This window comes from Lithobates pipiens, unplaced genomic scaffold (assembly GCF_037356315.1).
Source record: "Lithobates pipiens isolate NorthernLeopardFrog02 unplaced genomic scaffold, aLitPip1_a1.2 Scaffold_13, whole genome shotgun sequence".
In the NCBI taxonomy this organism is placed as follows: Eukaryota; Metazoa; Chordata; class Amphibia; order Anura; family Ranidae; genus Lithobates; species Lithobates pipiens.
This window is the reverse complement of record NW_027507718.1, coordinates 155,499,280-156,496,379: the sequence shown is the minus strand read 5'-3', so window position 1 is coordinate 156,496,379 and position 997,100 is coordinate 155,499,280. Positions and strand designations below refer to the sequence as shown.

At 46.4% G+C, this 997,100-nt stretch overlaps 1 protein-coding gene across 8 annotated transcripts; it reads left to right on the top strand.

Moving 5' to 3' along the window:
* Positions 1-126,531: 126,531 nt before the first annotated feature.
* On the top strand, positions 126,532-845,666 carry MPND (MPN domain containing). 8 transcript variants are annotated; one of them, XM_077475745.1, is made up of 14 exons: positions 126,532-127,023; positions 127,123-127,198; positions 364,547-364,756; positions 450,299-450,529; positions 451,048-451,153; positions 545,459-545,531; positions 634,780-634,876; positions 634,957-635,029; positions 635,118-635,194; positions 701,241-701,409; positions 701,498-701,568; positions 701,658-701,747; positions 788,857-788,949; positions 843,138-845,666. In XM_077475745.1, the coding sequence occupies exons 3-14, from the start codon at positions 364,553-364,555 to the stop codon at positions 843,222-843,224; spliced, it is 1,371 nt and encodes a 456-aa protein (XP_077331871.1). In that variant the 5' UTR covers positions 126,532-127,023; positions 127,123-127,198; positions 364,547-364,552; the 3' UTR covers positions 843,225-845,666. The 8 variants fall into 8 exon arrangements, with proteins under 8 accessions (XP_077331871.1, XP_077331874.1, XP_077331872.1 ...); XM_077475748.1 differs by having other exon boundaries at positions 127,123-127,211; positions 842,179-845,666; XM_077475746.1 differs by lacking the exon at positions 843,138-845,666 and adding an exon at positions 794,538-795,702 and having other exon boundaries at positions 127,123-127,211.
* Positions 845,667-997,100: the final 151,434 nt, after the last annotated feature.

Here is a 997,100-nt window from a genome sequence, read left to right as displayed (position 1 = left end):
CAGTAGATGTTCGCTAGTGTATATCTTTTCCTTGCTATGTTACCTATTAGAAATAAAAACCTTCCCTCAGGGTCCACTTTTGTTCCTTCCATCTTCCATTTAATGTTTTGGGAGAACCCTATAGCTACTCCTCTAGATCCCTTACTCGAGGAATCTGCGTAAAACCAGGTTGGAAATTTTGGTGTGCTTAGGCTAATGTTGGTATCTAGTGATAAGTGAGATTCCTGTAAAAAGACAATATCTCCGGAGTATCCCTCTAACTCTTTTAAAATATTAATCCTTTTTTTAGGAGAATTCATTCCTCTGACATTATATGTTATTATCTTAAACTCTGACATTTAAACAGGTCTAGGTTCTTTCTTATTTTATTTTGTGGATTTGAGCCAACAGATTTACCCTCCCATCTCTCCCCTCCCCCACCCCCCTCCCTCTTTTGGTGTACATATGACCCTCTGGTCCAGGACGTTTTATCGGAAACCCCCACGTTCCTTTTGTCCCTTAATCCAGGAGTGGAGTTCTGTTCGGCAGTGTCGTAAACCATCTCACCTAATATTTGTGAGGCGGCTAGCCAACATGCCGGACACAACACGTCCCCCACCATACCTCCCCCTCCCTCTCCGCCCTCCGTCTCGTTCCCTCCTCCTCCCCAGGAGAAAAAAAAAGAAAAATTAAATAAGGGGGGGGGGGAGGAGGGATACGCAGAAGGGAAGGGGGGAGGACAACCCAGGGAAATATCAAACGTAAAAAGGGGTTCCACACCCCTATCTTTATCAATCTTCTCTTTTTTTTTATCTCCCCTCCACGTCCCCTCTTTTAGAAAAGAGGAGGGGGGGGGGGGCATTTCCCTGCGTCGTCCTCCCCGCCTGCCCCTCCCCACTCTATATCCTCGGTACTGGGATATCGAAATTTTTACAAAAGTCTGTTATTTCGTCAAGATGTCTCAGCCCAGTTATATTGAACCCCGTTCTCGGTCAACACTGTTAATAAAGGTTTTAAGGCCCTTCTTCTCTTTAGGGTTTCTTGTGCTAGATCTTGGAATATCTGGATATCCTTTCCTTCATATTCTAATGGTGAATTAGATCTTATATTTCTCCATATATGGTATTTGTCTTCTTCATTTTGAAATCGAACAATTATATCCCTTGGTATATCCCGTGACAGTTCCCTAGGTTTCCTTAGTCGGTGTACTCTTTCAATATTTATTGAGTTAGTTATTTCTCTGTTCAACAGGGGATTGCAAATCTTCTTTATTATATCAGTGAGGTCTTCTCTTTGTGATGTTTCTGGGACCCCACGTATTCTTAAGTTTTTTCTTCTTTCTCTATTTTCTTGGTCTTCAGCTTTATATGCTTGTTCTTGTTGTGCTTTTTTTAAATGTATTATTTCTGCTTCTAAATTTTGTATTTTGTTTGAATCTTTTTCCACCTTTTTTTCCATGTCTTCTACCCGCTCCAGTATGTGTCCTAGATTTTTGTGTAATCTTTCCATTTCGATTTTCATGCTGTTTTCTAGGGCGGCGAACATGGAGATTATTTCGTTTTTTGTGGGCAATACTTGGAAGTCTTCCTGTTGAATCGAGTGAGTCTGTGAACTTTCTGTTTCACGCTCTAGTTCTAATGTTTGGCCCGTTCCCTCTTCAAGGGGTATATCTTGCTCCTGTAAAGAGTTATTTTGCTGCTGTTGTTGCTTCCTTTTTTCTTTATCCTTCCTATCCCTTTCTTTTTCCCTTTTATCTTTATTCTCAGCTTGTTGGCCTCTTGTATGTTGTTGTTGTTTTTCTAACTGCTGTTTCTCCATTACTCCTGTTTGCGTAACATATTTATTCATTGCACCAGGACTAGTTACCAAACTCCGCCGAGGCGATTTTGGGGTGGCTCCTGTCTTCGTTGTTTTGCCTTTAATTTCTCTTAATACAGCCACGCACTCCACTTGACTTATAACAATGAGGGAAAAAAATAGAAAAGGGGGAAACAGCAGTATATGATGCCTATTTTAAATATCACTTTTCCTGGCTATGTCCGGTCCTTCGAAAGAAAGCTTAAGGGTAGCCACTCCGTAATTAAAAAAAAAAAAAAAAAAAAAAAAGGGGAAAAAAAAAGAGGAGATCAAAAACTCAGGAGATCTCTTTTTTCTTTATCATTTGTTTACAGTTCCATAGTTTCAGTCCGCTGCTAGTGTCTTAACGCTAGCTCTGCCATTACCTCCTGGTCAGGTCTAATTACTACTAGGTAGTATTTATGGCTGCCAAAGGGTTATGTAGGGTATGCTATCCAGAGCTAATAATAGGCAGCCCTAGTGAATCGCACAAACAGTCGGCTCTCCCTTTGTTTCTTCTCCCTTTCAGATAGTATTTAATTAATTAATAAAGCTTTTTCTTTTATTTTCCTTAGATCTCCATTTTATCCCAATGTAATTGCTGTTTATAACAATGTCCTCCACTAGTAGGTCTTCACCTCACTGAGAAGGACTTTCACTCTACTGTTTTTTTTTCAATACAATTTAATATCTCAATATATAAGTCCACATACCCTTTGATGCTCTCTCTCTCCGGGCTCCTCGGGCGCCTCAGGCTGATGCCCCTGGTACACCGACAACTCCTGGGACTTTGACGTCCTTTTTTATACCTTTATCTTTTTCTCTTTTTCTTCCACTTTCCTTCTCTTCTATCTTTACTGGAATTAGGTGTTTCACGGGGTGCACCGCGGGTCTTCCACCGGCAGAGGGCGTACGGCGCTGTCGATTCTCCGAGGATCTCCGACCTCACTCGGGCTGCCGGCCCCTTCTGGGATCCCGAGGTCACCGAGAGCAGGCGTCGAAAGCGGGGTCCCCCTATGAGGCTCGTCTCACTCGTCTCACGAACGAGGGAGCCCGCATCCACCAGCGGAGCGCCCGTTCACCGGGACAACTGCCTCGAGGTACATCAAACATGCGGGAGAGGAGAGGGGGGGAAGCGCGGTGGAAAAGGAGAGCGGTGGGCGCCTACAGCATGTAAGACCGCTGCTAGCGCCAGTGGCAGAGAGGTACGGGAGGCAGCTTCTCAGCCTTGGCGGGAGACACGATGTGCACCTGGCATGTTAGGTACTGACCCGCTCCATTACCAGTCTCCTCCCCCCCTCTCTCCAGTACCTTCTGAGCCAATAGAAACAATCCGAGAAACAGCTTCTTGACCTTCTCAGCCTTTTTTTTTTTTTTTTTTTTCTTTTCACATTCATCAAGCCACCTGATAATAATTCTACAACATTCTATTCATTCCAAAGTGCAATCTACCTTTTCCCAGCTACCCAAAACTATAAACAATTTCTGCCACTTGCTTCCTGTAACACCATGGCATGCTAAAATAATAACGCAACCTGGTTTTGTCAGTGTACCTTCTTTTTCTTGTATGCTAAGTTTCAATATTTACAATATAACCCTTCTATATTGTCATAGCTAATCAAGGGTTAACTTTTACAAATTCTGGCAGGAGCAATCCTCATTCCTTACATGAGGGGAGGGGGAGGGGGAGAGAGTTCAGTGCATTGGCTTCTTATCTCCTTTTAGAAATAAGCAGCACAAAAACATGTAAACGAACAAAGCAATACAAGAGAAAAAAATATCAGCACTCCCCACACTATCGAGAGAATCAAAAAGGGTTAAACATGAACAAAGATAAAGTAAACACACACAGAAGAAAGTTAGCCTTGCGATCTTTTTAGATCACTTAACTAAACAGCGCTTAAATAGTCAGGCATTCAACCTCTGACATTCGGTATACCTCAAATCTTTTTGTTATCTGTCCGGACAGCGGGCGACGTAATTTTTTACCTTAGACAACGTCCCCAAGTGTCTCTGTCTACGAGCACTGGACCACCTAGAATATTATAGGATCAATACCAATGTCGGCAATTACAACACATTAAACCAGAAGCAAAGAGAAAGAGAAGAAAAGACTCTTAGAAAGAATTAAGAATAATTTAAATTATCTTACCTCTCAAACACCTGGACTGGATCACACAAGGTTCGGAAACAGACAGTGGAATCCAGATCTTTTGCCCCCGCCCCTTTTTCACCAAATAACATTGATTGGGGGGACTTTTAATATTCAGTGAGCTTCAAAGTCCAATACTCACCAAAGTTTTGTCGGGGCAGTCTGATCTGAAAACCAGTGTGTTGCTTCCGGCTCGAAAGACCAAAAATGTTAGGAACTTCCCTTGTGATCCGTAAAAACTCCAGATGTATTTGAGAAGCAAACAATTTATTTCTGATGTGGCCCACAACAGGGAGACATGCTTACAGGACAAGCTGCAGAAAAAAGTCCCAACAAAAGAATATCTCTCTCTCTCTCTCATACCCTACAAGAATAACACCTCTATGCTTCTATTGGCTGAGGGAACATAGATAACGTTGTCATGGCACAGGATGGCACTTTATTTGCTATTCATGTTCCGTACATTCTTAGGCTATCATATTAAGTTAAATCTAATCATCCTACCTACTATGGAGTTAATTAAGACAAAACAATACAATGAGTTAATACAATAATGTGCTCAGAAGTGAGCTTTTTAACAAATCAGTCTCAGGACTATTGTTTTTCTAATAGTCACACAATAAACATTTAAAACTTTTCTAACAGATACGTGGAGACTTTTTCATCCCGGGGAAAGGGACTACACTTTTTATTCCAGACCCCACCAAACATACTCGCGTATAGACTATTTCCTAATCCCCCATAGACATTTACATGCTGTTAAAGATGTTACGATAGGTTCAATAACTTGGTCGGATCATGCCCCAATTACCATGCGATACACTATTACGGACATTCATAAATCACAGAGACCACCCTGGCGCCTGAATGACAGTCTTCTTCAGGACCCAGAAATCCTTGCGGACGTAATTAGAGAAATAGACTGTTATTTCCAGACTAACTTGACTTCGGAGCGTAGTCCCGGAGTGATATGGGAAGCACACAAAGCGGTGATCCGTGGAGTGCTTATTAAACATGGTGCTAGGCTCCACAAGCAGAGGTCGGCCCAACTATCGGCGTTGCTGCTAAAGGTGCAGAATCTGGAAGTATGTCATAAACTCACTCCCACAGTACATTAAGGAAGGGAGCTAGATGTGGCTTGCAGGCAGTTTACTGACCTGCTTCATTATAGGGCAAAGGCAATGCTCCAAATATGCCGGAAAAAAGTGTATGAATCCGGCGATAAGTGCGGGAGGACCTTAGCTCGAAACCTACAAGAACAAACACTCGCCTCCTATATACCATACGTCACCTCTGCGGGGGGTCAGAAGATCTCCCTGCCTTAACAAATTTCACAAGAATTTAAAACATTCTATGACGCCCTCTATAATCTACACACGTCCCCGCCGCCCCCAAATGCTACCTCTCAGTATATTGACGCCTCCCTCATGCCCACGTTACCGGTCGAAGTTATAGAGAACTTAGAGGAGCCAATTACGTTAATAGAACTTCAGTCGGCGCTAGGCACCACTAAGACGGGAAAGGCTCTGGGTCCAGACGGTCTCACGAATACATACTATAAAACCCTTCTCCCGTCTTTGGGTTCACAGTTGATACATTTTTTTAATGTCCTGAGCATGGGAGCGCACTTCCATAAGTCAACGGTACAGGCCCAGATCTCGGTGATACCGAAAGAAGGCAAGGATCCAGCGCAATGTGGGAGCTACCGCCCTATCTCCTTGCTAAATACAGACCTGAAACTCTTCACAAAAATTTTGGCCACTAGACTACAATGACATTTACCTAGCTTAATCCACTTAGACCAGGTGGGTTTCGTCCCGACCAGAGAAGCCAGGGACAATACTATTAAAGTCCTGAATCTGTTACACGTGGCGAATAAGGAACGCATTCCGTGCGTATTCCTCGGGACGGACGAAAAAGCGTTCGACCGAGTGAACTGGCAGTTTATGTTCTCCACGCTGGAGCACATCGGATTGGGGGACAGGATGATGCGTTGGATTTCGGCAGTGTATTCCAACCCGACGGCCGGAGTGAGAGCCAACGGTGTTCTCTCGGACATCTTTGAGATTACCAATGGGACCAGGCAGGGGTGTCCTCTCTCCCCCCTGCTGTTTGCTCTGACCCTGAAGCCTTTCCTTTGTCATATTAGGAGAAACCCAGATATTGTAGGGATCGGAGTCGCGAATGCACAATACAAAGTCTCGGCTTACGCCGATGACTTAATGTTTACTTTGGCTGATCCGTCCCTATCGCTACCTACCCTACTTAGTGAATTTGAAACTTATGGCAAACTCTCCAACTTCCGTATAAATTTTAGTAAATCGGAGGCCATGGGAGTAGGCATGTCTGCTCCCCAGCTGACTAATCTACAAACACATTTCAACCTAAAATGGACGGCAGTAGACTTGAAATACCTGGGCACACTTATACCCCCGAAACTATCTCAACTTTTTCACCTCAATTTCCCACCCCTGCTTCATAAAGTACGAGCTCTGTTATGCAAATGGAACAGCGGCCTCCATTCTTGGTTTGGCCGCTGTAACATCCTGAAAATTATGGTTCTTCCCAAATTTCTCTACCTCCTTCAAGCCCTCCCAATCCACATCCCTCTATCCTACTTCGCACAAATACGGTCAGTATTTTTGACCTTTCTGTGGGCGGGGAAAAGGTCTAGGTTACAGGGGAAAATTCTGTCCCTACCCAAGCGATCTGGGGGTCTGGCGATGCCAGACGTGCACAAGTACTACAAAGCAGCACAGCTGGTTAGACTAATTGACTGGTGTCGCCATGGGAAGGTGAAGCTGTGGACGCAGGTGGAACAAGCCCAGAGCGGGATACTCCTGAATGTTATTCCATGGTGCTACAATGATGTGCCGCTGGCCCTCAAGCGCCACCCGCTCATAGGCAATACTGTGGTAGTCTGCACGCGTCTGGCCTCCCGGGTCCCCCTGTCTTCCGATAACTCGTCCCTCCGCCCGGTTTTGGACGACCCACGTTTCCCCCCGGGCACATCTGATGCAGCATTCCGAACCCTAAGGGATTCGGGGTGTTACCTAGCCTCACATTTTAGTGTAGCGGGACGCTGGAGAACGACTGCAGAACTGACAGACCTGACTGGCCCATACCGTCTGGACTTTTTGAGAACAGCACAACTGCGACACTTTTTAGACACCCTAACGCCGCCTAGGGGCGCGTCTTCATCTCCCACACCCATAGAAGATCTATGCTCCTAAACGGGGTTGGTGGCCCACACTCTGTCCTTAACATACACGATATTTAATGTTCGGCCGGAAGGCTATCAGCTCCCGAGTCTCATTAAATGGGAAAGGGAACTGAATTGCACATTCACAGATCTACAGAAGCAGAAAATTGTGCTGTTTACGCACAAATCGTCAATCTGCACTAAGGTGCAGGAGACAAATTACAAACTCCTCACGAGATGGTATAGGACCCCAGTGGTTTTGCGTAAATTTTTCCCCGGCGGTGTCTGATGAATGCTGGCGCTGCCAGGAAGGGACGGGAACTCTGCTGCATATTTTTTGGTCCTGCCCTAGACTTAGATGTTTTTGGGAGGGGGTTCGTCGGATCGTGCAGGGCTTCACTGATTATGTGATCCCGGATGATCCTGCGTTCTTCCTGCTTCACGTTAACGACATACCCACACGCTTGTATAAGAAGTCTTTGATCAGACATTTGGTAGATGCGGCGAAGGCATGCATTCCCCTTGCCTGGAAATCTCTGCTCCCGCCCACTCTGAATACTTGGGTCAGGAAAGTCGAAGACGTTAATAAGATGGAAGACCTTGTCCTGACGAGCCAACACAGACAGGAGTTATATACCAAGACATGGCAGCTTTGGAATGTATTCAAATTCTCACAAGAGGGGCAGGCCCTACGGGTGCCCCTAGTTCACCCACCGTGAAGTGGATGATATCGCGGCCAATCGTTCAAATGTTTACCTAATCTGAGTATACTGGACACCCATGCTCGTGGGTACCACCCTCCCCTACCCCGCCCCCCCAATCTCCTTCCCCCTGCCCCCCGCCTGACCTTTACATACCTCTCCCTTCCTATTTCCTCTTCTATTCATTGTCTTTCTATCTAGCTTTGCCTTCCTTGGCACCTCAGGGCTCTGTTGGAGTTCCTGGGCTTTCTTACATCCTTCTACAACCAGCAGGAAAAAAAAAAGGGGGGAGGGACCTGGCCGGACCTAAACGGCATGATGTTACATGTTACTGTCAGGGAATACCTGTGTTACAGTTGTACTATGTCATGTACTCAGATTGTCGCTACTTTTTATTGCACTGTGACTGTTTTGATTTTGTACATGTTGTGGCCGGTTTGGTCCTTCCGCCCAAATATAAAAAAAAAAAAAAAAAAAGTAATCGGGGATGGAGAGGGTGTCAGCCAGTAATTGGACCCCTAAAGAGGAATGCCCAGATCTGACACCACACGTGTAAAGAAGAACGCAGCATAGGGATGGTGGGAACCCCTCATAATGGGCACATCGGGTATACAGACCCCGGAACTCAGCCCATGGATGTTGTTAACCCCTCCTAGTAGGCACAGCAGGTGTACAAATCCCAGAACTCAGCACAGGGATGGTGGGACCCCCTTATAATGGGCACAGCGGGTGTACAGACCTGGGAACTCAGCACAGGGATGGTGGGAACCCCTCATAATGGGCACAGCGGGTGTACAGACCTGGGAACTCAGCACAGGGATAGTAGGAACCCCTCATAATGGGCACAGCGGGGGTACAGGTCCCGGAACTCAGCACAGGGATGGTGGAAACCCCTCATAATAGGCACATCAGCTTACAGACCCGGTTACTCAGTACAGGGATGGTGGGAACCCTCATAATGGGCACAGTGGGTGTACACTCAGCCGCAGGAACTGGCACAGGGATGGTGGGAACCCCTCATAATGGGCACAGCGGGTGTACAGACCTGGGAACTCAGCACAGGGATGGTGGGAACCCCTCATAATGGGCACAGCGGGCGTACAGGTCCCGGAACTCAGCACGGGGATGGTGGAAACCCTTTATAATAGGCACATCAGCTTACAGACCCGGTTACTCAGTACAGGGATGGTGGGAACCCTCATAATGGGCACAGTGGGTGTACACTCAGCCGCAGGAACTTGGCACAGGGATGGTGGGAACCCCTCATAATGGGCCCAGCGGATGTACAGACCCAGGGATTTGGCACAGGGATGGTGGGAACCCCTCATAATGGACACAGTGAGGCTGCAATTGATGGCCACAGTTTTACCTAGCAGTAATGATACATAATAACCTGATAAATGGCTATTTACAGCCCTACATTGCTAAAAGTTTAATTTTTCAGTTTGCGCCTCAGATAATTATAAATCAGATGTGATGTACCATCATCCATAGAGTTTTTAGAGAATGGAGTTTTTTTGGTATGGGGTAACAAGATAGCCGTTCACGCTAACTTTTCATACTCAACCAAGACCAAAAAATTGATGTTGGACTATACCGGTACTTTATATATAGAAAACAAAAAGAAGCTTGTAAATGATAATAAAATTTAACACATGTTTAATAATTGAAAAAACAACAGAATACAAAATATCATAGATAAAATTCTAATACACCCCAGATTAACATATACAAATACTCATAATAGAGTTCGATTCTGGTGGCGTAGGTGGAAAATTCCTCTACTAGTTTCACGGGTCATCTGCTTCTTCAGGAGGAGGTCTATATAGGTAAATAATATACAGTTCATAAACAATTAACAATTCATATAAATAGAAAAACAGAACATTATTCAGCCAATAATTATATAGGATAACAAATAAAAATAAAAATAAAAAATAAGGGGAATGTGGGAACATTCACTCACCCAGAAAGTCAGAGAAGAGGGAAATAAAAACAAACTTTGGGTAGGTGGGCCCCTTCTATATTCCCCCTCCGGCGGACATGGGGGATCGGATGCGTATGGCACTAGTAAAGATAAGATAATAAAATCCATAAAAAAATTTTTTTTAAAAAGTTTTTTTAAAATATATATACAGTAAGAATATATGCACACAAAGCGCACATTCCCTTTCTATGATAATAACACATATTTAAATAATCTGAAAAAGGTAAATATTTCACCTGATAAGGATATAAAAAAACAGGGTAGAGACAGCCGTCCAGTACCGTTGTCTATTCAATAACTTGAGCCTATAGCGGGTTCACTATCTCGATTAGGGGTAAAATACCGCTGCATCTACATTGAAAGTAGAAAGGAGGCCAGGGATAGCTATATGGTAATTAACTATCACATGTGATGGTTATCAGAACTTATAGAGATTTAGAGAGTATATTAAAAACGTATTACCTGGCAGTTGTAAGTAACTAAGACAAAGGCGCCAGTAGTGCGCCAACGCCAACCCAAACGCAGTGTGATGGGTGTGTATAGAAAAAACACCTGTCCTGCGCTGTTATGTATTCCTTAATTTGGAACTATAGTGAGTTCAATAACTCAATTGGGGATAGGGTGCCACTGCGTCTGTATAAAAAAAGAAAAAGAAAACCAGGGATAAATATGTGCGGTAAACAACCGTCTTGTGCAGTAATCCCAAATATTTGTAAGGATCCAAATGGGGTTGATGTGCCTGTTTTTGTCTTCTTGGTGGCTTGCTGGACACTACTTGTTCTAGCCACCGCACCAGCTTGAACTGCACTTGTGGAACTCGCCACATCACCACGTGATACTGCAGTGCTGGTTTGACTACAACCAGCATGTACTAGGCCGCTGGTGCTTGCCAGTACACCAGCGCGGCACTAGTACTGGCTTCCTGCTCCATACGAAAGCCCTGCGGTTCTTGTACCTCGACAGGAGAGCAGGGTCAGGTATGCCTGACCTTGCCAGGGACCACTACTCCATCGTCCGAGCTATCTGTCCGGGTGCTGCTGCTGTCTATAGGATCGTATTCTGAGTCTGAATCTGACAGATGGGTGACTTCCTCTTCACTCTCATCTGTCATGTTTAGAAATGTGTAGGCCTCTTCACTAGTGTACCTTCGATTGGACATTGTGGCCTCTAAATTTACTGGTACAACTAATGAGACTCGGAGGCAAAAAGAGCATGTGATTGTCAGCGACTGCTTCAAACGCTACGATAAAAACTGTTAGTATTTGCAGGGATCGGGCCTGACGCTGCGAACGCTGCAGTTATGTGTTTAGTGTTTTGTAAGTGACAGTAGTCGATTTATATTGCACTTGGGTGGGCTGTGCTGGGCGGAGGTGCTAAACACAGGTGCTAGCAGGTATCTGGGCTTATCCCGTTAACGCTGCATTTTTGGGAACCCTAAACTACTGGGGACGCTAATACAGTTCTGATCAGATCAAAGATATTGATCCATTTAGACACTAATCTGATGCTGCCTGGGGTGACGTGGACCCTAACTGACACTAACAACCTAACTGATGTCACCCACCAGGTGATCAGGGAGTTAAACCTTTATTAGGTAATATATGGCTGGTGCCCTGACGCTATAAAAAAAAAAAATTCACCTGTGACACTAATACAGTGATCACTGGTGACAGGGGGTGAAAGCGTTAACTCAAGGGGTTAAAACCTTTATTCGGTAATATTACGTATGGGGGTACCCTGAAACTATCCAACTAACTGGCTAACCTGTGACACTAATACGGCGATCAGAATATAGATCTATACATTGTATTAGTGACAGGTGGTGAAAGGGTTAACTGGGGGGCGAGCAAGGGATTAAAGCTTTATTGGGGGGTTACCCTAGATCTAACGGGGCCTACTACTAACTGCCCTAACACTTATTAGTCACAAATGACACCAATGCAGTGATCAGTGAAAACTGCACTTGGTGACACTGTAACCGGGAATGGAGGGGTTAACTGGTGGTCGATCGGGGGGTGGGGGGGGGTGGGGGTGTCATGTGTACCTATGTGTACTGGTGTTAGTGTAGTGATGGTACAACTTACTGTGAGATGTCCTCTCTCTCTCCTCTCTCTGGAACGGAAAAGCGTTCCATGAGGGGAGATTACATAATTTCCTCTGCTTGTATTTACACTTGCAGGCAGAGGACAGTCTCTCATTCGCCAGAACCGATCACCAGGTCCAGGCCAGAAACCATTGGCCTGGGCCTGGAGACGTATACCTACAGTGATTTGCCCAGGAGAGCTGACCTGCCGCAATATATTGATGTCGGCTACTGGAGATTATAATGTATATCTTTGGGGTTCAAAGTCATTTTGTCGCAAAACAAAATTTAAATTTGTATGTAAACCAAAAATTTCATAAAAGGCTAGAAGAGTGGGTGATGTGTGGCATAAACACAGATCATTTTAAACACCTCACAAATGACCCCTTTTTGGAAAGTAGACTCCCCAACGTTTTTGCTGAGAGGCATATTGAGTCCATGGAATATTTTATTTTTGCCACAAGTTTCTGGAAATATACAATTTTTTTTTTTTTTTTTACACAAAGTTGTCACTTACCGTAACTTATATTGCTCACACATGCCATGGGTGTATGTGGACTTGCACCCCAAAATACATTCTGCTGATTCTCCTGAGTATGGGGATACCACATGTGAGAGACTTTTTGGCAGTCTAGATGCATACAGAACCCCGAAATCCAATAAGCACCTTCAGGCTTTTATTTTTTGTTTACAAACTATTTTTATCAGGAAGGTCAATATCTGGTACAATCGTACAGAGATAGCAGATAAAACATTATAACAAACGTACATATATTAGGCCAAAATCCTGATACATTCAAGAGAGGTATTATACGTTGAAGGCCTAATTGTTTCTCACAAAAAAAAACTGTTTAGGCTCCATGCACACTAGCGTTTTATAAAAGCTCCTAGAAGCTGTTATTAGCATTTTTTTTCCTGGTCCTAGAAGCTAAATAGTGTTATCCTATGTGTCCATGCACACTACTTTAGGTTATTAGCGTTTTTTTGACCTTCAGCATCTAGGAGTACAAAAAAAAATAGTTTTTTACTGCAAAAATGCAAATAAAATGCTAATGCTCTTAAATGCTACTACAAAAGGGTATTATCAGCATTTTTTATTTATTTTTTCCAGCGTTTTCTTAGTTTAACCGATTGCAGTCCGCCGGCTGTCATGTGACGGCCTCCCCTTTTAAAACAGGGAATGCATGAGATCGTGCGTGCGCATCCCTGTTCCTTTGGTGGCGGCATGTCACAGAGACACCGCTCGCCAGCGAGGGGGGGGGGGGGGGATGAACAGCCATTGGACATGGCTGTTTACCATATAATTGGCCGTGATGAAGTCATGGCCAGTCACAGGGGGTACCGCCCCACTTTGCACAGCGTGTGCACGTTGGTGGCGGTATGTTCCCGGGAACAGTGCTCGTCACCAACGGTGGTAAACAGCCATTGGCCAGCAGCTGTTTACCACGTGATTGGCTGTGATCCTTTCACAGCTAATCACTTAATGTCAACAAACCGCGGTAACGAGATGTTACTGGGTTCTCCTCCTCACACACCGATCGTGTGTGAGAAGGAGATTGCGGTAACATTTCGTTACCGCCTACAGCATACACCAACACACACTGATTGCCAACCCCCCCCCCAATAAAGAGAACCTGTCAACACCTATCAATGTATCTGTCGCAGTTCATCTGAGTACCTGTCACAGTCCATTACGGTACTGTGACGAGTAACATTAACCACTTGCTTACTGGGCACTTAAACCCCCCTCATGCCCAGACCAATTTTCAGCTTTCAGCGCTGATGCACTTTGAATGACAATTGCGCGGCCATACAACACTGTACCCAAATGAAATTTTTATCATTTTTTTCCCACAAATAGAGCTTTCTTTTGGTGGTATTTAATTACAGCTGGGAGTTTTATTTTTTGCTAAACAAACAAAAAAAGATGTAAAAAAATAAAAATAAAATCATGTTTAATAGTTTGTTATAAAATTTTGCAAACAGGTCATTTTTCTCCTTCATTGAAGTGCGCTGATGAGGCGGCACTGATAGGCTGCACTGGTGGGCACTGATAGGCTGCACTGGTGGGCACTGATAGGCATAGTTAAGGCGGCACTAATAGGCACAGATAAGGCGGCACCGATGGGCACAGATAAGGCGGCACTGATGGGCAAAGATGGGCACAGATAAGATGGCACGGATGGGTGGCACAGATGGGTGGCATGGATGGGTGGCACTAAGGGGCACTGATAGGTACCACTGATAGATGGCACTGATGGGCACTGATAGGTGGCACTGATAGGTGGCTCTGATAGGTGGCACTGCTGGGCACTGATGGACGGCACTGATGGACACTGGTAGATGACACTGATGGGCACAGATATGTGGCACTGGGGTGCAGCACCTTTGTTGAGGCAGATTGTGGGCACTGCTGGGTGGCACTGTGGGCACTGCTGGGTGGCACTATGGGCACTGCTGGGTGGCACTGACAGGAAGGGACACATTTTTTATTGATGTGGCACTGGCAGGGGGCAGGTGGGCACTGGTTGGTGATCGGCTCTTTTTTTTTCTCCTCGCGCTGTCAGCGCGAGGAGGAATAATAGCCGATTACCGGCTCCGTTGTATCATATTGTGTCAGGATCGACCCCTTCCTCGGATCGGTGATCAGGCGAGTCTCATAGACTCGCCGATCACAGAGCGTGCCGCGCGCGCCCCTCAGGGGGCGTGCAGGCCGCTCGTGCACGGGACGACGTCAATAGACGTAGTCCCGGGCAAGGGAGATCCGCGCTGTAGCCGTCATTCGGCTATAGCGCGGGTCTCAAGTGGTTAAATAGGGGTGTGTATCTATCACAGGGCGGTGTCTGTGGATACACTAAACAAACAACCAATGACCACGTCCTAATCGTAACTTCGAAAAAATATTTTTAGGGAAAGGGGGAGGGGGGAAAAAAGAAAAATCTACACAAAAGAAACCTCAAAGAAAAGTGTTGGTTCTGTTTGGACTTTTTAGGCAAAAATGAAAAGTAAAAAACAATATATTCAAAACTGTGTTATTATTTTTTATTTTTTTTTTTATTTAATTTTTTTTTAGAACGAAAACAGAAAAAAGGGGAATTTATAAAAACACATCAAGTCTTACTTAAAATCCTGTCAAGATTTGTACAATCTACACAAAGTTTATATTCATTTCCAAATTTTGAGAGTTTATACATTCATTCAAATAAATGAGACAGGGTATCAGGTATAAAACTAAAACTTAGATATGTTGTGGCGCTCTACATGTTTCGCGTTTTTGAACGCTTCTTCAGGAGCTTTAACAATTTTCGAAAATATAAAAAATATATATCAATCATAACATATATTACACATATATTTATTTATACAGTCTGTCAATATATTGAAATGTTGGAAAGAAACACACAAAAAAGAGAAGGGGGGGGGAAGGGGGGTGTTGGGACGGGATTGTGTGTTATGGGGACTCTAATGATTTGAAACAATATGGGAACGGATGTGACATTTAGATTTCGTACATATAATGTCAATATTATAATGAATTTACTTATGTTTTCTTCATGGGCTTATCCCAAGAGAAATGTGCCGAAAGGAACGAGGGAAGATAACCAGAGAATGTTTTTCCAAAAAATAAAATAAAAATAACCAGTTTTCAATTCAGGAAGGCACTTCAATCTATGTATGTGCCTGCAGTTTAACATAGAGGCTTCAGATATTATGGAGTATGAAGTGGCCAGAGAAGGCATAGGAAGGGGTTCTGTTACCCCGTATTCTGTGTGAGAGAAATAGGATAAAAATACTTTTTAGAGTGTTTGAAAAACGAGATAGTAGAGAAATTTAAGTAAAAGTATATGCAGGTGTATTCAAGTTTAATATAAGAGATTATTGTGGAAGAGTCTACTATATTAAGAGATAGTGCAGCAAGTGAGTATGAAAGAATTTTAATCTAAATAATTTGGCCGATTATTTGTCATTTAAGAAAAAAACTTGAGTGTTGATAAATATCAAGTAATATAAGATGGGTACATCTAGGAAAAATATAAAACAACCATAATACTAATTATGAGAGAAAGGAGGGGGGAGAGAGAGAGGTGATGCACAAAGATTGTGCTCAGCATGTGATAATGACAGTGCAGCAGGATAAATAGTAAAGGGTAATTCAGAAAATAATATCACCTTAAAAATGAAGTAATAACTTCTAGAGGTATCAGGGTGCAAATAAAGCGGGAACAGGTTTTCCCAAAATGATCCAAGTTGGACAGGGGGATCCTTTTTAGCCCCTGTATTATTTCACCTGGTGCAGCGGTGGGACCGCTGTGCATAGACGCCGGCCCCATTTGTCCACTTATGCACAGCCGTCCCGGAAGTGACGTCACTCCGCGATTAGCGGAAGTGGCGTTCGACAACCCGACCACACCCCCTCGGGTGGCCCCAGTCATCCAGAACCCCAAGGTCGGCGCATATAGTAGAAGCGGGCGGAACGATCGTCCCGCCCCCTAACCAACCAAACACGCCGAACAATAGGGGGACCCCACAGAACCATCCCCCGGCTAGTGGATAGAGCGAGGCGAATAACCCGAAGGGAACCCCCAAGGGAGAGTTGATGATATCAAACCCCCCCATGGGACAGCGCCAACCCGTAGACCCTGAGCATAAAGCAACAAGGTCACCATGGGCGGCGCTTATGTGGCCGCATATTGCGATCAAATCAGTCCAAAAAGACACACAAAGAAAAAAAAAAACACATCCTTTCCATACAAGGGGACAAAGCATTTAAACAGAAGATATAACATCAAAATGAGAATATTAAGACATAAATCAAAAACATAAGCATAAACACAATAGTTATAATTTTTGAAATATAAACAAAAAACTTTTATGAAAAATCATAAATCCCGATGCTATATGTAGTTCAATAGTATTTAAGGACACTGTACAAGTGTCCAAAGATCTACGTTTAGCATTCTGGATTTTGGCAAGCGAGCGCAAAAAAAAAAAAAGGGGGGGGGGAGGAAGGAAGGGAGGGGGGGGTTAGGGGGTCAGGGGAATTTTAAAGAAATGGTTTGTATGATTGGGTCTCGTTTAGGCCTGGAGCTTGAGTGGCATTGAGTCTCTCAATCCAAATAGTCTCTCTTTGTAAGATACGCTTGTCCCAGTTTCCCCCACGTGGATTCTTTGGTATAGTCTCCAGGACACTAAACGCGACACAAGTTGCATCAAACGCATGGCATAGATCAATATGTCTACTGATCGTTGTTAGCATTTTTCCATTTGAGGCTACATATATGTGGTCTTTGATGCATTGCCACAAACATCTCATAGTCTTTCCAACATAAAAGACTCCGCAGGTGCAGGTCATTAAATAGACTACACCCTGCGTTTTACAGTCTGCTCTAAAATTGAAATGGAGTGACTCTCCATTTGGAAGTGCGATTTCTGCACCCTGTTTTAACCAGATTTAACCAAAATTTTTTTGAAAATATTGTTTTTTACTTTTCATTTTTGCCTAAAAAGTCCAAACAGAACCAACACTTTTCTTTGAGGTCTCTTGTGTGTAGGTTTTTCTTTTTCCCCCCCTCCCCCTTTCCCTAAAAATATTTTTTCACTGTGACGAGTACCCGTATACCTGTCACAGTCCATCTGAGTACCTGAGTGCCTTTCACAGTCCATCAGAGTACCCATACGTTACTTTGAATTTCCCACCATGTATGCGTGCCTGCCGCGAGCTCCGTGACCGTGCCCGCGGGACCTGCAGACTCGATCACTGCTGGGATACCCACGATCGTGTCACGGAGCTGAAGAACGGGGAGATGCCAATCTAAACAGCATCTCCCCGTTCTGCCTAGTGACAGGACACTGATCGCCTGCTCCCTGTCATTGGGAGCAGCGATCATTGTTGTGTCAATGCTAGTCCACCCCTCAGACAGTTAGAAACACTCCCCCCAGGACACATTTAACCCCTCCCCGCCCTCTAGTGGTTTACCCCTTCACTGCCAGTGAAATTTTTACAGTAATCAATGCAATTTTATAGCATTGATTGCTGTATTAATGCCGATGGTCCCAAAAATGTGTCAAAATTGTCCGCTGTGTCTGCAATAATGTTGCAGTCATGATAAAAATCGCTGATCACCTTACTAGTAAAAATAAAAAATAAAGTGATTAATAAAAATGCCATAAAACTATCCCCTATTTTGTAGACGCTATAACTTTTGTGCAAACCAATCAATAAATGCTTATTTTTCTCAACATTGTTGCTATTTTTTTGTTTATAGTGCAAAAAATAAAAACCGCAGAGGTGATCAAATACCACCAAAAAAAAAGCTCTGTTTATGGGAAAAAAAGGACGTTGGTTTTGTTTGGGAGCCATGTCGCATGACCACGCATTTGTCAGTTAAAGCAACGCAGTGCCGAATCGCAAGAAGGGCTCTGGTCAGGAAGGGGGTAAATCCTTCTGGGGCTGAAGTGGTTAAAGAAACTGAACATTGCAGAGGTCTACCTCTGTGTGTGTACATAAAGTAAGTATAAACGTAAAGTGAATGATCAAATAAGAGTAGTCTTGTATGGAGAACCGGAATTACAAAACGAGTTAAGGATTTTGAGATAAAGGTATAGCCCAGTATGTCCATTTTCTTTTAAATATATGCATGAGGTCATAAAGTGTCATGAATACGTTCAGATAGCTTGATTCTTTCCATTCATTCTAATACTTGTGGCCAGAGAACTGATAAAGAATGCTAATTAGATGCTATAATCCATTGGATAGAACAGAAAAGGGTGTGTATTAATCTGGCACATGGGGTGGGTATGTTAGGTATAGGCAGGGGTTAAGTCCTGGGGAAAAAAGTGTGGGAACTCCCATCCAAGATCCACTTGACCACCAAAAAAAAAAAAACATGATATGCTCATATGCACGAACGCTTCAAAAGTGGTATTTTTCATCCAATTTTCGTATTGTGTGTATGAAGCTTAACTTAAAAAAATTCTCAATAAACATCAATACAGTAATTCTCTGAATAATCAGCATTCAATCAATTGTGCTTCTATGCAAATGTGAACATCATGTTCTGATCTTTATTGGGGAATTTTATTTTGTATATAGAGTGTTTATGTGGTGAGTTTACACTTTTCATTGAACAGAGTTTGGATAACACAGCGTTAAATGGAAAATTCATAAATTAACTGCACATTATCTGGACAGAATGCTTGGGGAGATAGTGATGTGTTCCTGCTTAGGAGATGTATGTGAGCTTGGGGGGGGGGGCTGCAAACTCTGCAGGGCTCCAACACACACTCGCTGCTATTCCAACCCTTCACATATTTCCACATAAACTTCCCTCCTGGCATTAAACCTTGCCAAGTATTGTGCTCAGCTTACCACCCCAAACTGATGCTCCTCCCTCAGCTCACCTCTCTCCCAGCATGTCCTGTGAGCATAATAGCTGTGCTCCTCCTCTGGGTTCTCTCATCATATGGCACTAAAGATAGAGGAGGGGGGGATTCAGCGGGAAACATAGAGCAAGTATGCAGGAGACGGGGGGGGGGGAGACAGAAAATCAGGAGGGGCTAGGCGGGGAGGAGCGCATCATGAGAGGTCTGACTAAATACAATCTCTTAGCAGTAGGGACCTGATCTACCCATCAGCTAGCTGTGGTTGACAGGTAGATTGAAGAGGAAGCTGTCATGGGGCCCCCTATTGGCAATGCCTGAATGGTCAGATGTGCGGCATTTACTATTGCGAGCTGTGTCGGCAGCTGCTGGTGTAGCACCTGCCACACAGCTCGCATACTTCAAAGTCTTGCAGGACATGGCTGTTAACGGGAACTGAGTTCATGTTGTGGAAAAAGTACAGGAACTCCGTTCCCATGCGTTTCCGCAGGACTTGAGCCCTGGGTATAGGAACGAAGAGTAAGCACATGTGCGGTGTTAGAGAGATGTTTTTACCTGTTAATTGCACAACCGCTTGATGCCACATAGGTTGAAGAAATTACCATGATCTGTTATAGAGGTAACAGCAAAGGGAGACTTAGGGGGTAAAAGGAATGTATCTTGATGTGGCTCATACACCATCTGTCTCCGCACAAAATGGCATTTCTAAAGGAATAAAAGTAATTTTAAAGCTGCTTGCGGCTATTATGTAATGTCGGGTCCCGGCAATATAGATGGCAATTATTGAAAGAAAACAGCATGAGTCATCCCCCCCCCCCCCCCGCGGCCCATTACCAGGCCCTTTGGGTCTTGTATGGATATTAAGGGGAATCCCATACCCGAATTAAAAAAAGAAAAGACGTGGGGCCCCCAGGCCCTATATACTCTGAACAGCAGTACACAGGCGGTCCAAACAGCGACTGTAGGTTTGTTCTTAAGTTGAATCTGTTTGTAATTTGAAAGTGTAGATCCAACCAAGAAATCTATTTTTAAGCTTTTTGGATAACATCAGGAAGGTTTATCATCACCCCGTAACATTTGTTTTGCTGTCTGTGCCCCTGTTCAGAAGATTTCACCTCACTTTCTGTCCCGATGACAATTGGATTTTGAAGATTTGGGGTTATTAGGGAAACAAGGATCAGTGGAGACACCTTTTCCATATTAACTCTTACAGGAGAGAATGTCCCTTCCCAGGGGTAGACTTCCTCTCACTGCCTGTTGTCTCCCTCCGTTTTGTAAGTAGGAGTCGTTTGTAATTCGGATGTTTGAAAGTAGAGGACCGACTGTATATACTATATGGCCTGCGCTATACACTCTGCGGAAAACTGGGTATCAGGTGTTGGTGGTACCAGAACACTGTAAGACCTCACAGTTACTCTTTGTGGGTGCTAGAGCAGGCCCTGCTGTGAAATATTATATCAAGAATTGTAATTACATGCCCCTGTTGAACAGGGGCAGAAAAATTGGGCCTTAGGCACTGGTGGTGGTGCCACAATACGGCAAACCCTCACAGATACTCTAGTTGAGCGCAAGAATGAGCCCTGTTGCAAAACATTAGAGCAATAATTATACTTATATGCCTCTGTTACAAAAAAGAAAGAAAAAGTGTCCCCAAGGTAGGGCTTTTTACCAGCATAATTACCTGTAAGCGCCAATAGCTATAAATGTAAAAGATACTGACATGTGACAAAAAAAGGGCTCGTAGTATAAATATTTTATTAATAAAAAAGAGGATTAGATAGGTAACACAGTGGTCAGGGACTGAACTCCACTATGTGAGTAAAAATGTATAATGTTACATGTATAAACAGAAATACACATATACATACAATTATAATGCTTGAAACATAATATCAATACAATAGAATAAAAGATATATGTATATAGATAATATAATCTCACAATGTTTGATGTATACTCTGCCTACAGCAGATTATTTTCAGTACAACACAGTGTATCATATATGGGTATATATTTATGCTTGCTTCTTTCCTTCTTTTTAGAATAGATAATAATCTTCTGAAGAAGACCCCCCGAGGGTCGAAACGCGTAAAGAGTTTATATTATCTATATACATATATCTTTTATTCTATTGTATTGATATTATGTTTCAAGCATTATAATTGTATGTATATGTGTATTTCTGTTTTTTTTACTCACATAGTGGAGTTCAGTCCCTGACCACTGTGTTACCTATCTAATCCTCTTTTTTATTAATAAAATATTTATACTACGAGCCCTTTTTTTGTCACATGTCAGTATCTTTTACATTTATAGCTATTGGCGCTTACAGGTAATTATGCTGGTAAAAAGCCCCACCTTGGGGACACTTTTTCTTTCTTTTTTGTAACATACCAGGGGTGATCAGCGCCCTCTGACCCTGCTTTCGGGGTGTTACCGTTCCTTTTTTGTCTAGTTCTTTAAACCCGGGTGGTTAAACACCCTTCCCCATTCGGTAACATAAGAGGTCTGGGACTTGAGCTCTACTTGGTTTATTTATATTTGGTACAATCTTGCCTTTGGGTATTGTTGACTGTTGTCTGTGGCAAATTGGTTTCGAAACATCCTCTAATTACCTACAAACGCGCTACCTCTTTTCGCGACAAACTGGTACAAAGTGAATATAGAGATGAAGCAAGGCGAGCAGGGCACTGCTCAGTTTTGGGATCATTCCCCTGCGGGCACTGCTCTACCTGCAAGTACATTAAACGGGATAAAATCTTCCGACTTCCTAATGGTCAAACATTCCGCCCATCCCACTTCACCAATTTTCAGACGCGTGGGGTCGTGTACCTCATGGAGTGTGAGTGTGGGTCGTACTATGTAGGGAAAACTAAATTAGAACTACATAAAAGGATAGCCAAACATGTCTATCATATGGAGATTGGTAACTTTTATGTACCTCTGGGACGGCATGTAGTAACTACACATAACTACAAGATGCCTGTAGTTTCCTTTGTAGCCCTAGACCGCATACACATCCCTGTTCGAGGGGGAGATTGGAACAAGGCCCTTCTCCAACTCGAACAGAGATGGATCTTCAAGCTTAATGCCACCATCTCCCCAGGCTTGAATGAAGCTATATCATTTGCTCCATTCCTAAAGGGCTTCACGTCTGGTAAAACCCAGTAACATACCGTGGAGTGGTTAGTTACCTCCCATGTTGTCCTATTTAAATTTAAAAATATATTTTAAAAATATATATTTTTTTGGTTTCTAGTTTCCATTTTTTGGTTTCTAGTTTCCCTTTTTTGGTTTCTAGTTTCTCTCTTTTTTCATTGTATACCTATATTTACTGTTGTCCCTGGTGTGGGTCCCTGGGGGGCAAATGGGGCATTTGTATCCCATTACTTATTGAAATGGGTGCGTGTCATCTGCATTTGTCCATTTTTTGCGCCTTTTGGGATGCACATGCACACATATGATATACCAATGTAATATATAAGTTTGTGCCCCGTAATTACCAATTTGCCATATTACTATAGACCAACCAGTAGTTTTTTTCTTGTATGCCCAGTTTACCTGTAAATCACTTGCTCATTACGAAATGTTTTTGCAAATGTTTGTGCTTATACCTATGTATTGTGATTTTTTACTTCTGACATGCTGTTATTAAAATGTACTTAAAATACAAAATATATTTTTTTCTATACTATAGTATTCGTTTTTCTATACTATAGTATTCGTTATGTTATATGATGGCAGGTCCGGACGCATTTCCCCATTTCCTCCACTGGATGGCGCCATTTGAGGCGATTTTTCCGTCCTTGTTTATGGCTATTGGATGGACGAGGGGGATATGGCTTCACGACCAGAAGAGGGGAGCGGCATCGACGCGCGAATGCCTCTCCCCATTAGGTCCCGGTATAAGAACGGGTGAGCGCCGCCCGCCTTCCCGGGTTACGAACGGGTGGACGCCGCCCGTCTTCCCGGGACGACAAATCTGGTCGGCGGCATTCCGAACGGTATCGGACTGGGCCCTCACTACGCACGCGTGTTCTACGCGTACGATGCGACGTGCCTACGTCACGCTAGTGCGACGCTACCGTGTACCCGCCGTAATGGGAGGATCACTTTCGGAACGCCGAGGGGACCACATCCGGTCGGCCGTTTAGGCGACCAATAGGGGCTAGGGCATAACAGGTGGAGATCACGATTGATAAATCAACCCAACTTGGGCTATTTATACCCCACCCTTTCACTTTAGCACACTATTCCTTCAATCACAGGACAACACACGCAGTGTTTTTACACATTGGGGTAAGTCTCTGACTCTTGCTTATTCAATGTCCTTTTACTTTTTCTATTTTCACTATATATAGTTCTGCTAGCAGGAATATAAGTTTATTTCTTGTCTATTTGCAGACATAAGACCTCTCTTGCTTCAGGAAAACATACTAATGTGAGGGGCTGTATTGTAAAGATTAACACCCTTAATCACCTCATCACTAATTACCATAGCGTTTTCCTTTTGGTTCGGTTACTCAATGTGCAACCATTGGAAATCGGTCACAGGTATATATATATATATATTGCCTAATCTCACCATCACTGCAGTCATGCTGGGCTATAGTGGACGTTGTAACACTATTGCACTTTCATTCTTAACTTTCCTTCACCTTTCCAGTCACGTTTGTGTTTTGTTCACTTAGCAGGTTTACTTTCACTAGCCTGTATTCACCTCATTTTCCTTTTTCCCCATTTCCCCCCCCCCCTCCCCCTCTCTCCCCTTCTTCTTTCCCATTTCTTTTTGCATATGGTGTTCCTATTTGGTGTTGGTTCCTTCTCTGGGCATGTACTGTTTTCACTCTAACTTAGTGCAGTATCCCACTTTGAAATAGCAGGATTTACGGTGACATATGTATACCCCTAACATGTGTATACTATTGACACAGCATGCGGGTATATTCTATCTCTCGATACAGAGGTGATAGCTCCTATAATAGGGCCCTTTTGTATATATACATATATACACATATGTCTCATACTTTCTCTTTCTCTGTAGGTTGCCCCTTTCCTTAATCCTGTTTACCCATACCCATATCTTCCTCCAGTATTGCACCTTGGAGGCAGCAATAGGGATGTGATCCCTTGTAAGTCATTTACCCCTCGGATCCATTTTTCCGTGCTCTCCCCCCTTTTGGGTAGAACTAGCCATCAGTTTCCATCCATACAAGGTCGGCACATCCATGAAGGTTATGGGAGAAGTGATGGAGTCCAGTCCTGTCTTTTAAAGAGGATTCTTTTTGTGAACAATATAGGTATTTATTGTTATAATTTAATATATATCATTTGATCGTTAACTGTGTAATCTCACAATGTTTGATGTATACTCTGCCTACAGCAGATTATTTTCAGTACAACACAGTGTATCATATATGGGTATATATTTATGCTTGCTTCTTTCCTTCTTTTTAGAATAGATAATAATCTTCTGAAGAAGACCCCCCGAGGGTCGAAACGCGTAAAGAGTTTATATTATCTATATACATATATCTTTTATTCTATTGTATTGATATTATGTTTCAAGCATTATAATTGTATGTATATGTGTATTTCTGTTTATACATGTAACATTATACATTTTTACTCACATAGTGGAGTTCAGTCCCTGACCACTGTGTTACCTATCTAATCCTCTTTTTTATTAATAAAATATTTATACTACGAGCCCTTTTTTTGTCACATGTCAGTATCTTTTACATTTATAGCTATTGGCGCTTACAGGTAATTATGCTGGTAAAAAGCCCCACCTTGGGGACACTTTTTCTTTCTTTTTTGTAACATACCAGGGGTGATCAGCGCCCTCTGACCCTGCTTTCGGGGTGTTACCGTTCCTTTTTTGTCTATATGCCTCTGTTAACCACTTCAATACCGTGCCATAGTCAAATGATGGCCACAGATGGGATCTCTCATCCTGGGTGGACGTCATATGATGGCCTCGGTATTGTGCCGCTCCTGCGGGCCCCCGGGGGCCCGCAGCGCGGTGATCGTGGATGAGCTGTGTCCCTCGGACACAGCCCATCCCCGATCTGTGCGATTTTCCTCCCCATCGACCCCCCCCCCGATATATGTGACCGGCCGTGTCCAATAACAGCCGATCACATGTACTGCGCCGTTACAGCACTCGTGCACGCGCCTAGGGCGCGTGCAGAGCGGCGATCGGGGATGCGGCTTGTCATCCTGACACAGCCCAACCCCAATCGCAGTAAAGAGCCAATGAAATTGGCTCTTTACCACGTGACCGGCTGTGTCCAATCGCAGCCGGTCACAGAATGTAAACAAACCGCAGTAACGTGATGTTACCGGGTTCTCCTCCTCACACACTGATCGTGTGTGAGGAGGAGATCAGTGTACACACCAACCACACTAATTACCCCCCCCAATAAAGAGGACCTGTCACCACCCATCAAAGTACCTGTCGCCACCCATCAAAGTACTTGTCATCACCCATCACAGCCCATCTGAGTACCTGTCCCAGCCCATCTGAGTACCCGAGTACCTGAGTACCCGAGTACCTGTCGCAGCCCATCTGAGTACCCGAGTACCTGTCGCAGCCCATCTGAGTACCCGAGTACCTGTCGCAGCCCATCTGAGTACCCGCGTACCTGTCCCAGCCCATCTGAGTACCCGCGTACCTATCCCAGCCCATCTGAGTACCCACGTACCTGTCCCAGCCCATCTGAGTACCCGCGTATCTGTCCCAGCCCATCTGACTACCCGCGTACCTGTCCCAGCCCATCTGAGTACCCGCGTACCTGTCCCAGCCCATCTGAGTACCCGCGTACCTGTCCCAGCCCATCTGAGTACCCGCGTACCTGTCACAGCTCATCTGAGTACCCGCGTACCTGTCACAGTCCATCTGAGTACGCGCGTACCTGTCACCAGCCCGTCTGAGTACCTAGTACCTATTTGCAGCCCATGCCTCATAGAATACACATTGGGGTGTTTTCTTTCCAAAATGTGGTCATTTTGTGGGTAATTCTATTGTGCTGGTGCTCCAGGATCTTCAAAAGTGTGATAGGTAGGAACGAAATGAGATGTGTAATTTATGCTCCTAGAACGCCTGAAGGTACCACTTCCATGTTGGACCTCTGTATATGGCCAGGCTGTGTAAAAGTCTCACATGTGGTATCGCAATACTCAGGAGCAGTAGCAGAATGTGTTTTGGGCTGCAATTTTTGCTATATACATGCTATGTGTTAGAAATATCTTATAAATGGACAGCTTTGTGTAAAAAATAAATAAATAAATGATTTTAATTTTCTTTCCACGTTTTCTGAAGACTTGTGGAAAAAAATGAACTGTTCAAAAGACTCATTATGCCTCATAGTATACACTCTGCGGAAAACTGGGCGTTAGGTGTTGGTGGTACCAGAACACTGTAAGCCCTCACAGTTACTCTTTGTGGGTGCTAGAGCAGGCCCTGCTGTGAAATATTAACCCTTTCATGACTAAGCCTATTTTTGGAATTTGGTGTTTACAAGTTAAAATCCATATTTTCTACTAGAAAATTACTTGGAACCCCCAAACATTATATATATTTTTTTAACAGGGACTCTAGAGAATAAAACGGCGATTGTTGCAATATTTTATGTCACACGGTATTTGCGCAGCGGTGTTTTAAATGCAACTTTTTGGGAAAAGGGACACTTTCATGAATTAAAAAAAACCAAAACAGTAAAATGATCCCATTTTTTTTGCATAATGTGAAAGATAATGTTACGCCGAGTAAATAGATACCAAACATGTCACACTTTATAATTGCGTGCACTTGTGGATTGACAACAAAGTACGGTACCTAAAAATCTCAATAGGTGACGCTTTAAACATTTTTTACGGTTGCCAGGTTAGCGTTACAGAGGAGGTCTAGTGCTAGAATTATTGCTCTCACTCTGACGATCGCGGCGATACCTCACATGTGTGATTTGAACACCGTTTACATACGCGGGCGCGACTTCCGTATGCGTTTTCTTTGCTTTGCGAGCTCGCGGGGACGGCGGGCGCTTTAAAAAATTATTTATTTTTTTTAAATTTATTTTATTTATTTTAAAATGACTAAATTGTTTAAAATAAAAAAAAAATAAAATTTGATCACTTTTATTGCTGTCACAAGGAATGTATACATCCCTTGTGACAGTAATAGGCGGTGACAGGTCCTCTTTATGGAGGGATCGGGGGTCTAAAAGACCCCCACCCCTCCTTTACACTTCAGTGTATTCAGATCGCCGAAAACGGCGATTCTGAATACCGGATATTTTTTTAAAACCAGCGCCATTGGCAGCCGAGTAAACGGGAAGTGACGTCATGACGTCGCTTCCGTGTTTACTATGAGGAGACTGGAACGAAGCCGATTACGGCTTCGTTCCAGTTCCTCCCCAGCGGCCGGAGGCAGCGCAAGTTGAATCGGTGCTCCCGATCGAACGGGAGCACCGGTAACAGCGGTGGGAGGCGGCGGGAGGGGGGGACGTCCCCTCCCGCTCCTCCGGCATAACAGCCGAGCGGCTTTTAGCCGCATCGGTTGTTATGGCTGGATAGCCAATCGCCCGCTGAACAAAACGGTACCGGGATGATGCCTGCAGGTGCGGGCATCATCCCGGTATACCCCCCGGAAGCCGAGTACGCAGATCTGCGTACGCTCGGCGGGAAGGGGTTAAATCAAGAATTGTAATTGCATGCCCCTGTTGAACAGGGGTAGAAAAATTGGGCCTTAGGCACTGGTGGTGGTGCCACAATACTACAAACCCTCACAGATACTCTAGTTGAGCGCAAGAATGAGCCCTGTTGCAAAACATTACAGCAATTATACTTTTATGCCTCTGTTAACCACTTCAATACCGGGCCATAGTCAAATGACGGTCACAGATGGGATCTACCATCCTGGGTGGACATCACATGACGGCCTCGGTATTGCGCCGCTCCTGCGGGCCCCCGGGGCCCGCAGCGCAGCGATCGTGGATGAGCTGTGTCCCTCGGACACAGCCCATCCCTAATCTGTGGGATTTTTTTCCCCATCGACCCCCCCGATACATGTGACCGGCCATGTCCAATCACAGCCGGTCACATGTACTGCGCCGTTACAGCGCTCGTGCATGCGTCTAGGGCGCGTGCAGAGCAGCGATCTGGGATGCGGCTTGTCACCCTGACACAGCCCAACCCCGATCACAGTAAAGAGCCAATGAAATTGGCTCTTTACCACGTGACCGTCTGTGTCCAATCACAGCCGGTCACAGAATGTAAACAAACCGCATTAACGAGTTGTTACCGGGTTCGTGTGTGAGGAGGAGATTGCGGTAACATCTCGTTACCGCTCAGTGTACACACCAACCACACTGATTACCCCCCAATAAAGAGGACCTGTCACCACCCATCAAAGTACCTTTCGCCACCCATCAAAGTACCTGTCGCCACTCAACAAAGTACCTGTCATCACCCATCACAGCCCATCTGAGTACCCGAGTACCTGTCAGCCCATCTAAGTACCCGAGTGCCTGTCCCAGCCCATCTGAGTACCCGAGTACCTGAGTACCTGTCCCAGCCCATCTGAGTACCCAAGTACCTGTCCCAGCCCATCTGAGTACCCGAGTACCTGTCCCAGCCCATCTGAGTACCTAAGTACCCGAGTACCTGTCCCAGCCCATCTGAGTACCCGAGTACCTGTCACAGCCATCTGAGTACCCGAGCACCTGTCACAGCCCATCTGAGTATCCGAGTACCTGAGTACCCAAGTACCTGTCCCAGCCCATCTGAGTACCCGAGTATCTGAGTACCTGTCCCAGGCCACCTGAGTACCCGAGTACCTCTCCCAGGCCACCTGAGTACCCGAGTACCTCTCCCAGGCCACCTGAGTACCCGAGTACCTGTCCCAGGCCACCTGAGTACCCGAGTACCTGTCCCAGCCCATCTGAGTACCCGAGTATCTGAGTACCTGTCCCAGGCCACCTGAGTACCCGAGTACCTCTCCCAGGCCACCTGAGTACCCGAGTACCTCTCCCAGGCCACCTGAGTACCCGAGTACCTGTCCCAGGCCACCTGAGTACCCGAGTACCTGTCCCAGCCCATCTGAGTACCCGAGTACCTGAGTACCTGTCCCAGCCATCTGAGTACCCAAGTACCTGTCCCAGCCCATCTGAGTATCCGAGTACCTGTCCCAGCCCATCTGAGTACCCAAGTACCCGAGTACCTGTCCCAGCCCATCTGAGTACCCGAGTACCTGTCACAGCCCATCTGAGTACCCGAGTACCTGTCACAGCCCATCTGAGTATCCGAGTACCTGAGTACCCAGGTACCTGTCCCAGCCCATCTGAGTACCCGAGTATCTGAGTACCTGTCCCAGGCCACCTGAGTACCTGAGTACCTGTCCCAGCCCATCTGAGTACCCAAGTACCTGAGTACCTGTCCCAGCCCATCTGAGTACCCGAGTACCTGTGCCAGCCCATCTGAGTACCCGAGTACCTGTCCCAGCCCATCTGAGTACCCAAGTACCTGAGTACCTGTCCCAGCCCATCTGAGTACCTGAGTACCCGAGTACCTGTCACAGCCCATCTGAGTACCCCAGTACCTGTCCCAGCCCATCTGAGTATCTGAGTACCCAAGTACCTGTCCCAGCCCATCTGAGTACCCAAGTACCTGTCCCAGCCCATCTGAGTATCTGAGTACCCAAGTACCTGTCCCAGCCCATCTGAGTACCCGAGTACCTGTCCCAGCCCATCTGAGTACCCGAGTACCTGTCCCAGGCCACCTGAGTACCCGAGTACCTGTCCCAGGCCACCTGATACCCGAGTACCTGTCCCCAGTCACCTGAGTACCCGAGTACCTGTTCCAGTCCACCTGAGAACCCGAGTACCTGTCCCAGTCCACCTCAGTACCCGAGTACCTGTCACAGTCCATCTGAGTACCCGAGTACCTGCCACAGCTCATCTGAGTACCCGAGTACCTGCCACAGCTCATCTGAGTAACCGAATGCCTGTCACCAGCCCATCTGAGTACCCGAATGCCTGTCACCAGCCCGTCGGAGTACCCGAATGCCTGTCACCAGCCTGTCGGAGTACCCGAATGCCTGTCACCAGCCCGTCGGAGTACCCAAGTACCTGTCACCAGCCCGTCGGAGTACCCGAGTACCTATTTGCAGCCCATGCCTCATAGAATACACATTGGGGTGTTTGCTTTCCAAAATGGGGTCATTTTGTGGGTAATTCTATTGTCCTGGTGCTCCAGGACATTCAAAAGTGTGATTGGTAGGAACGAAATGAGATGTGTACTTTATGCTCCTAGAACGCCTGAAGGTACCACTTCCATGTTGGACCTCTGTATATGGCCAGGCTGTGTAAAGTCTCACACATGTGGTATCGCAATACTCAGGAGGAGTAGCAGAATGTGTTTTGGGTTTAATTTTTGCTATATACATGCTATGTGTTAGAAATATCTTATAAATGGACAGCTTTGTGAAAAAATAAAATAAATAAAAGATTTTAATTTTCTTTCCACGTTTTCTGAAGACTTGTGGAAAAAAATTAACTGTTTAAAAGACTCATTATGCCTCATAGAATATACATTGGGGTGTTTGCTTTCCAAAATAAGGTCATTTTGTGGGTAATTCTACTGTCCTGGTGCTCCTGGGCCTTCACAAATGTAATAGGTCGTTAGGAAATTAGAGGTGTCATTTATGCTCCTAGAACCCCTTACGGTGCTCCCTGCATTTTAGACTTCTCTGTGTGGCTAGCCTGTGCAAAAGTTCCACACATGTGATATCGCCATACTCGGAAAGAGTTGCAGAATGTATTTTGGGGTGTAATTGGAAGTATGCATATGCTGTGTATGAGAAATAACTTGTTATTATGACAATTTTGTACAAAAACAAAAACAAAAAAAAACATTCTTCTTTTTCCCAAGAATTGTGGGAAAAAAATGACAACTTCAAAAAACTCACCATGCCTCTTACTTGGACTGTCTACTTTTCAAAAAGGGGGCATTTGGGGGGTATTTGTACTTTCCTGACATTTTAGAGCCTCAAGAAATGAGATAGGCCATCAGTGCATCAGGTGTGATCAGATGTAATCAATTTTCAATGATTTGCACCATAGCTTATAGACTCTATAACTTTCAAAGAGACTAAATAATATCCACTAATTTGGTTTATTTTTACCAAAGAGATGTAGCCATATAAATTTTGGCCCAAATTTATGAACAAAAATTACTTATTTGCAAAATTTTATCATAGAAACTAAAAAAAAGTGTTTTTTTTTCAAAATTTTCACTCTTTCTTCACTTATGCCGCAAAAAATAAAAAAACCTGTGGTGATTAAATACCACCTAAAGAAAGCTCTATTTGTATGAAAAAAATTATAAAAATGTTGTTTGGGTCCAGTGTTGCATGACTGAGTAACTGCCATTCAAAGTGTTAGAGCGCTGAAAGCTAAAAATTGGTCTGGTATGGAAGCTGTATAAATGCTTGAAGTGGTTAAACAGGGGCAGAAAAATTGGGCCTTAGGCACTGGTGGTGGTGCCCTGAAACAAAAATGTTCTTAGAAGCTATCAACATGAATATTGAGGAGGAATAGGATAGTCACTCAGCATAGGCAGTCTTCAAGGGATTTCACATTCATAGAAAAATTTATCGGTTGCATCAGCATCAGGTGCTTGGTGACAGGGCTGGCTTAGCCCTTCCTCCTCTGGGCTGGCCGCTCAGCTGTCGGCTAATTGCCAGCTCTCTTCTCTTTCCACAGTGTTAGAAGTTTTTTAGTTAATTAATATTTTAAGTGATAAAAGTTTCTGAAAATATATGTACGGTAATAAGTAATGGTCTCTGAAGGTCACAGAACAACAGATCGTATAGGGAGGAGTGGTTTTGCTGAGTAGGTATTTCTATTTTTGAGTTAGTCAGGACAATGGGTGGAGTTATGCTACTTATCTATAGACTGAACCATATTGGGTATATATGCAAATGTAGGTGTTATTAGAATATGCTGACATAACATCATGAAACAGTATAAGAATGGAGTAGGATTATGAGCGAGGGGAGGATCGGTGGGAAGAGAAAGAACTCTACACTTTGGAGAATGTAGATCAGATGACCCTTTCCTCCTTCTGAGGCCATCGCCATGCCATATGTTACCAGATGTCAATCTTGTCTTTGCTTATCTTCCTGAACAATAAAACATCTATTGTTAAAGTATTGAACGAACAAAGGATTCTTCAATTTCTACTCCTGAAAGTACGTTGGAAATGCCTTGGATAAAGACATACATATCTCCGCTACACACCCTTTAGGAGAAGGGATACTGATTCACATATTACACAAAGACTTTGCTATTCATTAAGAAACGCCCCTGTGAGTATAGTAGAATACTAGAGTATTATGTATTTTACTAAGAATAGAGTTTTCTACTCTCTACTCCATTTTCTTTCACACAGTTACCAGCTGTTCCCGGTTATGCTCGTTTGACCTGCCTATTTAAAGGCTTCCTGCTCACTTTTTCATTTGCCTTCACGTTGGTCACATCACAGGGAACCATCTCCTGCTGTTTGTTTCAAGACTGGCTTGCTGACATCCCACATGGCTTCTTATCCTGCTTGCGGTTGCTCTCCTTGGATCCCTGACTTGCGGCCTGGGTCATTAACCGATCTGGTTAATGAACTTTGGACTGGCTGACTACTCGATCTGGCTACAGGACTCTGGCTATGCTTGACTATGCTTTTTTCCATTTACCTTTTTATTTTTATTAATAAACAAGTGTGATTTGATTGTACTTCTGTCTCAGTCTGTTTCATGGTTTCTGACACTTGGTAGCTGTTTAGCTTGGTAGCTTTTTATGAAGGTGAGCCGATCAACTAAGTCTGTGGACAAGCGCACTCTGTGATCAATTACAAAGTCTACAGCAGCATTGAATATGCATTCAGAAAGAAAGCTGGATGCAAGACAGGCCAGTAGCTCAATTGCATATTGTGCAAGCTCTGGTGATCCATCTTCAGGACCCAGTAACCCAGTGGATTTTGGAAAGGTCTCCAAGTCTGATCTTGCCCCCAGGCATTCCTGTACCATGTAAATCAAACGCTGAAGATGGTTGCTGGAAACGATCAGACCTTGGGGCTGCGGACTAAAGAATTGTCTGAACGCATCGGTCAGATGGCCACCTTCTCCACCGCTCCTTCTGTGACTGACCGAAGCCTTAGCAACACGTTGTCCAGGAGGACCAGGAAATTGTAACCTCCCAGGCTCTGGAAATGCATTGCACAAACCTTTCTGCAAGGCCTCCCAAAGATGTTTCATCCTCTGCTCTCTCTGCGAAGGCTAGATAAGTTCCGCAACCTTACCCTTGTAATGTGGATCAAGAAAGTTTGCCAACCAGTAATGATCACTCTCCTTGATAGCACGGATCTAAGGGTCCTTTCGCAGGCTTTGCAGGATCAGGGAGACCATGCAGTGAAGGTTTGCTGAGGCATTCAACCCGGAGTCCTCTGGGTCACTAAGGATGACATGATCCCCAGCCACCTCCTCCCAGCCACGTACAAGTTCATGGGCTTCTGGGGACTTAAAACGATCCCTAGAAGAGTGCTGCTGCTGCTGAGTGCTAGGCTCCACCTCCATGCTGTCACAATCCTCCTCCCTCCTGTCTTGATAAAGGGGGCCTTGATAAGTAAGGAAGTCCTCTTCTTCCTCCCTCTGTTCTGCCTCAAGTGCCCTGTCCATTATTCCACGAAGCGTGTGCTCCAACAGGAAGACAAGAGAGACAGTATCACTGATGCATGCACTGTCACTGCTCACCATCCTCGTGGCCTCCTCAAATGGTGACAGGACAGTGCATGCATCCTTGATTAGTAGCCACTGGCGTGGCGAAAAAAAAAGCCAAGCTCCCCTGTCCTGGTGCCATACTCACACAGGTACTCATTGATGGCCCTCTGCTGCATGTGCAGCAGCTGCAGCATTGCCAACATTGAGTTACACCTGGTGGGCATGTCACAAATGAGGCGGTTCTTGGGTAGGTTGCATTCCTTTTGAAGGTCAGCCAACCTGAGCACTGGCATTATATGACCAGCGGAAATGACCACTGTCTTTCCTGGCCTGCCTCGGGAGATCCTGTAAGCCCGGGTACCTACTCAAGAACCACTGCACTACCATATTAAGGATGTGAGCCAAACAGGGAACATGGGTCAAGTGTCCTTGTCGGAGGGCGGAGAGGAGGTTGGTGCCATTGTCGCAAACTATCATTCCTGTCTGAAGCTGGCGTGGTGTCAACCACCTCTGAGTCTGCCCCTGCAGAGCTGACAGAATCTCTGCCCTAGTGTGGCTCCTGTCCTCTAAGCAGAACAACGCAAGCACTGCATGGCATCTTTTTGCTGCTTGCATAGCCCCTTACATGCCTACGGTGCACCGCTGGTTCCAAGGAGAAATATGCAGAGTAAAATTCCATAGATTAAGAAGAAGAGGAGGGGGTGGAGGAGAGAGGTGTGGCAGAATCACCACTACTAGCATTGTGGTGGCAGAACAAGTTCCAACAATACTGCATCCTGTCCTGCATCCTTCCCAGCTGCCAGCAGAGTAACACAGTGCGCCGTGAAAGAAAGGTAACATCCCTGTCCATGCCTGCTGCGCCATAAGTCAGTGGTAATATGCACCTTACCACTGACCGCCCTGTCCAATGAGGCCAAGAGATTACCTTTCACATGCTAGTAGAGAGCCAGAATGGCCTATCATGAAAAGAAATGGCGTTTGGGAACCTGCCACTGAGGTACCGCACATTCCACAAATTCACGAAAGGGAGCAGCATATATATATATATGTACAGGACGCCAAGGTTGGGTCCTGGACGGGTGCTATGTAGCACCTATATTTATATTTGGGTTGTGGTCCCTTTAAGGGAATCCTGGTAGGCCTCAGGGGGTCACCCAAAAATGGGTGACAAATTCCGGGGATAGTTTTAGGAGAAGACTGACTCGCGGTCCTATATATAGTAAGAGAGATAGTTGGGACCCGGAATTTGGGAGGCCCTGAAGTGACATTTAGGTGGGAAAGAGCCTCCCTCCCTGGCCACAGGGATTTGGCACACAGGGGGTTAACGGCCTCCAAGAAGACAGCCCATAAGACAGGAAGTAGGTGGTGAGGAGGAGAAGGAGATGAACACCCGTCTGAGGAGCTGTCTTGCTGTGTTGCTGTCTTGCTGCTTTGGAGGCTGCAAAAAGATCTCTGTAAGGACTCTAAGAACTTTTGGGTGAAGACCTGACTACGGAACTGTAGGTGCTTTCTTTTCTTATTATTTGTGCTGAAGATAAGCGGACTTTAATTTATGTTTTTGTATGCTGAAGAAAAGCTTTATTTTTGATTTAATTATAAATAAAAGTATTTTGGTTTCACCTTATAACGGTTTATGCACTTGGTCCCGCGGAGCTAGTATCCCCAAACTTTATGTCACGAGCCAGCCTGTAACACACAGCCTATCAACACCAGGCTCTGGCCGCAATAACCCCGCCCCACAGAGGGGAGGTACCCTAACCATACTGACCAATCAGCACCGCCCTTTCCCTATTTGACCACTTCCAACATGGTGGTCAATATGCCTGAGGAAGGAGCACGCATGCTCCGAACGCGTGCAACAACGTCATCACAGCGCGACCCCGTACGACCAACTAGCTGACCTCCGTGACGCTGCGACACCGGGCCGGAGATGCTGGGAACCACCGGCGCCACCGGACGGGAACCAAACAGCAAAAAGAGGAACGCTTCTCCCCAGGAGCCCTGTGATGTCCCTTACAAACTTTTCTTCCACGTAAAACGTGATGTGCCTGAACCATTCCAACAGAGAGTGAGTGTACTACTTTACAAATAAATGCCTGTGATCTGAAATACTGCACTTAGGTTGGCGCTGTTTTTTGTCTTCTGTTTGTATATCTCTTAAAGGTGCCTTCTACCCTTGAACATGCTGCCTACCTGCTTGTGCTAAGAAATCCTCTTTTCCCTATGGCTATAACTAACTATTTTTATAACTGTTGACTATTGGCTATAACCTATGATTTTTTATCAAAACCTGCCAGTTACCGTTTGACTATTATCTGCCATACTCACTAAAGAACTGCAGAATTCTGTGGAGCAGCAGATTTGAAACCCTAATACTGCTATATACCAAAGCCACAGCATATACCCCTTATCTCCCCATCCCATTTCCCCCCCTCCTTTTCCCATAAGCCTCCCCCCATCCTGGATATACATAACCCAGCAGCGCAACACAAAAAAATGTTTTGTTTTACTCTGTATATGCACTAGAAGTCTGTGTTTGCAGCTCTGGATATGAGAGAATAAAATACACACATCTTTTTCCGCCTCCTAGTTTTTTTTTCTTTTCTTTTTTTTTTTTTCTTCCACTATGGACATGCTCCAATCAGTGGAACATTCTAAATATGTCTTTTTAGATGAATTATTCTCACAATTCCCAAAAGATTTTTTTAAGACACACTTTGAAGTAAGAGAAAATATATATATGAAATTATGCACATTATTTAGAAAAATTGAAGATACTATTATAACACTCAATCACCAAAAATGGGACAAGTTTTTTCTTCAAAATTACCTTTCCTCCAAAGTTATCCCGAGGGGCCTCAGAATTAAAACCAGATGCGCCTTCCTCTCATTCGACCTCCAAACCGAATGGGAACATATCTCAGAATTTTGTTCCCAAAAATGGATCAACATTATTATGAAGCAGCGGGATCTCAAAAACGCGTCACTCTGAGGCCGCGTACACATGGGTGGATTGTCTGCCCAACTTAGTCCGCTGAACACTGTTCCGCTCGTGTGTGGGCTTCAGCGGACTTTTTCAGCGGATTGTCTGACGAACAAAGTCTTACGGAATTTCCGTAAGACAGTCCGTCCAAACTTGGTTTCAGCGGACAGTCCGCTCGTGAGTAGGCTAGTTCGACAGACTAAGTTTGGCGCATGCTCAGAAAGGATTTACACGGCGAAGGTTGCATTGCAGTGTATTGGACGTCAAATTTTTCGTCCCGTCGTACGTGCCGTACACGTCATCGCGCAAGCTTTCAGCGGACTGTCTGCTCATCGTGTGTGGTCAAGTCCGTTCATGCAAATTTTGAACGGACTGTCTGTCGGATTGTCTGACAAACTTAGTTGGCCAGACAATCCGCCCGTGTGTACGCGGCCTTAGAAAAGCTCAAAAACCAATTATCAAATCTCACTAATGAGACACCAAATCTTCCCAGTGCATGGTTAGATATACTAAAAAGAAAAACAAAACTAGATGAAGAACAACTAATAAAAATAAAACTTCAAAAAATGAGACGAGATGTAGATTACTATAACAATAAAAGGGTTTTCCAGTGGAAAACCAAAAACTCTGCCCCAGTGCCCCTAATGCAGATCCAATTCCCTCCTTCTTTTCGGCCCTTCAAAACATATCACCCAGTCGCACACCCCTCTCAACATCCACACTCAAAACAGAACAACCAATCAACCGAGCACAGACTAGTCCACCGCTCAGAGCCCACAAGGGAAAATAGCTCCCACATTTTACAACCAAAACCTAAACGGTACAGAAAACAAAAAAGAAATATCCAAATCATACAGAATAAAAAATACACCACGACTCCTACTGACAGTGCAGCTGACAACAATTCAGTAAACATCCCTAACCTAAATAAAAACGGAAACAAAAATAATTCTATTAGAGATGAAAACATCCCTACAGGACACACAAAAAAGAACAATCAGGTTACTTCAAGCACAACAACCCCACAACCCCCTACAGAACAATCTCTCCAAGGTACACAGGACGATAACATTACAGTTGTTCAGCAAAAAACCCATTCCCAATTACTTAGTAACCATCCTCTCGACTTCTCCACACCAACTGATGATCAATCTTTTTTAGTCCTAACCCCTCAACCTGCGCAAAAAAGAAAACTAGAAGAGGCAGAAGAGGGGGTAGAAGAAACAAAACCCAAAGAAAAGTTTGTCAAACTATAAAAATTTACAACCTCTCCTCACATACCCTGGTTCCAGATGAAATCTCCCTGTTAAATAAAGGAGTCAATTTTGCACCTACCACAAATCCCAACCCTTTTACTTTATTTGTGGATCTAAATAAATTTGCTACGAAATTTTACAGTAAAACGCTTCTTCAATATCAAATCCAATAAAGAAAATCCCAACAATACTACAAAATCCAGTGTTAACCACTTTCAGACCGGACCATTTTGCTGGTAAATGACCAGAGGTCTTTTTACACTTTGGCACTGCGCTGCTTTAACTGGTAATTGCGCGGTCATGCAATGTTGTACCCAAACAAAATTTGCGTCCTTTTCTTCCCACAAATAGAGCTTTCTTTTGATGGTATTTGATTGCCTCTGCGATTTTTATTTTTTGCGATATAAACGTAAAAAGACCGCAAATTTTGAAAAAAAATGATATTTTCTACTTTTTGTTATTAGAAAAATCCAATAAACTCAATTTTAGTCATACATTTAGGACAAAATGTATTCAGCCACATGTCTTTGGTAAAAAAAAAGTCAATAATTGTATATTTATTGGTTTGCGCAAAAGTTGTCACATCTACAAACTAAGGTACGTTTTCTGGAATTTACGCAGCTTTTAGTTTACGACTGCCTATCTCATTTCTTGAGGTGCTAAAATGACAGGGCAGTACAAAACCCCCCCAAATGACCCCATTTTGGAAAGTAGACCCCCTAAGGAAATTGATAAGAGGCATGTTGAGCCCATTGAATATTTTATTTTTTTGCCTCAAGCGATTGAATAATGACAAAAAAAAAATTTTTTTTTTTTTTTTACACAAAGTTGTCACTAAATGATATATTGCTCACACATGCTATGGGCGTATGTGAAATGACACCCCAAAATAAATTCTGCTGCTTCTCCTGAGTACGGGGATACCACATATGTGGGACTTTTTGGGAGCCTAGCCGCGTACAGGGCCCCGAAAACCAAGCACCGCCTTCAGGCTTTCTAAGGGCGTCAATTTTTGATTTCACGCCTCACTACCTATTACAGTTTTGAAGGCCATAAAATGCCAAGATGGCACAAAACCCCCACAAATGACCCCATTTTAGAAAGTAGACACCCCAAGCTATTTGCTGAGAGGCATGTTGAGTCCATGGAATATTTTATATTTTGCCACAAGTTGCGGGAAAATTACAAACTTTTTTTTTTTTTTTTTTTTTTTCACAAAGTTGTCACTAAATGATATATTGCTCATGCATGCCATGGGCATATGTGAAATGACACCCCAAAATAAATTCTGCTGCTTCTCCTGAGTACGGGGATACCACATATGTGGGACTTTTTGGGAGCCTAGCCGCGTACGGGGCCCCGAAAACCAAGCACCGCCTTCAGGCTTTCTAAGGGCGTAATTTTTTGAGTTCACTTCTCACTACCTATTACAGTTTTGAAGGCCATAAAATGCCAAGATGGCACAAAACCCCCACAAATGACCCCATTTTAGAAAGTAGACACCCCAAGCTATTTGCTGAGAGGCATGTTGAGTCCATGGAATATTTTATATTTTGCCACAAGTTGCGGGAAAATTACAAACTTTTTTTTTTTTTCACAAAGTTGTCACTAAATGATATATTGCTCACGCATGCCATGGGCATATGTGAAATGACACCCCAAAATAAATTCTGCTGCTTCTCCTGAGTACGGGGATACCACATATGTGGGACTTTTTGGGAGCCTAGCCGCGTACGGGGCCCCAAAAACCAAGCACCGCCTTCAGGCTTTCTAAGGGCGTTACAGTTTTGAAGGCCATAAAATGCCAAGATGGCACAAACCCCCCCCCCCCAAATGACCCCATTTTAGAAAGTAGACACCCCTAAATTTAGGGGTACACTAGTGAGACTAGGTAATAAATGGCGGGTGCCCTGAAACTATAAAAAAATAACTAACCAACCAGCGTCACCTGTAACAGTTATATGGTGATCACTGGTGAAAGGGTTAACTAGGGGGCAATCAGGGGGCTTTATGCGGTAGTATATGGGGGTCCCTGGCGCTATAAAAAGCTGCGGCGAACCTAAATACCTACCTGCCTAACTAGCGTCACCTGTGACACTAATACAGCGATCAGAAAAACGATCGCTTATTAGGCTGGGTTCACACTGGAGCGATGCGGGAACGCCACGAATGCGCGGCGGGTTCCCGCATCGCATGCCTCCCGGCGGCAGTTCACACTGCCCTATGCGAACTGCTGGGAGTGTCAGTGAAATGTTAATGACACCCCCAGATCAGTTCGCATATCGCAGTGCGATCTGCAAACTTGGATCGCATGGTGTGAACACCCATGCGATCCGATTCTGCTGCGGACCAAAAAAAGGGTCCCGTGCGAGTTTGCGGCGGGTGCGACACGAATTCAGCCATACTATCTGTATAGCTGAACTCGAATCGCACAGAGATCGGATGTGATTTGCACTGCAGTGCGGTGCGAATCACATCCGTTCTCATAAACCGCTGCAATGTGAACCCAGCCTTAGTGACACTGGCGACGGGGGGTGATCACGGGGTTAAACCTTTATTGGGGGGGTTAGGGGGGTACCTTAGAACTAAAGGGGGCTAACCCTAACTGCCCTAACAGTTATTAGTCACAAATGACACCTGCCGGGTGATCAGGGGGTTAAACCTTTATTAGGTAATAAATGGCGGGTGCCCTGAAACTATAAAAAAATAACTAACCAACCAGCGTCACCTGTAACAGTTATATGGTGATCACTGGTGAAAGGGTTAACTAGGGGGCAATCAGGGGGCTTTATGCGGTAGTATATGGGGGTCCCTAGCGCTATAAAAAGCTGCGGCGAACCTAAATACCTACCTGCCTAACTAGCGTCACCTGTGACACTAATACGGCGATCAGAAAAATGATCGCTTATTAGGCTGGGTTCACACTGGAGCGATGCGGAAACGCCGCGAATCCGCGGCGGGTTCCCGCATCGCATGCCTCCCGGCGGCAGTTCACACTGCCCTATGCGAACTGCTGGGAGTGTCAGTGAAATGTTACTGACACCCCCAGATCAGTTCGCATATCGCAGTGCGATCTGCAAACTCGGATCGCATGGTGTGAACACCCATGCGATCCGATTCTGCTGCGGGCCAAAAAAAGGGTCCCGTGCGAATTTGCGGCGGGTGCGGCGGGTGTGGCGGGTGCGGCGGGTGCGGCGAATGGCTGAACTCGAATCGCACAGAGATCGGATGTGATTTGCACTGCAGTGCGGTGCGAATCACATTCGTTCTCATAAACCGCTGCAATGTGAACCCAGCCTTAGTGACACTGGCGACGGGGGGTGATCACGGGGTTAAACCTTTATTGGGGGGGTTAGGGGGGTACATTAGAACTAAAGGGGGCTAACCCTAACTGCCCTAACAGTTATTACAGTCACAAATGACACCAATGCAAAAAAAAAAAAAAAAAAAAAAAAAATGACATTGGTGTCACTGTGACTGGGGGGCAGGGGTAATTGGGGGGGTGATCGGGGGGTAAAGGGGGGGTGTGAGTGTGCCTGGCATGTTCTACTGTGTGTGGGATGTGTTGGTGCAACTCACTGATCCGCTCTCCTCCGTGTCGGAACGAAAAATACCGACACGGAGGAGAGAATACATCACTTCCTCTCCTGTGTTTACATTACAGGAGAGGAAGTGATGTCACCGGGGATTTCCATTCGTCGGGAGCGATCGCGAGGGGGTGGCCATGAATGAATGGCCGTCCCCTCGTCCGGGATCGCTCCCGAACGAAAACCGACCGCCGCAGGCACCGGGCGGGGGCCCGATCGGGCCCCCGACCCGCGGGAGGCAAAGGACGTACATATATGTGCTTATGCCTGCCCGTGCCATTCTGATGACGTACATCGGCGTGAGGCGGTCGGCAAGTGGTTAATAATATTTCCCCATTATGTACAACAAATGCAGATCAAGATGATCCTTGCTTAGCTATTTTGGAAGAATTATACAATATGAATGAAGACTCTGCCACTACTACCATGTTCTCAGACACTTCCTATGTTACACATTATCAGTTAGATTCCCTCCCAGTGAAACACACCCCATTTAGGCCAAAATCCGTATTCAACCCCAGCCAGGCCAAAGGCCCATACATACAAAGTTTCTACCAGGTTGTATATGCAGATATAAAACGTCTTTGTAAATCTAACCCCACCTCTCCCTTACAGCGTCAAAAAACAACCTCACTCCCCAAGAAACTCGGGCCCTCCAGAACCTAACAAAAAACAACTCCATTGTTATTAAAACAGCAGACAAAGGGGGTGGTGTAGTAATTCAGAATTACGATGATTATATAAACGAAGCCAACAGACTACTTTCTGATAAAAATACATACAAACCCTTAAAAAGTGACCCACTCCCCCTCTTCTCTCTAGAAGCTGAAGCACTTATAAAGCAAGCCCTTAGCGATCAAATTATCACGAAAGCAGAAGCTTCCTTCTTATCCAAAACATATAACACCCCTTCTTCTATCATCTCCCGAAAATACACAAAAATTCATAAAATCCCCCAGGTAGACCTATTGTAGCTGCAATGGAAAGTATAACCAGCTCTTTTTCCATCTATATTGATCATTTCTTGCAACCTGTGGCACAAAATCTCCAAACCTACATACGTGATGGTACACATCTGCTAGACATTCTAAAAACCTACCCCTGGGAGCCCACCTATAAGTGGGTCTCTTTGGATGTCAATTCTCTATATACATCAATCCCCCATGATGTTGGCCTTCGAGCAGTAAAACATTTTCTAGCCCTAGACCCATCCCTAAAAACTGCGCAAGCAGAGTTCATCCTAGACTCCACAAATTTTTGCCTCACTCACAATTACTTTTCCTTCAATAAAAATTTTTATCTACTAATTCAAGGGACAGCTATGGGCGCTAATTTTGCACCTAGCTATGCAAATCTGGCAATGGGCCTCTGGGAACAATCATACATCTGGAACAACAATCCCTATACAGAACACATAATTTACATAGGCCGTTACATAGACGATATTATCATCATATGGGACAGTACCGGACCACCCATAGATGACTTCGTATCCCATTGTAACGCCAATAATCTGGGTCTATCTTTTTCTTTCGAATTCAGTTCGGATAGTTTACCCTTTTTGGATCTTGAACTTTGCCATACTGACAAAAGCATTTTCGCAAGAAACCACATCAAACCCACTGCAGGAAACTCGTATCTACATTTCCAAAGTTGCCACCACCCGAGGTGGATTACTAATATTTCAAAAAGTCAATTCAATCGTCTGGAACGAAAATTGCACCCACAAATCAAACTATATAGAGCAAGGTACCCTGTTTAAAAGAAAATTTGAGGACAAAGGCTATCCCTCCACCCTAGTAGAGGAAGCTTTTGCCAAATTCCTGGACACCCAGTTAGAAACACCCCATGACTTACCCCAGGAACACGAAACCATACCGAACAAACAGACTGCCCATTCCCAAACTCATATCACCAGATTTATCATCCAATATCACTCTCAACATAAAAAAATGGAAAGGATTTTCCAAAACCATTGGGGTATCCTTCTGGAAGACCCCTTACTAAAAACCTCCATTACAAATACCCCCAGGATCACATACCGTAGAGCCCGAAATGTAAAAAGTTTCATCGCCCCGAGTAAACTGAAATCAACTAACAACAAATCTAGACCACCCAGGACGTTTCTTACCCTGAAGGGCATGTATCAATGTAAAAAATTGAAGTGTTTGACCTGTAAATTAATTGACCATCGTCAAAAATCCTTCACCACTAAGGGCAATACATATCAACTTAAAGAATTCTACAACTGCTCTTCAGAATTCGTAGTATATGCGATCCGTTGCCCCTGCAATCTACACTACATTGGACATACCACTCGAACCCTGAGAAAGAGGTTCGGTGAGCATCGCAGATCGGTTGAAGGAGACTCCAATCTAACCATCCCACGACATTTTAAAGAACATCACCAAGGCTCCACTGAGGGCATGCAGGTATGGGCCATTGAACAGGTACCTGGATCTTTCTCCCTCGCAGAGCGTTTTAAACGTCTCTGCGAGAGAGAAACCTTCTGTATATACACGCTAGACACCCTTACGCCTGGAGGACTCAACGAAGAAATAGAAATAAACTCAGTTGTGTAACCAGGGATGCCACTACGAGAGATACATAACCTTGTTCACCATACCTTCTTATCACATCTCCCGTCCCTTTCCTTGTCCCCTTATGGCCCCCCCCTTAACACAATTAAGATTGACGCGCCTTTTTAGAACCTCCTGTCCATATTTCTTATCTGATTCTATACAGGTGTGCACACGTGTACATGCGCAGAAGCCTGTATGTAGGAGCGCACTGAAGCACACAGTATATATCCCGGGCATGTGTTCTGTACATTCTCCCTTTCTATTTTTTCTTTTTCTTCTCCTTTTCCTTGTTTATGCACATGAGTGCATATTTCCCCCCTCCCCCCTTTCATCTTAATTTTATTTTTATTTATTTTTATTTTTATTTATCTTTATCTTTACCTTTATTTTCATTTCATTTTTATTTCTTTTATTTTTATTTTTATTATTTTCACTAACCTTATTTTCATATATGTTCATTTAACATTTTTATATATATATATATATATATATATATATATATATATATATATATATATCACCTGGTCCTACTTAATTTTTTTATATATATATCACCTGGTCCTATTTATTCTCCATAATTTGTTTACTATCAAAAGTGCTTCTTTTCTCCCATATATATACATATATGTGTATATTAATTTTTTATTATCATTTTATCATCATCAATTTTTTACCATTACCAATTAAATCAATTATTAATATTATTTTCCACACATATATTCCCTCATATATTTTCTCTTATTTCATATTTCATATATAACCTTTTTTCTCTTCAAAATACATTTTTTTTTTAGATTATCAATCTTTGTATATCCCACCAAGAAATACATTCTTGGTGGCTCTTTTCGCATTTTTAATTTTTTTATATGTATATTTATATATATATTTCTATTTTTATTTTCCTTTGCCAAAATTCTTTTGTTTTTAAAAATAAAATTGCTTTTTATTTTTTATACATTTTTTTTCTCCCATTTTTCTTGTGACATTAAAATCCATACCTATTTTTTATTATATTATATTTTTCTATATAAATTTATAAATAAAACTTCTTATTCTCCACAAAATGCCATTCTTCAAAAGGCTTTCATAAAAACTCTCTCCAAACAATGTCTTACACATAGGTACACATATATTATGTCACGAGCCAGCCTGTAACACACAGCCTATCAACACCAGGCTCTGGCCGCAATAACCCCGCCCCACAGAAGGGAGGTACCCTAACCATACTGACCAATCAGCACCGCCCTTTCCCTATTTGACCACTTCCAACATGGTGGTCGATATGCCTGAGGAAGGAGCACGCATCCTCCGAACGCGTGCAACGACGTCATCACAGCGCGACCCCGTACGACCAACTAGCTGACCTCCGTGACGCTGCGACACCGGGCCGGAGACGCTGGGAACCACCGGCGCCACCAGACGGGAACCAAACAGCAAAAAGAGGACCGCTTCTCCCCGGGAGCCCTGTGATGTCCCCCACAAACTTTTCTTCCACGTAAAACGTGATGTGCCTGAACCATTCCGACAGAGAGTGAGTGTACTACTTTACAAATAAAAGCCTGTGATCTGAAATACTGCACTTAGGTTGGCGCTGTTTTTTGTCTTCTGTTTGTATATCCCCAAACTTTACTATATATATATATATATATATATATATATATATATATATATATATATATATACACACACACACTTTTTTTTTTTTGATGGTTTAGCAACTCGGGTAGGGAAATTTGCCTGCTACAATCGGATGTTGGTGCAGCGATGGCAGATTGTCCGCAAGTACTTGGCATACCTAATTCTACACCTTCATTTCTCTTAGTGCAGGTTTCTGAGAGGACTGGAGGTATAGTGGGGTTGGAGATCAGAAATGTTTCTGTATTGGAGTCTATTATACCTGCCTGTACGGCTTACAACTTTTTTTATTCTCCCTAAAACCTGTGCGGTAGGATTATTATCCAATTGCATATACACAGTACTTTCTCTCTCTCTTTTTCTCTCCCTTTTTAAGTCTCTCTTTCTCTCTCTCTCTTTCTCTCTCTCATCTCTCTCTCTCTCTCTCTCTCTCTCTCTCTCTCTCTTTATCTTTCTTTTCTCTCCTTTCTCGTATCCATAACTACTATGGACCCGCCTTTTATCTGCTGGTTTGATAGTAAACTCCTTCCTCATAGATAACTCTGATAGTGTATTCCTCTCGCTTTAAATTGTTCTGTGTATGATCTATCCTAGAACGATCTTGCAAAAACCGCTTTACATCCATTTCGACTTTGTTAATAAACAGTTCAGCTGCCGGACAACTAGTAGGGGGGTACAAAAGTGCTCTTATTTTTCAGTGCTAAATTAGAAATAGACAATTTCAAGGAACTGCCACTGTTCATTGTTGGTCGAGATGCATAGAAGGCTTTTAAATGTATCTGTCTATAAAATCTATATAAATCTTGTTTTAGTCTAAATCCGTCCATTTTCTCCTAATATATTATGTACCACATTCAAGTCCTCTGTCTGTTCCTCATTCTGTTGGCATTGGCTCTTGTCGTTAACCCTCTGGCCTTTTAGCAAGAGGAGAGGTGGCAGAAAACGCTGGATGGGTAACTACAAGAGCCAATGCCAACAGAATGAGGAACAGACAGAGGACTTAGCACTGAAAAATAAGAGCACTTTTGTACCGCCTACTAGTTGTCCAGCAGCTGAACTGTTTATTGACAAAGTCGAGATGGATGTGAAGCAGTTTTTGAAAGATCGTTCTAGGATAGATCATACACAGAACAATTTAAATCGAGAGGAATACACTACACTATCAAACCAGCGGATAAAGGCGGGTCCATAGTAGTTATGGATACCGTTAAATATGAGAGAGAGATAAAGACAGTTGGCTGATAGTAATGTGTATATGCAATTGGATAATAATCCTACCACACAAGTTTTAGGGAGAATGAAAAAAGTTGTAAAGAGAGCCGGACAGGCAGGTATAATAGACCCCAATACGGAAACATTTCTGATCCCTGCATTTCCTATTACCCTAATTTTTTTCTGTGTTGCCTAAGGTACACAAAGACCCATTAGATCCACCGGGTCGTCCGATTGTTTCTATTATTAATTCTGTAACAACGCCAATTGCTAAATATCTAGATACACTAGATCATACATTAAAAAATGTAATTCTTTCTCCAGGTGCGACATTGGTAACCTGGGATTTTGCTAATCTCTACACAGCCTGTAAATGATTGTTGGTTGTTTGCAGATTGTATGACACACCGCAGGTGTCGTTCCTTCTGGAATTACTTTCAATTGTTTTGGAAGATAATTTTTTCTTGTTTTAAAGACACCTATTATTGCAGTGCACTGGGACTGCGATGGGTTCTAATGTCGCCCCCCCCCCCCCCCCCCTGTATGCAAATGCATTTATGGACATGCTTGAGAATGCATTCATATATCATTGCAGACTGTTTGTAGACAATTGTGTCGCTTGGTTTAGATTCATTGATGACGCAATTTGCATATGGGCGGGCGACTGCTAATCATTGTTTAATTTTTATTTGAATATTCTAGTACCGGGTTTAAAATTTTATATATCCATTTCTGACACTACTACACCCTTCTTAGACACATTGTTGTATATATGGGAGGGTCATATGGTTAGCGACTTGTATCGCAAACCTACAGATCGCAACCAATTGTTGCATTACTCCAGTTTTCATCCGTCTGGGGTATTCAAGTACATACCCAGGAGCCAACTGAAGAGAGTATCTAGAATTGTTAGTGAACAGGATATCAAGGAAGAACCGCGTGAGATGGAAGACAGACTGTGCCAGCGATGGTATCCAAAGAGTATCATACACCAGGAAAGCATTCATTTGCATTGTGATAGAAAAAGAGATACAACGCACAGAATGCCCTTCATCTCACAGTTTCACCCATTCTCTAATCGCATTAACAACATAATTAGAAAACATTGGTCTATATAAAATAAAAACTTTCCAACTGTCAGCTTTCACTACCCTCTATTGGCAGAGGGAGATCGTTATGTGATAGATTGGTAAAATCAGATCAATATAGGACTCCTGTTCCCCATGTAAAATTTTTGGACCTTTCCCTTGTCTTTCTTGTACTCAGTGTATGAGTATGATTAAGGGAAAAAGTTTTTACCATCCACATAAAGGATACAACATCAATATTAAAGACCATTTTACCTGTCAGTCATCCTACGTGTTTTATATATATCTATCTATTAGGGCTGCAACTAACGATTATTTTCATAATCGATTAGTTGACCGATTTTTGTTTTGATTAATCGGTTAATAACATAATAATAATAATAAAAATGGGTCAAATTGATGATCCTTTTCACCCACAGTGACGGGAAAATTTGGAAATAGAAAACTTCTTGGTCAAAGGAATTTTCAGACAGTGTATGTGTTTTTTGTTCAGAAATGAAGTGAAAACTTCAAACAAAATTCTTTCATTCAGCAAATGTACAAAGATTTTTCATCGGAATATTATCACCTGAAAATTGACCCGTGAGGCCAGCATAAGGCTCGGTACACACCTATGCAGTTGTTGCTTTTGATCCGTTTCTGCAGTGCTTTTTGCTGTGCGTTTTGATTTTTGCGCACTTAATTTTACTGCAATTTACGTTTTTTTGCATTTTTTTTTTTGGGGCAGATTAAAAAACACAAATTGCTGCAAAAATACATTACATTCATTTTCGGCAGCTTCTCCATTGAAGTATATTGAACCAAAAAATCACCCTTTTGGATTAAAAGTCCCTGACCCTTTCCAAATATACAGCAGCTGAAAAAAGCACAAATATGAACGTGTCCCATAGGAAACCATGTCAATGAACTGTAGTGCATTTCTGCAAAAAGCACCAATAAACATATAGATGTGAACCAGGCCTAAGATGTTTAATAACATAATGGTGTTAAAAAGACTAAAATTAGCCCTTTATAGTACAAAAAAAGCAGATAATCACTACTGGAAACTTTTTTTTTTTTACTACAGAACAGTGAATGTAATATTTACAGTAGTGATTATATTTTTGTACTATAAAGGGCTCATTTTATTTTATTTTATTTTATTTTTTTAAACCCCATTATGTTACTGGCTGATTAATCGATTATTAAAATAATAATCGATTAATTTCATAATCGATTAGTTATTGATTAGTTGTTTCAGCCCTAGACATTACCATTATCGAGGCATTTCTTGGAGAAAAAACACACTGTATCTCAATTAAGATATATGGTTATTGATGGAGGATCCGTAAATAGATGAGGAGGAGACAGGGAATTGGATTGATCGTTTGGACATGCTTCAGCCGAAAGGGTTAAACACGGATTTTGACATGTACCTGTTTCTTTAATGAGTGCATGTCAAAATGAATAGTTAGTTAGTATATGTTAAGGTGTTGCTGATATCTATGGTGGTTAATTGATTGCTTATTTTAATGACTTATGATTGTGATCAAGCATTCGATTGATTAACAATGTATTCTTTTTTTTATCAGGTGAGAAATCAGATGTACCCATGACCTATAAAATTGCTCCGATACCACTTGAAAGTGATTGATAGTAGGATTAAGAGATATAGAGTTAAATGTGGCTTAATTGATTCCAGCTGAATCTATTACTGTGATTAAGGAGTCTGTGATTCTGATAAATGTTATGTGAAGCGTGTTACCAGTTGCAGACATGAGATTGTGAGAAAGGGCGCTAGCTTCATAGCCCGATACGTCAACTGCCGGTTGTACCTGCTACTTTTTGATATTTCTATCTGATGTAACCCTTTTTGGAAACAAAAGAATTTTGTGCAGCAATCCGCATCGTGGTGTGTGTGTGTGTGTGTATATATATAATCTAAAAATAAATATGTGTATATTATATCTAACTGAATCGCCTGCTCAATCTAAATGAAATGAAACTCTCTCGGTCAACACCAGCAACACACTACACAGGGCCGACGTGCAGGCGGTCTTATATAGTGTGGGGCGTGGACTTAACCCCCTGAGCCATAATTGGCCAAAGGCAATTATGGCTCTCTTTGCTGACAGCGCTATGCTTGGCCAATCATCAGACAGCAATGCACTGCAATGTTGCAGTGCATTATGGGGCGTGACGCGCTGCTCAAATTTGGCGTGAACGCACCATAATGTTCGTATTTCGACGAACGTGCGAACAGCCAATGTTCGAGTCAAACTCATGTTCAATCTGAACATAAAGCTCCTCCCTATAATGGATATTGAACGGGTACATTTGAGTAAATTATCAATCACAGTTAGGGATGAGCTTCGTGTTTGAGTCGAACATACGTTCGACTCGAACATCGGCTGTTTGCCCGTTCGGCGAATTCCGAACATTATGGGCCATTCGCACCAAATTCGTGTGGCGCTCACGGCCCACAATGCACTGCAATGGCGCAGTGCATTGCTTGCTCATGATTGGCCAAGCATGCACTGTGACCCCGCATGCTTGGCCAATCACAGCGCCGGCAGCGAGGAGAGCCATGATTGGCCACAGGCAGGATGCCTGTGGCCAATCATAGCTCAGGCTGTGTAGTACAGGCCCCACACTATATAAGGCCGCCAGCGTGGCGGCCTTGTGTAGTGTGTTGGCGTCTGAAGCAGTTAGTGGGTGTTCTGTGTACCTTCAACACAGTATACACCGATCGTTATCGGCCGATTTTTCGATCTTGCTCTTCTGTAGTGGTTGTTGTCTGCCTGCCCTGACCGCAGTATACACCGCTATATTCACCTTACCTATATAGCTAGCGATATATCTATCTTTTATAATAGAGCTTGCAGTCAGTGTTAGGAGCTTGTACGTGCTGTCTGCGTGCTCTGTACCCAGTACACACCGCTATATCTACCTACATAGCTCTTCTCTAGTTGAGCCATCGGCCATCTGCAGGAGGTATTGGAAGTTGTGTGTGCCTCCAGCACAGCACAGCACAGCATACATCTGCATTTACCCTTTATTGCTGGTGTTCTATAATAAAGGCATCTGCAGGAGTTAGTGGGTGTTGTGTGCCTCCAGCACAATATACACCTGTATCTACCCTTTATTGCTGTTCTCTAATAGAGCCATCTGCAGGGCTTAGTGGGTGTTGTGTGCCTCCAGTACAGTATACCCCTTTATCTACCCTTTATTGCTGGTGTTCTAAAATTAAGGCATCTGCAGGAGTTAGTAGGTGTTGTGTGCCTCCAGCACAATATACACTACCCAATTGCTGTTTTACCCAACTCCCTTCAGGCCATTACCATGTCTGGAAGGCCAGCAAGGAGAGGCAGACAGGCGCGAGCCGATAAAAGAGGGCAAGCAGGCTCTGTGTCTAGAGACAACAGTGCTGGTCGTGGACGCGGTGCATCGCGGTGTCCTCCTTTTCGGCAGCTGGACATGTTGAGCCGCAACATGCCAACGACTTGGTAGAGTGGATGACCAAGCCCTCTTCATCCTCCTCATCCTCTCTCACCCAGTCTCAGGGTACTAGCAAAGCAGCTGCCAACGCATCGTCTTCCCTCGTCTCAATGTCATCATCAGTGACTCCTTCCCTAGACCCACCACGTCCTCCTGAGGAGTCTCCTGAACTCTTTGAGCACAGTGTTGGGTACATGCTCCAGGAGGATGCCCAGTGTTTTGTAGGCTCTGACGATGACACTCAGCTAGAGGAAGGCAGTAGCATGAATGCAGAGAGAGGGGATGCTCAAGAAGGACAGCAATCTGGCAGTCATGTTCCCCAAGCTGCAGCATACTGCCAGGTTTGCTACAGCGATGAAGAGGGAGGGGATGATGAGGGCACTGACTCCACGTGGGTGCCTGGTAGGAGTGAGGAGGAGGAGGAGGAGGAGGAGGCACATGTCCAACGAGGCAGGATGCCCTCCGGGGGCCAGCTTAGGGGCAGCACACCGACTGAATCACACCGCAGAGCTCCGCCTGTGCAGGGCGCTGCCTCTGCGCGTTATTCTAAAAGTTCTTTGGTGTGGGCCTTTTTTGAGACGAGTGAATCAGATCGCACCACTGCTATTTGCAACATATGTCTCAAGCGTATCTCGCGTGGCCAAAACATCAGCCGATTGGGCACCACATGCTTGACCAGACATATGTTGACCTGCCATACAGCTCGTTGGCAAGCGTACCTCAAAGACCCACACCAAAGAACAAAGCGGACCTCTCCTTGCTCCTCATCAGCTGGCATCTCCAACCCCACTAGACCTTCAGTCCTCTCTGAAACCTGCTCTGAGAGGAATGAAGGTGTAGAATTAGGTGTGTCACAGCCAAGTGCTTCTGGGCCCTCTGCTAGCAGTACACCCACGTCCGATTATAGCAGGCAAATGTCCCTGCCCCAGCTGCTGGACCGGCGAAAGAAGTTCACTCCCAGCCATCCACATGCCCAGCGGTTGAATGCTAGCTTGGCTAAATTGCTAGCACTTCAACTGCTGCCTTTTCAGTTGGTAGACTCGGCCCCCTTCCGTGAGTTTGTACAATGTGCGGTTCCTCAGTGGCAGGTCCCCAAACGCCATTTTCTCACGGAAGGCAATTCTGGCTCTCTACCGGCATGTGGAAGGCAATGTCCTTGCCTCGCTGGACAGGGCGGTCAGCGGTAAGGTGCATATTACCGCTGACTCATGGTCCAGCAGGCATGGACAGGGACGTTACCTGTCTTTCACGGCCCATTGGGTCACTCTTCTGGCAGCTGGGAAGGATGCAGGACAAGGTGCAGTAGTGTTGGAGGTTGTTCAGTCACCACGCCTCCAACATGCTACTATTGGTTGTGACACACCTCTCCTCCACCCCCTCCTCTTCTTCTTCCTCCATGGGCTCTTCCAGTGCGCTGTCCTCAGAACCAGCGGTGCTCCGTAGGCGTTCCAGGGGCTACGCAAGTACGCAGGCAAAACGATGCCATGCCGTGCTGGTTTGTTTGGGGGACAGGAGCCACACTGGGGCGGATGTTTTGTCAGCTCTGCAGGGGCAGGCCGAGAGGTGGTTGACGCCACGCCAGCTTAAGCCAGGAATGGTGGTTTGCAACAATGGCACCAACCTCCTCTCCGCCCCCTGACAGGGACAAGTGACCCATGTGCCCTGTGTAGCTCATGTCCTTAACCTGGTGGTGCAGCGGTTCTTGGGCAGGTACCCGGGCTTACAGGATGTCCTGAAGCAGGCCAGGAAAGTCTGTGTGCATTTCCGCCGATCATTTAATGCCTGTGCTCGGCTGGCTGAGCTCCAAAAGGAGTTGAACCTGCCCAAGAACTGCCTTATATGTGACATGCCCACCAGGTGGAACTCAACGTTGGCCATGCTGCAGCGGCAGCACATGCAGCAGAGGGCCATCAATGAGTACCTGTGCGACTACGGCACCAGGACAGGGTCAGGGGAGCTTGGTTTTTTCTCACCACGCCAGTGGGGCATGATCAGGGATGCATGCACTGTCCTGTCACCATTTGAGGAGGCCACAAGGATGGTGAGCAGTGACAGTGCATGCATCAGTGACACTGTACCTCTTGTCCACCTCTTGGAGCATACGCTGCGTGGAATAATGGACAGGGCACTTGAGGCAGAACAGAGGCAGGAAGAGGAGGACTTCCTTGCCTCTCAAGGCCCCCTTTATCCAGACAGTGTTCCTGCTGTGCCACCCATCACACAGGAAGAGGATGAGGAGGAGGAAGAGGAGGAGGAGGATGATTGTGTCAGCATGGAGGTGGAGGCTGGCACTCAGCATCAGCAGCAGCAGCAGTCTTGTAGGGATGATTTACAGTCCCAAGAAACCCGTGGACTTGTACGTGGCTGGGAGGAGGTAGCTGCGGATCATGTTGTCCTTAGTGACCCAGAGGACTCCGGACTGAATGCCTCAGCTAACCTACGCTGCATGGCCTCCCTGATCCTGCAAAGCCTGCGGAAGGATCCTCGTATTCTTCGGATCAAAGAGAGGGACCATTACTGGCTTTCCACTCTCCTTGATCCACGGTACAAGGGTAAGGTTGCCGACCTTATCTTGCCATCGCAGAGGGAGCAGAGGATGAGACATCTCCGGGAGGCCTTGCAGAAAGGTCTGTGCAACGCGTTCCCAGAGACTGGGAGGTTACAAACTCCTGGTCCTGGACAACGTGTTGTTGAGGCATCGGTCAGAAGGAGCGGTGGAGAAGGTGGCCGTCTGACTGATGCTTTCAGACAATTTTTTAGTCCGCAGCCCCAAGGTATGATCGGTTCCAGCAACCATCTCCAGCGTCTGATTTACATGGTGCAGGAATACCTAGGGGCAAGGTCAGACTTGGACACCTTACTGGGTCTTGAGGATGGATCACTGGCCAGCTTGCACAGTATGCAATTGAGCTACTGGCCTGTCCTGCATCCAGCGTTCTTTCGGAACGCACCTTCAGTGCTGCTGGTGGCTTTGTTACCGATCACAGGGTGCGCCTGTCCACCGAATCAGTTGATCGACTGACCTTCATTAAGATGAATCAGTCTTGGATAACCCACAGCTACCAAGCACCTGAAGCTGATGTAACCGAATAATTTTTTTTGAAATATCACATCCCTTCAAGACTGCCTATGCTGATGCTGAGTGACTGTCCTGTTATGTTGATTGTCTATCCTCTTCCTCCTCCGCTGATATGTTGGAAGAACATTTCTGGTTCTGGGTGATGCCATCAGCCCAATTTTTCTGCCCCTGTTTAACAGGGGCGTTTAATTACAATTTTTGATGCAATGCTTTGCAGCAGGGCTAATTCCTGCAATAAAACTAGAGTATATGGGAGAGGTTGCAGTGTCGTGGCACCAGTGCCTAAGGCCCAATTTTTCTGCCCCTGTTTAACAGGGGCGTTTAATTAAAATTTTTGATGCAATGCTTTGCAGCAGGGCTAATTCCTGCAATAAAACTAGAGTATATGGGAGAGGTTGCAGTGTCGTGGCACCAGCACCTGTGCCTAAGGCCAAATTTTTCTGCCCCTGTTTAACAGGGGCATTTAATTACAATTTTTGATATAATATTTCACAGGAGGGCCCGTTCCTGTGCCCACCCAGAGTCACTGTGAGGACTTATAGTGTTGTGGCACCAGCACCACAACCACCAAAGTCAATTTTTCTACCACTGTTCAACAATGGCATGTAATTACAATTCTTGATATAAACGTTCACAGCAGGGCGCTCCAGCGCCCACCAAGAGTCACTTTGAGGGCTTACAATGTTGTGGCAAAACCAACACCTTGTTCCGCCATTTCTGCAGAGCATATAGGGCAGGCCCCTACTTTCAAACATCCAACTTACAAACATCTCCTACTTGCAAACGGAAGGAGACAACAGCAAGTGAGATGAAAAAAGATGGACGACAAAACAAATTATACAGGGGTGATAACCCTTCCCTATGTTTTCCAAAAAGCTTAAAAATAGTTTTTTTGACTGGAGCTACACTTTAAAAATGTACCAGTTGAAAATTACAAACAGATTCAACTTAACACAACAAACCTACACAGTCCCTGTCTTGTTTGCACCGCCTGTATACTGCTGTTCTGAGTATATAGGGCCTGGGGGCCACACGCATTTCCTTTTTTTAATATGGGTACGGGGTTCCCCTTAATATGCGTACAAGACCCAAAGGGGCTGGTAATGGGCAGGGAGGGCTACCCATGCCATTTTTCTCAATGATTTTCAACCATATTGCAGGAACCAGATATAACATTAAAACTGCAAGCAGTTTTAAATGATGTTATTTCCGTTTAATGTCATTTTGTGCAGGGACTGTTCTAAACACGGGAAACACGTGGCACTTCACAGGCATACTACAGACACCCCCCAGGCACCATATTTAAAGGAATATTTCACTTTTTTTTCACTTTGATCGTCATTAAAATCAGTGCTCCCGCCAAAACGGCCATTTTTAAAAACATTTTAGGCATTGACCCATGTCCCCTGAGGCAGGAGCCAGGTCCCCAAACCCTTTTTAGGACAGTATCTTGCATATTAGCCGTTAAAATTAGCACTTTTAATTTCGAACATTCGAGTCCCATAGACTTCAACGGGGTTCTAAAGTTCGTACGAATTTGGGGTCCGTTCGAAAGTTCTGGTGCGAACCGAACCGGGGGGTGTTCGACTCATCCCTAATCACAGTGTTTCATTCCTCAGTTGTAAATGATCTAAATCTGTCTCCCATTGGAGCATCAGTTTGGATTTTTCAGGTAGAGACAGCTCTCTAGATAGTGATATATGCGAGAAATTAGTCCTTTGTCTCTGGGAGATGATGCAAATATTTTCGCATTGAGTAAATGATGAATGGTTAAAGAATAGTATTTTGAAAAAAACTTATGAAGTTGGGTATAATGTGAAAATTCTGTTGGAGGTAGATTCAATTTATATTGTAGTTGAACAAAAGAACAGAATTTGTTAGCGCTAGAAGGGGATTTTAAATTGACAAGATTGTGTGATATCCATATAGTTTACATTGTTTCTAATAGCACAAGCCCAGGGTTAGATTTCCATGGCGATTAATAGTAAGGAGAGACGACACCCCTGTCTTGTGCCTCTACCCAGAGGAAAAAGTATGAATTTCTACCAGGGAGTTTAATTCTGGTTTGTGGGGCTTGATATACACAGTAGCTTTAAAGCCTCGTAGGATATCATCACATATGCCATATTTAGGGATTAAATTATTTAGATAGGACCAACCTACACTCTCAAAAACCGTGCGTATGTTAAGGTTAAGGATAAGAGTTGTACAACAAAATAGATTTGAGTCTTGAATTATATTGGTGACCAAACAGAGATTTTCTGTAACTTATCTTCCTGAGATAAATCCTCTTTGGTCTGGGTGGATCAGGGAGGAAATGACTGTCGCTAATTTATCAGCCAGCAGACAAGCAAATATTTGAAGGTCATTGTTGATAATAGAGATGGGGGAAAGTTTTGAGAGAGCATGATCCTTATAGGGCTTAGGTAAGAGGGACATTTTTGCTAAAATCATTTCCTCTGGAAAGTGATTTCCTTTTAAAATATGATTGTATAGATTGGTCATTTGAGGGGCCAACAGTGTTGCAAACTTTTGGTAGTATGAGGTGGAGTAGCCATCAGGGCCTGGAGAGGTATAGGTTTTGAGAGATTTAATTGTATTAATTACTTCAAGAACTGAGCAAGGGGCATTACCAGGGGAGGGCTGGCAGGCTTAGGCCAGGGGGGCAAGTCCAGTCAAGTGGCCCATTGAACCACCGAATCAGCTCACTGAGGGCTCCATTCAAAGCAGAAGAACCAAAATGCAATGCAGGCCCATTAGGGGCACCAGGGCGCCGTCCCCTCTCTCCTCTCCACCCCCTATATGTATTGTGCTGCAATTCACCTGCTGCCTGACCCACCACTAAGATGGGGTAAGTGGCAGGCATGCAGCGGGCGGGTGTCCTCCCAGATCAGTTCGCACCACTGACCGGGGGGTCTAGGAGGTGGCTGTGTGTGTCTGTGCTGCTGGCCATGCGTGCCGGGGTGGGGGATTGGTTGGGCTAGTCCACTGGTGGGGGGTGTTAGATAAGTCCGCTGGTGGGGGGAGGGTGTTAGATAAGTTTGCTGGTGGGGGGGAGGGTGTTAGATAAGTCCGCTGGTGGGGGGGAGGGTGTTAGATAAGTAGGCTGGTGGGGGGGAGGGAGTTAGATAAGTCCGCTGGTGGGGGGGAGGGTGTTAGATAAGTCCGCTGGTGGGGGGGTGTTAGATAAGTCCGCTGGTGGGGGGGAGGGTGTTGGATAAGTCCGCTGGTGGGGAGAGGGTGCTAGAAAAAAAACAAAAGCAGCCACTGACAAAATTTAAAATTGTCATGATGGCTATGCTATTAGAGGTGCGCATCTTCACTGGCCTCACGATTCGATTTGATTGCGATTATCATGTCAACGATTCGATTCCGCGATGCATCATGGTTACTGTGCGCGGTTTTCTTAAAAAAAAATTCAAGCAGTCAGGAGAACTTAATTTTCTTATTTTATATGTTCTTAAAAAAACCCACAACACTCCGTGCATGCAGCAAAGTCTAATCACAGCAGACAACTTAGTTCCAGTTCCAGCCCCCCACCAAAAAAAAAAAATATACTACAGGAGATGGTCAGAGACTGCAGATATGATACAGGAGTTGATCAGAGACTGCAGACATAGTACAGGAGATAATCAGAGACTGCAGACATAGTACAGGAGTTGATCAGAGACTGCAGACATAGTACAGGAGTTGATCAGAGACTGCAGACATACTACAGTAGATTATCAGAGACTGCAGACATACTACAGGAGATGATCAGAGACTGCAGACATAGTACAGGAGATGATCAGAGACTGCAGACATGGTACAGGAGATGATCAGAGACTGCAGACATGGTACAGGAGATGATCAGAGACTGCAGACATGGTACAGGAGATGATCAGAGACTGCAGACATGGTACAGGAGATGATCAGAGACTGCAGACATAGTACAGGAGATGATCAGAGACTGCAGACACAGTACAGGAGATGATCAGAGACTGCAGACACAGTACAGGAGATGATCAGAGACTGCAGACACAGTACAGGAGATGATCAGAGACTGCAGACACGGTACAGGAGATGATCAGAGACTGCAGACACGGTACAGGAGATGATCAGAGACTGCAGACACGGTACAGGAGATGATCAGAGACTGCAGACATAATACAGGAGGTGATCAGAGACTGCAGACATAATACAGGAGGTGATCAGAGACTGCAGACATAATACAGGAGGTGATCAGAGACTGCAGACATAATACAGGAGGTGATCAGAGACTGCAGACATACTACAGGAGATGATCAGAGACCGCAGACATAATACAGGAGGTGATCAGAGACTGCAGACATAATGCGCCAAGCAGCCAGCGCTAGGTCCTAATGCACTGTTGCCATGGAGACAGAGACCAGTGCTATCAAATTTCGGTGCCAGGAAAGCAACCCTGGTTGTTCGCCCACTGGTCCACTGTCGGAGGATTCCCCCATCCACCTGGAATGTGTAGATGGGGGAATTGGATCATATTTTTTTTCCAGTGTAATGACAAAAAAAAGCGATCAATATATGGACTGCATAAGTGGCTTAGTGGTAAGTGGATGTTGGAAGAACAGAGCGGGGGAGGGAGACAGATAGGGGAGAGAAAGGGACAGTTCAGTTATCAATGTGTAATGAAAAATGCAGAGCTCACTTATTCAGGGAGGAGGCTGGAAGTTCACACAGCTTGGAATGTGTAGCTGCTGCTGTTCATATCTCCTGCGCACCCTCCTCTCTCCTCCCTCTCTCCCTCCTCTCTCCTCTTCACAGCTGTACATCGGGATAGAAGAGTGGGCGGGCCAGGCAGACACAGGGAGAGAGAGAGGAGGAGGGGCAGCTGTATGCAGTACAACTACATTGGTCTGTTGCTGGGAGGGGGGGAGTGAACTTCGCTGGGCTGTGTGTGAGACACACCGCTCAGCTGCAGCCACCAGCCCCTAAATGTACAGACTGATCATTCTGTCCTACGGATGGGACAAATCAGTCTGTTTTTTCTCTAACTGTCACAAGGATAATGGGAGGCTGGAAATACTGCATTGTCCCTCCCACAGTGCCGGATCAGACAGACAGCTACATAAGCCCAGCAGGTCACATGCAACGTGACGTTCTTGACACCGGGCGTCCCCTCCCCTGGCGTGCCACACACCTAGCCTGCCTCTGAGACTCCTGGGAGGTGGGAGTTGAAGTTTGCTGCGCTCACACTTCCAGGAGCTTTAGCAAAGCCGGACTACAACTCCCACAATGCAGCGCAGGCTGGGCAGCAGCATCGAGCCAGCCAATCAGTGGCCGACGCTATTAACACTGTGTGACTCAGGCCGCCCATCACAGCCTGAAAAAAAAAAAAATGAACATCCAGCCAGCGCAGCGGCCGTTTTAAAGATAATGTAGGCACCGGCCTGGGGGGAAATTTCCACCCTGCCCCCCGGCCCAGCCCGCCCCTGGGCATTACGAGTTTTGATTTGCTGGTGAGACAAAGTGGGAAGCAAAATATTCTCAAGCCATTCTAGAGAGGATGATTTAGGGGATGATTGTATGGTCAAAAGTACTTTTTTTAAATATATATATAATAGAATTTTACAAAGTTATCCAAAACCTCTTTGGGTGAGAGATCATATTCCCAGCTTGGTACCGTCCTTTTTAAATGTGAGTAGGTTTGGTAGATTGATTTAATTTTCACGAGAACATGGTGGATGCAGAGTTGCTATTACTTGACTGAGTTCCTTAAGGACCCTTGGGATAATTACATAATAATGAATTACTTAAATAATAATTAATTACATAATTATAATTGCATAGTAGGCGAGGTTTAAAAAAAAGACTCAAGTCCAAACTATGTGTGTGATTTTATGTGGTTGTTCAGGTGCTTACCTAATAGTTTTTTGGGAAATTATTGATGCTCCCTACTGAAACCACTGCCTGTGGAATAGAATTCCACATCCTAACTGCGCTAAAGAACCCACTACGCAGTTTAAGGTTGAACCGCTTTTCTTCTAGTTTTAGTGAATGGCCGCGTGTCTTAATAAATTCGCTTTTGCGGAAACGTTTTATTCCTATTGTACGGTATTTGTACATTGAAATTATATCCCCTCTCAAGAATCTCCTCTCCAGAGAGAACAAGTTCAGTGCTCATAACCTTACCTCATAACTAAGGTCCTCCATTGCCTTTATTCATTTTCTTGCCCTTCTCTGCACTCTCTCCAGTTCCGGCACATCCTTCCTGAGGACTGGTGCCCAGAACTGGACAGCATACTCCAGGTGTGGCTGGACCAGAGACTTGTAGAGTGGGAGAATTATTGTTTATCTCTGGAGTTAATCCCCCTTTTAATGCATGACGATATTCTTTGCTTTGCTTGCAGGCAGCAGCTTGGCATTGCATATGGTGTTTAGTGAATCAAAAATGTAAATACAAATAAATAGCAAGCTAAAAGTCCATATGTGATAAATCCCAACACCAAATTGTGATACTCAAAATTGGATTCCTAGTTCTTCACCACAAGCGCTCAAGAGATGGGTGGCCACTCACCAGAGAATTATGGCCCATTTTTACAGGTGCTTCTAGAAAACCAATTGATTCCGCTGACAGCACAATTCCACTCCACTGACCCCTCGAGATGAAACTAGGATGGGCAAAAAGGCCTGTACAAGAGACAGAGGAAGGTCTCATAGATTAGTATTTTTAATAGATAAAAGCAAATGACAACAACAAATGGCGATACACTAACATGTTACAGTGCCGATCCGGGCACCAGGTGTAATCAGCATGTGCAAACCGGCTAGTCCTAAAGGGATAGCGTGAAGTCTGCGTTTCTCCTAAGGCCAAGCCTAGATCAGATGTGGGATCAGAACCTGCAATGGTGGCTCCTCTGCTCCAACAGGAGTCCTGTGCATCTTTGACTCTGTTTCATGGCTGAATCCAGGAAAAATGTCATCCCTTAAACCAGGGATATGCAATTAGCGGACCTCCAGCTGGTGCAAAACCACAAGTCCCATCATGCCTCTGCCTCTGGGTGTCATGCTTGTGGCTGTCAGAGTCTTGCTATGCCATATGGGATTTGTAGCTCTGCAACAGCTGGAGGTCCGCTAATTGCATATCCCAGCCTTAAACGGACAACAGGGATGCACTGGACCCCGGCTACGAGCAGCATTCGGCAGCAGTGTGAACCCAGCCTTAAAGAAAGAGAACCTCTTCTTTAAGGCTGGGTTCAGCCTTAAAGAAAAAGGAGGAGTCATTAGGAGCGTATATCGAGACAATTGTCAGTGAATGACCTCCAAGGGATTCTTTTAATATTAGAAATCGACTATCGGGGTTTTTACAAACATTTTTGTGTTTTCAAAAATTTATGAATTGTGAATAAATATTGCCACTCCTGGAGATTTAGATAAAAAGAGATGCAGTGGAATTGACTGTAGGTCTTTATCAAATTACTGGGGGAGGTTAGAGGATGAAAAATTTGTTTCCTGAATTAAAACTATGTCAGCCCCAAGTTTTCTGTATTGAGGGTAGTTTTGAGGTAGATTAAAACCCGGCACATTATGAGATAACACCCTAATTCCCATTAGAAAAACTGCCAAAAATGACGGAACTTAAAAGTGGTAGGGTGATAATCGAATCGATGATAATTGAAAACCAAAGAGAATTGTAGGGAAATGTTTCTGTAGAACCACAGGAAACTCCACTGAAATATAATCCGTATTGGTGAGCTATAATGAACTATGATTACCCATACAATGAGATTGATAATCTTTACACTTATGCACTTCAACACCTTGATCAAATTAACATGACGTAAAAGAAATATTGGTATACTATAGACCAAAAAACAAGAACAATAAAATGTCCTAAGGGCTGCCAAAAGATAGGATAGGACAAAGATCAGAAAACATCAAATGGCCTGACCAAACAAAAACGTTATAGGGACTTTAGAGTCCAAAACTCACCAATTGAACCCTGACCAAAATGTTAGGGAAGCATATAAGCAAGATAATATTAGTAAAGTGTGATCCATAAATTGGTTTTGAAGGTGAGAGTGGGGGGACCAACATGCAGGGCGGGGAGAAACAATTTATTATTACCTTAAAGAAAATGCATATATAACCGTGCATATACAGTATACCGTGAGTTTACTTATTATGATACAAAATATGTCAAATGTGATAACCAGTGACTAGGAGAAAGGGAAAAAAAGGGGGGGGGGGGGTTAAGGGGAAGGATTGTCTCTTTGGCACTTTTTAAGCCTGTAGATACATTTCGGACTTAAGAGTTTCTTCTTCAGACTAGGCATGAACAATATTTCTTTGGATGCTGAAAATATAACCAGGTAATGAAGAAATAGAGACCATTGCATCATTCAGCAAAATCTATGTGATTGACACCATCTTCTTTGATCTTGTCTTAAGGATGGAGTGGCTCAGATTGGTGATAGGACGAGGAGTGGACAGAGGTCGAGGAAGTTATTTTGATTTCAGGAAACCCAATTTGATGAGGAGCTATTTGCCTTCTGCAACAGTGAAGGCTGTGTATGTGGTGCTATTGTGAGGTATGGTTAACTTAAATGGACACCCCTTCGATATCTAATGCATATTAATTGTAACACAGAGGTAATATCTTTCATTATGCATCTTCTTAGATATCTGGTAATACTTGAATTCTAATACCATCTAAGTCTATGTTGCAGGTATTTCTGAAGACACACAGGATTTCTTCTTTAGTTAAATAATCCTTCATATACAGAATAATGTCCCTTGGTGGTTTATCTGGAGGCAATTTGGGCCAAAGGGCTCTATAAATTCTGTCACACTTGAAAGAGGATAATGGTGTCTCAGGGAGGAGAGAATGAAACAGTTTGGACATTGCAGGCATGAGATCAGTAATAGAATCTGGAACACCACGAATCTGCAAGTTATTACGGCGGTTTTGATTGTCCAAATCTTCCACCTGAGATTGTAAATATGAGAAGTTTTCAGCTTGTCAGTGTAAATTCTTCATTACATTGGTGGTCAGTGTAAACCCCCCCCAACATTGGAGGTTGGTGTAAAGGTGTCACTTTACATTGGTGGTGGGTACCAAACTCCTTGACAATGGTAAATTTCCCCTTACATGGGGGTTCATTGTATATTCCCCTTCACACTGGTGGTAAGTGTAAATGCTCCTATTAAATTGGTGTCAGTGTAGAAATTCCTTTTTACATTACTGGAGGGTGTAAAATTCCCTGTTACACTGGTGGTCAGTGTAAATTCCCCCTCACATTGTTCGTCATTGTAAATTCCCCATTACATTGCTGTTCAGTGTAGAATCCCCCAATATATACTTGGCAAAGGTTTCCACCTTTGCTCTACATGATTCAGAATTATTTGCCACAGTGCACTGCCTCCTAACCAATCCCACCCCCCCCCCCCAGAATTGGCACTGATCACACACACCTCCCCTCCCCTAGCATTGCCACTGATCCTGGGAGTCTTGGTATCCCTATGAGTTTTCTGTCTATTGATGTCTCCCCTCACCTCCCCAGTCCATGGTGTGGAAGCAGTGAGGAGTAAATGTGCCAAAACCTTTGTCAACCAATCAGTGAGCAGTAATGATGTGCACTAACCTCTTACAACCGATCATTGAACAGTAAGGATATGCAGTAACCTCAAGCAACCAGTGAGCAGTAATAATGTGCAGTAATGTCTAGCAACCAATTAGTGAGTGGTATGGCTTTCAGTAACCTCTAGCAACCAATCAGTGAGCAGTATTGATGTACAGTAATCTCTGACAACCTATGAACAAGCAGAAGTAATGTGCTATAACCTCAAGCAAATAATCAGTGAGCCATAATGTGTGCTAGAACTTCTAGCAGCCAGTCAGTAAGTGGCAACCTCCGGTAATGCTGCCTGATCTGATTCAGGAAACTGATTTTGAGTGTATCTTCTATTTATTGTATGTCTCCGAGCAGGTGGAGAGCGAGAGTATATGGCGGGGGGCAAGAAATTGCCCAGGGCCTAATCAATATTAAAGATGGCCCTGTTAGCACGGGACCCTGAAACAAGTGGAGATCACTGGAGTAGCTAAATATAATGTAAATGTAAGAATATACAATGCCCACAATTCTTCTTTAAAAGGACACTAAAATGGTTTATGGACTTATAATTATCTTGGTGTATTTATTAAGTGAAATTGCACTGTGAGGTTTACATTGATTTGATTTGAGGGGTTTTCTTTTCAACATTTTTTTGTATATAAGTTCCACCAAAGCATAAAGAACTAGTTTAATTGTGATACACAGCAGAACATGTAAAAGTAAGTAAGCCAACAAGTTGAATTTGTAATTTGTAAATCAGTCAGTTTGGTGGTACATGGGATAGCTACATACAATGTTTGGTAAAACTACACGCTGGTTTTAAATGGGGAAAACCCTGTGTCCAAAACAAGAGAGAGATAGGACCTAGGAATAATACAAGGGACTTGGCATCACACTGTATTTGTATATAAGAGAAAATTTTCAGTTGGTTGGTAATGCTTATTTACAAAATGAATATTAACCACCAGAGGCGTAACTAGAACCTTCAGGGCTGAAGTAACCGATAACAATTATTTATATCATCTATGTATTAATTTAGATTAGTTAGTCTATTAAAACTCTGAGTGCATGCTACTGTTAATTTCACAATAATGCAAAGTTGGCTATGAAACCAAACCGTCTATGGAACTCACGGAGGAGAACAGGGGCATGTACGTCAGAGGATGAAACCCAGGAGCCTTCCTCCGGACCGTACCCCTTCCAATGCACCAGGTACTGTATGCGCCCACGGAACCTACGGGAGTCAACAATGGATTGTACCTCATACTCCTCATGGTGGGGGTCCTCCAAACCCTTCAGGTCTGGTATGGATATTAAGGGGAACCCCACGTCAAATTTAAAAAAATCCATACCAGACCCTTTATCCGAACACGCAACCTGGCAGGCCGCAGGAAAAGAGGGGGGGACAAGAGAGTGCCCCCCCTCCGGAACCGTACCAGGCCACATGCCCTCAACATTGGGAGGATGCTTTGGGGGTCTGTGGCCCCTCAAAGCACCATGTCCCCATGTTGATGGGGACAAGGGCCTCATCCCCACAACCCTGGCAGGTGGTTGTGGGGGTCTGCAGGCGGGGGGCTTATCAGAATCTGGAAGCCCCCTTTAACAAAGGGACCCCCAGATCCCGGCTCCCCCCATTTGAAATGGTAAGGGATTACAAAAGTACCCCTACCATTTCACAAAGAAAGTGTAAAAAATGGTTAAATAAGACAAACACACTTTTGAAAAATTCCTTTATTAAAAATTAAAAAAATTAAAAAAAGAGTCCACTCTTGCTATCTAGCGATGGATGATCATCTCTCCAGGGTCCAGCGATGGCTGATCTGATCCAGCGACGGGTGATTTTTAGTCCAGCGCAGTCCATACATGCATCCATCTTCTGTCTCCACTGAGGAGACACTGCGGGGATCCAAGCGCTGACGTTTCTTATATTAGGAGGGCGGAGCCACCCGTCACCTGACCCCGCCCCCTCTGACGCTGGTGAGGGAAGCCAGGGGTTCCCCAATTATGTATGGGTGACCCTGCCCCCCCTCTGATGTAATGGAAGCTCATCCCTAGTGAAGAGCCCCTATGGCCATGGACAATGGAACCGTCTCATGAGTCACATGGGCAGGCTGTAAAGGTCTCCCATTAAGAGCCTCAATGGCAAGTGGAGTGTCACGCAGCTGCAGCGGAATCGAGTGCTGCAAAACAAATGCAGCATCAATGAACAGGCCTGCAGCCCCAGAGTCGATTAGAGCCTGTATCTCGATGGACGACTCAGCCCAAGAAAGGCTGACCAAAACCAGGGGCTTATCCTTCTGGATAACTGGGGATGAAACAACGCCACCTAAGGTCTGTCCATGACAGGACCTCAAGGTTCGGGCATTCCCTGGACGGGTAGGACAAGACTTCAAAAAGTGACCTGCCTGGCCACAATAAAGTCACAATCTCTCCCTCCTCCCAAAGGCTCTATCATCCGCAGAGAGACGTGTGAAGCCCAGGTGCATGGGTTCATCTTCACTGACCAACTCGATACCAGGAGACATGGGAGTTGAGGGAGGCATGGGTGGGACGACAAAGCTCAGAGGCAAATGTACAGGATGCTTCCGCAAGCGCTCTTTAAGAGAAAGTCTTTCTCTGAGTCTGGAGTCAATGAGGATGGCAAACGAGATCAAGCTCCCCAGCTCAGTGGGTATATCTAGGGCTGATATCTCATCCTTGATGGAATCCGAGAGACCATGAGAAAAAACAGCCACGAAGACCTCATTGTACCAAGCAACCTCTGCTGCCAGAGTACGGAATTCAATGGCGTAGTCAGCAACAGTTCTCGCACTCTGTTTGATGGACATGAGGCACTTGGCAGCAGAAGCGGAGCGTACGGGAACGTCAAAAACCCTTTTAAAGGAGGCCACAAACTGAGGGTAACTCAAGACAACAGGTTTTGTGTCTCTTATAGAGGGTTAGCCCAGGCCAAGGCTCTCTCAGTGTCACAGTACTACTTACAGCGAACCCACAGGCGAGCAGGTGACACGGGATCCCCAGGGCGTGGAATCTAAGAGTCAGTCGGTGTTCCGTCAGGGACCCTCTCACGAAGGGTTCACCCTGCTCACTAGGGAAGTACCAGAAGACACTGTAGACAAGGATGGATGGATGAAGCAAGGAAAGCCAGGTAGTGAGCCAAGGTCAGGGTGGGCTGCAGACAATGTAATCAGAACAAGCCGGGTCGGTACACAGAAGATCAGTTCACGAGAAGTTAGGTAAAACAGGTTACACAGGGGAGCTTCAGAAACAAACGTTGCTCAAGCAATGGTAGCTAGTTTAGGAAGGGATTTAAATAGAGAAGCACATGAGGGGCTGGACAGGAAGTAGCAGGAAGGAAACATATATTAGGCAACAGGTGAAGGGCGTTGACACCCATAGTTAGAGAGTGCACAGAGCTGAACACCAGACAGTGGACAACAGATGCCAGCCGACCCACTGCAGTAAAGGTGAGACACAGATCAGCTCCACAGCTGATCTGTGACACTCAGAAAGCAAAGATATCATGAAACCTACTTTGCTTCTGTCCGTGGGAAACGCCTGGGGCACCATTTTGAAGTATATCTCAACCTGATTGAGAAACCCTCTGCATTGAACTGGATCACCCCAAATCACTGGGGAAGCGGAGTAGAACCAGACATACCTCTTATAGAGGTAATATTCGAGGCGGGTGCCTGCACAGAGACTGGCGCAGCAGAAGGGATGGCCTGCGACTCAGGTTGTACCGGAGCAGCCACCGCGGGGGATTCCAGGTGAGCCGTGCAATTCAGGAGCGTTTCTAACGCCAAGGCCAACTGATCCATGCGGTGATCTTGCTCATCCAATCTGGAAAAAATATTACCAACAAGTGGATTGACTGTATCTTCTGAATTCATGTCCTTGGCGTACTGTCAGAGACCATGAAACAGACTGAGACAAAAGTACAATCAAATCACACTTGTTTATTAATAAAAATAAAAAGGTAAATAGAAAGAAAGCATAGTCAAGCATAGCCAGAGTCCTGTAGCCAGATCGGGTAGTCAGCCAGTCCAAAGTTCATTAACCAGATCGGGTAATCAGCCAGGCCGGAAGTCAGGGATCCAAGGAGAGCAACCGCAAGCAGGATAAGAAGCCAGGTGGGATGTCAGCAAGCCAGTCTTGAAACAAACAGCAGGAGATGGTTCTCTGTGATGTGACAACGCGAAGGCAAATGAAAAAGTGAGCAGGACTCTACAATCCCACCCATCCAAAATCACCCAACTTTTCCATGATTACTATTCCGCCCTTTACAACGACCCGAACGTCCCCCATAACCCTCCGGCACCCGCTTTGGCCCAAGCAATTGATGAATATTTGACAGACTGTGATTTCCCAAGGCTCTCCCCCACGGCTCTAACTAGCCTCAACTCTCCAATTGTAGATGAGGAAGTCGAGGACATAATTAAAGCCCTCCCAAACAACAAGGCACCTGGGCCTATCCTACCTTTACTACAAAACTTTTCTGCCGACCCTGCTCCCCCGAATTACTTCACTATTTAATGCCTTCATGTGCTCGACACCCATCCCGAGGGATATGCAAACATCCTTCCTGACCATGCTTCCCAAACCTGGGAAAGACCACACTCTATGCCCTAACTACAGGCCAATAGCTCTCCTAAATTCAGATTTAAAATTTTTTACTAAGCTATTGTCCAACAGATTGAACGTTTTTATGCTTTCACTGATACACAACGACCAAGTGGGGTCCATCCCCGGCCGACAGGCAGGGGATAACACCAGGAGAGTGATTGACCTTGTGGAGGTGGCGAACAGGAACAATACGGAAGCAATCCTCCTTAGCTTAGATGCTGAAAAGGCCTTCGATAGGCTAGGCTGGCCCTTCCTGTTCGCCACCCTCCGGAGGGCGGGTGTGGAAGGCCCGTTCCTCCAAGCTATCTCTCACCTCTACTCATCCCCTCTGACCCTGGTTAGGACCCAGTTTGCCCTTTCTTCCACGCTACCTATAACTAACGGGACTCGACAGGGATGCCCCCTATCCCCTCTCTTGTATGCCCTGTGCATCGAACCCCTTGCTGCCCATATAAGGCTAAATCCAAACATTCATGGCACCCCGGTCCGGACAAGGGACTTTAAAGTGTCCCTGTTTGCGGATGATGTCCTCCTAACCTTGACCCAGCCGCAAATTTCCTTGCCGAATCTCCATAAGGAATTGGACACTTATAGCCTTCTCTCGGGCTACAAAATTAATAACTCAAAGACGGAAGCCCTTCCCCTTAATATGACCCCGAGGACATTGTCAGCCCTCTCTCACTCATTTCACTATTCTTGGAAGTCATCCTCTCTAAAATATCTGGGGGTGCATCTCACTCCGACCTATGAGACTCTATATAAAGCTAATTTCCCCAACTCTTTAAGGACATTAGGGCATCCCTAGTCAAATGGAAATTACTAAAACTGTCCCTCTTTGGCAGGTTAGCGACCATTAAGATGGCAATCCTCCCTAGACTTCTCTACCTTTATGAGACTCTACCCATCCCAATCCCTCTAGCGCACCTTAGGATGCTCCAAGGTGACCTTCTAAGGTTTTTTTGGAACTATGGAAGGCACCGGTTAGCCAAGTCCGTATTATTCGCCCCACGGAGTCAGGGGGGTCTTGCCTTCCCCAATATAACCAAATATTATTTAGCAGCCCAACTTAGACCAATAGCTTCGTGGAGTACGCTACATGCCTATAACCGTTGGTCTCAAATTGAGAAACTGTGGCTGGCCCCTACACACCCTAACTCCATGTTATGGAGTACGGAAGTTAGTCTTAGTAAATATCAATCACCGGGACCAATAGCGCTTGTTCACACACTGTGGCTCCGCACCAAAAAAGTATATCCGCTGTCCTCCACAACCTCCCCGGCCACCTCTTTTTTGTTTACACCCACTGTTCCAGACAGTCTGACATCTTGAATGTCCCAACCCTGGTTTAGTAGAGGTCTATTTCATTTTGGTCAGTTGGTAGATACCAGGACTAGGTCACTTAGATCATTCCAGGAATTAAAAGATTTATATGATCTACCTAGACAAGCATTCTATAGCTACCTGCAGATCCGCCACTTTGCACAATCTTTTACACCGACCCTACAATTCTCCCCTTTAACAGAGTTTGAAAAAGTATGCCTGGAGGGCCCGTCTCCAAAGGGCATGATCTCACGTACCTACCAAATTCTGATAGCGGACTCCTCTTTGACGGGACCGCTGCATGCTTATATAGATAAATGGGAAAGGGACTTAGGGGAGGCCGTGCCCTTGGAGACATGGCAGCAGGTGTGGTCACCTGCAGCTAAAAGCTCAGTTTGCACCTTATATAAGGAAAACCAATATAAGGTTATGCTACATTGGTATCAAACTCCGTCCCTGCTCCATTCTATATACCCCTCCGCGGACTCCCGCTGTTGGCGCTGCCGTAGTGCAGTTGGGACACTGTTCCATATTTACTGGACATGTCCACGAGTTGTCCCCTATTGGGAAACAGTTAGGGCCTTATTACATACCATTTTTGAAGTACAAATACCATTAGACCCCAAGCTATTTCTCCTGGGCCTCCCTCCTATCACATTCTCCCGATCCTCCCAAAACCTACTAGCCCACGTGCTGACGGCTGGGCGATGCCTAATAGCTCTAAAATGGAAGAAACGGGAAATTCCCTCACTAGTTGAGTTGCATACTAGAATCAGAGACGTCAGGCGAATGGAATATCTTACAGCATCCCTAAATAACACTCTCGACAAACATAACTAGGTATGGGACCTTTGAGATAGGATGGAGGCCCCCACCCTTTGAGTGAGGAGGCGGCGGGGGCGCGGGGGCGGTCGGATGGGCGTCCTTTACTTTACTTTCCTTTACTTTCCACCTCTTTCTCCTTCTTTATCTAATCTGTACCTTTTTTCTCCCGTCCTAGGGCTGTTCACACGATTCTTCGTGTCTTTATCCACCTTTCCTATTTTCCATCTTTCCCCTCAAGCTCCTTTATCTTAGTCACATGGAGGTTTGCTAAATTGATCAGTGGAAGACTGCAGGAATCTAACTCCCCCGGTAACTGTACGTCATAGTGGTGTAATGCTTGAGTTGATCCAATGTTGTATTTTTTGCTTCTGCTATATTATTTCTGGACCCAGAGAGCCGGGATCTTATGCCCACACCACTGAATAGAAGTATTGGTGGCCCGTTTGGTATAGGCAACCCGCCACACGGAGTACTGTAGTTTGTGACTGCTTACCTTTATTATCTGTACCTTATTGTTCTTTCTTCGGTATCTTTGTTCCATTTGAAATTTCAATAAAATGTCAATTTTCGAAAAAGTGAGCAGGAAGGCTTTAAATAGGCAGGTCAGACAAGCATCATCGGGAACAGCTGGTAACTGTGGAAAGAGAAGAGAGCTGGAAATTAGCCAACAGCTTAGTGGCCAGCCCAGAGGAGGAAGGGCTAAGCCAACACTGACACTAACTAAAGAGTTACAAAATGACATAACATACAATCAGAACACAATACAAGTAATATACTTAGCATGTCCTCTGGCTGTCCTCATGATGGAATGAGAGGAAACTCTGCTTCAAACATTCCTTTTTGACAAACACACCTCACCCACACCGCATCCCATTGCATCCCCCCCCCCCCGCTTGTGGACGAATCAGTGTCTCTGGGGCGTCTCCTCCCCAGGCTAAATATCTCTGACCGTCCTGCCATAATTGGCATCTGGGGGGCAGTGTCTGGCCATGAATTGCAACTACTCCGACTGGGGTCAAATCTGGGGGATCTCCTGTGCCCCACCTCTGTCCGTTAGGCTCATCTTTGATTCTCACAGACAGATTGGAGTCAGCATTGTCATGCAGAGTAGCTCTCATAGATAGATGGGAGCCTCTAATCTAAAGTCACAATAGAGGTTTAACTGGCTACATTCCAACTGGGGGAGGGCATCCTGTTCTCCAGGACACTGCACCATTGGGAATGGCAACCAACGCCTGGATCCCAGAAGACACTACATGAGTTCATATTGAATCCAACAAGGGCCCCAGTGCAAGAAACTGTGACGGGCCCCCCAAGTGATCAGTGCCAGGGGGGGGGTCAGAGACTGCGGGCATGCTGCAGGAGCTGGTCAGAGACTGCGTGCATGCTGCAGGAGTCAGTCAGAGACTGCGACATACTGCAGGACATGACCAGAGACATTTCAGGGCCATTAAAGACGGCCCTGTGTATACCCTGCTTAAGGGAGGATTATAAACACAGTAATTTTTTTGAAGTCTGTGTCCTAGAGAGCAAAAGAGCAAGTGAGAAGAAATTCCTCCAAAGTGAGGGAACTCATGGTTGTCACCACCCACATAGCAAGGATAACTTGCCACAAATTTGTGGCAGTGTTATATTGTCAGTCTGTTAACTTGCTGCATATTTTCACTGGCAAGTTATAAACATTTGCACACATTGATTGGATACTAGAGGCTACAGCACATAATTACTGCTCACTGATTGGTTGCTAGAGGTTACTGCACATTACTACTGCTAACTGATTAGTTGGTAGAGATTACAGCAGACCACTACTGTTCACTACTGTTGCACATCATTACCACTCACTGAGTAGTGGAACAATCCCATATAATTTAGCACATTAATACACCTTCTGCAGGAGACGATCAGAGACTGCAGACATACTGCAGGTGAAATTACTGGAACAAATCCCCCTGCAATGCAGCTGACTTCTCCACCTCGTCTTCCCACTGTCTTTCAGCTGCTTCAGGGGGAGCCACAGGGGGAATCAGTTACAGAGTAATTGCACCCCTTGCGACTCCGCTAATTTCCCTCCTTCTGACCGCCCCTTCCCTGAACACCTGTCAGGTAGGCCCCTTCATGATTTCTTGCACCAGACCCTGAAGGTTCTAGTTATGCCTCTGGCCAGAGACTGCCTATATACTACAGGTCAGAGACTGTGGACATATTGCAGGAGATGGTCAGAGACTGTGGACATATTGCAGGAGACTGTCAGAGACTGTGGACATATTGCAGGAGACGGTCAGAGACTGTGGACATATTGCAGGAGACGGTCAGAGACTGTGGACATATTGCATGAGATGGTCAGAGACTGTGGACATGTTGCAGGTGATGGTCAGAGACTGTGGACATATTGCAGGTGACGGTCAGAGACTGTGGACATATTGCAGGTGACGGTCAGAGACTGTGGACATATTGCAGGAGATGGTCAGAGACTGTGGACATATTGCAGGAGATGGTCAGAGACTGTGGACATATTGCAGGAGACGGTCAGAGACTGCGGACATACCGCAGGAGTCGTCAGAGACTGCGGACATACCGCAGGAGTCGGTCAGACACTGCGGACAGCCAGGCTCCCCATGCTCCTACTACAGCCATTCACTCCCAAGCATACATGTTGCATGGGATGGGGTCAGGGCATCAATGGGGCTCCCAGCCATGCCCAGTGCCCACTGTCTGCTAGCTTGGGAATACAGCGCTGCCTCCCATGTCCCCGATGCGCTTTGCATTGCCTTCATTGTGGCTTCAATTTGCAACAAAGACTGGGCCTGGGGCATCTGCTTATTTTGCCCTGTGTTAGACGGCCCTGTGTATACCCTGCTTAAGAGAGAATTATAACTCTGTGTCCCATAGAGCAAAAGAGCAAGTGAGAAGAAATCCTTCCAAAGTAAGGGAACCCTTGGTTGTTACCACCCAAATAGCAAGGACAAGTTGCCACAAATTTGTTGTAGTGTTAAACTGTAAGGCACCATTCACACAATAAGTCCACTGGGATTCGCCTGTCCATGCTCAGTGAGCAGAGACGGACCTGTCATCTGCGGACTCCGATGGGCAGATCAGCCCCATGTGAAAGTGCTGCACGTTTTCACTGGCAAGTTATACAAATTTGCAGAGCACCTTAAACAGAAGTTCTAGTTGACAATTTTCCAATTAATAACAAATTTGCGTGGCAAGTCTCTAGCACGTGTATAGATGCAGTGGGTTCCCCCCGGAGGGGTGAGGAGACTGGGGAACAGATTTTGGGCTTCAAGCCATCAGAAAATTCTGCAGCTTTGGCCTAATCTATGGAGCCAGCGGCCATCTTGGTACACCCAAGCCCTCTCAGCGCTGTGTAATGGCATCCTAGGCTCTCCTGTCACCAGCTGCAACAGACTAACTAAGGGCCCGTTTGTCCACTGCTGCCCACAGCCCTCCTGGGGACATCTAGTGTACACTGGCCTACAGATACTCCTGGGTCCATGAGGTGAGTGGTGGCCATCTTGCCGCAACCAAACGGACATCCGCAGCCTCCTGGCCTCTCTCCTTCTTATTTTGGGCCCCCATTTCTACAACAGAGCACCACTGCCCACCTGACAATCCTCCTTCTACTGTGGATGTGGGGGGAACTCGGGGAGGTAGCCCATGACCTGGAAATGAGGGGAGCCTGAGTCCCAACCACACCGCACATATCCTCAGGAGATACCACACACCCAATCGAGCCCTGGGGGTTTAATCTGCCTTAAATAGACTGTCCAAACCCCGCAACCCATCAAGGGATGGTAAAGTATGGACCGATGATGGAGCAAACGTCGGGATCTATACCGCCACTGCTGCAGCCTCCCCAGCAGCAAGATGGCGCCGACCAGCACCACAGCTGAAGGCAGGGGCAGCCCTCGTCTCCTCCTCCTCAACACGACAACCTCCAGGGAAGGGTGAGCCATGACAATCCCAGGCTTCCAGCCCTGCTGACCCCCCTCCTATTCTCTCGTCCTGATAACACTGACTCCCCTGCAGTTCCACTCCATGAGACAGAGCACGCAGAGCCTACTCTGACACAGATCATGGAAGCTATACAGCACAGCCATATCTCTCTCACAACACAGACTCCATCAAAACGGATCTCTCATTCCTGAAACATGATGTTCATACCCTCCGCCATTGAGTGACTAATACAGAACAACACATAGGGGATCTAGAAGATGAGACGCGTCCCTTGCAGGGCTCTGTTGGGGAACTGCGTTAGACCCAAACCTATACTGCTGACAAGCTCACAGACATGGAGGACCGCCTGAGATGCAACAATTTGCGCTTCGTGGGGTACCTGGAGGGTTCAGAGGGCAGAGACCTGGAGGCCTTCATGGAGAACTGGCTGACCACCACATTTGGCGCCTCCACCTTCTCACGGATGTTTTCCATCGAACAAGCACATAGAGTTCCCCTATGCCCCATGTCTCCTGGAGCCCCGCCACGTGCCATCCTTATTAAACTACTACACTTTAGAGACTTGAGCTGCCCGAGAAAAAGGCAAAATATCCTTCAACGGCAATGGAATCACTATCTTTCCCGATTTCTCAGCAGCCACTCAGAAACGAAGAGCCACCTTTTTGGCCATCAAAGGGAGGCTAAGAGAGCTCCATCTACCCTATGGTATGCTTTATCCTGCAAAATTGAGGGTACCCTAGGATGCCCGGGTCATAAGGATCAAAACCGGAGGCCACCCCATCATTGAAGTGCCTTGAGGCAGAACATAATTTAAATACCCCTGGCTTACATCTCCCCATTGTCTGAGATAGATTGGGAGAGGGAGAGGGACAGGGTCAGGTTCCTACAAATGTATGGCCCCATCACTCATCGTGCCACCTGCTGAAGCTGGGGATCATCCTCATTTCTACATCGCGGGCCATACATGTCAGCCACACAGGCTAACGATTGATAGTGACCTCCTGTTTCTCCTTAAATGTCTACGTCTACTAACTCAAGAATTGTTTTCTAGAATTCGGGTGAACACATTTTTGTTTTGTGCGGACGTGGATGGAAGACCACGGCTACGGACTTCCTTTCACACCAGGGTTTGCTGATTGTGGGACTTTGACATGTCCCTCTTGTTTTGCAGTTCTAGTTTTGGGAATAAAGCTCTCATGTGTTTGGGTTTGGGAGACAGGAGGGCTAGGGTGGTTTTGAATGTTCTGGGACTGTTTTTTGTTTTTTTGTTTTTTTCTTTTTTTTATGCAGATCCTATTCACTAATGCATGAGTATCTGGTTAAGGGTTTGGCTGACCTTTTTGGCTTACAACTGATTCATTCAAGGGGCACTTTTCTGCTGCAATGCTGGTATCTTCCATTCTATGTATTCTTATTTAGTGATCTAGCCAGCCGATATGGTATACAGCTGATAACTCTACAAGGAATGCTGAGGTTTCACATGTTTGATTCACTCACACCTTTATGCACTTCTTGTGGCACGCTGGACCTTAGGCTATGGCTGCCTCCAGCGGGCTTTGAGAACCGAGTTTCACTAATCATACTTTGTTTACTCATGTCTAGGTTACGTATAATTTCCTGGAATGTTCGGGGGCTTAACTCTAAAGTGAAACGATCCCTTAGGTTTGAGTATCGGGCAAGACATAATCCACATGTGATCCTTCTCCAGGAAACCCACCTCTATGGATCTAGGGTCATGGCAAAGAGAGCCAAAATTGCATACGCTATCCATTCCACATACTCCTCGTATGCCAGGGGCACATCCATCCTTATAGCCAAATCAGCACCCATCAGCATTAAACATATCAAATTTGATCCTAATGGCTGTTATGTAATTGTGGTGCTTGAACTCCTGGGTAAGCCATACACAGTGACTAGTATATATGCTCCGCCACCCTTTACTAAACTGTTCTTTGATCGGGTGATGAGCTCCATACTGGCAATAGCGGAGGGCCCTTTATTGATAGCGGGTGACTATAATACAGTACTTGATAACTCTATTGATATGTTCTGTTGCTCTACACTGCCCCCCCATACCCGTTCTTTTCTGACTCAATTTGATTTAGTGGAGGCCTGAAGATGGAAGCATGCGGATGAGAGAGAGTATTCATGTCAGTCAGAATCACACAGTACTTTATCTCGTATTAATCTCTGTCTATTGTTTCTGTCTAGTCTCGTCAGATTTACTTAATATGGTGATTTGAGGTTAAGTATCTCCCTATGGCAGTATCTGATCACTCCCCTTTAATGGTAGACCTTGCCCTGGACTCCCCCCTCCTTCTATCAAGTGTGGAGACTGAGTCCTTTGTGGCTATCTGCTCAGGCTGTTGTGGACCAAGGTATGGCCGAAAAGAAATCCTGTTGGATAACTAACAGGCAGAGCGCCTCCATCCCGCTGGTTTGGGATTCTTTTAAGGACACCACAAGCTCCTCTTTTGCTGCAGAAATTGGGCAGGCCTGCAGGCATCTCAGTCCAGACTGGTGGATGCAGAAGGGGGTCTCAGGGAGGGGGAGGCTGCATACTCTGCGGCCCCCAACCCTGAGACATACACAGCCTGGAAGCACAAGGCCAGGGAATTAGACTTGGTACTTTTGGAGCGCACCCAGAAGAAGTTGCTGTATCAGAATTCGTGACTCTGAGTTTGGTGACAAAAAATAGTTGCCTACTGGCTTATCTCTCCAGACCTGATTATCAGCCATGTAGCATCCTGAGAATTAGAAATTCAGAAGGAGTAGTGGTAGAACAAAATAAAGAGATAATGGATGCATTTGTCACATTTTTATTCCTCATTATACACTACCAGGGCTCATTACATGATTGTGGAATTGGATGACTACTTATCTGATATCTCGCTGCCAAGGCTTCAGGACCATCAGGCTTCACTTCTTCGTGCCCCTCTAACGGCTGAGGAAATTGGGGAAGCCATACAATCCTTTGCCAGAAATAAACCGCCAGGGTTGGATGGATTTCCCATCAAGTGGTATATGCACTTCAGAGAACTACTAATACCTCATCTACTGAGGGTTTATAACTTTGCTATGAAAACGGGACAGTTACTGCCCTCTATATCTGAGGCGCTGATTGTCCTCATTCCCAAACCCCATAAAGTTCACCTACTCTGCGAATCATATAGACCGTTTTCGCTCATTAATTCAGATCTCAAGATTCTGGCCAAGGTGCTCGCCCGGTGACTGAACAGTCATTACTGTTGTTATTGGTGCGGACCAAACTGGGTTCATCCCTGGGTGATCAACCTCCATTAATTTGCATAGGCTTTTCACAAATTTACAAGTAACTCATGATAATATAGGATCTAGGGCCATATTGGCCTTAGATGCACACGAGGCACTTGACTCGGTCAAATGGCCATACCTGCTTGAAGTTTTAGCAAAATTCGGATTCGGCAACACCTTTTATCAGGTGTGTGCAACTACTCTACCTAAAACCCACCGCTAGACTAAGAGTGAATGCGGCCGTGTCTGATCCCTTTCTGTTAGAGAGGCACTAGACAGGGATGTCCCCTATAGCCGCTGTTATTCGCATTGGCGATAGAAACTTTGGCGGCACTAATAAGATCCAGTAGGGAGGTAGTGGGACTGACAATTGGGGGTCTGGAAGAAAAGTTGTCTTTGTACGCTGATGATATGTTAATTTACCTGTTGGACCCCTGGTCTGGAAATTATTCGATGGTTTGGTCACTTTTCTGGGTTCCAGGTCAACTGGGACAAATCCCTCCTATTTATGATTAGGGATGGCCGAACGGTTCGATCGGCGGACTATTGCCGCAGTTCGCCCGGCGGACTTCCGTGTTTACTGTGTAAAAGAACTTTGACCTATGATGACACATCCATCATGGGGTACAGGACAGCCAATTGAGATATTACAGCACATGGACAATTGGCCATTCCCCCTAACTTATAAATAGACCCGATCTGGTGGCCATTTTACATTCTTTCTTCTGTCACTATAGGGAGAGGTTGCTGTGTGGAACAGGGAGAGACTGCAGTGACCCAAATCGCTAGCTATTTGGTCCACAAAAGTTCTTTTCAGGACTGGTATAGGTGTTAGGTGTAGTTCAGGATATAGGTTTGAGGCACTGCTGTGCTACTGATTTTTGCAGCAGCCTGTCTTTTGTCAGTGTAGAGAGAGGGACAGGACGCTGTGTGCTGCAGGGACAGTCAGTTTAATCATTAGCTGTTACTATTAGGTCCACAAAAGTGCTATTCAAGTTATTGTTCCAGCAGCCTCTGTTTTGTCAGTTTAAATAGGGACAGGCAGGAAGCTGTGTGTGAGGCAGTGAGGGACAGTCAGTTTAATCAGTAGCTGTTACTATTAGGTCCACAAAGGTTCTTTTCAGGACTGGTATGGTAATAGGCTTGTACACGTATAATATTCTTTCTTCCAAATATAGAAAGAATATTATACTTGACTGCTGCCCTTCTGCTGCAGTAGTCCTTTATCAGTATAGGGACTGAGGTACAGTCTGCTAATCATTCACAACCTACTTGTTCTACAAAGGTCCTTATAAGGACTGGTAAGGTATAGGGTACTACAGTACATAGGGTTGAGTGAGGTACAGTCTGCTATTCCGTAAGGACTGGTATAGGTCCACAATACATAGGGTTGAGGTGCACTACTGCTGACTGCTGCCCTTCTGCTGCAGTAGTCCTTTATCAGTATAGGGACTGAGGTACAGTCTGCTAATCATTCACAACCTACTTGTTCCACAAAGGTCCTTATAAGGACTGGTAAGGTATAGGGTACTACAGTACATAGGGTTGGGTGAGGTACAGTCTGCTATTCCGTAAGGACTGGTATAGGTCCACAATACATAGGGTTGAGGTGCACTACTGCTGACTGCTGCCCTTCTGCTGCAGTAGTCCTTTATCAGTATAGGGACTGAGGTACAGTCTGCTAATCATTCACAACCTACTTGTTCCACAAAGGTCCTTATAAGGACTGGTAAGTTATAGGGTACTACAGTACATAGGGTTGGGTGAGGTACAGTCTGCTATTCCTTAAGGACTGGCATAGGTCCACAATACATAGGGTTGAGGTGCACTACTGCTGACTGCTGCCCTTCTGCTGCAGTAGTCCTTTATCAGTATAGGGACTGAGGTACAGTCTGCTAATCATTCACAACCTACTTGTTCCACAAAGGTCCTTATAAGGACTGGTAAGGTATAGGGTACTACAGTACATAGGGTTGAGTGAGATACAGTCTGCTATTCCGTAAGGACTGGTATAGGTCCACAATACATAGGGTTGAGGTGCACTACTGCTGACTGCTGCCCTTCTGCTGCAGTAGACCTTTATCAGTATAGGGACTGAGGTACAGTCTGCTAATCATTCACAACCTACTTGTTGCACAAAGGTCCTTATAAGGACTGGTAAGGTATAGGGTACTACAGTACATAGGGTTGGGTGAGGTACAGTCTGCTATTCCTTAAGGACTGGTATAGGTCCACAATACATAGGGTTGAGGTGCACTACTGCTGACTGCTGCCCTTCTGCTGCAGTAGTCCTTTATCAGTATAGGGACTGAGGTACAGCCTGCTAATCATTCACAACCTACTTGTTCCACAAAGGTCCTTATAAGGACTGGTAAGGTATAGGGTACTACAGTACATAGGGTTGGGTGAGGTACAGTCTGCTATTCCTTAAGGACTGGTATAGGTCCACAATACATAGGGTTGATGTGCACTACTGCTGACTGCTGCCCTTCTGCTGCAGTAGTCCTTTATCAGTATAGGGACTGAGGTACAGTCTGCTAATCAGTCACAACCTACTTGTTCCACAAAGATCCTTATAAGGACTGGTAAGGTATAGGGTACAACAGTACATAGGGTTGGGTGAGGTACAGTCTTCTATTCCTTAAGGACTGGCATAGGTCCACAATACATAGGGTTGAGGTGCACTACTGCTGACTGCTGCCCTTCTGCTGCAGTAGTCCTTTATCAGTATAGGGACTGAGGTACAGTCTGCTAATCATTCACAACCTACTTGTTCCACAAAGGTCCTTATAAGGACTGGTAAGGTATAGGGTACTACAGTACATAGGGTTGGGTGAGGTACAGTCTGCTATTCCTTAAGGACTGGTATAGGTCCACAATACATAGGGTTGAGGTGCACTACTGCTGATTGCTGCCCTATACTGCAGCAGTCCTTTATCAGTATAGGGACTGAGAGTTTTGTCACAGGGTCATTTAAAAAATGACAGGCAGAGGAAGAGGCAGGCCCTTCCGCAGGGGTGGTAGGGGTAGGGCAGGAGCAACAGGCTTGAGCCAAAGTGGGAAGTTGCAGAAGGTGCGTTCAATTACTTTAAAGGACGCACCAGACTTGGTTGAGTGGCTCCCTCAGCCTTAATCTTCTGCACCCTCCTCATCCTCTCGATCTGCACCGTCTTCTTCACTCTCTGCTATGTGCACCCCCAAAGACACTACCACCAACAACACCACCACCACCACATACCTTCCGCTTGAGTCACAGGAATTATTTTCCGATCCATATCAAGACATTTCTGATGCGCAGCCACTCTTGGTATTGGATCAGAAAGAGGAGGTAGCAACAACCGTCACTCAGCAGTCTGACGACAGTACCCAGATCAGCCCAAGGAGGAGTTTGGTCCCCGGTGTTGCTGCCTACTCCGAGATCTCTACTTATAGTGGTGGGGAAGGTGACGTTGATGATGATGTGTCTAGTGATATCACGTGGGTGCCCACAAGGGAGGAAGAGGAGGGGAGTTCAGAGGGAGATATGGACCAGCAGATAGGGAGGAGAAGCAGGGACAAAGCAGACTGCAAATGTATCAGGAGCGAGGCATCAACCATGTACGGTCACATCTGCCGCTCCCAGGACACCGGCACAGTGTGGGCTTTTTTTAACGTGTCCGCTGCTGACAATAGTGTTGCCATCTGCAATCTTTGCAGTCAACGCATTAGTCGCGGTAAGCCCAACACTCACCTAGGGATGACCACCTTAAGAAGACACATGAGCAGCCATCACCGAGCCCAGTGGGAGCAACGGAACACACAAATCCACACTCCAGGCTCTCACCGTCCAGCCTCGTCTTCTACTTCTCCTTCTCCTCTCTCCTCACAATTGTCCTCCACTCCACCTTCCATCACGCCAAGCTCACATTTTTCTGCAAAAAGGCAGGCTTCCGTGGGCCTAATGTTCGAGCGTAAAAAAATGATGACGCCGGATAACCCTCTTGCCCAACGGTTGACGGCTGGCTTGTCAGAACTCCTAGCCCGCCAACTACTGCCATATAAACCGATGGACTCGGAGGCCTTTCGCAAATTTGTGGCCATTGGAACACCCCAATGGAAGGTCCCAGGAAACAAGTATTTCTCACAGAAGGGCATCCCAGAGCTATATGGCCATGTTCAGCGGCAAGTGAATGTATCTCTGGCACACAGTGTCGGTGCCAAGATACATCTGACCACAGACACGTGGTCTAGCAAACACGGGCAGGGAAGGTATATCACTTTTACTGCCCACTGGGTGAACCTTCTGACGGCCGTCAATCATTTAACCCGTGGCACCCGTGTAGATTTGGTTTTACCGCCATGGATTGCATGCAGGCCTGGCTCTTCTTCTCCTCCTCCCCCTACTCCATCCTCCTCCCTCTCCTCCTCGGCTGACTCCTCCTTTTCCTCTGCTAGCGTCTCTTCCGCTGCGCCGCCCAAGCTCCCCAGAACCTATTCAACATGCCAGGTGAGACGTTGCCATGCCATGCTGCGTCTGTTGTGCCTGGAAGCCAAGAGCCACACTGGCCCGGCACTCCTTTCAGCTTTGCGTTCACAGGCAGATCCGTGGCTAACACCGCTCAATTTAACAGTTGGTAAAGTGGTGTGTGACAACGGTGCCAATCTGCTTAGCGCATTGAAACAGGGCAAAATCACGCACGTGCCATGCATGGCACACGTCTTAAACTTGGTCGTGCAGCGATTCGTTGTCAAATACCCTGGGGTTCAGGACATCTTGCGGCAGGCAAGGAAAATCTCGGCCCATTTCAGAAGATCTTACACGGCCATGGCTCGCCTTGCTGACATTCAGCGGTGACACAATCTGCCGGTCAGACGTCTTATTTGCGATTGCCTGACGCGATGGAACTCAACCTTCTATATGCTTGATAGTCTGCTCCAGCAGAAACGTGCAGTTAACGTCTACCTGTATGAACTCTGTGGCAGAACAGGTTCTGGGGAGCTGTTTTTTTTTTCAGACTTCTGCGGCCATTTGAGGAGATCACCAAACTGGTCAGTCGCAGCCATGGCACCATCAGTGACATGGTACCTTATGCCTTCTTTATGGAGCGTGCATTGCATCGTGTCATTGATCAAGCTGTGGAGGAGCAGGAGAGGGAAGATGAGGAAGTCGTAATGCTGGATGAATTCCCAGGGGGGGCTACTCTATCTGAGACAAGTGAACAACAGGAGTCTGAAGAGGAGTCAGAGGAGGATGGTGCCGGGGCGGATGAGGAGGAGCAAGAAGAGCATGCTTTAAACCTTTCTGGGATCCCTGTTGTTGTGCGTGGATGGGGAGAGGAGAATGAAGAGGACGACATTATCCTGGATGATGAGCAGGAGCCAGGCCACCACACCGCTTCCAGTTTAGTGCCTTCATGCTCCAGTGTTTTAACAGGGATCCCCGTATAAAAAGCATAAGGGTCAAGGACCAGTACTGGGTGGCAACGTACTTAGACCCCCGGTGCAAACACAAAATGGCGGAAATGTTACCGCGTCACAGAGGGCTGTCAGAATGGAGCACTTCTAGGCCTTGCTTCGCGAAATGCTGCATTCTGCTTTTGCGTGCGCTGGCAGAGGAGCAATTCCCACTCCCAGAGAAGGAGTTGCGGGTACCAATCCAACAGCACCTGCAAGAAGAGGCCGGTTTGAAGATGTGTTGATGACTTCTGATATGAGGTCATTCTTTCAGCCGACCCATCGACAGGTGTCATCTGGATCCAGCATCAGGGAACGCCTAGACCGTCAGGTGTCCGACTACATCGGGTTAACGGCCGATGTGGACGTCCTGAGGAGGGATGAACCCCTGGACTACTGGGTGGGCAGGCTTGACCTCTGGCCAGAGCTTGCCCAATTTGCAATCGAACTGTTGGCTTGCCCCTGGTCCAGTGTCCTGTCAGAAAGGACGTTCAGCGCAGCAGGGGGGATCGTGACCAATAAGTGTACTTGCCTAGCTCACGACAGTGTTAACTACCTCACATTTCTAAAAATGAATGAGGCATGGATCTCGGAGGAATTCAACACACGTGACCAGTAGACCATGTATATGTCTATAAACGATTTTTTTAATCGAGCACACAGACCTTCTTTCTTCATTTGGCTCACTTCCTTGTCCAAAAAAAGCACACCGTACTATATGCCCGTACCTTCCTGTTTGAAGAGGTTGAGCGGTGTCATATTTCTACTGGGGCTGCTTATTATGAGGGGCTCCCACCATCCCTGTGCTGTGCTGACTTCCTCCTGGGGCTGTACCTCTGCTGTGCATATTATGAGGGGCTCCCACCATCCCTGTGCTATGCTCATTATGAGAGGCTCCCACCATCCCTGTGCTGTGCTGACTTCCTCCTAGGGCTGCTTATTATGAGGGGCTCCCACCATCCCTGTGCTATGCTGACATCCTCCTGGGGCTGCTTATTATGAAGGGCTCCCACCATCCCTGTGCTGTGCTGACTTCCTCCTGGGGCTTCTTATTATGAGGGGCTCCCACCATCCCTGTGCTATGCTGACATCCTCCTGGGGCTGCTTATTATGAGGGTCTCCCACCATCCCTGTGCTATTCTGACATCCTCCTGGGACTGCTTATTATGAGAGGCTCCCACCATCTCTGTGCTGACTTCCTCCTGGGTAGGGATGAGCCGAACACCCCCCGGTTCGGTTCACACCAGAACTTGCGAACGGCCCCCGCGTTCGTTACGAACGTTAGAACCCCATTGAAGTCTATGGGACTCGAACGTTCGAAATGGAAAGTGCTAATTTTAACGGCTAATATGCAAGATACTGTCCTAAAAAGGATTTGGGGACCTGACTCCTGCCTCAGGGGACATGGGTCAATGCAAAAAAAAGTTTTAAAAACGGCCGTTTTGGCGGGAGCACTGATTTTAATGACGATTAAAGTGAAAAAAAAAGTGAAATATTACTTTAAATATGGTGCCTGGGGGGTGTCTGTAGTATGCCTGTGAAATGCCACGTGTTTCCCGTGTTTAGAACAGTCCCTGCACAAAATGACATTTAACGGAAATAACACCATTTAAAACTGCTTGCGGTTTTAATGTTATATCTGGTTCCTGCAATATGGTTGAAAATCATTGAGAAAAATGGCATGGGTAGCCCTCCCTGCCCATTGCCAGCCTATTTGGGTCTTGTACGCATATTAAGGGGAAGTCTGTACCCATATTAAAAAAAGGAAATGCGTGTGGCCCCCAGGCCCTATATACTCAGAACAGCAGTATACAGGCGGTGCAAACAAGACAGGGACTGTGTAGGTTTGTTGTGTTAAGTTGAATCTGTTTGTAATTTTCAACTGGTACATTTTTAAAGTGTAGCTCCAGTCAAAAAAACTATTTTTAAGCTTTTTGGAAAACATAGGGAAGGGTTATCACCCCTGTATAATTTGTTTTGCCATCCGTCTTTTTTCATCTCACTTGCTGCTGTCTCCTTCCGTTTGCAAGTAGGAGATGTTTGTAAGTTGGATGTTTGAAAGTAGGGGCCTGCCCTATATTATAGCGGTATGTACTGGGTACAGAGCACGCAGACAGCATGCACTATCTCCTAACACTACTGACTGCAAGCTCTATTATTAACCACTTGACCACTGGGCACTTAAACACCCTTAATAACCAGACCAATTTTCAGCTTTTGGTGCTCTCACATTTTGAATGACAATTACTCAGTCATGCAACACTGGACCTATATGAAATGTTTGTCCTTTTTTTCACACAAATAGAGCTTTCTTTTGGTGGTATTTAATCACCTCTCAGTTTTTTTATTTTTTGTGCTATAAAAGAAAAAAGACCGGAAATTCTGCGAAAAAATGAATTTTTCTTTGTTTCTGTTATAAAATTTTGCAGATTAGTAATTTTTTCTTCATAATTTTTTTTTTACTGGTTACATGTTTTGAGTTGCAGAGGAGGGCTAGGACTAGAATTATTGCTCTCGCTCTAACGTTCTCGGCAATACCTCACATGTGTGGTTTGAACACCGTTTTCATATGTGGGGGGGCTTACGCATGCGTTCGCTTCTGCATGCGAGCACATGGGGACATGGGCGCTTTAATTTATTTTATTTTTTTATTGTTCATTTTACTTTATTTATTTTAGTTTGACATTTTTTTCCCCAAAAATATATTTTTGATCACTTTTATTCCTATTACAAGGAATGTAAACATCCCTTGTAATAGGAATATGGGGTGACAGGTCCTCTTTACAGTGAAATCTGGGGGTCAATATGACCCCACATCTCACCTCTAGGCTGGGAAGCCTGAAATAAAAAATAAAAAAAAGATTCTGGCTTTGATCGTACTGGCGAGTTGGTAGAAGCACCGGAGGGCGGTGAGGGGTGGGGGGCGTCTATGGCTAGGTATTTCAGGGTATCACCGAGTATGGCTTGGTATCTCCGAGTATGGCTGGGTATCTCCGAGTATGGCTGGGTATGGCAATTTATGGCAGGGTATTGCAGAGTATTGGCGGGGTATTGGCGGGGTACTACAGAGTAATAGCAGGGTACTGCAGAGTATTGGGGAGTACTACAGAGTAATGGCAGGGTACTGCAGAGTAAAGGCAGGGTACTGCAGAGTAATGGGGGGTACTGCAGAGTAATGGCAGGGTACTGCAGAGTATGTACTGGTATTGCAGAGTATTGGCGGGGTATTGGCGGGGTACTACAGAGTAATAGCAGGGTACTGCAGAGTATTGGGGAGTACTACAGAGTAATGGCAGGGTACTGCAGAGTAAAGGCAGGGTACTGCAGAGTAATGGCAGGGTACTGCAGAGTAATGGCAGGGTACTGCACTGCAGAGTAATGGCGGGGTACTGCAGAGTAATGGCAGGGTACTGCAGAGTAATGGCAGGGTACTGCACTGCAGAGTAATGGCGGGGTACTGCAGAGTAATGGCAGGATACTGCAGAGTAATGGGGGTTACTGCAGAGTAATGGGGGGTACTGCAGAGTAAAGGCAGGGTACTGCAGAGTAATGGGGGGTACTGCAGAGTAATGGCAGGGTACTGCAGAGTATGCACTGGTATTGCAGAGTATTGGCAGGGAATTGAGGGGTTAAATTCGGTGAGCAGCGATGTGGGCACTGCAGATGCAGCCAACATCGCTGCTGACACCGATCTCTTTCCCCTCCGCTGTACCGATCGGTACAGAGAGGGGAGGGAGGAACCGGCGTCATAACATGACGCCGGTTTGTTTACAAGTGATCACTCCGTCATTTGACGGAGCGATCACGTGGTAAACGGCTGCGACGAGCGGCCGTTTACCGTGATCCGTGCTGCGCCGGGTCCTGTGGACCCGGCGGTCACGGATGCTCTCGAGTGCGCGCCCCAGGGGGCGCGCGACAGCAGAATTCTGGGAGGCCGTTAATTAACGGCCTCTCAGAGTTAAACAACCGCCCTGAAGCCGTTAATCGGCAATGGGCGGTTGTTAAGTGGTTAAAGATAGATCACTAGCTAGCTATATAGGTGAGGTGAATATAGTGTAGTGGTGTATACTGCGGTCAGGGCACAGACAATAACCACTACACAAGAGCAAGATAGGAAATCAGCCAAAAACGATTGGTGTGTAACTGTGTTGAAGGTACACAGAACACCCACTGCTTCAGATTCCAACACACTACACAAGGCCGCCTCAAAGGCAGCCTTATATAGTGTGGGGCGTGCACTACACAGCCTGAGCTATGATTGGCCACAGGCAGGATGCCTGTGGCCAATCATGGCTCTCCTCGCTGCTGGCGCTGCGATTGGCCAAGCATGCGGGGTCACAGTGCATGCTTGGCCAATCATGAGCCAGCAATGCACTGCGCCATCGCAGTGCATTGTGGTCCGCGCGCGCCATACGAATTTTGACGCGAACGGACCAAGAGTGCGGATTTCGCCGAACGCCCGAACAGCCAATGTTCGAGTCGAACGTACGTTCGACTCGAACACGAAGCTCATCCCTACTCCTGGGGCTGTAGCTCTGCTGTGCATATTATGAGGGGCTCCCACCATCCCTGTGCTATGCTCATTATGAGGGGCTCCCACCATCCCTGTGCTGTGCTGACTTCCTCCTGGGGCTGCTTATTATAAGGGGCTCCCACCATCCCTGTGCTGTGCTGACTTCCTCCTGGGGATGTACCTCTGCTGTGCATATTATGAGGGGCTCCCACCATCCCTGTGCTATGCTCATTATGAGGGGCTCCCACCATCCCTGTGCTATGCTGACTTCCTCCTGGGGCTGCTTACTGTGCAGGTGTCAGTGCTGTATATCACGGTGCTGGTGTGAGTGCTTTATGTCACGCTGCTGATGTCAGTGCTCTCTATCACGGTGCTGGTGTCAGTACTGTATATCATGGTGCTGGTGACAGTGCTTTATGTCACGCTGCTGATGTCAGTGCTCTCTATCACGGTGCTGGTTTCAGATCACTCTATCACGGTGCAGGTGTCATTGCTGTATGTCATGCTGCTGATGTCAGTGCTCCCCATCACGGTGCTGGTGTCAGTGCTGTATATCATGGTGCTGGTGTCAGTGCTTTATGTCACGCTGCTGATGTCAGTGCTCTCTATCACGGTGCTGGTGTCAGATCACTCTATCACGGTGCAGGTGTCATTGCTGTATGTCACGCTGCTGAAGTCAGTGCTCTCTATCACAGTGCTGGTGTCAGATGACTCTATCACGGTGCAGGTGTCATTGCTGTATGTCACGCTGCTGGTGATCATCTCCTGCACCCTCTTCTTTGCCTACCCTGACCTTCCCTCTCCTCCATTGCCTTCATGCGCTCCACAGTCCTGAATTGTCACAACAATTTCACATATAAAAAAAGAATGCTTGTAGTTGTTGATCCCAGATTCACCTCATACATGTGTTATGTCATTGGCCATGTGGTGGGACTATGTTTGCACAGCTAGTAATTATTTTGTGGCTGCAAATTTGACCTGTAGGTTTGCAAAGTTCGCCTCCCATTGAAGTCAATGGGGCCCGCCGCGAACGTTGCGGTTTGCGAACTATCGGCCGCGTTCGCGTTCCGCGTTCGCGAAACTTCCCGTCGGAAGTTCGTCCATCACTATTTATGATAGACCAAGCAACGCCAATAGTGCAACCTCCCTCCTGGCCCTTACAAATAGTCAGCTCCTTCCGATATTTGGGGGTTATGATACAACAACCAATCTCCTCCTACATCAAAATTAACCTAGATCTTCTTATCGGAAGACTAAGAACCACATTAAAGATGTGGACCAATCTCCCCATAACCATACTAGGTAGGATAAACATTTTTAAAATTATCTTTTTACCACGATTTTTGTGCATCCTGAGTAATTTGCCAGTATATGTTACTAAAGTCAAATTTAAGGAAATAGACTCAATCCTTACCACTTTCTTTTGAAGGGGGGGAGCAGTTAGGATTGCCAAAAACACCCTACAGTTGCCAGTAATGGAGAGCGGACTGGCTTTACCTTGCCTTCAAACGTATTACATTGCCTTGCATGTTGGCTCACGCACATTGGTGGTTTTATCCTGAAACCAACAATGCGACCACTGCCTTGGAGGCTGCTATACTTACTTCCTATGAGTCCCTTCAAAAACTGAATCATTGTATGTCCCTTAGAGGAAGAGGAGGTACAACTATACTAGCAATGACCCTACGGATTTTTAGACTCACTAAAATGCTGGCATCCAATGAACGCACTGCATACTCACCGAATACCCCACTATGGGGAAACCCGAATTTGCAGGAATTCTACCACAGAACTGATGGGGGATTCTGGTTTAAACGAGGGGGGGCAGGATCATGCACCTATTTTCGGATAATATGCTCCGCTCTTTTGAGGAATTTCATTGGGAATATAACTTAACGTATCTGTACTGACTGACTGATTCTTCTCAAAGTAAACTAGTTTCATCATATAGATCCCTCCTCCATTCTACAACTCATAGGCTCAACAGTACGGCTGATAAATGGAGTGCTGACATCCCGGAGTTGACGGAGGACATCTGGCAGGAAGTTGGTCCCCTCAGTCATTTCTTCCCATGACAAGGTGATACAGACAAAATTGCTTTACAGATCCTACTTTACACTATGTTTACTATACCAATTAAACAGACTACCCTCTGAATTACGCTCTTAATGCGGTGCGGCAGATGGCACATTCTTTCATCTGATGTGGGAGTGCACCCCGATTAGGAACTTCTGGTCTGAGGTCACGGCCTTCATCAGCTCCTTAACCACTTCCCACCCGGCCAATGCACATATACGGGCGGGTGGGAGCCGTCTACTCCTGATAGGACGTTCAGGAACGTCCTTCAGAAGTAGCGGGATCGCGCGCGCGTGTCCGCGCAGCGGCGCGATCCCAATGTGCTCGTGTCATCCGGACACGGCACATCTCAGATCAGCAGGAGGGCTCTGTGATTGGCCCTCCTGATCACATGATGGCCGTGTCCAAACACGGCTGTCATGTGATGTAAACAAACAGCCGGTTGCTAGGCAATCGGCTCTCCTCTCCTCACACGGAAGTCATCGCTGAGGAGAGGAGAGCAGAACGCTGCAGCCGGCTGATGATCAGTGAGCATGAGCTGTTTTTTACAGCTTTTTACTCACTGATCATCAGTCTAGTGTCAACACACAACACACCACACAGTACAAACACAGTCCCCACATATGTCCTCAAAACACACATGTCCCCAAAACATACATGTCCCCAAATAATAAAAACACATGTCCCTAATAAAAAAAACATGCCCCCCACATATGTCCCACTAAAATCACATGTCCCAATGATTATCTGCACACATATGTACGTGATCACCTGCACACATATGTACATGATCATTTGCGTACATATGTCCCTGATCATACAAACCAATTATTATACACTTAACGGAATTTTTTTTACCAAAAACATGTAGCAGAATACATTTTGGCTTAAATTTATGACAAAATTTGATTTTATTGGATTTCTTTTCAAATAGAAAAAAGAAAATATTGTTTTTTTTCCAAATTTCCGCTTTTTGTGCGCTTATATCGCAAAAAATAAAAAACGGAGTCGTGAATAAATAACACCAAAATAAAGCTCTATTTGTGCGAACAAAATGATAACAATTTCATTTGGGTACAGTGTAGCATGACCGCACAATTGTCACTGAAAGCGCTAGAGCAGGCATGTCCAAAGTCCGGCCCGCGGGCCAATCGCGGCCCGCAGTCCGGTTTTGAATGGCCCACCTGGTAATCTAAACATATATATCTTTTGTGGCCCCCGACGATCTCCCAGCACCAGGGCCACAAAAGATATATAGTCTGGCTGCATTGGAGATAGGAGGCTGTACGAGCGCCGTGCACACAGGAGTATTTCCTGTTTACACGGCAGCCTCTGTAATAGGAAGTCCCATCTCCGCCATTGGACGACTGTTCTGTCCATCAAAGGAGGCGGGACTTTCTCTTAAAGAGGCGGCTGTGTAAACAGGAGATTCTCCTGTTCTTTGGCGCTCATCCAGCCCCCTCCATGTCCTCTCCAAGGCTGCACTGATGGCAATGGTAAGTACATTCCTGGCTAATGGTGGGTGCATTCCTGGCTAATAGTGAGTGAAATCCTGGCTAATGGTGGCTGCATTCCTGGCTAATGGTGGGTGAAATCCTGGCTAATGGTGGGTGAAATCCTGGCTAATGGTGGGTGCATTCCTGGCTAATGGTGGCTGCATTCCTGGCTAATGATGGCTGTATTCCTGGCTAATGGTGGCTGTATTCCTGGCTAATGGTGGCTGCATTCCTGGCTAATGGTGGCTGCATTCCTGGCTAATGGCGGCTGCATTCCTGGCTAATGGCGGCTGCATTCCTGGCTAATAGTGAGTGAAATCCTGGATAAAGATGGCTGCATTCCTGGCAATAGTGAGTGAAATCCTGGCAATAGTGAGTGAAATCCTGGCTAATGGTGCCTGCATTCCTGGCTAATGGTAGCTGCATTCCTGGCTAATGGTGGCTGCATTCCTGGCTAATGGCGGCTGCATTCCTGGCTAATAGTGAGTGAAATCCTAGCTAATGGTGGCTGCATTCCTGGCAACAGTGAGTGAAATCCTGGCTAATGGTGGCTGCATTCCTGGCTAATGGTGGCTGCATTCCTGGCTAATGGTGGCTGCATTCCTGGCTAATGGCGGCTGCATTCCTGGCTAATGGCGGCTGCATTCCTGGCTAATGGCGGCTGCATTCCTGGCTAATGGTGGCTGCATTCCTGGCTTATAGTGAGTAAAATTCTGGCTAATGGTGGCTGCATTCCTGGCTAATAGTGAGTGAAATCCTGGCTAATGGTGGCTGCATTCCTGGCAATAGTGAGTGAAATCCTGGCTAATGGTGGCTGCATTCCTGGCTAATGTTGGCTGCATTCCTGGCTAATGGTGGCTGCATTCCTGGCAATGGTGGAGGCTGCATTCCCAGCAATGGTGGGCACGCAGATGGGCACTGACCCTTATTTTGCTTCACAGTTTTTTATTTAAAATTTTAATGTTTTTTCCTGAAACTTCCCTCTTATTCGTAAATAAATACGGTATACCCAAATAACACGCCCAAGCTCATCTCTACAACACACACAGCCACAAAGGCAAGAGAATTCTTGTTGGGCCGTGTATTAGTGTTCGAACTAACACACTTAGGCCGCGTACACACGCGGGGACTGTTCGCTCAACTTTGTTCGTCAAACAGTTTCAGCGGACAGTCCGCTCAAAATTAGCATGGACGGACTTGCCCACACACGACGAACGAACAGTCCGCTGAAACCGTGCGCGATGACGTGAACGGCACGTACGACGGGACTAGAAAACGACATCCTATACACTGCAATGCAACCTTCGGCGTGTAAATTCTTTCTGAGCATGCGTGAGACTTAGTTTGACGAACAAGCCTACACACGGGCGGACTGTCCGCTTAAACCAAGTTTCAGCGGACAGTTTTTCGGAATTTCCGAAAAACTTTGTTCGTCAGACTGTCCGCTGAAACTGTCCGCTGAAGCCCACACACGAGCGGACTGTCCGCCGAAACACTGTTCAGCGGACAAAGTTGAGCGAACAGTCCCCGCGTGTGTACGCGGCCTTAGACCGAATTTTAATGGTTCAAAGAATGTCAGGCAAAATGATCGGCCCTCGTGCATGTTCACTTCATCAAATCTGGCCCTCTTTGAAAAAAGTTTGGACACCCCTGCGCTAGAGCGATGAAAGCTGAAATGGGGCTGGGAAGGAAGGGGGTGAAAGTGCCCTGTATTGTAGTGGTTAATTCAGATACCAAATATCTGCAACCATCTACGGTGTTTACTGGGATATATTGATGAAGGTATATCTAAAAATGTACAAACCTTTCTGCATATAGTATTGTTCTATGCTAATAAATCGATAACCATCCATTGGAAGTCTCAATCCTCACCCACTATAGCTTTTTGGATCACTACCGACATTTAACCTTTAGGGTGTCACATATCCATTACATGTATACCAGTTTACCAGATTGTGTAATGGTTTGAGTGATGTTCGCCCCATATACAGGGTGTCTGTTTCTTTTTGTTTGTTTTTGTTGTTTTTCTTGTTTGCTGTGTATGAAAATAAATAAAAATCTGCTTTAAAGATGCATTGGTTAACCACTTAAGGACCGCCGTATTGCCATTGTACGTCAGCACAATGGCACAGGCAGGCACAATCACGTACATCTACGTGATTGCCTTCCAGCGGGTGGGGGGTCCGATCGGACCCCCTCCCGCTGTTTACGGCGGTCCGATTCGGTCCAGGAGCGCTCCGTGATGAGGGGATGGCCGTTGGTTTTCGGCCACCCCCTCTGGATCGCTCCTGGCCAATGAGAAGCTTCCTCCCCTGTGTATTGTTTACACAGGAAGGAGGAAGTGATGTCATTCTCCTCGGGGCGGTCTTTTTGACCGGACTACGAGGAGAAGAGTAAAAGTAAGTGTGCACCAACACTACACTGACATGTAGGTACACACAGGCACACAAACCCCCCCCGATCCCCCCCCCGATCGCCCCCCGATCCCCCCCCCGCCCCCCCTCCCCCCCCAGTCACAGTGTCACTGATTGCATTGATCATTTCTTTACTGATCAATGCATTCAGTGTCAGTTGTGACAGTAAAAACTGTCAGGACAGTTAGTGTTAGGTCCAGGGTAGCCCCCTATCACCCCCCAATAAAGATTTAACCCCCTGATTGCCCCTAGAGTTAACCCTTTCACCCCCTTTTGCCAGTGTCACTAAGCGATCATTTTTCTGATCGCTGCATGTGTCGCTAGGTAGCTAGTTATTTTTTTAGGTTCACCGCCAGGTTTTTATATCGCTAGGTACCCCGATATACTACCCAATAATGGTTTTAACCCCCAGATTGCCGCTAGTTAACCCTTTCACCCCCTTTTGCCAGTGTCACTAAGCGATCGTTTTTCTGATCGCTGCATTAGTGTCGCTACAGTCGCTAGGTAGCTAGTTATTTTTTTAGGTTCACCGCCAGGTTTTTATAGCGCTAGGTACCCCGATATACTACCCAATAATGGTTTTAACCCCCTGATTGCCGCTAGTTAACCCTTTCACCCCCTTTTGCCAGTGTCACTAAGCGATCATTTTTCTGATCGCTGCATGTGTCGCTAGGTAGCTAGTTATTTTTTTAGGTTCACCGCCAGGTTTTTATATCGCTAGGTACCCCGATATACTACCCAATAATGGTTTTAACCCCCTGATTGCCGCTAGTTAACCCTTTCACCCCCTTTTGCCAGTGTCACTAAGCGATCGTTTTTCTGATCGCTGCATTAGTGTCGCTACAGTCGCTAGGTAGCTAGTTATTTTTTTAGGTTCACCGCCAGGTTTTTATAGCGCTAGGTACCCCGATATACTACCCAATAATGGTTTTAACCCCCTGATTTCCGCTAGTTAACCCTTTCACCCCCTTTTGCCTGTGTCACTAAGCGATAATTTTTCTGAACGCTGCATCAGTGTCGCTAGTGTCGCTAGGTAGCTAGTTATTTTTTTAGGTTCACCGCCAGGTTTTTATAGCGCTAGGTACCCCGATATACTACCCAATAATGGTTTTAACCCCCTGATTGCTGCTAGTTAACCCTTTCACCCCCTTTCACCAGCGATCACAGTATAAGTGTCACTGGTGACGCTGGTTAGCCAGTTAGTTATTTAGGTTCCCCGTCAGGTTTTTATATAGCGCCAGGGACCCCCATATACTACCTAATAAAAATTTGAACCCCCTTATTGCCCCTAGTTAACCCTTTCACCACTGATCACCGTATAAGTGTTACGGGTGACTCTGGTTAGTTTGTTTTTTATAGCATTTTATATTCAAATCCGGAAGGCAGTGCTTGGTTTTCGGGGTCCCGTACGTGGCTAGGCTCCCAAAAAGTCCCCCACATGTGGTATCCCCGTACTCGGGAGAAGCAGCAGAATTTATTTTGGGGTGTAATTTGACTTCTGCCCATAGCATGTGTGAGCAATATATCATTTAGTGACAACTTTGTGTAAAAAAAAAAAAGTTTGTAATATTCCCGCAACTTTTGGCAAAATATAAAATATTCCATGGACTCAACATGCCTCTCAGTAAATAGCTTGGGGTGTCTACTTTCCAAAATGGGGTCATTTTGGGGGGTTTTGTGCTATTTTGGCATTTTATGGCCTTCGAAACTGTGATAGGTAGTGAGGAGTTAAATCAAAAATTTGCACCCTTAGAAATCCTGAAGGTGGTGATTGGTTTTCGGGGTGCCGTGCGCGACTAGACTCCCAAAAAGTCCCACACATGTGGTATCCCCGTACTCGGGAGAAGCAGCAGAATGTATTTTGGGGTGTCATTTCACATATGCCCATAGCATGTGTGAGCAATATATCATTTAGTGACAACTTGGTGCAAAAAAAAAAAAGTTTGTAATATTCCCGCAACTTGTGGCAAAATATAAAATATTCCATGGACTCAACATGCCTCTCAGTAAATAGCTTGGGGTGTCTACTTTCCAAAATGGGGTCATTTTGGGGGGTTTTGTGCTATTTTGGCATTTTATGGCCTTCGAAACTGTGATAGGTAGTGAGGAGTTAAATCAAAAATTTGCACCCTTAGAAATCCTGAAGGTGGTGATTGGTTTTCGGGGTGCCGTGCGCGACTAGACTCCCAAAAAGTCCCACACACGTGGTATCCCCATACTCGGGAGAAGTAGCGGAATATATTTTGGGGTGCAATTCTACATATAACCATGGCATGTGTGAGCAATATATCATTTAGTGACAACTTTTTGTAAAAAAAAAATTTTATTTTTTTTTTGTCATTATTCAATCCCTTAGGACAAAAAAAATAAATGTTCAATGGGCTCAACATACCCATCAGCAATTTCCTTGGGGTGTCTACTTTCCAAAATGGGGTCATTTGGGGGGGATTTGTACTGCCCTGCCATTTTAGCACCTCAAGAAATGAGATCGGCAGTCATAAATTAAAAGCTGTGTAAATTCCAGAAAATGTACTCTAGTTTGTAGACGCTATAACTTTTGCGCAAACCAAAAAATATACGCTTATTGACATTTTTTTTACTAAAGACATGTGGCTGAATAAATTTTGCCCTCAATGTATGACTAAAATTTAGTTTATTCGATTTTTCTTATAACAAAAAGAAGAAAATATCTTTTTTTTTCAAAATTTTCGCTCTTTTTCCATTTATATCGCAAAAAAAAAAAATCGCAGAGGCAATCAAATACCATCAAAAGAAAGCTCTATTTGTGGGAAGAAAAGGACGCAAATTTCGTTTGGGTGCAATATTGCATGATCGCGCAATTACCAGTTAAAGCAGCGCAGTGCGAAATTGCAAAAAGACCTCTGGTCCTTAAGGTGTTTATTGGTCCGGAGCTGAAGTGGTTAAAGTTGCAGTGGTGAGTCTACAAGAGCTCTGCAAGTCTACAGCAGTGTTTTTCAACTCCACTCCTCAAGGCATCGCAACAGGTCATGCTTTCAGAATTTCCCTCAGATGAAACAGCTGTGGTAATTACTAAGGCAGTGAAATTGATCAAATCTTCTGTGCAAAATAATGGAAAGCCTGAAAACATGACCTGTTGGGGCACCTTGAGAACTGGAGTTGAGAAACACTGCACTACAGTATGAAAATTCACCCACAGTCGGTCAGGAGGCGGAATCTAGCTCAATGGGCATGTCCCACTAGAGCTCTGCTCTGTGAAGAAGGAGAACTGCTAAACAAAGTCAGCCCACCAAATTATGTTTTACAAAAACTCTGAACATTCCTGTGAGGTGAGTGAATCATTTGGACTAAAAATGGTATGGGGGGGGAGGCTGGAATAAGTTTAAAAATACCCCCAGAGGAGGCGCTCAGGCAGACTGCAGTGAAAATGGCACCAGTCTCCTCAGCTACAGGCACAATCACCTCAGCACACAGGATAAAAACACAACGGTCTCAGCATGTCTCCTCAGAAGAATCTGACACTGAATTATTTCTGTCACAGAAATCTGCACATGAATTAACTGCATCCCAAAGCCTTATGAAACAATTTGAGAAGATGCTGAACAAAGCATTAAAGATTACCTCAGAACAAATGACCAGTAAGCTGACTAAAGAAATCAGAGAATTGGGAAATTGCACAGCTGCGCTGGAAATTAAAGTTGCTGAAATAGAAAACTCAACACCTGCATACTTGAATGAAATAGATCTTCTTAACGAAGAAAACATTACACTACAAAATAAACTGGAAGATTATGAGAACCGTGCAAGAAGGTCCAGTTTGCGATTCAGAGGCATACCTGAATTGATCACTGCCACAATTAACAGCATTATGCCAAGAATTGCAACCAGGAATACGGATTGAAAGGCTGTAAATGGACAGGGTGCACAGAGCTCTCAAGCCTAAATAAAGCAGATGGACCTCACGTGACATCATAGCAAAGTTCAATTTTTATCACACAAAGGAAAAACTCTTAATTGCAGCCAGAGAGAAAGAAAACCTAACCTTCCAGGGTCACAATTTTCACATTTTCGCTGATCTCTCTCAAGTAACCATTTCTACAAGACGTGCCATGAAACAATGGAATTACAACATCATAACATCACATACCAATGGGGTTTTCCATTCTCCATACGCTTCAGGTACAAAGGTACCAAACACATCTGTAGATCACAAACTAACTTCAACAAGCCTTAATTGAGCAATTGAGGAAATGGGGATTATTGCAGTGCCAATCAATCAAATAGGAACAAATTGATTTTAAAAAGGCAAAATATATGAAGTACAAATTCTAATTTTTTTTATTTAATACAATAAAGAGATAATCAAAATACATAGACAAGATATACAAGAATCATTGGGTTAAAATACACGTCTAATGAGTCAAGTTGGTCGAAGATGTTAGCAACCTTATAATTACTCAGTGGTCAAGAGTATCCCAACATGTTTCGCCATTACAATGGCTTCTTCAGGGGAACCAAAACTTGACCAAAGGGAAGACAAGGTAATAAGCTGAAGAAACATAACAATAGACAGAACTGTTAAAGAAAATTCTGGGTTATGTGCTTCCTGACTATTAGCTAAAGAGATCTCACAATCAGATAAAATTTGATTGAAAAATATGTTCACCCATGGTGTTCACTAATATTGGATGCATACATACCCCTGACTCGGTCCTCAGCACGAGATGAATGGGGGCAATCTTCTCGGTTAGAAAGCAATCCAACCTGAAAAACCACCATATGTGACTGCAGGGGGTAGAGAAGGTAGCAACTTGTCCCAAAACTACTTAAAGAGAAGGGACATGGTCAAAAAGGAATCTAAAAATAACTACTAATTTAAACACCCCCATATACAAGGGGGGAGAGAAAAATATTGGGGCCAACAAAGCCTCCATACGTACCAAAATAAATTGCTGAAGTGGATGTGTGTGTATATATATATATATATATATATATATATATATATGTGTGTATGTATGTATGTGTATGTATGTATGTGTATGTATGTATATATATAGCCTTACTTGACCTTAAATTGATCGATGGAACATCTGCAGCTACAACTTCACATAGAAGAACAGCATCTATCTCTTCCCTACCTAACACATCCCATGCAACCGGGAAAAATGGGGTTCATCACACACATAAAAGGGGTCGCTATGTTTGCCCTCCACAGGGCCAAGAAGGTCCAATGGACTGACAGGCTATTCTTTAAAAAATACAGTTATTAGCTAATATTGGAGATATGTTCCCAGAGGAACTATAACATACTGAACTCATTAACTATGCTCATTTGACCCAAAATTGCAGCCTGCAGCTGTATCCTATGAATAGAATACATTATGGGTCAGGGTAAATCCACTACTAAGGTTAAAGAGGAAGTAAACCCTGATGGGTTTACTTCCTCTTTGATTCCCTGCAAAGGTAAAGCATAATGGACTAATATGCATCGCATAGTAGTCCATTATGTGTCACTTACCTGACACAGGAGCCAGCGAAGTCACCGCTGTCCCCTGTAGTCCGGAGCGTCCATCTTCTTGGTGGATCTCGCTGCTCCGCCGCTGTCATTGGGCGAAGCCGCGATAATGTTACTCCAGCGCATGCGCACGGGAGCCGCCACTCGTGGCATATGGCCGTTGACAGCGGCGCGCTCAGTGAACCTGCACGCCCCTGTCTATGGGGCATGCCCCGTAGACAGCGGTGCCTGTCTTTCAGCAAATATCTCCTAAACCGTGTAGGTTTAGGAGATATTTCTTGGACCTACAGGTAAGCCTTAATCTAGGTCTTAATCTTAATTAATCTTAATCTTAAGGGTTTACAACTGAGCACAATCATATGGGAACATCATTTTCATCAACTATCTCCATACAGTATATGAAACAAAGTTTCTTTTTCTCTTTACCTAAATAGAATGGTTAAAAGAGCTCTCCTTATTTCCTACTTTCAACCTATAGTTGCATAATATTATCATTAAACAAATAAGGAGACTTATTCATGACTGAAATGATACAATTTATTTCTAGGGTTGATGTATTTATATAGGCTTTAGAAACAAAGTTTTAGAGAAGACTAAGTTCTTGATAGAAGACATATCCCATTTACCTTTTTTTAAATTAGATAGACTACTCTTTCAAGTATTGCAGGAATTTATTCATCTTAATTTTATTTATTTTTTCTATTTTTTTCTTGGAAAGCCTATTATAGAAAATAGATAATACTTTCATTAAGCCATAAGGGCTATAAACATGCATCCTAAAATGTATATATTTTTTTGTTTCTTGTTTAACAAAGCGGTTCTCCTATTCACGGAAGATCCATGTGCCTCACCTAGTCTTCCTCGGATCCCCTCCCTTAATATGGGGGGACTCGACGAGGGCCTCTTGTCCCCTGTTGGGGGGTTTTACCCTTTCATCACGGGTACATTTTGAATACATTCATATTATATTATTAAGCTTAGGTAAAGTAAACGTATCTGTCTTTTTTTCTTCTTTCCTAATCTAGATAACATTGAACTTTCTTTCTTTTTTTATTCCCCTTTTCAAGTCCATATTTGTTGAGTTGAGAAATCGTCAGGTCGGAGCAACAGGTGAGTGCTGCCTATTGACTTAGCTACCATCGCCCCCTTAAACGTTTTATCCCCGAATGTACAGAGACTCAATGTACCACAGAAACGCACTAAAGCGTTTAGGTCCTTCCAAGCAAAAACTGCACACATTGTGTGCCTGCAAGAGACTCATTTTACAGTAAAATCAACGCCTAAATTTTTTTGTTCATCCTATCCACAAATATTCACTGCCTTGGCCAAAACCAAACAACGTGGAACCCTTGTGTGATCCGGAAGGAAGATATCTAATGCCGCGTACACACGGTCGAACTGTATGACGTACTTAGTCTGCCGTACTTTCCGCCAGACTGTCCGTCGGACTTTCCGAACGGGCTACTTGCCCACACACACCACTTTTTCAGCGGACTAATACGGCGTACTAAGTCCACCGTACTATCCGCCCTACTTTTGAAATGAACGGACTCACCCACACACGCGGAGGAAAGTCCGCTCATTTCGAGCGTGTCTCCAGGTAGGCGGGGCCCGCGAAGGAGACGTCGCTGGCCCCGCCGCCTGGTATGGACTTAAAGGGGAACCCCAACGCCGAAAAAAATCGGCGTGGGGGTCCCCCCCAAGTCCACAACAGACCCTTGTCCAAGCACGCTACCCGGCCGGCCAGGAAAGGGGGACGAGCGAGCGCCCCCCTCCTGAGCCGTACCAGGCCGCGTGCCCTCAACATGGGGGGGTGCCTTGGGGAAGGGGGGGCCGCGCGGTCCCACCCACCCCAAAGCACCTTGTCCCCATGTTGATGAGGACAAGGGCCTCTTCCCGACAACCCTGGCCGTTGGTTGTCGGGGTCTGCGGGCGGGGGGCTTATCGGAATCCGGGAGCCCCCTTTAATAAGGGGGCCCCCGGATACCGGCCCCCCACCCTATGTGAATGAGTATGGGGTACAATGTACCCCTACCCATTCACCTGAAAAATAAAAGTACAAAAAAAACACAACACACGAGATAAAATACTTTATTGCACAGCTCCGGGGGTCTTCCGTCTTCGGGGGTCTTCTCGCCAGACTCCTCCGCTATCTTCTTGTAGCTCTTTTGCTAGCGGAGGAGTCCGGCTTTCTTCCTCGCCGCCGGCCTCTTCTCCCGACTTCGGGGGTCTTGTCCCCCTCTTCGGTTCTTCTGCCGGGCCACCGCGCCTTCTTATAGCTCTTTTACAGGCGGTGGCCCGGTCTTCTGTCGCCGCCGCCTTCCGTTCTTCTTCTTCTCCTTCTTCTCCAGGAGATGTTGACTCGACGCTCTCTCCGGCCACAATGCCAGGGACGCGCTGCGCGGCCACTTATATAGGGACAAGGGGCGGTGTCACATGGCTTTATGTCACATGGGTTGGTGTCACATGGTGACCCCGCCCCCTTACGATGTCATAGTCCCCATGTGACATCAACCCATGTGACCAACCCATGTGACATAAAGCCATGTGACACCGCCACTTGTCCCTATATAAGTGGCCGCGCAGCACGGCCCTGGCATTGTGGCCGGAGAGAGCGTTGAGTCAACATCTCCTGGAGAAGAAGAAGAAGAAGAAGAACGGAAGGCGGCGGCAGCGACAGAAGACCGGGCCACCGCTTGCAAAGATCTTAGCATCCCATCTAAGTAGATTCATTGGTATGCTTATAAATCGTGATCAAGTTGGCTTTATGCCAACACGACAAGCAGGCGATAATGTACGCCGAGCAGTTCTTTTAGCACAAATTGCCAAAACACGTTGAATTCCCTCCTGCTTTCTCTCACTTGATATTCAAAAGGCTTTTTTATATCTATATCCTGGTCCTACCTGCATTACACATTACAGAAGTGGGGTTTTGGCCCAAATTTTACTAACTGGTCAGGGCACTATATAATAAACCTAAAGCATATGTTAAATATGCAGGTTATAAATCTGATACCTTTTAATATTGAAAGGGGCACTAGGCAGAGGTGTCCGCTTTCACCCCTGTTATTTGCACTTCTTATAAAACCACTTGCCCAATGGATCAGAACTGGTATTGAAGTAGGGGGATTTCAACACAAAATTTGTCTATTCGTGGATGATATCCTCCTATTTCTTTCATCGCCACAAGTATCAGGCTCTAACCTAATGCCAATACTTGATGACTTTGCTACGTTCTCTGGCCTGTTTCCCAAGAAATGTGTAGCACTAAATGTATCCCTTTTAAATTTAGAATTAAGTTCAGCTAAGGTAGGTTTCCGCTTTACCTGGGCAGATAAATCCATTCCATATCTAGGAATATACCTCACTGCATCACTCTTGGATCTTTTTTCAGCTAATTACCCTCCAATGTTAAAAAATATAACAAATATGTTGAAATCTTGGAACCACCTTCCTTTATCATGGTTCGAAAGAATCAACACAATAAAAATGACAGTCTTACCCAAATTTTTGTACCTTTTCAGAGTCTTACCAATTCCAATTCCTGCCTATTACCTAAGAATTATACAAAAAAAGGCAAATGCATTCATATGGGTTTCTTCTAGACCACATACACAGCAATACACACTTTACCTCCCTAAATTAAATGGAGGTCTAGGTTGTCCTAATTTCGCATCTTATTATAGAGCAGCACATATAGCATCGTTAACTAAATATCATGCACTACAAGAATCCCCTCTATGGGTATCGATCAAAGCTGCTGAATGTGATCCCTTGTCAATGGCAAACCTGATTTGGCTCTCACTGAGAGTTCGTAGAGGGTTGCGTAATCCAATTACAAAACATTTTGTTTCCCTATGGGATAGATGCAAATTCAGAAATCAGTTGCAATCATTACATAATCCTCTACTATCTTTTTACAAAAACCCTGCATTTTACCCAGTATGGGTATCTCCTAGATCTTTCAGAGCATGGGCTAGAAGTGATATGCTGCAGATGCACATATTTGTGAATTCCTCGTCCTTTATCCCTTTCCCAACTCTCTGTGATAATTATGTAATACCGCAATCAGAACTATTTAGGTACCTCCAGATCAAAAATTTCTTTATGCCTCTTTTAACCACAGACAGTTCACTAACTAATTTAACTAACTTTGAAAAATATTGTAAAAACGACCCTCATTCTAGGGGCATAATCTCGACCTTATATGTTCAATTGTTAGCTAAACCTGAAACAGTAAAACCAGCTTATGTCCAGAAATGGGAGGTGGACTTAGAATAAACACTGGAAACCACAGAATGGAATCAAGTCTGGTTAACGACCAAAACAGCCTCTCCCAATATATTAGCGGTAGAGGCGAATTATTAAGTACTAATAAGATGGTACCTTGTATGTCCATAACTACTCATCAGATTGTTACTGTGGATGCCCTGAGTTAGGAACACATTTTCACATTTGGTGAAAATTTATTGGAATGAGATCTTTACTATAGCATCTAAAATGTTAGGAATATCCATTACCCCAGATCCCTCAATGGCACTCATCAATCGAAAGCCAGACTTTCTAACAAACACCCAATTTAAATTAATTGTTAATTTATTCACTGCAGCAAAACAAACACTTGCAAGAGCCTGGAAATCCCCTTCATTGATTGTGGATGAGTTAGTGAATGGGATGAACAACACTATGAAGCAAGCCAAAATGGCAGCTCTTTAAAGCTGACAAACTTATCAAATTTGAAAAAGTATGGCATCCGTGGATAAAAAAATTTACCATCAAATTTTAACAAAGAAGTTCTATTACCATGGTAGCTGACCCGAGTAAGTGATTACAGTATATGGATTCTGAGTGATATGGCAGCCCTTGACTCGACCCTGGGGATCTCTCTTCTTCTCTTCCTAGTTTCTTCTCTTCCTATCTTTCCTTACTTCTCTGTCTATTCTTATTATGATTTTGAAGCTCTTTCATACTTAAGAAGCTAATTCCTCTAATAAACCATACAATTTAATATGCGTTACTGTTATAGTAGTAATTATAGTTGAATATATCATTTACATTGTATTGAATATATAACTCTGAGCTTCATTACTTCTGTTGTATATTATGTTCTTAACCTATTGTCAAATACTCTATTGTATGTTCAATAAATCTTTGTGACAAGGAAAATTCACCCACAGTGATCCCTGTGGTGGGATGACTATTGCACAGCATAACTTAGCCAGAACTTGCAGCAGACTTGTAGAATGTTTGCAAAGGAAGTTGATCACGCAATGCAGACTTGCTGTAATTGTACAACAAACTTGTAAAGCCTGGCAAGTCCTGTAATGGCATAGCAAGTTATTTCTTTATCATACATCATGGGACACAGAGCAGTTATTCATGACTATCTGGGTTAAACGCTACCTCTAGGTGATTGGACACTGACAACCAATAGCAAGAAGGTTCCCCATATGGGAGTTAACACTGTTTTTTTTCGCCAGTGTCTTCAGGTGATGGTCACGAATGTGAAGCTATTCAAATTTTCGTCAATTGAGCGTCCCGGTGAGGACGTTGTAATCGGATCCGTTCGGATGGCACGAAGCTAACGGAATGGTACCCGAGCCTCGATGCAAGAATGAGGTTTTGCTTGTAATGTGTCCTATTTAAGTGCAGGACCCTTGGTAGTGGTATTCTGGTCATTATCTTGCCCACGATAACCCAAAGGGTGCTTTACAGGCCCAAGGGTAGGGGACCCGGTCCTTGAAGGTCCACTGAGGTACTACCCGCCGTGATGGGGGAAGATTGGGCCTGGCTTCTCAGGTCCTGCAGCGTGGACTGGTGAGTACTCCCTCTGGGACTGCTGTATTCCCCTCTGTTACTGTGTCTTTTCAAAGCTGTTACAGAATGTCTCCATGCTGTGTATTTTATAACAATGAGACGCCGGTGCCGTACGAACGTGCGTGCTGTTGCCGTACGGTTGTACACGTGCGCCGTTGAGGTGATTTTCGCCTCGTATGGTGGGCAGTCTCCAGGCATGAATGCGCCGTATTTTGGCGCCACTGTACATTTGGATACCACGCCTTCCGCGCGGATCGAATGACGCCATTTGGAACCTTTAAAAGAGGCAGTTCACCTGGTGTGTGCGGGGAGGCATAGAGCTTGTTGGGCACGTGAGTCTGCAGGTTTTTTTGACACAGTTGCATCAGGTTAAAGGGGACAGTGTTAAAACTGTAATAGCTGCTGTATACTGGATTACAGTTAGAAGCTCAGAGGGAGTGCTGTCTTCCCATACTTGTAAGCAATGTCTTCCAGGAAAAAAGGAACAGGGAGCAAGACCAATACAGGGTTAAGAGTACCTCCTTTAAAAGCAGGAGATCAAACTCTTGAGGATGTTATCCCAGCTTCCCCTGAAGGTCCTGCGGCTTCTGGCTTGGCTGAGCCATTGCATTTGTCAGGCATTGTGGCCATGGGCGTCCGCAGAACTTTTTCCAAGGGGGGGCATCATTTTAAGGCCACTCATGCTCCGCCCCTTTTCGACAATCTCATGAAAATCTTTCCACTGGTAATACATATGTGTTATATAACAGATAATTCATCTTCACTTTGTATTGGAAGTTACTCAGGCGGCTGTGTTCCATGCCCATATAGCCTAGAGAATGTACATCTTTTTACATTGCAATACATCTGTTGTGGCCATATTTTGATCTCATACTGTCACTGTATAGGCTGTTTTCATCAGGATAAAAATATGGCAAAAACAGATGTATTGCAATGTAAAAAGATGTACATTCTCTAGGCTATATGGGCATGGTACGCAGCCACCTGAGTAACCTTGCGGACGCCCATGCTTTCAAAAACCAGCCCTGGAATAAATTTCATACCAGCCTCACAGCATTATTATACCAGCCCAACAGCATAACATCATTATTTTCTTGTTCATGAAAGGGAAAACCATAATTTTACCAATTAATAGTGGCAAGTGATCAATCATCAAGGGGGACCCCAGGAACTCAGAACGTGGGGGGGGCACCTTCTGCAGAAAGAATACTCGAAGGTAAGGGGGTGGGTTACTAATATAAGGAGGAAACCCTTTATATCAGTGCCCCTTACATTATCGTATTCACTCCCCCCTTACATCAGTGACCCCCCCCCCCCCGACTGGCCTGGCGGTGCTTTCACTGACCTCCTCTCAGGTGCACTGTGCAGGGCTCAGTCAGTCGGTTCCAACTTGGTGGGTCTGGTTTTATCCTATGGTCTCCTGTCCACAGTCCACACAAGTCTGACTTTTCCCATGACCCCCATCCCAGCGGTACTCCCACTCTTGACTCCTCTCCAGACTCCCTCAGAGACTGCAGACATGCTACAGGAGATGGTCAGAGACTGCAAACTTGATGCAAGAGCTCAATGCAGCCTCACTGTGCCCACCAAATGCAGCCTCACTGTGCCCACCAAATGCAGCCTCACTGTGCCCACCAAATGCAGCCTCACTGTGCCCACTAAATGCAACTTTACTGTGCCCATCATTGCAGCCCCTCCTGTGCCCCATGTCCCAGTCTGCAGTCCCTGTCTGTGGGAAGGTGTGTTGTTGATGCTTGGTACGGTACCTTGCATGCCAGCAGGATATCCATGATGGGCAGCAGCAGGCAGGGTCTGTTCTTGTTTTGGATGGGGACGGTGCTCCTTCCGGAGGATCTGTCTGCTGTAAGATGGAGTGGTCCCTGGCCACCTGCACCTTCAGCCATCCTCATTTTCTGGCCCCAGTCAGCCTGTCCTCTGGTCCTGGGGAAGTGGAGAGCCCTGGGTAGGAGTTGGAGAGAAGAGTGTACTAGAGAGTAGAGAGTACTGGTGGGTTGGAAAACACATGGGTGGGGGCAAAGAGCGAAGGGGAGTGGAGATCACAGGGGTGGGGAGCAGAGAGCGCTGGGGGAGCCAATAAGAACAGAGGTAGAGAGCACAGTAGGCTGAGAGCACTGGGGGGGCTAAGAGTGTGGGGCGGTGAAGAGCACTGGGGGGGGCAGAAAAACAGGGGTGGAGAGCACGGGGGCTGGAGAGTACTGGGGGGTACAAAGAGCAGGGGGAGTGGAGAGCACCAGTGGGGGCCAGAAAGAACAGGGGTGGAAAGCAGGGGAGACTGGAGAGCACTATGGGGGGGGGGTGGAGAGAGAGCACTGGTAGGGTTGGAGAGCACATGGGTGAGGGGAAAATGCAGGGATGGAGAGCACGGAGGGTAGAGAGCACTGGGGGGGCTGGAGGGCACCAGGGGGGCAGAAAGGACAGGGGTGGGGAGAATGGGGGGCTGGAGAGCACTGGGGTGGGGGCTGGAGAGTGATGGGGAGAGCTGAGGAGCACTGGGGGGAAAGAACAGGGGGCAGAGCACGGGGGAAGCACTGGGGGGAGTGGAGAGCACTGGGGGGAGAACAGGGGGAGAGCACTGGGGGGGAGAACGGGGGTAGGAGAACGGTGGGAGAGCACGGAGGGGAGAGGACTGTGGGGAGTGTAGAGCACTGCGGGGGGGAACAGGGGGGAGAGCACTGGGGGGGGACAGGGGAGAGCACTGGGATGGTGGCTAGAGAAGGATGGGGAGAGCTGGAGAGCAGGGGGGGCAGGAGAGTGTGGTGATGGAGGAGAGCACGGGGGGCAGGAGAGTGTGGTGCGGTGAAGATCACCTGGGGGAGCATAAAAACAGGGGTGGAGAGCACAGGGGCTGGAGAGTACTGGGGGGTACAAAGAGCAGGGGGGAGTGGAGAGCACCAGTGAGGGCAAGAAAGAACAGGGGTGGAAAGCACGGGGGACTGGAGAGCACTATGGGGGGGTGGAGAGAGAGCACTGGTAGGGTTGGAGAGCACATGGGTGAGGGGAAAATGCAGGGATGGAGAGCACGGAGGGTAGAGAGCACTGGGGGGGCTGGAGAGCACCAGGGGGGCAGAAAGGACAGGGGTGGGGAGAATGGGGGGCTGGAGAGCACTGGGGTGGGGGCTGGAGAGTGATGGGGAGAGCTGAGGAGCACTGGGGGGAAAGAACAGGGGGCAGAGCACGGGGGGAGCACTGGGGGGAGTGGAGAGCACTGGGGGGGAGAACAGGGGGAGAGCACTGGGGGGGAGAACGGGGGGAGGAGAAGGGTGGGAGAGCACAGAGGGGAGAGGACTGTGGGGAGTGTAGAGCACTGCGGGGGGGAACAGGGGGGAGAGCACTGGGGGGGGGGGAGCACTGGGGGGACAGGGGAGAGCACTGGGATGGTGGCTAGAGAAGGATGGGGAGAGCTGGAGAGCGGGGGGGCAGGAGAGTGTGGTGGTGGAGGAGAGCACAGGGGGCAGGAGAGTGTGGTGCCGTGAAGATCACCTGGGGGAGCATAAAAACAGGGGTGGAGAGCACAGGGGCTGGAGAGTACTGGGGGGTACAAAGAGCAGGGGGGAGTGGAGAGCACCAGGGGGGCAGAAAGGACAGGGGTGGGGAGAATGGGGGGCTGGAGAGCACTGGGGTGGGGGCTGGAGAGTGATGGGGAGAGCTGAGGAGCACCGGGGGGAAAGAACAGGGGGCAGAGCACGGGGGGAGCACTGGGGGGAGTGGAGAGCACTGGGGGGAGAACAGGGGGAGAGCACTGGGGGGGAGAACGGGGGTAGGAGAACGGTAGGACAGCACGGAGGGGAGAGGACTGTGGGGAGTGTAGAGCACTGCTGGGGGGAACAGGGGGGAGAGCACTGGGGGGGGACAGGGGAGAGCACTGGGATGGTGGCTAGAGAAGGATGGGGAGAGCTGGAGAGCAGGGGGGGCAGGAGAGTGTGGTAGTGGAGGAGAGCACGGGGGGTAGGAGAGTGTGGTGCGGTGAAGATCACCTGGGGGAGCATAAAAACAGGGGTGGAGAGCACAGGGGCTGGAGAGTACTGGGGGGTACAAAGAGCAGGGGGGAGTGGAGAGCACCAGTGAGGGCAAGAAAGAACAGGGGTGGAAAGCACTGGGGACTGGAGAGCACTATGGGGGGTGGAGAGCACTGGTAGGGTTGGAGAACACATGGGTGGGGGCAAAATGCAGGGGGAGTGGAGAGTACAGGGGGGAGCCAAAAAGAACAGGGGTTGAGAGCACTGGGGGGGGGCTAGAGAGCACCAGGGGGGCAGAAAGAACAGGGGTGGGGAGAATGGGTGGCTGGAAAGCACTGGGTTGGGGGCTGGAGAGTGATGGGAAGAGCTGAAGAGCACTGGGGGGGAAGAAGAGGAGGGAGAAAGAACAGGGGGGAGAGCACTGGAGGGAGTGGAGAGCACTGGGCGGGGGGGGGGAACAGGGGGGAGAGAACTGAGGGGGAGAGCACGGGGGGAACAGGGGGGAGAGCACGGAGGGGAGAGCACTGGGGGGAGAGGAGAGTGCTGTGGGGGGGGCGGGGGGAGCACTGGGGGGAGTGGAGAGCACTGGGCGGGGGGGAACAGGGGGGGGAGAGCACTGAGGGGGACAGGGGGGGAGCACTGGGATGGTGGCTAGAGAAGGATGGGGAGAGCTGGAGAGTTGGGGGGGGCAGCAAGAACAGGGGAGGAGAAAACTGTGAGGGGGGCAGGAGAGTGTGGTGGAGGAGAGAGGGGGGAGGCAGGAGAGTGTGGTGGTGGAAGAGAGCACTGGGGGGGGGGGCAGGAGAGTGTGGTGGTGGAGGAGAGCACTAGGGGGGCAGGAGAGTGTGGTGGTGGAGGAGAGCACTGGGGGGGGCAGGAGAGTGTGGTGGTGGAGGAGAGCACGGGGGGGGCAGGAGAGTGTGGTGGTGGAGGAGAGCACTGGGGGGGCAAGAGAGTGTGGTGGTGGGGGAGAGCACTGGGGGGGCAGGAGAGTGTGGTGGTGGGGAGCACTGGGGGGGGGCAGGAGAGTGGTGGTGGAGGAGAGCACTGGGGGGGCAGGAGATTGTGGTGGTGGGGAGCACTGGGGGGGGCAGGAGAGTGGTGGTGGAGGAGAGCACTGGGGGGGCAGGAGAGTGTGGTGGTGGAGGAGAGCACTGGGGGGGCAGGAGAGTGTGGTGGTGGAGGAGAGCACTGGGGGGGGCAGGAGAGTGTGGTGGTGGAGGAGAGCATGGGGGCAGGTGAGTGTGGTGGTGGAGGAGAGCACTGGGGAGGCAGGAGAGTGTGGTGGTGGAGGAGAGCACTGGGGGGGGGCAGGAGAGTGTGGTGGTGGAGGAGAGCACTGGGGGGGGGCAGGAGAGTGTGGTGGTTGAGGAGAGCACTGGGGGGGGGGCAGGAGAGTGTGGTGGTTGAGGAGAGCATGGGGCAGGTGAGTGTGGTGGTGGAGGAGAGCACTGGGGGGGGCAGGAGAGTGTGGTGGTGGAGGAGAGCATTGGGGGGGCAGGAGAGTGTGGTGGTGGAGGAGAGCACTGGGGAGGCAGGAGAGTGTGGTGGTGGAGGAGAGCACTGGGGGGGGGCAGGAGAGTGTGGTGGTGGAGGAGAGCACTGGGGGGGGGCAGGAGAGTGTGGTGGTTGAGGAGAGCACTGGGGGGGGCAGGAGAGTGTGGTGGTTGAGGAGAGCATGGGGCAGGTGAGTGTGGTGGTGGAGGAGAGCACTGGGGGGGGGGCAGGAGAGTGTGGTGGTGGAGGAGAGCATTGGGGGGGCAGGAGAGTGTGGTGGTGGAGTAGAGCACTGGGGGGGCAGGAGAGTGTGGTGGTGGAGGAGAGCACTGGGGGGGGGGGGCAGGAGAGTGTGGTGGTGGAAGAGAGCACTGGGGGGGCAGGAGAGTGTGGTGGTGGAGGAGAGCACTGGGGGGGCAGGAGAGTGTGGTGGTGGAAGAGAGCACTGGGCGGGGGCAGGAGAGTGTGGTGGTGGAAGAGAGCACTGGGGGGGGGCAGGAGAGTGTGGTGGTGGAAGAGAGCACTGGGGGGGCAGGAGAGTGTGGTGGTGGAAGAGAGCACTGGGCGGGGGCAGGAGAGTGTAGTGGTGGAAGAGAGCACTGGGGGGGCAGGAGAGTGTGGTGGTGGAAGAGAGCACTGGGGGGGCAGGAGAGTGTGGTGGTGGAAGAGAGCACTGGGGGGCAGGAGAGTGTGGTGGTGGAGGAGAGCACTGGGGGGGGGGCAGGAGAGTGTGGTGGTGGAAGAGAGCACTGGGGGGGGGGGCAGGAGAGTGTGGTGGTGGAAGAGAGCACTGGGGGGTGCAGGACAGTGTGGTGGGGAGGAGAGCACGGGGGGGGGGCAGGGGAGCACAAGGTGAACTGGGGATAGTAAAATAAGTTGGATACACCCCCCTCCTATCCAGGCACTGTGGCACATAAGGGCGGGCTGTACCTGCAGCATCTCCTTCTCTTGATCATAGTGCTGGATGGCTCTGTGTACTGCGGCCGCTCTGTAACATGGCCCCGCCCCCCCAGACCGGCTCGTGTGATAGGCGGAACGTTGATTCTCTTTACTATCACACGAGCTGGTCTGAGGGGGCGGGCCATGTTACAGAGCGGCCGCAGTAAACAGAGCCATCCAGCGCTCTGATCCATAGGAGTCGGAGAGGGTGGAGGATGCAGCCGCCAGCGGACATAAAAATGAAAAAAAAAGTGAAAAAAATGCAGCATGGCAGCGGCTACGGCAGACACCTTGGGGATTCCAGGGGGGGGGGCACTTGACCCCCCTTGCCCCCTGCTGCGGACGCCCATGATTGTGGCCACAACTGGTGCCCCTGCCTCGGCTTATGTTACTAAAGATGATTTGGCATCCACTTTATCTGGCCTTGAAGGTAAAATAGCGGGTATGATTGCCTCGGTAACACAAGCAGGGAGAAAGCGTAACAGATCTCCCTCTCCTGAACCTGATCATGATGGTGAGTCATCTGAGCATCAGGATTCTAATAACCAGGCAGGGCCAGGGGACCCAGACCTAGAGTGGGAGGAGGATCTGGTCGCAAAGGATCGGGAAGAAGGAGAAGCTGAGGACTCTTCAACGGGAGAGTCTAGCTCGGATGAGCCATTTTCAGCCTCCCAGTCCCAAAAAATATTTGTCCATTCTCTGACAGAGATGGTTCGAGCTGGGTTTAAATTACACCCAGTCCAGGAGACTGGACCCTCCTGTTCTACTTTGGGTTCTCTTCAACCTCAGCAGGGTTCCCAGGCATTTCCTGAGCATCCGTTATTAGAACAGGTGATCTATGCAGATTGGGATCATCCTGATAGGATATATTTACCTCCAAAAAGGTTTCCCCTCTTGTGTCCTATAGATGAGAAATTCAAGAAGAAGTGGGGTACACCTCCTGGTGGATGCTTCAGTACATAAAAATTTGACCTGCCCAGTGGATAACGCCCAGGTATTTAAGGATCCAGCCGATTAAAAGGCTAGAAACCTTTCTAAAGGCTTCCTTTACAGTAGCTGGTTCAGCTGTTCAGTCAGCGATAGCAGCTATTGGCATCTACCAGTCCTTAAAAGATCGTGTTAAAAAATTGGACAGGAACCTACATTGTCAAGAATTATCGAAGCTCCCTCACACCTTGTGCTTTGCAGTAGATGTATTAAAATCTGCAATCCAACAGATGTCTCATTGTGCACTTCTGTCCGTGCATATGCGCAGGGTCTTGTGGCTAAAGAGCTGGTCAGCCGAAACACCATGCAAAAAGCTTCTTGCAGCTTTTCCTTTTTATGGTGAACGCCTGTTTGGCAAAGATCTGGATAAGTATATCCAAAAGATCTCAGGTGGGAAAAGCGCTTTGCTCCCTGTTAATAAGAAGAATAAGCGACCCTCCTTTTAAGATTCCCCGTGCTCCAGGACCTAGTTCTTCTTCTCCCAATCAGTATCGACGGCCTCAGCAGTCCAGTTTAAAAAACAACACAGGGTCAGAAAAAACCCTGAACTCAAAGGTCAAACAAGCCCAGTTCTAAGTCTACCCTGTGAAGGGGCACCCCTGCTCTTACGGGTGGGGGGAATACTTCGGCTGTTTTTGGACGCTTGGAAAGAACAGGTTCAGGACAAGTGGGTCATTTCCATCATAACATCAGGTTACAAGATACAGTTTCAGGAGTTCCCTCCAACTCGGTTCCTGAGCTCAAGGTTTCCGGTGGAACCAGAGAAAAGGAAATGTCTGCTCCTAGCCTTGGGGCATCTGAAAAAGCAGGGAGTAATCATCGAGGTCCCGCAGGAGGAAAGGTTCAAAGGATTTTACTCAAACCTGTTCACCGTACGGAAACCGAATGGGGAGGTAAGGCCCATTTTGGACCTCGAATCTCTCAATCTGTTTCGAAGTGTCCGAAATTTCCGTATGGAATCAACTCGTTCAGTGGTAACATCCCTAAAGAAAGGGGATTACTTAGCATCCATAGATATCAAGGATGCATACCTCCATGTGCCCATCTCCATCCCGCATCAACGGTTTCTCCGTTTCGCGGTAGAAGGGCGACATTTTCAATTCGTCGCATTGCCCTTGGTTTAGCCACGGCTCCTCGGGTCTTCACAAAAATTCTGGCCCCTGTATTGGCGGTCCTAAGATCCCAGGGAATTACTGTGGTAGGATATCTGGGCGATCTTCTTTTGAAGGATCAATCTTGTCCTGTCCTGGTCCAAAACATCTTAAAGACCGTACAAATTTTGCAACACCTAGGATGGATTCTGAATATAAACAAATCAAACCTTCACCCATGTACTTGGGCCTAAACTTGGACACTATCCAAGAAAAGGTGTTTCTACCTCCTGTAAGGATCAACTCCATACTGGAGCTCATCCTGAGGGTCAAAAGAGAAGGAAAAACCATCTGTTTACCTTTTGTATGAGGCTATTGGGCAAAATGGTGTCGTCTTTCAGCGCAGTCCCTTATGCTCAATTCCACTCCAGGTTGTTCCAGAGCAACTTTTTAAGGGCTTGGAACAAAACCACTTTAACTTTGGATCATCCTATGATCCTGTCCCAACAGACAATACGGAGCCTAACTTGGTGGTCAAAATCCAGCAATTTAAAGGTCGGAAAATCCTTTTCACCAGTGGCCTGGAAAGTTGTGACCACGGACGCCAGCCGTCTGGGCTGGGGAGCAGTTCTGGGGGAAGCGTCGGTCCAGGGACAGTGGTCTTAAGCAGAGAAGGCCTTGCCCATCAATCTCCTTGGAGATTCGGGCAGCCCGACTAGCTCTGCATTTCTGGACTACCAAGCTGCAGGGTCTCGCAGTCCGAGTTCAAACCAAAAATTCCACAGTGGTCGCTTATATCAACCACCAAGGGGGCACCAGGAGCTTAGCAGCTCAGAAAGAGGTGGATCACATATTAAGATGGGCAGAGAGGCATGTGCCATTTCTGTCGGCGGTATAGACAACTGGAAGGCAGACTATTTAAGTCACCAAAAGTTGTTGCCAGGGGAATGGTCCCTTCATCCCAAGGTGTTTCTCCAGATTTGTCAGTATTGGGGGACCCTAGCATCCAGGTTCAATGCCAAAATGGACAGATTTGTGTCCAGAACCAACGATCCTCTTGCAGTCGAGACAGACGCATTGGTGACTCCTTGGCACCAGTATTCCCTACTGTATGCCTTTCCTCCAATCCAAATCCTGCCGCATTTGCTGCGCAGGATACAAGAGGAACTAAGACCAGTGATCCTGGTTGCCCCAGCCTGGCCCAGGAGGTCCTGGTACACGGAAATTGTGAAATTGGCAGTAGGGGACCCACTGATCCTTCCGTTACACCCGGATCTATTATGCCAAGGACCAATATTCCATCTTGCTTTATGGTCGCTGAATTTGACGGCCTGGCTATTGAAGCCAGGGTGTTAAAGGACCGCGGGGTTAGAGGTGCAGCCTTGTCCACTTTGATAAATGCTAGGAAACCGGTTTCCAGGGTCATTTACTACAGGGTTTGGAAATCATACATTTCCTGGTGCGAAGGGAAAGCTTGGAACCCTCGTAGGTATACAATTGGAAAGATCCTTGCTTTCCTTCAGGCAGGTGTATGCTTAAAATTGTAAAGATTGGAGAAAACGCGCTAATAAGTTCTAGGTGTAGGATAGGCAAACCCAGGCAATGGACTCAAAAAATGTATATATATGTATATTTTTAGGTTGCAGCCCCCCCAAAATGAAGAAAATCCCCACACGGGGTTTCCACAACAATAAATACAACCTAACAACTGGGGTATCTGGCGCTACCTTTTATCGGAAAATAATAATTAATAATTATAAACACTTGAAAGGAAAGTGTATTTTGGTGGGAAACCCTAAAAAATGCCAGCAAGTCCAATAACGCACCAACCTATTCTAAGAGCTAACCGGTCTCTCAAATAATAATCTTATATATCCAATTACTGCCACATGAAGATATTGACTCCTTGTCAAAGGAAAACACAATACAATCCTTTAGAACCCACTAGCTCTAATTCTATACAAGAATAGACAAAACGGTAACCTCTGCTAAAATCGCATAGATTGACCTTTTGCGATTCAGACACAAATATGGTAAGTGTGACCTTATCTAATATATTTTTTAATCCGTGTTAGAAGAATATATAATTTACCAAAAAAAATTATATATAAATTATGTGAAAAAAAATCTAAATAACAAAAGTGATACTTAATGCGACCATAACCTTAAAGTCGCATGAGAATTAATAATGTGACTTATCCAACAATTCATCAGCTAAATTAGTAAACAAATCTAATTTGAAAGTGCAGATATCTAAAAAGTGTATAAAGTGCAATTAGATACAGGTAAAAAATAAAAATAAAAATTCTAAAGTGCAAAATATATATCACAACAAATACCCAACTAAGTGAATCGCAAAACTGAAAAATAAAAATGAAAATAAATAAAGATAGAAATAAATAAAAAATAAAAAACCAAAAATTAAAAATAAAAATAAAAATAAATAATAAAAAAATAATAAAAATAAAAATAAAATAAAGACACAAATAAAAAACAAAAAATATAAAAAATAATAAGCAAAAAAAGGGGTTAATTATAAAAAAGAAAAAACCAAAAAGCCAAAAAAAAAACAAAAAAGGTCATATAGTGTCCACTTGTCCAAAAATCTTCAATAGTGCAAGTCCAACAGTAAATGTTCATAAGGTGGCTTTAGTGCTTGTTGTAAAATCTTCAAAGTGACTTCCGTGCTCCCCCACAAGGTGCCCCACTCACCAGAAGAATACACCCCTGCAGGGGTAATTCGCCTTTAAACCAAATTTGAGGAAATCCAGCTCCTTAGCCCATATATTGTATGATCATTCGTATCCAGAAGGAAATTCCATTTTTACCCTCATAGGAAAAAAATTATAGTCTCCATAGTGTAATACGTATAAAAAACGTTTATTTCCACAAAAAACAAAAAACAAAATTCATATGATAAAAAGGAATGGTAATCAATATGGAACACAGTCCAACAAAACTTCCACTTAACATAGACTCCGTGGGTTATTGATCCATTTCTTATATATCAACCCCGAAAAATAAAAAATCAGGATAATGTATATAAAAAATATAAAAACAAAAACACACTTAAAATAAACGCTAATGGCTATCTGGCCCCAGGGGGACAGGAACCATCCTGAGTAATATAAATTGCTCCAATAAGAGTGAGCAATATCCCCAGATTAGTTCCGTTTGTAAAAATATATTATTTATAAATTCCCCTAGGGTAGAGCCCTTATAGCGAATCTCCTAAACACAATGCGGGTTCTGCTCGGTGGATGCGCAGCGTGCGCTCCAACTGCGTTCCAACCACCGTAGGCGACCCGGAAGTGACGTAGTAAGCGTAACTCCGTCTAACGTGTTTCGTCATTGACGTCTTCAGCGGCGGTGTCACGCCACTACACACTACACATTAAATAGGGAAGTAAGAAAACTACTAAACGCCTTAATGATCATTCCCATTCCCAGCATCCCCTCAGACTCTGATTGGATGCTGGGAATGGGAATGATCATATATATTATACACTTTTTTAGATATCTGCACTTTCAAATTAGATTTGTTTACTAATTTAGCTGATGAGTTGTTGGATAAGTCACATTATTAATACTCATGCGACTTTAAGGTTATGGTCGCATTAAGTATCACTTTTGTTATTTAGATTTTTTTTCACATAATTTATATATAATTTTTTTTGGTAAATTATATATTCTTCTAACACGGATTAAAAAATATATTAGATAAGGTCACACTTACCATATTAGTGTCTGAATCGCAAAAGGTCAATCTATGCGATTTTAGCAGAGGTTACCGTTTTGTCTATTCTTGTATAGAATTAGAGCTAGTGGGTTCTAAAGGATTGTATTGTGTTTTCCTTTGACAAGGAGTCAATATCTTCATGTGGCAGTAGTTGGATATATAAGATTATTATTTGAGAGACCGGTTAGCTCTTAGAATAGGTTGGTGGGTTATTGGACTTGCTGGCATTTTTTAGGGTTTCCCACCAAAATACACTTTCCTTTCAAGTGTTTATAATTATTAATTATTATTTTCCGATAAAAGGTAGCGCCAGATACCCCAGTTGTTAGGTTGTATTTATGCTTAAAATTGGCCTTGGGCACAATTAAAGGTCAGATTTCGTACTTATCTGTTTTCTTCCAAAGACCGATTGTAGCCCATTCCTTGGTGCGTACCTTTTGTTAAGGGAGTGACGCACCTAAGACCACCGATTAGGCCCCCCTTATGCCCCTGGGACTTGAATTTGGTACTGTCAGTCCTTCAGTATCTTCTCTTTGAGCCTATTAAGCAGATTCTTTTAGTGCTATTGACCAGGAAATTAGTCTTCTTGGTGGCCATAACTTCGGCCAGAAGAGTGTCGGAGCTAACCGCCCTTTCATGCAGAGAGCCTTACTTGATTCTGCACCAGGACAGGGCAGTCTTGCGCCCTCATCGGGAGCTTTTGCCAAAGGTAATTTCCAATTTTAATTTGAATCAGAATATCATTCTGCCCTCCTTTTTTCCAAATCTCGGGTCTAAGGAAGAAAAGTTACTCCACTTGCTGGATATAGTAAGGGCTGTCTACTTAAGGGCGTCAGCCCCTTTCAAGAAAACGGACTTTCTTTATTCTGCCTGAGGGTCCTAAGAAAGGACAGGCAGCTACAACTTCAACTATCTCAAGATGGATTCGCCAAGCTATCGTTCAGGCATATGAGTTGAGGCATAGGATTCCACCGAGAGACCTGAAGGCACATTCCACTAGAGGGGTTAGTGCTTCGTGGGCAGTGCATCGACAGGTGTCTTTGGCTCAGGTCTGCAGAGCAGCTGCTTGGTCTTCAGTTCACACGTTCACCAGATTTTATCAGGTGGATGTCAGGTCTCGAGAAGAGACGGTCTTTGGTCATAGCGTGTTGCAGGCGGCCTTATAGGGCCAAAGGACAGTGGGACTCGTCTAAACTGTGTATCCCTCCCCTCAGGTGCATTGCTTTAGGACATCCCAGATAGCCATGAATAACTGCTCTGTGTCCCATGATGTATGATAAAGAAAAACAGATTTTTAAATACAGCTTACCTGTAAAATATTTTTCTTTGAATACATCACGGGACACAGAGATCCTGTCCCTCTTCATTGCTTGCTACAAAACTGAGGTAACTCCCATATGGGAGGGGTTATATGGGACTAACCTTCTTGCTATTGGTTGCCAGTGTCCAATCACCTAGAGGTAGCTTATAACCCAGATAGTCACGAATAACTGCTCTGTGTCCTGTGATGTATTCAAAGAAAAGGATTTTACAGGTAAGCTGCATTTAAAAATCTTTTTTTTTTTTTAAACTTACAGCACAATTGCTTGCTATCTGGGCAAGTCACCATAACTCCCCGCCATTGGAAGATCTTCCCTCAATCACTGTTCTGGGCACAACCCAAATTTGGGGTTTTTCTTTTACTTTTGATCCTAATGGTAAACATAATACCAAGGTGAATCTCCATAATGGGGGGCACAGAAAGCAATCCAAATCTGACAAATCTCCACACTCTGTCCAAAAAAAATGGTATATATGGTTAAGGAGATATTTGCCTGAAAACGGGCACCGCTGTCTACGGCGCATGCGCCGTAGACAGCGGCGCGCAGGCGCACTGAGCACGGCATTTCCAAGAATGGAGCTGCCGCGCGTGTCGACTCCCGTGCGCATGCGCGGGAGTGACGTAATCGTGGCTTCGCCGAATGACAGCGGCGGGGCTGCGAGACGCCACTGAGAAGATGGATGCGGCGGACTACAGGGGACAGCGGCAACTTCGCTGGCTCCTGTGTCAGGTAAGTGACACATAATGGGCTACTATGCGATGCATAGTAGTCCATTATGCTTTGCCTTTGCAGGGAATGAAAGAGGAAGTAAACTCATCAGGGTTTACTTCCTCTTTAACCCTGTAGGCTATGAGGCTATGCTCATGTAGTGAAATCACTTTAGAGAGAGGGATATGAGCTGTCTACCGATAGTTCACATCATCTACGACAATGGAAGGTAGTTAAGACCAGCCCTGCTGTATGGAGCCTGGGCTCCATAGATTCAAGAGGTAGGGTCGGAAAGCTTTAGGCTTCTTTCACACTGAGGCGCTTTACAGGTGCTACAGTGCTAAAAATAGCACCTGCATAGCGCCTATAAAGAGCCTCTCCTGTCTCTCCAGTCTCTCCAGTGTGAAAGCCCAAGGGCTTTCACACTGGAGCCGTGCGCTTGCAGGACGGTAAAAAAAGTCCTGCAAGCCGCATTTTTGCAGTGCTGTAGGAGTGGTGTATACAATGGGGCAGTGGCCCTTTGTGGGCGGTTTTAACCCTTTTTCGGGCCCTAGTGGGGGGTTAAAACCCCGTTAGTGGCCAAATAGCGCTTCTAAAATGTCGGCAAATCGGGGCTAAAAAAAAGAGCAGCTTTACCGCCGATGCCCGCCTCCGTGTGGTGCAGGCAGTTCACTGGAGCCGGGGGGGGGGGGGGGGGGTGTATTTATTGGAACCAACACCCCTGCAGTGCAGCTGGCTTCTCCTCCTCTGTTTCTCACTGGTTTTCAGCTGCTGCAGGGGGAACCGATCAGTTCCAGTAACTGCACCCTTGCGACTCTGATAATTTCCCTCTACGATCCTTCCCTGGATCCCTGTCAGGTAGGCTGTATGGTTTCTAACAGTAACCCTGGAAACTGGAGCAGGTGGTGCAGATAGACCCAAAACAGGTCTATCTGCTTACTTACTCTGGTGCACACCACTCCAGACAATTTTCTGTGACATTATAATGGTGCAGGAAGCTTCGTTAATTCCTAGAAATTAGTGGGAATAGCGTAGGTGGAAGGATGCCAAGCAGAAAGTGGTCAGGGAAAAGAGAAAAAGCGCTGTGCTCCTTGCGCCTACTCTATTCTAGCCTGCTTTGTACAGAGTAAGCTGGAATAAGGCAATTTAATGGATGAATATGGCCCTCTTCACACCTGTGCATTTAGGTACTTAAAGCGTTTGTTACCCCAACACTTCATATTCCTGATATGTGCCTGCTGTTCCATGTACTTGTATGATAAAGTATTCTGTTTTCTTTGTATTGCTTTCTTTATGTGAAATCCCTGGAGTTGCTGACAGTCCCTCTGCTTTTCTACTAAAAACTGACCACACTAAGCAGGAGAACACAGTCAGTTCTTTAGCTGCACATTCTCCTCCAATGATCTTTTTTTTTTCTGACATGCCCCCACTGCACAGCCATTCACTGGCAAGCTAAGTCTGATGCTGCTTCTCCTCCCCCCAGCTCTTATGGAGCTGAGGACAGAGGAATGTAATCGCTAATAAAAAGAGAAAAAATGTATTTATAATGTTTGTGTGTGTGTGTTTTTTTTTTTTTTTATATATCTATGCAACATTTTTTTGCCTTTTATTTATATTTTAAACTGAATTGGTTGTTTTACAAGATGATAATTTACAATTCCTTTAACTGGCCAGATCAGCAGGTGAAAAGAGAAGGGGAAAAAATACTAAGGCCGCGTACACACGCGCGGACTGTTCGCCCAACTTTGTCCGTCAAACAGTTTCGGCAAACAGTCCGCTCAAAATTAGCATGGACGGACATGGCCACACACGACGAACGAACAGTTTGCTGAAACCGTGCGCGATGACGTGAACGGCACGTACGACGGGACGAAAAATACGACGTCCTATACACTGCATTATAACTTTCGGCGTGAAAATCCTTTCTGAGCATGCGCGGAACTTAGTTTGACGAACAAGCCTACACACGGGCGGACTGTTCGCTGAAACAAGGTTTCAGCGGACAGTTTTACGGAATTTCCGAAAAACCTTGTTCGTCAAACTGTCCGCTGAAACTGTCCGCTGAAAGCCCACACACGAGCGGACTGTCCGCCCAAACACTGTTCAGCGGACAAAGTTGGGCGAACAGTCCGCCCGTGTGTACGCGGCCTTAGAAAAGAAAACGAATGTAGCCACCAAACCTAAGATGTGGTAAGCTGCAATATGTTTGCTTTTGAGTTTAATAGTGCTTTAACCACTTAACCACTTCAATACAGGGCACTTAAACACCTTCCTGCCCAGACCAATTTTGAGCTTTCAGCGCTGTCGCACTTTGAATGACAATGCTACACTGTACCCAAATGAAATTTTTATCATTTTTTTCCCACAAATAGAGCTTTCTTTTGGTGGTATTTGATCACCTCTACGGTTTTTATTTTTTTGCGCTACAAATAAAAAAATACCGAAAATTTTGAAAAAAAATATCTTTTTTTTTATTTCAGTTTCAAAACTTTGTTAATAAGTAAGTTTTCTCCTTCACTGATGGGGCTACACTGATAAGGCGGCACTGATGGGCACCAATGAAGTGGCACAGATGGGGTGGCATTGATGGACACTGATAGGCGGCACTGATAGGCGGCACGGATGGTCGACACGGATGGGTGACACGGATGGGAGACATGGATGGACACTGATAGGTGGCACAAATTGGCACTGATAGCTGGCACGGATTGGCATGGATGGGCGGCACAGATGGGCATGGATAGGCGGCACAGATGGGCATGGATAGGCGGCACAGATGGGCATGGATAGGCAGCACAGATGGGCATGGGTGGTCACTGATCGGCGGCACAGGTGGGCACTCATAGGCGGCACAGGTGGGCACTCATAGGCGGCACAGGTGGGCACTCATAACAGGTGGGCACTCATAGGCGGCACAGGTGGGCACTCATAGGCGGCATTGGTGTTATACTGTACTAATGGATGCCAATCAGTGCCAAACAATAATGCATGCCAATCAGTGATGCCCATTGTGGGCACTGATTGGCATCCATTATGGGCACTGATTGGCATCCATTGTGCTGACCATTGGCATCCCTGGTGGTCTAGGGAGGATTACCTTTTCCCTGGTGGTCTGGTGGCGTCCCTGGTGGTCCAGTGTGGGCATCCTCGGGGGGGCTATGCTGATAATCGATCAGCACAGACCCCCCCTGTCAGAGGAGCAGCCGATCGGCTCTCCTCTACTCGCGTCTGACAGACGCGAGTGAGGAAAAGCCGATCACCGGCTCTTCCCATTTACACTGTGATCAGCCGTGATTGGACACGGCTGATCACGTGGTAAAGAGTCTCCGTCGGAGACTCTTTACCGAGATCGTAGTTGCAGGGTGTCAGACTGACACCCCGCAACAACAATCGCAGCGATACGCGCCCCCGGGGGCGCGCAGCGGCTCATAATCCTGAGGACGTTATATGACGTCCGGTCAGGATTATCAAACCACTTTGCTGCCGTCTTTTTGTAATAGGGCGGGCGGCAAGTGGTTAAGGACCGCCCCACGTTCATATATTGCATCAGGATGGCCCTTAAGCACGAAATCATGTACATGTACGTGATTTCTCTCTTTGAGCTCTGGGCATGCGGGAGCCAATCAGCTGGTCCATTGTCCCCCGGGACCTGCCAATTGTTCACAGGAGAGTCAGAACAGGGGCCTGCCTATGTAAACAAGGCAGACCGCTGTTCTGTGAGGGAGGAAGATGGACATCTTGTGAATGAAAGGTCCATAAATCTATCCCATAGTTTGTAGACACTATAACTTTGCGTAAACCAATAAATATACGCTTATTGGGATTTTTTTTTTGACCAAAAACATGTAGCAGAATACACATTGGCCTAAATTGATGAAGAAATTTTTATTTTTATTTTTTCGAAATTGTCTTTTTTTTGTTTATATTGCAAAAAAGTAAAAACCACAGAGGTGATCAAATACCACCAAAAGAAAGCTCTATTTGTGGGGGAAAAAAGGGAATCAATTTTATTTGGGTACAGTGTCACACGATGACGCAATTGTCAGTTAAAGCAACGCAGTGTCGTTTCGCAAAAAATGTTCTTTTCAGGAAGGGGGTAAAACCTTCCAGAGCTGAAGTGGTTAAAAGAAAATGTTTTATATTTGTTAAACCATTCTTTGGACTGTACAGTTCAGTACTTTCATTCTAGTATTCTGTGCAGGAAGATAATCCTCTTTTTAAACACTACATTCTAGTCTTCTCAGTTAGCCTTGGCAAGTCTATGCAGTCTTAAATAAAAGGAGAAGGTTTGTTGGGAGTTTATATGAAGCACAGCTAAATGTATTGAATAAGCCTGTTAATGGATTTGAAATAATAAAGTAATAAGATGGTAAGCAAAAAATAATATCTTTACAATTTATTGTCCATAATGACAACATGATTCACAGTATAATAGTAGTTCCATAACATAAATGAGTTAATGGTGACAACAAAATCTATAATTTATCGATCTCAAAATCACGTGATTGCGATGGTGTAGGATAAGGCTGGGGCTCTACGCGTTTGGTGGAGATGTCCACTCATCAGGAGCAGTAGCAATATGTATCGATCTATATTGAAAAATCACAAAGTGATCCAATACCACTTTTTTATATATATAACTTTTATAACTGCGCCAACTATCTGTTTACTCTGCGATTCCTTTCAATATAGATCGATAGATATTGTTACTGCTCCTGATGAGTGGACATCTCCACGAAAAGCCCCCGGCCTTATGCTACAACATCACAATCGCATGATTATGGATTTTATTATCACAATTAACTCATTTATGTTGATGATGAACCACAATGATATTTTATGGAACTACTATTATCATTATGGACAATAAATTGTGAAGATATTATTTTTGTTTACCATGTTATTACTTTATTATTCTATGTATACATTGTTTTGAATCCATTAACAGGCGATTGCTTATTCAATACATTTAGCTGTGCTTCATATAAAGTCCCCAACAAACCTCCTCCTTTTTGTTTTGACATAACAGGGATGGAGGCAGTTGGACCTACCCACTCATTGCCTCATATAAAGTCCCAAACCCCCTTTCCCCCCTTTTTTTTTATTTTTTTATATGCAGTCTGAAATAAGATGATCCTATTATCCCACACCATTATAGCCTATTCCAGTGATGGCGAACCTATGGCACACGTGCCACAGCTGGCACACATAGCCATCTCTGTGGGCACGCGAGAGGGTCCTGGTTCACGGTGGGGAGAACATGGCAGAAAACTAACAAACATGGCAGGAAATGAACTGCACGAGTGAGTGGGTGGCTCCGCAGCCTCCGCGCGGAAGGCTACAGACCTGAGAGCACACGAGGGAGAGAAGCAAGCAGCAGCGAGGTGCGGGAAACTGTCTGCATGAGTGAGTGGGCAGCCCCACATTCTCCGCGTGGTAGGCTACAGGCCTGGCAGCACGCACGGGAGGGAGAGAAGAGCTTCACTACTTCATTGTATGGCTGAAGAGGGGCGCAGCATCCCTGGCGCCTTCCGGAGCTTGGACTCCTCAAACCTCCTTCAACAGTGAGGCCCAGAGAACAGACTGACCGTGGGCCCAGAAGACAAGGACAGGCGAGAGGCGCAGGCTGTGAGGGAGCCGCTGGATGGAACAGGGATGGAGACAGGTACCGGGCACAATTATACACTGAATACCTGCAGACAAAGACTGGGGCAGGGAGGCAGAGCAGGGATTGCAGATAAGGACAGAGCTAGAGGTCTCCCTTTCTCTCAGCTCTCCTCTTTTTTAGCCCCCGTGTCCCCCTCTTTCTGCTCACCTTCTCTCTGTGCCCCCCTCTCTCTCTCTCTCTCTCTCTCTGTCCCCTCTCTCTCTCTCTCTCTCTGTCCCCGTCTCTCTCTCTCTGTCCCCTCTCTCTCTCTCTGTCCCCCATCTCTCTCTCTGTCCCCCCTCTCTCTCTCTCTGTCCCCACTCTCTCTCTCTCTCTCTCTCTCTCTCTCTCTCTGTTCCACCCTCTCTCTTTATGTCCCCCCTCTCTCTCTCTCTGTCCCCCCTCTCTCTCTGTCCCCTCTCTCTCTTTCTCTGTGCCCTCCCCTTTATCTCTGTCCCATATCTCTCTCTCTCTGTCCCATCTCTCTCTCTCTGCCCCCTCTCTCTCTCAGCATCTCTCACACTCCTCCCCCTCTCTCTGCCCCCCGTGTGTCCCCCCTCTCTGTGTGTATCACCTATCTCTATCTATCTGTCCCCCTCACTCTCTGTCACCCTTCTCTCTCTCTGTCCTCTCTCTCTCTCTCTCTTTCACTGTGCCCTCCCCTTTATCTATGTCCCATATCTCTCACACCCTTCCCCCTCTGTCCCCCCTCTCCCTCTCTGTCCCCCCTTCCCCTCTCTGTGCCCCCATCTCTCTGTCCCCCCTCTCTCTGCCCCCATGTGTCCCCCCTCTGTGTGTGTCCCCTATCTCTATCTATCTGTCCCCCCCTCACTCTCTGTCACCTTTCTCTCTCTATGTGTCCTCTCTCTCTCTCACAGCCCCCTTTCTCTCTCTCTCACAAACCCCTATCTCACAACCCCCTCTCTCTCTTACACACAACCCTCTCTCTCTCTTACACACAACCCTCTCTCTCTCTTACACACAACCCCCCTCTCTCTTACAAACCCCCCATCTCTCTCACACACCCCCTCTCTTTTGCTCAGCACCCCTCTCTCGTGTTGGCACTTTACAACACAAAACCAACTTATTTATTTCAGTTTGGGCACTCAGACTCAAAAAGGTTCGCCATCACTGGCCTATTCTATACAGGGAAGGTTTGATTAGACTCATTCTGCAGGCAGGACTGCTGAACCTCTCAATCTCTTACAGCTTGTGTGTGCCATCACACTGAAGTGGGCAGTGCTGCCCTCTAGGAGCAATACTGTTTCTTTGTTATCACTCTACCATTGTGTACAGCAGCAGTCTTGGGAGGTGATGTGAAGACCTGTATAGTATGCATATTGGAGGGCTAGAAACCATTATCTTCATTCACGAACACTAAACACTTGTTTTTCTCCGACTACATTGTAGAAACCGGAAAGGAAATAATCCCCCAGTCTGGATCAGTCGGTTCCGCGCACGGCTCTGAGCTCGGCAGCAACACAAGGTTCGGCTTACAGGTTTGTCTGTGCTCTGCTTTATGCATAACTTCAAAATGAACTCACTGCTTTCAAGTTATATATGCATTGTTTGTAGGGACTGATGTTGGTGCACTGTCAAGTTAACTGATGCAGGCAGTGCATGATTTTAGTACGGTACCTGTCATCATTTTGTTTGTACTTACAGCCATTTTGCTACTCTTTACGCAGTTTTCATTGCCATCATTTTGCTAGAATCTAGCACTGATTTTGTATGTAAAAAATGTGTAGTGGATGCATAAAATATTTTGCCTTGTTCAAAGTTACATAATCTCTCTAGCCCAGGCTTTCTCAACCTTTTTAACATAGATAACCCTTGAAATAACTTTCTGCTCACATGGAACCTTTAATAACAATCACTGCAGCTTACTGTACATTAGTGCGATGGTCAGTGAGAAGAATGCGCCTCAGACCCCTTTCACTTGGGCGCCTCTGTTTGATGGACTCCACTTGCTCAGCGGGGGATTGCTGAGCTTACTGAGCAGAGGGAAGAATGACCCAGTCCCGTTCCCCTCTATGGGGAGATCAGGTGAAAACGGACCACCTGTCCATTTTCATCTGATTATATCTCATCCGCCAGACGGATAGAAAATAGGACCACCATCGTCTGGATTTTGAGGACAGGATCAGATCGGATAGCGGCGGATGTCAGCAGACATGTCACCACTGACATCTGCCACTCCATAGGGGTGAATGAAGGGTCCGATCATTGGTTGGACAGCCCGTGTGAAAGGGGCCTTACATTTGAGGTCAGTAGGAAGATTTCCCTGGGTACACATACTGTAGCGAAAAAGATCATTGTGGTCAGTGGGCTATCTGAAAATTAGAAATTGCTCATTGCTCAGGAGGGAACTCCTAGCGACCTCTGGAGAAACCCTAGGGTTCCAAGGACCCTGAGAAAGGCTGCTCCAAACAATCTTTACTATACTTGCTAGAGCATAGCAGATATTACTGTGTTTCATACTGCATTTATTTTATATTGCAAAAGTCCTGATTAGTCAGGGAAAGATTAATCTTTCTCTGTATAAGCACATTATAGTCTTTATATATTCTTTGGACTGTGGTCTTCTTTGTGATCTTAACCACTTTAATATAGGGAAATTTTACCCCCTTCCTGCCCATGCCAATTTTCAGCTTTCAGCGCTGTCACACTTTGTTTGATAATTGTGTGGTAATGTAACGCAACGCTCTACCCAAATTTTTTTTAATTATTTTCTTCCCACAAATAGAGATTTCTTTTGGTGGTATGGTATTTAATCACTGCTGTTTTGTTTTTTTTTGCTAAAAAAAAAAAAATGTCCAAAATTTTGAAGAAAATTTTCTTTCTCAGTTTGTCAGTAAATTTGTTAAATAACTTTTCTCCTTCACTGATGTGCGCTGATGAGGCGGCACTGATAGGCGGCACATATGGGCACCGATGAGGCTCCTCGGAAGGCCACTGACTAGATGGCACTGATGAGGAGGCACCAATATCTTAGTTGCCAACATTGTAGGAAATTTTTTTTGGCAGTAGGTGGAGTTGTATTATAAATAGGGGGTGGGGCACGCGGATATAGACGTGGCATAGGAAAAAGTGAAATGCGGCAAAATATGGGTGCGGTTTACGTAAAATAGTGGGTGTGGCTTACATGGGCATGGCTCGAATGGGCGTGGTTAGAGTCTGAGATGAATGCGGGATGGAGAGGGAAAGGGGGGGAGGGATGGAGAGGGAAAGGGGGGTAAGCCTTTCTGGCTGGGGTGGGGGCTGCTATGGTCTGGGCTGGGGGGTCGGGGATGCTTCTGTTGAAAAGCCTATGGTGATGTGCCCCTGAAGTGGCAGTTCAGGGATGCCTTATACTCACTGTGCTCTGCACTTTGATATCTGGCACCTTGGTCACGTCACTATATAACACACTTTTTTACACCTGCCTCTAGGGCCCACCCTTTTGGCTATGACCAGAGGAATTTTTGATTCCTGGCCGGAGGGCCTGGCCATTATATTGCACAATGGTCACCTTTTTCACTCCTCCTCTCCACTATCCCTTCCCCACTTTTTATTTATTTTATTTGTGTGGTTTGTCACGTTTTATGTTTGTCACTTTCACGTTTGATGAGTAGGGTGTCGGTCCTCGGACCTATCCTGAATGTCTTGTGGGAGGATGGACATAGGCCTTCTGGTTTGGTTTGCTCTCTCTTAAGGGGGTCTTCCTTCGGGGGAGCCCCTACCCTAGTACCTGGGTGGGTCTGTTTCGGCAGACCTTCCGGAGAAAAGCGGTCGTCCGGCTTCGGCTGGATTGAGCCATGTATTTGGTATCTCAGTCCCCGTCTGGAGCCTAACGCCCCGGGGGATCAGGGTAAGGTCCTTCCTAGTGGAGGACAGCAGACACCCGTGGCACGGTTTTGTGTTTCACTCTTTATGTGTGTGCACTTTTTTTGGCACCTGGGTGGAAGTTTTTGGGTGTGTTTTGCACGCCATAGGCTTTAAAAAAACAACAACAAAAAAGCAAAAAAAAAACCAGAGCAGCCTTCCTCACATCTTTGTCTCCATCAGCGGAGCCCCTACTTACATATGGTGTCCCCATCAGTCCTCCTTACATCTGGTGCCCCTCTGACATCCAGACTGGCCCCCTCTGACATCCCCCAGACTGGCATTGGCCCCCTCTGACATCCCCCAGACTGGCACTGGCCCCCTCTGACATCCCCCAGACTGAGACTGGCCCCCTCTGACATCCCCCAGACTGAGACTGGCCCCCTCTGACATCCCCCAGACTGAGACTGGCCCCCTCTGACATCCCCCAGACTGAGACTGGCCCCCTCTGACATCTCCCAGACTGAGACTGGCCCCCTCTGACATCTCCCAGACTGAGACTGGCCCCCTCTGACATCTCCCAGACTGAGACTGGCCCCCTCTGACATCTCCCAGACTGAGACTGGCCCCCTCTGACATCCCCCAGACTGAGACTGGCCCCCTCTGACATCCCCCAGACTGAGACTGGCCCCCTCTGACATCCCCCAGACTGAGACTGGCCCCCTCTGACATCCCCCAGACTGAGACTAGCCCCCTCTGACATCCCCCAGACTGAGACTGGCCCCCTCTGACATCCCCCAGACTGAGACTGGTCCCCTCTGACATCCTCCAGACTGAGACTGGTCCCCTCTGACATCCTCCAGACTGAGACTGGCCCCCTCTGACATCCTTCAGACTGAGACTGGCCCCCTCTGACATCCTCCAGTGGCCGGCTGCGAAATTAATGGGACAAACCGAATTTCCTGGGACAAAATTTATTCGGGACAAGGGTCCTAATTAGGGACCGGCTAGTGGGCGGTGGTGAAATTAACGGGACAAACCGAATTTCCCGGACAAAATTAATTTGGGACAAGGGTCCTAATCCCGGGAGTGTCCCCGGGAAATTCGGGACAGTTGGCAACTAGGCAATATGCCGCAATGATAGGCAGCACTTATGAGCAATAATAGGTGGCACAAATAGGCGACACTAATGGGTAGCGTTGATGAGAAGGCACTGATGGGTACTGATTGGCGTCACTGATGGGCACTGCTGGGTCTGTACTGATAATCAGGGCACTGATGATTAGTGTCCTAAGTACCTGTACAGTCTCTCCTGCGAGGAGATGCCGCAGATCGACTCTCCTCGCCTCAAGCTCTGCCAATGTGAGGCGAGGAGAGACGATAAATGGCACTTCCATGTGATCGGCTGTGATTGGACACAGCCGATTATATGGGTAAAGAACCACGTCATCGGCTTGTGGTCACGCCACATCCTAGGGACACAGCGCGACTGCTATCACAGTGCTGCATGCCCCCGCGGGTGCGCAAGAACAGTGACAGTAATATGACACTGCCCCCGAACGAGAGGGGATCCCGCCTACCGTCATTTTATTATACGGCAGGCGGGATGTAGTTTAAGTTACATATGTATGTATATATAATGTGGTTTAAATTAATTTTTAAAATGTAATGTTATACATCAAAGAATTAGTATGATAACAGCTTTGGGACTTGTGTATCGGAGATTGTCTTCCATGTTTTAAAGCAGAACTAAAGTTCTGCGATTGTTTACTGTGACCAGGCAGGTTTTTTAACCACTTAAGGACCAGCCTCTTTTTGAGATTTTGTTGTTTACATGTTTAAAACCATTTTTTTTGCTAGAAAATTACTTGGAACCCCCAAACATTATATATTGTTTTTTTTCTAACACCCTAGAGAATAAAATGGCGGTCATTGCAATACTTTTTTTTTATACCGTATTTGCGCAGCGTCTTACAAGTGCACTTTTTTTTGGGAAAAAATTAACTTTTTTGAATAAGACGCCAGTAAAATTTAGCCCAATTTTTTATATTGTAAAAGATAATGTTACACCGAATAAATTGATACCCAACATGTCATGCTTCAAAATTGCGCCTGCTCGTGGAATGGTGACAAACATTTACCCTTAAAAATCTCCACAGGCGACATTTAAAAAATACTACAGGTTACATGTTTTAAGTTGCAGAGGAGGTTTAGTGCTAGAATTATTGCTCTCGCTCTACCAATCAATACTTCACATGTGTGGTTTGAATACCGTTTTTCATATGCCTGCGCTACTCACGTATGCGTTCGCTTCTGTGCGCGAACATGGCTGGACGGGGCATGTTTAATAAATGTTTTTAATATTATTATTTATTTTACCCTTTTTATTTTTACACTGTTTAAAAAAAATTGTCACTTTATATTACTTGTAAACATTCCTTGTAATAGAAAAAAGCATGACAGAACCTCTTAAATATGAGATCTGGGGTCAAAAAGTCCTCAGATCTCATATGTAGACTAAAATGCAATACAAAAAAAAAAAAAAAAAAAAAAAAAATGTAATTTAAAAAAATCATTTAAAAAAAAATGACCCTCTAAAAGCTGTGAGCGGAAGGGACGTTTTGACGTCGCTTCTGTCCCAGCAATTGTATGGAGACGGGGGGGGGGGGGTTCCTTTCACTCGTCTCCATACCAAGCAGGAGACAAGACGCAATTGCCTCTGCCTCTGCCGACGGCTCCAGTAAGCGGCGGAGGGAACAGGATCGTGGCTGGAGGGGGCCCCTCTCCTGCCACCGATAAAAGTGATCTCGTGACGAATCTGCCGCAGAGACCACTTTTATCTTGTAGCGGACCGCCCGCTGAAGAAGGGGATACCAGGGTTATGGCAGCTAGCTGCTGCCTTAACAACGATAGCCTCCTTCAAACAGCCGCCGTAAAACTGCGAGGGGTGGTCCATAAGTGGTTAATGCAGAAGAGACATGCAACAAAAACTTCTGCAAGAAAATAAAAGTTTGAACCGGCGGGGATACCTGCACCAGCAATCCTTTCCACAGGAGGCACTTGGTATCTCTTGGCTGTGGCTCTGCCTAAAAGCCCACCTTAAGTATGAGGAACCCCTTGATACATGTAAACAAGGCTCTATGTCTCTAAGTTGATGATTGGGAAGTTTATATGAGTGGATATATCTGCCACCCCCCCCCCCCCCATTTTTTTAGGGGTGACTACATTAATCTTCTTTTTGAGTGACCAATCGGCACCAGTGTCTGTGACACTATCCTTCTCTACCTCCAGTGGATGGATCCTTCATGATGTGTGATTCCATGTGTGATTAGACTCCTATAACGTGGAGTCTAGCTATCTGGTAAGGGTACATATTGTACTAATATGGTGGAAGGCGCACTTGGGTGTACGGTCATTCACTATCTTTGGACAACTATTTTGCAACAATTTGTCACATTTATTCCTATATGGACTTATATGGAAGTCCTATGGACTGATTATTGTCACTTTATTTCATCTCACATGTTTATATCACTATTTATTTAGCGTGACAATTGTTGTTTTATATGTATTTTGACACAATTTGTTCTGTCGTGTAATTGCCAGCCACTTGTTTGTTTCAGAATTTCTTACTTTCACCTGCAGTTACAACACCCCCTTCCCTTTACAATAAAATAAACATAGCTGCCTGCTTTCAGCTTTCCTTTGCATGTAAACTGAGCTGCATATGCGCAGCTCAGCTTACAACAGTCAGCCCTATCCCTGTGTGCTCGAATGACGGCCTCCTTGCGCATGAGCAAGAGTGATGTCTTCTTGCGCCAGCCAGTGAAGCTGGCCTTCTTTTCATAGTGGCAAGAAATATCCAAGATCCCTTTTCATCCTCAGTCTGATTCTGGGTATTGGATAACGTTTACACAAGTGCCCCCAAGGTTTATGATCATTGCTCTGCTTCTGGACCAGGGAAAGGTAGGAGCACTTGTGTCTCTCTTCGATTAGCTCCTAGCAGAAAATGTTGTCTGTCTATTGTTCCCCAAACAATAGGGAGAAGGATTTTATTCAATGTATTGCTGAGGATAAAGCCCTCAGGGAAATACTGTACACCCCAATATAAAATCTGAAGACAGTGGACAAAACTGTCAAATGCAAAAGGTTCTGGATGGAGTCCACCTTCTCCCCAAGAGTTCTCTCTCCAGAGTCTTTTATGTCAAAGTTGGACTTAATGGATGCGTACCTCTACATACCCATAAGTATCCCATGAAACCCATTATTTGCAATAAATGGGCTGAAAGGAGTTATCCATTTGTAATTCAAGGGGCTGTCATTTTGACTGTCATCAAGGTCTTACATTTTTATGAAGGTGTTTTCAGAAGTCATTAAAGGCTAGTTTACACTTGCTTCAAAACATGGCTTCGGACAAGCTTTGTTAAAGCTCTCTCAACGCCAGTCAAAGCTCCTGTCACTAAATAAAATGATTAGCTTACAGTCCTGTTTATACCTTGCTTTTCCTTGGTGCTTTGATCAGGCTTCAGTGAGGCTTCGATGGGGCTTCAAGCGAGCTTTGCCATAGACTTCTTCTATGGAGGCTTTGAAGGCGCTTTGAAGCACCACTAACGCTACATGGTATATAATTTTTGAAGCAAAGCCAAAGCAAAGCAAAAGCAAGTTGTAAACAAGACTGTAAGCTAACCATTTTATTTAGTGACAGGAGCTTTGACTAGCATTCAGAGAGCTTTAATAAAGCCTGTCCGAAGCCTTATTTTGAAGCAAGTGTAAACTAGCCATTAATGTGTGTTGAAGCCGAAGCAAGTGTAAATGAGCTCTTAGCCCTTGTACACACAGTTGGAAATTCCAACGACAAAATCCGATATTTTCCGATGGATTTTGTCCGAAAATGGTGTTGCATACACACGATCGGACAAAGTTGTCGGAAAAACCGATTGTTCAGAACGTGATGACGTTTGTTCGTTACGACGGGACTACGTTCAGCCTAGTAACCAATAGCTTTGCTCTCGTACTTTGATCTGAGCATGCGTGGCACTTTGTCCGATCGGATTTTGTTGTCGGAAAATTTGAGATCCTGCTCTTAAATTGTTGCCGTTGGATATTCTGACGGAAAAAGGCCAGTAGAGCCCACACACGATCAGATTTTCCAACAATATAATGCAATCGGACCTTTTCTGTGTGTACGAGGGCTATGAGTAATTCCATATTTGCATGACCTGCTCTTTTTTTGCAGACTCGGAAGCAACTCTACAAAGCAGTCTCCAAGTAGCCGTTTTTTTAATAGTGCCGTGCTTGCCTATAAAGGAAACTGGTACTTAAATGGAGTGTGTTAAGGTGCTGTCAGCTACTGTATTAGAATCTTGTGAGCTGCTATGTGTGATCTTATACTATTCAAAGACATATAAATAGCCATGAAAAATAAGTTGAGATACTCATGCCCTTTAACACTCATGAAAGACAACCTTCAGGAAAATAATGGGGTTGATGATTTCTGTAATCCCAGCAATGATGAAGGCCCAACTTCACACTAGACTATTCCAAAATTTCCTTCTGGTTGGGATTGACCTAGTGGTGGGAACACAGACTCTCAACCAGTGTTAGCAGTTGCATAAGTCAAATCTCCTTTTTCATAACAACTGATGCTAGGGCATGGTGATGGAGAGTTCAACAGAATCTGTCAGTGACTGTGGGTGTGGCCCCCCTCTCTAGCAAAAATCTTGTCAAACACAAGATAATTCAAATCAAGCTATTTTCAATACTTTTAAACCCAAAGCAACGGTCAAACAATGTCACAGCATTCTCCTATATCAACCACCAGGGGGGCACAAGGTGGCAAAGGCTGATGGTGATCGCGGAAGCGATTTTACTATGAGCAGAGAAAAATCTGAGACAAAAATACCTTTCTGTTCTAAGAATGCTCTGCCGTACTTCTCATTAGTTTAATTTTAGTTGTTTTTTCTTGTTGGTTCCTTTTAGCCCACTTCAGCATAACCTGTCGGATTATACTTTCATGGAAGTCATTGTTTCCATGCACTGTACCGATGATGGCCAACAAGCCTTAAACAGCTGGATGTAGATTGGTATAAGTGGCTCCATAATATTGAACTGTATATGTGCTTGGGAAGTGGAAGCCTGTTGTCACCCCCACATTTAGGACACCCAACAGTTGTCATCTCCACATTCAGGACACTGGCCAGTTGTCACCCTCATATTCAGGACACCCCAAACCGTGCATCAAGCAAGGGGATGGCACAAAGGTTGAAACAGAATATGTAGATAAAAGAGGACCAGCACACGCAGCTCCACATTGTTGTGCACACCCTGGAGGCAACAGATGCCCTCAGCAACAAATTCTACACCTGGTCCTGCCTATCCTCTGCCACTCTATGGTACAAGAGTTATAGGTGGAGCATAGTATGTACCCAGCTATAAAGATGTGTGAAGGATGGACAGCGTGGCCAGCAGTGGTCAGTGCTAGTGTCCAGCTTCTACACCCCATCTACCAATATGTGGCTGTATATAATTGTCACCAGAGACACTAGGACACATACCATTGATAAGGACATGTTTCAAGGACATTTTAAACTTTTTGAGGCTTCTGTTTAAGACATTTCTTAAAATCGCTTGAATTAATTGGTACTGTTTGCACTTATTTGCATGTTACGTGTGTCTACTATTGGCTCACCCCCATTCCCTACTCTGTTCAGAATAATTCTAAATGCACAAAATCAACAAACAGCACTGACTCAAAAAAATTGCCCTTTCACAAATGGGCACACTTGCTAGTTTTTCTAGATTAGCTGATTAACAAGAAATACAGTGGCTCTGGTGTGAGAAAGTGTGTGAGCTCTGGCTCCTCTCATCCCGTGAACAATCAGCCCAGCCCAACTTGTCCATGCGCTCATTCCAGCTCTCAAGCTCCTTCAGCCCTGCCTGTAGCCTTCAGTTTTTAGCCTTCATCTTTCCTCCCACTGTTCGTGAGTGCAGCCAGCCCGCGTGGACAGGATGGTCTGACTGGGATCGGGATTGAGACGGCCTTGGTAGCCTCTAAGCTTGTAGCCTTGGCTGCAGGCGGGTCCAATCTAGGGGGGCCAATATAGTGTGGCCAAGAGTCTTGCAGTTCTGCATGCTAAAAAGTCTTCAAGCCCTGACGTGTAAAGCTACTATGAACCTCTGAACCACTGAACGGCTGTGGCACTGTGGATATTTAGTTGCTTTTGAGAGCCCTGGACTTTGGAGGACTCTTATCAGTCTGAGGTTACACAGTACGAAAGTATATTACTGTTTGCCCTGTGTACAACTGATTGGACTGCATAGAATGTGAATACTTGTGGATGCTAAATGCCAGTTAATACTTTTGCTGCTGCTGTTATTATTGTTGCTTCTATCGCCACTGCTATTCATGCAGGCCACGGACGTGCGGTGAGGTCAGTGGCTGGTGAGGCACTGGCTAGTATCAGAGCGAGATACACACAGGTTACATATTAACAAGTTACACATTTGATTCTCATTATGTGGGCGATTGCAGTTCTACTAGTTAGACTCATTTAACAAATGATCGCGAACGTTAGAGCGAGAGCATTAATTCTAGTACTAGACCTCATCTGTAACTCTAAACATGTAACCTGTAAAATTTTTTAAAGCATCGCCTATGGAGACTGTTAAGTACTGGAGTTTGGTGCCATTTTACAAGCATGCGCAATTTTAAAGTGTGACATATTCACTCTGCGTAACATCATCTTTCACATTATACAAAAAAATTCAGGCTAACTTTACCATGTGATATAAAAAGTTGCATATAGTGCCTTGCGAAAGTATTCGGCCCCCTTGAACTTTTCAACCTTTTGCCACATTTCAGACTTCAAACATAAAGATATAAAATTTTTATTTTTTGTGAAGAATCACCAACAAGTGGGACACAATTGTGAAGTGGAACAAGATCTATTGGATTTTTGAAACTTTTTTAACTAATAAAAAAATGAAAAGTGGGGCGTGCAAAATTATTCAGCCCCCTTGCGTTAATACTTTGTAGAGCCACCTTTTGCTGCGATTACAGCTGCAAGTCGCTTGGGGTATGTCTCTGTCAGTTTTGCACATCGAGAGACTGAAATTCTTGCCCATTCTTCCTTGCAAAACAGCTCGAGCTCAGTGAGGTTGGATGAAGAGCAGCTGCTGACTTTTAATAAAATCACACTTACCTGTCCCAGGGTCCAGCGATGTCGGCGGCAGATGACGAGCAATCGCTCGTCTCGCTGCTGCCCCTGCCGCCATCCTCTGTCAGGGAATTGGGAAGTGAAGCATTACAGCTTCACTGCCCGGTTCCCTACTGCGCATGCGCGAGTCGCACTGCGCGTCTCTTATGGTCCCCCGCTGTGTCTCTGGGAACTGTGTGTTTCCCAGAACACAATGGGGGGGCGGGGCGTCTGCGGAGGTCTGCGGCGGTCTGCCCGTAAGAGGGTGCAGATACCTGGATTATCCAGGTAACTGCACCCCCCTCAAGCCTGAAAGGTGCCGATTGTGGCACCGGAGGGGGGGAGGGATCAGATTACCGGAACTTCCCCTTTAGGGTGAAGAACCGCTTTAACTGTGCGAGAAAAACATGGAATTATGGGTAAACCTTATAACCATAAACTTCCTTGTAGTTAAGAGGGCTGGGCTGGAAGGTTGCATGTGTCTTTTAGAAACATGCCCCCTTTAATGACACTGCAGTGAGAGGAGAGCCTCCACTGCAGCATTTTTATTGGACAGTTTGGAACAATGATGCTTTACCATTGGACCAAGGTTCCAAGCTGTCCATTGAGCTCAATGCCTCTGACAGGAATCAAAGGCACTGTGAGCTCATCCTCTCAGTCTGCTGCAACCGGCATGTGCCAGCTTGTATTTAAACTGGCTGTGCTGTATGCACCTTCTGACAGGCTGCGCCATAGGTGCTAGGTGCCCCAAATTGACCTGTGGTGGGGTATGACTTTGGCTACCTAATTCAGGGTCTCTGTGACCCCAGGTCTCCGAGCTATGACCCTCAAAGCTCCATTTTTTTTTCATGTTCATGGGTCTGCCTCACCTGCCTCCCCTGACTGCATGTCCGTAATTCAAGCTTGTGCTTATGTTTGTGGTCTGTGTCTATAACCACCTGTATCTGAGACTACTGCTCTAGCTGCTTATGCTTGGCCATAACAATATCTGGCACTTTTTTTTTTGCTTAGCTGCTTAACTAGCTAAAACTGGCTATAAAAATGCTGGCTATTTGGCTATATGTGTATTTGATTGTTTGGCCTTTGGACTCTCCGCTTTGTGAACAGCCGTTTTCAGCTCTTTCCTCAGATTCTCGATTGGATTCAGGTCTGGACTTTGACTTGGCCATTCTAACACCTGGATACGTTTATTTGTGAACCATTCCTTTGTAGATTTTGCTGTATGTTTGGGATCATTGTCTTGTTGGAAAATAAATCTCCGTCCCAGTTTCAGGTCTTTTGCAGACTCCAACAGGTTTTCATCCAGAATGGTCCTGTTTTTGGCTGCATCCATCTTCCCCTCAATTTTAACCATCTTCCCTGTCCCTGCTGAAGAAAAGCAGGCCCAAACCATGATGCTGCCACCACCATGTTTGACAGTGGGGATGGTGTGTTGAGGGTGATGAGCTGTGTTGCTTTTATGCCAAACATATCGTTTTGCATTGTGGGCAAAAGGTTCGATTTTGGTTTCATCTGACCAGAGCACCTTCTTCCACATGTTTGGTGTGTCTCCCAGGTAGCTTGTGGCAAACTTTAGACGAGACTTTTTATGGATATCTTTGAGAAATGGCTTTCTTCTTGCCACTCTTCCATAAAGGCCAGATTTGTGCAGTGTAGGACTGATTGTTGTCCTATGGACAGACTCTCCCACCTCAGCTGTAGTTCTCCGCAAGTTCATCCAGAGTGATCATGGGCCTCTTGGCTGCATCTCTGATCAGTCTTCTCCTTGTCTGAGCTGAAAGTTTAGAGGGACGGCCAGGTCTTGGTAGATTTGCAGTGGTCTGATACTCCTTCCATTTCAAAATGATCGCTTGCACAGTGCTCCTTGGGATGTTTAAAGCTTGGGAAATCTTTTTGTATCCAAATCCGGCTTTAAACTTCTCCACAACAGTATTACGGACCTGCCTGGTGTGTTCCTTGGTCTTCATGATGCTCTCTGCGCTTTTAACAGAACGCTGAGACTATCACAGAGCAGGTGCATTTATACAGAGACTTGATTACACACAGGTGGATTCTATTTATCACCATCAGTCATTTAGGACAACATTGGATCATTCAGAGATCCTCGCTGAACTTCTGGAGTGAGTTTGCTGCACTGAAAGTAAAGGGGCCGAATAATTTTGCACGCACCACTTTTCAGTTTTTTATTTACTAAAAAAGTTTAAAATATCGAATAGATTTCGTTCCACTTCACAATTGTGTCCCACTTGTTGGTGATTCTTCACAAAAAATTTTAATTTTATATCTTTATGTTTGAAGCCTGAAATGTGGCAAAAGGTTGAAAAGTTCAAGGGGGCTGAATACTTTCGCAAGGTGCTATATATATATATATATATATATATATATATATATATATATATATATATATATATATATATATATATATATATATATATATATATATATATATATATATTATAATGTTTGGGGGTTCTGAGTAATTTTCTAGCAAAAAAATTATGATTTTTACATCTAGGAGAGAAGTTTCAGAATTGGCCTGAGTGGTTGGTTAATTACCATAAGTAAGTAATATACAAATAATTATTATATATTGTTTTTAAAATAATTTACTATATTTTCAAAAACTGTACTCAAGCAGGTGGCTCAATGGACAAATTACTGAAGTTTGAAGTTATAACTTCAAACTTGTAATTTCACAGTAAATAGATAAGTAATAAATTATTATGTGCTAACATACAGTATAGCATAGTAATCTATTATTTAGCTTGATTTAAAAAATACTTTTTAAGCAGAAGCAGATTCTCCCTCTTAAAGCGGTTCTGCACCTAAAATAAAAATATTAAAAGCCAGCAGCTACTAATATTGCAGCTGCTGACTTTTAATAAAATCACACTTACCTGTCCCAGGGTCCAGCGATGTCGGCGGCAGATGACGAGCGATCGCTCGTCTCGCTGCTGCCCCTGCCGCCATCCTCTGTCAGGGAATCGGGAAGTGAAGCATTACAGCTTCACTGCCCGGTTCCCTACTGCGCATGCGCGAGTCGCACTGCGCGTCTCTTATGGTCCCCCGCGGTGTTTCTGGGAACTGTGTGTTTCCCAGAACACAATGGGGGGGCGGGGCGTCTGCGGGGGTCTGCGGCGGTCTGCCCGGAAGTGGGTGCAGATACCTGGATTATCCAGGTAACTGCACCCCCCTCAAGCCTGAAAGGTGCCGATTGTGGCACCGGAGGGGGGGGGGGATCAGATTACCGGAACTTCCCCTTTAGGGTGAAGAACCGCTTTAACTGTGCGAGAAAAACATGGAATTATGGGTAAACCTTATAACCATAAACTTCCTTGTAGTTAAGAGGGCTGGGCTGGAAGGTTGCATGTGTCTTTTAGAAACATGCCCCCTTTAATGACACTGCAGTGAGAGGAGAGCCTCCACTGCAGAATTTTTATTGGACAGTTTGGAACAATGATGCTTTACCATTGGACCAAGGTTCCAAGCTGTCCATTGAGCTCAGTGCCTCTGACAGGAATCAAAGGCACTGTGAGCTCATCCTCTCAGTCTGCTGCAACCGGCATGTGCCAGCTTGTAGTTAAACTGGCTGTGCTGTATGCACCTTCTGACAGGCTGCGCCATAGGTTCTAGGTGCCCCAAATTGACCTGTGGTGGGGTATGACTTTGGCTACCTAATTCAGGGTCTCTGTGACCCCAGGTCTCCGAGCTATGACCCTCAAAGCTCCATTTTTTTCATGTTCATGGGTCTGCCTCACCTGCCTCCCCTGACTGCATGTCCGTAATTCAAGCTTGTGCTTATGTTTGTGGTCTGTGTCTATAACCACCTGTATCTGAGACTACTACTGCTCTAGCTGCTTATGCTTGGCCATAACAATATCTGGCACTTTTTTTTTTTGCTTAGCTGCTTAACTAGCTAAAACTGGCTATAAAAATGCTGGCTATTTGGCTATATGTGTATTTGATTGTTTGGCCTTTGGACTCCCTGCTTTGTCTGCTCTGTATGCATGCCTGCTTATTTTTGAAGGCCACAAACCTTAAACCACAGATATAGATTGTAGACGAGAGATCTAGAGAGGGCTAGTCAAGCCTACATCATGACGAGAAAAAAGGAGGGACAAGGGACTGCAGATCATGGTTCTCAAGAATCTGGTGACTCCTTTTCACAAGGTAGCCGGTCTACAAAAGAGAAAACTAAAGAGGCTAAAGAGCTAAGGAAGCTAAAGAAGCAATGACTGCTAAAACTGAAAGATCTGATCTGGATTTAAAAGACACTGAAAGAGAGGACCTGCGGACTGTTCCAAGTGTAAAGCCTTAAGAGCCCAAAAGATTTTCACTGGTGTTCATGATGATTCTTCAACACAGCAACTGGGTCAAGATAGTTGCACTACAAAGGAAACATCAAATTTCCCAAGTCTGAGCATAGAAATACCTGCCTTCAAACTGCATAGTAGCACAGGTGTAACAGCAAAGCCTTCAGAACCTACATTTTTAGATGTGTTTAACCACTTGGCAACTGACCCTTAGTCGAATGACGGCTACAGGGTAGGGATGGCCGAACTGTTCGCCCGGGGGCCGGTTCGCGATTCGTCCGTTCGGCGGACTATTGCCGCTGTTCGCCCGGCGGACTTATGTGTTTACAGTGTGAAAGAACTTTGACCCATGATGACACATCCATCATGGGGTACAGGACAGCCAATGGAGACATTTCAGCTCATGGACAATTGGACATTCCCCCTAACTTATAAATAGACCTGATCTGGCGGCCATTTTACATTCTTTCTTGTGTCATTATAGGGAGATATATAGAGAGGTTGCTGTGTGGAGCAGGGAGAGACTGCAGTGACACAAATTGCTAGCTATTAGGTCTACAAAAGTCCTTTTAAGGACTGGTATGGTATAGGTATAGTATAGGATATAGGGTTGAGTGCACTGCTGTGCTAGTGATTGTTGCAGCAGCCTGTCTTTTGTCAGTGCAGAGAGGGACAGGATGCTGTGTGCAGCAGGGACAGTCAGTTTAATCACTAGCTGTTACTATTAGGTCCACAAAGGTCCTTTTAAGGACTGGTATGGTATAGTAGTACAGTATATAGGGTTGTACACGTATATACTTTATTCCAAATATAGAAAGAATATTATACTTGACTGCTGAGTGACAAATGCAATCCAAAAAAAAGTATTATAACTGGTGTGATAGACCAGTGGCCCCCAAAAACGACATATTGAATGAAGCGGGGTGTTATATACCTTCTTCCACATACATACTGCACTTCTCTAGAGACTTTTGTCACAGGGTCATTTAAAAAATGACAGGCAGAGGAAGAGGCAGGCCCTTCCGCAGGGGTGGTAGGGGTAGGACAGGAGCAACAGACTTGAGCCAAAGTGGCAAATTGCAGAAGGTGCATGTGATTACGTCAAAGGACGCACCAGACTTGGTTGAGTGGCTCAGTCAGCCTTACTCTTCTGCACCCTCCTCATCCTCTCGATCTGCACCCTCTTCTTCAGTCTCTGCTATGTGCATCCCCAAAGACACTACCACCAACACCACCACCACCATATACTGTAGCTTCCGCTTGAGTCACAGTAATTATTTTCCAATCCATATCAAGACTTTTCCGATGCACAGCCACTCTAGGCATTGGATCAGGAAGAGGAGGTAGGAACAACCGCCACTCAGCAGTCTGACGACAGTACCCAGATCAGTCCAAGGAGGAGGTTGGTACCCGCTGTTGCTGCCTACTCCGAGATCTCTAATTATATTGGTGGGGAAGGTGACGTCGATGATGATGTGCCTAGTGATGCCACGTGGGTGCCCACAAGAGAGGAAGAGGAGGGGAGTTCAGAGGGAGATATGGACCAGCAGATAGGGAGGAGAAGCAGGAAGAACTTAGATTGCACAGGAGGGACAAAGCAGACTGCGAATGTTTCAGGAGCGAGGCATCAACCATGTACGGTCACATCTGCCGCTCCCAGGATGCTGGCACATGGCTCCGCAGTGTGGGCTTTTTTTAACGTGTCCACTAATGACAATAGTGTAGCCATCTGCAATCTTTGCAGTCAACGCATAAGTCACAGTAAGCCCAACACTCACCTAGGGGCGACCGCCTTAAGAAGGCACATGATCTGCCATCACCGAGCCCAGTGGGAACAACGGAACACACAAAGCCACACTCCAGGCTCTCACCTTCCAGCCTCGTCTTCTACTTCTCCTTCTCCTCTCTCCTCACAATTGTCCTCCACTCCACCTTCCATCATGCCGTCCTCACATTTATCTGGAAAAAGGCAGGCTTCCGTGGGCCAAATGTTTGAGCATAAAAAAATGATGGCGCCAGATAACCCTCTTGCCCAACGGTTGACGGCTGGCTTGTCAGGACTGATAGCCTGCCAACTACTGCAATATATAAATTGGTGGACTCGGAGGCCTTTTGAAAATTTGTGGCCATTGGAACACCACAATGGAAGGTCCCAGGAAGGAAGTATTTCTCACAAAAGGGCATCCCAGAGCTATAGCCATGTTCAGCGGCAAGTGAATGTATCTCTGGCACACAGTGTCGGTGCCAAGATACATCTGACCACAGACACGTGGTCTAGCAAACACGGGCAGGGAAGGTATATCACTTTTACTGCCCACTGGGTGAACCTTCTGACGGCCGTCAAGCATGTAACCCATGGCACCTGTGTAGATTTGGTTTTACCGCCACGGATTGCATGCAGGCCTGGCTCTTCTCCTCCTCCTCCTACTCCATCCTCCTCCCTCTCCTCCTCGGCTGACTACTTCTTTTCCGCTGCTAGCGTCTCTTCTGCTGCGCCGCCCAAGATCCCAAGAACCTATTCGACATGCCAGGTGAGATGTTGCCATGTTGTGCTGCGTCTGTTGTGCCTGGAAGCCAAGAGCCACACTGGCCCGTCACTCCTTTCAGCTTTGCGTTCACAGGCAGATCAGTGGCTAACACCGCTCAATTTGACAGTTGGTAAAGTGGTGTGTGACAACGGTGCCAATTTGCTTAGTGCATTGAAACAGGGCAAAATTGCATGGCACACGTTTTAAACTTGGTCATGCAGCGAATTGTTGTCAAATACCCTGGGGTCCAGGATATTTTGCAGCAGGCAAGGAAAATCTCAGCCCATTTCAGAAGATCTTACACGGCCATGGCTCGCCTTGCTGACATTCAGCGGCGACACAATCTGCCGGTCAGACGTCTTGTTTGCGATTGCATGATGTGATGGAACTCAACCTTCTATATGCTTGATAGGCTGCTCCAGCAGAAACGTGCAGTTAACGTCTATCTGTATGAACTCTGCGGCAGAACAGGTTCTGGGGACCTGGTTTTTTTTTTTCACCGCGCCAGTGGCTGCTCATGCGCGACGCATGCAGACTTCTGCGGCCATTTGATGAGATCACCAAACTGGTCAGTCGCAGCCATGGCGCCATCAGTGACATGGTACCTTATGCCTTCTTTATGGAGAGTGCATTGTGTCGTGTCATTGATCAAGCCGTGGAGGAGCAGGAGCGGGAAGATGAGTAAGTCTCAATGCTGGATGAATTCCCAGGGGAGCCTACTCTATTTGAGACAAGTGAACAACAGGAGTCTGAAGAGGAGTCAGAGGAGGATGGTGCCGGGGCAGATGAGGAGGAGCAAGAAGAGCATGCTTTAAGCCTTTCTGGGATCCCTGTTGTTGTGCGTAGATGGGTAGAGGAGAACGAGGAGAACGACATTATCCTGGATGATGAGCAGGTGCCTGGCCACCACACCGCTTCCAGTTTAGTGCAAATGCTCCAGTGTTTTAACAGGGACCCCCGTATAAAAAGCATAAGGGTCAAGGACCAGTACTGGGTGGCAACGTACTTAGACCCCCGGTACAAACACAAAATGGCGGAAATGTTACCACCCTCACAGAGGGCTGTCAGAATGGAGCACTTCCAGGCCTTGCTTCGAGAAATACTGCATTTTGATTTTGCTGGCAGAGGAGCAATTCCCACTCCCAGAGAAAGAGTTGCGGGTATCAATCCAACAGCGCCTGCAAGAAGAGGGAGGTTTGAACATGTGTTGGTGACTTCTGATATGAGGTCATTCTTTCAGCTGACCCATCGACAGTTCTCATCCGGAACCAGCATCAGGGAACACCTAGACCGACAGGTGTCCGACTACATCGGGTTAACGGTCGATGTGGACGCTCTGAGGAGTGATGAACCCCTGGACTACTGGGTGGCCAGAGCTTGCCCAATTTGCAATCGAACTGTTGGCTTGCCCCTCCTCCAGTGTCCTGTCTGAAAGGATGTTCAGCGCAGCAGGAGGGATCGTGACCGATAAGCGGACTCCCCTAGCTCACGACAGTGTTGACTACTTCACATTTATAAAAATGAATGAGGCATGGATCTCGGAGGAATTCAACACATGTGACCAGTAGACCATGTATATCTCTATAAACAATTTATTTAATTGAGCACACAGACCTTTTTTCTAGATTTCGCTCACTTCCTTGTACAAAAAAAGCACACCGTACTATATGCCCGTACCCCCCTGTTTGAAGAGGTTGAGTGGTGTCATATTTTTGGTGCCCAGCAGCGAGTTGCTGGTATCAGTGCTGGTGTCAGTGTTCTATATCACAGTGCTGGTGTCAGTGCTCTATATCACTGTGCTGGTGTCAGTGCTCTATATCATGGTGCTGGTGTCAGTGTTCTATATCACAGTGCTGGTGTCCGTGCTCTGTATCACGGTGCTGATGTCAGTGCACTCTATCACGGTGCTGGTGTCAGTGCTCTATATCAAAGTGCTGGTGTCAGTGTTCTATATCACTATGCTGGTGTCAGTGCTCTCTATCACTGTGCTGGTGTCAGTGCTCTATATCACGGTGCTGGTGTCAGTGCTCTATATCACTGTGCTGGTGTCAGTGCACTCTATCACGGTGCTGGTGTCAGTGCTCTATATCACTGTGCTGGTGTCAGTGCACTCTATCACGGTGCTGGTGTCAGTGTTCTATATCACGGTGCTGGTGATCATCTTCTGCACCCTCTTCATAGCCTACCCTGACCTTTCCTCTCCTCCATTGCCTTCATGCTCTCCTGAGTCCTGAATTGTCAATATTTCACATATTTAAAAAAATGCTTGTAGTTGTTGATCCCAGATTCACTTCATACATGTGTTATGTCAGCGGCCATGTGGTGGGACTATGTGTGCACAGCTAGTAATTATTTTGTGGCTGAAAATATGACCTGTAGGTTTTCAAAGTTCGCCTGCCATTGAAGTCAATGGGACCCGCCGCGAACTTCGCGGTTCGCGTTCGCGAAACGCCCCGTCGGACGTTCGTCCATCTCTACTACAGGGCGGTTGCTTAACGCTGGGAGGGTCTACAGTGATGTCCTCCCAGAATTACGCTCTCGCACACCCACTGGGGAGCGTACCCGAGAACTTCTGTGACCATCACGGGTCATGGTGAATGGCTGCTGATCGCGGCCTTTACCACATGATCGCTCCGTGAAATGACGGCGTGACTTCTGGTTCCTCCCTCCCCTCTCCGTCCAGTGTGAGGGGAGAGATCGGTGGCAGCAGTGCTGTGGGCTGCATATGTAGTGCCCACAGCGCTACTCAGTGACAGATCCATCCATCCATTCATGCTCACCCATCCATACTCTCCATACTCTGCATACCCATCCATAGTCTGCATACCCATCCATACCCATCCATACTCTGCATATTATGCATACCCATCCATAGTCTGCATAACCATCCATACTCTGCATTCCCATCCATCCAACCTCAGCAATACTAATCCATTCATCCATCCATAAGTAGCCGGACCCAGCCGTACTCAGCCGGACCCAGCAGTACTCAGCCAGACCCAGCCGTACTCAGCCGGACCCAGCCATACTCTGCCGGACCCAGCCGTACTCAATCGTACTTAGTCAAACCCAGCATACCCATCCATACCCATCCATATCCAGCCGTACGTAGCCATACCCAGCTGGACTCAGCCATACTCAATCGTGCTCAGTCATACCCAGCCATACTCAGCCGTACCCAGCCATCCCATCTATACCCAGCCAAACTCAGCCGTACCCAGCCATCCCCATTCATGCTCATCCATGCCACTGCAGTGCCTCACAAAAGTATAATAGGTAGTCAAATTATATTTGAAACTTATGTTCCTGATCGGCGGACTATTGCCGCTGTTCGCCCAGCGGACTTACGTTTTTACTGTGTAAAAAACTGTGTAAAAAACTTTGACCTATGATGACACATCCATAGTGTGGTACAGGACAGTCAATTGAGACATTACAGCACATGGACACTTGGACATTCCCCCTAACTTATAAATAGACCCGATCCGGCGGCCATTTTACATTCTTTCTACTGTCACTATAGGGAGAGGTTGCTGTGTGGAGCAGGGAGAGACTGCAGTGACCCAAATCGCTAGCTATTAGGTCCACAAAAGTTCTTTTAAGAACTGGTATGGAATATCTCCAAAACTCTTTAATGATCAAATAAAAAAAGAATGGACTGAAGCACTTGACACCTGCTCCTTCACCTTAATGAAGGTTTTAGTTTCATCCAAACAAAAGGAAATAGAGGGGTTACAAACATAACCTCAATTCAAACAGACTTAGCAAGGATGCAAACTCACCCTGAATTTTCAGATCTGGACAATCGACTTAACAGTAAATTGGACAAAATGGAGAAGTCGGTCATAGACAGTAAAAGAGGAAAAATGGCCCGTGCCGCGATCTGACAAGTCGCCCCCGTTCTGTACAATGGAACCGTTCTAAGAGTGGCCCGTGATAAAACAGACTATGAAAATAATAAAGTCTATGTTTGGAAAGAAACACGATTCATTCCTGGACGTTTTCGGAGGAATCAAACCAAACAAGTCAGTTTTTCAGACTATGACAGTGACCTGGGAGATGACACGCTTGCGCATACAACATTAGATTCTTCACCAGATCACTTTACAGGTCCAATAGAATCTCCAGATCCAACTAAATCCATTGCAGACCGATCACCGGGAAATCCTTGTGGATCCAGCCAAACCAAAAAGAAAAAATCTTCCATAAGAAAGTCAGGAGAGGTGGCAAGAAACACAGACGCCGCAAAGGACACTCAGTACACGTTACGGACGAAAACCAGAAGATAACCTTAAATGTCATCAACGTTACAGAGAGGATATTGTTGAAAGAAGAATCACTTGTGACACTTGTGCACTATTAGATTTACAGGATCTGGCCATGGAATCTGATCCTTTTCCCCCTGATCCAATCGATGCTTCACTTAAAATGGTATTTAAAACAAGGTCAAACTTTTATCCGATTGAGTCGAGGGGTAAGGGCCGGTTCACACAGGGGGCCACACGAGGCGACACGACTTGCCGTGCCGCGATCTGACAAGTCGCCCCCGTTCTGTACAATGGAACCGTTCTAAGAGGAGCGACTCGAGTCGCTCCGTCTTAGAAAAAAGGTTCCTGTACTACTTTTGGGCGACCTCGGGGCGACTTGCATTGACTTCTATACAGAAGTCATTTGCAAGTCGCCGCTGAGGTCGCGGCAGGTCGCGGCGAGGCAAGTCGTGTCGCCTCGCATCGTCCCCAGTGTGAACCGGCCCTAAGGATCTAGATTTATTTCAGAAAATGGTGGAGAGTTACTTGACCCGCCTCACCTGCCATAATAGACCATTCTCTAATAATCTAACAAATGCCGAAAAAAATGCTCTCAAATCATTGTCATCTGATAAAAACATAGTTATCAAGAATGCTGATAAGGGAGGCAGTGTGGTGGTCCTGAATTCATGGGATTATAAAACAGAAGCATTGCGCCAACTATCAGATACTAATACCTATCAATTACTTGGATCTAACCCCACTGCCCCCTTTAAATGTGAGCTTTCTAATTTGTTAAATAAAGCAGTAAGGGCCGGTCTACTTTCTAAGATAAAGATTCCTTTATTCCTGAGAATCCCATTAGGCCCGTTTTTCACTATCTGCCTAAAGTCCACAAGGAGTTAAACCCCCTTGTGGGCCGACTGATAGTGGCGGGCATAGGTTCTCTTAATGAACGATTGGGAGAGTGGGTGGATAATCTACTCCAACCCCAAGTTCTTAATTTACCTGGATATATTAGGGACACTGGTCACTTGCTAAGTAAATTACAAAACCTGAAGTGGCACTCTTCCCATAGATGGACTAGTTGTGATGTCACTAGCTTGTACTCCAGCATTCCACATCAGTTGGGTTTGAGGGCAGTAGCTCACTTTTTACAAATCTCTGGCAAGTTTTCTTTGGCACTCCAAGAGTTCATATTAATGTCTTTGGAATATCTGCTTACACATAATTTTTTCATGTTCGACGGTGCCTATTATCTTCAGAGATGCGGGGCCTCCATGGGAGCGAAATTTTCGCCCTCATTAGCCAACCTTTACATGGGTTAGTGGGAGAGGTACCGCGTCTTTGGACATGATAGCCCCCACCGTAAGGACACAGTATTCTTCGGGCGCTTCATAGATGATCTTCTATTCATTTTGTCTGATGAGCATGCCAGCTTGGAGGAATGGCTCAGTTATTTCAATGACAACACTTTAAACTTACAATTCACTGGAGTTTTGAAAGAAAGTACCATAGATTTCTTAGATGTTAATCTGACTGGTTTAGAGGGCAATATTGTCACTAGTTTGCACAGAAAACCAACTGCGGGCAATACACTTTTGAGAGCAGATTCAGCTCATCCCAGGCACACCATTAGGGGGATACCATATGGACAATTTTTGAGGTTGAGGCGTCTTTGTAGCACACCTGAGAAATTTCAGGTGGAAGCTAGTGAAATGGCAAATAGATTTAGAGAAAGGGGATATACATCTGCGAACATACAAAAAGCCTTAATCTCAGCCAGCATTATTCCAAGAGACACATTGTTGCAGAATAGGCATTCTTCAAATAGAAACAGAAATAAAAGTCAATTTTCTTTTACTGAGACCAACACTCCCGTGTTTTCTACATCATATAGTTCGGAATTTACCGACATAAGAAAAATAGTGACAAAATATCTCCCCGTGTTATTTAATGATCCTGCATATAACCAAATTCTTTCTAGAGGCATAAAAACTGTTTCCCGTAGAGCACCCACACTAGGGCACATTCTATCTCCCAGTTTATTTACAACGAGCCAATCTGACCAGCATTGGTTAAAATTTACAGGCAATTTTAAATGCGGCAGAGCAGGCTGTGCCTATTGTGGTCACATTATGAGAGGTACACAAGTAACTTCTTGTGTTAACAATAAAACTGCTGACATTAGATCTTTCATAAACTGCAATACCAAATATCTGATTTATGTTATAACCTGTAACCTTTGCCATGTCCAATATGGGGGACGCATTACACGCAGACTTAAGGATCCTTTATATGATCATTTATATGACATAGAAAAGAATAAATCTACTAACGTGGCCAAACATTGGAATACTGTACATCAGAAGGATGTTTCAAATTTATTCATACAGGGCATTGAGAAAGTTGTGACCCCCAAGCGGGGGGGGGGGTGGGGGTGTATGGGTGACAGATTCCTCATGCTCTGTAAACGTGAGGTTTTCTGGATATTTTTTCTAGAAACCAGGATCCCGACAGGGTTAAATTTTGTTTGAAAAACTTTTTGAGACATTGGATATTCCACTCTATATTTTAATAGTATTCTATAAAATCCATGAAATCTTTACTAATGTATGGATATTGCAACTTCAGTCCTTTTCTTTTCTTGGGAGATTGATATATGATGTCAAAACAGTTACAGGTTCACTTGTATTATACATACCTTTAAAATCATTCATCTGGATGTATGAAGTTTTACACATGTAACCATCCAGATGCATGAAATTTATGGCTACAGGACAAAGGAACATGTTCCCCTATATTTGATAGTATTGCAAAGGGAGGATATCCTCCTTGTATACACTGTCCATAAATATAATTTACATATAGGTGAGTTTATATCCACCATACTTTACATTGGGCAGGTTTATGGGTAAAAGATATTCTCCCTACACATACAATTCATCAATGTGGGTTATGCGTGAGTGATCTCACATACATTGCATCGTATATCTGGTAGCATGCAGGCTCCATAATCGTAATTCACATATAGGGGAGTCTCCATATACACTACACCTTATATTTGATACTATTATAGATTAAAAACATCTCTTTTGTATATATAGTCGATCAATGTAGTCTATATATATAAGCGAGCTCAAATACACTGTATTGCATGCAAGCCAGTGAGATGGCAAACAAGTGTGGAGAAAGGGGACATCACATAGTATCGCAGGGTGAGGACATTCTCCTCACACATAAAATGTATTATTAAAGTGTGAGTGAGCCGCGATACACTGTGAACACTTTATACTGTGATCATACATTACAATTTAATACAGAGTGGACACTGTCTTTGCACCCATAATCATTGTTACACTATAACCACTATTGAGAACTATAAAAATGTTATATATATATTTTTTATACAAATCATGGACATTTCTCCTTTGCACCGTATGTGAAGGATAATGTCGGTTCACACATCTGAGGGTTCAGATTGTCTCTGTTTTGGTTGTCTCTCCCCCTTTATCTTCTTTTCTTTTCCTTTTTCATTTTTAGTTTACCTGTTTATGGGATTAATCATAGTGGAATATTTACGTTATGGTCGGCCAAAAAGAGCATATCCCTCATTCAATTGCATTTATTGCCTCATGGATTAACTTTTGACTGAGGTTTCAGTGCCTACTTTATTGTCCGTGAGGGAATCTTAAGTTTTGTTTTGTTTTGTTTCTTTTTTCTTTTTTATAGTCGGATAAATGCCAATGATCTTATATGTATTATGTGTTTTTTAGTATTGACAATAGGATGGTAAATGTTAATATGAATTTATGATCATGATTCGATGCATTATTTAAGTGTTAGTATTTATTATTTTTATAACCGACAATTGTAGAGATTGTCTGGAGTATGTACAATTGTATAAACTATTGGCGGCTGTGGTTTATTCTGAGTCCTGGGTTTTCCACACATGCAGACTACTAATTATTTGGGCAATGTTACTAATCGTATGGGGCATCGGTTTTTTACACTTATTTTTTGACAGCTCACATAGATATTATCAGTTAATTGGTGAGTTTATGTTTGACGAACACAGATCATTGTCACTCTCAATATTACCGGCCAATTGGCGTGGTTATATTTGATGAATGCTGATCACTGTCGCTCTTAACGGATTTTTCTAAATACGCTAATTAACATATAAAAAAACAACACCGCTTTCAGATTTTGAATTGTTCAATATTTATTTCTTTTCTTTATCCATCTCTGGTTTATTTTTCACATATGTTGAAACACTGTTGCATTAAACAACACTTTCATTAACGCATTCTTATTTACATATTTACACGTGATTTTAAGCACTATTATCATCATCTACACATTTACACATTCATGTTTTGTCCTATTTAATTATATCTCTTCACTATACATCATTTTTCACTCACCTTTAACTATTTAATTATTTAATTATTTATTTATTCAATTATTTAACAACTGGGTGTGGAATGCATGTGTGGAGACTTCATGATGATGGCCCACCAGCTGTCATGGTTTTGTTCTTGATTTTACTATCATGTGTCCACACTTGTATGGTATATATTTGCTCTTCATTTAGAACTAAAGTTAGCTATGAGTAAGCGCTGGTCGTAGCGTGAAACGTGTCAGAAATCTTGTTCTAAAATGTTTGTTTCCCTTTCGTGTAACATGGAGTGTTTTTACTTGAAGAATTAAGGCATTTTTACTTTTTACTCAATCCGGAGTGCGGCAATCCAGAGTTTTGTTCGTCTTCTGTATATTTGACTGGTATGGTATAGGTGTATTTCAGGATATAGGTTTGAGGCACTGCTATTTAAGTCATTGTTGCAGCAGATTGTCTTTTGTCAGTGCTGAGAGAGGGACAGATAGGAGGCTGTGTGTTGCAGAGAGGGACAGCCAGTTTAATCATTAGCTGTTACTATTAGGTCCACAAAAGTCCTTTTCAGGACTGGTATGGTGTAGTAGTACAGGATATAGTTTTGAGTGCTATTCAAGTTATTGTTGCAGCAGCCTGTGTTTTGTCAGTTTAAATAGGGACAGACAGGAAGCTGTGTGTGGCAGTGAGGGACAGTAAGTTTAATCAGTAGCTGTTACTATTAGGTCCACAAAGGTCCTTTTCAGGATTGGTATGGTAATAGGGTTGTACACGTAATAATATTCTTTCTTCCAAATATAGAAAGAATATTATACTTGACTGCTGCCCTTCTGCTGCAGTAGTCCTTTATGAGTATAGGGACTGAGGTACAGTCTGCTAATCACAACCTACTAGTTCCACAAAGGTCCTTCTAAGGACTGGTAAGGTATAGCATACTAGAGTATATAGGGTTTAGTGAGGTACCGTCTGCTAATCCTTAAGGACTGGTATAGGCCCACAATATATAGGGTTGAGGTGCACTACTGCTGACTGCTGCCCTATTCTGCAGCAGTCCTTTATCAGTATAGGGACTGAGGTACAGTCTGCTAATCACAACCTACTAGTTGCACAAAGGTCCTTCTAAGGACTGGTAAGGTATATCGTACTAGAGTATATAGGGTTGAGTGAGGTACAGTCTGCTAATCCTTAAGGACTGGTATAGGTCCACATTATATAGGGTTGAGGTGCACTACTGCTGACTGCTCAATATTCAAAAAGGGAAATGGGACTTTAAATGAGGCGTGTTGCTGAATAGAAAAATATTTATTTATTAAGTACAAACCATATCACAAAAAGTGTCAAACTAAGATATAGGACACAATTTACTTTGGTACATTTCTTTAAATACATTTGTTTAGATATACAGTCATTTTACAAAGTACAGTACAACATCATTAACAATACAGATGTGTAGACACTCATCCATTCTTAAAACCAATAAACATTAGCAATTGCTCATAGTAAGTCGAAATGATCTGGGCATCAGTTGGATATATACTCGACGCACGTTTCATGGCTCTTGCCAATCATCAGGAGTACAAATGCTCTGAAATTAGATCAAGGGTATCTATAAATATGGGATAACCTTTAAACGGAGAACCATCTCTCAAGAAAAGGGGGGGCTATAACTTACTGTCCGGTGTGGTAAAATTTCCTCCGACTTATGAAAATCCCTCACCCCGTCACTTCCGGTGCGGCTCCGTCACTGTAACAGCTGACGGCGGGCCTTTACTGCGCATGCGCCAAGTCCGTGATATTAACGGCACATGCGCAAGATCTTTATTTAAGCGGTGGTTAAAAATTATACACTCAAGTGGGCGGAGACTTGCGGGTGGGCGGGCGGAGCTGAACAGATGCTTAGAACGTCAGCAGCAGCCCCGCCCACCCCACTAACATGCCCCTGAATCTTAAGCGGTGGTTAAAAATTATACACTCAAGTGGGCGGAGACTTGCTGGTGGGCGGGCGGAGCTGAACAGATGCTTAGAACGTCAGCAGCAGCCCCACCCACCCCACTAACATGCCCCTGAATCGCTGGATGTTTGTTTATGGTTGAGAAAATGTATGGCTTCAGCTGCTATTAACAGCAATCGCGCATGCGCGGGATCTTTGCTTATGGTCAAGAAAAATTATGGCTTCAGCTGCTATTAACAGCAATCGCGCATGCACGGGATCTTTGTTTACTGCCCAGAAAAATTATGCACTCAAGCACATTCTTATTGGTGATGAAAATTGATAGACTCGGGCGGGCGATGGCTTTATTATATCATCGGCATCACCAATATGTATAGTATTTTTTAAATCAGAAGAATATGCAGTGTATTTATTAAATCTGAAGAATATGCAGTGTATTTATTAAATCAGCAGAATATGGGCACAATGTCTGCGTTTGGGGCACAATGTCTGCGTTTGGGGACAGTGTGTGCGTTTGGGGCACAATGCCTGTGTTTGGGGACAGTGTTTGCGTTTGGGACACAATGTCTGTGTTTGGGGACAGTGTGTGCATTTGGGGCACAATGCCTGCGTTTGGGGACAGTGTGTGTGTTTGGGGCACAATGCCTGCGTTTGGGGACAGTGTGTGCGTTTGGGGCACAATGTCTGCGTTTGGGGACAGTGTGTGCGTTTGGGGCACAATGCCTGCGTTTGGGGACAGTGTGTGCATTTGGGGCACAATGCCTGCGTTTGGGGACAGTGTGTGCGTTTGGGGCACAATGCCTGCGTTCTAGCCTCGAGTGGGCGGAGACTTGCGGGTGGGCGGGCGGAGCTGAACAGATGCTTAGAACGTCAGCAGCAGCCCCGTCCACCCCAAGATTTTCTTCACTGGTCAAGAAAAATTATGGCTTCAAGCTGTATTAGCGCATGCGTGGGATATTTGTTCAGTGGTCGACCAAAATTATGGACTCAAGCGGGCGGAGACTTGCTGGGAGGGAGAGATAGAGCGGAGCTCAGAGAGGGGGGGCGGAACTTGGAGAGGGGGCGGGGCCCCGTGCATAGCACTGACTACATATACAGTACATTGTTCTGCCAATAAATACGCCTCACAGCGCCCAGCAAACACCACCTCACTACGACCAGAAATTGCCACCTCACTGCGACCAGAATTTGCCGCCTCACTGTGCCAAGCAAACGCCGCCTCACTGCGACCAGAAATCGCCGCCTCACTGCGACCAGAATTAGCCGCCTCACTGCGCCAAGCAAACGCCACCTCACTGCGCCAAGCAAACGCCACCTCAATGCGCCCAGAAATCGCCACCTCACTGCGCCAAGCAAACGCCACTTCACTGCACCCAGAAATCGCCGCCTCACTGTGCCCAGCAAACGCCACCTCACTGTGCCCAGCAAATACCTCACTGTGCCCAAAAAATGCCCCTCACTGTGCCCAAACGCCACCTCACTGTGCCCAACAAACGCCACCTCACCATGCCCAGAAAATGCCTCACTGTGCCCAGCAAACGCCTCACTGCACCCAAAAAATGCCGCCTCACTGTGCCCAGCAAACACCTCACTGTGCCCAGCGAAACACCGCCTCACCGTGCCCAGCAAACGCTGGCTCACTGTGCCCATCAAACGCAACCACTGTGCCCATAAATTGCCGCCACTGTGCTATCAAACACAGCCACTGTACCCATCAATTGCTGCCAGATTGTCAAGCCGTAGCTGTGCTCCCTGGGGATATGCTGATCACCCATCTGTGCTGCTGGAGGGAGCCAAGACGGGCATAAATGAGGGACCTGCATGTCATGGTAAGTGAGACCATCCCATATCCCACTCCATCTTTCCCGAAAACAAAGAGCCCCTTCCAACCCCCCCAGGAGAGGGAACCCCTCCCCCCTCTGAGGAACCCCTCCCCCCAAGACAGAGACCCCCTTCTCCCCCTGAGGACAGGGAAACCTTCTCCCCCCCTGAGGACAGGGAAACCTTCTCCCCCCTGAGGACAGGGACCCCCTTCTCTCCTGAGGACAGGGACCCCCTTCTCTCCTTGGGACAGGGACCCCCTTCTCTCCTGGGGACAGGGACCCCTTCTCTCCTGGGGACAGGGACCCCCTTCTCTCCTGGGGACAGGAACTCCATCTCCCCTGGGAACGGGGACTTCATCTCACCTAGGGACCCCATCTGCCCTAGGGATCAGGTCCCCACCTCCCCTAAGAACAGGAACCTGATCACCCTGTGTGCGCCAACCTTACTGCCCTGCCGGCCATGTGTCCTGTGTGAGGGCCCTCCTGTGACAGCTCTTATAAGGACTTCACCCCTCTGTTTGCTCCCCCTATATGTCTGCATACTCTGACCACCCCCTGTACCATTTCCACATCCACTGACTGCCTCCCGTATCCTGTGCACATATTCCAACCCCCTCTTGTACCATGTCTGTAGCCTCTAGCCACCTCCTGTGTCCTGTCTGCAATCTCTGACTATCTCTTGTCTTTTAATGTGTCTGCAGTCTATTAGGGGGAGTCTGGAGAGGAATCAAGAGTGAGAGCGCTGCCAGGATTGGGATTACGTGAGGAGTCAGATGTGTATAGACTGTGGAGAAGAGACTATAGAATAAAAACCAGAACCACCAACCTGGAGCCGTCTAACTGAGCCCTGCACGCTGCACTGGAGAGGAGGTCAGTGACAAGAGGGCACTCATATAAACGTTTCCCATAATCTCAGTAACACCCCCCCCCTAGTGTATTTACTCTGCGGAAGGTGGTCTCTGGTCACCAGAGTTCCCCCCCACATAACATTTCCCGGCATTCCCCTTTATATCAGAGTCCGCAGGATTCTTCCCCAAGGCAAAGGAAAATGCTACAGAGCATGATCTAAGGAGGAACTCTGATGTAAGGGGTGCTGTGGTCACCAGAGACCACCTTATATCAGAGTCCACTGCATTCCCATTTACATCAGAGTTCCCACTTACATCAAGGTCTGCAGCATTGCCCTTTGCATCAGGGTTCGCAGAGTTCCCCCTGTTAGATTAGAAGGGATGGAGGCCCAGAGACATGTCCAGAGTACACAGAGGATACATGGGATAGATTAGAAGGGATGAAGGCCCAGAGACATGTCCAGAGTACACAGAGGATACATGGGATAGATTAGAAGGGATGAAGGCCCAGAGACATGTCCAGAGTACACAGAGGATACATGGGATAGATTAGAAGGGATGAAGGCCCAGAGACATGTCCAGAGTACACAGAGGATACATGGGATAGATTAGAAGGGATGGAGGCCCAGAGAAAACAGAGGAGGCCTCCATCCCTTCTAATCTATCCCATGTATCCTCTGTGTACTCTGGACATGTCTCTGGGCCTTGATCCCTTCTAATCTATCCCATGTATCCTCTGTGTACTCTGGACATGTCTCTGGGCCTTCATCCCTTCTAATCTATCCCATGTATCCTCTGTGTTCTCTGGACATGTCTCTGGGCCTTCATCCCTTCTAATCTATCCCATGTATCCTCTGTGTACTCTGGAAATGTCTCTGGGCCTCCATCCCTTCTAATCTATCCCGTGCATCCTCTGTGTACTCTGGACATGTCTTTAGGTCCCCATCCCTTCTACTCTATCCCATGTATTCTCTGTGTACTCTGGACATGTCTCTGGGCCTCCATCCCTTCTAATCTAACAGGGGGAACTCTGTGAACCCTGGTGCAAAGGGCAATGCTGCAGACCCTGACGTAAGTGGGAACTCTGATGTAAATGGGAATGCAGTGGACTCTGATATAAGGTGGTCTCTGTTGACCACAGCACCCCTTACATCAGAGTTCCTCCTTAGATCATGCTCTGTAGCATTTTCCTTTGCCTTGGGAAATAATCCTGCAGATTCTGATGTAAAGGGGAATGCCGGGAAATGTTATGGGTGGGGGGGGGGAACTCTGGTGACCAGAGACCACCTTCCACAGAGTGAATACACTAAAGGGGGGGGGTGTTACTGAGATGATGGGAAACCTTTATATGAGTGCCCTCTTGTCACTGACCTCCTCTCCAGTGCAGCGTACAGGGCTCAGTTATATGGCTCCAGGTTGGTAGTTCTGGTTTTTATTCTTAAGTCTCTTCTCCACAGTCCATACACATCTGACTCCTCGCGTAATCCCAATCCTGGCGGTGCTCTCACTCTTGATTCCTCTCCAGACTCCCCCTAAGAGACTGCAGACACGTTAAAAGACAAGAGATAGTCAGAGATTGCAGACAGGACACAGGGGGTGGCTAGAGGCTACAGACATGGTACAAGAGGGGGTCGGAATATGTGCACAGGATACAGGAGGCAGTCAGTGGATGTGGAAATGGTACAGGGGGTGGTCAGAGTATGCAGACATGTAGGGGTAGCAAACAGAGGGGTTCCTCGTGTAAGTTTTGGACACAGAGGGATCAGTCATGTAGGGGGATCACACAGTGGGGTGAAGTCCTTATAAGAGCTGTCACAGGAGGGCCCTCACACGGGACACATGGCCGGCAGGGCAGTGAGGTTGGCGCACACAGGGTGATCAGGTTCCTGTTCTTAGGGGAGGTGGGGTCCTGATCCCCAGGACAGATGGGGTCCCTAGGTGAGATGAAGTCCCCGTTCCCAGGGGAGATGGAGTTCCTGTTCCCAGGAGAGAAGGGGGTGCCTGTCCCCAGGAGAGAAGGGGGTCCCTTTCCCCAAGAGAGAAGGGGGTCCCTTTCCCCAAGAGAGAAGGGGGTCCCTGTCCCCAGGAGAGAAGGGGGTCCCTGTCCCCAGGAGAGAAGGGGGCCCCTGTCCCCAGGAGAGAAGGGGGTCCCTGTCCTCAGGAGAGAAGGGGGTCCCTCCCTGTCCTCAGGGGGGAGAAGGTTTCCCTGTCCTCAGGGGGGAGAAGGGGGTCTCTGTCTTGGGGGGAGGGGGTCCTCAGAGGGGGGGAGGGGTTCCCTCTCCTGGGGGGGGGGGTTGGAAGGGGGTCTTTGTTCTCGGAAAAGATGGAGTGGGATATGGGATGGTCTCACTTACCATGACATGCAGGTCCCTCATTTATGCCCGTCTGGGCTCCCTCCAGCAGCACAGATGGGTGATCAGCATATCCCCAGGGAGCACAGCTACGACTTGACAATCTGGCAGTAATTGATGGGTACAGTGGCTGTGTTTGATAGCACAGTGGCGGCAATTTATGGGCACAGTGGTTGCGTTTGAAGGGCACAGTGAGCCAGGGTTTGCTGGGCACGGTGAGGCGGTGTTCGCTGGGCACAGTGAGGTGTTTGCTGGGCACAGTGAGGCGGCGATTTCCAGTCACAGTGAGGTGGTGTTTGCTGGGCGCAGTGAGGCGTATTTATTGGCAGAACAATGTACTGTATATGTAGTCAGTGCTATGCATGGGGCCCCGCCCCCTCTCCAAGTTCCGCCCCCCTCTCTAAGCTCCGCCCTCTATCTCTCCCTCCCAGCAAGTCTCCACCCGCTTGAGTCTATAATTTTGGTAGACCGCTGAATAAATATCCCGCGCATGCGCTAATACAGCTTGAAGCCATAATTTTTCTTGACCGGTAAAGAAAATCTTGGGGTGGGCGGAGCTGCTGCTGACGTTCTAAGCATCTGTTCAGCTCCGCCCGCCCACCCGCAAGTCTCTGCCCACTCGAGGCTAGAATGCAAGCATTGTGCCCCAAACGCACACACTGTCCCCAAATGCAGGCATTGTGCCCCAAACGCACACACTGTCCCCAAACGCAGGCATTGTGCCCCAAACGCACACACTGTCCCCAAACGCAGACGTTGTGCCCCAAACGCACACACTGTCCCCAAACGCAGACATTGTGCCCCAAACGCACACACTGTCCTCAAACACAGGCATTGTGCCCCAAACGCACACACTGTCCCCAAACGCAGGCATTGTGCCCCAAACGCACACACTGTCCCCAAACACAGGCATTGTGCCCCAAATGCACACACTGTCCCCAAACACAGGCATTGTGCCCCAAACGCACACACTGTCCCCAAACGCAGCCATTGTGCCCCAAACGCAGACATTGTGCCCATATTCTGCTGATTTAATAAATACACTGCATATTCTTCAGATTTAATAAATACACTGCATATTCTTTTGATTTAAAAAATACTATACATATTGGTGCTGCCGATGATATAATAAAGCCATCACCCGCCCGAGTCTATCAATTTTCATCACCAATAAGAATGTGCTTGAGTGCATAATTTTTCTGGTCAGTAAACAAAGATCCCGCGCATGCGCGATTGCTGTTAATAGCAGCTGAAGCCATAATTTTTCTTGACCATAAGCAAAGATCCCGTGCATGCGCGATTGCTGTTAATAGCAGCTGAAGCCATACATTTTCTCGACCATAAACAAACATCCAGCGATTCAGGGGCATGTTAGTGGAGTGGGCGGGGCTGCTGCTGACGTTCTAAGCATCTGTTCAGCTCCGCCCGCCCACCCGCAAGTCTCCGCCCACTTGAGTGTATAATTTTTAACCACCGCTTAAATAAAGATCTTGCGCATGCGCCGTTAATATCACGGACTTGGCGCATGCGCAGTAAAGGCCGGCCGTCAGCTGTTACAGTGACGGAGCCGCACCGGAAGTGACGGGGTGAGGGATTTTCATAAGTCGCAGGAAATTTTACCACACCGGCCCAAAGGTGATACCAAACATCTGTCCAGGAGATACAGAGGACAGGGATATCGATATCGATTTATGGTTACCCACAGTGGGTACATACTGCATACTTTCTCTTACTGTAGTTTAATTATTACATTTAAATTGATTGCATTAATTGCATATTCATTTATTTTATTTACCTACAAGTATGGATTTGTCCCATTAATAGCAAATAATTTCAAAAGGTTTTATCTCTATATCTCTGCAGAATAGTACGGCCTGGTAAGCACACATCATATACTATCATGGTCACGCGATGGAACTTAACCTTCTATATGCTTGATAGGCTGCTCCAGCAGAAACGTGCAGTTAACGTCTACCTGTATGAACTCTGCGGCAGAACAGGTTCTGGGGAGCTGGTTTTTTTTTCACCGTGCCAGTGGCTGCTCATGCGCGATGCATGCAGACTTCTGCGGCCATTTGAAGAGATCACCAAACTGGTCAGTCGCAGCCATGGCGCCATCAGTGACATGGTACCTTATGCCTTCTTTATGGAGCGCGCATTGCGTCGTGTCATTGATCAAGCTGTGGAGGAGCAGGAGCGGGAAGATAAGGAAGTCACAAAGCTGGATGAATTCCCAGGGGGGGCTACTCTATCTGAGACAAGTGAACAACAGGAGTCTGAAGAGGAGTCAGAGGAGGATGGTGCCGGGGCGGATGAGGAGGAGCAAGAAGAGCATGCCTTAAACTTTTCTGGGATCCCTGTTGTTGTGCGTGGATGGGGAGAGGAGAATGAAGAGGACGACATTATCCTGGATGATGAGCAGGAGCCAGGCCACCACACCGCTTCCAGTTTAGTGCAAATGGGGGCTTTCATGCTCCAGTGTTTTAATAGGGACCCCTGTATAAAAAGCATAAGGGTCAAGGACCAGTACTGGGTGGCAACGTACTTAGACCCCCGGTACAAACACAAAATGGCGGAAATGTTACCGCCGTCACAGAGGACTGTCAGAATGGAGCACTTTCAGGCCTTGCTTCGAGAAATGCTGTATTCTGCTTTTGCGTGCGCTGGCAGAGGAGCAATTCCCACTACCAGAGAAGGAGTTGCGGGTACCAATCCAACAGCGCCTGCAAGAAGAGGCCGGTTTGAAGATGTGTAGGTGACTTCTGATATGAGGTCATTCTTTCAGCCGACGCTCTGAGGAGTGATGAACCCCTGGACTACTGGGTGGGCAGGCTTGACCTCTGGCCAGAGCTTGCCCAATTTGCAATCGAACTGTTGGCTTGCCCCCTGTCCAGTGTCCTGTCCGAAAGGACGTTCAGCGCAGCAGGGGGGATCGTGACCGATAAGCGTACTCGCCTAGCTCACGACAGTGTTAACTACCTCACATTTCTAAAAATGAATGAGGCATGGATCTCGGAGGAATTCAACACATGTGACCAGTAGACCATGTATATGTCTATAAATGATTTTTTTAATCGAGCACACAGACCTTCTTTGTTCATTTGGCTCACTTCCTTGTCCAAAGAAAGCGCACTGTACTATATGCCCGTACCCTCCTGTTTGAAGAGGTTGAGCGGTGTCATATTTCCCCTGGGGCTGCTTATTATGAGGGGCTCCCACCATCCCTGTGCTGACTTCCTTCTGGGGCTGCTTATTATGAGGGGCTCCCACCATCCCTGTGCTGTGCTGACTTCCTCCTAGGGCTGTACCTCTGCTAAGCATATTATGAGGGGCTCCCACCATCCCTGTGCTATGCTCTTAATGAGGGGCTCCCACCATCCCTGTGCTATGCTTATTATGAGGGGCTCCCACCATCCCTGTGCTGTGCTGACTTCCTCCTGGGGCTGCTTATTATGAGGGTCTCCCACCATTCCTGTGCTGTGCTGACTTCCTCCTGGGGCTGTACCTGTGCTGTGCATATTATGAGGGGCTCCCACCATCCCTGTGCTATGCTCATTATGAGGGGCTCCCACCATCCCTGTGCTATGCTCATTATGAGGGGCTCCCACCATCCCTGTGCTATGCTGACTTCCTCCTGGGGCTGCTTATTATGAGGGGCTCCCACCATCCCTGTGCTGTGCTGACTTCCTCCTGGGGCTGTACCTCTGCTGTGCATATTATGAGGTGCTCCCACCATCCCTGTGCTATGCTCATTATGAGGGGCTCTTACCATCCCTGTGCTGTGCTGACTTCCTCCTGTGGCTGCTTATTATGAGGGGCTCCCACCATCCCTGTGCTATGCTGACTTACTCCTGGGGCTGTACCTCTGCTGTGCATATTATGAGGGGCTCCCACCATCCCTGTGCTATGCTCATTATGAGGGGCTCCCACCATCCCTGTGCTATGCTGACTTCCTCCTGGGGCTGCTTACGGTGCAAGTGTCAGTGCTGTATATCACGGTGCTGGTGTCAGTGCTGTATATCACGGTGCTGGTGTCAGTGCTTTATGTCACGCTGCTGATATCAGTGCTCTCTATTACGGCGCTGGTGTCAGATCACTCTATCACGGTGCAGGTGTCATTGCTGTATGTCACGCTGCTGATGTCAGTGCTCTCTATCATGGTGCTGGTGTCAGATCATTCTATCACGGTGCAGGTGTCATTGCTGTATGTCACGCTGCTAATGTCAGTGCTCTCTATCATGGTGCTGGTGTCAGATCACTCTATCACGGTGCAGGTGTCATTGCTGTATGTCACGCTGCTAATGTCAGTGCTCTCTATCACGGTGCTGGTGTCAGATCACTCTATTACAGTGCAGGTCTCATTGCTGTATGTCACGCTGCTGATGTCAGTGCTCTCTATCACGGTGCTGGTGATCATCTCCTGCCTACCCTGACCTTCCCTCGCCTCCATTGTCTCAAGAGTCCTGAATTGTTAGAATTTCACATATAATAAAAGAATGCTTGTAGCTGTCGATCCCAGATTCACCTCATACATGTGTTATGTCATTGGCCATGTGGTGGGACTATGTGTGCACAGCTAGTAATTATTTTGTGGCTGCAAATATGACCTGTAGGTTTGTAAAGTTCGCCTCCCATTGAAGTCAATGGGGCCCGCCGCGAACGTTACAGTTCGCGAACTATCGACCGCGTTCGCAGTTCGCGTTGGTGAAACGTCCCGTCGGAAGTTCGTCCATCACTACTCTGTATGTGGCCACGCTGTGGAAAAGTCTCACACGTGGTATTGCCATACTCAAGAGGAGTAGGAGAATCTATTTTGGGGTGTCATTTTTGGTATGTACATTTTATGTGTTAGAAACATTGTGTAAATGGACAACGTGTAGAAAAAAAATGTGTTTTTATTTTCTTTACACATTTTACAAAAACTTGTAGAAAAAAATTCTTCAAAGGACTCGATATGCCTTATAGATTATATTGGGTTGTTTTCTTTCCAAAATGGGGTCATTTTTTGGGTGTTTCCATTGTCCTGGTTCTCCAGGGCCTTCAAAAGTGTAAGAGGTAGTCAGGAAATTATATGTGTAATTTATGCTCAAGAACGCCTGATGGCACTCCCTGCATGTTGGGCCTCTGTATGTGGCCACGCTGTGTAAAAATCTCACACGTGGTATTGCCATACTTAGGAGCAGTCGTAGAATGTGTTTTGGGGTGTCATTCGTGGTATGCATATGCTGTGTGTGAGAAATAACCTGCTAATATAACAATTTTGTGAAAAAGAAAATCTTGATATTACAAAGAATTGTGGGAAAAAATTACAACTTCAAAAAACTCACCATGCCTCTTACTAAATACCTTGTAATATCTACTTTCCAAAAAAGGGTCATTTGGGTGTATTTGTACTTTCCTGGCTTGTTAGAGTCTCAAGAAATGAGATAGGCCGTCAGTACTTCAGGTGTGAGCAATTTTCAGAGATTTTTACCATAGCTTGTGGACTCTATAACTTTCACAAAGACCAAATAACATACACCAATTTGGGTTATTTTTACCAAAGATATGTAGTGGTATAAATTGTGGCCAATATATATGAAGAAAAATTAATAATTTGCAAAATTTTATAACAAACTAAGAAAAAATAATTTTTCTGTCTTTTTTCTTTTATAGCGCAAAAAATAAAACATTTAAAACAGTGTTGCATGACTGAGTAATTATCATTCAAAATGTGAGAGCACTGAAAGCTGAAAATTGGTCTGGTTATTAAGGGGGTTTAAGTGCCCAGTGCCCAGTGGTCAAGTAGTTAACCACTTCAATACCCGGCCATAGTCATATGACGGCCACAGATGGGATCTCCCATCCTAGGTGGACATCATATGACGGCCTCAGTATTTGCCGCTCCTGCGGGCCCCCGGGGGCCCGGAGCACGGCGATCGTGCATGAGGTGTGTCCCTCGGACACAGCCCATCCCCGATCTGTGGGATTTTCATCCCCATCCACCCCTCCGATACATGTGACCGGCCGTGTCCAATCACAGCTGGTCACATGTACTGTGCCATTACAGCGCTCATGCACGCACCCAGGGCGCTTGCAGAGCGCCGACCGGGGATGCGGCTTGTCACCCTGACACAGCCCAACCCCGATCGCAGTAAAGAGCCAATGAAATTGGCTCTTTTCCACGTGATCGGTTGTGTCCAATCACAGCCGGTCACAGAATGTAAGAAAACTGCGGTAACGAGATGTTACAGGGTTCTCCTCCTCACACACTGATCATGTGTGGAGGAGGAGATTGCAGTAACATCTCGTTAACGCCCAGTGTACACCAATCACACACTGATTACCCGCCCAATAAAGAGGACCTGTCACCACCCATCAAAGTACCTGTCACCGCCCATCAAAGTACCTGTCATCACCCATCACAGCCCATCTGAGTACCCGAGTACCTGTCAGCCCATCTGAGTCCCTGAGTACCTGTCCCAGCCCATCTGAGTACCCGAGAACCTGTCCCAGCCCATCTGAGTACCCGAGTACCTGTCAGCCCATCTGAATACCCGAGAACCTGTCCCAGCCCATTTGAGTACCCGAGTACCTGAGTACCTGTCAGCCCATCTGAGTACCCGAGTACCTGAGTATCTGTCAGCCCATCTGATTACCCGAGTACCTGAGTACCTGTCAGTCCATCTGAGTACCCGAGTACCTGAGAAACTGTCACAGCCCATTTGAGCACCTGAGTACCTGTCCCAGCCCATCTGAGTACCTGAGTACCTGTCAGCCCATCTGAGTACCCGAGTACATGAGTACCTGTCAGTCCATCTGAGTACCCGAGTACCTGAGAACCTGTCACAGCCCATCTGAGTACCTGTCACAGTCCATCTGAGTACCTGTCCCAGCCCATCTGAGTACCCGAGTACCTGTCCCAGCCCATCTGAGTACCCGAGTACCTGTCCCAGCCCATCTGAGTACCCGAGTACCTGTCCCAGCCCATGTGAGTACCCGAGTACCTGTCACAGCCCATCTGAATTCCTGAGAACCTGTCACAGCCCATCTGAGTACCTGAGAACCTGTCCCAGCCCATCTGAGTACCCGAGTACCTGTCAGCCCATCTGAATACCCGAGAACCTGTCCCAGCCCATTTGAGTACCCGAGTACCTGAGTACCTGTCAGCCCATCTGAGTACCCGAGTACCTGAGTATCTGTCAGCCCATCTGATTACCCGAGTACCTGAGTACCTGTCAGTCCATCTGAGTACCCGAGTACCTGAGAAACTGTCACAGCCCATTTGAGCACCTGAGTACCTGTCCCAGCCCATCTGAGTACCTGAGTACCTGTCAGCCCATCTGAGTACCCGAGTACATGAGTACCTGTCAGTCCATCTGAGTACCCGAGTACCTGAGAACCTGTCACAGCCCATCTGAGTACCTGTCACAGTCCATCTGAGTACCTGTCCCAGCCCATCTGAGTACCCGAGTACCTGTCCCAGCCCATCTGAGTACCCGAGTACCTGTCCCAGCCCATCTGAGTACCCGAGTACCTGTCCCAGCCCATGTGAGTACCCGAGTACCTGTCACAGCCCATCTGAATTCCTGAGAACCTGTCACAGCCCATCTGAGTACCTGAGCACCTGTCACAACCCATCTGAGTACCCGTCACAGCCCATCTGAGTACCTGAGTACCTGTCACAGTCCAGCTGAGTACCTGAGTACCTGTCCCATCCAAACTGAGTACCCAAGTACCTGTCCCTGCCCATCTGAGTACCCGAGTACCTGAGTACCTGTCCCAGCCCATCTGAGTACCCGTCACAGCCCATTTGAGCACCTGAGTACCTGTCCCAGCCCATCTGAGTACCCGTCACAGCCCATTTGAGCACCTGAGTACCTGTCAGAGCCCATCTGATTACCCGAGTACCTGAGTACCTGTCCCAGCCAATCTGAGTACCCAAGTACCTGTCCCTGCCCATCTGATTACCCGAATACCTGAGTACCTGTCCCAGCCCATCTGAGTACCCGAGTACCTGTCAGCCCATCTGAGTACCCGAGTACATGAGTACCTGTCAGTCCATCTGAGTACCCGAGTACCTGAGAACCTGTCACAGCCCATCTGAGTACCTGTCACAGTCCATCTGAGTACATGTCCCAGCCCATGTGAGTACCCGAGTACCTGTCCCAGCCCATGTGAGTACCCGAGTACCTGTCCCAGCCCATGTGAGTACCCGAGTACCTGTCACAGCCCATCTGAGTCCCCGAGTACCTGAGTACCTGTCACAGTCCATCTGAGTACCCGAGTACCTGAGTACCTGTCACAGTCCATCTGAGTACCTGAAAACCTGAGTACCTGTCCCAGCCCATTTGAGTACCCGAGTACCTGTCCCAGCCAATCTGAGTACCCGAGTACCTGTCACAGCCCATCTGAGTCCCCGAGTATCTGAGTACCCATCACAGCCCATCTGAGTACCTGAGTACCTGTCACAGTCCATCTGAGTACCCGAGTACCTGTCCCAGCCCATCTGAGTCCCCGAGTATCTGAGTACCTGTCACAGCCCATCTGAGTACCTGAGTACCTGTCACAGTCCATCTGAGTACCTGAGTACCTGTTCCAGCCCATCTGAGTACCTGAGTACCTGTCCCAGCCCATCTGAGTACCCGAGTACCTGTCCCAGCCCATCTGAGTACCCGAGAACCTGTCCCAGCCCATCTGAGTACCCGAGTACCTGTCAGCCCATCTGAATACCCGAGAACCTGTCCCAGCCCATCTGAGTACCCGAGTACCTGTCAGCCCATCTGAGTACCTGAGTATCTGTCCCAGCCCATCTGAGTACCCGAGTATTTGTCCCAGCCCATCTGAGTACCCGAGTACCTGTCCCAGCCCATCTGAGTACCCGAGAACCTGTCCCAGCCCATCTGAGTACCCGAGTACCTGTCAGCCCATCTGAATACCCGAGAACCTGTCCCAGCCCATCTGAGCACCCAAGTACCAGTCAGCCCATCTGAGTACCCGAGTACCTGTCCCAGCCCATCTGAATACCCGAGAACCTGTCCCAACCCATTTGAGTACCCGAGTACCTGAGTACCTGTCCCAGCCCATCTGAGTACCCGAGTACCTGTCCCAGCCCATCTGAGTACCTGTCAGCCCATCTGAGTACCCGAGTACCTGAGTACCTGTCAGCCCATCTGATTACCCGAGTACCTGAGTACCTGTCAGTCCATCTGAGTACCTGAGTACCTGAGAAACTGTCACAGCCCATTTGAGCACCTGAGTACCTGTCACAGTCCATCTGAGTACCCGAGTACCTGAGTACCTGTCCCAGCCCATCTGAGTACCCGAGTACCAGTCACAGTCCATCTGAGTACCCGAGTACCTGTCCCAGCCAATCTGAGTCCCCGAGTATCTGAGTACCTGTCACAGCCCATCTGAGTACCTGAGTACCTGTCACAGTCCATCTGAGTACCTGAGTACCTGTCCCAGCCCATCTGAGTACCTGAGTACCTGTCCCAGCCCATCTGAGTACCCGAGTACCTGTCCCAGCCCATCTGAGTACCCGAGAAGCTGTCCCAGCCCATCTGAGTACCCGAGTACCTGTCAGCCCATCTGAATACCCGAGAACCTGTCCCAGCCCATCTGAGTACCTGAGTACCTGTCAGCCCATCTGAGTACCCGAGTACCTTTCAGCCCATCTGATTAACCGAGTACCTGAGTACCTGTCAGTCCATCTGAGTACCCGAGTACCTGAGAAACTGTCACAGCCCATTTGAGCACCTGAGTACCTGTCCCAGCCCATCTGAGTACCTGAGTACCTGTCAGCCCATCTGAGTACCCGAGTACATGAGTACCTGTCAGTCCATCTGAGTACCCGAGTACCTGAGAACCTGTCACTACCCATCTGAGTACCTGTCACAGTCCATCTGAGTACCTGTCCCAGCCCATCTGAGTACCCGAGTACCTGTCCCAGCCCATCTGAGTACCCGAGTACCTGTCCCAGCCCATGTGAGTACCAGAGTACCTGTCACAGCCCATCTGAATTCCTGAGTACCTGTCACAGCCCATCTGAGTACCCGAATACCTGTCACAACCCATCTGAGTACTCGTCACAGCCCATCTGAGTACCCGAGTACCTGTCCCAGCCCATCTGAGTACCCAAGTACCTGTCCCTGCCCATCTGAGTACCCGAGTACCTGAGTACCTGTCCCAGCCCATCTGAGTACCCGTCACAGCCCATTTGAGCACCTGGGTACCTGTCACAGTCCATCTGAGTACCCGAGTACCTGAGTACCTGTCTCAGCCCATCTGAGTACCTGATTACCTGTCAGTCCATCTGAGTACCCGAGTACCTGAGAACCTGTCACAGCCCATCTGAGTACCTGTCCCAGCCCATCTGAATACCCGAGAATCTGTCCCAACCCATTTGAGTACCCGAGTACCTGAGTACCTGTCCCAGCCCATCTGAGTACCCGAGTACCTGTCCCAGCCCATCTGAGTACCTGTCAGCCCATCTGAGTACCCGAGTACCTGAGTACCTGTCAGCCCATCGGATTACCCGAGTACCTGAGTACCTGTCAGTCCATCTGAGTACCTGAGTACCTGAGAAACTGTCACAGCCCATTTGAGCACCTGAGTACCTGTCACAGTCCATCTGAGTACCCGAGTACCTGAGTACCTGTCCCAGCCCATCTGAGTACCCGAGTACCAGTCACAGTCCATCTGAGTACCCGAGTACCTGTCCCAGCCAATCTGAGTCCCCGAGTATCTGAGTACCTGTCACAGCCCATCTGAGTACCTGAGTACCTGTCACAGTCCATCTGAGTACCTGAGTACCTGTCCCAGCCCATCTGAGTACCTGAGTACCTGTCCCAGCCCATCTGAGTACCCGAGTACCTGTCCCAGCCCATCTGAGTACCCGAGAAGCTGTCCCAGCCCATCTGAGTACCCGAGTACCTGTCAGCCCATCTGAATACCCGAGAACCTGTCCCAGCCCATCTGAGTACCTGAGTACCTGTCAGCCCATCTGAGTACCCGAGTACCTTTCAGCCCATCTGATTAACCGAGTACCTGAGTACCTGTCAGTCCATTTGAGTACCCGAGTACCTGAGAAACTGTCACAGCCCATTTGAGCACCTGAGTACCTGTCCCAGCCCATCTGAGTACCTGAGTACCTGTCAGCCCATCTGAGTACCCGAGTACATGAGTACCTGTCAGTCCATCTGAGTACCCGAGTACCTGAGAACCTGTCACAGTCCATCTGAGTACCTGTCCCAGCCCATCTGAGTACCCGAGTACCTGTCCCAGCCCATCTGAGTACCCGAGTACCTGTCCCAGCCCATGTGAGTACCAGAGTACCTGTCACAGCCCATCTGAATTCCTGAGTACCTGTCACAGCCCATCTGAGTACCCGAATACCTGTCACAACCCATCTGAGTACTCGTCACAGCCCATCTGAGTACCCGAGTACCTGTCCCAGCCCATCTGAGTACCCAAGTACCTGTCCCTGCCCATCTGAGTACCCGAGTACCTGAGTACCTGTCCCAGCCCATCTGAGTACCCGTCACAGCCCATTTGAGCACCTGGGTACCTGTCACAGTCCATCTGAGTACCCGAGTACCTGAGTACCTGTCTCAGCCCATCTGAGTACCTGATTACCTGTCAGTCCATCTGAGTACCCGAGTACCTGAGAACCTGTCACAGCCCATCTGAGTACCTGTCACAGTCCATCTGAGTACCTGTCCCAGCCCATCTGAGTACCCGAGTACCTATCCCAGCCCATCTGAGTGCCCGAGTACCTGTCCCAGCCCATGTGAGTCCCCGAGTACCTGAGTATCTGTCACAGTCCATCTGAGTACCCGAGTACCTGTCACAGTCCATCTGACTACCTGAATACCTGAGAACCTGTTCCAGCCCATTTGAGTACCCAGGTACCTGTGCCAGCCCGTCTGAGTCCCCGAGTATCTGAGTACCTGTCACAGCCCATCTGAGTACCTGAGAACCTGTCACAGTCCATCTGAGTACCCGAGTACCTGTCCCAGCCCATCTGAGTACCAGAGTACCTGTCCCAGCCCATCTGAGTACCCGAGTACCTGCCCCTGCCCATCTGAGTACCCGAGTACCTGAGTACCTGTCCCAGCCCATCTGAGTACCTGAGTACCTGTCGGCCCATCTGAGTACCCGAGTACATGAGTACCTGTCAGTCCATCTGAGTCCCCGAGTACCTGAGAACCTCTCACAGCCCATCTGAGTACCTGTCACAGTCCATCTGAGTACCTGTCCCAGCCCATGTGAGTACCCGAGTAGCTGTCCCAGCCCATCTGAGTACCCGAGTACCTGTCCCAGCCCATGTGAGTACCCGAGTACCTGTTACAGCCCATCTGAGTCCCCGAGTACCTGTCACAGTCCATCTGAGTACCCGAGTACCTGAGTACCTGTCACAATTCATCTGAATACCTGAGTACCTGTCCCAGCCCATTTGAGTACCCGAGTACCTGTCCCAGCCCATCTGAGTACCCGAGTACCTGTCACAGCCCATCTGAAACCCCGAGCATCTGAGTACCTGTCACAGCCCATCTGAGTACCTGAGTACCTGTCACAGTCCATCTGAGTACCCGAGTACCTGTCCCAGCCCATCTGAGTCCCCGAGTATCTGAGTACCTGTCACAGCCCATCTGAGTACCTGAGTACCTGTCACAGTCCATCTGAGTACCTGAGTACCTGTCCCAGCCCATCTGAGTAACTGAGTACCTGTCCCAGCCCATCTGAGTACCCGAGTACCTGTCCCAGCCCATCTGAGTACCCGAGAAGCTGTCCCAGCCCATCTGAGTACCCGAGTACCTGTCAGCCCATCTGAATACCCGAGAACCTGTCCCAGCCCATTTGAGTACCCGAGTACCTGAGTACCTGTCAGCCCATCTGAGTACCCGAGTACCTGTCCCAGCCCATCTGAGTACCTGAGTACCTGTCAGCCCATCTGAGTACCTGAGTACCTTTCAGCCCATCTGATTAACCGAGTACCTGTGTACCTGTCAGTCCATCTGAGTACCCGAGTACCTGAGAACCTGTCACAGCCCATCTGAGTACCTGTCACAGTCCATCTGAGTACCTGTCCCAGCCCATCTGAGTACCCGAGTACCTGTCCCAGCCCATCTGAGTACCCGAGTACCTGTCCCAGCCCATGTGAGTACCAGAGTACCTGTCACAGCCCATCTGAATTCCTGAGTACCTGTCACAGCCCATCTGAGTACCCGAGTACCTGTCACAACCCATCTGAGTACTCGTCACAGCCCATCTGAGTACCCGAGTACCTGTCCCAGCCCATTTGAGTACCCGAGTACCTGAGAAACTGTCACAGTCCATTTGAGCACCTGAGTACCTGTCCCAGCCCATCTGAGTACCTGAGTACCTGTCAGCCCATCTGAGTACCCGAGTACATGAGTACCTGTCAGTCCATCTGAGTACCCGAGTACCTGAGAACCTGTCACAGCCCATCTGAGTACCTGTCACAGTCCATCTGAGTACCTGTCCCAGCCCATCTGAGTACCCGAGTACCTGTCCCAGCCCATCTGAGTACCCGAGTACCTGTCCCAGCCCATGTGAGTACCAGAGTACCTGTCACAGCCCATCTGAATTCCTGAGTACCTGTCACAGCCCATCTGAGTACCCGAGTACCTGTCACAACCCATCTGAGTACTCGTCACAGCCCATCTGAGTACCCGAGTACCTGTCCCAGCCCATCTGAGTACCCAAGTACCTGTCCCTGCCCATCTGAGTACCCGAGTACCTGAGTACCTGTCCCAGCCCATCTGAGTACCCGTCACAGCCCATTTGAGCACCTGGGTACCTGTCACAGTCCATCTGAGTACCCGAGTACCTGAGTACCTGTCTCAGCCCATCTGAGTACCTGATTACCTGTCAGTCCATCTGAGTACCCGAGTACCTGAGAATCTGTCACAGCCCATCTGAGTACCTGTCACAGTCCATCTGAGTACCTGTCCCAGCCCATCTGAGTACCCGAGTACCTATCCCAGCCCATCTGAGTACCCGAGTACCTGTCCCAGCCCATGTGAGTCCCCGAGTACCTGAGTATCTGTCACAGTCCATCTGAGTACCCGAGTACCTGAGTACCTGTCACAGTCCATCTGAGTACCTGAATACCTGAGTACCTGTTCCAGCCCATTTGAGTACCCAGGTACCTGTGCCAGCCCATCTGAGTCCCCGAGTATCTGAGTACCTGTCACAGCCCATCTGAGTACCTGAGTACCTGTCACAGTCCATCTGAGTACCCGAGTACCTGCCCCAGCCCATCTGAGTACCCGAGTACCTGTCCCAGCCCATCTGAGTACCCGAGTACCTGCCCCTGCCCATCTGAGTACCCGAGTACCTGAGTACCTGTCCCAGCCTATCTGAGTACCCGTCACAGCCCATTTGAGCACCTGAGTACCTGTCAAAGTCCATCTGAGTACCCGAGTATCTGAGTACCTGTCCCAGCCCATCTGAGTACCTGAGTACCTGTCAGCCCATCTGAGTACCCGAGTACATGAGTACCTGTCAGTCCATCTGAGTCCCCGAGTACCTGAGAACCTGTCACAGCCCATCTGAGTACCTGTCACAGTCCATCTGAGTACCTGTCCCAGCCTATCTGAGTACCCGAGTACCTGTCCCAGCCCATCTGAGTACCCGAGTACCTGTCCCAGCCCATGTGAGTACCCGAGTACCTGTCACAGACCATCTGAGTCCCCGAGTACCTGAGTACCTGTCACAGTCCATCTGAGTACCCGAGTACCTGAGTACCTGTCACAGTCCATCTGAGTACCTGAATACCTGAGTACCTGTCCCAGCCCATTTGAGTACCAGAGTACCTGTCCCAGCCCATCTTAGTACCCGAGTACCAGTCACAGCCCATCTGAGTCCTCGAGTATCTGAGTACCTGTCACAGCCCATCTGAGTACCTGAGTACCTGTCACAGTCCATCTGAGTACCCGAGTACCTGTCCCAGCCCATCTGAGTCCCCGAGTATCTGAGTACCTGTCACAGCCCATCTGAGTACCTGAGTACCTGTCACAGTCCATCTGAGTACCTGAGTACCTGTACCAGCCCATCTGAGTACCTGAGTACCTGTCCCAGCCCATCTGAGTACCCGAGTACCTGTCCCAGCCCATCTGAGTACCCGAGAAGCTGTCCCAGCCCATCTGAGTACCCAAGTACCTGTCCCTGCCCATCTGAGTACCCGAGTACCTAAGTACCTGTCCCAGCCCATCTGACTACCCGTCACAGCCCATTTGAGCACCTGAGTACCTGTCACAGTCCATATGAGTACCCGAGTACCTGAGTACCTGTCTCAGCCCATCTGAGTACCTGAGTACCTGTCAGCCCAACTGAGTACCCGAGTACATGAGTACCTGTCAGTCCATCTGAGTACCCGAGTACCTGAGAACCTGTCACAGCCCATCTGAGTACCTGTCACAGTCCATCTGAGTACCTGTCCCAGCCCATCTGAGTACCCGAGTACCTATCCCAGCCCATCTGAGTACCCGAGTACCTGTCCCAGCCCATGTGAGTCCCCGAGTACCTGAGTATCTGTCACAGTCCATCTGAGTACCCGAGTACCTGTCACAGTCCATCTGAGTACCTGAATACCTGAGTACCTGTCCCAGCCCATTTGAGTACCCAAGTACCTGTGCCAGCCCATCTGAGTCCCCGAGTATCTGAGTACCTGTCACAGCCCATCTGAGTACCTGAGTACCTGTCACAGTCCATCTGAGTACCCGAGTACCTGTCCCAGCCCATCTGAGTACCCGAGCACCTGTCCCAGCCCATCTGAGTACCCGAGTACCTGTTCCAGCCCATCTGAGTACCCGAGTACCTGTCCCAGCCCATCTGAGTACCCGAGTACCGGTCCCAGCCCATCTGAGTACCTGTCACAGCCCTTCTGAGTACCTGTCCCAGCCCATCTGAGTACCCAAGTACCTGTCCCAGCCCATCTGAGTACCCGAGTACCTGTCCCAGCCCATCTGAGTACCCAAGTACTTGTCCCAGCCCATCTGAGTACCCGAGTACCCGAGTACCTGTCCCAGCCCATCTGAGTACCCGAATACCTGTCACAACCCATCTGAGTACCCGTCACAGCCCATCTGAGTACCTGTCACAGTCCATCTGAGTACCTGTCCCAGCCCATCTGAGTACTCGAGTACCTGAGTACCTGTCCCAACCCATCTGAGTACCTGAGTACCTGTCCTGGCCCATCTGAGTACCCGAGTACCTGTCCCAGCCCATCTGAGTACCCGAGTACCTGAGTACCTGTCACAGTCCATCTGAGTACGCGAGTACCTGTCACAGCCCATCTGAGTCCCCGAGTATCTGAGTACCTGTCACAGCCCATCTGAGTACCTGAGTACCTGTCACAGTCCATCTGAGTACCCGTCACAGCCCATCTGAGTACCCGAGTACCTGTCCCAGCCCATCTGAGTACCCAAGTACCTGTCCCAGCCCATCTGAGTACCCTAGTACCTGTCACAGCCCATCTGAGTACCCGAGTATCTGGGTACCTGTCACAGCCCATCTGAGTACCCATCACACCCCATCTGAGTACCTGAGTACTAGTCAAAGCCCATCTGAATTCCTGTGTACCTTTCACAGCCCATCTGAGTACCTGAGTACCTGTCACAACCCATCTGAGTACCCGTCACAGCCCATCTGAGTACCCGAGTACCTGTCCCAGCCCATCTCAGTACCTGAGTACCTGTCAGCCCATCTGTGTACCCGAGTACATGAGTACCTGTCAGTCCATCTGAGTACCCGAGTACCTCAGAACCTGTCACAGCCCATCTGAGTACCTGTCACAGTCCATCTGAGTACCTGTCCCAGCCCATCTGAGTACCCGAGTACCTATCCCAGCCCATCTGAGTACCCGAGTACCTGTCCCAGCCCATGTGAGTCCCCGAGTACCTGAGTATCTGTCACAGTCCATCTGAGTACCCGAGTACCTGTCACAGTCCATCTGAGTACCTGAATACCTGAGTACCTGTCCCAGCCCATTTGAGTACCCAAGTACCTGTGCCAGCCCATCTGAGTCCCCGAGTATCTGAGTACCTGTCACAGCCCATCTGAGTACCTGAGTACCTGTCACAGTCCATCTGAGTACCCGAGTACCTGTCCCAGCCCATCTGAGTACCCGAGTACCTGTCCCAGCCCATCTGAGTACCCGAGTACCTGTTCCAGCCCATCTGAGTACCCGAGTACCTGTCCCAGCCCATCTGAGTACCCGAGTACCGGTCCCAGCCCATCTGAGTACCTGTCACAGCCCTTCTGAGTACCTGTCCCAGCCCATCTGAGTACCCAAGTACCTGTCCCAGCCCATCTGAGTACCCGAGTACCTGAGTACCTGTCCCAGCCCATCTGAGTACCCAAGTACTTGTCCCAGCCCATCTGAGTACCCGAGTACCTTTCCCAGCCCATCTGAGTACCCGAGTACCTGTCACAGCCCATCTGAGTCCCCGAGTATCTGAGTACCCATCACAGCCCATCTGAGTACCTGAGTACCTGTCACAGTCCATCTGAGTACCTGAGTACCTGTCCCAGCCCATCTGAGTCCCCGAGTATCTGAGTACCTGTCACAGCCCATCTGAGTACCTGAGTACCTGTCACAGTCCATCTGAGTACCTGAGTACCTGTTCCAGCCCATCTGAGTACCTGAGTACCTGTCCCAGCCCATCTGAGTACCCGAGTACCTGTCCCAGCCCATCTGAGTACCCGAGAACCTGTCCCAGCCCATCTGAGTACCCGAGTACCTGTCAGCCCATCTGAATACCCGAGAACCTGTCCCAGCCCATCTGAGTACACGAGTACCTGTCAGCCCATCTGAGTACCTGAGTATCTGTCCCAGCCCATCTGAGTACCCGAGTATTTGTCCCAGCCCATCTGAGTACCCGAGTACCTGTCCCAGCCCATCTGAGTACCCGAGAACCTGTCCCAGCCCATCTGAGTACCCGAGTACCTGTCAGCCCATCTGAATACCCGAGAACCTGTCCCAGCCCATCTGAGCACCCAAGTACCAGTCAGCCCATCTGAGTACCCGAGTACCTGTCCCAGCCCATCTGAATACCCGAGAACCTGTCCCAACCCATTTGAGTACCCGAGTACCTGAGTACCTGTCCCAGCCCATCTGAGTACCCGAGTACCTGTCCCAGCCCATCTGAGTACCTGTCAGCCCATCTGAGTACCCGAGTACCTGAGTACCTGTCAGCCCATCTGATTACCCGAGTACCTGAGTACCTGTCAGTCCATCTGAGTACCTGAGTACCTGAGAAACTGTCACAGCCCATTTGAGCACCTGAGTACCTGTCACAGTCCATCTGAGTACCCGAGTACCTGAGTACCTGTCCCAGCCCATCTGAGTACCCGAGTACCTGTCACAGTCCATCTGAGTACCCGAGTACCTGTCCCAGCCCATCTGAGTCCCCGAGTATCTGAGTACCTGTCACAGCCCATCTGAGTACCTGAGTACCTGTCACAGTCCATCTGAGTACCTGAGTACCTGTCCCAGCCCATCTGAGTACCCGAGTACCTGTCCCAGCCCATCTGAGTGCCCGAGTACCTGTCCCAGCCCATCTGAGTACCCGAGAAGCTGTCCCAGCCCATCTGAGTACCCGAGTACCTGTCAGCCCATCTGAATACCCGAGAACCTGTCCCAGCCCATTTGAGTACCCGAGTACCTGTCAGCCCATCTGAGTACCCGAGTACCTGTCCCAGCCCATCTGAGTACCTGAGTACCTGTCAGCCCATCTGAGTACCCGAGTACATTTCAGCCCATCTGATTAACCGAGTACCTGAGTACCTGTCAGTCCATCTGAGTACCCGAGTACCTGAGAAACTGTCACAGCCCATTTGAGCACCTGAGTACCTGTCCCAGCCCATCTGAGTACCTGAGTACCTGTCAGCCCATCTGAGTACCCGAGTACCTGTGTACCTGTCAGTCCATCTGAGTACCCGAGTACCTGAGAACCTGTCACTACCCATCTGAGTACCTGTCACAGTCCATCTGAGTACCTGTCCCAGCCCATCTGAGTACCCGAGTACCTGTCCCAGCCCATCTGAGTACCCGAGTACCTGTCCCAGCCCATGTGAGTACCAGAGTACCTGTCACAGCCCATCTGAATTCCTGAGTACCTGTCACAGCCCATCTGAGTACCCGAGTACCTGTCACAACCCATCTGAGTACTCGTCACAGCCCATCTGAGTACCCGAGTACCTGTCCCAGCCCATCTGAGTACCCAAGTACCTGTCCCTGCCCATCTGAGTACCCGAGTACCTGAGTACCTGTCCCAGCCCATCTGAGTACCCGTCACAGCCCATTTGAGCACCTGGGTACCTGTCACAGTCCATCTGAGTACCCGAGTACCTGAGTACCTGTCTCAGCCCATCTGAGTACCTGATTACCTGTCAGTCCATCTGAGTACCCGAGTACCTGAGAACCTGTCACAGCCCATCTGAGTACCTGTCACAGTCCATCTGAGTACCTGTCCCAGCCCATCTGAGTACCAGAGTACCTATCCCAGCCCATCTGAGTACCCGAGTACCTGTCCCAGCCCATGTGAGTCCCCGAGTACCTGAGTATCTGTCACAGTCCATCTGAGTACCCGAGTACCTGAGTACCTGTCACAGTCCATCTGAGTACCTGAATACCTGAGTACCTGTTCCAGCCCATTTGAGTACCCATGTACCTGTGCCAGCCCGTCTGAGTCCCCGAGTATCTGAGTACCTGTCACAGCCCATCTGAGTACCTGAGAACCTGTCACAGTCCATCTGAGTACCCGAGTACCTGTCCCAGCCCATCTGAGTACCAGAGTACCTGTCCCAGCCCATCTGAGTACCCGAGTACCTGCCCCTGCCCATCTGAGTACCCGAGTACCTGAGTACCTGTCCCAGCCCATCTGAGTACCTGAGTACCTGTCGGCCCATCTGAGTACCCAAGTACATGAGTACCTGTCAGTCCATCTGAGTCCCCGAGTACCTGAGAACCTCTCACAGCCCATCTGAGTACCTGTCACAGTCCATCTGAGTACCTGTCCCAGCCCATCTGAGTACCCGAGTACCTGTCCCAGCCCATGTGAGTACCCGAGTACCTGTCCCAGCCCATGTGAGTACCCGAGTACCTGTTACAGCCCATCTGAGTCCCCGAGTACCTGTCACAGTCCATCTGAGTACCCGAGTACCTGAGTACCTGTCACAGTTCATCTGAATACCTGAGTACCTGTCGCAGCCCATTTGAGTACCCGAGTACCTGTCCCAGCCCATCTGAGTACCCGAGTACCTGTCACAGCCCATCTGAAACCCCGAGTATCTGAGTACCTGTCACAGCCCATCTGAGTACCTGAGTACCTGTCACAGTCCATCTGAGTACCCGAGTATCTGTCCCAGCCCATCTGAGTCCCCGAGTATCTGAGTACCTGTCACAGCCCATCTGAGTACCTGAGTACCTGTCACAGTCCATCTGAGTACCTGAGAACCTGTCCCAGCCCATCTGAGTACCTGAGTACCTGTCCCAGCCCATCTGAGTACCCGAGTACCTGTCCCAGCCCATCTGAGTACCCGAGAAGCTGTCCCAGCCCATCTGAGTACCCGAGTACCTGTCAGCCCATCTGAATACCCGAGAACCTGTCCCAGCCCATTTGAGTACCCGAGTACCTGAGTACCTGTCAGCCCATCTGAGTACCCGAGTACCTGTCCCAGCCCATCTGAGTACCTGAGTACCTGTCAGCCCATCTGAGTACCCGAGTACCTGTCACAACCCATCTGAGTACTCGTCACAGCCCATCTGAGTACCCGAGTACCTGTCCCAGCCCATCTGAGTACCCAAGTACCTGTCCCTGCCCATCTGAGTACCCGAGTACCTGAGTACCTGTCCCAGCCCATCTGAGTACCCGTCACAGCCCATTTGAGCACCTGGGTACCTGTCACAGTCCATCTGAGTACCCGAGTACCTGAGTACCTGTCTCAGCCCATCTGAGTACCTGATTACCTGTCAGTCCATCTGAGTACCCGAGTACCTGAGAACCTGTCACAGCCCATCTGAGTACCTGTCACAGTCCATCTGAGTACCTGTCCCAGCCCATCTGAGTACCAGAGTACCTATCCCAGCCCATCTGAGTACCCGAGTACCTGTCCCAGCCCATGTGAGTCCCCGAGTACCTGAGTATCTGTCACAGTCCATCTGAGTACCCGAGTACCTGAGTACCTGTCACAGTCCATCTGAGTACCTGAATACCTGAGTACCTGTTCCAGCCCATTTGAGTACCCAGGTACCTGTGCCAGCCCGTCTGAGTCCCCGAGTATCTGAGTACCTGTCACAGCCCATCTGAGTACCTGAGAACCTGTCACAGTCCATCTGAGTACCCGAGTACCTGTCCCAGCCCATCTGAGTACCAGAGTACCTGTCCCAGCCCATCTGAGTACCCGAGTACCTGCCCCTGCCCATCTGAGTACCCGAGTACCTGAGTACCTGTCCCAGCCCATCTGAGTACCTGAGTACCTGTCGGCCCATCTGAGTACCCGAGTACATGAGTACCTGTCAGTCCATCTGAGTCCCCGAGTACCTGAGAACCTCTCACAGCCCATCTGAGTACCTGTCACAGTCCATCTGAGTACCTGTCCCAGCCCATCTGAGTACCCGAGTACCTGTCCCAGCCCATCTGAGTACCCGAGTACCTGTCCCAGCCCATGTGAGTACCCGAGTACCTGTTACAGCCCATCTGAGTCCCCGAGTACCTGTCACAGTCCATCTGAGTACCCGAGTACCTGAGTACCTGTCACAGTTCATCTGAATACCTGAGTACCTGTCGCAGCCCATTTGAGTACCCGAGTACCTGTCCCAGCCCATCTGAGTACCCGAGTACCTGTCACAGCCCATCTGAAACCCCGAGTATCTGAGTACCTGTCACAGCCCATCTGAGTACCTGAGTACCTGTCACAGTCCATCTGAGTACCCGAGTATCTGTCCCAGCCCATCTGAGTCCCCGAGTATCTGAGTACCTGTCACAGCCCATCTGAGTACCTGAGTACCTGTCACAGTCCATCTGAGTACCTGAGAACCTGTCCCAGCCCATCTGAGTACCTGAGTACCTGTCCCAGCCCATCTGAGTACCCGAGTACCTGTCCCAGCCCATCTGAGTACCCGAGAAGCTGTCCCAGCCCATCTGAGTACCCGAGTACCTGTCAGCCCATCTGAATACCCGAGAACCTTTCCCAGCCCATTTGAGTACCCGAGTACCTGAGTACCTGTCAGCCCATCTGAGTACCCGAGTACCTGTCCCAGCCCATCTGAGTACCTGAGTACCTGTCAGCCCATCTGAGTACCTGAGTACCTTTCAGCCCATCTGATTAACCGAGTACCTGAGTACCTGTCAGTCCATCTGAGTACCCGAGTACCTGAGAAACTGTCACAGTCCATTTGAGCACCTGAGTACCTGTCCCAGCCCATCTGAGTACCTGAGTACCTGTCAGCCCATCTGAGTACCCGAGTACATGAGTACCTGTCAGTCCATCTGAGTACCCGAGTACCTGAGAACCTGTCACAGCCCATCTGAGTACCTGTCACAGTCCATCTGAGTACCTGTCCCAGCCCATCTGAGTACCCGAGTACCTGTCCCAGCCCATCTGAGTACCCGAGTACCTGTCCCAGCCCATGTGAGTACCAGAGTACCTGTCACAGCCCATCTGAATTCCTGAGTACCTGTCACAGCCCATCTGAGTACCCGAGTACCTGTCACAACCCATCTGAGTACTCGTCACAGCCCATCTGAGTACCCGAGTACCTGTCCCAGCCCATCTGAGTACCCAAGTACCTGTCCCTGCCCATCTGAGTACCCGAGTACCTGAGTACCTGTCCCAGCCCATCTGAGTACCCGTCACAGCCCATTTGAGCACCTGGGTACCTGTCACAGTCCATCTGAGTACCCGAGTACCTGAGTACCTGTCTCAGGCCATCTGAGTACCTGATTACCTGTCAGTCCATCTGAGTACCCGAGTACCTGAGAATCTGTCACAGCCCATCTGAGTACCTGTCACAGTCCATCTGAGTACCTGTCCCAGCCCATCTGAGTACCCGAGTACCTATCCCAGCCCATCTGAGTACCAGAGTACCTGTCCCAGCCCATGTGAGTCCCCGAGTACCTGAGTATCTGTCACAGTCCATCTGAGTACCCGAGTACCTGAGTACCTGTCACAGTCCATCTGAGTACCTGAATACCTGAGTACCTGTTCCAGCCCATTTGAGTACCCAGGTACCTGTGCCAGCCCATCTGAGTCCCCGAGTATCTGAGTACCTGTCACAGCCCATCTGAGTACCTGAGTACCTGTCACAGTCCATCTGAGTACCTGAGTACCTGTCCCAGCCCATCTGAGTACCCGAGTACCTGTCCCAGCCCATCTGAGTACCCGAGTACCTGCCCCTGCCCATCTGAGTACCCGAGTACCTGAGTACCTGTCCCAGCCTATCTGAGTACCCGTCACAGCCCATTTGAGCACCTGAGTACCTGTCAAAGTCCATCTGAGTACCCGAGTATCTGAGTACCTGTCCCAGCCCATCTGAGTACCTGAGTACCTGTCAGCCCATCTGAGTACCCGAGTACATGAGTACCTGTCAGTCCATCTGAGTCCCCGAGTACCTGAGAACCTGTCACAGCCCATCTGAGTACCTGTCACAGTCCATCTGAGTACCTGTCCCAGCCTATCTGAGTACCCGAGTACCTGTCCCAGCCCATCTGAGTACCCGAGTACCTGTCCCAGCCCATGTGAGTACCCGAGTACCTGTCACAGCCCATCTGAGTCCCCGAGTACCTGAGTACCTGTCACAGTCCATCTGAGTACCCGAGTACCTGAGTACCTGTCACAGTCCATCTGAGTACCTGAATACCTGAGTACCTGTCCCAGCCCATTTGAGTACCAGAGTACCTGTCCCAGCCCATCTGAGTACCCGAGTACCTGTCACAGCCCATCTGAGTCCCCGAGTATCTGAGTACCTGTCACAGCCCATCTGAGTACCTGAGTACCTGTCACAGTCCATCTGAGTACCCGAGTACCTGTCCCAGCCCATCTGAGTCCCCGAGTATCTGAGTACCTGTCACAGCCCATCTGAGTACCTGAGTACCTGTCACAGTCCATCTGAGTACCTGAGTACCTGTACCAGCCCATCTGAGTACCTGAGTACCTGTCCCAGCCCATCTGAGTACCCGAGTACCTGTCCCAGCCCATCTGAGTACCCGAGAAGCTGTCCCAGCCCATCTGAGTACCCAAGTACCTGTCCCTGCCCATCTGAGTACCCGAGTACCTAAGTACCTGTCCCAGCCCATCTGACTACCCGTCACAGCCCATTTGAGCACCTGAGTACCTGTCACAGTCCATATGAGTACCCGAGTACCTGAGTACCTGTCTCAGCCCATCTGAGTACCTGAGTACCTGTCAGCCCAACTGAGTACCCGAGTACATGAGTACCTGTCAGTCCATCTGAGTACCCGAGTACCTGAGAACCTGTCACAGCCCATCTGAGTACCTGTCACAGTCCATCTGAGTACCTGTCCCAGCCCATCTGAGTACCCGAGTACCTATCCCAGCCCATCTGAGTACCCGAGTACCTGTCCCAGCCCATGTGAGTCCCCGAGTACCTGAGTATCTGTCACAGTCCATCTGAGTACCCGAGTACCTGTCACAGTCCATCTGAGTACCTGAATACCTGAGTACCTGTCCCAGCCCATTTGAGTACCCAAGTACCTGTGCCAGCCCATCTGAGTCCCCGAGTATCTGAGTACCTGTCACAGCCCATCTGAGTACCTGAGTACCTGTCACAGTCCATCTGAGTACCCGAGTACCTGTCCCAGCCCATCTGAGTACCCGAGCACCTGTCCCAGCCCATCTGAGTACCCGAGTACCTGTTCCAGCCCATCTAAATACCCGAGTACCTGTCCCAGCCCATCTGAGTACCCGAGTACCGGTCCCAGCCCATCTGAGTACCTGTCACAGCCCTTCTGAGTACCTGTCCCAGCCCATCTGAGTACCCAAGTACCTGTCCCAGCCCATCTGAGTACCCGAGTACCTGTCCCAGCCCATCTGAGTACCCAAGTACTTGTCCCAGCCCATCTGAGTACCCGAATACCTGTCACAACCCATCTGAGTACCCGTCACAGCCCATCTGAGTACCTGTCACAGTCCATCTGAGTACCTGTCCCAGCCCATCTGAGTACTCGAGTACCTGAGTACCTGTCCCAACCCATCTGAGTACCTGAGTACCTGTCCTGGCCCATCTGAGTACCCGAGTACCTGTCCCAGCCCATCTGAGTACCCGAGTACCTGAGTACCTGTCACAGTCCATCTGAGTACGCGAGTACCTGTCACAGCCCATCTGAGTCCCCGAGTATCTGAGTACCTGTCACAGCCCATCTGAGTACCTGAGTACCTGTCACAGTCCATCTGAGTACCCGTCACAGCCCATCTGAGTACCCAAGTACCTGTCCCAGCCCATCTGAGTACCCAAGTACCTGTCCCAGCCCATCTGAGTACCCTAGTACCTGTCACAGCCCATCTGAGTACCCGAGTATCTGGGTACCTGTCACAGCCCATCTGAGTACCCATCACACCCCATCTGAGTACCTGAGTACTAGTCAAAGCCCATCTGAATTCCTGTGTACCTTTCACAGCCCATCTGAGTACCTGAGTACCTGTCACAACCCATCTGAGTACCCGAGTACCTGTCCCAGCCCATCTCAGTACCTGAGTACCTGTCAGCCCATCTGTGTACCCGAGTACATGAGTACCTGTCAGTCCATCTGAGTACCCGAGTACCTGAGAACCTGTCACAGCCCATCTGAGTACCTGTCACAGTCCATCTGAGTACCTGTCCCAGCCCATCTGAGTACCCGAGTACCTATCCCAGCCCATCTGAGTACCCGAGTACCTGTCCCAGCCCATGTGAGTCCCCGAGTACCTGAGTATCTGTCACAGTCCATCTGAGTACCCGAGTACCTGTCACAGTCCATCTGAGTACCTGAATACCTGAGTACCTGTCCCAGCCCATTTGAGTACCCAAGTACCTGTGCCAGCCCATCTGAGTCCCCGAGTATCTGAGTACCTGTCACAGCCCATCTGAGTACCTGAGTACCTGTCACAGTCCATCTGAGTACCCGAGTACCTGTCCCAGCCCATCTGAGTACCCGAGTACCTGTCCCAGCCCATCTGAGTACCCGAGTACCTGTTCCAGCCCATCTGAGTACCCGAGTACCTGTCCCAGGCCATCTGAGTACCCGAGTACCGGTCCCAGCCCATCTGAGTACCTGTCACAGCCCTTCTGAGTACCTGTCCCAGCCCATCTGAGTACCCAAGTACCTGTTCCAGCCCATCTGAGTACCCGAGTACCTGAGTACCTGTCCCAGCCCATCTGAGTACCCAAGTACTTGTCCCAGCCCATCTGAGTACCCGAGTACCCGAGTCCCTGTCCCAGCCCATCTGAGTACCCGAATACCTGTCACAGCCCATCTGAGTTCCCGATTACCTGTCACAACCCATCTGAGTACCCGTCACAGCCCATCTGAGTACCTGAGTACCTGTCACAGTCCATCTGAGTACCTGTCCCAGCCCATCTGAGTACTCGAGTACCTGAGTACCTGTCCCAACCCATCTGAGTACCTGAGTACCTGTCCTGGCCCATCTGAGTACCCGAGTACCTGTCCCAGCCCATCTGAGTACCCGAGTACCTGAGTACCTGTCACAGTCCATCTGAGTACGCGAGTATCTGTCACAGCCCATCTGAGTCCCCGAGTATCTGAGTACCTGTCACAGCCCATCTGAGTACCTGAGTACCTGTCACAGTCCATCTGAGTACCCGTCACAGCCCATCTGAGTACCCGAGTACCTGTCCCAGCCCATCTGAGTACCCAAGTACCTGTCCCAGCCCATCTGAGTACCCTAGTACCTGTCACAGCCCATCTGAGTACCCGAGTATCTGGGTACCTGTCACAGCCCATCTGAGTACCCATCACACCCCATCTGAGTACCTGAGTACTAGTCAAAGCCCATCTGAATTCCTGTGTACCTTTCACAGCCCATCTGAGTACCTGAGTACCTGTCACAACCCATCTGAGTACCCGTCACAGCCCATCTGAGTACCCGAGTACCTGTCCCAGCCCATCTCAGTACCTGAGTACCTGTCAGCCCATCTGTGTACCCGAGTACATGAGTACCTGTCAGTCCATCTGAGTACCCGAGTACCTGAAAACCTGTCACAGCCCATCTGAGTACCTGTCAGTCCATCTGAGTACCTGTCCCAGCCCATCTGAGTACCCGAGTACCTATCCCAGCCCATCTGAGTACCCGAGTACCTGTCCCAGCCCATGTGAGTCCCCGAGTACCTGAGTATCTGTCACAGTCCATCTGAGTACCCGAGTACCTGTCACAGTCCATCTGAGTACCTGAATACCTGAGTACCTGTCCCAGCCCATTTGAGTACCCAAGTACCTGTGCCAGCCCATCTGAGTCCCTGAGTATCTGAGTACCTGTCACAGCCCATCTGAGTACCTGAGTACCTGTCACAGTCCATCTGAGTACCCGAGTACCTGTCCCAGCCCATCTGAGTACCCGAGTACCTGTCCCAGCCCATCTGAGTACCCGAGTACCTGTTCCAGCCCATCTGAGTACCCGAGTACCTGTCCCAGCCCATCTGAGTACCCGAGTACCGGTCCCAGCCCATCTGAGTACCTGTCACAGCCCTTCTGAGTACCTGTCCCAGCCCATCTGAGTACCCAAGTACCTGTCCCAGCCCATCTGAGTACCCGAGTACCTGAGTACCTGTCCCAGCCCATCTGAGTACCCAAGTACTTGTCCCAGCCCATCTGAGTACCCGAGTACCTGTCCCAGCCCATCTGAGTACCCGATTACCTGTCACAGCCCATCTGAGTTCCCGAGTACCTGTCACAACCCATCTGAGTACCCGTCACAGCCCATCTGAGTACCTGAGTACCTGTCACAGTCCATCTGAGTACCTGTCCCAGCCCATCTGAGTACTCGAGTACCTGAGTACCTGTCCCAACCCATCTGAGTACCTGAGTACCTGTCCTGGCCCATCTGAGTACCCGAGTACCTGTCCCAGCCCATCTGAGTACCCGAGTACCTGAGTACCTGTCACAGTCCATCTGAGTACGCGAGTACCTGTCGCAGCCCATCTGAGTCCCCGAGTACCTGAGTACCTGTCACAGCCCATCTCAGTACCTGAGTACCTGTCACAGTCCATCTGAGTACCCGTCACAGCCCATCTGAGTACCCGAGTACCTGTCCCAGCCCATCTGAGTACCCAAGTACCTGTCCCAGCCCATCTGAGTACCCTAGTACCTGTCACAGCCCATCTGAGTACCCAAGTACCTGTGCCAGCCCATCTGAGTCCCCGAGTATCTGAGTACCTGTCACAGCCCATCTGAGTACCCGAGTACCTGTCACAGTCCATCTGAGTACCCGAGTACCTGTCCCAGCCCATCTGAGTACCCGAGTACCTGTCCCAGCCCATCTGAGTACCCGAGTACCTGTTCCAGCCCATCTGAGTACCCGAGTACCTGTCCCAGCCCATCTGAGTACCCGAGTACCGGTCCCAGCCCATCTGAGTACCTGTCACAGCCCTTCTGAGTACCTGTCCCAGCCCATCTGAGTACCCAAGTACCTGTCCCAGCCCATCTGAGTACCCGAGTACCTGAGTACCTGTCCCAGCCCATCTGAGTACCCAAGTACTTGTCCCAGCCCATCTGAGTACCCGAGTACCTGTCCCAGCCCATCTGAGTACCCGAATACCTGTCACAGCCCATCTGAGTTCCCGAGTACCTGTCACAACCCATCTGAGTACCCGTCACAGCCCATCTGAGTACCTGAGTACCTGTCACAGTCCATCTGAGTACCTGTCCCAGCCCATCTGAGTACTCGAGTACCTGAGTACCTGTCCCAACCCATCTGAGTACCTGAGTACCTGTCCTGGCCCATCTGAGTACCCGAGTACCTGTCCCAGCCCATCTGAGTACCCGAGTACCTGAGTACCTGTCACAGTCCATCTGAGTACGCGAGTACCTGTCACAGCCCATCTGAGTCCCCGAGTATCTGAGTACCTGTCACAGCCCATCTGAGTACCTGAGTACCTGTCACAGTCCATCTGAGTACTCGTCACAGCCCATCTGAGTACCCGAGTACCTGTCCCAGCCCATCTGAGTACCCAAGTACCTGTCCCAGCCCATCTGAGTACCCTAGTACCTGTCACAGCCCATCTGAGTACCCGAGTATCTGGGTACCTGTCACAGCCCATCTGAGTACCCATCACACCCCATCTGAGTACCTGAGTACTAGTTAAAGCCCATCTGAATTCCTGTGTACCTTTCACATCCCATCTGAGTACCTGAGTACCTGTCACAACCCATCTAAGTACCAGTCACAGCCCATCTGAGTACCCGAGTACCTGTCCCAGCCCATCTCAGTACCTGAGTACCTGTCAGCCCATCTGAGTACCCGAGTACATGAGTACCTGTCAGTCCATCTGAGTACCCGAGTACCTGAGAACCTGTCACAGCCCATCTGAGTACCTGTCCCAGTCCATCTGAGTACCTGTCCCAGCCCATCTGAGTACCCGAGTACCTGTCCCAGCCCATCTGAGTACCCGAGTACCTGTCCCAGCCCATCTGAGTACTCGAGTACCTGTCCCAGCCCATCTGAGTCCCCTAGTACCTGAGTACCTGTCACAGTCCATCTGAGTACCCGAGTACCTGTCACGGTCCATCTGAGTACCTGAATACCTGAGTACCTGTCCCAGCCCATTTGAGTACCCGAGTACCTGTCCCAGCCCATCTGAGTACCTGAGTACCTGTCACAGCCCATCTGAGTCCCCGAGTATCTGAGTACCTGTCACAGCCCATCTGAGTACCTGTCACAGTCCATCGGAGTACCTGAATACCTTAGTACCTGTCCCAGCCCATCTGAGTACTCGAGTACCTGTCCCAGCCCATCTGAGTACCCAAGTACCTGTCCCAGCCCATCTGAGTACCCGAGTACCTGTCCCAGCCCATCTGAGTACCCGAGCACCTGTCACAGCCCATCTGAGTACCTGTCACAGTCCATCTGAGTACCAGAGGACCTGTCCCAGCCCATCTGAGTACCCGAGTACCTGTCACAGCCCATGTGAGTACCTGAGTACCTGTCCCAGCCCAGCTGAGTACCCGAGTATCTGTACAAAGAATTACCGCTCTAAGGTAATGACTTCTCCCAAAACAGCTGTCGCCACAATCCCACAGGGTGCTGGCTCTGTTTGCAACAGGAAATGAAGTAGAAAATATGTAGCTGGATAGCCGCACTCCGAATTATTCAACTTTATTTCAAAAATGTAATTTAAATCATAGCATCTAGGCTGGTAAACAGACTAACTGCACAGCCGCTGACATGTTTCACAGCGAACACGGTGCTTAGTCATAAGCACTGTGTATCTGGGTACCTGTCACAGCCCATCTGAGTACCCATCACAGCCCATCTGAGTACCTGAGTACCTGTCACAGTCCATCTGAGTACCCGAGTACCTGAGTACCTGTCCCAGCCCATCTGATTACCTGAGTACCTGTCCCAGCCCATCTGAGTACCCGAGTACCTGTCCAAGCCCATCTGAGTACCCAAGTACCTGTCACAGCCCATCTGAGTACCCGAGTACTTGTCACAGCCCATCTGAGTACCCGAGTACCTGTCACAGCCCATCTGAATACCCGAGTATCTGGGTACCTGTCACAGCCCACCTGAGTACCTGTCACAGTCCATCTGAGTACCCGAGTACCTGTCCCAGCCCATCTGAGTACCCGAGTACCTGTCCCAGCCCATCTGAGTACCCGAGTGCCTGTCCCAGCCCATCTGAGTACCCGAGTACCTGTCACAACCCATCTGAGTACCCGTCACAGCCCATCTGAGTACCTGTCACAGTCCATCTGAGTACCTGTCACAGTCCATCTGAGTACTCGAGTACCTGAGTACCTGTCCCAGCCCATCTGAGTACCCGAGTGCCTGTCCCAGACTATCTGAGTACCCGAGTACCCGAGTACCTATCCCAGCCCATCTGAGTCCCCGAGTATCTGAGTACCTTTCACAGTCCATCTGAGTACCTGAATACCTGAGTACCTGTCCAAGCCCATCTGAGTACCTGAGTACCTGTCCCAGCCCATCTGAGTACCTGAGTACCCTTCCTAGCTCATCTGAGTAACTGAGTACCTGTCCCAGCCCATCTGAGTCCCCGAGTATCTGAGTACCTGTCACAGCCCATCTGAGTACCTGTCACAGTCCATCTGAGTACCCGAGTGCCTGTCCCAGCCCATCTGAGTCCCCGAGTATCTGAGTACCTGTCACAGCCCATCTGAGTACCTGTCACAACCCATCTTAGTACCCGTCACAGCCCATCTGAGTACCCGAGCACCTGAGTACCTGTCCCAGCCCATCTGAGTACCCAAGTACCTGTCCCAGCCCATCTGAGTACCCGAGTACCTGTCACGGTCCATCTGAGTCCCTGAGTATCTGAGTACCTGTCACAGCCCATCTGAGTACCTGTCACAGCCCATCTGAGTCCCCGAGTATCTGAGTACCTGTCCCAGCCCATCTGAGTACCTGTCCCAGCCCATCTGAGTACCCAAGTACCTGTCCCAGCCCATCTGAGTACCCGAGTACCTGTTCCAGCCCATCTGAGTACCTGAGTATCTGAGTACCTGTCACAACCCATCTGAGTACCCGTCACAGCCCATCTGAGTACCCCAGTACCTGTCCCAGCCCATCTAAGTACCCAAGTACCTGTCCCAGCCCATCTGAGTACCCGAATACCTGAGTACCTGTCCCAGCCCATCTGAGTACCCGTCACAGCCCATCTGAGTACCCGAGTACTTGTCCCAGCCCAGCTGAGTACCCGAGTACCTGTCCCAGCCCATCTGAATACCCGAGTACCTGTCACAGCCCATCTGAGTACCCATCACAGCCCATCTGAGTACCTGAGTACCTATCACAGTCCATCTGAGTACCTGTCACAGCCTATCTAAGTACCTGAGTACCTGTCACAGTCCATCTGAGTACCCGAGTACCTGTCCAAGCCCATCTGAGTACCTGAGTACCTGTCCCAGCCGATCTGAGTACCTGAGTACCTGTCCCAGCCCATCTGAGTACCCGAGTACCTGTCCCAGCCCATCTGAGTACCTGAGAACCTGTCCCAGCCCATCTGAGTACCCAAGTACCTGTCACAACCCATCTGAGTACCTGTCACAGTCCATCTGAGTACCCGAATACCTGAGTACCTGTCCCAGCCCATCTGAGTACCCGTCACAGCCCATCTGAGTACCCGAGTACTTGTCCCAGCCCAGCTGAGTACCCGAGTACCTGTCCCAGCCCATCTGAATACCCGAGTACCTGTCACAGCCCATCTGAGTACCCATCACAGCCCATCTGAGTACCTGAGTACCTATCACAGTCCATCTGAGTACCTGTCACAGCCTATCTAAGTACCTGAGTACATGTCACAGTCCATCTGAGTACCCGAGTACCTGTCCAAGCCCATCTGAGTACCTGAGTACCTGTCCCAGCCCATCTGAGTACCTGAGTACCTGTCCCAGCCCATCTGAGTACCCGAGTACCTGTCCCAGCCCATCTGAGTACCTGAGAACCTGTCCCAGCCCATCTGAGTACCCAAGTACCTGTCACAACCCATCTGAGTACCTGTCACAGTCCATCTGAGTACCTGTCACAGTCCATCTGAGTACCCGAGTACCTAAGTACCTCTCCCAGCCCATCTGAGTACCTGAGTACCTGTCCCAGCCCATCTGAGTACCTGAGTACCTGTCCCAGCCCATCTGAGTACCCGAGTTCCTGTCCAAGCCCATCTGAGTACCCGAGTACCTGTCCCAGCCCATCTGAGTATCCGAGTACCTGTCCCAGCCCATCTGAGTACCCGAGTACCTGTCCCAGCCCATCTGAGTACCCGAGTACCTGTCCCAGCCAATCTGAGTACCCGAGTACCTGTAACAACCCATCTGAGTACCTGTCACAGTCCATCTGAGTACCCGAGTACCTGAGTACCTTTCCAGGCCCATCTGAGTACCCGAGTACCTGTCCCAGCCCATCTGAGTACCAGAGTATCTGGGTACCTGTCACAGCCCATCTGAGTACCCATCACAGCCCATCTGAGTACCTGTGTACCTGTCCCAGCCCATCTGAGTAATCGAGTACCTGTCCCAGCCCATCTGAGTACCCGTCACAGCCCATCTGAGTACCCCAGTACCTGTCCCAGCCCATCTAAGTACCCAAGTACCTGTCCCAGCCCATCTGAGTACCCGAGTACCTGAGTACCTGTCCCAGCCCATCTGAGTACCCGTCACAGCCCATCTGAGTACCCGAGTACTTGTCCCAGCCCAGCTGAGTACCCGAGTACCTGTCCCAGCCCATCTGAATACCCGAGTACCTGTCACAGCCCATCTGAGTACCCATCACAGCCCATCTGAGTACCTGAGTACCTGTCACAGTCCATCTTAGTACCTGTCACAGCCTATCTGAGTACCTGAGTACCTGTCACAATCCATCTGAGTACCTGAGTACCTGTCCAAGCCCATCTGAGTACCTGAGTACTTGTCCCAGCCCATCTGAATACCTGAGTACCTGTCCCAGCCCATCTGAGTACCCGAGTACCTGTCCCAGCCCACCTGAGTACCTGTACCAGCCCATCTGAGTACCCAAGTACCTGTCACAACCCATCTGAGTACCTGTCACAGTCCATCTGAGTACCTGTCACAGTCCATCTGAGTACCCGAGTACCTGAGTACCTCTCCCAGCCCATCTGAGTACCTGAGTACCTGTCCCAGCCCATATGAGTACCTGAGTACCTGTCCCAGCCCATCTGAGTACCCGAGTTCCTGTCCCAGCCCATCTGAGTACCCAAGTACCTGTCCCAGCCCATCTGAGTACCCGAGTACCTGTCCCAGCCCATCTGAGTACCCGAGTACCTGTCCCAGCCCATCTGAGTACCCGAGTACCTGTCCCAGCCCATCTGAGTACCCGAGTACCTGTCCCAGCCAATCTGAGTACCCGAGTACCTGTCACAACCCATCTGAGTACCTGTCACAGTCCATCTGAGTACCCGAGTACCTGAGTACCTTTCCAGGCCCATCTGAGTACCCGAGTACCTGTCCCAGCCCATCTGAGTACCAGAGTATCTGGGTACCTGTCACAGCCTATCTGAGTACCCATCACAGCCCATCTGAGTACCTGTGTACCTGTCCCAGCCCATCTGGGTACCCGAGTACCTGTCCCAGCCCATCTGAGTACCCGAGTACCTGTCCCAGCCCATCTAAGTCCCCGAGTATCTGAGTACCTGTCACAGCCCATCTGAGTACCCGAGTACCTGTCCCAGCCCATCTGAGTACCCGAGTACCTGTCGCAAGCCCATCTGAGTACCAGAGTATCCGGGTACCTGTCACAGCCCATCTGAGTACCCATCACAGCCCATCTGAGTACCTGAGTACCTGTCACAGTCACTCTGAGTATCTGTCACAGCCTATCTAAGTACCTGAGTACCTGTCACAGTCCATCTGAGTACCCGAGTACCTGAGTACCTGTCCCAGCCCATCTGAGTACCTGTCCCAGCCCATCTGAGTACCTGAGTACCTGTCCCAGCCCATCTGAGTACCCGAGTACCTGTCACAACCCATCTGAGTACCCATCACAGCCCATCTGAGTACCTGTCACAGTCCATCTGAGTACCCGAGTACCTGAGTACTTGTCCCAGCCTATCTGAGTACCCGAGTACCTGTCCCAGCCCATCTGAGTACCCAAGTACCTGTCACAGCCCATCTGAGTACCCGAGTATCTGGGTACCTTTCACAGCCCATCTAAGTACCCATCACAGACCATCTGAGTACCCGAGTACCTGTCCCAGCCCATCTGAGTAATCGAGTACCTGTCCCAGCCCATCTGAGTCCCCGAGTATCTGAATACCTGTCACAGCCCATCTGAGTACCTGAGTACCTGTCACAACCCATCTGAGTGCCTGAGTACCTGTCCCAGCCCATCTGAGTACCTGAGTACCTGTCCCAGCCCATCTGAGTACCCAAGTACCTGTAACAGCCCATCTGAGTACCCGAGTACCTGTCACAGCCCATCTGAGTACCTGTCCCAGCCCATCTGAGTACCCGTCACAGCCCATCTGAGTACCCGAGTACCTGAGTACCTGTCCCAGCCCATCTGAGTACCCGAGTACCTGTCCCAGCCCATCTGAGTCCCCAAGTATCTGAGTACCTGTCATAACCCATCTGAGTACCTGAGTACCTGTCACAGTCCATCTGAGTACCTGTCACAGTCCATCTGAGTACCTGAGTACCTGTCCCAGCCCATCTGAGTACCTGAGTACCTGTCACAGCCCATCTGAGTCCCTGAGTATCTGAGTACCTGTCACAGCCCATCTGAGTACCCGAGTACCTGAGTACCTGTCACAGTCCATCTGAGTACCTGAGTACCCGTCACAACCCATCTGAGTACCCGAGTACCTGAGTACCTGTCCCAGCCCATCTGAGTACCCGAGTACCTGTCCCAGCCCATCTGAGTACCCGAGTACCTGTCCCAGCCCATCTGAGTCCCAGAGTATCTGTCCCAGCCCATCTGAGTCCCCGAGTATCTGAGTACCTGTCACAGCCCATCTGAGTACCTGAGTACCTGTCACAGTCCATCTGAGTACCTGTCACAGTCCATCTGAGTACCTGTCCCAGCCCATCTGAGTACCCTAGTACCTGTCACAGCCCATCTGAGTACCCGAGTATCTGGGTACCTGTCACAGCCCATCTGAGTACCCATCACACCCCATCTGAGTACCTGTCACAGCCCATCTGAATTCTTGAGTACCTGTCACAGCCCATCTGAGTACCTGTCACAACCCATCTGAGTACCCGTCACAGCCCATCTGAGTACCCGAGTACCTGTCACAGTATATCTGAGTACCTGTCCCAGCCCATCTGAGTACCTCAGTACCTGTCCCAAACCCATCTGAGTACCCGAGTACCTGTCCCAGCCCATCTGAGTACCCGAGTAACTGTCCCAGCCCATCTGAGTACCCGAGTACCTGTCCCAGCCCATCTGAGTCCCCGAGTATCTGTCCCAGGCCATCTGAGTCCCAGAGTATCTGAGTACCTGTCACAGCCCATCTGAGTACCTGTCACAGTCCATCTGAGTACCTGAGTACCTGTCCCAGCCCATCTGAGTACCTGAGTACCTGTCACAGCCCATCTGAGTCCCCGAGTATCTGAGTACCTGTCACAGCCCATCTGAGTACCCGAGTACCTGAGTACCTGTCACAGTCCATCTGAGTACCTGTCCCAGCCCATCTGAGTCCCCGAGTATCTGAGTACCTGTCACAGCCCATCTGAGTACCTGTCACAACCCATCTTAGTACCCGTCACAGCCCATCTGAGTACCCGATTACCTGAGTACCTGTCCCAGCCCATCTGAGTACCCAAGTACCTGTCCCAGCCCCAGCCCATCTGAGTACCCGAGTACCTGTCACGGTCCATCTGAGTCCCTGAGTATCTGAGTACCTGTCACAGCCCATCTGAGTACCTGTCACAGCCCATCTGAGTCCCCGAGTATCTGAGTACTTGTCCCAGCCCATCTGAGTACCTGAGAACCTGTCCCAGCCCATCTGAGTACCCAAGTACCTGTCACAACCCATCTGAGTACCTGTCACAGTCCATCTGAGTACCCGAATACCTGAGTACCTGTCCCAGCCCATCTGAGTACCTGTCACAGCCCATCTGAGTCCCCGAGTATCTGAGTACCTGTCCCAGCCCATCTGAGTACCTGTCCCAGCCCATCTGAGTACCCAAGTACCTGTCCCAGCCCATCTGAGTACCCGAGTACCTGTTCCAGCCCATCTGAGTACCTGAGTATCTGAGTACCTGTCACAACCCATCTGAGTACCCGTCACAGCCCATCTGAGTACCCCAGTACCTGTCCCAGCCCATCTAAGTACCCAAGTACCTGTCCCAGCCCATCTGAGTACCCGAATACCTGAGTACCTGTCCCAGCCCATCTGAGTACCCGTCACAGCCCATCTGAGTACCCGAGTACTTGTCCCAGCCCAGCTGAGTACCCGAGTACCTGTCCCAGCCCATCTGAATACCCGAGTACCTGTCACAGCCCATCTGAGTACCCATCACAGCCCATCTGAGTACCTGAGTACCTATCACAGTCCATCTGAGTACCTGTCACAGCCTATCTAAGTACCTGAGTACCTGTCACAGTCCATCTGAGTACCCGAGTACCTGTCCAAGCCCATCTGAGTACCTGAGTACCTGTCCCAGCCGATCTGAGTACCTGAGTACCTGTCCCAGCCCATCTGAGTACCCGAGTACCTGTCCCAGCCCATCTGAGTACCTGAGAACCTGTCCCAGCCCATCTGAGTACCCAAGTACCTGTCACAACCCATCTGAGTACCTGTCACAGTCCATCTGAGTACCCGAATACCTGAGTACCTGTCCCAGCCCATCTGAGTACCCGTCACAGCCCATCTGAGTACCCGAGTACTTGTCCCAGCCCAGCTGAGTACCCGAGTACCTGTCCCAGCCCATCTGAATACCCGAGTACCTGTCACAGCCCATCTGAGTACCCATCACAGCCCATCTGAGTACCTGAGTACCTATCACAGTCCATCTGAGTACCTGTCACAGCCTATCTAAGTACCTGAGTACATGTCACAGTCCATCTGAGTACCCGAGTACCTGTCCAAGCCCATCTGAGTACCTGAGTACCTGTCCCAGCCCATCTGAGTACCTGAGTACCTGTCCCAGCCCATCTGAGTACCCGAGTACCTGTCCCAGCCCATCTGAGTACCTGAGAACCTGTCCCAGCCCATCTGAGTACCCAAGTACCTGTCACAACCCATCTGAGTACCTGTCACAGTCCATCTGAGTACCTGTCACAGTCCATCTGAGTACCCGAGTACCTAAGTACCTCTCCCAGCCCATCTGAGTACCTGAGTACCTGTCCCAGCCCATCTGAGTACCTGAGTACCTGTCCCAGCCCATCTGAGTACCCGAGTTCCTGTCCAAGCCCATCTGAGTACCCGAGTACCTGTCCCAGCCCATCTGAGTATCCGAGTACCTGTCCCAGCCCATCTGAGTACCCGAGTACCTGTCCCAGCCCATCTGAGTACCCGAGTACCTGTCCCAGCCAATCTGAGTACCCGAGTACCTGTAACAACCCATCTGAGTACCTGTCACAGTCCATCTGAGTACCCGAGTACCTGAGTACCTTTCCAGGCCCATCTGAGTACCCGAGTACCTGTCCCAGCCCATCTGAGTACCAGAGTATCTGGGTACCTGTCACAGCCCATCTGAGTACCCATCACAGCCCATCTGAGTACCTGTGTACCTGTCCCAGCCCATCTGAGTAATCGAGTACCTGTCCCAGCCCATCTGAGTACCCGTCACAGCCCATCTGAGTACCCCAGTACCTGTCCCAGCCCATCTAAGTACCCAAGTACCTGTCCCAGCCCATCTGAGTACCCGAGTACCTGAGTACCTGTCCCAGCCCATCTGAGTACCCGTCACAGCCCATCTGAGTACCCGAGTACTTGTCCCAGCCCAGCTGAGTACCCGAGTACCTGTCCCAGCCCATCTGAATACCCGAGTACCTGTCACAGCCCATCTGAGTACCCATCACAGCCCATCTGAGTACCTGAGTACCTGTCACAGTCCATCTTAGTACCTGTCACAGCCTATCTGAGTACCTGAGTACCTGTCACAATCCATCTGAGTACCTGAGTACCTGTCCAAGCCCATCTGAGTACCTGAGTACTTGTCCCAGCCCATCTGAATACCTGAGTACCTGTCCCAGCCCATCTGAGTACCCGAGTACCTGTCCCAGCCCACCTGAGTACCTGTACCAGCCCATCTGAGTACCCAAGTACCTGTCACAACCCATCTGAGTACCTGTCACAGTCCATCTGAGTACCTGTCACAGTCCATCTGAGTACCCGAGTACCTGAGTACCTCTCCCAGCCCATCTGAGTACCTGAGTACCTGTCCCAGCCCATATGAGTACCTGAGTACCTTTCCCAGCCCATCTGAGTACCCGAGTTCCTGTCCCAGCCCATCTGAGTACCCAAGTACCTGTCCCAGCCCATCTGAGTACCCGAGTACCTGTCCCAGCCCATCTGAGTACCCGAGTACCTGTCCCAGCCCATCTGAGTACCCGAGTACCTGTCCCAGCCCATCTGAGTACCCGAGTACCTGTCCCAGCCAATCTGAGTACCCGAGTACCTGTCACAACCCATCTGAGTACCTGTCACAGTCCATCTGAGTACCCGAGTACCTGAGTACCTTTCCAGGCCCATCTGAGTACCCGAGTACCTGTCCCAGCCCATCTGAGTACCAGAGTATCTGGGTACCTGTCACAGCCTATCTGAGTACCCATCACAGCCCATCTGAGTACCTGTGTACCTGTCCCAGCCCATCTGAGTACCCGAGTACCTGTCCCAGCCCATCTGAGTACCCGAGTACCTGTCCCAGCCCATCTAAGTCCCCGAGTATCTGAGTACCTGTCACAGCCCATCTGAGTACCCGAGTACCTGTCCCAGCCCATCTGAGTACCCGAGTACCTGTCGCAAGCCCATCTGAGTACCAGAGTATCCGGGTACCTGTCACAGCCCATCTGAGTACCCATCACAGCCCATCTGAGTACCTGAGTACCTGTCACAGTCACTCTGAGTATCTGTCACAGCCTATCTAAGTACCTGAGTACCTGTCACAGTCCATCTGAGTACCCGAGTACCTGAGTACCTGTCCCAGCCCATCTGAGTACCTGTCCCAGCCCATCTGAGTACCTGAGTACCTGTCCCAGCCCATCTGAGTACCCGAGTACCTGTCACAACCCATCTGAGTACCCATCACAGCCCATCTGAGTACCTGTCACAGTCCATCTGAGTACCCGAGTACCTGAGTACTTGTCCCAGCCTATCTGAGTACCCGAGTACCTGTCCCAGCCCATCTGAGTACCCAAGTACCTGTCACAGCCCATCTGAGTACCCGAGTATCTGGGTACCTTTCACAGCCCATCTAAGTACCCATCACAGACCATCTGAGTACCCGAGTACCTGTCCCAGCCCATCTGAGTAATCGAGTACCTGTCCCAGCCCATCTGAGTCCCCGAGTATCTGAATACCTGTCACAGCCCATCTGAGTACCTGAGTACCTGTCACAACCCATCTGAGTGCCTGAGTACCTGTCCCAGCCCATCTGAGTACCTGAGTACCTGTCCCAGCCCATCTGAGTACCCAAGTACCTGTAACAGCCCATCTGAGTACCCGAGTACCTGTCACAGCCCATCTGAGTACCTGTCCCAGCCCATCTGAGTACCCGTCACAGCCCATCTGAGTACCCGAGTACCTGAGTACCTGTCCCAGCCCATCTGAGTACCCGAGTACCTGTCCCAGCCCATCTGAGTCCCCAAGTATCTGAGTACCTGTCATAACCCATCTGAGTACCTGAGTACCTGTCACAGTCCATCTGAGTACCTGTCACAGTCCATCTGAGTACCTGAGTACCTGTCCCAGCCCATCTGAGTACCTGAGTACCTGTCACAGCCCATCTGAGTCCCTGAGTATCTGAGTACCTGTCACAGCCCATCTGAGTACCCGAGTACCTGAGTACCTGTCACAGTCCATCTGAGTACCTGAGTACCCGTCACAACCCATCTGAGTACCCGAGTACCTGAGTACCTGTCCCAGCCCATCTGAGTACCCGAGTACCTGTCCCAGCCCATCTGAGTACCCGAGTACCTGTCCCAGCCCATCTGAGTCCCAGAGTATCTGTCCCAGCCCATCTGAGTCCCCGAGTATCTGAGTACCTGTCACAGCCCATCTGAGTACCTGAGTACCTGTCACAGTCCATCTGAGTACCTGTCACAGTCCATCTGAGTACCTGTCCCAGCCCATCTGAGTACCCTAGTACCTGTCACAGCCCATCTGAGTACCCGAGTATCTGGGTACCTGTCACAGCCCATCTGAGTACCCATCACACCCCATCTGAGTACCTGTCACAGCCCATCTGAATTCTTGAGTACCTGTCACAGCCCATCTGAGTACCTGTCACAACCCATCTGAGTACCCGTCACAGCCCATCTGAGTACCCGAGTACCTGTCACAGTATATCTGAGTACCTGTCCCAGCCCATCTGAGTACCTCAGTACCTGTCCCAAACCCATCTGAGTACCCGAGTACCTGTCCCAGCCCATCTGAGTACCCGAGTAACTGTCCCAGCCCATCTGAGTACCCGAGTACCTGTCCCAGCCCATCTGAGTCCCCGAGTATCTGTCCCAGGCCATCTGAGTCCCAGAGTATCTGAGTACCTGTCACAGCCCATCTGAGTACCTGTCACAGTCCATCTGAGTACCTGAGTACCTGTCCCAGCCCATCTGAGTACCTGAGTACCTGTCACAGCCCATCTGAGTCCCCGAGTATCTGAGTACCTGTCACAGCCCATCTGAGTACCCGAGTACCTGAGTACCTGTCACAGTCCATCTGAGTACCTGTCCCAGCCCATCTGAGTCCCCGAGTATCTGAGTACCTGTCACAGCCCATCTGAGTACCTGTCACAACCCATCTTAGTACCCGTCACAGCCCATCTGAGTACCCGATTACCTGAGTACCTGTCCCAGCCCATCTGAGTACCCAAGTACCTGTCCCAGCCCCAGCCCATCTGAGTACCCGAGTACCTGTCACGGTCCATCTGAGTCCCTGAGTATCTGAGTACCTGTCACAGCCCATCTGAGTACCTGTCACAGCCCATCTGAGTCCCCGAGTATCTGAGTACTTGTCCCAGCCCATCTGAGTACCTGTCCCAGCCCATCTGAGTACCCAAGTACCTGTGCCAGCCCATCTGAGTCCCCGAGTATCTGAGTACCTGTCACAGCCCATCTGAGTACCTGAGTACCTGTCACAGTCCATCTGAGTACCCGAGTACCTGTCCCAGCCCATCTGAGTACCCGAGTACCTGTCCCAGCCCATCTGAGTACCCGAGTACCTGTTCCAGCCCATCTGAGTACCCGAGTACCTGTCCCAGCCCATCTGAGTACCCGAGTACCGGTCCCAGCCCATCTGAGTACCTGTCACAGCCCTTCTGAGTACCTGTCCCAGCCCATCTGAGTACCCAAGTACCTGTCCCAGCCCATCTGAGTACCCGAGTACCTGAGTACCTGTCCCAGCCCATCTGAGTACCCAAGTACTTGTCCCAGCCCATCTGAGTACCCGAGTACCTGTCCCAGCCCATCTGAGTACCCGAGTACCTGTCACAGCCCATCTGAGTCCCCGAGTATCTGAGTACCCATCACAGCCCATCTGAGTACCTGAGTACCTGTCACAGTCCATCTGAGTACCCGAGTACCTGTCCCAGCCCATCTGAGTCCCCGAGTATCTGAGTACCTGTCACAGCCCATCTGAGTACCTGAGTACCTGTCACAGTCCATCTGAGTACCTGAGTACCTGTTCCAGCCCATCTGAGTACCTGAGTACCTGTCCCAGCCCATCTGAGTACCCGAGTACCTGTCCCAGCCCATCTGAGTACCCGAGAACCTGTCCCAGCCCATCTGAGTACCCGAGTACCTGTCAGCCCATCTGAGTACCCGAGAACCTGTCCCAGCCCATCTGAGTACCCGAGTACCTGTCAGCCCATCTGAGTACCTGAGTACCTGTCCCAGCCCATCTGAGTACCCGAGTATTTGTCCCAGCCCATCTGAGTACCCGAGTACCTGTCCCAGCCCATCTGAGTACCCGAGAACCTGTCCCAGCCCATCTGAGTACCCGAGTACCTGTCAGCCCATCTGAATACCCGAGAACCTGTCCCAGCCCATCTGAGCACCCAAGTACCAGTCAGCCCATCTGAGTACCCGAGTACCTGTCCCAGCCCATCTGAATACCCGAGAACCTGTCCCAACCCATTTGAGTACCCGAGTACCTGAGTACCTGTCCCAGCCCATCTGAGTACCCGAGTACCTGTCCCAGCCCATCTGAGTACCTGTCAGCCCATCTGAGTACCCGAGTACCTGAGTACCTGTCAGCCCATCTGATTACCCGAGTACCTGAGTACCTGTCAGTCCATCTGAGTACCTCAGTACCTGAGAAACTGTCACAGCCCATTTGAGCACCTGAGTACCTGTCACAGTCCATCTGAGTACCCGAGTGTACCTGAGTACCTGTCCCAGCCCATCTGAGTACCCGAGTACCTGTCCCAGCCCATCTGAGTCCCCGAGTATCTGAGTACCTGTCACAGCCCATCTGAGTACCTGAGTACCTGTCACAGTCCATCTGAGTACCTGAGTACCTGTCCCAGCCCATCTGAGTACCCGAGTACCTGTCCCAGCCCATCTGAGTACCCGAGTACCTGTCCCAGCCCATCTGAGTACCCGAGAAGCTGTCCCAGCCCATCTGAGTACCCGAGTACCTGTCAGCCCATCTGAATACCCGAGAACCTGTCCCAGCCCATTTGAGTACCCGAGTACCTGAGTACCTGTCAGCCCATCTGAGTACCCGAGTACCTGTCCCAGCCCATCTGAGTACCTGAGTACCTGTCGGCCCATCTGAGTACCCGAGTACCTTTCAGCCCATCTGATTAACCGAGTACCTGAGTACCTGTCAGTCCATCTGAGTACCCGAGTACCTGAGAAACTGTCACAGCCCATTTGAGCACCTGAGTACCTGTCCCAGCCCATCTGAGTACCTGAGTACCTGTCAGCCCATCTGAGTACCCGAGTACATGAGTACCTGTCAGTCCATCTGAGTACCCGAGTACCTGAGAACCTGTCACTACCCATCTGAGTACCTGTCACAGTCCATCTGAGTACCTGTCCCAGCCCATCTGAGTACCCGAGTACCTGTCCCAGCCCATCTGAGTACCCGAGTACCTGTCCCAGCCCATGTGAGTACCAGAGTACCTGTCACAGCCCATCTGAATTCCTGAGTACCTGTCAAAGCCCATCTGAGTACCCGAGTACCTGTCACAACCCATCTGAGTACTCGTCACAGCCCATCTGAGTACCCGAGTACCTGTCCCAGCCCATCTGAGTACCCAAGTACCTGTCCCTGCCCATCTGAGTACCCGAGTACCTGAGTACCTGTCCCAGCCCATCTGAGTACCCGTCACAGCCCATTTGAGCACCTGGGTACCTGTCACAGTCCATCTGAGTACCCGAGTACCTGAGTACCTGTCTCAGCCCATCTGAGTACCTGATTACCTGTCAGTCCATCTGAGTACCCGAGTACCTGAGAACCTGTCACAGCCCATCTGAGTACCTGTCACAGTCCATCTGAGTACCTGTCCCAGCCCATCTGAGTACCCGAGTACCTATCCCAGCCCATCTGAGTACCCGAGTACCTGAGTATCTGTCACAGTCCATCTGAGTACCCGAGTACCTGAGTACCTGTCACAGTCCATCTGAGTACCTGAATACCTGAGTACCTGTTCCAGCCCATTTGAGTACCCAGGTACCTGTGCCAGCCCGTCTGAGTCCCCGAGTATCTGAGTACCTGTCCCAGCCCATCTGAGTACCTGAGTACCTGTCCCAGCCCATCTGAGTACCCGAGTACCTGTCCCAGCCCATCTGAGTACCCGAGAAGCTGTCCCAGCCCATCTGAGTACCCGAGTACCTGTCAGCCCATCTGAATACCCGAGAACCTGTCCCAGCCCATTTGAGTACCCGAGTACCTGAGTACCTGTCAGCCCATCTGAGTACCCGAGTACCTGTCCCAGCCCATCTGAGTACCTGAGTACCTGTCAGCCCATCTGAGTACCTGAGTACCTTTCAGCCCATCTGATTAACCGAGTACCTGAGTACCTTTCAGCCCATCTGATTAACCGAGTACCTGAGTACCTGTCTCAGCCCATCTGAGTACCTGATTACCTGTCAGTCCATCTGAGTACCCGAGTACCTGAGAACCTGTCACAGCCCATCTGAGTACCTGTCACAGTCCATCTGAGTACCTGTCCCAGCCCATCTGAGTACCAGAGTACCTATCCCAGCCCATCTGAGTACCCGAGTACCTGTCCCAGCCCATGTGAGTCCCCGAGTACCTGAGAATCTGTCACAGTCCATCTGAGTACCCGAGTACCTGAGTACCTGTCACAGTCCATCTGAGTACCTGAATACCTGAGTACCTGTTCCAGCCCATTTGAGTACCCAGGTACCTGTGCCAGCCCGTCTGAGTCCCCGAGTATCTGAGTACCTGTCACAGCCCATCTGAGTACCTGAGAACCTGTCACAGTCCATCTGAGTACCCGAGTACCTGTCCCAGCCCATCTGAGTACCAGAGTACCTGTCCCAGCCCATCTGAGTACCCGAGTACCTGCCCCTGCCCATCTGAGTACCCGAGTACCTGAGTACCTGTCCCAGCCCATCTGAGTACCTGAGTACCTGTCGGCCCATCTGAGTACCCGAGTACATGAGTACCTGTCAGTCCATCTGAGTCCCCGAGTACCTGAGAACCTCTCACAGCCCATCTGAGTACCTGTCACAGTCCATCTGAGTACCTGTCCCAGCCCATCTGAGTACCCAAGTACCTGTCCCAGCCCATCTGAGTACCCGAGTACCTGTCCCAGCCCATGTGAGTACCCGAGTACCTGTTACAGCCCATCTGAGTCCCCGAGTACCTGTCACAGTCCATCTGAGTACCCGAGTACCTGAGTACCTGTCACAGTTCATCTGAATACCTGAGTACCTGTCGCAGCCCATTTGAGTACCCGAGTACCTGTCCCAGCCCATCTGAGTACCCGAGTACCTGTCACAGCCCATCTGAAACCCCGAGTATCTGAGTACCTGTCACAGCCCATCTGAGTACCTGAGTACCTGTCACAGTCCATCTGAGTACCCGAGTATCTGTCCCAGCCCATCTGAGTCCCCGAGTATCTGAGTACCTGTCACAGCCCATCTGAGTACCTGAGTACCGGTCACAGTCCATCTGAGTACCTGAGAACCTGTCCCAGCCCATCTGAGTACCTGAGTACCTGTCCCAGCCCATCTGAGTACCCGAGTACCTGTCCCAGCCCATCTGAGTACCCGAGAAGCTGTCCCAGCCCATCTGAGTACCCGAGTACCTGTCAGCCCATCTGAATACCCGAGAACCTGTCCCAGCCCATTTGAGTACCCGAGTACCTGAGTACCTGTCAGCCCATCTGAGTACCCGAGTACCTGTCCCAGCCCATCTGAGTACCTGAGTACCTGTCAGCCCATCTGAGTACCCGAGTACCTGTCACAACCCATCTGAGTACTCGTCACAGCCCATCTGAGTACCCGAGTACCTGTCCCAGCCCATCTGAGTACCCAAGTACCTGTCCCTGCCCATCTGAGTACCCGAGTACCTGAGTACCTGTCCCAGCCCATCTGAGTACCCGTCACAGCCCATTTGAGCACCTGGGTACCTGTCACAGTCCATCTGAGTACCCGAGTACCTGAGTACCTGTCTCAGCCCATCTGAGTACCTGATTACCTGTCAGTCCATCTGAGTACCCGAGTACCTGAGAACCTGTCACAGCCCATCTGAGTACCTGTCACAGTCCATCTGAGTACCTGTCCCAGCCCATCTGAGTACCAGAGTACCTATCCCAGCCCATCTGAGTACCCGAGTACCTGTCCCAGCCCATGTGAGTCCCCGAGTACCTGAGTATCTGTCACAGTCCATCTGAGTACCCGAGTACCTGAGTACCTGTCACAGTCCATCTGAGTACCTGAATACCTGAGTACCTGTTCCAGCCCATTTGAGTACCCAGGTACCTGTGCCAGCCCGTCTGAGTCCCCGAGTATCTGAGTACCTGTCACAGCCCATCTGAGTACCTGAGAACCTGTCACAGTCCATCTGAGTACCCGAGTACCTGTCCCAGCCCATCTGAGTACCAGAGTACCTGTCCCAGCCCATCTGAGTACCCGAGTACCTGCCCCTGCCCATCTGAGTACCCGAGTACCTGAGTACCTGTCCCAGCCCATCTGAGTACCTGAGTACCTGTCGGCCCATCTGAGTACCCGAGTACATGAGTACCTGTCAGTCCATCTGAGTCCCCGAGTACCTGAGAACCTCTCACAGCCCATCTGAGTACCTGTCACAGTCCATCTGAGTACCTGTCCCAGCCCATCTGAGTACCCGAGTACCTGTCCCAGCCCATCTGAGTACCCGAGTACCTGTCCCAGCCCATGTGAGTACCCGAGTACCTGTTACAGCCCATCTGAGTCCCCGAGTACCTGTCACAGTCCATCTGAGTACCCGAGTACCTGAGTACCTGTCACAGTTCATCTGAATACCTGAGTACCTGTCGCAGCCCATTTGAGTACCCGAGTACCTGTCCCAGCCCATCTGAGTACCCGAGTACCTGTCACAGCCCATCTGAAACCCCGAGTATCTGAGTACCTGTCACAGCCCATCTGAGTACCTGAGTACCTGTCACAGTCCATCTGAGTACCCGAGTATCTGTCCCAGCCCATCTGAGTCCCCGAGTATCTGAGTACCTGTCACAGCCCATCTGAGTACCTGAGTACCTGTCACAGTCCATCTGAGTACCTGAGAACCTGTCCCAGCCCATCTGAGTACCTGAGTACCTGTCCCAGCCCATCTGAGTACCCGAGTACCTGTCCCAGCCCATCTGAGTACCCGAGAAGCTGTCCCAGCCCATCTGAGTACCCGAGTACCTGTCAGCCCATCTGAATACCCGAGAACCTGTCCCAGCCCATTTGAGTACCCGAGTACCTGAGTACCTGTCAGCCCATCTGAGTACCCGAGTACCTGTCCCAGCCCATCTGAGTACCTGAGTACCTGTCAGCCCATCTGAGTACCCGAGTACCTGTCACAACCCATCTGAGTACTCGTCACAGCCCATCTGAGTACCCGAGTACCTGTCCCAGCCCATCTGAGTACCCAAGTACCTGTCCCTGCCCATCTGAGTACCCGAGTACCTGAGTACCTGTCCCAGCCCATCTGAGTACCCGTCACAGCCCATTTGAGCACCTGGGTACCTGTCACAGTCCATCTGAGTACCCGAGTACCTGAGTACCTGTCTCAGCCCATCTGAGTACCTGATTACCTGTCAGTCCATCTGAGTACCCGAGTACCTGAGAACCTGTCACAGCCCATCTGAGTACCTGTCACAGTCCATCTGAGTACCTGTCCCAGCCCATCTGAGTACCAGAGTACCTATCCCAGCCCATCTGAGTACCCGAGTACCTGTCCCAGCCCATGTGAGTCCCCGAGTACCTGAGTATCTGTCACAGTCCATCTGAGTACCCGAGTACCTGAGTACCTGTCACAGTCCATCTGAGTACCTGAATACCTGAGTACCTGTTCCAGCCCATTTGAGTACCCAGGTACCTGTGCCAGCCCGTCTGAGTCCCCGAGTATCTGAGTACCTGTCACAGCCCATCTGAGTACCTGAGAACCTGTCACAGTCCATCTGAGTACCCGAGTACCTGTCCCAGCCCATCTGAGTACCAGAGTACCTGTCCCAGCCCATCTGAGTACCCGAGTACCTGCCCCTGCCCATCTGAGTACCCGAGTACCTGAGTACCTGTCCCAGCCCATCTGAGTACCTGAGTACCTGTCGGCCCATCTGAGTACCCGAGTACATGAGTACCTGTCAGTCCATCTGAGTCCCCGAGTACCTGAGAACCTCTCACAGCCCATCTGAGTACCTGTCACAGTCCATCTGAGTACCTGTCCCAGCCCATCTGAGTACCCGAGTACCTGTCCCAGCCCATCTGAGTACCCGAGTACCTGTCCCAGCCCATGTGAGTACCCGAGTACCTGTTACAGCCCATCTGAGTCCCCGAGTACCTGTCACAGTCCATCTGAGTACCCGAGTACCTGAGTACCTGTCACAGTTCATCTGAATACCTGAGTACCTGTCGCAGCCCATTTGAGTACCCGAGTACCTGTCCCAGCCCATCTGAGTACCCGAGTACCTGTCACAGCCCATCTGAAACCCCGAGTATCTGAGTACCTGTCACAGCCCATCTGAGTACCTGAGTACCTGTCACAGTCCATCTGAGTACCCGAGTATCTGTCCCAGCCCATCTGAGTCCCCGAGTATCTGAGTACCTGTCACAGCCCATCTGAGTACCTGAGTACCTGTCACAGTCCATCTGAGTACCTGAGAACCTGTCCCAGCCCATCTGAGTACCTGAGTACCTGTCCCAGCCCATCTGAGTACCCGAGTACCTGTCCCAGCCCATCTGAGTACCCGAGAAGCTGTCCCAGCCCATCTGAGTACCCGAGTACCTGTCAGCCCATCTGAATACCCGAGAACCTGTCCCAGCCCATTTGAGTACCCGAGTACCTGAGTACCTGTCAGCCCATCTGAGTACCCGAGTACCTGTCCCAGCCCATCTGAGTACCTGAGTACCTGTCAGCCCATCTGAGTACCCGAGTACCTGTCACAACCCATCTGAGTACTCGTCACAGCCCATCTGAGTACCCGAGTACCTGTCCCAGCCCATCTGAGTACCCAAGTACCTGTCCCTGCCCATCTGAGTACCCGAGTACCTGAGTACCTGTCCCAGCCCATCTGAGTACCCGTCACAGCCCATTTGAGCACCTGGGTACCTGTCACAGTCCATCTGAGTACCCGAGTACCTGAGTACCTGTCTCAGCCCATTTGAGTACCTGATTACCTGTCAGTCCATCTGAGTACCCGAGTACCTGAGAACCTGTCACAGCCCATCTGAGTACCTGTCACAGTCCATCTGAGTACCTGTCCCAGCCCATCTGAGTACCAGAGTACCTATCCCAGCCCATCTGAGTACCCGAGTACCTGTCCCAGCCCATGTGAGTCCCCGAGTACCTGAGTATCTGTCACAGTCCATCTGAGTACCCGAGTACCTGAGTGCCTGTCACAGTCCATCTGAGTACCTGAATACCTGAGTACCTGTTCCAGCCCATTTGAGTACCCAGGTACCTGTGCCAGCCCGTCTGAGTCCCCGAGTATCTGAGTACCTGTCACAGCCCATCTGAGTACCTGAGAACCTGTCACAGTCCATCTGAGTACCCGAGTACCTGTCCCAGCCCATCTGAGTACCAGAGTACCTGTCCCAGCCCATCTGAGTACCCGAGTACCTGCCCCTGCCCATCTGAGTACCCGAGTACCTGAGTACCTGTCCCAGCCCATCTGAGTACCTGAGTACCTGTCGGCCCATCTGAGTACCCGAGTACATGAGTACCTGTCAGTCCATCTGAGTCCCCGAGTACCTGAGAACCTCTCACAGCCCATCTGAGTACCTGTCACAGTCCATCTGAGTACCTGTCCCAGCCCATCTGAGTACCCGAGTACCTGTCCCAGCCCATCTGAGTACCCGAGTACCTGTCCCAGCCCATGTGAGTACCCGAGTACCTGTTACAGCCCATCTGAGTCCCCGAGTACCTGTCACAGTCCATCTGAGTACCCGAGTACCTGAGTACCTGTCACAGTTCATCTGAATACCTGAGTACCTGTCGCAGCCCATTTGAGTACCCGAGTACCTGTCCCAGCCCATCTGAGTACCCGAGTACCTGTCACAGCCCATCTGAAACCCCGAGTATCTGAGTACCTGTCACAGCCCATCTGAGTACCTGAGTACCTGTCACAGTCCATCTGAGTACCCGAGTATCTGCCCCAGCCCATCTGAGTCCCCGAGTATCTGAGTACCTGTCACAGCCCATCTGAGTACCTGAGTACCTGTCACAGTCCATCTGAGTACCTGAGAACCTGTCCCAGCCCATCTGAGTACCTGAGTACCTGTCCCAGCCCATCTGAGTACCCGAGTACCTGTCCCAGCCCATCTGAGTACCCGAGAAGCTGTCCCAGCCCATCTGAGTACCCGAGTACCTGTCAGCCCATCTGAATACCCGAGAACCTGTCCCAGCCCATTTGAGTACCCGAGTACCTGAGTACCTGTCAGCCCATCTGAGTACCCGAGTACCTGTCCCAGCCCATCTGAGTACCTGAGTACCTTTCAGCCCATCTGAGTACCCGAGTACCTGAGAAACTGTCACAGTCCATTTGAGCACCTGAGTACCTGTCCCAGCCCATCTGAGTACCTGAGTACCTGTCAGCCCATCTGAGTACCCGAGTACATGAGTACCTGTCAGTCCATCTGAGTACCCGAGTACCTGAGAACCTGTCACAGCCCATCTGAGTACCTGTCACAGTCCATCTGAGTACCTGTCCCAGCCCATCTGAGTACCCGAGTACCTGTCCCAGCCCATCTGAGTACCCGAGTACCTGTCCCAGCCCATGTGAGTACCAGAGTACCTGTCACAGCCCATCTGAATTCCTGAGTACCTGTCACAGCCCATCTGAGTACCCGAGTACCTGTCACAACCCATCTGAGTACTCGTCACAGCCCATCTGAGTACCCGAGTACCTGTCCCAGCCCATCTGAGTACCCAAGTACCTGTCCCTGCCCATCTGAGTACCCGAGTACCTGAGTACCTGTCCCAGCCCATCTGAGTACCCGTCACAGCCCATTTGAGCACCTGGGTACCTGTCACAGTCCATCTGAGTACCCGAGTACCTGAGTACCTGTCTCAGCCCATCTGAGTACCTGATTACCTGTCAGTCCATCTGAGTACCCGAGTACCTGAGAATCTGTCACAGCCCATCTGAGTACCTGTCACAGTCCATCTGAGTCCCAGCCCATCTGAGTACCCGAGTACCTATCCCAGCCCATCTGAGTACCCGAGTACCTGTCCCAGCCCATGTGAGTCCCCGAGTACCTGAGTATCTGTCACAGTCCATCTGAGTACCCGAGTACCTGAGTACCTGTCACAGTCCATCTGAGTACCTGAATACCTGAGTACCTGTTCCAGCCCATTTGAGTACCCAGGTACCTGTGCCAGCCCATCTGAGTCCCCGAGTATCTGAGTACCTGTCACAGCCCATCTGAGTACCTGAGTACCTGTCACAGTCCATCTGAGTACCCGAGTACCTGTCCCAGCCCATCTGAGTACCCGAGTACCTGTCCCAGCCCATCTGAGTACCCGAGTACCTGCCCCTGCCCATCTGAGTACCCGAGTACCTGAGTACCTGTCCCAGCCTATCTGAGTACCCGTCACAGCCCATTTGAGCACCTGAGTACCTGTCAAAGTCCATCTGAGTACCCGAGTATCTGAGTACCTGTCCCAGCCCATCTGAGTACCTGAGTACCTGTCAGCCCATCTGAGTACCCGAGTACATGAGTACCTGTCAGTCCATCTGAGTCCCCGAGTACCTGAGAACCTGTCACAGCCCATCTGAGTACCTGTCACAGTCCATCTGAGTACCTGTCCCAGCCTATCTGAGTACCCGAGTACCTGTCCCAGCCCATCTGAGTACCCGAGTACCTGTCCCAGCCCATGTGAGTACCCGAGTACCTGTCACAGCCCATCTGAGTCCCCGAGTACCTGAGTACCTGTCACAGTCCATCTGAGTACCCGAGTACCTGAGTACCTGTCACAGTCCATCTGAGTACCTGAATACCTGAGTACCTGTCCCAGCCCATTTGAGTACCAGAGTACCTGTCCCAGCCCATCTGAGTACCCGAGTACCTGTCACAGCCCATCTGAGTCCCCGAGTATCTGAGTACCTGTCACAGCCCATCTGAGTACCTGAGTACCTGTCACAGTCCATCTGAGTACCCGAGTACCTGTCCCAGCCCATCTGAGTCCCCGAGTATCTGAGTACCTGTCACAGCCCATCTGAGTACCTGAGAACCTGTCACAGTCCATCTGAGTACCCGAGTACCTGTCCCAGCCCATCTGAGTACCAGAGTACCTGTCCCAGCCCATCTGAGTACCCGAGTACCTGCCCCTGCCCATCTGAGTACCCGAGTACCTGAGTACCTGTCCCAGCCCATCTGAGTACCTGAGTACCTGTCGGCCCATCTGAGTACCCGAGTACATGAGTACCTGTCAGTCCATCTGAGTCCCCGAGTACCTGAGAACCTCTCACAGCCCATCTGAGTACCTGTCACAGTCCATCTGAGTACCTGTCCCAGCCCATCTGAGTACCCAAGTACCTGTCCCAGCCCATCTGAGTACCCGAGTACCTGTCCCAGCCCATGTGAGTACCCGAGTACCTGTTACAGCCCATCTGAGTCCCCGAGTACCTGTCACAGTCCATCTGAGTACCCGAGTACCTGAGTACCTGTCACAGTTCATCTGAATACCTGAGTACCTGTCGCAGCCCATTTGAGTACCCGAGTACCTGTCCCAGCCCATCTGAGTACCCGAGTACCTGTCACAGCCCATCTGAAACCCCGAGTATCTGAGTACCTGTCACAGCCCATCTGAGTACCTGAGTACCTGTCACAGTCCATCTGAGTACCCGAGTATCTGTCCCAGCCCATCTGAGTCCCCGAGTATCTGAGTACCTGTCACAGCCCATCTGAGTACCTGAGTACCTGTCACAGTCCATCTGAGTACCTGAGAACCTGTCCCAGCCCATCTGAGTACCTGAGTACCTGTCCCAGCCCATCTGAGTACCCGAGTACCTGTCCCAGCCCATCTGAGTACCCGAGAAGCTGTCCCAGCCCATCTGAGTACCCGAGTACCTGTCAGCCCATCTGAATACCCGAGAACCTGTCCCAGCCCATTTGAGTACCCGAGTACCTGAGTACCTGTCAGCCCATCTGAGTACCCGAGTACCTGTCCCAGCCCATCTGAGTACCTGAGTACCTGTCAGCCCATCTGAGTACCCGAGTACCTGTCACAACCCATCTGAGTACTCGTCACAGCCCATCTGAGTACCCGAGTACCTGTCCCAGCCCATCTGAGTACCCAAGTACCTGTCCCTGCCCATCTGAGTACCCGAGTACCTGAGTACCTGTCCCAGCCCATCTGAGTACCCGTCACAGCCCATTTGAGCACCTGGGTACCTGTCACAGTCCATCTGAGTACCCGAGTACCTGAGTACCTGTCTCAGCCCATCTGAGTACCTGATTACCTGTCAGTCCATCTGAGTACCCGAGTACCTGAGAACCTGTCACAGCCCATCTGAGTACCTGTCACAGTCCATCTGAGTACCTGTCCCAGCCCATCTGAGTACCAGAGTACCTATCCCAGCCCATCTGAGTACCCGAGTACCTGTCCCAGCCCATGTGAGTCCCCGAGTACCTGAGTATCTGTCACAGTCCATCTGAGTACCCGAGTACCTGAGTACCTGTCACAGTCCATCTGAGTACCTGAATACCTGAGTACCTGTTCCAGCCCATTTGAGTACCTAGGTACCTGTGCCAGCCCGTCTGAGTCCCCGAGTATCTGAGTACCTGTCACAGCCCATCTGAGTACCTGAGAACCTGTCACAGTCCATCTGAGTACCCGAGTACCTGTCCCAGCCCATCTGAGTACCAGAGTACCTGTCCCAGCCCATCTGAGTACCCGAGTACCTGCCCCTGCCCATCTGAGTACCCGAGTACCTGAGTACCTGTCCCAGCCCATCTGAGTACCTGAGTACCTGTCGGCCCATCTGAGTACCCGAGTACATGAGTACCTGTCAGTCCATCTGAGTCCCCGAGTACCTGAGAACCTCTCACAGCCCATCTGAGTACCTGTCACAGTCCATCTGAGTACCTGTCCCAGCCCATCTGAGTACCCGAGTACCTGTCCCAGCCCATCTGAGTACCCGAGTACCTGTCCCAGCCCATGTGAGTACCCGAGTACCTGTTACAGCCCATCTGAGTCCCCGAGTACCTGTCACAGTCCATCTGAGTACCCGAGTACCTGAGTACCTGTCACAGTTCATCTGAATACCTGAGTACCTGTCGCAGCCCATTTGAGTACCCGAGTACCTGTCCCAGCCCATCTGAGTACCCGAGTACCTGTCACAGCCCATCTGAAACCCCGAGTATCTGAGTACCTGTCACAGCCCATCTGAGTACCTGAGTACCTGTCACAGTCCATCTGAGTACCCGAGTATCTGTCCCAGCCCATCTGAGTCCCCGAGTATCTGAGTACCTGTCACAGCCCATCTGAGTACCTGAGTACCTGTCACAGTCCATCTGAGTACCTGAGAACCTGTCCCAGCCCATCTGAGTACCTGAGTACCTGTCCCAGCCCATCTGAGTACCCGAGTACCTGTCCCAGCCCATCTGAGTACCCGAGAAGCTGTCCCAGCCCATCTGAGTACCCGAGTACCTGTCAGCCCATCTGAATACCCGAGAACCTGTCCCAGCCCATTTGAGTACCCGAGTACCTGAGTACCTGTCAGCCCATCTGAGTACCCGAGTACCTGTCCCAGCCCATCTGAGTACCTGAGTACCTGTCAGCCCATCTGAGTACCCGAGTACCTGTCACAACCCATCTGAGTACTCGTCACAGCCCATCTGAGTACCCGAGTACCTGTCCCAGCCCATCTGAGTACCCAAGTACCTGTCCCTGCCCATCTGAGTACCCGAGTACCTGAGTACCTGTCCCAGCCCATCTGAGTACCCGTCACAGCCCATTTGAGCACCTGGGTACCTGTCACAGTCCATCTGAGTACCCGAGTACCTGAGTACCTGTCTCAGCCCATTTGAGTACCTGATTACCTGTCAGTCCATCTGAGTACCCGAGTACCTGAGAACCTGTCACAGCCCATCTGAGTACCTGTCACAGTCCATCTGAGTACCTGTCCCAGCCCATCTGAGTACCAGAGTACCTATCCCAGCCCATCTGAGTACCCGAGTACCTGTCCCAGCCCATGTGAGTCCCCGAGTACCTGAGTATCTGTCACAGTCCATCTGAGTACCCGAGTACCTGAGTACCTGTCACAGTCCATCTGAGTACCTGAATACCTGAGTACCTGTTCCAGCCCATTTGAGTACCCAGGTACCTGTGCCAGCCCGTCTGAGTCCCCGAGTATCTGAGTACCTGTCACAGCCCATCTGAGTACCTGAGAACCTGTCACAGTCCATCTGAGTACCCGAGTACCTGTCCCAGCCCATCTGAGTACCAGAGTACCTGTCCCAGCCCATCTGAGTACCCGAGTACCTGCCCCTGCCCATCTGAGTACCCGAGTACCTGAGTACCTGTCCCAGCCCATCTGAGTACCTGAGTACCTGTCGGCCCATCTGAGTACCCGAGTACATGAGTACCTGTCAGTCCATCTGAGTCCCCGAGTACCTGAGAACCTCTCACAGCCCATCTGAGTACCTGTCACAGTCCATCTGAGTACCTGTCCCAGCCCATCTGAGTACCCGAGTACCTGTCCCAGCCCATCTGAGTACCCGAGTACCTGTCCCAGCCCATGTGAGTACCCGAGTACCTGTTACAGCCCATCTGAGTCCCCGAGTACCTGTCACAGTCCATCTGAGTACCCGAGTACCTGAGTACCTGTCACAGTTCATCTGAATACCTGAGTACCTGTCGCAGCCCATTTGAGTACCCGAGTACCTGTCCCAGCCCATCTGAGTACCCGAGTACCTGTCACAGCCCATCTGAAACCCCGAGTATCTGAGTACCTGTCACAGCCCATCTGAGTACCTGAGTACCTGTCACAGTCCATCTGAGTACCCGAGTATCTGCCCCAGCCCATCTGAGTCCCCGAGTATCTGAGTACCTGTCACAGCCCATCTGAGTACCTGAGTACCTGTCACAGTCCATCTGAGTACCTGAGAACCTGTCCCAGCCCATCTGAGTACCTGAGTACCTGTCCCAGCCCATCTGAGTACCCGAGTACCTGTCCCAGCCCATCTGAGTACCCGAGAAGCTGTCCCAGCCCATCTGAGTACCCGAGTACCTGTCAGCCCATCTGAATACCCGAGAACCTGTCCCAGCCCATTTGAGTACCCGAGTACCTGAGTACCTGTCAGCCCATCTGAGTACCCGAGTACCTGTCCCAGCCCATCTGAGTACCTGAGTACCTTTCAGCCCATCTGAGTACCCGAGTACCTGAGAAACTGTCACAGTCCATTTGAGCACCTGAGTACCTGTCCCAGCCCATCTGAGTACCTGAGTACCTGTCAGCCCATCTGAGTACCCGAGTACATGAGTACCTGTCAGTCCATCTGAGTACCCGAGTACCTGAGAACCTGTCACAGCCCATCTGAGTACCTGTCACAGTCCATCTGAGTACCTGTCCCAGCCCATCTGAGTACCCGAGTACCTGTCCCAGCCCATCTGAGTACCCGAGTACCTGTCCCAGCCCATGTGAGTACCAGAGTACCTGTCACAGCCCATCTGAATTCCTGAGTACCTGTCACAGCCCATCTGAGTACCCGAGTACCTGTCACAACCCATCTGAGTACTCGTCACAGCCCATCTGAGTACCCGAGTACCTGTCCCAGCCCATCTGAGTACCCAAGTACCTGTCCCTGCCCATCTGAGTACCCGAGTACCTGAGTACCTGTCCCAGCCCATCTGAGTACCCGTCACAGCCCATTTGAGCACCTGGGTACATGTCACAGTCCATCTGAGTACCCGAGTACCTGAGTACCTGTCTCAGCCCATCTGAGTACCTGATTACCTGTCAGTCCATCTGAGTACCCGAGTACCTGAGAATCTGTCACAGCCCATCTGAGTACCTGTCACAGTCCATCTGAGTCCCAGCCCATCTGAGTACCCGAGTACCTATCCCAGCCCATCTGAGTACCCGAGTACCTGTCCCAGCCCATGTGAGTCCCCGAGTACCTGAGTATCTGTCACAGTCCATCTGAGTACCCGAGTACCTGAGTACCTGTCACAGTCCATCTGAGTACCTGAATACCTGAGTACCTGTTCCAGCCCATTTGAGTACCCAGGTACCTGTGCCAGCCCATCTGAGTCCCCGAGTATCTGAGTACCTGTCACAGCCCATCTGAGTACCTGAGTACCTGTCACAGTCCATCTGAGTACCCGAGTACCTGTCCCAGCCCATCTGAGTACCCGAGTACCTGTCCCAGCCCATCTGAGTACCCGAGTACCTGCCCCTGCCCATCTGAGTACCCGAGTACCTGAGTACCTGTCCCAGCCTATCTGAGTACCCGTCACAGCCCATTTGAGCACCTGAGTACCTGTCAAAGTCCATCTGAGTACCCGAGTATCTGAGTACCTGTCCCAGCCCATCTGAGTACCTGAGTACCTCTCAGCCCATCTGAGTACCCGAGTACATGAGTACCTGTCAGTCCATCTGAGTCCCCGAGTACCTGAGAACCTGTCACAGCCCTTCTGAGTACCTGTCACAGTCCATCTGAGTACCTGTCCCAGCCTATCTGAGTACCCGAGTACCTGTCCCAGCCCATCTGAGTACCCGAGTACCTGTCCCAGCCCATGTGAGTACCCGAGTACCTGTCACAGCCCATCTGAGTCCCCGAGTACCTGAGTACCTGTCACAGTCCATCTGAGTACCCGAGTACCTGAGTACCTGTCACAGTCCATCTGAGTACCTGAATACCTGAGTACCTGTCCCAGCCCATTTGAGTACCAGAGTACCTGTCCCAGCCCATCTGAGTACCCGAGTACCTGTCACAGCCCATCTGAGTCCCCGAGTATCTGAGTACCTGTCACAGCCCATCTGAGTACCTGAGTACCTGTCACAGTCCATCTGAGTACCCGAGTACCTGTCCCAGCCCATCTGAGTCCCCGAGTATCTGAGTACCTGTTACAGCCCATCTGAGTACCTGAGTACCTGTCACAGTCCATCTGAGTACCTGAGTACCTGTACCAGCCCATCTGAGGACCTGAGTACCTGTCCCAGCCCATCTGAGTACCCGAGTACCTGTCTCAGCCCATCTGAGTACCCGAGAAGCTGTCCCAGCCCATCTGAGTACCCAAGTACCTGTCCCTGCCCATCTGAGTACCCGAGTACCTAAGTACCTGTCCCAGCCCATCTGACTACCCGTCACAGCCCATTTGAGCACCTGAGTACCTGTCACAGTCCATATGAGTACCCGAGTACCTGAGTACCTGTCTCAGCCCATCTGAGTACCTGAGTACCTGTCAGCCCAACTGAGTACCCGAGTACATGAGTACCTGTCAGTCCATCTGAGTACCCGAGTACCTGAGAACCTGTCACAGCCCATCTGAGTACCTGTCACAGTCCATCTGAGTACCTGTCCCAGCCCATCTGAGTACCCGAGTACCTATCCCAGCCCATCTGAGTACCCGAGTACCTGTCCCAGCCCATGTGAGTCCCCGAGTACCTGAGTATCTGTCACAGTCCATCTGAGTACCCGAGTACCTGTCACAGTCCATCTGAGTACCTGAATACCTGAGTACCTGTCCCAGCCCATTTGAGTACCCAAGTACCTGTGCCAGCCCATCTGAGTCCCCGAGTATCTGAGTACCTGTCACAGCCCATCTGAGTACCTGAGTACCTGTCACAGTCCATCTGAGTACCCGAGTACCTGTCCCAGCCCATCTGAGTACCCGAGTACCTGTCCCAGCCCATCTGAGTACCCGAGTACCTGTTCCAGCCCATCTGAGTACCCGAGTACCTGTCCCAGCCCATCTGAGTACCCGAGTACCGGTCCCAGCCCATCTGAGTACCTGTCACAGCCCTTCTGAGTACCTGTCCCAGCCCATCTGAGTACCCAAGTACCTGTCCCAGTCCATCTGAGTACCCGAGTACCTGAGTACCTGTCCCAGCCCATCTGAGTACCCAAGTACTTGTCCCAGCCCATCTGAGTACCCGAGTACCCGAGTCCCTGTCCCAGCCCATCTGAGTACCCGAATACCTGTCCCAGCCCATCTGAGTACCCGAGTACCTGTCCCAGCCCATGTGAGTACCAGAGTACCTGTCACAGCCCATCTGAATTCCTGAGTACCTGTCACAGCCCATCTGAGTACCCGAGTACCTGTCACAACCCATCTGAGTACTCGTCACAGCCCATCTGAGTACCCGAGTACCTGTCCCAGCCCATCTGAGTACCCAAGTACCTGTCCCTGCCCATCCGAGTACCCGAGTACCTGAGTACCTGTCCCAGCCCATCTGAGTACCCGTCACAGCCCATTTGAGCACCTGGGTACCTGTCACAGTCCATCTGAGTACCCGAGTACCTGAGTACCTGTCTCAGCCCATCTGAGTACCTGATTACCTGTCAGTCCATCTGAGTACCCGAGTACCTGAGAATCTGTCACAGCCCATCTGAGTACCTGTCACAGTCCATCTGAGTACCTGTCCCAGCCCATCTGAGTACCCGAGTACCTATCCCAGCCCATCTGAGTACCCGAGTACCTGTCCCAGCCCATGTGAGTCCCCGAGTACCTGAGTATCTGTCACAGTCCATCTGAGTACCCGAGTACCTGAGTACCTGTCACAGTCCATCTGAGTACTTGAATACCTGAGTACCTGTTCCAGCCCATTTGAGTACCCAGGTACCTGTGCCAGCCCATCTGAGTCCCCGAGTATCTGAGTACCTGTCACAGCCCATCTGAGTACCTGAGTACCTGTCACAGTCCATCTGAGTACCCGAGTACCTGTCCCAGCCCATCTGAGTACCCAAGTACCTGTCCCAGCCCATCTGAGTACCCGAGTACCTGCCCCTGCCCATCTGAGTACCCGAGTACCTGAGTACCTGTCCCAGCCTATCTGAGTACCCGTCACAGCCCATTTGAGCACCTGAGTACCTGTCAAAGTCCATCTGAGTACCCGAGTATCTGAGTACCTGTCCCAGCCCATCTGAGTACCTGAGTACCTGTCAGCCCATCTGAGTACCCGAGTACATGAGTACCTGTCAGTCCATCTGAGTCCCCGAGTACCTGAGAACCTGTCACAGCCCATCTGAGTACCTGTCACAGTCCATCTGAGTACCTGTCCCAGCCTATCTGAGTACCCGAGTACCTGTCCCAGCCCATCTGAGTACCCGAGTACCTGTCCCAGCCCATGTGAGTACCCGAGTACCTGTCACAGCCCATCTGAGTCCCCGAGTACCTGAGTACCTGTCACAGTCCATCTGAGTACCCGAGTACCTGAGTACCTGTCACAGTCCATCTGAGTACCTGAATACCTGAGTACCTGTCCCAACCCATTTGAGTACCAGAGTACCTGTCCCAGCCCATCTGAGTACCCGAGTACCTGTCACAGCCCATCTGAGTCCCCGAGTATCTGAGTACCTGTCACAGCCCATCTGAGTACCTGAGTACCTGTCACAGTCCATCTGAGTACCCGAGTACCTGTCCCAGCCCATCTGAGTCCCCGAGTATCTGAGTACCTGTCACAGCCCATCTGAGTACCTGAGTACCTGTCACAGTCCATCTGAGTACCTGAGTACCTGTACCAGCCCATCTGAGTACCTGAGTACCTGTCCCAGCCCATCTGAGTACCCGAGTACCTGTCCCAGCCCATCTGAGTACCCGAGAAGCTGTCCCAGCCCATCTGAGTACCCAAGTACCTGTCCCTGCCCATCTGAGTACCCGAGTACCTAAGTACCTGTCCCAGCCCATCTGACTACCCGTCACAGCCCATTTGAGCACCTGAGTACCTGTCACAGTCCATATGAGTACCCGAGTACCTGTCTCAGCCCATCTGAGTACCTGAGTACCTGTCAGCCCAACTGAGTACCCGAGTACATGAGTACCTGTCAGTCCATCTGAGTACCCGAGTACCTGAGAACCTGTCACAGCCCATCTGAGTACCTGTCACAGTCCATCTGAGTACCTGTCCCAGCCCATCTGAGTACCCGAGTACCTATCCCAGCCCATCTGAGTACCCGAGTACCTGTCCCAGCCCATGTGAGTCCCCGAGTACCTGAGTATCTGTCACAGTCCATCTGAGTACCCGAGTACCTGTCACAGTCCATCTGAGTACCTGAATACCTGAGTACCTGTCCCAGCCCATTTGAGTACCCAAGTACCTGTGCCAGCCCATCTGAGTCCCCGAGTATCTGAGTACCTGTCACAGCCCATCTGAGTACCTGAGTACCTGTCACAGTCCATCTGAGTACCCGAGTACCTGTCCCAGCCCATCTGAGTACCCGAGTACCTGTCCCAGCCCATCTGAGTACCCGAGTACCTGTTCCAGCCCATCTGAGTACCCGAGTACCTGTCCCAGCCCATCTGAGTACCCGAGTACCGGTCCCAGCCCATCTGAGTACCTGTCACAGCCCTTCTGAGTACCTGTCCCAGCCCATCTGAGTACCCAAGTACCTGTCCCAGCCCATCTGAGTACCCGAGTACCTGAGTACCTGTCCCAGCCCATCTGAGTACCCAAGTACTTGTTCCAGCCCATCTGAGTACCCGAGTACCTGTCCCAGCCCATCTGAGTACCCGAATACCTGTCACAGCCCATCTGAGTTCCCGAGTACCTGTCACAACCCATCTGAGTACCCGTCACAGCCCATCTGAGTACCTGAGTACCTGTCACAGTCCATCTGAGTACCTGTCCCAGCCCATCTGAGTACTCGAGTACCTGAGTACCTGTCCCAACCCATCTGAGTACCTGAGTACCTGTCCTGGCCCATCTAAGTACCCGAGTACCTGTCCCAGCCCATCTGAGTACCCGAGTACCTGAGTACCTGTCACAGTCCATCTGAGTACGCGAGTACCTTTCACAGCCCATCTGAGTCCCCGAGTATCTGAGTACCTGTCACAGCCCATCTGAGTACCTGAGTACCTGTCACAGTCCATCTGAGTACCCGTCACAGCCCATCTGAGTACCCGAGTACCTGTCCCAGCCCATCTGAGTACCCAAGTACCTGTCCCAGCCCATCTGAGTACCCTAGTACCTGTCACAGCCCATCTGAGTACCCAAGTACCTGTGCCAGCCCATCTGAGTCCCCGAGTATCTGAGTACCTGTCACAGCCCATCTGAGTACCCGAGTACCTGTCACAGTCCATCTGAGTACCCGAGTACCTGTCCCAGCCCATCTGAGTACCCGAGTACCTGTCCCAGCCCATCTGAGTACCCGAGTACCTGTTCCAGCCCATCTGAGTACCCGAGTACCTGTCCCAGCCCATCTGAGTACCCGAGTACCGGTCCCAGCCCATCTGAGTACCTGTCACAGCCCTTCTGAGTACCTGTCCCAGCCCATCTGAGTACCCAAGTACCTGTCCCAGCCCATCTGAGTACCCGAGTACCTGAGTACCTGTCCCAGCCCATCTGAGTACCCAAGTACTTGTCCCAGCCCATCTGAGTGCCCGAGTACCTGTCCCAGCCCATCTGAGTACCCGAATACCTGTCACAGCCCATCTGAGTTCCCGAGTACCTGTCACAACCCATCTGAGTACCCGTCACAGCCCATCTGAGTACCTGAGTACCTGTCACAGTCCATCTGAGTACCTGTCCCAGCCCATCTGAGTACTCGAGTACCTGAGTACCTGTCCCAACCCATCTGAGTACCTGAGTACCTGTCCTGGCCCATCTGAGTACCCGAGTACCTGTCCCAGCCCATCTGAGTACCCGAGTACCTGAGTACCTGTCACAGTCCATCTGAGTACGCGAGTACCTGTCACAGCCCATCTGAGTCCCCGAGTATCTGAGTACCTGTCACAGCCCATCTGAGTACCTGAGTACCTGTCACAGTCCATCTGAGTACCTGTCACAGCCCATCTGAGTACCCGAGTACCTGTCCCAGCCCATCTGAGTACCCAAGTACCTGTCCCAGCCCATCTGAGTACCCTAGTACCTGTCACAGCCCATCTGAGTACCTGAGTATCTGGGTACCTGTCACAGCCCATCTGAGTACCCATCACACCCCATCTGAGTACCTGAGTACTAGTCAAAGCCCATCTGAATTCCTGTGTACCTTTCACAGCCCATCTGAGTACCTGAGTACCTGTCACAACCCATCTGAGTACCCGTCACAGCCCATCTGAGTACCCGAGTACCTGTCCCAGCCCATCTCAGTACCTGAGTACCTGTCAGCCCATCTGAGTACCCGAGTACATGAGTACCTGTCAGTCCATCTGAGTACCCGAGTACCTGAGAACCTGTCACAGCCCATCTGAGTACCTGTCACAGTCCATCTGAGTACCTGTCCCAGCCCATCTGAGTACCCGAGTACCTGTCCCAGCCCATCTGAGTACCCGAGTACCTGTCCCAGCCCATCTGAGTACTCGAGTACCTGTCCCAGCCCATCTGAGTCCCCTAGTACCTGAGTACCTGTCACAGTCCATCTGAGTACCCGAGTACCTGTCACGGTCCATCTGAGTACCTGAATACCTGAGTACCTGTCCCAGCCCATTTGAGTACCCGAGTACCTGTCCCAGCCCATCTGAGTACCCGAGTACCTGTCACAGCCCATCTGAGTCCCCGAGTATCTGAGTACCTGTCACAGCCCATCTGAGTACCTGTCACAGTCCATCGGAGTACCTGAATACCTTAGTACCTGTCCCAGCCCATCTGAGTACTCGAGTACCTGTCCCAGCCCATCTGAGTACCCAAGTACCTGTCCCAGCCCATCTGAGTACCCGAGTACCTGTCCCAGCCCATCTGAGTACCCGAGCACCTGTCACAGCCCATCTGAGTACCTGTCACAGTCCATCTGAGTACCCGAGGACCTGTCCCAGCCCATCTGAGTACCCGAGTACCTGTCACAGCCCATGTGAGTACCCGAGTACCTGTCCCAGCCCAGCTGAGTACCCGAGTATCTGTACAAAGAATTACCGCTCTAAGGTAATGACTTCTCCCAAAACAGCTGTCGCCACAATCCCACAGGGTGCTGGCTCTGTTTGCAACAGGAAATGAAGTAGAAAATATGTAGCTGGATAGCCGCACTCCGAATTATTCAACTTTATTTCAAAAATGTAATTTAAATCATAGCATCTAGGCTGGTAAACAGACTAACTGCACAGCCGCTGACATGTTTCACAGCGAACACGGTGCTTAGTCATAAGCACTGTGTATCTGGGTACCTGTCACAGCCCATCTGAGTACCCATCACAGCCCATCTGAGTACCTGAGTACCTGTCACAGTCCATCTGAGTACCCGAGTACCTGAGTACCTGTCCCAGCCCATCTGAGTACCCAAGTACCTGTCACAGCCCATCTGAGTACCCGAGTACTTGTCACAGCCCATCTGAGTACCCGAGTACCTGTCACAGCCCATCTGAATACCCGAGTATCTGGGTACCTGTCACAGCCCACCTGAGTACCTGTCACAGTCCATCTGAGTACCCGAGTACCTGTCCCAGCCCATCTGAGTACCCGAGTACCTGTCCCAGCCCATCTGAGTACCCGAGTGCCTGTCCCAGCCCATCTGAGTACCCGAGTACCTGTCACAACCCATCTGAGTACCCGTCACAGCCCATCTGAGTACCTGTCACAGTCCATCTGAGTACCTGTCACAGTCCATCTGAGTACTCGAGTACCTGAGTACCTGTCCCAGCCCATCTGAGTACCCGAGTACCTGTCCCAGACTATCTGAGTACCCGAGTACCCGAGTACCTATCACAGCCCATCTGAGTCCCCGAGTATCTGAGTACCTTTCACAGTCCATCTGAGTACCTGAATACCTGAGTACCTGTCCAAGCCCATCTGAGTACCTGAGTACCTGTCCCAGCCCATCTGAGTACCTGAGTACCCTTCCTAGCTCATCTGAGTAACTGAGTACCTGTCCCAGCCCATCTGAGTCCCCGAGTATCTGAGTACCTGTCACAGCCCATCTGAGTACCTGTCACAGTCCATCTGAGTACCCGAGTGCCTGTCCCAGCCCATCTGAGTCCCCGAGTATCTGAGTACCTGTCACAGCCCATCTGAGTACCCGAGCACCTGAGTACCTGTCCCAGCCCATCTGAGTACCCAAGTACCTGTCCCAGCCCATCTGAGTACCCGAGTACCTGTCACGGTCCATCTGAGTCCCTGAGTATCTGAGTACCTGTCACAGCCCATCTGAGTACCTGTCACAGCCCATCTGAGTCCCCGAGTATCTGAGTACCTGTCCCAGCCCATCTGAGTACCTGTCCCAGCCCATCTGAGTACCCAAGTACCTGTCCCAGCCCATCTGAGTACCCGAGTACCTGTTCCAGCCCATCTGAGTACCTGAGTATCTGAGTACCTGTCACAACCCATCTGAGTACCCGTCACAGCCCATCTGAGTACCCCAGTACCTGTCCCAGCCCATCTAAGTACCCAAGTACCTGTCCCAGCCCATCTGAGTACCCGAATACCTGAGTACCTGTCCCAGCCCATCTGAGTACCCGTCACAGCCCATCTGAGTACCCGAGTACTTGTCCCAGCCCAGCTGAGTACCCGAGTACCTGTCCCAGCCCATCTGAATACCCGAGTACCTGTCACAGCCCATCTGAGTACCCATCACAGCCCATCTGAGTACCTGAGTACCTATCACAGTCCATCTGAGTACCTGTCACAGCCTATCTAAGTACCTGAGTACCTGTCACAGTCCATCTGAGTACCCGAGTACCTGTCCAAGCCCATCAGAGTACCTGAGTACCTGTCCCAGCCCATCTGAGTACCTGAGTACCTGTCCCAGCCCATCTGAGTACCCGAGTACCTGTCCCAGCCCATCTGAGTACCTGAGAACCTGTCCCAGCCCATCTGAGTACCCAACTACCTGTCACAACCTATCTGAGTACCTGTCACAGTCCATCTGAGTACCTGTCACAGTCCATCTGAGTACCCGAGTACCTGAGTACCTCTCCCAGCCCATCTGAGTACCTGAGTACCTGTCCCAGCCCATCTGAGTACCTGAGTACCTGTCCCAGCCCATCTGAGTACCCGAGTTCCTGTCCAAGCCCATCTGAGTACCCGAGTACCTGTCCCAGCCCATCTGAGTATCCGAGTACCTGTCCCAGCCCATCTGAGTACCCGAGTACCTGTCCCAGCCCATCTGAGTACCCGAGTACCTGTCCCAGCCAATCTGAGTACCCGAGTACCTGTAACAACCCATCTTAGTACCTGTCACAGCCTATCTGAGTACCTGAGTACCTGTCACAGTCCATCTGAGTACCTGAGTACCTGTCCAAGCCCATCTGAGTACCTGAGTACCTGTCCCAGCCCATCTGAATACCTGAGTACCTGTCCCAGCCCATCTGAGTACCCGAGTACCTGTCCCAGCCCATCTGAGTACCCGAGTACCTGTTCCAGCCCACCTGAGTACCTGTCCCAGCCCATCTGAGTACCCAAGTACCTGTCACAACCCATCTGAGTACCTGTCACAGTCCATCTGAGTACCTGTCACAGTCCATCTGAGTACCCGAGTACCTGAGTACCTCTCCCAGCCCATCTGAGTACCTGAGTACCTGTCCCAGCCCATATGAGTACCTGAGTACCTGTCCCAGCCCATCTGAGTACCCGAGTTCCTGTCCCAGCCCATCTGAGTACCCAAGTACCTGTCCCAGCCCATCTGAGTACCCAAGTACCTGTCCCAGCCCATCTGAGTACCCGAGTACCTGTCCCAGCCCATCTGAGTACCCGAGTACCTGTCCCAGCCCATCTGAGTACCCGAGTACCTGTCCCAGCCAATCTGAGTACCCGAGTACCTGTCACAACCCATCTGAGTACCTGTCACAGTCCATCTGAGTACCCGAGTACCTGAGTACCTTTCCAGGCCCATCTGAGTACCCGAGTACCTGTCCCAGCCCATCTGAGTGCCAGAGTATCTGGGTACCTGTCACAGCCTATCTGAGTACCCATCACAGCCCATCTGAGTACCTGTGTACCTGTCCCAGCCCATCTGAGTACCCGAGTACCTGTCCCAGCCCATCTGAGTACCCGAGTACCTGTCCCAGCCCATCTAAGTCCCCGAGTATCTGAGTACCTGTCACAGCCCATCTGAGTACCCGAGTACCTGTCCCAGCCCATCTGAGTACCCGAGTACCTGTCGCAAGCCCATCTGAGTACCAGAGTATCCGGGTACCTGTCACAGCCCATCTGAGTACCCATCACAGCCCATCTGAGTACCTGAGTACCAGTCACAGTCCATCTGAGTATCCGAGTACCTGAGTACCTGTCCCAGGCCATCTGAGTACCTGTCCCAGCCCATCTGAGTACCCGAGTACCTGTCCCAGCCCATCTGAGTACCCGAGTACCTGTCACAACCCATCTGAGTACCCATCACAGCCCATCTGAGTACCTGTCACAGTCCATCTGAGTACCCAAGTACCTGAGTACTTGTCCCAGCCTATCTGAGTACCCGAGTACCTGTCCCAGCCCATCTGAGTACCCAAGTACCTGTCACAGCCCATCTGAGTACCCGAGTATCTGGGTACCTGTCACAGCCCATCTAAGTACCCATCACAGACCATCTGAGTACCCGAGTACCTGTCCCAGCCCATCTGAGTAATCGAGTACCTGTCCCAGCCCATCTGAGTCCCCGAGTATCTGAATACCTGTCACAGCCCATCTGAGTACCTGAGTACCTGTCACAACCCATCTGAGTACCTGAGTACCTGTCCCAGCCCATCTGAGTACCTGAGTACCTGTCCCAGCCCATCTGAGTACCCAAGTACCTGTAACAGCCCATCTGAGTACCCGAGTACCTGTCACAGCCCATCTGAGTACCTGTCCCAGCCCATCTGAGTACCCGTCACAGCCCATCTGAGTACCCGAGTACCTGAGTACCTGTCCCAGCCCATCTGAGTACCCGAGTACCTGTCCCAGCCCATCTGAGTCCCCAAGTATCTGAGTACCTGTCATAACCCATCTGGGTACCTGAGTACCTGTCACAGTCCATCTGAGTACCTGTCACAGTCCATCTGAGTACCTGAGTACCTGTCCCAGCCCATCTGAGTACCTGAGTACCTGTCACAGCCCATCTGAGTCCCTGAGTATCTGAGTACCTGTCACAGCCCATCTGAGTACCCGAGTACCTGAGTACCTGTCACAGTCCATCTGAGTACCTGAGTACCCGTCACAGCCCATCTGAGTACCCGAGTACCTGAGTACCTGTCCCAGCCCATCTGAGTACCCGAGTACCTGTCCCAGCCCATCTGAGTACCTGTCACAGTCCATCTGAGTACCTGTCCCAGCCCATCTGAGTACCCTAGTACCTGTCACAGCCCATCTGAGTACCTGTCACAGTCCATCTGAGTACCTGTCCCAGCCCATCTGAGTACCCTAGTACCTGTCACAGCCCATCTGAGTACCCGCGTATCTGGGTACCTGTCACAGCCCATCTGAGTACCCATCACACCCCATCTGAGTACCTGTCACAGCCCATCTGAATTCTTGAGTACCTGTCACAGCCCATCTGAGTACCTGTCACAACCCATCTAAGTACCCGTCACAGCCCATCTGAGTACCCGAGTACCTGTCACAGTATATCTGAGTACCTGTCCCAGCCCATCTGAGTACCTCAGTACCTGTCCCAAACCCATCTGAGTACCCGAGTACCTGTCCCAGCCCATCTGAGTACCCGAGTAACTGTCCCAGCCCATCTGAGTACCCGAGTACCTGTCCCAGCCCATCTGAGTCCCCGAGTATCTGTCCCAGGCCATCTGAGTCCCCGAGTATCTGAGTACCTGTCACAGCCCATCTGAGTACCTGTCACAGTCCATCTGAGTACCTGAGTACCTGTCCCAGCCCATCTGAGTACCTGAGTACCTGTCACAGCCCATCTGAGTCCCCGAGTATCTGAGTACCTGTCACAGCCCATCTGAGTACCCGAGTACCTGAGTACCTGTCACAGTCCATCTGAGTACCTGAGTACCTGTCCCAGCCCATCTGAGTCCCCGAGTATCTGAGTACCTGTCACAGCCCATCTGAGTACCTGTCACAACCCATCTTAGTACCCGTCACAGCCCATCTGAGTACCCGAGTACCTGAGTACCTGTCCCAGCCCATCTGAGTACCCAAGTACCTGTCCCAGCCCCAGCCCATCTGAGTACCCGAGTACCTGTCACGGTCCATCTGAGTCCCTGAGTATCTGAGTACCTGTCACAGCCCATCTGAGTACCTGTCACAGCCCATCTGAGTCCCCGAGTATCTGAGTACCTGTCCCAGCCCATCTGAGTACCTGTCCCAGCCCATCTGAGTACCCAAGTACCTGTCCCAGCCCATCTGAGTACCCGAGTACCTGTTCCAGCCCATCTGAGTACCTGAGTATCTGAGTACCTGTCACAACCCATCTGAGTACCCGTCACAGCCCATCTGAGTACCCCAGTACCTGTTCCAGCCCATCTAAGTACCCAAGTACCTGTCCCAGCCCATCTGAGTACCCGAATACCTGAGTACCTGTCCCAGCCCATCTGAGTACCCGTCACAGCCCATCTGAGTACCCGAGTACTTGTCCCAGCCCAGCTGAGTACCCGAGTACCTGTCCCAGCCCATCTGAATACCTGAGTACCTGTCACAGTCCATCGGAGTACCTGAATACCTTAGTACCTGTCCCAGCCCATCTGAGTACCCGAGTACCTGTCCCAGCCCATCTGAGTACCCAAGTACCTGTCCCAGCCCATCTGAGTACCCGAGTACCTGTCCCAGCCCATCTGAGTACCCGAGTACCTGTCACAGCCCATCTGAGTACCTGTCACAGTCCATCTGAGTACCCGAGGACCTGTCCCAGCCCATCTGAGTACCCGAGTACCTGTCCCAGCCCAGCTGAGTACCCGAGTATCTGTACAAAGAATTACCGCTCTAAGGTAATGACTTCTCCCAAAACAGCTGTCGCCACAATCCCACAGGGTGCTGGCTCTGTTTGCAACAGGAAATGAAGTAGAAAATATGTAGCTGGATAGCCGCACTCCGAATTATTCAACTTTATTTCAAAAATGTAATTTAAATCATAGCATCTAGGCTGGTAAACAGACTAACTGCACAGCCGCTGACATGTTTCACACCGAACACGGTGCTTAGTCATAAGCACTGTGTATCTGGGTACCTGTCACAGCCCATCTGAGTACCCATCACAGCCCATCTGAGTACCTGAGTACCTGTCACAGTCCATCTGAGTACCCGAGTACCTGAGTACCTGTCCCAGCCCATCTGATTACCTGAGTACCTGTCCCAGCCCATCTGAGTACCCGAGTACCTGTCCCAGCCCATCTGAGTACCCGAGTACCTGTCACAACCCATCTGAGTACCCGTCACAGCCCATCTGAGTACCTGTCACAGTCCATCTGAGTACCTGTCACAGTCCATCTGAGTACCTGTCACAGTCCATCTGAGTACCCGAGTACCTGAGTACCTGTCCCAGCCCATCTGAGTACCCGAGTACCTGTCCCAGCCCATCTGAGTACCCAAGTACCTGTCACAGCCAATCTGAGTACCCGAGTATCTGGGTACCTGTCACAGCCCATCTGAGTACCCGAGTATCTGGGTACCTGTCACAGCCCATCTAAGTACCCATCACAGACCATCTGAGTACCCGAGTACCTGTCCCAGCCCATCTGAGTAATCGAGTACCTGTCCCAGCCCATCTGAGTCCCCGAGTATCTGAATACCTGTCACAGCCCATCTGAGTACCTGAGTACCTGTCACAACCCATCTGAGTACCTGAGTACCTGTCCCAGCCCATCTGAGTACCAGAGTACCTGTCCCAGCCCATCTGAGTACCCAAGTACCTGTAACAGCCCATCTGAGTACCCGAGTACCTGTCACAGCCCATCTGAGTACCTGTCCCAGCCCATCTGAGTACCCGTCACAGCCCATCTGAGTACCCGAGTACCTGAGTACCTGTCCCAGCCCATCTGAGTACCCGAGTACCTGTCCCAGCCCATCTGAGTCCCCAAGTATCTGAGTACCTGTCATAACCCATCTGAGTACCTGAGTACCTGTCACAGTCCATCTGAGTACCTGTCACAGTCCATCTGAATACCTGAGTACCTGTCCCAGCCCATCTGAGTACCCGAGTACCTGTCCCAGCCCATCTGAGTACCCGAGTACCTGTCCCAGCCCACCTGAGTACCTGTCCCAGCCCATCTGAGTACCCAAGTACCTGTCACAACCCATCTGAGTACCTGTCACAGTCCATCTGAGTACCTGTCACAGTCCATCTGAGTACCCGAGTACCTGAGTACCTCTCCCAGCCCATCGGAGTACCTGAGTACCTGTCCCAGCCCATATGAGTACCTGAGTACCTGTCCCAGCCCATCTGAGTACCCGAGTTCCTGTCCCAGCCCATCTGAGTACCCAAGTACCTGTCCCAGCCCATCTGAGTACCCAAGTACCTGTCCCAGCCCATCTGAGTACCCGAGTACCTGTCCCAGCCCATCTGAGTACCCGAGTACCTGTCCCAGCCCATCTGAGTACCCGAGTACCTGTCCCAGCCAATCTGAGTACCCGAGTACCTGTCACAACCCATCTGAGTACCTGTCACAGTCCATCTGAGTACCCGAGTACCTGAGTACCTTTCCAGGCCCATCTGAGTACCCGAGTACCTGTCCCAGCCCATCTGAGTGCCAGAGTATCTGGGTACCTGTCACAGCCTATCTGAGTACCCATCACAGCCCATCTGAGTACCTGTGTACCTGTCCCAGCCCATCTGAGTACCCGAGTACCTGTCCCAGCCCATCTGAGTACCCGAGTACCTGTCCCAGCCCATCTAAGTCCCCGAGTATCTGAGTACCTGTCACAGCCCATCTGAGTACCCGAGTACCTGTCCCAGCCCATCTGAGTACCCGAGTACCTGTCGCAAGCCCATCTGAGTACCAGAGTATCCGGGTACCTGTCACAGCCCATCTGAGTACCCATCACAGCCCATCTGAGTACCTGAGTACCAGTCACAGTCCATCTGAGTATCCGAGTACCTGAGTACCTGTCCCAGGCCATCTGAGTACCTGTCCCAGCCCATCTGAGTACCCGAGTACCTGTCCCAGCCCATCTGAGTACCCGAGTACCTGTCACAACCCATCTGAGTACCCATCACAGCCCATCTGTGTACCTGTCACAGTCCATCTGAGTACCCAAGTACCTGAGTACTTGTCCCAGCCTATCTGAGTACCCGAGTACCTGTCCCAGCCCATCTGAGTACCCAAGTACCTGTCACAGCCCATCTGAGTACCCGAGTATCTGGGTACCTGTCACAGCCCATCTAAGTACCCATCACAGACCATCTGAGTACCCGAGTACCTGTCCCAGCCCATCTGAGTAATCGAGTACCTGTCCCAGCCCATCTGAGTCCCCGAGTATCTGAATACCTGTCACAGCCCATCTGAGTACCTGAGTACCTGTCACAACCCATCTGAGTACCTGAGTACCTGTCCCAGCCCATCTGAGTACCTGAGTACCTGTCCCAGCCCATCTGAGTACCCAAGTACCTGTAACAGCCCATCTGAGTACCCGAGTACCTGTCACAGCCCATCTGAGTACCTGTCCCAGCCCATCTGAGTACCCGTCACAGCCCATCTGAGTACCCGAGTACCTGAGTACCTGTCCCAGCCCATCTGAGTACCCGAGTACCTGTCCCAGCCCATCTGAGTCCCCAAGTATCTGAGTACCTGTCATAACCCATCTGAGTACCTGAGTACCTGTCACAGTCCATCTGAGTACCTGAGTACCTGTCCCAGCCCATCTGAGTACCTGAGTACCTGTCACAGCCCATCTGAGTCCCTGAGTATCTGAGTACCTGTCACAGCCCATCTGAGTACCCGAGTACCTGAGTACCTGTCACAGTCCATCTGAGTACCTGAGTACCCGTCACAGCCCATCTGAGTACCCGAGTACCTGAGTACCTGTCCCAGCCCATCTGAGTACCCGAGTACCTGTCCCAGCCCATCTGAGTACCCGAGTACCTGTCCCAGCCCATCTGAGTCCCAGAGTATCTGTCCCAGCCCATCTGAGTCCCCGAGTATCTGAGTACCTGTCACAGCCCATCTGAGTACCTGAGTACCTGTCACAGTCCATCTGAGTACCTGTCACAGTCCATCTGAGTACCTGTCCCAGCCCATCTGAGTACCCTAGTACCTGTCACAGCCCATCTGAGTACCCGAGTATCTGGGTACCTGTCACAGCCCATCTGAGTACCCATCACACCCCATCTGAGTACCTGTCACAGCCCATCTGAATTCTTGAGTACCTGTCACAGCCCATCTGAGTACCTGTCACAACCCATCTAAGTACCCGTCACAGCCCATCTGAGTACCCGAGTACCTGTCACAGTATATCTGAGTACCTGTCCCAGCCCATCTGAGTACCTCAGTACCTGTCCCAAACCCATCTGAGTACCCGAGTACCTGTCCCAGCCCATCTGAGTACCCGAGTAACTGTCCCAGCCCATCTGAGTACCCGAGTACCTGTCCCAGCCCATCTGAGTCCCCGAGTATCTGTCCCAGGCCATCTGAGTCCCCGAGTATCTGAGTACCTGTCACAGCCCATCTGAGTACCTGTCACAGTCCATCTGAGTACCTGAGTACCTGTCCCAGCCCATCTGAGTACCTGAGTACCTGTCACAGCCCATCTGAGTCCCCGAGTATCTGAGTACCTGTCACAGCCCATCTGAGTACCCGAGTACCTGTCACAGTCCATCTGAGTACCTGAGTACCTGTCCCAGCCCATCTGAGTCCCCGAGTATCTGAGTACCTGTCACAGCCCATCTGAGTACCTGTCACAACCCATCTTAGTACCCGTCACAGCCCATCTGAGTACCCGAGTACCTGAGTACCTGTCCCAGCCCATCTGAGTACCCAAGTACCTGTCCCAGCCCCAGCCCATCTGAGTACCCGAGTACCTGTCACGGTCCATCTGAGTCCCTGAGTATCTGAGTACCTGTCACAGCCCATCTGAGTACCTGTCACAGCCCATCTGAGTCCCCGAGTATCTGAGTACCTGTCCCAGCCCATCTGAGTACCTGTCCCAGCCCATCTGAGTACCCAAGTACCTGTCCCAGCCCATCTGAGTACCCGAGTACCTGTTCCAGCCCATCTGAGTACCTGAGTATCTGAGTACCTGTCACAACCCATCTGAGTACCCGTCACAGCCCATCTGAGTACCCCAGTACCTGTTCCAGCCCATCTAAGTACCCAAGTACCTGTCCCAGCCCATCTGAGTACCCGAATACCTGAGTACCTGTCCCAGCCCATCTGAGTACCCGTCACAGCCCATCTGAGTACCCGAGTACTTGTCCCAGCCCAGCTGAGTACCCGAGTACCTGTCCCAGCCCATCTGAATACCTGAGTACCTGTCACAGTCCATCGGAGTACCTGAATACCTTAGTACCTGTCCCAGCCCATCTGAGTACCCGAGTACCTGTCCCAGCCCATCTGAGTACCCAAGTACCTGTCCCAGCCCATCTGAGTACCCGAGTACCTGTCCCAGCCCATCTGAGTACCCGAGTACCTGTCACAGCCCATCTGAGTACCTGTCACAGTCCATCTGAGTACCCGAGGACCTGTCCCAGCCCATCTGAGTACCCGAGTACCTGTCCCAGCCCATGTGAGTACCCGAGTACCTGTCCCAGCCCAGCTGAGTACCCGAGTATCTGTACAAAGAATTACCGCTCTAAGGTAATGACTTCTCCCAAAACAGCTGTCGCCACAATCCCACAGGGTGCTGGCTCTGTTTGCAACAGGAAATGAAGTAGAAAATATGTAGCTGGATAGCCGCACTCCGAATTATTCAACTTTATTTCAAAAATGTAATTTAAATCATAGCATCTAGGCTGGTAAACAGACTAACTGCACAGCCGCTGACATGTTTCACACCGAACACGGTGCTTAGTCATAAGCACTGTGTATCTGGGTACCTGTCACAGCCCATCTGAGTACCCATCACAGCCCATCTGAGTACCTGAGTACCTGTCACAGTCCATCTGAGTACCCGAGTACCTGAGTACCTGTCCCAGCCCATCTGATTACCTGAGTACCTGTCCCAGCCCATCTGAGTACCCGAGTACCTGTCCCAGCCCATCTGAGTACCCGAGTACCTGTCACAACCCATCTGAGTACCCGTCACAGCCCATCTGAGTACCTGTCACAGTCCATCTGAGTACCTGTCACAGTCCATCTGAGTACCTGTCACAGTCCATCTGAGTACCCGAGTACCTGAGTACCTGTCCCAGCCCATCTGAGTACCCGAGTACCTGTCCCAGCCCATCTGAGTACCCAAGTACCTGTCACAGCCAATCTGAGTACCCGAGTATCTGGGTACCTGTCACAGCCCATCTGAGTACCCGAGTATCTGGGTACCTGTCACAGCCCATCTAAGTACCCATCACAGACCATCTGAGTACCCGAGTACCTGTCCCAGCCCATCTGAGTAATCGAGTACCTGTCCCAGCCCATCTGAGTCCCTGAGTATCTGAATACCTGTCACAGCCCATCTGAGTACCTGAGTACCTGTCACAACCCATCTGAGTACCTGAGTACCTGTCCCAGCCCATCTGAGTACCAGAGTACCTGTCCCAGCCCATCTGAGTACCCAAGTACCTGTAACAGCCCATCTGAGTACCCGAGTACCTGTCACAGCCCATCTGAGTACCTGTCCCAGCCCATCTGAGTACCCGTCACAGCCCATCTGAGTACCCGAGTACCTGAGTACCTGTCCCAGCCCATCTGAGTACCCGAGTACCTGTCCCAGCCCATCTGAGTCCCCAAGTATCTGAGTACCTGTCATAACCCATCTGAGTACCTGAGTACCTGTCACAGTCCATCTGAGTACCTGTCACAGTCCATCTGAGTACCTGAGTACCTGTCCCAGCCCATCTGAGTACCTGAGTACCTGTCACAGCCCATCTGAGTCCCTGAGTATCTGAGTACCTGTCACAGCCCATCTGAGTACCCGAGTACCTGAGTACCTGTCACAGTCCATCTGAGTACCTGAGTACCCGTCACAGCCCATCTGAGTACCCGAGTACCTGAGTACCTGTCCCAGCCCATCTGAGTACCCGAGTACCTGTCCCAGCCCATCTGAGTACCCGAGTACCTGTCCCAGCCCATCTGAGTCCCAGAGTATCTGTCCCAGCCCATCTGAGTCCCCGAGTATCTGAGTACCTGTCACAGCCCATCTGAGTACCTGAGTACCTGTCACAGTCCATCTGAGTACCTGTCACAGTCCATCTGAGTACCTGTCCCAGCCCATCTGAGTACCTTAGTACCTGTCACAGCCCATCTGAGTACCCGAGTATCTGGGTACCTGTCACAGCCCATCTGAGTACCCATCACACCCCATCTGAGTACCTGTCACAGCCCATCTGAATTCTTGAGTACCTGTCACAGCCCATCTGAGTACCTGTCACAACCCATCTGAGTACCCGTCACAGCCCATCTGAGTACCCGAGTACCTGTCACAGTATATCTGAGTACCTGTCCCAGCCCATCTGAGTACTTCAGTACCTGTCCCAAACCCATCTGAGTACCCGAGTACCTGTCCCAGCCCATCTGAGTACCTGAGTACCTGTCCCAGCCCATCTGAGTACCTGAGTACCTGTCCCAGCCTATCTGAGTACCCGAGTTCCTGTCCAAGCCCATCTGAGTACCCGAGTACCTGTCCCAGCCCATCTGAGTATCCGAGTACCTGTCCCAGCCCATATGAGTACCCGAGTACCTGTCCCAGCCCATCTGAGTACCCGAGTACCTGTCCCAGCCAATCTGAGTACCCGAGTACCTGTAACAACCCATCTGAGTACCTGTCACAGTCCATCTGAGTACCCGAGTACCTGAGTCCCTTTCCAGGCCCATCTGAGTACCCGAGTACCTGTCCCAGCCCATCTGAGTACCAGAGTATCTGGGTACCTGTCACAGCCCATCTGAGTACCCATCACAGCCCATCTGAGTACCTGTGTACCTGTCCCAGCCCATCTGAGTACCCGTCACAGCCCATCTGAGTACCCCAGTACCTGTCCCAGCCCATCTAAGTACCCAAGTACCTGTCCCAGCCCATCTGAGTACCCGAGTACCTGAGTACCTGTCCCAGCCCATCTGAGTACCCGTCACAGCCCATCTGAGTACCCGAGTACTTGTCCCAGCCCAGCTGAGTACCCGAGTACCTGTCCCAGCCCATCTGAATACCCGAGTACCTGTCACAGCCCATCTGAGTACCCGTTACAGCCCATCTGAGTACCTGAGTACCTGTCACAGTCCATCTTAGTACCTGTCACAGCCTATCTGAGTACCTGAGTACCTGTCACAGTCCATCTGAGTACCTGAGTACCTGTCCAAGCCCATCTGAGTACCTGAGTACCTGTCCCAGCCCATCTGAATACCTGAGTACCTGTCCCAGCCCATCTGAGTACCCGAGTACCTGTCCCAGCCCATCTGAGTACCCGAGTACCTGTCCCAGCCCACCTGAGTACCTGTCCCAGCCCATCTGAGTACCCAAGTACCTGTCACAACCCATCTGAGTACCTGTCACAGTCCATCTGAGTACCTGTCACAGTCCATCTGAGTACCCGAGTACCTGAGTACCTCTCCCAGCCCATCTGAGTACCTGAGTACCTGTCCCAGCCCATATGAGTACCTGAGTACCTGTCCCAGCCCATCTGAGTACCCGAGTTCCTGTCCCAGCCCATCTGAGTACCCAAGTACCTGTCCCAGCCCATCTGAGTACCCAAGTACCTGTCCCAGCCCATCTGAGTACCCGAGTACCTGTCCCAGCCCATCTGAGTACCCGAGTACCTGTCCCAGCCCATCTGAGTACCCGAGTACCTGTCCCAGCCAATCTGAGTACCCGAGTACCTGTCACAACCCATCTGAGTACCTGTCACAGTCCATCTGAGTACCCGAGTACCTGAGTACCTTTCCAGGCCCATCTGAGTACCCGAGTACCTGTCCCAGCCCATCTGAGTGCCAGAGTATCTGGGTACCTGTCACAGCCTATCTGAGTACCCATCACAGCCCATCTGAGTACCTGTGTACCTGTCCCAGCCCATCTGAGTACCCGAGTACCTGTCCCAGCCCATCTGAGTACCCGAGTACCTGTCCCAGCCCATCTGAGTACCCGAGTACCTGTCCCAGCCCATCTAAGTCCCCGAGTATCTGAGTACCTGTCACAGCCCATCTGAGTACCCGAGTACCTGTCCCAGCCCATCTGAGTACCCGAGTACCTGTCGCAAGCCCATCTGAGTACCAGAGTATCCGGGTACCTGTCACAGCCCATCTGAGTACCCATCACAGCCCATCTGAGTACCTGAGTACCAGTCACAGTCCATCTGAGTATCCGAGTACCTGAGTACCTGTCCCAGGCCATCTGAGTACCTGTCCCAGCCCATCTGAGTACCCGAGTACCTGTCCCAGCCCATCTGAGTACCCGAGTACCTATCACAACCCATCTGAGTACCCATCACAGCCCATCTGAGTACCTGTCACAGTCCATCTGAGTACCCAAGTACCTGAGTACTTGTCCCAGCCTATCTGAGTACCCGAGTACCTGTCCCAGCCCATCTGAGTACCCAAGTACCTGTCACAGCCCATCTGAGTACCCGAGTATCTGGGTACCTGTCACAGCCCATCTAAGTACCCATCACAGACCATCTGAGTACCCGAGTACCTGTCCCAGCCCATCTGAGTAATCGAGTACCTGTCCCAGCCCATCTGAGTCCCCGAGTATCTGAATACCTGTCACAGCCCATCTGAGTACCTGAGTACCTGTCACAACCCATCTGAGTACCTGAGTACCTGTCCCAGCCCATCTGAGTACCTGAGTACCTGTCCCAGCCCATCTGAGTACCCAAGTACCTGTAACAGCCCATCTGAGTACCCGAGTACCTGTCACAGCCCATCTGAGTACCTGTCCCAGCCCATCTGAGTACCCGTCACAGCCCATCTGAGTACCCGAGTACCTGAGTACCTGTCCCAGCCCATCTGAGTACCCGAGTACCTGTCCCAGCCCATCTGAGTCCCCAAGTATCTGAGTACCTGTCATAACCCATCTGAGTACCTGAGTACCTGTCACAGTCCATCTGAGTACCTGTCACAGTCCATCTGAGTACCTGAGTACCTGTCCCAGCCCATCTGAGTACCTGAGTACCTGTCACAGCCCATCTGAGTCCCTGAGTATCTGAGTACCTGTCACAGCCCATCTGAGTACCCGAGTACCTGAGTACCTGTCACAGTCCATCTGAGTACCTGAGTACCCGTCACAGCCCATCTGATTACCCGAGTACCTGAGTACCTGTCCCAGCCCATCTGAGTACCCGAGTACCTGTCCCAGCCCATCTGAGTACCCGAGTACCTGTCCCAGCCCATCTGAGTCCCAGAGTATCTGTCCCAGCCCATCTGAGTCCCCGAGTATCTGAGTACCTGTCACAGCCCATCTGAGTACCTGAGTACCTGTCACAGTCCATCTGAGTACCTGTCACAGTCCATCTGAGTACCTGTCCCAGCCCATCTGAGTACCCTAGTACCTGTCACAGCCCATCTGAGTACCCGAGTATCTGGGTACCTGTCACAGCCCATCTGAGTACCCATCACACCCCATCTGAGTACCTGTCACAGCCCATCTGAATTCTTGAGTACCTGTCACAGCCCATCTGAGTACCTGTCACAACCCATCTAAGTACCCGTCACAGCCCATCTGAGTACCCGAGTACCTGTCACAGTATATCTGAGTACCTGTCCCAGCCCATCTGAGTACCTCAGTACCTGTCCCAAACCCATCTGAGTACCCGAGTACCTGTCCCAGCCCATCTGAGTACCCGAGTAACTGTCCCAGCCCATCTGAGTACCCGAGTACCTGTCCCAGCCCATCTGAGTCCCCGAGTATCTGTCCCAGGCCATCTGAGTCCCCGAGTATCTGAGTACCTGTCACAGCCCATCTGAGTACCTGTCACAGTCCATCTGAGTACCTGAGTACCTGTCCCAGCCCATCTGAGTACCTGAGTACCTGTCACAGCCCATCTGAGTCCCCGAGTATCTGAGTACCTGTCACAGCCCATCTGAGTACCCGAGTACCTGAGTACCTGTCACAGTCCATCTGAGTACCTGAGTACCTGTCCCAGCCCATCTGAGTCCCCGAGTATCTGAGTACCTGTCACAGCCCATCTGAGTACCTGTCACAACCCATCTTAGTACCCGTCACAGCCCATCTGAGTACCCGAGTACCTGAGTACCTGTCCCAGCCCATCTGAGTACCCAAGTACCTGTCCCAGCCCCAGCCCATCTGAGTACCCGAGTACCTGTCACGGTCCATCTGAGTCCCTGAGTATCTGAGTACCTGTCACAGCCCATCTGAGTACCTGTCACAGCCCATCTGAGTCCCCGAGTATCTGAGTACCTGTCCCAGCCCATCTGAGTACCTGTCCCAGCCCATCTGAGTACCCAAGTACCTGTCCCAGCCCATCTGAGTACCCGAGTACCTGTTCCAGCCCATCTGAGTACCTGAGTATCTGAGTACCTGTCACAACCCATCTGAGTACCCGTCACAGCCCATCTGAGTACCCCAGTACCTGTTCCAGCCCATCTAAGTACCCAAGTACCTGTCCCAGCCCATCTGAGTACCCGAATACCTGAGTACCTGTCCCAGCCCATCTGAGTACCCGTCACAGCCCATCTGAGTACCCGAGTACTTGTCCCAGCCCAGCTGAGTACCCGAGTACCTGTCCCAGCCCATCTGAATACCTGAGTACCTGTCACAGTCCATCGGAGTACCTGAATACCTTAGTACCTGTCCCAGCCCATCTGAGTACCCGAGTACCTGTCCCAGCCCATCTGAGTACCCAAGTACCTGTCCCAGCCCATCTGAGTACCCGAGTACCTGTCCCAGCCCATCTGAGTACCCGAGTACCTGTCACAGCCCATCTGAGTACCTGTCACAGTCCATCTGAGTACCCGAGGACCTGTCCCAGCCCATCTGAGTACCCGAGTACCTGTCCCAGCCCATGTGAGTACCCGAGTACCTGTCCCAGCCCAGCTGAGTACCCGAGTATCTGTACAAAGAATTACCGCTCTAAGGTAATGACTTCTCCCAAAACAGCTGTCGCCACAATCCCACAGGGTGCTGGCTCTGTTTGCAACAGGAAATGAAGTAGAAAATATGTAGCTGGATAGCCGCACTCCGAATTATTCAACTTTATTTCAAAAATGTAATTTAAATCATAGCATCTAGGCTGGTAAACAGACTAACTGCACAGCCGCTGACATGTTTCACACCGAACACGGTGCTTAGTCATAAGCACTGTGTATCTGGGTACCTGTCACAGCCCATCTGAGTACCCATCACAGCCCATCTGAGTACCTGAGTACCTGTCACAGTCCATCTGAGTACCCGAGTACCTGAGTACCTGTCCCAGCCCATCTGATTACCTGAGTACCTGTCCCAGCCCATCTGAGTACCCGAGTACCTGTCCCAGCCCATCTGAGTACCCGAGTACCTGTCACAACCCATCTGAGTACCCGTCACAGCCCATCTGAGTACCTGTCACAGTCCATCTGAGTACCTGTCACAGTCCATCTGAGTACCTGTCACAGTCCATCTGAGTACCCGAGTACCTGAGTACCTGTCCCAGCCCATCTGAGTACCCGAGTACCTGTCCCAGCCCATCTGAGTACCCAAGTACCTGTCACAGCCAATCTGAGTATCCGAGTATCTGGGTACCTGTCACAGCCCATCTGAGTACCCGAGTATCTGGGTACCTGTCACAGCCCATCTAAGTACCCATCACAGACCATCTGAGTACCCGAGTACCTGTCCCAGCCCATCTGAGTAATCGAGTACCTGTCCCAGCCCATCTGAGTCCCCGAGTATCTGAATACCTGTCACAGCCCATCTGAGTACCTGAGTACCTGTCACAACCCATCTGAGTACCAGAGTACCTGTCCCAGCCCATCTGAGTACCCAAGTACCTGTAACAGCCCATCTGAGTACCCGAGTACCTGTCACAGCCCATCTGAGTACCTGTCCCAGCCCATCTGAGTACCCGTCACAGCCCATCTGAGTACCCGAGTACCTGAGTACCTGTCCCAGCCCATCTGAGTACCCGAGTACCTGTCCCAGCCCATCTGAGTCCCCAAGTATCTGAGTACCTGTCATAACCCATCTGAGTACCTGAGTACCTGTCACAGTCCATCTGAGTACCTGTCACAGTCCATCTGAGTACCTGAGTACCTGTCCCAGCCCATCTGAGTACCTGAGTACCTGTCACAGCCCATCTGAGTCCCTGAGTATCTGAGTACCTGTCACAGCCCATCTGAGTACCCGAGTACCTGAGTACCTGTCACAGTCCATCTGAGTACCTGAGTACCCGTCACAGCCCATCTGAGTACCCGAGTACCTGAGTACCTGTCCCAGCCCATCTGAGTACCCGAGTACCTGTCCCAGCCCATCTGAGTACCCGAGTACCTGTCCCAGCCCATCTGAGTCCCAGAGTATCTGTCCCAGCCCATCTGAGTCCCCGAGTATCTGAGTACCTGTCACAGCCCATCTGAGTACCTGAGAACCTGTCACAGTCCATCTGAGTACCTGTCACAGTCCATCTGAGTACCTGTCCCAGCCCATCTGAGTACCTTAGTACCTGTCACAGCCCATCTGAGTACCCGAGTATCTGGGTACCTGTCACAGCCCATCTGAGTACCCATCACACCCCATCTGAGTACCTGTCACAGCCCATCTGAATTCTTGAGTACCTGTCACAGCCCATCTGAGTACCTGTCACAACCCATCTGAGTACCCGTCACAGCCCATCTGAGTACCCGAGTACCTGTCACAGTATATCTGAGTACCTGTCCCAGCCCATCTGAGTACTTCAGTACCTGTCCCAAACCCATCTGAGTACCCGAGTACCTGTCCCAGCCCATCTGAGTACCCGAGTAACTGTCCCAGCCCATCTGAGTACCCGAGTACCTGTCCCAGCCCATCTGAGTCCCCGAGTATCTGTCCCAGGCCATCTGAGTCCCCGAGTATCTGAGTACCTGTCACAGCCCATCTGAGTACCTGTCACAGTCCATCTGAGTACCTGAGTACCTCTCACAGCCCATCTGAGTACCTGAGTACCTGTCACAGCCCATCTGAGTCCCCGAGTATCTGAGTACCTGTCACAGCCCATCTGAGTACCCGAGTACCTGAGTACCTGTCACAGTCCATCTGAGTACCTGAGTACCTGTCCCAGCCCATCTGAGTCCCCGAGTATCTGAGTACCTGTCACAGCCCATCTGAGTACCTGTCACAACCCATCTTAGTACCCGTCACAGCCCATCTGAGTACCCGAGTACCTGAGTACCTGTCCCAGCCCATCTGAGTACCCAAGTACCTGTCCCAGCCCCAGCCCATCTGAGTACCCGAGTACCTGTCACGGTCCATCTGAGTCCCTGAGTATCTGAGTACCTGTCACAGCCCATCTGAGTACCTGTCACAGCCCATCTGAGTCCCCGAGTATCTGAGTACCTGTCCCAGCCCATCTGAGTACCTGTCCCAGCCCATCTGAGTACCCAAGTACCTGTCCCAGCCCATCTGAGTATCCGAGTACCTGTTCCAGCCCATCTGAGTACCTGAGTATCTGAGTACCTGTCACAACCCATCTGAGTACCCGTCACAGCCCATCTGAGTACCCCAGTACCTGTCCCAGCCCATCTAAGTACCCAAGTACCTGTCCCAGCCCATCTGAGTACCCGAATACCTGAGTACCTGTCCCAGCCCATCTGAGTACCCGTCACAGCCCATCTGAGTACCCGAGTACTTGTCCCAGCCCAGCTGAGTACCCGAGTACCTGTCCCAGCCCATCTGAATACCTGAGTACCTGTCACAGTCCATCGGAGTACCTGAATACCTTAGTACCTGTCCCAGCCCATCTGAGTACCCGAGTACCTGTCCCAGCCCATCTGAGTACCCAAGTACCTGTCCCAGCCCATCTGAGTACCCGAGTACCTGTCCCAGCCCATCTGAGTACCCGAGTACCTGTCACAGCCCATCTGAGTACCTGTCACAGTCCATCTGAGTACCCAAGTACCTGTCCCAGCCCATGTGAGTACCCGAGTACCTGTCCCAGCCCAGCTGAGTACCCGAGTATCTGTACAAAGAATTACCGCTCTAAGGTAATGACTTCTCCCAAAACAGCTGTCGCCACAATCCCACAGGGTGCTGGCTCTGTTTGCAACAGGAAATGAAGTAGAAAATATGTAGCTGGATAGCCACACTCCGAATTATTCAACTTTATTTCAAAAATGTAATTGAAATCATAGCATCTAGGCTGGTAAACAGACTAACTGCACAGCCGCTGACATGTTTCACACCGAACACGGTGCTTAGTCATAAGCACTGTGTATCTGGGTACCTGTCACAGCCCATCTGAGTACCCATCACAGCCCATCTGAGTACCTGAGTACCTGTCACAGTCCATCTGAGTACCCGAGTACCTGAGTACCTGTCCCAGCCCATCTGATTACCTGAGTACCTGTCCCAGCCCATCTGAGTACCCGAGTACCTGTCCAAGCCCATCTGAGTACCCGAGTACCTGTCACAGCCCATCTGAGTACCCGAGTACTTGTCACAGCCCATCTGAGTACCCGAGTACCTGTCACAGCCCATCTGAATACCCGAGTATCTGGGTACCTGTCACAGCCCACCTGAGTACCTGTCACAGTCCATCTGAGTACCCGAGTACCTGTCCCAGCCCATCTGAGTACCCGAGTACCTGTCCCAGCCCATCTGAGTACCCGAGTACCTGTCCCAGCCCATCTGAGTACCCGAGTGCCTGTCCCAGCCCATCTGAGTACCCGAGTACCTGTCACAACCCATCTGAGTACCCGTCACAGCCCATCTGAGTACCTGTCAAGGTCCATCTGAGTACCTGTCACAGTCCATCTGAGTACCTGTCACAGTCCATCTGAGTACCCGAGTACCTGAGTACCTGTCCCAGCCCATCTGAGTACCCGAGTACCTGTCCCAGCCCATCTGAGTACCCAAGTACCTGTCACAGCCAATCTGAGTACCCGAGTATCTGGGTACCTGTCACAGCCCATCTGAGTACCTGAGTACCTGTCACAGTCCATCTGAGTACCTGTCACAGTCCATTTGAGTACTCAAATACCTGAGTACCTGTCCCAGCTCATCTAAGTACCCGAGTACCTGTCCCAGACTATCTGAGTACCCGAGTACCTATCACAGCCCATCTGAGTCCCCGAGTATCTGAGTACCTTTCACAGTCCATCTGAGTACCTGAATACCTGAGTACCTGTCCCAGCCCATCTGAGTACCTGAGTACCTGTCCCAGCCCATCTGAGTACCTGAGTACCCTTCCTAGCTCATCTGAGTAACTGAATACCTGTCCCAGCCCATCTGAGTCCCCGAGTATCTGAGTACCTGTCACAGCCCATCTGAGTACCTGTCAAGTCCATCTGAGTACCCGAGTACCTGTCCCAGCCCATCTGAGTCCCCGAGTATCTGAGTACCTGTCACAGCCCATCTGAGTACCTGTCACAACCCATCTTAGTACCCGTCACAGCCCATCTGAGTACCCGAGCACCTGAGTACCTGTCCCAGCCCATCTGAGTACCCAAGTACCTGTCCCAGCCCATCTGAGTACCCGAGTACTTGTCACGGTCCATCTGAGTATCTGAGTACCTGTCACAGCCCATCTGAGTACCTGTCACAGCCCATCTGAGTCCCGAGTATCTGAGTACCTGTCCCAGCCCATCTGAGTACCTGTCCCAGCCCATCTGAGTACCCAAGTACCTGTCCCAGCCCATCTGAGTACCCGAGTACCTGTTCCAGCCCATCTGAGTACCTGAGTATCTGAGTACCTGTCACAACCCATCTGAGTACCCGTCACAGCCCATCTGAGTACCCCAGTACCTGTCCCAGCCCATCTAAGTACCCAAGTACCTGTCCCAGCCCATCTGAGTACCCGAATACCTGAGTACCTGTCCCAGCCCATCTGAGTACCCGTCACAGCCCATCTGAGTACCCGAGTACTTGTCCCAGCCCAGCTGAGTACCCAAGTACCTGTCCCAGCCCATCTGAATACCCGAGTACCTGTCACAGCCCATCTGAGTACCCATCACAGCCCATCTGAGTACCTGAGTACCTGTCACAGTCACTCTGAGTATCTGTCACAGCCTATCTAAGTACCTGAGTACCTGTCACAGTCCATCTGAGTACCCGAGTACCTGTCCAAGCCCATCTGAGTACCTGAGTACCTGTCCCAGCCCATCTGAGTACCTGAGTACCTGTCCCAGCCCATCTGAGTACCCGAGTACCTGTCCCAGCCCATCTGAGTACCTGAGTACCTGTCCCAGCCCATCTGAGTACCCAAGTACCTGTCACAACCCATCTGAGTACCTGTCACAGTCCATCTGAGTACCTGTCACAGTCCATCTGAGTACCTGAGTACCTGTCCCAGCCCATCTGAGTACCTGAGTACCTGTCACAGCCCATCTGAGTCCCTGAGTATCTGAGTACCTGTCACAGCCCATCTGAGTACCCGAGTACCTGAGTACCTGTCACAGTCCATCTGAGTACCTGAGTACCCGTCACAGCCCATCTGAGTACCCGAGTACCTGAGTACCTGTCCCAGCCCATCTGAGTACCCGAGTACCTGTCCCAGCCCATCTGAGTACCCGAGTACCTGTCCCAGCCCATCTGAGTCCCAGAGTATCTGTCCCAGCCCATCTGAGTCCCCGAGTATCTGAGTACCTGTCACAGCCCATCTGAGTACCTGAGTACCTGTCACAGTCCATCTGAGTACCTGTCACAGTCCATCTGAGTACCTGTCCCAGCCCATCTGAGTACCTTAGTACCTGTCACAGCCCATCTGAGTACCCGAGTATCTGGGTACCTGTCACAGCCCATCTGAGTACCCATCACACCCCATCTGAGTACCTGTCACAGCCCATCTGAATTCTTGAGTACCTGTCACAGCCCATCTGAGTACCTGTCACAACCCATCTGAGTACCCGTCACAGCCCATCTGAGTACCCGAGTACCTGTCACAGTATATCTGAGTACCTGTCCCAGCCCATCTGAGTACTTCAGTACCTGTCCCAAACCCATCTGAGTACCCGAGTACCTGTCCCAGCCCATCTGAGTACCTGAGTACCTGTCCCAGCCCATCTGAGTACCTGAGTACCTGTCCCAGCCTATCTGAGTACCCGAGTTCCTGTCCAAGCCCATCTGAGTACCCGAGTACCTGTCCCAGCCCATCTGAGTATCCGAGTACCTGTCCCAGCCCATCTGAGTACCCGAGTACCTGTCCCAGCCCATCTGAGTACCCGAGTACCTGTCCCAGCCAATCTGAGTACCCGAGTACCTGTAACAACCCATCTGAGTACCTGTCACAGTCCATCTGAGTACCCGAGTACCTGAGTCCCTTTCCAGGCCCATCTGAGTACCCGAGTACCTGTCCCAGCCCATCTGAGTACCAGAGTATCTGGGTACCTGTCACAGCCCATCTGAGTACCCATCACAGCCCATCTGAGTACCTGTGTACCTGTCCCAGCCCATCTGAGTACCCGTCACAGCCCATCTGAGTACCCCAGTACCTGTCCCAGCCCATCTAAGTACCCAAGTACCTGTCCCAGCCCATCTGAGTACCCGAGTACCTGAGTACCTGTCCCAGCCCATCTGAGTACCCGTCACAGCCCATCTGAGTACCCGAGTACTTGTCCCAGCCCAGCTGAGTACCCGAGTACCTGTCCCAGCCCATCTGAATACCCGAGTACCTGTCACAGCCCATCTGAGTACCCGTCACAGCCCATCTGAGTACCTGAGTACCTGTCACAGTCCATCTTAGTACCTGTCACAGCCTATCTGAGTACCTGAGTACCTGTCACAGTCCATCTGAGTACCTGAGTACCTGTCCAAGCCCATCTGAGTACCTGAGTACCTGTCCCAGCCCATCTGAATACCTGAGTACCTGTCCCAGCCCATCTGAGTACCCGAGTACCTGTCCCAGCCCATCTGAGTACCCGAGTACCTGTCCCAGCCCACCTGAGTACCTGTCCCAGCCCATCTGAGTACCCAAGTACCTGTCACAACCCATCTGAGTACCTGTCACAGTCCATCTGAGTACCTGTCACAGTCCATCTGAGTACCCGAGTACCTGAGTACCTCTCCCAGCCCATCTGAGTACCTGAGTACCTGTCCCAGCCCATATGAGTACCTGAGTACCTGTCCCAGCCCATCTGAGTACCCGAGTTCCTGTCCCAGCCCATCTGAGTACCCAAGTACCTGTCCCAGCCCATCTGAGTACCCAAGTACCTGTCCCAGCCCATCTGAGTACCCGAGTACCTGTCCCAGCCCATCTGAGTACCCGAGTACCTGTCCCAGCCCATCTGAGTACCCGAGTACCTGTCCCAGCCAATCTGAGTACCCGAGTACCTGTCACAACCCATCTGAGTACCTGTCACAGTCCATCTGAGTACCCGAGTACCTGAGTACCTTTCCAGGCCCATCTGAGTACCCGAGTACCTGTCCCAGCCCATCTGAGTGCCAGAGTATCTGGGTACCTGTCACAGCCTATCTGAGTACCCATCACAGCCCATCTGAGTACCTGTGTACCTGTCCCAGCCCATCTGAGTACCCGAGTACCTGTCCCAGCCCATCTGAGTACCCGAGTACCTGTCCCAGCCCATCTGAGTACCCGAGTACCTGTCCCAGCCCATCTAAGTCCCCGAGTATCTGAGTACCTGTCACAGCCCATCTGAGTACCCGAGTACCTGTCCCAGCCCATCTGAGTACCCGAGTACCTGTCGCAAGCCCATCTGAGTACCAGAGTATCCGGGTACCTGTCACAGCCCATCTGAGTACCCATCACAGCCCATCTGAGTACCTGAGTACCAGTCACAGTCCATCTGAGTATCCGAGTACCTGAGTACCTGTCCCAGGCCATCTGAGTACCTGTCCCAGCCCATCTGAGTACCCGAGTACCTGTCCCAGCCCATCTGAGTACCCGAGTACCTATCACAACCCATCTGAGTACCCATCACAGCCCATCTGAGTACCTGTCACAGTCCATCTGAGTACCCAAGTACCTGAGTACTTGTCCCAGCCTATCTGAGTACCCGAGTACCTGTCCCAGCCCATCTGAGTACCCAAGTACCTGTCACAGCCCATCTGAGTACCCGAGTATCTGGGTACCTGTCACAGCCCATCTAAGTACCCATCACAGACCATCTGAGTACCCGAGTACCTGTCCCAGCCCATCTGAGTAATCGAGTACCTGTCCCAGCCCATCTGAGTCCCCGAGTATCTGAATACCTGTCACAGCCCATCTGAGTACCTGAGTACCTGTCACAACCCATCTGAGTACCTGAGTACCTGTCCCAGCCCATCTGAGTACCTGAGTACCTGTCCCAGCCCATCTGAGTACCCAAGTACCTGTAACAGCCCATCTGAGTACCCGAGTACCTGTCACAGCCCATCTGAGTACCTGTCCCAGCCCATCTGAGTACCCGTCACAGCCCATCTGAGTACCCGAGTACCTGAGTACCTGTCCCAGCCCATCTGAGTACCCGAGTACCTGTCCCAGCCCATCTGAGTCCCCAAGTATCTGAGTACCTGTCATAACCCATCTGAGTACCTGAGTACCTGTCACAGTCCATCTGAGTACCTGTCACAGTCCATCTGAGTACCTGAGTACCTGTCCCAGCCCATCTGAGTACCTGAGTACCTGTCACAGCCCATCTGAGTCCCTGAGTATCTGAGTACCTGTCACAGCCCATCTGAGTACCCGAGTACCTGAGTACCTGTCACAGTCCATCTGAGTACCTGAGTACCCGTCACAGCCCATCTGATTACCCGAGTACCTGAGTACCTGTCCCAGCCCATCTGAGTACCCGAGTACCTGTCCCAGCCCATCTGAGTACCCGAGTACCTGTCCCAGCCCATCTGAGTCCCAGAGTATCTGTCCCAGCCCATCTGAGTCCCCGAGTATCTGAGTACCTGTCACAGCCCATCTGAGTACCTGAGTACCTGTCACAGTCCATCTGAGTACCTGTCACAGTCCATCTGAGTACCTGTCCCAGCCCATCTGAGTACCCTAGTACCTGTCACAGCCCATCTGAGTACCCGAGTATCTGGGTACCTGTCACAGCCCATCTGAGTACCCATCACACCCCATCTGAGTACCTGTCACAGCCCATCTGAATTCTTGAGTACCTGTCACAGCCCATCTGAGTACCTGTCACAACCCATCTAAGTACCCGTCACAGCCCATCTGAGTACCCGAGTACCTGTCACAGTATATCTGAGTACCTGTCCCAGCCCATCTGAGTACCTCAGTACCTGTCCCAAACCCATCTGAGTACCCGAGTACCTGTCCCAGCCCATCTGAGTACCCGAGTAACTGTCCCAGCCCATCTGAGTACCCGAGTACCTGTCCCAGCCCATCTGAGTCCCCGAGTATCTGTCCCAGGCCATCTGAGTCCCCGAGTATCTGAGTACCTGTCACAGCCCATCTGAGTACCTGTCACAGTCCATCTGAGTACCTGAGTACCTGTCCCAGCCCATCTGAGTACCTGAGTACCTGTCACAGCCCATCTGAGTCCCCGAGTATCTGAGTACCTGTCACAGCCCATCTGAGTACCCGAGTACCTGAGTACCTGTCACAGTCCATCTGAGTACCTGAGTACCTGTCCCAGCCCATCTGAGTCCCCGAGTATCTGAGTACCTGTCACAGCCCATCTGAGTACCTGTCACAACCCATCTTAGTACCCGTCACAGCCCATCTGAGTACCCGAGTACCTGAGTACCTGTCCCAGCCCATCTGAGTACCCAAGTACCTGTCCCAGCCCCAGCCCATCTGAGTACCCGAGTACCTGTCACGGTCCATCTGAGTCCCTGAGTATCTGAGTACCTGTCACAGCCCATCTGAGTACCTGTCACAGCCCATCTGAGTCCCCGAGTATCTGAGTACCTGTCCCAGCCCATCTGAGTACCTGTCCCAGCCCATCTGAGTACCCAAGTACCTGTCCCAGCCCATCTGAGTACCCGAGTACCTGTTCCAGCCCATCTGAGTACCTGAGTATCTGAGTACCTGTCACAACCCATCTGAGTACCCGTCACAGCCCATCTGAGTACCCCAGTACCTGTTCCAGCCCATCTAAGTACCCAAGTACCTGTCCCAGCCCATCTGAGTACCCGAATACCTGAGTACCTGTCCCAGCCCATCTGAGTACCCGTCACAGCCCATCTGAGTACCCGAGTACTTGTCCCAGCCCAGCTGAGTACCCGAGTACCTGTCCCAGCCCATCTGAATACCTGAGTACCTGTCACAGTCCATCGGAGTACCTGAATACCTTAGTACCTGTCCCAGCCCATCTGAGTACCCGAGTACCTGTCCCAGCCCATCTGAGTACCCAAGTACCTGTCCCAGCCCATCTGAGTACCCGAGTACCTGTCCCAGCCCATCTGAGTACCCGAGTACCTGTCACAGCCCATCTGAGTACCTGTCACAGTCCATCTGAGTACCCGAGGACCTGTCCCAGCCCATCTGAGTACCCGAGTACCTGTCCCAGCCCATGTGAGTACCCGAGTACCTGTCCCAGCCCAGCTGAGTACCCGAGTATCTGTACAAAGAATTACCGCTCTAAGGTAATGACTTCTCCCAAAACAGCTGTCGCCACAATCCCACAGGGTGCTGGCTCTGTTTGCAACAGGAAATGAAGTAGAAAATATGTAGCTGGATAGCCGCACTCCGAATTATTCAACTTTATTTCAAAAATGTAATTTAAATCATAGCATCTAGGCTGGTAAACAGACTAACTGCACAGCCGCTGACATGTTTCACACCGAACACGGTGCTTAGTCATAAGCACTGTGTATCTGGGTACCTGTCACAGCCCATCTGAGTACCCATCACAGCCCATCTGAGTACCTGAGTACCTGTCACAGTCCATCTGAGTACCCGAGTACCTGAGTACCTGTCCCAGCCCATCTGATTACCTGAGTACCTGTCCCAGCCCATCTGAGTACCCGAGTACCTGTCCCAGCCCATCTGAGTACCCGAGTACCTGTCACAACCCATCTGAGTACCCGTCACAGCCCATCTGAGTACCTGTCACAGTCCATCTGAGTACCTGTCACAGTCCATCTGAGTACCTGTCACAGTCCATCTGAGTACCCGAGTACCTGAGTACCTGTCCCAGCCCATCTGAGTACCCGAGTACCTGTCCCAGCCCATCTGAGTACCCAAGTACCTGTCACAGCCAATCTGAGTATCCGAGTATCTGGGTACCTGTCACAGCCCATCTGAGTACCCGAGTATCTGGGTACCTGTCACAGCCCATCTAAGTACCCATCACAGACCATCTGAGTACCCGAGTACCTGTCCCAGCCCATCTGAGTAATCGAGTACCTGTCCCAGCCCATCTGAGTCCCCGAGTATCTGAATACCTGTCACAGCCCATCTGAGTACCTGAGTACCTGTCACAACCCATCTGAGTACCAGAGTACCTGTCCCAGCCCATCTGAGTACCCAAGTACCTGTAACAGCCCATCTGAGTACCCGAGTACCTGTCACAGCCCATCTGAGTACCTGTCCCAGCCCATCTGAGTACCCGTCACAGCCCATCTGAGTACCCGAGTACCTGAGTACCTGTCCCAGCCCATCTGAGTACCCGAGTACCTGTCCCAGCCCATCTGAGTCCCCAAGTATCTGAGTACCTGTCATAACCCATCTGAGTACCTGAGTACCTGTCACAGTCCATCTGAGTACCTGTCACAGTCCATCTGAGTACCTGAGTACCTGTCCCAGCCCATCTGAGTACCTGAGTACCTGTCACAGCCCATCTGAGTCCCTGAGTATCTGAGTACCTGTCACAGCCCATCTGAGTACCCGAGTACCTGAGTACCTGTCACAGTCCATCTGAGTACCTGAGTACCCGTCACAGCCCATCTGAGTACCCGAGTACCTGAGTACCTGTCCCAGCCCATCTGAGTACCCGAGTACCTGTCCCAGCCCATCTGAGTACCCGAGTACCTGTCCCAGCCCATCTGAGTCCCAGAGTATCTGTCCCAGCCCATCTGAGTCCCCGAGTATCTGAGTACCTGTCACAGCCCATCTGAGTACCTGAGAACCTGTCACAGTCCATCTGAGTACCTGTCACAGTCCATCTGAGTACCTGTCCCAGCCCATCTGAGTACCTTAGTACCTGTCACAGCCCATCTGAGTACCCGAGTATCTGGGTACCTGTCACAGCCCATCTGAGTACCCATCACACCCCATCTGAGTACCTGTCACAGCCCATCTGAATTCTTGAGTACCTGTCACAGCCCATCTGAGTACCTGTCACAACCCATCTGAGTACCCGTCACAGCCCATCTGAGTACCCGAGTACCTGTCACAGTATATCTGAGTACCTGTCCCAGCCCATCTGAGTACTTCAGTACCTGTCCCAAACCCATCTGAGTACCCGAGTACCTGTCCCAGCCCATCTGAGTACCCGAGTAACTGTCCCAGCCCATCTGAGTACCCGAGTACCTGTCCCAGCCCATCTGAGTCCCCGAGTATCTGTCCCAGGCCATCTGAGTCCCCGAGTATCTGAGTACCTGTCACAGCCCATCTGAGTACCTGTCACAGTCCATCTGAGTACCTGAGTACCTCTCACAGCCCATCTGAGTACCTGAGTACCTGTCACAGCCCATCTGAGTCCCCGAGTATCTGAGTACCTGTCACAGCCCATCTGAGTACCCGAGTACCTGAGTACCTGTCACAGTCCATCTGAGTACCTGAGTACCTGTCCCAGCCCATCTGAGTCCCCGAGTATCTGAGTACCTGTCACAGCCCATCTGAGTACCTGTCACAACCCATCTTAGTACCCGTCACAGCCCATCTGAGTACCCGAGTACCTGAGTACCTGTCCCAGCCCATCTGAGTACCCAAGTACCTGTCCCAGCCCCAGCCCATCTGAGTACCCGAGTACCTGTCACGGTCCATCTGAGTCCCTGAGTATCTGAGTACCTGTCACAGCCCATCTGAGTACCTGTCACAGCCCATCTGAGTCCCCGAGTATCTGAGTACCTGTCCCAGCCCATCTGAGTACCTGTCCCAGCCCATCTGAGTACCCAAGTACCTGTCCCAGCCCATCTGAGTATCCGAGTACCTGTTCCAGCCCATCTGAGTACCTGAGTATCTGAGTACCTGTCACAACCCATCTGAGTACCCGTCACAGCCCATCTGAGTACCCCAGTACCTGTCCCAGCCCATCTAAGTACCCAAGTACCTGTCCCAGCCCATCTGAGTACCCGAATACCTGAGTACCTGTCCCAGCCCATCTGAGTACCCGTCACAGCCCATCTGAGTACCCGAGTACTTGTCCCAGCCCAGCTGAGTACCCGAGTACCTGTCCCAGCCCATCTGAATACCTGAGTACCTGTCACAGTCCATCGGAGTACCTGAATACCTTAGTACCTGTCCCAGCCCATCTGAGTACCCGAGTACCTGTCCCAGCCCATCTGAGTACCCAAGTACCTGTCCCAGCCCATCTGAGTACCCGAGTACCTGTCCCAGCCCATCTGAGTACCCGAGTACCTGTCACAGCCCATCTGAGTACCTGTCACAGTCCATCTGAGTACCCAAGTACCTGTCCCAGCCCATGTGAGTACCCGAGTACCTGTCCCAGCCCAGCTGAGTACCCGAGTATCTGTACAAAGAATTACCGCTCTAAGGTAATGACTTCTCCCAAAACAGCTGTCGCCACAATCCCACAGGGTGCTGGCTCTGTTTGCAACAGGAAATGAAGTAGAAAATATGTAGCTGGATAGCCACACTCCGAATTATTCAACTTTATTTCAAAAATGTAATTGAAATCATAGCATCTAGGCTGGTAAACAGACTAACTGCACAGCCGCTGACATGTTTCACACCGAACACGGTGCTTAGTCATAAGCACTGTGTATCTGGGTACCTGTCACAGCCCATCTGAGTACCCATCACAGCCCATCTGAGTACCTGAGTACCTGTCACAGTCCATCTGAGTACCCGAGTACCTGAGTACCTGTCCCAGCCCATCTGATTACCTGAGTACCTGTCCCAGCCCATCTGAGTACCCGAGTACCTGTCCAAGCCCATCTGAGTACCCGAGTACCTGTCACAGCCCATCTGAGTACCCGAGTACTTGTCACAGCCCATCTGAGTACCCGAGTACCTGTCACAGCCCATCTGAATACCCGAGTATCTGGGTACCTGTCACAGCCCACCTGAGTACCTGTCACAGTCCATCTGAGTACCCGAGTACCTGTCCCAGCCCATCTGAGTACCCGAGTACCTGTCCCAGCCCATCTGAGTACCCGAGTACCTGTCCCAGCCCATCTGAGTACCCGAGTGCCTGTCCCAGCCCATCTGAGTACCCGAGTACCTGTCACAACCCATCTGAGTACCCGTCACAGCCCATCTGAGTACCTGTCAAGGTCCATCTGAGTACCTGTCACAGTCCATCTGAGTACCTGTCACAGTCCATCTGAGTACCCGAGTACCTGAGTACCTGTCCCAGCCCATCTGAGTACCCGAGTACCTGTCCCAGCCCATCTGAGTACCCAAGTACCTGTCACAGCCAATCTGAGTACCCGAGTATCTGGGTACCTGTCACAGCCCATCTGAGTACCTGAGTACCTGTCACAGTCCATCTGAGTACCTGTCACAGTCCATTTGAGTACTCAAATACCTGAGTACCTGTCCCAGCTCATCTAAGTACCCGAGTACCTGTCCCAGACTATCTGAGTACCCGAGTACCTATCACAGCCCATCTGAGTCCCCGAGTATCTGAGTACCTTTCACAGTCCATCTGAGTACCTGAATACCTGAGTACCTGTCCCAGCCCATCTGAGTACCTGAGTACCTGTCCCAGCCCATCTGAGTACCTGAGTACCCTTCCTAGCTCATCTGAGTAACTGAATACCTGTCCCAGCCCATCTGAGTCCCCGAGTATCTGAGTACCTGTCACAGCCCATCTGAGTACCTGTCAAGTCCATCTGAGTACCCGAGTACCTGTCCCAGCCCATCTGAGTCCCCGAGTATCTGAGTACCTGTCACAGCCCATCTGAGTACCTGTCACAACCCATCTTAGTACCCGTCACAGCCCATCTGAGTACCCGAGCACCTGAGTACCTGTCCCAGCCCATCTGAGTACCCAAGTACCTGTCCCAGCCCATCTGAGTACCCGAGTACTTGTCACGGTCCATCTGAGTATCTGAGTACCTGTCACAGCCCATCTGAGTACCTGTCACAGCCCATCTGAGTCCCGAGTATCTGAGTACCTGTCCCAGCCCATCTGAGTACCTGTCCCAGCCCATCTGAGTACCCAAGTACCTGTCCCAGCCCATCTGAGTACCCGAGTACCTGTTCCAGCCCATCTGAGTACCTGAGTATCTGAGTACCTGTCACAACCCATCTGAGTACCCGTCACAGCCCATCTGAGTACCCCAGTACCTGTCCCAGCCCATCTAAGTACCCAAGTACCTGTCCCAGCCCATCTGAGTACCCGAATACCTGAGTACCTGTCCCAGCCCATCTGAGTACCCGTCACAGCCCATCTGAGTACCCGAGTACTTGTCCCAGCCCAGCTGAGTACCCAAGTACCTGTCCCAGCCCATCTGAATACCCGAGTACCTGTCACAGCCCATCTGAGTACCCATCACAGCCCATCTGAGTACCTGAGTACCTGTCACAGTCACTCTGAGTATCTGTCACAGCCTATCTAAGTACCTGAGTACCTGTCACAGTCCATCTGAGTACCCGAGTACCTGTCCAAGCCCATCTGAGTACCTGAGTACCTGTCCCAGCCCATCTGAGTACCTGAGTACCTGTCCCAGCCCATCTGAGTACCCGAGTACCTGTCCCAGCCCATCTGAGTACCTGAGTACCTGTCCCAGCCCATCTGAGTACCCAAGTACCTGTCACAACCCATCTGAGTACCTGTCACAGTCCATCTGAGTACCTGTCACAGTCCATCTGAGTACCTGAGTACCTGTCCCAGCCCATCTGAGTACCTGAGTACCTGTCACAGCCCATCTGAGTCCCTGAGTATCTGAGTACCTGTCACAGCCCATCTGAGTACCCGAGTACCTGAGTACCTGTCACAGTCCATCTGAGTACCTGAGTACCCGTCACAGCCCATCTGAGTACCCGAGTACCTGAGTACCTGTCCCAGCCCATCTGAGTACCCGAGTACCTGTCCCAGCCCATCTGAGTACCCGAGTACCTGTCCCAGCCCATCTGAGTCCCAGAGTATCTGTCCCAGCCCATCTGAGTCCCCGAGTATCTGAGTACCTGTCACAGCCCATCTGAGTACCTGAGTACCTGTCACAGTCCATCTGAGTACCTGTCACAGTCCATCTGAGTACCTGTCCCAGCCCATCTGAGTACCTTAGTACCTGTCACAGCCCATCTGAGTACCCGAGTATCTGGGTACCTGTCACAGCCCATCTGAGTACCCATCACACCCCATCTGAGTACCTGTCACAGCCCATCTGAATTCTTGAGTACCTGTCACAGCCCATCTGAGTACCTGTCACAACCCATCTGAGTACCCGTCACAGCCCATCTGAGTACCCGAGTACCTGTCACAGTATATCTGAGTACCTGTCCCAGCCCATCTGAGTACTTCAGTACCTGTCCCAAACCCATCTGAGTACCCGAGTACCTGTCCCAGCCCATCTGAGTACCTGAGTACCTGTCCCAGCCCATCTGAGTACCTGAGTACCTGTCCCAGCCTATCTGAGTACCCGAGTTCCTGTCCAAGCCCATCTGAGTACCCGAGTACCTGTCCCAGCCCATCTGAGTATCCGAGTACCTGTCCCAGCCCATCTGAGTACCCGAGTACCTGTCCCAGCCCATCTGAGTACCCGAGTACCTGTCCCAGCCAATCTGAGTACCCGAGTACCTGTAACAACCCATCTGAGTACCTGTCACAGTCCATCTGAGTACCCGAGTACCTGAGTCCCTTTCCAGGCCCATCTGAGTACCCGAGTACCTGTCCCAGCCCATCTGAGTACCAGAGTATCTGGGTACCTGTCACAGCCCATCTGAGTACCCATCACAGCCCATCTGAGTACCTGTGTACCTGTCCCAGCCCATCTGAGTACCCGAGTACCTGTCCCAGCCCATCTGAGTACCCGTCACAGCCCATCTGAGTACCCCAGTACCTGTCCCAGCCCATCTAAGTACCCAAGTACCTGTCCCAGCCCATCTGAGTACCCGAGTACCTGAGTACCTGTCCCAGCCCATCTGAGTACCCGTCACAGCCCATCTGAGTACCCGAGTACTTGTCCCAGCCCAGCTGAGTACCCGAGTACCTGTCCCAGCCCATCTGAATACCCGAGTACCTGTCACAGCCCATCTGAGTACCCGTCACAGCCCATCTGAGTACCTGAGTACCTGTCACAGTCCATCTTAGTACCTGTCACAGCCTATCTGAGTACCTGAGTACCTGTCACAGTCCATCTGAGTACCTGAGTACCTGTCCAAGCCCATCTGAGTACCCGAGTACCTGTCACAGCCCATCTGAGTACCCGAGTACTTGTCACAGCCCATCTGAGTACCCGAGTACCTGTCACAGCCCATCTGAATACCCGAGTATCTGGGTACCTGTCACAGCCCACCTGAGTACCTGTCACAGTCCATCTGAGTACCCGAGTACCTGTCCCAGCCCATCTGAGTACCCGAGTACCTGTCCCAGCCCATCTGAGTACCCGAGTACCTGTCCCAGCCCATCTGAGTACCCGAGTGCCTGTCCCAGCCCATCTGAGTACCCGAGTACCTGTCACAACCCATCTGAGTACCCGTCACAGCCCATCTGAGTACCTGTCAAGGTCCATCTGAGTACCTGTCACAGTCCATCTGAGTACCTGTCACAGTCCATCTGAGTACCCGAGTACCTGAGTACCTGTCCCAGCCCATCTGAGTACCCGAGTACCTGTCCCAGCCCATCTGAGTACCCAAGTACCTGTCACAGCCAATCTGAGTACCCGAGTATCTGGGTACCTGTCACAGCCCATCTGAGTACCTGAGTACCTGTCACAGTCCATCTGAGTACCTGTCACAGTCCATTTGAGTACTCAAATACCTGAGTACCTGTCCCAGCTCATCTAAGTACCCGAGTACCTGTCCCAGACTATCTGAGTACCCGAGTACCTATCACAGCCCATCTGAGTCCCCGAGTATCTGAGTACCTTTCACAGTCCATCTGAGTACCTGAATACCTGAGTACCTGTCCCAGCCCATCTGAGTACCTGAGTACCTGTCCCAGCCCATCTGAGTACCTGAGTACCCTTCCTAGCTCATCTGAGTAACTGAATACCTGTCCCAGCCCATCTGAGTCCCCGAGTATCTGAGTACCTGTCACAGCCCATCTGAGTACCTGTCAAGTCCATCTGAGTACCCGAGTACCTGTCCCAGCCCATCTGAGTCCCCGAGTATCTGAGTACCTGTCACAGCCCATCTGAGTACCTGTCACAACCCATCTTAGTACCCGTCACAGCCCATCTGAGTACCCGAGCACCTGAGTACCTGTCCCAGCCCATCTGAGTACCCAAGTACCTGTCCCAGCCCATCTGAGTACCCGAGTACTTGTCACGGTCCATCTGAGTATCTGAGTACCTGTCACAGCCCATCTGAGTACCTGTCACAGCCCATCTGAGTCCCGAGTATCTGAGTACCTGTCCCAGCCCATCTGAGTACCTGTCCCAGCCCATCTGAGTACCCAAGTACCTGTCCCAGCCCATCTGAGTACCCGAGTACCTGTTCCAGCCCATCTGAGTACCTGAGTATCTGAGTACCTGTCACAACCCATCTGAGTACCCGTCACAGCCCATCTGAGTACCCCAGTACCTGTCCCAGCCCATCTAAGTACCCAAGTACCTGTCCCAGCCCATCTGAGTACCCGAATACCTGAGTACCTGTCCCAGCCCATCTGAGTACCCGTCACAGCCCATCTGAGTACCCGAGTACTTGTCCCAGCCCAGCTGAGTACCCAAGTACCTGTCCCAGCCCATCTGAATACCCGAGTACCTGTCACAGCCCATCTGAGTACCCATCACAGCCCATCTGAGTACCTGAGTACCTGTCACAGTCACTCTGAGTATCTGTCACAGCCTATCTAAGTACCTGAGTACCTGTCACAGTCCATCTGAGTACCCGAGTACCTGTCCAAGCCCATCTGAGTACCTGAGTACCTGTCCCAGCCCATCTGAGTACCTGAGTACCTGTCCCAGCCCATCTGAGTACCCGAGTACCTGTCCCAGCCCATCTGAGTACCTGAGTACCTGTCCCAGCCCATCTGAGTACCCAAGTACCTGTCACAACCCATCTGAGTACCTGTCACAGTCCATCTGAGTACCTGTCACAGTCCATCTGAGTACCTGAGTACCTGTCCCAGCCCATCTGAGTACCTGAGTACCTGTCACAGCCCATCTGAGTCCCTGAGTATCTGAGTACCTGTCACAGCCCATCTGAGTACCCGAGTACCTGAGTACCTGTCACAGTCCATCTGAGTACCTGAGTACCCGTCACAGCCCATCTGAGTACCCGAGTACCTGAGTACCTGTCCCAGCCCATCTGAGTACCCGAGTACCTGTCCCAGCCCATCTGAGTACCCGAGTACCTGTCCCAGCCCATCTGAGTCCCAGAGTATCTGTCCCAGCCCATCTGAGTCCCCGAGTATCTGAGTACCTGTCACAGCCCATCTGAGTACCTGAGTACCTGTCACAGTCCATCTGAGTACCTGTCACAGTCCATCTGAGTACCTGTCCCAGCCCATCTGAGTACCTTAGTACCTGTCACAGCCCATCTGAGTACCCGAGTATCTGGGTACCTGTCACAGCCCATCTGAGTACCCATCACACCCCATCTGAGTACCTGTCACAGCCCATCTGAATTCTTGAGTACCTGTCACAGCCCATCTGAGTACCTGTCACAACCCATCTGAGTACCCGTCACAGCCCATCTGAGTACCCGAGTACCTGTCACAGTATATCTGAGTACCTGTCCCAGCCCATCTGAGTACTTCAGTACCTGTCCCAAACCCATCTGAGTACCCGAGTACCTGTCCCAGCCCATCTGAGTACCTGAGTACCTGTCCCAGCCCATCTGAGTACCTGAGTACCTGTCCCAGCCTATCTGAGTACCCGAGTTCCTGTCCAAGCCCATCCGAGTACCCGAGTACCTGTCCCAGCCCATCTGAGTATCCGAGTACCTGTCCCAGCCCATCTGAGTACCCGAGTACCTGTCCCAGCCCATCTGAGTACCCGAGTACCTGTCCCAGCCAATCTGAGTACCCGAGTACCTGTAACAACCCATCTGAGTACCTGTCACAGTCCATCTGAGTACCCGAGTACCTGAGTCCCTTTCCAGGCCCATCTGAGTACCCGAGTACCTGTCCCAGCCCATCTGAGTACCAGAGTATCTGGGTACCTGTCACAGCCCATCTGAGTACCCATCACAGCCCATCTGAGTACCTGTGTACCTGTCCCAGCCCATCTGAGTACCCGAGTACCTGTCCCAGCCCATCTGAGTACCCGTCACAGCCCATCTGAGTACCCCAGTACCTGTCCCAGCCCATCTAAGTACCCAAGTACCTGTCCCAGCCCATCTGAGTACCCGAGTACCTGAGTACCTGTCCCAGCCCATCTGAGTACCCGTCACAGCCCATCTGAGTACCCGAGTACTTGTCCCAGCCCAGCTGAGTACCCGAGTACCTGTCCCAGCCCATCTGAATACCCGAGTACCTGTCACAGCCCATCTGAGTACCCGTCACAGCCCATCTGAGTACCTGAGTACCTGTCACAGTCCATCTTAGTACCTGTCACAGCCTATCTGAGTACCTGAGTACCTGTCACAGTCCATCTGAGTACCTGAGTACCTGTCCAAGCCCATCTGAGTACCTGAGTACCTGTCCCAGCCCATCTGAATACCTGAGTACCTGTCCCAGCCCATCTGAGTACCCGAGTACCTGTCCCAGCCCATCTGAGTACCCGAGTACCTGTCCCAGCCCACCTGAGTACCTGTCCCAGCCCATCTGAGTACCCAAGTACCTGTCACAACCCATCTGAGTACCTGTCACAGTCCATCTGAGTACCTGTCACAGTCCATCTGAGTACCCGAGTACCTGAGTACCTCTCCCAGCCCATCTGAGTACCTGAGTACCTGTCCCAGCCCATATGAGTACCTGAGTACCTGTCCCAGCCCATCTGAGTACCCGAGTTCCTGTCCCAGCCCATCTGAGTACCCAAGTACCTGTCCCAGCCCATCTGAGTACCCAAGTACCTGTCCCAGCCCATCTGAGTACCCGAGTACCTGTCCCAGCCCATCTGAGTACCCGAGTACCTGTCCCAGCCCATCTGAGTACCCGAGTACCTGTCCCAGCCAATCTGAGTACCCGAGTACCTGTCACAACCCATCTGAGTACCTGTCACAGTCCATCTGAGTAACCGAGTACCTGAGTACCTTTCCAGGCCCATCTGAGTACCCGAGTACCTGTCCCAGCCCATCTGAGTGCCAGAGTATCTGGGTACCTGTCACAGCCTATCTGAGTACCCATCACAGCCCATCTGAGTACCTGTGTACCTGTCCCAGCCCATCTGAGTACCCGAGTACCTGTCCCAACCCATCTGAGTACCCGAGTACCTGTCCCAGCCCATCTGAGTACCCGAGTACCTGTCCCAGCCCATCTAAGTCCCCGAGTATCTGAGTACCTGTCACAGCCCATCTGAGTACCCGAGTACCTGTCCCAGCCCATCTGAGTACCCGAGTACCTGTCGCAAGCCCATCTGAGTACCAGAGTATCCGGGTACCTGTCACAGCCCATCTGAGTACCCATCACAGCCCATCTGAGTACCTGAGTACCAGTCACAGTCCATCTGAGTATCCGAGTACCTGAGTACCTGTCCCAGGCCATCTGAGTACCTGTCCCAGCCCATCTGAGTACCCGAGTACCTGTCCCAGCCCATCTGAGTACCCGAGTACCTGTCACAACCCATCTGAGTACCCATCACAGCCCATCTGAGTACCTGTCACAGTCCATCTGAGTACCCAAGTACCTGAGTACTTGTCCCAGCCTATCTGAGTACCCGAGTACCTGTCCCAGCCCATCTGAGTACCCAAGTACCTGTCACAGCCCATCTGAGTACCCGAGTATCTGGGTACCTGTCACAGCCCATCTAAGTACCCATCACAGACCATCTGAGTACCCGAGTACCTGTCCCAGCCCATCTGAGTAATCGAGTACCTGTCCCAGCCCATCTGAGTCCCCGAGTATCTGAATACCTGTCACAGCCCATCTGAGTACCTGAGTACCTGTCACAACCCATCTGAGTACCTGAGTACCTGTCCCAGCCCATCTGAGTACCTGAGTACCTGTCCCAGCCCATCTGAGTACCCAAGTACCTGTAACAGCCCATCTGAGTACCCGAGTACCTGTCACAGCCCATCTGAGTACCTGTCCCAGCCCATCTGAGTACCCGTCACAGCCCATCTGAGTACCCGAGTACCTGAGTACCTGTCCCAGCCCATCTGAGTACCCGAGTACCTGTCCCAGCCCATCTGAGTCCCCAAGTATCTGAGTACCTGTCATAACCCATCTGAGTACCTGAGTACCTGTCACAGTCCATCTGAGTACCTGTCACAGTCCATCTGAGTACCTGAGTACCTGTCCCAGCCCATCTGAGTACCTGAGTACCTGTCACAGCCCATCTGAGTCCCTGAGTATCTGAGTACCTGTCACAGCCCATCTGAGTACCCGAGTACCTGAGTACCTGTCACAGTCCATCTGAGTACCTGAGTACCCGTCACAGCCCATCTGAGTACCCGAGTACCTGAGTACCTGTCCCAGCCCATCTGAGTACCCGAGTACCTGTCCCAGCCCATCTGAGTACCCGAGTACCTGTCCCAGCCCATCTGAGTCCCAGAGTATCTGTCCCAGCCCATCTGAGTCCCCGAGTATCTGAGTACCTGTCACAGCCCATCTGAGTACCTGAGTACCTGTCACAGTCCATCTGAGTACCTGTCACAGTCCATCTGAGTACCTGTCCCAGCCCATCTGAGTACCCTAGTACCTGTCACAGCCCATCTGAGTACCCGAGTATCTGGGTACCTGTCACAGCCCATCTGAGTACCCATCACACCCCATCTGAGTACCTGTCACAGCCCATCTGAATTCTTGAGTACCTGTCACAGCCCATCTGAGTACCTGTCACAACCCATCTAAGTACCCGTCACAGCCCATCTGAGTACCTGAGTACCTGTCACAGTATATCTGAGTACCTGTCCCAGCCCATCTGAGTACCTCAGTACCTGTCCCAAACCCATCTGAGTACCCGAGTACCTGTCCCAGCCCATCTGAGTACCCGAGTAACTGTCCCAGCCCATCTGAGTACCCGAGTACCTGTCCCAGCCCATCTGAGTCCCCGAGTATCTGTCCCAGGCCATCTGAGTCCCCGAGTATCTGAGTACCTGTCACAGCCCATCTGAGTACCTGTCACAGTCCATCTGAGTACCTGAGTACCTGTCCCAGCCCATCTGAGTACCTGAGTACCTGTCACAGCCCATCTGAGTCCCCGAGTATCTGAGTACCTGTCACAGCCCATCTGAGTACCCGAGTACCTGAGTACCTGTCACAGTCCATCTGAGTACCTGAGTACCTGTCCCAGCCCATCTGAGTCCCCGAGTATCTGAGTACCTGTCACAGCCCATCTGAGTACCTGTCACAACCCATCTTAGTACCCGTCACAGCCCATCTGAGTACCCGAGTACCTGAGTACCTGTCCCAGCCCATCTGAGTACCCAAGTACCTGTCCCAGCCCCAGCCCATCTGAGTACCCGAGTACCTGTCACGGTCCATCTGAGTCCCTGAGTATCTGAGTACCTGTCACAGCCCATCTGAGTACCTGTCACAGCCCATCTGAGTCCCCGAGTATCTGAGTACCTGTCCCAGCCCATCTGAGTACCTGTCCCAGCCCATCTGAGTACCCAAGTACCTGTCCCAGCCCATCTGAGTACCCGAGTACCTGTTCCAGCCCATCTGAGTACCTGAGTATCTGAGTACCTGTCACAACCCATCTGAGTACCCGTCACAGCCCATCTGAGTACCCCAGTACCTGTCCCAGCCCATCTAAGTACCCAAGTACCTGTCCCAGCCCATCTGAGTACCCGAATACCTGAGTACCTGTCCCAGCCCATCTGAGTACCCGTCACAGCCCATCTGAGTACCCGAGTACTTGTCCCAGCCCAGCTGAGTACCCGAGTACCTGTCCCAGCCCATCTGAATACCTGAGTACCTGTCACAGTCCATCGGAGTACCTGAATACCTTAGTACCTGTCCCAGCCCATCTGAGTACCCGAGTACCTGTCCCAGCCCATCTGAGTACCCAAGTACCTGTCCCAGCCCATCTGAGTACCCGAGTACCTGTCCCAGCCCATCTGAGTACCCGAGTACCTGTCACAGCCCATCTGAGTACCTGTCACAGTCCATCTGAGTACCCGAGGACCTGTCCCAGCCCATCTGAGTACCCGAGTACCTGTCCCAGCCCATGTGAGTACCCGAGTACCTGTCCCAGCCCAGCTGAGTACCCGAGTATCTGTACAAAGAATTACCGCTCTAAGGTAATGACTTCTCCCAAAACAGCTGTCGCCACAATCCCACAGGGTGCTGGCTCTGTTTGCAACAGGAAATGAAGTAGAAAATATGTAGCTGGATAGCCGCACTCCGAATTATTCAACTTTATTTCAAAAATGTAATTTAAATCATAGCATCTAGGCTGGTAAACAGACTAACTGCACAGCCGCTGACATGTTTCACACCGAACACGGTGCTTAGTCATAAGCACTGTGTATCTGGGTACCTGTCACAGCCCATCTGAGTACCCATCACAGCCCATCTGAGTACCTGAGTACCTGTCACAGTCCATCTGAGTACCCGAGTACCTGAGTACCTGTCCCAGCCCATCTGATTACCTGAGTACCTGTCCCAGCCCATCTGAGTACCCGAGTACCTGTCCCAGCCCATCTGAGTACCCGAGTACCTGTCACAACCCATCTGAGTACCCGTCACAGCCCATCTGAGTACCTGTCACAGTCCATCTGAGTACCTGTCACAGTCCATCTGAGTACCTGTCACAGTCCATCTGAGTACCTGAGTACCTGAGTACCTGTCCCAGCCCATCTGAGTACCCGAGTACCTGTCCCAGCCCATCTGAGTACCCAAGTACCTGTCACAGCCAATCTGAGTATCCGAGTATCTGGGTACCTGTCACAGCCCATCTGAGTACCCGAGTATCTGGGTACCTGTCACAGCCCATCTAAGTACCCATCACAGACCATCTGAGTACCCGAGTACCTGTCCCAGCCCATCTGAGTAATCGAGTACCTGTCCCAGCCCATCTGAGTCCCCGAGTATCTGAATACCTGTCACAGCCCATCTGAGTACCTGAGTACCTGTCACAACCCATCTGAGTACCAGAGTACCTGTCCCAGCCCATCTGAGTACCCAAGTACCTGTAACAGCCCATCTGAGTACCCGAGTACCTGTCACAGCCCATCTGAGTACCTGTCCCAGCCCATCTGAGTACCCGTCACAGCCCATCTGAGTACCCGAGTACCTGTCCCAGCCCATCTGAGTACCCGAGTACCTGTCCCAGCCCATCTGAGTCCCCAAGTATCTGAGTACCTGTCATAACCCATCTGAGTACCTGAGTACCTGTCACAGTCCATCTGAGTACCTGTCACAGTCCATCTGAGTACCTGAGTACCTGTCCCAGCCCATCTGAGTACCTGAGTACCTGTCACAGCCCATCTGAGTCCCTGAGTATCTGAGTACCTGTCACAGCCCATCTGAGTACCCGAGTACCTGAGTACCTGTCACAGTCCATCTGAGTACCTGAGTACCCGTCACAGCCCATCTGAGTACCCGAGTACCTGAGTACCTGTCCCAGCCCATCTGAGTACCCGAGTACCTGTCCCAGCCCATCTGAGTACCCGAGTACCTGTCCCAGCCCATCTGAGTCCCAGAGTATCTGTCCCAGCCCATCTGAGTCCCCGAGTATCTGAGTACCTGTCACAGCCCATCTGAGTACCTGAGTACCTGTCACAGTCCATCTGAGTACCTGTCACAGTCCATCTGAGTACCTGTCCCAGCCCATCTGAGTACCTTAGTACCTGTCACAGCCCATCTGAGTACCCGAGTATCTGGGTACCTGTCACAGCCCATCTGAGTACCCATCACACCCCATCTGAGTACCTGTCACAGCCCATCTGAATTCTTGAGTACCTGTCACAGCCCATCTGAGTAACTGTCACAACCCATCTGAGTACCCGTCACAGCCCATCTGAGTACCCGAGTACCTGTCACAGTATATCTGAGTACCTGTCCCAGCCCATCTGAGTACTTCAGTACCTGTCCCAAACCCATCTGAGTACCCGAGTACCTGTCCCAGCCCATCTGAGTACCCGAGTAACTGTCCCAGCCCATCTGAGTACCCGAGTACCTGTCCCAGCCCATCTGAGTCCCCGAGTATCTGTCCCAGGCCATCTGAGTCCCCGAGTATCTGAGTACCTGTCACAGCCCATCTGAGTACCTGTCACAGTCCATCTGAGTACCTGAGTACCTGTCACAGCCCATCTGAGTACCTGAGTACCTGTCACAGCCCATCTGAGTCCCCGAGTATCTGAGTACCTGTCACAGCCCATCTGAGTACCCGAGTACCTGAGTACCTGTCACAGTCCATCTGAGTACCTGAGTACCTGTCCCAGCCCATCTGAGTCCCCGAGTATCTGAGTACCTGTCACAGCCCATCTGAGTACCTGTCACAACCCATCTTAGTACCCGTCACAGCCCATCTGAGTACCCGAGTACCTGAGTACCTGTCCCAGCCCATCTGAGTACCCAAGTACCTGTCCCAGCCCCAGCCCATCTGAGTACCCGAGTACCTGTCACGGTCCATCTGAGTCCCTGAGTATCTGAGTACCTGTCACAGCCCATCTGAGTACCTGTCACAGCCCATCTGAGTCCCCGAGTATCTGAGTACCTGTCCCAGCCCATCTGAGTACCTGTCCCAGCCCATCTGAGTACCCAAGTACCTGTCCCAGCCCATCTGAGTATCCGAGTACCTGTTCCAGCCCATCTGAGTACCTGAGTATCTGAGTACCTGTCACAACCCATCTGAGTACCCGTCACAGCCCATCTGAGTACCCCAGTACCTGTCCCAGCCCATCTAAGTACCCAAGTACCTGTCCCAGCCCATCTGAGTACCCGAATACCTGAGTACCTGTCCCAGCCCATCTGAGTACCCGTCACAGCCCATCTGAGTACCCGAGTACTTGTCCCAGCCCAGCTGAGTACCCGAGTACCTGTCCCAGCCCATCTGAATACCTGAGTACCTGTCACAGTCCATCGGAGTACCTGAATACCTTAGTACCTGTCCCAGCCCATCTGAGTACCCGAGTACCTGTCCCAGCCCATCTGAGTACCCAAGTACCTGTCCCAGCCCATCTGAGTACCCGAGTACCTGTCCCAGCCCATCTGAGTACCCGAGTACCTGTCACAGCCCATCTGAGTACCTGTCACAGTCCATCTGAGTACCCAAGTACCTGTCCCAGCCCATGTGAGTACCCGAGTACCTGTCCCAGCCCAGCTGAGTACCCGAGTATCTGTACAAAGAATTACCGCTCTAAGGTAATGACTTCTCCCAAAACAGCTGTCGCCACAATCCCACAGGGTGCTGGCTCTGTTTGCAACAGGAAATGAAGTAGAAAATATGTAGCTGGATAGCCACACTCCGAATTATTCAACTTTATTTCAAAAATGTAATTTAAATCATAGCATCTAGGCTGGTAAACAGACTAACTGCACAGCCGCTGACATGTTTCACACCGAACACGGTGCTTAGTCATAAGCACTGTGTATCTGGGTACCTGTCACAGCCCATCTGAGTACCCATCACAGCCCATCTGAGTACCTGAGTACCTGTCACAGTCCATCTGAGTACCCGAGTACCTGAGTACCTGTCCCAGCCCATCTGATTACCTGAGTACCTGTCCCAGCCCATCTGAGTACCCGAGTACCTGTCCAAGCCCATCTGAGTACCCGAGTACCTGTCACAGCCCATCTGAGTACCCGAGTACTTGTCACAGCCCATCTGAGTACCCGAGTACCTGTCACAGCCCATCTGAATACCCGAGTATCTGGGTACCTGTCACAGCCCACCTGAGTACCTGTCACAGTCCATCTGAGTACCCGAGTACCTGTCCCAGCCCATCTGAGTACCCGAGTACCTGTCCCAGCCCATCTGAGTACCCGAGTACCTGTCCCAGCCCATCTGAGTACCCGAGTGCCTGTCCCAGCCCATCTGAGTACCCGAGTACCTGTCACAACCCATCTGAGTACCCGTCACAGCCCATCTGAGTACCTGTCAAGGTCCATCTGAGTACCTGTCACAGTCCATCTGAGTACCTGTCACAGTCCATCTGAGTACCCGAGTACCTGAGTACCTGTCCCAGCCCATCTGAGTACCCGAGTACCTGTCCCAGCCCATCTGAGTACCCAAGTACCTGTCACAGCCAATCTGAGTACCCGAGTATCTGGGTACCTGTCACAGCCCATCTGAGTACCTGAGTACCTGTCACAGTCCATCTGAGTACCTGTCACAGTCCATTTGAGTACTCAAATACCTGAGTACCTGTCCCAGCTCATCTAAGTACCCGAGTACCTGTCCCAGACTATCTGAGTACCCGAGTACCTATCACAGCCCATCTGAGTCCCCGAGTATCTGAGTACCTTTCACAGTCCATCTGAGTACCTGAATACCTGAGTACCTGTCCCAGCCCATCTGAGTACCTGAGTACCTGTCCCAGCCCATCTGAGTACCTGAGTACCCTTCCTAGCTCATCTGAGTAACTGAATACCTGTCCCAGCCCATCTGAGTCCCCGAGTATCTGAGTACCTGTCACAGCCCATCTGAGTACCTGTCAAGTCCATCTGAGTACCCGAGTACCTGTCCCAGCCCATCTGAGTCCCCGAGTATCTGAGTACCTGTCACAGCCCATCTGAGTACCTGTCACAACCCATCTTAGTACCCGTCACAGCCCATCTGAGTACCCGAGCACCTGAGTACCTGTCCCAGCCCATCTGAGTACCCAAGTACCTGTCCCAGCCCATCTGAGTACCCGAGTACTTGTCACGGTCCATCTGAGTATCTGAGTACCTGTCACAGCCCATCTGAGTACCTGTCACAGCCCATCTGAGTCCCGAGTATCTGAGTACCTGTCCCAGCCCATCTGAGTACCTGTCCCAGCCCATCTGAGTACCCAAGTACCTGTCCCAGCCCATCTGAGTACCCGAGTACCTGTTCCAGCCCATCTGAGTACCTGAGTATCTGAGTACCTGTCACAACCCATCTGAGTACCCGTCACAGCCCATCTGAGTACCCCAGTACCTGTCCCAGCCCATCTAAGTACCCAAGTACCTGTCCCAGCCCATCTGAGTACCCGAATACCTGAGTACCTGTCCCAGCCCATCTGAGTACCCGTCACAGCCCATCTGAGTACCCGAGTACTTGTCCCAGCCCAGCTGAGTACCCAAGTACCTGTCCCAGCCCATCTGAATACCCGAGTACCTGTCACAGCCCATCTGAGTACCCATCACAGCCCATCTGAGTACCTGAGTACCTGTCACAGTCACTCTGAGTATCTGTCACAGCCTATCTAAGTACCTGAGTACCTGTCACAGTCCATCTGAGTACCCGAGTACCTGTCCAAGCCCATCTGAGTACCTGAGTACCTGTCCCAGCCCATCTGAGTACCTGAGTACCTGTCCCAGCCCATCTGAGTACCCGAGTACCTGTCCCAGCCCATCTGAGTACCTGAGTACCTGTCCCAGCCCATCTGAGTACCCAAGTACCTGTCACAACCCATCTGAGTACCTGTCACAGTCCATTTGAGTACCCGAGTACCTGAGTACCTCTCCCAGCCCATCTGAGTACCTGAGTACCTGTCCCAGCCCATCTGAGTACCCGAGTTCCTGTCCAAGCCCATCTGAGTACGCGAGTACCTGTCCCAGCCCATCTGAGTACCCGAATACCTGTCCCAGCCCATCTGATTACCCGAGTACCTGTCCCAGCCAATCTGAGTACCCGAGTACCTGTAACAACCCATCTGAGCACCTGTCACAGTCCATCTGAGTACCCGAGTACCTGAGTACCTTTCCAGGCCCATCTGAGTACCCGAGTACCTGTCCCAGCCCATCTGAGTACCAGAGTATCTGGGTACCTGTCACAGCCCATCTGAGTACCCATCACAGCCCATCTGAGTACCTGTGTACCTGTCCCAGCCCATCTGAGTACCCGAGTACCTGTCCCAGCCCATCTGAGTACCCGTCACAGCCCATCTGAGTACCCCAGTACCTGTCCCAGCCCATCTAAGTGCCCAAGTACCTGTCCCAGCCCATCTGAGTACCCGAGTACCTGAGTACCTGTCCCAGCCCATCTGAGTACCCGTCACAGCCCATCTGAGTACCCGAGTACTTGTCCCAGCCCAGCTGAGTACCCGAGTACCTGTCACAGCCCATCTGAGTACCCGAGTACCTGTCCCAGCCCATCTGAGTACCCGAGTACCTGTCACGGTCCATCTGAGTCCCTGAGTATCTGAGTACCTGTCACAGCCCATCTGAGTACCTGTCACAGCCCATCTGAGTCCCCGAGTATCTGAGTACCTGTCCCAGCCCATCTGAGTACCTGTCCCAGCCCATCTGAGTACCCAAGTACCTGTCCCAGCCCATCTGAGTACCCGAGTACCTGTTCCAGCCCATCTGAGTACCTGAGTATCTGAGTACCTGTTACAACCCATCTGAGTACCCGTCACAGCCCATCTGAGTACCCCAGTACCTGTCCCAGCCCATCTAAGTACCCAAGTACCTGTCCCAGCCCATCTAAGTACCCGAATACCTGAGTACCTGTCCCAGCCCATCTGAGTACCCGTCACAGCCCATCTGAGTACCCGAGTACTTGTCCCAGCCCAGCTGAGTACCCGAGTACCTGTCCCAGCCCATCTGAATACCTGAGTACCTGTCACAGTCCATCGGAGTACCTGAATACCTTAGTACCTGTCCCAGCCCATCTGAGTACCCGAGTACCTGTCCCAGCCCATCTGAGTACCCAAGTACCTGTCCCAGCCCATCTGAGTACCCGAGTACCTGTCCCAGCCCATCTGAGTACCCGAGTACCTGTCACAGCCCATCTGAGTACCTGTCACAGTCCATCTGAGTACCCGAGGACCTGTCCCAGCCCATCTGAGTACCCGAGTACCTGTCCCAGCCCATGTGAGTACCCGAGTACCTGTCCCAGCCCAGCTGAGTACCCGAGTATCTGTACAAAGAATTACCGCTCTAAGGTAATGACTTCTCCCAAAACAGCTGTCGCCACAATCCCACAGGGTGCTGGCTCTGTTTGCAACAGGAAATGAAGTAGAAAATATGTAGCTGGATAGCCGCACTCCGAATTATTCAACTTTATTTCAAAAATGTAATTTAAATCATAGCATCTAGGCTGGTAAACAGACTAACTGCACAGCCGCTGACATGTTTCACACCGAACACGGTGCTTAGTCATAAGCACTGTGTATCTGGGTACCTGTCACAGCCCATCTGAGTACCCATCACAGCCCATCTGAGTACCTGAGTACCTGTCACAGTCCATCTGAGTACCCGAGTACCTGAGTACCTGTCCCAGCCCATCTGATTACCTGAGTACCTGTCCCAGCCCATCTGAGTACCCGAGTACCTGTCCAAGCCCATCTGAGTACCCGAGTACCTGTCACAGCCCATCTGAGTACCCGAGTACTTGTCACAGCCCATCTGAGTACCCGAGTACCTGTCACAGCCCATCTGAATACCCGAGTATCTGGGTACCTGTCACAGCCCACCTGAGTACCTGTCACAGTCCATCTGAGTAACCGAGTACCTGTCCCAGCCCATCTGAGTACCCGAGTACCTGTCCCAGCCCATCTGAGTACCCGAGTGCCTGTCCCAGCCCATCTGAGTACCCGAGTACCTGTCACAACCCATCTGAGTACCCGTCACAGCCCATCTGAGTACCTGTCACAGTCCATCTGAGTACCTGTCACAGTCCATCTGAGTACCTGTCACAGTCCATCTGAGTACCCGAGTACCTGAGTACCTGTCCCAGCCCATTTGAGTACCCGAGTACCTGTCCCAGCCCATCTGAGTAGCCAAGTACCTGTCACAGCCAATCTGAGTACCCGAGTATCTGGGTACCTGTCACAGCCCATCTGAGTACCTGAGTACCTGTCACAGTCCATCTGAGTACCTGTCACAGTCCATCTGAGTACTCGAATACCTGAGTACCTGTCCCAGCCCATCTGAGTACCCAAGTACCTGTCCCAGACTATCTGAGTACCCGAGTACCTATCACAGCCCATCTGAGTCCCCGAGTATCTGAGTACCTTTCACAGTCCATCTGAGTACCTGAATACCTGAGTACCTGTCCCAGCCCATCTGAGTACCTGAGTACCTGTCCCAGCCCATCTGAGTACCTGAGTACCCTTCCTAGCTCATCTGAGTAACTGAGAACCTGTCCCAGCCCATCTGAGTCCCCGAGTATCTGAGTACCTGTCACAGCCCATCTGAGTACCTGTCAAGTCCATCTGAGTACCTGTCCCAGCCCATCTGAGTCCCCGAGTACCCGAGTACCTTTCCCAGCCCATCTGAGTACCCAAGTACCTGTCACAGCCCATCTGAGTACCCGTCACAGCCCATCTGAGTACATGTCACAGTCCATCTGAGTACCTGTCCCAGCCCATCTGAGTACCCGAGTACCTGTCCCAGCCCATCTGAGTACCCGAGTACCTGTCCCAGCCCATCTGAATTCCTGAGTACCTGTCCCAGCCCATCTGAGTCCCCGAGTATCTGAGTACCTGTCACAGCCCATCTGATTACCTGAGTACCTGTCCAGCCCATCTTAGTACCCGTCACAGCCCATCTGAGTACCCGAGTACCTGAGTACCTGTACCAGCCAATCTGAGTACCTGAGTACCTGTCCCAGCCCATCTGAGTACCCAAGTACCTGTCCCAGCCCATCTGAGTACCCGAGTACCTGTCCCAGCCCATCTGAGTACCCGAGTACCTGTCCCAGCCCATCTGAGCACCCAAGTATCTGTCACAGCCCATCTGAGTACCCGTCACAGCCCATCTGAGTACCTGAGTACCTGTCACAGTCCATCTGAGTACCTGTCACAGTCCATATGAGTACCTGTCCCAGCCCATCTGAGTACCCGAGTATCTGTCCCAGCCCATCTGAGTACCCGAGTACCTGTCCCAGCCCATCTGAGTACCCGAGTACCTGTCACCGCCCATCTGAGTACCCGAGTACCTGAGTACCTGTCACAGTCCATCTGAGTACCTGTCCCAGCCCATCTGAGTACCCGAGTACCTGTCACAGCCCATCTGAGTACCCGAGTACCTGTCACAACCCATCTGAGTACCTGTCACAGTCCATCTGAGTACCCGAGTACCTGTCACAGTTCATCTGAGTACCTGAGTACCTGTCACAGTCTATCTGAGTACCTGTCACAGTTCATCTGAGTACCCGAGTGTCTGTCACCAGCTCATTGGAGTACCCGAGTTACTGTCACCAGCCCGTTGGAATACCCGAGTACCTGTCGCCAACCCGTCGGAGTAACGGAGTACCTGTCACTAGCCCGTCAGAGTACCCGAGTACCTATTTGCAGCCCATGCCTCATAGAATAAACATTGGGGTGTTTGCTTTCCAAAATGGGGTCATTTTGTAGGTAATTCCATTGTCCTGGTGCTCCAGGACCTTCAAAAGTGTGATAGGTAGGAACGAAATTAGAAGTGTCATTTATGCTCCTAGAACGCCTGAAGGTACCACTTCCATGTTGGACCTCTGTATATGGCCAAGCTGTGTAAAAGTCTCACAAATGTGGTATTGCAAAGCTCAGGAGGAGTAGCAGAATGTGTTTTGGGGTTTAATTTTTGCTATATACATGCTATGTGTTAGAAATAACTTATAAATGGACAACTTTGTGTAAAAAATAAAAAAAGATTTAAATTTTCTTTCCACGTTTTCTGAAGACTTGTGTAAAAAAATTAACCATTCAAAAGACTCATAATGCTTCATAGAATATACTTTGGGGTGTTTGTTTTCCAAAATGGGGTAATTTCGTGGGTAATTCCATTGTCCTGGTGCTCCAGGGCCTTCACAAATGTAATAGGTCGTTAGGAAAATAGAGGTGTCATTTATGCTCCTAGAACACCTGACGGCGCTCCCTGCATGTTGGGCCTCTGTATGTGGATACGCTGTGTAAAAGTCACACACATGTGGTATCGCCATACTCGGGATGAGTAGCAGAATGTATTTTGGGGTGTAATTTTTGCTATGTACATGCTTTGAGTTAGAAATATCTTATAAACTGACCATTTTGTGTAAAAAAAAAATGTTTTCATTTTCTTTCCACGTATTCCAAAGACTTGTGGAAAAAAAATTAACTGTTCAAAAGACTCATTGTGCCTAATAGAATATACGTTGGAGTGTCTGCTTTCCAAAATGGGGTAATTTTGTGGGTAATTCTACTGTCCTGGTGCTCCAGGGCCTTCACAAATGTAATAGGTCTTTAGGAAATTAGAGGTGTCATTTATGCTCCTAGAACCCCTTACGGTGCTCCCTGCATGTTGGACCACTCTATGTGGCCAGCCTGTGTAAAAGTCCCACACATGTGGTATCACCATACTCGGGAAGAGTTGCAGAATGCATTTTGGGGTGTAATTGGAAGTATGCATATGCTGTGTATGAGAAATAACTTGTTATTATGACAATTTTGTAAAAACAAAAAAACAAAATAAAAAACATTCTTCTTTTTCCCAAGAATTGTGGGAAAAATTACTAAATACCTTGGACTGTCTACTTTTCAAAAAGGGGTCATTTGGGGGGTATTTGTACTTTCCTGACATTTCAGAGCCTCAAGAAATGAGATCCGTCAGTACATCAGGTGTGATCAGATGTGATCAATTTTCAATGATTTGCACCATAGCTTGTAGACTCTATAACTTTCAAAGAGACTAAATAATATCCACTAATTTGGTTTATTTTTACCAAAGAGATGTAGCCGTATAAATTTTGGCCCAAAATTTTGAACAAAAATGACTTATTTGCAAAATTTTATCATAGAAACTAAAAAAAAGTGTTTTTTTTTTTCAAAATTTCGCTCTTTTTTCACTTATGTCGCAAACAATAAAAAACCCAGTGGTGATTAAATACCACCAAAAGAAAGCTCTATTTGTATGAAAAAAATTATAAAAATTTTGTTTGGGTACAGTGTTGCATGACTGAGTAACTGGCATCCAAAGTGTGAGAGTGCTGAAAGCTAAAAATTGTCTGGTAAGGAAGGTGTATAAATGCCCTGTATTGAAGTGATTAAAGTAAGGTGGCCAGATTTTCAAAATCCAAAATGAAATCTGGGTATATATATATATATATATATATATATATATATATATATATATATATATATATTTGGCAAATAGTAAACTATTTTATAAGCATATTTTCCTCAAATTATATATTAAGTGTATGTGGTATGTGTTTATAGAATGATTTTTACCGCCTGTTAGTGCCACCGCATGAGTGCCCACCGGGGCCGCCTGTCAGTGCCATTGCATGAGTGCACATCCGTGCCACCTATCAGTGCCACTTGTTAGTGCCACCGCATGAGTGCCTATCAGTGCCACTCCCTGTCAGTGCCACCTATCAGAGCAACTGCCTGTCTGTGCCACTACATGAGTGCCCATCAGTGCCACTGCCTGTCCGTTCCGCCTATCAGTGACACTGTCAACATGCCCCTGTCGAAGACATATGTGTCGAAACGCGTTGGGCTAGCTGTTGGCACCCTACATTGCTTTTAATTTCATTTTATTCTATTTTGTGATCACAAAGTCATTAATAACCTTTTGACTTTAATAAATTATCATTTTTATACCGTTTGACCCGCACCATGTGGAGCCCTTTTTTCTTTTTCTTTTTTTCCGTTTCTTTGGTCTAAACCCCCAAATATCCTCCTCCCCATTCGGGGGAGATTGGAGTACCAGTGCAACGGGCCGCGTCTGAGCTGGACTACAAACAACCTTGACGTTCCATCTGAGAAATACATTATCGGGCATACAGCCGTTTGGAGTTCCTCCATCAGCTCAACAGACCTCCCTCCTTATACTCCTTGGTCCCAGATTGTGACCTCAAGCCTTTCAGACTCAACTGTCATACGACTGTGTGAGTCCAACAGAGCTGGTAAGAAGTATTTATCTACTTTCCCTGATGTTTACAGTCAAGCAGATTCACATGAATACATCCGCCTAGTGTGATTCCTTCCTCTTCTGCGACGGTTCGGTCACCCCCGTGCCAGCTACATTGTGGAATGTGTGCCCAATTTTGGACTTTTTTTTCTCTAGGCATCCATATCATTTATATGATCTCTGTTATATGATTATCCTTATAATTTATGTTGACTACATCTATTACCATTGAAGCGCTACACTATTTTTATTATTTTATTTGCTGAACTTTGTTTGTTTTTGGTGTTGGCTGCTGTTTTGGCTGTTGAGGCCTTTACTTTACATATATCTAACTATAGCGCAGTGTTTTCCCCCTAATTGTATCAGTGACACTGCCTGTTAGGGCCCATAAGTGCCGCCTGTCAGTGCCACCTCATCAGTGTTGGGGCCCTGTTAGTGCCACTGCATGAGTGCCTATCAGTGCCGCCTATCAGTGCCACCATCTGTCAGTGCCACTGCCTGTTGGTGCCCATCATTGTCACCTGTCAGTGCCACCTCATCAGTGCCCACCAGTGAAGGAGACAAATTACTATGTTATAACAGAAACTCATCTCCTTCTTCTGCTTGTGGCCATTACACTCTGTAGCTCCAGGCAATCTCACCCCTCTGGACTACAACTCCCATAATTATTTTCAGTACAGGAGGGAGGGCGAGGAACGCTGTGCTCTGTTCTCTCCCCTATGTATTGCCACTGCCAGGAGAGTCACTGGAGGAGGCAGCAAAGGTAGGAAGAGAGGGGTGGGATGCTGGGAGAGGGGCAGTCATGTGTCCCTGGGATCATGGCCGATTATTCTAGCTGACAAATGGGGAGGAGGAGTGGCAGCTACAAGTAGCACACAGTCCTCTCACAGCCAGCGTGGCCCCAGTCCACTGGGAAACTGCCTGCCCAGGATCTTCGTGGCAAAATCAGGGACAAAACCGGGGACGGATGGGGTCCAGGGACCATGCCCTCCGTCTGAGGACTGTCCCCAGAAATCGGGGACATCTGGCTACCATAGCTTAAAAGCGGTCTTGTACTAAATTTTTCAAGTTGATATAATTTAATTCCCTTAGTACCATAGATGCTCAAATAACCTTTAAAAAAAATAATAATGCTGTAATTACCTTTTAGTAGTAATTCGTTTCCTGACTTCCGGGCTCTCCTCCCGTGGGAGTAGGCGTGTTTATCGCCTTTCCCCGGCCTCGCAAAGCCCCCTGGAAGCTTTGTTAGAGTCTTCCCAGGAATCAGTGGGGAACCGCGTCATGCCGAAATCTTGTGAGATTTCGGAACCAAGACGCCGGTCATGTAACGAGGGCGTGTCAGAAAAAGCCATTTTAGAAGTGGGCAGGTGTAGTGTCATATTTTGCTCCCCATCATATTTTGCTCCGGAAGTGACGTTGCGGCCAGAAATTTAGCACTGCGCATGCGCGATGCGTTGCAAACACTTGCGCCATGCGTTCCAAATGATTTGCAACAATGCAGACCAGTGAAACCGTCAGATAATGTCAGAGAAGTGAGGGGAGGTAATCCCCTCCCTGAGCCACAGTTACCTGCTCTCTCTCCGCCGCTCTCTGCTCTGTCTAAAGTTAATGTCACGATTACCTCCCCTCACTCCAGTGACATTATCTGATGGTTTCACTGAACTACATTGTCAGAAATCCTCTGGAATGCATGGTGCAAGCATTTGGAACGCATCGCACATGCGCAGTGCAAAATTTCTGGCCGCAACGTCACATCCGGAGCATTCTATGATGGGGAGCAAAATATGACACTACACAGGCAAGTATTTATTTGGTTGCCATCACAACAGGGCGGGAACTTCCGCCGCCTCCTGTTGTGATGGTAACCCGAAATCTTACGGCGCTGCTCGCTGGTGTCAATGAGCATGCGCAGGATCGAGCGGTGAATGCTGGGAGCACAGCATTCACCGCATCCCGGAACTAAATGCTTGTGGGCTTCAAATGCCCAAAAGCAAAATGGAAACAGCCGGGAGGAAGTTTTATAACTTACATTTGCGAAAGAAATCGGCAAGCCGGGAAGAATAAAACTACAAGTAGTGAGTACTAGAATTACATGACAAACGAATTACAATGACACAGGAAAAAAAAAACGATAGGTCAGCGGAATCCCACTTTAAAGCAGTACAGCAATGGCAATTCTCACATTGTACCTTAACTTGTCAAGTTTTAGGTCGCAGAGAGGAATTTACCTTTTCTCTGCCATGATGTCCAGAAAGTGTGGGAATGTACAACCATTCTGGTGGTCATGTCGGCAAGATAGATTACAAGCTCCAGCTATTATGTATGGATGCTAAAGACCTTGCAAAGAAAACTGATACCAATACTTTAAACTAGAGGGTTTAGAGAACCGACTGGTGGGGCTCTTGAGACATGCTGAGGGCTCTAACACCACAGAATTTGCTGAGACATGGCTTTGGGAATCATTGGGAAAGAACATCTTTCACTAACTTTCTCCATGGAGAGGGCTCATAGTGTACTTACTAGGCTTTTGCCCTCTGGAGTCCCTCTGAACTCTTTCTTAATAGGACTCCTTAAAGGAACTTGTTTGTCTGTACTTCTCCTATGGATCACAGGAGTACAATTAGTTTTGCACTCCTGTGACCCGTTTTCCACAGAGAGGGCTGAAATCTGCTCTCTGCTGACGTCCCCGAAGTCGGTCCAGGACCAACACCTGGCTCAGCCTCTTCCACAGCCCAGGGGAGCTGTCACAACCGAGCAATCGGCAATGTCTGATCGCTCAGTTCTCAGTACAGAGGTGCTGGGGGACAGATGCAGCATCGGACCCAAGCTGCATCGGCCTAGGTAAGTATTATTGTAGAAAAAAGCCTTAAACCCATACTTCTCTTTTATTTTTTTTCAGAATATAAAATTGTATTAATTTAGAACTCAGGGAAAGCACATTTCAGGTACATCAGTGTCATACAAAGAAAAAGGGTCTTGGTCCATTTCACATACAATAATATACAGTGTTTGCAACAGTTTGATAAAATAAATGAAACAGGAAAGATACAAGAAACAGTGAGATAAAAGACATATAGAAGACATATCTACCACAAAATGTCAGTATCTCATTTTGTTGGGCAATAAACTATTCATAACCCCAAGAAGACGATGTCTGATCGCTCTGTCCCTGTTTTTGTAAGTGTTCCTAGGAACAAATGAGAGGAGAAATAACAGCTGTTAGAGAAGAGTAGTAAGAAAGAAAAGAAATGAAAAGGGGGATGGGTGAAGAAAAGTAGAGGGGGAAGGATGAAAAAAACACCAATAGCTGCTGTGTAAATCTTGTATTAACTGACCCTCTATGATGATCCCAGCATAGATGCACCTTCATCAGACAGAATGAACATGTTCCATAGCCTTCATGCTTTTGAATGCCTCTCCTGTTTATTTTGCCCTGTAAGGACTAAGTCCTCCAGCTTATTGATATTCTCTGCTTTACATAACCAAGTCCCAATGGAGGGAGGTGTACGTGTCTTCCAGAATAGGTGGATACAGGATTTGGCTGCATTTAGTAAATGTTGTACTATGGATTTTTGATATTGGTTTGCTGGGATTGTGGTAACATGGAGTAAAAAGAAGGCCGGATCACCAGAGATCTTATGGTCCGTAAATTTTTGGGTAGTAGTCCATATGGTCGTCCAAAAGTGATTGAGCAAGCCCAAAAAATATGTAGGAGCGTTCCTCCTGGCATCTCCAACAACTGTCGGTAGTGTTCGGATAGTATTTATGTAATAACTGGAGTTCTGAGCCAGGGAGTCCGGTCCGTCAGGGGTCTGGCCCTTCCCCCACAGACCCAGTTTTCATCTTGGGCACACAGGAGGAGGCAAACCTCTTAGGTGCCCTGAAGGCTGGGCGCTCGTTTGCTCAGGTGGCAGGTTCCTCTGTCCCCCTGGGTCCCCTGTACGGCCAGTTTGGCGCCCAGAATTTCCGGGCTCCCCCTGGGGATCAGCCCCAGGGTGTGCAGGCCTGGACGAGGGGTACGGGGGGCCCTGAGAGGCACAGACGAAATGTGGTGCAGCTCAGGTGGGAAGGGACGTCTGCATGTCCCAGCAGGGGTCAGGTCATCGACTATCTGCTGGGGCTGCGCTTTAAAGTTTCGGACTTATTTGCAGTCATACACCCCACAAACTCGGAGTCCTGGTCTTCTACCCTGGACAGCCCCGTCGCTGTTTCAAATGCGGCAGTCCCGCGCACCTCAGTGCGGACTGCACAATGCCCCGCTGTGTGAGGTGCAATGGTTTTGGCCATTCACCTGAGGGTTGCAGGCTTATTGTCTGCAACCTCTGTGGGGAAATGGGACACCCCTTTAGTCGGTGCCCCAAGGCATTCAGAGGGTGCCGGGCTGAGGAGGGTGCCCCAGGCCCGGAGGGTGAGGGGGTCCCTAGACAAAGTGGGGATCCCAACCCCTCAGGGCCACAGAGGGAGGGTTCCCCCCTCCCTCAAAGGGTCAGACCCCCCAGGCGCGGATCAAGGACAGGAACTGGCGTAGTGAGGGAGCCAGCAAGTTCTCCGGCCCTGTCTGACCCTGTGTCAGATGGGGCAACAGCAACAAAAACACCTGGGAAGCCGCCAAGGCGAAAAAGCCCTCGCCCAAAAACCCCCGTCCTCCTCCCTTTCCCCTGCCCCCCCCTTCCCCTCTCCCCCCGGTCTCCCCCCTTCCCCTCTCCCCCCGGTCTCCCCCCTTCCAGATTCCCCTTCTTCTCCTTTGCCCCCTTCCCCCTCCCTCCCTTCAGTAATTAAATCCGCAGATAAGCCGCACCCACCCCTGGATCAGGCGGCTATACTAATGCCCCCTACGGCCTCTTCGGCGGCCGTGAGTGGTCGGCAAGCTGGTACAGGAGGGGTGGCCCCGATGGACATCTCAGGGGCGGGTAAGGGGGTTAATAAGAGAATTAAGGAGATCTCCAGTGGGAGGTCCGATGAAGAAAGTGGGAGGGAGCCTCCCAAAGTGGAATGGGAGAAGAAAACCAAAAAGAAGAGAAAGAGGAAGAGTTTGGGGAAGGAGGGTGGTGAGGACCCAGTACTTGTCCAGGGGCGGGGGGGGTTCCTCACTGGCCCTATGGAACAGGTTCGGGGTCCTTTCCTCCTCGGACTCTGAGGAGGATTGATTCTTTTTAGAAATGTAATATAGAGAGGAACGTAAACTTCAATCACTAAGGATGGCGGTACCCGCTCCAATACGCCTTGCGACCATTAATGTCGCAAGTGTGCATTCTGCGGCGGCTAGATTTTCAGCCTTTGATTTTCTCGGCCGCGTTGAAGCCGAAATTTTGTTTTTTGCAAGAGACCTGGCTGGCATCTGTGGCAGAGATGCACCTAGCAAAGAGGGAGTGGAGACATGGGCCCTCCCTCTGGTCTCTTGCGGCTGAGCCCTGCAGTGGTGTTGCGGTCCTTTTTAAGACCAGTTCGGTGGCTTGTCGACGAGTGATTGAATTAGAAATTGGTAGGTGTTTGATTGTGGATGCAGTCGTGAGAGGGGAATCCCTCCGCCTCATTAATTTTTATGGGCCTCAGTCCCAGAGGGGGAGGAAGGACCTTCTTACGCTGCTGAAACCATACCTGTTTACATCCCAGCAGGTGGTCTTTGGTGGTGACTTTAACATGGACCGGGCAGGCACCTCAGGCCCTCTGGGATATGATAGTATCTTTTTGAATAGAATAGTGAGGGAAGCTGGGTTGGTGGATGTGCACGTTCGCCACTTCCCCAACCTCACTGGTTTCACATATTCCAGAGGTAGTTGTAGGAGTAGGTTAGATAGGTTTTTTTTGAAGGAGGACTCGTCCTTTGCAGCTCCTGCGCTGCATGCGGTTGAGTTCTCTGATCACCGAATGTGTCTGCGTGCTCTGCATGCTCTGAACCCAGTATACACCGCTATATCCACCTATATAACTAACTATCTTGCTCGTTTTAAATAGAGCTTGCAGTCAGCGTTAGGAGATTGTGCGTGCTGTCCGTGTGCTCTGAACCCAGTATACACCGCTATATCCACCTATATAGCTAACTATCTTGCTCGTTTTAAATAGAGCTTTCAGTCAGCGTTAGGAGATTGTGTGTGCTGTCTGCGTGCTCTGAACGCAGTATACACTGCTATATCCACGTATATAGCTAACTATCTTGCTCGTTTTAAATAGAGCTTGCAGTCAGCGTTAGGAGATTGTGCGTGCTGTCTGCGTGCTCTGACCTGTCCTGTGACTGTGAGAGCTTCCAGAGAGGTGGAGGAGGAGAAGGAGCTGATGGCGTCGGCCAGCCCAGGTTCGGGGCCCTCTTCCCGGCTTGGGCCCACGGTTCATCCACCTGGAGTGAAAGACCTCTCCAGGGAGGAGAGGTTGTTCCTGCAAACACAGTTTGAGCTGCTGGATTGGACCCGGGCCCAGCCGGGAGAGGACCCTGGAAGGATGCAGAAGCGTCGGTCAAGGATCAAAGCCCTTGTGCAGAAGGCCACGTTGGCCTATGTGATAAAGTCTGAGAGACTAGCGGACCTGCGGAATCGCAGAGACCGCTCAGCCAGTAGCAGAAGGGGGGAGTACCGGGAGGCCATTGAAGGCCTGAAACATGAGAGACCTGTGGCGGCTGCTGGGCGGTCTCTGCGAACGCGGAGTTGGTGAGAGGGGCTTCCTCTCTGAAGTGAAAAAAGAGCTCCTGAGAGCAAGCCAGGAGGGATCCCAGGCAGCCAGGAGAAAAGGCTCTTACCAGAAAGCGTTGCTGGAAATGGAGGAGAAGCTGCGAACCCCGGTGGAGGATGTAGTCTCGATGGGTGAGGAAGATCAGCGCCCCGAGGTGGAGACCAGCCGGGTGAGCGTGGCCCCCGGAGCTGTAAGTGCGGAGGGTCCCCGGATCCCTGTTGTTTCACCTGCTCAGCCAGAGGCTGTGGAGCAGATAGATCCGGGTAGGGAACCCCATGATGCACAGGGAAGCTCTGGGGGAGAGGCAAGTCAGATGGAACAGCATGGAAGGAAGCTGGTGGTGGTCCTTGCTAGGGGCCATGCTGTGCGGGCCCCCCCAGTGGCCCCGGTCAAGCCTGCAGCATCTGAGACAGTGCGAGGGGTGCCGGCCGTAATGGCGGCCCCCGCCGCGGCTGCATGTAGTGAGGGGGAGGTGCCGGCAAGTGCGGACTGTGTTCAGAAAAAACACCTTGGACAAACATCCTTTGCAGACACCAGGAAGGGTGGGGGCGGGGAGGTGGATGTGTCACTTCCTGTTTCCGGAGGTGTGGCCAGAAGTGACCTCCGTGAACCGGAAGTACCACTTGCGGTGACCCCGGAGGTTGTGAAAGAATGTACTGAGGAGGTGGGGACACCCCGGGCCTCGGTGACCAAGTCTCCTGCTCCTCTGGGGGTCTCGGGGGCTCCTCTGGTGGCTACTGCCTTGGGTACCCCGGAATCCTCCAGTGGAGCTTTACCCGGTGGACAGACAAGTTGGGGGGAGTCCCCTATGGGGGAACTAAGGGGAGAATGCCTGGCCTTGGACTTCATCAGGGAACTGGAGGGGTCCCAGCGGCAGGAGCAGGATATGGCACGGGGAATGGAAGTGGCTTCCTCTCAGGCCCCCGCCGCTGTGGGGGGCGTGGCTACGTCTCCATCTGCGGAGGTGGTTGGGAGCAAGGCACCTGTTGGGGGAGGGATAGAGGGTGGGAGTGGGGGGATGTGTGCTGCTCCGTCAGAGCCCATGGGTTCATCTCAGCGGGGGTCTGACCCTTCCCACACAGTCCCGAATCCCATCTTGGGCACGCAGGAAGAGGCAAACCTCTTAGGTGCCCTGAAAGCTGGGCGCTCATTTGCCCAGGTGGCAGGTTCCTCTGTTCCTCTGGGCCCCCTGTATGGCCAGTTTGGTGCCCAGAACTTCAGGGCCCCCCCTGAGGAACAGCTCCAGGGGGCACAGGCTTGGTCAAGGGGTACGGGGGGTCCGGAGAGGCGCAGGCGGAATGTGGTGCAGCTCAGGTGGGAGGGGACGGCCGCATGTCCCAGTAGGGGTCAAGTGATTGACTACCTGCTGGGATTTTGCTTCAAGGTTTCTGACTTGTTCGCGGTCATACATCCTGCGAACAGCAAGGAGTTCGATGTGAGCTTCGTCTCCGTGGTCTCTATGGAACTTTTCCTGACCCTGTACGAGATCGTCAGGAAGTCAGATCCGTGGAAAAGTTTCCGTGTAGTACCTCTTTCGAGGCAGGAGGAGATAAAGAACGTGACCGTCTTGGTTAGAAACGAGTCCCTTCCTCCTGAGGACATCGCAACCTGGCTGGCGCGGTATGGGCAGCTCCAGACAGGGTTGAGGAAGAATTTGGACGAGCGCGGGGTCTGGACAGGTGCTTGGTTGGTCAGGATCCGGCTCAAGCGCCACAACAAAACCGTGGCGCATGTACCCGGGAGTGCGTTTATAGGGAGAGACCGAATCCTGGTCTTCTACCCTGGCCAGCCCCGTCGCTGTTTCAAATGTGGCAGTCCCACGCACCTTAGCGCGGACTGCATTATGCCTCGCTGCGTGAGGTGTAATGGTTTCGGCCACTCACCTAAGGGTTGCAGACTTATAGTCTGCAACCTCTGTGGGGAAATGGGGCATTCAGCCGCTGCCCCAAAGCTTTTAGGGGGGTGCCAGGTTGAGGAGAGTGCTCCAGGCCCGGAGGGTGGGCGGGTCCCTACACAAAGTGGGGGCCCCAATCCTTCTGGGTCACAGAATGAGGGCGCCCCCCTCCCTCAAAGGGTCAGACCCCCCAGGCGTGAGCAGGTACTGCAGGGGTGGGTATGTCAGCAGGTTCCCCGGCCCCGTCTGGTTCTGTGCCCGATGGGGCGATGGTAGGAAATCCAGCAGAGGTTCAGGCTAAACCAAAAAAGCCCTCTGTTAAGAAGCATCCTCCCCCCCTCCCCCAGTTCCCGCCCCTTCCCCTCCCTCCCCCCTTGTTTCCCCTCTCCCTGCCTCCCCTTCCCGTCCCCCGCCACCTTCCCTTTCCCCCCCTTCTTCTCCTTCCCCATCCGCCTCTCCCCCCCTAGATGTACCATGTCCGCCTCCGGATCCGGCGGCCCTTCTCATGCCTCCTCCCGCCTCCACGGAGGTGGTGGGTGGTCGGCGGGTTGGCCTGGAGGGTGGTATCCCAATGGACACCTCTGAGGTGGGCAAGGGGGTGAATAAGCGCCCCAATAAGCGCCCCAAGGAGGTGTCTATGAGGTCGGATGGTGAGAGTGGGAGAGAGCCCCCCAAGTCGGGCTGGGTTAAGAAAAAGACAAAAAAACGGAAGAGGAAGGGCCTGGGGAAGGAGGGTGGCGAGGACCCTCAGCCCAGCACCAGTCTGGGGGCGGGTGGGGGATCCTCGCTCGCCCTCTGGAACCGTTTTGGGGTCCTATCCTCCGATTCCGAGGAGGATTAACTTGGGTTTGTAATATAGAGAGGAACGTAAACTTTACTTACTAAGGATGACGGTACCCGCTCCAATACGCCTTGCGACGATTAATGTTGCAAGTGTGCGTTCTGCGGCGGCTAGGTTTTCAGCCTTTGATTTTCTCGGCCGCGTTGAAGCCGACATTTTTTTTTTGCAAGAGACCTGGCTGGCATCTGTGGCAGAGATGCACCTAGCAAAGAGGGAGTGGAGACATGGGCCCTCCCTCTGCTCTCTTGCGGCTGAGCCCTGCAGTGGTGTTGCGGTCCTTTTTAAGACCGGTTCGGTGGCTTGTCGACGAGTGATTGAATTAGAAATTGGTAGGTGTTTGATTGTGGATGCAGTCGTGAGAGGGGAATTTCTCCGCCTCATAAATTTCTATGGTCCCCAGTCAAGGAGAGGGAGGAAGGACCTTCTTGCGCTGCTGAAACCATACCTGTTTACATCCCAGCAGGTGGTCTTTGGTGGTGACTTTAACCTAGTCACCAGGTCAAAGGACCGGGCAGGCACCTCAGGCCCTCAGGGATATGATAGTATCTTTTTGAATCGCATAGTGAGGGAGGCCGGGTTGGTGGATGTGCACGTTCACCACTTCCCCAACCTCACTGGTTTCACATACTCCAGAGGTAGTAGTAAGAGTAGACTAGATAGGTTTTTTTTGAAGGGGGACTCGTCCTTTGCGGCTCCTGTGCTGCATGCGGTCGAGTTTTCCGATCACTGTATGGTGTCGGTCACTCTGAATGTGGCGGACACCCCTCAGAAGGGTAGGGGCCTGTGGCGACTAAATGGGTCGCTACTTGAGGACCCTGAAGTCAGGGCGGCCTATGAAGACTTCTTTATGGAACAAGCTTCGCTCCTTGAGAGCGGCTGCTCTCGCCAGGAATGGTGGGAAGTAGTGAAGAAGAGGTCGGAAAGCTTCTTCCGTGAAGTCTCTGGTCGTCGGGCAGCTTCCCGGTACCAGGCCTACCAGAAGTTGCGCAGGCGGCTTGACTGCTTGGTTTCTGATGGTGGCCCTCAGGACCAGATTTCAGGTCTGAAGCTTCAGATGAAGGAGTGTCAGTATGACCGTCTCGCCTCCCTGGTTCTTGAGAGGGATTACGGGAAGTTCACCAACCCGGACCCCTACAAGAGCTGTGGTGACGCGGTGAGTGGGAAGGTCATACACGGACTGAGGGATCCCTCGGGTTCTTTGGCGAGGTCCAGGCCCGGGAATCCTGGGGATCGTCAGAGCCCATTTTTCGGACCTCCTGAAGAAGAAGCCTTTGGACCTGGGAAAAGCCAAGAAATTTCTTGATGAAACTCCACTTGAGGTGGGGTCTGACCCCCTTGGATCTTTGACAGAGGAGATCTCTGTGGCCGAAGTTGAACAGGCCATAGACTCTTTGTCTCTAAAGAAGTCGCCGGGACCCGATGGGTTCACGGCGGAGTTCTACAGGACCTTTAAGGGCCTCTTGGCTCCTTGTCTGAGGGAGGTGTTCAGTGAGTGTTTGGCGTCTGGCCTGCTTCCTCCCTCGATGAGAAGGTCGGCCTTGATCCTTCTGTCAAAGGGGAAAGATCCGTCCCTGGTGGAGAATTGGCGCCCTATCGCCCTTCTCTCCACGGATAGAAAGATCCTGGCGAAGATACTGTTTGTGCGTATGTCTGCAGTCGCGGGCAAGCTACTGTCTGTTTCCCAGCACTGCACGGTTCCTGGCCGCAGCACCTTTAGTGCCGTCCTCAACGTCCGGGAGGCTGTGGAAAGGTGCAGGGCAACGGGTGACGGGCGGTATCTGTTGGCATTAGACCAGGCGAAAGCTTTTGACCGGGTGAACCATGAGTATCTCTGGCTTCTCTTGGGGAGATACGGTCTGCCTGATCAATTCATCGATTGGCTCAGAGTTTTGTACAGGGGGGCTGAAAGCTTCCCTCTTGTCAATGGTTGGGTGGGTCCTACCTTTCCGGTGGACTCTGGTGTTAGGCAGGGCTGCCCGCTGAGTCCCCTGCTCTACGTCTTTGCGGTTGACCCCTTCGTAAGGAGGCTAGACTGCGGATACCTGAGGGGGGTCCAGGCGGAGCCCTGCAGTGGCCCGGATAAGGCGGTAAGGGTGGTGGCCTATGTGGACGACGTCTCGGTAGTAGTGGCTAGCCGAAAGGAGGCCCAGTTTGTGGAAACACAGATTGGAGATTACTCCGAGGTGTCCGGTTCGCTGGTCAACTGGACTAAGAGTGAAGTTCTCTGGTTGGGGAGGGAGGGTGAGCAGTTTGCCCTCCCGGACGTCTTCCCCACGCCCCGACCAGAAATTAGAATTCTGGGCATCCTTTTTGGCCAGGGTGACTATCCCAAACTAAATTGGGAGCGCAGGCTGGTGAGTGCCACCCAAAAGGTTAATGCCTGGAAAGGCTGGAAGCTGTCACTGAGGGAAAGGGTGAGTCTGGTCAAAACCTATTTGCTTCCCGAATTCCTCTTTGTCAGCTACGTTTGTCTTCTGCCAAGATCGCTCTATGCGCGGATCTGCGGTCTGTTCTTTATGCTTTTGTGGGGAAACAGGCTGAATCTGATAAAGAGGGAGGTCACGTACCGACAGAGGAGGCAGGGTGGGTTGGACATGATTAATCCCACGGTTTTCTTTACCGTGGTTTTTCTTAAGTTCAACCTACAATCCATTTTTCAGGACGAACCCTCCCTGTGGGAACGCTCATGTAAGAACTGGTTTCTGGTTTTCCTGAGTGGGTGGGAGGGGGGTGGTCGCCCCGGTGATCTACGGAGATCCCATGGGTACCTCCCCACCTATGTTCCAACTGCCCTAAGGGTACTGAGGCGGTGGAGGATAACGGCCCTGGAGGTGGGCTCGCTGGGTCGGCGCGAGCTGTACCAGCGGGTCATGACCTCGGACTTTTTGAGACCACTAGCCTTAAGGGATTGTCCGGACAGGGTTCTCAGGGAGGGATTAGCCCTTCTGAATTCTAAGAGAATTCCGGCCAAGTTCTGGGATCTTGCATGGAGGGCGTTCCATGGACGGCTCTATATGAGGTCGAACTTAAAGTACCGGAGTCTTGAGGACAGGGGCTGTCCTCGTCCTGAGTGTGGAGGGGCACTGGAGACCATGGACCACTTTTTGGTTGAGTGCCCTTTCAACTTGTAGGTTCTGGGGGAGGTTGGGGATGCCATTGTGTACGGCGACTTCAGGGTCCGGAGGGGTCATGAGTTATCGTCACTGTTTTTAGTTAGTACAGTTTGCCTTTATTACACCTGGCACGCGCGGTGCTTAGTGTCCACTAGGGGCAAGTTCCTGCCCGTGCATGAGGTGGCGGGTGATATCTTTCGGGAATTGGTGAAGGTGAGGTATCTTGAGGGAGAAAGAACGGGCAGGGAAAGGTGTGCCAGATTGTGGAGAGGCTTTTCTTTCCGCCCACCTTGATGATCCTCCCCCTTCTTTTTCCCTAGGTCGTGGGTCTGTCTGTCCTGTCCCTCACGTTTAGTTTTTTGGGCAATCTAATTTTAAAAGCATGGTAGGCACTGATGGTTTCGTTACGTTCCTGTCTATAAAGGGTGTGTAGTGTATATAGATAGGTTGTTATTATAGATAAACTGTTCTAATCCGAGTGACTTTTCTTTTAAGCTGGTGAAGAAAGCATGTTTTCTTTTCTATTTTATTAAGTCTGTTTAAGTTGGTTTTCCTTTTCTTCTTTTCAAGAATGAGTATTTATGTCTTTGTTTTGTAAATACAACTGGCAGCAGTTTTTTAAATAAAAACCTCCACCTATATAGCTAACTATCTTGCTCGTTTTAAATAGAGCTTGCAGTCAGCGGTAGGAGCTTGTGCGTGCTGTCTGCGTGCTCTGAACCCAGTATACACCGCTATATCTACCTATATAGCTAACTATCTTGCTCGTTTTAAATAGAGCTTGCAGTCAGTGTTAGGAGATTGTGCGTGCTGTCTGCGTGCTCTGAATGCAGTATACACCGCTATATCCACCTATATAGCTAACTATCTTGCTTGTTTTAAATAGAGCTTGCAGTCAGTGTTAGGAGATTGTGCGTGCTGTCTGCGTGCTCTGAACGCAGTATACACCGCTATATCCACCTATATAGCTAACTATCTTGCTCGTTTTAAATAGAGCTTGCAGTCAGCGGTAGGAGCTTGTGCGTGCTGTCTGCGTGCTCTGAACCCAATATACACCGCTATATCCACCTACATGGCTCTTCTCTATTTGAGCCATCTGCCATCTGCAGGAGTTAGTGGAAGTTGTGTGTGCCTCCAGCACAATATACACTACCCAATTGCTGGTTTTCCCAACTCCCTTCAGGCCATTACCATGTCTGGAAGGCCAGCAAGGAGAGGCAGACAGACGCGAGCCGATAAAAGAGGGCAAGCAGGCTCTGTGTCTAGAGACAACAGTGCTGGTCGTTGACGCGGTGCATCGTCATCATCAGCACGTGGCCATGGGACACGCTTGTCCTTCTTTTCGGCAGCTGGACATGTTGAGCCGCAACATGCCAATGACTTGGTAGAGTGGATGATCAAGCCCTCTTCATCCTCCTCATCCTCTCTCACCCAGGCTCAGGGTACTAGCAAAGCAGCTGCCAATGCATCGTCTTCCCTCCTCTCAATGTCATCATCAGTGACTCCTTCCCTAGGACCACCAAGTCCTCCTGTGGGGTCTCCTGAACTCTTTGAGCACAGTGTTGGGTACATGCTCCAGGAGGATGCCCAGTGTTTTGTAGGCTCTGATGATGATACTCAGCTAGAGGAAGGCAGTAGCGTGAATGCAGAGAGAGGGGATGCTCAAGAAGGACAGCAATCTGGCAGTCATGTTCCACAAGCTGCAGCATACTGCCAGGTTTGCTCCAGCGATGAAGAGGGAGGGAATGATGAGGGCACTGACTCCACGTGGGTGCCTGGTATGAGAGAGGAGGAGGAGGAGGAGGCACATGTCAAACGAGGCAGGATGCCCTCCTGGGGCCAGCTTAGGGGCAGCACACTGACTGAATCACACCGCAGAGCTCCGCCTGTGCAGGGCGCTGCCTCTGCGCGTTATTCTAAAAGTTCTTTGGTGTGGGCCTTTTTTGAGACGAGTGCATCAGATCGCACCGCTGCTATTTGCAACATATGTCTCAAGCGTATCTCGAGTGGCCAAAACATCAGCCGCTTGGGCACCACATGCTTGACCAGACATATGTTGACCTGCCATGCAGCTCGTTGGCAAGTGTACCTCAAAGACCCACACCAAAGAACAAAGCGGACCTCTCCTTGCTCCTCATCAGCTGGCATCTCCAACCCCACTAGACCTTCAGTCCTCTCTGAAACCTGCTCTGAGAGGAATGAAGGTGCAGAATTAGGTGTGTCACAGCCAAGTGCTTCTGGGCACTCTGCTAGCAGTACACCCACCTCTGATTATAGCAGGCAAATGTCCCTGCCCCAGCTGCTGGACCGGCGAAAGAAGTTCACTCCCAGACATCCACATGCCCAGCGGTTGAATGCTAGCTTGGCTAAATTGCTAGCACTTCAACTGCTGACTTTTCAGTTGGTAGACTCGGCCCCCTTCCGTGAGTTTGTACAATGTGCGGTTCCTCAGTGGCAGGTCCCCAAACGCCACTTTTTCTCACGGAAGGCGATTCCGGCTCTCTACCAGCATGTGGAAGGCAATGTCCTTGCCTCGCTGGACAGGGCGGTCAGCGATAAGGTGCATATTACCGCTGACTCATGGTCCAGCAGGCATGGACAGGGATGTTACCTGTCTTTCACGGCCCATTGGGTCACTCTTCTGGCAGCTGGGAAGGATGCAGGACAAGGTGCAGTAGTGTTGGAGGTTGTTCAGCCACCACGCCTCCAAAAGGCTACTATTGGTTGTGACACACCTCTCTCCTCCACCCCCTCCTCTTCTTCTTCCTCCATGGCCTCTTCCAGTGCTCTGTCCTCAGAACCAGCGGTGCTCCGTAGGCGTTCCAGGGGCTACGCAAGTACGCAGGCAAAACGATGCCATGCCGTGCTTGCGCTGGTTTGTTTGGGGGACAAGAGCCACACTGGGGTGGATGTTTTGTCAGCTCTGCAGGGGCAGGCCGAGAGGTGGTTGATGCCACGCCAGCTTAAGCCAGGAATGGTGGTTTGTGACAATGGCACCAACCTCCTCTCCGCCCTCCGACAGGGACAACTGACCCATGTGCCCTGTGTAGCTCACGTCCTTAACCTGGTGGTGCAGCGGTTCTTGGGCAGGTACCCAGACTTACAGGATGTCCTGAAGCAGGCCAGGAAAGTCTGTGTGCATTTCTGCCGATCATTTAATGCCTGTGCACAGGTGGCTGAGCTCCAAAAGGAGTTGAACCTGCCCAAGAACCGCCTTATATGTGACATGCCCACCAGGTGGAACTCAACGTTGGCCATGCTGCAGCGGCTGCACACGCAGCAGAGGGCCATCAATGAGTACCTGTGCGACTACGGCACCAGGACAGGGTCAGGGGAGCTCGGTTTTTTCTCACCACGCCAGTGGGGCATGATCAGGGATGCATGCACTGTCCTGTCACCGTTTGAGGAGGCCACAAGGATGGTGAGCAGTGACAGTGCATGCATCAGTGACACTGTACCTCTTGTCCACCTCTTGGAGCATACGCTGCGTGGAATAATGGACAGGGCACTTGAGGCAGGAAGAGGAGGACTTCCTTGCCTCTCAAGGCCCCCTTTATCCAGACAGTGTTCCTGCTGTGCCACCCATCACACAGGAAGAGGATGAGGAGGAGGAGGAGGAGGAGGAGGATGATTGTGTCAGCATGGAGGTGGAGGCTGGCACTCAGCAGCAGCAGTCTTGTAGGGATGATTTACAGTCCCAAGAAACTCGTGGACTTGTACGTGGCTGGGAGGAGGTAGCTGCGGATTATGTTGTCCTTAGTGACCCAGAGGACTCCGGACCGAATGCCTCAGCTAACCTACGCTGCATGGCCTCTCTGATCCTGCAAAGCCTGCGGAAGGATCCTCGTATTCTTCGGATCGAAGAGAGGGATCATTACTGGCTGGCAGCCCTCCTTGATCCACATTACAAGGGTAAGGTTGCCGACCTTATCTTGCCGTCGCAGAGGGAGCAGAGGATAAGACATCTCCGGGAGGCCTTGCAGAAAGGTCTGTGCAACGCGTTCCCAGAGACTGGGAGGTTACAAACTCCTGGTCCTGGACAACGTGTTGCTGAGGCATCGGTCAGAAGGAGCGGTGGAGAAGGTGGCCGTCTGACCGATGCTTTCAGACAATTTTTTAGTCCGCAGCCCCAAGGTATGATCGGTTCTAGCAACCATCGCCCAGCATCTGATTTACATGGTGCAGGAATACCTAGGGGCAAGGTCAGACTTGGACACCTTTCCCACCGAAAATCCTCTGGCTTACTGGGTCTTGAGGATGGATCACTGGCCAGAGCTTGCACAGTATGCAATTGAGCTACTGGCCTGTCCTGCATCCAGCGTTCTTTTGGAACGCACCTTCAGTGCTGCTGGTGGCTTTGTTACCGATCACAGGGTGCGCCTGTCCACCGAATCAGTTGATCGACTGACCTTCAAGATGAATCAGTCTTAGATCACCCACAGCTACCAAGCACCTGAAGCTGATGTAACCGAATAATTTTTTTTTAAATATCACATTCCTTCAAGACTGCCTATGCTGATGCTGAGTGACTGTCCTGTTATGTTGATTGTCTATCTTCCGCCTCCACTGATATGTTGGAAGAACATTTCTGGTTCTGGGTGATGCCATCAGCCCAATTTTTCTGCCCCTGTTTAACAGGGGCGTTTAATTACAATTTTTGATGCAATGCTTTGCAGCAGGGCTAATTCCTGCACTAAAACTAGAGTATATGGGAGAGGTTGCAGTGTCGTGGCAGCAGCACCAGTGCCTAAGGCCCAATTTTTCTGCCCCTGTTTAACAGGGGCGTTTAATTACAATTTTTGATGCAATGCTTTGCAGCAGGGCCAATTTCTGCACTAAAACTAGAGTATATGGGAGAGGTTGCAGTGTCGTGGCACCAGCACCAGTGCCTAAGGCCCAATTTTTCTGCCCCGGTTTAACAGGGACATGTAATTACAATTCTTGATAAACCTACACAGTCCCTGTCTTGTTTGCACTGCCTGTATACTGCTGTTCTGAGTATATAGGGCCTGGGGGCCAAACGTATTTCCTTTTTTTAATATGGGTACGGGGTTCCCCTTAATATGCGTACAAGACCCAAAGGGGCTGGTAATGGCCAGGGAGGGCTACCCATGTAATTTTTCTCAATGATTTTCAACCATATTGCAGGAACCAGATATAACATTAAAACCGCAAGCAGTTTTAAATGATGTTATTTCCGTTAAATAACATTTTGTGCAGGGACTGTTCTAAACACGGGAAACGCGTGGCACTTTACAGGCATACTACAGACACCCCCCAGGCATGATATTTAAAGGAATATTTCACTTTTTTTTCACTTTAATCGTCATTAAAATCAGTGCTCCCGCCAAAACGGCCGTTTTTAAAACTTTTTTTTGCAGGAGCCAGGTCCTCAAACCCTTTTTAGGACAGTATCTTGCATATTAGCCGTTAAAATTAGCACTTTTAATTTCGAACGTTTGAGTCCCATAGACTTCAATGGGGTTCTAACGTTCGTATGAATTTGGGGTCCGTTCGAAAGTTCTGGTGCGAACCGAACCGGGTTGGTGTTCGGCGCATCCCTAGTCCTTAGTGTGAATTTGTTTTGTGTTACATTACTTTTAATACATTGCCAATATTTAAATATTTCTGATTGCTACCTTTGTTGCATCAAAATTGCTGTTCTGTGCAATATGCATGCATTTACTCACTGTTATAGTGTACACGAGGGGTTAACATTACAAAAGCTAATAGCCCTTCCCCTTTTACACCTATATGCTTATATATCTGTCTGTTGCCGTTAGCTCCCTTGACTTTGATAAAGCGCAGGAGCATGAAACATGTAAGTTACGGTCGCCACGGCTACTTTGAGCTTGTGATCCGCCTAGCTTCCTGGTACTCCTCGTTTCTGGCCCTGACCCTGCATCCCGGCTCTGGATTCAGTGCGCGCCATCCATAGCGCCCTCCAGCATGCCAGGTTTCAGCCAGCCTAATCAGCCAGCTTGACTGAGGCCATTTAGAGGCGCGATCTTCAGTACACCTCCTGGATCACAGGGAGTCTGATATCCTGAATATAGTGTACAGAACGCCAAGGTTGGGTCCTGCACAGGTGTTATGTAGCACCAGTATTCGGATTGTGGTCCCTTTAAGGGATTCAGGTATATATTAATAAAGAGTTAGTTGGGAACCGGAATTTGGGGGGGCTCTGAAGTGATATTCGGGTGGGAAAGAGCCTCCCTCCCTGACCACTGGGATTCAGCACACAAAGTTCCTCCAGGAAACAGCTCATAAAAGATGGGAAGTAGTGAAGCGGTAGTGGTGAGCAGGAGTAGGTGATGTACACCTGTCTGATGAGCTGTGTTGCTGTTCGGAGGCTGCTAAAGATTCGATAAGGACTCTCAAAACTTTGGGGCAAAGACCCGTCTACGAATCTGTATGTGTTTTTCTTAAATTTTTTCTTTGTGCTGAAGATAAGCGGACTTTGGTTTATATTTTGACCTGTGTGCTGAAGAAAGCCTTATTTTTGATTTGCTTATAAATAAAAGTCTTTTGGTTTCACATTTAAATTGTTTATGCACTTAGTCCCGCGGAGCTATTATCCCCAAAGTTTACCACTGGTGTCTTGGATGCTGCCAAAAGTGCATTTGCAGCCGCAAAAAACGTTTAAAAACTAAAAACTGACATTTAAAAGAGACTGTGTACAAATGGCATGTCTTGGGTGAAGTCAGCTCAGATGCTGCAAGCAGCAGGTAAAGACATGGAGGAGGTCATCAGGGCTTTGGCACAAGCCACAGTGACCCAGCAGCAAGCTTCAGCAGATGCAAACCATCGCCATGAGGAAGTGATGGCTCAGCAGCAGCAGGCCCTGGCTCAGGCTATAGCTGCACAGCAGGAAAGCACATGATTGCTAGCCACCCAGTTTACTGCTCAGCATGAGTCCACTCAAGCACAGGTGGCTGCCTTGCAGGAGGCAGTACAGCGGCTGGCTCAGGGAGGAGAACAAGTGGTTGTCGCCGCTGGCAACCAAGTGTCTGTGAGGGCCAGCCATTTTTTACAAAAACTGACACCCAGCGATGACATAGAGGCCTTTCTCACCACCTTTGAGAGTATAGCAGAGAGAGAGGAGTGGCCCCGTGACCAATGGGCCAGCATTGTCTCCCCTTTTCTCACCTGTGACCCGCAAAAGGCCTATTTTGACCTCCCAATGGAACACATGAGTGACTATGAGCATCTGAAGGCAGAGATCCTGGGCCACCTAGGAGTGACCACAGCCGTCCAGGCTCAGAGGGTGCATTGCTGGCGGTACAAACCTGACGACCACCCAGGTCCCAAATGCATGAACTGGTACAGCTGGTTAAAAAATGGCTGCAGCCAGAAAAACTTTCAGGCCCACAGATGGTGGAACGAGTAGTGATGGACTGGTACCTGCGGTCCCTGCCAGATGACCTACAGCGCTGGGTAAGCCATGGAGACCCTGCAACCACTGACCAGCTGGTTGAGTTGGTTGAAAGGTACACTGTGGTGGAGGACCTGCTTGGGCCTGCCAGGTGCTGGGAACCCACACCAAGGGCAACCAGACCAGCCACAGCACCTAGGAGAGAAGCCCTGCCAGACGTTGGAACCCGTAAACCTGCATCGTCTGATGCAGAACCTCGTAGGATGGTTCCTGTCCTAAGAATGGGAGACCTACAGTGTTGGCGATGTCGGTCCTGGGGACATACCCGGGTGCAATGCCCACTTCAGAAGGAGCCTATGGATTGTGGGAGTGGTCAGAGAAGCTTCTTCTATGTGCAAAGAGTGTGTGCCACTCATCTGGATACGATCGCAGGAAGGTTCGAGTGTGAAGTGTGGGTGAACCACCTTCCTGCCAGGGCGCTACTGGACTCCGGTAGCATGGTAACACTTGTACATGCCAGGGTGATTGAGAGACTTGGCCCTGTAGGAAAAACCCTACGCATAGTGTGCATCCATGGGGACACCAAAGAGTACCCCCTGGTTCCGGTGACTGTGTCCTATAGCCATACCTCAGTGACACAAGAGGTTGGGGTACTGAGAAGCTTAATACATGAGATTATAGTAGGGCGGGACTGTCCACTATTTCTCAAACTGTGAAACGAGGTACAGATGGGCTGCCAGGACAGCCAGGAGAACTGGGGACACTGGGCCTGGAAGAGACAGAGTCTGAGGGGCCTGGGCCTGAAACCACCACAACACACCCCTCTGATACGGAGATATCGGTCACTGATAATGATATGGCAGAGAATGTTAAGCTGAAGGATGATGTTTCTGTTTCAGGTTTCAAAACCGAGTTGACCTCTGAGGGGGGGGAGTCTTCCCGTTACAGGTTATGCTGGGGGAGGATGACAAGGAGCTCTCCCCGTTGCAGTTCCCCGTTGAGGAGGGTGAAGGGGAAACGTCCTCAAGGTCAGTGCACCCAGACCTAGATGTACCCAGCGGTGTGTTTTGGCACCGCCCAGTTGCAGGATCCTACCTTGGTCAATGCTCGAGAGCAGGTTTCTGTTGTTGATGCGGTCTCACAAATACTAGGGGCAGATCAGAGGTTTCCTCATTTTACATTGAAGGGGGACTTGGTTTATCGAGTGGCTGAAAGCCAAGGGGAAACCGTAGAGCAGTTGCTGGTTCCCCAACTGTATAGACGGATGATACTTGATCTAGCCCACAACGACACACTGGGAGGATACTTGGGGGCAGAGAAAACAGAGGCCAGGATAACCGACCGGTTTTACTGGCCAGGGCTGAAGACCAGTAATATTGTGCATCTTGTCCCATTTGCCAGTTAACTGCCCCAGTGCCCCACTATAGAAGCCCTCTGGTACCCTTGCCAATTACTGAGGTTCCATTCGAGTGGATCGCTATGGATCTTGTGGGACAAAGGGGGCACAAATCTATATTAGTCATCCTAGACTACGCAACCAGGTATCCAGAAGCAGTTCCTTTGAGGAAAACTTCCTCTAAGGCCATTGCCCGGAAATTATTTCAAATGTTTTCATAAACTGGATTCCCCAAAGAGATACTAATGGACCAGGGCACCCCTTTTATGTCAAAGGTGATGGAGGACTTGTGCAAGCTATGTGCGAACGTCCGTCTATCACCCGCAGACCGATGGCCTAGTTGAGAGGTTTAATAAAACTCTAATGTCCATGTTAAAAAGAGTGTTCCAGAAAGGCGGGAAGGATTGGGATATGTTACTCCCTGCCCTCTTGTTTCCCATCCGGGAGCTTCGGCCCCGGGGGTTGTTTGATCTGGTAAAGGAAACATGGGAAAGTGAGTCCTCACCGCACAAAACCACGGTAGAGCATATCTCTCAAATGCGAGAGAGGGTGGCTAAGGTGATGCCGCTGGTGAGGGAGCACATGCAGTAGGCTCAGGATGCCCAAAGAAGGGTGTTTAACCGATCAGCAAAAATCAGACAGTTTCAAGTAGGAGACCGGGTGGTTGTCCTAATACCCACAGTGGAGAGCAAGTTCTTAGCCAAGTGGCAAGGCCCGTTTGAGGTAGTAGAAAAAGTGGGGGAGGTAAACCTACAAGGTACACCAGCCAGGGAAAAGAAAACCATACCAGATCTATAATGTAAGTTTGTTGAAACCCTGGAGAGACAGAGAACAGGTATCCGCGGTGGTAGCGGTACAGTCAGGGGACCATGCAGGGATTGACCTGGTGCAGGTGGCTGCTACCTTAACTAGGCCCAAAACCCAGCAAGAAAAAGAGTTTCTTCAAAGAAATAGGGACATGTTTTCAGGGTTGGGAGTCTCACCAATGTCATTGAGCATGACATTGTAACTGAGCCCAATGTAAAAATTCAGTTAAAGCCTTACCGTATCCCAGAAGCTCATAGAGTGGCAGTGTCTGAAGAGGTCAAAAGAGTGCTCGAGCTCGATGTCATTGAGGAGTGGTCGAGTCCAATTGTGTCGGTACCCAAACCCAACAGCACTTTCCGCTTCTGCAGCGACTTTAGAAAACTCAATGAAATCTCCAAGTTTGATCCTTATCCCATGCCACGGGTAGATGAGCTAATTGAGAGGTTGGGTCCTGCCAGGTATATCACCACGCTGGACCTCACAAAAGGGTACTGGCAGATTCCCCTGACCAAGGAAGCTAGGGAGAAAACAGCCTTCTTTAACCCAGAAGGCCACTTCCAATACAAAAGAATGCCATTTGGTCTACACTCTGCCCCCGCTACGTTCCAAAGGGCCATGGACAAAACTTTGGATCCACATCAACGGTACGCTTCTTCTGTTTATTTAGATGACATAGTCATCTTCAGCACTGATTGGGAGTCCCATCTTCCCCGAGTTCAGGCAGTCGTAGACTCCTTGAGAAGAGCAAGATTCACCATCAATCCAGAGAAATGTGCAATTGGGGTGGAGGAAGCCAAGTACCTAGGGTACATTGTGGGTAGAGGGCTGGTGAAGCCCCAAATGAGTAAAGAAAAAGCCATACAGGACTGGCCCCGTCCCCTAACCAAGAAGCAGGTCAGAGCATTTTTGGGCATAGTTGGCAACTACCGGAGGTTTGTCCCCAACTTTGCCACCATTGCTGCACCATTGACTGACCTGACCAAAGGCAGAAAGTCAGTGATGGTAAAGTGGAATGACGATGGCAAAAAAGCTTTTCAGAAGCTTAAGACGGCATTGTGCCAGGATCCGGTGCTCGTAGCTCCGGATTTTACTAAGGATTTTGTAGTAGACAGATGCTTGAAGTGAAGGGTTAGGAGCAGTCCTGTCTCAAGTGATCAATGGGAAGAGCACCCCGTAGTTTTTCTAAGTAGGAAGCTGACGGCAGCAGAGAAAAACTATGCGTGGTGGAGCGGGAGAGTCTTGCCATTAAGTGGGCTTTGTACTCTTTACAATATTTCCCCCTAGGTAGGTTTCACCTGGTATCCGACCACGCCCCACTGACCTGGATGAGGCAAACTAAGCACACTAATGCCAGAGTGACAAGGTGGTTCCTTTTGTCTCCAGGAGTTCAATTTCGTGGCAGAGCACAGATCTGGGAGACAACATCAGAACGCTGATGCTCTCTCCCGGGTCCATTGTATGATGTCGAGTGGTGCTTCCATCACCTCTGCGTTGAGGCAGAGGGGGGGGGATATGTACAGGACGCCAAGGTTGGGTCCTGGACGGGTGCTATGTAGCACCAGTATTCGGATTGTGGTCCCTTTAAGGGATTCAGGGGGTCACCCAGAATGGGTGAGGAATTCCGGGTGTAGTCATCAGGAGAGGACTTACTTGCGGTCCTCTCTATATTAATAGAGAGTTAGTTGGGACCCGGAATTTGGGGGGCTCTGAAGTGATATTTGGGTGGGAAAGAGCCTCCCTCCCTGACCACAGGGATTCAGCACACGGGGGGTTAAAGGCCTCCAGGAAACAGCTCATAAAAGACAGGAAGTAGTGAAGAGGTAGTGGTGAGGAGGTGTAGGTGATGTACACCTGTCTGATGAGCTGTGTTGCTCTTCGGAGGCTGCTAAAGATTCGATAAGGACTCTCAAAACTTTGGGGTGAAGACCCGGCTCCGAAACTGTCTGTTCTTTAATTTTTGTTTGTGCTGAAGATAAGCGGACTTTGGTTTATATTTTGACCTGTGTGCTAAAGAAAGCCTTATTTTTGATTTGTTTATAAATAAAAGTCTTTTGCGTTCACGTTTGAATGGTTTATGCACTTAGTCCCACTGAGCTATCATCCCCAAAGTTTACAATAGCCAATAAGTGCACCTTAGAGAGCGGTGTCTCTTTACCACTATTTTTCTCCCTGTACATTAAACCATTGGGTCTGTCAATCAGGATCGGAGCTTGGAGCACACTTGCTGACATTAACCCCTTGTCATCTGGAAGTCATGGTGGTATCGTGTATATACTAATTTTCGGATCACTTCAACCATGATAATGAGTTGTGCTTATGAAGTTTAATAATTTTATCATCTAATTTTTTTTATTGACAGTTGTTTTTCATTTTAAATCCCAGCATGCATCCAATAAATGAACTTTATTGACCATCAGCAATAGTTCTTTACTACTGGTCCCATTGAGCACTGCATTTTTATTTATTTTTACATACAAACACCTGTATACACAGACACCTGTACATGCACATACATACAGACACATGTACAGACACATATATAAAGCCTTTTAAAAAGTTCTAGCACAGTACCTTCTTCGCACAGCTGGGCACTGCACTGTAAGGGGAAGTAGAGAGCACAGCACATTCCCCCTCTCTTTACTTTCACTTTGCTAAGGCTGACAGAGCTTCCTCACAGTGCCGATGACAGTTCGGCTGGGGTTTGGGCTCGTCTGACAGACCTCTGGCGGCACCCCCAGTTTGCCACGACACCCCAGATGAGAAAGGCTGAAATAGAGCCTTGCTGTCATTAGATGCCACTAAGGCCTTTGATAGCATAGAATGGCATTTTATGTGAAATGTGCTTAGGCGTTTTGGCTTTGGGGGTACACACACATACCGACACATGCGCACACACACGTACATACATACAGACACATGCGCACACACACACACACACACACACATACAGGCAGACACATACAGACAGACACCTGTACACATACACATACAGGAACATGTACAGACACAAACACATATATAAAGCCTTTTAAAAAGTTTTAGCACAGTACCTTCCTTCACACAGCCGGGCACTGCACTGTAGGGTTAAGCAGGGAGCACAGCACACTCCCCCTCTCTTTACTTTCACTTTGCTAAAGCTGACGGAGCTCCCTCACAGTACTGATGTACAGTTCAGCTGGGGTTCAGGCTCGTCTGACAGCCCTTCTCTACCATTATCCCATGGCACCCCTGAGGACCTCTGGCAGCACCCCAGTGTGACACGGCACCCCAGCTGAGAAAGGCTGAATTAGAGCCTTGCTGTCATTAAATGGCGCTAAGGCCTTTGATAGCATAGAATGGCATTTTATGTGGGAAGTGCTTAGGCGTTTTGGCTTTGTGGGTACAAACACATACCGACACATGCACACACATACAGATGTACACAGACACACACACACACCCCTGTACACACACCTGTACACAGACACACACATGTACAGACACACAAACCCATATATAAAGCCTTTTAAAAAGTTCTAGCACAGTACCTTCCTTCACATAGCCGGGCACTGCGCTGTAGAGGGAAGCAGAGAGCACAGCACACTCCCCCTCGTTTTATATTCACTTTACTAAGGCTGACAGAGCGCCCTCACAGTACTGATGTACAGTATGGCTGGGAATCAGGCTTGTCTGAAAGCCCTTCTCTATCATGATCCCACAGCACCCCTGAGGACCTCTGGCGGCACCCCAGTTGAGACTGGCTGAAATAGAGCCTTGCTGTCATTAGATGCCGCTAAAGCCTTTGGTATAATAGAATGGCATTTCATGTGGGAAGTGCTTAGGCATTTTGGCTTTGGCGGTACATACAGTCAGATGCGCATACACACACACACACAGACATATGTACGCACAGACACATGTACACACACATAAAGACACGTGTACAGACAAATGCTTACATATACAGACACATGTACATGCACACACGGACTCACATATGCAGACACATGTAAACACATATACAGACACACAAACATGTACACACATATGTACACACACATACAGACACATGTACACATATACAGACACATGTAAATGCAAAGACACACATATACAGCGACATGTACACACACAGTCACATGTGTACACACACACACACACACAGACATATGTACACACACAGACACATTTACACACACACATACAGCCCCTTGTACATACATACGTGTAGCGGTACCCCCATAGGGGCTGCTAAGTGATGTGGCCCATATGTCACCCTGCCCAACATTCAATTCCCAGACACTCCAAGACAACAAACAGTCTGCTGGCTCAGGGAAAGGGTGCAGGAACTCACCCCCCCTCCACTAGGTCACACCTGGTTCCACCCCCTACCCACCCATAGAACCGGCCATAGGACCAACCCTTTTCTCGACCCCTACACACCTCCTAGCACCACCCCTTTTGAGAACATGGAAGCAGGTATAATTTGGGGGATATACAAGGTAATTTGCATGGAATTAATAATAGAATGCAATTCAGCAAAATGTACAAAACATTAGAAATATCCAGTGCTTACTAAAGTAATCTCAGGTGCACTTCCAGATATTCCCATATCCAGCAAGAGACAGTCCCCCATATCCAGCAAGAGACCATGCCCAGTGTCCACCAAGAGATTATCCCAAGTATCCAAAATAGACAGCCATATCCAGCAAGGGACAGTCCTCCATATCCAGCAAGAAACAGTCACCATATACAGCAAAAGACAGTCCACTACATACAGCAATAGATAGTCCTCCATATACAGCAAGTGACATTACTCCATATACAGCAAGAGACAGTCTCATATACAGCAAGGGAATCCTCCATATACAGCAAGAGACAGTCCTCCATATGCAGCAAGAGACAGTCACCATATACAGAAAAAGACAGTCACCCATATCCAACAAGAGATAGTCCACAGTCTAGGCACCATTATTAAACAGACAGGTAGCCCCTATATTCATCTAGCAACAACACTGTTTAAACAATTACCAAAATTAATGTACTTACCTCAGGCAGGATTGTAATGTACCTTAGACAGTGAGACGGAGTCAAAGGACAGGACACCACATGGCAGCTCTTCCTAACAGGAACTTCCGCTCTGCTACAGGTAGAGGCGTGTGCAGCTGATATCACTCTGCTCTCCACTAAGGCTACAGCCGGTGTCTTGTCAAATAACGTCCTCCATCCGATAGTGTCCGCTGCGTACTGCGCATGCGCAGTACACAGTAACACAGATTCCGAAAATTGCAGAGGATGAATGGCGCCTGCGCCGTGAGTCCAGGTTCTATCCCCACTATCCAAGTGGACATAGAGTAGGAATAAAAAAGAGCCGAGCGCAGCGAGGCCGAGCCCGAAGCGTGGCGAGCGAAGCTCGCCCACGAGGGGCCCTCTGATATTCACAACCCTATGTCCGCTTGGATGGTGGGGCTACCACCTCCACTCACGGTGCAGGCGCCGTTCAGCTTCGGAGATTTTCCGAAGCTTCGCCTGCTCCGGACACTATTTGATGGCCGGACACTATACGGCAGAACACCGGCACTATAGAAGCTGTGTCAGCTTATGGACCTGTCAGCACACTCCGCGGGCAGAGAGTTGCATAGAACAAGCTAGAACAAGCTATGCCTCCCTGGCAAAGGTGACAGAACGCAGTTCCAGCAGAAAAAAAGCCCTGTGTAGCAGAAAAATATGGAAAGTCTTATTAGTGCTAGCTGTCCTTCTGGTGGACTACTACTCCCAGTCAGTCCTCTTCAGGCCCTGCCAGCCCTCCTGGCCGCAGCTGCCCGACTTCACTGCCCATGACATTGCAATCCTCACTACTGACTCCACACCCAGCTCTGATTGCTTCCTCTCAGTCCTCTCTGGCATGCCTCTTCCGTCCTCCCCACTGCCCATGTCATTCACCAGACCTCCTGGCTGCAAGCAGTGGTTCCCTCCTTAAGACTTGCCTGACAGTACTAGCTACTGCTGTCCTCTCCTTCTCCTCATATGCCTCCTGTTCAGATCCTTGAATACTCGAAGAGTTCTGTCCTGCACCCAAGTCCCAGGCCCAAGGTCACCCCCTCCCAGACTAAGGAGCTCTCCCAAAGGCCCCGACAGCCTAGTACTCCATTCTCAGTTCTTCCACCCGACAGCTTCCCCAGTTGAGCTGGCCCTGGGTATTTTAAGGAGGCCTGCCCCCTGCCAATCCTAGTTAGGGATTGGTCAGTGCTCCCTGAGACACCCCAGTCAACTCTATCCCTCTTCCCCCCTCTTCTTCTAGAATCCTCCAGAAGAAAGAGGGAGGTGAAAGGGGAGTGATGCTCTCTGAGAGTCACAGCTGCTACTCTGAGCCACTCCCAGCCCATACAGATCAAAACAAACAGGAGGCCTGCTTAAATTTGCCTGCGTTACAAAAATCCTAACTTCTAACACCTAGGTAGAGGATGCTGCATTCATCTCCCACCAAAATCCAGCTGGTCCCTCAGCTGGGAAATTTTGCAGAATGGCTCCTGGGCCTGGGCAAGGGCATCCTGTAAGATAAAATGGAAGGGGGAAAAGGGAAACAATTTGGATGGGGAACTGTACAAATAAATTACATATGAAAATATAATGTCAAACCATGATACCACTGCACAAAAGAAGTGTATGTCACTGCACACTCCTCGGGAGCAATCGAATCATTGACTGACCCACCCTTAGGAAAGGAAAGATGGTGAATCCACATGAACTTGTTTTTTTGGGAACTACTCCCAATAGAGAGACCACCAGATCTGGAAGAGGAATCGTACTAAAGGGGCCCACCATGCGCCCCACTTTGACCTCTTTCCTGAGTTTTTCCGAGACCACTGACTGATACTGCAGGGCCGAACATAAGTTCCTTGCTATGGGTGGGACAGTTGTCAAAGAGCAAGGTATATTAAAACCGCTAGAGAAACTTGATTCTAATGCTGTGTACACACAACCAGACTCGGACTAGGTCCGATGGGAACAATCCTTCGGACAATCCGATCGTGTGTCGGCTAGTCTGACAATTTTTTATAAAAAAAAAATCAGACGGACCTAGAAATAGAACATGTTTCAAATCTATCTGAGGGACTCAAGTCCGCGGACTAAAAATCATGAAAATCTTTAGTCTGTGTGCTAGTCTGACGGACCAAATACGACACAAGGGCAGCTATTGGCTACTGGCTATTGAACTTCCTTGTTTAGTCCCGTTTACGTTATCACGTTCAAAACAAACTGACTTTCGAACGGACTTAGTCCATTCATGTGTGGCCAAGTCCGTACCTTCTGAAAGTCCGTCGGACCTAGTCCGTCAAAAAGTCAGATGTGTACCCAACATAATACACACTCCTAGCTACACATCCCTGTGGCTAACAATAGCATATACTACACATTTGAGCCAGAGCATTTCTCCTGGTAGAAAGATACTCTGCCCGCACAAATTTTCTTGTCTCCAGCCGGAGGTGATGGACAGCCGTCCCATCCCAGAAGATCCTAAAAGAAGACAAAGGGAACACATAACAACATCCTACACTCAAACCTAACTTTACACTGTACACAGTTTCTGTCGGAAGGGGGTTAACGTCCTGCCGCCAGAAATGAAAAGAAACTCAATTAAACAACACATTTTTTCCTGTTTGTTCTGTCAGAAGGGGATCATAGCCTGCTGGCAGAAACAGTGGGGAGAAAAAAAAACATATAATTAAGGTGAACAATTCTTCTTCTTCGGAGTTCCTGATGGGAGGAGCCCCTCTCTGGACAAACAGGCTCCGTAAAGGAGTTCTAATAGAATCCGATCTCACCCTTCAGTGTCCTTGCAACGGGCAAACTGTCCTTCATTTGGGCACACCCAGGGTGGCAGGCCGGTCTGATCCTGCAGAAAATCAGGAGGAAACAAAAACACATTCTGCTACTCCCCCGCAGTTCATGCGTACAATCTCCATGCCAGCTGTAACTCCTCACAGGCATAGAAATGGGGAGGTTGAGCAACCTCTTCCGGTCTCCCCCTTCCTCCTGAATGGAAACTGAATGGCTCTTTGTAGGCCGTCCTGCCTTTGCAATGAGCACCCAGTCCTTGTAAATGTTTTTTCCCAGCCGCCACTCACTCTGAATGTCCTTAAAGTGGTCCCAGGTCTCACTCTCTTGACACCCTCAAAGGCTTGGGAATATGCAATAAATCCCAAATCCTGTCATTCTCCCATTCTTCTCGGGAGTTCTCCACAATGTCCATGATCTGGGGAGGGACATATGGATAATCTAGACCCATGTAAGTGTCCAGGGTCCCAACCCACATTTGCGCAGAATACTTAATGGAAAAGGACAGGAAAATGCCCAGGACTTGCACAGGAAGTGACCTCAACCTGATGGAAAAAGGCAGGAAAATACCCAGGAAGAGCACAAGAAATGACAACCTGATGGAAAAAGGCAGGAAAATCCCCAAGAGGTGCACAGGAAGTGACCTCAAACTTCCCTATACAAGTCAGGCCCAGACACTGCCAAATTGCTGTATTAGCTTCAGTCTCCCCTTGTTCCTGTGCTAGTGTGTGATCTGTCTGAACCTGTTGTGACCTGGAAACCTATTTGACTACTCTGGATTTGTTGCTTGCTATTGACCTCAGATTTGTACCTTAATCATTCTACATCTTTGCCCCTTTTGTATTCACCTGCCAGACTGGAACCGACCCTGGCTTGGATCTCGACTATTCTTCTTTGGATTAACCCTTTTTATGCTTCGTTGCCCAACTGGACTTGACCTCGGCTCGGATCTCGGACTAAGGCTCGCACAGTGCTCTGCACCCCTGCCACTTGGTGTCCACCAAGTCTCCGTCTCCATCTACAGAGGCTTTAAGGACCCGAGGTGCAAGGGAGGCCTCCTGGTAGGTGAGCCTGACCTGTAGAGGAAGGCATCCTGTACAGCTCCGGCTAGGGAGCTACTGGTAGTGAGACAGTGGGCTCAGGAGCACGGCGGGGTAAGAGTGCCTATAATCAGTCCAGAAGTCTTGTACCAATGGAAGCCGGAAATCACAAAAGGAAGCCAGATCACAGCAGATAGCAGGCAGGTGAGAAGGCAGATGGCTGGCAGACCTGCCAGCAGATAGGCAGAGGTGCACCACAGGAAGCAGGAATTTCTAGCAGCCTGGATGGCTAGGAGCGGGGTCAGCCGAGCCGGATAGACAGCAGACAGGCGGATCAGGCAAGGCGGCAGGCAAGGCGTAGTCAAGTCACAAGCCGGTATTAGCAACAGATGGGAAAATCAGGAAGAACAACAGACAGGAGCGTAGTCTGGTCACCGGCAGGTTTGGCAACAAGAGCAAGGTAACAGGAACTGGAGACAGAGGTCAGATAGTGGAAACCTGGGGGTCAGGGCAGGAGGCAGGCAGAGTAGTTGGGAGCAAGCCGGATCAGTAACAGAAGTCAAACACACAGGAATCGGGATTCAGGTAAAAGCTGTAGACCAAGCAGCAACCAATACAGCATTGAAGCTCCGTTTAAATAGGCCGACTGGCGCCCGTTCTGACAACAGGTAACCCGCGCACGGAATGTGCACATCTGCAGAGACATTTATGCTTGTTCTGGCTGTTCTTGATTGGCGCATGCACACAGGTATACGTACAGGTATGTGCGGGGACAGCAGCTGGCTTTCCTGACACCTCCCCACTACTTCAGTCTCACATCAAGTACGTGGCCCTCGTGACAACCCCACTCCAAAACCACACTCCTCTGCACTTCCCGCTGGAATTGGGAAAACTTTGGAAACTCAGGCATCTTGGAACAGTAGGTCGGTGCTCTAGTCTGGGTGGTGGAGGGTCTGTTAAAGAAAATCTGCCTGTTGCTGGTCAGGGTTCCTGTGGCTTCTTCAGACCCCACTACTGACCCTGGCCCATCTCCACTCTCAGACTGGGCCTTCTGGATTTGAGATCCTCCAGTAGCCCACTCCTCATCTGAGCTTTCATCTGGGGATGACCACTCCGCCAGTCTCTCTAGGGATCCAGACTCAGCCTGTAGTCTGGGGGAACCCTAATCAATGACCCTGCCCTCACTCTCTCTGTCCAGCTCACCTGAAGGCACACCTTCCTCTAACACTGGCTCCATCTGAACTAAGATGGAAAGGGGCTTAGAGTTGACTGGCACCAAATCTGGTTCCTGTTGGGTGGCCAGGTCCCTGGCCATTCTACAGGCCACAACAGTCTCTTCTCCTCCAATTTCCACACTGTTCGCGGGGGGAGTTGCTAGGCTGTGACTCCACTCCGCCATTGAAGGGTGATTCCAGGCCTTCTCCGGCCGTCTGGGATTTCTACAGTTGCAGACAACAAAGCCCAGATAGCAGGTCCACAGTATAGTATTGCGGCTCCTGCTGGGTGGGCCCCAGTCGGGTGAGTGGTTTACTACAATGGGCGCACTGGGCCCAGGGACTGACCACCGCACTCTGGACATAGGCACAACTGCTCCATTCAGTCAATCACCCAGTGGGCAAATCCCCCACAAGGCTCCAGCCAGACACCAATGTCTACCAGTGCCCGCTCCTGCTTTTCAGACAACCAGGTCAGGGTTGGGAGTAGACGCCATCTTGCTCTGCTGCCTCGTAGTGTCTGCTACTAGCAGGGAACGCTGGGTCTCCTCCAAGGTGTGGCAATGCCCCCTCGCTTCCAGAGAAGCTGGCGTTTTCCAAACTGATAGGCAGACCCCTCCCAGGGCACACTGCTGTAATCCCTTATTAGATGTACTGAAGTTAACAGGTATGCTGATGCTAGCAGGACTTATCCAGGCATGTCGCTCGGCACCGACTGTGCCCAAGCAACTGGGAACCGATGACCGCTGACTTTTCCAGTGATTGCCGGTAGCAACAATAACGTTTGTAGCCAATGTCTCACTGAAGGGTACTATCTCAGCGCAGTCCCGCCTGCAGGCACCTGCAGGTTTACCCCAATCACCCCGGGCAACAGTAGACACTTCCAGGCACACTGAATAATACAGGAGTTTGGTGCAAAAGTTCAGAATGCCCAGGATTTGCAGAGTGCTGAGCAGCATATTTGTAATCCAGTGAGTGATGTCCTGCATTAGCAGATCACTGGACATATTTGTAATCCATGGGCACGATCGCCCGCCATGGTTGCCACGGGTGACAGCACATGATGAAAAGTCACTGAATTGAAGGATTAGTATAAGTGTCTGCCCCAGGGCTGGTTGGGACAACTGGGTAAGCAGGTAATAGCAATTATCAATGACTTCCACTGGTTGCTATAGGCAACGGCACTTATTTCTATAGTACTGAATAGTTAGCAGAGCACATAAGTCCTTCCCCTGGATTCAATTCCTCAATAATGGTGGAACAAAGCACAGTTCCCCGGCTCGCTCAACTTTGGTTGCTAGGGGCAATGTCCGGCAGGTTACCCATGAACGAGCTCCCAAATGTAGCGGTACCCCCATAGGGGCTGCTAAATGGTGTGGCCCACCTATCACCCTGCCCGGCCCGGCATTCAATTTCCAGAAACTGCAAGACAATGAACAGTCTTGCTGGCTTTGTTTTTGTTGTTTTATTGGGGGAATTCAACTTGGATGGGGATGGGAATTATGGGATGCCCAGTGGAATAATAGTTAAGTTGCTAAGGACAACTATGTACACTTGTCCAAACTCCTCCAACACAACTCTTGACTTCCTATGTAGTGGTTCGCTCCATCACTCCTGGATGTGGCTTCCTATTTAGAGGTTCCAGGAACAGCTAGCACATGGTGATTAGGCCTGACACTGGCTCAGCCAGGCCTTAGCAATAGTCTTTTGCAGGCAGGGACCGCGGGCCCCTATGGTGTAGCAGAAAAATATGGAAAGTCTTATTATTGCTAGCTGTCCTTCTGGTGGACTATTGCTCCCAGTCAGTGCACTTCAGCCCCTGCCAGCCCTCCCGGCCACAGCTACCCGACTTCACTTCACATTGCTCCACACCCAGCTCTGACTGCTTCCTCTCAGTCCTCTCTGGCATGCCTCTCCAGTCCTCCCGTCCTCCCGACTGCCCATGTCACTCACCAGCCCTCCTGGCTGCAACCGGTGGTTCGCTCATGAAGAATTGCCCAGCAGTTCTAGCTCCTGCTGTCCTCTCTGACTCCTCCTGTGCCTTCTGTTCTTGAAGAGCTGCATCCTGCACCCGAGCCCCAGGCCCAAGGTCACCTCCCAAACTGGGGAGCTCCCGCAAAGGCCCTGACAGCCTAGTACTCCATGCTCAGTTCTTCCACCCAACAACTCCTCCCCAGCTAGGCTGACCCTGCCAATCCTAGTTGGGGACTGGTCAGGGCTCCCTCAGACACCCAGTCAGCTCCACCCCTCTTCCCCTCCTCTTATTCTAGAATCCTCCAGAAGAAAGAGGGAGTTGACAGTGGAGTGATGCTGTCTGTGAGTCACAGCTGCTATTCTGAGCCACTCCCAGCCCACACAGATCAAAACAAACAGGCTTGTCTTCCAGCCAGGCCTGCCTAAATTTGCCTGTGCTACAAAAATACTAACTTCTAGCATCTACCTAGGTAGAGGGTGCTACATACACACACAGACACATGTACACATATACAGACATATGTACAGAAACAGGGCTCCCCTCTCTCAGATTCCCTTCTGAGTCTCAGGCCAGAGTACTGCTGTGATCTCTTCCTGGTCATCTAAAGTCCACCCGAGCATGGACTCAAGTGGAACATAACACCCAGACCGGAACTAAGCCCGCCACAGAGGCTAGAAAAATACAGGCCGGTTTCTGGTTCAGTCTCCGACAATAGAGCAAATGCAAGGTGAAATATATCGATTATCGATGACCTCACCTCGCATACCGTCACAACACACACACGCACACACAAATACAGACACATGTACACACACACATACAAACACATGTACATACACACAAACACATATATAAAGCCTTTTAAATAGTTCTAGCACAGCACCTTAATTCACACAGCCAGACACTGCACTGTAGGGGGAAGCAGAGAGCACAACACACTCCCCCCTCTTTACTTTCACTTTGCTAAGGCTGGAGCTCCCTCACAGTGCAGATGTACAGTTTGGCTGGATTCGGGCTTGTCTGACAGCCATTCTCTACCATGATCCCAAGGCACCCCTGAGGACCTCTGTGGGCACCCCAGTGTGCCACTGCATCCCAGTTGAGAAAGGCTGAAATAGAGCCTTTCTGTCATTAGATGTTGCTAAGGCGTTTGATAGCATAGAATGGCATTTTATGTGGGACGTGCTTAGGTGTTTTGGCTTTGGGGGTACTTTCTGTAATTGGGTTAAGCTTCTATATATACACGTCACCAAAGGCCCTGCTCACAGTCAATGGGAATCTGTCCAGCACTTTTTCTCTGTTTAGCGCTACTAGACAAGGATGTCCACTGTCACCACTTCTGTTTTTCAGTAGCTATAGAGCCTCTACCTGCTTTGTTGAGACAAACGGAGGAGGACATCTCTAGAGGCAAGCATGAGGAGAAAATACCTCTTTATACAGACGATATGTTGCTATATCTGGCTGATACTCAGGATTCACTGGTTACCACAATGTCTGTCATAGAGAAGTTCAGTACTTTTTCCAGTCTTACGATCAACTGGGAAAAAGTCAATATTACTTCCACTGGACCCCTTCCAGGGCCCTCTCCCTCCTGCAGTAAGGTGGATGGAAAGGTTACATTTCTAGGGGTGATTATCACTACTCATCATAAAGAATATGTCCTCCATAATTTGCTACCACTACTTCAGAAATTTAGATCTCAGAGTAAAGTATGATGTAAGTTGCCAATCTCTGTGGCAGGCTGTACTAATCTCTTGAAATTGATTTAGATTCTGCAATTTATTATTTGCATAACTCGCCCTGCTGGATTCCACAGAAATATTTTAGGAAACATGGTACGATTTCTCATGACCTGGGTAATAGGCCCACAAAAATTATATACGAATATTTACCATAACCAAATGATCAAGGGGGCTTTCGTTTTTTTATATATAATCTTTATTTTATATTTTCAAAATAACATACTTTGAGAAAAGCAAAATAAAACAAAACAGAGAGAATAGAAAGAAAGAAACAATAAATGCCCAAGGGGCACATATATGGACCAGAAAGGCTATTGGGTTACCAGTGTAAAGAAACTTCTGATACATTCTGATAGCTTGCCTCATATGACTTCATCAAGTTACAGTTGCAAAAAAATGTGAACCCTTTTGGAATGATATGGATATCTGCACAAATTGGTCATAAAATGTGATCTGATCTTCATCTAAGTCACAACAATAGACAATCACAGTCTGCCTAAACTATTAACACACAAAGAATGTTTTTATTGAACACACCATGTAAACATTCACAGTGCAAGTGGAAAAGGTATGTGAACCCCTAGACTAATGAGATCTCCAAGAGATAATTGGAGTGAGGTGTCAGCCAACTGGAGTCCAATCAATGAGATGAGATTGTAGGTTTTGGTTAAAACTGCCCTGCCCTATAAAAAACACACACCAGTTCTGGGTTTGCTTTTCACAAGAAGCATTGCCTGATGTGAAAGATGCCTTGCACAAAAGAGCTCTCAGAAGAGCTATGATTAAGAATTGTTGACTTCCATAAAGCTGGAAAGGGTTATAAAGTCCATGGTAAGACAAATTGTCTATAAATGGAGAAAGTTCAGCACTGCTGCTACTTTCCCTAGGAGTGGGCGTCTTGTAAAGATGACTGCAAGAGCACAGCGCAGACTGCTCAATGAGGTGAAGAAGAAACATAGAGTGTCAGCTAAAGACTTACAAAAGTCTCTGGTATATGCTAACATCCCTGTTAGTGAATCTACGATACGTAAAACACTAAACAAGTATGGATTTCATGGGAGGATACCACAGAGGAAGCCACTGCTGTCCAAAAAAAAAACATTGCTGCACGTTTACAATTTGTACAAGAGCACATGGATGTTCCACAGCAGTACTGGCGAAAAATTCTGTGGACAGATGAAACCAAAGTTGAGTTGTTTGGAAGAAACACACAACACTATGGGGGTTATTTACTAAAGGAAAATCCACTTTGCACTGCAAGTGCACTGAAAGTGCACTTAGAAGTAAAGTTGCTGTAGATCCAAGGGGGACATGCAAGGAAAATAAAAAACAGCATTTTAGCTTGCACATGATTGGATGATAAAATCAGCAGAGCTTCCACTCATTTCAGATCTACCCTTTAGATTTAGAGCGACTGCACTTCCAATTGCACTTTCAGTGCACTTTCAAGTGCACTTGCAGTGCAAAGTGGATTTGCCTTTTATAAATAACCCCCTATGTGTGGAGAAAAAGAGGCACAGCACACCAACATCAAACTGTGAAGTATGGTGGTGGGGGCATCATGGTTTGGGGCTGCTTTGCCATGTCAGGGCCTGGATGGATTGCTATCATCGAAGGAAAAATTAATTCCCAAGTTTATCAAGACATTTTGCAGGAGAACTTAAAGAGGAGGGCCGTTTAAAAAAAAAAAAAAATTAAAAGTCAGCAGCTGCAAACACTGCAGCTGCTGACTTAATAAGCCAATTTACCTGTCCAGGACGCCCGCGATGTCGGCCGCCCGAGGCTGACCCGTCCCTCAGCTCTCGGGTCCCAGCGCCGCCATTCCTTCTAAGGGAAACAGGCAGTGGAACCTTGCGGCTTCACTGCCCGTTTCCTACTGCGCATGCGCGAGTCGCGCAATGCTTTGTGAATGGGACGCGCTGTGTTCTGGGACACACAGTTCCCAGAACACAGCGCGACCTATTACCCAGAAGACAACACGACGAGGGAGAAGAAAGAAGATCTCCGTGGAGGAGGAAGAGGAAGATTAGGATTATGTGTCTAGCAACAGGCATTTCCGGTAAGTAAAAAAAAAATTTTTTTCATTTTTTTTTTAGATTTTTTTGTAATTTTTAATATTTTTTTTTGTTCAGGGTGGCCCTCCACTTTAAGGCCATCTGCCCACCAGCTGAAGCTCAACAGAAGATGGGTGTTGCAACAGGACAACCACCCAAAGCATAGAAGTAAATCAACAACAGAATGGCTTAAACAGAAGAAAATACGCCTTCAGGAGTGGCCCAGAGTCCTGACCTCAACCCGATTGAGATGCTATGGCATGACCTCAAGAAAGCGATTCACACCAGACATCTCAAGAATATTGCTGAACTGAAACAGTTCTGTAAAGAGGAATGGTGTGTTGCTATGGCCATTTGTATAGTGAATTTATTGCACTAATATAGAGTTAGATTTAGTAACAGCATATGTTTACAGAGGCCCTTCCCCCTCCATTGATATGTAAATAAACCAAATGGATAGGTTTTAGAGCTGAGTAGAGGAAGTTGGTGTGTGCAGGAAATGGGTGGGAGGGGCACGGAGAGGGTTTGAAAGAAACTTGTGTTCGGACAACAGACAACAGAGTTATTTTTGGAAGGACAAAGAGGAGACATGGCTGCCTGAAAGCTGGATAACTTTGGAGACGCTTTTGTGAGTTGGACTGAGAAAAGAACTATGAAGGGAATCTCAACCCCTAAGTTGAGTAACTGTTTAGTTTACTTAATGTGTACATATTGTACATGCTTATATTTGTAGTCATATTTTTGTAAGCTATGAATTGTGTTGTACTGTGCATCCTACAGTTTGTATGTGCAGATTTTTCCCTGTTTAGTAAACCATTGATACACTTCAGAAGTCTAAGCTTCCTTGGTTTTACCACAAGAACTTAATAGATAGACGGAAAGCATTACAATGGGGGCTCGTGGCTTGGATTTGTGCTAAAATTTCAACTGAAGCAGATCTGTTTTCTGTGGTGTTTTGTTGCTTGTGCTGGGGGGAAATGCTGCGTATACTGTTTAGGAAGAGTAAGGCTGCAAAGGTTTCTGGTGTCCAGGAGGACTTGAAGGCATGCACTCTTCCTATCTGGGCCAGAAAAAGTCAGCGGATGCCTGTTGCAAAGGAGCTGGCTGGATATGCTTCTCCTTTGAACAGAGCTTTGGGGGATGGAGTCTCTGATCTTGCCTCAGATTTTAGTCTCAAAAGTTTTGGGTTCAGTAAGGGAGAGATGCGGGCAGGTACTGTGTTTGGTTTGCACTTCCTGCATGCTCTACATATTGAATCTGAAAAGAGGGAAAAGGTGGAATTAGAAAGAGATTTACTGAAGGAGCTGCTTGCAGTGACATCCAAGTGTTTGGAAGAAACTGCAAGCAAGGTAAAAGATTTAGAAAGGAGGGTAATCAAAGTTAAACCTGCAGTGGCTTCAAAGTGTGTTCAAACCCCTGTAGGCTGAGCTGAAGATTTGAATGAGCGATGTGCACCCCTCATGACCAAGTCATGAGCAGGCAGAGCAGATGACAATGCTAGATGGGAGGAGGCAGACCAGAAGAGAGCCTAAGGAAGATATGGATGATTTCCTGATGGTGGCTGAATTGAAGTGGACTTTCATCTGAGCATTTCCTTATGACCAAGAGGACAAGAGACATTCATCTGGGACTTTCATTTCAAACTGCCAAAAGACATTGTTAACCCTGCTCAAAAGTAATGTTGCAGCCTTCCAGGGACAAACAAATCGTCTGACCGCTCACAAGATGGGGGTCGAAACTGAATTTCTTGATCATACATCACGGGACACAGGAGCTTCATTATATATAGGCACCTCTGGTGTTTGGACACTGGTTAACCCCATTCCTCCCCTATATAACCCCTCCCATATGGGAGGCACCTCAGTTTTTTCGCCAGTGTCTATGGTGGTTGGTCACGTAAAACTTTAGCTCTGTGCAGGTCCCTGCGGGGGCCTAAGGGCTACAACAAACCGGATCCATACCTCGGGCCGATATTTGACTCCCAAGATGGTATGGTACCCGGGCCTTGTCAGCCGAAGAAGCGAGGTTTGGCCTGTAAGTCCTCTCCTATTGGAAGACTGGGCTCTGGGAAAACCAGACTTGGTGTACTGTTTATACAAAGCGCACAAAAGTTTCTGGCAGAGTCTTTTACATGGTCCAGGTAGGAGGCTCTTCCGAGAAAGAGCCCCAGATAAACCTGAAGGTTGGCTAACACTGCCCGCCGTGATGGGTGAAGGCTGGAATTTGTCTGTTTCAGCAATTCCTGTGGTGAGGACAGGTAAGGGAAGTTAATCCTATATATGTAATTATATGATGGATTTCTTCATTTTGAGTAGTTGTATGTCTTACCTGGTTTCCACCACTAGAGGGAGTAAGAGCAGCCTGATGCATACTTACATGCCTTTCAGTACACATGCTCAGTGAAGCCTGGTTCTCCAGCTGTCTCACGTCTCCACTGCAGTCCCTGCCACATCAAGGTAAAACAGGGGTCCCACGTAGTCTGGGGGTCCCACGCAGCTCCGGTGGAGTTCTTCTTTCCCCCCCCCCTTGGATCCCGTGGTCCTCGTGCATGCGTGCCGGGCGCGTTCCCAGCCTAATGGAGGAGGGGGGAGTGTGGTTGTGAGCTATGCACGTCAGTGTGCACGTGCTGTACTGCGCAGGCGCCAGGCAGCAGATTTAAAAAGCCCAGAGCGTCAGGGGACTGTAAGTGAGAGACACAGGAGCTGTGGGCAGTAAGCATCCGAGGGGATTGGATCCAGGCAAACCTTAGACACCTACTCAGCATCAGGTTGTGCAGTTTAAGCATATATATTTATTGTGAGACTTTAACCACCTCAATACAGTGCAGTTACACCCCCTTCCTGACCAGACCAATTTTCAGCTTTCAGCGCTCTCACAGTTTGAATGACAATTACTCAGTCATCCAACACTATATCCATATGAAACTTGCGTCCTTTTTTCCACACAAATAGAGCTTTCTTTTAGTGGTATTTAATCACTAGTGGGTTTTTTATTTTTTGTGCTATAAATAAAAGAAAACGTAAATTTTGTGAAAAAAATGCCTTTTTATTTGTTTCTGTCATAAATTTTTGCTAATTAGTAATTTTTCTTCATAAATTTTGGCCAAAATTTATACTGCTACATATCTTTGGTAAAAATAACCCACATTAGTATATATTATTTGGTCTTTGTGAAAGTTATAGAGTCTACAAACTATGGTGCCAATCACTGAAAATTGATCACTTCTGATCAGGCCTTCAGTACATCAGGTGTACCTCATTTCTTGAGACACTAACAAGTCAGGAAAGTACAAATACCCCCAAAATGACCCCTTTTTACAAAGTAGACATTCCAAGGTATTAAGTAAGTAGCATGGTGAGTTTTTTTAAGTTGTAATTTTTTCCCACAATTCTTTGCAAAATTAAGATTTTTTTATTTTTTTGATTTTTTTTTACTAAATTGTAATATTATCAGGTTATTTCTCACACACAACATATGCATACAACAAATTACACCCCAAAATACATTCTGCTACTCTTCCCGAGTATGGCGATACCACATGTGTGAGACTTTTACACAGCCTAGCCACATACAGAGCACCAACATTGATGTAGTACCTTCAGACGTTCTACGAGCAAAAATGACGCATCTCATTTCTCAACCACCTATTACACTTTTGAAGGCCCTGGAGTACCAGAACAATGGAATTTCCCATAAAATGACCCCATTTTGGAAAGCAAACACCCCAACGTATAATCTGTGAGGCATAATGAGTCTTTTGAATGGTTAATTTTTTTCCAGAAGTTTTTGGAATATGTGGAAAAAAATTAAAACACATTTTTTTTTACACAAAATTGTCAATTTATAAGATATTTCTAACACATAGCATGTATATAGCAAAAATTACACCCCAAAATACATTCTGCTACTCTTCCCGAGTACGGCGATACCACATGTGTGAGACTTTTACACAGCCTGGCCACATACAGAGCACTAACATTGAAGTAGTACCTTTAGACGTTCTACGAGCAAAAATTACGCATCTCATTTCTCAACCACCTATTACAATTTTGAAGGCCCTGGAGCACCAGGACAATGGAATTTCCCATAAAATGACCCCATTTTGGAAAGCAAACACCCCAACGTATAATCTGTGAGGCATAATGAGTCTTTTGAATGGTTAATTTTTTTCCAGAAGTTTTTGGAATATGTGGAAAAAAATTTAAACGCATTTTTTTTTTAAACTAAATTGTCAATTCATAACATATTTCTAACAGACTTCGAGTCTAAGTGGATTTTTTCTTTAGACACCTTTACCCCTAGGGGATTAAACGTTGAATTTGATTTAAACTGCTTTATTAGTGATTTTTAATTTTGGTTGACGTTTTTAAGTATCTATTATTTATTGTGATCCGACCACACTAGGCTTTTTTCCACATTTCCACATTTCGGTAATTGATTATTGTAAACAACGTAACATTTTATCTGCTATTTTGTGAAATGTATACGTCATTTCTGGGTCCTGCCCCTCATACTGTGGTTTGAAATATTTTAATGATATTTTAAACATAACCGTCTTTTTTATAACTTTTTTAAGATATTTTAATGTTTCAATATACCATTTGACATCTGTTTCCCCTTTATGGTCTGTCCCGGTCTATTTTTAGCCCATTTTATTCTCATTTTTTATCCTTGGTGCAGGATATTTTTTGGTTATTAATTTTAAGATTATTTCTTATGGCCGTCCCCCCCCCCCCCCCCTTTTTTTACCCATTATTCCATTTGCATTTGTAGAGACTAGTTCACCGAGTGCTATACTGCTGGCTCATTATAAGGATATGCTGATCTATCTGCCTCTTTGCAATTTAGGCTACAGTAATATGGCCACCGGCAGTTTATCCAGCTATATATATCTACATAGTATTCCCCAGCTGTACTTCAGTCTACTTTCTAATAAATGATTTTTTAGTATTGCGGTTCAGACATAATAGCATCCGTTTCGGGTTGACGGCCATATAGTTTTATAGACATATACTGTCTTTTTTCCCCTTGCTCCGTCGTTCTCTTTCTTTCTTTGTTTTTCTTTGTCTCTATGCAAATGTTTGATATGCTGCACACAGCATTTGCGGTGTGAGCTTGACCAAGCGAGGAGTACACCCACCCTGATTGGTCCGTCCCCTGATACAATTTCCCTGTCTTCCTTAGTATGATATATGATAGGGTGAGGTGAACGTTGTCTTGACACGCCCACCCGCTCCTATTTGTCCGCCCATATACACATCAGCCCTGATATTCATTAACACCAGATGAACTATGGGCGGAAGTTCTCCACCCAGATCACTTAAAAATCACTTCCTGTCACCATCTTGCTATCCCAGTTGAAGTCCTATTGTTGACGTAACGCGTAGGAGCCGGAAGTGACGTTTACATCCGGGCTAGTTGCTCGGCGGTCTGCTGTGCTTTACATGTCCATCCTCTTGTGAGTAGCTATTTTTACTTATAATAAAATCGTTTTAAAAATACTACACTATGGCGGTATCTCTTGGTTTATCCTTTTGAGCCTGGTGACCATACACAAGGAAACTGGATATATTTGTGTCATCTCCAAGATTCCATTGTACAGCCATCACCTGGATCATCCTCTGTTTCCTGATTGCCCCGTGTGTCTGTTTCGCTGCTTAATCCCGCAGCAGGGAGGTAATTACCTAGTGATAGCACAACCACTGGCACGGATCACCACCAGAGGATCATTTCACGTTTGGCACTCTGCACTTTAACCCGATTGATGTTTTTTCTGTGCTGCGATTTTTTAACCTTTAGTGGCATGTCTTTATTGGATGCTATTTGGGACACTTTAGTTTGATGTACCGACACGACTGTGCTTCACATATATGGTTTACATCATATTGCATTTTATTTAATTTGTTTATTGCTGTGATTCACTGTTTTGTTTCGAGTATTATAAGCACAGGTTTTATGCACCTTTTTTTATTTGCATGTAGCAATCTTAATTTATTTTTGCACATATCCGCAATTTTTATTGTTTGAGTTGATTCACTTTTATTGACCACTTTTGATGTTTTACACATTTTCACATTGATTTACACTTGGTCATTCTATAAGATTGTGTTTATAAGATATTCTTTTTCCTCTTATTATTGGGTTTATAAGATATCCTTTTTTCTCTTATTATTGGGTTTAATAAGTAAGCGCACACACCCCCCCTTTTTTAAATTGTCAATTCATAACATATTTCTAACACATAGCATGTATATAGCAAAAATTACACCCCAAAATACATTCTGCTACTCCTCCCGAGTATGGCGATACCACATGTGTTTGACTTTTACACAGCCTGGCCACATAGAGAGGCCGAACATTGAAGTAGTACGTTCAGGCGTTCTAGGAGCATAAATGACACATCTCATTTCATTCCTACCCATCACACTTTTGAAGGTCCTGGACCACCAGGACAATGAAATTACCCACAAAATGACCCCATTTTGGAAAGCAAACACCCCAACGTATATTCTATGAGACATGGGCTGCAAATAGGTACTCGGGTACTCTGATGGCCTGGTGACAGGTACTCGGGTACTCTGATGGCCTGGTGACAGGTACTCGGGTACTCTGATGGCCTGGTGACAGGTACTTGGGTACTCTGATGGCCTGGTGACAGGTACTCGGGTACTCTGATGGCCTGGTGACAAGTACTCAGGTACTCTGATGGCCTGGTGACAGGTACTCTGATGGTTTGGTGACTGGTATTTGGGTACTCTGAAGGGCGGTGACAGGTACTCGGGTACTCAGATGAACTGTGACAGGTACTCGGGTACTCAGATGAACTGTGACAGATACTCGGGTACACAGATGGACTGTGACAGGTACTCGGGTACACAGATGGGCTGTGACAGGTACTCGGGTACTCAGATGGGCTGTGACAGGTACTCGGGTACCCTGATGGACTGTGACAAGTACTCGGGTACCCTGATGGACTGTGACAGGTACTCGGTACTCTAACGGACTGTGACAGGTACTCGGGTACCCTAATGGACTGTAACAGGTACTCGGTACTCTAATGGACTGTGACAGGTACTCGGGTACCCTAATGGACCGTGACAGGTACTCGGGTACTCAGATGGGCTGTGACAGGTACTCGGGTACCTTGATGGACTGTGACAGGTACTCGGTACTCTAATAGACTGTGACAGGTACTCGGTACTCTAATGGACTGTGACAGGTACTCGGGTACCCTGATGGACTGTGACAGGTACGCGGGTACCCTGATGGACTGTGACAGGTACTCGGGTACTCAGATGGGCTGTGACAGATACTCGGGTACCCTGATGGACTGTGACAGATACTCGGGTACCCTGATGGACTGTGACAGGTACTCGGTACTCTAATGGACTGTGACAGGTACTCGGTACTCTAATGGGCCGTGATAGGTACTCGGGTACCCTGATGGGCCGTGACAGGTACTCGGGTACCCTGATGGGCCGTGACAGGTACTCGGGTACCCTGATGGGCCGTGACAGGTACTCGGGTGTGCCATGACAGGTACTCGGGTACTCTGGTGTGCCGTGACAGGTACTCGGGTACTCTGATGTGCCGTGACAGGTACTCGGGTACTCTGATGGGCTGGGACAGGTACTCGGGTACTCTGATGGACTGTGACAGGTACTCAGGTACTCTGATGGGCTGTGACAGGTACTCGGGTACTCTGATGGGCTGGGACAGGTACTCGGGTACTCTGATGGGCTGGGACAGGTACTCGGGTACTCTGATGGGCTGGGACAGGTACTCGGGTACTCTGATGGGCTGTGACAGGTACTCAAATACTCTGATGGACTGTGACATGTACTCAAATACTCTGATGGACTGTGACAGGTACGCTGATGGACTGTGATTGACAGGTACTATGAGGGGTGGTTACAGGTCCTCTTTATTGGGGGGGGGCAGGCAGGCAATTAGTGTGATTGGTGTACACTAGGCGGTAACGAGATGTTACCGCAATCTCCTCCTCACACACGATCGGTGTGTGAGGAGGAGAACAACCCAGTAACATCTCGTTACCGCGGTTTGTTTACATTTTAGTGATCGGCTGTGAAAGGATCACAGCCGATCACGTGGGTAAACAGCCGGCCAATGGCTGTTTACCAGCGTCGGTGACGAGCAGTGTTCCCGGGTACTGGTATTTGGGTACTCTGAAGGGCGGTGACAGGTACTCATATGGACTGTGACAGGTACTCAGGTACTCAGATGAACTGTGACAGATACTCGGGTACACAGATGGACTGTGACAGGTACTCGGGTACTCAGATGGGCTGTGACAGGTACTCGGGTACCCTGATGGACTGTGACAGGTACTCGGTACTCTAATGGACTGTGACAGGTACTCCGGACTCTAATGGACTATGACAGGTACTCTGTACTCTAATGGACTGTGACAGGTACTCGGGTACCCTAATGGACTGTGACAGGTACTCGGTACTCTAATGGACTGTGACAGGTACTCTGTACTCTAATGGACTGTGACAGGTACTCGGGTACCCTGATGGACCGTGACAGGTACTCGGGTACTCAGATGGGCTGTGACAGGTACTCGGTACTCTAATGGACTGTGACAGGTACTCGGTACTCTAATGGACTGTGACAGGTACTCGGGTACCCTGATGGACTGTGACAGGTACTCGGGTACCCTGATGGTCTGTGACAGGTACTCGGGTACTCAGATGGGCTGTGACAGATACTCGGGTACCCTGATGGACTGTGACAGGTACTCGGTACTCTAATGGACTGTGACAGGTACTCTGTACTCTAATGGGCCGTGACAGGTACTCGGGTACCCTGATGGGCCGTGACAGGTACTCGGGTACCCTGATGGGCCGTGACAGGTACTCGGGTACCCTGATGGGCCGTGACAGGTACTCGGGTGTGCCATGACAGGTACTCAGGTACTCTGGTGTGCCGTGACAGGTACTCAGGTACTCTGATGTGCCGTGACAGGTACTCGGGTACTCTGATGTGCCGTGACAGATACTCGGGTACTCTGATGGGCTGGGACAGGTACTCGGGTACTCTGATGGGCTGTGACAGGTACTCGGGTACTCTAAAGGGCTGTGACAGGTACTCGGGTACTCTGATGGGCTGGGACAGGTACTCGGGTACTCTGATGGGCTGGGACAGGTACTCGGGTACTCTGATGGGCTGTGACAGGTACTCAAATACTCTGATGGACTGTGACAGGTACTCAAATACTCTGATGGACTGTGACAGGTACTCTGATGGACTGTGATTGACAGGTACTATGAGGGGTGGTTACAGGTCCTCTTTATTGGGGGGGGGCAGGCAGGCAATCAGTGTGATTGGTGTACACTAAGCGGTAACGAGATGTTACCCCAATCTCCTCCTCACACACGATCGGTGTGTGAGGAGGAGAACAACCCGGTAACATCTTGTTACCGCGGTTTGTTTACATTTTAGTGATCGGCTGTGAAAGGATCACAGCCGATCACGTGGGTAAACAGCCGGCCAATGGCTGTTTACCAGCGTCGGTGACGAGCAGTGTTCCCGGGGAACACGCCTCCACCGAAGTGCACGCGCAGCGCGCTCACGATCGCACGCATGCACCGTGCACAGTCGGGGTGTGACCATCTGTGATCGGCCGTGACTTCATCACGGCCGATCACGTGGTAAACAGCCATAACGAATGGCTGTTCACCCCCTTGGGTGGCGAGCGGTGTCTCCGTGACACGCCACCACCGAAGAAACAGGGATGCGCGCGCACAAACGCGCGCATTCCCTGTTTAAACGGGAGGCCGTCACATGACGGCCTCCCGCACAATAGGTGCGCCGCCTGGCCGTCATTTGACAGCCGGCGGTCGGCATCTAGTTAAGCACAACAGTGATTGCACTTGTACTAGTACCTCTGCTTTGTAGCTTAGGACTATGTCTCCTCGTAAGAGGGTCTCAGGGGGAGGTAGCAAAGGCACTGGTAAATCACCGCCTAGGTCCAGGGGTTCTAAAAGTGCCTGTAAGTTACCATCCCCCCCTGCAAGACTGGAGCCAGCCTCTCAAGACGAGCCAGTGCGCCTGTCAGGTTTTTCCAGCCTCTCCTAATGTTCCAGCCCCGGTTTACGTCACTGAGGACTCCCTTAGGGCTACATTGGAGGGTTTTGAAGGGAGAATAATGAATTTTATTTCTGCTTCCCTGAAAGATAGCAGGAAAAGGGGTAGATCCTCTCCCTCTGCTGAAATTCCTCTCTCAGATGATTCTTCTGAAAATTAGGAGAGATCCCTGTCTGACAAGGATCAGGAGCAGTCCGATGATTCAGAGGAAGAAGAGAGAGTCCCCTCCTCCCAGGCGCTCAGAAAACAGGTACAGTATTATACTGAATTGGTGTGTACCACATTCAGAATGCCTGCTGCTGAAGTCGCTACGTCCTCTGTTTCTTCCCTGGGAGTCAGGAAAGCCACACAGACTGCCTATTCCTTTCCAATTCATCCCTTAATGGATGAATTGTTGTATGAGGATTGGGGACATCCCGATAAACTGTTTGCTCCTCCTAAAAGGTTTTCTATGCATTATCCTCTGGAGGAAAGTTTCACCAAGAAGTGGGGGGTCCCATCTGTTGATGCGGCTGTTTCTTGCGTGAATAAAAACCTTACTTGTCCCTTGGATAATGCGCAGGTATTTAAGGATCCAACTGATAAGAAGCTGGAAACCTTATTAAAAGCCTCCTTTTCCATGGCTAGCGCTGTAGTGCAACCTACAGTCGCAGCCGTGGGGTTGTGCCAGTTCCTCAAGGAACAGGTTAAGCAGATGCTTGGGCTCCTTCCCAGTGAGGAAGTAGAGAATAATGCAGAGATGCCTCATATTCTGTGTTTCATGATTGATGCGATTTTGGATTCTGTCCAACAAGCATCACGTTTGTCCCTCATCTTGGTACACATGCGAAGGGCCCTATGGCTAAAGAATTGGGCAGCTGAACTGTCATGCAAGAAGCATTTGATTGGGTTCCTGTTTAAAGGGGAACGTTTGTTTGGAGAAGAATTAGACAAATTCGTCCAAAAAATTTCAAGGGGTAAATCTACACTCCTTCCAGTCAAGAGGATCAAGCGTCCTTCATTCAGGCGTGCTCTCTCTCCCGGAGCATCAAGCTCTAAGCAGTGGCGACGGCCTTCTCAGCCCTCCTCTACAGGAAAGGCTCAGGGCCGAGCCCAGGGGCAGAAAAAGACTTGGGGGCGAAAGCCTGCCAAGCAGAGCCCAAAAGCTTCCTTGTGAAGGGGCGCCCCCGCTCGCCCGAGTGGGGGGAAGGCTCCTGCAGTTTGCAGGAGCCTGGCGGGAAGAGATCCAGGACAAGTGGGTGATCTCTTCGGTATCTCTGGGCTACAGGCTAGAGTTTCAGGAGATTCCACCTTCTCGCTTTCTAAGGTCAAGGATCCCCAGGGATCCAGTAAAGCAAAAACCGCTATTTCTGGCCTTAGATCACTTACTATCCCAGGGGGTGATAGTAGAAGTGGACCCAAAAGAACAGGGTTCAGGGTTTTACTCAAATCTCTTCACCGTTCCGAAGCCAAATGGAAGTGTCAGACCTATCCTAGATCTGAAGGATCTGAACCAGTTTTTACGCATCCGATCCTTCCGAATGCAGTCAATCCACACTGTGGTCTCCTCCCTGCAAGGGGGAGAGTTTATGGCATCAATAGATATCAAGGATGCATATCTCCATGTGCCAATTTTTCCCGCACACCAAAAATTTCTAAGGTTCGCGGTAGAGCGGTGCCATTTTCAATTTGTGGCCTTGCCGTTCGGGCTTGCTACGGCCCCTCGAGTCTTCACAAAGATTCTGGACCCTCTCATGGCAAACCTAAGAGCTCAGGGTATAGCCGTCATGGCTTATCTAGACGATTTGCTTCTCATGGAGAAAACAGTAGCGTTCCTGAACCACAGCGTCACCAGAACGCTAGAACACCTGGAACGCCTAGGTTGGATCATAAACCTAGAAAAGTCGTCCCTACAGCCTGCCACCAGGTTGGAATACCTGGGTATGATCATCGACACCACTCAGGGCAAGGTGTTTCTTCCAAGGCCAAAGGCCTTGGCCATTGGGGATCTGGTGCGCCTGATTCTGGGCAGGAGATCTTCCCCCATTCGATTGTGCATGAGACTGTTAGGGAAAATGGTTGCCTCCTTCGAGGCCGTCCCATTCGCCCAGTTCCACTCAAGGCCTCTGCAAAGATGCATCCTTGCCGCTTGGAACAGGAAGCCCCAATCTTTGGATCTTCCTATGCGTCTATCCCCAGGTACACGCAGGAGTCTCACCTGGTGGTTACAAACCAAGAATTTGCTGAAGGGCAAAACTTTTCTTCCTCTTCCATGGAAGATTATCACGACAGATGCCAGCCTGACAGCCTGGGGAGCAGTGTTGGAGGAGACGTGCTCGCAGGGGAAATGGTCTGCGATCGAGAAGCTATTGCCCATAAATGTCCTGGAGATCCGGGCAATTTATATGGCTCTCATAAAGTGGTCTTACAGACTACGAAGTCTCCCTGTTCGAGTTCAGTCCGACAATGCCACAGAAGTGGCCTATATCAATCACCAGGGCGGTACCAGGAGTCTGGTGGCCCAAAAAGAGGTGAATCGCATACTTGTCTGGGCAGAAAAGCATGTTCCGTGTCTTTCTGCAGTCTTCATTCCAGGAGTGGAAAATTGGCAGGCGGATTTTCTGAGCCACCAGCAGTTGTGCCCAGGAGAATGGGCTCTGCACCCCGACATGTTTTGGAACATATGTCACAGGTGGGGTACTCCAGACGTAGATCTGTTTGCATCCAGGTTCAACAGGAAACTGGACAATTTTGTGTCAAGGACAAGAGATACACTTGCTCAGGGGTCAGATGCTCTGACAGTTCCCTGGGATCAGTACAATCTGATCTATGCCTTCCCCCCCGAGCCCGCTTCTGTCGCGATTCCTGGGAAGAGTCAAGAGGGAGACAAAATCTGTCCTTTTAGTGGCCCCGGCTTGGCCCAGGTGACAGTGGTACGCAGAGATCATGAAGTTGGCAGTAGGCAGGCCATGGATCCTCCCTCTCCGGCCAGATCTGCTCTCACAGGGTCCAATTTACCATCCTGCTTTACGCAGTCTGAATTTGACGATTTGGCTGCTGAGACCCACATTCTGAGAGACCGTGGCCTTTCAGGGGCCAATCCTTTCTACTCTGGTCAATGCCAGAAAGCCGGCCCCCAGGCTTATTTATTACAAAATCTGGAGGGCATATGTTTCCTGGTGTGAACTCAGGAAATGGCATCCTAGAAAGTATGTCATTAGCAGGATCTTGGCCTTTCTCCAGTCAGGCCTAGAAATTAATTTGGCCATAAGCACTATCAAGGTGCAGATTTCGGCCCTGTCAGTATTTTTTCAGAAGCCACTTGCATCGCATTCCCTGGTGCGGGCTTTCATCCAGGGGGCCATGCGGATAAGACCGCCAGTCAAACCTCCGGTATGCCCATGGGATCTGAATTTGGTTCTCTTGGCTTTGTAGGGGCAACCATTTGAACCTTTGCATCTGGCTTCATTAGTTCTCCTGACCAAAAAATTGGTCTTCTTGGTAGGCTTATCTACGGCTAGAAGAGTAACAGAACTAGCAGCTCTTTCCAGCAAAGAGCCGTATCTAATTATTCATAAGGACCGGGTGGTCATGCGTCCCAACAGGTCCTTTCTACCTAAGGTGGTTTCGGGATTCCATTTGAATCAAGACGTAATCCTACAATCCTTTTTTCCAGTCCCACAGTCCGCAGAAGATGAATCTTCGCACACTTTGGATGTGGTTAGAGCAATCAATATATATCTTCGGGCAACTGCTCAGATAAGGAAAACTGATTGCTTGTTTATTTTGCCGGAAGGCCCTAGGAAGGGCCAGGCAGCGTCAAAATCCACTCTCTCAAGGTGGATTAGACAGATTATTTCTCAGGCCTATAGTGTAAAGGGGAAGATTCCTCCTTTTCAAGTGAAAGCGCACTCTACTAGGGCTGTAAGTGCTTCTTGGGCAGTGCATCACCAGGCCTCCCTGGCTCAGATCTGTAAGGCTGCAACTTGGTCATCAGTCCACACGTTCACCAGATTCTATCAGGTGGATGTCAGAGGGCAACAGGACATTGCCTTCGGGCGCAGTGTACTGCAGGCTGCAGTTTAGGTCCTCAGGTCCCTGGCGGTCTATAATTATGATCTGTGTCTCCCTCCCCTCAATCTGAGCATTACTTTGGGACATCCCACTATGTAATGAAGCTCCTGTGTCCCGTGATGTATGATCAAGAAAATGGGATTTTTATATACAGCTTACCTGTAAAATCCTTTTCTTGAGAATACATCACGGGACACAGAGCTTCCGTCCCTCTTGGGTTTTACGTGGTTTCTTATTTCTTTGCTACAAAACTGAGGTGCCTCCCATATGGGAGGGGTTATATAGGGGAGGAATTCTCCTTAATTGGGGTTAACTAGTGTCCAATCACCAGAGGTGCCTATATAACCCACTATGTAATGAAGCTCCTGTGTCCCGTGATGTACTCTCAAGAAAAGGATTTTACAGGTAAGCTGTATATAAAAATCCCATTTTTTTCCTCCCAATACAGGTGGTTTATTTTTTGCCCTTTCCTGGAAAAAAGGCTTTAAAGTGGTTGTAAACCCATTAGCAGCATGCCGCTGCTAACGGCGATATGCCATTAATGGCGGCTCCCATGCGCTGACATCATAGCTGCTCCGGCGCTGTGAGTGGCTGGAGCAGTGATACCCGGAAGAAGATGGACAGCGGTGACATCTCTGGCTCCTGTGTCAGGTAAGTGACACATAATGGGCTACTATGAGATGCATAGTAGCCCATTATGCTTTAGCTTTGCAGGAGACAAAGAAGAAGTAACCCATCAGGGTTTACTTCCTCTTTAAGTAGTTTACTATATTATCCTACAAAGTCAAGAGGTGTGTTGCTATGGCCATTTGTATAGTGACTTTATTGCACTAATATAGAGTTAGATTTAGTAACAGCATATGTTTACAGGGGCCCTTCCCCCTCCATTTGACATGTATATAAACCAGATGGATAGGTTTTGGAGCTGAGTAGAGGAAGCTGGTGTGTGCAGGAAATGGGTGGGAGGGGCATGGAAAGGGTTTGAAATAAACTTGTGTTCAGACAACAGAGTTGTTTTTGGAAGAACAAAGAGGAGACATAGCTGCCGGAAGCTGGATAACTTTGGAGTCGCTATTGTGAGTTGGACTGAGAAAAGAACTATGAAGGACATCTCGACCCTTAACCACTTGCTTACTGGGCACTTAAACACCCTTCCTGCCCAGACCAATTTTCAGCTTTCGGTGCTCTCACACTTTGAATGACAATTACTCAGTCATGCAACACTGTACCCAAATGAATTTTTTGTCCTTTTTTTCCCACAAATAGAGCTTTCTTTTGGTGGTATTTGATCACCTCTGGGGTTTTTATTTTTTGCGCTATAAATGAAAAAAGACCGAAAATTTTGAAAAAAAAACGCATATTTCTTTGTTTCTGTGACAGAATTATGCAAATTATAAATTTTTCTTCATAAATTTTGGCCACAATTTATACTGCTACATATCTTTGGTAAAAATAACCCAAATTAGTGGATATTATTTGGTCTTTGTGAAAGTTAGAGAGTCTACAAGCTGTGGTGCGAATCGCACAAAATTGATCACATCTGATGTACTGGTGGACTATCTCGCTTCTTGTGACCCGAACAAGTCAGGAAAGTACAAATACCCCCCAAATGACCCCTTTTTGGAAAGTAGACATTCCAAGGTATTTAGTAAGAGGCATAGTGAGCTTTTTGATGTTGTCATATTTTTCCCACAATTCTTTGCAAAATTAAGATTTTTCATTTTTTTTCTCCACAAAATTGTCATTGTAATAGGTTATTTCTCTCACATGGCATGTGTATACCACAAATGACACCCCCCAAAAAATTCTGCTACTCCTCCTGAGTATTACAATACCACATGTGTGGGACTTTTTCACAGCCTGGCCACATAGAGAGGCCCAACATGCAGGTAGCGCCATCATGTGTTCTAGAAACATAAATTACACATCTAACTTGTTGACTATTTATTACACTTTTGAAGCACCAGGACAATGACACGTGACACTGATGACAGATGGCACTGATACGTGGCAATGATGACACTTATACGTGGCACTGATGACACGTGGCACTGATGACAGATGGCACTAATATGTGGCACTGATGACAGATGGCACTAATATGTGGCACTGATGACACGTGGCACTTATACGTGGCACTGATGACACGTGGAACTAATACGTGGCACTGAAGACACGTGGCACTAATACGTGGCACTGATGACAGATGGCACTAATACGTGGCACTAATACGTGCCACCGATGACAGATGGCACTAATACATGGCACCGATGACGCGTGACACTGATGACAGATGACACTGATAAGTGGCATTGATGACACGTGACACTGACAACAGATGGCACGTGACACTGACAGGTGACACTGATGACAAATGGCACTGATACGTGGCACTGATGACAGATGGCACTAATACGTGGCACTGATGACAGATGGCACTATGTGGCACTGATAACACGTGGCACTGATGACAGATGGCACTTATACGTGGCACTGATGACAGATGGCACTGGTGACAAATGGCACTGACAACAGGTGGCACTAGGGGCAGGTGGCACTGGGGGCAGGTAGCACTGGGGTGCATGGCACTGGGGGCAGGTAGCACTGGGGTGGATGGCACTGGGGGCAGGTAGCACTGGGGTGGATGGCACTGGGGTGGATGGCACTGGGGCGGATGGCACTGGGGCAGGATGGCACTGCTGGGGGAGGATGGATGGCACTGCTGGGGGAGGATGGCACTTTTTTTTTACTTTTTTTTTTTTTACAAAGCGAAGCAGAACGCTGCAGCCGTTCATCTCTCCCCTCTCACACTCTGTGTGAGGAGGGAGTACGGCGCTTAGAGATGATCTCATATGTTTACATTGGACACGCCGATCACGCTGTAAACGGCCGCTGTGTTTGCCTGTCCCCGGGGGACACGGCGAACACAGAACTTCCGCGATGCGCGCCCACGGCGGCGCGCATTGCGGAAGTAAACAATAGGACGTCCAGGGACGGCCACCCGGACGAACGCGCCTGCTCTACGGCCGTCATTCGGCTATAGGGCGGGCGCGAGGTGGTTAAGTTGAGTAACTGTTTAGTTTACGTAATGTGTACATATTGTGCATGCTTATATTTGTAGGCATATTTTTGTAAGCTATGAATTGTGTTGTACTGTGCATCCTACAGTTTGTATGTGCAGATTTTTCCCTGTTTAGTAAAGCATTGATACACTTCAGAAGCCCAAGCTTCCTTGGTTTTACCACAAGAACTTAATAGATAGACGGAAAGCATTACAAATGGTCAAGAATTACTCCTGACCATTGTGCACGTCTGATCTGCAACTACAGGAAATGTTTGGTTGAAGTTATTGCTACCAAATGAGTTTCAACCAGTTATTAAATCCAAGGGTTCACATACTTTTAGAAACATGGTAACATTTAATTATTTGTGTGTTATTAGTTTAAGCAGACTGTGATTGTCTATTGTTGTGGCTTAGATGAAGATCAGATCACATTTTATGACCAATTTGTGCAGAAATCTATATCATTCCAAAAGGGTTCACATACTTTTTTTTACAACTGTGTACCGCAACCACAAGGGGGCTTGTGAGTCCTTTGTCCATTGTATCAAATCTGGGTTATGTTCTCATATGTAAAATACAACACCTCACATGTTGTATCCAACATAACCCAAAGTGAGATGGTCTGAAAAGGGGGCAGAAAAAAAAGGGGGGGGGGGCATACCTGATAACAAAGAACAGAGCGATCAAACAGCACAACAGTAATAGGTGTGAGTCAGTAATGTTGTAGAAAACCTAGGGGATTGAGATGCCTAGGTCTCATCCTCCAAGTAATTATGTACCATCATCCACTAATCTGCAAGTGTAAACTTGCCCAAGGGTGGCAGCAGATGGTGTCTGCGTTATATTGGACTTGTAATGTTTCCAAGTGGCCCAGATAGCATAAAATTTGTCATACCTATCCTTGCAGTTCACCATCTACTCCGCCATGATAGAGTTGAGCAGACACACCCATTCAGGTTGTCCTGGGACATGGGCCGATTTCCAATGTATAGGAATCAGATGCCGGGCAGCATTTAATAGGTGTGGGAGAATGGATTTGTGATAAAGGCTTAGAGGAGTGGACGGCACGTGCAGTAGGAACTCCAATGGAGAATCTTGCAAATCTACATCCAAGATAATTTTTATCTGAACCCTATTATGCTGCCAAAAGGGCCGGAGCCTCGGGCATGCCCACCAAATGTGTAGGAAGGTGCCTCAAAGCCTGCAGCCACTCCAACAGGCAGCAGAATCTGTTGGATATATCCTTGCCAAAGTCGCTGGGACTCTGTACCACCGAGTCAGCAGCTTAAAGCTATTTTCTTGCATCTTAGTGTCTACTGAGTTCTTGTAGGTAAGATGATATAGATGCCTCAATTGAGCCTCTGTAAATGTATGCTGCAGGTCTCTCTCCCATTCTCGTATGTATATTGGCTTACTCTGGGACACTGCAGACTGCAACATCTCGTAAAGCACAGAAATAGAGCGAGGGACTTACATAACCTTTCAAACAGGGTCAGGGAAGAGGGAGGTCAGATAGGGTGAAGCAGACTACTGATAAAGTGTTGTAATTGTCTATAGCGCCATTCATCCATCGGGAAGTGGCCAAATTGGGAGCGTAGCCAGTCCAAGGAGACTATCCCTCGCTCGTGAAACAAATCTTCCAAATTGCATCTCTCCGTCTTTTGCCCACATGTGGAAATAGGAGAGGTGTTCCCCTGGGGTGAACCAGGGGAAGCCCCCAAGAGGTGCAAGTGGGGACGCGGACTGTGATAGCCGTTCCCGTGTATTTACTTTATCCCATAACCTCAGCACATGGACAGAGACCGGTGACACAAAATCTGAGAGGCCTCGGCAGTCCTGCGGGAGCAATGGAGCATGAAACAAATTACATCCAGCCAGGAATTTCTTGTGGGGAACCCAGGATTTAGTAACGGTGTGATGTTGCCAGTCAAGAATTCTTTGCAGGGCAACCGCCTCATAGTACCTGCGTATGGAGGGCACTCCCAATCCCCCGAGCCTCTTTGGATGCTGCAGCATGTGGAGGGCCAGGCGGGGTATACCACCCTGCCATATGAATTTTATGAACAGGCTGTTGAAGGCTGAGAGAAAAGATCTGGGAAGCACTATAGGCACCATCTGAAGATGGAAGAGATTTCTTGGCAGTACATTCATTTTCAGGATACTGACTCGGCCCATCCATGAGAAGGTAGTGTGGTCCCATTGCGAAAGATCAGCTTTAATTGTGTTAAGTAAGGGGGCAAAGTTACACGTATATAGTTGTGCGTATGTAGCTGGAAGGTAATTGCCTAAATATTTTAAGGAGGAACAGCACCATGTAAAGGAAAAGGACGTTTGTAATTGGGAGCGCATCGCAGGAGGGATAGCAAAGGGGGGGATTTCTGATTTACTGTAGTTGATTTTAAAGTTGGATAGAGAATGGAATCTCTGTAGTTCCGCCATAGTCAGTGGGTCTGTGACGTAAAATAGAACGTCATCAGCATAGTCCGAAAGTTTTTGTGTTCTGTCGTCCCTACTGTGAGCCCTTTGATGTTAGGATTGGACCGTATCCGTTCCGTATAGGGAAGGGGTCAGAAAGCGTCCCATTCACTTTAACCCGGGGTTTGGAGAGCTATATAAGGAGCCGATCCACCTGAGCATGCTATGCCCCAGACCCAATCTGGACAACACTGCCTGGAGATAGGCCCAGTCCACCCTGTTGAAAGCTTTTTCAGCATCTGTGGATAACAGGAGACAGGGTGAGCTGAGCCACTGCAGGTTCACCCAGTGAATCAGTTGTATAGCTTGATTGGAGTTATCCCTGGCCTCCCTCCCCTCTGGACGAGGACTCTTTCCTTGCGAAAGGTCTTTAATAACTGCGTGAATCTCTGTTACAGCTATAGGCCTGTCAAGCTGCTTGCTAAGTTGTGTCGATGGCGTGTGACCCACTAGTGTGGCAGGGAGTCGGTAAAGTTGGGCATAGTATTCCCTAAATATGTCTGCAATTTTAGAGGATAGTGCTGTTTGGGAGCCCGAGGTAGTTTGCAATTTATGGACGTGACTGGATGTGCGTTGTCTTTTAAGGGCCCTAGCCAATAGTCTTCTGCATTTATTTCCAAACTCATAAAATTTATGAGAAACATATCTCAGTGTATCCCGTGTCCGTGTTTCCAACAGATTGGACAACTTTTCCCTAGACACCAGCCCCTCATATAGGTGTGGCGTCATTTGGCATTTGGGTTTAAGCTCTGCAGTGCGTAGCTGGGCCAATAGGGACTGAAGTTCTCCACTGTGTGCCTTTTTAAGTCTAGATCCCTGGAAGATATGTTCACCGCGTATCAAGGCCTTATGTCCCTCCCATACAGATGCCATCCCCGTCTCTCTCGGCGTGTTTTCCTTAAAGTATAGAGAAATGGTACCTGAGACTTGCCACTGCCTCATATAGCAGGTTTTAACCGCCATGTCCAGTGACAGACATCCGCGGGGAAATGGGAGCTAGAAAGATGGAGATGGGTGCATGGTCAGAGATTGTCAGCGATCCAATCGATGCACTGGAGAGCAATTCCAAAAAGCATTGATCCACCAATAGGAGATCTATCTGTGTATACACGTTATGCGTGGCAGAATAATAGCTAAAGTCTTTTACGGTGGGGTGAAGCACTCTCCAGCAATCGACCAATGATTAGCTTGTGGGGTCTTATGGAATCGTTTGAGAAAGGCGAACAAGGGTGTAAAACGACCAAGGAGGTGTATAACTACGGGTCAGGGCAGACATTAAAGCCCCCCCCCAACACCAGCCGCCCTTCGTGAAAAGTGTAAAGTGTGTCTAACAACTTATCCATAAACTCTAGTTGTCTGGAATTCAGAGCATAAAGCGCCACGAGTGTGAGCTTGCGATCCAACAGAGTGCCTTTCAGAAAGACAAATCTGGCATTGGAATCGGTGGTCCAGGGGAATAAAGGGGCAATTTTTATGTATTGCAACCACCACCCCACCAGATTTAGGTTGGGCTGAATTGCTGAGATACCATTGGTTGTATATATGTGTGGGTAGGTGAGCGACAGAGTCAGTCCTGAAATGAGTTTCTTGCGAGAGTAAAATATGTGCACCCAGTCTCTTTGTCTCAAGCCACAACTTACTGCGTTTGAGTGGGGAGCTCAGGCCCGTGAACATTGTATGATACGATCTTCAGATCAGCCATGGTTGGTCACTGGTAACATTGTCCCGTGGGCATATGGATGACGAGGAGAGACCTGCAGCAAATTGACCCAATGAACTTGAAGTGCTAACAAGAAAAAAACAAAACAAGTGAGTATAACCCATAGAATAAAAAGGAGAAAAAGAAAAATAACACAAGGATAGTACAAAACAAATAGAGAACATAATGCCCAGTGGGCAAGTAATCAACACTAACACCGATGGCGCAAGGGTCATCTCCCGGCCAGCCACCCCAAAGGGTTCAAGTGACCCAGGCACCGTGACATCCTCAGCCAAGGAGCATAACTCCAAGGAGTTCACCTATGGGGGGTGAGTGAAGAGACATCAGACAGGAACCCTTCTAAGGGTCCCGCTCCAGTGCATGATCACTTCCGTAAATCGGTTGTGCATTCAAGTTATCAGCAGCAGCAAAAACAGTCCCAAAAAAGAAAGAAAATGTTTTCATATATAAAAAATAATTATTTGAGGACAAAAAGGAAAAACAGGGTCATCCGGAACTGGGACAGACAATCAGTCAATGTGCAGCTGAGGAAGAGGATGGCCCCTGCTCAGCGGTGACAGCAGGACCATCACTGTGTTTGTTGTGACGGGCCTGTCGCCAAGGCTTCGGACAAGCCGGTGTTGGAATAGCTGGGGAGGTGCGCCAATCAGGTATGTCCACTGCAGGTAGGCGAGGCGAGAAAGAAAGTGAGGTAAATCCGACTTGTTCTGTGGGGTGACTTGTTGACCTCCTTTAGTGGCCGTGAGGCTGAAAGGGAATCCCCAGTGGTAGATCAGATGGGCGTCTTGCAGGACTTCTAGCAATGGTTTAAGGGACCTGCGCCAACATGCGTCTGGACAAGTCTGGAAATAAGGACAACTTAGCTCCATCAAAGTCCACATGGCAGACCCCCAGAACATGGTACATGACACGTTCCTTCAGGGTATATTTGTGCAACTTACAAATCATGTCCCGAGGTTTATCTGGATCATCAGAGGGGGGTCTGAGGGCTCGATGGGCTCGGTCTATCTCTATGCGATCAGGTGCCTCCTTACCCAGGATCTGTGGGAATATCCCCTGAAGGGTAGGGAAAATATCTCTGGGTCACGTGGCCTCCTTACCCAGGATCTATGAGAATATCCCCGGAAAGGTAGGGAAAATATCTCTGGGTCCGTGGCCTACGGTAGGCCTTGTATACAAATATTAACCCTTCGGCTCCTGTTCTCCACATCATCAAGTTGATCAAACAGAGAGTCAATACGTTGATCCTGCACCATGCAGTGTGTCTGTAGGGCCTGTAAGGTGGGGTTGATGTCTTCTACTGCTGCTTCTAAGACCTCTACTCTGCCCCCAATGTGAGCTGTATCTGCTTGCAGATCTTCAATATCCTTTCTGAAGGCCCTCTCCATCTGGGCCATGAAGCCCTCTAAATCAGCCCAGGTGGGGAGGGCTAAGATGTGAGACCTCAGGTCCCTGTCCCCTAGGGCCATCTGTGATCCCTTGTGCTCAGGAAACGTGTGTGTGTGTGTGTGGGGGGGGGGGGGTGACCCGGTGTTGGAGGGAATATGAATGGCAGTGTTCATATGGGGTGTATGAAGCGACCTGTGGGAGGCATTGCTGCGGTTCCCCCCGTCATCATGCCGACCTGGGCTGCTGAAGGGGCTCCCCTGGGACTTTGAAGAGGAAGGGGGAGGTGGTGATGCAGGCAGGATGTCGCATGTGCGGCCTGGTGACACTCGCCCGGCCCCATCTTGGATTTGGCTCCACGCTGCTGGTCTCTGCTATTGAAATATGCCTCCAGAGAGCTGGATCGAAGTCGGGGTGTCCTCCGGAGCTGCGGGGATTGCTTCCTCCGTGCTGGTATCTCGGCTGACGCTTGTCCCCGGGCTGGATGCTGCTGCATGTGTCGCCGTGTGGAGTGGGTCAGATGGAGCTTGGCTCACTCACGTCTGCTCTCTTCCATGCTGCGGCCACGACCCCCATGTACTCAGTTGTTTCACAACTGCAGCCCTTTATTGGCCTTGGATTCATCTATTCCATCTTTTAATCAACATATTTATCTTACATTCTATTTGATTTATAAGGTCTGGCAATCCATTAAACAAATGCTGGGTATTATGGGGTATACCAGATTTCCACCATTATGATCAAACAGTGCGCACAATGAAGTTTCCCAGCTGGAAGTGTACTTGTACTCTGACAAAGTGCTGAAAACTTATCAGATGCTCTGTATAGACTATAGTCTGGATCGGAGGTGGTTTTCCAGTACCTAGAGCCAAGACATGCTCTGAAATTCCACGGTTTGGTCTTGAACACAACTCTCATCTTGGACAATGTAGTCTAAGCTAGAAACACAAAGGGCCTAATTTCTAAGTTTACATGCAATTGCTATCTAATTTGCTTCTTAAATTTTCTTACACTATGTAGGTAGAAATGGGAGTTGGACGTTGATTTGGCTCTAGGAGGCATATGGGATCAAATAATGAAAAATGTTCAGTTGGTCTTGCTGTCTCCAGCTAATAAAGTCACTGAACTCTTCATCTTGCATAGGTCCTATTAAACCCCAGAACTGCTGCATAGGATAGGTAGGAAGAATAATCCTGAATGTTCAAGATGTGCTCAATCTCCTAGCTCTATTATTCACTTGAAAAAATATTGTAGCACCCGGATCTACCACTCTGTTAGTATACAACTAGCTTGATTAATAGAGGTATAGTAGTTAATTCAACCTTTTACCATGCAATATCAACACAAAAACTACATATGAAAAAGGAGGAAGGAGGAGGCCTTCCAAGAAGGTCACAATGACTGGACACTATGGTTGGTCAATAAATATTATTGTAGAAAAAACACACCCTAATACCAAATATAGCAAAAATTACAATCTGAGTAATAGTTTTCAAGGTAATTAAAAAGACAACGTTGCCATTAAAAAAAAGGGGGGGGGGGCTCATACATCCATACAATCAGACATACAAACAGCTTCAAGGATTAGGATTGGTTGAAGTATTGGTTTACAATAAACTGCACACACTACCATCCCACTTCCTAGTTTAAGCAGTAATTTGAAGGTGGATATATAGCTGTTAGCTGATTGAAATATGGATGCATATATTTGAGCAGGTAGGTATTGCATGGGCCGTCCTATGTCCTTTAATCCAAAATTGCAGTCCAGAGTTCATCAAAGGGACTTGGGACTAGGGGCTCTCATTTACCTATAGAAGGCTTAGGTGGCTATATTTTATACAGACTAAAATGTCTGGAAAGTCAGGGCTGCGGGGGTAAACCTTCTTAAGTGGTATATCCTTTAAAAATGTAATTGATCCATCTAATGGAGGATGGAGAGGGAGGTTCAAAGCTGATCAGCAGGCTCAAATGAACAGTAGCAATTAAAAATCACCCACCTCACCTCTTACCCATGCATCTGCCCCCTCGATAACCTCAACTCATCCCTCCGGTCAGAGCACCGATTTTTAAGTTATCGGGTTAGCTCCTCAGAGAGTTTGTCCATACACAACAGCTGCTCCATTAGATGGATCAATTAACTTTTTAAAGGATATACCACTTAAGAAGTTTTACCCCCGCAGCCCTGACTTTCTGGACATTTTAGTCTGCATAATATAGCCACCTAAGCCTCCTGTAGGTAAATGAGAGCCCCTAGTCCCAAGTACCTTTAATGAACTCTGGACTGCAATTTTGGATTAAATGACAGAGGACAGCCCATGCAATACCTACCTGCTCAAATATATGCATCCATATTTCAATCAGCTAACAGCTATATATCCTCTTATGAGTCAGCTACAAATTACTGCTTAAACTAGGAAGTGGGATGGTAGTATGTGCAGTTTATTGTAAACCAATACTTCAACCAACCAATCCTAATCCTTGAAGCTGTTTGTATGTCTGATTGTATGGATGTATGCGCAGCTGCGATACCCCCCCCCCCCCCTCTTTTTAATGACAACGTTGTATTTTTAATTAGCATGGACGGTATTACTCAGATTGTTATTTTTGCTATATTTGGTATTAAATTGTGTTTTTTCTACAATAAAATGTAATGAAACCAACCATATTCCAGTCACTGTGACCTTCTTGGAAGGCCTCCTCCTTCCTCCTTTTTCATCTATTATTTGCTTGTTTTGAATGTCCAAAATTACACAGGTATTATTGATGTGATAAACTCTGTTTATAACACTGCTTTAATTCCAGATCCTGTTATATGCCTATTGGATATATAGATCCCAACAATATGTAACATGATCAGGTAGTGGCCATTATAAGATCACTTTTTATGGCCTGTACATTGATATCCTCTCGTTGGGTCTCTCCAAACCCTCCTACTCTGGGGCACTGGATCCGGGAAATGGATAAACATATTATGTTTAAAAAACACCCTCATTCCCAAACTGCAAGTTCTGTACACACATATTCGACTCATCGACTCTCCCATCATCCATGGGAGAAGCTCCTATTGTTCTCATCCCCAAGCTCGGCAAGGACCCCCTATTCCAAGAATCATACTGCACTATCTCGCTCCTACAACTAGATATAAAAATTCTAGCCAAAATCCTCAGTCTGATACATCCTGATCAGACTGAGTTTATGCCCAACAAAAACATTGCATTCAACCTACGTAGGCTATTCATGAACCTACAAGCTGCACATGACAACATTGGATCCAGGGTAGTGGTGAGTTTGGACGCCACTAAGGCGTTCGATTCTTTGGAGTGGAATTATCTTTGGGAGTGCCTCCGTAGATTTGGCTTTGGCCCTAAATTTGTAAAATGGCTACAACTTCTATACCAGGCCCCCACTGCCCGGATGCAAGTCAATGGCAGGATCTCTAAACTGTTTGCACTGTGCAGGGGCACTCGTCCGGGGTGTCCCATATCTCCACTACTGTATGCCTTGGTCATGGTGCCTCTGGCCATTGCTATCAGAGCCCACACCCTCATTAAAGGTCTCCGCACGGGCCAGATGACTGAGACCCTCAGCCTATATGCGGACGGCATGCTCCTATACCTGGAAGAATACCCTCCCTAGAGGCAGCTTTGTGGCTGATAAAACTGTTTGGAGAATACTCTGGCTTACAAATTAATTGGTCTAAGTCCCAGATCCTCCTGCTGGACCTGGATGGCCCATCTGCAGCCCAGGTAGCGATCCCTCTTGTTAGAGCCAGCCAAATCAAATACCTTGGCGTGCAGTGCTCGAGAGCTTCGGCAGACTATATAGGCCTGAATTTGGAACCACTATTCATCCTCTTTAAAACCAAAACTCAAGTCTGCTCCCGACCCCTCTTGGAGTTATGGGACGTATAAACTTAGTCAAGATGATTCTCCTCCCCAAATTACTTTACCTGTTCTGGCATGCTCCCTCCCCTCCACATACCCCGGAAAATTTTCAAGTCTATGGAAGCCATTCTCAACACATTTGTATGGGGCTCTTCCCGACACAAGCTCTCCTGGCAAACCCTGAAGTGCCTGGCTCATCTGGGGGTCACCGCTCTCCCCGACCTAGCCCTATATTATCTTGCCTCCCAACTATCACATTTCTACTACTTCAACCAACTAGATAGAGAATGCTATTCAGCTCTGGTCTGCTCCCCTTGTATGGGCCCGGTTGCCCACCCACTCCAGGTTTTCCTACGAGGCACTCATGGACCCTCGGACATTAGAAAAAACATGCTATCCCATCATTGTAAGATTTGGCAACATGCCATGAACATAACCAAGGCCCCTATACTACACACATATATGCCTCTGTGGGACAACTCTCAACTCCCTGAACTATGTACTGTCACTGACCAAAACCTCTGGATAGCCAAAGGAATTATTTTCCTTTCACATCTCCTGAGAAATGGGTCAATCAGGTCATTTCAGGCCATCGAGGATGACTTCGGGTTACCTAACCAAATGCTCTTCCGCTATCTCCAGCTCTGACACGCCCTTAACTCCCAAAATGGAGATTCTGTCCCCCGACTTGAGGAGCTGCACCTTGTGAGTGTGATCTGTGGGCAGGACCCTAAAGGTCTGATATCCTCCTTCTGCAACCATCTCATTCTGCCCGTGGCCACCTCGCAGGCATATCGGCTGAAGACCAAATGGGGGACGGACCTAGGAGTGATTGAAGATGAGGATTGGAAGGATTCATTGACTACTTCTAAGACAGTGTCGCTTAAACTATCAGAGTAAAATGTACCAGGGTACATTTTACCATTTGCTATGGTCCTGCCCAAAACTCCAGGAATACTGGTTCCAGGTAGTTAGGTTTCTCCATGACCGCATGGGCTCTCCCCTATCCCTGTGTCCCCGCCAGTGCCTACTCGGCATTCTCTCTCTCTCCCTGAAGAGGAGAAATACCTCAACATATTCCTACAGGAAACGCTATTTCTGGCCAGAATACAAATCGCCTGCACCTGGATTAAAACAACTCCGCCCACTATTCAGCAGTGGATGGGAGCGGTGGACTTAAAAAAAGGTGCTGTATCTACATAGAGGTTGCCCAGTCAAATATAACAAAATATGGGACAGGTGGCTGGAGGATGCGTCCACATGCATAGACTAGGCCCAACCTATAGTTGTGGCATAATAATCAGCGTAACTCAAGCCTTAAGGCTCATGCTGTTGTGTATAATACTTGTCATTTGCTGTAATCCACATGCCTATGAGGGAAGGTATTGTAAAATCACCCCCTCAGGTGGACCTATTATTACATGTGCTTGGCCCTTTTAAAATGGCTCTAAATATTGGGAACAGTTAGGTAGAATGCCTAATTGCAATTCATGTCAAATATGATATCCTTCTGTTTAGTGCCTGTTGCACTTGGTACTCCATTATGTATCCTTTTATTTTCTGATGCTCAATAAACATCTTCTTGATTTTTAAAAAAAAATATGTTCAACGAAACGCATCCTTGAAGTTGAAAAAATATGGAAAAAAGTGTACATAGTATATAGTGTATAGATGCTCCAGCCTAAATGTATAATAAAGATAATAATGTATAAAACCTTGCACTAAAGCCTAGATGTGCAAATAAATTATTAATTGAAGCTGCTCCCCTCAAAGTATAGACATGCTATCTTATCATATGACGGCCTCCACTACAAACGCACCCAGCGCGCTGTGATCACCGTCACAGTCACTGAGACTCGGGTGATCACCGATCCGAGTAAGGGGCCATTCCCGGCCCCTTACCATGTGATCAGCTGGCAGCCAATGACAGCTGATCACATGATGTAAACAAAAGCTTGGTGCTTTTTTTTTTTCTTTCTTTCTTTTTTTCTCCTCATGCTAACAGTGGAGGAGAAAAAAAAAAAGCTGATCACCGGCTCATCTTAAAGGGACATCGGTCCTGAAGAGGAAGAGGCAATTATGCCTCATTTATAACAGTAACAGTGCCCTCAAGTGCCAACTATCGATGCCCACAAGTGCCACCTATCAATGCCCACCAGTGCCACCTATCAATGCCACCTAGAAGTGCTGCCTATCAGTGTAACCGATCAGTGCCCATCACTGCCACCTATCGGTGCCCATCAGTGCCACCTCATCAGCGTACATCAATGACGGCCAAAAATTACCCGTTTAGAAAATTTTAAAACAAAATAAAATTATTTTTACATAAAAAAAAAATAATCAAATACCACCAAAAGAAAGTTCTATTTTAAAAAATTATAAAAAATTTATTTGGGTACAGTGTTGTATGACCACGCAATTGTCATTCACACAGAGCTGAAAATTGGTCTGGATAGGAGGGGGGTTTAAGTGCCCCATAAGCAAGTGGTTAAACAACTTTAACCACCTCGCGCCCGCCCTATAGCCGAATGACGGCCGTAGAGCAGGCGCGTTCGTCCGGGAGGCCGTCCCTGGACGTCCTAATGTTTACTTCCGCAATGTGCGCCGCCGCGGGCGCGCATCGCGGAAGTTCTGTGTTCGCCGTGTCCCCCGGGGACAGGCAAACACAGATCGCTGTAAACGGCCAATCACAGCGGCCGTTTACAGCGCGATCGGCGTGTCCAATGGGAGATGATCTCATATGTAAACATATGAGATCATCTCTCAGCGCCGCTCTCCCTCCTCACACAGACAGAGTGTGAGAGGGGAGAGATGAACGGATGCAGCGGCAGCCGTTCTGCTTTGCTTTGTTTTGGAAAAAAAAAAGTAAAAAAAAAGTGCCATCCTCCCCCAGCAGTGCCATCCATCCTCCCCCAGCAGTGCCATCCATCCTCCCCCAGCAGTGCCATCCTGCCCCAGTGCCATCCTGCCCCAGTGCCATCTGCCCCCAGTGCCATCCACCCCAGTGCTACCTCCCCCAGTGCCACCTGTTGTCAGTGCCATTTGTCCCCAGTGCCATCTGTCATCAGTGCCACGTATAAGTGCCATCTGTCATCAGTGCCACGTGTCATCAGTGCCACATAGTGCCATCTGTCATCAGTGCCACGTATTAGTGCCATCTGTCATCAGTGCCACCTGTCAGTGTCACGTGTCATCAATGCCACTTATTAGTGCCATCTGTCATCAGTGTCACGCGTCATCGGTGCCATGTATTAGTGCCATCTGTCATCTGTGGCACGTATTAGTGCCACGTATTAGTGCCATCTGTCATCAGTGCCACGTATTAGTGCCACATGTCTTCAGTGCCACGTGTCATCAGTGCCACGTATAAGTGCCACGTGTCATCAGTGCCACATATTAGTGCCATCTGTCATCAGTGCCACATATCGCGTCATCGGTGCCATGTATTAGTGCCATCTGTCATCGGTGGCACGTATTAGTGCCACATATTAGTGCCATCTGTCATCAGTGCCACGTGTCATCAGTGCCACGTATAAGTGTCATCATTGCCACGTATCAGTGCCATCTGTCATCAGTGTCACCTGTCATTGTCCTGGTGCTTCAAAAGTGTAATAAATAGTCAACAAGTTAGATGTGTAATTTATGTTCCTAGAACACATGATGGCGCTACCTGCATGTTGGGCCTCTCTATGTGGCCAGGCTGTGAAAAAGTCCCACACATGTGGTATTGTAATACTCAGGAGGAGTAGCAGAATTTTTTGGGGGGTGTCATTTGTGGTATACACATGCCATGTGAGAGAAATAACCTATTACAATGACAATTTTGTGGAGAAAAAAAAATGAAAAATCTTAATTTTGCAAAGAATTGTGGGAAAAAAATGACAACATCAAAAAGCTCACTATGCCTCTTACTAAATACCTTGGAATGTCTACTTTCCAAAAAGGGGTCATTTGGGGGGTATTTGTACTTTCCTGACTTGTTCGGGTCACAAGAAGCGAGATAGTCCACCAGTACATCAGATGTGATCAATTTTGTGCGATTCGCACCACAGCTTGTAGACTCTCTAACTTTCACAAAGACCAAATAATATCCACAAATTTGGGTTATTTTTACCAAAGATATGTAGCAGTATAAATTGTGGCCAAAATTTATGAAGAAAAATTAATAATTTGCATAATTCTGTCACAGAAACAAAGAAATATGTAATAATAATTTTTTTTCAAAATTTTCGGTCTTTTTTCATTTATAGCGCAAAAAATAAAAACCCCAGAGGTGATCAAATACCACCAAAAGAAAGCTCTATTTGTGGGAAAAAAAGGACAAAAAATTAATTTGGGTACAGTGTTGCATGACTGAGTAATTGTCATTCAAAGTGTGAGAGCACCGAAACCTCAAAATTGGTCTGGGCAGGAAGGGTGTTTAAGTGCCCAGTAAGCAAGTGGTTAACATGCATGAAATAAATAAATGTTCAACTTACCGTTAATTTACATTTTTAAAGTGCAACATGCTCAATATAATGTGAATAAAGTAGAATATAAGAACAGTCTTTCAAAAGTCTTCAGTGATAAATTGCTAAATCATAACACCATCACCATGAGGCATTAGTCTCTGCAGATTACACCCGATTTGTCCGATAGAGATTTCCTACTCACCAGAACAATATGACCTCTTTAATTAAAAAGAAGATAAGAAAAGCTTGGTTTGTGGGTTTTTGGACTTGTTTGGATGTCAGTGGAGATGGTCTATGACAGTGATGGCAAACCTTGGCACTCCAGATGTTTTGGAACTACATTTCCCATGATGCTCAACTGCACTGCAGAGTGCTTGAGCATCATGGGAAATGTAGTTCCAACACATCAGGGGTGCCAAGGTTCGCCATCACTGGTCTATGACCTCCTCTCCACCATGGTATCCCATTGAAAAGATAAAGAAGGTACTATAATAAAGAGAGGTAGTGTTTGAAAAGCAGGTTGGCTTGTTTTATTAAATTTTTTATACAGTGAATCGGTTGCCCTGGAATATTTCTGGAATTTTTGGTATACTTGATAATAATGAAATAAGTGTGTTAAAGTTTTATCAGCTTAACTGAGCAGTAAGGAAATGATATAGCAAGAGAGATAGAGGAGAGGAAAGGAAAAGGAGGAAAGGGCATTTCTTGTTCTGGGTTTTTTGTTTTTCCTTTGGTTGTTTTTTTTGTTTGTATATGTTATGTAAAAGGGAAAAAATATATAAAATATTAAATCTGATTAAAAAAAAAGAAAGAAAAAATCTGCCAGTGAATTGTCTCTGCATTTGGGACTGTTTTACCTGCTGGAAAACTGTGGTGTCACTCACTAGACGTGGGAATAGAGGGGCGCCAGACTGAGTCTGGCGCCCCTCTGTTCCCATTTCTACAGAGCTCATCGCTTCACTCTAAGGGAGCTGCCTCCAGATGCTAATCATACAAGATCTCGGATCATTTATGGACATTATGTTTTAACAAATGTTTTAATATTATGTGTGCTTATTCACACACATTTTATGTATACCTATATTCCAGTTGCTATATAATTTTATGTTATCACCATATCTAGCGCCGCTGTTCACCCCTGTTTTCACTCACTAGACGGATGTAGCTCTTATTTGAATAGAAAAAAAGCTGCCTATGCCTCATGTCTCTGAATTTAGGCTCGTTGTAACTGCTGACAAACTGTCATGCCACGTACCACTTTCTACCAAACCCCACTTCCTGTGCCTTGGTCCATGCCTCCCTTTCCACAGTCCTCCAAATGTATGTGGAAAGGCTTTAATATCATCATAGAGAGTTTGTTGATCTCTATAGGCTGTTTGTTAGTCTTTATCTGCTGTCTATGTTAAAGCCATCACTACATCTAGTGTCACTAGTGCATGCTGTTTTAAAGTACATTTCACCAACCAGGAAACTGTAAATGGAATGGGGTGGTGTCCAGAAGGCTCATCCTTACCTTCCCTGGACAAACTCCAGATCCCAAAACAACTAGATCCATGATCCTGACAACCCAACTTACTACCTCTGTCTGCGTACACACAAGCAGAACGTCTGACAGAAAAAGTCAGACGGAATCTTTTTATCGTATATTCCGATCGTGTGTATGCCTCATCAGACTTTTTTTTTTGAAAATTCTGACGGATCTAGAAAGAGAACATGTTCTAAATATTTCAGACTAAGCCAATTCCTATCAGGGAAAACCGCTCGTCTGTATGCTGTTCCGATGGACCAAAAATGACACATGCTCTGAAGCAAGTACGAGACGGAAGCTATTGGCTACTGGCTATTGAACTTCCTTTTTCTAGTTCCGTCGTACGTGTTGTACGTCACCGCGTTCTTGACGGTCGGACTTTGGTGTGATCGTGTGTACGCAAGACAGTTTTAACGGAATTTTGTCAGTACTCTGTTGGAAAAACCTTCAGAGTTTAATCCAACAAGTAAAAACGGTCGAGTGTACAGGGCATAAGTCATCCAACAAACTGCCATAGACTGGGCAACAGGAAATTCACAGAGTAATTAAATAATTTAAGTTATTTAAGTTCAAGTGAAATTCTCCCATCACTTTTCTGTCATTCTTCACACAATATACAAGGATTCTTTAAAAATTTCTGCACTTTTAACTAGTTGCTGACCGCCGGCCGTCAAATGACGGCCAGGCGGCGCACCTATTGTGGCGGGAGGCCGTCATAAGACGGCCTCCCGTTTAAACAGGGAATGCGCGCGATCGTACGCGCGCATCCCTGTTTCTTTGGTGGCGGCGTGTCACGGAGACACCGCTCGCCACCGGAGGGGGTGAACAGCCATTCGTTATGGCTGTTTACCACGTGATCGGCCGTGACTTCACAGATGGTCACACCCCGGGAACACTGCTCGTCACCGACGCTGGTAAACAGCCATTGGCCGGCTGTTTACCCACGTGATCGGCTGTGATCCTTTCACAGCCGATCACAAAAATGTAAACAAACTGCGGTAGCGGGATGTTACCGGGTTCTCCTCCTCACACACCGATCGTGTGTGAGGAGGAGATTGCGGTAACATCTCGTTACCGCATACAGTGTACACCAATCATACTGATTGACCCCCCCCAATAAAGAGGACCTGTCACCACCCCTCATAGTACCTGTCAATCACAGTCCATCAGAGTACCTGTCACAGTCCATCAGAGTATTTGAGTACCTGTCACAGCCCATCAGAGTACCCAAGTACCTGTCACAGCCCATCAGAGTACCTGTCAGCCCATCAGAGTACCCGAGTACCTGTCACAGTTCATCTGAGTACCTGAGTACCTGTTACAGCCCATCAGAGTACCCGAGTACCTGTCACGGCCCATCAGAGTACCCGAGTACCTGTCACGGCACATCAGAGTACCCGAGTACCTGTCACGGCACATCAGGGTACCCGAGTACCTGTCACGGCCCATCAGGGTACCCGAGTACCTGTCGCGGCCCATCAGGGTACCCGAGTACCTGTCACGGCCCATCAGGGTACCCGAGTACCTGTCACGGCCCATCAGGGTACCCGAGTACCTGTCACAGTCCATTAGAGTACCGAGTACCTGTCACAGTCCATTAGAGTACCGAGTACCTGTCACAGTCCATCAGGGTACCCGAGTACCTGTCACAGTCCATTAGAGTACCGAGTACCTGTCACAGTCCATTAGAGTACCCGAGTACCTGTCACAGTCCATTAGAGTACCGAGTACCTGTCACAGTCCATCAGGGTACCCGAGTACCTGTCACAGCCCATCTGAGTACCCGAGTACCTGTTCCAGTCCATCTGTGTACCAGAGTACCTGTCACAGTCCATCTGAGTACCCGAGTACCTGTCACAGTCCATATGAGTACCTGTCACCGCCCTTCAGAGTACCCAAATACCAGTCACCAAACCATCAGAGTACCTGTCACCAGGCCATCAGAGTACCCGAGTACCTGTCACCAGGCCATCAGAGTACCCGAGTACCTGTCACCAGGCCATCAGAGTACCCGAGTACCTGTCACCAGGCCATCAGAGTACCCGAGTACCTGTCACCAGGCCATCAGAGTACCCGAGTACCTGTCACCAGGCCATCAGAGTACCCGAGTACCTGTCACCAGGCCATCAGAGTACCCGAGTACCTGTCACCAGGCCATCAGAGTACCCGAGTACCTGCCACCAGACCATCAGAGTACCCGAGTACCTGTCACCAGACCATCAGAGTACCCGAGTACCTGTCACCAGACCATCAGAGTACCTGAGTACCTGTCACCAGGCCATCAGAGTACCCGAGTACCTGTCACCAGGCCATCAGAGTACCCGAGTACCTATCTCCAGCCCATGTCTCATAGAATATACGTTGGGGTGTTTGCTTTCCAAAATGGGGTAATTTTGTGGGTAATTTCACTGTCCTGGTGGTCCAGGACCTTCAAAAGTGTGATGGGTAGGAATGAAATGAGATGTGTCATTTATGCTCCTAGAACGCCTGAACGTACTACTTCAATGTTCGGCCTCTCTATGTGGCTAGGCTGTGTAAAAGTCCTACACATGTGGTATCGCCATACTCGGGAGGAGTAGCAGAATGTATTTTGGGGTGTAATTTTTGCTATATACATGCTATGTGTTAGAACTATCTTATAAATTGACAATTTTGTGTAAAAAAAAATGCGTTTTAATTTTTTTCCACATATTCCAAAAACTTCTGGAAAAAAATGAACCGTTCAAAAGACTCATTATGCCTCACAGATTATACGTTGGGGTGTTTGCTTTCCAAAATGGGGTCATTTTATGGGAAATTCCATTGTCCTGGTACTCCAGGGCCTTCAAAAGTGTAAAGCCCGGTATAAATCCAAGGGTGATCGGAGATTCGCTGTCCAAGGGCCTCTGCTATGGAATGCTCTACCAATCAACATCCGCCTGGAAGAAAATCACCTGGCTTTTAGGAAAAAACTCAAGACCTTCCTCTTTTAGCAGATGATCAAAGCTCGCCACAGCGCCTAGAGGCGATTCAGTTCGCATTGTGCGCTATATAAGTATTTCATTCATTCATTCATTCATAGGTGGTTGAGAAATGAGATGTGTAATTTTTGCTCGTAGAACGTCTGAAGGTACTACATCAATGTTAGTGCTCTGTATGTGGCCAGGTTGTGTAAAAGTCCTACACATGTGGTATCGCCGTACTCGGGAAGAGTAGCAGAATGTATTTTGGGGTGTAATTTGTTGTATGCATATGCTGTGTGTGAGAAATAACCTGATAATATGACAATTTAGTAAAAAATAAATAAAATAAAAATAAATCTTCATTTTGCAAAGAATTGTGGGAAAAAATTACAACTTAAAAAAACTCACCATGCTACTTACTTAATACCTTGGGATGTCTACTTTGTAAAAAGGGGTCATTTGGGGGGTATTTGTACTTTCCTGACTTGTTAGTGTCTCAAGAAATGAGGTACACCTGATGTACTGAAGGCCTGATCAGAAGTGATCAATTTTCAGTGATTGGCACCATAGTTTGTAGACTCTATAACTTTCACAAAGACCAAATAATATATACTAATGTGGGTTATTTTTACCAAAGATATGTAGCAGTATAAATTTTGGCCAAAATTTATGAAGAAAAATTACTAATTAGCAAAAATTTATGACAGAAACGAAGAAAAAGGCATTTTTTTCACAAAATTTACGTTTTATTTTATTTATAGCACAAAAAATAAAAAACCCACTAGTGATTAAATACCACTAAAAGAAAGCTCTATTTGTGTGGAAAAAAGGACGCAAGTTTCATATGGATACAGTGTAGGATGACTGAGTAATTGTCATTCAAACTGTGAGAGCGCTGAAAGCTGAAAATTGGTCTGGTCAGGAAGGGGGTGTAACTGCACTGTATTGAGGTGGTTAAAATAAGCTTTGCAGCCATCTTCACCAGAGTGTGACAACTCTTGTACTAAATGGCAAGGTCAGATGGCTTGCCAGATAGACTAGTCACATGACACTCTCAGACATGACCAATTACTACTTCACCCGCCCTCACCATTTCCAGCGCAAATATAAAAGTGCGGAAACCCATCATATTATGAAGACCCATCATATTATGCTGCAGCTGCTGAATTGAATATTATAGAGTCAAAATATTATTTAACTGTTTAAAGTACAGTAGAGGTTATTTTCAATGTAGGAGGATCTTTGGGCTAACCTTGATAAAGCAGAGGTCCGCCCACCCCTGCAAAAATTAAAAGTCAGCAGCTGCACATACATACAGACATTTACCTGTCCTGGAGTCCAGCAATGTCGGCACCGCAGCTGATGTTTCCATCAGCTGTCGGGTGCATGCCGCCTCCATTGCGAGTAAGGGAACCCGGCAGTGAAGCTGTACGGCTTCACACCGGATACTCTACTGCGCATGCGCAAGGCTCTGCTCCTCTCTCCTACTGGCCTGGGCGGTCGGGGAAGGAGGAGGGAGGAGACCGGGTGGTGACGTCAATACCTGCGGCTGAGTTTCCCGGAAGTGGGAACAAGATAACTGTGAAAGACAGGTATCCTGTCCCTCCTCCTCCCCCGAAAGGTGCCAAATGTGGCACCTGAGGGGGGAAGGAATATGAGTTAAAGTTCCACTTTTGGGTGGAACTCTGTTTTAAGTAAATACATTAGCTCTTTGTGGTGCTAACACTGTGTTTATTTTTATTATTTCAGCACTAGGAGGGTTAAATGTCTTTTTTTATGTTAAAAAAAAAAAAAAAGCACGCCTTCCTCTTGCTTCCAGAATTAACCAATCCAGCATGCCAGGCATGCAGGCTGGTGTTCCCAAAACAGGGTTGTAGCCTCTATGCTACATAGTTAGTCTGGTTGACAAAAGAAACAAGTCTATCTAGTTCAACCAATAGGAGGAAAAAAATATATGCAATCCTATACCAACAGTTGATCCAGAGGAAGGCAAAAAACCCCCAATAAAGCATAATCCATTTTTCTCCAGCAGGGGGAAAACATCTCTTCTGATCCCCCAAGAGGCAATCAGATATTCCCTGGATCAACTTTATCTATAAATATTATTATTTAGTTATATTATCTGTATCTAGGAAAGGATCCAGGCCATTTTAAAGCAATCAACTGAGTTGGCCAGAACCACTTCTTGAGGGAGACTGTCCCAAATTTTCACAGCTTTTTCTGTGAGGAAGCCTTTCTGTATTTGAAGATGGAATCTCTTTTCCTCCAGAGGTAAGGAGTGCCCCCTTGTCCTCTGTGATGACCTCAAAGCAAATAACTCAACACCAAGTTCACTATATGTACCACTTAATGTATTTATACAAGTTGATCATATCCCCTTTAATCTCCTCTTCTCAAGACAGAATAAATTCAGTTCAGCTAATCTTTCCTCATATCTGAGCTCCCCCATGCCTCATATCAGTTTCATTGCTCTTCTCTGCACTTTCTCCAGTTCCCCAATATGCTTTTTATGAACTGGTACCCAAAACTGAAATGCATATTCCAGATGAGGTCTTACTAATGATTTATACCGGGGCAAAATTATCTCTCTCTCTGCAGTCTATGTCTCTCTTAATACAAGTTATTTGGTAAAGACTTTGATCCTTTTTAAATATAAGCACCACATTGGGCCAATCCAGTGATACTATGCCAGTCATTGAAGAGTCCCCAAAAATTAGAAACGGCTTAGAAATGACAGAGCTCAATTATTTTAGGATCCCTGGGCGTATGCCATCTGGTCCAGGTGCTTTATTCACCTTTATTCTGTCTAAATATTTCTGGACTATATCAATTTTTAGCCATAGTGGTCCATTTGAGGCTGTGTCAATATCATCCCAATTATGGGCATAAGCTCCCCCCATGCTCCTTTGTATACACAGAAGCTGAAGAAGGTGTTTCATATGTTTGCCTTCTGTTTGTCCCCAATCACCCACTCCAGATTATTTTTTAAAGGGCCTACATTCTCAGACCTGACCTTTTTATTGTTAATATATTTGAAGAATTTTTGGGGGTTTGTCCTATTATCTTTTGCAATCTGTCATTCGTTTTGAACTTTTGCATCCACTATTTCATTTTGACATATTCTGTTATATTATTTGTAACATTTAAACAATGATAGTGTTCCTGTAGTGTTTTATATTGTTAAAAAACTTTTTTATTATTATTTATAGCTTTTTTAACTTTTTTTTTTTTTTTTAACAACACGGTTGGTCTTTATTGAGAAGACATCATTTTACAGTGAACAGTTACATAATGATCATATTTAAACAGTCCAAAGGTAAGAATAATCAAGTGAAACAGGACAAAAATGCAAAGATGTGAGTGAGTAAGAGGAGTAGAAAAACACCATCCAATATTATATTCAGTTTACTATATACTTTTCCGTGTGCACTTATTCTATACTGGACCGATGGGGTAATAACCTCTGTCCATGGGGGGGGGGTGCATGCCCAAATGCCATGTTCGTGTCTCATCCCTTGGGTCGGTACTAGGTCCTGCACAACAGAAAATTTAGAATTGTTCAATCCAGGGTAACCATAGCTGGTGTTTACGTAAGTCATCTTGTACATCGGTATCATAGCATTTATTGCAGAGTCCCATGAGTCCACCTTTGGGGGAGAAGACAAGGCCCATTTTTTTAAGATTTCTTTCTTGGCATAAAATAGTAAGAATGAAACAAGTAGTTTTATATATCTAAGTCTCTGGTCGTCCCCATGGATGCCTAACAGCGCCAGTTCGGGCGATACCAGCAACACTAGCTGCAACCTGACATTAATACATTCAAAAATTTCTGCCCAATATTTCGTGATAAGGGGGCAGGACCAGAACATGTGTATATATGAGCTATCAGGGGATTGACACCTGGGGCAATTCGGTGACCTGTGCGGGAATATCTGGTGCAGCCTCCTCGGCATGTAATACATATGGTGCATGAATTTAATTTGTAATAGTTTATCTCTGGATGAAACCAACAGTCTAGATCCATCCTCAAAACATTCCTCCCAGGTCTCCCTATCAAGACTAGGAATGTCAGCCTTCCATTTTTCCCACAGGGTATTTATTTTGGGTGAGTCGGTTCCTAGTAGGGCTAGGTACAACGTAGAGAGGGTCTTCTTGAGGGTTTCCTGTGCTAATAGTGCTTCAATGTGGTCTGATTTCAGGTTTATAAACTGGGGGAATTGGGCCCGGGCTGCATGACTAAGCTGACAGTATCTAAAATACATTTTCCCTGGGAGACCGTACTCTTCCGCTAAATCCCAAAAGGAACGCAGTGTTCCTGATTTTACCACATCTTGAAGGACTTTGATCCTATATCGGGCCCACAGCTGGGGGTCCGGTATAGTTCTAAAATGAGGGAGGGAAAGATTCCCCCATAGTGGGGAAAAGGGGGAGAACTGATGTGGGAGTAGGAACCATTTTCTGGCCACAGTCCATACTTTCAGGGTCCCCTTGGCGAGGTCTGAAAATGATGGGTAGGCAGAGGAACCCTGTATACTAGGTTCGCTAGCTCTGTGAAAGAGCCCACTATGGCAGCCTCTAGACAGGTAGCTGCATTAGACCTAGATTGTTCAAACCACCATCTAACCGTAACTAGCATCGCTGCCCCATACACCAGTAAGTTGGGCAGAGCAAGACCCTCATATTGTATCAGGAGCTGAAGGGTTGACTTAGCCAACCTAGACCCCTTCCATAAAAAAAGAGCCGATATACTTATCCAATTCCTTAAAAAAGGAACATGGAAGGCTCATCGGGCAGTTCCTGAAAACAGTTAAATCTAGGCAAGAATAACATTTTTAATACATTAATGCGGCCCAGAAGATTAAGTGGCAATGCCTTCCATCTAGAGCAATGTTCCTTTAGCCTTTGTTAGAAGGGGTTGGAGGTTAAGGCAACGAAATCCTTGGAGGTCCCTGGTTATTATAATCCCTAGGTACTTCCTCTACCCACATCAGCGGGGCCTGAGTTGACACTGCTTTGGCTTGGGAGTCTACCGGGAATATGAGCGATTTGGACCAATTAATCTTAACCCCCGAGAGTCTCCCAAATTCGTTAAAAATCTCTAATGCCGCCTGCAAGGAGGGTCCGGCATCCTGCAAATAAAGCAAGGCATCATCCACATATAAGGAAATTTTCTTCTCCAGAGGGCCAACTCTGAGTCCATGTACCCTACGTGATTACCATATCAGGATGGCTAGTGGCTCAAGGGCCAGAGCAAAAAGGCTGGGTGACAATGGGCACCCCTGCCTAGTGCCCCTCTGGAGGAGAAAAAAATCTGAGAGGGTGTCGGTGCGGATCCTGGCTCTAGGGGATTTATATAGCAGGCCCAGCCAGGGCCGAATCCAAAGCACTTCAGGATTTCCCATAGGTACTCCCATTCTACGGAGTCAAAAACTTTCTCCTCGTCCAGAGAAGCTATGACTCCAGTACCTGCATTTTCGTGGGCAGTGTCTAAATTTAGGAAAAAGTCCACGGATGTTGATGTCGGTGCCCTTCCCCGGCATGAACCGTGATCTTGATGCGACCAGGTCTTCAATCACCTCGGCCAATCTAGCAGCCAGAATTTTAGCTAGCAACTTGGCATCCGTGTTAATCAAGGATATGGGCCTATAGGAGGCACAGTCCTCTGGGTCCTTCCCGGGTTTGGGCACCAACACCACCACTGCCTTGGACATAGAGTCTGGAAGTGACTCTAGAGTGGAGGACTAGGATAGAAGGGAGTTCAGTCTAGGGGCCAACAACTCCTGGTATGTTGAGTAAAACTCTATGGGCATGCCATCCGGCCTGGGGCCTTCCCAGCCTGCATGCAACCCATGGCCTTCTGAATCTCCTCTAATGTTATATCTTTTTCCAGCCCCTAGCTGTGGTCCGAGTCAAGTGTGGGACTGTATCCGATCTAGGTAGTCAGATAGGTCGGAGGAAGTATAACTCATCCTAGAGGAGTATAAGTCCTGGTAAAATTGTAGAAATCCTATTACTGATTGTCTCAGGGGTATTCAAAAGTGAGCCATCCATGTCCTTCAATCTGCCCACATGTGATGTTGCATATTGTTCCCTGGCCAGCCATGCTAGAAGCCTGCCATTTTTATCCCCATATTCAAATATCCTCTGGGCACTAGCTAACATAGATTTTTTTGATCTACTCTCAGTATCGATAATTCTCTGAGGGTGCATTGCCACGATAGATAATTATTCAGTGTTGGGGAGTTTACATATACCTTCTCCCGTTCCTGAGCCTGATCCTCTAATTGCTGACGAGACTGCACAGACACCCTCTTCCTATGAGCAATTTTCTTAATGTATTCACCCCATAGCCAGGCTTTAAATGCACCCCAAGCTATCAACGGCCCAGTTGAGTCAGCATTAAGCAACCAGAAGTTACATATTTCCCCAGACATGTCCTCCCGGATCTCTACGTCCTCGATCCAGTATTTGGACAGTCTCCATAGCCTCGGTCCCCCAGCCATAACCGCCTGGACCGTAACCAGCAGTGGAGCGTGATCTGAGATTCCGTGGGGCAAAATCTCAGTTGACACTATCTCCCGCAGCAACCCAGGGGAGGCAAAGGCCATGTCAATGCGGAACAGAGTCCGATAGGTGGCGGACAGGCAGGTGAACTGGGCATCTGAATGGTGGAAGTGACGCCAGAGATCTATGAGGTGGAAGGAGGACGCCCATTGGGAAAGTTCAGTTATGGCTGAGGAGGAGGGTCTAAGTCTATCCAGTGTATTAGACATGACCATGTTAAAGTCTCCCACAAACAGTACCCTGTTCACATCGTACTGTAGAGCAATTTGCATTAGAGTTATAAGCAAAGCAGTGTCAGCCGGGGGGGGGGGAGTATACTCCTATTATCACATAAGGGAATCCTGCTATTAAGGCATGCACAAGTACATATCTAAACAAAGAAAAAGAAGAGAACTGCGCAATCCCTAATACTTCTATTAGGATGTAAACCACTCTACCTTAAAGAAGTGTATCTTGTGATCTATTATTCTAACACACCAAACTAATGAAACTAATAAACCATAAGGCATTACTTATAACTAAATACAGTAAACATATATATTGCCCCTCATAGGTTATGAACCAAAAGGAAAAAATGTACAATTCTAAGTCAGCGATTCAAAAACAAGAAACATATAAAGTAGAATCAAACAGTACTGAAAATGTATGTGATAACATAAAGTCCATTAAAAGTCCAACTGGAGAAACACCCTGTGTAGAAGGGATCTATTCAATCGTAAAACTTTTCAATCAACGTGAAGTAAAACCAGGTGCACCTCCACCAGACAAGTAATAATAGCCCCTTACCAGACGTCCCGGTAGGGAGCGCTTAATCACAAAATGGGTCTGAAGATGGATCAAACTTGAGCCCTCCAAATGGAACACTTTTACGTAGGACAGGTTAGGAGATACGCCAGTCATAAACCATCCAGCAGGGGAAAACGCTGTTTGAAGCGGGACTCAGATGTGTAGCATTGTAGGATCAAGGAAGGTTCACCATAGGGAGGAAAAGATGCTCCAAATAGTGTAAAATCATTTATTAAAACAAAAATATAAAACAAGAGATGCACTTACAAACATGAAAGAACATCGGGCATATCATCAAACTGGGCAAGCGTCGGCCGATCGCGAACACCAATCGATATCCCTTCTGGTACCAGTTCACATGAGGCAAGTCAGCGTGTCACGCCACCCAACGCGTTTCGTGAAAAATTCACGTCGTCTGGGGTATGGGTGACATACGAGCGGACGGACGGCGCACATCACCCACTACAAGGAAGTATGTGCGCTCCATCTGATGCCAAGTCTCGCTTTCAATACAATGTACGTAACGAGCGGATGACAACACACCGTACGTAGCGGGCGGATGGGCGGCGCACATCACCCCCTGCAGGGAAGTGTGTGCGTTTCATCTGGTGCCATGTCTCGCTTTCAATACAGTGTAGTCGTGGCTCCAGACCTCCATAGCAAATAAATCTTCCTCCATATCACGAAGGAGGAAGAATAAAGAATTATATATATATATATACCTCAAATAAAATTAAATTAAAATTAAAATAAGTGAAACAAGCTCTCACTCTATTGGATATGAGAGTGAGGCCTGGTTCTTTGATCCCGGAAGTGAAACAGGCTCTCACACAACGGAGGAGGTGGCTTGTTCCAACATTCACTATATAATGGAGGCAATATGGCGTGTCACCCATACCCCAGACGACGTGAATTTTTCACGAAACGCGTTGGGTGGCGTGACACGCTGACTTGCCTCATGTGAACTGGTACCAGAAGGGATATCGATTGGTGTTCGCGATCGGCCGACGCTTGCCCAGTTTGATGATATGCCTGATGTTCTTTCATGTTTGTAAGTGCATCTCTTGTTTTATATTTTTGTTTTAATAAATGATTTTACACTATTTGGAGCATCTTTTCCTCCCTATGGTGAACCTTCCTTGATCCTACAATGCTACACATCTGAGTCCCGCTTCAAACAGCGTTTTCCCCTGCTGGATGGTTTATGACTGGCGTATCTCCTAACCTGTCCTACGTAAAAGTGTTCCATTTGGAGGGCTCAAGTTTGATCCATCTTCAGACCCATTTTGGGATTAAGCGCTCCCTACCGGGACGTCTGGTAAGGGGCTATTATTACTTGTCTGGTGGAGGTGCACCTGGTTTTACTTCACGTTGATTGAAAAGTTTTACGATTGAATAGATCCCTTCTACACAGGGTGTTTCTCCAGTTGGACTTTTAATGGACTTTATGTTATCACATACATTTTCAGTACTGTTTGATTCTACTTTATATGTTTCTTGTTTTTGAATCGCTGACTTAGAATTGTACATTTTTTCCTTTTGGTTCATAACCTATGAGGGGCAATATATATGTTTACTGTATTTAGTTATAAGTAATGCCTTATGGTTTATTAGTTTCATTAGTTTGGTGTGTTAGAATAATAGATCACAAGATACACTTCTTTAAGGTAGAGTGGTTTACATCCTAATAGAAGTATTAGGGATTGCGCAGTTCTCTTCTTTTTCTTTGTTTTTATATGTATATTTCACTTTGGGTATATATTAGAATTGCTGCATCACACATTTTCGTTAAGTATACACTGTAGCGCAGATTTCCTCTTCCTTTTTTCACAAGTACATATCTGCTACCTGGGTCAAGTTTGACTGCCCCTAATTGAAAAGCCAAAGATTTATGTACTAGCACACTCAACCCTCTAGCATAACTAGAGTAGGTGGTGTGATAATGGGCAGCTACCCAGGCTCTCTTCAGTCCCAATATTTTAGCACCCATTAGGTGGGTTTATTGCAGAATACATATTTTGGGATTATGCTGCTGTATGTATTTGAGTACTAGTGACAGCTTTATTGCAGAGTTAAGGCCCCTGACATTCCAATATAAGACCGTGAAATTAGCCATACCCCTAAATAGCCATAATAAAAGGATGTCAGTTTGCCAATAGGTTGCGGGCTCATCCACAGGTGTGCAGCCCCCAATCACCCATCGCGTGTTACAGGCTGCCATTGGAGGAGTGTACGGTGATTGCACATCGCCGGTCAACCACGTGTTGCACATTTCAGACAGAGCAAATAGACCAACCGTAAATAACATTCAACTTTTGCAAAACAATAAAACAACCACGCCCCCCCAACCAGTGAAGGGCACATAATCCCAAAACTATTTAGGTAACAGGCAAGTATTAGGAAGTGTGGTCCCGATTTGGACATTGCAAAGTTTGCAAGAGCAGTTGACGTACAATGAAAAAGGGGGTGAAAGGAAAACAAAAAGGGGGAAAAAAAATTAAAAGAAACCCCCCAAAAAAGTATCCCTTCCGCTTTTTCTCCCTCTATATAATATGGGTAGTCAGTTCCTGTCCTTGACAGGCATCTGGGTTAGGGCAGCGTATGTGCAGATGAACAGTCTCCACGGGACTACCTCCCAGGAGCCAGTACAGGATAAGTCCTCATTGCCCTGAGAGCGAATTTAGGATTAAAATGTCTGAGCACCACGATATCCAAACAGTCTCAGGGGTAAAACCATTACAGTCCTGTGCATAGCTGCGCCCTTACCTCCACTTGCCAGAGTCACGGATCCAGTGTAGCCAGCTGCTGATACAGAAAATCAAATTCGAAAGACGACGTGTCCTACGGAGGCAGAGTATCCAGCCATGCGCTGGCATCCTTGGGGCTGGTAAAGATCCGTATCTTCTCCCCGTCGACAACCTGCAACATGGCCGGGAACAGTATACTGTAGCGAATCGCCTTGGCTCTGAGGGCCGCTTTCACAGCTTCAAATGAGCGGCGCTGCCTCTATGTCTCCAGCATGTACCCAGGGAACAGCATAAGCCTCGTATTACGGTAAGGGACTTCTCCTGCCACTCAGGCCGCCCTTAAGAGCTCATCCCTGTCACGAAAGTTCAGTAAACGCAGGATAAGTGTACGGGGTGGCGCTCCCTCCAGTCCCAGCCTCGGCGGCACCCTGTGCACTCGTTCCACCGTGAAGTGGGGCAATAGTTGCGCCAGTGGGAGTATTGAGCGGAGGAGATCCTCTGTGAAGACAGTGGGGTTGCGACCCTCCACTCCTTCCGGGAGACTGACGATTCGGCGGTTGTTTCTCTGTCTCCGATTTTCGGCGTCCTCTGCCGGATATTCTAGAGCCCGCACCTTTGTTTGGAGGGCCCGAATGGAGTTCTCATGCTCCGCCACGGTGTCTTCCACATCCCCAACTCACTGCTCCACCGTTGTTATCCTGGAACGGATCTTATCAAGATCTTGTCTCAGCAGCCCCACGTCTAACTGCACCACTTCTGTCTTGGAAGTAAGTGCTGTCTGGCATAAAGTAATAGCAGCCATAACTTCAGGTATCCCTGGTGGAGTAGCCTCCTCGTGGTCTGTCTGAGACGCCATATTACTAAGGGGTGCTGGCACCGGCCGCTGATCTTGAGACGGGGTCCCTGTATCCTCACTTCCAGCGGGAAATTTCAGCTTTTTGCCCCGTTTTGGGCCTCCTGAGGGTCTAGAAGGCATGCAGGGGCATTCTAGCAGCAGGATATGAAGTAACCCAGTAGCGGATTTAGAAATGTGGATTTCTCCCCAGCAGAGCTCAATAGACACGTCTGCTCAGTCCAGCATCCCGGCCATGCACCAGCTTTTTTAACTTTGGATGTGAGCCACATAGGTTTTATTTTTAGCCTTGTAAACTTGTTGCCCATGGGAATATACTTTGCAGTGTTTTCACATACAGGTGCTTTCAAGAACTCCCATTTCTGTTCTGTGTTCATCGATGCCAATATTACTTGCCAGTATAAGTCTTGGAGAGCAGCCCTCATCCTTGAAAAATTTGCTTTCTTATGGTTAAGTGTTTTTATCTTTCCCATATTTGTTTGTTGCTTACAATTAACGTTAAATGAAAGCATGTTATGGTCACTGCTACCGAGATGTTATTTTATATGAACATTAGTAATAAGCTCTGTATGGTTACAGATTACCAGGTCAAACAGAGCATCATTTCTAGTCAGTTTATATATGAACTGTACCATGAAATTGTCTTGTAATAGGTTTATACATTTATGCCCTTTAGCCACTTCAATACCGGGCACTTAAACACCTTCCTGCCCAGACCAATTTTGAGCCTTCAGCGCTGTTGCATTTTGAATGACAATTGCGTGGTCATGCTACACTGTACCCAAATGACATTTTTATCATTTTTTACCCACAAATAGAGCTTTCTTTTGGTGGTATTTGATCACCTCTATGGTTTTTATTTTTTGTTAATGTGTTTTTTTGTTTCAGTTTCAAAACTTTGTAAATAAGTAAGTTTTCTCCTTCACTGATGGGCACTGATGGGGCTACACTGATGGGCACTGATGGACACCAATGAGGTGGCACCAATGAGGTGGCACTGATAGGCGGCATTGTATTGTATTATACTGTACTGATGGATGCCAATCAGTGCCAAACAATGCATGCCAATCAGTGATGCCCATTGTGGGCACTGATTGGCATCCATTGTGGGCACTGACTGGCATCCCTGGTGGTCTAGGGTGGCATACCTGATGCTGGGCATCCCTGGTGGTCCAGTGTGGGCATCCTCGGTGGGGGGGCTGCACTGATAATCGATCAGCACAGACCCCCTCTGTAAGAGGAGCAGCCGATTAGCTCTCCTCTACTCGTGTCTGACAGAGTAGAGTAGACACGAGTCTCCCTCGGAGACTCTTTACCAAGATCGTGGTTGCGGGGTGTCAGACTGACACCCCGCAACGATCGCCGCGATGCGCGCCCCGGGGGGCGCTCAGTGGCTCAAAATCCTGATCACGTCATATGACGTCTGGTCAGAATTTTGAAACCACTTTGCCGCTTTGTTTCTGCTATAGGGCGGGCGGCAAGTGGTTAACTGGGTCAAAGAATGACAGGCAACCTCATTACATTCTCCATCAACTAGGTCCTCTTTCACACTCGCTTTGAGATCACTTCTCATATAGACAAATAGAGACAGACACTGCCACCTTTCCTTTTTACCCTGTCTCTCCAAAAAGAGTTCATAGCCAGGAATAATAATAGCCCAGTCGTGTAAAGAATGAAGCCAAGATTCAGCAATACCAATTAAAGCATACTTCTCCTCATGCACAAAAGTTTCCAACTCACCTATTTTGCTTGTCAGGCTTCTGTCATTGATGAACAAACACTTCAGTGCATTATTAGATTTTGCTCTTTTGGTTTCTCCAAAAACATGGGTTCCTACCTACCTGCCTCCAAATCAATGTTAAATAGTTAAATAGTGCATAGGGCAATATTGTATAGTTTCTCAAAGGTGTTCATTTTAAAATCTTTAGCTTAAGGTTATGCAGACTAATGAAAGCTAATTTCTAATACTTGTTTTTTTTTTCTAAATTCATTAGCTGGAAATGGAGGAGAAACCTTTCTGGGGTGCTGATGGACTAGAAGAAGATGAAGAGGAACTTGAGGATACTGAAATAGAGACTTCGGGAAAAGTGCCTCCCTCTGGAAAGTCTGGCAACTTCTTGACAAAGAGGGGTATCACCCTGAGGGTACTTTTGAAGGATGGCTTAATAGAACCAGGCCAAGGACTCCTATCAATTCACTACCTGGTGAATACATACATCTTATTAGCATGCTGACAATTAGCGAGAAATCCTACACTCAAGATGAACACTCAGATGTAGCTATAACATCTGTTTTACATCTGCTGTAAAAACATTATTGCTATATTTTTTGTTTAATGTTTAAAGTGATGTTTATAGTCCATGATACTCACCTGCTCTCCACAATACAATGTCCGTGAGCCCCCTCATCGACACACCAAGTCTTCTTCTGGGTTTCACATTTTCTGTCATCTTGACTGGGGGGGAGGGGGGTGGATTGTGCTGGCTTGAAGTCATATTAAGAATATATGGTAGGTAAGAGGTTTTTATTGCAGAAGAGACAAAGTAGATCTTGTTTGCAATTTGCCAGCAAATATATTTTTCTAAATAAAATTCCACTTTAAACTTATGTTTATTGAGATACCAAATGTTAACGTGTCAACCAGTGGAGTGGTCACATATCTCAGCATTTAAACAATGCAGTAGGAACTGCATATAAAACATTGATAAATTCAGATATAAAGGCAGCTGAGGTTATATGCAGATCTCAGCTCTCCCCGCTCCTGCTAGACTACAATCAGACTAAGAGATCGTTTGTTTTATTTTAAAGGACAAAATGCAATGATTCAGGCTGGATTCATACTTTCAGAATTCAGTGAAAAAATGCATCATGTAGCTGCATGCCGGCTGTCTCCCAAGTTCTCCTATGAATTCCTGCAAGGGTGTATAGTTCTTTCACATTGAGCATATCGCCAGGCTTGTAAGAGCCACTAAGTGCCTTAAACTCATGTAATGTCCCTGCTTGCAGAGACCAGCTGTCAAAACTTGCCGGTGATGTCGGGGGGGGGGGGGGGGGGTTTCCGAACAGCTATCATACACCAGCTAATGGGATAGAGGCTGGGCAGGCTGCTCCGTGTATGTGGCTCTGCCCCTTTCTTAAGCAGTTCAATCATTGGCTGATGTTTTATAGCTGATAGAAAGGGGTTGAGCCACATACACGGAGCAGCCCACCCAGCCCCTATACCAGGGGTGTCCCAACTTTTTTTTAAAGAGGGCCAGATTTGATTTAGTGAACATGTCTGAGGGCCGACCATTTTGCCTGACATTCTTTGACCCATTAAAATTCGGTCTACGTGTGTTAGTTCGAGCACTAATACACTGCCCCAGAAGAATCATCTTGCCTATGTGGCTGTGTGTGAGTAAAGAGATGATCTTGGGCGTATTATTTGGATATACCGTATTTATTGGCGTATAACACGCACCTTCACTTTAAGAGGGAAGTTTCAGAATTTTTTTTTTTATTTTAAATAAAGAACTGTGAAGCAAAATAAGGGTAAGTGCCCATCTGCAGCCTCACAAGTGCCCATCTGCAGACCCACTACTGCCATGAATGCAGCACCCACCATTGCCAAGAATGCAGAACCCACCATTGCCAAGAATGCACCCACCATTGCCAGGAATGCACCCACCATTGCCAGGAATGCACTCATCATTGCCAGGAATGCACCACCATTGCCGAGAATGCACTCACCATTGCCGAGAATGCACTCATCACTGCCAGGAATGCAGCACCATTGCCAGGAATGCACTCACCATTGCCAGGAATGCACTCACGAGCGCCAAGGATTACCTACAGGAGAATCTCCTGTTTACACGATGGCCTCCTTAATAGAAAGTCCCGCCTCCTTTGATGGACTGAACAGTTGTCCAATGGCAGCGCCGGAGACGGGACTTCCTATTACAGAGGTTACCTGTAAACAGGAAATTCTACTGTGTGTGTGTACGGTGCTCGTTCCGCCTTCTCCCTGTCCCCTCCAAGGCATATACATCTTTTGTGGCCCCCGGTGCTGGGAAATCTTTGGGGGCCACAAAAGATATATATATATGTCCAAGTAACCAGGCGGGTTGTTGAAAACCGTAAAGCGGGCGCGATTGGCCCGTGGGCCGGATTTTGGACATGCGTGCCCTATACCGTTGGCTGGTGTATAATAGCTGTTCAGCCCCGCCCATCCCTGACAAATTTTGACACAGAGCAGCCTGCCCAGCCTCTATCCCAGCTGGTGTATGATAGCTGGTATAGCTGGTATATATATGATAGCTGTTCGGAACACCCCCCCCCCCCCCCCCGACATCACTGCCAAGTTTTGACAGCTGATCTCTGCAAGCAGGAATATTACATGACAGTTTAAGGCACTTGGTGGCTCTTACAAGCCTGGCGATCTGCTCAATGTGAAACTCTCCCTCTCCTCTATCAGTGCCAATCAATGCCACTTATCAGTGCCAACCAATGCTACCTGTCAGTGCCAACTAGTGCCACCTGTCAGTCACAATCAGTACCAATGCCATCTGTCAGTGCCAATCAATGCCAACAAATGCCACCTCTCAGTGCCAACCAATGCCACCTGTCAGTGCCAATCAGTGCCAACCAATGCAATCTATCAGTGCCAATCATTGCTTCCAATCAGTGCCACCTATCACTGCCAATCAGTGCCTATCACTGCCCATGAGTGCTGTCCATCAGTGCTGCCAATCAATGCCCATCAGTGCAGTGATTGCAAGGATGGGTAGATGAACTCAGCAAACAGGCACATTTTCCATGGGAGGCTGGCCTGGTGGGGCACAGCTGAAATCTGTTGATGTTTATTAATGCCTTCACATTAGAGTGGAGGCTGTGAGCCAGGCCTTCTCATCCAACATCAGTGTCTAACCTTACAAATGCGCTTCTGGAAGAATGGTCAAACATTCCCATAGCCACACTCCTAAGCCGTGTAGACATCCTTCCCAGAAGAGTTGAAGCTGTTATAGCTGCAAAGGTTGGGCGAACTCAATATTGAACCCTATGGACTAAGACTGGGATGCAACGCTCTGCCACAATATATACATATATATATATATGTACGCATGTGTGTTTGAGCTTTGGGGTGCACACCCTAATGCAAAAGGCTATGCACGCCTATGTTTATGGTATAGCCCCAGGATCTTAGCCAAAAAGGAAAAATCTTAGGCCGTGTACACACGGGCGGACTGTCTGTCCAACTTAGTCCGCTGAAACACATTTCAGCGGACAGTCCGCTCGTGTGTGGGCTTCAGCGGACTTTTTCAGCGGACAGTCTGGCGGACTAAGTCTTTCGGAATGTTGGAAAGACTGTCCGCTGGACTCGCATTTCGGCGGACAATCCGCCCGTGTGTGTGCTAGTCCGCCCTACTTTTGAAATGAACGGACTTTTCCCGCCCGGAGGAAAGTCCGCTCATTTCGAGCAGGTATCCAGGTAGGCGGGGCCCGCGATGGAGACGTTGCTGACCCCGCCGCCTGGTATGGACTTAGAGGGGAACCCCAACGCCGAAAAAAATCGGCGTGGGGGTCCCCCCCAAGTCCACAACAGACCCTTGTCCGAGCACGCTACCTGGCCGGCCAGGAAAGGGGGGCGAGCGAGCGCCCCCCCTCCTGAGCCGTACCAGGCCGCGTGCCCTCAACATGGGGGGGTGCCTTGGGGAAGGGGGGGCCGCGCGGTCCCCCCACCCCAAAGCACCTTGTCCCCATGTTGATGAGGACAAGGGCCTCTTCCCGACAACCCTGGCCGTTGGTTGTCGGGGTCTGCGGGCGGGGGGCTTATCGGAATCCGGGAGCCCCCTTTAATAAGGGTGCCCCCGGATACCGGCCCCCCACCCTATGTGAATGAGTATGGGGTACAATGTACCCCTACCCATTCACCTGTAAAATAAAAGTACCAAAAAAAAACACAACACACGAGATAAAATATTTTATTGCACAGCTCCGGGGGTCTTCCGTCTTCGGGGGTCTTCTCGCCGGACTCCTCCGCTATCTTCTTGTAGCTCTTTTGCTAGCAGAGGAGTCCGGCTTTCTTCCTCGCCGCCGGCCTCTTCTCCCGACTTCGGGGGTCTTATCCCCCTCTTCGGTTCTTCTGCCGGGCCACCGCGCCTTCTTATAGCTCTTTTAAAGGCGGTGGCCCCGTCTTCTGTCGGAGCGGACTTTCCTCCGCGTGTGTGGGCGAGTCCGTTCATTTCAAAAGTAGGGCGGATAGTATGGCGGACTTAGTCTGCCGTATTAGTCCGCTCAAAAAGTGCCGTGTGTGGGCAAGTCCGTTCATTCGAAAGTATGACGGACTGTCCGTCGGATTGTCTGACGGACTAAGTTGGCCAGACAGTCCGCCACGTGTGTACGCGGCCTTAAGGCATGTGTCCCAGATATGGGTCATAGTTTCAGGAGGACATGGCATCTAATGTTGTAGAGCAATGATACCAATGTGAAATAATTTTATAGTTCTGCGCCTGTACCCTAGAAGAAATTAGTCCTCAATTAGTCAATGTCAGGGGGTGTAACTAATTCCTCCTACCATTTTTTCTTGGAAAAAAGCAACTTTATTGAGATGCAAACAGGTTAAACAAAGGTATATTCATCATCGTTCATCTGGTCCAAACTACATAAGTGATAATAATAACATCTTTACAGTTTTGGTATTTGTGTTTGTATCCCCTTACGGGAGGGTGCTATCCGATCAGGTACATGTCTCTCCATCCTCCAGCCACCTATCCCATACTCTGGAGTAGTGATGGACGAACTTCCGACGGGACGTTTCACGAATGTGGACCGCGAACGCGGCCGATAGTTCACGAACCGTAACGTTCGCGGCGGGACCCATTGACTTCAATGGGAGGCAAACTTTACAAACCTACAGGTCAAATTTGCAGCCACAAAATAATTACTAGCTGTGCAAACATAGTCCCACCACATGGCCAATGACATAACACATGTATGAGGTGAATCTGGGATCGACAACTACAAGCATTCTTTTTTTATATGTGAAATTGTGACAATTCAGGACTGTGGAGCGCATGAAGGCAATGGAGGAGAGGGAAGGTCAGGGTAGGCAAAGAAGAGGGTGCAGGAGATGATCACCAGCAGCGTGACATACAGCAATGACACCAGCACCGTGATATACAGCACTGACACCAGCACCGTGATATACAGCACTGACATCAGCAGCGTGACATACAGCAATGACACCTGCACCGTGATAGAGTGATCTGACACCAGCTGCGTGATAGAGAGCACTGACATCAGCAGCGTGACATAAAGCAATGACACCAGCACCGTGATATACAGCACTGACACCAGCACAGTGATATACAGCACTGACACCTGCACCGTAAGCAGCCCCAGGAGGAAGTCAGCATAGCACAGGGATAGTGGGAGCCCCTCATAATGAGCATAGCACAGGGATGGTGGGAGCCCCTCGTAATATGCACAGCAGAGGTACAGCCCCAGGAGGAAGTCAGCACAGCACATGGATGGTGGGAGCGCCTCATTATGAGCATAGCACAGGGATGGTGGGAGCCCCTCATAATATGCACAGCAGAGGTACAACCACAGGAGGAAGTCAGCACAGCACAGGGATGGTGGGAGCCCCTCATAATAAGCAGCCCCAGGAGGAAGTCAGCACAGCACAGGGATGGTGGAAGCCCCTCATAATAAGCAGCCCCAGGAGGAAGTCAGCATAGCACAGGGATGGTGGGAGCCCCTCATAATAAGCAGCCCCAGGAGGAAGTCAGCACAGCACAGAGATGGTGAACTTTACAAACCTACAGGTCATATTTGCAGCCACAAAATAATTACTAGCTGTGCACACATAGTCCCACCACATGGCCAATGACATAACACATGTATGAGGTGAATCTGGGATCGACAACTACAAGCATTCTTTTATTATATGTGAAATTCTGACAATTCGGGACTCTTGAGACAATGGAGGCAAGGGAAGGTCAGGGTAGGCAAAGAAGAGGGTGCAGGAGATGATCACCAGCACCATGATATAGAGCACTGACACCTGCACCGTGATAGAGTGATCGGACACCAGCACCGTGATAGAGAGCACGGACACCAGCACCGTGATATACCAGTCCTTAAGGATTAGCAGACTGTACCTCACTCAACCCTATATACTGTAGTACCCTAGACCTTACCAGTCCGTATAAGGACCTTTGTGGAACTAGTAGGTTGTGAATGATTAGCAGACTGTACCTCAGTCCCTATACTGATAAAGGACTACTGCAGCAGAAGGGCAGCAGTCAGTAGTAGTGCACCTCAACCCTATATAAATTGTGGACCTATACCAGTCCTTAAGGAATAGCAGACTGTACCTCACCCAACCCTATGTACTGTAGTACCCTAGACCTTACCAGTCCTTATAAGGACCTTTGTGGAACTAGTAGGTTGTGAATGATTAGCAGACTGTACCTCAGTCCCTATACTGATAAAGGACTACTGCAGTAGAAGGGCAGCAGTCAACAGTAGTGCACCTCAACCCTCTATAAATTGTGGACCTATACCAGTCCTTAAGGAATAGCAGACTGTACCTCACTCAACCCTATGTACTGTAGTACCCTAGACCTTACCAGTCCTTATAAGGACCTTTGTGGAACAAGTAGGTTGTGAATGATTAGCAGACTGTACCTCAGTCACTATACTGATAAAGGACTACTGCAGCAGAAGGGCAGCAGTCAAGTATAATATTCTTTCTATATTTGGAAGAAATAATATACGTGTACAAGCCTATTACCATACCAGTCCTGAAAAGAACCTTTGTGGACCTAATAGTAACAGCTACTGATTAAACTGACTGTCCCTCACTGCCTCACACACAGCTTCCTGCCTGTCCCTATTTAAACTGACAAAACAGAGGCTGCTGGAACAATAACTTGAATAGCACTATTGTGGACCTAATAGTAACAGCTTATGATTAAACTGACTGTCCCTGCAGCACACAGCGTCCTGTCCCTCTCTCTACACTGACAAAAGACAGGCTGCTGCAAAAATTATTAGCACAGCAATGCCTCAAATCTATATCCTGAACTACACCTAACACCTATACCAGTCCTGAAAAGAACTTTTGTGGACCAAATAGCTAGCGATTTGGGTCACTGCAGTCTCTCCCTGCTCCACACAGCAACCTCTCCCTATAGTGACAGTAGAAAGAATGTAAAATGGCTGCCGGATCGGGTCTATTTATAAGTTAGGGGGAATGTCTAAGTGTCCATGTGCTGTAATGTCTCAATTGGCTGTCCTGTACCCCATGATGGATGTGTCATCATAGGTCAAAGTTCTTTTACACAGTAAACAAGGAAGTCCGCCAGGCGAACTGTGGCAATAGTCCACCGATCGGGCGGAACGCGAACAGCCAAAATTCGCTGCAAAACGACCGCCGGGCGAACAGTTCGGCCATCCCTACTCTGGAGTATTTCCATGCACAACCTCTATTTGTATATATCAGTTTTTTTAAAATGGAAGGGTATCATTCACATCTTTTTTCCATAGCTGAATTGAAGGGGGTAGTGTCTGCATCCATGATTTGGCCACAGCTTTACGTGCTATAAAGAGTGTTTTGTGCACGAATGTGGCTTGATATTTGTCAACTTCTGCATCAGGCAATAAACCCAACAGACATAACTATGGATCCAGGATCACGAGGGAAATCCATGTTGTCATGCAACTACTTGTATCCAGTAGGGTTGTATGTTGGGGCAGCTCAATATCAAGTGGTAGACCAACCCAGGAGCTATATTACGCATGGGGCATAATGGACTGCGTGTAGATTGAAACTTGACCAGTCTCAGTGGTGTCAAGTATACTCGGTGTATAATATATATTTGAGTTCAATTGAGTTCAATTATCTTTAGCACTGTTTGTAGTGAGGTGCCTGATCTTCCAGATATAAAATGGTATAGTCCGTGTAAAGACCTATTAAGTCCCCCGACGTAGGCCAGCTATGTTAGGTTCTGCCCTTATAGCTATCGCTAGTGATTTAGTGGCAAAGGACATATAGCAGGGGTGAGAGGACACCCCTGGCGCGTGCCCCATTCTAGGAGAAATTGATCTGACAACCAGCCATTGACAAAAATATTTGCCTTGGGTGTCTGGTATAAGAGTTGTACCCACTTAATGAAGTTTGGCCAAATCCATAGCAGTGTAGGCACTCCCACAGATACAGCCATTCCACTGAATTGAAGGCCTTGGCTGTATCTAAGACCACCACCACTCTAGTTCCAGAATTATCATGCTGAGCCTGAACGCTCATGAACAATTGTCTGAAATTCATAGCAGCATTTTTCCCTGGCATAAATCCAGTTTGATCTGAGTGGATTAGGGAAAGTATGACTGTGTTTAGCCTAGACGCAGTGGCAGCTGGTGAAGTTTTAGGATGGGGATGCTAGACCCCGCCCTTCCTTTTTGTCCCCTCCCACTTAGTGAAACTGGGCATGGTTTCAGCAAAATAGCAAAATAAGTGGTGTGGTTAGCATCTGAGATGAACGAGGGATGAGGGAGGGAGAAAGGGAGGGACAGCAGGCACAGATCATACTCAACAATATAAATATGTGCATTCTAGAATGTTTAACAATAAGCAGATAAAGATACTCCAAACACCATGGTTGTGATGGTGTCAGGATGATTGAAGCGCAATATTTCTATTATTACATTGTAATATAAAATTAAATAATTCAACTCACCATAATGCAGAATCAGTGGGAGCCCTGAGCGTGTCTCTTGCCATGTCGCCTGCCATCAGGTGTCCCCAGCGGAGTCTGTCCTTACATCAGGTGCCCCAGCGGAGTCCGTCCTTACATCAGGTGCCCACAGCGGAGTCCCTCCTTACATCAAGTGCCCCCAGCGGAGACCCTCCTTACATCAGGTGCCCCCAACGGAGTCCCTCCTTACATCAGGTGCCCCCAACGGAGTCCCTCCTTACATCAGGTGCCTCCAGCAGAGTCCTACCTTACATCTGTGTCCCCGTCAGCGGAGTCCCTCCTTACATCTGTGTCCCTATCAGCGGAGTCCTTCCTTACATCTGTGTCCCTGTCAGCGGAGTCCCTCCTTACATCTGTGTCCCCGTCAGCAGAGTCCCTCTTTACATTTGTGTCCCCGTCAGCAGAGTCCCTCTTTACATCTATGTCCCCGTCAGCAGAGTCCCTCCTTACATCTGTGTCCCCATCAGTGGAGTCCCCCGTTACATCTGTGTCCCCAGCGGAGCCCCTCCATACATCTGTGTCCCCAGTGGAGTCCGTCCTTACATCTGTGCCCTCGTCAGCGGAGTCCCTCCATACATCTGTGTCCCTATCAGCGGAGTACTTCCTTACATCTGTGTCCCCATCAGCGGAGTCCTTCCTTACATCTGTGTCCCCGTCAGCAGAGTCCCTCCTTACATCTGTGTCTCCATCAGCAGAGCCCCTCCTTACATCTGTGTCCCCAGCAGAGCCCCTCCATACATCTGTGTCCCCAGCGGAGCCCCTCCTTACATCTCTGTCCCCAGCAGAGCCCCTCCATATATCTGTGTCCCCAGCAGAGCCCCTCCATACATCTGTGCCCCCAGCGGAGCAACTCCATACATCTGTGTCCCCAGCGGAGTCCATCCTTACATCTGTGTCCCCAGCAGAGCCCCTCCATACATCTGTGTCCCCAGAGGAGCCCCTCCTTACATCTGTGTCCCCAGCAGAGCCCCTCCTTACATCTGTGTCCCCAGCAGAGCCCCTCCTTACATCTGTATCCCCAGCAGAGCCCCTCCTTACATCTGTGTCCCCAGCGGAGCCCCTCCATACATCTGTGTCCCCAGCAGAGCCCCTCCATATATCTGTGTCCCCAGCAGAGCCCCTCCATACATTATGTGCCCCCAGCGGAGCAACTCCATACATCTGTGTCCCCAGCGGAGCAACTCCATACATCTGTGTCCCCAGAGGAGCCCCTCCTTACATCTGTGTGACTACAGGAGGGGATTTTAGCCAGTATTTTTATATCCACTGGCAATAGGGAGTTAGGATGGTACGATTCTGGTTAATGGGGGTCTTTACCTGGCTTGGGAAAAACTATGATTTGGGCTTCTTGCATAGAGGAAGGAAGTACTCCCAGATCAAATTACAGAATCTTAAGTTTAGGGATGAGCAGTTCCGAATAGGGGAAGTCCATCTAGACCTGGTGCTTTAGATTTAGCTAGTTGGGACATAGCCTTGGTAATATCATGAGTTGTTATGAGTGCTTCCTAAATTTTAAGTTGTTCAGGTTTAAGGCATGGGAACTGGAAAGTATGTAAGTAATTTTGAATATCATGTGGGCTATGGTTACTTTGCGATTTCTATATGTTACTATAGTGTTACTATAGAAGTTTTGAAATTTGAGAGCAACTTGGGGGTGGGGGGGGGGCAGGGGGTCAGTAACTATCGACCTATCTGGATCGGCTATGGAAACCACTACTGGGGGTTTATCGTTAAGGTGGGCCAGATATGCCAATAACTTCCTGGCTCTTTCTCCCTGTTCAAAAAACAGCTGTTTAAAAAAGAACATACGATGTCTAGCTTGACTGGTGTAATTCTGATATGCTCATTGCCTAGAATATTTCCCCATGCCAAACCACCCCCATGCTTAATCTACTTAAACTCACTAAAACTAATGAAACACGTGACACCTTCTGGATTAAATGGCCAACACAGGCCCCTTTATTAAATCCGAACACCAAAATTGTATAAAAATAATTTTTTTATTAATATAAATATATATATATATATATATATATATATATATATATATATATATACACATATACAGTGCCTTGCAAAAGTATTCAGCCCCCTTGAACTTTTCAACCTTTTGCCACATTTCAGGCTTCAAACATAAAGATATAAAATTTTTATTTTTTGTGAAGAATCACCAACAAGTGGGACACAATTGTGAAGTGGAACAAAATCTATTGGATTTTTGAATCTTTTTTAACTAATAAAAAAATGAATAGTAGGGGGTGCAAAATTATTCGGCCCCCTTGCGTTAATACTTTGTAGAGCCACCTTTTGCTGCGATTACAGCTGCAAGTCGCTTGGGGTATGTCTCTTTCAGTTTTGCACATCGAGAGACTGAAATTCTTGCCCATTCTTCCTTGCAAAACAGCTCGAGCTCAGTGCGTTTGTGAACAGCAGTTTTCAGCTCTTTCCACAGATTCTCGATTGGATTCAGGTCTGGACATTGACATTGACAGCGACCAGTTCCCAAACGTGCATGGAATAAGGCAATAACACAGTTTCTCCTCCTCCTCCTTACTCTCGTCCGGCTTAATCATATCTAAATTAAATCTAAATTAAATCTAAATTAAACTTCTTGAGCGGCAGCAGCGAGAAAATCTTTCAGATTTTCTCCCTCACCTCCGCTTTCAGGTGAGTGCCCAGGGGCCCCTCGTAGCACACACGGACCTCGCAGCGAGCTGCGTCCACCAGCCGAATCCCATCTTAGGTCGCCGAACCCTCCGGTCCCGAAACTCTGCACCCCAAAGCTCCACTGCCAACACTGTGGGGAATAACTCTAACATCAAATTCCTGATCGGCACTGAGCCCGCCAACTCTTCCGGCCACCTATCCACACACCACCGCCCCTGAAAGTACGCTGCAAATCCCACAGACCCAGTTGCGTCCGTGAAAAGCTCCAGTTCCTCGGCCAACACAGCAGGCCCCCGCCAGAAGGACCTACCATTGTACTGTTCAAGAAGCAGCACCCATACTTGCAAATCATCCCTGTACTCCCTCCCCAATCTCAAAAAGTGATGCAGCACTTTTACCCTAGCCGTTGCCACAGCCAGGCGTCTGCAGAACACCCTCCCCATCGGCACATTGTGGCACGCAAAGTTGAGTTTCCCCAACACTGAGTGCAAATCCTGCAGTTGCATCTTGGAATAACGAGCCGCAGCCACCACCACCTCCTTGAGATCCTCCAGCTTGTCAACCGACAGCCGACACTCCATCCAGTCAGTATCAATAATGATACCCAAGAATTTCAACACTGTAGCTGGCCCTTCCTTTTCCTGTGCAAGCGGCATCCTGAAAACTTGAAAAACATGCTGCATAGTGGCTAAAAAGATCGTACAGGTACGATCAGCTGGGGGGCCTATAACCAAGAAATCATCCAAAGTGCAAAATCAAGCAAAGGCCCGACAAATCCTTGACCACCCATTCCAGAAAGGAACGGAATAACTTAAAATATGGACAGGATATAGAGCAACCCATTGGCAGGCATATATTAACGAAAAAACCCCCACCCCAACAACAGCCCAACAATCGCACACTATTAGGATGCACCGGCAGTAATCGAAAAGGCTGATTCAATGTCGGTCTTTGCCATCCGTGCCCACCTTTCCGAACTGCCTCAAAGGAGGCATAAGAGACAGTTCAAAGAGCAGTATCAATCGCGTCATTCACCGACCCACCTTTCGGGTGGGAAAGGTGAGGAATAAATAAAAACTGATTTGGTTCCCGCTTAGGAACCACCCCCAACGGTGACGCCACCAAATCCCCCAATGGCGGTACTGCGAACGGACCCACCATTCTACCCAAAGATACTTCCTTCCGCCGTTTACTAGAAACCACATCCGAATGATCATACGCTGACCGTAGGTTGGCTGAGACAGGAGGAACCTCCGCCAATTCACAGGGAATTGGAAAACCCTCCTTAAAGCCTAACCACAGCATCTTTGCCGCTCCCCTGTTCGGATACCTACTTAGATACGGCGCCATTTTTTCCACCTTCACTGGCATCCTCTCTTTTTCCAGTCTCACCCTGTTTTCTCCCTTTCTTAAAGCATTTGGACAAGGGGTGGGTACCCCCTGCAGCCCGGAGACTTGTGTTGAAAACAGCATGATCCCCCGAACTTGCAAGTGCCCTCGTTGTACTGCCAACAGAACCCCTTACGCTTACCGGCCGATGGTGAAGAGGCCTGGGCATCCCCAGCAACCCCCCATGAAAGGGCTGTGGCGCTACCCTGGCTTGCATCATGAGCTTCATCCACAAACCTATGTCCTTATGATCGCATCACAATGATGGTCTCACCGCATTCCTTTGCCTGTACTGCTCATCATAGCGTAGCCACGCAACCCCCCTGTATACCCTCTGGGCCTCACTAATGGAATCAAGATAACAAAAAAGGGGCAAACAATTTTCCGGCGCCTTCTCTCCGATGACATTGGCCAAGATGTGAAACGCCTGCGACCAGTTCCCAAACGTGCGTGGAATAAGGCGATAATGCCGTTTCTCCTCCTCCTCCTTCTTACTCTCGTCCGGCTTAATCTTATCTGAATTAAATCTAAATGAAATTTCTTGAGCGGCAGCAGCAAGAAAATATCCATGTAGTCACCCTTTCAGATCTTCTCCCTTACCTCCGCTTTCAGGGGAGTGCCCAGGGGCCCCTCGTAGCGCACACAGACCTCGCAGCGAGCTACGTCCGCCAGCCAAATCCCATCTGAGGTCGCCGACCCTGTGCCCCATCTGTACCCACCTTAGAAACTCCTGCTACTACCAGGGGAGAGGTGCCCATGGCCACGGCCACCACTGGGCTTACCTGCGAAGCTCCTACCACTGTCAGGGGAGCTGCTCCCACCCCTGTACTCACCTGCATGGGTCCCCCCACCATCGGGGGGAGCCGCAGCCGCCCTGGTTGCTACCAAAGGTAGCGTTGGACCCCCCCTGGCCCCCAGAGTGACAGTTGGTGGTGAGAATGCACCAGTCCTCAACTCCCCACCGACCACCCATGCCGCTGCGGGCAAAGTCGTGGCAGCGACAGGCGCCACCATGGCCGCTATATCCCTGCAGCCTGCCAACAAAGATGCCATTAATTGCTGCAGCAATGCTTCCCCGGACCCCGGGGCAACACCCTACCTCCACCGGGCCTACCCCACCACCTGTCCCCAAATTTGGCGCCACTAGAGGCAGCAGTGGCGGGGAGAGGACATAGACAACATGGACACAGGAGAAGATAAAGGTAAAAGAAGAGACTTACCCGGTTGCCCAGGGGAAACCGACCGACCAGCCACCACACTGGATCCTGGCTAAGGCTCTGCCCGGCCCGTCGCCATGTCTGGCACATCTTTTTTTTTTTTTGCCACATCAGTGATCTTATGCAGGAGACTTGATTCACCTTGTAGCTCATTTATGTCTCTTCACGGTTCCACATCATCGCGGCTTATTTAATTACGTAGCTTTTTCTTTTATTTTCTTTCAAAGATTTCTTGTGATCGCATAAAAAAATTCATAACATTTACAAATGGAAGAGAATAAGATAAACGGAAACCTCAACACATTTTAGTGTTCTCGAGATAGTCTCAATGACTATTCCTAGTACCCTGACGCCTAGTACCTATATTTTGTTTTCCTCCCCCTTCTCCCTACCCAATCCCCCACCCCCCCACCCCCCCCCCCCCCCGTCGTCACCATAGGATCACATTGTATACCTAATTTAAATCTAGCTTTCCTCTCCCCCCTCCCCAGCTCTCTAGCAATCTCATTCACTGATTATCAAAAGAATCGTGGGGGGGGGGCGTGGCCTGACCTTGCATGGAGTAGGACGTGTGTCTCCAGAGCTCCGCCGAGTAATCCTGTCTCCCACGCTGATCCTGTGACACCACAGCACAAATACTTACCTGAACACGTCTGGAAGGCTTCCCTTCATCCCGGTGGACATGTCTCCCTCGAAATCCCAGCGATCGGCGGCAGCGCGGCTGTCTCAATACCGCCGACATGTGAGTGAGGAGGGGGAGGAAAATGGCGACGCAGAGGAGACGGGAGGGCCGCATGCAGCGGGAGACACGGACAGACTTTTGAAGCCATTACATTGTGCCGCACGTCCCTTACATCCCAAATTGAAGAAGTGCAAATGGACATCTCTTTAATAAGGCAGGACTTTCAGAAGCTGCGTGAACGGGTGAGGGAAACTGAGACCCGTATTAGCAATGTGGAGGACGCTCTCCCGCCACTGCAAAATGATGCTGACCACATGCAGAAACAAATAGACCTCCTGCTTAGTGATGGCCGAACGGTTCGCCCGGCGGTCGTTTCGCGGCGAATTTCCGACTTTCGCCGTCCGCGGGTTCGAACGCCTTTTTCCGTCGTTCGCCCCGGCGGACTTACGTGTTTAATGTATACAAGAACTTTAACCTTTCGTGACACGTTTATCATGTGTTACAGGACAACCAATTGAGACATGACAGCTCATGGACACTTGGACATTCCCCCTAACCTATAAATACACCCGATCCGGTGGCCATTTTACATTCTTTCTTCTGTCACTGTAGGGAAAGGATCCTGTGTGGAGTAGGGACAGAGAAAACGCTAGCTATTTGGTACACAAAAGTTCTTTTCAGGACTGGTATAGGTGTTAGGTCAGCAGCCTGAGTTTCTTTTGTCAGTTTAGATAAAGGGACAGAGCGCTGTATGCTGCTATTTTAGGGACAGCTCAGCCAGATTAGTCTTTCTTCATCATCATCATCATCATCATCATTAGCTGTTACTATCAGGTCCACAAAAGAGCTGTTCCAGCTAATCGTTCCAGCCTACTCTTTTTTGCCAATTTGTATAGGGACAGGCAGGAAGCAGTGTGTCAGGCAGTGAGGATAATTTTAAAGACTTGCTGTTACTATTAGTTCCACAAAGGTTCTTTTCAGGACTGGTATCAGTGGTACGGTAATAGGCTTGTACACGTATAATATTCTTTCTTCCAAATATAGAAAGAATATTATACTTGACTGCTGCCCTTCTGCTGCAGTCTGCTAATCATTCACAACTCACTTGTTCCACAAAGCTCTTTATCAGGACTGGTAACTTGGTCTGTCTAGGGTGCTACGGTACATAGGCTTGGGTGCGGTACAGTCTGCTGTTCTGTAAGGACCGCTATCGGTCCACAATACATAGGGTTGCCGTGCACTACTGCTGACCGCTGCCCTATACTGCAGCAGTCCTTCATTGGTATAGGGACTGACGTACAGTCTGCTAATCACTAACACACAACCTGCTTGGTCCACAAAAGTTCTTATAAGGACTGGTAACTTGGTATAGGGTGCTACGGTACATAGGCCTGAGTGCGTTACAGTCTGCTGTTCTGTAAGGACCGCTATCGGTCCACAATACATAGGGTTGCCGTGCACTACTGCTGACCGCTGCCCTATACTGCAGCAGTCCTTCAGCGGTATAGGGACTGACGCACAGTCTGCTAAACACTAACACACAACCTGCTTGGTCCACAAAAGTTTTTATAAGGACTGGTAACTTGGTATAGGGTGCTACGGTACATAGGCCTGAGTGCAGTACAGTCTGCTGTTCTGTAAGGACCGCTATCGGTCCACAATACATAGGGTTGCCGTGCACTACTGCTGACCGCTGCCCTATACTGCAGCAGTCCTTCATTGGTATAGGGACTGACGTACAGTCTGCTAATCACTAACACACAACCTGCTTGGTCCACAAAAGTTCTTATAAGGACTGGTAACTTGGTATAGGGTGCTACGGTACATAGGCCTGAGTGCGTTACAGTCTGCTGTTCTGTAAGGACCGCTATCGGTCCACAATACATAGGGTTGCCGTGCACTACTGCTGACCGCTGCCCTATACTGCAGCAGTCCTTCATTGGTATAGGGACTGACGTACAGTCTGCTAATCACTAACACACAACCTGCTTGTTCCACAAAAGTTCTTATAAGGACTGGTAACTTGGTATAGGGTGCTACGGTACATAGGCCTGAGTGCGTTACAGTCTGCTGTTCTGTAAGGACCGCTATCGGTCCACAATACATAGGGTTGCCGTGCACTACTGCTGACCGCTGCCCTATACTGCAGCAGTCCTTCATTGGTATAGGGACTGACGTACAGTCTGCTAATCACTAACACACAACCTGCTTGGTCCACAAAAGTTCTTATAAGGACTGGTAACTTGGTATAGGGTGCTACGGTACATAGGCCTGAGTGCGTTACAGTCTGCTGTTCTGTAAGGACCGCTATCGGTCCACAATACATAGGGTTGCCGTGCACTACTGCTGACCGCTGCCCTATACTGCAGCAGTCCTTCAGCGGTATAGGGACTGACGCACAGTCTGCTAAACACTAACACACAACCTGCTTGGTCCACAAAAGTTTTTATAAGGACTGGTAACTTGGTATAGGGTGCTACGGTACATAGGCCTGAGTGCGTTACAGTCTGCTGTTCTGTAAGGACCGCTATCGGTCCACAATACATAGGGTTGCCGTGCACTACTGCTGACCGCTGCCCTATACTGCAGCAGTCCTTCATTGGTATAGGGACTGACGTACAGTCTGCTAATCACTAACACACAACCTGCTTGGTCCACAAAAGTTCTTATAAGGACTGGTAACTTGGTATAGGGTGCTACGGTACATAGGCCTGAGTGCGTTACAGTCTGCTGTTCTGTAAGGACCGCTATCGGTCCACAATACATAGGGTTGCCGTGCACTACTGCTGACCGCTGCCCTATACTGCAGCAGTCCTTCAGCGGTATAGGGACTGACGCACAGTCTGCTAAACACTAACACACAACCTGCTTGGTCCACAAAAGTTCTTATAAGGACTGGTAACTTGGTATAGGGTGCTACGGTACATAGGCCTGAGTGCAGTACAGTCTGCTGTTCTGTAAGGACCGCTATCGGTCCACAATACATAGGGTTGCCGTGCACTACTGCTGACCGCTGCCCTATACTGCAGCAGTCCTTCATTGGTATAGGGACTGACGTACAGTCTGCTAATCACTAACACACAACCTGCTTGGTCCACAAAAGTTCTTATAAGGACTGGTAACTTGGTATAGGGTGCTACGGTACATAGGCCTGAGTGCGTTACAGTCTGCTGTTCTGTAAGGACCGCTATCGGTCCACAATACATAGGGTTGCCGTGCACTACTGCTGACCGCTGCCCTATACTGCAGCAGTCCTTCATTGGTATAGGGACTGACGTACAGTCTGCTAATCACTAACACACAACCTGCTTGTTCCACAAAAGTTCTTATAAGGACTGGTAACTTGGTATAGGGTGCTACGGTACATAGGCCTGAGTGCGTTACAGTCTGCTGTTCTGTAAGGACCGCTATCGGTCCACAATACATAGGGTTGCCGTGCACTACTGCTGACCGCTGCCCTATACTGCAGCAGTCCTTCATTGGTATAGGGACTGACGTACAGTCTGCTAATCACTAACACACAACCTGCTTGTTCCACAAAAGTTCTTATAAGGACTGGTAACTTGGTATAGGGTGCTACGGTACATAGGCTTGAGTGCGGTACAGTCTGCTGTTCTGTAAGGACCGCTATCGGTCCACAATAGATAGGGTTGACGTGCACCACTGCTGACCGCTGCCCTATACTGCAGCAGTCCTTCAGCGGTATAGGGACTGACGTACAGTCTGCTAAACACTAATACACAACCTGCTTGGTCCACAAAAGTTCTTATAAGGACTGGTAACTTGGTATAGGGTGCTACGGTACATAGGCTTGAGTGCGGTACAGTCTGCTGTTCTGTAAGGACCGCTATCGGTCCACAATAGATAGGGTTGACGTGCACCACTGCTGACCGCTGCCCTATACTGCAGCAGTCCTTCAGCGGTATAGGGACTGACGCACAGTCTGCTAAACACTAACACACAACCTGCTTGGTCCACAAAAGTTTTTATAAGGACTGGTAACTTGGTATAGGGTGCTACGGTACATAGGCCTGAGTGCGTTACAGTCTGCTGTTCTGTAAGGACCGCTATCGGTCCACAATACATAGGGTTGCCGTGCACTACTGCTGACCGCTGCCCTATACTGCAGCAGTCCTTCATTGGTATAGGGACTGACGTACAGTCTGCTAATCACTAACACACAACCTGCTTGGTCCACAAAAGTTCTTATAAGGACTGGTAACTTGGTATAGGGTGCTACGGTACATAGGCCTGAGTGCGTTACAGTCTGCTGTTCTGTAAGGACCGCTATCGGTCCACAATACATAGGGTTGCCGTGCACTACTGCTGACCGCTGCCCTATACTGCAGCAGTCCTTCAGCGGTATAGGGACTGACGCACAGTCTGCTAAACACTAACACACAACCTGCTTGGTCCACAAAAGTTCTTATAAGGACTGGTAACTTGGTATAGGGTGCTACGGTACATAGGCCTGAGTGCAGTACAGTCTGCTGTTCTGTAAGGACCGCTATCGGTCCACAATACATAGGGTTGCCGTGCACTACTGCTGACCGCTGCCCTATACTGCAGCAGTCCTTCATTGGTATAGGGACTGACGTACAGTCTGCTAATCACTAACACACAACCTGCTTGGTCCACAAAAGTTCTTATAAGGACTGGTAACTTGGTATAGGGTGCTACGGTACATAGGCCTGAGTGCGTTACAGTCTGCTGTTCTGTAAGGACCGCTATCGGTCCACAATACATAGGGTTGCCGTGCACTACTGCTGACCGCTGCCCTATACTGCAGCAGTCCTTCATTGGTATAGGGACTGACGTACAGTCTGCTAATCACTAACACACAACCTGCTTGTTCCACAAAAGTTCTTATAAGGACTGGTAACTTGGTATAGGGTGCTACGGTACATAGGCCTGAGTGCGTTACAGTCTGCTGTTCTGTAAGGACCGCTATCGGTCCACAATACATAGGGTTGCCGTGCACTACTGCTGACCGCTGCCCTATACTGCAGCAGTCCTTCATTGGTATAGGGACTGACGTACAGTCTGCTAATCACTAACACACAACCTGCTTGTTCCACAAAAGTTCTTATAAGGACTGGTAACTTGGTATAGGGTGCTACGGTACATAGGCTTGAGTGCGGTACAGTCTGCTGTTCTGTAAGGACCGCTATCGGTCCACAATAGATAGGGTTGACGTGCACCACTGCTGACCGCTGCCCTATACTGCAGCAGTCCTTCAGCGGTATAGGGACTGACGTACAGTCTGCTAAACACTAATACACAACCTGCTTGGTCCACAAAAGTTCTTATAAGGACTGGTAACTTGGTATAGGGTGCTACGGTACATAGGCTTGAGTGCGGTACAGTCTGCTGTTCTGTAAGGACCGCTATCGGTCCACAATAGATAGGGTTGACGTGCACCACTGCTGACCGCTGCCCTATACTGCAGCAGTCCTTCAGCGGTATAGGGACTGACGCACAGTCTGCTAAACACTAACACACAACCTGCTTGGTCCACAAAAGTTTTTATAAGGACTGGTAACTTGGTATAGGGTGCTACGGTACATAGGCCTGAGTGCGTTACAGTCTGCTGTTCTGTAAGGACCGCTATCGGTCCACAATACATAGGGTTGCCGTGCACTACTGCTGACCGCTGCCCTATACTGCAGCAGTCCTTCATTGGTATAGGGACTGACGTACAGTCTGCTAATCACTAACACACAACCTGCTTGGTCCACAAAAGTTCTTATAAGGACTGGTAACTTGGTATAGGGTGCTACGGTACATAGGCCTGAGTGCGTTACAGTCTGCTGTTCTGTAAGGACCGCTATCGGTCCACAATACATAGGGTTGCCGTGCACTACTGCTGACCGCTGCCCTATACTGCAGCAGTCCTTCAGCGGTATAGGGACTGACGCACAGTCTGCTAAACACTAACACACAACCTGCTTGGTCCACAAAAGTTCTTATAAGGACTGGTAACTTGGTATAGGGTGCTACGGTACATAGGCCTGAGTGCAGTACAGTCTGCTGTTCTGTAAGGACCGCTATCGGTCCACAATACATAGGGTTGCCGTGCACTACTGCTGACCGCTGCCCTATACTGCAGCAGTCCTTCATTGGTATAGGGACTGACGTACAGTCTGCTAATCACTAACACACAACCTGCTTGTTCCACAAAAGTTCTTATAAGGACTGGTAACTTGGTATAGGGTGCTACGGTACATAGGCTTGAGTGCGGTACAGTCTGCTGTTCTGTAAGGACCGCTATCGGTCCACAATAGATAGGGTTGACGTGCACCACTGCTGACCGCTGCCCTATACTGCAGCAGTCCTTCAGCGGTATAGGGACTGACGTACAGTCTGCTAAACACTAATACACAACCTGCTTGGTCCACAAAAGTTCTTATAAGGACTGGTAACTTGGTATAGGGTGCTACGGTACATAGGCTTGAGTGCGGTACAGTCTGCTGTTCTGTAAGGACCGCTATCGGTCCACAATAGATAGGGTTGACGTGCACCACTGCTGACCGCTGCCCTATACTGCAGCAGTCCTTCAGCGGTATAGGGACTGACGCACAGTCTGCTAAACACTAACACACAACCTGCTTGGTCCACAAAAGTTTTTATAAGGACTGGTAACTTGGTATAGGGTGCTACGGTACATAGGCCTGAGTGCGTTACAGTCTGCTGTTCTGTAAGGACCGCTATCGGTCCACAATACATAGGGTTGCCGTGCACTACTGCTGACCGCTGCCCTATACTGCAGCAGTCCTTCATTGGTATAGGGACTGACGTACAGTCTGCTAATCACTAACACACAACCTGCTTGGTCCACAAAAGTTCTTATAAGGACTGGTAACTTGGTATAGGGTGCTACGGTACATAGGCCTGAGTGCGTTACAGTCTGCTGTTCTGTAAGGACCGCTATCGGTCCACAATACATAGGGTTGCCGTGCACTACTGCTGACCGCTGCCCTATACTGCAGCAGTCCTTCAGCGGTATAGGGACTGACGCACAGTCTGCTAAACACTAACACACAACCTGCTTGGTCCACAAAAGTTCTTATAAGGACTGGTAACTTGGTATAGGGTGCTACGGTACATAGGCTTGAGTGCGGTACAGTCTGCTGTTCTGTAAGGACCGCTATCGGTCCACAATAGATAGGGTTGACGTGCACCACTGCTGACCGCTGCCCTATACTGCAGCAGTCCTTCAGCGGTATAGGGACTGACGTACAGTCTGCTAAACACTAATACACAACCTGCTTGGTCCACAAAAGTTCTTATAAGGACTGGTAACTTGGTATAGGGTGCTACGGTACATAGGCTTGAGTGCGGTACAGTCTGCTGTTCTGTAAGGACCGCTATAGGTCCACAATAGATAGGGTTGACGTGCACCACTGCTGACCGCTCACCTATACTGCAGCAGTCCTTCAGCGGTATAGGGACTAAGAGTTTTGTCACAGGGTCATTTAAAAAATGACATGCAGAGGAAGAGGCAGGCCCTTCCGCAGGGGTGGTAGGGGTAGGGCAGGAGCAACAGGCTTGAGCCAAAGTGGGAAGTTGCAGAAGGTGCGTTCAATTACTTTAAAGGATGCACCAGACTTGGTTGAGTGGCTCGCTCAGCCTTACTCTTCTGCACCCTCCTCATCCTCTCGATCTGCACCCTCTTCTTCACTCTCTGCTATGTGCACCCCCAAAGACACTACCACCAACAACACGACCACCACCACCACCACCACATACCTTCCGCTTGAGTCACTGGAATTATTTTCCGATCCATATCAAGAGGACATTTCTGATGCGCAGCCACTCTTGGTATTGGATCAGGAAGAGGAGGTAGCAACAAGCGCTACTCAGCAGTCTGACGCCAGTACCCAGATCAGCCCAAGGAGGAGGTTGGTCCCCGGTGTTGCTGCCTACTCTACTTATAGCGGTGGGGAAGGTGACGTTGATGATGACGTGTCTAGTGATGTCACGTGGGTGCCCACAAGAGAGGAAGAGGAGGGGAGTTCAGAGGGAGATATGGACCAGCAGATAGGGAGGAGAAGCAGCAATGACTTACATTGCACAGCAGGGACAAAGCAGACTGCAAATGTATCAGGAGCGAGTCATCGACCATGTACGGTCACATCTGGCGCTCCCAGGACACCGGCACATGGCTCCGCAGTGTGGGCTTTTTTTAACGTGTCCGCTGCTGACAATAGCGTTGCCATCTGCAATCTTTGCAGTCAACGCGTTAGTCGCGGTAAGCCCAATACTCACCTAGGGACGACCGCCTTAAGAAGGCACATGAGCAGCCATCACCGAGCCCAGTGGGAGCAACGGAACACACAAAGCCACACTGCAGGCTCTCACCGTCCAGCCTCGTCTTCTACTTCTCCTTCTCCTCTCTCCTCACAATTGTCCTCCACTCCACCTTCCATCACGCCAAGCTCACATTTTTCTGCAAAAAGGCAGGCTTCCGTGGGCCTAATGTTTGAGCGTAAAAAAATGATGACGCCGGATAACCCTCTTGCCCAACGGTTGGCGGCTGGCTTGTCAGAACTCATAGCCCGCCAACTACTGCCATATAAACTGGTGGACTCGGAGGCCTTTCGCAAATTTGTGGCCATTGGAACACCACAATGGAAGGTCCCAGGAAGGAAGTATTTCTCAGAGAAGGGCATCCCAGAGCTATATGGCCATGTTCAGCGGCAAGTGAATGTATCTCTGGCACACAGTGTCGGTGCCAAGATACATCTGACCACAGACACGTGGTCTAGCAAACACGGGCAGGGAAGGTATATCAGTTTTACTGCCCACTGGGTGAACCTTCTGACGGCCGTCAAGCATGTAACCCGTGGCACCCGTGTAGATTTGGTTTTACCGCCACGGATTGCATGCAGGCCTGACTCTTCTTCTCCTCCTCCTACTCCATCCTCCTCCCTCTCCTCCTCAGCTGCCTCCTCCTTTTCCGCTGCTAGCGTCTCTTCCACTGCACCGCCCAAGCTCCCCAGAACCTATTCCACATGCCAGGTGAGACGTTGCCATGCCGTGCTGCGTCTGTTGTGCCTGGAAGCAAAGAGCCACACTGGCCCGGCACTCCTTTCAGCTTTGCGTTCACAGGCAGATGAGTGGCTAACACCGCTCAATTTGACAGTTGGTAAAGTGGTGTGTGACAACGGTGCCAATCTGCTTAGCGCATTGAAACAGGGCAAAATCACGCACGTGCCGTGCATGGCACACGTCTTAAACTTGGTCGTGCAGCGATTCCTTGTCAAATACCCTGGGGTCCAGGACATCTTGCGGCAGGCAAGGAAAATCTCGGCCCATTTCAGAAGATCTTACACGGCCATGGCTCGCCTTGCTGACATTCAGCGGCGACACCATCTGCCGGTCAGACGTCTTATTTGCGATTGCCCGACGCGATGGAACTCAACCTTCTATATGCTTGATAGGCTGCTCCAGCAGAAACGTGCAGTTAACGTCTACCTGTATGAACTCTGCGAAAGAAACGGTTCTGGGGAGCTGGGTTTTTTTTCACCGCGCCAGTGGCTGCTCATGCGCGACACATGCAGACTTCTGCGGCCATTTGAGGAGATCACCAAACTGGTCAGTCGCAGCCATGGCGCCATCAGTGACATGGTACCTTATGCCTTCTTTCTGGAGCGTGCATTGCGTCGTGTCATTGATCAGGCTGTGGAGGAGCAGGAGCGGGAAGATGAGGAAGTCGCAATGCTGGATGAATTCCCAGGGGGGGCTACTCTATCTGAGACAAGTCAACAACAGGAGTCTGATGAGGAGTCAGAGGAGGATGGTGCCGGGGCGGATGAGCAGGAGCAAGAAGAGCATGCTTTAAACCTTTCTGGGATCCCTGTTGTGCGAGGATGGGGAGAGGAGAATGAAGAGGACGACATTATCCTGGATGATGAGCAGGAGCCAGGCCACCACACCGCTTCCACTTTAGTGCAAATGGGGGCCTTCATGCTCCAGTGTTTTAATAGGGACCCCCGTATAAAAAGCATGAGGGTCAAGGACCAGTACTGGGTGGCAACGTACTTAGACCCCCGGTACAAACACAAAATGGCGGAAATGTTACCGCCGTCGCAGAGGGCTGTCAGAATGCAGCACTTCCAGGCCTTGCTTCGAGAAATGCTGCATTCTGCTTTTGCGTGCGCTGGCAGAGGAGCAATTCCCACTCCCAGAGAAGGATTTGCGGGTACCAATCCAACAGCGCCTGCAAGAAGAGGCCGGTTTGAAGATGTGTTGGTGACTTCGGATATGAGGTCATTCTTTCAGCCGACCCATCGACAGGTGTCATCCGGATCCAGCATCAGGGAACGCCTAGACCGTCAGGTGTCCGACTACATTGGGTTAACGGCCGATGTGGACGCTCTGAGGAGTGATGAACCCCTAGACTACTGGGTGGGCAGGCTTGACCTCTGGCCAGAGCTTGCCCAATTTGCAATCGAACTGTTGGCTTGCCCCTCATCCAGTGTCCTGTCCGAAAGGACGTTCAGCGCAGCAGGGGGGATTGTGACCGATAAGCGTACTCGCCTAGCTCACCACAGTGTTAACTACCTCACATTTCTAAAAATGAATGAGGCATGGATCTCGGAGGAATTCAACACATGTGATCAGTAGACCATGTATATGTCTATAAACAATTTTTGGAATCAAGCACACAGACCTTCTTAATTCATTTGGCTCACTTCCCTGACCCAAAAAAGCACACCGTACTATATGCCCCTACCCTCCTCTTTGAAGAGGTTGAGCGGTGTCATATTTCTACTGGGGCTGCTTATTATGAGGGGTTCCCACCATCCCTGTGCTGTGCTGACTTCCTCCTGGGTGTTCTTATTATGAGGGGCTCCCACCATCCCTGTGCTGTGCTGACTTCCTCCTGGGGGTTCTTATTATGAGGGGATCACACCATCCCTGTGCTGTGCTGACTTCCTCCTGGGGCTGCTTACGGTGCTGCTGTCAGCGCTGTATGTCACGGAGCTGCTGTCAGCGCTGTATGTCACGGAGCTGCTGTCAGCGCTGTATGTCACGGAGCTGCTGTCAGCGCTGTATGTCACGGAGCTGCTGTCAGCGCTGTATGTCACGGAGCTGCTGTCAGCGCTGTATGTCACGGAGCTGCTGTCAGCGCTGTATGTCACGGAGCTGCTGTCAGCGCTGTATGTCACGGAGCTGCTGTCAGCGCTGTATGTCACGGAGCTGCTGTCAGCGCTGTATGTCACGGAGCTGCTGTCAGCGCTGTATGTCACGGTGCTGCTGTCAGCGCTGTATGTCACGGAGCTGCTGTCAGCGCTGTATGTCACGGAGCTGCTGTCAGTGCTGTATGTCACGGAGCTGCTGTCAGCGCTGTATGTCACGGAGCTGCTGTCAGCGCTGTATGTCACGGAGCTGCTGTCAGCGCTGTATGTCACGGTGCTGCTGTCAGCGCTGTATGTCACGGAGCTGCTGTCAGCGCTGTATGTCACGGAGCTGCTGTCAGCGCTGTATGTCACGGAGCTGCTGTCAGCGCTGTATGTCACGGAGCTGCTGTCAGCGCTGTATGTCACGGAGCTGCTGTCAGCGCTGTATGTCACGGAGCTGCTGTCAGCGCTGTATGTCACGGTGCTGATGTCAGTGCTCTGTATTACGGTGCTGCTGTCAGTGCTCTGTATCTCCTGCACCCTCTTGTTTGCCTACCCTGGTCCCTGACCTTCCCTCTCCTCCATTGCCTTCATTAGCTCCATAGTCCTGAATTGTCAGAACAATTTCCCAAATAAAAAAAAAATGCTTGTAGTTATCGATCCCAAATTCACCTCATACATGTATTATGCTATTGTCCAGGTGGTGGGACTACGTGCTACCCCCTAATAATTACCCCGTGGCCGCAAATTCGACCTAAAGGTTTGCGAAATTCGCCTCCCATTGAAGTCAATGGAGCCCGCGGCGAACGGTCGTTTTCGCGAACGTTTGTGTCCGTTCGCGTTTCGCGTTCGCGAAACGTCCCGTCGGAAGTTCGTCCATCACTACTCCTGCTTGCTAAGCAGGACGAAATGGAAAATCGCATACGCAGATGCAACATCCGATTGATTGGTCTTCCGGAAGGGGCTGAAGGTAAACACCCCACAACTTTTCTGGAACACTTGCTGATAACTACCTATGGCCGAGAGTCTTTTTCCCCCATGCTGGCGGTTGAACGCGCGCATCGTATGCCTGCCAGGCCTCCACCTCAAGGTGCACCTCCGCGCACCTTCATTGCAAAGCTCCTGAACTATAAGGATAGAGATGCTGCCCTGCGCATGGCTCAGGAAAAGGGTAACATCCCTGTAGGCAATACTAAAGTTGCAATCTTTTCTGATTTTTCTGCGGACGTCCAGAAACGCCGACAGAGTTTCTTGGAGGCCAAAAGATTGCTACGTGCACAACAAGTGAAATACTCTATGCTATTCCCAGCGCGCCTCAGGGTGGAGGCAGGGGACCGGGCACTCTTCTTTGAACAACCCAGGGAGGTCATAGCATGGTTGGAACGCAGAGCGCCTCAAGATAGAGCTGTCTGAGAACCTGTGGGACGGGTGAGCTAAAAACTTTTTTACTTTTCCCCTGGTGTCCTGGAAATATGGCATGTTACCTGATCTCTTTATCCTGCTCCAGCATCGCTAGGATGCTTGCATCTATGGCGTCCGATGCTTTTATGCCCTTTCTACTTTGAGATATGCTGGACTTTCCGATTCTGGAACTGATAGGGGAAGAACTTTTACGCCTGCTGATGGTGTCAACGTTCATGGAACAAATTTTTTCCTTTTTTTCTTCGTGTCCCTATTGAGGGACTTTTTCTGCAATACATGCCTGTTAGTTTTCTTTCAACAATTTTGTTTTTTTCCTTCTTTTTTCTCCCGGAGCAAGGGGAGACATGTTAGTCCTACGGTCTAATTGCATGGTGCAGCAGAAAACTGCTCTATTGTCTGCTGGGACTTCTTATTGCCATGGGGGAGTTGGTCACTGGGACTGGACAGCAACTGACACTTTTGCCTCTCTACACGGGTCACCGCTGTGTGCTGTTATGCAGGGTGCTCTACTTTACCTGGCCTTCTGGTACCGGTGGCCACGACCCTTTTTCAGATTTATTGTTCTAGGTTTTCTTTCTAATTCAATGAAACTGGTTTTCCCAGCCAGGCATGTTTGGTTTTTGAAGGAATATACCCGCACAAGTTGGGGTAGGTGCAGGGTAGGGTGGGGGGAGGGGGGTGGATTGGTTTGGGTTTACATGCAGAAGATTACTATGAACAAGCTGGAGTACGTAATTGGACTATGTGTTGCTTTTGCCGAATGTTTTTTACAACTACTGACTATGCAGTCCCTGTTTGGGCTCGATCAAGCACAATTGTATTGGGGTGCGCTTACAGGAGGGCTGTTAGGGGGAAAGCTGAATGCACTCATTACTGTATATGACTCTATATGGCACCTATACGATTTCTTACCTGGAACGTGAGGGGCCTGCGTGATAAAATTAAGCGCGCGACAGCCTTCACGTTCCTCAAGAAGCAAAGGGCGGAGGTGATGGTGTTGTTTGAGACACATGTGGAGGGTGGACTGCAGATGGCCCTTAAGCGCCCTTGGATTGGGTGGGCATTTCATTCCACCTACACGTCTCACTCGAGGGGGGTTTCGGTACTTGTAGCTAAGTCTGTCCAATTTGAACTTTGCGAAGTTCTTACTGACCCGAAGGGCAGGTTTGTTTTTCTACATGCTAAATTGTATGGGGAACCCTACCTTATTATGGCCTTTTATATCCCCCCTCCATTTAACATGGCGTTGGTTGTTGAGGGACTGTCTTTTATGTCCAGACACCCGGCGGTTCCGGTCATCTGGCTGGGGGATTTCAACACTACGCTTAATCCTTCCCTGGATAGGCTCAAACCCCCCGAGTTGATGGTGGGGCAGGCTGGGACCACTAGGCTGTCCAGGCTCCTAGCCACCATTCATCTTGTGGACACTTGGAGACACAAATTCCCTCAAAAGAAAGAGTATTCATGCTTCTCACCCACACATGGTTCTCTATCACGTATTGACTTTATATTAATATCTCAACAACTCACTCCCAGACTCAGGGAAGTATTGTTTTGCCCCAGACTGCTTTCGGACCACAGCCCCTACTCTGTAGTGCTTGACGTACCCCTGGGTAGGCCTCCGCGGGCGTGGCGGTTAAATCCGTTCTGGCTGACATTATTACCCGAAGATGGCACTATTGAGGCGGAGTGGATTAGATTTTTTGAGGACAATGACCACACGGCCTCGGATCCGGCCGTGTGGGATGCATTTAAACTACATGCTCGTTCGGTACTGACTACCCACATTAATAGGCTCAAGGCTGATTCGGCTACTGCCTTTACTGAGGCTGAGGCGGATTTGAGCTCCATGGAACACACCTACATAAACGACCCGTCTACGGCAAACGCCGATGCACTTAGACTACAGTCGAGAGTGGTTTCCCAACTGCACCATGACAAGGCTCGACAGAAACTTTTTTTTACCAAACAAAAATATTTTGAATCCGGGGAAAGAGCTGGTAAGTTGCTAGCATACTTAGTGCATAAGGAAGACAGACCCCCGATTGTTATCTCTTTGCGTGGACAAGGAGATACAATGCTCACGGACCCTTCTGAGGTAGCAGCTAGATTTCGGGACTTTTTTGCGGACTTATACACCACTACAGTATCCGACGACACCACTCCGATGGACAGCTTTCTAGCTCAGGTTTCCCTCCCCCAAGTCACTGAGGAACAGGTGCAGGCTTTGGAGGCTCCCCTGACCACCGATGGAATAGTGTGTGCTATTGCGGAATTTGCAAGATCCAAGTCACCGGGGTCAGATGGTCTTCCCATTGAATTTTATTCCCGTTACCAAGAAATACTGGCGCCTCGGCTTCTCGCCCTCTACGGGAGTCTTTTTGATACACTGACACTGCCTCCATCCATGAGGGAGGCAACGATAGTTTTGATACCCAAGCCTGGAAAAGATCCAGGTTTCCCAGAATCCTACCGCCCAATCTCCCTATTACAGGTAGATATTAAGATTTTAGCTAAGCTACTTGCTACTCGATTGAACGGAGTGATCCTTACCCTGATTCAGGCTGATCAAGCGGGCTTTATGCCGGGTCGGAATACGTCGTTCAATCTACGCAGGCTCTATATTAATCTACAGGCAACACATGAGGCGGTGGGTGAGCGGGTGGTGGTGTCACTTGACACGGCTAAGGCATTTGACTCTGTGGAATGGGGGTATTTGTGGAGGTGTCTCGAAGGATACGGCTTTGGCCCTAACTTTATTCGGTGGGTGAAGCTACTGTATCATCACCCAACGGCCAGGGTGATAGCAAATGGGTGGTCCTCCCGGGCGTTTGACCTCAGTAGGGGTACCAGGCAGGGGTGCCCACTGTCCCCACTACTTTATGCCTTGGCTGCAGAACCTTTAGCGGTGTCGATCCGTACAGACCCTGAGATCAGGGGACTGACGGTGGGTCAACTAACGGAGAAAATCAGTCAATACGCTGATGACACGCTGTTATACTTGGCAGACTCTGGCCCTTCCCTCGCAAAGGCCCTGCACATGATAGAGTGGTTTGGTAGCTTTTCCGGTCTTCGTATAAACTGGGAAAAATCCCAAATCTTACCTATTGACAGTTTTCCACAGTCAGAATCTCAGGCCAGTCTGCCTCTTCAGCGAGTGGGAACTATTAAATATCTGGGTGTATATATCTCTAGGACTCCGGCAGATTATATTGCACTGAATATAGAACCTTTATTCTCCCTAGTGCGCACCAAGATTCAAGCCTGGTCTCGTCTCCCCCTTGGGGTTTGGGGGCGCGTTACTCTTATTAAAATGGTTTTATTGCCTAAAATACTGTATGTGTTGTGGCACGCCCCGGTATACTTACCGCTAAAATATTTTAAATCCCTTGAAAGTCTTCTTAGGCCCTTTGTATGGGGGAATAATAGGCACAAGCTTGCTTGGCAGGCTTTGAAAAGCCCGACTGATATGGGGGGCATGGCTCTTCCAGATCTAAATCACTACTATGTTGCCTCACAACTGTCTCAACTTTTTCATGTGGACAAGACTGATAAACAACGGTTTCTTACCCTTCTCTGCCCCACCTGGGCACAAATTGCAGATGATCCGATAGCTGCTGTCTCGACGGGGGTTGGGAGCTCTACACTAGAGCCAGGTAAACACTCCATGCTTTTTCACTACAGAAGGATTTGGGATCTGGCATCCACTAAATTGAATGTTATGTCACCAAATGACTATACACCACTTTGGCATAACAAACAATTGCCAGAACTTCAAAAGATCCAGAGTGTTCAGTTATGGGTGTCGAGGGGAATATACTACATGCATCACCTGATTCACCATGGCACTATTAAAACGTTCCAGACGCTGCAGGAGGAATTTGGTATTCCAAACACTATGCTATTTCAGTACCTTCAGGTTCAGCATGCACTTAGGGCACAATTTCCGCAGTCATTGCCTCAGCCTGCTCCCAACCCTATTGTCGCCATAGTGAAGGATACTGATCCCAAAAAGCTTATCTCGTGCTTCTATGGTATGCTTGCGGCCCCCATCTCGGCGAGACTGGCATATGCTCTAAAGTCCCGCTGGGAGGGCGATGTAGGTGAGCTGACAGACGAGGAATGGGAGGAGGCTCTGGAGACGTGCAAGCTGGTGTCCCCTAGGCTCCAAGACAGGCTTTCTCAAATTTACATAGTGCACAGAGCATACCTCACCCCCCTTAGGACCGCCAAATATAATACGAATCAATCTGTGTTCTGCCCGATATGTACTGTTGAGACTGGGACATTCTTCCACCTTATCTGGTCTTGCCCCAAACTACAGGAACTTTGGAAACAAGTAGTATCATTTCTACATGACGTTATGGGCTCATCCTTGGCCCTCGACCCCAAACCCTGTCTCCTAGGGATATTTCCCGAAGTATTGGATAAATTTACCAAAACTTTTCTGCAGGAAACCTTGTTTTCTGCTCGAAAAGTGATAGCTAGACAGTGGATGAGACCACTTCCGCCCAGGGTGGAGGACTGGAAACGGGAAGTTAATTTCACGCTCCCATATAAAAAATTCATATGTAAAAATAGGGGATGCCCAGCTAAATACAATAAAATTTGGGATAGATGGTTGCAAGAGGCTGCCACGTGTAATTAGGAACTTTGATGTAATGTTGAAGTAAATGACATGTCTGTGCTATGCCTTTGCTTCGCTGTGATCCATACTGTCTACTGCAACGGAGAAATGTTTCTTTATTTACTGTTATGGTTATGACGCAACACCTTTTGATTGTTCGGTGTATGCCACTGTGATTGTACTCTCTGCAATAATGTTCAATAAACAATACATGTTTAATGGAAAAAAAAAAGAATCGTGGGGAGGCCAACAGAAGAACCTTAGAAGAGAGGAGAGCCAACCCAACACAAAAAAGAAAAGCAAAGAAAAAGGAAGTACAAGGAACAAATGGGGAGAATCTGTTATCTGTAGCAGAAACTATTACAGCCCGTCTACTTATGGGGGAATCCCCAACTTCCGCAACCAAGAACCCCATAACCTCGTGAACTTCTTATTATTACCCTGTTTAATAAAAAAAGACCCTCTCATTACAGATTGTTGTTTTTATGCTGGCTAGCAGAGTTTCAACTAACGGGCCCGAGTGTGACTGCCATTGTTGAGCAATTAGCTTCCTTGCTTGAAAGAGACATCTAATGACTGGTATAGTAGTATCTTTAGAAATTGTGCGTCCCTCAGGTATAGCCAAAAGACAGGTCCTGGCCATTGCTTCTAATGTTAAATTAAAGATTCTGTTGATTTGATCTATAACCTGCGTCCAGTAGACATGTGCATTCGTTTTCGTCCGAATGCATTTTCGTCCGAATTTCAGCTATTTTCGTTTTCGTTTTGACAAACGATAACGAAAGCACAAAATCCGAAAAACGAAAGATCCGACATAAATAAATGCTTTATTTTCGTTTTCATTGTTACAACAGTTCGATATAGAATAGGAGATTCGACATGACTCTGACAACAATCTGTGTCTATAGAACCTGTGTTCGAATGTGCCTAACCTTACCTCTATTAGTCCAAGATTATATAGAGAAAATATTCGACAGAGAAAAAAGATTTGACAGAGAGAAAAGATTCTGCAAGATACTGTCCTAAAAAGTGTTTGGGGACCCGGGTCCTGCCCCAGGGGACATGGATCAATGCAAAAAAAAGTTTTAAAAACGGCCGTTTTTTCGGGAGCAGTGATTTTAATAATGATTAAAGTGAAACAATAAAAGTGTAATATTCCTTTAAATTTCGTAGGGGGGGGTTGTCTATAGTATGTCTGTGAAGGGGCGCATGTTTCCCGGGCTTAGAATTGTCCCTGCACAAAGTGTCATTTATGCAAGAAAAAAAGTCCTTTAACCACTTGCTTACTGGGCACTTAAACCCCCCTCAGTCCCAGACCAATTTTCAGCTTTCAGCGCTGATGCACTTTGAATGACAATTGCGCGGGCATACAACACTGTACCCAAATGAAATTTTTATCATTTTTTTCCCACAAATAGAGCTTTCTTTTGGTGGTATTTAATTACAGCTCGGAGTTTAATTTTTTGCTAAACAAACAAAAAAAGATGCAAAAAAAAAAAAAAAAAAAATCATGTTTTAATAGTTTGTTATAAAATTTTGCAAACGGGTAATTTTTCTCCTTCATTGAAGTGCGCTGATTAGGCGGCACTGATGGCTGCATTGGTGGGCACTGATGGGCTGCATTGGTGGGCACTGATAGGCTGCATTGGTGGGCACTGATACGCTGCACTGGTGGGCACTGATAGGCATAGTTAAGGCGGCACTAATAGGCACAGATAAGGCGGCACCGATGGGCACAGATAAGGCGGCACTGATGGGCAAAGATGGGCACAGATAAGATGGCATGGATGGGTGGCACGGATAAGTGGCACGGATGGGTGGCACGGATGGGCACTGATAGGTACCACTGATAGATGGGACTGATGGGCACTGATAGGTGGCTCTGATAGGTGGCACTGCTGGGCACTGATGGGCGGCACTGCTGGGCACTGATGGGCGGCACTGCTGGGCACTGATGGGCGGCACTGGGGTGCAGCACCTTTGAGGCACATTGTGGGCACATTGTGGGCACTGTGGGTGGCACTGTTGGTGGCACTGCTGGATGGCACTGTGGGTGGCACTGTGGGTGGCACTGTGGGCACTATGGGCACTGCTGGGTGGCACTGCTGGGGGGCACTTACTTTTATTCAGGATGGCACTGCGGTGGGCAGGTGGGCACTGGCAGGGGGCAGGTGGTCAGCTGTATTGCTGGCCGTGATCGGGACTGATGTCCCGATCACGGCCGCCGGTGATCTGCTTTTTTTTTCTCTCCTCGCGCTGTCAGCGCAAGGAGGAATAATAGCCGATTACCGGCTCCGTTCTATCACATGATCAGCTGTCATTGGCTGACAGCTGATCACGTGATAAGGGGTCGGGATCGACCCCTTACACGGATCGGTGATCAGGCGAGTCTCACGGACTCGCCAATCACAGAGCGCGCCGCGCGCGCCCCTCAGGGCGCGCGCAGGCCGCTCGTACCCGGGACGACGTCAATAGACGTCGTCCCGGAAAAGTAGATCCGCGCTAATGCCGTCATTTGGCAATAGCGCGGATCCCAAGTGGTTAAAATCACTCGCAGCTATTATGAATTGTCGGCTCCCGTAATACAGAGAACACTCATTGAAAGTCATTGATAAAAAAATAAATAAATAAATAAATAAAAAAGCGTGGGGGTCCCCCAAATTCAATTACCAGGCCCTTCAGGTCTGGTATGGATATTAAGGGGAACCCTGCCTCAAATTTAAGAAAAAATTTGACGTGGGGTTCCCCCTAAATATCCATAACCAGACCCTTCAGGTCTGGTATGGATATTAAGGGGAACCCCGCGTCAAATTTAAAAAAAAATTGACGTGGGGTTCCCCCTAAAAATCCATACCAGACCCTTTATCCGAGCAAGCAACCTGGCAGGCCGTAGGAAAAGAGGGGGGGACGAGAGAGCGGCCCCCCCTCCCTCCTGAACCGTACCAGGCCACATGCCCTCAACATTGGGAGGATGCTTTGGGGGTCTGTGACCCCTCAAAGCACCTTGTCCCCATGTTGATGAGGACAAGGGCCTCATCCCCACAACCCTGGCCGGTGGTTGTGGAGGTCTGCGGGCGGGGGGCTTATCAGAATCTGGAAGCCCCCTTTAACAAGGGGACCCCCAGATCCCGCCCCCCCCCCTGTTTGAAATGGTAAGGGGGTACAAAAGTACCCCTACCATTTCACAAAGAAAGTGTAAAAAATGGTTAAATAAAACAAACACACTTTTGAAAAATTCCTTTTTTCATTCGACAGACACCATAAGCCTTCAAAGACAGATTCGACCGTGATTCATGTGGATTTTCGGACGAATGCAATTTTTGAATGAAAAACGAAATAAATAAAAACAAATTTCGGGAGTAACTAAATAAATTAAGTTTTCAGACGAAAACGAAATTCCGAAACGAAATATTTTACTCTGCACATGTCTAGCGTCCAGTATCTAAATAATTTCGGACATCTCCAAAGCATGTGGGTAAAGTCTCCGGCTAAGCCGCATCTAGGACACTGGTCGTTATCTCTCCAGCCCAGTTTAAACATTTTCTTAGGGGTATGATATACCCGGTAGAAAAAGAAAAGGTGGGAAGCTTTCTGGGAAGGGGAAATTGAAACACTAGTTCCCTGTTCAATTATCCGATCCCAGTCGGGGTTGGACAGTAGGCCCACGTCACTCTCCCATCTTTTTCTATTTTTAAGCAAGCCTTCGCGATCTAGCATTTTATCCCCAAATCTGGCATACAGATAAGAAATCAGTCCCTTGAGCGTGTCCAGGGACATAATTTGTGAGAGCACAGGAATCTGGATCCACTGCACCTTTTGAGATCCAAATTGTGACTGGATTGCATGTCTGACCTGAAGATATTTGTAGAACGAACGGTTCGACAGCGAGAACTCCAACTTTAAATTGGCGAATGATTTAATGTCTGGACCCTGAAATATTTGAATTCGTTGGTTTATCCCTTGGTTCGCCCATTCCCTACATCTTTCAACTTTAGCTAGCTCAACTAAGTTTCTATTATCCCATAAGTGGGGGCCAATACAGATACCCCCCTGGTTTGTTTTCCAAAGTTTTACAATCCGATTTATCGTTGGACAGCGTATATCAAACGAGTTTGCCTCGAGGGCCTCAATAAGTGTGTTATGTGGGCATCCTAACATCAAACTGTGGCGAGGCATACCCTCGTTTGATACTCCTCCTCCTGCTAAATGCTGCAGCTGTGCCGCTAAGTAATAAAGTCTGGGATGTGGAACCGCCATCCCCCCTTCCTCCAGCGGCAGCTGTGGCGTCCGTAAGCTAATCCTAGGTTGGCCCCTTTCTCCATATAAAAACTCTAAACAGAGATTCTATTCTCTTAAACCACCTCGAACCTATCCATATCGGCGAGTTGTGGAGAAAATATAGAATTTGGGGGAGCCATACCATCTTGACCAAATTACAACGTCCCGCCATCGACAGGGGGAGGCGGCTCCAGTTATCCACCTTATGTTTTAGCTTCAGCAGGAGAGGGACTAAGTTATCTTCCAAATATAAATTTACATCCCTTGCAATCCAAACCCCCAAGTACTTAAATTTCTCCACCACCTTCAAGTTAGAAATATCCTGTGATATATGGGTAACCCTAGTATCTATAGGAAGTAATGCGGATTTATCCCAATTGATAGTTAATCCAGACATTTGGCCAAATTCTCTAACCGTTCTCATCGCCGATTTTAACGAGGTTTGGACATCACCTAGGAAAAGCAAAATATCGTCGGCAAACAATGCGATCTTTTCCTCCATCTGACCTCTCCTAAATCCCTGTATATCGGGGTTAGCCCTAATAGCAATGGCCAATGGTTCTATTGCTAGGACAAAAAGTAGAGGGGAGAGGGGGCAACCCTGTCTCGTACCTCGTTCCAGCTGGAGCACATCGGAGTACTCATTGTTGATTTTAATTTTTGCTCTTGAGTTAGTATAAAGCAATTTTATCCATTTGATAAAGTTTGATCCAAACCCAAATCTAGCAAGAGCCGCAAACAAGTACTCCCACTCAAGGCTATCCAATGGCTTGGCTGCATCCAGGGCCAATATGGCCCTGGAGCCTCCATTATCTACCGGTATCTGAATATTCAGATAGGCTCTATGTATATTAATACTGGTAGACCTATTCGGGATAAATCCCGACTGGTCAGAGTGGATAAGCTTATGAATACACCTTTTTAAGCGTGTTGCCAGTATTTTCGCTAGAATCTTTACATCAGTACATAAAAGCGAAATCGGACAATACGAAGCAGGATCCATAGGGTCTTTTCCCTCCTTGGGGACAACCACTATCGTGGCTTCCAAAATTGAGGAAGGCAAAGTCCCAACCACCAGAGCCTGACTCAGTGTCTCCAGCAGTTCTGGCAACAGAACCTCGCCATATATTTTATAAACCTCAATGGGTAACCCGTCAGGTCCTGGTGATTTTAGGTTAGGCATCTCGGCCACAGCTTTTCGAAGTTCATCAATAGTAATTGGAGCCTCCATAGTCATAGAGTCTTATACTGATAAAGTTGGTATACTTATATTCCCCATAAAGACGGCAGTCGTTCCCCCATCTCCCCCCTTCTGGGATTTATATAGAGAGCTGTAGTAGTGATGGAATATATTATTGATAATAGTAGGTTCAGAAGTAATCTCTCCCTGTAGAGTCCTGACCGCTAGTACCATTGAGGGGGCGGTGTTTACTTTAACCAATAAGGACAGTAAGCGGCCCACTTTATCTCCTTCCCCAAAGTTCACTTGTCTCTGGAATATGCGTCTATTATTTATCTTTCTCTTAATAGTTGTCTTATACTATTGCTGCTATTCTAACCATACCTTCTGTGTGGGTGGGGTTGGATTAGTAATATACTGCTGTTCTGCCACTAACACAGTCTTCCTAGCTTCCTCCTCCCAATTCTTCATCTCAGCTTTATTTCTAGCGATTTGCTGGATAAAGAGTCCTCTTAAAAAAGCTTTTAATGAGTCCCAGACCACTCCCGCCGATGCCGTGCCAGCATTGATGTAAATAAACTCTTTCAATTCGGATATTAATCGCTCTGGATCATTTAACCACTTCAGCCCCGGACCAATAAACACCTTAAGGACCAGAGGTCTTTTTCCAATTTCGCACTGCGCTGCTTTAACTGGTAATTGCGCGGTCATGCAATATTGCACCCAAACAAAATTTGCGTCCTTTTCTTCCCACAAATAGAGCTTTCTTTTGATGGTATTTGATTGCCTCTGCGATTTTTTTTTTTGCGATTTAAATGGAAAAGAGCGAAAATTTTGAAAAAAAAAGATATTTTCTTCTTTTTGTTATAAGAAAAATCAACTAAACTAAATTTTAGTCATACATTGAGGGCAAAATTTATTCAGCCACATGTCTTTAGTAAAAAAAATGTCAATAAGCGTATATTTTTGGGTTTGCGCAAAAGTTATAGCGTCTACAAACTAGAGTACATTTTCTGGAATTTACACAGCTTTTAATTTACGACTGCATCTCATTTCTTGAGGTGCTAAAATGGCAGGGCAGTACAAACCCCCCCCAAATGACCCCATTTTGGAAAGTAGACACCCAAAGGAAATTGCTGATGGGTATGTTGAGCCCATTGAATATTTATTTTTTTTGTCCTAAGGGATTGAATAATGACAAAAAAAAAAAAATTTTTTACAAAAAGTTGTCACTAAATGATATATTGCTCACACATGCTATGGTTAGATGTGGAATTGCACCCCAAAATATATTCCGCTACTTCTCCCGAGTATGGGGATACCACATGTGTGGGACTTTTTGGGAGTCTAGTCGCGCACGGCACCCCGAAAACCAATCACCACCTTCAAGATTTCTAAGGGTGCAAATTTTTGATTTCACCCCTCACTACCTATCACAGTTTCGAAGGCCATAAAATGCCAAAATAGCACAAAACCCCCCAAAATGACCCCATTTTGGAAAGAAGACACCCCAAGCTATTTACTGAGAGGCATGTTGAGTCCATGGAATATTTTATATTTTGCCAAAAGTTGCGGGAATATTACAAACTTTTTTTTTTTGCACAAAGTTGTCACTAAATGATATATTGCTCACACATGCTATGGGCATATGTGAAATGACACCCCAAAATACATTCTGCTGCTTCTCCTGAGTACGGGGATACCACATATGTGGGACTTTTTGGGAGCCTAGCCGCGTACGGGACCCTGAAATCCAAGCACCGCCTTCAGGATTTCTAAAGCCCCGTACACACGAGAGGACTTATGTCCGACAGACCTCCAAAGGAGTTCCGCCGGAGTTCCGACGGAGTTCTAGCGGAGTTCTGGCGGACTTTTCGACCGAACGGACTTGGACACACACCATCACACCAAACTCCGACGGAGTCGAACGTGATGACGTACGACTGGATTCGAATAAGGAAGTTCATAGCCAGTAGCCAATAGCTGCCCTAGCGTCGGTTTTAGTCCGTCGGAGTAGCATACACACGAGCGGATTTTTCGAAGGGGACCGGGTCCGGCGGAGTTCCGTCGGGAAAATTTGAAGCATGCTTCATTTCTAAAGTCCGTCAGACTTTTGCGAAGCCCGTTGCAGCCCACACACGATCGGATAGTCTGACGGACTCGGTCTGACGGACTTTGGATGTTGAAAAGTCCGCTCGTGTGTACGGGGCTTTAGGGCATACATTTTTTATTTTACTCCTCACTACCTATCACTACCTGTCACAGTTTTGAAGGCCATAAAATGCCAAGATGGCACAAAACCCCCCCAAATGACCCCATTTTGGAAAGTAGACACCCCAAGCTATTTGCTGAGGGCCATGTTGAGACCATTGAATATTTTTTTTTTGTCCCAAGGGATTGAATAATGACAAAAAAAATAAAACATTTTTTTACAAAAAGTTGTCACTAAATGATATATTGCTCACACATGCCATGGTTATATGTAGAATTGCACCCCAAAATATATTCCGCTACTTCTCCCGAGTATGGGGATACCACATGTGTGGGACTTTTTGGGAGTCTAGTCGCGCATGGCACCCCGAAAACCAATCACCACCTTCAGGATTTCTAAGGGTGCAAATTTTTGATTTAACTCCTCACTACCTATCACAGTTTCGAAGGCCATAAAATGCCAAAATAGCACAAAACCCCCCAAAATGACCCCATTTTGGAAAGTAGACACCCCAAGCTATTTACTGAGAGGCATGTTGAGTCCATGGAATATTTTATATTTTGCCAAAAGTTGCGGGAATATTACAAACTTTTTTTTTTGCACAAAGTTGTCACTAAATGATATATTGTTCACACATGCTATGAGCAGAAGTCAAATTACACCCCGAAATAAATTCTGCTGCTTCTCCCGAGTACGGGGATACCACATGTGGGGGACTTTTTGGGAGCCTAGCCACGTATGGGACCCCGAAAACCAAGCACTGCCTTCCGGATTTAAATATAAAATGCTACCAAAAAAACTGTTAGCGATCGCAGGGATCAGGCCTGACTCTGCGATCGCTGCAGTTATGTGTTTAGTGTTTTGTAAGTGACAGTGATCGATCGATACTGCACTTGGGTGGGCTGCACAGAGGGGCAAAACGCAAGTGCTAGCAGGTATCTGGGCTGATCCCGCTAACAATTAGTTTTTTTGGAACCCTGAACTGCTGTTCAGATTCTATACCACTACGGGAGGTGTATGCTTTGCGCGTGGGTGTTGGCGGTACTGGCACTAACCTAGCGCTGCCTGGGGCGATGCAGACCCTGACCCTAAAACCTAATTGATATCACCCACCGGGTGATCAGGGGGTTAAACCTTTATTGGGTAATAAATGGTGGGTGCCCTGATGCTATAAAAAGCAAACTAACCAGAGTCACCCGTAACACTTATACGGTGATCAGTGGTGAAAGGGTTAACTAGGGGCAATCAGGGGGTTAAAATTTTTATTAGGTAGTATATGGGGGTCCCTGGCGCTATATAAAAACCTGACGGGGAACCTAAATAACTAACTGGCTAACCAGCGTCACCAGTGACACTTATATTGTGATCGCTGGTGAAAGGGTTAACTAGGGGCAATCAGGGGGTTAAAACCATTATTGGGTAGTATATCGGGGTACCTAGCGATATAAAAACCTGGCGGTGAACCTAAAAAAATAACTAGCTACCTAGCGACAGTAGCGACACTGATGCAGCGATCAGAAAAATGATCGCTTAGTGACACTGGCAAAAGGGGGTGAAAGGGTTAACTAGGGGCAATCAGGATGTTAAAACCATTATTGGGTAGTATATCGGGGTACCTAGCGCTATAAAAACCTGGCGGTGAACCTAAAAAAATAACTAGCTACCTAGCGACACTGATGCAGCGATCAGAAAAATGATCGCTTAGTGACACTGGCAAAAGGGGGTGAAAGGGTTAACTAGGGGCAATCAGGATGTTAAAACCATTATTGGGTAGTATATCGGGGTACCTAGCGATATAAAAACCTGGCGGTGAACCTAAAAAAATAACTAGCTACCTAGCGACAGTAGCGACATTAATGCAGCGATCAGAAAAATGATCGCTTAGTGACAGTGGCAAAAGGGGGTGAAAGGGTTAACTAGGGGCAATCAGGATGTTAAAACCATTATTGGGTAGTATATCAGGGTACCTAGCGATATAAAAACCTGGCGGTGAACCTAAAAAAATAACTAGCTACCTAGCGACACTAGCGACACTGATGCAGCGATCAGAAAAATGATCGCTTAGTGACACTGGCAAGGGGGTGAAAGGGTTAACTCTAGGGGCAATCAGGGGGTTAAATCTTTATTGGGGGGTGATAGGGGGCTACCCTGGACCTAACACTACCTGCCCTGACAGTTTTTACTTTTACAACTGACACTGAATGCATTGATCAGTAAAGAAATGATCAATGCATTCAGTGACACTGTGACTGGGGGGGGAGGGGGGGGGAGGGGGGGGGGGTTTGTGTACCTATGTGTCAGTGTAGTGTTTTGGTGCACTTACTTTTAGTCTTCTCCTCGTAGTCCGGTCAAAAAGACCGCCCCGAGGAGAATGACATCACTTCCTCCTTCCTGTGTAAACAATACACAGTGGGAGGAAGTTCGTCATTGGCCAGGAGCGATCGAGAGGGGGTGGCCAGAAACCAACGGCCATCCCCTCATCACGGATCGTTCCTGGAGGGAAACGGACCGCCGTATCCAGCGGGAGGGGGTCCGATCGGACCCCCCACCCGCTGGAAGGCAGGCACGTACATCTACGTGCTTGTGCCTGCCTGTGCCATTGCGATGACGTATAATGGCAATACCGCGGTCCTTAAGTGGTTAATATATTAAAATCCCCTACTGCTATGACGGGGGGGATATCAGGTTTATCTATTATGAATGATATTAACTCGTGTAGAATCTCGAGCTTGAATGGAGGTGGAACATATATATTTGCTATCACATATGGATTATTTTCAATTCGGCAATATAGGAAAATATAACGACCCTTTGCATCTATGCGACTATTATAACAGGAGAACAAGACCTCCTTATCAATCAAGATGCACACCCCTCTTGCATATGATGAGAATACAGAGTAAAATTGAGTTTGGAATTTCCGACCATGGAGGAGCGGAACTGTCTCGCCAGTCAAATGTGTCTCTTGCAAACATAACAATCCGGGCCCTTTGCCCTCTAATGCTGATAATACCACAACTCTCTTGGTCGGATCTCCCAAACCACGCACATTCCATGATATTACCTTAATTCTTTTCACCTGCATCTCCTCTTAACCTATAAATCAGGCAAATTGGAAAAAAAATATAGAGAAAAGAAAAAAAGAAAGAGAAAAGTAGAAGACCTTCCCTTTTCCTTGAAATTACAAATGTGCCATTCCCACGTGCGTGGTTTAAATTCTTACCCCCCCCCCCCCCCCCCAAATGTGGTACCTCCTCCTATCTCCACCTAAAAAGTAGATCCTCAATCTTTTGTATACTTGTATTAGTTCATCATTTTCCACCCTTCCCAACTATCCCTCTCAACTCCTAAAGCTACAACCTCCCCCCCCCCATCCCTCCCTCCTTGCCCAACAGGGCTTCCCCCTAGGGGTTCACCATGACCTTCTTACAACCCTCCCACCACTTACTTACACTATTCCTGCTTAGTGCTTCAATCGAAAACCAAACCCAAAATGGGGAGCACAAATGCACCCCTCCACACACACCCACTTGCATTCTTTTAACCTCAATCCCTCGCTGTTCAACCCCCCCTGCTCCTTTTATACGTGAAATAAACGTGCACACATTTTTAATATATCCTTCCCCATCCTCACCCCCCTCGCCCCCTACACAGCAAATTATAGACAATCATATATTTAAATCAACAAAACAACCCAATTATATAGGTTTATAACTCTTTTTTGTTTTCTTCTAGCCATTGGGCTGCCTCCTTCGGTGTATTAAAGAAAAAAGTCCTACCGTGTGCTATCACCCTCAGGCGAGCTGGATAGAGGAGAGCGTAATCTATCTTATACTTTATCATGCTACGCTTAACTGGAATAAATCCAGCTCTTCGTTTCTGGAGATCGGGCGAGAAGTCAGGATATAGAGAGACCCTAGCTCCCTCAAACCTAATGTCGCCCCTCTCCCAGGCTTCTCGCAATAAGGACACTTTATCATGATAATGGAGAATTTTGATCATTATGGGCCTGGGATGATCCCCCATATGGCGAACTTTTACAGGGGCTCGATGTGCACGTTCTATGGCAAATAAGGGGCTAAGTACGGTAGCCCCGAAAAGCTCCCGGAACCACCCCTCAAGAAAACCAGATTAGTGCCCTCGCAATTAGTGCCCTCGCAATGCTCAGGGAGGCCTATCACGCTAATATTGTTTCTACGGTTCCTATTCTCCATCTCATCCAATTTAGCCACTTGAGTGTTGATTATATTTTTAAGCGATTCAACTTCGTGCTTCACAGGACTCAGCTCATCCTCAATCACGCCTACGCGTTCCTCAAGATCGGAGGTCCTTAATAAAGTCCTGTTCTATTCTTGTCTCATAGATAATAATTCCTCCTTGATAGATCTTAACTGGCTGTCAAAACTAGATATCGAGTCTTTACATTCTTTAATCGCATTCAGTATGTCTCTTAATGTAGGCTCCCCCTCCAGCATAGCAGGTGTAGGTATGTAGGTACTTGCTGGGGTTGCGATTGGTTCCGTATTTATTATGGCCATTGCAGTTTTACCTTCCCCTGATCCCTTACTACTGCCAGGTTTAGCAACCGATGGAGTTGGGGGGGGTTAACCGAGGAGTGACCTTGGCTCTTTCTATCTACATAAGAATTTTTTGAGTCTTTGTTCGGTAGAGTTGCTTGCTGGATACCCGATTTAGCAGGTGAAACCGGGCCCGGGTGAGCATATCGCTCCAGTTTTGCAGCCGCAGCTAGAGCCATATGATTGGTTTTATCCTTAGCAGAGCGGGGGATTTGAGACCCCTCTGGGGGTGGTTGCTCTTCAGGAGATCTTTTCCTGGACATGATTAACTTAGATAACAGCTTGAGTCTCTCCCTTTAAATCATCAGTGGACCACCCTTTCGCTCCAAACCGAAATATCCAGATCCTTCAGGGATCCCCTCCTCCTCTTTCCCTGATCCCAGCGCAGTCACCTGGCTTTCTATATGCACTGTCTACTCCCAGTGGTCCGCCCTCCACTCGAAGCAGAAACAGGCCGGGGGGGGAAGAGGGGGGAGAGAGAAAGCGGCGAGGGGAGACCACTCAGGGCAGGCAACAAAAAGCGGTAAGCCGGGCCATGGATCCAGCGGTGATGCGGGAAGAGAAGTAATCAGCGCGGTTTTGGTCATGAAGAGCACGCTGTATATTGGGCAATAGGGCGGAGAGACTCAGTTAGGCTTAGGCTTGGAGAGCGGAGCGGGGGGACAGCAGTACAGGGGGTCGTGGCCTAATGGGTGCGTGTGAGCAGAGATGGCTGCTTAGGAGTGAGTAAGTGACCCCCAGTCACTTTAACCCCAGCCGGAGTATCTCAACAGCAGGGAGCAAATAAATGTATGAGTACATATGAGCCTATATATACATGGGAGCAAACGGTGCAGTCCAAATGGAGCAGTGAAATAGCACTAAAGTCTATACCCTCAAGCAATATGACTCCACTTCCAGAAATCCAAAGAGGGACAATCAGCTGAGCCACAGTAACACAGTAATACACTTCTCACTGCCTCCAGAAAGTTGTATTAACCAAAACATGCACCAAACCAGGTCCTCCCCTCGAGGCAGTATTGAGGGACAGCAGCTGTATTTCCCACATTGGCAGCAGCAACTCATCACCACGGACCGAACCGCAATCACGCGGGATCCTCACCGCGTCCTGTCAGCAGCGCAGCAGCCGGAGCCTCCTCGCAGACAGAGCTCAGGGGCTCACACACCGGGCACCAGCGTCTCGTCCCATCAGTACGCCCATCCACACCAGCAAGGAAGAGGAGGAGCAAAGGAAGGGCAAGTAAAAGTGCTCCGGAAGGTGCCGATGATCGCCAGCAGGCTTATTGCTCATTAGACAACCGAGCGGCAGCTTCTAAGGGCTTAAGGCGAGAAGTAAGCCATCTCGCTGAGCGTGGTCATGAGCGGAGCAAGGGAGGGGAACAGCAACAAGCTCTCACTCACAGACTCTCATCTTCCCCGCTTCCGCACTAGTCACGCCCCCCCCTAGTACTATGTCTGGCACATCTGATTCTGAATCGGACAGCTCTCCCTCTGACTGCTGGTCCTCCCTTTCTGCAGGGGACACTGTGGAAGCCGGACGATGTGCCCCCCGGATGACGTCATCAACAATGGCCCTCCTCACCGCGTGGCTCTCCACCACCGACCTCCCTAGCTGGACCCTCTGCCTGCCAGCAGATGCCGCTCTGGCACCGACGCCGTCACCACCTGGACCTACGCTTCTTGATGCGAGGGCTGCGGCCGCCCTGGAGGAGTAGCCCGCACCTAGTCCGGCAGCTCTTCCTCACCGGACAACGCCCTGCACACACCACCGCCACATCCTGGCCCACTGCTGCAGAAGGCCTGGAGGGGGAAGGAGACACCACCCTCCTAGCCGGGTCCCGCCTGTGACCGGGATTCTTTCCATCCCCGTGGCTGAAGCTGGGGCATGACGAGGGTCCGGAATTGCAGCGGCGGTTCACCCTCTGGGCATGATCAGGGGCGTGACCTCCATGCCCCCTGGCTGGGGGGAAGGGGAGGGCGGGCGGACCCAACATACCTTCCCCCGGTCCAGCAAGCTGCGCTGAAAACAACTCAAACCCATGCACCATGGCCGCTGAGTGGAGCTGTTCCAGTATACTGTCTAAGCGCTCCATGAAGAGGTAACAGTAAAAGCACTACAGCTTATATGTTACCTCTTCCACTTTCTTTTCCGAATGAAGAGCTCCACCCCCTGCTCCAGCCACATGTACATAAACTGTATGACCCGCCCAGAGTGCTACACACAAAGTGACCCCAATTCCTGCCCCACCACTTCCTGTGCACCTCACCAGCTACTCCCAGTCATGCGGCCCCTACTCCTACTACTTAAGGTTCCCTCTCCTCCGGGGCTGATCTTGACATATGCAGGACATAATCCACATTCTCTTACCAACCTGTTATACATACTCTAATCCCCTCCAAGTCCCCCCATAAATGACGTGACAAGGTTTTTGGAGTAAATGGCCTCCCGGCCTTTTATTAACAATTACCGTAAAAAAATAACCTTTAACCGTCTTTATCCACTACAATACAGGGCACTTTCGCCCCCCTTCCTTCCCAGCCCAATTTTCAGCTTTCATCGCTCTAGCGCTTTCAGTGACAATTGCGCGGTCATGCTACACTGTACCCAAATTTAATTTTTATCATTTTGTTCGCACAAATAGAGCTTTATTTTGGTGGTATTTATTCACGACTCCGTTTTTTATTTTTTGCGAAATAAGCGCAAAAAAGCGGAAATTTGGAAAAAAAAACAATATTTTATTTTTTCTATTTTAAAAGAAATCCAATAAAATCAAATTTTGTCATAAATTTAAGCCAAAATGTATTCTGCTACATGTTTTTGGTAAAAAAAATTCCGTTAAGTGTATAATAATTGGTTTGTGTGATCACGGACATATGTACGCAAATGATCATGTACATATGTGTGCAGGTGATCACGTACATATGTGTGCAGATAATCATTGGGACATGTGATTTTAGTGGGACATATGTGGGGGACATGTTTTTATTATTAGGGACATGTGTTTTTATTATTTGGGGACATGTATGTTTTGGGGACATGTGTGGGGACATTGTGTTTATACTGTGTGGTGTGTTTACTGTGTGGTGATTTGTGTGTACACTAGACTGGTGATCAGTGAGTAAAAAGCTGTAAAAAACAGCTCATACTCACTGATCATCAGCCGGCTGCAGCGATCTGCTCTCCTCTCCTCAGCGATGACTTCTGTGTGAGGAGAGGAGGAGCCGATTGCCTAGCAACCGGCTGTTTGTTTACATCACATGACGGCCGTGATTGGACAAGGCATGTGATCAGGAGGGCCAATCACAGAACCCTCCTGCCGATCTGAGATGCGCCGTGTCCGGGTGACACGGGCGCACCGGGATCGCGCCGCTGTGCGGGCACGCGCGCGCGATCCCGCTCCTCCTGATGGACGTTCCTGAACGTCCTTTTAGGAGTAGACGGCTCCCACCCGGCCGTATATGTGCATTGGCCGGGTGGGAAGTGGTTATATATATATATATATATATATATATATATATATATATATATCCTTTTTTTGGGGTCTTCGAAGACAATGACACACACCATGGTCACTGCGACAAATACTTTTAAACTTTAGGCCTCCAGTCACAAGTCCCCAGACTCAGAGACAGTACTCAACCCTCGCAGTAACCTACATTTACCACTTCCAGGTTAACCCCTCGTAAACCGGAAGGTACCTGAGAACCCCATACCACAGATGGGTCCCAACCATGTTATATGTATATAACAGCCATCTTCTCCTCCTCCAAAGACCCAACACTGCCACAGCATGAAAGGGGTAACCCCTTACCCTTGCGTGCACCTCCACACCCTCAATGCTTGCTGGATGCCTTCCTGTAAACCCAGTGCCCAAAGGTTGGTTCCCACGTCATTAAGGTGTACCCAGGTTTACAGCTTGAATCTGTCCGAGTCCCACTGCCTGATGTGCTTGACTGCTTCATAACAAAGACCTGCCCTAGAAGCCTCCGTGGCCGCCCCTATGCGGAAAGAATGGGAAGTGTAACTTTTTGGGTTGTAGCCAGCCACAGTCAAACATTTTCAAAATACGGCGATGAACTGGAACTTCGACAAGGACGGCCAGTCCCTATGTATAAGAAACGTGCCTTCAAACTAAGGACGCATGTGTCAGAAGGATTCCACCTCCCTAACCGGACAGATGTGTAACTCTGGGATTTGGAATACTTCCAGTTGCATGCCCTTACCAGTCTGATCAGTTTTTGACCATCGTACGCACAGTCTAACCAATTCCCCCAAAAATTATACCTCATGCACTAACAGCCCCCCTTTTTCCCATTTTGAGGGGCTGCCTAGCTCGCTTATCCATAACACCCCAAAGAAAGCCAATGCGAAGACCGCACAGAAAAGAGCGCATTCGCACCCTGAGTTGCAAACACTACCTAAACACAAAAACAAACTTTGTAACATGTCAAACAAAACTGGGTGCCGCCCATCCCTCTTCTTATGCGCCCTCCTGTACCCCTTTACTGCTTGTTTTTCCCAAAAATCCTTTGTATAGTCCCGTTCCCCTTGCCACTTGAAAAGAAAGGCCAAACCTGCCAACTTACAATCAATGGAAGCTGTCGAGATACCCTTCTCTAGTCCCAAGTTAATGAAGTAAAGGACTGCGCAGTTCACCTCTCGCCAATCAGGGGCGATCTCAAGCCTGTGCAAGCATGCTAACCATTCCTGCCATACCTTAGAGTAGGCATTCCAAGTAGCCGTACTCGCGGAGCGTTGAATCCACCGTGCTGCGTTTTCAAGGCAATATCCCACATCTAGTCGGGACAGGTGACCCCGTGCTGCTCCGTGTCTGGTGCCAACTCCCGGAACCACTGAAAACCCACTGAAAACAAGACAAAGCATCAGTCACAGTGTTGTCAAATCCTACCAAGTGTACAGCGTAAATGAAAGCATTCAATTGCAAACAGAGCAGTACCAAATGGCGCAGCAACCTGAACACCGGCATGGACTTTGCCAACAGATGGTTAACCACCTGGACGACCCCCAAGGTTATCACAATTGAGACACACTTTCAAGTTGCGGAAGGATTCCCCCCATATTTCCATTGCCACTACAATCGGAAACAGTTCCAGGAGGACCAGGTTCTTCAAGAAACCAACCTCTCCCACTCAGGAGGCCATCGTGCTGCGCTCCATTTTCCCCGAAAAATGGCCCCATGTCGACCCCGCCGCATCCGTGAACAACTCCAAATCACAATTGCTGATGGGTCCAGACATCCATAGAGTGCACCCATTGTACGACTCCAGGAAGTCATGCCACACCCCCAAGTCTTCTCTGTGTTCCCTGTTTAGGCTCACAAAATGCGTCGGAAACCTTGACTCCAGCGGTCGCTGCAGATAGCCGGCGACAAAAAAAGACCCATTGGAATTATTCGGCAAGCGAAATTTAGCTTCCCCAATAAAGATTGTAACTGTGTCAACTGTAACTTATGTTTTCCAATGGTCCCACGCTCTTCTGACTTGAGGCTTTCAAGCTTGTCTGCTGACAATCGGCATTCCATCCCAATTTATTTTATTTTTTTTCCAAATTTATACTTTATTCAAAGGGCAGAGAAACATGGAGCAAAACATGTAAATGGTACAGTGAACAGATAAGCATAAAAATAGACCAATGCGGTAACGGGTGAGATATACAACATGCACAAGTGGTACATTAACCTATGGAGCAGAGGAATAGGAACATCTAACATCTCGGCCTTGTCTAAGCAATTCTCTCCGTTGCTCCATAGTAAAGAGCCTTTCCCGTCATGGCGTCTCCATCTCCGTACCGTAAAGGCCAAAGGCCTTTACCAAGATTATTCCTGAAACACCAGTCTGCACCATAGATCCCACCCCGATTTTCAAACTTTTATATAGAGAGGATAGTATGGGCGTGGAGGACACTCTATCGTTCTCTCCAAGCCCAAACCCTTAAAAGAGAACAGAGAGAAATGTTAGAGAGGAAGACAAGAATTAGCGAGAAAATTAGGCACAGGAAGATGGGGGGTGAAGAGTAGAGAATGAGAGAGGGAGGAGGGGGGGGGGTGGGTGGGAAGAAAAAGGGTAGCGGAGGGGAGGGGGGGTAGGACGGTGGTGGGGTCCACGGAGGCAGGACAATCCCCCTGTATCGAGCACCGAACGCCGGGCTCCAAGCTCGTCAGTGGTAGTATGTCCGTTCTTTCCGAGATTCATACCTGGGAAATATCCTCAACTACTCAAGGCATTCCCTTCCAGAAGGGCCCTACCCTCCCTTGAGAATATAAATATGTTCCACCCTGACCATGTCTTAGTGAATTTCTCATTCTGGCCCCTGTTTGTCAGGATTAAATCTTCAATTTTCTTGATGTCCTCAACCCTTCTCAGCCACATACCAATTGTCGGTGGTTGCGTGCTCTTCCATCTCAGTGGGATGCACGCTTTGGCGGCATCCAGTAGATGCCGGAGCAAGGAAGTCTTATATTTCTTTCGGGAAATATTCGTGGCATGGGGGAGAAAAAAGGCAGGGTCATCCGGAACAGGAATGTCAGTAAACTTTGAAATCGTTTCCCTGACCGTCTTCCAGAACCGCTCCAAAAGAGGGCAGGACCAAAAGACGTGGAGAATCGTCCCCTCTTCCCTCCGACATCTCCAACATCTGTCTGATGATGTCGGAAAGATCCGGTGCAGCTTCGCCGGGGTATTGTACCACCTGGTTACAATTTTAAAGTTAGTCTCCTGTGTTCTTGAGCAGATGGAAGATTTGTGTGTAAAATGTAGGATATTTTGTTTTTGGCGTGTCGAAAATCTGCACCGCGTGTCTCTCTCCCAGTCCCCCAGACAACTCGGACTACTGTCATCCGGCAACGTAATCAATAGTTGATATGTGGTAGACAGGGCATGGGGCATGGCACCTCCCTCCGAGCAATAAGCTTCATAGGAGGTCAAACTTTGGTTAAAATTATCAGGGGGAGTCAGGGACTTCAAAAAAATGGTTCAGCTGGGTTGCTTTCCAAAAATCTAATTTATACGGGCCCTCTGGGTCCATAAGGTCAGTGGTAGTCGCCCATTTGCCCCCCTTAAAAAAGTGGGACGCCTGGTAGGTCCCAGACTTCCTAAGGGAATGGAACGCTGGGTCCGTGACCCCGGGAGAAAACTCTGGGGTCCCCAGAATCGGGCGGAGTGGGGAAATCTGCGATACAAGCTTGACGCTCAGAAAAAGAGACGCGCAAATGCGCGAGGTTATTCCTATGATAGGATGGCTTTTCACACTGTTTGGTAATCGGCTGTGGCACCAGGGGGCTCTGTTCAGTGCCACCCCCGTTTGGGCTTGTTCCAGCTGGGTCCACAGTTTGGTATTGTGGTGTCTGTTCCAATCTATCAGTCTGGTCAGATGGGCGGCCTGATAGTATCTACGGAGATCTGGTATCGCTAATCCTCCCTGTTGTTTCGGTCGGGTCAGCTGGCGGTAGTTAAGTCTCGGTCGTTTGTGAGCCCAAATAAAGTCGGATAATAATGCCCTGGTCTGTGAAAAATAGTGAGAAGGGATATTGACCGGCAAAGCTTGCAGAAGATAAAGAAATTTAGGGAGGATGCACATCTTGACGATGTTGCATCTGCCCATCCAAGAGTGCAGTCCCTTATTCCATTTGGCAAGCAGGGTACAAATTGTCGACAGTAATGGGGGGAAATTTAAAACATAGACTTGGGATATGGTTGGTGGGATAGACGTTCCCAGATATTTTAGGGCTGTATGGGTCCATTTGAATTTAAAATCCTGATGGAGCGTTGCTATAAGACCCTGGGGGAGGCCTATTCCCATTGCTTCAGATTTATGGAAATTCATTTTCATATTGGAGATGTTGCCATATTCTCTGAATTCCTGCATCAAATTGGGGAGAGAAATTGTTGGGTTGGTCAGGGAAAATAACATGTCATCTGCATATGCAGCAATTTTGTATTGTGTGTCTCCCACTGGAATTCCCGTAATGTTCGGATTGGCTCGCATCTTACGCAGGAAAGGTTCCAGCGACAGGGCGAAAAGGAGAGGGGACAACGGGCATCCCTGGCGAGTTCCATTGCATATCTCAAAGGGTTCGGACAGAACCCCATTGACCCGGACCCGGGCCGTCGGATTAGAATAAATAGAGCCAATCCAATTCATTAGCCTCTCGCCAAAGCCCATCCCAATTTAATCTACTTCAATACCCAGGACAACTATGGTAGAAGTGGGGCCCTCTGTCTTCTCCGGAGCTAACGGGACGCCGATACGTTCGGCTATGTATTGCAGTCCCCAACAGGACGGCACAAATATAATCCGGTTGCCCCACACATAAGAAGTCATCCAAATAGTGAATGACTGAGTTGATCCCTGACACATCCCAAACTACCCATTCCAAAAAGGAGCTGAACCTTTCAAAGAAAGCACATGAAATCGAGCATCCCATCGGGAAGCAGCGATCCACGTAGTATGCCCCATTCCATGTACAGCCTAGCAGTCGAAAACTGTCTGGATGCACCGGCAAGTGCCGGAAGGCCGATTTGATATCTGCTGTAGCCATCAATGACCCTTGCCCATAATGTCGAACCCATGATACCACTGTGCAAAAGAGGCATATGTCACCGAACACTCCTCTGGAGCAATCGAATCATTGACGGACCCACCCTTAGGAAAGGAAAGGTGGTGATCTCTTTTTTGGGAGCTACTCCCAATGGAGAGACCACCAGATCTGGAAGAGGAACCGTACTAAAGGGGCCCACCATGCGTCTCAGTTTGACCTCTTTCCTGAGTTTTTCCGAGACCACTGACTGATGCTGCAGGGCCGAACGTAAGTTCCTTACTATTGGTGGGACGGTTGCCAAAGAGCAAGGTATTTTAAAACCGCTACAGAAACCTGATTCTAATGCCATGTACACACGACCAGACTTTCCGGCAGACTAGGTCCGACGGGATCAGTCTGTTGGACAATCTGATCGTGTGTGGGCTAGTCCGATCGTTTTTCAAAAAAAATCAGACGGACCTAGAAATAGAACATGTTTCAAATCTATCTGATGGACTCCATTCCGACAGACTAAAATCGGGAAAACCATCCTTCTGTATGCTAGTCCGACGGACCAAATATGACACAAGGGCAACCGGCTATTGAACTTCCTTGTTTAGTCCTGTTTATGTCATCACGTTGAAAACGAATGGACTTTCGAACTGACTTAGTCCGTTCGTGTGTGGCCAAGTCTGTTGGTATGGAAAACTCCACGGAAAGTCCATCGGGAAGACCATCGGATCTAGTCTGCCAGAAAGTCCGGTCGTGTGTATGCGGCATAATAAATGTGCTGTTTTCCGGTTGGGGTATCTACTAAGGAAAGGAAGCATCCTTTCCACCTGCGCTGGCGTAGTCCATTTTGCTTGCAGACTCTCCGGCATGCCCCTTCCCCCTTTTGAAGCACTTTGACAGTGCATGGGATCTCCCGCAGCCAGAGCACATGTGCTTGAAGTGACAGTTAGCCCCAGACTTACACGTGCCCTAACTGAATTGCTAACAGAAGTACCATCTTTTGACTGTCGGTTGTCCTGAGGCCACGGTACCTCCGACCTCTGCCTGAAAAAACTGATTCGGAGCCTGCGCCGCTGTCATAAGCTTCATCTGCAGGCTAATGTCCTTGTGGTCCCAGCAATTTTTCGTCGTACCATAGCCATGCCACACCGCCATACGTCTGGTGTGCCTCCCTGATGGCCTTCTGATAGACGAACAAAGTCGAGCAATGTTCAGGCGTCTTCTCCCCCCACTACGCTTGCCAAGATAGCGAAGGCTTGCAACCAGTTAGAAAAAGTATGAGGAATTAAACGATATCTGCATTTTTCCTCGTCCTCCTTCTTACTTTCTACCCGTTTCAGTCTATCCAGATTGAATTTCTCTAGCGGCAGTAATGTGAAGATCTCCACATTCTCCCCTTTCCAAAATTTTTCCTTTATGTCCGTTTTAAGATGGGCCCCCAGGGGGCCTTCAAAACAGACATAAACTTCACTTTTTGCAGAGTCCGCCAACCTGACTGAATCCGTTTTTTTCTCACCTGCCTTTCCCTGGAGAAAGGACTACCTCCGTCACTCCACCCACTGCCATAGCAAGAGAATCTCCTGAAACCCTGGCCGTGCCTGCTTATGGTGGAGTGGCTGCCACAGCCCAATCCCTGCTTTTTGGAGGGGCCCACGCCTGCGCCAGCGACGGACTGGACCCTGTGCCTGGCTCGAAGTGCTGCACCAAATCCCGCAAGCCCGTCAGATCCTGAAGGCCCGCCCTGTCGGTATTGTGTCCTGTGTCCCTAGGCTGTTCTGTGAGGGGCCTATCCCCTCCCGCCTCCCTTGCACTACCCGCCATGGACCCCTGCTTTCTACCTTGACCTAATAAATCTTTTAGTAAGAAAGAGACAGATAAAGAAGATATACACTCACTGGGCTTCCTAGAACTGGGCCCACCAGCCGTCACTCTGGAAACCCCCGCTGATGGATGTCCCTGGTCCTCGTCACCTTCCGACCCGGACAGTTCACCCTCCGATCTGTCGCTGCTCTCATCCGGCTGAACGACCACCCTGGGTCCTGCTCTGGTTGCTGAAGGTCAGCGTTGCCGTTCCCATTCTTCTCTCCATCACGTCACATGAGAGACCCGCTTGCTGCCTGCATAGATGGATTCCTGATCTGCCCCCTGGCCCAGGCATCCGTTGCTCATCCTCCACTATCGCCCACTACTGTCACGTGCTACACACGGTCCTCCCTCTGGTCATTGCAGGATTGCTGGATGCCCTGGCAGCCTGGCCAGCATCCAGAGGCACGGCTCTCCCTCGCTGGCCCAACTGGCTGCTCTGAACCTCTCATGCAGCCCTGGCCGCATGTTCCTGGCATCTACGATGAGCGGGGGGGGCTGAGCAATGTAATGAGCTGGGATCCCCCACCGTAGCACTCCTGCCTCTGCGCTGGGTCCTCCTGCTTTCTCCACTCCAGAATCCCTGGGGATGCTGAGTGATGGGGGGTGGATGGTCTCTGACTGGCCCCTGCTGCCTCTGACCACCAGGGGAGGTGTCAGGGCTGAAGCGCTCCGGTAGCCTGGACCGCCAAGCATGTAGAGTTACTTGCCTCCCCCCGTCTGGTGCTGCTCTCCGCTCTGAAATTATTGCCCCCACTTGTTCTATAATTTGACTAATGGCTGCCATTGCTGCTGATACAGGAGAGCGGTGAGAGTGTGGCAATCTCTCTCTCCACCGCTCACAGACTGACGCCACTTCCCCCTCTCCTGTTACTTCCTAACCCCATGCACCTCCCTGCTCTGGCCACCCCCCTTTTTCTTAAAGGGAAAAACTTTTCCTATCCCCATGCATGAATGTGGCTGTCCACATTGTCATACTGTCCACCCGTCCATCCCTTCCTCTCCTTCCAGGACTCCTTTTCTCAATGTATGTCTCTGGAGATTATCAAGGGAGGGGCTTGCATTGTATGTCTCCTCTAGCTTTTGCAGTTTGTTTGTAGATAGTCGCATTACCCGTTTAGATGATTGTTTGAGTCTATTTATTCTTGTGGATAGGATTCTACGTGCATGCAATTTAAATGCATCCCAGTTGAAGTTAAACGTGTCTAAGTTCTGATTCTCAGCCAAAAAGAACTGTAGTTCACTTGCTTCATTCTGGTAATACAGATAACCAGTAGGGATTGAGCCTCCATATTTGCTTAGTGGGTGTTACTAGCAAGGATGCTGTCATCCAGCAAGGGGAATGATCTGATAAGGCCCTGGATGCAAAGCCCAATCCTGTGACTTTAGGTAAAAGTGTTTTAGAGACAAATATAAAATCTATTCTGGACATCTGTATTATGACTAGTGGAAAAGCATGTATAAGCTCTAGCAGTTGGATTTTGATATCTCCACACACCTACCAATGCGAATTCCATTAGTGTACGGCACATTCTAGTTTACGGTGGTATAGTGGTTTGTACTCCAGACGGCGCTGGGCGGTCCAGCAAGGGGCTCATGGTCATATTGAAATTCCCAATCCATACAGCGGGCATCGTTGGATATTGACCCATATAAGCAAGGCCCTCTTTGACTACTCCCGAGCTTTACGGGAGGGGGACATAACAGGCAAGTATCAACAAAGGAGTTCCTCCTATAGCTGCATGTAAGAACAAATACCTGTCCTGCTTGTCTGATTCGATTGAGAACAATTCAAAGGGGTAGCTTTAGCAACCAGTACAGAAACCCCCCTAGACGTATGTGTGCTGTGATATGCCTATCCAATCCAGGGGCATTTTAGAGCGGACTGCAGATGTCCTGTAACATGTATCTCCACTAGTGCCTTGACATCTGCCCTCTGCGATTTAAAAAATGCGAGGGCTGCTGTGCGCTTAATTCTGTCACGCACCCCCGCATGTTCCATGTCATAAATTTAATTGTGAACATGAGGTTTGTGTCCGAATATTATTAAGATAGACCAGAAGGGTAGCTGCAGAGCAACATATTGCAAACATCACTAGTAAACTTATTACCATATAATACATGGTGTATACATTCAAAGGTGCATCCCAACACAATTACTTGTGCACAATTGAGCAAACATTCCCAAAGCTTCAGTACAATGATCCAGCTTTTTCCTTCCCACCCAGCTCCTCATCACTCCAACTTGGTGGAACCATTAGACGCCCATTAACCAATAGGAAAACAGTCTTCCAGCAGATTGCACTGGCTGGAGGTCGGGGGAGGTTTTTCACTGCACAGTGCGTGGTAAGTTCATGGAGGGAGATCGATCAAATCCTCATGTGTGTGTCTCTTGCTATCAGAATAAAAGGTTGCATTAACACATGCCTTTCGTTGGGACAGTCTCAGTCTGTTAAGAGAATGAGGATTCCGCCTTCCTGGGGATAGGTACACCAAATTTTATGGAAGGATAGTCATGGAAGAAGGGTCTTGAAATACAGTGCAGGGCATATAATCACCCCCCGCCCTTCATACTGGCTGCCACTGCAGCTCATCGCTGACTCCATAACAAAAAGAGAGAACATGGGGGGGGTGGGAAGGCATGGGAGAGAGATTGTTCCTTAAGAGGACATAACATTTGTAATCCCTACAGGTCTCGATCCATGCATCTGCTAGGCTGGTTGTCCTCTCCGGTCTAGCCACACCGCAGCCTCGGCTGGGTCTTCAAAAAACTGTACTCAGCCATCCTCTTCTACCCTGAGTCTAGCAGGGAATAACATGGCATATTTAAGATGCAGTACGCGGAGACGGCGTTTAACTTCTTGAAACTGGGATTGTCTCCTTTGTACATCATTGGAGAAATCAGGGAGTACCGCCACATGGCATAACACTTGTATGTTACCTTTTTCCCTGGTTAGCCACATCATTTTATCTGTCTCTGAAATGAAGAAACTTAGCAATAAAGGTTCTGGGAGGTGCTCCTGCCGGCAGGGGTTTCGCTAGTATACGATGCACTCGTTCCAACCGCAAACATAACCGAAAAGGCTTCCCTGCCGTAGGTGTTAATGAGGAGAGTTTCCAGATATTCAGCCGGGTCATTATCTTCCGTTCTTTCAGGGAGCCGTATTAACCGAAGTTTGCAGCGGCGTAAACGGCTCTCCTTGTCATCATGGTGTGAATGGAGTTGCTGTAGTTGTCTCTGTATTTCTTCTGTGGTATTCCTTAGAGCATGTCCAATGTCCGGCCTGCAGGCCATTTGTGGCCCCCACTTGCAGTTTGCTTTTGTCACTATTGTGGCACCCAAGGGTATGGATGAGCCTGTTTTTTTTAAATATATATATATATTTTTATCTTATCTCCCTGAGCGCTGATAAGCTTGGGCGTGATGCTAGTTGTTGCTGAGGCATTTTCCGAAGCCCGTTGGGAAGTGGACAGCGCACCGCGCCAATAACAGACACCAAGTAATTTCCACTGCTACAGAGCTTTGTGACTCAGTGCCTGTGATTGGCGGCGGTGATTGGCTGTGGCACTGCGCGCTGTCAGCATCCTATCCCTGTGAGTGTCCGTGAGAGGCACTCTGGGATTTCTCAGGCAATAAGATAAGTGCCTTGATAAGACTATATAAATATATATAATATAAAAAAAAACAAGCTCATCTTTGTGGGGGCCAGAAAGAAATCTAAAAAAACAGCTCATCTTTGTGGGGGCCAGAAAGGAATCTAAAAAAACAGCTCATCTTTGTGGGGACCAGAAAAATATAAAAAACACAGCTCATCCTTGACCTGATCGGAGCTCTGGGATTTGTTTGGGGGCCAAAGAGGAAATATATATATATATATATATATATATATATATATATATATATCCAAATACAGCTCATCCTCAAATTCTTCACCACACAAAGCACAAAGACACAAAAGGTAGAATTCTTGTTGGACAGTGTATTAGTGTTTCAGACGAACACATTTAGACCAAAACCTCTGGCATTGCGCTCACATGATTCCTTCTCCTTCTGGTCAATTTCTAAAATGGCGACTGTAAACAAGAGAAGGAAAGTTGACAGTGAGGACTGTTGCTTCCAGGACAAGTGGAAAGTGGAATATTTCTTCAATGAAATACGGAATCACTGTGTTTGTTTGATATGCCAAAGGACTGTAGCTGTTCATAAGGAATTTAATGTCAAGAGACACTAACAGTTGAGACATAGCACATGAGACAAGCTAACCACAGTGACCACAGTGAAAAGTTGAAGCGACTTGAAGCTATTTTAATCTCAAAACAGCGATTTTTCACAAGAGCCCGTAAGTGAAATGAAAATGCCACAAAGGCGACCTATGAGGTGGCAAGGTTAATTGCTAAAAATTGCAAATCTTTTGCTGAAGGTGACTTTATCAAAGAATTAGTTATGAAAATGGTTGAGAATATCTGTCCCGAGAAGAAGCAAGAGATTGCCAACATTTGCTTGGCTTGTAACACTGTAGCACGGAGGATTGATGAGATTTCATAAGATATTAAGAGACAGTTAACATCCAAAGAAGTGGATTTGGACTTCTTTTCAATAGCTTGTGATAAAAGCACGGACCTATCTGACACGGCTCAGTTGCTGACTTTTATGAGAGGGGTGGATGATGAAATGAATGTGACTGACCAACTACTTGATCTCCAGAGCCTTACGTACCAAACAAGAAGAAAAGATTTATTTTGTTTCTGTTAGTTCCGCCATAGACGAATGAAACTGCCTTGGAACAAACTTACTGGAGATATTAATGAGATGGGGCACTTGCCATGGCTGGTGAAAGTGTATTAGCAACCCTAATCTGTAACTGTCAGGGCTGGCTTAGCCCTTCCTCCTCTGGGCTGGCCGCTCAGCTGTTGGCTAATTGCCAGCTCTCTTCTCTCTCCACAGTTACCAGCTGTTTCTGATGATGCTCGTCTGGCCTGCCTATTTAAATTCTCCAGCTCATTTCTCCATTGCCTTCACGTTTTGGTCACATCATTAGGAACCATCTCCTGCTGTTGTTTCAAGACTGGCTTGCTAACATCCCTCCTGGCTTCCACCCTGCTTGCAGTTGCTCTCCTTGGATCCCTGACGTCTGGACTGGCTGATTACCTGATCTGGTTTATGAACTTTGGACTGGCTGACTACCCGATCTGGCTACTGGACTCTGGCTTGCTTGACTACGCTTTTTCCTATTTACCTTTTTATTTTTATTAATAAACAAGTGTGATTTGATTGTGCTTCTGTCTCTGTCTGTTTCATGGTTCCTGACAGTACGTGAAGGCCATAAATTCAGAAGATACAGTCAATCCACATGTTTGTAATATTTTTTTCCAGATTGGATGAGCAAGATCACCGCATGGATCAGTTTGCCTTGGCATTACAAACGTTCCCGAATCGCACGGCTCACCTGGAACCCCCCACAGTGGCTGCACCGGTACAACCTGAGTAGCAGGCCGTCCCTGCTGCTGCGCCAGTCTCTGTGCAGGCACCCGTCTCGAGTATTACCTCTATAAAAGGTATGTCTGGTTCTGCTCCCCTTCCCCAGCGATTTGGGGGAGATCCAGTTCAATGCAGAGGGTTTCTCAATCAGATTGAGATATACTTCGAAATGCTGCCCCAGGCATTTCCCACGGACAGAAGCAAAGTAGATTTTGTGATATCTTTCTGAGAGAGCCTTGGCCTGGGCTAACCCTCTATGGGAGACGCAAAAACCTGTTGTCTTGAGTTACCCTCAGTTTGTGGCCTCCTTTAAAAGGGTTTTTGACGTCCCCGCACACTCCGCTTCTGCTGCCAAGTGCCTCATGTCCATCAAACAGAGTACGAGAACTATTGCCGACTACGCCATTGAATTCCATACTCTGGCAGCAGAGGTTGCTTGGCACAATGAGGCCCTCGTGGCTGCTTTTTCTCATGGTCTCTCTGATTCCATCAAGGATGAGATAGCAGCCTGAGATATACCCACTGAGCTGGAGAGCTTGATCTTGTTTGCCATCCTCATTGACTCCAGACTCAGATAAAGACTTTCTCTTAAGGAGCGCTTGCGGAAGCCTCCTGTACGTTTGCCTCCGAGCTTTGTAGTCCCACCCATGCCTCCCTCACCTCCCATGCCTCCTGGTACCGAGTTGGTCAGTGAAGATAAACCCATGCACCTGGGCTTCACGCGTCTCTCTGCGGATAAGAGAGCCTTTAGGAGGAGGGAGAGATTGTGCATTTATTGTGGCCAGGCAGGTCACTTTTTGAAGTCTTGTCCTACCCGTCCAGGGAACGCCCAAACCTTGAGGTCCTGTCATGGACAGACCTTAGGTGGCGTTGTTTTGTCCCCAGTTATCCAGAAGGATAAGCCCCTGGTTTTGGTCACCCTTTCTTGGCCTGAGTCGTCCATCGAGATACAGGCTCTAATCGACTCTGGGGCTGCAGACCTCTTCATTGATGCTGCATTTGTTTCGCAGCACTCGATTCCACTGCAGCTGCGTGACACTCCACTTGCCATTGAGGCTCTTGACGGGAGACCTTTACAGCCTGCCCATGTGACTCATGAGACGGTTCCTTTGTCCATGGCCGTAGGGGCTCTTCACCATGAGATAATCCAATTCCAAGTTATTTCCTCACCCAGATTTCCGCTGGTTATTGGTTATCCTTGGTTACAAAGGCACAACCCCTCTTTTGATTGACTCTGTGCTGAGGTTCTCCTGGTCACCACAATGCAGTGAGACATGCTTCCTGAAGGTCCTGTGCACCGCTTCACTCCCCTCCCTGCCGGAGGAGTACTGTGATTTTGCCGATGTCTTTGAAAAAGGTCAGGCCGGTAGTTTGCCTCCACACAGCCCTTATGATTGTGCAATTGACCTTCAACCTGGTGCCATACCTCCTCGTGGCCGGGTTTACCCTTTGTCGGTCTTGGAAGATAAGGCCATGGAGGAGTATGTTGCTGATGCACCTTCTCTAGGTTTCATCTGCAAATCCTCGTCTCCTGCTGGTGCTGGTTTCTTCTTTGTGAAAAAGAAGAACGGTGAACTGAGACCTTGTATAGATTATAGGGGTCTCAATCGTGTCACTATTAAGAATGCCTACCCGATTCCATTGATTACTGAGTTATTTGACCGCCTCAAGCGAGCAACGGTTTTCACGAAGCTTGACCTGAGAGGGGCATACAATCTCGTGTGCATTAAGGAGGGCGATGAGTGGAAAAATAGGATTTTTATATACAGCTTACCTGTAAAATCCTTTTCTTGAGAGTACATCACGGGACACAGGAGCTTCATTCCATAGTGGTTATATAGGCACCTCTGGTGAATGGACACTGGCTAACCCCAATTAAGGAGAATTCCTCCCCTATATAACCCCTATGGGAGGCACCTCAGTTTTGTAGCAAAGGAATAAGAAACCACATAAAACCCAAGAAGGACGGGAGCTCTGTGTCCCATGATGTACTTTCAAGAAAAGGATTTTACAGGTAAGCTGTATATAAAAATCATATTTTCTTGATCATACATCAAGGGACACAGGAGCTTCATTACATAGTGGGATGTCCCAAAGCAATGCTCAGTTTGAGGGGAGGGAGACACAGATCAGAAATATAGACCGCCATGGACCAGAGGATCTAAACTGCAGCCTGCAGTACTCAGCGCCCAAAGTCGGTATCCTCTTGCCCTCTGACATCCACCTGATAAAATCTGGTGAATGTGTGGACTGATGACCAAGCTGCAGCCTTACAGATCTGAGCCAGGGAGGCCTGGTGATGCACTGCCCAAGAAGCACTTACAGCCCTAGGTGAGTGTGCCCTCACTTGAAAAGGACTCTTCCCCCTTTACACTATAGGCCTGAAGAATAACTTGTCTAATCCATCTTGAGAGAGTGGATTTTGATGCCGCTTGGCCCTTCTTAGGGATTTCTGTCAAAATAAAGGTAAGGCTGACCTCAGGGCAGCTTGTGTTTGTAGGAGGAGTCAGGCTGCATAAAGCCTGCCCTCCTCTGCCTCCTCCTCTCGTGGACGCCGGCTCTCGTGTCAGCTCATCCAGCTCCACGAGAGGACATCTGTTTGTTTCTCCCTCTCCTGGCATCCAGCGGGGGGAGGGGGAGGTTCGTCCGGCTCCACGAGTTCTGCTGAGTATTTTGAGGGGGGGGGGGGTCGTCCGCTGGGGGACTGTGGAAAGCCGCTTCTCCCGCCGGCCTCCTTCTCCCGGTGTTCCGCCGGGGGAGGGGGGAGAATGCTTCGCCTGCCAAGGGGGGGGTTTGTCCGCGGGTGGCTGTGGGGGAGATGCTTCTCCCGCCTGCCTCCTTCTCCCGGTGTTCTGCCGGGGGGAGGACGCGTTAGCCTGCATGCATGATAAACTGGCCTTTAGTCCTATGTTATCGACCCTTCTCAGTGTGTGGTGGGTCTTCCCCCCTCCTGAGCTCCACGTGGTGGGTCTTGCTCCACGTGGCGGGCCTCCCCCCCTGCCTGAGCTCCACGTGGTGGGCCTCCCCCGCCTGAGCTCCACGTGGCGGGCCTCCCCCCGCCTGAGCTCCACATGGTGGGCCTCCCCCCCGCCTGAGCTCCACGTGGCGGGCCTCCCCTGCCTGAGCTCCACGTGGCGGGCCTCCCCCCGCCTGAGCTCCACGTGGCGGGCCTCCCCCCGCCTGAGCTCCACGTGGCGGGCCTCCCCCCGCCATAGCTCCACGTGGCGGGCCTCCCCCCGCCTGAGCTCCACGTGGCGGGTCTGAGCTCCACGTGGCGGGCTTGAGCTCCACGTAGTGGGCCTCCCCCCGCCTGAGCTTTACGTTCTTGTGCTATTAACATTCTTGGGCAATTTGCGTTCTTGTGCAATTTGCGTTCTTGTGCTATTAATATTTTCGTGCCATTCATGTTCTCGTGCTATTCACGGTTTTCTCATGCAATTTTACGTTCTTGTGCATTTTATGGTTTTCTCATGCGATTTTGGTCTCATGTGATTTTGGTCTCAGGCGATTTCGCTCTCAGGCCATTGACGTTCTCAAAGCGATTACGTCTTCATGCATTTGCGTCTACATGCATTTGCGTTTCTTGCAGTTGCGTTTTCATGCAGTTGCGTTTTCATGCATTTGCGGTTTTATGCAGTTATGTTCTCGTTTCGTTTTACGTTCTCATGCAGTTATGTTCTCGTTTCGTTTTACGTTCTCATGCGATTTGACGTTCTCATGCTTTATGTTTTCACGCACGTTTCTTACTCGTTTTTTACGGTTTCACATGCAATTGCCATTTCTCATGCAATTCACAGTTTATGCAATTCACGGTTTTCATGCAGTTGATGTTTTTCATGAAAGTTACGGTTCTTACGCAATTTTGTTTTTCGTGCGATTTGGGTCTCTCATGTGATTTACTTTTCTTATGAAGTTGGTGTTTCTCATACAATTGACGGTTTTCCATGCAATTTTACGGTTTCTCATACAAATTGCGCTTCTCGTGCGTTTTGCGTTTCGCAGGCAGTGACGGTTAAACGGTTTACAGTTCTTACGCATTTATGGTTCTCATGAATTTATGGTTCTCAGGCATTTTACATTTCTCATGCAATTTACGTATCAGATGTTATGTACGTGTCTGTTGTAATTTACGTGTCTCATGCAACTTCTTGCGTTTCCCATGTTTCTGACGTTTCACCATGTTTTTCTAGCATTTTCTGACGTATTCCCATGGTTCTGACGTATTTACGTGTTTCCTGTGTTTCCTTACGTGTTTCCCATGTGCCGCACGTTTTATGTCTTATGCCTTTCATGTCATTGCCCTTGTGTAATTTCATGGTTCTCAGGCATTTTACGTTCCTCATGGTTTTTACGTGTCGGATGTATTGTACGTGTCTGATGCTATTTGCATGTCTCATGCATCTTCTCACGTTTCCCATGTTTTTTGCCTTTTCTCATCTTTTCTTGCCTTTTCTTGTGTTTCTTACGTATTCCTATATGCCGCAGGTTTCATGTCTTATGCTTTTCTTGTCGTTGCCCTTCGTTCGCTGCTTTTCTGTTAGCTGGTACTTGCATCCAGGGTCTGTCACGTTTACAGGTCCTTACGGGCTGAGGTTTTGTTATTGATTGATTGATTGTCGTCCCACAATCTTCTCGCCTGTAGTCCGTACGTTTACGTTTACTTTACGTTCACCTTTATACCTCTTCTACTACCCACCACGGTCTGTGGTTACTTTAGCCCTGAGTGTTCGTTTTAATTTCCTGTCTTAGCGCTGCAGGTTGCTTGGGCTCACTTCTGCATACACTCGGGTGGTGTCATTAGGGTCACATTCATGCGCTGTTGGTCCTGTAGTTTCAACACCCACGTCCATGGGCGTCCGCAGGTAGGGGCAAGGGGGGGCGAGTGACCCCCCCTGGCAGGGCCCCCATATCCTGTGAGAACTGGCGTGGCAATGAAGCTGCACAGCAGCACATCTAGCCGATGGAACCAGTCTCCTTCATTCTTACCAGGGGTGGACTGAGGACCCAGAGTAAGTGGATGGGGGGGGGGGGGGGGTACAGTTGCTACTGTGGGGACAGCAGCTTCTAAATACATAACCTGTGCCAGCGGTGTATGTATTTAGAACCTCCAAAGCTCTTCTCTCCCTCCGTCTCCTGCACTGTGAGATCTGACTCACCCCCCCTCCTCCGATCACCAGTGCAGTGTGCTGAGGGGGCGGAGCTCCCTGTATCTACTGCTGGTCGGGATGTCTGCTCACACTACAGGGAGGAGGTGAGTTCAGTGTTTTACTAAGTAAAGTCTCCTTGGAAGACAAGCTGACAACATTTCTGTAGGATTTATCTTGTAGGTATTGTGATCAGTGATATGAAGACAAGGAGAATGAAGAGATAGATGAGTGCAGCAGATATCTCCCAAACTGGCACACAGCCCTATCCATATAAACATCCCCCAATCACTCTGTACAGATAAAGTGAAAGTACCATTCATGTAACGCTGACTGTGTTTATGTGGTGAGTTTGCACTTCTGATGGTGCAGACTCAGAGCTTGGATAACACAGGGTTACATGAATTGTCATAAATACATTTCACATTATCTGGACATACATAAAGTACATAAAGAGGATGTTTTCTTTACGTACCAATTTTGTATTGTGTATTGTTGTATATATTAGTAGATGTGCACAATATTTTTTATAATTTTTTTAATTATAAACATCACTATCTGACTAAATCTCAGCCCCTTACTCCCGCCAGCCTGCATCACCCCCAGACCACCTTATATATCCAGCTGATGGACATCACTCGGACCCTTATCTACCCAACATCCATCTTCCTCCTTATTCTTCCATCATCACTGACTGCAGATTTACTGTACATCATCTGTCCTGTATACAGGACAAATTATATATATCTGCAGTCAGTGATGAGGGAGAAGGTCTCTATATACAGGTAGATGTATATACCCACCTTCCTTCCTGTATATAGAGATCTTCCTCCATCATCACTGACTGCAGATATACATCATCTGTCCTGAATACAGCTATATACACCCACCCTCCTACCTGTATATACTAAAGCATCCACCCCCTATATATACACAAACTGCCCCCCCCCCCGTACTGTGCAGACCAAATTTGATGGGCACATGCCTGTGCTTTATGTGATAATGACAGCCCCTCAGCTTCATGGCATTGTCAAAAAGGGGCGGAGCATGGGTGACCTAAAATTATGCCCCCTCCTGAAAAAAGTTCTGCGGACGCCCATGCCCACGTCATTATATTTAGCAGATACCAGGGGGCTGGTTATGTCATGAGTAGGTGGTCTATCATGTTCTCTGGTTGTTTCACACAGCTGGGCTGTCCATGTTCTTCCACCGCGGGTTACCCATCACGCTTATGGGTTTAACAGATTGAGGTGATCGTTTTAATGGGCTTGTTCGGTGGCAAGTCTCCTCATCCCTCCTCATCCCTTTCTCTTGTGCCCTTTGGAACTCCCGCTGTGTCTGCAACAAACTCACCTTTCTTCATGACATCTTTATCACCAACTCATTTAACCTACTCGCCATCACCGAAAACTGGCTCCACGAATCAGACACTGCGTCTTCTGCGGCCCTATCCCATGGTGGTCTTCTTTGGACTCACTCCCCCAGATCCAATGGATGTAAGGGAGGAGGTGTCGGAATCCTTCTAGCCCCACATAGCACCTTTCAGGTACTTCAGCCACCTCCCTCTCTGTCACTCTCATCTTTCGAAGCACACTGCATTCGTCTCTTCACTCCAATTTCTCTAAGAATAGCAGTGATCTACAGGCCCCCTGGACCAGTATCAACATTTCTTGATGACTTCTCTGCCTGGCTACCCTACTTTCTTTCTTCTGAAATCCCCACAATCATTCTCGGGGACTTCAACATCCCTATTAATACTAATGCCGCGTACACACGATCAAACAATCGGGTGGAAAAGTCCGGCAAACTCAAGTCCGCCGGACAAGCCCCCCGTGTGTAGCCTCCGGCATACTTTTTTGACCCGAAAGTACGGCGGACTTATGCCGCGTACACACGATCAAACAAGCGGGTGGAAAAGTCCGGCAAACTCAAGTCCGCCAGACATTCCCCCCGTGTGTAGCCCCCGGCATACTTTTTTGACCCGAAAGTACGGCGGACTTAGAAAGTAGTTTTGCACTCCAATCTTCCCGCCGGACTCGCATTTCGGCGGACAATCCGGCCATGTGTGTGCCAGTCCGCCGTACTTTTGAAATGAACGGACTCGCCCACGCACGCGGAGGAAAGTCTGCTCATTTCGAGCGGGTCTCCAGGTAGGCGGGGCCCGCGAAGGAGACGTCGCTGGCCCCGCCGCCTGGTATGGACTTATAGGGGAACCCCAACGCCAAAAAAAATCAGCGTGGGGGTCCCCCCAGGTCCACATCAGACCCTTGTCCGAGCACGCTACCCGGCCGGCTGAGCCGTACCATGCCGACCCTCAACATGGGGGGTGCCTTGGGGAAGGGGGGGCCACGCGGCACCCCCACCCCAAAGCACCTTGTCCCCATGTTGATGAGGACAAGGGCCTCTTCCCGACAACCCTGGCCGTTGGTTGTCGGGGTCTGTGGGCAGGGGGCTTATCGGAATCCGGGAGCCCCCTTTAATAAGGGGGCCCCCGGATACCGGCCCCCACCCTATATGAATGACTATGGGGTACAATGTACCCCTACCCATTCACCTGTAAAATAAAGTACAAAAAAAAACACAACACACAAGATAAAATAGTTTATTGCACAGCTCCGGGGCTCCCCCTGCCCGCAGACCCCGACAACCAATGGCCAGGGTTGTCGGGAAGAGGCCCTTGTCCTCATCAACATGGGGACAAGGTGCTTTGGGGTGGGGGTGCCGCGCGGCCCCCCCTTTTCCAAGGCACCCCCCATGTTGAGGGCACGCAGCCTGGTACGGCTGAGAAGGGGCGGGGGGCGCTCGCTCGCCCCCCCTTTCCTGGCCGGCCGGGTAGCGTGCTCGGACAATGGTCTGATGTGGACCTGGGGGGACCCCCACGCCGATTTTTTTCGGCATTTGGGGTTCCCCTTTAAGTCCATACCAGGTGGCGGGGCCAGCGACGTCTCCTTCGCGGGCCCCGCCTACCTGGAGACCTGCTCGAAATGAGCGGACTTTCCTCCGCGTGCGTGGGCGAGTCCGTTCATTTCAAAAATAGGGCGGATAGTACGGCGGACTTAGTACGCTGTATTAGTCAGCTGAAAAAGTGCCGTGTGTGGGCAAGTAGCCCGTTCCGAAAGTCCGACGGACAGTCTGGCGGGAAGTCCGCCAGACTAAGTCCGTTGGATAGACGGCTACGTGTGTACGCGGCATAACACTTCTGCCCCTTCCAAACTTCTCAGCCTAACCTCCTCCTTTGACCTGAAACAGTGGATACATGATCCTACTCACTCCGAAGGCAATATCCTTGACCTCGTTTTCTCTCACCTTTGCACTCCATGTAACCTCTCTAACTATCCATTCCCTCTCTCTGATCACCACCTTATTAGTTTCACTCTCTCCCTCTCCTTCACCTCCTCTCCCTCCAACCGCATTAAAGTTACCCACAGAAACCTACGTCATTTCAACCCTTCTCTTCTCTACTCTGCTATGGAAAACCTCTACGACAAAATCTCACCCCTATCCTGCACCAACCTTGCCACTTCTGTCTACAACGCTTCACTTCTAGCCTCTCTGGACTCACTGGCCCCCCTCACTACACACAGAATCAAGCCTGAAAAAACATAGTCATGCTCATGAGCGCCTGTGGCGCAAGACCAAGTCTCAGAGCGATTTCAACCAATATAAATCTGCCCTCCAAAAATACAATTCTAGCCTCCTCTCTGCCAAGCAGAACTATTTTATCACTCTCATTAGCAACCTATCATCCCGTCCCCGTCAACTCTTCTCTACTTTTAACTCTCTACTTCGTCCTCCACCACCTCCACCCACCAACTCACTCACGGCCCAGGAGATTGCTAATCACTTCAAACAGAAGATTGATACAATTCGCGCGGAGGTCTCTACTGTTCTGATACCCTCCACGCTTTACACATCATGCCCACAGGCACAATCATTACTTCCCTCTTTCAACCCCACCACTATAGACGAAGTTGCTAAACTACTTGGTTATGTACACCTTACCACCTGCCCTCTGGATCCCGTTCCCTCACAAATGCTACGTTCACCCTCTGGCTCTATGCTACACTCTCTAACTCACATCTTCAATCTCTCCCTCTCTTCTGGCATCTTCCCCAACTCTCTAAAACATGCACTTGTCAAACCCATACTTAAAAAACCCTCACTGGACCCATCCAATCCTAACAACCTACGCCCCATCTCCTTGCTCCCCTTCTTATCCAAACTACTCGAACGTCTGGTCTACAATCAACTGAGTGTCCACCTCGCTGATAATAGCCTTCTTGATCCCCTTCAGTCTGGATTTTGTCCTCAACACTCCACAGTAACTGCTCTCCTAAAACGAACAAACGATCTACTAACGGCCAAAACCAATCGATATTATTCTGTACTCCTCCTCCTGCCTTTGATACGGTTGACCACCCCCTCCTCCTCAAAAAACTCCACACCTTTGGTCTCCGTGACTGTACTCTACGATGGTTCTCTTCCTACTTATCCAACCGCACCTTTAGCGTTTCTTACAACTCTACTTCCTCCCCTCCTCTTCCTTTCTCGGTTGGGGTCCCCCAAGGTTCTGTTCTTGGACCACTCCTATTTTCAATCTATACCTCCTCCCTGGGTCAACTGATAGCCTCCCATGGCTTCCAATACCACCTCTATGCTGACGACACCCAAATCTATTTCTCTACCCCTCAGCTCACTCCCTCTGTCTCCTCACGTATCACTAATTTACTATCAGATATATCAGTCTGGATGTCACATCACTTCCTCAAACTCAATCTATCCAAAACCGAACTTATAATTTTTCCTCCCCCATATGCCCCTTCCCCTGATCTCACTGTCAAAATCGAAGGCACAACCATAAGCCCATCCCCTCATGCCAAGGTTCTAGGTGTAGTCCTGGACTCTGAACTCTCCTTCAAGCAACACATCCAATCACTGTCCAAATCCTGCCGCCTCAACCTCCGCAACATCTCCAAAATACGACCCTTTCTAACCAATGACACAACAAAGCTCTTAATTCACTCGCTGGTCATCTCCCGCCTCGACTACTGCAACTCCCTTCTCATTGGCTTACCTCTACATAGTCTATCACCTCTTTAATCCATCAGGAATGCTGCTGCCAGACTCATCCACCTTACCAATCACTCTGTGTCTGTTACTCCTCTCTGTCAATCCCTCCACTGGCTTCCGCTCAGCCAAAGAATTAAATTCAAAATACTAACAACTACATACAAAGCCATCCACAACTCTGCCCCCAGCTACATCACTAGCTTAGTCTCTAAATACCAACCTACTCGTTTTCTTCGTTCCTCTCAAGACCTCTTGCTCTCTAGCTCCCTCAACACCTCCTCCCATACTCGCCTCCAGGACTTTTCCAAAGCCTCTCCAATCCTATGGAATGCCCTACCCAAATCTGTCCGCCTATTTCCTACTTTATTAGCTTATAGACGATCCCTGAAAACACTTCTCTTCTGAGAAGCCTACCTCACCCGCACCTAACTGTATTTTCATTTTCTCCATCAGCTCATCCCCCCCACAGTTATTACCTTTTGTTTCAATTTTACCCTCCCTTCTAGATTGTATGCTCTAACGAGCAGGGCCCTCTGATCCCTCCTGTATTGATTTGTATTGTAAGTGTACTGTCTGCCCTCATATTGTAAAGCGCTGCGCAAACTGTTGGCGCTATATAAATCCTGAATAATAATAATAATAATAATAATCTGTTCTTTCACCACTCACATTTCTTTTTAACTCACATTTCTCATGCGGTTTGTTCTAATGCAGGTACGTTTTCATGCAAATTGTTTCTCATGGAATATTATGGTTCTCATGCTATGTTACATTTCTCATGCTATGTTACGTTTCTCTTGCTATGTTACGTTTCCCTCTCGTGTCCCCAGGTTTCCCTCTCGTGTCCCTAGGTTTCTCTCTTTTTTTCCTAGGTTTTTCTCATTGTTTCATCAAATCCCGTTCTCATGCAAACTGCGTTTCTTATGCAGATGGTGTTTTCTTGCAGCCTTAGTTCTTTTGTTGCTCTCGGTTGTATCAGCTCACGCTACTCATGTTTCCTGTTCAGTCATGTTTCCTTCACACAGGTTACTTTTTTGTCACAGGTTAGGTTTGTCTCATGTCACTGCTTGGCATGTTTTCCGGTCTAGGTTTCCAGTCCTGATGGTTAACATCCAGGTCCTGATGGTTAACATTTCAGGTTGGGTAACCGATCAGGTTGGTTTATTTTCGGCACTTTCGGTTGAAGCCATCCTCAGGGGATCCAGCAGAGTAGTCCCCCAACTGTGCTCAGTCGACTTCCCATCGTGGGTCTTATTTTCGTGACCTATCTGTCAGACTCTCAGGTCTCCTTGTGCGTTGGTTACCAGCCTGGTGCTCAAGGCAGGGCTATAGCTGTTTTGTTGTTCCTAGGGCCAGGGGGAGTGGTGCTTCTGGCCCAAGGTCTCGCTTACTTTAGTCAATCAACTGATTTGCACCCCGGCTTTCTGTTACATCTGTATGTTCGAGAATCAGCTTTCGGGGGTGGCTCTGTTATCAGGTTCTTGGAGCCTAGTAAGGTGTGGTGCTCGGGTTGGTTTATACCAGCTTGTATGTTACATTTGCCAAACCCTAGGATGGCCCTCTGCTGCCTTTCCTAGCGCTCCCCCTTTCTGCAGCTAGGTTTATACTTTCGTTACCACCACCCCAGGTTAAATGTCAATTCACAGTGTAATCTGGTTGTTAAAGCTTTCATCCTACTGTATTTTTTGCCCCCTTTTAGGCATACTGACCACGTGACCCCGGCACACTTCAGGTCTATGTTCTTTGTTGCTCTTTGTTCCTTGCCATACTATCCACACATTGACTCCGAGTACAAAGTTAAGGCTGACCGCAGGGCAGCCTATGTTTGTAGGAGGAGTCAGTCTGCATAAAGCCTGCCCTCCTCTGCCTCCTCCTCTCGTGGACGCCGGCTCTCGTGTCCCACCCACCCATTCCCTTTTTCATTTCATTCATTACATTGTATACTTGGGTATGCCCCCTTTTAAGCATACTGACCACGTGACCCCGGCACACTTCAGGTCTATGTTCTTTGTTGCTCTTTGTTCCTTGCCATACTATCCACAGTTTGATTCCGAGTACAAATAAGCAATCAGTCTTTCTTATCTGAGCAGTTGCCTGGAGATAGATACCGATTGCCCTTAAAACATCTAGAGTGTGCAAAGACTCTTCTTCTGCGGACTGCGGATCTGGAAAAAAGCATGGAAAGATTACATCTTGATTCAAATGGAATCCTGGAACCACCTTAGGTAGAAAGGACCTATTAGGACGCATCACTACCTGGTCCTTATGAATAATTAGATAAGGTTCCTTGCTCGAGAGAGCTGCCAGCTCTGACACTCTTCTAGTCGAAGATATGGCTATCAAGAAAACTGATTTTTTTTAGTCAAAAGAACTAATGAAGCCTGATGCAATGGTTCAAATGGTTGTCCCTGCATTGCCGAGAGAACCAAATTCAGATCCCATGGGCATACCAGAGGTTTGACTGGCGGCCTTAACCGCATGGCCCCTTGGATGAAAGCCCGCACACGAGAATGTGATGCAAGTGGCTTCTGGAAAAACACTGACAAGGCTGAAATCTGCACCTTGATAGTGCTTACAGCCAAATTTATTTCTAGGCCTAACTGGAGGAAAGCCAAGATCCTACTAATGACATACTTTCTAGGATGCCATCCCCTGGGTTCACACCAGGAAACATATGCCTTCCAGATTTTGTAGTAAATAAGCCTCGAGACCAGCTTTCTGGCATTGACCAATGGAAAAGGACTGGCTCCGAGAGTCCACAATCTCTCAGAATGTAGGTCTCAGCAGCCAAACCGTTAAATTCAGACTGTGTAAAGCAGAATGGTAAATTGGCCCCTGCGAGAGCAGATCTGGCCGGAGAGGAAGGATCCAAGGCCTGCCTACTGCCAACTTCATGATTTCTGCGTACCAAGGTTGCCTGGGCCAAGCCAGGGCTACCAATAGAACCGACTCTGTTTACCTCTTGACTCTTCCCAGGAACCGTGACAGAAGCGGGTATGGTGGGAAGGCATAAATTAGATTGTAACGATCCCAGGGAATTGTCAGAGCATCTGACCCCTGAGCAAATACATCTCTTGTTCTTGACACAAATTTGTCCAGCTTCCTGTTGAATCTGGATGCAAACAGATCTATGTCTGGAGTGCCCCATTTGTGACATATGGTCTGAAATATGTCGGGGTGTAGAGCCCATTCTCCTGGGCATAACTGTTGGCGGCTTAGAAAGTCCGCTTGCCAATTTTCCACTCCTGGAATGAAGACTGCAGAAAGGCATGGAACATGCCTCTCTGCCCAAGCAAGTATGCAATTCACCTCTCTTTGTGCAACCAGACTCCTGGTGCCACCCTGGTGATTGATATAGGCCACAGCTGTGGCATTGTCGGACTAAATTCGAAAAGGGGGAGACCCTGTAGTCTGTAGGACCAGTTCATGAGGGCCATATAAACTGCCCGAATTTCCAGAATATTTATGGGCAGTAGCTGTTTGGTCGCAGACCATTTCCCCTGCGTGCATACTTCCTCCAACACTGCTCCCCAGCCTGTCAGGCTGGCATCTGTAGTTACAATCTTCCATGGAAGGGGAAGAAAAGTTTTGCCTTTCAGCAGATTCTTGGTCTGTAACCACCAAACGAGACTCTTGCGTGTCCCTGGGGATGGACACATAGGAAGGTCCAAGGCCTGGGGCTTCTTGTTCCAAGCCGCAAGGATGCATCTTTGCAAAGGCCTTGAGTGAAACTGGGTGAATGGAACAGCCTCGAAGGAGGCAACCATTTTCCCTAACAGTCTCATACACAGCCGAATGGGGGAAGTCCTTCTGCCCAGAATTAGGTGCACCAGAGCCCTTATAGCCATGGCCTTTGGCCTTGGTAGAAACACCCTGCCCTGAGCGGTGTCGATGACCATGCCCAGATACTCCAACCTTGTAGCAGGCTGCAGGGATGACTTTTCTAGGTTTATAAGCCAACCTAGGTGTTTCAGGTGTTCTAATGTTTTGATAGCACTGTGGTTCAAGAGCGCTACTGTTTGCTCTATGAGTAGCAAATCGTCTAGATAAGCTATCACGGTTATACCCTGAGCTCTTAGGTTTGCCAAGAGAGGGTCTAGAATCTTTGTGAAGACCCAAGGAGCTGTAGCGAGACCGAACGGCAGGGCCACAAATTGAAAATGACGCTGATCTACCGCGAACCTTAGATACTTTTGGTGTGCGGGAAAAATTGGCACATGAAGATATGCATCCTTGATATCTATTGATGCCATAAATTCTCCCCCTTGCAGGGAAGAGACCACAGAGCGTATTGACTGCATTCGGACAGACCGAATGTGCAAAAACTGGTTCAGATCCTTTAGATCCAGGATAGGTCTGACATCTCCATTTGGAACGGTGAAGAGATTTGAGTAAAAGTCTGAACCCTGTTCTTTTGGGTCCACTTCCACTATCACCCCTTGGGATAGCAAGTGATCTAAGGCCAGAAGTAGCGATTTTTGCTTTACTGGATCCTTGGGGATCCTTGACCTTAGGAAGCGAGAAGGTGGAATCTCTTGGAACTCTAGCTTGTAGCCCAGAGATATTGAGGAGGTTACCCACTTGTCCCGAATCTCTTCCCGCCAGGCTTCTGCAAACTGCAGGAGCCTTCCCCCCACTTGGCCGAGTGGGGGCGCCCCTTCACAAGGAAGCTTTTGGGTTCTGCTTGGCAGGCTTTCCCCCCCCAAGTCTTTTTCTGCCCCTGGGCGTGACCTGGGGCCTTTCCTCTAGAGGGAGGTTGGGAAGGCCGTCGCCACTGCTTAGAGCTAGATGCTCCGTGAGAAAGAGAATGCCTAAATGATGGACGTTTGTTCTTTTTGATTGGTAGGAGAGTAGATTTACCCCCTGTAATCTTTTAGACGAATTTATCCAATTCCTCCCCAAATAAGTGTTCCCCTTTAAATGGGAACCCAGTAAAATATTTTTTACACGACAGCTCAGCTGCCCAATTTTTTAGCCATAGGGCCCTTCGCATGTGTGCCAACAGGAGAGACAAACAAGATGCTTGTTGGACAGAATCCAAAATCGCATCAATCATAAAACATAGAATTTGAGGTATTTCTGCATAATTCTCCACTTCCTCACTGGGAAGTAGGTCAAGCATCTGCTTAACCTGTTCCTTGAGGAACTGACACAACCCCACAGTTGCGACTGTAGTCTGCACTACAGCGCCAGCCATGGAAAAGGAGGCTTTCAATAATGTTTCCAGCTTCTTATCAGTTGGATCCTTAAATACCTGAGCATTATCCAAAGGACAGGTCAGGTTTCTATTCACACAAGAAACAGCCGCATCAACAGATGGGACCCCCCATTTCTTGGTGAAACTTTCCTCCAGAGGATAAAGCATAGAAAACCATTTAGGAGGAGCAAACAGTTTATCGGGATGTCCCCAATCCTCATACAACAATTTATCCATTAAGGGATGAATTGGAAAGGAAAAGGCAGTCTGTGGGATTCTCCTGACCCCCAGGGAAGAAACAGAGGATGTAGCGGCCTCAGCAGTAGGCATTCTGAAAGTGGTACGCACCAACTCAGTGCAATATTGAACCTGCTTTCTAAGTAGAAAAAACGATCAAAAACAGCGCATCAAAGGGACTAGTAGATTGATGTGAAAAAGACTTTAAAATGTCATTTATTAAATGTAAAAAATAAACACAGACATCTGATCCCTGCAGGATCTCAAACACATAAAAAACACCAATCATAAAACGGACAGATGTTTGATAATGAAAAGCTCCTCAGATCTCTCAATTATAACTTTGGAAAGGTCAAGACCAAAGACCAATGTGCACAGCTTTCGAATGCCTAATGAATGCAATCAATCATCTGAAAGAACCCAAAAAGTCAGTGTAAACGAATGGAACAACGTTCCTAGGGACACTCACTTCATAGGTGTTCAATGGGCTGCAGAGCTGATGAGTCCAGTCTGATGACCGAGGGGGAGGTGTTTATTTCAGCTCCATCTGAAGCGTTCGGCTTGGAGGCAGAGGTGTAATGCTGCACGCTAGGTGGTAAGGATCAAAGGCTTTGACAAAGCGCAGGAGCGCGAAACATGTAAGCAGGAGAGTCGGCATAGCAACCTTCCCCTTCACAGCCTTCCACGTGACAAGCCTCTCATGTGATCCACAGCCGCTCGGACAAGCGGCACTGCAGGCAGTGCAGCGTTCTCCAAGCTGCCTATGTGTACAGCTGATATCATCTGGTGACTAAGCTTGATCCTTACCACCTAGCGTGCAGCATTACACCTCTGCCTCCAAGCCGAACGCTTCAGATGGAGCTGAAATAAACACCTCCCCCTCGGTCATCAGACTGGACTCATCAGCTCTGCAGCCCATTGAACACCTATGAAGTGAGTGTCCCTAGGAACGTTGTTCCATTCGTTTACACTGACTTTTTGGGTTCTTTCAGATGATTGATTGCATTCATTAGGCATTCGAAAGCTGTGCACATTGGTCTTTGGTCTTGACCTTTCCAAAGTTATAATTGAGAGATCTGAGGAGCTTTTCATTATCAAACATCTGTCCGTTTTATGATTGGTGTTTTTTATGTGTTTGAGATCCTGCAGGGATCAGATGTCTGTGTTTATTTTTTACATTTAATAAATGACATTTTAAAGTCTTTTTCACATCAATCTACTAGTCCCTTTGATGCGCTGTTTTTGATCGTTTTTTCTGCTGCATCCATTTTTTGCCAAGTCCATAATGGGTTAACAGCCGCACATTGAGACCATCTACAGGACATTTATTTAAATAAACAAACATCCCACGAGATAGTCAAACGCTCTTAAAGAGACCATTCATTTGTGCGCCAACTTTATCTTGTTTTGTTTTACGTTGTCTGCTTTCTAAGTGCCTGGGAGGAGGGGACTCTCTCCTCTTCCTCTGATTCATCCGGCTGCTCTTGATCCCTATCCCATGATAGGGATCTCTCCTCATTGTCAGAGGTGTCATCTGAAAGAGGAATTTCAGCAAAGGGAGGGGATCTACCCCTTTTTCTGCAATTTTTTAGGGAAGCTGAAATAAAATTCATAATTCTTCCTTCAAAACCCTCCAATGTAGCTTTAATGGAGTCTTCAGTGACATACCCTGGGGCTGAAACATTAGGAGAGGCTGCAAAACCTGACAGGGGCACTCACTCATCCTGTGAGGCTGGCTCCAGTCTTGCAGGGGGGGATGGTAATCTACAGGTATCTTTAAGACCCTTAGACCTAGGCGGTGATTTACCAGTGCCCTTGTTACCTCCCCCTGAGACCCTCTTACGAAGAGACATAGTCCTAAGCTACAAAGCAGAGGTACTAGTACCAAAGTGCAATCACTGTTGTGCTACAAGTCTCACAATAAACATATATGCTTAAACTGCACAACCTGATGCTGAGTAGGTGTCTTAGGTTTGCCTGGATCCAACCCCTTAGGATGCTTATTGCCCACAGCACTGTGTCCTCCACTTACAGCCCCCTGGCATTCTGGGCATTTAAAATTGACGCTTTGGTGCCTGCGCAGTAAAGCGCCGTGCACGCCCGCAACCACACCCCCCCTCTTCCATTAGTATGGGAGCGCGCCCAGCGCGTGTGAACCACCTACAGAGCTGCGCGGGACCCCCAGACTACGTGGGACCTCTTTTTTACCTGTATTGTGGCAGAGTCTGCAGCGGAGGATGTGAGCCATCCGAAGACTGGCTTCACTGAGCGTGTATACTTGGAAAGGCATGTAAGTATGCATCAGGCTGCTCTTACTCCCTCTAGTGGCGGAAATCAGGTAAGACATACAACTACTCACTTGAAGAAATCCATAATATATGATTTATATAGGATTAACTTCCCTTACCTGTCCCCGCCGCAGGAACTGCTGAAACAGACAGATTCCAGCCTTCACCCATCACAGCGGGCAGAGTTGTGACAACCTTCAGGATTTTTTGGGTTCCTTCTCAGAGGAACCTCTTACCTGGACCTTGTAAAAGACTCTGCCAGAAACTTTCGTGCAACTGTTTAAACAATACACCAAGTCTGGTTTTCCCAGAGCCCAGTCTTCCAAAGGAGAGGACTTACAGGCAAAACCTAATTTCTTCGGATGACGAGGCCCGGGTACCATATCATCTTGGGAGTCAAATATCGGCCCAAGATATGGATCCGGTTATCATAGCCCTTAGACCCCCCCAGGGACCTGCATAGAGCTTTCTTCATTGCACATGTTTTACGTGACCAACCACCTTAGACACTGGCGAAAAAACTGAGGTGCCTCACATATGGGAGGGGTTATATAGGGAAGGAATTCTCCTTAATTGGGGTTAGCCAGTGTCCAATCACCAGAGGTGCCTATATAACCACTATGTAATGAAGCTCCATATCTTCCAAGTCCCTGGAGAGCCACCACACAGATGTCTGTCGTGTACTTCAGAAACGAAGAGAGAACAATCTCTATTGTAAACTGGAGAAGTGCGAGTTCCATCGTGAACAGGTTACATTCCTGGGCTATGTAATTTCCACTGCTGGTTTTTCAATGCACCCAGAGAAACTTTCGGCAGTCCTACAGTGGCCTTGACCCATGGGTTTACGTCCTCTGCAGCGTTTCCTGGGCTTTGCCAACTACTATCGGAAGTTTATTCGTAACTTCTCGTCTCTGGTCAAGCCTCTGACTGACATGACTCCGGAGTCCATTAAGGCCTTTGAGACTCTCAAGGCTGCCTTTTGTTTCTGCTCCTGTGTTGGGACATCCTGATCCTATGTTGCCTTTTATCCTAGAAGTTGATGCTTCTGAGACTGGAGTTGGCGCCCTTCTGTCTCAACGTCCTAACTCTGAGAGCGCTATGCATCCGTGTGGCTACTTTTCCAAGAAATTGTCACCTGCTGAGTGCAATTATGAGATTGGTGACAGGGAGCTGTTGGCGATCTTTTTAGCCCTGAAAGAATGGAGACATCTCCTTGAAGGTACCACTGTGCCCGTTCTTATTCTTACTGACCATAAGAATCTTACATTCTTGTCTGAGGCTAAGCGACTCTCTCCCAGAAGGGCGCGATGGGCTCTTTTCTTGTCAAGCTTTAATTACATTGTCTCATTCTTACCCGGTACTAAGAATGTAAGGGCTGATGCCTTGTTACAACAATTTTCCTCCACTTCCAAGTCAGAGTTGGTTCCGGTTCCTATGATTCCTCCTGATCGTATCTTAGCTACGGTTCGCACCAGTCTTACTTCTCCTTTGGGTGACAAAATTCTTGCTGCTCAGGTCCATGCTCCTCCTGATAAATCTTGTGACTGCTGCTTTGTCTCAGAGAGTCTCCGTACTGCAGTGCTCCAGACTTATCATTTTCCCAAGGCAGCTGGCCATCTTGGGAAGAATCAACTCATTTGGGCCATCTCCCAACAATTCTGGTGGCCTAGTCAGTGGGCTGATGTTACTGCTTTCGTAGCTGCCTGTCCCATGTGTGCTCAGAGTAAGAATCCACGACACCTTCCAAGTGGGCCTCCTACAACCCATATCCAATGGAGAGAGGCCCTGGACTCACCTGTCTATGGATTTCATTGTGGAATTGCCCAACTCCCAAGGCAACACTGTTATCCTTATTGTGGTTGACTGGTTCTAAAAAGATGTGTCATTGTATTCCACTTAAGAAGTTGCCCACCTATAAGGAACTGGCTTCCATTTTTGCTCGGGAGATCTTTCGCTTACATGGGCTACCCAAGGTGATTGTCTCGGATAGGGGCAGTCAGTTTATCTCCCGGTTCTGGCGAGCCTTTTGTGCACAGTTGGGAATCCAGCTTGCGTTCTCTTCTGCATATCACCCGCAGTCTAATGGGGCCACAGAACGAGCCAATCAGTCCTTGGAGCAATTCCTACGTTGCTATATTTCTGGCCATCAAAACAACTGGTCTGACCTATTACCTTGGGCAGAGTTTGCTCACAAGAGTGCCTTGAATTCTGTCTCCCGATTGTCTCCATTTATGGCGAGTTATGGTTTCCAACCTTCCATGTTGCCTGACTCGTTTGTTCCGCAGAATATTCCTGCATCTCCGTGGTCTTCGTTCCACTTGGGTACAAGTCCAGGAGGCTTTGCGTCATGCTAATGATAGGTAAAGACGCCATGCTGACCGCAGACGCCTGCCAGCGCCTTCCTACCAGGTTGGGGACAGGGTCTGACTGTCATCTCGTAACCTCCGGTTTCGTTTTCCCTCACTGAAGTTTGCACCTCGGTTTATTGGGCCTTTCCGTATCCTTCGCAGGATTAACCCAGTAGCTTATGCGTTGGAACTTCCTCCTAGTATGCGCATCTCAAATGTGTTTCGTGTCTCCTTATTGAAACCGTTGGTCTGTAACCGATTTACCACCTCAGTGCCACGTCCTCACCCTATTCAGGTTGAGAACCATGAGGATTATGAGGACTCCCGTAGGTTCCGTGGGCGCATACAGTACCTGGTGCATTGGAAGGGGTACGGTCCGGAGGAACGCTCCTGGGTTTCATCCTCTGACGTACATGCCCTGTTCTCCTCCGCGAGTTCCATAGACAGTTTCCCCTCAAGCCCGGTGGCCCTCCGAGAGAGAGGGGTCATGGGGGGGTACTGTCAGGGCTGGCTTAGCCCTTCCTCCTCTGGGCTGGCCGCTCAGCTGTCGGCTAATTGCCAGCTCTCTTCTCTCTTCACAGTTACCAGCTGTTTCCGATGATGCTCGTCTGTCCTGCCTATTTAAAGTCTCCAGCTCATTTCTCCATTGCCTTCACGTTTGGTCACATCACTAGAAATCATCTCCTGCTGTTGTTTCAAGACTGGCTTGTTAACATCCCTCCTGGCTGATTACCCGATCTGGTTTATGAACTTTGGACTGGCTGACTACCCGATCTGGTTACTGGACTCTGGCTTGCTTGACTACGCTTTTTCCTATTTACTTTTTTATTTTTTATTAATAAACAAGTGTGATTTGATTGTACTTCTGTCTCCGTCTGTTTCATGGTTCCTGATAGTAACAACGTGATCGAAGAAGGATGCAAAGCTATTAAAATCCATTGTATCATTCATCAACAAGTTCTCTGTGCTAAACATCTCAAACATGATCATGTTATGAAACCGGTGAAGACTATTAATTTTATTCACTCTAAGGCTCGGTTCACACAGGGGGCGACGCGAGGCGACACGACTTGCCATGCCGCGACCTGACAAGTCGCCCCCGTTCTGTACTACGGAACCGTTCTAAGAGGAGCGACTCGAGTCGCTTCGACTTAGAAAAAAGGTTCCTGTACTACTTTTGGGCGACCTCGGGCGACTTGCATTGACTTCTATACAGAAGTCATTTGCAGGTCGCCGCTGAGGTCGCTGCAGGTCGCGGCGAGGCAAGTCGGTGTCGCCTCGCATCGCCCCCTGTGTGAACCGGCCCTAAAGCCCTGTGCCACTGCCAGTTTAAACAATTTCTACTGGACATCCAGGCTGAATACGAAGATGTTTTATATCACAACGATGTAAGATGGCTCAGTCGGGGGTCTCTCTCAGAAAGGAAATTGGAGAATTCTTGAAAACAAAGGGACAACCGAAGCAAGAACTATCTGATCCGATTTGGCTGGCTGATTTGGGGTTTCCAGTTGACATAACCAAGCATCTGAATGTACTGAACATGAGTCTTCAGGGGAAAGATACAGCGGTGAACCAACTTTATTCACACCTCAAAGCCTTTGGAACAAAGCTGCAACTTTTCATAAGGCATTTGACACAAACACAGCCCAATACTATACATTTTTCAGCGTTGCGGAAAATAATGAACAGTTTTCCACAGGAGAATATCAGTGCGCAAATGAGCAGGTATGCAGCAGACATCACATCTCTGGCTGGGGAGTTTAAACAGCGCTTTCAGGATTTTGCAGCTATTGAAAAGGGGATCAGCCTTTTCTCCTCTCCATTCTCTGTTGACCCCGATAATGCTCCAGATCAGCTGCAGCTCGAGCTCATTGAGCTGCATTGTGTCAGCGAGTTACGCAGTTGTCAGCAACAGCTCTCTCTTGTGAACTTTTACCGCCAACTGGATAAGAGCCGGTTTCAAGAGATTCGAACATTGGCTAAGGAAATGCTGAGCTTGTTTGGCTCAACATATATGTGTGAGAAGACATTCTCTGCTATGAACTTTAACAAGAACTGTGTGAGGACAAGACTCAGTGACTCTCATCTGCGTGACATTTTGTGCATCAAAACCACTGCCTTTGACCCAGACCTAGCAAGTTTTTTTTTTTTTAATTGAGATGAATATATTGTAAAATCTCAGTTAATGTCAGAGGATGATCGTTCCTGGCTTCTTCTGGTGTGCACACATGAGCTGCATTGTGGTGACAGTGGATCTGGATTCTCAGGGGACAGCAGGTTAGCCCAGTCACATTAACTGCAATGTAAAGTCTAATGTCTGCTTTTCATGTAGCACAGCTGTCCTGACTGTGAGAAATTGGGTTTTATACTGCACTGCCATATTTCTCACAGAAGTGCTGCATGAAAAAGGAGATGCCATCAATGTCAGCAAACCCCACTTTTTTTCTATTTAAATCACTGGATCACACCATGCCTGGAGCTGAATCACACAGGAACGCACTGTGCGTTGATGTGCAATTCACGTGCAGGTCTGTGCAGTGCAATTTCAAGCTCATTCATTTTGAATGGGCTAAAATTGCAATGCACCAAAAGTAGTGCAAAAAGTAGTGTAGTGTATGCACTACTTTTTGAAATGCAATGCAACCAGATCACACGATCCAGGGCTGGCAGGGGCAGGGCAAACACACTACGTTTGCAAACCTGTGTTTGAGGTTTCATTGACTTTTCATTGGCACCTGGTGCAGATCACAAAAGTAGTGCATTATTGCGTGCAGGTTGAATTTTACAGGAATCCACAGCACATTTCTTCGCAATTCAGATGCAGCCATGGTGTGAACCACTCCCTTAGACATATTACTTCTCATTAAAAGTTTAGATTTTTAATTTTTTTTTTAAATGGGCTTAGCTGACATGGCGTCTTCTTCTTTTTCATGTAGAACTGTTTTACTGTGACAAATTGGACAGTGCAGTTATGAACGCAGCACAGTATCACCTGCATCTTACACACAGTCATTTTAGACTAACCACACCTAATATTTAAGTGTAATTTAAACCATGTCCATTTTCCAGCTCCGCGTAGCGCATATTTTTTAATTAGCCATGCCCACAATTTAGCCTTTATGTATACCCTAGACCCTTTATAGGGGCGGAGCCAGAGGTGGGGCTGAAGGAGAGACCAGGGGTGGGGCTGAAGGGGGCCCCGTCAGGTAGGCTGTACGGGGCCCCATGATTTCTATCAGCGGCCCTGATTATGAGCCTAATACTTTTAGGGCTAATCCCACTCTGCTCCATCAGAGTTGCTACTCAACCTTTCCTTGTGGGCCACTCCGGGGGTAGGAGGCTTTAAGCACATTTTATGCAGTGGTAGACTATGGAGCTTTGCAGAAATTGAAAAATTTCCCTAGAATGCTGTTTAGATATCTACAGCTTAGACATGTGGTGCTCTTGCAATTCCCCACTTCTATCATCATGGAATCTGACCCCCTGGAATGTCTCTTGATATTCAGGGCAATGAGAAAACCCTGTTATCAATACTCCTTCGACTCAGACAAGTGTTACTATGTTACTAAAATGGTCTCAGCCATATAGGTTTATTCAAGTGAAATTTCTTCACTGAGCTTACCATACTCCTGTTCCATTGGTCACCATATAGCCTACATTTAATTCCCTGTGTACTAGATGTCAACTTGAAGAGGGTATGTTCTATCACACAGTCTGGACCTGCCCTAAGCTTCAGCTCTTCTGGACCTCTGTCCTGGATGCTATTAATACGCATGACATAGCTTGGCGTAGAACTGGGTCGGTATGTTAAGTTATGTTATGTTTGTTTTCTTTGCCTCCTTCTATGGCCGTAGGGAGATACTTCTCAAGCAGAAATGTCTCCTCTACCTCATACCGTAGCCTCCTGGTGTGCAGCCATCAACACAGTATTACCTTTGAATAAGTTGACCTCCAAAAGTCGTAACTGTCCTAAGAAGTTTGACAAAATCTGGTCCACCTGGATAGATTCCTAAGGCACATGTGACTCTGCACTTGTTTGAATATACAGTATTCATGTTATATATTTTGGTCTCTCTTCACTGTCCCATTCCTTCTTCCCCCTTTCCGTCCATTTTTCCTCCACCATTTCCTTCCTCCTCCTTTCCATATTCTCTCCAGCTGCTCCCTCTTCTTCCCTCCTTTCGCCTGCTCCTCCCCCCTACCCTTCTTCTCTTTTAGGCTGGAATGTTTTAGATTCACTGCTGCAACCCTTGGTCTAATATGTAGCACCTGTCTGAAACTAACTGCCTTCTAATTTGTACACCTGCAAATCTTCTGTAATTATGTTTCTGCTTCACTGTACCAAATACAATATCCTGTTATCCACTGCTATATTGATTAAAACAGCCACACTTGTTTGTAACTGTTTTGCTTATCTCAATAAAATATTTCTGTGAAAAAAAAAGAATTTTCCAAAGGAACACTAATGGCAACAGAAACCTGATGGGTAAAACCTCTCTACTTTTTTAAAATTTTGGATAGTGTAAAGGAGGGTTATAACCTGTAAGTATTTTTTGTTGCCATATATGTTCCATTGGGGAAAGTATTTTCACTTCCTGTTCTATAAACCAAACCCTTAAGTGAGGGGAATTCGCTCTAAAATGAGGGAATCCCTGATTGTTTCAAGGATGACCAGAGCTAAAACCTCTATTATAAAAGTTCCCCTCTATTACTGTTCTGGGGACAACCTAAAATTTGGGATTGTCTTTCACTTTCACTTTTGATGATAATAGTAAACAGATACAAATAGTTCTAATTTTTCTCTAGCTTATCCAAAACAACAACAAAAACATGTTGGCATTAGTTATACCTAAGGAAGTAGGATTAGCCCTCTGAGATGATCAGTGCTTTATTGGTTGGCACAAAGCTTGTCAACCTTATTCTATACCTTACAGGACAGCACAGGTGTGTCCTCAGTAGTGTGCTGCTACTACTCCTTAAAAGTCCAAGCAGCAGGCTAGGAAATGAGGGGTGACTAAATGAAAACTCTGCACATGCTCAGTTTGGTGTATATTGCTAGAATTTTTTTTTTTTTTTGGGAGGGTGCATGTGATCAGCACTGTACAGACAAAGGGTCAGAGGTCATGTAGCCTCATAGGACAGTCAGAGGAGAATGAAAATTCCTCCTACAAGCTTTATCCAGTGCTCAGCCAGACACTGATAGAAGTCACAAGTCTGCTATATATAGATGAGGAGAAAAGGTATTTAGCAGTTTATATTTACTTAAATAATTGCATTTCCATGTTCAGTGTATTTAAGGGAGACCAGATAAAGTGAATGCAGGGTCCTGGGTTTAGTGATACTTTAAGAGACACTTAAAAATAAATATGTCTGCATGGACTGATCCATTAGAAAATACACCATACACACACAAAGAATGAATTAATTCCAATTTTCTTAATGTTTTAACTTCCAGGGAAGAAAGTTCCTTGGCGATCTCTTAGAAGATGGAAAAATTATATGGCAAGAGAGTGGACAAGCATTTAATTCTCCAAGTGCATGGGCTACACACTGCAAACGACTAGTTAACCCTGCCAAGAAATCTGGTTGTGGATGGGCTTCTGTCCGATACAAAGGACAGAAATTAGACCAGTACAAAACTGCCTGGTTGAGACAGAATCAAATACATGGCTCAGTTACTGAAGGAGTAAGTATGACCTGGGTGCCTATCCTTTAAACTTGTTTTGTGTACTATATGCATATTAAAGGAGAAGTACAGCCAAAGTTCATTTGGCTGTACTTCTCCCATGGATCACAGGAGTACAGTTCTTTTAGCACTCCTGTAATCAGTTTTCAGCGAGAGAGTGGGCTGAAGTCCGCTTTTTGCTGACATTACAGATGTCCATCCAGGTTCCGCGTCATTACAACCACAGAGACTAGATCCGCCAGATCCCTGGACAGGCTCAGTGAGCTGCTGAGAGCCTGAGCCAGCCACCCCCACCCCCTCCACAGCCCAGCGCTCCAGTGAGCCAGGAGGGGCAGATCTCTGCTCAGGAAGCTGTGAGAACCGAGTGATCGGTGGTGTTCGATCGCTCGGTTCTCAGTGTAGAGGGCCCAGGGGGACAGATGCAGCATCGGAACGATTCTGCATCTACCTAGGTAAGCATGAATTAAAAAAACAAACAAACCCATACTTCTCTTTTAACTAAGATATGATTCCTGTAGATTCCATTAAGTGAAGGGGAGGAAGACGAACTTGAAGAGGAAGAACTGGATTCTCGATTTGGAAAGATAGTTAACGTGGAACCTGCTAACAGCAATAAGCCACAGGGTAAGAATTATGTACTATATTGGGCAATGTGGACCATGATTCTAGAGATGTTTGTACATGTGAATAAAAACAAAGTTTTTCTATTCTTTGCTTAAATTTACTATGTATACTTGTTAAGGACTTGGCCATGTAACATACCTTCTTACATGTCCATGTGGGTTGCAATACATGGGCATAACCACTAGGAAATTAGGACTAAGACTTTTCAAACACGTTAACAGATTTAGGAAAGGTTACAAGCACCACAGTCTTTCTAACCACTTTAGACTCTACCATGGGGAGGGATCCGAGTGGTTTGACATTCTGTGGTATAGACAAAATTTAGGGTCATTGGAGAGGAGGTAACCTTAAGGGGACCATCTCTCGAAATGAGACCTAGTGGATTCATAGTCTTAGAACAATGAGTCCATTGGGGTTAAATATCAAACCTGACCTCAATTGTTTTCTGTCAAATTGGTAATTTTTGGTTGTAACAGATTTGTCCTTTATGTCATTTATATCCAATCTGTTAATTTTACTTCACTTTTCATTTTATTTGAATTCTATTTTTATCTTGATTTCTCTTCAGTTTTATTTTAAATTTTATTTTAATTTTTATTTTAAATTTTATTTTTATTTTTTATTTTATTTTGAATGTATTTTTATTTTTTATTTATTTTGAGTAAAAAAAAAATATATATATATATATATATATATATATATATATATATATATATATATATATATATATATATATTTATTTTTTAACTTTCATTTTATTTCTAATTTTTTTTTAAATTCATTTTTTTACATTGGCCGACTGGGGTGGGGGTGACCATTTTTTTGTATATAAGGACAGATCTTCTATGCGGAAAAAATTAGGTCCTTAAAGATGCCCTGTGGGAGAGCGAAACTCAATGCAATTTCCAGTTTCAAGTCCACCTGACGTCACTTCCGTTTTTTGGTTGGAACGCATGCCAGCAGCAGCAGGGGGCTTTGCGAGTTCTAACGAATTTTTCAAAAGTCACAGGACCAAAGGTGAACTGGCCCAACTCTCAGTTGCTGGCCATTGATCCAGTTGCCAAACAATTGGCGTCGCTGGATCTGCAGCTTGAATGGGTGGAGGATTTTACATATCTAGGAGTAAGAGTATCAGGAGATGCCAAGGGATTTAGCCCACTTAATTTAAACCCAGTGGTTTGCAGCATTAAGGCCAAGCTGAAAGCATGGGAAAACCTCCTCTTATCCTTAATAGGCCGAGTGAATCAAAATGAAGATGCTCCCTAAACTTACTTATTTGTTTCGCAATTCTCCACAATGGATTCCCAGCTCCTTTTTTTGCGTAATTAACCACTTCAATACCCAGCTATAGTCATCTGATGGCCACAGATGGGATCTACCATCCTGGGTGGACGTCATATGACGGCCTCGGTATTTTGCCACTCCTGCGGGGGCCCGCAGCGCGGCAATCATGGATGAGGTGTGTCCCTCGGATACAGCCCATCCCCAATCTGTGTTGTTGCCAGCCCCATCCACCCCCCCGATACTTGTGACCGGCCATGCCCAATCACAGCCCCTCACATGTGCTGTGCTGTTACAGCGCTTGTGCACGTGCAGAGCGATGATCGGGGATGCGGCTTGTCACCCTGACACAGCCCAATCCCGATCGCAGTAAAGAGCCAATGTAAACAGAATGTAAACAAACCGCGGTAACGAGATGTTACCGGGTTCTCCTCCTCACACACTGATCGTGTGTGAAGAGGAGATTGCGGTAACATCTCGTTACTGCCTAGTGTACACCAATCACACACTGATTACCCCCCCAATAAAGAGGACCTGTCACCACCCATCAAAGTACCTGTCACCACCCATCAAAGTACCGGTCATCACCCATCACAGCCCATCTGAGTACCCGAGTACCTGAGTACCTGTCCCAGCCCATCTGAGTACCTGAGTACCTGTCAGCCCATCTGAGTACCTGAGTAGCTGTCAGTCCATCTGAGTACCTGAGTACCTGTCACAGCCCATCTGAGTACCTGAGTACCTGTCACAGTCCATCTGAGTATACGGGTACCTGAGCACCTGTCAGCCCATCTGAGTACCAGAGTACCTGTCCCAGCCATCTGAGTACCCAAGTACCTGAGTGCCTGTCCCAGCCCATCTGAGTACCTGAGTACCTGTCCCAGCTCAACTGAGTACCTGAGTACCTGTCACAGCCCATCTGAGTACCCGAGTACCTCAGTACCTGTCACAGCCCATCTGAGTACCTGAGTACCTGTCACAGCCCATCTGAGTACCCGAGTACCTGAATACCTGTCACAGCCCATCTGAGTACCCGAGTACCTGAGTATCGGTCACAACACATCTGAGTACCCGTCACAGCCCATCTGAGTACCCGTCACAGCCCATCTGAGTACCTGTCACAGTCCATCTGAGTACACGAGTACCTGAGTACCTGTCCCAGCCCACCTGAGTACCTGAGTACCTGTCACAGCCCATCTGAGTACCCGAGTACCTGAGTACCTGTCACAGCCCATCTGAGTACCCGAGTACCTGTCACAACCCATCTGAGTACCTGAGTACTTGTCACAGTTCATCTGAGTACCTAAGTACCTGTCACAGTCTATCTAAGGAACCTGTCACAGTTCATCTGAGTACCCGAGTACCTGTCACCAGCCCGTCGGAGTACCCGAGTACCTGTCACCAGCCCGTCAGAGTACCCGAGTACCTGTCACCAGCCCGTTGGAGTACCCGAGTACCTGTCACCAGCCCGTCGAAGTAACAGAGTACCTGTCACCAGCCCGTCGGAGTAACAGAGTACCTGTCACCAGCCCATCAGAGTACCCGAGTACCTATTTGCAGCCCATGCCTCATAGAATACACATTGGGGTGTTTGCTTTCCAAAATATGGTCATTTGGTGGGTAATTCCATGGTCCTGGTGCTCCAGGACCTTCAAACGTGTGATAGGTAGGAACGAAATGAGATATGTCATTTATGCTCCTAGAACGCCTGAAGGTACCACTTCCATGTTGGACCTCTGTATATGGCCAGGCTGTGTAAAAGTCTCACAAATGTGGTATCGCAATACTGAGGAGGAGTAGCAGAATGTGTTTTGGGGTGTAATTTTTGCTATATGCATGCTATGTGTTAGAAATATCTTATAAATGGTCAACTTAGTGTAAAAAAAAAAAAAAAAAAGATTTTAATTTTCTTTCCACGTTTTCTGAAGACTTGTGTAAAAAAAATAACCATTCAAAAGACTCATAATGCTTCATAGAATATACTTTGGGGTGTTTGTTTTCCAAAATGGGGTCATTTTGTGGGTAATTCCATTGTCCTGGTGCTCCAGGGCCTTCACAAATGTAATAGGTCGTTAGGAAATTAGAGGTGTCATTTATGCTCCTAGAACACCTGCCGGCGCTCCCTGCATGCTGGGCCTCTGTACGTGGACGCGCTGTGTAAAAGTCACATGCTTTGAGTTAGAAATATCTTATAAACTGACCACTTTGTGTAAAAATAAATTTGTTTTCATTTTCTTTCCACGTTTTCCGAAGACTTGTGGAAAAAAATTAACTGTTCAAAAGACTCATTATGCCTCATAGAATATACGTTGGGGTGTCTGCTTTCCAAAATGGGGTCATTTTGTGGGTAATTCTACTGTCCTGGTGCTCCAGGGCCTTCACAAATGTAATAGGTCGTTAGGAAATTAGAGGTGTCATTTATGCTCCTAGAACCCCTTACGGTGCTCCCTGCATGTTGGACCTCTCTGTGTGGCTAGCCTGTGTAAAAGTCCCACACATGTGGTATCGCCATACTCGGTAACAGTTGCAGAATGTATTTTGGGGTGTAATTGGAAGTATGCACATGCTGTGTATGAGAAATAACTTGTTATTATGACAATTTTGTAAAAGAAAAACAAAAAAAAAACATTCTTCTTTTTCCCAAGAATTGTGGGAAAAAATTACAACTTCAAAAAACTCACCATGCCTCTTACTAAATACCTTGGACTGTCTACTTTTTAAAAAGGGGTCATTTGAGGGGTATTTGTACTTTCCTGACATTTCAGAGCCTCAAGAAATGAGATAGGCCGTCAGTACATCAGTTGTAATCAGATGTGATAAATTTTCAATGATTTGCACCATAGCTTGTAGACTCTATAACTTTCAAAGAGACTAAATAATATCCACTAATTTGGTTTATTTTTACCAAAGAGATGTAGCCGTATACATTTTGGCCCAAATTTATGAACAAAATGACTTATTTGCAAAATTGTATCATAGAAACTAAAAAAAGGTGTTTTTTTTTCAACATTTTCGCTATTTTTTCACTTATGTCACAAAAAATAAAAAACCCAGTGGTGATTAAATACCACCAAAAGAAAGCTCTATTTATATGAAAAAAATGATAAAAATGTTGTTTGGGTACAGTGTTGCATGACTGAGTAACTGACATTCAAATTGTCAGAGCGCTGAAAGCTAAAAATTGGTCTGGTAAGGAAGGTGTATAAATGCCCTGTATTGAAGTGGTTAAACAAACTGTTCTCTTCATTCAAAGTCACCTTAAGATGACTACCCTGATGTGTCCTGTGGCACAGGGGGGATTGGCATTTCCAGACTGTCAGAAATATTTCCTTGCAGTCCAGCTGGTTACAGGGGTTTGATGCCTGGAACGGATGCGTCCAATCCTGCTGCAGTCTTAAAGAGGAAGTAAAAAGACAAAACAAAAAAAATACCCTGCAGGGCAAAGGCATAATGAGCTAGTATGCATAGCATACTAGCTCATTATGAATTACTTACCTGAGATCGAAGCCCCCATAGCGACCCTCATTCATTCAGTGATGGCATGATCGCCGACACTAACGGTGCGCTCAGTGTGCCTGCGCTGTTGTTTATGGCACGCGTGTGCCGTAGACATCGGTGAACATTTTTTGGAAAATATCTCCTTAACCATTTAGGTTAAGGAGATATTTCTTGCACCTACAGGTAAGCCTTAATCTAGGCTTACATGTAGGTTAAAGTGGTCTGTAAGGGTTTACAATCACATTAAGGCAGAAGTGGTCCGATCCCTGGAAGCCTTGTCAAATCCACCCCTGTGGGGCCTTAAGGCTCCATTTGATTTGACTCCCTCCATGCGTACAACCCTGTGGGCCTGGAAAGGAGGTTTGGGTCTTGAAAAGTCTCTCCAAATTTTCCCTTGTGGAATAATACCACTCTACCTCACTTTTACACATTACGGTTCACCGGAACCCAAAATATGGGCCAAATATAGGATTAAACGAATTTCCAATATATTTGTTTGATCATTTCATGTCCCATAATAATGTTCCGTCCTGCTACCTATTTCGGTACCTACAGTTATACCATGCTTTCAAGAGCCAAATACATCCTAATGACACACAAGTGGTTCATTCTGATTTAGAAAGGATTGTGCCTTATGAATGTACAATGAAACTTACATCTGTCCTATATGCACACCTTCTTCTGGTTTCCTCCCCTGAACTGTCGCTGCTCCGACAGAGTTGGACAAATGATATTCCAGGGCTGGACTCTGAGGATTGGGAGGACGTGGGAAATTCCCATTTAAAATCTTGTCTCCTTATAGGACCGTCTCATACAATCTAAAATTGCCCATAGGGCGTACTTCACCCCTTATAGGTTGCATCAAATGAAAGCCTCTCTGTCATCAGAATGCTGGTGATGTACCCAGATTCCAGGGGACTACATACATATTTTCTGGACCTGCCCCATAATCAGTGCATATTGGATTGAAATAATATCTGTGATTCAGGAAATAGCGGGCATAGAAATAACCCCTCACTGCAGGTTTGTTTATTGGGGTTGGTGGAAGAATTGGTCCCCAGGATGGCAAAGAGAACTTTGAATGGACTTCTTCTCTCCTATTCTAGCAAAATGATTACACTTTGTTGGGAAAAAAACAGCCCCCCCCTTCTCTCTCTCTCTATGGAAAACACATGTCAATAATGTATTACTCCTTTACAAAGACACTTATTATCATAGAGGTTGCCCTAGAAAATATGAGTATGGGCCAATCCTCTGTAGTACATAAGCTAAGAGGGTATCCTCCCTCAAGTTGAGGCTATCACTAGTTCCTCCTGCCACCCCTCTCTGTTGCAGGTCATGATATTACTGTTTTTATAAGTGAGCGTGAGCCGACTTAGTTATATTGATATGCCGAGCCAAGATTTTCTACGTTAACTGATGTTACAATGCAATGTACCCCATACAATGCACCCCTGCATGGGTCCTTTTGGAAGTTGTGGTAGGCTACCATCATGTAGTGTTTGTCTGTATGTGTATTATGGTTTATACACAAATAAAAAGATTTAAAAAAAGGCAGGAGCAAAGATAGAGCTGCTACAAGACACTGCATCTCTCAGACCTGTTTCCACCAGACATTCTAAAAAGTCCTCAAAATCCCATAGTTCAAAACACTCACAACTCAGTGAGCAACTTATTAGTGCTTTGCTGAAGCCAGCAAAGTGCAGGCTGCATACGTAAAAAAGAGAGCAGAGTTAGAAACTCAGACAGCACATCAAGGAGCAGCAATAGAAATCTTAAACGCACAACGTGTAAACATGATGTAGCTATGGCAAAGCTAAGGGTCCTAGAACAATCTATCAATGCATATGAAGGTGCAAGTGAGAGAGACAGCATCAACCTAAACAAAGCATATATTTAAGATCCCCACAAACACACTGAAAACTATGTCCTAAGCCACTGCAGCGTACACTCAATGGTTTACAATGCTCCTGACAACATAGAGGTTTCTTCACAGCATCAAATTAACCACTTGCCGCCTGCCTACAGTCAAATGATGGAGGGACGGTGTGGCTATCGTTCTGGGTGTACATCATATGACGGCGCATCAGAACGGGTGCACATTACAGCGATCACTGCCGCGCCATGTTGCTAGGACACAGCGGGGGTCTTTTACTAAAGGAAAATCCACTTTGCCCTGCAAGTGCACTTGAAAGTGCAATGAAAGTGCACATGCAAGTAAAGTCACTGTAGATCTGAGGGGGACATGCAAGGAAAATAAAAAACAGCATTTTAGCTTGCACACAGAGCTTCCACTCATTTAAGATCTACCCCTTAGCTTTAGGCCGCGTACACACGCGCGGACTGTTTGCCCAACTTTGTCCGCTGAACAGTGTTTGGGCGGACAGTCCGCTCGTGTGTGGGCTTTCAGCGGACAGTTTCAGCGGACAGTTGGACGGACAAGGTTTTTCGGAAATTCCGTAAAACTGTCCGCTGAAACCTTGTTTCAGCGAACAGTCCGCTCGTGTGTAGGCTTGTTCGTCAAACAAAGTTGCGCGCATGCTCAGAAAGGATTTTCACGCCGAAAGCTATAATGCAGTGTATAGGACGTCGTATTTTTCGTCCCGTCGTACGTGCCGTTCACGTCATCGCGCACGGTTTCAGCAAACTGTTCGTCCGTCGTGTGTGGCCATGTCCGTCCATGCTAAGTTTGAGCGGACTGTTTGCCGAAACTGTTGGACGGACAAAGTTGGGCGAACAGTCCGCGCGTGTGTACGCGGCCTTAGAGCGACTGCACTTCCAAGTGCACTTTCAGTGCATTTTCAGGTGCACTTGCAGTGCAAAGTGCATTTGCCATTCGTAAATAACCCCCAGCGTGACCCCGATCTCTGTAAAAAGGCGCTGACATGTGTGTTCGGCTGTGTCCAATCACAGCTGGTCATGTGTAAACACGGAAGAGCCATAAATCAGCTAACCTCACCTCACACTGAGAGTATTTTTGCGAGGAGAGCTGATCAGCATCCCCTCACAAGGGTGAACAGGGAAGATAATCAGGGCACTGATCCTCAGTGCCCTGATTACAGGAAAGCTGCAGCAGTGCCACCAATCAATGCCTATTAGTGCCACCAATCAGTGCCACCAATCAGTTCCCCTCAGTGACACAAATCGATTCCCATTACTGGTGCCAATCAGTGCTGCCTTTTAGTGCCCAGTAGTGCCTGCTCATCAGTGCAGCCCATCAGTGCCCATCAGTGCCACCCATCAGTGCTGCCAATCAGTGCCCATCAGTGCCGCCTATCAGTGTCCGTCCACCAGTACAACCCATCAGTGCCCATCAGTGCTCATTGGTGTGGCATAATAGTGCCACCTCTCAGTGCCTATCAGTGCGGCATATTAGTGCCTCCTCATCAGTGCTGCCTAATCAGTGCCCATAAGTACTGCCTCATCAGTGCACCCTATTATTGTCCATCAGTGCCTCCTAACAAGGAGTTCCAGAGACTGAGTGACCTTCTCCTTGAGCTTCAGCTAGTTAAGGCAGACCCAAAACTACCTGGACCCAGTTACCTGGACACTGCCAGAGGGGTAAACCATATCATCTCCAAGCTCCCATATGGATTGCAAGAGAAATGTTCTGCACTAGCGTCATCCTAAAAAAAGAGAACAAGGTTTACATCAGGAACATTGCAGAGACAAAGAACGATCCAATTTTCTCCATGGTACAGTCTTTTCTCACCCTTTCCTAAGAGCACCAGTCTTCAGGGCATTTATAGGAACCATAGAGGCCCAGTATCCATGAAAATACGCAAGAAAAATCCCCCAAAATATATTTCTGTTTATATATGACTTTTTTCTTTGGGCCGTTATAATCCCATTATATTGGGGGATTTTTCTTGCGTATTTCTATTAAAGATGATGGCCCATGCCCTTACATCCATACCCCCTCACCTCTATGTAAGTATCTGCGCAAAAGACTGACATCCTTCCCACTCCTACCACAGTTGTGCCCGCAAACAGAGTAGGAGGATTGAAGACTTAACCAAGAGTGTCCCATTCGCAAGAAGCCACACCCCCTCAAAAAATGTATCAGCTTTAGGAAAAAGGCCTCTTGAAGAGCATAAGGAACCTTTAAAGACATCCAGGGTATGTTTCAGGTGTTGTGCTTCTACTGAACATTTTGCTAAAGACTGTAATATGCCCATCAGTGCATAGAGTGTGGCTCTGTAGAACATGTACAAGCCCTCCATCCGTTTGAGCCCAGCTCTGCACAACCTTCTAGCTATCCTCCCAGGTCAAGGCATGACAGGGAGAATACAGACCAAGTACCCAATTCCACCATAATTTCTTCATCCTGCATTTAAGTTTGTAATAAGCTGTGAAATATGCTTAGTGAACATATACCACAAGAATCAAAGACTCTAAAGGCATATACTATCTTAGATAATCAGAGCAATAGATCACTTGCAAAAACTGTTTGATCTATTTGAAATAAAAGGTGGAGTACTTGTAGTGGCTCTACAGAGGTCTCTGGAAGAAGGGCTCGAGGATTCACTTGGACTTGTTGAGTGCAATCGTATACCTGCCAACAGGAAAGAAATCCCTACTACAGCTGCTGCCTTCCATCATCCTTCCCTGAAAATAATAGCAAATGAGATACCGCCGCTTGACAAAGATGGTCAGATCCTTCTTGTGTTAGGAGGATACATTCTAAGGGTTCACAAGGTACACAGACAAGTCAGTGGACCCCCAGATGCCCTATTTGCCCAGCACATAGATCTGGGTTGGGTCACCGTAGGCAACGTCTATATAAGCGATATGAAGAGACCTACCAACATTTAGTTATTCAAGACAAATGTTCTGCCAAATGGCCAAAACACTTACTTTGAGCCATGCCCACATATCTACTGGGTAAAAGAATGGCAGCATGGTATCTCAGGTAACACAAGCCCTTTCTCCCGCCATGATAATGACCTCGGCTCTAAAGTATTTAATGCAACCAGTGAAGATGATATAATGGCTCCTTCAATGGTAGACAAAGAATTTATCAAAGTAATGGACAATGAGTTATTTTAAGACAACACCAATATTTGTGTAGCACCCCTACCTTTTCGTCTCCCAACGAGACCAACAACTTGCAGCAAGCCATTAGTAGATTCTCCTCCTTAAACGCAACTTAAGCAGGAAACCAGAGATACAAAGGCACTTTGTGGATTTTATGCAAAATATATTTCACAGAGATCATGCAGAGCCTGCACCCCCACTAAAGGAGGGAGAAGAATGCTGGTACCTTCCATCCTTTGGTGTGTAACACCCACACAAACCAGACCAAATCAGAGCTGACTTTGATTCCAGTGCTCAGCATGAAGGTGTTTCTCTTAACAACATGCTCCTTATTGGGCTTAACTTGAACAACAGTCTAATAGGAGCCTTGATTCACTTCAGATAAGAGCCTGTAGCAGTAATGGCCAACATTCAACAAATATTTCACTGCTTCATTGTCAGAGAAGACAACAGAGACTACCTCAGGTTTCTAAGGCACAAGGACATCAACACGGAATCAATAGATTATTGAATGAAGGTACATGTCTTCGATAACAGTGCTTCCCCTGCAGTGGCAACTTATGGGCTAAGGAGAATGGCTCAGGCTAGAGAAGAAGAATATGGATCTGATGCTCCTCAATTTTTTGAATGGAACTTCTACGTTGATGAGGTACTCAAGTCCCTTTCAACTACTAAAGAAGCAATCGATCTTTAGATTGTAAGCTCTATGAGCAGGGCCCTCTTGTCTCTTCTGTATTAAACAGTATTATAATTGTACTGTCCCCCCCCCCCCCCCCACATTATAAAGCACTGCGCAAACTGTTGGCGCTATATAAATCCTGCATAATAATAATAAATAATAATCTTCTCACCAGAACAAAGGAGATGCTGGTCTGCAGCAAACCTTAGACTTCACAAGAATATATCTAACAGCCAGGAACTTATGACTCTCTGAGAACTCTGCCACCAATCTAAAAAACCTTGATTTAGATACAGATGTGCCTCCTGTGTAGTGAAGTCTGGGTTTGCTGTGGAACATCAAATAAGACACATTCACCTTCCAAGTGTCAACTTTTGACAAACCCTTTATTAAAAGAGGAGTCTTGGTGGCTAACAGCATCTATGATCCACTGGGTTTCATTGTTCAAGTTACCATTCAAAGTAAGATTCTGCTAAGACAGTTATCTACTGAGAACATAGACTGGGATACTCCTTTACCTAGTGAGAAACAACGCAAGTGAGAAAGGTGAAGATATTAAACGCTGCGTAAACTGTTGGTGCTATATAAAACCTGTATAATAATAATATAATAATACTCTTTAAAGGTCACTAGAAAAACTCCAAATTTCACTTTGCTATGTTCCAGCTTCCATTTCAACTGCTAGCCAGAGAGAGAGCCATGCTATCTCCAATGCATCAGTTGAAGCTGTTGCTGTAGTAGTCTATTTAAAGACCTCTGAAATTAAAGTATAACTAAAGGCAAACTTTAATCGTTTGGATTTGATGGACTTTTCAACCTCACCTACTATGTAACTATGTAACTATGGATGGAGTGGAGAGGCATAAGAGCCAGTTCACACAGGGGCGACATGACTTACAGCGCAACTTTGCGAGGCGACTTGGACACGACTTGAGCATGAACCACAGCGCGACTTGGAGCGACCTGGAGTGACTTACAACGCGACTTGAAGTTGCATCCAGGGCAGTGGCCAATCAGCTCTTGTGACATCATTCTTGTTCCTTTTTTCTTGCAAAATGCTCTCTTTACGTTACTTAATGTCAGCCGTCATAAAAGCTGGTTTGGCAATATTGATGGAAGAGGAAGCAAAGGATGATGATAAGAACTTGCATGGTTTTAAGGACAAGTTTTTCAACTATACCCGGATATCGACCTCAAGGCAAGTACATATGCTATATGTGTATATACACATATGAATTTGCCTATTTTTCATTTATTTGATTTTAACTACTGATCTTTTTCTGTACAAAGTCTTTATGAGCCCCATAGATTAAATATATATTTTGTAGCATTGTCCCTAGAGAATAAAATGCGAATGTTGTTATTTAGCAGAATTGGTTGTTATCCACCGATGCCGACTATCCACTCTACTCAATGTTACTGGGGTGATGGGTAAACTTGCATGCATCACCCCGGCAGAACCCCCTAACTCTGAGGCCGCATATTTGCATTTGGTAGGCTAAGCGGTAATGTGTGTGTGTAGCTATCATTGATTGATATTTCTTATTTTCAATATAGTAAATTACCTTCTTTTTTCATTTTTATTACAGTTTTGACAAATTGTTTGGTCTGCTTGACATCCATCTGGGGGCGACAGAATACATTGTATAGGAGGAGTTGTATAGGAGGAGCATCTCCAGTATATACATTGTATAGGAGGAGTATCTCATCCACTGAAAGACTTATTATTACACTAAGGTAAACTATCTTATTTTTTATGCACATTACTAGCATATTTTTCATGAATCTGAGCTCATTTGTCCAGTCTTCTCCAACGTGTCAAGTGAGTGCAGCTGCCTTTAGTAATGGCAGTCCCAGCCTCTCATCAAGCCTTCACAGCTCAGCGCTCCAATAAGTGTGGAGGAGCAGAGCTGGAGAGCTGCTGACTGTCAGTCAGCATCTCTCAGCTCGTGGCGGAGAGAGAAGCGAGCCATCAACGATGCTTGTTGACTCAGTTCTGTGTGAAGAAGTGGCAGTGGACAGATGTAGCATCGCTGTGATGCTGCATACAAAATCAAAACTTTTTAATATTTATAAAAATATATATATCAAACTTTTTTAATATGTATAAAACAGTGTATAAAAGTAGCAGCAAAACAAATGTTTTGAATTTTTAAAATGGGAAAACATTGAAAATATAAAAAAAAATTATTTACAAAATTTATAATTGTTGATATGTTGGTTGATAACTAGCAGAGCTGCTGGAAGGCCTTGGGGAAGGTGTGGGGGGCATATCAAAAGATTCTTGATGGAATCTTTGGTTCCCTGGTGCACCAAGGGTAAATGTAATAGGGGACAGTAATGGATAGACTGTGTATGGACAGAAGCGAGGGGGATAGTAGAGGTGGGTTCTGGGTGGCGGAGGGTTTGGAAGATCGTAGTAGGGGCCTGATAGGGGTGGCGGGCCAAAGGTTGGTGAGGAGGCAGTGGCTGGTTGATTCTGCATGTTAGCCTCCAGGAGGTCCATCACTGCTTTCTTCACCTAATTCTTTCGCTCAAGCGGAACTTTTTTTTAGCATTCCTGCCACCATAATCCCAAACCCATTTTCTTCTGTCTCCAAGTTGTCCAGTTTCCTATCCATTTTCTTCATTAACTTGGCAAATCTATCCATGGTTTGGGCATGCCTTCCCCCTATGGGTCTGCTAGATCTTTGGCTTTGCAGAAGGATAGGCCTAGCTGGCTGCTCGACCTGTGGCAGCTCGACCTGTGGCAGCTCGACCTGGGAAGAAGGCTCTCCAATGTTAGTCTCCTGACTGTCTTCCATTTCCTCAGCTGAATGTTGCACATTCTGACACTGTGACCCCTTTCCACCTGGCTGCTGTCCTTCATCCCTGTCCTGCCAACTTGATTGTGTTCTGCATTAAACATATAATACAATTAGCACACCCTTCTTTATAGAACTGTATAGTATCACTTTCCAAATATGAAAGATGTTATCTTACTCTCTTAGTTCCATGAAAGGCCTCAGGAACTGCAGCTTTTCTGCATGCACATATGGTACCACCCTTTTAAAACCAGATCCACTTCTAGACTTTTGGAGTCTTCTTAAGTATCGCTTGTAGCAGTCCCTCAACCCTTTCCACCGAGTTTGTAAACTTGTCACTGCAAAACATAAACAGGAACATAATTTTGTCTTTCAGATACCTGACAACCGTTCATTCTCTAGTAAGCCTACATTATGAGTTCATGGCTGACAGGTCGACAATCAGCTAGATCAACTGTGAAACCTGACAAATTTTATGGGACATGCTGAACACCATAGTAATGAAGAGGCCTACACAAGAGAATTGGCTATAGCAAATCTACTTTGGAGTCGGTGCAATTTCTCCAATTGTATTGAAGCTATAGACAGAAAGCATGTGCATGTCATTAAGCCTGTTGGTAGTGGAAGTATGTACTTCAATTATAAAAAAATATTGCTCCTTTGTATTGCTTGCCACGACCGTTTCGAACTACTGTTTCACCTACATAGATATAGGATTCTACGGAAGTAGCTGCGATGCTCGTATTTTTGCAAATTCCTCCTTTGGTCAAAGGCTACAAGACAATCAACTGGATGTTCCAGAAAGCTGTCCTCTTCCTGGCACAACTAAACCCTATGTGTTCATCACAGATGAGGCTTTTGCATTGAGGGAACACCTGATGAAGCCTTACTCTAACAGGAACCTGACTACTCCGAAGAAGGTTTTCAACTATCGTTTAACAAGGGCATCAAGGGTGGTTGAGTGCAGTTTCGGAATTCTTGCCAATAAATGGCGTTTCTTACATACACCTATAGCATTAAACATTGAAAGTGCAATTACTGCTGTCAAAGCAGCATGCATGCTGCACAATTATCTCAGGGTACACGACGGCTACTGTTTTGAGGATTCCCTCATGCATGACATGTAAAGTGCACACCTCAGTGCTACGAGGGCATCCAGTGACGGTGCCACTGTTCGTGATCAGTTTGCTTCCTAGTTCCTTTCACTGGCTGGTGAAGTACAATGGCAAATGGATGCCAACTGCATTGCTAAATTCTTTAAATATATATTTTGATTCTGCTGTTTTTTCTGTAAAGTTTACTAGAGCCTGCAGGTATTGCTTTTCTAAATTTTTTCATGCTATGTTATGTTTTAATGTTGTTAATGTTTTAAATAAATTATTTTGGTTAACATTTTGTGATGATTATTTTAGCTGTGGTTTAATTGATCAATCATCGTCTACATAAAATTACAATAGAGCTAGACATCAGTGATAGACTTTACCAGGGTTCTCCATACTCTTGCCCTCAAGTTGTTCTTGAACTATTCCTTTTGTGCAGCAGGAACGTGGGGGAATACAGTTCAGGCACCATTAGTACTGAGTGTATGGGGTAGTCTACTGTTGCTGGCAAAAGATCTATTGTTGGTGGGTTGGTCTATTATTGCTGTATGGGGATCTATTGTTGCTGGCAGGGGATCTACTGTTGCTGTCATGGGACCTATTGTTGCAGTCATGGGATCTATTGTTGCAGGCAGGGGATCTACTGTTGCTGGAAGGGGATCTATTGTTGCTGGCAGGGGATATACTGTTGCTGCCATTGGATCTATTGTTGCGGGAAGGGGATCTACTGTTGCTGGGAGGGGATATACTGTTGCTGGCAGGGGATCTAACGTTGCTGACAGGGGATCTACTGTTGTTGGCAGGGGATCTATTGTTGCTGGGGTGGAACTACAACCCTCATGCCTATTCAAGGGTAACAGGCATAAATATATAAAGGTTAAACTTACATTTGTCAGTGCGGTCGGTCTGTGACAATACATCCCAATCCTGGAAGCACAGGCGACAGATATCCAGCCAGGCATTGTCCCTCTTGGATTGGTCTTTGTAGTTTGGGTCTGTCTTATCATACAAACATGTTCTCTCCCTGATGAACCTTATCAGCGATTCGTTGTCGACAGCCTCTCTTGTATTAACTTCCCTGCCTCTGCTAGACATTTTATATACAGGTTGTACAGTATACAGAACTATGCAGAGATAACGGCCTTCAGGAAGTACTCTGTGTGTGGGAAGGGGGGGGGCGGTGGAAGGCGGAGCCTAGCCGAGAGGTAATGCTGGCTTAGAGCTCCATTCTCAGCAGGACAACGGAGCCATATAACGGCGGAGGTAACTTGACCCTCCACATATATATCATACCAAATGGTAGATAAATATCCCTACCTTACATTGGTGACATTTGGGGGGGTCAGAGGAGACTCATGAGGCAGAAAATTAACAAGAAAGCACCGCCTCACACACACAGCAGTATGGCACTGAAACCCTCCCCCTCTGAGGGGAGACACAGTGAGGAGAACAAAGAGACAGCCCCTTCTGCTGCTTTACATAAAGATGTTCTCTCATTAAAAGCACATAGTCTCTCTAACCAAATACCTGAGAAAAATATGTCAGTTCTGGAGAATTTAGAACTTTCCACACAAAAAGACTTATCCCCTCCTGTAACGCTGAAACAAATAGAAAATCTGCTTCAAAAATCACTAAAAACTGCAGATATCATCACCACAAGCCTTACCAAAGAAATTTGAATACTTGGTCAGCGTACATCAGCACTGGAAATTAGAGCAGACGATCTGGAAAATTATACATCTAATATTGCCTCAGAAATTGATTTTCTTAAAGAGGAAAATGACATATTACAATCCAAATTGGAGGATTTCGAAAATCGTGCAAGACGCTCCAATATACGTATTAGAGGAATACCCAAATCTGTGACTGATTTAAACGGAGCTATTACTGCACTTTTTCAAGAATTACAACTAGCTATCCCACTAGAGCGTCTTGAAATAGACCGGGTTCATAGAGCCCTAGCAACAAAGAAAACAGAGGGTCCTCCCCGTGACATTATCGCAAAATTGCATTTCTACTGCACTAAGGAACTACTGCTAAATACAGCTAGAAATAAAGATCCCCTAATTTTCCAGGATCATAAATATCAATTATTCACAGACCTCTCACAGATTACAGTCAACAAAAGAAGAACCCTGAAACCACTACTGCAAATATTACAGCAAAATGACATAATCTACCAATGGGGCTTTCCTTTCTCAGTGCGTTTTACTTTCCAAAGTCGCAAATATATGTGCCGAACAGCTAAGGACCTGCAAACTACTTTACAGAAACTAGGGATGATAAACACATCAAGAGATGCTGCGGACACTCGCCAAAAATCATCCTCATATGCTGATACTCCCTTTGATTCCAGAAGAGAAGAAGACTACAATCCACAGAAAAGAAGTCGCATACAATCTCCACCTCCAGATCTGGGTGACACTATGGACTGATAAACACTTGTACTGAGGCTACTATCTTGCCTTTTCAACGGAATGGCTACTGCCGAGTTTTTTCTCTGACTTCCAATCAATATTTTTATCATAATCTTATTTAAGAAATGTTCCTAATAATTTAGGCACCTTATTATAACTTTTTTTTCTCTCTCTTCTCTTCTTTGTTTCTGAGGTTGCCTTAATCTTACATTTTTATTTTTTGCTTGAAAAATGAAATTATATGATTGGCTCTTGGTGTCCTGCAGGGAAGTTCCTTGCACCCTCTCTTGCTACCCTCAGCAGCTCGGTGCACACCGGGCAGTTGACAGTGGCTCATGTACCCTTGGAGGGAGAGTTTCTCCTCCCAACGGACACATTAAGAACATAGATATGTTAAGATATATTTCAATATTGTATATTAATTGTATTTTCTTTTTCAGTCATTATCTCCTTTCCCTCCACCCCTATACTCTGGAGGCAAATAATTTCTTATATGACACACGTTCTAACATAAACACCAACACATATTTACTTTTCCCAACTCCATGGCCCCATTAAACATCATATCATTAAATACTCAGGGACTAAACGTTCCACACAAACGCACTAAAGCCTTCCGCACATTTTCATCCAAGAAAGCACATATAGTTTGCCTCCAAGAGTCTCATTTTGCGTCACAATCCACTCCCAAATTTTTCAGTAAAGACTACCCCCAAGTATACACAGCTTCAGCCTCCTCTAAAAAACGAGGCGTGCTTATAGCTTTCCATTGCAATACACCATTTTCACTAATGAAGGAAATCAAGGATCCAGAAGGTCGTTACTTGATTCTTAAAGGACACCTACTTGATACCGCTATCACCATTACATCATACTACGCTCCTAACAAAAATCCTATTTCTTTTCTTTCTCATTTATTTCAAACTATAGAACACCACAAAATAGGTACTACAATTCTATGTGGAGATTCTAATAGGACCATATTCCCATTTTTGGATAAATCACCAATCCCACAGTCACATACAGCAGACAAACAACTCTTATCAAAACTAATTACAAAACATAACCTAGTAGATACTTGGAGAGAATTGAATCCAACCAAGAGACAATACACACATTACTCGTTCCCTCATCGCTCATTCTCTAGGATAGACCATATATTTATGTCCATAGGGCTAATTCCAGAAATAATATCTACAAAAATGATTCCCATCCCATGGTCCAATCATAGTGCAGGCTACATTACTGTTGGATCTATAATTCCAAAAAAAAAAGATCCAACATGGATATTAAGAGATTTCCTACTCAAAAATCCAGCTCATAAAAATAATATTGAAATTGCGCTCAAAGATTATATAAAATATAACTCCACACCTGACGTCTCTCCGACTACATTATGGGAAGCACACAAACCTGTTCTCCGTGGCATATGTCTACAGCAAGCAAACATATTCAACAGAGAGCGGAAAATCCTTTGTCAGACTTTAGAAACAAATTTCAATAAATGTCACACAGCATTCCAAAATAACCCTTCTTCTTTATCTAAAATAAATCTTGACAAAGCTAAATTGGAATTTGATCTATTCCTTACTGAAGCAGTGGATAAAACCATCAAGAGATCACAACACAATTTCTATATCAATGCGAATAAACCTCACACACTATTAGCCAGGGCATTAAAATCCTGCCAGAACCCAACGAAACCGATACGTCTGAAAATCTCTAGGGGTATACACAAATAATCCTTTAAAAATATTACAAAAACTCAAAACACAATTAAAAAATTTATACTCTTCTAATAATGAGTTGGACCCTTCTACAGCAAATGATTTTTTCTCTCATATATCTCTACCGACACTATCTAAAACAGAAATGGAAATGATGGAGGAACCAGTGTCAATTATAGAGGTATCTGAAGTTATCAAAAATCTGAAACTAAATAAAAGGCCAGGTCCTGATGGTTTTTCTGCGCTGTATTACAAAACGTTTGTAGACACCCTATCTCCAGTCTTGACAAACACTTTTAATTCCCTTTTGGAAGGTCATTCTTTTAGAAGAGAAACCCTAACTGCAATTATCTGTATGCTCCCTAAACCTCACACAGACGATTCAATATGGTCTAATTATCGCCCTATTTCGTTATTAAATTTGGACATAAATACAAATACTATTATAGGCAATCTAATACATCGTGATCAAGTGGGCTTCATTCCATTACGTCAAGCAGGAGATAATATTGGACGTGCAACACTCCTGTCACATGCCGCTAAAAAAAAGACGTATTCCCACTTGTTTTCTTTCTTTAGATATTATGAAAGCTTTTGACACAGTATCTTGGTCATATATGAACTATACCCTTTCCAAATGGGGATTCGGCCCTCATTTTTTACGAAGGATCTCTAGTTTGTATCAACATCCCAAAGCTTATATCAGATATGCAGGGTACAAATCGGACGAGTTTAATATACTGAGGGGGACTCGTCAAGGATGTCCACTTTCGCCATTATTATTTGCTTTACTCATTGAACCTTTAGCACAAAGAATTAGGATGGAACCCACTATAACAGGTATTGAAATGGGTGGCTTTCATCATAAGCTCTGTTTATTCGCAGACGATATTCTCCTTTTTCTATCTTCTCCACATGTTTCGGCCCCAAATCTTATGGTTGTACTACAAGAATTCTCATTTATTTCGGGCCTTAAGGTCAATATTCAAAAATCTTCAGCATTAAACATTTCACTTGTCGAAAAAGATAAACAATCTTTACAAAATTCACTACCCTTTAAGTGGGTAGATCATAGCCTCCCATATCTGGGTGTGCAGTTTACTCCTAACCCCTCCGATTTATTTGCAGCTAATTACCCAGCTCTTTTAAAAAATATTACTAGGTCGTTATCTAATTGGTCATCAATGCCTATATCATGGTTTGGGAAAATCAATATCATAAAAATGTCTGTTCTTCCGAAGTTTTATATTTATTCAGAACTCTCCCGATTCATATTCCTGCATATTTTCTTAGGCTGATCCAACAAAAAGTAACGAAATTTACTTGGGGGAAAATAAAACCCAGACTTCACAAAAAAACACTTGTTCTCCCCAAAGCTTTGGGTGGTTTGGGATTCCCAGACTTTAACATATATTATAAGGCAGCTCAATAATCTCAATTAACAAAATATCACTCTTCTACAGAGATTCCTTTATGGGTCCTCATTGAAGCTGTAGACTGTGATCCTCTTCCTATAAACAATATATTATGGTTACAACCTGCGGATCGTAAGTCTATAAATAACCCCATTTCTAAGCACTCTCTATCTATATGGGATAGGTATAGAAATTCACATGGTCTGCAATCTCCACAAAATCCGCTATTATCTTTCCACAAGAATCCGACTTTTTACCCAGCCTGGAAATATCCCAAAACCTTTAAAGCTTGGTCTAAGGCTGGTATCACTTGTCTATATAATTTAACTTCAACTACATCAATAAAATCTTTTACAGATCTATGTGAATTATATAAGCTTCCACAATCAGAAATATTCAGATATCTCCAAATCAAAGATTTTTATACTCCTCTTCTCAATTTAAATGTAAACTTACATAATATTTCTCAATTTGAAATATTTTGTCTCAAGGAACCACATGCTAAAGGTCGTATTACATCATTGTATACACAATTGATATCTAATTCTAATACTGTTACCGGTATACCTAAATATGTGGCCAAGTGGGAAAAAGATTTGGATTGTACGATCGATTCTAGGTCTTGGTCCAACATATGGTCTTTCACAAAATCTTCCTCTATAAATATATTGGCGTCTGAATCATCATATAAAGTTCTCACACGCTGGTATTTGGTTCCTGCGAGAATCGCCAAATTCTCAACAGACAACACTGGCCTCTGCTTTCGTGGCTGTCCAGAAAAAGGTACCTATATACATACCTGGTGGCATTGCTCAATTGTACAATCATTTTGGAAAAAGATCTTTCTGATAATTACAAAATTTTTTGATCGTCCAATTTTTCCAGACCCAATTATAGCTCTCCTTAATTTAAAACCAGCCTTTCTGAATCAGAAACAATTCAAATTAGTTACACTCCTGATAGCCGCAAAGCAGACTATAGCCAATGCGTGGAAAACAGATGTGGTGAATATTGCAGAAACCAAACGTAGAATGAATCAATCTTTCATCCATGCTAAAATGGACGCTATAGATAAAAACCAGATGACAAAGTTTGATATCATATGGAAATCCTGGATTAAATATTATACATCAGATAATATTGACAATCGAGTTTTATTGTTATGGTGATTAAGATTTTTTATAGAATTACAACATTAGATGATATATAAAACCTCCTCCAGAGAATTATTCCCTCCCCTTCCCCTCCTATATACCTTTTATGTTCTTACCTTACTATATAATACTTACTATAAACATACTTTAGAAGTTATGGTCAAAACTTTAAAATCATATATTTTCTTTTAGACATATTTATATTTTCTTGGGATTAAAATGTTTAAAACTCAGCTATAAGAATAAGTATAGGAGTTATTCCTGCGCCTAATCAGGAAGGGGAATAGTTTTTTAGTGCCGCTGCACACACTGAATACGGGGTACCTGAACCCCAAAGAATCAAGAAAGGTAAGAGAGTAGTGGTGCGCAGTACTAACTCAGGAAATATTGGCCTACAAAATCTGTAGATACTATAGATGCAGGTGTTTAAATGCTAGGTGTGTGGCCACCCAGACCAAAAAATGTATTGGGAGCTTAATATGTACGTTCTATGAGGGAGCGTGCGAAAACCTCACCACTATCACATAATAGTGTTTGGGATGTATATTGAAGTGATATAAAAAAAAAAAAAAAAAAAATATATAGTGGTAAAAAACTAAATAATTTCTGATGAGATTTTTTAGGGTGAGCATAGGACTCTAAAATAGCAATGCTAAGCAGTAAATAGGTCCGTTCTTACAGCATCCCATAGGTAAAATCAATATATAAGAATTGTGATAAAAAATATATTGCGATTTGTTGCGACTAATCCAATCGCATAAAAAGTGCTGGTGCTAAGTGATACAATAAACGTGTTGCAATGTCTACTACACCGTGAACAACAATGTATAAATACACAATTATTAACTAAAAAACAGTTTAGTGCAAAAAGAAAAAAAGGAGATAGCTACTTGTGATTAGCAAAGAAATCGCATAACGTGCCAGTGTTAGACAAATTGAGTTGGATGCGTATGGGTGTCTCTTCACCCTATACTAGGTAATAACTGCAGTGAAGTGAGATAAATTCATGCAAAATTGGCACAGAAAAAAATTGAAAAATGCAGCATTAAAAACGCATAAAAAATAAATGTTACAGGTGAAAAAAACTATCTAACAATAATGCAAGTGAAATAGTGCTCAATGGTCAGAAACTATATGACATATACATTCCACAATAACGTGTGTAAAAATTGTGTCCATATACAACATGTGCGACAACCAATAGCGATTATATCCAAAATCGCATCAGGTAAAAAACGCATGCAGTACTGGTGTTAAGTGCTATATGAACTATAGCGATCTGGTCGGTGGTGATAGTAGTGAAAAATATCCCACGTGGTCCTGTGTACTCAGGATATGGGTGTCCCCTTACCTTACAGCTGTAAGGTAACAGCATGTAACATATATATCCTCAGGGTTCCTGGTGGTCTTTATCCCACGAGGTCTTGTTACTGTGTCCCCGTCTCTTGCCTATTCCGCTGTGTGGTCACTTTAAATTGGTTGTTCAGCGATGCCCAGTATAGGGGAGGGGATGGTTACCTCAGCAGGTTATGTAGGGGATTTAAGCAAATAAGGAGGAAGGGAGCCCCATAGTGTAGTATTTATGAACAAAGTTTCAATTTATTCAAGAAACAAAGAGATACTCACAAACAAACACAGTTCAAGCATAGAGTATAAACGAGCTGCGAGCTCGATTGCGTCACTTCCGGTAGCGTCCCGACGCGTGTTCGTCACGGTCACGTGACTTCATCAGGGGATGCCTAGTGCTCAGGAAAGTGACCTTAAATAGAGACTATATTGGTGGTTTATTGGCGGCCATTTTAGGGGAGACCCGGAAGTGTCCCGGCGGCCATTTTGTCGTCTACATGGTCGCCGGAAGTATGCGGGCGGCCATTTTTTTGGATGTTACATCGTTTTAGACGTATCTACTGGCCGGAAATGTATACGTGGCCATTTTTTTGGTAGTACATCCAACGGAACTTGCCATAAGGACCCGCCCGTGTTGCTGTGAAAATATCACCGCCCCTTCAGTAAACAAAATTCACAGCTGAAAAAGGAGAGACAGGGGGGTGTGCCTGAGATGCAGAGTATGTGCAGTATGTGCAGAAAACTAATTATAGATGGACCCTGCTTAATTTACCAGTTTATATTAGTGAATTAAAAATATCGATATCTCAAAAAATGAATAATATAGAAGGGATAGTATATATGTATATAGGCGAAGTATATATATATATAATCGATAAAAAATGGATATAAAAATAAAAAAATATAAAATAAAAAATAAAATATATATATGAAAAAGCATATAAAAATATGTAAAAAATCTATAAAAAAAATCTTTATTTATAAGTCTATGACAGTATATAGAGAAATAACTTTCTATTTAAAATATAGATAACTCAAGTGAGTTTAGGATAAAAAGATAATTCTTTAGGCCGTAAATGGTAATGTTTTGGTACCGATGGTACGTCCGATTGGCAAAATTGGAGCATAAAAAAATAAAAAAATAAAATCAACTTCTACTGAAATGGGGCGGCGAGAGAAATAATTCCCATAGCTGCCGGAAATGACGTAAGAGCAAACATATTTTTAAAGATTGCAACATATAGCAATGCAGAGGAAAAAATCTAAATAACTAAAAGTGCCTATGTGCGTATACACCCACCTCCATGTGCACTAGTATATACATATAATATGATCATATTTCAGTGTGCGACATATGGGTGGTCAAGGTATATAGTGAGGATGACTAAAAAACGGGGGACGCCTAAGGTCAAAATTCTATGGCGGGTATCTATACCATAATTAAAAATTGTAAGTAAAACATAGATAACAAATATAAAATCTTCCTGAAGTATAGCGATTGATCAGATTTAGGGGGTGGTTAAAAATCACTGATGAAACAGTTTAGATCGAACTCCACGTTGAGTCCTTTTGGTGTGAATGTGTCTAGTGTAAATATCCACTTGGACTCAATTTGGCTGAGGGTTCTCACTTTGTGCCCTCCTCTCCAATGTTTAACATAGGGCTCAATTCCCCAAAATGTCAATTGGGATGGATCTTTCTTGTGGTATAGCGCAAAGTGCCTAGATACGCTGTGCTTATCGAATCCCTTTAATATATTCTTTACATGTTCTTTAATGCGTACTTTCAGAGGTCTCTTTGTTCGGCCTATGTACTGGAGGCCGCAGCTGCATTCCAATGCGTATACTCCTCCAATGGTGTTACAACAAATGAACTCTTTAATATCGTAACTGTTTCCTGTACTAGTTGAGGTGAACTCTTTTTTCTTCTCGTTCGGACGCTTTGTTTTGAGACATGCGTAGCAACGTTTACAGGGGAAGAATCCTTTCCCTGTAAAAAAGGTGAGTCCCCTACCTGGTGGGTCCGGGACATTCTTCACTATTTTGTCCCTAATGGTCGGGGCTCGCCTGTATACAAATTTTGGGCGAGTGGGCAAAATATCTTTTAGACCACTATCTGAGCGCAGTATCTCCCAATTACGTTTAATAATTTTTTCTACTTGTTTGAACTGCACGTTGAAATCCAAAATGATCGGAATGTTGTCCTGTATTGTCTCGTTCTGTGATTTGTTCTTTATAAGATCTTTACGATTTAAGTTTGCTACTTCTGATATCTTCTCATTGATGAATTCTTTCTCATAGCCTTTTTCTAAAAATTTCTGTTTCATGTTTCTTACTTGTTCAAGGAACTGTTCATCTTGCGTACAATTGCGTCTAAGGCGCATGAGTTGGCCTTTCGGAATGTTATATAGCCAATTCCTGTGGTGGCAGCTCTCCAAGGGGAGATAGCTATTACGGTCTACACTCTTAAAGTGTGTTTTTGATACCAGTTTTTTGTCCTTTTGTATTATTTCTAGATCAAGGAACGTAATAGATTCATTACTTATCTCCCATGATAGTTTTATGTTCCTGTTATTCATATTCAATTTCTCTAGAAAGGTAATCAATTTTGATTGTTCGCCCTTCCACAGTATGATAACGTCATCAATGTATCTTCGATATGTGTGCAATTCGTTTGGAGGGTTGGTAAATACTTCCTCTTCTTCCCATTGTGACATGAACAGGCCTGCGACGCTTGGGGCGAACTTTGCTCCCATAGCTACGCCAGTTTTTTGATGGTAATAATTTTTGTTGTACCAAAAGTAGCTGTTTTTCAGACAGAAATCGAGACATTTTATAAGGAATTTTCTCTGTGGGCAGGGGAGGTCTGTATATTTCCGTAATCCCCATTTTGTTGCCTCACAGGCTTGATGGTGCAGAATTATTGTGTAAAGGGAGGCTACGTCCGCCGTAGCAAGCCACCAAGGTCCTTCTTCAGTTGGTATTTCGTCCAAAATCTGTAATATATGTTTGGTATCTCTCAGATATGCACGTGTCTTTTGTACTGCTGGCTGTAGGTAATAATCGATGTATTGCCCCATTCGAGATGTCAGAGAGTCTATGCCATTCACTATTGGTCTAGGAGGTGGATTCTCCTTGTTTTTATGGATCTTCGGTAATGAGTAAATGATTGGTGTTCTACATGACTCTGGTATTAAATATTTGGCTTCCTTTTTATTAAGTATATCCTTCTTTAGGCCCAGATGTACCACTTGTTCAAGTGCTTTCCTGCATTTGAAGACTGGGTTGCTCAGCAGTCGGACGTATGTGTCTTTATCTTCGAGTAGGGAGTTCATGCTTGTATTGTATTGGTCTTTGGACAATATTACGATGCCCCCTCCTTTATCAGCTGGTCGTATGACCAGGTCTTTCCTTCTTGTCAGTTTCCGAATACCGCTTTTGATATGTTTCGGTTCATCGCGTTTCTTTATCTTTAAATCTTTCACTTCTTCAAGAACAATACGTTTAAAGACTTCTATATATTTGTTATCTTTAGTTACTGGATTAAAAATTGATTTATTTCTTAGAGTACTATGCATAATTTCATCTGTGGATCTTGTAGTCTTAGGTTTGCAAGGGTTACTGATCAAATACTTCTTAATGTTTAATTTTCTTACGAACTTCTGGATTCCGATATAGGTTTGAAATTTATCCAGATTCTTTGTAGGTGCATATTTTAAACCTTTATCAAGCACCCCTATTTCTTCGTGGGAGAGTGGTTGTCCGCTCAAATTAAAAATCCCTTCGCCCTTCACTCTCTTTTTCTTTTGTGATCTCTTCCCCCCTCTGCATCCTCTCTTTCTGGTGTTCTTCTTTGATTCCTTAAATTTTCGTTCCTCCTTAGTGGGTCGTTCTCTCGGCCTCTCTCTAAAAAAGACCTCTCATATTCCATGTCGGACTGTCTGTGTCTATCCGCTCTGTCATCTTCCCATCTCTGCTCCAGGGGTGCATAGTAGTTATAGGTTGGGATCGGGCTCCTTTCATATGCCCGATATGGTGTTTGAGAGGGAGGGTTCTGATACCCCCCTTCTCTTCTCTCATATTGCCTATAGGGGCTTCTCCCCCTTGGGGCTTGTGTGTCATAGGGGCGCCCTCTATTGTCGTTGTAAGGTCCTCTGTTATCTCTCTGTTGATGGTGAGTTCTATTATCATGATAAGGCCTCGGTCCGTTGTTTCTCCTGTTATTCCTCCAGAACGGTTTTTTCCAACCGTTTCGAGGTGTCCTATCTTGATAGTATGGTCTCCTTTCATTTTTATAGGGTGTGTATCCTCTATCATTTTTTCGGGGAGTGTATTGATAGTCATTGCTTTGTCTGTCCTCATTCCTTATGGTGTCAGGTCTAGTTCGTTCATATGTGTCGTGTGGCCTGGTTTGGTTTTGGTTTTCTTGATTTCCTCGCATATTAATGTGTTCTGACTGCACTCTTACTGATTTCTCTGGAGTGGAGTAGGTTGAAATTGGGTCTAAGTGTCCCACTTGGTTTTGCCATTTAAACGCTCGATCGGTTTTAAAATCGTTCATGTCTCGATTGTATTTTTTGCTTTTCCTTTGTTGGACTTCTCTATCTTTTTTTGTGAGATCTTTGTTCAATTGTGCCATTAGGGCTATAAATTCTGCTGTGTCCTTATATGCTTCCAATTCTTCCTTCACTCCTAAAATAATCTCATCTACTATTTTTTGTTTTTTCTTCTTTCTATCTAGTAGAAACATTAAGAGTTCTAAGCCTTTTCCATTGAAGAATTTGAACCAATCATCGATTGATTCTTGATCTGTCAGTCCGTCGTTTGGTATGACATCCCATCTCAGGCGTCTAGGGACAATCCCATCCTTGAGATATTGTTCAAAGGTGGTAATGTCCCACCATAAGCTGACCTTCTTCTCCATATTGTGCCCTAGTTTCCTCATAAGGCTTTCAAGGTCACTATTTTTATTGTTAGGTGTAGTTGCATTAAAAACATCTCCCAAATTAACCTGTCTTTTATCTAAAAATGAATACACATCCATGATGGCTGCAAGAATGGATCAAGTTAGGTATAGAGATAAGTATAGGAGTTATTCCTGCGCCTAATCAGGAAGGGGAATAGTTTTTTAGTGCCGCTGCACACACTGAATACGGGGTACCTGAACCCCAAAGAATCAAGAAAGGTAAGAGAGTAGTGGTGCGCAGTACTAACTCAGGAAATATTGGCCTACAAAATCTGTAGATACTATAGATGCAGGTGTTTAAATGCTAGGTGTGTGGCCACCCAGACCAAAAAATGTATTGGGAGCTTAATATGTACGTTCTATGAGGGAGCGTGCGAAAACCTCACCACTATCACATAATAGTGTTTGGGATGTATATTGAAGTGATATAAAAAAAAAATAAAAAATATAGTGGTAAAAAACTAAATAATTTCTGATGTGATTTTTTAGGGTGAGCATAGGACTCTAAAATAGCAATGCTAAGCAGTAAATAGGTCCGTTCTTACAGCATCCCATAGGTAAAATCAATATATAAGAATTGTGATAAAAAATATATTGCGATTTGTTGCGACTAATCCAATCGCATAAAAAGTGCTGGTGCTAAGTGATACAATAAACGTGTTGCAATGTCTACTACACCGTGAACAACAATGTATAAATACACAATTATTAACTAAAAAACAGTTTAGTGCAAAAAGAAAAAAAGGAGATAGCTACTTGTGATTAGCAAAGAAATCGCATAACGTGCCAGTGTTAGACAAATTGAGTTGGATGCGTATGGGTGTCTCTTCACCCTATACTAGGTAATAACTGCAGTGAAGTGAGATAAATTCATGCAAAATTGGCACAGAAAAAAATTGAAAAATGCAGCATTAAAAACGCATAAAAAATAAATGTTACAGGTGAAAAAAACTATCTAACAATAATGCAAGTGAAATAGTGCTCAATGGTCAGAAACTATATGACATATACATTCCACAATAACGTGTGTAAAAATTGTGTCCATATACAACATGTGCGACAACCAATAGCGATTATATCCAAAATCGCATCAGGTAAAAAACGCATGCAGTACTGGTGTTAAGTGCTATATGAACTATAGCGATCTGGTCGGTGGTGATAGTAGTGAAAAATATCCCACGTGGTCCTGTGTACTCAGGATATGGGTGTCCCCTTACCTTACAGCTGTAAGGTAACAGCATGTAACATATATATCCTCAGGGTTCCTGGTGGTCTTTATCCCACGAGGTCTTGTTACTGTGTCCCCGTCTCTTGCCTATTCCGCTGTGTGGTCACTTTAAATTGGTTGTTCAGCGATGCCCAGTATAGGGGAGGGGATGGTTACCTCAGCAGGTTATGTAGGGGATTTAAGCAAATAAGGAGGAAGGGAGCCCCATAGTGTAGTATTTATGAACAAAGTTTCAATTTATTCAAGAAACAAAGAGATACTCACAAACAAACACAGTTCAAGCATAGAGTATAAACGAGCTGCGAGCTCGATTGCGTCACTTCCGGTAGCGTCCCGACGCGTGTTCGTCACGGTCACGTGACTTCATCAGGGGATGCCTAGTGCTCAGGAAAGTGACCTTAAATAGAGACTATATTGGTGGTTTATTGGCGGCCATTTTAGGGGAGACCCGGAAGTGTCCCGGCGGCCATTTTGTCGTCTACATGGTCGCCGGAAGTATGCGGGCGGCCATTTTTTTGGATGTTACATCGTTTTAGACGTATCTACTGGCCGGAAATGTATACGTGGCCATTTTTTTGGTAGTACATCCAACGGAACTTGCCATAAGGACCCGCCCGTGTTGCTGTGAAAATATCACCGCCCCTTCAGTAAACAAAATTCACAGCTGAAAAAGGAGAGACAGGGGGGTGTGCCTGAGATGCAGAGTATGTGCAGTATGTGCAGAAAACTAATTATAGATGGACCCTGCTTAATTTACCAGTTTATATTAGTGAATTAAAAATATCGATATCTCAAAAAATGAATAATATAGAAGGGATAGTATATATGTATATAGGCGAAGTATATATATATATAATCGATAAAAAATGGATATAAAAAGAAAAAAATATAAAATAAAAAATAAAAAATAAAATAAAAAATATATATATGAAAAAGCATATAAAAATATGTAAAAAATCTATAAAAAAATCTTTATTTATAAGTCTATGACAGTATATAGAGAAATAACTTTCTATTTAAAATATAGATAACTCAAGTGAGTTTAGGATAAAAAGATAATTCTTTAGGCCGTTGTGTGTAGCCGTAAATGGTAATGTTTTGGTACCGATGGTACGTCCGATTGGCAAAATTGGAGCATAAAAAAAAATAAATAAAATAAAATCAACTTCTACTGAAATGGGGCGGCGAGAGAAATAATTCCCATAGCTGCCGGAAATGACGTAAGAGCAAACATATTTTTAAAGATTGCAACATATAGCAATGCAGAGGAAAAAATCTAAATAACTAAAAGTGCCTATGTGCGTATACACCCACCTCCATGTGCACTAGTATATACATATAATATGATCATATTTCAGTGTGCGACATATGGGTGGTCAAGGTATATAGTGAGGATGACTAAAAAACGGGGGACGCCTAAGGTCAAAATTCTATGGCGGGTATCTATACCATAATTAAAAATTGTAAGTAAAACATAGATAACAAATATAAAATCTTCCTGAAGTATAGCGATTGATCAGATTTAGGGGGTGGTTAAAAATCACTGATGAAACAGTTTAGATCGAACTCCACGTTGAGTCCTTTTGGTGTGAATGTGTCTAGTGTAAATATCCACTTGGACTCAATTTGGCTGAGGGTTCTCACTTTGTGCCCTCCTCTCCAATGTTTAACATAGGGCTCAATTCCCCAAAATGTCAATTGGGATGGATCTTTCTTGTGGTATAGCGCAAAGTGCCTAGATACGCTGTGCTTATCGAATCCCTTTAATATATTCTTTACATGTTCTTTAATGCGTACTTTCAGAGGTCTCTTTGTTCGGCCTATGTACTGGAGGCCGCAGCTGCATTCCAATGCGTATACTCCTCCAATGGTGTTACAACAAATGAACTCTTTAATATCGTAACTGTTTCCTGTACTAGTTGAGGTGAACTCTTTTTTCTTCTCGTTCGGACGCTTTGTTTTGAGACATGCGTAGCAACGTTTACAGGGGAAGAATCCTTTCCCTGTAAAAAAGGTGAGTCCCCTACCTGGTGGGTCCGGGACATTCTTCACTATTTTGTCCCTAATGGTCGGGGCTCGCCTGTATACAAATTTTGGGCGAGTGGGCAAAATATCTTTTAGACCACTATCTGAGCGCAGTATCTCCCAATTACGTTTAATAATTTTTTCTACTTGTTTGAACTGCACGTTGAAATCCAAAATGATCGGAATGTTGTCCTGTATTGTCTCGTTCTGTGATTTGTTCTTTATAAGATCTTTACGATTTAAGTTTGCTACTTCTGATATCTTCTCATTGATGAATTCTTTCTCATAGCCTTTTTCTAAAAATTTCTGTTTCATGTTTCTTACTTGTTCAAGGAACTGTTCATCTTGCGTACAATTGCGTCTAAGGCGCATGAGTTGGCCTTTCGGAATGTTATATAGCCAATTCCTGTGGTGGCAGCTCTCCAAGGGGAGATAGCTATTACGGTCTACACTCTTAAAGTGTGTTTTTGATACCAGTTTTTTGTCCTTTTGTATTATTTCTAGATCAAGGAACGTAATAGATTCATTACTTATCTCCCATGATAGTTTTATGTTCCTGTTATTCATATTCAATTTCTCTAGAAAGGTAATCAATTTTGATTGTTCGCCCTTCCACAGTATGATAACGTCATCAATGTATCTTCGATATGTGTGCAATTCGTTTGGAGGGTTGGTAAATACTTCCTCTTCTTCCCATTGTGACATGAACAGGCCTGCGACGCTTGGGGCGAACTTTGCTCCCATAGCTACGCCAGTTTTTTGATGGTAATAATTTTTGTTGTACCAAAAGTAGCTGTTTTTCAGACAGAAATCGAGACATTTTATAAGGAATTTTCTCTGTGGGCAGGGGAGGTCTGTATATTTCCGTAATCCCCATTTTGTTGCCTCACAGGCTTGATGGTGCAGAATTATTGTGTAAAGGGAGGCTACGTCCGCCGTAGCAAGCCACCAAGGTCCTTCTTCAGTTGGTATTTCGTCCAAAATCTGTAATATATGTTTGGTATCTCTCAGATATGCACGTGTCTTTTGTACTGCTGGCTGTAGGTAATAATCGATGTATTGCCCCATTCGAGATGTCAGAGAGTCTATGCCATTCACTATTGGTCTCTCCTTGTTTTTATGGATCTTCGGTAATGAGTAAATGATTGGTGTTCTACATGACTCTGGTATTAAATATTTGGCTTCCTTTTTATTAAGTATATCCTTCTTTAGGCCCAGATGTACCACTTGTTCAAGTGCTTTCCTAAACTGTTTCATCAGTGATTTTTAACCACCCCCTAAATCTGATCAATCGCTATACTTCAGGAAGATTTTATATTTGTTATCTATGTTTTACTTACAATTTTTAATTATGGTATAGATACCCGCCATAGAATTTTGACCTTAGGCGTCCCCCGTTTTTTAGTCATCCTCACTATATACCTTGACCACCCATATGTCGCACACTGAAATATGATCATATTATATGTATATACTAGTGCACATGGAGGTGGGTGTATACGCACATAGGCACTTTTAGTTATTTAGATTTTTTCCTCTGCATTGCTATATGTTGCAATCTTTAAAAATATGTTTGCTCTTACGTCATTTCCGGCAGCTATGGGAATTATTTCTCTCGCCGCCCCATTTCAGTAGAAGTTGATTTTATTTTATTTATTTTTTTTTATGCTCCAATTTTGCCAATCGGACGTACCATCGGTACCAAAACATTACCATTTACGGCTACACACAACGGCCTAAAGAATTATCTTTTTATCCTAAACTCACTTGAGTTATCTATATTTTAAATAGAAAGTTATTTCTCTATATACTGTCATAGACTTATAAATAAAGATTTTTTTATAGATTTTTTACATATTTTTATATGCTTTTTCATATATATATTTTTTATTTTATTTTTTATTTTTTATTTTATATTTTTTTCTTTTTATATCCATTTTTTATCGATTATATATATATATACTTCGCCTATATACATATATACTATCCCTTCTATATTATTCATTTTTTGAGATATCGATATTTTTAATTCACTAATATAAACTGGTAAATTAAGCAGGGTCCATCTATAATTAGTTTTCTGCACATACTGCACATACTCTGCATCTCAGGCACACCCCCCTGTCTCTCCTTTTTCAGCTGTGAATTTTGTTTACTGAAGGGGCGGTGATATTTTCACAGCAACACGGGCGGGTCCTTATGGCAAGTTCCGTTGGATGTACTACCAAAAAAATGGCCACGTATACATTTCCGGCCAGTAGATACGTCTAAAACGATGTAACATCCAAAAAAATGGCCGCCCGCATACTTCCGGCGACCATGTAGACGACAAAATGGCCGCCGGGACACTTCCGGGTCTCCCCTAAAATGGCCACCAATAAACCACCAATATAGTCTCTATTTAAGGTCACTTTCCTGAGCACTAGGCATCCCCTGATGAAGTCACGTGACCGTGACGAACACGCGTCGGGACGCTACCGGAAGTGACGCAATCGAGCTCGCAGCTCGTTTATACTCTATGCTTGAACTGTGTTTGTTTGTGAGTATCTCTTTGTTTCTTGAATAAATTGAAACTTTGTTCATAAATACTACACTATGGGGCTCCCTTCCTCCTTATTTGCTTAAATCCCCTACATAACCTGCTGAGGTAACCATCCCCTCCCCTATACTGGGCATCGCTGAACAACCAATTTAAAGTGACCACACAGCGGAATAGGCAAGAGACGGGGACACAGTAACAAGACCTCGTGGGATAAAGACCACCAGGAACCCTGAGGATATATATGTTACATGCTGTTACCTTACAGCTGTAAGGTAAGGGGACACCCATATCCTGAGTACACAGGACCACGTGGGATATTTTTCACTACTATCACCACCGACCAGATCGCTATAGTTCATATAGCACTTAACACCAGTACTGCATGCGTTTTTTACCTGATGCGATTTTGGATATAATCGCTATTGGTTGTCGCACATGTTGTATATGGACACAATTTTTACACACGTTATTGTGGAATGTATATGTCATATAGTTTCTGACCATTGAGCACTATTTCACTTGCATTATTGTTAGATAGTTTTTTTCACCTGTAACATTTATTTTTTATGCGTTTTTAATGCTGCATTTTTCAATTTTTTTCTGTGCCAATTTTGCATGAATTTATCTCACTTCACTGCAGTTATTACCTAGTATAGGGTGAAGAGACACCCATACGCATCCAACTCAATTTGTCTAACACTGGCACGTTATGCGATTTCTTTGCTAATCACAAGTAGCTATCTCCTTTTTTTCTTTTTGCACTAAACTGTTTTTTAGTTAATAATTGTGTATTTATACATTGTTGTTCACGGTGTAGTAGACATTGCAACACGTTTATTGTATCACTTAGCACCAGCACTTTTTATGCGATTGGATTAGTCGCAACAAATCGCAATATATTTTTTATCACAATTCTTATATATTGATTTTACCTATGGGATGCTGTAAGAACGGACCTATTTACTGCTTAGCATTGCTATTTTAGAGTCCTATGCTCACCCTAAAAAATCACACCAGAAATTATTTAGTTTTTTACCACTATATTTTTTTTTTTATTTTTTTTATTTTTTTTTTTTATATCACTTCAATATACATCCCAAACACTATTATGTGATAGTGGTGAGGTTTTCGCACGCTCCCTCATAGAACGTACATATTAAGCTCCCAATACATTTTTTGGTCTGGGTGGCCACACACCTAGCATTTAAACACCTGCATCTATAGTATCTACAGATTTTGTAGGCCAATATTTCCTGAGTTAGTACTGCGCACCACTACTCTCTTACCTTTCAGCTATAAGAATGTTTTCAAATTCTAAAATATATAAAGGCCATTTATTGTCATTCCCACGAGAATATCTTGAAATTCTTCTTTGCTTTGTATCATCCGTACTTCAATATGTCTACTTTTTATTTCTGGTATCACATAATTTGTCTTATATTCTGTACATGTAATTTATTTTAAAATAAAATAAAAAATTTTGAACAGGAAGGGGGGGGGCTGCCTGTTTAGTGGGGAGTACCTGGGTAAATTCCTTTCTGCTTCCTGTAAAGTTGCCTCACTATGAACGGGGATCCAACTTGGAGGCGATTTCCATTGAAATCAATGGGTACAAGTCGCCTTGAAGTCAGATTGAAGTAGTACAGGAACTTTTTCTGAAGTCGGAGCGACTTCAGTAGTGTACATTAAGACGGCTCTCATTCACTAACATTGATTTCCTCATGTTGAGCGACTCGGGGCAACCTGGGGCAACTTGAAGTCCGATCCCAAGTCGCCCTTGAGTGAACCGGCTCTTAGAACGCTTGTCAGTTTTTATTGCTGTCTGTGCCCTCATCAATGAGATTCACCCTCTATATTTGTCCTGTTTACCATTATCATTGAAAGTGAAAGTAAAAGAAAATCCCAAATGTTGGGTTTTCCCCATAAAAGTAATAGGAGGAGAAATCTTCCAATGGAAACACTAGTTCTGGTGACCTGGGGGTCCCTAAGGAATTCCCTTAATTTGCAGGGATTTCCTCTTAATTCCTGTTTGGATATGGGCAGGGTTTTTTTCTCAAAGAATAGGTGCAGGAACTCTCCCCCTTCGTCTCTGCCCCCCAACCACCTCCAAGCACTGTCTCTTGGCTCCACCCCCTACCCACCTCCCAGTACCACTCCTTTTGGAGAGTACAGAACTAAGTTTCATTTTGTGCTACTAAATTGTATAGAATTTTATAGACCCCACCCAAGCAGCAACAGGCCCCACCACAGCAACAATAGATCCCCCGACACCGACAACAACAGACCTCCCCCCAGCAACAATGGACCCCCCCACAATAAAATACCACCCCAGCAACAATAGACCCCCACAAAAAGAGTAGATCCCCAGTGACAATAGATCCCCCAGCAGTCAGCATCAATTGACCCTCCAGCACACTTTGCCATATAATACATTCAGTGCTGGAGGTGCTGGAACTGCGTTTCCCCGCGTTCCCGATGAAAAAAGGCCCTGCAATGGGACACAGATGATGAAAAAAATCTGATGGGTTTAAACTCTCCCTTGTTCCAAGGTGAAAAAAAAGTTTTGCCTATAGTTCTACAGAGATTCACACTGTAGTTTTATTCTAGGCAAAGCAAAACTCATTCCCAAACCTGCACATTCTATACTATCAGAACATTTGAGGTTAAAAGAATTTATATTTAATTTTATATATATATATATATATATATATATATATATATATATATATATCTTGTATTTCTTTTTAGAGGAGAAATTTGAGTTCATAGCGATTGAATAGACATTGTTTTCTATCTCAAGAGATTGTGTAAGTCTATACCACTATCGCAGGTTGTATATCTCTTGTTGACACTTATAGATAATAGACATGTGCGATTCGTTTCGTACGAATCTCAAATTCGTACGAATTTCCCAAAATTCGTACGTCCGGGATGATCCGAAATACGAATTGCTGTGCGTCCGAATTCTGTACGGAATACAAACTTTTGTTTACGAATTTCGGATTTCAGATCAGTTGTCGTTGAATCGACGACGACTCAGTCATTATGCTTATTATGACTTGCAAAAGACTTCTGTAATAGAAGTCAATGTAAGTTGCCTGAAGACATCAATGAAGGACTTTCCTCCTCTCTGGGCAGACTGCCAAGAAAAGATCAAAGTGATACAATGTTTCTTCTTCAATGGGCTGAACTCCGTGTGTAGAAGTTCTCAGTTTAACCATTTAAAGACTAAATCTTTTCTGACACTTGTTGCTTACAAGTAAAAATCCAGTATTTTCTGCTAGAAAATCACTCAGAAGCCCCAAAAATTATATATATTTTTTTAGCAGAGACCCTAAGGAATAAAATAGCGGTTGTTGCAATATTTTATGTGACGCGGTATTTGCGCAGAGGTCTTTCAAACGCAAGTTAGCCCTTTTTTTCGGTTGACCTCTAGAGAGCACTGACATTAGCAGCGTGACATACAGCAATGACACCTGCACCGTGATAGAGTGATCTGACACCTGCACCGTGATAGAGTGATCTGACACCAGCACCGTGATAGAGTGCACTGACATCAGCAGCGTGACATAAAGCACTGACACCAGCACCGTGATATACAGCACTGACACCAGCACCGTGATATACAGCACTGACACCTGCACCGTAAGCAGCCCCAGGAGGAAGTCAGCATAGCACAGGGATGGTGGGAGCCCCTCATAATAAGCAGCCCCAGGAGGAAGTCAGCACATCACAGGGAAGGTGAACTTTACAAACCTACAGGTCATATTTGCAGCCACAAAATAATTACTAGCTGTGCACACATAGTCCCACCACATGGTCAATGGCATAACACATGTATGAGGTGAATCTGGGATCGACAACTACAAGCATTCTTTTTTTATATGTGAAATTCTGAAAATTCAGGAATCTTGAGACAATGGAGGCGAGGGAAGGTGAGGGTAGGCAAAGAAGAGGGTGCAGGAGATGATCACCAGCACCAGCACCGTGATATAGAGCACTGACACCTGCACCGTGATAGAGTGATCTGACATCAGCACCGTGACATAAAGCACTGACACCAGCACCGTCATATACAGCACTGACACCTGCACCGTAAGCAGCCCCAGGAGGAAGTCAGCATAGCACAGGGATGGTGGGAGCCCCTCATAATAAGCAGCCTCAGGAGGAAGTCAGCACAGCACAGGAATGGTGGGAGCCCCTCATAATGAGCATGATCACGGTGTCAGTGCTGTATATCACGGTGCTGGTGCTGGTGATCATCTCCTGCACCCTCTTCTTTGCCTACCCTCAGCTTCCCTCGCCTCCATTGTCTCAAGATTCCTGAATTTTCTGAATTTCACATATAAAAAAAGAATGCTTGTAGTTGTCGATCCCAGATTCACCTCATACATGTGTTATGTCACGTTGCTGGTGTCAGATCACTCTATCACGGTGCAGGTGTCAGTGCTCTATATCACGGTGCTGGTGATCATCTCCTGCACCCTCTTCTTTGCCTACCCTCACCTTCCCTTGCCTCCATTGTCTCAAGATTCCTGAATCTTCAGAATTTCACATATAAAAAAAGAAAGCTTGTAGTTGTCAATCCCAGATTCACCTCATACATGTGTTATGTCATTGGCCATGTGGTGGGACTATGTGTGCACAGCTAGTAATTATTTTGTGGCTGCAAATATGACCTGTAGGTTTGTAAAGTTCACCATCCCTGTGATGTGCTGACTTCCTCCTGGGGCTGCTTATTATGAGGGGCTCCCACCATCCCTGTGCTATGCTGACTTCCTCCTGGGGCTGCTTACGGTGCAGGTGTCAGTGCTCTCTATCACGGTGCTGGTGTCAGATCACTCTATCACGGTGCAGGTGTCATTGCTGTATGTCACGCTGCTAATGTCAGTGCTCTCACGAAGTCGACCGAAAAAAAAAGGGCTAACTTGCGTTTGAAAGACCTCTGCGCAAATACCGCGTCACATAAAATATTGCAACAACCGCTATTTTATTCCCTAGGGTCTCTGCTAAAAAAATATATATAATTTTTGGGACTTCTGAGTGATTTTCTAGCAGAAAATACTGGATTTTTACTTGTAAGCAACAAGTGTCAGAAAAGATTTAGTCTTTAAATAGTTAAACTGAGAACTTCTACACACAGAGTTCAGCCCATTGAAGAAGAAACATTGTATCACTTTGATCTTTTCTTGGCAGCCTGCCCAGAGAGGAGGAAAGTCCTTCACTGATGTCTTCAAGCAACTTACATTGACTTCTATTACAGAAGTCTTTTGCAAGTCATAATGAGCAATGTTTTTGCCTTTTAATTCATCGTAAACGAACCTAACGACAATTTGTATTTCGTACGAAACAGAACGGAATTTCAGACACGAAATACGAAGTACGAATTCATTTTATTACGAATCGAAACTGAACAGAACGAAACAAATTTATTGACGGCGCCCATGTCTATATAAGGGGGATTTCTATAGACAGTGTATAGTTTAGAGAATCGTATTTCAAGTGAGCTTACAAACGTAACCACTTAAGGACCGCCGCATGTAGATATACGTCGGCAGAATGGCATGTAGGGATGTACTTGCACAAGCACGTACCCGTACGTGCTTGCCTTCCAGCGGGTGGGGGGTCCGATCGGACCCCCTCCCGCTGGCTGCGGCGGTCCGTTTAGCTTCAGGAGCGATTCGGGATGAGGGGATGGCCATTGGTTTCTTCCCCATCCCCTCTTGATCGCTCTTGGCGAATGAGAAGCTTCCCCTGCCTGTGTAGTGTAAACACAGGCAGGGAGGAAGTGATGTCACTCTCCTCGGGGCGGTCTTTTTGACCGGACGGCAAGGAGAGGACATAGTAAGTGCACCAATCACTACACTGACACATAGGTACACATAGGCACACAAATCACCCCCGATCGCCCCCCCCCAATCCCCCCCAGCCCCTCCCCCCAATCACAGTGTCACTGATTGCAGTGATCATTTATTTACTGATCACTGCATTTAGTGTCAGTTGTGACTGTAAAAAGTGTCAGGGCAGTTAGTGTTAGGTCCAGGGTAGCCCCCTACCCCCCCCAATAAAGGTTTAACCCCCTGATTGCCAATAGAATTAACCCTTTCACCCCCTTTTGCCAGTGTCACTAAGCGATCGTTTTTCTGATCGCTGCATTAGTGTCACTGGTGCCGCTAGGTAGCTAGTTATTTTTTTAGGTTCACCGCCAGGTTTTTATAGCATTAGGTACTCCATATACTACCCAATAAAGGTTTTAACCCCCTGATTGCCCCTAGTATTAACCGTTTCACCAGCGATCACCGTATAAGTGTCACTGGTGATGCTGGATAGCCAGTTAGTTATTTAGTTATTTAGGTTCCCCGTCAAGTTTTTATATAGCGTCCGGGACCCCCATATACTACCTAATAAAGTTTTTTTTTGTTTTTTTTTATTCTTTATTTTCAAAATTATTAAACATTATCTCTTCTTTACAAAATTCCATCTACATAACAAAATCTCCGTTAAATATCCTCTTTAACCCACTCTCTCCCTCCCTCCTCCCATCCCTCTCTCACTCGATCCTTCCAATGTTGTGACTCACTAACATTCGAGCAACTTCAGGTAGTTTTCAGTTTTTCTAAATTGCAGCTATTGCCTCCACTTATTCTGATACCTCTCCTCTAAATGCTCTGACTTAGAAATTGTATCTTCCATATTTCTTATCCTTTCCAATCTTGCTACCCATTCCTTCATTGTGGGGGGATCCTGGGTTTTTCATCTTCGTGGGATCAAAGCTTTAGCAGAGTTCAATAGGCAAGGGATCAGGGACTGTCCGTACTCTCTCTCTCCCTCTTCTATGTTATGGAATAAGCACACCCATGGATCACTCCTAATCCTTTCACCTGTTATGTTGAAACTTGCTTCTATTATTTTCCCCCAGTATGACTGTATTTTAGGGCACTCCCACCACAGGTGTGCAAAGGATCCCACCACCGAAAATCCTCTCCAGCACGTTAAGGGATTCTCTTTGCTAATCTTATTTCCTTGCTGTGGGGTTATGTACCACCTAGCCAAGAGTTTGTATGACATCTCTCTTGTTTGTGAGTCTTTAGCTACCGAGTAAGTACATCTCATTATCCTATTTCTCTGTTCATCGTTACTTAAAGAACCTATTTCTCTTTCCCACTTCCCTAGGTAATCAGGGTATTTATGTTCCACTGCTTCTATCAGAATTTTATATATTTTTGATGTCCTTTTTTCAAGGCTTTGACGGCTCGCTAGTAATTTTTCTAGAGGTCTAAGCTGATCCTTTCCCCTCAGTGGCTGTGGCAAGGACTGGGTGAAATAGTATAGTTGTGAATATCTCCATTTGTCTAGTGTCTTATGTCCCCATTTCCCTATAATTTCTTCATATGTGCATAATCTATCTCCTACCATAACCTCGTGTAATCTAATACTGTCTTTCTTAGCCCAACTACTAAAATACAGTGGTGTGAAAAAGTGTTTGCCCCCTTTCCTGTTCCTTTGCATGTTTGTCACACTTAAGTGTTTCGGAACATCAAACCAATTTAAACAATAGTCAAGGACAACACAAGTAAACACAAAATGCAATTTGTAAATGAAGGTGTTTATTATTAAAGGTGAAAAAAAATCCAAGCCATCATGGCCCTGTGTGAAAAAGTGATTGCCCCCCTTGTTAAAACATACTATAACTGTGGTTGTCCACACCTGAGTTCAATTTCTCTAGCCACACCCAGGCCTGATTATTGCCACACCTGTTCACAATCAAGGCAATCAAGGCATCACTTAAATAGGAGCTGCTTGACACAGTAAGGTCCACCAGAAGATCCTTAAAAGCTACACATCATGCCGAGACCCAAAGAAATTCAGGAACAATTGAGAAAGAAAGTAATTGAGATCTATCAGTCTGGAAAGGGTTATAAAGCCATTTCCAAAGCTTTGGGAATCCAGTGAACCACAGTGAGAGCCATTATCCACAAATGGCGAAGACATGGAACAGTGGTGAACCTTCCCAGGAGTGGCCGGCCGCCCAAAATTACCCCAAGAGCGCAGCGACGACTCATCCAAGAGGTCACAAAAGACCCCACAACAACGTCCAAGGAACTGCAGGCCTCACTTGCCTCAGTTAAGGTCAGCGTTCATGCCTCCACCATCAGGAAAAGACTGGGCAAAAATGGCCTGCATGGCAGAGTTCCAAGGAGAAAACCACTGCTGAGCAAAAAGAACATCAAAGCTCGTCTCAATTTCTCCACAACACATCTTGATGATCCCCAAGACTTTTGGGACAACATTCTGTGGACCGATGAGACAAAAGTGGAACTCTTTGGAAGTTGTGTGTCCAAGTATATCTGGCGTAGAAGGAACACTGCATTTCATAAAAAGAACATTATACCAACAGTAAAATATGGTGGTGGTAGTGTGATGGTCTGGGGCTGTTTTGCTGCTTCAGGACCTGGAAGACTTGCCGTGATAAAAGGAACTATGAATTCTGCTGTCTACCAAGAGATCCTGAAGGAGAATGTCCGACCATCTGTTCGTGTACTCAAGCTGAAACGAACTTGGGTTCTGCAGCAGGACAATTATCCTAAACACACCAGCAAGTCCACCACCGAATGGCTGATAAAAAACAAAATGAAGACTTTGGAGTGGCCTAGCCAAAGTCCTGACCTGAATCCTATTGAGATGTTGTGGTATGACCTTAAAAAGGCCGTTCATGCTCGAAAACCCTCTAATGTAACTGAATTAGGACAATTCTGCAAAGATGAGTGGGCCAAAATTCCTCCAGGACGCTGTAAAAGCCTCATTGCACGTTATCGCAAACGCTTGGTTGCAGTTGTTGCTGCTAAGGGTGGCCCAACCAGTTATTAGGTTTAGGGGGCAATCACTTTCTCACACAGGGCCATGATGGTTTGGATTTTTCCACCCTGCCCACCCCCCTGCCCCCCCCCACTTCCTCAACCCCCTCACCTATATTCCCACATTAAGTTCGTACATTACTAATTTTCCCTCTTTCTTTCCATGCGACCCGGGCCTCCTGATTCACCCTATTTTGGGTTTTTTTCCCTGTCTCCCCTATATCTTCATCACTCTCCCACTCTAATTGCAAAACTCTTGTAAATCCTCCGGGAAGCGCAGAACCGCAGAACGTCCCTCTTTCTTCCCAATCAAGCATGCCGGAAATCCCCATTGATATGGGATATCAGCTGCGACCATCATTTCCGTAAGCGGTTTTAAACGTCTCCTTCTCCTTAATGTCTCCACCGCTAAATCGGAATAAATCTGCAGCTCTGCGCCCCCGTAGGACACCCCTGGGCTTGTTCTAATCCTTCCCATCACCTGCATTTTTTTCCTCAACATAGTGGAACCTCACTATTACATCTCGCGGGGGTTTCTGACCTTATTCCTGAGGATCGTGTTATCCTATGTATTCTATCTATTCTTAGTGGTTCTGAGATTGCCTTATCTAGCAGTGGATTAAATATTTGTTGGGCTATTTCTCTGAGCGTTGAATTACTATGGGACTCAGGGAGTCCTTTTATACGTAAATTCTTTCTCCTGCTCCGGTTTCCCTGATCTTCCAACTTATACATTAATGTTCTATTTCCCTTTTGTAGCGCTGAGACCTGCCCTAGTATTTCCTCTATTTTCTGCTCGTGGGCCTCTACTCTATTTTCTATCTCCTCTACTCTCCCCAGTACTTGCCCGATATCTGCCCTTATTGTGGCGATTTCTGCCTTTAGAGAGGTTTTCATTCTTGAGAACATCTCCAAAAGCATCTCTTTTAACTGTGAGGTTTGTTCTAAGGGTGAAGTCTGGCCGTGTCCACCTCCCCCCCTTCCTGCACTCCCTCCTGCCTCCTTCCACCTCCCTGTATACCCATTCCATTTTTCTGTATCTCGGTTAACTTTGCGGGGATGCTCTTCCCTCCTCTACTTTCTTCCCCCCTCTGCCTACTAGGTCCTGACCGCAGAGGTTTCTCCGCTCTAGGACTCCCGATCTCCTCTTCTCTTATATTGGAGTTTTCGGCCATATATTTCTGAATTCCTACCGGGCTTGAGGCTGGGGTAATCGATTTATTAGTTTTACTTGACTTCCCCCTCATGATGGCCGGGGGGGAACACTCTTCGACAAACAGAGCGTTAGTAGGTTGACAAGCAGGTTGATAGGCCACCAAGTGCCCTTGTAACTTACGTTTTCTCTGACCCCCGCTAAGCGGTTATTTTATACACCACCCCGCCACCTATATCTTTAACCCCCAACGGCCTTACTTCAGGCTCATCTAACTCTTGGCTCCAGACCTATTTCATTAGTTTTACACCCAAATTGGTTACTAAACCTTTCTAAGGCACCACCCTATTTTATCCGACTAAACACCGTCCAGATTGTCCACATGTATATACAAGCGTGAACCATCAGCTGATAAGGCTTAGCACCAGGGTATAGTTAGACAAGAGTCTGGGGAATCATATTAGTGGCCTTCTTCCTCCACCTAGCTCCAGCGGTGCATCAATAGTTCTGGTTATTACTGAGAACCATAGGAAATTTCACACTTATAAGTCCAGCATAATGGATATCCTCCAGCGTTACCAGTCCTCCAATTAAGCAGTTTCCAGTCTCTGGTATTCTCCTTCAAACCTCAATCTTTTCATCTCAGATCAGGCACTAGACAATGTTCACAATAGCCACTTAGATCATTTCTCCCCCGTCAGTCTGGCTTACGATTCTTTATCACCATCTATGGCTGTTTACTTGGGGTGACACATAGGCACATAGGCAACAGTAAATCCTCAGTGATACAGTCCACTGGCTTTTACATTGTTCTTCAATATCAGTTGAGAATACCACTCTTCTAGTATACCAAAAAGGGTTTACAGTGTAAGACCCCTATATTCCTCAGACATAGGGACACACTCCAGCTTCCTCGCCCCAGGTCTTCTTCCCCCTTCAATGCTACCACACTACCCACACAGAGCTACATCAAGCCATCAAGCTACATCAAGCCCTCTCAGGCTGTCACGCTTACCGCCTCCACGGCTCTGCTCTGCCGGGTCTATCCAGCTGTTCCACTGTCTATATCTTCCGCAAGTGGATGTCTTCCTTCCCAAGCAGCAGAGCGGTGTGTTGGTGGGGGCAGGTGAGCGGGGGTCCGAGCAGTGGGGGTCGATCAGCTGGCATGTACGTGGGATAAGGCAGGCATGCCGCGCTTCATTCCTGTGTGCCTCGAGGTGCCTCAATCAGCTGGCCGGTCCGTACAGTTCTTTCGTCTGCGCGGTGCGCCGCATTCGGCGAGGGAGAGGGCGGAGTGAGAGCAAAGGGGGGAGTGGAAGTACAGGCTCCTGAGCCGCACCTCCTACGTCATGACGTTCGTCCTCCCCATGACCACCTAATAAAGGTTTTAACCCCCTGATTGCCCCCAGGTAACCCTTTCACCCCCTTTTGCCAGTGTCTCTAAGCAATAATTTTTTTCTGATCGCTGCATTAGTGTCACTGGTGCCGCTAGGTAGCTAGTTATTTTTTAGGTTCACCGCCAGGTTTTTATAGCGTTAGGTACCCCCATATACTACCTAATAAAGATTTTAACCCCCTGATTGCCCCTAGAGTTAACCCTTTCACCAGCGATCACCGTATAAGTGTCACTGGTGACGCTGGTTAGCCAGTTAGTTATTTAGGTTTCCCCCGTCAGGTTTTTATATAGTGTCAGGGACCCCCATATACTACCTAATAAAGATTTTAACCCCCTGATTGCCCCTAGTTAACCCTTTCCCCAGTGATCACCGTATAACTGTTACGGGTGACTCTGGTTAGTTAGTTTGCTTTTTATAGCATCAGGGCACCCACCATTTATTACCCAATAAAGGTTTAACCCCCTGATCACCCAGTGGGTGATATCAATTAGGTTTTAGGGTCAGGGTCTGCGTCGCCCCAGGCAGCGCTAGGTTAGTGGCAGTACCGCTAACACCCACGCGCAAAGCATACACCTCCCGTAGTGGTATAGTATCTGAACAGATCAATATCTGATCTGATCAGATCTATACTAGCATCTCCAGCAGTGTAGTGTTCCAAAAAAACGCATTATTAGCGGGATCAGCCCAGATACCTACTAGCACCTGCATTTTGCCCCTCCGCCCAGCCCACCCAAGTGCAGTATCGATCGATCTCTGTCACTTACAAAACACTAAACACATAACTGCAGCGTTTGCAGAGTCAGGTCTGATCTCTGCGATCGCTAACAGTTTTTTTGGTAGCATTTTATATTTAAATCCTGAAGACGGTACTTGGTTTTTGGGGTCCCGTATGCGGCTAGGCTCCCAAAAAGTCCCCCATATGTGGTATCCCCGTACTCAGGAGAAGCAGCAGAATTTATTTTGGGTGTAATTTCACTTATGCCAATAGCATGTGTGAGCAATATATCATTTAGTGACAACTTTATGCAAAAAAAAAAGTTTGTAATATTCCCGCAACTTGTGGCAAAATATAAAATATTTCATGGACTCAACATGGCTCTCAGTAAATAGCTTGGAGTGTCTACTTTCCAAAATGGGGTCATTTGGGGGAGGTTTTGTGCTATTTTGGCATTTTATGGCCTTCGAAACTGTGATAGGTAGTGAGGAGTGAAATTAAAAATTTGCACCCTTAGAAATCCTGAAGGCAGTGATTGGTTTTCGGGGTGCCGTACGCAGCTAGACTCCCAAAAAGTCCCCCACATGTGGTATCCCCGTACTCAGGAGAAGCAGCAGAATATATTTTGGGGTGCAATTCCACATATAACTATGGCATGTGTGAGCAATATATCATTTAGTGACAACTTTTTGTAAACTTTTTTTTTGTGTCATTATTCAATCACTTGGGACAGAAAAAAAAATATTCAATGGGCTCAACATGCCCCTCAGCAATTTCCTTGGGGTGTCTACTTTCCAAAATGGGGTAATTTGGGGGGAGTTTGTGCAATTTTGGTATTTTATGGCCTTCGAAACTGTTATAGGTAGTGAGGAGTGAAATAAAAAATTTGCACCCTTAGAAATCCTGAAGGCAGTGATTGGTTTTCGGGGTGCCGTATGCGGGGTCATTTGGGGGGGTTTTGTACTGCCCTGCCATTTTAGCACCTCAAGAAATGAGATAGGCAGTCATAAATTAAAAGCTGTGTAAATTCCAGAAAATGTACTCTAGTTTGTAGACGCTATAACTTTTGCGCAAACCAATAAATATACGCTTATTGACATTTTTTTTACTAAAGACATGTGGCTGAATACATTTTGGCCTAAATGTATGACTAAACTTTAGTTTATTCGATTTTTCTTATAACAAAAAGTAGAAAATCTCTTTTTTTTTCAAAATTTTTAGTCTTTTTCCTTTTATATCATAAAAAATAAAAATCGCAGAGGCAAGCAAATACCATCAAAAGAAAGCTCTATTTGTGGGAAGAAAAGGACGCAAATTTTGTTTGGGTACAACATTGCATGATCCCGCAATTACCAGTTAAAGCAGTGCAGTGCAAAATTGTAAAAAGACCTCTGGTCCTTAGGCTGACAATTGGTCCGGGGCTTAAAGAGGGATTCCACCTAAAAAAAAAATATTAAAAGCCAGCAGCTATAAATACTACAGCTGCTGACTTTTAATAAATGGACACTCACCTGTCCCTGGTTCCAGCGATGCCGGCAGCCGAGGCCGATCGATCGCTCGGCTCTCGGCTGCTGCAGTCACCATTCTAGGTGAGGGAATCAGGAAGTGAAGCGAATCGGCTTCACTTCTCGGTTCCCTACTGCGCATGCGCGAGTCGCGCAGCGCAATAGGAATTCTCCGCGCTGTCACTAGGACCCGTGTGTGTCCCAGCAGACAGCGCGGCAGGGCAGGAAATGACATAGACTCCCACGGGAGTCTATGCCCGGAAGTGGGTGTGAATATCTGTCTTTGACAGGTATCTCCACCCCCCTCCCCCCTGTAAGGTGCCAATTGTGACACCGGAGGGGGGGAGGGTTCCGATCGGCGGAAGTTACACTTTAGGGTGGAACCCCGCTTTAAGTGGTTAATTGGTATTTCCAGAATTAAGCCATAAAACCAGAGGGCTTATTCACAATTCCTATTGTATTATGTATTTTAAATGATGTTTTCTCTTATAATTTGGTTATGTTATATCGTATTAGTTATTCAAATATAAACCCTTAATACATATTATTATGGTAAAAGTCACAAATGTGAGATTTTGACATGAAATTGTTAAACTCAAAGTATGACTTCACTTTCATGACATTTACAAACACAGTTAATGGTGTGGGTACCTTACTATCACATCCATATATTTTAAGAGTTTCCAGGTTGGCTGGGGATATTGAAACTTGATTGTCAACCATTAAACAATTAATGGTGTTTTGCTAAGCCAAGGTTAGAAAGTCATGTCAATCACATTAAAAGTAATTTCTGATACAACACTGCCCCTAGAGGGGAAAATAGAAAGAATCTAAGATGGCCCATCTAAGATCTAAGTCTAAGATGGGTCTAAGATGGCACATACATGTTTGTTATGGTGATGTGGAAACGCCATTGTCATATGACATCAGTTACATAGTAATGAGACACACTCCCACTTTTGGGGTGAGATAAAAAGAAGAGACAGGAGGAATTGGGGATGAGAAAAAAATCTGGAAAGGAGAGTTGGGTGTGTTCGGAGATTGAGGAAAATAAAGTTCCTTTTGGAGATACAGCAGACATCTTCTCCAACAAGAAGTTCAAAAGTTTTGGTAACGTATAGATCTTATATCCTACATGCCATAGATTGGTTTGAACATATACCGAAGGGGGCTACTTCATTATTTTTTTTTTAGTAAGTGTTAATTGAATCTGAGATATTTTTAACTGCAGTATGAAATCTTACTGATGCAATTAGAGAACAAATATATATATATATATATATATATATATAGACACACACACACACACACACACACACACACACACACTATTATTATTATTTTTTTTCCCAATATTATTGTGAATTTTAGTGAATTGCCTGATTTTGGGATATGTTTAAACAGGTAATGCATTAGAGATAACTATATGTTTTAAAATACAGTATTAGCTAACATCTTGTTTGTGTATTTCTAGAAGTTGAGTAGAAAATCATTTGTTGGAGAAGAAGTCTAACTGTCAATTTCCACACTTGATTATTTTATAATCTGTTAGTCATTAACCACTTAACCACTTTCAGACTGGACCAATTTGCTGGTCAAAGACCAGACCACTTTTTGCGATTCGGCACTGCGTCGCTTTAACTGACAATTGCGCGGTCGTGCGACGTGGCTCCCAAACAAAATTGGCATCCTATTTTTCCCACAAATAATGCTTTCTTTTGGTGGTATTTGATCACCCCTGCAGTTTTTATTTTTTGCGCTATAAACAAAAATAGAGCGACAATTTTGAAAAAAACACATTATTTTTTACTTTTTGTTATAATAAATATCCCCCAAAAATATATAAAAAAACGTTTTTTTCCCTCAGTTTAGGCCGATACGTATTCTTATACATATTTTTGGTTAAAAAAATCACAATAAGCGATTATTGATTGGTTTGCGCAAAGGTTATAGCGTTTACAAAATAGGGATAGTTTTATAGCATTTTTATTAAAAAAAATATTTTTTTTTTTTTTTACTAGTAATGGCGGCGATCAGCGATTTTTATTGTGACTGCGACATTGTGGGGGACCCATCGGACATTTTTGACACATTTTTGGGACCATTGTCATTTATACAGTAATCACTGCTATATAAATGCAGTGATTCTTGTGTAAATGACACTGGCAGTGAAGGGGTTAACCAGTGGGTGGCAGTGTAGGGGTTAAGTGTTCCTAGGGATGTGTTACTAACTGTGGGGGGGTTGGGGTTTCATTTAGTGAACACTGATCTCTGCTCCAATCACATGGAGCAGAGATCAGCGTCACTAGTTGCTAGGCAGAATGGAGAAATGTTGTTTACAACGGCACTTCTCCATTCGACCGCTCCGTGAGACGATCGCGGGGATCCCGCGACCGGACTCACGGGGGTCCCGACCAGCGCGGGAGCGCGCCGCCGGCGGCGCGCCCCCGATGGCAGGGCGGCAAATTTAAAGGGACGTACATGTACGCCCATTTGCCTGCCCGTGCCATTCTGTCGACGTACATCGTTGTGCGCTGGTCGGCAAGTGGTTAAGGACCGTCGCATGCCAATGTACTTCATCACAATGGCATGTACAGGCACAAGCACATATATGTACGTGCTTGCCTTCCAGCGGGTTGGGGGTTCGCTGGAATTGGGTGGTCCGTTTCGCTTCAGGAGCGATCCGGGATGAGGGGATGGCCGTTGGTTTCTGGCCATCCCCTCTCGATCGCTCCTGGCGAATGAGAAGCTTCCTCCCACTGTGTATAGTAAACACAGGCAGGGAGGAAGTGATGTCATTCTCCTCGGGGCGGTCTTTTTGACCGGACTACGAGGAGAAGTGAAAGTAAGTGTGCACCAACAATACACTAACACGTAGGCACACACAGGCACACAAACCCCCCCCTGATCACCCCCCCGATCGCCCCCCGATCCCCCCCGACCCCCTCCCCCCAGTCACAGTGTCACTGATTGCAGTGATCATTTATTTACTGATCACTGCATTCAGTGTCAGTTGTGGGCAGTTAGGGTTAGGTCCAGGGTAGCCCCCTACCACCCCCCAATAAAGGTTTAACCCCCTGATTGCCCCTATAGTTAACCCTTTCACCCCCTTTTGCCAGTGTCACTAAGCGATCATTTTTCTGATCGCTGTATTAGTGTCGCTAGGTAGCTAGTTATTTTTTTAGGTTCACCGCCAGGTTTTTATATCACTAGGTACCCCGATATACTACCCAATAATTGTTTTAACCCCCTGATTGCCCCTAGTTAACCCTTCCACCCCCTTTTGCCAGTGTCACTAAGCGATCATGTTTCTGATCGCTGCATTAGTGTCACTAGTGTCGCTAGGTAGCTAGTTATTTTTTTTAGGTTCACCGCCAGGCTTTTATAGCGCTAGGTACCCCCATATACTACCCAATCATGGTTTTAACCCCCTGATTGCCCCTAGTTAACCCTTTCACCAGCGATCACAGTATAAGTGTCACTGGTGACACTGGTTAGCCAGTTAGTTATTTAGGTTCCCCGTCGGGTTTTTATATAGCGCCAGGGACCCCCATATACTACCTAATAAAAATGTTAACTCCCTGATTGCCCCTAGTTAACCCTTTCACCAGTGATCACCGTATAAGTGTTACGGGTGACTCTGGTTAGTTTGCTTTTTATAGCATCAGGGCACCCACCATTTATTACCCAATAAAGGTTTAACCCCCTGATCACCCTGCGGGTGATATCAATTAGGTTTTAGGGTCAGTAGAAGTGCCTGCCTGATTGCATACACATTGAAACTCCTAAGGTTTGACCTCATATTAAATGGTTTTGGTAAATCTGAAGGAAAAACTCAGCAGACAATCTGATAGTGTGTACAGGGCTATAGAAATCCTGAAGGCAGTGATTGGTTTTCGGGGTGCGGTACACGGCTAGACTTCCAAAAAGTCCCACATATGTGGTATCCCCGTACTCAGGAGAAGCAGCAGAATATATTTTGGGGTGCAATTCCACATATAACTATGGCATGTGTGAGCAATATATCATTTAGTGACAACTTTTTGTAAACTTTTTTTTTTGTGTGTCATTATTCAATCACTTGGGACAAAAAAAATATATTCAATGGGCTCAACATGCCCCTCAGCAATTTCCTTGGGGTGTCTACCTTCCAAAATGGGGTCATTTGGGGGGGGGGGGGGGTTTGTACTGCCCTGCCATTTTAGCACCTCAAGAAATGAGATAGGCAGTCGTAAATTAAAAGCTGCGTAAATTCCATAAAATGTACTCTAGTTTGTAGACGCTATAACTTTTGCGCAAACCAATAAATATACGCTTATTGACATTTTTTTTACTAAAGACATGTGGCTTAATAAATTTTGCCCTAAATGTATGACTAAAATTGAGTTTATTCAATTTTTCTTATAACAAAAAGTAGAAAATATCTTTTTTTTCTCAAAATTTTCGTTTTTTTTCCATTTATATCACAAAAAATAAAAGGCAATCTGCTGAAATTTGGTCCGGGGCTGAAGTGGTTAAGAGTGTTTATTGTCTCTGGAACAAGAAGCTTGTCTTCATTTTGAGAGTTTTGTACTAAAGCTAATGTTTACAATGTTTACATCATTGTAATGTAGATTTATATCCTGTGTTATCACTAAGTACATTTTGATTATTTTGCACTGATTTTATTCAATAAATATATATATATATATTTTTGCACAATATTTGTTCATATATTCAATTGGTCTTCAACTTAGCGTGGATAAAAGAATTTGAGTTGGTTTGTTGATTTGTGGAAATAAGTGGCAATCTCCACTTCTTCAGATCATTACTTATTTCCATAAATAAAATATTGTTTTATTATTTCAGTATAAACATTCTGACAATACCAAGATTTGAACTCTGTGCAGCTGTGCTAGCAGCAGATATTGCACACGCAGAAGAGTTAGTTATCAGTTGTGTGCAACAAAAGGTGTATCGGGAGAATCATAGAAGAGTGGGGTGGCCTCTAGAGTCAATGGTAATGAGTGGAGATTATAGAAAAAGAGTTGCACCATCATCCAGAATTTAAGACATAAGGGGTCAGGAGCCTAGTCCCCAACCAGGTCGCCTCAAGAAAGCGGGCAAATGGCCTATCTCGGTACAATACTATTAGAGTAAGTTACATAGATGTGAGAAAATGTGTAAAATAATACAAAAGTTAATTTATACATAACACATGACAAAAAAAAATCAGTTACAGATTAAAAACATATATAACAATCCATGCATATCACCAAGATAATACGCCCCAAACGGGGAAGATCCCAGTGGGATAGTTGATCACGGATAATCTCAACTAGTTTCGCAGACAAAGCTGCTTCATCAGGAGGATATCTGTAATTTGAGTAACAAATGATCGATGACAATATAATTAGTCACAAACATAGAAGCAACAATATCTGAAACAAGGGAGGTTATTTACGAAAGGCAAATCCACTTTCCACTGCAAGTGCACTTGAAAGTGCACTTAAAGTGCACTTGGAAGTGCAGTCGCTCTAAATCTAAGAGGTAGATCTGAAATGAGTGGAAGCTCTGCTGATTTTATCATCCAATCATGTGCAAGCTAAAATGCTGTTTTTTATTTTCCTTGCATGACCCCCTCGGATCTACAGCTACTTTACTTCCAAGTGCACTTTCAAGTGCACTTGCAGTGCAAAGTTGATTTTCCTTTAGCAAATAACCCTCAAGATGTCGAACAAACAGTATACTTATATTATACAGGGGCGAAGGTGAGAGTGCTTACCCACATCCCGGCAGGTACAGAGCACAGGACACCACTGGTAAAGAGGGGGTTCTTCCGTGGCAGAAGTGTTGAAAAGCAGTGGTTCTAGTGGATTAATAAGTGAAAATAGAAAACACAAAAAAATATAATTAAAAAGTGTGAAAAATAAAAGTGAACATGGGATTGGCCCCTCCTCTTTGCCATTGCAATTGAACCTCTGGCCATTGCCCTGTGGTCTTCTGCTCAGGTGAAGGGTCTTAGAAGGGTAGACTTGGAAGAAAAAGTGGCATTATACGCGGATGACCTACTGTTATTCCTTGGCGATACACAGGATTCTCTTCAGAAAGCTATGGATATTATTAACAAATTTGGCCAAATTTCCGGACTTAAGATAAATTGGGAAAAATCTAGCCTTCTGCCAGTAGATCCTCTGGGAAGCCCCTTGCCTGAGGAGGTGACCCAGATCCAAGTAGTAAGTAAATTTAAATACCTAGAAATAAACGTATCTAGAGACCCTCAACAGTACACTGCAGATAATATAATTCCGTTACTGAATAAATTTAGGAGGAAGACAAAAGTGTGGAAACGCCTGCCATTATCTGTGGCAGGTCGCTGTAATTTAATCAAAATGATATGGATGCCGCAGCTTCTCTATGTACTGCATAACTCTCCAATTTGGTTATATAAAATGTGGTTTCAAAAGATAGATATGGTGTTCAGGGAACTGATTTGGAAGGGTGGGTCGGCAAGAATTCGATTGAGTACTCTGCAGTTACAAAAACAGGAAGGAGGAGTAGCACTCCCACACCCCTTTAGCTACTTCCTCGCGTCACAACTCCAGAATATGGGGGGGTGTAATTTAGAAGGGGGAGTGGCAGGGAGAAAAATTCTCCTACAAAATACACCACATGACTCAATAGTGGAAGCTCTGGAGGCAGGATCCTTCCTATTAGGATGCCCTACTTTGAGTTTAATGACGAGAGTGTGGGACACAGCGAAGGCTATATTAAAATACAGAGGATTTAATGAGTATACCCTCTTATGGAAGAATAGTAAATTGGGAGAACTGCAGAAGATGGGGACAGTAAGAGAATGAGAGAGATGTGGAATAAAATTTATTACTCACCTATAACAAGATGGTGCCCTGAAAACCTTTCAGGAACTGAGAGATTATTTTGCTCTACCAAATAAATCCTTCTATTAGTATTTGCAGGTCAGGCACGCACTGGAGGAGCAGTTTAGAGGGAGGACCTTAGAATGGAGCGCAATCCCAGTTCTTCAAAAAATAATTCATGCAGAAACAGGAAAAGGTTTAATTTAGAAAATATACCCACATATAAACAAGGGGAGAATGGGAGGGATAGAGACAACTATGTACAAGAGGAAGTTGGAAAAAGATGTGGGAGATATCTCCGAAATACAATGGAATCGAATTCTTGAACTGGCTCCGTTGGTATCACTCTCTCCCTCTCAGAGGATGTCACATCTGTTCTTATTATATAGAACCTATTATACTCCTCGTAAACTTTTTCAATTTGGCCGATGGCCGGATGCAAGCTGCCCCCGGTGCGGCGACATGGAGGGAGACATGATTCATATGTTTTGGAGATGCCCGAAGTTGATCCGCTACTGGACGGAGGTGACAGGAACCATTGATCGGGTTTTTGGAACCTCCACCAGGATGGAGGCGAAGTATTGTCTCCTGGGATTAGTTGAGGGAGTTGGAAACCCGGGAAGCAGCCAGACGGCGGTCCTGAGATGCCTATTTTAGGCAAGGAAATTGATTGCCCTAAGATGGTTGTCGGTGTCGCCAACGTCTGGTAGAGAATGGATAAATAGCATGAATGTGGTAATTCTTAAAGAGAAAGCGATATATATAAAACAAGGGATTTTAAAGAAATATGACAAGATGTGGAAACCTTGGTGGGATGCCAGAGGGATTGATATGTGAATAATAATAGAGTGAAAAATAAATATTTTAATGATGAGAAATAAGAGGACAAATGAAGGGTGGAAGTGTGCGAGAATGGGGATGGGAGGGAAGATTGATAGAGTGGGAATCTAGATTATATGGAACATCAGCCAGGATGGCCCTCATGATACCAATCCTCTCTTAGGTCACCCAAGATATGAATCATCCTTTTTTATATTTTTTATTTGATAAGGTGATGGGAGGGGGGGGGGGGGGCTGAGGGGATGTTCAATTTTTGATGTATTTTGTAAACAAAATAAATATCTTAATAAAGAAATAAAGTTAAAAAAAAAAAGAACATGGGATTGGAAATGGTGTGAAAGGTAGTGAAGGGGGCTTGTTTGGACAGGGTAGGAGAAGAAAAGAGGGAAGGGGGGGGGAAGGGGAAGGGAGGGGAGGGAGGACAAGGGTTGTATTCTCACGGGTACAACCCTTACACTCCCCAATGGGAAAATCTTCACTCCCCATACTTCAGCCCACTGTGGCACGACTGGAGTTGTGTATTTAATGCTCTGCAACTGCAGAGCATTTTATGTGGGCATCAGGGAACCGAGGCAAAGAATCGGGGACCATTTATATCACTCAATAAATGGTAGACTTACCACTATTGGCCAGCATATGGGTCTCCACCACAAATTCGACCCCAAGTTGTTAAATTCCTGGTCTTAGAGGTGGTGCCCCCAGATATTAGGGGGGGTGACCGTGATATCCTGTTTCCCTGAAAATAAGACCTAGCGTGATTGTCAGTGATGGCTGCAATATAAGCCCTATCCCTCAAATAAGCCCTACCCTGTTTCCCTGAAAATAAGCCCTACCCGGAAAATAAGATCTACAAGGACTTTAACTAGGGCTTATTTGGGGGGTAGGCTTATATTGCAGCCATCACCGACAATCACGCTTGGTCTTATTTTCGGGGAAACAGGGTAGGGTGCTCCTGCAGTGGGAGACCCTCTGGATTGAGAGGCTTAACGCCACTATTCCACCTGGCCTCAACGGAGTCAACTCTTAGAAACCATTCCTATAATCCTCATTTGTCTTGACCAATGCAATGTTTCAGCTTCTATGTTTTTGTTTTGTTTGTATAATGTGTATGTTTTTAGATTCACTTAGCTGTTCTCTCTCCGTATAATGCTTTTTAGCCTAAGGCTTTATTTATGCCTGAGTCCTTGCTGTGAATTTCTATTGTTGCTTTGGCCCTTTATGGGGATATATCTAATCCCCGTTTACTAATTGTATGTAATCTATTTTGTATTGCCAATATCTCTTTCTGACATAATTCTTTAATATATTCTACTGTTTTGTATTCTTCTGTTGATATTATTGTATACAGGTGCGCTTGCTTGCCCCCTCCCTCAGTGACTGGTGCCGGTTCCCTGGCATCATTTGTATGCGTTCTCCTGCTGCGGCTGGGCCCCCGGGTGATTAGACGAATATCACGGGACCGCCGTCCTCCTCACTTGCACACGCCCTGACCTAGGGCTCCAGCCCACTGGTCATAGGGCGAGTGCGCATGCGTGCACGTGCATTGTGGGAGCCCTGACCCTGTGGCATCGCGCTCCGGTTATGGCCGGCACTTGCGATACGTCGCAGGGTTGGGGACTACAAATAGCAGGCAGAAGCCTGCTTGTCGACCAGCTGGACCTGGAACCTGGAAACTCCATCAGATAACAAGCATAAAGTAAGTCACCTTTCTTTGAGACTTATACCAGTTTTGCTGCAGCCAGTGTGCAGATTTCTCTGCAAAAGGGATTCCACAATGGGCCACGTACTTACTTTGAGCACTGTGTTTCCCTTATAGGATACCTGGGTGGGAGCGCTGTGCGTTCATGTGCGGTCACTCTCTACCCTTTTCTCAGAGTGCTCCATTTTACCATTGCATACTGGTCTCCTCCTTCCCAGTGGGACCTATTCTCCTGGGAACCCAAATCCGTTTGTACGTTCATAATAAGGTATTTAATATGTCGTCCCTCACACATCCCCATTTTATGCACTTTTATCCCAACTCCCCTTGGACAGTTGTTCTGATTTTTCCCTCCCTGCCACACCCCCTCTTTCCCTCCCTTTTCTTTCCCTTTTCTCCCTTTCTTTCTTTCTGCCAGATTATGTCCTTCATTTCCTCTCTTCTATTTCCTCACCTTTGCCCCTGTATAATATAAGTATACTGTTTTATCGACATCTTGTCCTAGATATTGTTGCTTCTATGTTTGTGAATAGTTATTGTCTAGGTATTGTCATTGATCATTTGTTACTCAAATTACAGATACCCTCCTGATGAAGCGGATTTGTTTGCGAAACTAGTTGAGATTATTCGTGATCAACTATCCCACTGTGATCTTCCCCATTTGGGAAGTATTATCTTCGTCATATGCATGGATTATTATATATGTTTTTAATCGGTAACTGATTTTTTTGTCATGTGTTATGTATAAATGAACTTTTGTATTATTTTACACATTTTCTCACATCTATGTAACTTACCCTAATAGTATTGAACTGAGATATTCTATTTGCCCGCTTTCTTGAGGAGACCTGCTTAGAGACTAGGCTCCTGGTCCCTTATCCCTATCGGGAGAATCAGAAATGTAGCCGAATTGTCTAAAAACAGTTCACTCTTAAATCTAAACCCTGTAGTTGACACCAGTCAGATGCTGAGAGTTGGTGGCCATATAAGGAAATCTGACCTATGTGGCAAAGAACAGAATCCCATAATTATACCAGGTCAACATCATGTTGCTACTCTTCTGGTTCGTCAACACCAGGAACGGGTGGCATCAGGTCAGCTGGCCTGTAGATTGTTGGTATGAAAAGGTGCGTCTTCCTCCCCGTTCTTCTGGTACCTCATGTGTCACACTTCACTTCACCTATGTTAGAGCAGACGTTTTCTGCCCATGGTCTGTAATCACTAGGAGAACTAGTGGTGGAGCTGCCAACATTTAAAGGTGGGCTGTATTGTTTACTAGTCTCAGCATCCCCACAAAAGTGATTGATTTCTTCCTTCATCTGTGTCCCACAAAGATTTTTCTCCATCAAGGGACCGGTCAAGCAGCTGAGATCTCACTGTGGTACCAACTTTGTTGGAGCATGTTAAGTGTTGCAGTTGGACACTTTCCTGGCCAATAATGGATGCATTTGGTTGTTTAACATTCCACATTCTTCACACATGGGAGGATCCTGGGAATGAATGATTGGAGTAGCATGAAGAATTCTTGACTCCATGTTGCAGAATCACAAGTTTTCACCACTCACCAATGAGACTTTGTCTACCTTTCTCGCTAAAGTGTCTGCCACAGTGAACGCAAAACCTTTAGTGCCCGTATCTTCAGATCTTGATGCTCCAGAGATCCTTACTCCAGCTTTGTTTCTTACTAAAGAGATTGGGACTTCTGTAATATCTTCAAGTGAGATCGACCCCAAGGGTATCTACAGGCATCAATGGAATCAGGTGCAACATCTAGCCAATGTGTTTTGGCATCGCTGGTGGAAGGTCATCACAAATGGCAAACATCTAAGCCTAATCTCAAGGTTGGAGCTCTCATCCCTCTAAAGGACAAGAAAGTGTGTCAGAATAAATGGCCCATGGGTCTTATTACTAAAGTTATGCCCAGTGATAATAACAAGGTCTGATAGATAGAGGTCGAGGTAACCAAAGGAGCAAACCCTTACTCAACCAATTATAGACTTGGTACTCACAGGTGAGTTACTTATACAAGGACTATAGTGGAGAAGGATCTGGGGGTTTTGGTAGATCATAAGCTCAATAACAACGTGCAATGCCAAGCTGCTTTTTCCAAAGCGAGCAAAGTCCTTTCTTGTATTAAGAGAGGTATGGACTCCAGAGAGAGAGAAATAATTTTGCCTCTGTTCAAATCATTAGTAAGACCTCACCTGGAATATGCAGTTCAGTTTTGGGCACCAGTTCTCAAAAAGGATATCGGGGAACTGGAAAAAGTGCAGAGAAGGGCAACCAAACTGATAAGAGGCATGGAGGAGCCCAGCTATGAGGAAAGATTAGAGGAACTAAATTTATTTACTCTTGAGAAGAGGAGAATAAGGGGGGATATGATCAACATGTTCAAATATATAAGGGGTCCATATAGTGAACTTGGTATTGAGTTATTCTCTCTACGGTCAACCCAGAGGACCCGGGGGCACTCTTTACGTCTACAGGAAAAGAGATTTCATCTTCAAATACGGAAAGGTTTCTTCACAGAAAGAGCTGTGAAAATGTGGAATAGACTTCCGCCAGAGGTGGTTCTGGCCAGCTCAGTAGATTGCTTTAAGAAAGGCCTGGATACTTTCCTGAATGTACATAATATAACTGGGTCCTAACATTTATAGGTAAAGTTGATCCAGGGAAAATCCGATTGCCTCTTGGGGGATCAGGAAGGATTTTTTTTCCCCTGCTGTAGCAAATTGGAGCATGCTCTGCTGTTTTTTTTTTTGCCTTCCTCTGGATCAATTGTGCCCATAAAATTGGGTATATTGGATTGTACGATTATTTTTTATTTTATTTATTTGTTTTTAAGGTTGAACTGGATGGACTTGTGTCTTTTTTCAACCTGACTAACTATGTAATTATGTAACTATGACTAGCTATGCTATTGGCACAGCAGGGAGTACATTGCTGCTAACTACAGGTTCTACTTGGAACTTTGGCATTCTCTGAAGACGTCCTATGTCGGAATACTACATGTTCTGCCATCCAGTTGAACTTATGTTTATGTTTGTTTGTTGCATGCTTTCTTCTTGTTTCCCAGGTCACTTGGACCATCTAGTCAAGCATCATCTTAACTTATGGTTCATATGTGATATTGTCGTTGCATGTTTCTTGACATTCAGGACATTCATCAGTATTGGACTTATTGAATATATATAGTTTAAGGTTATGAAATATAAAGATTTGAGATGGGGTGTTGTGTTACACTATGTGATTTATTATCATTTCTTTGTGTCCATAACTTGGTTTATCATTGCTGTGTGTCTTTAACCACTTAAGCCCCGGATCATTTTGCAGCTAAAGGACCAGGCCCCTTTTTGCGATTCGGCACTGCGTCATTTTAACTGACAATTGTGTGGTCATGCGATGTGGCTCCCAAACAAAAATTTTTTCCCACAAATAGAGCTTTCTTTTGGTGGTATTTGATCACCTCTGCGGTTTTTATTTTTTGCACTATAAACAAAAATAGAGCGACAATTTAAAAAAAAATTCAATATTTTTAACTTTTTCCTATAATAAATATTCCCCAAAAAAATATAAAAAATTTTTTTACCCTCAGTTTAGGCCGATACGTATTCTACATATTTTTGGTAAAAAAAATCGCAATAAGCGTTTATTGATTGGTTTGCGCAAAAGTTATAGCGTCTACAAAGTAGGGGATAATTTTATGGCATTTTTATTAATATTTTTTTTTTTACTAGTAATGGCGGCGATCAGCCATTATTATTGTGACTGCGACATTATGGCGGACAGGTCGGACAATTTTGACACATTTTTGGAACCATTAGCATTAATACAGCGATCATTGCGATTAAAAATGCATTGATTACTGTAAAAATGTCACTGGCAGTGAAGGGGTTAAGTGTGACCTAATGTGGGCTTCTTACTGTAGGAGGGGCGTGGCAGGCTCACTAGGAAGCACGGGGAGAGGTTTGTTTACACTTACCTCTCCCCTTTCTTCAGCTCTGTGACCCGATCATGGGACACTGTGTCTGCGGGTCCCGCGGGCATGCTCACAGAGCTCAGGACCAGGGCTGGGCTCTTAAAGGGCACCGTACCTGTACATGCTTGTGCCCAGCTGTGCCCTTCTGCCGATGTATATCAGCGTGAGGCGGTCCTTAAGTGGTTAAGCTGTTTCCTTTTTGTCTAAGCTGAGCTCTTTTTCTCACCACACTTGTGTATACTCCTCCCACCTCCCTCTCTTTCTAGTCATTTTACAGTTTCCTGTCATGGTGTATACATCTTTCCATGTGGCTAACAAAATTAAAAATTTTCTACCAAAGATTATCCTCCATTAAACGGAACATTCAAAATGCTTTTCTTGTCTGACTTCCTCAACATATGAGTGTATTCATTCAGTTAAACTGTCTGAATCGATGCAAGGGATAAATGCAACACCAGGTCGTATAAGCCCTATATGTTGCTGGAGATAATGTTTATGGTTACATAGTTTCATAGTTACACAGTTGGTGAGGTTGAAAAAAAGACACCGGTCCATCCAGTTCAACCTATGATGTGTGTGTGTTTATGTCAATACATCGTATACCACTGTATGTTATCTTCATTGAGGTGCCTATCTAATAGTTTTTTAAACTATTGATGCTCCCTGCTGATACCACTGCTTGTGGAAGAGAATGCCACTTCCTTACCGCTCTGACAGTAAAGAACCATCTACGCAGTTTAAGGTTAAACTGCTTCTCTTCCAACTTTAGTGAATGGCCATTTGTCTTTTTAAATTCCCTTTCACTAAATAGTTTTTTTCCCTATGGTAGGGTCACCAATACAGTATTTGTACATTGATATCATATCCCCTCTCAAGCGTCTACTCTCCAGAGAGAATAAGTTCAATGCTTGTAGTATTTCCTCATAGCTGAGGTCCTCCAATCCTTTAATTAGCTTTGTTACCCTTCTCTGGACTCTCTCCAGTTCAAGCACATCCTTCCTGAAGACTGGTGCTCAGAATTGGACAGCATACTCAAGATGCGGCCGGACCAGGGTCTTGTAAGAGAGGGAGAATTATTGTTTTATCTCTGGAGTGAATCCCCTTTTTAATGCATGCCAATATTCTGTTGGCTTTCCTTGCAACAAACCGGCATTGCATGCCATTTCTGAGCCTGCCATCTACTAGGTCCTTTTCCATACTAGATTCCCCCAGAGGTTCTCCACCTAGCCAGTAACCTGCATCTGTATTTTTGGCCCTCAAATGCATTACCTTACATTTTTCAACATTAAACCTCATTTGCAATGTAGCTGCCCACCCATTATTTTGTTTAGGTCTTTTTTCAAGGTTTCCACATCCTGTGTAGAAGTTATTGCCCTGCTTAGCTTTGCATCATCTGCAAATACTGAGATTGAGCTGTTTATCCCATCTTCCAGATCGTTTATGAATAAGTTAAACAGGGTTGGTCCCAGAACAGATCCTTGGGGGACCCCACTTTCCACACCAGACCATTCTGAGTACTCCCCATTTATCAACACCCTTTGGAATTGCCCCTGTAACCAGCTTTCAATCCAGGTACTCACCCTATGGTCCATGACAATACCTTTGTTTGTACAGTAAACGCTTGTGAGGAACTGTATCAAATGCCTTTGCAAAATCCAGATACACCACATCCACAGGCCTAACTTTATCTAGATGGCAGCTCATTTCTTCATAGAAGGTTAATAGATTGGTCTGGCAAGAACGATTCTTGATGAATCAATGCTGATTACTGCTAATGATATCGTTTTCATTACTAAAATCTTGTATATAGTCCTTTATCACCCCCTCCAATAGCTTGCAGACTACTGATGTTAGGCTAACTGGCCTGTAGTTCCCAGGGATATGTCTCGACCCTTTTTTAAATATTGGTGCCACATTGGCCTTTTTCCCCAATCAGCTGGCACCCTTCCAGTCAGTAAACTGTCCATAAAAATTAGGAACAATGGTCTGGCTATCACCTGGCTGAGCTCCTTAAGGACCCTTGGGTGTAAGCCATCTGGTCCTGGTGACTTATTTATGTTAAGTTTTCAAGTCTATTTCTGATTCTGTCTTCTGTTAGCCACGAGGGAGCTTCCTGTGATTTGTTATTAACATTAATATAGTCTTGGTTACTGTATCCACCTGTTTCCCTTGTTAAGACTGAGGAGTATTTATTCTAAACCTTCACCTTCTCTCTGTCATTTGTAGCCATATTCCCTTCATCATCCTTTATACGGCCAATATGTTTTGGCCTCGCTTTCTTACTATTTATATACTTAAAGAATTTCTTGTTTTATTTTTACTCTCTTGCGCTATGTGCCTTTCGATCTTAGCCACCCTGATTGCACTCTTACATTTCTTATTGCATTATTTGTAACGTTGAAATGCTGACAATGACACCTCAGCCTTGTTTTCCTTTAAGGCCTTTTTCCTTTGTTTTAATCTGAATTTTTATGTTGGAGTTTAGCCACCCAGCATTTTTTCTTAGCTCTTTTGAACTTATTTCCCATTGGAATGCACTGGCCAATACCTTTATTTAGTATGCTTTTAAAACACTTGCATTTTTCCTCCATGTTCTTCATTCTTAGGATGTTATCCCATTTATTTTCATCTAGCAAAGAGCGTAGTTTAGGGAAGTTAGCTCGTTTGAAATTCAGTGCCTTTGTATTACCCTTTTGTTTTATATCTCTGTGATTTATACTGAAATTAATTGGCCTGTTGTTGCTGTTTCCCAAGTTGTCCCCTATTTCTACATCCATGATCAGATCTGTATTGTTTGTAATCAGTAGGTCTAGTAACGCATTGTTTCTTGTTGGTGCATTCACCATCTGGGCCATGAAGTTGTCCTGCAAGATATTTAGGAAATGGTAAGCCTTTGACGAATGCGCAGTTCCCTCTGCTCAGTCAATATCTGGATAATTAAAATCCCCCAATATAATGACATTTCTCATCCTTGCCACCATTCCAAGCTGTGATAAGAGGCCTACCTCCCCCTCCTGCATCTGGTTAAGTGGACTATAGCATATACCCAGTATTACTTTTCCCTTAGTTTCCTCCCTTTGGAGCTCCACCCACAAGGATGCCACCTCATCCCTAGCCTAGTGATATCATCCCTCACATTCACTTGCAGATCATTCCTGATATACAGGCATACACCTCCCCCTTTTTTACCCTCCCTATCTGTCAGGAACCATGAATCAAATGCAGACAGAAAATGCAATAAAATCACACTTTTTAATATGGTGGTAAAAACGGTACAAATAGTAACGTAGTAAAAACATAGCCAGAGTTCGATAACCAAATCAGGTAGTCAGAACAAGCCAGGAAATCAGGAAGCCAGGAATCAGTGTATTAGTGCAGCAGACAGGAATGAAAACCAGAAGGGATGTCAAACCAAGCAAGTCTTTTAAAAGGAACACAGCAGAGAGTCTCTGGATATGTTGAACAAGGTGTAGGCACAGGAGGACTGATCAAAGCAGTCTATATAACCAGTGGGACGTGACGAGCAGGATATCATCAGCAGGTGAGTCACTGTGGAAAGATGGTGTATTGTGTCATCTGCACAGTGTGCACCTAAAGCTACACCAATTGCTGGTGTTCTGCTGATCCTATCTGCAGGCAGCTGTAGTAATTACAGTTTGTGTATTGTGTCATCTGCATGGTGTGCACCTAAAGCTACCCCAATTGCTGGTGTTCTGCTGATCCTATCCTCAGGCAGCTGTAGTAATTACAGTTGGTGTATTATGTCATCTGCACAGTGTGCACCTAAAGCTACCCCAATTGCTGGTGTTCTGCTGATCCTATCCGCAGGCAGCTGTAGTAATTACAGTTGGTGTATTGTGTCATCTGCACAGTGTGCACCTAAAGCTACTGTAATTGCTGGTGTTCTGCTGATCCTATCCGCAGGCAGCTGTAGTAATTATAGTTGGTGTATTGTGCCATCTGCACAGTGTGCACCTAAAGCTTCCCCAATTGCTGGTGTTCTGCTGATCCTATACTGCAGGCACCTATAGTAATTACAGTAGGTGTACTGTTTAGTCTGCACAGTGTGCACTTAAAGCTACCCCAATTGCTGGTGTTCTTCTGATCCTATACCACAGGTAGCAGCTGCGGTAATTACAGTTGGTGTACTGTGTACTCTGCACAGTGTGCACCTAAAGCTACCCCAACTGCTGGTGTTCTTCTGATCCTATACCGTAGGCAGCTGTAGTAATTACAGTTGGTGTACTGTGCACTGTGTGCACCTAAAGCTACCCTGATTTCTGGTGTTCTTCTGATCCTATACCACAGGCAGGCAGCTGCAGTAATTGCAGCTGGTGTACTGTGTACTCTGCACAGTGTGCACATAAAGCTACCCCAGTTGCTGGTGTTCTTCTGATCCTATACCGCAGGAAGCTGCAGTAATTACAGTTGGTGTACTGTGTACTCTGCACAGTGTGCACCTAAAGCTACCCCAATTGCTGGTGTTCTTCTGATGATATACCACAGGCAGGCAGCTGCGGTAATTACAGTTGGTGTACTGTGTACTCTAGCACTTCAACTGCTGCCTTCAGTTGGTAGACTCTGCCCCCTTCCATGAGTTTGTGGAATGTGCGGTTCCTCAGTGGCAGGTTCCCAAACACCACTTTTTTGCATGGAAGGCAATTCCGGCTCTCTACCGGCATGTGGAAGGCAATGTCTTGGCCTCGCTGGACAGGGCAGTCAGTGGTAATGTGCATATTACTGCTGACTCATGGTTCAGCAGGCATGGACAGGGACATTACCTATCTTTCATGGTGCATTGGGTGACTCTGCTGGCAGCTGGGAAGGATTCAGGACAAGGTGCAGTAGTGTTGGAGGTTGTTCTGCCACCACGCCTCCAAAATGCTACTACTGGTGATTCTGGCATACCTATCTCCTCCACCCCCTCCTCTTCTTCTTCCTCCGTGGCCTCTTCCTGTACTTTGTCCTCAGAATCAGTGGTGCTGCGTAGGTGTTCAAGGGGCTACGCAAGTACGCAGGCAAAAAGATTCCATGCCGTGTTTGCGCTGGTGTGCTTGGGGGACAGGAGCCACACTGGGCAGAGATTCTGTCAGCTCTGCAGGGGCAGGCTGAGAGGTGGTTGATGCCGTGCCAGCTTAAGCCAGGAATGGTGGTTTGCGACAATGGCACCAACCTCCTCTCCGCCCGGGCTTACAGGATGTCCTGAGGCAGGCCAGGAAAGTCTGTGTGCATTTCCACCGGTCATATAATGCCAGTGCTCGGCTGGCTGACCTCCAAAAGGAATTTACCCTGCCCAAGAACCGCTTAATCTGTGACATGCCCACCAGATGGAACTCAACGATGGCCATGTTGCAGTGGCTACACATGCAGCAAAGGGTAATCAATGAGTACCTGTGTAACTATGGCACCAGGACAGGGTCAGGGGAGCTTGTTTTTTTCCCCACGCCAGTGGGCTATGATCAGGGATGCATGCACTGTCCTGTCACCATTTGAGGAGGCCACGAGGATGGGGAGCAGTGACAGTGCTTGCATCAGTGACACTGTCCCTCTTGTCCACCTGTTGGAGCACACGCTGCATGGAATAATGGACAGGGCACTTGAGGCAGAACAGAGGCAAGAAGAGGAGGACTTCCTTACCTCTCAAGGCCCCCTTTATCCAGATAGTGTTCCTGCTGGCCCGCCGATCACATAGGAAGAGGAGGAGGAGAATTGTGTCAGCATGGAGGTGGAGCCTGGCATTCAGCATCAGCAGCAGTCTTTTAGGGATCATTTAGAGTCCCAAGAAACCCGTGGACTTGTACGTGGCTGGGAGGAGGAGGTGGCTGCGGATCTTGTCATCCTTAGTGACTGAAGGACATTAAGTACTCTACAAACTACTATTAACTTGTCTCTTCCCATAGTTATCTAGTTTATAAAACCCTGCTAGGCACACTGATATAAAGTTACTTATGAAAACACACACACTTCTGCTAGTAAAACACTATCTTATTTATTTCCCAAGAAATTAGGAAAGCTAACAAAGTATTAAAAAGAAATTGCAATACTACAAAGTTTACAATCAGTACTTATAATACAAGAATATGAAAGATACTTATCACAAGGCCCTCTGTGAGGCTTTGCTGCATCGGCTAGGCTCAGACCAGGAAAGGGCCTTCATCATGAGGTTTAGGCCGGAGCCATCACCCACAATAGGCCTCAAGATGGCCAAATCATCAGGTTAGCAGAAACACAGCCTCATGACAGGCTCTTTGCAGCGAACAGAGAGAGAGCATTGCCTGTGTGTGTGATCTTTTCATTCAAAAATACACACCCACTCGTAGCCACCCCCATCCTTCACCTGTCTGCCTATTCTTCAGGAGGCATGCGGTATTGTCCACTATGGGCAGCGTCTCTATTAGCCCTGAGCCATCTAGCTAGCTCTTTTTCCCTTTGAAGCCTGTAATCACACACATCACAGCAGGTGCGCCTGAGCCAAACCATTGTTCTTCTGATTACAAAGCTTTCATGTGTTTTATTTCAACTGAGGCTATGTGGCTGTCTCAATCAGGAAGTGAAATACCAGAAGTATTATATTAATTCAATCCAACAGTGACACAGAGGACTCCGGACCGAATGCCTCAGCTAACCTACACTGCATGGCCTCCCTGATCCTGCAAAGCCTGTGGAAAGATACTCGTATTCGTCTAATCAAGGAGAGGGATCATTACTGGCTGGCAGCCCTCCTTGATCCACATTACAAGGGTAAGGTTGCGGACCTTATCTTGCTGTTGCAGAGGGAGCAGAGGATGAAACATCTTCGGGAGGCCTTGCAGAAAGGTCTGTGCAACGCGTTCCCAGAGACTGGACAATGTGTTGCTGAGGCTTCAGACAATTTTTTAGTCTGCAGCCCCAAGGTATGATCGGTTCCAGCAACCATTGCCAGTGTCTAATTTACATGCAGGAATATAAAGAATTACCGCTCCGAGGTAATGACTTCTCCCAAAACAGCTGTCTCCACAATCCCACAGGGTGCTGGCTCTGTTTGCAACAGGAACTGAAGTAGAAAACATGTAGATGGATAGCCGCACTCCAAATTATTCAACTTTGTTTCAAAAATGTAATTAAAATCATAGCATCCAGGCTTGTATACAGACTAACTGCACAGCCGCTAGCTATGATTTTAATTACATTTTTGAAATAAATTTGAATAATTTGGAGTGTGGCTATCCAGCTACATCTTTTCTACTTACAGTACATGCAGGAATACCTAGGGGCAAGATCAGACTTGGACACCTTTCCCACCGAAAATCCTCTGGGTTACTGGGTCTTGAGGATGGATCACTGGCCAGAGCTTGCACAGTATGCATTTGAGCTACTGGCCTGTCCTGCATCCAGCGTTCCTTCGGAATGCAAATTCAGTGCTGCTGGAGGCTTTGTAACCGATCACAGGGTGCGCCCGTCCACTGACTTGGTTAATTGACTGACCTTCATAAAAATGAATCAGTCTTGGATCACCACCAGCTACCAAGCACCTGATGCTGATGTAACCGAATATTTTTGTTTTTTAAATGTCAGATCCCTTCAAGACTGCCTATGCTGATGCTGAGTGACTATCCTGTTATGCTGAGTGGCTAGCCTCTTCCTCCTCAATGATCATTCTGATAGCTTGTAGGAAAATTTTTGGTTCTGGGCGCCGCCATCGGTGGCTAAGGCCCAATTTTTCAGCCCCTGTTTAACAAGGGCACGTAATTAAAATTTTTGAGGAGGGTTCGTTGCTGCACTCCAACTAGAGTATCTGTGAGGGGTTGCAGTGTTGTGGCACCAGCACCAGTGCCTAAGGCCAAATTTTTCAGCCCCTGTTTAACAGGGGCGTGTAATTACAGTTTTTGATGCAATACTTTGCAGCAGGTCTCATTCCTGCGCTCCAACTAGAGTTTCTGTGAGGTGTTACAGTGTTGTGGCACCAGTGCCTAAGGCCCAATTTTTATGCCCCTGTTCAACAGGGACATGTAATTACAATTCTTGATCTAATATTTCACAGCAGGGCTCATTCCTGCGCCCACCATGAGTAACTGTGAGGGCTTACAGTGTTGTGGCAACACCACCACCACCAAAGGCCCAATTTTTCTGCCCCTGTTCAACTTGTGCATGTAATTACAATTCTTGATATAATATTTCACAGCAGGGCCCATTCCAGCGCCCACCAAGAGTAACTGTGAGGACTTACAGTGTTGTGGCACCAGAACCATCACCACCACCAAAGGCCCAATTTTTCTACCACTGTTCAACAATGGCATGTAATTACAATTCTTGATATAATAGTTAACAGCAGGGCATTACAGCGCCCACCAAGAGTAACTGTGAGGGCTTAGCCCTTGTACACACGGTTGGAGATTCCGACGGAATGTGTCCGTTTCGGACCGTTTTGTCAGATATTCCGACTGTGTGTGGTCTCCATCGGACTGTTTCCGTCGGAGTATCCGACGGACCAAGTTTTCCAATTTGTTGGTAAAATTTTCCGACAAAATGCTCCGATCGGACATACTCCGATCATGTGTAGAGAATTCCGATCGGACAAAGTGCCACGCATGCTCAGATCAAATTCCTACACCAAAGCTATTGGCTACTAACGTGAACGTAGTCCCGTTGCTACAAAATAACGTCATCACGTTCTGAATGATCGGATTTTCCGATAACTTTGTCCGACCGTGTGTATGCAACAGTTTCGGACAAAATCCGTCTGAAAAAATCAGACGGACAAAATCCGTCGGAAAAAATCAGACGGACAAAATCCGACGGATTTGGTTGTCGGCATGTCCGACCGTGTGTACAAGGGCTAACAGTGTTGTGGCAACACCAACACCTCAGGCCCAAATTTCTGCAGAGCATATAGGGCAGGCCCCTACTTTCAAACATCCAACTTACAAATGTCTCCTACTTGCAAACGGAAGGAGACAACAGAAATTCTCTCCTATAAGAGTTGATATGGGAAAAACGTGTCTGCTCTCCACTGATGCTTTATCACCAATCCTTGTTTCACTAAAAACTCAAAATTTACAAAAAACATTTGTCATTGGAACAGAAAGTAAGGTGAAATCTTCTGAAGAGGTGCACAAACAGCAAAACAAATGTTACAGGGGTGATAACCTTTCCCTATGTTTTCCAAAAAGCTTAAAAATAGATTTTTTGACTGGAGCTACACTTAAAAAATCTACCAGTTCAAAATTACGGATTCTACTTAACAACAAACCTACAGTCCCTGTCTTGTTTGCACCGCTTGTATACTGTTGTTCAGAGTATATAGGGCCTGGGGGTCCCACGCCTTTCCTTTTTATAATTTGGGTGTGAGGTTCCCCTTAATATCCATACAAGACCCAAAGGGGGGGGGGGGCTACCCATGCTGTTTTAAATGACTTTTATTCCTTTAAAAATGTCATTTTGTGCAGGGACTGTTCTAAGCACGGGAAACATGCGCCACTTTACAGGCATACTATAGACACCCAAGTACGATATTGAAAGGAATATTTCAATTTTTTATTTTCACTTTAAGCATCATTAAAATCACTGCTTCCGAAAAAAACTGACGTTTTTAAAAACATTTTTTGCATTGATACATGTCCCCTGGGGCAGGGCCCGGGTCCCCAAACCCTTCTTAGGACAATAACTTGCATATTAGCGTTTAAAATTAGCACTTTTGATTTTGAACATTTGAGCCCCATAGACTTTAACGGGGTTCTAAAGTTTGCACAAATTTTCGGTCCATTCGCAGGTTCTGGTGCGAACCGAACCGTGAGGTGTTCGGGTCATCCCTATATCTGTAGTTGTGACACAAAAATACATAAACAATGGATTCCAACAAGATCAAATAGCTACAAAATGTTACCTGCTAATCACTGGGCAACACAATGGTTGTCATTGCGCTCTTGTAGTAATGGATTCCTGAGATCAGTTTACTACACTGTACATGTGTGCTGCAGAACTCAAATGACAAATAATTTATTGTATTTGATTATGCTAGTGCTGATTAAAATGTACATTGGTCTGTTGGGACAAACGAGGATAAACAGTCCTGGATGTATTTAGTAAATGTAGAATTTAAAGGGAAACTTTGGCTTGCATAATATATTTTTCAAAGTATACACATTACTAGAATTAACACATGCTAGTGGGTATGTTAAATAGATGAAACTAACAATATGCATTGAGCTACACATCAGGGATCAATTAAATTCATGGTTTCCAGCTTTAGAACCAGTTTCCTACAGATGTACTCCATTAGTTTCAGGCAGTGTGAGATGCTCTTAGCCCACGTACACACGGTCGGAGATTTTGCCAATCAAATCCGTCGGATTTTGCCCATCGGATTTAGTCTGACGGATTGTGTCCGAAACTGTTGCATACACACGGTTGAGCCAAGTTGGCGAAAAATCCGATCTTTCAGAACGTGATGACGTAATTTCGTTACGATGGGACTACAGCTTTGATGTAGGAATTTGATCTGAGCATGCGTGGCACTTGGTCCGATCAAAATGCTCTACACATGATCGGATTAGGTCCGTCCGGCCCAGTTGGTCGGGAAATATTTCCAACATGTTGGAAAATTGGGTCGGACGGAGATTCGGACGGAATCTGTCCAATGCATACCACACACAGTCGGATTATCTGACGACATGGTCCAATAAGACTCATTCCGACAGATTCTCCGACCGTGTGTACAAGGGCTAAGGCTTCAAAAGTTGTTGATATTGAGAAATTACAGGGACCATTTAGAGAACAGCAACTATTGCATGTTTAGGTATTTTGCGTGTCAAAAACTCCTAGCAAGCGTTGAAGTGGGAATCTTAGAACATTCTGAACCTTTGACATGCTAAGCCCAAGTTCTATGTCTTCCACTAGCAAAAGACACATATTAAAAAAACAAGAAACAACTTCAGATAAGTTGAATTATGACATACAAATCTAAATCCTGCAGAAAGTGAAACCTTCTATGTAACCCTTAGGCCTGATTCACACCTATGCATTTTTAGTGCTTTTTGCATTTTGCAGATTTGCTCTACAGAATGTGTTCCATAGGAAACAATGTTAAATGGACTCTAGTGCAAATCTGCAAAATGCAAAAATCACAAAAAATGCATAGGTGTGAATCAGGCCTTACAGAGGAGCAGGTCTGGATACAAGACAGGTCAGAAGCCAGTCGGTGCAATAGTAGCAGACAGAAGGTCAAGGACAAGCCAGGGTTGGTGCAGATGGAGTTGAGAGAGTGGTCAGGCAAGCCGTGTCAGCAACTGGAATTAGGATACAGGATAACAGGAACACAGGATGTGGGGAAGACTGAAAGACAAAGCATCACTAATCCTGAGCACTTGCTGAGTTTAAATAGCCTGTCTGGCACCATCTGTCACAGGTGCACGCATGTGCCATCACGCGTGAGAATGTGCAACAACTTGTGTGTGTGTGTGAGTTTGCATTAGCCAGTGCCCAATTCTTGCGGTCATGAAAAGGAACATGTTTTAGCCTGTGCACAGAAGGCCTTTCCTTACAATGCTGCAATCAGAATTGAGGTAGAGTGGAAGATGGAGCAAACTACTTGGACATCTTGATTATACCTCTTATGTGCACAGTTTAGCAATGATCTTGTTCCCTGCAGATCACAGCAGCTTCTCCAGGCAGAAAAAAAAATAAAAAATTTGAAAGCTGTCCTAAATAAGTATTCCTGATTGAATTAAAATACACCTAAAGTACCCTGTGTAACTGTCTAAACAGGGCCCAAATCTACTTTGGTGATACACTTATTAAGTGAAAAAAACTAAAAAAAGTTACCTTTCCTGGTGAGAAAAAAAAGACTCTTTGTGCATACCTCCCAACTTTTGAACAGAATGATGAACACTGGAGGAGCAACAAGAGCTGTGGGGCGCCTAGGGTTGTCAAGCGCTTAGCAGTGGGAGGGGCTTAAGGGATGTGGTTAAACCAAATCCGTGCTTCATTGTACCTATACAATATGCTTTGATTGCTTTGTCTGAGTCTACCTTAAAGCGGTATTGTACTCAAATTTGCAGTTTCATCTTAATGAAGTCTGTTAGGGCTAGGGATGAGCCGAACACCCCCCGGTTCGGTTCGCACCAGAACTTTCGAACGGACCCCAAATTCGAACGAACTTTAGAACCCCATTGACGTCTATGGGACTCGAACGTTCGAAATTAAAAGTGCTAATTTTAATGGCTATTATGCAAGATACTGTCCTAAAAAGGGTTTGGGGACCTGGCTCCTGCCCCAGGGGACATGGGTCAATGCCTAAAATGTTTTTAAAAATGGCCGTTTTGGCGTGAGCAATGATTTTAATGATGATTAAAGTGAAAAAAAAGTGAAATATTCCTTTAAATATGGTGCCTGGGGGGTGTCTGTAGTATGCCTGTGAACTGCCACGTGTTTCCCGTGTTTAGAACAGTCCCTGCACAAAATGACATTAAACAGAAATAACATCACTGAAAACTGCTTGCGGTTTTAATGTTATATCTGGTTCCTGCAATATGGTTGAAAACCATTGAGAAAAATGGCATGGGTAGCCCTCCCTGCCCATTACCAGCCCCTTTGGGTCTTGTACGCATATCAAGGGGAACACTGTACCCATATTAAAAAAAGGAAATGCTTGTGGCCCCCAGGCCCTATATACTCAGAACAGCAGTATACAGGCGGTGCAAACAAGACAGGGACTGTGTAGGTTTGTTGTGTTAAGTTGAATCCATTTGTAATTTTCAACTGGTACATTTTTAAAGTGTAGCTCCAGTCAAAAAAAATATTTTTAAGCTTTTTGGAAAACATGGGAAGGGTTATCACCCCTGTATAATTTGTTTTGTCGTCCATCTTTTTTCATCTCACTTGCTGTTGTCTCCTTACGTTTGCAAGTAGGAGATGTTTGTAAGTTTGATGTTTGAAAGTAGGGGCCTGCCCTATATGCTCTGCAGAAATGGCGGAACAGGTTGTTGGTTTTGCCACAACATTGTAAGCCCTCAAAGTGACTCTTGCTGGGCGCTGGAGCGCCCTGCTGTGAACGATTATATCAAGAATTGTAATTACATGCCATTGTTGAACAGTGGTAGAAAAATTGACCTTTGGTGGTTGTGGTGCTGGTGCCACAACACTATAAGTCCTCACAGTTACTCTGGGTGGGCACAGGAACGGGCCCTCCTGTAATATATTTTATAATAAGAATTGTAATTACATGTCCCTGTTAAACAGGGGCAGAAAAATTGGGCCTTAGGCACTGGTGCTGTTGCCACGACACTGCAACCTCTCCCATATACTCTAGTTTTATTGCAGGAATTAGCCCTGCTGCAAAGCATTGCATCAAAAATTGTACTTAAACGCCCCTGTTAAACAGGGGCAGAAAAATTGGGCTAATGGCATCACCCAGAACCAGAAATGTTCTTCCAACATATCAGCGGAGGAGGAAGAGGATAGACAATCAACATAACAGGACAGTCACTCAGCATCAGCATAGGCAGTCTTGAAGGGATGTGATATTTCAAAAAAAATTATTCAGTTACATCAGCTTCAGGTGCTTGGTAGCTGTGGGTGATCCAAGACTGATTCATCTTGATGAAGGTCAGTCGATCAACTGATTCGGTGGACAGGCGCACCCTGTGATCGGTAACAAAGCCACCAGCAGCACTGAAGGTGCGTTCCGAAAGAACGCTGGATGCAGGACAGGCCAGTAGCTCAATTGCATACTGTGCAAGCTCTGGCCAGTGATCCATCCTCAAGACCCAGTAAGCCAGAGGATTTTCGGTGGGAAAGGTGTCCAAGTCTGACCTTGCCCCTAGGGATTCCTGCACCATGTAAATCAGACGCTGGCGATGGTTGCTGGAACCGATCATACCTTGGGGCTGCGGACTAAAAAATTGTCTGAAAGCATCAGTCAGACGGCCACCTTCTCCACCGCTCCTTCTGACCGATGCCTCAGCAACACGTTGTCCAGGGCCAGGAGTTTGTAACCTCCCAGTCTCTGGGAACGCGTTGCACAGACCTTTCTGCAAGGCCTCCCGGAGATGTCTCATCCTCTGCTCCCTCTGCGAAGGCAAGATAAGGTCGGCAACCTTACCCTTGTACCGTGGATCAAGGAGAGTGGCCAGCCAGTAATGGTCCCTCTCCTTGATCCGAAGAATACGAGGATCCTTCCGCAGGCTTTGCAGGATCAGGGAGGCCATGCAGCGTAGGTTAGCTGAGGCATTCGGTCCGGAGTCCTCTGGGTCACTAAGGGCAACATGATCCGCAGCTACCTCCTCCCAGCCACGTACAAGTCCACGTGTTTCTTGGGACTGTAAATCATCCCTACAAGACTGCTGCTGCTGCTGATGCTGAGTGCCAGCCTCCACCTCCATGCTGACACACTCATCCTCCTCCTCCTCTTCCTCCTCCTCATCCTCTTCCTGTGTGATGGGTGGCACAGCAAGAACACTGTCTGGATAAAGGGGACCTTGAGAGGCAAGGAAGTCCTCCTCTTCCTGCCTCTGTTCTGCCTCAAGTGCCCTGTCCATTATTCCACGCAGCGTATGCTCCAAGAGGTGGACAAGAGGTACAGTGTCACTGATGCATGCACTGTCACTGCTCACCATCCTTGTGGCCTCCTCAAACGGTGACAGGACAGTGCATGCATCCCTGATCATGCCCCACTGGCGTGGTGAGAAAAAACCGAGCTCCCCTGACCCTGTCCTGGTGCCGTAGTCGCACAGGTACTCATTGATGGCCCTCTGCTGCGTGTGCAACCGCTGCAGCATGGCCAACGTTGAGTTCCACCTGGTGATCATGTCACATATAAGGCAGTTCTTGGGCAGGTTCAACTCCTTTTGGAGCTCAGCCAGCCGAGCACAGGCATTAAATGATCGGCGGAAATGCACACAGACTTTCCTGGCCTGCTTCAGTACATCCTGTAAGCCGGGGTACCTGCCCAAAAACCGCTGCACCACCAGGTTAAGGACATGAGCTACACAGGGCACATGGGTCAGTTGTCCCTGTCGGAGGGCGGAGAGGAGGTTGGTGCCATTGTCACAAACCACCATTCCTGGCTTAAGCTGGCGTGGCGTCAACCACCTCTCGGCCTGCCCCTGCAGAGCTGACAAAACATCCGCCCCAGTGTAGCTCCTGTCCCCCAAACAAACCAGCGCAAGCACGGCATGGCATCGTTTTGCCTGCGTACTTGCGTAGCCCCTGGAGCGCTTACGGAGCACCGCTGGTTCTGAGGACAGAGCACTGGAAGAGGCCATGGAGGAAGAAGAAGAGGAGGGGGTGGAGGAGAGAGGTGTGTCACAACCAATAGTAGCATTTTGAAGGCTTGGTGGCGGAACAACCTCCAACACTACTGCACCTTGTCCTGCATCCTTCCCAGCTGCCAGAAGAGTGACCCAATGGGCCGTGAAAGACAGGTAACGTCCCTGTCCATGCCTGCTGGACCATGAGTCAGCGGTAATATGCACCTTACCGCTGACCGCCCTGTCCAGCGAGGCAAGGACATTGCCTTCCACATGCCGGTAGAGAGCCGAAATCACCTTCCGTGAGAAAAAGTGGCGTTTGGGGACCTGCCACTGAGGAACCGCACATTGTACAAACTCACGGAAGGGGGCCGAGTCTACCAACTGAAAAGGCAGCAGTTGAAGTGCTAGCAATTTAGCCAAGCTAGCATTCAACCGCTGGGCATGTGGATGGCTGGGAGTGAACTTCTTTCGCCGGTCCAGCAGCTGGGGCAGGGACATTTGCCTGCTATAATCGGACGTGGGTGTACTGCTAGCAGAGTTCCCGGAAGCACTTGGCTGTGACACACCTAATTCTACACCTTCATTCCTCTCAGAGCAGGTTTCAGAGAGGACTGAAGGTCTAGTGGGGTTGGAGATGCCAGCTGATGAGGAGCAAGGAGAGGTCCGCTTTGTTCTTTGGTGTGGGTCTTTGAGGTACGCTTGCCAACGAGCTGCATGGCAGGTCAACATATGTCTGGTCAAGCATGTGGTGCCCAAGCGACTGATGTTTTGGCCACGCGAGATACGCTTGAGACATATGTTGCAAATAGCAGCGGTGCGATCTGATGCACTCATCTCAAAAAAGGCCCACACCAAAGAACTTTTAGAATAACGCGCAGAGGCAGCGCCCTGCACAGGCGGAGCTCTGCGGTGTGATTCAATCGGTGTGCTGCCCCTAAGCTGGCCCCCGGAGGGCATCCTGCCTCGTTGGACATGTGCCTCCTCCTCCTCCTCCTCCTCTCTCCTACCAGGCACCCACGTGGAGTCAGTGCCCTCATCATCCCCTCCCTCTTCATCGCTGTAGCAAACCTGGCAGTATGCTGCAGCTTGTGGAACATGACTGCCAGATTGCTGTCCTTCTTGAGCATCCCCTCTCTCTGTGCTCACGCTACTGCCTTCCTCTAGCTGAGTGTCATCATCAGAGCCCACAAAACACTGGGCATCCTCCTGGAGCATGTACCCAACACTGTGTTTAAAGAGTTCAGGAGACTCCTCAGGAGGACGTGGTGGGTCTAGGGAAGGAGTCACTGATGATGACATTGAGAGGAGGGAAGACGATGCGTTGGCAGCTGCTTTGCTAGTACCCTGAGACTGGGTGAGAGAGGATGAGGAGGATGAAGAGGGCTTGGTCATCCACTCTACCAAGTCATTGGCATGTTGCGGTTCAACATGTCCAGCTGCCGAAAAGAAGGACAAGCGTGTCCCATGGCCACGTGCTGATGACAATGCACCGCGTCCACAACCAGCACTGTTGTCTCTAGACACAGAGCCTGCTTGCCATCTTTTATCGGCTCGCGCCTGTCTGCCTCTCCTTGCTGACCTTCCAGACATGGTAATGGCCTGAAAGGAGTTGGGTAAAACAGCAGTGTAATGGAGTCACACAACACCCACTAAGCCCTGCAGATGGCTCTATTAGAGAACAGCAATAAACGGTAGATACAGGTGTATATTGTGCTGGAGTCACACAACACCCACTAACTCCTGCAGATGCCTTTATTATAGAACACCAGAGATAAAGGGGTATACTGTAATTGAGTCACACAACACCCACTAAGCCCTGCAGATGCCTCTATTAGAGAACAGCAATAAAGGGTAGATACAGGTATATATTGTGCTGGAGGCACAAAAAACCCACTAACTCCTGCAGATGCCTTTTTTATAGAACACCAGAGATAAAGGGGTATATACAGATGTATACTGTGCTGTGCTGGAGGCACACACAACTTCCAATAACTCCTGCAGATGGCAAGTGGGCTCAAATAGAGAAGAGCTATGTAGGTGGATATAGCGGTGTGTACTGGGTACAGAGCACGCAGACAGCACGCACAAGCTCCTAACACTACTGACTGCAAGCTCTATTATAAAAGATAGATCACTAGCTATATAGGTGAGGTGAATATAGTGGTGTATGCTGCGGTCAGGGCACACAGACAACAACCACTACACAACAGCAAGATCAAAAATAGGCCGAAAACGATCGGTGTGTACTGTGTTGAAGGTACACAGAACACCCACTAACTGCTTCAGACGCCAACACACTACACTAGGCCGCCGCGCTGGCAGCCTTATATAGTGTGGGGCGTGTACTACACAGCCTGAGCTATGATTGGCCACAGGCAGCCTGCCTGTGGCCAATCATGGCTCTCCTCGCTGCTGGCTCTGTGATTGGCCAAGCATGCGGGGTCATAGTGCATGCTTGGCCAAACATGAGCCAACAATGCACTGCGATGACGCAGTGCATTGTGGGCCGTGAGCGCCACACGAATTTGGCGCGAACGGCCCATAACGTTGGGAATTCGCCGAACGGGCAAACAGCCGATGTTCGAGTCGAACGTATGTTCGACTCGAACACGAAGCTCATCCCTAGTTAGGGCCATAGACACTCAAATGCCCATAAAAAAAATAATTTTGCCGTAATTACCTTTTAAGCGTAATTAGTATCTTGACTTCCAGGCTCTCCTCCTGCGGGAGTAGGCGTGTTTATCTCCTTTCCCCGGCTACGCAAAGACCCCTGGGAGCTTTTCAGAGTCTTCCCAAGAATCAGTGCGGAACGCAGTCATGCCGAAATCTCGTGAGATCTCGGAACCGAGTGACACTGGTCCCTTTGCGATGGCAAGCCGGATTTTGACGGCGCTGCTCACTGTTATCATTGAGCATGCGCGGGATAGAGCAGTGAATGCTGGGAGCACAACATTCACCGCCTCTCAGAAATAAATACTTGTGGGCTTCAAATGCCCACAAGCAAAATTACAACGGCCAGGATACATTTTTATAAGTTATTGTTACTGACGAAATCAGCAAGCGGGGGAACTTAAAACCACAAAAAAAGTGAGTACTATCATTACATTAATAAAGTATATAAATGAACCTGGAAAAAAAATATATATAGGTAGGGGGAATCCCGCTTTAAAGAACGTCATTAAAATAGTCAGGGACTGCATAGCATCATCAATTGTTGAGACAATTAACACTTTGGTGACAAGTATATAATGTACAGTATTATGTATATAGAGCAGGAGTGTGCAAAGCAGAGCACAGGGGTTGGGGATGTCCAGTAGGCTTGTGCAATTCGTTTAGTAACTAATCGAAATTCGGCCGAATTTTGCATCGTTCGGACATTCGGAAAGTCCGAATAAAAAAATAATGAATAACAACGAATACGAAAGAAATATAACAAATTAATTTGAATTAATTCAACATGATTCGGTAATTCTTTAACCACTTAAGGACCGCCGTATTGCCATTGTACGTCATTACAATGGCACAGGCAGGCACAAGCACGTACATGTACGTGCCTGCCTTCCAGCGGGTGGGGGGTCCGATCGGACCCCCTCCCGCTGGATACGGCGGTCCGGTTCGCTCCAGGAGCGATCCGTGATGAGGGGATGGCCGTTGGTTTCTGGCCACCCCCTCTGGATCGCTCCTGGCCAATGAGAAGCTTCCTCCCACTGTGTATTGTTTACACAGGAAGGAGGAAGTGATGTCATTCTCCTCGGGGCGGTCTTTTTGACAGGACTACGAGGAGAAGACTAAAAGTAAGTGTGCACCAACACTACACTGACATGTAGGTACACACAGGCACACAAACCCCCCCCCCCGATCCTCCCCCGATCCCCCCGCCCCCCCCCCCCAGTCACAGTGTCACTGATTGCATTGATCATTTCTTTACTGATCACTGCATTCAGTGTCAGTTGTAACAGTAAAAACTGTCAGGGCAGTTAGTGTTAGGTCCAGGGTAGCCCCCTATCACCCCCCAATAAAGATTTAACCCCCTGATTGCCCCTAGAGTTAACCCTTTCACCCCCTTTTGCCAGTGTCACTAAGCGATCATTTTTCTGATCGCTGCATTAGTGTCGCTACTGTCGCTAGGTAGCTAGTTATTTTTTTAGGTTCACCGCCAGGTTTTTATATCGCTAGGTACCCCGATATACTACCCAATAATGGTTTTAACCCCCTGATTGCCCCTAGTTAACCCTTTCACCCCCTTTTGCCAGTGTCACTAAGCGATCATTTTTCTGATCGCTGCATTAGTGTCACTAGTGTCGCTAGGTAGCTAGTTTTTTTTTAGGTTCACCGCCAGGTTTTTATAGCGCTAGGTACCCCGATATACTACCCAATAATGGTTTTAACCCCCTGATTGCCCCTAGTTAACCCTTTCACCCCCTTTTGCCAGTGTCACTAAGCGATCGTTTTTCTGATCGCTGTATTAGTGTCACTAGTGCCGCTAGGTAGCTAGTTATTTTTTTAGGTTCACCGCCAGGTTTTTATAGCGCTAGGTACCCCGATATACTACCCAATAATGGTTTTAACCCCCTGATTGCCCCTAGTTAACCCTTTCACCCCCTTTTGCCAGTGTCACTAAGCGATAGTTTTTCTGATCGCTGCATTAGTGTCACTAGTGTCGTTAGGTAGCTAGTTATTTTTTTAGGTTCACCGCCAGGTTTTTATAGCGTTAGGTACCCCCATATACTACCCAATAATGGTTTTAACCCCCTGATTGCCCCTAGTTAACCCTTTTACCAGCGGTCACAGTATAAGTGTCACTGGTGACGTTGGTTAGCCAGTTAGTTATTTAGGTTCCCCGTCAGGTTTTTATATAGCGCCAGGGACCCCCATATACTACCTAATAAAAATTTGAACCCCCTGATTGCCCCTAGTTAACCCTTTCACCACTGACCACCGTATAAGTGTTACGGGTGACTCTGGTTAGTTTGCTTTTTATAGCATCAGGGCACCCACCATTTATTACCCAATAAAGGTTTAACCCCCTGATCACCCGGCGGGTGATATCAATTAGGTTTTAGGGTCAGGGTCTGCGTCGCCCCAGGCTAACACCCACACACAAAGCATAAACCTCCCGTAGTGGTATAGAATCTGAACAGATCAATATCTGATCTGATCAGATCTATACTAGCGTCCCCAGCAGTTTAGGGTTCCAAAAAAACGCATTGTTAGCGGGATCAGCCCAGATACCTGCTAGCACCTGCGTTTTGCCCCTCTGCCCAGCCCACCCAAGTGCAGTATCGATCGATCACTGTCACTTACAAAACACTAAACACATAACTGCAGCGATCGCAGAGTCAGGCCTGATCCCTGCGATCGCTAACAGTTTTTTTGGTAGCATTTTATATTTAAATCCGGAAGGCAGTGCTTGGTTTTCGGGGTCCCGTACGTGGCTAGGCTCCCAAAAAGTCCCCCACATGTGGTATCCCCGTACTCGGGAGAAGCAGCAGAATTTATTTTGGGGTGTAATTTGACTTATGCCCATAGCATGTGTGAGCAATATATCATTTAGTGACAACTTTGTGCAAAAAAAAAAAGTTTGTAATATTCCCGCAACTTGTGGCAAAATATAAAATATTCCATGGACTCAACACGCCTCTCAGTAAATAGCTTGGGGTGTCTACTTTCCAAAATGGGGTCATTTTGGGGGGTTTTGTGCTATTTTGGCATTTTATGGCCTTTCGAAACTGTGATAGGTAGTGAGGAGTGAAATCAAAAATTTGCACCCTTAGAAATCCTGAAGGCAGTGATTGGATTTCGGGGTGCCGTGCGCGACTGACTCCCAAAAAGTCCCACACATGTGGTATCCCCATACTCGGGAGAAGTAGCGGAATATATTTTGGGATGCAATTCCACATATAACCATGGCATGTGTGAGCAATATATCATTTAGTGACAACTTTTTGGAAAAAAAAAAAAAATTAATTTTTTGTCATTATTCAATCCCTTGGGACAAAAAAATATATATTCAATGGTCTCAACATGGCCCTCAGCAAATAGCTTGAGGTTTCTACTTTCCAAAATGGGGTCATTTGGGGGGGGGGGGGGGTTTGTGCCATCTTGGCATTTTATGGCCTTCAAAACTGTGATAGGTAGTGAGGAGTAAAATAAAAAATGTATGCCCTTAGAAATCCTGAAGGTGGTGCTTGGATTTCGGGGTCCCGTACGTGGCTAGGCTCCCAAAAAGTCCCCCATATGTGGTATCCCCGTACTCAGGAGAAGCAGCAGAATTTATTTTGGGTGTAATTTCACTTATGCCAATAGCATGTGTGAGCAATATATCATTTAGTGACAACTTTGTGCAAAAAAAATAAAGTTTGTAATATTCCCGCAACTTGTGGCAAAATATAAAATATTCCATGGACTCAACATGCCTCTCAGTAAATAGCTTGGGGTGTCTACTTTCCAAAATGGGGTCATTTTGGGGGGTTTTGTGCTATTTTGGCATTTTATGGCCTTCGAAACTGATAGGTAGTGAGGAGTGAAATCAAAAATTTGCACCCTTAGAAATCCTGAAGGTGGTGATTGGTTTTCGGGGTGCCGTGCGCGACTGACTCCCAAAAAGTCCCACACATGTGGTATCCCCATACTCGGGAGAAGTAGCGGAATATATTTTGGGGTGCAATTCCACATATAACCATGGCATGTGTGAGCAATATATCATTTAGTGACAACTTTTTGTAAAAAAAAAAAAATTTTTGTCATTATTCAATCCCTTAGGACAAAAAAAATAAATATTCAATGGGCTCAACATACCCATCAGCAATTTCCTTGGGGTGTCTACTTTCCAAAATGGGGTCATTTGGGGGGGGGGGGGTTGTACTGCCCTGCCATTTTAGCACCTCAAGAAATGAGATAGGCAGTCATAAATTAAAAGCTGTGTAAATTCCAGAAAATGTACTCTAGTTTGTAGACGCTATAACTTTTGCGCAAACCAAAAAATATACGCTTATTGACATTTTTTTTACTAAAGACATGTGGCTGAATACATTTTGCCCTCAATGTATGACTAAAATTTAGTTTATTCGATTTTTCTTATAACAAAAAGAAGAAAATATCATTTTTTTTCAAAATTTTCGCTCTTTTTCCATTTATATCGCAAAAAATAAAAAATCGCAGAGGCAATCAAATACCATCAAAAGAAAGCTCTATTTGTGGGAAGAAAAGGACGCAAATTTCGTTTGGGTGCAATATTGCATGACCACGCAATTACCAGTTAAAGCAGCGCAGTGCGAAATTGGAAAAAGACCTCTGGTCCTTAAGGTGTTTATTGGTCCGGGGCTGTAGTGGTTAAAGATCTAATGAAACAAAAGGTCAGCTCAAAGTAAATCTTATAGTCCAGTCAGCTAATTAATTTTGTGCCGGAGGATGGATTACTGGCAAAGTGCATTCCTGAGAACTGAGTTAGAAGGGTGTTGTATTGTATTTGAGCCGAGGAGAAGAGACGTTGTCATTGTGTGTGTTAAAAGATTCAATAAACAAACGACTTTCCAAACTACGAATCATTATCACGAATGTCTGTACATACATAAATAGCAAATTTCAACGAATACGAACGAATAAATTAGACACTCTACGAATAATAACGAATTATTCGAAAACGTATTAACGTAACATACTGTAACGAATATAACAGAACGAAATGATGTAATTTACGAATGACAACGAACCGAAACTAAACGAAATTTTCCGTTGTGCACAAGTCTAATGTCCAGTGCACTGCAGTCAGTTTTGGGTTTAAGAACACTCTGGCCCCCAAAGAGTGCAGGGGGCCAAGGTGTGTAATGCAATGTGTTCAAGAATCAGGAGTATGTAAGGCAGAGTACTGTAGTCAGTGCTGGGTTTAGGAGTATATAACTCAAGAATACTAGGGTCCAAGCGTTCATAATGCACAGAATTCTGGGGATAGGAGTGTGTAATGCATAGTAAGAGTCAGCAGTATAAAACAAAAAGAGTGCAGGAATCAGGGGTGTGTAATGCACAGTGTAGGGGTAAGGAATGGGCAACATTCCCCCCACAATCGATACTCTCCCCCACGTTACCCATTTAGCAAAAAAATAAATCACACTCCCTCCCCTCCAAAAAAAAAACAGCACTAATTTGGACACTAACCCCCCCCAGTACAAATTCTTTCTCCCCCTCCCAGAATAAATCCTCCCACGCAAATCTTCTTCCCCCTTCCTCAGCCCCTCAGTCGTTCTCCACCCTCCCCAGATCCCCAGCACTATTCCCCCTTCTTCTTCATCCTAGCACTTATCCCCACACCCCTCAATTCCATCTCACAGCTCAAATCCTTTCCCCCCAATCCCCCTTTCCAGCACAAAAAAAATCCCCCCACATTTCTTCTCCCAGTAAAAATACTCTCACCCTTAAGCATAAACCCCCCCCCAAAATCCCTCCTCTAGCACAGATAACAGTTAACTTAATGACCCCCAAACACTGGTCACAAATGCAGTGCGTTTGCTCGCAAGGTACAGTAATACCATGCAAAGCAGTTTTTTTGCGTTTTTTAAAGTAGGGCATGCACTACTTTTGGTGCAGTCTGGCATGATTTCAGCCCAATCGCATGAATGGTCTAAAATTGCACTGTACCTAGGTCACATGTGAATCCCACTGAATGCACAGTGGTGTGAATCAGCCCTGTGTCCTAGAACCCACACTTGGCTCCACTAACTTGCCTGGAAGGGGGGCACTCGTTTGAGCACCTGAGGGGGGTGTAAAGGCGGATAGATTTCATATCCAACCGCCTTGTAGCACAAGTCCTCTACAATCTTTAAAGGGGTGTTTCGGACGCTATTTTTTTAAATGTATACTGTAGCTGCTGACTTTTAATAAGGACTTACCTGTCCAGCGAGCCTGCGATGCCGGCTGCCCGAGGCCGATCCATCCATCGGACCAACTGCCGATGCCTCCATCTTAATGAAGGGAAACGGTTTCCTACTGCGCATGCGTGGCGCTTTGTGAATGGCCCCATTGTTTTCTGGGAATACGCACGTGTCCCAGAATTTAATGGGGCCACTCAACGAAGAGGAGGAAGTACTGTGGAATAGGAAGAGGCAGATTAGGAAGACTGCCTAGCAACAGCGGTTTCAGGTAAGTAATTTTTTTTTACAATATTTTTTACATTTTTTAAAGAATTTTAATGCCATTTTTTATTTTAGGGTGGCCCTCCACTTTAAGTGCCCCTAGCATATATCCTTCCCCCAAATCACTTCAAGTGAACTGTAGGCTTGCCTCCCTCCTCTGCAAGTGTTCAGGCAGTGGTGTGCCTGTTCCCCACCTCCTCCTTTGTGTACAGGAAAACATTACAGCAGCAGGAGGGGCGGGTTCCAGGATGGTCTCGGTGAATCAGGGACGGTTGGGAGGTATGTTTGTGCCTCACATGCATCTCATCTCAGACACTGTAGTTCAAAATGGGAAGGGTTTCAGCAGAAGAGGCAGTGCTGTCAATCCAGAAAGCAGTGGACAGTAGTGATGGGAAGTCCGGATCTTTAAAGTGAATCGGTTCATTTCGAACTGCTCACTGAAATGAACCGATTCAATGAATCGATTCTTCGGTTCTTCGGTTCACTTGCTGAGTCTACTGACAAGCAAGTGAACCGAAGCTCTGATTCAACCACATTAAATGATTAAAAGCAGAAGAGTGATTCACACAGAAGTTTGGCAGGTCCTGGGGACGTTTACTTTGATTTAGTTGATTGGCGCAGAGCACAAGCCTATTGTTGTCACATTAGCTCAGTGTCATGAATTTTGGTGATACACAAACAGCTGTGTTAGGCTGGGTTCACACTTGTGCGATGCGGGAACCCTCCGAATTCCACTACGGGTTCCTGCATCGCACCCGACTCGCACGACAGTTTACAATGACATATGCGAACTGCTGGGGAGTGTCATACAATGTTAATGACACCCCCATTTCAGCTCGCATGTCGCACTGCAAAAGTGTCAGTTTGGACATGAATCGGATTGCATGGGTGCCATGCGATACGATTCTGGTGCGGACCAAAAAAAGGGTCCTGTGCGAGTTTAGTCCAAATGCGATACGATTTCAGCCATACTATCTGTATGGCTGAAATCGCATTGCACGGACATCGCCTGTAAATTGCACTGCAGTGCAAATCGGATGCGATTTTGCACGATGCAGCAGTGTGAACTGGCCCTGAGCCTAGGTTTCCGCAAATTTCATGGATAGCAATGTTAACTGTGAAGTTGCCCCAGAATGCAGTTCACATGCACACAAACTCCGCTTTTCAAATGAATAGGCTCTGTTTCCACTTGTGCAACTTGTCCTGCGACTTGGGACTGCAAAGTTGCATGACAAGAAGTACCCGATTTCCAATGAGTACCATTCATATCTGTGTGACTTCAAGTCACAGCGACTTCAAAATAGTCCCTGCACTACTTTGGTCCCATTTTAATGTGACTCGAGGTCCCTAAACCTCCAGAATACACAGGCATTGCTTCAAGTCGCGGCAGAATCGTGCAACTTTCAGGCTTTTTAGGCTAACGCAGCCTGAAAGTTGCACAATTCTGCCGCAATTTTGATGCGACTTTAAAGCAATGCCTGTGTATTCCGGAGGTCTATGGATCTCAAGTTGCATCAAAGTGGGACCAAAGTAGTGCAGGGACTACTTTGAAGTCACACAGATATGAATAATACTCATTGGAAATCATAGAGTACAAAGTCACAGGACAAGTTGCACAAGTGGAAATGGAGCCTAAATGAAAAGTGGGTTTTTGTGCATGTGAACTGCATTCTGATGGGCCAACTTCACAGTTAACATTGATAGCCATCAGATTAGCCCGTAGCCTTTACAGCGCATGCGCAGTAATGATGATCAGATTTTACTACCACTACCATGGGCGAAGTACCCCTGGTAGTAAAATTCAATCGTTAAGGCTATTTTCACACTTGTGCGACTTGAAAGTCAAGTGCTTTTGCCATGATTTTTGCCATGACTTGAAGCAATGTCTGTGTAATCTTGAGGTCTCTGCCACAAGTCGCATCAAAGTCGGACAAAAGTAGTACAAAAACTACTTTGAAGTCGCACAGATATGAACTGAACTCGTAGGAAATCACGGGTTATGACTTGTCATGTGACTTTGCAGTCTCAAGTCGCACGACAAGTCGCACGAGCCTTAGGCTGTCCGTACCACCTTATCACTGCTGCTACCTCATTGGTTTAGTGTATTGTTTTACTGGTGGTGACTTGTGGTTCTTTCAGTGTACTGGGTTCTAAAAACTGATATGATTCTTTAACTCGGTAACTTGTATGATTCTTAAACTCGGTAACTTGTATGATTCTTTAACTCTGTCACTTGTATGATTCTTTAACTTGGTAACTTGTATGATTCTTTAAAGAGGAAGTAAACCCTGATGAATTTACTTCCTCTTTCATTCCCTGCAAAGGCAAAGCATAATGGACTACTATGCATCGCATAGTAGCCCATTATGTGTCACTTACCTGACACAGGAGCCAGCGAAGTCGCCGCTGTCCCCTGTAGTCCACCTCATCCATCTTCTTGGTGGGGTCTCGCAGCTCCGCCGCTGTCATTCGGCGAAGCCGTCACTTCCGCGCATGCGCACGGGAGCTCCATCTCTGAGAATGCCGCGCTCAGCAGCGGTGCCTGTTTTCGGGCAAATATCTCCTAAACCATATAGGTTTAGGAGATATTTCTTGTACCTACAGGTAAGCCTTAATCTAGGCTTACCTGTAGGTCAAAGTGGTTTGTAAGGGTTTACAACCACTTTAACTCGGTAACTTGTATGATTATTTAACTGGGTGTACTGTGTACTCCTGACTCTTGTTTTAAGTTTGTATCCAGTTCCTGAGTGTCACTGTGCTGTGAGTCAGCTGATTGGTTGCAGGGAGGGGCCGAGGTCTCTCACTCTAGGATCATATTACCAGGCCTGCTCTACTGTGTACTGAGTGCATAGTGAACTGTTTCAAACGAATCAGTTCACTCAGATGAATCAATTCATCCAGTTCACTGAAAAGAATCGATTCAAAAGAACGATTCGTTCATGAACTGGACATCACTAGTGGACAGGCTTGTAAATCAGCAGTGTTCCACACGCCTGCAACATTTTTCAATCTCACCATAGTTCAGGCAACTACAGCCTACATCAGGGTGACAATGCTCTGATTTTTTTAGTAGTGCTACAGCGTTGTCCCCATCGCAGAATGCTGCATACAATTCGCTGGCAGGATCAACAAATGAGACAGGGGGATTAAGGGAAAACCATTAGTACAAATGCATTTGCTGCAGCACATTTTATTTTAAATAAAACTCTACTGTAATATGTCATGTCACTAAGCACCCAAACTATTTCATTGAAGCATGTACTGATGCAGAAGGACTGACAATGTCTCTCAGACTTTACATGATTGGATTTCTGGCATACCTCTAATGCTGATGAACAAAGATGGGAAGTGCACACTCTGTTGTGCGTGGAGCAGGTTTATCTAAGAAAGTACAGAAAAGGGTGTAGGTAGAATATTTAGTAGACACATTGGAGGAAAACTATTTTTAAATTCCAGTTAAAGGGGTTGTAAACCCTTGTTTCTTTTCTTCTTTTTTTAAAGCGGAGGTCAACCCTAAAGTGGACCTTCCGCTCATTGGAATCCTCCCCCCCCTCCGGCGCCACAATTGGCACCTTTCAGGGGGGAGGGGGGGTGCAGGTACCTGTACAATACAGGTATCTGCACCCACTTCCGGCGTAGATTCTGCAGAAGGTACGCCCCTTTCCACAGAATCTACGCCCCTTTCCGAAAGTCCCCCGCTGCCTGCTGGGAAACACACGGATCCCAGAGACAGCGGGGACCATCCTTATTGCGCAGCGCGACTCGCGGAAGTGCGCAGTAGGGAACCGGCAAATGAAGCTGAAAGGCTCCACTTCCTGATTCCCATACCCAAGATGGCGGCGGCAGCACCCGATAGACGATCGAGAGATCGGCTTCGGGTGCCAACATCGCGGGCGCACTGTACGGGTAAGTGTCACTATTTTAAAAGTCAGCAGCTGCAGTTTTTGTAGCTGCTGGCTTTAAAAAAAAAAAAAAAACGGCGGACTCCCGGCGAACTCCCGCTTTAAATAACAAACATGTCATACTTACCTCCACTGTGCAGTTTGTTTTGCACAGAGTGGCCCTGATCCACCTGTTCTGGGGTCCCCCAGTGGCGCTATCAGCTCCTCCCCACATCGGTAAAGTGCTATCCCTGGGGATTATCATGCGCGCTCGGATTTTGCGTCCATAGACACAGAATGCTGGATTCAGCCCTGCCCCCCCACATCATTGGATTTCATTGACAGCAGATGGAGCCAATGGCTGCATTGCTATCAATCTATCCAATCAAGAGCCGATACAACGGGCAGAGGGGTAGAGCATGTCTCTGCCGTGGGAATGAATGGGCTCAGGTGAGTAAAACGGGGGAAGGGGGGCTGGTCTGTGTCAGAATTTTTTTTACCTTAATGCATAGGATGCATTAAGGTGAAAAAACACAAGGGTTTACAGCCCCTTTAAGTGGTGGACAATAGAGTAAGAGTGGTGAATGAAAGAGTAGGGGATAGTATGACCATGCAAACTGAATGTAAATGCCACCTATAGACAGAAAATTGTAGATGCATGTCACGTTTCACTGATATTGAGTCCTTTTAGATCGCCAACTCGGGGTTCCCCAGGGTACAGAGTCTAAGCCCCATCATGCTTTTTCACCTGATGGTGGGGATGGACTTGCAGCAAGCTGGAACCAGGTTGCGGCCTCCAGGTACGCCCAGCTGAAGATGCAGAGACTAATCACATGTGCAGAGTAAAAACTGCAGGAGACATAAGGAAATCCAGGAAACAAGACAAGATCAGTGTGGGGAGCAGGGAAGCATAAATAATAGACGAAGCTGGGGTTGGTACATGGGAAGTCAGACACTGAATATATGTAATAGGCAAACAGGAGCTCATAGAACTAGGGAGTTGCTCAATCAATGTGGATTGCACTGAGCATGTCTTATATAGAGAAGCAAACTGGAAGGTGGGCCAGAAAGTGATAGAAGGGAAAGGGAATATAAACCCACAGAATAGCAGGCACCCATAGGTGAGCACATAAGCCAAACATCACATGTGAATGGAATCACAGGTTTAGGAGAACCACTGCAGCAAGGAGGTAAGAATTACAATGCACTAATAGGTTCTGCAGTACACATTAACAAAAAAAAAAGCCATAGTTTTACTGTAAAATGTTATGTGAATGAGTGCCTGGACTTCATGGAAGCACGTCCTGATGCAGAAGGACTGACTACCAGTGTCTCCCGTACTTTGCATGGTTGGATTTCCAGCATAATTCTTGATACTGAGCAGTGGCGTCACTGGGGGGTGGGGAGGAGGCCATGCCCCCCCCCCCCCCCCAACAGTATACTGTGCCCCCTCACGTGCCCAATTAAAATGCCTTTTTTTTTTATTTGTGTAGCTAGTGCTGATTCCAGGTGCCGAACCCCCACCCCCCTCGCACATTCTATCAGCCCCTGCTGCCACAGGGCAGTCGCTGCGGTACCAAAACTGGCAGGCTCTGTGAAGGGAGTGACAGGCAGAGGTGTAGCTGTGGGGATTTCCACCCCTCCTTCTCGGACCCATGCTGGACACATGATTCAATGCGAATTGTGGCTCCCCAATTACCGGATATGCCCCCAGCATTGCTGCCTAAATTAAAGGAGAGAATGGGTCACCCTCCAGCAGAGAGCGGAGGCAGGGCCGCCGTGTCTCTGACATGACGGATTCTTGGTAGAGTTGCCACCTGTCCAGGATTCACCGGACAGTTCGGGTTTGGGTTCATGTGTCCGGGTTTCAGACTGTCTGAAACCCGGACACATTATTTAGACTGGACTATGGGTTTTCAGCAGGATTGCTGGCAGTGGTTGTCTCAGCTGAGAGTGTCTGTTACACTCTTTCACAGCCCCTAAAGCCAGCACTAACAAACCACCCCCCCCCCTCCAAACACATACAGATGGGAGAGGAGAGAGGGCTTGATCTGCACCTCTTCCTCCCCCCTACCCCTTTGTGTCTGCCCACGCTCCAATCCCCGGCGCTGTGCCTCAGAAAAGGGAAAGTGGGAGCTGGAAATTTGAAGTTCAGCAGCCTCAGATCCATCTGGTGCTGACTAAAGGGTGAGTGCGCTCACCATCCATCCCTGTCTGTGACTGAAGTCTCCCCCCTTCTCTCTCTTGCCTCTGAGTAAGTACAGTAAGGCAAATTACGGTTCTCAGAGCACCCTTACATAAGAGTTCCCCTTCACACCAGCGGCTATAGTGTTTCCCCTTACATTAGAGTCCTCTTCGTACATCAGAGTTCTCAGTGTTCACCCTTAAATCAGGACTCCCAGAGCATCCCTTATATTAGAAGCCCCAGAGGTCTCCCATACATCAGAGTCTGCAGAGTCCTCCCTTACAGTGAAAGGGAACTCTGCAAGTTCAGATGTGAAAGGGGGAACTCTGTGGACTCTGATGTAAAGGGGGACTCTTGTTATTAACTTCATATAATTATAAATGTTATTTAGTAGCAAAATATATGTATAGTTTATACAAAAAATTGCTGTGCACCACAAAAGTGTTCGGGTTTGACTTGAAGAAAAGGTGGCAACCCTAATTCTTGGGCTCCATAGAGAGGACAGTACCTGATAAAGGAGGACACCCCCGGTTGGCTAAGATTACACGCTGCTTGCTTCCTGTGACACACGTAGCCTGGAGCATGGCTAGAATGGCAGCACTGGAGGTAGCAAAGAGGACACTGTTTCACTAATGATATGATCTAAATCTATATGTGCATAGTGTCTGGTTTTGTTTCTGACTGGGAAGGTGTGTAGTGTGCCTGGGGTGGAGATGGGGCTCAGACTCTCCAGGTGTCAGGAATAATGTGGACACATGCAGTGGTGAGGGGGGGGGGGGGGGTTCTGGGCTGGCTTGTGCTGTCAACTCCTAGGTTTCCTCTGCCCAGATTTCCCCTGACATGCCCTTGGGATGGTCTGAACTGTGACCTGTCATATGAAGTGCTGTGGACAGGTTCCTCAGCTTCTTCCTCTTTTCACAAGTTCTCTTTGACCCCTTTGACACAGGTGATCCGATCAGGTCTAGGTCCTGTCAGTTTTTTAGGTGGACCTGATCGGATACGGCTGTCTCTCCTATGGAGCAGCAGATGTTGACTGACACTCGCCACCATCCAATCTGATCCTGTCCACAAAAACAGATGGATGGAGCGGAGGTCCTATTTTCCATCCATCCGGCGGATTGGATGGCATCAGATGGAAATGGAGAGGCAGTCCATTTCCATCTGATTGTCCTATAGAGGAAAGCAGGATTGTGTCCATGACCACTTTGAATAGCGGAGTGGACACAGATGTGTCATCCACCAGCTTAGAGGGGATCAGCAGAGAGATTCCCCACTGAGCAAACAGATTCCACTTCACGGAGGCGCCCCCTGTAAAAGGGGCCTAAAGGAGTTCACAAGTCATGTACACAGCTCTGTGTGGTAGTGCAGGTGTTTTTCTGCAATCAGGTACTCCATGCATTGCGAGTGGGCTTACAATGCACTTCAGCACATCTAAACATGTCTTTGAGACTCTTGTGGCACAACAATATAAGCTTATTTATGGCTACAAGAAAGCTTTTGGTTTAGTTAACCATACCCCTTTAGGGCCGGTTCACACAGGGGGCGACACGACTTGCCATGCCGCGACCTGACAAGTCGCCCCTGTTCTGTACTACGGAACCGTTCTAAGAGGAGTGACTCGAGTCGCTCCGACCTAGAAAAAAGGTTCCTGTACTACTTTTGGGCGACCTCGGGCGACTTGCATTGACTTCTATACAGAAGTCATTTGCAAGTCGCCGCTGAGGTTGCGGCACGGCAAGTCGTGTCGCCTCGTGTCGCCCCCTGTGTGAACCGGCCCTTAAGCCCCACCCATTGTTAACATAATCTGGCCATACCAACTGTTCGATGTGGCCTGCATAGCATGCTGCATTACTGCCCTCCTCAGGGCACCAAAGGTCTTTTTTGATCCCAGCTAAATGTGTAGCCTTTCTTCCTTTGTTTATATGCATTTTACATTTATGCAAGTTTCAGCATTTCAGGGTTTTTTTGTTTTTTGTCCAATTTTTTTTTCATGTCCAATTTTTCAGCATTTCACATTGTAACTTTAATTACATTTGTTACTTGATGTACAATATACATTTTGATTTCTAATAAAATTATTTGCATGATTCTGTAAATATTATCTGATGTGTATAGACTTTCTATTAAGACTCCATTCACATCTTGACGTTCCGAATCATAGTTACATAGTTAGTAAGGTTGACTAAAGACACCAGTCCATCCAGTTCAACCTGAGTGAGTGTCTACAATTGTCCCTATCCCTGTACATTGCACACTCACATCAGTCCTTACCCTCAAGGAGCCCATAATCCAAGGGCCTAGCCATATACTAGGGCCAATTTTTGGACAGAAGCCAATTAACCTACCAGCATGTCTTTGGAGTGTGGGAGGAAACCAGAGTACCCGGAGGAAACCCACGCATGCACAGGGAGAACATACAAACTCCAGGCAGGTGGTTGGGATTTGAACCAGTGACCCTTTTTACTGGTAGGTGAGAGTGCTAGCCACTAAACCACTGTGTCGCCAAATTATGGGTGGAATTGCCGCGATCCAAAATAGCAGCAAAACACAAGATGCCCGTGCGATCTCTGTTACTTCCAATGGCACTCCGATCACAAAGTTCTTGTACTTGAAGCAATTGTACTTCTTTTGGGTGACAGGCATCCTACGATACTGTTTATGCAATTTTTCCCCATGCCATCAGGCCACAATTGCAGCAAAGTCGCTCCTCAATCGGGGTGCCATTGGAAGTGATGAGGATCACATGGATGTCCCACGATTTTCCACTATTTTAAATCGCGGGCAGAATCACAGTGATTCCGCCCACGATTCAAATTGCCAAGATGTGAACGGAGCCTTATAGTCAAATGTAGCAATATTTGTAGTACTTGAATTAAGTTTTCAAGAAATGTGGTTCAGGGCTCACCATGTGGGTGTTTATCTATTTTAAAATATATTTATATTTTAACTATTATTATTGTTAGCACTGGATTTGTTAATTTTGTTAATTATAGTAGTGTAAGATCCCTGATGGGGTGAGTGCATGGAAGAGGGGTATAATTCTTGAACACTTTGCTTTAACAATTAGGCTACTTTCACACTGGGGCGGGTGGGTTCCGGCGGTAAAGCGGCACTATTTTTAGCGCTGCTTTACTGTCATTTTAGCGGCGCTATTCAGCCGGTAGTGAGGCCGTTTTAACCCCGCTAGTGGCTGAAAAGGGATAAAATGGCCCGCAAAGTGGTACTGCAGCGGTGCTTTGCCGGAGGGTTTGCGGCGCTACCCTATTGTTTTCAATGGGAAGGGGTGCTTTAGGAGCGGTGAATACACTGCTCCTATAGCACTGCAAAGATGCGGTTTGCAGGACTTTTTTGACCGTCCTGCAAGCGCACCGCTCCAGTGTGAAAGCTCTCGAGCGACAGGAGAGGCGATTTACAGGCGCTATAAAGCTTCACCTCATTCCCAAGCTCTGAGCGAATTGCAAAGTGAGTTGCTTTTACTAAATCAACCCTAAAGTGTGCAGTAATTTTCTAATTTAAATTCTTGAAATAAACCTACATTTCTAATATTTATTTCCCTTTTTTCTGTCACCACACCCTCTTTGCGTTATCCATCATTCACGTGGCATTTGTATATTTTATTACTTTCATACTATGCATTTTCATTACTTTAAATAACTTCATGGCAGTTCGACGATGCAGCCAGTTTGATATTCGAACACCTGTGAGATTTGCCACATTAGGAAGTCGAGACTCGGCAAGGTAAAATATTATTTATACTAGCTGTGACATTTATTCATTATTTTGCTATGTAAAACAAATGCAGCTTGCTACAGAGATTGATGAAACACAGTAAAGGAGACAGGTACTGATAAAGTATGAAGTTTGCCATTGCTGAACGCTCCTTCTGGAAATATTTGTACCCATCATCCTTTTTTCATTGTGGAACACAGCCTCACATTTTAATTGAGTTCATTAAGCCCTCGTTCATTTAGAGGCGGGTTTGAAATTGAGTTCAGCTTTCATTGCGAGTTCGGGGGCGATTTTAAAGATATCTGTGCAGGGTCATGCACAGACAGATGTCTATTGAAGTCACCAAAAGTAGTGCAGGAACTACTTTTGGGAATCGGTGCAGCATTGCACCGATTCGGACAGTGCCATTGCCGGAAATAGGCTGAGATTTAGCATGCAATTTGACATGTCACATCGCATGACAAATCAGCCTGAGGTGAAAGGAGGCTAAAGGGTATATCCACTTTTGTGATGAAAAAATTGTTTAAAATAATAATAATATTGCATCTACAATTGCCACACAGGCCATATTGTAATTTAAACCTTTCACTGCCCGAGACCGTTTTTACAATTTTCTTTTTGCACATGTTTAAAAAATTATTTTAGGCCTGAAGATTGCATAAAACTTCCAAAATATTATATATCTTCTTAAGGCAAACACCCTGGAGAATAAAATAGTGGTAGTTCCAATTTTTTATGTTGCACAATATTACCGCAAAGGTCTAGGAAATTTAAAGATCCAGTAAAAAAATACACTAAAGTTAATTTTAGGGCATACAAACGCAATAGATGGTGGAAAATATAAAAGATGAGATTGCACTGAGTAAATACATACCCAACATATCAAACCTTAAATTTGCCTGCTCCCAAGAAATGATGACAAACTTCAGTACCCTAAATTTCCTATAGGCAACACTTTAAAGGCCCCCTATATGTCATCAGTTTAGTGTTACAGAGGAGGTCTGGTCCTCAGAACATTGCTCTCACTCTGGCGTGTGTGGCGATTTTTTTTTTAACATGTGTATCACAATCAACGTTTTCATGCGTAGGTGCCACCGATGCATGCCTTTTTAAATTCATACATGTATGTGGGGGTAAGCCTCAATATATGCTTGGGTGTACAAGCATATATACATTTTTACATTTACATTTTTTTTACAGTTTGTGATGGATTTTTTTGGCAACAGGTTTTCTTCAATGAGACATCTGGGATCCAAAAGACCCTGGATGTCTCCCCTGTGCTCCACTGCATGTAATGCAGTGCAGATTGCATAGCATTGCATTCTTTTCTGGCCATACTGGCCGGGAGAGCTGAAAGGGGGACCTGGAAGTGATGTGAAACATGTTTTCGGGTCAGCAACAAGAAGGGGAGTGTCGTGCAGCTGCTCAGTGCTTTCCCCCCCCCCCCCCCCCCAAGTAGATCATGCTTTACTGAGTGTTTTTGCCTTCCTTTGGATCAACTGTGGGGTTTGGATTGTGTATATAGAGGGTATTTTTTTTTTTTTGGTTGAACAAGGACATTCATCTGATCAATCTTGAATAAAAAAAACTCTCCTAAAGTGCTACAATTGAGGATTTTATTGTCAAAAGCGGTATATGTAAAAAGTTAAATTAAAGCCCAAGTTTACCTGCAAAACATTTAAAAATGAGCTCAGTGTGATGTGTCCCTTGTGCTTCTGTCTTCTAGTTCAGTAGTAGGGATGAGCTTCGAGTCGAACATCGGCTGTTCAATCGCTCGAAGATCGAACATTATGGGCTGTTCGCGCCAAATTTGAGCCACGCGTCACGGCCCATAATGCACTGCGTCATCGCAGTGGTTTGCTGGCTGATGATTGGCCAAGCATGCACTATGACCCACATGCTTTGGCAAGTCACAGTGCCGTAAGCAAACAGAGCCATAATTGGCCAAAGGCAGGGTGCCTTTGGCCAATTATGGCTCAGGGGGTTAAGTGCACACCCCACACTATATAAGGCCACCTGTGCGACGGCCCTGTGTAGTGTGTTGCTGCGTTATATAGTGATAGATAGAGAGAAAGAGAGAGCATGTCATTTCATTTACTTTGAGCAGGCAGTTTATTCAGTTAGGTAGATCTCACTGCAGACCAGCCCTGCTGTACTATTTCTAATCTACTTCAGGTAGGCAGTTGATCCAGTTTAGCTAGATCTCACTGCAGACTGTTCCTGCTGTGCCATTTCTAATCTACTTCAGGCAGGCATTTGATCCAGTTTAGCTAGATGTCACTGCAGACCGTTCATGCTGTACTGTTTCTAATCTACTTCAGGCAGGCAGTTGATCCAGTTTAGCTAGATCTCACTGCAGACCGTTCCTGTTGTTCTGTTCCTAATATACTACAGGCAAGCAGGTCATTCAGTTAGCTGCAGTATATTCAGTTTACTGTATCCAGTTTATCTAGATCTCGCTGCAGACCGTTCCTGTTGTTCTGTTCCTAATATACTACAGGCAGGCAGTTCATTCAGTTAGCTGCAGTATATTCAGTACTGTATCCTGTGCAGCTAGATCTCGCTGCAGACCTTTCCTGTTGTTCTGTTCCTAATGTACTATAGGCAGGCAGTTCATTCAGTTAGCTGCAGTATATATTGAGTACTGTATCTTGTGCAGCTAGATCTTACTGCAGACCATTCCTGTTGTTCTCTTCCTAATATACTACAGGCAGGCAGTTGATTCAGTTAGCTGCAGTATATATTGAGTACTGTATCCTGTGCAGCTAGATCTCACTGCAGACCGTTCCTGTTGTTCTGTTCCTAATATACTACAGGTAGGCAGTTCACTCAGTTAGCTGCAGTATATTCAGTATTGTCACGATCAGGGGTCAGGCTCGAAGACCAATTGCTATAGCAGTTGCAGGACTACCACTAACCAGCAGGATAGGAACACAGGCAGTCACCCTGGCAGATGACACAGGCTCACCTGAGGTGCGGAGTCTAAGTACTAACCGGTTTTCACCAGAGCTCCAGATGGTGGAGATGGATTTAGCTGCGTGTTAGTACCAGGTCGCGGTCCTCAGGATCGCCCCACCAGGAGGTGAGCAAGCCGGGGTTCAGTAGCGGATGAGCCGGTAAGGATCAAACAGAAGCGTGGTCAGTAAGCAAGCCAAAAGGTCAGTAACGAGTTGTTGCAGGTTGGAATCAGGCAGAAGCATAGTCGTGGAACAAGCCAAGGGTCGATAAAGAGCAGTAGCAAATATAAACGGCAGCAGGGAAGACAGGAGCGAGATACAGGCTGGAGATAGCACAATATTCTGGCAAGAAGGAAGTGCAGAGACATGGCTTATATCAGGAAGTTCATGGGAGGAGAAAAGAGTTCAAGGTTCAGCTGAAATCAAGGTACAAGGCAGGGTTGTCTAAAGGATCTGACACGGCACTGTCCAGCATCTCAGATAGCTCAGAGAGAAGATTCATTGCCAGACACAGCTGAGGTCCTGGGTTCAAGTCCAGGTCCTGACAAGTATACTGTATCCAGTTTAGCTAGATCTCACTGCAGACCATTTCTGTTGTTTTGTTCCTAATATACTGCAGGCAGTTGATTCAGTTAGCTGCAGTATATTCAGTACTGTTACCTGTGCAGCTAGATCTCACCGCAGATCATTCCTATTGTTCTCCTCCTAATATACTACAGGCAGGCAGTTGATTCAGTTAGCTGCAGTTTTATTCAGAATCAGCATATATATAGCAGATATGGGTCCAATTCTACCCTCCTGTTGGGGTTACTCTGCCTAGTATGTCTCTGACTGTCCCCAAGGCCAGCACAAACTCTGTGACGGTGAGCTTGCGATTAAGTAAAGGGTCTCTGGCCTTCAGGATGACGGAGACATCTCCCCGTGAATATGACTTGTTCTAGGCCAAGTTGTGTACTGCTATGAGGAGGGATGCTAAGTTAACGTCGTTGTCATCCAAGATGTCCTCCCAGATGCCCTGCTAGGACAAGGTGTGCAGGGAAAACAGTGGTGCAGAAGTTGGGTGTATCTGTAAGTGAAGGTATGGGAATGACGGTGGTGACTGGAGCTGGTAGGGGCACGGCTGGGCGTACCTCCAGGGCTGTCACTCTGCTTGGACTTCGGCGACTGCTGTTGACAGTGTGGTTACCCAGGAGTGCAGCTGAGTAGTCGCAAAGAAGATAGACTGAAGTGGTGCCTGGAAGGGCTGCCACTGGCGGTGGAAACAGTAGCCTAAAAGCTTGGTTTCCTGGCTGCGGCAGGGTAGGATTTACTCCTGCGACACTGTTCTGCTATGAGTTTTTTTTTTTTTATTGGTCCAAGCTCTTGTGAGACTGTAAACCGCCGCTTGCTGAGCCCGTAAAGGGTGATGGCAGGGCTGAGGCAAAGTCCTCACTGTCTGCCTGCGACATGGCGTCAACTAAAAGCAAGGGGGGGGTGCGTATGTTTGAGGATAGTTGCGTTTGGCTAGATAAGATGAAAGGCGGAAGGAAACAAGAAGAATAGGACAAGGAACGACAGCCATAGTGACAGTGGGTTCGGTCTACTAATGCTTGCACTGCCAGCAAGTATGGAGATTAGGCGACCTTGTCTGTGTATTGAAGGCTTGTGCTTTGAAAACAGAGTGAAGTGCACAGAAGTATGTGACAGTTGCTAACGCCTCAGGAGCAGGTCAAATTCTGTATGTGAAGTAAAAATATGTAGTGAAAGAGTGTTTAAGAGAAAGGGGGAATCCCATTGAACTAAACACCTGACTTTATGCCCAAGTTGAGAAGTCGACTGGTTGGGGTCGAGAACTGAGTTGACCGGGAGCCTGTAGTAAGGTGACATGAGAATTTCATTTTGACAAGTGGGATTGCAAAGAGCTGTTTGGGGCAAAGCTGGCCCCCTGGTGAAGATGCAAGCCCTCGACAATGGGGTGTTTTTTTTTTTTTTTTGGGAGATACTGTCCAAACCTGGTGCAGGGTGGACTAACTGGTGTTCTAACTGGCCTAAAAAGGGGAAAGCGACAGAGAAAATGATGAGCAGCCGTGTTGCTACTGGAGACGATGAGTGGCAGTTTGAGCCACTTGCTGAAATGCTTGCAGCGATTGCAAGGAAGCGGCCTTATTTGAATTATGAGGTGAGACTGAATGAATGGATGAATGAGGTGAGCAGCTGTGTTGCTACTGGAGATGAGTGGCCGTATTAAGCTATTGCAGAGATGCTTGCAGCGATTGCAAGAAAGCAGCTTTATTTGTATCTATAAATTAAATTTATAAGTGTGTAGGAATGAGGAGAGCAGCCGTGTTGCTACTGGAGATGAGTGACCGCATTGAGCTATTGCATTGATGCTTGCAGCGATTGCAAGGAGCTTTGTTGAAAGGCGAAAGAAAAGGTTATAGAAGAAATGTGATTATGTAGGAATGACCGTGCGCAACACTGAGCAAATTGGTGGAGAGAATTGTGTATGATCATATATGGATAGACTGAGAAAGTCAAACGTAAGTACTGCTGAATTCGTACAGTCGATGTGACTAGTTTGAACTGGGTTATAGCTATGGAATAGTCTGCGAAAGATTTGAGTCGGTGATGCAACAGGATTCGGCTTGGTTGTTAGAGTTGCGTTTGGCAAGGACTGGAATCGTTGCGCTGATGCTGCGACTAGACTCTAATCCTCCGTAGATGCGACTGAGAGGCTGGTATATGGGATCCGACCATATCGCTGAAGATATGGCTGGGTTCGGATTGATTGAATTGTGATGGTGGTTGAAGGGGCTTGTGATTGCCAATGATCCGAATCGACCGTAGATGCGAGGTGACTACAGGGCTCGTATGACAGATCTGCCCGTATTGCCGATGATATGGCTGGGTTTGAATCGACTAAATGGTGATGGTTGTTTAAAGGGGCTTGTGATTGCCAAGGATCCGAAACATAGAAGCGAAGTTGTGACTAGATTCGAATCGGCCGTAGATGCGAGATGAGTAAGGGGCTTGAGTGTCGGATTTGACCGCATCGTCGTGAAGTGAACGGCTCGAGTAAACCCGCGTTGGGTAGAAAGCATGAAATACATGAAAGATGACATAGAAAGACTTACGGTGGCGTAAGTGCGACTTTTTGCAAAACGAACATGATAACGTAACTACTAGAGTTTAGAGGAGCGGTAACAACAAAGTCCTACCTACGACAGCGAGTGTGTAGCGGTCCGAGCGAGGGACAATCGATGAAGATATACGACCGATCTCGAAGGTACAACTACGTGGACACGCAGTGAGTTGGCAGAGTCAGCCTGTGCAATGCTTTTGACACGAATCAGCTTAAAAAATTTATGAGATGAATCTGATATAAATTGGCAGTAAGGAGTATCTGATATGAATTGGTTGTAGAGTGTATGCCATTCCTTACTGTGAAACCAAACGCCTATCAACCACCCATCCCCCCCCCCCCCCAGGCTAGTCAAGTGCAGGAAAGACATCAGGTGGGTTTAATTACACCTCAATCAGCCACAGAAACCCATACAAACAATACCTGTTTATCTAAAAAAAAAAGGATAAGAACAGTGAATCTTATAACCAGTGAAGCCTATGGCGAGTGATATTGGAGAACGACTGACAGCGACTCGGAGGCTTGGATTTATGAATGAATCGTATGTTTGGTAGAAGGAATTTATGAATGTACTATGCCTGTGCCGAAAGATGTCGGGACATGAGTGTCAACAACTCAGAGGTAGGTTTTGCGAAAGGGGTGCAGGATAGTAAGCATGATAAGCCGCAAGTTTGCACATGATATGAAAAGATTCGGATACTACTTATCTGCGACCATGAGCGGGAACCGCCGACGAAGACCACGAATGAAGAAGCCAATGTGCACCTGCGATTGGACACACAAATAGTCGACCGTGAGGGGGCTGAGAAGAGACGGCCCCTTGATGTGCAGTACCTTGCACTGGAACCGACACAGACCATTGTGGGTGGTCTAATTAAATGCCCTCCAGGCTCCTCCCATAATTACGGGCCACCATACTGGCCCTCTTATATACACACACACACACACACACACACCCCAGCTTTTTGCAGCTACATCTCACTGCAGGCTATTTCTGGTGTACCTATTCAAATATATTACAAATTAATCAAATACAGTATGTCTGTAAGGCCAACAAGGAGAGTCAGATGCTCACAGTCCACTAAGAGAGGGCAAGCAGGCTCTGCGTTTACAGCCAACATTGCTGGTCATGGACACGGTGCATCCTCAGCATCCTTGTCCGTTTTTTTTTTTTTTTTTAAGCCGTGTTGAGCCACAACATGCAGAAGAGTTGGTTGAGTGGATAACCAAGCCAGCCTCCTCTTCCGCATCCTCTGTCACCCAGGCTGAGAGTACTTTGGCTGCCAATGCAGCTGCCAAAGCGGCCTCCTCCATCGGCTCAATGTCATCAGTCACTCCTTTCCTAGCCCCACCATCATGCCCTGAGGACTCCCCCGAACTATTTGACCACAGTGTTGGGTACTTGGTGCAGGAGGATGCGCAGCATTTTGAAGGCTTCGATGATGGTACCCAGATTGAGGAAGGCAGTAACGTGAGCCCAGAGAGAGGGGGTGCCCTAGAAGCACAAAAAACTGGCAGTCATGTTCCCCCACCTGCAGCATACTTCCAGGATTGCTTCAGTGACGAGGATGGAGGGTATGATGAGGTCACTGAATCTACGTGGGTGCCTGATAGGAGAGAGGAGGAGGATGAGGAGGAGGCACAACTCCAATGAGGCAGGATGCCCTCCAGGGGCCAGCTTCAGGGCAGCCAATCGACTGCATCACACTGCAGAGCTTCGCATGTGCAGGCTGTTGCTGACTGCGTGTTTTTCCAAGAGTTCTTTGGTGTGGGCCTTTTTTGAGACATGTGCAGCAGATGACACTGTTGCTGTTTGCAACATGTGTCTGAAGCCTATCAAGCGTGGCCAAAACACATGCTTGACCAGACATATGTCGAACTCCCATGCAGTCCGTTGGCAAGCGTACTTAAAAGACCCACACCAAAGAACAAGGCGGACCTCTCCTTGCTCCTCATTAGCTGGGATCTCCAACCCCACTATACCTTCAGTTCTCTCAGAAAAACCTGCACTTAGAGGAATGAAGGTGTAGAATTAGGTGTGCCAAGTACTTGCGGGCAATCTGCTATTGCTACACCTACGTCCGATTGTAGCAGGCAAATTTCCCTACCCCAACCGGCGAAAGAAATTCGGTCCCAGCCATCCACATGTCCAGTGGCTGAATGCTAGCTTGGCTAAAGTGCTAGCACTCCAACTGCTGCCTTTTCAGCTTGTAGACTCTGCCCCCTTTCGTGAATTTGTGGAATGTGCGGTACCTCAGTGACAGGTTCCCAAATGCCACTTTTTTCATGGAAGGCAATTCCGCCTCTCTACCGGCATGTGGAAGGCAATGTCTTGGCCTCGCTGGACAGGGCGGTCAGTGGTAAGGTGCATATTACTGCTGACTTATGGTCCAGCAGGCATGGACAGGGATGTTACCTTTCATGGCGCACTGTGTGACCCTGCTGGCAGCTGGGAAGGATGGAGGACAGGGTGCAGTATTGTTGGAGCTTGTTCTGCCACCACCCCTCCAAAATGCTACTAGCGGTGATTCTGACACACCTCTCCTCCACCCCCTCCTCTTCTTCTTCCTCCATGGCCTCTTCCTCTATAGATTTGTTATTGGAACCAGCGGCATTAAAGGGGCTACGCAAGCACTCAGGCAAAAAGATGCCATTCGGTGCTTGAGCTGGTGTGCTTAGGGGACAGGAGCCACACTGGGGCAGAGATTCTGTCAGCTCTGAAGGGGCAGGCTCAAAGGTTGTTGATGCCATGCCAGCTTCAGGCAGGAATGGTGGTTTTCGACAATGGCACAAATCTCCTCTTTGCCCTCTGTCAGGGACACTTCACCCATGTTCCCTGTTTGGCTCATGTCCTTAATTTGGTGGTGCAGCAGTTCTTGTGCAGGTACCCATGCTTACAGGATCTCCTGAGGCAGGCCAGGAAAGTCTGTGTGCATTTCTGCCGGTCATATAATGCCAGTGCTCGGCTGGCTGACCTCCAAAAAGGAATACAACTTGCTCAAGAACCACCTAATCTGTGACATGCCCACCAGATGGAACTCAACTTTGGCCATGCTGCAGCGGCTGCACATGCAGCAGAGGGTCATCAATGAGTACCTGTGCGACTATGGCACCAGGACAAGGTCAGGAGAGCTTGGCTTTTTTTTGCCAAGCCAGTGGCTCATGATCAAGGATGCATGCACTGTCCTGTTTGAGGAGGCCACGAGGATGGTGAGCAGTGACAGTGCATGCATCAGAGATACTATCCCTCTTGTCTACGTGTTAGAGCATACGCCACATGGAATAATGGACAGGGCGCTTGAGGCAGAACAGTGGAAGAGGAGGACTTCCTTTACCTCTCAAGGCCCCCTTTATCCAGACAGTGTTCCTGCGGGCCCGTCGATCACACAGGAAGAGTAGGAGGAAGATGGGGTCAGCATGGAGGTGGAGCCTAGCACTCAGCATCAGCAGCCGTCTTTAAGGGATCATTTACAGTCCCCAGAAACCCATAGACTTGTACGTGGCTGGGAGGATGTGGCTTTGGATAAGGTCGCCCTTAGTGACCCAGAGGACTCCGGACCAAATGCCTCAGCAAACCTATGCTGCATGGCCTCCCTGATCCTGCAAAGCCTACAAAAGGACCCTCAGATTCATGGTATCAAGGAGAGGGATCAATACTGGCTAACAACCATCCTTGACCCACGTTACAAGGGTAAGGTTGCGGAACTTATCCAGCTGTCGCAGAGGGAGAAACATCTTTGGGAGGCCTTGCAGAAAGGTTTTTGCAAGTTTTTCCAGAGCCTGGGAGGTTTCAAATTCTTGGTCCTGGAAAACGTGTTGCTGAGGCTTCGGTCAGTCACAGACGGAGCGGTGAAGGTGGACATCTGACAGATGCTTTCAGACAATTATTTAGTCAGCAACACCAAGGTCTGATTGGTTCCAGCAACCATGATTTACATGGTGCAGGAATACCTAGGGGCAAGATCAGACTTGGAGACCTTTCCAACTGAAAATCCTCTGGGTTACTGGGTCTTGAGGAGGATGGATCACTGGCCAGAGCTTGCACAGTATGCAACTGGGCTACTGGCCTGTTCTGCATCCAGCGTTTTTTTGGAACCCACATTCAGGGAAATTCTCTCCTGTAAGAGTTAATATGGGAAAAAGGTATCTCCTCCACTGATGCTTTATCACCAATCCTTGTTCCCCTAAAAACCCCAAATTTTCTAAATCCAATTGTTGGAGGTAAAAGTCATTTATTATATCAAAAAATAGTTGTCTTTGGTAGCGAAATAGAGCAGATCCATGATAAATCTTTTTTGAGTCCCAGGAATGGTATGGTTTTTACACAAAAAAAAAAGCTCAACAGCTGAAAGGCCTAGATCATGTGGTATGCATATGTATAGGGGCAGTAACTCTGCAGTGACCAAAAGTCCTCACTGTAGTTAACTTGTTGTAGTAAAGCGATTGTGTCCCTAGTATCCTTGAGGTACGAGGGTATAGATTTAACCATAAGCTGCAAATGAAAATCTATATAGTGCCCTATGCAGGAGATGACAGAATGTATACCGCTAATTATGGGGCGCCCCAGAGGGCATTTAGCATTCTTATGCACCTTAGGCAGGTAATAAATTATAGGAATACTGGGGCAACTGATACGAGATAGTATCTCTCCTTTTTTCTAGAATACCCAGCTGTGAGCCGGTATCCACAAGATCAGCCAAAGCTTTTTCGTAGTCGGATTTGGGTTTCTTAGGTAACCAGACATAGGTTTCAGTGTCACTCAAAATTTTGGTCACTTCCAGATCGTAGTCACTTTTGTCCAGAATAACTATACCACCTCCCCTTATCTGTCAGATGGATGGTAAGATCGTTCCGCTCGCCGAGTTATTTAAGGCCTGTTTTTATATTCTGGTCACTGTGTATTTTCTTTTTTGGTAATGTTTCCAAATCTTTAAGGACCAAATCACGAAAATCAATGCAATGCAATCGGGCAGGGGAGATTGAAGGGGAGATTGAACAAAGAAGGGTTAGAAAGACCTGAGTGTACCGTGTGAGAGGCAACTTCAGGATGAGACGGTCTAATGGGATTGAAAATGAAGTATCGCTCAATATTTAATTTCCGTACAAATTTATGCACATCGATGAATGTGGAAAATGTATTTAAATTTTTTAGGGGGACGAACTTGAGTTCCCTATCCAGGACTATTTGTTCTGCAGCTGTAAATGTGGCCCCACTTAAATTAAAAATGGCATTGTCTCTTATGTACGCTTTCTTTTTCCTGGCACGCTGCCCCCCCTCTGGAGCTGCTTTTGGTTCTGTACCTCACTGGTGCCCTTCTAATTCCCTGGGAAAATCCCCTGTATAGGAGGGTCCGGAATGATTCTGGTTGTAGTTAAATGGAGATCTATTTTGGTAATTATCTTCCCTGTTAATAAAGGCATATTGGGCGTTGTATGCCTCTCTTGTTCGTTCCTCTCTCAGTGGTGAAAATCTATTATAAGTGTGCACAGGTGTTCTTTGTGGGTAATGTAGTAATACTATTGATAATTGTCTTTTTTACCTCTACCATTACCTCTAGTCTTTCTCTACCTCCATTGTTAGGAAAGGGTCCCCTACGAATAGGGCCATGTGTGTGTGTGTGTGTGTGTGTGTGTGTGTGTGTGTGTGTGTGGGCCAGTCTGTAATTAGACTCATACATTCTGTGTATGGTCCACCGTAATTAATTTAGGCAAAAGTCCCTATTGTGAGAGATGTCTAGATTCAGTGGGAACGGATGTTTCCATACATGTCTGATCATTGCCGGTATTTCCCGATACATTATCCTTGTTCTACCAACAAATTGACATCATCATTGACATCTCTGGTATTTTTCTGTTTTTAAATTTTTTGTTCTCGCTCTTCCTTCTCTAGGTGGTTTTTAAGATGAGTAGAAAGTGAGCTGTATTCAGAGGTGGATTTGTGTGGCAGAAATTTCTCTCTAATTTCTTTTGATTTCTTTATCTGTTACTTAATCTCAAACGTTTTTTCTCAGTTAAAAATCCTAAAAAGGAGATGCCCGCCTTATTAAAATAGCAGAACCATACATCTACTTCTGAATCTCCTTGTTGGGGGTGTACATTGCATCTTAAACACCTCAGAAACATACACTCTTTAGAGTACTGTTCCAAAAAAGTTATATCCCACTCTAAGCCCACGTACACACGGTCGGAGATTTTGCCAACCAAATCTGTCGGATTTAGTCCGACGGATTGTGTCCGAAACTGTTGCATACACACGGTCGGGCCAAGTTGTCTGATTTAGCGGTTGCCAAGAACGCGGTGGCGTAAGCCGTGTACGGCGGGACTAGAAAATTAGTTCAGCATCACGTCCGGCACCCTTTGGGCTCCTTCTGCTGATCTCGTGTTTTAGTAGGTTTGGTGAGAGACTATTCACGCTTTTCAGATTAGTGATTCAGATCGCTACCGCTCTTCAGTTTGTGCTTGTCTTTGCGTATCTGATAATCAGTGCGTGCAGTCATTAAGTATTTTCTTCTCATTGTGGACTATATCTTGGTAAAGTACGCTTTGAAAGGCATTTTTTATTGTCTGCTTGCTTCTGCTGTTCAGGTCGTCCTTTCAAGCCTTGCTGTTTATCGGTGTTTTCTGGTGTCCGTTCTGACCAGCCGACCGTTTTCCAAACATGTTTCGTCTACGTACTTATCGTACAGTTTGTGCTGTGCAGGAACTTCGTGTTGGGGTTCTTACTTTGACTTTGACACAAGCCCAGTCCATGAACAGGGATGGGAGGCGTTTGTGGACCAAGAATTGGTTGCGCCAGCGTCACCGTTCTCCCACATGCCTTTGCTCCGTGAGATCCGCGAGAATAATCCTGATCATTTCTGGATTTTTCTCAGGATGACGGACCCTGTTTTTCACCGTCTGCTGGCTTTGCTGACCCCCTTATATCACCAGGCAGGATACCTGCATGCGGCAAGCCATCACTCCGGAGCAGAGGCTCATCGCCACGTTGAGCTACTTGGTGACAGGGAGAAGCCTTCAGGACCTCAAGTTCTCTACAGGCATCTCCCCCCAGGCTCTGGGGATCATTATTCCAGAGACCTGTTCTGCCATCATTCAGCTCCTGCAGAAGGACTATATTATGCAAATTTTTAGCCTTAAACATCACATTCTATGTATTTCATGGTTGCTAATGTCTTGCATTTCTTTCCTCATTCCCCAATTACCATCATTGCAATATGCTCTAGTTCATGGGTCTTCAAACTACGGCCCTCCAGTTGTTCAGGAACTACAATTCCCATCATGCCCAGCCATGTCTGTGAATGTCAGAGTTTTACAATGCCTCATGGGATGTGTAGTTTCGCAACAGCTGGAGGGCCGTAGTTTGAGGATCCCTGCTCTAGTTCATATGCTCTGCCCCTTTGTCCTCATGCAGATTTGCCTCACTAACATCCCCACCATGCTCTTCTTGGCCCCTAAAACTATAGTCTAGTCACTTAACAATGTCTTTTGGCAGCTCCATAGTATTGCTTTCCCCTAAACACCCCCTAAAATCTCTACAAATGTGATGTGTGTGCTTCAATTCATGCAAAGTGACCTTTTTTTGTTTTTTTGGAGTTGTGCCAAACTCATTAGTAACCCCCCTCTCCCCAACTGCTACCTCAGCTGATAGCAATCCTCTATCTGATGACTTGACCCAACCCAATACACACTCTAAATACCTTTTTCATGATCACATTTATGGACAAATTCACCAAAGCATGTAGTGTAAGGGCCTGCCTCAATACTTTCAAATGCTATTTTTATTTTTTAAACACATTAATTTTCTTGCTATGTAATAGCAGAATGTCAAAATGTCCTTCCATTTTGTTATTATGACACTTCTTACCTGTCCGGTGGGCTGCCAATAGTGTAACTAAGGAGGGGCTTCACAAAGTATCACACATTATTTAGGCATTCAGCTCTCAATCAAGTGGAGAGCGTTACCTGTCCTAAACATCCCCCCTTATTTTTTTAGCAAGGGCCCATCAGATAAGGGGGGGGGGGGGGGGTATGCCTCTCATAAGGGGACCTTATACTTTAGGCTTTAAATACTCATTTCAAAAAATGTTATACTAATTTTGCCAAAAAATGTGGTTGTCTAATCTGCATGCAATGTTGATTTGTCAAATTACTAGTTTTTTTTTCTTGTCACTACAGTGTCCTTCAACGCCACAGGAATGGCAGACTGTGGCCTCCCACTTTGCCAGTTTTATTATAGTTTTGCCTTTTTCACCAACAGTGCAAACCCAAGTTCAGAGCGAGATGAGGGGACAGTCTCTTCTTCAGATAATCTTATTATGTTGTGGGTCTGCTACACACACACCTTGTTTCTGTAATTAATATATGTAGTGAATTACTGACCAAAATCATGCTCATTTTCAGCACCATGGCAGGAAAATGGCATGATTGTCCAAATTTACACATCACTGTGGGTGCTTTTTACTAAAGGCACATCCAGTATGCACTACAAGTGCACTGCAAAAGTACCCCTGAAACTGCACTTGGAGTGCAAACTGGAGTTGCACTTTATTAAAGCGCACTCCTTATCAGCACAAACTCAAATTTGACTACAAATACATTTTAAGCCCAATGTGAAAGGAAGCCACACATTGTTGAGAATTCAACTTTTTAATACAAGCACATTCATATGTGCGTTTTATTAAAGGTTTTTACAACAAACCAAGAGATTTTGTGTATCCAAAACAGAGTTTAATCATATTTTTTTTTACTTGTTTTTTTTGTGTAAACAGGCATGTATCAAACCGTAAAATACAGAACACAGGAACTTACAAAGTTCAACTTGGAAAAGTGAAGACAATATCAGACATGAGTATGTACAAACTGGGCTGATATTGCCTTTAATCACATGGGGTGTGACCCCTGAAAAATCCAAATTTGGAAGATGCACACAGTGTGTCAACATGTGCTAACTCCCATCATGGGGGATCAATGTACATGCTTTGGGGCTGCAACCCCTTCATCTCAGACACTTTCCACAAAACATGTACATTGATCCCCCATGATGGGAGATAGCGCATGTTTACACACTCTGTGCATCTTCCAAATTTTTAATTATGCAAAATACAACATTTTTATGTTAAAAAGCAAAAATAAAACCCTATCTAGTTTTAGTTTTCACACTCTCCCCAAAACATCAATGATGTTCTTCATTTTATTTTTAACATCATTGATGTTTTGTTGTACAATTTCCAAATCCCTATTGCACCCCATTATCTCCCCGATCAAGATCTGGGCACTTTCACTGGTAAAACGGGAATCTTCCTCCACATCACCTAGAAAACAGCTTACCGGAAGCTGTGTTCTCCAACACTCACCTGTTGTGGTGACAATTTGTCCAACCTCCTCCTGCTCCTGCTCCTCTGTTTCTTCTTTTGGAAGTTTCTCTTCTTTGGGAGGGGTGTGGTCCTTGGTGTCCTCATGGTCCCTGGTATCCTCATACTTGCCGAGTCTTCTCTTCCCTATGAGAATGTAAACAAAGATTAATTAGCACACAGAGGGTAGAAATAGGAATCTGAAACATTGCTTGGAAGTGTTGTACAATTGTGTTTTTGGGCCGAGTTACAAGGTGAGAACATTATTGGGGACACTTTGTTAAGCTGGAATACTTCCCTGCAGAACAATGTTTCATACGAACGAACTAAACCATGACCTTGAAAGTGGCCATTTTAAAATGCACAACATGAAATCAAAGCACATGGAGCATGTATGCAAGCAAGAATAAATCATATGAACACACGACAACTACTTACTTTTTTTTAAGAACACGCTTGATCCTTAGGTACTGCTCGTGCTCCCTCAGTTTCAGGTCTGACTAGCGTTTTCTCAGTTGATCCTTGGATCGGCATACCCCAAAATTCTTCAGAAGACTCTTCACAACTTTATTCATGATCTTGGTCTTTCTGATATTTGGGTTTGGGTAAGTTCCATACTTCCCATCATAGTCGGTCCTGTTCAATATGTAGACCATCTCCAACATCTCTTCAAAAGACATAATTGAGGCCTTAAATCTTGTCTTCCTGGATCAGGACGTTTCAGGTTCCGGTCTTTCCTCACCATCCTCCTCGTTAGTGGAACTATTAGTGCGCACCTGCGTTCTCTCCGCCATGTGCTCTCCCCACTGTGCGGGAAGCGAAGGGGCGGGGAATAGTCTGGAAAGAACCTCAGTGGCGGGCGGAGTTTCACGCATGCGCACTGTATATAAAACGCAACACACGTGTATCGTTCGTACGATCTGGGAGGAGAGTGTGAGTCACGGACGTGGCAAACGTGGAAACGAAGGTAACATTTTTAACTTGGTGCTTCACTAGACTAGACTGCTTCTATCTAGGCCGATGTTGGGGCAAGATTAGGAGGGATTTTAATTGCATTATTAGTATTTGAGGGTTTGTCTTGCGTTGTGTCTTGCAGACAAAATGGATCCATTCAACAATGCCAACTTTATGGGGCTATTCATAGAACTGTACATGGAGATGCCCTGCCTGTGGCAGTTCCACAACAAGTTTTATAATGACAGATCAAAGAGGAACGCAGCACTGGAGAAACTGCTTGCTTTGTTGCAGATCATGGTTCCCACGGCAGACATGACCTATCTGAATCGCAAAATTGTGGCCATGAAGCTTAAATATTTCAGGGAGAGAAAGAAGCACCTGGAGTCCTTGAGAGCAGGAGATACAGATGCTGTTTATTACCCCAGGATGGTGCACTTTGACAGGCTGCATTTTCTGGTAGACCAAGGGGTACCCAGGCCACCACTCAGGCCACCACTCTCCAGGCTTCCTCCAAGGCATCCTTCACCCCCAGCTGAGGCTTCTGATGTCCAACCTGGGCCTTCCAGGCAGCACCATGTGGTGGGGCCCAGCTTGAGACAGGTATTGCATTGTTGAACATATTTCTTGTGTTACATTTAATGATGTTAACTAGATGTTCTTATTGATCAGTAAGTTGAGATTTCTCTAAGTGGTTTACATCTCAATAGACAGTAGTGACCAAAAATGATTGGGACGGGAAAGAAAAATGCTGGTGTCAGAATGATAGTCTGTTCTATTTGGTAACATTCAATTAGCACAAGTCAGGAGCACAAAATGGTGTGATTGATGATCAAAAAACTAAAACTATGTCCCCTTTTCATACACAGGAAGACCTCAGTCGGGGGGAGGCTGTGGCAAGTGGCAGCCAGGAGGTCCACCAATGCCCTCCCTCTCCTGCCCCAGCTACAGGAGCCCAGCCACAGCCTGGAAGGATGCCTGGTGGGAAGTCCCAAAGGAAGACCAGATTTTCAGCACCATGGCAGGAAAATGGCATGATTGTCCAAATTTACACATCACTGTGGGTGCTTTTTACTAAAGGCACATCCAGTATGCACTACAAGTGCACTGCAAAAGTACCCCTGAAACTGCACTTGGAGTGCAAACTGGAGTTGCACTTTATTAAAGCGCACTCCTTATCAGCACAAACTCAAATTTGACTACAAATACATTTTAAGCCCAATGTGAAAGGAAGCCACACATTGTTGAGAATTCAACTTTTTAATACAAGCACATTCATATGTGCGTTTTATTAAAGGTTTTTACAACAAACCAAGAGATTTTGTGTATCCAAAACAGAGTTTAATCATATTTTTTTTTACTTGTTTTTTTTGTGTAAACAGGCATGTATCAAACCGTAAAATACAGAACACAGGAACTTACAAAGTTCAACTTGGAAAAGTGAAGACAATATCAGACATGAGTATGTACAAACTGGGCTGATATTGCCTTTAATCACATGGGGTGTGACCCCTGAAAAATCCAAATTTGGAAGATGCACACAGTGTGTCAACATGTGCTAACTCCCATCATGGGGGATCAATGTACATGCTTTGGGGCTGCAACCCCTTCATCTCAGACACTTTCCACAAAACATGTACATTGATCCCCCATGATGGGAGATAGCGCATGTTTACACACTCTGTGCATCTTCCAAATTTTTAATTATGCAAAATACAACATTTTTATGTTAAAAAGCAAAAATAAAACCCTATCTAGTTTTAGTTTTCACACTCTCCCCAAAACATCAATGATGTTCTTCATTTTATTTTTAACATCATTGATGTTTTGTTGTACAATTTCCAAATCCCTATTGCACCCCATTATCTCCCCGATCAAGATCTGGGCACTTTCACTGGTAAAACGGGAATCTTCCTCCACATCACCTAGAAAACAGCTTACCGGAAGCTGTGTTCTCCAACACTCACCTGTTGTGGTGACAATTTGTCCAACCTCCTCCTGCTCCTGCTCCTCTGTTTCTTCTTTTGGAAGTTTCTCTTCTTTGGGAGGGGTGTGGTCCTTGGTGTCCTCATGGTCCCTGGTATCCTCATACTTGCCGAGTCTTCTCTTCCCTATGAGAATGTAAACAAAGATTAATTAGCACACAGAGGGTAGAAATAGGAATCTGAAACATTGCTTGGAAGTGTTGTACAATTGTGTTTTTGGGCCGAGTTACAAGGTGAGAACATTATTGGGGACACTTTGTTAAGCTGGAATACTTCCCTGCAGAACAATGTTTCATACGAACGAACTAAACCATGACCTTGAAAGTGGCCATTTTAAAATGCACAACATGAAATCAAAGCACATGGAGCATGTATGCAAGCAAGAATAAATCATATGAACACACGACAACTACTTACTTTTTTTTAAGAACACGCTTGATCCTTAGGTACTGCTCGTGCTCCCTCAGTTTCAGGTCTGACTAGCGTTTTCTCAGTTGATCCTTGGATCGGCATACCCCAAAATTCTTCAGAAGACTCTTCACAACTTTATTCATGATCTTGGTCTTTCTGATATTTGGGTTTGGGTAAGTTCCATACTTCCCATCATAGTCGGTCCTGTTCAATATGTAGACCATCTCCAACATCTCTTCAAAAGACATAATTGAGGCCTTAAATCTTGTCTTCCTGGATCAGGACGTTTCAGGTTCCGGTCTTTCCTCACCATCCTCCTCGTTAGTGGAACTATTAGTGCGCACCTGCGTTCTCTCCGCCATGTGCTCTCCCCACTGTGCGGGAAGCGAAGGGGCGGGGAATAGTCTGGAAAGAACCTCAGTGGCGGGCGGAGTTTCACGCATGCGCACTGTATATAAAACGCAACACACGTGTATCGTTCGTACGATCTGGGAGGAGAGTGTGAGTCACGGACGTGGCAAACGTGGAAACGAAGGTAACATTTTTAACTTGGTGCTTCACTAGACTAGACTGCTTCTATCTAGGCCGATGTTGGGGCAAGATTAGGAGGGATTTTAATTGCATTATTAGTATTTGAGGGTTTGTCTTGCGTTGTGTCTTGCAGACAAAATGGATCCATTCAACAATGCCAACTTTATGGGGCTATTCATAGAACTGTACATGGAGATGCCCTGCCTGTGGCAGTTCCACAACAAGTTTTATAATGACAGATCAAAGAGGAACGCAGCACTGGAGAAACTGCTTGCTTTGTTGCAGATCATGGTTCCCACGGCAGACATGACCTATCTGAATCGCAAAATTGTGGCCATGAAGCTTAAATATTTCAGGGAGAGAAAGAAGCACCTGGAGTCCTTGAGAGCAGGAGATACAGATGCTGTTTATTACCCCAGGATGGTGCACTTTGACAGGCTGCATTTTCTGGTAGACCAAGGGGTACCCAGGCCACCACTCAGGCCACCACTCTCCAGGCTTCCTCCAAGGCATCCTTCACCCCCAGCTGAGGCTTCTGATGTCCAACCTGGGCCTTCCAGGCAGCACCATGTGGTGGGGCCCAGCTTGAGACAGGTATTGCATTGTTGAACATATTTCTTGTGTTACATTTAATGATGTTAACTAGATGTTCTTATTGATCAGTAAGTTGAGATTTCTCTAAGTGGTTTACATCTCAATAGACAGTAGTGACCAAAAATGATTGGGACGGGAAAGAAAAATGCTGGTGTCAGAATGATAGTCTGTTCTATTTGGTAACATTCAATTAGCACAAGTCAGGAGCACAAAATGGTGTGATTGATGATCAAAAAACTAAAACTATGTCCCCTTTTCATACACAGGAAGACCTCAGTCGGGGGGAGGCTGTGGCAAGTGGCAGCCAGGAGGTCCACCAATGCCCTCCCTCTCCTGCCCCAGCTACAGGAGCCCAGCCACAGCCTGGAAGGATGCCTGGTGGGAAGTCCCAAAGGAAGACCAGAGAGTGATGGCCTGGGTTAAGTCTGGTGTGCCAGAAGATGCAGCCTCTTGAAGATCCACATCCTGGGGACAGAAATGGCATCTGAATTTCCTGCTCTGTAGGACTTCGGGACCAGACTTCTCTCCCTGAGATATCTACTGCTCAGGCCACAAATTTTTTAATATCTCATTTAGTAATGTCTGCCCTGGGGGCCAAAGGCTGCACCAAAGTTAAGAAGTTTCTCCAGTGCTGTGAACTAAATAACAACCTCCTGTAGATTAAAAAAGAAAAAGAAAATATAAAAAATACAATAATGTTGTTGTAAGTTTACACACAAAAAAAATAAGGAGAAATGAGCAAAGTGTCTTTAAAGGAGATTTTTAGGGAATCCCCCCCCCCCCCCCCCCCAAAAAAAACATCAAAAAAATAAAAAACCAAATCAAGCATTGTGTAGATGTGACGCAAACTAAAATTGTATTGCTGAAATGGTTAAAAAAAGAGTAATGAAATCAGTTCGGGAGAAGTGTGTGTGACTATGAGCATCAAAAGAAGTTCGTTCTTGCAGCATTGTTAAAGAACAAGAGAATGCGCTTGATGAATGAATTTTTAACATTGCTGCGTGACGAACGTGCTATATCGTTTACGAGCAGTAGTTTTACCTGAACGAGCGCTTCCTTGTCGGAATTTGAACGTGAGCATGCGTGGCACTTGGTCCGATCAAAATGCTATACACATGATCGGATTAGGTCCGACTGGCCCAGTTGGTCGGGAAATATTTCCAACATGTTGGAAAATTGGGTCCGACGGAGATTCGGACGGAATCAGCCCGATGCATACCACACACAGTCGGATTATCTGATGACACGGTCCGATAAGACGCATTCCGACGGATTCTCCGACCGTGTGTACGCGGCATAAGTGTAGTTCCGATACCAAGAGGTTTTTTTAACCTCAGGAACAAACCTCCTACCTCAGAGTCAGTGTTCAGGTAGATAAAAACACCCTCAGTGTTAAATGAGCGTCCATGATGAAATGGAAATTTGGGAGGTTGCAGTATTAGTGTCAGTGAATTGTCAAGTGAAAAAATGGTATGAATACTGCAGCAACCTAAAACATTAGCAGCCAACACAACAATAAGACTTATTGTAAAATGATATGTGAGATCAATGTGTAGCGCTGGTGGTATGTATTACATACCGGAATATGTCCCAGATATAAATCTGAAGGATGTATACACCATGAATGCAATTACATATCACTTGGGCAAAGTGTATATCACATAAAATATATATAGGTGATGTGATTAAAGAGTTGCACAAGACAGTAGTAGGATTTTTTAATACAGCTTACCTGTAAAATCCTTTTCTTGGGAATACATCACGGGACACAGCGCCTTCATTACATTTTGGGTTAGCTAGTCACCTGTGGTGATTGGATACCAGGTTGACTAAGGAGAGTTCCTCATCTATATAACCCCTCCAATATGCGGAACACCTCAGTTTTGTAGCAAAGCAATAATTCTCCATGTAAAACCCGTAGAGGGGCGACAGCTCTGTGTCCCGTGATGTATTCCCAAGAAAAGGATTTTACAGGTAAGCTGTATTAAACAATCATATTTTCTTGTTCATACATCATGGGACACAGAGCCTTCATTACATAGTGGGACGTCCCAAAGCAATGCCCAAATGAGGGGAGGGAGAGACAGATCAGAAAGCATAGACCGCAAAACAACCAGAGGAACTAGACTGCAGTCTGCAGTACACTGCGCCCGAAGGCGGCATCCTCTTGCCCTTTTACATCCACCTGATAAAATCTAGTGAATGTATGAACTGAAGACCAAGTCACAGCCTTGCAGATCTGAGCCATGGAGGCCTGGTGATGCACTGTCCAAGAAGCACTAACAGCCCTAGTAGAGTGCACCTTAACCTGAAAAGGAGAAGTCTTCCCCTTTACACCATAAGCCTGGAACATTACTTGTCGAATCCATCTAGAAATAGTGGACTTTGATGCTGCCTGGCCCTTCTTGGGGCTCTCTGGCAGGATGACTAAACAATCAATCTTTCGTATCTGAGCGGTCACCTGCAGATAGATGCTGACTGCTCTAACAACATCAAGAGTGTGTAAAGAATCTTCTTCTGCTGACTGCGGATCTGGAAAAAAAAAGGATGGTAGGACTACATTTTGATTCGAATGGAATCCTGAAACCACCTTGGGGTCGGGTGAGGACGCAGCACCACCCTGTCTTTGTGAATAATCAAACATGGCTCTTTACAAAGAGCCGCTAACACCTATACCCTTCTAGCAGAGGATATGGCTACCAGAAAGACCAACTTCTTAGTTAAAAGTATTAAAGAAGTATGGAGCAATTGTTCAAAAGGTTGTCCCTGTAATGCGGACAAAACTAAATTCAGATCCCATGGGCACACAGGAGGTTTGACTGGTGGATTTAAGCGCAGCGCCCCCTGAACAAAGACCCTGACCAGGGAATGTGAGGCAAGTGGCTTCTGAAAAAATATTGACAAGGCAAAGATTTGGACCTTGATAGTGCTAAAAGCCAACTTCATCTCTAGGCCTAACTGGAGAAAGGCAAGGATCCTGCTAATGACATACTTTCTAGGATGTCATCCCCTGAGTTCACACCAGGAAACATATGTGTTATGTCTCCAGGATACCTTTCTCTCTCCTAAGGTGAATTCCCTTTTCTGAACCTTGTCATTTAATTTGTATATTGTGTTGTTGCATTATTAAAGGGGAAGTAAACCCTGATGGGTTTACTTCCTCTGTCATTCCCTGCAAAGGTAAAGCATAATGGACTACTATGCATCGCATAGTAGCCCATTATGTGTCACTTACATGACACAGGAGCCAGCAAAGCCACCGCTGTCCCCTGTAGTCCGCCGCATCCATGTTCTCTGTGGGTACCGCCGCTCTACCGCTGTCATTGCCGGGTGCCGCGCTCAGTGCGCCTGCGCGCCGCTGTCCACGGCACATGCGCCATAGACAGCGGTGCCTGTCTTTCGGCAAATATCTCCTAAACCGTTTAGGAGATATTTCTTTGACCTACAGGTAAGCCTAGATTAAGGCTTACCTGTAGGTCCAAGTGTGTTGTAAGGGTTTACAACCACTTTAAGCTATAAATCATGTTTGTTCTAGGTTAGCTGTTACGCTTGCGCCAGCTACTGGCCAAACATTAATATCGTTTATGAGAGAAATTATCCAGCCACTTGGCAAGTGATGTAAAATCATCATATCCTCTTTAGTCAGGAAGTGAAACAGCCACAGGGATGAACATGTTCAATCTCATGTCAGCAGCCTAGATGCTATCTCTCCCCATCCATGGCACCGGAGTTTTACCGCATATCACATGTGTCATTCACAGGTATATTAAAATCTGCAATTTACCAATAAAAGACACAGACAAAAAACAGCAGTCAATTATTGTGTGCGCAGAAAAGGGTTATCTGCCTGGATAGCTACCCATAGACTCTGGGAGTACGGAGGGCGAGGCCAGGACAGTAAAACTCCGACCAGGAACACTATGGATAGTGCAGAAGGGGAAGAGGTTTGGCCACACGGAAGAGCTACAGTCTGCAACCGACTATACAGCCACTTTCATACAGGCAAGCAGCATACAGAGACTGCAGCCCTATACGCTTACTGCTCCCACAGGCCGCTACTCAGTCAAGCAGCCATGTCACTCAGTAACACATCCTCACTCAAAACCAGATCATTGTTCCAGTAAGTCGGTGACAGCCAGTGTTGCAGCCACCATTGCCGGTGGGAAAGCCGAAGCGGCAAAGACACGAGCTACCTTTGCCGAACAAGAAATGCAGTTGAAGTTAGAAAAGGCTAGAAGCCAAGCAAGCGCAAGATAGGACCCCAATAGAAGCCAAGCAAGTGCAAGATAAGGCCGCAATAGAAGCCGCTATAAAGTTTGAACAAACACGTCGCACTGGAGAAGCTCACTACAGAAAAGGAAGCTGCAATTACCATAGCTGAAGCAGAAGCCCTGGAAGCAGCCGCGAGCCTCAGTGGTGAACGCATCAATGTGCTTGGCTCTGAACAAGGAGAGCCAAATCCCTCGCAACGCACTTCAGAGTACTTGCACCAACACTTCAAATCAACCTACGATACCTCTTCTCTACAGGGAATAGACGATGTCCTAGGATAACAAACCAAGCACTGCAGGTAACAGAGCATGAGAGCAACCAAATTCCTCAGAGCTGCAAGCAGCAGAACTCCTGCCAGCACATTACAGATCAAGCCTACGTCTCTGCATGCCATGACCCCCAACCTCCAAACCAGCATCAGAATAACCCTTCTACTACACAACGATACGGGACGAGAGAGCCTAAAGCAGAAACTTCTGACAGGTATGGTCGCATACCACAGTCTCACTACAGTATTGAATCGCCAACATGCTCTAACACCAAACAAGTTATAACAGACTTTGCCAAGTTCTTCTCCAGACGTGATTTCATCACAAAAGGACTTGTAAAGTTTAACGATCGGCCAGAAAATTACAAAGCCTGGCGGTCGTCCTTTCAAAATACCATAAAAGGTCTAGACCTGTCTCACGCCGATGAAATAGACCTCCTAGTCCAATGGCTTGGGAAGGACTCTGCCGAACATGCCAGTAGAATCAGGAACATTAACATAAAACAACCAGAGACTGGTCTTAAAAAGATTTGGAGCAGATTAGAAGAGTGCTATGGCTCGACAGAGACTATAGAACATGCACTTTTTAAAAGGATTGAGGACTTTTCCAGAATACCTAGCAAGGGTTATCACAAACTACGAGAATTAGCTGACTTGCTAGAGGAACTACTTCTTGCTAAAGAGGAGGTAGACCTGCCAGGTCTCGCCTTCCTGGATGCGGCCAGAGGGATTAAACCTTTAATTCTGAAGCTTCCTTACGACCTACAACAAAGGTGGGTCACATATGGTTCTAAGCATAAGAAAAAGTTCCAAGTACCATTTCCACCATTCAATGTTTTCGTAGACTTTGTTTCAGAGCAAGCTAGGTTCCTGAATGATCCCAGCTTTGACTTTATACTGCCATCAGCCACGTCCCCTAGCTTCAAACAGCACAGGATGCCAGTGACAGTGAACAAGTCTCATGTTTCTCCTACAGATTTTTCCTATAGGTCTTCCAACATTGTTCACCCAGAGGACAAAGTCAGAAATCTTAGCAAGCATTGCCCTCTACACAAGAAGCCGCACCCTCTACAGAAATGCAGGACCTTCAGGGAAAAGTCTCTAGAAGATTGCAAAGCCTTCCTAAGAGAGAACCGCATATGCTTCAAGTGTTGTTCATCCACATCACATTGCCAAGGACTGCAAGGTTAGTGTATCATGCACAGAGTGTGACAACACAGACCACAACTCAGCCCTACATCCAGGTCCTGCTCCTTGGACCGCCCAGCGATACCAACGAGCATAGCGGGGAGCAAGAGAACACCGGTTCAAACATCTCAATGGTTACCTCAGTGTACTGAGGTATGCAAAGATCCTGCAGGCGGTAGGTCTTGTTCAAAGATCTGTCTTATTAGAGCTTATCCAATGGGTCGCAGAAACAAAGCTGTCAAGATGTATGCACTCTTAGATGACCAAAGCAACCACTCTATGGCTAAATCCACATTCTTTGACACCTTCGGTATCAGGGGTCCAAGCTCCCCTTACTCCTTAAAGAATTGTGTGGGTACTGTTGAGACAGCGGTGAGAAGAGCCATTGCCTTCTGTGTAGAGTCCATAGATGGTCAGACTCTCCTACCTTTACCCACCATACTCGAGTGCAACCAGATTCCAGACAACCGGTCAGACATCCCTACACCAGATACACTAATTCACCAACCTCATCTAAAAACGCATAGCCCATCTCCTACCAGAATATGACAAGCAACCTCAGTTAATGCTGCTCCAGGGAAGAGACTTTTTGGAGGTTCATAAAGTAAGGGAACAGATTAATGGTCCCCGCAATGCTCCCTTTGCCCAAGGACTCATCGTAGGGGACGTCTGCCTAAAGACTGTACACAGACCCACCACGGTCAATAGCAGATGTTCCACTGTTTTCTCGTTAAAAAGGAACACAGGAACTTTTTGAGATTTTTCTGGTTTAAAGATAACGACCCTTCCAAAGAAATCGTAGAGTATCACATGAAGGTCCACATATTCGGGAACAGCCCTTCCCCCCGCAGTTGCCATTTACGGGCTTAGACGCTCGGCTCAGGAAGGTGAATCCATCTACGGGTCTGAAGTGAAACACTTAGTAGAAAAAGACTTATGTAGACGATTGCTTAAAATCTCTACCCACCGCTGAAGCAGCTATCAGTCTCCTCAAGAGAGCACAGGAGATGCTAGCCTGTTCCAATTTTGAAGCTCCACAAGATCGCCTCTAACAGCGTAGAACTGATGAAGGCCTTTCCCTCTCAAGACCACTCGGGTGAGTTCAAAGACTTAGACTTGGGTTCGGACTCTCTGCCAACACGACGTAGCCTTGGACTACTTTAGGACTTAAGGTCAGACACCTTCACCTTCCAGGTTAGTCAGGAAGAAAAATCCTTTACACGCAGAGGCGTTTTGTCAACCATGAACTGTCTGTATAACCCTCTAGGGTTTGTAGCTCCAGTCACCATTGAGGGTAAAGCACTTCTCAGAGACCTGACTCAAGAGACAATGAACTGGGATGATTTACTTCCCCCCCCGAGAAAAGAGATCAGTGGACAGAGTGGAAAAATTCCCTCACAGCCTTATCTAACTTAAAGGTCCCTCGACCATATGCTCCTGTACCGTCCACAGAAATCCAAGAACAAAGATTTTGTGTTTTCTGCGATGCTTCTGTCAAAGCAAACGCTGCGGTAGCTTAGTTTCAGACCAAGGACATGAAAGGACAGTGCCATATAGGTTTTGTCATGGGAAAAGCCAAACTTGCTCCACTCCCAGAACACACAATACCTAGGCTAGAACTTTGTGCCGCAACGTTAGCTGTGGAGTTAGCCAACGCGATCACTAGAGAGATGAACCTAGAAATCAAAGACACAGAGTTCTACACTGACAGTAAAGTAGTCCTAGGGTACATCTACAATGAAACCAGGCGCTTCTACCTAGGTAATAGAGTGTTGAGGATTAGGAGATCTGTACACCCAAAACAGTGGCATTTCGTTCCAACTAAACACAAACCTGCAGACCTAGCGACCAGAGCTGTCCCAGCCAACTGTCTTAAGGACACAACATGGTTTACTGGCCCTGCATTCCTGTACAATTCAGAACACAACACTTCTGAATCGGAGACCTTTAGCTTGGTAGATGCAGTCAAGGATGCAGAAGTTCGTCCTCAAGTGTCTGCATTTGTCACGGTAGCTTCACAAAACCAACCCAAATCTCATCGGTTCTCCAGGTTTTCCAAATGGAAATCACTCATTAGAGCCATTACTTCCTCATCCCACATAGCCCGTTCCTTTGGGAAAAGGACTAACGGCAAAGGCTGGCACCGCTGTAAAAATAAGTACTCAGTGACTGACCTAGAGCAATCAAAACATCTGATCATTTACACTGTGCAACAAGAGACCTTTGCTAGAGAGATTGACTGTATTAACAACAAAAAGCCAATCCCTAAAGACAGCGCCTTAAGGAAACTCGATCCATTCCTCGACAGCAGTAACCTGTTGAGAATAGGAGGACGCCTTAAAGAATCTACCTTGGAGTACGACGAGAAACATCCTCTCATTCTCCCAGCTCAGCACCATGTCACTGCCTTGCTTGTACAACACTATCACAGTCAAGTTAAACACCAAGGCCGGCTATTCACTGAAGGAGCTTTGAGGGTTGCTGGACCGAGGACAATATGTCTTGCAGATTCTATAGTAAAAAAGCTTGGAAGCCAGATTTCTGGCATTAATCAGAGTGGAAAGGACTGAATCCGAGAGCCCACAGCCTTTTAGAATGTGTGTCTCGGCAGCCAAACCATCAATTCAGACTTTATAAGGCAGGATGGAATATTGGACCTTGTGAGAGTAGGTCTGGATGTAGCGGAAGAGCCCAAGTCTTCCCTACTGTCATCTTTACAATCTCTACATACCAGGGTCATCTGGGCCAAGTCGGAGCCACTAGAATGACTGACTGACTGACTGACTGACTTTGCTTCCCTTTTTATTTTCCAAAAGAACCACAAGTAGCGGAATTGGAGGAAATGCATAGATTAGATTGTACTGATCCCATGGCGCAGTTAAGGCATCTGATCCCTGAGCAACCAGATCTTTTGTTCTTGACTCAAAGCTGTCCAGTTTCCTGTTGAATCTGGATGCGAACAGGTCTATATCCGGAGTTCCCCACTTTTGACATATGATATGACATATGTCAGGGTGTAGAGACCATTCTCCTGGACACAGTTGCTGGTGGCTTAGAAAGTCCACCTGCCAATTTTCCACCCCTGGAATAAAGACTGCAGATAGGCTATATAATAATATACTTCTCTGCCCACACAAGAATGCGATTCACCTCTCTTTGGGCATCCAAACTTCTGGTGCCTCCTTGGTGATTGATATAAGCCACTGCTGTGGCATTGTCGGATTGTAACCAGACAGGATGACCCTGTAATCTGAAAGACCAGACTCAGAGGGCTTGATAAATTGCCCGGACCTCCAGAATATTGAATGGCAAGAGCTTCTCAGTTGCAGACTATCTTCTCTCTTCACAATTCTTTGAGAACTGCTCCCCAGCCTGTCAGGCTGGCATCTGTGGTTAGGATTTTTTCACGTTAGTGGGGGAAAGAATCTTCCTTTTAAGAGGAGATTTCCAGTCTGTAACCACCAATTGAGGCTCTGGCGTACCCCTGGGGATGGGCACATTGGAAGATCTAAGGCTTGAACCCTTCCAAGCCTAGAGGATGTTTATTTGTAAAGGCCTTGAATGATACTGGGCAAAAGGAACGGCGTCGAAGAAGTGACCATCTTTCCTAGTAGCCTCATACATAGCTGAATGGAGGATTCCTTTTTGCTATGACAAGCCTGGACTAGAACTTTATGGCTTTGGCTTTTCATCCAGGTAAAAAACACCTTGCTTTGAGCAGTGTCTATGATCATGCCCAAATATTCCAACCTTTTTAGAGGTTGTAAGGAAGATCTTTCCAAATATCTTACATGCTGAGCACACTTTGGCTTAGGCATGCTACGGAATGTTCCATGAGCAGCAAATCGAAAGATAAGCTGTCACTGTTATGCCCTGGACACTTAGATTTGCCAAGGGTGGGGGTGACACCTTTGTGAATCCTTAGTGAGCAGCAATATTGGCAGATGTAAATATGCATCACTGATGTGTATTGATGCTAAGAATTCTTCCCCTTGAAGGGTGGAATCCTAGATAATTAAAGGAGGCTAAATTGACATGCCTCGCTATGCAACCATGCCAAATCTAGGCGATCATGCATTCTTATGCGATTCAGCATATTTTATGCGACTAGCATCTTTATGCAGTCAAGCATCTCAATGTGTGTGTTTTTTTTTTTTTTTTGACATTTCTCTAAAACAAGCCTCTCTGGGTGACCAAGTATCCTTGGCTAATCAAGGACTCCTGAGAACATACACCCTTGTGTGACCCCGCAACATTATGCATCCAAGAAGTCTTATGCGATTTAGGCATTGCGAAAAAAAGCCTTTCTGTGTTAGCAGGTATCTCTGGGCAAACAAGGACTCTTGTGAGGTTAAGCACTCTTGTGCGACCCCATATCCTTATGAAAACAGGTATTTATGCCTTTTTTTTTTTTAGGCAATTATGCGATCTTAGGCATTCATGTGATTTTTAGGCACATTCTTATGTGTCTATGTAAGTCCACCATAAACAGCAAAAAAAACATGTATTACACATGTACACGTTACATGTATTATGTATATGTGTTACATATTTACATGTTCTGCCACATGCACTTTATACCTTCCAATACTCAGGTAATTTATGCAAAATGGACTGATACAAAGAAGTTTGTCCTCCGCTTAACATGCGCTCCCGCACTCATGCGTTTAGCTGTTTTGTGATAGCAACAATGTTCAAAGAACCGTGTACAGTACCTCGTAACCCAGGTGATCTTCTATACAGGTATTAACCAGGCCTGACCCTGCTTAGCTTCTGAGATCAGATAAGATCGGGCCCTTTTCAGGATGATGTGGCCGTAGGCATCTCAGCAGTTGTGCATTTTGGCTAGTTTATAAGCAAGCACCTGCATGAGGATTTTGTAGTGATGACAAAGTTGGACAGGTACAAGAAGATAATGGGAATTTTAAGAAAAAAACTCAAGGAGGCAGAGGCTCTGGCCATCTAGGCTGATGGTAAGTTATATGCAGCCTGAATCTCTGTGAAAGATTGCAGCTACCACTTCCAAGCCTGCGAAGCCTCCAATACCTCCACTTCGTCAGATTGCACCTGTTCCCTGATGGTGATCTTTCATCATTAGATTGTAGATCCTCTTGATTGAGGATCTAGGGCAAGGAGATGGGAATTATCCCAATCTTTTTCCCTTTTTGAGAGGATGCTGTGGTTAACCACTTCAATACTGGGCATTTAAACACCTTCCTGCCCAGACCAATTTTGAGCTTTCAGCGCTGTCGCACTTTGAATGACAATCGCGCGGTCATTCTACACTGTACCCAAATGAAATTTTTATCATTTTTTTCCCATAAATAGAGCTTTCTTTTGGGGGTATTTGATCACCTCTGCGGTTTTTATTTTTTGCTGAACAAATAAAAAAAAATACAGAAAATTTTGAAAAGTTTTTTTTTTTTGTTTCAGTTTCAAAACTTTGTAAATAAGTAAATTTTCTCCTTCACTGATGGGCACTGATGGGGTTACACTGATGGGCACCAATAAGGCGGCACTGATGGGCACCAATGAGGTGGCACCAATGAAGTGGCACTGATGAGGTGGCATTGATGGACACTGATATGTGGCACTGATAGGCAGCACTGATGGGTGGCACTGATAGGTGGCACAAATTGGCACTGATAGCTGGCATGGATTGGCATGGATGGGCAGCATGGATGGGCACTGATAGGTGGCATTGTATTATAATATGCTGTACTAATGGATGCCAATCAGTGATGCCCATTGTGGGCACTGATTGGCATCCATTGTGGGACTGACTGGAATCCCTGATGGTCTAGGGTGGCATACCTTATCCTGGGCATCCCTGGTGGTCTGGTGGTGTCCCTGGTGGTCCAGTGTGGGCATCCTCGGGGGGGCTGTGCTGATAATCGATCAGCACAGACCCCCCCTGTCAGAGGAGCAGCCGATCGGCTCTCCTCTACCCGCGTCTGACAGACGCGAGTGAGGAAAAGTCGATCACCGGCTCTTCCTATTTACACTGTGATCAGCCGTGATTGGACACGGCTGATCACGTGGTAAAGAGTCTCCGTCGGAGACTCTTCACCGAGATCGTAGTTGCAGGGTGTCAGACTGACACCCCGCAACAGCGATCGCCACGATGCGCGCCCCTGGGCTCATAATCCTGATAATGTCATATGACGTCCGATCAGGATTATGAAACCACTTTGCTACCGTTATTTTGTTATAGGGCGGGACGGCAAGTGGTTAAACAGTTAACCTCTCAAGTACACCCCACACTGCAATGCAAACAACCGTCTTTGGAAGGCCTATGCACGGCTGCAATGTTGGGAGAGGCTTGCAAGTCTTCTAGGAGAAGTGGCTTATGCTGTGCAGCTGCCTCCACTCTTTCAAGGGAAGAGAACCTTTAGATCAAGGTGAGATTTTTTATCTTCCCCTGAAGCGCTCTTATGGGGAGACATAGTCCTAAGCTTTCATAAGCAGAGGTTCTAGTATAATGCAATCACTATTGTGCCTGGTCTTACAATATTATTATTAGCTGCACAAACAGATACTGAGTAGTTTAGGCTGCAAAACCTGACAGGGGCACTGACTCATCCTGTGAGGTTGGCTCCAGTCTCCAGGCTCCAGGAGGGATGGTAATCTGCAGGCATTCCTAGTACCCCTAGAGTAGGCGGTGATCTCTCGGAGCCTCTTTTACCTCACCCTGAAGTCTTCTTAAGAGGAAACATAGTCCTAAGCTGCAAAGCAGAGGTACTAGTACATATGCAACCACTGTTGTGCTATATGCTCACAATATGAAGTATATGCTAATACTGCACAACCTGTTGCCGAGTAGGTGTCTTAGGTTTGCCCGGATCCAATCACTTGTGATGCTTTCAGCCCACAGCTCTGTGTCCTCTGCTTACAGGAGCTCTGACTCTCTGGGCTTTTCAAACTTGCTGCCTGCGCACTGGTGTGCCATGCACGGCACCGCAATCACTCCCCCCTTCCTTCCCGCCGAGCTAGCCGTAAAAGCGCACCCCTGTGTGCGCGGGACTGTAATGGCGGCGGCCAGGAACCAGGGGGGGGAGTAGAGGACCACTCAGAGGCACTGCCTGGCCTTTCTTGGAACCGTGAGACTACGTAGAACCCCCTTTTATATGGAGATGTGACAGAGCCTGCAGCTGAGGAGGTGAACGTATTGACAAACCAACTTCACTGAGCGTGTATCCTGGATGACATGTAACTGCATCAGGTTTGCCTCTTACTCCCTCTAGTGGCAGAAACCAGGTAAGACAGATTCCAGCCTTCACCCACCAGGGCGGGCAATGTTGTGCAAACCTTCAGGGATTATGGGTTCCTATTATAGGATCCTCTTACCTGGACCTGTAAAAGACTATGCCTGAAACTTTCGTGCCACTGTTTTATAGTACACCAAGTCTGGTTTTCCCTGAGCCCAGTCCTCTAGAGAGACATTACAGGTAAAACCTTGTTTCTTCTGGTCACGAGGCCCTGGTACCATACCATCTTGGGAGTCAAATATCGGCCCCAGATATGGATCCGGTTTGTATAGTTCCTAGACCCCTTGCAGGGATCATCAAGCAGAGCTCTCTTCTTTGCACATGTTTTACGTGACCAACCACCTTAGACACTGGTGAAAAAACGGTGGTGCTCCCCATATGGGAGGGGTTATATAGAGGAGGAACTTTCCTTAATTAGGGTCAACCAGTGTCCAATCACCACAGGTGACTATCTAACCCATTATGTAATTAAGGCTTTGTGTCCCGTGATGTATGAACAAGAAATGTATTTTCTATGTGATTCCAAAATTGCAGGAAATCACATAAACAGGTAAATATAAGAAATAAGATAAATGTTGTAATGTTTAGCAAATATTCAACTTGAAAACAGTTAACATAACCCTAAAAGGTGAAAAACAAATGATAAGTTGAGATAATCAAAGTGAATGTATATCCCATAAACATGTGTTAGGTTTACAGATGGTAATCAAAAGTATATCACTGAAGATAGATATCCAAAAAACATCTTCAATTTCACAACAAAAACCCTGCAGGTACCAAGTTTCAAGTCATAGACAAATTTGTCTCACATTGGAGGGGCGAATCAAGTCTTAGAGGCATTTCTAGACGTGAAACTTTCTGGATATACCAGTTGAAATGTTATACCCCTCATGGGTTAAATGTAGAATGGGATATCAACGCTTTCATCAATTCAGCTTGATCATCCATTCACTGATGCTCCATTCTGCATCACCAGTTTATGACATTTATCTATGGAGGACACAGAGGCAAATTCATCCTGTTGAGATCTCTTAGCCCACGTACTAACTTATAGGGGTGCCAACCTCCAAAGTTATATTCTTGTTTAAGTCCATTTTTTTTGTATCATGTAATTCCATCTTCTGGTTTCATTTATTGTACTATAGTATATTATTTGTTTATTGCACTAATGACATTCAACGGTTTGGGTATATACTGAGCTGTGGGTACTGTCCGCCCGGTTAATATCATCTCAGGTCCTCTACACTAATATCTGTGTTCAAAAGCCCCGACGATTGATTGTTATATAGGAGATATGTCACTCAGCGATGAAGGTACTATCCATATCCCCCAAAAAGGTCTTCCATAATCACCGGGCAGCTGGTTTATTGGCTTACAATATAATTAGAGAAACCACCAATTTGTCTGTTTATGAATGTACATGTGCCCATGTACTGGCTGCATACAATTTAATTTCCTGGTTACTCTTTATTTGACACTTCCAGGCTAGATCATCTCAGTACCTATCCTGGTTTGAGATGCCAGTTATACTCAGTAGATTTTCATACACCCTGGTACGCATCTGCATCCCATTGTTTTGTTTTTGTCTGTCCTTTTCTTGCTTGCCTTGAACACATTGCGATCTATTGGTTGCTATAGTTCCTTGGCCCGCCAGTTCCCTGCTTTCCGCATTCTAATGTTCTCACATAATCGCATTACCTGTTGTTGCCTGGGTGATTTGATACATCTAATAAACCAGCCTCTCTCGTCCGATGTGCGTGAAGTTGTAATCACGTGGCACACTCACCAACTTGACTGGTGTTTCATACAGAGGCTTGGCTCTATCGCTAGTTTATATTTTTCTTTGCTGTGCATTCCCACCGTGATGCCGCTTGGTGCTTGAAAAGCATGCTGGCCATAGATTTCATGACAGTTACACAGGTGCCCAATGTAATAATTGATGTCTGTCTTTATAAGCGCAGTTGTGGCCGGCAAGCGTACACCCCAGTCGAAGTCTCTTAAGACAAAACGCGTAGGTTATTACGCTTGCCTAGCCACATTTTTACTGTGCATTTTCAGATATTTGTTCAATTGAACCTTTTCATACATTTGTATCCACTTTGAAAATATTGGACTACTTTTTACAATAAATTTCAAGATTTATACTATGTGGAAGTTTTTTTTCTCTCTCTTTTAAATTTTAAAATTTACTGTCACAATTTGGACTGGCGTTTGTGTGGTGCCCTCGAATCACCCATCTGACCAATAGGGGAGAAGTTTGGTCACCCTGCCTTTCAAACCGGAACCCTGTCCACTGTGTCCTCATGGTGAGCTGAATCTGTAAAAGCAGTCGATTGATAAGGACTTCTTCCTTGAATAGGGATTGAACACCTCTTCCCTGGAATCTATCCAGACTTACTGGATTCAGGTCTATGCTTAGTGCTGGCGAGTGGGTCCACCATTTAGGGTAAGAGTACCCCATCCCCCTTACCCCCAAAAGGTGGAGGCACTACCCCGGGTGTTCTCACAACTGATGAATGTGCGTACATCATATAGAGGATAAGAGGAAAGATTGGCTGGTCCTATACCTTCTTGTCTTCAGACTACAGCACTTTAAAACCACAGACTCCATTAATTGCTTTTATTAAAAGAGATTTATATAAGTTATTGCTTCACTTTTTTACTTGTAATATTACCACTTACCATATTTGCACCTTATATCACATATTTGGGATATCAGTTCACAGTGTTTTCACTCCACAGTATGTGATATACTTATTATCCTTTTATATACCGGTGTGGTTCTTTAATCCCTCTGATTTTTTTTTTCCATGCAGTTTGGTGCGACTTATCTTAGCCACGTCAGGATTTTATGGTTTTTGGATATCTATTTTCAGTGATATACTTTTGATTACCATCTGAAATCCTAGAACATATTTATGGGATATGCATTCACTTTGATTATCTGAACTTATCATTTGTCTTTCACCTTTAACTGTTTTCAAGTTGAATATTTGCTAAACATTAGAACAACAATATATTAGACGAATTTCAAAGTCGTACAAATTTCTCAAAATTCGTACGTTCGGGAGGATCCGAAATACGAATTGCCGTGCGTCCGAATTCTGTACGGAATACGAACTTTTGTTTACGAATTCCGGATCTCAGTCATTATGCTTATTATGACTTGCAGAAGACTTCTGTGATAGAAGTCAATGTAAGTTGCCTGAAGACATTGGTGGAGGACTTTCATCCTCTCTGGGCAGGCTGCCAAGAAAAGAACAAAATGATACAATGTTTCTTCTTCAATGGGCTGAACTCCATGTGTAGAAGTTCTCAGTTTAACCATTTAAAGACTAAATCTTTTCTGACACTTGTTGCTTACAAGTAAAAATCCAGTATTTTCTGCTAGAAAATCACTCGGAAGCCCCAAAAATTATATATATATATATATATATATATATATATATATATATTTTAGCAGAGACCCTAGGGAATAAAATAGCAGTTGCTGCAATATTTTATGTGACGCGGTATTTGCGCAGAGGTCTTTCAAACGCAAGTTAGCCCTTTTTTTTTTTCGGTCGACCTCTAGAGAGCACTGACATTAGCAGCGTGACATACAGCAATGACACCTGCACCGTGATAGAGTGATCTGACACCAGCACTGTGATAGAGAGCACTGACATCAGCAGCGTGACATAAAGCACTGACACCAGCACCGTGATATACAGCACTGACACCAGCACCGTGATATACAGCACTGACACCTGCACCGTAAGCAGCCCCAGGAGGAAGTCAGCATAGCACAGGGATGGTGGGAGCCCCTCATAATGAGCATAGCACAGGGATGGTGGGAGCCCCTCATAATAAGCAGCCCCAGGAGGAAGTCAGCACAGCACAGGGCTGGTGAACTTTACAAACCTACAGGTCATATTTGCAGCCACAAAATAATTACTAGCTGTACACACGTAGTCCCACCACATGGCCAATGACATAACACATGTATGAGGTGAATCTGGGATCGACAACTACAAGCATTCTTTTTTTTATATGTGAAATTCTGAAAATTCAGGAATCTTGAGACAATGGAGGCAAGGGAAGGTGAGGGTAGGCAAAGAAGAGGGTGCAGGAGATGAGCACCAGCACCGTGATATAGAGCACTGACACCTGCACCGTGATAGAGTGATCTGACACCAGCACCGTGACATAACACATGTATGAGGTGAATCTGGGATCTACAACTACAAGCATTCTTTTTTTATATGTGAAATTCTGAAAATTCAGGAATCTTGAGATTATGGAGGCGAGGGAAGGTCAGGGTCAGGAATAATCCCCTGCACCCTCTTCTTTGCCTACCCTGACCTTCCCTCGCCTCCATTATCTCAAGATTCCTGAATTTTCAGAATTTCACATAAAAAAAAGAATGCTTGTAGTTGTCGATCCCAGATTCACCTCATACATGTGTTATGTCACGGTGCTGGTGTCAGATCACTCTATCACGGTGCAGGTGTCAGTGCTCTATATCACGGTGCTGGTGATCATCTCCTGCACCCTTTTCTTTGCCTACACTGACCTTCCCTCGCCTCCATTATCTCAAGATTCCTGAATTTCACATGTAGCGGGGTCTCTTTAAGGACTATAAAACTACTGTTCCCAGAACCCCGCTGGTTCCCAGGATGTTTGGAGTTATGCCCCAGAGACTCATGGGGGAGGGCATATAAGGAGGGGGAGAGGCCTAGTTCTTTCTCTTTGGACACCCCCCCTCTCCTAGCAAGAGGAGGTTTTGTGCTGAACTGCTGGAGGCACAAGGCCTGAAGCCTGGGCCTTGTGCTCTTTTCCAAAGAGCCCTTTGCCAGCCTAGCTGCACCTGAGACATTTTCTCATCCTTGCTGCAGTACACCAGAAGGATTGAAGATTTGGAGGTCGGTGGATTCCTGTTCCTAGACGAATCGGCGGAGGAAACGGACTTGGACTTGTCCGGGTGGTGAGAGCTGTTTAAAGACAGATACTTTATCTTTATTATTCGTTTGGATTACAAAGTTGTTCTTCAAGTGCACCACCGAAAGATTGCTAGCGAATATTGTTTCACTGGACTTCCATCTAGATCAGTCAGGCCTGACTGCATAGGTAGATAGTGCTGGGTGTTAGTTTACCCATGCAGGGAAGTAGCTGAAAAAGGGCAGCGCTAGAGTTGCATAGCAATACTTTATTATGCTGATTACTCTGTTTATCTTTATTACTGGTTACTGCAGGGACCTGCTTATGTGTTGCAAACCAAATGTTCGATTCATGTTATTCCTTTTATAAAACAACAAGTAAAGTCAGTTATATACTTTCAAAGATTGTCTATGAGCTTGAGTTATCCACCCACGCACACACATATTTAGAGTATAAGTGATTTAATGTGTATTGCTAGATACTAACTGTGCCAGAGTGGGTAGAGCAGATTGCCGGGGGGGAGCTGTGCTCAGGGCCCAAACCAAACTTGCGGCCCTCTTAAGTGAGGGTATCGCTATACGTGGGGTCTCGTAAATCCGGGATTTCTGAGACAGCGGTGAACACGCCAGAGGTACCGGCATGGACCCACAGGGAGTCAGAGCGTGGTGTGAAGCGGCTAAGGCCGACCCAAGTCAGTCAGTGGTCATTAGCCTCCCAGGGGAGAAATGGTCGACTGAGACCGTAGAGGAGTTAATGAAGTTAGTGTCCCCAGACCATGAACCATGGGTGATGGAGATAAAATCAGACCCAGACATCTCATATCCGTACGCGCTAGTGGAATACTGGGATGGGATGCCGGAGGCTTGCAAGCGCAACTGTGTACGGACACAAGACAACAGATCCTATAGGTTGGCGCACGCAACAAAGGAGGAGCCATCGCCAACGGGATCACCGCAGGCTGCGGCCCGTACCTTACCCGAGAGTCTCAGACCAGCACCGGCCACCCTTAGGGCAGAACTGTGTGCTGTCCTGGGGGAGATTGTGGCCCAGTGCAAGAAGGATCCCACAGATTACCCGATGTCGGGGTACAGAAAACTCCGGATGTTTTCAGGGAGGAAACCTGTACCTTCGGAAGAAGAGGGATTTGAAGAGTGGTTAGATAGCGCAACTCAGGCACTAGAGGAATGGGAAGTTCCAGAGTGCAGAAAGAAGCAGAGGATTGTGGAAAGTCTAAAGGGGCCTGCTCTAGAGGCCGTACGCAACCTGAAGATGAGCAGGACAGACTGTAATGCCCAGTAGTACCTAGATGTATTACAGAATGTGTTTGGTGGGACAGAGAAAATCTCTGAGCTTGCTTATCAGTTAGAGCATTGCTACCAGAAGAAAGGTGAAAAACTATCAGACTACATGGGACGTTTGGATAAAATCCTGCATAGGATGATCCTAAGGAAGGGGATCAGCCCAGGGAAAGTAGATGAGGCCCGTGCTCAACAGGTACTGAGGGGAGCTCAACCCATGGATCCTATTGCATGGACACTGCGTGCCCGACAGGATGGGAAGAATCTGGAGTACACTGACCTCATCCGAATGATCAGAGAGGAAGAGGCCCTACTGGAAGAGAAAAGGGAAGAACATCCCATCGAGCCCGTCGAACAACCGGTAGCAATAGTTACACCGGCCATGACTCCCGCTAGAGATAAGGAGGTGGACACTTTGAAGTTACAGATGTCCCAGGTGATGGAGATGTTGACTGCTATGATGGCGAAAGGTCAAGGGGGAGCCAAGAAACCAAGTCCTAGGAAGGAGTTGTTTCCAGATACACCAACACCAAGCCCCACTCGGGACCGAGAAGAGATGCTATGCTACAACTGCGGGGGCAGTGGCCACTTCGCCAGTAGATGTTCCAGTCCCAAGAAGAAGAAGATAGATAACCGCCAGCCAGCGGGAAACTCCAGAGAGCCCCGGTGAGGGAGTCAACCGGGTGCCCATGCCTTTCAGTGAACTCCAAACTGAATAGAAGGAAGAGAAAGAGAGAAAACCAGACCCCTCAGAAGGAATGTCTACAAATAAGAAACAATAACATCCCTCAGCGGGTTTGTACTCCCATTACTGTGGGGAGGGTCAATGCATACCAGGCTCGAAAAAGAATAAAGTCAAAAACCAACTGGATGAAGACGGGTCCCCAGAAGAAGGTGGCCTCAACCCGGCCCTACCCAGAAGAATTGGTCGGCCCGTCCCCCACTGTCTCCATCCAGGTGGAAGGAGTCTACACGAAGGCCCTCCTGGACACTGGAGCTCAAGTGACTTTGTTGTACAGAGACTTCTATGATAGGCACTTGAGCCATTTGCCTATACAGAAGATAGAAGAGCTGGAGATATGGGGCCTGGGAGCTCAGAGTTTCCCTTACGATGGTTACCTGCCCATAAAGCTGACCTTCGATCCATCTGTGGGGGGGAAAACAGAGGTGTTTGACACCCTGGCAGTTGTGTGTCCTAGACTGCCCGGGGCCAGCAAGATGTCCCTCATCATAGGGACCAATACGGATCTGGTGCGAAGACTTCTGACCCCCCTAGTGAAGACGGGAAACCATCAAGATCCCAATATCCATCCCATGCTGAAGACAGCCTACCAACGGTTGGTCCTAGAGCAGAAGACCCCAGGAGAGGGGATAGGGAAGGTGTGGAGACTTGGTAGAGAGTGGTGCTGCAGGCCGGAGAGGTAGCCTGCCTCAGGGCGACGGTGAAGCTTACCTGGGAGCAGCCTGGTCCCTTTGTCATGCTGGAATCCGATCCAAGGGAGGACCACTCAGGCCTGGAAGTGATACCGGAAGTGATTCCAATCAAGGCCCTGAAGAAGGCTCGAGGAATAGTCCCAGTGAGTGTGAGAAACCCTACGGAGAGACCCATCGAGATCCCTGCCAGGATGCTGTTGGGGCAGGTGAGTCCTGCGGCCCCAGTCAGCTGGTCAGAAGTAAAAGGAACGGGTGAAGGAGGAGATGTTTGGGAAAAACTTTCCATGGAGAACCCGGACCTACCTGGAGCTTGGAAGGAGAGAGCCAAGGCCCAGCTGACTAGATGGGAGAGGATTTTCTCAAAGGATGAGTTTGATGTGGGATGTGCCAGGAGTGCCACCCACCGAATCCGCCTCCACGAAGACAAACCCTTCAGGGAAAGGGTTAGGCGGGTCCCTCTAGCTGATCTGGAGGATCTGAGGGAGCAGCTTGCGGAGTTGAAGAAGACGGGTGTGATTCGGGAGTCTAGAAGTCCCTATGCCTCCCCCATAGTGGTGGTCAGGAAAAAGAATGGGTCGTTGAGGCTTTGTATCGACTACAGGACTCTCAACAGGAGGACCATCCCTGACCAGTATACCACACCGAGAATAGAGGATGCCCTACAGAGTTTGCCTGGTGCCAAGTGGTTCAGTGTAATGGACCTCAAGAGTGGGTACTACCAAATCCCCATGCACCAGGAAGACGGAGAGAAGACAGCTTTCATAACCCCAGTGGGATTCTTTGAATTCAACAGAATGCCTGTCTGGAGCCCCTGCTACCTTTCAACGCCTCATGGAGAAGACCGTTGGAGACATGAACCTCATAGAAGTCCTTGTGTACTTGGACGATGTCATTGTCTTTGGGAAGACTTTGGAAGAACATGAGGCCAGGTTGGAGAAGGTGTTGAAAAGACTCAGCGAAGAGGGACTCAAGCTTTCTCCCGAGAAGTGCCAGTTTTACCAATCCTCTGTGAACTATCTGGGACACATAGTGTCTGAAAAGGGAGTGGCTACAGACCGAGAAGTTGGAGGCAGTTACCTCTAGGCCAAGACCGACAACAGTCACAGAGCTCAGATCTTTCCTGGGGTTCTGCTCCTATTATAGAAGATTTGTGGATGGGTTTGCCCGGATTGCCAAGCCACTAAACGAATTGCTCAAGACTGAAGGAGAAGAGGATGGCTTGGGACCTAGGAGGGCTGGTGAGTCGGTTCGAGATCAGTGGAACCCAAGGTGTGAAGAGGCTTTCCGAACCTTGAAGAGGAGCCTTACCACGGCCCCAGTCCTGGCCTATGCCGACCCCACCAGACCATATGAGCTACATGTCGATGCCAGTCACGAGGGCCTAGGCGGAGTGCTCTATCAAGAGTAAGAAGAGCAGCAGCGACCAGTAGCCTATGTGAGCCGGAGCCTGACTCCCTCAGAGAAGAACTACCCCACTCATAAATTGGAGTTCTTGGCCCTCAAATGGGCAGTAGTAGACAAACTGAAGGACTATCTCTACGGGGCGGAGTTTACCGTAAAGACAGATAACAATCCTCTGACCTACCTCTTCACTACTGCAAAGTTAGATGCAACCGGACACAGATGGTTGGCTGCATTATCCGGATTCAACTTCAGTCTAAAGTACAGACCAGGGGCTGGAAATAGGGATGCAGATGCCCTGTCCCGAAGATCTCATGTCATGGTCAATGACTGGGAAGACTGGACCCAGGTAGCACCGGAAGGAGTGCGAGCACTCTGTCAGGGTGCTGAGTTTCAAGCAAGAGGGGGCTCCAGAGCAGAGGAGATAGGAGTCACCGCAGTGGGAGTCCCTTAACCCTACTGTGGGGTAACTCAACTAGCAGAGGAACTCCTGCCAAAGCTGTCCAGAAAGGAGCTGAGCTATGACCAATTGGAAGACCCATGGGGAGATTGGTCCTTGAAGCTTTGGAGAACGAGAATCCAGAGGGACTTCGACATCACCCTTCCAAGGAGGCTCGCCTGCTGAGGAAAGAGTTGGATAAGCTACAAGTACATCAGGGAGTGGTCTACCGAAGGGGCCCCTCTGATAACTCAGAAGATAAGTGGCAGTTGTTTCTCCCAGAGAAGCACCGAGAGACGGTACTAATTGCCTTACATGACCAGCATGGCCATCTAGGGGCGGAGAGAACTTTCCAGCTTGTCAGAAGCCCTGTATGTGGGCAGAAGTGGAGAAATATTGCCATTCTTGTGCATGATGCATCCAGAGGAAGACTCTACCCCATCAAGCTGCCCCAATGGGCCACCTACAGAGTCAGGGTCCAATGGATCTGGTGTGCATTGACTTTCTCTGCCTCAAACCCGATTTGAGTGGATTGGGAAATGTTCTGGTGGTAACCGATCATTTCACCCGCTATGCCCAGGCTTTCCCCACCAAAGACCAAAAGGCCTCTACTGTGGCCAAGGTGCTCATGGAAAAATACTTTGTCCACTATGGATTACCACAGAGAATCCACTCAGACCAAGGAAGGGACTTTGAGAGTCGTCTGATCCGGAACCTACTGGACTCATTGGGAGTAGAGAAGACCAGGACTACACCTTATCATCCACAAGGAGATGCCCAACCTGAGAGGTTTAATCGGACCTTACTAAACATGCTTGGAACTCTAGAGACAGAGAAGAAGCAACACTGGAGCCAACACATATCAGCTTTGATGCACGCTTACAACTGCACCACAAGTGATATGACGGGTTACTCCCCCTACCGGCTCATGTTTGGGAGAGAAGCAAGATTGCCGGTGGATCTGGCCTTTGGCATTTCCCTAGACCATGCCTTTGCTACCTCCCACAAGGGATATGTGGACCGACTTAGACACAATTTGAAAGTGGCCCATGAACGAGCTCAGGCGGCCTCGGACCAAAGGGGAGCCCGCAACAAGAGGAACTTCGATCTGAAAGTTCGAGTGCAAGACCTGCAGCCTGGGGACCGTGTACTGCTACGCAACCTGGGGATCCCTGGGAAGCACAAGCTTGCTGATAGATGGAGATCGGAGCCCTATGTCATTTGCAGAAAGCTACCTGGATTGCCTGTGTATAAGTTAAAACCAGAGGGGAAAGTGGGGCCCTTGAAGACTTGGCACAGGAATCATTTGCTCCCGCTTACTGAAGCAGTCAGAATACCTCCAGTGAGAAATCCACCAGAATCTGTTTCCATTCTGGATACCCCGGGACCTAGCACTCGGTCTCAGACCTCCCGGGTTAGAAATGGACAAGATTCCCAACGAGGTGAAGGTGGAAGAGGAGAGCGTGAGTGGCTGTGGCCTTCATCAACTCCAGGAAATTCTGCCATAGATCTCCCACCTACTGAGGATACACAGGATGGGACGCTGAACCCAGAAGCTACAGAGTTCATTCCATCTAGTGGTGTGCCTGAAGGCTGAGAAGATATCCCTAGCATTTACTCAGAAGAGGAAAGGACCGATGTTCCAGAACCAGTGATGCTGTCAGAGTGTGTTCCTGAAGTAGAGCCTGTGGCACCAGAGCCTGAAGTCCCAAGAGAACAGAGAGCTCGCCGAGTTGTGAGACCCCCCAAGAAGCTAACCTACTCTCAAATGGGGGAGAGCTCTGAGGACTCTGTTGTGACTGCTAGAAGAAGTGCTGAACGCTCTAATCCCTCCACTGACCATTTGGTGGAGGGCAACCCCAGCTCACTCTCTGGCACAGTTAGGCAGGCCACTCATGCCAGTGTGACCTGTGGGACAGGGAATCCCACCTCCTGAGTTCTGGTGGAAATTCCCTGTACCAACATCATACCCAGCACTTTCAAAATTGGTACAGGATATGTGTTAAACGTTTATCTTTGGGGACCAAAGAGTTTAAGTGGGGGGAGTGTGTAGCGGGGTCTCTTTAAGGACTATAAAACTACTGTTCCCAGAACCCCGCTGGTTCCCAGGATGTTTGGAGTTATGCCCCAGAGACTCATGGGGGAGGGCATATAAGGAGGGGGAGAGGCCTAGTTCTTTCTCTTTGGACACCCCCCCCTCTCCTAGCAAGAGGAGGTTTTGTGCTGAACTGCTGGAGGCACAAGGCCTGAAGCCTGTTCCTTGTGCTCTTTTCCAAAGAGCCCTTTGCCAGCCTAGCTGCACCTGAGACATTTTCTCATCCTTGCTGCAGTACACCAGAAGGATTGAAGACTCGGAGGTCGGTGGATTCCTGTTCCTAGACGAATCGGCGGAGGAAACGGACTTGGACTTGTCCGGGTGGTGAGAGCTGTTTAAAGACAGATACTTTATCTTTATTATTCGTTTGGATTACAAAGTTGTTCTTCAAGTGCACCACCGAAAGATTGCTAGCGAATATTGTTTCACTGGACTTCCATCTAGATCAGTCAGGCCTGACTGCATAAGTAGATAGTGCTGGGTGTTAGTTTACCCATGAGGGGAAGTAGCTGAAAAAGGGCAGCGCTAGAGTTGCATAGCAATACTTTATTATGCTGATTACTCTGTTTATCTTTATTACTGGTTACTGCAGGGACCTGCTTATGTGTTGCAAACCAAATGTTCGATTCATGTTATTCCTTTTATAAAACAACAAGTAAAGTCAGTTATATACTTTCAAAGATTGTCTATGAGCTTGAGTTATCCACCCACGCACACACATATTTAGAGTATAAGTGATTTAATGTGTATTGCTAGATACTAACTGTGCCAGAGTGGGTAGAGCAGATTGCCGGGGGGGTTGGCGGAGCTGTGCTCAGGGCCCAAACCAAACTTGCGGCCCTCTTAAGTGAGGGTATTGCTATACACATATAAAAAAAGAATGCTTGTAGTTGTCAATCCCAGATTCACCTCATACATGTGTTATGTCATTGGCCATGTGTGCACAGCTAGTAATTATTTTGCGGCTGCAAATATGACCTGTAGGTTTGTAAAGTTCACCATCCCTGTGCTGTGCTGACTTCCTCCTGGGGCTGCTTATTATGAGGGGCTCCCACCATCCCTGTGCTATGCTGACTTCCTCCTGGGGCTGCTTACGGTGCAGGTGTCAGTGCTGTATATCACGGTGCTGGTGTCAGTGCTGTATATCACAGTGCTGGTGTCAGTGCTGTATATCACAGTGCTGGTGTCAGTGCTTTATGTCACGCTGCTGATGTCAGTGCTCTCTATCACGGTGCAGGTGTCATTGCTGTGTGTCACGCTGCTAATGTCAGTGCTCCCTAGAGGTCGACTGAAAAAAAAAGGGCTAACTTGCGTTTGAAAGACCTCTGCACAAATACCGCGTCACATAAAATATTGCAACAACCGCTATTTTATTCCCTAGGGTCTCTGCTAAAAATATATATATAATTTTTGGGGCTTCTGAGTGATTTTCTAGCAGAAAATACTGGATTTTTACTTGTAAGCAACAAGTGTCAGAAAAGATTTAGTTTTTAAATGGTTAAACTGAGAACTTCTACACAGGAGTTTAGCCCATTGAAGAAGAAACATTGTATCATTTTGTTATTTTCTTGGCAGCCTGCCCAGAGAGGATGAAAGTGCTTCACCGATGTCCTCAGGCAACTTACATTGACTTCTATCACAGAAGTCTTCTGCAAGTCATAATAAGCATAATGAGCAATGTTTTTGCCTTTAAGAACGTTCGTACATGTTAACGACAATTCGTATTTCGTACGAAACAGAACGGAATTTCGGACACGAAATACAAAGTACGAATTAATTTTATTACGAATCGAAACGGAACAGAACGAAACAAATTTATTGACGGCGCCCATGTCTACAATATATTTACCTGTTTATGTGCTTTCCTGTGATTTTGGAATGGCATAGAAAATAAATATTGCCTTGTGAGAATATTTAATCGCATGTAAATGCATTCATGGTGTATTCATTCTTCAGATTTATATCTGGGACGTATTCCGGTACATAATAAATACCACCAGCACTACACATTTATCTCACTTGAAATAGGGGGAGAGGTAAACACAGTCTTTAATTGTTCGAAAGCGACTTGAGCCTCTGCAGTCCACTTAAATAAAATATGCTGCTTGGTCAACTGTGTAACTGGTGCAATGATACCAGAAAAGTTCTGTATAAACTTCCTATAAAAGTTGGAAAACCCCACAAAGCATTGTACTGCTTTCTTGTCCTCTGGAGCAGGCCATTCCAATACAGCAGGAACTTTTTGTGGGTCCATAGCAATGGCATATGCAGAAATGATAAGTCCCAGGAATGGAATAGTCCGTCTTTCGAATTCGCATTTCTCAGCTTTTGCGTACAGATGGTGTTGACAAAGTCTATCCAGTACCTTCTTTACATGGCTCCTGTGAAGGTCCAGTGAGCTGGATAATACGAGGATATCATTCAAATAGACAATAATAAACAAGTCAAGAAAGACCCAAAATATGTCATTGACAAGATGTTGAAACGTAGCGGGGGTAATACAGAGACTGAACGGCATGGCTACATATTCAAAATGTCCAAAGTGCGATCGGAATGCGGTCTTCCATTCGTCTCCTTCACAAATTCTGACTATGCACCTGTCAAATCGAGTTTAGAGAAAACATGCGCCCCTCGCAACCTCTGGAATAACTCTGAAATTAAAGGAAGTGGGTAGCGATTCTTAACAGTTATTTTATTAAGGTCACAATAGTCCACGCAGAGAGAGTATGATCTTTTTCATCAATAAACATGCCCACTCCTGCAAGGGACTTGGTAAGTTGAATGAATCCTTTCTCCAAACTTTCATCAATATAGTTATGGAGGGTTTCTAATTCAAAGTTCACAAAGAGGGTAGATCTGTCCAAAAGGTATTTCAGCCCCGGGCAGAAATTCAATGGGGCAATCATAAGTCTGATGTGGAGGAAGAGTATCCACATTCTTTTTATAGAAAATGTCTAAGTATTCATAGTAGACCGCAGGGACTTGTTTTGACATCTCTGGATCAGGCTGGATAGCCAGGAGAGGAGTAGCAGTGTGTGACAATGTACCTGGCTGTACCTGGCAGTATGGATAAAGGTAGAGGATCTCACCCGTAAGCCAATTGATGCTGGGGTTATGCCCTCAGCCAAGGCATACCCAGAATGACTGGGTGACATAATGACATCTAGGCATAGTAATTATTGATGGCCAGTGGAGGAAAGACAGAGGATTGAAGCCGTCTCTTGTTTCACCGGGCCAGAATTAATATCAGCTAGATGAACAACAAACCCCTGTTTCTTGGCACAGAGGGGAAGATTGTGCTGGACTACAAAATTACAGTCCACAAAGCAGCTACAGGCACCAGAGTCTATAATAGCAGGAACAGAAACAGTCTTTTCAGAAAGTCTTAGATGACATAGGAAAGTGAGGTGTGTTTGATCAGTCCCAGGTGGATGCATCATGTGAATTAGTAGTAGACTTGTATGGTCTTACTGGACAGGTCTGTAGAAAGTGACTGGCAGACACTCGTGGGCATCACTGGACAGAGAGGGAGCTCAGGTAAGTATTAGGGGGGCTGCTGCACACAGAAGGCTTTTTATCTTATTGCATAGAATGCATGCATTGCCACAGTAGAGGCAGAGGTTGGAACAATGGCATCAGAGACTTTCAGCTGCGGACCTTGTCGTGTTACCAGTGATGCAGGAAAATATATTTTCTGGTCTGGGGTGGACCAAAGAGCCTTTGCCGGTTTTCTCAGATTGTGGCTCCTATAACCGTCTGTCAAGCTGGATGATGAGATTAACCAGATCCTCCAAAGCTGTTGGTACCCCCACTCGGGCAAGTTCTTCCTTTAGAGCATCAGATAAACCGAAGCGAAACTGGTAATGGAGAGCTTATTCATTCCATTGGGTATTGGTAATCCACAGATGGAAGTCAGTCACGTAATCTTCTACGGGCCTTTGACCCCACTGCAATTTGCTGAGCATTAGTTCGGCAGTCTAACAGTGGAAAGGGTCAGTGTATAGCTGAGACATGGCAGAGAAAAAAAAGTCAATAGATGCCAGATCTGGGTCGTGTTTCTCACGAAAGTGATAAACCCAGGATTGGGGCTCATCCTAAAGTAGGGAGATAATGAATCCCACCCTAAAATCTTGTGTAGAGAAAGTTTGTGGCAGGAGGGAAAAATACAGTTCACAAGAGTTACGGAAATTCTGAAGTTTCCTGCGATCTAAAGAGAAGCATTCGGGAACGGGCACTCAAGGTTCAGGTGGAAGAAAAGCTCTGCTGGGTGTGCTGGTCTCCATCTGGGTAGCTTCTTCTGTGACAGCAGGAGGACCCAAAAGTGGCAAAACCTCTGTGCTGGCTGACAATCAATCTTCCATGCGATTCAGTTTTCCTTGTAGACTTTGCATGATGTAGGATAGTGCACAGATCGATCAACAAATGTCCTCTAGTGGGGAGGCCTCACTTTCAGACTCCATCATTGGCTGACTGATACTGTCATGCACCTGATAGGAGACTGAGTTGATGAGGTGGGCCTCTCTTATGCGCGTGCCTGTTTTTTGAGACAAGCTATGCAAATGAGCACATCTGTGTGCCAGTTGCCTCACAGGGATTCCCTTACACACAATTTCCCATTGAAGAACAAATGCAGTTTGCAGTTTTCACCCAGTGATTGTTGGGTGACTCTACTTTGAAATCGGGGGAATTTCCAAATAAATCAATGATAAAGACATCCCTTTGTCTTGGTATCCACTCTGTTTTGAACTAGTGATGAGAGAATATGGTTGGGTTTGATTTGTGAGACATTTGCTGAACTCTGGAAATTGCAAACTTCAATTTAAAACCCACTGATTCTAAAGGCTGAAGTTTTTTGTTTTAATGCATTCATGCGTTAAAATAAAAAAACCTTCTGTGTGCATAAGCCCCCCCCTAAGCCCTTGTACACACGGTCAGAGAATCCGTCGGAATGTGTCCTATCGGACCGTGTTGTCTGATAATCCGACTGTGTGTGGTATGCATCGGACTGATTCCTTCGTAATATCCGTCGGACCCAATTTTCCAACTTGTTGGAAATATTTTCTGACCAGCTGGTTCGATCGAGCATAATCCGATCATGTGTAGAGAATTTTGATCGGACCAAGTGCCACGCATGCTCAGATCAAATTCCTACATCAAAGCTATTGGCTACTAGTCTGAACGTAGTCCCATCGTAACAAAATTACGTCATCACGTTCTGAATAATCAGATTTTTTGTCAACTTAGTCCGACCGTGTGTATGCAACAGTTTCGGACACAATCCGACGGACACAATCCGACGGACAAAATCCGACGGATTTGGTTGTCGAAGTCTCCGACCGTGTGTACAGGGGCTAATACTTACCTGAGTCAATACAGCGATGTTGTATGAGAGCCACAAAGTCCGGGGACTCTCCCTCCTCATTGGCTGAGACAGCAGCGAGCCAGTGAGCATAGAGAGGCATTGGGGCCGAGCCGCGGCTCCGTGTCTGAATGGACACACAGAGCAGCGGCTTGGCTCGGGTGCCCCCATAGCAAGCTCGGCAGGAGGGAGGGGCCAGGAGAGCCAGCGATGGACCCGAGAAGAGGAAGATTGGGTCTGCAAACCCACTGCACAGACCAGGTAAGTATAACATATAATATTTTTATTTTTGACCAAAAAAAACAAGACTTTAATATAGTTACATATGGTATGGTTGGTAGGTGAGGTTGAAAAAAGACACAAGTCCATCAGGTCCAACCTATGGGAAATATCATTGCAAATCAATAGGATGGGTGAATCTTGAAAATCATGTCTGCCCATTTTTTCCCAATGTACGTCGGTGCATCAGCACCGACGGGCACAAGCACGTACATGTACGTGCTCGCCTTCCAGCGGGTGGGGGGTCAGATCGGACCCCCTCCCGCTGTATGCGGCGGTCCGTTTTGCTGCAGGAGCGATCCGGGATGAGGGGATGGCCATTGGTTTCTGGCCATCCCCTCTAAATCGCTCCTGGCGAATGAGAAGCTTCCCCCACTGTGTATAGTAAACACAGGCAGGGAGGAAGTGATGTCATTCTCTTCGGGGCGGTCTTTTTGACCGGACTACGAGGAGAACACTGAAAGTAAGTGTGCACCAACACTACACTGACATGTAGGCACACAAATCCACCCCGATCGCCCCCCTCCCCCTCCCAGTCACAGTGTCACAGTGTCACTGATTGCAGTGATCATTTATTTAATGATCACTGCATTTAGTGTCAGTTGTGACAGTAAAAACTGTCAGGGCAGTTAGTGTTAGGTCCAGGGTAGCCCCCTACCCACCCCAATAAAGGTTTAACCCCCTGATTGCCCCTAGTTAACCCTTTCACCCCCTTTTGCCAGTATCACTAAGCGATCGTTTTTCTGATCGCTGCATTAGTGTCACTAGTGTCGCTAGGTAGCTAGTTATTTTTTTTAGGTTCACCGCCAGGTTTTTATAGAGCTAGGTACCCCCATATACTACCCAATAATGTTTTTAACTCCCTGATTGCCCCTAGTTAACCCTTTCACCAGTGATCACCGTAAAAGTGTCACTGGTGACGCTGGTTAGCCAGTTAGTTATTTAGGTTCCCCGTCAGGTTTTTATATAGCGCCAGGGACCCCCATATACTACCTAATAAAAATTTGAACCCCCTGATTGCCCCTAGTTAACCCTTTCACCAGTGATCACTGTATAAGTGTTACGGGTGACTCTGGTTAGTTAGTTTGCTTTTTATAGCATCAGGGCACCCACCATTTATTACCCAATAAAGGTTTAACCCCCTGATCACCCGGTGGGTGATATCAATTAGGTTTTAGGGTCAGGGTCTGCGTCGCCCCAGGCAGCGCTAGGTTAGTGCCAGTACCGCTAACACCCACGCGCAAAGCATAAACCTCCCGTAGTGGTGTAGAATCTGAACAGATCAATATCTGACTGATCAGATCTATACTAGCATCCCCAGCAGTTTAGGGTTCCAAAAAAACACATTGTTAGCAGGATCAGCCCAGATACCTGCTAGCACCTGCGTTTTGCCCCTCCGCCCTGCCCACCCAAAGTGCAGTATCGATCACTGTCACTTACAAAACGCTAAACACATAACTGCAGCGTTCGCAGAGTCAGGCCTGAACCCTGCGATCGCTAACAGTTTTTTTCTTTTTGTAGTGTTTTATATTTAAATCCAGAAGGCAGTGCTTGGTTTTCGGGGTCCCGTACGTGGCTAGGTGCCCAAAAAGTGCCCCAGATGTGGTATCCCTGTACTCGGGAGAAGCAGCAGAATTTATTTTGGGGTGTAATTTCACTTATGCCCATAGCATGTGTGAGCAATATATCATTTAGTGACAACTGTGTGGGAAAAAAAATTGTAATATTCCTGCAACTTGTGGCAAAATATAAAATATATCATGGACTCAACATGCCCCTCAGCAATTTCCTTGGGGTGTCTACTTTCCAAAATTGAGTCATTTGGGGGGGTTTTGTGCTATTTTGGCATTTTATGGCCTTCGAAACTGTGATAGGTAGTGAGGAGTGAAATCAAAAATTTGCACCCTTAGAAACCCTGACGGCAGTGATTGGTTTTCGGGGTGCCGTACGCGGCTAGACTCCCAAAAAGTCCCACATATGTGGTATCCTCGTACTCAGGAGAAGCAGCAGAATATATTTTGGGGTGCAATTCCACATATAACTATGGTATGTGTGAGCAATATATCATTTAGTGACAACTTTTTGTAAACTTTTTTTTTTTTTTGTGTCATTATTCAATCACTTGGGACAAAAAAAAATCTTCAATGGGCTCAACATGCCCCTCAGCAATTTCCTTGGGGTGTCTACTTTCCAAAATGGGGTCATTTGGGGGGGGGGGGTTTGTACTGCCCTGCCATTTTAGCACCTCAAGAAATGAGATAGGCAGTCCTAAATTAAAAGCTGTGTAAATTCCAGAAAATGTACTCTAGTTTTTAGACGCTATAACTTTTGCGCAAACCAATAAATATATGCTTATTGACATTTTTTTTTACTAAAGACATGTGGCTGAATAAATTTTGCCCTAAATGTATGACTAAAATTGAGTTTATTCGATTTTTTTCCGCAGTGCAGTGCGAAATTGTAAAAAGACCTCTGGTCCTTAGGCTGACAATTGGTCCGGTGCTGAAGTGATTAATGGGCAAGGGATTGTCAAAGGATTTGGGGAGCTTGTCACTGCCTTGGGGAACATGTACTAATGCTAAATAAAATTAAAAAGTAACATGCAACAGGCCTCCTTTTTGAGACTTGCAGGGTGACATTAGAAAAACATCAATCCTTTCAATTACGTGCTTGGGAGATGCCTTTAAGCTGTATGTATTGTCATGATTCTTATGAAGAGAATTAGCGACACTGCATGTTGGCATTATATTTTTTTTATATTATTGCTCGGCTTTAATGAAACCTCATGAACACCCAATCTGATTCATTAATATAACTAACCTGCCTTACTAGGCATGAATTTACTGGTGGGTGTGGCAGAAACACATAACACATCTAAAATCTATAGGAAATTGTTCTCTTCAACAACATAAAAGCTCAACTCCTCAACTTCTTTGCCAGTGACACAACGGCTTGATAGTGCAGTGATGGCGAACCTATGGCACGCGTGCCACAGCTGGCACGTCAAGCCCTCCCTGTCGGCACGCCAGGGGAATCCCCCAGCCAGGCAGTCACTTGCACTGACATTGCAGGCAGGGAGGAGCCAGCTCTCTTCCTTGCTTCATTGCTAGTGACATCGGCAGGGGAGTGGACAGCCAGTCATCTTATTCCTTGTGTGTCATTTAAGTGTAAAATTCTTCTTTCTCCACCATCCAGACTCTGTTCAGCAGCTTATTGCCTCCCGCGGACCCCTACACTTCTGGTAAGGCATTCAGGGATTCCTTTCTGCGGGTACCCTATTTCAGCTCCCCCTGCTCCAGGACGACTTTGGTTCAGTCTGTCCTAGTGCAGCCTGTGAAAAAGAGAAGGGGGAGGGGCGGTGCTGGGAGCTGATTTTCAATGGGGAGAGGTGCAATGGCTGCTAGCTGGCATCCAGGCGGCGGGGATATCAAGGAATGGCTGGATGTCGGGGATTCCTTCAATGCTGTCTGGGGAGAGCTGGACGATGAGGCAATAGAAAGGTAAGGAGGAGGGTGGATCCTCCGATTTACATTGTACTGTGTGGGGGCATGTTAGTAGTGCAGGAAGCATGTGTCATGTACAGTAGGTGAGTGTAATGGTCAGGTAGGTGAGTGCATGTGTCATGTAGGTGAGTTCATGTGTAGTTCATGTGTCATGTAGGTGAGTTCATGTGTCATGTAGGTGAGTTCATGTGTAGTTCATGTGTCATGTAGGTGAGTTCATGTGTAGTTCATGTGTCATGTAGGTGAGTTCATGTGTCATGTAGGTGAGTTCATGTGTAGTTCATGTGTCATGTAGGTGAGTTCATGTGTCATGTAGGTGAGTTCATGTGTCATGTAGGTGAGTTCATGTGTCATGTAGGTGAGTTCATGTGTAGTTCATGTGTCATGTAGGTGAGTTCATGTGTCATGTAGGTGAGTGCATGTGTAGTTCATGTGTCGTGTAGTTCATGTGTCATGTAGGTGAGTTCATGTGTAGTTCATGTGTCGTGTAGTTCATGTGTCATGTAGGTGAGTTCATGTGTCATGTAGGTGAGTGCATGTGTAGTTCATGTGTCGTGTAGTTCATGTGTCGTGTAGTTCATGTGTCGTGTAGTTCATGTGTCATGTAGGTGAGTGCATGTGTAGTTCATGTGTCATGTAGGTGAGTTCATGTGTCATGTAGGTGAGTTCATGTGTAGTTCATGTGTCATGTAGGTGAGTTCATGTGTAGTTCATGTGTCATGTAGGTGAGTTCATGTGTAGTTCATGTGTCATGTAGGTGAGTTCATGTGTCATGTAGGTGAGTTCATGTGTCATGTAGGTGAGTGCATGTGTAGTTCATGTGTCATGTAGGTGAGTGCATGTGTAGTTCATGTGTCATGTAGGTGAGTTCATGTGTAGTTCATGTGTCATGTAGGTGAGTTCATGTGTCATGTAGGTGAGTGCATGTGTAGTTCATGTGTCATGTAGGTGAGTGCATGTGTAGTTCATGTGTCATGTAGGTGAGTGCATGTGTAGTTCATGTGTCATGTAGGTGAGTGCATGTGTAGTTCATGTGTCATGTAGGTGAGTGCATGTGTAGTTCATGTGTCATGTAGGTGAGTGCATGTGTAGTTCATGTGTCATGTAGGTGAGTTCATGTGTCATGAAGGTGAGTTCATGTGTAGTTCATGTGTCATGTAGGTGAATGCAATGGTCAGGTAGGTCAGTGTATGTTGCACAGTGCATTCTGCATTCTTTTTGGTCCCTTAGGGCTCATTCAAAGCTGACAGGTTTAATTCTGTGTTGGCACTTTGAAAGAAATAAGTTGGTTTTGCGTTGCGGTTTGGGCACTCGGGTTCAAAAAGGTTCGCCATCACTGGTATAGTGTGAGCTTCTTTTTCACATTCACATTAGCACACTGCATTTTCTTAAAAGTAATGTCAATGTTAATAAAATGTCAAAAGAAGGAGGTATGGTCAGGATGTGATACCAAGGAAATGCATGGCTGAAAAGCTCCATTACCTTACTGGCGCAAAACTGTCCGTTTGATCTGTAATTCCACTTTGTAATCTTGCACCAAGCCTATATGTAGCCTTGTCAGCCAGCAAGCAGAAACCTTGCATACTGCCTTGTTCTTCCCACGCCTTTTCTCCGACAGTTCTCTAGCAGCATACAACAAGGTCTCTACCAGCATGCAAATGGTTAGCATGGAGAAAGATGACTCTTAACCCTCAGGACCTGGCCATCTCCACCTGTAAAGACTTGCGTAACTCTAAAATTAAAACATGCAAATAAAAAAGTGACAGAAAAACTGCATAATCCATGTATAATGAAAATTCGTAAATACCGGTAGTTCATGGTGGTGAAAATAAAGTGCAAATCACAACAGTTTTTTAAGAGTGCATTCAGCATGGATAAATGTGATTACTCCGTGAATGGATCACCCAGATGTGCTGCCACTGAAAAATGAACAAAATACCTCCTTACCAGAAACACTGGACTCTAGATCAGTGATGGCGAACCTTTTTGAACCCGAGTGCCCAAACCGCAACGCAAAACCAACTTATTTCTTTCAAAGTGCCAACACAGAATTAAACCTGTCAGCTTTGAATGAGCCCTAAGGGACCAAAAAGAATGCAGAATGCACTGTGCAACATACACTGACCTACCTGACCATTGCATTCACCTACATGACACATGAACTACACATGAACTCACCTTCATGACACATGAACTCACCTACATGACACATGAACTACACATGCACTCACCTACATGACACATGAACTACACATGCACTCACCTACATGACACATGAACTACACATGCACTCACCTACATGACACATGAACTACACATGCACTCACCTACATGACACATGAACTACACATGCACTCACCTACATGACACATGAACTACACATGCACTCACCTACATGACACATGAACTACACATGCACTCACCTACATGACACATGAACTCACCTACATGACACATGAACTACACATGAACTCACCTACATGACACATGAACTACACATGCACTCACCTACATGACACATGAACTCACCTACATGACACATGAACTACACATGAACTCACCTACATGACACATGAACTCACCTACATGACACATGAACTCACCTACATGACACATGAACTACACATGAACTCACCTACATGACACATGAACTACACATGAACTCACCTACATGACACATGAACTCACCTACATGACACATGAACTACACATGCACTCACCTACATGACACATGAACTACACATGAACTCACCTACACGACACATGAACTACACGACACATGAACTACACGACACATGAACTACACGACACATGAACTACACGACACATGAACTACACATGCACTCACCTACATGACACATGAACTCACCTACATGACACATGAACTACACATGAACTCACCTACATGACACATGAACTACACATGCACTCACCTACATGACACATGAACTACACATGAACTCACCTACATGACACATGAACTACACATGAACTCACCTACATGACACATGAACTACACATGAACTCACCTACATGACACATGAACTACACATGAACTCACCTACATGACACATGAACTACACATGAACTCACCTACATGACACATGAACTACACATGAACTCACCTACATGACACATGAACTACACATGAACTCACCTACATGACACATGAACTCACCTACATGACACATGAACTACACATGAACTCACCTACATGACACATGAACTACACATGAACTCACCTACATGACACATGAACTCACCTACATGACACATGAACTACACATGAACTCACCTACATGACACATGAACTACACATGAACTCACCTACATGACACATGAACTACACATGAACTCACCTACATGACACATGCACTCACCTACCTGACCATTACACTCACCTACTGTACATGACACATGCTTCCTGCACTACTAACATGCCCCCACACAGTACAATGTAAATCGGAGGATCCACCCTCCTCCTTACCTTTCTATTGCCTCATCGTCCAGCTCTCCCCAGACAGCATTGAAGGAATCCCCGACATCCAGCCATTCCTTGATATCCCCGCCGCCTGGATGCCAGCTAGCAGCCATTGCACCTCTCCCCATTGAAAATCAGCTCCCAGCACCGCCCCTCCCCCTTCTCTTTTTCACAGGCTGCACTAGGACAGACTGAACCAAAGTCGTCCTGGAGCAGGGGGAGCTGAAATAGGGTACCCGCAGAAAGGAATCCCTGAATGCCTTACCAGAAGTGTAGGGGTCCGCGGGAGGCAATAAGCTGCTGAACAGAGTCTGGATGGTGGAGAAAGAAGAATTTTACACTTAAATGACACACAAGGAATAAGATGACTGGCTGTCCACTCCCCTGCCGATGTCACTAGCAATGAAGCAAGGAAGAGAGCTGGCTCCTCCCTGCCTGCAATGTCAGTGCAAGTGACTGCCTGGCTGGGGGATTCCCCTGGCGTGCCGACAGGGAGGGCTTGACGTGCCAGCTGTGGCACGCGTGCCATAGGTTCGCCATCACTGCTCTAGATTATAAGAGTCAGAAACGCTTGATAAACCCAAAGACAGGAAATCCAAATTCTGTTACTTGCATTAATGGGGAATAGTGGCAAGGCTCATGGTATAGGACAGTGGTCATCAACCCTGTCCTCAGGGCTCACTAACGGGCCAGGTTTGCAAGATAACTGAAATACATCACAGGTGATATCATTTGCTGCTCAGTGATTGCAGTATTCTAGTCTGCATCTCCCCAAGGTAATACATAAAACCTGGCCTATTAGTGTGCCCTGAGGACAGGGTTGATGACCACTGGTATAGGATGTTGCATCATAGTAGACATGGAGAATGAAGGGAGAATGACCCACATAGTTTAAACTGCATCAACATGAATTAAAATGCAAAGAATGCTTGGGTTTATCTAGCGTTTCTGACTCTTATATAGTTGAGAGTCCAGTGTTCCCGGTAAGGCTTCATGCACACGAGACGCAGATGCAAACGCTGCTGGACACATGTTGAAACCGGCGTTTAGAAACGCGCGTTTTGCCGCGATTTTTACCGCGATTTAGCGGCGTTTTACCGCGTTTGCGTCTAGAAGCGTTTAGTTAAGCTAACATCATAGACCCTCCCCAGCTCAAAAAAACAGTATTAACTATTTCAGCAATTTTGTGAGACCAGAGTGAGTAGCAGCAGCTGTGAGAGCTGCAGTGTACTTGTATTTAGCGTGTCACTTGCCACAGCACCTGCCACAAGTTGTGGATTGTCCACTTGCCACGTCATCTGCCACAAGTTGTGGATTGTCCAACTGCCACATCGCCTGCCACAAGTTGTGGATTGTCCACTTGCCACGTGACTTGCCACATCACCTGCCACGTCACTTGCCACGTCACCTGCCACAAGTTTTGGATTGTCCACTTGCCACGTCACTTGCCACGTCACTTGCCACAAGTTGGGGATTGTCCACTTGCCACATCACCTGCCACGTCACCTGCCACAAGTTGTGGATTGTCCACTTGCCACGTCACTTGCCACATCACCTGCCACGTCACTTGCCACGAGATGTGGATTGTCCACTTTCCACGTCATCTGCCATGCCACCTGCCACAAGCTGTGGATTGTCCACTTGCCACGTCACCAGCCACATCACCTGCCACAAGTTGTGGATTGTCCACTTGCCACGTCACTTGCCACATCACCTGCCACGTCACTTGCCACGTCACCTGCCACAAGTTGTGGATTGTCCACTTGCCACGTCACCTGCCACGTCACCTGCCACAAGTTGTGGATTGTCCACTTGCCACGTCACTTGCCACATCACCTGCCACAAGTTGGGGATTGTCCACATCACCTGCCACGTCACTTGCCACATCACCTGCCACAAGTTGTGGATTGTCCACTTGCCACGTCACTTGCCACATCACCTGCCACGTCACTTGCCACAAGATGTGGATTGTCCAATTTCCATGTCACCTGCCATGCCACCTGCCACAAGTTGTGGATTGTCCACTTGCCACGTCACCAGCCACATCACCTGCCACAAGTTGTGGATTTCCACTTGCCACGTGACTTGCCACATCACCTGCCACATCACTTGCCACGTCACCTGCCACGTCACCTGCCACAAGTTGTGGATTGTCCACTTGCCACGTCACTTGCCACATCACCTGCCACGTCACTTGCCACGAGATGTGGATTGTCCACTTTCCACGTCATCTGCCATGCCACCTGCCACCAGCTGTGGATTGTCCACTTGCCACGTCACCAGCCACATCACCTGCCACAAGTTGTGGATTGTCCACTTGCCACGTCACTTGCCACATCACCTGCCACGTCACTTGCCACATCACCTGCCACAAGTTGTGGATTGTCTACTTGCCACGTCACTTGCCACATCACCTGCCATGTCACTTGCCACAAGATGTGGATTGTCCACTTTCCACGTCACCTGCCATGCCACCTGCCACAAGTTGTGGATTGTCCACTTGCCACGTCACCAGCCACATCACCTGCCACAAGTTGTGGATTGTCCACTTGCCACGTCACCAGCCACATCACCTGCCACAAGTTGTGGATTGTCCACTTGCCACACCACTTTCCACGTCACCTGCCACGTCACCTGCCACAAGATGTGGATTGTCCACTTGCCACGTCACCAGCCACATCACCTGCCACAAGTTGTGGATTGTCCACTTGCCACATCACTTTCCACGTCACCTGCCACAAGTTGTGGATTGTCCACTTGCCACGTCCCTTGCCACGTCCCCTGCCACGTCACTTGCCACATCACCTGCCACGTCACTTGCCACAAGATGTGGATTGTCCACTTTCCACGTCACCTGCCATGCCACCTGCCACAAGTTGTGGATTGTCCACTTGCCACGTCACCAGCCACATCACCTGCCACAAGTTGTGGATTGTCCACTTGCCACACCACTTTCCACGTCACCTGCCACGTCACCTGCCACGTCACCTGCCACAAGATGTGGATTGTCCACTTGCCACGTCACCAGCCACATCACCTGCCACAAGTTGTGGATTGTCCACTTGCCACATCACTTTCCACGTCACCTGCCACGTCACCTGCCACAAGTTGTGGATTGTCCACTTGCCACATCCCTTGCCACGTCCCCTGCCACGTCACCTGCCACAAGTGGATTGTCCACTTGCCACATCACTTGCCACATCACCTGCCACAAGTTGTGGATTGTCCACTTGCCACGTCACTTGCCACATCCCCTGCCACAAGTGGATTGTCCACTTGCCACGTCACTTGCCACGTCCCCTGCCACAAGTGGATTGTCCACTTGCCACGTCACTTGCCACGTCACCTGCCACAAGTGGATTGTCCACTTGCCACGTCACATGCCAGTCACCTGCCACAAGTTGTTGATTTTCCACTTGCCACGTCACCTGCCAGGTCACTTGCCGCGTCACCTGCCAGGTCACTTGCCACGTCACCTGCCACAAGTTGTGGATTGTCCACTTTCCATGTCACTTGCCACTTCACCTGCCACGTCACTTGCCACAAGTTGTGGATTGTCCACTTGCCACATCACTTGCCACCTGCCATGTCACTTGCCACAAGTTGTGGATTGTCCACTTGCCACATCACTTGCCACCTGCCATGTCACTTGCCACAAGTTGTGGATTGTCCACTTGCCACATCACTTGCCACCTGCCATGTCACTTGCCACAAGTTGTGGATTGTCCACTTGCAATTGCAATTGTTTAAAATATTTTTCTAATGGTTTTTCATCATTTGCAATCATTTTTGAGATTTTTAATGTAAAAAAAAAGGTCACCTTTAAAAACGCATATAAACGCAAACGCGGCTAAACGCGGTAGCAGCGTTTTGCCGCGTTTTGCGTCTGAATCGTGGAAATTTTTGCTTCTGAACGCATTTTTTTGCTTCTGGAAAAACGAGATTAAATGCAACTGCATAAAAACTGAAAAAAACGAGACTGTGTGCATGGACACATAGGATAACATTGAATGAGTTCAGCGGCAGTTGAAAAAACTGTCCAACTGCATCTGAACGCGCGCTTAACTGCGTCTCGTGTGCATGAGGCCTAAGGAGGCATTTTGTTAATTTTTCTGTGGCGATACATCTGGGTGATCCACTCACAGCATATTCACATTTATCCATGCTGGATGCACTTTTAAAGAACTATTGTGATTTGCGCTTTATTTTTACCATCATGGACTATTTATGACCTTTCATTGTACATTGATTATGCATTTTTTTCTGTCACTTTTTATTTACATGTTTTAATAATCACTGCAGCAACCCTATGCTTATATTTACTGTCCACAATCCATTATATTGTGTTGTTGCCATCAGCTTTTCTGGTCTTACCTGGGCAAAAGAATTGGTGGCTTACCTTACCTCCAAAATTGACTTGCTCTCTGCAGACATCAGCTTCATCAGACATGATCCTGACAAATTCAGGGCCAAAATGACATGAAGCTGAGAGCTGTATATCCTGAATGGAGAACACAATCCCTAATGACTCCATGGAGCTTCACATCCTGCAAAGGTAAACCAGAGCCTTGCAATAATAGGAGAGTTGTGGGCCTGCTGGACCAGGCAGCAGGTAGTTGTGTTGCGTTATATGCTAAAGCCTCAGTACTATGTCTATAGGTCTCACAATCCTTTCACCAACTTTTGTGATGGAAAAGGTGTAGTTCTCACCACACCACCAGTGGCTGGGGCACTTCTCAGTCCCTTCCCAAAATTCTAAATTGTATTTCTAATAATCCTTTTAAATTTGAGATCACAATGATCCTCCCCAATGCCCAGAAACACCCCACATTAACTTTTAAAAATGTTCAGATTCTTAAAGGAGATAAGACCTAGTTCTTAGCCCTTGTACACTTGGTCAAACATTCCAACGGAAAATGTCCGATCGGACCGTGTTGTCGGATAATCCGACTGTGTGTGGGCTCCATCGGACTGTTTCCGTCTGAATATCCGACTGACAAAGTTTGAGAGCTTGGCTATAAAATTTTCCGACAAAATGATCCGATGCACGTCAGTTCCGATCGTGTGTAGCCTAGTCCAACGGACAAGGTGCCACGCATGCTCAGAATAAATTTTGACACGGAAGCGCTCGGTCAGGTAAAACTACCGCTCGTAATCGATATAGCACATTCGTCACGCTGCAATGTTAAAGATTCTTTAATGCAGCGCATTCTCTTTTTTCTTTACAATGCTACAAGAATGAAGTTGTTTTGCTGCTCATATTCACACACACTTCTCCAAAACTTATTTCTTTATTCTTTTTCCTCATTTCATGAATATAATATTTTAATTCATCACATCTCCCAAATAATTTTTTTGTTTTTAAATTTTGTGTTGGTTTTTTAAATCGAGATCTCCTTTTTTGACAGTTTACTCATCTTCGGAATTTTTTTGGTGTGTCAACCACAACACCATTATTATCTTTTTATTTTATTGTTTTCTTTTTTAATCTAGAGGAGGTTGTTTGGTGTTGGTGCCCCTTGTTATTAATTTGACTTTGTATTTTTGAAATGTACTTGCCTACTCACAAATAAACTGTCCTTTTTGAAGTAAAACACATAGGCAAGTATTTCTTGAAACAAAAAAACCTTTATTTAGGTGTCAGTAACAAATAGGGAGGCAGCTCTGGAGAAACTGGGGAGATTAGCGAAGCCTTTGGCCCCCAGGGCACACATCAACAATTTAAACGCAAAAATTGGTGGCCTGAGGAGTACATATTTGAGGGAGAGCAGTCTGGTCCTGAAATCCAAGAAACCCGGAACAGCAGCAGATAACATCTATGTTCCCAGGCTGTGGTCCTACAAGAGGCTGCATCTTCTGTCAGACCAGACTGAACTCAGGCCATAACTCTCTGGTCTTCCTTCCACGCTTCCTTCCAGGCTGTGGCTGAGGTGCTGGAGATGTGGCAGAAGGAGGAGGAGGAGGAAGAGCATGGTCCAAATCACACAAGTGTGGTGTTTGTGTAATTTGCCCCAACAACCCCTTGTTGAGGGTGTGGATAATGAGCTCCTCACACAAGAGGTGTTGCCCCTCCTCCATTTGCTGGAGTTTTCAGGCAGCAAAGGTGGCAAAGGCCTCTTGATATGTGGGGGTGGCTTTGAGGGCCGCTGAAGCCTCCCCAATGAGCTTCAGAGTCGACTCCTCCACATCCCCCCCCCTTTCTGGCCCTTTTGGGTGTAAGGCGGAGGGGAGGGACTGAGTCAGGCTCCTACGCCTGCCCACCTCTTGGCTGCCGCTTACCTCTGCCTCCTCCTGGCTCCTGCTTTCCACAGCCACCTCCTGGCTGCTGCATTCCACACCCTCCTCCTGGCTGAGGTCTTCCTGTGTATGAAAAAGGGACTTAGTTTTTGGTTCATCAAACACACACACAATTTTCAGCTCAAGACTGTTACAAATTGTTAACAAATAAAAAAGACTTTCATTCTGAGCCCAGCATTTTTCATTCTTGGTCACAAATGTTTTAGCCACTACTGTCTATTGATATGTGAAACACTTTCTAAAATCAGCAATTAGTGAGCAACAATCAAGTTAACATCATTCATTTTTACTCCCAAAATATATAGAACAATACTATACCTGGCTCAAGCTGGGCTCCTCCAGTTCTTCCTGTCTGGAAGGCCCAGGTTGGGTGTTGGAAGACTCAGCAGGGGTGGAATGAAGCGTGGAAGGAAGGGTAGAGAGGGATTCCCTAACATCAGCCTGGTCTGACAGAAAATGCATCCTCTCATAGTACCACAGCTTGGGGACATAAATTTCATCTGTTGCTGCTTCAGTTTGCATGGACTTCAGCATGGTGATGTCTGCCCTGGGGACCACCGGCTTCACAAACTCCAGCAGTTTCTCCATCGCTGCCTGCCTCTTTAATTTGAACTTTGGTCGTTAAATACATCCATATTCTCTGCAAAACACAACACAAGTCAAACCCTAATGTCAGGCTAAACTCTCCTAAATCTTGTCCCAATACAGGCCTCAATCTAGAAGCAGTATAGGCTAGTGATGTACCAAGTTAAAAATTGTACCTTCATTTGCACGATCGGCACGTCAGCTTCTCCCTCTGCTCACAGATCGTATGTACGGCACATGCGCATTGCGTTTTATATACAGTGCACATACATGAAACTACTCCCGCCCCTGATGTTCTTTCTAGACTATTCCCCGCCCCTTCTCTTTTGGTGCAGTGGGGAGAGCACATGGTGGAGACACAGCAGGGGCATGCTAATTCCGCTAACGAGGAGGAGGACGAGGAAAGCCCGGAGCCTGAAACGTCCCGATCCTGGAGGAGAAGATTTAAGGCCTCAAATATGTCTTTTGTTGAGATGTTGGAGATGGTGGACATATTGAAGAGGAACGAATATGATGGGAAGTATGGACCTTACCCAAACCCAAATATCAGAAAGGTCAAGATCATGACTAAAGTTGTGAAGAGTCTTCAGAAGAATTTTGGGGTATGACGATCCAAGGATCAACTAAGAAAACGCTGGTCAGACCTGAAACTGAGGGAGCACGAACAGTACAGAAGGCTCAAGCGAGTTCTTCAAAAAAGTAAGTAGTTGTCGTGTGTTATTATTATTATTATTATTGCTTGCATACTGCTCCATGGGCTTTGATTTAATGTTGTACAGTTTAAAATGGCCATTTTCATGTTTGTGGGTTCAATCGTTCGTAATAAACATTGTTCGTTAGCCCACTCCAAAAATTATGTTTTGCCAACTTGCACTTGACTACATTTGTTCACACAACAGGTAAGTATTCCAGCTTTAGAAAGTGTCAAAAATAATGTTTTCACCTTTTGGACTCTACCAAAAAACACAATTGTACGACATTTCCAAGCAATGTTTCATATTCCTATTTCTGCCCTCAAATATCTGTGTGCTAAGTATTCCTTTTTTACATTCTCATAGGGGAGAGAAGACTTGGGACGTCTGAGGACACCAGGGACCCCACACCTCCCAAAGAAGGGGAAATGCCAAAAGCACAAGCAGAGGAGGAGGAAGGAGAGATTGGCGAAATTGGCACCACAGCAGGTGAGTGTCGGAGACCACAGCTTCAGGTAAGCTAATCAACGTATGCCTGTATATTTATAATACATGGTGTGTTTTTTTTTTTTTTTTGGTTTCTTTAGGTAATGTGGATGTTGTCTCCCATCATGCGGGATCAGTGTACGTGTTTTGTGGGTGCAACCCCTTCCTTGCTACTAAAGTGGCTGAAATGAAGATGTTGCACCCCCAAAACACGTACATTGATACCCCATGATGGCAGATAGCACATGTTGACATTAGGCATGGGATCAGGAGGAAACTGGCCACTTTATGATTCTCAATTTGTGTGCATCTTCCAAATTTTGGCTTTTCCAGGGGTGACACCCCATCTGATGAAGGCAATATCAGCACAATATCAGCACAGTTTGTACATACTCATGTCTGATATTGTCTTCACTTTTCAAAGTTGAACTTTGTAAGTTCCTGTGTTCTGTATGTTATGCTTTGATACATGCTTGTTTACACAAAAACGCCAAGTTAGAAAAATGTTACCCAAAATAATGTTTTATATACACCAAATATGTTGGTTTGTTGTAAAACCCTTTTCAAAATGCACATGTGAATGTGCTTTGAGTAAAAAGTTCAATTGTCAACAATGTGTGGCTTCCTTTTTCAATGTGCAAAAGCAGTATTTGTAGTAAAGTTGTTGTTTTCTGTGGCAATGGGTGGTATTTACTAAAGGCAAATCCACTTTGCACTCCAAGTGCAGTTTCAGGTGCACTTTTGCAGTGCACTTGTAGGGCCTTTAGTAAATAACACCCACAGTGATGTTAAAATTTCCCCAATCATGCCATTTTCATGACCCCACATATTTCTGCCATGGTGCTGAAAATGTGCAATATTTTTGTCAGTAATGCACTACATACATTATCAACAAAAACAAGGTGTGTGTGTGTAGCAGACCCACAACATAATAAGATTATCTGAAGAAGAGACTGTCACCTCATCTTGCTCTGAACTTGGGTTTGCACTGTTGTAGAAAAAGGCCCAAAAAAAACACAAAAAAACCTAGGAGACACCTAAAACAAAGCCAAGCAGTAAATGAAAACAAAGATTATTGGAGTTTCAAAGAAAAATGTATTTAAAAAATGCCTCTCAGACATTGTCTGGCATATCAATGGCCCCCCTACCCACAAAGTACTCCACATATCTGGATCTGACCTCACAGGCTCTTTGGGGGGGCAAGCCATGACGAGCAGCTTCAAGGGCCGTGAGGTTCACATTTTCCGTCAAGTCTGCATCAGGGCCAAATGAGGCCACATAGTTTACTGAATGTTTTTTCAAAAATTTGTGCAGAACGCAGCAGGCAAGCACAATATGATTTAGTTTATATTCCGCCACGTGTATTGGAGTAAAAAATGGGCAGAACTAGCTGGCCATTATCCTGAAAGTGTTCTCCACTACTCTTCTGGCTCTGGCCAGCCGCACCTTAAAGATCCTCTGATCCGGGTTGAGGGTCCTCATCGGGAAAGGCTGCATCAGATGATTTGCCAGAGCAAACGCCTCATCCGCGACGAAAACGAAGGTCCTTCTACATTCTCCTCTGGAGGTGGCAAGCCCAGACTGCCACTCTGGAGATGCCAGTAGAACTCCATCCGCATGAACACTCCACCATCCGACATACGGCCATTTTTCCCCACATCCACATACAGGAAGTCATACGTCGCCGACACTACCGCCAACATCAAGATACTATTATACCCCTTGTAATTATAATAGTAGGACCCCGAGTTGTGGGGGTGGGATGATGTGGACGTGTTTCCCATCAATTGCACCTCCGCAATTGGGAAAGTCCCAATGGCTGGCAAAGTGGGAGGCTACAGTCTGCCATTCCTGTGGCGTTGAAGGAAACTGTGGAGTCAAACAGGAAAAAAAAATTAGTCCTTTTGCACATCAACATTGCAAGCAGATTAGACACAAACATTTTTAGCCAAGATCAGTATAACATTTTTGGAAATGAGTATTTAAAGCCAAAAGTATAAGGTCCCCTTATCAGATTCCTCACCCCCCCCCCCCCCATCTGATGGCCCATTGCAAAAAATGAGGGAGGGGATGTTTTGGACAGGTAACCCTCTCCACTTCATTGAAAGCTGAATGCATAAATAATGTGTGATACTTTGGCCAGCCCCTCCTTACTTACACTATTGGCAGCCCACCGGACAGGTAAGAAGTGTCCTAATACAAAAAAAAGGAACAAATGGAAGCACATTTTGACATTCTGCTATTACCTATCAAGATAATAATAGGAGAAAAAAAAAAGCTTTAAACAGTATAATTTGAAAGTATTGAGGCAGGCCCTTGCACTACATGCTTTGGTGAATTCATCCATAAATCGGACCAGAAGAAGGTAGGTATAGTGTGTACTGGGTTTGGCAAAGTTAGCAGATAGAGGATTGCTATCAGCTGACCTAGCAGTTGGGGGGAGGGGGTTTTCTAATGAGTTTGGCCCACCAAAAAAAAAAAAACTGGCACTCTGCATGAATTTAAGCACACACATAACATTTGTACTCATTTTAGGGGGTGTTTAGGGGAAAGCAATACAATGGAGCTGACAAAATACATTGCTAAGTGACTAGGCTATAGGTTTATGGTCCCAGAAGAGCATGCTGGGGAAGTTAGTGAAGGCAAATATGCATGAAGGACAAAAAAGGAACTTGAAAAGCTTCCAGCATGCATGAGGACAAAGGGGCACCGCATATCAATTACAGCATATTGCAATCATGGTAATTAGGGAATGAGGAAAGAAATCCAATACATTAGCAAACATTAAATACATAGCCGCCCCCCATACTTTGTAATAAGCTACATACCGAAACGTACAGGATGGGTTCGTATGCTGCCATGGTTTGGCGCCAGGAAAGGAAGATTACGGTAAATATTTCATACAATTTTCAGTTTTCCTGATGACAACATGGCAGCATACTAGTGATAAAAAAATGGCTAACGGGGTAGGTTCTACTTGCCAAACCAATCTTCTAATTATGATGAGAGAGAGGACTGAATAGCCCTTCCTACAAAGTCCCCTGGTGACAAGACACCTGGGTCTACTCTGTAAAGTTTGAGTAGGTATGCTGGGATGACCATGATACCTCTCTACAGATGGACACTATAGATGCTATCAAATGTGCTGCCTATGAGGCTGCAAACCACTCTGGTAGAGTAGTACGCCCCCTGCCGCTGACGGAGGCTCGTGACCCCTTGTCCTATATGCACAACCAAGCTTGCTAGGCAGTAACCTCTTTTCCTTGATGATTTCCAGCTGGAATGACAAAAGGTTTATTAGATAACCAGAAAGGAGCAATTATGGACAGGTACTTTCTTTAAAATTCTGAAAATGACCAGTTTGTGTGTCTTTTCTGTGTGATGTTCTAGAAAGTTCATCAATGTCCAGATGTCTTGTAAATAGAGGGCTGTGGTAGATCCTGTTTCCTCCCTTGTGCTAAGAATTCTAGTTGAAACTTGCGCAGGTGCCCATGTGCCCAAGGAATCATGGGTATGCATGATGACGTTGTGCCCAGGTGACTGAGGCCCTGAGAAGCCATCAAAGAAGCGGAAGTATCTGTCCTCAGAATTCTGTTCCTGACTGTCACCACTCTCTGATGGTTAAATAAATAAATAAATAAAGTCGCGCTATGGAAAAACCAAAACAAAACTAGATCTCCAATGTGATAGACATATAAAAAAGGTAAATAAATAAAAAGTGAAGAAAGTGTACTGGGTTAGAGCTGCCTGTGCCTGAAGCCCTCACTTCCTTAATAGGGAGGAAAGGGAAATGAAAAGTGTAGAATAAAAAGGTTATGGCGCTAAACCCTATCAGTGATGTGATAAGTTAACCTATCAAAACCTGGTGTTTAATTTTTTATATAAAAAGAAAAAACTGTTGGCAGTAGCGTGCAAAGATTTCCTAAAATAATTTTATCCTAATTAAAAGATGTGTGTGATCAATGTGGAATCAACATACGTGTTCCATCATTACTTAATATCCACTTTGATTATAATTATCTTATACGTATCAGCCTACTATGGGTGGATACTAAAAACATGTAAACATTCATTTAGGTATGCAACATGGTGAAAATGTTGTTTGTATTCAACAATGTGCTAGTTCAGAACAGACTGTGCAAACATGTGCAAAATATGTGCAAAAAACAACTAAGGATCAGAACAACCAGGGTTCAGAAATATATTCAACCAATAATCGCATGAAGACGCAAAATATGTGCAAAAAAAGCAACTAAGGATCAGAACAACCAGGGATCAGAAATATATTCAACCAATAATCGCATGAAGACGCATCTATGTCCAATGTAAGTCCAAAATTAATGTTTGGCTTAATGATACTGCCTCTTCAGATTATTGTTGTAATTGATGCATAAAGTCAATAGGGAATATTTGATTCACTCGTGCAAATAGTGCGGGTTTTCAATTAGAGAACTTCATCCCCGGTGCGCCACTCAGTGCTATAGTATGTGAATGCTCTCACCAGAGTTAATGCCCCTTATGGGGCTGGATGGACCTTCACAATGTAAGCCACTGTGCCGCTCTCTGGCTGCTGCTGGTGCGCTGGGTGAAGCTTCGTTATTCCGTCCGTATGGTATCCAACGTTAATTATATATGAGGAAAGACATATCCATAGTGTAATACATTCTTAACCAGATCGTTCATTTATTAGTATTAAAAACTACTCACATTTGACATTAAAAGCATATGCGTATGGAAAAACTCAGCCGTTCGTCTCAAACGAGTGCACACAACGTAGCCACGCCCTACGCGTTTCGTCACTACGACGTCCTCTGGAGCGGCCATGTTGGTGCACCTTACTGCTTAAATAGGGTGCAGTGCTCCACTACGCCTGCGCTGGACTGACAGCGCCATTTTGGGTGTGGGATGCCCTTACTCTGCTAGGGATAAACACAGATACTTCCCCTTCGTCTATAACGCCCTTAGGGAAGGCAGATTAAATTAGCCTTGGAGCACTGCAGCCTACCTATATACCTTTGAAAACCATACCCAATTTAAATGACATCCCTTAGTATTTTCCCATTATGTTATTTTTAAACCGAAAATCTATTCAGGGAGGAATATATATAATTGCTTCTGTCTGGGGGATATTGAATAGGTAACTCCCAGGTAAATTCGGACAGAAGAGAAAAAAGATATATTAAATTATATAAAAATAGCAATAAAAATACAATAAATAAATATATGTATAAAAAATACATATATGCATATATATAAAAAAATTCACATGTATATAAAAAAAATTCATACATATATAAAAAAGGGGGTACATATTAATAACATCCTATTGTTTAATTAATACTGAAGAAAGACGCATGAAGATTCATAAAAATTATGTAACATTATTTAAAAGAGGTTTTTTATATGCTAATATATGAATTAGAAGAATATAGAAGAGGAGATTATTCTAGGGGAAAGTTTTTTTTTTTTTTTTTTTTTTTTCCGGGAAAATTATTTTAAATTTATGTATATGTAGAGGTACAGGGAAGGTCTATTTAGAGTTGTCCTATAGGTGATTGTAGTGCTTGTGACTGTATGTTTGGTTCCAACAGGGGGACCTTTAGATTATTATTACTCCCCAATTGAGGGTAAAACTATTTTTTGTTTGGTCGTGCTGGAAAAAGAAAAAATTATTTTAAATCAAAGAATATGTTCTAACCTACAAAAAATTAAATGTAAATAGAAAGTGTATAAAGGGACGTTCATATACCTAAAGTGTCTGATAGTCAAGTCTTGTTATAATTCCGACACATCTAATGTATTTTGAATGAATAACATTCGACCCGAACCCAAAAGTTTAGGCCATGAAACTCATGAATTGTCTTGTGTTGGGGCATGTAGGCTACTAATTTATGTGGCCAGGTCTTGTTGGAATCCTGACACATGATGTGTTTGTATGGATAACATTCGACTTTGACCACAGAATATTCGACCAACATTAAGCTAATGGATTTATCCAATGTTGAGGCAAGCAACTAGCTATTAAAAATTAGTTAAGAAGCAATTGAGGTCTAAGTCTATATTCATTCCCCTTGGCTGGAGGGTGTCTAAATTAAAAATCCATTTCGTTTCATTCCTGGATATTTTGATCGTTTTGTCTTCCCCTCTCCAGTGGCCTCTTATTTTGTCTATTCCGTAGAAAATCATTTGTCCAGGGTCCCGATTGTGGAAATCCCTGAAGTGTTTAGAAACACTATGTTTCTGGAAGCCTTTTTTGATATTTGCAATATGTTCCCTTATCCTGACTCTTAACTCCCTAGTGGTTCTTCCCACATATTGTTTGTGGCAAGGACACTCAATGACGTAAGTGACGTGGGAGCTATTACAAGTGATCAATTCTTTGATTTTATATTCTTTTCCATTAGAGGTGGATTTAAAAGTGGTTTTCTTTTTTTCGGTCTTTTTACTATTTCTGCAAGGGAGGCAGTTTCCGCATTTATAGAATCCTTTTAGGGTCTCAGAGATTCTTATTTGTTTTGGTGGGTCCACCACATTTTTTACTAATTTATTTCGGAGTGTTGGAGCCCTCCTGTAGATGAACCGTGGTTTGTTCGGCAACATGGCCTGGAGTGAGCTGTCTGCTTGTAGAATCGGCCAGTGTTTTTTGATGATACGCTCCACATATTTGTGTTGCCTATTGTACCCTGTAAGGAACGCGATGGAGGTTTTGTTTTGATTTTGCTTTCTTGCCTTCTAGTAATTTTTTCCTATCCATATGTTTTACTTCATTTTTTAATTTTCGGAGATTTTCTTCCTTATATCCTTTCTTCCTAAACCTTTCGATGACGATTTCCGCCTGCTTGTCAAAGTCGTCGATTTTACTGCAGTTCCTATACAATCGTAAAAGCTGGCCCTTGGGTATATTCCCTAGCCACCTAGAATGGTGGCAGCTATTTGTGGGAATGTACCCATTGCGATCTGGGGTCTTGAAGAAGGTACGGGTGCCAAGATTTCATTCATGTTTGTAAATTTGGAGGTCCAGGTAATCTACACTCTGGGTGTTAAACTTTCCTGTAAATTTAATGTGGTATATATTGTTATTAATTTCTCCAAAGAAGTCTTGCAGTTGTTCTACCGTGCCTCCCCATACCAATACAATATCGTCTATATATCAACGGTAAAATTTTAAATTTTGCCTATGCACTCCATAGATTTGTTCTTCCTCCCATCGGTTCAAAAACAAGTTCGCCACACTTGGAGCGTACTTTGCCCCCATTGCTACGCCTTTCGTCTGTGTGTAGAAAGTTCCATTGTACCAGAAATAGTTCGAAGTCATTGCCATCCTTCAATGATATATTTTATCTGCTCCTGTTTTAAATCCGATAGTCGTTGCAGTGCCCACTCGACACTGCTGATGCCATCCTCTTGTTTAATGTTTGTATATAACGATTCTACGTCTATCGTCACCAGTATGTCACTTTCATTGATGGGGAGGCTCCAAGGCTAATTTAATCTGCCTTCCCTAAGGGCGTTATAGATGAAGGGGAAGTATCTGTGTTTATCCCTAGCAGAGTAAGGGCATCCCACACCCAAAATGGCGCTGTCAGTTCAGCGCAGGCGTAGTGGAGCACTGCACCCTATTTAAGCAGTAAGGTGCACCAACATGGCCGCTCCAGAGGACGTCGTAGTGACGAAACGCGTAGGGCGTGGCCACGTTGTGTGCACTCGTTTGAGACGAACGGCTGAGTTTTTCCATACGCATATGCTTTTAATGTCAAATGTGAGTAGTTTTTAATACTAATAAACGAACGATCTGGTTAAGAATGTATTACACTATGGATATGTCTTTCCTCATATATAATTAACGTTGGATACCATACGGACGGAATAACGAAGCTTCACCCAGCGCACCAGCAGCAGCCAGAGAGCGGCACAGTGGCTTACATTGTGAAGGTCCATCCAGCCCCATAAGGGGCATTAACTCTGGTGAGAGCATTCACATACTATAGCACTGAGTGGCGCACCGGGGATGAAGTTCTCTAATTGAAAACCCGCACTATTTGCACGAGTGAATCAAATATTCCCTATTGACTTTATGCATCAATTACAACAATAATCTGAAGAGGCAGTATCATTAAGCCAAACATTAATTTTGGACTTACATTGGACATAGATGCGTCTTCATGCGATTATTGGTTGAATATATTTCTGATCCCTGGTTGTTCTGATCCTTAGTTGCTTTTTTTGCACATATTTTGCGCCTTCATGCGATTATTGGTTGAATATATTTCTGATCCCTGGTTGTTCTGATCCTTAGTTGTTTTTTGCACATATTTTGCACATGTTTGCACAGTCTGTTCTGAACTAGCACATTGTTGAATACAAACAACATTTTCACCATGTTGCATACCTAAATGAATGTTTACATGTTTTTAGTATCCACCCATAGTAGGCTGATACGTATAAGATAACTTAATATCCACTTTGATTATAATTATGATGGAACACGTATGTTGATTCCACATTGATCACACACATCTTTTAATTAGGATAAAATTATTTTAGGAAATCTTTGCACGCTACTGCCAACAGTTTTTTCTTTTTATATAAAAAATTAAACACCAGGTTTTGATAGGTTAACTTATCACATCACTGATAGGGTTTAGCGCCATAACCTTTTTATTCTACACTCTCTGATGGTAGCCAAACAGAGGAACTAGCAGAGCACCCCCTGTACACTAACCATTGGGTTGGAGAAAGTTGGCTTGCTTTCCCTTTTTTTTTGGAAGTTGATAACCCAGCCATATCTCTGCAGGGTATAAGGACCTCTTGGTGCAACAGCAATTGTTCCAGTCCTCTGGATAGAAGAAGAATGACGTCCAGGTAGTGGCAAACCTGTTCTCTGAGTGGAGCTGACACGGCACTGAGACCCTTGAAAACATTCTCAGATATATTTATAAGCCACAAGGTAAGCTGTTAAAGTGGAGATGCGTAACCAATCGCCAAACTTACTTCTTTTTGGAGGGAAAAGGAAAGAAAAAAAAATTGGGATGTGAGGATAGGCATCCTGACAATCCAGCAGTAGCATCCAGTGGCGGCAACGACAGCGACAGAAGAACAGACAAATGCTAGTAAAAGAGCTAGCAGAAGATAGTGGAGGCCTGGCGGAAGAACCAAAGAGGGGGACAAGACCCCCGAAGAGCAGGACAAGACCCCGAAGTCGGGAGAAGACCCCCGGACGGCGGTGATGACGAAGAAGAAAGCCGGGCTTCTCCGCTAGTAAAAGAGCTAGCAGAAGATAGCGGAGGAGTCCAGCGAGAAGATCCCCCAAGACGGAAGAAGAGAAGACCACCGGAGCTGTCCAATAAATTAATTAAAAAAACTTGTGTTGTGCTTTTTTATTTACTTTTTTTCACCCCCTACCCCAAAGCACCCCCCATGTTGAGGGCACACGGCCTGGTCCGGCTCAGGAGGTACGGCCCTCGTCCCCACCTACTTTCCTGACCGGCCGGGCTGCGTGCTCGGATAAGGGTCTGATATGGACTTTGGGGGGACCCCCATGCTGTTTTTTCGGTGTAGGGCTTCCCCCTTTAAGTCCATACCAGGTGACGGGGCTAGTGACGTGTCAATCTCGCCGATGGAGGAGGCGACATTGACTTCCTTCACTAGTCCCGTCTACCTGGAGCAGCGTTCAAAACTAACAGACTTTTCTGTGTGGGCAAGTCTGTTAATTTCAAAAGTCCAGCGGATGACTAGCACACAGACGGGCAGATAGTCCAGCGGACAATTTTGAGTCAAAACTTCTTTCTAAGGCCGCGTACACACGGGCGGACTGTCTGTCCAACTTAGTCCGCTGAAACACATTTCAGCGGACAGTCCGCTCGTGTGTGGGCTTCAGCGGACTTTTTCAGCGGACAGTCTGGCGGACTAAGTCTTTCGGAATTTCCGTAATACAGTCCGTCCAACTTTGGTTTCAGCGGACAGTCTGCTCGTGAGTAGGCTAGTCGGACGGACTAAGTATGACGCATGCCCAGAAAGGATTTACAGGGCGGAAGCGCTCAGTCTTATAAAACTAGTGTTCGTATTGAAGCTAGCATATTCGTCATGCTGCTAATTTTGTGTTTTTTTAATATAGCCCATTCTTTTCTTCATAATGCAAGTAGCTTTGCTGCTTATATTCACACAGAGTTATCCCAAATGTTTTTATTCATCCTCATCCTATGATTAATATTCCAATTTTAGAAAAATATAAAAAAAAAATATATATATATAATTAAAAAATTTATAGAATTTATCTATTACTATATATTTTTGGAACTACTATTGTCAGTTTAAAATTATTTATTTATTTATTTATTTTTGTGGGGGGGGGGGGGGGGTGTTGAAACAAGATGGACTTGCATTTTTTTTGGCCAAGCAGGACTATGTAAGTAGATAGATAGATAGATAGATACCCAAACCAGCATTTTAGCTTACACATGATTGAATGTTCAAAATCAGCAGAGCTTCCCCTCATTTCAAATGTTAAGCCTCAAATTTACAGCGACTGCATTTCCAAGTGCACTTGCAGTGCTTTAAAAATTGCACTTGAAGTTAGCATATTTATATTAACTTGAACGTGTGTTTTGTAAATCACCCCCAGAGTCTTTTGACATGTACCTGCCTACTCACAAATAAACTGTGTTTTTTTTAAAGCCAAAATAACAAAAAAAAAACATACAATATTTTTGGAAATAATAAATATTTATTTTTCGTCAGAACAAAACTAAATCAAGAGGGAGGCAACACTGGAGACAATTTTGAAGTTTTGTGAAGCCTTTTGTCCCCCAGGCACACATCAAGTGAGTGGCCACCAAAATTCAGAACCTGTGTAACATGTAAATAGGGAGCACAACATGGTCCTAGAATCCCAAAGACCAGGAACAGCAGCAGATAAGATCTATGTCCCCAGACTGTGGTACTACAACAGCCTGCGTCTTCTGTCAGAGCAGACTGAAGCCAGGCAGTCACTTCCGACTCTTCCGTCTAGCCTTCCCTCCACGCTTCGCTGGAGGCTGTGCCTCTGGTGGTGGACTTGTGGTAGGAGGAGGAGGAGGAGGAGCAGTAGGGTCTGTGTTATACAGTCTGGTGGTCGGTGTTAGCTCATCCTTCAGCCCCCGTTGAATCGCATAAAAAAAAAAAATTGCTTCGCACAAGTTGCGCTGTGCCTTCTCCATTTATAGCAACTTGCTTGCCAAATATGTACCGTAGGCCTACTCAGGATTGGGGGGTTTGCTCAGCACTTGGGTGGCTTGGCGTATAAGTGCCAATGACTCCTCCTCTGTCCGTGTCATCCTCCTGGGCCTTTTCCTGGCTAGGCGGAGGGGAGGGACCTGACTTTCGGTCCGACTCCTGCTGGGCCCAGCTAGCTCCTGTGTGTGGCTGGTCCCGGCCTCCTCCTCCATACCACTGGTCCCGGCCTCCTCCTGGGTGAGCTCATCCTGTGTAAAAAACAAAGAAATCAATAAATAAAATATGTCTATATTTTGAAATCATCAATCACTAACAATTTTACAGTTCTCACTTGCAAATACATTTGTCTTGAAATACAAAAGGCTATCATTTTGACACCATCATTTTTCCATCAGTTCACCAAGATTTGAGCCACATTTGTGGAAACTACTGTATCCTTATATCTAATTTAATTTGTGGTGAAATCCTAGATTTGGAAGCAATTCAAACATTGAACTTTACATCATTAATATTTGAGCAATCCTAACTTTAGAAACTAAAATATACCTGGCTCCAGCTGGGCGCATCAACTTCGTCCAGCAAGGAAGGGTCTGGATCTTCCAGGAATGGCTCACCTGAGGTGGAGGGAAGGGTGGAGGGAAGGGTAGACGGAAGAGTGGAAAGTGACTGCCTGGCTTCTGACGTGTCATCCAGAAAATGCAGCCTGTCATAATACCACAACTTAGGTACGTAGATCTGATCTGGTGCTGCTCCTGATGTTTGGAAATCTAGGATCTTTTTGCGCTCCCGCCTATACACGTTACGCAGATTCTGAATTTTGGAGCTCACAAAGTCAATGTCTGCCTGGGGGAGTCGGGTTTTCACAAACGTCAACATTGTCCCCAGTGTCTTCCCCCGGCCAGGACGGCTGGAATATTGTGGGTGTTTGGAATCCCACAGGCTCCTGTGCGACTCTAATATATCGATAAATGTGGAGAGGAAGGCCTCCTCCTTAAAGGGGTCTGGGGTATACTTTTGCATTTTGATTTCTGAAAAACAAAACAAAACAAACAAAAAACAAAACAAAAAAATGTCAGACCAAATGCACACTATTTATATTGTGACAATGTAGGCGAGACCCACACTACACCCACACACACACTACCACACACACACTACCACACACACACTACCACACACACACTACCACACACACACTACCCCCCCACACACACACTACCACACACGCTACCCCCCACACACACACTACCCCCACACACCCACACTACCCCCACACACTACCCCTCACACACACACTACCCCCCCACACACACACTACCCCCCCCACACACACACACACACTACCCCCCCCCACATACACACACACTACCCCCACACACTACCCCCCCACACACACACTACCCCCCCCCACACACACACACTACCCCCCCATACACCCACACCCACACTACCACACAAAACACCAACCCCACTCAACCACCAACCCACATAAAAATCAATTAACCATCAACAAGGTGAAATCTCACTATATACATTCCTAACGCAGGCTTAAAATTAAAAAAAAATAAAAAGATAACCATCTTACCGTCGCGTGTAGCACTCGCTGCTGCCGTTCAGACAAACGTACGGCCTCGCGGTAACGCTTTATATACAGCGCATGCGTTCAAGCTCCGCCTGCGTCGCCCACGTTGCCTGCCCCTGACGTTCCGTGTGACCGTATTTCCCCGCCCCTTTTACCCTCGTTCCGCTGTGGGAGATTGATAGATGAAAATGGCGGACGGAATTTCAGTGAGCAGCGCGGAGGAAAGCCCTCAACCCCATGCTTCCGGAGCAAGGAAGAGATATAAGGCCACAAACATGGCCTTTGAAGAGATGGTGGAGATGGTGGATATATTGAGAAGGGAGGATTACGATGGGGAAAATGGCCCGTATCCCAAACCCAATATCCGCAAAAACTGCATCATGAATCCAGTTGTCGAAACTTTGCAAAGCAAATTTGGGGTCCGAAGAGGCAAGGATCAGCTCCGGAAACGATGGTCCGACATCAAATCCAGGGAGCCGGACCAATACCATCGAATCAAAAAGGCCCTGAAAAAAAGTGAGTAAACTCCGCATTTATCGTGACTGTCGGACATAATCGTTCGTATAGGTATACGATATATTTGTAAATCTGGCGAATTTGATCGTTCGTGTGGTTAATAGTTCATGTAATGAGCGAATATGCTTGTTCGTATATGTGGACGTAAATAGCATGAATTTGTATATGGTGTACATTTATCTGGTGTTGGATTAGATTTTAATTAGTTATTATTTTTTTTGTATTGTTCATGATAAACTGAATTGTCACACTCAGTCTAGGATATACATTTTAAATAAAGTTTCAGAAATTTATTCAGTGTAATGTAGTCTCAATAAAAAAATGAGATAGATAGATAGATAGATAGATAAAATGCTGGTTCAACATCTGGACTGGGAATCATTTAGTGTAGTTTGGGACATCATAGAACATTTTTTTGACATAATCACACACAGGTACTCCAGGGGATGATTCGAGTGTGTCCGTCTGTGAAACTTGGACAAAAGATATAAAGTATCACAGTTTGGTTAAAGGCTAGGTTCACATTGCTGCAATGTACGAGATCGAATGTGATTTGCACCGCACTGCAGTGCAAATCACATGTGATCTCTGTGTGATGCGATTTCAGCCATACATATAGTATGGCTGAATTCGCATCGCATCCTGCCCAAACTTGTACATGGCCCTTTTTTTAGTCCACAGCCGAATCGGATCACATGGGTGTTCACACCATGTGGTCCGATTCCTGTCCGAGTTTAAAGATTGCACTGTGATATGAGAAATATTTGGAGGTGTCAAAACTTTACACTGACACTCCCAGCAGGTCACATAGGGCAGTGTGAACTGCCTCCGGGAGGCATGCGGTGCGTGAAACCACAGTAGATTTGCAGCGTTCGCACATCGTAGCAGTCTGAACACAGCCTAACTAAAAAAATGTCATTTTAATGATGTATTAAACTAGGATCTTCTAATAACCAGCTAATAATTGTACACCACTTCAAACCAATGTTTCATATTCCAATTTCTGAACTCAAATATCACTATGCTTAAAAGTATACCTTTTTTTTTTTTTTTTTTTTTTTTTCATTCTCATAGGGGAACAAAGACTCAGACAAGAGGCGGAGCAGCCCAGGACCCCCCGACCTCACCAGCCTGATTGGGCAGTTAGCCCAAGCCCCGTGTTCGAGATGGAGCTGCCCAGCCCAGTGTCCGAGAGGGAGCAGCCCAGCCCAGTGTCCGAGCTGGATCAGCCCAGCCCAGGGCTAGATGTGGAGGAGGAAGAGGTGGTGGAGATACGCACCCCACAAAGTGAGTGTCTGACAACCCAGCTTAAGGTAAACAATTAATGGCTGTATATTTTAACCAATTTTTTATCTACACATGTTTTTAGGTGATGATCTGGTTGTGGAAGGACAAGCCGCGGAGCCATTTACGACTGATAGTGCCCAGAGACTCATTGGTCAGATCATGGCCTGGAATGGCAAGATTGATTTGATGGAGAACAACATCCATGCCATGCAACAACAACTGGACACTATGAGGCAGGAAATGAAGAACATGATCGGTGTTTTAGGGAGAATCTAAGCCCCTTTTCCCTAAAACGAAAGATCATGTTCTTCATTTCCTTGACAAAAAGTTTTTAATGTTTTTAGAACATTGTTTTTAGAGGCCAAATTTTGAAGATGCACACGGTGTGTCAACATGTGCTATGTGCCATCAGAGGATTGCAATGTACGCATTTGGTGTTTGCAAACCCTTCCTCATTCTAGTATGTGAGAGGAAGGGATTGCACCCACCAAACACGTCCATTGATCACTCATGATGGTACATAGCACATGTTGACATTACCAATTTTTGGTGTGCATCTTCAAAATTTGGCTTTACCCCTTGTTTTCTGTAAATAGTTAAAAATTTGATTTTATGTATTTTTTTTATAATTTTATTTTAGAGAGAGATAGCGATAGAGATAGCGATAGAGATAGCGATTTCCAAAAAAAATTACAAAAGAAAAATATCTAAAAAAGAGGCACTGGTTGGAATGTGCACTATTAAAAATTAAAAAAAAAAAGATGTGTGTGTCTACTTCTTTCAATACTCAATACCAGTTTGGGAAGTCATTTTGTGTTTTCTGTCACAAAGGGCTTTATTTACTATTGGCAAAAACCACTTTGCAATACAAATGCACTAGGACAGGAATATGCAATTAGTGGAAATCCAGCTGTTGCAGAACTACAAGTCCCATGAAGCATAGCAAGACTGGCAGCCACAAGCATGTGACCCAGAGGCATGATTGACTTGTAGTTTTGCACCAGCTGGAGGTTGGCCAATTGCATATCCCTGAATTAGGAGAATGTAGGAGACAAGCACCGTGAAAAGCAAACAAGAACCAAACTTAAAAATTTGAACAGACAATAGATATTTCAAGAAAAATACATTTTTATTGGTCAGCTGGCATTGGAATAGCCCCCCTACCATTAAAATAGCTGACATACCGGTCACGCACCTCACGTGCTGTTTGGGGGGCTAAGCCAGGAAGGGCATGATCCAGCCCTGTGAGTTCAGGTAATATTAGTCCGGCCTCAGGCCCAATTGGTTGCAGGTACTGGTTTCCTGAAAGTTTGCGTAGAAAATTGTGCAAAATGCAGCAGCAAAGAATTACATAGTTCAGTTTATACTCTGCTAAGTTGATTGCTGTCATAAACAGACAGAACCGGCTGGCCATAATACCAAAGGCATTCTCCACAACCCTTCTTGCTCTGGCCAGCCGGTAATTAAAAACACTCCTCTCCGGGGTGAGGGTCCTTTGGGGGAAGGGTTTCATCAGATGGTCACTCAGACCGAACGCTTCATCAGCAATAAACACAAACGGTAGACCCTCCACATTCTCAGCATCTGGTGGCAAGTCCAGGCCACCAGTGATGAGACGGTGGCAGAACTCGGTCTGCCTAAAGACTCCTCCGTCAGACATCCGGCCGTTCTTCCCCACATCCACATACAGAAAGTCATATTGTGCTGACACCATTAACACCACACTATGGAACCCCTTATAATTCCAATAGTAGGACCCCGAATGGGGTGGGGGCACAATCCTCACATGTTTCCCATCGATCGCCCCTCCGCAGTTGGGAAAGTCCCAACGGGCAGCGAATTGGGAAGCCACAGTCTGCCATTCCTGTGGCGTGGAAGGAAACTGGGAGTCAAACACAGGAAAAAAAAAATTAGTCATTAAATCCAAACAATGCATAAAAAATAAAACTCAAAAACATTTTGGAACAGTTAAACAGAAATATTGAAAGTTTTTCATCAAACAAAAAAAAAGGACGGCCCAATTCACAGATTACTCAGCCCTCTGATGGACCAGGGGACATAAGTTAGGTGGGTGAGTGGGGTGGGGGACTAATTAATGAGTATACAATACCTGCAACCAATTTGAGTGGGGTGGGGGACTAATTAATGAGTATACAATACCTGCAACCAATTTGAGTGGGGTGGGGGACTAATTAATGAGTATACAATACCTGCAACCAATTTGAGTGGGGTGGGGGACTAATTAATGAGTATACAATACATAATATATATACATATACATATTCACACACACACACACAAAGGGTGTATACAAAGAGTATACAAAGGGTGGGGGGGCAGTAAAATAGTACAATGGAGCTGACAATATGAATTATAGAGAAAAACTCTCAGCTGTGGGTGTATAGGGGCCCAGGATTGCATGCTGGGGACGTTAGTGAAAGCAAATATGCACGTGGGACACAAAAAGGTAAAAAGCTCCAAAAAAATGACACAAAAAAAAAAAAATGCATGCATTCATATAAAGGGGACATTCACATCATATTCCTGTCATGGATATTAAAAGTCATGATGAAATTAATACAAACATACAATGCATATAATGCAATATTAAAAGAACAAACTTACCTTCATATATTCCTTCTGCAGGACCCGAATAATGGCAGAACAGGTCTCTGGAATAATGATCCCCAGAGCCTGGGGGGAGATGCCTGTCGAGAACTTGAGGTCCTGAAGGCTTCTCCCTGTCGCCAAGTAGCGCAACGTGGCGACGAGCCTCTGCTCCGGAGTGATGGCTTGCCACATGCAGGTATCCTGCCTGCTGATATAAGGGGTCAGCAAAGCCAGCAGACGGTGAAAAACGGGGTCCGTCATCCTGAGATAATTCCTGAAATCATCAGGATTATTCTCACGGATCTCACGGAGTAAAGGCATATGTGAGAATTGGTCACGCTGGCGCAACCAATTCTTTGTCCATGAACTCCTCCTCACCCTGTTCACAGACTGGGCTCGGGTCAAAGTATTAACCCCAACACCAAGCCCCAATATAGCACGAACTCGTTCCCGAGTACGTCCACTCTCCATGGCTTTGAAACGGTCGGCTGGACAAACAAGCTCAACTGAACGCACTGAAGAACAGCCAGACCTATGAAGAACGACCTGAAACCCAGAAACGAGCGGACCAGAAGCGCCTAACAACAGGTACCAACTGATCCACGCGTACCGAAAGACAGATACTAACCTCACAGGTAGACTGCGCCGCAGTAAACGGACAAATTAAGCTGAAGTCTGAAAAGCGCGAATCGTCTCTAACCAAACTTCTACTAACGCAAAGTCAGCAGAAGGAGCCCAAAGGGTGCTTTGCTGTGTCTTGGACTTCCTATTTCTAGTCCCGTCGTAGTGCTGTACGTCATCGCGCAAGCTTTCAACGGACTGTCTGTTCATTCGAAAGTAGGACGGACTGTCCGTCGGATTGTCTGACGGACTTAGTTGGCCAGACAGTCTGCCCGTGTGTACGCGGCTTAAGTCTGCTGGACTTTTGGGAAGAAAAAGTCCGCCGGAGCTCACACACGGGCGGATTGTCCGGTGGATCAAGTCTGCCGGATAGTCCGATCGTGTGTACGGGGCATAAGAGGGCCAAAAAGGTTCAACCTCTTCCGATCTGCAACTGGACGCTAGCCACTGTCCCCTGCGAACTACAAACAGGGTTGGGTAGAAAACATGCAATCTTTCCTGTGAATGGGATTCTTTTTTTTGAATGGGATTCTTTCTTTTTTCTTAAACCAGAAGAAATAAATATATATGCATTTCTCTTTTGTTTTGGTGTCCTACCTGTTAAAAAGTAGTGGGGGGGGGGGGGGGGGTGCCTAGAGCGCTCTTGCTGGCAAGAGGGAGCTTTTGCCCATAAGCAAGATGGCGACCGAAAACCCAATGGCTGGAACAGCCTGATGAGGCGCCCTGGCCAAAGAAAAACAGCACTGGGAGGCCATTCTTTCCCTATAGAGAGGCCTAGGATGCATGGGAAAACAAGAGGGGAACAGAACACTCAAAAGAGAAACAGACCAAGGTAAGGGAGAACACATATGAGGAGACAGAAAGAATAAAAGGGATAGGTAGCCCTGTTTGGTGCAAGGAACCCCCCCCCCCCCCCAAAAAAAAGGAAAAGGAATGAACTAGCTAGCCCCCCCCCCAAGCCTCAGCCCACAGACACTTACATGATGGCAGATTTTGTTCCTAATGAGAAAACACTACAGGGCCCCATCAAGACCCACTGAAGGTGTTCCCAGGCTATTAGTGCATTTAGCGGCCAGAGCACTGGGACTTCACACTCGGAGAGGCTAAACCCAGACAGCTACTGCATTGAGGCAGAGGCGGGGACGTAGAACAGCTTATGCCTCGTACACACGATCGGAATTCCTGCCAGAAAAAGACCAATGAGAGCTTTTCATCGGAAAATGTGACCATGTGTATGCTCCATCGGAATTTAGCTGTCCGAATTTCCCCCAGCCAAAAATCTATAGCATGTTCTCAATTTTCCCAACGGAAAAACTTTCTATCGGTAATTCCGATTGTGTGTATGCAATTTCGACACGCCAAAAATCACGCATGCTCAGATTCAACTACGAGACAGAAGCTATTGGCTACTGACTATTGAACTTCCTTTTTCTAGTCACGTCGTACGTGTTGTATGTCACTGCGTTATAAATGATCGGAATTTTAATGTGACCGTGTGTAGGCAAGACAGCTTGAGCCGAATTCCGTCGGAATTCCGTCGGGAAAACCATCAGAGCTTTTTCCGACGAGAATTCCGATCATGTGTACGCGGCATTGCTCTTCACTGGTGCGTGGAAGTATGAGGAAAAAAAGAAGAATGGGGGGGGGGGGGGGTGGCTAACTAGTCCTTTTTTATGCCATTCACTGGTACTGAGGGAGTGGTCAAGAGGCGGGCTCTATCACTAGTATGCTGCCATGTTGGCGTAAGGAAAATGCTTCACTAGCAATATAAGCAATAAGTGCACAACAGTGGGAGTAATAAATATGACACTTATAACTTTAAATAAACAAAACAGTCCATAAGATAAGTGCAATCTTCTTGTGAACAGGTGCAATCCACAAGGTATCCAACCATGAATAGATGGAAAGTAAGTGACATACACCAAGTGGACCCTCCACCACTCACACTATGTGCTCATCTCTCAGAATGGCCCCCCAATTAGACCTAGTAGCACCTTCTTGGGGTCACAATCCGAGATGTCTTTTTAAGCTCCCATCAGTGGGCTCCTGCAAGCGTAGTCTCTCATAGGTGTTGGCAACATATGGGTAAAGAAGGAACTAACAGTGTTGTACTGTAAACGTAATTTATTAAAAAACATACAACTATTCCACTCACATTTAAGAAAGCCCTGGTGCATACAGGTGATGAACATAGGCATATACAGATCAGTCCCTGGGTTACTGAATAATCGCAAGTCCTTGGCCCTGCTGCCTTCCTGGGTAATCGTATTGAGGGCACTCAGGACTGTCAAAGCGGGAATCTGTATGGTTTGCTTATCTGTCCTCATCTCCTCCCAGAAAAGAATGTGGGTAGAAGGCGAGTAAGTAAATCCCATAAAGTCTCAATCTGATAGTCAGCAATGTGCCCAAGCTGCGATCCCATACCTCTACAACAATGGCATCTCACCCTGCTGGCTGCCTGTCAAAAGTGTTAAAGGTCAGCTTCCCCTAGGCTTCTTCTCATCTCTGATATGTCAAGATGAGAAGGAGCTTGGAAAAAAGGACATACCATAGCCATCTACCATGCTGAATCTAAGGTCTGTGTGTTTGAGAGAGAGGGAAATTGCACTGGGGACACGGGGGGGGGGGGGCAGAGTAACAATCATTTGTGCTACAGACAAAGTACTTGTGCTAGGAGGTGGAAGGGAGAATAGGATTAGTGCTTGGAAGAGGGAATAAGTGCTGGGGGGGGGGGATTTTGCTGGAGAAGGGGGATTGGGGTGTGGAGATTTGTGCTGGGAGGGGGAATTTGTAGGGTGACGGTAGGTAAGATTTGTTCTAGGAGTGCCCTGGTAGGAGGGAGAAATTTTGTTTAGAGAGAATTTTGGCTCACAAAGGAAATGTATGCTTAGGAGGTAAGCATGCAGATTAGTTCTTAATATTTTTTATTTTTTTGGGGGACAGGGGGATTGGATATTTGCTCACACATAATGCCCATACATCTTTGATCTGGGTGCTAGATGACCTTGCCCCAGCATTGGATGTAACCACTGAACAGATGGATTATATCCTGAATTTTCAGGACCCTTGTAAAAACATTGTGTCAGAAACTATGAATGAGACCGAGACAGAAGTACAATTAAATCACACGTGTTTATTATATAACAATAAAAAGGTAAATAGAAAAATCATAGTCAAAGCATAGCCAGAGTCCAGTAACCGGATAGAGTAGTCAGCCAGGCCAGAGTTCAATAACCAGAATGGGTAATCAGCCAGGCCATAAGTCAGGGATCCAAGTAGAGCAACAGCAAGCAGGATAAGGAGACAGAAGGGATGTCAGCAAGCCAGTCTTTAAACAGAACCGCAGGAGATGGTTTCTTGTGATGTGACCAGGGCGAAGGCAGAGGTCACATCACTTCTCCCACCCCGTGCGCAACAGATGGGGGAAGACATTCATGCTGAGTTGGATTTTTCAGCAGATTTGGAAGCTCGGCCCTGCCCTGCCATGACCACTTAGTGCTTGCAGCAGTAGAGTGATTGGAATATTTATCTGAGTTTTCTTTTAAACAAGGAGAATGTTTGTTTATAAGCTGCAAAGGATGGTCCAGGCTTATAGTATGTCTGGCATCTTTACCCTTGCTCAAATAAGGCAGAAAAGTGTCTCTTACTCCTATATAATATGGAAAATAGGCAATCATCCATCAGAGGAAACTTAAGTATTCTAGGAAGCTTGGGTAATCATCAAGTACTTCAGTAATAGGAGCCTAAACAGAGTCATGAGTGGCACAATCACACTAGTATCCAAAGCTACTTCACACAAGTACTTAGGGCCCAGTTCCATCTGATCCATTAGCTCAGTCAGGCCTAGGGGAACCTTTTCCAAAATCCTGGTGTAAGTGTCTGAAACCCTAGTACAGGAGCCAGAGCTGGTCACAATTGAGATCCAGAGACAGTCTGAAAGAATTGCACAACCAATTCCATCTTGCCATCAGTTGGACACCTAAAGGTAAGAGTCTCCTCTACAGGGATGACCATTGCCTTGTTTAATCTGAAGATTTGTGAGTCTACAATAGATGGTTTTGCCCATTTTGTGGGAAGGTATTCCGCAAATGGATAAAGGACCAAAGAATATTTAGGCAAGGTAAAAGTCTTGCTAGGCCATATGATAGTGAAAAACCTTTGCGCCATGCTTTTGTGCATGAGAACCAAAGGCAACTGAATATTCTGCTCCATCTTAAGCAAAAACTGCAAGAATCAAGGCAGAAACCCTTTCTTTCTCACAAACACCTATCCTCATCCTTTATAGATGAAGTAATTTCTCACTTGAGCCTCCCTCCAGATCAGGTTCAGCAGTTTCTAGGACTATTGGAAATATCTAAGAAAAAATTGGAAGGGAGGAGGGTACATTTTTAGCTCCTTTTCATTAAGGGCAAGAGAGAGAGCATTAAAACGACATGACAAGAAAATTCTTCCATAGTGGAATTAAAAGATTCATGGTTCAGAGAGGAGGACAGGACATCTAAATGGTATCAGATGGGGATGCAACCTGGATGATTTTTTTGCATGGCAGCCAAGCTGAGAATGAGTCTCTTCTTGGTGTCAGACATACTGCCAATGGTGTGGAATGACACATTAGCAATCAGGTATGCCGAGGTACAGTGGGACACCCCCTTAGTGCATAAAAATAATGCTAAACTCACTTACTAGCAGTGTTGGTTGTATGTAGAAAGGAGTCTGTTCAATTTCCATATCTCCCCCAAGGCCCTCCTAGCACAGGGAGCATGTTTGTTAGCAAGGTCTTCAGAATCAGCAGCTGGTAGAAATAAGAGAAATACCTTACTAATATTAGGTAAAATGGAGATGGAGCCAGTCCTTGATTGCTTTTTACTGCACTAGAACTCACTGGTTCTGATTGATCTATAGATTGACAGCTGGGTTTCCTAATGAACGATAAAGAAATACTATTTGGCTGTCATGACAATCCAGTGATTCAGTTCTATCCTAGTCACCAGCCTGGATCAAGAGTACTAGCTTCATACCAATTTGCTGATCTACATGCTCTTTCTGGTTCAGTGTCTCAAAAAAAAATTAATAATAAATAGATAAAAGGCCAGGCAACTAGGATTTTTAGGAATTCACAATGGCAGCAATAATATTTCTCAATAAATGTTAGTATAGTTTAAGTTATGCATGATTTATTATTGTTCCAGTGACCTGTGTGTGGTGGATCACATTAACTTAAAGGCATTATGCACTTTTTTTACCTTACCCTGTAATGATGGCCTTACATGTTGTGGCTGCAGTTTGTAATGTCATGGCTGGTTAATTCCCCTTTGGCCATGGTTTATTCAGCTAGCCTGTCCTTCATTTGCCAAAAGAACAAGTCAACTTTTTCTTTCGAGTCAGTGTCCAGTGCATGCATTGACATCCACTCTATGTCACATCACAAATATGTAAGTGCTAATGTAAAAAAGCTAGCTGCATGACAAACTGTGTGTTTCTTGCTCAGCCTGTTTGTGGCTGTAAAATCAAATTAGCTCTCCTCTACACCAGCACTAGACTGAGATATTCAGAGATGATATGTTTTATTTACAGACTACAGACAGAGATCATGCAGTAACCTGTGCAGTGCCATGCCACATGTTTGTACACAAACATAAATTGCTGATGATTTTTTAAACGTGTGCAAAAATCGCAAAGACGGCTCTGGCAGCGAAAGCATTAACTCCTTCCTGCCGACCGCCTCACGGCCCTTTAAGTGTTCTAAAAGCCAGGAGGTAGAGGTGGGCATTTAGGTCATGTGACCACTGTGATTGGCTGTCACAGCGGTCACATGATCGGAAAGCTCCCGATTGCTAGTAAGCATGGGGAGCTTTCCAGTAACCGCATACTGTGGTTGGAGCACGTAGAGAGCGCACTCTTAGCGTGGTAAGAGGTTTAAACAGGCCGCATATATGGGGTTGCTTGGCATGACACATATATGTGTGCGAACAGCATGAAGAGGTTAAGAAAGCTCCTTCACTTGAATGGACTTCCTAATGTGCCTAAAAAAGGTGCTTGCACTATTTTTAGCAATGCAGTGCACAGCAAAGTGCACTGTTTTGGTGCTCTGTGCTCTGCAGTGCAGCTACGCAGGGGTGCCAATGAATGGCACCAGAGTGCACTTATGCAAAAAAAACATTAATTGCTGCATGTGAGAGCACTTCTGTATCCACCTTTACTGCTTATGTCACAGTAAATCATTATACATGGTGAACATTTGATCCTTCTGCTGCTGTTCTAGAGACCCACACACCTTGGTTCAGCTTACCTCTTTTATGGCGATAAACAAATTTCAGCCTTTCCATGTATCCATTTGCAGTAATGCTCTTCTACTTCTGGTGAGTCTTAGACATTTTTAGCTTTCTATTCTGTTTTCTTTATACAGTAAGTCTTCTGTAATTCTGATTTCTCATTGTAGGATTTCCATAGCCATCTAACACAAAGTGAAGTAGTTGGATATCTTGGGGGACAATGGGATACCAACAGCCAGTGTGAGTTTTTTTTTTTTTTTTTAAATTGAGAGTCATGTTAATTTTTCCCTTGGGCCACAACATAAGGTAAATCTGTGTTTCTTTACAGTACTTACTGTGCTCCGTGCCTTTCCCTGCCGTTCTCGTCTCAGAGACCCAGAGACCGCTGCTGCAGCAGAAGAGGAGGTGATATGTGGGGAAAGTAAATTTTTATGTGGTTGGTTAAGACAACATGAATGACTTTTACAAACATGAGAATAAAATAATGTGAGGCAGATTGGCAATTAATTGCTCTGTTATATAGGAGATTTTGAATCCCTTTGTACCAGAAAATAAAAGAAGGGAAAAAAAACGGAAAAAAAAAATTGCTGGGTTACAAATAGATAAATCTCAAAATCTCTGGGGGTCTATGCCACCTCCTGGATCACTGCAGGTTATTTACAATTTCATTAAAGCTTGAAGGATAATTTTACTATTTAAAGAGGAGCTCCACCTTAAAAAAAATATATTAAAAGCCAGCAGCTACAAATGCTGCAGCTGCTGACACTTACCTGTCCAGGGTGCCCATGATATCAGCAGCAGATGACGAGCAATCGCTCGTCTCTTGGCTGCCCCGCCACCATTCTTGGTCAGGGAATCAGGATGTGAAGCATTGCAGCTTCACTGTCCGGTTCTCTACTGCGCATGCGTGAGTCGCGCTGCGTGTCTTCACTGGTCTCTGTTGTGTTCTGGGAACTGTGTGTTCACCATCAATGCACACAAACATAGGATTCAGACTCCCGGCTCTTTATTGGTCCTGCACCTCAGGCCTCATGCCTCAGTCCTCCTGACCATCAAACACATGGTCCCAGTGCTCATGCACATGTAGCGTTACCCCCTAGGGGGCTGCTGATTGACTCTATACCTCACTGGCTACCCCGACTCTGCAAATCCTCTCTTACCTCTGACACCTTGGGTTCCATTCTGCAATGTGGCGTTGGCAATAAGAAACTCACACGATATCACTGAACTACTCAGAAAAGTTTACTGAGATAAGTAATGGAACACAATGAAAAACATGAATGAACACAAGTTATGATTGACTACAGTTATCACTTAATGCACATGCACAGAACATATAACCTTATAATAACCTGAAGGGGTACTCAATATCTTCTAGACATACCGTATATACTCGAGTATAGGCTGACCCGAATATAAGCCGAGGCCCCCAATTTACCCCCAAAAAAATGGAAAAAATTATTGACTCGTGTATAAGCCGAGGGTGAGACATGCCTGTCCATCCCTGTGTGTCCGTCCATCCCTGTGGGTCCATCCATCCCTGTGTGTGTCCATGCATCCGTGTGTGTGTGTGTGTCCATGCATCCGTGTGTGTGTGTGTCCATGCATCCGTGTGTGTGTGTCCATGCATCCGTGTGTGTGTGTGTGTGTGTGTGTCCATGCATCCGTGTGTGTGTGTGTCCATCCCTGTGTGTGTGTGTGTGTGTGCATGCATCCGTGTGTGTGTGTGTGTGTGTGTGTGTGTGTGTCCGTGCAGCCTACCTGTGTCCAGCCTGCCTGTGTCCGTCCAGCCTGTGTCCGTCCAGCCTGTGTCCGTCCAGCCTGCGTCCGTCCAGCCTGCGTCCGTCCAGCCTGCGTCCGGTCCCGGCCCGTCCCGTCCCGGCCCGTCCCGAGCCGAGCCTCCGTCCTTCAGCTCTTCGTCGGCGGCCATTCTAGGATTCAAAAGCCGCGCCTCCGTCGGTGATAGGCGGAACACTCAATTTCCCACTGACTGCTGGGAAATTGAGTGTTCCGCCTATCGGATGTCCGTGATAGGCGGAACACTCAATTTCCCAGCAGTCAGTGGTCCGCCTATCATGGACGTCCGCTCATCCTCATACTACGGACGAGGATGAGAGGATGTCCGTGATAGGCGGAACACAGACTGCTGGGAAATTCAGTGTTCCGCCTATCACCGACGGAGGCGCGGCCTTTGAATCCTAGAATGGCCGCTGTCTGTCTGCTCGACACGCTGATCGGGCAGACAGACAGCGATGACTCGAGTATAAGCCGAGGGGGGCACTTTCAGCCTCAAAAAAGAGGCTGAAAATCTCGGCTTATACTCGAGTATATACGGTATATTAAATACCTTCCCACTGAGGCCTCAACACATAGACCAAAATGCAGTATATAATCTTTACATTTAGTAACATGTAAAATTAAGCATGTACACAAATGGCTCCCCCTAGGCTATAATTCAGAGATCAACTTGTGATTAGAGCAGCAATGCTTAGTAAAAGAAGAAGATGTCTTCAGCTAGCCTGATGGTTAAACTGCAGTATATTGTAATTTGTAATCCACAGAGACACAGGGAAAGAAATGACTGTTGAACAAAAGGTGTGCTGATTATTGCTTTACTGAAGAACTATCACAACTTGTAGATTCCTCTTTACATGTGAGTGCAATACAGTACTGACCTTACAGCGCAGGGGAGAAAGACAAGGCCCCCAAAGTCCAGCTGTATGATGCCTGTGAAGAAGTAGATTCACCTCCGTGGAACTACAAGTCTCACCAGCAGTCAAAGAACTCACTCAGCAAAGCTGTAATCTCTACTGGAATGGTCAGGTGCCCTCTCACCACAATATACTCCAATGACTGTGAGGCTCCGTCCGGAATACCCTTCTGCTATCTCCGTCTGGTTAAGATGGCACTGCCACACCATGTTGCAACTCGCCACCGGACTAAAGTGCAGGTGTCTTCCAGTTACTCTGAAACGCAGGCCAGTCTGCTTGCTAGAATAGCAGGGCTGTCCTCCAAAATCCCTCAGAGGCGGATGATCTTGCTCTCAGCTGTATAGGCCGCAGTCTCTTACTCCTGGTCACACACGCATCTCCTGCTGGCAGGTGTTGAATGGCGTCCAGAGAGGCTGAAAACAGGCCATGCCTCTCCTTTTATCACTCCTCCCAGCAGGCAGTTCTGCGCGCTTTGCATTGTCTGTCCTGTAGTCCAGGGTTGATCCAGCTAACAGAGTCACATCCTCCTCCAGACAAAATCTCCCACAATGCTTTGCTTCATTATTTTCAAAGAGTAAGGAAAAATCCTAACAGAGTCCAGCAGACACTAGGGGGGAGCCAAACTCATCTGCAAACAACAACAAACTGTTCAACTATAATGACTATAGTAGCAAACCCCTGGCTACACACTCCCCCCACTTGAACTCTTTGGTCTCCAAAGACATAAAGAGAACCCACTCCAGCTTGCTAAGAAGGAAGGAATGAATTATTAGTGATTTGTTTTTTCATCATTAACCACATTTAAATCTAGCAAATACTGACACACTTCTGAGTTTCTTTGGAACCATCTATACACACTGTAATGCCGTGTACACACGGTCGGACTTTCTGGCAGAAAAGGTCAGACTAAATCATTTCATCGGCTATTCTGATCATGTGTGGGCTTCAGCTGACTTTTTATTTCGAAGATTCTGAAGGACCTAGAATGCTAGAATGTTTTAAATCTTTCCAATGGAATCAATTCCTATCAAGAACACCGTTCGTCTATATGCTATTCCAACAGACCAAAAATTACGCAAGGGTAGCTATTGGCTACTGGCTATTTAACTTATTTTTTTCTAGACCCATCGTATGTGTTTACGTCACCGCGTTCTAAAATGGACTTTAGTGTGATTTTATGTACGCAAGTCCGTTTTCAGCGGAACTCTGTCAAAAAACCATCAGAGTTTATTCTGATGGAAAAAACGGTCGTGTGCATGTGGCATTAGAGTCCAGAGCTTACTACGCATGCACCAATGACACATTGCCACAAGAGGAAATCCATGCCAACTGAGCACGCGCCAAAGATGCCTCAGGGCGCTAACCCGCACCTGTGCAGAAGACTTGATGGAAAAGGGCAGAAAATGCCCAGGACACGCAAAGGAAAAAGACAGGAAAATACCCAGGAAGCCTACACGAAGTGACATCATCCTGATGGAAAAAGGCAGGAAAATGCCCAGGAGCCTGTTGTGACCTGGTTACCTGTTTGACTACTCTTGATTGCTGCTTGCCATTAACCTCGGATTTGTACCTTAATCATTCTACTTCTTTGCCCCTTTTGCACTCAGCTACCAGACTGGAACTGACCCTGGCTTGGATTTCGACCATTCTTCTTCTAATTAACCCTTTTATGCTTCGGTACCCAACTGGACTTGACCTCGGCTCAGATCCTGGACTAAGGATTGCATGGTGCTCTGCACCCCTAGCACCCCTGCCACTCAGTGTCCCCACCAAGTGTCTGTCTCCATCTCCAGAGGCTTTAAGGACCCAAGGTGCAAGGGAGGCCTTTCCACTACTTCAGTCTCACATCAGAGAGAGACCTCGTGACAGTCCTTAAAAGGGCATTCCGGCCAATACATTTACTTTTAGTGGGGTAAATAAAATAAAACGTACATTTTGTGAAAAAAATGCCCTTTTCTTTGTTTCTGTCATAAATGTTTGCTAATTAGTAATTTTTCTTCATAAATTTTGGCCAAAATTTATACTGCTACATATTTTTGGTAAAAATAACCCACATTAGTATATATTATTTGGTCTTTGTGAAAGTTATAGAGTCTACAAACTATGGTGCCAATCACTGAAAATTGATCACTTCTGATCAGGCCTTCAGTACATCAGGTGTACAGGGGCGGACTGACCATTCGGTCACTCGGTCGCCGACCGAGGGCCCCGGAGTCAGGGGGGCCTCATGAGCTGCTCAGTCTGCCCTTGGATATGCCCACAGCTTATTATGAAGGATTGGGGAAGTTTATGCACTGTGGAGGTAGTGAGCAATGTCATCCCTGCCTGCAGTTAGTGAGGCTATATGAGAGGACTGGGGTGCTGGCCGATTACAGAGCGATCGTGGAGCAATAATTATGATAGAAGTAACAGGCGCTCTGGCCACCTCTCCTCCTGGGGAATTCAGCAGAGGGGCGGGGCCACAGTGTACATCCATGCCGCTGGGGAAAGCCAGTGAGAGAGCTGGAGGCTGCAGAGTGAGGACAGAGAGGAGTTATGTTGGAGATAGCCACCTGACCTACCTTGTGTGCAGCAGCAGGTCAGTGTGTAATCGTAGCATGTCTCTGATAACCAGCCAGGCTCACTGTGTGTTCCTTCTTCCCCAGTGCCCATCTACCAAGTGCTATTCCCCGGTACACTGATAGCTGTGCACTGAGTGCCCATCAGTGTACAGATATATCAGTTTTGTATATAAGGAATAGCTCTCTGTATACAGATATCAGTGTTAGGAAAAGCACTTAGTGTATAGATGTCAGTTATATATAGAGAATAGCACTTAGTGTATAGATGTCAGTGTAACACATAAGGAAATATCACTGAGTGCTTTCCCTAACATTGATATCTTTATACTGAGAGCTATTCCTTATATACAACACTGATATATCTGTACACTTCAGCAGAAAGAACGATCAGTGAGAAGAATGTTCCTTACATTGGTGGTCAATAGAAAGAATGTTCCCTACATTTGTGGTCAGCAGAAAGAATGTTCCTTACATTGGTGGTCAGCAGAAAAAATGTTCCCTATATTGGTGGTCAGCAGAAAGAATGTTCCCTATATTGGTGGTCAGCAGAAAGAGTGTTCCTTACATTGGTGGTCATGGTGGTCAGTAAGAAGAATGTCCCTTAGATTGGTGATCAGTGGGAACAATGTTCGTTACATTGGTGATCAGTGAAAATTATATAAAGTAAATAAAAATTATAAAAAAAATATGTAAAGCACACCCATGACCCCCGCACACACTCTATATGAAAAGCTTTATGTAGGACGAGCACATGTATGTAAATATGTGTCTATAGACAAAAATGCTGCACTCAGGAGCATGCCTGCAAGGTAACCTCCCCGGGAGATCGCTTCTTGTAAGGGGTTATCTGATGCAGGGAGGAGCCTCGAGGGCCAACGCCAGACCCCAGAAGTCAAGAATCAGGGCCACTCTGCAAAACAAACTGCACAGTGGAGGTAAGTATATGTTTATTATTTTTTTTTTTAAAAGAGTCTTTACAAACACGCACTTATGTAGTGTGGGCAGTGCAATATGATTGTGGGGATTTGTGTGCGTGTGGCTTGAGTGTGGGAACACATGGGCGGGGACAGTGGGCCCCAGGATCTCCTATTGCCCGGGGGCCCCATGAGTCAGTCCGCCCCTGCAGGTGTACCTCATTTCTTGAGACACTAACAAGTCAGGAAAGTACAAATACCCCCCAATGACCCCTTTTTACAAAGTAGACATTCCAAGGTATTAAGTAAGTAGCATGGTGAGTTTTTATAGTTGTCATTTTTTCCCACAATTCTTTGCAAAATGAAGATTTTTTTTATTATTATTTTTTTTTTACAAAATTGTCATATTATCAGGTTATTTCTCACACACAGCATATGCATACAACAAATTACACCCCAAAATACATTCTGCTACTCTTCCCGAGTACGGCGATGCCACATGTGTGAGACTTTTACACAGCCTGGCCACATACAGAGCACCAACATTGATGTAGTACCTTCAGACGTTCTACGAGCAAAAATGACGCATCTCATTTCTCAACCACCTATTACACTTTTGAAGGCCCTGGAGTACCAGGACAATGGAATTTCCCATAAAATGACCCCATTTTGGAAAGCAAACACACCAACGTATAATCTGCGAGGCATAATGAGTCTTTTAAATGGTTAATTTTTTTCCACAAGTTTTTGGAATATGTGGAAAAAAATTAAAACGCATTTTTTTTTATACAAAATTGTCGATTTATAAGATATTTCTAACACATAGCATGTATATAGCAAAAATTACACCCCAAAATACATGCTGCTACTCCTTCCGAGTATGGCGATACCACATGTGTAGGACTTTTACACAGCCTGGCCACATAGAGAGGCCAAACATTGAAGTAGTACGTTCAGGCGTTCTAGGAGCATAAATGACACATCTCATTTCTTTCCTACCCATCACACTTTTGAAGGTCCTGGACCACCAGGACATTGAAATTACCCACAAAATGACCCCATTTTGGAAAGTAAACACCCCAACGTATATTCTATGGGACATGGCTGCAAATAGGTACTTGGGTACTCTGATGGCCTGGTGACAGGTACTCTGGTACTCTGATGGCCTGGTGACAGGTACACGGGTATTCTGATGGCCTGCAGACAGGTACTCGGGTACTCTGATGGCCGGGTGACAGGTACTCTGATGGCTTGGGGACTGGTATTTGGGTACTCTGAAGGGCGGTGACAGGTACTCATATGGACTGTGACAGGTATTTAGGTACTAAGATGAACTGTGACAGGTACTCAGGTACTCAGATGAACTGTGACAGGTACTCGGGTACTCAGATGAACTGTGACAGGTACTCGGGTACTCGGACTGTGACAGGTACTCGGGTACTCAGATGGACTGGGACAGGTACTCGGGTACTCAGATGGGCTGTGACAGGTACTCGGGTACTCAGATGGGCTGTGACAGGTACTCGGGTACTCAGATGGGCTGTGACAGGTACTCGGATACTTTGATGGGCTGTGGCAACTACTCGGGTACTCGGATGAACCGTGACAGATACACGGGTACTTTGATGGGCTGTGACAGGTACTCGGGTACTCTGATGGACTGTGACAGATACTCGGGTACTCTGATGGACCGTGACAGATACTCGGGTACCCTGATGGACTGTGACAGGTACTCGGTATTCTAATGGACTGTGACAGGTACTCGGGTAACCCTGATGGACTGTGACAGGTACTCGGGTACCCTGATGGACCGTGACAGATACTCGGGTACCCTGATGGACCGTGACAGGTACTCGGGTACCCTGATGGACCGTGACAGGTACTCGGGTACCCTGATGGACCGTGACAGGTACTCGGGTACCCTGATGGACCGTGACAGGTACTCGAGTACCCTGATGGGCCGTGACAGGTACTCGGGTACCCTGATGGGCCGTGACAGGTACTCGGGTACTCTGATGGGCCGTGACAGGTACTCGGGTACTCTGATGGGCCGTGACAGGTACTCGGGTACTCTGATGGGCCGTGACAGGTACTCGGGTACTCTGATGGGCCGTGACAGGTACTCGGGTACTCTGATGTGCCGGGACAGGTACTCGGGTACTCTGATGTGCCGGGACAGGTACTCGGGTACTCTGATGTGCCGGGACAGGTACTCGGGTACTCTGATGGGCCGGGACAGGTACTCGGGTACTCTGATGGGCCGGGACAGGTACTCGGGTACTCTGATGGGCCGGGACAGGTACTCGGGTACTCTGATGGGCCGGGACAGGTACTCGGGTACTCTGATGGGCCGGGACAGGTACTCGGGTACTCAGAGGAACTGTGGCAGGTACTCAAATACTATGATGGGCTGTGACAGGTACTCTGATGGACTGTGATTGACAGGTACTATGAGGGGTGGTGACAGGTCCTCTTTATTGGGGGGGGGCAATCAGTATGATTGGTGTACACTGTAGGCGGTAACGAGATGTTACCGCAATCTCCTCCTCACACACGATCTGTGTGTGAGGAGGAGAACCCGGTAACATCCCGTTACCGCGGTTTGTTTAGATTTTAGTGATCGGCTGTGAAAGGATCACAGCTGATCACGTGGGTAAACAGCCGGCCAATGGCTGTTTACCAGCGTCGGTGACGAGCAGTGTTCCCGGGGAACACGCCGCCACCGACGTGCAAGCGCAGCACGCTCACGATCGCGTGCATGCGCCGTGCACAGTCGGGGTGTGACCATCTGTGATCGCCCGTGACTTCATCACGGCCGATCACGTGGTAAACAGCCATAACCAATGGCTGTTTACCCCCTTCGGTGGCGAGCGGTGTCTCCGTGACATGCCGCCACGAAGAAACAGGGATGCGCGCGCACGGTCGCGCGCATTCCGTGTTTGAAAGGGAGGCCGTCATATGACGGCCTCCCACCACAATAGGTGCGCCGCCTGGCCGTCATTTGACAGCCGGCGGTCAGCATCTAGTTAAACTTTAACCACAAACTTGGAAAACATTGTACCACTTCCTTTAAAGCACAATTACCATCAATATCAGGCCATTTTTGTTCTGTAGACATATTGGTAATGGAGCCAACATTACTGTATAACGAGGGATCAATAAGCACTGATTTGGACCTAGATGTATCTTTCCAAATACTTTTATTAGCCAAATCAATCACCCACTTTTGTTTATTGATTACATCAATGGCAAATAAATTCTCTGCTTCGTGACAGACCCAAATGTTAATATTAGTTTTCACTAATCCAGGTACTTCAAATGTTACATTAGATACCTGTCTAGCAGTGGAATTACCTGTATTATTAAAACTCACTATATTAGACATAGGGGAATTAGGTTTCACAGGTTATCTGGTAAGGCTAATCTCAGATCCACTGTCAATGAGACAATTAATATTTTTATCATTCAGAAAACCTTGTATATATTGTCTACCATTCTTGTCCAATATAATTGGTGCTACATAGTGTAATGCCAGAGAAATTGAATCTTGATGTGATTCTATTTTTGGCATGTTGTCTGAACTGCTGTTAACAGTCAAATTACAGATCTGTTTGACTTCAGTGGCATAAGGCAATTCAGTCAAAATGTTAGCTGATTTTTCATTCTCCATATCTTTAGTTTTTATTTGCAAGTCCATCTTAACCACTTGCTTACTGGGCACTTAAACACCCTTCCTGACCAGACCAATTTTCAGCTTTTGGTGCTCTCACACTTTGAATGACAATTACTCAGTCATGCAACACTGTACCCAAATGAATTTTGTGTCCTTTTTTTTTCCCACAAATAGAGTTTTCTTTTGGTGGTATTTGATCACCTCTGGGGTTTTTATTTTTTGCGCTATAAATGAAAAAAGAACGAAAATTTTGAAAAAAAACGCATATTTCTTTGTTTCTGTGATAAAATTTTGCAAATTATAATTTTTTTTCCAGAAATTTTGGCCACAATTTATACTGCTACATATCTTTGGTAAAAATAACCCAAATTAGTGGATATTATTTGGTCTTTGTGAAAGTTAGAGAGTCTACAAGCTGTGGTGCGAATCGCACAAAATTGATCACACCTGATGTACTGGTGGCCTATCTCATTTCTTGCGACCCGAACAAGTCAGGAAAGTACAAATACCCCCCAAATGACCCCTTTTTTGAAAGTAGATATTCCAAGGTATTTACTAAGATGCATGGTGAGGTTTTTGATGTTGTCATCTTTTTCCCACAATTCTTTGCATAATGAAGATTTTTTTTTTTTTTTTTCTCACAAAATTTTCAATGTAATAGGTTATTTCTCTCACATGGCATGTGTATACCACAAATGACACCCCAAAATACGTTCTGCTACTCCTTCTGAGTATTACGATACCAAATGTGTGAGACTTTTACACAGCCTGGCCACATACAGAGGCCCAATATTGAAATAGCACCATCAGGCGTTCTAGGAGCATAAATTACACATTTCATTTCTCAACCACCTATTACATTTTTGAAGGCCCTGGAGCACCAGAACAATGGAAATGCCCACAAAGTGAAATTTTTTTTACGCAAAGTTGTCCATTTATAAGATATTTCCAACACATAGCATGTACATAGCAAAAATGACACCCCAAAATACGTTCTACTACTCCTCCTGAGTATAACGATACCAAATGTGTGAGACTTTTACACAGCCTGGCCACATACAGACGCCCAATATTGAAATAGCACCATCAGGCGTTCTAGGAGCATAAATTACACATCTTATTTCTCAACCACCTATTACAGTTTTGAAGGCCCTGGAGCACCAGGACAATGGAAATGCCCACAAAGTGACCCCACGTGGCACTGACGACACGTGGCACTGGAGGCAGATGGCACTGGAGGCAGATGGCACTGGAGGCAGATGGGGCTGACAGATGTCGCTGACAGATGGCACTGGGGCTGGCACTGGCAGATGGCACTGGCAGATGGTGCTGGCTATTTGCTCTGGCTAATTGCTCTGGCAAATGGGGCTGGCAGATGGCACTGCGGCTGGCAGATGGCGCTGGCAGGTGGCGCTGGCAGGTGGCACTGGCGCTGGCAGGTGGCACTGGCAGGTGGCGCTGGCGGCACTGGGGCTGACGGCACTGGGGCTGACGGATGGCACTGGCGCTGGCAGGTGGCACTGGCAGGTGGCACTGGCACGTGGCACTGGCGGCACTGGGGCTGGCGGCACTGGGGCTGACGGATGGCACTGGCGCTGGCAGGTGGCACTGGTGCTGGCAGGTGGCACTGGCAGGTGGCACTGGCGGCACTGGTGGTGGCAGGTGGCACTGGCAGGTGGCACTGGCGGCACTGGGGCTGACGGATGGCACTGGCGCTGGCAGGTGGCACTGGCACTGGCGGCACTGACGGCACTGGGGCTGACGGATGGCACTGGCGCTGGCAGGTGGCACTGGTGCTGGCAGGTGGCACAGGCGCTGGCAGGTGGCACTGGCGGCACTGGGGCTGATGGCACTGGCGGCACTGGGGCTGACGGCACTGGGACTGATGGATGGCACTGGTGCTGGCAGGTGGCACTGGCGGCACTGGGGCTGACGGCAGGCACTGGTGCTGGCAGGTGGCACTGGCACTACTGGCAGATGGCACTGGGCTGACAGATGGCACTGGGCTGACAGATGGCACTGGCACTGGGGCTGAGAGATGGCACTGGGGCTGAGAGATGGCACTGGGGCTGAGAGATGGCACTGGGGCTGACAGATGGCACTGGGGCTGACTTACAGATCGCTTTCCCTCCTCACACGCTGTCTGTGTGAGGAGGGAGAGACATGGCAATGGGAGATGATCTCATATGTTTACATATGAGATCATCTCCCATTGGCAGCTGCGATCGCGCTGTGAACGGCCGCTTTGATTGGCCGTTCACGGCGATCTGTATTTGCCTGTCTCCGGGAGACACGGCGAATACAAAACTTCCACGATGCGCGCCCCCGGCGGCGCGCATTGCGGAAGTAAACACAAGGCCGTTCAGGGACGGCCAGGCGAAGAAACCCGCCTGCTCTAAGGCCATCATTCAGCTATAGGGCGGGCGGGAGGTGGTTAAATTTACAGCAATGTTTTCTCATATGGCCAGATCTATGACAGTAAAGACAAGTGATAGGCTCTCCTTGCCTCACTTGTCTTCACCTGTCATTGTCATTCTTGCTAAGAACTGTAGTTTCTGACATGTCTATAGCATGACTATTTTTGTCACATTGAATTATAGCTACCTTGTGTGTGAGATTGCTTTGATTCAATTGTCTCCTAATTTTATCAATGAAGCTTACTATATCATTTAAATTTTGATTTGTGCTATAGCTACTGAAGTTGAGTCAAGGTTTTTTTATAAAATTTTATAAAACATTTTTTTATAAAAGCCATTTTCAAACCTGGACCATAGTCATTATCTACTCCAAATATAATTTCATAAACTTTGCAAAATGTTATTTTAACCTCAAATGGACCTTTTTCTGCAGTAGTCTGTAATAGATCTAACATTTCTATGGTCGGTATTTACTCATCACTCATGCATAGCAATAATTGTCGCAGTCTGTCGTGTAATTTTGTTTTTCCTGACTTTCGTCATAAATAACAGGTAAATTAATTAGTTTAGCAAAATTAACAGGAACCCGCAACTGAAATATGTAATTGCGTTGATCATTTGACAGACTAAAACGATCCGCAAACATTTCAAATAAATCCCAATTAGAAAATACAGTTGCCTCAAAGTCATAAATAGGAAAGTATTTTAAAACTTTCATAAGCTGATCGTGCATTTGTAACTTTAGTTTTGCAGTACTACATAATAAGTCTTTGTTTCATTTCTATTTCATCAGTAGAATCAACATTCTCCATTTCCAAACTTTATGGAATATAAGAAGGTTATGGCTTAAATTTGGATTCAGTCTTTTTTCATCTGTTGAAATTACAGCAATTGGTGGTGCAGATAGATAGGATTGGGTGGTCTGTTTATAATTTGTTAACACAACTGTTTTATGTTTGCTACTTCCTTCAGTTCTCTTTTCCCAAAACCCCCAAAAAAGCTCAGGTACTTAAACATTTTTGTAGTAATAAGAGTTTTTTAACTAGACAATGAGGACATTGTCTAAATGACCTGGGGGAATGTGTAGCGCCGGTACTCCTGACGAGTATGTGCTATGTCTGCAAATTTATTTTTTTCCCAAGACTATAGTTGAGTCTTGGGGTTAATTGTTCTAAATTGTGGGTTTGGCATCACTTTGGCTGGGCTGTACTAATGTTCTGCCTGGTCACAGGTGCATGTATCACCTCTGACAGGCATTGGAACACAGTCTGGTTGGACGCACTGGGTGCCAATCTCTCTCTCTGAGCCAATCAGTGGGTGCTTTGTCTCGCTGTGTATTCCGGGAGAGGGTACTTAAGGTGATTAAGTCACATGGTTCTGGGTTACGGTCCAGAAGTATGTTCTGACTCCCATGATCCTGGTCCTCCTGACCATCCCCCAGAGGCCCTCATGAGTCTCGGAACTGGCTAGTCTGAGGCACAGTAACTGAAAGGAGGATTCTAAAGTGGTCCGGTGCCGTCTCGGGTTTTGGAGAGGCTCAGCAACTCGTCATGCAACCAGGGGAGGACTCTTCGGAAGAGGGCCACGCATGAGGCTGGCTGCTCGGTAAGAGGCTGAATGTTGAGCTGTATGGACACTAACCGAATCCACATTTCTTACGGTATCGCCAGACTGGCTGCAAGATACTGGTACCGCAAGAAGGTTCCTATTCCTATCCTTCTGTTACAACTAAGTTCCAGTGAGAGACTTTCTGTGTTCATCTAAAAGTTTGCAACCAAGTCTGTGGCAGAGATTTTGCTAAGTTTGATTTATGTGTCGGCTGCTGAGTCCCTAAAACTAGGACTTATCCAACAGTGGAAATATCCAGTTGCGAGTGGCTACTCCCTGGATTACCTAGAAAGAGGCATTCATTAAGTGTCAGCAGTTTCAAAGTGCCTGAGCTTCCATACCTATACCTTCTATTCCCAACCGATAGACTGTGTTTCTGTTCAACGTTTTAAGCAAATAAAAATTCCAAAAGGAATACAGGTGTCGGTCTCTGCAGTTATTTGGCCATTAACCTCTGGAACCCCTAGACAAGAATGATGTGCTACAAGGCAGAGGAGGTAAACGGTAAGCCCAAGAAAACCAGCTGCTCCTTCGGGGTCAGTGCTACATACACGTCTAATTTTTTGACTACCTTTTGCAATTTTGAAGGCCCTGGAGCACCAGGACAATAAAAACGCCCCAAAAAAGACCCAATTATGGAAAGAAAACACCCCAATGTATAATCTATGAGGCATATAAAGTATTTTGAACATGTTGTTATTTTTTTCTATAATTTTTTGGAAAATGTTGAAAGAAAATTAAAACGCATTTTTTTTTTAAACAAAGTTGTAAATTTTTACAATATTTCTAACACATAGCATGTACATGGCAAAAATTATACCCCAAAATAGATTCTCCTACTGCTTCCAAATAAAAAAATACCACAAGTGTGACTTTTACACAGCCTGGCCACATACCGAGGCCCAACATGCAGGGAGCGCCATATGTTGTAGGTAAATAAATTTCAAATCTAATTTGACTACCTATCACACTTTGAGGCACTGTAGTGACATGGACGAGCTGTGGATGGGGATGGCTGGGTATGGCTGAGTATGGCTGGGTCGGGTATGGCTGGGCGGGGATGGGATGGCTGAGTATGTCTGAGTATGGATGGGATGGCTGAGTATGTCTGAGTATGGATGGGATGGCTGGGTTGGGTATGACTGAGTATGGCTGGGTCGGGTATTGCTGAGGCTGGGTATGGCTGAGTGTGAATGGATGGATGAGTATTACTGAGTATGGAGGGATGGCTGAGTATTGCTGAGCATGGTTTAGGATGGATGGCTGGGCATGGATGGATGAGTATTGCTGAACATGGATGGATGGATGAGTATGGATGGTTGAGCATGGATGGATGGATGATTATTGCTGAGTATGGATCGATGGATGAGTATTTCTGAGGATGTATGAGTATGCATGGATGGATGAGTATTGCTGAGGATGGATGAGTATGGATGGATGAGTATTTATGAGTATTTCTGGGATGGATGAGTATTGATGAGTATTGCTGGGATGGATAAGTATTGATGAGTATTGATGGGATGGATGAGTATTGATGGAATGGATGATTATTGCTGGGATGGATGGATAGATTAGTGCTGTAGTGGACACATAGCAATGCTGTAGGCAGTACACATCCAGCCCACAGCACTGTAACACTTGATCTCTCCCCTCTCTGTACCTATCTGTACAGAAAGGGATAGAGGAACCGGACGTGATGCCGGTTTGTTTACAAGTGATCTCTCCATTTAACGGAGAGATCACGTGGTAAACGGCCGCTATCAGCAGCCATTTACCGCGACCTGGACCCAATGGTCATGGATATTGCTAGGTGCGCACCCCAGGGGGAGCGAGGTAGTAGATTCTGGGAGGATGTCCATAAGCCGACCGTGCTGTAGCCGTCTTTCAACTATGGCCCGGTCAGCATGTGGTTAATATATATATATATATATATATATATATATATATATATATAATTTTGTTGGCTTGTAATACACAGTTATGCACTAGGCACTTTAACTATATCCATAGTATTATATATGTGTATTAACATTTATAATTCGCTGGTTCATTATTTATATCATTTGAGATCAATTATTCACTGTGTACTTATTATACATACCTTTTTAGTGCAGCGTATATATATATATATATATTTATAATGGTATCTGCATTACCATTGCATCCCGCAGCATTTCTTTGAGAAATATCCCCTCAAACAAACCTGATATCTGTTGCCAAGTCAAACATACTATACTACTCTTAATACACTACGTATGAGAATGAAATCAGAGAAACACACACATATATACATACATATATATATGTGTATGTGTATGTGTATGTAGTGCCCACTCCTGACGAGCATGTGCTATATGTTTTCGAAAATTAATATTCCTGAAACCACAGTTGGGTTTTAGGGCTAATTTTGATAAATTATGGTTTCAGTACCAGTCTAGCTGGATTGCACTGAGTTCTCCTTGGCTGCAGGTGTCGCTGTTACCGCCAGCAAGTGGTAGAACGCAGTCTAGTTGGGTGTATTGAGTGCCATCCTTGCCATCCTCACATTTTTGTAAATATTTTATTATATATTTTCATGTGACAACACTGAGGGAATTCCACTTTGCTATAATGTAAAGTAGTGAGCGTACAGCTTGTATAATGCACGATCGGAAATTTGGCCAGCAAAAGACAGATGAGAGTTTTTGGTTGGAAAATGTGATCGTGTGCATGCTCCCTCGGACTTTTGCTGGCAGAATTTCAGCCAGCAAAAGATTGAGAGCATGTTCTAAATTTTTCGGTCGGAAAAAGTTCCTATTCGAAAATGCATTTGTATGTATGACATTCCGACATGCAAAAACTCACGCGTGCTCACATTCAAGTACGAGACTGAAGCGATCGGCCTGGCAATTCGCTGAATTTGTTTTAATAGTTTCATGCAATGCATAATCTTCTTCTTTACAATGCTAGAAGAATGAAGTTGTTTTACTGCTCATATTCACACAGAGTTCTCACAAACTCCTTTCTTTATTATTTCTCCTGATCGCATGAATAATCTTTTTTTTTTTTTCTTTTTTTTTTAAAGGCAGATCTCCATAATAATGTTTGTATTTTTATTTTATTGTCATTATTTTTTTTTAAATCAAGAGCTCCTTTTTTTTTTAATATTTTGAAATTATTTGCTAGTCATCTCCGTCAATTTTTTTTTTTTGTGTGTCAAGTTTACACAACAACATTATTATCTTGTCTTTTTAAAGCTCAAGGAGGTTGGTTGGTGTTCCTTGTTAATTTAACATTGTATTTTTGAAATGTACCTGTCTACTCACAAAAAAAAACTGTCCTATTTGAAGAAAAATACATAGGCAAGTATTTTCAGAAAAAAAAAATCTCCATTTATTCTGGCTGATACCAAAATAAAGAAGGCAACGCTGGAAGCCTTTCTACCCCATGGCACACATCAACTATTTTGAAAATAAAATTGGTAGCTTGAGAAGTCCATATAATGGGGAGCACAATCTGGCCTAGGACTCCCAGAGATCATGAACAGCAGCAGATGACATATATGTCCCCAGGCTGTGATACTACAACAGCCTGCGTCTTCTGTCAGACCAGACTGAAACCAGTTGAAATTTTGATATCGCCTTATAAAGAAATTGTTATGAGGGGTACCATCATCCCGTAAATGTTTTGAATAGGAAAACAGAAACTCAAATAGTGGTAGCTCCAGAGGGTACCTTTTGAGCAAGAAAAAGGGGGATGGGGGACTATTACGGTACCAATATATCAGCTTTGAAAAATATTAAAATACAAATAAATATTTATTAAAGAAATTAGTAATAGTGACATAAATTTAGAAAAAACAATCACAGAAAAACCACATAATGAACAACACTACATGATAAATACACAGAATTCATAAATTACAATGGTGTCTATTGCCCCTCCAGTAGGTCAGGGGCCGATGGATAAAGGGTTTGGACGTATTCCTCGACTAGTTTCGCGACATAAGAGCCGCTTTTTCAAGAGGTGTCACCCATAAAATCTATCAAAATATAATAATTCTTTATTAAAGACAATTCAAATAAAGAGTTAAACATAACGGAGGTAAACATAACATTGTCACTAGAAAAACATTAGAAACGTAAACTACATAATAATGACACTGGAGAGTTATAAAAGAATCAAATGACTCACCCACATGGAAGAATTCTGTGTATTTATCATGTAGTGTTGTTCATTATGTGGTTTTTCTGTGATTGTTTTTTCTAAATTTATGTCACTATTGTTGTGGAAATTTTAGATGTATTTATTATATGTATTGTCATAAGAGTCCTCCTGTGTTCATTCTCCCCCAGCCCGCTCTTTTAGAGCTGACTGGGGCAGACTGACGCTGGTTGAGATCCGTTAGGTAGTGGATAATATCTTGGGGTTGGAAAGAAAGGTGTTTGCGGAGTTGGGGGTATGTCCACCAGCAAAAGGGCCCCTGTACATTGTACAGACGATCGTCTGGGGACATATGCGTGCTCTGTAGGCATTGGCTGTGTGCGGATGTGTGCACATTGTCTCTCCTGTGTCTGATCAGCACATGGAGATAGGCGGTGCACATCTGTAGATGGCTTTCCATTCACAAGAGATGAAGAATTATCCAAGTATACATTGTTCTCTGGAACAATGTATATATATATATTAAGGATTTCTATCAACGGAATTATAATCATCGTTCATTGGTTTTGTATGGTTTCCATCATTGAAAGCACTATGGTCTGTGTGCCATGCTGACTAAAAGGGGGCGTGTGCATTTCCTCTTGTGAATGCCCTCCCCTTTAATGTATGTCATTTCCTGTGATGTCATTTTCTGTAGTAAGGAAGTCCAGCCTGTTGGGGGCAGGACTTCCTGTTTGTCATTCTTTGAGAGATAATAAAAGGCGATGTTGAGCCCCCAGCGGGGGGCAGAAGCATGGAACTGAGAACGTAGAAGGATGGTTGAGTCTGGTCATTGGGATGAATGTGTTGGAAGGTAACCTGAAAGCATTATATCATTAAGACGGAAATGGGTGCTTATTGGAAGCGCAAAGTAGGTAGTGGGGCTGTGAGCATAGCAGCCAAATTGCTACCACACTATTACTAATTTCTTTAAGAAATATTTATTTGTATTTTAATATTTTTCAAAGCTGATATATTGGTACCGTAATAGTCCCCCATCCCCCTTTTTCTTGCTCAAAGGTACCCTCTGGAGCTACCACTATTCCAGACTGAAACCAGGCTATCACTTTCTTGTCTTCCCTGAAGCCTTCCCTGGAGGCTGTGGCTCTGGAGGTGGACTTGTGGCAGGAGGAGGAGGAGGATGAGTGAGCATACATACGTGCATGTTATCACTTATTTGGCCACTCAACCCGTTCTGAATGGCCTCAAAAACAAATTTCTCACACCTGAGGCATTGGCCCTTCTTCAGTTTAGCAGCTACCTAGAAGCCATAGGCCTCTTCAGCATCAGGGGGGCTTTTCAGGGCCGCATTAGCGTCCTTAATGAGGCCCAGTGCTGCATCCTCCACATTATCCTTCCTGGCCCTTTTTGTTGAAGGCAGAGGGGAGGCACCTGGGATTGGGTGAGGCTACAGGGCCCTGCCTCCTCCTGGCTGCCACTTACCCCCGCCTCCTCCTGTCTGCCACATTCCAGAGCCTCGTCCTGGCTGAGGTCTTCCTGTGTATGAAAAAAGGACACACTTTTAGTTTTTGGTTCATCAATCACACCCAAATTTCAGCTCATGACTGTTGCAAATTGAATGTTAATAAATAGAAAAAACTATCATTCTGACCCCAGCATTTTTCATTCTTGTCACACTCATTTTTGGCCCCTACTGTCAATTGTTAAATCAATAATTTTTTTGCAAGAATAACATCTAGTTAACAACAATTCACTAAAAATATGTTAAAAAATACTATACCTGGCACCAGCTGGGCTCCTCAACTTCTTCCAAGATTGAAGGCCCAGGTTGGTCCTCGGAAGCCTCAGCTGGGGTTGAGGGAAGGGTGGATAGAAGTTTAGAAAGTGATTCCCTGGCTTCCATCTGGTCTTCCAGAAACCACATCCTGCTGTAGTACCACAGACTTTGTACATACACATCCTCTGCTGTAGCTCCTGATCTCACGGAAGCCTGGTCTTTATTAACCACTGAACAACCGCCCATTGCCGATTAACGGCTTCAGGGCAGTTGTTTAACTCTGAGAGGCCGTTCATTAACGGCCTCCCAGAATTCTGCTCTCGCGCGCCCCCTGGGGCGCGCACACGAGAGCATCCGTGACCGCCGGGTCCACTGGACCCGGCGCATCACGGATCACGGTAAACAGTCGCTCATCGCGACCGTTTACCACGTGATCGCTCCGTCAAATGACGGAGTGATCACTTGTAAACAAACTGGCGTCATGTTATGATGCCGGTTCCTCCCTCCCCCTCTCTGTACCGATCGGTACAGCGGAGAGGAAAGAGATCGGTGTCAGCAGCGCTGTGGGCTGCATCTGCAGTGCCCACATCGCTGATCACCGAATTTAACCCCTCCATATCCTGGCAATACTCTGTAAATACTGTGCAATACCCCCCAATACTCTGCAATATCCCCCCAATACTCTGCAATACCCCCCAATACTCTGCAATACCCCCCCAATACTCTGCAATACCGGCCCAATACTCTGCAATACCGGCCCAATACTCTGCAATACCGGCCCAATACTCTGCTATACCGGCCCAATACTCTGCTATACCGGCCCAATACTCTGCAATACCCCCAATACTCTGCAATACCCCGTCAATACTCTGCAATACCCCCCAATACTCTGCAATACCCGCCAATACTCTGCAATACCCCGCCAATACTCTGCAATACCCAGCCATACTTGGAGATACACTGCAATACCCAGCCATACTCGGTGATAACCTGCAATACCCAGCCATAGACGCCCCCCCCCCCTCACCGCCCTCTGGTGCTTCTACCAACTTGCCAATACGATCAAAGCCAGAATCTTTTTATTTATTTTTTATTTTTTATTTCAGGCTTCCCAGCCTAGAGGTGAGATGTGGGGTCCTATTTGCCCCCAGGATCTCACTGTAAAGAGGACCTGCCATCCCATATTCCTATTGCAAGGGATGTTTACATTCCTTGTAATAGGAATAAAAGTGATCAAAAATGTATTTTTGGGGAAAAAAATGTCAAACTAAAATAAATAAAGTAAAATGAACAATAAAAAAAAGAAAAAATGTAAAGCGCTCCTGTCCCCATGTGTACCGCCCACATATGAAAACGGTGTTCAAACCACACATGTGAGGTATCGCCGTGAACATTAGAGCAAGAGCAATAATTCTAGCCCTAGACCTCCTCTGTAACTCAAAACATGTAACCAGTAAAAAAAATTTAAAGCGTCGCCTATGGGGATTTTTAAGTAGCGACGTTTGCCGCCATTCCACGGGCATGTGCAATTTTGAAGAGTGACATGTTCGATATCTATTTACTCAGCATAACTTCATCTTTCACTTTATGCAAAAATTGGGCTAACTTTACTGTTTTTTTTTTTTAAGCACAAAACAGTTTTTTCCCCCCAAAAAAAAGCGTTTGAAAAATTGCTGCGCAAATACCGTGTGAGATAAAAATTTGCAACGACCACCATTGTATTCTCTAGAGTCTTTGCTAAAAAAATATATAATGTTTTGGGGTTCTATGTAATTTTCTAGCAAATAAATGATGATTTTTACATGTAGGAGAGAAATGTCAGAATTATACTGGGTGCTCCAGAACGCCTGATGGCGCTCCCTGCATGTTGGGCCTCTGTATGTGGCCAGGCTGTGTAAAAATCTCACACATGTGGTATCGCCGTACTCGGGTGTAATAGCAGAATGTGTTTTGGGGTGTAATTTGTGGTATGCATATGCTGTGTGTGAGAAATAAACTGATAATATGACAATTTTGTGGGGAAAAAAAAGGAAAAAAAATCTTGATTTTGCAAAGAATTGTGGGAAAAAATGACAACTTAAAAAAACTCATCATGCCTCTTACTAAATACCTTGGAATGTCTTCTTTCCAAAAAGGGGTCATTTTGGGGGTATTTGTAATTTTATGGCATGTTAGGGTCTCAAGAATTGAAATAGGCCGTCAGTACTTCAGGTGTGATAAATTTTCAGATATTGGCACCATAGCTTGTGGGCTCTATAACTTTCACAAAGACCAAATAATATCCACCAATTTGTACTTATTTTTACCAAAGATATGTGGTGGTCTAAATTTTGGCCAAAATTCATGAAGAAAAATTACTAATCTGCTAAATTTTATAACAGAAACAAAGAAAAATTATTTTTTTTACAGAATTTTAGGTCTTTTTTATAGCACAAAAAATAAAAAACCGAGAGGTGATTAAATACCACCAAAAGAAAGCTCTATTTGTGTGAAAAAAGGACAAAAATTTCATATGGGTACAGTGTTGCATGACTGAGTAATTGTCATTCAAAATGTGAGAGCACCAAAAGCTTAAAATTGGTCTGGTTATTAACCGGTTCCCGACCAGCGCACACCGATGTACGTCGACAGAATGGCACGGGCAGGCATATTGGCGTACGGGTATGTCCAATCTTCAATGCCGCCCTGCCATCGGGAGGGCGCCGCTGGCGGCGCACTCCCGCGCTGGTCGGGACCCCCGTGAGTCCAGTCCTGGGACCCGCGGACTCGATACCCGCGATCGTCTCACGGGACGGCTGAATGGAGGAAATGCCGTGTAAACAGCACTTCTCCATTCTGCCTAGCAACTAGTGACGCTGATCTCTGCTCCATGTGATTGGAGCAGAGATCAGTGTTCACTAAATGAAAGCCCAACCCCCCCACAGTTAGTAACACACCTCTAGGAACACTTAACCCCTACACTGCCACCCCCTGGTTAACCCCTTCACTGCCAGTGTCATTTACACAGGAATCACTGCATTTATATAGCAGTGATTACTGTATAAATGACAATGGTCCCAAAAATGTGTCAAAAATGTCCGATGAGTCCCCCACGATGTCGCAGTCACAATAAAAGTCGCTGATCGCCGCAATTACTAGTAAAAAATATAATAATAAAAAATTATTAATAAAAATTAAATAAACTATCCCTATTTTGTAAATGCTATAACTTTTGCGCAAACCAATCAATAATCGCTTATTGCGATTTTTTTTTTTTACCAAAAATATGTAGAAGATTACGTATCGGCCTAAACTGAGGGAAAGAAAATGTTTTTTTTATATATTTTTGGGGGATATTTTTTATAACAAAAAGTAAAAAAGAATGCGTTTTTTTAAATTGTCGCTCTAATTTTGTTTATAGCGCAAAAAATAAAAACCGCAGGGGTGATCAAATACCACCAAAAGAAAGCTCTATTTGTGGGAAAAAAAGGACGTCAATTTTGTTTGGGAGCCACGTCGCATGACCGCCCAATTGTCAGTTAAAGCGACGCAGTGCCGAATCGCAAAAAGTGGTCTGGTCTTTGACCAGCAAAATGGTCCGGTCTGTAAGTGGTTAAGGGTGTTTAAGTGCCCAGTGGTCAAGTGGTTAAGCACCTTCCTATACATGCTTCTTGGGGATGTGCGTCTTCACATATTCCAGCAGTTTCTTCAGCGAGGCCTTCTTAGATGGTTTATTTCGATATAAGGGGTCTTCCACAAATTTCGCATATCCCTGTATTTGTCTATGAATTGGCCCATGAATTCAGGGTCTTTGAATTGTTTCATATTTGCTGCAAGACAAAACACAAGACAAAAACATGAAATATCAGGCTAAACTCTCCTAATCGTATCCCAATATAGGCCTCAATCTAGAATCAGTATAGGCCACTGATGTACCAAAGTTAAGATGTTACCTTCGTTAGAACGTTCGTCCTCTTTCCTCTGAACATACGTACGACCCACGCGTCTTAACTTTATATACACTATGCATGCGTGAAACTCCGCCTGCGTCACCCGCCCCTAATGTTCTTTATCAAAGATTCCCTGCCCTGTCTCTTTCGGCGCAGTGGGAGAGGAACATGGAGGAGACACAGCAGGTTGTCACTACTACTAGTGGTAACGAGGAGGAAAGCCAGGAGGCCAAATGTGCCGATCCAGGAGGGGGTTTAAGGCCTCCAATATGTCCTTTGAAGAGATGGTGGAGAAGGTCCACATATTGAAGAGGGCCAACTATGAAGGGAAGAATGGACCGTACCCAAACCCCAATCTGCGAAAGGCCAAAATCGTGACAAAAGTGGTGAAGAGTCTGTGGCGGAAATTTGGGATACGAAGATCCAAGGACCAATTAAGGAAATGCTGGTCAGACCTAAAATTCAGGGAGCAGGATCAGTACAGAAGGATAAAGAAATTGCTTCAAAAAAGTAAGTACTTGTCGTGTGTTCCTATTATGATTATTAACTTGCATGCTGCTGCATGTGCTTTTCTTTACTGTTGTACAGTTTAAAATGGCTACTTTCCTGTTCGTGGCCACAGTAATCGTTCGTAGGAAACATCATGTGTTTGCCAACTAAATACAATGTTTTTAGCAGATACAGGGTTAACTACATTTGGTCATGCTCATTTGTATTATAAGAAGTTTAGGACATTGTTGTCTAGATGTCTTTGAAACTAGAATGAATTAAAAACGTAATTCAGTGTAATGTAAGGAGAAGACACTCAGCGGCTGTCTAGGGTTGGAATTATTGCTCTCGCTCTAACGATTGCGGCAATACCTCACGTGTGTGGTTTGACCAACGTCTTCATATGTGGGCACCACTCACGTATGCGTTCGCTCCTGCATCGGGACGGGGAAGTTTAAAAAATATTTTTTTTTCTTTATTTTACTAGATTTTTTTTATTTTTTTATTTTTTCACTGTTAAAAAAAAATTGGGTCACTTTTATTCCTATTACACGGAATGTAAACATCCCTTGTAATAGAAAAAAGCATGACAGGTCCTCTTTCACACTGAGGGCATTTTGCAAGCGCTGTAGTGTTAAAAATAGCACCTGCAAAACGCCCTAAAACAGCTACCCCATACACTCCAGTGTGGGTTAGCGCTGCGATACCGCGGGCGGATTTAACCCCTTTTTGGCTGTTAGTGGGGAGTTAAAACTGCCCAGCTAGCGGCCGAATAGTGCTGCTATAACGACGGTAAAACGGTGCTAAAAATAGCGCCGCTCTACCGCTGGCGCCCTAGGTGGCGCGGTGTGAAAGGGCTCTTAAATATGAGATCTGGGGTCAAAAAGTCCTCAGATCTCATATTTGGACCTAAATGCAATAAAAAAAAAAAAATTGTCATTTGAAAAGATGACAACAAAAAAATTCCCTTTAAGACGTATGGGCGGAAGTGACATTATGACGTCGCTTCCGCATGCTATGGTATGGAGACAGGTGGGGGCCATCTTACCCTCACTCGTCTCCATACCCAGCCATGGAGAGGTCCTGATCGCCTCCGCCACTGCTGATGGCTCCAGTAAGAGGCAGAGGGTGCGGGAGAGCGGCAGAAGGGGGGATGGCCCCTCTTCCACCTCTGATAATGGTGATCTCGCGGTGAATCCACAGCAGAGACCACCGTTAGGACCGCCAGCTCAAAAGATGGATACCTCGGTTGTGGCAGCACCATCTTTAAACTGCCGACGTATATATATATAGGAGCTGGTCGGTAAGTGGTTAAGGGAATTAATCATGTCTTCAAATTGGAACTCTGCCCAAACAGACAATTGTACCCCACTTCCAAGCAATGTTTCCCATTCATATTTCTGTCCACAAATATCTGTGTGCTAAGATAAGTTTCATTCTCATAGGGGAGAAAAGACTCGGTCCGTCGGAGGACAACATGAACCCCCCACCTCAAGAAGAAGGGGAGCAGAGGATTGTGGTACCTCAGGACGTGGAGGAAGTGCTTGAATTTGGCACCACAACAGGTCAGTGTCAGCCACCACAGATTCAGGTAATAGATGTATGCCTGCATATTTTTAATACATGGTGTGTATTTTTATTTTAGGTGATGTGCAGGTTGTGGTACCAAAATCAAGTCATTTTACCAGTGACAGTGCACAAAGGCTTATCCAGGAAATTATGTCTTGTAGTCATAATTTGGACCTTATCAAAGAAAAAAACAAGGAGATTGAACAAAGACTGTAGAATGTGATTGATTGATTAAAGTTTTAATACAGTTTAAAAGCCAAATTTGGAAGATGCACACAGTGTGTCAACATGTGCTATATGCCATCAGGGTATTTCAATGTAGGCGTTTTGTGGGTCAACTCTAGTAGGTGAGAGGAAGTGGTTGCACCCCCAAAACACGTCTATTGATCCCCCATGATGACATTAGGTATGGGATCAGAAAGGAAATCCCCATTTTGACTTAATTTGTGTGCATCTTCTAAATTTGGCTTTTACAGGGGTGATTTCACCCCATCTGATGAAGGCAAGATCAAGACCTTTTTCACACTATAAAATGTCTGATATTGCCTTTTTTTTCCAATGTTGAACTTTGTAAGTTCCAGAGTTGTGTATTTTATGTTTGGAAACATACTTGTTTATGTATTTTTCCAAAAATTTCAAGGTAAAACTTTGAACTAAAAAGATGTGTTTTTTTAACTACCAAATGTTTTATAAAACGCACACGTGAATGTGCACGGAGTAAAATGCTTTCTACTCATCAATGTGTGGCTTCTTCTTTCAATGCTCAATAACACTTTTTGTAATAAGTTGGTGTTTACAGTGACAATGGGTGTTATTTAAATAATGTTAAAAACACTTGGCACTACAAGTGCACTAGGAGAACCTAGGAGACAGATAAAAGAAAAACAAGCAGTAAATACAAATCAAGATTTTAACAGATCATTTTTTTTTTTATATTTACAAATTAGGTGGCATAGCAATGGCCCCCCTACCTGTAAAATATTACACATATTTTTCACGCATTTCAGGGGCGCTTTGAGGGGGAAAGCCAGGACAGACAGCTTCCTGGGCCATCAGTGTTGTTTTATGAAGTCCAGCCTCAGGCCTGACTGAGGCCATATAATTTGGAGCATTTCTTTTTAAATCGTTGTGCAGGATGCAGCAGCATAAAACAATGTGGTTCAGTTTGTACTCCGCCAGGTTGATTGCCGTTAGAAATAGGCGGAACCCAAGCCACCACTCTGGAGATGTCCGTAGAACTTGGTCTGGGCAAAGACTCCACCAACCAACATCCAGCCATTCTTCCCCATGTCCACATAGAGAAACTCATATGTCACCGACACCACCGCCATCAACACGATACTATGAAACCCATTATAGTTAAAATAGTATGACCCCGAATGGGGTGGTGGGACGATGTGGACGTGCTTCCCATCTATTGCCCCTCCGCAGTTGGAAAAGTCCCAAAGATGGGCAAAGTGGGATGCCACAGTTTGCCATTCCTGTGACGTTGAAGGAAACTGTGGAGTCCAACAGAAAAAAAAAAAAGTAATTTTGCACATAAACATTGCAAGCAGATTAGACACAAACATTCTTGTGAGCCCAAAAAAAAAAAGAATGAGTTTGTGAGCTCAAAAAAAAAGCCTCTGACACTCTGCATGAATTTAAGGACAACAATAACATTTGTACCCATTATAGGTGGTGTTTAGGGTAAAGCACTACAATGGAGCTGACAAAATACACTGTTACTGTTACTAGGCTAGGTGTGTATGCCCAGGGTTAGGGATGGCTGAACGGTTCGCCCGGCGGTCGTTTTGCGGCGAATTTTGGCTGTTCGCGGTCCGCCCGATCGGCGGACTATTGCCACCGTTCGCCCGGCGGACTTCCGTGTTTACTGTGTAAAAGAACTTTGACCTATGATGACACATCCATCATGGGGTACAGGACAGCCAATTGAGACATTACAGCACATGGACACTTGGACATTCCCCCTAACTTATAAATAGACCCGATCCGGCGGCCATTTTACATTCTTTCTTCTGTCGCTATAGGGAGAGGTTGCTGTGTGGAGCAGGGAGAGACTGCAGTGACCCAAATCGCTAGCTATTAGGTCCACAAAAGTTCTTTTCAGGACTGGTATAGGTATTAGGTGTAGTTCAGGATATAGGTTTGAGGCACTGCTGTGCTAGTGATTGTTGCAGCAGCCTGTCTTTTGTGAGTGTAGAGAGAGGGACAGGACGCTGTGTGCAGCAGGGACAGTCAGTTTAATCATCAGCTGTTACTATTAGGTCCACAAAATTCCTTTTCAGGACTGGTATGGTAAAGTAATACAGGATATAGTTTTGAGCACTATTCAAGTTATTGTTCCAGCAGCCTGTGTTTTGTCAGTTTAAATAGGGACAGTCAGGAAGCTGTGTGTGGCAGTGAGGGACAGTCAGTTTAATCAGTAGCTGTTACTATTAGGTCCACAAAGGTTCTTTTCAGGACTGGTATGGTAATAGGCTTGTACACGTATAATATTCTTTCTTCCAAATATAGAAAGAATATTATACTTGACTGCTGCCCTTCTGCTGCAGTAGTCCTTTATCAGTATAGGGACTGAGGTACAGTCTGCTAATCATTCACAACCTACTAGTTCCACAAAGGTCCTTATAAGGACTGGTAAGGTATAGGGTACTACAGTACATAGGGTTGAGTGAGGTACAGTCTGCTATTCCTTAAGGACTGGTATAGGTCCACAATATATAGGGTTGAGGTGCACTACTGCTGACTGCTGCCCTATACTGCAGCAGTCCTTTATCAGTATAGGGATTGAGGTACAGTCTGCTAATCATTCACAACCTACTAGTTCCACAAAGGTCCTTATAAGGACTGGTAAGGTATAGGGTACTACAGTACATAGGGTTGAGTGAGGTACAGTCTGCTATTCCTTAAGGACTGGTATAGGTCCACAATATATAGGGTTGCGGTGCACTACTGCTGACTGCTGCCCTTCTTCTGCAGCAGTCCTTTATCAGTATAGGGGCTGAGGTACAGTCTGCTAATCCCTAGCTACTAGTTCCACAAAGGTCCTTAAGGACTGGTATAGGTGTACTATTTGGTGTGCAGTATATAGTTGTGTAATACATGTATAAAATACTTGCACATACTTGACTTCCTCCTGGGGCTGCTTATTATGAGGGGCTCCCACCATCCCTGTGCTGTGCTGACTTCCTCCTGGGGCTGTACCTCTGCTGTGCATATTATGAGGGGCTCCCACCATCCCTGTGCTATGCTCATTATGAGGGGCTCCCCCCATCCCTGTGCTATGCTCATTATGAGGGGCTCCCACCATCCCTGTGCTGTGCTGACTTCCTCCTGGGGCTGCTTATTATGAGGGGCTCCCACCATCCCTGTGCTGTGCTGACTTCCTCCTGTGGCTGTACCTCTGCTGTGCATATTATGAGGGGCTCCCACCATCCCTGTGCTATGCTCATTATGAGGGGATCCCACCATCCCTGTGCTATGCTCATTATGAGGGGCTCCCACCATCCCTGTGCTGTGCTGACTTCCTCCTGGGGCTGCTTATTATGAGGGGCTCCCACCATCCCTGTGCTGTGCTGACTTCCTCCTGGGGCTGCTTATTATGAGGGGCTCCCACCATCCCAGTGCTATGCTGACATCCTCCTGGGGCTGCTTATTATGAGGGGCTCCCACCATCCCTGTGCTATGCTGACTTCCTCCTGGGGCTGCTTACGTTGCTGGTGTCAGTGCTGTATATCACGGTGCTGGTGTCAGTGCTGTATATCACGGTGCTGGTGTCAGTGCTTTATGTCACTCTGCTGATGTCAGTGCTCTCTATCACGGTGCTGGTGTCAGTGCTGTATAACACGGTGCTGGTGTCAGTGCTTCATGTCACGCTGCTGATGTCAGTGCTCTCTATCACGGTGCTGGTGTCAGATCACTCTATCACGGTGCAGGTGTCATTGCTGTATGTCACGCTGCTGATGTCAGTGCTCTCTATCACGGTGCTGGTGTCAGTGCTGTATATCACGGTGCTGGTGTCAGTGCTTTATGTCACATTGCTGATGTCAGTGCTCTCTATCACGGTGCTGGTGTCAGATCACTCTATCGCGGTGCAGGTGTCATTGCTGTATGTCACGCTGCTGATGTCAGTGCTGTATATCACGGTGCTGGTGTCAGTGCTTTATGTCACGCTGCTGATGTCAGTGCTCTCTATCACGGTGCTGGTGTCAGATCACTCTATCACGGTGCAGGTGTCATTGCTGTATGTCACGCTGCTGGTGATCATCTCCTGCACCCTCTTCTTTGCCTACCCCGACCTTCCCTCTCCTCCATTTCCTTCATGCGCTCCACAGTCCTGAATTTTCACAGCAATTTCACATATAATAAAAGAATGCTTGTAGTTGTCGATCCCAGATTCACTTTATACATGTGTTATGTCATTGGCCATGTGGTGGGACTATGTTTGCACAGCTAGTAATTATTTTGTGGCTGCAAATTTGACCTGTAGGTTTGCAAAGTTCGCCTCCCATTGAAGTCAATGGGGCCCACCGCGAACGTTACGGTTCGCGAACTATTGGCCACGTTCGCGGTCCACGTTCGCGAAATGTCCCATCGGAAGTTCGTACATCACTACCCAGGATAGCATGCTGGGGAGGTTAGTGAAGGCAAATATGCACGTAGGCCAAAAAAGGAGCATTAAAAGATTCCAGCATGAATGAGGACAAAGGGGACATTCACAGCATATTAATATCAGGGTAATTATGGAATGATGAAAGAAATACAAAACATTAATACATTAAATACATATAGTGTGATGTTAAAGCATAAAATTTACCCTAATATAGTCCTTCTGCAGGACCTGAATAATGGCAGAACAGGTCTCTGGAATAATGATCCCCAGAGCCTGGGGGGAGATGCCTGTAGAGAACTTGAGGTGGCGACTAGCCTCTGCTCGGGAGTGATGGCTTGCCGCATGCAGGTGTCCTGCCTGCTAATATAGGGGGTGAGCAAATCCAACAAATGGTGAAAAATGGGGTGCGTCATCCAGAGAAAATTCCTGAGATAACAGAGTTATTCTCCTGGATCTCACGCACCAAAGGGATATGAGAGAATTGGTCACGCTGGAGTAACCAATTCTCGGTCTATGAACTCCTCCCCATCCTGTTCATGTTCTGAGCTTGGGTCAAAGTAAGAACTCAAACACCAAGCCCCTGTATATCACAAACTCTACGACGAGTACATAACCGCAACATGGCTTCAAATAGGTCGGCTGGTCAGAATGAACTAACCAAACGCACTGAAAACAGCAAGGCCTGTGAAGAGCTAGCTGAAAATCAGAAACGAGTGGACAAGAACACAATGGAAAACAGATACAAACTGACTACACGCACTGAAAACCAGATAGAAACCCACAAGCACAAACTGAAAAGCAGTAAAACTATCAAAATAAGCACAAGTCTGAAAAGCGCGAATCGTCTGTCACTAAACTTCTACTAACATGAAATTAGCAGAAGGAGCCCAAAGGGTGGCACACTGGGTACTGAACTTCCTTTTTCTAGTCCCGTCGTACATGTTGTAGGTCACCATGTTCTTGACGGTGGGGAATTTGGTGTGACTGTGTGTATGCAAGACAGCTTGAGCTGAATCCCGTCGGAAAAAACGTCAAAGCTTTTTCTGACCAAAATTCTGATCGTGTGTACATGTCATAACAGTTTAAATTTGCCGTCCCTTCAAAATAACTCAACACACTTGGCAACTCTGAAGATCTGAAAAAAGAATTGTTGCTCTACATAAAGATGGCTTAGGCTATAAGAAGATTGCCAAGACCCTGAAACTGAGCTGCAGCAAGGTGGCCAAGACCATACAGTGGTTTAACAGGGCAGGTTCCACTCAGAACAGGCCTTGCCATGGTCAACCAAAGAACTTGAGAGCACATGCTCAGCTTCATATCCAGAGGTTGTCTTTGGGAAATAGACGTATGAGTACTGCTAGCATTGCTGCAGAGGTTGAAGGGGGTGGGGGGTCAGCCTGTCAGTGCTCAGACCATACGCCGCACACTACATAAAATTGATCTGCATATGGAAGGAAGCCTCTTCTAAAGATGATGCACAAGAAAACTTGCAAACAGTTTGCTGAGACAAGCAGACTAAGGACATGGATTACTGGAACCATGTCCTGTGGTCTGATGAGACCAAGATAAACTTATTTGGTTCAGATGGTGTCAAGCGTGTGTGGCAGCAACCAGGTGAGGAGTACAAAGACAAGTGTGTCTTGCCTGCAGTCAAGCATAGTGGTGGGAGTATCATGGTCTGGGGCTGCATGAGTGCTGCCGACACTGGGGAGCTACAGTTCATTGAGGGAACCATGAATGCCAACATGTACTGTGACATACTGAGGCAGAGCATGATCTCCTCTCTTTGGAGACACTGCCTTGCTAAAGAAGCTGAAGGTAAAGGTGATGGACTTACCAAGCATGTCTCCATACCTAAACTCTATTGAGCATTTTTGAGGCATCCTCAAACGGAAGATGGAGGAGCGCAAGATCTCTAACATCCACCAGCCCTGTGATGTCATCATGGAGGAGTGGAAAGGCTCCAGTGGCAACCTGTGAAGCTCTGGTGAATTCCATGTCTAAGAATGTTAAGGCAGTGCCGGAATACAATGGTGGCCACACACAATATTGACACTTTGGGCCCAATTTGGAATAGGGAGCCGTTTGGCTTTAACTAGCAGCTGCTGCTTCTGGATGCCGCGCAGGATGGCTCGGATCGAATGGGATGTGAAGATGAACGGTTTGGCAGGATCCCGGTGTGAGAGAAAGTGCTGTATGCCAGCCAAGTATAGCCGGATAGTGTTGTAGGACAAGGCCAGTTGATTATGGCAATATGAGACGAAGGCTAGTATATGCCTGGCGTCTGTTGGGGTACCCGCTGTGCAGGCAACCAGGAACTTGTTAAATGCGTTCCAAGCTACCTGGTAGGCTTTCAGAGTGTTACTTGAGAGAGACTGGTTGATGAGCTGAGTGGCTCCATGTAGATGCAGCTCCAGTCCAGGGTCAGCTGAGACCAAAGTGGGATAGGAGCTGACACTGTATCGGCTTCGGGAAGCTGGCGAAAGAAGGAGAGGAAATTAAAGCGTGATAGTGCGTCAGCTGCACGGTTGCATTTTCCTGGGACAAACGCACAGTGAATATTAAATTGCTGCAGAGACAGCTGCACCAGCCTGCGTAGGAAGGACATCACGGTGAGAGACTTAGACCTGCCCTTGTTGATGATTTTGGTCGCGGCCTGTTTGTCAGTAGTGAAACCTACGGTTTGTCATGTCCAGGTATGACCCCAGAGCTGGGCGGCTGCTACAATGAGGTAGAGCTCGAAGAGGGATGAAGACTGGCTAAACCCAGGGACCAAAGGTATCTGTGAAGGCCAAGGTCCGGCAAACCAATGGTGGCCAAAAATAGCAGCGAATCCTGTGAAGGCTGCGGCATCTGACACTACCTGTGGTAACAGAGGTGAGATAGACAGGATAAACAAGGATATGCCATTCCAGGTGGACAGGAACTCGTCCCACATCGATAGGTCTGCTATGGCTGCGGTATCCAGGCGCGAGACAAAGGACCGACCCTGTGGAATGATTCGCATTGCGAAGTTAAGCATGCCCAATAGTGACTGTAGCTGTCTCTTTGTAGACCCTCTAGTATGGGTGAATTCTCGGAGAACTGACCTAACGCGGGTCAGTTTATCGAGGGGCAGGCTGGCCTGCATGGAGCAGGTGTCGAGATTGACTCCGAGAAAGGTAATGGAGTGAGCGGGCCCATCGAACTTATGCTCAGCAATGGGGACATTGAGGTTCCCAAAGACAGTTCTTAGTTTGTCGAGGTCCCCTGGAGATACGCCCGGCTGCTGTATTAACAGGAAGTCGTCCAGGTAATGGATAACTTGCTGACAACAAGCTTTGTGCAACAAGATCCAGGTAAGAGATTGTGCGAACGTGTTGAAAAGCCAGGGGCTGCTCTTAGAGCCAAATGTCAGTTTGGTAGCGAAATAATATAGGTCTCTCCATTTAATACCGTGCCAGCACCAGAGGGACGGGTGGATAGGCAAAAGTCTAAAGGCATCGGAAATGTCGGCCTTAGACAGCCATGCGCCTGTGCCTGCTTTAAGGATGGCCTGCATTGCCATGTCAACGGAGGCGTATTTTAAGGAGAATTCTTCGGAAGGGATCAGGGAATTCAGGCTGGGAAGGTGAGAAGAATGAGGCGCAGACAGGTCGTACACCAAACGGACTTTATTTGAAAACTTGCCCTTGACAAGCCCAATAGGGCTAACTCTCCAAGTGCTGAAAGGGGGCTGTGTGAAGGGACCTATGACAAAGCCTCGCTCTAACTCAGTTTGCAGCAACTGGTCTATGGCCTGCTCTTCGGAGGCTGCTGAGCGAAGATTCCTACACTCATAGGTTGTGTGGGGCAGAGAGATAAGGCCGGTATTAAAGCCTGCTGCGAAACCATGGATGAGGAAGGTGGCTAGTGAGGGATTGGGGTGCAAGGTGAGATAGAACCCCAACCACAGGACATCTATGCGGCTTAGTCACAAGCCCTTCTGTTTGACCTCACATAAATTCCTGGGGTGTGCCCTGTGACATAAGACACACACGTGCAGCAGGCGGCATTGGCTAAAATTACACGAGCCATAATTATAATTGTTGCAAATAGCCACCCCTCCTACTGTTCGAACTGAGCGTCCGAACTTATCTACCTGGGTTTTCTGAACGGGGGCTGATGGACCTTGGGCTGTACCGGAGGTGGAGGGGAACTCAAAGGGGCGACTAACTGCTGCGTTGGCGCACCAGGAGGCGGTGTGGGTGGAGGATTGGCAGATGGCACATAGTGGCGAGCGTAAGCCGGCAAAATGCCGGCAAAACAACTCGTTGTCCATGAGGCTCCAGTCTGTGGCTGTCTGAAACTGCGCCAGCCTGGCAGCTGCCTTGGCGGAGAAGGAACTGTGGTAGTCGTAGAAAGAGAAGCCTCCGTATTTGTACCCCAGGTCCACCACGGTGTGGAGATATAAGTCCAGCTCTTCCCCTCTGCCGGGGGAAGCTGAGCATATAACATCCCTTAGCATACCAAAGGCTAGGGCGAACTCTGGGACAGACAGCTTGCGGTTCAGTCTAGGATCTTTGGCCTTGAGAACTACAGAGACATCTCCCCAGGTATAGGCCTTGTTTTTTGTGAGGTCGTGGACCGAAATGAGCAGGGAGGCAAGGTTGACATCCTTGCCGTCCAGGATGTCCTTCCTTATCCCGGCCGGAACTAGATGTGCTGGGCAGACAACAGGACTTGTCCCTGAGGTACCTGTCGGAAGTGGTGTCGAGACTGTGACTGGATCAGGGGTGGTTGTGGCCGGGTGAGCCTCTAAGAGCGCCACTCTGGCCTGGACGTCCGTGACCCTGTTAGCCAAAGACGACACCATTGTGTGAAGCTGTGATATGGCTGCCGAAATGGATTGGAGAGAGGCCAGAGGTGGGGTACTGGGCCCAGCCGTGGCCGAAGGGGGGGGAGAGGAGCCTGAAAAGCTCTGTCTTCCTGGCCTTGGCGGGGAAAGGAATGCCCCTGCGCCTCAGCTCTGCTGTCAGCTTGGGGATGGTCCAACCCCTGAGGGATTGTATGCTGCCGCTCACTGAAGGCGGGTGAGGAGACAAAGGGGCGGTGAGATCTTCTCTGCCAGTTTGAGACATGGCTCTAGGTAGTCTGTGCCCTAGGCGTGACGTCCTATCTCCTTGAGGTCGCAAGATGGATGACCGGAACCTATAGAGGGTGACATAAGTCAAGACTGTTTCTCTATCCTATTAAAGCATACGTACCCGCTGATATGCTCTAAGGCGGGTGCGAACATGTATATATACCCTTATATATATGTAAGAAGGCCAGTATGGTGGCCTGAATTTATGGGAGGAGCCCGGGGGGTATTTAACCAGCCCACTCGCCTGTGGTCTTTGTCGGTTTCCTGTGCGCAATACTACGTCACTAGGCCGACTGCTCGAGTTTCGTTGCCATTCGGATAACTTCTCTCTACTAGAAGTCTCGTGGTTTTCGTTCCCGTTCGTGTTTTTGTACAACGTCTCTGGCTCGACTGCCGCAGGTAAGGGTCTCGATTGACCTTCCTGCTCCGTCACCAGGACCACTTCATCCTCCACCTCTCGGTAACCAAGACCCAGCAGGCAGGCACCTCCACCTCTACAAAACCAACAACGCCTGGTGCCCGGTCGCTGTGCTTATGCAGTTACTCTCTCTGCTACCCGAGCTCCCGGACTCTAGCCCTCTTTTGCCCTTCCCGGTCAAACCATTAACGAACTGCCAGTTCATTAAACATGTTAGGATTCTCCTCCGCAACTTGCTCCTCAATCCCGGTGAGTACTCCGGCCACTCCTTCCGCATCGGAGCAGCTTCATCCGCATCCCGACATGGGGTCCCGGACCACGTCATCAAAAGATTGGGCAGGTGGAAATCGGCCTGCTTCGCTCGATACATCCCTAACCCACAGGCAGAGATGTCTCGGGCATTCACCCAACTGGCTCAATAAAGATTAAGCTGGAAACAATAAAACTCTCTTACCCCTACCTAAGTGTTTTGCCCCCTTATTTTGGTATACCGGGCACACTTTCAGGTCCATTTCATATAGGGTATCTCATGATAAGTTTGTATTGTTCAGATACGTATCGGTCATAGGGCTTCAGCCATAAGTAAGAAGGCCAGTATGGTGGCCTGAATTTATGGGAGGAGCCCAGGGGGTATTTAACCAGCCCACTCGCCTGTGGTCTTTGTCGGTTTCCTGTGCGCAATACCCACCCTCCCATCCCCTTTTTAGGGCATTTCTCTAAACATTTCTCTTCAAACACATTCATTTCTAATCACTGGGTATGCCCCCTTATTTTGGTATACCGTCCATTAGACCAGGGCACACTTTCAGGTCCATTTCTTATAGGGTATCTCATGATAAGTTTGTATTGTTCAGATACGTCATAGGGCTTCAGCCATAAATATAAATATATATATATATATATATATATATATATATATATATATATATATGTGTATATATATATATATATATATATGTATACCTGCATGGTTACTGTCATGTTACCTCCTTTTTTTTTTTTACCTGGGAGAATATCGTCCAACTTGGTGCAGGGTGGACCTACTGAACTTGACTGACCTGGAGAGAGAAACGACAGATGACAACTGATGAGGAGTCTGATAAACTAACTACAAAGGTGACACAAATGAGTGACTGATATAACCGAGGTGCACCGGTGACTAGACAGCATTGAAGTAGTTCCCCCTTTTTTTTTTTTTCCCTTTTTCCGTTTTTGTATTCTCCTGTCCCAATTCGACTTGTCAGTTGCGCAACGGACTAAATGAGTCGAATGTTTCATGCTAACGTGGGGGCACGAACTAGTGCTGCAACTGCGAATGTCAAATGAGACCGCCTGTGGAAAAAAATGAAATGTGGCCAATCCATCTGGGGCACGCCAAGACGAATTGATGCATCATGGATGCTACTGGATTTGAATGGGAGCGTGGTAGGTGACAGTGAAATGAAGCAGAAACTTGCCATGACAGAGGCACGAAACGGTCGTGTCGCAAATGCGACTGACAACAAATCGGACTCTGGAGCATGTACTGAAATGTGGGTAAACAAACCTGGGGTGCACCGGAATGAATCCGTGCATGTTTAAATGCGACTGGATTTGAACCGGAGTGCGGAGTGTGGCAGTGAAATGAAATGAACAACATATGTCATGACAGAAGCCTAGATCAGCCGGCCGCAACCTGCGACTGGATGACGAACTGGTCTCTGGAGCATGCACTGAAATGAGGCAGAAAATGAAAAAATACCTGGGGTACTTCCGAACAAATTGACGCATAGGCATGCAATCGGATTCTAAACGGAATGCGCTATGTGACAGAGAAATTATTCCCCATGATAGAGACACAAATCGGAGAGGCCGCGAACTGCGACTAACAACGAACGGGCTCTAGCGCATGTACTGAAATGAAGCCAACGCAACTGGGGCACGCCAAACGAATCAGTGCATTACGGATGCGACTGGATTCGAATCGGAACATAATAGGGGACAGTGAAATGATTCCCATGACAGAGGCCCGGATCGATAAGCCGAAAATTGCGACTAACAACGAGCGGGCTCTGGAGCATGTACTGAAATGAGGCCAAACAACTAGGGCACACCGGGACGAATCGGCGCATTGCAGATGCGACTGGATTCGAATCGGAGAGCGGTATGTGACAGAGAAATTAGTGAAATGATTGAAATGGTTGAAATGAGCCAGCCGTGGTGAAGGCATGAATTGTTGTGCCGTGTGTTGCGACTGACAACGACCTGTCTGTGGAACATGGTACAGAGGCAGAGATACAACAAGCTACGAAATGATGCGACATTTAGGCATAACCGACTCGAAACTAACTGAAGCCTGTGAAATGAAGTCAGTTACGACAACGGTCCGTTCAAGTAGCTAATAACCCGGTCGTGAGCAGGATTTATAACGAATGACTCAAGGGTTTTAGTGTCGAGATTCGTGGAAAGATACTCAACAGAAATGCATGAAAAAAGAAGGTCAATCAAGACCCCTACCTGCGGCAGTCGAGCCAGAGACGTTGTACAAAAAACACGATCGGGAATGAAACCATGAGACTTCTGGAGAGGGAAGTTTTACGAATGGCAATGAATCTTGAATAGTCGGCCTAGTGACGTAGTGACAAAGACCACAGGCGAGTGGGCTGGTTAAATACCCCCCGGGCTCCTCCCATAAATTGAGGCCACCATACTGGCCTTCTATATAGCCTTCTATATATATCTATCAATCATATATAGATATCACTTGTGCATCTTGGGAAGCATGTAGAAGTCCCCAATTTCTGGATTATCTGAAATTGCATTGATAAGTTCTGAATGTAGGTGGGTTGGTATTGTTTTATTGAGACCTTTAAATTGCTTAGTAAAATCCTGGGTCGGATCATAATGCAGTTTTTATAGTAAGTAGTATTTGCTAGCTGCTTCTAGCCCTCTTGTGTATATTTGTTTGTATCCATCACAACTGCTCCCCCTTTAACTGCTGGTTTGATGGTGATGGCCTGATTATTGCATAAATCGTGTACAGCTTTTTGCTCCAGTTGTACAGCTTTTTGCTCCAGTGGTGAAAAGTTGTATAAAATTGTATTTTGCTGGGTGGATATCAGGGATGTAACTCGCAGTCTGAAGCTGTCAATATAGGTATCCAGTTTGAGGTAGCGTTCTTGTGGAGGTGTGAAGTTGTTCTTTTTTTTTCTTTTTTGTTTCAATGGTTTTTATTACAGATTTAAGTCAACATACAGATATTTGTTTCATTAATCGTCATGTAATAGTTACAACAGGGATGTGTTATCCTATAGGATCATTACTAGTCAGTTTTTCGTTGATCATGATCCATGATATTTTGTGTTTCACCTGGGCAATATTGATTACGGGCGATTTCCATGCACATGCAATGGTTATTTTAGCGGCTAAAAGAATGAAGAATATAAGAGTATGCAGATGACTAGGGATTTCGCTAAACAATCCCGTTTTGGCTTTTCTGGGTATATTTTGTCCAGTCACCGAGTAAATTAGGTTAAGCACTCTGATCCAGAACTGTCGGACCTTCGGGCAAGACCACCAGACTTGGTACATATCACCTTCCTGTCCTCATCCCCAAAAACATAGGGTTAGCAGGGTACAAATTCGCTAGCTTTGTGGGAACAAGATACCAATGCGATAGCACTTTATAGTTTGCATCTACCAATGAGGTGTTGAGTGTGCCTTTGTGCACCATGGTTAACCATTTCGTCCATACCTCCTCCTCAATTATCTCCCCTAGGTCCGCTTCCCATGCCGTTTGGTAGGAGGGTTTGGCACCCTGGTTGTTGAACATGTATAATTCCCTGTGATTCTGGTCCCTTCAGACATCTATTCTCAAAGAGGGTCCTGACAGTGATATCTGTCCCATCTCTCATTAAGGTTTGTAGGAAGTGTGTAATTTGGCATAAGCGATATGCCTCCATGGGGGGCATTTCCAAAGTTTCCCTAAAGTAGCTGGGCTGTCTTATCCCTTTATGGTCTATTAAGTGAGCAATTATATAGAGCCCCTTATTGACCCACCAGGTACTTTGTTGGCCCAGGATGAAGTGAGGGTTATGGAAAAGTGGAGCCGCTGGTGAGTGAGTGGATTGCAAGGGGTACAATTTACATGCTGTGTCCAACAGATGCAGGGAGTGAAACAAAGAGGGACTCAATACCGCCTGGTGCTCCTTTGCAGGGGGCCACATAAGGAGATCTATGGTGAGGCTGGCCTGTGCCTCCAAGTGGACCCAATCAGGTCTGTATCTTTCCATAAAATTTTGATATAATTGTGCCGCTCTATAGTAGCGCAAAAAATGTGGAACTCCCAGTCCACCTCACCATTTAGATCTATACAGGGTAGAACTGGCTACTCTATAGCCTCCCTTGTTCCAAATTAATTTATATATCAGAGATTGTAACTTCCGGAAGAAGACCAGGGGGACCGGAATTGGTAGGGACCTAAAGTAATAAAGTATTTGAGGGAGAACGGTCATTTTAACTGATACTCTTCTACCCATCCAGGAAATATTGTTCCGTTGATTCATAAAGATGGATGTAATTTGCTCTATGTAGTGTGGCGATATCAGAGGTCAGTTTGACTCTGAGATATGGGAGCACCTGTGTACACCATTTAAATCAGAAGAATGGCTGTATAGAGTCTAAGACTATTTCTGTGAGGTTTATATTTAGAGCCTCCGATTTGAGTTGATTTACCTTTAATCCAGAAATGTTTCCAAAATCGGACATTAAGGCAAGTAAACTGGGTAAGGTTGTGATAGGATCCGATATGAATAGTAACATATCATAGTTACATAGTTACATAGTAGGTGAGGTTGAAAAAAAGACACAAGTCCATCAAGTCCAACCTATGTGTGTAATTAAAGGTCAGTATTACATTGTATATCCCTGTATGTTGTGGTTGTTCAGGTGCTTATCTGGCTTATCTAATAGTTTCTTGAAACTATCCATGCCCTCCGCTGAGACCACCGCCTGTGGAAGGGAATTCCACATCCTTGCCACTCTTACAGTAAAGAACCCTCTATGTAGTTTAAGGTTAAACCTCTTTTTCTTCTAATTTTAATGAGTGGCCACGAGTCTTGTTAAACTTCCTTCTGCAAAAGTTTTAATCCTATTGTGGGGTCACCAGTATGGCATTTGTATATTGAAATCATATCCCCTCTCAATCGCCTCTTGTCTCTCATATCATCGGCAAATAGGCCACATTTATGTGCCTTGCTGCCCGTTTTGATACCATGCATATTGGGGTTAAATCTAATGGCTATTGTCAGTGTCTCAATTGCGATCACAAAGAGGAGTGGTAACAGAGGACATCCTTGTCTAGTTCTTCTCTGGATTTGCAAAAGGTCCAATGTACGACAAAACACAATCATTTTGGCCGACGGATTTGAATATAAATCACTCATTAAATTAAAAAAGTTTGGTTCACGATTCCATTTCCTCAATATGTGGAACAAAAAAGGCCAGAATAGAATGTGTAGGTCCAGTGATAATAGCATGCCCCGTTGATTATCCCCTCCATCCCAATTAGAACGCATTACAGAAATCAAGTCTATGGCCCATCTAATATGGTCCGCGGCCTGTCTACCCGATACAAATCCTACCTGGTTGATGTGAATGTATTGTGTTAAAAATTAATTGAATCAATTTGCGTATATTTTGGTCAGGAGTTTTAAGTCGTTACTGATCAAGGATATTGGACGATAATTTGCCACATCAGTATGGTCCTTGTCCAGTTTTGGAATTTAAATTTGTTAGCTTTGTTAGAGTCTGTATCAAGGGCTGTTCCATCTCGTATTGCCATAAAGAACTGGAGACCATGGGGGGCCAACTGGGTAGCAATTTATTTGTAATATGCTGTAGAGAAGCCATCTGGGCCTGGAGTTTTAGAGGTCTTAGCTTGTTTAATTACCGCCAGCACCTCTTCTATCGTGATTACCCCCTTCAAAATCTCCCGATGGGAGGTCAAGGGAGAAGGGAGGGTCGAGATCTGTAATAAAATAGCTCACGGTTCCAGCTGACACATTCTCCTGCACATCACATAGCGAAGAATAGTAGTTGTGGAACTAATTCATTACCGTTTGTGGGTTTTGTGTCAGGGTGCCATTCGTCTGTCTAATCTTAGGGATTTCCGTTCTGTGGACTCAGGGTGTTAGATTACAGGCTAACATGGTGCCCGGTTTATCTTTTAGTGTGTAGAAAGAGGCTTGGGACCATCTAAGTATTTTTTCTGCCCTAGTCTTCATACAGAGATTCAATTCTAGCCGGATTGAGTCTATTTTGTCTCTAAGGTCTAAATATGGGTTTTGTTTATGCCGGGTCAGTAGGTCAGACAACTCTTTTTCTCTATCATGTATAAGAGCATTTGAGTTTTTCTTGAGATGGGATGCTATTTAAATCAGGTAACCCCTGATCGTGACTTTGTGGGCTGCCCAGTTGATCACTGGTGAGGTGTCTCCTGGTTTGTTTGAGGCAAAATATTCCTTAAGGTGTTGTTCTATATCAAAACTGACGGATTACTCAAGAGTGATTTATTCAGTCTCCAAGTGGTAAGACCCCTATTAAATTGTAAAGAGTCACACAATGTCCAGAGCAAAGAGTCATCTGACCATGTCATGTCTACTAACTTACTTGCTCGGAAGAGGGGTATCGTTTCAGGATTGCTAAAAAAGTGATCGATTCTGGAATAGGTGCGATGGACGTTGGAAAAGAATGTGTAATCTTCCCTAGAAGGGTTGAGCTCCTGCCATATATCAATCAGGTTGTGGTAATGTAATATTTTTGCTAATTTGGATCCAATTTTAGGGTAACGCCTTGCAGTGGTGGATGGCCTTTTGGTCTTGTCAAATATGGAGTCTAGGGCTACATTGGAATCCCCTGCTAAGAGTACCATCCCCCTCATGTCAGGGGACACAGCATGAAGCAAAGTTCTAAAGAAGGGAAGTTGACCTGCGTTAGGAGTGTAATAGGAGAGCAATGAAATTGGGGAGCCCTCCAGATGCCCTACCGGCATTAGATAGCGTCCCTCTGGATCTCAGATCTTCCTTTCCAGCGAGAAAGAAACCCCCTTGGAGAAGCAGATCGCCACACCACCCGTCTTCCCTGGGCCATTTGCCAAGTAGAAGTAGGGGTAAATAATGGTGTAAAAAATTTGGGTTGTATGTTGACGTTAAGTGTGTCTCCTGAAGGGGGAGAACATCTGTCCATAGAGATTTATAGTGTTGTTAGACCATCCTCCGTTTTAATGGAGAATTTAGCCCTTTAACATTGTGGGTGACAAATTTGAAGGGGACCCCTGTAGTATTGTCTGCCATGGTGTACAAAGGAAGTAGAAGGATCACTCACCAACCTCCTTGTGACTGACGGTCACCCCTCCTGGTTGGCAGTAACATTCAGCAGATGAAGGCTCAGTTCTGAGGGGACCAGGAGCAAAGGGAAACGTGGGGAATGTTAAGAAAAAGAAAAGAAAAAGTAGACTTGAAAAAGAAACGGAAAACAACAAAAAACACATTAGAACTGTCCTGTAAATAAGAAATAAACAGATATTATGCAATAGTAGACAGTAACTTCAAGCAAATTTATTTCAAACCAGGGAGAAAGGTCCCCCTGGGTGTCTACAAACTTCACCCTGGGGCAAGCACAGGACCTGGTTTGGCTCTGGTCCCCTCGCTGGTGGAGGTAATCAAAGACAAACTGGGTGCATGACTACTAGGCCACTGGCCACTTGCCACTGGCCTTAACTCGCCTTGAAAAATATCAACATTAGCATAAGGAGCTATAAATGTGGGAATCAGAAGATCCACGAGAAGCAAAAAAGGGACATATTAATTAGTATAACCTAAATCCCATGATCCCTCATTCCCAATTTTAGCAACAACATTTCGGGAAGCATCCTAAAGGATCTATCCATGATGCCACCCTAGGATCAATGAAAAATTGGAAAACAGCCGGAGAGAAAAAAAGAGGAAAGAATTTTCCACTCCATAATGTCCCATTCAACTCAAGGGCCATCTTTTCCTTCATTTTCATAGGGGTCTGCTTTTGAGCCTGGCTTGGCTTGTGGTGGAGCACCACACTGGGGGAGGAGGACTCTGTGCTAGTTTGGTGGTAGGTGATCTAGGTTGGAAGGAGTGGGAGGATTTCTCGGAATCCCCGGATATAAGCCCCAGTTTTTTCAGCAGGCCTCACCCTCTGGGAATGTGGAGAAAGAGTTTCTTGTTGCGGAAAAATTCAGTCAAAAAGGGAAGGCCCAGTACTATTTAATATTTTGGGCTATCAGGGGCTGTAGCAAAGGTTTTAAAGCTCTATGCTTCAGAATAGGGATGACCTTTCTGTTCGGGTCGCCCATTCGTCGAAAACCGAATATTGTGGGCTGTTCGCGCCAAATTTGAGCGGCGCATAACGGCCCATAATGCACTGTGGGAGCTCAGTGCATTGCTGTATGATGATTGGCCAGAGCATGCACCATGACCATGACCTACATGCTTTGGCCAATCACAGCACCCACAGCTAAGAGTGCCATAATTGGCCAAAGGCATGGTGACTTTTGGCAATCATGGCTCAGGGGGACTAAGTCCACACCCACACTATATAAGGCTGACTGCACGTGAACGGAGTTAGATTGAGCAGCCAGATTATTCAGTCAGTTAGTTGCAGTGTATTTCATTCATATATATATATATATATATATATATATGAAATACACTGCAGCTAACTGAATAATCTGCCTGCCTGTCTATATATATATATATAGGCAGGCAGATTATTGCATTGGATATATACATATATATATATATATATATATATATATATATATATATATATATATATCCAATGCATATACAGTTTAGCTAGATCTCACTGCAGTCTGTTTCTGATGTACTGTTTCTACTATACTTCTGGCAGGCAAGTAATCCAGTTAACTGCAGTGTATTTCATATATATATATTACAGTCAGTCTAGTGTGTGTGTGTGTGTGTGTGTGTGTGTGTGTGTATGTGCGTATATATATATATATATATATATCCTTTCCACAGTTTAGCTAGATCTTACTGCGGTCCATTCCTGGTGTACTTTTTCTTGTAAACTTCAGGCAGGCGGTGTTTTGCTTATAAAATTTTACAGCATGTCTGGAAGGCCACCAAGGAGAGGCAGATGCTCACAGGCCACTAAAAGAGGGCAAACAGGCTCTGTGTCTACAGTCAACAGTGCTGGTCGCGGACACGATGAATCCTCAGCATGTGGTCATGTGGCACGCTTTTCCTTTTTTTCAGCAGCTGACTGTGATCCACAGCTTGCAGAAGAGTTGGTAGAGTGGATAACTAAGCTGTCCTTATCCTCCTCATCCTCATTGTCTGTCACCCAGGCTCAGGCCAGTTTGCCTGCCAATGCAGCTGCCAAAGCGGCCTATTCCATCGGCTCAATGTCATCAGTCACTCCTTCCCTAGCCCCACCATCATGCACAGAGGAGTCCCCCGAAATGTTCGACCACAGTGTTGGGTACATGCTGCAGGAAGATGTACAGCGTTTTGAAGGCGCCGATGATGGTACCCAGGTTGAGGAAGGCAGTACATTGCAGTACACACAAACACATTTTCGGGTAGGAACTTTGTCTGACCGAAAAATTGAGAACATGCTCCCAATCTTTTACTGGCCGCAATTCGGCCAGCAAAAGTCCTATGGAGCATACACACACATAAGGTGCAATTTTTTTGCCCCTGTTTAACAGGGGTGTGTAATTCCAATTTTTGCTATAATATTTAACAGCAGGGCTCATTCTTGCACTCAACTAGAGTATCTGAGGGGTTACAGTGTTTTGGCACCACCACCAGTGCCGAAGGGGCATTCAAGTACAATATTTGCTCTAATATTTCACAGTAGGGCCCGTTCCTGCGCTCAACAAGAGTATCTGTGAGGCTTTACAGTGTTGTGACACTACCACCACCACCACCGCCTAAGGCCCAATTTTTCTGCCCCTGTTTAACAGGGGCATGTAATTACAATATTTGCTCTAATATTTCACAGCAGGGCTCATTCCTGCGCTCAACAGAATCTGTAAGGGATTACAGTGCGCCACCACCACTGCCTAAGACACAAGCAGCAAGGCCCGTTCCTGAGCTCATCAAGAGTATCTGTGAGGGGTTATAGTGTTGTGCCACCACCACCACTGCCTAAGACCCATTTTTCTGCCCCTGTTTAACAGGGGCATGTAATTACAATATTTGATCCAATGTTTCACAGCAGGGCCCGTTCCTGTGCCCAACAAGAGTATCTGTGAGGGGTTATAGCGTTGTGGTATCACCACCTCCGCCTAAGACCCAATTTTTATGCCCCTGTTTAACAGGGGTGTTGTCAGGGCTGGCTTAGCCCTTCCTCCTCTGGGCTGGTCGCTCAGCTGTCGGCTAATTGCCAGCTCTCTTCTCTCTCCACTGTTACCAGCTGTTCCCGATGATGCTTGTCTGGCCTGCCTATTTAAAGTATTCCAGCTCATTTCTCCATTGCCTTCACGTTTGGTCACATCACTAGGAACCATCTCCTGCTGTTGTTTCAAGACTGGCTTCCCTCCTGGCTTCGATCCTGCTTGAAGTTGCTCTCCTTGGATCCCTGACGTCTGGACTGGCTGATTACCCGATCTGGTTTATGAACTTTGGACTGGCTGACTACCCGATCTGGCTACTGGACTCTGGCTTGCTTGACTACGCTATTTCCTATTTACCTTTTTATTTTTATTAATAAACAAGTGTGATTTGATTTAACTTCTGTCTCTGTCTGTTTCATGGTTCCTGACAGATGTGTAATTAAAATTTTTGATCTCATATTTCACAGCAGGGCCCGTTCCTGCGCCCAACAAGAGTATCTGTGAGGGGTTACAGTAGTGTGCCACCACCACCACCACCGCCTAAGGCTCAATTTTTATGCCCCTGTTTAACAGGGGCACATAATTCAAACTTTTGATCTCATATTTCATAGCAGGGCACATTCCTGCGCTCAACAAGAGTATCTGTGAGGCTTTACAGTGTTGTGCCGCCAACACCACCACCTAAGGCCCAATATTTCTGCCCCTGTTTAACAGGGGCATGTAATTACAATTCTTGATATAGTATTTTGCAGCAGGGCCTGTTACAGAACCCACCAAGAAGTAACTGTGAGGGCTTACAGTGTTCTGGTACCACCAACACCTAAGGCCCAACTTTCCGTAGAGTGTATAGGGCAGGCTGTATAGTATATACAGGCGGTCTGCTTTTTTCAAAGATTGAAACAAACCACTCCTACTTAAAAATGGAGGGAGACAACAGGAAGTGAGAGGAAATCTACCCATAGGAAGGGAAATTCTCTCCTGTAAGAGTTAATATGGGAAAAAGGTGTCTCCACTGATGACCAATCCTTGTTTCTACAATGACCCAACATTTTCAAAATCCAGTTCTTATTGGGACAGAAAGCAAGGTAAAATCTTCTGAACAGGGGCACAGACAGCAAAACAAATGTTACAGGAGTGATAACCCTTCCCTATGTTATCCAAAAAGCTTTTAAATAGATTATTTGTCTGGAGCTACACTTTGAAAATGTACCTGTTCCAAATTACAAACATATTCAACTTAAGAACAAACATACAGTCCCTATCTTGTTTGTAACCCAGGGACCACCTGTATACTGCTGCTGTTCAGAGTATATAGGGCCTGGGGGCCCCACGCTTTTTTTTTGGGTGCAGGGTTCACCTTAATATCCATACCAGACCCATAGGGCCCATTAATGGGCTGGGGGGCAAGCAGTTTTAGATTACTTTTTTCCCTTTACAAATGTCATTTTGTGCAAGGACTGTTCTAAACACGGGAAACATGCGCCACTTTACAGGCATCCTATAGACACCCCCCAGGTATGAGGTGCTTTGGGGTGGGGGGGCAGCGCACCATGCCCCATGTTGAGGGCACGTGGCCTGGTACGGCTCAGGAGTGGGGGGGGGGCGCGCGCTCGTCCCCACCCCCTTTCCTGGCCGGCCGGGTAGCGTGCTCGGATAAGGGTCTGGTATGGATCTGGGGGGACCCCCACGCCGTTTTTTCAGAGTAGGGGGTTCCGCTTAGAATCCATACCAGACCTAAGGGCCTGGTATGCTCTCGGAGGGGGATCCCATGCCATTTTTTTTAAATTTGGCGTGGAGTTCCCCCTTCAGGGCTCATTATCTGATTGGCCACGGCAAAAGTCGCCTGGCCTGGGGCGACTTAAAGTCGTGTTGTAAGTCGCCCCAGGTCGTGTCTAAGTCATGTTCAAGTCGTCTCCAAGTTGCCTCACAAAGTCGTCCTAAAAGTCGTGTCGCCCCTGTGTGAACCGGCTCTCAGGGCAGTATTTACCCAAGGGGTACCTTGTGATTCTGGATTGGTTTCCAGGTCACTGATAGCAGGAGGCGGTATAGATGTTTTGTTTGTTTTATGTTGTTTAGGTTGTATCCAAAAGGTCTTCTCTTTGTGTAGCTTCTGGAGTTTTTTTTTTGCTTCCTATTCATGACAAGTTTTTTGCAGTTGTCTTTGCCAGGTTTCTATTTCATTATTAATTTGGTTGATGCTTGTAGGGTCCAATGATGTGAAGGTTTCAAACACCACCTGCTTTTATTTCCTGATTGTTACCTATTTAACATACGGTATGTGAATAAGGTTGTTCCTTAATCTATTGCTGGTATGTCTGCAAAGACCTTCTGTTTAACCACCTTCAGACCGGACCATTTTGCTGGTAAATGACCAGAGGTCTTTTTACAACTTGGCACTGCGCTGCTTTAGCTGGTAATTGCGCGGTCATGCAATGTTGTACCCAAACAAAATTTGCGTCCTTTTCTTCCCACAAATAGAGCTTTCTTTTGATGGTATTTGATTGCCTCTGCGATTTTTATTTTTTGCGATATAAACGTAAAAAGACCGCAAATTTTGAAAAAAAATGATATTTTCTACTTTTTGTTATTAGAAAAATCCAATAAACTCAATTTTAGTCATACATTTAGGCCAAAATGTATTCAGCCACATGTCTTTGGTAAAAAAAAAGTCAATAATTGTATATTTATTGGTTTGCGCAAAAGTTGTCACATCTACAAACTAAGGTACGTTTTCTGGAATTTACGCAGCTTTTAGTTTACGACTGCCTATCTCATTTCTTGAGGTGCTAAAATGGCAGGGCAGTACAAAACCCCCCCAAATGACCCCATTTTGGAAAGTAGACACCCTGAGGAAATTGATAAGTGGCATGTTGAGCCCATTGAATATTTTATTTTTTTGCCTCAAGCGATTGAATAATGACAAAAAAAAATTTTTTTTTTTTTTTTTACACAAAGTTGTCACTAAATGATATATTGCTCACACATGCTATGGGCATATGTGAAATGACACCCCAAAATAAATTCTGCTGCTTCTCCTGAGTATGGGGATACCACATATGTGGGACTTTTTGGGAGCCTAGCCGCGTACGGGGCCCCGAAAACCAAGCACCGCCTTCAGGCTTTCTAAGGGCGTAAATATTTGACTTCACTCCTCACTACCTATTACAGTTTTGAAGGCCATAAAATGCCAAGATGGCACAAAACCCCCACAAATGACCCCATTTTAGAAAGTAGACACCCCAAGCTATTTGCTGAGAGGCATTTTGAGTCCATGGAATATTTTATATTTTGCCACAAGTTGCGGGAAAATTACAAACTTTAATTTTTTTTTATTTTTTTTTCACAAAGTTGTCACTAAATGATATATTGCTCACACATGCTATGGGCATATGTGAAATGACACCCCAAAATAAATTCTGCTGCTTCTCCTGAGTACGGGGATACCACATATGTGGGACTTTTTGGGAGCCTAGCCGCGTACGGGGCCCGAAAGCCAAGAACCGCCTTCAGGTTTTCTAAGGGCGTAAATATTTGACTTCACTCCTCACTACCTATTACAGTTTTGAAGGCCATAAAATGCCAAGATGGCACAAAACCCCCACAAATGACCCCATTTTAGAAAGTAGACACCCCAAGCTATTTGCTGAGAGGCATGTTGAGTCCATGGAATATTTTATATTTTGCCACAAGTTGCGGGAATATTACAAACTTTTTTTTTTTTTTTCACAAAGTTGTCACTAAATGATATATTGCTCACGCATGCCATGGGCATATGTGAAATGACACCCCAAAATAAATTCTGCTGCTTCTCCTGAGTACGGGGATACCACATATGTGGGACTTTTTGGGAGCCTAGCCGCGTACGGGGCCCCGAAAACCAAGCACCGCCTTCAGGCTTTCTAAGGGCGTTACAGTTTTGAAGGCCATAAAATGCCAAGATGGCACAAACCCCCCCCAAATGACCCCATTTTGGAAAGTAGACACCCCTAAATTTAGGGGTACACTAGTGTAACAGTTATATGGTGATCACTGGTGAAAGGGTTAACTAGGGGGCAATCAGGGGGCTTTATGCGGTAGTATATGGGGGTCCCTGGCGCTATAAAAAGCTGCGGCGAACCTAAATACCTACCTGCCTAACTAGCGTCACCTGTGACACTAATACAGCGATCAGAAAAACGATCGCTTATTAGGCTGGGTTCACACTGGAGCGATGCGGGAACGCCACGAATCCGCGGCGGGTTCCCGCATCGCATGCCTCCCGGCGGCAGTTCACACTGCCCTATGCGAACTGCTGGGAGTGTCAGTGAAATGTTAATGACACCCCCAGATCAGTTCGCATATCGCAGTGCGATCTGCAAACTCGGATCGCATGGTGTGAACACCCATGCGATCCGATTCTGCTGCGGACCAAAAAAAGGGTCCCGTGCGAGTTTGCGGCGGGTGCGGCGGGTGCGACACGAATTCAGCCATACTATCTGTATGGCTGAACTCGAATCGCACAGAGATCGGATGTGATTTGCACTGCAGTGCGGTGCGAATCACATCCGTTCTCATAAACCGCTGCAATGTGAACCCAGCCTTAGTGACACTGGTGACGGGGGGCTAACCTTTATTGGGGGGGTTAGGGGGGTACCTTAGAACTAAAGGGGGCTAACCCTAACTGCCCTAACAGTTATTACAGTCACAAATGACACCCGCCGGGTGATCAGGGGGTTAAACCTTTATTAGGTAATAAATGGCGGGTGCCCTGAAACTATAAAAAAATAACTAACCAACCAGCGTCACCTGTAACAGTTATATGGTGATCACTGGTGAAAGGGTTAACTAGGGGGCAATCAGGGGGCTTTATGCGGTAGTATATGGGGGTCCCTGGCGCTATAAAAAGCTGCGGCGAACCTAAATACCTACCTGCCTAACTAGCGTCACCTGTGACACTAATACGGCGATCAGAAAAATGATCGCTTATTAGGCTGGGTTCACACTGGAGCGATGCGGAAACGCCACGAATCCGCGGCGGGTTCCCGCATCGCATGCCTCCCGGCGGCAGTTCACACTGCCCTATGCGAACTGCTGGGAGTGTCAGTGAAATGTTACTGACACCCCCAGATCAGTTCGCATATCGCAGTGCGATCTGCAAACTCGGATCGCATGGTGTGAACACCCATGCGATCCGATTCTGCTGCGGGCCAAAAAAAGGGTCCCGTGCGAATTTGTGGCGGGTGCGGCGGGTGTGGCGGGTGCGGCGAATGGCTGAACTCGAATCGCACAGAGATCGGATGTGATTTGCACTGCAGTGCGGTGCGAATCACATTCGTTCTCATAAACCGCTGCAATGTGAACCCTGCCTTAGTGACACTGGCGACGGGGGGTGATCACGGGGTTAAACCTTTATTGGGGGGGTTAGGGGGGCACATTAGAACTAAAGGGGGCTAACCCTAACTGCCCTAACAGTTATTACAGTCACAAATGACACCAATGCAAAAAAAAAAAAAAAAAGCAATTGGTGTCACTGTGACTGGGGGGGCAGGGGTAATTGGGGGGTGATCGGGGGGTAAAGGGGGGGTGTGAGTGTGCCTGGCATGTTCTACTGTGTAGTGTAGTGCTTGTGCAACTCACCGATGCTCTCTCCTCGGTGCCGGAACGAAAACTACCGACACGGAGGAGAGAATACATCACTTCCTCTCCTGTGTTTACATTACAGGAGAGGAAGTGATGTCACCGGACAATTTCATTCGCCGGGAGCGATCGCGAGGGGGTGGCCATGAATGAATGGCCGTCCCCTCGTCCGGGATCGCTCCCGAACGAATACCGACCGCCGCAGGCACCGGGCGGGGGCCCGATCGGGCCCCCGACCCACGGGAGGCAAGGGACGTACATGTAAGCCCTTATGCCTGCCCGTGCCATTCTGCCGACGTACATCGGCGTGCGGCGGTCGGCAAGTGGTTAAGGAGAGTTCAGTGTGTTTGTGCAAGGATTTTTAATCCAGAAAATCTAAAACAGTCTTACACATTGATCAACACTTTTCACCCATCAATCAAACCAAAAAATTGATTATTCAAACACACTACAATATACAGGGATGCCAAGCTTCACACCTCGATATACAGGAAACCGTATCACTGATGCAACTATCTCCATAGTTACAGTTTCAACCCCTAACATACTAAACGGGCCATTATACACAGCCATCCCTTTAGATACCACTTCAGACCTAGAAGACAGAGATAAACATCCCAGAACACTAGCAGACTCCTTCCATAAGAAAGGGTAGAAGGGGGGGCGTGGTCATGGTATGGACGAGTGAGGACGCAAAAATCCTGAGCTCCCGGTCCGTGGCCCTTTGACAGCTCACCCGCGCATTACAGCTCCTCAGCCCGACACGAGCATTAGAGGAGAAGAACGTGCCGATCGGAGATGTCCGCCGATATGATGAACAGATATCTTGTCCTGATCCAGCCACCGGCCTCCACTCCAGACCCCACCAAGATGGTGCCGGCCCCATCTGCCAGACCAGAACTCGGCTCACCCGTGGGAGGAGAGAGGGGAAGCGAACGAGGAAACGATATGCCGCAGTTCTCCCCACCTAGCGACCTCTCTCCCTGCCTTCCCCGCTCGCTGTCCCTGGCATCATTAGGCAGCCCGGAGCACAGTGGAACACAGCCCTGGTATTGACGTGGCTCCCAGGCGTCCCAGGGGCCTTCACAGTGTGCACACATGTCCCTGCATTCCTGGGATCAGTCGGGCTTCCACCGGTGTCCATACCTAACTGGTTGGCGTTTGTTCTTCCCCGACCAAAACCAGCATTGCGGCAAATCCACCAGCCAGACCCCAAAGGCCTCGGCGCAACCGCCGAACCCAACGCAGGAGGCACAGGCCCCCCAGGACCATGAGCCATAAGCATGCCAGTCCAAGTTCTGCCTTGAGGAATCTGGAGATGCGAGACTTGGTTGACATTACACGTAAGTGACACCCAGTTCTGTTCCAGTTGCCCTTCTTATTAGTGACTTGAGGGGTCAGAGACAAAAAAGTATTGAGTTAGCCCCAAACTCTCCCATACTGGGAAGGAAGAGACCTTGAAATTACTGGGTGGTGTGTCTGTGTCTAGAGCACCATAAACTGAAACAGAGTCTTTTTTGGTACTAGTTGCACCTGAAGACACCTGCCAACCTGGACAAATACAGACTCTGTGAGGACATAGATGCCACTGGTACCTTTACCGACAGACAAGAGGACTTTGGATGGATTGATACTAACGCTTATCTAATCTTCCCCCCAGAGCTCTCCTATCAAATGGAGAGGGCTGAGGGTTTTTTTATTTGTTTTTCTTCCCTCTCCCTGGCAGGGGCTGGAACTTTCTGAAGACTACTCTAACTGTTGTTCCTATACTGGGTCCATGGGAAACTCTGGCAGGCACAGTACCAGTAGTAGAATAGCTCCGGATGGAGATATAGATATTATATTGTATAGATTGGAAGTGCTCAGTTACAATTTGGGGGAAGGGGTGGTTGGGTGTTTTTTTTCTTTCCTCTTTCCGCATCCCCCCCCCCCCCCCCCACATTCTAGATTGATGCCCAGGAGCACCTCCAAGAGGGTTGGAAACAACTCCGGCCTATTCTTATTGGACCCTTTCCCCTGGGAGGGGCAGGAGCTGGCTATACAATAATAATAGAGCTGGGTTATAACGTTATTAATGGTCACTACACCTCGGTTGACTTGTTGTCATGTTGGAAACAGTTAAATGTTTTTTCTTTTCAATCTGATGCACTGTTGTTTAAAGGTTTTACTTATGTAGAGAAGCTTACTAAGCTCAAAATGGCCCACCTTGAGGCCACTCCAGACAGGGAGCTGTCGGAGAGGTCCTGTACCAATTGGGCCCAATCTTTGAAGTGCCTTACCTCTTTCCCCCACTAGGCCCTGACTGCCCAGATAGGCAGTTGCTCTCCGCTTGGAGACTTAGCATTTTCCCCACCCTTCCAACTCTCCTCTATCTTCCCCCATCTTATCTCTTTCTGGTCTCCCCCTAGTGTCTTCTTTTCTCTTCCCTTTCTAGCTCCTTTACCCACCCCTCTCCCATCCTATCGTTCCTTTCCCCCTAGGGCTCTGGTGGAGTCCGGGGGCTCGGTGTCAAATTACCAAAATGTCACTAAAATTAGTCTCCTGAAATGTGAAGGGCTTGGATGTCCCTGAAAAATGATCCAGTTGTCTTGCGGAGCTATGGAGGCAAAGACCCAATGTAGTCTTCTTACAGGAGACCCATTTCCAAAAAGACAGGATGCCAAAACTTTACAGTAAACACTTCCTGGGGCATATCACAGCACCTCGCCCACTACCAAATCAAGGGGCATGTGTATCCTCCTTGCCAAATTAGTATCGTGGCGGCTGGTAGATCTCCAGGCAGATGGAGAAGGTAGATACCTATTTATTAAGGGCACACTTCACTCGCAGACCTTTACTCTAGCAAACCTGTACCTACCAAATGTGGACCAACTCTCAGCCCTTGGCGCTTGCCTAAATGCCCTCGCCTCTTTCACTGAGGGAACCTTGGTCTTAGGAGGTGACTTTAACCTCACCATTGATTCTCGCAAGGACTCCTCGATAGGCACTTCTGCCTTGTCTTTGAGAGTTCGTAACCAAAGCAGAGAATTATTACACTCCCACAGTTTGATAGATAGTTGGCGTACTACACGTTCTTCTCCGTGGTGCATGGCTCATACTCGAGGATAGACCTATTCTTGATCTCCCACAGCACAATCCCCCTGGTTACGAACACCCAGATTGGTCACATAGCCCTATCGGATCACGCTCCGATTTCCATGGTGTTGGGCCTGCGCCAAGAGGCGTGCAGCCCAAATGCCTGGAGGTTAAATGAGTCTCTCCTGAAAGACTTGGATGTTCAATCAGACATTATAAATGAGATAGAGCAGTTCTTTGAGAACAATAAAGGTTCAGTTCCCAATCCCCTTTCCTTGTGGGCTGCACATAAGTGCTATATTAGGGGAATACTTATCAAGCACGGACACAGACTTAAAGCAGCCAGGGAAAAAAACCCTATCTGAACTGATCTCCAAATTACACGACTGCGAGAAACACCATAAATCTCAACCGAACGGTGCATTGGAAGCAAAGGTGACCGGCCTCCGAGAGCAAATTAGGGAGCATTCCCTTTTTCAATCCAAAAACAAGCTCCTATGGGTTCGTAGATCTTTCTATGAACACGGGGACAAATGTAGTAGGTCACTAGCGAATGCTATACGTGCCCAATGCAACGCCTCTTATATTCTGGCCATATCCTCTGCCACGGGCGCAAAACATTGACTCAGCGGAGATAGCGGAGAACTTCCGTGCTTTCCCTCCCGAAAGTTAGCGATTTCTGCAGACCATTTGAAGAGCTTTCTAAAATGGATTCCAGGTCACTGATAGCAGGAGATATAGATGTTTTGTTTGTTTTATGTTGTTTAGGTTGTATCCAAAAGGCCTTCTCTTTGTGTAGCTTCTGGAGTTTATTTTTGCTTCCTATTCATGACAAGTTTTTTGCAGTTGTCTTTGCTAGGTTTCTATTTCATTCTTAATTTGGTTGGTGCTTGTAGGGTCCAATGATGTGAAGGTTTCAAACACCACCTGCTTTTATTTTCTGATTGGAAAATCGCAATCGCAGGCGCAAAGTCAGAATTCGCGACCTACCAGAAGCTACAGGCCAGGCGGACCTTAAAGCGGCGGTCACTGCGATATTCAACAACTGCCTGGAACGTCCAGCAGAGACACCGATTGTTATTGACAGGGTCCATAGAACCCTCGGCCCTAGGGGCCCTGCAGAAGGCAGACCAAGAGATGTTCTATGTTGTCTTCACAGCTACTCCATTAAAGAAGACATACTACAGAAAGCATGGCGCAAGGGGCATATCGATTTTGATGGAGCACAGATCACCCTTCTACCCGATGTTTCCCGGAGGACCCTCCAGATGTGATGCTGCATGAGGCCCCTACTGGAGAAACTCAATGAACAAGGGATTGCTTATAAATGGGGTCATCCATTCCACCTCAATACCCATAAAGGAGGTCGGTCTTACACCCTACGACACCCTACAAAGTCCCTGCATTCCTGGGATCCCTCGGGCTTCCACTGGTGTCCATACCTAACTGGTTGGCGTTTGTTCTTCCCCGACCAAAACCAGTGTTGTGGCAAATCCACCAGCCAGACCCCAAAAGCCTTGGCGCAACCGCCGGACCCAACGCAGGAGGCTGCAGGCGCCCCAGGACCATGAGCCATAAGCATGCCAGGCCAAGTTTTGCCTTGAGGAATCTGGAGATGCGAGACTTTCATGGTTGATATTACAAGTAAGTGACACCCAGTTCTGTTCCAGTTGCCCTTCTTATTAAGGACTTGAGGGGTCAGAGACAAAAGAGTATTGAGTTAGCCCCAAACTCTCCCATACTGGGAAGAAAGAGACCTTGGGATTACTGGGTGGTGGGTCTGTGTCTAGAGCACCATAAACTGAAACGGAGTCTTTTTTGGTACTAGTCGCACCTGAAGACACTACCTGCCAACCTGGATAAATACCGACTCTGTGAGGACATAGACGCCACTGGTGCCTTTACCGACAGACAAGAGGACTTTGGGTAAATTGATACTGGGGGACAATTGTCTAATCTTCCCCCCAGAGCCCTCCTATCAAACGGAGAGGGCTGAGGGTTTTTTTTTTTCTTTTTTCGTTTTTTCTTCCCTCTCCCTGGCAGGGGCTGGAACATTCTGAAGACTACTCTGAGCGCATGAAAAGTTACTTGTCCATTTTAACTGTTGTTCCTATACTGGGTCCATGGGAAGCTCTTTCTGGCATGCACAATACCAGTAGTAGAATGGCTCCATATAGATATAATATTGTATAGATTGTAAGTGCTCAGGGGTAAGAGTTACAATTTGGGGGGGAGGGGTGGTTGGTTTTTTTTTTTCCTCTTTCCACTTTGCCCCCCCCCCCCCCCCACAGTCTAGATTGATGCCCAGGAGCATCTCCAAGAGTTATGGAAACAACTATGGCCCATTCTCATTAGACCCTTTCCCCTGGGAGGGGCAGGAACTGGTTATACAATAATAATAGAGCTGGGTTATAACGTTATTAATGGTCACTACACCTCGGTTGACTTGTTGTCATGTTGGAAACAGTTAAATGTTTTTTCTTTTCAATCTGATGCACTGTTGTTTAAAGGTTTTACTTATGTAGAGAAGCTTACTAAGCTCAAAATGGCCCACCTTGAGGCCACTCCAGACAGGGAGCTGTCGGAGAGGTCCTGTACCAATTGGGCCCAATCTTTGAAGTGCCTTACCTCTTTCCCCCACTAGGCCCTGACTGCCCAGATAGGCAGTTGCTCTCCGCTTGGAGACTTAGCATTTTCCCCACCCTTCCAACTCTCCTCTATCTTCCCCCATCTTATCTCTTTCTGGTCTCCCCCTAGTGTCTTCTTTTCTCTTCCCTTTCTAGCTCCTTTACCCACCCCTCTCCCATCCTATCGTTCCTTTCCCCCTAGGGCTCTGGTGGAGTCCGGGGGCTCGGTGTCAAATTACCAAAATGTCACTAAAATTAGTCTCCTGAAATGTGAAGGGCTTGGATGTCCCTGAAAAATGATCCAGTTGTCTTGCGGAGCTATGGAGGCAAAGACCCAATGTAGTCTTCTTACAGGAGACCCATTTCCAAAAAGACAGGATGCCAAAACTTTACAGTAAACACTTCCTGGGGCATATCACAGCACCTCGCCCACTACCAAATCAAGGGGCATGTGTATCCTCCTTGCCAAATTAGTATCGTGGCGGCTGGTAGATCTCCAGGCAGATGGAGAAGGTAGATACCTATTTATTAAGGGCACACTTCACTCGCAGACCTTTACTCTAGCAAACCTGTACCTACCAAATGTGGACCAACTCTCAGCCCTTGGCGCTTGCCTAAATGCCCTCGCCTCTTTCACTGAGGGAACCTTGGTCTTAGGAGGTGACTTTAACCTCACCATTGATTCTCGCAAGGACTCCTCGATAGGCACTTCTGCCTTGTCTTTGAGAGTTCGTAACCAAAGCAGAGAATTATTACACTCCCACAGTTTGATAGATAGTTGGCGTACTACACGTTCTTCTCCGTGGTGCATGGCTCATACTCGAGGATAGACCTATTCTTGATCTCCCACAGCACAATCCCCCTGGTTACGAACACCCAGATTGGTCACATAGCCCTATCGGATCACGCTCCGATTTCCATGGTGTTGGGCCTGCGCCAAGAGGCGTGCAGCCCAAATGCCTGGAGGTTAAATGAGTCTCTCCTGAAAGACTTGGATGTTCAATCAGACATTATAAATGAGATAGAGCAGTTCTTTGAGAACAATAAAGGTTCAGTTCCCAATCCCCTTTCCTTGTGGGCTGCACATAAGTGCTATATTAGGGGAATACTTATCAAGCACGGACACAGACTTAAAGCAGCCAGGGAAAAAAACCCTATCTGAACTGATCTCCAAATTACACGACTGCGAGAAACACCATAAATCTCAACCGAACGGTGCATTGGAAGCAAAGGTGACCGGCCTCCGAGAGCAAATTAGGGAGCATTCCCTTTTTCAATCCAAAAACAAGCTCCTATGGGTTCGTAGATCTTTCTATGAACACGGGGACAAATGTAGTAGGTCACTAGCGAATGCTATACGTGCCCAACGCAACGCCTCTTATATTCTGGCCATATCCTCTGCCACGGGCGCAAAACATTGACTCAGCGGAGATAGCGGAGAACTTCCGTGCTTTCCCTCCCGAAAGTTAGCGATTTCTGCAGACCATTTGAAGAGCTTTCTAAAATGGATTCCAGGTCACTGATAGCAGGAGATATAGATGTTTTGTTTGTTTTATGTTGTTTAGGTTGTATCCAAAAGGCCTTCTCTTTGTGTAGCTTCTGGAGTTTATTTTTGCTTCCTATTCATGACAAGTTTTTTGCAGTTGTCTTTGCTAGGTTTCTATTTCATTCTTAATTTGGTTGGTGCTTGTAGGGTCCAATGATGTGAAGGTTTCAAACACCACCTGCTTTTATTTTCTGATTGGAAAATCGCAATCGCAGGCGCAAAGTCAGAATTCGCGACCTACCAGAAGCTACAGGCCAGGCGGACCTTAAAGCGGCGGTCACTGCGATATTCAACAACTGCCTGGAACGTCCAGCAGAGACACCGATTGTTATTGACAGGGTCCATAGAACCCTCGGCCCTAGGGGCCCTGCAGAAGGCAGACCAAGAGATGTTCTATGTTGTCTTCACAGCTACTCCATTAAAGAAGACATACTACAGAAAGCATGGCGCAAGGGGCATATCGATTTTGATGGAGCACAGATCACCCTTCTACCCGATGTTTCCCGGAGGACCCTCCAGATGTGATGCTGCATGAGGCCCCTACTGGAGAAACTCAATGAACAAGGGATTGCTTATAAATGGGGTCATCCATTCCACCTCAATACCCATAAAGGAGGTCGGTCTTACACCCTACGACACCCTACAAAGTCCCTGCATTCCTGGGATCCCTCGGGCTTCCACTGGTGTCCATACCTAACTGGTTGGCGTTTGTTCTTCCCCGACCAAAACCAGTGTTGTGGCAAATCCACCAGCTAGACCCCAAAAGCCTTGGCGCAACCGCCGGACCCAACGCAGGAGGCTGCAGGCGCCCCAGGACCATGAGCCATAAGCATGCCAGGCCAAGTTTTGCCTTGAGGAATCTGGAGATGCGAGACTTTCATGGTTGATATTACAAGTAAGTGACACCCAGTTCTGTTCCAGTTGCCCTTCTTATTAAGGACTTGAGGGGTCAGAGACAAAAGAGTATTGAGTTAGCCCCAAACTCTCCCATACTGGGAAGAAAGAGACCTTGGGATTACTGGGTGGTGGGTCTGTGTCTAGAGCACCATAAACTGAAACGGAGTCTTTTTTGGTACTAGTCGCACCTGAAGACACTACCTGCCAACCTGGATAAATACCGACTCTGTGAGGACATAGACGCCACTGGTGCCTTTACCGACAGACAAGAGGACTTTGGGTAAATTGATACTGGGGGACAATTGTCTAATCTTCCCCCCAGAGCCCTCCTATCAAACGGAGAGGGCTGAGGGTTTTTTTTTTTCTTTTTTCGTTTTTTCTTCCCTCTCCCTGGCAGGGGCTGGAACATTCTGAAGACTACTCTGAGCGCATGAAAAGTTACTTGTCCATTTTAACTGTTGTTCCTATACTGGGTCCATGGGAAGCTCTTTCTGGCATGCACAATACCAGTAGTAGAATGGCTCCATATAGATATAATATTGTATAGATTGTAAGTGCTCAGGGGTAAGAGTTACAATTTGGGGGGGAGGGGTGGTTGGTTTTTTTTTTTCCTCTTTCCACTTTGCCCCCCCCCCCCCCACAGTCTAGATTGATGCCCAGGAGCATCTTCAAGAGTTATGGAAACAACTATGGCCCATTCTCATTAGACCCTTTCCCCTGGGAGGGGCAGGAACTGGTTATACAATAATAATAGAGCTGGGTTATAACGTTATTAATGGTCACTACACCTCGGTTGACTTGTTGTCATGTTGGAAACAGTTAAATGTTTTTTCTTTTCAATCTGATGCACTGTTGTTTAAAGGTTTTACTTATGTAGGGAAGCTTACTAACGTCAAAATGGCCTACCTTGAGCTCTTTACAGACAGGAAGCTGTTGGAGAGGTCCTGTACCAATGGGACCCAATCTCTGAAGTGCCATACTTCTTCCCCCACTAGGCCCTGCCTGTCCAAATAGGCAGTTGCTCTCCGCTTTGAGACTTAGCATTTTCCCCATCCTTCCAACTCTCCTCTCTCTTCCCCCATCTTATCTCTTTCTGGTCTCCCCCTAGTTTCTTCTTTTCTCTTCCCTTTCTTACTCCTTTACCCAACCCCCTCTCATTCCTTTTCCTCTATGGCTCTTGTGGAGTCCGGGGACCCAGCTCCGAATTACCAAAATGTCACTAAAATTAATCTCCTGGAATGTGAAGGGCTTGAATGTCCCTGAAAAATGATCCAGTTGTCTTGCGGAGCTATGGAGACAAAGACCCCATGTAGTCTTCTTATCCTGTCTTCTCATTTGCGAGAAGACAGAATACCAAAACTTTACAGTAAACACTTCTCAGTGGCATATCACAGCACCTCACTCATTACCAAATCAAAGGGCACATGTATCCTCCTTGCCAAAACAGTACCATGGTGGCTGGTAGATCTCCAGGCAGATGGAGAAGGTAGATACCTATTTATTAAGGGCACGCTTCACTCACAGACCTTTACTCTAGCAAACCTGTACTTATCGAATGTGGACCAACTCTCAGCCCTTGACGCTTGCCTAAATGCCCTGGTCTCTTTTACTGAGGGAACCTTGGTCTTAGGAGGTGACTTTAACCTTACCATCGATTCTCGCAAGGACTCCTCGACGGGCACTTCTGCCTTGTCTTTGAGAGTTCATAACCAAATCAGGGAAATATTATACTCCCACCGCTTTATAGATATTTGGTGTACTCTCCACCCACAGGAGAGGGACTACACGTTCTTCTCCGTGGTGCACGGCTCATACTCGAGGATAGACCTTTTCTTGATCTCCCACAGCACAATCCCCCTGGTTACGAACACCCAGATTGGTCACATAGCCCTATCGGATCACGCTCCGATTTCCATGGTGTTTGGCCTGCGCCAAGAGGCACGAAGCCCAAATGCCTGGAGGTTAAATGAGTTTCTCCTGAAAGACTTGAAAGTTCAATCAGACATAATACATGAGATAGAGCAGTTATTTGAGAACAATAAAGGTTCAGTTCCAAATCCCCTTTCCGTGTAGGCCGCATATAAGTGCTATATTAGGGGAATACTTAGCATGAGCATGGACACAGACTTAAAGCAGCCAGGGCAAAAACCGTACCTGAACTGATCTCCAAATTACACGACTGCAAGAAACGCCATAAATCTCAACCAAACGGTACATTGGAAGCAGAGGTGACCGGCCTCCGAGAGCAAATGAGGGAGCATTCCCTTTTTCAATCCAAAAACACACTCTTATGGGCTCGTAGATCTTTCTACGAACACGGGGAAAAATGTAGTAGGTCACTAGCAAATGCTATACGGCCCCAACGCAATGCCTCTTATATTCCACGGGTGCAAAACTTTATGACTCAGCGGAGATAGCAGAGAACTTCTGCGCTTTCTACGAAACCCTCAATAATTTGCACCCTTGGTCATCAGGGGACGGGTCCCGGGACAGATTGGAAGCCATTGAGTCCTACCTCGCAGCAGAGAATTTGCCCTCTCTTACTGAGGAAGAGGTGGAATCACTTTCACAACCCATAACTGCAGAGGAGCTTGCATCAGCCCTGGCAGGCTCACCCAGGGGCAAGGCACCTGGCCCCGATGGATTCACGGTCCCCTATTATAAAACATTCCAAACCCAGCTAGCGACGCATTTCACCACAGCCTTTAACGCAATATTAGAAGGTCATTCCATTCCCCGAGATCTTCTGCAGGCTAGCATCTCTGTCATACCCTAACTGGAGAAAGACCTGGAGAAAGGCCTATTTCCCTGCTTAATTGCGACCTCAAATTATTTACGAAAATTCTTGCGGAGAGACTACAGCCCATCCTTCAATGCATAGTACCCCTGGACCAAGTCGGCTTTATTCATAATAGAGAAGTGAGGGACAGACATAATAGCTAGGGCCAAACATCTTAAAGTCCTGACCATGTTCCTATCCACAGATGCCAAAGAGGCGTTTGACAGGGTTAGCTGGACTTTTCTGTTGGCCACCCTGCGGCGCCTTGGCATGCCAGCCTCCATGTTATCATGGATAGATGCCATCTATTCGTCCCCCACTGCTGCGGTTAGGGTAAATGGAGTAACCTCCAACCGCTTTAAAATTAGCAATGGCATGAGGCAGGGATGCCCGCTCTCTCCCCGCCTATTCATACTTACATTAGAACCCTTAAAGCAACACATTAGGCTTAACCCTGATATCAAGGGGCTGGAGACAAGCTCATATCATCACAAAGTCGTTACCTATGTAGACGACCTGTTGTTCTATGTTTCAGAGCCACACACCTCCCTGCCGTTCCTCTTGTCTGAAATGCAACACTATGGAGATCTATCGGACTTCAAAACGAACCTGCAAAAGTCGGAAACGCTTAACGCTTCCCTCCCACCCAGATTACAAGCCTGCATAGGCAGTAATTTTCCTTTCCAGTGGGCATCCCAGGCCATCCAGTACTTAGGCACTAAGATCCCCTTGAACCCACATCTTATTTACCAACTAAACTTTCAGCCCCTCTTAAAAACCTTTGCTTCAGACCTAGAGAGATGGAGGAATCTGGCGGTCTCATGGTTTGGTAGATGTAATGTTCTAAAGATGAACATTATGCTGAGGTTACTATACCTCTTACAGGCCCTGCCAATTAAGATCCCCCAGACTTTCTTCAGAGCGTTGAGCTCTACATTCATTAGATATGTTTGGCAGAACAGGTCATCGTGACTTGGAAGATCCTAACTGCAGAGACCGAAACTTAGGGGAGGGGTTGGACTCTCTGATCCAGCCCTGTATTACACAGCAGTTCATATGAATAGTGCAGTGGACTGGTGCAGGCACCTGCCCAATAAACTGTGGGTCTGGCTGGAGTGTGAATCGGTCCCATTCCCTATTGAAAGCTTGCCCTGAAGTGGGACTAGTCTCTAGGACTAGTCGCTCTGCCGCATCCACTGATTGAGCCCACTTTACAGGAACTAGATAAGCACTTTAAATCGGCGAAAGCCCCCAGCTTTCCTTCACCCTTAACTCCTATAATAGGCCACCCAAACTGTCTGCCAGGTACTTCTGATAAATCCTTTCGACTCTGTCAGGACCAGGGCCTGATAAGAGCCTCCACTTTCATTGGTGCTACGGAATGGGGAGACCTCTCGGGCATATATTTGGAGCTTGGGTCTTCCACCATGGGCAGATGGAAAATGGCCCAACTCACCCATTTCCTCAAATCCCTTCTGAAAGTTAGCAATTTCTGCAGACCATTTGAAGAGCTGTGCATGGAGGAGGGACCACAACATACAGTTTACAGAGGATCAAAAGAATCCTATACATATTTTTGCTCATAAGTCCTCCTTATGTAGCAAATATCAAGAAATCACTTACAAAATTTGGATTCGATGGTACAGAACACCCACAGTGCAAGCAGCCATATTTCCGGGGCACAGTCCAATGTGCTGGAGATGTGGCACGCAGAATGGAACATTGCTACACATCTTCTGGGAGCGTCCGATCCTGACCCCGTTCTGGAGACAAGTTCTCCAGATTATTCATAAACTTACTGATGTTGTTCTCCAGGATAACCCAGCAGCAATACTCCTAGATTTGACTCCCTTGTCAGGAAGGAAGTATCGTAAATCTCTGCTGAAACACCTTCTGAATGCAGCCAGGGCATGCGTTCCCAGTGCGTGGAAGCAGCAGTCCCCAACGACAGTGTCACAATGGTTTGCAAGGGCCGGCAACATCCATCGTATGGAGCAACTCACAGCTGCCATGAGAGATAGGGAGGAGGAACACAACACCCGTTGGATGCCTTGGAATCTTTTCAGATTTTCGGAAGAATACAAGACTTACATGTGAGCCCCCTCTCTTGAGATGAATTAAGGACCAGGGTTGCTGGAACCACTGGAGTCCCTCTCCTCTGCTCCACTCCCTCTTACCAGCCCTTGTCTGCCTCCCTCTTCCCTCTTACTCTATTGGTTTCCTATCACCTGTCCTACCCTTCCCCTCTTCCAACCCTTTAATACCCTTATCCCACATAAGAGAAAAATTCTTGTGATTGTCGGAGATCTCAAACATTGTCTCCTCAATTCCCTTACCGAAAATTAGAACTCACAAGTGGCATACTGATTAAACCCTGCCCCCCCAAAGGAAAATGCCCACTGTACATGCTACCACTTGGGGGCAGTCCGGGATGTGAGCGAACTGGAGGTTTCCCTTGCCGTACTGGAATAGCCACAAGGGAGGACAGTGAGGGGGTTCTGGGTCAGCAACTCATGGCTTTAACAGATTGTAGTACTGGCTAGCAAAACGCCATATAGTTATCTACCTAAACTGTATAATTTGCACTATAATCTGTTTGGTACTAAGGAAAACTGGGAACCATGTTTGTCTTCAGTTTTTGTATATCCTGCAATCCTTAAATAAAAAAAAAAAAAGGGGATAAGGACTAAACCATCAACGGCAACATAAACACTGGATTTTTGTTTTTTAAAACGATATCACACTATTGCAAGTCTCTTGTTTCTACACGTGGCATATATGAGAGGAGGTTGCTGGTAACCAGGAGGAAGGAGCTGTTCTTGATCTGAACTTTAAGCCAAATAGTTACCACAGGAAGGAGGACTCACAGGAGGACCTTTTAAAGCTGTTAACATTTACTACAGGCTTTTATATAGAGCCCTTAAGGTGAGGGTACATCTGGTGGAGGGGTTGTGTGTGCACCGCATGAAGGCACCAGCATCACGTTTATCTATGGTTTTATGATGGACTGTTAAAGAATCTGATTCATTAAGGATATTGTGCAGAAATATTGTGGAGGACTTGCACTTTATTTTGGACATTATAAATAACTGAATGTTATTTGCACATTTTTGGATTTGTTTTATAGGATATATTTATGATTAATTTATTATATAAATTTATTTAATATATTTTTTAGTAGATTTGTGCAATATATATATATATATATATATATATATATATATATATATATATATTTACAGTTATTTCATCTAGTTATTCACTGTTTCACATTTGCTATGTATTTTTATTACCATTGCCATGTACATTTGTTTGTGCGTGTTTGTTTTTCCTTTTTTTTTCCTTCAGAGATTGAATCCTATTTCATAGCAATTAAAAAACAAAACAAAAAAAACAATTCTCCACTTTAATCACTATTATGAAACAATTGTAAATGAAAGCATCTGTATAATTTTGATATGGCAGTAACTGAAGGGATTATTAAGAAGTTTCACATTTTACTTTTTGATGAATTCAACTGAGCTTTCTTTCTTTAAATTATTTTGTGTTTGTATGCATTACTTCTTACTTTATTTCTTACTCATTTACCATTAATATTTTTCAATCAGATATGTCATAGTCTCTTCCTTCGTGGTTTGTCTTTGGTTGGATGGTACCATAGTCACCCCTTTAGTCCGGCTCTGCCATCACTACAGGACATTGAAGCTCAAATGGATTATCAGCTTAAACTGCAGGGTTCTGACAATAGCTTCCAACCTTGTCTTGGTGTGATATGCGGTAAGATATTTTTTTGCCTGCATTTGTTCCCTTGTACCATCTAATCAGTAAAAAAATTTTGTGATGACGCAAAAATTCTTTGTATTAGGACCATATTTCCATGGGAACCAGGGCGTTCAATCTACAATATCTCCCTTCTGGGTTCTACCTCCAGCTGAGGTTAGCAAAGCATACAGTTATTTGGAGTAAGGGTTTTGCATGTTAATACTTTAAAAATGTATTTTACCTATTGTATCCTTTCTTTACAGCACCGCCCAAATGATTATGGGATGCCCATGGAGGTGGAAGTAACCTACATACAGGACAGCTTCTTAACCAGCGATGTCTTGCATGACATGGTAAATACATATATGTTTATATTGAAACAGCCACAATTTCTTTACTTCAAAATTATTTATCAATGTTTTTCACAAAAAGCTTTTTAAATAATCTTTTTATTATTTAAATTTTTTATAAAAGATATTAGCTTGATGTAAAGGACAATATTTTTCCATTAATGTTTCTTTTCTTTTTTTTACATTGTTTCTATGTTTTTAATGGGGAATTTCATGTAGGTATACTGATGCATATGGAGACTCTACTTTCTATTGAAGAGTAGTAAACAGTAGTTCTACTTTACTGCTCCTTTTATTTTTAGAATGCAAGTCAGCGGTGTTGGATTATTAAAGCAATGGGAAATCTTCACTTAGCATTGTAAATGTTTATTTTACAAAATGACTATTTAGTTAGCTGAGTATGTCAAATACCCATAAAAAAAAACATAGGAACACAGCACCAGGATATGCAAGGGGCTTAAAATACCTCAGGAAATCACAAAAAAAAAATCCTTCCAAAAGATGCTATTTTGAAGATAAATAAACACATTAGAAAACCTAACCTATAAATCATACAAAAACAACATATACCCATCTATACAATGAAGCATATCTTAAATGCCATTGAAACCTAATGTATTGTATAAAATCCTCCACACCAGTGTACACAATTTTATAAGTGTGAACCAGAGCTGGATCTTGTATCAGCTACACCTATGTAAATGATATGAGTGAATAACGCTAACAGAGACACATGGGAGAGGTATAAGGTAATGATAAAATCAGGAGAGTAAATGCTAGACCCTGGAGGTAATAGTGTTACCCATGTATAGGACAGAGGCTTTGAAGGAGTTCCACATAAATTCAGTCCAGAAGTCCAAATGGGGAGTGGACAACACAGCAAACGCTAATGGACCTACGCAACAAACAGGTCAACAAGGGCTAGAAAGATCTCAAGACAGCAGCTTATAGCACCTTATACCTTACTTACATCAGAGAGTGAGATAGACAAGTATTAATAGCAGCTGAAAAATACATTTGAATAGTGCATACAACCTCCCAACCAATGGAAGGAAAACTTCCAGATGATATATAAGTGCAGGACAGAGTGAAGTTTGAAAAAGTCCTGGTCAAGGTGAGTAGAAAATAAAACACCAAAGAAAGGAAGAGGCCACAGCCTCAAATCAGTCTTGCAATTGTGACGAGAAGGTAATAACACAACTAAAGCTAGACAGGGAAAAAACAGGTTGAGACCCCAATAAATCATTGGGAAAAATACAGGAAGAACAAATGCAAGGTCTACCTTCAAATCAGCACAGTGGGCCCCTCCACCCCTCAAGGCCAGTGGGTGAACATGTTGCACCCATGGATGACTTGCCACTGGGATAGGGCTGTATAGGGATGGTCTAGGACAGTACAGGGGCAGGCTAGGGCAGTATATGGACAGGCTAGAGTAGTACATGGACAGGCTAGGGTTGTATATGGACAGGCTAGGGTGCCCCTTTGCCCATCATTGCCACCTCATCAGTGCCCACCAGTGCAGCCAGTGCCCACCAGTGCCATCAGTGCAGCATATCAGTGCCCATCAGTGTCTCTCTGTGCCGCCTCATCAATGCCTGTGAGTGCAGCCCATCAGTGTTCATTAGTGCCACCTCATCAGTGCCCACCAGTGCAGCCTATCAGTGCAGCTTCTTGGGGCCCATCAATTCCATCTCTTCAGTGCCCACCAGTGCAGCCGCATCAGTGTCCATCAGTGCCGCCTATCAGTGCCACCTCATCAGTGCCCATCAGTGCAGCTTATTAATGCCCATCAACACCACCTCTTCAGTGCCCACCAGTGCAGCCTATCAGTGCCCACCAGTGCCGCCTATCAGTGCCCACTAGTGCAGCCTATCAGTGTTCATCAGTGCCACCTCTTTAGTGCAGCTTATTAGTGCCCTTTATTAGTGCCAACCAGTGCAGCCTATCAGTGCCCCCTCATCTGTGCCCACCAGTGCAGCCTATCAGCGTCCATCAGTACCACCTCATCAGTGCTGCCTATCAGTGTTCATCAGTGCCCACCAGTGCAGCCTATCAGTGTCCATCAATGCCAAATCATCAGTACCATCTCATCAGTCCCCACCAGTGCAGTCTATCAGTGCCCCCCAGTGCAGCCTATCAGTGTCCATCAGTGCAGCCTCCTCAGACAATCCACAAGCAGACAGTTTAATTGCACATTGCATTGGGGAGAAGGACCTACCTGCCAGCCAGCTCACTCCACATCTGATCCGCGCTCCAGGGATCTCAGCGCTGCCTCTTCCACTCCGGTTACTTAGCTGCACCTGAAGCCTTGGCCTTATCCCGACCATACAGATTGCATGGGGGCAGGGTCTGAGAGTCAGTGGCGCTCCTGGCCCACCCCCTCCTCTGCTGTATGTGGACGACCGCTGCCTCAATGGCAGTGGAATCGTGTTGTGTGGGGCAGCCCTCAATGTGTAGGCAGCGTGGGGTCCAGGGGTAGCTATTTTGGGCCCCAAAACAGTGAATGGGCCTGGGGGAAATATAGCACGTTACCTGGAAACCTACACCCCTTGGTGCCCTAGATATTTCTCTATACAAGATTGAAAGCTTTGTAGGTCAGTGGGCAGGATTGTCAACATGGATATGTTGGTCAATACATCAGTTAGGTCTATTGACAATGATTTTAGTATTTTGAGTAACTTTAAATAACAGTTCACTACTGAAAGTGACCTACTGTTGGTGACAATTCCAATGGTCACTTACATGCACGGAGGAATTGCCATTTGTAAGAAAGTAGGATCTACATTCTCTGCCTTTTTCTATATAATTTGGATGTTGGCAAGGTGAATGGAGTTTGTCCCTCCCTTTTTGTATATATATTATATATATGCCTATAAGTGAGAGCATATCAACAAAGTGGACACATTACCAGTTTCAGTCCAAGAGGGATAGGTGATCATCCATGGCCTTTATACAAAGGAGAAGAGGGGACCAGAGGCCATCTATTATAGTCCACACGTGAGTAAGCAATTGCAAAGATGACTCCCAGACCAATTGCAGAACAGAAAGAGTTAACTGCCTGACATGGCAGTAAGGACAATGACTGCTGTGACTACATTATCAGAGGCCATCAACAGCGTAAAAGCTGGACATTACAAGCAAGGGATATTCTTGGACCAACTGCAAAACACACAGAGGTAAAGGCTACCTGTGATGAGTGCACTGTAAGCTGCTGTGCAAACCATATCCTAGTGAGACAGAACTACCCGGGTGACTCTCAGACCAAGTGCAAAGCACCAGGGGCCATAAGCTTTGTTTAACTAGGACACCATAAACTCATGCAAATACAAGTAAAACAGAACCACAAGGGATACACACAGTTTACTGTAGAACAATAAGGTGAACATGTGTGATCAAGTCACTACAAGGCACTGTGCATACAGAACACTGAAAATGTTACCAACAAAGGTTGCCTCAAAAACCACCACTGAGCAGCAGGGGTAATGGTTGTGCATAACAAGATCAATTCAGGCCTCTGTAAAAATGATATACAATGAGCCATTACCCACAAAAGTGCACACAACCACTGCAGAACAGGTGGATCAATTGACCTTGCATAACTCACACACTCTAGGCTGCTGAACATCAATAGACTGTGTGTTATTATCAACAAGGTTTAGTCAAAGACCCACTGCAAAACAGAAGGGGACAATGGAGATGTGAGCCCTAAACAAACAAAGGGCGCACTAAGATGCCAAAGAACCAGAGATTACCATAGGTTTGCCAGCCAAAAAAGTTAGGCTGGTGACCTGACTTTTCTCTACTCTAGTCAAAGCAGAATTCCAGGCACAACAACTTAACATACTAGACATATTTCTCAATAGACACAATTGATACTAATCCAAATCACAAACCCAAATATTTCCCTGTAAATGAAGAGGTGACATCATCGCTGTGCAGAGAGCAGAGCTGTAGATGGGACCCATCAGGTCCAACCGTTACAGAAGGCAGATACAAGGTCAATTATCTTGCACAAGAAAAGAGAGCAGCAGTTAAACTCTTGTACAAAAGCAAAGTGCAGAAGTTGCTTTATGCTTGAGTACTACACAGAAAATACACAAAGGACACAAAGGGGAGATTTACTAAAACTGGAACACTCCGAATCTGGTGCTGCTGTGCATGGTAGCCAATCCGCTTCTAACTTCAGCTTGATCAACTAAGCTTTGATAAAAAGGGCCGATTCACACTGGTACAACAATCGCTCTGAGTTTGAGAGCACAAGTCACATGACATGTCAAAATCAATGGTTCCCTATGAGAACCCTCTTAACTGGTCTGACTTGTGTCGGTCTGACTTTTGAAAAGGTTCCTGCACTACTTTGGTCCGACTGGAGTTTGATTTCAGCCCATTGAATTAAATTGAAGTCGCATCGAAGTCAGATCAGCATCTTGTGCTCAGAGGAATGTTAGCTATGCAAAATGAATAAAAAACAAAACTTATCAGAGCATGGGCTGGGGGTCCCCCCTTATCCAAGCATGCATCCCAACATGAGGGGATGAGTGCTTGGGCTCTGCCCCCCAACCACAAAGCACCTTGTCCTCATGTTGATGGAGACAAGGGCCTCTTCCCCACAATCCTAGGCTGTGGTTGTGGGGGTGTGCAGGTGGGGGGCTTATCAGAATCTGGAAGCCCCCTTTAAGAAAGGGGGCTCCAAGATCCCGGCCCTTCCCCCTATGTGAATGAGTACCCCTACCCATTGACCCCAAAAAAAGTGTAGTGTAGTAAAAATATTCACCATTTCTGGACAAGACCTTTATTAAAAATGACTAATGTCCCCTGTGGTAGCTCCAAAGTCAATCACATTCTCTTCCTCTGCTGTGCCCTGCCGACCCGCTGCAAAAAATTGCTACTCCTCTGACACTGGCTCCAGTCATTCTGTCCGCTACAGTGTCTAATACTGCGGACACACGACCGGACTTTTCCGCCGGACTATGGCAGGAGTCCGCCGGACTTTTGAAATGAACGGACTTGCCCACACATGGAGTAAAGTCCGTTCATTTTGAACGTGGCTCCAGGTAGACGAAACTGGGGAGGGAAGTGAATGTTGCCACCTCAATCGGTAAGATTAACACCTCGCTAGCCCTGTCATCTGGTTTGGATTTAAAGGGAAAGCCCTACACCCCAAAAACGGCATGGGGGTCCCCCGAAAGTCCATAGCAGACCCTTATCCGAGCATGCAGCCCGGCCGGTTGGGAAAAGAGGTGGGGACGAGCGAGCGCCCCCCCTCCTGAGCTGTACCAAGCTGTGTGCCCTCTACATGGGGGGTGCTTTGGGGAACCCACCCCAAAGCACCTTGTCCCCATGTTGACGAGGACAAGGGCCTCTTCCCAACACCCTGGCCATTGGTTGTCAGGATCTGTGGGCGGGGGGGCTTATCAGAATCCGGGAGCCCCCTTTAATAAGGGGGTCCCCACATCCCGGCCCCTCACCCTATGTGAATGAGTATGGGGTACATGGTACCCCTATCCATTCACCTGGAGGAAAAAAGTGTACAGAAAAAAACACAACACAGTTTTTAAAAATACTTTATTAGACAGCTCCGGTGGTCTTCTCTTCTTCCATCTCGCCGGACTCCTTCGCTATCTTCTGCTCTTTTGCTAGCTCTTTTACTAGTGGAGGAGCCTGGCTTTCTCCTTCGTCGCCGTTGCCGTCCGGGGGTCTTCTTCCGACTTCGGGTCTTGTCCAGGTCTTCGGGGGTCTAGTCCCTCTCTTCGGTTCTTCTTGCAGGGCCTCTGCTTAATTCTTCCAGCTCTTTAACTAGCGTTGGCCCAGTCTTCTGTCATCGCCGCTGCCACCTTCTGCTTCTTCTTCCTTCTTCCGATGTTGACATGACGCTCTCTCCGGCCGTAATGCCGGGGACGCGTTGTGCGGCGACTTACATAGGGACAATGGACGGGTCACCGGGTGATGTCACATGGTGATCCCGCCCCTTATGATGTCTCAGTCCCAGCATCCCTCCCTTCCCCCATGTTGAGGGCACGCAGCCTGGTACAGCTCAGGACGGGGCGCTCGCTCGTCCCCACCCCTTTTCCTGACCGGCTGGGCTGCGTGCTCGGATAAGGTCTGCTATGGATTTTGGGGGGACCCCCACGCCGTTCTTCCCCTTTTAAGGTGTCAATGTCGCCGATGGAGGCGGCGACATTGACTTCCTGCGCTAGTCCCGTCTACCTGGAGCCACGTTCAAAATGAATGGACTTTACTCCGTGTGGGCAAGTCCATTAATTTCAAAAGTCCAGCGGACTAGCCCACTGACAGGCAGATTGTGTACGTGACATAACAGTTCTTATATAACTTTGGGGCATGGCCATACAGTGGTGTGACTCAGAGACCCGCCCTCTTATGCCATCACTGACCCATCATCTGGGCCTCTCCGTTAAGTCACCGCATGGCCAAGCCCCATAGCTATAAAACAGGGGTCAGAAACCTGTAGATCTACTGGTAGATCGCGGGCAGGTGACTGGTAGATCACAGTCTGGGCTTGCTGACCTGCCATTCCAGAGCATCAAACAGAGAGCAATGCAGAGGGACCTCTTGTAAAGTTGGAGCTGTAGTAGGGAGCGAAAGCCACATACACTGAAACCTCCTCTGTAGTGCCGGCTCTTGCCCCATTTGGAGTGATACCAACTACACTCCATCTCTTATCCCTGGTAGTGGTCTCCAGAATGGTGCTAGCAGCAGGAAAGATGAGATCTTAATGTCAGTGTGAAGCAATACACTGTGTATAATAGTATAGGGCTGCTTTCACACTGATGCACTGTGGTTTAACCACAAAGCAGGTGTGATGGGTGTACCTGCAGCTTTCCTGTGGGTTTGCTGCACTTATCCATAGACTTCTATTATATTCTACTATTTTACCACCCCCCAACTTTAATGTGAAAGAGCCCTAAGCCCTTGTACACACGGTTGGACATTCCGACCACAAAATCCGTCCGATTCTTTCCGACGGATTTTGTCCAAAACTGGTGTTGCATACACATGGTCGGACAAAGTTGTCAGAAAATCCGATCGTTCAGAATGTGATGACGTTCGTTCGTTACGACGGGATTACGTTCAGGCTAGTAGCCAATAGCTTTGATCTCGTAATTTGATCTGAGCATGCGTGGCACTTTGTCTGATCGGCATTCTCTACAAACCATCGGACAAAGTCCGATCGGATCATGTTGTCGGAAAATTTTATATCCAGCTCTCAAATTTTGTTGGTTGGACATTCCAACAGAAAAAGTCACATGGAGCCCACACACGGTCAGATTATCCGACAACACGGTCCGATCGGACATTTTCCATCGGAATGTCCAACCGTGTGTACAAGGGCTAAGGGTGCTGCTGCTGAATGTATCTAAGGGCTCATTCACAAGTGCAGCAGGCATTGCTGCTCCTCTGAAAAGTGATCTGAGTGTGTGTGTTGACAAGGTGGTAATGAGGCGATATGTTGCTTCTTCACCACCCGATTTGACCATGAATACCCTTCAATGCACGCAATGTTGACATGGTAGTACGACAATTTGAGTTTCAAACCAGGTCTGAGGAGGTAAAGGTGAACAAAGAGTCCTGCGCAAATCAATCAAAAAAGTCCTTTTAAAGTGCTAAGTGCTGATGAAATATAGATAAATAAAAAACGTATAAATGTATATGAAAAAATATATTATGCAAAAATTAAAAGTCCATAAAGTGTAATTCACAGGCACCAATGGTGAAAAATTGCAGATGAACGCAGTAATATAAATCCCAGGATTAACCACTTGCTTACTGGGCACTTAAACCCCCCTCAGTCCCAGACCAATTTTCAGCTTTCAGCGCTGTCGCACTTTGAATGACAATTGCGCGGGCATACAACACTGTACCCAAATGAAATTTTTATCATTTTTTTCCCACAAATAGAGCTTTCTTTTGGTGGTATTTAGTTACAGCTCGGAGTTTTATTTTTTGCTAAACAAACAAAAAAAGATGCAAAAAAAAAAAAAAAAAAAATCATGTTTTAATAGTTTGTTATAAAATTTTGCAAACGGGTCATTTTTCTCCTTCATTGAAGTGCGCTGATTAGGCGGCACTGATAGGCTGCATTGGTGGGCACTGATGGGCTGCATTGGTGGGCACTGATGGGCTGCATTGGTGGGCACTGATAGGCTGCACTGGTGGGCACTGATAGGCATAGTTAAGGCGGCACTAATAGGCACAGATAAGGCGGCACCGATGGGCACAGATAAGGCGGCACTGATGGGCAAAGATGGGCACAGATAAGATGGCACGGATGGGTGGCACGGATAAGTGGCACGGATGGGTGGCACGGATGGGCACTGATAGGTACCACAGATAGATGGGACTGATGGGCACTGATAGGTGGCACTGATAGGTGGCTCTGATAGGTGGCACTGCTGGGCACTGATGGGCGGCACTGCTGGGCACTGATGGGCGGCACTGCTGGGCACTGATGGGCGGCACTGGGGTGCAGCACCTGAGGCAGATTTTGGGTGGCACTGTGGGTGGCACTGCTGGGTGGCACTGTGGGTGGCACTGTGGGCACTGCTGGGTGGCACTGTGGGCACTGCTGGGTGGCACTGTGGGCACTATGGGCACTGCTGGGTGGCACTGACAGGGGGGCACTTACTTTATTTCAGGATGGCACTGCGGGTGGCAGGTGGGCACTGGCAGGGGGCAGGTGTCCTTTTAAATTCCTGGCCGTGATCGGGACTGATGTCCCGAACACGGCCGCCGGCGATCGGCTTTTTTTTTTTCTCCTCGCGCTGTCAGCGCGAGGAGGAATACTAGCCGATTACCGGCTCCGTTTTATCACATGATCAGCTGTCATTGGCTGACAGCTGATCACGTGATAAGGGGTCGGGATCGACCCCTTACACGGATCGGTGATCAGGCGAGTCTCACGGACTCGCCGATCACAGAGCGCGCCGCGCGCGCCCCTCAGGGGGCGCGCAGGCCGCTCGTAACCGGGACTACGTCAATAGACGTAGTCCCGAAAATGTGGGTCCGCGCTATTGCCGTCATTTTGCAATAGCGCGGTACCCAAGTGGTTAAAGGCTCTCAGAACTCTCACCTCCAAGTATAAAAAACAGGCACATCAGAAAAAGCTGACCAACTCCACTCCTTGTCTCCAACCACCAGGGGGGTCCTCCACTGCAGCAGACTAGGACGCTATATTCTCCACACCGGGCCACAAGGGGGCCATATAATGCATGTAAACTTATACTGTAGTTGCGGGGAAGATATTCACAGAGGTGTGCGGCTCAAATATATAATAAAAACATGGAGAGAGAGGGAAGGCTCTGATAGTGTAGTAGTTGATTAAAATATAACGATTTAATTGAAGAAATAAAAATCGGACTCTCACATTTAAATAAATAAACAACAGCACAAGAAGTAAAATCACGTTCTGAACGATCGGATTTTCTGACAACTTTGTCCGACCATGTGTATGCAACACCAGTTTTGGACAAAATCGACCCAATGGGCCAGTCTAGCTCCCCCACCCCCCACACGGGCTGAGGGTATCACTTTAACTTGCTCTGCTTTCCTTCACTTTCCTTTCTCATACTCTGCACTTACTGCACCGCTAAATCTTGCCTGGTCACCTGACTTGTTCTCCCCTCTCCTTTTGCCCCTCTCCCTCCCCCCACTGGTCTCTCCTCTCCTTTTTCCCTCACTCACTCCCGACCCCAAGCTCTTTTCCTATTGGTATAGCTTGGACCATTTTACTTCTTGTGCTGTTGTTTATTTATTTAAATGTGAGAGTCCGATTTTTATTTCTTCAATTAAATCGTTATATTTTAATCAACTACTACACTATCAGAGCCTTCCCTCTCTCTCCATGTTTTTTATTATATATTTGAGCCGCACACCTCTGTGAATATCTTCCCCGCAACTACAGTATAAGTTTACATGCATTATATGGCCCCCTTGTGGCTCGGTGTGGAGAATATCGCTTCCTAGTCTGCTGCAGTGGAGGACCCCCCTGGTGGTTGGAGACGAGGAGTGGAGTTGGTCAGCTTTTTCTGATGTGCCTGTTTTTTATACTTGGAGGTGAGAGTTCTGAGAGCCTTTAATCCTGGGATTTATATTCCTGTTTTCATCTGCAATTTTTCACCATTGGTGCCTGTGAATTACACTTTATGGACTTTTAATTTTTGCATAATATATTTTTTCATATACATTTATACGTTTTTTATTTATCTATATTTCATCAGCACTTAGCACTTTAAAAGGACTTTTTTGATTGATTTGCGCAGGACTCTTTGTTCACCTTTATTTTTGCTGGGTAGTTTGTGTATACTATCAGGTTCAGCCGCATTTTTTGCACCTTACATTTGCACGTGCACTTTTGTTGTTGATTATTCTTATATTTTTTTCTACATTTACTAATTTATACACTGATTCTTGTATATCAGTGTATATACACTGATTCTTTGAAGAGGTTTTTTTACCCTGTTTATTTTTTATAGTAGCGCGAAGGCCCATTTTCACTATTTCATAGGTCTGAGGAGGTGACACTGTGCCCGGTAATCTTTGATTTCTCCCGTGTTGTTCAGGTAGATCTCCACCTATTTAAGTTTGCCTACCCCTGCTATACAAGAACTGTCAGACACTGGAGCTGACAGAATGGCTGGAGCCAGTGTCTGAGGAGGAGAGTTTTTTTTTTGTCTGAGGAGGAGAGTTTTTTTTTCTTTCAGCGGTTTGGCTGTGGCGGCAGAGGAAGACAATGTGATAAACGTCCAAAACTATCTCATGTTTTTATTACACTACACTGTTTTCTTTTGGGTGAATGGGTACTATATTCCCCATACTTATTTACTTATTCAGGGCCTGGTATAGTTTCAGGGGGTACTCCACGTCACTTTTTTTTTAAATTCTTCTTTATTTCAAAACAAAAAGGATGTGCATAACAATAAGCATATTCAATAATGATACAAAACATGTGTCAAGTCAGAAAATCAGATTACATTACAATATTTACTCAGGCGTTTAAATGAACCCAACCTACAACCTAATCAAGGCACAGTAAAAGAGAGTTCCATCATAGTAGTGCTGACAACATGTCGGGTCTCATAGGCTGTTTAATCATCATTATTACTGACCCAAGTCTGACAATGGCTTATGCCAATTTATGCAATGCAGCAACACGGAAAAACATTTTTTTGTTTAAATGGGGAAGTATAGTAATTCAAGTATCTGGTAGGCCCAAACAGGAGACATATGATAATACATTTGTTTCAAGCGTGTGTGCTTTCTTTGGTCAAGTACTCATGGATGGGTACAAGCTACTGAGACAGAGGTATACTGTGGAGGGGAAGGGGGGAGATAATTAACCAAGCTATACCAATAGGAAAAGAGCTTGGGGTCGGGAGTGAGTGAGGGAAAAAGGAGAGGAGAGACCAGTGGGGGGAGGGAGAGGGGGCAAAAGGAGAGGGGAGAACAAGTCAGGTGACCAGGCAAGATTTAGCGGTGCAGTAAGTGCAGAATATGAGAAAGGAAAGTGAAGGAAAGTAGAGCAAGTTAAAGTGATACCCTCAGCCCGTGTGGGGGGTGGGGGAGCTAGACTGGCCCATTGGGTCAGGTGTTTCGAGCCATCTCTTGGAGGTAGGCATCTGTATATGTGAAATATTGCCAGGGTCTCCAGGTCTCGCGGAAGGTCTCCTCCCTGTTGTGCAGGGTGGCGGTGAGGTCCTCCATATCCCTTAACTCGTTCACTTTAGCAAACCACAGGGACTTGGTCGGTGGGTTCTCCAATCTCTAACACAGGGGGAAGCAGGCCTTCGCCGCATTTAAAAGCTGAACAGTCAAGGAGTTCTTATATTTTTTTATGGGTCGTTCCGTCAGGTGGAGCAGACAGGCCACAGGGTCACCACAGGGTCACCCTCCAGGGATACATTGGTTAGGTGCCTGATCGTGCTAGTCACCTTGCGCTAGAAGGGGGCAAGCTTAGGGCAGGACCAAAAGACATGCAACATTGTCCCCTCCGCATTGCCGCACCGCCAGCAACAGTCCGACACCTGCAGAAAGATGCGGTGTAGGATAGCGGGTACTCTGTACCCTTGAGTCATTATCTTATAGCAGGTCTCTTGACCTTTAGCCATCTGTAAAGTGAGTCCCGAGGTCCGCCTCCCACTTGGCCAAGAATGGGGGGGACGGAGCCCTCAGCTGGTAGGGTCAAGGAGGAGTATAGGAGTGAAAGACAATGCCGCACTGGTTCCCCGTGATGGCAGATGCACTCCAGCTCTGCATCTGTAGACCACTCCTGAAGTCCAGAGGGGGTTGCCCAGTACTAGCATCACCGGTGAGGGCACCAGGGACACCGAGGAATAATTGAAGGCTTTCCTAGCCCCTGATAAAGTAGCTCCACCAAATCCCTTGGCAGGGCGCTGTGAGCCAAGGCCGGCTTCTGGTTGTGTCACCTGAGTCCTCTAACTCAGTGGCCACCCAATGCTTTGCTTCTGCATGGCAGTGCCAGTCCACTATCCTAGTAAGATGGACCGCTCTCTAGTAAGCCTTTATGTTAGGAACTTCCCTTGTGATCAGTCAAAACTCCAGATGTATTTGAGAAGCAAACAATTTATTTCTGATGTGACCCACAACAGGGAGACATGCTTACAGGACAAGCTGCAGAAAAAAGTCCCAACAAAAGAATATCTCTCTCTCTCCTCATACCCTACAAGAATAACACCTCTATGCTTCTATTGGCTGAGGGAACATAAATAACGTTGTCATGGCACAGGATGGCACTTTATTTGCTATTCATGTTCCCGTACATTCTTAGGCTATCATATTAAGTTAAATCTAATCATCCTACCTACTATGGAGTTAATTAAGACAAAACAATACAATGAGTTAATACAATAATGTGCTCAGAAGTAAGCTTTTTAACAAATCAGTCTCAGGACTATTGTTTTTCTAATAGTCACACAATAAACATTTAAAACTTTTCTAACATTCCCTCCTCTTTGTGTGACTATTTTATCTCCACACATTTCGATGAAAGTCCCTGTGTTATACACTTTCGGACTGTATGTCATTAAGTTGAGCTTCAATGTCCACATAGGTCTCCTCAGAGGTAGAGAGGGTTTGATACATTGTTCTTGAGACTGCAATGAGTTTTTGTGAAAGTCCTCAAATACAGGGAATGCAGCAGCATCCGCAAGTAACCAAAACAGCCAAAGCCACAGCGATTGAGATCAAACATGATGTGATAAATCCAGTCCATTTACCGAACCATCCTTCAAGCCAAGTTGTGAATGGATCATTAATACCCGAGTTTTCCGCCAATTCATTCGATAGCGCAGTCAGTCCTTCCAAGGCTCTGGTCACGGTCCCTCCAGGAGCTGTATTGTTAGGGATAAAGATACAACACATGCTACCAAACATTTTGCATGCCCTCCTCTTTCAGCTAAGACCATATCTAAAACCATTCGGTTCTGCCAGGCCATTAGAGATGTGGGGGCTAACTGTTCTGCTAGGCCCTTCACAACATCCCTAGTATAGTTTACAAATCGTTGTTGGTTATAATATATACAATTAATCCAGTCAACATTTTTATTTATAGTCACCCACCAGAGAAGAGACTCAAACCCAGCTGTCACCTGATTCCTGGCTTTAAACTCATCAGGCACCCCGCAAAGAACCCCAATCTCATCTATGTAGATCTGAGAGTCAAATGACCCCAAGGGAGAGGTGTCCCTATGATACTGTCGGTGACTCTTAGTCCACGGGTATTCTGACAGGATTCTCAGGGGCATAGCCAGCTGGACCATAGCGCAATCCCCTTGGGCATTGGCTGGTAGTCTAGCTCGCAGTTTCTTATCCCCAAACATCCACCAGACATCAGCTCTCTGAATGTCATGTCCAACCCAGTCACCGTTGTCCGTGTTAATCCTCTCCACACAGTAGTCATCAGGCAGTGACCCAAGATCCACCGCGCTACGGGTCCCTGGGAGTGCAAAACAAGTAAAGTTGCCCGGATAAGCGGTAACCGCTGGAGGTATCTGAGGTCTCTGTACTGGGGGAAACAACAAACTCAATGTGTGACAAGTAGAATTTGTTTCAGGTTTATAGCTCTTATTATACAATTGCAACATACATTTTAAACCTTATGGATCTGTATTGTGATCTAGAGGAAAAGGAACTGTTGCTAAATGTGGTCTGGCTTTGGCACAAACTAAACAGTTTTCCTTTTTCAGAGTTTTAACCTCAACCATTGTAACCACTCATTTTTTATTCTTGGTCGCCCGTCTCCAAAGCTATGGCATCTTCTATTGTTAGTGAATCTTATAGTTATACTCAGAACTTCTATTTTAGTATGGCCTTCTTCTTTCCCTTCTGAGTCTACCTTTTCCTGTTGTCTAGTTTTATTAGGTGGTAATACCTCAAGGAAAAATGTTCCTGAGGGGTCAGTTCCTGACACCCATGCTCCCATGGAATACAACCGCTGATCTTCCTTCCTTGGCTTCTTTAATGTTAATAATAGTTGGTTACAGTTCTTACTATTGTGAAGGGGGAGTTGGCCGCTTTTGTGATTATGAGTCTCTCCTTTATTCCACTCTTTTTAGCCCCTGGTTGATTATACCCCCAATCTTGATGTGCTGTAGTCCACAGGGCCCGATCCCATGCTTGACATCCTGTCTTATTCCAGAGCCAGCAGATATATTTATCTGCCCATAGAAGTCCTCTAGCCCCAGTTGTATCCCCACAATCTGCAATCTGACAGAAGTCTACCAGTATAGTGCTAGTTATTCCCTCTATAAAGTTTTAGATTTAATGCTTTTCCTGTTCTTTCCTAATTCAAAGGTTCCTCTACTCTTCCATAATGTATAACCCCTCTTATGGATGCCTCTCCTACAGTCACCAGTAACCCAAGGATAATTACTGTCCCTTTCACCCTAACCAGCTACAGAGTTCCAGCGGATAGGATAGGGGAGTTGGAAGGGGAGGGAGACTTCACCGGTTTGAGACAAGTCCCACCTTGTGTGAGACCTCCCTTTGTAGCCGGATTTTCTGAACCTCTGGTAGCCATCTGGCCCTACTCTGCCTGTAAAACCTTTTTACAATGGGACTGGTGAATCCAGGTAGACCTCTTTGCAATCCTTATCACAGTAGGGGTAGTTAAAAGGACTTTGAAAGGACCATCCCACCTTGGGGAATACCACTGCTTTTTTCTTATTACTTTTTTTTGAGACCCAATCTCCCACATGCACCTTTTTCATCTTCTTTTGGGGGTGTGATATACATACTGGTCACAGCTACTAGTAGGCAATACATCCAATTATTTTTACCTATTTCTTCCATAGCTTTTCTCAGTTTGCTTTTTAGAATGCCATTATGTCTTTCTACCAATCCAGCTGATTGGGAATGATAGGCACAATGGTATTTCCCTTTAATTCTCATCACTTCTGTCAAATGTTGTATATTTTTTAATTACAAAATGGGGTCCATTATCACTGTAAATCCTTTCAGGGATTCCAAATCTAGGAATAATATCTCTTAGTAATGCTTTGGCTACAGTCTGTGCATCTGCACTTCCTGTCGGGAATATCTCCACCCATTTGGTCAGGGTGCCTAGGTACCAAACAATATTTCTTCCTTTCACATTTGTCTAATTCAATAAAATCCATGCAAATGTGTTGGAATGGATATTGCGGTGTAGGGAAGTTCTCTTTCTGTGGTCTTATACCTCCCTGAGCATTGTGTCTTGCACATATAAGACATTGAGAGCAAAAAGTTTTTGAGTAATTTGTGAATCCATAGGCTGTACATACTTTATTTAACATCTCAGTCACCCCCCTGTTTGACACATGCGTTACTCCATGTGTCAATACTGCTGCATCCCTAAATAACGATTTTGGTAATATCGGTTTCCCTTCAGGTGATGTGTAAATGTCATCAATTATTGTGCAACCCTTTGTTTTCCAATATTGTTTTTCCCCAGGGGGGGGGGGCATTTTGCTGCATATCAGTAAGGACTGTATGATCTATCACTATGATTTCTCGTCATTATTTTATGTGTTTCTTGTGCTGCTATTTTGGCAGCTTCATCTGCCCTTTTATTTCCCTTTGAGATGGGGTCCGTATATTTTGTGTGTGCTTGACATTTACAGATTGCAAGCTTTTTTGGTAACTGTATTGCATCTAGGAGTTCTAAAATGAAGTCCGTATGTGAAAATGGTTTACCACTGGAGGTGACCATCCCCCTGTTTTTCCATTGTTGTGCAAAAACATGTACTGTTGAAAAGGCATATTGACTGTCAGTGTATATGGTTACAGATTTTCCTTCTGACAGTATACATGCTCTTGTCAGTTCTACAAGTTCTGCAACTTGTGCTGAATAATGTTTTGGTAGTGGCCCCGCTTCCAAAATCTCATCCTGTGTCACTACTGCATATCCTGTTGCATTTGTGCCATCTGGATTTTTCTTACTAGAACCATCAACAAAAAGTATCATGTCAGGGTTAGCTAATGGTACATCTTTCAGATCACTTTGTGGCAGTACCTTTTCAGTGATGGCAGCAGCGCAGTCATGTTTTATGACCATCAGTAGGAAGTAGTAGTAGTGTGGATGGTTTTAATGTAGTACACCTCTGTATTGTTAAGTGAGGTTGTGTCAAGAGTAATGTCATGCAGGAAAGGTGTCGTGCTGGGCTCAAATGTGATACCTTTTGTTGTAACAGGATAACAGACCATGTGGTACCTTTTCAGTTAGTAAAGTTGAATAAAGACACCAGTCCATCCGGTTAAGCCTGAGTGAGTGTCCAGCCCCTACCCCTGTACACCCACATCGTTCTCCACCCCCAAGGATCCAACGTCCCCATTCATATACCAGGGCCAACCCGGGACAGAAGCCAATCAACCCACCTGCATGTCCCCGGAGTGCGGGAGGAAACCAGAGCACCCGGAGGAAACCACGCAGGCACAGGGAGTACATGCAAACTCCAGGCAGGCAGCGCCATGATTGGGATTCGAACCAGCGACCCCCTTCACTGCTAGGCGAGAGTGCTAACCACTACACCGCTGATGCTACCAGTGCTTGTACACAGGGTGGAAGTACTCTTGTTGCACTGTCTAATTCTGTAGAGTAATCCTTCCTCTAAAACCACCTGTGCCTCTTCCTCTATGAGACCCCTCTGGTTCTGCCTCAGCAGTGTACTCTTCTGCATCCTCCTCTCCTTCATCACCTTGCACAAAAACCTTTACTTTCACATTCTTTTTTGCCTTTGTTTTCAAATACTTCTCAGAATGCTTAGCATATTGTAAAACATCTAAAACTGATGCAGTTCGGTAAGTAACCATGTTTTTTAACAATGTAATCCTTATGATCCTGTTTCAATCCATTTAAAAAAAACAATCTTTAGCTGTTATTAATATGCACTATACACATCCTCAGCTTTGGGGAGCCCGGAGAACACTCTAAAAATCTCTCGTAATTTATTTAGGTAGTCACTGACACTTTCCTTGTCTTCTTGTACTGTCATATTTATTTTTTGCCAATCAGTCCGTTGTACCCATCTAAGATGGCATCTGTTCAGTAAGGCAGTCAACCTGTTCCCTAAGTCTGGGCTTTCTGGAGGCAATGGATCCCCCCCGTCCCTGTGCATTTGCTGGGGCACCCAGTGCATGAGTTATGGCATCAGTTAATGTTTCAAGGATCGATCTGTTCATCTCCAGGCCTGAACTACTGTCTGGAGAGATTGAGGAAGTGGAGTTGGGGTTTTGTTCAGAGGCGGTTCCTTTGACAGGGGTGGATGTCACAGGGAAGGTGTTACTCTAGGCAGTTACTTGCACCTGAGGGGGAGGACCATTATAAGGAGGTGGTCTCTGGGTATAGCAGATGAGATCATCCTCTTTGTCTACTAGGGACAATTGGGCTTGGCATTTTTCCTTTGTTCTTCCTTCTACCCTAATTCTAGCATGCTGAAGCCAATACTCCGCCATTTCCAACCCATACCTTTTTTGAACTTTGGGTCCTGACAATTTAAGCTTATCCACAGGGCCCCAAAATAGAACTTTATTTCTTTTAAATTTTTTTTTAGTATTCTGATTCAGAACTTAGCCTTTTGACTTTATAAATGTACCCAAATATAAACAGCATTGCATCATTAACACTTCACAGTTGAAAGTCTGTGAATTCTAAAAATAACTCCAATCCAATATAAATATTTACTTTAAGACTATTATTCAGACTTTCTTTCCCACCAAAAGTCCTAATATTTTCACAGATGCACAAATTGACTTCTGTCAGGCAATGTGCATTTTCTTGTTTCCGAGAAACAGCTTCTTGACCATCATAGTAATGAAAACATTCTCAGCCTTTTTTTTCTTTTCTTTTCACATTCATCAAGCCACCTGATAATAATTCTACAATATTCTATTCACTCCAAAGTGCAATCTACCTTTTCCCAGCTACTCAAACTATAAACAATTTCTGCCACTTGCTTCCTGTAACACCGTGGCATGCTAAAATAATAAAGCAACCTGGTGTTGTCAGTGTACCTTCTTTTTCTTTTATGCTAAGTTTCAATATTTACAATATAACCCTTCTGTATTGTCATAGCTAATCAAGGGTTAACTTTTACAACTTCTGGCAGGAGCAATCCTTACATGAGGGGAGGGGGAGGGGGAGAGAGTTCAGTGCCTTGGCTTCTTATCTTCTTCTTAGAAATACGCAGCACAAAAACATGTAAACGAACAAAGCAATACAAGAGAAAAAACATCAGCACTCCCCACACTATCCAGAGAATCAAAAAGGGTTAAACCAGAGGCGGCTCTAGACTTTCTGAGGCCTTAGGCAAAACTTAGACATGAGGCCCCACTCACGCCCATAATGGGAAAAATATTATAAAAATGATAAAAATTAACTGTATGAATGCATATATTAACTTAATTCCTATGAACTATGAATTCACCGTTTCTATAAATTTCTCTAGCCAATTATTCTTTAATCAAATATCATTAAACATAGGGTGGGTGGGTATATATGTTACACGCACACAGATATAGATCAAATTGTGCAGCTGCCTACTCATTATCCTTTGTGCTGTCTCATAAATGTGAAATTAATTTGTCAACAAAGTATAAAACAAAAAAAAAAGTAATTTTACAACATATTCTAAAACATAACCTGTTTAATGCAACAAGTCCAATCCAGCTAAGGAGCAGTCCCAGCTGAGGGATATAGTCATAGTCCAACCCAGCTGATAGACATAGTCCGACCCATCCAATCCAGCTAAGGGACAGTCCCAGATAAGAGACAGCCCAGCTAAGAGACAGTCCAATCCAGCTAAAGGACAGTCACCGACCTCACATCCATGATACAAGAGATGGTCAGAGACTGTGTACGGGCAATAATACAGGAGATGGTCAGAGACTGTGTGTGGACAATGATACAGGAGATGGTCAGAGACTGTGTGTGGACAATGATACAGGAGATGGTCAGAGACTGTGTGTGGACAATGATACAGGAGATGGTCAGAGTCTATGCAGACAATTATACAGGAGACGGTCAGAGACTGTGCAGACAATGATACAGGCAAGGGTCAGAGACTGTGGACAATGATACAGGAGATGGTTTTATTATGGTAATGACAAGCAAACTCTTACCTGGCTAACATGGTATCAAACGTTGGAGCCACTGACAGGGTGCTGACAGACAATCATGCAGGAGATGGTCATAGACTGCGGAAAATTATACAGGAGATGGTCAGAGACTGTGTGTGGACAATGAATCAGGAGATGGTCAGAGACTGTGTGTGGACAATGAATAAGGAGATGGCCAGAGACTGTGTGTGGACAATGATACAGGAGACGGTCAGAGACTGTGTGTGGACAATGATACAGGAGACGGTCAGAGACTGTGTGTGGACAATGATACAGGAGACGGTCAGAGACTGTGTGTGGACAATGATACAGGAGACGGTCAGAGACTGTGTGTGGACAAGGATACAGGAGACGGTCAGAGACTGTGTGTGGACAAGGATACAGGAGACGGTCAGAGACTTGCAGAGACAATGATACAGGAGACGGTTTTATTATGGTAATAACAAGCAAACTCTTACCTGGCTAACACGGTATGAAAAGTTGGAGCCACTGACAGGGTGCTGACAGACAATCATGCCACAAAGATGCAGGAGATGGTCAGATACTGTGCGCAGATAATGATACAGGAAATGGTCAGAGACTGTGGGCGGACAATGATACAGGAGCCACTGTGCCATCAAAAGCAGCCACCGTGCCAGTAATCGCAGCCACTGTGTCATCAAACACAGCCACTGTGTCATCAAACGCAGCCACTGTGCCCTCAAACGCAGCCACTGTGCCAAAACGCAGCCACTGTGCCCATCAATTGCAGCCACTGTGCCCATCAAACTCAGCCACTGTGCCCATCAAATGCAGCCACTGCGCCATCAAACGCAGCCACTGTGCCATCAAACGCAACCACTGTGCCATCAAACGCAGCCACTGTGCCCTCAAACGCAGCCACTGTGCCCTCAAACGCAGCGACTGTGCCCTCAAACGCAGCCACTGTGCTCATCAATTGCAGCCACTGTGCCCATCAAATGCAGCCACTGCGCCATCAAACACAGCCACTGTGCCATCAAACGCATCCACTGTGCCATCAAACGCAGCCACTGTGCCCATCAAACGCAGCCACTGCGACATCAAACGCAGCCACCGTGCCAACAAAAGCAGCCACCGTGCCATCAAACACAGCCACTGTGCCCATCAATTGCAGCCACTGTGCCATCAAACTCAGCCACTGTGCCCATCAAATGCAGCCACTGCACCATCAATTGCAACCACCATGCCATCAAACTCAGCCACTGTGCCCATCAAATGCAGCCACTGCGCCATCAAACGCAGCCACTGTGCCATCAAACGCAGCCACTGTGCCCTCAAACGCAGCCACTGTGCCCTCAAACGCAGCCACTGTGCCCTCAAACGCAGCCACTGTGCCCATCAATTGCAGCCACTGCGCCATCAAACACAGCCACTGTGCCATCAAACGCAGCCACTGTGCCCATCAAACGCAGCCACTGTGCCCATCAAACGCAGCCACTGCGACATCAAACGCAGCCACCGTGCCAACAAAAGCAGCCACCGTGCCATCAAACACAGCCACTGTGCCCATCAATTGCAGCCACTGTGCCATCAAACTCAGCCACTGTGCCCATCAAATGCAGCCACCGTGCCCATCAAATGCAGCCACTGCGCCATCAATTGCAGCCACCGTGCCATCAAACTCAGCCACTGTGCCCATCAAATGCAGTCACTGCGCCATCAAACGTAGCCACTGTGCCCATCAAACGCAGCCACTGTGCCATCAAATGCAGCCACTGTGCCATCAAACGCAGCCACTGTGCCATCAAACACAGCCACCGTGCCCATCAAATGCAGCCACTGTGCCCATCAATTGCAGCCACCGTGCCCATCAATTGCAGCCACCGTGCCATCAAACTCAGCCACTGTGCCCATCAATTGCAGCCACCGTGCCATCAAACTCAGCCACTGTGCCCATCAATTGCAGCCACCGTGCCATCAAACTCAGCCACTGTACCCATCAAATGCAGTCATTGCGCCATCAAACGCAGCCACTGTGCCATCAAACGCCGCCACTGTGCCATCAAACGCAGCCACTGTGCCCATCAATTGCAGCCACTGTGCCATCAAACACAGCCACCGTGCCCATCAAATGCAGCCACCGTGTCATCAAACTCAGCCACTGTGCCCATCAAATGCAGCCACTGTGCCATCAATTGCAGCCACCGTGCCATCAAACTCAGCCACTGTGCCCATCAAATGCAGTCACTGCGCCATCAAATGCAGCCACTGTGCCAGCAAACGCAGCCACTGTGCCCATCAAACGCAGCCACTGTGCCATCAAACGCAGCCACTGTGCCCATCAAACTCAGCCACTGTGCCATCAAACGCAGCCACTGTGCCATCAAACACAGCCACCGTGCCCATCAAATGCAGCCACTGTGCCATCAAACGCAGCCACTGTGCTCAATAATTGCAGCCACTGTGCCATTAAACCCAGCCACTGTGCCATCAATTGCAGCCACCATGCCATCAAACACAGCCACTGTAAAGCATCCTCAGTAAAGCAGATGAAAAGTTATTTTTAGAATGTGTGAAAATAAAACTGTCTTGTCAATGCAGAGTTAATATGGCCTTTGGACTCTTAGATTTGGTGGGGGTGCATTGTTGTTAGGTTTTTCATATATATATATATATATATATATATATATATATATATATATATATATATATATATATATATATATATGAAAAACCTATATATAAACTGTACCTGATGATCCTGCTCCTCGCCTTGGTGACAAATTGGTAAAGGCAGCAGGACTCAGTTGGAGAAGCAACACATGATGTTCTAGCTCTGCCCTGCAGTGCAATCTGGGAGTTGTAGTCTCTGCAGAGCACAGGCACCAGACGGCCATGTTAAAGTCTATGTGCCTGTGCTCTGTGGGAGAACTACAATTCCCGGCATGCAATGGGGCCGCCGTTAGGGGAAGGAAGGGCTAGGACTCGGAGGACAGCGCTGCTGCTATTGGACACACAGGCAGCCTAAGCCATGCATATTAGACAGTCGGACATACTCTTATCACCCCCCTCATCCACCGCCGCGGAGCTCACTCTGTCTGCAGCTGTGTGCAGCGCGCCCGCCGCTCGCTCACCCCGCCGTTTGAGAGACACTCCACACAGCAGCAGACAGTGCAGCACAACACCTCAGAGACAAATTAGGCAATCGCTCGATGGCGAGGCCCTTCCTGTGGGCGAGGCCTAAGGCAATCGCCTAATTTGCCTAATTAAAGAGCCGCCTCTGGGTTAAACATGAACAAAGATAAAGTAAACACACACAGAAGAAAGTTAGCCTTGCGATCTTTTTAGATCACTTAACTAAACAGCGCTTAAATAGTCAGGCATTCAACCTCTGACATTCGGTATACCTCAAATCTTTTTGTTATCTGTCCGGACAGCGGGCGACGTAATTTTTTACCTTAGACAACGTCCCCAAGTGTCTCTGTCTACGAGCACTGGACCACCTAGAATATTATAGGATCAATACCAATGTCGGCAATTACAACACATTAAACCAGAAGCAAAGATTAGAAGAAAAGACTCTTAGAAAGAATTAAGAATAATTTAAATTATCTTACCTCTCAAACACCTGGACTGGATCACACAAGGTTCGGAAACAGACAGTGGAATCCAGATCTTTTGCCCCCGCCCCTTTTTCACCAATAACATTGAATGGGGGGACTTTAATCGTTCGGTGAGCTTCAAAGTCCAATACTCACCGAAGTTTTGTCGGGGCAGTCTGATCTGAAAACCAGCGTGTTGCTTCCGGCTCAGAGGACCAAAAATGTTAGGAACTTCCCTTGTGATCAGTCAAAACTCCAGATGTATTTGAGAAGCAAACAATTTATTTCTGATGTGGCCCACAACAGGGAGACATGCTTACAGGACAAGCTGCAGAAAAAAGTCCCAACAAAAGAATATCTCTCTCTCTCCTCATACCCTACAAGAATAACACCTCTATGCTTCTATTGGCTGAGGGAACATAAATAACGTTGTCATGGCACAGGATGGCACTTTATTTGCTATTCATGTTCCCGTACATTCTTAGGCTATCATATTAAGTTAAATCTAATCATCCTACCTACTATGGAGTTAATTAAGACAAAACAATACAATGAGTTAATACAATAATGTGCTCAGAAGTAAGCTTTTTAACAAATCAGTCTCAGGACTATTGTTTTTCTAATAGTCACACAATAAACATTTAAAACTTTTCTAACACTTTATGTCTGGGAGGCTGAGCCCACCACTGTTTTTTGCCAAGTGTAAGTGTTGCAGCCTAATGCGTGGCTTGCGATGAGACCATACAAACGCCCGGAACATGGCATTGACGCGCTTGAAGAAGGCTGGGGGTAAGCAGATGGGTAGCGCCTGCATCAGGTACAGCACCCTTGGCAATAGGGTCATCTTAAGGGCATTGCAACGCCCGAACCATGTCAGTGTGAGCGTATGCCAATGCAGGAGGTCTGTCTTGAGGCGATCAAGCATTGGCGCAAAATTTGCAGAGTATAGATCTGCAGGATCAGGGGTGACGTCTACTCCCAGATAACAAATGTGGTCAGTTTCCCACCTCAGTGGAAAGGCTGACCGCAGTCGCTTCACCACATCATTGCCCACCATTATGTTAAGAATGGAGGATTTAGTCAGCTTAATTTGAAAGGTAGAAAGGGTACCATATTCTTTCAGGGACTGAAGTAGGTTCGTGAGGGAGACCAGGGGTTCCGTTACAAAAAAGATCAGGTCGTCTGCAAAAGCGGCCACCTTGTGGACTCCCGAGGGCTTAGTGTAGCCAATAATGCCCGCATCTGCCCTTATGTGGCACAAGAGGGGCTCCAGGGACAGGATGAAAATCAATGGGGACAGGGGGCAGCCTTGGCGTGTGCCATTGCGAATACTGAAAAAGTCCGACCTCGTCTCATTACCTTTGACCTCCGCAGTGGGGTTTGTATATAGGGACAATATCCAACTCACCATGGATGATCGAAGCCCAATATGTTCTACGGTAGCTTGTATAAATGACCAGTCCACGCGGTCAAATACCTTCTCCGCGTCGGTAGACAGCAGGAGAAGGGCTCGTTTAGAGGTCCTGGCCACGTGCATCAGGTTGAGCACTCGAATGGTATTGTCCTGTGGCTCCCATTGCGGAACAAAGCCCGCCTGGTCTCTATGAATGAGGCTGGGGATATGTGGGAGTAGCCTGTTAGCCAAGATTCTGGCGAAAAGTTTCTGGTCTGTATTTAAAAGCGCAATTGGAGGGTAGTTCCCGCATTGCAAAAAATCTTTTCCCTCTTTCGGGATGAGGGAGATATAAGCCCTCAGAGTCTACTGGGAAGGAATTCCCCTCTGTGATGGAGTTAAGAGCGGAGACTTAAGGTTGAGCCAGCGTGTCGAAGAAGGTTTTAAAATAAGTGGGGGTTAGGCCATCCAGGCCAGGCGCTTTCTTGGGTTTCAAGGCTGCCAGAGCAACCCCCAGTTCCACTACGGTAATGGGCTCGTCCAACTCTTCGTGTACTGCCCTAGGGAGTGAAGGCATGCCCGAGGCAGTTACGTATGACTGCGGGGTTAAATTGTTTGCCGTCAGGGGCCCAGTGAGGGGAGGCTTGCCCAGGTTGTAAAGGTCTTCATAGTAGGACCCGAACTCTGTAGTTATGTCAGAGGAAATGTTTAATTTCTGGCCAGGTGAGGCCAAAATGTGGGGGATGTATGTCTTTGTATACGAAGTTCCTCACGGGCCTTAAGAAGGTCCTGGAAAGTGGCTTGAGAAAGACTTGCCTTATGCGAGCACTCCAGACTTCGAATCCGAGCCAAGAGGTCCTCTGCGCGACGAGTTCTCTCCTGTTTAAAGCGGGCTCCTATTTTGATCAATGCACCCCTGACTACCGCCTTGTGGGCCTCCCAGGCCACAAGGGGATTGGCTACTGACCCCCCATTAATGGAGAAGTACTCACGTAGAGTGCATAAGATCTCCAAGCGAATTTCCTCAGATTGGAGTAGGGCTTCATTCAATTTCCATGACGGTGGGGGTCGGGACTCCGGTCCTAGCTGCAATGTCAAGTGGACCACCGATGCATGATCCGCCCATGTCACTTTTTGATAAATTTGGCATGGGGTTTCATCCATTCCAGAGCCAAAAAATGATTTGATTGGTCATAAGAAAAGTCACGCTGATCTCAAAGTCAGCTCAAAATTGGATCCTGTTTATTAAAGTCGCATGGAAGTCGGATTCGAAGTTGCAGGGCAAAGTTGGATCATAAGTCGTGTGACTTTTGCGTCGGATCAGTGTGAACATGGCCTGTATAGGTGCACCAGATTCCGTGAGCTCTAGTATTAGTAAATCTCTCCCCAAAGAGTCAAACAAGAATACACATTCCTTTTGTATTTTAACAGGATTTGTTTAGTTTGAATCTCAGCTTTAGGAAATACATATAGATCATCTACGAGTTTGTGATTGAACAGTGAAGGAGCAACAGCAGCAGCGCAGCAGGACATCTGCTTACAATGCTCTCCCATGTCAGTATGTTCCTTGTCAGCATGTATGCATGCATCACATCTGGTTGGCTCCTAGTATTGCCCTTTCTTCTAGTCTGGTGCTGTATAGTGGATCAATTGATACCAAGTCAAATTCAGGTAGACTATCTGAATTTAGGAGGCAGTTACATAGTTTGTAGTCAGAGTCTTCACTTGAAATGCGATAGTCCTAACTACTAAGACCTGAGGAGTGCCTTGGCCTGTCTGGTCAGTATGCCTAAAAGAGGGCATACCCTGAATGAATAAGTAAGAAATGTAAATGAAATTATGAAAAAGTGGGGGAACGGGTGGGCGGGATCCCAGAAACAAAACTAACAAGGACCTGATGGAGGAGGAGGAGGAGGGATATATATAGCCCTCAGACTCCTCCTACAAATGCAGGCCAGCCTGCGGCCAGCCTTCTAACTTGTAGTCAGAGTCTTCACTTGAAATGCGATAGTCCTAACTACTAAGACCTGAGGAGTGCCTTGGCCTGTCTGGTCAGTATGCCTAAAAGAGGCCAAAGAGAGACACAAAGTAGGTGTGATGTGAAGCTGCAATGAAAGCCCAGCAACAACCAACAGTCCTGATGGGACCTACCAAGTAACCTCTGATACAGACGAATACCCAGAAAGGGGTAAAGGATATGAGCCTGATTGGCAAGAAGTCGTAGTGAGAGGACGCATGGGGCAAAAGGAAGAAAGAGCTGACCAGAGGAATAATGCAGAGAAGGACACGTGCTTGAAACCGACACTGTACCGTGGTATGGTAATAAGACCACCAACCCCCGGTGACCATCTATTCTAATTAATTTGGGAAAAGTAAGTGAAGTAAAGAGCCAAGCACACTAAAATGGCAACTGCGCCATGGGCAGGAGACGGGAATCTGATACACCACGGATCCTGGCTGTTCACTGGTAGCCTTCCAAAAGAGCTTCCCTGACTAACTCTGAATACGCCCTGACCTGGCTTAAGAGGGTGAGCTGCAAAAAGGACAGAATGACAGGAGTTTGTGGGGGCCCGAAATGCTGGTCACCTGCAGGATACTGGATGAGGCCAAAAAGCATGAGGCCAAAAAGCAGAGGCAATATGCAGCAAAAGCCAGAGACATGACCTATGAACCTTCCCCCCTAGGTAGACGTCCACGGAGAACTCTGAATAAAGAACCATAGGCCAGGCCGATCACCTATGACCAGGCTTGCCCCCAGTCCCACATGCCACAGTGAAGAAAACCCCATCACCTGCCGACGCCCTGAGAAGAGCAGGAGACGGGGGTCACAGCTGGCACTAGCCCATTAGCCAAGCGAGCTAAGGACCCCTCCATGCTGTCTAACAATGTAGCATGGACGATGAGAGCACATTAAGTACCGCATGAATCTGGGTTGAAGAATCATGCATGGAAACATGTACTGCGCTGGTGGACGGAAGAGGTTGGGACGAAATTGGGAATAACACCTAAAGTACTGCCCCGCACCCCCCAGCTGAGGCCAGGAAAGGGGTACACCAGCGACAAAACTCAGCTATGGGTTTGATATAATCCCACCCCTATGATGGGGTGCTACCATGCACTGAACCCCTATGCAGCAGTGGCGGATGAAAGTGAAAAGGCCACTTCCGAAATGCACTGCATGCCCTGAACTAAGGAAACACAAACTAGAGAAATGAGAACAGAAAACCAACACATGAAACAACACCCCTACGTACCTAACAAATATGAGAATGTAGGTGCAGAAATGACAAGACCAACAGCGCGTGAAATGTGAACCTAATGATGACACAATCTTAGTGTATGTAATGAGCGAGCACGAGCAACCTGCGGCGCTAACACAGGCAATTAAAAACGAACACTCAGGGCTGATGTACCCACAGACTGTGGTGGGTAGTAGTAAAGGTGTAATAGTGAACGTATACCATACGGTGGTGTATACCATACGTCATACGTGCACGTTCACTATTACACCTTTACTACTACCCACCATGGTCTGTGTGTACATCAGCCCTGAGTTTTTTTTCTTTTAATTGCCTGTGTTAGCGCCGCAGGTTGCTCGGGCTCGCTCATTACATAGACTGAGATTGTGTCATCATTAGGTTCACATTTCACGCGCTGTTGGTCTTGTCATTTCTTCACCTACATCCTCATATTTGTTAGGTACGTAGGGGTGTTGTTTCATGTGTTGGTTTTCTGTTCTCATTTCTCTAGTTTGTGTTTCCTTAGTTCAGGGCATGTAGTGCATTTGGGAAGCGGCCTTTTCCCTTTCAGGCGAGAAGATTGTGGGACGACAATCAATAAAAAACGAAACCTCAGCCTGTATGGATCCGTAGACGTGACAGACCCTGGATATAAGCCCTAGCTAACAGAAATTCTACGACAGGAATGACACAAATGAAATGCTATGACAAAACAACAGAGATGACAAAACAAACCCTCGGGCTAGTGTACCCACAGACCGTGGTGGGTAGACGTACAAGTGCAAAGAAATGAGCGTGCATCATATGATGTATGTAATACGGGCAAGAAGATTGTGGACAACAAACAATTAAAACAAAACTTCAGCCCGTATGGGTACGTAGACATGACAGATCCTGGATGTGAGCACTCACCGAAACGCAAAGACAGGAAAACTACAAACGAAATGCAACGACAGAAAAACAGGTAGCAAACTTTAACCCCCCCCCCCCAGGACAAGTGTACCCACAGACCGTGGCGGGTAGACATACAAGCGTAATGAAATGAACATGCATCGTAAGATGAATGGTATATGGGCGAGGAGATTGTGGTGAACAATCATAGAAAATAAAACCTTGGCCCATATGGATCCGTAGACGTGACAGATCATGAGCTGTGGGCACTGCTAACTAACCCAGCTGAACGAAGAACACTGAAAGCATGATGACATGAAATGGCTATAGTGTATGCCGTGGCTGTACAGCACCGGCCAGCTATGACAGAACATGCTGGAGATGACCGCTATGACAGAAAACGAACAGAAACGCTATGACAGAAATGCTAAGACATGAACGCAGATATGCTGACAAACTGCTTATGACAGAACATACTATGACAGGACCACTGGCTGGACCTGCTCTGCCTGGACAAGGCAGCGACTGGACTGCACAGCGGCTGGACCACGCCGTGCATAAACTGTGAATTGCATGAGAACGGCAATTGCATGTGAAACCGTCAAATTGAATGAGAACGTAAAACGAAACGAGAACATAACTGCATGAGAACGTAAACGAAACAAGAACATAACTGCATGAGAACGTAAACGAAACAAGAACATAACTACATGAAAGCGTAAAACGAAACGAGAACATAGCTGCATGAAAACGTAAAACGAAACAAGAACATAACTGCATGAGAGCGTAAAACGAAAAGAGAACATAACTGCATGAAAACGCAACTGCTTGAGACACAACTGCTTGAGACGCAACTGCATGAAGACGCAACTGCATGAAGACGTAATCGCTTGAGAACGTAATCGCTTGAGAACGTAATCGCATTGAGAACGTAATCGCATTGAGAACGTAATCGCATTGAGAACGTAATCGCATTGAGAACGTGAATGGCCTGAGACCGAAATCGCATGAGACTGAAATCGCATGAGAAAACCATAAAATGCACAAGAACGAAAAAATTGCAAGAGAAAACCGTGAATAGCACGAGAACATGAATGTCACGAGAATATTAATAGCACAAGAACGCAAATTGCCCAAGACTGCAAATTGCCCAAGAACGCAAATTGCACAAAAACGCAAATTGCACATAGTACGTGGAGCTCAGGCGGGGGGGCCCGCCACGTGGAGCTCAGGCGGGGGGAGGCACGCCACGTGGAGCTCAGGAGGGGGGGAGACCCACCATGTGGAGCTCAGGAGGGGTGGGGACCAGGCCAAACCAGACAATAAATGACAAACTGTGTTAAGCAGTTGATAAACTGTTAGATAGGATACTTCCTTCCATCAACCCATGCTGACTCCTTCTTTCTGCGCCATAGTAACCAGCGTAGGGGAGAGTCTTTGTAATATATTCTAATTTAAATGTTACGGGGCCGAAGAAGGGGGCTTGTCTCACAGGCAAATGGCAGAAACTAGAAACTGTACAATGAAAACAGTCGGAAAATGTTGTGGCGACCGGAGCCTACAGAGAAACGCCCCCCCTCCCCCGGCGGAACCACAAAGGGAAAGCCTAAGGATGCAAACCTCCCTCCCCTCCGGCAAAGGCAGCCAGAGAGGGAGGCGGGTGGGAGAAGGCTCCCTCGTGGTGACCGGAGCGTACAGGGAACCCCCTCCCCCTGCAGCACCACACGGGGGAAGCCTGTGGCTGGCACCCCCCCTTCCCTCCAGCAGTGACAGTGGGAGAAGGAGGCGGGTGGGCGACAAGGGGGAAGCCTGAGACAGAAACCTCCCTCCCCCTCCCCTCCAGCAGAGGCAGCCGGAGAAGGAGGCGGGCGGGAGGAAGGCTCCCCCGTGCAGACAGAAGCTGTCAGCAGGTGAACCCCCCCCACCCACAGATGCCCACAAACGGAGCCGGCGGGGGCCAAAAGCACCCCCGTCCATGAGTGCCAGAGCAGCAGAATGTCGTCCTCCTCCGACCCGCCGGAAGTGACGTCAGCCACAGGAGAGTCGGCGTCCCTGCCCAGAAACAAAACCAACAAGGACCTGATGGGGGAGGAGGAGGGATATATATAGCCCTCAGACTCCTCCTACAAATGCAGGCTAGCCTGCGGCCAGCCTTCTAACTAGTCAGGTTGAAAAAAGACACAAAAAAATAAAAATAAAATAAATACAATTCCATATACACAATCCTTCACCCACAGTTGATCCAGAGGAAAGCAAAATACCCCAGCAAAGCATGCTTTAATTTGCTATAGCAGGGGCAAAATTTCCTTCATGATCCTCCGAGAGGCAATTGAAATTTTCCTGGATCAACTTTACCTATAAATGTTAGTACCCAGTTATAGTATGTAGATTTAGGAAAGAGTCCAGGCCTTTTTTAAAGCAATCTACTGAGCTGGCCAGAACCAAATCTGGAGGGAATGTATTCCACATTTACACAGCTCATACTGTGAAGAAAACTTTCTGTATTTGGAAATCTTTTTTCCTCCTAGATGTAAAGCGTGCCCCCTTCTGTCAACACCAAGTTCACTATATGTACCACTTATGTATTTTTACATGTTGATGATATCTCCTCTTCTCAAGAGAGAATAGATTCAGTGTCTCTAATGCCGCGTACACACGATCAAACAATCGGGTGGAAAAGTCCGGTAAACTCAAGTCCGCCAGACAATCCCCCCGTGTGTAGCCTCCGGCATACTTTTTTGACCCGAAAGTACGGTGGACTTAGAAAGTAGTTTTGCACTCCAATCTTCCCGCCGGACTCGCATTTCGGCGGACAATCCGGCCGTGGGTATGCCAGTCTGCCGTACTTTTGAAATGAACTGACTTTTCCCACCCGGAGAAAAGTCCGCTCATTTCGAGCGGGTCTCCAGGTAGGCAGGGCCCGCGAAGGAGACGTCGCTGGCCCCGCCACCTGGTATGGAGCTAAAGGGGAACCCCAACGCCTAAAAAATCGGCGTGGGGTCCCCCCAGGTCCACATCAGACCCTTGTCCGAGCACGCTACACGGCCGGCCAGGAAAGGGGGGGACGAGCGCCCCCCCCCCCTCCTGAGCCATACCAGGCCGCGTGCCCTCAACATGGGGGGTGCCTTGGGGAAGGGGGGGCCGCGCGCCCCCCCCACCCCAAAGCACCTTGTCTTCATGTTGATGAGGACAAGGGCCTCTTCCCGACAACCCTGGCCGTTGGTTGTCGGGGTCTGCGGGCGGGGGGCTTATCGGAATCCGGGAGCCCCCTTTAATAAGGGGACCCCCGGATACCGGCCCCCCCACACTATATGAATGAGTATGGGGTACAATGTACCCCTACCCATTCACCTGTAAAATAAAGTACAAAAAAAACAACACACAAGATAAAATAGTTTATTGCACAGCTCCGGGGGTCTTCCGTCTTCGGGGGGTCTTCTCGCCGCTATCTTCTGCTAGCTCTTTTGCTAGCGGAGGAGCCCGGTTTTCTTCCTCGCCGCCGCCCTCTTCTCTTCTTCCAACTTCGGGGGTCTTGTCCCCCTCTTCGGTTCTTCTGCCGGGCCACCGCGCCTTCTTCTAGCTCTTTTACAGGCGGTGGCCCAGTCTTCTGTCGCCGCCGCCGCCTTCCGTTCTTCTTCTTCTTCTCCTTCTTTTCCTGGAGATGTTGACTCGACGTTCTCTCCGGCCGCAATGCCAGGGACGCGGTGCGCGGCGACTTATATAGGGACAAGGGGCGGGGTCATCGGTTGATGTCACATGGGTTGATGTCACATGGTGACCCCGCCCTTACGATATCACAGTCCCGGAGGATGCTGGGACTGTCACCATGTGACATCAACCCATGTGACATCAACCGATGTCCCCGTCCCTTGTCCCTATATAAGTCGCCGTGCACCGTGTCCCTGGCATTGCGGCCGGAGAGAACGTCGAGTCAACATCTCCAGGAGAAGAAGAAGGAGAAGAAGAAGAAGAATGGAAGGCGGCGGCGGCGGTGACGACAGAAGACTGGGCCACCGCCTGTAAAAGAGCTATAAGAAGGCACGGTGGCCCGGCAGAAGAACCGAAGAGGGGGACAAGACCCCCGAAGTTGGGGGGGGGGCAGCGAGGAAGAAAGCCGGGCTCCTCCGCTAGCATAAGAGCTAGAAGAAGATAGCGGAGGAGTCCGGCGAGAAGACCCCCCGAAGACGGAAGACCCCCGGAGCTGTGCAATAAACTATTTTATCTTGTGTGTTGTGTTTTTTTTGTACTTTATTTTATAGGTGAATGGGTAGGGGTACATTGTACCCCATACTCATTCACATAGGGTGGGGGGACGGTATCCGGGGGCCCCCTTATTAAAGGGGGCTCCCGGATTCCGATAAGCCCCCCGCCCGCAGACCCCGACAACCAACGGCAAGGGTTGTCGGGAAGAGGCCCTTGTCCTCATTAACATGGGGACAATGTGCTTTGGGGTGGGGGGCCGCGCGGCCCCCCCTTCCCCAAGGCACCCCCCATGTTGAGGGCACGTGGCCTGGTACGGCTCAGGAGGGGTGGCTGCTCGCTCGTCCCCCCCTTTCCTGGCCGGCCGGGTAGCGTGCTCGGACAAGGGTCTGATGTGGACCTGGGGGGACCCCCACGCCGATTTTTTTCAGCGTTGGGGTTCCCCTTTAAGTCCATACCAGGTGGCGGGGCCAGCGACGTCTCCTTCGTGGGCCCCGCCTACCTGGAGACGTGCTCGAAATGAGCGGACTTTCCTCCGCGTGTGTGGGCGAGTCCGTTCATTTCAAAAGTAGGGCTGATAGTACGGTGGACTTAGTACACCGTATTAGTCCGCTGAAAAAGTGCCGTGTGTGGGCAAGTAGCCCGTTTGGAAAGTCCGACGGACAGTTTTGCGGGAAGTCCGCCAGACTAAGTCCGTCGGATAGTCGGCTACGTGTGTACGCGGCATAATCTTTCCTCAAAGCTGAGCTCCTCCATGCCTCTTATTAGTTTGGTTGCCCTTCTCTGCACTTTCTCCAGTTCCCCGATATCCTTTTCGAGAAGGGGAGCCCAAAACTAACTGCATATTCCAGATGAGGTCTTACTAATGATTTGTACAGGGGCAAGATGATATCTCTCTCTCTGGAGTCCATACCTCTCTTAATACAAGAAAGGACTTTGTTTGCTTTGGAAACTGCAGCTTGGCATTGCATGCTATTATTGAGCTTGTAATCTACTAAAACCCCCAGATCCTTCTCCACTATGGATTCCCCCAGTTGTACTCCCCCTAGTATGTATGATGCATGTATATTCTTAGTCCCCAAGTGCATAACTTTACATTTATCAACATTAAACCTCTTTGTTGCCACTTAGTCGCCCAATTAGAGCATTGAGGTCGGCTTGTAAATAAATGTTTTAAAAATAAAAAATATACAAATTAATTGTTTAATATATGCTAGGAGTACATCTTTAGTTTCCTAAAAAGATACACATATATTTATTTCCTTGTTATCAAATACTATTTAATTATCCCCTTTTCACCGAGCATGCATACATATGGGCATCACTGAAGTGGGTCTTCTGTGGGGTCACATGGATCTCACATGCATAGAGGCCAATCTGTTGCTGAGCGCTTTGGGTCTCATACCAAGGATCAGCAGTTGGGAGGATCAGTTCTCAATCATATGGTTACTGTGATAGCCTGTGATTGGCTATCACAGTGACACTCACTGTACAGCCAGGGTCAGATGAACCTAGGGGCTATTGGAGCTGCAGCGCCAGACCCCTTCCTCAATATAGGCCCATATCAGTGGCTTATGAATATCTGTGTGCCATCCTGAAGGAAGCAGAGCCCTCTGTGCACTGCACACATGGAGGAAACAAGTGTCAGCTTCTGCAACCGAGTCCTGTCTCTGCTGATGCCTGCCTCCTATCACAGGATCACTCACACATATCCTCGCTGTCTGGGGGAGAGGCGCTGATGTCATCCAAACCAACAGGAGCCCGGGAGGAAGGAAATCTTCCATGCTGATGAAGTTAGTAAACTTATTGGGGGGGGGGGATTGTATAGAAACTGATGGGGGTGTAATGATTGTGCTAGGGGACAGACTGTTGCTCCCCCCATGTAATGTGCTCTATTTCACACATCATGTCATTTGTAGTGCCAAGAAGTGCCCAGTATGCCATGTGCAGTGTCCACTTTGTCATGTGCAGTGCCATGAAGTTCCCACTATGTCATGTGCAGTGCCAGGAAGTGCCCACTATGTCACGTGCAGTGCCATGAAGTGCCACTATGTCATGTGCAGTGCCCACCATGTCATGTGATGTGCGATGCAGTGCCCACCATGTCATGTGCAGTGCCCACCATGCCGTGGTGTTCCATGAAGTGCCCACCATGTCATGTGCAGTGCTCACTATGTCATGTGCTGTGCCAAGAAGTGTCCACCATGCATCGCTCAATATGTAATGTGCAGTTCCCACCATGTCATGTGCTGTGCCCTGTAGTGCCCACCATGTAATGTGCCTTGCAGTACCCACCAAATAATGTTCAGTGCCCACCATATCATGTGCTGAGCCATGCAGTGCCCACTATGTCGTGCCTTGCAGTGCCCACCATGTAATGTGCAGTGCCCACTGTGTTGTGCTGTGCCTTGCAGTGCCCACCATGTCATGTGCTGTGCCAAGCAGTGCCCACCATGTTATGTGTGTTGCCCATCATGTCATACGATGTGCCATGCAGTAACTGTCCTGTAATGTGCAGTGCTCACCATGTCATGTGCGGTGCCTTGCAGTGCCCACTATGTAATGTGCAGTGCCCACCATGTCATGTGCTGTCCCTTGCAGTGCCCACCATGTCATGTGCTGTGCCATGCAGTGCCCACCATGTCATGTGCAGTGCCCACCATGTAAATTGCTGTGCAGTGCCCACCATGTCATGTGCTGTGCCCACCGTGTCATGTGCTGCAACATGCATTGCCTACCATGTAATATGCTGTACACACCATGTAATGTGATGTGCATTGCCCACCATGTCATGTGCCATGCAACTATTTTATTATTTTCGTTAGACTATTAGTGTGCTGCATGTTAAGCTGCTCACAGCCAATGGGAGCTTGCTTATGATGCCAAAGGACTGAGAAGAAGAATGATTTCTGCAGTGGAACATCATTTTTTCAAACACATTGGTCATTATTCATGTTTCAATTTAGGCTCAGTTCACACTAGTGCGTCTCCAAAGTTGCACAATTTTCAGTGCGAATTTCATGCAACTTTACACTCTCCTGCAAGAAAGTTGCATTAAAGTAGTGCTGGAACATTTTTAAAGTCGCTGCAACTTTAAGTTACACAGATTGGAAGCTACTGAAATCAATGGGCTGCAACTTATGTGACTTTACATATCCAACGTCGCATGACAAGTTACACTAGTATGAAAGGAGCCTAAATTGATTAACTGTAAAGGCTCTAGGCAATTTTGGGTACGGATTGTACACGCGGTCGGACAAAGTTGTCGGATAATCCGATAGTTCGTAACGTGATGACGTTATTTAGTTTACGACGGGACTACGTTCAGGCTAGTAGCCAATAGCTTTGGTCTAGGAATTTGATCTGAGCATGCATGGCACTTTGTCCAATCGGAATTCTCTACAAAGTCCGATCGGATCATGAAAATTTTTATATCCAGCTCTCAATCTTTGTTGGTTGGACATTGCGGCAGAAAAAGTCAGATGAAGCCCACACACGGTCGGATTATCCGACAACACGGTCCGATCTGACATTTTCCATCAGAATGTCCGACTGTGTGTACAAGGGCTAACACATTTCCATGGTTCTAATACCCTTCTTAGAAGCAAGACAACTCAGGCTGGTGGGGGCAGCACATTCACAATACAATAAAAGTGAACAGTGGCTCCACAGCCTCCCAAATCACTTTAATGTCTAATATATTTTTATTAACCGTTTTTTTTTAGAAAAGTAGTTGGGGGTACAGTATAAAGAAAATCAGCTGGTGTATAAATTGATGGTTGAAAGCCAGCGCTACATTTACAGTACATAAAATCAATTAGAAAAATGCAGGTATCATAATGTAGAGGTTGCAACCAATATCTCAGATGTGTAACGTATCTAAGTAGTTGGGTATATAGAGTTACCATAAGCCTGAGGTGTGGTTGGGGGGGTGTTGGTAAAGTGGGAAATAGAAGAAAGGGAAGATGGGGTTTGGGCAGGTTATAGATATATATTCAGTGCGACTGTGGTTGTTTTGCACAACATGGATGAGCTCAGAAGGTTAGATGGCCGTTCAACAGTGTGAGGTCATCAAGACATCTGGACCATTTACACCGGTGTTGTTCCGGCTGTCAATTCTAGGTTGTTGTTCAGCTCATCCTTTAGTAATTCTATTCAATAGTCTATCTGATGCAGAGTAGTGTACCCAGATATACCACAGTACCTTCCTCCATTAACATAATCTCATTGAGAATGGTGATCCACCTATGGATGGGGGGGGGGGGGTTGCCTCAGATTTCCAGTATTTTGTGATCAATTGTCTGGCTGCTGATAGAAAAAAACCTAAGAAAATCTCAGGATCTTAGAACGTTTTGATTAATATCGTGGAGAGCCAATTGGTTGAGGAGGATTGACTACTGTCCTGTGGTGTGAATCCGCCTGTGGACTTGTGGACAAATGAGCACGCTGTTGTCTGTTCTCTCGTAGCCACCTATTCAGTCAGAGGTTTCAAAGACCGGGAGTGCCGGGTTGTCGAAGAGCGACGTGAGAGGGGTGGGATCGGTGGACAGAGCGTAGGTGGAATATCAGGCGGTACCATGCTGCTGTGGTCAGTGGGGAGAGCATGGGTATGGAGCGGTTTAAGGTGGTATCCCGAGAGCAGGGCCCGCAGCTCCACTTCTGCCATGTCTTGTTCTACTATTGTTGATGGTTTGGTCAGGGTGTGTGGGAACCATTCCAGAAGCATGGAGATTATGGCAGAGTCGTGGTATATTTCAAAGTCAGGAAGGCCGAGACCGCCTGTGTATTTGTGGGAGCATAGGACCCTGTGTTTTAATCTGGAAGGGTGATGGTGCCAAATTAATTTAATTGCAAGGGATTCTAACGTGCGGTAGAAGGAAGTTGGGAGTGTGATTTGGAGGGCCTGGAACAGGTACAATAGTTTGGAGAGGATATCCATCTTAAGTAAATTTATGCATCCAAGCCATGGTAATTTGAGGTGGTGCCACGAGTCTAGGGAGTGTCGTATTATAGCCAGAATAGGTCTGAAGTTTAGGGGGCAGATGTCTTTGAAATTGCTAGGAATCTCGGTCCCCAGATATTTGATTGATTTAGTTTGCCAATGGAAGGGGAAGTTTTGTTGAATAAGTGAAAGGGTGTGGGTGGGTAGGGATATGTTTAGGGCTTCTGTTTTATTCATGTTCAATTTAAAATTACTGTGGAAGCCGAAGCAAGCTAGTTCATGGAGAAAGGAGGGTATGCTTATGTGGGCTGTGTTATATAGAGCAATAAGTCATCGGCATTACGGGAAAGCTTACAGTCGGCTGAGGGTGTGTGGATACCATTTATGGATTCGTTACTACGTATTGCCTGGGCTAAGTGTTCTATGCTGATGGCAAAGAGGAGGGAGGACAGTGGGTAGCCCTGTCTGGTTCCTTTGTTGATCGGGAATGTCGCTGAGTGTTCGCTGTAACTTTCGCTGATGGGTTGGAATAGAGGGACATGATTTTTGCTAAGAGTCTGGGACCTAACCCTATCTGCTGAAGTGTTAGTTTGATAAACGAGCAGCTGACCATGTCAAATGCTTTTTCCAGGTCGCATGCTAACAGGCATTCGGGGAGGTGTTTATGTTGTGCATAGGTGATCAAATGGAGAGTTTTTGTGGTGTTGCTTCTGGCCTCGCGTCCTGGGACAAAGCCTACCTGGTCCTCCCAAATCACTTTAACTGAATAGCCGGGAGCCGCCACAAAAGAAATGATACCAAGACACAGCAGCACAGCATAGTAGCAGAAACTCTTCTGCTCCATATACCACTCTGCACACAGTATTAGGCCTGTACAGATGGTATGAAAATCAGAAGGTAAAAGTCTGAAGAAGAGCTATCTGCAGATTTTAAGATCGTTAGTACGGTGCATTCGACAGACAATTTGAATTTTACATTAGACAAAAGCTGGATGTGCAGGCTATAAAATTTTTGTCTGATGTGAACTCAACGTCTGATTTTCAGATGGTCAGTACAAAAATCCGTCACACAAAAGTCGAAAGTACAAACACGCATGCTCGGAATCAAGGAACGACTGGGAAGAATTTGGTCTTGTGAACTACCGTTCCTAATCTAGAATTAACATTCATGATGTGGCAATTGATGAAATGTCAAAATTCTCATCTTCTTTAATGGGATAACAATGAAGCTGCTTTGCATGCAGCTATGCTAAACGTATCTTAAAAGGCATTGGTTTTGTATGATCTGAAAATTGGGAATCAACGTTCACCAAACTTCTTTGAACATGAAATTAGCAGAAGGGGCCCAAAGGGTAGCGCTTGAGAATCACTACGTTCGTGTTTGTCAAATGACAATTTGTGGATAGTTAGTATGCTAGACAAAATCCTGCAGAAACCCTTTTGACAAAAATCAGATGCTCGGTCGTACAACAATCAGACTGTGTGTACAAGGCCTTAGTCAAGGTTTTGCGTTTCTTAAAAATTTGTGAAGGAAACGGCATGCGATTTCCCCTCCAGGTCCATACCAGGCCTTTCGAGTCAAGTATGGATTCGGTGGGGACCTCCTACGGCAATTCTTTTTTTAACAAGAGACTGTTGAATTAGGTCACAGGCACTGAGCAGAGGTGACTGTGGTATTAGATGAAAGCAGTATGCTCTGAGAACTTTGAGTTGGAGGCGCTGTCCTGTGCAGCAAAGAGCGGGAAGCGTTGCCAAAGTTTGGCTGGAGCTTTGCAGCAGAGGGATTGTACAAAACTGAGCGCTGCAGGAGGGACTTGTGTGCTTTCAAGCTGAAGGATGACCCTAGGATCACACCTATGTGTTTTTTAGTGCAGTTTGCAGTTTGCAGAAATGCACTACAGTGCATTTCCAACATGGTTTCCTATGGTACAAGTTCACAACTATGCGTTTTGTGGTCAGTGCGTTTTTCGAAAGGTTCTGGGACTTTTTTCCAGTAATTTTCGGGTAATAGACTTCAATGGAACCACACCAGCAACGCAAGTGTTGTGTTTGTGATGCCATTTTTGATGTGTTTTGCATTTTGCAGTTTTTATTTTAACACTGTATATAGCTGGTTGCTAAGCAGGGAGCCGGGAAGCCAGCCATCGCGTCCTTAACAACCGATGAGTCATCAGCTGTCAGCGAGCTTCCCCACTAAAAGCTGAATGTATAAAAAAGGAAATAAAAAATTGCCAGAAAAAACAAAAACTTGGGGTTCCCCCAGGGCTATACCAGGCCCTTCGGGTCCAGTATGGATTCGGAGGGGACCCCCCACTCCAACATTTAAAAAAAATGGTGTGGGCCCCCCAAAAATCCATACCAGACCCTTATCCGAGCATTTCACTGTTTGTTTGGTGAATGGGTAGGGGAACGATGTACCCGATACCCGTTCACATGGGGGGCTGGATCTGAGGGCCCCCTTGTTAATGGAGCCTTCTAGATTCCGATAAGTGCCCCGCCCACAGACCCCAACAACCACCAGCCAATTAACATGGGGCAAGGTGCTTTGGGGTGTTGGGCGCAGAGCCCATCCTGCCCCAAAGCACCCACCCTCCCCATGTTGAGGGCATGTGGCCTGAAAGGGGGGGCTCTGACCTACCAGTGGCATGCTCGGATAAGGGTCAGGTATGGATTTTGGGGGTACCCCGCGCCATTTTTTTTATTTTGGCATGGGTGGTCCCCTCCGAATCCATACTAGACCTGAAGGGCCTGGTATAGACCTGGAGGGAACTCCACGCCATTTTTTTTTGTGGTTTTTTTTTTTTTTTTTTGCCGGCATTTTTTTTATATACATTCAGCGGGGAAGCTCGCTGACAGCTGATGACTCATCGGTTATTAACCAACTCAATACAGTGCACTTACACCCCCTTCCTGCCCAGACCAATTTTTAGCTTTCAGCGCTCTTACAGTTTGAATAACAATTTCTTTGTCATAAAATTTTGCTAATTAGTAATTTTTTTCATAAATTTTGGGCAAAATTTATACTGCTTTGGTAAAAATAACCCAAATTAGTGTATATTATTTGGTCTTTGTGAAAGTTATAGAGTCTACAAACTATGGTGTCAATCACTGAAAATTGATTACATCTGATCAGGCCTTCAGTACTTCAGGTGCATCTCATTTCTTGAGAGGCTAACAAGTCAGGAAAGTACAAATACCCCCCCAAATGACCCCCTTTTAGAAAGTAGACATCCCAAGGTATTAATTAAGTAGCATGGTGAGTTTTTTAAGTTATACTTTTTTTCCCACAATCTTTTGCAAACTGAAGTTTTTTTATTATTTTTTTACAGAATTGTCATATTATCAGGTTATTTCTCACACACATAGCATATGCATACAACAAATTACACCCCAAAATACATTCTACTACTCTTCCTGAGTATGACGATACCACATGTGTGAGACTTTTACACAGCCTAGCCACATACAAAGGCCCAACACTGAAGTGGCACTTTCAGGCGTTCTAGGAGCATAAATGACACATCTCATTTCTCAACCACCTATTACACTTTTGAAGGCCCTGGAGCACGAGGACAATGGAATTGCCAACAAAATGTCACATTTTGGAAAGCAAACACCCCAATGATAATCTATGAGGCAGAAAGAGTCTGTTAAATGGTTCATTTTTTTCCAGAAGTTTTTGGAAAATGTGGAAAAAAAAAATGAAAACGCATTTTTTTTAAACAAAGCTGTTGATTTATAAGATATTTCCAAAACAAAGCATGTATATAGCAAAAATTACACCCCAAATACATTCTGCTACTTTTCCTGAGTATGGCAATACCACATGTGTGAGACTTTTACACAGCCTGGCCACATACAAGACCAACATTGAAGTAGTGCCTTCAGGCGTTCTAGGAGCATAAATTGCCCATCTCTTTTCATTCCTACCCATCACACTTTTGAAGGTCCTTGAGCACCAGCACAGTGGAATTACCCACAAAATGACCCCATTTTGGAAAGCAAACACCCCAACATATATTATTTTAGGCATGGGCTGGTACTGGGGTACTCTGATGGGCTGGAGACAGGTACTCAGGTAACTTGATGAGCTACAGACAGGTACTCAGGTACTCTGATGGGCTGGTGACAGGTACTTGGTTACTCTGATGGGCTGGTGACAGGTACTCGGTTACTCTGATGGGCTGGTGACAGGTACTCGGTTACTCTGATGGGCTGGTGACAGGTACTCGGTTCCTCTGATGGGCTGGTGACAGGTACTCGGTTACTCTCATGGGCTGGTGACAGGTACTCGGTTACTCTGATGGGCTGGTGACAGGTACTCGGTTACTCTGATGGGCTGGTGACAGGTACTTGGTTACTCTGATGGGCTGGTGACACGTACTCGGGTACTCTGATGAGCTACAGACAGGTACTTGGGTACTCTGATGGGCTGGTGACTGGTATTCGGGTACTATGAAAGGTGGTGACAGGTACTCATATGGACTGTGACAGGTACTCGGGTACTCAGATGAACTGTGACGGGTACTCATATGGACTGTGACAGGTACTCGGGTACTCTGATGAATTGTGACAGGTACTCGGATACTCAGATGGACTGTGACAGGTACTCGGATACTCAGATGGACTGTGACAGGTACTCGGGTACTCAGATGGACTGTGACAGGTACTTTGATGGGTGGTGATAGGTCCTCTTTATTGGGGCAGGGCAATCAGTGTGTTTTGGTGTACACTGTAGGCGGTAACCAGATGTTACCGCAATCTCCTCCTCACACGCGATTTGTGAGTGAGGAGGAGATCCCAGTAACATCTTGTTACCGCGGTTTGTTGACATTTAGTGATCGGCTGTGAAAGGATCACAGCCGATCATGTGGTAAACAGCCGCCGGCTAATGGCTGTTTACCAGCGTCGGTGACGAGCAGTGTTCCCGAGAACACGCCTCCACGAATGTGCACGTGCAGCGCGCTCCCAATCGTGCGCATGTGCCGTGCAAAGTGGGGCGGTACCACACATGACTTCATCACGGCCAATCATTTGGTAAACAACCATGCCACCTTGGTAGCGAGCGGTGTCTCCGTGACATGCCACCACCAAAAGAACAGGGATGCACGCGCACGATCATGTGCATTCCCTGTTTAAATGGAAGGACATCGTATGACGCCCTCCCAGAACAAGAGACGTGCCTCCTGGCTGTCATATGACAGCCGGCAGGCGGCAAGCGGTTAAGGACGCGGCAGCTGGCTTCCCGGCCCCCTGCTTAGCAACCAGTTATATACAGTGTTAAAAGAAAAAACACAAAACACATCAAAAATTACTATACAATCACAACACTTGCATTACTACGGTGGTTCCATTGAAGTCTTGTACCTGCAAATCATGGGCAAAAAGTCCCAGACCCATTCCAAAAGCGCACCCACCGCAAAACACATAGATGTGAACTTGTACCATAGTAAACCATGTTAAATGGTGGACTGTAGTGCATTTCTGCAAACTGCAAAATGTACTAAAAAAATGCAAAGGTGTGAACCTAGGGTCACCCTTCAGCTTGAAAGCACATACCTGCAGCTCTCAGTTTTTTACAATCTCTCTGCTGTAAAGCTCCAGACACAATTTGGCAACACTTTCCAGCTCTTTGATGCACAGGACAGCCCCTCCAGCTCAAAGTTCTCAGAGTATACGCTAATACCACAGTCACCTCTGCTCAGTGCCCGTGGCCAGAGCTTTCCTCAATTCTGGAGTCAACAGTCTCTGGACCACACCAGTAACCCTCCCTACCTATACATTTTACTCTGCCAAAAATAAAATATGACATTTCATTTGAGGATACACATTTCCCAGAGTGAACTAATTTACCCTATCATGGCATAAACTGTGGTCAAGGAATACTAGTCAAAGCAGAATATGATAAAGCTGCCAATATAGCTCCCTTAGCCCTAATCCAAACACCTAAGGACAGAGGCGGCTCTTTAATTAGGCAAATTAGGCGATTGCCTTAGGCCTCGCCCACAGGAAGGGCCTCGCCATCGAGCGATTGCCTAATTTGTCTCTGAGGTGTTGTGCTGCACTGTCTGCTGCTGTGTGGAGTGTCTCTCAAACGGCGGGGTGAGCGAGCGGCGGGCGCGCTGCACACAGCTGCAGACAGAGTGAGCTCCGCGGCGGTGGATGAGGGGGGTGATAAGAGTATGTCCGACTGTCTAATATGCATGGCTTAGGCTGCCTGTGTGTCCAATAGCAGCAGCGCTGTCCTCCGAGTCCTAGCCCTTCCTTCCCCTAACGGCGGCCCCATTGCATGCCGGGAATTGTAGTTCTCCCACAGAGCACAGGCACATAGACTTTAACATGGCCGTCTGGTGCCTGTGCTCTGCAGAGACTACAACTCCCAGATTGCACTGCAGGGCAGAGCTAGAACATCATGTGTTGCTTCTCCAACTGAGTCCTGCTGCCTTTACCAATTTGTCACCAAGGCGAGGAGCAGGATCATCAGGTACAGTTTATATATAGGTTTTTCATATATATATATATATATATATATATATATATATATATATATATATATATATATATATATATATATATATATATATATATATATATATATATATATATATATATGAAAAACCTAACAACAATGCACCCCCACCAAATCTAAGAGTCCAAAGGCCATATTAACTCTGCATTGACAAGACAGTTTTATTTTCACACATTCTAAAAATAACTTTTCATCTGCTTTACTGAGGATGCTTTACAGTGGCTGTGTTTGATGGCATGGTGGCTGCAATTGATGGCACAGTGGCTGGGTTTAATGGCACAGTGGCTGCAATTATTGAGCACAGTGGCTGCGTTTGATGGCACAGTGGCTGCATTTGATGGGCACGGTGGCTGTGTTTGATGGCACAGTGGCTGCGTTTGATGGCACAGTGGCTGAGTTTGATGGGCACAGTGGCTGCGTTTGATGGCACAGTGGCTGCGTTTGATGGGCACAGTGGCTGCGTTTGCTGGCACAGTGGCTGCATTTGATGGCGCAGTGACTGCATTTGATGGGCACAGTGGCTGAGTTTGATGGCACGGTGGCTGCAATTGATGGCACAGTGGCTGCATTTGATGGGCACAGTGGCTGAGTTTGATGACACGGTGGCTGCATTTGATGGGCACGGTGGCTGTGTTTGATGGCACAGTGGCTGCAATTGATGGGCACAGTGGCTGCGTTTGATGGCACAGTGGCGGCGTTTGATGGCACAGTGGCTGCGTTTGATGGCGCAATGACTGCATTTGATGGGTACAGTGGCTGAGTTTGATGGCACGGTGGCTGCAATTGATGGGCACAGTGGCTGAGTTTGATGGCACGGTGGCTGCAATTGATGGGCACAGTGGCTGAGTTTGATGGCACGGTGGCTGCAATTGATGGGCACGGTGGCTGCAATTGATGGGCACAGTGGCTGCATTTGATGGGCACGGTGGCTGTGTTTGATGGCACAGTGGCTGCGTTTGATGGCACAGTGGCTGCATTTGATGGCACAGTGGCTGCGTTTGATGGGCACAGTGGCTACGTTTGATGGCGCAGTGACTGCATTTGATGGGCACAGTGGCTGAGTTTGATGGCACGGTGGCTGCAATTGATGGCGCAGTGGCTGCATTTGATGGGCACGGTGGCTGCATTTGATGGGCACAGTGGCTGAGTTTGATGGCACAGTGGCTGCAATTGATGGGCACAGTGGCTGTGTTTGATGGCACGGTGGCTGCTTTTGTTGGCACGGTGGCTGCGTTTGATGTCGCAGTGGCTGCGTTTGATGGGCACAGTGGCTGCGTTTGATGGGCACAGTGGCTGCGTTTGATGGCACAGTGGCTGTGTTTGATGGCGCAGTGGCTGCAATTGATGGGCACAGTGGCTGCGTTTGAGGGCACAGTGGCTGCGTTTGAGGGCACAGTGGCTGCGTTTGAGGGCACAGTGGCTGCGTTTGATGGCACAGTGGCTGCGTTTGATGGCGCAGTGGCTGCATTTGATGGGCACAGTGGCTGAGTTTGATGGCATGGTGGTTGCAATTGATGGTGCAGTGGCTGCATTTGATGGGCACAGTGGCTGAGTTTGATGGCACAGTGGCTGCAATTGATGGGCACAGTGGCTGTGTTTGATGGCACGGTGGCTGCTTTTGTTGGCACGGTGGCTGCGTTTGATGTCGCAGTGGCTGCGTTTGATGGGCACAGTGGCTGCGTTTGATGGCACAGTGGATGCGTTTGATGGCACAGTGGCTGTGTTTGATGGCGCAGTGGCTGCATTTGATGGGCACAGTGGCTGCAATTGATGAGCACAGTGGCTGCGTTTGAGGGCACAGTCGCTGCGTTTGAGGGCACAGTGGCTGCGTTTGAGGGCACAGTGGCTGCGTTTGATGGCACAGTGGTTGCGTTTGATGGCACAGTGGCTGCGTTTGATGGCGCAGTGGCTGCATTTGATGGGCACAGTGGCTGAGTTTGATGGGCACAGTGGCTGCAATTGATGGGCACAGTGGCTGCGTTTTGGCACAGTGGCTGCGTTTGAGGGCACAGTGGCTGCGTTTGATGACACAGTGGCTGTGTTTGATGACACAGTGGCTGCGATTACTGGCACGGTGGCTGCTTTTGATGGCACAGTGGCTCCTGTATCATTGTCCGCCCACAGTCTCTGACCATTTCCTGTATCATTATCTGCGCACAGTATCTGACCATCTCCTGCATCTTTGTGGCATGATTGTCTGTCAGCACCCTGTCAGTGGCTCCAACTTTTCATACCGTGTTAGCCAGGTAAGAGTTTGCTTGTTATTACCATAATAAAACCGTCTCCTGTATCATTGTCTCTGCAAGTCTCTGACCGTCTCCTGTATCCTTGTCCACACACAGTCTCTGACCGTCTCCTGTATCCTTGTCCACACACAGTCTCTGACCGTCTCCTGTATCATTGTCCACACACAGTCTCTGACCGTCTCCTGTATCATTGTCCACACACAGTCTCTGACCGTCTCCTGTATCATTGTCCACACACAGTCTCTGACCGTCTCCTGTATCATTGTCCACACACAGTCTCTGGCCATCTCCTTATTCATTGTCCACACACAGTCTCTGACCATCTCCTGATTCATTGTCCACACACAGTCTCTGACCATCTCCTGTATAATTTTCCGCAGTCTATGACCATCTCCTGCATGATTGTCTGTCAGCACCCTGTCAGTGGCTCCAACGTTTGATACCATGTTAGCCAGGTAAGAGTTTGCTTGTCATTACCATAATAAAACCATCTCCTGTATCATTGTCCACAGTCTCTGACCCTTGCCTGTATCATTGTCTGCACAGTCTCTGACCGTCTCCTGTATAATTGTCTGCATAGACTCTGACCATCTCCTGTATCATTGTCCACACACAGTCTCTGACCATCTCCTGTATCATTGTCCACACACAGTCTCTGACCATCTCCTGTATCATTGTCCACACACAGTCTCTGACCATCTCCTGTATTATTGCCCGTACACAGTCTCTGACCATCTCTTGTATCATGGATGTGAGGTCGGTGACTGTCCTTTAGCTGGATTGGACTGTCTCTTAGCTGGGCTGTCTCTTATCTGGGACTGTCCCTTAGCTGGATTGGATGGGTCGGACTATGTCTATCAGCTGGGTTGGACTATGACTATATCCCTCAGCTGGGACTGCTCCTTAGCTGGATTGGACTTGTTGCATTAAACAGGTTATGTTTTAGAATATGTTGTAAAATTACTTTTTTTTTTGTTTTATACTTTGTTGACAAATTAATTTCACATTTATGAGACAGCACAAAGGATAATGAGTAGGCAGCTGCACAATTTGATCTATATCTGTGTGCGTGTAACATATATACCCACCCACCCTATGTTTAATGATATTTGATTAAAGAATAATTGGCTAGAGAAATTTATAGAAACGGTGAATTCATAGTTCATAGGAATTAAGTTAATATATGCATTCATACAGTTAATTTTTATCATTTTTATAATATTTTTCCCATTATGGGCGTGAGTGGGGCCTCATGTCTAAGTTTTGCCTAAGGCCTCAGAAAGTCTAGAGCCGCCTCTGCCTAAGGATCTTCCAATATGAACATCACTCACTGCAGACTGCGACCTAGTGACAATTTCTTCTCTAATTTGTACCACCTAATCTCAGACCAAAAAGTTAAACCCTTGACTGGTTTATAGCTGATGTCCCGTGTGCTGCACATACACCATAATACCTCCAACTACTTGCCTTATTTTACTTATTAAAATAAAACACACCACACCTTCTGGATTAAATACCATTTAAGCTCATTTTATATTTATATATATATATATATATATATATATATATATATATATATATATATATATATAATATATACATACACACACACCACCTATATAAACCCAACTTTTAAACTACTGTTCTGTTTAAGGTTCGAGAAGGAAGTTATATCTACCACATCGGCTGCACCACCACCATCTCATCATACTGGCCCCTAGCCGTGATCCAACCAGCACGGGGACAAACTCTTGACACCTTCTTGCCACTGCAGCCCAATGACCGATAGCCCATTATTTCCATCTAGGGAGGGTACCCATACCGAGATAGGTCCAACCCATCCCCACACCATATCCTGTTTACCTTCCACCATTCCAACCTTCCTGAACCAGAGACCCATGCCCACATTACAACTAGAGGGCGCTATCAAGCAATTGAATGTTGCTTATGAGAGTTATCAAAGATTGTGTTACATATACTGATCTCTTAAAGCGGAACAAGACTCAAGGGTCATTGGAAGAATTAAAGGGATTTGAGGAGCTCAATCTTGAAAGAGACAATTTAGTGGTGCAAACAAAGAGAAAGGTAGAAGTGAGAATAAGACAGCTTCATGAATCCAGATCTTATCGCTCTGCATCTACTAGACGCTCCACAAGATCTTCCAAATCCCTACAATCAAAATCCTCTGCACTCAGTCAACAACTTATAAAGGCCCGTGCAGATGCTGAAGCTTCTATAATTCAGGCAGCTTGAAGCTGCATGCCAGAAAGCCGGAAATTGATGTTTTGGAAAAACAATGTGAGCAGCCCACAGCCATGGCAAGGCTGACCACTTCAATACAGGGCATTTTCACCCCCTTCCTGCTTAGGCCAATTTTCAGCTTTCAGCGCTGTCACACTTTGAATGACAATTGCGCGGTAATGCGATGTACCCAAATTAATATTTTTATATCATCTTATATATTATCTTTTTTTTCCCCACAAACAGAGCTTTCTTTTGGTGGTATTTGATCACCTCTGCATTTTCTATTTTTTTGCGCTATGAACAAAAAAGAGCGACAATTTTGAAAAAAACTCAATATTTATTACTTTTTGCTATAATAAATACCCCATTTTTTTTTTTAAATACATTTTTTCCTCAGTTTAGACCGATATGTATTCTTCTACATATTTTTGGTTAAAAAAAAATCCCAATAAGCGTATATATAGATTGGTTTGCACAAAAGTTATAGCGTCTACAAAATAGGGGATAGATTTGTCATTTTTATTATTATTATTTTTTTTTTTACTACTAGTGGTGGCGTTCTGCAATTTTTATCGTGACTGTGACATTGCAGCGGACAGATCGGACACTTTTGGGACCATTCACATTTATAAAGGGATCGGTGCTATAAAAGAATGCACCGATTACTGTATAAATGTGACTGGCAGGGAAGGGGATAACACTAGGTGGCGCTGAAGGGGTTAAATGTGTGTCCTAGGGAGTGATTCTAACTGTGGGGGAGGGGACTGATGAGGGGAGGAGACCGGTCGGTGTTCCTCTGTACAAGGAACATACTATCAGTTCTCTCCCCTGACTGTACGTGGATCTGTGTGTTTACAAACACAGATCCACGTCCCGGCTCTGTTGCCAGGCAATCGTGGGTGCCCGGTGGACATCGCGGCCACTAGGCATGCGCATCGAGTCCCCAGCGATGAGGCGGGCACGCTCTCCGCAATGCCAGGAAGCAGGGGACGTCATATGATGCCCAACCCGAGGGAGGAACGGTTCCTGCCGCTGTCATTTTACAATACGGTGGTAGGGAACTGGTTCAGGGTCTTAGAACAGACCGCTAGTGAAAGCAAAAGAGACAACAGTTGCAGACACTCAGTTGTATCTTATGCCTCAGATTCTTCACACACCTCTCCAGAATGTCAACTCCCCGTCACAGCAACCAAAGCACTCAATCAAAGTCTCTTATCTGTACCTCAAGACAATTTGCTTTTATATCTTCCAGTGCATCAGACTGCAGCATCTCAGCAAGCAGCAGACACTGGTATGTCTGCCGGATAGTCCGATCGTGTGTACGATGTTGATTAGATGTTGTAGCTGCATTTGTTTTCTTATGTTCAGACTTTTTTCCTATATTTTCACCAGGTAATCCTGCGGACAACACACTTCCTGTCCTTTAATGGCCACACTCATTTCTGCATTGTATCTATGGGGGCAAACATGTTTAAAACCCAGGCTGGACTAAAACATATCTACCTCTGTGGAACTCCATTACATCCATTACAAAGATAAGGTTGCTGTGCAATTTTGCAACACTGCATCTCTGGCAAGACCAACAGGTATTTTCTGTATTTGCTGAAGATGTTCTTAGCTTGAAAAATGTAACTAATACAGACAGTACAAGGACTGGAAAGTTCATATACAGTGTGTATATATATAATATATATATATATATATATATTTTTTTTTTTTTTTTGCATACACTTTAACTGCTTGCTGCCCGCCCACAGTCAAATGGACGGGGTGATGCAGCGCTTGTTCTGGGATGCTGTCATATGATGACGTCCCAGAACAGCCACCTCGTGCACCCGCAGGGGCACACAGCGCATCGATCTCGGCCGCACCGTGTTGCTAGGACACAGCATGACCCCGATCTGTGTAAAGAGCTGCATCTGCGGCTCTTTAACCATGTGATCGGCTGTGTCCAATCACAGCCAGTCACATGTAAACAAGGAAGTGCCAGTAACAGAGTGTGAGGAAAGGAGAGCTGATCAGCTGCATTTCCTCACAGGGGGGACATGTAGGAATGTAATCAAGGCACTGATGATCAGTGCCCTGATTACAATAAAGAAATATAGTGTCACCATACAGTGCCCACCAGTGGCAGTAATTAGTTCCTGCCACTGCCCACAAGTGCCACCAATCAGTGCCCATTAGCCATGCCAGTCAATGCTGGCAATCAGTGCTGCCTATCAATGCTGCCCATCAATGCCCATCACTGCTGTCCATCAATGTCCAACAGTGCCGCTTATCAGTGCCCGCCACTGCCACCTATCAGTGCTCATCAGTGTCACATATCAGTGCCACTTCTCAGTGCCCCTAAGTGCGGCATATTAGTGCCTCCTCATCAATGCCACTAATCAGTGCCCATAAGTGCTACCTCATCAGTGCCCAAAAATGTTGGTCTTTTTTTTTTAATGGAAAAAATAAAAAACCCAGCAGTGATTAAATACCACCAAAAGAAAGCTCTATTTGTGTGAAGAAAATGATTAAAAAATATTGATGTACAGTGTAGCATGGCCACACAATTGTCACTCAAAGTGAAAGCTGAAAAATGGCTTGGGCAGGAAGGGGGTGTTAGTGCCTGGTAGGCAAGTGGTTAAAGTAGATCTATGGCTTCAACATACACTTTCATTTTTTTAACATCAGAATTGTAATAGCTATGCAAACAATAGTTATTATTGACAATCCAATATTAGCTTGCTTGAGAAATCAATTTCATTATGTCATTTCTGCCTGTCTTCTGGCCATCTCTTCCCACAAATACCTGGATTCCTTGCATGCTTTGCAGCTTCCTCTCTGCTGTTTACTTTAATTTTCCAAGGACCACATATCTCATGGTGCCTTTTTCCTGCAAGCAGTGTTCCTGTACTGACTGTACCTCCTGAAATTACCACTCTTAGCACCTAATGTAGCTCAGAAAACAGGTTCTGTGAGTTCTGTGACGCAATAGTGCCTACTTGCTGCCTATTGACATAGTGAATATTTGGCACAGAATTCAAAGAAGCAAATGTGTGGAGATCTTCACAAGTAAATCTACATCTACAAAGTTCAATATATTTAAGCTTAATAGGAGTAGGCTAGAAATAATTGAAATACAATTTGGAGATTAATATATGTGGAGCGCTACACCCGAAGGAGCCGCTTAACTATGTTTCATTCTGTACTCTGCCTCTGAACCCTAAGAAAAGTCTCATATCTGGCACACCTGGCAATAGTGTAAGTGCAAGGACCAATGAGAAACACACACGTTATGATAAAACACAGACATTGTCTTTACTGCAATATTTCTGCGGAAAAGAGTAACAAACAGTAACCATATATATTCAAGTAATGCAATTGGAGAGCAATAACTGAGATTAAAAGCAATATAGTTCAATACCATATTCGGGCTGCTTCCAGGGGATTCAAAACCTGAGAATAACCACAAGAGCAGAGGTAAAACACTTCAATAACAATAAATCACAATATGGAAATCTGTACCAGATTGGTTACCTATACTCAGGTCGGCTCTTTGAGTCCAGGCAGGAGGAGAGCATAGGAATGACCCTCTTATGTCAGGCCTCTCTATTCTGTCCCGTGACACCACAGGACCTACTTTGAACACTTTATTAAAATCAACATGTAATGGCTTAACTTCCTACAGATAAACTGTCCCCCCCCCCCCCCCCCCACACACACACACACTGCATATACAGAGCCCTAAAAGTGTGTGCAGCTCCGTGTGGCACTAGTAGCTTCAGTCCTTTTGAAGAAAGCATAAGACTTTGTATCTTCAGCTAGCCACTTTCGTTGGTGCACTTAAACTGCTGAATAGCAGGACCAAACAACACAACTGGCCCGGATTATCAAGCGAGGAAGGCAAGATCTTTCTCAGCAAGATGAAAGGACAATGGTGTCTGTATACAGTGTCCCTGGGAATGGATGACCTTATCCTTTAGCCCAGTGGCACTACAAGAGTAAGCAAGATGACTAACAGCAATGGTATCTGTATACAGTGTCCATTTAACTTCTTCTGTGGTGCAATGTTTCTGTTTCCTGCAAATGGGCAAAAGCCCTCTCACCAAATCCTGCGGTTAAGGCCCAAACAAACATCCTGGAACAAGCAGACTCTCCTGGTGACCCGACTAGTCACTTTACACTGGAATGCTTCACCGTCGGTGCAGGTGCGCCTGAACATGCACCTGGGATCTCCCTCTCTCAGGCTGTAAGTCCCGATTTGCAGCAGAGGCCTAAATCGTGTGGGAAATCACTTAGGAGGAAGTACCTCTCCCTTAAGTCTGATCTCTTCCTCCGCCTCGTGCTGTCTGTAAATCTCTCAGCAAAACAAGATGGAGTCTTTAGTTCCTCTTCTGCAAAGCATGCTGGCTCTTGCAGTTCCATACAGTTCAATCTGAATGTGAAACTTAAGTCCTGGAACTACAATTCCCATTATTTGCTCCCTGGTGGTAATCACTCTGCTGACAGGATGTGATGACACAGAGTCTTAGCTGACACTAGAGGGAAACAGTCTCACTGCAACAATGTTGCAAAGTGTCTTCTGATACTGCAGGTAAGATAGCCAACTCCCTGTTACATATGACTTTACATTTTGACCATAGATACACTTTAATGCTTAATATTTTAGTCTGCAAATTTATAGAAAATATACTTAAAGACTGCATTCGGAGAGTGGTGATTAACCTCTTCCCTCTCGCCATCTATATATATATATATATATATATATATATATATATATATATATATATATATATATATATATATATATATATACATACATACATACATTCTACCAGAAGGTTCTGACTGCTGGAAGAACATTTAAGAATGTTTGATGTTTCCATTTGCAGTACCCTCCAGAGAGCATTCTGATCTCCACAATGAAGCTGCAGACTGCTGTGAAGACTGTAGAATTTGATCAGTAACCATATCAATCACATCCTGGGCTATTTAGCTGTTTAACCCTTTCCTTACCACCACCACTATGGCTGTGCAGTGGAAAGATGAAAACAAATCTGTTGTTTGTTTTCTTGTGTGCTACAGCGTGTGTAGAAGTGATTTGGGTGAATGTGGGATAAGGAATGAGAGCAGACTAGGGGAGTCCAGAAACATCCATTTCTGGATTTCCCCTGCTGAGACTGAACCTGGAAGTACTTCTGGGTTAAAGCTGTCACACTCCTGGCACAGAAGAGTGCAGAGTGCAGAAACAGATTGAGGCTCTCTGTCCTAATTTGCTTCTGCTAGTGATCGATGAGTGTTTAATGTAGCCTACATTTCTCCAAGTCATCTATACTACACCTTTCCTAATTTTGGTTTTCGTTTTTTTTAGGTATAGCACCCCCTAGTGTGCTGGAATAGGATTTTCATTAGCGTAAGTAAATTGTTTGGCTTGGCTGACAGCCAAGCCTGTGTTTTTTCTGGGTCAGGGTTTGAGTGACTCAGGGATAGGGTTGCCACCTGTCTGGGATTCATTCGGACAGTTCGGGTTTGGACTCATGCATCCAGGTTTCAGGCTGCCTGAAACCCAGACACATTATTCAGACTGGACTATGGCTTCCCAGCAGGATTGTTGGGTGCAGTTGTCTAAGCTTAGAGTGTCTGTTACACTCTCTTTCACACTGCCCAAAGCCAGCACTAACAACCCCCCCCCCCCCCACAAACACACAGAAGGGAGAGGAGAGAGGACTTGATCTGCTCCTCTTCTTCCCAACCCTACCCCCCTGCGTCTAACCACACTCCAATACCCAGCATTGTGCCTCAGAAAAGGAAAGTGGGGGCCAGAAATTTAAAGTCCAGCAGCCTCAGATGCATCTGGATGAGAGGTGCTGACTGCCAAGGGGTGAGTGAGCTCACCATCCATCCCTGTCTGTGACTGAAGTCTCCCCCCTTCTCTCACCTGCCTCTAAGTGAGTATGCTAAGTTAAATTGGGGTTCTCAGAGCACCCCTTACATTAGAGTTCCCCTTTACACCAGAGGCCACAGTGTTCTCCCCTACATCAGAGTTCACAGTGTTCCCCCTTAAATCAGGGTTCCCAGAGTATCCCTTATGTTAGAGTTCCCAGAGTTCTTCCTTACATCAGAATCTGCAAAGTCCCCCCTTACAGTGAAAGGGAACTCTGCATGTTCAGATGTAAAAGAGCAACTCTGTGTATTCAGATGTAAAATGGGAACTCTTGTTAGTACCTTCATAGGATTAGAAATGTTATTTAATATACACATATATGTAGAGTTTATACTATAGAAAAAAAAATTGCTGTGTGCCGCTAAAGTGTTTGGTTTTGACTTGAAGAAAAGGGAGGGCTGGGTGACTCACAGACAGCATCTCTGAGACCTCCTCCTACTTTTGGAACTTGCTGGAAACATCCAGAAGAATGGGCATGGAGTTAAGGATGGGCTGCCTGGAGTATTCTGAGGGCTGTGGCCAATCCCCAACAGATGGCTTGGCAGGGGGCAGGTCATCTCAAATAGTCAGCCAAGCTGGTGTCAGTGAAGTTCGGGTGAAAGATGGAGTGTTAGGCTGTTGTTGGCCCTTAAGAAAAGCCCCCTAGTTTGGGGGGTGACCTCGGGGCTGGGCCCGGGTGCAGAAGGGACCCTCTTCATGACACACGTAGGTGTCCTGACCAGGAGCAAAAGAAGAACAGCAGGAGAACATTGGCTGGCAAATCTCCAGGGAGGAAGACAGCCAGGTGGACTAGTGAGTGTGTCAGTCAGAGAGGACTGAGGGGCATGCCTGAGAGGATTGGGAGAGAGCAGTCTGGGATAGATGCATGGTCAGTCTGGAAGGACTGTGGAGTCTTAGCCAGGAGGGCTAGTGAAAGGGGCAGCTGTAGCCAGGTGGGCTGGCACTGCATGAAGAGGTGGTGCTGGGATCAGTAGCCACAAGAGAAGGGCAGCTGGTCCTGAGAGTTGTAGTTCTACAAGCAAAAGTTGTGAAGGAGGCAAAGAAGAAGTGTATATATACGGACAGTATATAGTTGTGTCCCTGAAGAGTTTTTTGCTAAAAAATCAAGTGGGCATCCCATAATACCCTAATCCCTATACAAGTTTATTCCCCTCAATAAGACATAAAATAAAGCACTGGACTGTTCTTTGACTCAAGTCTGCTATGAAGATGCAGTGTGCCTGGCTGTGCAGGGTGGGGCATCCCTTTACACACGTATCAGCAAGACCAGAAGGAAGAAGAGGGGACAGCAGGGTGGGACTGTGCATAAAAAAAGAGGCAGTGGAGTAGGGATTGTAGCAGAGGGGGTGCAAAGAAGGTAGGGGATCATACTGTGTAGCGGGGAAACACGTCAGCTGCACAACTGGATAGTGGAGGATAAAGAAGGTGACAGGGGAGACAGTAAGAGTGGATTGTGGAAGATAGGCGGAAAGGAGCAGTAAGTACTGTAGGCAGATTGCGGAGAGTGAGGCTGCATTCACACCTGAGAATTGCGTTTTTGAGTGTTTTTTCAAGCGTATATAAGTGTGTTTTTGATTGTTTGTGTACAGATTTTTTTAAGCATTTTTAGTTTCAATCGTTTTTTTATTGTTTTACAATAGAATCAAGAAAGACAATGTGAGCATTGTACAACAATTTACATGAAGTTGCACATATAAGTACTTTTAGGAGAACACTTGGTTGCCAAGATAACAGAAAATTTGGAACTGTCATATTCGTAACTGGAGTAAATATATGTTAACCATAACTTGTGTTTCACTCCCCCCAGGAACTCTTTTGTTACCCGGGGGAGGAATAACTCATGTGCATAATATCTAACATATAATGGGCATTCAAAAAGTGTTAACACCAACTTGTTGCTATGTCAAGGAAAGTTACCAGATGTTTAGGCGTTAAAGGAAGTCCGCAGCTCCAGACCACAGCACCCACGTCTCCCATTTTTTCATTTCTTTGTCTAAAAAGCCTCCACTGGTGGCCAGCAAAATGTGGGTGGTAACATCTATAGTGCTGTTGGGCAGAGTCAATGTTCAGGTTTAATATCGCCAGGTCAGGCGTTGGAGGTGTGTATTGTTTTGATATGTCTGACAGTATTTGAGAAGATGTGGACTACATCTCCTTTAGCTGAATTGCATCTCCAGCATTTGTCTTGTGTGGTGGAGTTAAATTTAGCAAGCTTTGAGGGAGTCAGATACTATCTAAGAAACAATTTTTGAGTGGTTTCCTATAGCGCAGAGCATTTTGTGGCTTTGTATATCAATTGTAGTGCCCGTTTCCATTGGTGTTCTGTGTAGGTCAGTCCCAGATCGTGTTCTCAGTGGGTGTGGGGGGGGGGGGGGGGGGATTTTTAGTAAATTGAAGCGTTTGGTGTAGGATATTATAAAATAGAGATATCCCTTTCGTTTTGGGGGAAGAGGACATTAGATAATCCCACGCTTTGGAGTGTACTGTGTAGATAGGGAATTTGATTTCTTTAAGGCAGTGTGTGACATGTATGTAAGTAAAGAGGTCTGTGTGGGGTAGGTTAAATTTGTGTTAAAGGAGGGGGAAGGGTTTTGGTCTGTCATTTTGGAGAACATCTTGGATAGTGTGGATACCCTTTTTGGACCACTGGGTCATAGATAGATCAGGTGAGAGATTATGAAGAGATTCAATCTGAATTGGGATGGGTGAAGGGTTAGGTATGTCACTGCTGTTATGGATTAGTTGTTTCCATGCCATGGGTGATGCTATCATGGGGGGAGATGTTGCAGATTATATTTTTGGATCCCAGAGTGTGCTCATTACCCACCATTTTAGATTTGGACTTAGTAGAGTCAAGTTTTCCATTGAACTCCAGAGTTTACTAGGGCTTGAATGGAACCACTCAGTGAGTTGGTCCAGCACCGACGCTGTGTTATAGTCTTTGAAGCCAATCCTTCCTGAGCCGCCTGGCGATCTATGGTTTCTACGTGACGTGTGTGCACTCCTAGGTTTAGCCCCATTCCATATGCATTTGTTAAACAGTGTTTGTAGAGATTTAAAATAGTGTTTGGGTATGGGGATGGGGAGAGTTCTGAACATGTAGAGAACTGGTGGCAGATGGAGCATTTTACCAGTCTACCAGACCATGAAAGGTTGTGTTTGGTTAAGTCTTGGGTTTCTACCTTCAATTTGGCAAGGAGAGGTTTGAAGTTGGCTGTAAAGAGGTGTTTAACTGATATGTGAGATGTACTCCCAGATATGAGATGCTATTATCTGACCAGGTAAAGGGGAATTGGACCTGTAGTAGGTTTCTGGTTGTGGCGTCTAGTTTAATGTCTAGAATATGTGATTTAGTTATGTTCAGTTTGTTGTATGATATTCATCCAAACTAAACTAGCGTCTTTTGGACATTCAGGGAGGAATTTGGGTTAGTGATTATAAATTTGATGTTGTCTGCGAAGAGACTAAGCTTGTGTGAGGTTTTGCCTATCGTTAGACCTGTTATTAGGGGTTTCGAGCGTATATGTTCCAACAATGGCTCCATCAGAAGATCAAAAATCAGTGGGGACAAAGGGCATCCTTGTCGAGTGCCGTTCAATATGTTGAATGGTTGGGATAGCATAGTGTATGGAATAGACCTGTGCTGAGGGCGAAAACAGTTAGTAACTAGGAAAAACTGATAAATTTGCTTGAGGTAGCGAGGGAGAGATGTTGTTGTGGTTGTGACCCAACAGGTTCAGGTGATCGGCTGGGATTGGGAGGTTTCCATTGTGGCATTGGTGGAACCAGGGCCAGATTAAGACTATCATGGGCCTGGTGCTGAGGATTTTGATGGGCCTTTTTATGGAAATAAATAAAATGAAAAATTCACGCTGTATGCGCAAGAGAACCCATGTGAATGAGCCCTTAATTTTTTTAATTATTTATTAAATTTTTTAATTATTTTCTTAATTTATTATTATTTGTTGGAGTTTTTTTATATTTTTTACATTTTTTTCACAATACTTTTTTGGGAGAATGGAGCAGTGGAAGGTGTCAGTACTGCACACAGGTGGGGGGGGGGGGGGCAGAGCAGGGGGAATCTGATGGACAGTCTTGGGTGATCAGTACGGGGGGAGCAATTACAAGCACCAATCTCCCTCTAGAGGAGGTGGAGTGGCTTTCAGCTGCTTCATGGAGAGTCATAGAGGGAGTGGTGATGGTGTCGTGGTGATGGTGCTTGTGATTGCCCGCCGCACCAATCACCCCCGACTTTCAGATTCCCCTTGTTGAAGGAGGTGAAAGGAGCATCTCAGGCAGTGCAGTATCCAAATGGTCAGTACGTCCCTGCTAGGCCTATAGTAAGGTAGGGGCCTGGAGCTGCAGCTCCAATAGCCCCTATGTTAATCTGGCCCTGGGTGGAACACCTTCTTTGGGGGATTCCAGAATGATACACCATTCATGTAGGAGGCACATGCCTTTCATTAGGTCGCTGACAACATGGGTGGTACCATTTTTTGTGATAAGTAAAGTCGCAGGATATCTCCACTTGTAGTGGATTTTATGGTTGTAAAGGCCTTTAGTAATGGGGTTCAGCTGTTCAGAGTTGTAGCGTGTATTTGGATAGGTCAGGGAAGATCTGGACTCCTTCGTACGGTCGGTGAAGAGGTGCTTTGGACATGGCTTCTGACATAATTTTTTCTTTGATGTGGAAAAAATGTACCCTTTCTCAGTACAGATGCTGCTAAGTGTGAGGGTTTTGCTGTTCTGTGGATCTTGTCTATGATGATGTCTCTGGGAGCCGCGTCAGGCAAACTGGTGTGTATGAGGACTTTGGCATATTTTGGTAGGTCTACCAGGGGTATAGATTCAGGGACCCCCCGCAGTTTAACGTTATTACCTCTGGAGCGGTCTTCTAAGTCGGTCAGATTGGCCAGGACCCATTCTTGCTCCTCTTTCACCTCATCAACTGCATCTATAATGTAATTTACTGTGGTTGTGCATTCTGTCATATCCTGTTCAGTGGTAGAGATTCTGTGTCCCAAAGAATGCATGTCTGTGGAAATCTTGTTGAATAGGGATGACAGGTCAGTCATCAGAGACGTTTGCAGGGACAGAGCATGTCCTTTAAGGAAGTGTCTAGGACTGGTTGTCCAGTGGTGGGAAAGGATGCCATTGAATTATGTAGAGCCTGATTTGATTGCAGTGGGTTGAAGGCCTGGGCATGTATCATGGCGTGAGGCGGCCATGGATGCGGTGCATCCATCTGCATCCGGGCTTTGGCTGGGCTGGATGTAAGGGGGTCCTTTACAGAGAAAAGAGGCAGTGCTGCTGTGCCCATTTCAGTGTGGATGGCATCCAGAAGGTCTGTGTAAGCCTCCTACGGCTCTGCTAGTCCGCCGCCGCCATCTTGGAGCTCATGTATATAGTGCCATTATAGGTCTGTAGATGAGAGCTTTTAATCCGAACTTGGTCAGCACTTCTTGTATATATGTCCAATGCACTCTGTCAAACAGCTTCTCTAGAGAGAGAAGCAGAGAAGGCATTCTGCTGGACTCAATATGGTGTATCAAGTTAAACATTCGTCTTATGGCGTCTGGCGCTTGTCTACCCCTAATAAACCCCGACTGGTCTTTATGGATGAGATCTGGCATAACGATCATCAGTCGCCTGGCAATCGTTTTTGCATATATTTTCAGGTCGAGGATAGGACGAAAGTTTTGAGGGGAGATTGGGTCTTTCCCTGGCTTTGGAACTGTAATTATAAGAGCATTTAATGATTCATCAGTGAATTTTGAAGAGGAGGCAGCAATGTTGAAAAATTCCATCATATGGGGAAGTAAATGACTTGAGAATTGTTTGTAATACTCTGCCGATAGACCATCTGGTCCTGGAGCTTTACCCGAGGCGAAAGTGGATATTGTGTCAAGAAATCTTGCTCAGAGAATGGCTTGTTCAAAGAGGACAGTTGAGTGTCTGTCAGTGCTGGGAGTTTAATTTGGTGCAGAAATTCCTTGATGTCTTTGACGGTTGGTATGTATTGGGATCAAGTCTGATGTTGCATAGGTTGCTATAGTACTCACTAAAGGCGTTCGCTATGTCCTGGGGGTTAGTCAATTTGTCATTAGAGTGGGGGTGGAATAGGTGGGGTATTATAGATTTGATTCTTTGTCCCTGGAGGCATTGCGCTAGTCTCTTACTGGCCTTGTTGGATGTGGAGTTGGCTTTAATTTTGCGTTGGATTAGTTTGTATGAATTGAGGATTAACTAACGTAATTCCTGTCGTAGGGTCAACAGTTGGGCCAGGAGTGATGGGTTTGGGTTGGTCTTGTGTTAGGATTCAAGAGTTTTGATTTGGGATGTAAGGGTATCTATTTTCTGTGTCCTCTTCTTCTTACATATGGAACTCAGTTTCATTATTGAACCTCTAATAACCGCTTTGTGTGCATTCCACATCATGATGGGGCCCCCCACTGATCCTTTATTTAAATTGAAGTATTCTTGCAGGGGTTTTTTAATTTCTTGGGAGTAGTTGGGGTGTTGTAGTATGTAATTATTTGCATGCCAGAGGAAAGTATTCCGCTGTGGTGCAGTGTCGTTAATGGAAATAGTGATCGGAGCGTGGTCCGACCACGTCATGGTGGGGATTACAGATGCACCAATGTTTTGTAACAAGCACTTGTCTGAGAGGAACATATCTACTCTTTAGTACGATTTGTGGTGCGGGGAGAAGTACTGTAGGTGTAGTCTTTTTCAGACCCATGATGACATCTCCACACATCAAAGACATTATTTGATGCAAGGAGTTGTTTCAGGGGGGATTCTCTTCTTTTTGCTGCTGAGGTAGTGTCCATGTGGATGTCCGCCACAGTATTGAAGTCACTGCATATTAACCAATGACCCTGACACACACCTTGTGCTTTGCTTAACGCTTTCCTGAGGAAGTTGATCTGTTGGGTGTTGGGGGCTTAAAACATTCAGTAGGGTATAATTGGCCTTGTTGAGAGTAAATATTAGACTAAGGTAGCACTATTGGGGTCGGAGATTTCTTGGAGCAAGTGGAAGTCAAGTCCATTTTTTATTGCTATGAGGACTCCTCTTTTCTTGGAGGTGTAGATGGCATGGTATATTTGGGGATATTTGCTATTGGAGCATAGGACTGTTGACGTGGGAAGTAGGTGAGTCTCTTGGACACATAGGATATCGCTGTCAAGCTTCACTTGCTGAGGGAACATGAGCGTGGTGAGCTTCTTAGGGCCGTGCTCTCCCATCCGTTTGCGGGACATTGTTGGCTGGCACTCGGCACTGCTGAGGGGTGAGTGTAGGATCGATCTGCCACTTCTGCTGGGCCTGAGTCGTTCCTTTGGTCTCCCTCACTGTGGAGCTGTAAGACTAGGTGTCCAGCTTCAGCTCTGGCTAGCCACACCCCTTTAAGTGTTTTTTTTTTTTTTTTTAAACAATAAGCTTTTATTGGATCTTAGATATAACAATTGTACAATAATACTAACATTTGTACAGGAATATCATATTAAAATATAACAAAGTATAATTGAGTTCAGTAGTAAAGTATATTACTAGTAAAACCAACAAAATTGCTTTGTGATCAGCCGATCATTACATCTATGGTCTATTTAGAAATACTCTGAGTTTGTGTAGAAAAATCTATTATTTAGTTTGAAAAGAAGAATGAAATTGTGGGCCTCTGAGAAGTGCCCTGAAAAGTATAGAACAGAAATGAAAGAAAAGAGAAGGAGAGAAGAATAAATAAAAATGGGAGAAGAATATTGATTGTTCGCGATTCTTTATACTTTAAAGGTCTATCTCTGTGTGAAAGTGGCATAAGAGTCAGAGTATTTAAAGATGATCCACGGCTGCCATAATGTATTGAATTTTTCTGTATTCCTTTGTGTTGTTGCTCTGTTCTCCTCCATGCCTTTGAGATGTATCTCTTCCAGCCACTCTTTGATTGTCGGTGCAGTGGTGTCTCTCCAGTGCCTCGGTATCACTGTTTTTGCTGCTGTGATTAAGAATCTGGTCAAGGAGTTTTTGTATTTTCTCAAGGTGCAATTGTTAATATTTATAAGACAGCAAGCAGCGTCTAAATGGATTTTCATTTTTGTAATGTGTTTTATAATCTTGATTACTTGGATCTAAAAGAGTTTAATTAACTACTTCAATACCCGGCCATAGTCATATGACGGCCACAGATGGAATCTTCCATCCTGGGTGGACGTCCTATGACGGCCTCTGCATTTCGCCACTCCTGCGGGCCCGCAGCTTGGCGATCGTGGATGAGGTGCGTCCCTCGGACACAGCCCATCCCCAATCTGTGTGGTTGCCAGCCCCATCCAGCCCCCCCCGATACATGTGACCGGCCGTGTCCAATCACAGCCGGTCACATGTACTGTGCCGTTACAGCGCTTGTGCACGCGCCTAGGGTGCGTGCAGAGCGGCGATCGGGGATCCGGCTTGTCATCCTGACGCAGCCCAACCCCGATTGCAGTAAAGAGCCAATCAAATTGGCTCTTTACCACGTAACCGGCTGTGTCCAATCAAAGCCAGTCACAGAATGTAAACAAACCGCGTTAACGAGATGTTACCGGGTTCTCCTCCTCACACACTGATTGTGTGTGAGGAGGAGATTGCGGTAACATCTTGTTACCTCCCAGAGTACACCAATCACACACTGATTACCCCCCCCCCAATGAAGAGGACCTGTCACCACCCATCACAGTCCATCCGAGTACCCGAGTACCCGTCACAGTCCATCCGAGTACCCGAGTACCCGTCACAGTCCATCCGAGTACCCGAGTACCCGTCACAGTCCATCCGAGTACCCGAGTACCCGTCACAGTCCATCCGAGTACCCGAGTACCCGTCACAGTCCATCCGAGTACCCGAGTACCCGTCACAGTCCATCCGAGTACCCGAACACCCGTCACAGTCCATCCGAGTACCCGAACACCCGTCACAGTCCACCCGAGTACCCGTCACAGTCGTCACAGTCCACCCGAGTACCCGTCACAGTCCACCCGAGTACCCGTCACAGTCCACCCGAGTACCCGTCACAGTCCACCCGAGTACCCGTCACAGTCCACCCGAGTACCCGTCACAGTCCACCCGAGTACCCGTCACAGTCCACCCGAGTACCCGTCACAGTCCACCCGAGTACCCGTCACAGTCCACCCGAGTACCCGTCACAGTCCACCCGAGTACCCGTCACAGCCCACCCGAGTACCCGTCACAGCCCACCCGAGTACCCGTCACAGCCCACCCGAGTACCCGTCACAGCCCACCCGAGTACCCGTCACAGCCCACCCGAGTACCCGTCACAGCCCACCCGAGTACCCGTCACAGCCCACCCGAGTACCCGTCACAGCCCACCCGAGTACCTGTCACCAGCCCGTCGGAGTACCTGAGTACCTGAGTACCTGTCCCAGCCCATCTGAGTACCCGAGTACCTGAGTACCTGTCCCAGCCCATCTGAGTACCCGAGTACCTGAGTACCTGAGTACCTGTCCCAGCCCATCTGAGTACCCGAGTACCTGAGTACCTGTCCCAGCCCATCTGAGTACCTGTCCCAGCCCATCTGAGTACCTGAGTACCTGTCCCAGCCCATCTGAGTACCTGAGTACCTGTCCCAGCCCATCTGAGTACCCGAGTACCTGAGTACCTGTCCCAGCCCATCTGAGTACCCGAGTACCTGAGTACCTGAGTACCTGTCCCAGCCCATCTGAGTACCCGAGTACCTGAGTACCTGAGTACCTGTCCCAGCCCATCTGAGTACCCGAGTACCTGAGTACCTGAGTACCTGTCCCAGCCCATCTGAGTACCTGAGTACCTGTCCCAGCCCATCTGAGTACCTGAGTACCTGTCCCAGCCCATCTGAGTACCTGAGTACCTGTCCCAGCCCATCTGAGTACCTGAGTACCTGTCCCAGCCCATCGGAGTACCTGAGTACCTGTCCCAGCCCATCTGAGTACCTGTCCCAGCCCATCTGAGTACCCGAGTACCCGAGTACCTGTCCCAGCCCATCTGAGTACCCGAGTACCTGTCCCAGCCCATCTGAGTACCCGAGTACCTGTCACCAGCCCGTCGGAGTACCCGAGTACCTGTCACCAGCCCGTCGGAGTACCCGAGTACCTGTCACCAGCCCGTCGGAGTACCCGAGTACCTGTCACCAGCCCGTCGGAGTACCCGAGTACCTGTCACCAGCCCGTCGGAGTACCCGAGTACCTGTCACCAGCCCGTCGGAGTACCCGAGTACCTGTCACCAGCCCGTCGGAGTACCCGAGTACCTGTCACCAGCCCGTCGGAGTACCCGAGTACCTGTCACCAGCCCGTCGGAGTACCCGAGTACCTGTCACCAGCCCGTCGGAGTACCCGAGTACCTGTCACCAGCCCGTCGGAGTACCCGAGTACCTGTCACCAGCCCGTCGGAGTACCCGAGTACCTGTCACCAGCCCGTCGGAGTACCCCAGTACCTGTCACCAGCCCGTCGGAGTAACGGAGTACCTATTTGCAGCTCATGCCTCATAGAATACACATCGAGGTGTTTGCTTTCCAAAATGGGGTAATTTTGTGGTAATTCCATTGTCCTGATGCTCCAGGACCTTCAAAAGTGTGATAGGTAGGAACGAAATGAGATGTGTCATTTATGCTCCTAGAACGCCTGAAGGTACCACTTCCATGTTGGACCTCTGTATATGGCCAAGCTGTGTAAAAGTCTCACAAATGTGGTATTGCAATGCTCAGGAGGAGTAGCAGAATGTGTTTTGGGGTGTAATTTTTGCTATATACATGCTATGTGTTAGAAATAACTATATTATACTTATACTTATATATATACTATACTTATAAATGGACAACTTTGTGTAAAAAAATAAAAATAAAAAAAAAGAAGATTTTAATTTTCTTTCCACGTTTTCTGAAGACTTGTGTAAAAAAAATTAACTGTTCAAAAGACTCATAATGCTTCATAGAATATACTTTGGGGTGTTTGTTTTCCAAAATGGGGTAATTTCGTGGGTAATTCCATTGTCCTGGTGCTCCAGGGCCTTCACAAATGTAATAGGTCGTTAGAAAATTAGAGGTGTCGTTTATGCTCCTAGAACACCCGACGGCGCTTCCTGCATGTTGGGCCTCTGTATGTGGACACGCTGTGTAAAAGTCACACACATGTGCTATTGCCATACTCAGGATGAGTAGCAGAATGTATTTTGGGGTGTAATTTTTGCTATATACATGCTTTGAGTTCGAAATATCTTATAAACTGACCACGTTTTCCGAAGACTTGTGGAAAAAAATTAACTGTTCAAAAGACTCATTATGCCTCATAGAATATACGTTGGGGTGTCTGCTTTCCAAAATTGGGTCATTTTGTGGGTAATTCTACTGTCCTGGTGCTCCAGGGCCTTCACAGATGTAATAGGTCATTAGGAAATTAGAGGTGTCATTTATGCTCCTATTACCCCTTACGGTGCTCCCTGCATGTTGGACCTCTCTGTGTGGTCAGGCTGTGTAAAAATCCCACACATGTGGTATCGCCATACTCGGGAAGAGTTGCAAAATGTATTTTGGGGTGTAATTGTTAGTATCCATATGCTGTGTATGAGAAATAACTTGTTATTATGACAATTTTGTAAAAAAATAAATAAAAAAAAATAATAAATTCTTCTTTTTCCCAAGAAATGTGGGAAAAAATTACAACTTCAAAAAACTTACTATGCCTCTTACTAAATACCTTGGACTGTCTACTTTTCAAAAAGGGGTCATTTGGGGGTTATTTGTACTTTCCCGACATTTCAGAGCCTCAAGAAATGAGATAGGCCGTCAGTACATCAGGTGTGATCAGATGTGATCAATTTTCAATGATTTGCACCATAGCTTGTAGACCAGTGATGGCGAACCTTTTTGAACCCGAGTGCCCAAACCGCAACGCAAAACCAACTTATTTCTTTCAAAGTGCCAACACAGAATTAAACCTGTCAGCTTTGAATGAGCCCTAAGGGACCAAAAAGAATGCAGAATGCACTGTGCAACATACACTGACCTACCTGACCATTGCATTCACCTACATGACACATGAACTACACATGCACTCACCTACATGACACATGAACTCACCTACATGACACATGAACTACACATGCACTCACCTACATGACACATGAACTACACATGCACTCACCTACATGACACATGAACTACACATGCACTCACCTACATGACACATGAACTACACATGCACTCACCTACATGACACATGAACTACACATGCACTCACCTACATGACACATGAACTACACATGCACTCACCTACATGACACATGAACTACACATGCACTCACCTACATGACACATGAACTACACATGCACTCACCTACATGACACATGAACTACACATGCACTCACCTACATGACACATGAACTCACCTACATGACACATGAACTACACGACACATGAACTACACGACACATGAACTACACGACACATGAACTACACATGCACTCACCTACATGACACATGAACTCACCTACATGACACATGAACTACACATGAACTCACCTACATGACACATGAACTACACATGCACTCACCTACATGACACATGAACTACACATGAACTCACCTACATGACACATGAACTACACATGAACTCACCTACATGACACATGCACTCACCTACCTGACCATTACACTCACCTACTGTACATGACACATGCTTCCTGCACTACTAACATGCCCCCACACAGTACAATGTAAATCGGAGGATCCACCCTCCTCCTTACCTTTCTATTGCCTCATCGTCCAGCTCTCCCCAGACAGCATTGAAGGAATCCCCGACATCCAGCCATTCCTTGATATCCCCGCCGCCTGGATGCCAGCTAGCAGCCATTGCACCTCTCCCCATTGAAAATCAGCTCCCAGCACCGCCCCTCCCCCTTCTCTTTTTCACAGGCTGCACTAGGACAGACTGAACCAAAGTCGTCCTGGAGCAGGGGGAGCTGAAATAGGGTACCCGCAGAAAGGAATCCCTGAATGCCTTACCAGAAGTGTAGGGGTCCGCGGGAGGCAATAAGCTGCTGAACAGAGTCTGGATGGTGGAGAAAGAAGAATTTTACACTTAAATGACACACAAGGAATAAGATGACTGGCTGTCCACTCCCCTGCCGATGTCACTAGCAATGAAGCAAGGAAGAGAGCTGGCTCCTCCCTGCCTGCAATGTCAGTGCAAGTGACTGCCTGGCTGGGGGATTCCCCTGGCGTGCCGACAGGGAGGGCTTGACGTGCCAGCTGTGGCACGCGTGCCATAGGTTCGCCATCACTGTTGTAGACTATAACTTTCAAAGAGACTAAATAATATCCACTAATTTGGGTTATTTTTTACGAAAGATGTAGCCTTTTAAATTTTGGCCCAAATTTTTGAACAAAAATTACTTATTTGCAAAATTTTATCATAGAAACTAAAAAAAAAAGTTTTTTTTTCAAAATTTTCGCTCTTTTTTCACTTATGTCGCAAAAAATAAAAAACCCAATGGTGATTAAATACCACCAAAAGAAAGCTCTATTTGTATGAAAAAAAAATGATAAAAATTTTGTTGGGGTACAGTGTTGCATGACTGAGTAACTGGCATTCAAAGTGTGAGAGCGCTGAAAGCTAAAAATTGGTCTGGTAAGGAAGGTGTATAAATGCCCTTTATTGAAGTGGTTAAGATACATTCCCACCAGATATGGTAGAGAGTGCCTTCTTCCTGGTTGCAGCACCAACAATGTCCAGGAACTGTCGAAAACCATTTGTTTGGAGTTATGTACCAATTTGTTAAGATTTTAACCACTTGCCGCCCGCCCTATAGGCAATTGACGGCGGCAAAGTGGTTTCATAATCCTGACCGGACGTCATATGACATGATCAGGATTATGAGCCGCTGCGCGCCCCCGGAGGTCGCGCATCGCGGCGATCGTTGTTGCGGGGTGTCAGTCTGACACCCGGCAACTACGATCTCGGTAAAGAGTCTCCGACGGAGACTCTTTACCATGTGATCAGCCGTGTCCAATCACGGCTGATCACAGTGTAAATGGGAAGAGTCGGTGATCGGCTTTCCCTCACTCGCGTCTGTCAGACGCGAGTAGAGGAGAGCCAATCGGCTGCTCCTCTGACAGGGGGGGTCTGTGCTGATCGATTATCAGCACAGCCCCCCCCCCCCCCGAGGATGCCCACACTGGACCACCAGGGACGCCACCAGACCACCAGGGAAAAGGTAATAAAGGTCATAATCCTCCCTAGACCACCAGGGATGCCAGTCAGCACAATGGGTGCCAATCAGTGCCCATAATGGATGCCAATCAGTGCCCACAATGGGCACCACTGATTGGCATGCATTATTGTTTGGCACTGATTGGCATCCATTACTATAGTATAACACCGATGCCGCCTATGAGTGCCCACCTGTGCCGCCTATGAGTGCCCACCTGTGCCGCCTATGAGTGCCCATCCGTGCTGCCCATCCGTGCCGCCCATCCGTGCCAGCTATCAGTGCCAATTTGTGCCACCTATCAGTGCCCGTCCGTGTCGCCCATCAGTGCCGCCTATCAGTGCCACTTCATTGGTGCCACATTGGTGCCCATCAGTGCCGCCTTATCAGTGCCCATCAGTGTAGCCCCATCAGTGAAGGAGAAAACGTACTTATTTACAAAGTTTTGAAACTGAAACAAAAAAAACATTTTTTTTTTTTCAAAATCTTCGGTATTTTTTTATTTGTAGCGCAAAAAATAAAAACCGTAGAGGTGATCAAATACCACCAAAAGAAAGCTCTATTTGTGGGAAAAAAATTATAAAAATTTCATTTGGGTACAGTGTAGCATGACCGCGCAATTGTCATTCAAAGTGCGACAGCGCTGAAAGCTCAAAATTGGTCTGGGCAGGAAGGTGTTTAAGTGCCCTGTATTGAAGTGGTTAAAAGATGTTTCTTGCAATCTCACATGATTGCCCATTTGTGAGCGAATACGCAAGCTTGGAGCCATGGATATCTTGTAAAGGATCTGTTTAGGGTTGATTCCCAGAAGGTTTTATATCTATTCGGTTCCTCTAAATCATAGGACTGCAACCAGGAATATGTTAATGAAATGTTCTTAGTGATCGTGGTAGCCATGAAACCAGGGCTCGAGTCCTGCGGGAACGCATTGGAAATGGCGTTGCTGTACTATTTCCACAACAGGAACGCCGTTCCCATTAGTCGCCTGAGGCTATTCAGCGCGTAGTCCGCCATACACGTGGGCACACACTGGCAGGAGTCAGTGGGCAGTGTGCATACGGCCTCCAGTGCAGCCAGCAACAGACACACGCCGCTTGGATCCAGACTGTCCCCTCCCTCCCCTCTACCCAGTGCCAGACAGTCCTGGCCTCCTGGGGCCACAGCCGCTGCACTGCTACCAGTTTCTTCTCTCCTGAGAAGGGAAGAGAATACCAGGTTAGTCAGGTTAGTGTGTTATTAAGTTGCACTCTGCAATACTCTGCAATACATACCCCTGCAATACTCTGCAATACATACCCCGCCAATACATACCCCGCCAATACATACCCCGCCAATACATACCCCGCCAATACATACCCCGCCAATACATACCCCGCCAATACTCTGCCAATACATACCCCGCCAATACTCTGCCAATACATACCCCGCCAATACTCTGCCAATACATACCCCTGCCAATACATACCCCTGCCAATACATACCCCTGCCAATACATACCCTGCCAATACCCCACCAATACTCTGCAATGCAATACCCTGCCAATACTCTGCAATGCAATACCCTGCCAATACTCTGCAAGGCAATACCCTGCCAATACTCTGCAAGGCAATACCCTGCCAATACTCTGCAAGGCAATACCCTGCCAATACTCTGCAAGGCAATACCCTGCCAATACTCTGCAAGGCAATACCCTGCCAATACATCCTCTGCAATACCCTGCCAATACCCTGCCAATACCCTGCAATACCCTGCAATACCCTGCAATACCCTGCCAATACCCTGCCAATACCCTGCAATGCAGGAGTGGGCTTGGCATTGAACGCCTATCTTCTCTTTTGTTTATTAGTCTCATTGGCTCCCCTGTGCATTTATGGGATCCTTTGCCATATGTCACAAAATGGCTGACCACACATCGCAGCGCAGATGATAATCTTAAACAGCAAGGGCAACGTTATTCCAGTTTGTGGAATATTTTCTAATGGGCTGTGTAACAGAATTTGGAACAGGGTGTATTTGTGTTAGAAATTCCCTGAGAGGGAAAGATCATCACCCATTGTGCTGATTGTTTTGTTTGACAAGTTAACTTATTTTGTTTTTGTAAACTGGCACTTTACAATAAATGTTGTACTGTATTTTCTGTGAAATATATATGCACAGGGGTTGACAAATTTGCTTGGAATCTAGGAGCCAGCTAAAAAAGTTAGGAGCCGGGTCCATGACGGCGATCTGGACCTGTCCCTGGCCTGACATGGAGACGAGTGAGGGGAAGATAGCCCCAAGCCCCTCACCTGTCTCCAACTCATTGCCCATAGCTCTTAGAGGGACATTTTATTTATTTTTTTCAAATGACAAATTTTTTTTAAATTGCATTTTAGTGTAAATATGAGATGTGAGGTCTCTCTGACCCCAGATCTCGTATACAAGAGGACCTGTCTTGCTTTTTTCTATTACAAGGGATTTTTACATTCCTTGTAATAGGAATAAAAGTGACATTTTTTTTTTTTTTTTTTTAAAGAACAGTGAAAAAAATAAAAATAAAAAGTTAAAAAATATATATATATTTTAAACGCGCCCTGTCCCGCGAAGCTTGCGTGCAGAAGCGAACGCATATATGAAAGCGGTGTTCAAATCACACATGTGAGGTATCGCTGCGATCGGTAGAGTGAGAGCAATAATTCTAGCCCCAGACCTCCTCTGTAACTTAAAAAGTGCAACCTGTAGAATTTTTTAAATGTCGCCTATGGAGATTTTAAAGGGTAAAAGTTTGTCGCCAATCCATGAGCGGGCGCAATTTTGAAGCATGACATGTTTGGTATCGATTTACTCGACGCAACATTATCTTTCACAATATTAAAAAAAATTGGGCTAACTTTACTGTTGTCTTATTTATTTATTTTTATTAAATACATTTTCCCCAAAAAAGTGCGCTTGTAAGTCCGCTGTGCAAATACGGTGTGACAGACAGTATTGCAACGACCACCATTTTATTCTTTAGGGTGTTAGAATAAAATATATATATAATTTTTAGGGGTTCTGAGTAAAGGGAAGGAAGATAGGCTGGCAGGCAGGGAAAATTAGCATTGCATCCATTAGCATTGCTGGTTGTAATTCCAACGGCCACCACAAGAGGGCGCCGGATTTCAGAAGGAACCATAGGATCGTAGAAGGCCTCAAAGCCGGGGGCTAAATTACCGGCCGCGCGGCCCGTCGCGATCGCGCCGGGGGGGTCCACGGAGACAGCATACCCCCAGCTGTGCTGCCCCAGGCGCCAGTTCGCTAATTCTAGTCGCAAATGCGACCTGGCGCCCGGGTTTTGTCGAGCCCTGTATATGCATATGAGCGTACCTTTTTATTTTTGGTGGGGGAGTGGATCTTGGGTGGGAGTTCCCACACTTTTTTCCCCAGGACTTGACCCCTGCATGAAACATATAGTTTCGAAAGGGTGTTAAGGATTTAGTAAAATGCTTTTGTCTGAGTGTTTGTGATAAAGTAATGTATTTGTTGGTATTCCCTGATGTGTAGGGGCGTTTGTCCTAAATCTTTTTGTAAATCTGATTGAGACTTAATTTTGTTATTCTTAAACAGTGTGTGACCAGAAGATGTGTGCTTCTGTTGCAAAGAGATTGTATAGAGCCATCAATTCCCGAAGGAAAATCTGGATTTGATGTCAGTGGGGTTAGTGGCCCTAGTAAGGAAGTGAGTGGGTGTCTTTGAGTGATTGTTTGTAGTTTTTTTAGTGTTGCCCCTATGCCCCTTGCCCTATGCCCCTTTAAGCTTTGGAGTTTTTAAATTAGCCAATAAAGAAAAATATCACCTGTTCTTATCATTTGTTGCTATGTTTTTCAGCTTTTTCCATCATCTTTTATATATTTATTAGTATTTTTTCTTTTTTTGTAAGGGGTTAAGGGTTAGAGTTTAAAGGTTACAGTTAAGGGTTCAATTATTTATTTATCATTAACATTTATTTTGTTAGATTAGGGGTTATTATTTGGGTTAGGGTTTGGCGTTAGGGGTTAGGATTAGGGGTTACTAATGGGGTTAAGGAATGAAGTTAGGGTTTTTTATTTAATTTATTTATTATATGTATTTATTCATTATCATTTATTTTTATTTAATTATTGTATTTGAGCAGAAAAAATGCTCAAAAATACACAATAAAACACACTAAAACTGGAATCAAGTGTTTCCATGCATATCTATGGAACAAAAAAAATGCACCAATCTGCCCGATTCAAGCTACTAAAAAAACTACACAGTTTTTTTGAGTTTCAGGCATTTGGAATCAGGCGACTTGTAGTGGAGATGAGAACCAACTCTATAGAGAATAGATTTTTGCTCCGCCAGTGCTTTGGAGCTTCAAGCTACAAAACACTGGGGCAGTTGCGGCCAGTGTTTAAAATTTTTGGGGCGGTGCAAACGGACTGAAAAATTCAGAAAAAAAAAAACATTAATGGCAGCCACTGTGCCCCATCAAACGCAGCCACTGTGCCCCATCAAACGCAGCCACTGTGCCCCATCAAACGCAGCCACTGTGCCCCATCAAACGCAGCCACTGTGCCCCATCAAACGCAGCCACTGTGCCCATCCATTGCAGCCACTTTGCCCATGAAATACCGTCACTGTGACCCCTCCCTGCTGCTCACCTTGTGCCCGGCACTTACCCTATCTCGGTGGCAGGTCAGGCAGTGGGTGACGGCAGAAAGCTGTGTACCCCATACGTCTCCCCCCTCCTCCTGATAGGCGTCCAATCACAGCGCCTGTGGTTTCAGCCAATCAGGTGATGGGTAACACACCCGTACTTCCTGATTGGTGGAGAGGCGGCTCAGTGTTAGAAAAGCGAATGATGAACTGCAATGCTTTGCTCTCTGAGTTTATATTTTTTGAAGACTATTAGAGCCTATGGCTCTAATCAGGTGCTTCAAAAATACACCCCCTCCGTTATAATTCAGGTGCCCGGTGTCCAAAAAGGGGCCTTAATGGATGCACCGTTTACTGTGCTAGGGTGTGAATGGGGCTGTATTGTAAAAGGCAAAGGCAGTGTTATTGGATTATGGAAAAGTAAAGGAAGGCATTAAACTTGGATTATACAGAATGTAGAAAAAAAAAGGCTGATGGACTAGGAGCCTGTGACCAGTGTCGGGTCAAGGTCATCTAGAGCCCAGGGTGAACATGCCAAACTGAACCCCCCCCCCCCCCCCCCCCCAAGACGTATGAGCATTCTGTGTCGGCAAAAAAACCCTCTAGCACAAATTCCCTCCCCCCTCTACCATATATCCTCCAGTAGCAAATACCCCCAAATCAACCCTCCTAGTATAAATCCTCTTCTCCCATCCCCCTCCCAACACGAATTACCCCTGAAATCACCATTCCTAGCACACCCTTCCAAATTTCCCCTCCTACAGCAATTCTTACCCTCTGCTGCCACCAAATTCCTCCTCCCAACAACAATCCCCTCTCAGTCTCCTTGTGGTGCCCCCCCTCACCTTACATAATATTATAGTGCACAGGGCAGCTGCCCCTCCTGCCCACCCCTTGTACTGGCCCTGCCTGTGACATAGATAAGGATGGGGGTCCAACCCACAATTTCCAGAGTGCCGCTGAACAATTGCTACAGACAATAACAGTGCAGCAACACAGCAGTGAATGCATTGTTGGTCCTCCGTTGGAGTGATTTGCAGCTGTGCGATCAGTGTGATGCAATGTGACCATCCTGTCACTTAAGTCCCACCCATCACTGCACCCAACTTTGATACCTTTTCCCTGCAACCCTAGATGTAATCTAGACACCACCTAAAGCTGAGAATGAACATCATTCTGATGCACAAACTGCCTGCCAATCATTAAAAAATAAAACAAAAAATTATACCTTACAGCATAACAATCCTTGGATGTGATAAATGCATTAGGCTACTTTCACACTCGAGTTGTTTTTCAGGCGCTAAAAGGCTAAAAATAGGGCCTGTAAAGCGCCTGAAAAAGGCCTCCCCTGCCTCTCCAGAGTAAAGGCCCGAGTGCTTTCACACTGGAGCAGTACGCTTGCAGGACGGGAAAAAAGTCCTGCAAGCAGCATCTTTGGGGCGTTGTGGGAGCGGTTAATACCGCTCTTAAAATGCCCCTGCAATTGAAATCAATGGGCAGTGATGTTGACCCTTTTTTGGCTGCTAGCGGGGGTCAAAAGCGCCCCGCTAGGGAGGTAAAGTGTCCCTAAAAATAGTGGCGCTTTACCGCCGACGCCCCAGCACCTCAGTGTGAAATTGCCCTTAGGGTTCTTTTTTCAGGCTCTTTTCCCCATATTGTATACATGATAATCCTGCCAGTCTGCCGGGATGCCGTCTTGGGGTTACAACATTCACTGTTTGTATTATATCTACAGATCAACATGATCTTCAGCAAATAGGTTCTATGCCTCATCTTTTTTATAACAAATGGGAGGCTTTTTGTAGTCCTTGGAGAAAATGGAGAATGCTAACTGATAAGAGTACAACACAGGCAGAGTCAGAGTTGCACAACACTAGTGCAACCACTAGGCAAACTAGGCGGCCGTCTAGGGTGCACTGCCGCCTAGGGCACCGGGTCTCTGGTTTCCCTACTCTCTGTCTCCCGCCGGTCTCCACACTATGTAGGTTTTCGGTGTGGTGGTGACTGTATGCAGGGGATGCCTCTATCTGCAGGATGTAACTAACTCATCTGTAAGTAGAATCAAAAGTGCAGCGTAGCACTGGAGAACTGTGTCCCGACAGAATGTAAGCACACATCCCCTGCATGCCGCCTCTATGATCAGTGACCTGTCTATCTCTCTCTCTCTGAGACTCTGCCTCTGCCCATACATGATTCCTATATTGAGTCATGTGACCCCGGACCCCACCCCCACCGTGTCACCGCCATTCGTAGAGGTCAGTGTAGGGGTCAGGTAAGTCAGTGTAGGGGTCAGGTAAGTCAGTGTAGGGGTCAAGGAGGGTCAGGTAGATCAGTGTAGTGGCCAGGTAGGACAGTATAGTGGCCAGGTAGGACAGTATAGTGGCCAGGTAGGACAGTATAGTGGCCAGGTAGGACAGTATAGTGGCCAGGTAGGACAGTATAGTGGCCAGGTAGGACAGTATAGTGGCCAGGTAGGACAGTATAGTGGCCAGGTAGGACAGTATAGTGGCCAGGTAGGACAGTATAGTGGCCAGGTAGGACAGTATAGTGGCCAGGTAGGACAGTATAGTGGCCAGGTAGGACAGTATAGTGGCCAGGTAGGTCACATGGGCAGGGCAAAGGTCGTGGAGTCAGGGGCAGAGCCAATGGGGGGGGCGGCAAAATGCGGTTTCGCACAGGGTGTCAAAAATCCTTTCACCTGCCCTGGGCAGAGTGTACAGGAAGTTATTAGCAAGTCGTAGTAAAGTAGTTTTTTGGACTTGTACCCACATGTAAACCTATAATAAAGGCTTAACTGTAGGTACTTTGAATATCTCCTAAACTTCTGGTGTTTAGGAGATATTCCCACTGGATGCAGTCATTGTCATCACCATGCCTGACCTTCAGAGCTCCGTGCTGGAGCCAGCGGCTCCCGCACGCACACATGGGAGTGACGTCAACATGGCCCCAGCCACTCATACAGCCTGAGCCCATTAACCCGGATGGAAGACTGAGGGAAGATGGAAGCCCTGTTAGCAGTGACAAGCTGCGGTTTACTACTGAATACCTAAGGATGAATAGGTATTTTGTGCACATATCAAACATGTATGACAAAACACTTGATGGTACCACTAAATGGTATTTAATTTGCTATTTCCATTTCCTCCTAGTTGCTAGATGCTGCCTGAATATTTATGAGTTCCCACCAATCCCTGAGGAGGCAGGGCTCAGTAGGTGGGGGAACAGTCCCATAAATAGTCAGAAGCCTGGCAGTCAGGGAGCAGAGTCCAGGGTCCAATTGCCTGGAGGGGACAGCTGTGCTCTGAAGAAAAAAACGAGGAGGAAGAGAGAGGAAAGAGAGTGAGCAGCTGGTAGTCTCACAACCTTGACCAGCCTCAGCTAGCTGAAGCCCTCCTGAGAAGCAAGGCCTGGCCTATATAGCAGAGTGCCATACAGCAGCCTCTTGGATTCCAGGAACCACTTAAAGGGATTGAGTGAGTAACTTCCATTTCAACCTACCCCAAGCCTATATAGAGAGGACAGTAAGGCTGCAATACTTTTCATGTCCAGGACCAGGGGACAGCTTAGAGCCAGTACAAAACAGCAGAAAGAAACCCCATAGCACTAGCTTGGGACAGCAGTAAACAGGTGTTTCGGTATTCCTACAAGGAGCAGCACCTGCATCTTCAGTTTGTAACCTTTTTTTGTTGCCATCTTAGCTGCGCCATCACTCTCACTGGTGGACAGCACATTTGAAATCAGTTCTTAGCAGCCACAGACATTAACAAGTCCTCAAAAGTTTATTCAAGCTCTTCAGTAGGGATGAGCCGAACACCCCCGGGTGTTTAGAACGGACCGAAAAATAGTACGAACTTTAGAACCCCATTGAAGTCTATGGGACTCGAACGTTCAAAATAAAAAGTGCAAATTTTAATGGCTAATATGTAAGATACTGTCCTAAAAAGGGTTTGGGGACCTGGCTCCTGCCCCAGGGGACATGGGTCAATGCCTAAAATGTTTTTAAAAATGGCCGTTTTGGCGGGAGCACTGATTTTAATGACGATTAACGTGAAAAAAAAAGTGAAATATTCCTTTAAATATCGTGCCTGGGGGTGTCTATAGTATGCCTGTGAAGCGCCATGTGTTTCCCGTGTTTAAAACAGTCCCTGCACAAAATGACATTTCAAACTGCTTGCGTTTTTAATGTAATATCCAATATGGATGAAAATCATTGAGAAAAATGGCATGCATACCCCCCCTGCCCATTACCAGCCCTTTTGGGTCTTGTACGGATATTAAGGGGAACCCCGTACCCATATTAAAAAAAGGAAATACGTGGGGACCCCAGGCCTTATATACTCAGAACAGCAGTATACAGGCGGTTCAAACAAGACAGGGACTATGTAGATTTGTTGTGTTAAGTAGAATCTGTTTGTTTGTAATTTTGAACTGGTACATTTTTAAAGTGTAGCTCCAGTCAAAAAATCTATTTTTAAGCTTTTTGGAAAACATAGGGAAGGGTTATCACCCCTGTATAATTTGTCCGTCTTTTTTCATCTCACTTCCTGTTGTCTCCTTCCGTTTGCAAGTAGGAGACGTTTGTAAGTTGGATGTTTGAAAGTAGGGGCCTGCCCTATATGCTCTGCAGAAATGGCGGAACAAGGTGTTGGTGTTGCCACAACATTGTAAGCCCTCAAAGTGACTCTTGGTGGGCGCTGGAGCGCCCTGCTGTGAACGATTATATCAAGAATTGTAATTGCATGCCATTGTTGAACAGTGGTAGAAAAATTGACCTTTGGTGGTTGTGGTGCTGGTGCCACAACACTATAAGTCCTCACAGTTACTCTGGGTGGGCACAGGAACGGGCCCTGCTGTGAAATATTATATCAAGAATTGTAATTACATGCCCCTGTTAAACAGGGGCTGAAAAATTGAGCTGCTGGCACTGGTGCTGCGACACTGCAACCTCTCCCATATACTCTAGTTGTGGTGCCGGAATGAGCCCTGCTGCAAAGCATTGCATCAAAAATTGTAATTAAACGCCCCTGTTAAACAGGGGCAGAAAAATTGCGCTGGATGCAGGACAGGCCAGTAGCTCAATTGCATACTGTGCAAGCTCTGGCCAGTGATCCATCCTCGAGACCCAGTAAGCCAGAGGATTTTCGGTGGGAAAGGTGTCCAAGTCTGACCTCGCCCCTAGGTATTCCTGCACCATGTAAATCAGACGCTGGCGATGGTTGCTGGAACCGATCATACCTTGGGGCTGCGGACAAAAACTTGTCTGAACGCATCGGTTAGACGGCCACCTTCTCCACCGCTCCTTCTGACCGATGCCTCAGCAACACATTGTCGAGGACCAGGAGTTTGTAACCTCCCAGTCTCTGGAAACGCGTTGTACAGACCTTTCTGCAAGGCCTCCCGGAGACGTCTCATCCTCTGCTCCCTCTGCTATGGCAAGATAAGGTCGGCAACCTTACCCTTGTACTGTGGATCAAGGAGAGTGGCCAGCCAGTAATGGTCCCTCTCTTTGATCGGAAGAATACGAGGATCCTTCCGCAGGCTTTGCAGGATCAGGGAGGCCATGCAGCGTAGGTTAGCTGAGGCATTCGGTCCGGAGTCCTCTGGGTCACTAAGGACAACATGATCCGCAGCTACCTCCTCCCAGCCATGTACAAGTCCATGGGTTTCTTGGGACTATAAATCATCCCTACAAGACTGCTGCTGCTGCTGAGTGCCAGCCTCCACCTCCATGCTGACACAATCATCCTCCTCCTCTTCCTGTGATGGGTGGGACAGCAGGAACACTGTCTGGATAAAGGGGGCCTTGAGAGGCAAGGAAGTCCTCCTCTTCCTGTCTCTGTTCTGCCTCAAGTGCCCTGTCCATTATTCCACGCAGCGTATGCTCCAACAGGTGGACAAGAGGTACAGTGTCACTGATGCATGCACTGTCACTGCTCACCATCCTTGTGGCCTCCTCAAACGGTGACAGGACAGTGCATGCATCCCTGATCATGCCCCACTGGCGTGGTGAGAAAAAACGGAGCTCCCCTGACCCTGTCCTGGTGCCGTAGTCGCACAGGTACTCATTGATGGCCCTCTGCTGCGTGTGCAGCCGCTGCAGCATGGCCAACGTTGAGTTCCACCTGGTGGGCATGTCACATATAAGGCGGTTCTTGGGCAGGTTCAACTCCTTTTAGAGCGCAGCCAGCTGAGCACAGGTGGAGAGGAGGTTGGTGCCATTGTCTCAAACCACCATTCCTGGCTTAAGCTGGCATGGCGTCAACCACCTCTCGGCCTGCCTCTGCAGAGCTGACAAAATATCTGCCCCAGTGTGGCTCCTGTCCCCCAAACAAACCAGCACAAGCACGGCATGGCATCATTTTGGAGGCGTGGTGGCGGGAACAACCTCCAACACTACTGCACCTTGTCCTGCATCCTTCCCAGCTGCCAGAAGAGTGACCCAATGGGCCGTGAAAAACAGGTAACGTCCCTGTCCATGCCTGCTGGACCATGAGTCAGCGGTAATATGCCCCTTACCACCCTGTCCAGCGAGGCAAGGACATTGCCTTCCACATACCGGTAGAGAGCCGGAATCGCATTCCGTGAGAAAAAGTGGCGTTTGGGGACCTGCCACTGAGGAACCGCACATTGTACAAACTCACTGAAAGGGGCCGAGTCTACCAAACTGAAAAGGCAGCAGTTGAAGTGCTAGCAATTTAGCCAAGCTAGCATTCAACCGCTGGGCATGTGGATAGTGAACTTCTTTAGACGGTCCAGCAGCTGGGGCAGGGAAATTTGCCTGCTATAATCGGACGTGGGTGTACTGCTAGCAGAGTGCCCGGAAGCACTTGGCTGTGACACACCTAATTCTACACCTTCATTCCTCTCAGAGCAGGTTTCAGAGAGGACTGAAGGTCTAGTGGGGTTGGAGATCCCAGCTGATGAGGAGCAAGGAGAGGTCCGCTTTGTTCTTTGGTGTGGGTCTTTGAGGTACGCTTGCCAACGAGCTGCATGGCAGGTCAATATATGTCTGGTCAAGCATGTGGTGCCCAAGCGGCTGATGTTTTGGCCATGCGAGATACGCTTGAGACATATGTTGCAAATAGCAGCAGTGCGATCTGATGCACTCGTCTCAAAAAAGGCCCACACCAAAAGAACTTTTAGAATAACACGCAGAGGCAGCGCCCTGCACAGGCGGAGCTCTGCGGTGTGATTCAGTCGGTGTGCTGCCCCTAAGCTGGCCCCCGGAGGGCATCCTGCCTTGTTGAACATGTGCCTCCTCCTCCTCCTCCTCTCTCCTACCAGGCACCCACGTGGAGTCAGTGCCCTCATCATCCCCTCCCTCTTCATCGTTGGAGCAAACCTGGCAGTATGCTGCAGCTTGTGGAACATGACTGCCAGATTGCTGTCCTTCTTGAGCATCCCCTCTCTCTGTGCTCACGCTACTGCCTTCCTCTAGCTGAGTATCATCATCAGAGCCTACAAAACACTGGGCATCCTCCTGGAGCATGTACCCAACACTGTGCTCAAAGAGTTCAGGAGACTCCTCAGGAGGACGTGGTGGGTCTAGGGAAGGAGTCACTGATGATGACATTGAGAGGAGACGATGCGTTGGCAGCTGCTTTGCTAGTACCCTGAGTGTCAAATGAAGAGGTTATGGCGCTAAACCCGATTGGTTGTGTTCAAATTAACCTATCGTCACAAATTGGTGCTGTGAAAAAGTGCTATATTCGGTTAAAGTGCAAATGCTTCCTAATTATAATTGGATAAGAATCTATAAAAATGCAATCAATATTAAATCATCATATACATATCGTCATAATTAAATCCAAAATCCATGAAAATACAATCAATATTGGGTCATCATATACGTGTCATCATGCAATAAGTGAAACCCAAAATATGGTAAATATTCACATAGGTCATTGCAGATGTTGTGTTCTTATATAGAAATGACAAATTTCTTTCAGACAGCACAAAAAATCCTACCGATATCCTTCAGTGTCCTTATTCAGAAAAATGAACCGTGTAAATAAGTGCAAAGAAAGTGCAAAAAGCTAGAGATCAAATCAAAGTTCAGCCAATAGTCGCATAAAGATGCATGTGCATCCGCTACATGTATCTAATATGTGTCCAATGTTAGTATTTTGGCTGATAATACTGCCACCGCAGACTACTAATGTAAATAATGCGTGAATTCAATAGGGAACGTTTCATCCACTAATGCAAACAGTGCGAGTCTTCAATTAGAAACCTTCATCCCCAGTGCGCCACTCAGTGCTGTAATATGTAAATGCTCTCACCAGAACTTACGCCCCTTATGGGTTCCGTTCGTATAGTCTCCATCTTCAACTAGGCTGCACCTCAGGTACAAATGTCATAGCGACACGGACAAATCCAAATATATGGAAACAGTCAACCACGCTGTGATCGAGTAGACAGCAAGTGGCACGTTCTGATGAGTAATTTTTTTGTTGAGACAATGAAGGCATACACCTGGTAGACAGCCCAATGCTGTGTCGCTATGACATTTGTACCTGAGGTGCAGCCTAGTTGAAGATGGAGACTATACGAACGGAACAGTGAAACTTCACTCAGTGCACCAGCAGCAGCCAGAGAGCGACACAGTGGCTTACATTGTGAAGGTCCATCTAGCCCCATAAGGGGCGTAAGTTCTGGTGAGAGCATTTACATATTACAGCACCGAGTGGCGCACCGGGGATGAAGGTTTCTAATTGAAGACCCGCACTGTTTGCATTAGTGGATGAAACGTTCCCTATTGAAGTCACGCATTATTTACATTAGTAGTCTGCGGTGGCAGTATTATCAGCCAAAATACTAACATTGGACACATATTAGATACATGTAGCGGATGCACATGCGTCTTTATGCGACTATTGGCTGAACTTGGATTTGATCTCTAGCCTTTTTGCACTTTCTTTGCACGGTTCATTTTTCTGAATAAGGACACTGAAGGATATCAGTAGGATTTTTTGTGCTGTCTGAAAGAAATGTCATTTCTATATAAGAACGCAACATCTGCAATGACCTATGTGAATATTTACCATATTTTGGGTTTCACTTATTGCATGATGACGCGTATATGATGACCCAATATTGATTGTATTTTCATGGATTTTGGATTTAATTATGATGATATGTATATGATGATTTAATATTGATTGCATTTTTATAGATTTTTATCCAATTATAATTAGGAAGCATTTGCACTTTAACCGAATATAGCACTTTTTCACAGCACCAATTTGTGACGATAGGTTAATTTGAACACAACCAATCGGGTTTAGCGCCATAACCTCTTCATTTGACACTCTTAAAATTTCCCTCCCCTCCCTAACAAGGAAGAGGGGGCTTCAGGTATAGGCAGCTCTAACCCTGTAAACAATTTTTTCACATTTTTTCTCAATTTTCTCTTATCACAATTTTTTCTCATCACGTTGAGGTTTGTTTGTTTTTATACAATTAGGATGAATTTTCCGTAGCGCGACTTTACTTACTCATTTGCTAGTACCCTGAGCCTGGGTGAAAGAGGATGAGGAGGATGAAGAGGGCTTGGTCATCCACTCTACCAAGTCTTCGGCATGATGCAGCCCAACATGTCCAGCTGCCGAAAAGGACAAGTGTGTCCCATGGCCACGTGCTGATGATGACGATGCACCGCGTCCACGACCAGCACTGTTGTCTCTAGACACAGAGCCTGCTTGCCCTCTTTTATCGGCTTGCGCCTCATCTCCTACGGATGACTGCAAGCTCTATTACAAAAGAGCAATATAGCTAGCTATATAGGTGGATATAACGGTGTATAGGGCACGCAGACAACAGGCACAAACTCCTGCAGATTGCTAACAGCTCAATTACAGAAGAGCAAGAACGTAAAAATCGGCCGATAATGAACGGTGTATACTGTGTTGAAGGTACACAGAGAACACCCACTAACTCCTACAGACGCCAACACACTACACAAGGCCGCCGTGCTGGGGCGTGTACTACACAGCCTGAGCTATGATTGGCCACTGGCATCCTGCCTGTGGCCAATCATGGCTCTCCTCGCTTCCGGCGCTGTGATTGGCCAAGCATGCGGGGTCACAGTGCATGCTTGGCCAATCATGAGCCAGCAATGCACTGCGATGGCGCAGTGCATTGTGGGCCGTGAGCGCCACACGAATTTGGCGCGAACGGCCCATAGCGTTCGGTATTCGCCAAACGGGCGTACAGCCGATGTTCGAGTCGAACGTAGCTCATCCCTACTCTTCAGTTCTGGGCATCCCTATTCTGTATGCAAGTTATCCCATAAAAAATAAAACCAAAACCCCTAGACCAGTGATTGCGAACCTTGGCACCCTATATATTTTGGAACTACATTTCCCATAATGCTCATGCACGCTTTAGTGTAGCTGAGCATCATGGGAAATGTAGTTCCAAAACAGCTGGGGTACCAAGGTTTGCCATCACTGCCCTAGACTGTTCATTGAGCCTATGAAGAAAGTGTGAAAATTCCTGTTGCCTGGCTGTGTGTGGGAAAGACCCAACGAATCCAGCAACTCCTATGGGAGCAAGTGCTATAAATGGTATATTAAACAGACCAAAAGAGAGAACATAAGAGCAGCAAAATACCTAATAATAAGAGCAGTTCATTAATAGAGTTTACAAACACATTAAACTGTAAATTACACTTATTTTAGCCCTTGCAGGAGTATTAAAATACTGAAAAAAACCTTTTAGAAACAAGGGTCTCAACCGACTAAAATTTAATTAATCAGATAAACATCTATTTTACCCTTTCACTGCCAAGTCTATATGGACCCAAATAAGTGCATGCAGGTGGCCAGGTCAGTACAGCGTACGTCCTCCCCATTCTCCTCTCCTATCCCTTTCAACCCCCCGCCCACAGCTCCGACCCCGCCCCCCCCCCTGCAAACCCGCTCCCTGCAGCCACAGCAGACTGTCATTTCCTGAATGAATGGAATCTCTATACAGATTTTTGATTCATTCAAGTAAAGTGATGCAGAGAAAAGGGACTATCTTCAGTCCCTTTCTCTGTCTCAAAAAAAAACGATAGCGAATATTAATTTGCTATTGACACAAGTGAGTGGGTTTGGGAGCCCAACCTTTTTTGAGCCCAACCTTTTTCAATGTGGCTTGGAAAAAAAAATGAGAATGAGTCCGGTGCTCTGCAGGGGGGGGGGGGGGGGGGCGGCGCCCCAGCACCCCGAATAGACCAGCCGATCCTGGTAAGAATATTTTCACATGGAGCGGACTCTGTCAAGCTCAGCGGGGGATCCGTCTGCTGATCCCTGCTGAGCAGGCAGATGACAGGTCTGTGTCTGCTCCGCTAATGCATTCTCAATGGGACGGTCGGGTGAAAATGAACCGCCTATCCAGTTCCATCAGATACCATCCGATACAATCTGTTAGATGGATGGGGAATGGAATTCCTCTGTTCTTAACGGACATCAGCTTCTCCATAGAGAACAATGGGTGGTCTGATTGAGCCCGCCTGAAAAATGGACAGGCAGACCCAAACAATGTGCTTGTGTGAAAGGGGCCTAAGGCCCTGTTCACACCTTTACAGAGATGCACAGGTGTTCCGTGCATATCTGTGAAGGCAGTCCCAATGATGTAATTTGGGATGTAGCAACTGCACGAACAGCCGTTGCTCCCAATTTTACATCCATGTAGGTCCACATGCATGTCCCCGAGCTCACACTGTCTCCGCTCGGGGTGATGTACCCACACCCACATGGATGTCAGATTGGGAACAGCAGCTATGCCTATGCAGCCAATGCATCTCAATTGACATAAATGGGACTGCCTGTATGGGGACACATGGAACACCTGTGCATTCCTGTACAGAGAAACATGGCCCCCCCATGGGCGTACACTTTAGTATGCCACATGTGAATGATGCTTTAGTAATAATTTAGCAAGAATTTTGTAAGTTACGTTGTGTTTATGTGCAATAATAATGATGATTTTAGTGTATTTTTAGTGAAAATAGTGATATGATGAACATTTGCACAATTATTACGGGGCCCAAAAAATCTGTAGCACTTTTTTTTATTCTACAGGTCATATGCTTTTAGAAAAGGTCTAGTTTAAGGGGTCTTTTCAAATTCTGAAAGCTGTAAGTGAAAAATGAAAACCTCCAGATTAGAGAAATTTTGGGGTATGTTAGATTTTCACCATTTTGCGAAAAATCGCAATTTAACTAACTCCATACAGGTTAAGCTTTTATATTTAGTAGGGAAATATGTTTTTGGGGGTCTTTCACAAATTCTGAAAGCTATAAGGGAAAAATGGAAACCTTCAGGTTTTTAGAGAAATTTGGATATTTACATTTTTGCATACGGTCGATTTTAACCATTTTGCAAAAAGGTGCAATGTAAAAATTTTAACTTTTAATTTTTTATTAACTACATACAGATTAAGCTTTTATAATTTAGTAGGGATTTAGCTGGAATTTTGTAATAGCATCTGCTAATAATAGTTTTAGTGTATTTTTTTTCAAATATATTGGTTTGATAAACATTTGTGCAAATACTGCGGGGTCTAAAAAATCAGTAGCACCTTCTTTTTATTCTAGAGATCATATGTTTTGAGAAAATATATGGTTTTGGGGGTCTTTCACCATTTCCTAAAGCTGTAAGGGAAAAATGAAAACCTTACGATTTTTTGAGAAATTCGAATATTTACATTTTTGCCTACATTAGATTTTCATTATTTTGCAAAAAGGTGCAATGTAAAAATTACAACTTTTTTGTTATTTAAGAACTCCATACAGGTTAAGCTTTTATATTATTTAGTAGGGATTTAGCAGGATTTTTGTAAACTTAGCTGTGTTTTTATCTGGTAATAATGTCTTTAGTGTATTTTTTTTATTCTACTGATCATGTGCTTTCAGAAAATATATGTTTTGGGGGATCGTTTAAAATATTCTGAAAGTTATAAGTGAAAAATAAAAAAGCAAAGGAAAAATTGCAAAAATGGTCTGGCCACCTGAGTGTACAAAATGGAGCACAGGGCCTGGCAGCGAAAAGGTTAAAGCAAGACAAGTAAGATAGCATTATGGATGGTCTGTTTTGGAGAGGGCAAAAATAACCTGTTAGAGGTAAGTGACACATGTCCAGTGCAGGGCAGAGCTCTACTAACGTGGGCTGTAAAAGAAATACCAGAAAGTTTACTTCTTGACAACTAATGCTATTATCTTATGTGTCTTTTTGTCATATCCTGTAAGTGCCCCCCCCCCCCAACTGGTCCATTCCATTTCTGAATAGACACAGTGAGTGATCGATACTGCACTCACTGTGTCCATTCATAACTGAAGCATAGCTGAAGTGTTTACTATGCTTCAGTTTCTGAATAAATGGGAAGCTCTGTATAGAAGATTCTAGTTACGCCTTTGTACTGTATATGCTTATATACTTTTGTCATTTGACAGATTTTGCTGGTAGAGTTCTACAAAGGTGGACCAGACCAAACAATGTTTCAAGACTTATGGACTGAAGAAAAGACATTTTTGGACAAAATAAAGGTGTGTCATCTGCACAAACTTGTATATACAGTATATATATATATATATATATATATATATATATATATATATATATATATATATATATACATACACACACACACACACACATACACACATATATACACACACACACACACACATGCAGTGGTGGCTGGTGTTTTATTTTTATTTTAGGGGGGCAAACGATTACCTCCCCTGGCAGTGCGGCACTGACAGCACACCCCCGCAGGCACGCCTCCTCCGCCAAAGCACCAGACATCCAATAAGGCATCCGATATGATCGCCTGATGCTTTGGCTAATAGGGAAACAGGACCTGCCTCCTGATTGGCAGGGAGGAACTTTAGTGTGAAAACAGCGAAAATTTATTTGCTATCAACATAAGACTGGGAGGGCTCGGAGCACAATGCTCTGCCCACCCTTTTTTTGAAGCCTATTAGAGCTCTAATCAGATGCTTTAACCCTCCCCCCCCCCCGCGCATTGGAATCTATAGTCCAGTGCCTTGATTTGTAGATCAGGGGGCCGGACACATGGATAGGAAAGGCGGTGCCCGTGTGCCCTCTGTGGATGGGCCACCACTGCACACATGTATACACACACTGTTTTTTATTACACACATCCATTTCTTTTTAATTATTTATCTGAAGTTCTTGATTTTCTGAAATTCGTAAGGTGGCATGAAATGGATTAAAACTAGTCAAGGCATAATAGATATTGCAAATGGCTACTGATAATAATGCTACTGATTGAAAAAACGTATTTAAGCTACATTCACATTCCAGAGGCTAGGGGCAGGCCGACAATTCAGGCTCTCTGGCACTGCCCAAGGGCCTGTGGCCAGTAGGGGGACTCCATGAGAGCATACTTGGCAACTGTTGGGACAGTCACAATTTTGGGTTAATTGTTCTGCCATCTCTGTCCCGAGGAATGTCCTGGAAATGCAGTGTAAGAATCGCTAAACTGCCAGTGTGTGCTGGCTCAGTGATCCAAGCACAGTAATAAATAAAATACCACTCTCTCTGCTTACATACAGTATCATCATCCATCTACATCATATAACTGTGGAGCGGACAAGGCATTAATTGTGGGGTGGGGATGGCTTGCTGGGTGGGACCGGAGCGGGGCATGGGTTGGGAAGCGGGGCAGGTTTCCCGGGAAGGCCCAGTTAGCATGAGTACCCGCTCATCACCGGTGCTGTGAATAGTTCTTGTTGCTACCCACTGAATAAGAGGCACCACTTTGCCAGCTGTTGAGTTCTTCAGGGTACTGGAACAAAGCCAAGTTTTCAGGGGGTGGACATAGTAAATCTACTTAACGTTGGTGGCCGGCTTAATTGGTTGCTCTATGTTTACTCAGGGTAAGTCCCTCATTAAGTGCTGAGCATTGGCTAGAAAGAACTTCCCCTTCCAACCCACTCAAATTAATGGGGCAGATGTGCAAAATTTGAGGCATAAGTGAAGCTGTTGCCCATTGCAATAGCACAAGGTCCAAGGCTAGGGTCACATCTTCACGGTTCTGCGTTTACATGGGGCATGGCAGCTAGGGTTGCTACCTCATCCCTTTAAAACCAAACACATATTAATTACACAGGTTCTGTGGACATTAGAGAGCTGGAGAACAATACATTACACACCCCTGACCCCTTACATTCTGCGAATTACAGACTCCTGCACCATATTATACATTACACACTCCTGTACTATATACACTATATTGTACATTTTAGACTCCTGCGCGCTATATATATATATATATATATATATATATATATATATATATATATATATATATTGTAATGTTCGGGGGACCAGGTAGATCACAGGACACAGGCTTTTCATACAACAAAGGGTTTATTAACTTAAATAGCTTTACAGCAGCCAAAAACGAAAGGAAAAAGGTTTGTAGTCTCACCGACTTGCAAAGTCCAGAACAGCTGTCCTTATCAAAACAGAGCTTGATCTTGATGGCAGGTAGCTTCCCCTGCCAGGAGCCTTCCAAACAGGACACTGCTGTCCACTTCAGTTGCTGCAGTCAAAAATAAACACCATCTACCACTTCCTGTCTTGTTTTTTAAAGGCACTCCCTTAACAGGTGGGTTAATCAATTTTATTCATTTAAACAGACCACAACCCAAACAGAGGGGAAATATAGCGTCCTTCCAGGACCCAGCCACGGCGTCCTGTACAATATATATATATATATACACGCACAGACACTATATTGTACATTACAGGCTCCTGCACTATATACAATATATTGTACATCACACACCCCTGCACGATATACACTATATTGTATGTTACAGACTCCTGCACCATATACATTATATTGTACATGACACACTCCTGCACTATATACACACTGTATTGTACATTACAGACCCCTGCACTATATACACTATATTGTACATTACAGACTCCTGTGCTATATACAATATATTGTACATTACACACTCCAGCACTATATACATTATATTGTACATTACAGACTCTGCACTATATACAACATATTGTAAATTACAGACTCCTGCACTATATACAATATACTGTACATTACACACTCCTGTACTACATACACTATATTGTACATTACAGACTCCAGCACCATGTACACTATATTGTATGTTACTGACTCCTGCACCATATACACTATATTGTACATTACACACTTCTGCATTATATATTACATTACAGGCTCCTGCACTATATTGTACAATACAAACTCCTGTACTATATAAACCAGTGATTTTCAACCAGGGTTTCATGAAACCCCAGGGTTCCTCCAGAGGTTGCTAGGAAATCCCTCAGCATTGGGCAATTTCTGCCTCTCAGATAAGTTTCCACTGACACCAAGCAGGTAATTCTTCCCAATGACCACAAGTGCAAGGACCATTCTTCCCACTGACCATCACACTAATGTATCATGAGTTGTAGATTTCTAATTTTTTAGCGGGGGGTTCTCTGAGACCGGAGAACTATTTGAAGGGTTCCTCTATGTTGAAAAGGCTGAGAAAGGCTGATATACACACTGTATTGTACATTACAGGCTCCTGTACTATATACACTATATTGTACATTACAGACTCTTGCACCATGTACACTATATTGTACGTTACTGACACCTGCACCATATACATAATATTGTACATTACACACCGCTGCACTATATTGTACATTACAAACTTCTGTGCTATATACACTATATTGTACATTACACACTCCTGCACTATAAACACTATATTGTACATTACAGACGCCTGCACTATATACACTATATAAAGAGTCCAGAGTCCTCGGTGCTCTGGGACGCTTTTAAGGCCTACGCCAGAGGTAAATATCAGATTGCCATTTCCAAGGCCCGGAAGCATTCTAGGTTGGCACTGGCGGAGGCGGAGAAGAAGGCGCAGGAGCTTGAGAGAGCTTACACGCTGGGGGGTGGCGGAGCCTCCTATACTGCCTTGCAGTCGGTACACAGGGAGATCGCTTTGCTCAGGACAGAGGGTAGTAGGAAGATCTTGTTGGCCCAATCACAACGCATTTTCGAACAGGGGGAAAAAACGGGTAGACTCTTGGCCTGGTTGGCTAGGGAGAGGGCATCTGTGGCGCATATCGCCAGGATCAGAGGGGAACACGGTGAGGTGATCTCAGACCCTTCTCAAATTAACGCTCGATTTGTACAATATTACAAGGCCCTTTATGCTCCTAGGGAGGTTTTTACTCTGGCAGCGCTTGGTCACTTTTTAGACCAGGTTGACTTTCCGCAGCTCTCTGATGGTGACCGTACCCGCCTGGAGGCCCCGATCTCTCTTGAAGAGGTTCAGGCGGCTATTGTCTCCCTCAAGGGTTCGAAAACTCCGGGCCCAGATGGCCTACCGGCAGAGTTCTATAAAATGCACGCTGCCACACTTGCGCCGCGCTTTCACGCCCTACTCCGTACTATGCTAGCAGAGGGGAGTCTGCCGCCCACTATGTCCGAGGCGGTGATAGTCGTTATCCCTAAACCAAACAAGGACCCTGAGTGTTGCTCCTCCTATCGCCCAATTTCACTGCTTAATGTTGACGCAAAAATAGTGACAAAGATTTTGGCAAATCGGCTTAACTCTGTTATCTTGACCCTGGTTCATGGTGATCAAACGGGCTTTATGCCGGGCAAGGGCACTGACATTAACATTAGACGCCTCTATACCCACATTTCTAGGGCTGGGGTGGGTCAGGGACAAGGAGTAGTGGCGTCGCTCGACGCGGAAAAAGCGTTCGACTCTGTTGAATGGCAATTTCTCTGGGGAGTTTTAGAGCGCTTTCACTTTGGCCCCAAATTTATCTCCTGGATTCGGCTGCTTTATAACCACCCCGTGGCCAGAATTCGCACCAATGGTGCGGTGTCAGAGGAGTTTGCGTTGAGAAGAGGCACGAGGCAGGGGTGCCCTCTGTCCCCTGGCCTCTTTGCGCTGGCAGTAGAGCCCCTGGCCATACTTTTAAGGGCGTCGGAGGAATTTGTGGGGCTGCGGGTGGGCCCCCTTAGAGAGAAAATTTTGCTTTATGCAGACGACGCACTTCTTTACCTACCTGATGCATCTGCCTCCTTACAGAGGGCCCTATGTATCATGGAGGAATTCGCTTCCTTCTCGGGAATTAGGATTAACTGGGATAAATCCCTGTTGTTCTCACTCTCTCAAGACCCTCGGGATGAAGTCACGCCAACGCCACTGAAATTTGTTCAGGGGTTCCGTTACTTGGGAATTCTAGTGCGAGGAGATCCCAAGCAATACCTTGTTGACAACGTGTACCCTATCTTAGACGACCTGACTGTCAGGTGCCAGATGTGGAAGTCTTTGCCCTTGTCACCGGTGGGTAGAATCAACCTCTTGAAGATGACCTTTTTGCCAAAGTTTTTGTATGTCTTTCGAAACACCCCTACCCCGATCCCGAATTCCTTCTTCCTCAGGGCGGATCGGGTGATCAATACGTTTATTTGGGCTGGAGCGGTGCCCAGGGTGGGGAGGCGGGCCCTTCAGCTGCCTCTTTCGGCCGGGGGACTGGCCTTGCCATGCCTGAAACAATACTATTGGGCGGCGGTGCTGGTGACAGTGAGGTGGTGGTTTTTGCAATCGAGGTCCAATCCGTCGGTTAACCTAGAGGCGGCCATTCTGGGGTCTTATGCTACGCTTAGTAATTTGGTATTTAGGGGCCCTAAAGCTCACCCTACGGTCACGTCGAATATGGCGACGACGGTGCGTGTGTGGATGCAGGTGTCGAGGAAACTTAACGGTCCTCTGGAGGTCTCACCCCATACGCCGTTGTGGGGCAACCCGCAGTTGCGCCATTTCAACTCTATCCCGGATCCTGCCCTGTGGGCCAAATATGGCATCACGACCATACAGCAGATTATGCCTAGGGGGGTCCTCCTAAATTTTGATACCCTTAAGAGGGATTTCGGGTTGCCGAATAAGATGTTTTTTCGATACCTGCAGCTGCGCCATGCGGCGAGGGCCCAATTCCCTGCCCCAATCTCGGTATGCTCGCACCAGATTGAAAAGTTTCTCATCTCCAAGTATGCTGATCGTGTCCTCTCCTCCTTGTACCTCAGGCTCTCCGCTTCGGAACCCGTAGCAGAGTCTGCGCTTTTTCGCAAGTGGAGGTCTGATCTTCCATCACTGAGTGAGGAGGACTGGCAGGAAGGCATCCAGAATTATATCCCCCGGATGATCTCTGCGCGCGATAGATTCATTCAACTGAAGTTTCTTCATAGGGCTTACTACACTCCACAGAGACTTTCGAGAATATACCCACTAAGCTCCGATAGATGTCCGAAATGTGATGTGGAGGTTGGGACATTTATGCATGTAGTGTGGGAATGTTCAGCTATTCAGACCTTCTGGAGGGAGGTGGTGGGGGTTCTGAATTCGGTGGGGGGCCTCTCGGTGGGGATGGACCCTGTGGTCCTGCTGTTAGGGGTGTGTGACGGAGTGGTGGTGGGTACGCATAGACAACTGTTTGTATTTTATGCGGCATTTTATGCCAGGAAGACCATTCTCCTTAACTGGAAGAAGGCGGACCCCCCTGGGATTTCTCAATGGAAAGGGTTGATTGACTCCGCTCTTCCACTATATAAGTTGACTTACATGAGTCGGAAGTGCCCGTCTAAATTCGACAAGATTTGGGGATCTTGGGTGGGAGTGTAGATGGGTCAACCGTGGGACGGGTGGTTGTAGGATCTGGGATGTTCTCTTGTATTTACTTGATCACTACTGAATGCTACGAGTGAAATGCAGTATTGATGTGGTTTGTCTATTCCTATGAGCTGTATCTGGAGGCTTGGCCTTTGATTTCTTCCCCCCCCCCCCCCCCCCTCTTCCTCCTCTCCTTCTTTTTCCCTTTTACCATATTTCCTCTCCTATACCTTTTGACCCTCATCAGCTGATCTGTAAGTTTGATTAACCGACTGTATACTGAACACTGTGTTATGTTGTGTTGTACGATGCACTGTTGTATTGTACCAATGATTGTTTATTTCATTTAATGGTGATAAATAAAAACTTACCTGTTACAATATAAAGAGTCCAGCAGCCATACACCCCTAGGGGGGGGGGGGTCAGCGCAGGGACGGCATGGCAGGTGCAGGGACAGCCCTGTCGCCATTTTAAGTAAGCAGCCTCGGGCCGCTTTAAGAGCAGGGGCCAGGCGGAGCTGAGGGGGCGGAGCTATGGCATGGTACATGATAGTGGCATACCATGCTTTCACTCGGAGAGTGGAGGAGGAAGCGATTCCCACCCACCCTCCCTGGTTATAGTGAGTATGTCAGGTTGGGGTTATAGGGGTGGTCTGCAGGCGGTGCTTGGGGATTTTGAGTAGGAAAGGGGAGGTTTCAGGTAGAAAAGACCCATCCATGTACCCATCCATGGGATGTGGGTGGTTAATGTACTTTCAGGTTACGAGGGGTTAACCTGGAAGGGTTAAGAAGGGGTAGGTCACTGCGATGGTTGGGTATAGCCTCCGAGACAGGGGATTCCGTCTGGAGGTCAAGAGGTCAAAAAGTGGGAAGTCATTTGCAGTGACCAGTGTGTTGTTATGCTAGTACCCATGACCCGTTTAAAGGCTGGGAATGTTTACAATTGAAAGTTATTTATGGTATTTTTATTAAAGTATATATTTTGTTAATAAATTAAGGCCGGTTGGCCATTTACTCCATACCTTGTCCGTGGTTTGTTAAAGGTGGGGATCGGGTTTGGAGGGGGGTGCCTGTCATGGGTGGAAGGTTATGGATACGCATTTTAGGGGGCTTAAGTCCTACAAATGTCATGTACATTACAGAGTCCTGCACTATATACAACATATTGTACATTACAGACTCCTGTACTATATTGTACATTACAGGTGCCTGTGCATTATACAATATACTGTACATTACACACTTCTGCAGTATATACACTTAATTGTACATTACATAATCCTGTGCTATATACACTATATTGTACATTACAGACTTCTGCACCATATACACTATATTGTACTTTACACACGCTTGTACTATATACACTATATTGTACATTACACACTCTGCATGATATACACTATATTGTACATTACATACTCCTGCACTATATTGTGCATTACATCTACACAAAGAAGCCAGGAACTTCCATCCAGGCAATGCTGCGATCGATATTTAAATGCCCCCTCTATACAGCTGAGCTGCAATATTTAGATGGAGATTTGTGTGGGTGTGGCTTGAGTGTGGGCAGGAACACAGGGAGTCCCATGATCTCTTTTTGCCTGGGGGGCCCTATGAGTTGTCAGTCGGCCCTGCTAGAGGCAGCCAGATCTGTTCAGATGCAACTAAATGCAGCCGCTGCTTTGGCTGCATGCAAACTGGCCAAATTGCTGCAGCCAGTTTGTGTCCAGCCAGAACCACTGCCCCTAGGATGCAAACTGTCTAGATCCAGGTCCGATCAGAGGCTTTATTCACATGTAACTGCTTAGATAAGTGGTGTCTGTTATTTTTCAATAGACCAAGCACTCCAGCAAAAGTAACAGCTAGAGGGTTGGGGCAAACCATTTACCACTAACAGGGGTGCTTGCAATGACCACCATTTATTCATTTATGTAAAACCTTTATCTCAAAAGGGAAAAAACTGTTGCTATAATTGCTTAAAATGTTAGTAGGAGTTCGGCTGCAGCAATATAGAACATTTTTGTTTTGGGGTTTAAAAGAGAAATATGGGTTTGGGGTTTTTTCCTCCATTATACATACCTAGGTGGATGCAGCATTGGTCCGATGCTGCATCTGTCCCCTGTAGCCTCTACACTGAGAACCAAGCCATCGAACATCGCCGATGGTTCAGTTCTCACAGCTCCCTGTCAATCAGCAACTCTCTGCTCTGCTCCTCCATGCTCACTGGAGTACTGAGCTGTGGAGGGGCAGAAAGTGGCCATCTCAGGCTCTCAGCGGCTTGTTGAGAAGCTGAGCAGGGTGTCAGTCCAGGCACCTGGCAGATCCAGATTTTATTGTTGCGATGACGTGGTGCCTGGACTGATATCCGTGACATCCGCTCTCTGCTGAAAATGGGTCACAGGAGTGAAACACTAATTTCACTCCTGTGACCCATAGTAGAAGGCCAGCCAAAGAAGCTTAGGCTGGACTTCTCCTTTTAATACTGCTTTAAGCCTGTTACACACTAGGGCGATTACAGATAATACATGAGTCACAAAGAATCGCATGACAATGGAAATGACATTGTTTTCAGTGGTGCCTGTTCACAATGCAGCGCAGCATGATTTTGGAAAAGGTTCCTGTGCTACTTTGGTGTGATTCTAGTAGGAATGGGCTTGATGTTCGACTTGGGTCAAACCCAAGTTCAACTCAAGCATCAAGTGTTTGTTCGTAGAACAAATAAACTAATGAGGCGCTCGCGGGACGTTCGTCTGCTGCGGAAGAGCCCCATAATGCACGGCAGGGTGCCTTTGGCCAATCATGGCTCAGGTGCTAAGTCCACCGCTTCACATTATATAAGGCTGCTTACACAGCGGCCATATGTAGTGTGTATTAATAGAGATAGATAAGGCAGGTACAGTGTATTGCGCAGTCAGTGCAGTGTATATAATACAGTGCACAGTATATAATACATTGTAGTGTATATTACACAGTGCGGTGTATATTACACAATGTAGTGCGGTATATATAATACAGTGTAGTGCAGTGTATGTTACATAATGTAGTGCGGTGTATATTACACAGTGTAGGGCAGTGTATATAATACAGTGTAGTACAGTGTATAACAGTGTCGTGCGGTGTATATAACACAGTGTAGTGCAGTGTATTTTACAGTGTAGTTTGTAGTGCAGTGTATATAATACAGTGTAGTGGGGTGTATATAACACAGCAGTTTATTGTAGTGTGAAAAACACAGTGTTGTGGTGCTACTGTGTTGGTGTTGGTGTGTACAATACTTCCTCCTTCGCCACTGGTACCACTTTTTTTTTTATTCATCTTTTTTTTTTCAATTTTCAATTTTCAATTTTTTTTGCAGTATCAGGTTCTGTTTCTGCATTTTTAGTATTCTCCTTTCTGTGTCGCAGGTGTTAGTCCTTCTGCATCAGCACAGCAGTGGTATACTTTTTTTTTTCTTTACTTTTTTTTTTTTTTGGCAGTGCAGCAGCACTAAGAATGTTTAGGGCATAACAGCTGTCCTCTTTCTGCGTCAGCAGTGGTTGCAGTGTTTTTATTTAATTTTTATTCTTTTTTGGGCTTTTGAATTTTGTTTTTCCAGCTGCAGCAAAAAAAATTATCCATAATTTCTGTTCCTTCTTCTGAGTTGCAGGTGGTCTTCCTTCTGCATCACCACTGGTTTTCTTTTTTTTTTTTCCACTCCACGCTGTGTAAAAAGTTATAAAAAAAATACCCCCAAAAAATCCTCATCATGTTCGAAAGGCCAACAAGGAGAGGCAGACGCTCACAAGCCACTAAAAAAGGTGAAAAGTGGTGGTCGCGGACATGGTGCATCCTCTGCACGCGTCTCCTTTTTTTTCAGTGCTGGCCATGTTATTGAGCCACAACAGCCCAATTTTTCTGCACCTGTTTGACAGGTGCATGTAATTTCATTTTTTTTTTTAACAGCAGGGCCCGTTCATGCACCCAGCAAGAGTAACTGTGCAGTGTTCAGGCACCACTAGGGATGGGAAAAAGGTTTGGGCGCACTCTGATGGGCATATTTAATATTAAGGGGCACTCTGATGAGCACATTTTGTGTTAAGGGGCACTCTGATGGGCATATTTTATGTTAAGGGGCACGTTGATGGGCACATTTTATGTTAAGGGACACTCTGGTGGGCACAGCAGAATGTTCCCATTAGCATGCCCCTTAATGTAAATGTAACCATCAGAGTGCCGCTTAACATAAAATAAGGGGCACATTTTAGGTTGAAGGGGCATGCTGATGGGCACATTTTATGTTAAGGGAGCACACTGATGGGCACATATTATGTTAAAGGCGCACGCTGAAAGGCCCATATTATGTATAGGGGCAATCTGATGGTAACCCCTGATGTAAGGCGGCACTGAGATCGGGACGCCTGATGTAAATGGGCACTCTAATGGGGACATCTGATGTATAGGGGCACTCTGATGGGAACACCTGATGTAAAGAGGCACTCTGATGGAGACACCTGATGTAAAGTGGCAATCTGATGATGGCACATAATGTAAGGGGGCACTCTGATGGGGACAAATAATGTAAGGGCGCATACTGATGGGAGACACTAGATGTAAGGGGGCCTTCTGATGGGAATACCTGATGTTAGGGGCACTCTGATGGGGGCACCTGATATAAGTGGGTACTCTGACAGTGGCAACTGATTTATGAGGGTAGTCTGATGGGGCAACCAATGTAATGAATTACTGTGGTAGAGGCGCCTGATGTAAGGGGGAACACTATTGGGGACATTTACAAAGTATTAGCAGAGTGTATGGAGGAAACTGTAAGAAAAGTGCCAGAGAATGCAGCTTGCGCCAAAAAAAGGAAAGTAGATACATACAATCCTTCATGGCATTTGTGATTCGGACCTCGGATGAAAATGTTTTTTTAGTTAGTTTTAGTTTAGTTTAGTTGAATATGGGGAATAGAATAAGATAATAAATGGCCAGTCCTTTTACCATGTTCAAATCTTTTTTGGGTAGTATAAAGCGTCTTATTCCTTTCAGTAAGGTCTAAGAGGGGTAGCTAATGCTCACTACACTTATGCAACCACAACTTCCTATTATGTTGGGTAGGTTCAGCAGTATAATTGCCTTCTGCCTGAAACATACCCAATTACATACTGAGGAATTGAAAGAGGGCATTTATTTTGTAGGTTATCAGTAGTCAGAGCCGGTACAAGGCAGGGGTGGAAGGGGCAGATGCCCTGGGCAGTACAGTTTACTGCGGGGCGGGGGGGGCTGCAGGTGAAGTGGGCTTCTAAAAACTGGCTGGAAATTGTGTGTGCGATTGTACCAGCTGCTAATAGCTGCAGTTGCAACGATGTGCCAAGCGTGCTCCTGCACTCGGCACAAGCCAATATGCCAACCCTTCACTTGCCTTCCCTGTCAGTGGAGATACTCTGACTCCCCTCCTGACAGGCGATTCGTGGTTTCGACCAGCCCAGCATGACATCACTCACTGAGAGGTTGGCGATGATGGGAGGTGGGATGGGAGGACTCAGAGGAGCATCATAGAGTTCTGCTGGTCCTGTGACCAAGAGGAGCCGAGGAGGAGGAACTAAACACTGCATGACTGCAGTGTATATCGCACAAGTAAGCAGATGATTGCAGCTTAATTAACTCTTTAGATTTGGGGGGGGGGGGGGGGGATTACCAATGGTATTACATTTCAGTGATATACAGCATGAGGGGGTTATTGGTCACTGACGCATTAGTGACCAGTGTCAGTTAATTAACCCCTTTGTGCTGCATTAGTGGCACCAGCGTTAGTGTTAATTAACACTGACACTGGTGCCACTAATGCAGCACAAAGGGGTTAATTAACTGCTACTGGTCATTAATGCATCAGTGACCAATGGCAATACATCAACCACCCTCCATGCTGTATATTACAAATTGGGTCAAACACCAGTAATAAGAACAAAGTCCCAATTACTAGATTGCATGGACCTCCTATCGCATGTAATCGCATGGACCTCCTATCACATGAATCGATCAAAACAAGCTGGCTGGCTAATCGCAGCTACCCGTCCTTCCAGGATTCGAGGCGCGCAGTGACATCAGGTGATGGAGCGAATCCAGGAAGGACGGGTAACTGCGATTAGCCAGCCGGCTGGTTTTGATCCTCATGTGATTACATGTTTTTGCTGTGAAAGCAAAATGTTATACTTTAAATAAAGTTTTTAAAGATTTTTATAGTATGACTAGCAAGCCTTTTTGTATTTTGGGTACCATCTGTGATATTGTTTCCTGGATGGTGGGTCCACTTGCCATGAGTGGTTCCTTGGATGGTTAAAGGACCTGGCTGGGTTTAGAGCCACAAGTGTCACTGACCTTCCCTGATAGGAGGTCTGTGCAATCTGGTAAGCAAGCACTTTATCTATGGTGGAGGTTACTGTCACAGGATCACTCAATTGAAGGTGGTGGATGGTGCGGATGTTACCAAATAACTTTTTTTATCACATTGGGACTGTTTTTATCACTGGTGCTTGGCTCAATATTAATTAGCACAATTATGTTTATGAATTTATGATTTGGGACTGTGTTATATCTAACAGTAGAGTTTGCAGCTGCTTTAGATGTTCATGTTTTTTTTTAGAATAATTAGCAAAGTTTTTTGCTTTATTTAATGCATATTACAAATACCATTGGTAATTAATCACTTGCCAACCCATCACAGTACATATACTGCTATGGGGTGGCAGCTACGGGTGTATGATGCTGCCTGTTTCAGTGTGTCGGGCGCATACTCCCACCCACCTACTCGCCTGTGATTTGACACATCAGGAGACTGTCAGCAGATCCCAGTCAATGATTCATGGCTGGGACATACTGATCTGCTATGTCAAATCACACAGCCCAGAACTCTGTGTTGACAGTCAATACAGGGGCTCTTTACAGAGGGAATGATCACCAAGTGACCTTGTCCTGGCACTGCCAGTAGTAGACATAAAGGTTCCACGGAGGGTGGACTTAATGGCCTCCCACACTGCAGAGGTGCTAGCAGTATTTAAATTTGTATTCCAAAAAATTGCAATGCCTTTCATACATTCCCCCTGTACTATTTCATCCTCCAACCATTGTTATGCCCCATACATACGATCAGAAATTCCGTCAGAAAAACTTGTTTTTTTACCGATGGAATTCTGCTCAAGCTTGCCTTGCATACACACGGTCACACAAAAGTTCTCTGAAGAACACGGTGACGTACAACACTACGACGAGCCGAGAAAATTAAGTTCAATGCTTCTGAGCATGCGTCAAATTGTTTCCGAGCATGCGTAGGAATTTTGCACGTCTGAATTTGTACAGACGATCAGAATTTCCGATCTGAACTTTTTCCAACCAAAAAATAGAGAACCTGCTCTCAATCTTTTGCTGGCTGGAATTCTGCCAGCAAATGTCCGATGGAGCATATACACGGTCGGAATTCCTGACCAAAAACTCACATCCGACTTTTTCTGGCAGAATTTCTGATCGTGTGTATGGTGCTCTATTTTAAACACCATATAGTGGGTCCTATGTGGAGCTCTAACAGGAGGGATGCATGATCAGAAACATCTCTGGGGAGATAGGAAGCAGCTGAAACCAGGGGAAAAGTTACAGGAGTAACAAAAGCTAGATCGATATGGGACATGGTGTGAAAAGAATCGGAGCAGCTGTGGTACTGTGGGGAATATGGATGCTTCACCTCTGTAAGACTATAAACCAGTCAAGAAACTTTTGATTTGGCTTTCCACCGCCGCCCAAGTGATCCACAGTAGGGTCTAAGGCTTCATGCACACGAGACGCAGATGCAAACGCTGCTGGACACATGTTAAAACCGGCGTTTAGAAACGCGCGTTTTGCCGCGATTTTTACCGCGATTTAGCGGCGTTTTACCGCGTTTGCGTCTAGAAGCGTTTAGTTAAGCTAACATCATAGACCCTCCCCAGCTCAAAAATTAACTATTTCAGCAATTTTGTGAGACCAGAGTGAGTAGCAGCAGCTGTGAGAGCTGCAGTGTACTTGTATTTAGCGTGTCACTTGCCACGGCACCTGCCACAAGTTGTGGATTGTCCACTTGCCACGTGACTTGCCACATCACCTGCCACGTCACTTGCCATGTCATCTGCCACAAGTTGTGGATTGTCCAACTGCCACGTCACCTGCCACAAGTTGTGGATTGTCCACTTGCCACGTGACTTGCCACATCACCTGTCACGTCACTTGCCACGTCACCTGCCACAAGTTTTGGATTGTCCACTTGCCACGTCACTTGCCACGTCACTTGCCACAAGTTGGGGATTGTCCACTTGCCACATCACCTGCCACGTCACCTGTCACAAGTTGTGGATTGTCCACTTGCCACATTACTTGCCACCTGCCATGTCACTTGCCACAAGCTGTGGATTGTCCACTTGCCACGTCACTTGCCACGTCACCTGCCACGTCACTTGCCACGTCACCTGCCACAAGGTTTTGGATTGTCCACTTGCCACGTCACTTGCCACGTCACTTGCCACGTCACTTGCCACGTCAGCTGCCACGTCACTTGCCACAAGATGTGGATTGTCCACTTGTCACATCACCTGCCACATCACTTGCCACATCACCTGCCACGTCACCTGCCACAAGTTGTGGATTGTCCACTTGCCACGTCACTTGCCACATCACCTGCCACGTCACTTGCCACGAGATGTGGATTGTCCACTTGCCACGTCACTTGTCACGTCACCTGCCACGTCACTTGCCACGTCACCTGCCACAAGTTTTGGATTGTCCACTTGCCACGCCACTTGCCACGTCAGCTGCCACGTCACTTGCTACAAGATGTGGATTGTCCACTTGTCACATCACCTGCCACATCACTTGCCACATCACCTGCCATGTCACCTGCCACAAGTTGTGGATTGTCCACTTGCCATGTCACTTGCCACATCACCTGCCACGTCACTTGCCACGAGATGTGGATTGTCCACTTGCCACGTCACTTGCCACGTCACCTGCCACGTCACTTGCCACGTCACCTGCCACAAGTTTTGGATTGTCCACTTGCCACGTCACTTGCCACGTCACTTGCCACGTCACTTGCCACAAGTTGGGGATTGTCCACTTGCCACATCACCTGCCACGTCACCTGTCACAAGTTGTGGATTGTCCACTTGCCACATCACTTGCCACAAGCTGTGGATTGTCCACTTGCCACGTCACTTGCCACGTCACCTGCCACGTCACTTGCCACGTCACCTGCCACAAGTTTTGGATTGTCCACTTGCCACGTCACTTGCCACGTCAGCTGCCACGTCACTTGCCACAAGATGTGGATTGTCCACTTGTCACATCACCTGCCACATCACTTGCCACATCACCTGCCACGTCACCTGCCACAAGTTGTGGATTGTCCACTTGCCACGTCACTTGCCACATCACCTGCCACGTCACTTGCCACGAGATGTGGATTGTCCACTTGCCACGTCACTTGTCACGTCACCTGCCACGTCACTTGCCACGTCACCTGCCACAAGTTTTGGATTGTCCACTTGCCACGTCACTTGCCACGTCAGCTGCCACGTCACTTGCCACAAGATGTGGATTGTCCACTTGTCACATCACCTGCCACATCACTTGCCACATCACCTGCCATGTCACCTGCCACAAGTTGTGGATTGTCCACTTGCCATGTCACTTGCCACATCACCTGCCACGTCACTTGCCACGAGATGTGGATTGTCCACTTGCCACGTCACTTGCCACGTCACCTGCCACGTCACTTGCCACGTCACCTGCCACAAGTTTTGGATTGTCCACTTGCCACGTCACTTGCCACGTCACTTGCCACAAGTTGGGGATTGTCCACTTGCCACATCACCTGCCACGTCACCTGTCACAAGTTGTGGATTGTCCACTTGCCACATCACTTGCCACAAGCTGTGGATTGTCCACTTGCCACGTCACTTGCCACGTCACCTGCCACGTCACTTGCCACGTCACCTGCCACAAGTTTTGGATTGTCCACTTGCCACGTCACTTGCCACGTCACTTGCCACGTCAGCTGCCACGTCACTTGCCACAAGATGTGGATTGTCCACTTGTCACATCACCTGCCACATCACTTGCCACATCACCTGCCACGTCACCTGCCACAAGTTGTGGATTGTCCACTTGCCACGTCACTTGCCACATCACCTGCCACGTCACTTGCCACGAGATGTGGATTGTCCACTTGCCACGTCACTTGCCACGTCACCTGCCACGTCACTTGCCACGTCACCTGCCACAAGTTTTGGATTGTCCACTTGCCACGTCAGCTGCCACGTCACTTGCCACAAGATGTGGATTGTCCACTTGTCACATCACCTGCCACATCACTTGCCACATCACTTGCCACATCACCTGCCACGTCACCTGCCACAAGTTGTGGATTGTCCACTTGCCACGTCACCTGCCACAAGTTGTGGATTGTCCACTTGCCACGTCACTTGCCACATCACCTGCCACGTCACTTGCCACGAGATGTGGATTGTCCACTTGCCACGTCACTTGCCACGTCACCTGCCACATCACTTGCCACATCACCTGCCACAAGTTTTGGATTGTCCACTTGCCACGTCACTTGCCACGTCAGCTGCCATGTCACTTGCCACAAGATGTGGATTGTCCACTTGTCACATCACCTGCCACATCACTTGCCACATCACCTGCCACAAGTTGTGGATTGTCCACTTGCCACGTCACTTGCCACATCACCTGCCACGTCACTTGCCACGAGATGTGGATTGTCCACTTGCCACGTCACCTGCCACATCACTTGCCATGTCACCTGCCACAAGTTTTGGATTGTCCACTTGCCACGTCACTTGCCACGTCAGCTGCCACGTCACTTGCCACAAGATGTGGATTGTCCACTTGTCACATCACCTGCCACATCACTTGCCACATCACCTGCCACGTCACCTGCCACAAGTTGTGGATTGTCCACTTGCCACGTCACTTGCCACATCACCTGCCACGTCACTTGCCACAAGATGTGGATTGTCCACTTTCCACGTCACCTGCCATGCCACCTGCCACAAGTTGTGGATTGTCCACTTGCCACGTCACCAGCCACATCACCTGCCACAAGTTGTGGATTGTCCACTTGCCACACCACTTTCCACGTCACCTGCCACAAGATGTGGATTGTCCACTTGCCACGTCACCGGCCACATCACCTGCCACAAGTTGTGGATTGTCCACTTGCCACATCACTTTCCACGTCACCTGCCACGTCACCTGCCACAAGTTGTGGACCACGTCCCCTGCCACGTCACCTGCCACAAGTGGATTGTCCACTTGCCACATCACTTGCCACATCACCTGCCACAAGTTGTGGATTGTCCACTTGCCACGTCACCTGACACAAGTTGTGGATTGTCCACTCGCCACGTCACTTGCCACATCCCCTGCCACAAGTGGATTGTCCACTTGCCACGTCACTTGCCACGTCCCCTGCCACAAGTGGATTGTCCACTTGCCACATCACATGCCAGTCACCTGCCACAAGTTGTTGATTTTCCACTTGCCACGTCACCTGCCAGGTCACTTGCCGCGTCACCTGCCAGGTCACTTGCCGCGTCACCTGCAACAAGTTGTGGATTGTCCACTTTCCACGTCACTTGCCACTTCACCTGCCACGTCACTTGCCACAAGTTGTGGATTGTCCACTTGCCACATCACTTGCCACCTGCCATGTCACTTGCCACAAGTTGTGGATTGTCCACTTGCCACGTCACTTGCCACCTGCCATGTCACTTGCCACACGTTGTAGATTGTCCACTTGCAATTGCAATTGTTTAAAATATTTTTCTAATGGTTTTTCATCATTTGCAATCATTTTTGAGATTTTTAATGTAAAAAAAAGGGTCACCTTTAAAAACGCATATAAACGCAAACGCGGCTAAACGCGGTAGCGGCGTTTTGCCGCGTTTTACCGCGTTTTGCCGCGTTTTGCGTCTGAAACGTGGAAATTTTTGCTTCTGAACGCATTTTTTTGCTTCTGGAAAAACGAGATTAAACGCAACTGCATAAAAACGGAAAAAAACGAGACTGTGTGCATGGACACATAGGATAACATTGAATGAGTTCAGGGGCAGTTGAAAAAACTGTCCAACTGCATCTGAACGCGCGTTTAACTGCGTCTCGTGTGCATGAGGCCTATCACTACATTGAAGTACAGTAATGGGCCAGTAGGCAAAGTCAAAGTTTTAAGGGGCAATGCACTCAGCAGATCTGGTGAGAAAGGTGGTGGAATATAAAGATTTACTATAGTAAATGTGACAGCTTCAATCTTGAAGTTAAGTATAATAAACCTCCCATCCATGTCTGTAGATACTGGGACAAAATCAGTAGGGAGTGATTTAGCCAGTAGAATCGGGGGAATACATGGGATTAGGAGGTGTGAGTGGCATGAAAGGACTGGGAAATCCTGTGACCTTTAAGAGCTGATAACTATGTGAGTTGTGTCTCCTGAAGACTTACAGTGTGGGACCTATGTTTTTGAGTAGAGTTTAACCCTCCAGCATTCTGGGAAACAATATTTAACACTGTAGACATAAGAAAAAAAAATACAATAGTAAAGAAGCACATAGTATTGCAATATCACCTGGAGTGTCCCCAACTGAAGCAGGATCAGCAAGGGTCTTTTCACATGGGCTTGTCCATAATATGGATTCCGCTTGCTCAGTGGGGGATGAAGCCAAATGATCCCTGCTGTGCAGGCGGATGACAGGTCCGTCTCCACTCACTGTGCAAAGACGAACCTGTCAGAGCCCTGCTTCACTCTATGGGAGATCGGATGAAAACGGACCACCTGTCCGTTTTCATCCGATCCTCCAGACAGATGAAAAATAGGGTTTCCATCCGTCTGGATTTCACGGACAGGAGCAGTTCGGATATCGGCGGATGTCAGCGGACATGTCACCGCTAGCATCCGCCGCTCCATAGAGGTGAATGAACGTGCGATCAGGTCCACCTGAAAAACTGACAGGTGGACCTGATCGAAGCTGCTGTGTGAAAGGGGCCTAACGCGTCTGAGTGAGAACAAGTGAAACAAACAAGAAAAAAAAAAAAAAACCTGCAATAAAAACAAACCACAATAACCCATCCTGACCCTCCCTGTTCTTGCATCCCAATCACTTAAAGTGGAAGTAAAACCTTTTATTGTTTTCAGTAAAGGAAGCTGCCACCTTGGCCTCTAATGATTCTTCAACTGCCATAATGCTGCCCATGTGATCAGTTATGAAACCAGCCATTGGATAGTTTGAAAGTTTGGTTGAGAACACAACCAATGTGAAAGTTAGCATTTCCGACATGCCGGGAATGTAAGTGTTTTTTTTAAATTGGATTTACTCCTGCTTTAAGTCCCAGCAACCAAACAAATAACAAAAAGCCAAGTGACAACCCCACAAACATGTCAGGAGGCGTGGTGAAGTCCATTAGACTATTCCAGGTGGTCAGAGATTCTCTCAAAAGGATAGCAAACAATGTGGTGGGAGAGTGGTAGGAGCAGTCTGCAGATCCAGTGTCAATCCAGTAGGTCATCCAAAGTGAAGGTTAGGCATATAGCACCAACAGTAAGGCAATAGACAGGGCAGCAAGGCAGTCTAGAGTTACAAAGGACATAACCCCTATTGGCAGGCGTTAGTGAAGGTAAGGGCACACCTGGTGCATAGGGCCCAGATAGCAAGCAATTGTGCTGCAAGTTTGAAAATGATTTGCTAAGCTATTGCTAGACTTGCTAGGCTTTGAAATTTGTTGCACAATTTCAGCAAGTCTGCATTGCATGACTAAAGATCAACTTTTTTTGCAAACATTCTGCAAGTCTGCTGCAAGTTCAGATATATTGTACAATAGTCACCCCACCACAGGTCACTGTGGTTGAATTTCCATGCTGTAGACTTGCAGAACTCTTGCTGTAGGCTCACCACTGCAACCTTGCTCTTGTTAGAGACTTGCCAAGAATATTTGCTACAAATTGGAAAAGTGTCAACTAGAACTTGTGCTTCAATCGCTCTGCAAGTGCACAACTTGCCAGTGAAAATGTGCAGCAAGTTAATAGACTTACAATGCAACACTGTGACAAATTTGTGGTAAGTTATCCTTGATATCTGGGATACTGAAGGTAGTATAACCATAGAACAAAGACAGTTCAATTTAAAAGAAGTTGAAATGCAAGTGGAGTTGGTAGGAACACTAAAGTAGAGTGGAACCCAGGAGGGCTGGGGTCAAGTGCACCATTTTCTAGGTGCCGGCCAAAAACGATCATTCACCATGACAGGGCTTCCTTGTTAGCAGTAAAAAAAAAAATAGCTTTTCCTTTATGAGTAAAATGCAACTTGGCTGGGAAAAGCATAGCATATTGTAGACCATGTTGTCTGAGGCAATCTTTAAAGAGTTTGTAACCCCAAAAAAAGGAAGAAAAAATGGATCCTGTTCCTTTAAAGCATGTTATACAGCACAGTGCTTGTGCTGTGTAATTTGGCTTTTTTTTTATCATCTGAAATACCTAGCTGATCCTGCCTGGTTCTGCCCTCCTTCCTGTAAACTGACCACAGTTTATCATGGCTGCTGAGCCCTGACACTGTGGTTAGTTTACGTGCTTCTGTCGTCTGCTGTCTCTCCCCCAATCCCCCCTCCCTGCTTGTCAGCTCCGATCTGCTCCCCGATCCTCCCCTTCTGCTGTTATCATAACAGTGTCATGTCCCTACAATCCACTCTGCTAGGTAACAATATGTGCCACACTGTATATCCTTTAAAAAAAATGATGATTTCTACCTTATTTCAGAACACCTCACATGACCACCCGCCTCTTTCCTGTTCTCCTCCCGGCTGACATCAGTGGGAGTTCTCGGCTCCTCTTGCTGTAGCTGTCCCTTGGCAGGTGAAGGATGGTCAGTTTATCCTGGAAATTGAGAATCTGCATGACGATGGAATGAGGAGAGGAGACCGATGGTGGAGGGCACGGAGGTGTGCGGTGCTCCCTTTCAATAACAAAAGTAGAAGGCAGGGAATCAGCTCCAAGCGCCTCCTGCAGCCAGGTGTAGAGAAACTGATCTGGGTGGTCGCCCTCCGAGTGTTCAGGAAAGCCCACAAAGTGGACATTATTTCTGTGAGAGTGGTTTTCTGAGTAATCTAATTTGGCTTTGAGAGCCATCATTTCATACAGAGTGGACTGTGGCACATAAAGGATATAAAGTGTCCTCCAGGGAACAAATAAGTTCTTAAGCTACCCCATCCTCTCCTGCAGATTCTGCACATAGAGAGAAATTAATATGGATGGTTTCTATTTGAGTATTAATTGCAGCTTTTACAATCTTGTATGGTCTGCATGAATTGAGTAAGAGTAGGTTCAATGGGATCAGAATCAGGGTCTCCCTCAATGTCAGTATCAAGTGGAGAGTCTAAAAGAGCAGGAGAGCCTGGTTGTGAGTTGGGGGGAATCAAGAGGAAGCACACTTACCAGTGTAGAAGAGTCAGTCTGGGAGAAAGGAATCACAGTCAGCATAAAGGAAGACTGGAGGATCAGCAACATCTTGCCTTTGGAACCGGACCAGCTTTTTTGCCACTGAGGGAGCCGTAGTCCCGTCGATCTTGATCACAACCAGACTCTCCTGCACAACTGAGGGTCAGGACACTGGATGGTTTAAATTAAGTTTCACTGCAGGATGTCTTGAAGGATTACTGGGAAAAGTCGGAGCCTCTGAGTCAAGCTGCCGCTCGGTCCTCCTCTTAGGTTGGAAATAGGTTGGTGGTCTCAAAAAACGTCCTTTTGAAGTAATGTTCTTACTGAACAAAACCACAAATTCAGAACAACTCCTTACTCAGGGGATAGCCATGGCAATGGAAACCTTGCACAACAGGGGGAGAAATATCCTAAATCCTGGATAGACACACCTCACAGAGTCTTCGGGGACTGGGCTCTGCCTCAGCAGAGCAGAAAAACCACCAATGCTGTTTAATAATTTGATTACTGTCAAATCAACAATATGCTCCAGGCTTTCAGCTCTACCAAAACTGGGGCTAGAAATTTGGTAAAAGCTCTAGGAAATCTGGAGAATCCAAAATGGAAAATCCAACAAACTGGAAGTTGTGAGTGGTTATGCTGGGCATTGTCAAGCTTTGCTTTTTGTCCAATCACCTGGAAATGGAACATAACCAAATACTCTAATGCCCTGTACACACAGTCGGACATTCCAACCACAAAATCTGTCTGATTTTTTCTGACGGATTTTGGCCGAAACTTGTGTTGCATACACACGGTCAGATAAAGTTGTTGGAAAATCCGATTGTTCGGAACGAGGTGACATTCGTTGCGTACAACAGGACTACATAGAGGCTAGTAGCCAATAGCTTTGGTCTTGTAATTTAATCTGAGCATGCGTGGCACTTTGTCTGTCAGAATTCTCTACAAACTATTGGAAAAAGTCAGGTCGGATTTTGTTGACGGAAAATTTTAGATCCAGCTCTCAAACTTTTTCTGTCGGGATTTCCGAAAGAAAAAGTCCGATAGAGCCCACACACGATCGGATTTTACGACAACATAATCCGATTGGACCTTTTCCGTCTGCATTTCCGACAGTGTGTACAGGGCATTCGAATTAACTCTCCTGTGTCCTGTGATGTACAATCAAGAAATAAAGTACCAAGGCATCTTCAAGGACTATAATGTGATCAGATCAGACCACCACTTGTAGGACCTTACATCCAAAACTGCCATCAGCTGCCACAAAATTCATATGATGGAACTTGGTAAAAAGTGAATAAAAGATGCTAGGTAGCTGCCTTGCATACTTAGGAAACAGAAACCTGTAGCCAAAAGACTCATGGTGCACTCACCATCCTCACTGAGATGCAAAGAAAGGGCAGAAAGAAAAGTCTTGATCTTAATATTACTTTGTTCTTCTGAAGGATAAGAAAGAAAAAAACAACTTGCAAGACAGATCAGCCAGCATCAAGACCCTCTTTCATGGTGTGAAACTTGGGCAACCACCAAAGGAAGACACCATGGAGGAAATTTAATATTGCTGCTGCACCACTTTTCTAGGGTTAATCCGTTGTTCCAAATTCGTAAAGCATCTGCAACACTTTTGGTTCTGACAGTGACTCGTGCACCAAATTCAGGTAGTTCTAAAATGCACCACTTTTACATTGTGGTGCATTAAATGCACTTCTTTTTATTTTGGCACATTGAATTTGCCAAATTCAAAATAAAATATCGACAGTTCATATCTTACAAAAGTAGAGCCAATTAAGACTAACTTTGATGTGCAGAGAGAAACTGGTACAGACAGGGCAGCCATCAGAAATACTGGGGTCCCTTACACAGATTTATGCCTGAGCCCCTCAGGCCTAACTCCTTACATCAGAGTTTACCCCTTTCATTAGGGTCCCTAGAGTCCCCCTCCTATCATCAGTGTTCCCAGAGTAATCCCTCCTTACATCATGGTCCCAAGGGTCCCCTCTCCTTAAATCAGGGTCCCTAGAGTTTCCCACCCTTACATTAGAGTTCCCAAAGTTCCCCCTCAAATTAGAGTCCCCAGAGTTCACCTTTACAACAGAGACCCCACTTTCATTAGGGTCCCCAAAATCCCCCATTACATCATGGTCCCTAGAGCCCATTCCCTTTCAATAGGGTCCCTGAAGGTAGAAGGGAAGAGTAGAGTGGGGCAAGGAGAGTGGAGAGGTTTAAGAGAATAGTTGGGTTAGTAGAAGGGGAGGAGGGAGTATTGTGAAGACCCCAACTTACATCAGCATCCATTACTTCTCATTGCAGCAGTCGGTTACAGCACAGGTGGAAGATGGAAGGCTGGGCACTGGGATCGAATAGGTTTGGTGGAGGAACTTTCTCCTCCTCTGAATGCTGGGGTCTGGGAGGGGGCAAGCACCCAGTTGGTTGCTAGGACGAGGGCGGTCTTAGCAACCAAACGCTAGCACTGAGAACATTTGGGTGGATGGGATGTTGTCAGCCGCCGTACATTCAGGGACAGCTCTGATTTCTGCACAGCCTGTGCTGTTGCTGAGCGGCAAGGCTGTGGCAGCAGGAATGCTGACTGGGTATTTGAGCAGGATACTCAAGGGGGGGGGGGGGCATTGGACCCAGCAAAAACTGGTTGGTTGGGGCTGAGGCCCACTTTTAGAACACTTTTGCAAAATATGTCTGCACCAGGCTTTAGGAATTCTAGGGCATGAGTCCTGGGAACCACATGGATCTCCACAAAAAGAGCCTATGCTGCTTCCAAGAATTTTGGACCCACGGTCTTATAAGCAATTGTTTTTCCCTTGAGCAAAAAAACCACACCAATGCTGTTTACCAATTAGAATACTAGCAAATCACCAATATGCCCCAGGCTTTCAGTTCTTCCAGGAATGGGGCTAGAACTTTGGTAAAAGCTCTAGGAGATCTGGACAATCTAAATTGTAATAATATTGCTACTAAACTGAAAAAAATAAACATAATCAACTGTCTTCCAATCTAGTTGAAAATTGAGGCAACTTGTGGACTCTTCATGGTACAGCAAAGACTAACATACGTATTTATATAAAAGTGTAAATTTATTTAAGACAAAAAAATCATCATTAAAATGGTCCTATAGAGGGAAATATACAATACACAGTATCAGATCTCTAAAGAGGAACTAGACACTTGGACGCATGTCCACCCAGACAGGAGGACCATAAATCTTGTCCTATGTCAGTTCAACCTTGACATGATTCAGGAATATACTTCAGAGGGATGTGTGTCAACATCCCTACAAAAAACAGATAATAAATTGGCCAATTCAAAATCCAGCTATCAATTCAGATAATATATAACACATAATCCTCAAGACATAAGCATTCCCATGTATGTTGGATAATAGGAGCTTACCAAGACTGGACCAATTCAAACCAACAAGGCATCTGCAGGCCTCAAAGGGGCAATATCTCGGGCTAGTGTGGAAGCCAGGTCATAATATGCAAATTAGACATAGAATGTCAAGGATAAAGAATATATACAGTATATATGTATAATTAGATAGAAATAAATTATATATTATAGAAAGGACCGCCAGTAACTGTCCAGATACTAAGTGTGCTCACTTAAGTCACACTCATAAAGAGTATACATAGAACACAATCTGATCTAGATCTATGTGTGTCTAAGAATACACACACCTCTATAAGTCATAAGTGATACATACCTGTTAGATGTTTAAACAAACATATGGGAGGCGCTGGAGTATTGGACGGACTTCTCAGAGATGGGCACATCAGATTTTAAACTATGGATAAGGCCTATATATATATATATTGCGGCAGAGCATTCCCCTGCCAGGGTCTAGAAGGAGGATGTGACCCAGAATTCTCAACCAGACAGGTTGAGGGGCTCCAGGGAGCACGTAACATGAAGGGGAAATTGGCCTTTCAGTTTCCTCAGTGTTTTGTAAAGTCCACTTTGGGACCTGGAACTCAGGGATTTCTGAGAGATCTGGGTGGGATGAAATCCCCAGTCCTGGGTCCTGATTTTGAGAACAGCCAGCATATTGATTGGTCAGGTGTGTGCTGGGCTTTTAGTAGTAACCTGACCATGGTTCTGGGCTCCCCTCCAGCAGACAGGAAGTCTGAGTACCAGGAGTCAGGAGGGCTCCATGGGGGAGCCAGTGCAGCAAGAGGCTGTTAGCTGTGTGCACCAAGGTGGTCGGTGAAACAGTCTGTAGGAGACAGACAAGGGCCTGGTGTGTAAGGCCAGAGCAGCAGTGCTGCAAGTGATCACCACTACCCGCGGTGGTGGTGGTAATGTACAAAGATATTTGTTTTATATGGCAGCCGTATCTCTGTTTTGTGTGTCTCCTTATTTTCTATCAAGCTCCTGTGAGTGGCCATGGTGGCTGGAGGGCAGCTGCGTTACAGCTTGCCATTTCTGGAAGTAACAGGACCTGTCTGCACATCCGCAAGCCGTGAATGAAGATTCAGTGCTTGGTTCGTGCAGGCGCGGTTTGCCAAAATGGTGGCTGCGGTCGCGTATGCGATTGGCCACCACTAGGTGGCGAAGTTTTGCCGGTGTGCTGTGGGGTGGTGACATCATTAATGGTGGCAGATTTAAATAGCTGTCAAAGCAGCTATTCCTTGGAATGACTTGCAGGCTTATGCAGCGGTTTCCCCAGGCACTGATCTCTGGTATACAAGGTAAATTGTTTGCTGCAGGCTCCCTAGGTGCTCACTATGTTTATGTGCTCTCTCATGTCTCTTGTCACTCCTGTTTCTCATAAGGCTTTAATGGTTAATTTTAGTTTCAATATATACAAACGTGTAGCGCTAAAACAAAATAAATTGCAAAGATTACATGTACTTTATATACTATGCCGCGTGCTAGCCACCAAAACTACCACAATGTTCCTTATAATAAGAACTTTGATCTAAGTGAACATTATACAAATAAAACCATCTAGTATTTGCAAATTATGTGTACATAAACCCTGCACATAAAGTTATGTGGCTCACAATACCCAAATGTTCAATATAAGACAGAAGAAGAAAGAAAAAAGTCTGTGAAGTCTTCTTGAATAAAGTGATCAAATCCCACGTGTGTAATCAGATTCACATTCCACCTTCCTTATATATACGAACACCACGTGACAATCCCACCACCGCTATAGATGCAGGCTTTCCGGACTTATCTGACCCAAACGAATATACATTCGAAGGATCGCACAGGCTTATGAAGTAACAGTAGGAATTCACATTCGCAAACTTTGGATCACCAGGGAGACATCAAAAACGATCGCTCCATCCATACAATGGTTGATAATAGGTTTTCTCCAACTATCTGGTCCAGCTTAGAGTATTGGTCACATGAAATAAGAAAATGGGACCAAATAGTGTAATTCCATTAAAGAACCAATTTTTAATAAAAAATAATGCCAACAAACTCACATTTCTGAAGTAAATCAAGCGCTTTTTCAAAGAAAAATCGGCTGCAGTAGAGTCCCGACGCGTTTCGTCCTCTTACACTCGCTCAGGTTGAACTGGATGGACTGGTGTCTTTATTCAACCTTACTAACTATGAAACTATGGTTTCTGTCAAGGCTCAGGATGGAAGAAGCAGAGATAGTCCTGTACTGGCCAAACAGGCCATGGTTTTGACTGCTGATGCAACTCAGCTTCTGGGACCCAGTTCCTCTACCCTGCAGACCAGATCTCCTATCACAAGAGGCAATTCTACATCCATGCTCGGCCCATCTACATCTGATGATCTGGTTCTTGAGAAGGGAAGGTTGGAGGCCCTAGGCTGTCCAAGTAGGGCCATCGCCACATTAAATACCAGAAGAGCAGGCACTAACAGGGTCTACCAGAGGATTTGGAAAAAGTTTGCAGACTACACCTCTTCCACTGCAGGTTCTTGCAATAACCCAAAGATACATGATATCCTGGGCTTCCTATAATTGGGCTTGGATCTCTCATTGTCAGTCAGCTTGCTGCGAGTCCAAGTCTCTGCAGTCTCTGCCTTTACGGGCATTTCTTGGGCTTGACACCCTCTTACTCAGTAGTTTTTAAGAGGAGCAATAAGGCTCAGACCTCAGAAAAAGCCAAGATTCTCTAATTGGGATCTTCCCCTTGTCCTGGAATTTTCTCAGGTAGAGAGTTGGAACATGAAGATCAGTCCTCTATGAAATGACTCTCTCTAAAAGTTGCCTTCTTGGTGGCCATAACATTGGCCAAGAGGGTTTCTGAAATCAGCTCTCTGGGATTTTTTTCTTTCTTTTTACTAATCGGGTAGTGTAATTCGTATGCTGGGTTCAAACCCCAAAGTGGCATCTGTGTTTCATGACAATCATGAGATTGCTCTTCCAACATTCAGATCTACAGAGGATTCCAGTGTTCATCCCTTAGATTTGGAAAAGAGTCAGCATCTTGAAGCTACAGCTTCTTTCCATCAGACCGACCACCTGTTTGTTATTTTTCATGGAAAGTATAAGGGAATGCATGCCTCTTCCAGATCTATCGCAGCATGCATTGTTCAGGCCATTCAGTGGGCTTACAAAGCCAAGGGCTTGGCGCCTCCAGAAGCAGTGACTGCTCACTCAATGAGAAGCATGTCTTCACCATGAGCGGTGTCATGTGGCTCCAGAATTTATTTGCAAGGCGGCCTCGTGGTCCTCAATTAACACATTCATGGCACACTACTGCATAGAGCCAGCCTTGTTATTTTCTGGTAAATTTTTGGTTTACGTATCTTGTCTGTTAGTGCCAATTAAACCTTTTTCTTTTGTCCAGCACTCTTTCCACCTGGGTGTGTATGGCTAGTTATTTCCCACATATAGGCTGCCATGGAGTCTGTCAGGAAAATGGAAAATGTATATAAAATACTTACCATAATTCCATAATTTTCCTGTCCTGATGGACTCCATGGCAGCAGGAGTTCCCTCCCAGTGGCTGGAGTATGCTAAATTATGGAACACGTCTCTGGCCCAGAGCAAAGATTTATGGGAGAAGGGTCCTATGAGGTATGAGTTGGTGGGATTAACCCACATGTAGGCTGCCATGTAATCCATCAGGAAAGGAAAATTACGGTATTTTATATACACTTTCCGTCTTAATTCCCAATTAAAAGTGCCCACACTTACGGCTAAAAAGGGGTTTAAAAATGTGCCCACTTTAGAAGTAAAGAGAAAAAGGTTAAAGTGTTTGAAGGTGCATGGAAGATTTTTCACAACTCGCCTTCCGGGGGAGGAGTCTGAGAATGGTGCGTGTCTGCACCTAGCGTCCTGGTGTGCTCCATGCCCCCCGCCGTGGGAACAATGCCGCTGCTGCGGCTTGAGGACCTCCTCTGATCCCCCCTGCGCCGCCCGGACCCAAGGCGGTACCCCGCCGTGAGAGTTGATCTCCTCTCTTACCTGCCCCCCTCGTCTCTCCCCCTCGAGTCAGGTTGCGCTGCATGGCGCCGGGCGGTTCTCCCGGTGAAAGTGTGGGCCCCCTGTGGGTCTGTGGAGTTCCCGGCGGTGGAGCGGAGGTACGCCGTCTAGTGCTGTCAGCACAGTGCAGTACAGAGCTCGGCTAGCCTCGGTAAGTCTCGGAAGGTTTTCGTAGAGCCAAAGAAGAGATCTGGAGCCATCTACTGGACAAAACAAGATACTGCAACTGGAGACATAGGATGGCACTTTGAATAAAAAAAAGGAAAAAATCTCCAAAGAAGGTCAGTATATGGAAAAAAAAAAATCTGAATCCGTAGGAAAATGCAGATCGTCTGGCTGAATAAAATCTATACGGCAAACCACCATGGGGTAAGTGGACATATAATATAAAGTATTGAAAACACCCCGCAGTACAATATCTGTGAATTAAATGAGACTCTTTGGAAAATCTGCTAGATAAATGCCATTGTAAAATGGTTTGGTGAGGTAACTGTGGCGGCAAGTAAGAAGAGGTATAGATGTTAAGCGAACTTCTTTAATAAAGTAAATAAATGGGAAAATTATTTTGATACCGTGCGATTCCGTGAGAACATCAGTAAAAAAACATCAGTAAAAATAACAAACGGAGTGAAGAAAATTGATTATGTTGTGGTAGACAAAAAGGAATATTAATGTTATACTGTTGTAAATCTGTTGATAAACCCGAAAACACTGGGACAGTAAGAAACCTTAAAATTATATCCCAGCCTGTGGCAGTCGCGGATACCCCATGACAATAAATATAACAAAGAGCGAACCGAGATAGAACCAGGAGAGAAAGGAAAAAAAAAGGGGGAGAGGAGGGCGAAGGGGATCAGATAAAAATAGTAATAGAGGTGTGTAACTATCTCTGATTGCGATGAAGGGAAAAACAGCAAAAGCAGGGGTCACCCCGAAATCACCACGTCGGAGCTTGGTAGCCAGCCCTGGGGCAATGAATAAATATGTCACACAGACGGTAGCTACAGAGAAGCAGTATGCTGAAAAATCTCAACCTCAACACACAAAAACCCAACAGACGGAAATTAGCGATAAAAGGGAAAGAGAAAAGAGTAAAAAAGAGAAAAGAAAACACCAAACGCAAAATATCTCTACACATGAAGTAGAAGTATCACTGGATGGCCCTCCAGAAGAAGAAACAGGTTCCTCAACTGAACTAGATGGCGGAGAAAAAGTTTTAACAACCTAACAGATACAACAAGATAATCCCCAAGTTTTGCCCACTAAAAATGAGATAATCTCTATGTTTGCAGCTCTGGAAAATACCATGAAATGTGAAATGGAAAGACTGCATAAGAATCTGGGACATATACTTGAAAGGGTAGAAGAGGTTGAAAAAAAAGTGGAAAAATATACGAATATAATAAAGAACCTGGAAGCAGAAATACAAAGTTTAAAAATAATACAACAAGATCAAGCATATAAGATTGAAATTCAAGAAAACAGAGACAGAAGGAAAAATCTCAGAATACGCGGAGTTCCTGACTCACAACAACATGAGGATTTGAGTGAGATAATTAAGAGGATTTGTAACCCCCTAATGGACAAAGAAATAGCTAATGCGATAAATGTAGAAAGGGCGTATAGAGTAAGAAAACCTAAGGGTCTCCCACAAGAAACGCCAAGCGATATCATAGTGAGGTTTCAAAACAAAGAAGTAAAATACCAAATATGGAAGAATATAAGATCAAAAGCTCCATTAAGATATGAAGGAAACAACATTCAGATATTTCAAGATCTGGCACAGGAAACCCTGAGGCGGAGAAGAGCCCTAAAACCCCTTTTGACAGTATTGGTTGAGAATGAAGTACAATATAATTGGGGCTTCCCTGCAAGCTTAATAGGAAGAAAAAATGGCCGGACAGCAAGTCTGAGATTTATAGAAGAAACTGCAGAATTCTGTAGAAAATTAGAGATCCCGGTTCCGAGGGGAGAGGCCGGGGGCGAGGGGAGAAGTGGGGGAGACGAAAATCAGGTCCTCCCCTCCCTTCTGGGAGGTGGAGGGGGAGGGGAAAACGAGATAGATAGAGATGAAAATGAATGACAGAGGAGAGTCCCAGATTGTAGGGAAGTTTTTTCTTTTTTTCCTCCTCCTGATTTTCTCCGTCATGTCCCCCCCTCCCCCCTAGGCTTAGCTTGGGGGGGAGGGGGAGGTGGGTCCGAGGGAGTTTTGGGGGTGGGGGGAGGACATGGTGGGGGTTGGGGAGCCCCAGGTATGCGGGAGAACCATCTTGCCAAGGAAAGGCGAGATGGGTGATGGCACCGTTAAACAGAATTCCACCCTAGGGCCAAGGGATAAATGGAGCGGGAGGGTTCCAGATAAAAGGTCCCGGACCATTAGGTCAATTTTACATCTAACGAGGGTACAGGGAGGGGGGAAGGAGGGGAGGGTAATAGGGTGGAGGGAGGTGGGGAGGGGGAAGGGTGGGAGGGTTAAATCTGTTGACACGAAACCACTACGCTTAGTAAAGAAAAATAGAAAAAACTTAAGTGTGTACAATGTCAGAAATTAAAATAGCAACATATAACGTGAGAGGAATGAATTCTCCAAAAAAAAGGAATAATATACTGAGGGAGTTGGAGGGAAACTCTATAGATATCGTTTTTCTGCAAGAAACGCACTTGGCTTTAGATTTATGTATCAGGTTAAACACGCAGATGTTTCCAACCTGGTACTATGCTGATACCCCATGTAAGGGCTCTAGGGGAGTGGCAATTGGGATCTCTAAAAAGATCAACTGGAAAGTGGAAGAATTAAAGGTGGACCCACAAGGGAGGTTCCTTTTTGTGAAAGGACATTTGGAAAGAAATAGATATACATTGGTGAACATCTATTGTCCTAATAAAGGCCCAAAGAAATACCTAAATAAAATCTTGAATATATTAGAAACATATAAACAGGGCCACATAATTTTGGGGGGCGACCTAAATTTTGCTATAGACCCATACATAGATAGCACCTCACAGGGTTTAGCACATGAAAACAAACAACATAGAATTCTAAAAAAGAGGATGTTGCAGCAACAATTAATGGACACTTGGCGAATATTTAACCCAAGAAAAAAAGACTACACGTATTACTCTGTAGTACACGATATGTATGTCAGATTGGATTATATACTAGTGGTCCACGAATTGTTAGAAAATATACTAGAGGTCAAAATAGGATCCATAACCCTCTCGGATCATGCGCCTGTAATAATAAAATTAAAAGATCCAGGAAAAGAATATAGAAAAGGGTCGTGGAGACTAAATGAGACTCTTTTGGAAAACGCAGAATTAGAAAATATTATTAAAAATGAAATTGAACAATACTTTTTAGTAAATGACTCAGAGGAGATCCCAAGGGCCACACTCTGGGAGGCCCACAAAGCCCTAATTAGGGGGAAATTAATCTCCATAGGATCTTGGGAAAAAAAAAAGTGAAAAGAAGCAGAATGATTTAAAAAAAGAACTTTATATATTAGAACAAAAGCATAAGGGTCAACCGGACAAAAATATATATAAAGAAATAATATATAAACGTACTCAATTAAATAATAGATTGGAACAAGAAGTAAGGAAAACCTATAAAAATGTGGCTAAAGAAAGATACATGTGGGGGAATAAGACTGGGAAACACCTGGCTAGATTAGTAAGAGATAAAAAAGCCATTAATTACATAGAAAAGATCAAAAACGCGAAAGGTGAAATACAATATAGAACATCAGAAATAGCAAACGCGTTTAAAACATATTACAGCGCCCTATATTCAATCAGGACCACGGAGACCGAAAGTCAGAAGGAGACCAGAAAAATTTAAATACAAGAATACCTGAGGGAGATAGATCTGCCAAGGATAACCCCCGAGATGTCTAAAAGTTTAGAGGACCAGATTACGCCTGAGGAAATTGATAACGCAATAAAGGACATGCCCAACGGGAAAAGCCCAGGACCAGATGGTTTCACCATCAGGTATTATAAAAAATTTAAACAGCAGTTGATCCCACAGTTATGTAATCTTTGGAACAAACTGGCAGAGGATGAACTCCTGAGGAAAGAATCACTCCTAGCAAACATTACACTCATTCCAAAACCTGGCAAAGATGGTTCGATTTGCTCTAATTACCGCCCAATTGCACTGCTCAACACAGATATTAAACTATATGCAAAAGTATTAGCAACAAGGATAAAAAATCTACTCCCAGAATTGATCAACGGAGACCAAGTAGGAATTGTACCAGGAAGGGAGGGCCGAGACAACAGTCTCCGAACGTTGTTGTTAATGGGGAAAGATAAGGAAACCAATCCTCCAATGATCTTGGTGTCGATTGATGCGGAAAAAGCTTTTGACCGAGTGGATTGGGGCTTTATAATGGAAACTTTACAGACTTTGGGTTTTGGCCCAAAAATGTTGAAATGGGTAAATAATTTATATACATATCCATCAGCCAGAGTGGGAGTAAACGGGAGCATGTCGTCCGCATTTGACATGCGAAACGGTACAAGACAGGGGTGTCCCCTTTCGCCTTTACTATACGTGATCGCTTTAGAGCCCCTATTAGCAAAAATACGAAATAACTCAGTCATAGAAGGAATAAGAAGGGGGGGGGGAGAGCATAAAGTGGCGGCATATGCGGATGACATACTCCTATATATGATCAACCCCCAAACATCGATGCCAGGCCTCATAAGGGAGATCAGAGATTATGGGGCCCTCTCTAATTTTAAAATAAATCCAACTAAAACAGTTATCCTGAACATTGGATTAGATTTGCAGGAAGAGGAAAAGATACGGTATAAATTCCCCTTTACATGGGAAAAAAAAGAAATAACATACCTAGGGATCAAATTAACAAAGACAATTCGGGGGCTATATCAGGCTAACTATATCCCACTAATAAATGAAGCGTTACTTACGAAGATGAATAAAGGAACGATATCATGGATGGGAAGAATTAATGTGCTGAAGATGATGGTATTACCAAAAATTATATATAAAATGCAAATGCTTCCGATAAATATTCCAATTGGTTTTTTTAATACATTAAGATCTTTATTTCTAAAATGTATATGGCAAAACAAAAAACCTAGGATAAAACACAATTTATTAACTAGAAAAAAAAATAGGGGAGGGGTGGCACTACCAGATATACACAGATATTATTTAGCAATTATTTTAATGAGAGTGGTTGAAAGCACTAATTTAAACACCAAAAAGAAATGGGTAAAAATGGAGGAGATATCGATGGGGTCACAAACACAAAAAAACATCTGGATTCCACCAAAATTCAGATTTATTAGTAACACTACACATGAAATCACCTTAACAGCACTGAAAAAATGGGATACAATACACCGTAAAAATAAATGGCAATACAATTCACCACTAATCCCTCTCGGGGGCACAAGTTTTTTTTCACCAGGATATGATACACCACTAGGGAAACAAATGAAGGATCTACAATTAAAAGATATTATAAGGGAGGGGAAGCTAATGTCAAAAGTAGACTTAATGACGAAGTATAAATGGCAAAAATTTAAAGATTGGGAATACCTACAGATACAGCACTTTGTTAATTCTATCCCAAAACCAATAAGAAAAGAAAATAGGTTAACGCCATTGGAAAAACTATGTATAAGGAAAACAGCACTTAAACATGGTGTTTCACAGCTATATGACTGTTTGTCTGAAATGGAAGGCCAAGGAAATATCTCATTTATAGCTAAATGGGAAAAAGACTTGGGCTATAAAGTGGATGAGACCCAAATGATTAACTCGGTATATGACTCTGTATTCGATATAAGATCAATAGAAGTAAATTATAAATGTTTAACGAGATGGCATTTTACCCCCGATAAATTACACAAAATTGACGCCTCCAACTCTAAGTTATGTTGGAGAGAATGTGGTACATTAGGAACAATATTCCATTTCTGGTGGGAATGCTCAGTAATAAATCAATACTGGAGTAAAATAACAGAGTATATAGAGAAAAATAACAGGGCAAAAAATACCTATAACGCCAGGGGAGTGTTTGTTTCTAGGAGTAGATGAAAAAACGAGTAAGCATCTTAACAGAAAAACAAAAAACTCACTAGTACCCATTTTACTCAATGCTGCAAAAGCCATAATCCCAAAAAATTGGCTACAGGTGAAAAAACCCTCGATCCGCGAATGGATTCAAAGAATAGAATACATCAATAACATGGAACATCTAAGAAAAATGGAAGAAAATAAAATGAAAAAATATCGCAGTATATGGGAAAAATGGAGATTATTCAAAAAGACGCAGCATTATACACAAGCATTAATGGAATAAAGAGTAGTGGAGTCGAGGAAGGTCAACAGTTAGTGGAGAAGAGGGAAGGGTGGGAATGGTAAATGTAATCAAGTCAAATAACTAAGATATTGGTAGCACAAATAGGATGGTAAGGATAACTAAGTAGATGTTAGTTGAACGGTTGTCTTTGCTGTTTCTTTGTCTTTTATCTCTTCTTAACTGGAACGGTTTTTCTTTTGTAATGGATAAATAATAAATAGATATAAGCAATAATTGAGAAGTTTAAAAAAAAAGAGATAGTGAAAAAGATTAAGACATCTTGCCACAATGATGTTAAAAGAGATTATAAGGATTCTGATAATTAAACTGATTAGAATCTACCAATATACAAGCATTTTACTGAGTGGTAAAAAAGAAAAAAAAAAAGAAAAAAAAATAAGTGTTTGAAGGTGTGGCCCCAAGGAAAATGGGCAAATGGCGTTTTTGGAAGCGCACCCGTAAAAAGTCTTTGTAGTAACCAAGTCAGTGTACTGGGGGATATAGGGAAAGTCACCTGATAAGACTGAGTTCGGCCCTTGTTGGTGGTAACTGGCACAGAGGTGCCATTTTGAAGAGGTTTTGGCTGGTGTGTTATGCCCCCTCCAGGGTCAAAACAGGGGGAGGATATGAGGATATGTGGCAGAGCGTTGCCCTGCCAGGGTCTAGAAGGAGGATGTGACCCAGAACTCTCAACCAGGGGCTCCAGGGAGCATGCAACATGAAGAGGAAACTGGCCTTTCAGTTTCCTCAGTGTTTTGTAAAGTCCACTTTGGGACCTGGAGCTCAGGGATCTGAGAGATCCGGGTGGGATAAAATCCCTAGTCCTGGGTCCTGATTTTGAGAACAGCCTGCATACTGATTGGTCAAGTGTGTGCCACTGAAGTGGGTCACAGTCTGTAGGAGACAGATAATGGCCTGGTGTGTAAGGCCAGAGCAGCAGTGCTGCAAGTGAGAGCCAACTAGGCTGAATGTAGTTTTGTTAATGAAAAGGAATGCTGAAACTCCTTGCGAGGAAAACCTATCTTTGCTTGTTGAACTTTCTTTTAATAAAAATGGGCAAACAAAGCCCTTAAAAAGAAGAACCAGTGAGTGGCGGTGTCCTTCAAGCTCTACATTTGATGCTAGTCCTTTACAAAATATATAGTGGAGATGCGACCCCATGTCACAGGTGCATATGAGCAGTGTATGCCTGATTTTGTCAGGAATACAAATTAAACACCTGTGGGCTGGGTTCATAAACATCCCAGGAATAGAAGTCGGTGCTCACAACTTTTCCGTTACCTTTAAATAAAAGTGGGCTGCCATGCCCTAAAGCGCAGTATAAAAGATACTTTTTCAGGCCTTGTCCATAGTTTAAAATCTGATGAGCCCATCTCTGAGAAGTCCGTCCAATAGGCCAACGCCTCCCATATGTCTGTTTAACCACTTCGGGACCGCCGTATTGCCAATGTACGTCAACACAATGGCACAGGCAGGCACAATCACGTAAATGTACGTGAATGCCTTCTAGCGGGTGGGGGGTCCGATCGGACCCCCTCCCGATAGATACGGCGGTCCCTTTCGGTGCCGGAGCGATCGGCGATGAGGGGATGGCCGCTGGTTTCCGCCCATCGCCTCTCGATCGCTCCTGGCCAGTGACGAACTTCCTCCCCTGTGAAAATGTAAACACAGGAGGAGGAAGTGATGTCACACTCCTCGTGGCAGTCTTTTTGAACCGGACAGCGAGGAGTGAAGACCTTCAAGTAAGTGCACCAACAGTCCACTGACACATAGGTACACACAGGCACACATTTCACCCCAGTCACCCCCCGATCACCCCCCCGATCGGCCCCCCGCCCCCCCCCAGTCACAGTGTCACTAATGCAGTGTTCATTTATTTATTGATCACTACATTTAGTGTCAGTTGTGACTGTAAAAAGTGTCAGGGCAGCTAGTGTTAGGCCCCTTTAGGTCCAGGGTAGCCCCCTACCCCCCCCTAATAAAGGTTTAACCCCTTGATTGCCCTCCCAGTTAACCCTTTCACCCTCTTTTACCAGTGTCACTAAGCGATCGTTTTTCTGATCGCTGCAATAGTGTCACTGGTCCCGCTAGGAAGCTAGTTTTTTTTTAGGTTCAACGCCAGGTTTTTATACCGTTAGGTACCCCGATATATAACCTAATAAAGGTTTTAACCCTTTGATTGCCCCTAGAGTTAACCCTTTCACCAGCGATCGCTGCATAAGTGTCACTGGTGACGCTGGTTAGCCAGTTAGTTATTTAGTTATTTAGGTACCCCCATATAAATACCCAATAAAGGTTTTAACCCCTGATTGCCCTTAGTTAACCCCCTGATCACCCGGCGGGTGATATAAATTTGGTTTTAGGGTCAGAAAGGGTCTGCGTCGCCCCAGGCAGTGCTAGGTTAGTGCCAGCACCGCTAACACCCACGCGCAAAGCATACACCTCCCTTAGTGGTATAGTATCCGAACAGATCAATATCTGATCTGATCAGATCTATACTAGCGTGCCCAGCAATTTAGGGTTCTAAAAAAACGCATTGTTAGCAGGATCAATCCAGATACCTGCTAGCACCTGCGTTTTGCCCCTCTGCCCAGCCCAGCCCAGCCCACCCAAGTGCAGTATCGATCGATCACTGTCACTTACAAAACACAACACACATAACTGCAGTGTTCGCAGAGTCAGGCCTGATCCCTGCGATCGCTAGCAGTTTTTTTGGTAGCGTTTTTATACAGTCGCTGACAGGCTAGGTGCTTTTTTACCTGTGAGTCTCACTACTGTACCCCTAAATTTAGAGCCCAAAATGGCAAAGCGAAGGTACACTAGTGAAGAGGCCTACACGTTTCTGAGCATGACAGATAGTGAAGAGGAAGACACTGATCTGTCAGATTCAGGCTCAGAATACGAACCTGTAGAGGACAGCGCCTCCATGTCAGATAGCTCTGACGACGAAGAAGAGGTCCCTGCTATTGTCAGGCGTACCCGACCCCGATTTTCTGATGTTGTTGAGGTGCAGGAACCGCAAGTCCCTCGTATGGAGTATAGAGCCAGTACTAGCGCCGCTCATCCTTTTGGTGAACTGGCAAGCACCAGCGGCCTAGTACACCCTGGAGGTACATCCAGCACTGCAGTATCACGTGGTGACGTGGCGAGTCCCATAAGTGCAGTTCAAGCTGGCGAGGTGGCAAGCACAAGTAGTGTCCCGCTGCCACCAAGAAGAAGAAGACAAAGACAGGCCCGTCGTACCCATAGTGCCCTTCCTGCAGAATTCGCCTATCCCAATTGGGTGCCCACCACTTCTGCAGAACCCGTACTTCCCCCATTCACTGCCCAACCCGGTATTCAGGTGGATACAGATGATTTTACGCCACTCGATTTTTATTCTCTGTATCTCACGGAAGATCTCTATAGATCCATTGTGGACCAAACCAATTTATATGCTGGTCAACGCATCGCCGCTAATCCCCAGTTGCCGTCTCTTGCCAGAGATTGGAAACCAGTTACGGTTTCCGAATTTAAGACGTTTTTGGGCCTTTCCCTCAACATGGGCACACATAAATTTATGCGGATGCGGGCTTATTGGTCCACGCATCCGGCTGACCACATGCCCGTGTTCTCTAACTCCATGTCCAGGAAACGATACGAGCAGATCTTGCGGTTCTTGCACTTCAGTGACAATGAACTTTGTCGTCCACGTGGAGACCCTGAATACGATCGGCTCTACAAAATTCGGCCCCTCATAAACCACTTCAACCAACGTTTTGCAGACTTGTTTACTCCCCAAAAAGTTGTCTGCGTTGATGAGTCCCTGGTTAAGTTTACTGGTCGCTTGTCATTCAAACAGTACATTCCCAACAAGCGTACCAGGTACGGGGTCAAGCTCTATAAGTGCTGTGACAGGGCCACAGGCTATGCATGGAGCTTTATGGTTTATGAGGGTAAAGATAGTTACGTAGAGCCGGAGAACTGCCCTGATTACATAGGAAGCGCTGGCAAGATAGTGTGGAAATTGGTGTCACCCTTATTCGGAAAGGGGTACCACTTGTACGTGGACAACTATTACACCAGCGTGCCACTGTTTAGTCATTTATTTGATAATCAGATTGGAGCATGTGGCACCGTGCGACCTAATCGCCGGGGCTTTCCCCAGCGGCTTGTAGATTCCCGTCTTAGGCTGGGGGAGAGAGCCTGCTATCGGTGTAATAATTTGCTCGCTATGAAGTGGAGGCATAATAAGAATGTTTTCGTTCTTACCTCCCTTCATGCAGACACGACGGTCCAAATTCCTACGGCGACTGGTATTGTGGAGAAACCCCTCTGTGTCCACGAATATAACAAAAATATGGGAGGGGTGGACCTCAATGACCAGATGTTGGCGCCGTATCTAACTTCCCGTAAGACCAGACGCTGGTACAAAAAAGTGTCTGCTTACTTATTTCAATTGGCTTTGCTGAATGCTTTTGTGCTATACAAAACTTCAGGCGGAACATTAACCTTTCTTTTCTTTCAAAGAGAGGTTGTCACAGAGCTTCTGTTTCCAGACGGTTCTGTACCTCACCATTCCCAACCAAATGCAGTAAGCCGGCTGCATGAGAGGCATTATTCTTATGTCCTCCCGAGTACCCCTACCCAACGAGCCCCCCAAAAAAGATGTCGTGTCTGTAGCAAGCGCGGATATAGGCGTGACACCCGTTCTTATTGTCCACGCTGTCCTGGCAATCCTGGTCTTTGTCAGGGTGAGTGTTTTGAACGCTACCATGAACTAGTGAAGTATTAGCGTAGGGTACAGCATTTCACAGCCTAGGCACACTAACACAGAGTCTCCCAAGATGCCATTACATTTTGAGAGACCCGAACCGTTACAGTTACAGTTTACAGTTCAAAAAAAAGTGTATAAAAAAAAAAAAAAAGTAAAATAAAAAAACCAAAAAAAGTATAAAATATAAAAACCAAAAAAAATATAAAATATAAAAACCAAAAATAGTTGTCGTTTTATTGTTCTCTCTCTCTCTCTCTCTCTCTCTCTCTCTCTCTCTCTCTCTTCTCTCAAATTTTTTATACTTTACTGTTTACTGTGTTATTGTTAACCATTTTTTATGTTTTCAGGTACGCCATTCAGCTGCAGCGTGGATTTATTTATCTTGACAGCAACAGCGTTTGCTCCCACGATACATAAAGCCGCGACTCCAGCACTGTCGGGGGTGATTTCACCACCACAGTTAAAAAAGAGCATATATGCCGAAGCATGGGGGCATAAGGGGTGGAGGAGCGATTTTGCTCCTAATGCCGCGTACATACGGTCAAAATTCCGACGGAGGGCTTGCCCGTGGAAAAGTTTGAACGTATGTACGCAGCATAACTTTTTTGCGGGAGGATGCCCCCATGCTTCGGCATATATATATTTTAGGCACAGGTTGTGTTAAAAAATGTTTTATTTTTTACAGTTTTTTTTTGGCAATTGCTTTGCAGGTATGGTATGGTAAGGTTTTACTGGGATGTTACTTTGTTTTAACGTTAACCATAATTTGCTTAGCAGGTACGCCATTCAGCTGCAGCGCGGATTTATTTATCTTGACAGCAACAGCGTTTGCTCCCACGATACATAAAGCCGTGACTCCAGTGCTGTAGGCGGTGATTTCACCACCACAGTTAAAAAAGAGCATATATGCCGAAGCATGGGGGCATAAGGGGTGGAGGAGCGATTTTGCTCCTAATGCCGCGTACATACGGTCAAAATTCCGACAGGGGGCTTGCCCATGGAAAAGTTTGAACATATGTACGCGGCATAACTTTTTTGCGGGAGGATGCCCCCATGCTTCGGCATATATAAATGGTGCATGTATGTCCATCATTAGAAGTGGGTGGATGAAGGGAGGTATCTAATGGTGGGCATACCCACCGATCAATCTCTTTTTTTTCGTTCAGACAACATGACTCTCAGTAAATAGCTTGGGGTGTCTACTTTCCAAAATGGGGTAATTTGGGGGGGTTTTGTGCTATTTTGGCATTTTATGGCCTTTGCACCCTTAGAAATCCTGAAGGTGGTGATTGGTTTTCGGGGTGCCGTACGCGACTAGACTCCCAAAAAGTCCCACACATGTGGTATCCCCATACTCGGGAGAAGTAGCTGAATATATTTTGGGGTGCAATTCCACATATAACCATGGCATGTGTGAGCAATATATCATTTAGTGACAACTTTTTGTACATTTTTTTTTGTCATTATTCAATCCCTTGGGACAAAAAAAAAAATATTCAATAGTGTCAAGATGGCCCTCGGCAAATAGCTTGGGGTGTCTACTTTCCAAAATGGGGTCATTTGGGGGGGTTTTGTGCCATCTTGGCATTTTATGGCCGTCAAAACTGTGATAGGTAGTGAGGAGTAAAATAAAAAAATTATGCCCTTAGAAATCCTGAAGGCGGTGCTTGGATTTTGGGGTCCCGTACGCGGCTAGGCTCCCAAAAAGTCCCACACATGTGGTATCCCTGTACTCAGGAGAAGCAGCAGAATGTATTTTGGGGTGTCATTTCACATATGCCCATAGCATGTGTGAGCAATATATCATTTAGTGACAACTTTGTGCAAAAAAAAAAAAGTTTGTAATATTCCCGCAACTTGTGGCAAAATATAAAATATTCCATGGACTCAACATGCCTCTCAGCAAATAGCTTGGGGTGTCTACTTTCCAAAATGGGGTCATTTTGGGGGGTTTTGTGCTATTTTGGCTTTTTATGGCCTTCGAAACTGTGATAGGTAGTGAGGGGTGAAATCAAAAATTTGCACCCTTAGAAATCCTGAAGGTGGTGATTGGTTTTCGGGATGCCGTGCGCGACTAGACTCCCAAAAAGTCCCCACATGTGGTATCCCCGTACTCGGGAGAAGTAGCGGAATATATTTTGGGGTGCAATTCCACATATAACCATGGCATGTGTGAGCAATATATCATTTAGTGACAACTTTTTGTACATTTTTTTTTTTTTTTTTTTTTTAGTCATTATTCAATCCCTTAGGACAAAAAAAATAAATATTCAATGGGCTCAACATACCCATCAGCAGTTTCCTTGGGGTGTCTACTTTCCAAAATGGGGTCATTTGGGGGGGTTTTGTGCCATCTTGGCATTTTATGGCCGTCAAAACTGTGATAGGTAGTGATAGGTAGTGAGGAGTAAAATAAAAAAATTATGCCCTTAGAAATCCTGAAGGCGGTGCTTGGATTTTGGGGTCCCGTACGCGGCTAGGCTCCCAAAAAGTCCCACACATGTGGTATCCCTGTACTCAGGAGAAGCAGCAGAATGTATTTTGGGGTGTCATTTCACATATGCCCATAGCATGTGTGAGCAATATATCATTTAGTGACAACTTTGTGCAAAAAAAAAAAAGTTTGTAATATTCCCGCAACTTGTGGCAAAATATAAAATATTCCATGGACTCAACATGCCTCTCAGTAAATAGCTTGGGGTGTCTACTTTCCAAAATGGGGTCATTTTGGGGGGTTTTGTGCTATTTTGGCTTTTTATGGCCTTCGAAACTGTGATAGGTAGTGAGGGGTGAAATCAAAAATTTGCACCCTTAGAAATCCTGAAGGTGGTGATTGGTTTTCGGGATGCCGTGCGCGACTAGACTCCCAAAAAGTCCCACACATGTGGTATCCCCGTACTCGGGAGAAGTAGCGGAATATATTTTGGGGTGCAATTCCACATATAACCATGGCATGTGTGAGCAATATATCATTTAGTGACAACTTTTTGTACATTTTTTTTTTTTTTTTTTTTGTCATTATTCAATCCCTTAGGACAAAAAAAATAAATATTCAATGGGCTCAACATACCCATCAGCAGTTTCCTTGGGGTGTCTACTTTCCAAAATGGGGTCATTTGGGGGGGGTTTGTACTGCCCTGCCATTTTAGCACCTCAAGAAATGAGATAGGCAGTCATAAATTAAAAGCTGTGTAAATTCCAGAAAATGTACTCTAGTTTGTAGACGCTATAACTTTTGCGCAAACCAAAAAATATACGCTTATTGACATTTTTTTTACTAAAGACATGTGGCTGAATAAATTTTGCCCTCAATGTATGACTAAAATTTAGTTTATTCGATTTTTCTTATAACAAAAAGAAGAAAATATCATTTTTTTTCAAAATTTTCGCTCTTTTTCCATTTATATCGCAAAAAATAAAAATCGCAGAGGCAATCAAATACCATCAAAAGAAAGCTCTATTTGTGGGAAGAAAAGGACGCAAATTTCGTTTGGGTGCAATATTGCATGACCGCGCAATTACCAGTTAAAGCAGCGCAGTGCGAAATTGCAAAAACACCTCTGGTCCTTAAGGTATTTATTGGTCCGAGGCTGAAGTGGTTAAACATCTAACAGGTGTGTATCAATTATGACTTATAGAGGTGTGTGTATGCTTAGACCTAGACATAGATCTATATCAGATTGTGTTCTATGTACAGTATACACTATATGAGCGTGACTTAAGCGAGCACACTCACTTCTGAACAGCCAGTATATCATACTGGCGGTCCCTTCTATAATATATAATTATACATATATACTATACAATACAAAAATGGTGCAGTGCAAGTAAAGTCCAATAATGATCACATATTATTGTGTAGCAGCAAGGAATATGTAGGAAGAAAAAACACGTAGTGAGGAAACTCTTCTCTTGTGTGTAACCAATCCTTCCACCAGTATTAATATATTCTTACCAGCTGGGATGGACCACTGAGTACTCAAATGGTCAAACAGGCAGATTCACACATGTGGTATGCAGAAACCAAACTGCTACGCTTCCTAGTCATGGACAAGGCAGCCTCCAATTACGATCCTCCAGAAGCCTCAATTATCAGCTATGACCAACTTCAGGTATATGCATTCATATATCGATAATATCAATCCAGATGTAGATATGCAGAAAATGGCTCCAATATAAAGAAAGCCCCAGCCAGAGGAATTCAAAAAAATATTAAATAAAAAACGATCTAAATGTAGCAAAATCAGAGATCGCTTTATTTAAATTAAATTAAAAATTCAATAAAGTTTAAAATTGATAGTAATAACAGTCCAAAATGAATACATATGCTGTGTACAATGTCCGTATAGTTATAACTTCAACCGCCACAAGATGCCACTGTGGCGGCATAAACAGCAAGGCACACTGCAAAGGCTAGACAGAGGGTGACGTCTGCAGGTACCCCCCCCATACGTATGTTACGTCCGATTGGGACTTAGTCAGCGGTGGGTGGAGCTATCGGCATCACCCTTCGTGTATAAATAACAATTTGATTACCATGGAGAGCCTGATGGTATGTGACGGCGGCGACCGGAAACGCCACTGTAAAATTAAATAAAATACACTGCTTCATTCATATGAATTCATAACGGAACAAAACGGGCAATAATAGCATCAATGGCTTAGTATAAAAACCCCCGCTGTAAAGTAAATGATATAAAGAATGAAAATATTATTATGTAAAATATTAATATATTAAAAAAATTATGAATTTATTTAAAAAATTATTTTGGACATTACACCTGCAGTCTATTTGCTGAACTTTTTTTTTTTTTAGCATAAATCACATACAATAAAATAAAATAATAAATAAATAAATTAAACTACTTATCAGAAATAAAACAATTCAAATCAAAATCAACATTTAATCCTCTAGGGCAGGGATATGCAGTTAGCGGACCTCCAGCTGTTGCAGAACTACAAGTCCCATGAGGCATAGCAAGACTCTGACAGCCACAAGCATGACACCCAGAGGCAGAGGCATGATGGGACTTGTAGTTTTGCAACAGCTGGAGGTCCACTAATTGCATATCCCCGCTCTAGGGGTACGAACCTCATGAATCCAGAAAGATTCACGCTGACTTAAAACACGAATAAAGATTACCCCCCCCCCCCCCCCTCCAGTGCTTCTTAACTTTTTCCACACCCCAAAATTTAAGACATCCGGGGGTCCCTATTATGGACATACCTTAAATGTTTAGACACATTATGGGAACGTAGACCCTTTTTAATATTGTTAACGTGCTCCAAGGGGCTTGGAAGTTCTCCCTATATATTGGAGCTCGCAATCGCATTCGAGCACATAAATTCCCTCGGTGTTACACGTTATGAGGTTTTTAATTGGATAGGTTCTCCCCGTGGTTGAGGCCGTAAACTTCTTCCGTCTCTTATTGTTGTGTTTACACAGAGGGCATTTTACCACACACGTAAAAAAACATAAAATCCTATTTTCCTTAGTTACAGGAGGGTCAACTACACTGGGGGGCCAGTATATCCCTCAATGTAGGAGCTTTTTTTATAAATAAACTTCGGAAGAGATGGTAAAACTGGACCCAGGATACTGTCTTTCTTAAGGATGTCCCAATGTTTAACAATAATTTTCTCAAATTTTTTCTATTGAATATTCAAGGATCATCCTGAATTCATAGCTCCACCCACCGCTGACGGAGTCTTTGCAGTGTGCCTTGCTGTTTTATGCTGTTTATGCCGCCACAGTGGCATCTTGTGGGGTTGAAGTTATAACTATACGGACATTGTACACAGCATGTATTAATGTTTGACTGTTATTACTGTCAATTTTAAACTTTATTGAATTTTTTATTGAATTTAAATAAAACGATCTCTGATTTTGCTACACTTAGATCGTTTTTTATTTTAATATCTTTTTTAATTTCTCCGGCTGGGGCTTTCTTTATATTGGAGCCATTTTCTGCATATCTACATCTGGATTTATATTATCGCTATATATGAATGCATATACCTGAAGTTGGTCATAGCTGATGATTGCGGCTTCTGGAGGATCATAATTGGAGACTGCCTTGTCCATGCCTAGGAAGTGTAGCAGTTTGGTTCCTGCATACCACATGTGTGAATCTGCCTGTTTGACCATTTGAGTACTCAGTGGTCCATCCCAGCTGGTAAGAATATATTAATACTGGTGGAAGGATTGGTTACACACAAGAGAAGAGTTTCCTCACTATGTGGTGTTTCTTCCTACATATTCTTTGCTGCTACACAATAATATGTGATCATTATTGGACTTTTCTTGCGCTGCACCATTTTTGTATTTTATTTTTCTATTGAGGTATTTGTGTGTTGCTCCTTTGGGTGTTCAGCTTGCAACTTTTTATCTTTTTTTTTTCAATTAACGTTTTTTTATTAAACGTACAAAATGGAACTGTCAAATGTAGGATCCACTGTGGCCAGTTTAAGAGAAAGATATCAACAATCACTGGCACACTTGGCTCTACCGAAGCAATCGGCAGGAAATACAGAGTACTAAATCGTAGCTCATGGAGTTAGTAATAAAAAGGAGTAGCAAGAGAAGAAGAAGAGAGGAGTGGGGAAGTAGAAGAGAGAGAAGAAAAAGGGAGGGGGAAGAGAAGAGGGGGAGGGAGTAAAAGATTTGAAGGGTGGGTAGATTAGCATCTCGGCCCCCAGGCCAGCTCACCTTGTGTCCTCCCGAAGATGCCAGCGCTCCCAGATCACACCGTGCTCGTCCATCTTGTCCCTCATCCTAGCCGTCAATTTTTCCATCAGTTCAACATCTTTAATTCTGGTGTACAGGTCCTCTTGGGATGGGGGTGTATTTTTTTTCCAATTTAGGTCTATCAGACAGCGGGCGGCTCTATGTGCCGGAGTAATTTCCTGCACGGCTTGGCCACCTTCGGGTGAGATAAGCCAAGCAGGAAAAATTGTGGCGTGAAGGGTATAGGTATGTCAAAGAGGTGAATCAGTAATTGCTGGAAGTCCAGTAGGAAATTATTAGGGGGCACGTCCAGTAGATGTGGAAGAGAGAGCCTCTTTCACGCTGGCATCGCCAACACCGGTCGGAGGTGGAAGGGTATATTTTATGGAGGAGGTCCGGGGTCTGATACCAAAAATAGAGGATCTTATAAGAATTTTCTTTATAGAGAGTGCATATAGAGCTTTTGGCTGCCTGCCTCCAGACTGTCTGCCACGCCTCCATCGGGAGTACCTCCCCCAGCTCCCTCTCCCACCTCAACATGTACGCGTGTTTGCCCTTCATGTCCATTGGGATTGCATTAAGAAGCTGGTATATGTCAGATATGAGACCCCTATGATTACGTCCTTCAAGTATTATCCGTTCAAACTGAGTCGGAGGAGAGAATTGCAGGGTAGGGGCTATAGTCTGGGCAAAGTGTCTAATCAGGAGGTAGCTAAAGAGGATCCGGATTGGTAGGTCAAATTTGGTCTGGAGCTCCAGGAACGTCAGCAGCCTACGGGTTATAGGATGTACCAAGTGGCCGAAGTGGAACAGATTTCTAGAGGCCCAAGGCCAAGACATCTGGTGAGTGAGGCTAGCTGGGATCTCGGGGTTGTAAAGAAACAAATTCATGACCGAACATTTTGATTGCAGTAGCCCAGGGCTAGATAACTTGCGCCAGAGCTGCCAAAGGTGGGACATCAGTCCCAACAATCGGTTGGGAGGCACCGTCACGTGCATGTTCCATATGAGGCTGTTGGGGTGAATTGGGGCCAGCCATATTTTCTCAATTTGCGACCATTTATTATAGGACCGCTGGGGAAACCACGAGAGCAGCCCCCGTAATTGGGATGCCTGATAATATTTCACTAGATTCGGGAATGCCAAGCCCCCATCGGCCGGGACGCGCTCATAACAGAGCTTGGTATTCTATGTTTCCGATAGTTCCAGACATATCTCAACGCGTCCCCTTGGAGTTTCCGTAAGTGGGCATAAGGGACGGGAATGGGTAGAGTTTGAAAGAGATAGAGGAGCTTCGGCAGGATAACCATCTTAATAGATGCGATCCGGCCTAGGAGAGAGATCTGGTGGGGCTTCCATTTTTGGAGAAGGGCTCTTATCGAGCTGTACAAGGGTGGGAAGTTGGCGTGGTATAAAGTGCTATAGGAGGGAGTAATATAAACACCCAAGTATTTAATACAGGCGGATTCCCATCTGTAAGGGAAGGCGGACTGCAGGTGTCCAGCCTCCAACCTCTTTTGTTGCATTTATCTTGTACCCTGATAGTGCTCCATAGGCATCCAACTCTGCATGAAGGTTGGGCAGGGAAATCCTGGGGTGGGTCAGTGTCAGGATGATATCGTCCGCAAACAGGGACACCTTAAATTCCTCGCCTCTCACCGACACCCCCCTAATATCTGGGTTGCCCCTAATGGCCGTCACCAGTGGCTCTACGCACAGTGCAAAGAGCAAAGGGGAGAGGGGGCAGCCCTGGCAGGTGCCATTAGTCACCCGGCTTACAGGTGAAGTAGCAAACAGGGTTTTAACTTGAGACTTAGGATCAGTATAGAGATTTATTACTGCCTGCAGGAAGGGTCCCCTAAAGCACAAATGCCGCATTGTGGCTATCATAAAGGGCCAGCTCAGGCGATCGAACGCCTTCTTGGTGTCGAGACTTAAGAGTACCAATTTCATGCCTTCCCTATTGGCCACGTCAATTAAATCAATGACTTTCTGAGTATTGTCCCCCGCCTGACGCAAAGGGACAAAACCCACCTGGTCCTTATGAATTAAAGTGGGGAGGAGGGCATTCAATCTATTCGAGAGAATTTTAGTGAATATTTTCAAGTCAGAGTCAAGCAGGGCTATGGGTCTGTAGCTGGCGCATAGCGCCGGGTCTTTGTCCGGCTTCAGGATCAGGGATATAAAGGATCTTTGCATGTCGTTAGGGACCGGAGTTTGATGGAGAAAGGTGTTGTATAGTTTAGTCATGTGAGGGCAGTTTAGTCATGTAGGGGAAGGAAGGTCTTGTAATATTCATACGGTAGTCCGTCCGGTCCAGGGGACTTATGGGCGGGCAGGCCTTTCACCGTCTCCTCCAATTCCTCTGCTGTAAGGGAGGCATTAAGACCTAATAAGTCTTCCGTCTGCAGTCGGAGCAGTTTCACGCACTCTAAGTAGTGAGTAATACGGTCCGTCAGGTCGGGCGACGGGGGATTATGCGGTATCTCGGCTTTATTATAGAGATCTGTGTAATAGTCAGAAAAGGCGTTTACAATTTCCTGGGGATGGGTCAAAAGAACACCTCGTCTGTCCTTAATCTGGTGGGGCGCAGACATATGCGCTCGTTCCACCAGTTTACGGGCCAGGAGTGACTGTGCTTTGTTGCCCTTATCGTAATACACCTGTTTTAAGCGGACCAGGGCTTTTTATACCTGGCCCATGGCCAGGTCCCGCAGTGTTGCCCGTATACGAACGATCTGTCGTAGGAGTGGAACCGAAGGGGAGTCTTGGAGTCTTGCCTCCAGGGACTTCAGTTTTTTGGAAGCTATTTGTTCAGCTGTCCCGGCATCTTTCTTCGTAGCCGAAGAAAAGGCAATACAGCGGCCCCAGAGGACAGCCTTATGGGCCGACCATAAGGTCTGGAGCGAGACGTCAGGGGTGTCGTTTTCCCTAAAGTAGTGTTCCAGTGTATATTCTAGTTCAATTTTGGATGGGGGGTGCTGTAGAAGGAAGTTGTTAAGCCGCCAGTTACATGGCCATCGTATAGGAGTACCTAGGTTCAGCGACATTGTGACTGAGGCATGATCCGACCATGAGATGGGGAGAATCTGCGCCGATTCAACGATACGTAGTGCGTTGTTGTTTACAAAAAAGTAATCGATATGGGAGTGGGTTTGGTGGGGGGCAGAGTAGAAAGTATATTGGCGGTCAGTCGGATGAATGGCCCTCCAAGCGTCAAAAAGACCGTGTCTCCTAGTAAGCTGGCGGAAGAGTTTGGAGTCCCTGAGGGCCCGTGCCTGTGGGGCTTGAGGGATCGCTGCCAGGTGATCATAGATAGCAGAGTGGGATAGATTAAAGTCTCCTCCTAGCACAAGAAGGACTGAGTGCGTGCTGGATAGCCGGGTAAGAACCTTAGCCAGAAAACTATGTTGGCGTGTGTTTGGAGCGTACAGGACACACAGGGTAATGGCCTGCGCTTGCCAGGTGCCTCGAAGAATGACGAAGTGGCCAAGTGGGTCGATATATACGCTGGAGCACGTAAAAGGGGCCCCTTTTTTAAAAAGGATAGCGACCCCTGCTCTCTTACGTGGGTTAAAAGCCTGGTAGGCCTGTGGGTAGTGACTGGATGCGAATCCAAAGCAGTCCCCCTTGTTAAAATGTGTTTCCTGAATGATAATGATATCGGCCCATGACCGCCGAAATTCCCGGAGCACCAGACGTCTTTTTTCGTTGGTGTTAAGCCCGTGGACGTTTAGTGACAGTACCTTAGCCATTGTCATATGGGGAGTAGGTAGAAAGCATACTTAGCTGAGTCCAGTAGTAGCAGTGTGTGACCAGGAAGCGCGGCATCCGGGGAGGAAGTCAGGCCGCGTGCCAGATAAGGAGGGTCGTAGAGCAGAAGGAGGGAGAAGCCTAGAGTAAAGAAAAAGAGTTAGAATACATGCACAATTAAATAATAACATTTACAGTCTGGCCTACAGGGACCGAGAGGCCAAGTTCCAATTGGGCTCCCCGGCTGGGCTCCCCCAATCTCCCCCAAAAAAAGGGGTAAAAAATCTGGGGAGGGAGGTCCCAGGCAGGGAGATCCGGAGAAACAAGAGTCCAAATAAGAATGCAAAAACGACTGACAAAAAAAACCCAAAGGGGAAAAAAGGAGGGGGAGAAAGGGAACTATCAAGTGGCTAACCACGGGGGGGGGGGGGGTAACTCAGAAACCGGTCTGTCCGAAGAGAGTCCAGGGCCAGCCCAGTTCGTGTAGCAGGGGTGGTTAGGCTGTAGACCAACGGGGGGCTCAATAGAAAAAGAGAAAAAAAAACAAGACAAAAAGGGAAAAAGAGCGTAGTGGTGCTCTTGGGAGCTCGGGGGGCAGATTCGTTGCCATCATTGTCGGGTTGGGAGGGTAGAAAAAGCAGTGTTCTGCATGGCTCCTCAAGAGAGGTCATCCCATTCTGTGTTTGGGGGGTCTGCGCGGGTGCTCAGGACCCCTGGATCGTTTAGTGGGGGGGACCTTCTGCCAGACCACCGGCGGTGGAGGTGGCGTGGCACTGCAGTTCCCGGAGCATGAGGCAGTGGCCTGATCCCTGCATTTGGGTCTGGTGAACTGTCAGCTTTGTGTCTTGTAACTCTTCTTCCACCATTTCCACCCGGTCTGCTAGGTGCTTGAGGCCGGCATGTAAAGATTGGATTTCAGCTCGGCATGTGGCTTGCACGTCAGCAATAAGTTGCTTGAAATCGTCCTTAGTTGGGATCGCTTGTAAATAAGCTTGCCAATGAGAGTCCATTCCTGCGTTCTGGTCTTGGGTCGCAGGGGCAGGGGGAAGAGGCATTTGGGGGACTGCAGCATGGGGGCCTCTGTGCTGGAGGCGGGGTGGAGAGGGTCGGGGGTCTCAAGGCTCAGAACAGGCCTCACCGTGAGGGGACATCACCAGTGGCTTCGGGGGGTCCCTACCTCGGGTTGATGGCGGAGCTTGTGCTATCTGTGCATAAGAGGGGGGTGTGAGCGTGCACCCCCTGGACTCGCTGTGATCCCTGGAGCGATGGGGCCTTTGGGCCTTAGGTGCAGTGGGGCCCGGCCACATAGAAAACTGCCCCCTTCCCCCTGCCGAAGCAGATGTCATCGGGGGTGTTTGGGGTGCATCAGGTCTGGAAAGTCCTCCAGCCCCGCAGATGGATCTGGGGGGGGGCTGCTGGCAGCAAGGGCCCCCAGGTCTGAGCATGTTCGGAGCAGTTTGGGGAAGGCTGCAGTACACTGTGTGTACTGCTACGGAGGCTGCAGCGTGGCCCTGTCCTCCGGATGGGTAGATGGTGGGCCGGGTGAGTAGGGGGGGTCACGCTGATGGTGTACCCCCCAATGGAGGTCGGCCGGGTCCAGGGATCTGCGCCTGGGAGAGGTGTTCCGCCCTGGGGAGCCGCGGGAGCCATAAGGTGGCGGCGTGCAGGGCTTGGGGTGCATGGCGGTGGCGGCTGGTGCCATCTTGGCACTCCCCGGAGGCTGCGGTGAGGCCTTGTCTTCCGGACGGTCGGGTGAGGAGCCGGGGGGATAGGGGGTGTCATACTGAGGATTCACCCCCTGGAGCGTATCAGCCGGTCCGGGTGATTCGTGAGAGGTGTCTCTGCCGTGCCGCGGGGAGCTCGAAATGGAGAGCGGCGGCGGTGTAGAGGGCTGGTGTGGCGTGGCAGCGGCCGGCGCCATCTTGCTACTCCCGTCCAGGGAGTCTTCAGGCGGGATAAAATAGCCCGGAGGCGGTTGTGATGACCCCCGAGTTGACGTGGAGCGGGTGGTCCGTGAGCGGCCCATGGATACTGGCTGTGGCCCCTGTTTCTGGCCTGTGCAGTGCTGGGCTGGACAGGAGCTCTTAGGCTAAGCGTCCCTCCAGGTCGGCTTCTGGTCACGCCCCCCGCAACTTTTTATCTTATTGGTATATGTGTGCGATGATTGTTTTACATATAAACTGTATAATTTATTTATATCTAATTATACATATATACTGTGTATATTCTTTATCCTTGACATTCTATGTCTAATTTGCATATTATGACCTGGCTTCCACACTCGCCCAAGATATTGCCCCTTTGGGGCCTGCAGACGCCTTGTTGGTTTGAATTGGTCCAATCTTGGTAAGCTCCTATTATCCAACATACACGGGAGCGCTTATGTCTTGGGGATTATGTGTTATATATTATCTGAATTGATAGCCAAATTTTGAATCGGCCAATTTCTATGGCAGAATTGATCTCGGCCCTGTACATGTTCTAATCCATGCTATACATATATGTTGCATGTTCCCTAATTTGATCGTCTATTATATGTTTTTTGTAGAGATGTTCACACACATTATCCTCTGATGTATACTCCTGAAGAAGCAGTCACACCGCAAAACATGTCAACGTTGAAATGACATAGGACAAGATCTATGGTCCCCCTGTCTGGGTGGACATCTGTCCAAGTATCTAGTTCCTCTTCAGAGATCTGATACTGTGTATTGTATATTTCCCTCTATAGGACCATTTTAATGATGATTCTTTGTCTTGAATAAATGTATACTTTTATATAAATACGTATGTGAGTCTTTGCTGCACCTGAAGAGTCCACAAGTTGCCTCAAAACTTCTGCCTCAATTTTCAATCTAAAATGGAAAACCACTTACTGGAAGTAGTGATCTCTTGTACATGGCAGAAAGAAGTGGTGCAGAAGGAAAATAGAATTCATGGTAAGATCTTAATGTTCCTACCTGTTGCAAAGAAGCCACCACTGACCTGACTGTCTTATTTCAAACAAAAGCATGGAGTGTTATGAAGTATAAGAAAAAGTGGACAGATACATTTTGTTTGTACATGGTAAACAGGGCATGGTAACTACCACTTCATGGGCAATGAGTCTTGTACTCCCCTTAGGCTGGATTCACACCTATGCAGTTTTTGTGCATTTTGCAGATTTGCACTGCAGTCCATTTAACATTGTTTCCCATGGAACACGTTCTGTAGAGAAAATCTGCAAACTGCAAAAAGCACAAAAAAAATGCATAGGTGTGAATCCAGCCTTAAACAGAGCCATGGGTCTCTGGAAAAAAATTTATTTTGACTTACCTGTAAACTCCTTAAATGGTGTAATAAATATAGGGTAAAGCAAGCATGTAAAACATATATATTTGTTTATTCATGATTAGGTAGATTTATACTGTATTTGTGGGCAGAGTGGGCTGCCCATGAACACAAGTCAACAAATAAAAAAATATCTTAGGACACTACCACAACTTAAAAACATGTTTTATTTTGCAGGAATCTTTAGGTAGTCGAACTCCTAAGGAACCAGGATATGAGACAGTTCTTGACCAGATTTACTCACTTCTGTCACAGCTGGGTTGACTCTCCCCTCAGTAAGAAACATTCAGAATACACTCTTAAAATCCTTCAAATTGTGAGTGGTACACAAACGATGTGGTACACTGGTACTAACACTTGCTTGATACAGTTTTTGCCATCAGCTTTCTTTGGATAAGGAAAACATTAAGATTACGTCCTTTTTTAAGTTGTAATTAGAGTGAACAAGGGTTGGAATGTCTATCAGTTTTTTCATTGTTTGACCCTATTGATATTTTCCCTAACATTCTTTACCCAGAACAGGTATTGAGAGGAAATCCTTCCAAGTGAAACCAAAATATCTCTGTTATGCTACAATTTCTGTATACAGTATGTGCCCACTGGGAGATTTACCTTAATTTCCTGTGCCAACAACACTTTGGCTGCCTGTTTAATAATGAATAAGTGAATCTGACATTCAGCAAACTGCAGGTGAATCTTCCAAGTGCAAGTTAGGACTGCTTAAAATCATAATTATGGGTGCTGCTAAAAATGAAGAGGACATCCATATATTAACAGCAGAAACTTCTTAAACAAAGCTATTTTGCATAGGTTGATGACCTAGAAATTACATTATGCCAATACAATTATGTTCATGTCTTAAACTACTTACCCTCCATTTATTTTTAAAAATAAATTGCCTTCAATCTGGTCATAGATGAGGGGTCCTTTTCTGTTTCTGGCTGGTAAATCCTAAATATAAATCCAGATGAAGTGTGTTTTTTTTTTTAATTATATATCTATCTAAGATCTAAGGATCTAACTGTTGATATTGCTATTTTGCAAGAGACTTTCAAGCCGTAAGAATGATGGAGTTATCATTCTGTTTAACAGGAAAGTACATTATAAATATGTTGACACCATTTCAGATAAAGAGTAGATACATTATTAGAATTAGAATTTTTGAGAGGAAGAACATAACAGGGGTTAATATCAGCTTATCAGGTGCTGGACACTGGCACACCCCTTAAGGCGTGAACTTCCCCCATATAACCACTCCCACTACTGAGAGTCCTCAGTTTTGTATCCAAGCAATATAAGTGTATAAGAAGAAGGGAGGGACCTCTGTGTCCCCTGATGTACATCAAAGAAAAGGATTTTACAGGTAAGCTGTTTTAAAAATCCTATTTTCTTTTCTTACATCAGGGGACACAGAGCCGGAGCCGTAGTACTTACTACATGGGATGTCCCATAGCAATGGCAACCGAAGGGGGGCAGACACAAAAAAAAAGGAAGTCAGAGGACTTATACTGCAGCCTGCAGTACGCTGCACCCAAAGGCAGAATCCTGATCCTTAACATTGATTTGATAAAATCTGGTAAATGTATGAACTGAAGACCATGTCACGGCTTTACAGATCTGAGCCGCAGAGGCCTGATGATACACCGCACAGGAGGTACTGATCGCCCTGGTAGAGTGTGCCTTAATATGAAAAGGAGGAATCTTCCTGTTTAAACCATAAGCTTGCACAATGACCTGACAAATCCACTTGGCAATAGTGGATCTAGATGCTGCCTGTCCTCTCTTTGCACCATCCGGCAGAATAAACAAAATATCTGTCTTACGAACCTGAGCAGTGGCCCTTAAATACACTCAGACCTTACTACATCAATGGAATGTAACAACCTCTCTTCCCTAGATTGAGGCTCTGGGAAGAATGAAGGAAGAACAATATCTTGGTTTAAGTGAAGCCCTGTCACTACCTTTGGCAGGAATTCAGGATGAGGGCGTAAAAACCACCTTATCCTTATGCATAATCAGATATGGCTCCCTACAAGATAGAGCCGCTAGTTCAGAAACTCTTCTGGCAGAAGAAATGGCAACCAGAAATACTATCTTTCTGGTCAACAGAACCAAGGGAATCTCCCATAAAGGTTGAAAAGGCTGCTTTTGTAAAGCTGACAGGACCAAGTTCAAATCCCAGGGTTGTCTTGATCGGAGGACGCATCAAAGGATTACTGCCCGTGGAGCTCAGTACACACATCCTTACACATGCCCAACACCTTAGATACTGCCGAAAATACGGAGGACTCCCAGTAGTGGGAGGGGTTATATGGGGGAAGTTCACGCCTTAAGAGGCGTGCCAGTGTCCAGCACCTGATAAGCAGATATAACCCATGTAGTAAGTACTACAGCTCTGTGTCCCCTGATGTAAGAAAATAAATAGATTTTTTACTGTTTTGATGTTTATGATAAAAAAAATAAATCTTATCAATAGTTATTAAGCTCTGTGCTGGATTTCCTATACCTCTCACCTATAGCTGTCATTCCATAGGTGTAATATTCATAAATATAAGAAAAATGCAAAGATATTAATTTTGCACTCTACCTAATTATAGATTACGACATAAATTTAACCAGTCTTGTTATACAAATATAAACCATGACGTATGTGCATTTAAGATCAAATATCTTCATCAATGTTAGTAAATAAACTTTTAAACCCTGGCTCTTTTTTGTGTTGTTTCTGTAGCCCTTTCAAAAGGACATTTACTTCCTTTGTGCAAACAGTGTTGATCTTCAAATAACCCACAATAACCACAAGCCACCTGTGACGGAACCGATCCCTACACTCCGTCAGTATACCGCTTCCTAATTCTGAATATAGTTATCACATATTCCAACCGCTCACAAGCACAAAACAAGACGACACTTGCTTAGCTGCTCAACATGGACTGATTTATTAGAACCAAAATGACGAGTATTTATAATACACCAGAAGACTAAAACCTAACCTAATTAGCATGAGCTAATTATCTAATCATTGACCCAGAGTAGTTGTCTGAGAGATAGGGCTTTTCAGGGACTTTGTCTCCTAGCTCACCGATTGACTATTCAATACACATTACCATAAACATAAACACAGGGTTAATTAACACAAACAACAATGTGTGGAATATCCTTTCAAGCCAGACTAGACTCATTTACACAACAGACAGGTGGCTGGAGTTGATGACATTAGCATCTAACAGTTTGTGTCCCAACAGTGTGATTCAGTCTATTGCTAATATGGCAAATACATATCCAGAGTCTGTGTGTCTTGGGGGGGGGGGGGACATGGATCTGAATCCAAGTAACACCACCTCAGGGGCCCCCAGGTATACAGCTCACAAAGAGCACCATTCCCCCAAATGCCAGGGCCCATAATCACAAGGCAAGAGGCTCGCATTCAGTCCTCTCCCACAGCCTCTGTCCCAGCTAGGTCTGTCACACCACCTAAAATAACTCTTTATTTTCACTGAATTGTGTCCAATCAACAATAAAACCTATTTATGTGCCCTGCTCACTCCATATTCCCCCTCTCCATGGTTGACTCACCAGATATTGTGGACCTTTAATACCAAAAGGTCACCATGTGCAAAAAAATTTACAAATTCCTGTCTAAACTGGCATAAGAAATCTGGGGGAATACTAACAGACAGGGTTTAAAAAAAGGTGTGCAGACGCAGGAGTACATTTATTTTCAAGATACTGCCAAACCAAGTATGAGAGGAAGTACATAAGTGACTTAGATCTTGGCGGATAGTGGAACATAGCTGAGGGAAGTTTTCCCAGAAGATGTGTTCAGGGAACAATGAAATTGATTCCAATATACTTTATTGGAATTAATATTTACTTTAATATTTTTTGCCTATTTGAATGGTAAATTCAATTTCTGGTTGTGCAGTCTGTCTGGAGGGATTGGAGAGGAGGGAGTGAGATGTTTAACATCTCAGATTTTGAGATGTTGAAAGAAGGGAGTATTAATCTAGTTTACATTGTAAATTGGGCATCATCTCTGGATGGGTTAGAAAAAAGAGTAAATTGTCAGATTATGCTGCCACTTTATGCTGAGAATGATCCATCTGTAATTACTTTATATCAGAGTTCAAGCAGATGTGTCTTTTTTTCAATACTTTAAGGAAAGCACACGGAAATACAGGTACCACATCCTTGATACGTAACATTTCCAAACCATAAGTCTTCAGTACAAAAATACCTCTTCGCATAAAAATGTAAACACTGAAATGACAGAGAAAATATGCAACTGGTGCAATAGGAGCAGCCCCCTTGGACTTAGAAGGTAGAAAGGAGTAGAGAAGTATATAAAAGGCAACCAAGTGGCACTTTTATTGAAATACAAAAAGGTAAGTTTTACCATCAAAAAACAGTCATTTGTTAAAAAGTATATGCAAAGTACAACAATTGAATTAACTGTACATAGGTAAATATATATAGCAAACCCAAGGCTGATAATCTAGGCACTGCCAAAGTCAAGCTGAGGTCAGTCCATACAGATTTGCAGCATACATCCCAACATGTTTCAGACATTTTTATTGATAAATATTTTCTTTCATCAGGGAGATTTGCTTTGGGTGACTTTATTTTTATCTGCAACATAAATATAAGACATAATATATGTGCAGTAATATGTGGAGGCAAGTAATGTTATATATTACATTTATACAATATTTAGAGTCAGAAGGTACTTACAGACTTCATTGGAATAACAAAGAAAATATATAAAAACAGTGACATCTAGTCCACATTGGCTGGGAGAGCTCAGAAAGACCAGCAGATGTGCAGGTGCGCAGGTGCGCAATCCAGAGCCGGCCAATGCTTCACACACACAAGAGACTCCCTCAAATATATAACCAGCAAGAGGCACTATCTGAAAGGCCCTGGGTAAATAAACAAGAAGGTTTTGTTAAACTTCTAAATAGAGTTTGTAATATAAAAGCACAGAAACTGTGCTGGCATAGCAAGTCAGGTGCAGATATTGCCCTGAGTTGCCTAAATAAGATTGAAGTACATTTTACCTTTCACTTATGATGGTAAGTATGCAGTGCAGAACACCAACTGTGAATAAGTGCTTTAAATAGTGGATGAATGTGTGAGTAAACCAATCAGCACAAGCTGATTGCGTAATGCTGGTGGTTCTGTCCCATCAGCTGTAAATAAAAACAGCTGGGGCAGGAAGTCAGTGTCTCTCTGACACGGAGGTGTGTGGCTTAGCCCCGCCCTGAGGGGTGCGATGGCGTCACGTGTTGCCACATCACCGGCAGAAAGTCCCTGCTTGTGTAATAGGAATACACGCAATAACGACATGTAGGGGCTCCCCTCTGCACAAAGGCCTGGGCAGGGATCCGGAAAGACCTCTGTTACCCCATAGCCATGCACAGGGGGAGCCCACCTTCCAGGCATGTGCGATGCATAGCACAACCCCAGGAGCACACCATTAAAAGACAAAATTAATAATTAAAACTACATTTATTACATTTTTTTAATTAATAAATGTTCTCTTATATTCACCGACCCTATCACTGGAGATACTAGGCAAGTTGTAATACAACACTTCAGAACTTTTAGTTCCCTCCATGGGGCGGTCCCTAGGCCACAACCCCACAGCCTGCTCAGACAGAACTCAGTTTTTTCTTGCCTAGTGAGGATATAAGACCTAGGAACCCTGCGGGCCCATAGGTCCGTGTTTTTTTGATGCAGAAGCTTGGCTTTTTGCGCAAGATGAATGATCCTGTGATCTTCTATCAACTGCCAGCTGGGTGACAGGCTTATCCTTGTAGTCTCCCCAGTCCAGCCATTGAGCGCGTGCAGGTCGCAGCTAAGGCTCGGCAGGCCACGACATACCTTAGCTCCAGAGGTGGTCGGAGAGCTTTATGCTCCGGGGCGTACATACGACTGGGCTACTGATGTCTGCGTCACAGTATGCCGAGGCCAGTAGTCTTCCCTGTACTGATCAGGAGCTGACTACCGTGGAATGTCTCCCAGCTTCAGGACTGGTAAGTACAGCTCTTCCCTGCCTGTCAGGGTGGAGCAGCTGGGCATTCCCTGGGAGGTCGATTCGGGGGCCCCCCTCACTCCCTTCTCCCCCCTCTCTTCTCTCCCCTGTCCCTAACTCCTGTACATGTGCTGAGCGGTGTGTGTGTGTCTGGGTTCTCACCTGGGGGTTTTAGCTGTGCTGGGTGCCTGGGTCCTGAAGCTTAGTCCCGCTGGATGCCTGTGTAGTCATGCCCCTGTGTTGGTGCAGTGCTGTGCCTGCCGCATGTTCTCTCTAGTCCATCATAGCGCTGTTCGGCGGCCATTTTACTTATGGGCAAGGGTCAGACTGGCTTCTGGCTTCAGTCGGCCATTTTCCTGGTGATTCCCTATTGAGAACACCACCGGCCATTTTCTGGTAGACAGACCATGTTTTTGTACTCTAGCAGCTGCCCCTGTGCCCTCTGCTTCCTGTTTGGTCATCACAGGGTGCTGGGAAGGTTATCCTGTGTTCTGAACATGTGTGTTTGATCACCCACCGATCATTCGCCGATCGTGCGACCGGCCGGCCACTGACACAGTTTTCTGCTATCTCTCCATCTGGGAGCACTGGGGATCATCAGGCATTGCGGTAATACAGAGCGGAACGGCCCAGGGTGGTGAGTCCAGCGGGTTAGAGCCCCTCAGCCAGCCGCAGCAGGAGGGTGGGACTGTCACTGTTCTAAGTCCCCTTCGGGTGGCAGACAGCATGGCTTCAGAAACTGGTGTTTCTTCCCCTGAAATCCAGGCAATTGCACCCGGGTCACCTGCTGACTGCGCAGTCCCTACGGACACCCTTACGGTGGTCCTCAATTAGTTCGTTGCCAAGACAGAGGCGGTAAGTGGGAAGAAAGGTGCTATAAAGCGGCCCCTACCCCCCCCCCCGTCCTCTGGGGAGGGCTCTGACGCAGACTTGGGTCCTGCTGAGGCCGGTGGCCCCTGCTCTGTCTTGTCAGATGACATTGACCAGGACCATTCGGACAGTGAGGATGAGTGCCCGCCCGGGTCCGTGCGCGACAAAGCTCTTATCACAGCTGTGCGTGATACCCTGAAGATTCAGGAGCCAGCGGATCCCTCTGCTGATGTACCGGTCCCTTTTGGGTCCCGCAAGCCGGCACGTTCACCTAAGGTGTTCCTGTATCTGACTTATTTTGATAAGTTAATTTACAAGGAATGGGGTCGCCCGCAACGGACCTTTTCGGTCCCCAAATACATGGTGGTGCGTTACCCCTTTGAGGAAAGCCTTCTCAAAAAATGGTCGGCTCCTCTGGTTGTGGACCCCCCAGTATCCAGGTTAAACAAAGTAACCACGATCCCGGTTGAGGGGAATCCTGCATTCAAAGATCCCAAGGACAGGAAGGCCGAGGCGGTGGCTGGTTCCTTGTTTACGGTTGTGGGGTCAGCAGTGTGACCTGTACTGGTAATCGCACTGGTGTCGCAGACACTGACTGAGTGGGCAAAAGTTTTGCACCGCAAATTGGGAGAGAAACAGGCCTCCCCTGTCTGCGTGGAACTAGCAGAAAAACTACCTGCACATACCCATATGCCTTCGGCATCAAAAGTTTCTCCGTTTGGCAGTCAGGGAAGCCCATTATCAATTTGTGGCTCTTCCCTTTGGCCTGGCATAAGCCCCCCGAGTCTTTATCAAAGTACTGGCTCCAGTATTAGCATTGCTGCAACAACGCGGGATCGCGATCGTGGGCTACCTGGACGATCTCCTCCTGAGAGCATCTTCCGCCTCAGAATTAGAGGAGGATGTGGCGATCACCATGCAGACCCTGCAAGAATTTGGGTGGCTGTTGAACCTAAAGAAGTCAGTGATTGTGCTGACCCAGTGTCTGGAGTACCTAGGCTTGCTATTGGACTCCAGGGAAGCAAGAGTTTTTCTCCCTTCAGACAAACTGCAGACTCTCAGAGCTGCGGTCAAACTACTGTTGTACCGCAAGTGGTTGTCGCTCCGCTTTTGCATGCGAGTACTGGGACTCATGGTAGCCTCCTTCGAGGCAGTACCTTATGCCCAGTTCCACATCAGAGTACTGCAGAAGGAGATCTTGTTGAAATGGGACAAATCTCAGTTGTCCCTGGATCGACAGATCCAGGTGAGTCAACCAGTCAGGGACTCTCTGATCTGGTGGTTGAGGTCCCCGGTGATTCAGTCTGGAAAATCGTTCCTATCTCTGAAATGGGACGCCAGTCTATCCGGCTGGGGTGGAGTGAAGGGGATTCAGTCAACTCAGGGCCTCTGGTCGACGGAAGAATCAGAGTTGCCGTTTAATCTGCTCAAATTGAGAGCGATCAGGCTGTGCCTCCACTCATGGTCGTTGAGTCTTCAAGGGCGTCCGATCAGGATACAGTCGGACAATGCCACTGCTGTGGCATACATAAATTACCAAGGGGGAACAAGAAGCTCAGCCACTGCTCAGGAGGTCACTCACGTACTTTGGTGGGCAGAGCGACACGTGCCGACCCTGTCGGCCATTTTCATCCCGGGGTGGAAAATTGGCAGGTGGACTATCTGAGTCGTAGAAAATTAGTGTAGCGCTAGATATTATACAAACAATATACATGAAAGTGCACGTATATATCGAGCATTGGTCATGTGCTTCAGCAGTGACCATACTTTTGAGGGGATGACGCCATTGGGGACTCCGGAAGAACATGGACGAGCGCCAAAGTAATAAAGGTCTGTTACCCGTATATATTGAGTGAATAGCTCCACCGCCATTGGATTTGGGTACATACTTCATGGATGATGCCCAGTATAAGTACGGTATGAGTCGCTGCACAAACATTTTCAATATTTATATTGATATACTTTATGGTTCCATTATACTCTGATTAGATGGTTGAATTTTTAAACATATTTAGATTTCCAGATATGAGTTTTGTATGTGTAAGGTGTTTGTGCCATACATGTGACCATGTGACCATTGTGGCCACTTGTGGCCACACCAACCTGAGTCAAATCAAGGTGGGGAAAACAAACCTCACTTCCTGTTCCGCCCCTACAATTTGGGTGGATCCAGGCTTCAGTAGTCTATATATTTCAGTAGCAACGTGAGGGGACACAGTAAGCCCCTGTTGAAGACCTGTAGTCTCGAAACGCGTCGGTCCAGCTCCTCATTGTTTTTATTTTTGGATTTTTTTGTAATTTTTTATTTCAGTGATCACTTTTTTAATATTTTGCATCTGTCATTTGTGACATACAATAAATTTATCGGTCTTTATTTGACCTGCACCATTTTGAGACCCCTTTTGTATTCTTTTTCATATACAACCTTAAAACCTTTTTACCATCCTGACTTTTGGAGGAGAAAGAGAGCCAGTCCTGGATACGCTTACGATTTAAGCGCCAGCTCCTTTGGAGTTTCAAGACGTGGAGGTGAAGACCCCTCTCCTGGATCCATCCAACCACGGTCCACATACTGCACCAGAACGAGACTCTAAGCCATTATAACCCACTGTCGTATGGCATGTGTGTCCAACTATATCGGTAAGAGTACCCACATGTTTATCTCTGAAGGATCAGTGTAGATGTGTCTTCAGACAACTGGTTCCAAATTTTTGAAGTATTATATCCAGATTGAATCTGTGTTGTGACAATTATTCACAGGAGTATTGATTCCTTTGCACTACTTATGGCCTGTTATGGCTATAAGGACACTTTAGATTGAAAAATTATATTCTCCTAATTTTCTTTAAAAAATTTTTAATTTTGACTTCCTTCCTTTACACCATTTTTTTTGGTGTAATACACTGTAAGATTTCGTCTACAGTGCAAGTTTAATTGCACTTTCACGTATATTGTTTGTATAATATCTAGCGCTACACTAATTTACTATGCTTCTGTTTGGCTTTGTTTGCTTGAGTGTCAGCTGCTCATTACTTTCACATTTTTTATATTTTTTCACATACATTTTTTTTAGCGCAGTGTTTTCCCTCCACCATTCTGGACTATATGAGTCGACAGATGCTGGACCCAGGAGAATGGGCATTGCAATCCGGAGATATTCAGGCTGCTGTGCCTGAAGTGGGGCACACCAGATGTGGATCTATTGTCCTCCCATCTCAATCAGAAGGTGCCAAGATTCGTGCCCAGGACAAGAGATCCATGGGCAGACGCGCTGGTGGCTCCTTGGGATCAGTACCAGCTGATCTACGCCTTTCCACCACTAAAACTGTTGCCATGCACGTCTTCTTCGCAGAGTGGAAGCCGAGGGGATTTCGGAAATCCTGGTTGCCCCAGATTGGCCTCAGCGGCCCTAGTACACAGATCTGGTGTGGCTGGTGGCAGATGCTCCCTAGCGACTGCCATTGCGAGGGGACCTCCTGTCTCGAGGTCTGATCTTTCATCCTGCTTTACCATCGCTGGCTTTAATGGCATGGCTATTGAGAGCCAGGTGTTGAGGAACCGGGGTCTGTCGGACTCGGTGATTCCATCTATGTTGAGGGCACAGAAATCTTCTTCTCTGAAGATATACCATCGTACCTAGAAGGCCTACATCTCCATGTGTGAGGAGAAAGGATGGCATCCGCGCTCCTTTTCTATATCCAGGATCCTGCTGTTTCTCCAGCAAGGAGTTGACCAGAGATTGGCATTAAGCACCATCAAAGGGCAAATTTCAGCTTTGGCTGTCTTTTTTTCAACGACCCCTGGCATCGCACTCCTTAGTGAGTACCTTCATTCAGGGGGTACGACACGTAGTCCCCCTGGTGCGTTCACCGTTACCCCCATGGGATTTGAACCTGGTGTTGTTGGTGCTTCAAAAACCGCCATTTGAAAACATCAGGGAGATTCCCCTGTTGACTCTTTCCCAGAAAGTGGTCTTTCTAGTGGCCATCACATCGGCCAGGAGGGTTTCGGAATTGGCAGCCTTGTCCTGCAAGTCGCCTTATCTGGTCATCCACAGGGATAAGGTGGTGTTGCGTCCGCAACCGTCCTTTTTACCGAAGGTGGTCTCGGCTTTTCATATCAATGAGGTCATCGTATTACCATCATTGTGTCCTAAGCTGAAGCACCCCAAAGAGGTGGCCCTTCACGCTCTCGATGTGGTTAGGGCTCTGAAGGTGTACAGTGGTGTGAAAAAGTGTTTGCCCCCTTCCTCATTTCCTGTTCCTTTGCATGTTTGTCACACTTAAGTGTTTCGGAACATCAAACCAATTTAAACAATAGTCAAGGACAACGCAAGTAAACACAAAATGCAATTTGTAAATGAAGGTGTTTATTATTAAAGGTGAAAAAAAATCCAAACCATCATGGCCCTGTGTGAAAAAGTGATTGCCCCCCCTTGTTAAAACATACTATAACTGTGGTTGTCCACACCTGAGTTCAATTTCTCTAGCCACACCCAGGCCTGATTATTGCCACACCTGTTCACAATCAAGGCATCACTTAAATAGGACCTGCTTGACACAGTAAGGTCCACCAGAAGATCCTTAAAAGCTACACATCATGCTGAGACCCAAAGAAATTCAGGAACAATTGAGAAAGAAAGTAATTGAGATCTATCAGTCTGGAAAGGGTTATAAAGCCATTTCCAAAGCTTTGGGAATCCAGCGAACCACAGTGAGAGCCATTATCCACAAATGGCGAAGATATGGAACAGTGGTGAACCTTCCCAGGAGTGGCCGGCCGCCCAAAATTACCCCAAGAGCGCAGCGACGACTCATCCAAGAGGTCACAAAAGACCCCACAACAACGTCCAAGGAACTGCAGACCTCACTTGCCTCAGTTAAGGTCAGCGTTCATGCCTCCACCATCAGGAAAAGACTGGGCAAAAATGGCCTGCATGGCAGAGTTCCAAGGAGAAAACCACTGCTGAGCAAAAAGAACATCAAAGCTCGTCTCAATTTCTCCACAACACATCTTGATGATCCCCAAGACTTTTGGGACAACATTCTGTGGACCGATGAGACAAAAGTGGAACTCTTTGGAAGGTGTGTGTCCAAGTATATCTGGCGTAGAAGGAACACTGCATTTCATAAAAAGAACATTATACCAACCGTAAAATATGGTGGTGGTAGTGTGATGGTCTGGGGCTGTTTTGCTGCTTCAGGACCTGGAAGACTTGCCGTGATAAAAAGAACTATGAATTCTGCTGTCTACCAAGAGATCCTGAAGGAGAATGTCCGACCATCTGTTCGTGTACTCAAGCTGAAACAAACTTGGGTTCTGCAGCAGGACAATGATCCTAAACACACCAGCAAGTCCACCACCGAATGGCTGAAGAAAAACAAAATGAAGACTTTGGAGTGGCCTAGCCAAAGTCCTGACCTGAATCCTATTGAGATGTTGTGGTATGACCTTAAAAAGGCCGTTCATGCTCGAAAACCCTCTAATGTAACTGAATTAGGACAATTCTGCAAAGATGAGTGGGCCAAAATTCCTCCAGGACGCTGTAAAAGCCTCATTGCACGTTATCGCAAACGCTTGGTTGCAGTTGTTGCTGCTAAGGGTGGCCCAACCAGTTATTAGGTTTAGGGGGCAATCACTTTTTCACACAGGGCCATGATGGTTTGGATTTTTTTTCACCTTTAATAATAAACACCTTCATTTACAAATTGCATTTTGTGTTTACTTGTGTTGTCCTTGACTATTGTTTAAATTGGTTTGATGTTCCGAAACACTTAAGTGTGACAAACATGCAAAGGAACAGGAAATGAGGAAGGGGGCAAACACTTTTTCACACCACTGTATTTGTCTGCCATGGCTCCCTTTCGGAAGTCAGACTCACTGTTTGTTTTGGTGGCTGGTACAAAGAAGGGTATGGCGGTGTCGTCGGCCACCATTTCCAGGTGGCTCAGACAGATTGTAGTACAAGCCTACGCCTTGAAGGGGCAGGTGCCCCCCTTTCCGGCCATGGCCCACTCTACAAGGGCAATTGGAACATCTTGGGCTTTCCGACACCAAGTGCCAGTCGCTCAGGTGTGTTACAGCGGTGACCTGGTCTTCTGTCCATACGTTTACCAAGTTCTACAAGGTAGACGTCAGTGCATCGGCTGATGCCTGTTTTGGTCGCAAAGTTTTGCAGGCAGCCATGTAGTTGCAATTGTGAGGGGTTCGCTCGGCAGCGGGTGTGTGTGACCCCCTGGATGGGCTCACAACACAAAATCAGGCACAGCAGACAGCGTTGTAGGTGGAAAAAACAAAAGGTGCGGTTTATTTATGCTACATGCAGTGAAAAATATATCAGCCAAACAAAAAAAAAAAACATGAAAATAAATCCTGGTCAGCTTGACCTCTAAATTACACACATAGATTCCCTGTCTAACAACTGAGTGCAGCCTTGTGCTGCACCAGTCCCTGTCTCTGTTGTAGAGGTTTGCCACACAGGCGTTAACTCACCGCACAGAACAGGTGTCACACTCCCCAGTCTATACAAACACAAAACTGGTTCCAGGATGGAGCCTCTCCTTCAGCATGCTGGGGTTTTTTGTAGAGGTCTTAATGAGCCCACTTACTTCAGCTGGGCTCATTAACTCTTCCCCTATAGGACTCCCAGCACTCCCCTCTAGTTGTACAAGTCCGCATAAAGCCTGAATCTAGGGCATACATATTTTCCATCCTGGATACAACCAGGTGATTTTACCTGCCTGCTGCCACACAATTAAATATGCAATCTTTATTTTTTCCTGTTTTTTCGATAACAACGCAGTACTGTTATGTTAATGCACTGTTGCATTACTTCCGCAAAAGGTTGCGGTCTTGGGGATCACTCCTGTTGAGGATACCCGGTTGTATGGTGGTGTTTTTACACACACTGTTGTTGTTTTGTGGGTTTAGTTTCACTAGTTCCCACTTGCCATCGTGGGTGAAGCTTTTATGCTGTTTTTTCCACCCCACGTTTGGCACTGCTTGGGGACGTCCCATTTTGTTACAGAGAGGAGCTGTGTCGGTCAGTGAATATAAGAGAAAATAGGATTTTTTTTGTACTCACCGTAAAATCCTTTTTTCTGTAATTCACCGACCGACACAAAGATAGTGTTTTATTCCTGTGCTACCACTGGTGATCTATCAAATGTCAAGGGCTGCTGCTACTACCGAAATGGATCACACCGTATCAACTTAATATGAAATTTAGATATGTTGGTATTGCGCTGCCCCTATATTAAATAACCCTCCGAGGGTGATAAGTATAATGCCTAGTTACATAAATCAATAGTGTAAAAATATATATATAAATGTCTACTGAATAATATCAAAAAGTGCAAAGTGCTACATTAAATAAAATAAAATAAACACACCACAGAGGTGATAGAATCCAAATAAATGAAAATATGAAAATCAAGTGAACAAAGGTAAGTAACTAAAAACAGTCTCTTAAAAAATTACTATTTTGATAAAGTGCAGAGAAAATGCAAAAAAAAAAAAAAAAAGTAAACCACTACAGAGTCAATTAAAAACCTCCACGGAAACACAACTGCTTCAATTGAGTGCAAAACCAAAAAACTGTGAATTGATCATAAAGTGCTAAGTGCGTCTTATAAATGTGCAAATAAGTAAACACTGTCCAGAGGTGGTATAAGTGAACCACCCTAATAATAAACAAATGATATACAAGAAAATAAGAAAGAGTATACCTAGACCAAAAAGAGGGTACCCTCTCCTGATCACATGGAAATAAACTTTAGAATTAAACAAAAAATATATATAGTAGAAAACGCACTACAGAGCCGGCTGTAACATACGTTATATCAGAATGAATCCGGCCTCTATAGATTAAATATACATATTGAAATCCATCAAAAAGAAAAAAAGAAAAAGATATAAATATTCAAGTCCATAAATAAACAACAGTCTCCTTTAAGTTCAAGTGCTTTGTGCAAACTTGTGCAAATTCAACTGAGGTGTGGATCTCCCAGTGCTTAATCCCGCTGTGATCACACTTTAGTGGGCAGTGGCCCCTTACCTATAGCAAGGAGGGATTCGCATAGAGGTATATAGATTTCTTTATATGTCTTCTCTCCTGGTAAATTCGGTCACCTTCTCCTTTAAATTGTATTCTTATTGCTCCATAGGACCCAATAGATTAATAGAGAGGGAATACCATAGTGTAGTATTTCACAAATAGCATTTATTTAAAAATTTCATACACAGGGTACTCACACATTAATAGATAGAAAAAAGCCTTTTTCTAGTAATCAGCAGAAAGTGCATCCACAGTCAGCTTCCTTCCCGTCCCTACGCATGACATCACATCACGTGACTTAAGCACTTGCACTTAAAGGAGACTGTTGTTTATTTATGGACTTGAATATTTATATCTTTTTATTTTTTTATTTTTGATGGATTTCAATATGTATATTTAATCTATAGAGGCCGGATTCATTCAAATTCACCGACCGACACGGCACCCGCCCCTCCCTTTTCTCTTTACATTATACTGCTTGTTGACGTACTGAGTTCTACCTGAGCAGTATGTGGGGTTGTAGCCTACGGACCACCCCATGGGCGGAACTAAAAGTTCTGAAGTGTTGTATTACAACTTGCCTAGTAGGGATGGCCGAACGGTTCGCCCGGCGGTCGTTTCGCGGTGAATTTCGGCTGTCCGCGGTCTGCCCGATCGGCGGACTATTGCCGCCGTTTGCCTGGCGTACTTCCGTGTTTACTGTGTAAAAGAACTTTGACCTATAATGACACATCCATCATGGGGTATAGAACAGCCAATGGAGACATTACAGCACATGGACACTTGGACATTCCCCCTAACTTATAAATAGACCCGATCCGGCGGCCATTTTACATTCTTTCTACTGTCACTATAGGGAGAGGTTGCTGTGTGGTGCAGGGAGAGACTGCAGTGACCCAAATCGCTATCTATTTGGTCCACAAAAGTTATTTTCAGGACTGGTATAGGTGTTAGGTGTAGTTCAGGATATAGGTTTGAGGCACTGCTGTGCTACTGATTTTTGCAGCAGCCTGTCTTTTGTCAGTGTAGAGAGAGGGACAGGACGCTGTGTGCTGCAGGGACAGTCAGTTTAATCATAAGCTGTTACTATTAGGTCCACAAAAGTGCTATTCAAGTTATTGTTCCAGCAGCCTCTGTTTTGTCAGTTTAAATAGGGACAGGCAGGAAGCTGTGTGTGAGGCAGTGAGGGACAGTCAGTTTAATCAGTAGCTGTTACTATTAGGTCCACAAAGGTTCTTTTCAGGACTGGTATGGTAATAGGCTTGTACACGTATAATATTCTTTCTTCCAAATATAGAAAGAATATTATACTTGACTGCTGCCCTTCTGCTGCAGTAGTCCTTTATCACTATAGGGACTGAGGTACAGTCTACTAATCATTCACAACCTACTTGTTCCACAAAGGTACTTATAAGAAATGATAAGGTCTAGGGTACTACAGTACATAGGGTTGAGTGAGGTACAGTCTGCTATTCTTTAAGGACTGGTATAGGTCCACAATTTATATAGGGTTGAGGTGCACTACTGCTGACTGCTGCCCTTCTGCTGCAGTAGTCCTTTATCAGTATAGGGACTGAGGTACAGTCTGCTAATCATTCACAACCTACTAGTTCCACAAAGGTCCTTATAAGGACTGTTAAGGTCTAGGGTACTACAGTACATAGGGTTGGGTGAGGTACAGTCTGCTATTCCTTAAGGACTGGTATAGGTCCACAATTTATATAGGGTTGAGGTGCACTACTGCTGACTGCTGCCCTTCTGCTGCAGTAGTCCTTTATCAGTATAGGGACTGAGGTACAGTCTGCTAATCATTCACAACCTACTAGTTCCACAAAGGTCCTTATAAGGACTGGTAAGGTCTAGGGTACTACAGTACATAGGGTTGAGTGAGGTACAGTCTGCTATTCCTTAAGGACTGGTATAGGTCCACAATTTATATAGGGTTGAGGTGCACTACTGCTGACTGCTGCCCTTCTGCTGCAGTAGTCCTTTATCAGTATAGGGACTGAGGTACAGTCTGCTAATCATTCACAACCTACTAGTTCCACAAAGGTCCTTATAAGGACTGGTAAGGTCTAGGGTACTACAGTACATAGGGTTGGGTGAGGTACAGTCTGCTATTCCTTAAGGACTGGTATAGGTCCACAATTTATATAGGGTTGAGGTGCACTACTGCTGACTGCTGCCCTTCTGCTGCAGTAGTCCTTTATCAGTATAGGGACTGAGGTACAGTCTGCTAATCATTCACAACCTACTAGTTCCACAAAGGTCCTTATAAGGACTGGTAAGGTCTAGGGTACTACAGTACATAGGGTTGGGTGAGGTACAGTCTGCTATTCCTTAAGGACTGGTATAGGTCCACAATTTATATAGGGTTGAGGTGCACTACTGCTGACTGCTGCCCTTCTGCTGCAGTAGTCCTTTATCAGTATAAGGACTGAGGTACAGTCTGCTAATCATTCACAACCTACTAGTTCCTCAAAGGTCCTTATAAGGACTGGTAAGGTCTAGGGTACTACAGTACATAGGGTTGAGGGAGGTACAGTCTGCTATTCCTTAAGGACTGGTATAGGTCCACAATACATAGGGTTGAGGTGAACTACTGCTGACTGCTGCCCTACTGCTGCAGTAGTCCTTTATCAGTATAGGGACTGAGGTACAGTCTGCTAATCATTCACAACCTACTAGTTCCACAAAGGTCCTTATAAGGACTGGTAAGGTCTAGGGTACTACAGTACATAGGGTTGAGTGAGGTACAGTCTGCTATTCCTTAAGGACTGGTATATCACGGTGCTGGTGTCAGTGCTTTATGTCACGCTGCTGATGTCAGTGCTCTCTATCACGGTGCTGGTGTCAGTGCTCTATATCATGGTGCTGGTGATCATCTCCTGCACCCTCTTCTTTGCCTACCCTGACCTTCCCTCGCCTCCATTGTCTCAAGAGTCCTGAATTGTCAGAATTTCACATATAATAAAAGAATGCTTGTAGTTGTTGATCCCAGATTCACCTCATACATGTGTTATGTCATTGGCCATGTGGTGGGACTATGTGTGCACAGCTAGTAATTATTTTGTGGCTGCAAATATGACCTGTAGGTTTGCAAAGTTCGCCTCCCATTGAAGTCAATGGGGTCCGCTGCGAACGTTACAGTTCGCGAACTATCGGCCGCATTCGCGTCGTCCCGTCGGAAGTTCGTCCATCACTATTGCCTAGTATCTCCAGTGATAGGGCTGACAACCCATTTTGTTACAGAGAGGAGCTGTGTCGGTCGGTGAATTACAGAGAAAAGGATTTTACAGTGAGGGCAAAAAATCCTATTTTTTCATTTTATTTTTCTCTTTGTTGCTTTTTTGATGGTGTTAAGTTTGTTTTAATTTTTTTGTCATATGTTCTTCCTTTTTTTTCCCCATTGTTTTTGTTCGTTTTTTTAATCCTTTTTGTAAACATGTTGGCTGCTATTGCTTTATTTGGCCACTAGATGATGCATGGTATTTTTGTTTGTAGTTACAGCCATGAGTTATCCACACTTTGGCGTTTTTTCAGGTGCTTTAGCGTTAAAAAAGCGCCTTTAAAGCGCTTGAAAGAAGCCTCATCTGCAATCCTAATGTGAAAGCCCGAGTGCTTTCACACTGAGATCCCTTTCACACTGGGCGTTTTTCAGGCGCTTTAGCATAAAAAAGCGCCTGTAAAGTGCTTGAAAGAAGCCGCAACTGCAATGCTAATGTGAAAGCTTGAGTGCTTTCACACTGAGGCGCAGCGCTGGCAGGGCGTCAAAAAAAGTCCTGCAAGCAGCTTCTTAGCAGCGCTTTTGGAAAACGCCTGAAAATCGCTTTTGGCAGCGGCGGTTAAAATCGCCCCACTAGTGCTCGAAAAACACTGGTAAAGTGCCGCTAGTTTAAGCGGAGCTTTACGAGAGTTTTTTAGGCACTGGCAGTGTGAAAGTTCTCTTAAAGTACTTTGGCTTTCGCATTGGGATTGCAGATGAGGCTTCTTTCAAGTGCTTTACATGCGCTTTTTTAACGCTAAAACGCCTGAAAAACGCCAGAGTGTGAAAGGGGTCTAAGTTTTTGTGCTAAGGAGTCAATACCTCTAGCTGAGTCAAGAAAAGAAAGGCCAGGTAATTCTTCTCCTGCTTTAAGAACTTGTAACTCCATACACAGGTCACTGAGTCTCTGGTGGGTATTTTTGGGAAGTCCTCTATCCTTTTAAATAGTGTACTCTCTATAGCATCTGGTGAGCCATAACATCTATCCAACCTGATCCAGATGTTTGTAAGGCCTATTTCAGGGTGGTTTATATTAATGTTTCTGATTCTCTTGTTCAGCAGAATCATTGCCAAGCCACTTTACAAGGAGATCTATCTGTCCCCTGCAGGATAGACCTAGACCTTTGATGGTACTCTGGAAGGAAGATCGCAACGCTCTGTAATTCTGGTGGCGATCACTGAACGAACTCACGTTTTGCAAGGAGCTTGGCAAGGTCTACAGTAGCCTGATTAACATTGGGGTAGGCTGCTGGTGTATCCTGGTGTGGTGTGTAGGCATACTTAGTAGAAGTCTCTTCTTTAGGCAGGTTCGGGTCATACATGCATAAGGTTGGTGGCTTGTACCAGCTTGTTTGATATTCCCTTTGAGTGAAAGCAGGTGTTCATTGCTTGTAGGAAGGCTGAGTATCTTGCTGAGTAGAAGGTTTGGTTGGATAATCTGGATCTCGGTCAGATTTTTTTCGCTTGTAGCACTGGGGTTCAAGGTCACCCTCCTGCTGTTCTGCTTAATGTAACTCACTGACATCATATTTGATTTCTTGCTGTGGAGTTGTCAGGAACCATGAAACAGACAGAGACAGAAGTACAATCTAATCACACTTGTTTATTAATAAAAATAAAAAGATAAATAGGAAAAAGCGTAGTCAAGCAAGCCAGAGTCCAGTAACCAGATCGGGTAGTCAGCCAGTCCAAAGTTCATAAACCAGATCGGGTAATCAGCCAGTCCAGACGTCAGGGATCCACGGAGAGCAACTGCAAGCAGGATGAAAGCCAGGAGGGATGTTAGCAAGCCAGTCTTGAAACAACAGCAGGAGATGGTTCCTAGTGATGTGACCAAACATGAAGGCAAAGGAGAAATGAGCTGGAAGACTTATATATAGGCAGACCAGACGAGCATCATCGGAAACAGCTGGTAACTGAAGAGAGAGAAGAGAGCTGGCAATTAGCCAACAGCTGAGTGGCCAGCCCAGAGGAGGAAGGGCTAAGCCAGCCCTGACAGTACCCCCCCCCCCCCCCATAACCCCTCTCCCTCAGAGGGTCTCCGGGCTTGAGGGGAAACCGTCTATGGAACTCGCGGAGGAGGACAGGGGCATGTACATCAGAGGAAGAAACCCAGGAGTGTTCCTCCGGACCGTACCCCTTCCAATGCACCAGGTACTGTATGCGCCCACGGAACCTACGGGAGTCAACAATGGATTGTACCTCATACTCCTCATGGTTCTCAACCTGAATGGGGTGAGGACGTGGCACCAAGGTGGTAAATCGGTTACAGACCAACGGTTTCAATAAGGAGACATGAAACACATTTGAGATGCGCATACTAGGAGGAAGTTCCAACGCGTAAGCTACTGGGTTGATCCTGCGAAGGATACGGAAAGGCCCAATAAACCGAGGTGCAAACTTCAGCGAGGGAACACGGAGCCGGAGGTTGCGAGGTGACAGCCAGACCCTGTCCCCAACCTGGTAGGAAGGCGCTGGCAAGCGTCTGCGGTCAGCATGGAGTCTGTGCCTATCATTAGCATGACACAAAGCCTCCTGGACTTGTGCCCAAGTGGAACGAAGACCACGGAGATGCTCCTCTAATGCAGGAATACTCTGCGGAACAAACGAGTTAGGCAACATGGAAGGTTGGAAACCATAATTCGCCATAAATGGAGACAAACGGGAGGCAGAATTCAAGGCACCGTTGTGAGCAAACTCTGCCCAAGGTAATAGGTCAGACCAGTTGTTATGATGGTCAGAAATATAGCAACGTAGGAATTGCTCCAAGGACTGATTGGCTCGTTCTGCGGCCCCATTGGACTGCGGGTGATACGCAGAAGAGAACGCAAGCTGGATTCCCAACTGTGCACAAAAGGCTCGCCAGAACCGGTAGACAAACTGACTGCCCCTATCTGAGACAATCACCTTGGGTAGCCCATGTAAGCGAAAGATCTCCTGAGCAAAAATGGAAGCCAGTTCCTTAGAGGTGGGCAACTTCTTAAGTGGAATACAATGACACATCTTTGAGAACCATTCCACCACCATAAGGATAACAGTGTAGCCTTGGGAGTTGGGCAATTCCACAATGAAATCCATAGACAGGTGAGTCCAGGGCCTCTCTCCACTGGGTATGGATTGTAGGAGGCCCACTGGAAGGTGTCATGGAGTCTTACTCTGAGCACACACGGGACAGGCAGCTACGAAAGCAGTAACATTAGCCCGTAGACTAGGTCACCAGAATTGTTGGGAGATGGCCCAAATGAGTTGATTCTTCCCAGGATGGCCAGCTGCCTTGGCTGAATGATAAGTCTGGAGCACTGCAGTACGGAGACTCTCTGGGATAAAGCAGAGGTCACAAGGTTTATCAGGAGGAGCATGGACCTGAGCAGCAAGAATTTTGTCACCCAAAGGAGAAGACTGGTGCGAACTGTAGCTAAGATACGATCAGGAGGAATCATAGGAACCGGAACAGACTCCGACTTGGAAGTGGAGGAAAATTGTCGTGACAAGGCATCCGCCCTTACATTCTTAGTACCCGGTAAGAATGAAACAATGTAATTAAAACTAGACAAGAAAAGAGCCCATCGCGCCCTTCTGGGAGAGAGTCGCTTAGTCTCAGACAAGAATGTAAGATTCTTATGGTCAGTAAGAATAAGAACGGGCACAGTGGTACCTTCAAGGAGATGTCTCCATTCTTTCAAGGCTAAAATGATCGCCAACAGCTCTCTGTCTCTAATCTCATAATTGCACTCAGCAGGTAACAATTTCTTGGAAAAGTAGCCACACAGATGCATAGCGCTCTCAGAGTTAGGACATTGAGACAGAAGGGCACCAACTCCAGTCTCAGAAGCATCAACTTCTAGGATAAAAGGCAACATAGGATCAGGATGTGCCAACACAGGAGCAGAAACAAAGGCAGCCTTGAGAGTCTCAAAGGCCTTAATGGACTCCGGAGACCAACTCTGTGGGTTACCGTTCTTTCTGGTCATATCAGTCAGAGGCTTGACCAGAGACGAGAAGTTACGAATAAACTTCCGATAGTAATTGGCAAAGCCCAGGAAACGCTGCAGAGGACATAAACCCACGGGTCGAGACCACTGTAGGACTGCCGAAAGCTTCTCTGGGTCACGATGGAACTCGTACTTCTCCAGTTTACAATAGAGATTGTTCTCTCTTAGTTTCTGAAGTACACGACAGACATCTGTGTGGTTGCTCTCCAGGGACTTGGAAAATATGAGGATATCATCGATATAGACCACCACACACAACTGCAACAAATCTCGGAGGACATCGTTAATAAATTCCTGAAAAACTGCCGGGGCGTTACAAAGGCCAAAAGGCATTACCAGGTATTCATAATGGCCTGTTCTGGTATTAAACGCAGTATTCCACTCGTCGCCCTCTTTAATGCGCACGAGATTGTATGCCCCTCTCAGGTCAAGCTTTGTGAAAACCGTTGCTCCCTTGAGGCTGTCAAATAACTCAGTAATCAATGGAATCAGGTAGGCATTCTTAATTGTGACACGATTGAGACCCCTATAATCTATACAAGGTCTCAGTTCACTGCTCTTCTTTTTCACAAAGAAGAAACCAGCACCAGCAGAAGACGAGGATTTGCGGATGAAACCTCGAGAAAGTGTGTCAGCAACATACTCCTCCATGGCTTTATCCTCCAAGACCAACAAAGGGTAAACCTGGCCACGAGGAGGTATGGCACCAGCTTGAAGGTCAATTGCGCAATCATAAGCGCAGTGTGGAGGCAAGCTACCAGCTTGACCTTTATCAAAGACATCGCCAAAATCACAGTACTCCTCCGGCAGGGAGGGGAGTGAAGCGGTGCACAGGACCTTGGATACCTTCAGGAAGCATGTCTCACTGCATTGTGGTGACCAGGAGAGAACCTCAGCAAGGAGCCAATCAAAAGAGGGGTTGTGCCTCTGTAACCAAGGATAACCAATAACCAGCGGAAATCTGGGTGAGGAAATAACTTAGAATTGGATTATCTCATGGTGAAGAGCCCCTACGGCCATGGACAACGGAACTGTCTCATGAGTCACATGGGCAGGCTGTAAAGGTCTCCCGTCAAGAGCCTCAATGGCAAGTGGAGTGTCACGCAGCTGCAGCGGAATCGAGTGTTGCGAAACAAATGCCGCATCAATGAACAGGCCTGCAGCCCCATAGTCGATTAGAGCCTGTATCTCGATGGACGACTCGGCCCAAGAAAGAGTGACCAAAACTAGGGGCTTATCCTTCTGGATAACTGAGGACGACACAAAGCCACATAAGGTCTCTCCATGACAGGACCTCAAGGTTTGGGCGTTCCCTGGACGGGTAGGACAAGACTTCAAAAAGTGACCTGCCTGGCCACAATAAAAGCACAATCTCTCCCTCCTCCTAAAGGCTCTCTCATCTGCAGAGAGACGCGTGAAGCCCAGGTGCATGGGTTCATCTTCACTGACCAACTTGGTACCAGGAGGCATGGGAAGTGAGGGAGACATGGGTGGGACAACAAAGCTCGGAGGCAAACGTACAGGAGGCTTCCGCAAGCGCTCCTTAAGAGAAAGTCTTTCTCTGAGTCTGGAGTCAATGAGGATGGCAAACGAGATCAAGCTCTCCAGCTCAGTGGGTAAATCTCGGGCTGCTATCTCATCCTTGATGGAATCCGAGAGACCATGAGAAAAAGCAGCCACGAGGGCCTCATTGTTCCAAGCAACCTCTGCTGCCAGAGTACAGAATTCAATGGCGTAGTCAGCAACAGTTCTCGTACTCTGTTTGATGGACATGAGGCACTTGGCAGCAGAAGTGGAGCGTGCAGGGATGTCAAAAACCCTTTTAACCACTTGCTTACTGGGCACTTAAACCCCCCTCAGTCCCAGACCAATTTTCAGCTTTCAGTGCTCTCACATTTTGAATGACAATTACTCAGTCATGCAACACTGTAACTGATTTTTTTGTCCCTTTCTTCATACCAATAGAGCTTTCTTTTGGTGGTATTTGATCACCTCTCGGTTTTTTATTTTCTGCGCTATAAATGAAAAAAGACCGAAAATTTTGAAAAAAAATGAATTTTTCTTCGTTTCTGTGACAAAATTGAGCGAATTTTTCTTCATAAATTTTGGCCACAATTTATACTACTACACATCTTTGGTAAAAATAACCCAAATTTTTGCATATTATATGATCTGTGTGAAATTTATAGAGTCTACAAGCTATGGTGCAAATCATAAAGATTTGCAAAAAAAGATCACATCTGATGTACTAAGGCCTATCTCCATTCTTGAGACCCTAACAAGCCAGGAAAGTACAAATGCCCCCCAAATGACCCCTTTTTGGAAAGTAGACATTCCAATGTATTTAGTAAGAGGCATGGTGAGTTATTTTAAGTTGTCATTTTTTCCCACAATTCTTTGCAAAATTAAGATTTTTATTTATTTATTTTTTTCACAAAATTTTCATTGTAATAGCTTATTTCTCCCACACGGAATGTGTATACCACAAATAACACCCCAAAATACATTCTCCTACTCCTCCTGAGTATAACGATACCACATGTGTGAGACTTTCGCACAGCCTGACCACATACAGAGGCCTAATTTTGAAGTAGCACCTTCAGGCATTCTAGGAGCATAAATTACACATTTCATTTCTCAACCACCTATTACAGTTTTGAAGGCCCTGGAACACCAGGGCAATGGAAATGTCCATAAAATGACCCCATTTTGGAAAGCTAACACCCCAACGTATAATCTATGAGGCATAATGAGTCTTTTCAATGGTTCATTTTTTTCCAGAAGTTTTCGGAAAATGTGGAAAAAAATTAAAACGCATTTTTTTTTTACACAAAGTTGTCGGTTTATAAGATATTTCCAACACATAGCATTTACATAGCAAAAATAGCACCCCAAAATACATTCTCCTACTCCACCTGAGTATAACGATACCACATGTGTGAGACTTTTACACAGCCTGACCACATACAGAGGCCTAATTTTGAAGTAGCACCTTCAGGCATTCTAGGAGCATAAATTACACATTTCATTTCTCAACCACCTATTACAGTTTTGAAGGCCCTGGAACACCAGGGCAATGGAAACGTCCAGAAAATGACCCCATTTTGGAAAGCTAACACCCCAACGTATAATCTATGAGGCATAATGAGTCTTTTCAATGGTTCATTTTATTCCAGAAGTTTTCGGAAATTGTGGAAAAAAATGAAAACGCATTTTTTTTTACACAAAGTTGTCCGTTTATAAGATATTTCCAACACATAGCATTTACATAGCAAAAATAGCACCCCAAAATACATTCTCCTACTCCTTCTGAGTATAACGATACCACATGTGTGAGACTTTTACACAGCCTGACCACATACAGAGGCCTAATTTTGAAGTAGCACCTTCAGGCATTCTAGGAGCATAAATTACACATTTCATTTCTCAACCACCTATTACAGCTTTGAAGGCCCTGGAACACCAGGGCAATGGAAACATCCAGAAAATGACCCCATTTTGGAAAGCTAACACCCCAACGTATAATCTATAAGGCATAATGAGTCTTTTCAATGGTTCATTTTTTTCCAGAAGTTTTCGGAAAATGTGGAAAAAAATGAAAACGCATTTTTTTTTACACAAAGTTGTCCGTTTATAAGATATTTCCAACACATAGCATTTACATAGCAAAAATAGCACCCCAAAATACATTCTCCTACTCCACCTGAGTATAACGATACCACATGTGTGAGACTTTTACACAGCCTGACCACATACAGAGGCCTAATTTTGAAGTAGCACCTTCAGGCATTCTAGGAGCATAAATTACACATTTCATTTCTCAACCACCTATTACAGTTTTGAAGGCCCTGGAACACCAGGGCAATGGAAACGTCCAGAAAATGACCCCATTTTGGAAAGCTAACACCCCAACGTATAATCTATGAGGCATAATGAGTCTTTTCAATGGTTCATTTTTTTCCAGAAGTTTTCGGAAAATGTGGAAAAAAATTAAAACGCATTTTTTTTACACAAAGTTGTCCGTTTATAAGATATTTCCAACACATAGCATTTACATAGCAAAAATAGCACCCCAAAATACATTCTCCTACTCCTCCTGAGTATAACGATACCACATGTGTGAGACTTTTACACAGCCTGACCACATACAGAGGCCTAATTTTGAAGTAGCACCTTCAGGCATTCTAGGAGCATAAATTACACATTTCATTTCTCAACCACCTATTACAGCTTTGAAGGCCCTGGAACACCAGGGCAATGGAAACATCCAGAAAATGACCCCATTTTGGAAAGCTAACACCCCAACGTATAATCTATGAGGCATAATGAGTCTTTTCAATGGTTCTATTTTTTCCAGAAGTTTTCGGAAAATGTGGAAAAAAATGAAAACGCATTTTTTTTTACACAAAGTTGTCCGTTTATAAGATATTTCCAACACATAGCATTTACATAGCAAAAATAGCACCCCAAAATACAGTCTCCTACTCCTCCTGAGTATAACGATACCACATGTGTGAGACTTTTACACAGCCTGACCACATACAGAGGCCTAATTTTGAAGTAGCACCTTCAGGCATTCTAGGAGCATAAATTACACATTTCATTTCTCAACCACCTATTACAGTTTTGAAGGCCCTGGAACACCAGGGCAATGGAAACGTCCAGAAAATGACCCCATTTTGGAAAGCTAACACCCCAACGTATAATCTATGAGGCATAATGAGTCTTTTCAATGGTTTATTTTTTTCCAGAAGTTTTCGGAAAATGTGGAAAAAAATGAAAACGCATTTTTTTTACACAAAGTTGTCCGTTTATAAGATATTTCCAACACATAGCATTTACATAGCAAAAATAGCACCCCAAAATACATTCTCCTACTCCTCCTGAGTATAACGATACCACATGTGTGAGACTTTTACACAGCCTGACTACATACAGAGGCCTAATTTTGAAGTAGCACCTTCAGGCATTCTAGGAGCATAAATTACACATTTCATTTCTCAACCACCTATTACAGCTTTGAAGGCCCTGGAACAGTAGGGCAATGGAAACATCCAGAAAATGACCCCATTTTGGAAAGCTAACACCCCAACGTATAATCTATGAGGCATAATGAGTCTTTTCAATGGTTCATTTTTTTCCAGAAGTTTTCGGAAAATGTGGAAAAAAATGAAAATGCATTTTTTTTACACAAAGTTGTCCGTTTATAAGATATTTCCAACACATAGCATTTACATAGCAAAAATAGCACCCCAAAATACATTCTCCTACTCCACCTGAGTATAACGATACCACATGTGTGAGACTTTTACACAGCCTGACCACATACAGAGGCCTAATTTTGAAGTAGCACCTTCAGGCATTCTAGGAGCATAAATTACACATTTCATTTCTCAACCACCTATTACAGCTTTGAAGGCCCTGGAACAGCAGGGCAATGGAAACGTCCAGAAAATGACCCCATTTTGGAAAGCTAACACCCCAACGTATAATCTATGAGGCATAATGAGTCTTTTCAATGGTTCATTTTTTTCCAGAAGTTTTCGAAAAATGTGGAAAAAAATGAAAACGCATTTTTTTTTACACAAAGTTGTCCGTTTATAAGATATTTCCAACACATAGCATTTACATAGCAAAAATAGCACCCCAAAATACATTCTCCTACTCCACCTGAGTATAACGATACCACATGTGTGAGACTTTTACACAGCCTGACCACATACAGAGGCCTAATTTTGAAGTAGCACCTTCAGGCATTCTAGGAGCATAAATTACACATTTTATTTCTCAACCACCTATTACAGCTTTGAAGGCCCTGGAACACCAGGGCAATGGAAACATCCAGAAAATGACCCCATTTTGGAAAGCTAACACCCCAACGTATAATCTATGAGGCATAATGAGTCTTTTCAATGGTTCATTTTTTTCCAGAAGTTTTCGGAAAATGTGGAAAAAAATGAAAACGCATTTTTTTTTACACAAAGTTGTCCGTTTATAAGATATTTCCAACACATAGCATTTACATAGCAAAAATAGCACCCCAAAATACATTCTCCTACTCCTCCTGAGTATAACGATACCACATGTGTGAGACTTTTACACAACCTGACCACATACAGAGGCCTAATTTTGAAGTAGCACCTTCAGGCATTCTAGGAGCATAAATTACACATTTCATTTCTCAACCACCTATTACAGCTTTGAAGGCCCTGGAACACCAGGGCAATGGAAACATCCAGAAAATGACCCCATTTTGGAAAGCTAACACCCCAACGTATAATCTATGAGGCATAATGAGTCTTTTCAATGGTTCATTTTTTTCCAGAAGTTTTTGGAAAATGTGGAAAAAAATGAAAACGCATTTTTTTTACACAAAGTTGTCCGTTTATAAGATATTTCCAACACATAGCATTTACATAGCAAAAATAGCACCCCAAAATACATTCTCCTACTCCTCCTGAGTATAACGATACCACATGTGTGAGACTTTTACACAGCCTGACCACATACAGAGGCCTAATTTTGAAGTAGCACCTTCAGGCATTCTAGGAGCATAAATTACACATTTCATTTCTCAACCACCTATTACAGCTTTGAAGGCCCTGGAACACCAGGGCAATGGAAACATCCAGAAAATGACCCCATTTTGGAAAGCTAACACCCCAACATATAATCTATGAGGCATAATGAGTCTTTTCAATGGTTCATTTTTTTCCAGAAGTTTTCGGAAAATGTGGAAAAAAATGAAAACGCATTTTTTTTTACACAAAGTTGTCCGTTTATAAGATATTTCCAACACATAGCATTTACATAGCAAAAATAGCACCCCAAAATACATTCTCCTACTCCTCCTGAGTATGGCAATACCACATGTGTGAGACGTTTACACAGCCTGGCCACATACAGAGGCGCAACATGCAAGAAACACTGTCAGCGTTCCAGGGACACATAGCCTGCACATACCAAGAATTACACCCCCAAATACATTATGCTGAGCAAAGGGTAAAAAGAAAAGATTACCTGTGGTTTTAGAAGCACAGTTGTCCACAGGAGGATATCACTGGTCCAGGCAGCAGGCAGGGACTTGGTCAGCAACAGCGAACACAGTTTTTCAGGCAGCAGGCAGGGATACTGTCCATATTACAGTCCAGGGTCAGTGCAGAGATGTCAGCAGTGCCAAAAATATTGGTCCTGGTAGTAGGCAGGTCCTTGTGGTGTGGTCAGTGCGGCATGATGGCAGTAAGTCCTACAGGCAGCAGACAGAAGTAGAGCCTCGTTCAGGACAGAATGGGGATAGGGGTAGAGGCTTCTCTATCCCAAATCTCTTTGAAGCCTCCAAGTCTCCAGACCCTAATCTAGGAATAAGAAAACAAAGAAAATTGTTTTCTTCTTCCAGAAAAACTATACTGGAGCCCCTCACATATGTGAGACCCCGTGTTGAATCCCACTAGTCCAGTTGCAGAATACAAGATCAGTCCAAGAGGCAGGCAAATATCATGGTCAAACAGTCCAAGGTCAGTTCCAGATCAGGCAGAGATATGTACAGAATCGTTAGACAGAAGCATGGTCGAATAACAGTCCAGGGTCAGTTCCAGATCAAGCAGAGGTATGTACAGAATCGTTAGGCAGAAGCATGGTCGAATAACAGTCCAGGGTCAGTTCCAGATCAGGCAGCGGTATGTACAGAATCGGCAGGCATAAGAGTGGTCAAATAACAAGCCAGGGTCAGTTACAGAGCAGGCAGTGGCATAAGGGGTGTGAAGGTGTATGAAGGCAGGAACTGAGGATTATGTTTACCATACTTCACTAAAAATTTATTGAAGTATGGTAACGCTGAAAACAGTCGCCTATGCAGAGGCCTGGTTGGGAAGGACATTGTGCACAATAATAAGATGTGTCTCTTCTGACTCCTGCTCTGGTACACACCTTACATCTTTTTTGACGTCTTTGGCCTGTTGGTTTGGGGGGGATTTTATCGGCAAAGTGGCGCTCGGAGAGTCGACTAACAACGTCTGATCGGATATTTTCTGGTGGGCCGTTTGGGAAAATAAGGGCAGTGAAAACTTCCTCCTGGTAGCCAAAAAAACGTTTGGGGTTTTGGGTGGCGTTGCGGTAAATGACATAGGAATTATAAATGGGCAATTGAAAAAAATAAATTGCTACTTTTTTGTACCAATGGTATGTCCGTCTTGTGACAAGATACGGTTCCATCATTTGGTCGTTGAAGTCGACTCCTCCCATGAACAAATTGTATTCGGAAATGCATTTGGGTTTCTTTACGGGGCCATTCCTTCTGTCCCTCCACTTCACTGCCAGAACCTCCTTGTTTCTCAGACTTGCGGTTTCTCCTTTTCACAGCTTCTTGTTCACAAGACTTTGAGGAAAGCCCTTCCGATTCTTTTCTACGGTACCACATGCTGGCGTCTTCTTCCGGTGAAGGTTGTGGAACAGGGGCAGAGATGTGTAGAAGTTATCTACATACAGGTGGTAGCCTTTATCCAGTAGGGGGTATATGAGGTCCCAAACAATTTTTCCGCTGGATCCCAAGTAGTCCGGACAATTAGGGGGCTGCAGCTGGGTGTCCTTCCCTTCGTACACCATGAATGAATATGTGTACCCTGTGGCTCGGTCGCATAATTTGTAGACCTTCACCCCATAGCGGGCCCTTTTGCTGGGCATAAATTGCTTCATTCTAAGCCTGCCGCTAAATTTATTAAGGGACTCATCCACACATATGTGTTGGTCCGGGGTAAACAATTTGGGGAATATTTCTGAAAAATAATTCAGTATTGGTCTAATTTTGTAAAGCCGGTCATAATTTGGATCATTTCGTGGAAGGCACTGGGAATTGTCACTGAAATGTAAGAACCTCAGGATGATCTGATACCTGGTTCTGGGCATTACCGCGGAGAAGAGCGGTGAGTGGTGGAGAGGGTGGGTTGACCAGTAGGTACGTAATTGATTTTTTTTGTTGAGTCCCATATTAAATGTGAGGCCTAAAAAAACCTTGAACTCCTCCACCGTTAGGTCTCTCCATTCGTAGGGACGGGCATAATAAGAGGTCGGATTTTGAAAAATAAATTGTTGTGCATACAGGTTGCACTGGGCCACAATTGACGACAACATATCCTCCGTAAAAATTAAATTAAAAAAATCTATTGGGGTAAAATTCTCCGTGTCCACCTGGACTCCTGGCTGGGCGGTGAAAGGGGGAACATTTGCCTCTCCTGAATTAGGAGGAAGCCACAAGGGGTTCTGAAGGGCATAGGGAAGGCCAGCATGGCTCCTAACCCTTTGGGGCTGAGATGACACCCCACTGGTACTTGGCCTTTCTTGCTGGGGCACTGCGGTGCTGGTGGACGGCACTGCGGTGCTGGTGGACGGCACTGCGGTGCTGGTGGACGGCACTGCCTCACTAGAACGCCTTCGTTTTATGGGCCGGATATCTTCCTCCTCGGATTCAGTCAGTGTTTCACTGCTGAGGACTGGCTCATAATTTACGTCGGCTTCAGAATCCGAATCTGAAAAGGAATCTGAAGAGGAGAGCTCCCCGTTGCTCTCGTCGGCCGTGGAAATAATTTGGTACGCCTCCTCAGCGGAAAAGACACGTTTAGCCATGGTAGCACTGATGGGCACTGATGAGGTGGCACAGATGTGCACTGATGAGGTGGCACAGATGTGCACTGATTATACAGATCGGCGCTTTTGAGGTGGCACAGATGGGCGCTTTTGAGGTGGCACAGATGGGCGCTTTTGAGGTGGCACAAATGGGCACTGATGGGTCGGCACAGATGTGCACTGATTTATTGCACAGATGTGCAGATTTATTGCACGGATGTGCACTGATGAGGCGGCAGATGGGCACTGCTGAGTCGGCAGATGGGCACTGCTGAGGCGGCAGATGGGCACTGCTGAGTCGGCACAGATGGGCACTGCTGAGTCGGCACAGATGGGCACTGCTGAGTCGACTGATGGGTCGGCACAGATGTGCACTGATTTATTGCACAGATGTGCAGATTTATTGCACGGATGTGCACTGATGAGGCACTGATGAGGCAGCAGATGGGCACAGATGGGCACTGCTGAGGCGGCACAGATGGGCACTGCTGAGGCGGCACAGATGGGCACCGATTGGTACAGATGGGCACCGATTGGCACTGGCGGGCACTGGCGGTGCACAGATGGGCACTGGCGGGCACTGGCGGTGCACAGATGGGGCACTGGCGGTGCACAGGTGGGCACTGGCGGTGCACAGGTGGGCACAGGTGGGGTAGAGATGGGCACTGGCAGGGTAGATCTGGGCACTGGCAGGGTATATCTGGGCACTGGCAGGGTATATCTGGCAACAGATGGCACAAAACACTCAACTTTTTTGAACTCACACTATCTCTCTCCTCACACGCTATCGCTGTGTGAGGAGGCAGATTCGGCAATGGGTGATGATCTCATTTGTTTACATTTGAGATCATCACCCATTGGAGGCGGCGATCACGCTGTAAACGGCTGCTGTGATTGGCCGTTTACAGCGATCTGTGATTGGCTGTGTCCAGGGGACACGGCCAACACAGATTTTCCCCGATGCGTGCTCCCGGGAGCGCGCGGGGAGCTCTTGAAGGGGACGACGTCAATAGACGTCGTCCCGGAACTTGAGACCTGCGCTGTAGCCGTCATTTGACTATAGCGCGGATCTCAAGTGGTTAAAGGAGGCCACAAACTGGGGGTAACTCAAGACAACAGGTTTTTGCGTCTCCCATAGAGGGTTAGCCCAGGCCAAGGCTCTCTCAGAAAGCAAAGATATCATGAGACCTACTTTGCTTCTGTCCGTGGGAAATGCCTGGGGCAGCATTTCAAAGTAAATCTCAACCTGATTGAGAAACCCTCTGCATTGAACTGGATCGCCCCCAAATCGCTGGGGAAGCGGGGCAGAACCAGACATACCTCTTATAGAGGTAATACTTGAGGCGGGTGCCTGCACAGAGACTGACGCAGCAGCAGGGATGGCCTGCGACTCAGGTTGTACCGGAACAGCCACCGTGGGGGATTCCAGGTGAGCCGTGAGATTTAGGAGCGTTTAACACCATGGCAAACTGATCCATGCGGTGATCTTGCTCATCCAATCTGGAAAAAATATTACCAACAAGTGGATTGACTGTATCTTCTGAATTTATGGCCTTCACGTACTGTCAGGAACCATGAAACAGACAGAGACAGAAGTACAATCAAATCACACTTGTTTATTAATAAAAATAAAAAGATAAATAGGAAAAAGCATAGTCAAGCAAGCCAGAGTCCAGTAACCAGATCGGGTAGTCAGCCATTCCAAAGTTCAGAAACCAGATCGGGTAATCAGCCAGTCCAGATGTCAGGGATCCACAGAGAGCAACTGCAAGCAGGATGGAAGCCAGGAGGGATGTTAGCAAGCCAGTCTTGAAACAACAGCAGGAGATGGTTCCTAGTGATGTGACCAAACGTGAAGGCAAAGGAGAAAAGTGCTAGAAGATTTATATATAGGCAGACCAGACGAGCATCAACGGAAACAGCTGGTAACTGAAGAGAGAAAAGAGAGCTGGCAATTAGCCGACAGCTGAGAGGCCAGCCCAGAGGAGGAAGGGCTAAGCCAGCCCTGACAGGAGTACTGCTTGGGTTAGAGAGCTGGTAGACATAATCTGAAGTGCACTGCATGGAATCTCGGTGGTCCTCCTCTGGACCCAGTATACTGCTACCTGCTCTTGACTAAACATAGGCAGCTGCTTCTAATGCTCCTGCAATGGTGGCCGCAGTGTCTCGTTCCACTGCTAGCCTCTCCATGTTAGCTTCTAGGATAGCCTGCTGCATTTTCAAAGATGTCTCTTGCTGGGCTAGTTCAGCCTCCAGGCGTACTTTTTGTCATTCTCTCTCTTGCTCCATGCATACTCTCTCTTGCTCCATGCGTACTCTCTCGTGCTCCATGCGTACTCTCTCGTGCTCCATTCGTACTCTTTCGTGCTCCACTCGTACTCTCTCGTGCTCCATTCGTACTCTCTCATGCTCCATGCATGCTCTCTCCTGCTTCATGCATGCTCTCTCCTGCTCCAAGCATACTCTCTCCTGCTCCATGCATACTCTCTCTTGCTCTCTCTTGATCCTGCATCAAAGTGAGCCTTTTCTCTTCTCATCATAAAAAATTCACTGTTCTGTCTCTAGGACAGAGAGCTAAACCTTCTTGCTCTATAAACTTCAGATACCATATTTCTTTGATCTTAGATTTATTGGAACAAGCCAGGTGAAACTACAAATTGATAAAATAAATACCAATTAGTACAATATTGCATATAATGAGGAAACAATGCTCTATAATAGTGGTCATCAACCCTGTCCTCAGGGCCCACTAACAGGCCAGGTTTTATGTATTACCTTGGGGAGATGCAGATTAGAATACTGCAATCACTGAGCAGCCAAGTATATCACCTGTGATGTATTTCAGTTATCTTGTAAACCTGGCCTGTTAGTGGGCTCTGAGGACAGGGTTAATGACCACTACTCTATAACACAGAATGAGATAACAAAAACTTACTTTTTGAGCTCACTAAGAGGTGATGATGAGAGATTGGAGAAACAGCCTTACTGTCTGGATATACATTCCTAAAATGGTGGTTGACTGACTTTCCCCAAAGAATCCTCCCAGCATGCTCTAGTTCCTTACAACTTTATTAACACATTCTAAGAAATTACAATATGTAACTAAAACAAGCAGCTAAAGATGTTTCAGAAAGGGACAGTAGGTGACGCCTACACTCTGCATATAACTAGCTTGGTGTAAATCAAGGAAAACTCAACATATTATTTAATCACATAAACACAGTAACTAAATAAGGCCCATTGGGCTGAACAGGTATAGAAAATAATCACATTTTGTTGCTTTGCAGCCTGAAATTAAGACAGACACAGTTTTTGTTTTATCCAGCTATGATGAAAGATTAGAGGAACTGAAGAGGAGATTAAGGGGGGATATGATCAACATGTACAAATATATAACGGATCCATATAGTGAACTTGGTGTAGCGTTATTCACTTTACGGTCAACACAGAGGACAAGGGGCACTCTTTATGCCTAGAGGAAAGGAGATTTCTTCTCCAAATATGGAAAGGTTTCTTCAGTTAGAGCTGTAAAATGTGGAATAGACTCCCTTCAGAGGTGGTTCTGGCCAGCTCAATAGATTGCACTCACATTTCAGTAGTTAATAACAGGCAGAGGAAACATCCAGCATTTCCAACCAACAAAATGGCTGCTAGTGTTAATCCAGGCTCCGACGCCATAAATCTAACATGTTACAGCAACCACACCAGGAAACAGTGCCATCTTGTGGTTAACAAAGATATAACTATACTAGTATTATTTAATTTAAAATCGACATCAACACTATCATATAAACCTTATATAAGAGAAAAGGAGAGAAACTTTAAATCCTGAACATACAGTATCTCACAGAAGTTCTCTATGTCACCGGCTGGGGCATAGACAGTAAGCAATGGTGCTTTTTCAACCTGGAGCTAAACACTGTTTGTATTGTGCCTAGGAAAGCTATTCATGCATGGATGAGGACAGAGGCAGAGAGCGGTCATTAAAGTGATTGTAAACCCTCTCCTATACCAAGTGATGATACACAGAGATGAAACCAATCCTCCTACATAAATTTTACATGTACAGTATCTCACAAAAGTGAGTACACCCCTCACATTTTTGTAAATATTTTACTATATCTTTTCATGTGACAACATGACACTTTGCTACAATGTAAAGTAGTGAGTGTACAGCTTGTATAACAGTGTAAATTAGCTGACCCTTAAAATAAATCAACACACAGCCATTAACCACTTCAGCCCCAGCCTATAGTCATATGATGCCCACAGATGGGATCTCCCATCCTGGGTGGGCATCATATGATGTCCTCTGATTCCCGGCCGTCTAGGCTGCTGTCAGGTCACCTTGAGGCGAGGTGACAGATGCACACCGTAGGGATCATGAGTGCACCGCAAGGTTGTGGACCCTAAGGCTGACTGCTGAGGACGGAGACAGATCCCACCGAGGTTAGAGCGTAAAATTCCCTGGGGCGCGGAGTCTAAGAGCCAGCAGGTGTTCACCAGAGCGTCTAGTGGTGAGGATGGACTTGGCTGCAACTGGCTCCAGGTCACGACCCCCAGGGTCCCCCAGCTCGCACCCACAGTAGGCAACAGGAGGATAGGGATAGTGAGGGATAAAGCCAAGGTCGGGGCCACAAGCAGACAGGAATAGTCAGGGACACGCCAATAGGTCAGGATCACAGGCAAACAGGGATAGTCAAGGACACGCCAAACTCTGTAACGGAACAACAGAAGAGCACACGGCAGGTAATAGGAAGCTAAACACACAAAGGAATACACAATGGTTGATCAGCAGGGTTGGCCAGCAGTGCACAGGTTAATATAGAGTTCTCTGATAGGAGCTAGGGTGGAGTCATGCCAGAGGATGGATTACAAAAGCAGTCAGGTGAGGGTCGGCTGGTCTCTAGAGATGAACACATGGAAACAGGTAAGCAGACAAACTCTATTACATAACCATGACAGTACCCTCCCTCTTACGAGGCCTCCCCCTCCCCCGCCTGGGTCCAGGCTTAAAGGGAAACTCCAGATGGAACCTCTTCAACAGACTAGGAGCAAAGACCTCAGATGCAGTGATCCAAGACCTCTCCTCAGGGCCAAACCCTTTCCAATGTACAAGGTACTGAAGAATGCCTTTACGGAGCCGGGAATCCAAAACTTGACTAACCTCGTATTTTAGATTATCCTCAGAGACTGGAACCGAGGTAGGGAGAGGACTTGAGGACTAAAGGCTTTTTAGGAATGGGTAAGGGCATGAGAAGATCAGGAGCCTGAGCAGGGTCCCCCAGACCGTTAAAGATGAGCTGGGCATCTAGAACAGGACCACCAGACTGGGCAGAGGTCAGTGGATCCCTGAAGTCAGGTTGGTTAGAAGGTGACATGTCACCAGAGTCAAGCTGGATAGAAACACAAACAGAATGCAGAGAACCCTGAGAAAAAGATTGAAAACCCCACCTGGCGGAATGAGGCAGTCTATCCAAAGGATGGATTGAGCCTCTTAACCACTTGAGGACCGCCGTATTGCCAATGTACGTCAACACAATGGCACGGGCAGGCACAATCACGTAAATGTACGTAAATGCCTTCTAGCGGGTGGGGGGTCCGATCGGACCCCCTCCCGCTAGATACGGCGGTCCCTTTCGGTGCCGGAGCGATCGGCGATGAGGGGATGGCCGTTGGTTTCCGCCCATCCCCTCTCGATCGCTCCTGGCCAGTGACGAACTTCCTCCCCTGTGAAAATGTAAACACAGGAGGAGGAAGTGATGTCACACTCCTCGTGGCGGTCTTTTTGAACCGGACAGCGAGGAGTGAAGACCTTTAAGTAAGTGCACCAACAGTCCACTGACACATAGGTACACACAGGCACACATTTCACCCCAGTCACCCCCCGATCACCCCCCCGATCGGCCCCCCGCCCCCCCCAGTCACAGTGTCACTAATGCAGTGTTCATTTATTTATTGATCACTACATTTAGTGTCAGTTGTGACTGTAAAAAGTGTCAGGGCAGCTAGTGTTAGGCCCCTTTAGGTCCAGGGTAGCCCCCTACCCCCCCCTAATAAAGGTTTAACCCCTTGATTGCCCTCCCAGTTAACCCTTTCACCCTCTTTTACCAGTGTCACTAAGCGATCGTTTTTCTGATCGCTGCAATAGTGTCACTGGTCCCGCTAGGAAGCTAGTTTTTTTTTTAGGTTCAACGCCAGGTTTTTATACCGTTAGGTACCCCGATATATAACATAATAAAGGTTTTAACCCTTTGATTGCCCCTAGAGTTAACCCTTTCACCAGCGATCGCTGCATAAGTGTCACTGGTGACGCTGGTTAGCCAGTTAGTTATTTAGTTATTTAGGTTCCCCGTCAGCTTTTTATAAAGCTTCAGGTACCCCCATATAAATACCCAATAAAGGTTTTAACCCCTGATCACCCGGCGGGTGATATAAATTTGGTTTTAGGGTCAGAAAGGGTCTGCGTCGCCCCAGGCAGTGCTAGGTTAGTGCCAGCACCGCTAACACACACGCGCAAAGCATACACCTCCCTTAGTGGTATAGTATCCGAACAGATCAATATCTGATCTGATCAGATCTATACTAGCGTGCCCAGCAATTTAGGGTTCTAAAAAAACGCATTGTTAGCGGGATCAGCCCAGATACCTGCTAGCACCTGCGTTTTGCCCCTCTGCCCAGCCCAGCCCAGCCCAGCCCACCCAAGTGCAGTATCGATCGATCACTGTCACTTACAAAACACAACACACATAACTGCAGCGTTCGCAGAGTCAGGCCTGATCCCTGCGATCGCTAACAGTTTTTTTTGGTAGCGTTTTATACAGTCGCTGACAGGCTAGGTGCTTTTTTACCTGTGAGTCTCACTACTGTACCCCTAAATTTAGAGCCCAAAATGGCAAAGCGAAGGTACACTAGTGAAGAGGCCTACACGTTTCTGAGCATGACAGATAGTGAAGAGGAAGACACTGATCTGTCAGATTCAGGCTCAGAATACGAACCTGTAGAGGACAGCGCCTCCATGTCAGATAGCTCTGACGACGAAGAAGAGGTCCCTGCTATTGTCAGGCGTACCCGACCCCGATTTTCTGATGTTGTTGAGGTGCAGGAACCGCAAGTCCCTCGTATGGAGTATAGAGCCAGTACTAGCGCCGCTCATCCTTTTGGTGAACTGGCAAGCACCAGCGGCTTGGTACACCCTGGACGTACATCCAGCACTGCAGTATCACGTGGTGACGTGGCGAGTCCCATAAGTGCAGTTCAAGCTGGCGAGGTGGCAAGCACAAGTAGTGTCCCGCTGCCACCAAGAAGAAGACAAAGACAGGCCCGTCGTACCCATAGTGCCCTTCCTGCAGAATTCGCCAATCCTGATTGGGTGCCCACCACTTCTGCAGAACCCGTACTTCCCCCATTCACTGCCCAACCCGGTATTCAGGTGGATACAGATGATTTTACGCCACTCGATTTTTATTCTCTGTATCTCACGGAAGATCTCTATAGATCTATTGTGGACCAAACCAATTTATATGCTGGTCAACGCATCGCCGCTAATCCCCAGTTGCCGTCTCTTGCCAGAGATTGGAAACCAGTTACGGTTTCCGAATTTAAGAAGTTTTTGGGCCTTTCCCTCAACATGGGCACACACAAATTTATGCGGATGCGGGCTTATTGGTCCACGCATCCGGCTGACCACATGCCCGTGTTCTCTAACTCCATGTCCAGGAAACGATACGAGCAGATCTTGCGGTTCTTGCACTTCAGTGACAATGAACTTTGTCGTCCACGTGGAGACCCTGAATACGATCGGCTCTACAAAATTCGGCCCCTCATAAACCACTTCAACCAACGTTTTGCAGACTTGTTTACTCCCCAAAAAGTTGTCTGCGTTGATGAGTCCCTGGTTAAGTTTACTGGTCGCTTGTCATTCAAACAGTACATTCCCAACAAGCGTACCAGATACGGGGTCAAGCTCTATAAGTGCTGTGACAGGGCCACAGGCTATGCATGGAGCTTTATGGTTTATGAGGGTAAAGATAGTTACGTAGAGCCGGAGAACTGCCCTGATTACATAGGAAGCGCTGGCAAGATAGTGTGGAAATTGGTGTCACCCTTATTCGGAAAGGGGTACCACTTGTACGTGGACAACTATTACACCAGCGTGCCACTGTTTAGTCATTTATTTGATAATCAGATTGGAGCATGTGGCACCGTGCGACCTAATCGCCGGGGCTTTCCCCAGCGGCTTGTAGATTCCCGTCTTAGGCTGGGGGAGAGAGCCTGCTATCGGTGTAATAATTTGCTCGCTATGAAGTGGAGGGATAATAAGAATGTTTTCGTTCTTACCTCCCTTCATGCAGACACGACGGTCCAAATTTCTACGGCGACTGGTATTGTGGAGAAACCCCTCTGTGTCCACGAATATAACAAAAATATGGGAGGGGTGGACCTCAATGACCAGATGTTGGCGCCGTATCTAACTTCCCGTAAGACCAGACGCTGGTACAAAAAAGTGTCTGCTTACTTATTTCAATTGGCTTTGCTGAATGCTTTTGTGCTATACAAAACTTCAGGCGGAACATTAACCTTTCTTTTCTTCCAAAGAGAGGTTGTCACAGAGCTTCTGTTTCCAGACGGTTCTGTACCTCACCATTCCCAACCAAATGCAGTAAGCCGGCTGCATGAGAGGCATTATTCTTATGTCCTCCCGAGTACCCCTACCCAACGAGCCCCCCAAAAAAGATGTCGTGTCTGTAGCAAGCGCGGATATAGGCGTGACACCCGTTCTTATTGTCCACGCTGTCCTGGCAATCCTGGTCTTTGTCAGGGTGAGTGTTTTGAACGCTACCACACACTAGTGAAGTATTAGCGTAGGGTACAGCATTTCACAGGCTAGGCACACTTACACAGGGTCTCCCAAGATGCCATCGCATTTTGAGAGACCCGAACCGTTACAGTTACAGTTTACAGTTCAAAAAAAAGTGTATAAAAAAAAAAAAAGTAAAATAAAAAAACCAAAAAATATATAAAATATAAAAACCAAAAATAGTTGTCGTTTTATTGTTCTCTCTCTCTCTCTCTCTCTCTCTCTCTCTCTCTCTTCTCTCAAATTTTTTATACTTTACTGTTTACTGTGTTATTGTTAACCATTTTTCATGTTTTCAGGTACGCCATTCAGCTGCAGCGTGGATTTATTTATCTTGACAGCAACAGCGTTTGCTCCCACGATACATAAAGCCGCGACTCCAGTGCTGTAGGAGGTGATTTCACCACCACAGTTAAAAAAGAGCATATATGCCGAAGCATGGGGGCATAAGGGGTGGAGGAGCGATTTTGCTCCTAATGCCGCGTACATACGGTCAAAATTCCGACGGAGGGCTTGCCCGTGGAAAAGTTTGAACGTATGTACGCAGCATAACTTTTTTGCGGGAGGATGCCCCCATGCTTCGGCATATATATATTTTAGGCACAGGTTGTGTTAAAAAATGTTTTATTTTTTACTGTTTTTTTTGGCAATTGCTTTGCAGGTATGGTATGGTAAGGTTTTACTGGGATGTTACTTTGTTTTAACGTTAACCATAATTTGCTTAGCAGGTACGCCATTCAGCTGCAGCGCGGATTTATTTATCTTGACAGCAACAGCGTTTGCTCCCACGATACATAAAGCCGTGACTCCAGTGCTGTAGGCGGTGATTTCACCACCACAGTTAAAAAAGAGCATATATGCCGAAGCATGGGGGCATAAGGGGTGGAGGAGTGATTTTGCTCCTAATGCCGCGTACATACGGTCAAAATTCCGACAGGGGGCTTGCCCATGGAAAAGTTTGAACGTATGTACGCGGCATAACTTTTTTGCGGGAGGATGCCCCCATGTTTCGGCATATATAAATGGTGCATGTATGTCCATCATTAGAAGTGGGTGGATGAAGGGAGGTATCTAATGGTGGGCATACCCACCGATCAATCTCTTTTTTTTTCGTTCAGACAACATGACTCTCAGTAAATAGCTTGGGGTGTCTACTTTCCAAAATGGGGTAATTTGGGGGGGTTTTGTGCTATTTTGGCATTTTATGGCCTTTGCACCCTTAGAAATCCTGAAGGTGGTGATTGGTTTTCGGGGTGCCGTACGCGACTAGACTCCCAAAAAGTCCCACACATGTGGTATCCCCATACTTGGGAGAAGTAGCTGAATATATTTTGGGGTGCAATTCCACATATAACCATGGCATGTGTGAGCAATATATCATTTAGTGACAACTTTTTGTACATTTTTTTTTTTTTTAGTCATTATTCAATCCCTTAGGACAAAAAAAATAAATATTCAATGGGCTCAACATACCCATCAGCAGTTTCCTTGGGGTGTCTACTTTCCAAAATGGGGTCATTTGGGGGGGTTTTGTGCCATCTTGGCATTTTATGGCCGTCAAAACTGTGATAGGTAGTGATAGGTAGTGAGGAGTAAAATAAAAAAATTATGCCCTTAGAAATCCTGAAGGCGGTGCTTGGATTTTGGGGTCCCGTACGCGGCTAGGCTCCCAAAAAGTCCCACACATGTGGTATCCCTGTACTCAGGAGAAGCAGCAGAATGTATTTTGGGGTGTCATTTCACATATGCCCATAGCATGTGTGAGCAATATATCATTTAGTGACAACTTTGTGCAAAAAAAAAAAAGTTTGTAATATTCCCGCAACTTGTGGCAAAATATAAAATATTCCATGGACTCAACATGCCTCTCAGTAAATAGCTTGGGGTGTCTACTTTCCAAAATGGGGTCATTTTGGGGGGTTTTGTGCTATTTTGGCTTTTTATGGCCTTCGAAACTGTGATAGGTAGTGAGGGGTGAAATCAAAAATTTGCACCCTTAGAAATCCTGAAGGTGGTGATTGGTTTTCGGGATGCCGTGCGCGACTATACTCCCAAAAAGTCCCACACATGTGGTATCCCCGTACTCGGGAGAAGTAGCGGAATATATTTTGGGGTGCAATTCCACATATAACCATGGCATGTGTGAGCAATATATCATTTAGTGACAACTTTTTGTACATTTTTTTTTTTTTTTTTTTTTTAGTCATTATTCAATCCCTTAGGACAAAAAAAATAAATATTCAATGGGCTCAACATACCCATCAGCAGTTTCCTTGGGGTGTCTACTTTCCAAAATGGGGTCATTTGGGGGGGTTTTGTGCCATCTTGGCATTTTATGGCCGTCAAAACTGTGATAGGTAGTGATAGGTAGTGAGGAGTAAAATAAAAAAATTATGCCCTTAGAAATCCTGAAGGCGGTGCTTGGATTTCGGGGTCCCGTACGCGGCTAGGCTCCCAAAAAGTCCCACACATGTGGTATCCCTGTACTCAGGAGAAGCAGCAGAATGTATTTTGGGGTGTCATTTCACATATGCCCATAGCATGTGTGAGCAATATATCATTTAGTGACAACTTTGTGCAAAAAAAAAAAAGTTTGTAATATTCCCGCAACTTGTGGCAAAATATAAAATATTCCATGGACTCAACATGCCTCTCAGTAAATAGCTTGGGGTGTCTACTTTCCAAAATGGGGTCATTTTGGGGGGTTTTGTGCTATTTTGGCTTTTTATGGCCTTCGAAACTGTGATAGGTAGTGAGGGGTGAAATCAAAAATTTGCACCCTTAGAAATCCTGAAGGTGGTGATTGGTTTTCGGGATGCCGTGCGCGACTATACTCCCAAAAAGTCCCACACATGTGGTATCCCCGTACTCGGGAGAAGTAGCGGAATATATTTTGGGGTGCAATTCCACATATAACCATGGCATGTGTGAGCAATATATCATTTAGTGACAACTTTTTGTACATTTTTTTTTTTTTTTTTTTTTAGTCATTATTCAATCCCTTAGGACAAAAAAAATAAATATTCAATGGGCTCAACATACCCATCAGCAGTTTCCTTGGGGTGTCTACTTTCCAAAATGGGGTCATTTGGGGGGGTTTTGTGCCATCTTGGCATTTTATGGCCGTCAAAACTGTGATAGGTAGTGATAGGTAGTGAGGAGTAAAATAAAAAAATTATGCCCTTAGAAATCCTGAAGGCGGTGCTTGGATTTCGGGGTCCCGTACGCGGCTAGGCTCCCAAAAAGTCCCACACATGTGGTATCCCTGTACTCAGGAGAAGCAGCAGAATCTATTTTGGGGTGTCATTTCACATATGCCCATAGCATGTGTGAGCAATATATCATTTAGTGACAACTTTGTGCAAAAAAAAAAAAGTTTGTAATATTCCCGCAACTTGTGGCAAAATATAAAATATTCCATGGACTCAACATGCCTCTCAGTAAATAGCTTGGGGTGTCTACTTTCCAAAATGGGGTCATTTTGGGGGGTTTTGTGCTATTTTGGCTTTTTATGGCCTTCGAAACTGTGATAGGTAGTGAGGGGTGAAATCAAAAATTTGCACCCTTAGAAATCCTGAAGGTGGTGATTGGTTTTCGGGATGCCGTGCGCGACTAGACTCCCAAAAAGTCCCACACATGTGGTATCCCCGTACTCGGGAGAAGTAGCGGAATATATTTTGGGGTGCAATTCCACATATAACCATGGCATGTGTGAGCAATATATCATTTAGTGACAACTTTTTGTACTTTTTTTTTTTTTTTTTTTTGTCATTATTCAATCCCTTAGGACAAAAAAAATAAATATTCAATGGGCTCAACATACCCATCAGCAGTTTCCTTGGGGTGTCTACTTTCCAAAATGGGGTCATTTGGGGGGGGTTTGTACTGCCCTGCCATTTTAGCACCTCAAGAAATGAGATAGGCAGTCATAAATTAAAAGCTGTGTAAATTCCAGAAAATGTACTCTAGTTTGTAGACGCTATAACTTTTGCGCAAACCAAAAAATATACGCTTATTGACATTTTTTTTACTAAAGACATGTGGCTGAATAAATTTTGCCCTCAATGTATGACTAAAATTTAGTTTATTCGATTTTTCTTATAACAAAAAGAAGAAAATATCATTTTTTTTCAAAATTTTCGCTCTTTTTCCATTTATATCGCAAAAAATAAAAATCGCAGAGGCAATCAAATACCATCAAAAGAAAGCTCTATTTGTGGGAAGAAAAGGACGCAAATTTCGTTTGGGTGCAATATTGCATGACCGCGCAATTACCAGTTAAAGCAGCGCAGTGCGAAATTGCAAAAACACCTCTGGTCCTTAAGGTATTTATTGGTCCGGAGCTGAAGTGGTTAAACGGGCTTGAACGGACATAGTAGCAGTAGGGTGAGGCCGGGTCACCGAAGGTCTTGAACAAGAAGCAGGAAGCTCATTGGGCATGGGCTGGACTGGCATAACTGGTGCAGAGGCCGCCTGAATAGTATTGTCAGGTGTAGCGACCATCTCAATCGCATCACAGGGCATAGCAACTGTGGAATTTGTAGACAAGTTAGCCTGGCTGTGCGTCCAAGGGAGATTAGGGACAGGCAAGGGTAAATGGTTATGCAAACTGGAGTGAATGATCGACTCAGGTTCATAGGTGGGCCCCTCATCCAGAGTACCACATGACCTAGAGAGTGCATCAGTCCAACTATTGCAGGACGCATCCCAGAGATCGCTATATACAGCGGGAAGAGCAGAAGATACTGGGATGGTGGTAACAGGAAGTTTCTCTTTTGGGGTACCCTTGAGTAGGCAGGAAGAAGAACAGGAGGAACCCCAAGCCAGGATCTGTCCAGCAGACCAGTCAACGTGTGGAGAATGGAGCCGTAACCAAGGAAGACCTAATATGATAGGAGATGAAGCCTTAGGTAAGACAAGGAAGGATATCCACTCCTGGTGGAGTGTCCCTACTGACATCTTAACAGGAAGAGTCTGGAAGCGGATAGGGCCCCCTGGGAGAACAGTGCCATCAATCACCAAGACCACCAATGGCATTGTAAGGGGCAAAAGGGTAAGTCTCATGGAGGATGCGGTTTCCCAATCCATGAAATTGGCAGCGGCTCCGGAATCCAGATGTGCTGAGACCGAACGAGAGGAAGCACCGACATGAAGCAACACAGAAAGGAGAAGACGAGAAGGTGAAGATGATATTTCAGGGTCTAATACTCCACCTTCCAGATGTATTAGCCCTGAGCGTTTTTCTGGACGAAGAGAACAAGTGTCACGGAAATGACCTTTGGCCCCACAATAGAGGCATAGGCCCAGAGTTCTGCGCCTAGCACGTTCTTCGGGAGATAACTTAGTCCAGCCCAACTGCATAGGTTCCTCAGTAGGCAGGGGGTGCTCCTCGGATCGAAGAGAAGGGACTGGGGGCTCAGGCTGCCTAAAGAATGGGGAGTGCTGGCGTCTTTTTTCCAGGGCCCTCTCCTGAAAGCGAATATCGATCTGGTTACACAAGGTGATGACACTGTCCAGATCAGCAGGAAGGGATCTTCCTGCTAATTCATCCTTCACTCTATCAGAGAGGCCATGTAAAAAGGTTGCAACTAGGGCCTCATTATTCCAGCTCAATTCAGCTGTAAGGATACGGAACTGAAGAGCATACTGTCCCACAGAAGCGGACTCTTGACGGAGACGTAAAAGAGCACTAGCCACTGAGGAGACACGGCCCGGTTCCTCGAAGATATTCCGAAAAAGTTTCAAGAAATCAGACAGGCTAGAAACCACTGGATCATTCAGTTCCCACAGAGGGGCAGCCCAAGCTAGCGCTTCGCCGGACAGGAGGGATATAATATATGCTACTTTCGCCCGATCGAATGGGAAGTTTTGGGGCTGAAGTTCAAAATGAATTGTGCACTGGCTAAGGAACCCCCTGCAAGCCTTGGAGTCCCTAGAGAAACGGGCCGGAGCTGGTAGTTGTAATGAATGTGTGGCTGCGACTGATGCGATAGGTGCAGTGGCAGATAGCGGTTAAGGTTGTCGAACCGAGGGTCCTAATGAGTCCTGAACCTGTTCAACACGGGATGCCAAATCCTGAAGGAATCGCATCATCTGGGTCTGATGCGATTCTTGGGTATCAAGTCTGCGAACTAAGCCCTGCAATGGGTCATCTGCGGATAGCGGCACATCAGCTGGGTCCATGGCTGATCAAACTGTCAGGTCACCTTGAGGCGAGGTGACAGATGCACACCGTAGGGATCAGGAGTGCAACGTAAGGTTGTGGACCCTAAGGCTGACTGCTGAGGACGGAGACAGATCCCACTGAGGTTAGAGCGTAAGATTCCCTGGGGCGCGGAGTCTAAGAGCCAGCAGGTGTTCACCAGAGCCTCTAGTGGTGAGGATGGACTTGGCTGCAACTGGCTCCAGGTCACGACCCCCAGGGTCCCCCAGCTTGTACCCACAGTAGGCAACAGGAGGATAGGGATAGTGAGGGATAAAGCCAAGGCCGGGCCACAAGCAGACAGGAATAGTCAGGGACACGCCAATAGGTCAGGATCACAGGCAAACAGGGATAGTCAAGGACACGCCAAAGTCGGTAACGGAACAACAGAAGTGCACACAAAATAAATCTCTATTTGTGGGAAAAAAAGAACGTCAATTTTGTTTGGGTGCAACGTCGCATGACCGCGCAATTGTCAGTTAAAGCGACGCAGTGCCAAATCGCAAAAAGTGCTCTAGTAAGGAAGGTGGTAAAATCCTCCAGGGCTGAAGTGGTTAATGTCTAAACCGCTGGTAACAAAAGTGAGTACACCTCTAAGTGAAAATGTCCAAATTGGGCCCAATTAGCCATTTTCCCTCCCTGGTGTCATGTGACTCATTAGTGTTACAAGGTCTCAGGTGTGAATGGGGAACAGGTGTGTTAAATTTGTTGTTATCGCTCTCACTCTCATACTGGTCACTGGAAGTTCAACATGGCACTTTATGGCAAAGAACTCTCTGGGGATCTGAAAAAATAGGATTTTTGTACTCACCGTAAAATCCTTTTCTCTGTAGTTCACTGACTGACACAGCTCCTTTATTCTTGACCATTGGGTTGTTACGCCACCTTCAGGAGAGGACTAGACAGAACATGTTAACATGTACAAAAAACAGAACTTTCTAGTTCCGCCCAAGGGGCGGTCCCTTCAGTGACAACCCCCCAGCCTGCTTCCAGCAGCATCAGTATGTCAACAAGCAGTATAGCGTAATCAATAAGAGGGGGGGTGCTGTGTCAGTCAGTGAACTACAGAGAAAAGGATTTTATGGTGAGTACAAAAATCCTATTTTCTCTTACGTTCACTGACTGACACAGCTCCTTTATTCTTGACTATCGGGATGTCCCCAAGCAGTATCATAACGAGGGGTGGGAAACAGCATAAAAGAATTTCACCCACAATCAGAAGTGCTCCCTAAGAGACACCACCTTATCTAACCGCAACAGTGCATTATACTCAAAGGTAACTGTATTTTCTTTAAACAGAAAAAACAAGTGCAGAATTGCAACATTATACGGCCATCCGCAAAAACTTTGAGGCCAAAGCAGGCATCAGACGATGTGCTTACATCCACGCTGTAGAATTTGGTAAAAATGTGAACGGACGACTAATTCGATGCCTACACACCAGAGTGACTGACACTCGAGGTCGGAAGCCCAAGAGACCCAAATTGTCCTGGTGGAATAGGCCATGGCAGGAAAGGGGGGCACCTGCCCCTTCAAGGTGTAGGCCTGTACCACATCTGTCTCATCCGCCTGGAAATGGTGGTCGACAAGACCGTCATACATCTTTTTCGGACCAGCTACTGAAACGAACAGAGAATCTAACTCCCAAAGGGGAGCCGTGGCAGACAAATATATATCTTTATAGCCCTGACCACGTCCAGGGAATGAAGGGCCACCTCTTAGGATGTGTCGGTTTAGAACACAGAGATGGTAACACAATATCTTCATTGATGTGGAACGCCGAAACCACCTTCGGCAGAAAGGAAGGTTGCGGACGCAACACCACCTTATCCTTATGGGTAACCATATAGGGCGACTTACAAGACAAGGCCGCCAGTTCCGAAATCCTCCTGGCCGATGCAATAGCCACTAGAAAGACCACTTTCTGGGAAAGAGTCAACAAGGGAATATTAGTTTCTGAGCGCCGATAAAACACCAGGTTCAGATCCCATGGGGGTAAGGTGTACACTCCGGAGGAACTACAAGTCAGACCCCCTGCACAAAAGTGCTGACTAGAGAGTGAGACACCAAGGGTCGCTGAAAAAAGACAGCCAAGGCTGATATTGGTCCTTTAATGGTGCTTAAAGTACACTGTTAGCCTGGACTGTATTTATCATTGACATGCTGACGGCGCTGAGCTTCTGACAAACTAAGGGAGCAAACCTTTATCATTAAGTGTGATATCCCCAAGAAACAGTGTGTGATAAGGAGCTGGATGATGGGATAAATCAAACTGCAGTTTAAATGTATGCAGAGAGCAGAGGCTTGGAGGATTAACCCCTGCAGCACTGGATGAGAGGCAAAAGCCTGTTTTAATTTTTTTCCCTCATTACTACTCTCTCCTGCTTATCAGCCATGTAAATTGGATCTGAGCCAAAGTGGAAGACGAGCGGACGTGGTTGGTAGGTTTAAGGACGATATGCTAAAAATATATAGCACCAAAAACCGATCCTGTCTGTTATCTTATGCCGCATACACATGTATCAGACCATCTGGTGGACTTAGTCTGGCGGACAATCCGCCGGACTTTCCGAACACGCTACCTGCCCACACATGGTACTTTTGCGGCGGACAAGGCTCGCCGCACCGCCGGACTATCCGCCATACTTTTGAAATGAACGGACTCTCCCACACACACGGAGGAAAGTCCGTTAATTTTGAGCGCGGCTCCAGGTAGCCCAGGACCAGCGAAGGAAGCGTCGCTGGCCCCGTCACCTGGTATGGACTTAAAGGGGAATCCCTACGCCGAAAAAACTGCGTGGGGGTCCCCCTCTAGGTCCATATCAGACCCTTGTCCGAGCACGCTACCCGGCCGGTCAGGAAAGGGGGTGGGAACAAGCAAGCGTCCCCCCCTCCTGAGCCATACCAGGCCGCGTGCCCTCAACATGGGGGGTGCTTTGGGGAAGGGGGGCCGCACGGCCCATGTTGATGGCCCACGGCCTGGTACAGCTCAGGAGGGGGGGCGCTCACTCATCCCCACCCCCTTTCCTGACCGGCCGGGTAGCGTGCTCTAATAAGGGTCTGATATGGACCTAGAGGGGGGCCCCCACGCCGTTTTTTCGTCCTAGGGATTCCCCTTTAAGTCCATACCAGGTGATGGGGCCAGCGACGCCTCCTTCGCTGGTCCCGGCTACCTGGAGCCGCGGTCAAAATGAGCGGACTTTTCTCCGGGCGGGAAAAGTCCATTCCTTTCAAAAGTACGGCGGACTAGCACACACACGGCCGTATTGTCCGCCGAAATGCGAGTCCGGCAGACATATTTAGGTGCAAAACTACTTTCTTAGTCCGCCGGACTTTTGGGTAAAAAAAGTCCGCGGGAGCCCACACACGGGTGGATTGTACAGCGTTCTTGAGTCCGCCGGACTTTTCCACCAGATTGTTTGATCGTGTGTACGCAGCTTTAGTGCACAGGTAGCATATTGCACTATTGGTGTTTCATATCCAGCGTTTCAGCTTCCTATTGCTGATCTTGTTATATATACGCCACAGGTTATATACCAAACCTAGTAAATCCAACATGTGAGCATTGTCTCCCTCTATTACCCTGGACTTAGCGGACTTATTGTATATCATTTCCACCCTATCCTTAGTACATCTAACAAATCGCACTCTTAGAAAAGACCTGTGTGGAGATAGCGCACTCCATTTTACTCCTCCCCCCTCTCCCGGTGTAGATTTTGGAAACGACTGTGAAGAGTAATCCTCTTGAACTGTGGTGGATCACTTTTCTTTTCACTTTTCCACCCCTCTCCACCTTGGAAAAAAATATATATATTATTTTTTGCCTACTGGTCTAGTGTATTATGCCATTTAGGTGGCAGGCTTCAGGGGACGGCGGAGGAGGGGAAAAGGAGGATCGAGATAAATATATAATTCCGGGAACTAAACCACCCGACTATATGTTATTGTGCCATCGCAGCACACCACAAAAGTAAGCCAGGCAGCAGCAGCTAAACTGGGGAAATTTGCGCATACACAAGGTCAACTTTCTGAACAGAGTTCTCCTAAAAACAGTAGAGAATTTAGCATGTTGTCCAAACCACAGACCAGGGCCTCTGCTCCCACCACAAAAAAGAGTCAGGGACATGGACAGGTAACTCCTGTGAAGGTAGTGAATCCCCCTGCAGGAAACTCTTCGGGGGAGAGGATGGAGGACACTCAAAAGCAGTCATTATCACCAACTAAAATGGTAGCTCTGGGGAAAGCAGAACCATCATTGAGGGAAGTACTGAACGCAATTAACTCCTGTAAAACTTCCATAAATGAAATGTTAACCCAGCTTCAAACTATTCGGGAAGACATATCCCTCGTTAGGCATGACATGCAAAAAGTTTCCGAAAGGACTACCGCCCTCGAGGGGAGGGTCAGCCTATTAGAGGATGACATGAAACCTCTTAAACAGGAGATGAGGACTATAAGGGAACAAATGGATAACTATAAGATAAAGATCGACGAAATAAAGGACAGGATGCAAAGGAAGAACGTGAGGATAGTGGGACTCCCAGAACGTAGTGAGGGAACAGATCCCACTATATTTTTGGAAAAATGGTTTAAAGACATATTTGGAGAACAGTCCTTCTCACCTCTTTTTGCACTGGAAAGAGCTCATAGGGTACCCTCTAGACCTCCCCAATCAGGAGCCCCTCCAAGATCCTTATTGATAAAACTACTTTACTATAAAGATAAAGTAACTACCGTATACTAAATAAAGCCAGAGAAATGGGTACTATTCTTCACAATGGCAACAGGATTTGTACCCAGATTTCTCACCTGATCTACAAAAACGAAGGGCTAAGTTTGGAGAAGTCAATCGCAAATTGCAACAATTAAAATTGAATTATACAATTATACACTGCTATACCCAGCAAAACTATGTATAAACGCCCGGGGGGGGACTGTGTTCTTCGATACCCCGAAGGGAGTGGAGAACTGGATAGTAACCTATAGTGGGAGACTGTAGACCAATCTGACTGTATTGCCCTGGACTTTTATTAGTAATATGGTTTCGTTTAAGACACAAACCACTACACTGTTGAATAATTTAGGGAGAGAGTAGGGTGTTGGTGGTGGAAAGGTGGGAGGGAATGAGCATACCTCCCCATATTTCTAAGGGGTATAGCGATGAGTTCTCTCTAATTGTGTTGTCTGTTTTGTTATGTTTGTCTTGTCTTGTTTGTTTATTTTATTAAATGTGGGTTGTATGGTTTTCTGAGGGGGGGGGGGGGATAGGGAGGGAAGAGTGTGAGAACACAAGTTTAAAGTTGATAACACTTAAATTGATAGACGAATGCAAAGGTCACATTAGGGCCAAAATAGGCCCAGTGGGCAGGTGAATGGGGTGCATGGGTGTATGAGACAGAACGAGTGGTTTGCTTGGTTCAAAAGACTGTGTGAACACAATTATAGGCATGAGAGGAGGTATGGGTGTATGGGATGGAATGAGCAGTGGGTTTGGCACAAAAGTTTGTTCGATTTAAATCACAGGTATGAGAAGAGACACTATGGAGTCACAAAAAATTATACAAGAAAACCATATAAATTTGAAAAGGCACTGGTTAAGATTCACTAAAATTTACATTTTGATGGTTATGCGCACTCAGATTAAAAAATTAATTTTGTGATCATGGAATGTCCGGGGAATGGGAGATACAGAGAAAAAAGCAGCAGTTCTCCTGATTGTAAAGACATACGAGGTGGCTATTCATTGTTTGCAGGAGACACATCTTACTAAAATCTCTATTCCCCAATTGAGATGGAGGGATTAAAGTATACAGTTTCATTCAGTATACACCTCCTATTCTAGGGGGGAGAGTATATTTGTTAGATCAGGGGTGGCTTTCTCTTGTATGCAGGCTAAGGTGGATGAATATGGGAGATTTATTTTTTTATTCTGTAAGATTGAGAACAGAGTCTGTGTATTAGCAAATGTGTACCTCCCTCCACCCTTTAACATTTCGATCCTTTGTGAGCTTGCCGAGTTTGTTGTGGATAAGCCGAGAGTGCCAGTGATAGTAACGGGGGTCTTCAATATGGTAATGGACCAGAGACTAGATAGTGTCCCCGGGGGGAACCTAACGGGTGGTGTCACGGATAGCAGGCTCCCCGATTTTTTAGGGGAGGCAGAATTGTGGGACATCTGGAGAATATGGAACCCGGAGGCCCGACAATACTCGTGCTTCTCCAGGACACATTCAACACTCTCCAGGATCGACCTAGTGCTGGAAAATGAAGAAATTATGTCTATCTTAAACGTGTGAATGTGAACTACAGACAAAAGGGTCTGTCGGACCATTCCCCAGTGACAATATCACTAGAGCTTCGCGAGCGTAACCATCCTGGGGAGTGGAGGATAAACCCATTTTGGATTGAACTGATGGAGGATCCGAATGAGATATTGGAATCAATGGGGGAGTTTCTCGATTTGAATAGAGGTACTGCCTCGGAAGAAATAGTATGGGACACTCTGAAGGCTTTCCTAAGAGGCATAATGATCCAACAAATCTCAAAAATTAACAGACTAAGGACTGGGAGAGACTAATAGGGGAGAGGGTAACTATAGCAGAAGAACAGTATATCAACGACCCAACACCGGATAGAAAATGGATAGAGGAACAAAATTATCGATTAATGACCCTTAGAAAAATAGAGAATAAACATCTCTTCCAGAAACAATTTGCCTTTAATTAATTTAATCAGCCTTACGTCCGGATCTGTCGCTATCGGATCGGATGAGATCTGATGAAAACGGACATGCTGTCTCTCCATAGAGACCAGTGGTGCTCGACAAGCCCCTCCCCGCTCAGTGAGCAGAAAGGAACCTGTCATCCGTCGGCTCGGCAAAGATCAATGGAGAGATCTCCTGCTGAGCCGGAAGACACAGGTGGACTCCGTGCAAGCGGATCCGCCTCGTGTGAAAGGGGCCTTAAGCAAACAAACAGGGAATGGCATAAATACAGACAAAAAAACTGCAATCACTGCCTCTTAACCACTTTCAGACCGGACCATTTTGCTGGTAAATGACCAGAGGTCTTTTTACACTTTGGCACTGCGCTGCTTTAACTGGTAATTGCGCGGTCATGCAATGTTGTACCCAAACAAAATTTGCGTCCTTTTCTTCCCACAAATAGAGCTTTCTTTTGATGGTATTTGATTGCCTCTGCGATTTTTATTTTTTGCGATATAAACGTAAAAAGACCGCAAATTTTGAAAAAAAATGATATTTTCTACTTTTTGTTATTAGAAAAATCCAATAAACTCAATTTTAGTCATACATTTAGGCCAAAATGTATTCAGCCACATGTCTTTGGTAAAAAAAAAGTCAATAATTGTATATTTATTGGTTTGCGCAAAAGTTGTCATATCTACAAACTAAGGTACGTTTTCTGGAATTTACGCAGCTTTTAGTTTACGACTGCCTATCGCATTTCTTGAGGTGCTAAAATGGCAGGGCAGTACAAAACCCCCCCAAATGACCCCATTTTGGAAAGTAGACCCCCTAAGGAAATTGATAAGAGGCATGTTGAGCCCATTGAATATTTTATTTTTTTGCCTCAAGCGATTGAATAATGACAAAAAAAAAAAATTTCTTTTTTTTTTACACAAAGTTGTCACTAAATGATATATTGCTCACACATGCTATGGGCGTATGTGAAATGACACCCCCAAAAAAATTCTGCTGCTTCTCCTGAGTACGGGGATACCACATATGTGGGACTTTTTGGGAGCCTAGCCGCGTACGGGGCCCCGAAAACCAAGCACCGCCTTCAGGCTTTCTAAGGGCGTAAATTTTTGATTTCACGCCTCACTACCTATTACAGTTTTGAAGGCCATAAAATGCCAAGATGGCACAAAACCCCCACAAATGACCCCATTTTAGAAAGTAGACACCCCAAGCTATTTGCTGAGAGGCATGTTGAGTCCATGGAATATTTTATATTTTGCCACAAGTTGCGGGAAAATTACAAACTTTTTTTTTTTTTTTTTTTTTTTCACAAAGTTGTCACTAAATGATATATTGCTCATGCATGCCATGGGCATATGTGAAATGACACCCCAAAATAAATTCTGCTGCTTCTCCTGAGTACGGGGATACCACATATGTGGGACTTTTTGGGAGCCTAGCCGCGTACGGGGCCCCGAAAACCAAGCACCGCCTTCAGGCTTTCTAAGGGCGTAAATTTTTGAGTTCACTTCTCACTACCTATTACAGTTTTGAAGGCCATAAAATGCCAAGATGGCACAAAACCCCCACAAATGACCCCATTTTAGAAAGTAGACACCCCAAGCTATTTGCTGAGAGGCATGTTGAGTCCATGGAATATTTTATATTTTGCCACAAGTTGCGGGAAAATTACAAACTTTTTTTTTCTTTTTTCACAAAGTTGTCACTAAATGATATATTGCTCACGCATGCCATGGGCATATGTGAAATGACACCCCAAAATAAATTCTGCTGCTTCTCCTGAGTACGGGGATACCACATATGTGGGACTTTTTGGGAGCCTAGCCGCGTACGGGGCCCCGAAAACCAAGCACCGCCTTCAGGCTTTCTAAGGGCGTTACAGTTTTGAAGGCCATAAAATGCCAAGATGGCACAAACCCCCCCAAATGACCCCATTTTGGAAAGTAGACACCCCTAAATGTAGGGGTACACTAGTGAGACTAGGTAATAAATGGCGGGTGCCCTGAAACTATAAAAAAATAACTAACCAACCAGCGTCACCTGTAACAGTTATATGGTGATCACTGGTGAAAGGGTTAACTAGGGGGCAATCAGGGGGCTTTATGCGGTAGTATATGGGGGTCCCTGGCGCTATAAAAAGCTGCGGCGAACCTAAATACCTACCTGCCTAACTAGCGTCACCTGTGACACTAATACAGCGATCAGAAAAACGATCGCTTATTAGGCTGGGTTCACACTGGAGCGATGCGGGAACGCCACGAATGCGCGGCGGGTTCCCGCATCGCATGCCTCCCGGCGGCAGTTCACACTGCCCTATGCGAACTGCTGGGAGTGTCAGTGAAATGTTAATGACACCCCCAGATCAGTTCGCATATCGCAGTGCGATCTGCAAACTTGGATCGCATGGTGTGAACACCCATGCGATCCGATTCTGCTGCGGACCAAAAAAAGGGTCCCGTGCGAGTTTGCGGCGGGTGCGGCGGGTGCGACACGAATTCAGCCATACTATCTGTATAGCTGAACTCGAATCGCACAGAGATCGGATGTGATTTGCACTGCAGTGCGGTGCGAATCACATCCGTTCTCATAAACCGCTGCAATGTGAACCCAGCCTTAGTGACACTGGCGACGGGGGGTGATCACGGGGTTAAACCTTTATTGGGGGGGTTAGGGGGGTACCTTAGAACTAAAGGGGGCTAACCCTAACTGCCCTAACAGTTATTAGTCACAAATGACACCCGCCGGGTGATCAGGGGGTTAAACCTTTATTAGGTAATAAATGGCGGGTGCCCTGAAACTATAAAAAAATAACTAACCAACCAGCGTCACCTGTAACAGTTATATGGTGATCACTGGTGAAAGGGTTAACTAGGGGGCAATCAGGGGGCTTTATGCGGTAGTATATGGGGGTCCCTGGCGCTATAAAAAGCTGCGGCGAACCTAAATACCTACCTGCCTAACTAGCGTCACCTGTGACACTAATACGGCGATCAGAAAAATGATCGCTTATTAGGCTGGGTTCACACTGGAGCGATGCGGAAACGCTGTGAATCCGCGGCGGGTTCCCGCATCGCATGCCTCCCGGCGGCAGTTCACACTGCCCTATGCGAACTGCTGGGAGTGTCAGTGAAATGTTACTGACACCCCCAGATCAGTTCGCATATCGCAGTGCGATCTCCAAACTCGGATCGCATGGTGTGAACACCCATGCGATCCGATTCTGCTGCGGGCCAAAAAAAGGGTCCCGTGCGAATTTGCGGCGGGTGCGGCGGGTGTGGCGGGTGCGGCGGGTGCGGCGGGTGCGGCGAATGGCTGAACTCGAATCGCACAGAGATCGGATGTGATTTGCACTGCAGTGCGGTGCGAATCACATTCGTTCTCATAAACCGCTGCAATGTGAACCCAGCCTTAGTGACACTGGCGACGGGGGGTGATCACGGGGTTAAACCTTTATTGGGGGGGTTAGGGGGGTACATTAGAACTAAAGGGGGCTAACCCTAACTGCCCTAACAGTTATTACAGTCACAAATGACACCAATGCAAAAAAAAAAAAAAAAATGACATTGGTGTCACTGTGACTGGGGGGCAGGGGTAATTGGGGGGGTGATCGGGGGGTAAAGGGGGGGTGTGAGTGTGCCTGGCATGTTCTACTGTGTGTGTAGAGTGTTGGTGCAACTCACCGATCCGCTCTCCTCCGTGTCGGAACGAAAACTACTGACACGGAGGAGAGAATACATCACTTCCTCTCCTGTGTTTACATTACAGGAGAGGAAGTGATGTCACCGGGGATTTCTATTCGTCGGGAGCGATCGCGAGGGGGTGGCCATGAATGAATGGCCGTCCCCTCGTCCGGGATCGCTCCCGAACGAATACCGACCGCCGCAGGCACCGGGCGGGGGCCCGATCGGGCCCCCGACCCGCGGGAGGCAAGGGACGTACATGTAAGCCCTTATGCCTGCCCGTGCCATTCTGCCGACGTACATCGGCGTGCGGCGGTCGGCAACTGGTTAAAATACATGGCTGCTATTGTTTTATGTTAGACTATTTTTTGTACACAAGAGTAAACATTTCTAAAAGTTTTTGAAGAAGGGGACTGTATTTTCTTCTCCTTGAACAAACAAGTAAACAAATGTCAGTAATGATGGTAATTCAAAAATCATGATTCCCGAGTTCCATTGTTTATATTTTGCACTATTGTTAACACTTTTCAAGGAAACTTTCTGTAACTATTTTTCAGACCAGGTGACTTTCTTCCACTTCAGCCTAGGTTCACACTGTAGCGATTTATGTGTAAGCGAGATCTCTCTAGCAGGCATTTCATTTCTGTACTTTCCGGTTCGCACTATTGCTCTGAGAACCCTACAAATCAACTGCGGGTTTCAGTATCGCACCTGACACACTCGGCAGTTCACACTGCCATATGCGCACTGCTGGGGAGTGTCATTATATGTTAACGACACCCCCATTTCAGCACGTAAATCGCACTGCGAACTGATAGTTCGGACATGAATTGGATTCTGGTCCGAGCAGAAAAAAGGGTCCCGAATGCGGTGCTATATCAGCCTAACTAGCAGTATGGCTGACATCACACTGCACAGACATCGCATGTAATGTGAACAGCAGTGGTGCTGCGAATTACATGCAATGTCTGCCATCGCAATAGTGTGAACCAGCATAGTTTGTGATCAGAGATGCTACGCTGCTGGGAGAAACTGTGTATTCAACTGTGAACCTAGCCTGAAATATACATGGCAGACATGCCAAAATAACGCACTTTTGTTTAAAGCGTGAATGTCATTGTTTTTTCTTTGCACTATTAAACATTTTGAACAAATAGAAAGCCAGAGAAGTTTTAATATTGCTGCTGCTGAAGTTAAGAAATGATATTTCTTTGCATATGTTCTGCCAATAATTGCACTTTAAATGTTATTGTCTGCTTTATAATAAAGCAAAGATACTTTGTAAAATTGTTAAGGAATCCAATGTACATAATGATAATCAGAAAATGTCTATTTGCTTATGTGTATACATGTTCCCATGCTCCTTACTTATTATGTACATACAGATTGACCCTGTTCTGCGGAGCCAAGATGGCGTCTATACCCTACATCCCCCGCATTAAAAGAATGCATTCGAGATAACAGAACCAGCTTCAACCAAACTTCAAGCATCAAGTTTCTTCATTTCTCTTGTATTGTAACCAATAAGATGTACCAATTAGACTGACATAGTAATGACGTATCTTTCTGTATAAAATATTAACACCGCCCAGGAATAAATCAGTATTTAGAAGTAGCCTGAGCTGAACATATCTCAGAGAGTGTTTACTTCTAATGTGCATGCACATTTATACTTTTTAATTAGGAATAGCAGCAGATAACCAAGAACTAATTTATAGTTCTAATCCATCAAAACTGGCGCCCGTGTGTGGGGGCTTTCAGGCTTCAATCGAAGGGAGACCGCATTCCAGGACTGAACGGCTGGCCAGATCAGAGAAGGGGGTTAAGCGCGCAGCCCTAACAGTACGGTAAGCATATTTATCCTTACCATTTGTATGACCTCTCTGGTTTGACTGGTTGATTTTGTCTTGTTGGCTCCTTTCGATTGTTCAAAGAGGCAGGTAACTTATTTCTCGCCTGAAGCCGTTTTAACGAACCTGCTAATGGTTTTCTGCTGACTATTACCTGTTCAGTGTCTGTCATTCTGAAGGATTGCAAATTTAGCAGACTGAAAGTGCAGCTGCAAAACGTCTATGAATGTTCTGCTCAGGAAAGCTTTCCTGAGGGTTTATCTCAAACTGTGAATTAGGGCAGTTTGAAAGAAGGCTAGCTGGAATTTGGCAGTCTTGTGACTCAGGTGAGCTTTTCCCGAGAGCTATCTTTGCAGTTCAAAGAGTGTCAGGTGTCATGTCCTGTGTGTGTGTATTTGTCCATTACTGTTTGATATACACGAAGAGGGTTGGAGAGAAGGTGGCTAACTGGAGATTCAGTTGGGCCATAAGCCACTGCTCCACACCACCTCTGACGTGCTAGTTTTGACCCTCGAAGAGATAGAATAGTCAGGAGTGTGCGAGGAGACAGATCTCTCACAGGGATGCGAGCCCCCACCCTAGGAATTCTTTGATAAGACAGCAGTCAGAGGAGTATTAACCACTTTGTTGCCTGTATTCTCCTCTTAAGCCGTCCGCTGAAAGAGAGAGAGAGAGAGAGAGAGAAGGGAATGCTAGAATGTGATATTAGAAGAAGAGAGAAGATGTTGCAAGAAGCAGAGGAATGGCATGTGCTGATAAGAAGACAAAGGGGACTCTGTGTGATAACGGCTTATTGAATGTGGCAGAAGCATGGTACAGGACGGCAAGGGCATTGCACAAAGAAGATTGGATAGAAGAGGATGTATGTGTATCACAGAGTTGATAATGTGGCTGTACCGCCCCCATATACAAAAAACTGGAACGAAGGAGGGGAGGGACAACCCTGCTATCCGCCTAACGCCCACCCCCTTCTCACCACCCCAACCCGAGCACAACCCACTGTGACCACTCCCAGTGGCGGCCATCTTGGTACACCCAAGCCCACACTTCAGGCACAGCACTGTGCACTTCCTGCCGGCGGCCATCTTGGTACACCCAATAGGCCCAGCCATGGCCTATACCCAGTTCTTCCCGTTTTAAACCAGGATGGTTCCTACCACACACCTGTCTTCCCTAATATGGAAGCACTACCTTCACTTGCCGGATATGTTAATGATGAAGAAGCATCCGAGTGGGAAGACCAACAACAGGCAGCAAGGCCACCTGCTGATTTAACCCCTAATCCGGCTCCAGCCTCACAGTTCCGGGAGGATCTCAAACGTATGCTGACAACCATAAGGAACAGTGCCCCTTCCCTGCCCCAACACCAGTCTCGGTTACCAGAAGGGGCACCGGTGATGTATGTCGCTTTTACCCCATCACAAGCAGCAACCTTAGTGACAAGTCTGCCTGACCCAGAGAAACAGCCAATGCCCTTCTACCGCAGGATAGTGCAGATACAAGAAGCTTACTCAGCTGCCTGGAGAGACTTGATCAGCCTATGCCAAATTAAAGCAGGACATGTCTTTTGGCCAGTCATGCAGACAGCCTTCAATGATGCCTGCCTGGCAAGTGCCACTTCTTATACCTCAGGCTTGGAGTTCTGTGCACAACTCCGCGACTGGGCAAAGGAGAAATTGGCAGATCAGACCACCACAATCCAAGATATTGCCCAAGGTAAAAGGGAGTCTGTGGAGAAGTATCATGCTAGACTCATACAGGCCTTTGATGATCTGGGCTTCTCCCTCTATGAAAAGACACACACACACACATGTTATCATCTGCTTTTGTCTCAGGACTCAGAGAGGATATCAGAAAAAGCCTGATGGTGGCCCACCCTGAATATCGCTCAATGAAAATGTCCAATTTACTGTTGGTGGCCAGAGGGATAGAAAACCAAAAAGGAAAAAACCAACGCCCCTCATGGTAACACAAGACGAAGATCCCGCCTACACTCGTCCACCACCACTGCCCAATACCAGGGAAAAGATCATCTGTTACAACTGTGGGAAGCGGGGTCACATCAGAAGAGTACGCAGAGCCCCAAGACATCTGAGACAAGACAGGGATCCCCGCGAAGTGCAACGTGGACATGAACCTCCACCACCACGCCCCAACTCATGCTAGGAAATGAGAAAACCTGTGTCACCCCTTATGACAGTGTCCTCAAATGAGACTGGGGGACCCCTAGCAAAGGTCACGTTACCTATACAAGGAAAACCTACCACTTGTCTCATTGACATGAGTGCAGCCAGGAGTGTGTTGAGGGCTGAGGACCTGCCTGATAATTCTTTCCTTTCCACTATTGATGTTTCCTGCGTGGGAGTGGATGGGGTGCCCCGCTCCAGTCCACTCACTGAGCCTCTCCAAGTGGGGACATTTCCTAATTTGCTTACCAGATTTGTGGTGTCCTCTACATGTCCCTTGAATCTACAAGGAGCTGATGTGCTGTCCAGACTACAGGCGTCAATCATTTTCACACCTATGGGGGGGTGAAGTTACATACTCCCCTATCCTTGGAAGACTCATCTGCTTTGTATTCTCTGCCTCTCCTGATGACACTTCATGAAGCAATAACTCCAAGTTCAATACCAAAAGAAGTACTTGACAGAATTCCTGCGTGTCTATGGTCCACAGGCCCGGAAGACATTGGTCACTTAAAAGTGCCACCAGTTTCAGCCAAGCTCAAAGAGGGCGCATCATTGCCCGGAAACCACAATACCCACTTAAGTTGGCTCAATCAGAAGCTATCTCAAAACATGTAGCTGCCTTGGTCCAGAATGGGGCCTTGATCCCCTGTACCTCACCATGTAATACACCTCTTTTTCCTGTCAAGAAGAAAACACCTAAGGGAGAACCTGACAGATACAGGATGGTGCAGGATCTGCGAGCAATTAACGAAGTCACAGTGTTGGACACCCCAATTGTGCCAAATCCACATACCTTATTATCAGCTGTACCTCCAATGGCTGAGTACTTCACTGTGGTGGACCTGGCAAATGCATTCTACAGTGTACCCCTGCATCCTTCCTGCAGGTACCTCTTTGCCTTCTCCCACGAAAAGAAACAGTATACCTGGGCAGTTATGCCAGAAGGGGCACAGAACTCTCCAAGCTAGTTTGCAAATGCTACGGCTATCATCCTTGACACATAACAAGAGGATCACCTGGAAGTGATTCTCCTCCAATATGTTGATGACCTTCTCCACTGTGCAGCTGACTTACCCACTGTTGAAGTCACCTCAGAAAGCCAGTTGTGCTATCTTGCCAAACAGGGCTGCAAAACCTCAAAGCCCAAATTGCAGTGGTGCTCAACATCTGTAATTGTTCTTGGACACTGTCTTGTCCCATGGGACAAGACACCTCACTGAAGACAGGGTGAAAGCAATCTCTGACATCCCACTGCCACAAGGCCAGAAGCCCCTTCATTCCTTCCTTGGACTAATTTCGTATTGCAGAGCATGGATTCCAGAAGGCTCCCTACTGATGCAAGCTTTGTATGATACCCTGAAAGCAGACCCCTTCCAGATGTTTCCTGAAGCAATATCCAACTTTGAGGCCTTCAAGCACACCATCTCTGGCGCTAGGGCTCCCAGACTACGACAAAACGTTCAAGCCCTTTGTATCCGAACATCTGGGACATGCTACAGGTGTACTCGCCCAATCACACGGCATCTGCCTACGCCCTATAGGATATTATTCCTGTCGGCTGGATGCGATAGCAAGAGGAGGCCCATCGTGTCTGTGAGCTGTCTTTGCTGCACAAGCCTTGTTTGACAAAACTTCAAACTCGGCTCTCGGACTCTGTCTTGTTCTGCTTGCTCCCCATGACATTGCTCCCATACTCCACCAAGATCCAGCCGAAACATCTGTCCATTGCCAGACACTTGAGGCTCCTGTGTTTCTACCTTCTAGACAGCATTACTCTATTACGTTGTCAAACACCGAAACCTACCACCCTTCTTCCACTTCTCGAGGGGGGTAAGGAGGAGGAGTCGAGTCTTGACTTGTCACCCCATGACTGCATCGAACTAATGCGGCTGGAAACCACGCATATCCCCACCATGAGTGAAATACCCCTGCAGGATCCAGGTCACCACTGAAACCTCGGTTCTCCAAACTGAAACCTTACCGCCGGTGATGTCTGCACAGGTGGCAGAGCTGCAAGCACTTACTACAGCATGTAAATTGGCAGAGGGAAAAAGAGCCAACATTCATACGGACTCAAGATATGCTTTCAGCGTTGCCCATTATTTTGGTGTTATCTGGAAGGACAGAGGGTTCCTAACGGCTGCAGGAACACCTGTGAAACAGCTCAGCCATCAAGGACTTGATGGACGCCCTGCTTCTCCCAACCCAAGTGACTATTCTAAAGTAAAGCACACGACAAACTAAACTCGAAGGAAGCTCGAGGCAATCTAGACGATTCAGCTGCCAAACAGACAGGCAGTGTTCCACGGGAAGTGGACAGCAGGGTGGTAGAAGAAGACCACTCCATGCTTACCCTACAGACTCTCCCAGTGGACAGAGTTTATCTGAAATAATTACAGGAAGTAGCAAGTCTGGATGAGAAGAAAAGCTGAAAAACGGAGAGGAGGAACTCTCAGAGATGGACTATTCGAGTGCAACAAGAAGCCTTGTCTACCCAGGAGTATGTACCCAGCCATGGTGCAATGGGGAAATGGAACTGTCCACTTGACAAAGACTCTTATGAACTTATGAGTTACTCCATTGACCAACAACTTCTGCAGATCATGCACTATCTGCAACAAATGTAACCCAGAATTTACAGAAAACGCACAGAAGAAGCACCTGGCAAAAGCTCTTATACCCCTTCCAGAGGATACAAATTGATCACTCCCAAATGTCAAAGGAGTGACAGATTCGAATACGCCCCCTAGTGGAGGTGGACATGACTGCCAGGACCACAGCTAAGGAACTACTGAGTGAGATAGTATGTAGATTTGAGGTCCCAGAGGTGATAGAGAGCGATCAGGCCCAGCCTTCACAGCTACCCTTACAAAAGATTAGGGCAGCACTGGGGGGGTTCAGTTGGCTCTACACACCCCTTACCACCCTCAAAGTAGCGGGAAGGTAGAAAGGATAAAAGGGACACAAAAAAACAGGATGTTAGAAGATGGCCCAAAAGACTAACATGAGTCGGCCAGACAGTTTGCCCATTGCCCTGTTCAGTGTCAGACACACACCCCGGGGGAAATATGCCCTATCCCCCTTATAAAATTTAGTTTGGTTCAGCCCCCAGACTTGGCTGTCACTTTCCACAACAGTTACAGTTGCAATCTGATGTGTTGACTAATTATGTAACCGCATTATCACGAGAATTAACCCAAATGCATGTCCAGGTGTTTTCTTCCATTCCAGATCCTGAATTAGATACAGGAACACACCAACTACTGCCTGGAGATTGGGGGCTGGTAAAGAAATTTGTGAGAAAACATTCTCTTGAACCCAGATATGATGGTCCATTCCAAGTTTTGCTGATCACAGCCACCTCAGTGGAATTGGCCGGAAAGAATACCTGAATATACGCTTCCCACTGTAAGAAAGCTCCACCCCCAAGGACAAGATCCCGCCAACTTCATGACGACCATGCTGCATATCCTTTTTCTGTTTGGTCTAGAGGGGAGGCCCAGGAGGTGACCATCAGAAAAAAAAAAAAAAAGATAACATAAATACATTTTGGTACAACTCTTCAGGTACACATGTGACCACCTTTACCTTTGATTACTGTGACATAGTACCTTGTCCGTTTGACTCTTTCATGGCAATGCCATTGGTACAGTGACATCCCTGTTGGTAAGGTGAGACATCCCTGATGGTAATATGTGTGTTTTACAGACAGTTACTGGGGCCAGAATTGTGGTTCCTGGGAGGGACAGTGGGTTGAAACATAGGACCAGATTAGAGGGTATCTGGACCGGTGAATGTGCCCTGAAAAGGTGATTACGCCCCTCCATATCCTAGCAGAAGATACCCCTGATACATACACTGACCCAGCACACAGTCAGAGGAGGAAGCGAGCAGCTCTCTCCAGAAGCTTTGACCCTCATGTGTACATAGATGCTATAGGGGTCCCAAGGGGGGTCCCTGATGAATTCAAAGCCAGGGAATTGCTGGCCAGTTACCCCCCACTTCCTACATGACATTCCAGAACCGGATGGCCTTAGACATGCTGTTAGCTGAGAAAGGAAGTGTCTGTAAAAATAGAAAAAACGGGAACCTGTTGCACCTACATTCCTGATAATACCGGCCCAAATGGTAAAGTAACTTTAGCTATAAAGAAATTAGAAGATTTGACATTGGAGTTGAAGAAGAACTCCGGTATTACAGACCCATGGGATCAATATTTTAGCTGGATGAGTGGGTGTCAGAAGGTGCTCGCCCAGATAGGGGTAACGGTACTAATAATCCTGGTTCTTTTACCCCCCGATTGTATGCTGTATTCTACCTTTCGTAAAGAAGTTAATGAGCAAGGCTGTAGACAAAAGCCCACCTACATTTCTCCACTAAGAAGAAGAGGACCCTCTTATGATGGAGGGTGACAAACCCTTCACTCCTCTACAGTCACTCCCTGTCCAAAATCTCACAATCCTCTAGGGTTATAGGGGTAGATAGCACCTGATTGCCCTTCTCCAGCTGTATCGAGGGGGTAGTGAACTAGTTGCTGCCCAACTCTATATACAGCTTAAAAAGAGTTGCTGAGGAGAATGGGCCAGGTGAGTAGGACCTTTTAGATGAGGGACAGAAGAAAATAGCCATTTTAGGGGGGACTGTTAAGGAATCCAATGTACATAATGATAATCAGAAAATGTCTATTTGCTTATGTGTATACATGTTCCCATGCTCCTTACTTATTATGTACATACAGATTGACCCTGTTCTGCGGAGCCAAGATGGCGTCTATACCCTACATCCCCCGCATTAAAAGAATGCATTCGAGATAACAGAACCAGCTTCAACCAAACTTCAAGCATCAAGTTTCTTCATTTCTCTTGTATTGTAACCAATAAGATGTACCAATTAGACTGACATAGTAATGACGTATCTTTCTGTATAAAATATTAACACCGCCCACGAATAAATCAGTATTTAGAAGTAGCCTGAGCTGAACATATCTCAGAGAGTGTTTACTTCTAATGTGCATGCACATTTATACTTTTTAATTAGGAATAGCAGCAGATAACCAATAACTAATTTATAGTTCTAATCCATCCCAAAATGTGTTGTATTTCTTGACTACAATGAATAATGGTATCAACATTATATATTAATTATTTATTTCTTTGTTAAATGGCGCATGTAGTCAATGGTGGAACTATTAATTTTACTCGATGTTGACACAAACAATTACATAAACGCAATAACACATAACACATACGATTTTTGGAAAAGTGGCCAAGTGGTGATTTTAGTTGTCATCCTGCCAGGGAACTGACCCCCTTCCAACAAAATAATCCATGTAATCCAGTTGGCATTGCCAGGCGTTTTGTGTGGGAAGCCTGGGATGTCCACTATTCAGGGGAGTGGGTACTCCCATATGATCATAACTGTCTCCATGAAGAATACTACCTGGCATTGCTGTTGAAGTATCTGACTCTCTTTCGAAGGGCAAAGATGTCATGTATCCATGGGAATTTCGCTGCAAGTAGTTGTGAAGGACACAACAGCACATTACAAGGGAGTCGATCTTGTATAAAGCTAGGTTTATAGTGGTCAGGAAGATTCTAAACCGATTTGCAAGGATACCAGAGGCATTTTCAACCACCCTGAGTGCCCGGGACAACCTATAATTAAAGATCCTTTGGTCTCTTGTAAGATTTCTCATGGGGAATGGTTTCATTATATGTTCGCTGAGTGTAAATGCATCATCTGCAATGAATACAAAGTTCATGCTTTCAACACTTTTATCACAGGATGGTAGGTTGAGTGTCCCTTCCTTGAGCCACTTGTAGAACTCACTTTGGTCGATGATGCTTCCTTCGGAGTTCCGACCATTTTTGCCAATATCAAGGTAAAGAAACTCGTAGTTGGCGTCGACTATTGCTAATATAACAATACTAAAAAAGCCCTTGTAATTGTAGTAGTAAGAGCCTGAATTTGCAAGTGGTAAAATACGAACATGTTTGCCTCGATGGCGCCACCACAATTAGGAAAGTTCCAATGTTGTTGGAAATCATTGGCAACCTCCTTTCACTGCTGTGCATTGGTGGGGAACTGAAAGGAAAAAAAAAACAGGCTATTAACAAAAGTAAAATATTAAGATGGAACGTTACAGTATTAGCAAACATTTTTGCAAAATTTGTTGTAAAGTCTATAGGTTTTCTAGTTTGATTCATTCCATGCATTAAGTTAAAAAAACTTTTGTGCTGAAGTAGCCACCAAAAGGTTGAGGAGGAGAAGCCAGAAGCCCCCCAGGGACACATCATACAAGGAGGATCAGGGACAATATGTTCAAAAACCATGCACATAGCGTATGACATGTTGGTTATTATATAACACTTTAAAGAAAAAAAAGCACTGTACCTTAATATATTCTTCCTTTAATGCCAGTGTAATAGCCTTGCAGGTTTCTGGCATGATTTGTCCAAGTGCTTGGGGAGAAATACCGGTCGAAAATTTCAGGTCTTGAAGACTTTGCCCTGTCGCCAAGTAACGGAGCGTGGCTATTAGCCATTGTTCAGGGCTAATAGATTCTCGCATTGGTGTATCCTTTTTGATGATCAATGGTGTGACAGTGTCAGGTCCCCTTGAGGCGAGGTAACAGGTACACACCGTAGGATCCGGAGTGCACCGCAAGTTTGTGGACCCTACGGCTGACTGCTGCTGATGGGGGACAGATCCCACTGGGGTTAGAGCGTAAGATTCCCTGGGGAGCGGAGTCTAAGAGCCAGCAGGTGTTCACCAGCACCTCTGGTGGTGAGGATGGACTTGGCTGCAACTGGCTCCAGGTTGCGACCCCCAGGGTTCCCCAGCTCACACCCACAGTAGGCAACAGGAGGATAGGGATGGTGAGGGACAAAGCCAAGGTCGGGGCCACAAGCAGACAAGAATAGTCGGTACACGCCAAAAGGTCAGGATCGCAGGCAAACAGGGATAGTCAAGACACGCCAAAGTCGGTAACGGAAAACAGTAGCAGAGCACATGGCAGGAAACAGGAAGCTAACACACAAAGGAATACACAATGGTTGATCAGCACTGATGGCCTGCAGTGCACAGGTTAATATAGGGCTCCCTGATAGGGCCTGGGGTGGAGCCATGCTTAGAGGAGAGGTTATAAAAACCACCAGGTGGAAGTGGCTGGCCTCTTAGTCTGAAGACATGAGGGGAGGTAAGCAAACACAGGAAGATCACTGCATAACCATGACAGACAGCTTGCAGCAGATTTTGGAAAATGTCATCATTCATCCTTAGAAAATTTCTATAATCATCTGGATTGTTCTCTTGCAACTCTTTGAGAAGAGACATATGGGAGTATTTCTGACTGTCCTGTAGCCATTGCTTGGACTATGTCCTCCTTTTTTTTTTTTCATGACATTATGGACAGCCAATATCCCCAACATTGCAATTGGAAGTGCTGGGTCCTGCATTACGTCTGTCCGTTCGTTCAGAGAGGTTCAGAGAACAAGCTTGTGTAAAGAGATGTTCCGGAGAGCAAATATGCCTGTACACTACGAACAGAGAGGCGTGGCAGACACAGGGGTCACACGTATTTGATTTCCTTTCCGATATGTTGCTACGCACACCGGAAGGTTTTTCCGAAATCGTACGACAAAAATCGTAACTACATAGAGCACTTTTTGCACTGTTGTATTCGATAGTTTTTAGTCAACAAAAGTCGTACGATCTGTCGTACGATAATTGGAACGTGTGTACGGGGCATTAGGGTATGCTGGAGGGGAAGAGTCTGTTTGGTGGCCAAGAGAGGAACTCTATCTTGTGGAAATCAGTTTGCAGACCCATCGGTCAGATAGACGAGAGGCCCACCGGGCTGCAACTCCTGATGGCGACCTCCCCACCTGTATGACGGGTGGGGTCAACCTTCATGCGGTAGCACTTTTGCTCGCAGGCTTGTTAGGCTTGCGGTTCCAGGGACGCTTTTGTCCCTCAGAGGTCGTCCTGTTGGACTGGGAGCGTTTAGCCGAAGTCCCGGATGGACGAAAAAAAAAATCTTTTGAACGGAAAATGAGGGCCCTTGCCTGTGGCGTGGCTCCTTAGCCTTCCTGGCCTGTGGGAGCAAGGTACTCTTCCCACCTGTGACATTCTTAATAATGTCATCCAACGAGGCTCACCAAAGAAGGGTAGATCCGTCAAGGCTTTTTTAGATGGCTGGTCCGCCAACCAGCAGTTCAGCCAAATCAGGCGCCTCAGCATCACTGCTGACACTGAAACCCTGGATATCAGAGGAAGCGTATCCAGAGCCGGGTCCCAAGTATACTTAAAACCATGCACTAACTGGTCTGCTAGTTCCACGCAGATGGGAGTAGACTGCTGCTTCTCCAATTCGCGGTGCAAAAGTTTGCCCATTCAGTAAGTGTCCATGACACAAGTGCTGTGGTCAGTACTGGTAGTATTGCTGACCCCCCAACCTTAAATAAGGAACAGGCCACTGCCTCGGTTCCTGCCCGTGGGATCCTTAACCACAGGGGCCCCCTCTACCGGGATCGTGGTTACCTTATCTAACCTGGATACTGGGGTGTCCATGATCGGAGGAGCTGACGATTATTGCAGAAGGCTCTCCACAAGGGGGTAATGCACCGCCATGCTTTTTGGGACCCAAAGGGTCCATTGAGGTTGCCCCCATTCCTGTATATGAACTTATTGAAATAAGTCAGATACGGAAACACCTTAGGTGTACGGGCTGGCTTATGGGACCCAAAAGGGACCACTACTGCAGCAGAAGGACCTGCTGTATCCTGATCTTCAGGGTATCACGCACAGCTGTGATAAGTTCTCCAACTAGCACTTCTCTTGCGTCATCTGAAACAACAGAGCAGGGGCTACCAGTCCCAGTGGGGCCTGAGTCTGTGTCAGAGCTCTCCCCAGAGCAGGGGGGCAGGGGCTGCTTTCTACCACGTTGCGCCCGCATACCGCCTCCACCTTGGCAACAAACATTTTCAGGACCGCCGGCATGGCGTCCAAAGGCACTGCACTGTTTGCAGGCGAGCCGGTTGCAATTGCAGGGAGTTAGGGGGAAGAAACATCAGTTTCTGAAGCCATGCTGACCTACCCTGTCTGCCACCTGTTGGGAACTTAGGACAGCTGTATAGTTCCACCCTTCTAGCTGCTGCAGGCTGAGGGGCCCCCACCGCAGGACTCACCATCCTGACCGAGTTCTGCGCCGTTCAGCTAGTCGTGCCTGTGTCCTGTGTCAGCTCCCAGGTGTCTGTGAGAAGAAACCGAGCTGTTCTGAGCCCTCAGGGACCAGCACTGGGCAAAAAAAACGAGCTGGGCTACAATAAAATGGCAAAATGGCCACCGAGCATCCAGTATAAAGGACATAATCACAGGGAAAATGGTAGTCGAACTACAGTAAAATGGTTCCTGACCATGCTTCTCCCTGAGTCACACCAAACATGGTCGCCAAACAACTGTACACAGAGAGGGACAGTGAAAAAAGACAGAGAAAATGGCGGCAGAACAGCGCTATGGTGATCAGCATGTGCAGACAGGGGAGATAGGGACAGGGAGGAGAGGGACCCCCGAATCGCCCTCCCAGGGAATGCAATGCCCAGCTGCTCAGCCCCACAGAGACAGGGAGAGCTGTACTTACCATTCCCGACGAGCTGGGGACATTCCATCACAGACCCACTCTCCGATCAGTACGGGGTGGCTGCTGGCCATGGCACACTGTGACGCAGACATCAGTAGCCCGATCATATGTGTGGCCTGGAGCATTGTGCTCACCGGCCACCCCTGGAGCCTGAGGGGCATGTCGTGGTTGACACAGTGCGTAGCTATGGTCTGCACACGCTCGCGGGAGTCTGGGGAAATTACAAGGATAAGGGTATCCAGCCTGTCACCCAGCCGGCTTTTGATAGCAGATCTTAATCTTGCGCAAAAGACAAACTTCTGCAAAAAAATCCCCAGACTCATGGGCCCCGCAGGGTTCCTAGGTCCATCTCCTTCACTAGGCAGAAAAAAACAGGCTGCAAGAAGCAGACTGGGGGGTTGTTACTGAAGGGACCTTGGGCGGAACTAGAAAGTTCTGTTTTTTGTACATGTTAACATGTTCTGCCTAGTCCTCTCCTGAAGGTGGCATAACAACCCAATGATCAAGAATAAAGGAGCTGTGTCAGTCAGTGAACCTAAGAGAAAAAGAATTGTTGCTCTACATAAAGATGGCCTAGACTATAACAAAATTGCCAAGACCCTGAAATTGAGCTGCAGTACAGTGGCCAAGACCATACAGCATTTTAAAAGGACAGGTTCCACTCAGAACAGGGTTCGCCATGGTAGACCAAAGGAGTTGAGTGCACATGCTCAGCGGCATATCCAGAGGTTCTCTTTGGGAAATAGATGTATGAGTGCTTCCAGCATTGCTGCAGAGGTTGAAGGGGTGGTGGGGTCAGCCTGTCAGTGCTCAGACAATACGCCACACACTATCAAATTGGTCTGCGTGGCTGTCATCAAAGAAGGAAGCCTCTTCTAAAGATGATGCACAAGAAAGCCCTCAAACAGTTTGTTAAAAACAAGCAGACTAAGGACATGGATTACTGGAACCAGGTCCTGTGGTCTGATGAGACCAAGATAAACTTATTTGGTTCAGATGGTGTCAAGTGTGTCTGGCGGTAACCAAGTGAGGAGTACAAAGACAAGTGTGTCTTGCCTACAGTCAAGCATGGTGGTGGGAGTGTCGTGGTCTGGGGCTGCATGAGTGCTGCTGGCACTGGGGAGCTACAGTTCATTGAAGGAACCATGAATGCCAACATGTACTGTGACATACTGAAGCAGCGAATGATCCCCTCCCTTTGGGGGCTGGGGCGCAGGGCAGTACTCTAACATGTTAATGACCCCAAACACATTTCCAAGATGACCAATGCCTTGCTAAAGAAGCTCAGAGTAAAGGTGATGGACTGGCCAAGAATGTCTCCAGATCTAAACCCTATTGAGCATCTGTGGAGCATCCTCAAATGGAAGTTGGAGGAGCGCAAGGTCGCCAACATCCACCAGCTCTGTGATGTCATTGTGGAGGAGTGTAAGAGGACTCCAATGGCAACCTGTGAAGCTCTGGTGAACTCCATGCCCAAGAGGGAGCGCTGGAAAATAATGATAGCAACACAAAATATTGACACTTTGGGCCCAATTAGGAAATTTTCACTTACGGGTGTACTCAATTTTGGTGCCAGCGGTTTAGACATTAATGGCTATGTGTTGAGTTATTTTGAGGGGACAGCAAATTTACACTGTTATACAAGCTGTACACTCACTACTTTACTTTGTAGCAAAGTGTAATTTCTTAAGTGTTGTCACATGAAAAGATATAATAAAATATTTACAAAACGTGAGGGGTGTACTGTTAAGGCTATTTTTATATCTCACTTAAATGATTAACGATACAAGAAATAAGTGATTAAACCTTTGTCTACATAAGAATAAAAATGAACGATAACAGTGCGGAAAGATAAACAATTACATTTATTTATACAGAAAAGAAACTTTAGAATAATTAGAACTTATCATATAACTCAAGTGATGTTACAAGTACTGTGTTGCTTAGGCTGCAAAGATAATTAGGGATATCTAAGAACAAACTGCCTCTTTCTTCAAACCCCACATATTAACCAAATCAAAAATTGGCCAACCAATCGATTATGAAAACAATCATCAGTTGCAGCCCCAATTTATACACGCAAGATCATTCCGTGCGACTTAGGCTCTGTTTCCACTAATGCAACTTGCCATGCGACTTTGGACACAAAGTCGCATTACAAGTCGCAGCCCATTGATTTCAATAGCTCAGTCCCAATCTATGCGACTCAAAGCTGCAATGACTATGAAAAGGTACATGCACCAGTCCTATGTGACCCCAGATGCAACTCCGACCCAGAGTGTAAATTTGGATCAAAGTCGCATTCAAAGCCACACCAAAGTCGCACCGCACAGTCACACTCTAAATCATGCAATCTTGGTGTTGCACAAGTGGAAACACAGCTCTATGCCCACCGGTGTGTGTCCCCATTACAATGGTTGTCCTAATCTCATTCAAAGGGTCAACTGAAATTGCTTTTTGGCAGAGGCACATATCTTTTTCTCAAAGATTCCAAATTTCACCATTATTCGCACCTACAATTTCATTTTATATATCCACATTATTCAAAATCAGTCTCATTAAAGTATTATTACAGACAAAAGGTTAAATAAATTTAAACAATGTTCAAAGAAGCTTGTTAGTTTGATGGTCCTACAGAAAAGACAGACATACAAACAATGACATAAAAATTCTTACCGTTTCTGGAGATTGTCTAGTCCTCCACATACAAGATCCCAATTCACTCAAACGTTAAGCTTCCTCACACGAAGGGCACCATTTGTTAAGGCTATTTATATATCTCACTTAAATGATTAACGATACAAGAAATAAGTGATTAAACCTTTGTCTACATAAGAATAAAAATGAACGATAACAGTGCGGAAAGATAAACAATTACATTTATTTATACAGAAAATAAACTTTAGAATAATTAGAACTTATATAACTCAAGTGATGTTACAAGTACTGTGTTGCTTAGGCTGCAAAGATAATTTAGGCCATATGGTTACAATAGACATACACTTTCAATATATTTATCAATATCTCAAGACAAGTCCTAGGAAAGAAATAGTTAGAAATAGAAAATGAGACATAATAAAGAGAGAGAGAGATACAAGTATACGTTACATGCACATCCTGTCGTCCTCAATGGTCTGGAACTCAAGAGAGCCATCAGCTAACTCTATCCCTATTTTATACAGTGCCTTGCGAAAGTATTCGGCCCCCTTGAACTTTTCAACCTTTTGCCACATTTCAGGCTTCAAACATAAAGATATAAAATTTAAATTTTTTGTGAAGAATCACCAACAAGTGGGACACAATTGTGAGGTGGAACGAAATCTATTGGATATTTTAAACTTTTTTAGCAAATAAAAAACTGAAAAGTGGTGCGTGCAAAATTATTTGGCCCCTTTACTTTCAGTGCAGCAAACTCACTCCAGAAGTTCAGCGAGGATCTCTGAATGATCCAATGTTGTCCTAAATGACTGATGGTGATAAATAGAATCCACCTGTGTGTAATCAAGTCTCTGTATAAATGCACCTGCTCTGTGATAGTCTCAGGGTTCTGTTGAAAGCGCAGAGAGCATCATGAAGACCAAGGAACACACCAGGCAGGCCTGTAATACTGTTGTGGAGAAGTTTAAAGCCGGATTTGGATACAAAAAGATTTCCCAAGCTTTAAACATCCCAAGGAGCACTTTGCAAGCGATCATTTTGAAATGGAAGGAGTATCAGACCACTGCAAATCTACCAAGACCTGGCTGTCCCTCTAAACTTTCAGCTCAGACAAGGAGAAGACTGATCAGAGATGCAGCCAAGAGGCCCATGGCTGGATGAACTGCAGAGAACTACAGCTGAGGTGGGAGAGTCTGTCCATAGGACAACAATCACTGCACAAATCTGGCCTTTATGGAAGAGTGGCAAGAAGAAAGCCATTTCTCAAAGATATCCATAAAAAGTCTCGTCTAAAGTTTGCCACAAGCCACCTGGGAGACACACCAAACATGTGGAAGAAGGTGCTCTGGTCAGATGAAACCAAAATCGAACTTTTTGCCCACAATGCAAAACGATATGTTTGGCGTAAAAGCAACACAGCTCATCACCCTCAACACACCATCCCCACTGTCAAACATGGTGGTGGCAGCATCATGGTTTGGGCCTGCTTTTCTTCAGCAGGGACAGAGAAGATGGTTAAAATTGAGGGGAAGATGGATGAAGCCAAATACAGGACCATTCTGGATGAAAACCTGATGGAGTCTGCAAAAGACCTGAAACTGGGACAGAGATTTATCTTTCAACAAGACAATGATCCCAAACATACAGCAAAATCTACAAAGGAATGGTTCACAAATAAACGTATCCAGGTGTTAGAATGGCCAAGTCAAAGTCCAGACCTGAATCCAATCGAGAATCTGTGGAAAGAGCTGAAAACTGCTGTTCACAAACGCTCTCCATCCAACCTCATTGAGCTCAAGCTGTTTTGCAAGGAAGAATGGGCAAGAATTTCAGTCTCTTGATGTGCAAAACTGATAGAGACATAACCCAAGCGACTTGCAGCTGTAATCGCAGCAAAAGGTGGCTCTACAAAGAATTAACGCAAGGGGGCCGAAATTTTGCACGCCCCACTTTTCATTTTTTTATAGTTAAAAAAGTTTAAAAAATCCAATAGATTTCGTTCCACTTCACAATTGTGTCCCACTTGTTGGTGATTCTTCACAAAAAATTAAAATTTTATATCTTTATGTTTGAAGCCTAAAATGTGGCAAAAGGTTGAAAAGTTCAAGGGGGCCGAATACTTTTGCAAGGCACTGTATGCATTCTCGGCCAATCAGAAGATGGAACGCACCCATTGGCTCTGAGTTCGCATCAACCTCTGATTGGCTGATTCTGAAGTCTAAATGCCGATTGGTTCAGGATGGCTCACACTCTGATTGGCTAATTCTCAAGCTCCCAGAAATATCCATAGTTTAGGCCTGAATGTCCGGTGACACTTTGTCTATCAGCATGTTAATGTCCCCTAGGGAGATGGAGCCTCAATGTCTGCAAAGATGATTGGTATTCACTTAACACCTGGGGACATTCAATGGTTCCCACAAGGTAGGAGACATTTCTGTATTAAAACCTCTGCTAACATACACACAACCTGAAAATATTAAGTCATACATTCAGAATGGTTTCCTTTAAGCTCCTTGCTATAAATATTATATTTCAAAATCTCCACCACAGTTCCCCCTGAAGTCATTATTGAACTTATATCCTCCTTCAGTGATTTTGTACCCACCCACAACAGCCCAGAAGCCCCAATCCTTCCCCACCACCACCACGGCCTCCTCTTTCTTTCTTGAACACGCCGGAACTCCTCCATGTAGGCTTGAGACAGCAAAGAAATCCTGGTGCCCTTGAGACTTCACATCCAAACCATGAGTGTCTGTACTGCTATGTTTCATCGCCCCTCTGCCTTGGAAGAGCGGAACTCCAACATTGATTGCGGGATTCTGACATATCTGGTCCTGTAACTTGTCCAGACTGTGTAATGGTTGCTCCAATTGGGTCGGACCACGAGACAGCACTTTTCAGCATGGTGAAGGACAGTTCATGAGAGTCTTATTTGTTGCACATTTGTCTCAAGAGATGACTTGTCTCAAGGTTGTCTTGCGGTGGTGGTTGGGCGGGCATCTGGACAGTCGTGCATAAATACAAAAAAACAAAAAAAAAAAGGAGAATGTCAGTGCACAGATAGTGGAGGAATGCCAGACAGGAGCAGTGGGTTGGCCATTGAGACTTAATACTTATAAGGGGTGCAATGTGGACGAGTATAGTGGGTTCCCCACAGGGAACAGAGTCCAGGCAACAGCCAGTATCATCCATGGCCCTTGATGGTAGGGATAGTCAACATTGCCTGTTATTGCCATGTCCCTGGGTTCACCACACCTGCTCGCGGTGCTAAGGTTAAAGCAGGAGGTAGAATTACATTAAGTAATGCAGAAACGGTAAAGCCTTCCAATGCACAGCTCATCTCTGCTATTCAAACAAGAGTTCCAGAAGAAAGATATAGAAGAACATTATCAGCTAATGGACTGGTACCTAAAGTAATTAAAGATAAGAATATGAAATAAAGAAAGTAGGAACAAGAAAGAAGAGGAAAAAATCAAATAAGCAAAAAAAAAAAAAAAAACACACATACAGGTTTAATGCTACTTCAACCCAGATGTCAAAGAACATTGAATCTGCATTCATAAAAACAAACAAACAATATATAACTGTCCTGAAAAATTATTACAAAGTGCCTTGAAAAATAATACATTGCCGCTGTTACCGCAGCAACTTAGCAAAAAATTTAAAATAAAGAGGAACAAAAGAATAAAAAATAGGTAACTCCTCTCTCATATTAGTGATCAACAGGTGAACCGGATCACTGTCACTAAAAATTTACAAGTCGGGTACAAAAAGAATATTAAAAAAAGGAGAGAATAAAACAATGGTTGTCAAAAAAAACTTTTAGAATTTAGTCAAACCCGACTGCACTTTGTTGCTCAAATTTTCTTAGAGGCTTTTCCCCAAAATAACAAAAAGAGGAAAAAATACAGTTCAAGGGTCCTCTTTTAACCACTTGCTTACTGGGCACTTAAACCCCCCCTCAGTCCCAGACCAATTTTCAGCTTTCAGCGCTGATGCACTTTGAATGACAATTGCGCAGGCATACAACACTGTACCCAAATGAAATTTTTATCATTTTTTTTCCCACAAATAGAGCTTTCTTTTGGTGGTATTTAATCACAGCTGGGAGTTTTATTTTTTGCTAAACAAACAAAAAAAGATGCAAAAAAAAAATCATGTTTAATAGTTTGTTATAAAATTTTGCAAACAGGTCATTTTTCTCCTTCATTGAAGTGCGCTGATGAGGCGGCACTGATAGGCTGCACTGGTGGGCACTGATAGGCTGCACTGGTGGGCACTGATAGGCTGCATTGGTGGGCACTGATAGGCTGCACTGGTGGGCACTGATAGGCATAGTTAAGGCGGCACTAATAGGCACAGATAAGGCGGCACCGATGGGCACAGATAAGGCGGCACTGATGGGCAAAGATGGGCACAGATAAGATGGCACGGATGGGTGGCACAGATGGGTGGCATTAAGGGGTACTGATAGGTACCACTGATAGATGGGACTGATGGGCACTGATAGGTGGCACTGATAGGTGGCTCTGATAGGTGGCACTGCTGGGCACTGATGGGCGGCACTGCTGGGCACTGATGGGCGGCACTGCTGGGCACGGATATGTGGCACTGGGGTGCAGCACCTTTGTTGAGGCAGACTGTGGGCACTGCTGGGTGGCACTGTGGGCACTGCTGGGTGGCACTGTGGGCACTGCTGGGTGGCACTATGGGCACTGCTGGGTGGCACTGACAGGGGGGACACATTTTTTATTCAGGCAGGCAAAGCAGGGGGCAGGTGGGCACTGGCAGGGGGCAGGTGGGCACTGGCAGGGCTGGCCGTGATCGGGACTGATGTCCCGATCACGGCCGCCGGTGATCGGCTTTTTTTTTTCTCCTCGCGCTAACAGCGCGAGGAGGAATAATAGCCGATTACCGGCTCCGTTATATCACATGATCAGCTGTCATTGGCTAACAGCTGATCACGTGATAAGGGGTCGGGATCGACCCCTTGCACGGATCGGTGATCAGGCGAGTCTCGTAGACTCGGCGATCACAGAGCGCGCCGCGCGCGCCCCTCAGGGGGCGCGCAGGCCGCTCGTGCACGGGACTACGTCAATAGACGTAGTCCCGGAAAAGGAGATCCGCGCTGTAGCTGTCATTCGGCTATAGCGCGGGTCTCAAGTGGTTAAATGCGCACAATACTCTATATCAGTCTCTTAACCACTTCCCGACCGCCGCACGACGATGTACGTCGACAGAATGGCACGGGCAGGCATAAGGGCTTACATGTACGTCCTTGCCTTCCCGCGGGTCGGGGGCCCGATCGGGCCCCCGCCCGGTGCCTGCGGCGGTCGGTATTCGTTCGGGAGCGATCCAGGATGAGGGGGCGGCCATTCATTCATGGCCACCCCCTCGCGATCGCTCCCGATGAATAGAAATCCTTCGTCACATCACTTCCTCTCCTGTAATGTAAACACAGGAGAGGAAGTGATGAAATCTCTCCTCCGTGTCGGTATTTTTCGTTCCGACACCGAGGAGAGAGGATCGGTGAGTTGCACCAACACGACACTACACAGTAGAACATGCCAGGCACACTCACACCCCCCCTCCACCCCCCGATCACCCCCCCAATTACCCCTGCCCCCCAGTCACAGTGACACCAATGTCATTTTTTTTTTTTGCATTGGTGTCATTTGTGACTGTAATAACTGTTAGGGCAGTTAGGGTTAGCCCCCTTTAGTTCTAATGTACCCCCCTAACCCCCCCAATAAAGGTTTAACCCCGTGATCACCCCCGTCGCCAGTGTCACTTAGGCTGGGTTCACATTGCAGCGGTTTATGAGAACGAATGTGATTCGCACCGCACTGCAGTGCAAATCACATCCGATCTCTGTGCGATTCGAGTTCAGCCATACAGATAGTATGGCTGAATTCGCATCGCACCCGCCGCACCCGCCGCAAATTCGCATGGGACCCTTTTTGTGGCCCGCAGCAGAATCGGATCGCATGGGTGTTCACACCATGCGATCCGAGTTTGCAGATCGCACTGCGATATGCGAACTGATCTGGGGGTGTCATTAACATTTCACTGACACTCCCAGCAGTTCGCATAGGGCAGTGTGAACTGCCGCCGGGAGGCATGCGATGCGGGAACCCGCCGCGGATTCGTGGCGTTCCCGCATCGCTCCAGTGTGAACCCAGCCTAATAAGCGATCGTTTTTCTGATCACTGTATTAGTGTCACAGGTGACGCTAGTTAGACAGGTAGGTATTTAGGTTCGCCGCAGCTTTTTATAGCGCCAGGGACCCCCATATACTACCGCATAAAGCCCCCTGATTGCCCCCTAGTTAACCCTTTCACCAGTGATCACCATATAACTGTTACAGGTGACGCTGGTTGGTTAGTTATTTTTTTATAGTTTCAGGGCACCCGCCATTTATTACCTAGTCTCACTAGTGTACCCCTAAATTTAAGGGTGTCTACTTTCCAAAATGGGGTCATTTGGGGGGGGTTTGTGCCATCTTGGCATTTTATGGCCTTCAAAACTGTAACGCCCTTAGAAAGCCTGAAGGCGGTGCTTGGTTTTCGGGGCCCCGTACGCGGCTAGGCTCCCAAAAAGTCCCACATATGTGGTATCCCCGTACTCAGGAGAAGCAGCAGAATTTATTTTGGGGTGTCATTTCACATATGCCCATGGCATGCGTGAGCAATATATCATTTAGTGACAACTTTGTGAAAAAAAAAAAAAAAGTTTGTAATATTCCCGCAACTTGTGGCAAAATATAAAATATTCCATGGACTCAACATGCCTCTCAGCAAATAGCTTGGGGTGTCTACTTTCTAAAATGGGGTCATTTGTGGGGGTTTTGTGCCATCTTGGCATTTTATGGCCTTCAAAACTGTAATAGGTAGTGAGGAGTGAAGTCAAATATTTACGCCCTTAGAAAACCTGAAGGCGGTTCTTGGTTTTCGGGGCCCCGTACGCGGCTCAAAAAGTCCCACATATGTGGTATCCCCGTACTCAGGAGAAGCAGCAGAATTTATTTTGGGGTGTCATTTCACATATGCCCATAGCATGTGTGAGCAATATATCATTTAGTGACAACTTTGTGAAAAAAAAATAAAAAAAATTAAAGTTTGTAATTTTCCCGCAACTTGTGGCAAAATATAAAATATTCCATGGACTCAAAATGCCTCTCAGAAAATAGCTTGGGGTGTCTACTTTCTAAAATGGGGTCATTTGTGGGGGTTTTGTGCCATCTTGGCATTTTATGGCCTTCAAAACTGTAATAGGTAGTGAGAAGTGAAATCAAAAATTTACGCCCTTAGAAAGCCTGAAGGCGGTGCTTGGTTTTCGGGGCCCCGTACGCGGCTAGGCTCCCAAAAAGTCCCACATATGTGGTATCCCCGTACTCAGGAGAAGCAGCAGAATTTATTTTGGGGTGTCATTTCACATATGCCCATAGCATGTGTGAGCAATATATCATTTAGTGACAACTTTGTGTAAAAAAAAAAGAAAATTTTTTTTTTTGTCATTATTCAATCGCTTGAGGCAAAAAAATAAAATATTCAATGGGCTCAACATGCCACTTATCAATTTTCTTAGGGGGTCTACTTTCCAAAATGGGGTCATTTGGGGGGGTTTTGTACTGCCCTGCCATTTTAGCACCTCAAGAAATGAGATAGGCAGTCGTAAACTAAAAGCTGCGTAAATTCCAGAAAACGTACCTTAGTTTGTAGATGTCACAACTTTTGCGTAAACCAATAAATATACAATTATTGACTTTTTTTTTACCAAAGACATGTGGCTGAATACATTTTGGCCTAAATGTATGACTAAAATTGAGTTTATTGGATTTTTCTAATAACAAAAAGTAGAAAATATCATTTTTTTTCAAAATTTGCGGTCTTTTTACGTTTATATCGCAAAAAATAAAAATCGCAGAGGCAATCAAATACCATCAAAAGAAAGCTCTATTTGTGGGAAGAAAAGGACGCAAATTTTGTTTGGGTACAACATTGCATGACCGCGCAATTACCAGTTAAAGCAGCGCAGTGCCAAATTGTAAAAAGACCTCTGGTCATTTACCAGCAAAATGGTCCGGTCTGAAAGTGGTTAATAGCTACTCACATCAGGACAGCAACAGGGTGGAGTTTACTAAAAGCTGTGGCCCTAAGACGGTACCTGAATAAACTTTTCCTATTAAGAAACCTTAGTTGGAGATATTTAGATTACATTTTTTGTTTTGTTTTTTTGATTGTGAACTCACCCAAATCGTCCACTTCACTCCTCCTAAGACATCCTGATTTCCAGCTCTCTTGTTACCTCCTCCCATGCTCAACATCAGGACCGCTCCAGAACCTCTGGAACTCCACCATCCCCATATGTCCAGCCAGCTCCTACCCTGACCACCACTAGGTGATCCCTAAAAAAACTTTTATTACGGGAAGCCTACCCCGCCTCCACCTAAAATGTTACCTCAGCCAGCTCCATATTCCCAGCTGCTATTATTTTTTTTTACCACCCTCTTCTCCTTAGATCATAAACCCCTTGAGCAGGGCCCTTCTATTTACACCCTGCACAGACTGCTGGCACAATCTAAATTCTGTTGCCCAAACTACCCAACTACCCAACTTTTAACTCCTCCCGAATCCCAATGGAAGTTTCAATAGGGGATGTAAGGTTTTTTTTATAAAACCTTTTCTCTGGGGTAATAGGGGTCTGCCCTTGTGTCCCTGCTATATCTATTACCAGGACAGGGGAAGATGTGCAATATACTCCCTGAGGTAGTGTACCACGCTGAGAACAGTTCAACCCATATAGCCGCATATAGGGCATCACTGGACATTCAATACCAGCACCAATACCCTTGTCTCAGGTCTCGATTATTTTTAACTTTGTTTAGGACCAGTTGGGACACTACCCCCAGCCTCCATTGGACCTGATCTCCTCCTGTGCCAGCATTGTTGTCTTTCCCATAGCAGAACACCTTCCTTTCTCCAGCACTCATCAGTACCAGTCATCTGTGGCTCTCCAGACTCAAACCATCAGAACAAGATGGACTCCAGGGTGTAACACAGTAGAGTCTGATAGGATAGCACCCAGATTGACCACAATATCTGCACAACGTTCCATCCCTGCCATTAGGGATGCGAACAGTGCAAGTTAGATTTTTTTGACTATCCTTGAACTGAGCCATCAACCAATCTATTACGACTCATAGGCAACCTGGATACTACCCCCTGCCTGCCTATCCTTGCAAAGTGATGCTGGACAGAGCAAGTTGGTTTTCCTAACCCTGATATGTAACACAAGACCTCCCAATGTGGTCCTGAGTATCTCCAGCTCCATAGTGTTATAAGGTACCCAGTGCCCCACCTCCAGCTCCAAAGGCAGTCTCCCTTAACCCTCTCTTTTATCCTAAGTATGGGAAATGGTCTGAGAACCCGAATTGAAACCACCTGCCAACAGGTACACTCATTTCTTAATAGAGGCTGCACACCTTCTCCCTCCTTTATCAATTTGGTAATCAGACCATGTTCTCCTTCACCCATACAAAACAAACTGTCCACACTCTTTAGACCGGACTCCCATGAATGACAGGGGCATAGTGCAACATTGGGACACTGGTCTTCTTGGCACGCAGGACATAGACCACTAGTTAAGGTACACTAGGACAGGGAGGACACCGATAGGTATCAACTGATGAGAATACAGCATGCCCACACCCCATACAAACTTCCTGCACAACTTTTCTCCAGACTCAACCCAAACGATACAATACGGGGCCAGACCTATACACTCTCAACTTGTATGCAATCTGGCATACAGTATGCAAACTACACATCTGCAGGTAAATCGCATGCAAGGAAATTGAAAAATAAAAATTGCATAATGTATATCCAGCTCGAGGAACTGTTGCTACCCGACACAACTGGCCAACAGGCAAAGAAAAATCCCTTGCAGGACTAAGGCGCTGAGATCACTGAACAGTAGTAGGCACACGAGCCGACCGGTGTGCCTCGAAACACACCAATATTCATTAGGTAATTGATAACAAATAGCCACATAAAAGCAGACAAACAGGGAACTCTAGGAGAAAATAGGATTGCATGGTGACACGGAAGGAAACAGTTGTGAACTACACTTGGGGACACCCAGATAGCTAGGCACATTAACATACCTTAGCCTAAGGCAAAGAGCTACGCTTGCAAAGAAAGCACTGGCTGGTTGTTTAACTAATTATAATGACCGCAGGGGGGTGAAGCAGTCTTAAACACAAGTCTTGTGAGATAGCATGTAATTGCCGACCCTTACCAGTTAAATCCATGGAACTACAAGTATCAACATGGCTAATCAGTGGTGCAAAGAAACTTGTTCATACCAGAACTTCATACATGTTGGATCAGAACATGCCACACACACTTAGTCAGTCCAAAACACAACTAATTGGGCTGAATCTGAGGGATAAAACACCAATAAAATTTAGTAATAAACATTCAATTTTTCTCTCCTGAAAAAAAACATTGGTTATAGACCTGTGATAAGACATTAGCATGTGAAACCAATATACATCACATTACATTACATAAAAAGTGCACTTTTTTTTTTAAATACCCCAAAAATTGTTGAGCTCAACTCATTTTTAATATGTACATATTAATACCACGTGGACTTTTGTTTTATGGTATACCAATAATTCCCCCCAAAAAATGTATTCACCATGGTGAGAGATGTCCTAGACCTGGCTCACACCCATGTGCCCTCTCCCTCTGGTGCTTCCTGCAGAAAAGCACCACAGTTCACCTACATGGCTTCCCATGAGACACATTCACATCTATGCTCTCTTCAGCCGCAGTATACCTGGAAAGGGCCAGGGACTCCCTCCCTCAAAGCAAAAAGGTGCCTTTTTGGTTCAACACACTTTAATGGGGAGGCTGCAGAAAAGCATGCAATGCGCCCCTGCAGCAACTCGTGTCCTCCAATCTGACCTACAACAAACTGGCAAAAAGAAAATGCAAATCGCAGCAAAATCACATGCATGAAAATAAAAAACGCACAACAAAAAGCACTGCAGAAACAGATCAAAAGCAAACTGCATAGGCATGCACCAAGCTCCATGCTGGCCACACAGATCAACCCTCAGATGAGAATACATTGACGAAAAATCCATGTACATTCGCTGAATGAAAGATTGTTTGAAATTTAACTTGTTTTTAACATCCTGTTTTTAAAATCAATGTAATTTCTGAACGAAAACCACACACACCGTCAAAAAAATTCCTGTGACCAAGAAGTTACCTATTATCTCCAAATCTTCCCATCACTGTAGTTGAAAACAAACATTGATCCGACCCCACCAACGGCCAAAAAAATTTAACAAACGCTCCCAACATGACATCCTTCTTGAAGGAAGAATTTTTTGTAAAAAAATGTGATCTCTGAGTCTGATATCCACCAGATTAACCCCCAACAGTACACACAGCATTCATCCTCCAACAGTACACACAGCATATCTCTTCTGTCTGCCACTCCCAGAGTGGACCAGACACTCTCTTCCCTAACCATATAGATGGTTATTTACATTCACCACTGCATAGAGATATCTAAGAACAAACTGCCTCTTTCTTCAAACCCCACATATTAACCAAATCATACACCATGCTTTCCCCAAGGCTATCAACCGATTAATAGAAAAAAAATTGGCCAACCAATCGATTATGAAAACAATCGTCAGTTGCAGCCCCAATTTATACACACAAGATCATTACCGTGCGACTTAGGCTCTGTTTCCACTAATGCAACTTGCCATGCGACTTTGGACACAAAGTTGCATTACAAGTCGCAGCCCATTGATTTCAATAGCACCAGTCCCAATCTATGCGACCCAAAGCTGCAATGACTATGAAGAGGTACCTGCACCAGTCCTATGTGACTCCGGATGCAACTCCGACCCAGAGTGTAAATTTGGATCAAAGTCGCATGTCCTAATCTCATTCAAAAGGTCAACTGAAATTGCTTTTTGGCAGAGGCACATATCCTTTTCTCAAAGATTCCAAATTTCACCATTATTCGCACCTACAATTTCAATTTCTATATCCACATTATCCAAAATCAGTCTCGTTAAAGTATTAGTACAGACAAAAGGTTATATAAATTTAAACAATGTTCAAAGAAGCTTGTTAGTTTGATGGTCCTACAGAAAAGACAGACATACTGTACAAACAATGACATAAAAATTCTTACCGTTTCTGGAGATTGTCTCGTCCTCCACATACAAGATCCCAATTCACTCAAACGTTAAGCTTCCTCACACGAAGGGCACCATTTGTTAAGGCTATTTATATATCTCACTTAAATGATTAACGATACAAGAAATAAGTGATTAAACCTTTGTCTACATAAGAAAAAAAATGAACGATAACAGTGCGGAAAGATAAACAATTACATTTATTTATACAGAAAAGAAACTTTAGAATAATTAGAACTTATCATATAACTCAAGTGATGTTACAAGTACTGTGTTGCTTAGGCTGCAAAGATAATTTAGGCCATATGGTTACAATAGACATACACTTTCAATATATTTATCAATATCTCAAGACAAGTCCTAGGAAAGAAATAGTTAGAAATAGAAAAAGAGACATAATAAAAAGAGAGAGCGAGAGAGAGAGATACAAGTATACGTTACATGGACATCCTGTCGTCCCCGATGGTCTGGAACTCAAGAGAGCCATCAGCTAACTCCTGCCCTATTTTATATGCATTCTCAGCCAATCAGAAGATGGAATGCACCCATTGGCTCTGAGTTCGCATCAACCTCTGATTGGCTGATTCTGAAGTCTAAATGCCGATTGGTTCAGGATGGCTCACACTCTGATTGGCTAATTCTCAAGCTCCCAGAAATATCCATAGTTTAGGCCTGAATGTCTGGTGACACTTCGTCTATCAATCTAATGAACCACCTCCTTTGATCCTTAAGCCCAAACAGTTTCCGACATTAGCATGTTAATGTCCCCTGGGGAGATGGAGTCTCAATGTCTGCAAAAATGATTGGTATTCACTTAACACCTGGGGACATTCAGTGGTTCCCACAAGATAGGAGACATTTCTGTATTAAAACCTCTGCTCACATACACACATAAACCTGAAAATATTAAGTCATACATTCAGAATGGTTTCCTTTAAGCTCCTTGCTATAAATATTATATTTCAAAATCTCCACCACAGTACTCACTTTTGTGAGATACTGTATAATATAGAGGAGACAGACCTGGGGCACAACAACCTCACCTCAGCAATCAGCTATTATTGATGAAGGAATTAATGTCCCACTCTATATACATTTCATGAGGAGCATCTCCAAGCGTGATATTTCTCTAATCTCGTGTTACTACCTCTCCAATTGTTATTGAATTTATTGATCCCAAGGAAGTACCTCTATGATCTTGATTGTGGCATAAATGATAATGTTTGGACAAACTGTGTGTTTGAAAACCCTTTCTTTATAGTTCACATGTTCGCTCAATCTTATATGAAGCATGCGAATAGTGCTGTCAATATATTGAAGCCTGCATAGACATTGAACAACGTATACAAAATTCTTCGATGGGCATGTGATGAAAGGTTTTATAGGAAACTGAGAAATAATTCAACACTCAGTTGGTATCTCTCCCTCAGCGCTCATGGAAAGTGTGTTACTTTAAAATAACAACAGCAGCTACTATAATAATAAAACACTAAAGCAGAAATATGTCACAGCAACAAATACTATAACATTAGCAGCACTAAAATAATCCAAACCTTTTAGGATTTGTTAAAAGTTCACTAAAATTGTTAAATAAGTATCAAGTCCGCTTTATATATAAAATGAGGCAGATGTAGGATTGTCCATCGAAAAAAGTTTGCAGATAGTAATTCAAAACAATTGCTTCCTCTACATTGCACGTGTCACAATCCCCCTAGGAAATGCACTTACCAGATGATACTGGGCTATACACTTATCTGTCAATGGATGATGTCTGCTCACTGCATACATGTCGTCAGAATATCCTGGGTTATACACTTGGCTTGCAATTGGTGTTATCAGCTCTCTGCATGTAATCCATCTAGATGTTTGCTCGTCACAAGCAGAGAACAAAGATACACATAGCGTAATCCAGTACTAAAAGGTATTTATTATAGGTTTCCTTAAGATTGCACACTTACAATGTAATTCAAAATAAAAGAGTATGTAACAACAATGTATCACAAGTCGATATTACTGACTAACTCACTGCTCCAGCTGTGTTCCTGGGTAAGGCAAGCAGGAAAGCCGACAATGTAGCTACCTACATTGTCAGCATCCTACAACCTAAATCTGCAAGTTTTTTCTGTGATGGACAATCCTACATTTACATCTGCCTCATTGTAAATATAAAGTGGACTTCATACTTATTTATAGGAAACTGCTCACTGGTAGAACATGACTCAAATGCTTCAGTTCTACACATATTAGCATTCATTTTACATATAGGGCACTTCCTACATGGGGAAAAAACCTCCCATATAAAAAAAAAAGTTTCTTAGGGGGTTCAAGAACATTTGGTGCTATTTGTAACCAAAGTGGAGGAACACCTCTAAAAATCCCGTGCGGTTGTTCCGGTAAGTGAGGTCCTAACACCCTGTCACCATGAAGTACACCCCAATGTTTTTTCATAATTAGTTTCACTGAGCATCCTCCAACTCCAGTGGTTGATATCCCTTCAGCAAGAACTTCTTCTTTAACATTGAAGCCTCTTGGAGAAAAACACTCCTATTGGTACAATTTCTCCTGAGCCTCAGAAATTGACTTTTGGGAACTGACCTCAACCAAGTAACAAGGTGAAAGCTGTTGGTATTAATAAATGCATTACGATCAGTTTTCTTAAAGAAAGTGGATGTGATGATATCTCCACCCACGATCTTAATATTCAAGTCCAAAAAATGAATTTCAGACTTGCTGGCTTTATGCCTTCATCATTGCAATGAAGTTCAGTCATGCAGAAATTAAGCAATTCTAAATCACCCTCCCATAGGAGGAGGATGTAGTCTTTATAACTTCTCCACAGAACCAATTTAGGTCTGGGTCTAAGATAGACGTCATCCTCCTTCCATTTGGCTGTAAAAAAGTTGGCCATGGGTGGAGTAAATTTAGCCCCCATGGCCACTCCTCTATTTTGTAAAAAAATAGGTGCCTTCAAACAAAAAATAATTACGTTGTCGAAGAGTTTGAACAGAAATTGTCTTTGAACCCTCTTAGGTTCACCCAAGCGTAAATAATAATCAATTGTCTCACACCCTTTTTGGTTTGAGATGATGGTCCCCAGGAGATGTCACAGAATGGTACCAATATTTCAATAAAGCAAGGTCTCAGGTTGTTGCAATTTTTATTATCTAAGAAAAGGCAAAAACTTCTAAAATTGGATGAAGAAATTGGTGCCCTTAAAGAGAAATTGAATCCTTTTAAAAATATGAGGATTATAATAAAAGGTCAGAGGTTTAAAAAAAAACATTTAGAAAAGGAGGAGACAGACCAAAGAATTTTTTTTTTTTAGGGACTGTTATATTCTTAATATCTAAATTTTAATTGGCTTTATTATACTTTATTCAGAATATAATCTTTCCATACTGTGTGATAGGAAACTTTGAGTCAATTGATTCTATGTTATGACTTGCGATAGTTGGAAAAGTAAACATTTAAAACCTGTCAGGATTTTGATAAATGTTGTTTATGTTAAATTCTGCAGTTCATTATATATTTGTTTTTAGAAAGTCATTCCTATGTAATCGAGAAGATATTATGCTTAAGAGTCAGAAATCCTCCCTCCCCCCCCATTTCCTGCCATATCATGTATGTAATTGAGAAGTCCTATGTAAGTGAGATGATATTTTTCTAAGAGTCTGAAATTACCTTCCCTCTTACATCCTGTCATTTTAGGCTGTGGAGCTGTGTTTTAAGTGTTAACATATGGTAGCTTGACTATAAGTAACCACTCATTAGCCCACACTTTTGTAAAGGCGGAGTTATCTTTCGGGCGGGAGATTAGAGCCTGTTGATATAGTCGAAAGAAGGGAGAGCTGGGTCTCTTGAAATTCAGCAGCCTAGAAGGAAGACCTCAGCAGGCTCACAGAGCTTTCCAGCATACAAAGGGTTATTCCGCCATTTTCATTTTAGACAATAGAAGTCACATGGCAAAAACCTGAATATCTTTCATAAGACAATTTTAAAGATATTAATGATTATCATTGTACTATTTTTGTAAGTATTCTTTTCTATTTAAATGTGTACAAATAAATACACATTTTTGAATTACGCTGACTCAGAACTAATTAAGGAAATTCGTCTCACAATAATCGGTCTCACCATATATACTTAAGACTTTGAAATATTTGAACATTGTGAGCAATATTTTACATTGGCGAAGTCATCCAGTCAATCATAAGTCGGAAGTTTTTTTTCAACTTCCATCCTTTGATCAGAGGGGAAATGAAGTGATGAACAGAATTAAACTTCGCAAAGATTGAAAAGAACCTAGAAGAAAATTTGATCGATTGATTGTGAAAGACCGGAGAATTTCAGATATACAAAAGTCTTGAAAGACGGTGGACAGCGGGAAAACTGACGAGTTTTATATTTGGTGAGTAGAAAAGTAATATGGAATTTGTAGATGTTTTAGCTGATGAAAGTACATTAGAATTTAAAGGTTTAGCGAAACAGGTTTCTGATACTGTTTTATGGAAATCAATGTATGATCAATGCTTTCAGGCAAATGCTGACATTGAGAAGGATAGATTCTCATTAGTTAAAACAAAGAAAAAAGTACGTAATGTAATGAAGCTTGTTAAAATTTATAATACTATGGTGTTTGATATGCCAGGAAAACAAAGTCAAAGTGTAACTGAAAATGTACTTTTTGAACCTAGTTGTTCAAGTTGTGAAACTTTTTGCACGTATATTGAGCATTTAGAGAATGCAATAGAAATTGCAGCAAAGCAGGAGAAGAAATATACTGAACAATTATTGATTGAAAAAGTTGAATTGGAACATAAAATGAATGCATTATTGCAATCCTTTAAAGAATATGAAAGTCAAATTGCTTTTTTGACTCAGGAAAAGATTGCACATGCTCAGTGCTTAAAATTGGAGGATGGTGAACATGTGACAAAGGCAGACTTGAACGTCATGTCTTGTAATGAGTCAAATGTTAATATTTCCTCAGACAATGAGAGTGGGAAGTCAGTTGACTTAAATAATACTGATATTAAGCAGAAATGTAGATTTTCGTTGCCATATGCTCAGAGGAAAGTTTATACAAAGTTCATTAATAATAATAATAATAATAATACACAAAAGAGGTTGTATTATCCCAACATTTTGCCCAGGCGTCAAGAGGTTTATTCTGTACGTTGGCACAGTAACTTAAAATATAGAGGTCATAATCAAATTTATGTTTCTTCTAAGACCCAAAGACAAAGATTGCAAACTGAAAATAGTACATTAAGACAGGAAAGGTTTCATTATGTAGCATATAACACTCTGAAAACAGTTAGCAGTTTTTAAAATTAACAGATATGGTAAGAATTTTCTGGTTGATGTTTACTGGCTATGAATAAAGGATTGATTTGAGTTTAAAAGATTTGGTTTTGACGTTTGGAATATTATTGAGGACTTTGATTTAATTTTTAATATTTTCAAGGATAATTCATTGGATTATTATTTTTATCAATGTTTCATTGTCATGAGTATTAAGTTTTTATTTTTGTTTTGTTCTGGCTGAACATTGAAAGGTTTAGTTCACTTGAAAAGAAGAGTAGAGAATAGTTTTGTATTCAGTAACTGAAGACCTTTTCAGCATGGTACTCAATTAGCAATTGAATGAATAAGACAACAAAGAGAGACAGAGAGAATTGATGAGCTTGTATTTGTTGATGGTACAAGATATTGTATGTCAGGCAATTATTGCAGTAGGTATTCAACTTGAAGCAGTAAAAACTGCATTGACTATTGACAGAAGAGAGGTTCATTAGTGATTTATAGTGATAGCTCATATGTTGAACGTTCTCTCACTGATTATTTACCTATTTGGAAACGTAGAGGTTTTGTGGATTCATCCAATAAGACTCTTGTGCAGAAAGAGACATTAGAAGTAGTTTTTGACCTTGCAGAGAGTAATCCTCTTGCATATGCTATTGTAAAAATTCCAGCACATAAATGATGATAGTGAGTTATCTGTAGGTAATAGAACAGCAGATTCTTTGGTAAAGGAAGCAGCTTTGCATGGGAAGTTAGTAGTTCAACCTGAAATGGTATCAATTAATGTTGTGAAGAAAATAGACACACATATTCCTTTAATTTCAGAGGAAAAAAAGGTTACGACGTTTTTTGTTCTCATCGGATGTCACAAAATTATCATTTTGGTCATTAGACCATAAGTTTGTGTCATGACTATAAAGGATTTTTGTGTTTTTATATATCACAACACCTACAGGTGGGATTCAATAATGATGATGTTTTAACTATTGTTTAGATGTTGATTAATCATGTTTTTCTAATTTGGGGTATATCAGCAAACCTCAGTAGTGACAGAGGATGTGTAATATCTTGGGAATAGAACAGAGATTTCATGTATGATAGCATTCACAGTCTGCAGGTATTATTGTGAGGATGAATCAGACAATTAAATCTAGGATTGAAAATAAATGTTGTTGGACAAAGGAAATATTTGGGTTGATGTTGTTCCAGTTATTTTTAATGGATGTAAGAAGCACAATTTTTGATGCTACAAAGTATTCTCCTTTTGAGTTTAAAGGAGAAAGGAAAATGGCGTTTGTGTTGCCTCGTGAAGTCAAAATTGGTTGCAGATGTTCTACACAATTGTTTCTCTATACATTTTCAGTTGAGAAAGGAAAATGGCGTTTGTGTTGCCTCCTGAAGTCAAAATTGGTTGCAGATGTTGTGAAAGAATGGCTTCTCTATACTTTTTCAGTTGAGAAAGGAAGTTAATTCATGATAAAAAGTGTCATTGTGTTAGTTAAAAATATACGTTTTTATATTACAATGTTTCTTGATTAAGAGATTATTAAGAAATAATTTGTATATATATTGATAAGGTAAAAAGGTTTGTGTATGTTTAAAATGTTTTTATACAAAGGGTTATTCATAGCAACCCTTAGGAATTTAGAATGAGTAACACCCATTGTTTTAGAAAGGTGGGAGGGAAAATGCTCATTCTGTGGCACTGTCCTGCTCAGAAGAACCTTAGAAAGAAAATGTGGGGGCTGTTTTTTTTGTTTAGGAGTGATACACAGACAATTAATGGAGTACACACATTCCAGTGAAATTTTAATTCCAGTACACACAAGACACATATATATCATGAAGAATTGTTATTAAATCCACGCACATATCGGATTTAATCTTCATTGTAAGAATAATCCATTTTTGATATTTTACAATTGATATTGTTTTTTGTAACATTTTGCTAGTTTGTTGTTAAACCAAAATTATCTTTTGTACAAGATACGCGGTCTATTAAGTTGACCAGGAACAGAAAGGTTCATTTAAAATAAAATTAGATATTGTTGACACAAGTCTAAGACAGAAAAGATAAAGATGATTAAAGAATTGTCACATGTGAGGTCACACCCAGAGGTGGTGAGATGCACTCACAGGCAGAGCTAGAGTTTCAGGAGTTGAAACATGGCAAAGTAATTGGGAAGGTCCATGGACATTTTGGGATGTTCAAGGGGTACAAATACTTTCTCAGTTCAGTGAAACAAGTATGTAGAAAGAAAAATTTGGGTATAACAAATTTTATATTCCGAGATAATGATGCTACATTCCTTTTTTCAGGAATGAATCATAAAAATCTAATCTGGAGGAATCATGGATCCCAAAAAAGATGAAAAGATGTCGGATCAACAAAAGAAAAGTTATAAAGAGAGAAAGTGTATCATCATTCCCTAGTGACAATTTTATTTGTGATAAGATATATCAAGAACTGCTCAAGTTATGCAAAGACTAACAGGAATGAAGAATTACACAACAAAGATCATATGTTATTCAGAAATAAGAGAGATGTAGACATTGATATCAATGCAGATGAACTGAAAAATAAGAATATTGATATCATTACAAAGGACAAAAATGATAGAGTTATTGATATTAATGCATATGATAAAAATCATAATTTTAGAGATGTTGATATTAATACAGCAGAAGATTTGTATGGATTTTTATGTATAGGACACGGATATGATTGTTGTTTACAATTGTATTTCATTCACAGCAATAATATTGAAATCAAAGTTAAAATAGAATCCAAAACAAAGTTTGTTAAAATGCAGGGATCTTATAGACTAAATAACAAAACCGGAACTTTTGAATGTAACATATTGTTGAGGAGTTTCTGGTCTATATATTTAAAAGGTAATGAGTCAACAATGTGGTCTGGAGATGTTTCTAATATTATAACAAGATCCGGGAAAATACTTTATTCCTTTGATCAATTTTATTATCTTTTTCAAAGTTTTGTAAAGATATTAAATCCAAAATATTTAAACATCATTGGAGATGAAAAAGGAGACGTTGTAAGAACATGGGATTTTAAAGTAACAAGGAAATTTACTCAAATAAGGGTCAAAATTGATATCTTTATAGTTGATAGGATTGTTCCAGAAATTAATATTTTCCCACAATCTCTGAAAATTATGGAAGATAAAGATAATTTGCATTTGATATGTCATACAAAAATATCTTTACCTCGAAATTCATTGTTGACTTGTAAAAGGAATGATGAGTTTTTGGGTACCGTATATACTCGAGTATAGGCCGACCCGAATATAAGCCGAGGCCCCCAATTTACCCCCAAAAAAACTGGCAAACGTATTGACTCGTGTATAAGCCGAGGGTGAGACATGCCTGTCCATCCCTGTGTGTGTGTCCGTCCATCCCTGTGTGTCCGTCCATCCCTGTGTGTCCGTCCATCCCTGTGTGTCCGTCCATCCATCCCTGTGTGTGTGTGTGTCCATCCATCCATCCATCCCTGTGTGTGTGTGTGTCCATCCATCCATCCATCCCTGTGTGTCCGTCCATCCCTGTGTGTCCGTCCATCCCTGTGTGTCCGTCCATCCCTGTGTGTCCATCCATCCCTGTGTGTGTGTGTGTCCATCCATCCATCCATCCCTGTGTGTGTGTGTGTCCATCCATCCATCCATCCCTGTGTGTGTGTGTGTCCATCCATCCATCCATCCCTGTGTGTGTGTGTGTCCATCCATCCATCCATCCCTGTGTGTGTGTGTCTCCATCCATCCATCCATCCCTGTGTGTGTGTGTCTCCATCCATCCATCCCTGTGTGTGTGTGTATCCATCCATCCCTGTGTGTGTGTGTCTCCATCCATCCATCCCTGTGTGTGTGTGTCCATGTGTGTGTGTGTGTGTGTGTGTGTCCAGCCTACCTGTGTCCCGAGCCTGTGTCCCGAGCCTCCGTCCCGTGCCTTGCCTCTATGCCTCCGTCCCGTGCCGTGCCTTGCCTCCTTGCCTCCGTCCCGTGCCGTGCCTCCTTGCCTCCGTGTCGTGCCTTGCCTTGCCTCCGTCCCGTCCCGTGCTGTGCCTTGCCTCCGTCCCGTGCCTTGCCAGGATCGCCGCTCTTCGTCGGCGCCTCGGCGGCCATTCTAAAATTCAAAAGCCGCGCCTCCTCCTTCGCCTGTGATAGGCGGAACACTGAATTTCCCAGCAGCCTGTGTTCCGCCTATCACGGACATCGTCTCATCCTCGTCCGTAGTACGAGGATGAGCGGATGTCCGTGATAGGCGGAACACTGACTGCTGGGAAATTCAGTGTTCCGCCTATCACAGGCGAAGGCGGAGGCGGAGGCGCGGATTTTGAATTTTAGAATGTCCGCTGTCTGTCTGCTCGACACGCTGATCGAGCAGGCAGACAGCGATGACTCGAGTATAAGCCGAGGGGGGCACTTTCAGCCTCAAAAAAGAGGCTGAAAATCTCGGCTTATACTCGAGTATATACGGTAGTTTTCTTTATAGTTCTACTATCATAATTCATAAAGGAATTTTTGGTAGTGTGAATTGGATCAATGATACATTTGTTTATCAACAAATGAGAGTATCTTTGAATGATACTGGCATATATGAATGTTGCATATCAATAGAAAATTATCCGGTGAAATGTGCTAAGGCAAGCGTTATTGTTATGTCTTCAAGGAAAACTCCATGTGTTAATAAGAAAAGTTTCTCTGCAAGCCCTTTTCAGATTAACCATTTCCAATCCAGAACTCTTCTTTTTTTTATTCTTTTTATTGAGTTTGCAATAACATAAAACAACTTACAGCCTATTGGGCATACCCAGGCTGATTACTACTGCAACCCCCTGAGTCAACAATAACAACAAACCCCCCCCCCCCAATATACCGCCACCGGCGTATACAACCAAAGAAAAACCCAACGTACACTCTAGCACCACTGCTCACTGCTCAGGACAATCTTCAAATTCGCTCATGCTCTACTGCAGGCTGTAGGCCATCCCAGGATGAAGCATGCAAGCCTTCGCCCCCCCCCCCCAACCAACCCCCCACTACCCCAGTAAGGAGGACCCAGGGCTACAGACGTGTTAAAACCTTAGAACGCCACCACTAAGTCCTAATGACACATTGTCAGTCAGCACTCGAATCAGCATTGGTGTCTCGTGACTCCGTCCAAATGTCCCATACTTTATGAAATTTAGCTCCGCATCCACGCCAAAGATAGGTGGCCTTGTATAGTGGAAGAGCCGTGTTCACTAAACTCTTCCAAAAATTTATAGAGGGGGCCAACGGAGCCTTCCACTTAAGAACAATAGACTTACGGGCATAGTATAACAATAATCCCAGGAGTGTTCTGAGCGCTCGGCGCGGGGCCAGCGATCCGACCAGACCCAAAAGACATATTTCAACAGACAACGGTACTGTTACGGTGGTAACTGACCGAATAAAGTTAGTCACCTCCACCCAAAAAATAGCTATTTGAGGACAGCCCCAGAATACATGTATAAAATCCGCTGAGGGTGAGTTGCATCTCCATCCTGTACCACTCGCCAGGTAGGCCATCGGGCCCAGGTGTCTTCCCGCCAGGGAATGAGCAAATTGCCTCTTCTATTTCCTCCAAAGTAAAATCCTGGTCTAGAAATGCACAATCCTCTTGTGATAGAGTGGGCAAATCCAGAGAGGAGAGAAACTCCCTCTGCTCTGCCACCGATCCCCCGGGGACCGCAGCATACAGTTTTTCATAAAAGGTTCTAAATTCAGTAAGTATCTGATCAGGTGCGGACACCAACTGACCATCAGACCCTCGGATCTCCGAAACCACTGTCTGAAACTTAGAGTCAGCCACTAAATTCGCAAGAAGCTTACTGTTTTTGTCCCCGGATTCAAAGATTTTCCCCGCCAGGGACTTCAAATCTAAATGAGTAGCCTCAGCTAGGTGAAGGGACAAGGCCCGCCGTGATTCAGCCAATCGAGTAAAGCGCTCCAAGGTCGGCGAGTCGGAAAACGCCTCAGCCGCCTCGGCCTCGCCCCCCTCGAGCGTCCGCAACTGGGACGACAGCTCAGAGTGGACCGCCTTAATAGCCAAAATATATTCTCCTCTGGTGTTGGCCTTAAAGGCGTCCCAAACCATCTGTGTCAAGGTAGAACCTTCGTTCAACCCCCAGTATTGTGTCAATTTAGGAGCGACCTCCTCCTCCACCCGCAAATCCTGCACCCATTTGGGCGCCAGGCGCCAACAAACAGTGCCTCTGGCATTCGACAACTGTAGGGTAACCTCCAAAGGTGCATGATCAGAGAGACCTGCAGGCAAATACAGTGCCCCCCTCACCGATGTCAGGGCCCCAGAGTTGCCGAAGGCCATGTCTATCCTGGAGCCCGATTTATGTGTAAAGGAATGGAAAGAGTAGGCCCTAGCACCCGCATGCTTCCATCTCCAGATCTCAGTATAGTTAAAAGTTTGAGCCCATTGCAGCAGCTCTGGCGAAAATACCCTATTTGGGTTGGACGAATCCAGAGATGGATCCAAGATGGAATTAAAATCCCCTGCTATATACAACCTGGAGAATTGGAGGGGAGCCAGCAGTTCACTAATCTTATACAAGATCTGCGGATGGAAGGGGGGGGGCAGGTATACATTAACGAAGGCATAAACCACCTGGCCAATCTCTAGTAACAGGATAAGGAATCTGCCTCCTTGATCAGTGTGCAGGTGAACAACTTTATAAGCCAAAGACTTACTTAGCAAGATGGCCACACCCCTCGCATAGCTAGAATACGTAGCATGGAACGCTTGTCTCACCCAGGGCCTGCGCAGTGCTAGTATTTTATTTCCCAGAAGGTGAGTCTCCTGGAGAAAAAGGATATGGGGTCTATGACTATTCAGGTATTTAAACATCAAGGCCCTCTTAACCTTATCATTAAGACCCCGAACATTCCAAGACACCAGTCTCAAATCCATTGAAACAGCTGGTAACATATTATAACATAGCAATATCTACACAATAACCCCTTATCCCGCCAGTGAGCATGACACATGGAAGTATAGCATACAGAACAGATACGATAAACAGTGGATTCAGAGTGCACATTGGAAAAAAAAAAAAAAAGGGAATTAAAACAACAAAAGAGAAGAAAAAAAGAAAACCCACAACTCCCTACCAGCCAAGAGTGCCCCAATTGGGGAAAAACAAAAAAAAATTGGGCACTAAAAAACATGGCCAGTTTGATACCCAAAACCTAACCAAAACTTAAACCTCCAGACTTTAGACAAAAAAAAAGTTCAGAAGCAGCGGCCGCTCTAAGCCGATTATTCTTGTCAGGTCAAAAAACCCTGTAATGAGGGGGAAGAACTGATAAGTCCTTAAGTGTCCCACGTCCGGGGAGCTCCGAGCTAAAAGGAGGTAGCTAAAGGACCTATAAAAAAAAAAAAAAACCCCAAAGCAGAGTCAGGCAGGATCAACTTGAGAGATGGCAAAGCACCGCAGCTGCCCTAGGAGAGGCGGAGGTCAGCACGCCATCCGCTGGCAGGAAGGATGAAAAAAAAGCGTCCACCCATCCAGTGGGTAAGTAGTATCCCGTAAGTTCCGCAGCTGCAGTGTCAACAACCCGCCAGCAAAAAAAAACAAAAAACAAAAAAAGGCCAGGAGCCCATATCAGGATAATAATGCAGGCAAGTAGTACCCCCCATCAACGTAGGGATAGCTGTAGAATATTAACGTAGAGTGATCAGCCAGTCATTTGCTTCCTCCGGGGTGTCAAAGAACTTCACTGATCCGTTATAAGGCACCCGAAGGCGGCTGGGGTATAACATACTGTATTTAATATCCTTGTCCCGTAGGCGCCTGCGGACATCATTAAAGGACCTTCTCTTGCGCTGCAAATCTGCCGAAAAGTCCGGGAACAGTAGGATTGAGGAGTTGCCATATGGTAGAGAAGGGAGCTTACGAGCTGCGGAGAGGATCCTATCCCGGTCCCTAAAATTCAAAAAGCGGACCAGGAAGGGTCGGGGATTTGCCCCTGGGATGTAACGTCCTGTAGGAACCCGATGAGCACGCTCAACAACATATGTCGGGGAGACTTCCGGGAGGCTCAACAGCTTCTTGAAAAAATCTTCAGCAAACTCCGCTGGCCGGTCACCCTCCTCTCCCTCCGGCAGACCTAAGACACGGATATTGTTGCGTCTTGCTCTATTCTCCACATCATCAGCCTTAGCGACAAGCAGTTGCACCGTGCGTTGCAGGTCCGCTATGTTGTTGGTGTGGGTAGCCGTGAGGTCCTCAGCTGCAGAGATTCGTGATTCTGATTCAGTCAGCCTGCCCCTGATCTTGTCCAGGTCATTCCTAATAAGATTACATTCTTCTCCAAGGCGGTCTATTCGTACCGGCATAGAGGTTTTACTTTGTTCAATAGCAGCTAGTATCACCGCAGTACTGTCCTGGGAGGGAGGGGTAGGCAAAGCCGCCCCAGAGGGGGAACCGGACTCCATGGCTAATTCCGCAAGCAGCGACTGCACCCTCCCAATAAGAGAGGGATCTGGTTGAGCGGGCGGATCAGGAGCAGGACAGCTCAGTGCAGACGAGCTCTTGGGCCGGTGTTTAGGGCCCATGAAGGGATGTGGGCTGCAGGCGTCCGTGAGCCTCCGCTCCTCACAGCTGCAGTCCTTTGGCAGCAAGGCTCAGGCAGTGACTCTATATGGCAGGGCCCAGGGAGCTGGATGGATGGATGCAATGTCCGTCAGAAAGGGAGGATAGCCAGGGCCCTCAGTCAGTGCACCAGAACAGCCCCCCCTGCAATGAGAAGCAGTGTCCAGCACTAGATGAAAGGAGCAGTTACCAAAGCACAGGGGCCAGGCCGACCACAGCACATCCCCCCCAGCCACTGGGTACAGGCTGCAATTGATTCCCAGGCTGCGTTAGGCTGGACCTCCGCCGCTCCGCTGGCCGATCGCGGCGTTCGCCCGCCGGCCGGCCGGCCAGGAAAGTCTGGTCCGCGGCAGGCTTCACTAGGCCGCGCTAGGCCTCAGGCCCGAAAGTCAGCTCCAGTGGTCCGCGGAACAACGGGACAGCCCAGGGGCACAAGGGGGCAGCGGATGAATGGAGAGGAGCCTCTTACCTCTCCCACAGGCCCCGGATCAGCTTCGATTGCCCCGCACAGGCCGGGAAGATGGCGTCCGGCACGGGGAGGATGAGCGGCTGTATCCTAGGCTCCACGGTCCCCCACTCCACAATAACCACTCAGGACACCTTGCAGCAGGGCAGTAGTCCCTCCGGGCGAGAAAGCACTCCGTTTGGGCCGATGAATTAGCAGGATGGCACAGGATTAGAATTCGGATGGCCGGAGCTCCCCAAACACACGTCCGCTCTTCCTCACATCCGGACACGCCCCCATCCAGAACTCTTTTGAGAAAAGGAAAGTTTGTCATTATTTTGTGGAACTTTAATGTTTCAGAATGGAAAATTTCTACAAGGTTTCCACAATGTCAAGGACATCTGGTTAATATGGAATTGGGTATTGAGAGATGGTTTGGAATTAATAATAGAAATTATAACAGAAATAAGCGTGGTATTGTTGAAGGTATTTTAGAAGGGATTGGCACAATCGGGAGTATAACAAATAGTATGGATATTAATACTTTAAAGTCTGATCTAGAAACCGCTGGTTTAGTGGGAAGTAATGGTATTAAAATACAAAGACACTTAAATCAGATTTTAGAAAATATGGTAATTAAAACTGCTAATATCATGGGTCCATCTATTTTACATCTTCAAAATATTACTCTTGATTTGATGAGAAGTGAACAACATTCTCATATAGCCAGAGCATGCTTAGAGATTCAAACAGAATATTCCACTAATTTTAAAATAATTGCGCAAGCATTTCAGAGTGGAATAACTCTTCTTGGCATTTTACAGTATTTGCCCAAAGAATATTTATATGCGATAAATCATACAGCTTTATGGGTAAATAAATGGATAGGATGCAAGCAGGACATATGTTATAGTTCTTTTATGATTCCAATAGCCGGAAAAGAACAAATTTTGGTTCCAATCACTGTTTTGGGATTACCTGTCAGTAATACACAATTATTATACTATAAATTACAGTATACAGATTTTGTATTTAACAATGAAAATTCTGAATTAGAACAATTAGATCTGTCATCGTGTTTACAATTCCAGTCTAAAATTATGTTTACCTAATCAAGATAAAAGCATATTTCATTCTTGTTATCATAATCACACATTATGTTCAGCAAGAATTGAAAATGAAATAAGTTCTGAATTAATTACTCGTGTAGATAAAAAGAAGGTTTGTTTTCAGATTATGTCAGATACAGAAAGGGTTAAAACTTTTTTCTCTTCTTGTACAAATACAGAAAACCTAAATCAAGGGTTGTATTGTATAGAAGGAGATATTGTAGCAATAAGTATTAATGGGTTGAGAACAAATTTAACAAATATGTTTATGAAAAATATTAGCGCTCTTCCTACACAGTATAATATTTCCCAAATAGATGAATTTCCATGGGAAAATATAATTCAAAAGGATCAAGGTTTATTAATAGCTTTGGCCAAGGAATTGCAGAATGCAGAAGTATTGTTTAAACATGAACAAGGTAATTTGCAAGAAATATCGCATCAATGGTCGGAATTTTCAGGAAGTAATTGGTGGAAAAATTTTAGTAATAGTGTATCCATTTGGGGAAAAACTTCGATAACTTCAGCAACAGGAAATATTTTATCACATCCTATTGTAATTATTTTTATTATTATTATGTTATTTCTTATATTCCAGTTATGTTTGATGTTTAGAATGAAAAAATTATATTATCGAGTTAGAAGTGATATTAAGAAAGGAGATGATTTGTTACAAAATAAGTTGAAAACTAAAATGGGTTTTGAAGGTACGAATTCAATTGTACATGACAAAACATTTGGAGTTATTGAATCAAAGTTTGTTTGAATGTGACATGAATGTTGATGAATGAATTTTTATCTGAAAAATATGATTAGTATTCATATTTCAGAGGGGAATGTTATATTCTTAATATCTAAATTTTAATTGGCTTTATTATACTTTATTCAGAATATAATCTTTCCATACTGTGTGATAGGAAACTTTGAGTCAATTGATTCTATGTTATGACTTGCGATAGTTGGAAAAGTAAACATTTAAAACCTGTCAGGATTTTGATAAATGTTGTTTATGTTAAATTCTGCAGTTCATTATAGATATGTTTTTAGAAAGTCATTCCTATGTAATCGAGAAGATATTATGCTTAAGAGTCTGAAATCCTCCCTCCCCCCCATTTCCTGCCATATCATGTATGTAATTGAGAAGTCCTATGTAAGTGAGATGATATTTTTCTAAGAGTCTGAAATTACCTTCCCTCTTACATCCTGTCATTTTAGGCCGTGGAGCTGTGTTTTAAGTGTTAACATATGGTAGCTTGACTATAAGTAACCACTCATTAGCCCACACTTTTGTAAAGGCGGAGTTATCTTTCGGGCGGGAGAATAGAGCCTGTTGATATAGTCGAAAGAAGGGAGAGCTGGGTCTTTTAAAATTCAGCAGCCTAGAAGGAAGACCTCAGCAGGCTCACAGAGCTTTCCAGCATACAAAGGGTTATTCCGCCATTTTCATTTTAGACAATAGAAGTCACATGGCAAAAACCTGAATATCTTTCATAAGACAATTTTAAAGATATTAATGATTATCATTGTACTATTTTTGTAAGTATTCTTTTCTATTTAAATGTGTACAAATAAATACACATTTTTGAATTACGCTGACTCAGAACTAATTAAGGAAATTCGTCTCACAATAATCAGTCTCACCATATATACTTAAGACTTTGAAATATTTGAACATTGCGAGCAATATTTTACAGGGACCTAGAGGATTATAAAAATAAAAAGGTATTCAAGCGGCAGAGTAAAGAAGGGTCAATAGGAGGGTCCAATTCCAATGGAGGCAGTGCAGCCGTTGAATCTGTAGCACCTCCTCCGGGTACACCTAGACTTCATCTCCCCCTAGGACAGCAGAATCTCCAAATGCCCCAGTCCCAGACTAGGGGATTGCATGTGGCATGTCCCCAATTCAGAGAATACGTATCCTACACTTATAACAGATATGATCCCTTGGGTGGTGATAGTGGATATTATAATGAAGGTAGATGAATGAACATCCCACACATTGGGAGCCACAACCTTATCAAAGGGAAGTATATTCCCCAAGAATGCCCCCAGGAGGTAATTTTTGGTCACAACAGGATCATTTGTCCAGACCAAATAATTCGGACGGATCTAATGCCTCGAATAGAGCTGATAATCATTATTTTTTTCCTAGGGCCAACAATCTAAAAAGGTCAATAGATCCAAAAAGGGTTCCTGAGGGGGGGGTGTGGGTCCGCTCAAAAAGGAAGGTGAATATAAATAGACAAGAAGTGCAGCGCTGGGTGATAAACGAATAATGCAAGAAATTATGAATAAAAACCGTGATTATACAAAGGTGTGTTCTAAATAATAAAAAAAAAACATAATAGTCCATATGTGTTAATATGATCAATCCAAAAGCAGCAAACATTTGTATCAAACGCAAAAACAGTTCATGGGTGAAATAATCCAACAAAGAAGTGTTCACAAACAAAATCCAAATGATACGTTTCCACCACTAGTGCAGCCCGTCACCTAGGAATAAGCAATGGAGGCTTACCAAAAATCCAGCGACCACCCTTGTTCAGGGAGGTCACATAAGGCTTAGTAGAACAGCATGCTTGCTGTTGAAGTACCACCGACTTTCCTCACAGGTAACCGGCCAACGTCTGTGGGAAGTGGTTTCAAAGGCGCTTCTGTCAGGAGATGATCACTGCACATCAATGGATGTTTCCTTCCACCAGTGGGATGTAGTCATCCAATGGATTTCCGCAAAAAGTTATAAAAAAAGACTCAAATAGTGCAGAGATACCTTTGACTAATTTATTCAAAAAAAGGTACCAACAGCTTCACAATACTTAAAAACATTCCTTGCAAGGATAAAAGATAAAAAAGCTCTGCTAATCTCCAAAGAGATTCGCACAAGCACACTGAGTATATGCGCAACGTCAATACGGCCATTTTGTCACAGCTGACATCATCAGGGGTGAGGTTTGAGAGATGCCGGCCCCTTTAATTTGAGCACCGCTACTATTTCAATTGAAGAAAAACAGGTTTTAAACCATAGTCTTAAGTTTGCTCCCTCTAAATAAATTTCAGACTTTCATAAATACATTCATAAGATCATCATCAAAAGGTATATGATCACTAATCCATTTAGATCAACTAGAATGGCATCAACAGACATCAAATACACTTCACTATCCAATGTATCTCTGTTCAACCCACCGGAGACTCTGGCACCGTCTCTTACGGTATTCAGAGATCTGGTCAGTAAGGATTTGGAACAGTTGCAGATTAGGAACAGTAGAAGTGATCAGATGTTTAGGAAAGGTCTTGATAGCCTCAAAAAGCGTAATGACATAGTGATTAGTGATGGACGAACTTCCCACGGGACGTTTCGCGAACGCGGACCGCGAATGCGGCCGATAGTTCGCGAACCGGAACGTTTGCGGCGGGCCCCATTGACTTCAATGGGAGGCGAACTTCGCAAACCTACAGGTCAAATTTGCAGCCACAAAATAATTAATAGCTGTGCAAACATAGTCCCACCACATGGCCAATGACATAACACATGTATGAGGTGAATCTGGGATTGACAACTACAAGCATTCTTTTTTTATATGGGAAATTGTTGTGACAATTCAGGACTATGGAGCGCATGAAGGCAATGGAGGAGAGGGACGGTCAGGGACCAGGGTAGGCAAAGAAGAGGGTGCAGGAGATGATCACCAGCAGTGTGACATACAGCAATGACACCTGCACCGTGATAGTCATATGACAGCAGCACCGTGATAGAGAGCACTGACATCAGCAGCGTAACATACAGCAATGACACCTGCACCGTGATAGAGGGATCTGACAACAGCACCGTGATAGAGAGCACTGACATAAGCAGCGTGACATTAAGCACTCACACCAGCACCGTGATATACAACACTGACAGCAGCACCGTGATAGAGAGCACTGACATCAGCAGCGTGACAAAAAGCACTCACACCAGCACCGTGATATACAGCACTGACAGCAGCACCGTGATAGAGAGCACTGACATCAGCAGCGTGACATAAAGCACTCACACCAGCACCGTGAGCAGCCCCAGGAGGAAGTCAGCATAGCACAGGGATGGTGGGAGCCCCTCATAATGAGCATAGCACAGGGATGGTGGGAGCCCCTCATAATAAGCAGCCCCAGGAGGATGTCAGCATAGCACAGGGATGGTGGGAGCCCCTCATAATAAGCAGCCCCAGGAGGAAGTCAGCACAGCACAGGGATGGTGGGAGCCCCTCATAATGAGCATAGCACAGGGATGGTGGGAGCACCTCAAAATATGCACAGCAGAGGTACAGCCCCAGGAGGAAGTCAGCACAGCACAGGGATGGTGGGAGCCCCTCATAATATGCACAGCAGAGGTACAGCCCCAGGAGGATGTCAGCACAGCACAGGGATGGTGGGAGCCCCTCATAATAAGCAGCCACAGTAGAAATATGACACCGCTCAACCTCTTCAAAGAGGAGGGTACGGGCATATAGAACGGTGTGCTTTTTTGGACAAGGAAGTGAGCCAAATGAAGAAAGAAGGTCTCTGTGCTCGATTAAAAAAATTGTTTATAGACATATACATGGTCTACTGGTCACATGTGTTGAATTCCTCCGAGATCCATGCCTCATTCATTTTTAGAAATGTGAGGTAGTTAACACTGTCGTGAGCTAGGTGAGTACGCTTATCGGTCACGATCCCCCCTGCTGCGCTGAACATCCTTTCGGACAGGACACTGGATGAGGGGCAAGCCAACAGTTCGATTGCAAATTGGGCAAGCTCTGGCCAGAGGTCAAGCCTGCCCACCCAGTAGTCCAGGGGTTCATCACTCCTCAGAGCGTCCACATCGGGCGTTAACCCGATGTAGTCGGACACCTGAGGGTCTAGGCGTTCCCTGATGCTGGATCCGGATGACACCTGTCGATGGGTCGGCTGAAAGAATGATTTCATATCCGAAGTCACCAACACATCTTCAAACCGGCCTCTTCTTGCAGGCGCTGTTGGATTGGTACCCGCAACTCCTTCTCTGGGAGTGGAAATTGCTCCTCGGCCAGTGCACGCAAAAGCAGAATGTAGCATTTCACCGAAGCAAGGCCTGGAAGTGCTGCATTCTGACAGCCCTCTGTGACGGCGGTAACATTTCCGCCATTTTGTGTTTGTACCGGGGGTCTAAGTACGTTGCCACCCAGTACTGGTCCTTGACCCTTATGCTTTTTATACGGGGGTCCCTATTAAAACACTGGAGCATGAAGGCCCCCATTTGCACTAAAGTGGAAGCGGTGTGGTGGCCTGGCTCCTGCTCATCATTCAGGATACTGTCGTCCTCTTCATTCTCCTCTCCCCATCCACGCACAACAGGGATCCCAGAAAGGTTTAAAGCATGCTCTTCTTACTCCTCCTCATCCGCCCCGGCACCATCCTCCTCTGACTTCTCTTCAGACTCCTGTTGTTCACTTGTCTCAGATAGAGTAGCCCCCCCTGGGAATTCATGCAGCATTGCGACTTCCTCATCTTCCCGCTCCTGCTCCTCCACAGCTTGATCAATGACATGACGCAATGCACACTCCATAAAGAAGGCATAAGGTACCATGTCACTGATGGCGCCATGGCTGCGACTGACCAGTTTGGTGATCTCCTCAAATGGGCGCAGAAGTCTGCATGCGTCGCGCATGAGCAGCCACTGGCGCGGTGAAAAAAAACCCAGCTCCCCAGAACCGGTTCTGCCGCAGAGTTCATACAGGTAGACGTTAACTGCACGTTTCTGCTGGAACAGCCTATCAAGCATATAGAAGGTTGAGTTCCATCGCGTCGGGCAATCGCAAATAAGACGTCTGACCGGCAGATTGTGTCGCCGCTGAATGTCAGCAAGGCGAGCCATAGCCGTGTAAGATCTTCTGAAATGGGCCGAGATTTTCCTTGCCTGCCGCAAGATGTCCTGGACCCCAGGGTATTTGACAAGGAATCGCTGCACGACCAAGTTTAAGACGTGTGCCATGCATGGCACGTGCGTGATTTTGCCCTGTTTCAATGCGCTAAGCAGATTGGCACCGTTGTCACACACCACTTTACCAACTGTCAAATTGAGCGGTGTTAGCCACTGATCTGCCTGTGAACGCAAAGCTGAAAGGAGTGCCGGGCCAGTGTGGCTCTTGGCTTCCAGGCACAACAGATGCAGCATGGCATGGCAACGTCTCACCTGGCATGTCGAATAGATTCTGGGGAGCTTGGGCGGCGCAGCGGAAGAGACGCTAGCAGCGGAAAAGGAGGAGTCAGCCGAGGAGGAGAGGGAGGAGGATGGAGTAGGAGGAGGAGGAGAAGAAGAGCCAGGCCTGCATGCAATCCGTGGCGGTAAAACCAAATCTACACGGGTGCCACGGGTTACATGCTTGACGGCCGTCAGAAGGTTCACCCAGTGGGCAGTAAAAGTGATATACCTTCCCTGCCCGTGTTTGCTAGACCACGTGTCTGTGGTCAGATGTATCTTGGCACCGACACTGTGTGCCAGAGATACATTCACTTGCCGCTGAACATGGCCATATAGCTCTGGGATGCCCTTCTCTGAGAAATACTTTCTTCCTGGGACCTTCCATTGTGGTGTTCCAATGGCCACAAATTTACGAAAGGCCTCCAAGTCCACCAGTTTATATGGCAGTAGTTGGCGGGCTATGAGTTCTAAAAAGCCAGCCGTCAACCGTTGGGCAAGAGGGTTATCTGGCGTCATCATTTTTTTATGCTCGAACATTAGGCCCACAGAAGCCTGCCTTTTTGCAGAAAAACGTGAGCTTGGCGTGATGGAAGGTGGAGTGGAGGACAATTGTGAGGAGAGAGGAGAAGGAGAATTAGAAGACGAGGCTGGACGGTAAGAGCCTGCAGTGTGGCTTTGTGTGTTCCGTTGCTCCCACTCGGCTCGGTGATGGCTGCTCATGTGCCTTCTTAAGGCGGTCATCCCTAGGTGAGTGTTGGGCTTACCGCGACTAATACCTTGACTGTAAAGATTGCAGATGGCAATGCTATTGTCAGCAGCGGGCACGTTAAAAAAAGCCCACACTGCGGAGCCATGTGCCGGTGTCCTGGGAGCGCCAGATGTGACCGTACATGGTCGATGACTCGCTCCTGATACATTTGCAGTCTGCTTTGTCCCTCCTGTGCAATGTAAGTTATTCCTGCTTCTCCTCCTTATCTGCTGGTCCATATCTCCCTCTGAACTCCCCTCCTCTTCCTCTCTTGTGGGCACCCACGTGACATCACTAGACACGTCATCATCAACGTCACCTTCCCCACCGCTATAAGTAGAGATCTCGGAGTAGGCAGCAACACCGGGGACCAACCTCCTCCTTGGGTTGATCTGGGTACTGTCGTCAGACTGCTGAGTAGCGGTTGTTGCTGCCTTCTCTTCCTGATCCAATACCAAGAGTGGCTGCGCATCAGAAATGTCTTGATATGGATCGGAAAATAATTCCTGTGACTCAAGCGGAAGGTATGTGGTGGTGGTGGTGTTGTTGGTGGTAGTGTCTTTGGGGGTGCACATAGCAGAGAGTGAAGAAGAGGGTGCAGATCGAGAGGATGAGGAGGGTGCAGAAGAGTAAGGCTGAGCGAGCCACTCAACCAAGTCTGGTGCGTCCTTTAAAGTAATTGAACGCACCTTCTGCAACTTCCCACTTTGGCTCAAGCCTGTTGCTCCTGCCCTACCCCTACCACCCCTACGTAAGGGCCTGCCTCTTCCTCTGCCTGTCATTTTTTAAATGACCCTGTGACAAAGCTCTCAGTCCCTATACCGATGAAGGACTGCTGCAGTATAGGGCAGCGGTCAGCAGTAGTGCATCTCAACCCTATGTATTGTGGACCGATACCAGTCCTTATTGAATGGAAGACTGTACCTCACTCAACCCTATGTACTGTAGTACCCTATACCTTACCAGTCCTTATAAGGACCTTTGTGGACCAAGTAGGTTGTGTGTGAGTGATTAGCATGTTGTACGTCAGTCCCTATACCGATGAAGGACTGCTGCAGTATAGGGCAGCGGTCAGCAGTAGTGCACCTCAACCCTATGTATTGTGGACCTATACCAGTCCTTATAGAATGGCAGACTGTACCTCACTCAACCCTATGTACTGTAGCACCCTAGACAGACCAAGTTACCAGTCCTTATAAGGACTTTTGTGGACCAAGTAGGTTGTGTGTGAGTGATTAGCAGACTGTACATCAGTCCCTATACCGATAAAGGACTGCTGCAGTATAGGGCAGCGGTCAGCAGTAGTGCACCTCAACCCTATGTATTGTGGACCTATACCAGTCCTTATAGAATGGCAGACTGTACCTCACTCAACCCTATGTACTGTAGCACCCTAGACAGACCAAGTTACCAGTCCTTATAAGGACTTTTGTGGACCAAGTAGGATTGTGTGTGAGTGATTAGCAGACTGTACGTCAGTCCCTATACCGATGAAGGACTGCTGCAGTATAGGGCAGCAGTCAGCAGTAGTGCACCTCAACCCTATGTACTGTGGACCTATACCAGTCCTTATAGAATGGCAGACTGTACCTCACTCAACCCTATGTACTGTAGCACCCTAGACAGACCAAGTTACCAGTCCTTATAAGGAGCTTTGTGGAACAAGTGGGTTGTAAATGATTAGCAGACTGCAGCAGAAGGGCAGCAGTCAAGTATAATATTCTTTCTATATTTGGAAGAAAGAATATTATACATGTACAAGCCTATTACCATACCACTGATACCAGTCCTGAAAAGAACCTTTGTGGAACTAATAGTAACAGCTACTGATTAAACTGACCCTCACTGCATCACACACTGCTTCCTGCCTGTCCCTATATAAACTGACAAAACAGAGGCTACTGGAACAATAATTGAAATAGCACTTTTGTGTACCTGATAGTAACAGCTAATGACTAAACTGGCTGTCCCTGCAGCACACACTGTCCTGTCCCTTTCTCTAAACTGACAAAAGACACTCAGGCTGCTGCAACAATCACTAGCACAGCAGTGCCTATCCTTAACTACACCTAACACCTATACCAGTCCTGAAAATAACTTTTGTGTACCAAATAGCTAGCGATTTGGGTCACTGTAATCTCTCCCTGCTCCACACAGCAACCTCTCCCTATAGTGACAGAAGAAAGAATGTAAAATGGCCGCCGGATCGGGTGTATTTATAAGTTAGGGGGAATGTCCAAGTGTCCATGTGCTGTAATGTCTCAATTGGCTGTCCTGTACCCCATGATGGATGTGTCATCATAGGTCAAAGTTCTTTTACACAGTAAACACGGAAGTCCGCTGGGCGAACAGCCGAAATTCGCCGCGAAACGACCGCCAGGCGAACCGTTCGGCCATCACTAATAGTGATACGCCCCGCCGACAAAGGTGGAGGAGTAGTAGTTTTGGACAAAGAGGCTTATCAGATTGAGATGCTGAGGTTGGATGTCCGACCAGGATACTTATATTCCTCTGAAAGAGAATCCAATTATTAAGTATAAAAAAGACTTGGTGAGTTTGGTGGAGGAAGGCCACAGTAGGAATGTATTTTCCAAAAAAAGAAAAACAATTTTTAGTCCCCCTTGGAGGGTTCCCAAGATCTTTTATCTGCCGAAAGTCCACAAGGACCCTCTTCAACCTCCTGGGAGGTCAATTGTTAGTGGTATTGATTCCATCACCTCGAGGATCGGCAGTTATATAGACCACTTTTTGCAGCCTTTGGCTGCCCAAACTCCGTCCTTCTTGAGAGATTCCACTCAGGTAATAAATGCCTTAAAATTGGTACAGTGGAAAGAGAATTATATACTGGTCACTGCGGACTTATCATCTCTCTATACCATCATCTTACACCAACATGGTCATGAGGCAGTCAATTATTTATGCTTAAACTTTACGTGAACTTAAGAGGGCTCAAAGACAATTTCTGTTGAAATTCTTGGACTATGCAATGGGCCATAATTAGTTTTGGTTTGAAGGTACCTATTATTAACAAAAAAGAGGAGTTTTTTGCTTCATCCAACTTGTTTATGGCCAAATGGAAGGAGGATGTCGTCTATCATAGACTCAGAGACGAATTGGTTCTGTAGAGAAGGTATATAGACAACATCCTCTTCCTATGGAAGGGCGATTTAGAATCGCTTAATTCTTACATGACTGAACTTAATTGCAATGATAAAGGCATCATTTTGAAGCATGAGACCTGCAAGTCTGAAATTCATTTTTTGGACCTGTATATTAAGATCGTAGATGGAGATATCATCACATCCACTTTCTTTAAGGAAACTGGTCGTAATGCATTTATTAATACCAACAGCTTTCACCCTGTTGCTTAGTTGAGGTCAGTGCCCAAAAGTCAATTTCTGAGACTCAGGAGAAATTGTACCAATAGGAGTGTTTTTCTCCAAGAGGCTTCAATGTTAAAGAAGAAGTTCTTGCTGAAGGGATATCAACCATTGGAGTTGGAGGATGCTATAAGAGCTGCTGATGAGAGATTCTGGGATGATCTTTTGGTCCCCTGGATTAGAGACCGAGATGACTCTTTCAGGTTTTCCCTCTTTGCCACCTACTCCAACCAACATTACTCAGTGAAGCAAATTATGAAAAAACATTGGGGTATACTTTGTGGTGACAGGGTGTTAGGACCACACTTGCCGGAACAGCCGCAGGGGATTTTTAGAGATGCTCTTCCACTTTGTTTACAAATAGCACCAAATGTTCTTGAACCCCCTAAGAAACTTAAATTTTTTCAAAATATGGGAGTTTTTTTTCCCCTGTGTAGGAAGTGCCCTATATGTAAAATGAATGCTAATATGTGTAGAAGGACTTAAGCCTTTGAGTCATGTTATACCAGTGAGCAGTTTCCTATAAAGCCTTTCATCACATGCACATCGAAGAATGTTGTAGACGTCATTGGATGTCCATGTGGGCTTCAATATATTGGACACACTATTCGCATGCTTCATATAAGATTGAGTGAACATGTGGCCAATATAAAGAAAGAGTTTCCAAAACACAGTTTGTCCAGGCATTATGATTTACGTCACAATCGAGATTCTAGAGGTAGGTACTATGTACCTTGGGATTGATGAATTCAATAATAATTGGAGAGGTAGTAACACGATTATAATATCACACTTCGAGACCAAGTGGATATATCAGGTAATATCAGGAGGTTATGCTCCTCATGGAATGAATATAGAATGGGACATGAATTCCTTCATCAATAATAGCCGATTGATGAGGTGAGGTTATTGTGCTCCGTGTCTGTCTCCTCTATATTATATGTTCAGGATCTCTTCTTTTCTCATATATAAGGTTTATATGATAGTGTTGATGTCGATTTTAAATGAAATAATACTAGTTTAGTTATATCTTTGTTAACCACAAGATGGCGTTGTTTCCTGGTTCAGTTACTGTAACATTTAACTCGTTAGATTTATGCCGTCGGAGCCTATATTAACACTAAATTGTGTTTTTTTACCTATTGTGTATGGTCTTGGCTCATGATGGTTATTTATGCCTAAATTATACTATGTGTATTTTTTTGTGAACTTTTAACAAATCCTAAAAGGTTTGGATTATTTTAGCACTGATAATGTTATAGCATTTGTTACTATGACATATTTCTGCTTTAGTGTTTTATTATCATACTAGCTGCTCTTGTTATTTTAAAGTAACACACTTTCCATGAGCGCTGAGGGAGAGATACCAACTGAGTGTTGAATTATTTCTCAGTTTCCTATAAAGCCTTTCATCACATGCCCATCAAAAAATGTTGTATACGTCATTCAATGTCCATGCGGGCTTCAATATATTGGCCGCACTATTCGCATGCTTCATATAAGATTGAGTGAACACGTGGACTATAAAGAAAGGGTTTTCGAAACAGTTTGTCCAAACATTATCATTTTTCCAAAATCAAGATCATAGAGGTACTGTGTTCCTTGGGATCAATAAATTCAATAACAATTGAAAAGGTAGTAACATGAGATTAGAGAAATATCACGCTTGGAGACCAAGTGGATATATCAAGTCAAATGTTATGCTCCTCGTGGAATGAATATAGAGTGGGACATGAATTCCTTGATCAATAATAGCGTAATAGCGGATTGATGAGGTGAGGTTATTGTGCTCCAGGTCTGTCTCCTCTATATTATATGTTCAGGATCTCTTCTTTTCTCATATGTAAGGTTTATATGATAGTGTTGATGTCGATTTTAAATGAAATACTAGTTTAGTTATATCTTTGTTAACCACAAGATGGCGCTGTTTCCTGGTTCAGCTACTGTAACATTTAAAGTGGTTGTAAACCCTTACAAACCACTTTGAGCTACAGGTAAGCCTAGATTAAGGCTTACCTGTAGGTCCAAGAAATATCTTGGATATTTGTCGAAAGACAGGCACTGAGCGCGCCACAGTTAACGGCGATATGCCGCGAGTGGTGGCTCCCGTGCGCATGCATGCACCAAGAAGATGGAGGCTCCGTACACAAGGGGACAGCGGTGACTTCGCTGGCTCCTGTGTCAGGTAAGTGACACATAATGAACTACTATGTGATGCATAGTAGTCCATTATGATTTACCTTTGCAGGGAATCAAAGAGGAAGTAAACCCATCAGGGTTTACTTCCTCTTTAACTCGTTAGATTTATGCCGTCGAAGCCTGTATTAACACTAAGTTGTGTTTTTTTACCTATTGTGTATGGTCTTGGCTCATGATGGTTATTTATGCCTATATTATACTATGTGTATTTTACATAATAATTTTAATGTGTTCCTGGGAACCGGAATGCATATATTCCGATCTTCATTGGAAACTTATGATCGTTTCCTGTCTTTGGAGCACATAAGAACTTTCTGCTTCCTTTATTGGAACGCAGAGATTAACCCGCCCACTGTTCAGCCATCCCCTATATATATCGAGCGCAGCAGACATTCGGCCATGCCCATGATCTCAGTGATGATGAAATGCGTAGGGTGAAGCCGGTGACGTGTAACGCGACTTGTGTGCTGGGATGCAGTGGTCATTTTGCTGGTTGGAAACTCTGAACGTTTCCTCTGCCTGTTATTAACTACTAAAATGTGAGTGCAACCACTTTTAAAACTTTTCAATAAAAAGATGATCAGGATGTCTGCACTATGAAGTGTTTTCTCTCTCTATTGGATACTACATGTGGCAGAGGAGTGTTTTTTATTAATTTCCATGTGGCTGTGGAGCTGACATTGAGAGGCATCTAGGCTTGCTGTTATCCATCTGAAGGAGTTGCAGTTTTTATCCCCCATGCTGCTGAGGAGCGGTTATTAAAAAATACCTAGGCTTGTTTAACCACTTGCCGACCAGCGCACGACGATGTACGTCGACAGAATGGCACGAGCAGGCAAACATGTACGTCCCTTTAAATTTGCCGCCCTGCCATTGGGAGCGTGCCGCCGCCAGCGCACTCCCGCGCTGGTCGGGACCCCTGTGAGTCCGGTCGCAGGACCCGCAGACTCGATCGCCGCGGGCATCCCTGCGATCGTCTCACGGAGCGGCCAAATGAGGAAATGCCGTTGTAAACAGCATTTCTCCATTCTGCCTAGCAACTAGTGACGCTGATCTCTGCTCCATGTGATTGGAGCAGAGATCAGTGTTCACTAAATGAAAGCCCAACCCCCCCACAGTTAGTAGCACACCCCTAGGAACACTTAACCCCTACACTGCCACCCACTGGTTAACCCCTTCACTGCCAGTGTCATTTACACAGGAATCACTGCATTTATATAGCAGTGATTACTGTATAAATGACAATGGTCCCAAAAATGTGTCAAAAATGTCCGATGGGTCCCCCACAATGTCGCAGTCACAATAAAAATCGCTGATCGCCGCCATTACTAGTAAAAAAAAAATAATAAAAAATTATTAATAAAAATGCTATAAAACTATCCCCATTTTGTAAACGCTATAACTTTTGCGCAAACCAATTAATAATCGCTTATTGCGATTTTTTTTACCAAAAATATGTAGAAGAATACGTATTGGCCTAAACTGAGGGAAAAAAATGTTTTTTTATATATTTTTGGGGGATATTTATTATAACAAAAAGTAAAAAATAATGCGTTTTTTTCAAAATTGTCGCTCTATTTTTGTTTATAGCGCAAAAAATAAAAACCGCAGGGGTGATCAAATACCACCAAAAGAAAGCTCTATTTGTGGGAAAAAAAGGACGTCAATTTTGTTTGGGAGCCATGTCGCACGACCGCGCAATTGTCAGTTAAAGCGATGCAGTGCCGAATCGCAAAAAGTGGTCTGGTCTTTGACCAGCAAATTGGTCCGGTCTGAAAGTGGTTAATCTACCTAGGGGTAAGAGGCAGTGTGTTTGGGTGATGGTGGCGGTGTCCTCACAAGTGGATTTTGTAAGATTTACTACTGTTACTATGGACGTTTAAGTGAAGTTGATGTATAATCTATTCAATGCTCTGAAAGCTCACGTTGGACTATCATACAGTTCCTATTACCGCTACACCATTTTTATATTTTCTATTGTGCTATCCTCGCATATTGTGTCAGCTGCTTTTATATATATTTTTTTCTTGATTTAATCTTATATAATCCTAACCCAATAACATTGTGTTTTTTTTTTTATAGCTCAGTAGTCTGCTTTAAGAAAGGTCTGGATTCTTTCCTAAATGCATGCAATATAACTGGGTACTAACATTTATAGGTAAAGTTGATCCAGGGAAAATCCAATTGCCTCTTGGGGTCAGGAAGGAATTTTTTCCCCTGCTGTAGCAAATTGGATCATGCTTTGCTGGGGTTTTTCGCTTTCCTCTGGATCAACTGTGGGTATAGGATTTTGTATATTGGATTGTTTGATATTTTTTTTATTAAATTTTATGGTTGGACTTGTGTCTTTTTTCAACCTAACTATGTAAGAACTATGTGTAACAGCCAAGTGAAAGATATAACACCAACATGTCAGAAAAAAAGTAAAAATAAATACCGGTAATAAAAAACTGAATTGGAAAGAGGGTCACCGCCCTCCTAAAAATGACTTGTACACTCAATCAGGTATAGCTAACCGAACGTATCTGCTCGCCCACCAGTTACTCTCAAAATGTCCTCAATGGTAAGTATATGTGAAGAAAACATAGATGCTCCGATAGTATAAAAAATGGCTGAGCTGTTCACTACCCAGGACAGAGGGGGACAGCAGTGTGGAAGATGCCTGTACAGATGTTGGCTTGCGGTGCTAAACTGAGGATGTGTGGCTGAGATGGTAAGCCAAGGTGAGGAAAGGCGAAAACTCCAACTGATAGGAGTAACTATTCCAATCAGTATACGGTCAGCCAGTAAAAACAAAGTAAGACTTGTAACTTTCTGTCACATCTGAGAGTATGTGTAGGTCAGTGGGTCCCAGCAGCAAGCAAGCTTCTGCCGGGCCACCGCGCCTTCTTATAGCTCTTTTACAGGCGGTGGCCCGGTCTTCTGTCGCCGCCGTTGCCACCGCCGCCTTCCGTTCTTCTCCTTCTTCTTCTCCTGGAGATGTTGACTCGACGAGCTCTCCGGCCACAATGCCAGGGACGCGCTCCGCTGCCACTTATATAGGGACAATGGGGCGGTGTCACATGGGTTGATGTCACATGGGTTGGTCACATGGGTTGATGTCACATGGTGACCCCGCCCCCTTACCATGTGACATCAACCCATGTGACCAACCCATGTGACATCAACCCATGTGACACCGCCCCATTGTCCCTATATAAGTAGCAGCTCAGCGCGTCCCTGGCATTGCGGCCGGAGAGCTCGTCGAGTCAACATCTCCAGGAGAAGAAGAAGGAGAAGAACGGAAGGCGGCGGCGACGGCGGCGACAGAAGACCTGGCCACCGCCTGTAAAAGAGCTATAAGAAGGCGCGGTGGCCCGGCAGAAGAACCGAAGAGGGGGACAAGACCCCCGAAGTCGGGAGAAGAGGCCGTCGGCGAGGAAGAAAGCCGGACTCCTCCGCTAGCAAAAGAGCTACAAGAAGATAGCGGAGGAGTCCGGCGAGAAGACCCCCGAAGACGGAAGACCCCCGGAGCTGTGCAATAAAATATTTTTTCCCTGTGTTGTGTTTTTTTTTGTACTTTTTTTCACAGGTGAATGGGTAGGGGTACATTGTACCCCATACTCATTCACATAGGGTGGGGGGCCGGTATCCGGGGGCCCCCTTATTAAAGGGGGCTCCCGGATTCCGATAAGCCCCCTGCCCGCAGACCCAGACAACCAACGGCCAGGGTTGTCGGGAAGAGGCCCTTGTCCTCATCGACATGGGGACAAGGTGCTTTGGGGTGGGGGGGCCGCACGCCCCCCCTCCCCAAGGCACCCCCCCCATGTTGAGGGCACGCGGCCTGGTACGGCTCAGGAGGGGGGGGGGGCGCCCGCTCGTCTCCACCCCCTTTCCTGGCCGGCCGGGTAGCGTGCTCGGATAAGGGTCTGGTGTGGATCTGGGGGGGGACCCCCACGCCGTTTTTTCGGCGTAGGGGGTTCCCCTTGGAATCCATACCAGACCTAAGGGCCTGGTATGCTCTCGGAGGGGGAACCCACGCCAAATTTTTTTCAGAAATTTGGCGTGGAGTTCCCCCTTGAGCTCATTCTCTGCTTGGCCACGGCAAAAGTCGCCTGGCCTGGGGCGACTTGTAAGTCGTCCCAAGTCAGGTTGAAGTCATCACAAGTCGTGTTGAAGTCGTCCCAAGTCGCGCTGTGATCTTAACTCAAGTCGTGTACAAGTTGCCTCACTCAAGTCGCCTACAAGTCGTGTTGCCCCTGTGTGAATGGACTCTTACTGGTGACTGACTTACTACCTCTGCTGCTGCTTGCTGCTGGGACCCACTGACCTACACATACTCTCAGATGTGACAGAAAGTTACAAGTCTTACTTTGTTTTTACTGGCTGACCGTATACTGATTGGAATAGTTACTCCTATCAGTTGGAGTTTTCGCCTTTCCTCACCTTGGCTTACCATCTCAGCCACACATCCTCAGTTTAGCACCGCAAGCCAACACCTGTACAGGCATCTTCCACACTGCTGTCCCCCTCTGTCCTGGGTAGTGAACAGCTCAGCCATTTTTTATACTATCGGAGCATCTATGTTTTCTTCACATATACTTACCATTGAGGACATTTTGAGAGTAACTGGTGGGCGAGCAGATACGTTCGGTGCATTCTGAAGTTACAGCTGCGTTTAGAATATATGCTTGTCCTGATCCTCTGTAGTGGGGGATCACGACCATTTGGTAAGAAGTAATTTTCTCTACATGGTGGTGGATTGCACTTTTTGGTTGAAGATACATCTCATGAGTGGATGGACTTTTTTTCCTGATTTTTGCATGGGTGGATGTGACACTCTATCTTACTTTTGCTCGGATTGTTTGCTTTATTTCATTATAGACTAAACTTTGGACAATCTCGTTTTACATAAATGTTTATGATTTTTAATTTATACACATATATTGGTTATCCACAGTGAACTGTGGTGGATTTACACACTTTATGGTGTATAATCTAGGGCAGGGATATGCAATTAGTGGACCTCCAGCTGTTGCAGAACTACAAGTCCCATGAGGCATAGCAAGACTCTGACAGCCACAAGCATGACACCCAGAGGCAGAGGCATGGTGGGACTTGTAGTTTTGCAACAGCCGGTGGTCCGCTAATTGCATATCCCTGATCTAGGGAATATCAGGCATTTGCAGTCACTCACATTGTACTTTGAATGGTTTACATTTTTACACATCTTAACATGGTTCACTCCCATTCACATAGGTTTAGCTTGATTCTGATATTTTACATACCTCTGGTAGATATCTTAAATATTGTATATACACTATAAACAATTGCAATCTAGTGAAAAAATATGTATACAGTATAAATTAATGAATAAAAAATATCTTGAAATAATTATAAATTCATGCAATCCATAAAGTGCATTAAATATACAAATAATCACAGGCACCATAAATAATACACAAAGTGCTCAAAGAAAATGTGTAAAAGACAGTTTCTCATAAGAGTGTAGTCATAAACGCGACAGTCCAAGAAGCGGAAATATTTCTCCAAAGGAAATCCAGTGCAGGTACACTCATTCACCAACACCGTGCTGATAAATAGTAAGAATGCGCGCTTACCAAATCCCAAATCAAATTGACATATATTATTAGGGATCTCAAAGGGTCATCACACCGGGACACCAACTCATCTTTCCACACGGTTGAGCCATTCATAAATGTAAAACAGAAACTCCCATAGCGTAAATCCGTAAATAAAATCTTTTATTCAATTGTAGAAAACATACTCACAAGCATAAACGGTCAAATCAGCGTTAAAATGCCGGCCGGCAAAGCGAACGCCCAAAAGTCACGTGATAGCGTCAAGCACGTCGAGACCACCCTACGTCCGTTTCGTCATATATGACGTCGTCTGGGGCATGGGCGACGCGCTGACGCATCACGTTTGTATACACAAAATAAAACCAAGCCTCGTTCTGAGCTGAGGGGAGAAAAACCGGAAGTCTCCGAAACCGGAAGTGCATCATACTAACATGGCCGCCGCATGATACCACAGGCTCCGTGCTGAATGAGGGCAAAGATAAAAATAAAAAAATACTAAATTAACTCAATGGCTGCATGTCGGAGGCCCCGGGAAACCGGAAATGCATCATACCAACGTGACAGCCGCGAGATACCAAAGGCTTCATACTGATTGAGGGCAGAAATAAAAATAAAAAATGAAATAATAAAAACAAGTTAACCTGATGGCCGCATATCAGCATCATGAACATGCCGACATAGCAGCCACAGGTACCACAGATTTCATACTAATTGAGGGCAAAAGCAAAGCTCAAAACATACCTAATTAGCCTGATGGCCGCATATCGGTATCATTGACATACTGTCTAAAAACAAATCATATAAACTACAAGTAAGGACATAACAGTCCGAACTGGCATATTAACTATAAACTACCGCAGAAGCCACAAATCAGAATACATATGGCAGAAGATAATATATGCCACAGAAAATTTTACAAAAATGAAAAAAACAGAAAAAAATGAAAAAATTAAAAAGAATATACATAATATATAATATATAATATACATTATATAATGTATTTATTTAAAAAAAATACAGAGAAAAAATTAAAAAGAAAAAGTTTTTTTTTTAAATTATAAGAATTTAAAAAATGCAAAAATTGCAAACAATGCAAAAATTTTGCAAACTGGACCATACAGTGGACGATGCCTCCTCTTATAAAAATTGAATTATATAGTAAATAAAAATTATTACAAAAAGGGGAAGGGAAAAAGGGGAAAAGAGGAGAAAAAGAAAACCACCTCCTTCCATCGAAAAAATATATAATATATACCTCATCCTCCCATCAGCTCAGACCAAGTTAACATACGTAAAAACCTTCAGCTAATAATAACATAAAATCCACATGGGTATAAACCTGCAAAGGAAAATTGGTCATGAATTGTCTATAAACGCATTGATATAAACATCCACATTGAGCCCAAATGGAGTGTAACATTTAATTTTATGGATCCAGGCCATCTCTAGTCTTGATATGCCCCTAACCATAGAGCCTCCTCTCCAAGGTAAATTAAATGTATCTATGCCCAAGAATATGGTTTTAGCTGGATTCTTATCATGGCATTCTAAGTAGTGCCTAGATACAGAATGCTTTGGAAAACCATTAATGATGTTAGTAATATGTTCATTCAAACGTACATTGAGTGCCCTTTTGGTCCTCCCAACGTATTGCAGCCCACATGGGCATTGCAATAAATAAACAACCCTTTTGGTGGTACATGTAATAAAAGGTTTAATATTGTGTTCCCGCGACGTACTAGATGATATAAATGACTGAGTGCGTCTATGTGTGCAGCCACTCATAGAACAAACCCGACATCTCCGACATTGATAATACCCCGTCAGCTGTTCAAAAAAACAGGGTTTTAAATCAGGGGGATTCAAACATTAGGAGCCACCTTATTCCTCAGAAGAAGGAGCACCCTTATATATCACTCGTGGCCTAGTCAGTAGCGCTTCATTTAGAACTGGATCATTACCCAAAATGTGCCAATGTTTGTTAATAATCTTTTTTATTGCCTGGTGTTGAACAGAAAACGTGGTTACAAAAGGAACACGGACAATCTTATCATCTACATCAGGGGTCTTCAAACTACGGCCCCCCAGTTGTTCAGGAACTACAATTCCCATCATGCCTAGTCATGTCTGTGAATGTCAGAACTTTACAATGCCTCATGGGATGTGTAGTTTTGCAACAGCTGGAGGGCCGTAGTTTGAGGATCCCTAATCTAGATCTATCTTTGTCCTTTCTTTCAATAATGAACTTCGTTCAGTAGCTCTAACAGCTTGTAAGGCCGTTTTAAGCGTTTTGTCCTCATAGCCCTTATCGACAAATCGCTCAGAGAGGAGACCAACTTGTTTCTCAAAAATGTCAGGATCTGTACAGTTCCTTTTAATCCTCAAAAATTGACCCTTTGGTATAGAATTCAACCATACTTGATGGTGACAGCTATCTGTTGGAATATATGAATTTCTGTCAGTGCTCTTAAAATAAGTAGAAGTGAAAAATTGTTCTCCGGATTTATATATAGTTAAATCTAAAAAATTTATGCTAACATGACTCGCTTCAAAACTCAACCTAATCCCTCTTTGGTTCAAATTTAATGAGTCCATGAAGATATCTAAATCCTCACGTCTCCCCTCCCATAGGAGGAGGATGTCATCAATGTACCGAACCCACAGCTTAAGCTGGGGCTTGTGGCCAACATAGATGACATCCTCCTCCCACTGGGCCATGAAAAGTTTGGCTAGACTGGGGGCATATTTTGCCCCCATCGCCACACCCCTCTTCTGATTAAAAAACTTCTGGTCAAACCAGAAGTAATTGTGTGTGGCCGCAAACCTTAACAGTTCCATGATGAACATAATATGCTCATCAACTAGGCCAGAATCTCGTCTCAGGAAAAATTCCACTGCAAATAGACCCATCTCATGGGGAATAATAGAATACAAAGATGCTACATCAGCCTATGGTTAGGGGCATATCAAGACTAGAGATGGCCTGGATCCATAAAATTAAATGTTACACTCCATTTGGGCTCAATGTGGATGTTGATATCAATGCGTTTATAGACAATTCATGACCCATTTTCCTTTGCAGGTTTATACCCATGTGGATTTTATGTTATTATTAGCTAAAGGTTTTTACGTATGTTAACTTGGTCTGAGCTGATGGGAGGATGAGGTATATATTATATATTTTTCCGATGGAAGGAGGTGGTTTTCTTTTTCTCCTCTTTTCCCCTTTTTCCCTTCCCCTTTTTGTAATAATTTTTATTTACTATATAATTCAATTTTTATAAGAGGAGGCATCGTCCACTGTATTGTCCAGTTTGCAAAATTTTTGCATTGTTTGCAATTTTTGCATTTTTTTTAATTCTTATAATTTAAAAAAAAAAATTCTTTTTAATTTTTTCTCTGTATTTTTTTTTAAATAAATACATTATATAATGTATATTATATATTATGTATATTAATAAATTAATTTTAATTTTTTTCATTTTTATGTGGCATATATTATCTTCTGCCATATGTATTCTGATTTGTGGCTTCTGCGGTAGTTTATAGTTAATATGCCAGTTCAGACTGTTATGTCCTTACTTGTAGTTTATATGATTTGTTTTTAGACAGTATGTCAATGATACCGATATACGGCCATCAGGCTAATTAGGTATGTTTTGAGCTTTGCTTTTGCCCTCAATTAGTATGAAATCTGTGGTACCTGTGGCTGCTATGTCGGCATGTTCATGATGCTGATATGCGGCCATCAAGTTAACTTGTTTTTATTATTTCTTTTTTTTTTTCTGCCCTCAATCAGTATGAAGCCTGTGGTATCTCGCGGCTGTCACGTTGGTATGATGCATTTCTGGTTTCCCGGGGCCTCCGACATGCAGCCATTGAGTTAATTTAGTATTTTTTTTTATCTTTGCCCTCATTCAGCATGGAGCCTGTGGTATTATGCGGCGGCCATGTTAGTATGATGCACTTCCGTTTTCGGAGACTTCCGGTTTTTCTCCCCTCAGCTCAGAACGAGGCTTGGTTTTATTTTGTGTATATAAACGTGATGCGTCAGCGCGTCGCCCATGCCCCAGACGACGTCATATATGACGAAACGGACGTAGGGTGGTCTCAACGTGCTTGACGCTATCACGTGACATTTGGGCGTTCGCTTTGCCGGCCGGCATTTTAACGCTGATTTGACCTTTTATGCTTGTGAGTATGTTTTCTACGATTGAATAAAAAGATTTTATTTACGGATTTACGCTATGGGAGTTTCTGTTTTACATTTATGAATGGCTCAACCGTGTGGAAAGATGAGTTGGTGTCCCGGTGTGATGACCCTTTGAGATCCCTGATAATATATGCCCATTTGATTTGGGATTTGGTAAGCGCGCATTCTTACTATTTATCAGCATGGTGTTGGTGAAGGAGGCTTGTTACTGTACCTGCACTGGATTTCCTTTGGAGAAATATTTCCGCTTATTGGACTGTCACGTTTATGACTACACTCTTATGAGAAACTGTCGTTTACACATTTTCTTTGAGCACTTTGTGTATTATTTATGGTGCTTGTGATTGTTTGTATATTTAATGCACTTTATGGATTGCATGAATTTATAATTATTTCAACATATTTTTTATTCATTTATACTGTATACATATTTTTTCACTAGATTGTAATTGTTTATAGTGTATACACAATATTTTTGTTCACACGTTATGGTTATTATTATTCCTTTACTTTTTATAATTTTTTTCTCTCACTAGTATTTGTTATATGGGAAAGCGCGGTTATAATTTTCTGATTTATATGGTTTATGGGTGTGTATCACATCATATTAATCGCTGCTTTTAGGTATTTGGGTTAGTTTTTTTCATTTTTTATATTACTTTTAGCGCAGTATTTTCTCTCCTTTTTTCTCTGGTGGATATCTGTTCCAAGCATCAACTACACTTTGGTAAAATAATACTTTCTGAGATTAGTTTTTGACATTTGTCCCGCTAGTTTGAGGTCATGTCCTTGTGTTCTTGATCTTGGCTTTATGTTAAATATGCTGCCCTTTTGAACCTTATTCAACCCCTTGATGTATTTAAAGGTTTCCATAATATCTCCCCTTTTCCTTCTTACCACAAGTCCTTCCCAATTTCCAATTTGTTACCCACCTCTGGGCTTGTTCAATTTTATCAATATCTCTTTGGAAGTAAGGTCTCCAGAATTGGACACCGTATTCACAAAAGAGGTCTAACTAAAGATCTATATAGGGGAACAGGACCTCCTTCCTCGTGCTGGCGACTCTTCTCCTATTTAGTCTGGAGGAAGCGGCGCCAATGATTGCCAAAAAGAATGTCAACTTCAATTCGTCTGAATATAGAACAGTTTTTTACTTTGCAACAGACCAGTGTAAATGAGCTTTTGCGCAAAGAAAACGGCAGCGTCTTCAAAAACATGATCAGATGTGTCGCCTTCTTTGCATGATAGAACTTTACCTTGTATTCCTGAGCCCATACAGTGATGTCCATCACAAAATCATGCCCGTTTGTCATGCAGTGCCATCTGAGGGGCCCGAAGATCACAGGCATCATCCAATATTGCGTTTCAGTCTGGTTCCTTGCGCACAGAGATTTCTCCAGATTATCAGCATTTTTTTATATGTACTGTAGATGATTATATATTTAAAGTCTTTGCAATTTTACATCGAGTAGTAATATTCTGAAATTGCTCAGAATAGACACAGCTTTTCAGATGGTGAATGCCCATCTATACATCTGAAACACTCTGACATTCTAAGAGCTTGTTACTGACCTCTTGCCAAATAAACCAATTACTTGCAAAATTTTCTCCCAGCTCATCCTTGCTAGCACCACTTTGCTAGTTTTTTTGCTGCTCAGTCCCAGCTTTTTTTTTAATCATGTTGCTGCCATCACTATCAAAATTAAAAATTTTCCAAAAATGGTACAGTTTTTAAAAATATGTTTTCTATTGTGAATATAATATGCGCTTGTGTAAAATATACATAAATATAGAATGCAATGATTTGCACATCTCAGTGTCCCAACTTTTTGGAAATTGGGGTTGTAATAAGAGGACCTTGGTTATAAGGAAACAAACATTAAACAAATTCTCCCTGGAGAAGGGACACTTAAAACTATGTAAAGTGGCTGTAAACCAAGCTTTATTTTTACCAACAGGTAAGCCTATAAACGAGGCTTACCTGTAGGTGAAATGAATATTTCCTAAACATGCACCGTTTAGGAGATATTCGTCTTGTATGCCGCTGACATCAGTGGGGCATGTGCTCTGAAGGACCGGCATACCATGCCGGACCTTCAGAGCTTCTTGCCAGAACCAAGGGCTCCCGTGCATGCTCCAAAAGGAAAAAAAAAGAAGAAGAAAATTTCAACCCTCTCAGTGGTGAACGGGCACCGCTGGAAGGGCTTCATTCTAAGGTGAGTATTTTATAATATGCTAGTATGCAATGCATACTAGCACATTATGCCATTGCCTTGCAGGTTTTTTTTTCAGCGGTTTACTATGACTTTAATCTAAGGTCTCAAATGCCGCGTACACACGTAGCCGAATATCCGGCGGACTTAGTCTGGCGGACTTCCCGCCAGACTGTCCGTCGGACTTGCCGAACGGGCTACTTGCCCACACACGGCACTTTTTCAGCGGACTAATACGGCGTACTAAGTCCGCCGTACTATACGCCCTACTTTTGAAATGAACACACGCGGAGGAAAGTCTGCTCATTTCGAGTGCGTCTCCAGGTAGGCGGGGCCCGCGAAGGAGACGTCGCTGGCCCCGCCACCTGGTATGGACTTAAAGGGGAACCCCAATGCTGAAAATCAGCATGGGGGTCCCCCCAGGTCCACATCAGACCCTTGTCCGAGCACGCTACCCGGCCGGCCAGGAAAGGGGGGACGAGCGACCGCCCCCCCTCCTGAGCCGTACCAGGCCGTGTGCCGTCAACATGGGGGTACCTTGGCGAAGGGGGGGCCGCGCTGCCCCCCCACCCCAAAGCACCTTGTCCCCATGTTGATGAGGACAAGGGCCTTTTCCCGACAACCCTGGCCGTTGGTTGTCGGGGTCTGCGGGCGAGGGGCTTATCGGAATCCGGGAGCCCCGTTTAATAAGGGGGCCCCCGGATACCGGCCCCCCACACTATGTGAATGAGTATGGGGTACAAGATATAATAGTTTATTACACAGCTCCGGGGGTCTTCCGTCTTCGGGGGTCTTCTCGCCGGACTCCTCCGCTATCTTCTTGTAGCTCTTTTACTAGCGGAGGAGCCCGGCTTTCTTCCTTGCCGCCGCCCTCTTCTTCCGACTGTGGGGGTCTTGTCCCCCTCTTCGGTTCTTCTGTCGCCGCTGCCTTCTGTTCTTCTCCTCTTCTTCTTCAGATGTTGCCTCGTCGAGTCCTCCGCTCACAATGACGGGGACCGGGCACGTGGCGACTTATATAGGGACATCAACGGATGATGTCCCCGCCTATTATGATGTCACAGTCCCAGCATCCTCTGGGCGGGGACATCATCCGGGATGTCCCTATATAAGTCGCCGCGCGCCTGGTCAGAGCCATTGTGAGTGGAGGATCCAAAGAGGCAACATCTGAAGAAGAAGAAGAGAAGAACAGAAGGCGGCGGCGACAGAAGACCGGGCCACCGACTGTAAAAGAGCTAGAAGAAGGTGCGGTGGCCCGGCAGAAGAACCGAAGAGGGGGACAAGACCCCCGAAGTTGGAAGAAGAGGGCGGCGGCGAGGAAGAAAGCCGGCTCCTCCGCTAGTAAAAGAGCTACAAGAAGATAGCGGAGGAGTCCGGCGAGAAGACCCCCGAAGACGGAAGACCCCCGGAGCTGTGCAATAAACTATTGTATCTTGTGTGTTGTGTTTTTTTGTACTTTATTTTACAGGTGAATGGGTAGGGGTACATTGTACCCCATACTCATTCACATAGGGTGGGGGGGCTGGTATCTGGGGCCCCCTTATTAAAGGGGGCTCCCGAATTCCGATAAGCCCCTCGCCTGCAGACCCCGACAACCAACGGCCAGGGTTGTCGGAAGAGGTCCTTGTCCTCATCAACATGGGGACAAGGTGCTTTGGGGTGGGGGGACCGCGCGGCCCCCTTTCCCAAGGCACCCCCCATGTTGAGGGCACGCGGCCTGGTACGGCTCAGGAGGGGGGGACAAGCGAGCCAGCGACGTCTCCTTTGCGGGCCCCGCCTACCTGAAATTTCTCCGGGCGGGAAAAGTCCGCTCATTTCAAAAGTACGGCAGACTGGCACACACACGGCCGGATTGTCAGCCGAAATGCGAGTCCGGCGGGAAGATTGGAGTGCATAACTACTTTCTAAGTCCGCCCTACTTTCGGGTCAAAAAAGTATGCCGGAGGTTACACACGGGGGGATTGTCCGGCGGACTTCAGTTTGCCAGACTTTTTCACCCGCTTGTTTGATCGTGTGTACGCGGCATAAAGAAGACACATGGCCACACAATGAAGTTGGACGAGAAGCGGTTCAATGTTAAACTGCATAAGGGGTTCTATAACTCCTGTTCAAGGTTGGAGGTGTCAGCAAGGACTGTAGATACATTTAAAAAAAATGTTTCGATTCTCAGTAAACACTATGTAAAGGGATATTTTAAATGTTAGCAACATATGTACAGGTTGAACTGGATGAACTGGTGTCTTTATTCAACCTTTTCAACTATGTAAGAACAGAGCCAAAACTGATATACGAGCTGGACGGTATTGCACCAGCAGGATTGCATACAGATATTAAGCTGTATGCATTTGTATGAAAAAAAATATTAAACTGTTTTGGCAATATTCAGAATTTTAAGAGGATACATAGTTAGTAAGGTTGAATAAAGACACCAGTCCAACATGCGTGAGTGTATGTGCATCTCTACAATTGTCCCTATCCATGTACATTGTGTCTCATTAAGATGCTCATCTATTATATTATTTTATTAAAGGTACCCATATAGCAACGTCAATATACACAGCGCTCCACACATACATCTCATAATTACAGCCGGTCCCCACCCTCAATGAGCCCACAAACCAAGGTCCCCAACTCACATTCATATACTAGGGCCAATTTTGGACAGAAGCCAATTACCCTACCAGTATGTCTTTGGAGTTGAAATACACTACAGAGAAGAGACTCATTTTGCGTCACAATCCACTGCCAAATTTTTCAGTAAAGACTACCCCCAAGTATACACAGCTTTGGCCTCCTCTAAAAAATGAGGCGCGCTTATAGCTTTCCATCGCAATACACCATTTTCACTAATGAAGGAAATCAAGGATCCAGAAGGTCGTTACTTGATACCGCTATCACCATTACATCATACTACGCTCCTAACAAAAATCCTATTTCTTTTCTTTCTCATTTATTTCAAACTATAGAACACCACAAAATAGGTACTACAATTCTATGCAGAGATTCTAATCAGACCATATTTCCATTTTTGGATAAATCACCAATCACAGTCACATACAGCAGACAAACAACTCTTATCAAAACATAACCTAGTAGATACTTGGAGAGAATTGAATCCAACCAAGAGACAATACACACATTACTCGTTCCCTCGTCGCTCATTCTCTAGGATAGACCATATATTTATGTCCATAGGGCCAATTCCAGAAATAATATCTACAAAAAATATTCCCATCCCATGGTCCAACCACAGTGCACTTTACATTACTGAATAAAAACCTAAAAAATACAGCGCTGTTCCTATGTAAACTTAATGTGAAGTAATAAAACAATAATTACAAAAAATTGTGAATTATAAACGCAGCAGCAGCTTTAATCGTGAGATACCCACAATTCAAATAATTATTCCCAAATAAGCTGCGCTATACTGATCCGATAAATGCTATGTGAAGCAAATAAGTGAATAAATAAAACATGAAATCAAAAATATTAACAAAGTGCAGACAGGGAAATGCATATACTAATGTTCAAATATTAGTCCATCATCCCATCAACAAAAAATGTTGTTTTGCTTGTAATCTCCAACGTGTTTTAAACACACCACACCGATATAGGAAAAGTGTCATCAGAGTTTGCAGGAAAAAAAGAGGACTTCCACCACCAACACTACTGCCGCTTACCAGCTACACTGATCTCATCTCAGAGACCAGATATCGCCAAGTCAAAAACGCTTCCTCTGAGTCAGGACTGCATGGAGGGTGTATCCTCTTTAAGCGCTTGGTTCAAGTAGTTAGAAGAATCCTACGGCCACACCGCTTATTCCAATGGTTGGAAAAATCCTACGGCCACACCGCTCATTGCCCAGCACATATAATAACGAAAGGAATCGCCATAGTGTGATATAGTCACGAAATTTAATATAATAAAAAAGATTGCACTTACATCAAGTAGAAAAAACTTTGCTTTGTAAAACAAACAGATTCGCCGGCCAGCTTAGTAACGCTGCCCGTTGCTTCTGGGTCCAGCGTAGATCGCGGTGATGTCAGTACGTCGCTCCTCCCTATGCCGTTTCGTTATAGGTAACGTCTTCCAGGGGCACAGGCGGCGTACTGACTCACCGCATTAAATAGCACTGTGTACAATTAACTCCGCCCCGCTCTGAGCTTCCATTGACCATGTCAGTTAAGGGCAAAATTCCCTATAATGTGGGCGGAAATGAGATCACTTCCGCCACATGTGATCAGCTGTAATGAGATCACTTCCGCCGCATGTGATCAACTATATTGTAAACAACATCGGCCATATTAAATCTAAAAGTAACCATATTAGATCTGGGCAAAAATTACTTTATATCAAACCGAACGCCAGGATATGCATTGACCTTGCGGTCAGCACATTCAAATCAATAGGCATATGGGAGCAAGGGAAAATAATTAATTAATTTGAGACAAGAAAGATAATATATAAATTATCTAAAAAATAAAAAATAAAAATAAAAATTTAAATTATTTTAAAGACAAAAATACATATCTAAAAAATATAAAAAAAAATTATAAAAAAAAGGAAAAAAAGGGTTTAATTCCCTTACATTATTATTTCTACCTATAGGATTACCAGCCACTATTCTACACGTTTCTGAGGGGAACCTATAAAAAATATAGAAAATATATAAGGACCCCATTTAATTCAAATGGATCATATATGGTATGTCAGAAACCTTTCTTTTAAGATTGTTTATTGGTGGGCTATTTATGTAAATTGCCACCCCACAAATAATAATAACAAACGTTAATCTGCCATCATAATAGTGGGGCTCTCTAAAGACACCTCAAGAGAAAATTCATTTTATTAGAAAAAATTGTAAAAATAGTAAAAATAAATGCAGAGCAAAATTCACGTTACTTGGTCATAGAGAAACTCACAGTGGGTTCACAGCTTATCTCATCACCTGCCATCTAACTATTATCAATAAAAGCGTTAACATCAAAAGCGTTATAACCGGTCTCTCCCTCTTTTTCTTATTGTTGTTTGGGCCTACAGTTCGCAAGATAGAACGATCGATCTCTCCTATTTGGTGCATTATCTGATTCAACGACTCAACCTCATAGCCCTTCTCTATTAATCTGTTTTTAATTATATCTGCCTGCAGCTTATAAACAACGAGGTCAGTACAGTTTCGCCTCATTCTCAAAAATTGACTCTTTGGGACCGAGTCCAACCATACCTCATGATGGCAACTCCCTTTGGGTATAAACGCATTCCTATCAGTCTTCTTAAAAAAAGAGACTGTCTTAAGTGTATCACCACTCTTCCAAATAGTTAAATCCAAAAAGTTAATTCTCTCTTGATTAGCCTCATATGTGAACTTAATACCTCTCTCATTATTGTTTAAGTTCATAAAAAAATCTTCCAATTCCAAAACTGTCCCATCCCATAGGAGGAGGATGTCATCTATATATCTAGTCCAAAAGGACAGATGAGGACTCTTGTCCTTATAGATGACGTCCTCCTCCCACTTGGCCAAAAACAAATTGGCGAGGCTGGGGGCATATTTTGCCCCCATAGCTACACCGCGAATTTGTCGATAGTATTCTTGTTCAAACCAAAAATAATTATGATTGGCCGCGTAATCCAAAAGATCCATAATGAATGTTTGTTGCACCTTAGATGTAGTGGAGAAACCCTCCAAAAAATATTTTACCGCAGAGATTCCCATGGCATGCGGAATTATAGTGTACAAGGAAGACACGTCTGCTGTTACTAGGAAGGTGGAGACACCCACTTTTAATTCTGACAGTAAATTAATTACATGTCTGGTGTCCTTGATGTATGATGGCATACATTGAACCAAGGGTTGAAGAAAGAAGTCTATGTACTTGCCCACCCGGGCCGTGACGGAGTCAATACCACTCACGATCAGACGGCCCGGGGGGCAAGTAAGACTCTTGTGGATCTTGGGAAGATAATACAAAACTGGGGTTCGTGGTGCTTTAGCGATCAAAAAGATTTTTTCTTTTTCATTTAATATACTCAAACGAGAACCCTTATCCACCAATAATTGCAACGTTTTTTTATATTGAATGACCGGATTACCCGGGAGGATCATATAAGTGTCTTTATCATCCACTATCCTATGCATCTCTGCCAGGTAATCTTTGCGGTCCAAAACCACTATTCCCCCCCCTTATCCGCTGGGTGTATTACCAGATTTTTGTTCTGGCATAATGAGTCTAAACCCTCTTCTAATTTTTTTTCCATTTTGATGTTTTTAATTTTAATGTACTCCAAATCACGTAGGAGAACATCCCTAAAGACCCTAACCGATGGGGCCAATACACCAGGGGGATTAAAAGTGGATGCATTAGAGAGACCTGTATGTATGTATTCCTGTTGCGTACTTTCATATTGAGTAGTTGGAGTAAGCGTAAAGTGTCTCTTTATATTGATAGTACGGACATACTTATGTATGTCCATGTACGTTTGAAACTTATTTAATTTCTTAGGAGGTGCATATTTTAAGCCTTTATTGAGAAGGGCTGTTTCAGCCATAGTGAGATTTTGAGAGTTTAGGTTAAAAATACCGTCCCCATTTATTTCTTTGATTTTTTTTGATTGTGCTCTCCTCCCCCCTCTGGTTCCTCTTTGTTTTCTATTGCCCTTTTTACACCTTGATTTGCCTTGGGAAAACCCCAATTCTGCTGAGTTTGACTATTTTCTCCCGACCTAGGGGGATCCACTCTTGAGTCACCATAATCCCTTCCTTTTTGAGTGTAATTTTGTGTACATTGATTATTCGGACCCTCCCTATCGTGTAAAGGGAAGAAACGATTCCGGGTCTCCACCCCATACTCAAAATCCTCCCCTCTCCAATTGTCATGGTAAGGTCGTTGGCCACCATAATGATTAGGTGGTGCACTATAATTGAAAGGTCTCTCATTAGGTATGAAATGGTTATATGGTCTTTCCATTCTTCCTATGTTTCCATAAGGATCTCTACCATAATGAGATTGTTCTAGGTTAAAGGGCTGACGATATTCCCTATCATAATATCCTGTCTGCCTATATGGGGGTGGATAATTCCCTCCAGGATTACGATATTGTTGTCCCATTCTCCCAGTGTTAGAATTTTTTTGGGGAGATGAATACGACACCCTTCTCTATTTCTTATTAAGTTTACTAACAGATTTCTTTGGAGTTTTCTGACCTTTACCTGCTACGGGCATATGTTGTATTTGAGAGGGCTCCTGTTCAGAGGTGCCTCCTCCCTGGGTCCCTACTTCCATTTGTGAGTCTGAACATAATATTCCTATGTATATGTTCCTCTCTCAATTTCTTTTGCCATGCAAACACACTATTAGACTGGTAATCCTCAAAATCCCTATTGAACTTTTTCCTTTTTTTTAATCTTTTGTTCTTTTTCTTCTTTATCTAACGTTTTGAGCAAAGCTGTGCTCCTATCCTTATATTCTTCTAGCTGGTAAGCGGCAGTAGTGTTGGTGGTGGAAGTCCTCTTTTTTCCTGCAAACTCTGATGACACTTTTCCTATATCGGTGTGGTGTGTTTAAAACACGTTGGAGATTACAAGCAAAACAACATTTTTTGTTGATGGGATGATGGACTAATATTTGAACATTAGTATATGCATTTCCCTGTCTGCACTTTGTTAATATTTTTGATTTCATGTTTTATTTATTCACTTATTTGCTTCACATAGCATTTATCGGATCAGTATAGCGCAGCTTATTTGGGAATAATTATTTGAATTGTGGGTATCTCACGGTTAAAGCTGCTGCTGCGTTTATAATTCACAATTTTTTGTAATTATTGTTTTATTACTTCACATTAAGTTTACATAGGAACAGCGCTGTATTTTTTAGGTTTTTATTCTGTTTTGATATTGATACACGAATATAGCAGCCGTTTAACACTATCACAGTGATATTAGCTAAACACTTTGAGAGTATGGATATTTTTGAGTATAGAGCATCCAAAAAGGTGAACATAGAGGGTGTTTTTGAACAATTTAAAGAGGATGAGGGGGATCTGAGTGGACTTTTTATGCGATTAAAAAATCTTACAGTCTCAGAGGTACACACACAGTGGGATATCGCCTTCTTGGAAACTTATATTAAAAAAAGTATGGTCCCTCGAAGTTTACGCTGGGAGGTGTGCCCCCAAAAAGGTGAAACTGAATTGGAGGAATGGTTTCGATATTTTAATGAGGCAGGAGTCAATTTCCTCCAATTCTTGGTATCTAGAAAAACTAGTAAATTAGTACGTCTAGATGGGGAAATTAAAGTTTTGAAAGATAAATTATTGCCACATAAGGACAAAGAAGAATATAAGGATAGGAGCACAGCTTTGCTCAAAACGTTAGATAAAGAAGAAAGAGAACAAAAGATAAAAAAAAAAGGAAAAAGTTCAATAGGGATTTTGAAGATTACCAGTCTAATAGTGTGTTTGCATGGCAAAAGAAATTGAGAGAGGAACAAATATTATGTTCAGACTCACAAATGGAAGTAGGGACCCAGGGAGGAGGCACCTCTGAACAGGAGCCCTCTCAAATACAACATATGCCCGTAGCAGGTCAAGGTCAGAAAACTCCAAAGAAATCTGTTAGTAAACTTAATAAGAAAGAGAGAAGGGTGTCGTATTCATCTCCCCAAAAAAATTCTAACACTGGGAGAATGGGACAACAATATCGTAATCCTGGAGGGAATTATCCACCCCCATATTGGCAGACAGGATATTATGATAGGGAATATCGTCAGCCCTTTAACCTAGAACAATCTCATTATGGTAGAGATCCTTATGGAAACATAGGAAGAATGGAAAGACCATATAACCATTTCATACCTAATGAGAGACCTTTCAATTATGGTGCACCACCTAATCATTGTGGTGGCCAACGACCTTACCATGACAATTGGAGAGGGGAGGATTTTGAGTATGGGGTGGAGACCCGGAATCGTTTCTTCCCTTTACACGATAGGGAGGGTCCGAATAATCAAAGTACACAAAATTACACTCAAAAAGGAAGGGATTATGGTGACTCAAGAGTGGATCCCCCTAGGTCGGGAGCAAATAGTCAAACTCAGCAGAATTGGGGTTTTCCCAAGCCAAATCAAGGTGTAAAAAGGGCAATAGAAAACAAAGAGGAACCAGAGGGGGGAGGAGAGCACAATCAAAAAAAATCAAAGAAATAAATGGGGACGGTATTTTTAACCTAAGCTCTCAAAATCTCACTATGGCTGAAACAGCCCTTCTCAATAAAGGCTTAAAATATGCACCCCCTAAGAAATTAAATAAGTTTCAAACGTACATGGACATACATAAGTATGTCCGTACTATCAATATAAAGAGACACTTTACGCTTACTCCAACTACTCAATATGAAAGTACGCAACAGGAATACATACATACAGGTCTCTCTAATGCATCCACTTTTAATCCCCCTGGTGTATTGGCCCCATCGTTTAGGGTCTTTAGGGATGTTCTCCTACGTGATTTGGAGTCCATTAAAATTAAAAACATCAAAATGGAAAAAAACTTAGAAGAGGGTTTAGACTCATTATGCCAGAACAAAAATATGGTTATATGCCCAGCAGATAAGGGGGGGGGGGGGATAGTGGTTTTGGACCGCAAAGATTACCTGGCAGAGATGCATAGGATAGTGGATGATAAAGACACTTATATGATCGTCCCGGGTAATCCGGTCATTCAATATAAAAAAACGTTGCAATTATTGGTGGATAAGGGTTCTCGTTTGAGTATATTAAATGAAAAAGAAAAAATCTTTTTGATCCCTAAAGCACCACGAACCCCAGTTTTGTATTATCTTCCCAAGATCCACAAGAGTCTTACTTGCTCCCCGGGCCGTCCGATCGTGAGTGGTATTGACTCCGTCACGGCCCGGGTGGGCAAGTACATAGACTTCTTTCTTCAACCCTTGGTTCAATGTATGCCATCATACATCAAGGACACCAGACATGTAATTAATTTACTGTCAGAATTAAAAGTGGGTGTCTCCACCATCCTAGTAACAGCAGACGTGTCTTCCTTGTACACTATAATTCCGCATGCCATGGGAATCTCTGCGGTAAAATATTTTTTGGAGGGTTTCTCCACTACATCTAAGGTGCAACAAACATTCATTATGGATCTTTTGGATTACGCGGCCAATCATAATTATTTTTGGTTTGAACAAGAATACTATCGACAAATTTGCGGTGTAGCTATGGGGGCAAAATATGCCCCCAGCCTCGCCAATTTGTTTTTGGCCAAGTGGGAGGAGGACGTCATCTATAAGGACAAGAGTCCTCATCTGTCCTTTTGGGCTAGATATATAGATGACGTCCTCCTCCTATGGGATGGGACAGTTTTGGAATTGGAAGAATTTTTTATGAACTTAAACAATAATGAGAGAGGTATTAAGTTCACATATGAGGCTAATCAAGAGAGAATTAACTTTTTGGATTTAACTATTTGGAAGAGTGGTGATACACTTAAGACAGTCTCTTTTTTTAAGAAGACTGATAGGAATGCGTTTATACCCAAAGGAAGTTGCCATCATGAGGTATGGTTGGACTCGGTCCCAAAGAGTCAATTTTTGAGAATGAGGCAGATATAATTAAAAACAGATTAATAGAGAAGGGCTATGAGGTTGAGTCGTTGAATCAGATAATGCACCAAATAGGAGAGATCGATCGTTCTATCTTGCTAACTGTAGGCCCAAACAACAATAAGAAAAAGAGGGAGAGACCGGTTATACCTTTCATTACCACATTTTCAACTCAACATTACCTCATTAAAAAATAGCTTTGCAAACATTGGCATCTGTTGGGGAATGATAGGATCATTAAAACTTTTTTACTGGCTAAACCTCAGGTGGTGTTTAGGGGAGCACCTTCGCTCCGAGATAGAATTGCTCCGAATGCTGTAGATCCGCCCACTAAAAAGATATCTTTTTTCCAGAACATGTCAGGATATCATCAGTGTCGCAAATGCCAAATTTGCGCACTAAACAAAAATAAACAGAGGAAAACTGAATCTTTCATTTCTACAAGTACATCTAGGGAACACATAATCGAACCGTTCATTACATGTAGTTCCACGGGGGTGGTGTATCTCTTACAATGTCCCTGTGGGTTCCAATATATAGGTAGGACCAAACGCACCATGCAGGTGCGTTTGGGTGAACATCTAACCAATATAAGAAACGGGTTCAGATTTCACTCAGTGTCAAAACATTATGCTATTCATCATAATCGCAACCCAGCTAACACGTTGTTCTTGGGAATAGATAAATACAGTGCTCATTGGAGGGGAAGCTCTCTGGTAAGAGAATTATCCAAGTTAGAAATGACTTGGATACATAGGGTACGTTGTTATACTCCTTATGGCCTTAATGTGGAAGTGGATGTTAACGCTTTTATTGATAATAGTTAGATGGCAGGTGATGAGATAAGCTGTGAACCCACTGTAAGTTTCTCTATGACCAAGTAACGTGAATTTTGCTCTCCATTTATTTTTACTATTTTTTCTAATAAAATTAATTTTCTCTTGAGGTGTCTTTAGAGAGCCCCACTATTATGATGGCAGATTAACGTTTGTTATTATTATTTGTGGGGTGGCAATTTACATAAATAGCCCACCAATAAACAATCTTAAAAGAAAGGTTTCTGACATACCATATATGATCCATTTGAATTAAATGGGGTCCTTATATATTTTCTATATTTTTTATAGGTTCCCCTCAGAAACGTGTAGAATAGTGGCTGGTAATCCTATAGGTAGAAATAATAATGTAAGGTAATTAAACCCTTTTTTTTATAATTTTTTTTTATATTTTTTAGATATGTATTTTTGTCTTTAAAATAATTTTAATTTTAATTTTTTATTTTTTAGATAATTTATATATTATCTTTTTTGTCTCAAATTAATTAATTCTTTTCCATTGCTCGGATATGCCTATTGATTTGAATGTGCTGACCGCAAGGTCAATGCATATCCTGGCGTTCAGTTTGATATAAAGTAATTTTTGCCCAGATCTAATATGGTTACTTTTAGATTTAATATGGCCGATGTTGTTTACAATATAGTTGATCACATGCGGCGGAAGTGATCTCATTACAGCTGATCACATGTGGCGGAAGTGATCTCATTTCCGCCCACATTATAGGGAATTTTGCCCTTAACTGACATGGTCAATGGAAGCTCAGAGCGGGGCGGAGTTAATTGTACACAGTGCTATTTAATGCGGTGAGTCAGTACGCCGCCAGTGCCCCTGGAAGACGTTACCTATAACGAAACGGCGTAGGGAGGAGCGACGTACTGACGTCACCGCGATCTACGCTGGACCCGGAAGCGACGGGCAGCGTTACTAAGCCGGCCGGCGAATCTGTTTGTTTTACAAAGCAAAGTTTTTTCTACTTGATGTAAGTGCAATCTCGTGACTATATCACACTATGGCGATTCCTTTCGTTATTATATGTGCTGGGCAATGAGCGGTGTGGCCGTAGGATTTTTCTAACCATTGGAATAAGCGGTGTGGCCGTAGGATTCTTCTAACCACTTGAACCAAGCGCTTAAAGAGGATACACCCTCCATGCAGTCCTGACTCAGAGGAAGCGTTTTTGACTTGGCGATATCTGGTCTCTGAGATGAGATCAGTGTAGCTGGTAAGCGGCAGTAGTGTTGGTGGTGGAAGTCCTCTTTTTTCCTGCAAACTCTGATGACACTTTTCCTATATCGGTGTGGTGTGTTTAAAACACGTTGGAGATTACAAGCAAAACAACATTTTTTGTTGATGGGATGATGGACTAATATTTGAACATTAGTATATGCATTTCCCTGTCTGCACTTTGTTAATATTTTTGATTTCATGTTTTATTTATTCACTTATTTGCTTCACATAGCATTTATCGGATCAGTATAGCGCAGCTTATTTGGGAATAACACTTTACATTACTGTTGCCTCTATAATTCCAAAAATAAAAGATCCAACATGGATATTAACCACTACAGCCCCGGACCAATAAACACCTTAAGTACCAGAGGTCTTTTTCCAATTTCGCACTGCTTTAACTGGTAATTGCGCGGTCATGCAATATTGCACCCAAACTAAATTTGCGTCCTTTTCTTCCCACAAATAGAGCTTTCTTTTGATGGTATTTGATTGCCTCTGCGATTTTTATTTTTTGCGATATAAATGGAAAAAGAGCGAAAATTTTGAAAAAAAATATATTTTCTTCTTTTTGTTATAAGCAAAATCGAATAAACTAAATTTTAGTCATACATTGAGGGCAAAATTTATTCAGCCACATGTCTTTAGTAAAAAACATGTCAATAAGCGTATATTTTTTGGTTTGCGCAAAAGTTATAGCGTCTACAAACTAGAGTACATTTTCTGGAATTTACACAGCTTTTAATTTATGACTGCCTATCTCATTTCTTGAGGTGCTAAAATAGCAGGGCAGTACAACCCCCCCCCCCAAATGACCCCATTTTGGAAAGTAGACACCCCAAGGAAATTGCTGATGGGTATGTTGAGCCCATTGAATATTTATTTTTTTGTCCTAAGGGATTGAATAATGACAAAAAAAATAAAAAAAATTTTTTACAAAAAGTTGTCACTAAATGATATATTGCTCACACATGCTATGGGCATAAGTCAAATTACACCCCAAAATAAATTCTGCTGCTTCTCCCGAGTACAGGGATACCACATGTGGGGGACTTTTTGGGAGCCTAGCCACGTACGGGACCCCGAAAACCAAGCACTGCCTTCCGGATTTAAATATAAAATGCTACCAAAAAAACTGTTAGTGATCGCAGGGATCAGGCCTGACTCTGCGATCGCTGCAGTTATGTGTTCAGTGTTTTGTAAGTGACAGTGATCGATCGATACTGCACTTGGGTGGGCTGGGCAGAGGGGCAAAACGCAGGTGCTAGCAGGTATCTGGGCTGATCCCGCTAACAATGCGTTTTTTTGGAACCCTGAACTGCTGGGGACGCTAGTATAGATCTGATCAGATCAGATATTGATCTGTTCAGATTCTATACCACTACGGGAGGTTTATGCTTTGCGTGTGGGTGTTAGCGGTACTGGCACTAACCTAGTGCTGCCTGGGGCGACGCAGACCCTGACCCTAAAACCTAATTGATATCACCCGCCGGGTGATCAGGGGGTTAAACCTTTATTGGGTAATAAATGGTGGGTGCCCTGATGCTATAAAAAGCAAACTAACCAGAGTCACCCGTAACACTTATACAGTGATCAGTGGTGAAAGGGTTAACTAGGGGCAATCAGGGGGTTCAAATGTTTATTAGGTAGTATATGGGGGTCCCTGGCGCTATATAAAAACCTGACGGGGAACCTAAATAACTAACTGGCTAACCAGCGTCACCAGTGACACTTATACTGTGATCGCTGGTGAAAGGGTTAACCTGAAAGGGTTAACCTAAAAAAAAAAACTAGCTACCTAGCGACACTAATGCAGCGATCAGAAAAATGATCGCTTAGTGACACTGGCAAAAGGGGGTGAAAGGGTTAACTAGGGGCAATCAGGGGGTTAAAACCATTATTGGGTAGTATATCGGGGTACCTAGCGCTATAAAAACCTGGCGGTGAACCTAAAAAAATAACTAGCTACCTAACGGCACTAGTGACACTAATGCAGCGATCAGAAAAACGGTTGCTTAGTGACACTGGCAAAAGGGGGTGAAAGGGTTAACTAGGGGCAATCAGGGGGTTAAAACCATTATTGGGTAGTATATCGGGGGACCTAGCACTATAAAAACCAGGCGGTGAACCTAAAAAAATAACTAGCTACCTAGCGACAGTAGCGACACTAATGCAGCGATCAGAAAAATGATCGCTTAGTGACACTGGCAAAAGGGGGTGAAAGGGTTAACTAGGGGCAATCAGGGGGTTAAAACCATTATTAGGTAGTATATCGGGGTACCTAGCGCTATAAAAACCTGGCGGTGAACCTAAAAAAATAACTAGCTACCTAGCGACACTAATGCAGCGATCAGAAAAATGATCGCTTAGTGACACTAGCAAAAGGGGGTGAAAGGGTTAACTAGGGGCAATCAGGGGGTTAAAACCCTTATTGGGTAGTATATCGGGGTACCTAGCGCTATAAAAACCAGGCGGTGAACCTAAAAAAATAACTAGCTACCTAGCGACAGTAGCGACACTAATGCAGCGATCAGAAAAATGATCCCTTAGTGACACTGGCAAAAGGGAGTGAAAGGGTTAACTAGGGGCAATCAGGGGGTTAAAACCATTATTGGGTAGTATATCGGGGTACCTAGCGCTATAAAAACCAGGCGGTGAACCTAAAAAAATAACTAGCTACCTAGCGACAGTAGCGACACTAATGCAGAGATCAGAAAAATGATCGCTTAGTGACACTGGCAAAAGGGAGTGAAAGGGTTAACTAGGGGCAATCAGGGGGTTAAAACCATTATTGGGTAGTATATCGGGGTACCTAGCGATATAAAAACCTGGCGGTGAACCTAAAAAAATAACTAGCTACCTAGCGACACTAATGCAGCGATCAGAAAAATGATCGCTTAGTGACACTGGCAAAAGGGGGTGAAAGGGTTAACTCTAGGGGCAATCAGGGGGTTAAATCTTTATTGGGGGGTGATAGGGGGCTACCCTGGACCTAACACTAACTGCCCTGACAGTTTTAACTGTTACAACTGACACTGAATGCAGTGATCAGTAAAGAAATGATCAATGCAATCAGTGACACTGTGACTGGGGGGGGGGGGGGGCGGGGTTGTGTGCCTGTGTGTACCTACATGTCAGTGTAGTGTTGGTGCACATTTACTTTTGGTCTTCTCCTCGTAGTCCGGTCAAAAAGACCACTCCGAGGAGAATGACATCACTTCCTCCTTCCTGTGTAAACCATACACAGTGGGAGGAAGCTTCTCATTGGCCAGGAGCGATCCAGAGGGGGGTGGCCAGAAACCAACGGCCATCCCCTCATCACGGATCGCTCCTGGAGCGAACCGGACCACCGTATCCAGCGGGAGGGGGTCCGATCGGACCCCCCACCCGCTGGAAGGCAGGCACGTACATGTACGTGCTTGTGCCTGCCTGTGCCATTGTGATGACGTACAATGGCAATACGGCGGTCCTTAAGTGGTTAAGAGATTTCCTACTCAAAAATCCAGCTCATAAAAATATTGAAATTGCACTCAAAGATTATATAAAATATAACTCCACACCTGACGTCTCTCCGACTACATTATGGGAAGCACACAAACCTGTTCTCCGTGACATATGTCTACAGCAAGCAAACATATTCAACAGAGCGCGGAAAATCCTTTGTCAGACTTTAGAAACAAATTTCAATAAATGTCACACAGCATTCCAAAATAACCCTTCTTTATCTAAAATCTTGACAACTCTAAATTGGAATTTGATCTATTCCTTACTGAAGCAGCGGATAAAACCATCAAGAGATCACAACACAATTTCTATATCAATGCGAATAAACCTCACACACTATTAGCCAGGGCATTAAAATCCTGCCAGAACCCAGCGAAACCAATACGTCTGAAAATCTCTAGGGGGGTATACACAAATAATCCTTTAAAAATATTACAAAAATTCAAAACACAATAAAAAAATGTATACTCTTCTAATGAGTTAGACCTTGATTTTTTCTCTCATATATCTCTACCGACACTATCTAAAACACAAATGGAAATGATGGAGGAACCAGTGTCGATTATAGAGGTATCTGAAGTTATCAAAAATCTGAAACTAAATAAAAGGCCAGGTCCTGATGGTTTTTCTGCGCTGTATTACAAAACGTTTGTAGACACCCTATCTCCGGTCTTGACAAACACTTTTAATTCCCTTTTGGAAGGTCATTCTTTTAGAAGAGAAACCCTGACTGCAATTATCCGTATGTTCCCTAAACCTCACACAGATGATTCAATATGGTCTAATTATCGCCCTATTTCATTACTAAATTTGGACATAAAAATTTTAGCCAAAATTCTAGCTAACAGATTAAATACTATTATAGACAATCTTATACATCGTGATCAAGTGGGCTTCCTTCCATTACGTCAAGCAGGAGATAATATTAGACGTGCAACACATGTCACATGCCGCTAAAAGAAGACGTATTCCCACTTGTTTTCTTTCTTTGGATATTATGAAAGCTTTTGACACAGTATCATGGTCATACATGAACTATACCCTTTCCAAATGGGGATTCGGCCCTCATTTTTTACGATGGATCTTTAATTTGTATCAAGATCCCAAAGCTTATATCAGATATGCAGGGTACAAATCGGACGAGTTTAATATACTGAGGGGGACTCGTCAAAGATGTCCACTTTCGCCATTATTATTTGCTTTACTCATTGAACCTTTAGCACAAAGAATTAGGATGGAACCCACTATAACAGGTATTGAAATGGGTGGCTTTCATCATAAGCTCTGTTTATTCGCAGACGATATTCTGCTTTTTCTATCTTCTCCACATGTTTCGGCCCCAAATATTATGGTTGCACTTCAAGAAGTCTCATTTATTTCGGGCCTTAAGGTCAATATTCAAAATCTTCAGCATTAAACATTTCACTTGTCGGGAAAGAAACAATCGTTACAAAATTCACTACCCTTTAACCACTTTAGCCCCGGACCAATTTTCATCCTAAGGACCAGAGGTCTTTTTACAATTTCGCACTGCACTGCTTTAACTGGTAATTGCGCGGTCATGCAATGTTGTACTCAAACGAAATTTGCGTCCTTTTCTTCCCACAAATAGAGCTTTCTTTTGATGGTATTTGATTGCCTCTGCGATTTTTATTTTTTGCAATATAAATGGAAAAAGACCGAAAATTTTGAGAAAAAAAACTATATTTTCTACTTTTTGTTATAAGAAAAATCGAATAAACTCAATTTTAGTCATACATTTAGGTCAAAATTTATTCAGCCACATGTCTTTAGTAAAAAAAAAATGTCAATAAGCGTATATTTATTGGTTTGCGCAAAAGTTATAGCGTCTACAAACTAGAGTAAATTTTCTGGAATTTACACAGCTTTTAATTTACGACTGCCTATCTCATTTCTTGAGGTGCTAAAATGGCAGGGCAGTACAACCCCCCCCCCCCAAATGACCCCATTTTGGAAAGTAGACACCCCAAGGAAATTGCTGAGGGGCATGTTGAGCCCATTGAATATTTTTTTTTGTCTCAAGTGATTGAATGACACAAAAAAAATAAAAAATAAAAAAAGTTTACAAAAAGTTGACACTAAATGATATATTGCTCACACATGCCATAGTTATATGTGGAATTGCACCCCAAAATATATTCTGCTGCTTCTCCTGAGTACGGGGATACCACATATGTGGGACTTTTTGGGAGTCTAGCTGCGTACGGCACCCCGAAAACCAATCACTGCCTTCAGGGTTTCGAAGGGTGCAAATTTTTGATTTCACTCCTCACTACCTATCACAGTTTCGAAGGCCATAAAATGCCAAAATAACACAAAACCCCCCCAAATGACCCCATTTTGGAAAGTAGACACCCCAAGCTATTTACTGAGAGGCATGTTGAGTCCATAAAATATTTAATATTTTGCCACAAGTTGCAGGAATATACATTTTTTTTTTTTTGCACAAAGTTGTCACTAAATGATATATTGCTCACACATGCTATGGGCATAAGTCAAATTACACCCCAAAATAAATCTTGCTGCTTCTCCCGAGTATGGGGATACCACATGTGGGGGACTTTTTGAGAGCCTAGCCACGTACGCGACCCCGAAAACCAAGCACTGCCTTCCGGATTTAAATATAAAAACGCTACCAAAAAAAAACTGTTAGCGATCGCAGGGATCAGGCCTGACTCTGCGATCGCTGTAGTTATTTGTTTAGTGTTTTGTAAGTGACAGCGATCGATCGATACCGCACTTGGGTGGGCTGGGCGGAGGGGCAAAGCGCAGGTGCTAGCAGATATCTGGGCTGATCCCGCTAACAATGCGTTTTTTTGGAACCCTAAACTGCTGGGGACGCTAGTATAGATCTGATCAGATCAGATATTGATCTGTTCAGATTCTATACCACTACGGGAGGTGTATGCTTTGCGCGTGGGTGTTAGCGGTACTGGCACTAACCTAGCGCTGCCTGGGGTGACGCAGACCCTGACCCTAAAACCTAATTGATAACACCCGCCGGGTGATCAAGGGGTTAAACCTTTATTGGGTAATAAATGGTGGGTGCCCTGATGCTATAAAAAGCAAACTAACCAGAGTCACCCGTAACACTTATACAGTGATCACTGGTGAAAGGGTTAACTAGGGGCAATCAGGGGGTTCAAATTTTTATTAGGTAGTATATGGGGGTCCCTGGCGCTATATAAAAACCTGACGGGGAACCTAAATAACTAACTGGCTAACCAGCGTCACCAGTGACACTTATACGGTGATCGCTGGTGAAAGGGTTAACTAGGGGCAATCAGGGGGTTAAAACCATTATTGGGTAGTATATGGGGGTACCTAGCGCTATAAAAACCTGGCGGTGAACCAAAAAAAATAACTAGCTACCTAGCGACACTAATGCAGCGATCAGAAAAACGATCGCTTAGTGACACTGGCAAAAGGGGGTAAAAGGGTTAACTCTAAGGGCAATCAGGGGGTTAATTGGGGGGTGGTAGGGGGCTACCCTAGACCTAACACTAACTGCCCTGACAGTTTTTACTTTTACAACTGACACTGAATGCAGTGATCAGTAAATAAATGATCACTGCAATCAGTGACACTGTGACTGGGAGGGGGGCGGGGGGGGATCGGGGGGCGATTGGGGGGGTTTGTGTGCCTGTGTGTGCCTACATGTCAGTGTAGTGTTGGTGCACACTTACTTTTAGTCTTCTCCTCGTAGTCCAGTCAAAAAGACCGCCCCGAGAATGACATCACTTCCTCCCTGCCTGTGTATACAATACACAGTGGGAAGAAGCTTCTCATTCGCCAGGAGCGATCGAGAGGGGGTGGCCAGAAACCAACGGCCATCCACTCATCCCGGATTGCTCCTGAAGCGAAACGGACCGCCGCATCCAGCAAGAGGGGGTCCGATCGGACCCCCCACCTGCTGTTAGGCAAGCACGTACATGTACGTGCTTGCGCCTGTACATGCCATTGTGATGACGTACAATGGCATGCGGCGGTCGTTAAGTGGTTAAGTAGGTAGATCATAGCCTCCCATATCTGGGTGTGCAGTTTACTCCTAACCCCTCCGATTTATTTGCAGCTAATTACCCAGCTCTATTAAATAATATTACAAGGTCGTTATCTAATTGGTCATCAGTGCCGATATCATGGTTTGGGAAAATCAATATCATAAAAATGTCTGTTCTTCCGAAATGTTTATATTTATTCAGAACTCTCCCGATTCATATTCCTGCATATTTTCTTAGGCTGATTCAACAAAAAGTAACTAAATTTACTTGGGGGAAGATAAAACCCAGACTTCACAAAAAACACTTGTTCTCCCCAAAGCTTTGGGTGGTTTGGCATTTCCAGACTTTAACATATAATATAAGGCAGCTCAATTATCTAAATTAACAAAATATCACTCTTCTACAGAGATTCCTTTATGGGTCCTCATTGAAGCTGTAGACTGTGATCCTCTTCCTATAAACAATATATTATGGTTACAACCTGCGGATCGTAAGTCTATAAATAACCCCATTTCTAAGCACTCTCTATCTATATGGGATAGGTATAGAAATTCTCATGGTCTGCAATCTCCACAAAATCCGCTATTATCTTTTCACAAGAATCCGACTTTTTACCCAGCCTGGAAATATCCCAAAACCTTTAAAGCTTGGTCTAAGGCTGGTATCACGTGTCTATATAATTTAACTTCAACTACAGCAATGAAATCTTTTACAAATCTATGTGAATTATATAAGCTTCCACAATCAGAAATATTCAGATATCTTCAAATCAAATTTTTTTATACTCCTCTTCTCAATTTAAATGTAAACTTACATAATATTTCTCAATTTGAAAGATTTTGTCTCAAGGAACCACATGCTAAAGGTCGTATTACATCATTGTATACACAATTGATATCCAATTCTAATACTGTTATACCTAAATATGTGGCCAAGTGGGAAAAAGATTTGGATTGTACGATCGATTCTAGGTCTTGGTCCAACATATGGTCTTTCACAAAATCTTACTTTATAAATATATTGGAGTCTGAATCATCATATAAAGTTCTCACACGCTGGTATTTGGTTCCTGCGAGAATTGCCAAATTCTCAACAGACAACACTGGCCTCTGCTTTCGTGGGTGTCCAGAAAAAATTACCTATATACATACCTGGTGGCATTGCCCAATCGTGCAATCATTTTGGAAAAAGATCTGATAATTACAAAATTTTTTGATCGTCCAATTTTTCCAGACCCAATTATAGCTCTCCTTAATTTAAAACCAGCCTTTCTGAATCAGAAACACTTCAAATTAGTTCTTACACTCCTGATAGCCGCAAAGCAGACTATAGCCAATGCATGGAAAACAGATGTGGTGAATATTGCAGAAACCAAACGTAGAATGAATCAATCTTTCATCCATGCTAAAATGGACGCTATAGATAAAAACCAGATAACGTTTAATATCATATGGAAACCCTGGATTAAATATTATACGTCAGATAATATTGATAATCGAGTTTTATTGTTATGGTGATTAAGATTTTTTATAGAATTACAACATTGGCTGATATATAAAACCTCCTCCGGAGAATTATTCCCTCCCCTTCCCCTCCTATATACCTTTTAAGTTCTTCCCTTACTATACAATACTTCCTTTAAACATGCTTTAGAAGTTATGGTCAAAACTTTATATTCATATATTTTCTTTTAGACATATTTATATTTTCTTGGGATTAAAACTCAGCTATAAGAATGTTTTCAAATTCTAAAATATATAAGGCCATTTATTGTCATTCCCACGAGAATATCTTGAAATTCTTCTTTGCTTTGTATCATCCGTACTTCAATATGTCTACTTTTTATTTCTGGTATCAAATAATTTGTCTTATATTCTGTACATGTAATTTATTTTAACATAAAATAAAAACTTTTGAACGAGAAATACACTACAGAGGATTGTTTTAAATGTGTTATATATCTAAACTGATTATCCAGCGATGGTGAGGGATTCTGAATGTAGGAACTGTACCTACACAGATCTTCTATAAAGCAGTAGAAAGGATAAGCGAGAAAGAGCAGTTAAATAGCACAGCTGTAAGCATTCCTTGAGAAAGGAGGATAGATTTCCTTTGAAACACATCAGCAGTGAGGCTGGGTGAAAAGGCATGATGTCACAATCAGCTGCTTGAATTTTTGCAAGCAGATTTGACAGCAGTACTGCAAAAAAGCTCAGTTCTCTATGTCACCGGCTGGGGCATCGGCAGCAAGCAATAGTGCTTTTTCAACCTGGAGCTAAATACTGTTTGTATTCTGTCTAGGAAAGCTATTCATGCATGGATGAGGACAGAGGCAGAGAGTGGTCATTAAAGTGGTTGTAAACCCTCTCCTATACCCAGTGAAGTGAACAGCCTCAGATTATACACAGAGATGTAACAAATCCGCCTACATAAATTTTACATGTACAGTATCTCACAAAATGAGTACACCCCTCACATTTTTGTAAATATTTTATTATATGTTTTCTTGTGACAACACTGAAGAAATTACACTTTGCTACAATGTAAAGTAGTGAATGTACATCTTGTATAACAGTGTAAATTTACTGTCCCCTCAAAATAACTCAACACTATTAATGTCTAAACGGCTGGCAACAAAAGTGAGTACACCCCTAAGTGAAAATGTCCAAATTGGGCACAAAGTCTCAATATTTTGTGTGGCCACCATTATTTTTGTAGCACTGCCTTAACCCTCTTGGGCATTGAGTTCACCAGAGCTTCACAGGTTGCCACTGGAGTCCCCTTACACACTTCCATGATGACATTAAGGAGCTGGTGGATGTTAGAGACTTTGCATTCCTCCAGCTTCCGTTTGAGGATACCCCACAGATGCTCAATAGGGTTTAGGTCTGGAGACATGCTTGGCCAGTCCATCACCTTTATCTTCAGCTTCTTTAGCAAGTCAGTGGTCGTCTTGGAGGTGTGTTTGGGGTCGTTATGATGGAATACTGCCCCGCAGCCCAGCCTCTGAATGGAGGGGATCATGCTCTGCTTCAGTATGTCACAGTACATGTTGGCATTCATGGTTCCTTAAATGAACTGTAGCTCCCCAGTGGTGGCAGCACTTATGCAGCCCCAGACCATGACACTCCCAACACCATGCTTGAGTGTAAGCAAGACACACTTTGTACTCCTTACCTGGTTGCCGCCACACACGCTTGATACCATCTGACCCAGATAAGTTTATCTTGGTCTCATCTGACCACAGGACATGGTTCCACTAATCCATGTCCTTAGTCTGCTTGTCTTCAGCAAACTGTTTGCTGGCTTTCTTGTCCATCATCTTTAGAAGAGGCTTCCTTCTGGAATGACAGCCATGCAGATCAAATTGATGCAGCGTGCGGCGTATGGTCTAAGCACTGACAGACTGACCCCCCCCCCCCCCCACCCCTTCAAACTCTTCAAAAATGCTGGCAGCATTCATACATATATTTCCACAAGACAACCTGTATGTGTAAACAAGGCATTCCCCCAGTTCTGCCCTTTGACATGAATGAGATCACTGCTCCCCGTCATCAGGAGCAGTGATTGCTGCCATGTGAGTTGAAGCCCATCTCCCCCACAGATAGAATCACTCCCTAGGACACACTTAACCCCTTGAGCGCCCCCTAGTGGTTAACCCCTTACCTGCCAGTGTCATTTGCACAGTAATCAGTGCATTTTTATAGCACTGGTCGCTGTATAAATGACAATGGTCCTAAAATAGTGTCAAAAGTTTCAGATGTGTCCGCCATAATGTCGCAGTCATGATAAAAGTCGCAGATCGCTGCCATTACTAATGAAAAAAAATTAATAATAAAAATGCTGAACTATCACCTATTTTGTAGACACTATAACTTTTTGTGCAAACCAATCAATATACGCTTATTATGATTTTTTTTTACCAAAAATATGTAGAGTACATATGGACCTAAACTGAGGAATTTTTTTTTTATATATATTATACATTTTTGGGGGATATTTATTATAGCAAAAAGTAAAAAAATATTGCTTTTTTTTTTCAAAATTGTCGCTCTTTTTTTGTTTATAGTGCAAAAAATAGAAACCGCATAGGTGATTAAATACCACCAAAAGAAAGTTCTATTTGTGGGGAAACAGGATGTCAATTTTGTTTGGGTGCAACATCGCATGAACGTGCAATTGTCAGTTAAAGCAACGCAGTGCCGGAACGCAAAAAGTGGTCTGGTCATGAAGGTGGTAAAATCTTCCGGAGCTGAAGTGGTTAAAGCTTGAAATTGCCATCACAGCAAAGCAACTTGTAAAATACATACAGATATCCACCATTCTGCAATAAATGTATTTATCAGTCATTCAGTGGCACAAATTTGCTACACACTTGGATACAATTTCAAATTATCATCTGTGTGAAAGTTTATGCAACTGTGTGAAGTACTAGGGGAGTCAGCGTGAATAGAGGTAGGTATAGATTGATCAAAATGTGGCCAGTTCAGCAGGGATCGGCCAAATTTTGATTTATATCTGGCAGTTGAAAAGTCGTCGATATTCAATCCGCCCTGTTGGATAAAAGCTGCTTGGTCAGCAGCTGACGTGCTGCTCTGTGTATTCTGATAGTGGAGAGAATTCTCCCATCCACCTCGAATGTGTGGATGGGAGAATCAGTTCAGTTTTTTTATTATATATATTAAGGGTCCACCAAGTCTAGATAAGACAGACTTTTTTGTAAAAGGTGCTTAAAATGCAATTTCTTTTCATATTTTTGTCCGTATATTAGTTTACTTTAATAATAATCATGAAAATACTTATTTAAAAGTCATATTTCTGTAAAAAAAAAAAAAAAAGGAAATTTATCAGAGGTAGCATCAGGTTCACTACAACATATATGGTAGCTGTGCTAAATTTGGTCTTGAAGGGATAAACATATTCATTAAAGCTGAATTCCTGGTAAGGATTTTTTTTTTGCATAGTTAGTTCTATAATTGAACAAGGAAGAAATCATGATGTCACTGCCCTAATTCTCCACCTCAATGAGAAAAATGCAAGGCATTCTGTGAATGGCACCTTGTTGACACGGGACCCAGAGGACAGGAGCAATCACTGTCATAGTTGTGGCTACTACAGTCCATTTGAACAGATGACCCATGTGCATACCAGGCTGGACCAATGTAACAATGCATTAAAATTCATACCTGAAATTCAACTTTAACCACCTCAATACAGTGCAGTTACACCCCCTTCCTGACCAGACCAATTTTCAGCTTTCAGCGCTCTCACAGTTTGAATGACAATTACTCAGTCATCCAACACTGTATCCATATGAAACTTGTGTCCTTTTTGCCACACAAATAGAGCTTTCTTTTAGTGGTATTTAATCACTAGTGGGTTTTTTTATTTTTTGTGCTATAAAGTAAAACGTAAATTTTGTGAAAAAAATGCTTTTTCTTTGTTTCTGTCATAAATTTTTGCTAATTAGTAATTTTTCTTCATAAATTTTGGCCAAAATTTATACTGCTACCTATCTTTGGTAAAAATAACCCACATTAGTTTATATTATTTGGTCTTTGTGAAAGTTATAGAGTCTACAAACTATGGTGCCAATCACTGAAAATTGATCACTTCTGATCAGGCCTTCAGTACATTAGGTGTACCTCATTTCTTGAGACACTAACAAGTCAGGAAAGTACAAATACCCCCCCAAATGACCCCTTTTTACAAAGTAGACATTCCAAGGTATTAAGTAAGTAGCATGGTGAGTTTTTTTAAGTTGTCATTTTTCCCCACAATTCTTTGCAAAATTAAGATTTTTTTTAATTATTATTTTTAACAAAATTATCATATTATCAGGATATTTCTCACACACAGCATATGCATACAACAAATTACACCCCAAAATACATTCTGATACTCTTCCCGAGTATGGCGATACCACATGTGTGAGACTTTTACACAGCCTGGCCACATACAGAACACCAACATTGATGTAGTACCTTCAAACGTTCTACGAGCAAAAATGACGCATCTCATTTCTCAACCACCTATTACACTTTTAAAGGCCCTGGAGTACAAGGACAATGGAATTTCCCATAAAATGACCCCATTTTGGAAAGCAAACACCCCAACGTATAATCTGTGAGGCATAATGAGTCTTTTGAATGGTTCATTTTTTTCCAGAAGTTTTTGGAATATGTGGAAAAAAATTAAAACGCATTTTTTTTTTTTTTACACAAAATTGTCAATTTATAAGATATTTCTAACACATAGCATGTATATAGCAAAAATTACACCCCAAAATACATTCTGCTACTCCTCCCGAGTATGGCGACACCACATGTGTAGGACTTTTACACAGCCTGGCCACATAGAGAGGCCGAACATTGAAGTAGTACGTTCAGGCGTTCTAGGAGCATAAATGACACGTCTCATTTTATTCCTACCCATCACACTTTTGAAGGTCCTGGACCACCAGGACAGTGAAATTACCCACAAAATGACCCCATTTTGGAAAGCAAACACCCCAATGTATATTCTATGAGACATGGGCTGCAAATAGGTACTCGGGTACTCTGATGGGCTGGAGATAGGTACTCGGGTATCTGATGGCCTGGTGACAGGTACTCGGGTACTCTGATGGCCTGGTGACAGGTACTCGGGTATCTGATGGCCTGGTGACAGGTACTTGGGTATCTGATGGCCTGGTGACAGGTACTCGGGTACTCTGATGGCCTGGTGACAGGTACTCGGGTACTCTGATGGCCTGGTGACAGGTACTCGGGTACTCTGATGGCCTGGTGACAGGTACTCGGGTACTTCTGATGGCCTGGTGACAGGTACTCGGGTACTTCTGATGGCCTGGTGACAGGTACTCGGGTACTTCTGATGGCCTGGTGACAGGTACTCGGGTACTCTGATGGCCTGGTGACAGGTACTCGGGTATCTGATGGCCTGGTGACAGGTACTTGGGTATCTGATGGCCTGGTGACAGGTACTTGGGTATCTGATGGCCTGGTGACAGGTACTCGGGTACTCTGATGGCCTGGTGACAGGTACTCGGGTACTCTGATGGCCTGGTGACAGGTACTCGGGTACTCTGATGGCCTGGTGACAGGTACTCGGGTACTTCTGATGGCCTGGTGACAGGTACTCGGGTACTTCTGATGGCCTGGTGACAGGTACTCGGGTACTCAGATGGACTGGGACAGGTACTCGGGTACTCAGATGGACTGGGACAGGTACTCGGGTACTCAGATGGACCGTGACAGGTACTCGGTACTCTGATGGACCGTGACAGGTACTCGGGTACCCTGATGGACCGTGACAGGTACTCGGGTACCCTGATGGACCGTGACAGGTACTCGGGTACCCTGATGGACCGTGACAGGTACTCGGGTACCCTGATGGACCGTGACAGGTACTCGGGTACCCTGATGGACCGTGACAGGTACTCGGGTACCCTGATGGACCGTGACAGGTACTCGGGTACCCTGATGGACCGTGACAGGTACTCGGGTACCCTGATGGACCGTGACAGGTACTCGGGTACCCTGATGGACCGTGACAGGTACTCGGGTACCCTGATGTGCCGTGACAGGTACTCGGGTAACCTGATGTGCCGTGACAGGTACTCGGGTACCCTGATGTGCCGTGACAGGTCCTCGGGTACCCTGATGTGCCGTGACAGGTCCTCGGGTACCCTAATGTGCCGGGACAGGTACTCGGGTACTCAGATGGGCCGGGACAGGTACTCGGGTACTCAGATGGGCCGGGACAGGTACTCGGGTACTCAGATGGGCCGGGACAGGTACTCGGGTACTCAGATGGGCCGGGACAGGTACTCGGGTACTCTGATGGGCCGGGACAGGTACTCGGGTACTCTGATGGGCCGGGACAGGTACTCGGGTACTCTGATGGGCCGGGACAGGTACTCGGGTACTCTGATGGGCCGGGACAGGTACTCGGGTACTCTGATGGGCCGGGACAGGTACTCGGGTACTCTGATGGGCCGGGACAGGTACTCGGGTACTCTGAT

Excerpts from the sequence above, each read along its gene's own strand:
- MPND (XM_077475745.1), top strand. The coding sequence starts at position 364,553 with ATGGAGGAGAAACCTTTCTGGGGTGCTGATGGACTAGAAGAAGATGAA. Across the intron at positions 364,757-450,298 it reads TCCTATCAATTCACTACCTG|GGAAGAAAGTTCCTTGGCGA; the intron begins GTGAATACATAC and ends TTTAACTTCCAG. Across the intron at positions 635,195-701,240 it reads CTGCTGCAGCAGAAGAGGAG|ATATGTCATAGTCTCTTCCT; the intron begins GTGATATGTGGG and ends TTTTTCAATCAG.